The sequence below is a fragment of the Pongo pygmaeus genome, chromosome 2, assembly GCF_028885625.2.
Source record: "Pongo pygmaeus isolate AG05252 chromosome 2, NHGRI_mPonPyg2-v2.0_pri, whole genome shotgun sequence".
NCBI lineage: Eukaryota > Metazoa > Chordata > Mammalia > Primates > Hominidae > Pongo > Pongo pygmaeus.
In genome coordinates, this window is record NC_085930.1 from 17,706,280 (window position 1) to 18,859,712 (window position 1,153,433).

Sequence of the window (1,153,433 nt, forward strand, 5' to 3'; positions counted from 1 at the left end):
CTTTCATTTGACCTTGAGCAGCAAAGAGACAAAGAAGTTCAGGAAGGCTTGTGATTTCTTCTTGGGGTAGAGATATTTTCCCTGGCTCTCAGAAGAGGGCCTGCTCCAGCTGTGAAAGAAACTTCTCCTTACAGATATGCAGCCAGACAGGATTTTTTTTTCATCTCAAAGGGAAAGACTCCAAGAAAGAACAGTTCTGACTGTTCTTTCACCACTGGAATGGCCCACCATAACGCATCATACATATGTGATTTTTCTTCTCACTATGACAGCATCAGCTGCCCCTCAGAGATCTTCAATGTAAAAGCCAAGAGGGATTCTAGCATCCCACAAACTTTGTGTAATTTATGTTATCCAAAAGCCCATTTTGATTCAGTTCTGTTGCCATTATTTCCAAGACTATTTACATAAATCTTATGGTCCAATTGATGAAAGTTAATTGGGTTAGGAGTGTGAGGATCAGATGTCCAGTTTTCACCGAATTTTCCAGGCTTCCCCAAGTTGCCTCTCTCAGATACTTTTTTCTCTTTGATCATCCAATAAAGTTGATCCTGCAATTTATTTTTCTATTTTAACTTAAAATTTACATATACAATTATACATCTATTTATATTCATGCAACTGTGGTATATTCAGGAAAACTGGAAAAATGCATGACTGTGCTTTTTTATTCCTTCCTTGCTGCCTATTATTTAATTCTTTATTCCTCTCCTCCAATACACATATACCACAAGGAAAGCTGAGATGACTGCATTGAGCCAGAATGATAGAATCATATTATTCAGTTTCTCCTATGGTCATATACAAATGAAATTTTTCTCTAGTCTTAGAGGTATTCATACGGATTTTCTATTCCTTAATTGGGCCATGAATATGTTAAGTAACTCATCTCCATTCTTTGATTTTGGGTCTCACTCTCTCCTTGTATTTTCTCTTATCATTTTGGAAAAGAGCTGTATCACACTTGAATTTACTATACTGTCATTTTTCTTAAATTTTATATGATTTGTGTAAGTACATATTAGGTGTATATATTTATGAGGTGCATGAGATGTTTTCATACAGGTATGCAATGGGAAATAAGCACATTATGGAGAAGGGGGCATCCATTCCCTCAAGAATTTCTTGTTTGAGTTACAAAAGACTCAGTTACACTTTTAAGTTATTTTAAAATGTACAATTGAGTCATTATTGCCTGTAGTCTATTAAATAGTCTATTAAATATTGACTGTTGTGCTATTAAATAGCATGTCTTATTCATTCTTTTTGTCTTGATAAAAAACATTTCCCAATGGTTTTGCAGTTAACAGAGTGTTTAAAATTTTGGATTTTTTTGTTGTTGTTTTTGCTGTTAATCAAAAAGTGTTAGGAGATTCAAGAAAGGAAACAAAGGCTTAACCATCTGCATGTATACAATCAATTGAGTAAGCCACATGTTACAGTCACACAAACTTTTCAAATATCTAAAAATACATCTGAGTCACTTTTTTGCTGTATTAGAATATTTTGCTACTGTTGTTTTGTAGACATCACCATAATCAATTAAACTAAATTGAATAATTCATAGTGTTCATCAGTATTTGGCACATAGTAAATGCCTATCAATGTCAATTATTAATATTGTCATATTAATTAGCCACCTTTAAAATGCTTGCCATCACTTTGGGAGGTCAAGTTGGGAGGATCACCAGAGGTCAGGAGTTCAAGACCAGCCTGGCCAAAATGCTAAAACCTTGTCTGTACTTAAAAATACAAAAATTAGCCAGGCGTGGTGGTGTGCCTCTGTAATCCCAGCTACTCAGGAGGCTGAGGCAAGAGAATCACTTGAACCCAGGAGGTAGAGGTTGAAGTGAGACATCCCACTTCAGCCTGGGTGACAGAGTAAGACTCCGTCTCAAAAACAAACAAACAAAAATTCCTTTACTGACATGACAAAGAGTGATTTTCTTTCTTTTTATAATGCTAACTTTATATGTGGATTGCAATTCATTTTTCCTATATAACCTTCATAAAGGTACCCTGAAACCACTCAACACTGTACCAAGACAACTTATGCCATATCTCATATGGGGGATGCATCTCATATAACACTTCAAGTTTCATAAAACTGCTTTTCCATATGCTCAAAAAAAATCTTTTAAGCATTCTGCATTATTTTACTCAGTAAATTGTCTCTTCAGCATAGCAAAATTGAGCAAAATTTTCTCTTTAATATCCAGAGTCAAACATCCACAATAATGATCAAATGACTTTGTCCTCTCTCTGAGGATAACAAAGTGTCCACTAACCTGTACACTTTATGGGTGAAAATATAGTGATATAACCTGTAACCTTTATGCATGCAAATATAGTGATATCATGTAGTTCACTTAGCAATAATGCTTGATACACATCTCTGGGGATTATCTCTCTGATACACTACAAATATTATATATAATATGTAAAACTTTATTAAAAAATAATTTATTTTCACTTGTATGTTACCTGATTTTAAAATATAAAGGTTGATAAAAAGAATTTGTGTATATTAAAAAAATGTTACATTGATTTTGCTTATGATTGTAAAGGTTCATTAAATCTATATGTAATGGGATAGTTACATAACTTTTTAATAAAGACAAAGGAGTAAACACAGTGATTAAGTCAGCACTACTAACCTATCATACAAGGTAACTGATAGTTCCTTTATTGCAATGTAATAATATAAAACATACCTAGGTACTGAATATTGTCCTGTCAGAAATTAAAACTATGTACCTAGGGACTAAAAGTGCATGAAGAATTGTATAAAAAATAAAAATCTTTTTAGTAAATTATGTTCATTTGTTTATCTCACAATTGGTATGACATGAGTTTTAAATATGTAAAAATAGTTTTAAATGCCATACTGTATAAGACTTAGTTTATTTATACCATATTTTATTTTACATTAAAAAAAGACATTTTATAGGGTAACTACAATTGATTTCTCTTAATAAGATTGTTCTCAGAAAATAAGAATGTCCTACTAAAATCATTTACTTCCCTTTTAATCTATTATATATTTATGGATTTAAATTACACTTGAAAGTGTTTTTATTTGCATGAATTTCCCTTATAGCATATTGCATTTTGGTCACATTTGATTACCACATTCACAAACTACATGAATGAATACTTTTCCCAACAAATTACTTCAAATATGGATGGATGTTTGGTTATCTATATTACCAATATGCATTAATTTTCCCTTATATCCTATATAGTTGTCTATGTTAGGCTGTGATAGCTGACTCCTCACATGAAAATTGAATTCAGGTGGAAATTATATTGGAAGAAAATAACCCATAAAATACAAAATCCATTTATATGAAATACATAATTCAATACTTGGAAGTCACACAAAGCTCTGGGTGCATATAAGCAGATGCCATTGCTATTTATTATTCAAAGCTATAGAGATCAATAGTGAGCACAGGCCCATTCATCTAATTAATGATATATTTGCTAAGTCAAAATTATAATAAGTTCTGAGGCTTAAAATATTCTTTAAGTAAGGATTTAACATATTCCTTTAAAAATAGGAAAGTTAGATAATGCTATTACTATTTACGTTGGATTATACTGTCATCAAATTTATAAAAATAATCAACAGCATTTTAGTGGAAAATATCTTTGGTTGTATCTTGGATCTACTATGGGTGCAACAAAAAATATGACTCTAGTAACTTCAGAAACACTGACCTAACAGAAATATTTTAGAATCTAATAAAGATCGTTTTAAATCACAGATGAAACTACATTTTTTTTTTCTAAAGGGCAAACCAATCTAATTCTAAAGAGAACAAATTCACTAGCTATAAAAGCTATAGCCAGTTGCCCAGAAGTGATAAAACTTGGAAGAAGATAATTTAAATACTATAAATATTACTCAAAAAATGATGTAATTTTAATCCATTTTCATGAATTTTCAAGTGGCCCAGGAAGACAGGAGAGCATAATTTAATATGAAAAGGAGGTAGAGTTAGAGGTCTACATCTGTTTCTACCTTATGGAGAATCAACAGCAAATACTTGGTTCCTGGAATACAGGAAGGTAAGGATAGATTATTAAGAATAAAAATAAATGGGAGATATTAATGCAAATATTTCTATGTCTATAGTTTAGTGCCAGTAAGATTACTGTAAATGCAAATATTTTCATAAAATGATGTAAAGGCTAAATATATATCATATGATGGTTGTCTTTACTGACCATTCTGTCAAAAAAAAAAATCAGGTTAAAAGATCCAAATTACACCAATTTATTATATAAATGAACAGAAACTAGTTTAGGCAAACAAATCATTTCTCACTCAAGATAGCAAATCTTGAGGACAGGAGTTTGAGACAAGCCTGGCCACGTGGTAAAATACCGTCTTTACTAAAACTACAAAAATTAACTGGGCATGGTGTTGCATGCTTGTAAGCCTAGCTACTCGTGAGGGTGAGACACAAGAATCGCTTGAACCTAGGTGGAGGTGGAGGTTGCAGTGATCCAAGACTGTGCCACTGCACTCCAGGCCGGGCGACAGGGTGATATTCTGTCTCAAAAAAAGAAAAAGTAAAAAGCAAGAATAAGCACATAGAATATAGATGAGAATATTTATGGATAGGATATTTATTGTATATCATTTTAGATGTTGATTTTTTTCTGGAATCCTTAGACAAAGGATTAAAGTCAAATATTCATCCTTAATGCCTCTCTTAGAGAAGCAAATTATTTTTAACACTTTAGCTGTTTTTTATATTTGTATAGATATTAACTGTCATGTTTTTATTGTTTTTCCTTATTTTCTGAGCTCTAATTTGTTGACTTACTAAATATAGGAAGAATATTTAGCTCTTATTCATGCTCCACATTTTGTACACAAAAATAAATTCACAAACACGCAAATACACATAAACACAAAAAATCCTCTGAGTCCCACAGCTTACCAGATTTATTGCATTATTATTTTTAAATAATAATTGAGATTTATATTATTTCATCTTTGTAAGTTTTATTTACAGATAATCTGTAACATGTAACCTCATTGCATTTCCCTTCTTTTATCATTATCATGCTGGAGTTGATAACTAAATTAATTCTTATTTACTTAGTCTTTTCATTAATCCTCAAATCTTTGTCAGAAGTTTAAACTCCCCTAACATACAATATATATCCCAAGGAATCTATTCACTTTTTTATTTATTTTTTTTTTTGAGATCTCTTTCCTTGAATTGCCAGCCTTCTGCCTTAATTTGGATTGGTTGATTTCCTGTCATGCTATAGGAGTTTGTTGATATTTTCTCTAATTTCTTGGGAATGCCATTCATCTATAACCTGGGTTGAACAATTAACTTCTTCAATCTCATGTCTTTCTGTTTCTTAAGAGAAAATCCAACAGGAGTATGATGGAAAAACAAATGAACCAGGAATCCAAATTCTGCATGATATTTAGTCTGGAAGATAGAAAAGTAGGTGCCAAAATGGAAGGACACACAGTGGCAATTTAATATGCTAGTAATATTCTATTAATCTGATTGGTAAAAATTCGAAGATCATTTAATTATTGTTAAATTATACACACACACACACACACACACACACACATATATTTAATTCACCTTTTAAAAGTTCAATATATTTCACAATTTTAAACAAAAATCCCAAAGAATTTGATCCAGCTTATGCTAGAAAACTTAAAATACAGGAATTTGTGTAATCTATGTTTTTTTTTTTTAATTAGAAATGAAGAGATGAAATTGATCCTGAAGGCCTGACCCTGCATTTAGAGCCCATTTATTTTGGACATTTGCCCAGACTACTTGGGGAGATAGTCTTACATTTTTAAAAATTCTTGACATAAAGTTATTTACCTTAAAAATATCACATTAAGATATAGTTAAAACAGCTTTTATCAAAAATGTAAAAAATAATGAATGCTGATGAAGATAAGGAGAAAGCGGAACATTCATACACTGTTGGGGGCGATGTAAATTAGTGCAGCCCCTCTAAAAAACAGTATGGAAGTTCCTCAAAAAGCCAAAAACAAAACTGCTGTATGATCCAGCAATTCTACATTTGAGTATACATTTTTAAAAAAGTAAATCAGCGTATCAAAGATATATCCGCACTCCATGGTCATTACAGCACTATTCACAATAGCCGAGATATAGAATCAATCAGAGTGTCCATCATCAGATGAATGGATAAAGAAAATGTGGCACATATATACAATGGAATGTTATTTACCCGTAAAAAATGAATGGAATTTCACTATTTGCAACAACACAGATAGAACTGAAGGCCATTTTTTTAAGTGAAATAAGCCAAGAAGCACTGTCAGATGAAGCAGTGGAAAGTGAAAGACAAATATTGCATGTTCACGCTTCTAAGTGAATGCTGAAACATCAGTCTCCTGGAGACAGAGAGTAGAATTATGGTTACCCATGCCTGGGAAGAGTGGTAGGGCTGGGGGAGTTAAAAGGGGTTGGTTAATGGGTAGAAAAGTACAATTAGAAAAAATAAGATCTAGTGTTTGGTATCACAATAGGATGACTACAGCTAACAATAATTTATTGTATTTTTAAAATTAAAGGAGTGGAATTGGAATATCCTAACACAAAGAAATGATAAATATTTTAGATGATGGATTTCCTGATTATCCTAATTTGATCATTACACATTGTGTACTTGTATCAAAGTATATGTACCCCTTAAGTGTGTACAACTATTATGTATTCATAAAAGTTTTAAAAATAAAATAAAATTATTTTTCCATTTCATTATTTAAGATTTGAAAAATTAAAGTATTGAATGATGGAAGAAACTGTATGAAGATCAAGATTTTAAAAATGCTTCTATCTTTGAGTTACAAAGAGCTAAACATTTATATTTCAAAGGTAACTTAGTTTGGGAATATAAATAGAATGAAAAGGAAACTAAAGCAATATTTTTGGAATATGTAAACCATTTAGAGTAGAACTGAATTTAAAAGCATAAGAATACCACCTTATACTAATGTAATAAAATGAAAAGTACTAAAGTACAGCATAAAATTGCAACTGGAATAAAACTCCATAATTTTAAAAAATATATAGTTTTACAAATGATAAGTGTTTAAAGATGATGTGCTGCCAATTTCTTTAGCATATTAATACTAATCTTTCAAAAAAGTATTAATTTATAATGTAAGTTTAATAAACCTCGTCTCCAACATATTCTTAAAGAGAAAATGTAGGAAATATTTTGCTGTAAATAATAGAGATACTATTGGCTTATAAAAATATTGCATTAGTTAGTAGAGAAATAACATAAAACAACTTGAAATTATACAGCTTGACCTCTTCTATATATTAATATGTGCACAAATTTTATTATACTCTTACATTTAAAAACATGTCAGATTATATAACAAAATTGTGAGATAATAAAATTAGAAAAGTAACTTATCAAATTTTTTATACAAACATTACTGAGTTTATATTTTGGGCAAGCAATAAACTAGTATATCATTCTAACCTCAATGGTTTCATTGAAGATAAGGGAGGAACGTTTCAAGCTGAAAAGAGTCAACAGTGTCAGATGCAACAGAGGAACAGTGAAAAAAAACTTTAAAGACAACTGAATTAATTTGGCAAGTCAGTCATTGATGACGTTTGCCTGACAGTATCATTGAAGGGGTGAGGTGAGAAGGCTGATTTCAACTTCCTCTTGGGCATGGGGGGAGAGAAATGAGAGCATTGCACGATGACAAATAAAATTTCCAGGAGCCTAGCCACGAAGGGACATAGGCATTAAGAGATGTGAGGGGAGTTTGGTGTTTTGCTTGTGTATACAAATGTGTTTTTCAAGTTTGAGCAGATTTAAGCTCTTTAAAAATTCTGGATCCAAATCACAATAGGAATACTAAAGTGCACTTAAAATATTTGTATTATTGTTAATCATATTTGATACTGTTTTTTCCTGTGTAAAATTATTTGATATGTATCTCTAGCCATAAAAATTATTTAACTCAAATCTATTTTACTGTTGAATAGAAACAATTTAAAATTAGGTGCTGGATCTCCCTGATCTGTATCTCAACCACTTTGGCTACTCATGCATACATACACGTATGTATATATGTATACACATATGTGTGTGTGTGCACTTATGTGCTTCATTATGTGTTGTTGAATTAAACTAGATAATAAAAAGAAAAATGTATATTCCACTATCCAGATTCTCCCGGTAAACCTAATAGAAATATTTTAATCCAATAGAAATATTTTAACCTATTAGGAATAATTCAGTAAAATGGTGTGGGTTGTAGACGAACAGGCATGTCAGGTTACTGAGAAAAGCATCCTTGCCAAATATTTGCTTTTTCCTCGGTGTGTTATGATATTTTTTTAAAATCCCAGCATTTCTATAGTTCATCATGTCATCAAATATTATCTGTAATATAAGAAAAATTCACCATGCCAAAATATTTACCCACCCTTATAAAATGATGTGGCAACCCAAGCTTTTCTAAGTACATTTAAGATTAATATATTAATTACTAGTTATCCAGGGGTGAGTTAACATTGAGAATTGGCATGAAAAGGCATGCCTCCTCTCCCAAACAAGACTGTCCTTTAAAATATCCCCAATTTCAAATTAATAGCCAGCAAGACAGGAAAGTCCAGGAAGGATGTGTTAATTTCCTGAGGCCACTATAAAAAATTGACAGAAACCCAGTGCCTTAAAATAACGAAAATTTATTTTTTCACAGTTCCTGGAAGCTAGTAGTTTGCTGCAAAAGTGATTACGGCTTTTGCCATTACATTTGGTTGTATTTAGGTCCCATCTGGGTAATACAAGGGAATCACCTCATATCGTATCAAAATTCTTAATTATATTTGCAATGACTCTTTTTCCATTTAGGTCACATTTACAAATTCCAGGGATTAGGACTAGATATCTGTGTATGACCATTATCCAATGTACTACAAAAGGAATTTAAAAAATGAATATTAGAGGGGGCTGGTAAGAGAGGCTGAATAAGAACAGCCCTGGATTGCAGCTCCCAGCTAGACCAATGCAGAAGGCTGGTGATTTCTGCATTTCCAACTAACGTACCAGGCTCATCTCATTGGGACTGGTTAGACAGTGAGTGCAGCCCGTGGAGGGCAAGCAGAAGCAAGGTGAGGCGTTGCCTCTCCTGGGAAGCACAAGAGGTCAGGGAACTCCCTCCCCTAGCCAAGGGAAGCCATGAGGGACTGTGCTGTGAGGAACGGTGCACTCCAGCCCAGATACTACACTTTTCCCATGGTCTTCGCAACCCACAGACCAGGAGATTCCCTCAGGTGCCAATACCACCAGGGCCCTGGGTTTCAAGCACAAAACTGGGCAGCCATTTGGACAGACACTGAGCTAGCTGCAGGAGTTTTTTTTCATACCCCAGTGGCGCCTGGAATGCCAGTAAGACAGAACTGTTCACTCCCCTGGAAAGAAGGCTGAAGCCAGGGAGCCACGTGGTCTGGCTCAGCGGATCCCACCCCCACAGAGTCCAGCAAGCCAAGATCCGGTGGCTTGAAATTCATGCTTCCAGCACGGCAGTCTGAAGTTGACCTGGGATGCTCAAGCTTGGTGGGGGAAGGGGCATCCACCATTACTGAGGCTTGAGTAGGCAGTTTCCCCTCACAGTAACTCAAAAAGCCTCCTGAAGTTCGAACTGGGTAGAGCCCACTGCAGCTCTGCAAAGCTGCTGTAGCCAGACTGCCTCTCTAGAGTCCTTCCCTCTGGGCAGTGCATCTCTGAAAGAAAGGCAGCAGCCCTAGTCAGGGGCTTATAGATAAAACTCCCATCTCCCTGGGACAGAGCATCTGGGAGAAAGGGTGGCTGTGGGTGCGGCTTCAGCAGACTTAAATATTCCTGCCTGCCAGGTCTGAAGAGAAAAGCAGATCTCCCAGCACAGTGCTCGAGCTCTGCTAAGGGACAGACTGCATCCTCAAGTGGGTCCCTGACTCCCATGCCTCCTGACTGAGAGACACCTCCAGCAGGAATCAACAGACACCTCATACAGTAGAGCTCCAGATGGCATATGGCAGGTGCCCCTCTGGGATGAAGCTTCCAGAGGAACAGGCAGCAATCTTTGCTGTTCTGCAGCCTTCGCTGGTGAAACCTAGGCAAACAGGGCCTGGAGTGGACCTCCAGCAAACTCCAACAGACCTGCAGCAAAGGAGCTTGACTGTTAGAAGGAAAACCAACAAACAGAAAGGAATAGCATCAACATAAACAAAAAGGACGTCCACACAGAAACCCCATCCAAAGGTCCCCCATCAAAATCAAAGGTAGATAAATCCATGAAAATGAGAAAAAAAAAAAAAAAAGCAGCACAGAAAGGCTGAAAATTCCTAAAACCAGAAAGCCTCTTCTCCTCCAAAGGATCACAGCTCCTCACTAGGAAGGGAGCAAAACTGGATGGAGAAGGAGTTTGGCAAATTGACAGAAGTGGGTTTCAGAAGGTGGGTAATAACAAACTCCTCCAAGCTAAAGGAGCATGTTCTAACCCAATGCAAGGAACCTAAGAACCTTGAAAAAAGGTTAGAGGGATTGCAAACTATAATAACCAGTTTAGAGAAGAACATAAATGACCGGATAGAGCTAAGAAAACACCATCAGAATTTCGTGAAGCATAGACAAATATCAATAGCTGAATCGATTGTGTGGAAGAAAGGTATCAGAGATTGAAGATCAACTTAATGAAATAAAGCATGAAGACAAGATTAGAGAAAAAAGAATTAAAACGAACTAACAAAGCCTCCAAGAAATATGGGACTATATGAAAAGACCAAACCTATATTTGATTGGTGTACCTGAAAGTGATGGGGAAAAGAACCAAATTGGAAAACACTCTTCAGGACATTATCCAGGAGAACTTCCCCAACCTAGGAAGACAGGCCAACATTCAAATTCAGGAAATATAGAGAACACCACAAAGATTTTCCTTGAGAAGTGCAACCCCAAAACAGATAATTGTCAGACTCACCCAGGTTGAAATGAAGGAAAAAATGTTAAGGGCAGCCAGAGAGAAAGGTCGGATTACCCACAAAGGGAAGCCCATCAGCCTAACAGCAGATCTCTCAGCAGAAACCCTATAAGCCAGAAGAGATTGGGGGCCAATATTCAACATTCTTAAAGAAAAGAATTTTCAACCCAGAATTTCATATCCAAACTAAGCTTCATAAGTGAAGGAGAAATAAAATCCTCTACAGACAAGCAAATGCTGAGAGATTTTTGTCACCACCAGGCCTGACTTACAAGAGCTCATGAAGGAAGCACTGAACATGGAAAGAAAAAACCCATACCAGCCACTATAAAAGCATATCAAATTGTAAAGACCATCAACACTATGATAAAACCGCATGAACTGATGGGCAAAATAACCAGCTAGCATCATAATGACAGAATCAGATTCACACATAAAATTAACGTTAAATGTAAATGGGCAAAATCCCACAGTTAAAAGACACAGACTGGCAAATTAGATAATGAGTCAAGATCCATCAGTGTGCTGTATTCAGGAGACCCATCTCTGTGAAAAGACACACGTAACTCAAAATAAAGGGATGGAGGAGGATTTACCAAGCAAATGGAAAGAGAAAAAAAAGTAGGGGTTGCAATCCTAGTCTTTAAACCAGCAAAGATCAGAAAAGACAAAGAAGGGCATTATAATGGTAAAGGGATCAATGCAACAAGAAGAGCTAACTATCCTAAATATATATGCACCCAATACAGGAGCACCCAGATTCATAAAGCAAGTTCTTAGAGACCTACAAAGAGACTTAGACTCCCACACAATAATAGTGGGAAACTTTAACACCCCACTGTCAAAGTTAGACAGATTAACAAGACAGAAAATTAACAAGGATATTCAGGACTTGAACTCAGCTCTGGACCAGGTGGACCTAATAGACAGCTACAGAACTCTCCAATCCAAATCAACAGAATATACATTCTTCTCAGCACCACAGCACACTTTTACTGTAAAACTGACCACATAATTGGAAGTAAAACACTCCTCAGCAAATGCAAAAGAACGGAAATCATAACAAACAGTCTCTCAGAACACAATGAAATCAAATTAGAAGCCAGGTTTAAGAAACTCACTCAAAACCATACAACTACATGGAAACTGAACAACCTGCCCCTGAATAACTACTGAGTAACGAAATTAAGGCAGAAATGAAAAAGTTATTTGAAACCAATGAGAACAAAAATGCAATGTACCAGAAGCTCTGGGACACAGCTAAATAAGTGTTTAGAGGGAAATTTATAGCACACTAAATGCCCACAGGAGACAGTGGGAAAGATCTAAAATCAACGCACTAACATCGAAATTAAAAGAACCAGAGAAGCAAGAGCAAACAAATTCAAAAGCTAGCAAAAGACAAGAAATAACTAAGATCAGAGCAGAAATGAAGGAGATAGAGACACAAAAAAACCTTCAAAAACTCAATGAATCCAGGGGGTGGTTTTTTGATAAGATTAACAAAATAGACAACTAGCCAGAATAATAAGAAAAGAAAGAATCAAATTGACACAATAAAAAATGATAAAGGGGATATCACCACTGATCCCACAGAAATATAAACCACCATCAGAGAATATTATAAACACCTCTACACAAATGAACTAGAAAATCTAGAAGAAATGGATAAATTCCTGGACACATACCCTCCAAAGACTAAACCAGGAAGAAATCAAATATCTGAGTAGACCAATAACAAGTTCTAAAATTGAGACAGTAGTTAATAGCCTACCAACCAAAAAAACGCCCAGGACCAGACAGATTCACAGCTGAATTCTACAAGAGGTACAAAAGGGAGCTGTACCATTCCTTCTAAAACTATTCCAAACAATAGAAAAAGAGGGACTCCTCTCTAACTCATGTTATGAGGCCAGTATAATCCTGTTACCAAAACGTAGCAGAGATACAACAAAAAAAAGAAAATTTCAGGCCAGTATCCCTGATGAACATTGATGTGAAAATTCTCAATAAAATATTGGCAAACTGAATCCAGCAGCACATCAAAAAGCTTATCCACCATGATCAAGTCAGCTTCATCCCCAGGATTCAAGGCTGGTTCAACATATGCAAATCAATCAATATAATCCATCACATAAACAGAACCAAAGACAAAAACCACATGATTATCTCAATAGATGCAGAAAATACCTTTGATAAAATTCAACACCCCTTCATGCTAAAAACTCTCAATAAACTATGTATTGATGGAACGTATCTCAAAATAATAAGAGCTATTTATGACAAACCCACAGCCAATATCAAACTGAATGGGCAAAAGCTGGAAGTATTCCTTTCGGAAACTGGCAAAAAACAAGATGCCCTCTCTCACTACCCCTATTTAACATAGTATTGGAAGTTCTGACCAGGGCAATCAGGCAAGAGAAAGGAATAAAGGTATTTGAATAGGAAGAGAGGAAGTCAAATTGTCTCTGTTTGCAGATGACATGATTGTACATTTAGAAAACCCCATCATCTCAGCCCAAAATCTCCTTAAGCTGATAAGCAACTTCAGCAAAATCTCAGGATACAAAATCAATGTGCAAAAATCACAAGCATTCCTATACACCAATAATAACTCCCATTCACAATTGCTACAAAGAGAATAAAATCCTAGGAATACAACTTACAAGGAATGTGAAGGACCTCTTCAAGGAGAACTACAAACCACTGCTCAAGGAAATCAGAGAGGACACAAACAAATGGAAAAGCATTCCATGCTCATGGATAGGAAGAATCAATATCATGAAAATGGCCATAGTGCCCAAAGTAATTTATAGATTCAATGCTATCCCCATCAAGCTACCATTGACTTTCTTCACAGAATTAGAAAAAACTACTTTAAATTTCATATAGAACCTAAAAAAGAGCTCATAATATAGCCAAGACAATCCTAAGCAAAAAGAACAAAGCTAGAGTAATCATGCTACCAGACTTCAAACTATACTACAAGGCTATAGTAACCAAAACAACATGGTACTGGTACCAAAACTGATAGAGAGACCAATGGGACACAACAGAGGCCTCAGAAATAATGTCACACATCTACAACCATCTGATCTTTGACAAACCTGATAAAAACAAGCAATGGGGAAAGGAATCCCTATTTAATAAATGGTGTTGGGAAAACTGGCTAGCCATATGCAGAAAATGGAAACTCGACCCCTTCTTTCACCTTATACAAATATTAACTCAAGATGGATTAAAGACTTAAATATAAGATCTAAAACTATAAAAACTCTAGAAGAAAATCTAGGCAATAGCATTCAGGACATAGGCATGGGCAAAGATTTCATGACTAAAACACCAAAAGCAATGGCAACAAAACCAAAATTGACAAATGGGATCTAATGAGACTAAATAGCTTCTGCACAGCAAAAGAAACTATTAGCAGAGTGAACAGGCAACCTACAGAATGGGAGAAAATTTTTGCAATCTATCCATCTGTCAAAGGGCTAGTATCCAGAATCAACAAAGAACTTAAACAGATTTACAAGAAAAAAACAACCCCATCAAAAAGTGGGCAAAGGATATGAACAGACACTTCTCAAAAGAAGACATTTATGTGGCCAAGAAACATATGAAAAAAGCTAATCATCACTGGTCATTAGAGAAATGCAAATCAAAACCACAATGAGATACCATTTCATGCCAATTAGAATGGCGATCATTAAAAAGTCAGGAAACAACAGATGTCTGACAGGATGTGGGATGTGGAGAAATAGAAACACTTTTACATTGTTAGTGGGAGTGTAAATTAGTTCAACCATTGTGGAAGACAGTGTGGCAATTCCTCAAAGATCTGGAACCAGAAATATCATTTGACCCAGCAATCCCATTACTGGATATATACGCAGAGGATTATAATTCATTATACTATAAAGACACATGCACATGTATGTTTATTGCAGTACTATTCACAATAGCAAAGACTTGTAACCAACCCAAATGCCCATCAATGATAGACTGGGTAAAGAAAATGTGGCACGTATACACCATGGAATACTATGCAGCCATAAAAAAGGATGCGTTCATGTCCTTTGCAGTGACATGAATGAAACTGGAAGCTTCTCAGCAAACTAACACAGGAACAGAAAACCAAACACCGCATGTTCTCACTTATAATTGGGAGTTGAACAATGAGAACATATGGACACAGGGAGGGGAACATCACACACTGGTGCCTGTCAGGGGGTCGGGGGGGGTGAGGGGTGGGATAGCATTAGGAGAAATACCTAATGTAGATGTAGTTGATGGGTGCAGCAAACCACCATGGCACGTGTATACTTACCTAACGAACCTGCATGTTCTGCACATGTATACCAGAACTTAAAATATAATTTTAAAAAATGTATAACTTCAATCTAATCAAGAGTACATATCAGACACCCCAAAATTAAGGGACAGTCTACAAAATAACTGGGCAGTACTTATTCAAAGTGTCTTAAAGACAGGAAAGTCTGAGGCTAAGCTTGGAGAAGACTAAAGAGATATGCAACTAAATGCAGTTGTAGAACACTGGATTGTTTTCAGAAATATAAAAAAAAAGTAAAAAAACCGGTGAAACAGATATAACTTGTAGTGTAATAGTATTGTACCAATGCCAATTTCATAGTTTTGATAATTTTACAATGATTCTATAAGTTTTTAACATTAGGGAGAGCCTGGTGATAGTTATATGAGAATGTTCTCCACTAGTTTCCAAACACTTATGTCAAAAAATTACTGCAATATAAAAAGTAAGGAAAAAAAAAAAGAACTGTTTAGCTCTTACACAAATACGTTTTAGTGGGTATGAGCACAACTGTTGGCTAAAAGACATGACCAATGTATTACTTTGTTCTCACAGTGCTATAAAAATACTACCTGAGACTGGGTAACTTATACAGAAAACAGTTGACTTACAGTTTTGCATGCCTGAGGAGGACTCAGGAAACTTACAATCATGGCAGAAGGCAAAGGAGAAGCAAGGCACATCTTACATGGTGGCAGGCGAGAGAGATCAACAGGGCAAGTGCCACACACTTTCCAACAACCGGATCTTGTGGGAACTCACTCACTATCACAAGAACAACCAGGGGGAAATTTGCTATGATCTAATCAGCCCCCACGAGGCCCCTCCCCCAGCATATGGGGATTAGAATTCTGGATGAGATTTGGGTGGGGACACAGAGCCAAACCATATGACCCAGTGAACCCCATCACCTGTCCCATCAGCCATTTTCATATAGCAGTGTGATGCCCACTCTTTGATGGGCTACATTTTAACAAAAGCCCTATTTTCATCTTAGTCACTCCATAAATGATAAATGGTAGATAGATAGACAGATAGATAGACAGGAAAGCAAACTGCTTGTATTGCCAAGTAATATTTAAAATGAACATCCATTTTATCCTGTGCTGATGATGATATTACCAAACTCTTCTTTAATCATAACTTGAGGAGACTGGGTGAAACATTCTTAGAGACAAATTGGGTTCTAGTGGATTTATAATAAATTATATATTATTTTATTTTTCATATTATCAAAGTAATGCATACATAATATTTAAAACAATGTTTTAAAATGCGTAGAACTGAATAAAAGCATACTGTTTCTCTTCATCAAGGCGGAGCACAGAGAAGGTCAGGTTTGTGTTGCTTACATGCATTTGTAAACATAAACCATAATATTACACTTGGTTTAAAGATGCACTCTGTTTCACAATTGTTAGAAGTATTTCAATGTTGAATCCTCAGAGGATTCTACTTCAGCTCAGATCACATGTTTCTTGCCATATAGTATTGTTACACAGGTTGTATGGGAGTCTTCCAAGGGACAAGTGAAGAGAGAGGTTTTTGACTGTTCAACTCTGCCTTTGCTCCTGCACACCATGGCATGGTAGGGTACTGAGTGCAATGAACTCTGCCAGTTTTTAAGCATATGCACTTGCTTCACTGCTACCCACCACCCATAATTCCCAGGTCCGGAAATGAAGATTTTTGGCACAGAGCCAAAAAATTATCCAGCGAGATTCTTCTGGCCTCTTGAGATCTCAGGTACTGGGTGGTCATTGTATGCTCAAAGAGAAAGAGTAGCAGGAAAAGATCCAAAACCTTAATGCAAAAGTGCCATCAAAGCGACCATAACATTTGTTTTGGACCCAGGCACTTCGTAATGGACCCCCGAGGGTTTTAACTGCATGTTCTCAGAGAGGGCCTAATGCCAGACCAACAGCTACAGAGAAATCTGATCACTGTCCCTTAATTTTAATGCTGTCCTTAGCAACTCTTTCTATCTACTTTGTGTATTCAAAATCCTTCTGGCTAACGTTATTTTCCAGGAGCACAAAAGAGCAATAACAGAGAGTTATTCCAGGAGCAGTAACAGAGAGTTATAGAATCAGTTTGAAGAAGCACTCGTGTCATCAATTAATTTAATAGCACTGAAATATTCAAATTTTCTGCTACATAATTTATGCCCTAATTTCAAGCAACTTGTTTTACAATCCCCAGACCTAACAAAATGACCTCCTAGAAAGCATACAAGGCCTTTTTTATTTTATTTTATTTTTTTTTTGTGCCAAGGACAAGTTTGTCATTCAAGATATTTTCCAACACATACTTGCGTAGTGTACTGTCTAAGTTCATAGTGGCCTCATCCACTACAGTGTAATGAAAAATCAGTTTGTTGGAAACTGTAACCTCTTAAGATTAAGAATCTACTTGAATCACTAAACGTGTGCAAGACACTTTCTATACATTAGCTTGTTAATTCCCATAGTGGTGCTCAGCTATAGTTCCAAAGGTTAAGGAATTTCTCAAGGTTATACAGCTGGTCAGAGGCAGAACCCAGATATTTTGCTATAAAATCTCTTCTCTTTAACTTTCCTATTGTTTCTCATCCTTACATGAGCGTCAAGCTTTATAGTTGGTATATTTTTCAACTGAAAAAATGTGAAGAGTAAAAGAAAGGCAAACAAGATTATTTCCATGCAAACAGTGTCCTCCTCCTTCAATCGGTTTCTACTATACGACCAACTGGAAAGTGTTGGTCTGTATGGGAGGGTTCCTGTATCTCAATCACATCGTGAGATCTTCCAGAATCTAGAGGATTTCGTGGGTGAGAACAGTTCCTGTTGAAATACGAATGAGTCCCTTTGGTGATGGGCTTGGCAAAATACTCAAGATGCTTACCAGTGACCAGGATGAGCTAATTTCTAAAATGTATACATTCTGGGCTGTTTTATACTACTCAAAAACGCAAGACTAAGAAACGAAGATGCAGGCAAACTTTACCAAGGCATTGACCCCTTTGCTTTCAATGTATAATAGCACTTCCCCAAAGCTGTGGAAGAAAATGATTACTGATGATTACACAATTTAGTCACAATCAGAAGCATGTGATTTGCTTTAGTTTAATGACATCCAATGCTTTTCTTTTAAAAGACACCTGTCATTAACTGCTTCTGCCTTATGATTGCTAGGGTTAACTTTCCTTAAATACGGTGTTTTATTCTAATAAATTTGCAGGTGGTATGATAAAAACCCTGATGTTATAGTAAAGGAATATTTCCTGGGGAATAAGCTGTCCATGTCTTTGCAACGAATGCACGCTTTCACAGCAAACTTCCCTCAGTGGGATTCTGGCATCTGGGATAGTTTATTTCATTTAATATGAATGTGAAGTTTACTGTCATGGAGGAGTTTATGCAACATGTGATCAACTGTTTTACTATTTCTTAAGATGAAATAAATACATATAAGATTTCACAGAAGATCTCTCTGTGTAAATATGAATTCTCGGTGTTTACTGGCTATTTCAAAGTGTGGGAGAAAAAGCAGCCACTCTGATTGTAAGGGTAGATGCACTTATAATAAAGAGGGGATTGTACTGAATATACAGGAGCTGCACTGATGATTTAAAATTTATCAGAATATGATAGGAGTCCTCATTATCCGCTCTGAGCTATTTGTAATAAATCAACTCAAGCAATTTTTGTCTATGTTATGCTTCATCATGTTGCTCTAATTCCTGGCAAATCCTTCTTGATTGTTTTGCAAAGTGTTTTATTAATGTTCATGTTAACATTCTCCACAACGTTAGTAGTAACCTAGACTTATTAAAGAGATTACATTTTTACTTTTAGCTTTTTATAGAAACTTAATATTTGGATTCTAAAATGATGTCTCTGTCCAAGATTGCAACATTGACACCTTTACCCTAATGTACCCCATGGAAAAAAATCAGTCAGCTGAATTAAGTTTCTTCTTACAGGAAAAAAAAAATGTATAATTAAATTCATGAAACTACACTGTTATAAGAAACCATATATCATATCTGTAGCTCTCTGTATAGATATGCCACTTACAAGCAAAGTAGATAATAGACTGTTTCCTCACAAAACATTTCATATCTTTGCCTCATATCACATGCAGTATAGTGAAATAAGAATAGTTTTAATCTTAGGATCAGATATTTGATTCAAATCTCAACTTTACCACTTACAAACTTTGTAAACTTGGGTTTTATTTATCTGCTTATTCATTTATTTTAGCATTTAAGCATCAAATTATACTATAATAAAATTAATAGTAATTCACAATGTACATAATGGTCTGTACTGTAGAATGGCAGTAAAAAATGTCTCACACAATGATTGGAGCATAACAGAGATTAAATAAGTCTTATTTCTCCTTTTCTTCCCTTCCTCCACAAGTGAGTAGCTTACACATTTTCCATTGTCAATACTTGATAAATATGTTTTTACTTGGTTTACTAAACAGTTAAATACACACAAATTGACCAATTTACTTCAAAAATGTTGTAAAGGTATTTTCACAGATTAAATTTAGAAAAACGTGATCTTATTTTTTTAAATCATCTTCTGACATTTAGTCAATAATTCCTGTGTATTGTCAGGAATTGAATGAAATAATATATTTATTTCACATAGTGCATTGAGTGAAATACATATGTAATTATTCAACTACATATTACTTATTGATACATACTACATTTTGTAAGTTAAACAAAAGTTTACCTGAGAGTAAAAATCTATAAACAAGAATTCTTACTGTAACATTTTTATTAGTAGTAAAAAACTTAAAATAATCCAAATACCTATACAAAAACACAATCACACAGAAATAATATTATTTTTCCCCTTATTACTAAGGGGAGAAAAAATTTCTAACAAATTTTTCATAGTATGTGGAGAATAGAATCCATTATTGTTACATTTTTGTAAATAGTAAAAAGAATGAAAATATACATAGCTCTTATGTGTAGAAAAGGAAGAAAGAGAACTGAAAAGAGTTATTGGAAGGAGAAGGTGATTATGTGGGTCTTTCTCTTCCTGTATTATGTATTTCTCTAATGCTTAAACATTGTAATACATTGTATGTTATAGTATATGTTAATATCATCCTATGCAAAAAATATAACCTTCTGACTAAAAATGAAGAAAATAATTTGAGAGCTTGTCTATTAAGGCAAATAATTAAGGTGATTTAACTGTGTATCTCTCAGTTTTCTCATCTAACAAACATCTAATCTACTTTATAGAATTGTGGAAATAACTTGAAATAATGCAAGAGAGACCACTCTGTAATATATAGTGCTCTCTCATAATTCGAAATCCAAAAATGGATTTGCTTTGAACTATTGATAAGATTATCTTGCATACCTCTAATTCAAGGTGGAAGACAGTGCAGTAAATGGCTCTTACAGAGATAAAACACTGCCTTCCTTAGCAGCTAGGTTTAACTCCTTCAGAGACAGGCTATTGTCATCAGTCAGTGTTGAAAAATAAATCTCACACTTTCAAAAGAAAAGCTCCATTACCATGTTGCAGCGAATCTAAAGAATAATCCCATGCAACAATGGCCATCTGATTCTTTTTTATTGAAATGATTTATTATTTATATATAAGACACTTCTAAATATTCATGTTGATGTCCTAGAGTACTGAAGCAAGATAGACTGAGCCACTTCGTTATAAAGTTATCATAAAGTTATCTAGAAAAGCATAGCAAAGGACTTTGTTAGCTCATTTACAAAGAGTGTTCTTTTCCTGTTTTTTAGCAATGACAATGAAAAAATAGAGACGGTGTGGCAGCTTCCTTAGCAGCTTGTGGCAGATTGAGGCAGTTGGAACCTCACAAATAAGGACCACATTAGTTGTACTAATATTTGCCGCCCTTCACCGAATAAAATGTCCATAATTACGATCACATATTTACATCACCAAATGAAGTTCAGCATTTGCACTGTGGCTTAAAACGCATACTGATGGTGATTTCATTAGTCATTAGCATACCAAATATAGAAAACCCGGGCTATGGAAATGCTGGAAACTGAATTTCACTGTCCTCAAACTAGATTATTTGCATCTTTTTTAAAAAAACCTACTCATGACCTCTTATGTGTACGTTTCTCAGATTCGCCTCTCCTTCAATTAAAATCCAGTTTTAGACAATAAGATGTTCTACATTTCATTTCAATAAGCAGAGCTCAAACTTTCCTATGTATCATAATCTGTCTATCCCCCAAGTAAATCTCAATTATAATTAGAAAATCAAATACAACTTTCTTAGTAGAAGAGTGAAATTTGACATTTTTAAAACTTGGTAATATTTAGATCCACAATATCTTATCATTCAGTTCCTTGGGTTTTTTTTCTGAAAATGGTAGGTGTTAAAAATATTTTGGAAAACTTTGAGAATAAATAAAAACCTGGAATTTAATTAAGATGAAATTATAGTATTTTTACTAAATTTAATGCAGCAAATAACATTTTGAATGTCAATGATATGTCATTTACATAGGAAATCACACAAAAAAAGAGAGATTGAGAGAGACAATCTTTGACTTCAGGGAGCTTATTATTCAGTAAGGGGGTACCATGCAAAAGTATTGATAAAACAAATATTTACAATTTGTTGGGCACTTATAATTTTAAATGCAGTACTTTTACTATGATTTCTAAAATACCAACACTAATCATAGTAAGGAAAATTTTTCTTTTTTTAATGTAGAAACGCAGTCTTGTTATGTTGGCCATGCTGGCCTCAAACTCTTAGCCTCAAGCAATCCTCCCACCTCAGCCTTCCAAAGTGCTGGGATTACAGACATGATGCTTACTACATGTTAGGCATCATCCAAGGCACTCCAAACATTTTCTTGTTTAACCTGTCCACAAACAGAGAACTGATATTTAAATCTTTACATAAACTAGAAAACAAAATAAATTGTCTGGTTCTAAGATTCTGTTGAACACAGAAACCCCATGAAATTATCAACAATATATACAAGACAATATTGATACATTCTGCAAGAGAATTCAAGCAAAGGATGTAAGTGCCAAAATGGCAGGCAGCTTTATCTGTTTGCTCCCTGATTTATACCAAGTTCCTAGAACTGTATCTCGTGAATAAAAGATGCTCAATAAATATGAGTGGGATTGAATTAAATTTCAGGGAAATAAGTTCGCAGTCACTGGGTGTAGAGATTAGGATGGGAGTTAGATGACAAGTCAAAAAACACTATCTGAAGGCAGTTTTAAAGCTCTCACTGGCATTGGAACTGTTGTAAAGGTCCTTCCAGTCAAATCTTCCCACTGCAGCTTGTCTGATTGTAAGATGATCACTGAAGCCCTTTTGAACACTCTTCATGTTAACGGCATCTCCAAAACTACTTTCTAAACATAGTAATACTTAGATGAGCATGGTTAGATGCAAAGTAAGAGCATGTTACATGTGAGAAAAATATAACATTTCAGTGTTCGTGAACTTGGAGGGTTTATATGGTTATGCTTGTGGCTGGTAGAAATTAAATTACTGGCGTCAAGGAGGTGCAAAAACTGTGAAGCGATTGAATTATACCCTATAGTCATAAACTTTGCAGGAGACAAGGCAGAGGATGAAAATGTAGACCAGGTGCCGAAATCACTGAGGAAAGAGGAGGAATGTCTGGGTAGCTCAGTAAATGACTGTATTAAAGGACAGAAAGCAAATTCTGTCAAGAAAAACTGAAGAAAAGGACGAAATTACTGCATCTGGCCACTTGCAGTGAGCAAAGAAGGTGCAAACGCTTTCTGTTGCTGGGGATTCCTGGGGAGCACATTATCAACCAGATACAGTGTTTTGGGGAAAGGCAAAAACAAAAGTGATATTCAAGGAAAAGTCTAAGAATAAACCCTACAGCATGTACTTATTGATTAAGTGCCTACACTCTGCTAGTCTCTTTGCTAAGCACTTTGGATGTAGAATTGTTTTTATTCTCAAAATAGCAAGCATTTCAAAGGGAACATTTCAAAGGCAAGTTAATATGTGAATATTGGAACGTGCACAAATCAGGTGATTTTGATGACAGCAGGACTGAGCTAATTCTGATCAAGCACAGAGGCAATATTGAGGAAGGAACAATAGGCAAAGTCAGGGAGACAAAGCGAGAGGTTTAGGAAGTATGAGGATATAGGAGGGACATGTTGCAATAGAAAAATAAAGTATAGAATTTAAAATAATATATTTTAAAAATTGACCAGCCTAAGCAAAATAGAGGGACCCCATTTCTACAAGTAAATAAATAAATAAATAGCCAATCTTGTCAGCTCATACCTGTAATTACAGCTACTTAAGAGGATAAGGTGGAGGATCACTTAGGCCCAGCAGTTCAATATTACAGTGAGCTATGATCGTACCACTGCACTCCAGCCTGGGCTACACAGCAAATCCCTGTCCCTAACGAAAAGAGAAAAAAAAAGAAAAATTATCTTAAGTAAAGATTAGTCTGCCTAATTTTAATATTTGGATTGCTACTAGATATAATCATAAAATTATTAGCTACCAAATCGTTTTAAAAACCACAGGTGTCACCCATAACTTAGTATGATTTTATGAAAGTTAATCACCCCAGAACAATTTAATATTTTTGTGATAGTGATGGTTAAAAAAAAAGCAAGACATTTAATAGATCTGGATCTTAGTAAGGCCTCTGATACAGACTCACATGACATTTTTCATGAAGAAATCTGGAATATTTTGTAGGGTCAATGTATAACTGGTGGGAAAGTCATACCCATAGGTGATGATCAATGATTATGGGACAAACTAGGGTTGCATATTGAGAGCTGTCCCACTGGGGTCAGTTCTCAGGCCCACTATTGTCATAAACTTTATCAACGGCTTGGAAGATAATCTCATCCACCCATTAGCTGTCCTAATCTTGGAAAGCTGCCAACACTGCAAAGCAAAAGAATAGAATCCAAGTGTCCCTGATTAATTTTGGTCCATCAAAACTGTGACTTAAACCATAGAGACAGACCCTCTATATTTGAAGGCCACACACTAACTACTTGATTATAAGCATAAACCCACTAGCATAGCTCTAGACCATAAGTAAAGACAAAGGAATTCCTTTATTGACCATTGTGAATTACAATAGTATTCAGTTTATTAAGAGTATCACAATGCCTCCTATGTCCTAATTGGAGCGTTGTTTCCTTTTTTTCCATTTTAAAAAGGATGCCGCACAGAGAAATACCCAACAAATGTTAATCGATAGAATATAAAAATTAATAAATATAATGTAATTACTAATTTAATTTTGTATAATGTAAATTAATTTTATTCCAAATAAATGTTTTACATTATCTTGCTCCATATTTTATAGATAGTAAGCATTGATGCAATATTTGTTAAATAAATTGATAATCTGAAAAGAAAACTTGAGAAGCAACAGATAATTTAAGAAAAATGTATTTATTTATATTAATTTATATTTACCATTCATTTAACTGGCATCTATTGTGCTTTTACTATTTGTCAGATATGTGTTAGGCAATGGAAATACAGTAATGAATGAACCATTGAGGCTGCTCAGAGGAACAAACAGCCTAGTTTAAAAAAAAAAAGAAAGAAAAATAAAAGCAATGAGTATAGGATATGTGACAAACACTGGAAGAGATACATGACAGGTCATTACGGACAGCTGAGAATGAGGGGCTGTCTAAACTGAGACACGAAGTTGATCTGAGTAAGATAAAATTTAAATAATGTTTGAATTGAAGTTTTAAGGATGACTGAGTCTTAACTATGGCGTGTGTGTGTGTGTGTGTGTGTGTGTATGTGTGTGTGTTTGTGTTGTAGGAAAGGAAACTACAGTTGACCTTCAGTGTTCATGGGTGTGTGTGTGTGTGTGTGTGTGTGTGTGTGTGTATTTGTGTGTGTTGTAGGAAAGGAAACTACACATCCTGGCTAACACGGTGAAACCCCGTCTCTACTAAAAATACAAAAAATTATCCGGGCGTGGTGGCGGCGCCTGTGGTCCCAGCTACTCGGGAGGCTGAGGCAGGAGAATGGCGGGAACCCGGGAGGCGGAGCTTGCAGGGAGCCAAGATGGCGCCACCGCACTCCAGCCTGGGCGACAGGGAGAGACTCCGCCTCAAAAAATAAAAAAAGAAAAGAAAATGGAAAGGAAACTACAGTTGACCTTCAGTTTTCATAGTGATTGATTTCAGGACCCCCATCAGATAACAAGACTGGCAAATGTCCAAATGTCTTATATGAAATGCTATAATATTTGCATGTAACCTATGAATATGCTCCGGTACACTTTTTATCCTTTCTAGATTACTTATAATGCCTAAATACAGAGCCTACACAGCATTTAATTATCATGGATTCAACACAGAATTCAGTGCGTGGAAAATTCAAGTTTTGCTTTTTGAAATGCGGCAGCTTAAATAAAATCAGATGGAACTGAAGCTCAGCATCACAGTCTCTCTCAGTGTTTTAACATTAGAACAGAATGTTCACACAATATTGATATTTATTGAAAGTTATCAAAAATGGAATTTAAAAAATCAATCTTTGCCCATTTTATATGGGAAACACAGATTTAAGAGCTAGAATTGCTATCTAAAGTCTTCTCTTGCTTTGAAATGAAATATGTTGCTTGAATTATGAGTGAGAAAACACATTTATTGAGCATTTATTTCATGTCTGGCATGAATATACATTTTTACACCTAGGATACTTACAGCTTTCACATATTATCACTGGTTTAATCCAATGAAAGGTTATTTCTCTTTTACATGACCATGCAAGTTACTAGAAGACTTTACGCACTGTATCTATTTGAAGATCCATGTGGAGAAAGCTTTCAAGGTCATAACTAAGAAGACAACATGGAGAATTGAGTCCCGGTTTGTCACACTTAACACATCACTGCTGCTCACATTTAGAAGCAAGTCCCAAAGCTAAACCTGTTGTCAAAAATAAAAAACAAAAAAATAAAAATAAAATGCAACCATGAGTCAGGAAGTGAAAAATAAGAGACACTATAGAAGAGGTGCTGCACAGCCCAAGTGTACAGAAACGTGGGCAGAAAAGTGAGTATCACTGTGAACGGCGGGCTTCCTCTTGAATTGGTGCCTTCTATGAGCATCTACTCTGCTTATGTCTTGGCCACGGTGTCACTTAGCACAGGTGTCACAGCTGCCTCCTGTGTTCTCTGTGGACCTTAGGAGATCCCTAAAGGAATGGAGACAAAGAGGTGGAGGTGAGACAAGACAAAGAGGGAGGAAGACAGAGAACAGGAGGGGACCTCCGGCCAGACTGCCTTTTTATGTTGATGATTGCTTCTTATTAATAAAACTGTGTGAGACAGGGAGACACCTTCATTGGAGCTGAAGAAAGGGTAAAATTGGATCTCTCCCTGGTGTTTAAATTGCTCTTCACACAGCCCCATGGAGGTGATCTCATAGCAATGTAAACACTACCTCGCAAGAACAGGGAAGTAAGAGGTTTTAACTTGCTGGCTGTGGTGGTTCACTCCTGTAATCCCAGCATTTTGGGAGGCCGAGGCGGGTGGATCTCCTGAGGTCAGGAGTTCAGATCAGCATGGCCAACATGGCAAAACCTCATCTCTTCTAAAAATACAAAAATTAGCCAGGTGTGGTGGCGCACGCCTGTAATCCCAGCTACTTGGGAGGCTGAGACAGGGGAATCCCTTGAACCTGGGAGGCAGGAGGTTGCGGTGAGCTGAGATCGCGCCACTGTACTTCAGCCTGGGCGACAGAATGAGACTCTGTCCATCTCAAAAAGCAAATAATAAATAAGTCGTAACTGACCAAGTGAAAAATAAAAATAACAATCTCCTTTTAATTAAATTGTTAATAGATGAATAAACAATTCAACCTGAGACTATCAACTCACAAAACAAGCAAGTTTGCAGTTAACACATCACATCTGTTCCTGACTCTTAAAACTTAGATTTCAAATTTACTGAGGATTAGATAATGACCTTGTTAGGAAGTAAACTGAGCAAGCCGTTGTTAGGAAACAGAGAGCAATTCCTGCCAAAAATCTAATTTATTTCTCTCCTCATATGCTTAAGTCAACTCGAATAGCATTTATCAGCAGCATCAGCATTAGCGTTATTATTTTGTTAAATGCATCTAATCATAGAATTACAACTTTAAAATGTAATTGCTCTATACTATATGTTAACTAGAAATAAGCTTATATATGTATTGTAATATGCAAATATATATGGAAATGTGTATTTAGTTAATTGCATATATTCATATACATTTATTTATAGATATTCTTGGAAAGATTATATACATACATAAATTTTATAAACATATTAATATTTTTCTACATTTCAATTTATTTCCAATAATAAGGAAGCCAGTGTCCCTGGTCTGCTTTTCAAATTCAAGATGGAATCATCTTTGATAACATATATTAGAGTGAATGTCTTGATCTAGGAATACACATGACTCATTATTTCTGGCATCATGCAATATTTTCAGAGACAGCAGCTGCTAAATAAAATCATCACACAATAGTCTGCAAAAATATCATCAAGGGAATTATTTCTCCCTTCCACCCACATTCTCTTTAAATTGTTTTTCATGTGAGTATATGTTTCGTCCAAGACTGTCTTGATTTTACCCAAAGCAATTAAAAAGTATTTGAGAGTTTTGAAAATAATATACTGAAAACAGTATATTATTTCTCTGACTTCAGCTGAATTTTGTCACTGATAATAAAATTTAGACATCATGTCTATGAAAGGTATTTTTAATATTTATGGACTAATTCAAATGGACAATCTCATAAGGCATTTATATTTTAAGAAATCATATATAGTTATATCTGTAATGAACTACCTTCTTTAAATAATGTAATTAGTCTTTTTCTAGACAATTTAAAATATACACTAGCCATGTCTATGGTTAATTAAATGTTTCAGTTATGAGGATGGCTATAGATAAGGCCAAAGTGACTGCATATCCACTAAAGAACGTCCACTGCCCTCACACACTTGACTTCCCTTAACTTTGAAAAATGCACAGGTATACATTTGTGTACATACCCATGTCCTCAGGTCTTTGAAATGCTATTCTAAGAACCGAAGCTAGGTTTTCATAGCCTCAACTCTCTGAGTAATTGGTTAAATTGTCCTGAAAGAAAATCTCTTAGCCTATGTACATCAGCCATTATATCCATGGTGACATGGCCCAAGAAATAAAAATCCAGGAGGTAAAAAGACTGAGTGGCTTTGAATCCTTCTCAGCTTCTAGTAGCTAGAATCATAATTTGATAGCTACCACAGGTTTTCCTTGTGACCTACTCCAAATAGGTTGTTTTATGCCTCAGTTTCCTTATTTGTGAAATGTATTGTGAAAATAAAGCCAGTCCCATGTGGCAGAGCTGTCATTAGGTTTCCATGATGAAGTGTCATCTGAGTGAATCCTCATTATGCACATTACGGCCCAATTATGCTCATGTTATGAAAAAAAATAGCCCATTTGTAGATATGCACAGGTATCAAATCTCACACATCAAAGTGAAGGTCAGAAACATTTTTCAATTTTTATTTTTGAGAATGATTAAGTACTAAAATTATCTGACATCCAGCTTGTAATTTTCTGCATTTTCATAGGCATGATACTCTTAGCCAATAACATAGGATATTAGTCTGACTTTAACTTATAATAAAATTGGACTAAATTCACTCACTTCTTCATTTCTATTATTTATTGCAGTGTCTACCACATGAAACGTATTGACTTTTGTGCCAACCTCTGTTCTTGTCACAATTTTAGTCAGGCAAATTAGCTTTCTAAATGTGGTAGCCTCAGTATACTTTGCAAAATATATTGGCTTGCCTTTACAATTTGACCTTTCTTCTGAGGAGCTGGGCCATTTCAGGGCTGAAAGCCATATTTTGTACTTCATTTTTCTCATTCATGTTTGACTTTTATTGAGCTCTACACAAGGTGAGGCATGCATTTTGCATAGAACTTTCTTTGAATATTGTCATTGAACACAGGTAGTTCAAATACATACTTCATATTATTTGATCATGGCTAAAGTATCTTTTAGAGTGTGGTTAAACTAAGGACATTTGTTCATAGAAAGAAATGAGGAAAAGGAAAAAAACTATTATGAGTTGAATAAAAATTCAGGAAGGTACCTGAAAGATGAAATAATTATTTGCTACCAATACAGAGAGATGTTGAGGTAGGTTTTATGTAGAATTTTCTAGAAGTTCAATGTCCACTGTCATGAAGCGATGTAGAAAACTGAGAATGCAGATCAGTAAAGTATGTTCTGAATGACCAGATTAGCCATGGGTATTAATTAGCTAGGAAGTACCCACCTACAATGCACTCTGCTTGGAGGTACAGTGTCTCAACCACCTGGTTCTTCATTCATTTAAACACATTTATTAAGTACCTTCATTTGCTAAGCTCTGTTTTTTATTACTATTAGTTTATATCTTTGGAATATCTATTTTTTAGATACAAGAAGGTTTTGTTGTTGTTATTGCTGTTGTTTTAGATATTAGATGCAATAGTGAAATATTTCTGAGACTTACAGATGAAAATCTATCCATTATATCACAGTAGAGCTTTAACATAAAAGATATTGGACGGTAACAGTACTTTGTGCATAATAATTCAACTAATGGAAAATGTAAGGCTATTCTTTTTACTTTTCCATAATTTAGAAGGAAATTTTCTACCGTCTACCCCAAAATCAAACTTGGTGATGTTTAAGAACACACACTTGAAGCAAAAAAAGTTAGAAAATATAATCAAAATCAGAAAAGTTTTTCAAAAAGGAAAACTCCATAAACCTTAGAAATAATTTTCATGGAAGTTAAAATTAGAAGCATCACTAAAGTAGAATATAATATATTCTCCTACAGCACAGTCTAAGAAACAAGAAGTAAGATATGAATGGTCCATTGGACAGTGCATTTTATATTTGCCTTAAATTCCAGCAGTATTAAAGAGACAGTGGTACAGACAAGTAATTGCTGTGGTCATCAGAGCTCTCTGAAGAAAGAAGAATCTAAGCACTTGAGGGATGTGATGAAGAAGGAGACAGGGGACAGAGGAAAAAGAAAGAAAAGAGAAGGGAAGAGAGAAGGTAACACTGGCAAAGCTGGCATTCAGAATCATATAAACATCATTTTTTATTTCTCTTTACCTGAAATTGTCATTAGCTAACCTTGGTCCATAAAGAAAATTGAAATTTAGAGCTCTTCAAGATTCCTTACAAAATAACTCCTGACCTCTTTGTTGAACTATCACAACTTAAAGCAAGTGGTAGTGAGCCCTAGAGATCATCCTGCTGGAATGCCTCCTAGAAGATTCAAATATGTCTTTAATTGTAATTATGTCATAATTATCAATGACTAAAACCTTACTCAAATAATATCTTATTCTTGTCATTTTTAAACTGAAGAAATGAGGTAGCATAAGCACTCATTTCAGTGTCAGTTAATAATTGGATCTAGTCAATGGTAACAGAGACTAGTATTACTAGCAGCTTTGGTGTACAGGTAGGACTCTCCCTTTCCCTCTCTCTCTCTCTCTCTCTCTGTCATACCACACACACACACACACACACACACACACACACACGCACACACAGGCACACAAATTGAAAAGTTAGCCAGGCTTAGATTGGATGGGTGGATCCAGAAAGACATCTCAGTTACCCTCAGGTTCTGTTCCCAAAATCACAAAGTGGCTGCTAGTGCATCAGCCGTCTTCCAGGAAAGAGTTAACTTTGTGGTTCTGAGTTGCTCAAACTGTGCACATCCCTATACTAAACCTGTCTTTATGATCGGACTGGCCCCATTGGCTTCTCCTGGAAATAGAGCTCCTTGTTCTAACTAATGACTGTTCCTGCTGTTTTTTTGCCTTTAACTACACTGTACCAGTTTTTCTAGATAAACTGTACAAACCAAGTAATTTATGCTAAACATCTGCTTTTCTTTGGGGATCTGGAGAGACTATGGAAGTCCTAGAGGCATTGAATGCCTACATGCTCAACCCCTAATGAAAACTCTGGACTCTTAGGTTCAGGCACAGGTGAGTTTCTCTGATAGAAAACACTTTACACATTTTTTTTTCTAGACAAATTAAGCACATCTTGTGCAACTCCCCCCAGAGAGAAATATTGGAACTTTGAGACTGGTTGTTTTCAGACTTGGTCCCACACACCTTTTCCTTTTGCTGATTTTGCATAGTATCATTTTGCTGTAATAAACCATAAGCATGAAAATATAAACTTCTAAATTCTGTGAGTCGTTCTAGCAAATCAAATAATCTGAGGGTACTACGATATTCACATTTTAAACAGTATAAAGGAAAATGCAGGGAGGGACGTGAAATACTTACCTCGAATACCCACACAACATCTGTTTAAGTGTCAATTTGTTCCACCTTTACCTTCATCTGTGCACAATGCACAGGGTTATATTGGTAAGAAAAGGAGAATAAATATTGGGTAGACAAACAACTGTCTTTTTTGCCCACCCAAAAAACAATGTACACATTTTTTCCCACCTACATATAGAAGGAAGATAACCTTCCCTTAAAGGAAGCATTCACAAGGTCTCATACAGTTTCTGCTTAGAGCTCAAGGCCCAGGATCTCTGCGTTACATACAGGTAGGTGAATATCATGTCTAAATGTGGCTTCTGGGACCTATAGACTCAATGCTTTCAGAGGAGAATAAGAAAAACATAGTAGTCAAATGTCACCTAATAGAAATCGCCTGAGGTCTGGCTCCAGCAGTGGAATATGTTCCTTCATTAGCCAGTCTGAGGGTCCCTGAGTGATTTCTTGGATAGGCAATCCCCTATTGATTTTCCTCAGAGGGCCTGGCTCTCAAGATCCAGGAGATCCTGGGAGAATTCTGCTTGCCTAAGATCTCTTGCCATATCTGAGATGAGCACTGAACAGTGTGTCGTTCTTTGGGGCTGTCCAGTATGCGTGGCTCACTTCTTACCATTGCAATTTCAAAGGCCCAGAGATTCCTTTGTAAATTTAAGTGTCATACCTCATTGAGGCAAAGGATTGTGATTTCTTTGACAATATGGTTGCATGAAACATAGATGTTTCTGGTATATTTGTTTTTAATCATTATGATAAGAGGCCATGTGAATGGGTTATTTCTGTCAATGTTACTACATTTCTTAAGTTCCTTATGAAGCTGGTATATCAAGAAAAACAAAAATATTTTCTATCCCTGCCCTTTAGAAGATTACAATCTGTGATGAGATAATACATCAAAAATAAATTACTGAGTCCTACCCAGAGCAATCAGGTAAGAGAAAAAAAAGGCATCCCAATAGAAAAAGAACTCAAACTATCTGTTTGCTGACAATATGATTTATACCTAGAAAACACTGAAGACTCCACCAAAAGGCTCCTTGAGCTGATAAAGAAGACTTCAGTAAAGTTTCAAATACAAAATCAATATACAAAATCTGTAGCATTTCTATACACCAATAATGTTCAGGCTGTAAGCCAAATCAAAGAAACAATCCCACTTAAAATAACCAGGAAAAAAGTAAAATACATAGGAATGCATCTAACCCAAGAGGTAAAAGATCTTTACAAAGTGAACTACAAAACACTACTGAAAGAAATAAGACATGACACAAACAAATGGAAAAACATTCCATGCTCATGGATTGGAAGAATCAATATTATTAAAATAGCCATACTGCCCAATGTAACCGACAGATTCGATGCTATTTCTATCAAACTGCCAACATCATTTTTCAAAGAATTAAATAAAACTATTCTAAAATTCATATGGGGGAGTTTCAAGATAGGCAACTAGATACAGCTGGGAAGTGCCACTCCCACTTAGAGAAACCAGGATTTCAACTAAACCAGTGTAATTTGAACAGATCTTCAGAGAGAAAACACCAAACATGGATGGAGATGCAGAGGCTGAAGCTGAAGAGGGAGGAAGCTGGTAACTCTGTGTGAGGTGCCTGAACACTAGGGCTTGATCCCAGCCCTGAACAGCCCCTGGGGAAAGAATGAGTGTAGGGACCAGGTAACTGACTCTTGACATAAACCTGTGGGATCTTAGCTACAGGGGATGCCACTCCCTCAAAAGACATTTGAGCTTGAAGGAGGATGTCCCCAGAGATTACACGGAGATGGGCTTGAGTAGGCATGGAGCCAGGGACTTTTGTCCACAGGATAGCTCTGATGGAGCCTGGCCATAGACGCTAAACCTCCATGGCTGCCCATCTCCCTCTGAGAGGCTCTGGCCCTAGCTCACCACCAGAACAGGAGAAAGCAGGGCCAAATTACCCACAGGACTCGGGCACATCTGTCATGCAGGCCTGCCTGCCAGCCCCTCCCAGTGCTCCTGGCTGGCTGCCTCACAGGTGTGTGTACACAGTGCAGCCTCTGCTGCCCAGCCTGGGTGTTTGGCTCCACCTCAGTGCATTCCAGCAGCCTGGAAGCCCTTCAGATCTCCCAGTGCACCTGGAACCCAACCCTGAGAGTTCAGAAGAGGAAGCCATGAGCAGATCCTGGTGCCCCAAGGCTGTGACTCATACCTCTAGAGTGCCAAACCAGGATCTGTGCCCAGCACTTGAGTGGAGAAACTCACACTCTCAGAAAACTGAGAGGAGTGAGTTACACAGCTTCATGGACTGGTGTGGGAACTGGGCATGCTTCTCTCCACAGGGCTGTTCTGGTAAGTGTGTAGCCAATCTCTCCCAGCTGAACCACTGTCTGAGGGAGTCCCATGGCCTAAAACACCTAACAACAAAAACAACAAAACATGGGCACAATGTTAGTGATCAGAGGTAGCTCCCCCAAGGCCCAGGAGTGGAAGTGATGGAGGAGTCACCTCTCTCCCCTTCATACCACAAAGCACAGCTGCAAAGATAAGGATACACAAAGGAGCCACATGGCTGAGTAAGAGCCTATTTACTGTCCATTGCTCTCAAGCATCATCTAGTGGATCACAGCCTAACCTATGGCATAAAAAAAAAATTGCTAATTCAGTCTCCTGCAAAACCAAAGGCAAGAATGTAACATCATGCAAAGAAACATTTCTTTGAAAACTTCCAGAAATGAAGCTAACTGACTATACTCAATTTATGCCACAGTTAAAGGAAACAACCCTCCCCTCCACAGAAGAGAAAAAATCAGCACAAGAACTCTGGCAATTCAAAACGCCAGAGTATACCCTTACCTCAAAAATGAGCCCACTAGCTCCTCAGCAGTGGGTTCTTAGTCTGAAATTACTGAAATGACAGACATGGAATTCAGAAACTGGATGGCAAGGAAGCTCAACAAGATCCGGAAGAAAGTTGAAACCCAATCCAAGGAAGGCAAGCAATCCAATAAAACAATTCAAGAGTTGAAAAACAAAATAGTCATTTTAAGAAAGGCCCAAACTAAACTTCTTGAGCTGAAATACTCACTACAAGAATTTCAGAATAAAATCAGAAGTATTAACAGCAGAATAGACCAAGCCACGGAAAGAATCTCAAAGCTCAAAGACCAACCAGAAGCTCAAATCAACTCAAGCAGACAAAGATAAAGAAATTTTTTTTTACAAAATGAACAAAATCTCCAATAAATATGGGATTATATTAAGATACCAATTTTGTGACTCACTAGCATCCTTGAAAAAGAAGGAGAGAGATTAACTTGGAAAATATATTTTAGGATACAGTCCACAGAAAAAAAAAAATCTCCCTAATCTCATAAGAGAGATTGAGGGGTAAATTCAAGAAATATAGAGAACCCCTGCTAGTTACTATACAAGATGACCATCCCCGAGACATATAGTCATCAGATTCACCGAGATCAATGCAAATAAAAACTCTTAAAGGCAGCTAGAGAAGGATCAGCTAATGTACAAAGGGAACCTCATCAGACTGGCAGTGAACGTTTTAGCAGAAATTTTACAAGCCAGAAGACACTGGGGACCTATTTTCAGCATCCTTAAAGAAAAGAAATCCCAAAGAAGAATTTCATACCCTGCCAAACTAAGCTTCATAAGTGAAAGAGAAATAAAATCCTTCCAGGCAAGCAAATGTTAAGGGAAGTTGTTTCCACTAGACCAGGCTTACTAGAGGTCCTCAAGGGACTGTTAAATGTGGAATCAAAAGAAATTTGAAACCTGCTACCACAAATACTCACTTAAGCACATAGTTCACAGACACTATTGAGAAACTACACAACTAAGTCTGCATAACAACCAGCTAAAAACATGATGACAGGATCAATATCTCATTTATTAAAACTAAGTTTGAATTTAAATGAACAAATGGCTTCATGTAAAAGACATAGAGTGGCAAGCTGGATAAAAGAAAAGACCCGACCATCTGCTATCTTCAGAAGATCCATCTCACATGTAATGATCTCAGAGGTTCAAAGTAAGTGTTGAAAAAAAGATCTATCCTCTAAAAGAAAAAAACAAAAAGAGCAGGAGTCACTATTCTTATGTTAGATAAAACAGACTTTAAACCTCTAACAATTAAGAAAACAAAGAAAGGCATTACATAAAAGGGTACAATTCAACAAGAAAACTTAACTATCCTAAATACACATGCACCCAACATTGGACTACCCAATTTCATAAAACAGCTTCTTCTTGATCTACAAAAAGACTTAGCCACACAATGATAGTGGAAGACTTCAGCACCCCACTGACAGCATTAGACAGATTAGTGAGGCAGAAAACTAACAAAGAAACTCTGGACTTTAACATAACACTTGACCAGTTGGATCTAGTAGACATTCACAGAACACTTCACACAACAACCAGAAAATATGCATTCTGTCATACTTCATGACAGAGACACAACCAAAAAAGAAAACTTCAGGCCAATATCTCTGATGAACATAGACACAAAAAATCCTCAAACTGCATCCAGCAGCACGTCAAAGAATTAATACAACACAGTCAAATAGGCTTTATTTCTGGAATGCACGGCTGGTTCTAAATACACAAATCAATAAATGTGATTCACTACTTAAGCAAAATTTAAAGCAAAAAACCTATGATCATATCAGTAGATGCACAAAAAGCTTTCTATGAAATCCAATATCCCTGCAAAATAGAAACTCACAACAGGCTAGGCATTGAATTAACATACCTAAAAATAATAGGAATAATCTACGACAAACCTACAGCCAACATCATACTGAATGGGCAAAAGCTGGAAGCATTCCCCTTGAAATTGGAACAAGACAAGGATGCCCACTCTCACCACTCCTGCTTAACATAGGACTGGAAGTCACAGCCAGAGCAATCAGGCGAAATAAATAAATAATATGATTCTATACCCTGAAAACCCTAAAGACCCTGCCAAAAGGCTCCTAGAACTGATAAACGACTTTAATAAAGGAAATAAATCAATGTACAAAAATCAGTAGCATTTCTATACCAACAATATCAAGGCTGAGAGTGAAATCAAGAACATAATCCCACTTACAGTAGCCACAAGGGAAATGAAATACCTAGGAATATAGCTAATCAAAGAAGTGAAAGATTTCTCAAAGGAAGACTACAAAACACTGCTGAAACAAATCAGACAAGACACAAAAAAGTGGAAAAACGTTCCATGTTCATGGATTGAAAGAATCAATATTGTTAAAATGCCCATACTTCCCAAAGCAATTTACAAATTCAATGCTACGCTTATCAAATTGCCAGTGTCATTCTTCACAGAATTAGGAAAAAATTATTCTAAAATTCATGTGAAACTGAAAAGAGCCTGAATAGCCAAAGCAATCCTAAGCAAAAAGAACAAAGCTGGAGGCATCACACTACCTAACTTTAAATTATACTATAAAGCTACAGAAACCAAAACAGCATGGTAATAGTACAAAAACAGACACATAGCCAATAGAACAGAATAGAAAACAGACACATAGCCAATGGAACAGAATAGAAAACTCAGGAATAAGGCTGCAGACCTACGACCATCTGATCTTCAACAAGACCAAGAAAAACAAGCAATGGGGAGAGAACTCCCTATTCAATAAATGGTAACTGGCTAGCTATATGAAGAAGATCAAAGCTGGACGCCTACCTTTCACCATACCATATACAAAAATTAACTCAAAGTGGATGAAAGATTTAAATGTAAGACCTCAAACTATAAACCTCCTAGAAGACAACCTAGGAATTTTTCTTCTTGACATTGACTTTGACAAAAAAACTTTGGCTAAATCCCCAAAAGCAATTGCAATAAAAACAAAATACACAAATGGGATCTAATTATACTAAAGTGCTTCTGCACAGCAAAAGAAACCATCATCAGAGTAAACAGCCTACAGAATAAGAGAAAATGTTCACAAGCTATGCATCTAAGGTTTAATATCTGGAATCTATACATAATTTAACCAATTCAAGAAGCTAAAAATCAAATAACCTTATTAAAAACTGGGCAAAAGACATAAAAAGACACTTTTCAAACAAGACATACAGGCAGCCAACAAACATTTGGGAAAATGATAAACATTACTAATCATCAGAGAATGCAAATCAAAACCACAGTGATATGCCATCTAACAGCAGTCAGAATGGATACTATTAAAAGATCAAAAAACAACAGATGCTGGTGAGGCTGAGGAGAAATCAGGACGCTGTTGGTAAGAATGTAAATTAGTCCAGTCACTGTGGAAAGCAGTCTGAAGACTTCTGGACTTAAAACATGACTGCCATTCAAGCCAGAATTTAATTACTGTGTATATATCCCAAAGAAAATAAGTCATTTGACCAAAAGGATACATGCTTATCTTTTTGAACTTGTATGTTCATTGAAGCACTATCCACAGTAGCAAAGACCTGGAATCAACCAAAATGCCTACCAATGGTGGAATGGATAAAGAAAATGTGGTATATATCCACCATGGAATATTGTACAGCCATAAAAATAATGAAATAATGTCCTTTGCAGCAATATAATGTGACTGGAGGCAATTATCCTAAGTAAATTAACACAGGAACAGAAAACTAAATGCCACATGTTCTTTCTTTTAAGTGGGAGCTAAACATTGGGTACACAGGGACATAAAGTTGGTAATAATAGACACTGGGACTACCAGAGTGGGGAGAGAGGGAAGGAGATACGTGTTGAAATGCTAACTGTTAGGTACTATGCTCACTACCTGGGTAATAGAATCATTGTATCTCAAACCTCAGCATCATGTAATATACCCATGTAACAGATCTGCACTTGTATCCACTGAGTCTAATGTCAAGTTAGAATTTAACAAATAATTAAATAAAACAGTCAAAAAATTAAAAGTAGCATAATTAAATAAAACAGTCAAAAAATAAAAAGTAGCTTATTTTTATATAGCAATAGGTGCTATAGGATTATTCAGTAAATGTGGAGACTCCCTGCTGTAGTAATCTTGAAAGTCTTGTGAAGATGAATCTTAAGAGGTACTGCAGTGAAGGATAGACATTTAAAGCTAAAGCAAATAGCTAAAGGAGAAGAGGAAAAGGCCTACCAAACAGATGTAATAGCACTGGTATAGGATGAAGTAGAGCAGGAAGGCAAGGTTTTTCATTCATGAAAAAAAGAAGCATAATAAGATATGGACCTATGCATTAGTCTCAAATATGCCTGTGTCCAGAAAATAAATACAAAATTGATAAAATTTAAGGTATACACTATCCTAGATGAACACGTGTCTACACCGGAACTGCTATTTTTCAATCAAGAGTATGAATTCTTGGGGAGTTCTGGGACACTGAGGGAGGATAGTAGTGAGCTGGGTAAGTAGCCTACACATTTGACAAAACAGGTGGTGTATTAGTCAGGGTTCTCTAGAGGGACAGAACTAATAGGATAGAGGAGTTTATTAAGGAGTTTTGACTCACGCAATCTCAAGGTGAGGTCTCACAATAGGCCATCTGCAAGCTGAGGAGAAAGGAAGCCCATCTGAGTCCCAAAACCTCAAAAGTACGGAAGCCCACAGTGCAGCCTTCAGTCTGTGGTTGAGAGTCCAAGAGTCCCAAAGCTGATTAACTTGGAGTCCGATGTTCAAGGGCAGGAAACATGCAACAGGGAGAAAGATGGAGGCTGAGAAACTAAGCTAGTCTAGTCTCTCCGGTTTCTTCTGTCTGCTTTTATTCTGGCCACACTGGCAACTGATTAGGTGGTGCCCACCCAGATTGAGGGTGCGTTTGCCTGCCCCAGTCCACTGACTAAAATGTTAATCTCCTCTAGCAACACCCTCACAGACACACCCAGGAACAATACTTCACATCCTTCAATCCAATCAAATTGACATTATTAATCTTCATAGGTGGTAATGGAGAATAGAAGTGATCTGGCTGATATCTGTGGCTGCTACAGTAAGATCTAATAGCATGGGATAAATTGCATTGCAAGGCAGCCTACTTTTATGAACAGCACTGTTAATGTTAAGTATTTGGAAAGATTCATTGACATTTCTGGGACTGTTGCTATTACATTCATTCCCCACAGCTTACCCCCAGTCTTTCTTTCAGGTTCTCTCTCTTTCTGTCTCCCCACCTACTTAATTCTTCCTTTCCTTCTAGGAGCTGGCCTTCCTCTGTTTCATCCCCGTATTGCTAGGTACCAAATTGGGATACTCTTTTTTTACAAGTGTAGTTTTTAACCTAAATCAGTGTCCCTTTCATTACTAATCTGTGTGATTTGCTTAAATAGAAAGAGATTTATTAGAGTCTTAGAGAGCTGAAAGAATATCCAAGAAGGACAGTAACAACAGAAGTTAAGAAAAAGCTCAATCATATTTAATTATCTTCAAATGAGAGCCCCAACACTATTTTTTATTGTGCTAGGCACTAAGGATTTTAAGAGTTATATGTTAGGACTTCCACTAGACCAGAATACAAGGCATCAAACCCACCGAACCTGTGCTACATGCTTTATAAGAAGCCAACATCCCTCGATATAGTTGCTTCCTCTCATTCATTGCTTGCTTCCTTCCTCTGATTTGATGTAGTTATAACTACTTAGAGGAACCACAGCTGTGTGGGAGTCCATCTGCAAAGGAATCTGAAAATGGTAATTATCTATGTATGTATGTATGTGCTCATCTATGTATCTATTAATAATTTGTTCATTTCTTTTTAGTTTACCAGATTTTTTTTAAAGAAAATTGTATTAGAAAGTAGTTGAAATGAGTATTGACTCAATTTATAGTACTCTCAAAACATCTCATTCTAATTTGTTTGAAGTGATTATTTAATCCTGAAAAATCTTTGAAAAAATTGTATGAACACATATTTAAAGTGTTTCCAACAGCAAAAATAACCAAATAATTTGATGAATCATGATATCTACGAAAGAACATTAAGCATCTCATTTAGTAGCCCTAGGTAATATTTAACACATTTTATACATACATTAGCTGCCTTTAGATAGTTTTACAAACATAATATAGTTTGTTAAAATCTAGCATTATATGGAATAATAAAATGCATTTCATTTTTCTGCTAACAGTTGCCTAAATAGAGGTTTAACATTTGGTGCAAGGGATGAATTTACTAAATCACCCTTCTGGGAGAGGGGTCCCAGAAGATGCGTAAAGTTTGTTTGCCATCACGCAAAGTTAGGCTCTTTCTGGACTTTCAGGATGTAGAAGTAGCAAAAGTTAAAAATAGCATTCACAAAGAGTGGATAAAAAAGACCACAAATGTAAAAAATATCAGTGTAATTATCTTTAATGCAGGATTAAAGATAATGAAGTTAACTAAAGAGACTTGGTCTGAAACTTATTCAGATAAAACAGAATTCCAAAAGAGAATTACATGGGCCCTAAAGTAATTTATTTATTTTTTAATGGTGTGTAAAATGTCTTACAATTGTTTTTCATGGGTACTTTTCTTTTACTATCCTCAGGACACATAGGATGAAAATTAAGTAATTTAAAATTTCAATGAACATATGTACCATGGTATTCACTTTGTTTTTTCCTATCCAAACTAAAATGAAAACATTCCAGGTCATTTTATTTTCAGAATCAACCCTCAAAACAGCAAAGTTCTAACAAATGATTGAAATAATTGCTCAATTATTAAAACAAATGACAGTTGCAAATTTTTACTAAAAATGAATATTCATAATCACCAAAATAAAGAATGAGGATGCTACAGATAATCATTTCGATCAGAGTGCAGGTGTCAGATTCCCAGGTGAAGGGGATTAGGCCATATAGTATAAACCTGGCTATGGCCAAATGGAGCCAATAGGTATGGGTTCTGTCTTTTTAATTTATTTTTTGACTTTTATATAATTGAAGAAAATATTATATATCCAAGAAAATACATGCTTTCTATTTCTTTCTGCCAAAGGTATCTTCAGCCTAGTCTTTGATTCATTACAATATTTTCTCTCGATATCTCAAAAAATAATGTAACATTATTTTATTTTGCCACGTGGAAATCCAAAATCCAATTATAACTTTGTGTTCTCAGAAATGAGCTGTGCTTCAATACCAAATATTTTAGGCTTGTTTAAAAGAACAATAAAAGGAGAAGAAAAACAAGAACAGGAAAAAGGCCATAAAGGGACAGAAGGAGGATAGTAGTCCTATCAGTGGTAAATCAGAAGGGAGGTCTTCACTTCTCCCTTTCTCCCAGTCTCAATCTGTGCATCTATCTGGATTTGTATTGGTCTTTATCTTCTACCCTCTTTCATTTTCAGGTATGTGTCACATTTTTCCCAAATCGAATGTTCAGCCTTTCACAGGGAACAATGGGGAGGCATCTTTTGCCATCTCTTTCATTATCATGGATTTTGCTTCATAGGTCATCCACTACCTTATCTGGGACTCCAAATTTCCCACTCTATTTCTTTCCTGTCCAAAGTAAACATCTCTACATTTCTATGAGCTCAGAAAACAAATGAAGACACATAACAATTTTTATTTAATCTTTACATACCTGCAACCTACTACAGCTGCATCATTGTTCTTCACTTCAATGTTCCAAATAGTATTTTCCTCTTCCCATTTCACATTTCTATTCCCACTCTTAAAACTCGTGGTAGTTTAGAAAAAGGAGGTGGTCCACAGTGTTAAGATTCCTAGGATGGTGAATAGAGACAAGCCATTTTTAAAAGGCGTTTCAATTTCTCTTAAATAATAATTGGTGACATTTAGAAGTGTAGGTTTATTAGAGTGGGAGTTATTTTTAATAAATTCTGGGTTATAACTTTTTAAAACTTTATCACAGCTGATGACTTGCAGAAACAAGATAAAATAATAAAATTTCCAAAAATTTCAATATGGCTTTTTATACTAACAATAAAACACTTTATTTGCTGCTAAAATAGTACAAGTAAATAAGGAAAATAGAGAAACTGATGTCATTTAATAATTATTTCAATATGAATAGAATAAAACATAATGAGGAACACATGTTTGCTTGGTGCTAATGATACAACGTTTTGCAGTTTTATAGATAAAGCAGAATGTGTAATTTGAACCAGATGTTGAAATACTTTAGGATTAGTATCCAAGGGCAAATATTTCAGAAAATATTGGAAAGGTAAACCACATATTTGCTACTGGGAGTCCTTTATGTATGTGTCTTTAGATTGCACTTTACTTGGTTTCTCAAAATGAAATTGCGATCTGTTCTCCATACTCTATATTTTTAAAAAATCCCGCAGAAGCAGTTCAGCAAAGTGGTTAAGAGCTCAGGTTCTGTGTCACATTTTTGGCTTAATCATTTCCTGGCTACGGGACCTCAGGAAACTTAACTTTTCTGAGCCTCAGATTCCTCATTTGTAAAATGAGAATGATAACATTAAAACAACCTCATAGGACCAATGTGTTGTTTAGGTTAAGACAATGCCTGTAAAGTATTTTCAGTGGAACACAGTAAGCACTCAATATAAAGTAGTTAGCACCATTGTCATTGTTATTATCACTACTATTTTTCATTTTAATACCAATAAAACTAACACTTTTCAAAAAAACACTTTTCAAAATTATTAACTGTTAATCTGAGCATCCTTTCAGTCTCACTAACAGTGTCAATTGTTTGCATCCTGAGAAGTGTATGAAATAGGTTCTTTTAAGTTGCATAGCACAGAATCACATTCAGTTTTTCTCAGGTGATGGGAACATATTTTAACAATATATTGGTAAATAAGGAAATATAAGAGCAGGCCTTAGAAGCCACTTCGGGCCTGAAATGTCAATTTCTTACAGGACCTCATACAATCCCAGCTCTATTGGTCTGGATGTGCTGAATCAGAAGTATCTCTACTGGTCACTTCTGCTAAAACAGGTGTTGCCTGGGCTCCATGGAAATACTTCTAGCTATTTCATGTTCAGCTGCTACTGCAGAGCCTGCTGCACCTGCACTGACTCTAATGTCAAGGTGACCGATTTCAACTCAAACTCCCCTGGAAAAGAATGCATTGATGAGTTAACCGACACAATCCAGCATGGTGTGTCGCTGGTATGTGTGGTTCTCCCCTCGATCCCCTTAGACTGCTGGGCAGTAATCCCTTGTAAATCAACTGCATAGCCAATGCAAAGGGAACAGAACTTGGCAAGATCAAGATAGACCCGGTTTTTATGTTGAGGCTCCTCGAAGGGACTAATGCAACTGGCAGATGCCTTGCATAGCAGTCCAATATGGAAAGCACATTAGGTGGCAAAGCAAGACTTTTTAACTCATTGGTCTCCCTATTAATTCATTTGGAATTTCAAAATACAGAATTTGCATTCGTTATTGATTTCTCATGGGAATGCATTCTGACTAGTCTTTTCATACCACCCTTTTTGGGGAGCTGCTTTCCCCATTTCACCACAGGAGGGCAATAGTCAGTCTGGGAAGCTGTTTTGTACAACACAACCCTGTCCTCTCACCAGGCCTGACAGGGAAGGGCCATCAGAGTCCATTCCCCAAAGACAGTGACTTAGCCTAAGCTATTCATGGTTCAATCCCTAGGAATTTGAAGTTGAGACTGAAAAAAGAAAAGTCTGCTCCAGGGAGCAACATGTCAACTCGGGATTCATCAGCGGCCATGTTTTGTTGTTGTTGTTGTTGTTTTGCTATGTGGTCAGAAAAATTGGAATCAGCTGATCTTTGAGAAAGAGAAAATTGAAACAGACACAAAGAGAGGCATAAAACCTCCTAGTTCCTGTCTCCAGGCAATTCCAGAGAACTAAATTTATGCCTACCCTTCAATTCTATGAGATCTAGCATCATTGTAATAAATATTCCATATTTCTTAAGCTAGTGCCTGTGAGTACTTGCAACTTGAAACTGAGTCTAAATAACCAGTACAAAGGTAAACTAATTTTTTCTCCCAAGGATGTGAATTAGGCACTAAAATAACATAAATTTTATACTAAAATTCCAAAATAAATTTTGTAACTATTCTGCAGTATTGAAAGAGGGACAAAAAAACTTGGATGATTAAATTCTGGGAATAGTACAGTTTTGATGACCTCAGCTATTAAATTATTTTAAAGGTTTTTATTTGTTTGTCTCATCCTTATTATTGAAATTTTAAATTCTTAACATATTTGACATGTAGTAGAGAAAATAAATATTCAATTATCTTGGGATCTTCAATTCAAATAAATAGTAATTTCATAGTTAGAAATATAGATGAAAATGAAGACAAGAGGTGATGAAGGTTTGCTGTAAATCCAGGAGATATGTATGTGTGTGTGTACGTGTGTGTGTATGTTTATGTGTGTATATGTGTATGTGTGTGTATCTAAAGAATATCTGAAGATGAGTGTATTATGACTAAACTCAAACTCTGATATAAATTTGTTTTCTTGTCATTCATCTTTTTCTCTAAGATAGTACACCCACCCACCCACACACACACACACACACGCAAACACAACTATTTTTAAATTTTCTGTAATTAAGGTCGCGTACGTATATATTCCCATCATTCCAGGGCGCCGGCATGGAGCTGACCAGGTGGGTGATACTTGTGTTTCTAATGATTACAATCTGGCCTCAGTCATTCTAAAATCACATTCCTAAAGCCATTTCAGGCTTCTGCTAATAGTTGGCTTTGAATATTAGGGGCTTAATTGGAAGCAACTGATTCTGGCCAGATAGATCCTGATGAGGCTTGAAGAACTCCTGAACAGATTTACATTTCTGAGGGTTCTTTTTCCCAAGAATTGTCCTTTTCCTTTGTATGATTCATCTGTTGCATGGATGTATGGTTATCCCTCATCCACGCTCTTTTCTCAAATCTACCAGTCATTATCGCTATATAACAAATGTGCCCGAATTTGGTGGCCTGAAAAAAAACCCACCATTTGGTTATGTTAATTGCTCCTGTGGATCAGAAATTCAGACAGTGTCCAACAAAAATGGCTGGTCTCTGGTCTATGATTTTGGTGCCTCTTTCACTTCCTTGTCTGGTGCCTGATTTAATCTGCCTCAGCTGGGACTGTAAGCTGGATACCCTCACAGGGCCTCCCTAGGTAGTTTAGGTTTCTCTTAGCATGGCAGCTGGATTCTGAGATACCCAAGAGGAAGCACCTGGAAAGTGATTGTTCTAGGAGAACAAGGTAAAAGCTGCATGGAAATTTTATGTCCCAGCCTTGGAAGTTAAATAGCATCACTTCCTCACTGAATTTATAGAGCAGGGGATATAGACCCCACTCTCAACGGAAGGAATGTCATAGAATTTGCAGCCATCTTAAATCCAATCAACTAATGGCTGACAGAAGAAGCCAAATCAGAATCTAAGTATACATTATTGGTAAAACTAGATTGGAAAATACAGCAGGGGTATTTTGCTTATCCATCTCTTATTGAGTTTGCCTACCTAGATGCAGATAAAATTTCAAAACAGCAGCTTCTTCCTCATCTTTCCACCCTGTTGTAAGAGACGATAGATCCCAAAATATTTATTACACTGGAAGAGGAAAAACAGAAGAATTTACTCTGCATGAAGGCAGTCAAGGGAGAAAAGAGAGCTTTGAATCACCAGCTGATTATGTGGACAAATTAGATACTCCTTCCTTCGTCCTCCTGCAGAGTAGTGAGTCGGGGGCGGACAGCAGAATAATGAGAAGCGTCCTGAACAAGATACCCAAGAAAGTATAAATGTTGGTGCATTTTTCTTCCTCTGCAAAGGTAACACATTGAGGACAAATTTTTTCCCTAATGATTCCCTGCCTCACTCCCTCATAATCTCTAAGCAATATATATGTTTCTCAAACCTAAAGATATAAAACCACATGGTGTAAAAGCTTTGTGCGAAATCATTGGAGATAGAGGGAAATAGCCTGCCTTGCTTAGGTCTCAAAATTAAATAGAAAAATAATCAGAGATTTTTACATAACCAGGATATTAGTTTTGTTGCTTAATGTCAGTTTTATGTGTTTAACAAAATGCAGACTAGATATCATATGCATTATTAAATAGCTCCTACTATGGAAATGTGATAGTCAATATTATAATTATCCAGGATTGTAATCTTGAAATAGAAATGCTTAACAATATATTTGTTTTCTCTATTGTTTTCCATGTAGAGCTTACCATGCAGTATTTCTTCTTCATAATACTTAATACAAGTTTAATGAATGAATTATGCTATAATTACTTATTTACTGTGTGACATCCTTCTAGGAGTCATAGATGGTGTTAATGGCTCCAATACTTCACAATCCCTCTGATTAAAGCTATTGCCTTGAGACTTTGCATTTTCTTCCACAAAAGAGGACATTTCTCTATTCCCTGATTTGGGGTTTGGTCATCTAACTAACTTGCTTTGACCAATGGAATAAAGCAGAACTTACGGAGAGCTAGTTCCAAGTCAAGAATCTAAGAGACTTTGTGTAAAATGCAGTTCTACATGAGCTGATGCCATCATCATGAGAAAGACACACCTAGTCTAGCCTATTAGTCTGTGGAAGAGAATGAAAAACACGTGAAACAGAACTTTCCCATCTAAATGAAACCTGCGAAATCCAACCAACAGCGGAGCCCACATGTCTGGCATTACTCCTGTGTTTGCAGTTAGCTGCTTGTGCATTTGGAAATACCAACAGGGACTCACTTTAGGCTGCATTTGGCTGGGGCAGCTTACCTGGTATTATGGTCTGAATGTATTCCCTAAACTTCGTGTGTTGGAAACATAATCCCCAATGCAAATGTTGGGAGGATGGGTCTTTGGGGAGGTATTTGGGTCATGAGGGTTCTGTCCTCGTGAATGGATTAATGTCGTTATGAAAGGACTCAATGGAGGGAGTTTGCCCCTCTCTCTTTTGCCCTTCCATGCCTTCTACCTCTTTTACTTGTCGAGGATACAGCATTCCTCTTCTTCAGAGGATGCAGGAACAAGGCACAAACTTGGAAGCAGAGATTAGGCCCTTGCTAGATCTGAACCTGCTGGTGCCTTGATCATGGGTTCCAGCCTCCACTAAAAATACATTTCTGTTCTCTATAAATTACCCAGTCTAAAGTATTTTGTTATAACAACACAAAGTAAGACATCTGGTACGTCTCTCCTCTACAGCCCATCCATCTTCCTTTTGGGAGGCTAACACAGACATGTTCTACTCATAGTGATTGCAGAAATCCTAAAAAGCAAATAGAAATGCATGAGGGTGCTGACTTCAGCAGCACGTACACTAAAATTGAAATGATACGGAGATTAGCATAGCCTCTGTGCAAGGATGACACACAAATTCATGAAGCATTGCAGATTTCTGTAACACAAAGGATAAATGCTTAAGGAGATGGATACCCCATTTCCCATGATGTGATTATTATACATTGCCTGCCTCTATCAACATATCTCACATACCTCATGAGATATTTAAACATCTATTATATATCCACAAAAATTTAAAATGAAATATTTTTTATAAAATGTATGAGGGCCTTTGAAGCCTAGGCTTTGAACAGACATACCTTAATTTCTGCCTCATTCTATTAACCAAAACACGTCATATAAGGAGCTATATTCTGCCTTTATCAGAGAAACCCTGAAGTCATATGACAAAGGGCTCAGCTAGAGAGACAGGTGAAAAATCAGGTTTATTAATAAAAATTCATTTCTAGCCTTTCCCATATCCACCTGGATTAAGAAATAGAATATTACTAGGACCTTAAAAGTCACTCTGATGTCCTCACTCAGTTATTATCTCTAGCCTTCCTCCTCCGTGTTAACAATTATCTTGACTCCTGTCTACATAGATCAGTTTTGCTAACTTTTATAAAATGGAATCAAAAAATCTATATTTATCTGTGTTAGGACTCATTATTTTAATAACATTTTGTGAGATTCATGTGTATTGTTATAGGTAGCCCTAGTAAGTTAATTTTCATTGCGATTTAGTGTTATATTTTAGGAATATGCCACAATTTGTTTATTATCAGTCATCTACTATTGATGGATATTTAGGCTATTTTCAATTTGGAGATATTACAAATAATGCTGCTGCAAACACTTGGCAAGCAATATAAGCTTCTCTTTTGCCTGTATACTAACAGTGGGTTTGCTACAGGCTAAAAGACTTCTGATTGCTCCACATTCTCTCTGACACTTAGAATTGTTAGTATTTATTTTATTTTAGTTACTTTTTTTCTTTTTTTGTTTTAGACGGAGTCTCGCTCTGTCACCCAGGCAGGAGTGCAGTGGCACGATCTCCGCTCACTGCAATCTCCGCCTCCTGGTTCAAGCAATTCTCCTGCCTCAGCCTCCCAAGTAGCTGGGATTACAGGCATGCACCACCACGCCTGGCTAATTTTTGTATTTTTAGTAGAGACAGGTTTGGCTAGGCTGGTCTCGAACTCCTGACCTCAGGTGATCCGCCTGCCTCAGCCTCCGAAAGTGCTAGGATTACAAGCATGAGCCACCCCTCCCAGCCTATTTTATTTTATTATTTTTTTAGAGACAAGGTCTTGCTCTGTCACCCAGGCTGGAGTACAGTGGTGCGATCATGGCTCACTGCAGCCTCGACCTCCCAGGCTGAAGTGATAGTCCTACTTCAGGCTCCCAAGTAGTTGGGACTACAGGTGTGTGCCACCATGCCTGGCCAGTATTTTAAATTTTAGTCATTTTGGTGGATATTCATGGAGTTTCTTATATTATGTATAATCTTTGTGCTTTTATAAGTGGTATAACTTTTAAACATAATTTTAGTTATTTATTGCTGGTATATAGAAGTATAATTAATATTGATCTTGAGTTCGCTGACCTTGCTAAATATACTTATTAATTTTAAGTTCATATGTAGATTCATTTACATATTTTACCTACACAGTTGTGTCACTTACAAATAATGAGCTTTCTACTTCCTTTTCATTTTTATGCCTTTTGTTTCTTTATTGCACTGGCTAGAACTTCTAATATAATGTTGAATATGATGTTGAAAGTAAACAGTAACAGAAGATATTCTCATTCATTTCCAAGCTCTCAGTGAAAAAAATATTTTATTATTTTCCCAGTAACTGTAATAATTGATGTAGTTTTTTGGTAGCTGTCCTTTATTGCTTAATCCCATTCTTCTACTTAGCATGTAAGCTATATATTCTTTAAATCTCCATTTGGGATTGTCCCAATGATTTCAGTGTGTTTTTTGCCCTGTTAAAATCTAATATTATTAATACTATTACCACTTCTGAGAAAACATAAAGACTGTATTACTTTAATTTCATTTTTTCCTCCCACCTTTTGTGCTATTATTACTATGTGATGTATGTATTGCCAAAATGCTTCTTTTGTCATTGCCTTATACATCCAATATCCATTTCCATTTACCCCTATGTTTACATTTGAATTGCTCTCAGCCTTTCAGCTGCTGCTTTTAAGTAAGCAAATGACTAGGGGCAGGGGAAGTAGTAGCAAATGTCTACAGATAGTTTCTCCTTGAGAACTTGGACTTTGCTACTCTGTGGGATTGTGTTCTAATTTCTTGCTGCCTTGGTAGATCTCTAATCTCTACCAGTAGCTACAATTTTATGTGTTTTTGTATTTTGTCTATTTTCTGTTTGTTTTTATGGGAAATTTTTCCAAAACAAGGTCATCTAGTACTTCTGGAAATACAAAATTCCAAAATGTGTCTCACTGCCTAAGATTCCAAAAAGTGAGGACTTCCATTTCTAGCCACACTGCAGACTAGATACTAAACTCCTGCTGAAATTGACAGATAATCCTGTGTGTGTGTGTGTATTTGTAAAAATGTATATATACATTTGTATGTATACAGCATACTTATATGACGCTCATCTGGCAGGAAATCTTCTAATGTCCAGTAGTGTTCAGTAAAAGAGGAATCTCAAATACATGGGTGTAAAAGTCAACCAGCCTTCAACTGAATTCATTTGTCGGGTTAAATATACTAGAACTTTTACGCTCTTGGCTTTGTGGTTGTGGCCTTTGGAGAGTGACCAGGTTAGCGACCTACAATAACGTGGCATAGAGTATAAATATAATACAATAGAATAAAAATATGAGACTGCATTGAATGAGGATTACTTCTGATGTTTGTGAAAATTTTTGTTTATTTGATTGCCAAGTAAAACGAATTTCTTGTTTTGTGTTGGGGTCAAATATTAGACCATAATAACTGTATATAACTAGAAACAGCTACCTGTATATAACCAGGAGAAAACTATGACAATGTTCAAGTAGCACTGTTTGCATTAAGAAAAAATGAACACATTCAAATATCTACAAACAGAAGAATGATAAATAAATTGTGTTATATCCAGAAAATTGAATACGAGTTAGAAGGAGAACCAGTGAATAATGGCTAAATGGAACAATATGATCAAATCTTAGAGACAATTAATTTAAAAAGCCTGTATTTGAAGAATATTTATAGTATGATTTCATTTATATGCATTCAAAAACATGCAAAACTGAATGTTTTGAATGTTTTTGTTTCAAGAATAGAATGTTTTAAGAATAGAAACACATGCAGTAAAAATTTTGAAATTCTATAGAATGATAAACACAAATTTTAGAAGGCTCAAAAGACCTACATTTTTGGTGTCTCTGCTCACCAGTAAATAGTCTCCTGACACAACTGCGTAATGTGATCCTGAAAATTCAAAATGCCTCACAGCTTGGTTTACTATTGCCCAAGTCTTAAATTCACCCAATGCAGTTGAAATTTTTATGTATTACTTTATTCTTTAATGGCCAGCTGTTATCTATCTCTTCGTGTTTCTGGTTAATTAATTAATTAATTAAAAAAATAAAAATAAATAAAACAAGATATAAGGGTTTATAAATCCCAGTATATAAAAATCTTTCTTTCTACTTAATGGAACATAGTTGTTCCAATAAACACTAGGCATAGAGGGGAAATCAAAATTAAGTTTAGAAGACGCAAATCAAAAAGGAGAGTCACATCAAACAAGTGCCTTATTGTACTCCCTTTTCTTCTTGTAAATCTAGGAAAAGGCAATTGTTTTATGAATGCCATCTATTCTTTGAGAGAGCCAATAGTGTGTATTGGTAATATTGTTTCCATGTAGAAGTGATAAAATCAGATACCATGGTTATCCCTGATAGGGAGAATTATGCCATTTGAGTTTAAGTTCACAGGTCATGGGCTCCGGGTCATAGCCCTGAACAACTAGCATATTAGCAAGGGTGAAATCAAGATTTTTCCTTTTCTGTCTAACCTCCATCCTGCATATAATCTCATGCTCTTTCTCTTTGGCAAATGTTGTTTCTGTGAACCAAATTTTTCTCCAAAAACTGCTTTATGAGTACACAATTGCTACCAGGTAGAGCCAGATCATGAACCCAGACAGTCAGAATAAATAGTGTGGTAATCACTATATCATGCAAAAATAGATTTTTTTTCAGGGGACATTTTACTTGAAATTTCACTTCTTCCTTATCTAACGAAAGAAATAGCAGAGATTGTGTTTCAAAGCACTTTGATGTCATATGGATTTATTAGGCATAAAACAGCTTTTAAAAGGAAATTATTAAAATGATGAGTCAGCTTCAAAAATCTAAGTGTTTTGGTTAAACTGAGTGCAATTACTCATATTTGATAATTCTTTATAAATGCTAGACTCCATATCTCATTTTTCTTCCAACTCTTCAAATTTTATGTTCATCCAACAGCTGTATTCAAGGTAAATTTGCCAAATGTGGATCATTTTCTATGCTGCTGGGTACCAGTTGCTAGGAATGATGCTTCATTGTTTTTCTCTTCAATGGCATCATTAAAACTCTAGTCAGTTAATCATCAAAGGAATTACACAAACAACTTTTTCAATTGCACCAAACATAACAAAGCTTGTCAAATTTATTTTTATACACAATTTCCATGACAATAATGAAGCAAACACCAACGTCTGTCAGGCATCACAGTTTCTGCGTCAGTTTTATATTTATCCATCCTAAACTTGTCAAAATATCATGACCATCCCTATGCAAATTTATTTGCTTGAGATTTTGCGTGTACTTTTACCAAAAAAAAAGGATGCTTGAACAATATGCATGTCTTTGAACGCTCAAACCTAAATGATAACTAAATGTTACCGGGAATAGAAGTCTGTGTTTTACATTTTTATGGGTATGTAGTGGGTATTTTTTACTTCATGTGAAATCTCTTTTAAAATACTCTCATATATTGTCATTAATACAGTCTTATAAATCATCCATTGCCAATTAAATTATGAGACATTTCTCTGATTCTGTATCCTATGATATTAGAGGAGAAAAGGAAAAGAAGGATTAAGTGAATTTCCTGCACCTTTTTTTTTCTTTCCACGAGGCCCCAGAATGTGATCAGTACTTATGATCAACAATAGATTCCAAATTGAAAATGAAAGAATACATCAAACCGGGATCTGAGAAGGTGAAAGGAAGTCCTCAGCTTAGACAGCATCCAAGCCCACATTCTAATTTGGTAACTAAATTGAAGGTATTTGAATATAATAAGGGTTTGTCAACTAATTGGCCCACAGACAAACAACATTGATCTTGGTAAATTGATGCAATTTCTCTGTATTTGTGTTCCAAAAGATTATCTCTTGGTTTTTCATTCCAATATGAATTAACTCTTCAGTGCATAGATCGGCTATTTTCAACAGCATACTCAATAAAGTTTTGTTTCTTTTTACGTTCCTCATCAAGTTAAGTATATTATACTAGTAGAGTTTAACATAAAGCATACTTCTGTATTTTTCTCTTGCCTTAGACAGCATTAAAATTTTAAAATATTCGAGGTAAAAGCCTCTTCTCTGAAATAATAAAATCACATTTTCAAGCACATAACAGAGTGAAAAACAATTTCCTCCATGTTATTCAAAACAGTGTGATAACAAATCTTAATATTATAACTAATGTGCCATAATCAAAATAAATCACAAAATAACAGTGATTAAAGCTAAAATGAAATATAATACCAGAAATTCATACTGGAAATTAACTGCTTTGTCCTGTCTTAAGAAGGTTTTAACAATAACTAGCAGTACAAGTTCTAATGCTTTAACAATTGGGTTAAATTTGCCATTGGCAAATGCTCAGAAAATATATGATGCTCCATCCTAAATAAATACTAATGTGTTTGTTCTTTTTCGATCTTTTTGGTATTAATATTTTCTATTGTAATGCATTATTTATGCATAAACAATAATACACTTAAGTTACTAAGAAAATAATATGAAGCATAACATCAAGCCCATCACTCAGCCTTCAAACAAGACCATTTCCAATAACTTGCATCTCCCATTGTGCCATTGTCCTATCCCACCCCACCTTGTGTCTTTTTTAAAAGATAACTTCTATTCTGCATTCTGTGTTTACCAATTTCTTGCTCTAGTTTTATCATGTGCCTAAAGAGTATATTGAAGAATGTTGGGATAGTTTTTAAATTTTATAGTTAGATATAATAGTGTGGTCTTCCAGGACTTGCTAGTTTGTCTTGATGCTTCCAAAGGTTCATCCCTGATGTCATGTTTAGCTATAGGTCATTATTTTTACGGCTGCATATATTCCATTGTGTGAATGCATTCCAACTTATTTATTCATTTCTCTATCAATGTGCTTTTGAATCATTTCCAGTTTTAGGAGGATATTTCTTCCCGCTCCCCTTCTTTCTCTCTTTATTCACACAAACATTGCTTCTATGCTCTCTAGGGTGTATGCACACCCTGTTCATTAAATATGTGTTTCTTCTTTATACTGGGCACACAGCTAGACTACATTTTGCAAATCTCCTTGGAATAGCCATGTGACTGAGTTGTAGCCAATGACTTTGAGTCAAAGTCTGATACATCTGAGATACAGCTTTCAAGTCATGTGTTTGCCCTTTCAATGACCAGCAGAACATCATCTCTTTCATTTGTCTCTTTCCCCTCCACCAGCAGAAAATAAGAGGCTCAGAATATATATTGGAGGCACAATGTGCAAATAACCGGGGCCTCTGAATGTTCACATCGAAAAAGTCTTTCATGGCAAGTGATACATATTTGGACTATTATATGAATGAGAAATAAGGTTTTATATTATAGATCCCATTTATACATTTTGTAATGTAGTTGATAAGACTATTAGTATTCCTCTAACTTAGTGGTTCAATGAGTAGAATTTTTCTTTCCCTTAAAGGAACACTTGACATTATTTGTCACATATGGGACCACAGTGAGGTAAGGTACAATCCGAGAGAACATTAGATTCTGTGCCCTAAGCACCTCACTCATAATTATAAGGGCTTGCTACTGGCATCTAGTGAGTAGAAACCAGGATGCTGCTAAACATCCTAAAATGCAGTCCCCCACAGCAAAGAATTACCTTACCCAGAATATCAACAGTGCCAAGGTTGAGAAAACCTGCGCTAATTAATATACAAGCAGATAACAAATGAGAACTTAATGAGCGGTAGTTATCCTAATACAGCTTAAAGTCAGCTCTTTAGATTACATTTCTGTGGCCATCTGATTTCATCCAATGGTTCAACAATCCAGATTCACAACAGTGGGCCAATTAATCAAGTAAATAATATGTCTTAAATGTATGGGTTTTTTGTTTGTGTGTTTTACTTTTTCAAATTATACACATGCTCCTAGAAAGTACGAAATGCAAGTGAATAGAAAAGCAATTCCTCTCTTTTTAGGAGTGTTTTATCTTATATATTTAATCAACCAACAGATCAGGAACTAAAATGTAAATACTGATTTTTGGTAATCCACAAATTGTTTAATGTTCACAAAATGGAAATTACTGGACTAAGAAAATTAAAGTGGTTGAAGTATGACATAAAAGACAAAAACAACCTGCTATCATAATCTGTCCATATCTTACCATGTGCTTCCAATATGTTGTTCCAATATGAATTCCTGGGTCCACTAAGCCTTAGGTTTGGTGTCTGCCCAAACTAATCTGATTTATTAATTTTCCTGGCTGGCCTCAAGGTTTGGCTAGAAATCAAGTTCTCTTCCTACTGTTGTGCATCCATTTCTCTGCTTCCTATGCCAGGCTCCATTTAATATTCATTATATTCAGGGAGTCCAAAGGGAGGCAGTATAGGAGGGGCAGAAGCTCTGACTCAAATGCAATTTTTACCACTTTCTAAAATAGAGACCTTAAACAAGATGGAGTCTTCTTGTGACTTACATTCCTCTCTGTAACATGATGATAGTAGGATAATGTGAGGGGCGAAAAGAAGTAGCATATGTAAAATACTTAGAGCATTACCTACACATAGCAAGTACTCCCAAAAAGGTCATCTTTATTATGCTCAAGTACTTCATTGACTGTCTTGCTGTCATATTTTGGGGTTTTCTTATTCTTGTCTGTGTGACTACTTGCTTGATTTATATTTTACCAACTAGTTTGACTTCTAGTTCCTGATCCTTCTTCTTGGCCATCATCTTCTGTTTTACCATCTGCTCTGTTTTTTGTTCTCATGTTGTATATATTATCGATTCACCCATTCATTGAACAAATGTCTATCGGGCACCAACTATGTTCTACTGTAATTATGGCAGTGAATAAAGCAGACAAAAATATCTGCTCTCATAGAACTTAAATTCTATGAACTCATAGAACTGCCCTCATAGAGCTTAAATTTTGCGGACACTCCATCCATATCTTGAATCATAACAAGACTCTTGATTTCTTCATGGCTGCAGATCTGATTTTCTTAGCTGAGCTTTTAAAATCAGGGTATCCATTGGCTGTTCTCACTGTGCCTTCTAGCCCTGTCTGGTATAAATAAATGACAACAGTTGACCAAGTCTTGACATTGGTTCCAATTCCATAAGTTGCAAAAATCACTGCACAGAAATCAAAACTAAGGCAGTGCTGGGTGATCATTTGTCTGATTCTTGAGACAAGTTTATTCAATATTTCACTAGGGTTGAAGCAGATAAAAAGTACTAGAGGTAGTAGACTACATGAAAAGTCCAAGAAATATTCAGGGGGAAGTTTAGCCTGGGATTCTAAACACTGTGAGTTACTTAGATCAAAAGGAGGACTTTTCTGGGCATACCATTGGACACAGGGTATTTGGAAATTTCCTTATCATTTGTAGATGTCCTAGAGATATTCCTACACTTCTGACATTGTATTTTTATGTCATTGTTGTCCAGGATCCCAGTAAAAATCCCATTCTGACAAGGATTTTGTAATTATATTTTTGGTGATTATATAAAATACAAAAACAAACTGGATAGAGTATATATCTGATAAAATACACCAATTCTTGCAAAATTATGTTTTATTAAGCATCATTTCAACTTGCAGAAAGTGGAAATCCTTTGCTATTATACAGCTATCTAAAAGTTAATTTCCCTTTTCAAGCTTTGGTTTTATGCATTTTTATGTCTCGATTTTGGATAACAATCTTAAATTACACAACTGGCTTTAAAAATGAATAATCATGCATTTTCTACATCAGAGATATGGGGCCTTAAACATATCTTTGAAGCAAACAGATCTTTACTTCACTACTGACTAATACCAGATGCCTTTTCAGTACACAAGGGAAGGATTAACGATATGTAGGAACATGTAAATGGAGAAAATCAGTCACAGGTGCCAAAGGCACCATAATGATTGCCTTCCTATGAAACAACAATCCCAATGTTCATCAAATAGAAAATGGGGTTCCTCTTGGGAATATAAAAATCAAGCTTTGTAACAGTTAAGGGCTATTTTGTGAGAAAATTTCAAGTGAGTTGATGGAAGAAGAGCAATGCATGCTCCTGTCATTTATGTCAGAACAGTTGTGCTTCAATATAAAGATACTGAGCATAGAAACCTAGCGAGTGAAACTTCCAAATTCTTAACAGGAAATAGTAGAGTCAGACAATGCTGAGTACTTTTTTGTTTGCTTCTGATGTGGCCATTATGTGTATTTTCTCTCAAATTTGTATAACTTTTTGATTAGCTATGTTAGTCTATATGTGGAAATTATTTTCCAAGTGAATGATAAGGCTCAAAAACAGTGACTTAATTACACTATATTTAATTAAGGTGAAGTACTCTGTAGTCCACATATTTGAAATGTATGTATGCCAAGGATTAGACCAACATTCCTCCCTAGTTCCAACTAGTTCAACAATGAATTTTATTAATTCTTCGTGCAGCAAATTAATGCACTACTGGAAGAGTTTAGTCATGTTAGGGTGCGTGTCAGCCAGATGACTGTTTAAGATATGACATGTGAATCTCTTGCTCTGTCAATTACATAAATTGCTTTTAAATTATGCTGTAGATCTGGAAACTATCTTACAAAAAAACGGTAAAGACACTTGCTAAGCATCAGAGGCCACAAACTATGGATTATGTGACTTAGCTTTTAGTAAAAGCAGACATACAAAGGTGGTGCATCCAAAGCTTTTTTCTGTCTCATATGGAAAACCATATGAATTTAATCTGGTTTTGGATATTCGTGTGAAATTTGAGGAACCTAGGTTACATACATGCCTATAAATCTATCTTTGAAATAGGAGTCTCAATATTTCATTGCAAGGACATGTGAAATCCTAGAATCTTGGTCTATCTAGCACCTGAATTAGGCTCGTTGTAGAAATTTTTAAAAGTATTCCATCTAGACTACCCTTGCACGCATAGCCTTCACACAACTGAAAGTGACGAATGCAACATGTAAGAGAGTTTCAAGAACCATCTTTGTTTAGTTAGTGCTCCTGTAAGTCCTACATTTCTAAACACCCCGATTTTAAGTTTTTAACTAAAAATATAGAAATACAATTTTTTAACACAGTTACCCTTTTGTTATTTTGCTAAGTGGTTAAAGCAAAGTGATGGAAGGATTCTTCAGGGTAGTGAACTTTCTGTTCCTTTGTGAAAGATTGACTGGATACAGGCTGCTGCCAATGAAGTATAAGAGACTGGCATCCTTCAAAAACAGCAGCTGTAGACGATAAAGTAGTTTAAAATAGAATGAAACTACTATGCCTGCCTTTCATTGCCTTTGATTCATCTCAATAAAAATTGCATTTAAACATGGTAGGATTAGCTTGCTTTGCTATGCTTCATATAAAAAACACTTTTCCCCATACAAAGAAAGTTTAATTTCTTTTCCAACATTTATTTTCATTATAGTTTATTACCACTGTGTATGTTGGCACTTTGCATAAACATTCATTAGCTATGCTACAAAAAAAGTATGTGTGCGGTCAATCTAAATAAAAGGTAAATATTTGTTTCAAAAATGCTAGTTTCATTTGCATTAAATATTTATCTTTCACCTACAGCAACCAGATGTAACCTAGGTTTAGTCTCTTTCCAGTATGCAGTATTTAATTAGAATGTTGCCTTAAAATCTTACTGTCTGTAAAAAACAATGCACCTTCTGAATTTAAAATATTAATTTAGATTCCATTAACTAGGTTGTTGATTTATATGTGACATAATTTTGCTCTTAGAGCCACGTCAAAGTAACTATATGGAAGAGTCATCATATTATTTATGTTAAAGAAAGTCAGTCTTCAAAGTGAAGCTATTTAACCTTCTCTAATAAAGCAAATAATCACTTCTTAGATATAAAAATTGTATGAAAGAAGTAGTAAGTGTAACAGTGTAACGCTCATCTATTAGAACATAGCCATTGAGTGTATAATAATGACAAAGAAGATCAGTAATGATAGGTTTTAGAAGATCAAACTGTGTAACTGTAGAATCACTGATGGAAGAAAAACTATTCAGTCCACTTGGTTATGTATTGGCATTATATAAATTGTATTATTTAATCTTCATTTTAATTTTTAAAATTGTATTGGGAAGTCACTTTTCTTTAAATTACCTAACCATATTTTACCATATTATGAATGTTAAACTGATTCTAAATTCACTAGGATACAATACTTATGTAAATTACATAAAGCAAAAAATACAAATTTTGGAGTAACTTATGAATTTAGATTGTATTTTCAGGCATTAATTGATGCCTTCACTGCAGGAGACGGGGAGAGATGAAAGAGTAAGAAAAGAATGAGTTATCTAGTTTGGCTCTATATGACTGAAATTCACTAAAGGTAATTGACAACTTTTCCTTTGTCGTGCCCAGCCTGGATCTCAAATCAGTTAGTTTAAATCATCCCACGTGATGAAGTTTATCCATTTATAACACACTTAAATCTGGGAAATCCGCAGCTACATAGCATTAACAGCAGGTCAACAGAGAATTACACCTGAAATTCAAAATAAACAGAAAAAGACCAGTCAATCTTAGGCTCGTTAAGTGCATTTTTATTGATTGTATTTTCTTCCTTCAGCATGAATCCAAAGGACAAAAACTGGTCCTATGGCTTTTACTCTTTCATTATCCCAGACAAGAAAGAAAGGATAGTGTAGAAAACAGGAACATAAAATATCTGTTTCTGCAAAAATGATCACCTTCCTCATAGCTTCATAATTTACTCCCAGTCCATAAGGTCCTCAGTTCCTGTGATTGCAATGATGGATGACTCCACTTCAGCTACAACAGGCAAAGATGCTGCAATGTATCACTCTGCAGGATACACAATAGAACCAACGAACTAGCAGGACTGAATGGCAAGCAGGGGTGCCAAGGGAATTCTCTTCAGTGGAAGAGTAGACAGTCATTCCCTGGAATTATATAAACTGCAGCTTGTAAATATTGCTTCCATTGTGGACACGTGCGTGTGCAACTTGACAGAAAAGGGCAACGCTGGCACAGAAGAATGCAAAAATATTTTCCACTTCAGTGCCCGTATTTCTCACACGGCCAGATTTTGCATTAAACAAAGCCCTAGCTCCATGGCCAGTGAATTGTTGAGAATGTAAGTATATATATTCGAGGACAGAGGGAAACCATTAATGGTTTCGTCATTGAGATTTGGTTTACTCTGAAGCTTGTAATTCGATACTGAGGTAACGCTAAATTGTTTGGTGATAATTTCTTAAATCACATTTCTGAGATCACCACATATCTTGTCACAAGTCAATATTAAATTTGAACTGACTAAATTAGTATGTGAAAAAATACCCAGCAAATTTTAGCTCTTCCGTCCATTCCACCATCTGTTAAAAAAAGAAGCCTGGAATTTCCAGACTGTGCAGGGCTATATACTCACTCCCACCCCGTCCTCTGCAGCTTGTACAGGAGAGAAAAACGCAAACTACCCATGCTTTACACTTTCTCACATGATCTAATAGAAATATGCCCTGTCCTGTACAGAATAAAGTTTAACACTTATGTCCTAATAGGACTTTAGTAGCTAAGGCCTCGCAGCAGCAAGGGATAAAACTAGTTGTTAGCAATTCCTCTGAATTACTAGCAACCAGCAAGAACAACTTCCCAGCCAGCGCTTACAACCAATTGACAGATCCTTTTTGCCAGGTTCTTCTTTATCTGTCTTGTATGAAAAACTTATGTTCTACAGGGAGCCCTGGGGATTTTTTGGTTGGTTGGTTGGTTGGTTAGTTGGTATGGTTTTTTTTTTTCTTTTAACTTTTATGCAAGAAACCTTCTCTTCCTCTTCCGTACTAACAGAAGCAGAAACAGAAAATAAAGTAAAACTCATAAAAAGTAGTCTAATGACATTCCAGGTGACCATACAGTCCAGGCACTGCATACAGTCCTGACACTTTCAATTTATACTGTATAGCCACACAACAGACTATGTGTGTGTGTGGTGTGTGTATTAGGGATGGGAGACAATCTATAATCTTATGTAAAGTGATTGGTTCTCATGACAGATGACCTTTAAAAGTGAATGAAAGATGTGAGTTTCATCTTTTACATATTGAAGTAGCTACATTCGATATTTTTTTAAATCATTTGCATGTTCTTAATTTGTTTTTATTTTTTGGCTCAGTAAAAAAAATGAAACTAAAGATGAACTGGTAGTCATAAATGATACTTTGTACCTTTTTTATTCTCGGGGAGGAGATTTGAAACTTCTGCTTGAGAATGGATAATAGAACTCCGGGTAGCTCTCAGAACACAAGCTACACACTAACTCAATATTTCCAGTTGTGTTTTATGAAATGCTAATATTTGAAAATGGGGTTTTGCTGTCAAGCAAGTTTGGGAAACACTTGTGAAACAAAGTTAAATATCTTTACTGTACAACTTCACAGAATCTTTCATATGATCACAGGCATTGCAAATACCAAGAAGGGATATTACCATTTTTTCTTTTTTGTTTTTGTTTCTGTTTTTTGTTTTTTAACTTTAATTTCAGGAGCACATGTACAGGTTTGTAACATAGATAAACTTGTGTCACGGGGATTTGTTGCACCAACTATTTCATCATCCAGGTATTAAGCCTACAACCCATTAGTTTTTTTTTCTGATTCTCTACCTCCTCGCACCCTCCAGCCTCCAATAGGCCTGAGTGTGTGTTGTTCCCTTTCATGTGTCAAAGTGTTCTCATCATTTAGCTGCCACTTACAAGTGAGAACATGTGGCATTTGTGTTTTTGTTCCTGCATTCGTTTGCTAAAGGTGGCCTCCAGCTCCCTGCAAAGGACATGATCTCATTCTTTTTTATGGCAGCATAGCATTCCAGGGTGTGTACGTACCACCTTTGTTTTAATCCAGTCTTATCATTATGTATATTTGAACTGGGCACTTTTGTTTTCACTTAAAATCTTTTAATATAATGAGGAACTTACATTCTGCATAGTGTATTTTGAAAAATGCTACCTTAATGTTGCATTCATAACTAAGCATCTTTGATCTTATATTTTAAGCATTATTGCTTAAATATGTTTTTATGTTTTGCTACAATGCAATGCCATGACCCGAACAAGCTTCTGTTTATATATTTTATGTCCTTTCCCTTCTGCTGATTTATAGAATTAGCATTTTGTCTGAGGTGTCCCTTTCTTTATCTGAAAAACTTCTAAATCGGTTGGTGACCCCTGGCGACTAAGACATATGTCGAATGAATTCTCACTCCCTTACGACTACAAAGCAGAGGCTCCACTTTGTAATCCAGAACTCTGGGTTGTTTTCAGACCACTTTCTAAAAGAAATGCATCTCATTACAAATTGTAAAAGTAGACTGGGCGCAATGGCTCACGCCTATAATCTCATCACTTTGGGAGGCCTAAGCAGGTAGATCATTTGAAGTCAGGAGTTCGGGACCAGCCCGACCAACATGGTGAAACCCTGTCTCTACTAAAAATACAACATTAACCAGGCGTGGCGGCACATGCCTGTAATCCCAGCTATTTGGGAGGCTGAGGCAAGAGAATCACTTAAATTCGGGAGGCAGAGGGTTCAGTGAGCCAAGATCGCACCATTGCACTCCAGCCTGGGTAACAAGGGCGAAACTTCATCTCAAAAAAAAAAGAAAAAAGCATAAGGAGTTGTCGAGCTTTAATTTAGACTGTTAGTTATTAAAATACATCTTGTCACTTTACATTCAGAGACTCAAAGTCAGTGAAGGAAGGTGACGTATGTAGTGGAAATAGCATTAGACTGAGAATCAGGGAACTAAGGTTTAATCATTAATAACGGTACAACCCAAGAAAGATACATCCGGGTCCTCAGTTGCTCATATGTGAGATGAAAAGTGTATGATTCATGCATTTGGAGCATGAAATGGGAAATCGAAACTTAATAAGGATTAAATTATAGTGGCTAGTCCTTTCTTACATATATAAGACATTCTTATTGCAAATGGAAGTCATTTAACCTTAAAATTTTATTTCCTTTATTTCTTAAATTTTACTTAAAATATATAAACAACATATATAATTAGTCTGTTTGGTGACACCTAGAATAATTAAGACAATGTTCTTGCCCTGTTTTGAAATTATTATATGTTAAATATACATGCTGCTTACTACAAAATGGGCAAGGAGATCAAAGCCTTTTGTTTTTAGCATGAGTGTTAATCTATAGGCTTTTTTCCCATTAAAAACAGCCGTTAGTCTAATAGAGTCAGAATTTCATCGCATATCTTTCAACACATCAATCTACCAACACAATGCTTTTTAGTGCCTTTCTGTTTGAAGACAAATGTGTACCTACTTGTTAGAAATCTTGGCACCAACTCTTCTCTGTATGTAGAAGATATAATAGCTTGACATTGAAAGAACTTAGCTTTAACAAAATATACCCATTATGTGTCACAGCTAAATTCTTCTTGGCAAAGAAAAAAGGCATAAAAAAGAAAAGTGTGAGTTCATGAGAAGAACTCAAATTAAGCCTTTTAAAATTCCTTTGGTTTAACTACCGATGTTTCATCCGTCGTTCAGTAACAGACATTCATTATACCTTTTTATGATTCATTGCTATAAATTTTTTTAATTTTAAATGTGTGTCAATTTTACCCTGCTAACTTGCACATGAAATGCCTTGGACCATTACAGTATTTTAAGAGAAAACATCGCCTTGTATGTTTTGAAGATGTACTTCAAAATTTGTGCTTAAAATATACTATGACAAAAAATTAAAATGTTTGCCGCTTCTGTGGCTTGTGAAAAGGTTTAGTACAAACCTCAATATAAAAATACATATATTTTATCTTGAAAGGGTAGAAAGAAAATTTGCTGAGCAAAATCAAATATTTTTATTTTGAAAATGAAAGAAACGTTTTTGCTTAATTTTTTGGGTCACTACATGGTGACTGTTTAATTTCTGGTGTAGCATTTCACTTCCGCCTTACAGAGGCACAGTGACTAGGGTTAGGGGCTGCAGTAAGCTTGTTAAAGATGGTAGGTTTTTTTTTTTTTTTTTTTTTTTTTTTCTTTTATTATTATTATTATTATTATTATTATACTTTAGGTTTTATGGTACATGTGCGCAATGTGCAGGTAAGTTACATATGTATACATGTGCCATACTGGTGCGCTGCACCCACCAACTCGTCAGCTAGCATTAGGAATATCTCCCAATGCTATCCCTCCCCCCTCCCCCCACCCCACAACAGTCCCCAGAGTGTGATGTTCCCCTTCCTGTGTCCATGTGTTCTCATTGTTCAATTCCCACCTATGAGTGAGAATATGCGGTGTTTGGTTTTTTGTTCTTGCGATAGTTTACTGAGAATGATGATTTCCAATTTCATCCATGTCCCTACAAAGGACGTGAACTCATCATTTTTTATGGCTGCATAGTATTCCATGGTGTATATGTGCCACATTTTCTTAATCCAGTCTATCATTGTTGGACATTTGGGTTGGTTCCAAGTCTTTGCTATTGTGAATAATGCCGCAATAAACATACGTGTGCATGTGTCTTTATAGCAGCATGATTTATAGTCCTTTGGGTATATACCCAGTAATGGGATGGCTGGGTCGAATGGAATTTCTAGTTCTAGATCCCTGAGGAATCGCCACACTGACTTCCACAAGGGTTGAACTAGTTTACAGTCCCACCAACAGTGTAAAAGTGTTCCTATTTCTCCACATCCTCTCCAGCACCTGTTGTTTCCGGACTTTTTAATGATTGCCATTCTAACTGGTGTGAGATGGTATCTCATTGTGGTTTTGATTTGCATTTCTCTGATGGCCAGTGATGTTGAGCATTTTTTCATGTGTTTTTTGGCTGCATAAATGTCTTCTTTTGAGAAGTGTCTGTTCATGTCCTTCGCCCACTTTTTGATGGGGTTGTTTGTTTTTTTCTTGTAAATTTGTTGGAGTTCATTGTAGATTCTGGATATTAGCCCTTTGTCAGATGAGTAGGTTGCAAAAATTTTCTCCCATTTTGTAGGTTGCCTGTTCACTCTGATGGTAGTTTCTTTTGCTGTGCAGAAGCTCTTTAGTTTAATTAGATCCCATTTGTCAATTTTGGCTTTTGTTGCCATTGCTTTTGGTGTTTTAGACATGAAGTCCTTGCCCATGCCTATGTCCTGAATGGTAATGCCTAGGTTTTCTTCTAGGGTTTTTATGGTTTCAGGTCTAACGTTTAAGTCTTTAATCCATCTTGAATTGATTTTTGTATAAGGTGTAAGGAAGGGATCCAGTTTCAGCTTTCTACATATGGCTAGCCAGTTTTCCCAGCACCATTTATTAAATAGGGAATCCTTTCCCCATTTCTTGTTTTTGTCAGGTTTGTCAAAGATCAGATAGTTGTAGATATGTGGCATTATTTCTGATGGCTCTGTTCTGTTCCATTGATCTATATCTCTGTTTTGGTACCAGTACCATGCTGTTTTGGTTACTGTAGCCTTGTAGTATAGTTTGAAGTCAGGTAGTAAGATGGTAGGTATTTACTTACTGCTTTAGAGTATGCAGATGGACTCCTAGGAGCCCTGCGACACTGACTCTTGTTCTACCTGCAGGCACTAAAGCAGGTGTGTGCAGCTGATGGGGCTGCTCCAAGTGGAACATACCATAGGTGATGCTAATTAAGGAAGCTCAGGGACTCTGAAGGAGCACACAGTTTATTGCTGATGGTGGCGTGCCAAAGGTTAGTGAAAAGCAGGATTGTCTGCTGGCCTGGGGAAGATAAGAACACAAAGGGCACCGAAAAGGATTTGAATATAGGCACTTATCAGTGTGCCTTTTAAACTACATAATGCTGCATACATTGCTTTGCTTTTCACAGTAAAATTGGGAGTTCTTTTATGAGTGTACTAATTTATTAACATCAATTTGTGTTACCATTTAGGTAGTTACACTCTCATTTTTATTTTGTCTTAAAAAAGGAGCATCAAGAAAACATTAGGCCAACCCCAAATAAGCTATGATTAAAATATATACCAGATGTATCATGCCATTACAAGTAGTTTTATATAGTGCCACTTCACTTTCACATTAAGAAGAAAAAAATTTTAATTTTAACAGCATATGAATTAATTTTTCATCTTTCCCTAATGTACTAGTTATTTAAAAAAATATTTATTTAGAGAAGTGAACACTACATTCCACAGAACAACAGAATTGAATTTTTATTGGCATTATGATCAAATGGCCAATTCTAATAATTATAAACCAGAATTAATTCATGTTAAATTAATTGTAGATAATTTTAAATTTTATATATGCTACTTCATTATTAATTATATTTTACTTTGAATAAATTAGATTAACCTGCAAGAAAGATGATCTAAAGAACAATGAATGCTAAAAATAAGGAAGGCATATAGTGTGAACATTACAGATTTCAGCACGGTTTACCATAGAGCAGCTAGTTGATGATACGCCATGAGTAGATTACCTAAAGTACATGTGGTATAATTGATCATTCTGAATTTAATTAGTGTCGTGTTTGTTTTTGTTATCTATTGTGGCTCAACAGACTAACCCACCATTTGATGGCTTTAAACCAGAACCATTTCGTTTGCTTAAGATTCTGTGGGTCGGGAATTTAGGGGGTGGGTGTGCTTGCCTGAGCATTTCCTCCATTCATTGTCGTATTTCCTTACTCATTTGGCTGCATTCAGCTGGGTTATCAGCTGGAGGTCAGGTTCAGTTGGAATACAGGGCTGACTGGTGAATGAATTCAGCCACCTCTATGGTATCTCAGCTTGAATGGCTAGAACAGCTCAGGGCTAGCTGGGCATGCCTCTCCGGTAGAAGATGGTTGAGAACTCCAAGAAAACTGAATTGCAAGCTGCAGATAAGACTTGGCCTCAGGGGTTACACAGTGCCATTTCTGCTGCATTCTACTGGTGAAAGCCAGTCACTAGTAAGCCCAGATTCAAGAGGAGGGGGATAATAGATTCTAAAGCTTGATGTGGGAGTGGAATGGGAGATATTATTGTGGCCATCTTTAGAAATACAATCTAAATAAGTTGAATATATTTTTTGTTTGCTACCAGAAGATGCCATATCTTTCCTAGAATTAGCATTAATAATTATATTAGACTTTACAAACATTAAATCCTGAAACATAGGAAAATCCCAGAATATTTCCTTATTAAATATATACATTTGAAACCATACTAAAAAATAGTTAAATAGGAAGTCACAGTCTACACCCCCATTGCCCTGAAGCAGTGCAGCAACGGTTGTTTCAACAGGGAACACATGTTCACCATTACAAAGCCAAACCTCAGTGCACCTGGCCTCTCAAAGAAGTCTAAACTAGAATGAATGAGATAAACTGTTATGGGTGAGAATTTTCACCCACCACTTAGGAATGGCTTTACTTAGAAACAAACTGCTGGCATCTTGCCAGGCCATATTGCGACCTTACCTCATTGCACTTGAGCTCAGTCTTTTCAGGGACTTTCCGGGAAAGCATCACTGAAATCACAGTGGCACCAATTTTCTAAAGGGCCTAAAAGAAGTAACTTCAACACCCACAGGGAGAAACGTATTTTATCTAAGATTATTGCAAATAATTGAACTAAAACAGTGAAGAGTAATAAAGTAAATAAAAGTGACTGTAAGAAAAGAATTTGATGTTCATTTATTGTAACATTCTCACTTCATTGGTTAAAACGGTGAAGCTTTGAGAAGTGGAAGAACCCACCAGTTGTCAAGCCAAGATACTTGACCTGATTCCTTTCTACCTTTCACTGCATCATATTGACTCATGCAACTTGTCTCTGTGTCTCTACATCTGGGAGTGGCACACTATGGCCCATTTTGTAGAGTTGTCGTCTGAGGACGTTTGTTTTTCTCATTTTCAATAGCTAAAAAAAGTAAAAAGAAAAAAAATTTTGTGACATGTTTTGTGACATACAAAACTTAAATGTTAATGCTTATGAATAAAGTTTTATGGGAACATTGTCACACTGATTTATGTATTTCTTGTGGCTGTTTTCACACTACAAAGGCAGAGTTGACCAGTTTGACAGAGCTCCCTTTTGGTTCATAAAGCCTAAAATATTTACTATCTGGTCATTTGGAGAAAAGTTTCCCTAACTCTGCTCTAGGCTTTTCTTTCTTTTGATCTGTTATCTATTCATTCTCTCCTTCCCTGCCCTTTCTTTCTTTTCTCTCTTTTGCAATTTCTCTTTCTCTCTCTTTCCCTTTTTTCCTTTCTTTCTTCATTTCTTCCTGTTGTTTCTCTCAGGCTTTCCCTTTTCTATGGTAACAAGGTGCTCCCCAAATTTTCCCCTGACTTTTGCATATGCTTTTGTCCTATGCAGGGTTCTTTACATCTATTACACCCAAATGAAGACTTTGTCTGTGATTTTTCAAAATGGTGCTCAACCCGGAAGCAGACATTTGTTTCCTTATTATATATATATGGAACAATCCAATCAGCAGTCTCTTCCACATTGGAAAATTCACCTGAATCAGAAACATGTTAAACCATATCATGTTAATTAAAACAGAACAGTACTTCCTCTTGGGCTTTAAGAATGTGTGTGGCACAGTTCGCCACCTCCCGCAGGTCTTTGCTGAATGTCCCCCTTTCAGCAATATCTTTCCTCACCACTTTATTGAAAGGTGCAGAGGCTCCCACTCTCTTTCTCCTTTGTTTAAATTTCCTCCATTGTGCATATATCTGAAACATAACAACTAATTTACTTATTTATTTTCTTTCTTCCCCACTAGAATGTGAGAGCTTCGTGAGGTTAGATATTTGGATCCGTTTTGCTAAATGTTATGACCCATTGCCTGGAACCAAACAAGCTCTCAGTCAGTATTTCATTGGGCTATAATCTATTAGTAACATTATTTGTTTTGATATCTACTGTGTTGCATATTTGTTCAGTGAGAACACTTCAGGTTGGCTGTTGTACAGTTTTGATGTTTCCATAATCCTTTGAGCATGTCATTGCTTTCTGGCATAATAGGCTATGCCAGGCTCATCTTGAATGTTCCCTTTCCCAGCCCTGGTATCACGTCTATCATTTCCATTGGGATGTCACTGTTTCCAGTTTCTCTCAGCAGACAGAACTAGGTAATATGTGTATATGTGGATATATACAAAATCCATGTTACCATGGCGTTTCTTTCCACACGAGACTCTGCATATCCAACAACAAGACTCTGCATATCCAACCAACGTGGATATATACTCCATAACTTGGTCACAATTTGTTATTTTAGAGTTCTCAGAAGTGCAATTAGTCACTATCATTTGTTCTTTCAGTAAAAGAGGTGAGTGGCCAATTTCATCTGCAATTAACAAATTACTGCATGGTTTCATCTGCCATGCTGGAGCCCACGTGTTTTCAAACATTATGTATACTGCGTTCAAAACATCCAGAGGAAGGTCAGGGACAATTTTCAGACCATAAATTAATAAATTTGAGGCAGCACATATCTTCTTCTAGAAAAGAAACTGAACATTTAGAAATAAAAATAACAGAATATATATATATATTTAAGATATATTATATATACATATACATATAAGTATATATGTAAGCAGCACAGAATGCCCACATAGTGAAGGGCAGAATTGCAGCGTGGTGTGTCAATGTCAGCGCCTATAAAGCTCATTGGCTTCTGCAAGGGCTCTCATTTCATAGACCATTTATTGCAGTGTCTCCACTAAATCAGCAGAGTTTAAGGAATGAATATCAGTGTCCCTATTTTCTTTTTCATTTTTAAAGCAAAAATAGATGGACATGACCTCTAGATAGATGATAGATAGATAGATGATAGAGATAGATAGATAGATAGATAGATAGATAGATAGATAGATAGATAGATAGATATAGAATGGAAAAAGATAGCCACTAGGTTTTTAAAAGTATTTTTTCCTAATGAATTGAACTCATAACTGAAATATTTCATTTTCAGTGAAAATCCAACCTCAATTGTGCAATTAAAATGACTTATTTTAAATTTAATATAGAAAGAAAGAATAATTGTTTTTGGGTTCCTCTTTTTTTGCTCCATCCCTGTGCCCACCATAACCAAGCCTAATCTCCACCCTTTATCCCTCACCCATCTCAGTTATAAGATTTAGATTCTTTCATTTCAGTAACTTGTACAATAAAAGTGAGGAAATGACGCTATAAATGGTTGATTGTACAAGGTAATGCTTGAACTTTGCCGCCTTACAGTTTAAAGAGCAGCTTTGGTCATTGCCATGTGATGAAACTTCCTTCATATTGAGAAAAATGGGATTTGATCCACTGTTCTAGGAAAGTATGTGATGGCATGGCTTGGGTTTGTCCGTTCATTTCTCAGACAGACATTTTGAACATTACAGCAAAGAAGAGATGAAAGCGTGAGATATTCTTCAAAGTCTTCGTATTTAGCCCTATTTCACAAGAATTAGGGAACATTACGATTTTGGCTGAAAGTATTCAAAATCATTAAATTGTTTTTTAAAAACGTATTTTTATATTACATTTTATAAAATTACTGGCAATTCACTTTTTAACCACAAAGGGTAGACGGAGTCTTTAGAATTTGCCTGATGAGGTCATGTCTTTAAAAAGGTAGTATAACACCTATTTCTAGCCACTCTTGCAACTACAGGTGGCTGTGTACAGGATAACTCTATTCCTCTATATCCTGTTTGGACAAACCATCTTTCCACAGATTTAAGCACACCTTCAGAATGAAACATAATTTCTTATCTCAGGAATTCCAAAGTCTAATTGAAGAGGGAAGCTTATATTGAATAATTTAGCAAAGCAGATTGTGATTGGCAATAATAAAGTAATTCAATATATAAAAAATAAGAAGGAAATATCTGTTTCATAGTTGTAATAAATTAGAACTTTAACATGCAGAATAGATAGAGAGGCATTCCTCAAAAGATTAAGAGACGTATAAAGTAAATGTAAATGTAAACTATAGGGGTTTTCTAAGGCAGAGAATCATGCTTCAGGATAATGAAGGTGATGCTGGTATTTAGGTTCCTTTGGAGAAGGCAACACTAAAAGTAGAGTTGTCATTTATGAGATCCAAGAAGCCCAAGAAAAGGTAATAAGAGCGTGAGCTACAGCAGGCTCAGGCTTTTTTCCTAAATAAAAAGGAATGAATAGCTAAATGTGACAAAAGTCAAGGTATCGTTTAGGAAAGTTACACTTCCTCTGAACCCCAACAGAAATCAAAGATAGTCACCCTACCTCTCATCAAAGAGTCACGTTTGCCTCTCATCCAAGGATAGAGCTATGTATTGTTTTTTAGAAAAGGTAAAGGGAATATACACTTGGCCATGTCTCTATCCAAGGTGAATTTATCCAAAAGCACAACTTTGGGGTACTTGTAGGCTATAGTTTAAACCTCACTGAATTTGATTTCTCACCCTCCCAAACACTTATCTAATTTTTTTCTCTATATTTGTTTGTTTTTGTTTCCTTAATATATTCCAGGAAATTTATTTTTGGGTTGTCCTACAGGAGAAGTTATGATGAATAGAAAAGTGTGAAGAAGAACCTTCTATTCTCCCAAGAGTATAGGGCAAAGAGTGTGCAATTGCACCCAAAATATCAGTGTGTAAAGGTCACATAACTGATACTAGCAAGTAACACATTGTCTTACAGAATTCTCATCCTTAGGATAAAATATTACCTTCCTCATCAAACTTACCTGACTGCATATTTGATGTTGTTTGAGTAAAATATAATACTCTTTTATTTCCCAAATACACACACACACACACACACACACACACACACACATACACACACATATCTTTGGGGAAATATATGTGCTATAGGATCTATATTTCTTCACTTCTAAAAATTGTACTTAATCAATCAAAAATGACCAAAAAAAATGCCAAAAAGAGTTGGTAAAATGATCACCTGTATTCAGTCACATAACTATTAGTTAGTCTTAGTAATGAAAATAGAAAAAAAAAAAAAACAGCTGGGCGCAATGGCTCATGCCTGTAATCCCAGCACTTTGGGAGGCCAAAGCAGGTGGATTGCCTGAGGTCAGGAGTTCGAGACCAGCCTGGCCTACATGGTGAAACCCCATCTCTACTAAAAATGTAAAAATTAGCTGAGCATGGTGGTACACACCTGTAACCTCAGCTACTCGGGAAGCTGAGGCAAGACAATCTCTTGAACCTGGAAGGCGGAGGTTGCAGTAAGCTGAGATAGCACCACTGCACTCCAGCCTGGGTGACAGAGTGAGACTCCACCTCAGAAAAAAAAAAGAAAAAAAAAGAAAGAAAGAAAGAAGAAAGAAAATAGAAAAAACCAACAGACACTAAAAGATAAGAAAATAGTGTGTTCATTTTGGAATCTAATTCAAAATTTATTATAATGAATTTTAATGGACCATCAAATGCATTTGTTGAAGTTCACTGAATATTATTCAATGTTTGAGAATTATAGACAACACACGTATTTTGTTTGGAGCAATGTTTGATTTGTTTTGCATCTATATGTTTGCATTTATTTAAAACAAAACATCAAAATACATTTCATCTGTTATTTGGAAAAAACACTGAGTAATTGTCCAAATATAATGCTCTATTTTGTAATTTTTAGTTAAAAATGCTTCTTATTTAAAAAAAAACTTATTTCAAGATAATTGACATTTAATTTTTTTTATTTTTTGGAAAAAAGTTTTTATACACATCTATTTAATTTCTAGATGCCGTGAGGAAATTGTCACTGTATCTGGAAGCCAGATGCCAAAGATGTTCAGTTATTATCAATGTATCTATGCATAAGGGATTAAAAATTACATTTCATGCCATAATTTATCCAAATGTTAATTCCTTTGGAATACTGTTTTCCACTGATAGTAACAAGACTTGGAACAAAATAAAATAGCAATATCATATGCATTTTCTATTTCTGCACTTTTCCACTTCTGGAAATAGTCATAGGATCATTTTGTGACAGATTAATATCATCCATGATCCTAAGTTGCTAAGAATAAAAGTGTTAGATTCTTTGGGTTAAATTGCCATAAGGACCAAATTTATTTTTTTAACTGATTCCCTAGAGAATCAACTGATTTTTTTAGTTTTACAGTATATGTATCACATCTCCATTTATTTTGCTTTAATTCTAGTTCTTTTTATCCTTCAATAGTGAGGATGAGAAAACCTGGATGCATATGGCTATGGTTGATTTGAAAAGTACTTTTTAAACATTTGGAAGTTTTTCAAAACCAAAAACATATTTGCCAAGTGATCTTTTTCCCCTGCATTTTAAATCCATGTGCAACTTAAAAGAAACTTAGACCATATGTAGTTCAGATTCACTTATATTAAAATCTTGAAAATTATATTTAATAGCTTTTTGACACTCAGGGAGCATTTAAATTAAACTTCTCTAAATTTTATATTTTTCAAAATACACGATGTTTTCTGTCTACCCTCAACCACTCCTCACTACTCTCCAAGAAAATATCAGATTTAATTCAAGAGATGGAAGTTGGATGTTTTCAGTCCATCCACAATGATTAAATAATAAAAAAGCATTCCTTTTTTTTTCACTTTTTCTCTAGCTTTTGTTTGTTTGTTTCCTTGTTTAAATATCTCTGTGCAAGTTCTGAACAGTTTTATTTATATCAGGATCAATAATCTGAGGAATGAAATAAACTGCTGCATTTGTTGCAATAAATGAGTTTATGCTTCCTTTACAGAACATTAAGCACATAAACTTTTAAAAATGTTTTAATGTTTCATTATAAATGATACCAGAGCCTTGTATTAGAATAAATAAGGTAAACTTACATAAAGAAAAAATAAAAATCTTCTCCTTCTCATCCTCTGCATTTGCAATCCCACCTGCACTGAAGTAATCAATGTTAGTGGTTTTGTGTCCATTCCGCCACACCTCTAATGGATGGAATTTATGTAGTGTAATTCTTTTTCAGGTACAACTACGCATGAGTAAAATTAGGTGTGATTTGGAACTCAAGATTAGGATTTTAAACTAGTAGTGAAATGGGAAGACAAAAGCAAAAGTAAAATACACATCACTAATGGCAGAATAGGGTATAGAAGGGAGTCATCTGTCTATACGACATCTGTTGTCCTGACCACTCGGCTACCCCATCCACTCATGAAATAATGAATAGACAAGTGCATTGAAAATTGTAAGTGTGATGGAAAGGTCACCACATGATTGCTACTATTATAGCATTTTATTATTTTATTTTCCCAACGATGTATAGATCAAATTTATACTACAGGTTGTTCATATCCTTTAATGAAATAAGCATTAATTTATGAATTTCATGAAATTCTAACTTACTACAATGACCTACAAATAATAGTTTGGCCCATCTGTGGTGATGACTTTCCTGAAGACCTTTCTGATGTTGAATTGCTAATATTGTTTTTCAATGTTACTATTAGTTTGGTGCAAAAATAATTGTGATTTTTGCCATTAATCACAACTACTTTTGCACCAACCTAATAGAAATTGAACATTCTATATCTAACAATTGTGGACATTGATTGAATATGCAGTATCCTGGGCAGAAGTTGGTGGAAGAGATGTGTGTTGTTTTGTGGAAGATAGTATTCTGAGGGAGGACAGAGAAGAGATATACATATAAGAAAATAGTGGATCTTAATCAAATGCACCCTCTTTCCTATTTACAAGAAGTCTACTCTGTGTTACTGAACAAATTGACTTACGTGAAGTCAACTAATTCAAAACAATTTTCCATCTAGAGAAATTCACATTGGTAATAATAAATAGTTTTCTTAACCACAGAAATTTCATAATGTCTTTTTTTAAATTTTATGGCTATGAATGTAGAGTTATAAAATCTGAATACAGACAAGCCTACCCAGTGTTTGATTATATTCAATGATGTTTAAAAGTAATGGCCTCTCTTTTGTTCTTACTGGGAACATTATCATTAGCACAGTGCTTCATGCAGGCTCTTATTATTCTATCACTGATTGTTATGATTGGCAAAGCACAAAGCCATACTCAAATAGGAATGCTTGGGCACACTGCAGCATTTATCCTAGGGTGGACTGGATACTGAGTTTCTTAGTTTATAAATCTTTCTTTCCAATGCAAAATTCGTGAAGCCTTAATGCTGGGAAAATGTCTGAATGGCTATCAATTCCCTTCCTAATTCCCTCCCCTCAACGCATACCCATGGGTTTTTTTGGCTCATTCTTAAAACTGTAGCAGTTCTTGAATCTTTGATGAGTTGAAGCTAATCCACATTTGGATTTTTCAATCTGATATAATTGCCAAAATTCTACCCTCCAAAACACGTGTTTCTTTCTTTTTTTCTCTTACATTTCCTTAAAGAAAAGTAGTGAAAAAAAAACAATTTTTTTATTTGGTCTGAAATTTTATGGTGCAAATCTGAGGACAGGAGGAAATTTAAAGACTTGTTCATCCACATTAGATTTGGCGAATGCCTAGAATATATTTTTTTCTCTCTCTGCACGGTGCAAAGTAGTTGCACTCACAAAGTATGAATTAGAAAAAATAATTCCACATTTCCTCAGAATTTTAAGTGGTTACACTACAATAATCCCAAGCTATTTGGGAAATGGTAAAACAAAACTTTGAAGATCAAACCATCATTATTATTTTCACTAAAACTTAAAAATTCAGCCACAATATGTCAAACCAGTTGGAACAGGACTTCCCTCCTCTAATTTAGTTTTTACTGCTGGATCCCTGATGGGCTACTTACTATATCAGGTGTCTCATAGGGCAAATTGTACCTGGAGATAATGTGATTGGCTCTGTAAAAATACTTATCAGTCTGAACCAATGCAAACATTCTACGAGTAATTCTGAATACTATCAGTCAGCTTGCTCCTCAGCCTTTAAATTTACTAATAATAGCAAAAATAGCCAACATTTATTAAGAACTATGTTCCAGACTTTACTAAGAACTTTATCTGCAACGTTTTATTTAATGCTCACCACCAATCTGTGAGAAAGATATTATTGTTTTGCTCACTTTTACACAAAGGAAGTAGGGCTTAAAGAGGCAAAGTAACTTGACTATGATTACATATCTAATAAATATTGGAGAATGCCATGATTTAAAACTGTGATTGTCAAAATTATAGGAAAACATCAGAGTCTCTTATTATTCACCTCCCTTCTTTCTTTGGAGGTGGTCAATCTGTACATACATACCGTAAATTTTTTCTCCTATCAAAATAGCTTCATAACACTTGATAACAACTAAGGAAATATAAACAATGTATGGACTTTAATTAATATCATGTAGCAATATTCGTTTGTTAGTTTCGAAAAAGGTACCATACCCATATAAGAAGTTACCAAAAGAGGAAACTGGGTGTGGTGTATGGGAGAACACTCTGTGTTATGGTCAATTTTCTAGAAATCTAAAGCTATTCTAAAATTAAAATTCTATCTTAAAAAAATGACTACATATACATACCCAGCCAGTGTTTAATATGATCTATCCATACATCTAACAGACATCTTCTATCACAATTTTACGATGTTTTTGCTAAAGAGGGGAAAAATATCCTCAGATACCAAATGAGCTGATTTCATTAAACTCATTATTCTTAATGTCAGAAGCCCTTATTCCATGTTTTCAAAATTCATGATATTGTAAGGATTATGAAAAAACACGAAAGCAAATTAAAGTAGTCAAAGTGTTTACAATAATGTTATTAACACAACAATCCATCTACAAAAATGTGAACATATTTTAATAACCTTGAACATGGCAGGAAGAGTTGTAATGTAAAAAGAGATTTACATGTACAAAAGCTGACAGAAAAAGTTTCAGCTTCAAGCATTAACATCTTAGTTCATAAATCTGAAGGAGAATAAAAAGGAAATAAAAGCATTAAGAGATATGAAAAAGTGTAAAAGAATAAATGTTTCTTTTATGAATCTTTGTGAATATATGACAGCATACAAGCTACAGAAAACCAGTTTAGTGTTTGAAAATGAATGTTAGTTCAGAAGTACCAATATGGCATTTTCAAGTCAGTGGAAAATAAGTGTACAGTGTTTATGCAATAAATTATAGTACCCTGACTGCATTAAAAGGGATTTTAGAACATAACTTTTATTACTGAAACACATTTCTCAGCTCTGAAAATGTAAGGTGTTTTGACAATGGATTACGAAGATTATCAAATACATAACAATAAATTACACTTAATCAATTAAAACCTGTTTTTACGTAGTTTATTAGAAAGTATTTGTTCTTGTGCTCTAAATGTTTGATTAAAATTTAAGTGATATTAATCTTAAAATGTGCTTGAGATGTAAACTAGATTTAATACATGCAAAATTCTTATTTTCCCCTTCAATTTGATAAAAATTCCAAAAGATCATTTTCTTTTCAAAAAGAAACTTGTTGAAATAATTACCTGTTGAGGACCAGAAATCCCAAAGGATTAGTTATGGATATAGAGCTTTCAAGTTTCTAGGTCACTGAATGGAATCTGAAACCAACCCCATGGTGACTGAAGGGTATTATCAGGAAAAACTGTTAAGTGACCTTTATCAAATGGTCTCAGTGGGAAACAGGTGTCCACTGTTGCTGACCATCTGGGCTTAAAAGCAAGAACATAAAAGGGGATGATTGCCCCTAAAAAATTATCTGCAGGGATTTGGTTTAGGCCAAACATTGCGGTTGGACAAGTCTATGGCACAGTGAGTTAACATAATCTCCTCCACCCCACTCTCCATACATACAACCTCAACCAACAACGCCCCCAACACACACACATACACACACATTCTGCATAAGCTTCCTGAAAAGGTATTTACTAAGAAAATGATTCAAGGAAAGGGAGAAGTATTACTTTTGCCTTGGAAAGGAAAAGCTAAATTTTCTCAAGAGGTATTAAAATTTGGATCAATAGATGGAAAAGGAGGGTATATTAAAGATACAGGTACAAAAGAAAATGTGTATATTAATTACACAGATTTTGAAATTATGAAGACCAATGCTGACTTTATTTTGAAATGGCTTCAAATTCCATAGTTTCATTAGTTGATTTCCCATTGTTTTGGGAAATGTGGGCCATTGTCAAGATATGTCTAAATAGCTTTGGTGGGTAGAGAAGGTTATGTTATGTGGGATTGGAGAGAGTAAAAAGAACAGAGGGCCAAGTGCAAAATGAATAATGAAATGAAATCAAATATATTTCATTTGTTACTGTAATAAATTGTTTTCATAATCAGAAAATGAAGTTGAATTTTTATATTTACTATCAAATGAAAATATCAATAAAATTTCTGTACCAATTTTGGGAGTGATGTAGTGGTTACAGCTCTCCCCATCTCTCCATCACCTGACCAAGAGAAAGAACAAATTCAAGGCACAGTCTGTGTTACTCATTTTGGCCACAATCAGTATGGAGACCCGTGTCTGGTGTTGAAATCAACTTTCTATGGAGCATAGTAACTTTAGCTAAGCTCCTTCTTTGAAAAATATGCTTTAAAAAATTAGAGCTGCTATACAAAGATTTGAGAGTGAGATGGAGAAAGAGAGCCTGTGGTTGATGAAATGCAAATGAGGCTTGGCTCAGACAGCTGGCTGCTTTGGGATGACATGGGTGATAAATGGTTCTTAAAACATGAGCAGGCATTAGACTCCTGATTCAGTGTCAGACTGGCAAAAACAGCAGTATTACTAGATGCTTCCTTTAATTAATGCAACACTACTGCATTAGTCCGGACACTGCCGATAAATGGGAAAGAACTGATATCAGAGGTAATATCAGAAATCTTTCAACCTTGAAGCTGGGATGTGTTGGGAAAAAGCTGCAATATCATAAGAAGTTTAATTGTATTTGTAATGTACCAGTGCACCATGACAAAAATGGGGAGATAGTGTAGTCAGGACCAGGAGAGGCTGTGATAAATTAGAGAGAATGAGTGATTACACAGCCGGGAGGAGTGTGAAAACAGACAAAGAACAAGCAATAGAGAAGGGGAAAGCAGCCACCACTGTAATTTGAACAGTAAAACTCAGAGGAACTTTGAAGTGGAGAGGACTGTAGTATTTATTTAGTCCTTGGGGATTTGTCAGGGCTGGAGGATGCACACAACAAATAACTAATTTAGGGTGCTCTGAAATATGGTCAGACAGCATATGCCTTGTAGTTATGTCTACACATTGTGCTTGATCCAAACATACATATTATTGGGGGAATATCTGACTGATACCTTTTAAACACACACACACACACACACACACACACAGACACACACACACAGAGGATGTTTTATAGAAAATATATCTGGGCCTGGCTACATTTCTAGAGTGTCCCATTTCTCTTGGTTCAAATTTCCACCTAGAAATTAAGTTAAATCTTTGGGATGACACTAATGTTGTAAAGATGCTGCATCAAAATAAGGTTTTTAAAAGTAGATAAGCCATTCAATGATTTTCTACAAGTGAATGACAGAAGCGTTGACCTCAAATTTCACAATGGACCCCAGTGAGAATTCCCTGAAATCATGTCCCTTTTCTCATTCATTAAGAACAACCACAGTATTACAACCACAGCCACAACCACACCTACGCGATTTCCCCACATGATCACCTGTACGTTCCTGCTCTAGTCCAACATCTTCCAGCCATGCCTTCCTACCGCGCTCTACAGCAGGGGTCAGCAAACATTTTCTAAAATGAGCCGGGTAGTAAGTATGTGAAGTTTTATGTGCTGTAATGTCTCTCTCAACTGCTCACCTCTGCTAATGTGGAGCAAAAGCAGCAATAGGCAATATGTAATGAGAGATGTGGCTGTCTTCTTCAGTGAAACTTAATAAAAACTCACAGCAGGCTAGATTTGGCTTATGGGCTACAGTTTGTCAATCCATGATGGAACGTTTAAAATTTCCATGGTTACTTTAACTGCAAAAGTGAGTCTTGCCTGTTATATTTTACCTCTTCCAGAAGGGTGTACAGACAGGAGCGAGTTGGAACACTTCCTCTTGACATTTATACACTCAGAAGTATACTGGTGTGTCACTACAGTACCTCACGGATGGTATCCTATCCTTCCCCTTTGGTTCTCATCTTTTGTCCTAGATTAATAGAGAACATCAAATACTGTTTTCACATAGAAAAACTGACAAGCCACCTACACCCAGTCTTTCCTGCCTCTTAACATTAGTGTTGAACTTTTCTTATGCACAGACAGCAAAGATGCTTCAACACTTCTCTGTCTCCTGTGAGACATTGCGTTTCATTTTATCATCTGCAAAAAGCAAGGGAAAGAGTTTACAATTTTGTATTGGTTGTCAACTGCAGCAAAACAAACCACCCCACAACTCAAAAAAAAAAAAAATCATTTATCCTTTCAGCTCAAGTATCTGGAAACATCTAAGACCAAGTTGATGAAGGTTGAACTTAGTTGGGCTTGACTGAACTTGTGCTTCTGCAGTTTACTGACTGGACAGAGTTCTATTCTTTACTGGCTTGCACTGGGCAAATTCTCTAGTGAGGATCTGCACCACCTTTCTTTCACCTTCCTGGAACCAAGAAACTAGCTGAGATATGTTTGTCTCATGGTAGTGAAAGAGGCACAAATCAAGTCTAATTATGCAGACTCCATTAAGCCTTTTCTTGTGTAATGCCTGCTGAAGTTCCACTGGTCAAAGCAAACCCCAGGAGTAAACCTAGGTCACCAAGTCATAGTAGGACACTACACGTGGAGTGGATTCAGAGAAGTGTCAACATTTTAGTCAGATGTGCAATCTCCCAAAGACTGGCACAAAGGTGGGTGTCAGTAAAAGCCCAGATTAATTCCAGCTACATGATCTTGAGTTCAGTTTTACAGCTGTAAAGAAGAGATGATGATGCCTACCACAGAAGATCATTTGTGCGATTACAAGGATTAAATAAGAATGTGAGGAATGTGTGAAGTGCCTAATGCAAAGTTAATTGGTAAATGTTCTATATTTTTCATGTAACCTTGGGCTTAAAAACAGATTAACTCTAAGCTCTTTAATATTATTCTGGCATAATTGCATAGTTTGGTGGGCCTATCAGCATGTATAAGCAAATGTGAATCTGAAACGATCTGCCTATGTAACATGAAATTTATATTAATTTAGTCCACAGAAAATTAAGATCTGATTTTCTGCAGCATGATTAGTTTGGGAGCTGATAATTTGAAAATTTACTCCTTTGAGTAAATAAAAATAGCCACTTGGATACCTATCCATAAATTTATTAGTCTAGAAGGTAATTCTGTGGTGTTTACTGAAATAGTAATCAATTATTATTTAGCCTACAATTGATTCTTTCCCAACAACTTTTAATTTTTACTCTTAAACTACAAAATCCCTTCTCTGTGATCTAAAAGCAAGATATTTGAATTATCACATAGATTTTATGCAACTATGACGTGTTCAATAAAGCTCAGACAAATGATGCATTATCTTTAATTCTTTGTCTCATAATGACCATGATTAATTAAATATATGAAAAAATGTATTAGATCTCTTTCCACAGGCTTAAGACTCACATCTATCTCTTGGATTTCAATCAATATCCCTGATTTTAGAATTGAATGCATTATTCCTGATGTAGACTCATTAGTCTCTAGCTTACAGGTTTTTCACATGGCTCTAGCTGAGATCAAGCAGCCTTTTGTATTCCTGGAGAACTTTCCCTGTGCTACTTTAAAACTTATTTTAAGAAGTTGGAGTGACTGAAAAACCAAGGATTTTTTTTTTTTTCACTTAAAATGGCTCCTCAGAGAAGACGGATTAGAGTGGGGTGGGTTATAATTCTTTTCTCCACAATGTTCATGACATGCACTAATGAAAATGTTCACCTTTATGTTCCTCTTGATTATAACCAAGGAATTTTTGATGCTACATAGGCATAAATTTTTGTTTCTTGATCGGAAAAGGGCAGGCTGGTTGTGAGGTCTAATTGCTAAAAGATGAAATTTAAGAACTGAAGGTCATTTTGAAGTTATAATTCTTTCCCATATCCTGACAAATAACTAAAATTCAATTTTGTAGAATTTGAGGTTAAACTTTATTTTCTGAGGTCACTTCATGCATTAGCACTTTCTAAAACATCTATGTGGATAGTGAACCCTAATAGAAAACTCATCTTCCAACATGATGCAAACATACCTATATAAATTGGCCAAAGATCACTTTTCTGTGGTCTGCAGTAGTAAAGAGCCAAACAAATGAAAAAACTTAACAATGCTATTTTGAGATTTCTGCTATTGAAAATGATGCACTAATTAGCAGAAGACATTAGAGATTTGGTTGAGACTCAGAGAGATGACCAATGTTTGATATTTTCCCTGTCCAAAATGAGAGATGTGGATTCATCTGCACATGGAAATCTTAGCTATGATCAAAATGAAGTCAATTATGGAAAAAAGAAATTTTATCATAACTGTATTTTACCAATTTCTACTGTGGCAAAATATGTACTTTGTGATATTGGAGGATCTCCAAACTTCTCTAAGCTTCAAAACCTTACATGAGTCTGTTTACCTTTCTATGTATCTATTTATCTAATATTCATGGGACACACATTTTCTTTATATAAGACTTGATCAAAATATAATAATGTTTATTAAGTACTCAACTTTCTAGAGCAGGTGACTGAGAAGTTAGTTGCTTCTCCAAACTATTAAAAAAAGAAGACAGAATTTTCCTACCTTTCTTACCTCACGATCTTATTCTGAGGATCAAATGAAATAATTAACAACAGCAACATTTTGTAAGCTGTGAGGTCTGAGATACTGTCATATAAAGATCATGTTTTGTGTTTTAATTTTTATGATATAATGTAAAGACTACAGGTTCTGGAGTTAAATTATTTCTCTCATCTATAAAATGGAAACAAAAACATATATTTGGATTGGAAATAGTTTTTAGAAAGTAGCTAACACCTTTTCTGGGATAAAACATGTAAAAATTTGTAAAGTAGTGCTTCCTCTTCAAAGACTTTCCACCCCATTTAATTAGGAATAAATAGTAACTTCTCTTAGAAGCAAAAATGATTCAAAGACCTGTGCTAACATTCTTAAATATCTGCTAACTGTGATTAAAAAAAAATCAATGTACTTTATGTTCTTAGCTTCTACAATTTAGCCTAAATATTTTCCCTGGCATGCTTATACTGGTCCAAGCAAGCATTAGGTCATAGCCTGTTCCTATTCCTTATTTGAAGGTGTTTTTTTTACCTTTCTCAGCGTTCCACAAGTTACTTCCTCCTTCCTGTGTTCTCCTCTGCCTTTATCTCTTTTAAAAAGTTCTAAGTTGCTAGCCAATCGGGACAAATACAGAATGTGAGATCCTGTTCCAGCCAGTGGAAACCGGACACAGCAGTAGGGTGGACGCGTCAGGTTATAAATGACCCTGTCTCCTTTGTTCAGTGTACTCTCGTGGCAACACTGCTGGTGAGTGTACCCTTTCTGCACCATTTCTGCAGGAAGTAAAAATGGCCTTGCTGAGTAAATTAAATTTATGTTCAAGTGCTATTTCTTTAAGGCACCAGGGAACAAGCATTTCATACAAACACACGCTCAATAAGTGATCATTATGATTACTATTAATATATCAAAATGGATGAAGACCTGACCTAAGTCAGGAGACATAACAGCAGGCAACTTCTAGGCACATGCACTAAATTAGCCAGGTTCACATAACAATCATCAACAATTTCCATTTAGAAGAAGAACCATGGTCAACGGCTAAGAAAATATGAGAACAGGTCTAGCCCCTCAATAGGGAAAGAATTGGAAAGAGTTAAGGAGTTCAGGGAAAGCCTGATTTCTGTAATAAGGAAACCAAAATACAAATCGGAGAAAAAAACTGTTAAAGAATTTCATAGTCACTGCACAAACATGACCAGGGTTGGAAGGAAGGAAATGTTGAGATATCTGTGGTCCTGTGTATTCCTCTAGCTTAGTCTAAGTCCCTTAGTGTCTGACAAAGAAAGAAATCGACTGAATGACAATACACACATAATTATACATGAATACATAAATGTATGTTATGGACATTGAGTACACATATACCCACATGCAATATATTTAGATATTACCTCAATTTTCACAGCCATATATATTTCATAGTCCATTGTTATGACCATCTTTCATTACTTATTCTTTGCAAGAGTCAGGCTAACTACCTGCTATCACCTGCTTTAATTCTTGCCTTCACACTTGCTATCCACCTGCATTAAATATTCTACTTTTATCCAGGTTTATTCAGTTCCTTCCATCTTTTCAAGCCCTGACTGAAAGCTAAGTTCTTTCATGGAACTTTCTCTGAATTCTCCATCACACTCTAATCTCCTTTTTCTCTGATCTTCTGCTGAACTTCAGCTGTAACACTCAATTTAGCACATGCCCCATCTCTAATCTTGTCGCATTATGTTAATCTTGTCATTCTATTAAGCTTGTAAACCCCTTGGGTGCACAGACTGTGGTAAAGGGTGAGAATTGGCTCTCAACATCCATTCTAACTCCATTCAAGTTGAAGACATTAGAAAGCTAAAAACATTCCCAGATCTCTTTGCTACTAACATTCCAGAAGAGAATCAGGTTTCACTAATTAGATTTACTTGAAGAAGAATTGGAGGGTAGGAATGAGGCAGAAGCCATTTTTTTCACCTCTTTGATTATGCTGATAGTAATGTAGTCATATGCTGTTTCCCTGCAGTGAAATCCTGGTGTCCATTCTCTACTTTACCAGATGTTCAGACCTATATGTATCAGTAGGAGCAGCAGTGGCTGTGGGTCACTTTTTTATGCCATCTTCATTCATTCACAGAGGTGTGCTTTTGAACTCCTGATACCAATCATGGCCTCAAACAGTAGCCCCTAATATTTCTGCCTTGACAATGCACTTCAAGTTTTCCAGTATATTCCTGAGCATCTATAACCCTTTATCAAACATTTCCAGTTAAAAATGTCTACAGTGGCTTCTGTTTTCAGCATTGAGACCTGACTTATAAAGAGGTCAGATATTATGCTTTATCTCTGATAGCGCCTTGAACAAGGTAGGATATCTGGTAAGATATTAATAAACACTTGAATGAGTATAGTAGCTATTAATTGCTATGTAACAAATTACACAAAACATGGCACTTTAAAACAAGAAACTTAGTTTATCACATGGTTTATGAGAGTCAAGAATCAGGTAGTGGTTTCCCCAGATGGTTTTGGCTCAGAGTGTTTTCAGAAGGCTGCAGTCGAGGTGTAGGATGAAGTCTGCAGAAAGTTTGTCTGAGAGTGGAGGACCCATTTCCAAGTACATTCAGTGGCTATCGGTAGTAGCCCTCAATTTCTCACTGACCATGGATCAGAGGCCTCAGTTTCTTAACACATGGGCCTCTCAGTGATGCTACTCATGATATAACAGGCTGACTTTCACCAGAGTAAGTGATCTGAAGAAAGGAGAGAGAGAGAGAGAGGAGACAGAATGAACTTGAGGGGTGGTGAGGGGATTGAGAATGCCAAGATGAAAGTCACAGTATCATTTGTAATCTACCTCAGAAGCGAAATGTCATCACTTCTAATATATTCTATTTGTCACAGACCCCATCCCTATTAAATGTGGAAAAAAAACTACAAAAAAGTCTCAATTCTAGATATGGGAATTTGGGGGGCCATCTTGAAGGATGGCTACCACAGTCTGACTTCTTTTCACCAATCATTTATGTCTGTCTTACATGCAAAATACCCTCATCCCCTCCTAGGGACCCCAAAGTCTCATCTCATTCAATTTCAGTGTGACACTCAGAATCTTATCATCTACATCAACTCCAGGTGCAAAGGAGTCTATTTCTGTGTAATTCCTTAAGGAAAGCACCTTGTGTCCAGATATTTTTCAATCTGGAGTCTTGTGAGCTAAAGAGACGATGACACTCACCCTCCAACACATACACAACCAACATACAATGGTGGGACAAGCTTAGAATAGTTGAAGTAGGAACTCCTATTCAAACCAGAGAAAACAAAAGTTACACCTACTGGTCCACAGCAAGGCTTAAATCCATCCAGGCACATGTTGAAAGTTCTTTGAATGGGACTCAGTCAAACTACTGCCTGCAAATGATTTACTGTGGTCCTGGGCTTCACCCTCTGGGATCTTGGTTCTGCCCTGAGTTATCCTTTCTTTTTCACAAAACGAAGTATGTGTTTGCAGCTGTTTCCTTCTTGCAGAAATTTGGAAGTTCCAGGCTTTAATTTTCTACTCTCTGTCCCTTTCAGTCAAGCTTTCTGTGATTCTTTAAATACAATATTCTGTAAAAATATTTTTTGTCTCCTTGAAACTTATTAAGGTTCACTCCATTAAACAAAAGTCACAGTCACAAATTGCTTTGAGGTAACTCTTTCTCCACTATGGGCTTCTATTAAAATAGCCAAAGGACAACTTCCATAAACTTTTTAAAGGCCTTATTATTTGATTGAAGGAATCTGTGAATCTATATATTTCTGCTGCATTCTATTGATCATACAGACTGATCGTGGTTTCATGTAGGAAGAGGCTACATAGGAGTATGAATACCAATGGGAGCTGGGATCATTAGGATCCATCTTGAAGTTTGACTACTATAATGGTTGAAAGTTTCCCAAATAGTGCATTTCATGTGTTTGTTGTTAAGCGTTATATCCTAAGGGTTTGCTGAGTGCTTATATCTACTCTGAAATTTTAAAAGTAAACATCTTTAATTAGTCACATACTTTATGAGTCATATGTACCAGTCAGGGTTCTCTAGAGAAACAAAACCAATAGAATAGGTGTGTATATGTGTGTGCATAAATATATGCACATTATATATAGAAGGATATATGTGTATATATATATGGATAAAAAGAGAGAGAGAAATTGATTTTAAGTAATTAGCTCATGCAGTGATATGGCTTCGCTGTGTCCCCACCCAAATCTCATCTTGAATTGTAGCTCCCACAATTCCCACATGTTGTGGGAGGGACCCGGTGGGAGATAATTATATCACGGGGGCAGTTTTCTCCATACTGCTCTCGTGGTAGTGAATAAGTCTCATGAGATCTGATGGTTTTGTAAGGGGTTTCCCTTTCTTCATTGCTCTCATTCTCTCTTCCCTGCTGCCATGAAAGACATGCCTTTCACCTTCTGCCATGATTGGGAGGCCTCCCCAGCCACATGGAACTGAGAGTCCATTAAATCTCTTTTTCTTTATAAATTACCCAGTGTGGATATGTCTTTATCAACAGCATGAAAATGGACTAATACATGCAGTTTATAAAGGCTGGAAAGTTCAAGCACAGGCGGGCAGACTGGAGATGCAGAATGCCGTCTCAGTCTGTTCAAGCTACTATCGCAAAATACCATAGACTGAGTGGCTTATAAATAACAGAAATTTTTTTCTCACAGCTCTGGATACTGGGATGTCCAAAATAAAGGCAGACTCACTGTCTGGTGAGGGCCCATTCCTGGATTATAGAAGGTACTTTCTAGCTGAATTATCATATGGTCCTCACATAGCTCTCTGGGCTTCTTTTATAAAAGCCTCAATCCCATTCATAAAGGTTCCTGCCTTATGACCTAATCACCTCCCAGAGGCCCACCAACTAATACCAACATTTTGGGGCTGAGAATTTTAGCATATGACTTTTGAGGGGACACAAACCTTTAAACCATAGTGTTCAATGAAAAGCCAGTGCTGTGGTTCACAGTTCTGAATGCTGTCTGCTGCAGAAGTCGCCCGTGCTTACAGGAAGTCATTGTTTTGTTCTATTCAGGCCTTCAATTTACTGGATGAGGCCCACCCACATTATGGAGGGAAATTTGTTTTACTCAAAGTGTACCAATTTAAATACCAATCTCATCGAGAAACACTCTCACAGAAACATCCAGAATGATGTTTGACTAAATATCTGGGTACCTTGCCTAGCCAAGTTGACACATAAAATTAGCCATCACATCATAAAAGTACTATATTCATATTTAAGCAAGGAGCTGAGATACAGTATTTTGGCATAATGAGTTAGAATGGTTCGTATCAATATCTATATGCACTGATTTTCCTTTTAATTGAGGCTTACTTTCAGTTCCGGAGTCGTGGGAAGGTAATTTTCAATCATGTTCAGAGTATTAAAAAGTAGCTTACAGTCATGTCTACTGCTGGGATTCAGACAGTTAGCATGACTCTCAGATTGAGGTGAGAATACAGAAGCAAGATTTTAAGACAGGCTAGAAGGGGCTGTAGGAGAAAATTATCAAAAGAGAAATAAAAACCTACACTATCAACCATCTTACCTAAAAGGATTGGGCATTTAGCAGGGAGTGGTCGATTCAGGTATGGTGAGATGGTAAGCACAGTGATCTATTGCATTTAATTGCCTTAGCACTTATTCTTAGCCAGACACTGGGATCACCTTTCTTTTTAAGGATCTGCCTGGTTTGCTTGAGGCTAAATAATTTTGTAACCCGTATAACTGTGTTTAGGCAATGGACTCTAGTCTTACACAACCTCTAGCCAGCTCTAATGAGGTATCCCTTCCTACCAAAAAGGGTGAAATGGTCCAGATAGTAAATATTTTTGGCTTTTAGGGCCATATGGTCTCTGCTGCAATGACCCAACTCTGCCATTGTATCAGGAAAGCAGCCATAAACAATATGTTTAAAGTGGCTGTTTTCCAATATACATTATTTGTATCACCTGGCATCAGGCAAGATTTACTCCCCAATATTGCCCACTCCTGTTTTGTACAGTTTTTAGAAGATACTTTGATGAGTATGTGTATATAGTCTAAAGAGATCTCCTTTTTCTTGGTTAAAGATATACCTATTTCAGAAATTTTAAAAATCCAAACAGATAGACTAGACAGATAGATAGATAGATTAAAAACTAACCCTATATCTCAGTTTTTGCAATAAATACCTGTTAGCTTTTTAAACTTGTAAAATTTATCATTTTACATATTATCTTTCCAGGCTTAAAAAAGAAGAAAAAGAAATATAAATTATAGACAAAATAACATGTCTTTTGATTAAGACCCCAAATCATATTCTCTTTACCCTCCCTCTTCTCAGGACAATCAGTCTGATAATTTTGATGGATATATTTTTGCACTTTAAAAATATTTAAAATGCAAATTTATAGAAATATAAACATATCTGGAATATATCCATAAATAATATATACATTTTATTTATACATGTGGGCATGGCTATCTGCCATTTGTTTTTTATCTATAGCAATGTATACCCCCACCATTAGTATTTGTTTGTCATATCCTAGCCAACTTTTGATATGGTCAAATTTTTAATCTTTACCAATTCAATGGATGAAATAAAATACAACTTACAATCTGTTCAGTGGTTTTGATTCAATTTCGTGTCATTGCTTACATATACATTTTCTGATTACAAATTAGTTTAAACTAAATGTCATATGGTTTTGAATGTGGTAGGCAGAACAATGTGCTCCCCATCCCATGCAACAAAGATATCCGTGCCCTAGTTCCCAGAACCTATGAATATGTTATCATACCTTGGTAAAGAGATTTTGCAGATGTGATTAAGGTTAAAGAGCTTGAGAGAGGAAGATTATCCTGAACCTGGGTTTTCCCAATGTAATCATAAGAGCTCTTAAAAGCCTAAAAGATGGCAGCAGAGTCAGAGAAATTCAGTGGAGGAAGAACTCCATCCATCGTTACTGGCTTTGAAGATGGAAAATAAATACCACAAGCCAAGGAATGTGGCATCCTCTAGAAGCTATACATGACTCTCAGTTATAGCCCACAGGAAAACAGGGACTGCAGTAACATAACCTCAAGGAACTGAATTTCACTAACAATCTGAAAGAGCAAGAAACAAATTCTCCCTTAGAGCCTCTAGAAAGCAATGCAGCCTGCTGACAACTTGATGTTAGGGTGTTGAAAACTCTTTCAAACTACTGACCTCAAGAAGTATAAGATAATAAATGTGTTTTGTTTAAGCCATAAATTTTGTGGTAATTTGTCATGACAATTATAGAAGTTTGACATTAATATTTACTTTTTCATGGCTACCTGCTCATATTTGACCATTTTTCTAGTGGGTTGTTGAATTTTGCTTATTAATTTGTAGTTCCTTATACACTTTGTTTAATAATCTCTTGTGTTATAGTTTCTGTTATATGAATTGCAAAAATCTCTACGTCTAGCACTTGTCTCTTAACTTAGATTATGGTTGTCTTAAAATACAGATGGCTTTAATATAATGTGGTAAAATTTACCAAAATATCCACTAATGTTTTTGTTTTTGTTGTCTGAAGAAAGTACTTTTTCTCTTTCATTATTAAATGATAACCAGACTATATACTGATTTGTTCAATGAGAAGACTACTAGGTTGAGTGCTGATAATGTAAATTGGCTTCTTATGGTTGCATGTAATAAGATTCAGAAAAGGAGAGATGAACAAAAGATGACATTTCTATTTGTAATAGTTCCCACAATTACATTTAGTTTCCTTTTTTTTAATCTCAAACAATATAAAACTGATGTATTGGGGTCAAAACCAGCAGAATATTAACAATTTTACATGATGCAACATATATATTCTCTGCCAAATTATTCACATTATTTGATGGGATCATGTCAATGTTTATAGTTTTTATACGGATCATGAAAAATGTTTCACTTTACTTTTGTTGTTGTTGTTTTTATTTTCTGTTTTTTATATACTTTAAGTTCTGGGATACACGTGCAGAACGTGCAGGTTTGTTACATAGGTATACACGTGCCATGGTGGTTTGCTGCCCCCATCAACCCATCATCTACATTAGGTATTTCTCCTAATGCTCTCCCTTCCCTAGCCCCGCACCCCGCGACAGGCCTCGGCGTGAGATGTTCCCCTCCCTGTGTCCATGTGTTCTCATTGTTTAACTCCCACTTATCAGTGAGAACATGTGGTGCTTGGTTTTCTCTTCCTGAGTTACTTTACTGAGAATGATGGTTTCCAGCTTCACCCATGTCCCTGCAAAGGACATAAACTCATCCTTTTTTATGGCTGCTTAGTATTCCGTGGTGTATATATGTCACATTTTCTTTATCCAGTCTCTCTTTGATAAGCATTTGGGCTGGTTCCAAGTCTTTGCTATTGTGAACAGTGCTGCAATAAGCATACATGTGCATATATCTTTATAGTAGAATAATTTATAATCCTTTTGGTAGATATCCAGTAATTTGATTGCTGAGTCAAATGGTATTTCTGGTTCTAGATTCTTGAGGAATCGCCACACTGTCTTTCACAATGGTCAAACTAATTTACACTCCCACCAACAGTGTAAAAGCATTCCTACTTCTCCACTTCCTCTCCAGCATCAGCTGTCTCCTGACTTTTTAATGATCACCATTCTAACTGGTGTGAAATGGCATCTCATTGTGGTTTTGATTTGCATTTCTCTAATGACCACTGATGATGAGCTTTTATTCATATGTTTGTTAGCCACATAACTGTCTTCTTTTGAGACGCGTCTGTTCATATCTTTTGCCCACTTTTTAATGGGATTATTTTTTCTTGTAAATTTGTTTAAGATTTTCATGGATTCTGGATATTAGCCCTTCGTCAGATGGGTAGATTGCAAAAATTTTTTTCCATTCTGTAGGTTGCCTGTTCACTCTTATGATAGTTTATTTTTGATATACAGAAGTTCTTTAGTTTAATTAGATCCCATTTGTCAATTTTGGCTTTTGTTGCCATTGCTTTTGGTGTTTTAGTCATGAAGTCTTTGCCCATGCCTATGTCCTGAATGGTATTGCCTAGATTTTCTTCTAGGGTTTTTATGGTTTCAGGTCTTACATTTAAGTCTTTAATCCATCTTGAGCTAATTTTTGTGTAAGGTGTAAGGAAGGGGTCTGTTTCAGTTTTCTGCATATGGCTAGCCAGTTTTCCCAACACCATTTATTAATAGAAAATGCTTTCCCCATTGCTTGTTTTTGTCAGGGTTGTCAAAGATCAAATGGTTGTAGATGTGTGGCATTATTTCTGAGGCCTCTGTTCTATTCCATTGGTCTGTATATCAGTTTTGGTACCAGTATCATGCTGTTTTGGTTACTGTAGCCTTGTAGTATAGTTTGAAGTCAGGTAGCATGATGCCTTCAGCTTTGTTCTTTTTGCTTAGGATTGTCTTGGCTATATGGGATCTTTTTTGGTTCCATGTAAAATTTAAAGTAGTTTTTTCTGATTCTGTGAAGAAAGTCAATGGTAGCTTGATGGAGATACCATTGAATCTATAAATTACTATGGGCAGTATGGCCATTTTCATGATATTGATTCTTCCTATCCATTAGCATGGAAGGTTTTTCCGTTTGTTTGTGTCCTCTCTTATTTCCTTGAGCAGTGGTTTGCAGTTCTCCTTGAAGAGGTTCTTCACATCCTTGTAAACTGTATTCCTAGGTATTTTATTCTCTTTGAAGCAATTGTGAATGGGAGTTCACTCATGATTTGGCTCTCTGTTTGTCTATTATTGGTGTATGGGAATGTTTGTGATTTTGGGCCACATGATTTTGTATCCTGAGACTTTGCTGAAGTTGCTTATCAGCCTAAGGAGATTTTGAGCTGAGATGATGGGGTTTTCTAAATGTATGATCATGTCATCTGCAAAGAGAGACAATTTTACTTCCTCCCTTCCTAGCTGAATACCTTTTATTTCTTTCTCTTGCCTGACGGCCCTACACAGAACTTACAACACTATGTTAAATACGAGTGGTGAAAGAGGTCATGCTTGTCTTGTGCTGGTTTTCAAAAGGAATGCTTCCAGCTTTTGCCCATTCAGTACAATATTGGCTGTGGGTTTGTCATAAATAGCTCTTATTATTTTGAGATATGTTCCATCAACACTTAGTTTATTGGGATATTTTAGTGTGAAAAGAGGTTGAATTTTATCAAAGGCCTTTTCTGCATCTATTGAGATAATAATGTGGTTTTTGTCATTGGTTCTGTTTATGTGATGGATTACATTTATTGATTTGTGCATGTTGAACCAGCCTGGCATCCCAGAGATGAAGCTGACTTGATCGTGGTGGGTAATCTTTTTGATGTGCTGCTAGATTCAGTTTTCCAGTATTTTATTAAGGATTTTCACATCAATGTTTATTAGGGATATTGGCCTGAAATTTTCTTCATTGTATCTCTGCCAGGTTTTGGTATCAGGATCATGCTGGCCTCGTAAAATTAGTTAATGAGGAGTTCCTCTGTGTCTATTGTTTTGAATAGTTTCAGAAGCAATGGTACCAGATCCTATTTGTACCTCTGGTAGAATTTGGCTGTGAATCCGTCTGGTCCTGGGCTTTTTTTGGTTGGTAGGCTATTAATTACTGCCTCAATATCAGAACTTGTTATTGTTTTCTTCAGGGATTCAACTTCTTCCTGGTTTAGACTTGGGAGGGTGTATGTGTCCAGGAATTAATCCATTTCTTCTATGTTTTCCAGTTTATTTGTGTAGAGATATTTATGGTATTCTCTGATGGTAGTTTGTATTTCTGTGGGATCAGTGGTGTTATCCCCTTTATCATTTTTTATTGTGTCTATTGGATTCTTCTCTTTTTTCTTCTTTATTAGTCTGGCTTTTCCCTCTTTCTCCTGTGGGCATTTAGTGCTATAAATTTTCCTCTAAACACTGCTTTAGCTGTGTCCCAGAGATTCTGGTACATTGTGTCTTTGTTCTCATTGGTTTCAAGGAAATTATTTATTTCTGCCTTAATTTTGTTATTTACCCAGTAGTCATTCAGGAGCAGGTTGTTCAGTTTCCATGTAGTGCATTTTTGAGTGAGTTTCTTAATCCTGAGTTCTTATTTGACTGCACGGTGGTCTGAGAAACTGTTTGTTATGATTTTCATTCTTTTGCATATGCTGAGGAATGTTTTACTTCCAATTATGTGGTCAGTTGTAGAATAAGTGTGATGTAGTGCTAAGAAGAATGTAATTTCTGTTGATTTAGGGTGGACAATTATGTAGATGTCTATTAGATCCACTTGGTCCAGAGCTGAGATCAAGTCGTGAATATCCTTGTTGATTTTCTGTCTCACTGATCTGTTTAATATTGACAGTGGGATGTTAAAGTCTCCCACTGTTACGGTGTGGGAGTCTAAGTCTCTTTGTAGGTCTCTAAGAACTTGCTTTATGAATCTGGGTGCTCCTTTATTGCGTGCATATATATATTTAAGATAGTTAGCTCTTCTTGTTGCATTAATCCCTTTACCATTATGTAATACCTTTCTTTATCTTTTTTTGATCTATGTTGGTTTAAAGCCTGTTTTATCAGAGACTAGGATTGCAACCCGGCATTTTTTTGCTCTCCATTTGCTTGGAAAGTCTTCCTCCATCCCTTTATTTTGAGCCTACATGTGTATTTGCACATGAGATGGGTCTCCTGAATACAGCACACTGATGGGTCTTGACTCTTTATCCAATTTGCCAGTCTGTATCTTTTAATTGGGGCATTTGTTAATTTTCTTACGTGTGAATTTGATCCTGTCATTATGATGCTAGCTGGTTATTTCGCCCATTAATTGATGCAGTTTCTTCATAGCTTCGATGGTCTTTACAATTTGGCATGTTTTTGCTGTGGCTGGTACTGGTTGTTCCTTTCCATGTTTAGTGCTTCCTTCAGGAGCTTTTGTAAGTCATTCCTGGTTGTGACAAAAATCTCTCAGCATTTGCTTGTTTGTAAAGGATTTTATTTCTCCTTTGCTTATTAAGCTTAGTTTGGCTGGATATGAAATTCTGGGTTGAAAATTCTTTTCTTTAAGAATGTTGAATATTGGCCCCCACTCTCTTCTGGCTTGTAGGGTTTCTGCAAAGAGATCCTCTGTTAGTCTGATGGGCTTCCCTTTGTGGGTAACCCGACCTTTCTCTCAGGCTGCCCTTAACATTTTTTCCTTCATTTCAACCTTGGTGAATCTGACAATTATCTGTTTTGGGGTTGCACTTCTCAAGGAAAATCTTTGTGGTGTTCTCTATATTTCCTGAATTTGAATGTTGGCCTGTCTTGCTAGGTTGGGGAAGGAAGTTCTCCTGGATAATATCCTGAAGAGTGTTTTCCAACTTGGTTCCATTCTCCCTGTCACTCTCAGTTACACCAATCAGATGTAGATTTGGTCTTTTCACATAGTCCCATATTTCTTGGAGGCTTTGTTCATTTATTTTTACTCTTTTTTCTCTAAATTTCTCTTCATGCTTTATTTCATTAAGTTGATCTTCAATCTCTGATATCCTTTCTTCTGCTTGATCGATTCAGGTATTGATACTTGTGTATGCTTCACGAAGTTCTCGTGCTGTGTTTTCAGCTACATTGAGTATTTTATGTTCTTCTCTAAACTGGTTATTCTAGTTAGCAATTTTTCTAACCTTTCTTCAAGGTTCGTAGCTTCCTTGCATAGGGTTAGAACATGCTCCTTTAGCTCAGAGGAGTTTATTATTATCCGTTTTCTGAAGCCTACTTCTGTCAATTTGTCAAATTCATTCTCTGTCCTGTTTTTTTCCCTTGCTGGTGAGGAGTTGTGATCCTTTGGAGGAGAAGAGGCATTCTTGCTTTTGGAATTTTCAGCCTTTTTGCGCTTTTTTTTTTTTCTCATTTTCATGGATTTATCTACCTTTCATCTTTGATGTTGGTGGCCTTTAAATGGGGTTTCTGTGTGGACATCCTTTTTGTTGATGTTGATGATATTCCTTTCTGTTTGTTAGTTTTCCTTCTAACAGTCAGGACCCTCTGCTGCAGGTCTGCTGCAGTTTGCTGGAGGTCCACTCCAGACCCTGTTTGCCTTGGTATCACCAGCAGAGACTGCAGAACAGCAAAGATTGCTACCTGTTCCTTCCTCTGGAAGCTTTGTCTCAGAGGGGCACCCACCAGATGCCAGCCAGAGCTCTCCTGTATGAGGTGTCTGTCATACCCTGCTGGGAGGTGTCTCCCAGTTAGGAGGCATGGGGGTCAGGGATCCACTTGATGAGGCAGTTTGTCCCTTAACAGAGCACAAGCACTGTGCTGGGAGATCTGCTGCTCTCTTCAGAGCCAGCAGGCAGGAACGTTTAAGTCTGCTGAAGCTGTGCCCAAAGCTGCCCCTTCCTCCAGATGCTCTATCCCAGGGAAATGGGAGTTTGATCTATAAGCCTCGGAGTGGGGCTGCTGCCTTTCTTTCAAGGATGCCCTGCCCAGAGAGGAGGAATCTAGAGAGGCATTCTGGCTACAGCAGCTTTGCAGAGCTGCAGTGGGCTCCGCCCAGTTCAAACTTCCCAGCAGCTTTGTTTACACTGTGAGGGGAAAACCACCTCCTCAAGCCTCAGTAATGGTGGACACTCCTCCCCCCACCAAGCTCAAGCATCCCAGATTGACTTCAGATTGCTGTGCTCTCAGCGAGAATTTCAAGCCAGTGAATCTTAGCTTGCTGGGCTCTGTTGAGGTGGGATCTGCTGAGCTAGACTACTTGGCTTCCAGGCTTCAACCCTTTTTCCAGGGGAGTGAACGGTTCTGTCTCTCTGGCATTCCACATGCCACTGGGATATGAAAAACAACTCCTGCAGCTAGCTTGGTGTCTGCACAAATGGCTGCCCAGTTTTGTGCTTGAAACCCAGGGCCTGGTGATGTAGGCACCTGAGGGAATCTCCTGGTCTGTGGGTTGCTGAGACCATGGGAAAAGCATAGTATCTGGGCTGGAGTGCACCGTTCCCCAGGGCACAGTCCCTCATGGCTTCCCTTGTCTAGGGGAGGGACTTCCCCAACCCCTTGCACTTCCTAGGTGAGGCAGTGCCCCACCCTGCTTCAGCTCACCCTCCATGGGCTACACCCACCATCTAACCAGTTCCAGTGAGATGAGTCAGGGGCCTCAGTTGGAAATGCAGAAACTACCCACCTACTGTGTTGATCTTGGTGGGAGCCGCAGACTGGAGCTGTTCCTATTTAGCCATCTTGCCAGTCACTGTCACTTTACTTTGATAATTAAAATTTCCACACTAGATTTAACCATTGCATAGATTATTAGAATAGTTATAAAAGCCAATTTCAAAGTTACCATTAAAGAATATGCAGAGAAATATGCACTATTGTCAGGCAAGATGTCTTTGAGGGACATCTACATAGTTCCTTGGCTTTAAGTCACACAGCCTGTAACTAAAGCTAGAGTTGCAGAAAATTAAAATAGCTTTTTGCCTGGCCTGAGTATCTTACCTAAATCATATTTGTATGTTACTACTATTATGCAATCTTGTAATTTTCCACAGCAGATTTTCCCAGGTTTCCAGGTCATTTTTCAGAATATGCTTTTCTAGGTAGCTTTTTCTTTTCTGCCTTGCATGGATATGAAAGAGCACAGAGCTGATGTCAGCATAGTATTCAGTTGAAACATCTTTGCATTCTTGCAGAGGTTGCAGGCTATCACTACTTAAAAACTGGCTTTAAATTTTTTGTGTCATTGTTATTACTGCTGCTGTTTTTTTGTTTGTTTGTTTTGTTTTGTTTTTATTGAAATCAATCAAAGAGAAGAGTTGAATCCAAACACTAGGCCTTGTTGACTGCTTGGTAGAGAGTGACCTTCAGTCTCTCTCACACAACATAATATGATACTTTGTGGATTTAGGAATGTAAATACAATTTCTGTATCTAGCACAATCTTTTATATATTAAACCAGTGGGAGGCAAAGGCTATGGAGAGCTTTCTATATTTAATGAAGCTCTTTGTTATCTAGGGATGTGATCCAGGAAATACCTAATACATTTGCTTCAAAGTCCAAATTTTGTGGTGGCAGGTGAGATTAGTCTATGAATACCCAGAAGCCAGTTCTCTTTCTGAGGAAATAATAATGATGATGAATATTGTTATTACAATGATTTATTTCATCAAGGCTCTAAGTATTTTATTAACCAGAGTTACAGCTTGATACAATTTCAAGGTAGAAATACAGCTTTTTCCCCCAGCTGAAAAAGATTTCTTGGTTAAAATTAAAGCATATTTTAATCATGAATTTCTTCCACGGGTTAGACAAAAGGGAAAGGTTAGCCAGAATATAAATAGAAACCAGTACACAATTCACTTATTTGAGACTGTTTAACATCATCAGACCAGTCAAATACCATTTAGTCTACTCATTAGTGAATCAATAAACAATGGCAATCTTGAAGACTTAATGGGTGAATTGAGGAACGTTCATTTCAGTGTTCTGAAGTATGTTCTACAGAACATTTCTCTCTATGATACGCCAAGGAGAAAAAAAAACTAGTTCTGTAGTCAAATATGCATTTGAAAACTGTTCTCTCTATAAAATAGATAGTGTGTGTGTGTGTGTAAGTGTGTGTGTAGAGAGAGAGAGATACACACTACATATATGTAGTCATGGTCCACATTAGCATTTAATGGCTCTGAGAAGTACTACAATAAAGAAATCTGTATGACTTATTTAAACTAGTTTTTGCCAAATTTACTTGATCACAGAGCTTTTGTCTTGATTAATGAATATTGGCATATTTTAAAACTACATTTCCAGAAAATATATACTGTGAAACTCTGATTTACTTATTTATTACATATTTGCAAAATCAGGATTCTAAAATTTAAATTATTGTTTTAGATTTTTAAAATACATATATTTTGTTTTAAATTCTGTCCAATGTCCACATAGAATGAAGATAATATATGCCAAAATACTTTTGCCTCCTCCCTTTCTTTTTCAAAAAATATCATTCCAAGAATGAAATTGGCCACATCTGTTACACTGCTCTTTACCACTTTAAGTTAGGGGAAGAAAATGACCTTTTTTCTTCTTTAAAAAGAAAACAAACAAAAAAGAAGTCAATCAAATATCTCCCCATCTGTTTACCAATTATACATAATGGTGAGTCATTTTTTTCCTGTGAACAACATAATTACCAATGCATAAACACAAAATATGTCTGCTTTTAATCAAGAATCTGAACTCTGCCAGAATATTCTCAGATATCTTTTTTATTAATGCTATGACCAGGCTTTTTAAAGAGTTTAGGATATATATATATATATATATCTCCTAAATATATATATATGACTAGCTATCCTCGTTTTTCTCTTTAGAATCAGATTTGAAAATATAGTTTAGATGTCAGACACTAAAAGAGATTTATTATGTGCATGACTATCATAATCCATATGCACAAACTTACCTGTCTCCAAATTACAGACAGGATGAGCCCAATTAGGAAGAAAATTATGATTGCAGTCTTTTTCAATGCATGAAGTCATTTTCCTTTGAAAGTTCAAAAACATTACAAAAGAAGTTAAGAAAGAACATTTCTCTTCATTCAAAAACTATTTATCAAAGCATAGGCACAATTACAAGGCAGTATGTTAAATATGAGTTAAATGTGTAATTAAAAGAGACAGTGATGGTTGTATCTGATTGTATCCCAGGTTCTTGAAATCACCCTGCAGCTACAAAGGTGCAGGTAGTTCCTAATGGATATCATTATGTGGAAGACACTATATGGAAAACTTACTGTCTAGGCTTTGGCCTGCAATTTCTCTTTTTTTTTTTTGTATTGACCTAAGCCCTAATTATATTCAGTGTTTTTTTTTTTCTTCAACTATTATTTAAAGTTTAGGTACATGTGCAGGATGTGCAGGTGTGTTACGTAGGTAAACCTGTGCCATGGATATTTGGAACACAGATCATCCCTTCGCCTAGGTATTAACCCCAGCTTCCATTAGCTATTCTTCCTGATACTCTCCCTCCCCCAATATCCTGATAGGCCCTAGTATATGTTATTCCCCAAAATGTGTCCATGTGTTCTCATGATTCAGCTCCCACTTATAAGTGAGAACATGTGGTTGGTTTTTTGTTCTTGCATTCGTTTGCTGAGGATAATGGCTTCCAGCTCCATCCATGTCTCTGCTAAGGACATGATCTCATTCCTTTTTGTGGCTACATAATATTCCATGATGTACATGTACCACATTTTCTTTATCCACTCTATCATTGATGGGCATTTTGGCTGGTTCTATGTCTTTGCTATTGTGAATAGTGCTGCAATGAACATACGTGTGCATGTATCTTTAAAACAGAATTATTCATATTACTTGGGGTATATACCCGGTAACGGGATTGCTGGGTCAAATGGCATTTCTGCTTCTGGGTCTTTGAGGAATGGCCACTGTCTTCCACAAAGGTTGAACTAATTTACATTTCTACCACCACTACTGTAAAAGTATTCGTTTTTCTCCTAAACCTTGCCAGCATCTGTTGTTTTTTTGACGTTTTAATAATGGCTATTGTGACTGGTGCGAGATAATGTCTCATTGTGGTTTTGATTTGCATTTCTCTAATGATCAGTGATATTGAGTTTTTTTCATATGTTTCTTGGCCACATGTATGTCTTCTTTCAAGAAGTTGGCCTGCAATTTCTCTGTGCTTTCCTACTTCAACACACTGGGCTTAACCATTTGTGAACTTGGACTGGAACAGAGAAAGAGACCAACATCTTCAGTCTCCAACATGATTTTGGCCCCCCAAATTCCACCATTTTAAGGAGTAGTACAGTCAGTCACAAAGGAAAGAAAATAGTTTTTTTGTTTGTTTGTTTGTTTGTTTACAAAATACAAAGACCTAACTGAACCAATCTACTCGTCACCTCCCTTCAACTGAATCTGCTCTAATTCTGCCAGGTCTTTCTTCCAAGTGTTTTAGTTGGTTGTGGTTTGAAGTTCCCCTCCAAAATGGGAGAAAGGCACTATATTTCTCAAGGGTTTCAAGAGAGAAGAATAAACCAAATACAGGTCTAAACAGTGAAATGGCCACTTAATGAGGAAGTTAGACCTTCTTTCTTAGTCTGAAAACTCTGCTACCTACCACTATGGCCTATTTATCTCCTTCAAACCAGAATTATAAATGGGGAAATGGAAGGTCATTGAGTTTCACTCAAGGTCATATGTACCTATGTGTCCCTTTAGGGAGCATATATTATTCTAAGAGTGGTTAGCAGTTGTCAAATGAGGCTACACTTTGGATTCTATAAATAAAAATGAGTTCCAAACCCCACTCCAGACATTCATATTTTTCTATAACACATTCAGGTGATTTCTAAATCTGCAGTCTTTGCTATAACAGAGATTGAGTTGCCCCAGTAACTTTAATATAAAACAAACTATTATGACAGTCGCCAAGGAAGTCCAGAAAATAATACCAGTGCACCATACTTGAGCAATTAAAAGAAATGTAGGCTACTTGAGGACATCAAATAACCCAAACGAAGCCCAAGACTAAACACCAGAGTGGTTAAGGAACTTAGAGAATCAATAGAGCTCATACTAGAAATATAATCATGTGTACCTGGGATGATGTCTAAAAGATACGACAGCCTCAGTAACATTTTCATAAATGTTTTACGTCAAGGGTTCCAAACAGTAATAAGACATGGGATCTGAAAAATTTGCACAAGGCTATTTTTATTCGGAGCCATAGTTTGCAGGAAATAGAATACCATTCAAAGTAGCTTGAACCAAAGCAGATAATTCATTAGAAATAATCAAAAGCTATCTCATAAAACACAGGGCAGACAATATGTAGCCAGGCTTTAAGAAGAACTAGAAAGAATCAAGGAACTTGGGTAACATTCTCTTTTTCTTCTTAGTGCCAAACATCTTCTCTTTGCTTTCTTTGTGGCCTCTTATTTGTTTCTAAGACCAGTATTATTTGCTTCTCCATGTCCAAGACATATCCTCTCTTTTTAAATGTCCACAGTGATACACCAATGTCACAAAACCCCAGTTCCATGTATGCAAGAAAGACAATTTGATTCGCTAGTTGGGTCGCATGCTCATCAATGGTTGTACCACCCATAGACATAAAAGAAAAGCATGCCTACAGGTACCCTACCCTGTAAATAGGAGTGTGTATTAGAGGTAGTGCTTAGATAAAGGGACATAATTTGGCCAGTTTCAAAAGAAAAAAATCAATATTCTGCATTATGATTTATAGTGAATTGTGTAATATCAATTTATTTTTAATTTGGATCAGTGGAGTTGTGGTTCACAGGCTAATTAATGCAATGATGTTGAGACAATCCAACCTCATATGCCAAAAATAATTTACCACCTAAACTAAGTAAACATGTTTTCTACAAATAGCGTTCTTGTGAATTTAGCTTTTTATATCAAACATTCATACCCTTAAAGTTATGTCAACGAACCTTCTAACAGCAACAACAAAAAAATAAAAATTATAGGAAAGTCTTTTATCATTGTGGCAATCAGACTTAAAAGTTAAAATTTCTAATGACAAGACACAAAATAAGTATGATTCTACATAAATACATTGTACCTGATACATACACCTTTGTTAGCTTCTTCTTTTATCAACATAAACAAGGGCTTATTGTTAATCCAGTAATTTTTATTTTCAAAATCACTTGTATTTTCTCAAAACTTCTTTCAATTAAGTTTCTCTCAACCTAACTTTAATCAAGGAACAATTAAAAATATTTGGGACTTCTATTTTTTATTTTTGTAAAAGTTACACCAAAAAGTATTTACAACATGTTATCCACAAAACGGAGAAGGATGAGTTGCCTATATCAAGAATGTTAAACGGACCAGGGCCTAAGTAAGTCATACCACGTTTTAGAAGTGGTGGGAAAGTTAATTAACCCAAACCAAGCAAAGAAACCAGACTTTAGGTATGGGGCTAGAGTTCAGAACAAGACCCTACTACTGAGCATGAGTCTTCGTAATTACTCAGGTGGGTGTATGGAAGAAAAAAATAAATAAAATTCACTAAATGCAATAAGTACACTGAGCATAATTTAAACTTTCATTAATAATTAATGGCCTCTGTATCTTCAATATGATTATCAATTCTTACTGGTTTGGCAAACTAATAGTACACACTTCAAGGTGGTAAAATAAAAGATACATTTCCATTCTCCAATCTGCCTCTTTCCATAATGTGTCTGTGTAACAAATGCCCGTATGCAACAGAAAAATCAGAAATTCTTTAGATCTGTAGAAGAGAGGACTGAAGGATGAAGTGAAAATATGAACAACTGGTTTATGATTTTAATGCATTTTTACTGTCTAATATTGAAAGGGGACAGGAGGCTGGGCATGGTGGCTCACACCTGTAATCCCAGCAGTTTTGGAGGCCAAGGTGGGTGGATCACTTGAGTCAGGAGTCCAAGATCAGCCTGACTAACACGGTGAAACCCTGTCTCTACTGAAAATACAAAATTAGCCGGGCTTGGTGGCCCACCCCTGTAATCCCAGCTACTTGGGAGGCTGAGGCAGGACAACTGCTTGAACCCAGGAGGTGGAGGTTGCAGTGAGCCGAGATCGCACTATTGCACTCCAGGCTGGGCAACAAGAGTGAAACTGCACCCCCACCTCCCCCCCCCACCCCAAAAAAAAGAGGACAGGAACTTCTGGAACATAAAATTTAAATATAGTATTTTATTTGTATATAATGCAATTATACATATTTATTATTTTATTAGCATAGAGGCACTAGAGTAAACGTTATAAAAGTTAGCTGGGATGTAGTGACACTACAGTGAAAAAAATACATCTTATATGGGGACATTTCCTTAATGTTAATGTTATTCCAAGTAAATCTATGGTATAGTTCTAAATTAAAAACCTAATGCCTCTTGACTCAAATTTCAGTGACAAAATTTTAGGAACATTATGGGACTGTCTATATAATGCATGTGACAATTTTTAATAGGAAAAATAAATAGTTCACAGAGTTCACCCAGAAAGAAAGTCAGCAAGGAGCTGCCATGGGAAACTGCTTCACCGATGATTCAAAACTGGAGCAAGTTCACAGATGTTTGCTCTCTGATAAGAAAGAGGTGCCAGTTATAATTTGCCTGAGGTGACCTTTTAAAATAATGTCAAGTCCCAAAGAACGACCACCATCTGGATGGTTGCTGGCTCTGAGATGTGGATCTGAATTAGGCATAAAAAGTAAAGCAGGATTATTTTAAACAGTGGCAAACTATTCTTAATTTGTAACAGTCATTTCTTGGCTCCCTGGTTTAGATCCATTACCCTCTCTATGTGGTTCCTAATCTCCTGGGTAATACTAAACACTGGCCTTTACGGTTACTCTCATCATAAGCCAACTTACACAAAGAACAAGGAGAATGGGCCTCTGCTCATTTCCTAGTCTCAAATTTCTTCTAGAGGAAGAATCGTGTCTGTAGAATAGGACACATGATATATGATAGACAACTACAAGATTAATTGTCTGCATCTAATTCTAGCAAAGTTATGTGGGAGAAACCACAGTTATATACTATACCTGGGAACTCTCAAGCATGCCAGAACGAAAGGACTTTTTACATACAATACATTCTATCTCATAGAACAAAGCTCTCCCCAGATTATTTTTAGGCATTCAACAAAGACAGAACTAGCTAGACAATATATGGCTCCAGTATTAACTACGATTTATTTCTTTTGGTTTTTCTCAATAATAATATTTTTCATAACACACTGGTCGTGTATCTAATAATCACAGTAGATATATTGCTCATGTAACCCTTATTGAAATTTTAACCCTGATTGGATAACCCCCATTGTGTTCTTGAGTCACTCCACTGCTTCAGTCAAAGAAACAAAGAAACAAAAACACAAGACATTCCATAGTTTTTCCCGCTTTGCCTCCTATTTTGCCTGTTTTCCCCGAAATCCTTGGAAACCTACATCCTTTTTTTCTGGAGGCACTGACAACTTATTTTATCCTTGTTAACTACTCAAAATATCTTTTCCTCTTCCTATAATTAATCTATAAGATCAATTCAACAGTATCTGTATTTTTTAATTGCTTAATTTGGAATTTCAAATTAAATTAGCTCTAAAAATATTAGCAATGATTGTTTTGATCTTAATGTTATTAAACACACTCAGACACAGAATTGGCTATAAAATGTGTTAATGTAAATTTTTCTACTTTACTACTCCAAAATTGAATCACACTGCCTCCTCAAGGCACATGGGCTCCTCATCTAAAGGCATATATACAATCCAAAAGCACAGAATCTAGGAATAAATAGCCTCTACAGGGCTTGCCTACTATATCTAAATTTTCTAAGGGATGGACTTGGATTCTCCTTGTTGATTTTAATCCTTCTACTCACATGCCTTTCCATTCCTATACGTACAATCACTGCTCTCTGGCCACAACGTCGTGAAGGGAGAAACAGGTCCTCAAAATGAAATAAACATCCAACAAACATTGAATGAGGACCGAACTGTGTACTAGACACAGTATTATACACTTAGAATACAGATATTATTCTTTCCCTAAGGAGCCACTCTCTAGTGTGGAGAAAGCTGAGAACCATGCTATTATAGTAGATATACGCACAATATTTTGGTGATACATGAACTATAGTATAGCAGAAAGTACAGTAAATAGTTAAATATGTACAGGGTCACATCTCAACTCTGCTACTTAAATTTCTTTAAAAATGTATTTAAAGACAGGGTCTTGCTCTGTCATCCAGGCTGGAGTGCAGTGGTACGATCACAGCTCCCTACAGCCTTGAACTTCTGGGCTCCTGCTTCAGCCTCCCAAGTAGCTGGGACTACAGGGGCAGGCCACCACACCTGGCTTTGCTACCTTATATTTGACCAAGGAAATGTTATATAACATCTATAGATATATTTCTTTATCTAAAATGGGGCATTTCTAATCCATACCTTGTAAGAGTGTCATCAAGAGTAATGATAGTTTATGAAAATTACATGCAGCATTGTAGGTCCATAAAACAGACCAGCTGTGAGGAGTGTCAAGAAGAGGACCCAAGGAAGAGTACCTAATTCTTCCTGAAGATGATCAGAAGAGAAGGATCTGAGAGGAGGTAACTGGTAAATACAGGCAAGCCAGATCCTAATATCTGTGTATATTAAATTAAAGACTTTGGACTTAAACCTGATGTTACTGTGAAAGACTTTTAGAAAATAAGTGACATGATTAAATTAGCATTTTAGGAAAAAAAAACATTTGAGCCACTATATAGAACATGAATTGAAGCTGAGCAAGATTGTGAGGAGGAAGGCTAACTGGAATGCTCATGAATAGACAAGAGGAGCAGTTTCATGGAAGGGAATTTGTTTAGTGACTGTGGACATGAATGGAACAAAAATTGGTTGTTAATTGGGTATGGAGGGGATCAGAGTTTGACTCTGAGGATGCTGGATTAAAAGTTGTCTGTGTTACCAACATAATTAAAGCACAGGGTGAGCAGGTTTTAGGAGGTGGTGATGCTTCCATTGCAAGGGAAGTGAAACTAGCTTGAATACCAAGTGCCCATGAAGAAATGAAGCTGATATTCCTTTGCAGTTTGTGGAACAAGACTCATAACTTTGTGGTTGTACTGTATATAAGAGAAAACTAGTTTCCTTTAAGGGTAGTGCCAACTTTACATTTTATCTATTTGTTGAAACTTGTTTTAGGTTTCCTATAATCTGGTGTGGGGAAATCCTCAAACTACTCCTTGGTAAATGTGTCATATGTCCTTTTCTTTCTTTTTTTTTTTTTTTTTTTTTTGAGACAGAGTCTCGCTTTGTCGCCCAGGCTGGAGTGCAGTGGCGCAATGTTCACTCACTGTTGCAACCTCCACCTCCCGGCTTCAAGCAATTCTCTGCCTCAGCCTTCCAAGTAGCTGGGATTACAGGAGACTGCCACCACACCTGGCTAATTTTTGTATTTTATTTTTAGTAGAAATGGGGTTTCACCATCTTGGCCAGGCTGGTCTTGAACTCCTGACCTCATGATCCACCTGCCTTGGCCTCCCAAAGTGATACGTCCTTTTCTTAATACATGCATATATACAAAGCGTGAGTCCCAAATTTATGAAAAACCAAACTTGATTACACAATCATCTTATCTTTCATAGCTAATGTCAATGATAAATAATCAAGCAAGCAATTCTTTTTTAACACACTTTTTGGCCTCATCTTTTTTCTTCTCCCTTATCTAACAAAATATGGTGTATTCTATAGGTTGTACTTGCAAAAACAACATAATGAATCATTTTCAAAATGATGATTTCACATTTTGGCTATAATAGGAATGATATCTGCATAATCTTAATATAATAACTTATTTTAAACCCCAAATTATCTGTATTATACATAATCAGAATACATTACTAAAAAATAACACAGCATTTGGCCAAATTATCAGTAATAAAATTATAGTTTTAAGTTTGTGCGCAACTAAAATATAATTGAATTTTGGAGCTGACTAAAACCAGAATATCAAAATGGACACTGGATGATATTAAACTGTAGTAAGCTGAATAATGATCCCCAAAGATGCTAGCATTTGAATCCCCAGAAGTTGTCAATATGTTACTTTATGTAATAAAAGAGGTTTTGCAGAGGTGATTAAATCACAGAGTTTGAGATGTAGGAATCACCCTGGTTATTCAAGGTGTTCCCAATGAAATCACAAATGCCCTTGTAAATGGGAGGCAGAGATATTTGACTGAAGAGAGGGTAATGTGACAACAGAAACAGACAAGGAAGTGATTTGTGGCAGACAAGTAACCTTCAGTTGCCTCTGGTCATTGGAAGAGGCAAAGAACAGGTTCTCTCCTCTTGCCTCTGAAGGGAACCAGTCCTGCTGACTCCTTGATTTTAGCCAAGAGAGACTCATTTTAGGCTTCTAATATGCAGAACTGTGAGAGAACAACTCTGTGTTGTTTTGAGCCCCTAGGTTTGTAATATTTTGTTAGAGCAGCAACAGAAAACGAATACCTAGAAGTGGGACACTGCTGAAAGAAATATCCAGAAGGGTGGAAATGACTTCAGAATTTGGTAATGGGAAGAGGCTGGAAGAATTATGAAGCAGGGGATGGAAAAGTATAAATTTTCTTGAAGAGACTCTTAGTAGAAATATGGTCGGTAGTGATTCTGACAGTGAGAATGCACAAGGAAATGAGGGGCATGGTGAAGAAAGCCTATGTTACCTTGGAGAGAATCCCTAAATCATCAGAAACAGGCTGTTGATACAAATAAGAATATTAGGCCCGGTGCGGTGGCTCACATCTGTAATCTCAGCACTTTGGGAGGCCAAGGCGGGTGGATCACAAGGTCAAGAGATCGAGATCATCCTGGCCAACATGGTAAAACCCCATCTCTACTAAAAATACAAAAATTAGCTGGGCGTGGTGGCGCGTGCCTATAGTCCCAGCTACTCAGGAGGCTGAGGCAGGAGAATCACTTGAACCCAGGAAGCAGAGGTTGCAGTGAGCCGAGATTGTGCCACTGCATTCCAGCCTGGAGAAAGAGTGAGGCTCCATCTCAAAAAAAAAAAAAAAAAAAAAATAGGAATGTTAAAAGCATTGCTCATGAGATCTCCTAAGGATGTGAGAAACATGTCATCAAGAGGTGCAGCTTAGTTCATTCTTGCTACTTATAATAAAATGTGATAGGAAACAATTAGACTGAAGCAAGAACTGTTAAGCAAAAATAAAGTAGGCTCTGGTGACTGGGAGATTTCTCAGCCTATCCAAAGGTGCAAAAGATGCTAAATTGGAGATTCATTGTCAGGAAGTGACTTGGCTCTGGAGTGAAAGACAAGGGTGTGGTTGAACAACTTTTACTTGTGCCTCTGAAGTATCAAAAGGTCAAATTATTCAGTCATAAAGAGGACTACTGATGAAATTAGGTGTGTGACTCATGGATTTCCTATGCCACCTCAGCAGGAGACACTCCCTGACTCCCAAAACTTCATGTCTGTCTCACATGCAATACATTCACCCCATTCTCAAGTCTTAAAAATTAAACATCATTTTAAATCCAAAATCTTATATAAGTCTGACCAGCTCAAAATTTCTAAATCTCATTATTTAAATATTCTAAATTAAGCACAGATGGGACTCTAGATATAATCCATCTTATGGCAAAATTCCTCTTGGACTTCTGACCTTCAGAACTATAAGAGAACAAATGTGTCTTGTTTTAAGTCACTAACTTTGTGGTAATTTGTTACAGCAGCAATTAGAATCTAATAAACCAGCTTTAAAACTTTCAAAATTTTAGCACTTATATTTGGTGACCTCTGTAAACAATAAATAAAAGAACTTGGATAAAATGAAAATTTTTCAAAAACCATTATCAACATTTTCTAACAGATTTTTTTTCTGACAACGAAGAGAAAAAAATTATGGATTAGTAGGGAGTCATTGAAGACATTCTGTCTTACATGAGATATTTTCACCTTTGCTTGAATAGGAATTGAGATAGCTTTTAATTTCACTATATTCCTTTAGGTCAGAAACTTTTGGCAAGTTACCTACATTCTCTGGTGCTTAGATTGTTAATTTGTAAAAAAAGGGATAGTAATAATATCTAATTTATCACATAACTACGGAGTCAAATAACATCATTTGTAATATCTAAAATAGGAACAATGTGAATCACTTATTATTTTCAACTTATTTTACTATTCCTTTATTATTATATTATTTTATTATTGTTTAAACCCCTGTTGACAAGAAAGGAAAAACAGGAAAGAGGTTTTATTTTATTTTGGAATTTACTTCTTAAGTATGAAGTAAAAAGTTTAAATATTTTTCCATCATACAAAAATGTTTCAAAATATAGTAAGTCAACTAATTTAAAAGCTTGTGTTTTTCTAATTTTGTATGTGAATTGATAATTAAAGATAGACTTTGTGGCATTTCTTATTTTAAGAAAACTTAGTTTATGACATCTTAGACCTACTGGACAAATTAGAGAATTAACATTTATTTGAAAAAGTAATTATCCAAGGGCTTCTTTGAATAACCACCAGCAGGAAAGCATTACTCATGTAAATAGAAAGTATCTATTATATGGTTTTTGGGGTTTTTATTGTTTTAGAGTCTTGCTCTTGTCACCCAGGCTGGAGTGCAGTGGCGCTACCTCGGCACACTGCAACCTCCACTCCCGGCTTCTAGCAATTCTCCTGCCTCAGACTCCCAAGCAGCTGAGACTACAAGCACACACCACCATGCCCGGCTAATCTTTGTATTTTTAGTAGAGACAAGATTTCATCATGTTGGCCAGGCTGGTCTCAAACTCCTGTCCTCAGGTGATCTGCCCGCCTCAGCCACCCAAAGTGCTGGGATTACAGGCATGAGCCACTGCACTCAGCCTATAATATGGTATTTTTATATAGCTACGCTGAGACTATGAACAATTCTCTGGAACAAAATTTATTTTATTTCTATGTATATACATTTTCTTTAATTTTGAAGAAAGTCCCATAATGTACACTAGGGCTATATTTAGCCATAATGAATATTAATGATAATTCACATTATTAATAATTTTAGAGTTGTTTGCTTTATACTTCTGAATTATTTTTACATACACCTCTTGAAATTTAAGCACTCTTTAAATGTATTTTCTACTTTGAATTACGAAAAACGTGTTTTAAGATAAAATTTTTTTATCAATTTAGTCTCAATTAAAAACAAATACATCAAATAAGATACGTATACATCACCTTCCCAAGCCCCTGATACACAGCAGGCATTTAAAAAGTAGAAAAAAAAGTTGTAGTAAAATAAATATGTCCAAGGATGTTACATTATTGTATCACTATTATTAACGTTTTCAGTTCAGGAAGGGCCAAAATGTTATATGAACATCTTCACAGAGACTCACAGGAGTTTTTTAATTCAGCCACAAAGAGTCAAAATTTTAAAGGAAACTTGTTTTATGTGGTATTTTAATTTAGCTTAACATAGTTGTTTTTTTTTTAATTAATTACACATTTTACAACTTCAAAGTACATACGGGCTATGATATATACAAAACTGTGGGAAAATGACATATATATGGAGAGCATAGGTCTTCCTTCCTCCCACTTTTTATTATACATTACATATACACATATACATAAATACATGTATATAATCAATTTATAGCATCCATTTGAGTATTGAACATGAGATGGTTCTGAGATTTAGGAGTGTCAGAATAACACTAGAAGCAAAATCAGAAATGATCAGGATAACACTGTAAGCCATATCTGTTTAACTTTATTCCTATAATCTTGCCATTAAAAATTAATAAATTATTTTTTAACTTTAAAAAATAACTAAACCGACTACAACGTTTTTGTAAATTATAAACTTGGAAGTCTTTCTTGTCATCTTCATTAATTATATACAATTTCATCACTACTGAAGTTTAAGCAATATTAATATTAACATAATAAAATAGCCTATGTTTAGTCTTACTATGCCCTCATTTTTATTCATGTTTGTAGTGGAACATCTGTTTGGTTGACATTTTAAAGTGCCTATGCTAAAATAGGCTAACAAATGTCATTTAGCACTTCATATAACTAAAAGTACTAAGTCTAAAAGTGTTTGACAATAAAACAAGGTGATATTTATATCATTAAAAAAACACTACATAAGTGGTATAAACATAATTCACTTTTAAAGATCTTTATGTAACATGGAAATATTTTCAGCCTACCTTAGAACTTACATATAAAAATGATGCATTCTTAATGCACATAAAAATTCATCCTAGAAGAAAGTGCACATTATAGTGTACAATAAGAACCTGACCCAATAAATAAAGAGTAGTAGTGTTTCTAGAAGGAAAAAATGGTTTATTCCAGCTTTCTATAAAGGGAAACAAATTGAATAAAATCAAAAGTAATGCCACTTACTTTTCTAATATGTGTTTGCTACATACACATAATGAATTATTAGAATAATGACACACATTTGTTGTATTGTTTTATAATTGTCAATATATTTTCACATTCAATTCTAACCCCTCAGCCATGCTTCACTGTAGGCGGTACACATTTGTACCCCATTTTACATATTAGGTAACTGAAATCCAAAGAGATTGAGTACTAAAGTCTATTTGATGATAAAGTTGAAGTTGGAAGTTGCATTTCAATTTTCTCAAGCCAAGTTCCCCAAGTCTTGATTTTGAGGCAATTATTAGTAAATATTACAATCCATGTACGCGTAATCATAAGGAAGAAACCACATATTTCCTGTTAGAACCAGCCTTCTGGAGATCTCTGAATGTTAATGAAGATGAATAATGCTGAGGTTCAAAGGAATGCCAAGTCAATATCACCACTCTTCTCTGATGAAGTGTGAAACAACAGAGAAGTGCGACAAAAGATTCTATAGTTAGGAACCAAAATAGCACTTTTGTCAATAATAAATTTGGAGAATGAGGCTTGAGCATGTGCCAACAATGGATTTCCTACGATTGATGCCAGAATCAGAACAACATAACCCTCTGGTCACCTACAGCTTTGGACCACCATAAGCCTCTCCAGGGGACGGGGCCTTTGCATTTAAATGGATCACATGCCTAAGAGCATATGACTTCTGTAGGCAAGCAGACCTCACACAGAAGAAAGAAAGGAGCCACATTTCCATGCCCAGTTTTTTCCAATACTCACAAACAGGTGTGCGAGGAAGTGGAGAGAGGCAGCGTAACCAACTAGTGGAGCTTCCCTGCTGTGTGGAAGAAACCATCAGGAGTGGGGAAGAAATGTTTCTTCTCCCTAAAAATGTCAAATAATCATGGGGACAAGAAATATATGTAAATACAGTTTAGACTTTCAAAATATCTTGCCAAAAGTCATAAAATCTCCACATTTGCCACAAAAGGATATAAAAAATAATGTTAATGAAGAAATATAGAAGCCCTAAGATACAGATAGTTATTTTATTCGAGTTGAGATTCGGTGGAATCTCCTATTTATACTGGACTGCAATCCCCATTGATGTATAGTAAAATAATCTGTAAGAGGAAACATACCTGATTTTTCCTGAAATCTCTTAAACTGATCTAAGGAAAGATGTGTGCAGCTTACTAAAACAACTTAGATGAGACTTAATATCGTCTCCCAACTAGATCTATCTTTAAATGGATTGTGTTCCTCCTTTCTCCCCTGCCTATTGAATTTATTTACCTTGGTCTCTAGTTCTAACTCTTTAATATAAGAATAAGTCTTATATCCCATTAACCCCTAGGACTAGATTTTTAACTATAAATCAAATTTCCCATCTCTTCAATCACAGATTGGGATAGCACAGACTTTAGCGCTTGGTACAAACTTTTTCTAGAGCTGTGACTAGAGATAGTTGAATTTATTGGTCCCCATTTGTATCATTTTGAATAAACTTATAGTATCAGATAGCTTTGTCTTTAGCTTGGGTCACCCCCTATTAGGTATCATCTCAGTTGTTTGCCAGTTTCATTTTATGGATGTATGAAATGGCTTGAATAGATGACCTCACTACAAATCTCATGAGAACTGTAACCTCCAATGTTGGAGGTGGAGCCTGGTGTGAATGAAGTGTTTGGGCCACGGGGGTGGATCTCTTACAGCTTGTTGCTGTCTTCACAATAGTGAATGAGTTCTTGACTTACCTGGTTGTTGTAAAGTGTGACACCTTCTCTTCTCTCTTGCTCCTGCTTTTATCATGTGACATGCCTGCTCCAGCTTTGCCGTCCACCATGAGTAAAGGCTCCCTAAGGCTGCCCCAGAAGCTGACCAGATGCCTGGGCCATGCTTCCTGTATAGCCTGTAGAAAGATGAGCCAATTAGACCTCTTTTTCTTATAAATTATCCAGTCTCAGGTATTCCTTTATAGCAGTACAAGAACAGCCTAATATAATGTACATGCCTTGATGACAAGTTTCAGGTTATAACAAGAAACGTATAATAAGTATATTTTAAAATATTCCGCAAACATTAAACTCATCCAAATTTTATTAATGTTAAATTTACATAAATAAGTTGCAGTGAAATCTTGTGTGTTTATTTCCTTAGAAAAACCAATAAATTGGCCTGGCGCAGTGGCTCACGCCAGTAATCCTAGCACTTTGGGAGGCCAAGGCGGGCGGATCACGAGGTCAGGAGACTGAGACCATCCTGGCTAACACGGTGAAACCCCGTCTGTACTAAAATGCGAAAAAAAAAAAAAAAAAACCTGGGTGTGGTGGCGTGCCTGTGGCCCCAGCTACTCTGGAGGCTGAGGCAGCAGAATCACTTGAACCCAGGAGGCGGAGGTTGTAGTGAGCCAAGATTGCACCACTGCACTCCAGCCTGGTGACAGAGCAAGACTCCATCTCAAAAAAAAAGAAAAGAAAAAGAAAAAGAAAAAATCAATAAATGTATGCCAATGTGAAAAAATAAGAATTCATGTTTTTGGAGATGGGGATGGAATGGGAAGAATACAGTCTTCCCAGAATGTTTTCTTCTGACATAGAGAAAGGCTCTAACAATTATTGTACTAATGTATCACTACCAAGGGTGTGGTGTATGTATATTCCAGCAGCATCATCCAGGAACATCCTAAAAATGCAGAATTCTGGGCCCCACTGGACCTACTGAATTAGCACCTATATTTTAACAAAATCCACAGGCAGCTCATATGCACATTAAAATTGAAGACGCGCTGTATTAATCCATGAATACAATTGTTCAATGAACATTTGGAGCCTGGAGAATGCTGGGATCGGAAACAAAGCTTTCGGGAATACAGAAATCATTATTTTGCCTTTGTTCTAAAATATGGAGACTCCACATTTGAAAAATGAGATACAGATCTTTTTTTATCTTCCTCAGAAAAGAATTAAGTTGAAGAAAGTCTGGTGGCCGTGGTGGCTCAAGCCTGTAATCCCAGCACATTGGGAGGACAAGGTGGGAGGATCACTTAAGGCCAGAAGTTTGAGACAAGCTTAGGGAAACATAGGGAGACCCCATCTCTACAAAAAATCTAAAACTTAGCCATGCATGGTGGCACATGTCTGTAGTCCCAGCTATTGTTCTGGAGGCTGAGGCAGGAGGATTGCTTGAGCCCAGGAGTCCAGGCTGCAGTGAACTATGATCAAGCCACTGCACTCCATCCAGGCAGACAGAATGAGACCGTCTCTAAACAATAAATAAATAAATAAATAAATAAATAAAATCATATAAATATGAAGAAGAAAGTCTGGAGACTAGTAAACTTGAATTATTGAGGAGAGAGAGGGATGGCCACATGTGGGAGGGCAAAAGGATCACTCAGTCTGTAAGCATGAAAGATGAAGCAATGGTGATCAAAGTTTATAAAATCATGAAAGGCGTACAGAACATGTTCACCGATATCAGTGTCAGAGAAATGCCAATGCTGGAAAAATATATCTGTCTTTTACTATAGCAAGTGTAGATTAAGTGTCTGCTACTCAGACATCCAGCCACCTGTTTGTAGTTATCAAGGGCTTAGCTCTTAGCCAGGTTCAGTCCGGACTGAATCTCCACCAAGTGAGAGGAATATAAAGGGAGTGGAGGCCAAGACAGTCAGCTGGCTCCGTTTCAAAACTCTTCTTTGCTTCACTCCCCATTCCCAATCTTTCCTTCTCCTCCTTCCAAAAGGGCTTTAATCAGTTACATTTGCTGCCTGCCAGTACTTTCAGATGATTTAGATGAATTTTAGACACTCTTCATTCCTCTGCTTACTGATATGGATGTTTTCTTGATGTCTCTTGCTTGATTGATCTGAATGATTATTTACTGCACAGAATCCCCAGCTTGTCAGCTTCTGACAATCCTGCAGGTCACCTCAGCTCTTGCTGTCAGTGATTCAGGGTTACTGGTGGGAGGGTACTCCTTGGGCTTAAAGGCAGTGACTTCATTCAAAAAACAGAAAGTATTTCTCTATATAATAGTAAAGGTATCCTAAAAGTTGTTCTCACACTACTATAAAGAACTGCCCGAGACTGAGTAATTTATAAAGGAAAGAGGTTTAATTGACTCACAGTTCTGCATTTCTGGGGAGGCCTCAGGAAACTTACATCATGATGGAAAGTGGTTGCAGGAGACAGAAGTGCAGAGCGATGTGGGAAGCCCCTTATGAAACAATCAGATCCACTGAAAACTCACTCACTATCATGAGAACAGCATGGTGGAACCCACCCCCATGATTCAATCACCTCCACCTGGTCCCGCCCTTGACACATGGGGATTATTACAATCTAAGGTGAGATTTGGGTGAAGATACAGAGCCAAACCATATCAGTAGACTATAGAACTTGAATAGGTTCAAGAGGGTTTTATGTCTCTTATACATTAAAATCCCTGGGAATACATAAAAGAAAGAAGATTCAAATACTCCTGATTAATATGGTGGAATACCTTCTATAAAACACCCCTAAGTGGCCAGAGACAAAGCTCTAGGAGATACAATATGTTCTTACCCAGTTTGACATCTTTCTATTCTCAATTTTAACTTAACAACATTACCTAGTGATTATGATTGATGTGATGGTTAATACTGAGTGTCGACTTGATTGGATTGAAGAATACAAAGTATTGATCCTGGGTGTGTCTGTGAGGGTGTTACCAAAGGAGAATAACATTTGAATCAGTGGGCTGGGAAAAGCAGACCCTCCCTTAATCTGGGTTAGCACAATCTAATCAGCTGCCAGAATGGCTAGAATAAAAAGCAGGCAAAAAAATGTGGAAAGTGAGAGACTGGCCTAGTCTCCCAGTCTACATCTTTCTCCCATGCTGGATGCTTCCTGCCCTCGAACACCAGACTCCAAGTTCTTCAGTTTTGGGACTCAGACTGGCTCTCCTTGATCTCCTTGCTGCAGATGGCATGGCCTATGGAGAGGCCTTGTGATCATGCGAGTTAATACTTAATACAATCCCCTTTACATATATGCATAGTCCATTAGTTCTGTCCCTCTAGAGAACCCTGACTAATACAGATTTTGCTACCAGGAGTGGTTTTAGAGGAACAGAATATTAAGAATGGAGTTTTTTCATTGGTTTTGGTGTTCCTGGAGTTGGCTGCTTAATATGATTAAACCCCAAAATTCTAAGGACTATACTTCTACTAGTACGGAGAACTCTGGTAGTCCTTGGCACGAACTGCTTAGAGTTATGCAAAGTAAATGCATTTGACACTCCTGGTTCGTCAGTCATAAGAGGCAAGGAGTTTAGTGACTCTATGCATAATACTTTTGACCATATGTGGAGAACCAAGGAACATAATGAAGCTGGTTGGTTGCTGCTAAGTTCAGTGGACAAGGTGATGAAAGAAAATGATGAACTCAGGGATTCTATCTCCAGGCTTCAGAAGCAGATACTGAGCCTCAAATCTGCTAAGATTGTCCTGAGTGAGAGATTTATCTCCTGTAGAGAAAGAGCTGAAATTGTGCAGAAACAGATACGACTTCTTATCATGTGAGTGGATGACCTGCAACAAAAGATGCATGCACAGCCTCGCCAGGTGTCTACTGATAAAGTGAGAGCATTGATTAGAAAAGAATGGGACCCTGCAACATGGAATGGGGACATGGGGGAGGACCCTGATGAAGCTGGGGACACTGAGTTTGTAAAGTCTGATGAACCTTTTTTGTCAGAAGAAACAGCTTCCCCATCCCCAGTAGTGGCAACATCCCTTCCGCTACCTATGCTGCCATCAGCCTTTCTGCCTTCATCTGAGGAGATAAACCCTGCACTGCCTGAGGCAACAGTGATGGCATCCCCTGAAGCAGTTGCCAGGCAAAATAATGTTGACTTTCCTCAGAAGCCACCCCCAACCCCTCTGTTTGCTTGTAGACCTGTAACTAGACTAAAGTCCCTGCAGGCCCCTAGAAGGGAGGTTCAGAGCATGACCCATGAGGAGGTGTGCTACACTCGAAAAGAACTGCTTGAATTTTCTAATTTATATAAACAGAAATCTGGAGAACAGGCATGGGAATGGATATGAAGGGTGTGGGATAATGGTGGAAGGAACATAGAGTTCGATCAGGCTGAATTTATTGATTTGGGCCCACTAAATAGGGTCTCTGCATTTCATGTTGCAGATCTGGGAATGTAAAAAGGCTCTAATCGTTTATTTCTTGGTTAGCTGAAATGTGGATTAATTCCACTGTGAGCCACCTGGAAATGCCTGATCTTTCTTGGTTTAATGTAGAGTAAGGGATCCAAAGGCTTAGGGAGATTGGAATGGTGGAGTGGATTAGTCACATTGGACCTACTCATCCCAGCTGGAAGGGTCCCGAAGATACACTCTTGACCAATGCTTTGAGATACAGATTGGTGAGAACAGAACCTGCATCTTTGAAGAGCCCTGTAATGGCTCTTCTCTGTATGTCATATCTACTGGTGGGAACTGCAGTCACTCAACTATAAAATTTAAATGGGAATAATTGGATCCTGAAGTGGCAGGGGCCAAGTGGCAGCACTCAACCATTAAAGACAAGGTGGGCATAGCTACCATAATGGACAGCAGAGGCAAAGTGGCAATCAGAACAGTCTGACTCATGTAGCGCTCTGGCATTGGCTAATTAATCACAGTGTTCCTAGACATGAAATTGATAGGAAGCCTACTGTATTCCTATGTAATTTATATAAAGAGAAAACTTCTATGTCAAGTGGACAAAAGCCCAATTTGAATTATAAGAACAAGAATGATGGCCCCTCAATCAATGTCAAGACTTGAGCCAGTTTACAGACCCAGAACCCCTTTAATGAAGGGAAGGCCAGGTTCCCTTGAGGAAGGACCCCACTACATTACCAACAATTTCTGCAGTGAATCTTTCTTCCATCCTTCCCCAACGAGACCTCCAGATTTTTACCAGGGTAACTGTGCGTTGGGTAAAGGGAAATGATCAGACATTTCAGGGAGTACTAGACACTGGCTCTGAGCTGACATTGATTCCAGGGGACCCAAAATGTCACTGTGGTTCCCCAGTTAAAGTAGGAGCTTATGGAGGTCAGGGAATTAGTGGAGTTTTAGCTCAGGTCTGACCTACAGTGGGTCCAGTGGGTCCCCGGACTCATCCTGTGGTCATTTCCCCAGTGCCAGAATGCATAATTAGCATAGACATACTTAGCAGCTAGCAGAATACCCACATTGGCTACCTGACTGGTATGGTGGGGGCTCTTATGGTAGGAAAGGCCAAAAGGAAGCCATTAGAGCTGCCTCTACTGAGAAATATTCAACTAAGATTCAGGGACCTTCTACCTCAATAAAACTTCTAAGGATCCAGTGGTATGGGGCCTGTCAAGATATTCCTTCTAAGGTGAAGGATAAGTTGCTGCATTTGGCCCTTCCTACAACCAAGAAAGAGGCACAACACCTAGTGGGCCTCTTTGGATTTTGGAGGCAACACATTCCTCATTCTGGTGTGTTACTCCAGCCCATTTATCTAATGACCCGAATGGCTGCCAGTTTTAAGTGGGGTCCAGAACAGGAGAAGGTTTTGCAACAGGTCCAGGCTGCTGTGCAAGCTGCTCTGCCACTTGGGCCATATGACCCAACAGATCTAATGTTGCTTGAGGTGTCAATGTCAGATAGGAATGCTATTTGGAGCCTTTGACAGGTACCCACAGTGGAGGCCTCTAGGATTTTTGAGCAAGGCCCTGCAGTCTTCTGCAGATAACTACTCTACTTTTGAGAGACAGCTTTTGGCCTGTTACAGGGCTTTGGTGGAAACTGAACATTTGACTACGGGCCATCAAGCCACCATGTGACCTGAAATGCCCATCACGAACTGCGTGCTTTCTGACCCATCTAGCCGTAAAGTAGGTCATGCACAGCGGCATTCCATCATTACATAGAAGTGGTATATATGTGATCGGGCTCGAGCAGGTCCTGAAGGCACAAGTAAGTTACATGAGGAAGTGGCTTAAATGCCCATGGTCTCCATTCCTGCCACTCCACCCTTTCTCCCCCAGCCCCTACTGATGGCCTCATGGGGGGTTCCCTATGATCAGGTGACAGAGGAAGAGAAGGCTAGGTCCTGGGGTTCACAGATGGTTCTGCATGATATGCAGGCATCACCTGAAAGTGGACAGCTGCAGCTCTACAGCCCCTTTCTAGGATATCCCTGAAGGACAGCAGTGAAGGAAAACTTTCCCAGTGGACAGAACTTCAAGCAGTGCACCTGGTTGTGCAGTTTGCATGGAAGAAGAAATGGCCAGATGTGCAATTACATACTGATTCATGGCCTGTAGCCATGGATTGGCTGGATGATCAGGGACATGGAAGAAGCATAATTGGAAAATTGTTGACAAAGAAATTTGAGGAAGAGGTATGTGGATGGACCTTTAAGAGTGGTCAAAAACTGTGAAGATAGTTGTATCCCATGTGAGTGCTCACCAACGGATCACCTCAGCAGAGGAGGATTTCAGTAATCACGTGGATGACTCATTCTGTGGACACCACTGAGCCTCTTTCCCCAGCCACCCCGTCTTTGCCCAATGGGCCAATGAACAAAGAGGCCATGGTGGCACGCATGGAGGTTATGCATGGAATCAGCAACATGCACTTCCACTCACCAAGACTGACCTGACTATGGGGACTGCTGAGTGCCCAATTTGCCAACAGCAGAGACCAACACTGAGCCCTCGATATGGCGCCATCCCTCGGGGTGATCAGCCAGCTACCTGGTGGCAGGTTGGTTATATTGGACCTCTTCCATCATGGAAAGGGCAGAAGCTTGTCCTCACTGGAATAGATACTTACTCCTGTTATGGCTTTGTCTATCCCACATGCAGTGCTTCTGACAAGGCTACCATCTGTGGACTCACAGAATGCCTTATCCACTGTCATGGTATTCCACACAGCATTGCCTCTGACCAAGATTGTCACTTTATCGCTAAAGAAGTGGGGCAGTGGGCTCGTGCTCATGGAGTTCACTGGTCTTACCATGTTCACCATCATGCTGAAGCAGCTGAATTGATAGAACGGTGGAATGGCCCTTTTAAGTCAAAATTACAATGCAAACTAGATGACAATACTTTGCAGGGCTAGGACAAAGTTCTCCAGAAGGCTGTGTATGTTCTGAATCAGCTTTTGATATACAGTGCTGTTGCTCCCATAGCCAGGATTCATGGGTCCAGGAATTAAGGAGTGGAATTGGCACCACTCACCATCACCCCTAGTGATCCACTAACAAAATTTTTGCTTCCTGTTCCCATGACATTACTTTCTGCTGGCCTAGAGCTCTTAGTTCCAGAGGGAGGAACATGGCCACCAGGAGACACAACAACAATTCCATTAAACTGGAAGTTAAGATTGCCACCTGTCACTTTGAGCTCTTCCTACCTTTAAGTCAACAGGCTAAGAAGGGAGTTACAGTGTTGGCTGCGGTGATTGACCCGGACTATCAAGATGAAATCAGTCTACTACTTCACAATGGAGATAAGGAAGAGTACGCATGGAATACAGGAGATCCATTAGGGTATCTGTTAGTATTACCACGCCCTGAATTTAAAGTCAATGGAAAACTACAAAAACCCAATCCAGGCAGGGCTACAAATGACCCAGATCCTTCAGGCAGGAAGGTTTGGGTCACTCCACCAGGGAAAACACCACAACCTGCTGAGGCGCTTGCTGAAGGCAAAGGGAATACAGAATGGGTAGTAGAAAAAGGCAGTCATCAGTACCAGCTATAACCACGTGACCAGCTGCAGAAATGAGGACTGTAATTTTCATGAGTATTTCTTCCTTTTGTTAAAAACATGTTTTTGCATGTATACACTTGTACTAAGAAAATATCTTCATTTTATTTCCTTTACCTTTATCATGTGACATAAGATCTATTGACTTCACATCAGCATTTAAATATTGTTAATTTTATGTAATAGTATTTGGGTTGGGGATTGGGGCACTTCTGGCTGTGCAAAGGATAGTTGTATTATGTTAGGTGTAATTATTATTGGCTTTACTTGAAAATGATGTCTGAGCACAGGAGATGTGTATGGGTTCAAGTTAACAAGCGGTGGGCTTGTGATGGTTAATACTGAATGTCAACTTGATTGGACTGAAGGATACAAAGTATTGATCCTGGGTGTGTCTGTGAGGGTGTTGCCAAAGGAGACTCACATTTGAGTCAGTGGCCTGGGGAAGGCAGATCCACCCTTAATCTGGGTGAGCACAATCGAATCAGCTGCCAGTGAGGCTAGAATACAATCAACCAGAAAAACGTGCAAAGATGAGACTGGCCTAGCCTCCCAGCCTACATCTTTCTCCCGTGCTAGATGCTTCCTGCCCTCGAACATTGGACTCCAAGTTCCTCAGTTTTGGGACTCGGACTGGCTCTCCTTGCTCCTCAGCCTGCAGACAGCCTATTGTGGAACCTTGTGATCATGTGAGTTAATACTTAATAAACTCCCATATATATATATCTGAGATACATATGTATATATATGATATATATATGTATATACACACACATATAATTAGTTTTGTTGCTCTACAGAACCCTGACTAATACAGTTAAGGAAACTGAATAACAAAATAACATTTCTTCCAATATATAGTAATTTTTCTAAATTGTTTCTAAAAGCATAAGAAATAACTTACAAGTTTCTGTATACTCATTATTTTAACGTTGTTTAATTACATTCACTTCACCAATTCTCCTTTCTTTTCCATGATATGGGAAACAGATGGATTGATAAAAATGTACAGGAATCTAAAATATGATGTATTTATAAAAAAGGACATATATAGAATTGAATTTGTGGGCTACAAAGAAATATAATTCAGAAAAGGATTTAAGAAAAGAAGAGAAAAATGACAAAGGGCACCAACATTTACTCAGTACCTATTGTGTGCCAGCTACAATATTCATGGCTTAAAATATAACCAGATCATAAGACGTTTCTATAATCTCGGAGTTTCTAACCAACATCTATCTTTGTCCAGAAGAAAATATATATAATAGATGCCAGTATCCTCCTAGTTTTAAATTGATTCCTATATTATCTATGTAAGATCTGCATAATGCTTCTTTCTGCCAGCATTAGCATATTAACTACCTCCAGCATCTACATGAGGAATAGAAGAGTGACAGGAAATTGAGGACAATAGTAGTGAGGATCCGTTTGGAGACAGAGATCAGTATGTCTTCCCCTTTCCAAGGTGCAGGAACAGGGTAGGCTTCTTCTCCTCTGAAGCCAACTGAGGGTGGCTTCATGAGAAGCCCTGGGAGAGCATGACATATGTGACCTGAAGTTTCACAGATAAAGATCAGGTCACTGACTCTCAAACTCACCCATGAACACTCTAAAGAATGACAGTCTATGGCTCTTTCCCCACTGCAAGTTTCCCAGCCTGGTTGAAAGAGAAGATATTAATTGGTAAAGCTCAGAGTTTTAGTATAATACTGAACAAGACTCTTAATATTAAGGAAAAAATACCATTTTTTATTACCCGAAACTCACTGGAAAAGCTTTTGAGCTTGAATGACTTTCATGCAGGAGAAGGAAACAACAAACAGAGGACTGCAGTTGCTTTCTGTTATCTTATGGAGCCCAACTCACTTTACTGAGTAGGTTACACATACATCTTTCCAGGAAATGTTAAAATTCTATCCGTGGTGTGTGTAACTGGTAGCTTTTTAAAAATTCTATATTCTTTTCAATAAATCACATTGTAAATGAAATTTGTCACCTCAAATTTGTTATACCCATCTTTCTGCCTAATTCCTTACTATTCCTCCCAAATAAAACTCTACTCAAATAACAGATATCACCATTTACAAACTTTCTTTCTTTTTTTTTTTTTTTTACTTTATTAACTTTATTCTTGGTTTGACCTCCTGTACTTTCTATCTATTTTAATTCTACCACGTTTATTAAATACATAAGTCATCTCTGCTGAATATAATCTCTGCTTTAAAGCAGTGCAGGCTTTTGAGTGCCTCGTGTGTCTGCTACTGTGGAAGGAATATAAAGTGAAGGATATAGCATCACTGATCTTAAGAAGCTAATGAGTCTGGTAGAAAAGACATACAAGTTGTATTAGTCTGTGTTCATGCTGCTGATAAAGACATACCCAAAACTGGGCAATTTACAAAAGAAAGAGGTTTAATTGGACTCACAGTTCTACCTGGCTGGGGAGGCCTCACAATCATGGTGGAAGGCAAGGAGAAGCAAATCACATCTTATGTGGATGTCAGCAGGCAAAAAGAGAGAGCTTGTGAAGAGAAACTCACGTTTTTAAAACCATCACATCTCGTGAGACCCATTGACTATCACAACAACAGCAGAGGAAAGACCCGCCCCCATGAATGAATCATCTCCCACCAGGTCCCTCCCACAACACGTGGGAATTATGGAAGGTACACGATGAGATTTGGGTGGGGACACAGAGCCAAACCATATTACATGTACTTATTTTAATTAGAATGCAAAGTAACATTTGATAATTGTATAATTGATGTAAGGAAAGTTTTGGAAGGTGAGAGGAGACTATCACTGCTTCTGACTAGAGCATGCATTTTCAAAAAAGGCAAAAATTGGTTCTGGAGGGTGGGGAGAATTAAAAAAAAAACTAAGTCTTTTTATGTAGAAAGCACAGATATTCATTGCATAAACAGATATATTCTCTATGATATTCAAAATTCATGGGGAGGACAATTAGGAAAAAAATGTCTCACAAGGCTCTTGGGCAGTCGAAGGAGGTATAATAACATCAACAAAATAGGTTGAGAAATACAGGACTAGAGGAAATGGTGATGACAACCCAGATGTATTTTTTAAATTTTTATTTGAATGAATTTTAGACTTACCAAAAAAATTTATAAAAGACACAGAGAATGTCTATATATCCTTTGCCCAGTGTTTCCTAAAGTAACATTTTATGTAACTATGGCATAAAAAGCAGAACCAGGAAAGAAAATTGATACAATACTATTAAGTAAACTAAAGTCCTTATTTGAATTTCATAAGATTTTCCACAAATGTGCTTTTCTGGAATCTCATATTGCATTTAAGTGCTTCTCTTTAGTCTCCTTTTTAACCTGGGGTGAGTTTACTCCCTAGGAAAGATTTGGAAATGTCTGCAGACTTTCGAGTTATTACAACTGCAGAGGTGTTGTTGGCATTCAGTGGGTAGAGGCCAGGGATGCTGTTAAACATCCTACAATGCAAAGTTCAGCTGCCCACAATAAAGAATGATCCAGGCAATAATGTCAATAGTGTCATGGTTGAGAAACCCTGAGTTGAGGAATCAGTGTGTTCCTCAGTGTGAACAGTGTGCAGCTGTTTAAGAGAATGATCAGATGTCCAGGATGAGAATGCATAGCTGATGCGTTGGAAGGGAACACTTCAGTAAGCAATTATCATTTTGAAAATGTAAAGTCAGCTTAGAAATAAATTTGAATGCATTTTTAACAGGTTTAAGCCTTAGTCATGTATTTAATTGACATTTGTGGTCGTTGCTGTTTGTTGTTTGCACTTTTCTGAAGTGGTTCTCTGGCATTCAATTTCCCTACTGACTTGGGGTTCCCCAATGCATGCACTGTCTCCGTGATGCAGTACATCTCACACCACAGAACCCAACAGTAAAGAAGATTCCCCTTTTCTAGCATTAATGGTGCCCTGCAGCAGCAATAGCAGAATCCTGGCCAGACCATTTCTGCTACAATCCAGTTACTGTGTTTCAGGAAAGACCTCCCAGTTGACGTTCCTCCTCATTCATTTTTCAAATCTAGTTTTTTTAGCCTCCCATAAGTCTACTATTACATTCAATTTTCATTGCTGGAGACCAAGGATTGGTTTCTAAGCTTGCAGACTTATACAACAGAAAACAAGAGCCCTGACTGATGCACTGGGCCACCTCCTAAAGTTTTACTAATAGAGGGCTGATGCCATTGTAACTCTGCATTAGAGTGTCCACTCTGATATCAGTCAGTTGTATGGATACAAAATAAAGGTAGGACTAACAGTAGTAAGAAGACATATATTAGAGTGGTTTTGAAAAGATACATGAATTATGAACTTGAACTAGTATAGAGGAGGAAAAGGAATAAAACACAAAGTGATTGTGGATATATACTTGGTTAATTTAGATGATTTGATGATTGCATGTGTGAGGGAAAGAGTGAAAGAAAGAAGGAGGTGGTTGATGACTTCTGAGATAGTAGCATAAATACAGTAATGGTTCTACTATGGGAAAACAGTATCATGAGCCAAATTGAGACATCGGGTAGTGCTGCAGTATCAAAAGTGAGAATTTAGGGAAACATAATTAGGTTCTTTTTGGAAATGCTCTATTTGAAGTACCAGTAAAACACTACTTTATATGCTTACCACTTATTTTGTGCTTGCTGTTTGTGTAATGTTAATTTCTGGTTCACAAATATCACTAACTCATGGAATTATGCTTCCAAAGTGGTGATATAAAATGTCTTTTCCACTAATCATAACATCATAGCATTAAAGCAATTACATTAAGAGTTGTGAATACACATGAGACAGTTTACTAAATAAAATAATTCTAAGCAGAGTTTCCATAAACTTTATAGTATTAGGAATATTATAAATGGCAGGTCAGGACATATCTAGGTGTATTTCAACATACTTGTGAAAGATAAGACAAGCTAAGAGTATATATATATGATTTAAAGGTTTTTTTACTTGTTTTGACCCCAGACTTACTTTTTTTAAGAAAAAATTATACATTTGTGCTTGCTCATAATTAGATACAAACATGATTTATTCAAACTAAGCTTCTTCTCTTTACTGTACAAACCTCCCTGCCCCACCCAATGATGAGGACATTAATGAATAGCAAAATAACTGGAAAATAATGCAACTAAAATAAAATATTTGCCAAAATAAATGAACAACTCACATTAGTAATGTCACTACCCTAGGGAGAAGTCAAAACAGATTGTCTAATTCAAGCAAAATCATTATAATGAAAAATTATTTTATGGAAACTTCTGGGAAATTGTTCTTTTTTGAATCACTTAGGCTGCCATTCCCAGGAGGAAGCAGTAGCTCCAAAATTTGTAGCCAAGAAAAATGTCTTTTTCTTATGACATCAAATATTCAATAATGAATAGCAATGCTCAACTTATCTCTGACCTATTTAATGAAATTGACTGTATTTATTGATTTTCCCCTGAAACTTTATATTTTATCTTTAATAATCTTATTCAAAGGAAATTGTCTGGGACCAAGAAACTTCTCAATATTCCAAGATACCTCAATTTAACATTTTTCCTTCTATAAGTTTATAATCCCTCTTCCCTTCCATAAGGCTTTTTTTTTTTTTTGACACAATCTCACTATCTCACCCAGGCTGGAGTGCAGTGGCACGATCTCGGCTCACTGCAACCTCCACCTCCTGAGTTCAGGGAATCCTCCCGCCTCAGCTCCCCAAGTAGCTGGAACTATAGGCTCTTTACACCATGTCCAGCTAATTTTTGTATTTTTTGTAGAGAAAAGTTTTCACCATGTTGCCCAGGCTGGTCTAGAACTCCTGAGGTCAAACAATGCACCCATCTTGGCCTCCCAAAGTGCTGGGATTATAGGAGTGAGCCACCATGCCTAGCCCCGTAAGAGTTCTTTATGGGGATAAGGAATCTGTCACTTGAAATTAACCTGAATCAATTAAAATAAGCACAAATAACAATGTCTTGATAGTTAAATTTCTTCCTTCTTCCTTCCACCTGCTTTCCTTTTAGCTGCCTTCTTAATTTCAAGTGATAGAAATGGAGCTTCTATTAATATAATGTATCTCAAAGTTGGAAAAGAGACAGATACTCTTTTGGTCTAACAAAGTATCTACTAAGAAGAATTGAGAAAATCAGTCATTTTGTATTGCAAAGATTACTCTCCTTCTGGCATACAGTAGATACCTTATGAGATTCTCCCAACATTCATGAGCATCTTTCTCCATTTCATTCTATTTCTGCCCCCATTGATAAGCAGATATGAATGAAACAGAAAATGCCTGATAATCCAAGCTACAGGCCAGGCATTAGAGGAGGCAGAAACTTGGTGGGGAATATGAACAAAAAAGATAAGAGGACCAAGGAAAAATACTGGGAGCAGGCAAATAGTAAGGTTTAACAGGAATGCTCTCTCTTGAGCATAGTGGTATCCACACTGTATCTTCTGAGGGCCTTGGAATAAGGCCTCTGTATCAGCAGACTAAGCCCAGGAACAAACAGAACAGGTTATGTCTCAACAACATTTGTGAAACTTGTTGTTTGAGTTACAACATTTAGTGTTTTGCTTTAAGAAAAGTGATAATTAAATTTACTACAATTTTTTTTGCTTGTAATGAAACTATTTCTCATAGGATCCCTGGCTTAGAGTTGTTGCAATTTGTTGCAATATTATTATATGTGACATAATATCTAGCTATACCTTCATCAAATTATGCCACAGAACTAAACGTGGCAAGACATTACTATGACAAGTGTTATTGTAAGGTACAAAAAAAGTGTACCTAGTGTTTGCCATGAATTTATTTAATAAATCTTTGCAAAGTGCTGACTATTTGTTGAAATACCGTCTCAGAAGAAAAGAGACAGAGAAAAACTGAGCTTGGCCCCCAAACGACAGAATAAGAACACTACTGTAAGACAGAACTATTTATGTGAATTTTCCAAGGGCAGTTCACAGGAGATACCTCTTAGAAAATGCCAGGAGATGATAGGTTCTGTAAAGAAGCATGTGAGACCACCTCTTTAACTGAGAAGGAGAAAACGAATCCACAGAGAGAACTGGTAGGAGAACTCAAGCAGACATCAATTCACTGGTGGCTACTTTGAGGCCTTAGTCAGTCAGGGCAGCTACAACGAAGTACCATAGTATCGAAGTACTGGTGGCTTAGAAACAACAGAAACTTATTTCTCACCGTTCTGGAGGATGGAAGACCACAGTCAGGGTGCCAGTATGGCAGGGTTTTGGTGAGGATTCTTGCCTGGGTTGCAGATTGTCAACTTCTTGTATCCTCACATGTTGGAAAGAAAGCAAGAGAGAGCGCTCTCTGTGGTCCCTTTTTCTAAGGGCACTAACTCCACCCTCTCGACCCAGTCACCTCCCAAAGGCCCCATCCCCTAAGCCTATCACATTGAGAACTTAGGCTTCAACATATTAATTTGGGGAGACATGTTCAGTCTATAACAGGCCCCAGACTGATGGTCTAGGATTAGTATTAGCCAGGTAGAGCAGCCTACTTTGGATTTGACCATATTCTAAAACTTAAGACTCTTTTGCATTTTGCATTCCTCTCAATCAGAAGTTCAGGAAAGAACAAGGGAGATGTAGGACATAAAAGGCCCCGTGCTTGGGGTTCCATAAGGGTTGAAATCCTGAAACTCATTCTCCTTAGTATACTATCTGTTGTTAAGCTTACAGCAAGTAAAGAGTACAGGAAGAAAGTTCCACATTTTTTTTTTTTTTTGAGACAGTGTCTTGCTCCATTGCCCAGGCTGGAGTGCAGTGGCGCGATCTCGTCTCACTGCAACCTCAGCCTCCCAGGTTCACGCCATTCTCCTGCCTCAGCCTCCCGAGTACCTGGGACTACTGGTGCCCGCCACCACGCCCGGCTAATTTTTCATATTTTTAGTAGAGACGGGGTTTCACCATGTTAGCCAGGATGGTCTCGATCTCCTGACCTTGTGATTCACCCGCCTCGGCCTCCCAAAGTGCTGGGATTACAGGCATGAGCCCCAGCGCCCAGCAGAAAGTTCCAAATTCTTAACTGCCCAGGAAATGATGGTTAACATGCCTCTTTGTATATATTTTACAGAAATGATCGGGGACAATCAGAATCAGGTAGTGCTTAGGCAATTTCTAAATTATGCCTAGGAGCTAATGGTCCACCTCACAGTATCGAATTTGTTTAAAATTCTCCATTTTTAGGTTACTTTTAGTTAATTTAGGTGAAAGACATGAAAACCAAAGACATCCAAAATGACCAAAAACGAAGCAGACTGGCTTCATTTTATTTCCGAAGTGAGTTGGGCAAGCATGTCACAGACAACATACCTTCTCAAGAAGTTACTTCTTAGTGCTGGAGAATACTCACAGTCTTGTGATTGTTTATGAAAGGGATGGGGTCCAAGCCAGAGTCTACCAAATTCCTTCACATAAAATTTTGCTACTTCAAGCTGTTCCTCAGTGAGTCTCCCAGCATCTGTGAGAAGTCTGACAATTGTGATGGTTAATACTGAATGTCAACTTGATTGGATTGAAGGATGCAGTATTGATCCTGGGTGTGTCTGTGAGGGTGTCGCCAAAGGAGATTAACATTTGAGTCAGTGCGCAGGGGAAGACAGACCCACCCTTAATTCAGTGGGCACCATCTAATCGGCCACCAATGAATTATAAAGCAGGCAGAAAAACATGAAGTGATGATATGGGCCTAGCCTCCTAGCCTGCATCTTTCCCCCATGCTGGATGCTTCCTGCCCTTGAACGTTGGACTCCAAGTTCTTCAGTTTTGGGACTTGGACTGGCTCTCATTGCTCCTCAGCTTGTAGACAGCCTATTGTGGAACCTTGTTTAATTAATTATTATTAGTTTTTTAGATAGAGTCTCTCTCTGTTGCCCAAGCTGGAGTGCAATGGTGTGATCTCAGCTCACTGCAACCTCTGCCTCCTGGGTTCAAGGGATTCTCCTGCCTCAGCCTCCCGAATAGCTGGGATTACAGGTGCCCGCCACCGTGCCCAGCTGATTTTTGTGTATTTTTTAGTACCGACTGGATTTCACCATGTTGGCCAGGCTGGTCTCAAACTCCTGACCTCAGGTGATCCGACCGCCTCAGCAGTCTAACTTCAATAAATGGTCTATAATACTTGCGGAAACTCCACTGTGTCTTTAGGTCTCTAAAATGAGTTGCACAGGATTTATGATGAGGTTTGCCATCACAATAGTCTTTCTGTTCACCCCAAGTTTGCTATTATGAGCTTCACAAACTCACCAAAAATGCAGCAGAAACTGGCTTTTGTCAAGGGCACTGTAGCACACCCTGGTTAGATGCTCACCCAGTCTATTTTCCGTTTTCAAGAATGCAGAAATAATATTTCTTAGCCTTAGCATCTTTTTAGGTTAGCTTGGAAATCCATATGATGAATTTCGGCCAATGAAATATGAATGAAAGTGGTACTTGCTTCTTTTTGGACTGTATGTTAAAATCTCCCAGAGATGTTCAACTAGAGCCCTCTCTCTCCTTTGCCCCGAGGCTTAATGCAAACATCCAGCCATATCGGAGTCACATAATGAAAAAAGCCAGAATCCTTTAAACACAAACTTGGAGGAAAACTTTGCTCAGAAGGGACACCCAAAATGCATCAGACTGAGATGTGAGTGTGAAATAATGTACGGTGGAGTAGTAGCATTAGTTTTGACACTGTATTCATTTACTTAATAAATATTTATTGAATGCCTGCCATGCGCCAGGACTCTAAGCACTAGAGATATAGTCCCCTAACCGCTGGGCATACAGTCCCCTAACCGCTGGGCATATATTCCTCTAACCGCTGGACATATATTCCTCTAACCGCTGGGCATATAGAGGTGAACAAAAAGGGCGATATTTTTTGCCATCATGGTGCTTACATTCTAACAGAGGAACTAGGTGGTAAACAAAAATAATAAGGATAAATGGTTTTGGGGAAAAAAGGTTGACTAAGGAGTGACTGGAAGAGATTCCATTTCACACAAGGGGCTAAAGAATGCTCTCTGGAAATCTGAATGAAGTGAAGGACCAAGTCAGGCTATTGTCTTAAGAAAGAATATCCCGGCCGGGCACGGTGGCTCACGCCTGTCATCCCAGCACTTTGGGAGGCGAGGCGGGCGGATCACGAGGTCAGGAGATCGAGACCATCCTGGTGGTGAAACCCCGTCTCTACTAAAAATACAAAAAATTATCCGGGCGTGGTGGCGGCACCTGTGGTCCCAGCTGCTCGGGAGGCTGAGGCAGGAGAATGGCGGGAACCCGGGAGGCGGAGCTTGCAGGGAGCCAAGATGGCGCCACCGCACTCCAGCCTGAGGGACAGGGCGAGACTCCGCCTCAAAAAAAAAAAGAAAGAAACAAAGAAAGAATATCCTAGGCAAAGAGAATAGCAGTTAAAAGTCCTGAGATGGGAATTTCTTGGCAAAAATATTAAGGAAACTATGATGTCACCAAAAGAAGAGAAGAAGGAAAAAGTAAGACCTTTATAGCAACTAGATCTATGAGAGAGATATGCTGCTAACATTCTTCATTCTGTGTTTTTAAATCAGTGGCTTTGATAGCCAAAATAATAATAGAATTATTGTCTTCACATCACTTCTGCAATATAAATTGAAAATAAATGTACTTCCTATTCCAACAGTTTATTAGTTAGTAATTTCTGATTATGCTCAGACAGCCTCTTGTAACAATGCCTTCTCTGTCAACATGCAAACATACAGTGCATGATTCTAGAAAAAAAAAAAGTGTGCATGTTAAGCCATTGAGGTTTGGATATGATTTGCTATAGCAACTAGCATCAACTATCCTGTCTAACACAGACAACTTTTAAACCTGTCTCCCCAAGGTGATCTAGCGATTTTAGGAGTCATGGCTCATTTTTGTCCCAAATCCTTCAGAACACATAAAGAATGAGCATTTACATACATAACAGCTCCCAGTTGTTCTGTCTGAACCATGAAACAGCCTTAGCCTAGCAACATACTTGTCTCACCTGGCAGGCCACTTTAATAACCACAGTACATCCAGTAAGCTTAGAAAATCTACACTCATGAATGATGCAAAAATGCTTTTCTCAGTTTATGAATTTCCCATTCCATCTGCATTCTGAGTAAGAGAGAAATTTTGAGAGTTGTTTACAATGGAGAAGTGTGTTGAATGGCAAGAATAAAAACATCAAAGTCAGTTCCTTAGCCCCAGAGGACCAAAAATTAGAAAGATTTAATGGAACTCTATTAAAATATGCTAAACACTGTCCTAAGAGCAGAAGAAAGAACAGAGCTAACATGAGTGTTTCTTAGCCGATTCCTACAAAGCAGCTAAAAATGACACCCACTGGTTTCATTCTCCAGGTCTGACATTAAGGTGAGAGCCTTGGTTCCCATTCGAGTGTCTGTTTAGCAAAAAGAAGAAAGAATCAAAACTGGGAAGTTAGAACCAAATACATTAAAAGTATGGATTTTAAGCATCCATCATACAGCATCTTAAATAGCTTGAATTTATTTATTGAACATTTGACACTAACGCTGAGTAACATTCATAATCAAGGAACTGCTTTTTCCAGCTGAAATGATAAAAAACAAAAACAGTGAAGATGTTTCATGAGCAGAATATATTAATCATATTACTCAAAAATACTCCTTTTTAAAATTCCACATCTAAATGGAATCAGCTAGGGGTTGACATATTTCTGGAGGGTCCCCATTATGATAACCTGGGTGCCATATATATAACACTAAGTTACATAATGGGTATATATCATTTGGACAATTACCCACCAAAAATAATTTAGGTATGTGGCTTGTTTAAATTATTGTTTTGTTTTAATTTTAAATAAAGGAGCCAGTTACCTCTTTGCCTTGCCTAACAATATGGATTTCTAGAAGATATAATTACCTATGCAACTAATCTTCCTCTACTTGGGGAAGAGTACCAGAGGGAGCTTCAGTTGCTGTATTAGTCCATTCTTGTATAAAGAAATACCTGAGACAGAGTAATTTATAAAGAAAAGAGGTTTAATTGGCTCACAGTTCCATAGACTGTACAGGAAGCATGAAGCTGGCCATCTGCTCTGCTTCTGGGGAGAACTTAGAAAATATACAATCATTCCGGAAGGCAAAGCATACTTCACATGGCCAGAGCAAGAGGAAGACAGAAAGCGGGGAGGTGCTACCCACTTTTAAACAACTAGATCTCATGAGAACTCTGTCATGAAAACAGCACTAGAGGGATGGTGCTAAACCATTAGAAATGGCTCCCATTATCCTGTCCCCTCACACCAGGCCCTACCTGCAGCATCGGGGATTACCTTTCAACATGAGATTTGGGTGGGGACACAGATACAAACCATATCAGTTGCATACATATAAGGTGATACCCATTTTTCATTCAGAAAGAGAACTTCAAGTTTTTTTAATTTGGAATGGGGCTATTAAGGGGTTCGGCATAGTTATGTGAATTTGGATTTATCTATATCCACACAATAACCTTGTAAATGATGAAATCTTTTCTTGAAATAAATAAGCAAGTAAGCTGGAATGTTGATGGCTTCTACCATAGATTATTTGGGAAAAAATAACATAATTTTTTGTGAAATTCCCATTACACTAATGGTTTACCCTGCTCACAGAATGAAAGTCTCTGTGAATGGAGGGGACTCATACTATACATAGAAAAAAATAGCAAAGAGCCAGCAAAGTATGCAGTTATTTTCAATTATTAATCTTGTAGCCTGAGGAATTATGATGGAGTAAAGAGACATGATTAGCAAACACATAGTCTGCCCACATCTTGACAATAGACTACTGTGGCTAATGTCGTCAGACTGGCAAGACTTTCCAATGACAATAACCAGGACTGATTCACTTGAAATTAACTCTACTGGGTTTTGAGTATCTTAGGAAGAGAAGCTGAGAAGTAGAATAAGATTCTCTCAATTTAAAGGATGCAACTTCAAATCCATAGTGATTTGATATTAAAAGGCAGGGAATTTTATACTGAACCTGAATTTGGTAAAGCCAGACATATTAGCTCCCCAAATTCTTTCTTAAATTGCAACAATTTGTGGTCATGACCTCTTTCTCTGATGCTGATTATAGGTTTTCCATATCCCTAGCTTCATCCTGCCTTGCCCTGCAGGAGGAAAAAGAAAAGTAAACTTGAGTCTTATTTTTAAGGCTTACTTGAACAAACGTGGTCTTTTCCTCCTTCAAAATGGCATCCTAAGTTCATTCTAAACTGGTCCTGACACTTAGATAATCTCTCAGAAGTTCACCAGGCCCATTATAAAGGAATTGTGTTTTATCATAAGGAGGTATTTTTGCCTGAGGGAGGCAGTCTGGCCACTTAGCTTCAAAGTTGACTTACTTCCACTCCACTAGCTCTCATTCTTGGTATATTGTAGCCTTTAGCAAAATAGCTTTAGCAAGAAATAAGGAAATGCAATGAAGAACAAAATCATCAAGGGCAATGAAAAGAGTCTTTTGAGCTATCATTTATTTTTTCCTCAGACTAAAATATAAGCTTTATCAGGTTGTTCTCTAACCAGTTTCCACTTAGCTAGTTAACAGCATGAAAGAGGCATGCTAGAGCACATCTCTGTAAAGCATTGTGATTTCTTATTTCATGCGTAAGTACTTTTCAGCTTCATAGCTCAACACATAAAGTGAAAAAGTTGACAACCCAAGTCTTATTTGTTGTCATAAATGAAACCAGAGTGTATTTTCTTTAGATTTTGTCACTTCATTAACTTAGAGAACAATATGGAAGAGGTGATTTACTGTTAAAAATAATATCATTGCTGTATTGATTCTTAAACCAACCATGACCAAAAGAATTAGCATTGTTTGTCACCTTTTGTTAAGCAGAAAGGATAGAGAGTCTGGGAGTGTGTAGGCGCAACTGAAAAGTGTTAAACAGAATCGAATGGGCACACATTAGTCTTTATATCCTATACAACACTAGACATTGTCCCTGATTTATATGTTCGTTTCTTCATCTTTTTACAAAAATTACTTAGCTCAAACATTCTATAAATCAGACAGAAAAGATCAAAATTACAACCAACCAACATAGAAAATAGAAACCAAGTATAGTAGGTCACATGACTCTATCTTCTATTTAAATAGTTTCATATTATCTGTCAAGTCTCGCTAAAATGGCAGACTAAAATTTTTTTTTGAAAAGGCAATCATTGTTATTCAAGTGCACTTTAAAGAGAAAAAAGAAATGTACTGCAAGAAAGAAGAATTACCAAGAAGGAGTGCGGAAAATAAAACTTCCTATTTTAGGCAGTCAAATAATAAATTGCACAAGCACAAAAATGTGGAATACTTTACATCAACTGGAGAATTGTGGTTATTAAAATGATCTGTCAATAGAAACAAAGCGAAGTTTAAGTGATGAATAGCTAACAGCTGCACCTTTACTGCACAGTCAGGAATTTATAATGAGGTTTAGGTACTGTTTTTCTTTTCTTTTCACTTTTTTTTGGTAAACAAAAACGGAGGCTTAGAAAAATCCTTAAGACTAAACTTTGTAGTAGATTACGTTCTAGGTTTAAAATGTTGTAGAATATTTATGCTTCAAAATGAAATTTGGGGAGTAAAACAATGCATCTCTTCTGCTCGTACTGTCTTCAGAATAACCCTAAATAGTACGTGAAAGCCTAGCTTTAAAAAACTCATAGCAAATATAAACGTCCTTGGGATAAGGATTGAATAGTTCAAGTAATATGTATAGGCACTGAAATTCCTTTTGTAGGATAAAACAAAGACAAAACTTAAAACCCATTAACATAGAAAACACCTAGGTCTTTTTAAATACATACATTGCAACCTGACATTAGGATTAAATATTCAAACAAACATAGTAATTGTCTGATTCCCATACTGTATTACCTAAAAGATCAATAATCTCAAGGATATATAATTCTTGCCTTAAAAACAAAATTAGAGAACTATGGTATAATTAATTTTTGTCTATATTTATCTTCTTCACTTCTAGCCTTTGAGCTTTCTGAACATTATAGCTAGGGCCAGTTAACTTTATTAATTAGCTCTTCTCAAGATTTTAGACCAAAATCTGAGTCTAGTCAGATTTACCATATACCAATTTCATGGCAGCAGAAAATCTGATTTGTCCAAGCATGTTTGTTCTAAGAACTGGTCTCTTTTTTTTTATTAAAGCCCATTGACCAAAGGTGACCAGGAGCACAAACATAGTGAAATAAAGGAGGACTCATTAGTTTCCTGAAGCAAGGATAACACACAGCAGAGCCACTGTGGGACAACTTGGAAGGAGATGGGGAGAAGAGGACCTCTTACAGGGTTTTGGCTTGTGCTGGCTGATTGCAAGAGGAACGCAGAAGTGGGAGAAGTGCAATGGTTCTGCAATTATCTATTTCAGTAATCTTTTTTCAAGTGGTGGGAGAAATGAGATAGGGCTGGGTATGTCATCAGTAAGAAAGTAGCAATCACTCTGAAAAAAAGATTATTAGTAATTTTAAAGGTGAGGTATGGCCGTGGGTACAATTCTATTAGAAATACGGTTTTCTGTTCACTTTGTCCCTGATCTATTGGAAAACTGTTGATGTTCCTTTAGGAATATTTCAGTCTTATCATCATCAGGATTAATTTTTACTTTCACATCTTGTTCCTCTTTTAAATAAGTCCATACTATAAATCTCAGGTTCTTATTCAATGGATGCCAGTATTTAATTTGTTTTCGTTTTCTGTTCAATTACACTACTCTTATATGTTATTTGTAAAGATCAAGCACAAACCTCTGAATACCATTTGGCTGGGATTGCAATACTTTCCACGAGATCTTCCTCATGCTAATGGCTTTATGGGCAGCTGCTGCCAAACTGTCACCTGCCAGGACGTCTGGCTATTTTAAGTGCAGTATATCTTAGTTGCCTACACTTCTCCATTTCCTGCTTTAGGAAATTTTTCCTAATTTTCTGCCTCATTTTTTTGTTGTTGTTGTTGTTATATTGTTCTCTCTTGGCCAACAGAAAGGAAGGAAAATACAAACAAAAAGTTGAAAAATGTGGTCCAAAGTACAAATGTTTCTCAACATGTTAGTGTTTGGCAATTAATAACTCATGCCATGAACAACACCAATGAAAACTTTATAGTTTTTATTATTGGCTTTAAAAATCAGAACAAAATACATTCAATAAACCTGAAATGAAAAGAGAAGCATTTCTCCTTTGTTTCAAAACTAAGCCAAGATAGCTTGGGTTTGAGCCTTGCTGGAGAATTGTGGTCCAGTCCTATGCTATTAACTGATACTGGAAAAAATTATCTAACATTTTTATGCCTTGATTTACTTCCTTCATAAAAAACTAATGTCTTAATAGTCCTACCTGATAAGATTGTTGATATGTAAGGTGCATAATACAGCAATACTATCTTGCCTTTTTTGTTTGTTTGTTTTTAAACAAAGGCAATTTCTGTGGATGATATCATTAGAGGAAAAAATAACTGAGACTAGCTGTAAATTATTATCAGAAGTCTTTCTAGAAAGCATACTTTACGAGCTTTATTCTTTACAATTAAATGGATTTTAGGTCAGCGCCATTCAACGGGAATATACATGATGGCAAGAATGGGAATAATTCAACAACATTATTTTGAGATAATATACCTAAAGTCTGCTGATATGAGTAACAGTGATGTGGTGGTGCTAACAGAGTCCTTAAGTGCCATTGTTGTTATGCCATTGTTTAAATCATTTAGGATTTTGCAATTTACGTGTCCCTGGAGGTCTTAAAAGTAAGTGCACATTATAAATCAAAGGAATAAAAATAATGGCCTTAGACATTATCAGCAAATAAAATATGACTATTAAATGATCTCAGTAACTTTTAAAGTAATACTTTATATATGAAGTATGTTATTTTGCTTCCCTGAAACATTTGTTTTAGCCCAATATTTTAAATTATTCATTCTTGCTTAATGCATTATATTGAAATGTTTTGCCACCCAGTGGAGCAATAATTTAAATAAGACCATTCCTATCTACCTTATTTTTTACTCCAAATATCATACACTAGCTACAAAATGTAAAATGTCACATTCTCCGATAGATATGGTGACAGCCTTCTGAGCCTTGCTAAGCAACTCCTCGGCACGACTGAACTCCTTCATCATCGCCTTAAATTTGTTTACACAATTTTATTTTCTTATCAGTCAGTTCAACACAGTTCCCAGCATCAGAACAGAAGCCTTCTCTTTCACTTTTTACCTTTATCAAACTCCAGCAAGCATCCTCCACCTAAACTTTCTTTAAAATTAACTTTAAATCTTTGCCTGAGGGGATTCTTTTTCCGCCTTCCAATTTTCCACTTCTGTGGTCTTCTCTTTGCCTCCACATATTCAGAAATGTGTGCAGCTGATAGGAACACATTTGGAAAGGCAGTGCCAAGGAGCACCTCTCGCCTCGGCTTTTCCAGGTGGCTGCTCTCGGTTCATGTGGTGTGCGGTCTGTCCTGGTGGTGTCTGCCTACCGAGTTATCTAATGTTTTAGGCTGCTTAGTCGATTCCAACATAGAGTCTCTCCTTTATTTTTTAACACTGAGACACATTGCCAGGAAAATGAAATTTAAATAACAGTCACAAAAACTCTCCAACGTAGATGACATAAAAGGTACTTACTAAAGTAAATCATATCTTGGCAACTTAATGTCTTGCAGTAATGAGAAAATTTGAAGTCGTTCCTAGGAACAATAGATCATACAGCTGTGTCCTTAACTGAAGCTTAAGATAAAATGGAAAAAAAAAAAAGCAATACCCATTAATAAAGGAAACAGCTATGAAAATAAAACATACATGAAAGTATACTAAATCAAATATTTGAACAGCTTAAAAATAGTACTGTTAAAAAACAAGAGAGACAATTTTAGGCATAGGAAAAATCCTTTTAAAAAATAGAGTTCAGCAATCTTGAAACCCAACTTCCTAGGAGGCAAAGCCTTGTGGCGCACAATGAGAATCTGTATGGTTGTTAAGACAGGTGAAACTGAACCTTAAAAATAGGATTTGAAAATTGTTTCCTCTGGTTGTCTTTCTTTCTGTGAAGTGCAGGTGTTTAGTATATTCATCATCAGGAGAGGCTTTAGAAAATAGTTGATCATATCTAGAGAATGGATTGTACCAATCCACAAGTAGTGATCAGATTCAAAGATATATTTATATGTAACAAACTCAAAAGAGACTAAATATGAAAGTTAGGCATCAATTTAATTCCACCCAGGCATTTGCAGAGGGCAATAATTTTCCTTTTTTTTTTTTTTTTTTTTTTTGCTCTTACTACCAAGTAGAAGTTCATGTAGAAAATCTATAAAATACAGATAAACTAAAAATGGAAAATAAAAATCAACCTCATTTGCACTCCAGAGATGAGCTCTGCTAGCTTTTTGAACTATATCTTTTCAGCCCTTTAACGCATACTTCGTATTATTGTACATATTATTTGCATATATTTTGTAATACTTATAACAATATTTTAACAATAGAAACATGTTGCCCTATTGTATGTGCTATTTTACAACTTGCCATTTTTTATTGAATAACATATAATAAATATTTTTTCATGTAATCCAGACAGCCAAGTATGAAGGGGTCACTGGAGAAGCTCCAAGCGCCCTGCACACTGGGGGGAGTGTGCACTGGGGTGGAGCCTCGGGAAGTTTGTGCCGCTTGCAGTGGGGAGAAGCCTGACCTCCCCTGTTCCAGGTGGTACCTAGGATTCAATCTGTGTGGTGGGAAGCCTGTTAGCAGGACTCTTGTTTTACTGAGAGTCCCTGTTTCACTTTTTTCCTTTTCACCCAATAAACCCTGCCCTTCTCACCTTTCAAAGTGTCTGGGAGCCCAATGTTTTATGGTTGTGTGACAAGGACCTTAAGGAGAAAGTCCTACAACATAATTAAATATAATTCTGGAGCAAAATGTTATATGGTAAAATTTTCTATGATATTTGAAATTTAAGGAGCTAACACATCTCAAAAACCAACCTCAATCTAATTAGGAAACCTCAATTTTCAGTGATGGTGCAAAATCTTAATCTTAAAATGAAAGAAAAGGGAATCTTATTTGGATGAAAATTTTATCACATTCAAGGTTGCTTTTCCTTTCTGAGATAGATCCTGTGTACTGGGGGAAGGTTATGCACGGCAGATGAATGTGTGCTGGGGACAAGACCGTCTTCCTCTGCTTACTCCTGCCATCTCTATCCCTCTGCAGTCTGGTCCCTGGTGCTGGTGCAGCTCATTGTTGACTACATCTTTAACTTGGCACTGGTGAGTGGAAGACCGGTCCCTGTACTCTAAATTTAATTTGATCTGAAGTCCTTGATCTGCAATGCTATAGTGCACTTGGCAAGGATAAGGTCAGTTTCCCCCAGCTTTTAAAAGATCTTCAGCCTATCTCTTTTTGGCTTCTGTCAGCATCAAGTGCTAAATCCCCAGGTAGTTTTATACTCCATCACTTGGCTGAGTAACTTCAGCTCTAGCCCTTCTCTCTCAGGTTCACATGAGCCATGTAACTTATATTCCTACATTCTGACATCCTAAGGCAAACATCATGAGGGGAAAGAGGAGGGAAGGAGTGTGTCTTGCAGGCTCCCCTACCTAGACAAAGCACACATTTCCTCAATCTCTGCTTGAAAGTATGCTTTAATAAACCCCTGCCATCAGAAATTTCCAGGCAAGGAGAAGGGACTATTTCTTTATTTTAGAGTCGCCCCACCTTTAATGGTTAATTTCATGTATCAACTTAACTGGGACACAATGCCCAGATATTTGGCCAAACATTATTCTGGATGTTTCAGTGGAGGTATATTCTTGGACAGGGTTAATATTTAAATCAGTGGACTTTGAGTAAAGCAGATTACCCTCCATAATGTAAGAGGGCCTCATCCAAACAGTTGAAAGCCTTGCTAGAACAAAACACTGACCTCCCCTGAACAAGAAGCAAGTCTGTGGTAGATGTCCTGTGGACTCAGACTCTAACTCTGTCTAGGTTTTTAGCCCGCCAGTCTAACACGTAAATTTAAACTTCCACCTCCACAATTACGTAAAACAATGACAATTCCTAAGAAAAACTGTCTCCTGTTCTCTCTCTCTTCCCCTCTATGTACACACACACACACACACACACACTCTATTTGTTTTGTTTCTCTGGAGAACCTAAAAAGCCCATTCCCAAAAAAATTTTGGAGAAGTCTTTGCCCCACCCCACCCCCTGCTGTAGGAGTGACCCTGGTGAGGACAAAAGTTAGTGATCACGGCTTTTACTTTCCTGCTTTGTAATGAACTTAATGGTGGCCCCCAAAAAGTGTGTCCACAATATTATCTCTGGAACCTATGCATGTCACTTTATTTGGAAAAGGGGTCTTTGTGGATGTAATTAGGTTAACATGTTTTGAGGTTAGATCATCTTAAACCATCCAAGGGGGGGCCTAAATCCAATGATCAGTGTCTTTATAAGAAAAAGGCAGAGGGAGACTTGAGACAAAGAAGAAAAGGAGGAAATGTGACCACAGAGATGGAGACTGGAGTGATGCAGCCATAAATCATGGAATGCTAGCAGCCACCAGAAGTTGAATGATGCAAGAAATGAATTCTCCTTGAATCCCTGATAACACCTTGACTTCAGACTTCTATCCTGCAGAACTGTGACAAAATAAATTACTGTTACTATAAGCCACCAAGTTTGTGATCATTTGTCATGGCAGCCTCAAGAAACGGAAACACTCTCCTTTTTTCACAACTCAGCTCTTACCTAACTTTTTTTCTGGCATTTCACATACTCTTTGTATGGGAAAACAGAAGCAAGTGAGGTACAAAAACAGCATCTTTTGGAATGTACTCTTGTTTAAATTTCGTTTATACTCCTTATCCTCACAACCCTTAAGAATTTCACCAGTGGCTGGGAACAGAGAAATATTTCTTTAATCTAAAAGCTAAGAATCATTTAAAAATTTTCCTTGTCTACCAAAAATTATCTTTTGTTTCACTTTGACCTTATGTATTTAACTAATGTTGAAGTTGTTAGATATTTGTTATAAAATAGAATGCTACAGTGATCATATTTTTGGCTAAATACAACCAGGATGGGAAAATTTTATGTAAAAATGCTGAGTTATAGAACCTACAAAGACTTAACGGTTTTGGTGTATCCATAGGCTTCTTACCACGCACCTTGCGTCTGATTCAATGTTTTTCAAAGTGTGTTTACAAAGTGTATTTGTTCCAAAAAGGTATGAGTTAACAAATAGGCAGTAGGCAGTAATGGGGCCCTTTAGCCCTGCTTCTTATGTATTGTATTGTGGCTACTCACCATGTTTTAAAGCATCTATATTTTAGATGTCTTCAAAATGACCCCTGCTTTCTCTGTCAAAGTCTGAATTCAAGTTCTCAGTCTCCCTTGCAGATAGAATGCTGAGATTTACCTGGGCTCTTCCAGTCAGATATACTGATATAATTACTCTTAAAGGGGAATAGAGTGAAATTACACAGAGTTAACCTTTTGAAGACCTTAGCAGTGAAATGACCAGTGTAGCCTGGGCACCTGTGGAAGAATTTCTGACATGCCATCTCAATTCTCATTAGTGTGAACTGAGTTGATGGGTTGAAGTGTTAACAGTGTTTTTCCTGGAGAGCTGCCCTGTGGTATTCCTTGGGACTGTTTCTCACTCTAGAGCTTACCATTCTGTCACTTGGACTCTCTTGAAGAGTCAATTATTTGTTTTATATTTTTAAATAACTACCTTTCTGTTTAAACCAGCTACAGTGACTTTTCTTTTTGTGATGAAGACCATTGACCAAAAATATGTCAGATAAGTTTGGGAAACACAAGGTTAAATTGATTACATAGTTTTCTTTACTAAAGACACTGTAAGATATTTAATGTGCCTTGTAAACTTCTAAGCAGAGCGTGAAGTTTTCCTCAAATGCATTTGAATGCAACATACTCATTCTAAGGAAAATCATAAGATCTGTATTTCCTGGAAGACTGCTTGAGAAATGTTTTTTGTTTCTTCAAGCTACAAGAAAGATTCTGTTTGAGAAATAGTCTATATTTCTATGTTTCTCCTGCCACAAGAAAGAGTCATCTTTTCTGCATGAAAATCTTACCATGGTGTTCCCCTTCTCAAAATGTGTCAGTGGATTTCCATTCACCTACAGGGTAAAAATGTAAACTCTTTGATGGAAACATAAAATAGCTTTTCAACATGTAAGTCTTGTTTTCTGATCCAACCACATAGCCCTCCTCTCTCCTTCCTTTGCTGCTATGGTCTGAATAAGTCCCCTAAAACAGATATGTTTGGAACTCAGTCCCCAGTGCACTAGTATTTGGAGGTTTGGCCTAAATCAGGGAGGTGTTGACGCCATGAAGATTCCACTCTCATAAATGGACTAGTGATCGCTTTAAAGGGCTTGTGGCTGTGAGTTTGACTCTTGCTCTCTCATGCTGTTGTCCTTCTGCCTTCCGCCATGAGATGATACAGCTGGAAGGCCTTCAGCAGATGTCTGCAGCTTAATATTGGACTTCCAGCTTCCAGAAGTGTGAGAAATTTCTTTTCGTTTACAAATTACCCAGCCTTGGATATTCCATTATAGCAACAGAAAATGGACTAAAACAGGATTAACTTCTATGTTTAATCCTACATTATTGAACTATGTATAGATTCCAGGACAAACCTTTCTCCCTGATATTTTCATTCAATATACGGACTCTATGCCCTGCCTGGGATGCTCCTCTCTTGGGATTCTAACTAACTTCTGACACTTTAAACTCTCAACTCAAATGCTGCATTCTCTGTGACATTGCACTTGACACCCCTAAGGCACATTGAGGTGCCTCTTCTCTCTCTCCTGCACTTGGCATACACAACATTACAGCAATTGTCTCATTTAATTGCAACTGCTTATTGGGAAGTGTTCCTCCGCTGTAGGCCATAGTTCCTTGAGGGCTTAGGCAGTGCCTTATTCCTTATATGTCAATAACACAGGAAGAAGCCATGAGTACAGTTCCTTACAGAATCAAGCCTCCTGTCTCTGTTAACCAATAAAGCAAGCACCCAGATACAGACTGATGTGCAGAGTTCTTCGCTTCTGGTCCAAGTCTTCGCTATACAAACTCCATATTGCCTGGGGGATGGGAAAAGGCTTATAAGCACCACTCAGTTCACCCCTTATATTTTTTCCTGATTGTGACAGAACTTCATTCTTTCTTATTCTCAACTCTCAGTACAGTGAGCTTGGGAATGGCTTCTTACTGTAAAAAAAAAAAAAAAAAAAAAAAATTATTCACTTTTCTCCCATGTGTTCCCAAGTCCTTTAAAGAATTTTGCTCCCTGATTCCTGCCCTAAGATTCTTTTTCTTTGTCTCAAACATCACTTTTGGATGCCAAGCTTTCCCTTTGGTATGATTTTTCTTAAAGTGAAGTTAAGTAGTTTTGGATCTCTGAGACTAAAAAAAAAAAAATCTTAAAGGAAAGAATTACTATTTCAGCCTCAGGATCAAATGTCAATGGAAAATCAATCATTTGCATTGTGAGGAACAATATTTTTTGTAGTATAAATACTGTGTTTTTATGCAGAAAGAGGCTTTTCTTTTTTTCTTTCTTTCTGCGAGTTATTATTTAAAGGCCTGCATCTTTTATTTCACTTCGATAGACATCCAGAAAACGGAGGATAAATTTATGCCCAAGAAGATGGTGCTAGATTGGCGAAGAAAACACTGCCTACTGCCAAATTTGCATTCCCAATGCCTATCAGAGTGATGGCACATTACATATATGTAAATGTCTTTTAAATTATCAAACAAATTAACAACTGAATGATAATCTTCACTAAAGAGCATTAGGTATATAACAAGAGCATGGACCAATTGAAAAAGGATTATGAGAACTGGAAGTTGCCGTGAAGAAAGAAAAAAGTTAAGGCCACTCCTCAAAGTTTTGTTCTGAAAGAAATAGAGTAGCATTCAGGAGGATCTACAGGGTCAAAAATTGTGTTCTTTGCCTACTTTCATTTTGGTTTTTAAGATGGAAAAGACAGAAGTATCAATGTAGTCAAGAGCAAAAAGAGAGAGGTCTGGAAAGAGACCTCTTTTTGGAGAGCAAAAAGATAAAGGTCTGGAAAGAGAAGGCACCAACTATGAAGGAATGTTCCTAAAAATGATGAAAGAAATATCATCCTGAAGAAAGGTAGAAAGGATTCACTTTCCATAACAGAGAGGCTTCTGTCTTTAACACAAGAGTGGGGCGGATATGAAAATGGAAACAGAGGGAATCAAGTTTATAGCAGAGGATCAGTACTTTCAAGTGTTTTTCTTTCTTTTTTTTTTTTTTTCTGAGAGACCCTCTCATTTAGACATGTATATATGTATTTGTATCTGTTTGCCAAGAGTTGAGAAAATATTACTCAACATTTTTTGGCACTCTATCAAAACAGTTTAAGTTCCCTCTATTTTTTTTAAGTTATTCATTCATTGTATCCCTAATTCCACTCTCATTTATCTACTCTGTCTCTATTGGCACTTACCAAATACCTTTTGTGTGTGATGTTTATCTATCCAACAGTGCACTATTCTTAGCACCTTTCATGTAAGGATAGGGTTGGGGAATATGTCAGTGAAAGAAATAGAAAAACAAATAAACAAACATGTTTCTGCCCTTGTGGATTTTCTATTCTAATAAGAGAAGAGGAAGCAGGAGAAAATAAAACAAAATTAATGAGTAAAACATGTAACTTGGGTCTTTATAAGTGCTATGAAGAAAAAAGAAATCAGGGAACAAGAATGGGGAGTGACCAGGAAAGGTGAGATTGGAGTTTGTCTGAGGTAGACAGGGAGTCTCACTGAGAAAGTGTTATTTGAACGTCACGTCTCTTCTCTGCTCAAAACCTTTGAAGAGTTTCCCACATCATCCAGAGCGAAAACCAAGAACCCTTAGAAAGGTCTACAAAGCCCTGCACATCTACTCATCCCACATCTCTATAACTTCATCTCCTACTCCCCCTCACTCACAGGCTGCCGAAGCAACCTGCTCTTAAAACCTGCATCTCCTGGACCAAGGGCCTCTGCACTTGCTTTTCCTTCACCTAGAATCCAATTCCTCTAGACATTCAAACAGCTTCTCTCACTAACTCTTTCTGTTCTTTGCTTATCACTTTCCCAACAAGACCTTTCCTAAGCACTTTTCTAAAACGTTAACATATCCTCTATGCCCCGATACCTACAGAATCTTTCTTTTGTCCCTGCCTAATTTTACTGATAAAGTGTATCCATTTCTAAAATGCTATACAAATTGTTCATTTTGTTAATATCTGTCTCTTCCAGAGTCAGATAATTAATCACATCTCCATCCCCCTCCTCCCGCCCCCCACACCCAGTGTACTAGAAGACAAGCTCCTGCAAGGCAGAAATTGTTCGGCTCTTTTCACAGATGTGTTCACTGACCACCTACTCCTTCCCTGCAATACCTAGAAAAGTGTATTCAGAGTAGGCTTATGAATAAATATTTGAGAAATACATGAGCAGAGGGAACATGCTATGGGATCTCTGGAAAGCAGATGTCCCAGGGACAGGACCAGATGAAAGGAGTGGCTGGCTTGTTCAGTGAACAGTAAAGGGGCCACTGTGGCTGAGATAGATGAGCCTAGAGCGAAAAGCTGGACAACAAGCAATCAGGGAGTGCTTTTTTGGCCACTAGACAAATTTTGCTTCTACTCTGAGTATTGTGAGAAGTTTTGGATGAATTTTAACAAATTGACTATAATGGCCCAAGGGCTAAAACCGAAAGAACATTCAGTAGAGCACAGCAACAAACCCACGTAGATATTATGAATGAGGCTTAGCTTCTTCTATCGCATTTAGTGTCATCCTGTGTTCATGTATTTTTAATCAGCACAAATGTTGTATTATATTATATGTCTCTTTCTCTTCCTTACCTTTCTTTTTTTTCACTCCGCAGTATGCTTTCACAATCTATCCATGCTGATTAGTGAACAACTAGTCAATTGCTTCTAATTGCTGAGTATTACCTCACTGCCAGCATCTATCTCTTTTTTCCTAATGTGAACTAGAAACAAGGTTAGAACTGGAAAAAGTGTGCTGTCAGGAGCACTGGGAGAAAAAAGATAAAGATCAATTTACTGAGGGGAATGGGATGGTGAGAATGAAACAGGAAAGCAATGGGTTAGATTAGCCCGTGTATGAATTTGCCAGATGGGGACAGTGAAGGAAGAACAAGGCTACAGAATCAAAAGAAATAATAAAAAAAGGTGGCCAAAATGATAAACCATCGGGTCCATATGGATATTAATTATAATAAGAAGAACAATAGCAACAACAATCACACCAAGATAGTATTCACTAAATACTTTCATCATGCAAGACACTGTTCTAGGGATTCACATACATTGAACAAGGAACCAATATATTTGAAGCAAAAAATAAACCAAGGTATTTGTTACTACATAGAAATAAACTTTAATGGAAATAACAAAATGAAAAAAGTTAGAAGTGTTGTACATTGTATTCAGATGCACTGATATTTAATTTTCCAGATGTAAATACTTTCAAGATGATGACAGATCTGGTAAATGTCTTCACAACTAGATAAGAGATGACGATGTTAATGAATCATGAACATGGATAATGAAGTCTCCAAGATGAAGCTAGTCATGTAATAGCCACAGCTGCAATTGGAAGATAGGACAGTACCATCACAACCTCACGTCCATCGATATATAGGTTAGTGAGGAATAAGAAGCCATTGCTCAGGACAACTAGAAGAGAGCTAGATTTCAGGCAATGCAGAGAAAGAAATGCAAGTGGAGGCATTGAAGTATAGGTTAATTAAATAATTAACCTGGCATGACATATATTCAATTAGACAACTGTTTTGCTCTTTGATTATTAACAAATACCACAGGTATGTCTTTGTGGTGGTGAAAGGGGCCAGTTTCACCCAACTCTCTTGCCATTTTGACTTATCCCCTCTCCCCACACATATCCAAATGAATAAGTAAAAGTTAAAATTTATTACATATAGTGTTGCCATGTTGACTGTTCGTTATGTGGGGGGTTGTTTGTTTGAGATGGAGTTTCGATCTTGTCACCCAAGCTGGAGTGCAGTGGCACAATCTCAGCTCATTGCAACCTTGGCTTCCTAGGTTCAAGTGATTCTTCTGCCTCAGCCTCCCAAGTAGCTGGGATTACACGCAACCGCCACCACACCTGGCTAATTTTTGTATTTTCAGTAGAGACAAGATTTCACCATGGTGGCCAGGCTGGTCTCGAACTCCTGACCTCAGGTGATCCGCCCACCTCAGCCTCCCAAAGTGCTGGGATTAAAGGCATGAGCCACTGTGCCTGGCCCATGTTGGCTATTTGATCAAGTAAGAAAAATATGTTGTATCATCCCAATAGCTAAATTAAATGGCTCTTCATCTTCTCCTTCTGGGAACAAAAGACAAATTAAATGGACTAAATCTGGCTTCAACAATAAATAAATAAATTTAGGTTTTAAGAATTTTTCAGTTTGATTCTTTGGCTGAGGATGTTTAAAGTGATTGACTTTTTCCTTTTATCTTTATATTTGATACACACTAGCAAGCCATTTATAGGTCTAAACGTTAAATAAATATAGAGAAGTTGTTTTCTGACTTTGATATTTGCATATCATCCTAAAAATAAAATAGGACAAATTAGAGCAGTTTATATTTTGGGAAATCACAGAGTGTTTAATATTCAAGCCATAGGGTTTGTTTTTAAAAACTAAAAAAAATCCATACTAATTATATGATTTCTAAATATGCCAACAGCTCAGCACGCCCTGAGCACATATTAGACGCAGGAGTTACACGATTCTCTGGGTTTGAGTCTTGTGCCTTTCTTTGTCTTCACTGCCACTCACTGATGTTCATATTCATTCTGAAGTGAAATTTGGCCCAACTTTGTTTCTATGTATGTTATCAATCTCCCATAGAACTGATAGGAGACAGTGGCTGGATTACGCTGATGCCGTCAGGACATACTGGCACCTTGGCATTTGAGAAAACAGCAGAAGCAGGAAAGTCACGTTTACCTCCTCACCCTTTCCCTTGAAGCAGGTCACATTGCTGCAGGAAAGGAATGTCCTTTGATCTCTAAACACACTGGGACACAGAGGAGAATCTGAATACACAGTCCTTGCTAACTTGTCCCATGTATTGCCATTAAATTATGCACTTTGTCCAATCACTCTTCTGCATGACTATCCACACTTCGTCATATCCAAATATAAAATTACACAGGCTTTCTTTAGGTCTTCATTTCTGAAGGCTCCCATGTCAAGTAAAAATTATGTCAAATACATTTGTATGTTTTTCTCTTGTTAATATGTCTTTTGTTATAGAGTCCTCAGCCATGAACCTAGTGAAGTGTGAAACAAGAAGTCTTTCCTCCCCTTCAATACCCTCGGAGGTTGTAGTCCCACAGGCAAAGACCCCAGTCTCCGTTGTTTCTAAGTTCTGGAGAGAGAATAACTTCCTCTAGGGTATGAAATTTTTCCAATCACTGGAGAAATGCTAGATAAAAGCATTTACTAACAAAAGTGTTCTACAGAGACCCAAGCTGAATAGCTGGACACAAACAACATTTGTTTTCTCATTTATTCAACAGCACCGGTGAGCTGGGTGCAGGGGACAAGTATGACATGAATGTGGAGTTGCCTGGGAGGAACTCAGAGTCTATTGATGGAGATTAATGCACAAACAAGAACTTTACAATGCTAAATTATATAATTATTGTAATTACAATAATTAATAAATGTAATCCCTCGGTTGTGGCTGAACTGTCTGGAAGAGCAGAGGGGATAGTCCATGAACAGAAGGAAATCAGCCTTATTGTTGAAACACCATAGTTCCCTTGATCGCTTCACAAGGCTTGCAAAGAGGTTCCTTTACTCAGCCCATAGCTGCCCACCCCTCATGGGATGGGGAGCACGCAGGTGAGTGGGTGCCGGGGCCAGGACGAGCACTTCTGGGCAACCGGCCGGAGTAGATCTCCATGCCGTCTAGTAGGGTTACCCGCAACCCTTGGAGCCCTAGAGGGCATGTGTTACAGTGTGCTCTTTTAGCTCTGCCATCTGTGGACAGCTTAAGTGTTCAACAGCTCAGTGGAGGGGCAGTGTGATGCCTTGTTAGGCATCTGCGAAGAATCAGGTCACAGGAATGAATTGAAGATTGTAAATGCTGGGAATTTTATTGGGTGGTAGAAATGGCTCTCAGCGGGGTGGAGAGCTAGAAAGGGGATGGGTGGAGCAGGAAGGTGGTCTTCCCCTGAAGTCCAGCCATCCCTCAGCTGAACTCTTACATGAAGTCCCACTGTCAGGCCATCCCTCTGAAGCCAAGCTGCGTCTCTCAATGTACAGCTGCTGCTTCTCTTCTCTCCTTCTCTGCTGCTCTGCCAGTGGGGTCTGGGGTTTTTATGCATGCACGATGGGGGGCAGGGCGGGCCAAAAAGCAACTTTCGAGGGGGGAAACAGTAGTGTATGTTCTCACTTTGGGCTGTGGTCCCAGGCTTGAGGGTAGGGATTTGTCAGGAACCCCGCCCTTTTCTGCCTAGTATTTCCCTTCCTTCTGCCCATATCATTATTAATCCCTTGTGAACGAAAACAAAGTGAAGGATATAATATAAAACTCTTCTTTGCTGTTTCTAACAGGAAACATTCAGTCCCTTTAGGGTCTTTTTCAGATGGTTATCAGGTATCTCCTTCTTTCCTACCCTTCTTCTCCCCATGTTCTTTTCGCCTGCCTTGCCCTGGCTTCTTTCTACCTTTTTTGGACCTTCCAGCAGGGTCTTGGCTCCAGCCTGGAAAGACGGTAACAGATCCTTATTGGACTTCAAACAAAGAGGCTTAAAGTCCCTCGGATTCTCCAGAATGTTGTAGCAACAAGATAAATCTGTCTCTATTAGTATACATTCATACTAAGTTTTCCCTGCACTATCCCTGATGTATTTTTATACAAAATTGTTCTAGCACTAATTAATGGGCAAACTCTGGCAATATGAAGAAACGTTTCAGCTCATGGCTTGTGGAGCCAGATGTCTGGGTTTGTAACACTACCTTGACAGTGTGTAACGTCTTTCTCTTCCTCATAATACTGTTTGGGGATTAAATTAATTGATATGTGTAAAGAGCAGGGGAAAAGTGAACAGAAAATCTGCAGGAAACTGAAAAGTTCCTTCTGCTGTAGTAAGGTAAGTAACCAAATCTGGAAACCCAGGGGCACCAGGCACAGTGGCTTTGTGCTCAGCCTCTGCTGTGCCTCACAGATTCCCTATCATCTGGAAGAAATTCCTACTGTTTTAGTCTCCAAAATATAGCCCCTCCCTGTAGCCAGCCACAAGGAATTTATTCTAATGGGTTAATGCAGCCTTCTTCTCATGTGGAGGCAGAGAACTGATTCACTCTCTTCCCTAGCCCAGTTTTCTTCACAAAGTGGGGAGGTTCTTTTTCGATAACGGAGCTTGACTGACTCCAAGATCCCAGGACCTAGCCCGTGACTCTCACCTCGGCATTGTGCTAGAATTCCTCATTGCTCTTCTTGTCTCTTGGACACAAGTTTTTGGAAAATTTGCTTTCAGTAGTACCATTTTTCCAACTGAAGTTTAACCAGCCAACTTCTTTTTTAAAAATTTTATTTATTAGACTCTAAGTTCCAAGGCACATATGCACAACGTGCAGGTTTGTTACATATGTATACATGTGCCATGTTGGTTTGCTGCACCCATTAACTCATCATTTACATTACGTATTTCTCCTATTTCTATCCCTCCCCCATCCCCCCACCCCACCACAGGCCCCGGTGTGTGATGTTCTCCGCCGTGTGTCCAAGTGTTCTCATTGACCAGCCAACTTCTATGTCAGTTTCATAGACCCCCAAGGAGTAGTCCCATGTATGTAGCTCCCCCATCTGGGGATACTTAACTGACTCATCACACTCCAGGGCCATGAGAATCTAAGGACATCATCACTGCCTGTGCAGTACCGATGGGTCTACCCAGGTAACAGAAACACTTTTCCATAGACCTAAAAAGAGGAGGATGACAGGAAAGAGGAAAGGGCTTTCTTCCCTACCTCCTTTGGCTGGGTGAGTGTTTCCAAGATCAGGGCCCCATCCTCACTCGCCTAGAAACTTCAAATTTTTTTAACTTTTTAAAGTTTTAGAGCCCTTATTTAATTATTGCCTCCATAAGGTAAGGGAATATTCATTCACAATATGACCCTTAGCTAAGCACCTTGGATCTTACAAAAGACTGCGACTAGGCACTTAAAAAAAAAAAACAAAAAACTTACTATCTAGGGAAATATATCACAAAAAGTTTTTTCAATCAAGTAGCATTATCTGTGAGGTCACAAGGATAACAGTAAAAAAAGTTTTGCTTCTAAAAAAGAATAATCTTTGTAGACTTAAAAACCAAAATCTTAAAGAAATGAATCCCTAATGGCTTCCTGACCAGAACACACAGCATTAGAATATAGTTGAAAGAATTTAGTCCTACATTAGCAGGAAATGGTTTAATATTTGTCTCTCTCATTTACTAGCTGCAGGCCTTGAATTATTTGCCATCTCAAAGTTCCTGTTTCCTCTTCCATAAAGTGGGTGTACTAATTTCTACTTCACATGATTTTTGACATAATAAAATGAGAAAACATATAGAGCAACTAATGGAGGACAGCAATTATCAAGATGAACAACAAAAAACAACCAATTTATCACAATGTCAAATTTAACTGTATGTAATTTTCAAGACTCAGTTTATTTCTCTGGGATATTCAAATCCAGTTCTTCTAAAGGAATCCAGTGATTTCTTAGAGAATCTTATCTAGAGAAATTAGATTATTTATTTAGTACCTATTTCCCAAATAATCACAAAAGATTATGTTATTCCTGTAGCTGCATAGCTAGTATCCACTGAAAATGTTTGCGCCATACTCTATAATAAATGCATTATTCTTTTAGTCACAGAAGACTCAATCTCCAAGAGGCTGTATGTTTTTCCAGATCATGGAAGTGTGGCAGTCAGTAATTGATATTATTAAATATGTTTACTGCTGATGCAGTGACATAGCTGAAATGTGCCTGCTTTTCTATGCTGAAAATTGATGGGATATTGGATCTGATTTCAATTCTGCAGTGTATGTCAGCAAAACCTCAACATGTGAACCGAAGAAAACAAGAACAGTTGATAAATGCCCTTTTTGAGTCAGTCTCAGAAGACAAGAGAATCAAATGTCTGTGGTAACATATGCTGCAGTTTCAGACGGAGTCTGCATTGAAACCATGAATAGCTGGTTTAAAGCAGCTCAGTGTTATCCACAGAACGGGGCAAAGCATTGTGGAGCCAGAGGAACTGGCTCTAAGCCTTACCTAAGGACGAGGATTTGCTTCAGTCTGCATCTATGCTTGTGGCTGTCTTCCTAGAAGGCACTTGTTTTGTTTGTTTTGGAAAGGTGACTTTTTTCACTACACTGGATAAATAGTAAAAATGTCAGAAAAAAATATTCAGTCATATTGACTGGAGAAACATCTTTGTAAAATGACAACCAGAAAAATGATTTTTTTGGTTGGAAAATAACATAAAATGGATATGTTTTCTATATTTATATGATATATTATATCTAAGTGCATTATTTAGGCAAAGACTTACAAAGGTGAATTCACAGGTGAAGCAGGTGAAGTGCAGGGCCTGTTATCTTCCCAAAGACATGTCCAGGGTATTGTTTCATAATTTCAGGTTTCAATTCTTTATGCACATTAGACTATTTCAACAAAGAGCAAATATTTACACCCATATTTATAATATCACTAATGTTCTATGAAAATAATGTATTTTCACGTGCTTCATCTTATTTAAGTTTTATAACAACCATGTGACTCACGTGAGTTGGCATTTTCATCTCTAATTTACATATTAGAACACTAGGACTAGGAGGATGGAAATAATTTGTTCAGTGTCATGCAGTTAATAAGTATCTCAGTGACAGCACAGTCTCCTCTATTCTGATTCTAAGTTGAGTGCTATTTGGGTTTTCTGTTTGTTTGTTTTTAATATATTAAAGCACCTCTCCTGCTTACTTTTTATCATTTACTGACATAACTCAAAAAGAAAACCTACCAACATTTTTCCCTCTATTATTTCATTCAATAGATATGATTGATAGCAAGGGATGTATGCCTTCCTTAACTAGGATCACGGAATGTTAAACCTCGAAGACGTTAGAAATGTAGTTCAACCTCTGTATCAAGTTGGTCAAATCTTTTTCTGGCATGATCCGTCTATAAACTTGGCTGGCTTTCTCCATTGTTCCTGTTCTAAGATCACCAACCTGTCAATTTCCAACTTTCCTTATGCGCTATTTTCTCTGGATCAGATGCAAACTTTACAAATGAGATATTGAAAAAAACAACCAAGTAATTGAGGATGTGTAATAAAGGAACTAATTACAAAGGTGTAGGAAGGTTAAGATAAAGCAGTAAGAGATGGTTCACTATCTTGGAGTCATTATCTCACCTAGACTTGGAGGGACAAGGGGAAGGAGCAGATACTGGAACCCAAAATGTATAGCGGTAGGAGAAGGCTGGAGTGAAATTGGGAAAGATAAAGTCAGGGAAACAAAAACCCCAAATTCACTCTCTTCTGAACGAACATATTCTTGCCATATCTCCGATTGTTCCAAATTGGAAGCCAGATTGTGTCTTAGCCCAAGTATACTTTAAAACAGAGCCTATGGTATCATATTATCTGAGACTATAATCCAATGAAAACAAAACTGAGAGAAAGGGGGATGAAGCAAAAAAAAGAGATAAAAAAATGTTAAGTGCTTTACCTAAGCTGGCCACATCTTCACAATAAGCAGATTGCTTAGGTTTGTGAAACATCTCCAGAGAAGTGGTATGGAAGCTCCATTGGCTATTAAGAGCCCCATGAAGTATCATAACTGGCCGTCTGGATTGTGCTATGAATGGGTGCTGAGTGGCTTCATGGTATCACCTTTTCAGCAGCAATTGTGAAGCTACATGGTGCAAGGAGATAAATGTGAAAAATGAACCAAGGTTCTGTGTGGATGTGCCCTTGAGTGATCTCAAGGAAAGCAAATAATCAAAGCAGAATCCTGACGCATCAGCAATATCTAAGTCTATGATCTTCAGGACAATGCTAGTCCTTGCTAGGGCTGCACAAAAAACAAGCAATGCATTGATGCAGACCTGGGGACCCAGAAACAGGGCCTGGTGCGGAGGGCCAGGGTGTCCATAAAGTGCAGCCTCACAGGGCAGAAAGGTGAGGTGGGAGTGGCAGGAAAAGAGAGAGAAGTGCGTCTGGAGGAAAAAACAGGAAGTATGCATCATGTATACAAAATGGGAAGAAGTTTCTACAAACTGGCTGTTATGGACTAAATATTTGTATCCCCCTAAAATTTATATGTTGAAATCCTACCCTCCAGGATGATGGTATTAGGTGGTGTGGCTTTTGGGAAGTGATCAGATGCTGAGGGTAGAACCCTCATCAATGGGATTAGTGCCCCTATAAAAAAGGTCCTAGAGACCTGCCTTACCTCTTCTGCCATGTTCTCACACAGAAAAAAGCCACTATCTGTGAACCAGGAGTAGGGTCCTCCCCAGACACTCAATCTGCCAGTGCCTTGATCTTCGACTTCCCGGTTTCCAGAACGATGAGAAATAAATGTTGTTTAAGCCACCCAGCCTGTGGCATTTTTGTGATCACATCCTAAATGGACTAACACACTGGCCATGTCCTATGTTACCACTCTATGTTAAAAACTTATTCTTTTACGATTCTTCAAGCTAAAATAATGAGACAGAATGCTCTAATAGTGTAGTCTGAAGTCTTTGCATGCAGTCTTAGAAAATTTGCTCTGTTCTGTGGAGTGGCTTCTTTTTTTTTTTTTAATTTTATTATTATTATACTTTAAGTTTTAGGGTATATGTGCACAACGTGCAGGTTTGTTACATATGTATACATGTGCCATGTTGGTGTGCTGTACCCATTAACTCATCATTTAACATTAGGTATATCTCCTAATGCTATCCCTCCCCCCTCCCGCCACCCCACAACAGTCCCCGGTGTGTGATGTTCCCCTTCCTTTGTCCATGAGTTCTCATTGTTCAATTCCCATCTATGAGTGAGAACATGCGATGTTTGGTTTTTCGTCCTTGCGATAGTTTGCTGAGAATGATGGTTTCCAGTTTCATCCATGTCCCTACAAAGGACATGAACTCATCATTTTTTATGGCTGCATAGTATTCCATGGTGTATATGTGCCACATTTTCTTAATCCAGTCTATCATTGTTGAACATTTAGGTTGGTTCCAAGTCTTTGCTATTGTGAATAGTGGAGTGGCTTCTTTTTATCCATCTCCCTGTAAAACTGCACTGTCACTTATGACCCATTCTTACTGTCCTCGCTCCTGATTGTCTTTACAGTTGCCTCCTGTCTGTTCTGCGTGAGACCTTCATCATCTCTTGTTTGAACCATTACATATTGCCATGTATCTAGGACTCATTGCATTTTTCCCAAGCCATTCTTTACAATGATAACAGAATAATCTTTTAAATATACAAAACGGATCAAATCATTGTCCTTTTTAAAAAGTCTTCACTACCTTGTAGGAAAATAATTTTTAATTTAGTATTATAAAATAATAACTACTTGCCAGTTTTCTATGAACTTTCACTTACCTTGGTCTTTTTATAAAATAACTCCATTTAGTGTATTTATAAATGAGCACTGCAGTTTTCAATTTAATGCATTTGAGCATTAAATAAACTTTACCAAACAAACAAAATGTTGACTCAGTGGGAGTGTGTGTGTATTCCAGGTTATTCTTGATTGTATTTTCCCACTCACCTTGTCTCTTGATGGAAAGGTTTTCACTATTTCCTGGTTACACAGACCATTTACATATTTCTATGGTAGTCATTATGACCTACTACAGTCATTCCTTCCAAGTATCTCTCATCCTCATTTTTTAAGCCCAACAGAGTCAGTGAGTCTTACTCATTTAAGATTCCATAATTTGATACTAAGTGCATGCTTCTGAATGAAATGCAGAATCTAATGTTTTAATACTAGACTTGCTTAAAAATCTATTTGCTTTTTATTTTACTTGTATTTATATTTATATATGCATTAATATTTACTTTTGAACCCTGATTTAATTTAAAAGCAAGGATTTTTAGGACTAAAAACAAAAAACAAAATAAAAGCATATATTATTTAATTATACAGTAGCTTACCATAAAATATGTATAAGAGCTATTCAAAAACGTTTTTTTCTGTTATTTTTAAAAGTTACTTCTCCTGCCTTTTAAGGGTCCCATTCCTGAAAAAGCATTAAGTAGTTTTGTCACCTAACAGCAGTGTGTCACTTAGCTAGCTAGTCCACTTCTCCAGTGCTCAGTTTCACAGTCTGAAAAATGGGAGGTATGATGTCTGTCTCACGAAACGGTGCACATAGCATGCCTAGCCTGGTTCCTGAAAAATATATCAGTCCCCTGCCCTATTTCCCATACTGAAAGTTAATTTTTAAAAATGCTTGTTATATTGCTGGGCACGGTGGCTCATGCCTATAATCTCAGCACTTTGGGAGGCCAAGGCAGGCTGATCACCTGAGGTCGGGAGTTAAAGATCAACCTGACTAACAAGGAGAAACCCTGTCTCTACTGAAAATACTAAAAATTAGCAGTGAGTGGTGGTGCATGCCTGTAATCCCAGCTACTTGGGAGGCTGAGGCAGGACAGTGGCGTGAACCCGGGAGGAGGAGGTTGTGGTGAGCTGAGATCACGCCATTGCACTTTGGCCTGGGCAACAAGAGCAAAACTCCGTCTCAAAAAAAAAAAAAAAAAGCTTGTTATATGTGAATTGGTAGTGATGTAAATACTAGCCAAAGGTTGAGGAATACTTTCATTTCTTTAGAGTGAAGGAGAACCTTCCATCTTCATACTTTCAGGCTTTATCTCATTATCTTCTTTAGAAAATAAAGTGTAGAACTGCTTTATTGACTTATTTATTCACTCAGCAAATATTTATGGAGTTTCTAATTTGCACTACTCACTCTGCTGAGTGCTGAAAATAAAAAGTAAAATTAAGAAAAGGGATGTTGGTTCAGGTGCAATTTCTTCCTGCTCCTAAACAGGTGTTAGTCGGATATAGTCACACAAAATCTACTGACTTTTGTCAGGCACCAAGTTTACCATTTGCACCAGGGAAACGAATGTCACGTTTCAAGTCTTCTTACAGAATTTGCTTCTGACCTCCTCACCTTTGTCTCCCCCTCAACTTGAAAGTGTTACCAGTGTTAGTCAGGAATTTATGTATGCAATTTACTATTTAATTTCTTCTTAAACACTGTATCATCATTGATGTTTAACACAATATTTTTTCTCTTTGGTAACCATAATAAATCTTAATTTTAATCACCAGTTTAAAAGAATATTATTTCCCCTCTTCAATACTGTAGAAACTAACCCGACCTAGAAGTGAATTTGCATTGATTAATATCAGATATTATTTAGTTAGTCATAATTGTGATTGGAACCACATGGAAAAGAAACCAGGAGAAAAAAAGGACTTGCCTACCTCAGCTGTCCAAATTCAACTAACAATTAATATTTGCAGGTGCTGGGAAATTTACTTAGATGACTGCTGCCAGGGCACACCTTGATCTACCCTTGAGGCATGGCATTAGGCCTGGGAGTACATAATTCAGAAAGGAATTGTGCAGGTGCAAAAATAATCTACAGATGAATTGCCAAGTGCCTAGTATTGCACTCCTCTGATTCTGAAGACAATGTCATTGGTCTCATTTGTATTACCTTTGTAATTACCTTTCTAAATTAGAAATAAAGACTAGAAAATATCATAGAACAAAGGAGAGTCAACAAAATCGATAAGATCATTGGAAATCATAAATTATTCTTATGTCCTTTCCCTCTTCCTAAATCCACTCTTGTCAACTTGCGTATAGAAAGTCACCTTTGCAGAGATGGTATATAAAATTCCATCCATATTATGAAATGTTCTGCTATAGACAGTCACGGACATAATACACAAATAATGTCTTTCTCCTGAATGTTCTTTTTATTTAAGTGGTGATCGTGTGTACATATGTGTGTGTGTTGGGGAGGGGAGTGTATCTACAAATAGGGAATTTTCAAGGAGCTTAAGTCCTCTTGAAATGCGGTGTGCATGACAATCACTCTGACAACAACTGTAACAGCTAAATATATAATAACAATAATCTGTTCACAGTTAGGAAATAAAATAAAATAAGCTATTAACTCTAGAGTTAATATTGCTTTGGACTAGTTTAAAGAGCATGATTTTGAGAAAAAGAAGGGCGTATCTTTATAAATTTCTTTCTCTTTTGACATTTAACTTTGAGGTTGGGAATAGACAGTAGAAATTACCAGGATCTGCGTCCTTAAACAAGGTTTAGACCCCAGATGTGTTGTATACAACAGAAATACACTTTGTTTTCATTCTTAGCCATTCCATACTGTCTGGGGCCTAAGACAGTTTGTTTTCTTTTGTTTGTTTATTTCACTAGTAATAGGGCCCATTCTTGGCTCACATCATATTGCTGATGATGTTGTACTTCAAATCTATGCAATCAAAAGTGGAGCTTATTTTCATGTATCTACTTTAGAATTGCAATATATCAAAGAGCACTGTAGGGTAAACAATACTATTTCAATGAAAATTTCTCAATACTACCTTAATCTAGATTTTTTGCTCTAAAAACAGTAAAAAAAAAGAATAATATTATTTTAAAACATATTACCAGTAAAAAAAAATAGACTAATATTATTTTAAAACACAACATTACAAAATGAGTTGGTAATATTGCTAGATGGATCTTTAAACATAAAAGACATATTGTTTTGGGCCCTCCTTGTTTTTACTGATAAACTAAGGCTTAGAGATGCTAATTTAACAGGAAAGAACAGTTAACAAACCAAGGAACTGGGAATGGAACCAAGGTAATTTGCTTCTAAAACCAGTACATTTTTTCACTATTCCACACTGATAGATTCTATTTAGATCATAAACCAGTGTTTTCAAAATATAAACCCAGATCCACCAGTATTCCCTGGGTGCTTTTCACGACTTACCTTCAGGCCCAGCTCTTGAGATTCTGATTCTGTAGATATGAGAAGAGACACTAGCATCTGTATTTTAACAAGAAAACACCCAAAGGATCTGATGCACATGGAACTTTGAGAGCACTGCTAAATACAGAATCTATTCTCACGCTGCTGTAAGGACATACACGAGACTGGGTAATTTATAAAGGAGAGAGGTTTAATGGACTCACATTCCCACATAGCTGGGGAGCCCTCACAATCATGGTGGAAGGTGAACGAGAAGCAAAGTCATGTCTTACATGGCAGCAGATGAGAGAGCATGTGCCAGGGAACTGCCCTTTATAAAACCATCAGATCTAGTGAGACTTATTCATTATCATGAGAACAGAATGGGAAAAACCTGCCCTCATGATTCAATTACCTCCCACTGGGGTCCCCCCAAGACAGGTGGACATTATGGAAGCTACAATTCAAGATGAGATTTGTGTGGGGACACAGTCAAGCCATATCAACTGCCAACAGTGTGATGCCTTAAATTACTATACAGGCACTCAGTGAAGGCTGGTTCCCTGCTTCCCACCCATTTGAATTGAAATGAACCAAATATCTCTATTTCAAATATTGGTCAGGGCCACTAAACAAAACAAAACAAAAAAAGTCTCACGTGTAAGGCTCATCTGGACTTAATTAGTCAGGGAAGTGATAGATGGAATATAGCATTTGGTAACACAATTAACTCTCATCCTGAAAATAGTGTGCACTGAGTAAAAATCATCTGTTGCATCTTACTTCTTCAGGGAAGCTGGCAACTGTCATTAAATGGATGGAGTAGGGCTATTTCTCTCTAGCTAAAAGTTGTACTTAGATGTGAATGGTCAGGTCACCAAGGAATGTTCAGCTAGCAGCACTTGATTACATCCAGGTCAAATTCAGATTTGGTGACATTCTGAAAAAGGATTGCGAATCCCATTTACAAGCTTAGAAATGATACTTTTGAGGCTCAGTTTTAATTTTATTATGAGCATCAGGAACATATTTATACAAATTTTTATTTTATGAAAGTCAGGATTGTCATTTTCAGCTGATAATGCTCAACAAGAATCAAGACAGCATTTTTCACGTCAGATTTTATTTTGTGTTGTTTTAAGGTGGTGGGGAGAACAGAGGACTGAGGGACATGCACAGAAGTTTGATTGAAAACAACCAAATGTCTGAATCAGTCTACATAGAAAATGAGGCCTCAGTTTTCTCATTTCAAGCCTGAGTAATTTAGATCATCTGGCAAGCACGTGGGCTGCAAGGCCACAGACTCTAGTCAGTGTCAGTTGCCTTTGTACAGGAGACAATCAAGCAGTGAGGCACACTGTAATTTTTCTTTTATGTTTCAAAGGGTTCTTTAAAAAAGATTGTATTCTTCCCTTACATTTTCATTGCCACAGCTGGAGACTCCCTTCTAAATGGTATATTACGGCCTTCAAGCACTTGATGTCTATCTTCTCTCACTTGACTGACACAATGTGTGTCAAAAATGTAAATAGTCTAATGCAGAAGGCACACGAGTTCAATGGGAAACTCCGAAACTGTTTCTGCAATGGCTCTGATGGGCTGGACTCTGAGAAATTTCAATGTGTGACCTTCTAGCCTTCTGTAACTCTAAACCGGTGGATTTATAAAGCCGTGCCAATGACCACACTAATCTATATCCACCGATGAGACTAAAATGTTCTCTCTCCCCGATTTGAATACACAGCACTTTTACAGTGATCTAAAGCAGATTATTCACAGCTCACTATACAGCCCTACAATTCCTTAACGCTAAATTAAATTAAGCCTATTTCTGATTATTTTACTGGTTATTAAGGAATAGTGCATTTTATCTTTAGCACTTTAATGAGGCTTCTGTTGTTAATGAAATCATTAAGTATCAATAATGCTGTCTGCATCTAACCAATATACAATTGGATATAGTCTTGGAATGTTAGAGATGTCAGGAGCACAGAGATTTAGAAACCATTGAGTTCAGCATTTCCTCGCCTTCTTTTCCAGGTGCAATATTCCTTGTAAGCTGATGTAAAGCAGCCAGAGAGGACAATAGCTAATCCTGTACGCACTCCTAAGACCCATCTTCCGAGGCTGCCCCTCTTTGCCCCAGAGCCACCTCCCTGAATGTGGTGATAGAGGAGAATCTTCATCATGGGTTCTGGAAGAGGGCATCAGCTCAGATTCCTTCAGCAGGTCACATGCCAGTCTCAGGTTCTGAGTCATCCCTTCTTTTCACCCTTCATACTTCTCATATGCACTGAGTGCCAGGTCTTTTCAAGTACCCTGCTACGAAGAGAGAATTTGACATAAATAAGAAAATCTTTTCCCTCAATAAACTAACAACTAAATAGTTGTAACTATTTATCAGTAACACAAGATGAAGGGGAAGAAACATAATTTTTTATTCAGTCCTCATAAATTCTTAGTTGGAAAGAACTCCTGTAAGAGATTAGCAAGAGAAAAACAAACAGAAGTGTATTAATATATATGTATCTCATATATACATGGATGATACCAGGGAAATAAGTAATCTTCAAAGAGGTGGTGACAAGACAAAAGAAAAGGACTTTGAGTCTAGGGCCAGCAACTTGTGGGAAGGTGAAGGAATGGCAGAGAAAAGCTAATTAATAAACCTTGTTCATGTAGATTCCTCTGCTACCGTGTCAAGGCAGAGAAGGGTTTAAAGTTGATCTTCGTGGTTAATCCTTGTTCCCCTTGGTGGAAGAGAAGGTAGGCTACCTTTGGTCTTTATAAATCTGTGTCCTGCTTTTAGGCAAATAGAGGAGAACAGAGAGCTTCTCAGCATCTAATTCTTTTTAATTGCCTTCAGCTCAACAATCCTTCACATTTTGGAGTGGCATATTACAGTCTTCCACAGAGGTAAACGCTGAATTAACAGATATATTCTAAAGGTGGAAAGTAAGATTTGCTTGTGAGTGATGAACTGCGCCACCCAGCTTCTCCAGGCAGGTGAAATGTGGCTGCTTTCCTCCTCCTCTGCATTTCTACAATACCTCACAGCTAATGCTCCAAGTGAAATCAGAATCATCCTATCTTCCAAATATCCCATGGTACTCCGTGCCTCTCCTCCCTTGCCTATTAATTTTCCCGGAGAACACTGCTTAATGAAATGGACAAAATTACTTCCACCACACATGCCCTTTCTTTGTTCACACACACCCCCACACAGAACCCACACACAACACAACACAACACATATTACAGTCTCACTAATTGAGCTCTCTGTGACATTACCATGTATACATTATGGTGATAATAAGGACTAGTGAAATTTACATTATTTTTTTGACCTCATGATTCATTCTCTCTCTTTTCAAGTAAGTAATATGATAATCCAAGCCCAGCTAAAATAATAGAAATGGTTAAGACTACCAGATCATAGGACCGTGTCATTGCCTTGTGCTGAATTATACAGACATATTCTTACTATCTAACATCCTAGTTTCTAAATCATATGCCTATAACATAGCTCCTGTTAAAATGCACTTATTTCTGAATTTGTTCTTATTTGTACATTTGCATACAATTGTGTATCTGTAATTGGATAGGATAGGTTATATTAGAGCTTTAGTTTGCAAAAGCTAAGTGTTAGTTAATAAATAGCTTCAAACAAAATATGAGACCACGTCCTTAGATCTCCCAAGTCACTATTTACTATTTCTTTTAGGTTGGGGAAATGCTTCTGATGGTTAACCATTATTCACCATTACCTAATAATTTTTCTTAATTTCACTTTAAAATAATTACCCCATTTTATAGTTCTGGGGACCTATGGATGGAAACAAGGATGGAAATCTAAAGTGTAGTGGTAGTATCCAACATTAAGCACTGGTCTCATCATTTCACAGTGAAATTTCTACATCAATTTAATAGATAGTGTGTGTATTTCAATGTCAATGAGATGATAAAAATAACATTCGTATATAATTTTCAATATTAAAACACATATTTATTTTATTCTCACAACCCTATGACAAGATAAACTCTGTGCACAAGTGATGGAAATCCACAGATAATCAACAAGCTTCTCTCCCTTGAAGGGTCTGCACGTTATCCCCAAGGAGGCTTTTGGCCTGATCTCTACCTAGAAGGAAAAATTGGCTGCTCTTTCTTCTTCGTCGAGTTCTCTTCCCAGCTTGTGGCCGCTAGGCTCCCCTCGAGGAGTTTGTGTAGCATCTCCATTGGAGGTCATCTTTTTTTCATCACCATCTGGAGGTCTTTTCCCAGGCACTTTAGTCTCTCCTCTACCTGATTACAATATCCTACTGATCCTGTTTTGCACTTTCTGCTTCTTAACAGGATCTCTCTTTGGTGTCCCAACACCATAAAGAAGTTAATAATGCATAATGAGTTTGGACATCAATAGTCTGAGCTATAGTGAACTAAAATGACTTCTCTTTCATGGCACCATGAAGGCAGAGTCTGATCATAGCCTCACTGAATTCCCATGTTGTCAAGAGAGACACAGGAGGATGTTTTGTGAACAGCAACAGTACATGAGCATGAGCTACGGCAAATGCACCTCTCTCCTTCATTCTATTCATCTGGAAAAATGATAGCTTTACATCTGTCCTTGAAAAATCAGCAACTAATAGTCTGGAAAAACTACCTTTGTCTTGTAAAATGCACAATAAAATCTTTGCCATTTCCACATAAATCCAAGCTGTCTTTCATTGCCTTTGGTTTTGTGTTTCTTAATAAATTATGATTAGCATACTTAGCCACACTTTAAAAAAATATCTGTTTCCCTTAAGAATATAGAAGAGGTAGGCTTAGGTATGTCAAAACTTCTAAAACTGTATTCTTTTTTTTCTTTTAGTACATTAATAGGAAAATGGTGTCAGCTCTCTGAATTGATTGCTTGGAAAAACGAAACACACACACACGCAAGCTAGGATTTGTTAAGTGAATACAAGAATAAAACTAATTCTTCAAAACGACTTGGGGACATGGACAAAACATTTGATTTGAGGAAAGGACAAGAAGTAGGAGGCAATTTGGGATCAGTATTTGCTCCAATGAGTGTAATTATTGTGTAAATTGTGGCTCTTGACAAAAATCTCTGAGTCCTGTTGAGATGTTTTTATGTCTCAGGAAGGAGCCTGCCTTCTATAGTGTGATTACTTTGCAAAGATGCTGCCGCCTCCTTCCTCCTTTTCCCACAGGAGATGGGCAATTTGCCAGTGTTTCATTTTCAAGTGCCATTGTTCACCTAGAGCCTTAGGAAAAGCTCCTGCTTTTTTATTGTTAATCTAAGCCTAAGTGATGATCTTAAAAAAAAAAAAACCCGTAACATTTTATAACAAATTTATTAGGCATCAACATTAGCCACTAAGGCTCAAATAGCTCTGTCACTTATATTTTAATTTAACAAGTAATTGAATAATTTATGCAATCTCCACATTACTTTATTGGTTTGTGAAATCTGTCTGTATGAGTAATTCATGGGAAAAATTATACATCTAGAGTTGTTTCTGTAATACCTTTCTAACCTCCTTCCATTAGTTATGTTTCTGACAACAAAGCAACGTGGTAATATTCGTCACGTGATTTAATCTTTTTAGCATCATATTTTACATTATATATGTATATGACACTGAAGAAGAAAGGTCCAATTGTCCTGTATTCTAAGGAAATAAGATACATTTATTCATTAAAGAATTTGAAGAATAGGTTAAAGATGTTAATGATCATCAAATGTGAGCTCATGCTGGGACCTTATGTGAATTAGGTTTGGCAGTCTTGGATTAATTCTTCATATTTAAAACACACTACACACTCAAGGGGGAGGGTAATTTCCTGAGTTTTATCATAAAGACTGAAACATGACCAAAATGGATGCCAGAATTTGAAATGGTTGTATGCAAAAATGTAAAGCAGGCAGTCTTTGCTTTTATCACTCCTAACAGCCCTTGCAGACGGCTTCCCCTGTCCTACCGGCATGTGTCATGCCCTGCTCACCTCCCAGCACTTATGGTCTGTCACTTGTCCAAGGCCCCCATCGTGACGGCATCCTTATGCTCACAACCTTTCCCATCTTCCTCATTCTCTGTTCAAAGATTTCCTTCAAACTATAGATTCTTTTAGAGTCCTGTCTAGTCTACCGAATAAGCACATTGATTTGTGTTTAGGAGTTAATAGCTGGTAGTAGCTATTAATGTGACACCTTCCCAGATATAATTTGCATTTAAACAGCTGCCTTTAACAGAAAGAAGTGGAGAATGCTAAGGATTTCAGACTCTGAGGCAGGGCCAATGAGAGTTATTTCTGGTCACCAAGCCAGTCTCAGTACCTCTCAGGTGTTTAATCTGTGTATGAGACATTAGGAGGAAAAAAACAAATAAACAAGGCTTTGATTTGATTCACCGCTCTGACAATTACTAGCTTTGTGACCTTGAGCTAGTTTTCTAGTGTCCTCAGCCATTAACATCGGACTAATAAGGTTTTATGAAAACTGAAAGTAGAATAGCCCGAACTCCTAAAAAGTCAAATATTATAAAAATGTCTCTTAGTTAGAAATTTTTTGGTTACAAATGATAGAAATGTAATGCAAACCATTTATTCCTATACCACTTGAAATGTGCATTTTTTAGCAAACAAAACAATGAATTCTGATATGGGTAGTAATTGGATGACACCTCAATAACTAGTATTCTCCAGTCAAAGCTTTATATTAGTCCATTTTCACGCTGCTATAAAGAAATGCCTGAGATTAGGTAATTAGGAAAGCAGTTTAATTGACTCATAGTTCCACATGGCTTGGGGGGTGTGCTTAGGAAACTTACAATCATGGCTGAAGGGGAAGGGGAAGCAGGCACTTTCTTCACAAGGCAGCAGGAGAGAGTGAAATGCTGCGAAGGGGGAACTTACCAACACTTTTAAAACCGTCAGCTCTCATGAGAATTCACTCACTATCACGAGAACAGCATGGGGGAAACACCTCTTATGATCCAGTCACCTCTGTCACTTAACACTTAGGAATTACAGCCCCTTCCCTCAACAGGTGGGGATTGTAATTCGAGATGAGATTTAGGTGGGGGCACATAGCCAAACCATATCAAGCATTATCTCATAGGACTTAAAAAATGAGAGGCAGGAGGTGATAGAGAATGTAATTATCTAGGTCTAAAATCGTCAAAGATGAGGGCCAGGCATGGTGGCTCATGCCTGTAGTCTCAGCACTTTGGGGGGCTGAGGTAGGTGGATGACCTGAGGTCAGGATTTCGAGACCTGCCTGGCCAACATGGCAAAACCTTGTCTCTACTCAAAATATAAAAATTAGCCAGGCATGCACACCTGTAGTTCCAGCTACTCAGAAGGCTGAGGCAGGAGAATTGGTTGAACCCAGGAGGCAGAGGTTGCGGTGAACTGAGGTCGTACCACTGGACTCCAGCCTGGGCGACAGACTGAGACTCCATGTGAAAACAATAACAAAAATAACATAAAATAATCAAAGATGAGTATGGCAACCTCGGTAGTCCAAGAAGAGTATACAAAAGATTTAAATCAGAAATGTTATGCCTAAGGTAAACAGAGAATTATTAACATTAATAATATTATAATTATTTAAAACAATTATAATTAATAATTATCATAATTATAAATAATTAAAAATAATTATAATTTAAAATTATTATTTTACATTGATGGGAGTTCACAGAAAAGAAATGAAACTCAAAGAAGTGGCTTGACTCAGTGGCTTATATATTATTCTAAGAAAGCAAAGAAGGTTTGGGCTTTAAAGATAGATAAATTGTGGAGAAGTGACTAGAATATATACAGCAGAACTAATGGAAGATAAAGGTTATTTTAGCAAGGTCTGTTTATGCAAATTCCTTTCAGTATCAACTCTGTGTCTCTGATGATGAGTGCTCTCGCCTTCATAATATAGGGAAGGGACACCTTCACAAAGACTTATACCCTGCTTTTAGGCAGATAAGGAGAGGGCAGAGAACTCTTCCTCCATCTGTTGATCGTTGATTGCCTTTGGCTCAAAATAATCTTTATGCCCAAGTTGCATATTTCGAGGTGGCCTATTCTAATCCCATTTATAACCAAAGATTGTAAAGTAGTAATTCTTGATCTTTTTGGTCACAGGGTTCTTTATACTGTTAAGATTTATTGAGAATAAATACACGTTTTGTTCATGTGGATTATATTTATCAATATTTATTGTATTTGAAATTAGAACAAAATGTTTAAATTCTTAGTAATTCATTTAAAATAAAAATAATAAATCTCGTATATGTTAGTATACTTTATGATAATAGCTATGTTTTTCATAACAAAAAATGAGAAGAGGTGACTTCTCTTTTACATTTTGTAAATCTCTTTAGTGTTTGGCTTCACGGAAAATTACTGGATTCTCATATTTGCTTGTGCATTAAATTTGTTTTGACTTAAAAAATGGGCTTCAATGGAATACTATGCATTGTAACACACCCTTTCCTTTTATTCAATTCTGATTCTATAAGCGCCATTTTACCATTTTGTAGGTTGCTGTAGGTAGCTGGAAAATGTGTAAATTCTGTCTTCTCTGTAAAGGTTTAAGTGTCTTCCCTTAAGCCCGATGGAAAAAACAGGTTTACCTCCATTTGCAATTTATTTTAAAATTTCTTTATATAAATTTGAGGTTTTTTGACTTTTCCGTTAAATCAATCTGGTTCTCTTAGCTAATGAGTAGAGCAAAATTATAAATGCATGATCATTTTATATCCAAAGTGAGTCATGATTTTACTTTTTTTAAAGGTATTTTTTCAACAGTGCTATCTTTCGTTATGGAGGATTGGTAAACTCCACTGTATACTCTTCAGAGAATTAGAGTGAAAAAGAAAAATAATGACAAAGTATTAGTATGAAAATAGTTTTGACCTTGCAGACTTCTGAAAATATTTTGATATTTTCAAATATCAAACCGTATTTCAAATGTCAGAACCATAGTATTGCTTCATAATTTTGAGAAGAGTTCCCTTACTTAACAAAGCCAATAAATAAAGCGTTTTTTGAAGTAAAGTCACAAGAATGGTGAGGGGAACCCAAAATGTATCCTGATAGAAAAGTTCAAAGAAACTGAATAATGCATTTAACATAGAAAAGAGAAAAAAAATTAACACATAATGTTAATACTTAAAAGTTTAAAAGGCTTTACATAGAAGACTATGCCTTCTCTTATAAAAAAGTGGAGTATGATTTCCCTCAGATTAAATTCAGTGCAAATTTAGTGACTTGCTTCTTATGAGTTGATGGAGCAGGAAGTGACACGGAATGACTTCCACAGTGCGGTTATTCAAGATGATAGAGCTTTCCTGATTGTCTGTTGGGACAATTATTCTTGGAACCCAGCCACCATTTCATGAAAAAACAAGCTTAGTTCAACAAGGAGAGTCCACCTGTAAATGTCTGGCCTCCAGCCCCAGCTAAGGTCCAGTCAACAACCAGCAACAACCACCAGATGTTGTAACTGCCCAATGGGCTCTCCTGGCCCACTGCCCAGAAAAAACCAATTTATCAAGACAAGGGAATTGCAATAGAGAAAGAGTTTAATTTCATGCAGAGCCAGCTGAACAGGAGACTTGAGTTTTATTACTTAATCAATCTCCCTAACAATTTGGAGACTGGGTTTTTTTAAGGACGGTTTGGTAGATAGGGGGTCAGGGAGTGGGGAGTGCTGATTGATTGGGTTGGATATGAAATCATAAAGAGTCCAAGTGGATTCTTCTTGGTGTTTCCTGTTCCTGGGTGGGACTGCAGAACTGATTGAGTTAGATTACTGGTCTGGGTGGCACCAGCTGGTAAGTCAGAACACAGGGTCTTAAAAATATTTTGATCACCAATTTTAGGTTTTATAATAATGATTTTATCCCTAGGAGTAATTGGGAGGCTCAGAATCTTGTGACCTCTAGCTACATGATTCCTAAACCATAATTTCTTATTTTTGTGCCTAATTTGTTAGTCTTACAAAGGCAGTTTGGTCCCCAGGCAAGAAGAGGGCTTGTTTTGGGAAAGAGCTGTTACCATCTTTGTTTCAAAGTTAAACTATAAGCTAAGTTCCTCTAGAGTTAGTTTGGCCTACACCCAGGATGAGCAGGGATAGCTTGGATGCTAGAAGCAAGATGGAGTTGGTTAGGTAATATCTCTTTCACTGTCATACTTTTCTCACTGTTATACTTTTTGCAAAGGTGGTTTCCATGTCACACTAAACAAGACTTCAGCTCCCAGTTTTTGGTCTGCCCCAGCCCTGGCCAAAGCCAAGTAGTGCAGAGACAAGTTGTTAGCTGTCAAGCACTGACCAACTTGTAAATCTGCGATCAAAATTTATACAGTTTTTTAACCAGTATGCTTTTGGGTGGTAGTGTAGTGAGACATATCCAAAACAAACAGCAATTACTTCTTAAAGGGCTATCACTAAATTTTTGGTGATAATAGCATGAAAATCAATTTTGGTTGATTGTAAGAAGACTTTCATAGTGAAAATCTCGTAAAGGTACAGCATAGAATGAGAATATTGGTAGAACTGTGCCTAAGGTTATCACATAAAATTCCCTTATTTTTTAGAGAAGGAAACATGGACTGAAAAAAGTCAGAAGATTTGTTCCTCTACTCCATAATAGCCCAGCCAGAATTAAACCAAAAAAGCCTGAATCTTAATCAGCTTTATTTTCATTATTTTAATTGGGAAGCCTTGGGTTTTCTACAACCAGAGCCCTTCAAAGAGTGTGACTCCTTACTTGTCAGGAGTCTAGTATAAGGGAGTAAAGGCTTACATAGGGTTATTGCCTAGATAATGTACAAGGGCCTTTCTAAAACTGACATATTACGATTCTATGACTTAAAAAGGAGGTGTCCATAGACCTATGTGAAATAAGGGTCTTCCCTCTAGCACACTTCTTACACTTCTCCCAGATTAGTAATTTATGTTTTTATACTTAAATATTATAGTATTTCAGTGGCTAATTATTTCCCAATGAGACTAGGGTTGTATCATGCATTTAAGTACTCACTGATTATCTTCTTAATATTTATTAAGAGCCTACATGTGCTCCATATTGTGGCTATTAATTCCATCTTATCCAATCCACATTCCTCCAAATGTACTTTCATGTTTTTCAATTTTTGTATTCATTCTATTTTATGCTAAATTTTACATATTTGAGGAAAGTAACAATTATTTCACTATTTTTATTAAATTATAAATTAATTTTAAAAACTTGAAAAAAGTAGGAGAAAAATATATCATAATTGTAGAAAGACATAGGAATTTTTGTCACAAGGCTACATTCGTGAGCTGGAAATAGTTAAACTGCTACTAAGTAGAATGTTTGCTTTTCTTTTCCATCATTGTAACTAAAATATATGAGCTGTTTAAGAAACAAAAAATCCAAACAGAAGGCAATTTTGTTCCAGAAGGAAGAGCATTGTAATGTTAAATGCTACTTCTATAGAAAATTTTAAGGAAAGCAGTAAAGGGTGGTGGTTGAGAGGGCAGATCAGTAGCCAAACTGCCTGGGTTTGTGTCTCAGTGAGCCTATTTCCTCATTGTGTTACCTGGGGTCAGTAACATAATCTGTTTTCACTTTCTTCGTTTGTAGAATGAGAGTGACTATAATATTACTAACTTCGTGTGGTTGTTATAATGGTTCAAGCAGTTAATATTCGAGACGATACTTAGAACAATGTTTTGCCACATAGTTGTGCAAACACTTGTTAATTAAAATATGGAGATGTAAGACTTTAATTATACTCTTATTTTTTGTGATTCCTCAAAAGCCCAATTTTCTGATTTACTTGATATTTTCTTCAGAAATAGATGAATAAAAGCCTTTAGAATTGACTTAATGTCAGTAACCTGTCATTCTCTTCTTTCTTAAGTCCTCTAAAATTTTATAACTGACATGGTTTACTATCACAATAGAATGATTTAAATTTAATCTACACTGTTCATTTAACTTTAATCTAGTTAAATTGAATATCCACCTCAGGGGTTTTGCTTTTGAGGTCTTGTGAAAACTTTATTCACTCAAGGGGTGGAGTGAGAACATGCTTCTAAATTTTCATTATATTTATAGTATTACCTTTCACTCACTTTTAATCTGTCTAAATTTATGTGCCTATCAGTGGGATAAAGAAAATGTGATACATTCACACCATGGAATACTACGCAGCCGTAAAAAGAAGGAAATTATGTTCTTTGCAGCAACACAGATGGAGATGGAGGCCATTATCCTAACCAAATTAACACAGGGACACAAAACCAAATACTGCATATGCTCACTTACAAGTGGGAGCTAAACAATGAGCACACATGGACATAAACATGGGAACAATAGAAAGTGAGACTACTAGGAGGGGATGAAGGGAGTGAAGGGAGGGAAATGCAAGTCTAAAAACTCCGTATTGGGTAGTATGCTTACTAGCTGGGTGCAATATACCCACATAACAAACCTGCACATATAGCCCCTGTGTCTAAAATAAAAATTGAAAACAAATGTCTAACTTCTTATAAGGTATAAAATGGGCATCTAGATTTCTTATTATCCACATAATCAGCCAGCTTTCTCAATACCATCTTTTAAACTCTCCATATACCATACTCACTTTGTAATACACCAAGTATCTGTATGCACATGGGTCTTTATCTCAGCTCCTGAATGATCTGTTGTTCTATTTCTATTTTTTCCCTGTGGCTTTTAACTTTTACAAATTTATAATAATAGCCATTATTTACTGACTAATATATATCACTTAGGATGGTAACTACCAGACTATAAAGTGTAATGACAAGTGTTCTTTAAAATAAACAAAAAAATGAAAGAAATGCAGCCATTGAGGAATGAAGGGAGAAAAATGTGTTTGAAGGGAAAGAAGCAAACATTAGTCCTCACAGTAAAAGCTTATTAATTCTTAAAGTGAAACCATTGTTAGAATTAGGAGCCTAATCTCCACGAGACTGACCATATGTGACATTCAGACAGCTGTTTTAGCCTATTTCTGATCTATTTAAGAAACTAGCTTACATTTTCAATGCAAAGCTTGATCATTAGCAATAAACCCTGAAGAATTAGACATCATAACATGGAAATTTTCAATGGGGCCACGATGCTCTGGTGTCACACTGACAGGTGGACTATGTAGAGCATGTCATCTTCACCTTCTCAGGCTTGGTTGTAGACCTGAGATAAGAAAGGGGGTGAATAAAGACTTTGACAAAAGGAACTAAATCAGTTTAAAAATGTAAATAACCAAAATGCTTCTTCGAACATGGCATGTATTTGTGAATGCACTGTTATCTTCAGACAACATTTCGAAAATGTATCCCTTTCTGTCTGCTGCTAATAGTGTAATCGTCCTTTATCCTGGATTTTCATAAGAATTCTGGAGGATTGGAGAAAGCCCAATTAATCAATGCCAGAGTGGATAATGATTTATGACCAGGGCGAAAATAGGAGTGCATACTTTTCAATGCAGTCCCTTCTCTCTATTGACCAGAATTTTTTTTTTTTCTTTTTCTTGGAATGATTCCAAACATCTTGCTGGCAAAGAGGGTGATTTTTTGAGATAGCAAAGTTGTTTACTGAGCCACTGAGTTCAATCAGAATCAGTAACTCCTGCAGTACAAGGAAAATTGGAAAGAAAAAGCTTAGTATAAGTCTTCAAATATGGAGTAAACTATTAGCTGGTTCAGCAAGTCACAGAATGGGCCTTGGAATGTGAACATGTTGTATATAGGGTGTGTGTGTTTGTGTCTGTCTGCTTTAAAATATATGGGATAGTCTCTACCTGTCCAAGCATTTTCATTATGATGCCACATTTATACCCAGGTATTTTGACAGTATTGCTAGCATAGCACTCCCACCCAAAATAAAATATCTGTATAGTTTTCCTTGCCTTCTACTTTTATCTTTCAAAATAACTGGTTCAAATATTCAGTCAGATTTTATCACACTTTGTTTCTAAATCATAAAATGTTTAAAAATACCACTTCATTGCTGTGTATCCTAGAATAAGATAATATCTTACTTTTTGATGAATATTATAAGATACTACCCTTATACTGCTGAGATTTATGTTACACTTCTCAGCAAGAGCTACTGTAGGATGGTGAAATGACTAGCAATAAAGTTGGCGAACGGAATGCTGCTGTGTGTGTCTAATGTCTGAAAAAAAGTCTGCTTTTATGAACATACAAATTGGCTGCGAAGCTTGTAATTCTGGAATCCAAACATCTAGTATGTGTCCTCTATTTGACCCGATATGATTTGAGAGACAGAATGAAGGCAATGAGTGGAGAGGGCAAGAATTGAGGAGGAAAATATTGGTGTTATTTGTAGATATTTGTGAAAGATCTTAGCCTGTTAAAGAAACAGACTCAGAAATGAAACTACTGCTAAATTACCATCTTAGTAATGAAAGAAGAGAGAACTATTGTTATTTTACAGCAAAAATAAGGGTTAATTAATATATAACACTGCCTTTGGTGTTGAGTAAATAGATGATTTCATTGTATCAAGCATTGTTGTGAATACTAACAGTGCTCCTTTTGTGAGAAGGGATAACAAATGATAAGAGAGTTATGCCGGGTAGATCCCATCTGCTTACAGAGTCTGCTACAATCTGATATTTGATACCAAGTATCATTACGAACCACATAAAAAAGGTTTCTGGGTCTCTAAAGCAAACTTGATGTAAGAACTGGAAACTATCTCTTTGTATTCCTGTCCTGGGTATCTATCATTTGGTTTGTTCAAACTCTCCTTCTTCAGGAATTTCCCCTCTCCGCTCAGAATTTCCTCAACAGTGGCCATACTTTAATACTTTAATTAGCCCATCTAAGCACCGTCATTGGTTCAGGGGTGAGAACCTGACTGAACCTAGTAAAAATATAATTCCCCAACTCCGTGCTGAAGTTCATTGATCCAGAATTGGAAACTCAGCCATACCAGATTAATTATGATAAGTTCACCTCTAAGATTTGAAATATTAAGATGAAAAACATTATTAAACATTATTAAAATCCATCCCTTCTACCATGTGGAAGAAACCCTTACAACTTTATATATCGAGAAAAATGATATAAATAGTCAAATGGAACCTTAGTTAACATACAGGGTCCTGACGTCCCTTAAGCCTTGTCTCTAGGAGTTCCTAAGCCTCAGTTGCACCCATGACCTTTCTATATATTGGATATTCATCTAGTTCTTTTGTTCTTTGAGCTAACATATTTCCTGTTTTGTCTAATTAATTCAACTTGAGATTTTGTCACCTGCAAACAGGAGTCCCAACTAACTTAATTTCCAAGGTCAATTGTTTGCAGACATTCTGGAAGGCAGCATTGTCTTCTAGCTGTGGTGTATGTATGTATGTATGTGTATGTATACATATACGTGTGTGTGTGTTTCTGTGTGTGCATACACACATACCATATCTATCTATCTACCTATTTATCTATCTATCATCTATCTATCTTCTATCTACCTATCTGGCTATCTGTATGATGCTATCAGGTTTATGTCTAGGATTGACTTAAATTTATTTTTTTCCTTAATGAAATCATTTATATAAACCATACTGCAGAGGAGAAATAATCCCGAAGAGTGTTTCATGGCTAAATGTGACACAAATCAGCATAAACACAATTTTAGCTCTTTTACACGTCAATATGTCCAGTAGAGACTATTTTATCCTTTTTCTTTTTATTCAAGTTCACCAAAATATTTGTAGGGTTTTTTTTATATAATAAGTGAAAGCTGGCCAGGCGCGGTGGCTCACGCCTGTAATCCCAGAACTTTGGGAGGCCGAGGCGGGTGGATCACGAGGTCAGGAGATCGAGACCACCTGGCTAACATGGTGAAACCCCGTCTCTACTAAAAATACAAAAAATTAGCTGGGCGTGGTGGTGGGCGCCTGTAGTCCCAGCTACTCGGGAGGCTGAGGCAGGAGAATGGCGTGAACCCGGGAGGTGGAGCTTGCAGTGAGCCGAGATTGTGCCCCTGCACTCCAGCCTGGGTGACAGAGCGAGACTCAGTCTCAAAAAAAAAAAAAGAAAAAGAAAAAAATGAAAGCTTAGCTAGATTGAACAATAATTGAAAGATAAATATGAACAGGAGGCTGAGGTGGGAGGATTGCCTGAGCCCGGGAGGTTGAGGCTGCAGTGAGCTGTGATCGCACCACTGCACTTGGCCTGGCTGACAAAGTGAGACCCTGTCTCAAAAAAAAAAAAAAAAAAAAAAAAAAAGTATGAAAGAAAATAACAAATGAAAAGTGAACAGATTTGAGTTGCTAATCTCCTTGCAGAGCAAGTTTCAACACCCTTTTCTCCCTTTTAGTTCACATTTATTTACATATTAGCTTTCATATAGCAAGCACTGCACTGAAGAGGGAGAGTGTTGAACAGACCAAACAACAGGTATCCAGTAAAACTATGGATCTCCCAGTCTAGTGGAAGAAAGCAATAATGAATTCAAATGGCACAAACTCAAGGCATAAAGTGCAGCCTTCAGTCTGTGGCCAAAGGCCCAAGAGCCCCTGGCAAACCACTGGTAAAAAAGCTGAAGAACTTGGAGTTGGATGTTCAAGGTCAGGAAACAGCCAGCATGGAAAAAAGATGGAGGGCAGAAGACTCAACCAGTCTAGTCCCTCCATGTTCCTCTGTCTGCTTTTATCCTAGCCACACTGGCAGCTGATTAGAGGGTGCCCACCCAGACTGAGGGTGGGTCTGCCTCTCCTGTTTCACTGACTCAAATGTTAATCTCCTTTGGCAACACCCTCACAGGCACACCCAGGAACAATACTTTGCATTCTTTAATCCAATCAAATTCACACTCACTATCAACCATCATAGTTAGTGATGGAGGCAAATTTTGAAATCAGTCTAAATCCAGAATCTGGACTCTAAACATGATTTTGCTGCTATGCCAAAGAGCATCAACTCCTGCCAAAGAGGACTGGTAATGAAAGTGGGACCTTTCCTAAAGAAGGTCTTCATCAAAGGGGTGTTGAATTTTAGTTTCGATGGAAATGGGCTGTGATGATATGGGAAAGCCTAGAAGGTAGATGCCCTGGTCCTGATTTTACTATAAATGAGAGAAGAAAAGGAAAGAAAAAACATTTTAGATACTTTTATCCTGCTAAGATTGACCTGTTTTTAGCCTCTCTCCAGTGCATTATTGTGTGTAAAAAGTCTGTTTCTACTCTCTTTTCACCATATGGTAATTTCTTTCTTCCAATTATCCATGACAGAATTTGGAGCTAATTCTTCATATCTTTTTTTACCTCATGTGCACCTTCAATCAGCATTTCGGGGCACTAATCCCATTCATGAGGTAGAAACTTTTATAACCTAATCACTTCCCAAAGGCCTCTCTTTCTAATCATATCACCTTGGGATTTAAGTTTCAACATATGAATTCTGAAGGCAGACATACACAGAAAGCATAGCAAGAGGGAAGAGGAAGATGGAATTACTTCTATATAACCTGGGCCAGGGGATGTGTGTCTAAAATTCAAGGACATTTTAGTACTGGGAATAGGAGTGATACAGTTTGAATATGTGTCCCCACCCAGCTGTCATATTGAAATGTAATCCCCAATGCTGGAGGTGGGTCCTGGTGGCAGGTCATTGGATCATGGGGCGGATTTCTCCTGAATGATTTAGCATCATCCTTCTTGGTACTGTCCTGGCAATAGTAAGTGAATTCTGGCGAGATCCATTAAAAGTGTGTAGCACCTCCCCGTTCACCCTCTTGCTTCTGCTTTCATCATGCAATGAAAAGTGCCTGCTCTCTGTTCATCTTCCCCCATGATTGTAAGCTTTCTGAGGCCTCCGCAGTGGCTGAGCAGATACTGGCACCCTGCTTCCCGTGAAACCTGCAGAACCACAAGCCAATTAAACCTATTTTCTTTATAAATTCCCAAGTTTCAGATATCTTCCTTATAGTAGTATAAGAACGGACTCATACAAGGAGGCCAATCATAGATATAGTAGGCAAAGTTCTACAGACAGTAACATTAGCTTGATCCCTAGAAGATAATAGGTAGCCAGTGTACCTTACACTTTAGAGTTGTGTTGATCAAGGTGTGAGACAGTTGAGAATTTTTATCTTTACATTATCAATTATTATCTAAGGGCTGTGCCTAAAGTGACATAAATTATTAGGCAGAATGCCACACCTGGTATTCCGACCCTCTATTTGTGCAGGTAGACTAAGCTCAACATTTTAAGTACAGCCCTATGACCAAGAGATGAAGGTTTTGGCTGCTGGAATTAGAGTGAATGGAATTGGTAAGGTCATTCCAGGGAATGTGTGTGAAGCGCAGACAGTGTCTGCTATAATCTAACCATTTCAATGGTCAGGTCCATCCAATCTTCACATAAATTTATTGTACTGATGTTTCAGTATGATACCTGGTAACGTTTCTAGAAAAAATGGACTCAAAAGAAGAATTAGCAAGTGATAGCCTCCACTATAGCATAACCTCCTCTATAGTTGTCCTGAGACTTAGATAAAATGCATCATCTCCTTCCTCTACCATTGATTCTAGATTTTTCTCACCCTTACCCAACACTTCTGCTGCTCTGGGTCAATTAAATAGTGGGGCAACTCATACTTTTATATATCGAGTGACTGAGCCCTTGTTTGACTATGGTCTGTTCAGAGTTAAAATAAGGCTTGAGAATACTAAGGATGCCGTAGTATCTCTGCAGAGTTTCAAACATACTACTTTCTGCTCTTTTATAAAGAAGTAATTCTACATCCTTATAATGATCAGAGTTAATTACCCTTGCCATTATAACTCTTTTCTTGTCTGTTGGTCAATTGGCTTAAGAAACTCAAAATGACCAAATGGAAGCCATAGCTTTAGAACACTAGGCCTGTCAAATTTTAACTTTTAAGGACATAAGCACAAATTCTCTAAATGCGTCACTGGGAATAATGATAAGAGGGGCCACTCCTGCTTCTATCTCATTATTTTTAGACTCAAATATTCTAACTATCAGGAACACAGGAAAAATTACCATTGGTTACAGTAATATGCCACATCTAAAGGAAATTCTACAAACTAGCAAAATGTTGTCTCTAAGTTGAAACATCAGCCATGTCTTTGATTGCTTATTGCAACATTCTGTCAGGCAGGCAGGCTCTGAGTGATCCAGAAAATAGTAGGGCCAGTGATTCCTTGGGCACCCTTTATGTGCACCCACTTTAGTGAAAAATGTGTTCTTTGATCTGAAAAAAATGATATGGAGGATGAAACGCTAGTAAATCAGACATACTATAAGCCCTTAAATACTAACCAAGACATTAAGGTCAGGAAAGGAAAACACATACCAGAATATCTGTAAATCACTGCCTATTCCAGAGTGGATGTTGCCTGGTATAATCAACTTGCCACTAAGTGGCTGATTGATTCTCTTGAGAACCGAGAACATATCAAGGGTCCAACATCAATCTCTGCTGCCGATTAGTTGGATATTTAACAAGGGTAGCTGTATCAGCCTTGCTAGAATGAGACCATGCTTTTGGATCTGTGTGAGTTGGATACTTAACAACAAGAGTAGCTGTATCAGCCTCACTAGAATGAGACCATGCTTTTGGATCTGTGCATAGGCAGCATCTCTTTTGCCAAGGCTACTTCATATATGGGTCTAGTATGTAAACGCTGGCATGAGTGACTACAGAGGGTGGCAGACATATACCAGATGACTCATCCTGTCCACCTGCTTGTTAAATGCCTCCTGTAGAGTGCATTTCCTAAGATTGGCAATAATGTGGAATATGAAGATCTGTACAGTTCATGTTGCTCCTATGCATCCATCCATCATATGTCTTTTCTCTTGACTTTCTCTCCAATCTTGCTCTTTCCAAGTCACTGATCAACCAGCCAAGCCATTTGCCACTGGCCAGATGTCTAGTATGTCCTTACTGTAGGCCACTTTTTTTCTCCATTTAGGGCAGAAGACCAGAGGTATTACACAAACTCTGCCCTCTGGGAGAATTTTTATTGCCACTTATCTCAGGACCCCTACTGGGCAGGGCTCTGATGTGACAGAAATGTCCAGATGATCAAGAACCCCTTGGAGTGTATTGTAACATAGAGCAGGAGAGTTAAAATAGCCCTGATTAAGACTGGAATTTATACTATTGTCTTCCCTGACTGTAAATACATTCACCCCAATTATTAATTCAGGGGCTGGGAAAGACCACAAGTTGAGTGTTTTTCTTCTGGTCTTGGAAACGAATTCCATTTGTTGCCCAGTTTTCCACTAAAACAAGTAATCACATGGGATTTTGGGTCATCTGTATCGTGATAGCTTGGATGACATAACCCACAGCTTTTTAAAAATTCTGGATATTTCCCTTTCCCCAGGGTACACAGATCTTTCTGGAGAGGGATAAGTTGTATTGTTGATGTTTACACTTGCAGTAGCATTGCAGGGAACTTCCTCAAATGCCCCTGTATCTTCAATCAAGCTCAGTTCTGAAAACTAGATCTAGATGTGGGATAATGATTTTCCACTGGGGTTGTTAACGTGAGGCCATGTGCCTTCAACTCTTTTTGATTATTCCTATTAAGCTATACCTTGCTGGTTGTCCATTTATCTGATTCTTAAAAATACTATGGTGTATTGGCCACCACTATAGATATGTGTGGGCCAGAACCCCCTTACTTCCATTCGAAACTTACTACCTATAGTAGTGAATATGTTAATTCTGTGTCTGATAGTTAAATGCTGCCACTTGGCCTCTGTTATTCCGTAATCCTATCATCCCCATAACAACAGGGTGTTCCGTTTCACAACAGCATTTTCAGTCCTCAGTATTGGCCTCCAGTGGGTAGCCATCACTCATTACTGAGCATCCCTCTTGCTGGTTTCTCCCTCACTAAGTATTTTTCTTAGTAGAGGGGTATCCTCTGGGCCCTCCTGGGGAACATAGTTATTTGGTAAGTAGTTTGATCTAATGTAGTACATTCATTCTTCTATGTACACCTCTCTGAGCATTTTTGTTTTTTCTTCAACATTCTACCAAAGAAATTTTGTCACATCCTGTTAATTTAATGTGGGTGCTTATTTATTTCCAACCTTCTAGGAGCTGTCCCAACAATGTATTAAGACCAAGTAGCTGCCAGCGTATTAAATCTGAATCATGGGAATGAGTCCCCATTTTATCCAACCCTTTTAATCCCACTTTATATACAACTCACTTGGTCCAGTATGCTCAAGTTTCACTCTTACTCATGTTCCCTTAGTTCTGCAGACAGAGAGTGGACCATGCTGATGATGAGGTCTGGAAGTCAATGGCGAGTCTAGCAGAACTACAAAGAATGCTGAATTCATAGCCTTGGTGCTACATATTATCTAGGTCCTGCAGTTATCTTTTTGAATAATCCCTGCTCTCATTTAGCAGAGTCAGTATTTCCCAGTAGGGCCATTCTAATACTTGACCGTAGTTATTGGGTCCTGGCTAGGAGGGCTACTCTTCAGAAGAGGTTTCAGCATAATCTTCAGGCAAAAGGATGTCTCCACGTGTTGTTAGAATCTCGTTATCTTTAAGCAGAGAAACTGGCCACTTCTTTAGACACAGAAGGCTCTGGTAATCTCTGGTCCAGTGCATTCAAGGACATCCACCCAAATGTTTTCATGGGAGGTTTCAGGCTCCCACTCCTTCTCAGCTTGCCAAGGCTATGTATTCAGCATTCTTCGTAGCTCTGCTAAACTCACCATTGACTTCCAGGCCTGACCCTCAGCAGGGCCCACTCTCTGGCCACAGATGGTTTCTGCTTGTGCTGCCAGGGAAGTGTTTTCACTTTCTTAATATGCCTTGAGTTTGGTAACTGGTTGAGCTCAGTTTGTCATTTTCTCTTTTTTTCTTTCTTTTTTGAGATGGAGTTTCACTCTTTTTGCCCAGGTTGGAGTGCAATGGTGTGATCTTGGCTCACTGCAACCTCCGCCTCCCAGGTTCAAGCGATTCTCCTGCCTCAGCCTCCTGAGTAGCTGGGACTACAGGCATGTGCCACCACACCAGGTTAATTTTTGTTTTGTATTTTTAGTAGAGATGGGGTGTCTCCATGTTGATCAGGCTGGTCTCGAACTCTCGACCTCAGGTGATCCACCCACCTCGGCCTCATAAAGTCCTGGGATTACAGGCATGAGCCACCGCGCCAGGCTGCCATTTTCTTTCTTTAGCACATTAGTGACACTTAAAAAAAGAAAAAAAGAAAATAAAAAAAAAAACCTTCACAATTATAAGAGTAACAATTTTCTCTATATTACTTTAATGCTTAGAGATACTGCATAAACCAATACATCCTTTTCCAACTTTATCTTATCCCAATTAACCACAGAGGAAGGTCCTGCCCATTGTAAAGCAGTATTATACCAGAAGTTACCATCAATCCAATGTCCACCAAAAATTGCACTTCTATTGCCATCTGGTTGGTAAGTGATCCCTCTCCAGAATTCCATTTCTTTTCTAGGACCACCTCTGTTAACAACTCAGTTAGATTGGATTTCCCAGAATCAGATCTTGAAATAAGCATTTGTGTGAAATACACTTATTAGAAAGAATTTAAAAAAAAAACAAACTGATATAGGCTTGAGGAAATAAGACTTGAAAAGAATGGATGTTGGTATGGTTGGAATGTGTCCCACGAAAACTTGGGTGTTGCTAATGTGATGGTATCCAAAGGTAAGGCCTCTCAAAGGTAATTAGGCCAGGACAGTTCCTCCCTCATAAATGGGAGTAATACCCCTATCAAAGAGGTTTTCTTGCTTGCTTTTCTGCCTTTCAACATGTGTGGACAGTGTTCCTCCTCCTGGAGGATGCAGTCCTCACCAGACAACTGACGTTGAATTTCGCAGCCTCCAGAAGTTAAAAAAAATAAATTTCTGGCCTGGTGCGGTGGCTTGTGCCTGTAATCCCAGCACTCTGGGGGCTGAGGCGGGTGGATCACCTGAGGTCAGGAGTTCGAGACCAACCTGGCTCACATGGTGAAACCCCGTCTCTACTAAAAATACAAAAATTGGCTGGGCATGGTGGTGGGCACCTGTAGTCCTAGCTACTCGGGAGGCTGAGGCAGGAGAATAGTTTGAACCTGAGAGGCAGAGGTTGCAGTGTGCTGAGCTGGCTCTACCACACTCCAGCCTGGGTGACAGAGTAAGACACCATATCAAATATTACCTACAAATTACCCAGTTTGTAGTATGTTGTTACAAAAAAAAAACTAAAATAGAGGTCTAGCAAGGATATGACATCAAGAAAAGCCCCACAAACCTCAAATTAGTTTTCTATTTCTGTGTAAAAAATTACCACAACTTGGTGACTTAAAACAATATAACTTGTTGCTCTGTAATGCTCTGTAATATAATGCTCTGCTCATGGTCCTGTAGGTCAGAAGTCCAGGCACAGGAAGACTCAACTGGGTGTTTTTTGTTGTTGTTGTTTTTGTTTTTGTTTTTTGCTGAGGGGCTCAGAAGGCCAAATTAAAAGTGGAGGCTAGGCTGAGCTCTTGTCTGGAGACTCTGGAGATAAGCCTGCTTCAAAGTTTATTCAGGCTGTTGGTTGAATAGAGTTCTTTGTGATTGTAGGAATGAAGTCTTTGTTTCCTTGTTGGCTATCGACCTGTGGTCACTCACAACTCCTAAGTCTGCTCGATAGCCTTTGCACAACTCCTCTGTCTTCAAAGTCAATGGTGGGCCTTTGAATCCTTCGTATGCTTTCTACAGCTCTGATTTTCCCTCCACTACTAGCTAGAAAAAAATCGACTTTTAAAAGTTTGTGTGATTAGGTTAGGCCCACCTGAATAAGCTCCATATATTAAGGTCAACTGATTAAAAACCTTAGTAAAATCTTCAAAATCCCTTTGTCAAATAACAGAGGCAGGAGAATAATGCCATGGGGCCGAGATCATGGAGGCCATCTTGGAGTTCTGTCACCACAGCCTGCCATGGGATTGCCATGCAGTAAATAGTTGAATCCATTATTTCTTTCTATGAAACAAAGGTAATAACAAAACAGAATTCACTGGATTATTATAAATATCAAAACAGAAAATCCACGTAAAAGTATTTAGCATCGTGTTTGGCTCATAGTAACCTATAAAAATTCACTCAGCTAGCATGCTACTAAGATTCTGGTGGCTGTTCTGTAAAGATGGATCTCAAAGTACAAAGCCTCCCAGTATTCATGCCTTTGTATAATTCTCTTTTGAATCTTGGCTGACCCTGTGACTCGTAACAAATAGTATGACTTCTGATGCTATGTCATAAGAACCCCGTAGTTTTACTTCAGTCTCGTGGACACTTGCTCAAGGCACAGCAAGCTTCATGACACCGCCTTGTTCTTTAGAAGCCCCAACTGGCAACGTGAAGAGGTTGCATGGGTGAAAAAATGCCTGAGGAGCCCTAAACGTTGTCTGTCTCAGGCAGATGATAAACCTGTGATTGAAGATTATACCTTGTATGTTTAGCCAGAGGCCCCTGCCAACGTCTGACCACGATCTTACGTGCAACTCACAGAACAAATAAAGATAATAAACTGTTGCCTAAAAAACACCTAGTTTACTGTGGTTTGTTGTATAACGATAGACAACTGAAATAGAGTTCCAAGCAAGTTATTAAATTAAATTCTCATTGTAAGGTATGTTCATGGTTGCAATTCAGGTTATGTCCTTTCCCAAGTTCTTAAATAATCTTGAAGCTGGTTGATACAAAGGCCCTCTGTGATACAGGGTGTCAGTCTCTCATTTGGCTTATGTAGCCCTTATAATTCAATGGAACTCACTCCAGTTTCTTGACCATCTGCAATGAATGTCTCTGTCTATGCCCAGTCAAAACTCAGATTAAATCTGACATACTCACCGAGTAGTTGGAGTTAATTTGTCCTCCGTTGGCTCCCACTTATTACAGGAAGGCCTGTTCATTTAATTGTTTTCAAGCCACACATTCCTGTAGTTGGAAGTATTTTACGTGTTGATAGTTATCTTCGCTGACATTCACTAGCCTTGATGTGCCAGGGAATTCTTAATGGAACTGAGAAACAAAGGCAATGCAGTTATGCAGACACTGAAATGTAAAATAACACTCCAGTGACTTAAAGAAATGGAATCAGTGTAGCCCTAATAAAATATGAAGGCTTTCTAGTCCCAGATCCTATTATCTCCAGTGATACTCTGGTTGTCAGTCTTTTAAAAGTGCAGATGCAATCCAGTTAGAAAAATGTCACAGCGCTCCTGTAACAATAGAGTGCTCTATCGTCACAGTAATAAAGATTTCCTCCATCAGTGAACATTGTTGTGTTTGGTCTCCAGCACTGAGACGCTTCCTCCAAAATCTCACAACTCCTTTGTTTGACAAGTGGGCTGATCTCACCCACAACAGCAGCAAATATCTTCTTTAACTTTAGTAACTTGACAAAATTAGATAAAGGAAATGGTCCAAGAAAAACAATCAACAACAAAGGCTGGAAGCTAGTGGAGCAACCTGACTTGGCATCTGTGTCCAGCGCATGGCTACATGGACAATTGTCAAGGCTTTATTGATGATAAATGGCAGAGAGGTCATTATTTCCCTGACCCCAGTTGCAAAACCTCCTCATTCTTATAAGCACAGTCATTCCTGAAAGACATTTAAAGATATTTGTGACTGTCTAGGAACATGATGGCTGCAGCTCCAAGCTTAATGAGTAGAAATGTCCTCTTATGGAAACAAGAGAGATACCCAAAGCCCCAAAACTTCAAAAACTTTTGACAGTGGAATAAAAGAGACTGAATTCATGGAAATAGAGGGCCTCAAACTAAGGGGAGTATTATTTAGTAGGTTTCTTTGTGGCTGAATCGTTGGTCGACGAGGAGTATAAATTTAAGTTAGAGATCTATTTATCTCCTAATATATTAAAAAGGGTTTTTTGCATTGATTTTTCCTCTAATAAATATTATTCTATCAGTCCTTTGAAAATACAGCCATAGTGTATGCTCATGCTTGAAAAAGCTGAAGGAAATAAATCAACAAATAATCATAAAACTAGAAGGAATTCTAGAATTTCACTAGTTCCATTCATTATTTTAGCTTATCCTTGATGACCTGAGCCCAGAGAACAAGTAATGTGAGGCCACACAGCTCACCTGTGACAGGACTTGAACACGATTTCCTGCCTCTGGGTCTTTTGCTCATGCCATCCTGCCTCCTCAATGCTGAATATACCACAGATGCCATTTCCTTAAGTAGTAGTTGCTTTCTGTTATATTCATCTTTATGGGGCCAAAATGTCAGCACTGATTGTGATGAGAGAGGAGAGGGAGGAGGAAGGGGGCAACTTCTAGATTCACTGAGTTTCAGGGAAGGTAGACTAAGCAGAAAGTTTATTATTATGCTTAAAAATTGCAAAAGATCAAACAACAATATGTTATAGAATGTCAGGGATTATTAACAAGGGATTTTACAAAAGCTTAACTTAAAATAGAGGACCTGATGTGGTGGGTCATGTCAGTAATCCTAGCACTTTGAGAGGCCAGGGCACGTGGATCACTTGAGGTCACAAGTTCGAGAAGAGCCTGGCCACATGGTGAAACCCAATCTCTACTAAAAATACAAAAAAAAAAAAAAAAAAAAATTAGCTGGCATGGTGGCTCATGCTTGCAATCCCAGCTACCTGGGAGGCTGAGTCAGGAGAATCGCTTGAACCCTAGAGGCAGAGGTTGCATTGAGCCAAGGTGGCTCCACTGTACACCTGCCTGGGCAGCAGAGTGAGACTTCATCTCAAAACAAAAACAAAAACAAGTCAATGTATTCCCTGTTTTGAGGACCAAAAAATAAAACCTTACAAATACATCCAGAAAGATCTTTAAATCGGGTCACACCTCTAATTTTGGGTGTAGTTTTGAAGCTCTCCCGCACCGCAACCCATAGACTATATATTCTACTAGATATAATTTATCTCTACTCCCTATTGATTTATCCTTTTCTTTCTTTTTAACTTTTATTTTAAGTTCAGGGGTACATGTGCAGAATGTGCAGGTTTATGATGTAGGTAAACGTGTGCCATGGTGGTTTACTGCACAGATCATCCCATCACCCAGGTATTAAGGCCAGCATCCATTAACTATTCTTCCTGATGCTCTTCCTCCCAGAAACTCCCCAAAAGGTGCAGAGTGTGTGTTGTTCCCCTCCATGTGTACATGTGTTCTCATCAATCAGCTCCCACTTAGAAGAGAGAACATGTGGTGTTTGGTTTTCTGTTCCTGCATTAGTTTGCTGAGGATAATGGCTTCTAGCTCCATCCATCCATGTCCCTGCAAAGGACATGCTGTCATCCCTTTTTATGGCTGCATAGTATTCCATGGTGTGTATGTATCACATTTTGTTTATCCAATCTATCACTGATGGGCATTTAGGTTGATTCCATGACTTTGCTAATGTAAATAGTGCTGCAATGAACATGCATGTGCATGTATCATTAAAATAGAATGATTTTTATTCCTTTGGGTATATACCCAGTAATGGGATTGCTGGGTCAAATAGTATTTCTGCCTCTAGGTCTTTGAGGAATCGCCACACTGTCTTCCACAATGGTTGAACTAATTTACACTCCCACCAACAGTGTAAAAGTGTTCCTTTTTCTCCACAACCTCACCAGCATCTGTTGTTTTTTGACTTTTTAATAATCACCATTCTGACTGGCATGAGATGGTATCTCATTGTGGTTTTGATTTGCATTTCTGTAATGATCAGTAATGTTGAGCTTTTTTTCATGTTTTTTGTCCTCATGTATGTCTTCTTTTGAGAAGTGTCTATTTGTCTTTTGCCCATTTTTTAATAGGTTTTTTTCTTGTAATTTAAGTTCCATGTAGATCCTGGATATTAGATCTTTACTGCTCAAAGTAATTTATAGTGTCACTGTTATTCCCACTAAACTACCAGTGACATTCTTAACAGAATTAGAAAAAACTATTTTAAAATTCATATGAAACCAAAAAAGATCCTGAATAGCCAAGTCAATCCTTAAGCAAAAAGAACAAAGCTGGAGGCATCATGCTACCTGACTTCAGGCTACAGTAACCAAAACAGGATGGTACTGGTACAAGAATAGACACATAGACCAATGGAACAGAACAGAGAACTCAGAAATAAGACTGCACACCTACAGCCATCTGATCTTTGACAAAACTTACAAAAACAAGCAATGGGGAAAGGATTCCTTATTTAATAAATGGTGCTGGGAAACTATTCTAGTTCTTCTATGCTAGTTCGGCTATCCACATGTAGGAAATTGAAGCTGGACCCCTTCCTTGTACCATACACAACATTTAACTCAAGACGGGCTAAAGACTTAAAGGTAAAACCCAAATCTATGAAAACCCTGAAAGAAAATCTAGGCAATACCATTCAGGAGCTAGGCATGGGCAAACACCTCGTGACAAAAATGACAAAGCAATTGCAACAAAAGCAAAAATTGACAATAGGATCTAATTAAATGAAAGAACTTCTGCACAGCAAAATAGACCATCATCAGAGTGAACAGACAACCTGCCGAATGGAAAAAAAGTTTTGCCTTCCTTTTAATATTTCCAACAGAATTTTATGGGGGTTTATCAATATAGCAATGTTCTGAGGTGAATATTTGCTTCTCAGAGCCCCTTATTGAGGGGGTCAGGTGGGATGGGAGGGTGAGAAGATTTATGTGACATCATTAGGTTGAGATTTAGCTGAAGTCATGGGGGAAGGACTCTGGCAAAGCTCTATCATTCCAAATAAAACACGTTGGCTCTCATGGTCATATTGTCTTTCCTCTTCCCCCTGCCTGAAGTACAATTGACCCTTGAACAACGTGGGTCTGAACTGCATGGGTGCACCTTAACGTGGATTTTCTTCTGCCTCTGTCACCCCTAGACAGCCAGATTAATCCCTCCTCAGATCTTTATGATGATCTATTTCCTCTTAATGAATAGTAAGTATATTTCTCTTTCTTAGAATTTTCTTAGTAACATTTACTTTTCTCTAGCTTACTTTATCATAAGAATACAGTACGTAATACATATACAAAATAAGTGTTAATATATTGTTTATGTTATGAGTTAGGCTTCTGGTAAACAGTAGGCTATTAGTTTTGGGGAAGTCAAAAGTTGTATGCAGATTTTTTGACCATGCAGGGGTGTCAGTACCCTCAGGTTATCCAGGGGTCAACTGCCTATGTGTGATGTCTGCATTTCTAACAGTCTCTCTGCAACCATGAAGGACAGGCATGACTGATCCCCTGAACCACATCCAACAACTACCTATTATAAGCTTTCTTGCCATGTGATAAAAAAAAACAACAACATCCAGACCATCCTGGCTAACACGGTGAAAACCCATCTCTACTAAAAATACAAAAAATTATCCGGGCGTGGTGGCCGCACCTGTAGTTCCAGCTACTCGGGAGGCTGAGGCAGGAGAATGGCCTGAACCCGGGAGGCGGAGCTTGCAGTGAGCCAAGATCGCACCACTGCACTCCAGCCTGAGTGACAGACGGAGACTCCGTCTCAGAAAAAAACAAAAACAAAAACAAAAACAAAAAAAAACCCAACAACAACAACTCTTTATTGTTTAAGCTATTGTCCTTGGGTTTTCTGTCATGTGTAACAGATTATATTCCTAACTGACACATTTTCTCAAGGGGCCATCTTTATATACTCACATTTTTTAATATTCTGGCCCTTTTGAAATGAATGTCTTCTCTTTCACTATCTGGAAACGTTTTATTCTACTTTCAAGAGAAGGGTCGCCCATAGATTTCCTGTTGAATCCTCCCTTAGGTTCTCCAGGAGTTAATTCTGTACTATTATGTGTCCTCATTGCTATTTGTATCCACATTCATCAGATACTTGTTATATGTTAATTATAATTTTGTATATAACCTGCAAGTCCCCATTTGGGCTCCATAGACTCTAAGGTTGTATTAACATTAATATTCATTTTTGCTACCTCAGTTCTCACCACATTTATAAAGACAGTTCCTGGAGAGACAAACCACCTATCTCTCAAAAATACTGGGCCTTACATAGTGCAAGGATGAGTCTTTGCCTCTCAGTGTGGCTGTCTTAGCCTCAGGTCTCTTCTGGTCAGCTTCACTATCTGCTGGAGTGGCTGTTGATTCTAATGAGAATCTTGCCTGCCTGCTCTGCCTGCCACAAAAGTTTCTTCATTTTTCCTTTTGGGGAAATGCTGTCCTAACCTGGGTATTGAAATCTAGTGCAGCCCAAAACTGCCAAAGCATCAAAGTGACAAAATTTCACTTTGCTTCCAAGTGAAAATTCATTGCCCACTTTAGTCTCTTCCAACTGCAGCACAAATCCAGTCCTATGGTCATATGGGAAACAAGACGGCAATACAGCCTAGCTACCCCTTTATGTTTCTCCTCTGTCTTCTGTTTTCTTTGTAACTCAAGCATAAATCTTTCATCCTTTTTCTTTACTACTAAAGAATCGACACGTTTTGGACACCTGGAGAAGTGATCATTTACCATACATTTCACATACAGGCAGGTTGCAATTCCCAAGTTGATGTCAGCTAGGATATCCTGATGTATTTGTTTTACATCTATTTATTTTACAAGGTCGTAAGTTCCTCTAAAACTTGGAGCATTTAGGTTTTGTTGTTGTTGTTGTTTTTAGTTTGTTTGTTTTATTTTTCTTTCTATTGCCTTCCACAACATCTGGCATACAGTGAGTCCATGATTAATATTTATTTAATGAATTCATGAGGCTGAGATGAGTTAAATGACAATGTCCCAAGGTGTCCAACTAGTTAGTAGTAGAGTCAAAATTAGAAAAAGTTTCTATGTCTTCCAAGCCCAGACTTATTACTCTTTAATAAGAATTGGAAAATTAAGAATAGGTTGTTTCTTTACAAAAGAAAAGATGTCTTTCTTGCAGCTAAATTTAGGCATTATAGTTTAAGACATAAACAGGAGTTATCAATTTCTATACATAATTTTTGCTCTGCCCGACAATCTTGGGGTGCCATGTACCTTAAAAACCCATAGATAATCCTACAGTAGAGGCCAGCTCTGCTTCTTACAGAGAATTTGTAAGATCCAAACAGAACTAGTGGTCTACTGGTTGCTATAAAAAATAAATAATCATGGGTAATATTAGTGTACATAAAAAAGCATCTCACTTTCATATGTCCACACCCACTCACCCACTCATATACATTATCTCCTTATGAACATTTTTCAGCAAACTCAGAAAAGACAGCTAAGAAAACTAACAGAAGCAAAAAGACAGTAATCAATACTCAAGTTGTCCTGGCAACTGGTGGTGGGGAAGAAAATCTACTGGCAAATCATTTGAATAATGACAATAGTCTTCACCGAGAGTCCTACAGTAGCACCATTTGCCATCTGGCTTAAAGAAAAAGAGAGATAAGCAGTGCATTATAACACCAGTGCAGTGTGTTATTTGATTCCTGCTTCTCCCCTATTCCTCAAACTCAGGCTTCTGACCTAAACTAATAGATTCAGTTGTAGTTTTTTTAAGGCAAAATCTAGATAGGCTGTATTAAGATGAAGAAGTAGAATTGTTTTTTTCTCTTTTTAGTATCTAAAATTTTAAAATGGGACTTGTACTAGTCAGCTAGGGCTGCCATAACAAAATACCATAGACTGGGTGTCTTAAACAACAAAAGTGTGTTTTCTCACAGTTCTGGAGGCTAAAAGTTTCAGATCAAGGTCCAACAGGGTCAGTTTCTGGTAAGGGTTGTCTAAGCACATCAGAAACGGAATGAAGGAAGGTTGACAACATGATTATCTTTCAAGAAAATAAAAGAATTACCCTGCAGATATTTTAGAGACCATCAGGGCTGCCACTCCCATCACAGGTTCAGGGGAAGTCTGTTTTGTCCTTCATTTTAGTGGGCCAGACAGAAAGTGCCCAACCAGTAACTTACCCCTACAAGTCAGAAAGACAGTGGTCATTTTATGGTTATCTTTTTTTCGTTATATGGCTTTTGCTAGGTGCTTGCATGTGAAGAAAGAGAGATCTCTTTCTTTCTCCTCCTTTTCTTGTAAGGCCATTAATTCTATCAAATTATGACTCCTACCCAAATGGTATCATTCAAATTTAATTATCTTTTAAACTTCCTATTTCAATATACAGCAACATTATGACTTTGACATATGAATTTTCGGGAGACATAATTTAGTCCATAGCTTAAAATTCACGTTCTTTTTGCATATAAAATACATTTATTTCACCCCACAGCCCCCTGAGTCTTAACTCATTCCAGTGTCAACTCTGAAGTCTAAAGCCCAATGTCTCATCTAAATAACATCTAAATGGGTGAGACCTGAGATACAATTCATTCTAAAGCAAAATTCCTCTTCAGCTGTGAAGCTGTAAAAGCATACAAGTTAGGTGCTTCCAACATATGGTGGTGTGACAGGGATAGGACATTCAACCCCATTTCACAAGGGAGAACTCAGAAAGAATACAAGTGTGATGGGTCCAAAACAAGTCCAAAACTTAGCCAGACAAATTCCAATAGCTCTTAGGGCTTGTGAGCCATTTTTTTTTTTTTGGTTTGATATTCTGCGCTCCAGGGCCACTGGGGCAGCAGCATAGCCCCACCAGTGCTTCCCCTTTGCTTTGTGGGCTGACCCTGCCCATATGGTTTGGGGGGAGTGCTGCCCCTGGGACTTTTCATGGTGGCTGCCTGGCCCACTAAAATGCAGGACAAAGCAGACTTCCCCTTGGTCTATGGTGGTGGCCATGATGATCTCTAAAATGCCTGCAGGGTCAATCTTTTATTTTCTTGAAAGATAATCATGTTCTCAACCTTCCTTCATTCTATCCTATTTTTTTCTCTTTTCTTTAATTGCAGGAGGCAGTATTTCTGCTGGTGTAATCCTGGCTTCTGCTGAAGTAGTTGATTAAATTCATGGTTCAACCCTTGTTGATTTCCTTATCAAATGGTTGTTAGGCAACACCCTCAGTGTTCACTTCAGAATAAACTTTTCCATTTTTGCTATATGAAGAGGCTGAAAATTTTCCAAATTCTTCAAATTCTAGATCCTTTCTGTTTAATAATCTTTTCTTTAATTAATCTCTCTCCTCTCATATTTTGCTATAAGCTGTAAGGAGGATCCACGCTGCTCCTTCAACACTCTACTTAGAAATCTCCTCAGTCAGACACTTAATTTCATCACTCACTTCTTCTACCATTTTGTGAAAAGTAGAATAATAGGACATGTGAGTGATGAAATTAAATGTTTGGCTGAAGAGATTTCTAAGCAGAGTGTTGAAGGAGCAGCTTGGATCCTCATAGACAGAGATTTCTAAATGACTAGAACATGAACAAAATTCAGACAATTTCTTTGTAATCTGATAACAAGGATCACCTTTCCTCTAGTTTCCAATAATCTGTTCTTCATTTCTGTCTGAGATCTTGTCAGACTGACCTTTAATGTCCGTATTTCTACCAACATTCTATTCATGATTATTTATGTATCTCTATGAAAATGGAGGCTTTCTCTTCAACTCTTCTCATTTTCTTTCTGAGCTCTCACCAAAATCACCTCCAATGTTCATATTTGTAGAAATACTCCCTCCACAAGAAGCATAGCTTTTTCTAGCATGTACCCCAAAACTCCTCCAGCCTCTATCCACTACCCAGTTTTATATACAAGTCAAAAAGAAAGGTCTCGAAAGAAACCAATCCTGCAGATACCTTGATTGTGGGCTTGTAGCCTCCAGAGCTGTGAGAAGATAAATGTATGTGGTTTAAGCCTCTTACATCTGTGGCACTTTGTTAGGACAGTCCTAACAAACTAACACAGTGCAGACTTCAATGATTATTCATAGAGTTTAGTGCTACTAACTTCATTTGTGCTAAGAAAGTTGCAGTTTGACTCACCTCTGCTTTTGCACTATCCTTGCAAATATCAAGTTAGTGAAAAAGACAAATGAAATATTAGTATTATTATGAAAGTACTGTTGCCCTCATGTTCTCTCTGAAAATGTCTTGAGAACACCTAAGGTACTGGAAAGATACTTTGAAAACCACTGGGTTATCTATATTATACACTTTATTCATTATCATTATTATTTCTTGCTTGTCTCATCAGGGAGCTGCTAACTCCATCTTTTCTAAGAAGTGTGATGATTAACACATATCTGGCAAAATCTTAAGATATCTTTTTCTACTGAAATTTTAAAGAATCTGTGTAAAGCACTAATTTTTGAAAACCAACACCACAAATAAGTTTTCTTTGACCAATTTGTAACTTCCCAGTGGATTCACTGTGCTTGCTGCCCAGATGGAGTCATTTAGCAAGATGAGGGAATTGCAATAGAAAGAGTTTAATACACATAGAATACCAGCTACAGCCTCCCCAAAATTCAGAGGCTAGGACTTTTCCAGGATAGTTTGGCAGGCAGGGGCTAGGGAATGGGTGTTGCTGATTGGTTGGGGATGCATTCATAGGGTTGTGGAAAACAGTCACCATGTGCTGAGTCTGCTTCTGGGTGGAGGTCAAAGAGGAGTCGCTGGTCCATGTGTGCCCATCCGGCTGTCATAAATGCAAAAGCCTGAAAAGACACCTGATATGGTTTAGCTCTGTGTCCCCACCCAAATCTCATCTTGTAGCTCCCATAATTCCCACATGTTGTGGGCGAGATCCAGTTGGAGATGACTGAATCATGGGAGCATATCTTCCCTGTGCTGTTCTCGTGATAGTGAATGGGTCACATAAGATCTTATGGTTTTAAAAATGAGAGTTTCTGTGTACAAGCTCTCTTTTTGCCTGCTGCCATCCATGTTAAGATGTGACTTGCTCCTCCTTGCCTTCCACCATAATTGTGAGGCCTCCTCAGCCATGTGGAATTATAAATCCAATAAACCACTTTCTTTTGTAAATTGCTCAGTCTAGGGTATGTCTTTATCAGTAGTGTGAAAACAGATTAATACAATATCTAAATAGCTCAATCTTAGGTTCTACAATAATGATATTTACAGGAGTAATGGGAAGTTGCAAATCTTGTCACTTCTGGAATAATGGCTGGTAATCATTTAACTATGCCTATATCTTAGCAGAATTCAGGCCTCTTTCATCCCCCTAACCTCATGGTGTTTCATTCGTTTTACAAGGCAGTTTAGTTTGGGGAAGGGCTATTACCATTTAAACTGTAAAATAAATTTCTCCCAAAGTTAACATGGCCCATGTCCGGGCATGACCAAAGGGCAGTTTAGAGGTTAAAGGCAAGGTAGAGCCAGTTAGGTTAGATCTCTTTCACTGTCATAATGCTCTCAATGTTATATTTTTTGCTAAGGCATTTCAATATCTCTAAATTAAGAAAAAATTGAACATAGCTTTAAAATTCAATGCCACACCTTTGTCTTGAAGAAATTTAGTCAAAAAAGGTGAGTAAAATTTGGGCAACATTATTTCATAACTAATTACATTTATTTCATTTCAAACTCATTCACTGCAACCACCCTGGAAATATCTGACAGCTTGTGTTAAGTTATATTAATCTGTATTTTTAAACCTGTACTTTTGGGGCAGATTATTTCTTGCATTCAAAGTATTAACCAATATACAAGGAGTATTCTAATGACAATTTTAAAATGAAAATTGTATACATTTTTAAAATTTATACCTTTTTTGAATATGAACCTTAACAATTTGGACAAATTACTAGAGAAAAATAGATGTGTATTCTCTTATTATAGTAAGCATAAAACCAGAATGATTGTTAGTGAGTGAAGCCTTGCTTCCAGAGAACTGTTGTGGAGCAATCGCTGTACCAAACAAACCTAGTGTGCACAATTATCAACATCTAAATGGAGTCTCTTAGATTCACTCATTCAACTGATGAGCTGCTTTTTTTTGCTGTTTGTTTTGAGAGTGTATTGGATGATTTCTGGTGTGCTCAACAGATTGAAGTACATATTCTACGGTATAAGCTGAGCTTCTTTAGAGATAAGATCTTTCCTGGGAGCACATTCAGGAACCATTTTTATCTTAAAGGCAATTTCTTTCACTAAACACAGCACTCAGGCATTTGATAAATGCTTAAGATGATCCAGGTATCTTCTCCCAGGAAAATATTGACTCAATCTACTCCCTAAGTATATGCTGCTTAAGTGGATTGACCATTCCAAGTAAAAAATATTGGTCTACTGTTCACACTTTAACACCACCAATATGATTGCCTTGGATAAGATAATATTTACTGTGACTACAATTCTTAGCTTTTCGAAAAGATTTGCATTACAAAATGGTCTATTTGAAAAACAGTCCTCAGACTTTTGCAAAGCTGTGGTTGAAGATAGTGCTACTCTCTTACCCAGCTTTTCTACAAAGGCTCTCCTGATAAATTTCTGTTTATTTGAGATTTTAGCAGAATAAATATGTTTGCCTCTTCAGGGCAATTTCATATTTACTTAGACATAAAAAGTAAAGTGAAGCTTTAATGTTTTGCACTTACATGGGTTTAAGTCCAAAACTTACTATTCAACAACTGCATTCCTAGTAGCTTCTACACATGTTTTTGATGCCTTCTATTCTGTTTCTACTACTAGTTTATTCAATACGTTTAGACTTTGGGCTCTTAGATAGGGTATTACTCAGATGGAATAGATGATTTAACAAGAAAAGTTGCAATGCCATTCAACTTAATATGCTAAAATAATTCAGTGGGTGTCAGTATATTCAAATCAGTTCAATATTTCGGCAACCCCTCAATTCAGTGTTCTGTCAGAAACTGGCAATTGCAAAGAGAGTATAAGAGATGGTGTTTTAGTGCTGTATATTTTTAAATACCCTGCAATCTTTATTCGGAAATGCTCTCTCTCCAGCCTCAAAAGGTTAGAAAAATAAAAATACATGTCTTCAAGGGAAAAAAAATACTTATAATAGCACTAAATTTAAACAAGGAAAACCTGAAATCCCTGATGACAAGCTATAACTAGAGAAATATGTCAAAGAGAATGTTGAGCAGGTATAGTTTATACCTGTAGAACTTATCTAGCAAATCCATGTTCAAGTGTATATTGAATATTGCCCCTAAGTCTCATAACAAGTTTGTTTTGTCAGCAAGGAGTTTTGTGCATAGTTTGTATGTGTGTGTCTATGAGAGCTTGTGGGTGTTACAAAATTAAAGTTATTGTGCATTTTAAAACTATGGGGTCACTTCAGAAGAGACACTTGCAGGGAATAGATGATTAATTATATTTTGACATTTCATAATTATCCATACTTAGTTTTATGCTCTAATTATTTTTCATATTTTTAAGCTGTTCTGTTCTTCATCTTTAATAATAGATAACTAACAACTCACCAGGGGCCTGGTAGAAGGCAGAATAGGTGAGAGGAAAGCTGGAAAGACCAAGTTATGCTTTGAATTCCATTTTTGTCTACTAAGTTTTACTGCACACCGTTACCTTGGTTTTCATTCATCTGCTCTTTGCAGGATATAGATTCATTTGTGCTCCTTGAATGTGTACTCCTTGAATATGGCTGGTTCTCAGACAGATTATTGTTGCAGGATTTATCATCATTGTGTATTGTTCTTAACTTTCCCTAATGAAGTTCCCATTCCATCCCTGGGGTCTGGTTTGGCTCTGCTCCATTCATTTGCACATGTGTAGAAAGTCACCATGACCCATTTGTGATTATGCTCATCATAATTGGTGTCATTCTGGTTTTGTCTGGTATTTCCCACTTGTTATTTACATGCAACTGCATACTTTGTAAGTGGAAATATTTCATACTCTATTATAATTATGATATTTATTTTAGGCAGATATTTATTTTAAGCAGATTTGGGCTTCTATAATGTTCTTTATTTTGACTCTTACTGCATGCATGGCAAATGTGTTTACGTAGAATTTGAAGGTAGAATCGACTGTTCTCATTTCCAACAGCACAAATCCCCTTTGAGGATGAGATGTCCTTATCTGCTCAGAATGAAAACAGGAGCATGCAAAGTAGAAAAAATAGCCTCTTTGCCTGTATTCCTTCAGGTCTTTATTCACTCTAGGCATTATTAGTCTACTTCTTTTTAACCCATTCATCCTTTTCTTCATTGTATTGCCCCACCATATTTCCTTGTTGTTTTCTAAACACGTGTGCTATTGACTGGTTAATTATGCTGTGCTGCCTTATGAACCAGTGCTTTTGTACAGGGGAAGTTTAACCTTCATTTAACTTGTTTGTTTGGGAGAAATAAACACTCTCTACAGTGTTAGTCAGTCTGTAATGCGTGGCTTGACTCCTAAAGTCTGAATGGAGTGTCCACCTTCCTTACCCTACTGCAATAGTATATTGCTTATTTATCATATCTTGGATACTCCTGAATTCAAATGTTGGTTCAAATGACTGGTTCCCATATTAGACTACAGTTTCCTGTTGGCTAGAGACTACATTGTGTCTGCTTCCTCTCCTCTAAATTATCTTTCTATTAATTGTTCTCATTCAAAGCCAAAGTCAATTCCCTTTACCACTGACATTTCGCCTGACCACACCAATGCTCAATGCTCCCTTCCACTTGTCATCTCCCAAAATTGATTTCTGCAACAATTTAAATTTTATATGGCTTTCTTTCACTTTCTACTTGTAAAATAATATTCACTCTATGACTTATGTCACCCCAACTAGTTTATAACATGATTACATTAAATGTAACAGGCTGCCCCCAACTACATTGTGCCAACCACAATACTATGTATACAATATGTGTTCATCTATTTAAAAGGAGCATTTGGTCATTTGAACAACAAAATATCCATTTCTTCAGAAATGCATATATGTATGTATATATGTGATGTGTATAATAGAAATATATACAGTCAGGCCTCCATATTCACAGGCTCCAAATCCTCAGATTGAACCAACCATAGATGGAAAACATTTGAAAACAAACTACAATAAAAATAAAAATAAAACAATAAAAATAATACCAATTAAAATATAGTATAAAATGATTTACATAACATTTACATTGTGTTAGATGCTATAAGTAATGAAGAAATGATTTGAAGTATATTAGGAGGATGTTCATAAGTTATATGCAAATACTACACCATTATATTTAAGGTATAGCATCCACTGATTTTGGTAGGAATCCTGGAACCAATTCTTTGTGGATCTTGAAGGAAGACTCTGCATGTGTACGTAAGTGTATGTATACATATGTATACATGTAAATGCATCTATGTAATTTGTCTAGGAGAAATAGAGATTATTTGAAGTATTATTCAGCCTATGATATTTGTCTCAATCCCCATAGTTCTTGTTAGGTTTCCCTTTTTCCACAGTTTAGGACTATGGGTATTTTTCAATCCCCATCCTATCTTGGTTGGATTCTAATGAATGGAAATTATTTTATTATATGTACATTTGTATATCTGTACATGTGCATGAGTATGCCTGTATGTGTGTAGCTCCTAATACAGTTTTTGGCTACTTAATACATTTTAAGGTTTATAATTATTTTTACTTGGAATATTAGGACAAATCTAAAATATCATTGTGCATGAGCTTCAACTTTTAAATAATAACTATAAAAATGATTTTAGTGGGAATTAGTTGATATGGACATTTAACACACATATTTCTTTAAATGTATACTTTGTTGTCATATGTATATGGGATTTGTTTTATACATTTTTATTATAGTTGTATAAGATAGGAAAAAATAGCATCACCAACATTGATGGAAACGGTGTCTTAATTCTTGGTAGGTGGTTATTTGCAAAGAGATGCTTGCACAGTTATTGAAAATGTTGTAGTTCCTTTTCTTAAGTTGAATACATAGTATTCTAATGTGTCTTTTGTTCAGACTGCCACCATTTGTCTGTTCCCTCTTTTTCATTAGAATAACCATTCATTGCCCATCCGTAACTGTTCTCACATTACCTATGTTGGGACATGTTAATTTATTGATTGCATCAATCTATCATCATTCAAAATTAATCAAGTAAATTTAAATTCTTACTTCTCACATCCCACTTTAACTTCCCTCACTTCTTTTGTCCTCATAGCCAGTGAAAGTTCATGTAATAGTTATCTTCGTCTTCCCTTTGTTACTTCTCTATTTAACCATTTCTGAATATATGAATTTTCATCATTACTAGTTAGCTGTATTTCAAATTCCACTGGTACTTAGCTCTGTATTATCTTAATGAGAAATTATAAGCCCTCTTTTCCTACATTTTGCGTTACTCGCTACTATTTTAAGCAAGGTACCTCTTCAGGGAGAACCTATTAATAATCATACAGTAGCTTTTAAGAAATTATCCTTCTGTGAAATCTTTCAAAATATATTATACTTTTGAAATCTGGTTGAAGGTCAGTAGCTAGGGGTGGGAGGAGACAGAAAGTATATTTCCATGCTTTAGTTTTAGCCTAATGATTTCAAGAGCTGACAATGCACAAAAGCATTGTAGAGAAACTAAAGAACATGATGCAATCTTACCTGTTGCTACAGGACTGAGCACTGATCTCAAATAAGGTTTGGAAATATAATTTAATTAATGAATTTCTCACTGCACATTTCTTTTTTTTTTCTTTATTATTATTATTATTATTATTATTATTATTATTATACTTTAGGCTCTATGGTACATGTGCGCAACGTGCAGGTAAGTTACATATGTATACATGTGCCATGCTGGTGCGCTGCACCCACCAACTCGTCATCTAGCATTAGGTATATCTCCCAATGCTATCCCTCCCCCCTCCCCCCACCCCACAACAGTCCCCGAAGTGTGATGTTCCCCTACATTTCTTTTATCATCTGCACATTATACATAGAATTTGAATGATTCTTTCCCATGACTTAATATTGATTTTTAAAAGACCACAGCAAGACATGGCATGCAAAACCTTTGGGGCCACTAATATAGAGTCTAGGGGCAGGATAAAGTATGATACTTCCTAGGAGACTATTTTTCAAAGAGGATTTTACATAGTCCTGTTTCATAAGATGCTCCAGGACAAAGGATTTTATGTCATATAAGATTTGAACAGATTTGTAAAGGATTCAAGTAGTAAAGAAATGTCTTCATATATTCAACTATGGAACTTCAATTCCATTATTGTCCTATTCATTTTAAAAATGCTATTAAAATCCTGTGGACTATTTTTGAGAAAGACTAGATTTTATGATGGGTATGGAGGATTTGAATGAAGCTAATACAAATTTTACTGCTTGGCAATCTATTTGAAGACCTTGCTTATTGGCTCTTTCCTCTTAGCTTCAAAACATTCGTCAAAAATTTCTAGGCAAAAAATCAGGGAAGGAATTAACAGAAGATATTATTTATTTATGAAGGCAAAGGTTATTGCTGTTTTTACTAATCTGAATATTTAATTCTTAGCACAGTGTCTCAAAACTTGCTTGCAAAGGAAGTGAATAAATAAACAAAAACACAGATTTGTTAGACACAAATTATTCCAAAGTGTTGTGTAGAAAAACATTTTCTAAAATTTGTCCAAAAAATGTTGTCTACGACCCAGAGGTTATATCCATCAAGGTATTTTATAGGCGAAGGATGTTATGGTGCTATGGTTTCAGAACAGTTATAGTGGCCTGCAAATTTCCTGTTATGAATATTGACATGAGCCAAAAGGTCATTCTATTTGACTCACAAGTGTAGCTTTCCTTGATTACTAAGATATCTGCAATACATATATATATATATAAATCTTGATAATATTTTGGTAATAGATAATCAGATATCTTGGAAATATACATGTATTTCTCTTTTTTCTCTTTCTATGTATGTATGTATATACGTATGTATGTATTTATTTATTTGAGACAAGGTCTCACTCTGTCACCCAGGCTGAAGTGCAGTGGCATGATTACTGCTCACTGCAACCTGGACCTCCTGGGTTCAAGTGATCCTTCTGCCCCAGCCTCCTTAGTAGGTAGAACTACAGATGTGTGCCACCATGCCTGGCCAGTTTTTGCATTTCTTTTTTTCTTTTTTTTTTTTGTAAGACAGGGCTTTGCCATGTTGCCCAGGCTGATCTCAAACTCCTGGGCTTAATTGATCCACCCATCTCATCCTCTCAAAGTGTTGGGATTACAGGCATGAGCCACAGCACCCAGCCATTTTTTTTTTCTTATAGCTCGACTACTGCACGGAGAAAATGTTATGACTGGAAAATGCAAAGACTAGTCACCTTTGTAGTTCTTCATATTAAACACACATCTGGATAATTGTCTTGCATCTGTCTTTGGGATTCTTGACAGCTTTGCGCACTCCTACGTGTCAGATTCTTTCTCTGTGCCTAAGAAGCTGAAGGCCAAAACTGAGACCACACTAAATTCATCAACGTAAAAAGAGTCTTTACAAACTTTTGGAAATAACAGATTCTTTTCCCTCCACTGCTAGCTTTTCTACTGGAGTATTGTTTTGAACTTTTAAAACTTGGTTTTGTATTATTGTACAGTTTTATTTCACATCTTTCCTACGAAATGAAGTTTAGTGTCAACTCTGCTTCTCTCCTCTGTGGAAGAGATAAAATCACATTTAAAAAAAAATGGAGGACATGAAGTATAATTTCTTGTTCAAATGCTTTTGTGCAACATTAATATATCTTTTCTCCAGCTAATATATACAGTAATCAAGAGTGTAGTGTATTACTTTAATAAACCTTCCTGATAATTTTACACTTTTGCCATTTTATACACAAATTCCATAAAGGAACAGTTGTTTTGTAATTGCCCTACCATTTATCATATTGACATACTTTGTCTTTAATCATATATATTATATTTTGTCACTGTATTATATTAATACAACATCATTTGTCATTACAGTAATATTATTTTATTCTCACCTTATTAATATAAATTAAATGAAACTCTAAAATGTGTTGTCCTAAACCTTGTATTTTTAAAAATATTTTTAAATGAGTGTTTCAGGATTTAACAATAATCTTTTTCCTTTTTCCTGTCACTAGTATTACTATTTTAAAGAATACAGAAACTGCCTCTGTTTATTTTTGGAAAAAAAATTGAGCCTATAGTTGTACTTAGCAGTGAAAAAGAATAAAATATTTATGAAATATAATAAAATGAGGCATTTTTCTTTTCTACTCAGTCCTTGAGATAACTTTTCAACATCCAGTATAAAAACATCCAAAATAAAAGAAATTTATAATTAGCTCTTCTAAAGTAATTGAGAAAAATTCATTTTCTCTCAATTTTCATATTTACTTATACTTCCAAAAATAAGATAATTGTTTTAAATCTATCTAAAGGTCTTTATGGTATGGGGAAAGTAGCAGTGCTGATAGAATGGGGTCTATATTTCAAATGCTTGCTGTATTCTTTGTCAGGGTCTGTTAGTCACTACTAAATGTCAACACCAGTTCCTATTTATCACTATTCAAGCCATAACTGAGTGAGAAACTGAGATTATGCATTTAGTCACAAAATATTAATGCAGAGTTCTAAAAGTGGCTACCTGGTCTTTTTTGGCATGTCTACAAACAGGTTTGTTTTACATAAATGGCTTTTCTACAAATTTGAAATGTGAATATATTTTATTTTTTCCCAGTGAGTACACAATACACAATTCTTTGACAATACTATTAACCGATTTTATGCCAATTTCTTCTCTGATCTAACAACATCAAATGAAACACATTAAGATTTTGGACGCTGCTTGGTGACTTAAACAAACTACAGTTAAAAAAAAATCCATCTATAAAACAAAGTATAAAAAGTCTACCCACGGCCACAAAATCCCTTTTCTTGCAACACTTTAAAATCACAACAAATGCTTTTTAAATTATGAGATTTAAAAAAATTAGTAAATTGAACATCTTTTTTTAAAAAAAGTATGGTGTTTCATTTGAAGTACACATTATAGAGAAGCAAAACAAAAGTAATTTCACTTCTAAAATAATGTGGAAAGACATGTTGCTTTACAACAGTTCTTGCCATGTAATTCCATAAACAATATACAGAAGCAGATGAACAAATTAGTGAATATTATGTTTCTGCATATCTTTAATACTGATGCACAGTTGCTTCCCAGTAGTGAAGATAAACCACAGTTTAGAGTTCAATGGTACTGTTATCATTATATTGTCAATGGACGATTACATAAATTTATTGAATAGAAATTGGGAGGTGTTCCATCAAAGCACATTACAAACTTTCAACTCAAATCCTGTTGAAAACATATTTAAATACCCAGAGCATTAAACTATGACATAGAACACCATTAAATCTGTTTTGTACTCAACGCAAGTAAACTTGCAATGGTTTTACTTTTCTTGGTTGTGTGATACCTTATATGTTGGTTTTGAATTTTCTACATTCTCCCTTGAACTGGATTCAAATCCTGTGAAGGAATCAATTCTTTTCATGCCCCTGTACTATTGCCATCTTATTTTAAAAATCTCATAGGACATGTTTGGAAGAAGGGTAGGGCGACTCCACCTGCATACACTGGCATACCTGAGTTTGGGCACCAATAGAGCTATTTTCCCAAAGAAGACGTTTCCTGTTATGAATGAAGCTGTGCTTGTGTTGGGCATGACTGCATTGCAGCATTGCCTATGAGTGCAAGATCAGATTACATTCTCTCCCACCCAGACTTCCTTTTGCAGTCCTTATGCAGGCCTCCGTTTAAACCTGCAAGAGTGAGCTCAGTGAATTTCTAATCACATTCATTGAATCGGCTGTGAAATGAAAAACTGCTGTGGCTCTCATAGGTATTTGTATTTTTCTGTTGACATCTGACTCACACTGATTAGTAGCTTTTTACATGTAGCAAGCTGACAAAGCCTTTGATTTCTAATAATGTTTCTGAATTCTTTTGTATAGCTACAGCACTTTATCTTGCCCTCAATCTACCTGAGGGTGATATTTTGGGTGCATAATTTGACTGCCCAATGTGTTTAAAACTAGGTTTAATAGGCAACATGGACTATTCTAAAAGAACATTCCAAGTAAACACAAGCTCTGCAATGACATAATTTTAACTACAACAGTTAATTTTTATATGCTGAAGACAATCAGGAAGGTATGACGCTATGCCCACGTTATTCCAAAAGTCATCTGCACACGCATACTTCACTTTGAAGCCTTGGTTTATTAATCACCAACACCTGCCAGTTACCAGGGATCAAAGGCTATGTGTTGTATATGTAATGAACTAAAGTTTTAGACTAAACTGGGTCATACAGACACATAAAGAGGGAACACAAAACCTCTTCGAAATTTGTTTGCCTTTAAATAGAAAGAGGTTAGGTAGGGAACTGCATAAAGAGATATTTAAAGTCCTCACATCCTAGAGTTGTGAATAAGTATGTATTCACTGTTTGCAGAAACTTTTCATCTTCCTCAGTCTCTTTGTCCCAGAGAAATCACACTGCATTAGAATTCAGGCACTGATGGTAGAAAGTTGATAAAGGGTTTAATAACTGTGTCTCAGAATTCTTTTTCTCTTCAGTGAAGAAATAAATTACATGGCACCAAAAAGCTGGTGGGGCCCATGAAGAACATTACATTCTATACTTGCCTGTGCTGATGCAGTCTTAGGGAATAAAAAAGATGGAAATGTTTAATTATGTCATCCCTTTGTTATAACGACATGACATAAATTGGTTACTGAGCCAATAATGCGTGGAGTGTGAATTGTCACTCAAAGGGGTCCCATATTTTAGAACTGATCCTAATTAAGTTGAACATTCTTAGAAGAGTACCAACAACTGAACTTATCATAGGACAAATTTGAGAAAGTATAGACAGAAATAAAATTTAAGATTGTGTAGGAAATACGTGGGAAAATGTCACAAGTGAGAATTTCAGGAAGGTCCTCTTCTACTTGACTGACTATACATGTACAGTAGCTAACATACATTTCAAAGTCACATTTATTCTGAGCATACATGACTAATGTTCAGGAACTTCTTGTTGTCAAAGTCGTGGAAACAAATGAGGCAGGACAATTATTAATGTCCACTTACAAGGTCTGGTTTTATTTAAAAAGTTTGTAAACATGCATTTTTTTTCTCCTTTTAAATTTGTCTTTTCAATTTCCTTATTCAAAATGGGTCAAACGTATTTTAGTTGGAAGCCAATTTCTGAGAATGTACCATAAAATATTTATTCCAATAAATCTACTTACTGTGAACTGAACATACTCTCGGCGCTGCTTTTTAAGCACGTACAATTTGGCTATACATTGGGTGGCATAAACTTCACTTCTTAATCAAATAAAACACAAATTGTATATAGACTGTATTATTTTTTAAGTCATGAATTTAAGTGATGCAGCTCTATCCTCTAGTGTGTACTGTACATGTATTAGAAAGATGAAATGAGATATTGCAATAGAGTTTATATTTGGAAACAGCCCGAGTATGCCCTAATAATAAATTGCTTCTTTAACTATTTGCTAGATATTCTAGAGTTCTTTTGTTCGTTTCCTTGGGGAACTTCATATTATATTCTGACTTAATGAGTTGGAGAGCTTAATTATGATAATGCAGAAAATGTTTTTAAAAAACTGTAATATAAATACAGCTCTTGCAAAACACCTTAATTTCCTCTTGCTTATTGTAATTCTCAGATGGGTCAATTACAATGACAGGTAAAATTGATTCTAAATAAAACTTTAATTTCTTTTTTTAAGCAAATTTGTTACGTCTTTGCTACCTGCATACTTTAATGCATATTCAGTCTTAAGACTTAAACTACTTTTTTTGACCCCTGCTTTTGTCAATAGTAAAAGCCATCTTTCTACTATTTTTTTTATTGACTCAGTCCCTGACATTCAAATAAGACTTTGCCAACACCACTGTTCCTTTGCATCTTCCTATTTCTACACCCCAACTGAAAACCATCTAACATGATTTGTTACAGCCATCATTATCCAATCTAGCTTACAGTACAGAAACTCCCTTCACATTCAGTCTTTTTCTTCATGTCATGAGGAGTAGAGATTTGTGCTTATCACCAAATAAAATTGCAGTGCAAAATTTAAACATAAAAGTTACACAATTAAAAGTTAATATATGGCACCACAGCCTATTAATTCACATATAGTACAACAGACCAATAAGAACAGACAATAATATGAACAGAGCTAAAAAGAGTGAGCTTGCATAGCAATGCACAAAAGAAATTATATACAGAGGAAAATCCTTTTCTTCCTGTTGGGCGAGTTTTGTTTTCTTTCTTTTTTATATACTCCTGACAAGAAAGAGTTAAGGTGGGTGGTGTACTTAAGAGAAGAACACGATTAAAATATCTGTGGGATATGTGTGGCTGTGTGTCTTTACATTGCATTTACAGTTCTTTTAATAGTACATAAATAAAGAAATTGTTCATTGCACTGTTTAGTGTCATCACTTCCATGAGTTCGGACCTGATGGTCCTTCAGAGCAGCTTTGTATGTCTCCTCTCATTTACTCTAAAAAGAGAGAAAAAAATAGAAATAAAATGTAAATTAAGCATTCTACTTTTCCGACCAGCATAACAAAAAGCAAAGCAAACAGATAATCAATGAAAATAAGGTCTTCAGATAGATGAGTTTGTGAATTTAAGTAATTTTACTTGAAGGAGATGATCAAAGAGTAAAAGAAAAGAAAACACTATAGAATTTGGAAATTTAAACACCCAGTAGAACTATTTTGGTACTCCTGTGAGTCTGTCATTACTTCAAAAACACGTTAAAGAAAAATTCAAGTAGTTATGAATCAAATTAAAATTATAAAAAAATGTTAATAATAGATTAGCAATAGTCAACAACAATGACAACTGAGATCAATAAAGAAATTTATAATTTTGAAATTATTTCTCTTTTCATCACGTCACAGAATCTTCCAAACAATCTGTGATGTGAAGATAATGGTAATGCTATTTTTCTGATGAGGCAGTTAAAAATATTCGGCAAATATGTTTCTGATAATGAAAAGCTGTATTGGTAACTTTCCTGAGGAAATTAACACAAGGAGCTCAATATTTTTTGCTGTGACATTCTTAACTTTCCCTATTACCTAGTATCTTACATTTAGAAAAATTATTATACTAACTACCTATGCCAGTTTTCATTCATAAATGGAAATTTATTTATAAAATGTTATTGTCGTCAAAACATTACAATTTAATTAAAAATCAAAGATCAACTCTTCAAGGGTGACTACCCAAATTTAAAAAATAAATAAAGAGTAACTTGAAAATGAAGCATTCCTTAGGAGTTTCTTTAAAACTACCAAAAGGCCAGTGTCTCCATTTCTTTATTGTGTTCAGTTAAAAAGGCAAAGAAAATGATAAACACACTATATTTAATTTCACTTATAAGTGTTAAGACAACTTGCCTAACTTAAAACAATTTTTATTGCATAAATCCAACTTGAAATAGCAGAAACATTTATAAAAATGGACTGCAATAAATATAGCAATGGCCTAAGTTATGACCAAACTTGTTGAAAATTGCAATTGATTGTTTTCGTAGCAGAGCAGGTTTTCTATTAATCTGAAATTTGTTTAATATGGCAATGTTATTAACCCAAGATTCTTTCTGAATCACGATAGCCTTTTAAATGACCTGCAGCACTTACATAATTCACCTGTAAACTGTCCTTGACTGTTGGAGCCCATATATCCTATGTCAAGAAGGTCGCTGGCATTGCGCTGATGGCCTGCTCTCAACACCTCGGTTTTCCTAGGTCCAGTGGATCCCTTAGAAGAAGCTGTTCCTGATGAGCTGTGGCCACCTGGAGATGGGAAGCTGGGCTTGCTATAGGGCACCAAGGCCTCCTCTGAAAAAGAAAAAAAACCCAGAGGCTAAATTGAACAGCAACATGGAGGCAAACTAAACTTAACTCTTAAATATTACACTGTGAATGGCCTACTTTACCATTTCATTCTTTAGTAAAATTAAAATTATGAAGTTTAATCAGGACCGGATATTAAAGAAATTTCTATGTGCAAGCAACATTTCCTACAATAGGAACCAAAGCAAAATTAAATTAAAAGAGATCTTGGGATAAGTACACAATGTTATATATTATTTGCAAGATTTAAATTCATTATAAAAGAGAGCTGCATACAATGAAATACAGTTTAACAAAAGCATATCTGAGAATAATTTCTAAAGTTCAATGAGGCTCCAATTTAATTTTCCCATTAAGATTAAAGAAACATGTTTTTTGTTTCAGCTTAAATTATGGCAACATTTTCTCAATTGATTTAGATAAAGAACTATATATTAGTTAAATAAGCTTTTAAAATTTATGTTGCTTTTTGAGACAGAAATACATTATTTAAAGGGCTATGTATTTCCTTAAAAGTAAAAGAGAAACTCACACATTTAAATAAATAATATGCTAATTTTTTTTACAGATTGTCTCTCTACAAATAACTCATGACATATGTTACAAATAATTACTCAATAGTTCAAAAATTGTTTTTCCTTTCCCTCTCTATTCTCATTGCTCCCTCTCCACACCCCATCCCTTCTGTTTTTCACTTTCTTTCTATGTATGGGCTATTATTCTATGATTAATGCTGACTGAATTTACTATTTCTCCCCTTACATAGTCTTTAATGACAAGAACCACATGATTTTTCTCTCACAGCCTGAATGGTGTAACCTTTCTAAATGTTTCACTAAACCCAGATATTAAAATTGTCATCTACTGGCCCTTGCACAAATGACATTTTCCAAAAACTTGAGCACCAAGTTGTGACAAAATGTAGTTATGGGAAATGCATGGAGACAGGTCTATCTACAACACATTAAGTCCAAATGAATAAGTGAAAAGACATTTTTTCAAAGATTGTGTGTATGTGTATGTGTGTGTTTCAATACTCAATGAATCCTGACATGAGATGTCTCAGAAAATGCGTTTATAAAACAGGCTCCCCACCTCCCGCGCCACACCGCCCCCCCAAAAAAATCTAACTACAAACAATGAAATTTATTTCTGTGACATTTCCAGGAAGCTTGATTTATAAAAAGGAGCATTTCCCATAGACGGATTAACAACCAACTAAATCAATCAACTGATTAACAGTTGGAGAAAGTGCAAGCCCAGTATAACTTTATCTAACTTGAGGATCTGTGATTGGGCATTTTTCTGCAACTTTGTAATTTTAATGAATTCACGTATTTGATGTGAGTTCTCCTTTCGAATGACTGGTTATTTCAGTCAAAATGAACAAACTTGCTAAAGGCAGAGATTAAACTGACAGAAAAGATTAAATTTAGCGATCTTTAAAGTACTCAATATAAACATTAATAGGCCAAAAAATAAAATTTTCTACTGAGCCGTTTAGATGAAGCCTGGAAGTCTCTTGGGATCAAAGACCCTATGGAGAGGTTGACTGAGGAGCAATGCCCGTTGGAATCAGCCTTAAGGCATGTACTGGTAAACTCTGCTAAGGAATTCCAAATTCCATTACTGATTGAAGGCAAATATTTTTCAGATGCCCTTAAACAACTGCCATTTCTAGAATACCTGGTAGGAAAAGAAATGGTAACAGTCCACACTTTCTTGGGACTGTGCAGAACACACCTGATCCGACACCTTGTTTGTGTGGGGCTTTCCGTATATCTTCTTGTCGTTCTGTGGAGCTTATCCATTCCTGGGTTTGTCGCTGCCACTCTAGGGAGGTTCTAGCTGGACAATCCAGTGAGCTCTTTGTGTCTTCTAAGCTGGATGCATGTTGTCTCTCTAGAGAGCTTCCTTTTCTCTCTGCTGAGTTTTCCACGTTACCAGCCTGCTGGCTCGGGCCTATTTGCTGCCTTAAACCCTGACCTGGCGGGGGATCTGGTGGTGGTGGAAGATCTAAAAATTTTGAATAATGTTTAGAATGGACTAAAATTTAATGAAAAATACAGGTTTTAGTTCAAGTTGAAGAAAATCTTTGCCCTCATACAGGTATTACCCATACAAAAGAAATTTGGGGAAAATAAAAGTCAATTATTTATTTCCAAAGCTCATATTATTGCTCTCTCTGCTGTCTTTTGGCCATAGCATCATTGAAACAAAATTGACTAGTTTTATTCAACAGTTGAATGTGGAAAGTGTTTTCAGTTGCATATTGAGGCTATCATTCAAGGTGTAAAGGGCAGTTCATTGTTTCTATTCCATCCATTCCAACCCTCCTTCCCCAAAGTAGAAATACCATGACACAAAATAAGATCACTAGAAATTCCAGAAGCTGTACTAATAAACGGCCCCAAGAACAAAAGCTCTCCTGCCAATCTCCAAAGGGAATGTCACCCTCGGGAAATTTAGAACTATATGCTGTGTCATATGCAACATATGACTGCCTTTACCCGTGTATGTGGCACATTTAACAACATTAAACTAACATTTATTAAATGCAATTAACATTCTGCTTGACAACCAATGCTGGCTGTTCGTTTCATGAGTCAGCTAATGAGTTACAACTAATATATTATAATCTTCCAATGTATTAATTTTAATAAGTAATAACCGATGTTCAGAGTAAAGATTGAATGTGTTTTATGGGGCTAGAGAAGACAATGCGTCACAGAAATTTGCGATAGAGTAGAAGAGATAATTTTTCAGAAAAGCTCTTTAAAGTAAATATCAGATAGGAAAAAATTTAAGGTTCCAGTATCAACTCCCTTTTCATCTCTCTTTGATTAACTCTTCAGATCATAATACCTTTATATTTTGTATGCCTTCGACTGTGAAATCATAGTTCTTTCTCTCTTTTAAGTATGTATTAGTTCTGAAATTACTTTGCTGAAGATTTTGAAATCTTCTGAACATCAATTTGTATCATTTTCTTCTCATTTTTCTTGCATGCTATTGTAAACTTCTTTGTTCATCCTTAGAATATTGGTAATTATATTATTTTTTCATAAAGACCAAATATCATATAAAATATACATTTATTTCATTAATAGAGGATATTGTACATAATGTAGTCAATTATTTCTGATGCCATTTTTGTAAATGTATTCTGTTGTCTCTAATAATATTCTGTTTGTGAAATTTAGAAGAGAAAAGTATAAATTTCTTGTAGACAAAAGATAGCTTCCTTAACAGTCAGCTAAGCCTCTCCTTTCAAAAAACTTCAAGAACCTTTACACTCTCTTTTATGAGCAAAGTGATACTAATCTGCATTGGACTGATAATGTTGGTCTCTGGAGCATCTCCTCTGAGTTCCTAAGTTGGAGCAGCATTACCAGTTCTTACATATGTCCTCATGTTAAATTATGAATTGCTAATAACTGAAGGGAACAGGGTCTCTGTTTGGGAGGATAAAGTTGCATTTGGAATATTTTTCCAAAATGAAGAGCTAATCCAATATTGAGATATCTGTTTGTTGGATAATCCAATGAGTTTGGTGTTTCCTTCATATTCGATAGTACTGACTTCCTTCACTATATGTTATTATAAATGCAAATTAATTATTTCATTTGATTTATTGAACTTAGACTGCCAGTGAGGAGAAATTATTCTATTTTCTTCCAAAATAACTTATCTTGTCATTGATTTTTATTCTCCATCAGAGCAGCTTAATTTTTAAAATGGCCAAAACGGCATCTGCTTATGCCAGCTAAAATTCTGATTATTATTTAATTTAACCTAAAATTACATAGCTTCATAAGTAATATCCTTGGAGTTTGTATATTTTAAGAAGAAAGGACATTACATGCACATTGAAATAAACTAATTGGAAAAAGAAATGGGATTAAGAATGGTTTTTTGAAAAATAAAAGTATGTAATCAAATACATTTACTTAAATTAAATTTATTATTCATTTCTATGTTGATTCATTTCCACTAAATCAATTCACTATAAAGTCTCTTACTGGCCTACTGAGGATTAGCTCTTTTCAGGCACACAACAGTCCAGTGAGATAGGTGCCACTATTACCTTCTGTTTTTAGACTAGAAAATGAAGGCACAAAGAAATTAAAAATCTCCAGGTTGGATCTTTCCTCCCATAAACTCCAGACTCATGTAACCAGATCTACACTGGACAGTTCCACTTAGGTGTTTAGAAAGCTTCTCAAATTTCATGTATCAAAACTCAGCTCTAGTTCATCCTATATAAAATATGCGACCAGGCGCGGTGACTCACGCCTGTAATCCCAGCACTTTGAGAGGCCGAGGAGGGCGGATCACAGGGTCAGGAGATCGAGACCATCCTGGCTAACATGGTGAAACCCCGTCTCTACTAAAAACACAAAAAATCAGCCGGGCGTGGTGGCGGCGCCTGTGGTCCCAGCTACTCAGGAGGCTGAGGCAGGAGAATGGCGTGAACCCGGGAGGCAGAGCTTGCAGTGAGCCGAGATCGCACCCCTGCACTCCAGCCCGGGCGACAGAGCCAGACTCTGTCTCAAAAAAAAAAAAAAAAAAAAAAAAAAATGCTTCCTCTGCAGTGTTTCTTCTCTCGATTGGTCACAGTTACATTCTACAAGTTAGCCAAAATTTCAGAGTAATGTGATTTGCCTTCTTTATGGCCTACGTTAATTTCATAACAACTCCTGTTAGCTCTACCTCCAAAATCCAACTTTTCTGAACACTGCCGTTGATTCTCCTTTGGCATGAACCACCATCATCTATTCCCTAGGTAGCCTCCACAATCTCCACCTTGCCTCATTTAGTACATCTCAACACAGACGCTAGAATGACTTTTTAAAAAATAAACAAATAAATAAGGTCATGTCACTTCCCTGCCTGAAACACACACACGTGCATGCACACATGCACACATATACACATATACACACATATATACACATGCACACATATACACACCCCGTCCAGTGGTTTACCATTCACAGGAAGAGCCAATGTCATTATGGTAGCTTAAAGGTCTCACAAACACTAGCCTTTGTTTGCTTGCCTGGCTTTGTATTCTATCTTCTTTCTCTCTCTGCTGCAGTCATATCGTTCCCTTTCCTTTTTATCAAATAAGTCTCAGGCTTTCACTTGCCATTCTCATTTCCTGGAATAACCTTTCCTCAGATATCAGCATTACTCTTTTGCTTGTTATTCCAGTCTTTTCTCAAATGCTGCCTTCCTGGTGAGGCCTTCCCCGATCACTCTACTTAAAAATACTTCCTCCCTACACCTATACTTCTCAACTCCCTTCCCTTTGTTTTTTCCCCATAACATTGATCACCATCTTACTTATGTGTTCATGTATGTACTTAGGGTGGTCTTTATCTATCTTCCCCAACTAAAATATAAAAAGGCAGGGAATTTTGTCTGTTTGGCTTCCATTGTCTATTATGTGCTATATACTTAATAAGTACTTGAGTGAATAGATTAATTAATATGTAAATTTATTTGCTCAAAGGCCAAAGCTAGTATGTGGCAGAGCTGAGAAAGAGCCCCTTCTCTGAACAGGACATTAAGAACTAGGGGAAAGGGGCCGGGCATGGTGGCTCATGCCTATAATCCCGGCATTTGGGAGGTGGATGTGGGCAGATAGCCTGAGGTCAGAAGTTCGAGACTAGCCTGGCCAACATGGTGAAACCCTGTCTCTACCAAAAATACAAAATTTGCTGGGTGTGGTGGTGCACGCCTGTAATCCCAGCTACTCGGGAAGCTGAGGCAGGAGAATCGCTTGAACCCGGAAGGCGGGAGTTACAGTGAGCTGAGATCGCACCATTGCGCTCCAGCCTGGGTGACAGCAGCAAATCTCCCTCTCAAAAAAAAAAAAAAAAAAAAAGCTAGGTGAAAGGGAGAATAGGCTGAAAATAAATTATCTAGGAAAAACAGGTTGATGGATAGACAGATCTATCTTCCTTTTTTAGCATTGGTTAATATATTGGCTTCCAAGGGTATTCTTTGATTTATAAGACAAATGGAATACAAGATTTGGACTCAGCAATGCCTGCTTTGGAGAAACTTTACAAAAGGGAGAAGAATGTGTGTGTGGGTTTTTCAGTCTTTAGGATACAGACTGACATTTCCCACCATTCATAATCTCTCTTATGGGACACAGGGAAGGCTGCTTTCTCACCCCAGTAGTTAGTTTGACACCACGTGGCAGAGTTGTGTTCAAAGAAATAGAAGTGATGTGTGCCACTTGCCATTACAACCTCCCAAAAACCACTCATGTTCTGTCTTCCCCTCAGAAACCATAAAGATCTGATCTAGAAAATGATGGTATCCCAGTGCTAAAAAGGCCTACATCTTTACAATACTGCGTAGAAGACAGCAAACACTATTGTAAAATCTATAATGCAAAAGGTTTATTGTAAAATGTCTGTACACTCAATGCTGCTAAGCATCAGGCTTCCCAAAAAGAACAACTTGATTTTTACATAAAAAGTTATGAAATTATTTCTGACATATGGATCCAAACCATATAAATGCTATGGCATATGCATTTGCTACAAAATAACAATGTTCTTAAGGATAACCTGTAGAGCACCATCCAAAATAAATGTCTTTGCACTGTATCATAATTAAAATGGCTTTGGATTAAGCACTTGGGAAGATACGTGGGCTGAAATTTCCTTTGCTATATCACTACTTCTAAAATTTATCATTTTCTAATAACACATAATCCATAACCCCTTCTTGAAATGCTGGCAATTTTGAAAATTTACAAACTTATTTATTTTTTAGAAAGATAAGCAATATATTGATCATACTTTAAAGTAGGAGGTAGCTTGCTTTAAGGAAACATTCTGAAAAAGCTTGCGATAAAAGTGTTTTAGGAAAAAAGAGATCTCTACTTTGTTGATTTATATTTTATGTCTTCCACATATTCTGAATATTATCTTCAAACATTTCTGGAAAACCACAGAAAATTCTATACCTAGACATTTTTCTCTTACCACAATATTCGCAACAGAAAGAATATACAAAATTATCAATTACTAGATTTATAACTAGCAATTCAGTGAAAGTAGTCCTTTTTTATTTACGAAGAATTAGATCAACACTACAAATAGTTTTAAGTGCTCAGCTAATCTTCTGAACATATAAGGCAGAAAGGCAGTGGTGACCATTTTTACTCACCACAGAATACACATTTATAGAGACTCAAAAATCTCAATTCTACTCTTAACCTTCATATTCCATTGAAAACAAAGGAAGCAGGAAAGATGAGTAAACCGGAAAGTATGTACAACAATATATTTGGCTTTTTAAGTCCTCTTACCTTTGCAAGATGACAAAAGAAAGCACAAATAGGGCTGCAGGATTGGATACTCCCTTCCCCAAACTAATAAAAAACAAATGCTGGCCGGGCGCGGTGGCTCACGCCTGTCATCCCAGCACTTTGGGAGGCCGAGGCGGGCGGATCACGAGGTCAGGTGATCGAGACCATCCTGGCTAACACGGTGAAACCCCGTCTCTACTAAAAATACAAAAAATTAGCCGGGCGTGGTGGCGGCGCCTGTGGTCCCAGCTACTCGGGAGGCTGAGGCAGGAGAATGGCGGGAACCCGGGAGGCGGAGCTTGTAGTGAGCCGAGATGGCGCCACCGCACTCCAGCCTGGGGGACAGAGCGAGACTCCGTCTCAAAACAAACAAACAAAAAAAACCAAAAAACAAAACAAAAAAAATGCTTTTCTTCTTTTTCAACTAAGCTTCATTCTGTCCTATAATGATAAGTGTAAGTGTGCTAAGGACTAGGTCATAGCTTCTCCAAGATAATTATACTTTAGATTCACTTGTGGAGCTTTAAAATTACCTAACTGGGTTTCACCCCAGAATAATTAAATCTGAATATCTAGGGTATATTTTAAGAGCTTCCCAGATGGTTCTAATGTGCAGTTTTTAAAAGCTTATCCTTTTGGTGTTTCACTCAACTATGTTAGGATAATGTTTGTGTGCTTATAGGGTACAGTGCTGAAAAGGAAAAAGAAATTTACCTTTCAATCTGACATTGTACTAGACATTTTAAATATGTGTTACATATCCTTAGAATATAACTTCAGGATACATATTTTAATTCATTCTTTAAAAGATATAAGAATTAAATTAAAAATACGGGAAATAGATTATATTCTGTAAAGCTAATGAAATACTCATTATCAAACATGGATATCTTCCAGTAATATTGTGTTTCCTGAAACTAAGTGTTTAAGCAAATATTCAAATATTGGATGCTATATATAAATGAAAAGATTGAGCTAGATCAGCAAACTATGGCCCATGGGCCAAATCCAGTCACTGCCCATTTTGTGAATGATGTTTTATTGGAAGTCAGTCATTTCCATTATTCTACTTTTCTTTTCCTTCTGTCTTTTTTTTTTTTTTTTTTTTAGTAGGAGTCTTGCTCTGTTGCCCAGGCTGGAATGCAGTGGTGTGATCTCAGCTCATTGCAACCTCTGACTCCCTGGTTCAAGCGATTTTCCTGCCTCAGCCTCCCAAGCAGCTGGGATTACAGGCACGCGCCACCACGCTCAGCTAATTTTTGTACTTTTAGTAGAGAGGGGGTTTCACCATATTGACCAAGATGGTTTTGATCTTCTGACCTTGTGATCTGCCCGCCTCAGCCTCCTAAAGTGCTGGGATTACAGGCTACATGAGCCACCGTGCCTGGCCTATTCTACTTTTCTTATAGCTGCAGTCATACAACAATGGCAACGTTGAGTAGTTGTGACGGAGATCATATGTCCCAAAAGCCAAAGATATTTACTATGCAGACTTTAATAGAAGTTTACTGACCCTTTGCTAGAGTCTGGATGTTTGTGTACCCCCAAAATTCATATGTTAAAATCCTAATCCCCAATGTGATGATATCGGGAGTGCAGCCTTTGGAAGGTGATTAGATGATGAGGGTGGGGTCCTCGTGAAGGAATGAGCACCCTGTAAAACACACCCCAGAAAGAACCTTGTTCCTTCCACTATGTGAGCATACAATGAAGAGGCACCCTCTATGAACCAGAAAGTGGGTCCTCACCAGACACCAAGTCTGCCAGTGCCTTGATCTTAGACTTTGCAGAGTCCAGATTTGTGGAGAAAATTTCTGTTGTTTGGAATCTACCAGCTTATGGTACAGTCATATGTCACTTAATGATGGAGGTAAGTTCTGAGAAATGTGGTGTTAGGTGATTTCGTTGTTATGCAAGTGTCATGTAGTATATTTACACAAACATAGATGGTATAGCTGACTACATACCATTGATCTGGGGTAAAAATCTGTGCAACATGTTTCTGTACTGAATGCTATAGGCAGTTATAACACAATGGTAAATATTTGTGTATTTAAACAGAAAAGGTACAGCATGAATATGGTATTATAGCCTTATGGCACCACAGTCTTATATGCAGTCTGTCATTGACTGAAACATTATCATATAATGCATGACTATTTTTTTATAGCAGCCCAGACAGACTAAGACACTCTTCAACTACTGTAGCCTGATTTTGGCTCCGAAATTTGTGACTAAAAAATTACTAAATCATTTCAAAAAGTCTTTTTTTTTCCCAAAAGTGAAATACCAGCTAAGATATTGTAATTTAATATTATAAAAGTTCTGATACTCTAAGTGCACATGCAACTTATGTTCTTTCCTAGTCTTAAATGCTTACTAAAAAGCATTTATGAAATATGCCAGAATGGCAAAAAAAAAAAAAAAATCAACCTCAAAAAATTGTATGGCATGTATTTCTTGAGGCTGAATAATATAGAAATAATTCTAGATTGTTTTTAAAAATGGTGTTTTATTTAAACAAGACCATATTGCCAGGTTTTTGTCTTGTTATGTAATGAGGCAATGGCTAATCTACCATGACTACATTAATCTAAGTAAATGATTGCATGGAGCACCTCTCTTCAGTGAGAAAACAAGAGTAAAGGGAAGAAACCTACCATCTGTCATTCCTTCCCTTCGATGAGGCAATGCTGGTTGTTGGTCCATCCGCCCTCCCTTGTGTTTTTTAGTGGGCCGAGGCCTCTGACTTTGACTCAGGGCTGCACTGGTATTACTGTCAGTAGAAAATGGGCTGGTAGGTCGAGGTCTTTGAGAGGAGGTAAAGGCTTTTCCTAAAATGAAAATAAAGGGAATGGGTTCTAGAGAATGTCATTATAGTACACTGATTCTGTCCTGTATCTCTGCTCTATGACTAACCTGTAAATCTACCTAGAGATAACATATGAAGATACCAAATACTGGTGCATCTCTGTAGAAAAATGTATTTTCTACATTCTCAGCTGCACGTATTTTGTTCAATTTTTAATAAGCTAACAACACCCCCACTGACCCCCCTCAAAATCAAACAAATGAACATAAAACAGATCCACCAATCCAAAACTCAATATTGCATGATTATACTTTTATTTAACCTTAACAATATTAGTGATATTTTCAAACATATATGCAAATTCATGCAGTTTTTAGTTCTTAAAATTAAAGAAGCTATTTATGAAGTATATACTGTTGTATTTGTTTAATAAAATTTCATCCTTGGAAACTTACAAAATCTCTCTGAACACAGAAAAATGTTATATAGTAATTACATCTGAAATTTTACATGAAAGGTCTGCTCAGACACATATATTAAATTGACCTTACCACTTATGCACATACACAATGAATTCTATCTCTTTTGGCAGAAACTCAATAACATCTGTGTAGAGGATAGCAGGTTAAAATCACCTTGTATATCTAGCGTGCAATAGGTATTTTCTGATTAATATTATTGTATCTGAGCAGGCTCCAATTCTCGTTGAAAAATGATATGTGCTGTGTCCTTTTCTTGTGGTTTAGAGTAGGTATACAGGGAAATTCATTCTGGGAAAAGGTTAGCTAATAAATTTTCAACAACTTATGATTTTAATACCATGTTTATTATAGTAACAGAGGCCTGGTTTATGTGTATGCATTTATTCTCCTGTGTATGTTTTCATTTCATACGACATTATTATATGTAGTTACATTTTCTTACGTCGATGTGACATGATATTACTTAATGCTGTATTAGCTATTAGCATACATGCAGGAAATGCACTTGTGCCTTCTAATGTATTAGTTTCCTTGCACGTTCTCACTGCTCTTCTTACAGCTAATGCTGCAAAAAGCACTCAAGCAACATAAAGTTTCAGACTTACGCCTTATAATGCAAGACAATTCAAATAACAGTTCTATTACAACATAGTTTGGATGCTATTTGAAAAATAAACCTCTGCAATGCTTAGAAGATCTTTTTTATTTCATTTAAAGATAGCTAATGTATGCTCAAAAGAAACATGATGGTATAATTCCAAGAAAACTTCCAAGACTCATTTTTATAACCTGAGAGTTTAGTGAAGGGTAAAAATCTTTTTTCTTTACTATTTGATTATGGTTAAGATTTTGCAAATGTACTTAATGTTTTATTAGCTTGGTTTTTTTGCAAGTTAATTCAGTTTAATTCATATATTAGAATATTCTTATATGTATAGTTAAGAATTATACATACCAATATAAAAGCATGCATCATGCCTAAGTAATTTTGTTGCAAATGTTTACAAATTACTGATCTATTATTAATCCCACATTCTTTTTTGTGGAATGAGCAGCACTTGAAAAATTATGCAATTGTTCTTTTATATGATTACTTACCACTCTCAGAAATCAAAATTAAATTACTCTAAAGAGAAATACACAAGTAGTCATTATTTTATTCAACTTGCAAATGCAGTGGGTGTATCGTTAATTAGCATCCTTTAAGACAAATAATAAGTTATTGTATTAAAATCTTACTAGCCAAACAATTAATAAGACCATAAGCTATTTGAACTGGTAAGACCGACAGCCTTAGACCCATTCACCCCATGCTAAGGAAACCTTCCCAGAAAATGCATTTGCAGAAAGAGACGAGGCAAAGGAAAGTAATGGAGATAAAAGCTGAGTAATTTTAATCACTGGGTACATTATTAATTGTGTGAGGATTTTGCAAAGTGTGAGTTATGGAAAATTTAATGGCAATCTTAGTTGCTGCTTTGCCGTAATATAAAAAAGAAGCATATTCCAATTAATCAGCAAAGCCGTGAAGAGAAAGGAAAATAAGAGAAAGTGGTGAGGAGGAGTCTATTCTTGGCTCTGCAAAACTAGCATCAGAAGAGAATTTGGGTAATGGAGCATCCAAATTGTATTCATGCGTATTAAAGAAAGCCCTATAGTCAGACTCACTAAGGAGAAAGAACAGGAGAAAAGAGGTCAGTGTCCAAGGACAAGATTCTCTCATGCAAAAAGTGTTGACTTGGAGTCTACCAACCTGTTCTTGTAAGGCTGGTTCCATCCAGCCTAAAACCAGCTTTATCTGCTGCTGCCACCAGTGCTTGTGCAAAACTGCCGCTGGCAAAGATAGAGCCATCTGAGGAGCTACCTACACTAGATCTATGACTAGAAAAGTTACGATCCTCATCAGATGCAGAGCCCCATCCATTTACCATTGAACCTAAAAACAAATGTAGTTGTCTAGTGAGTTGTATATATTGAAAATCTCATCTGCTTGTACACACTATACTAATGAGCAAGTAGGCTGTCCTCGCTTCTTGCTTGAAGTTTCATCATGATTTCTTTAGCCAAATGCAAGTATCATGTACATTTTAAACATTTTTTGTGCAGAAGAATGAAGCTCATTTGAAACCTGTATCTGTTTGCAGCACATAAGCAAAGCATGTGCTGTACTGTTCAACTCTTACATTGTTTAAATTATTACACAATCATTTTCCAAAAGAGAGCTGCAATGTGTATTTTAAGCTACTATAATTAAGAAATGAACACTTTTAATAAAACAAACAGTGTACTTAAACTTATCAAAGACTCAGTTGAAGAAATAGTGCAAATATATTTTGAATTTAATGCAGACTGCAATGATAATCTGCATAGAAACTACACTGTATACCATAAAAGGGCAAAAACTATTTCAAGATTTTAAAATGTAAACTTAATTGCAAATAACAACAAAAATTCACAAACAAAAAATGTATAAACAATATCAAAGCAAATGAACTTAGAACATAAGAAAAAATGTATTTTAAAGAAGTTCTATTAATTTAAATGCTCTTTTTGCTTACTTTGCCTTTTAAGTTACTTAAGAACTCCAGTTTTCTCTTTAATATTAATATTTATATTAAAAAGTAACATTTATAAGGAGTATCATCAGCATTAATATGAATTTTTTCTGCAAAATGCAACATGGGAATAGAGGAAAATAATTTAAATTTTATGTTTAAAGAACTGTAAGTTGTGAAGATACTCAGAAACATTTTTTCTTAATTTTCTAGCGAGTCATTTACAATTTTATATCTTTTCTTAGACAAAAACAGACTGAGAACATAATCTCCTACTTAATAAAATTAATATTACAAGATTTATTTACGTCGGTATATCATTAATTCATGACACAAAAAAACTACCAAGTATTGCTTATCCTAAAATTGTTAGAAGAGGGGCAAAAAGTATTTGTAAGAAACCAATTCAAGATTTCTAAATAAACCAAATACATATTTACATAAAAGAGATGAAAGCCAAATGCTATAGACCGTTTAATTTTTTTTCTCTAATATTTAAGCAACAACAGAATAGTTAGGAGTGTTGCCCTGACGCAGTATTTGTAATTTTAGTCAAGAGGCCAGGATACAATGACACGGATTCATGCACTTTCAATACAGAGAAAACAGAAGCTGAACTGGTTAGAATGATCTGAGAAGTTAAAAGGGTGTTAAGTGTAGCAAAGAAAGATAGAGTTTTGATTCTGGTTGCCAAAAGCACAGAGATACACTTTTTACTTTTCAAACAAATTCCCTTGACACAGACCACTGCAAGGAAGCTGAGATAACACCAGCAACTGAGCCTCTTCTGAGAGAATCATTTCTGGGTTAATAACCACAAGTCAAGGACCAACAATCCAAAATGAAAGAAGAAATGATGCAGTAGGCTTTGCAATATAATGCTATACTAGATAAGAAAAAAAATCAAAGAAATTCAGCCAGGGGGTCACAAAAGAATACGAAACTCTGGAACTGAGGATAGTTTAAAAACATTTGAAAGCTCACTCCCAGTCCCTTCCCTGTGCTGTTTTCTGTATTTCTAAATGCCTGCTCTTGTGTTTCTAAATACCTGCTCTTACTTTCCAAATAAGCATCTCTTTAATCTTCATCTTGTTTCACTCCTAAACTCCTCCTACCTGATTTCCCTCTAGTCTCTTCTATCTTCCTCATTGCTTTCTACATTATCTTTGTGAAGCACTTACATACATGTGTTCCTCTGTTTAAAGCCTTATCCAACTAGCCAATGCCATATCCAAACTTCTAATTAAATATTTGCAACTCTTCCATATCTAACCTAGCCTACTGATATGATTTGGCTCTGCATCCCCCTCCTCAAATTTCATCTTGAATTGTAATCCCCATGTGTCAAGGGAGGGACTTTGTGGGGGATGATTGGATCGTGGGGGCAGTTTCCCTCATGCTGTTCTCATGATAGTGAGGGAGTTCTCATGAGAACTGGTTGTCCAATAAGTGTCTGGCATTTCCCCTGCTCTCTCTCTCCTGCTACCTTGTAAGACATGCCCCTCTGTCTTCTGCCATGATTGTAAGTTTCCTGAGGCCTCTCCAGCCGTGTGGAACTGTGAGTCAGTTAAACCTCTTCTGTTTGTAAATTACCCAGTCCCTGGTAATATCTTTACAGTAGTGTGAAAACAGGCTAATATACCTACTGTGTATTAGTCCTCATTCACTCTTACAGCCTGTGTGTCTCCTTGCTCATTTACGTAACATCATCTTTCATTCTTTAGACAGAGATATTGCCACTAACACTATTAACCACTGACAAACTTTAAAGTCTAAATTAAATGCCATTTCTGTTATCACCATGATTCTGTCTATTATAGCAAGAATCAATCTCTCTACCTCCTTTGGTTTCCAAACACTACCCATAAACTCGCATATCAGTTCTCCCTATATATTATGGTCCACTGCACATGTGTTTCCTCTCCTAGACAATGGAATTCTGGAGATTAGGAACTATTTCATATTTATTTTCATATTTATTGTCCAGGGACATTGTACATTAGAAATTCAATAAACAGTAGGCATATGGAATTAAATGCATTCAACATTTTCATTATTCTATAATTCTGTGTATGACATTATTTGATGTGTAATTTCTTAGCAATGTCCTTATTTTAACTATAGAAAGAATTTTCTTATAAGAACTCTTGGAAAGTTTATTAAATAAGGAATATGATGACACTATATAAATAGTATACATATATGTGATATACATGTATGTGTATTGGTTATGCTTTGATACACTTGAATGTTGATATTTAGCAATATCTTATTCAAATTAAGATAAAAAATTTGCATTAAGTGGCAGCTAAGTTTCTTTGGAGTGTAACTTTTCCATCCACATTTATCCATCTTAATGCACTTGGCCTGGTGATTTGTTTTCTAAAATTTTTCTTTTTCCACTATAACCAGCCTAAAAATAGTTGAGTTTCTTTGGTTTCATGTCTATGTCTGCTTGCTGTGTAATTCCAGCCTGAAGATCTAGCACAGTGACACATTTAGTCTCTGAACCTATAAAACTGACTGTGGTGTAGCTATTGACAGGTGAAATCGGTAAATCCTACACCACAGCAGCATTACTAAAGAAATGATATCCTGTGAGACCTCCTAGCAGAGAATCAGCCTAACTTTCCACCTCAAATAACCCTGTTTATCTCCCTGTGGTAACTTGACAGTTCATCCGAGCATTTCCACAAACACACTGGGGAAACTCTAAACAAACGGACTACTTCCTGCCTTTGTGTCTTTGCTCTGCCCTTCTCCCAGCCTTTAGTACTCCTTGAATGTCCTTAAAACTCCCAATTATTCATGAAGTATTCCCTGCTGCTTTTTGTCTCCTTCTGGGAAGAGAGAGTCACATGGAAGACAGGGCTTCAAGTGAGTATTGGTAAATACAGAAAGAACATCAGCTATTCTTTCTTTCGTACTTCTTGTAAGAGCACAGAGACTAGATAGATGACTTCAGAATTAAAGACATGTGGCCACAGATACTTGGCCATATTGGGCAACAGGAAATCTCATGACCAAATCTGAAGAGAGGGAAGTGTCTCACGTTAGTGTAGTTGTGTTTGCCTTCAAAACGGAGGGCAAGGAACACAGAAAGGAATTTTCTCTCTCCTTCTCTTCGTCTCTCTGCCTCTCTGTCTGGGATCTTCGACATCCCTTCCTCTACAGTTTGGTTAAGATGTATGGAATGGGCATATTTATGGTAAATATTTTTAAAAGACACTTGGCCACATTCCATGAATCAAATAGTATATAAAATATTAGAATTCCTTCTGTAAAATGGCTAAAATGTATTGAACATCTACTGATTTTACGTCTAGTGGCCTTTCTGAAAAAAAAATGTTGAGATTTAAACATGAGCAATGAGCTGAAGATTTAGGTAAACAATTACACCCCCCTCCAAAAAGAGAGAGAGAAGAAAAGATAATGAATGAATGAAAATAAAAACATTAATTCACGAATTTAAAAATAAGTCACTTTTGTGATAACTGATTTCCTTTCACAAACATAAGTATAAACACGAAAATTAAAATGAACACCAGGTAAAACCAGTTCGGCTAGAGGCTTCTTACAAATTATAAGCACTCCATACCAATTTGACATGTTTTAACCCCAAACATAATCAATACATATCTAAACATTTAATGAAAAATGAATTTCTGTCATATAGCCAAATTTATTTGTGTTTACATTTTCAATCTTTCCAAATTTCCCTGATTTAAATTGCAGAAAGGCCAAAAAAAAATCTCAAATTTATTCAAGCTGTTAAAGTAGTACTGCAGATAGGACGTTAAGTTGTTGCTCAGATGTTACTGAGCAGTAAAATCCCATGATAAAGTGGCATCTTGCTGTGTCTCTATTACATCTTCAGCACTAAAATTAATTTATGATCAGTCATCAATTCATTTACATGTCATTTTATGCTAAATCTTTCCTTGCTGATAAATGCTTATCCTTAGATCCATTAAGCTAAAGTCTGTGCTTTATAAGATGACCCTGCTAATTGTTGCATTACCATTTTTATGAGATACAAAAACTAGCCGTTCCCCATTTTTTTAACCAATATTTAATCTATGAACTTTTCCTATTAAATGTTATTTGTCTACCTATTAAGTAAAAGCTGAAGCTACAAATGTCTTTAGAAAAATTAATCCAAATATTGACCTTTGCCTACATGTAGAAAAACATGTCAAACCTACAGAACTTCTTCTTTCACTCAAACATATTGAATGTGCAATGATTCTACCTGCGTGCCTCAGAGAGAAAGGGATGTGTAATCATCTGTAATCCCAGCACTTTGGGAGGCTAAAGTGGGCAGATCACCTGAGGTCAGGAGTTTGAGAACAGCTTGGCCAACATGGTGAACCCCGTCTCTACCAAAAATACAAAAAATTAGCTCAGCGTGGGGGCCTGGGCCTGCAATCCCAGCTACTCAGGAGGCTGAGGCAGGAGAATCTCTTGAATCTGGGAGGAGGAGGTTGCAGTCATTGTGCCACTGCACTCCAGCCTGGGTGACAGAGCGAGACACTATCTCAGAAAAAAAAAAAAGAAACAAAGAAAAGGAATGTGTAATACATGTGGAAAGCAAAATAAGCAATTAAAAATATCTTCATTAGGACAAATGATGCTTGATACCTTGTTTCACTCAGATAAAAATTACACATGTAATATCCCGCTTCCCCTTTTTATCTGTTCAATTTTGAAATATACATTTAATTGTTCTTTAAAGGCATCAAACCTGTTGAAGTAGTCTAAGAAATTAATTTGATTACTGTAGCATTATCCCTGAACTTTTCCTTAATACTAAACTTATTTTCCTTTACGTTTTGTAGAAAAGCAAAGTTTCAGGTCAAATATTTCAGTGGCCCAGGCTCTAAAAGCTGTGTGGTCGAGTCAGATGGTGAGGCCGCCAGGTTTCATTGTTTCCATACTGATCTGTTGTGGGAGTTCCAGAACAAACCTCCAAAAACGTAACAGAAAATATAGAGCCATGATTTCCTTCCAGCTGTGATATTCACGTGGGGTCCAGCAGTCAAGGAAACTTTTTACTTGTTTTACTGAACAGCACACAATCTCAGTCTTCCTTTTTGTGATCACTGAGGCAGTTAGAATCTTTGCTACACGTTGAGGGCATTTTCCCCCTGCACTCTCTCCTACTGCCTTCTGTTTCTTTTTTCCTGGTGGTGTCATTAAATTTGGGAAACAATTACCCTTGACTCCCGCCATGGAAATTACAGAAAGAAGTATTGTAGCCCTCTCCCTCCCCGTTACCCAATGGTTTGGCATTTAGGAAGAAATTACAGGCTTCTTCCTGAAGACAGAAACAAGCCTTTATGTTTACTTTCTAGCCCAAACAGAGTGCAATGAGCTGCAATAAATAAATATGTTGTATTTTATTACAATCAAATAGGTGTGCATTATGAGCATAGATTACAATGAAAATTATTAAATGAGGTTCATTGCAAAAAGTGCTGATAGAGTTGAATTTTGTTAGCATGGTCAATATAAATAAACATAGAACTGAATGTGAAAAAAATGAATCACAAAAGTCACATCTAAAATTAATATCTTGATCTTGATTAAATGCATAAGGAAAAAGGACTAATGTTTCTAGAGAGAAAATTATATGTTGTGCTTGTATACATATTTATTCATGTGTGTTTATATACACACACACTCAGTTCCACATATGAAGCAACAAACCAGCATATTATTTTCCTCTTAAATGTACCTGTTCCTCAGATTAGAAGAAAGTTGTGTGTTTCCAGAGCAGGGATCATAATTTGTCTTTAGAGTAAGACAGATTGATTTTGAACATTCTTCTTCCATTTATCAGGTGGGTAACCTGGACAAAGGCTTTAAAACCCTCTGTGACTCAATTTTTTAATCTATTAAATGAAAATAATACTATTAATAGGGTTGTGAGGATCAAATGAATTAATATACATTAAAACTTTTTAATAGGGATAAGCAAACTTTTTCTGTAAAATGACAGTAAATATTTTAGGCTTTGCTGTCTTTGTCATACATTCTTCTTAGTTTTTGTTTGTTAGTTTCTTGTTTCCCTACAATGCTTTCAAAAATGTGAAAAACCATTCTTAGCTCATGAGACCACACAAAATACAGGCTACTGCTTAGAAAGATGCCTTGCATGGGCCGGCCGCAGTGGCTCACGTCTGTAATCCCAGAACTTTGGGAGGCCGAGGCAGACGGATCACCAGGTCAAGAGATCAAGACCATCTTGGTCAACATGGTGAAACCCTGTCTCTATTAAAAATACAAAAATTAGCTGGGCGTGGTGGTGGGTGCCTGTAGTCCCAGCTACTCGGGAGGCTGAGGCAGGAGAATCACTTGAACCCAAGAGGCATAGGTTGCAGTGAGCCCAGATCGTGCCACTGCACTCCAGCCTGGAGATAGAGTGAGACTCCGTCAAAAAAAAAAAAAAAAAAAAAAAAGGAAGAAAAAAAGAAAGAAAGATGCCTCGTACTGCCTTGCACTTAGTAAAGATTGTATATGTGTTACCTATTATTATTATTACTGAATCTAAATTTTTAGCCAAGTGATTAGAAGTAATAGGCGTTCACTAGGTGTTTGTTGTAGAAAGAAAGAAATATTAACAGCAGACCTGCAAATACATGTTATCCAGTACTGAGATCATGGGATATTGAACTGCTGATATTTTCTTATTTTTTTTTAGCCTTTTCCACTCATAGAACATCATTTCAAAATTTAAGAGCTCCCTCACAAATTAGTTGTTATAAAAACTTTTGTAGTTAACATGCTTATTTCTTTACAAAAAAATGGGCTCTGTCCCTGGATAACTGCTGATATATTCCCTAATGTGGCAGCTGTGAAGTGCAATATATCCAAGTAAATTCCTGCATAATTTTACATATAGGCTTACTAGCCCATCCCAGTGTTGTTATTGAACTAATATTCTGATTGGCTTCAGTTTCAGGGACTGGAACCCAATATTCTGTTTGGCTTCAGAGTTTCAGGGACTGGAACCCAATATTCTGATTGGCTTCAGAGTTTCAGGGACTGGAAGCCAATATTCTGATTGGCTTCAGAGTTTCAGGGGCTGTGTAACCCATGCTGCCTCCTGTAACTGTTAGATCTCTTTAATAAAATGGTCATTAGTTTCATGAAAGTGAAAATAACTAACAACATTTCAGGGGGAGGTAATAGCTAATCTATTCACACCACAAATATATTTAGAACCCAAAGTAACTGGTGGTATGATCTGCATCCACTGTATGGGCACTTACTGTGTTAAAAACATAAAAAGCTCATAGAAATAATGCCTGTTTTATTGTCCACCTCATTCAGCGTCATTAAACTAGCCTTAAGTGTCTGAGGAAAACATAAGCATGTTAGAACAACATTCATTGGCATGCTGATTTCTCTAATATTCAGTCTCTATATACATCCACCTCAGGGCTATTCTCATACATGTCTGCATGCATGCATGCATACACACTATATCACACTTAGAACTTTACACTCTCACACATTTACACACGTACTCACTCCCTACACAAGCACCCACACCCACACCCACATTCTAATACCCTCACATACCTAACACATACTCCTCACACACACGCACTTATAAGCACTCACTCACATACCATAGAAAGCAAATTAAATCTTTCATCACACCTTCTCCACAAAGTTATTGTGGAAAAGAAAGGAAAAAAAAGAGTGAATTTGTATTTGGCTACATTTGTGTAGAGCACAACTTCTTTTACTAAAGAGATGTATTATTCACAGGATAAACTCATCATGGAATACAAACCTAAACACCCTGAGGTTTTTATATATGGCAGTAATTAAGCAGTGAATTCAAGGAGGAAACCAGAGTTTTTTTCTTAGCAATAAAAGCTTCATTTGGAATGAACATTACACTAGCTACAGGAGAAATGCGGACTGCTCGAGCTGCAGTCACATCAGGCAGCCTAGCATGTCACAGGTGAGCATGTAAAAGTGCAAAATGGCATTCTCTTGATTTATAGATGTATTTATCATCTTTGACATTATAATATTTAATAAAAGAACTACACAGACTATAGCTGACTTTTTTTCATCAGTATTGCAATTTGTTACTGCATTCCTAATGGAAAAGAGTTCAGTATCATTAGTGAAATATGCAAAAATATGCAGAATTTTACCCTGAAGGAGATTATGCTAGAAATTCAGGCAAAGGGGCTTAACATAATAGTGCACTAATAAGTCAGCTCTCTGCATTTGAAGATTTTAACTTGTGCTCTGTCACCTTCGGTTGGATCTGGATTTCAAATCACAGCAGTGTATCTGCAGCTCTTAAATCTTAATTAGGCTGGCAAGCAGACCAGCCCCTGGATAAGAAGAAAAACTGAAAAATGGGCTCATGCATCACACATTGAGTAATTCAGTGAGGAATACAGAAGAAAATCACAGGCACTGATGCTGCTTTATCACTGTCATAAACCAGTTCCCATCAGTGTTTGCAGAACTCTAACACATTGTGTAAAATCTGTGAAAGTTTGGAAGCTGTTGGCGTAAAAATGAATTAAGTGAGATTGTGGTAAAATACCTCCTAGGATGAAAGATGTCATCACAGTAAATATAGATATGAGCGGTCTTCTGAGAAGACCCAGTGAAATGCAGAGACCAGACTTCAGTTTGTAGTAGCTCTGTCTACACATTCATGTAAGAGGCATTTTCTTGTGTGTCCAACAATGTATATCGATTTGAATAGAAAGACTGAATTTTTAGTTTTCTCCAAATTCATTGTGTCCATACTAGGATTTGAAGTTTTCTTTAAAAAATTTGGTACATTTAAATCCCTGAAAATAGGTTATACCTCAGTCCTGGGATCCTCATAGAAGAGTTCCAATGCAACCCTTTCATTTGGTGAACAAGGCAAGAGGAAGCCAAAGAAATAAACAGAAAAAATAACTGCATTTCTTGGAAAAGAAGCATTTACTGGATGCGGCAATGTGAAATGCATAAACATATGGTTTATCTCACTACACATTTTCTTCATTCTAAAAATAATACCTTGTGCAACCTTAAAGTGGCTTATTCAGGAGACTTGCTTACTTTCCATCAGTGAATGATTTTACAGAGTGAAATATCAAGAAGCATTTTAAGACTGCATTCACTTCATATGTTGTTCCTGATACATATAAAAAAGATCATTTCTAAAAGTCAAGGTTTTTAATGTAATAGACTTGGTTTCCTAGTAGAGTGAACTTCTCATGAAAGCCCTAGATATAATTGAGTTTTCTTTCATGTCTTTAAAGCTTTTTAAAATTCATGAATTTTCTTATCATTTTTGGAGCGAAGCAAAAGTATTTCCAAATCCTTTTTTAATTTTGTATTTAATGTTAACATATTTAAAATGTTACAGAAATAGATGGAGTGGAATAAATCTTTTTTTTTTTTAATTTTTTCTTTTATTATTATTATTATACTTTAGGTTTTATGGTACATGTGCGCAATGTGCAGGTAAGTTACATATGTACAATAAGGAAGTAGTTGACTTTTGATGCATTTTAATGTTACCAGTAAGCCAGTTATTCCTATTAAATTGGTTCCATTACCTGTCACAGAGCTGTCTAGATTGTCCATGCTGGATCCAGGAGTCTGGTCCAGTGCTCTCAGGGGCCTGGGGATTTCTAAAGCTTCCTCTTCATCGTCAGCGTCATCATCTGCAACATCTGTTTCCAAATCAGAAATCAAGGCTCCGGCCACATAACCTAATGGTGGAACCGGAGGCTGTGGAGGTTGATTATTGCTTTGAATATGCCTAGAATTCAAATGAAATTTAAAAAAGAAAAGCAACTCATTAACATGCAACAAAATCATAATTTTAATTAAATGCTGTAGTAACTCATATTGTCTTCTTCCTTTCCATTAACTAATTTAGGAGCTCATAATGATTTCAGCAGAAACAATGGCTACGAACACGAGCCTCACCAAACAAGGAAAACATAGACCATTAAACTCTTCACTTGGTATTTATAGGACAATACACAGAGAAAAAAAAGTACGGACCCGGTAATTTGTGAAAAGAAGTCATCTAGAGGGGACTAGGAATATTCACTATGAGTAACTATTTACAGTGAATATTTTTCTCCAAAAATATTATACTTTTGTTCCCAGTTTAGTGTCAAAATTATACTCAGTCTGTATAACCCACGCTGCCTGCTGGCCCTTATGAAGAAAAGATGTCACATGAGGACCTAATATCCCCTACCTCCCAACCCTGAACACATTTCCCACCCTGGAAGGCTTCCTCCCCACACGATCTGTCTCACATCAAGGCTGGAGGGCTCTTTCCACTTTCACTATAACCCAGTTTAGGGTAGGCACAACTAATTTGTGCTCTAGTAGCTATTTGTGTATCTGTCTCACCCACCAAAGTCTTAAACTCCTCAAAGGCATAAACAATTCATCTAAGCAGTCTCTGTGTTTAGAACACTAGTGTGTTAAATAAACCTTTTGCAATGAATAAATAATTCTAATCTCAACCTTATGAAATAAATAGATCATGCATTATCAACCATCGTTTATTTATTTATTTATTTATTTATTTATTTAATTTTTTGGAGAGACGGGGTCTTGTTCTGCCACCCAGGATGGAGTGCAGTGAGGCGATCATGGCTCACTACAGCCCTGACTTCCCAGGCTTAAGCGATCCTCCTGCCTCAGTCTCCCAAGTAGCTGGCATTACAGGTGTGCTTCACCATGCCCAGCTAGTTTTTAAATGTTTTGTAGAGTGGGATTCTCACTATGTTGTCTAGGTTGGTCTGAAACTCCTGGGCTTAAGCAAGCGTCCTGCCTCAGCAACCCAAAGTGCTGGGATTACAGGCATGAGCTATCATGCTTGGCCCAACCCTCTTTAGAATTTATTAAAGTGAAGGTCAAATTTAAGTGACTTTTTTCAAACCAGGTAGCTAACAAAGTGTGAAGCTGGGTAGTAGGGTCCAGTTGATTTGCTTTGAGTCTACTCAGATTTTCTTCTAAACCATAAAATGCTAAATGAAATGAATTTATTGTTATTTGTTACCAGCATTAAAATGTGAGTGTACTACATGTTTTAATATAGTAAGTATTTTCTTTGCCTTCATAAAAAAGGTATTTAAAAGGCCATGCTATTTAAGGGAGATATTAAAAAGTACTATGCATTTTTATTGTTGGCTTATGAATGAAAGACATTAGATTATTTTTCTTTGTCATTTGCATGCTTTGGGGAAAATATTGTAATCTTCTCGAATTTGTTTAACATTCCTCTCCCAACTGGCTTCTTGAACTTGTAACCAACCTCAATGTTAACAGGATTCTAGATGTTTCAACGTTAAAAAAATTTCTAATTCTGGAAGCTACCTCAATATCATCAGATCCCAATCTTCAATCTTTAACAGATTAGAAAGTTGAGGCCCCAAGTTAGTATTCAGCATTCATCACAGCCTGCTAGTTGAAAAATAGGAAGAAATAGCAAGTTTCCTAAGTATTAGTACAGAAAAGCTTGAGGATAAATGAACACATCTTGCTATAAATGTTGCCACCAATCTGCTTATGAATTGACACCTCTTGATAAAACAAATATATCTTAATGGATGAAAAATGTACTCCTATTTAAGCAAAATTAAGAGGTAAATTGAAATACAGGAAGAGGATACATAACATTTATAAATATCTTCTAGTGACAGGCACTGTGCTGTTTACTTCACGAATCAATAGAAACAGATCCTGGGAGGTGGAGCCTGGGAATTATTATTTGTTAAACAGTCCTATGATGTTGATGTGCTACCCAGATGGAGAGTCACTTCCAAACCAGAAGCACATGTAAGCTCATAACTCCCAGATGTGGAGTCAGCCAAGGCCTTCTGAAAGATTGCTGGTTGAGTAGGAACACACTCAGAAGAAGAAACAGGGTGTCCTCTATGGGTATTTGGAGCAGGTGGAAATGAACTAATTTGTTCATTCTTTTAGCAACTATCTATCAAGCACTTACTAAGTGGGACACTCTTCTAAGTGTGGGAAGACAGAAGTGAACAACTCAGGGGTGAAAACCTAGGCCTTTCTAAATAATAACAGCTAACATACAGCCAGGGACAGTAGTATATAAGTTCATACTCATTTCATTCTCACAAAAACTAGGATATGTAACAAAGAATTGAACCTGGACCCAAGAGAGGTTAGGCCTTTGCCCTCTACTCCTGGGAGGTCATCTCTAAGCCCTTAGAATGTCCTGTGTGATAAAAGTCTCTCTGCTTACCTAGAGGCCTTAGGCTACTCCAAAAAGCATCACAATATGATTATGGCGGGGCTTGGAGTTGCACGGTACCACCTCAGCCTCTGGAGGGGCTGGAAATTGAGGTCAGCTATGTGGGTAGTCAACACTGTCTGTGTGACAGAGCCAAAGTGAAGTCGCAGGACCTCAGGGAAGGTGTGCTCATCCCTGGTTGGCAATTCTCTATGGTGTGTAATGTCACACTCTTTGTTGAGAAAGTAATGCTGTCTATGATTCCACTGAGAGGACAACTGGAGGCTCTGCTTTTGGAATTTTCCTGGACCATGTCCCATGCATTTCTTCTTTTGGCTGATTTTAATGCATATCTTTTCACTGTAATAGACTGTAGCTTTGAGTGTAAAATCTTTTGGTGAGTTCTATGACTTACTATAGAGAATTCTCAAACTTCAGGGTGGTCTTGGGGACCCTTGAAACTTGTACTTGGTATCAGAAATATAGGTGGTCTTGGGGACTGCCCTCTAACTTCCTATACGAGCTAATTACTACTATCACCATCATTTTACACATGGGGAAACTATAGCATATAAATGTTTAGCAGGTTGCCCAATGTCAAGCAGACAGTAAGACAGGTTCATCTCCATGGCAGTGGTCCCAACCTTGGCTGTCCCAGTCAAATTCCAGATCATGGCAGTCAGAATCTTTCTCTGGGAGTGGAGCCCAGGTACTAATATATTTTAAGGTTATCCAAATGGTTCTAAAATGTAGGCAAATTTCAGAACCCTTCAGCTTGAGTCTGTGCTTTAGATGACCAAACTGCATTGCTTCATTAGTTAATGTGAAGGAAGCTCTATGGCTCTTGAAGCACCTGGCTTCAACTTACATAGTGATGTTTTATTGAAAGCAGATTGATGAAAAATAATAGCGTTTAATGGTATGTTGTCTTTGACCTTTGAGAAAGCATCTGATGACTGTTGGAAAATGTTCAAGAATGTCTTAAGAAAAGAGGCTGTTTGTAATAATCTTTAAGTAATACTCCTCCTTTTGGTATCTCTTTCTATGTACAGTTAGCTGTATTTTAAAAATAAATCCTCATTAATAATGAGAATAAGAATTATTTATCCCCATGACTAGAACAATTTAAAGAACACAACAAATACTATTTAAAAAATTTACTCAGACTTCAAGCACAAAGTGTAAATCAACAGAAGAAAATTGGAGTATGACATGGAAATTTAAAATAGTGATATAAAAGTCTGGGCTTTTGAAAATTAAAATAGAAAGATTGAATAACAAAAATCCCGTATAAAATTGTTAGAGTTAGTCCCATTTATACATCTGTATTAATTCCACAGGATACCTAGGTAAACTGACACCTATAGTTTATAAAAGTTTATAGATTAGAAAAAGAAATGTGAAATTTTTGATTTACTCCTGCTTTTTATGCATTTACTGATACTAGTATTGTTTTTTTTTTTCTGTCGCATTTAACTCAGGTAAAGAGAGTCTTTTAATAACTAATACTGACCATATGTGATTTGCAGAAGCTCACATTTACATATTGACAACCACATACAGAATTAATCACAGGCAGTTTGAGGAATCTAAAAGGAGTCTTTTATTACATCATGGGATGTGAGTTCAATGATAAGCTAATTGAAGATAAACCATAAATTAGAAAAGATTCTGGTGTAGCCAAGAGCACTTTAGCCTGAAATACAGCAGATTTATCTTGCTCTAGCTCTAGTTCTAGTTCTAGTTCCAGTTTCAGCTCCAGTTCCAGTTCCAGTTCTAGTTCCACTTCCAGTTCTAGTTCTAGTTCTAGTTTTGGCCAAATTATTTAACATTTCTGCCGTGGATACATTTATCTAAATGATTAAGGAGTTATACAAAATCGCTTTTAACCATAGCTGTGTAGTTCTATCAGAATCTCTTGTGAATTTACTCCCCCAAAAATTTCCATGTGTTGAAAGCATGGGTCTCTTGACTCAATGAAGATATTTACCATGTTTGTTTTGCTATATCAAACTGATAGGCTCTTGTCAACTCATCCAGGTGAGCCTGCAGCATGGGTTGCATCTCTTCCCGTGGGGATGGAGTAAGAGTTGCAGTGGACTGCTGTCCAAAGGAGATAGCAGGAGAAGAAGCCACGCCTCGAACAGGAGGTGTTGGGACCCTATCATCATCTTCTTCCAGTTCATCTTCCAGACCTTGGTGTAAGTAAGTTTGTACTGGCAATGGTGGGCACCAGCTATCACTGTCATAGCTGAAATTAAATGAGAAAAATACGCACATTGACACAAATACACATACACATACGTGCACACAATTATACTGGCAATAAGTAGCAACCACATGGTATCTGAAATGTTCTCTCGGTTTATTTCTTCCTGAAGCTGTTGGTGTCACCACAGTGAATCACCTGGCTGTTATCTTAATTTCTAATTGTAATTACATCTGTTATCTCAATATCTCAATTCATTCTTAAAAGACCTTATTAGCTAATTGTTACCCCACAGTTACAAGAGGCAATAACTTCCCAACAAACTTACTCATGTGGAAAAACCAAATTGCTAATTAAAGACAATTAATGAATTTAGTGCTTGTAGATTTAACTGCTTCCTTCTCCTGTTCATACTTGTGCACCAACATTACATGCCAATATCGCTGATTGATTATCTAAGAAGTATTGGAGAATTTTACTTGTTCTTGTTCTAGATATCTGACAGCTTTCATTCCATATGTCATTAAGAATATGATATAAATGCATTCAGTATCTCTTTGATTCTCTTAATTTTCTCAGTAGAAACTAATGTCCTCTTTATCTTGTAATCCAAATGCAAATCATGAAACAGGAGTTCAAAACCTTGCCCTATAAAATAAAAATAATACTTTTATTGTAGTAAAAAAGTTTAACATGAGATCTATCCTTTTAACAAATTTTGAGTGTAAAATATAACAATTATTTTAAAACTGTATTTTCTTTAGGGACCGTGGTCTGTGAATATAGAAAATTAATCCAAAAAGTTTTAACCATTAGACAAAATCAGTAGCTTTTTTACTTCAATTCTCTGTAGTCTGAATACTTTCAGAAATCAAATGGATTATAACATCCTTTTAAACACAGACAAGGAAAAGATAATTAATATTATTGGATATAGTGGTCTTATAAATTCAGCCTCTTAAATATCTAGTGAATCTTTCTCCAAACTTCACCCCCACTCCCACAATCACACATCAGTTTCCTGCTGTAAACAAGCTCATTAGCTTTCCTACTCTTCCGGTATCATCTTCTCTTCTGCCCTTTCTTATGTGCAACAGAATTATATCTCTAAAATCTCATTCACATCACGCTTAAGCCTAAAATTATTCAGTGATTATAACTAATATTTAAAAAAAAAAACCTCTCCAACTCATTAGCTAGGTCTGAAAAACCCATCCTCGTCTGATAAACCCATCTTTCTAGCTTAATCTCGCACTATTTCCTCAACATCCGTATACTCTAATTTTTTCTAAAGTCTGCCTCTGTTTATGACTGTTCTCAAATCACTTGCTTGTAAGTGCCTACTCTTCCTTCAACCAGAGTCACTTCAAACATCATCAGTTTTGTGAAGTCTTCTCTTCCCCACTCCAAATGGAATTAATTGCAATTCCATAATACTTACATTGTGGTACTCCTCATATTATATTGAGATTATTTGTTTCTCTGTTTCTTTTCTCCCTCTATTTTGTGAGATTCTTAAATTCAAGAAAGCTGTAATTCTCATCTACTTCTTGCACCTCATACAGTTTCTGGTACATGGGAGATATTCATTAGGGAAACTGTGATATTAGTAAATATCAGAAATGTACATCTCTAGTCTTGATCTCTCTTACAAAGAGTAACTTATAAATGCCCAGATGATTCTTGAATATTTACACTTGAATGTCTTTTCATTTATTCTGCTTAAAAGTTGAATTTATCATAAAACTTGAACATGTATACTTTTATTGGTGTTATTCATACTTGACAAAATTTGGAAGCAACCAACATGTCTCCCAGTAGGTAGATGGATAAATAAACATCCATGCAATGGAATATTATTTGTTGCTAAAAACAAATGAGCTGTCAAGCCATAAAAAGACATGGGAGAAACTTGAACGCATATCACCAAGTGAAAGGTCTAAAAAGGGTACACACAATAAGATTCCAACTACTTGACACCCTGGAAAAGGCAATGCTACGGAGACAGGAAAAAGATGAGTAGTCTCCAGAGGCTAGATGAGAGGAAGCCATGGACAGGCAGAACACAGAGGAATTTTAGGACAGTGAAACCACTCTGTATTATAAAATAATGGTGGATGCATGTATTACATTTGTCCAAATCCATAGACTGTGCAACACAGAGAGAACCCTAATGTGAACTATGGACTCCGGGTGATGATGATGTGTCAGTGTAGGTGCATCAGTTGTAACAGATGTACCACTCTGGTGGAGAACGTAGATAGTTGGGGAGACTATCAATATGTGGGAGCTGGGATAAATCTGTACCTTCTGCTCAATTTTGCTGTGAGCCTAAAACAGATGTAAAAATAAACTTTATTTTAAAAAAACTCTAAATTTATTTTTTTGGGCAGTTATGTGTCAGGGTCCTGAACCTATTTCACAGAGCATACATTTCAGTGGGGAAAGCTGATATTAAACAAATAATCAATGACGCAGGATGCCACAAAAGTAGAAAGCAGGAGGTTTAAACTAGTTTTGGAGTTGGGCAGGGCTAGGTTGACCACCAGTAAAAGGAACATTTTAAACGACATGTGTGGAAGCCTGGAGGAAGAGAAAGGAATTTGAAGAGTTCAAATACTTCCCTAAATGCCAAGAGCTGGCAAAGAAAGAAGAAAATCAGCCGTGTAAGAGGCAAGAGAGTTAGGGATAGGCTGGTCACTGAAGGCCTTATCAGCCCCTACAAGGAGCTTGAAATTTTCCTGTGGTTGACTGACAGATAGTTACAGAAAGGATTTTTGTCTGTTTGGTTGGTTGGTTGGTTTTTTGGGGGAATAATATCATCTTTGGATGTTCAGTTTCCTTAGACCCCTAAATTCTTTTTCCCAAATTCCAAAGATTCTTCCTTCAAAGTTAGTCATAATTTTAACTCCTTTATTTTCATTTCTATGGCCATTTTCTTCTCTTGCTGAGGCTACCTAAATGAGTTGCAAGACCCTGTTTCAGAAGCCCTGTACGGTTTGATAGGAATATTTCCTCCTAAATATCTATTATAATATTAGATATTATAAACAACAAACACACACTAGTGTGTTACAAATAGCAATTTTTATACTAGAAAATACCATCATTTAAACTGTATTCCCATTTAATTGACTACATAATGCGTGCTAGTCCGAATTTAAAAAACATATTACTCTACAAAATTGATGCCATTTTTATCTGTTTTATATGTTGGAGATCACAATTAAATTTCACATGGAAAAAAGATCCTATTGCTTTAAAATATTGTAACTCACTGTCCTCGTGGGATTTTCTGCTTTTGGTTTTTCCCATCCTCTAATCAATCCTGCCTGCCACTTAAAAATTCATCTACGAAAATATCAGAATGGTCTGAATAAACAGATTTACTTCTCTTTATTCCATCCATTGAATATGTCTAAGCCTCAATCTACCTTTTCAGACAGTTTTTACAACAAGGATCTCCTGCTGAAATAAATCAGTTTGTTTTCATCTTTCTTTGTACTTTTTTCCCATCCTGGTGCATTTATTTATAAGAACCAACTTATTTCCAATAAGCTGTACTCCTCCAATTTTACCTATCTTAATCTTATAAATCCATCAAGATGCAGGCTAAATCCCATATCTTGTATGAAGGTTTCCTTGATGCACATTTCTTTGAAAATTGATTATATACAGTCTTGTGTCATTTCCAGTGTTGGTTTCTGTAACTCTTGACTAATTTATTTTAGTATTTAACTTTTCACATGTTTATAATACATGTTTATAATACACTTTTCCTCAAGTGCATTACAGTTATGACATTGAACTGTTCTTGTATTGTTACATCTAACATAACACCTTAAAAAGAGTAAGTCATAAGCATATGTATTGATTTGAAAACACACAAATCGTTCCACTAATTAGAATGCTTTGTTCTTTTTTCATAATTTATTTATCTGACTTAAGCCACATTATTAAGTTAAACAGAAATACGTAAGAGGAGGCTAATCAAAAGAGAACTGTCTATTTTCAATATGAAATGTGCTTGCTGTTCTGCTTCGTAACTAGATATAATTAAATTTACTTTGTAAATCTTACTACAAAAGAGTCCTTTTTGCTGCCAAAAAGTAATAGGTGCACTTTCCTTACTTACACTCATTCATTGCCAAGGATATCATACCTTGGAAAAAAGAAAGAAAATGTTTACATATTCAATTTTTCAAATGGAAATAGTCTGTTATTTCCTAAGATTTTTCTGAAACTCCATAGGTAGTAAGATATCCTTACTTTTGAAAATCTAATGGGGATATACACATGAAATGAAAATTCATAGAGAATATATTAGAAGAAATATGTGTTATATGCATCATGTGCTAAGAAAACATAACAAAAGTTATAATTTGATGTACTCAATTCATTTTTATTAATCAAATAATGTTAGGCCAAGGAGAGCCAAACCATATAAATATTGTTTTTGACATTAGTCAAATACATTGCTTAATGCATTAATTAACTAAAACATATTTCATTAGCTATTCCCATTAACTACAATTAATGTTATCACCAATTTTTCTTTCTCTCTCTCTTTTTTTTTGAGACGGAGTCTCGCCCTGTCGCCCAGGCTGGAGTGCAGTGGAGCGATCTCAGCTCACTGCAAGCTCCGCCTCCCGGGTTCACACCCTTCTCCTGCCTCAGCCTCCCGAGTAGCTGGAACTACAGGCGCCGCCACCACGCCCGGATACTTTTTTGTATTTTTAGTGGAGACGGGGTCTCACCGTGTTAGCCAGGATGGTCTCGATCTCCTGACCTCGTGATCTGACTGCTTCGGCCTCCCAAAGTGCTGGGATTACAGATGTGAGCCACCGCGCCTAGCCAGTTATCACCAATTTTTCTGTGTCATTTTTTTTTTGCAAAGATAATTTAGAACAAGAAGGAGCAAATTCTTGACCCCTTTGGGATAGCGAAGCTGAAAAATGTCCACAGATCCATTTACTTACCATGTACCAAAAGAGGAAAAATGGAAAAAGAGATAAAAGAAAAGACTAGAAGAACCTGAAAGAATAAATGAAGGAAAGTTGGGGCATGGCGTATATCATATGAAGGAGAAGAACGGTCTGGTATCTCTATGGTGTTCATGTCTTAATTCACTGCAAGCAACAAATACTTAGGTTTCATGCAGTTACTGAACAAGGACGAGAAAGTAACAGATGACTCTATAAATTTTAGGAAGGGTAGCCCTGTTTTTATAGTTTCCTTCACATTTTACAGATATACATCTTATTTGAGTGATAGAATTTTGACTTTTTCTTGTAGTAACATTGAAAAAGACTGTGAAAATGCTGCTAATGCCAAACCAAAGATCTTTTGGTCAACCTTTCCTGGAGAAGGTTTTGTTCTTTGACTTATTGTCAGTGAACTATGAGGCATCGTATTATCTGTCTTGCCTGGCAATTAATGATAAAGATGACAACAAATCAATGTTGCATGTGAATGAACTTGTAAAAGGCCAGATACAAATACCAAATTACTAATAAAAATACAATAAAGTTCAACACTGGCAGAAGCTTGCCAATCTCTAACTGCAGTAGCAAAGAAAAGCCCCACTTTTCAATTTAATTACCATTGAATTCTCCCTGGAATCATATGACTATAATAAAATGCACTGTATTTATAGCTAGGGATTAATACATTTTGACATATTTTTGTCAAGCTGAGAGAAGAATATTGATAGGAAAAAACATTGCCATCATTGCTGTATTACTGAATTAACAAATACTTTTCTTCTTCGGGCAATTGTTTGATAACTTTTGATATTCTGATACTTTTTATTTTATTTTGATATTTATTTTGATATTGTGGGGAAAGGCTTAGAATGAAAATTGATGATAGCTAAGCTTTTAGAAATAACACTAAATATTGTAACAAAAAACTAGAGACAATATTTTCAAGGTGATGATTACCATTAGCTGGGTATATCTCCTAAATACTTATCTTTCCTCCATCCCATTGCCCTTGCTTTGTTTTATTCCCTTATCATTTACATGATATTAGCCATTCTGCTGCAATATTCCATGCTTTATCTACCTGCCCCAGCCTCACATCCTCCAATCCATCATCTGTACTCAAACATCAGAACTCCAATATGACATACAAGGCTTCACAGTTGGCTTCAAAACGCCTTCTTAGATTATCTCCTACCCTATGCAGTTTTCTCTTTTTTTTTTTTTTTTTTTTTTTGAGACAGAGTCTCGCTCTGTCACCCAGGCTGGAGTGCAGTGGCGCGATCTCAGCTCACTGCAAACTCCACCTCCCAGGTTCACACCATTCTCCTGCCTCAGCCTCCCCAGTCGCTGGGACTACAGGCACCTGCCACCTCGCTCGGCTAATTTTTTGTATTTTTAGTAGAGACAGGGTTTCACCGTGTTAGCCAGGATGGTCTCGATCTCTTGACCTTGTGATCCGCCCACCTCGGCCTTCCAAAGTGCTGGGATTACAGGCGTGAGCCACTGCGCCCGGCCACCCTATGCAGTTTTCAAACTCAACAAGCCTCATACATGAGCGACAAATTGATAAAGGACACAGACAAGCAGTTAAGTGCAATATGAGGAGTACTACACTAGAGGAGCAAGCTTTAGGAATAGCCAAAACAACAGTTTAGTTAAGGCAGATAACCTTAATGAAAAGAGTGTGGGGATTCAAAAGGAAGACTAATGGGACTATTTGCTATTTCCTGTTTTCTCGTCTTTCATTGTATTATATTTATTTTCTTTTTTTTTTTGGTCTTTGACCAGGGAAATTTGTCTCCATTTGCACAGAAAATCACAACAATAGTAAAATTTTGTTATAGTTGTTGACTACAATCTATTCTAATGCTAGACCACTTTTGGACAGAGACGTTTTCTTGTTATCTTTGTCCTTATTTTTGGCTCAGTGCCTGGCATCCAACAGCCACCAAATATTTTTCTATTATTTGTGAGTCAATGATTCTAGATTCACCTCAAAACTTAACTTCTACAAGCTTTCCCCTGGCTTCCCTGGTATATATGATTGCCCCTTTCTGTGGGGAAATTATTAGTTCTTCCACATTGCTCAGCTAGGGCTTATCATACAAAATTGTGTGTGTTTGTGTGTGTGCATGTGTGTGTGTCAGAAGCAGGATAGTGTTTAGTGTCTGGTCTCTAATAAGTATCAAGAGCGAAAAAAGTATCTGAAATTTTTATATTTTGTACATCAGGAAAAGCTTACCTGAATTATGAAGGTTCTAAATTAAATATAGAAGAATTTTCCAGAAGATCAATTCTGAAGATTTCTTTTTCGAATTACTTAATATTATGAATTGTAGAATACTCTACTGTGTTCAATAATCTTTCATTTTCAGTATCATATGGTTTACCAATTAGAAAACATAAAAGTATAAAGAATATCAAAAAATGGACAAAATCATGTCCAATCTATTAATTTTTATTTGTTCTTTTTATATTAACTTTAAATATGTGTTTTTATTATAAATAATTAAAATAATAATTTTCAAGTGTTAGCCTTTTAAAAACTGAGCTCAAAAAATAAGGAAATTGAATTTTGTTGTCAGTATTACTGACTGGCTAAGATCTAACCACTATTTTTAGTAAGAATGATAACTTCTTTTTTTTTTTTAGCAAATACTAGGTATTTAAGGCAAACAAAAACTTGAAGGTAACTCAAAATACATACATATATATATATATATATAAAGTTTCCAAATATGTAGAAACAGTTTTGTGTTTTATATCTTAATTATACTGAAAATAATTTGTGTTAAATAATAAAAATTTGCACCATCTACTATTTCATGAATATTTTCAATTCCACTGCAAGATAATAAAATAAAGTGAGAAGTTTAGCATTCATTTTGATTTAATTGGTTTTATTGCAGTGGGTTACAGGAATTATTATAGTCTATTTATTTTTTAGTAGACTCAATGTGAAAAAAAACCCTCCAAATTATCCAGTTTTCATGTGGTATGAGGTCAAGACTTTATGCATATAAAGCTTTAACAGCACTACTTTCTCTTCCTATTTTATAAATCCCCATTTCTGTAGTCTCTGACTACAGCTTTTAAAATGCAGATTTCTCGCCAAGTCAATCCTAAGCCAAAAAAACAAAGCTGGAGGCATCACGCTACCTGACTTCAAACTATACTACAAGGCTACAGTAACCAAAACAGCATGGTACTGGTACCAAAACAGAGATATAGATCAATGGAACAGAACAGAGCCCTCAGAAATAACACCACATATCTGCAACCATCTGATCTTTGACAAACCTGAGAAAAACAAGCAATGTGGAAAGGATTCCCTATTTAATAAATGGTGCTGGGAAAACTGGCTAGCCATATGTAGAAAGCTGAAATTGGATCTCTTCCTAACACCTTATACAAAAATTAATTCAAGATGGATTAAAGACTTAAACGTTAGACCGAAAACCATAAAAAACCTAGAAGAAAACCTAGGCATTACCATTCAGGATATAGGCATGGGCAAGGACTTCATGGCTAAAACACCAAAAGCAATGGCAATAAAAGCCAAAATTGACAAATAGGGTCTAATTAAACTAAAGAGCTTCTGCACAGCAAAAGAAACTACCATCAGAGCGAACAGCCAACCTACAAAATGGGAGAAAATTTTCGCAACCTACTCATCTGACAAAGGGCTAATATCCAGAATCTACAATGAACTCAAACAAATTTACAAGAAAAAAACAAACATCCCCATCAAAAAGTGGGCGAAGGACATGAACAGACACTTCTCAAAAGAAGACATTTATGCAGCCAAAAAACACATGAAAAAATGCTCACCATCACTGGCCATCAGAGAAATGCAAATCAAAACCACAATGACATACCATCTCACACCACTTAGAATGGCAATCATTAAAAAGTCAGGAAACAACAGGTGCTGGAGAGGATGTGGAGAAATAGGAACACTTTTACACTGTTGGTGGGACTGTAAACTAGTTCAACCATTGTGGAAGTCAGTGTGGCGATTCCTCAGGGATCTAGAACTAGAAATACCATTTGACCCAGCCATCCCATTACTGGGTATATACCCAAAGGACTATAAATCATGCTGCTATAAAGACACATGCACACGTGTGTTTATTGCGGCATTATTCACAATAGCAAAGACTTGGAACCAACCCAAATGTCCAACAATGATAGACTGGATTAAGAAAATGTGGCACATATACACCATGGAATACTATGCAGCCATAAAAAATGATGAGTTCATGTCCTTTGTAGGGACATAGATGAAATTGGAAATCATCATCCTCAGTAAACTATCGCAAGGACAAAAAACCAAACACCGCATGTTCTCACTCATAGGTGGGAATTGAACAATGAGAACACATGGACACAGGAAGGGGAACATCACACACTCGGGACTGTTGTGGGGTGGGGGGAGTGGGGAGGGATCGCATTAGGAGATATACCTAATGCTAAATGACGAGTTAATGGGTGCAGCACACCAGCATGGCACATGTATACATATGTAACAAACCTGCACATTGTGCACATGTACCCTAAAACTTAAAGTGTAATAATAAAAAAAAAATGCAGATTTCTAAGCTCTGTAGTAATCTCTTGTGGAATACACATGTTTGGTTTTTCTTTGCTCATGATTTATATGACACTGACACATTTATAACATTAATATAAATTAACATCATATACAGAATTTTATTTTTTAAGTTAGAGAAAGAGGACACAGGATATGCTTTTAGTTTCCCATTTCAAACGTGAACTTAAAAGAAGTAAAATAACGATATATGCATATATAATAAGTGCTACAATCTCAGAGACACAAAAGAAGGCTTTTGGAGGGAAAGGAAGACATAGACAAAAAATATTCGTGTGTGTGTGTAGACATATATAATGCATATATACAGCATATATGTATATATATTTTATTTTATCAAAAAAGGCAAATGATATCATTAAAGGAAGCCAATGTTATGACATAGAAAATTCTAGTTAGAAAAATTAATCTGAAGACCTCAAAGACAAGAGTTATGTACAAAGAAAAGAGGATGAAGAAAAAATTTATAAACATGTATATGTGATTTTTTAAACCGAGATAATGAATAGCCATTAAAGAAATAAATGGATTTATTTTAATATCTACATATTTCTAAGTAAAAAAAAAATCCTGTGAAAAGAAAAAACTGCTTTTATTCTATATTTTTAGCTTACATAAAGGCCCAGTCAAAATAAATAGTGACCTGGGAATTAGGAAGACAAAGCATTCAGAATTATTAAACTAGAAAAGGAAACAGTATGATTTTTTGACCAATTTTTTCTTCTTGGAATTAGAGGATAAAAAATATCAGTGTCTTTGTATTTAAAATCAATTAAGGCTTAAAGTAACAGAAGAAAGCTAACTCTTGTGAGACATTTGGGAAAGAATAAGGAAACTGGTCCCATTTAAAGACCCTCGAAGAAAATTTTGTATCTTAAAAAGGTTTCATTACAGAGTGTGCATTGGCTCTATTATTGTTCTGGCCCCTAAATTCCCATCAGAGCTGATGATTAAAGTTCTACCCACTGGCCAGGTCCCTACAATTATCCCATTGTGATGGTGCTCTACAGTGGCGCCCTGCTATGGCCAGACATCAAGTCATTAGAGAACTGCAAGGGATGATGAAGAAGGTTATTTTAATTCCCTTTTCAGACCTTCTCAGGAGTGGCTCTTTAGTTCACAGAGCTGTGGGTACTTGCTTTCAAACTAACAAGCAATATTATAAATGGAGGCTGCATTATCCTGATTGCAGACAATCTAAGGCACTTGAAGGCCAAGGATTCTCTGTCCTCAATATGTGCTGTTTTGTGTTTATCGGCTAAAAATACATAGACAGTGCAAACAATAAAAGAGGGGGAAATGCCATGAACATGGTGGTGCGGGGCAAAGGAAACAGTGAGAGAACATAAGATGATGGCAAAAATGAACAACAGAGAGGAGAGGAGAGGAGAGCCCTGGCCATTTTGTTAGTATATAAAATATCTTTACCCATTTTCTTGTTGTTCCACTGCATAGTGTTCCAGCTCTGTACCAGGAAGGGGCTGGACTGGGGGAGGAGGTAGAGGGACATTGGCCCAAGTGGATCCATTGTTTTTCTGTGGTTTAGAAGAGTTTTTATTTTTCTTCTTTTTTCCACCTTTCCCACCTGAAAGTAATAACGTATTTATTCAGAGATGCCAAATAGCAGAATAAAGAGAATACATCAGATGGCAAGATGTATTTATGTTTCAAAACACCAGAATCAGTATGTTGGAGTTGTTAAAAGCTATAAACAATGAAATGATATAATCAGAAAAACATTTTTATAAATCACTCAAAATGATACTGTTTTTTTTTTCCCCAGTGCATTAACAGCAGAGCTGAATAAACCAAAAACATGGCTGCTGTATCAAAAGCATGCTTATTGATTTATTCATGTCTGCTGCCTTCACGTTTTCATTGTTAGAGGAAATAACGGGCCATAACAAATTCTTTTAAATGCCAAATTTTAGTACACTTATAATGCTCTTTTGCATAATCTCTCTCAGTGGAAAATGCAAGGTCTAAGGATATAGGAGAAACTTTTCCATTAGAATTTATTCAATTTAATTAATCCAGGAAGGGTAACAATTTTTATCTCAAAAGTAACTGATAAAAATCAATCAGCTACAATCAGGAAAATACCTGTAAATATTTTGCGAAGATACGTTTTACAGACTTTTTAACTAATGAATGGCACAATTATTTTTTCATATGTGAATAGTTCTTAGCTATTTTAAGCATAACATCATATAATATTCCAAAATGGAGGAAAAATTAATACAGTAATCAGTTTCAGTAGCATTCTAATACAAATGAATTCATGCACAAAATATAAGAAGAAAGTAAGCTAGCAGCATATGAGCCATATCTAGGATTACATGGAGCTTAATGAAATATAAAAAATCTAATTTATCATTTGGACAGTGCCATGGTTTTTACTCTTGGAAAATTAAGTAGATAAAGCTTCTTCCTTCAAAGTGGACTACAGTTAGAAGAGGAATGAGTACTTATTGGAGCAGAATAACAAAGGACATTTCAGGGGACACTATATAACTTCTGTGGATCCCACCACAGCCTACAGCAATATCTGCCAAAAATCTTACTGATTCTTTCGACTTCATCTTTCTGGAACCACAAGTTGTGAGCAAAAACTATTTGTAGCAGGGCTATTTAGCAATATATTATAGTATCACTAGAAGTCTACTATTCTCCTTACTTCTACCAATTACTCATCTGCATCAGCCACATCGAATATTATGTAATTTAATAGGAACATATTTGAGCACCAGGAAGTGATAAAACTGTTAAACTAGATATATACTTTATTGCCAGTTATAAAATAGTGTGTGTTTTCCACATAGCATGCACACCTTCACACATATTTCAAAGAACATCCCTGCACACAAATTGCTTTCACCTTGCCTTTTATTATACTTGTTTGGTAGAATAAGAGATTTTAAGAGGAAGGAGAGCAGATATCTTTTGCTTAGAGGATAAGAGTTTTGTATCTGGGTTTACAGACCAGTTTCCCACTGACTGGATAAGTTACTCAATAGTTACTGCCTACATTTTTGCACATGTAAAACAGATATAAAGTTACTACTTCTTTGAGTTATTTTGAGAATTACAAGAGACAATGCATATCAACTACTCAGAATGGACAGAACATTCAATAAATGCCACTCATTTGTGTTCTTTTTTTTTCCCATATCCTCTATCTTAGAGCAAACCTAGCTCCTCTTGATTTCTAAAGCTTTCTTTACTCCCAACTTCTCCAGGCCCTATGAGTATCCCACAAACAGCCTGACTCAGAATAACAATAAACTTGCTTGAATATAAATCTGTAATGTTTGTCTTTAAGGTAGATGAACCTTAATCCTTTGTTTCCTGATGAATCAGCAAAATTATAACACAGGAACCATTTCTTCTGCTGTAGTATCAGAACTCTGTTTCAATGATTAAAAGGGGAACAGATTGAGCTACTTGTCTTCCATAGCTTTCTCTCTAGTTTCACCTCCTTTATTCCTTATTTATTTATATATTGAGAGAGCGCTTTTCATTTTCCATAGTACTTTTAGAAATGTGAGGTGGTCACCACCAGAACTGAGTAACAGAAATAGACAAGTTCTCGCATCTCCATTTTATAGATGAAGCAATTGAGGTTCATTCTGAGGGTTACGTGGTCCACATTCACTCAGTAAGAGAAAAATCAGAATTCAGAGTGCAGCAGGTTTATTTACTGGAAATTACTACTTCCAGAGCCCTGAATTCTGTTGAAGTCACTGTCCAAAGTTCAAGAAAGCCGTTCATTACCTACTCTTCCAAACAGATTTAAAAATATATTTTGGAAACAGGGGTGATTCACAGAAGAAATGTGTGAGGGCTTTCTATCCGACAATCACTTTCCCTTCTTTTGAGGAAATTTCCGCTCTCTCATTATGGGCAGTACGTGTAGGATTACAAATCAACACACCTGACTTCTTTTAGCGGTGAGCAGTGGTAGGTTCATAGCATGGTGGAGAGCATACAATAGAACCAAAGCCACTTACATTCTCTGAGATCTGAACCTTCAGTGAAGTAAGCCACAGTCTGTTGCTGTTACTTGCAAACAAAGAACCCTCAATCATTTTAAGGTGAGAATTTCCTATATTATCTTTAAAGGGAGCATATTTTAATGACTTACATGTATAAACTCTTTAATTTGTGTGTATATTAATATATACGTGTATATATACATTTTTTTTTCCTTGAGACAGGGTCTCAGTCTGTCACTCAGGCTGGAATGCAGTGATGCGATCACATCCGCTGCAGCCTCAACCTCTCAGGCTCAAGCATCCTTCTACCCCAGACTCTCAAGTAGCTGGGAATACAGTCGAGTGCCACCATGCTTGGCTAATTTTTGTATTTTTTTCAGAGATGGGGTTTCACCATGTTGCTCAGGCTGGTGATTTTATATTTTTAATGGTTAGATTATTAATGGAAGTGCTCAGAACTTATATATTGAATAAATATTAAGTGTTTCAAAGAGGGTAATACACTCACTCAAATAATTCAGAAATGTCCACTTTTATCACTGTGATTATTTTAAATTGCTTACATTGCTATGCACAAATTAAGAAAATCTTATAATACCATGTGATTAGCTATCCACAAGGTGGTTTGATCTTAAATTTAAGTCTTAGGAAACATACCTATGATTATAAGCATAAGACAAAACTCTAATATTAAACTCAATTGAACTAAACTAAAAAGAGAATAATCACTTCACTCTCACCTACTAAAGAACGCTTTCTATCATCGATTTAAGTAATTTTGTATTCAAATGTAGATGAAGTAGTTAATATAATTCATAGATATATATAAATGTCACTCAGGAGATTAATGGATTCAAAAAAGCACTAAGCACTCTTGTGAATTGTGTTCTGCTTACAATTACTCAAAAGACAACTTTTAAAACTTGGTGGTGGCAATCAACACATATAGAATACTTAAAGGAAGATTTTTTAAAGTCTTAAGTAATCCATGGATTATAGTATATAGATTTATTTTTACATACTGCATGTGACTTTGCATATCTTTAATGAAATAAAAAGGAAGCCCAGGATAAATTACTTTTTAATTATTCAGAACAATTGTCAGACTTTTCATAAATAAATGGCAGTCTAAATGACATATAAGGTCATTCAAAAAGTTCTCCTATATTATTAAACCCGTTTAAATTCATAACAGATGTTTAAAATTTTCTGGATTCTATAATATAGCTAATTCTACCAATAGGCAAGAAGAGCAAATGACCCATTTTGAAGGGAAGAGGGAGCATTAACATTTTCAGACTGAAAGGGTTCCATCTCCTGAGGAAAAGTAATTTAGAAAATGTTACCCTAATGATGTAAAAAGTTTAACTCATTATGGCTTTGATGCTTGGTAGCCTGTAACATGCCATAATACACTATAGTCTTTTACAAATAACCTGTAATTAAAAAAAAAAAACAAAATCTCAGTACAAACAAATAGCATATAGTTAATCCGAACAAATTAAACAAGTGGGGTCATGGAATAAATTAGAAATGCACAAAGTCATCAGCCATACAATGTATATGCCATGGTTGAAAGTTAGAGTGTGTCTACTACAACCTCCTCATTTTACAGGTAAGGATCTTTGGGCCAGGAAAATTTCATTCATAAGTCATTACAATAGGTATATATATTTGTCCAGTAAAGGGTGTTTCTTTCCATTTGTGCTATATGATACCGACATTATAGATTGTCAGTTTAGCTGATATATCTCAAATACATATTAAAATTTATACCATAAAAGAATTATCAATATCAAAGATTATATGGTTTTTTGGAAATTAAATATTAATTTCCCATATTAACTTCCTTGTATAGTGCAGTAGAATATCATTCAACAGATAAAAAATCCTATTATATGGTATTTTGAAATCTTGTCCAAAAATAGGAGGTCACATCAATGAAATACTAATATTATGAAGTACTCCAAAATCATTTTCATTTTAGTTGAATTCATCTTTTGGTATCTATAACATGGAATTGACTTTCATGTATGATCTTTTTATTATAAAATTCTCTTTACTCTGTTCTTTAATGAATAGTGTTTAGTAGAATGGCATAATTTTTCTTTAAATATTTCCTTGTAGAGTTAGTATATAAAAGGGGACAGTGATTTTTCTCTTCCATTTTATCCAACCAAGGCATGATTTCATTAGCATAAACTGTTGTCATTTGACAGATAAATGTCTGACAGTGAGCTGTGATTCAGTATATCTTCACGGTTGTTAGGAACACAGGTCATATGCTGGTGACAAACAAATATTTCTCCTTACTGTGATGAGACCAACCTGAGAGACTGCCACTCCTTTCTGAGCTGTTGTGAGAGCTGGTGGTGCTGAAATCCTGAGACTGGTTGTGTGGCATTCTATTAGACAATCCCTCAGCCAATCGGTAGTCAGGAATGTAAAGTAAGGCTAAGGGTTAAAGGGCAGAGGTCATAGTGGCATCATGTGATTAGTTCACAGCACAAGCCCATGCAGAACATGCAGTTAGCAACTCAGAAGCAGATGTTGTGGGAGAGTGGAGGAATGTTTTGTCTACCCTGTCCTAATGGAAGTAGAGATGGATTGTTGATCATTAGGTTGAAAAAGAGCTAAAAGATGAAACCGATTGGCATTGGTGTGTGGTGGTGGTGGAGGAGGTGGTGGTGGTGGCGGCGGCGGTGGTGGTGGTGGCGGTGGTGGTGGTAGGTATTACTCAAGTTACTGGAAACATGCTGGTATCTTTTTTTAGTTTAGGTAGTAAACCTGATAATGAATCACTAAGTCAAACAACAAATACTAATTTCTATCTCATGCACAAATGATATGAAAATACCTCCTCAGGACACAAGAACCTGACTCACCATTGTTACCTTTGTTCTGATCAGGTAGAGAATAACCAAATCCCATCAGATCTGTTTTTTGCTGAATTGAGCTTTTCCATTGTGGATCAGGCAGATCGACAGCCAATTCGTGTATGCTGTTGGAATGCAAGATCTGTGTCGTGGCATATGGGGTAGCCTGTGTTATTTGGCTGGAACTGTTGTAAGTGGTTTTGGTAGTGAAGTCGATGCTACTATAAATGGCTCCATCTGAGAGCATCGTTGCTGTTTTATCCCCTTGGCCTGGAACTGGTGGCAGCACATCTGTGGTGAACATAGGGAAATGAAACAATTTAATGAGGCACCGGAAGCCCAAAACTATCAGGATTGAAGATGAAAAATAAGTGTGTCACACTGCACGTTTGCATTTCAGCTGAGATGGGCTTCATGAGTCACTGAAGGGTAGATGATATACAACCATCGCCAAGCTATCAGCCTCAGTGACAGGCAGGCCTACTGCTCGCCCTTCACGTCTCACTGCTTAAAACACCCTTCCCCCCATTTTCTTTAACCATGAATGAGACAGTTGGCATACTTCACTATAGAAAAATGCTTTCAGTTGTTCACTCTGTTTTAGAGCCAATGAAAGTGTTAGCACTTTACAGTTGCAATGATAGTGAATCCACAACTCACAGATGAAAAACGTCTCTTTCCACTTTATCCCAAGAGACATGGACTACAACTGCTGAATATATGCTAACATTTCCAAAATTATACTATACTGACTATGAAGTATATTTTTTGAAGTTATAACTTGCCACTTATTGATGTGATTTCATTGCTCCAGAAATGAAGAACGCCTTCTTTTTTCTTGGATAACAAAGGAAAATTTTCATGTGTAAGCCATTTTCACAATATAGCAGAATTTAACTATAGAAAAAGCAATCTCAGTGATCGGTGAGTTTAATTTATGCTATCAAATCTGAACTAGAGAACTACAGTTTCATGTTGTAATACAGCTAGAGTAAAATTAAACTCCAGGAGCAACACTGAATATCAATCAGTCCATTTTTCATTTTGGTATGCTGAATTATTTTTACATGATGCTTTATAATTCAGAACTGCTGCCTCTCTCCTGAGCTCTTATTTTCCCTTTTTGGAAGAAAGATACTAAGTGAATCTAAAATAGAAATCATTAAATAACACTATTTTTAATCCTGTAGTGTTAAAATGAATCTAATTATTATATAGTACATTTTAAAATAAAATTGGAAATCATCATTCTCAGTAAACTATCGCAAGAACAAAAACCAAACACCGCATATTCTCACTCATAAATGGGAATTGAACAATGAGAACACATGGACACAGGAAGGGGAATATCACACTTTGGGGACTGTTGTGGGGTGGGGGGGAGGGGGGAGGGATAGCATTGGGAGATATACCTAATGCTAGATGACGAGTTAGTGGGTGCAGCGCACCAGCATGGCACATGTATACATATGTAACTTACCTGCTCATTGTGCACATGTACCATAAAACCTAAAGTATAATAATAATAATAATAAAATAAAAAATTTAAAAAAATAAAAAATAAAAAAATATAAAATGAAATAAACTATCCTCTGAAAGCTTCATTTCATGGGACTTGAGGTCCTCAAATCACTGCATTCTTTCATTATAGGACATTTTCAACTACCTTAAAAGTTTTAGATTAGCTGATACTCAATAGTACCTGAAATAAAAATTCTTATAGAAATATTACTTTTGCTTTTGAATTTTACATAAGCTAAAAATTGTCTTCTTTAGCAACTGTAGAAAGAAATGTATACTATATTTTGTACACTGCATAACTTAAGTCTTTATGAAGGTTTTGAAGTTTGGAGCTTGTTTTACAATCGAGTGGATATGTACTTAAGGTATTGAAGTAAATATCTTAAATGTGTATCAGTGAAATTGTTAAACATATTTAAACTTATAATATTTCACCATGTTGTATAAGCAAATAACATTATTTTTAAATTTCAGAACTTCACAACTACTTTCTTGACCTTCTTTCTTTGAGCTATGTACTAATTACAAAATTTGATGTTAAGCATACTGCATTCTCAAGTGTTAATATTTTTATTTCTCAAAAACTTTTAATATGTAGTATATCGAAATTGGTCACAATAGATCCTTCATTCTGGGTGATCTTTCAGACTTTTGTTTCTGCCGCTTCCACCATGTCCTTCACTGATGAATATTAAGTGAATATACGTGATTCCCCAACTTGAGCTCCAATTTCACACACCTTGAATTTGAAGTTCTCCAAAGCTTTAGATGTGGATTGCAAGCCACTTCGATGGCAAGCTTTTCAAATGGCTGTGTGCTCAAATGTTAAACAATGAAGAAAAGTGCTCCAAGAATCTAATCCTACTTGCTATACAACTAATGCTATGGCTCTGGAAATTGAATCTCTCCTCTCCCTGCTAGATAAAATTATAGTCAGCCTTTAAGTCTAAGTGCTTCTGTATTGATTTTTAGACTGCATATTGTCTTCAAATATGATGTGATCATCCCTACATTTTCAAAAAATAAACTGAATTATATTCTAACATCGAAATATTGGAATATTGCACATGACTATTTGGATGTTAAGGAGAGTCCTGAAATACCAGATGATTTGGAACTCTGGCCCAGCCTTCCTCCCAACAGGCTAGACGTAAATAGGTGATGTCATATTTAGCAGGTCTTTTTTCCATTTCCATTTATCGCAGTCCCCACCTACCAGTCCTTAATGTTTTAGGCTGTCTGACTGGTGCTTGTTAACACTTGTGTTTGAAACCTATAAGTTATAGAAATGCTTCCTCTACTTGGAATTGGTAATTCGTTCTATAGTTTTCAGCACCTTGGTTATACTTGTACTCACATTTATTTCCTTTTGTTTTCTATAATTATCTGTATGAATGACTGTCTCCTTCACTGTATCATACAGTCACTGGAAGACAGGAGCATATGGGATTCATGTCTGCATTTTCAGAATTGCTCACCCAGTGTTTTGAAGAGAGTAAGCACTTGCTGACTTGAATGGTTAAATAATATTTTTTTATGGTTTGCTTTGATAAAAAATAGATGTATGCTATAATTAGTAACTTTATTATTCTAAGTACTATTTTTATTACATTCAAACATGTATTGTCATTTCGTTCTTTTTTTGCCAAATTTTATTTATTTTTTATTTATTATTTTTGTATTATGCTTTAAGTTTTAGGGTACATGGGCACAACACAACGTGCAGGTTAGTTACATATGTATACATGTGCCATGTTGGTGTGCTGCACCCATTAACTCATCATTTAACATTAGGTATATCTCCTAATGCTATCCCTCCCCCTCCCCCCACCCCACAACAGGCCCCAGTGTGTGATGTTCCCCTTTCTGTGTCCATGTGTTCTCATTGTTCAATTCCCACCTATTAGTGAGAACACGCGGTGTGGGAAAATGTCAGTATCCATCCTTATTCTTCCAAGTGAATATGGTTATATAGTCATACATATGAATCCGCCTTTACAATACAAAGCAGAGATATCTACAACCAGATCTCAAATTATTTATCTTGAGAAAACTTAGTTTCTTGATCCTTAAAATGGAAATATGACTATCTATTTCATACATTACTATGCAAGCAAAATGAATTAAAATATACAAAACATTTTAACAGTATTTCTGGCACATAGTAAATGCTTAAAATGACTATCACATGGATAAGGGATACAGTCAACCCTACAAAAACATTGTCTTGGCCTTGCTGCTCATCTATGAGATATTTCACATCAGGAAAATTAAGTGAAAATGGAAGAAAAACCTTGCAAATCTCCAAGTGTACCCTTTTGTTAAATTTGACTGAGATATTTTAGACGTTAAGGTAGACTGTGGAAACTGAAAATTCATTTTCTCCATCTGTAAGCATTTACTTTTTGATATAACAATAGCATCTCATATTATTTCAATAAAAATACGAGGTAAAAGAGGGAGCTATTCCTTGATTGACAACAGCTATGGGAACAGAATTCTTTTTGACAAAATTAGTCTACATAGCAGGGGGAGGGACATTCTTGTTTCCTGATGAGCAGGTGCTCAGGGACAGAAACTACCCATGGCAAAGTGACAGCTGACAGTTGCTCACAGTCAGGTCACTTAGGGGAGGAAGCCACTACCAGATCATCTGGGCAAGTGAGAGTCCTAAGTGGGGTCTGTTGGCTTGCAGAAGCGGAAGAGGAAGCTGAGGAGTCATATAACTTACTTTCCATTCTCTCACTCACTCCACTGATGCCTGGTCATTGATGGTATGCCAAGCTTTGGGAGATGAGATATATATATATATATATATATATATATATATATTCATCTATATAAATAAATATATACATATTCATCTTTTTAATCCTCATTACACACCTATGAAGTAGGAATGGTTATTTTCTGTATTTTATTTGCAGAACGGAAGGGAGTTCCCCTTCTCATAGTTGGTAGTGACAGAATGCAGACTTATGCAATAATTAGTAGCTTCATTATTTGAAATACAACTTTAAAGACAGTCAAACATAGTGGTAATCCATTCTTAAAGAGAAAATGCTATGAATATTCTTCTCAGTTCTCAGTCAATCTTGTTATATACTCATACATATGAAATTAACCCATCTAGGCTTATAATGGACTCAGAAAAATTTAACAGAGCCCTGGGCCTCCTTCACTAATTCTAGAAGTGCAGAAATCTTACAGTAAATTCATACAGCTTTGCTTGGATCACAGCACTATTCTAATTAATCACTCCAATTTTCTACTGTTACTCCATTCTTCAACCAGCAGCAGGCTGGATGACTTAAAACAGTACTTGGATCCCAGCATTCTCCTCTTAAAAATCCATCAACGGCTTCTGATTACTCTCTGAACGAAGTCTAAACTCTCTATGTGGCTTCAAAGGTCCTTTGTTATCTATCCTTCTATATTTCTTACCATTTCTGCTTCCTCGTATTTTATACTCAAGTCATTAGGAAATTCCTCCATTTCTCAAGTATGTCAACGTCTCTTTTATTTCTGGAACTTAAAATAGAGCAATTTCTTTTCTAAACACTTTTTTTTTCGTACTTTCGACTCATTTTTAAACTTGCTTCAGGTATCAACTTAAATGACACTCTGTTCATAGAGCTTTCTTGCTCCCAATTGGTAGACATTCCATGTGGGGTTCTGGCAAGGCAGTTTAAGTACATTTAATGTCTGTACACTCTTCCACCAGTGGAAAACTCACATGAACCTGCCAAGCCACACTGAGATCAGAGAGTTCCCTACTCCTCTCATCATTCTCTAAACCCAGCTCTCCCCTATTGACTGGATGAAAAGGTGAAATCAGGGGAGGCGGTAGTTATTTACAGTAGGTTACTTCTGTCTCCTTACAAACCCACAGGGAGAGGACTCCGGCACCAAATTTTGAAGGCTTTAGCATGTTGGCTACTTAGCACTTTTTTTTTTTTTTTTTTTTTTTTGGATAACAGTTCCTAGTTGTGGAACTACAGAAAAGTTCTCTCTCAACATATTATATTGACTTAATTGTCTATTTCTTACATGACATATTATATGAGGGCAAGAACCATCTTTTTTATATCAATATTAGATTCTTATGGTCTTCCATAGTGCCAAGTACACAGGAGATGCTCAATAAATACATGTTAAATGAGACGGAGAAGGGAAACCTCTAGTCCAAAACCATAAGCCCTAGTTAGAAAAAGAGTCTCTGAGTTCAGTAATCTTGTACTAGTAATCCTGAAAGCATATATATTATAAATATTTATCATCTTGGTTAGTAATAGCTTCCTTAAAAGTTTGGTTTTACTCAAGGTAATGAAGACACAATAGTTTTACATTAAAATATGTAGCAAATGTACAGCACTATTAGTGCATATGTTTCATTGATATTAATTATGGGAGTAAATACTCTCTGATATGTCTCTTTAAAAAAATCCAGGAAGGTCAAAAAAAAAGAGAGAGAACTCAAATAGCATTATTTTAAAAAACACAACTTACCTCCACGGCCAAAATTTCCAATCTCATTTGGGCCACTGTTGCTATTATTTACTGGCAAGCTAGTGGCTGGCCAAGAATCGGCAAGCCATGGATAGCTGGGATCACCAGCATTGAGAAGACCTGGACGGCTAAAACAGAAATTACAAGGAAATCAACACATGGAGCTCAATGCAAGATTTTGACACTCGTCTCATACAATATAAAGCGTTAAGAAATGGAAGATTTTAATTGACTTCAAATTAATATATGTAGACTCCCTAGAATTAAAGAACTCCAGCAATTCATTAAGGCTATACATAGATTAACAGTGGACGCAGGGAGTCCTTGCCCGGGATTTTGTCAATGTCCAAATGAATTCAGGTGTCTGCCCTGAAACTGGTAGAAATCAGTAACATACTAGGATCCTAAAACAAGGTTTGATGATACATTGGCACCTCAAGGGAACAACTGCTCAAAGTGACTGCTCTATGTCAGCCATTTCTAAGACTTTGGGTTATTCCTTCCCCAATTCCTGCAGCTACCTTATGTATCTGTTCCCTCTAGGCTGTAACCCTTGTTGTGAGCCCTCATGCTTGATTTGGAGGCAAGGAACTGAAGCAAAATTAATGAACAGTATTTATACTGCTCCATCAACAGCACATTTCAAAGTTCTAAATTGCAAAATATCAGGGGTATATTAAGGGTTTTTTTAGAGGTAATAAAAGATACACTGTGATCTGATCCAGCATGTGAGTATAGTCTATGAGTAAAATTTCCTTCACGTCATATTTAATAAAGAACTTCCTTCTTTAATATAAAAGATGGGATTCTGATTCCTTTCCAGATTACTAGCATATTTACACAGAAATAGAACATCTATAATCATTACACTTTTCTTTTGATAGACCCCTTCTGGTACAATCCCTAAGAGAAACATGTGTTTCTATGGAAACTGCAATAAGAAGACCCAACTGCTTTCTTGCTACATCCACAAACTCTCATTAGACTTAATCTCTTTTTGCTAAAATATTGATTAAATGGGAGATTGGAGGTTATTACCAGAGCCTAATTACAATCTCCATATTGGCAAAGGGAAAATAGATGAGGATATATGAGTTTGTTATCAGCTTTTATCAATTTCAATTGAGTATCCAAAGTTGTGGAATCCAGTCCTATCAATCTATAGCCTATTTATCATCCATGAATCATTTACTTTGTGATCGATTATGTGTAATTGTTCACTCACAGCAATTTAGTGAGAGCCAATAAGGAGTCTTAACAGCAACTTCATTTGCTAATGTCTAATTAATGCAGTAAACATCCTGCTAACAAATGAACACATTCCATGTGATATTTACTACTAATTTCTTCAGGGGCATCTGGGAGTTATGAAACATCTGGACTTGATTCCTCTAAAGTGCACAACAGATAGATCATTAAACTTTGTGGTAAGCCATTTAATTCCTCCTAGAATTCTCAGACTTTTAAGCGATCATTTATTACAATAATAGGCTCTTACTATAGCGTTTCCCCAGTCCTGATTAAAAATAAAAATAATAATGAAACAATCTCCTTAGCATACCTTCCGTTGCTCATTAGTCCTCCATCTCCTCTTTGAAATGTAACTGTAAAAAAAGAAAAAAGGAAGACATGCACACACAAGTAGTCAATATTAATTACAATTAATAACAACTACATATTGGCCCTTAGTTTAGAGCTGAGGCCTCTGGGAATTTTAACAAAATATAATTAACATAATTGTACAGAGAGTAACAAGCAGTGGTTTGGCCCAAGGCAAAGCCATCACTTGCTCCAATTTTAATAGGACATTTCAAAATTCTTTAAGCCAAATCCATGGTTAAGTTAAAGAACTAATTTGTATTTAAATGTCAAACCTGTTACAATTAGTATATATAGTGGTATTGCAAGATCAATGTAGCATTCTTGTGAATTTATCAAATCAAGATTTTTAATTTTAAAACAAAGGTGTCCTAATTAGAAGGCATAAGACAAAACACTCATAATATAAATTGAAACAGGAAAGTTCCAACATGTTATGTCCTTCTAATGAAACAAGAAAAACAAATACTTACTGATTACAGATTTTTCACCATTGCAAATCCTTTTATGACCCTCATAAACAGTGATAATTACAACAGACATGAACTATAATTAATAGAGAATAACATGCTCACGAAAATGAAATTTTCAAATAATTGATACTGAATATATTCTTAATTGTATGTAGTGATCAGAAAAGTTGAATCCTCCATATAACTATGGAACCTATTAGCAACACCAATAAGCATCCACCAGAGCCATAGCCAGTGAATCCACTCTCTCCAGCCGATAGTTTCAAGCCTACAAACCCAACAACATGAAAGTGAATTTTAAGAACTGGCCAAAGAATGTTATTATCAGTTCAGGTCCATCATCCATTATCCAAACCTTTGCAGCCAAATGGATTTGGACTCTAGAATGATTCAGAATTGAGAAAGGTAATATACTTTGCATATTACAAAGAGGTTCTGAGACAGTAAACTGTATTCAAAGTTATTTAGTTTTTCTGCAGTGGAACGTGAATATCCATGATTAGTAGGATAAAGTCTACAAGTAGCTTCACATTAGTTTGGATCAAATTTTGCCATTAAATTAGTTAACTAGAAAATTATTTTTAAAAAGAAATGTGGTGTTTAGAAGTGTACAGCTTGCAAAAGTGCAATAAACCTGCAATTCTGACCAAAATTAATGTGGATTGGCTAAACCAATCACCGGGGATGAAGGAAAAAAAATACCATTTTCACAGCTGTGAACCCAATAAACCCTATCTTTGGAAGGGGTTGATTATATTTACTATGATTTTTTTTAATGTGGTGAGTACAGGTGAAAATAAATGAAATTTAATTTAATGAAATTATTTAATGAAATAATTTAATGAAAGTTGATTCATATTGTAAGTAAATAGAGGATATATTGCCACTTAATATATACACATAGTGAATAATTCTTACTTTGAATAACTCTCCATAACTCCTCTGTTCCCACGTTTGGGCTATCAAATATGATGATCGCTCTTTAAATTTTACACATTTCCAAATGAAGTCCCTCCTTTAAGGTTATCTACTAATGTTATCTCTCATGCTATCATAATCAGGTAATATGATTCTAAACTCCAAGGGTCTTCATGGGACAGTAAAGCATATCAGGGCCTTTAGGAACTTCTTATTGGTAACTGATATATACTGCCTTATCAGTTTTACGTGTAATATCTCAAATGCATTGCAGAACAATCCTGACATAACCTTTGCATCTGCTCAACACTGGCTTTAGGCACATGCTCAGAGAAGATGAAAAGGCTCGCTGAAATGCGGGGAATCAGGAATCAGCAGTGCATCTGTCCCACATTGTGCCCGTTTAATAACTGCTTTTAACAAAAAAGAATTAATCTGAAATAATTAATGCAAAAAATTGAGCACTAGAGATATTAAATAAATGCCTGATTAGTACACACGCAATGTGAAAACAGTATAGCTAATTAGCTTTCCATCTGATGTGACTTTCTAGTTTGTGTTTTTTTTTTAATGGACTATCAAGTGATTGTTTTAGTCTGTTAAAGAGAGTTAAGATAATGGTGTGAATATCATTGTGAATATGCAAATAAGCAGATGCTCATGGGTTACACCTCAAAATGTGCTGTTTAAGAGATATGTGAGAAGCTAAGCAGTTTTCCCTAATTTAGATGCTTTTTTGTCCCATTCAAACTTTCTGTTACTGCCGGAGCAAATAAATAATATTAGAGAAAAGGAGGACAACAGAAGCAGAGGTACAAACATTGAGTTGCCCTTAACTTTAATACATGAACCAGTGGCAAAGTCTTCATGACATGTAAAGTTTAAAGTATTATAATTGAACACTGAAAACCTTATAAAAAATGTATCATGAGGCCAGGCGCGGTGGCTCACGCCTGTAATCCCAACACTTTGGGAGGCCAAGGGGGGGTGGATCACGAGGTCAGGAGTTCAAGACCAGCCTGGCCGAGATGGTGAAACCCCGTCTCTACTAAAAATACAAAAATTATCCAGGCACAGTGGCAAGTGCCTATAATCTCAGCTATTTGGGAGGCTGAGGTAGGAGAATTGCTTGAACTTGGGGGGCGGAGGTTGCAGTGAGCCAAGATCACGCCACTGCTCTCCAGTATGGGCGACAGAGTGAGAATCTCTCTCAAAAAAAAGATTATATATTTATATATATACACACACATAATGCATTGAAGTTAATTTGCAAACTTGTTAGAGTATGAACACTATAGTATGTATGGCCCATATCTGGCAATTGAAAATTAAATGCTGTGAGCAAAATAATTTAAATTTAAAAATATTTCATATTAAGCATTTGGGAAAATCTATATTCTGTTTCTGTTCCCATCATCATTAAAGTATGCTTTTCAAATGATTCTAGACTGCTAATAGGGTGTCAAAATATTCTATAAAGACACTTATATCTGTATCTCTGCATATTAACTATACAAAGGCAAAACTTCACACATTATGTAAATATTTGATGACCTTAAAAAGGTTCACATATAAGTTAGTACACAATCTAAATTTCCATGTTGTATTATTTCTGTCAGAATTTTTTTAAAAACCCTTATCTTAATAGGTTATTTGGTTGGGTTTTTAAAGCAAGGGAAAAACAGGGAACACTTTTTCAAGTTTCATTTTTTACTTTATGCTTCAAAACTTTTAGATTTGTTCTATTTTGAAAAGTAGATCAAAAGTAACTAACTTCTATTAGATCATGAGATTTAGGGCAGACTACAAATAACTATGAACAATTAGAACTCCTAAAATGGAAATCATATCTGGTGTTTTGATCAGCATTTTGTGTGTCTGTGTGCAGAGAGATGAACATACAAATAAAATTCCACAGCAAATTGAAAGCTATTTTGAGGTGGTTCTCATTTCAAAGAAGTGTTTGCCTTGAAGCTGTAAGAAGGGTTGGGGGTGGTCAGACAGTCTTGTTCTTGTCACAATTTTGATAATCACAGAGTAGTAACTTTGTGCTTATTAGAGATACATATGGAATAACTGTGAATCTCAATCAGAAGTCTCTGTTAGCATCTAAAATTAAGAACTTTCAAGGAGTTACATACAGAATATTTTAGCTTACACTAACTGAATAGTGCTAAGGTTTCCAAAAAGTTCTGCAGACACCACAATTTAAAATGTTTTTGAATTGCATGAAATATTTTGACTTTCTTGCAATTTTTACAACAAATATAAGGTAAAGAGATTTTGCAAGGTTATAGCATACAAACAGTAACTCTAATATTACTTCACAGGATTAATCCTAATCTCATGCCTGCTACAACTGGGGTAGAGGAGGAGAAAACATAACTGTGGTAAATTGACATTTTGAGTCAGGAAGTTTTCAGAGTGCCTATCTTTAGTAGGTCACATTTTCCTACTCCAAATGGAAACTTTACTGTTGCAGCCAAGCCTCATTCGCTTTCCCGATAAGCTATTTCTCAAATATGAATGTAGATTAATCCTTTTATAATAAGCACTAACTGAGCCCAGATAATCAGAGTATAAAAAAATCCATCAAATCTTTTAAGTGCCTTGGATGGTTTTGTCCAATAATTTATATTTCACTGACAATTTTAAGACCTATGTGTGAAGTGTTTAGCATTTCACATAATTTGCTCACTCATATTAAATTGTTTATATTTACTGAGCTTCATAAAATCTGTTATCTTCATAGTGAACCATCTATCAGTTAAGTAAAAAACTTCTGAAAGGCTTCTCTCTGGCTTGGCCTTACTCCAAAACACCTGAAGGGAATAGCACCTTCTGAGTTAGCAGTTCTTCTACAAGCAGATGAGTATCTAAAACAATAAAAAATTATAATAGGAAATGTACTATTCTTGTCAAGCTCAATGATCAACATATATTTTCAAATTAAGTGCATAGGTTGTGCAAAGAATTGCTGTTAAAAAAAGAAGAAAAGTCTCTCTGGTGTAGTTTTACTAACAGTATAAACTTACCAACTATGAGAGATATTTTATTTATAAGGAGTGAGTGAACGAAGAAGTATGGAAGATAAAAATGCAATACTCCAAATGTGAATATATTAGAACTTTGCACCGAACTGACCAGCACAGTCAATTTTTTATTATCATTGCTAACGTCAAGCGAAGGGATAAACACAAAATAGTCCATGAATTAAATCAGTTCTTCCTTATATTTCATATGATTTATACGAGTGTATCACAGAGATGTAATATAACATGGTGGCTGATTAAACAGAAAGGTTGATGGGCAATACCTTCAGCGATGAAGGCAGAGAACCGGACTGCATAACAAGAAGGTACATTAAAGTATCATTAATTTTCCAGACTCTGACACTCAGTTACTGCTTAGCACCCCTTTCTGCAAAGAATCCCTCACTGTTGAAGTGATATAGGACTTGGGTGACAAATTATGAGGAAGCAGAGAGGCAGCAACCAATGAGAAATGAGAATGGCAGAATGATGGCATGTCACCAAACATGGAAGCCTCTTGTCAATGGATATGCTGTACTACTTTCTCTAGTCCTGGAAACGTCTTCTAACAAGTAACTAATAAATTTTAACTTCATAAGATATAGACACAAGCTACAATGCTATAATCAAATGATCACAAACATATAAATGCATCAAATAACAAGTAAGGCAACGAAGTCAGTGCTATACTTAGCATTTTGCACTGTTTCCACATTCTCAGCAGTTTAGGAGCCTACAAGCCACAGCATCTTAAAAGCTTAATAACCAATGACGCCTCTGTCAAAATCAGTTACTAAGACATTTATGCTTCCTACCAAATTTAATATTAGAAATACAAGATTGAATATAATGTCTCAAAAACTTCTTACATATTTGTAAAATCATGTCAAATTAAAATTGCTCCCTTGTAAATTCTAGAAAGTGTGAAATGTTGTGAGATATTTCTTATCATTGTTGTTGGAGAAAATATTTAAAAGAAACTGCACTTAAAATTGTAATTGAACATTGCTTCAGTATTGAGTTCATTCTCTCAATCACTGACTTTACAGTTTTGTGTGTCTTCTCTCTCCTCTCTCTCTACCATGGAGATATTTCGAAGGCTACATTATATGGCACCCTTGAAACTCTGTCTTGGATTCTAAGAAGAAAACATTGTTGTGAATATGTAGACCATCTAGGGTCTTCTTTTTATTGTTCTGGTTCAGCTTCTTTCTCTTTTTCTTCATTTTCCTTTTCTTTTAAAATACTGTTCATTTGCATTGTAATAAGAGTCTATTTAAGTGAACAGTAAATCACTTAATTCATGCCTCATCAGTCTTATCAATTCTGGTGAGATTTTTGCTTGTCAGTATTTTTCAGGAGGGACATTTCCTATTGTAATCTGCATCCTGACACACTAAAAGCTATATTTCAAATTTTTCTTCTTTCCTGAACATTGAAGTAATGCTCATGCATAAATCCACTTCCCAAACATGGCTTCATAGCATGTAATGCATACTCTGCGTGTGTGTGTGTGTGTGTGTGTGTGTGTGTGTGTGTGTGTGTGTGTGTTTGTTTATGATTTCAAAGAACTAATTGAGAAAAATAGTTAAGCATTTTTATCAGTCTGTGCTCTTGTTATGCTTCACTGGAGCTACGAGCAAAAAGACTGCCTTATGGTTATAAGGTGATATGGTCAAGAGCAATGCATTAAAGCATGTTGAGTGTAATTGCATTTTACAGTGCACGTTTCTAAAATAAGCCCAAATCACTCATTTGTTATGCCTTTCTTTTTCTTCCATTCATTTCATTACATTCCTACAGATGAGAGATTTTCTTAGCTGGAAATAGTCACTTACCAGCATAATTACTGAGTCCCTTCCTCTTCTTTCTTCGCCAATACAACCATATGCTAAAACCCATCAAAATTACCCAGCAGGCACCACCAATACCAGCTATAAAGGCTGGTTGCTTCACCACATCAGTGATTTGCTCAGTTATGCTGTTATTGTTTTCAGTAATGACAACTTCATTGCGTCTCCCTATGGAAAAAATAATAGTATTAGTATATATTAAAACAAAAATAAGCACAGGAATACAAACGTGGTGCATCAAAAATGAAGAAAAATTATTTGAAGGCAGGAAATGCTTGTTTTGTTTGGAGCCTATCACAAGTATTGATAAGCATAGCCCATAATTTTCAAAAGAATAATCAAATCGTGAGTTTGCAAATGTGATTAAGAACACTGACCTCTTGTGTTGTGGTTTGCTATGGACGGATTCACAATGTATGTTGATTTATCACCTTATAAATTATAAAAATAAGTACTAGGAGTTGAATTAATAACTTATCTTGAATTACATCAAGTGTTTTTAAGTATAGTTCTCATTTTTAAGAAAGCAATTACAACTTTTAACATGGGGTATTTGCAAATTGCCTTTCTGCTAAAGCACAGCCCATATTCAAATGTTCATAATTCACAAGAACATGTAACTTAATGTTGGCCTTAATATTCTACCAAAGAACTTATTTTGAGCCAATATCCTTTAATTTTCTGGGAAGTATTAAAACTACTATACAAAACAATGACAATTATGTAAACAGCCTTCACAGAGATCAGCATGTATAATTAAAATATGAAAAAGATGAAACTCATATATTCCCTTAAAGTATTTGAAATTAGTTTGAAAATCCATTTGAAAGCTAAATATAAAGAACAACTTAAAAATTAACTTTGAAGTCTCCATTACTGAGAAATGCATTTAAATATGGACTAAGATTATTCTAGAACTAGTCACGTTTGGAAAATTTAGGCCTCTCAGATAATTAAGAAAATCTCAATCTACATTTTAAATAGGTCTTAAACTTGTGGACTCATAAGATTTATGGGCTTATTTAGTAGATCAAGAAATGTAGACGCTGGGAATTAAGTGATTTCTAATGTCAATATCATGCCTAATTAGTGACTAATCAAAGACTTTTAAAAGGTAAATGGTAAGCAAAATATAAATGGCACATTTCAGCATATCACATCAAAGGAATGTGTGGGATTTTCCTTGTTTTAGTTACAGCACTGTAATATATTAAAAAGATCATGATCTTTGAAGTCATGATTTTGATGATACCACCCTGCCACTTACTAGCTAAGTAAGCAGTAAGTTTATATAGGGCACTAAATCTTCTAGAGCCCGTGTCAATTAGTTGGCACCAGTATTGTCTACTTCATGTATTTTGGGAGGGTTGAAGTGGGGGCTAATATGTAGTTACATGGGTCAAAATTATGACCCATGTAAGTTTAAGGGCTGCTTTAAGGGCTTCTCAGTCAACCTCAGTGTCATGAGTGATAAATTACCTAGATTTGAGAATCCTGCAAATCTCAATTCACTTGTTTACCTCACTGCTTCTCCTTTCTTCCAAGGCAGAAAATTAGCCTACATTTCCTAGCATCTTTTGCAGCAGAGTTCAAAAAAGTAACTGAGCATTAGCCAGTGGTAACTAGGAACAAAAAGTGCGCACGACCCTCCAGACTTGATCCGTAAGACTGCCTTGACTTGAAACTCTCTTTCCTCATTGGTTGGACAGAAACAGGGGATCTGTTGGAGGATGTTAAGCTTCCAAGAAATGGCAGAGCTATGATTTGAAACCCCTGAATAACGGGGTTTGAAACCCCAAAACCCCGGAATAACGGTATGGAGTAGAAACTCCATTTCCCATTCTGCTGACCCATATTGGTCTGAGCTGTGAATTAGAAATAAAATTTTATTTTGTTAATCTTTTCAAAATTCAGGCTTTTTTTATTATAGCTGCTAGCATTTCCTTATACATACTTATAATCCATTCCTGAAAGGTCTTTTGTATTAAATTTCAGATTTAAAAACCAGCATCATTTATGTAGTAAATCTGGCTCATTTTCCCACTATGTCTGCCTTTAATTATTATACATGTAAACATAGTCAAAGCTGTATTTAAAATGAGCTCATATTTTCAATATGAGACATATACCTATCTGGTGATGTCCTTAACTATTAGGAATTATCAGAAAGAAAACAAATACCTTATTGAACAAAAAGAAAAGAAAATTTGGCCTTCATTTTTGTAAAGGATCCATAATATATCATATTTAGTAAGGTGCAATATTTATGTTACTCAAGGTGTATTGCTATTTTTTATGCTGCTGGTATGTTTGAAACAATGTTGTCAGTTGGACTAATTAGAGCATAGACAAGGGATGTGTGTGACCTGTAACGCTCCATTGTTCTTGCAGACAAAAAAATATAATGAGATATAACGTCTTCATCCCATTGGAGAGTAATGAAGAACAAAGTAATTTGTTGGACTAAAAATTAATTAGACACATCACATTCGATTGTACGTATTACCGTGAAAGTTTGCAGCTGTTCCACATATTATAACCAACTATGTAATGTAAGCGTGAAAAGCCAAATGATTAGAGAAGCAATAACTATACTATTAAGCAGATAACTAAAATTCTTAAGTCAATGTAAATTGGTTATATGACACACTGCTTAATGGATATATATCTGAATGTATTTGATTGCATTTTTGTGTCTGTAAATGCAATGATGCAGAATTATGGACACTATGATGTAGAAGTCATCTTACCATAGGAAACGGCACAGAAAAGAACAACACCAGTGTTAAGCCAGTGTAAGGCAGTGTGTTACATTTTTATAATGTTTTAATTAATGGTCCCTTAATGGAACTTTCTGGAAGGAAGGCTAAACTGAGAAGGAATAGATGAAACAATACACGGTCTGGCATAGTACAAATCTAAAATTCTCAACCATAAATTGCATCAAATGCCAATACATGATATAATTAAAACAAAGGGGAAATGTGGTACAGTTTGAGTCACTTCAAGTGCCATTTCCAGTTCTGAATAGACAATGGGAAAGTGTAAACTGAAACAGAAAAGAAGATTAGCCATCACTAAATCACTTCTCAACTAAGGAATAACAGTTGTGTAGATAAGGGCATCAGACAAGATGTTAAGGTAGATACGCAGGAGTAATTAAGGAAACAATTAGAAGGCTTCTCAGTACAAGAGTAGATATTAAAAAGAAATAAACCTCTGAAGAACAAATAGCCTTTTCTAGGTTGAATTGTGATTTGTGTGTGTGTGTGTGTACACAAAAAATAGAATTTCTGTAATTCTATTTTTATAATTACATTTTGAGTATAGCATATTCTAACTATTTGAATAAAAGATAGAAATATTATTTTCTAGATTACTTTTATCTCACAGAAAAATGTGAAAACACTTGTATGAAATGCTAAATAGTAAATTAAAAGGTACTCATTACCCATCTGAAGACTCAGACTTTTATAAATGATAGGGAAATTAAGTGAAATTTTCTATTTGATTTAAAATAATCATTAACTTTATTATTTTAAGTTACAGTTCAATTGTTCAGTGCATAACTGTGATTGTCATGACATGAGCTTGTAATTTTTTACTTCCCTATAAGGAAATAAATCCCCCAAATATCTGGCAAACAGATAAAATATCTGGCAAACAGGTAGTCACTAAGAAGAAAAAGAAACAGAAAGCTCTACTTAAGAATTTAGTAGTTATTACTAAAGATAACAAAAAAAAACTATGAAAGGAAAATACGTTATTTGACAGTTACTTGACAATCTTAGTTATCTTTCACTTACAATAATTATATTCAGCCAATCCATTTCATAAAGGTATACAGATACAGATATTTTGTACTGTCTTTCTGGCATATATATGCCAGTATACAGTACATATAATATATATACACACACGCACATACATATATATATATGTATATCTTTTTAAGTGAAAAAATAAGGGCTTATTTCTAAATACTATAAATGAATACACACACATGTATGTTAAATCCTTTTTGGTGTACCTGTATTTCTTTCTTATTCCAATTTATTTTAGAAAATCTCAGAAGGACAAGATTGTAGGTTTCCCTCAGGTTAAGGAATTAATTCAGTCTGAATGACTAATTAAGAAAGAGAAGCCAATTTAAAGAAAAGTTAATACTTTAACTTTTTCTCTACAATGCTTTTAATATATAAAAGGAAGAAAACCTAGAGAATCTAAAAAATTTTAACACTATGACTGAATGTTAAATCTGTCCATATACAATACATATTTGTAATAGAAAGAATTCTCTAGAAGCTGGCAGTCGGCTTTATATGCATCATTTTAGCAAATAAATAGAAAAAAATGAGAACGGCTTATATCAAACACTTTAAAAACATGTAAACTCTAGGAAGAAGATTTCTTATTTGTTTATTTTTCTTTAAAGGCACTGGCAAGCAAATAAAAGCAGGGAAAACTGAAGGGGATGCATGTATTGAATGAAGGGCGCTTTACTAGAGGAAATCTGCAGTTATGAGGCTTTCTTTCCCTTAGGGAGCACCGCAATCCATACAGTGTGAGACAGTTAGGACCTCAGCTGAAAAAACTCAATCTTATTGATATGAGATGTCTCAGGGTGGAGTTCAGGGAGGCCAGAGTGACTTAAAACAGAGAGGAGAACCATATGAAAAAGGGAGACGGTGGAGAGTGAAGCTCCCAAATTTGTGTATACTCTCCCCTTACATCCAAGGGTGAACCCTGACCTGTGCTTGCAAAGAGAAGATTGTAGGATCTGGTGAAAGCACAGGTTTTAGCTCATGTTCACCACAAAACTTCCAAACCATGTTAGGAAGACCAGATAAACATACGAGGCTTCTCACCGGAAGCCCAGGAGAGGATCATGCCTTGAAAGTATTTTACTGAGGTTTTGTCTTGAGAATAAGGGCAAACATAAGAAGTCCCATACTAACCAATGTAAAAACTAAGACATCACCGGTTAAAGATGACCAGACAGTAACGTATGTGCCTGCTAGAACACAAACATGCTTCAAAAGATCACAAAATTTTATTTCATCTGCAATGTTCAGTATAGTAAAAAATTACCAGGCATGTGAAAATAAATAAGCAACAAACCGGAAAAATATAACCCAAGGTTAACAGAAAAGATAATCAATAGAAGTAGACTATGAGACAAGCTGGATGTTGAAATAAGGAGAAAAGAACTTGAAGCAGCTACTACAATAGGTGTATGGACTTAATATGGTCATAATAAATGATTACATGGAAAACATCAGAGGGAAATGAAAAGTGTAAAAGAAAGCAAATGGAAATTACAGAACAGGAAAGTGTAATATATGGAATGACCAGTTCTCTGGACACTTCCACTTCTGCCATGAAGAAATAACAGGTATTGGGATATGCACTCCCATCACAAACAAGTAGAAGACTAGGCAAAATATGTGAAAGAAAAGGGTAGGACTGTGATCTCAGACAGAAGGGAAAGAAACAGGGACAACTTCAATATTTTCACAGCTTTGTACCTACAGATAACTTTAAAATATGATGCAGCCAAGACTAACCCAAACATTGCTGAACAGCATCCCTGAGTTGAAAAGACTGAAGCACTCATGCAAGCTGAGGGGACTGAATATTTTTTTTTTTCTTTTCGTAGAGACAGAGTCTCGCTCAGTCACCCAGGCTGGAGTGCTGGAGTGTGGTGGCGTGATCTCAGCTCACTGCAACCTCCGCCTCCCGAGTTCAAGCAATTTTACTGCCTCAGCCTCCTGAGTAGCTGGGACTACAGGTGCACGCCGCCACGCCTGGCTAATTTCTTTTGTATTTTAGTAGAGATGGGGTTTCACCATGTTGCCCAGCTGGTCTCGAACTCCTGAGCTCAGGTAATCAGCCAGCCTCGGCCCCTCAAAGTGCTAGGACTACAGATGTGAGCCACCGCGCCTGGCCAGGGACTGAATTTATGGAGCAGAATATCAGATAAATATGAGAACTGCACTTTTTATTTTAAATTTATTTGCAAGATAACTGACGTTTAACGCAAAAACAACACTAGAGCTATAATTTGTATATTGCTGTTTATTACATAGAAGTAAAAGGTATAATAATAGCAAAAAAAAAAAAAAGACGACAGGAAAAGGAGTGACATTATAGTGCTGTAGGATCCTTATAGTCAAATCCTAGAGCAACTGTCACCAAAGAAATGAGGTGTACCTAATAATCCAAAAGCGGACATAAAATACTAACCCTTTCTCATTTTATCAAAAGAAAGCAGGAAATTTGGAAGATAGTAACAAAGTTAGCAAACAAATAGCAAGATAGTAATTCTAAACAAACACACCAATAATTACATTAATAATAACATTCTGAGTATGCAATAAAAAAGGCAAAGATTGTTAGATTGGATTAAAAAAAACAAGACTGGCTAGGAGAGGTGGCTCATGCCTGAGAGGCCAACGTGTGAGGATCACATGAGGCCAGGAGTTCCAGAGCAGCCTGGCCAACATGGTGAAACCCTGTCTCTACAAAGATACAAAAGTTAGCTGTGTGTGGTGGCATGTGCCTGTAGTTCCAGCTACTCAGGAGGCTGAGGCAGGAGACTCTCTTGAACCTTGGAGACAGAGTTTGCAGTAAGCGGAGATCACCTAACAATGTGCAATTTAATAGAACCGCACGTTCAATACAGAGAAACATGGGTTAAAATGAAAGAATGAAAAAATGACAATCCATGCAGATACTTACAAAAGATGATGTAGCTATACTAATATCAGACAAAGTAAATTTTAGGATAGAGAATCTCACTAGAAAATAAACATAGCCATTTCATAATAATAAAGGGTAAATTTAAAAAGAAGATATAATAATCTTAAAACATACTCACATAAAACAAAGTAGCCAAAACATGAAACACAAACTTATAGATGAAAGGGAGAAATACATAAATCCATAATTACAATAGATTTACACTGTTTTTAGTAATTAAAAGTGCAAATAGAAATCAATGAAGACCTGATAATACTAAGAAATAATTTGACCTGAGATAAAACCTTCCACTGAAAAAACAGAGAAATGCAAATACTTTTCAAGTGTACAAGAAACATTCAATGAGATCAAATCCTGTGTCAAAAAATAAGTCTCCATATTTAATAGAGTAAATTTACACAAAGAAAAATTACTCTGAGGCTCTGGCCTCAGGGGAATTAAAGTAGAAATCGGGAACAAAAAGATACCTGGAAAAATTCCTAAATATTTGGAAATTAAATAATATACTTATAAATAACCTCTATGAAAGAAAAACAGAAATCCTTAAAGAAAAGTTGAAGATAGTTTATATTCCATGATAAATGGAAACATAACAAATCAAAGTTTGCAAGATTCAGCTGTAGAAATGCTTAGAGGGAAATTTAAAACTTTAAAATACCCAAAAAATAGGAAAGGTCTGGAATCATTGATTTATGTTTTGATCTTAAGAGACAAAATAACAGTACATAGAAAAAAAGCAGAAATCAATTGGTTAGAAAACTAACAAAGCCAAAAGTTTGCACCTTGAAAAGATTAATAAAATTGATAAATCCTTATCAAGACTGATTTAAATAGGAAAAAGAGGGGTAGAGAAAAGAAAGAGGGAGGATAGGAAAAAAATGAAAGAGATAGTTCACATACATTTTTAGTATTTAAGATAAAACAGGTGGCATTATTCTATATCTCACAGACATTCAACGATAATAAGGGAATATTGTAAACAACCACATGCGAATAAATTCAATAGCTTAGAAGGATTAGAGAGAGTCACTACTGGGCAAAAAACAAAATATCTATTTACCACAACCAACACAAGAAGAAATACAAATTCTTTTTTTTTTTTCTTTTTTTTTTTTGGAGTCGCCTCAGCTGGAATGTGGTGGTGTGATCTTGGCTCACTGCAACCCACACCTCCCAGGTGGATTCAAGTGATTCTTGTGCCTCAGCCTCCCAAGTAGCTGGGATTATAGGCGCCCGCCACCACACCTGGGTAATTTTTGTATTTTTAGTAGAGACAAGGTTTCACCATGTTGGCCAGGCTGGTCTCGAACTCCTGACCTCAAGTGATCTGCCCACCTCAGCCTCAGAAACACAAATTCTGAATAGACCTGAATTCATATATTTTTTATATATATATATATTTAATTCACAAAGAAAAGCATAGATATAACCACTGAATTCTAGAAAATATTTAAGGAAGAGGTAAGTCCTAAAAAATTTTCACATAATTTAGAGGAGGAAGGAATGCTTCCCAAACTGCTTTGTAAAACCAGCCACCTGATTTCAAAACTGGAAAAAGAAAACTACAGATCAATATTCTAATGAACATAGATGCAAAATTATTTACCAAATATTAGTAAATTCAGCCACATCTATGAAATGGATAATGTATCATGACCAGTTGTGATTTATCCAAGAATACAAGGTTGATTTACCTTTAAAAGTCATTCAATAGAATTCATCACATTAACACAAACAAGAAGAGAGAGAAAACATGATTATCTGAAAACACTTAAAAAAATTTCACAACTACTAAAATGAGTAAGTGAGGTAGTAAGGCCACAAAGCACAAAGGCTATTTAGAAATTAAATTTATGTGTAATACAAAACAATTGGAAAAATAAATTTTAAAAATCCATTTATAATAGTGTAAAAAAACATCAAATAGGCCAGATGAAGTGGCAGGACCTCATGCCTGTAATCCCAGCACTTTGGGAGGCCACGTCAGGCGGATTTCTTGAGGTCAGGAGTTTAAGACCAGCCTGGCCACAATAGAAAAACCCTGTCCCTACCAAAAATACAAAAATTAGCCGGAAGTGGTGGTGCATGCCGGTAGTCCCAGCTGCTCAGGAGGGTGAGGTGGGAGGATCACTTGAACCTGGGAGATGGAGGCTGCAGTGAGCCAAGATCGCACCACTGCACTCAAGCACTCCAGCCTGGATGAGAGAGAGAGACTTTTTCTCAGAAATAAAAACAAAACAAAAAACATATACAAAAAATCAAATGCTCAAGAAATGTGTTGACACACTAAAAACTATAAAATATTGGAACAAAGTAAAGAACACTTAAATAATGGAAACATATATCGCGTTCATGGAAAGAGTTATTATTAAAATATTTACTCTACCCATTTTGATGGATGTATTTATTCACTTCATTTTCACTCACCATTCCAACACAGTTGTAGAGATATCAACAAGCTGATTTGAAAAGTATGTGGAAAAGCAGAAGGCCTATAATAAGCAAAATAACTTTGCAGGAGAAAATGATGGAGTATTCATGTTACCTGATTTCAAGGCTTACTGTGAGCTACAGTAACCAAGACAGTGTGGTTTGGCATATGGATAGACATATAAACAAATTGAATCCCATAGGGAATCCAGGAATGCATCCATGAATATATGATTAACTGGTGGAAAGGAAAGTCCTTTTAATAAATTATGAGTACATAATTTGATATACATATGGAAATAAATAAGCCTCATTCCTTTAACCACATTACAGTTACCATTAGACGAATTATAGACCTCCGCATAAAAGCTAAAATTATAAAGCTTCTAGAAGAAAATATCCTCAGTATCTAGAGGTAAGCCACAATTTCTTAGGAAGCACTAAATATCAGAGAAAAAATGATAAATTGTACTTCATTAAAATGTAATACTTTTGTTCATCAAATGACACTATTAAGAAAATGAATAGGGAAGTCATGGACTGGGAGAAAATATTTGTAACACATATGCATGGAAAAGAATTTGTATCCAGAATGTATAAATAGCTCCTACTAATCAGTAACAAGAGACAATTCAATTTTTAAAAGGCAAACGTGGTCAATTCACAAAAGAAATTATGTGGATGGCCAATAAGCTCGACATTATTAGTCATAAAAGAAAATTCAAGTTAAAATCACAGGTTATCCCAATTAGAATGGCTAAAAATCACAAAAACTGGAAACATCAAATGTTGGTGACAATGCAGGGCAACTGGAAGTCATTTTTCTCGCTGGTGGCAGTATGAAATTATATAACAATTTGAATATTGTTTAGCAGTTTCTCATAAACTCAAACTATACAACTCTTTTACCCAGAAATTAGTTTCTAGGTATTTCTCCAAAAGGACACAAACATTTACACAGTAATATTCATTCTGTCAGGTGAAAAGCAGATAAACAAAATATGGCATATTCATACAAGTGAATACTGCTCAGCAATAAAACGTATGAACTGAATAATACATACATGGATGAATTTCAAAAACATTATCCTTAGTGAAAGAAAACAGATTTAAAAAATCACATTCTGTATGATTCCATTTATATACATCTCAAGAACAGACAAACATAATCTATGATAATAGGGAACAATTTTATGCAATTATGATATTAGATTTAATGTGATTTCTTCTTTGGGATGGTATATTTAGATTACAAAGCTTATTCTGGCCTGTTTCTTGTTAATTTTTGACATTTCTCTGACTAAGAGGAAGCACACAGATTTGAAACATGGTGGTCTCTCTTCAGTAACTATCTCATTTTCATTATATTTCAATGGCACCAAAATTGCCAATGAGGCAATTGATTAAAAATAATTTTTAAACTACCTTTCAGCATTTAAACTCTTAAATAATGCAATTTTAAAAAGGTTCTGGGACTTTTAAGAGCATGATCAATTGCACCAAGTATTTTTGTAAGAAACCCTAGTCAGTTAACCCATTTGTCAATATGATATGTGTACCCTATCATTCATAAGTGTATATTCACTATTAATACGTTGATGCAAAATCATCATCCACCTTGTCAGCTGACTGATTCTAAAGCACAGACCACATAGTTTGATACTCACCGATTATTATTGGCTGTGGCTCACTTTTTACTCCAACCCCTGCACTGGTACTAGCTGCAACCTCTACCCGGTATTGAATACCTGGGAATAATCCACCAATTATTACGGACCGAATGGCTGCATCCACAGTTTTGTTGATATGGAATCGTGTTTCATTTCCTAGACACCAGATCTACAGAAATGGAAAGTGAATAACACATGGGTATAATATTATCATTTCTGGTAACAAGACACTATAGCTGATCAAATGTTTTTTTAATCATAACCTATCTATCTTCTAGGCTTATAGAAGTTTTGCAAATGACATCTTCTAAAGTTCAACCTCTGCAGTTTATTTGTAAGTGTATATGTAAGTGTGTTTGTGTGCACGTGCACCTGTATTAAAGGAAGAACAATAAGGGAAGCTGAAACTATGCCATGTTCATTTATATCTTATTCTCAGCACTGAATGCTCATAGTGAGTAATTTAGAAAGCACAGTGATTTCTTTAACATCTCTGGTATGTGGTCTTTGGTTGCAAATGGCATTTTCATATGGATTAAAACACAAAATTTCCTCTGTTTTATTTATCAAGATTTATTGTGCATATAATCCACTAAAATATGGTGATTATAAGTTGTAAAACCTAAGGTATATACGTAGACATCTAAGTAATTTATATTTCATTTAAGAAAATATTAACTTACACAGAAGTAGTTAACAAGATTAATTGACCTAAGTTGTAGGTATTGACTAAAATGAAATTAAAGTCAATATTTATGTTGACAGCAATAAATCTAATATTGATCAACACATATCTACACACACATACACATTCATGAGAACAAAGTGGTGGCAAGTCTTTAGACATTGATGTTAAGGAAGTTAGGCTTTTATTTCAAGTAGGAATCAAATTTTAGGGCATCTTCTTGGATATAGAAATTGTTCTGATAAAATGTGTTATGAAAAGAAATCCGCTGTGTATCCACATTTGTATTCATATTATACAATATTTTAAAATCTACAGGTAGACACATATGTAGGAAAACATATGATTTGTTTTGGAGCAGGTAAGTTCCCAAAATTTTTCAGTAAAAAATAATTCTTGTGAATCATGTGTTTCTTTTATTGATATATGATATCTATGTTCTTAGTGAAGGAATATTTAGCTCTTACCTACATATGTGCTTTGAAACCAAAATATGACAAGTCTCTAGAGAGTGAGAACGTTTACAACTTATGGAAAAAAAATTCATCATGTTGTAAAAAAAAGTAACAATATTTAACTACATGGAAATTTAGGATATTTAGTGCCAAATGGTACAAAAATAAATTCCTAACCTCATTAAAACACACACACACACACTCAAACTCACACAGAGTAGATAATTTGTTACTCTGTTAAAATAATGTCCTAATGCTTATAAAATCTTAGAATCTATATAATTATTGTATTGTAAAAGCATTTATTCTTGTTTCTTAAGCATGTGTCTTTACATGATAGAAATCATTTTAAAATAAATCCTTATACCTTTAGTCCATTCATTTGCTTTAGCAGGTTATTCTTTAATAAAATTCTATGTAAAAATTAATATTTCCTTAGAAATAAAATTTAATCTGCAAACTTTTGAGTAAAATTATTCAGCTTAATATTAAATACCAACTTTGAATTTTTTAGGTGAAATGGGTGTCTAGTTTTGTATTATATTAGATGTATAGAATATGCTATTTTCAGAAATCTAGAAATATTTATTAATAGATGATACCAATAGATCATTTATTAATAAATTATAGTTTTGAATTTTACAAAGATTAATGAGGGGTTTTTCATTCACATGGGTCTAATCACAACACAAACAGAATCTTATTTTGAAAACTTAGAAACACTTTCTACGTTAAACACCAAATGATGGCAATGAAACAATAGATATATGTTTCTGAACAGCCAAAAATTCATCAGTTGAAAAATGAGACAATCAACTGTTTTTTCTGTAAGTCAGTATTTTGTAAAATGTGTTGTTTCAGTGGCTTTTTTTCAGGTGAAATATTCTACACAACCTCAATAAATAGACAAAAGTAGCATCTAGAGTGAGGGTCGGTGCTGCCACAACCCACTCCACCTCTTTAACCCCCGAAGCATCTTTTTTTCTGAGAACATGGTTTAAAAACAGCTGCCTTAAAGCTTCTTATGCAGAATTCTAATAACAAAGATAAAACTCATTTTCTAGGCTTCACAACCTACTCTGTGTCCCATCTCTTTAAATCCTTGAGGTTGTAGAATCACACTACACAGAAAACCATTTCACTGATGTGGTTTAATACCTATGCATTTGTTTCATTCTCTGTCACACAGAAATATAAATAAAAACTTTACGCTTAAACTGAATAAGAGAACCTTTAGAGATGTGTCTCATTCGTGAGACACTGAGATTTCTCTGGGAACCTTTACATGAGAGCTGTCCTTCTTCACCCAGGTCCTACCTTGTATTCTTGGATAATTCCATTCTGGTGATCTGGAGGAGGAGGATCCCAGGAAACACTAATACTTGTGCTATTGTAGCTTCCAACTGTCAGTACAGTGACAGACTGTGGTGGGGCACTTGGGGCTGTAGAGGAAGTAATTAGAATAAATGCAGACTATAAGCCTTGGTGCACGTTTGTGCTACTTCCAGAATATGAGTATAAAGACAAGATGCAGGAGGCTCTGGCTTCCAGGAGTTCTGAATGCACACGGTGTTCAAAAGTGACAGTTTTTTTGAGAAATATTCTTTAAATACAATATCTAGATTTAAAGCAAATGCAACAGCTTTTGTAATATGCTCTCAATAATAAATTTAGCAGCTAACATTCTAATAAGTGTTTTCTATGCACCCCGCACAGAGCTAAGTGTCAGGTTTAATTCTCGCATTAACCTCAGGAGGTAGAAACAACTCTTATCTCGGTTTTACAGATGAGGAAACAGAAGGTTACCGTAAGAGACTTAGGAGAGTCAAACAGCAAGTCAGAATTTGAGCCGGTGTATGTCTGATTTTAGAACTCTACTCCAATAGGCTGTCTTTCTAAAAACAACCATAACTTCTTCTAACCAAAATTATTCTGAGAGGACATATTCCAGTATTTATCACATGTTATTTCTGAACGGTGGCATTATTGACAGCTTTTTTGGTATGCTTTTAGCTTGTGCTTACTAAATAAAAACAGAAACATAACTATAAATGTCATCAACACAGAAAAAACTTCTTTTTCTTCCCATACTGGGAAATATAATTGACTGCTATAAATTGACCCGCAAATTAAGAATGAAAACTTATATTATATGGATGGGCAAGGGACTCCGATGATAAAAATGAAAACAGTTCATGTTGGGTCAAATGTGAAACGGGAAGATTTTGATTTCCTACAATAATTCTCTGCCTTTGTAATTTCTCCTATAACTAATTACAACCATACTGAGAAAAGGCAAGAGAGAAGCTCTTCCTGATTTTAGACTGCCGCATCTCTCTTTTAATGTCCCTGAGAACTAAGAAATAATAACTTTATGGAAAAAGTTATTTATTCTCAGTGAGTCTTTGAATTAAAACCAAAGGTGGGGGTAGTTAAAATCATAGTATTACATAACATACTTCTTGACAGTTTAAAATATCAAATAATTTGGTGGCATTAATGGCTTTTTATATAGAATCATCAATGCTTGCGTAGCTGTACACAGTTTAGTTTTTTGAAACTATCCTAAATATCCTAAAATATATTTTAAAAGCCTGACAGCAGATATCCCATGTTTTGTAAATATGTCATGACATATTTCACTTAGGTATAGCCATATTTGCATTGAGATATAGGACACACACAGCAACATGTTAACACAGTACTGCTCTTTCCTATTCCTCTTTGTGACAATATTGCTCCAAAATATGGCATGACGACATAAATCCGACCACTTGTCTATGAGCCTTGTAGTTATTAAGCAGACTGCATTGAAAAATAAGACTTTCAGAATGGGTTTCTCATTCACCTTGCTGCTGGCTCAGCGAGAACACCGTGCCTGCTTCCTGACAGGTCAATTATTCCAGGACTCAGCTTCTTTCTACAGATGTGAAAGAACCCAAATCGCTGCTCATCATTCCCAGACACAGCCCAGCTGAGTTCCATTTGTTACCGTCACATAGCCACAGAAATTGGGGATGAATGTATACCCAACAGGGACAAATGTCTAATCCAGAGGAAAAGTCTAACTGCAGTGAAATGGATTTTGGAAATAGGCTTCAAAGAGGGCATTCTGTGTTAAGGGGACCTGCTCCACTCATTAACACCACCAATTTGCAACACAGAGTGAAATTTAATGATGAATAAAGATATGATGATAATGATTATTATTTTTAAACATGTTGGCAAGAAGAAAAGATACTATTATAATTACTGGTAACTTTTCAACATATCCTAAAAATAGATTAATGGTGCCTTTTTAAATATGCATTTTTGCCCTGCCAGTGTATCACACTGCAAAACAATGGGAAGATGACATTTTTACCATGTTGTGTAAGAAATGCATAATTTAAGAACTCTTTGGTCAAGCACACAGATGTTAACGTGGGCAACCTATATACATTTTTTTAAGGCTTCTCTTATTTTGTATGAAATATGTTTAGAGAAAGGGCTTTTTACAAGAGTTGTGAGCACAAAATTAATACAAAAGCAGAATGGAGGGATTTATTTCATTTGGCATCTCCTTTTTTTTAACTTTAATGACAACATTTATTATAAGCCTCTTGTTTGGTGAAAGAGATACTACTAAATGAACTGGTGGAAAGCTTGTGTTCATCACAGATTGACTTTAACATACCTTTAGGTAAGAAATGGTCCAAAGTGGGGAGAATGAGGGAACTTCACTAAGAAGAAAGCTACTGGAAATACTCAAGTGCCCTTCCTGATTAGAAACATGGGTTTGACTGGCAGTGCCCACAGGAAAAAGTGGCTAATAAAAGAAAATGTCACACTTAACTATAACAAAAAAAGAGTAGTCACAATGAACAGCCTGTGTTCTCAAATTTCCAGTCATCTGTTTTCCATGATCCAAATGAACTAAATCTACACAAAATATAGGGGAATATTTAATAATCCAATTCAAGTGAACTTAAAAACGTAAGATTTGGTGCAAATGGTTACTTAAGAAAAATTCAAATTACATTAGTGTCCTTTTTTCTGCTTGTCACATTCTATAGAATTCTCAGAATAAAAGGAGAAAACGACACTTCCTCAATTTACTTTTAGGTGATATCTTTCCATTCTTCTAAGGAAGATAACAAATAGGTACTGTAACAGAAATTAGTGTCATCATGTTGGATTTATATTCAAAATCTGAATACTGACCTTCTTCAGTAGTACGAACCGTTTTAGATTCACTATCCATTCCTTGGAACTCATTAAAATATGGCCGTACTTTAATTTCATAAGTCACCCCCTTCTTCAGGTTGACTAAGACAGCACTCCGTTCAGTCGGGATTTTGGCATCTAAATTCTGCCACGAAGATGTCGCCTGCAGACCTGAAGTCTGACGATACATCACTCGGTAGCCTTGGATAAACTGGGGTTGGCGATCAACCTGAAAAACATAGTTAAGGGCATTTGAAACTAAAGGAAAGTATTTTAGACATCACAATGAATTTGTCCTCTTTTCATTTGTCCGTATTTCTGTCCTCATAACTGTCAACTGAGTGACGTCATGGCTTTCTAGCTAATCTCTCTGCTTCTAATAACTTCTATCCTTTTAGAGTTCAGATTGCTCCCAAGATTGTTTCCAAAATGAAGATTGGAAGAACTCTCTCTCCTGTTTAAAATACCTCACAGTATCTAAGATACCAACCTAATTAATTAACATTCCTTGGATTAGCACAAGGGCCTCTCAAAGGCCAGACCTGCCAATACCTCTAGCTTTGTATCTCCTCTGCTTACCCTTTTTCTGCATCCAACAATTCCCTTTTATGTGGCTTTATATGTAATATGCCCTTTGTCAGGGATTTCCAATCTCATCCTTTGTCTATTCACTAACATCATCACTCAATCAAAACACAGGTTTTGGGTTCCTACTCATAGGTGCCAGAAATTCTGCTGAGCTCTGGGGGTAAAATGGACAATGAAAACAGAGTCAGCCCCTGCCCTCATGAGCTGAGGTGAGAATATAGAGTCCAGGTAGAAGGTAGGAGTGGTCTAATAACGACTGAACCATGGTCAAGTTACAATCATAAAAAAAAAGCATAAACAAATGTTAAGAAGGAGAAGTGCCAGGAGCTAGGAAAGCCTATAGTGGAGTGGAGAGAAAGGTGACTGAGTTGGGAAGCAGAGACAAAGCTTCCCCGAAGAATTTGTTAAGTGCTAGATAGGCAAGAAGAGCAGGATTTACCCAGGAAAACAAATATGAGGACATCATGTATAAAGTCCCTGTGGCTGGAAAAAGCATACAATGCAGATTAAAGTTGTAGAGCTAGAGCATTTGTTTTAAAAGCATATGAACGTTTATACCCATTACCAAATATTAAATGAAAAACTTTTACTAATTTACCAACTTCTGACTCTTCAATTGTCCCATTCTTGACAAAATTTGACAACTTTTTGATATCTTCATTTATTTAAGGTACAGTAAGAAGCTATTTTAATTAACAATCTAGGATTAAACTCATACCAAATAGAACTTTTAAAAAGTGTTTTTGTTTTGTTTTAAAAAGTGTTTTGACAATCACCTAAAAATCAAATATATAAAAATGCAAGATTAAAAAATGAAATATATTCTTCTCTGTACACATTTATTTTAAAATATTTACCAGGGTTTTATGGTTGTTTCATTTTCAGGGAGAAAACAACTATGGATTTTAAAAATTAGTTTTAAAAATTAAGCATCTTTTAATACTTTGTCATGTTTTTAGAAACACTTGATTTAAACACATACTATGATAGCATGTTCCAACTAATATCCCTTATCATAGTTTAATAGCTATAGTCTAACAAGGCTTAAATTTGACATACTTCACTATCAAATAAAGTGTAAAGATTAATGGAAAAGAAATGGAATAACCTCATTTCAGGAAGTTTGTAGAGAAAGAGGAAATAAAAAAGAGAATAATGGAGATGGTTATTAATTTCAGCTTTAAACAAATTTCTTTGTCCAAGAAATTTGAAATTTGTTCAGCATTTGAAATTTGTTTCCACATTTGTTGAAATGTTGAATTTGTCAGCAGGTTATAAACAAAACGTATTCTTTCATGTATTAACTACTAACATCTCTTCTTTAGTTGCAGTATTGTTTTACTTATTTTTAATTGAGGGCAGCAAATGAATATTAGCTAAAAATATTGGCTTTAGAAAGTTAAAAATGCAGAGCCTCAATAAAAATACAGTGGAACAAAAGGAAATACTTAGAATGTCCAAACGAGAAAACTCCCTCAATTAAGTGTGTGTGTGTGTTTCTATGTATGGCTAATTCCAGTTTCCCAGATAAGTCTCAACAAGAATGAATTCCTTCACCCACCTGAAAGCTTTCTCACCCTCAAAGACTTTCTGAAGTTAGTGCTACACTTGTATGAGGTCAGATAAAAAAAAAAGTGAGCCCAGGTGTAACATGGAAGCTGGTGATCGGCAAGTCCTCATTCATGCTACCTGTTTACGTTTCTATCACTGGACACATTCTTTGAAAAGCAGGAGTTTTTCTGACACTATGAAATAAGGCAACCAAGAGGCGAAAAGTTAAATTTATGAGAGCCAAAGAGAGATGACTTTCATAAAAACTGTCAGTGTTCAAAAAAACCCTTGCAGTATATGTTAAAACAACATTAAGTTTGCATTTTATAAACTTCTCTGCATTTGCTTTAAGTGAATTTATATACTGAAAGAAAGGCATAACTCACAATAATAGCTTGTTAATACTGAAAGAAGCAAGCTGTGTTTTTAAGAAGAACATTAAGCAGCTGTTTCCAGATGAAGGGAGTCTGTAAATCAGGGTAAATTGGTTTTATCCATGTTTGGTTTTCATTAATTAAGTGTTTTAGGGACTTTATGAAGCTAATGTTCACTACAAAACATTGTTTTGCACACTTCAGTGTACACTATCGTCAGCCAGTATATCGTATGGGGCTTCTTAATAGTTAAATCGTTTAACTTGTGTGCAGTGGCAATGCATTTTTTTTTTCAGGAGGAAATTTGTTGTTACAGGTGGAAGCAGAAATGAAAACACTGAACATTTACTTTAAAAAAAAATAGGTGAGATTTTTACTGGATGTGTGTTCTACCCTACTAAATTTTGGAGCTCATTTTGACAGGTGGTCATTTTCAAGTTAGGCCATATGTTTGTTACGAGTTTTATTAACGTTCTGATTATAAGAAAGAGGATTTTCTTTTAGAGTTGATTACAATCAGAGTCTGACCACAGATTCATGGGTTTATATATTTTTTTAAATAGTATTTTCTGAAACATGAATAAAAAGAGAGTTGTCTTAAGGAAAAAGTAAAATGATTACGAGAACTTCAGGCTTCCAGCCATAAGCCTCAACTTGAATTAGACTTCAACCTCTTAAACTTTCTGAACCTCAGTTTACTTAATTTGCTCACATAATACCTATATCTCAAGGGCACAGAAACAATCAAATGACTGATATAAGTGAAAGCATTTTGCTGGCTTTAGAGATGCACAATGATAAAGCATAATTGTTAAGGAAGCAACAGGCTAAAAAAGAAGAGGGCTTATATGTGGCCCTAAAATCAGCAATCTAGTTAAACTGTTTAAGCGTGATGCTTCATATTTACCTTTTCCATTTACAAAACAAAACAACATAACAACTTGATATAAAGCAAAAATTCAAAGTGAATTTTCTTTGATGGGTTTAGCTGCTAAGGGTCTGATCTGGTTTTAGCAGACTTCTGAAATTCTAGTTTGTCGAAGCACTCTTTTCAATCTCTGTGGAATAATGCTTAATGGGCAAAGAGTATGTAATTCTTTTTGTCCTTGAACAAAACAAAGACAAAAAGTAAAGCTAGAATAATCATTTTTCGGTAAGTGACTTATTGCTATTTTTCTTTATGGAACAGCAGGTTTCTTATCATTTTTGCCCACACTCATTCTAAAAGCAGCCATTTTAGAAAGCAGTTGTTGCTAACCATTGTTGTTTCAAGTTTAGCCTGGTGAGGAGGGGGACAGCCAGTGGTCTCTCCAGTAGTTATGTCTTGTGCCTTTGGTCATTAATCCTACCAACCACTGGGAAACTTCCTCAGCTGGCCCAAAACCTAATCACATGGTGGGGAATTATTTCTCCCTTCAACCCCAACACTTCTGTAAAGCAAATGCTAACATTTTGATAATTTAAATAACATATGCATTTAGTAAATTGAAAATATTACATTAATAAAAGAGTTACACAAATTATTTGACCACTGGACACACCCCAGTCTGACTTTATTTCACTTAATTTACCTCTTTCAAGTGCATATTTATGTCATGTGCAACTACAAAGTCATGGAGAACAATATGCTGTGATATTAACTGAATTCTTTCTTTTATTAAAAAAAGTGTAAAATGTATGAAAACAACTGATTTGATCATTCAACAAACAGTTATTAAAAGAGTACTTCATAATAGACACTCTGCTCTGAAAAAAACAGAAATGAAAGAAATTGGCTGTAGTCTCACAGAAGTTACAGCCCATGACGGGGATAGATGTGCAAACTAGTAATGATAGCTTCTTGGGGTACAGAGATGAATAGACAACATCCCCCTCCTGGAAGAACTCCCAGTCTACTGTCATGCAATATTGATCTAATGCTATTTAGTCTTGAAACTAAGTGACTTTAAAGTGATTAACTTCATCAACATAATGACTTTGATTCTTACCCAAAGAATTCCCACATTTAGATGCAGCTTAAAAGAATCCCCCTTATAACTTTCAACAGAACAGAGACTTTTTACAATTGAGAAAAAGGAAAAATACTATGCTGTGAAAAATACAAAGTTCCTTTGGCTTTGTTAGTTTTGTATCTACTCAAGGGTACTGAAAGATAGAAAAGGCATGGCAGATAATACCCCCTACTGTGCCACTGTAAAAATGATAACGTAATTGTGTTCCCTTCATAGGAACAGAAGACTAGAAACCAATATATGCAGAAAATGGAATAAATCTATGCAAAATTATGTCAAAACTGGAATAAGAAAGTGTAATCCTAAATAATCATAATTACTCTTAAAACATTATAAACTTAGTCTTATTTTTAAAATAAGACTAACCCAATTTTGTACTCATAAACCAATAATTTGACTGATTATGTAGTTTGCTTTAAGGAGTAACAATATGGAACAATAACAAAAAAAGCCTGAATAGCTAAGGCAATCCTAAGCAAAAAAGAAGGAAGAAGGAGGCTTCATGCCACTCAACTTTAAACTACATAACAGGGCTACAGTAACCAAACTGGGATAAAATGTTTGCAAATTATGTATCCGATAAGGCATTTGTATCTAGACTATATAAACACTTACAAGTCTATAATAAGAAGACAAACAAAATAGAGTGTATAAACACTTGTAAGTCTATAAGAAGACAAACTCTTTGTCCAAAAATGGACAAAGAGTTTCAATAGACATTTCTCTTAAAAAAAAGTTCAATTAGGATATGAGAAGATGAATATGATTAGTCATTAAAGAAATGCAAATCGAAACCACAATTATATACCACTACATACCCACCAGAATGGGTATAATCCAAATGGCAGATAATAATAAGTGTTGGCAAGGATGTGAGAACAAAATGGCAAGGATTTGAGAGAATCTGGAACACTGAAACATCGCTAGTGAGAATAGAAAATGCTATAGCCACTTTGGAAAGCATTTTGGCAGTTCATCAAAATATTAAATGGAGAGTTACCAATATTACTGAACAATTTGTAGGTTTATACCAAGATAAATGAAAACATGTGTCCACCCAAAGACTTGTACTCAAATGTTCATAGCAGCATTATTCATAATAGACAAAACTGGAAACAACCCGAACATCCATCAATTGAAGAAGGAATAAACAGAATGTGAAGTATCCATAAAATGGAATACTATTTGATAACAACAAGAAACAAAGTCCTGATACACGCTCCAACATGGATAAATCTCAAAAACATTATGCAGAGTGAAAGAAGCTAGACACAAAAGACCATATATTGCACAATTGTACTCATATGAAAGGTCCAGAATAGGCAAATCTACAAAAACATAGAGTAGATTAGTGTTACACAGGGCTACGGTAGGGGAAATGAGAGAATCAATGTTAACAGGCACAGGATTTCATTTGGGGATGATGAAATTTTCTAAAATTAGATTTTGGTGATAATTTTAAAACTTTAAATACACTAAAAATCATGAAGTTGTTCACTTTATGGTATGCTAATTATATCACAAGAAAGCTGTTAGAAAATTCAGAAGACAGAATATGCCATGTTTATATAATAATCAATCTATTCTTACTATGTTTATTCTAGTAACTTTTTAATTTGTTGATTTTCTTTACTGTCATCGATTACACCTTGATTTTAAATGGCGAGAATTTTTATTATCATTTTTTGTTCATTTGCATTTTTCCTGTTTTGCTTTCCCTAAAGAGAAGAGATTACTATAAATATTTGCCTTTGAAAACTTACCGTCCACGTGACCTGAACAGTGGTGGGGGTCAGTACAACTGGATTATGAAGACGGACAAGGACATCTCCTAGTTCTTTCTGCACTTGCCTGTGGTCCACTCCTTGTGCTGGTGGGCTGATATCTGCAGTTAGATAAGATAATCATTCCCAATTTTTAAAAATTCGTATTAAAATTACAACTTATTTTATGTAAATCAACATCATGTCTTTAGAACTAATTACAGGGAAACAAAACTAAAACTCTTTTGTGACAAAAAGCATTTAAGCCTATATATATAAATATACCACTGTGGTAGGACGTAATGAGAGTTGATATTGATCTTTATTAAAAATATATTAATAAAAGAGTATTTATAATCCCTCATCCTCATTCAAATGCAGACACACTGCTGCATAAGATCACTTATTTTCTTACTAAAGGATAAAGTATGTGCTGTAAGACTTCTCTACAGAAGTCTAGAAAGATCTCCAGAAAGATGAGCTTTGTACAGATGTTGGTGTATTGAATGATTTTCTGGATTTGTAAATTGGAATATATCTAAAAACTGATGCTAAGGGACCTGTTAATCCCTTGCCCCAATTTGCAGGTTGTGTGTTCTTCTTGACCTACTTCAGTCTGGGAGCATGGATGGAGAAGTAATGGTGGACTAGGAAAGTGAATTCTGTCATTAAAGGTAAATAGAGTTGGGGGAAGAGGGGAAACAGCTCCTCAAATTTGCAAAGATACTTTTGACAGAAATAGTTATAATACTGATAACATGTTCTAAAGTAATACATTTTGAGCAGTACTCTAATACCTGACACGAGGTCATGCAGCCATTTTTAGGAATAGTGGTGGGGAGAAGGGAAGAAAGAAAGGTGACGTTTAAAATATTATACCCTCAGTCACATATTGTTATGCCACCTTATTCATCAGTCTCCTAAGTACTATTCTATTTCTCTATACGATGGTTTATATTCTTGGTCCATTAAGAAAAAAGGATAAATTATAGGCTGTGTCCATTAAGAAAAAATGATAAATTATAGGCAGCTAAGTCCATCAAATTGATATTAAACATTGAATTTTACACATACTCAGATTAACATTTTAAACTGGTACACAATGTTTTTGAATTGTTTTTCTCCAACTACTGTATTTAAGAAAGGAAGTCTAATTTAAAGTTATTTATTTTCTTAATCCTGTTTTTTCTTATTATCTCAGGCTACAATGCACGAGCACTCTCACAGAAGTATTTTTAAGAAAATCTCTCAGCTATTACTTAAATTGGGAGCACTAACTTAAATTGGGTCGTAAATAATTGGGAATAATACTTACGTAATGTTTTTCCAGTTCTACTTTTTTTTTTCATTTTTAACATAAACAGTAAAATGAAGTTTGACTTAATTTGGAAAAAAGTCCCTTTATGTGAATAACATTAATCTATGCCTATATATGTATGTTCTGTTTTGATGTTGATAAGGCAAGTATTTGTACTTTTAATGAAATAAAAGATTTCTAGATTCTCTGTTATTCAATACCTTTGAAAAATAAGAGTTCACAGTGCAAAATGTTCTTTGAAAAAGAAGAAGTGCTTTGCAGATTGCAAAGCTGCTGAAAGTATGGTATCCAAAAATAATCCTGACCGTCAGACACAACGCATGGGTTTTCCTATTAAGTATTTGTTAAGAGCACAGAAGTCTTTCACTCTATATATTCTTTCCATTGGAACAAACCAGACCACAAACAACTTTTCATTAATCTTTCTTGACCTTTTCACTGAGAGTTATTTTATGAGTCAAGATTTAGTGACTAGCATAGTTACCGAATGATCAAAAAGTTCTGCCAGATACAATCACACCAAATGTCTTCCCATTCTGATCTCTCTCTACCTTTCATTGGCTACTCACAAAAACTATTTCTATGCACAAAGGTACAAATGATCACGGTACTACAATTTCTTGACTTAAAATTGTACACATCTTCCATTTTAAGTTCAATAATAAAATTTACACACTTGATTCTAACACAGTAAAAAGCAATCGGATTTAAGGAAGGTAAAATATAACTGGGTTCAAATTTCAGATTTTCAAATTCCTTGTTGTGCTTTTTCTTTCTCAAGAGACAGGTTCTTTACCTACAGGCCCTTTATCCTCATGGAAAATTAATCACGTTACTGCTTAGAGAACAATAGCAAAATGGCATTCCCTCCCCCCTTGTCTGTCATCATGTCAGCAACGTTACAAAGTCACGTGGTGACTTTATTTCAGTCGATTCCTTTAAGGTGCCCTTCTCTGTTATAATAGCATGCTAGTTACTATCACTGAACTACATTGTAATTATAATAATATTTGATGGCTGTATGGTGCTTTTCATTGCATAAAAATACTACTTTGAATTATACCTTGTTCAAAGTCTTTTACAAATAAGAAATAATTAACCCTTTCTGAAGAACCCTGTGGGAAGTAGCTTATAAAAAATAATAAAATTACCGTTTCTATTTTATTAATTTCTTTTACCTACTTGTCAGAAGGGAAACTATAATGTAGCATTGTATATTAAACCTCAGACTCCAGTGACTTCTCAGTTTGAAGAGACAGGTAATAAGGATAAAATTATGAAATCTTCCATTTTGAAATCGTATTTTAATATTTTATGTGTATTTTACATTATAGTCGAAAGAACTGAGTTCTTTAGAAAGAAAACTTGATTTCCTGCTTTCTGTAATAAATTGCTCCTTTAAAAATCTGATTTAACGAAATTCATTGTAGCAGTGGTTGTAAAACTTATACATCAGCATCACAAGGAGGGTTTGTTAAACAAACACTGGGCCCCAACCTCAGAGCATTTGAATTTGAGCCTGAAAATGTGTGTTTCTAACAGTTGTAGGCTATGCAGATGCTGCTTACCCAGGAACCATACTGTGAGAACTATAAAAACAGAATTCCAAAACAATAGGACATAATTTTCATACCTCTATTTGGGCATCTATTCATTAAAGACCACTTTTCCTTTATTGCGTAATTAATTTTAAAGAAGGAGAAACATTTTCCTCCCTTTGAAATATAGTGAAGCTCTAATTTAGTGAATTCATTCTACGTAGAGGTACCCAATGATTTTGTTTATTTTTTGCTGAATAAACCCGAAAACTCCAGAAAGAGAACACATCTCACCGAGGTAAACAGCAAGCTACCTTCTCCTTCCCTAGATACAACCTAGTGAGCCATCATACAAAGCAATGCAGGCACATGTATATCTCCTCATCAATCCCCTCGTTCTTCAATATCTGATGTTTCTGCCTAGAACCAGTCTTGTTGACAGCTATTGAAAGTACCTTGTGTGCGCACAGGATCTGACATGGGACTTGGGTCACTGAGACCTTGGGGGTTGATCGCTCTGACCATGAATAAGTAGATTGTATTGGGCCGCAGTCCTCTTACAGTATAGAGGGTGGTCTTTACATGGTTTGCCACGGTCTGCCAGCTGTTGCTCACTGATTGGCTGAAACGCAAACAGAAATTTCATTTAAAGAACGGTCATTTGAAGATCGGAAATGGAGTTGGGTATCAATGACAAAGGTTAATGGCTGGAAATTAAACACACACACACACAACACTTGAAGTGTTCAGCCCAATAAATGAAACATTTGGATGATTTCAATTTATTCCACAACAAAGCCGAGCCCACCTAACGAAAGTGCCATGCACAACACAATTAAACTCAGCCCAGGAGATGTGACAGCCCTTTGCTAATGCACAGCAGCCCACTACATGAATACCTGTAAAAGGAACAGAGGCCAAGATCACAACATCAAGTTTATACAATAAGTATGGTCCTCGTAAATGTATATATATATATACCTTGAAAAGAATTAACCTGTAGAAAGAATAAATGGACTACAGAGTAAATTATGCATTTTCCTGTTACAAGGTGTGTTTTCTTTTGCATCATTTTCCACATGCAATATTATAACAGAGCCTTCTAAACTACACATCTGTAAAAGAAGAGAGGAAGCAGGCAATGAATATTGTCCCTCGGTTACATTCTTAATAAAATTGTACATTACACAGTATTGTGATTTCTCATCTCAGAACGGTGAACTCTCTCTGAATTTGTGTGTGAGGACCCATTTAGAGCCAGCCACAGATGGATGCCATTTTAGAACAGTTTGTCTAAAGTCAAATGCCACTTTTTCCCAGAGGAAGGGGAAAATGTAATTTTCGGGGTGGTCAGTTTATTTTTCTGATATCCTTAACTGTCCACGCATAAGAATTATAGAAACGTAGTATTTTCAAATTTGAAAATTAAACACCTAGCATTACCTTAAATCATGATTAGAGAAGCCTTATAAGAAAGTGATCATTTGTCCTAATGTTTAAAAAAAACAGTGGTTATCCATTAAAATTTATACTGTCACATAGAAGCACATTTGAAAGGGAACATGAAAGCATATTTTACCATTTGTGTAAGCATTTCATCAAATTCTCATAAGACAATTTTATACTGATATTTGCTAATTTACATTTAAATCTTTAAATTGGCAACAATTATTTCAGATAACACGTGGAAACATCTTTTCCATTAAGCAACTAGAAGCACATGGAATAAATTTATTAATTATTGTTGTTAATTTTCTCTCAGGCATATCTAATAGATGTATGTAATATATGGCATAAAAACACTGGGATTATTTTAAGTTCTGCTCTAATTATTAGGAATATAAATGCCAGAGTCCCCTGTTTCAATAAATGTCACCTAACTTTAAAAAGTGCCTGTGCCTATGCCTAATTAAAATATTTTCTACCCAGTTCAGATGCCTAAATTCTCACCTTAAATCCCTACAATGGTCTGGGTAAAGAATGGAGCTAAGTGATTATGTAATGAACTGGATCCCCAGAGACCTAGGCATGAATAATGCATATTTAAATCTTATAATTAAGTTGTAAACTAAAAGTATTAACTCTGTTCTTGAATAAAGTCAGAGAGAAGAGATCAATTCTTAAAATGCATTGACTGGACATGTTTTTAATAAAACAGCAGGATAGTTCAGGTGACATTTTAGAATAAAGGAGCTAAAACAAAACCCAATGGAGAAAGAAGGAATTGTCCCATACCTGAAAGCCTCAATGATATATGCACTTGCTGGAAGGGCTCCAGGGGTACCTGGTTGCCAGGACAAGGTGACACTGTTCTTAGTAACATCAGTGACCTGCGGTTTGGATGGTGGCCCTGGCAGGTCATTTAAATCATAGTTTTTACTGATTGTTGCTCCAGACTCTATAGAGGACAGACAGAAAAAACTTCATTCCTGATTGCATAAGTTGACAATACTGCCTAAAAGAAGGAAGCAGTCTACTAAAGGACTTGACCTAGACAATGAGAAATTCATCTCCATGAATCAGACGTATGTCAGTGAATATTTGCTTCTCCTACATGTTAATAAAAGTAAGCTGTGCTTTTACACAGGATCGTTAGAATTCCTTACACTTCAGAGGAAATAAAATAACAAGGTTATCAAGGACAAGTGTATTAAATTCCACAAATGTATGTGCAAATTCATGCATGAATTAAAAAATGGCGTTGAATGTAAAGACTTAAATTTACATTCAGTGAATTAAACACTTTGATCTCTCCTTAACTTATTATTTGATATTGAGCTATCACTAAAAGGGGCTCAAGATTTCTCCTAATTCACGAAGTCCTCACCTGTCACATCCAGCACTGCACTCCAGGAAGTCTCTCCACTTGAACTTGTAGCCACACAAGTATAAGTGCCAGTATCAGAAATCTAGCGTGCATAGAAGGGAGAGAATTAAATTGTTTCAGTCAATTTGTAGAATGATTACTCAATGACAGCCAGGCAATGTTTAATTTCTTAAAATTAGATGTATCATTTTGTTGTCTAAATTATGCATTAGAGTCAATCATATGTATACATAAAATAATGAAATAAATTCATATAATGTTATTCATAACATTGATCCAAAGGGCTTTTAAAAATATTTATGCACCTCAATGTTAATTTGCCTGATAAACAATTTGCCCTTCTCTTTTTCTTCCTCCGTGACAATACTCTTACCTCTTAACTCCATTTTATGGTGGGGCTCTACTATATCTAAGTTGTTTATGAACGACTCAGAACAGAACTCATTCAGAATCTCACAAAATTACAGAGAAGCAGTAATGCAAAACTGTTCTGTCTCAAATAAACTATGTTTCAATGAATAAAATGTACCTGAGTAAATAAGCAATAAGACAATAAGGGATCACACTTTCTTTCTTTTGAAAGACATGGAAAAAAGTGAAGAAGAAAAAGAACTTTTTTTTTCTTCTGAGACAGAGTTTTGCTCTTGTTGCCCAGGCTGGAGTGCAATGGCTCGATCTTAAGCTCACTGCAACCTCTGCCTCCTAGGTTCAAGCAATTCTCCTGCCTCGGACTCCCAAGTAGCTGGGATTACAGGCATGTGCCACCATGCCTGACTAACATTGTATTTTTAGTAGAGACAGGGTTTCTCCATATTGGTCAGGCTGGTCTTGAACTCCTGACCTCAGGTGATCCGCCTGCCTCAGCCTCCCAAAGTGCTCGGATTACAGGTGTGAGCCACCGTGCCCGGCCAGAAAAAGAAATGTTTTTAAGGTAAATTTCTTCATTTAAAAACCTCAATATTCACTTATATGTAAATTGCAGTAGTGGAACAAGGAATAGAATAAAGTATCATTAAAAAAATGTGGCTTATGGAGTGACTGCAATTTCAAGCTGAAAGGGAACATAAATATATCATAATTCATAACTCTTTTTTGATCACAATTGAAACTTGCCATTTCATCGACCACTTAAAATGGTTTTGTTATTCACAGAAGAGTGGCAAAAGACTTTCAGAAAAAGTTGATAATATAATCAAGAGTTCTCTTTTACAAATGCAAGAAGCAGAAGATTCTGTGATTATATTTTGAATAAAGCCCCAAGATCAATAAAAGAGGCAACTCCAAAATTCTGTGTGATCAAGCCTTGTGGCTTACACTGCAAACAACATTCATTCTCTTCAATTTAGGAGTAAAGGAAAAGTCACACTGGGAAGAGAAACTGATGACCAAACAAAGTCAGACGAGGCAGAAGATGTAGAATTAATATTCTGTGATGAACATGAGTCTAATTGTTGATGAAATATAGTCGCTCATGGAATATTATATCTGCTGGGTTCAAACTGTAAGTGTGTTGATGACTCAAGCTTTCTCGATTGATTCTCAGGTAAATCATTAGTGCCTGGATGTTACTGCCATTTCACTATCTTAATTGATTTTAAATGCCATTATGTATTTTAACTTAAGTTTCAAATTGCTCTGGCATGACATTCTTTGCCATATTATCTCTGCACAATTGTCTTCTATTACACAGAGGGATGATGGGGATAGCCATTGTAGAAAGAGCCATTCTTTCAAATGTGGCTGTGCACACATTATAGTCATTAGAAATCTTTGCATTTAAGAAGCATCACTCACAAACTAAATATAATGAGCCAAGGTTGGATTTTAATGGGATGTTCATTTGAATATGGTCTGTGAAAGAGTAAAAGAATTTGCATTTTATTATAGCTGTTGAACTAAAATGTAGCACTTGTTATTACTTGCAAATGCTAAAAGAAAAGTATGTAGGTAATGCTTCTTAACTGCATCTCCTTGTCATTGTGTGGAGATACAAGTATGACATTAGCTGTGGTAGGTATGTTTTAATGAGTGCTGGAATATTCTACTTCTCAAAAGATAAAGATTCAGTTACCAATTAGCTGGCCTAGAAGAACACAGTATTCATCACGTTATTTTTTTCCCTTGCATTAAGTACTGAAAAAAAAAAGTGAGACACAAAGGAATACAGCCTACAGAAACTCTCTTGACTGTATGAGTGAACTATTGGAAAGTCCACTTCTGTCTCCCTTTAAGGACAGTCATGTTACAGGAAAAGAACAACATTTTCATTTTGGTGTCCTCATAAACCTAAATATTGTTGCTAAAACTCACTCTTGGTATTACCATCATCGCCACATTTTATTCCTTTAATTTTAAATAATGTATTTTTCTGGTCAGGAGTGCTTCTCATCTTTTCCACCCTTGTCCTTTTACCCTTAATAAATTGCTTTAAAATGAGATTAATGTGCAGGCAAATCCCATCATCTACTTTTCTCCTTGTGCACTTGGCTGCAGACAAGCCCCCAGGAGCTGGCATCTCAGAGAGACTACTCAGAAGCCTGTCAGGGGCTCAAAGTTTGTTTGACATCATCAAGCATCCACCTTTAATTGCTTCTTTCAAACACTACTAGAAATCTTGACTACTCAAGCATACCCTTTAATTCAGTGATACAGTGAAAATGCATTAACCCCTATGGCCCAAGTCTGCCTTTAGCCCAGAAATAGAGGTTAAAGTGTTTACACAAAGAGAGTTGGCATTAATTTTTTAATAACTTCCATTTTGTTCAAAGAAGGTTAACAATTAATTTACAATCAATAAAAAGGCAGGCTCAAAATATTTGCATTAATTTACTTTTTTAAACTCAACTTGGCAGCATTTTTTCTACTTAAAGCAATAATTAATGCCTGTATCTCAAAAATTAAAGATAAATATTATATATATAAAGTAAAAACTTATGTGTGCATGTGTGTGCATGTAGCAAAAATAGTCACTTTGCTTTCTGATACACATCTGTATGATACAGTGATAATCAGATAAACATATAATTGTAAATATATTCCCATCATAAAAGAACAATATGCTAAATTGTGATCATTTGGAAATAAGTGTAGTTAAAAATTTTTGCCTTTCTTTTTAGCTCCAGAATGGGAAAATTCTAAAATGCTGTTTTATTTTGTTTTTCTTCATCTTGGCTCTGAATTTCTACCTGGACACAAGATTCTACAGATGGCTCCTCCACTGAAGTTTTCTTCACGCACTATTACATCATCTACCTTAGTTCTGGGTCGCATCCCCAATCTTGTGATTACTAAAACATACTCTCCAGCTTTCGCATAGCACTTGCTACATGGCAGTTAGGAGGAAGGGACTTACCATACCTAGTTGAATGAGTTGAATGTACAGATAGAAGACAGGTGCCCTCCATGATAACATCCTTCTGGTATTTGTATCTTGTGTAATCTCTCACCTGGAGTGTAAGTGGGACCTGTTGGTTCCCTTCTGGCCAATATAATATTGCAAAAGTGTCAGTATGTCATGTTTGTGATTTGTTCCACAGGACTGTAGTGCCCATCTTACTAGGAGACTCTCTTCCTTGCTGACTTGGAGGAAGCAAGTAGTCATATGGGGAAGATCCAGATGGCAAGGAACTAAAGGCAACCTCCTGCCAACAGCCATTGAGAAGGTGAGGTTGTTAGTCCAGTAGCCACAAGGAACTGAATGCTACCAAGAGTAATGTTGATTGGAAGCAAATCCAGCCTGTGTCAATCTTCAGATGAGACGGCAACTCTAAATGACATCTAGCTGGAGCCTTGTAAGACCCAGAAGCAAAACACGCAGCTCAGTCATGCCTAGGCTCCTAACTCACAGAAACTGTGATGTAATATATCTGTGTTGCTTTTAGCCACTATATTTTTGTTCATATTGTTCCATAATAATAGATAACTGATACAATATTCAAAAGTAGACATTTTATTTTGAATTGCTCCTGAAGCAGGAATGACTTGTTAAGTTGCCAGGAATGCTCATTTTTTATCATGTAAACGTCAGTAAAAAACCACCAATGCCTTGTTCTTTCCATGGGCTTAAATCTAAACTACACACACAACTTAACCTACAATCTAAGGTTTTCCACTAACCAGGAAAACTTGCCTTTTATGTACTCAGTCTCATCTCTTTATTTTTCCTCTACTCAACTCTTTGGCCAAGCCACCTTATCTACATTTTCTTACAATTTCTTTTGCTAATGAAAGTAAATCAGAAGCGTTTGTTGTTTTTGTCATTTCCAATATCCTATTACTTGTATTAATGCTATGTGTTTAAGATTTCTAGATTTATTGACTGTATACATATGGAATGGGATACAGGAATAAAAGTTTCGAGATTCTGTTATGAATGTGTGAGTCACGTAAAAACTGCGACCTTTCCTCTAATTTCAATTCATCGTTTTTAAGATAAGTAATAACATTAACTGTTTTTAAACGTACAGCAATTATACTAGGATGTAAGATTTTAAGTTCACTACGCAATTTTTCCATAGAGCAGTACTTATGTGTGGATGATAATTCAAGTACAAGTCCAATATTACTTACCCGTAAATTCTTAATCTGCAGTGTGCCTTGCTCTTGAATTGTTGCTCTTGGATCTCTACCCGGAAAAGTAAATCCCTCCTTTAACCAGCTAATTACAGGAAGAGGATCACCAGTGGCTTTACATTTCAGTAACGCTGTACCATCCACTGCCAGCGTTTGGTTGGCTGGGCCTTGTAGAATTATAGGTGGAGGTCTATCTGTCAAAACTGAAGAATAAAGCTCTTTTCAGGGTATTTTAACATCAATGTAGTTCAGTAGGCTTGATATATTGACACTGAAAGTAAGGTTAAAGCCCCAACACAATATATATTACTTATAACTTATTCTAAGCAATATGTATATTCTTAGTAATGTATATTCTAAATCTATCATATATCTATCATTTATATGTACATACATATATACTATACTAAGGCCATACTATTTATTGTCAATAACTTCCTCTGCATTACCTATAACTAAAATGGCATTGAGATAAATTCTGACATTTTATAAAGACTTAATTATATAAAAAGGCTTAGGCTTAGTCATATTAAAATTAAAATTAAAATATGAATAGCTTTGGCAGTCAGTCACCTATGAAATGTTCATTTTATCTCATATGCATATTTAAGAAAGTGTGTGAAGTATCATATGAGTACAGCCAATTTTCACTTTTGCATTTATCATAAATATAGTACATAATTTCCCCCTTATGGCACCAGTTATGTGCTGTATTTATATAGGCTAAAATATTTCTGTTGATGTTAAAATATTAGATTATAAATAATTTACTTCCAAAATTGTGATATTAGCTTATCAAATTATGGTCATATCATTTGGATGATTTGATTTAATTAGTGCTTATAATTGATCAAAGAAAAGTAGTCTAGATTATATTTATCACATGACAAAAACAGTGCTTGTGCAAAATCAGTGTTTACATGTATATCAATTGTCGTGTTCATTTGGATAAATTTTCCATAATTTCTAAATGTTTAGCTTAGTATTGCTTTTTATTTATGAAATACTGTATTTGTAGTAGCATTTCAGTAGTACAGTACTACTGTATTGTCGTAGCATTTCAGCGCTTTTAGAAGTATTTAATGATTATTGAAGAAGGACATCAAAATGTACAGTATTATTTACATGGTTAAGAAAAATATAGACTTGACCGGAGGTAAGATTTCATTTAGAATTCATTAGAAGATCACCATATAATCAAAGGGATATGTCCAGGTCCAAGGAAGTCTTTCTAAAGAGAAAGTTCTGTAAACTTCTCCATAGACAGCATAGACTTTGGTTAATTATCCAAAATATGCTTTTTATTGTGTATGGTTATATGTAACATATAAAATATATGTAGTATATAAAAGAATATATATGAAAAAGACTTCTACAAAAAAGAAAAAATGAATGATGGATTCTAATAATTTCTAAGCAACTGTGAAGATAAACAGTGTTTTTTCTCAAAAAACTCACCTTGTATTACAATGTATATAATTGAAAACACTTTGCTTAACGTTCAAATTTCCTTTGCCCACCAGCTTTTATAAATGGCAGCTTAAAATTACTGTCTTTTCGATTTACTTGTATCATATTTACTAGAGTTCATAGTTTTAGGGAACAAAAGATTAAAGTTAAGCAGCCTTTTCAGAACCTATCATGAGAAAGCCAACCAAATTTAATTGAAGCTAGAATTTATGATACAGGTTTCCTTCATATCAAGACATTGCAGATTCTAGTCAACCTAAACCTACTTTATCAATGATAAAACCTAAGAAAAACAATAAAAACTGTTTATCGTTCACAAACAAAAATCAGAATCATTTATTTCACTGCGTTTTTCATCAAATTCTTACTTTTAATTCTAAATAAAACATTTTAAGAAAATATTGAAGTAGAACATTATAATAATTCTGGCACATCTGTCAGTAATTAGGCAAATAGAAATTCAAACTAAAAGTTTCATGGGACTTATTTTTATGGGTCAAAAATAGAAGGCCAATGAACAAAACACTACGAGTAATTTTTTAATGCAGTGAGAAAGTGAGTCTATATTACCAGAGTAAAGCATACTAATTATATTTTAAATGATTTTTTTTTCAAATTAAATACCTATGCAGAATTCAGGTAACTTCTTATAACTTGCTTTTATTGTCATATCCCTGAAATCATTAGATGCAGCCAAAGGTCATCTAATTAGTTTTTTTCTTTCTTTTTTTTACTGCCCAAATGAGTAGCTCATCACCTTTTGAATGAATCTGATCAATAAAGTAATTGAAAATCTCCTGGCCAGACATAATTTTCAGTTTCAACGATGTTATGGGTGAAAGATGACCACAGGTTTCCATGACACTAAAGTCAAAGGTTAAATGAACATTTAGGGATTCCAGTGATCTGTGAACAACTCCACGGTTTTCTCTCACTATGCATTAGAAATACTCAATAAACCATTCATATAAGATCATGATGTGACATTTATTGTCAGTACAAGATATAAATACATCTTATCTCCCCAGTCTTTTTAGTTTCTATTGGCTCTCTTCACAGAATCCTGATTACAATTTCCTAATTCTCTGAGAGAAAAAGATAGAGCAAAAGAAAAGAAGAAATAAAGAACAACGCCAGTGAACTAATGTGGAAGTCTTTTAGAGAAATATATTGAAACTCAAGTGTATTGAAACATATTAGCTTAATCTATGATCAGTAAAACTGTTGCTCAACATAGCACTATTCAGCATCATTAGCAATTTCATCTTTTATGAATGCTTGAATTATAAATATTTCCAGAAAATGAGTCTAAGTGCAAAAATGTGACAACAGATACACTGCTCTAAATGGAATACAGGCATATCTCAGGGGTATTGTAGGTTTGGTTCTAGACCACAACAACAAAGCAAATATTGCAATAAGGAAGGCCACACAAATTTTGTTTCCCAGTGCATGTAAAAGTTATGTTTACACTATTCTGGAGTCTATTAAGTGTAGAATAATACTATGTCTAAAAAAACAATGTTCATACCTTAAAAATACTTTATTGCTAAAAAATGCTAATGATCATTTGAGCCTAGAGTAGTAATCTTTTTGGTGACGGAGGATCTTGCCTCAGTGCTGATGGTTGCTAACTGACCAGGATGGTGGTTGCTGAAGATTGGGGTAGCGGTGCCAATTTCTTAAAATAAGACAATAAAGCTTACTATATCAATTCACTATTCCTTTCAGGAAAGATTTTTCAGTAGCATGCAATGCTGTGTTATAGCATTTTATCCACAGTAAAATGTCTTTCAAAATTGGAGACAATCCTCTCAAACTCTGATGTTGCTTTATCAATTAAGTTTATGTGATACTTTGAATCCTTTGTTATCACTTCAACAATATTGAACAGAAGTAGATTCCAGCTGAAGTCATCACTTTCTTTGGTCATCCATAAGAAGCAATTCTTCATTTGTTCAATTTGTATCATGTGACTGTAGCAATTTAGTCACATCTTCAGGCTCCACTTCTAATTCTAGTTCTTTTGCTATTTGTACCACATGTGCAGTTACTTCCTCTACTGAAGTCTTGAACCCCCTCAAAGTCATCCAACTTTCCGAACTCCTGGTAATGTTGATGTTTTGCCCTCCTCCCATAAATCATAAATGTTCTTAATGGCATCTATAATGGTATAACCTTTCCAGAAGGTTTTTAATTAACCCTGCCCAGATCCTTCAGTTGAATTACTGTCTATGGCAGCTATAGCCTTAGAAAATATATTTCTTAAATAAGACTTGAAAGTTGAAATTATTCCTTGATCCATGGGCTGCTGAACAGATGTTGTGTTAACAGCTATAAAAACATTAATCTCTTTGTATATCTCTAGCAGAGCTTGGGTGACAAGGTACATCGTAGATGAGAAGTAATATTTTGAAAGGAATAGAATATTTTTTTTTTCTGAAGAGTAGATCTCAACACTATACTTAAAATATTTCAGTAAACCACGCTGTAAAGAGATATGCTGTCATTCAGGCTTTGTTTTTCCATTTATAGAGCACAGGCAGAGTAGATTTGGAATAATTCTAAGGGTCATAGAATTTTTGAAATAGTAAATGAGCATCAGTTTCAACCTAAAGTCACCAGCTGCATTAGTTACTTACAAGAGAGTTAGCCTGTCATTTAAAGCCAGGCATTGACTTCTTTTCTTCAGCTATGAAAGTCCTAGATAACATCTTCTTTCAATATATGGATGCTTTGTCTACACTGAAAATCTGTTTAGTATAGCCACTTTCATGAATGAACTTCTGGATAACTTGATAAAGCTTCCATATTAGCCCTTGATGCTTTACCTTCTACTTTTTGTTACGAAGATGGCTTTTTTCCTCAAATCTCATCAACCAACCCCTGGTAGCTTCAAATTTTTCTTCTACAGCTTCCTCACCTCTCTCAGCCTTCAAGGAATTGAAGACAGTTAGGGCCTTGCTCTGGATTAGGCTTTGGCTTAAGGCAATGTTGTGACTCACTGATCTATCCAGACTCTAAAACTTTCTTCATATCAGCAATAGGTTGTTTGACTTTCTTATCATTTTTTGTGTTCACTGGAGTAGCACTTTTACTTTCCTTCAAAAACCTTTTCTTTGCATGCATAACTTTGCTAACTGTTTAGAACAAGAGGCCCAGCTTTTCGCCTATCTCAGTTTTTGACACGCCTTCCTCACTAAACTTAAGCCTTTGTAGCTTTTAATTTAAAGTCAGAGACATGTGACTTTTCACTTGAACACATGGAGGCCACTGTAGAGGTACTGACTGGCCTAATTCCAATACTTTTGTGTCTCGAGGAATAGGGAGGCTCAGGGAAAGAGAGAACAACAGGGGAATGTCCAGTGCGTAAAGAAACCAGAGCACACACATTTATCAATTAAGTTTACCATCTTATATGGGTGCAGTTTGTGATACTCCCCCAAAATTATAGTAATATCAAAGATCACTGGTCACAGACCACCATAACAGATGTAATAATAACGGCATTGTTTGAAATATTCTGAGAATTACCAAAATGTGACACAGAGGCACAACGTGAGCACATGATATTAGCAAAATGGCACCAACAGACTTGCTTGACCCAGGGTTTCCATAAACCTTCAATTTGTAAAAACCATGGTATCTGCAAAGTACAATAAAGGAAGGTGTATGCCTGTAATCACTTCTTTCTCTGAACATGACATACGTTTTCATTCTACCATGGAATTTCAAATGGCTCTACAATTCCCTGAATTATATCAAAATAAGTGTGTTCAAAATGAAAATAATGGCTCAGATAGTATTAAATCATTAACCTGTATGAAAGATCAAAACTATGAGTAGAAGCTTAGGGCATCACCAATGTGGCAACTTCATATTTAGAGACAGATTCATTGATAATATGTGTGTACATATTTAGTTCTTATAGTTTAATTTCTTTACTGTCAAAATCAACAACACTGTAACTTCCAGTCAATGTTTCTGCAAAAGGATCTTGACTTTGTAATTGCTTACTCAAGTAAAAATCAATATAGGAATTAATATTCAAGCCAGTTGTAACAAAATGTTTAGAGCAATCTCAGTTGGCAGAAGATTTAAAATTGGTCATCACTTATTTTTGACCACAGAAAGAAAGCTAGAATAACTACTGTTTTGTAAGATAGCATGAGCTAGTGTAAGGTCTCAAAGGTTTTCCATTTATTGTATCAGACGTAATTCAGAATATCCACCTGTTTTACGAACAATAACAGTCACATCAACTGGCTCTTCTAGTTCATCAACTTTGCTTCCTACAAATATGGTTTGCCTTTTCCATAACAATTTCTTCATTTAGAAACATTTGAGAGTCAATCTTCTATAAAATATTATAAGTAGCTAAATGATAGCTGGTATCTTAAGTATTACATTTGGAGTGTTCTTAGGAATATAGAATAAAATGTAGGCTTTGGCCAGAATATCTTATTTTTCAAGTGTATGTATCTGGACATTTTTGCTAACAGGTGAAAACATAAGATCTTTTTAATGATTAATAATTATCTCTTATTCTTTTAAAGAAATATGGAGGTACAAAGAATCAAAGACCTTGCCCATCTAAGGAAGAATTTCTCATCACTGCTATCCTTGAACCTGACTTCTCCTTTCAGTTCCGTAGCAGTAAATCTCTGCAGCATCAGCAGGTGCAGCCATTAACGATTCAATGTCCCTGCAGCCAATGTTTGTCTGTTCTATTTATTCCCATTCCTGACATGTCACTGAATCAGGCCATACCATGAACAGATATTAAAAAATACTGCCTTTCTATTAATTTTAAATGAACTTTTAATCTACATGTAAATTTAAATTGTATAAAAGCACATCAAATTTCACCAGCAGAGAAAGAAGGGGATCAAGAGAGGCCACAGACCAAAGCACTTGTATCTCAGAAGCCAGCATTAGAGGAGAAAACAAAAATAAAAATCCTCACAAATAAAGGAGAGTAAGAAAGAATTTTCAGTTTAAGACATCAAAGAATAGAGATTAAATTCACGCTCAGAGGTTCATGAAATATCTCAAATTTGCTAGCTGTCAATTGTGACAAATAAGCTGCTGGGAAAAAATCAGATTACGCAGAGCCCTTCATCCTTTTCAACTTTCACTATGAATGTAGATGCCTCAGTTAAGATTCAAAGTGCATATGTGCAAATAAAAATAATAATTTTAGCATTGTTCAGCACTTTGAAAGGTAGTTAATTTAACTTAGTGAAAGCATAATTAAAATCATAGGAATGTCCTAATGTGATTAGCTAACTAAAATCTCATCTCTGATAATATTAAAGGTGGTATCACCTCCTCCTAGGGTGAAATAAAATTATTAATGTCTAGTAGAACCAATCGTGTCAGCCAAAGACTAAATAAAAATATACAGATTACATTTCAGCATGCAGTGAGTGTGATGACATTTATTTAAAATAATGCACTATTCTATTTTTAAGAATTAAGTAAATTATCTCTGAAGTTCTTCTTTGGGGAAAATAAGTGGTATTCAATCAGGGAGAATTAGAAACTACCAAAAGAATGTGACCTGGATTCAAACTTAAAAGATAAGCATACATAGAAATGATTTAACAAATCAGCAAACTCCACATGGTTAACGTGTATCTAAAAATAAAAATCAATGTTTTCATAAGACAAATCTAGTAAAGATATCGCACCATCAGTAACCTCCAGTTGAGCTTTTGCTAAAATGCTTCCTGCCACAGTTAAAGCCTGGCAGATGTAGTAACCCGCGTCGGAACGTTGAATGTTGGTGATTGTGAGGTCTCCAGTTGGTGACACTGAGCATCTACTGTTGGGCTGCTGGGGTTGGTTTGGGAAAAGTAGGTTCTGTGGAAGCAAGCACAATCTCATCAATATTCATTTTCCACTTAAAAAAATATGTTAATAAAAGCTACTACAATTAAGGAATATAGTGGGAAAAAGAAAATACATAGATTAAAATACATATGGTTCAGAAATGTTTAAACGCCACACAGTGGGTTTCACTAATAAAGGTTTTCCAAATCATGGTGAAATAATATCCTCTAAGAAGTCAATATTTTCTAGTTGAAAGAATAATCATCTGTGTTTTTAAAGAATGGGGATCTTTTTCACATCCTGATTTTCTGCTAGTTACTTAATATCTTTGAAGCTTGTTTCTTCATGTGGAAAATGGGCAAAACAATTCTTATCTGACTCAACTACTAAAGCCTCATGAAGATCTGGCCATAACATTGACTGTGTATGGGTTGTATAAACCGCACAGCTCTGAAGAATGCAAAATATGATTGCTGTTGATCATTTTGAATACTTGATGGACTCAATTGAATTTCTCCCAAAGTTGTTCAAAAGTGTGTGACAGAGAGCTGACTGTACTTCTGCTGTAAAGTTTTCGCAGCTTTGAATGGGGCTATAAACAAATGCTACAATTTAAGCAAGATTAAGCAAATTACTGAAGATAAAAAGAAAATGTAGAATGTTTCTAAAAGTGTGTTACCTTAAACAATTTCATAATATTACTTTCTTTTTAAAACAAAATTACTTGTTTACTCTATATCTCATATATACATATAGCATAATTACAAATTGTAAAAGTTCAGCTATGAGAGGAGTAACATTAATTTGGATGAACTATGTTGCTTTACTGTTGTTCAATTAAGAAAAACATTTGAGTATAATAAATTACATTGGGGCATGTTTCCAAGTTGGATTATAAATAAGGAGATATCAATTTTTATGTTGTATTTACTTACAAAAAAGGACATTATAACCCTCTGGGATCTGTTTCTCCATATAGTAATTAATTTTCCAGGTTTGTAATTAAACAGTTTCAATACGTTGCAATCAGGAGGTAATAGCATTCAATGAAAGATACAGGACACATTTTCACCTTAAAATGTTTTTACCCTTGAAGTAATACCAATGGAAGAGGATAAAATAGGGTATTAACACTTTTCAATTATGCTAAATGACTTTAATCCTGCAAATGATGTCCTGTTTTAATTAGAAGCTCTTCTCTTTATTGCAACATGATGGATGTCCACTTTATTAGATTCAAGTGTGACACTATAAGCCCACTTTACATAAACATTACCATGTTATTAAACTCCTTCTAAAACAAGTGATGTTTGCTAGCATGTCAGGAATGTAATTTCAATATGCTATTGACCTCTTATAAAAAGTGTACTACTATATAAGGCTAGACATTTTCATGCATAGAAACACAATTTGAGAATCAGCTGATTCTACTGTAGATTCCAAATGTATTATCAAAATAAACGAGCTAAAAGAGAGAGTCTAAATTTTGAAGTCACTTGAAAATGATACAATAACTCAAAGTGCACACTTTCCCACAATTAGCCATTAGAATACTAATTTACATAGCACTAATATATCAGATGGGCTTTATTCTCTACAGGATCGCTTCCTCTACAATGTACCATCAGTCCACCTTCTAAATGATTCGTTGACATGGAAAATGGCATTATATGAAGGTTAACCCATCATTTTTATTCTCTGCTTGCATGACATAGGCAAAAGAAAATGGATTACAAGCAAAAACCGGGAACCTCACAGCTCTTCCCGCCTTGGAGAGTGCCTGGGTATCCTATTAGAGCTAATTGGCATTATCAGCATATATTGAGAAATATGGACCATTAAGTTCAGGCTTTTAACTGTTTCTACTGATGGATGGTCATAGATCACTGTAAAAACTGGGTACTGGAAACGGTAAGACCGATTTATTTTTTCCCAATATCCCAATTCATGATTTGAGAATTTATAATTTGCTCAAGCACTTCTCTCTTGTTCTCATTCACAGTATTTTCTCTCTCTGTGTATCTCTCTCTCTCTCTCTTTCTCTTTCTCTTTCTCTCCCACCACATCCCTCTCTATCTCTACCTCTATCTCTCTGATGGGAGAGAGATAGGTGAGGAAAAGAAAACTAGACATAAGATTTTATGTAGTCTTTAACATTAATATCTCTGGAATTATATGCCACTTTGTCAAATACAGAAAAAGGAATACTTAAATGCTATTTAATTGTTATTTATTTTGAAACCATTAACAAAGATGTAGCATATTTAAATATCCTATGTTTATTAAGCTACACAGCCAATATACATTGTATGCACTACCTTGTAATTCAACTTGGAGCTACTTTAGGGAATGTGATTTACACCTGATATGGTCTTAGCTATATAATAACAAGACACATTATAATGAGATTTCACTCAATACATGGATTTAAAGTGTGAGTATGCAATGATCAAATTGCTTTACATCATTATATTTACTGTCAGTGACATAACATTTTGCTTAACCTTCATAATCTGTAAAGCAATTTTATATATAAACTGACTTATTCATTTAAACTTTGTTTGTGTGAAGTAAAATGTTTTAGCCCTGTGTTTTAGATTAAGAAAATGAGTTTCAGTACATTTAAATAGCACTACAAAAGTTGTACAATTTATAAGGAGGAAAGTGGATTTTGAATTCTCTCCTTTGTGTGTGTGTGTGTGTGTGTGTGTGTGTGTATGCATGTGTATGTGTGTGGTATGTGTCTATGTGTATGCGTGTGTCTATGTGTGTGCATGTGTGTCTATGTGTATGTGCATGATGTGTGTATATGTGTGTATTTGTGTGCATGTCTCTGTGTGTGGCGTGTGTGTATGTGTGTGGTATGTGTGTGTATATGTGTGTGTGTGTATATGTGTGTGTGTCTATGTGTGTGTGTATGTGTTTGTCATGCTGCCTTACACTTACTTTAGAGTCTGAGATGCTAACATCTGAAAAGAAATTTAAAGCAAACAGTCAAAGAACTCTATGTGTAGAAACCTATTTTATAATTACTAAATTATAAAGAAGATTTGAGAGTTAAGGCCTGGAACAGTTCTGATGTGGGATAAGGCAGCGGCCATCACCTTTCCTTAGATTCCCATCACTACATTTACATTCCACAAATCACAGGAGGAATGACTCCACCAAGGAGAGTTGAGTGAGGAATAAAAGGCCATTCGTCCATCCAGACTGAGCTGTTAGAACTGCTCACTATGAGCTGGTACAGGAATTTATAGAAACCCACAACAATTAGAGATAACGGCTGAACAGAACTTCTACAGGCTTCCTTGCACACATGTATGTTGCAGATAAATATATATGTAAGCTTTAATCAACAGAGTCTTCTAATGCAACTTACATTTCCCATCTCTGGCCAAGGTTTTAGGTTTCCAGAGATGTTTAATAATGATTTCCATTATTCCCAAGGAAATTCTTCTGGAACGTGTAGTAATAACAGAATGTGATGAGGAAGACCACCAGTAGGTCTCTTCCTCAGAATATGCCTAGTAGTGCATGTTTCTAGAAAGTTTAGAAGGAAAATATCTCCAGGTCCCATGGGAATGCACAGATAAATTATTTTGCAAACCACACAATTTTTAATCTAGTTTTAGCTGGAAATTTCACTCATTGACTACGAACCTAGAGGCTAAGCAGTTGTCCAACTTTAGACAAAGTTCTAAATGAGAAAACTAGTGTATCCAGTTGACTTTCCATAGAGACTCTGAGAGGCCATGTTGCCCAGAGAGGGCCCTGGAGAGGACAAACCAGGGCAGAACAAAGACAAGACAGGTATGGGTTCCTTATAGTGTACTATGTATTATTTCCTGTCTAACCCCACTATGGATGAATCCAGGAGGAACGGAGAAGGAAAAGATTTATCCTACTCTTAAATGGAAGCATGCTTTAATTAAGGATAAGAAGAGTCATTTTTGCTGTGTATGTAAGAGAGAGGATTGAAATTAAATTCTGGGCCAATTAAACAAATATTTGACTGTTTTCCATGTCACAGAGATTGTTCTAAGTACTGCACGTGTCCTGACTCTATCACACCATGTATCTCAATACAAGAAAACAAAATCAGCTTTACCTTCACAGATTTTAAATAGCTACAGAGGTTTTGGTTGGACTTTTAACGATAATTTTGTTACACTGCTTTATTGCTGTTCTATGTAAGAGACAGAATTTTGAAAAGATTAATACTAGCAAATAAAGAATGCTTTTGCTGGAACATGACTGCCACTTCTTTTTACATTCACCAGTCTCTTTTTCAGAAATAAACTAAATTCAAACATTGAGAAGAAGAGAAGCAAGGCAAGCTTTCAGGAGCAGCAAAGACAATAGAAGTTCAGAGATTTCAGAAAAGCAGTGAAGCCTCACACTCACCTGGCTGCCTTCTTTCTGCCAAAAAACAGCTGGCTGTGGGTTTCCTTTAGTTTCACAGGGAAATGTCACTGTTCGACCTTGAGCAACAATCTGATCTCTTGGCCGAACCACAAACTGTGGGGGAGCTATAATTTAAAAGAAAAGAAAGCGTGTAAATATCAACCATTGACAAAGAAAAATATATCAAGGAGAAAATATGTTACCATGTTGATTGTTCAGTGCCAGAGAGAGACTACAGTTTTTTATTTACTTTTACACATTTCTCAAAACACAAAAAGAAAGACATTATATTCAATCAAATGTGAGGAAAGAAGCAAACTTTTTAGCAGACATATTTTAAATGTTGTACATTGTAATCCTTTGGCCTATATATAATTGCATAGAAAATTAGATTTTTAAATGATTTTAACATTTTTAAGGAAAAACATGGATTCTCAAGTTGGTTCTGCTTTTTAAATAAATAAAGATAAGAAAAGAATCACTCTCTTACTCAACCATCTCCTTCCTCTAAAGTCAATTTATTTATAAGCATTGGCAGTTTTTGTAGTTACTGCAAGAATTGTATAAGGCACAGGGATACCAGAGGGTATAAGATATGACCCCTATTCTTAAAAGTGCTTATATCTAGAATTCAAGAGTTGAAAGATTGAAGACATTGAAGAATTGAAGAGATGGGAATTATATACAAGGGTAATAAGCAATATAAATAAATGTATTGAAATGGTTGACTCAATCTAATTTATTTCATTTAGATAGATAAAGGTTAGTCAGGTAATTACTATATTCCCCTACTGGGCACTAAAGATACAGAGATGGGAAGCTTTTATCCTGAAGCCATCAAAGAGCTTACAGTCTAATGGAAATGAAAAACACAATGACAATGACAAAAACAAAAACAAAATTAAATCAACACTTGTCTAAGACTGTGGTAAGTGCAATGGTAGAGGTAATCTCAGAGCACAGTGGAGGAGAATTTAAGTTATTGTATGTATAAGAAACACAATAAGACTCAGGAGAAAGAAATCCCTTGGTGTTGTAAAACCTACAGAAGGCTCTGTGTAGAAAATGGGCATTATGGGAGCTTTGAGGTAAATGGAAAAATGAACACATTCCAAACGAGATTATGGAGCAAAGTATAAGAAGCAAGAACAAGTTTAGAATACAGTGTGTAATTTGGCAGGATGGAGGGTCCAAGTTATGTAAACACTTTTGGCTACAAAGGAGGGTTTAAGAAGTCAAACTGAGGATTTTATTCTGATTTTTTTCTAAGCTGAAAAGTGACAGATGCAAAAGATAATTTTTGGTGGCTTTAACCCTCTAATGAATGTAGCACGATTGGAGAGGAAGGCACTTAGTCTATAAAAGAAGGAGTCTGGCTGGGAGGCTAGTAAAATAGTACAGGTGAAGCTAATGAGACCAAGACATAAGTAACTCTGACAGAAAATAAAAGAAAGGGATGGGGGTAAAAATCCTAAGAAAGTTCAGATTTAAATGATGGTCTAATGATCTTGAGAGAGAATAAAGTGAAAGACAGTAGGCAGTATCATTGGAAGTTTTCACAAGGGTATCTCCCTACCAAAACTCATTTTTGTTGAGCAGAAAACAGTGTTTATTCCATGACTTTTCTAATAATCTATTTCCACTTTAACTCGCTTCTTAGGCTAGAAAACTGAGACCAAGAAAACATTTTAAAATCAACTCTAATTTTTAGAATCTAGTGGTACTTTAATGCCTTCTAACCATGAGTGATGTCTGGTAAAAACTGTCACTTGAAATCATTTCAGTCCTTCAGGAGAAAAGAAGTGCAGGTCCAAGAATGGGGTAAATGTAGAGCAGCCCCAAACATGCAACCAATTCTTCATCCTTACAAGAATCCTAGCATAGAAAAAGCAGCAGCATTTTTCCAGACAATTCCCTGGGATTTGTATTGACTTATTTTTTGGTGTTGTATTATACTGCCTCCTAGTTCAACACATCTAACACATACCCCAGGGACAGACGGGATAAATCTACTAAGTGACATTTTCTTCTATAACTATAGATAACAGAAGACTCATTCTAGCAGTATGGAAAACCCAGATTTATGAATCTGTTTGAACAGAGTGTGGTATACGTTGCCTTGTATTTTCAGGAGATTAGTTGCTTTTTACAATCTTCTTGTTATTTCTACACAATTCTCCTGAATCAGCAGATACATTGATTTTTGTTCCATGTTTTCTAATAGAAATGATAGTGTAAATCAATGTTAAAAAATTACTTTAGAGAAAAATCTTAAAACACTGCAGTGACCATTTTTTCAGTAGAAATGTGAAACCACCAGGTATTTGCACCAAAAAAAACACTTAAGGTTTGTTTCCATCATCTGCAATATTGTAGAAAAATTATATTTGTTATGAAAAAGTTAAGAATGAGTATGTAGTTATCTCTTTGTAATCCTATAAAGAAAAATAATAGTGCCAACATGGACACTTGCTAAGTGAGGAGTATTAAATAATTTAGCATGTATCTAAAATTATTAAAAATTCAAAACTCAGTTCAGTCAAAATCAGTCATTTAAAAGATTTGAATAAAAATCACCTATTTAGCTTATTAGTTAATTTGTACTGCTTTGGGCCAGAAAGAATTTAAATTACCTCACAAAAGTAGTTAGTAAAACTTTAGAGTCCTGGATACTCTATACAGTTAGTCCTTCTTTACAAATTTTTAAAATACATTAACTGAGAATAAACATGATTGAAATCATCAAATGAAATCAATGAAATATAAACATATATTTATGTATTTTATAGTTTTAAGCATATTATTCTTCATCTATCCAGTAAAATTACAAATCTCTATCACCAAAATTACCATGTGTACTTTAGAAGTACAGACTTCCAAGAATTTAATTTTCAAACTTTTGAAAAATTTTTTTTGTAGATGAGTGATTTTGCAAAATGCTTTTGGCATCCAGATACTACAATTTTAACACTGCTGCTAAAATATAGTCCTCAAAATAAGGACTGGCAAATGACCACATCTATGCATCCACTTTTCTGAAAAGACATAATTCATCCATTTATTCACACAAAATGTATTGATTGACTAAAAATGATGATACATTCTGGTTGGTACAGGAGATGGGAAGCCAAATAAATTGTTCTTGCCCTATAGCAGAGGCTTACAAGTAAATATATAAACAAATACACAAAAACAGCAAAATGTGATTTTTCTCAATGAAAACAGAAAAAATGCAGATGGCACTGGGGGAGAAAGAGTGGAACAGAACCAATCAGCCCATGTTGTGAGAGAAAACAAAGAGAAAAGCTGCTAGGGCATGGCTGCATTAGAGCTGTACTTTGGAGGACAAGTAAGAGTTGACTAGGTGAAGAGTAGTAAGGTCACTTGGGACAAAGAGAAGCAGCACATAAGGCAGAGACCCACTGAACTGGATTTTTAGGGGCATGTAAAAGATTCTGAGAATAAAAGAAATCTAGTTCACAGTGGTCATATAGATAGGGCCAGATGATTTCTGCTAAACGAGTGTGACATTTCATCCTGAAAACTATAAAGATCTGTTCAAAGACATTTTTGTAAGAAAGATATAATCAGATTTGTATTTTGGAAAGGATGCTTTAGAAGCAATGTGATGAGGATTAGAGAAAGAGCAAAGACAAAGAGCTGGCAAATCTTCACAAGTTAGGGCAGAAAATCCAGTTCAGAGTTTTTATTTATAGTAGCACCTAAAGATACCATTTCATCAGGGCTTTTAAAGGACAAAGAAATTCTGCAAAATCACAACATAATATTTACCACTGATTGTATAATCTAAAAAGGACAGGAAATTATAATTTCTGGAACTTTTACCCAATACTGGATTATTTTAAAGACCACTAACAAAAAACTGTCAACATCTGTTATTTATCCTATAAAATATATTATCATATGATGTTTATTTATACTGTACACTTACACCAAGTCAGAAATGTGTTGTATTTCAAATGCATCCAATAGACTATTGTCACCGGAACTTAATGTCACCACATTGATCTTGCTGGAACTAAAATCATCTAATCATATTTTAATTTTAAAAAATGAAAAAATGGAAACATTTATCAAAGCAAAAAATTGAAGAGTATTCAAGCCTGTGAAAATATACATCCTTTCCTATTATCACCTGAAGGTGGACCAAAGAAACGAATTGCATCAATCACTTTTACTTTTGTAGACTCTCTGCCTGCCCTAGATCTATATTGCAATCTTCTTTGAAGGGATATCAGCTGAAGGAATTTATTTTTGAGGTTCTAAATGAAAAACGGCATCAATAATTCTTCTAATAACCCTCCACAGTTTCAGTGTCTCTGCCAGGTGGCAGTGAAAATGGTCTGAAAATACAGTATTTGGCTGATGGCACCAAAGGGAGGGAGTAGACAGAGGTGGCATTTTATCAACACAGCACAATAGCACAAAGTGTGCTATACACAAAATAGATTTTCTATAATGACTCCCATTAAGTATTAAAAAAAAAAACTACTAGGTCCTCAAGATGACAATTCCAAACACATGCTTAAACCCAATGTGAATTAAAGAGATTGAGTTATAAACTCCAGAAGAACATGCCTGTTATAAAAATGGCAGTTCTCCTATATGTCTCTGAGACAGAAGACTATAAAATATATATTTATATTCTGTCTAAAACCTGAAAGCATTGGAAAAATCTTTTGTAACTACGATGTAATATCCTACTTGCTTACTCTGTCACGTGATTATACCTTATTGCTTCAGCTATAACTAGAAATGAGATGAAGCAAACAGAATGACACAATTTAGTGTTTAATCAACACTTACAAGCTGAAAAACAATGGCTCTATAAGAAAAGTATGTTGTGTGATTTCCAGAGAAGTAGACCCAAATATAAAAAGGTCAATTAAGATTAGAGGTCTGGGACAGTTCACTTGAAACTGTGTTTTGAGAATTTAAATACAATGCACGGTAAATTAGATTTGATTTCTGCTAAATTATGCTTTGATACTGCATTCAGCCCAAGCTGGCTTCAATCAAAGTCATGCTGCAGCTCCGTTATGCTAATGCCTGCTGGTGAGAGTGAGTGGGTGATATGGAAATCAGATGGCTGGACATGAGTAGGAAGCACAGGCCGTGCATGAGTTGGGCTTTGAGATGAGCGGATAGGGGACCTTAAAGGTTAATCACATCATGTTCAGAGTTGTTTCAACAGGAAAATATGACTTCCTATGGCAGGCATTAGCATGGAGAGAGTCATGCAACAGCTACGTACATTCGTGTGTGGCACAGGGTGAATACAGGTATGCTCAGCCACTCTTTTTCTTTGGATATAATTTTATGCCTGAATGAATAAACTTTTAATTCTATAATAGCCGTTTCGAATTTTTTGACAAACTAAAGTAGAATTTTTTTTTTTGCTATTTTATATATTTACTTGTTAAATACTAACATATTCTATAAGCATATTTAAGAAGCATTCTCTTCCGTCATTTGCTTGAGTTAAAATTTCACTTAGTCACAAACTGTTTAGTAGAATGGCAATAATTAACATTAATTGAGTGCTTATTACGTGCTAGAGTTTGTGTTAAACCCTCCACAGGCATTATCTCAATTAATACTTGAAAAGCCTTATGTTTCAACTACTATCATAACGATGTAAAACCAGTAAACTGAATCTTACGCAGGGCATAAGTAACACAGCTTTATTAGTTTGTTTTATTTTATTAAGTTCCGCCGTGCATGTGCAGGATGTGCAGGTTTGTTACGTAGGTAAACGTGTGCCATGATGAACTGCTGCACCTACCAACCCCTCACCTAGGTATTAACCGCATCATGCGTTAGCTATTTTTCCTGATGCTGCGCGCCCCAACTGCCCCCAACTGGCCCCAGTGTGTATTGTTCCCCTCCGTGTGCCTATGTGTTCACATTGTTCAGCTTCCACTTATAAGTGACAACATGCAAGAAACACAGCTTTCTTAAAGTTAAATTAGATTGGAGGACAGGTTTGACTTCTGGTTTATTCCAATGCCACAGTAGAAACTCTTAAACACTGAGATGCCAGATTCATTTGGTTCCCTTCGAACCAAGATCGGATTAACTAAAAATTTGTCATATCTAATACGAAGAAGAATGATAGACATTTAATGCTATCATTTCCAATGCACTATAAAGATTTGAAAAATAATAACATTATGTTTTTCCTGAATAACTGTTTTTATTATTAGGGTAGCATAAAACCCATTACCTTTCTCTTTCTATACTACCTGTAAGTATAACCTTTCTTAAGCACACTTTCTTCAAGTCACTCTTTATTCATAAACCTATAGTACTTTTCATTGCACCACAGTGAAACCTACAATACTTACCATAGCGATGCTTGCAAATTATTCTTCTCCGTGTAGCATTCTGGCTTCCATCCGCTGATCTAAGATTTTCCAATCCTGACACTCATTTGTCCCCAAACTAGCTCCAGCATTTCAGCAGAGCAGTCTACTTTCAATCACTGGTATTTGCTTGGTCTTGTGGTTGACCCACCCTGATATCAATTATCCTTTGGTCCTCTTTGTCAACAATGATTAACCTGAACAATCTCTGACCTTGTACTTGTCTTGTGTTCTTTTCCCATTTAAGGTACTTGCTCTTGCTTGCATTGCCTTCTCTATTTTTCCCCAGCCTATGTGTCTGACTTCCTCAGTTCAGTTTGAAGGTTTTACTGGTATGGGGTGCTGTCTACTATTTAGCATATAAATGGTGTATTTTTTTCATCTAGAAAAGCCCAAAACAGTGAACACTAAATGAATGCCTCGGAATAGTACATTTTAAAAAGAATAGAATCCTTGATCTAAAGCAAATACTCAATATTTTTTCCATCTCATTATACCTAAGGAATAATATATCTGCATTATTACACCTATTCCATTATACCTATACACATACCCAACAGTGACAGTGACTTACAATTGCAGTAGTAAATATGGTGTTTGAAAACAATATATATATGACTTGAAAAAAAACTAATCGATTCTGGTATGTGTTGTTTCAAATACGTTACCTGAATACAAATCTAACTGATTCTGATATGCCCTTTTGTAGAGAGTGCTGCTACACTACGTTGAAAATTTATGACCCAAAGGCTATAAATGAGTAGCCAATATTCCAGAGTAACAAAGCACTATAGACAAATAAAGACATTGTGTAACAATGGGTTTTAAAAGTTCCTGCAAAAGGCCGGGCACGGTGGCTCACTCCTGTAATCCTAGCACTTTGGGAGGCCGAGGCGGGTGGATTGTATGAGCTCTGGAGTTTGAGACCAGCCTGGGCAACATGGTGAAACCTCGTCTCCACTAAAATACAAAAGAAATTAGCTGGGCGTGGCAGGGTGCGCCTGTAATCCCAGCTCCTCAGGAGGCTGAGGCAGGAGAATTGCTTGAACCCGGGAGGCGGAGCTTGCAGCGAGCCGAGATTATTGCGCCACTGCACTCCAGCCTGGGCGACAGAGCGAGCCTCCGTCTCTAAAAAGAAGAAAAAAAATAAAAAAGTTTCTGCAAAAATTAGTTAATAGGCTTGCCTCCACCAACAAGAAACAGATAGTGAGAAATCGTTTCTTTGCAATGCAATCTAGACCAGTAGTAAGAGGTAAATGTTTACTCAATTTATACTCAACTCAGGTTGGGTTCTAACTGATACATGATTGTTTCTTCAACTTATTTAATTTTATTTAATTTTTACTATGTAATACTTCATTTGATTTCAAAAGATTTTCTGTTAATAATATTGGAAATGCATACACACTGCCATAGAAATATTTGATTTGAAGCTTATTAACACATAATTCATCTCAGAGGAAGCAATGTATTTATAATAGAAAATATAAATTAGAAATATAGGATTTAAAATAATCACTTTTATAGAGACTACTTAATCACATTTTACTCATTTGTCACTGTTTCCAAGAAATGTAAATGACTGGCCAGGCGTGGTGGCTCACGCCTGTCATCCCAGCACTTTGGGAGGCCGAGGCGGGCGGATCACGAGGTCAGGAGATCGAGACCATCCTGGCTAACACGGTGAAACCCCGTCTCTACCAAAAATACAAAAAATTATCTGGGGTGGTGGCGGTGCCTGTGGTCCCAGCTGCTCGGGAGGCTGAGGCAGGAGAATGGCGGGAACCCGGGAGGCGGAGCTTGCAGGGAGCCCAGATGGCGCCACCGCACTCCAGCCTGAGGGACAGGGCGAGACTCTGGCTCAAAAAAAAAAAAAAAGTAAATGATCAAATTGCTAAATTACCTACCTTTCTAATTAACTATTTTGTTTTGTTTTCTATTGAGTCCATGGCAATAAATCCTTCAGATGAGTGATACACTTTCTTTGCCACCAGCTACTTCCTTGTAGCTAATAATAAAAATCCTTATTCCATAGTAAAATACCAATGTCTGTACCTGATATGGTTTGGCTGTGTCCCCACCCAAATCTCATCCTGAATTGTACCTCCCACAATTCCCACGTGTCTTGGGAGGGACCCAGTGGGAGGTAACTGAATCGTGGGGCAGGGTCATTACCCTGCTGTTCTTCTGATACTGAATAAGTCTCACAAGATCTGATGGTTTTATAAAAGGGAGTTCCCCAACAAAGGGCTCTCTTGCCACCGCCATTTAAGATGTTCCTTGCTCTTCCACCACGATTGTGAGGCCTCCCCAGCCATGTGGAGCTATGAGTCGATTAAACCTCTTTTCCTTATACATTACCCAGTCTTGGGTATGTCCTTATTAGCATCATGAGAACAGACTAATACAATAATACCTTTTCTTTCAACAATAATCATATATATGTATGTGCTTCTTCAATGTCAAAATGAAAAGGAAAAGCACTAAATGATTTACTGCTCCCATAAATATGAAAAAATAAATAATCAAAGAGAATAGAATGACTACCATGAATCATAATCCTTAGATTCTTCATCTATTTAGACTTCATATCCACTCTACACCCAGGAGAGGTCTCACATATACATACAAATTACATTCATTCATTGTATGAGTAAAACATGTTACTATTATGCACCTATTACTCTTTACAGTTTGGAAACAGTCTTGGAATTTGTTGATTGTGAGATTAATTTTGGAGGGTTCATATAATATCAGAACCTCCTCCCCACAAAAAAAACTCTCAATTATTCAAAATCTGATTACTTAAAAAGGCAGTGAAGTCAGCCAATAATTTCATAGTATGACTACAAAGTAACAGAAGTGGCTTCTGAATTGCCATGTGTTGCAACTGTAAAGGCAATTCCAAGGAGAGCCAATGGCATTGAATTTATTTCAGTAAGTGTAATACACCTCCCCCAAAATATGTGTATGTTTTGTGAAAGTGGTTCAAACCATTTGCTTTCACTTAGAGTCACACATAATGTGTTCCTGCCTGAAATGCCACAATGTAAATATCAAAATGAAATAATTCTACAATAATCTAGAATGGAAAGAATGCTTCTGAAAAGAGTTAACTCAATTCAAAACGTCTTGCATTTTTAGATCTCATAAGCAGGCACATAAAAACAGTGTTATAATGAACAGCTATAAGCACATAGCCATTTTATACTTGGGCCAGTGCCTTAACATTTATATTTTTGTTTTTGACGGCAAAATATTACTGGAATGTACCACAGTAATAAATTTCTACAAAAATGAATTCAGATGTTGCATGGCAATTCAATTCATAATACTATTCAATTATTTTTTAAACAACATTAGTGGTTTTCTTTTCTGTGAGAGGGTACTAAGATCTCTGTCCTGTGGAAGTCACTTCCTACCACAAGAGACATTCCTGGAAACAATCAAGCATGTTACAACACATGTTACAATGGTGTTGTGACATGTTACAATACAATGAAGGTTGTAATACAATACATACTGAGCAAAAGAGTAACTTGACTCAGTTGGCCTTCTACAGCTGGAGAAAACAGAGAGAGAGAAGAGAGAGGAAGAAAACGAGGAAAGAGATGGAGGGAGAGGGAGAAGAAAAGAAGGAGAGAGAAAAGAAGAAAAGAAGAGGGGGGAAAGAGAGAGAGAAACAAATTGATTTGTTCCTTTAGATTAAGTTGGAAAGGAAGGAAGGGCAGGAGAGTGTTCCTCCCAGAGGGGAAAACACAGGCAGTATGTTAGAGACAGAAGTTTCGCAGACTGCTCCAAGGCATCATTCCCCCCACCTGCTTTTTTGTCGCCTGTGGCAGTCTAGACGGGTGTGCTCCTTGAGTCAGCTTAGGTATTTGAAGGCCTCCGGCAAGTAATATGGTTCAACTATAAACTCGCTCATAGTTCGAGTTTGCCAGGCAGAAATAAAACTGAGGGATTGTTGGGGGTGGAACCATGTATTTTTTCATCTAAATGGTCTTTACTGGGTTTAGCAAGTCCACTCTAATCCTATAATCATATTAAATATTTCTGCATTGCAATCAATAGTAATAGTTTACTCACACTGTAAATAAGGTGGGTACATTTGCAGGTAATTTTAAACTTTATTATATTTCAGATTACTAAAATAGATTTCCTTAATTATAGGTAACTACAGGAAATCATCTAACTATGGAAATCATTATGAGATTCGCCATGCAAGTTTCATAGAACTTTTAAATTATACATAGGTATAAATTGAGAGATCCCTAGGAAAAGCTGTCAAAATATTAAACAAGTTCTGAACTTTTAAATTCCATTGTCCCATATTATTCTGTACTTTACCAGTGCATATGTAGCTTTGCTTTTCTACCTGCCTTTATCATTAAAATACTAAAAATAAAACAATAAAATTTTGTTTTCTTTAAGGGACTCTTAATATGAAATAAAAAGTGCTATTAACTTAAAAACGAATTCATTATTAGAGAAATTAACTCTTTGTTTATAAAGAAATGATCTCATTTTTGACCAGTAGAAGAAGACTAGTTTAAAGTGGTGAAAAACTTCTTTCAAGATCCTAAATTCCTAAATTGGGAAAACTTGACTTCTCATATCTGGGATAGAAGGAGTTGTAAGTGTGGGAGTAAAGAGAGGGAAAGTATAGCTTAAAATGGCTCTTCAAGTAAATGGTGAGACAAGACATCCATTTTCACTCACTTAACCTGTCAACTTGCCAGAACTGTCATGTCAGCACTCCAGCTAAACCACGAGGGCTGATCACATCCCATTATCTCATTTTTTAGAGAAAGATTGCATGAAGATGCCAATCAGAAAAAAAAAAAAAAAAAGAAAAAGAAAAACTTGAAACCAAGGAACAAATGTACTGATGCTGAAGGGTTGCTTAGTTAACGGAATTTTAATATGCAACTGCAATGTTTCTTAATAACATTAATTACACGCTTAGTAAGTCACCATCCTAGCTCATTAGTGCCTTCTTTTTGTTGTATTTTATCTCCCACCAGCAGAATGGGGAATATGTGATTGGCCTGTTACCACTAATGTTGCTTAATCTTTTTATAGCACTATTTAAAGCTGCTTGCATAAACATTTTCTAGGCAAGTATTACCTATGTATGCATATGTGTGTATCAATTAACTGCACCAACATTTGTGTGCCCCCACCACATGTAAGTGTTATGCTAGACCTAGAGGCAGCAGAAGGATAAATATAACAATGTATTTACTGACAAAGAGCTAATAGTTTTGTAGGGGAGATGAAAATAATATCCTCAGTAAATCTGGAAAGCAATACTTGCCATAAGTGAGATTTTAAAAGGCATTCAGATATATTTTAAATCAAAATGTAATATAGTTTGCTAGTTTATATATTTTTAATAAATCTAATTATGTACTATTCCCTTAAGTGACATTTAATATGTTTAAGTAGTGTAGCAATTCAAATATCATGCATATGTAGGTGTAACACATATCATAAGATATATTTTACAGTATATGTATCATGACATCCCTGTCTACAAAGTGCAGCAACTTATGAAAATTCTGACTTTCTTCGAATACATAATTCAAATGTTAATGTGATTTTTTTCTGGACACAGCCAGTGAAACTTCTTAATACTAATCTCCTAATACTGTTTTGGGCCTAAGTATTCACATTATTCTGGTATTTAATATTTATAGTACTTTAGTTTTAAGTACTAATTAAAAATACTTAATATTTATTTTATTCTTATTTGAATAGACTCCAAAAATAATGATTATTCAAACTTTTTGCTATTTAGGTTAAGATAATTGAGTAAAGGCTTATATTGCTTCACTTTCCTGTGTTGAGTACAACAAAAGAAATGAATAATAAGAAAAAACTACCACAGCCCCAAAACCACAAATTATGAAGTACCACTGCCAAATACAGCAGAGTCTGAAGAAAACTGAGGACCCACACTAGACATCAACATAACTAGCCTTAATCCTTTATCAATACCAGTTGCACAAAAATTATCTAACATCATTGTGAGAACCCATGCCATGATCCTTTTATGGGAAAAATGATACTTAGAGTCAAGAATGAGACATGGGAAATATGAGACATGACTGTAGAAAATAAGCTAAAATTCAGAAGGCAGAGAAAGAAGTATTGACAGAAAGAAAAAAAAAAGCCTGCTGTAGTTGGCAGAATTCTGAGGCCCCAAGACCTCAGCCTTGCCCTTCCTGGAAATACTTTCATGATTATATTAGTTTACAAAAAAATATTTTGAGATATACTTAAGGTTACTAATCAGTTGACCTTAGAATGGGTTGATTCATCAGCTGGGCCTTACTTAATACTCTGGATCTTTAAATCAGAAAGAGGCCTCGGAGAGCTACAAAGCGAAGCACATGAGGAATTCAGGGTGCCCCCGCTGGCTGTGAAGGCTGTGGTGGCAGCGATGTGCGAAGGCTGAAGAGCAGCCACTCAACACAGTGAGTCACCCTGTCTAACAGCCAAGGAAATGGGAACTTCAGTCCTACAACAAGAAGGAACCAGATTCCCAAAAACACCACAAGGAACTTTGAAGTGGATTCTTCTGGAGAGTCCCCAGAGGAGAGTGCAACCTGGCCAATATCTTGATTTTGGTCTCTGAAACCCTTAGGAGAAAACCCTGTTGAGACTGCCTGCATTTTGGACCTATAGAATGACATTGTTTTAAATTGCTCAATGTGTGGTCATTTTTATGCAACAATAGAAAACTGACACACCTGAAAACCATCCTTATTATGAAGCAGAGAGTATAAAGGAAGATGAGGAGAGAGTTTTATAGGAAAATGCACACAACTCGTAACTTAAAAAGGGTGATTCTGTTTCAGCAGGCCTAGTACAATACTGAGAAGAAAATAGTATGTTTTTAGTAAGATATTGAAAACAATGTTGTAAATAGGGGTTACTGAATTACCCTGCTACTTCACATTTTCTCTTCTCCAAATATGCAAACTCTAGTCTTCAGAGCTAACCAGAAAATGAATAATCAGATAGGAACCAAAACAGAATCTATGCAAAACAAAATTTAACAAAAACTTGTATATTAACTAATTACTTATTTAATTCATGACAGAAAAGGAACATAATTAATTAAAGAGAGATAAAGAACCTGTGTCTTCCAAGAATTACTCAAAGAAACACAGAAATAATTTAAAATAAATACTTAGGCATAGTCTAAATGAAATTATATACAATGAAATCTCTCTTTTAGAAACTAAAAAAGGGTTACAAAGGCTAAAAGACAAGGAAAGACAAAGAATTTTATATTAGAGCTTAACAAGAAAATAACAAAAAACAAAAAAATTAGAATACATTTTAGAAATAAGAGATACGTAATGATTGCAATTTTAAAAGTTAGAGATGCAGTATATTGTCATTGAGAAATCATACAATATGAAATAAAAATGATTGAAATTATTATAGAGAAGTTGATAAATGTGAAATTGAGACTAAGGAAAGCCAATATCACTAAGAAGAAATAAAATTTGAAGAAATGAGAAAGTAAAACAGAAAAAAATATTCAAAGATAAAACAGAAGAAAAGGTTAAAGCATAGATCTGGCAGATTCAAGTGGCTTGTTGCATCCTAGAAATATTACCTACAGGATGATCATTACCAAGATATAACTAAGCAAAGTTACTTGAAAGAAGGGACTACATGCATATTCATATGGTAAAAGAACATCCCAGCCAAGAAAAAAATATATTTTTTGTAAGTTTCAGACTACACTATAATACCATTCAATACCAAGACAACAGGACATTTTTACCAAGTTCTGAGAGGAAAAAAAAAAAAAATAAGGAAGTGTGAGAGTAATTTAAGATCCGGCCTCTCTCCTGTTCAATGGACAGACATTGTCAAGCACACAAGGCTAGAACCAGCTCAGCCTGAGAAGTAACCCACGCCTGTGTTTCACTTTAGAAATGAATATTAGCTTAAGATATTTTAAACGTTTCACATTATGGAAACTCGGTTGGAATATAGAAGATAAAACAGAATGCCTTTTTTAAACTTACCATTTAATCAAAACATATGGAGCAATGGAAAACCGATGCTTAATAATAAGTAAATGGGACTGTGCATAAAGTAGCTAATTAGTGCCAGGTGCAGGAAACATTAAGCGCTCTCGGGAGGGAGATGATTACCTCAGGTCATGGGGTAACAGCTTGTCCAAAGAAAAGGGATGCAAGAAACAAAATTCTAGGTCTCCTTTCAAGGTACACTTAGAACATCTTTTGAAAAAAGTGCATCCAAACATGAAAAGGTTCATGCATAATACCTTTACGTTTTCTTATTTTAAAAAACTGTGTTTTTCCAATATCCAATTATGTACAGCACATTATATTTTCCAAATTTCAAGTTGGGGTGGGAGATGGGGGTATCAAAATATCTGTTACATTATTCTTTAAGTAATGTCAGATTTATAATTCATGCTGAATGAATTTTTCAATCACAAACCTTTTTTTTTTGGACTTCTTAGTGGCCTCAGAATAAACTGCTTTTGAACATGCTTTAACAAAACTTTGCTTCAACTCATAAAACAGAACTTTCTAAACTAGTATATTTAATTACTGTGGTTAAGCAGTTGAAACATTAAAAAAATATGTCCCTATAGATTTCTGTTTAGAGTAGTGGCTGCTGCTTTTAAAAAATAATTTTTAAATGGTGAATTTTGCCAAAAACATGTGTACTTCTTATTACTTCTAAATTCTTGTGTGGCCAATTACATTCTTCCATCAAAATGAAGCATACTTTTGGGTCACTAAGTTAGAAAATACTTAGAAGTTTCCATCAAGTTGTGAATTGTCAGTTTGTTTTTTGATATTTTAAACAAGTTTCATGTGAAGTACTCAGCTTTCAGTTTTATACTCCAGGCAATCAGCATCTAGCATATGGTATACAAGTCACCAAACGGAGCAGGACGGCTTCATAAACAAGGCAGCTGGTAGATTCGACAGTTCCTTTCCAAATTACTCATCATGTTTTGAGTTGCTGCTGGGAAAAAATGTGGTGCCCATCTCCAAAATAGATGTTCTTTTATATTTTTGAGCTCGGGAGAGGCTTCCAATAGAAAAATAAGACAGATGGGTATAGGAAGCAAGATATTTATCCCTATTTAGACCATTTTCTTCTGTCAGTTTCCTCATCAGAAGAGTTTTCCAAATAAACAAATGAATATTTCAGCATTCATAGTTAACTACATCCTACGATGTACTTTTCTTTTCATATAAAGAATGCCTTTGGAATAGTAAAACGTCAAAACCACAGGAAGGGCTTGTGGATTTTTAATTATTAAAGTGATAGTTGCCTAGATTTTGCGGCAACCAGTAAATATGAACATTAGATTAAAGAGCTCTTTTTGACCCATTGGTAACATTGCAGATGAATAAGTGAAATCTGTAAAACACTTTCCTCTGTTGGCAAGTATATGAATGTCTGCTTTCAGTAATACCTCCCACACTGGGGCATCCTCTAAGTTCACCTGGAGGAAAACTCTAAATACAGGCCAGAGGCTTTTATTCCAACTGTGACTGCACAGAGTTGCAAATTCTTTAACGCAAATGCATCGCACAAGAGTCATCCATTTAGACAAAATTCTCAGTTTGGGGGTTTGTAATGATTTCTAAAGGGGGCTTTCTACACAGACCATCCAGAAGTTTCATCCAGTGAGTAATGTAGTGAGGGTTTCTGAATCTCTAAGTATTCCACAATCTGCAATGATTTCTAATTTTCATTAAAAGCTCTAAGCAGAAACTATGATCTGAATTTTCTCTAAATGTTATATGCTTGGTACATATTTCTTCATCTAATTTATATTGGAACTAAAAGCTGTTTTTTCTCCCCTTTCTGTGTCCTCTACCTTACAGAACGCCCTTTATGCTAAGAGCTCCAAAGTTGAAAAACGTGCTTTTTAGTGCATTAACAAATCTAAATAATAATGCAGTTTTTCTATGATTTTAATATGTAATCATTATTTTACTTGGCTTATACTTTTTGACCATACAATAAATGTTCAGATATCTATGTTCTTGAATTAAAATTGATGTAAGAAGTAGATACAAAAAAAATGAGGCTAATTGCCTTATTATGTCTCTTCTTTGGAAATCCAATTAAAACATATCCAACATTCAGTTTTTAAAATTAATAGTAGTTGTCAAGTTTAAAGTATAGTTCTTTATATTTCTGAACATTGTCATAAGTCATTTGAGATAGATTTATGAAATGACAGACTTCCCCAGAATAAAGTACAATGTGTCAAGAAGCTATTCTTTAGTTCCAGTCCAATGGGAATTTAAGAAATCATTTCAAACAGTAATAAAAAATGGAAATAACTTTCGAAACATCTTGCAGATGACAGATACATCTCAATACTCTGTGTATATCACATTTTGAAATCAATGTACTTTTTCCTACGTTTAAAGATTTTAAATATATTGGAAGTTATTAACATACTATTCTATAATATAAATCAAGTGGTCATGGTATATTGGCATGAGGTTTCTGTGTACAAAGATCTGTAATTTAAATGGTGATTTTTCCTTTTCATTTGAAAAATCATTAGCTTATAAGTACAACTGCTGCCAGTGCAAAACCAACCTGTATTTTTTGATACCTACTGTCATCCTTTCTTTTGAGAAATGTTTTCAATCATTCATCTATTTTCATATCTCCTATAAATACTGTAATGCTTAATATCTTTAAAAAAACTTCTAAATAAGGTTGCAAAGTTTTTGTACTCCATAGTCATCTGAAAAAGTGTCAGATCATTCTCAATCTTTCCACTTCATATATTTTATTATATATATAATCTATAACATTGTTATATATAATTTATATATAAATCTTTCCACTTATTTTATTTTATTATATGTTTTCTTATTTGACACATAAATGAGTGAATTTCTGAACCTGAAAACTAGCTCACAGATGTTGAGAAAAAGAAATCTGACAGAGTGGCCATGTATTCTACCATCAGCTCTTTCTTTGTCTATTGCTGCATCATCTTATTCTTTCTCATTCTTTTCTTAATTTTGTGTGTCATTCAAAAGACGCATAAAATTATCATTAATAGGAATCCTTACAAATACAAGAAAATAAGGCTTAAAAATTATTACAATATATTCTTCAATTTTCAAACACCAATTCTACAAACCACAATTGATTCCATCAGTTTCAAAAAACACCCTGCAGTTTATGTTTCAATTAATTGTGAGCCATAGCTTTATTTCAAAAATATTAAAATGTGAAGTAATGCCTCAGAAACTAGGCATACGATAGCTACCAACATTGGCATACTGAATGCCTTTCACATATAAAATCAATCTTAAACTCAGTCCCCTCCTGCAACAGCTTTGATAAGTCAGTATTATTCTCTCCATTTTATAGAGGAGGTCACTGAGGATAAGGGATATTAAATTACTAATCAAAAGGGAGTATTGCTCAGAAACACCAGATCAGAAAGTCAGATTGGGAAACCAAAGTATATTTACCGTGTTTGCTGACAATGTAAAAACATACCGTCTAGCAACGAAGACCATGACTCTTTCAACCGAAGGGGGAAAAATGTGTGAGTTTGAACCAACATATATATCAGGTGTCAATGATGTCAAGCCGGTACATGAAGAAAGCTTTTGAAGCTAGAGGGAGAATTTATAAAGCCCTCAAAATTGAATAAGTTTTTATTAAAGTATCTTTTGGTATATTAAAGAAGCAGTGTACTAAATTTGTTCACTCTTTCATCCATCCATTTATGCATCCATCTATTCATTTACATGTAACACAATTACAAAAATTTATTTAAACATAGTTATTGGTGAATTAAGCTTAAAAGAGATGCAGAAAGCTTACTAAGTCAATGAATTGAAAAATTTTATCTTCCAAATGTTTACAAATAATTACCACTTAAATATCTGCAAAAGCAAGCTGTTAACTTTCTTCGATTTCACAAAGCCAAATGAAAAATAAGATACATTAAAACCACAAACACTAAGTTTTCATGCCAAAGAACACAGCTCCACTCTCCCTCCCCCACTTAGGGTAAGCATCTACTTAAAGCATTTTACTTAATTTTGTTTAAATAGGCATGCAGGCAATAAATATGCAGCAGCTAAAAATATCCCTAAAATACTGGGACTCAGAGTAACTTAAAAGAAGTGTATAAAGTCGTAGAATTTTTTAATTTAGTGCATAACTTTTTATCTTAACATCAAACATAACTAATAATTGATTATTTTATACATACAAAAAAGGAGAGCAATGCTTTCTTATTGTATCCTAATACAATATATTTTTCTCCTATAAGAAAAGCTAGCAGTTCATAAACATTAATCATTCATTTATTCTCTTACATAAAAATTGTTACCTACTTATTGCTCTGTAGCAAAACTCACTACAAAATTGTTTATCAAAGTGATTAAAAAAAAACAGGAGCAACTTTTACAGCATACAGTCTCAAGTATTATTTTAACATGGATAAAATAAATATATTTCATTCTGTCCAATCTTACTATGCATGAGTTATGAAGCACTGTGCAAAGCCATGCTTAGTGGATAGAAGGATGGCTACTTACCAACAGGGCGAGCTGTAGACATTACAATGGTGTGGTGAGAACATAAAAAAGAAATTAAAAAAAAGAAAGAAAAATTATCAGAATGCATGATGTGTAATGTTACATTTAAGTATGGACAATAGAGTGATTTCTAGTCTCACAATTCAAGTATGACCAAGATGTCTGAGTCTGATAAAGTTGAGAGTTATAAATATAATTCTAGGAAAATAATTACTTTGAGGACTGACTGTAAGCAATTTGGGAGATATTTTAGGTAAAGTCTTATCATCATCAGTTACTGCAGTTATTATTTCAAAGATCTTGAGTTAAACAGCCTTGTGTTACCCCAAAGTTAAAAACCTGATGAATATAACTATTCAAGTCACAGACTAGCAAATGTCATGTCAATAAAAGAAGGCCTCGCTGTCTGATTTAAATAGCAATTGGATTTTAAGCATGGTTAGTCAGAACCATTACAAGGACTGCAGAAAAGCCCCTGATGCTGCTTTTCCATCAGTAATAAGTTAAGATCACATCACTTTTCATCCATGGACAGGGTGGATGAAAATATAACAAATAGGTTGGAACATCCTTAGAGATTTCAACTCAGTAGCTCCCTAACTACTCTTAAGCTTTTTTCTTCTTTTGGCAGAGGGCAGGAAACAATGACTGACAAGTTGATTCTTGTTCACATTGAGAACGGCTTTCAAACTGCTGCTTCAACAAATTATCATTTTTTTATTATACCATAACTTTCAATCACTAAAATCAGTGGTAATAGGCTGCCCCTGTTATTAATGCAAATAAATTGTAAGAGATACACATGGGCTTCATAATCCTTTCTTTAAAAAAGAATAACACTCTATCAGTTTAGATGGTAAACCATTTTATACAAAAGCAATAGACAAATATTGTGAAACATGTGATCCCATTATCCAAATGAAGAAACAATATGCTTAGTAGTATATGAAATTTCATGAAATCTGACATTAAAAATAGAATTTCTTCAACAGTGTTTCGCCCATATCTCAGTAGATACAGCTCTAGTGCACATGTAATGTGATTCTGGAACATACCAATAGTTTTGTGTTGATGATGGCTCTTTGGGCAAGATAGGAACAGCCATTAAGTGAATGGCTTTAAGTGAAAGTGTGTTAAGTGAATACACATATTCACTTAACAGATACATCATAATACTAGCTTTGTGCAATCCATCTCTATGAGAGCCGTGGTCTTATAATATTATTCACAATTAAAACAGGGAAGCTTCAGACAGTAGGCAAGAAGGCAATTGTAGCAGTGGTACGAAAAGCCTGGTTTAGTGGAACCCTAATGTGTCCTAACATACAATGTGTGTTTGCTATAGCCAGAGGAAAAAAGGAGTGAGTTACCCAATGTACCATAATTTCTTTCTTTTTGCAGGGGAGTGAGGGGCAGAATACAAGATTAACTATCAAAAAGAGATAACAGACTAACAATGTGAAATTGTGGCTTATTCTAACAGATGAAGTTTCTCTTAATTTTGCATTGGCAAAATGTCCAGTAGAAAAAGAACTTTGTTTTTCATCTTTGAATTTGCTACTTTTCAGCTTGCCATCTCAAGCTGAACTTAAAACATAATGTTTCCTTCAGAAACAAAAAGGCGTTTTGAGTGTAGGATATTGACAAAAGAAGAAAAAAAGAATCTGTTAAACAAATAAAATGTATTTCTATTTTGTTTTAGTATAGAATAATTCCAAAAAATTAAGGCTTTAATGCTCTAGAAACAATATGATTTTTCCAATGGGATCTTTATGCAAGGCAAATTAAAAAATTTAAAAATGGGTAAAATGTGCTTACAAATACGCAGTCTGTGTTGTCATTTTTAAGCCATTTAAAAAGTTTTATTAATAATAAATTAATTGATTAGAAGGAAAATGCTAGGAGGTTTGTTGTTGACTGGCTTTATTTCTTCCTAATTTTACATTTGCCAAGTCTTGATGTCCAGCCTCAATTTATATATATATATTTTTTAAAAGCATATTTTTGAAATGGGAAACAACTGAGTAGATCTGTATCAAATTTTGACAATAAACTCCCTTACCTTTCCCAAATTGGCTAATGTGAATGTTATGATAAAATTTTAGCAGAAATATCACAATACATTTTTTTTGTCCTTGTTACATTATCAACATTTCATCTTGAAAAAAAAAAAACAGCAGGTGGATGTTTTCAGAATCAGCAAATTAAACTCAACTGTGTCTCTGCATTAAATGGATGAAAATGGACATGGCCTCTTGGGTCAGTTGACCCTGTTCTAATAAAACAATCCACAGAAAGGCTGCACATTTCATTTATGTGCATAGAAAATTTAGCAAAGAAAAAAATAAGTCGTAGATAACAGTGTTGTCTTTTTTTTTTCCTGTTAATCTCTTAGCATGAGAAAACCCAAATGCTTTTCCTAATGGTAAAAAATAAATGTTTTTAAACAGTATTTTACTCTACTTTATATTGTATTAAGGAGATTTTTTTAAACCCAGTTTTTGAAGTTTCAGTCTTAGAGAGGTGATAAATTCATACCACAAAGAATAAACACTCTAATTCATCTACAGGATACAGATTAGGGGAGACGCCATTTAAGGTTTGCTGATTTAAAAAAAAAAAAACTATTGAAAACAAACAATGCTTTCCATTAGTTTTGTAAGTTAGCTTCAAACATCCCTGCATGAGGAGCATGCTTTGTTAAATGAAATGTTAAGCCTGAAACTTTCAGCAAATTATGAAAACAATTAGCTGGGAAAGGTCTTAAAGCAAACAGACCACTTAAAGTCTCACTCATCCAAGCATTCAAGTATAAAAGAAATCCTGCTGCTTCTACAAACAAACAACTCCTCACATTTTCTCACCATTTGTTTAGTCAGCAAATATTTTTCGAATGGAACATTTATTGGTTGGTTGTTTATTATTTTTTTCCATTTACTTTAGAAAAAAAGAAAAAGAAAACTTTGGGGATAATTTAGTCTAGTGAATTGTTTTTGCAATAAGCTGCCTAGCAAACATACGACAAACATATGAAGTCATCCATGTAGAGTGTGGGTTAAATAAAGTGTGCTCATTGGCTTACAAAGTTTATCAGATTTTCATCCTACATAATCCATATATATATATATATATTCAATTCATATATGATCATAGTCTTTTATGACCTGTTAACTAATGAAGAATGAAAATGTTTTTATGCAACTAGCTGTCAATTTTGTCTAAATATGTTTTGTATCTAAATTCACACTAGAATGTCTAAAGAAGAAAAAATGAATTAGGTGGAATATTGAGTAGTATGAAAAGCACCAATATTTTTCCAGGTACCCAAAATGCCTGTCTCCTAATAATAACCTGGAGGTAGTTGAGTTTTGTGTGATTTGAAGCCCAAATCATAAACCTGGTAAAAATTCTTTTTCTTACCACACGAAGGACTAACTTGAGAATCCCTCACACCTTTCCTGCAACTTCAAACTTCTCCAAACCTTTTTCCTAATCTTCTGAAACCTTTTGGCAGCAAAGCTGCACAAGGGTCAGAGGTATGACTAAATGGGGTAAGATGTAACTGAGACTTGGATGAAAACATGAAGCCAATCTCTTTATCACGAAGGATGAGAGAAGGAGGCACAGTTAGCAATGGGAGAAAGGATGTGCTTGCCTATCTTTGTTTGATTTTCTATGAGTGTAGATGATGCCATGGCTAATGTCTATTTCAAGAATAAGTGTGTCTACTTGGTACTACTTGGTACCTTGAACTATGTAATTTACCTCATGTGATCAACAAGTTCCACTGAAAAGACAGTTAATTTATTCTAGTGCACTGTGAAGTTAAGTAATGCTTTCTTTCACTTATAAGCAATTCCAGTGAGTCTATAAATGAACATTATTCCATGACTGAGGAAGTGCATGACACCCAGAAAGTGAAAGTTATTACAAGAGCAGCGCTGACTATTTCAATTATTTAAGGCCAATGAACTTCACAAATCAGTCTCTAAATCAGATTATCTCAAGGCTGGAGAGCTCCTCTGTATTCATTTTCACCTTTGGAAACATTGCTAGTTTTTTCAGATTGCTGTTTTGAATGTTGACATTAAAAAGGACTTCAAAACAGTATGCTACTAGTATAAAGTGACAAACTAGTAAACAGAAAACATGAGAGTACCTTTGAAACTGATGACATTTAAAAGCAGTAAGTAGTTGAAAGCAATGGAAATGAAAAGAGTAGTATAGATCTTTTCTATTTTTAAGATTTACTTTTAAGCCATATAAACTGTTAACGTTAAACCATATAAGCAACTTACTAAATAAGAATTAATCTTTTAAAATTATCATCATTTGGAACCAAATATTGAAAGTAATTTTATTTCAACTAATGATAGAGAGGACACAAAATCTAGGCATTTTAGTACCACAAAACAGCATAATTCATTATTTTGATCGTAAGTTCACTTACCAATTTAACCAAATATTAGTCTCCTGGTTCAATTATCTTTGACATCTTAAATCTCTTACCTCGGACGGTGAGTGTAGCAGAGGCTTCCATTTTTCCAACCCGATTCTCAGCAATACACATATAGGTGCCTTCATCTGTACTCATGGTCTTTTTAATTCTTAGTGTGTAATCATCTTTGATGTCATACCTGTGTAGAATATGAACTGGTTTTATTAAATAGTAGTAGCTATATGGATAATAACATTAAGTATTCATCTTCATTTTTCTTTTTGTACTGTATTTTACCTAAATACAAATACACACATGCACAAATCAGCCATAAAGTGCAATTACTTAAAGATATTGATAATAAAATCAATTTCATATCTGATCTTGAGCTGCTTGTCAGTTACCTATACTTCACATATGTATACAATTCTTTCCACTGCACAACTATCAAAGGCATAATTAGCACTTTGACCTTTATTTGGTAGCTCTTGACTACTAAAGGAAATAGTATATATCTCAGTTTCTTGGTGAGTTATATTTCATTAGTTTGTTAGTCACATTGTGTTCAGTAATATGATTTATTTTTAGGCACCTTGGATATTAGAGAGCCGAAATATATTAAAGAACAAAATTTTTCTCTCATTTGTTGGCAAATTGACAAAATGGGCATTAGTTAAAAGAATTAAGTGTATGTAATCAATTTTTAAATAAGCAATATTAACTCCTGAAACATCAACATGTCTTGGAGTGATTTTTGGAAATGCACATCCTCAGCTCGTTCACGTGCATTTATGGTTTTACCTCCATTTCATTAATGAAGCAGACTAGCAAAGTGGGTCAGAAAACATTATAACACCAAAAATTTGGGAGTACTTGCACGAGAATATATTCTTATTTAATTCTAAGAAATTATAATTACACAAACTAAATAATCCAGCTATCATTTTTTTCACATGTGATCTTTCCTCCTGATATTTACCAGTGGTTTTTATTTCAAACATACATTTTGCAATAGTTTCTGATTGGCCACCTTGCTTCTCTTCCTCGTGCATACCACAGTTAGATCCATGTTTCCAAATATCATTTTAATTGGTTGTGTCTGCTCAAAACTAGCTGTGACTTCCTATTGTTTTCAGGACAAATACAAACATTTTAGGCTTGCATTTAAAACTACCATAGCCAGATGTCATCTACTTCTAGATTTAGCTAGAAGAATAACCCAGTTTAACTTTATTAGAGTCTAAGGCATGAACTAATATAGTCCTAATTTATAGACCTTGACATGACAAAAAGCATTGTCCATATACCAATCATGGCAACTAAACTTAACCACCCTTACTCTTCCATCCTTTAATTATCATGGTTACTTTCCTGTCTGCAAGTTTTGCCTTAAAATTCTGCTTATTAAATATGTCATAAGTGGTTAGGGAAAAAACTTATCCACTACTTTCTTATCCACTACTTTCACTGTGAAGCCATCCATTACTATACTATAAAAATCGAATTACTCCCTTTTTGAAAACTTATTGCTACAGCAATAATTCTGCACTTAGTTACATTTTGTAGTTATCTATTTTGATGAAGGCAGACATCTTGTCTGCTTCACTCACTGCAATATCCACACTCCCAAACATAGAGTTTTTAACATCCAGTAGCATAATCAAGTGGTTAAGAGCACAGGCTCAGGAGCAAAATGGCCAGAGTTGTATTCATGGACTTGGCCTCTTAATGTGCTTGTAAGGGTTGGCAATATACTTAAATTTTCTGGGTCTCTATCTCCTCATTAGCAAAATAAGTGCTAAAGATAACATCTATTTCATGGAGTGAGTGTGAGCTTTAAATGACATATAAAGTACTTAAAACAGGCACGCAAAAAGCACAATACATGTTAGGTATTATTATTCCACTACTAGGAGCTCAAGAAACACTAATGGTGTATACATGATACATATCTTGTTTCCTGCTGATATAAAGGCCAACTGTGAATGGCTTCAAGACTTCAAATTACTTTACCCGTGTATTTATAGTTTAGAGCAAGTACTAGGCTAAAATGCATACAGATAAACACTTTCTGCTTAACTTTGCCAGTAAAAATGTGAGAAAAACAATTATTTTGATAATGGCTTCAGCAAAGTTACTGGTGATGTATTTGATCTCTAATAAAAATAATCTTTTCTACAGTTAGCCTATGAACTGCATGACATGCTTAGCTGTAAGACAGAAACATTTAAATACTGTATTTTGCAGCCATTTCCAATTCATCTAAAAAAAATTGAATTCTTGACTACTGTTTAGCTATTTATTCTTGTTGTTTGACTTTCAGAAGTCGCTACATTGTCCTATAGCTGAGTTTTTTCAAGAGCTAAAAGAGGGGAAATAAAGTTAATGGTCTAAAAAGTCTTTTCTGGATCAATATATATGTGAAGCCATGATTCCAAGTTAATAAAAGATATCTATATTGTACATTATTTTGATTTGCCATTGAGAAAAAAAATGTATGTTACCTCAGTTAAAAAAATGATTGCACACATTGTTCATAGTATCCGCAAAACCTTATTCTGAATTAGAAATTGTTATTTTATAGATGAGAAAACTGACACTTAGGCAAGTAAAATGACCTGCTCAAAGTCATGTTATTAATAAACAGAAAAACCAGAATTAAAACCCTTACTCTAAATGTGTCACTTTTCTCATTCTATGTGTACTTCTTCTCTGCAAGAAAATAGTTTAATTTTTAAATGCTAACTTAAATCAGTAAGACACATAACTACATAATTTGGACAGAAAAATAATTTCATATTCAGCAAATATTTAGCTATAGCATATGACAAAATTTTACTTCACATTAGAGACATTCACTACACAGAAGACAACATGGAAGCTAAATGAAATGTAAAAGTTATCTCCTGCTTTAGTTAAAAAAAAAACTGTTTATTTTAATCATCAGAGAACTGAAAATCAAAACCACAATGAGATACCATCTCACACCAGTCAGAATGGCTATTAAAAAGTCAAAAAATAACACATGCTGATGATGCTGTGGAAAAAAGAGAATGCTTACACACTGCTGGTGAGAACGTAAATTAGTTCAGACATTGGGGAAAGCAGTTTGGAGATTTCTCAAAGAACTTAAAACAGAACTACCATTTGACTCAGCAATCCAATTACCGTGTATATACCCAAAAGAAAGTAAATCGTTTTACCAAAAAAACCCACAAGCATTTATACATTTATTGCAGCACCATTCATAATAGCAAAGACATGGAATCAACCTAGGTGCCCATCAACAGTGGATTGAATAAAGAAAATGTGATGCATATATACCATGGAATACTACACAGCCATAAAAAAGAAGGAAATCATGTTCTCACTTATAAGTGGAAGCTGAAAATTGGGTACACATGGATATAAAGATGGAAACAATAGACACTGGGGACTACTAAAGGAAAGAGAGAAGGAGGGGGTTAAGGGCTGAAAAACTGTCTGTTGGGTAATATGCTCACTTTCTGGGTGATGGCGCAATTTGTACCCCAAACCTCACTGTCACACAATATACCCATGTCACAAGCCTGCACATGTACCTCCAAATCTAAAATAAAGGTTGAAATTAAAAAAAAAATTAAAAGTGTTTATTTAAAAATTATAAAATACATAATATCTGAACCCAAACTAAGTCTGAAATCTGACTTTCTGAGATTTTTTATCATTTTAAAGGAAAGTGGAAACAAGAATAGGAATGAGATTCTGTTAGTTTGTTTTTTAATTAATGGTACGTTGATCAGGGATGAAAGTAATTGTGCATTCTACGATTGCATATCACCTCCCTTGTGAAAAGTTAAAATTAAATATTACTTGGAAAGAATAAAATGAATAATCTTAACAACTAATAAAAGAGACTACCTTTCAAAGAGACTGTGCCATTAAAATCAAACAGCAAATCTATTTTTTTCTACCTAAGAACAGGTTTTCAGATATAGATTTTAAAACTATGGCCAAGGCCAATAGTCTGGTGACATGGGGCAGGTTTGTTAGAAAACATGTAAGTACGGAAAGTAACTAAATCCATTCCCAGTGAGACAGGTATGCTTTGGAGTAAAAAGAAGTTTTGGGTAATAATTTTTAACGGTCTTGCCTATAACAGTGCCCAGCATAGTTCCTAGGAATTAGTAGATGTTCATTAGCATTATCATCTTTTAATTTCTCCTTGATGATCACTAAAGTTTGAAAAGATTATAACAAACATTTCATTATTTTATTCAAGAAATGCTGATGACATATCTATGCATTGCAACAAAATTTGGAGATACACAACTTGATAGGATTCAGAGCCTAGTGAAATGATGTCTCCAAATTAGGGTAGATCAGAGCTACCTCCGGGGCTTTCTCCAGCTAACAGACACTTCCCAGGGCCATGCCTTGTCTTTCTCCAATTAGAAGTAAATGCTACAATACATGTCTTGTTATGACCCATAACATTGGGATATTGTAATTTAAAAACAAACAGACTTCGAGTACTTAGTTATTGAAATGCTCACAATCTTTTAAATTCTCATTTCTCGCTGAATCTTTGCCTGAGGAAAGACTGCAAGTATTATCAGCAGTTTATATGATGTATTTATATCAGAATACTTTGAATATATATAAAGTGATTGACTCATTAGGCTAAATGAAATCTTTAAAAGTTCACCTTCTGCAACCGTCCATCAACACTTGAATCCTGTCTGCAGCATTCAACCAATCAGTCCTCCCGCTTACTCCTATGACAAGTGGTCTATTCCATCTTTGAACACCTCTATTAGAAGACCTTCTACATGTGATAACTTTTCTTCCCAAAGTTACTACTAATAGTACTACTCCTTGTGCCAGACAAGGAGAGCTTGTCTTGTCTCTCCTACAAGAGAGCTTTTTCAATTTTGGGTTTCTTATGAATTATCTCATCTTCAGGTCAACTACTCCTAATAACAACAACCATATACTATACAATAATCCCCCTTTATTTGAAAGGAAAATGTTCCAAGACTCTTAGTAGATGCCTGAAGCCACAGATGGTACTGAACTACAAATACACTACACAAAACAGTCAGTCTGATAACTGAGAGATTCTGGTAAGCGACTAACTGGCGGGTAGTGTGCATAGCGTGGATATGCTGGACAAAGGGGTGATTCATATCTTGGTGGAATGAAGCTGGACAGTGCAAGCTTTCATCATGTTACTCAGAATGCTGTGCAGTTTACATCTGATGAATTGTTTATCTCTGGACGTTTTCATTTAATATTTTTGAACCACAGTTGACCAAGGGTAACTGAAGCCACAAAGAGAAAGTACAAAACTGCAAATCAGAAGGGACGACTGTAACAGCAGTTGTTTTATGTAAGGGCTTCAAAGGGAATTAAGAGCTTCAGTACAGATTTACTGATTGATAAACATAAATCTGATTATGTCACTGAACTCTTGCGAAACTATCCAATGGCTTCTCATTCGGTCACTCAGAATAAAACCTATTTATGTATGGCGTTTAAAGCTTTAGATAATCTGGTCCTTGCCTCCCTCTCAAACTTCATGTTCACTTTGTTCCAGTCACATGGCTTCTTTTCTACTTGTTCAATGTAAGAAACCAGTTCTGTGTCTTTGTAGTACTTTTGCAAATTCTTGGAATGTTCTTCCCTTGTGTTTTCCATGGCTGACCCTTTTTGACTTTCAGGATGACCCAAATATCATTCCCTTACACATGTCTTTCCTGCCTAAGAATTCTAGTTGCTATCTACCAATCCAGTTACTCTTAAAAAATTACTTTCTTTTTATTCTTTGCTTTCATATTTCTTTTGTCACTTAATACGTTTTATTTTCTTCGAAGCACGTATCTTTACCACATCTTTTGTTTCCTTATTTCTTGTCTTCTTTATTTCCAAGAGCACGTGTGTTCCATGGGAATGAGGACTGGTTCTCTCTTGTTTTAAACTGTATAGCCCAAGTCTAACCAAACAGTGCCTGAGATATTGGAGGTGTTCAATGAATGCTTATTGAAAACATCATGATGCATCAGCAAATGCTTGAAATTCTTCTCTACTTCTTTATAGCATGGTTACCAGTGCAACGATTATATGCAGTACTGAGAGATTAACTAATTTGAAATATAACAAGATATTGTATCAAGAAGCATAGTAATGTTGTGCTTATATACCAGCAATTAGCTCTGAAATGTAAATTAAATTCATATTGATATGATGCTGAAAATGTAAGAACTTGGAATATTTAATACATTAATGCTACTAGCTATATGGAGATAACTTGGCAATTTGAGTGGCAATCTACACATATGGTTTACATATTATCATTAATAAATTACCCTCTGTAAATTAGTAACATGAATAAATAAATAGTTTCTCTCTATCCACCAAAATAAATGAAATAATTTTAGCAGAATGTATAAAACAAATGTGAAGACTGAGAGAAAACAATGTAAGCTTTGTGTTTTGTTCCATGCTTTCAAATATATAAGCTCATTATTTTGGCAGGGAGCTTTCAAGTCACATGTCTTATGAAAATAAAATATGACAATAAAAATATATTTGCATAGTATTCTCAAATATACTCTTTCATTTATACTTTTAACAATTCTGGTAGGTAAGGTGGGAAGCTATTATTTCCCCCATTTTAAAAATTAGAAAATGTACATATACAAATTTCAACCTGAAAGCAAACCATATAGCTGTTCTTAGACATTTATAAAATCTGGCATAGCACAAATTGGGATATTATTTTCAATTTTATTGCTCGCTTCTTAACACAGGAATTATAGCATGTGTAAAAATAATAATTTCAAAGAACTTCATTAAAGTCTAGAAAACCACGAAGATACGAATGAGTGAACATGAAAATATTCAGCTAATCCAATATTATTAATATTAAAAGAGAACATATGGAGCCTAAATAAAGTACCTCTAGGATAATAGACAAAAATACTCTTTTATTATGCAATAATAATAAAATACATGAAAATTGGTTATTTCAAGACACCAACAGATCATACGTTCTGAGACATAGTAAAGAATTTCAAAATTATTAAGCCTAGTCTAATGTCCTAATTTTAATATTAGAAAAATAGCTCTTTGTTATCCAGTGCCCTGGAATTCATTGGTAGCAAAGGTTTAGACCGTATTGGAATCTAAGTCTCCTGGCGCAATCTTCATCAACTATATTACAAAGATTTTTACCCAGCTTTTTACCAATGCACAATATAGGCATTCAATTTTGAAAAATCCTGATGTATGAATCCATATAAGGAAATTAAAGTAAGCAGGGGATATACTACCAAAAGAGTAGCTGCTTCTCAGAATTTTTTCCTAATGGGTTCAAAGAATAAATGGTTAACATCACAGTTAAGCTTTTAATGGCTGTTGTTATTAGAATTCAGGTCTCATGGTCTGGGTATTGAAGTTTACCTTTGATTGTATAAATTTGTAGTTGTGTGTGTGTGTGTTGGCCTAGTAATATTTTAAATTATTTAAACAATTGACATAATTTAAAACGTGGACATTTTTAATATACAAATTTGAATTTTCAAATCAAGATCTGTCTTACTCCAAAGTACAAGCTCTTTCTGCTTCCTCACTCTGCTGACTCAACAAACCCAATACAACCGTACACCATGCAGACACTACGGTTCCTCCCAACATCGTCGACCCACTATGCCAGTCGCTAGTCTGACAGTACCTACAAAAATCCCGGAAGACTCAATCAAATTATGATACCTTTATGAACATTTACATTAAGCGTCTCAGGTCAGAGAAAGGATAGGCCTGTACTTGTGATCAGATTAACTCCTATCTGCAAAAGCTTAAGAAATATAAAGACTATTTTTAAATAAATTATGTCTAACTAACTTCAAAATCTAGAATGTAAATAGTTGGCTCATTACTAATTTCACATGTGGGCAATCTGAAGCAAAAGATGACAAAGTTTCTTTCCCAAAACCACATACGGAGGCAGTTATAGTTGGAGAAAAAACTCTTGTGCCTATCTACTACCAGTCTCTGCTTTCCCTCATGGGTCATGGTTTCCCTAAGACAATAATTTGCTCCCTAAAACTAATAGGTTTCAAGTATTTTCCCAGGTCTAATAGATGTGGCCTTATTTCTTAGATTTCTCTCTAGATACATTGGTCCATGCTTAATATTAATCTCATTGTAACCATTACATTGGAAAATTGGGAAAACATGCATTTCTCCCTTCAAAGCAAACATTGACAGAGTGATACGGTAAGTTACAAATAATGTTTTCTTACATTTAAAGACAACTTTATAGTGTAAAACAGGGCTTTACATGTAACTGCACAGCAGTAAATAACTTAAAGAAAATGCCTGTTTCCAAATACAATTTTACAGAAAATGCTGACATTGCTCTCTCAAGTTATAAAGTGACTGGAACTCTTTATAAGTACATTTATTTTTCTAACAAACAGCAGCATGCATTTTCTGTTGGATGTGTGTGTTTATTGCTCTGTGTGCGTTTGTATTGGGCAAATAGATATTTATGTACTGGTGACTTTGTGTTCAGTTTCAAAACCTCCAGAAACTAACTTTATCAATATTTTTTCTCAATATTCCTCTAACACCAACTGTAACCCCGGGAGGTTCATAAATGTGTTTCCTGATGTATATATCCTTTAACATTATTCTCCTATTAAACAATCAAAGGTATTTATATTTTGCTTTTAATTGCATTTAGCCTTCTTTAAGAAGTCTAGAATAAATTTTCAATAAGTGGAGTTTATTTTGGTATGAAACAGCTACTTTGTAACATGGTATAATATTATATTATATATGATCAACACAGGAGGTTGATCATATGTAATGATCAGTGTCAATGTAGAAGGTATCATTGGCTGTAATTAAAACCAAGAAAAAAACAAACAGATGAAAAAATGTTACTGATGAGGAAATTCAAATAGAAATTTGGTGATTTTTGTTTTGAAATCTGCTAGTTTTTGACTTAAATAAATGCAGTCATTGTTGCCAAGTTTGATTAATGAACGTTGTACAATCGTGTGCTGACAGTCCTCACCATAGAGATACCTTATTTTTTCTGATATGAAACACTGCTGAAAAATGCAACCCAATCAGATTTGGCCCCTGGACAACATGTGCTATCATCACTGTACCGTGAATTGAGATTGATTGGTAACCAGCTGTGACAAAGTGGAAAAGAAGCTCTGTGTTTTTGTAGGGTTTTTTTCTCAAGGAAGAAAAAAAGAAAACGAAAACTGAATTGTGTCAAAATCATTACCATCTGTTCAGCTGAATAATAAACAAAACAAAGTAAATTTATTTTAATACTTAAAACCCACAGTTTGCATGCAACATTCTGTTTGTGTGTGATCCTATATTTGATGAATAATCTTAAAAGTGCTTCAAAAGAGAAATATTAAGTATGTTTTAAGAAAAAAAGTACTACACTCTAAAATCATTTCCAAATTTAAATAAAAGAATCTATGTTATTTTTTCCTCATAAACATACCTGCTTTCATACCTAGTGGAAAGATTTCCTATACGGCTAAATTTACTTTTAAAATACCAAACAGGAATTGAAAACTGGCAAAATTTTATAACCACATTTCATTCATTACTCATACTTTGCAATTCTTGACGCACATTAAGCCTCAAGGGTAGGAACGTCTCATGATTTTCTAGCTTCTAAGAATATAATTCAGACAATTTAGGGACTCCCAAGCCTTCCACAACGAACACAGAATTTAGGAGGAGAAAAAAATTAAGAAACATAAATTAAAATTTGTATTACCAACTGGAATTTTATCATGCTCAGTTCAAGCCTGTGTATCTCATCACCTTGTTCGAATTATGTAAGGACTCTATAAAACTTCCTGACTGGCCATTCCCATCTCAAAAGCACCTTTGTTTTTCATGGAAGGAAATGTATTTTCTCAACATATTTAGTTTTTGAAATTACCTACTACTTCTTATTATAAGATTTCTGGCTCCAATTCTAGAACAAGTGTTTTGAATTAGCACTTAAAATTTTATTATGCATCTGCTGTATTAATCGTTAAGTTGGCCAATAGTAAAAACTATGAATTGAACCAGGAAACATTTAATGTCTATATGAGTAAATGTTTCTTTCCCTTTAAGGAGACTTCAAAAGTTTGTTTTCAATTTTTGAAACACTTCCACTCAATTCAAATAGCTGAAGGTCAACCTATACCTTTCAGACTCTTTCAGAAAGTAAAGGTCTATAATTATAGGCATTCCATAGTTCCATAATTCATGAAAATTTCACTATGGAGCTTTCTATGAAAATGTCACATAGTGTAATGTCTTACTTTCAACAGAAGAATTTTTAGGATAAAATCACTTATTCATCTTATGGGACCCTGTATTGATTTTTTATACATACCCACTAACCAGTTCCACTGTACCATGTTATGGACATGGAGATACATCCATCTAGAACTTAGTGACAGTGTTATTCAATTACATTAAAACATGCATTTTAGTAACTCACAAGTTTATTAAGGCACATTTCTATGAAATATAAACTTTCCTGCAGAAAGTTAAATCTTTTACCTCTTTCAATTTTGAGAGCTGAAAATAGGAAAAGTTCCTCAATTTTTCTAAAATGATCTCTCCATTCACAATTTTTCAGGTAATATCTTTGCACAGGCAACACTTGAAACTCCTATTAAGAATCACATAAGCACTTCTTGGCAGTTTAATTCCATATGAGGCTTTCTTAATCTTTAATATTTAAGGTGTATTCTAAAGGCAAGCTCTTATTTAAATCACCTTTGAGGTCTAAGACCCCAAAATGAACACAATAAGCCATTATTTTGTTGGTACAGATTGAGTCTTTGTTTTTAATCTATAGACAACCACAGGTCACACTTTTCTTTTTATCTACAATTATAATGCAGGCTAATGTTTACTGTTTGGGTGAGGTGAATATTTGCCAATTCTCTTAGGGATGAGGTTGCAAGCAATTTCTGGGCAGGGCACCTTAGAGAAGTATGAGAGACAGATACCCTTTTAAGAAAATAAAAATTTTCACAGCATTCGTTGTAAAATGAAAGAAATAAAAAATCCTGGGAGGTTACACTTGCAGGGAAATAGTAAGAAGCAAGGTTATCATTCAAGTGTACGTGCTGTTCTGTTCTGAAAGGCTCTACAGAAAACCAAAATGAAACTTGAAATATGATGGCATCCTTATCTTGTCTTAATTAACCAAATCAAACAATATTTTAGTCTCTCTTGGCTTCCCATATTCTACCATTTTTTACCTTCATCCTCCAGTGATCACTGGCTCTCTCGTCTGCCTGACTGATAAACGCAAACCCCTATGCTAATCTTCCTTTAGCACAGCTGAGAGAGCAAGACATTTTCCAACTGAAAAACTAAGCAAAGACATACAAACAAAAAAGATGTTTACCACAATTGGACGATAGCTGATTTAATGAAGTGCAGATTTCAGCTCATAAGGTAACTAGGCCAAAAAGACTAGCACTTGAACCGATGCCAAGGAATTTGGGTACTGACCACCTTGGAGCTAGAGCCTCTCTCTGGAGTGTGGGCAATGAAACCAAACTTCAGCTGGGCTCTTTCAGACGTCAAAGCATCCTGCTCACCCTAAACCAGAACTCCTTCCAAGTTTTAACCAGTGTAGCCTGTGGCTGTCTTCTGAGTGCCCGTCTCTCCCATCTTACATTCCTATGGTAGACATGGGAGGCTCCAGGGATTAATTCTTTTGGCAAATTTGTGGCCAGCTGTAAGTTCCCAGTCCGTTGCTTTTGTTCATCGCCCAAGTTTCCATCTTCTCCTGTCATCTCATTCTCTTGTATTTCATTTCCTCTGAAATGAGCTTTATCTCCTCTAATATAACCCCTCACAAAATTTTTGTGGCCATCTCCATAAGGATTTTTCACTGTGCTTTCTAAACTACCTGTTTCCTGATTTGTGAAGTGTCCTTCTCATCTGTCTTTCTCAGATATTTCTTCTCCACACCTTAATGCAAATCTGGCTCTTTCCTGAGGGTTTGCCCTCTGGAGTAGAGGTGGAGGAAGAAGGAAAATGAAGACCACACCTCCAACCATTCCAAGCAATTACTCCGTGTCTGACACAGAGTAATTACTCAATAAATATTACTTGAATGAGATGCTTATTTTCTCTCATGCAAATAAAATACAGCAAACCAAAACAAAATTCAACTTCATTGAGCCTCATGTCATCCAGTTTTCAAATGAAATATTTAGAATTTCTTCTTCCTTAAGATGATAATTAATAGGCCCTACCTCACAGGGCTGTTGTAAGAACTAAATGATTCAATACATTTTGAGATTTGCACAAGGCACATAGTAAATCCTCAATAAATGTCACCTAACATTTTCCATAGCTGACCTCACTTCATTCTTATAACCTCCTCCAGTGATATTATTGTCTCCATCTCTCTTTGGCCATTGACCTGTCTGGCTTTTGAAATGGCTCTGCCTTTGAAATGTGAGGTTCAAATGTCTGATCCTGCCATAATCTTGGTTGTGTCTTCCTCACTTACTCAGTTCACAGACTGAACCTCTTCCTCCATGTCTATCAACCCTTTGTATCTTCTTTACTTTCTCTACCCTGCTTAGATGTCGTGGTCCATAAGTTGCTTGTCTATATCTTCAGTTATCTTGTTCCATTGCTTTAATGTTGCATTTGCCTGACAAAACCCCAATTTCATATTAATATAACAGTTTACTGTCTTCTTTAAATATATACAGTAGACTAATAAAAACTCCAATTCACTCTTGACTGGCTCTCTGGAGGGCTCAGGGAGTAATTCAAACTTCTGAACTCAGTCTATATGTGACATCCTCATTGGTCTCTGGCCATCCTCATTGGTCTCTGGCCACTTCGCCAGTCCCCTTATACTCGAGCACTCAACTATACCCCAGAATTCTCGGGCTGTCTCTTGCATCCCTGCATATGCTGAGCCTTCACATCTGGCCCACTCTCCATACCTCCCACCTCTCTCTCCCTTTAGCCCAACTACTTCTGCTTATGCTGACATGGGATTAATTTAATATCTACTTATACCTCTAGATTTCAATCTCCATAAAAGCATGGCCCTGTCACTTTTATTAACAGTTGTATCCTCAGAACTTAGTACAGTTACTTGAACCTAGTAGGCAGCCATGACAAATTTGTTGATGAGGGAATAAACAAAGGCTGTACACATGCAGGAAGGGGAAGGTTATATTCTCTCAACAGCATCAAACATTGCTCATTGCAAAATGCCAAGTGTGCACAATGGAGACACTGGGGACACCACACAGTATATTTTGAGCAGAAGAATCACTTCATTTTCTGTTTACTGAACTTTGAACTCTGTCTGAGTTTGTTCAAGTTATATCTTCTGTTCATCATTTTCCACTTCAAATATTCTCTCTACATCCAATCCCTCCCAATTCTGAATATTAACACAATTAACACAGTTTTTCACAGGACCCAGGAGCCACCCCAACCTCTAGTTCGAGGTAGATATAAATTAAATAGAATATCCTCGCTCACACCTGTCTTTGTTCTATTGTTTAACCTGAAAACCTTATGAAGGAAACCATACCCTAATGTATGAAGGATTGTTAAGCTGGGGAAAGACAAGATTCAGGGGAACTTGCTGCTTTTCCTTTGTGTTTGCTGAAGACAGGACAGAAATTTACAAATACAAAAGGTCTTTCTACCCTCCTTCCTACCTTCCCACCTGAAGACAGGCTGTAATTTCTCCCTTGCAACCTTCATCAGCTCAGAGATGGCACCGGAGGAGCAAACGACTCTTTGCTATTCTCCTGTCTTTGAAGCCTACGACTACTTTGTCTTGTCACTTTTCTAAAATTGATGTTCTTTGTTGAAGATAATATGTAAACCAGACTTGTAAACCACTGCTTTGAGTTACCTCTCTCTCATTTTGACGTACACGACACTCATTAATAAACCTGTTTGCTTTTCCTCTTGTTAATCTGTGTTTTGTTGAAGCAGTCTATCCCAACTACAAACTTATGAGAGTTGAGAAAAAAATGCATTTTCTCCCCTCACACATGCACCCCTGTTGCCTAGATGAAGAAACCGAAGTTTGATCTTCAGCAGTGAAAAAAGAGCAAGGTCTAAATGTTGTTTTTTAAAAAAATTTTAAGATAAAAATTAAGTTTAAGTTAAAAAGCATATGATAAAAATTATAAACAGATTCCATTATTGATAAACCCTTCATTTATATCAAATATTAACATCAAAGAACTTGCCACAATTTTAGAATTTACTTAGAATATTTTAAATCACTGACATGGTGGTCATTATTGTTTGTCATTACACTATGAATAGCAGCAGATAGTGCGCTGACCTATCACTGACAATCACATTATTGTTCCCAAAAATGCAGAGAACTTTAATATCAACTATAGTCGTTCTAGTTTTCACTAAATTGAGAACTCCTAAACATTCAGATTTAAATATATTTATATATTTAATATGTATATATTTATCTTATGCTATCATATATACAGAAATCTCTAAACCTTTAATATATACATTTATATATAATGTTTTTACTATATAGCTTATAACATTTTATAATAATATGTTTTATATAAATTTTTGTAATATATAAAACTTTCAAGATTTTACTATATATTTTAAATATATATACTATATAAACACATATTTAAAGATTAGAGATTCAAATATAAAGATATTTTTGCAACATTTTGAGAAAGACATATAGAGGTGGCTGGAACTTTCAATTTAGTGAAAATCAGAACAATTATTGAAGCTCTCTGCAGTTCTGAGAACAAGATACATATGTACTTTGTGAAATCATGTACTTCTTCTTTCTACATTCATATAAGATCAAATCCAAAGCATTATAGAGATTAGATTATAGAGAAAGGGTTTCTTTGGTTTATCATGATCAGAAAGGAGTATTTCATTATTTTCATTATTGTCCTTAATATGCAACACTCTTTTGACAATTTTTCCACTAACTTTTCATAGATTATTTAAATAAAATCTGGCGCAACTTCCTGAATTTATTACTTTTAAATACTTTAAAAATATTGCAGGTATGATTTTCAATAAGTTCTTGACTAAGTAGAACTTGGAAATTTACTGTTAAAAATACAAATATATTACAACTAAGAACAACAACTAAGAAGAACATTTGTTCCTATTGGAACAAATAAAGTTGTGGAAGCAAGTTAAGTTATCCTTTCATTTAGAAATAATTGTTTCACTGGATTAAATACTTTCAAAACTGGTTTTACAATAGGACTAGAAATTGCATTATCAGATTTGGAAAAGTAGATATAGCTCATAGCTGTGCATTTGGGTAGAAATTAACCTCAACTTTAAGTCCTTTTAGGACAGGACTTTAGGGATCACATCCACAAGAATCCACAGAGCTCACAGCTCAGACTGGAAGTTTTTAGATAGGCAGAGCCCATGCTTGCAGTCTTCTGTGTGCAAGAAGAAATGCTGTGATAAGAGACAACCAATTCACGGTAAAATTGGTAAAATGCATTTCCGAATGTGCCATCTATTTGGCGGCCTTGCTGTCTTTGTTGGAAAAATGCTAAGAAGTCTCCTTCATCAGTGTTCAAACTGAGAACCAGCTGGGGAAGTGACTACATTATCAGAGGGATGTTCAGTCCGGGATGCTGTGGAAGATTCAAAAGGCTCTCTTCTTTTTTCTTTTGCCAAGAGAAACTTCCTCTTGAAATGTGTTTATGGAATAATTCATGAATTCCATACAACCTCATAGGAACACTTCTGATCATTAAATGTTTCACATAACTTGTAGGTTTGTAGGTCTATTTGAAAATGAGGTTCAGACACTTCTCTAATTAGGATATTCTTCACTAGTTTCGTCAATTCAGCAACTATTTGATGTGCAAGGAATATAAAGAAAAATTATCTGCCTTACATATTCTAGAAAAGGTGCAAAAATATACATTCATCTCAAATCATTAGAAAACCAACAGGTCCTCTTCTTGTGTTAAATGATGACATGCCTACATCAAACCAAATTATGATATTATTCATTTATCTCATTTTGTATAACCATCATATCTCAGGCAACAAAAAAAGATTATTATCTTTGAAGTCTATTTCGGTGAATTATATTCTATTATTTTTGCCCTAACATTAAAAACAAAAATAAAAATTACATAAAATAACTAATTGAGCAATGCCCAGATTGATTTTTTCCATGAAATCACCATTTCTTAACCTCAACACTACCGGCATTTTGGGACAGATTATTTATTCTTTACTGTGGGAGTTGTCCTGTGCACAGCAAGATGTTTAGCCGCATTCTTGGTGTCTACCCACTAAATGCCAGTAGCACCCACTCTCCCAAATGTGGCAATCAAAAATGTCTCCAGACATTGCCAAATGTCTATCAGGAAATGGGGGAAGCAAATTTGCCCCGAGTTGAGAATCACTGCACTAAAGGCCTAACTCGTGAGCACCATGTGACAGTCATAGGACTGGATATTTAGGATTGTTAGGATTGAAGATAAATAAGGCAAAGGGAGTTGGGGAGATAAATAATTATAATAATGATGATCTGAGCACTATTTTCTCTTAGAAAGTTGTTCCAAGTGTGCACAATGGAGACACTGGGGACACCACGTAGTACATTTTGAGCAGAAGAATCACTTTATTTTCTGTTTACTGAACTTTGGACTCTGTATGAGTTTGTTCAAGTTGGAGTTATATAGAAATATACAAACAAAATGTCACGAGCCATTGACTAACACATGGAATGAAGGGGGTCCCGGGTCCAACATAAGCCATGAGCACAAGCTTTTAATATTAGAGAGACCTGAGGTTTTAATCCAGTTTTGATACTATGTTTCCTGTGACCTTGAGCATGTTTTTCACTGTCTCTAACCTTCAGTTTTCTCCTCTGTTTAAAGAAGGGATTCATACTTTAAGGCTGTTGGAAGCATTAATTAAAAATATTGTGTAGCCACTAAGCAGAAAACCAGTGAGCCCTTAAAATAAAATTAGTTTATGCCATTATTTTTAAATATGTTTTACTAGAAATGAATTACTGTATGTAGTAGTCAAGAAAGTGGGCCTTGGATTTGGATTTGGATTCAAATCTCTATCATTTAAATTGGCCCTTCAGATTCTTCATTTATCAAGTAACAATGATAAGAGTTCCTGTTTCATAAGAAAATTGAGAAGATTAAATGAGTTATTTCTAAGGAAAGCACTTGTAAATATTAGCTATTACTCCCATGTTTAATATATTTTATGATGCACATTTTTATATTTTAACACCTCCAAAATTAGGAATCATCTTATCATAGAAGGCATATCATAGTTGATTTGGTCATTTTTCCTCTCCTTAACTCAGAGAAAAAGTACTATTAAATCTCACAATCAGTCCTACCTTGGATTCAGTGACAGAAAATACTATTACATGATGAAAAATGATGAGGCTGAATAATACATTTTGACTTCTCTATTTATTGAACACACCACTTTTTGACCAGGCACCCAAGTTACAAACCTCAGCATTACTTTTTAAGCTCTCTTTTTCCAATAACTCTGACATAGAATTAATTGCCAATTGAAAAAAAAAAAGGTTTTCTTGTATGACCACTTGTATTAATGTCCATATTTGTGTAATTCACACAATACACTCAATGTATTCCCTAAACTGTATTTCAAACAGCTTCCTACCAGGTGTGCCTACTTCCAAACTTTCTCTGTTCCAAGCTACTCTACATAAAATAATCAGTTTTCTAAAGGTGGACACAAAGATACATTTCTATTCAATGTGCTTCAATTAATCCCCATTTTATGATGTATTCCATATAAATACTTCACTTGAAATTAAAGGCTTTCTTAATAGAACCTCAACCAACCTTTGTGGCCTTAAGTGCCACTGCTCTACGTTCCAGGCAAACCGAATCACTAATTGTTGGCCCACGCTTTCCAAAGCTTTTTCATCCTGCTTCCTTCTTTTGAAATAGCCATTGCAGCTCCACTTATGAAAATTCAATTTTCCCTTTCAGACCTATCTCTAGTTTCATATAGGAATAGACTATCTATTATTTTCTGAAGCCATAAAGAGCCTCAAATATCATAGTTTTTATATAGTTCACCTTATTTAATAATGTTATGCATATCTCACACTCCCTACTAAAATCCTTGAGAACAATCTCATCTTTTTTTATTTCTTGAAATATCAACACAGAATATTCAATGAATGGGATTATTTTTGAAATAATTCTTGATATATAATATTTGATTAGTCTGGCGATTTGGGGTTTACGTTTGAGAAAATCAACTATATATATGTCTTACTATAAATTATGTTCGTAATGAAGACAAAAGCATTTTCTTTCTCACTTTTAAATAATCTCTCAAATAAAGATAACAGGTCTCTTTTACTTTTTTGTTTCTGTTATTTGTGGTGGTAAATATTTGGACAAACTGTTAGAAAATGTGAGTTAGTGGGTTGGAATGTTTATGGCTTTAATTGAACATTTTTTTTTTTTTTGAGAAGCACTGCACTGAATGTCTTAACTGGTGAGTATTATGTGTCAGAAATAGGACATATTTTTATAACAACTGCCATTTATTTAAAGAATTGCAATGATATAGCATATCCAACCAGATCGTCTTTATAAAGGTTTCAAATGTCTATACTGATGAATGGGTTGAATGGTATTACAATACCTTTTGTAATTTTAACATCATGCTCATAAGAATAACTGGCAGAATTTTTATACTGACATCTTATTACGATGTTATCCCGTAGATCTATATGATGAATCACTTCTCAGAGGGACTTCTAATTTCTCGGCAAGGACTCACTGAGCCCTAGGGCTAACCTCCCACCTCCAAATATGGCCTTTTAAAATGAAGTGCCAGTGAGTTATACTATGTAACAACTAAAACAGAAATCCCCCAAAAAATGACTTCACTGAAGTGGACCAGGGTATACCCTGAAATACTTTGAAACTATTTGTCCTCCCATCCCTTATATTTGGCAATTATATCTCCTTCATACACTAACAAAGATATGTTCCTTGTTCATGTAATTGTAATACTGGATCTCAGAAATTATTCTGTTTTTACCCCTTCTCTTTTAATTCATACCAGTTAATTAAAATAATTCTATCAAATAACAACTTTTCCTGAGGGACCATTACATAGTTTTTTAAAAAATTTAAAAAAAATTTATTGGGTAGAAAATATAGCCTAGAACTCAGTCCTACCTGTTAACTCATAACCATCCATGGAACTACTGATATTCAATCATTATCAGGAAATTAGCAAAAATCATACTCTTAGTACCTATTGATTTATTTTGAAGAAACTTTTTATTTCCTCCAAATAGCTTTATTATTATTATTTTATTTTATATTTATTTATTTATTTATTTAGAGACGGAGTCTCTCTCTGTCGCCCAGGCTGGAGTACAGAGGCTCAATCTCGGCTCACTACAAACTCCACCTCCCGGGTTCACACCCTTCTCCTGCCTCAGCCTCCCGAGTAGCTGGGACCACAGGCGCCGCCACCACGCTCAGATAATTTTTTGTATTTTTTAGTAGAGACGGGGTTTCACCGTGTTAGCCAGGATGGTCTCGACCTCTTGACCTTGTGATCCGCCCACCTTGGCCTCCGAGAGTGCCGGGATTACAGGCGTGAGCCACCGCACCTGGCCATTTATATTATTATTTTTTTAAATTTATATTTAAAAATTTTTATGAGTACATGGTAGGGTACGTGAGAAGTTTTGATACAGGCATGCAGTGTGAAATAAGCACATCCTAGAGAATGGGGTATCTATCCATCCCCTCAAGAATTTATCCTTCGAGTTACAAACAATCCAGTTCCATTATTTAAATTATTTTAAAATATAGAATTGTTATTATTGGCTATACTCACCATATTTTAGTACACTTAAATTTGGTCAGAGAACTTTGTTAGACAGTGAATGTGAAAGACGAATTAAACTATCAATACCCTAGAAGAGTTCATCATTCTAGATGTATACATAGTCCTCCCTCGGTATCCACTGGGGCTTAGTTCCAGGACTGCCATCCCCACAACCCTGAAAATACCAAAATCTAAGGACTTCCAAATCCTTTATATAAAATAATGTAGTATTTGCATATAACCTATGTACATCCTCCTGCAACTTTAAATCATCATAGATTATAGCTAATCTAAATGCTATGTAAATAATTGCAATACTGTATTTTTATTTCTGTTATTTTTATTGCTGTTTTTTAATCTTTTTTATCACAATTGGTTAAATCCACAGATGTGGCATCCATGGATGGAGAGGACCAATCACACTCCACTCATACTATTTGACTCTTTCAGTAAGCACTTCTTTAACTTCTAATATGTTTCCAGTGAAATTATTTTTTCTTACCCAGTATAGTGTTGAGAAGACAAGAATATAAGTTAAAATATTCCATGAGAAAAAATAGATTTGTTTTAAATTTTGCATCAATAAGCAGTATAAAATAATGATTTTAAAGGAAAAGACATAAACTTATTTATTTGACATAATAAACATTAATTATGGGAAATAAGTGACCTTATAATAAAAATTTTCAAAACTTTAACATGTGCTTTCTATATAGATGTATTCTGTGACTATATGATAAAAATCCTACTTCTAGGCAAGCATATGCTAGGCTGTCTTTTCCTTACCTTCAATCCCGAATAAAAAATGAAGAAAAGCTCTTCCCACTCAGCACCACTATGTAGTAGCCAAAAGTGTGGACTTTGAAGCCAGACATTTTAGGTCCCTTAGTCAGTGACGTTGGCATATTTACCCTCTCTGCATATCAGTTTTGATATTTATATTATAGGTATAATAATGTTTACATCATAGCATTTTCTAAAGATAAAAGAGCACTATTGTAAAATGCTTAGAGTATTTCTGGTATAGAGTAAGCACTGTGTAAATATTATTTATTAATATTATATTTATGGGAAAGGAAAATGCAGTCAGAAACAGCTATTTTGAATCAGTACTGGCTTTTTAAAAATAAAACCCTAAGTAAGCATTCAGGGTCAAGAACAATTTGGAATGAAAAATATGTCTAAAATATAAATAAGTTTACAAGATGCCTTCTATACATAAAATGTGGTTGTCACTGGATAATAGATATATGGGTAATATTAATTTTCTTCTTTAGGTCCATCTATTTCAATTTTCTGGTTTCTTTTTTTCCTTCTATTGAAAAAAAAATTACCGTGCTTCTCTAATTGTTTTGAGTGATTGACATAGAATTATACAATTTCAGAATTTGAGAACAGCACGGAAACAATTCAAGCCAACATAGTTTGCAGATACGGACTCTGGTACTCAGACATGTTACATGAATTGCTTGAAATAACATGATGAATTATGGCAGAGCTAGGATAAGAACATTGATCTCTTAAATTCTATTATACCTTTCAGCCTCACGTTACAATTCAACTTACTAAGAATAATAACAAAAATCAGTTAGAAATGTATTTTTAGAATAACCCCTGGGGTGATTAAAACTTATTTGCATGATTCTAACAACAAATTGTCTTATGCACACAAGTATTTGTGTTAATATAATTAATTAAACAACTTTTTTTTTTTTTTACCTTTTGTTTAGAGTTAACGTAAGAATCTAGGTACAGGACAGAGTGTCTCCAATGGTAAATCTCCATCCACCTGTGTGATATGGTGGGATATGAGAGCTATCTTCTGGTAAGCCTCTGGCTTGTCCTATAGTTTGGTTTAAGGTAAAGTGTTGCCCTAGTCGGTACCTCAGCCTAACTGAATGCTCTAACAACCACACTTTGATGGAAGAAGCACACCTACTGTGGCTCCTGTTTTGGACATTATGCACATGGCAATGACAGGTGGCACGCAGACAGATCCTTTTGCTCTGCATACTGGCACCTGGTCTTGGCTCTGCCCACACACAAGAGCTGTCAGTTAACAGACAGCAGAGCATCTCTGACTTCAAGGCATTTCATATTCCAAGTGTGTTCCAGCTTGTTAGTTGACCACTGGCCAGAACCCAAATTGGATGCCAGTTCCAGCATTGTTCCTAAACTGAGATTCCTAACAGATGGGCCAGTGTGGCCACAGGCTAGGCAACTTGCACTCCCCACCCTAGGTGGCAATTAGTTTTGTGTTAACAGCAACTATTAGCACCTATTTGATGAAAACACAGGAAAACTACCATTCTGTCATCCCTCTGAAAGTTGTCAATTAATCCTGTTTGTAAAAACAAAATCTTTATCTTCAGTTTCCAAGAAGGTAAACTTGAACTGTTCTAAGTTTAAATTTTTACAATGTCAAGACATCTTATGTGTGGCTTACGAAGTCGGTCTAAAAATTACCTTAACTCTATTGCTGTATAGTATGTGTATTTAGTTATTCATAATACAGTATTTCTAACCAATTATCTAAGTTTCTATCTACAATATAAAATTCATAGGTGGCTCAATCCTTAAATAATTAATAATCATATAATTATCATGCCCTTTCATTTAAAATAGAGATTTCATGCTAGACAGATTCTACGTCCAGTTCTGGCCCTAATGCTTATTAATGTGTGGCCTTAAAAACCGAACTTGTTTAAGCTTCTGTTTCTATAACCCTCAAGTAGGAGTAACATTATGCTGTAACACTATTCTTTAAAAATAATGGCATTAACATATGTAAAAAGCATTTATTGCATTGCAAGGCACATGGTAAGTCCTCCCTAAATACTTGCTTTTAACATTACACATCTTTTTATCATAATGGTTTTATGCTTATTACTCACAGACAAACAAAACCGTATGTGTGAAATGTGAAGGTCTCAACCCAGATGACTGATTGCACCGGAGCTGGCACACAATACCAGGAGAATGTATAGCTTACTAAGGGTAGAAAATGCAGGCAACTTTCAGACTTGGCAAAGTCACTAGAAACATTTATAAATGAATCTATATAATTTAAAAGCAGGCCAGACACGATGGCTCACACCTGTAATCCCAGCACTTTGAGAGGCTGAGGCCGGTGGATCATGAGTTCAGAACTTCCAGACCAGCCTGGCCAACATGGTGAAACCCCATCTCTACTAAAAATACAAAAATTAGCCGGGCGTGGTGGTGGGCGCCTGTAGTCCCAGCTACTCAGGAGGCTGAGGAAGGAGAATCACTTGAACCCGGGACACAGAGGTTGCAGTGAGCCGGGATCGTGCCACTGCACTCCAGCATGAGTGACAGAGTGAGACTCCGTCAAAAAAAAAAAAAAAGCATAAGTGATACCTATTTAAAAATAATATTGTATATGTTTCTATGGAAATCATATGGCCAAAGATAGGAAAATGTGTCATTATATACAAATTATATATTTCATATTTATTTTTTAGCATTAATTATTTTTTCCCTGTAGTTAACTGTATAATTAATAAATGCCACCAATCAGGTGGATTTGTAAAACTGAGGCACCATGTATGTGTATCCGTTGTACAATGTTGACAGTGCTTTGAAATGGTTATATCATTGTAATAGCCCTTTGAGTTAGAATGGATGGCATAATTCTTCACCCTATGAAATGAGTAAAAATATAGGTTAATTGCCAGTCCTACCACATTGCTGGTCCATATTTTCAGGATGTAAAACAGAGTTTAAATAGCTTCTTCAAGATTGCATTCCTAGTTTGCAGTAGAGAAATTTGTCAAATATCATTTCCAGAAAATAGGAGTGTAAATAAACTAAATGATCAAACAGTAGCAGAACAAGGCCTAAAGTCTAAAACCCCTTGGCAATTGCCTAAATATTTGTATGTTATTGTAATTTGTATTAAAAGGTCCCACAGTCATTGCTCATGAAGTTTCTAATTGTTTTTAGACAGACGTAGATAAGCACCTGTATAGCATAAAAAATAAAGATTTTTCATTTATACTTTTTCTTTAAATTTCTGGCTTTTGGGAACCAGTCCATTTTTTAGATGTCATTTACAATATTTTGTACACATTGCTTTTCTCCTGTTCTTAGATTTTCCTTCTTTTGCTAAGACCATTTCACTTGCCCAGTCTTTACCAGCCAACCTAATCAGTGTGGTTATTTATCAGGAGCTCAAATTATTGCATGTCCTTGATGCATACACTATATGTGAAGAAGGCCCATTGCCTCCTAAGGGTAGCTGAGCACCTGTTCAGCATCTCTGTGTCCCAGAAGCACATGCTCTAAACAATAGAGCTTCCAAACAATTAAGCTAAACACATTTTCAGGGCTAAGAAGAAAGAGCCACTTTGTATAAAAATGCCATTCAAAAAAAAAAGGAATTGTAAGTAGTTCCATTCAGTTTCTTTTCTTAAAGACTCATGTGTTTATGCAAATCTCACATTTCATGGAACTAAAAACTCTGAAAATTCTCTCTTAAAATAGACTTGCACTTTAGAGAAGGAAATTTTGTCAGTGGGTTAAGGAAAATTGATAGAATTTTGCTCTATATATCTTGAAACACTTGTTCTCTACTCCCTTTTCTATTTTATGAAATATTCATTAATTATATCCACTATGTGCAAGCCATCAACTGCATTTAGAATTTGCAGGCATACGTAAAAATGTAAATGGCGTATTTTATTTCCTTTCTCTTCTGACAAGCTATTATGAACATTCCTTTGTCTACTGTGGAAGAGAGAAGTTCTTATTGAGGAACTTAGTGTCACTTTAGAGTTAGTTTAGAAAATAAAAATGAAATAAAAAAGATAAAGGAGGTAATGGTAATATGCTGAAAATTATACAATTGATGAGAGATATTAAATCTCCTGTTTACAGTTCTTTAAAGACTGCTAATAACGAAATGAAATACAAACTCTGCTGACATGCACAGGTAAGAATTCACAATTAGATTAATCACACTAACTCTTATCCAAATTCTGAGAGGGATTTTTTTAAATTTCTCATTAATATTAAATTGAACAGAATATTGTAGTGTTGTCATATTTCAATTTAGTTTTATATCTTTGGTTACAAATGTATTATATTGTTTCTTTATGGCATGTTACTTGTGTTATGTTAATGTTTCTTCATGTGATACTTTTTTACAGAGCTTTAGCACATAAATATATTTATATAACAAAAATATACAATAAACCTATGTTATGATGGAACATGGCATAAGATGGAACCTCACCTCATTTATTATAAATACTGACAACTTCTATCACATAAAACAGTTTGTGAAAAGATATATTGAAGGCACTCTATCAACAGAGTACTAATAAGCAACATGTTGGATATTTACCTGCAAAAGACAGACAGTACCCAAGAAAATAACTAGAGCTGTTCCAGTTTACTTTCTTTACTGTATTTGGAATGTAAATACTTTCCCACGTCACCCAATCTCACTAACATAAAACAAAAACTAAAGAACTGATAACAGTTAACTTACCTTGTTTAAAACGACTTACTTTTCCAAACTTGCAATGAGCATTATAAATGTAGTAGGCACTCACTAAATGTAGGTAAACCCAAAAGTGCATCTTCTTCTATTTAAATTATGCTTTAAAAACGTGCTTTAAAAATCGTAATCATTATAAACTATAAAATGCCTTGCACTTGCTTGTTCCCCCTACTCACTTTATTTTCACGTTAGTGTTATGAAATTTTTGTCCCTAACACATATGTATTGAAACCTTCTAGAAAACAGTATTGGTACTTGGCACAGAATCAGTATGCTTCCTGAAATACTCAATTGTGAAATGGGAATATCTTCAGAAGTATCTGCAAGGAATTAACAGTTTGGCACTAATGTTTATAACGTAGACTCCTTCCCGTTTTGTTTCTTGGTGGCGTGGAAAATGTCCACATAAATAACTTTCCCTAGTTGAGCATAAGGGTTATTGTTAGACTTGCTATGCTTCCCACCTCACTGAAACATTCATCTTTTCAGAAAATGTTTTAATACAAATCACTAAGAGTCTGTTGTAATTTCATTAAAGATAGTTACTGAGAAAGGTCAGGAGTTTAAGACTAAATAAAAGAAAGAGGCATATCAGTACTACTTAAAAAATATTTTCAAGGCAAGGGGAAAAAAATACTCCCTTAATTCATCCCTGGTTACTGAAAGGTTGGCACAGATATCTTCTTCTGTGTTGAAGGTTTTAATAGCTCTCACAGCATTTCATAAATTTAAACTTGAATTGAAAAGCTTTTCTTGTCTCCAAAAGAAAAACAGTCACATATTACTTACATAGTAATTACAGGCTATGCAGCTGCCCTACAAAGCTTTCATATAAATGTGTTAAGCATGAACTACTACACAAACCTTATTCAAATTTCATTAAATGTTAAGCCAAAGAAATGTCATCCACCACACCAATTGCTTATACAAGAACAATGGCCATCTCCCTAGTCTGAGACCTAAATAATGTAATAGAATCAATGTTGTTGATTTAGTCTACGGTTGGCTAAAAGTTATTACTGTTATTCGTCACCAAGGAAAGAGGTGTCTTTCTCTCTCATTATGCATAAGTGAGGCTTATGCTAATACATACAAATCAAGGAATGAATAAACTCCTCTGAAACATCACTTAAAGACTGGGAATCCAAGAAAAAGTACATGCTTCTTTCATGATGAAATACTGACCTCAGTTTCTACATTGCACTTATCCTTGCTTTAAGCCTTTCTAACAAAACAATTTTAAGCTTACACAGCACTGCCATTTGTCTAATATTTTTAAAATATTTAACTGGTTACACAAAGTACTATAATAATATGCCGGTAAAAAGAATAAAGAGGCCAAAGCTATGAAAATGTTTTAAAGGAAGTTAGTGAAAATAAGATTTCTCATGCTATCAACCTGGTTGTTTAGTGGCCTTGATATCATACCTTCTGATAGTGTAGCTTTAATGCTGTTGTTTGATTTATATGTACCATTTGTACTTTGAAGCAAATGAATTTGGCAAGATTTAGAGAACAGTGTAGCAGCTTAAGTTGTCAAGTTTATGACCTAACACCTACATTAAGCTGGAAATAATCAAACTAGGCTCAATTCATTTTTATTTTATCTTAATTCAGGAACATAGACATGTTAAAATGCAATGCACACTTACAATTCTCTATTTTAATACTTTTTTCAACTAGCTCGTGCTCAATGTTTGAAAATTAACAGGGTGGCCAGTGCTGTTATATGGATATAATGTGCCCCCGATACAATGTGATAAGAAGAGCATGTCATTTCTAGGGTATTCTTTTTAAAAACCTATAAACACAGTCTAATCCGGCTAATCCAAGTTTGGGGGACATTCGATAGCATACCTGGCCAGCACTTCCCTTCAAGGTTGTTAAGGTCACAAAACTAGAAAAACTAAGAACCTGTAACAGGACGGAGGAGACTGGAGAGATACGAGAACAAATGCAGAAGTCTATGATACCCAACTCAGTAATTACCTGAACTAGACTTGGAGTAGAACGAGGACAATGATGAAAACCTGGGAGATCCAAATAATGTATACACTTTACTTAATTATTATTACCTATCAAGGTTTGCTCATTAGTTGTGACAAATGTTTTATAGTCATGTAAGATATTAACAATAAGGAAAACTGGGTGTAGTGTAAAGGGGAACTCTCTGTTACTAACTTTGTAACTTTCCTATAAATCAAAATTTTTCCAAAATTAAAGATTTTTAAAGTTTCAGTGTACAAGGCCATATACTCCCAGTTATTTAAAATAAACCTTTGTTTACACTAGGATAAATTTTACTACAGAATTAATCTCTGCACCTTACATTAACATTTTAAAATTATTTACTACGTGCTCTCAAATTTGAAGAAAGTTGCTGACTATGTATAGAGGATGGACAGTAACAATTCAATAGTGTAAACTCTCCTTGTTTTCTAACCTGCTTCTCCAATGAGAGGGCATGAAAAGCCTCACATTTACAAACCTCTTCTACTAATACCATTCCTTTAAAGATAGATGTCTGGCATTAAAATGATAAAAGAAACACAATGATGACTGTCCCTACTACATAGGCTGAAAAACTAACTGAATTAATGTTTTCACTTGTTTTATTCCCGTAGATTACAAAGAACCTCTCAGTAACTATTATAAATGGTTGGTGCATTTGAATCCAGTGCATTCAATCCATGAGTGACATGTCTTTTGAAGTAAAGTATCCTATCATATCTAGGGATTTATAAAATTGAGATTTTGAAATGAATGTTTACATTTAGGAAAGTACTGATAGCAGTGAAAGCACATAAAAGGTATACAGCTTCTGTGGAAGCATGGTTAATATCAGTCAGTTGAGAGAAACAAAGTTGTTTTGTTTTTTTGTTTTTTTGTTTGTTTGTTTGTTTGTTTTTTCTCTTTGAGACAGTCTCACTCTGTCTCCCAGGCTGGAGTACAGTGGCACGATCTTGGCTCACTGCAACCACTGCCTCCCGGGTTCAAGCGATTCTCCAGACTCAGCCTCCCAAATAGCTGGGATTACAAGTGTGTGCCACCACACCCAGCTAATTTTTTGTATTTTTAGTAGAGACAGGGTTTCACCCTGTTGGTCAGGCTGCTTGAACTCCTGACCTGAAATTACCCACCTGCCTTGGCCTCCCAAAGTGCTGAGATTACCAGGCGTCAGCCACCGTGCCCAGCCAAAAATTTTTTTTTTAAAAAAGAAAAATTAGAAAACCGCAGCCTGTACAATTTTATGCAGGCAGTAATTGGAGAATGCATGATGGTTGTGATATCAGCAGGTAGAACTAGCAGGAAGGCATAACAAATCTTAAAGATAAAATTACTTGTGTTAAACCAACAACAACAAAACACACTTGAATCACTTATTTGATTCTAAATGGCAAGGTCTTAGGGAAATTTCTATAACAACAAGTTACAATTATTTTTATATATGATGAAAAGCATTTTTGAATACAGGTGAGACTTTGAGAGATTGGGTTTGGGGGTTTTGTGATAAGTACAATAAGAAGGAGATGGAAGAGAAGGTCTCCATGGAGAGATGGAAAAAAGAAAGTGACGGGAGGTCCCTGTGTTGGAAACCCCCTATGTGAAAAATGATGCCAACTACTTGCTACCGTTTCAGTGTTGTGCTGACCTTTGCTTGACTCCAGGACTCAGAGTCAGCCACATGAAATAGTCTTTTCTTAGTTATGCTTTGGGCCACAGAGGTGACAAAGGGTATCCAGAGGTGGTGAAGCATGGGAACGGGCAGTCATTGATGGAGGCCTCCAGGGAGCATTCTGCAGGAACAGAATGGTATACCTCAAAGGGTCCAGGGGAAAGAAGGCACCCAGGAATCCTTGGTATCTGGGGATAAGAGGTGGAATGAAGAATCAAGCATTAATGTAGATATTCATTGAAAGAGTGACATTGAAAGCCTGGAGGACTTTAATATACAAACAGTAAATATGTGGCTTGCGTATGTAAAAATCACATGAGTGAAAATATCCCAAGATGTAGGAGTGTTTGGTGGTGGCACTGTAGCTGTCCTTTTCTTTCCTAATTATCCATTGGTTATCTAACGATCTTCCATCCATATGTTGGTCTTACCTTCCTCTTGGCAAGTCTGCATCATCCTTTTTCCACCTCACAGTTGGTTGAGGATCTCCTTGGACTTGACAACGAAATTCTACAGCTTCTTCCTCCAGGACCACCTGGTTAATTGGCCTCCTGAGAAATGTGGGTCGTTCTTGAAAAAAAAAAATGAAACAATGGTAAAATGAGATAAACTATTATGCATGCTTTAAGTACATTATGAAAAAGCAAAGGAAACCTAATTTACTTTTGGTACACAGGTACCTAACTCTGTACCTCAGCTGTGTTTCAATAATGCCTTGTGAACCCAACGTCATTCAATAAAATAAAATATTTTGGAACAAAGAAATAGCTACAGTTTGCACATAAGACCATACAACCTTTGGAAAAAAATATTAAGTTGATTTTTCAGTGAATCCCTGAGCTAAATCAGGTGGATTCTATCATAAAAAATCACAACACTGAATTCTACAGGAAAAGATAGATTAAAAATGATTACAATAATCTATTATCGGGGTTCAAAGTGGGAAAACCAAAAGTTGAAAGGGATAAAAACATTTACAAAACAAATATTAATATTCCTCAAGAATGCTAGAGAAAACCAAAAGATGTGTACTTTCACACATATATTACCTAAATTTTCCCACAGGCTATGATTTGATAAGGACTCAATATTTCCATGATTATTTTAACTTCATGTATGGAAAGCTGTCTACCTGATTATTTTTCTTAAATACAAAGACTGTCATTATTAATTGTTGCAAACTACTTATTTATCAATTTTTTGAGGTTTTCTCCAATGGTCTTCTCTTAAGTGTTTGAGATATTTAACCATTTTTTTTTTTACTTAATTTTATGTTTTTTATTTCTTCAGTATTCTGTTCTACTGTTTTCATCCTTTCTTCTTTTATTAATCTGTATTTGGCACTGTTAAATTGTATTCTAGCACTCTTCTACAAAAAGCTAAAGAAAAATAAGTTCGTATCCATAAAAATCTTTTCCTATCCATAAGATTCTTAGCCTCTGAGGATATAAAATAAAAAGTAGTTTTATGTATCACCAAACATGGGCATTCCTTGTCCAGTTTCTTCCCTTTTGGATAATGGTCTGAAACTGGAAAAATTATCATTTAAATTTTATTAGCCCATATCTTCAAATCACAAACAAATTCAATATTGCTACTTACTGAGGTAGAAAGAGAACTAAGCCAAGGAAAAGAAAGATGAGATCCACAGGAAGCTGACACAATTTATCTGGCGATCTGGACATATTTAGCCACCTAGAACTTGAGTTTCAAACCTTCTAATTTAAAATTCTGTATACAGTGGCACAAAAACCAAAATGTATTTGGCAGGAAACCTTCAAAGAAAATAAATTACTTCAAATAATAGACGTTAAGAGTATAAAATAAGAGTATTTGATTTTATTGACTAAATCAAGATCCATATTTATAAAACAAATGTGTGAGTTGCAAGATAAATATTTTATTGCAATAAAACTAACTATCATTGGCATTTAGAAGGAAGACTATTGTATCTCTCCAGAGAATTTGACAGTAGGGATCAAAATTTTCTGCATATGCTTGAGTATCTGTGCTCTGGGACTCAAAAATCCCAAGCAATAAAACAAGGCAAATAGAATTTTATCATGAAAAATTTTGTAAACGCAGAATTGACAAGCAATCCATAAAAACTAAAGATAAACATGGTTGCATCTAAGGATTTTAGACACCCTGAATAAATTAGCAGCAAATTGTGCCCTGTAGACAGCAGAACAAATCTGCATGTCGGATAAAATAATTTAATGTTACTTTTTTCAACTCTGGACACTATGTGCCCAAAACAGCTATTTTGGGGCTTGCATAGTTGGTATTGAGCTATCATTTCTGGTAGTTAAATAGGCAATAGGATTAATATATCCTTATGAGGGTCCCAAATGTTAATAGTAAAAAATAAATCATTAGCATAGGAAGTGGAATAGACTTTTTCTGTGCTATCAGGTGCAGCTATTCATCCAGTTCATCCAAAAACTACATTAACCCAATGTTAAAGAGGTTTGAGACACTGTTGGTATTACTCAAGATTGAAAAATGATTCATCAAGAGGAGGTCTTTCCTGTTCCCTTTGATTTTAGTGGGAGTAGCATACTACATCCTGACACTGGGATGAACAAGCTAGAGAAGTCTTCCTCTCATCCACTCACTCACTCAGCACATATTAACACAACCACTCCTAGAGGCTTTCACTAAGTGTCAAGCTGGTGAATAGTGAGTAGCTTAGTTTCATTGGGGAAAGTGGTGAGAGACAAAGCCAGGCAGAGAGTGTGAGATAAGACCACGAAGGCCCTATTCACCACTCAAGGACTGTAAGCTCTGCCCTGAGGTTGATAGAGAGCTATTGAAGGACTTAAAGCAAGTAAGCAACGTGTCGAATAAGCATATGAAAAAAGTCATGTTGGTACGTCTGTGAAAGATAAATTAGAAGAGAAACATAAAGTCGTGAATTAGGTCAAAGACTCTTGTAAGAAATTATTTCAGCTTAAACTGACACAATGGTTCATAGGATGTGGAAAAGGGGACAGACAAGAGAGATCAAAACTGGGTGATCAGTCAGACGCATAGGGTGAAAAGGAAACTCTAGGAAGTGTCTCAACTTTTCATTTGGCAAATTGAAACAGACTGGCAGGTAAAACATGGATTGTGTGTGAGTGTGTGCATGTGTGTGTGAGTTTGTGTGTGTAAGCTCCTTTCATCATAGAAATGGTAAGGATGAGAAAAATGAACCTCTTATGCCTAAACCATTGTTAGGCAGATTTCTATTACTTGAAGTCAAATAAAATTTTAATGAGATAAAGGAGATTACTTACATAATAGGAAGAGAAATAAAGATAAATATGATTAAATCTGTAGATAAAGCCATTGAATTAAAAAAAATCTAAATAAAGAAGGAATCAAAAAGACTTTTTAAACGTGATGAAGACATTTTGCCAGAAATTAAATGCCAAAATCCTCTTAAAAGTAAAATAAGGGCCGGGCGCGGTGGCTCATGCCTGTAATCCGAGCACTTTGGGAGGCCGAGGTGGGCAGATCACGAGGTCAGGAGATCGAGACCATCCTGGCTAACACGATGAAACACCATCTCTACTAAAAATACAAAAATTAGCTGGGCATGGTGGCGGACACCTGTAGTCCCAGCTACTCAGGAGGCTGAGGCAGGAGAATGGTGTGAACCCGGGAGGCGGAGCTTGCAGTGAGCCAAGATCACGCCACTGCACTCCAGCCTGGGCGACAGAGCGAGACTCCATCTCAAAAAAAAAAAAAAAAAGTAAAATACAAAAGTCATGCCCATTGAAGTCTGGAACAAGACGGGCATGCTGGCATTAAAAATCAGTAAGAAAAAGGAAGTATGAGCCCTGAAGAAGAACCAAAGCAACCATCACTTACAGACACTCTGCAAAATATAACAATACAGAACAGTGGCTTCGATAACTGATAACTGCAACAAAAATAAGAAGTCCATAGGATAATTGCAGCAAAACTCACAATATTGGAAAATGCGAGATTTTAGGATAAATTGCAGCAACTTATACATTGAAAAACTGTTAAGTCATTGCAATATTAAAACTATCTACCTGTCTAATATGAAAAGTTTTCATGACATTATGCTGGGTATAAAATAAATTGAAAAACAATATGTGAGACCAGTTCCATTAAAATACTTATATTTTCAGGCAAAGTTTGTGTATGCTTTCCTTAACATGCTAACAATCACAAAATCACAACATATAATTAATCCGAATGGCAAACGTTACATCAGAGATGTCACAAAACTAAGCTGTCCCTTCCTCAAGGGGATACCATCAGGATCCTTAAGGGTTTTTTGGTCATGGTACTTGTTCTAAGCCTCATTGTTTTATATGGAGACACGTGCAGGCACTTGATTTATAATTTCAAGAAGAATCAAGATACAGGATCCCTGCTGCTGTTCAAATGAACTCAGCAGGGGTGCGGGACTTCACAATGAACCTTCTCTCTTCACTGCTACCCTCAAGCAGAGTCCAGTTGCTTAGCAACTGGATAACCACAGGAACATATGTGGTATACGATTTTTGGAAGCCTGGCATTGGCTCATGGTGAAAAATGTAATTCAATGGATAGAAAACCAAAACAAAGCAAAACAAAGGCAAAGAATAAATGAGATGAAAGTCGCCTGCACATGCATGACACATCAACACGGGTTTTATGCCTGGGTATTAGGATGTGCTGTCCAACACGTGACACGGGAAATTCCTGAGATACTGGAGCTTGGTCACATATTTTAAAGTATTATTCTGAGAATTTCCATAGCACCCTTTCTAACAATTATCTCTAAACTGTGTTATTCATTATTCCAATTGTTTTCTGTTAATTATACTAAACTCACCTTCTGCTTTGCAACTTTCATAATTACCCACAGAAAACGTTATGTTAAAAACTGTAGGTTTGCCTAACATTTATTTAAATGGAAGAAATTTTTTGTAAGACCTATTTTCCACTTTTCTTAACCAACTTTATTTCCAAAAAATCTGAGAATCAGAAACATAAATATGAAGACTAAAGAAGTTGTACAGGCCAAAAATGTATTTCAAATGCGTTGCATCTGCAGTGGCAATTGTTACAATAAGCCAAACACAAAGCCAAGCCCCTTTCAGACACAAATTTTAAAAATTATAAGGAAGTAACTTGAGTCTCCCCTTTTGACTCAAAATAATCTCCAAAAAAATGAAAAGCTAGAAGGATTAGAAAGTAAGTTGGTAATAGAACCATCCAATACATTGATAAGCGATCACACTCAATACCTATTAATGCTCCATAGAGTTTGGACAATTAGAGCTCTGTACAATTAAAATAAGTATGCATGAAAATCTTAAACTATTGAATAACAAGCAAACAATTTTAAAACATGTCAAAACAAGGTCACTGGTTTTTTCATGTTAATACCTTATGTCTGACCACATATTGAAAAACGGGGAAGAAATCTCAAGGGTCGTTTGCTGACTGCTTATCAATTAGATTAGAGCCTCTCTGAATGGGCTGATCTCTAATTATATAACTGCAGAGTGATCAGAGGCAATGTCTTTGCCAATGCAATTAACATTTTTTTATGTGAGATTAACAGGATTTGAATCACCTGCATAACTTGCTTACAAGGTTAATCTCTCTTGGGACAGTAGTGTTGTTTGCCAGTGTGTTTCTGTGAAGTACAGCTCTCAAGTAGTCAATCTTGTCAATTTAGTTCCAAATTGGCATTTTGGAAAAATCCAACTTTATATACAGCTACAATAAAATCAAATGCCAAGTCTCTTGTAGTTATGATAAAAATATTCAGAAAGCAAATATACAATTTAACACAAAATACCATAAATCTGAAATGTGGTTGCATAGTATCTCTTAAGTTCCTTAGTTACATGAAAAAAATTAAGTGCCCAGCAAACAAATTTCTCTTTTTAACTGTATTCAGTCATTGAAAACAGCTTTAAAATTGTCAATCACTGTGTTATAACAGCTATTTCTCAAATGACCATAAAATTTTAAAAATAAACTTCGCTTAACATTATAAAATTAGTGTTATGGCAATAATTACATAGGTAGAGTTCTTTAAGTCCTGTAAGACCAAAGCTATGTAATAAAAGGACATTAGAGTTAACCACTGCTTGTAAACCTTATCTCGACTTCAGCTCACCCAGAAAGAGCTGCCACCCTGTAGTGTCAATTAAATTGGAAGTCAGATGGCCCTGGTAGGTCTCCTTCTATTTAACTGGGCATGAATGAGGTGAGGGTGGGTTTGATAGTCATTGAATGTGAATTATCACGCCCTTCCAGAAAAAGACTGAACGATAATGATCAGGCTGTCTGAATGTGATTAAATAAATCCTGACTGCATTAGTTTCTTTTTGGCTAGAACTTTCCTTGCCTGAGAAAATTCATCCTATGAAGCAAAGACAAATATAGATAAATCTTCTCAGAGGAAAAAAAAATGCCTCTCTCACCACATATTAGAGGCAAAATTTCATGTTATTGCTGATAACATGATATAAGACTCCAGGTGAGAGCAGGGGCTCTGCCTATTCATTCCACCATTAGTATTTAAGCACTTAAACAGGGCATGGGACACAGTAGATGCTCAATAAATATACTCAAGAAAGGATTATATTGCTGACAACAATCTTAATAACACCTCATGTTCTTATACCACATGCTACAAATAAAATACAGATATTTCTTAAGGTGTGGGTCCTAAGGATCTTCTCTAATAGCATTATCTCTGAATATCTCAACTACTCTTATGCTATCAACGATTATCTCTCATTCAAAGACTAAAAACCAATATCACCAACCCCAATCTCTGTCCTCATCTTCCCCAAAATGGTTAGTTCTCAATCTGAACATCATACTGTGAAAATAATCAGTTGGCACAGAGTTTCCAGTAATCTTTTTGGAGAATAACAACTAAATATGAATTAACAATAGATCATGTGCCATTTGAAAAAAGCTTCCAGTGAAAAGACAAAGAACAATGTGGTATGGAGCCGTGGTGGTGGGGGATGGTGGGGAAGAGAAACTAAGAGGAAATAAAGGCAGAGAAGCATCACAAGATAATTTTACTTAAAAAAAAGTGTTATTAAAATTCTGTGATACAGCAAAAGAAATTATCAGAGTGAACGGACAACCTACAGAATGGGAGAAAATATTTGCAATCTAAGCATCTGACAAAGGTCTAATATCCAGATGTACAAGGAACTTAAACAAATTTACAAGAAAAAACAAACAACCCCCATTAAAAAGTGGGCTAAGGACATGAACAGACACTTCTCAAAAGAAGACATTCCTGTGGCTAACAAACATATGAAAAAAAGTTCTACATCACTGATTATTAGAGAAATGCAAATCAAAACCACAATGAGATACCATCTCACGCCAGTCAGAATGGCAATTATTAAAAAATCAAGTAACAACAGATGCTGGTGAGGTTGCAGAGAAATAGGAATGCTTTTACACAGTTGGTGGGAATATAAATTAGTTCAACTGTTGTGGAAGACAGTGTGGCCATTCCTCAAGGATCTAGAACCAGAAATACCATTACTATTATGGAGTATATACCCAAAGGAATATAAATCATTCTATTATAAATATACATGCACACATATGTTCATTGCAGCACTATTCACAATAGCAAAGACATGGAATCAACCCAAATACCCATCATGGACTGAATAAAGAAAATGTGGTACAAATACACCATGGAACACTATGCAGTCATAAAAAGGAATCAGATCATGTCCTTTGCAGGAACACAGATGGAGCTGGAAGCCATTATCCTTAGCAAACTACTGCGGAAACAGAAAACCAAACACTGCATGTTCTTACTTCTAAGTGGGAGCTGAACAATGGTAACACATGAACACATCAGGGGAACAACACACACTGGAGCCTGTCAAAGGGGCATGGTTAGGGAGAGCATCAGAAAGGATAGCTAATGGATGCAGGACCTAATACCTAAGTGACAGGTTAATCTGTGCAGCAAACCACCATGGCACTAGTTTACCTAGGTAACAAACCTACACATCCTGCACATGTACCTGAGAACTTAATAAAAGCTGGTGAAAAAATAAAATAAAATACAAATTACAAAAACAATAGTCTCTGCTACAAGAGAAGTCATAATACCCATGAAACAAGAACAGGATGCTATAAGTAAGGAGGAATTACAGAAAAGAAAAACCAAGGAGGTTTAAAATCTAATTGATGAAAACATGTTTGACAAAGAAAAATTTAAAAAAATTAGACATTTCATTGAATTGTTTTGGTTGAGAGTTTTCGGATTGAGACTGCTCATCAACTATATAGCAAGGAAAAGAAAGGAGTGTCAAACTAAGGTAATGTATTGAACCATTTCAGAAAACTGGGGTAAAGAGACCACCAAACATTTGGGAAGAAAAAAAAAAAAGAAAAAGAAAACTGATCACATACAAAGATACAGGATACAGAAATCAGAATCACAGTAGACTTCTCAAGAGCATCATGAGAAGCTAAATGATATTACAGTCACAACTGTAATATTCTGAGCAAAAGTATTATTTAAGTCAAATTCCCTAACTAAAGCATAATTCTAAACTAGAACTCTAAGGTCTGGATAGAATAAAGGCATTTTGGTTGGGAATGTGCTCCAAGCTTCAGCCAAGCAGAAAGAAGTTGAGAACCCCTTCCGAAAAGAGGGGTTAACCGAGAAAGAAACAAACACAGGATGCAGAAAACAGCAGATCCAGCATTCCAGACAAGGAAGACAAAATCAGAATTAGGTTTACGGGGTTGACCTAAGGAATATCTAACCAAGTCAGATCAGGCAGCCTCAGGGAAAGCTGTAGTTAAGGGGACTTAATAGCTAAAGTCTAAAAAGTAGATTATAGGAGATTTTATAGTTTCTGTTAGAGATTTCAAGAATTCATGACAGGTATAGACAAGCATAAGCAAATGGGAAAACGGGCTTATTATTAATTCAAAGAAGAACAAAAATAGTACCAGAAAAGAAATATGGTCATAATACTATAACATTCAACTCACAGTCAATAATATTTACATGACTATAATAACTCATATTCTGAATATTAATATAACCAATGTTTCTAAAGTTCATAGACTAAAAAGAGAGAAAGAAGGAAAAGTGGAGGTGAGAAGGTGGGGAAGAAGCTATAAGTGGGCCAAATCATCATCTTCTGTAATAGGAAGTCAAATAATGTATGAAATTGATACATCAATAAATAGCAGAGTAAGCACATATTCAGAAATATGGAAACAAATCCCAGAATAATTAGATAAAACAGAATGTAAAATGATGAGAAATATGTGTGTGTGTGTGTGTGTGTGTGTGTGTGTGTTTGTGTTGGGGCAAGAGATTCCTGTATTTCATTCTAAGTTTTGTAATACTTATTATATTTTACAAATGTTACACATAAAATAAGTTTTGATGTATTGCATTCATAAACACTTAAAAATCACTTTTGAAATCCACATGTCATTTTTAAAACCCAAATTTTGGACAGCAGTTTTCTGAAATCTACTCATAATTAGAAATTGTATTATTTACTTCAACTCTACTTTCTCTGCCATCCAGGATCTTTAGAGCTTAACATATGTAAACTTCTAGGGGCTACACTTCAGGAAAGTGTATAGATTGGGCCACAGATTTCAGTGCCACTGTAGACTATGATACCTACTTCTAATTTTTAGATTTGATAATGCCCAGTTAATTAGGATGTTATTTCATGACCAAAAACTATTAGAAGATCAACCACAATATTTGATTCATGATATATGGCACAGTAACTTTTTAAAATTAGGTTACACTGATCATATCTTTGATATGATCAAATGGCACATTTAAAATATATAATGCTGAAATTTTAAACTATACAACTTCAAAGTACAAGCCCACTAGAATCAAAATACTTGAAGAATTGGGAAAATTATTTTTCCTAGCAATATGTCTCGGAAAGTAGATAGCTATTATATTGGAAAAAACCTTTACTCCTTTCATTGTTTTTCTTGGCATTTACAAGTGACTTATATTTCTTGAACAATTAAATGTTACTTTACTATACACATTTTTATTATATTTATAATAATAATGTATATACTTATTTTTTCGAACAACAAAATGTTACTTGTTCTGTATAACATATCTTAAGATAAAGATTCAATTGCAAAGGACATTTAAAAACCTTATAGCTACAGAGTGGTTATAGTAGCCAGACCTTTAAAAGTGAAATTGCTGCTCCATGAAAATAAAATTGAGAGAGAGTATGAAGTATAATCAGTTTTACTTACATAAACATTAGGTCAAAAATGATAATATGTAACAATGCTAAAATATAAAGAGTTTTATTGGAAAATGTGTATTAGATGTAGGAGCACCAGCATAAAATAAAGAAGACCTCCCTATTAATAGTACACTGTTTTTTTTCTTTTATGTTCTCTAAGAATAGGGAGCCAAGATGCAGAAGGGGTTTCTTGGGCAATACTTATCACATCCTTGATTTAGACCATCACTTTGGTTTTTTTGTTTTTCTTTTGGATTTGGATGTTGTTTTCTTACCAATAATGGAAAGTTAGTTTTTCCTTCAACTTAATCTTGTACTTATAACCCCTCAGGTCAGTTCCGACTAGCTTACACCATCTAATAAACATTTCTCAGTTTCCTAAATCAATTCTGCCAGGGGAACTGCCTTTAGACAATTCAATCTATTTGGATGATAGCTATTTTCAAAATAATTTAGAAGTTCCCACATAACTTTTGACATGTTTAGGAATCCCCAGTAGTTCTCATCATTTCTTTAGGGAAAGTAGAGTAAATATTTCATAAGGATGTCTCATTAGTGGTAAGTCTAATTGCTTCTGTAATGACATTAGACCCTTTCAATTTCCTTCTGAAGGCAGTCTATACTGCAGTAATACAGCTTTTTTTTTTCTTTCTTTCTATTCCAGAGTTTGTGGTAGTTACAGAAAAATAGCAATGAGTGTTTCTTTAAATAGAAGAGCTGTACTTGTGGGCTTTCAATGCTAACATTCAGTGACCACTAATATCATTTCTTACCAGGCAAAACTGTGTTTTATTCATTGCAGAGTGGAGCACATCTTGAGAGTCTTATAGAGGACTGCATGAAATGTAGGGGCAAACTGACACTTGTCTGAGCCCTGCAGGATAGAAATTTACATGCATACTTTGAACAATTCTATTTTTTCTATTCAATTCCTTTAACGAATTACAGGATTTCTCCTAGCGTTGTCATTTGGGACTTCAAGCTGCTTAGTAGCCACAGGGAGTGTTACCAGAGATTACCCGGTGCTCAGAATGATTGAAAGGAGAGGCCTGCATTCTGGTACACATGCACAAAGCACAATCTTAACTCTTGAAATATAGCAGAAATCATAATGCAGCTCTTTCTATAGTGGCACTCCCATTACACCATTGGATGGCGTCTCCCAAGCCAGCAAATTACGTTTCTTTGGGGACCTACGCAGGGCTTTGGTGCAACACTTGGGGGTGTCCTGAAGAAATGACCAGAAATAGGGATTTTATATCATGCACAGAAGTAGAGGATTATTTTACTGGTACTGAAAAATAATTTAAAAATATCAATGATATTTTTGCTCCTAAAAAATCACATAATATCTGCAATAGTAAAATGTTTAATGAAGATTGTATATATACACGTACATATACATACATACATATATGTACATGTATGTGTGTGCATGTGTGGGTCTATAAATGTGTAAGTCTATACAGAGATTTAAATAGAACTTCAATGTATTCTAAAAGAGTGTTTCATTTTTGAGTCTCTTTAGCATATCTATTTTCTCCAATTTTTTGTCATTTTCTCTCTCTTTCAATCTTCCACAGTTGCCCTGCAGTATTTTCCTTACATTTGTTTCCTTGGCCATCTTTATTTGTCCCCAGTTTTCTCCTTTCCGATATTTTATCCACCATTTATGTGATATGGTTCTAGTCAGTTTTTAACCTATTAATTGCATTTATCCAGCTAAGGAGAGCCTTGGTTCTTGAAGGAACATGAATATCAACAAAATATCTCATTTTAGGGGTCCTTTTTCTAATTTAGAATTTATATGTGTGCATACATAGTATTTTTATCAAGAGTTATTTCTAAGAACTGGAAAACAAGTTTTTTTATACTATACTCTCTATTTTTTCAAAATCCTTACCCTGTATCTTGCACATAATAGCTACCTGATAAATGCATGAGAGTTGAATGAGTGATAAACTTTAGATAGATGTAATATCTCAAATAGACTTTAAGAAAGAACATTACATTTTGATGAACTGCAAAATCTTACAAATATATGAACAATGTAAGTTAATTAAAGTTTCAAATAATTTTTTCTTTACATCGAAGCTTTCATTAGAAAGACAGAAAACAAGATAATTCTAATTTGTCACTGCTTACCATGAGTCATGAGTAACTGTCCTTACATGGTCCAGTTTTTAATGTTAGTGATACTTAAAAGCAAAGAAAAACTGATAAAAATAAAAATTAATAATTTAGAAGAAAGTTTTACCGAAGACAGTCAGCTCTGCTGGGTCACTGTCCCTTTCTCCCACCATATTGGCACCAACACAAGTGTACATCCCGGCATCACTTTTCCTGGTATTGGAGATCATCAGTTTCCCACCACGGATCTGTTAAAATCAAACAAAAAGAAAAGAGAAGGGAAGAAAAAGGAACAGAATAGAAAATAAAAGGTCATTAATAAATAGTTTTGAGTATTTGAGCATATTTGTTTCCCAAAGGAAAAAACTCTGCCATTATTTCGGCATTTGCAGGTATGTTTTCTTTTCTTAAATTCACTCTCAGTATAAGTTTCCATACTTTCTTCATAGAAAATATATTTTTTTATTTTATTTTATTTTATTATTATTATACTTTAAGTTTTAGGGTACATGTGCACAATGTGCAGGTTTGTTATATATGTATACATGTGCCATGTTGGTGTGCCGCACCCATTAACTCGTCATTTAGCATTAGATATAGCCCCATATTTTTTAAGGCAGCTGTCCTCTCTTTCCTGATCCTATTTTGAGTCTTGTGACTGACCTCCCTAAATCCCAGTAGTTAGTCTTCACACTGAAATTCATTTGAATAAATTGCTATTGTCATTTGTCATCAGAAAGAAATACTAGATATTCATTTTAAATAACCTAATAAAATCCTGCTGAATCAGAGGGATTCAGAAAGTATATATATCCCTACTGACTAGGCATATTCTGGACACTTAAGAGACAATAGTAAATCAAACGGTAAAAATCTTTGCCTCCCTAGAATTCACATTTCAACTGTTAATATTAATCATCTTTGTTTCATCTTAATTGTATTTAAGAGATAATTCGTGGAGAAAAAGGCAGGTTGGATAAAAACAAACACAGTTTATAAAACGGTAATATGTATTGGTATAAACCATTAGCATCTAATAGGTTCCCCTTCAAGATTTCTTAAATGAGAAGCATTTATTGGCTGATAAAAACAAATGCAATAATATTAAAATATGTATTTGCTAAAGAGGACATTAAAGCAGAGTTAGGCTTTCAGTAAATCTATAACTCATAGTTTCTTTTCCTATTTTTTTTTGTATTCATTTAATTCAACATTAGCTTCACAATGATTGAGTGTTCTTGAAGAAATACAAGATAAGAACATGTTGGTTTTCTCCATTATTTTTTAATTTCACAGGCAAACACAACTCATGTACACTGGCTCTTATCAGAGATGTTTCAAGATTTACAACTTGTCATGTTCTAGAAAGGAATTTTCGACTTTTTTTTACATAGGTGGAAAAGACCATTAACCTGTTCTCAATTCTGTCTGGTAGAATAAAATAAGGGCTTATAAAAATGGCTATGAAGGCCATTTCTCCTTCCCCTTGAAGGTTAGAGCTAGGTAATATGACTTGATTTGACCAATGGAACTACAGCAAATACTTCACTGGAAGAAAGGTTCTTGTACATTGTGTCTTGCCTGCTCTTGCTGAGTTGGAACTGAGACCAACATGGGAACTGACTGAACTAGGCTGCTGGAAAATTAGAGATCATAAGGAGGGGAACAAAGATACCCAGCTGAGAGTCAACCAACTGCCAGACTTGTGAGTAAAGTCAACCTGGATTATTCAGCTGCCAGCACACCTTTAAATAGGCAAGAGCTAAATGCTATAAACATAAACTACCAATCCATAAACAATGATTTTACTCCATCATCAGGAGTACATTTTCATAAATTTGGTACCCAAGCAAGACCACTGAGAACAAAACTCTCTTTGGTAAAATAGATCTCACAGTGTTAACAGTGAGACTAGTGTTGGGGCTCAGAAAACGATATCCCAAAATGTGGTGCTTTGGCTTTCTGAGCACTTTGAACTAAAGGAAATTGTAAGTCATTAGAAACTTCCTTAACATCAATGTCTCTCTGACATTCCTTTGTTTCTCCCCTCCCCTTTGCCCCAAGAACAGAGAAGGGAGCTCTCTGAAGTTTCCTTATCTGACTGAGAAAAGTTCTTCCAAAAGAAACACAATTGCCTTAAATCCCCTGTCTGAAATCTCAGTAACCTGCAAAGATTAATCACCAAAGAAGAAACTAAAGGTCATTACCAAGCCTACTGGACAGACTGTTCAACTATTCTTCTTGGGGTTGTTATCTGAGACTTTATCTACATAATAAGACAACCTTTGTTTGCAGTGCAGTTCTGCCCCTCACCTTCCCAGAACTTGTCACCACCTCTCCCAGCGGCCAGAGGAACTTTATCTATTTGTTGGGCCCATTCATCTTCTCTGAAAATCATTTAATCTTACTCTAAAATTGCCTACTATTCCCACTTCCCTCTATCCTATGAAGAGGATAAGTAAGCGTCAACCATCTAGCCCTTCTTTGAGTTTTATACTTTGTGTGATTCCCTTGCACTTACATATAAATACATCTGTATGCTCCTCCTTCCATTAAACTGTCTATTGCCAGTTTATTTCAGCAGACTAAAAGACTTAAACCTTTAGAGGGTGAAGGGAAAAATTCTGTTTGCCTCTATACCAGAAACACATGAATATACATTGTCATCACTTCCACAGCCTATCTAGTTCTGTTTTATGTTGTAATCACACTGTGCACACAGGAAAAATCCTCATTTGTAATAAACATATTTTTAAGATAATAGATACCAATAATTTATAGATTTTTTAATTAAAATGGCACATGTATTCAGTCAAATGAGAAATTATCTTAATTATATTCACTCTCAGTTGTATTGAATATAAAAATTATACTACTGAATAATATCAGAAAGTTAAGCAATTATATACTATTTCTGTGGGTTGGTTCTCACTTAAAAGCTTCACATACAATGTTGCATGGATCCTCTGAAGAAATAAAATGATTACATGCCATTTGCCTGTTTCTGTGTGTTTTATTTTGAATTTTAATCAACTGATGAATCTGATTATAAATTTCCTTTGGAAACAGTTATTTTTCTACATGCAGAACCAGTCAGCTATTTTGATTTTGATTTTATTTCATATCTATTCAATTTGCTTTTAAATCAATTCATGTATAAAATTTTACTGTTATAAATATTATTTAATTGGAAAAACTGGAAAAATAATTTGAGATATTCATCACCTTAAATTACTTTCTCTTATAATTTTTGAAAATGGTGCAAAATTAGATGTAGTTAATGTGGTTTATGGCTATTATTTATACTTTAACACTCATGTACTGCATGATCAACAGAAGCTTCTGGAGATTTTATAAAAGAGCTAAAACATCAGCCGGGTGCAGTGGCTCATGCCTGTAATCCCAGCACTTTGGGAGGCTGAGGCAGGTGGATCACGAGGTCAAGAGATGGAGACCATCCTGGCCAATAAGGTGAAACCCCATCTCTACAAAAAATACAAAAAATAGCTGGGTGTGGTGGCGCATGCCTGTAGTCCCAGCTACTTGGGAAGCTAAGGCAAGAGAATCACTTGAAACCGGGAGGCAGAGGTTGCAGTGAACAGGATTGCACCACTGCACTCCAGCCTGGGTGACAGAGCAAGACTCTGTCTCAAAAAAAAAAAAAAAAAAGAACCAAAATATCAATATTGCAGTGTAAAGATATAATTCAGATTGGTGCAATTATTAATATTTCATGTACACTTGATTTACATAATTTTTGTCTCTTGTAGTCTCATCCAAATGTTTTTAAATCTTTTCAAGGCAGTATAAATTGTAATTAGCATTCAAATACGATTCTATTAATAATAAGTTAAAGAATAAAATACATCTATCTTGTATTTTGAGACCGAAAATTCAATCTCTCTGGGCCATGATTTTAATTTAACTCACACTTATTCTTTCTTCCTTGTCATCAATTCGAACTTTGTCTTTTTTCCAGTAGATGGTGGGTTCTGGGTGTCCCCGGGGAGGCTGGCACTCCAGGATTGCAGGCTCTCCAGCTGCCACCACAACATCTGTGGGGTTTTGTCGGAAGTCATCTCGTAACACTGAGGAAAAATAATTACAGGAAAAGAAAACTCAACGACAGTGACTTAGGCTTTTTGTTGTACAAGGTAACTTCAAATGTTGTTTACCCTGTTCTAGTAAAAATTGCCTGGATTTTTACTGAGAACATAGCTACATCCACCTTAAAATATTCTAGAGCCAACATAAATGATCATCAACAGGAGAATGGCTGACTAAATGATCGTGCACCTTTGGTCAAAAATCCAACTTTAAAAATGAAATCAGTCAAAAAAATGAGAAATATTCATGTACGGTTCTGTGATTAATTAAAAAAGCAAGATGCAGAACCCTTCATTAGTATGATTCTATTTTCTATATAGAAACTCGTGTGTGTGTGTGTGTGTGTGTGTGTGTGTGTGTGTGTGTGTATGCATGTGGTTTGTGAGCCTGCAAGCCTAATGGTCTGTGAGGGAAAGTGGGGTGAGAATTCTTTGAGAAAGTCCTTTTTATGACATGAATATAGACAAGATCCACACTGTTTTCATTACACTTCAGAAGACAGATTCATAGTTCACCCTTGCAGCACACTAGCACCCACATACGCAGGGCTACATTTTCATTCTCTCTGCAACTCCACCTGCCGAGTGACATCTGGGCAGCGTGACATTCAGGGCAGAGATATCCCTTATAGCAGTTTTGCCTGTCTGAAATTTCCCTCCTTTCATTAAGGAGAACAGCAGGTTGGACCTCCGCTGTAACCACCAAAAATCTGGCATGCCTGCCTCTCCAAATGTCACCTATCTATCTACTTGTGCTTCTCTGCTCCTGACAAGATGAAAAGCCTGGAGAGATGGCTCAGCCCTATCAGACTGCGTTTATGTGGTAAATCAGAGCTACATTAATTTTAGGGTAAACATTCAAAAAAGTAGTTGAGATCAGCAAATGTACCATATACTGCAACTGCCTCTGCTTTTCCTGGCTGGCTTCACTGTTTCTGTTCTTGGACATTCCAACACCGACATGTTTGGTTCCAAAGTACCTCGAGGTAAAATGAACCTACACACACACACACACACACACACACACACACAGACACACGCACACATCAAGCTGTTTGAAATCAACATTAGGCAGCTTGTGGTAGCCTGTTATGTAAATCATGTGCCGCAAGTGGGGATTAGGTCAAACCAACTGCCTTCCGTGTCCTATAATGAGACCCACTTCAGCACTCTGCTTCTTTGTTGTGCCAAGTCTGTAGGTTAATTGTCATTCTCCAAATAAATAAAAATCCCTGTCCTTAAAAGAGCTCCAGAGAGACAACTCAGTGACTTTCAGGGTTTTTCTTTTCTCATCTTTTGCAACACACCCTTTAACACGGTTTTCCATCTTAATGAAGTCATGGCCCTTTATGAGATTAGAAAACCTTGTCTCTTATTGAAGGAGCAGTAAGAAATAATTCAGCACAAATTGTTCACGCTCAGTTTATAAGCTGATTAATTTACTGATTTCACTGCTAAAGAAATGTGTTCCATTTTAGCACTGTGAACTGCATATTTTTGGCCCCCTTGTCTAACTGGCAAGAAAGGTGTGATTTATATGCATAAGGATTTGCTTCTGAATGGGCTGAGGAAAGTGTGCATTTAAATGTGACATTCACGCAACTGATGAGAAGGGGTTAACACCCGTGGTTCCCTCTTGCAGGTAAATCCTCCAGGGAGAACAAGCTGGTGACTCATTTAGATTCTAAATACAGAACAGCTGCCTATTTATGCAATGCTAAGAAGTGCAAAAATATGGTAACAGGGTGATGAGCACCCCTACAATATCCGGTATTGGCAACAAATGGTGTTTTTGCAGGCCCTCAATCTGTTCCAAAATGGCACATCTGGCCAGTTGAAGGGCCTTCTCCAGATCTGCTCTCCTAAAAAATGGTATGCCAAAAAGCCTAAGCACAAATGGTACTTAATACCATTGCAAATCATTCAGAAATACAACGTTACACCAATTTGCCACAATCCATTTTTTTTAAAGGTCCTTTGACATGAGGGACAAAAAGAAGAAAAACATCATAACAAACTATAAGGACTGGTACCCTTTAACAATAAAACATGTGCTTATGGCATTCAACAAAAAGGGGGAAAATGACTCCAATTTGCAAATGAAGCCAAGAAATCTAACATCAACTGTAATTTTAGGCTTTCAGACTATTCACCCAGAGAGTAGGGTGAGATAATGATATAATTGATACTGTACCCTCTTCAACTTGTAATATGCTCTTTGGGGTTTGTATAGTACTCAGTAAATCCGTTTGTCTTTAGTGATATCACTTATTTTACCCTAAGTCTTCAGGATATTATAATATGTTTCTTCTCTCTCTCTCTCTCAGTTGAAAAACATGCTTTTTAGCAGGTTCCAGCATAGGCAGCCTGAACTTATTTTTAGAAAAAGGAGTAAAATCATTTTTACTCTTCTCAAATTTTGAAGGAAGATATGTATATTCTGATATTTGTTTATATGTTTCTGGGGTCTGCATTTACATTCATAAATGTAAGAAAAGTAAAATAAAATAATATCTATCAGTTCCCCTTTTTGTGCTAATTATTAATTTCTGCCTTGGATTTTGCCCTGTGCTCTTTATCGTAGCCGACAAAAACAAGAAAGTGTTAGCCATGGTGAAGTATTCCCATGTGTTGGATGAAGAGAACTAAAATGGTCTGGCAAATGTAGAAAATAGCAAAGCAATTTCAAATTCTAAATTGAATGTGTGTGTGTGTGTGTATTCCCCCTAAATCCTCTACCCTAGAAAGAACTGAAAACTATATTTTCAAGTGTGACTTGACAAGTATGTCAAAAGAAGAGCACATACCACAGCGTGTGTTACCTAATTCTCCAAAAAGTCTTTATAATGAAGAGAAATAAATCTGATGAGAGGGTAGCAGCAGTTGTGTTTTAAAGAAAAAGGAGATACTGTTTCCATAATGGCTCTATTAATTTACATTTCTACCAAGTTGTAGGGGCCAAGGGAAAGCTTCCCCTTTGCCTCTGATGTTTCACTGAAAAATCAACTCACAAAAAGCAGATTAATTGGAGAAAAGGTATACAAATTTATTAGCGTACCCTGAGGAGAATCACAGAGTAATTGCCTAACACCGCTATGGTATACCAATGCTTATATACTCCGTTTCTTAGGGGAAAGGGAGATGGGGAAGTATAGCTAATTTTTAGGCGGATTCAATAACCTTAAAGAACATACAATAAATAGCCTGGGACAAAGTCTTTTCGGCTCACAAGGGGACGATGGTTTTTGACGAAAGTTTGCCCGGGTTTGCTGTCCAACTTCAATCTTCCTTTCTGCGATGTCATTTGAGCTCATGAAAATTCAGGGAAGGGGTCAGAGGTGATGGTTTTCTTCTTTGGTAGGTCCTGACTTCAGGCAGGTGAGAAACTTTGGAGAACAACTTCATCCTGTGCTTCAAGAGACACAGAGGACTGAGAGATGGGGGTTTGGAGGAAGGAAGGTCAGAGATCTTGAGGCTTCCTCTTCAGTTCAGCATGTCCAAGTGCTGCTACAGGAGCTCGAAATTATTTAGGCAGACAGAGAGGGTAAACAAGTCCTCAGCAAGGCTTCCCTTTTAACAAAAAACAGCCCCAAATAATTTCTAACAAAGAGCAGCCTGCAGCCGGGCGCGGTGGCTCACGCCTGTCATCCCAGCACTTTGGGAGGCCGAGGCGGGAGGATCATGAGGTCAGGAGATGGAGACCATCCTGGCTAACACGGTGAAACCCCGTCTCTACTAAAAATACAAAAAATTACCCGGGCGCGGTGGCGGCGCCTGTAGTTCCGGCTGCTCGGGAGGCTGAGGCAGGAGAATGGCGGGAACCCGGGAGGCGGAGCTTGCAGGGAGCCAAGATGGCGCCGCCGCACTCCAGCCTGAGGGACAGAGAGAGACTCCGTCAAAAACAAAACAAAACAAAACAAAAGAGCAGCCTGTAAAATCGAACTGCAGACATAGAGAAGCAAGCCGGAAGCTTGCACGGGTGAACGCGGCAGCTGTGCCAATAGAAAGGGATACCCGGAAGCCAAGTCTGTTCCACACGGCGGCTCCATCTTCTTCCTCTTCTTCTTTTTTTTTTTTCCGCCGCAGGTACAGTAAAAAAGCAGACAACATGGTGCCGGCCAGGTACAGAACTCATCCGCATAATAAAAGGTTAGGGTGGGGTGGCCAACTTCTTCACGCTCTGTGTAAATGACACACCTGCCCCAGCCAATCCTTTAAACCCTGTGGGAAGAAGACGCCGCATCCTCAAGCTAGTCTATGAAACCAACCGCATCGCGTCGCACACTGGGAGATACGCTCGGAACCCCTCCCTCTGCACAAGGGAGCGTTTCTCCTTTGCCTGTTAAACCTCTGTTCTTAAACTCACTCCTTGTGTGTGCATGCCCTTGATTTCCTGGGCACGAGGCAACGAACCTCGGGTATTACCCCAGACGAACGACACTGCTTCAGCGACATACTTCAGGGTATCAGTTTCTGAGCCCCAACAAAATACACAAGGGTTCCCTTTTCTCAACACCCTTACCAATATTTATCTTTCATCTTTCAGATAATAGCTTTTCTAACAGGTGTACATTGTACCCAGTAAATATATAATATATACGATTGCTTGTCAAATAAAAATAGAATTTTTAAAATTTCATTTAAAAAGAAAAAGGATATAGTAGGTACATTCTAATATAGAACTTGCTTGCAGATCTAAGTTAGAATACAGGGTTTCAAATCTCCATGGGGTGAGGTGGCGGGGGGGGATATGTAAATGGCTAGAACCCGAATATTCACTTCCATATGTGAGCTGGAAAACACATATAAATAGTTCACTTAGCTAGTCATAATATAACCTGAATTATATTTGCATGTTTTTTACATTGGGATTCACCATGACTTAGGAAATTATTTTGGAAAATTGGAACATTCTAAATTACTAGAGTACTTGATACAATATAGTTCACATTTATGACACAGAGATTTTTGACAAATTAAAATTCTGCAAGTATGTATTGAATGCTGTAATGTGCCCAACACTCTCCTATGAACTGGTTAAGAAATATATCAACAAGAATGACATGATAGTGCCTGTGATAGGCCCTTGCTCTATTCTCCAATGGTCACTCCCTTCTGTTATTTATTCCCTTTGTATATCCCCTCCCCTTGAGCATGAACTAGACCTGGTGATTTACCTTCGATGAACAAAATGTTACAAAGTGATAAGATGCCACTTCTAAGATCAGTTTATAAAAGATTGTGACCTTCAAGTTTTTGCTCTCTCTCTCTCTCTCATTGTGGCCTAGAAAATGATACCCCAAAATATGCCACTTCAGACTTTAAACTAAGAGCACCCAGTGAGTAGCAAATGGAAGAAAGAGCTTTCTCTAAAGATCCCCTGTCTACCTAAAGATCCTGTCCTCCAGAAGATATTCAATTAATTCCTTTCTCAGATATCTCATTAACCAGGGGAAATTGGTGCATACTGCAGGAGGAAAGACCAGAGTTGACACTGCACCCAGAGTCCAGGGAAACTTTGTCCCAGGCCACACTTTGTTCTTCAGGCCCATTCATCTCCTCAAAAAAAATCACTTATTCTTCTAAAATTGCCTGTATCTCCCACTTCCCTCTCCTCTATGAGGAGAATAATTAAGCTTCAAGTATTTGACCTTTCTTTGTCTCATATTTTGTGTGGCTTCTATGCACATGTGTGCATAGTAAATATGTAGCCTTTTTCTCCTGTTAATATGTCTATTGTCAGTGTATTTCAGCAGACTAAGTTATTGAATCTTTAGAGGGAAAGTCTGAACTCCTCTCTTACTCTCTTTTCATATACTTTCTCTGATCATGCCGGGTGCCATGTTGCAGAATGGAGAAGCCCATTTGGCAAGGATCTGAAGTCAGCTTCCAGCCAACAGCTGGCAAGAAGCCAAGGCCCTCAGTCCAAAAACCCTTGAGGACTCAAGTCACCACTGAATTTTGTAGTAATTTGTTACGAAGCAATAGGTAACTAACAGAGTGCCTTTAAAAAGTTTTATGTCCAGCTGTGATTTTAGAGCTTATATCTTTGACTCCTGCTTCCTTATAATCCCATATTCTTTCCCACCCCAAACCCTCTCTGGTTTGTCTTAAATCAATAGTTCTTAGAATTTTTTTTAACCTCAGTCTAGGCAAATCGCTACTTAGTCATTTCCATCTTAGTTTATTAAAACAAATTAGCAATGACAATGAGGTGAGACTGTATAACTAATGGACTTCTGAAAGATACATTTCTAAACCACAATGTGCACATGATCCCAACTAAAGTTATTAGAAGGGTAAAGCCTAGAATGTTACTGATAAAAGAATTGGCACACATCATTGATTAAAGAATACCATCCACAACCAACTATTATGAGAAAGATAATCTAAGAAATAATTGTAATGAAAGGTACGGCCAACAGCAGTTGAAAACCACAGGGGACCCAAACAACACTGAACACAAGGCTTTCTTGCCGGCAGGTTTAGTCTCTATGTATGTGTCAGAACTGCTGGAGCTATGTGACACAATGACATCCAGACTTCTCAGTAGAAGACCGACCTCTAGTCCGAAGCAGTTCCTTATATGACATACATTTTAGTTTATGAATACAGTTTCAGTAAATTATGATAAATAGAAGCATACTCAGGAGCCTTTACTTATCCGTATATATAATATATATAATTATGTGCTGATTTTCAGTAAGAATTTTTTAAACTTGCTTTTAAAAATTAATTAACAGGCACATATAATGACACTTTTAATCTATTTTTAAAATAACTTGTTCTATGATAATAGCTAAAATTTAGTGAGTACATACTATGTGCCAAAGATAGCATCATGGATATAGAATAGGTCATTGGACCCTCATATACTGTGTTAGGTAAGCACAGGGTTTCAATCCAGTGTGTCTGACACTAGAATTTATACACAGTCATTATGCTGCACTGATTTGCAATATCATCTGGGTCTATTCATCCTCTCTCCACTGCCCTAGTCCAGAATGTCCTTATATCTTCCTTGAATTACTGTAAGAATATCCTATTTGACCTTTCTCTCTGATTTCTCCTTTAAACTTTCCATTGTAGCTATTATGAGTTAGCTAAAATGCAAATGTGATCATGTCAATTCCCTTTTTAACACTTTTTAATGGCTCTTAAGATAAAATTCTCTCCTTAATATGATTTCAAATGTTGTTTGGAATCAGGCCCCTGCATATATCTCCAGGCTCATCAGGGACATTTCTGTAACCTCCATGCCCTAGGGATATGAAGGAACACCTAATTATCATTGTACGTTGGCATATGATGGTCTTTCTGCCTGCAAGTAACTCCTAGCTGTCCCTTTGTTCTCTTACTTTTGCCTATGCCTTTCTGAAGTACATACTGTTCATTCAGTGTCAACTTTGGACTCACTCATCTGAAGTCTTTCCTTATCTACTTAACTGGACTGGGTAACCCTCCAAAGAGCTCTCTAGTTGAAAGGTATCAGAAAAGTTAACCAAATAATGTCGATTGGTTGATTGAATTGATGTGCTCTTCTTCAAGATGTGTGCTGCAGCCCTTTTTTTATGATATAAAATAGACCACAGTGTTTTAATTTGATTTTAAAATGTCATTTATGAAGAACAATTTGAGTTGTTTGGATTTAAGAAATAGAGTCCTTGGCTTGCCTATCTACATACTCATATATCTGTAAAATAAAAGCCAGACAGTTCAAGAAGGTCAGAAATCAACGACTCAAGGAATAAAACAGATTTATGTCAGCCAGAAAAACTGGTAGCACAAATTATAATATATCATAGTAAATTATTCCAATGGACTAAGAGAAAAAAAAATGATGGTCACTCATAAAACTACCACAGATTATTCCCCCAGCCCCACCAACACCTCTGCCACCATCACCACCACCAGTTACCATAGGGAATGACTGAGTGTAACCCCAACCAGCATGCAGCTCAGAACTTCCACTCTGCACATGAAGAAAGCACCCTACCTCTTCCTGGACTACGTGGCTATAGGTGGCAGCCACGCTTTGACCCCAGGGGGATCCTCAGGATGAAACTGGAGCTATGAACAAAGTGTAAAAAAATCTGGGTTCTTAAGGACATGGCTGGATGAATTAATTCTGAAAACTATGCTAACTCTGGACTTTCTAGATATGTTTCCTTTTATATTTAAGCCAGTGTAAGTTTTCTTTTTCAACCAGAAGCTCCCCACTGACATGGCATAATAATTCTGTATTTTTCTGAAGTTTTAATGACTAAACAACTGAATAAAGATTATCATTCACAAGAAACTACTTTATTACATTTGGTACAATTGAACAAAATATGGTCAGGATGGGCAGGCTAGCCACCCGTTAAATAGACAATAACATCTGAACATGTGGGCATAAGTCATAAGTGGTTTCTTCTGCACAGAAGGGGAATGGGAAAGAAAGAACTCAGTGGGGAGACATCCGGGGGCCGCTGTGCAAGCTGACACTCTGGCACCCTGTAGCATGCTGACAACTCCAAAATGAGAAGCTCTCACCCCCACCTCCAATGAGATTCTGTGTACAGGCACATTCACTGAGCAAATGATCCAGATAAACCAGCAGTATGAATTGGAGCATGTTGAATAAACAAGAATGCCCTGTGACTTGTTCATTTTCAAGTCATAGCATTTTGTGAAGTCTAGTATTCTGCAGGGAATAAAACACACAAACACAAACATAATTCACACAGGAGGAATGGCCAGCTTCGAGTTTCTTAGCCAAGTCTTTATTCTTGAATCCTTTTTTTAGCCATGTTCTGTCCTCACCCACAATATAATTTGAAGTCCTGCTAAGAGTGCCAAGTCTTCCTTAATGTTTTCCATTTATGTTTAAAACTTGCTGAAGGATTCTTAGAAATTGCATGGAAACATTGTGCTCTCTGTAATTTGTATCCATAACCTCTGTAATGCATATGTTCTCCTTGGGGACCAAGTGTTGAGATCATTCATAAACTCTTGGATCACATGTGGCACTGCAAACTGGTGACATCTGACCACGGCAGACTCTAGGCCTGTCTCTGGCAATCACTTGCTTTGGTTTGCAGTTAAAGAGCCAGCAGTTGGCACGCCTTCAACACTTGGAAGTCCTATTTTTGGCAAAGCCTAGCTATGTGATATTTGACAGGGATCTGCATAGCCTATCCATTAGCTTATGAGGAAGCTGTGGATTGAAGCTGATTAATGTTTAATCAGTTCCTCTTCTTTCTCCCTTAAAGAGCCATCACCCACAGAATTGTTCACGTGGCATTGCTGTCTCCAAAATCACAGAAAGCTCAAAGAAACCAGATCAAGTTAGAGATTGTGTCCAAACATAGCATGTGAGGAGGAAGGTTTCTAGAAATGCTAGTATTAACCTAAACATGTTCAAGGCAATGCCTTGCTCAGCTGCAGAACAAAAACCCATCTCACCATGCTCCCAAAGTGTACTGTTCTGCTCCACAAGCAACTGTCTTTCAGCACCTGCCCAGTTCAGACAAAACTGTCTTGGCTTGGTCAAAGCAATGCTTGTAACTTTGGACATTAGAAGATGTAATACAGTCAATTTAAAATTAAGAACTACACAGGCTAGCTTTTTTTTTTATATATTAGTGTTTTTTAAGATGGTAACAAGGGGAAACACCAGATTGTTTCAAGGTTATAATACTGCCTCCTACTTTTCTTAGATCTGGGTTTGGGTATAGATAGACAGACAGACAGATAGATAGATAGATAGATAGATAGACAGATAGATAGATGGATAGATAGATAGACAGACAGAGAGATGATAAAGCCAGCAAGCCCAGCAGTTTTAAAGAATTTACATTTACAGGATGATTACAAATAACCATCTGTCTGCTTCTAGCTTTTCAGTCTGGTTCATGTCCCATGGGCCTCAGGTCTTCAGACAAAGTAGTTAGGCTGCTAGGCACCAGGTAGGCGTGTTACAGATGCTTTGTAGAATGCCTGCCTGATTTCCCTACTGCTTCTCATTTTTCTCCGACTCTCTGCATTCCTTCCTCATTTAGCCCTTACCATTAGACCAAAGAAAACAAAAATTAAATATTAAATCTCTTTTACATATATTTATACAAAATTTGAATTCAATATATTTGTTTACATGCACTTTTAAATTAAAATATATCTAAGTATATATTTAAATCCAAATTTCAGGATTCATTACTGACTTATAGCTATAGTTGTCCATTTGAATAAAGGAAATAAAGAGTGTTATCAAGTACCTATTAATGTGCTGCATTATTCCGGATCCCAACAGATCGCCTCTCTCCTCCCACCTTATCAGTCTTTATCTGAAGATATCAGCTTTTACAGCATTCCACTGCACAGTTCACAGAGGTACACAGCTTCAGCAGCATCTTTTGTCATTCTAGCCTCTCCTGGTATCAACGTGTTATTGCTCTGATATTTCTCTACTGTTGTGTATTCTGATGTGCATGATCAACATGAATTACAATGCCAAGTAACTGCCAGATGTCATGAGTTATAAACTCAATAGTCTAAGGATTATTACACATTAGGGCACCCTGCAGTGCAAGGGTGTCCTGGAATTTATGTGTTATTTATTACCTATTGGCAGGGTCTCAAAGTAATCTCACCCCTGCTGATGAAATGAGGGTTGAAAGGAAAAGAAGGTCAAGGTCAACCTTCTTTGCCAGTTATTTTAACACTACTGTTGCTTTATCTTTTCTTTCCCCTCTACCCGAAACTCAACAAATCTCTGAGTAGAGTAGAAATATAATTAATCTATGGGCTCACAACTTGATTCTGCTAATTTCACCATCTCCATCATTTTAGCTATTTTAACAACACATTTTGTAACCATAACCATTGGAGGTCCTAGATAGGGGGTTCACATGAATCACATCATAATCCATAAACTCAAAAATGAGCAGTTTGAGAGTACATGGTTTATGTTCCTCTTTTGCACCAGAACATAAACCAACGCCTAACTGCATAGATTATGTTCGAATTTTGAATTTTAAAAACATATTCCACATGCTTGTGGATTTTTTAGCCTTAGTCTTCCAATATTAAAATTTGATATGTCCACATCACAAAATATGGGCACTACACTGTCATGAATTTTGCTGAATTAGATCCAATTTGACATCCTATGTTCTTCAAGAAATGTTCTACTTGATTACTACATGACAAGAGGCTTGAAATGTATCCTAATTCAGAATGTATCATATTGATTTTTAAATTCACTGATTAAAAATAGCTCTATCACTTTTCTACTCTATCCCAATCCCAGTAACCTCCTTTTCTTTTGCTACTAAATGAATTCCAAATGCAGTAGTTAACATTCAGCAATCTCATTACCCATCTACCATAAATCTTCAAAAGCATCACCATCTTCTGACAATTCAGCAGGAGAAGAGGAAGCAAGGAGCATATCCAAGTACTTTTTATAAATGCAAATATCCTAAATACCAAATTTAAATTACCTCAGAAAAACTCATATTACACCATTGACAGTGATTGGAGAACAATGTGCTTGAAGATGTTTGTTTACTTATGAAAAGCACAATTTCTTACATTCCTAAAGACAAACATATCAAACAACAGACACTGAATATCTTTTTAAGGTATAAGTAATACTGAGTTCTCGTGAAGAGAATTAATTATATGTGTGTTTTACCCAAAAGTATGTAAATATTTTAAAACTCATGGATGCTTTAATCAAACCTTCACATCTTAGCTGAAACTGGAAAGAAGCCTTCTTAAGTAGAGTTTTAATAAAATCCTTCTTTTCCTCTGATACACACTGGAGCCACCTTGACCATCCATAGAGTACGTGCTCAGCAATAAGAAAATAAATACTACTGCCTTCTGAATCTCTAGCTATATATCTATTCCCTGGGCTACCCTGTTTCTCCTAGCCTGAGGACTTACTACACTTTCACTCTCAGAATGCTTGGAGATAAAAAATAATCATAGCCATTTCCTTTCTGTGCAGAGAGGAAGCAAATCTCTACATTGTAGTTACTACTTACTTAGCTTCATGAGATGGTTTGAGTTTCTCTCCCTGGGATGGTACCAAACCTGATAAATAAGATTTACCAGAAAGTCTACTAAACCTCCATTATTTTGACCTGATCAAGGCAATTCATTATGCCATATTACTAAAATTCACAAACTGCCTTAATCACTTTTTGGCTTTTTTCATGCATCATATTAACCTTACTCCCTCTAAAAACTGTCTACAAATAGTAAAATTAGAACTTTGTTTTCTTGGTACTCTTGATGAATAAATTATGGCTGTTGTGAATGTAGGGCAAGTTGTCTAAAATGTCAGCAACAACAACCAAAAAATCTGAAGTTGGCGAATGGGATAATTTTTGAAATAAATTAGTGGATACTAAATGATCAAATGTTATATACAGATTCAGTAATTTCTAATGCACATGTTTAATACTGCCCTTGACATATTTTCCCCATATTTACTTAAAGGAAAGACCTTTGATTTAGAGGGCTAGGGCCTTATGACAAATGGCTTCAATATATCACTGGAGAACCAATCACTGAAGTTGGTCTCAGTTGATAAAAGTGCTGGATATGAATTATGGACTAACAGACTTTTCATTTTCCTTCTAATATCCCAAGTAGTGAAGGAGGAAATGCGTTCATTCATTCTGAAATTAAAAAAAAAGAATCTTCAACATTACCTAAGAATTGGATAACTTTCTATTTTACCTTCCAAACTAACACTTTTGAAATCCTAAGGAAGTACTATTAATAATTATTCCAGGACAGTTCCAGGAAATTCAGGCTGAATAGTCCCCTTCCTCTGCCTGTAACTCTAAGTGGTCTAGCCTCTAAAATAGTCTCTACAGCCTCTTCTTTGTCACCTCAATCATAATATTCAACCCACACTTTCTCAGGCCTTTCTTCAGGTTCTGAAACGTAACACGCTCTTTTCCTTTTTTAGGGCCTAAACACAGTTTGTTCTCTATTTCTGGAATGCACTCGAAATCCCCTCCACCGTATGCCGGTTCCTCTTAGGGACTTGGAACTCCCATTTAACAAGTGTTTATGGAGCTACTACTGTTTGGCAGGAAAGCAACATAGCACTGTGGTAAAGATACTGGGCTTAGTCAGATGGCCTGGGTTGTCTCCGTTCTGCTACTTTGATTATCCAGATGATTATCTACTTTCATTATTAAATTATTACAGGTCCTTCAGCCATTTTAGCTTCAGCTTTTTCATCTGTAAAATGAAGGTTTAAAAAAAGCCTTTGTCTTTTGTTTGTTATGAAGCCTGAACAAGTGATCTTTGTAAAGTACAGTGAAAAGTAAAGGAAGTAGTTCATAAAAGAATTACTGTCATTAGGAATTAGAAGTAGTGTAGTAAACAAGAAAGACTTTGAATTTTACTTCTGCATCTGATCTTAAATGAGTTTAATAGCTGTCAATTTTTAATTCCTTTGACTATCAAATAGTTAATGATCTTTAAGAGGTCAGGCATGGTGGCTCACGCCTATAATCCCAGCACTTTGACAGGCCACGAGGTGGGGGGATCCCTTGAGCTCAGGAGTTCGAGACCATTTTGGGCAACATGGTGAAAACCCATCCCCACCAAAAATACAAAAATTAGCCAGGCGTAGTGGTGTGCACCTGTAGTCACAGCTACTTTGGAGGCTGAGGTGGGAGGATTGCTTGAGCTCAGGTGGTCAAGGCTGCAGTGAACCATGATTGCACCACTGCACTCCAGTCTGGGCAACAGAGTGAGACTCTGTCTCAAGAAAAGTAATAATGATAACAATAATAATAATAATCTTCAATAACCCTGTCCCATATATAAAATTTTTCAGACCTTAATGTCTTAGGGGTCAATCAATTACTATGCAATTGCTAAAAGTGATCATTGCTATGAAAAGTATTAAAGGAGTAGGGATTTATATATAATATAATTCTAAAAACAAACATATTTAGAGGTACTATTTTATGTTATACAGTACTAAAATCCATGGTTCTTCCCAATCAAAAAGTATAAATTTTGCCCAGTGAGTTTTACCTAGTTCACTTTTAAAAGTTGATTTTAATATGACCTTTAATTTTGCTCTGTTTAATTGATAACAAACTTAAATATTTGTTTTTCACTTTTCAACCAGCTCTAGTTGTTGAGACTACCTCTGTGAGGTAACAGAAGAGTTTTACTTCTCAATCATCCACTTTTTAAACTCAAGTATGTGCTGCACATGTTGTTCCAGTCTCTATATAGCACACTTTAGGAGTACAAGATATTTCAATGAAAGATGTTCCCCTGATGGTGCTAAAGAGATTTAGGAAAGTTACCATACCTAACTCAAAAACCACAAACTGAAAGATAAAAGTATGAATTACTGGGGACAAGTATACTTAAAATGCCATAAGGTAAAATGGAGGAAACATTGTTTTCATAAGGAAGGCTTTTTGGAGGAGCGAGTTTCAGAGCTGGGTTTGGAATATGCATTGTATGCTTTAATTAATTAGAAAAGGAAAATAAACATGCTGGAATGTGCTTGCATGCACATAAAACAATCTCTGAAAGAACACACAAGAAACTAATAATAGCAAATGCATTTGCAGGAAAAAAAAATACTGGAAAGTAAAGAATAAGGGAGGAAGACTTCCCTGCATCTACTTTACACTTCTTTAAAACCCTGTAAGTGTATTAATTACTTATTAATACATATGTTTACCAATGTATAAATTCAGTGTATAAAGAAAAAGTATATTGATGGAGTGTTTTCAAATTATACTGTCTTTCCCAACTGGATTCAACACAAAGAGTTGCGAAGAGAGTATAGAAACGTGGTTTCTTACAAGAGTCATTCAGTGACACAAATGGCAATTTTCCACAATTAGGTGCTTTGAAATGTAAATATCAATAAAATATCTGTAGGATGCTGGTAAGCATGGCCTTAACTTGAGCCTGATCAAAGTGTACAATTCAACTAATGAGTTTTTTTCAAAGATAGACTAAAAATTCACAAACTTTACTATTGAGAAGGACCTTTCTTTTCATTTAACATTAACTGAAGGCCTATTGTGAGCTAGGCACAAGAGACATAAAGACGAATTCGATGACAACCTTTTGATTTGAGACTTAGGTCCTTTCAGTGCCTCAACAGAATATTGAATAAAGAGTGAGGAGGTTCTAAAGGAAGGAGTAAGTATTACTGTGTTTTAGTTAAGAGTGGCTTACAGTTATGAATACATCTTCTATAGAAGCCAAAATATCAATTATTACCCAAAATTATCAATTTTATGAAAAGTTATTTTTCTCTCTCAAATTATAAGTTGTGAGTTTATAAATCTATTTCATGTAAGTAAATCAGGCCAGGCGCGGTGGCTCATGCCTGTAATCCCAGCACTTTGAGAGGCCGAGGCAGGCGGATCACCTGAGGTCAGAAGATAGAGACCATCCTTGGCCAATATGGTGAAACCCTGTCTCTACTAAAAATACAAAAATTAGCTGGGTGTGGTGGCACGGGCCTGTAATCCCAGATACTGGGGAGGCTGGGGCAGGAGAATGGCTTGAACCCAGGAGGAGGGGATTGCGGTGAGCCAAGATAGTACCACTGTACTCCAGCCTGGCAACAAAGAGAGACTCTGTCTCAAAAAAAAAGAAAAAAAAAAGTAAATCAAGAAAATTATAAATGATTCCTCCTTTAAAAAATAAAAACTTATAACAATTCTTCATAGAGATTTCCTTAAATAACATATTTTTTTAAAAATCGAATATTATAAAAATATTAATTTATTTTCTTTGATATGCTGTCTTTTATATTTCATATGGATTGAATATACAAATGCAAAAATATCATTAATGTTTTTAAAGTGTGATGAAGAATATATCTACGTACAGCATAAATATAATGTTATTCAACCATTAGCACAATTTTTCATACACGATGATACTTGATGGTTTATCATAAAATGTATTATATTCCGTCTTTAAACAATATAATTAACTCTTGGTGAACTTTTCTCAATACCAGTAAATTCAATTTTGTCTAATCCTTGGGTCTATAATAATGTTGGCTCATTAAAGTGTTAGTTAAAATTCATTAAAATGCATACTAAGAGGTAACAGCTTCATTACTGTAATATGATGTAAAGAAAAAAGAATGTTTTATTATCATTTAGTTATTTTTAGAACTGAATAAATTTGCATAATAAAAAGTTCACTCTATATTTTCAACAGATCTCAAATATTAAGCAGCCCAATAATTAAATTGCATGTTCTAAAAACATATTATTTTTTAACACACAGTCCCAGTTGTTGTTGTTTTTTTCAATTATAAAAAATTTCCTTCACTACATAATATATCAGTACCTTATAAGACTGAAGAATCAGATGGCCATGGAAAAAATATGGGAAATTAGCTAGCAGCTATTATCTCCAATGCAGATATAACAACTCCATGTTTCTCTCCCATTGTACCTTATCTATAATAAGTGCTAGATATATATTTGCTAAGAGTTAATATGTGGAAAATTCCTACAGTTTTTTTATTCCCCCCTAAATTCCTACATAATGAAATCATTACCACGAAAGCATTGCATTAAAATGCATCTAATTTAAATGTGTGTTTTTTACCTTGTCTTCTGGAATACTTTTCCTAATTTCCTTCCAACTAGCCATTACTCATCCATCTACTTTGCAAAAACTTCCTGCCCTTAAAAAATAGTCAGTACTTAAAATGGAGTGTTCCAGCCACATATTCTTTTGAGTGAACCCCTGCTGGTTCTGCCTCCATGCTGATGATCCCAAAATGGATGCCTCCAGCCTGAGCTACTCTGGAACTTCAGTCTTGTGTCCACCTGCCTGCTTGACAGTGCCTTGAACGTCTAAGAGTAACTCAACATTACCAAAATGGAATTCATCTTTTTTGCCATACGGGTCTTTATTTCCTCAATCTTCCCTGTCTTTGTACATGGTATCGTCTTCTATGAATCGCTCAAGGAATTATTATTACTCCTCCATTTCTGTCACCCACGAACACACTCACACCATCCTGACCATTCGTAAGGTCCAATGACTGTGAAACTTATTCAGAATCCGTCCGATTTTCTTCACTTCCGCCCATCATTTTGTCTGAGTCGCCAACATCTCTCAGAGTACACAGCAGCCAACTCAACAATCTTACTCTTACTCCTGTCCACCCTACAGTCAATTCTTCCTGCAGCAGACAGAGGAACCTCTTTAAAATTATAAAAATAAATGTTGGCATCCTTTTACATAAAATTCTCCGAAGGACCCCCCCCCACCCCACCCACTCCACCACCCCCGTCACATTTAGAAACAAATGAAAATCCTTATCCTGGCCCACAAGGCTGAAGAGATATGACCTCTTATCTCAGAGCATCCACCCCTTCTGCTCTCTTCCTTCCCAACCATGCTGGCCTTTTTCTTCTTCTAGCAGGGCCAGTTACTTCCTTGGGTCTTGTTTCTACATTATTTAGTTGGCCTGTGAACTGTTATTCTCCCTACGACTTCCTACACCTCTCCTGTTCTTTTAGTCAAATCTCGGTTTACATATTCACTTCTTCAGTTTCCCCTGTTAGGACTACCCAAACTAAAGAAGCAGCAAGATCACACATATCATATTCCTCTGTTTTCTCCCTTGAATATCACATGTTACTGTGTAAAAGTATTCTTGTTTGTGTTCATTATCTATCTGCTTTTAATAAAATGTAAGCTAGCTCCACGAAGGCAGGCACCAAGTTCATTTTGCTTGCTGTTGTATTTCCAGAGTCTAGAATGGTATCCTTAGCACACAGCAGGTGCACAGTAAATGTTTATTGAATAAACAGATGAATAACAAATTTCAATTCTTGTCATTACTAAATTGGATATAGTTAATTATTACACATGCATCTTTAGTAGAAATTTCCTTATATTGGTCTAATTGTTGAGTTTAGTCAATATATGGGTAGTTGCTTATCTCTTGTTTTAGTAAGGAATGTAATATGCATTGAAGGTATCACTGTGGAATGATCTTGAAATGCTAGTAGTTTCTTATTTTCAAAGGTAAAAGCTAACTCCTAAATTTCATGTATCAAATGGTCAGAAAAAAGCCAGTAGCTTGTATCACTTCTTATCACATCCATAACCTTTTAAAGATCATGTTCTGAATGTTTATTTTAAAATATTGCAGTTGTCTAGTGGGGTGGAATAAAACAGTGTCTACTAATTGGTCAAGATTTCTTGTCTATAAGGTCAATTGAATACTCACAATGACCCTGTGAGGTGGGCAGGTTTATAAATGAAAAGACAGAGGTTCCAAGATGTCAAGTTCATCTAGTTAATAAAAGTGGCCAGGATTTGAAAATAGACAATTTTTTATTCTAGATCTTATACTTTAAAAATATTGTGATGAAATAAGATGTAACAGGCATATTTTACAATTCCTTAACCTAATAATCAAAGTATACTAAAAATAATTTAGCTTGGTAACTAAGGTCTTCATTATAATCAGTTATTACGCCATGCTGTGAGATGGTGATTTTGAACATTAGGCTAAATCTATTTTTCATTCAAAATTCATGATGACACTTGCTTCTTTGAATAAATCCCTAATATGAGCTTGATTCTGTACAACTGCCTTTTTTTTCATAAAAACAAAACAAAACAAAAAAAACTGGAGAACAAAAGGTGATGGTGAGTGAATTGCTGATCAGTGTTACATTCTTCTGTATAATGAACTATGGCACTTTTTCCTAATGGGTATGCGGAAACCCTCAGGACTGGTCTTCACTTTTTAAGAGAAAATTAAGCCAGCCTCTTCTTCCAACAACCACAAACCTTCTAGTCAGCCTCAATCTTTTCTGTCTCCTCATTCACTGTTATTAAAACATTCAAAACTGTATGTTACCATCTTGGAGACAGTTTACTTCTCAGAGTCACATAATTCTTATAGGTTATATTTTCTGCAATTGCAATTACGAACAGAATCTTGCATCTTCAGCTATTCTTTGCCCTTTGGAGGTTATGCCCACATGTTTTGGTGATTGAAAGCCTTTGGTTTGAGTCCTGGTATTGTTGCTTAACAGCTATGCCATTTGGAGCGAGTTATTTACCCTCTCTAATTTTTTGCTTCTTCATCTGTGAAATGGGGATAACAGTGCCTCTTATCTAAGGTGGCAATGAGGATTAAGTGAAATAGTTTTTTGGCATTTAGCACATACCTGGCAAAGAGCAAGGTTCATTCATTATCATGGTTTTGCATAATCAAATAGAGATATTTAAAGTTATATATAGTCTCTTATAAAGTATTTATTTGCCCACAGTGATAATTGTCCTGATCAGTATATAAATGTATAACTAGGTTGTAGCTCAAACACAACAAAATGTCTATTTCTCTATTATTACATTAATTTAACAAATATTAAATTCATATAATATTTAACAAATACTATTTTGACTGAACAAAATAATACTTAGGAGGACAGAATAATCTGGTTTAAACACATTCATTGGCTTAGATAAATAGTTGTGACACTTTGCTTCATATTAATTTAGAATAAAATCTAGTCATTTACTTCTTTGGACAGTCTTTCTCAGTGAAAGCACATAAAATAAAAGGGTTGACATTTGTAGCAAAAGAAAGTGATCCCTGTTGTATGGGAAGCAAGGGCAGAGACTCACTCTAATATAATACCAATCAAGTTTTATGACCAATTCTTAGTGAACAACCATTTAACTTGTATTTACATATAGGCATTTTAACACAAAAAGTAACTCCTTAATACAAATTTTCAGAATGCTCAAATTTCTAAGACTTTATCTCTCTTTATATTTTAAACTTACACTAAGCAAATGTTATTGTCATTTATTACACTAGGTGCTTTGTCCTCCCTTTTATATAGCTATTGCTGGTTAAAAACTAAAAGAGCTCACAGAAAGAAAAAAAGTTGAAATAATGAGGGGAAAAGACAAAACAAATCAGGAGCCTTAGTTTCTTGACAACCCAAAATCACCTGTTTCTGACAGTTCCATCTTCCACTCTCTGAATGCCTGTTAGTAAAAGAAAAGCAGTCCAGCCCACCTCCTGACATCTTTAATTGACTTACTAGAGAGTGTTATCAAGAGCTACTCAAGCAGGGCTAATAGTGCCTGTGGATTGCTCACACATGGCAAAGCTTGGTGTGCTGGATTTTTAAAGGGCTGGAGGGGGACTGTAATCTCTATTCAGTGTGGAAGCAAATAGCAAGGTTTATTCGAAAAGCAACAAATAATCCTTTGGTACCCTTGAGACAGAAAGAGGATGTGTAAATGGGGAGACAGGGAAATTGGTGCCCAGATGCAGACCCTCCAAATATGCCTCACATTGCCATATCTACATTGTGACCCTGAGTTGTGTTCCATGATGGGAACTGCATGACATGAAAGGACACTGGCCATGATAAGCCTCCTTTTTTCAGTAAGTGTGGACTCTTCCAAGAATACATTCTACCGAGAAGAGCCATCCCGTGTTGAGATGAAGTGAAAAGAATCCGGCAGAATTCAAATAAGCCCAGTCATTTCAGTTAAGTTTAAAATGTCATCCCCATAGGAAGAACAGCACATATGGTACCTAAGATCTTCTACCACTTGGATGGTTGCCTTGGCACTTCAGAATGAAGAGACGTCTGTTTGTTTTCTTTTCTTTTCTTTTTGGATTTGCCACTAAATTTCTCACTTCTGTACATTAGAACTCAGTATTTAACTGGAACAAAATGAAAGTTTTGCACACAAAATCCAGCACACTGTATATCCTTTAGCTTTTATTAAAACATCGTTAAGTGTATTTTCACATAAGTGTTTCCTTAACAGTTCCAAGACTACCCCCTACCTCTTTCCTACCTAGCCAATATTCTTTCCTTTGAAGCAGGGCCAAACTTTGAGATTTCTTACATCTCCAACAAAACATAAATAATTACAGACAGCAACTCCTGTTCACACTTAGTTTTGGATCTTCAATGGCTAATTTTATTGGCTTGCTGTTTCAACTTATAAAAAAGTTCACTTTGTAAGTAAAAAATAATATAGCTTTCAACATTATTGCTTTTTACTATTCTATTTATGTTGTTTCTATTTATGTGTGGTTTTCTATAGAATATGCTATGATATTATGGCATATTTTCATACTACAGTATTAAATAGGATGCTAAGAATTCAAGGTGACATATGAGCACGGATAATACTTTCTGAATAATTCCTCTATCACTCTACTACAAGAAGACATGCTGGGCCTTGATAATTCATTTTTAATAAGAGAAAGGGAAATAAACATTTGCATTTACTTTGCAGATTCCTTCCACATTTAGGAATATTTAACTGTCAAAGCTCCTTAGTTGCCATCAATCCTCAAAGGACATTACTATAAAGAGAAACACATGTGAAAATTGCTTTGCAAATGAGATGATATATATGATGATGGCATTTGATATTTATTAATGAATGAATAAAAATGCATATTAGTCATTGCCTCAAACATCTAAAAAAAAAAAAGAGTATAAGGCCGGGCGTTGTGGCTCATGCCTGTAATCCCAGCGATTTGGGAGCCCGAGGTGGGCGGATCACGAGGTCAGGAGATCGAGACCATCCTGGCCAACATGGTGAAACCCCATCTCTACTAAAAATACAAAAATTAGCTGGGCATGGTGGTGTGTGCCTGTAATCCCGCTACTCAGGAGGCTGTGGTGGGAGAATAGCTTGAACCAGGGAGTCAGATGTTGCGGTGAGCTGAGATAGTGCCACTGCATTCCAGCCTAGTGACAGAGCAAGACTCCATCTCAAAAAAAAAAAAGAGTATAACGATTTTTGCTTTTCCTTAATTTTGGACTTCTGTTTTGCCCTAATTAACTATATTCACATGTCAGTGATTATATTTTTAGTGTCATAATTTTTCAATATTTATTTCTATACATTCTTTCCATTAGCATAACTTAAAAGTTTTCCATAAATGATTGTACCTGCTGAAACACTTTTTTCAAGTTTCCATCAATGATTCAGTATTTCCTTCTCAAAGGTATGAAAAAATGTTCTCTCATTAATCAAACAACATGCAAGATTTGCTATTTATACTAGTAATTCTATTTATTGTAAAGCCAGTTAAATTTATTGTTTTGGGGTCAGCATTAGAGTTTCATTGTTCTATTTGTTCTCCCATAATAATTTTACCTTTTGAAATTACAAGCTAGTGACCATTAACATCTACTTTATATCAGCAACAACAAACTACTAATCCATTTTTTCTTGCCATCTCCTAGTTTAAGCCACTTTTATACACCCAGGAGATGGTAGACTAAAGGCACAGCCTGGTTGTAGGAATGTGTTCACTATAAGAAAAAACTAACTCAACCGTGATCTTCAAACTATGATAATTCATATGGTATCCTAACAAATGATCTTAGCATTATGTCAAAGTCTACCACAAATGAATGGATATAAACGAATAACATAAATAAATTGAAAAAGAGAAGACACAATTAAGTAAAATTGGTTAGAATGAAAAATAATCATCATCCTAGAAATTTTTAAGAGTGCATGATGGCTTCTTATGAACTAGAGGTGAAAAAAATATTCAAAGGAAACACCTTTCAAAATGCCAAACTGTGAAGTATTATAAGTCAGATGCACTATGGATTAATAATAATTTTCTGTACAAATGATGCCAGTACAGAGTTAGAGTGATGTTACAGCACAAACATCCTTCTGCAGGAGATTAACACAAATATTTCCAACTTTCTGCCTCAAATGTATAAGAATGACTAAATGAAAGGGTTGCTTAATATAAAACCTACTGTGTAATCAAGAGAGTTTTGATTGCAAATGAGTCAGGGATTTAGCATAAGTGCATGACCTATATGACTACGACAGTGGAAATGTGTAGAAATTGATGAGGCCGACTAAAGACTCTGCAAATTTACCAAGGCAGGATACCAGAAAATGTAAAAACCCAATAACCAAACTGAACGCTTATCTTTTTCTCAAACACAGTCTTGTTTATATTGGCAAACAACAGTAACCATTAAAATATCAGTGTCCCAGACAAGATTTAAAAAGAAGAGAAATAAGCTAGCAAATATTTGTACCATAAACAGGCAAGTATTAAAACAAAACAAAACAAAACAAAAAAAAACGCCCAGAGTAAGAAGACTTTGAGGAAGATGCTAATCTTGAAGAAGGCTATATACAAGTTCTATGTTTTAAAATGTCTAATAAGGGTGCCTGGTCCAATCATTAATGGGAAATGAGGATTGAAAATAGATGTGCTGATTGAACATGGGGAGCAAAAGAACATGTATTTGCAAGACACTTAAAACACATCAGAAATGTTTCAATCTCCTAATGATCTTTCTTCACTTTTCTTCCTGGAAGCTCATATTATAAAAAGGTCAATATGTTATTTGGTTTTGATTTTGGCAGTCAATTGATAAAAATTAATCCCATAATATCTAAATTACTACTCCAAGCCATGCACTCAAACATAACCTGGAAAATAACAGTAATAAGGTAGAGTTTCTGTCTTCAAGAATCTAAGAATCTAACAAAAACTAGGACTAAACAAGAGAAAACATTTAATACTTCTCAGAAATAATCAGGAATATTAACTAAATTTTACATACTTTTTTCCTATCAAACAGATTCTAACAGATTCTTTATTGTAGCTGCTTGACAAAGGAAAAAGTCTCAAATTATATGAAGCTCCATTAGCATCTGTAAATTGAGGAAATCAGAGTAGATCATCTACAATTCCTTTTAACCCTTATATCCTATAACATAAATAAAACAATAATGGAAACAAGCAGGAATAGTAAGTGAATGTGAAATTAAGTTCCAGTTAGTGGATATGACTAGCCATTGAGATTGAAGTGAAAAAAAAAAAAAAGCCTTTAAAATTGTAGCTAATAGGAATCAATCCAAGTAGATGGGCATTTGGAGAGATACCATGTTCTCTTTAACTCTGTGCCTCAAAGCCAACTGCAGTGATGAGAAAGTTGCTCAATAAATGTTGAATGAAAAATGACACAAAAGACCATTAATGGAGAAGATATCCTATTTTTATTTTGTTGTATGCGTATTTCTTCCAAAATTTCATAGTAGTTTAATAGAGAAGGCAGTAAACTGGTTTAGATAAATAAGAAAATAGAATAAGGTGTTGGTAAGATTTTTAAGTGGCAATGTTGAGTAGACTTGGCTATACAGAAGTGTGATACCTAGGCCATAGATATACTTTGGGGAAATGTCAGCCATGTAGTAACTGAAGACACGAGATTAGAAGACACTGCTTGAGGAGATGGATGAATTCCTGATGAGAATGCTGAGAAATACCCATTTTAAGGATCAACAGGAAAAATGAAAACTACAAAAAACATTACAATTTAATTCACATTGGCTTGTATGTGTGCTTTTGATATTCAAACCTGTTTCTGCAACTGGGATTAATTTTCTCATTGATTTCTATAATTAAATTCTGCTTTTTATTTAAAAAAACATGGTTTGGTTTTAGGATACAAAATATCACATTCAAGAAATGAATCCATTTAATGCTAATCTTGTCACTTGTAAGCTGGATCTAGTAATAATAACAGCTACTATTTATTGAGCACTTGCTGTAAACTGAGTACTGTTTAAAGACTTTGTAGGCATTTTCTTTTTTAACTTTAAAAGAACCGCAAAATTACATATTATTATATTGCCATTTTGCAAATGAGAATATTGAATGTATAATTGGTGTCCACTTCCAGTGATAGCAAAGGGGTATCTGGGGGATTGGAATGAGTGTCTGTTAGACTTACAAGCATGCTTTTCGTATTCACTATAAAGGCTGACACAAACATGGTTAGTTTATCTGATTTTAACTATATATATACTCAGAAGGAGAGAGAGGGAGAAAAAGATAATAGTTCCACAATTCAGTCAATTCCAAACAATATTCCTATGAAATAAAGTTTGGAAATCTTTGCAGTCCTCTTTCCCACATGAAATGTGAACATCTCACTCTTCTGCTTGTGATGAATGAGTATGATACTTTGCAAATGATTTGAAGGACTTTCAAGGATCATTTTTACATTATTTTGCCTATGAATCTTTGCAAATGATTTGAAGGACTTTCAAGGATCATTTTTACATTATTTTGCCTATGAATCAACTTTCAAAATTATTCCTTGTTTAAAATGTAATTCAATGAGATATTCATTTTTGTCTGGGGGAAAGATGGAAGCTAGGAAGAAGAAAGAAGGGAAGAAAGAAGCTGGAAACCGTCATTCTCAGTAAACTGTCACAAGGACAAAAAACCAAACACCGCATGTTCTCACTCATAGGTGGGAATTGAACAATGAGAACACTTGGACACAGGAAGGGGAACATCACACACTGGGGCCTGTTGTGGGGTGGTGGAGGGAGGGATAGCATTAGGAGATATACCTAATGTAAATGACGAGTTAATGGGTGCAGCACACCAACATGGCACATGTATACATACCTAACAAATCTGCACGTTAAAGTACAATAAAAAAAAAATTTTTTAAAAGAATTTGCTTTTTAGAGTCAGAATGATTGAAAAGAATCACACACACAGAAAAGAAAGAGTAGAAGGGAGAAACAAAGGGCAGGAGAGGGGAGAGAGAAAGAGGAAATGAACTAGACTTTGCACATTTTGGCTGGTAATGGTGGAATACTCAAAGAGTGAGATCTTGCAATTATCTTCTCATTTATTCACTTAATATATATTAAATAAAACTGCACTTTGGGCAAGCACTGAGCTAGCTAGCATTGGGATGCAATGTGGAGCCAAAACATACCGGTACCCTATGGACCTTCATTAAAATAGCATTACTTTCTTCTCATGAGGACATTAAGCCAAAAGGTAGTGATCTAAATGGTGAAAAACCTACGAATTCAAAGAAAAATACTATAAAATCATAATAATTTTATAATGGGAGGAGGAATTTTATTTCTTTTAAGTTTGGAGGATCCTTTCAGCATAAATAAATTAAAAATGTGGTTTTCATATGGATAGGGATCATTTTTCAAACTTTAAAATACAAACAAATTAAATGGAAAGAATTGGAAATTATAAATGCTGCTTAGTGAAACTTGCTTACACTGGATTTTAAGCTATTGAAGAAAATTTTGATATAACTGGGAAATAAAAATTTGTAGGAATCCACTTACATAGCATATGTTCTGATTCCCTTTGAGAATTAAGGCCATTTTCAAATGCATTTAGATTTTTGAAAAGTGGTGTCATGAAAGCTTAACGAATATAGCTGCTGAAACTAACGGATGAATGTAACAAAACGTACAAGAAAACTAGGGTGTTTGGAACATGCTTTTTGACTTTGTAGAATTTCAAATATGCATTCAATGAAATGTGCAATTCTTTCATAAATTTCACTATACTCTGAATTTTAATTAATAAAGGCCAAAATTTCGTTCTCTAATTATCCAGCTTGAATACCGTCAATTATCTCAAAGTACGATTCTGCAGATACAATACCTAACAAAGACATTTTCCTTCCACTATCTTTACCTTTAACTTGCCTCGACTTATGAATATCACATGAAAATCGTTAGTCTTTCTAAAAACTAAAGCCTTTAGGCTTGCTGTACTTATTCTGCCATTTTGATATCGACAAATAGAAATCTCACGTACAAGTATCCACAAATGATATTTAAAACTTTTTCATATTAATTGATGGGATCCAAGTAAGACAAACAGAAATTTATTAAATAAACCAGTACTAATAGTAATAATTACCATTCTTGGGGATCTATTATACAGCAGGCACCACATTGGCCAATAATCTGTAAAACTCACATCACTTTTCAAGGGATTATTTTCTCTAGTTCACTTTTCAGGGGATTCTTATCTCTAGATGTACATTTCTGAGTTTCAGAAAGTGATATTCCAAAGGTCATTAAGCTTAGAGATGGAAATCCAGGGCCCTTTTTCTCTAAAATATGCATTCTTTTCACTTCCCTTACTAGAAAATGGCTTACATTAGTTGAAGCTGCGTGATCAACATGTCATGTTAACAACAAGGAGTGAAGTGTCTCATTTAACATTAAAGTAAAAAAAAGTAGGTTTGAATATTCTAACAACTGGATTCTCAATTTTAAATAAAACCAACTGACTCAAAAATGCAATTATTCTAAAATATGCCTAGAGAAAACTGTCTAGAGAGTATCTAAAAATTAACAACAAGCTATTTCTCATATGGACAAACAAAAGCTTCTGGCACACATGTTATTACTTTACAACATTTTTTTTCTATGTTTACAGGAGACACATAGATTTTTATTTTGCTAGAGCTGAAATAGAAAATTATTTTATCTTCTATTGGCAGGCAGATGGCAGGTTTATTATTTTTACTTTGTGGTCAGTTAAAAATAAAAAGCCCATTGTGCTTCGCAAGAAGGTCTGTGGCTTGTTTTTAACAGAGCTGGGCTCGCTTGGTCATAAAATGCTAGCCAATCTCTTATGGCCCCTTTTGAGATCTGACTTTGCTCACTGTGAGAGACACTATTTTTTTCACTTGAATAATTTTGTATAAATAAACTCAGATTTTGCTAGCTAAGCACGTGGAAGTCATATAAAGCACACCTAATCACACAGTTTAAGCATTCAAAATGTAGCATATCGCAAAAACTGCAGTGCTGTTTCTGTCAAAACCTGTCACCTGATGCATAAAATTGTTGGTTTTATGAGTCATTTTTCAGTGAACTCTAATGGAAACACAGCTAGATGGAGATTTTAATGAAAGATGCAGATTTCTTTCTTCCCTTTTTTGAATGAAACTCAACCAAAAGTGTCCTCTCTGTGATTAAAATTAACGCATATTTTGTTCAAGATGTATGGACTTACAGCACATTTATTATCCCTTCTCATCCCTAAATATATATTTGCCAATCTGACTGCATATGTAACAACCTAAAATTCACTTACCCCATATGCGTATTTAAAAATTCAAAAATGGAAATTAAAAATACAGACCTTTTCATTCTTCTCACTACCATCTTGTTTTCATGACCTGAATAACCATTTGCTTTAGTCACTAAAGTGCTTATTTCACACCATGAACTTCAAGTTCAAGTTTTCTTTGGTAAATCTTAATTAATATTGAGTTATAGAATAGAACATTTAATAATGTTAATTTTAAAGAACAAACTAATTCCGTGTTTTATGATTATTACACCTTTTCATGTAAGCAATTAGCATATCTAATTGAATACTCAGTATGCTTAGAAATGTTTACCTTTCTTTTCAAAGTAGTTCCACAAAACTTACAGAGCTAAGACTTTTATAAACAATTTTTACATACCTATAAATATCTGTAATTTTCTACTTCAAATAAACCAACACAATCACACCAAATGAAATAGATAGTAAGTTAAATTTATTCACACTTTCTCATATGATTTTTTTTCACATAGAGTTGTGCATAAATGTTTTTAACTTGGCTCTTATACGTGATTTTATGAGGAAAAGCTTAATGTTGGTCTCAAGCCCAGAGCTCAGCAAGAGACTGGAGGTGACTCTTACAGGCAAAAGTTCAATAAGGGATGTGGTTCCTTTGCCCAGTTCCCCCATGAAGCTGCCAGTCTCTTGAAATAAAGTTTGCTACTTACTTCATTTCATTTGGATTCAATAATTTTTCCTTAATATATACTCTGTGCCAGGCAGTGAAATGTACGCAGACTAATACCTGTCCTTACGCATAATAAAAGGTGTATGCATTAGTTAACTCTAGCTGCCTTGCTAACCTCAAAACTCAGTGGCTTAACAAAGCCAACTTAAGGGTTTACAACAATTATTTCATTGGCTCACACTTGTGTGTGTCAGAGACTAGGGCTGACTTTGCCGAATGGTTCTTCTCTTGATCTTGCCTGGGGACACTGATTCATCTACAGTCTTCAAGGGACCTTTACTGAAGCTGAATGGCCAAAGGTGGCCTCGTTTACATTTGTAGGTAGTTTGGTGCTGTCTGTGGTCACTGGGGCAGCTATACAGCTGGGCAGCTGGGCTACTCTCCCTTCATAGTAATCTCAACTTCAAAAGTCATAGGCCAGACTACTTCACATGGGGACATCAGTGTTCCAGGAAGTCAAAGGTAGAATCAGCAAGGCCCCATGAGGTGGTAGCTCAGCCCATCAATGCCACTGCATTATTTTTGTCAAAGCAAGTCACAAGACCAGCCCAGATTCAAGCAGTAAAGAAATGGGCTCCTCCTCTCAGTAGGAAAATGAGCAATATCGCATCGCAAACACTGTAGGTATAGGGACAGAAGAAATTATTGTTACTCATCTTTATAAACGCTCTGCCTACCATAGCTCGAAAAAATTACTGCGACACTTTATAATCTTTATGTACAATGAGCAAGAGTTTATATTCAACAGTTTTTCTCACACATATGACGTTGAGTAGCTCGATATTGCACCTACTTTTCATCATCTCTTACAATCTCTCAAGGATAGAAACAAACTATAATTAAAGCAAGACAACCAAACATGAAGGTTTAACATATATGGATTCTTTCTATCTTGATTGTGTTGTGCACTAGAACTTTTTAATTAGTCAGCGTTGATTTGGGAACCAGCAGATGAGATTAAATTCCTCTGAATTTAAAAGAAGACACTAATTAGTTCAAAAGGATACTATCACTGATGCTTCTGCAGAACTTGTATAAATATAAAAAATGAATTCCATCTCAAGCAAAGTGTGATGTCAAATTTATTCTATAATTTTAGTGGTCCGTCTTGTGAACCTATTTCCAGAGATGTTCCTCAAGCACATTAGCATCTTATGTCAGAGTAGTACTAATCAAAAGCCTATTATATTAAGCTTTAGTATATAAAAAGTTAAATTTTAACAGTCTATTTTAATTTGGTGTTCTCAGAAATTAACAGGAATTAATAATCCAACAGCATTACTGAAGAAGAACCTCATCAATATTAATAAACAGCAAAAAAGGCCAAAGTATTGAATATTCCAACACTTGACATTCAGAATACTATGTTTCTTACTATAGTAAGTTGCATCCAAAATATTAGTGATGACTGTTCCTGTGTATACAGAACAGATATTTATGGACTATCAAGCAATAGTGCTAAGTAACTTATTAGCACTGGCTGTTGCTATAAAACATTTCAAGGTGTAGTATCAATTAAAATCTCAATATACTTGAGAGAACTTCCCTCAGCTAGCAATGGGTTATAAGTAAGTTTTCTTTTTATCAAACTCTGATCTCACTTTTCCTTGAGAAAACTTCTGGCTATCCAGGAAATTAAATAGCATCTGATTGGCCTGTTTACATTTTCTCATTTCCCCAAACCATTTTGCTTCATTTACTGCATTCTTTCACAGTGAAAGTGATTTGGGAATTTAAAATGGATTCATTCTGTTCAAACAGATGTCAAAGATGAGGTACATTGATTTTAACAACTATTTGGGGGCCATGAGAGAAATAGCTTTTCCCATGTAAAATCCTATTGTGAGCATCCAAAGGATTTTTTTTTTCTGTTCTTTCCACCGCTATATTTCACTAAATTTAGTCAAATTTATTGAGCAATAGTTTTGTGTATTGGTGTGGAGAACTGACATTCATATTTAATTTTAAAAACTCTGCTACATTGTAGAAATTATAATATGTGGGAATAGTTTCATTGTAGTAGAAACCATAAATAGTGTTTAAGCACTGTAAGAAAAATATGCAGTGTCTATTTTTACATATATAAAGTGATTTTAAAAGGAAAACAAAAGATATGTTCCTTATATCCTTAAGGGATATGACAACGTGATGAAAACAATATGGATATATACTTACTTTGATGTACTTTTTTTGTGTTAGCTGCACTTGGGTGCAATGAGAAATTAATATTTGCCCAGCAGTTAAATCAAGCATGGAGCTGAGTGGTATGGTAGTCTTAATATCCTTTCAAGTTGTTATTGGTTTCAAATTATGAAATATACATTGCAAAACATTGTCATATGAGAAAGAGAAGTAAGAAAGAGCATATAAACTGCTGTGTCATCATTTTCTTTGTGTTTATGTGTGTGTGTGTGTATAGCTTTGATGTCTACAATTTTGTCTTAGTAAGTGAATCTTTGACAATTAGATGGTGCTGAAAAGTATTTAGTGACCTGAAGTATGATGCTATTAACATCGACTAGAGAGACAGAGAAAAATCAATACAAATTTTGCTCACAATTAGCAAATAATTCAATGATTTCTTGCTGGTCCTCTGGAGAGGAGAGTTGTAGACTCCTTGAATTCTAGGAAAGATACTCTGAATTTATTTCTACAGAAAAGCTTATCTCACAAACCTGATGAATAAAGGCATAAGTCTAAATAAGTCAATGCCTCAGGGTAATTGGAGTTACAGACCCAATTACTACGTGTCATCCTAGTAATTATTTCACCTGTACAGTATACTAGACATCGTTTCAAAATGGAATTCCTGTGGTTTATATTACAGAAAGCTATCCTTGCTATGCTAAAATTAGCAAAAAAAAAAAAAAACCTTTTAATTGTTTAAAAGCAACTGTTACCTTTATATGCTAGTACAGTTAATTAGACAAAAATACATACATATTTTTATTAAGAAACTATCATGAAAATTGTAGCTTCCATAGTTATCAAGTTAAGGCTATACCTATATTTAAATTGTTCACTTATTTTCTTCACTTGTGGAAAACCTTGAAATCTCTAACCTTGTTTTACAATATTATTTATAATTTTAAGAGTCAACTTTTTTATTTTTCCTATTAGAAGTTTGGTCGAAAGTCACTATTAGTTGCGATATATAATTATTTTTGTATGGATATTTAAGGGTGAGAGTATAAGTAAGTATATATAATCATTAGAAGAGGGAAGTAGGGAAGTACTTTATGAGGAGTTACATACCCATATTTCACCAAATAAGTTTTCTGTTTGTTTTAATATAGATCCTATTGATTTTGAGGTAAGTGACAATTATTGAATGTTACACTCATTCGACTAGTTTTAAGAAGTCCTGAAATAGTCTTAATTTTAATTTCATATTATTCTTTAAATTAAAAAAGCATTAATTTTTCAATGTATCTTTCCACTAGTAGCATAGAGTGGCTAATGATGCTGTGGGCCAGGTGCCTATCTTCCTGCTCTCGTGTCATCATCTTCTTAAGACACTGAACTATCTAAGTCCCTAAAAAGGCTCTATCTGCAGAAGACAAAAAATGTGTCAGCAATATGGCAGGCGATGTCACCAAACTGATGTGGTACATCAATCACTTGGTGATTTTATTTGCCAAAAAAGGGAAATACGCTATTTCAAGAATGAGAACACCAAATCAGCTTGGGTACTGGAACTGGAATGCATTGTAGACATGTGTCCCATCCAGACTTCATCATAGCAATTGGTAAGGATGCCTCCGGACATTCCAAACATAGGTGACAATTCTGCATGTCTGCTGACAACTCCTAACTGGAGATGCTAACTATTCAAATATGAAATCCCTGCCCTTCTCTATACATCATATAGCTTAAATAAAGGTCTTTCCAAATTCCCAAAGCCTGGGATAAACATATGTGTTCTTTTCGGTAATTTCTGCCTTTTTTCCCACATAGGATTTTATACGTCATCCACTGAGAGCCTTCAGTATCAAGCAGCAATTTGCTTTATGTAGAGATGTCAATGCTGCTAAATCAATAATTCCAATGTGTATTTTAACCTCTTTTTCCTCTTTAAAACTTCTCATGGTGGCAAAATGTTAGTTTCAATTAACTGAACTTAGAAAAAATTATCTATCAAAGGGCAAACTAAGAAACACCAACAGACAGAAACTGGTATGTCATTGAACAGAGTTATTGAGGTTGTTTACACGGAGACATAACTTAATGTATTCAGAGACACAAGTTAATGTATACAAAAGTTAATGTTTCCATTAAAATTTGAAGGTTTTATACACACATATCTACCTAATCAGAGTAAGCATATAATTATATACTCAAATATATCAGGCACCATAAAAAGTTTATATTCCCTTAAAGCTTCATCCTCTGTATTAAATAGGAGGTTATTCTTTCTAATAAAATACATAAAGACATGAACCTACATTTATTTATGCAAATACATGTTTAGTAAGAGAAAATCTTAATATTAAAATCCTACTCCATAGTATTCTTGAATTTACTTCATATGGAATCTTAGAGGGAAATGTTGAATAAATAGAAAAGAAGATCTAAAATAAAAAATGAAGGCATGGACAAAGATAATAAGAAACAAATGGGGAGGTAATCAGGAAGAGAAGAAGTGAGACTAATTAGGGACATTATCTGCTTAATTTGTAAAGTATGAAGCCTAAGATGCTTTATGCAGATTGTTTTAGAAGACTGTGAAGTTGGAAAGAATGACATGAGAATCAAGAAAAAAAGTTCAGATTTGGTAGAAGGGAGGGGCTCTGGGCTAGGTAACTCTGACATTCCCTTTATGTCTTCTTTAGTCCAAGTTGGCTGTCTTAATGCTATGTCTGCCTGCTGGCTACATAGCTACAACTTGCATGGGGAAGAGACAAGAACCCTCCAAATGAAGTTAGAGGATCTAATGTCTTTTTACTCATATGAGAAATGATTAAGATGTTAAATTAGAATAGGAGTTCACTCATGATTTGGCTCTCTGTTTGTTATTGGTGTATAAGAATGCTTGTGATTTTTGTACATTGATTTTGTATCTTGAGACTTTGCTGAAGTTGCTTATCAGCTTAAGGAGATTTTGGGCTGAGACAATGGGGTTTTCTAGATATACAATCATGTCAACTGCAAACAGGGACAATTTGACTTCCTCTTTTCCTAATTGAATACCCTTTATTTCCTTCTCCTGCATAATTGCCCTGGCCAGAACTTCCAACACTATGTTGAATAGGAGTGATAAGAGAGGGCATCCCTGTCTTGTGCCAGTTTTCAAAGGGAATGCTTCTTCAGGGAGAACTACAAACCACTGCTCAATGAAATAAAAGAGGATACAAAGAAATGGAAGAACATTCCATGCTCATGGGTAGGGAAGAATCAATATCGTGAAAATGGCCATACTGCCCAAGGTAATTTATAGATTCGATGCCATCCCCATCAAGCTACCAATGACTTTCTTCACAGAATTGGAAAAAACTACTTTAAAGTTCATATGGAACCAAAAAGAGCCCACATCGCCAAGTCAATCCTAAGCCAAAAGAACAAAGCCAGAGGCATCATACTACCTGACTTCAAACTATACTACAAGGCTACAGTAACCAAAACAGCATGGTACTGGTACCAAAACAGAGATATAGATCAATGGAACAGAACAGAGCCCTCAGATATAACGCCACATATCTACAACTATCTGATCTTTGACAAACCTGAGAAAAACAAGCAATGGGGAAAAGATTCCCTACTTAATAAATGGTGCTGGGAAAACTGGCTAGCCATATGTAGAAAGCTGAAACTGGATCCTTTCCTTACACCTTATAAAAAATTATTTCAAGATGGATTAAAGACTTCAATGTTAGACTTAAAACCATAAAAACCCTAGAAGAAAACCTAGGCATTACCATTCAGGACATAGGTATGGGCAAGGACTTCATGTCTAAAACACCAAAAGCAATGGCAACAAAAGCCAAAATTGACAAATGGGATCTAATTAAACTAAGGAGCTTCTGCACAGCAAGGGAAACTACCATCAAACTCAACAGGCAACCTACAAAATGGGAGAAAATTTTCGCAACCTACTCATCTGACAAAGGGCTAATATCCAGAATCTACAAAGAACTCAAACAAATTTACAAGAAAAAAACAAACAACCCCATCAAAAAGTGGGCAAAGGACATGAACAGACACTTCTCAAAAGAAGACATTTATGCAGCCAAAAAACACATGAAAAAATGCTCACCACCACTGGCCATCAGAGAAATGCAAATCAAAACCACAATGAGATACCATCTCACAACACTTAGAATGGCAATCATTAAAAAGTCAGGAAACAACAGGTGCTGGAGAGGATGTGGAGAAATAGGAACACTTTTACACTGTTGGTGCGACTGTAAAGTAATTCAACCCTTGTGGAAGTCAGTGTGGCGATTCCTCAGGGATCTAGAACTAGAAATACCATTTGACCCAGCCATCCCATTACTGGGTATATACCCAAAGGACTATAAATCATGCTGCTATAAAGACACATGCACACGTATGTTTATTGCAACACTATTCACAATAGCAAAGACTTGGAACCAACCCAAATGTCCAACAATGATAGACTGGATTAAGAAAATGTGGCACATATACACCATGGAGTACTATGCAGCCATAAAAAATGATGAGTTCATGTCCTTTGTAGGGACATGGATGAAATTGGAAATCATCATCCTCAGTAAACTATCGCAAGGACAAAAAACCAAACACCGCATATTCTCACTCATAGGTGGGAACTGAACAATGAGAACACATGGACACAGGAAGGGGAACATCACACTCTGGGGACTGTTGTGGGGTGGGGGGAGTGAGGAGGGATAGCATTAGGAGATATACCTAATGCTAAATGACGAGTTAATGGGTGCAGCACACCAGCATGGCACATGTATACATATGTAACTATAACTAACCTGCACATTGTGCACATGTACCCTAAAACTTAAAGTATAATAATAATAAAATAAAAAATAAAAGAAATATTCCTAAGAAAATGTTGGAAAAGCAAATATTGCCAATCCACATTTATAATAAGGTCAGGGTAGAAAAATAAAATAGGAAAAAGAAAAAAAGTTAGGAAATTGAGGATACAAAAAAAGGAAAAGATATAAGCTAAAACAGAAGCAGAGAAAACTGGATGGTAAGAGGTATGAAGAAAAACAAAGAAGGAAAGATAGAAGGAGGTAGACAGAGGGAGAGGGCAAAGTGTTAATCATTGGAAACTAGGCATGATAGTAAATAATAGTTATCACCACCCTTTGTCTTTTGAAATGTAATAAAGCAGTTTTGAAGTTAAAAAAACAGATGTTAATTAGAAATTATTTATGTTAATATATAGGTAAAAATGTTAAAGGGAAAAAGAAAAAATTACAGTATTTTTCTCAATTTCTTATATTATTTTATAAAATGCAATTTTAGTAGAATTGTGTACCTCTAAAACAAGAACTCCAAAAGCACGTACATTTATTCTTCAATATTATTCTGACATACTGTTTCATGGTACTATTAACAACAGCTGAGTAGTTATAAAATATACTAGAACTGCACTACTTCAATTGGGCAACGAGTGACACTTAGACTATTTTATTGAGCACTATATGTAAATGATGTTGCCACATTGGAAATTTAAGATTTTAAGTGAGAAAAAAAATCCATGTCAAACTGAATTTATTTTTCTTCTCAGTCTATTTCCTCTTCTGAAAAAAAAAAAAGATAATAATAACCATCCTATCCTCATTGTATGAGAATTATTTGAAGATCATTGAGCATAATGTGTAAAATGATTCTATAAACACTTCAGGGCTATACAAGTATTATCAAAAGCAATTATTTATAAGCAAAATTATAATAAGACTTTGATTTTACATTCATTGTTCTTTCCATTGTATCCAATCAAATCCTAGTATTTCGCTAAAGTCTCTAAGGATGGCAACAATATTTGATTTGAATTTCATTTTAAATTTGGTTTTCAACTATTTTTACAACAAAAACTAACAATGCACTCAGACACATTATATTCCAATCCCATCATATGAGAACCACCGTATGTGCAAGCAATTTAACTGACTTCACGCAGAGGTTAGACTCCACTCTTCCTGAGCATTGATGTAAAATTCAGGTGTTTATTATTACTAATATTTGTATAGCACTGTAAGGCTTGCAAAACCATTTCACAAACTTTATATGGGAAAGTCACACACTACATCACAATAGATCTTGGAAGAGAAGATTCTGATTTAGCGTTTCAAATTTGCCCCAGCTCACTTGGAACATGGTACAAATGGGAATGCTACACATGTGAACACTGGTAGGGTCACCCAATACTTAGTGTCATATGGGGGGTAAGTGCACACCATCACGCTATAGTCATTTCACTGCTACCAACTGATACAACGCGTCATAGCACCACGATGTTGTCATGTATTGGAGACTGTTTTGATATGTATAAGTTTTAAATGCTTATCCTTAGACATTTATATTCGTAGTATCTCTTTAAATACTATTTAATTATGTTTTATATGATACAGCTCTGCCATGAAGAAAAGGTTTGCATTGGGTGGAAAAAGTTTGAAAATTACAGTCCTATTTCCTACACAACAGGATAGTTTTACAGAATGACCATACTCTCTCTTTGAATGAAAATAGCATCATGCAACAAACACATGACTCATGAATGTAATTTTTTGTTTTTTGTTTTTTTTGAGATGGAGTCTCCCTCTGTAGGCTGGAGTGCAGGGGCGTGATCTCGGCTCACTGCAAACTCCGCGTCCTGGGTTCCCGCCATTCTCCTGCCTCAGCCTCCCAAGTAGCTGGGACCACAGGCGCCGCCACGACGCCCGGCTAATTTTTTGTATTTTTAGTAGAGATGGGGTTTCACCGTGTTAGCCAGGATGGTCTCGATCTCCTGACCTCATGATCCACCCGCCTCGGCCTCCCAAAGTGCTGGGATTACAGGCGCGAGCCACTCCACGCCCGGCCGTAAATCTTGTATTATTGTTCCATTTTAACTAATACTTAGGAAGCAAGTCTAAAATGTGTTGTGTGTAAACCTAAAAAAAAAATCTTAAATGTAAAATGTTTTAAAACCTTAATTCCTCCATAATCAAAATGTTGACAAGCATCAGCAAAAAATGACCATTGTAAATTTGTGTTTTCTTTGATTTTCTGAAGAGAATCTCTGACAGTCACATTCTTCTAATATTTTAAGCTAATTCACCAAAATTGAATTTTAAAGTTTAGAAACTAGCAGGTTTTTTTCTAGGAGAGGTAAAATGTCACTTTGAAAACCTTGACCAAAGACATTTATCTTGTAACTGTTACTCTGTGTGATCATTTTTCTTCAGTCTGATCCCAAAGGCCTCTGTCGCAGCTGTCCTTCAGAATACTGATTTCTTATGCATTACAGCTCATTTTATAATTTTTTATGTTTAAATTTAGATATGAAGACATATGTCCTTCATATCTCGTATTTTCAATCCTTGCAAAATGATTTTTAAGTAACGTTTTATAACAGTTAAAGTGTTGGGTTTTTTTACATGACATTGTTATCTTATTTTTCTTGTGTATTATTTAATGAATATTTTAATATACAGCATAGGTATATGTGTGTATAGGTATACATATATACAGTTGCACACTTACATTTTAAATGAAACAATAATATCTCAACCCACCCTGATCTAGTATCAGCACATACACATTCCCGTTTCTGTTTTGGAAACATCCAATGCTTTACACGGCAAACTTCAAACATGTTTCTTGGATTAAATTAAGGCACACCATGATAAAACTAAGCAAAAATGAAAAGGGGCTGCTCTGTTGTAAAGCCAGTTGGGCAATGAGTGGTGCAAGAGGACAAGTCCCAGCGAAAGAGGAAATGTCCACAGGGAGAGAATGACACGTAGAACTACACTCTACTCATTTGTATTTCAGTCTTCCCTTGGACATAGGAAATCTTTGACAGAAAGAATAGAATATGGGAAATGTAAACAGACTTAGGGCAAGAAAAGAGAAAATGGGGAGGCATGGGAGAAAAGAACGCAGAGAATGGGGAGTTTTCTAAATCTGGGTGCAGAGTGGCATATCCTCTCCTCCTGTCCTCACCACCCGCAACCCTCAAATATTCCTGGAGACTGAGCTTCCACAACTATGTCAATTCGCAATGGTGAAAATGGAAAAGGAATGTAGCAAAAATTGAACAATTTCAAAGATTGTATACTTGGCTGAGACTTTCCTTCTTTCTCAGTAAGAATCAATAAAGAGGAATAAAACTGAGCTTTCACATAGGTCTTGCGATTTAGAATAATTTCAAAACAGTTTGTTCAAAAAGAACATGAAAACCTATCAAATGTTTACTATAAACACAATGAATTTACATTTTTATTCTTCATATTATTTCTAATAGAATAATTCCATCTATCATGTCATGACCCATATATATGGGCTAAGATGTTTACTCAGTGCATATTTTAACTACTAAAGTATATGCACAGCTCATTATAAAAGTACAGTTTAACTTTTTAACTACTATAAATGCAAAATCTTTACATTTATTTGGAAAAAAGCCAGTATGTGGTACTGCTGATTTAACTTTTATTTAGATCAAAAGACTCTCAAGTTAATAATGAGTTTTGCCACTCAATACTAAAAACAAGGATGTAAAATAGCATAAGAAAGTAATTACAGGGACAAAGTCTGGATTCAATAAGTACATGACAGCAATCAATATGGAAAGCTAGGCTTTTTATTGACCAAAACAGTGTAAAAATGTGTCACATGAAAAGACAAAGTAAAAATGGCAATAGTAATGGTCATCTTACTGAACCATCTTTTATTGTTACTCTAAGCACAGAGTAGACTGACATAAATGAAAACAACTTCTGTGTTTTAGCTACATTTATAACCTGTTTCTCACACTGAGCATATATATAATAACTATCTTCTGTATTTAAAACTACATATTAAGTAAAAACTCTATTTTTGTTTGCATATTATGTTGCTACATCATTCATTCAATAAATATTTTTGGACCGCCTCCTGGACAAGTATCAGGCCAAAGTGTGTTTAACTTCATTAAAAAACACTTAAGAGATGAGGTATGATATGTAGGAGGTGTCTGGAAGAGAGCTAAAACATGTTAGAATGTAAAATATTCAGATAAAATGTCTATCTAGAAAAGAAGATCACAGAAGAAAGAAAGCAAGGAAAATGAGAGGAAAATTGGGGAGGGTAGGAATAAACAGGAAATGTTGAAGGACATGGGACTGTCAAAGTTGATTGACGTTCTCGCCTTAGTAGGTTGCCTTGTGCTCCTTAATACTAATGGTTAGCATGCGTCTTCTCTTGAAATGCATTAATGCAAGGAACACTTCATACTTAATAAGGTATTCTTTTGGTGGATCTTGGTCTGTTCTGCCCTGAACGACATAAGTATTTATTTCAGCAAATGCCAGAGAATAAGAGAAGAGAAAAATGCAGTCCATCTTTTTCAGAACTAATTTGTGTATCATAATTTCTAATTCATATCATAATTCATATCTAATTCATATCATGGCCACAAAGCCATGTAGATTGATAAAATACAAATACACTGCAATGGAAAAATCATCAGATATCTTCATTTTAGAAATGACATAGTCCTCCTTTTTAAATATATTTCCTTGATCATCATGTTCAAATCCTGAGCAAAGTTGATAAAGCAGATGACTGTTTCAATGAAGTGATGAGTCCAGGTTCTGTATTAAGATATTAATTGCTTCTTAATGACTTACAAGATATTACTCACTTTTTGCTGTTAATTTAAGGGACAATGGATAATAGTAAATAGAATGTTCTAGTCTATTTAATTAACATTTAGAAAATTAGCTGCTAGAGCTGATGGTAATTGTAAGAATTTAAAATGGTTTGAATGTAAAAGGACGTATTTTGCAATTTTTGTTCTCCCCCATCATGGTTATTATTTTGACTTTCCCTTGAACTAGTGAGATTTCTTTTAGTTTAAATGACTTTGACCACACAGAACACTACAGATTTAATAGCTCTGTGTGTAAAACTACCTCAAAAAAACTACTTCACTTTTTCTTACAAAGCCAATATGAGTTATTTAGTATTATATGATAGTTATTTAGTAACACATCATCCACGAAAGAAAGCTTTCTTCTTTTGCATATACTTTAAAAGTACAGTTTAAAAAAAAAAAAGTACAGTTTAGCACAGGGATCTGGAAGCAACACCCTGTGGGTCAAATCAGCCTCTTGCCTGTTTTTGTAGAGCTAGTGAGCCAAGAATCGTATTTACATTTTTAAATGGTTACAATTTAAATGACTAGTAAGCACATATATAATATGCTTGATTTATATATAATAAATATAACTATTGATATTAATATATTCTAATATGTAATATACATAATATAGATACACATATATGCATGTGTGTGTGTGTGTGTGTGTGTGTATCCCCTTCTCTTCAATATAAACTTCTTTCAGATACACACTTTTCACCCTAAACAGTCTGAAGTGTTCTGGCAAACCTGCTCTCTCTTGTAGGTTGGGTATGCTCACTCCCTTTCCATATATATATAAAATATATACAGATTTATTTTCTGGTAAAACTCAGTTTCAGGCTTGAAATGCTCAGAAATCAGTCAAAGTGGGTAGTCATTTGGACAATTGCTAGTCCTCTTTGGATGTCTTGTTGCTGTTGCCATTTGCTCATCCCTCTCAGAGATCAACTCTATCGTTATCTGTCTATCTATCTATCTATCTATCTATCTATCTATCTATCGTCTACCTATCTATCTATCTAGAGGCAGAGAGAGAGAGAGAGAGCACATTTTCCAATCCAATCAAGGCTGTGTAGGTTGAAAAGTTTGTATCTGAAACTAAGCCTATGCCAAAGAGAAGGGGAAAGTATTATTATAAGACAGTACAAACCTCCTATTAATCACATATATGGTATTACAGTTATTATAGTTATTAAAAATGTTTTAAATTGCTTTTAAGACATAGATTTTTATTAAACACACTGCTACACTTTATTTATTATCCTAGCTTTGCACACTGTAGTGTCTGGCATACCGATTGATATAAGTTCTTGCATCTGGATATTAAGGAATTGACTGGCCAGAGGACAGGGTGTATTCACAGAAGGCTGTCATATTTTATTGGGGACATTTTTGACAGAAGACTTCTTTTGATTTTAAAAAAAGAGTTTTGAGTAAGTAGGTAATCATCAGTTCAAAAAACTAAGCCATTTTATAGGCTAGATTGTGAAAACAATGTCAAATTCTCTCACTTATCTGTAAGCCTATGATGAATAATATAATAAAGGAGCTTTTCTAGCCCCATTTTACTTAGAAAGGTTAAACATGTTACAGTTCTATGCAAACATTTTTTAATATAAGAAAAATAAACTAAAATTAGATGCTTTAATAGGCAGTAAAGTCTGCTATCATAAAAATAAATTGTTAATTAATATTATGTATTATCTATAATGTAATAATAATCACTATTTCTATTTAAATCCACAGCTTAAATCTTAGAACATAATTTAAAATCTTAAATATATAACCCTAAACACGTTAAATTTCAGTACTTGAGCACAAGTTTTATAAGATGAAAGATGATATAATATAGTAACATTTTGAGCTTATTTAAAATAGTGTAAGAACTATATCTTCATATTATAAACAAACTTTTAGAAATCACACATTTGAAAATTAATAATTTCTCAAATATTCAAAGAATTTTCATGCTGGCCGGCCAAGTGAATGGTGAACTGGCTTTATGCTGTTGCCACGGGGTCGTTCCACTTTAGTGGTTAAAAGCAAAAATCTGTCATCCTTTGTCAGGGATTATGAATAACAGAAGATGCAGACTATGCAAGGAATTCAGAAACACATTTTCTTGCATGAATTCTATTTGTCATGTTTTGATGCAGGCCTGAATCTGAAGAAATGCAAAAGTAGAAAATCATGTATATAGAATTGTCCAAAGATTGCTATTACAGAATATTCACACTTCTTAATAATAAAATAAGTTGCATAAGCAAAGCCTGAATACACATTATGGTTTATTGCATAGCTGCTAAACTTTTGAGTTGACATATATTTCCCCTGCATACAGGCTATAATAGTTTCTTTCCTTATTCCTATTTGAATAGACTTCAAATTGGTTTTTAAAACATAAATAGCATCTAGATAAGGAAATCCCAAATATATATTTTTGGAACTAGTTCTGACTTTCTAATATGTGATTTCCAAATATTATTATTATTATTCTGAAATCCAGTATCTCTACACATAAATTAGTTTCTATGTTCTTTTTACATCAACTCAGAAGGTCACATCTGACCATATTCGAATCTTCAAAAATCCCCACAGACATGCTAACTTGAATAATTCATAAAACAGAGTATTTTCATTCTTAAAGTAGCAATGTTGGTACAGGCTGACACCTACTTTTGCTCTTAAAATGTAACAAGCCCAAGAAAATAAAATGTTTAGAGGAATAAAAAAGAAAAAAAGAAATTTGTGGTAGGCTATTTTTCCATAGCTATACTATCAACATTAGCCACCTCTGGTTCTAGAACATATTTGTGATTCTTTAATACAGTGGTGAAGAGAACAAACAGATAATGTATTCCATATGCACATATTTCACTACAGTATATTAAAGTTTATTCGACAGGGAGGAAATCTCACAATCTAATTACTACTTTGTGATTATGCCAGAAAACATTTCTTCCATCTCTCAATCTCTCATCAGCCCAATATATCTGATTTTCAAAATCTGAAATGTAAAAAAATCTGCAGGAATATAAAACATGAATTAGAGAACCTAAGAATCAGATGTATTATATATCATACCTAGTCATCTCTTTATGACCAAGCCCAGCAGGACTGAGTCCATATCATGTCTTTTTTTTCCTCTAAGACTCACTTCTTAATCAAGAATGACAAAGTCATTCTTAATCAAGACAAAGTCATTCTTGATTAAGAAGTGAGTCTCAATTTCTTCAAAGAGACTCCTAGGACCAAGATATGGCATTGTAGTCATAAAATATTTACATTACGATTTTTTTGCACAGTAAACCTACAGAATTCCTTTATAAATGAACAACTATCAGATGTACTTGAAGATATGCTCATTTCATGATCTCCAATAATCTTGGATACCCTGTTTCTTTCATGACCTTTGTCCACCCTGTTTCATTTTTAACTGGTCTATGCTGCACATACACATTGATCTGTAGACAAAGCATTGTCAGATGGAATCAATATATCATTCCTTTGGTATTGAGACTGGCTCTTGCTTCGTTTGCTTTCATTTTTTAGCAGATCAATAGTGCTAAACTGATGCATTACAAATTGGGGTACAATTAGTATCTGTCTTCAGGCTAGTTAACATGGGAATACAGTTTGAAAGGTAGAATTTAGATGGAAAAAAAATTTGAAATAGTTAAACCTGTATTCAAAACTTCTTCCAGAAAACGAATGTTTTTAAAATAAATTTAAATTTTTTAAAACAACAGCTACTTTTCACATTTCTTAGTACTTATTTGGCTTAGAAAGAGTTTTTCATAATAGATCAGTTTCTTCATAAAATATGATATGAAATAAAACAGTTTCCATCAATGTGCTGCTAAAAGGAGGTGGTTTTTCTTTTTTAGTCTACAATCTCTGATTTGGAAAGAAAATAACAGATTCATGGAGTCAGTATAAGATACTTAAAATAATTGTATTAGTGTTATGTAAATTTCAAGAGAAAATTAGCTTTATTATGTTATCTATATCAACAAATTTATTTTTATTAATAAAAAATGTTTAGAATGAACTTTTATGATTATGCAATGTCTTTAATGCCTTCTTTTTTACCTACTTCTTAGTTTGTATGATAGGGCTCATCTCACTGATGACAAAAGACTGTTGAGCCCATTTTCCTTCAATTACATCAATATATTCATTAACAGGACTTCATCAATCTCATTGCCCTGAGAAAATATTAAATCTTCTAAGCATATTAAAATTGATTTCATGATTTGGGGATCAAGTATTCATTATTTGGCTGTTTCTTCATTTTATATGCAAGTGCATTAAAATAATAATACAATAAGTGATCTTAAAAGGGTATCCAGTGAAGCCATTTTCTAAATGTAAGGGTAATAAGGTACACAATTTATTCAATTTGACCCTTAACAGCAAAAATACTGTTAAATATTGATTTGCTCTTCCTTACCTAGGATCCAGTAGCTGGACCTCATCAACTTTTCATTATGCATGGTAATGGGGAACCAGGAGAGCAAATAAGCACTAAACCTTCTTTGCGGTGTATCACAGTACATGGTCTGAGGGTCTGATAGCCTAGATTGGAAATTTAGTTCTGCCTAGTTCTCATAAATGGTGACAATGATAAATATCTAACAAGTTTGCAAGTGTTAAATGAGCTCATTCATTCATTCAGTCAGCACATTAATTCTTTCAGTAGTGATAAAGTTGTGTTAGGAGACAGAAACACAGTCCTAAGCAGAACTATACAGCTCTTGTCTTTCTAGAGATTCCCTTCTGGTGAGGCTGACAGATTTTACGCAATTACATACTTGTTTACTTAATTACAGTTGTGAATACAGTTGCAAATGGGAAATTTGGGGGTCCTCACCTAGTCTGATCATTTTTAAAAAACCATATTAAGGATATGATGTAAGTTCTGCTGAGAAAGATATTCAGGGGTTATCTAGGCTAAGGATAAGGAAGCAATGTGTTCAAAGGCAAGAAGGAGAACACGCAGGAGGAAGTAGAAAAAGGCCAAGAAGAGAGCTGTGAAGAGATAATGCAGGGTCTCGTAGGTAACATTAATGCTATTGGACTTTTTCCAAAAAGTAAAAGGAGGTCAGGGAAAGGTTTCAAATAGAACAGCAACATGATTAGCATGAAGAGTAGCTTTAGGTGCACTAGCTAACAAGCTGTTTCCTACTCTGAGGGAGAAATGCGGCTGCTTTGACTAGAGTGATGGCAGTATGAATAAAAAGAAGTAGATGGATTCCCAATTATATTTAGAGGAAAATACATACTAGACTGGGTGATTTGATCCAGGGGATAAAGGAAAGGGAAGGGACAAAACTGACACAAGAATTACTGGGTTTAGAAGTTTCATGGACGGTGGATGTATTTACTAAGACAGGCTCTGACTGAAGAGTCAGATAAAAAGACCATGAGCGAGCCAAGAGGAAATACTTCCAAGTAGGTGGTTGGGTATCCTGATCTGAAGCTCAGAAATTAGGTCCAGGACAGAGTTACACATTTGAGAGTTATCTGTTTAGGGAAGGCACTTGAAGCGGTGATGTCCACGTGATTGTCTAGGGAGAAAATACAGAATAAGAGATTAAGAGAACTCACAAGTAAGTCTAGAGAAACTCAATTGTTTAAAGATTAGATGAAGGAGAATTACATAAAAAAAAAAAAAAAAAGTTGCCAGAGAAAAAGAAAAATCCTTAGCATGCAGGGCATCTAGCACCCTGCGTGGTCCCTGCTAAACATTATATAGATGTCCTCTAGGAGTGATACTGACAGCATAACATAGAATAATAGAACACAACACAGAACAGTTTAGGATGGATGGGAAACCCCTACTTTATGGTTAACTCTCCTAGCTAATAAATTATCTGAAATGCAGGAGGAGTCTGGGAACCCCTGCTCACCTTGCCTCACTGTCTTTATTTCTGTTTTCCTTGCTCTATTGGCTCCTGACCAAGACTAAACCTTTTAAAAATCAACTCATGTCTACAAGGTGTCTCATCCCAAGACCCATCCTGATCAGGGGCTGAGATGCAGACAGACTAGTTATGGGGACAGTGTAGCAAGAAGGAAGGAAGCAAGCAATTGACTTCATCACTAGTCTGACAATTGTCATCCGACAATAAGGCATTGTCGCCAAATAAAGCCATGTCCTCAACCTCTGCAGTGAACTTGAAACACCAAAAGAAACAATCCAATCCCATTCTTTTATGTCTCTTAGACTATGTCCTGTGAGAGTCCTCTCTTCAGACCTTGAGAATTAATTCCTGCCACATGAAGTTGTACCACTGTCTGGAGGGAGCACACCACTGTGCTGTGAGACACAATAAACCAGCATACGGGTCGACTAGGGTAGCATGAATTCCTGATTGGTCTCTACAGTCAAAACTCTGAATAAACTTCACAGGTCACCCTTCCTTGTGGTCATCAAAGACCATTCAGTGATAGGCAAACACTCCCTCCGAAAAGTTGGGTTTGTGGACCAAAAGGTCTTTGTGGCAACTACTCAGTCTTGTCATTGTGGCCCCAAAGCAGCCATAGACAATATGCTAATAAATAAGCACAGCTGTGCACCAATAAAAACATGACTTATTAAATCAGGGGGTGAACCAGAGTTGGCCCAGGGACAATAGCTTCCCCATACCCTGGTCTATAATATCGTTAGTCCCTTCATAGACTTCAGATGCTTTGCTAAATCAGATTTTGTAGACTGGTGTGGAGGTAACTAAAAACTACATTTAATATTGCTTCCATGCACCAGTATATACCCCATTGCAAACAATAGTTTAGAAATGAATTTTGTAAACACAGTCAATTCACAGAGGGTATCCTGTATTACCCATACAGAATTCACTTTATTAATATAGGATTAAAGGAAAAATAAGCCCTATATAAAATGTCATTCTTTACATTTCCTATAAACTTCTGTAAATGCCACTGTTTTAGCTTGACTATACAAATGACTTTTATAATCCTCTCTTTGTCCTTATTCTTACTATGTTTATTAACAAGGCAAAAGTGTCAGAACAAATCCCAAAGATTTTGTTCCAAATTGCTAAAAAAGTTAGAGGCATATAGTATGCACATTCATTATATGCTGCAGAGAAAATTGCTCAGCCTGGTTTTGCTACGTATTTAGAGTTACATCAATATCCAACCTAAGTCACAAATCTTTAGCTTAATTCCAGGATTTGGAATTCAAGGATGTCCCTATAAACAATGATTCCTAGAATTTTCACCCTGGAGACAGAGAAACATCAGTGTCAAGCAACATACTTATGTTATTGAATCTTTCTGGTAGACTTCCTTATAGACTGATAGACTTTCCTGGGATTTGAAAAGAATAAAATATAGCCTCATTAGATTTAACACTATCAACACTTTCTCTAGAAAGTGGTTGAAGTCAACCAGACTGCCCCTTTCATCACTGACTAGCCTTTCTCTTTCAGGGAGCCAATTATAGATTCTTCGTTCCTTAACTCAACCCACATTTATTGAATAGTATGAGCCAAACATTGAACTGGATGCTGGGAACACAGGACGAAAGTAAGACAGACTCTGCTTTGGGAGGGCTCAGTGTCCAGCGACTATGTCATTTCAGGCATAATGTGCAAGTAGGGGTCATCACTAAAAGCTGAAAAGAGAGGCTTAATTTAATAGAAATCAATAATTACTTATATCTATTTTTGAACTGTGGTTGACTTGAACAATTAATTAGAAAACTATCCTGTAGAGAATATAAAATGTTTAACTTTTCCTCATTAGTATTTGCTCCTTCATAAATATTTGTTGAATGGATGGATTCCTATATTATTTCTCCATTGCGGATGATCATAACCCCTTTATCAAAGGACACTTCTTGAAATCTTCTTTGTCTTCAGCATACTCCCATATCTAATCAAATCTCATTGATTGTTTTGAGGATTGTAACATTGTAACTGAGGGTATCATCACCTCTCAGACATTAAGTTGTTACTTGCTGAAACCAGCTCTGGCTGAATCTCAAGAGCCAATTGCTAAATGTTTAGTTACTTTGTGAGTTTGCTGTTGCACTATATACATTTCTAATTGATTCTAACGCCGAAAAGTTTCCAGTTTAAAGAATGTAATTAATATCAGGATGAGAAATAGTTATAGCAGATCACATATAAAATTTAATGACAATAAATTTACTGGGAAAAGAATAAGCAGATTGGGATGCAACTTGATTTGGGAAACCATGGCTAGACTGCAGATGCAGATGCGATACAGGCACAAAAGTTTAGCAAAAATCAGTGACAGAACCTTGAGATCACCAACTAGCCATATGAAATGTACAACAAAGGGTGTTACATATATCTTAGTCTGCTCGGGTTGCTCTAACTAAAATACCCTCCACTGAGCAATTTATTAATAACAGAAATTTATTTCTTAGAGTTCTGGAGGTCAGGAAGTCCAAGGTTGAGTTGGCAGCAGTGTCTGGCGAGGGCATGGTTCCCCTGAGATGGTGCCCTCCTGTAGTGGAAGGAGCAAGGCAGCTCTCTGGGGCCTCCAGTATAAGGTCACTAACCATCTAAAAAGCCCCACTTCCTAATCTAGTATCATCCTCTTGTGGTTTAGGATTCCAATATAAGAATTTTGAGGGAAAACAAACATTCAGACTTAGCCACATGTTTCATTATTTGTAAATTGTGTGTCCATATCCTATCAATAAAATTTTTAATACATTAATATGTACATACACATTTTTATTTTGGAGAGCTGGTTGTTAAATACTTACCAGCACACCTCTGACCAATAGCCACTCCTTGCTAAAACACACAAATACACACAAAAGCGTTATCAACAACAAAACTTCAAAGGATGCCAAAGTAAATATTTTATCTAAGGCTTTCTACAAAGCCTTCCTTTCCAAGCTTCCACAACTTCTTCACGTAGACTTTTAGCTCCCCTCACCCTTCTAGTCACCATTTAGAAAGGATCCAATCTTTACCCTTTACTCACACCACTCCCTGTCAGAATTGCCCTCATCCTCCAAGAATCAGTAGTAGTCCTCCCTTCTCCACAGAACGGATTGCAAGAAACTCCAGGCTTGGGTTTCTAGCTATCATTCAGTGTCTATGCCATGTTTCCAGGGATAGGATTATATGAAACATATCGATCACTGTCCATTGCACTGAAGCCTCATGGTCACAGCAGAGTGGGCCAGGGGCTCCCACTCTTGGGCTCTACCATGTTGATCCAGATTCTCTGTCTTGAGATACAGTCATTAGTGGGCACCGCAGCTGAGAGACCATAAGGCGTAATTTGTGTGGGGCCATTTCAAACCATAAGTAAAACAAAAAAGTATCAACATGCAGAGAGAAAGGGGTGCAGACTGAGCTCTGTGTTCTTTAGGGAAGATCACAACCGTGTCTTTCAACTTTCTAGGTCTGATTCTCATGAATTTCCTTTTCAGTATTTGAACATCATGAAATACTGAGTGCATAAAAAAAAAAAAACAACCCTCCTTTTTACATGAGCGATTTTGAACTGTTTTCTATTACTTACAACCCAAAGATTCATGGACATAACAAAACTGCAAAGTCCTTTGCTCTCTATACTGCCTGAGATTCCCCTCAGAGACCAGCAAAATAGGATTTTGATGATTAGTTGATTGCATAAAGGAAGAATTTCCAATCAAGTCTGAGGAAGGGGAGAAATATCATTTTACTTGTCTTCAGTTTGAATCTGTGTTTTCTGACCAGTTGGGTACCAGTGGGGGCTATAATAATGGCTTAAAAATATGTGTCATAGTCTGGTAAAGCAAGTTGGGTGCACTTATGGGATGGTAATAAAATGTAGCTCCTGGCCTATTACCAGGATCAGTAAATGGAGAAATAAAATGTAATACAGAGATTGAATTTGTGAGCTTCCACAAGTCCACATTCAAGAGTAACCAGGAATACTTTTAAATGCATACTTTGGATATAAATAGCTGATTTGTGTCACGATAGGATACGACTCCGAAGTTTGCTCTTTTTTGTCATGTTTCTAAAGTTATCAGATTATGGAAATAAAAATAGTGTACATACAATAATTGTTTAGCTGATATAACTTTACATTAGCACTAACTATTCTTTTGGTTCTAATAAAAAATAAATCAAAATTCTATAGTATGGTTCTGACTTTCTCTTCAATAAACTTTTTAAAAACTCAAACTGTGAGTTTTGACAGAAAATGCATTTTTCTTATACTGTTATTTTGAAAATGTTCACACTGAAACTTTTTGATTTCATGGATACATACATTATTCAATATAATCTTGGCATGCAATAGATCAACATGACTACTAATACAAGTATTTCTTATTATACAACTTTGCCAAGCAACAGCAAAAACATAAAAATTAATTAAAAGCTATTAAAAATGAGCACCATTCTACAAGCATCCAAAGGAACATTAACAATAAAATATTACCTAAGTTTTGCTGTGAATGCCTCAAACATAAAATATTACATTTTATGTATTACAGGCCAAATAATTTTGACACTGTATCCTCATTAATTTCAGTAACAAATAAAATCACATACTTCCTATAGTTTTAAAGGGAAAAGAGATCAATTTTCTAAATTAATAGGAATAAGGAGTGTGTATACTTGGGTAGATTAAAAAGCATAAAAATTTCAAAAATTTGTTTACAATGACTTTTATTAAAAATGTAACATTTGTCTTCTTGTGCTTTCTTGGTAAGTCAGAATATATTTTTGTTCCTGGAATGAGATATCACAGTTAGAATTCAATAAGATAAATGCCACATTTTTAATGAAAAACCAGCTCAGCTCAACTCTGTGAAAAGAAATGGCTAATGGTTGCCTGTAAGGTTAAAAATGGAATATAAAATTAATCTTTTTATATCAAGGATCAATGCAAGCTGAATAGTCAAAATTATCTCTCCCTATTAACGATATCTTTAATGATTTATTGCATTCTTTATTGATAGTTTAAATTATTCCAGTAGGATAATTAGCAGTCTTTGCAAACACAATGAAGCTGACTAAATGATTCAGGTGAGATGAGTCAGCAACGTACCAGGTGCAGAAACTGCAAGCCTTGCACTTGGGAAAATTACGTTTTATGAATTAACAACTTGCTGTTATTTTCTTTCTTTTTCCCTGGCCAGTGGGAGCCAGAAGGCCATTCACTCCAGGAAATCAACTAACATCCAGGAAAGACAGCATTTCTTTCCTTTGGGATGGAAATTTCTTGTCCCCTCAACCCACTCATCCCAAACAACAAATAGCAATTATGATACGTGCTTTGTGTGAACAGGAGTTCACATCCTAGGGGTACCACTTACGAGATACATGAACTTCTGCAAATTATTTAAGCTCACTTCAATTTCTTCAGTTATAAAATAGAGATAGCAATTGCACCCATTTTAAGAGAATTGTAATAATTAAATGAAATAATACATCAAGTGCTTACAACACTGACTAGCACATCATAAATAAAATACAGATTAGCGATTATTAATTTGGCCCTGTGTTTTCAGTAGCAAGCGTTCTGTGGTCTGACAATGCTTCTATAAGATACAACTTCAGGATCAGTGGCAAGAGAGGCTACTCTATCTAATCCCAAATCCAGAGGTTTTTATGTTAACCTCGTCCCTTTTCCAGTGCCTCCAGACGCCTACAAATAGGTTGCTCATATTCCGCACATTCCATATGCCCTCTCCAGGAATCTGGCAAACCTTCCATGTAGAAATGTCACTTTTAGAGGTTTTAGCTCAATGTTAAATTAAAATATGAAGTTCACTGTTTAGCAAATCTTAAAAGGAGCATGACTCTTAGGAGAGAACATAGAGTTCAAACACTTTCATCAGATATTCAATGCAAATTCTTACCCTATATGCACTTTGGAAGCTGAGTTAATCTTATTTGCATTTTTAATCATTTTCTTTTTACATTCATATACAGCTTTGTGGGGGAAAATTAAAGCAAATTAGTAAATGAAAGCAAATTAGTAAATGATTTCAATGTGTAAAGTTGAATTGAACATGGGTTTCTTCAATCAAGAAAAACTTTCCTTCCTTCCTTCCTTCCTTCCTTCTTTCCTTCCTTTCTTCCTGACTAAATGATATCAGCTATTCTTTTTACTCGTTAGGTTTTATGCACACACACACACGCACAGACCCACACATCCACACATATGTATGTGTGTGTATGTATTTACATTATACACACCACATTCAAATAGGGTTTCCCCTTTATGATCAAGAAAAAGAATTTCTATACCTTCAATTATCTATATATTTCCATTATTCAAATCCTTATCTGTTACCTTAATCTCACCCCTGATTTCTGAACACTCTGAAGCATCTTAACCTTCATTACAATCAGGTATCTCAAATTCAGAATACAAAGTGGAACTCATCTTCTTCACCCCCAAAACCTGCCTGCCACAGTGGGCCCCATCTCTGTTCATGGTCCCTTTATCCATCCTGTTGTTCAAGTTAGAAACCCATCAATTCTCCTTGATCAGTCTTTCCCACACATCACAAAGCCAGCACTTGGAGTCCTTACAGCTCAATGTCCCAAGTATTTCTAGAATGTGCTCACTTTGCTCCATTTCCACTGCCATCACCCTAGCCAAATCCACCATTATCTCTTGTCTGGACAGCTGAACGACCTTTAACGTGACATTCCTGCTTCGTTCTTGCTCCCTCCCAATCCAGCCTCAATACAGTAATCCCAGGAATCTTTGGAAAATATGAACTGGGTCAGGCACTCCTTGGCTTTAAATTCTTTCATGGTTTCTAATCACACCACGAATCATATTCAGGGGCTGGGCACCATGGCTCACTCCTGTAATCCCAGCACTTTGGGAAGCTGAGGCAGGCAGATTATTTGAGGTCAGGAGTTCGAGACCAGCCTTGCCAACATGGTGAAACCCTGTTTCTACTAAAATACAAACATTAGCTGGGTGTAGTGTTGAATGCCCGTAATTCCAGCTACTCGAGAAGCTGAGATAGGAGAATGGCGTGAACGCAGGAGGTGGAGGATGCAGTGAGCCGAGATCACGCCACTGATTCCAGCCTGGGCGACAGAGAGAGACTCCATCAAAAAATAAATAAATAAAAGAATCATATTGAAGTCGTTAGCATGGTCTGCACATCTTTGCATGACCTGACTGTTCCTGATTACCCCATCCTCCTCATACCCAGTCTTCACCCTCACTCCTTCCCAGCTCCTCTCACTGCAGTACCACTGCATATATAATTCCACCTCCCTGCTTAGCACTTTGTCCCTGTCTTTTACGGAGTATGGGCGACTTCATCTTTCACCTTGGCTCTAAGTTTATGTATCACCCCCTTAGAAAGAACATCTCTGGCCACCCCCAAAAGAGGACACCACCTCAAGCTATGTCTTTTCTTTTAATTTTACTCAAATTCGAACAGACCAAACTACGTTTTACCACATCATCTCTTTGCTTTTCTTAACATACTTCCAGCAATTTGCAATGTGTATATTTGTTCTGTAAGTATTATATATCTCCTTACTAATTCAAAGCTCCATAAGAGCAAAGACCATTCAAGTCTTTTTTTTTTTTTTTTTGCCATTGCATCCCTGACAACTAGCGTACTGCTGGGCACGTAGTGAGAACTCAACAGATGATTCTTAAGTGGTTTAAAAATAATTCAATAGAGAAAATATTTACCAATTTGCCTTTCACTCAAATATTAGCCATGGGTAAGAGTTTATCTCACTCAAATACTATGTCATATATATGTATCTCTCTTTATCTATGGTATTTATACCTTTTGTTCCAATTCACATTAATCGGGAAGGGATACTTGTGTTGCCTTTTCTAAGGAGGATTTTAGAGCCAACACCAAATACAGAAAGAAAACCATATATAACCTGTAGATGTCATACTGTGCAAAGGTTCATGGAAGGAGCTGAAAACCCTAAACTACATTGACAAGGGGATGTTTGTTCCCTCCAACTCTCCCCTCCAACCCTTCTCCTTGTGACTTCGCACGCATACACGGGCACGCAGTGTTCATATACAAAAAAGAACCAAACTAAGAAACCTCAGTATTTTCCAAAATTGATGGAAACAATTTCATGGGGATAAAACCAACAAAAAGAAGAAAAGAACCTTTACATTACCAATTGTGGAAGCCTAGTTGCTTTAGTAAATTAGAAATATATTTATGTTTAAGCCAAGTTTCAAGGTTTGGATCATATTTAATTTTCAATCCTATCCTAACTTGTAACACAGAACACTTTTACGAAGTATCACTCATTTTCCAATCTCAAAGGAACAGTCTCTAGAATTTCACATATATTGTATCTTATATCAAAATAAGAAAGCCAACAAGTATATATCCCCTGAGTAAAAGCATATACTTTGTAAAGACATCAGAACAATCATTGATTAACATTCTGTTTGCTCACTCTTCTAAGCACATTTTAGGTCTTCCTCTGTCAGTGTTTTACTCATACCATCCTACTCACATTCTCCCATTTCCTCTGCCTGTCCAAATTCTACCCGTCCTTTAAAATTCATTTTAAATCCCAGTTCTTCTACAAAACCTTCTCTGATTGTCATTGTCTAGAGTTATCCCAGAGTTACTATTTCTCTGGTTTAATATCTGCGCAAATTGTCACATATATAATTTTAGATGATTTTTAGTATTTTGCTTGTGCTGTATCAGCTTTAACTCCGCTCTTAAAGAGCAATATCAAGCTATTTTTTCTGAGCATCAATATTCTCATTTATAAAATAAGGGGAAAGAAGTAGAAACTCTCCAAGATTTTTCCCAGTTCAAAGAAGAAAATGTTACTGAATCATTAATAGAATAACATATTCATTCAGTCAGCACTGAATTTAGCTACTGGTATATGCCAGTCATGTTAATAAGCTCTATAGATACAAATACGTTATGACATCTACCCTGAAGGACACAGTAAGTCATAACGTTATCCTGGGAGAATTATGTTTTAGGAAGCACCAGGGTGGAGTTAGGGGTTTATGAAATCACATATGATAAAATGTCCACACATTGAATTATTTTAAATGTAAAATCTGTACAATCAGTAATGTAGTGCTTAAGACTTCTTGTGAATATCAGCAAAAATGCTGGGCACATATAGTGTTCCAGGTGAGACTGTACAGACGAAAAGTAAGTGTTCCTGTCAGAAAAAAGTGGGGAGGGACATTCTAGGCAGAAAAATCAGGGAGGACAAAGGCACAGAATTGAGGAAGAATAAAATATTATGTAAAAATATAATACAATTGTATGAGGTTATATTTGGTCAAAACAGTTGAAAACTGGCAATTTCATACATTTCAACCTAGTATAAACTTAATAATTGTTTATTTTAAATGTTTACTTACAGTATTTGTCATTCTGTATTTCACATTCATGGGAAATTCTGCAATTACTTTGAAAGCTCATGGCAGGAAAGGTCTACTTCTTATAAAAGAATGTCATTGAATTGAACATACCAGCTATACAACAAATATGCAATTAATATGACATAGTAATTCATTTAGTCTTTTAAAGAAATTTATCTGAAAAGCATATTAGAAACTAAACAGTAAGATTAAAGAAATGTTGCTTCATAAGCTGGTGAAAAGTGTAGGGTCCTCATTTACATAAAATACGTTTTGATGCTTTTGGTCCAATGAGTAATGTGGGGAAAAAATAGTTATTTATATTAGCACAGCATTATACTGCATCTGATCCCAGGAAATCTGCTTTATTAATCACTTAACTTCTATACTGTATAACTCTGACTGCCATAGAAAATATAGTTACACTACATATGGGCCATAAGGGAATTGGTAAATAATGAAAAATAGTACTTTACATAAAAGACCAAATGATTGCTTTCCTGTGGCATATCATCTCTAAAAGTGAGTAAAGTGTTTTATTTAAAGTGTACTTGAGTATTCATAAAATGTGGGCACATTATTTTCTATGCCTTCTACGCTTTTATAAAAAGTCATATAATTATATAATCATAGGCTGACACATCCATAAAAAATAGGTGCAAATCACTGTGAGTGTCCAGGCAATGTTGCACGCTGAAGCAATAAAGATAGAACAATCCAACCAGGGGACGTCAAATAAATGTGAAGAACACATTAGCTATGTTTTGCAGGAAAGTATTAAGATAATCATTTGTAAATCCATGCCTGAAATGCAGTTCTATTTGAATGAATCTGTGGTTCAATATCATTGAGCTGACTCTAATTTATGAAACACTAGTTTAGGAACAGATTGATTCCAGAGTCATATCTCAGGAGGACGTGGCAAAGACGTTTCTAAAAATGGTGTCTTGAATGCACACCATGTGCAACAATTAGTACCAGGAGCCGCTTGAGATGCAAAGATAACCAGGAAATAATTATATGGAGGAGTAGAAAAGTGCATATTAGCTATAAATGCCTTCTTAGCCTTCATGTCCATTTCTAAGCAAGATTCTCTGGACACCAGAAGATACAGTGAGCATAGGAGGGAAATGAAAGGCATAAAATGTCAAAAGGAACCGCTAATCCCCTATCTTATTCTACACCAACTTGATTTCGCCTTCAGGTATGGTTCCATAAAACCGAGTAGGATGCTTGTGCAGTTAGACTGACACAGCAATTAGGTAAATGGCTTCTTGACTTTTGTGCTAATCTGCCGATGTTGGCGTTTTCTAGGGTGCTGTCTCAGCATTCAAAATTGCCAGAAGAGTATAAAGCAAAGTGCCCATTAAATGCAAGAATACAAATCAGCACATGAATCTAATTTTTCATGATATTATTTCTAATTCATTTGAATAAATTTTGAGGAACTCTAAATTAGAGGAGTGTAAATTAATAACGTTTTAATGTGTAAAAGGAAATAACATTTTTAGACAGCAGATCTTGTTTTTTAAACTTAAAATTATTTCAGGCTGATATAATTTATTTGTTCATTATAACAAAATTTCTACCATGCCCTTTGAAAACAAGACAACCAATGGATTACTGTTAAATGTTATTTACCCATTTTTATTTTTCTATATCTGTCTACTTATCATTTTCCCTTTTTCAAAATCTACTGCAATTAACATGTTTATGGAGTTTTTAACACTATTATGCTCATTGAGGATGCTCACTAGTTCAATGCTTTAGATGACTAAAGCTCTGTGATCCAATAGAAAAGTGCACCCATAAAGAATTTTCCCGAAATTATTCAACGAATGTTTGTGGGCTTTTTCTCTACTTATTTCTATGGTATTATATGAGCTAATTCTTATGAAGCATTAATCCCTTGAGATTACAGAAATACTCTCACATACAAATTTATACTGAAGCTGCATCACCCTCTGTTAACCAATATTGACAACATAGAGTTGAAGATGGCCATAGAAAAAAAATGTTATACATGATCAGATTGTAGTAAAACAAAATACATAAAATGAAACTTCTCTGAATATTTGTCATGATGTAAATATTAATAGGATAACCATATAAAACAAAAATATATCAAAGTAACATTTTAAAAACCAGATAATACTAAACATTTATACAGGAAAACAAATGTCCTGTGACATTTCCAGACACATCTAATGTATAAAATAATTCTACTTTACAGGTTAAAAGCCTAAGGCACAGAAGGATTAAAGAGTGTGCCCAAACTGCCACAGAAGGTAGAGGCCAATTTCCACTTCTAATGTGATTTTTCCAGTGTGATAGGAAAGACCATGATGGCTTTCCCTTCCATACTATACTTTCTTGTAGACAATTTTCAGGGAATACAGAGTGACTGAGCTGGGAGAAGGGGTGAGTTGGAAACTGTTATGGGAATTTGACATTTAATTAGTCAGATTGGGAACATATAATCACATACTAAAAGCAAACTGTCAATGTGGGGAAAAAATGTGCATAAATCTTATTTTATAGAGTGCAATGATATAGCATTTGATAAGGGAAACATTCTAGAATGCCTCATTTTCCAAATTTGTCTCTTCAAATCACTTCCATTCTTCATTTTAAAAAGGCATCTGCAAATCAGCAGAGTCTGGTAGCCTGAAAGGAGCTTCAGGCACTCCAGGAGTTAACTAATGGCACATATTTTCTATATGAATATCTGACCAGTTTGATTTACTTTTTTGAGCAGAGTCAGAGTGACAGACAACACATTTGGTAAACCTTCAATCCTGTCTGTTTGGCTGAAATCATTAGAGGAGCAGGTGGCTTTCATTCTGTTGGACATTTCCCAACTGTACAGCTGCTAAATGGAAAGTAAAGAGAGCAACCACTCCCAGAAGGATGTGTGCCCAGGAAATTTGGCCTGATTGGTAGAGCCAGTCCCTTGAAATGGGAAGGCTTTCTTCTGACTAGCAAGAGAAAGCCCAATATCTACCTTATTTTATTTCATTTTATTTTATGATACACGACCATATATACCATATGCATACATACATTCAGGCTTTTTAGAAAAGAATTTACAAATAGATCATGGCTTTTCCAAACATATTTATTTGATTAACAAATTAAATAAATAGTTGTAAAATAGTTACCTTGAATATTTACTTAAAATAGTTACCTTAAATATTTACTTAATACAACTCTTTTGAAATGAAAATTCATGGAACCACTGTAGACTGAGACCACGCTTTCATTTTATCACCATCTCTTCCATCTTACTGAAGTCATTTTTTAAAGTTAAAAATTAAAGAATTTTTTTTAATGTTGGGGGGAATGTTATGAATACTCACATTAAACCTACACCAATGGTTCTCAGGTATTTGGTTTTAAACAATTATCCTGGATGTTCATTTATAGTGCAAATTGCCTTAGCCTGTTTCCTGAAACTTCGATTGAGAAGGCATGGTGTTGAGCAGAGTAATCTTCACTTTTACCTATTCCTATGACACCTATTTTCAGGAATATAATATGGTGATCACACTTGAAAAATATCAGCCTGGTGAAGCACCTCAAAAACATCAGGCTTTTCTAGCTTAGAAATAAATTCATTTTTGAGAAGTTCTTCAGTTTATTTGCTTTTTAACAAATATCCGTTTACTTATAATGGCAGCTTATATTAACCTCTACTTTGTGAGATAAAGCTTCCAATCTTCAAATGTAAGGTTTCAAAGCAATGTTCACTATAGCCTTAATATTTGCTGTCATAGTAAGTAGCGCATAATATTTTTATATTGTGTAATGAGTTTTGCTGCAGAAGGCAGAAGCAGAAAGTGCTGAAAATTAAGTTGATCACTCCACACAGAGTTCCATTTCCTCTGTCATTGCACTATCATTTAATATTTATGCTCATGTACCACCTCTCCTTCTTTTTTCAGTTTTCATAGTAATAGATGTCCTCATGTTCAATTTGTTTTATTATTATTCTGCTTATCACAAGCAAATGTTTATAGATAACTCTCTTTAGGCCTCAGTTTTCTTATCTCTACCTAGAGCATGCTAGTACTACCGTTAAGGTGATGATTAAATGAGATATACATGTGAAACGCTTAACTATGTTCAATACATGACGGTTATTGCTAATAACATTTATTATTATTCTATTAGATAGGTCAATGTATCTCTGTGAGCTGACAAAGTATGATTTAATGTTTTCTATGATAGGACATTACTAAAACCAGACATAGGACTTTATGTTGCCTTAGGCCTTTATAGTATCTGTCTCTCTGCTTCTAAAATAAATTGAAACAATAAATAGTGAGAAACTATTATTTTTCAAGAGTAGGCATGGGACAGTTACTCCCTCAGAGTCCCCAGAAAGAACCAAACCTTGATTTCTGACTTCTGGCCTCTTGAATAAAGAAGGAATACATTTGTTTTAAGCCACCCAATTTATGCTAATTTTTAATGGTAGCTCTAGGAAACAAACGATTGTTCCTTTCTCCTGATTGCAACCATCACTTTTGCCCATATGAATAGGTCTTCCTTCATCATCTGCAGTGTAAGAAAAATGCCAACTTTAAGGAGGCTTTTAACACTCCTTAATAATTTTTTCTAGGTGCTCCCATAGTTTACAGTTTTTAAAAATTCTACAACAGCAAATATTGTATTCTCTCTTGTTCTGTGCTTTAAATGTCTCTCTCCGTCATATTACTAGTTCTTGGAAAAGGCAGGTTGGACCTTTAATTTCTACATCTCGTAACTCCTAGCAAAATGGAGATTTGCGTAAAGTGATCTGTCATACGAATGTACGAATCACAACACTTTTCTTTGTGAGTCTTAAAGAGATTTGGTGTTCAACAATATTTGAGATAGTGAATCTCCAAGGGAAAAAGAAAGAAAATGAGAAAATATAAATGAAAGTAAAAGAACAAATCATAAATTATAAGATCCAGCAAATTTAGTCCATTTTATGTCTTTGGTAAATTGAGCCATGATTAATTTTAAAAACTTACAATTTAAAAGATTACCATTTATAACCGCAATAAAAATGTACACTTGATTTGGAAAATGGATGCATCTAATATGTTGCAGAGTCAATATGATGATAAGAATATCCTCCAAAAAATAAGGAGAAGCTGATTTAGAAATACTAAGAAAACTTTTGCTCAAGCAAAGTACCTATCCATGCTAAACACAGCCGATATCAATTTGAAGAAAAACAAGAAGCACCAAAAAGGCTGCTGTGACTTTTTCACATACTTTTCTGTAGGTAAAAAAAAAAATAAGGATGTTACTTTCAGTGGGCTACTAATATTGCTGAAAGTAAAATTTTTTTAAGAAATCACTTGAGGTAGAAACAAGGCTTATTTATTTTTTCAGTTTGTATATTCATTCATTTATTCCTCTTTTTATCTGCTGTCAGAGACTTTAATCAATAATAAAGTCATTCACCTAATAAAAATATAAGAACTTAAAAAAGGAAACTTTAAAAAATATGTAACATGAGAAAATTTTAAATACCTTAAAGGAATTAACATATTGGCCATAATTATATATTAAATTTAGGTTTAACTTTCCAGAAAAAAGCATTCCATTAAGTATGCATAATCTCACAACAAAAAATGATAATACATTCATATGATAATCTATGTCATTGATAACATTTCTGAGTACAAGAACACTAGGACAGTGTAATGAGAAAACAGGAGAAAACATCATAGCATTTCATAGTGTTCTTTAGTTTGTTAAAAAATAAGTTTACTGATTTTTAAAGTTTTTACAGTATATTGAATCCATAGACTAAAGTGGTACAAATCAACGGAGTCTTTGTGGATTGGCCAAGTAAGCATTCTATTCTGACGTTAAATGGTCTTGGTGTATAATTAATGATTGAGACAACACAATAAGAACCTTGATGCATTTATTACATATATTTTATTGAAGTTCTTGGAAATCTTAAAACTATTATCATTTTCCACTGGGCACATATGAAAGAAAAGAGTATCTTCAAGTAAATTAATCCTTTTCTTTATGCTGTATTACTTAATCACGTCCTCCTAACCATCCTTCTAAGCTTTTGTTTTATCTTTACCAAAGGATTGATTGCTTGTGAATATATAACAAGAAAAGAAAGTAAAGTGTGTCTGGCCCATCTTGTAACTTACAAAAATTACTTTAAGCCAAAAAAAAAAAAAAAAAAAAAGTGGTTACCCTGCTGCTCTGCATTAAAATAATGGAAACCCTTGATTTTGCTAGGGATGTAATGAATTTGTCCTTCAGCAATCAATGTCCTTCACATGAAATTGCACCTAAATATTGCTAGTTTTCCTGAATTTTCTTTTGTTGAGTTCAGATTAGAGAGATTCAACGTTCATTAAAAGACAGGAAACATGTCAAAGAAACAAATCCTAGACTTTGGAGTAGCTTAAAATTACCTAATATTCAACATGTACATAATGAACTCATTATGTTTGCTCACCTTCTGACCAAAACTGTCTCATTCTCGGCAATCTACATCTTGACAAATGAAATCAAAATGTAACATTTACCCCAAACAGCAACCTCATAGTCACTTATTTTTCTCTTATTTTCTAAATATGTGTCAAAGTCCTGCTTAAAAACTTAATGAGATGTACTCTCTCCTTTCAACATTTATTGCCTTTGTTGATAGCAGCAGGAGGCAGATAAATTTCCTTTTTTTTTTTTTTTTTTGAGACGGAATCTTGCTCTGTCGCCCATGCTAGAGTGCAGTGGCATGATCTTGGCTCACTGCAACCTCTGCCTCCTGATTTCAAGTGATTCTCCTACCTCAGCCTCCTGAGTAGCTGGGATTATAGGCACCCGCCACTGCACCTGGCTGATTTTTGTATTTTTAGCAGTGATGTTGTTTCACCATCTTGGCCATGCTGTTCTCAAACTCTTGACCCCGTGATCCACCCACCTCAGTCTCCTAAAGTGCTGGGATTACAGGCATGAGCCACTGCTCCAGGCCACGGCAGATAAACTTCTAGGCAGAAAGGGACAGGTCTCTGGTGAAATCCAACCTCAAGCCAAAGACAGCTTAAAGCCTGAAAACTGAACTTCCGGTTCTGAGGACAGTCCACCACCAGAGTGAGAACTTCCTTACGGCCTTTAGCCAATTGAGTGGTGCTTTCTCCAGGCCCACCATGGACCAATCAGCACACACTCCCTCATTCTCAGCCCATAAAAACCCCAGACTCAGGCACACACTGGGATACCCACTTTCAGGCCCTCCCCCTCACACAAAGGGCCACCATCTTGGGCTGCCCTCTCATTGTCAAGAACTTTACTCTCGCTCAATAAAATTCTTCCCTGCCTTGTCCACTCTCCAGTGTCCGTGTGATCTCATCCTTCTTGGTTGTGGGACAAGAACACGGAACCCACCAAACAGTAGGTACAAAAAGAGCTGTAACACTGTAATCCTCCCTCTCGTTCACCAAGCAATGTGGGAGAAAAAGCCTCCGGGAACCACATGCCCCCATTTGCTGGGCTATGGGTGGCAGGAACAAACAAGCTGTAACATGAATAAGCTGTAATATGTCCCCCTGTTTGCCACACTGCAGGCAGCAGAAATGATGTAACACTTCTTGGGGGCTCAAACCTGGGGACTCCCTGGGAAAGAGCCATAAAACCCCTAGGTCTCTGTGGTTACTGGCATCTCTGAGTTTTCCGATGCCACTGGGTTCCCCTCATCTAGATGCTGGTGCCCAAAGCAAAAACTGCCCACACCCGGCTCAGCCGTGGGCTGAGTGCAGAGACCTGTGCACCACCCTGGGTTGGTAGTGCAAGCTGAGTGCAGAGACCTGTGCACCACCCTGGGTTGGTAGTGCAAGCTGAGTGCAGAGACCTGTGCACCACCCTGGGTTGGTAGTGCAAGCTGAGTGCAGAGACCTGTGCACCACCCTGGGTTGGTAGTGCAAGCTGAGTGCAGAGACCTGTGCACCACCCTGGGTTGGTAGTGCAAGCTGAGTGCAGTCCGCTCAGCCGAGTGGATAGAATGGGCCCAGTGGTGAGCCCAGAGCCGAGTGAAGCCTGGTCAAGGGCACCGCTGGCCACAGAGATTTCCAGCTGGTGAGGTGGCACTGAAAGCATCCTGTGTCATTGTCACATCCTTATTGTATTTTGCCTGGACTATTGCAGAGGACACACAGTGGTTTTCAACCTCCAATTATGGTCAGCCTCTGCTTCATACAGCTACTACATTTCTCCCCAAAACACAGACATACTTAACATCACCATCGATGTTTATAGAAAAATATTCACACCCCTTAGAACAATTGTTCATTCACTATGACCCTAATCTACCTGCCCAGCCTTAACTCCTGTCTCTTCTTCTATTTCAGTAATTTTCAATGCCTTAATATTGCTTTTCTACACCTCCCAGACAAAGTTGAGCATTTGCTCTTCTGTTCCCCTGTAACACTGTTTATTTCCCTATTTCTGCACTTACAAACATCTGACACTAATTACAGTAATGGCAAACATATGTCCTGAATATTCCTGGATGTCCCTAATGTTAAATATTATTTCCTGTTGTGGGATCATGGGTGGAGTGAGCAGTCCTCAGAATATCTTAGGGCTCATTCCACCAGATGGGCAGCTCCCTGAAGGCAGGGGTGGAGTCTTAATAATCTTCAGCAGCACTCAATACTTCATTGTTTAATTAAACAAGACTGGAAATGAATTCTCTATTTATATAAATTGACTCTAACAGGAGCCATATGCAATGGATTAAGACTCCAATAACACTGTCTGGAAATCTGTTCTCTTTCAGCTTAATTCATTGTTTCTCTACCAAACAATGTATGCCAGGGTTCCCACTTATTTTCCAAACATTAATGTGAAATAATGAATGCATCATGGACTGCACACTACAAAGACCAAATATCTGGGATTATCTACCTCCTTCACCCGTTATCTCCCTTCTCTCATAATAATGAAAATCTGTCTATGTGCCTACATTACAGTCACTTCTACACTTGTGCCTAGCTCCCATCTTGTTTTGTCTGCTCAAGTACTTTGCTTTAGCAATTTTCCCCCCTCTGCTGTATCATTAATTTTCCTAACTTAACTAGATGATTCCCACAAACATATGGACACGCTTTTCCTTACCCTGTTTTAAAAACAAAACCTGTTATAGCCACATTTTTCTCCAGATATTCCCCATTTTCCTTCTTCCCCGTACTGCAGGACACTAGTGTGGTATCATCACCTGCTATCTCTATAGTCTCTTCTCTCATTCTCTGTTGAACCTCCTGCAATAAAGACTTCCCTTGTACTACTCCAGGAAAATTGCTTTTATAAAGGTGGCCCATAATCTCCACATTGCTGTTTCCAACGGTCAGTTCTTGTTACTTGTCTTCTGTGACCTTAAGTAGCATCTGACACAGTTGGGCATTCTGTCTTTAAATATTTAGTTCATTTGGCCTACAGAATTAGACACTCGTGTGGTTTTCTGCCTACTAGCTAAGGTTTTTATTTTTTTCTTTTTTTCTCAGTCTCCTTTGCTAGGTCCTCTTCATCTTCTTAATCTTTAAAAATGAACTGATCCAAAACTCAGTCTTGGGATCTCTTATGCCTCCATAGACTCCATCTGTAGACTTATCAAATATCATGACTTAAATTACTACATGTATACAAAGATTCTAAATTTATATGTCGAAGCCATATCTCTTCCTTGGACTCATGCATCCAACTGCCTACATTACAGCTCCATTTTTAGTTGTCAGATTGACCTGCCACATTTTACTTGCCCATAACATTTGCATCTCTCTCCAGTCTTTCCATCTTAGTAAGTGGCTATTCTGTTCTTCCAGCTAGGCCAAAAAAGTGGAGCCTTCCTTGACTCTCGTTCTTCCTTTATATCCTCACATAGAGTGATGGAATCCTCATAGTTTTGATTTGAAAATACACCACATTTTAATTGCTTCTTAACCTCTCCGCTGATTCCACCTGGTTAACTCTCACCTACATTACTGTAACTGAGCTCTCTATTTCAGGCCTTGTCACCATGTGGGAAATTCTCAACTAAACATCAAGATCATTTCAGTAAGTCAGATCATGTTGATTCTTCTTCAAAACAAAACAAAACAGCAAACCTTTCAATGGATTCCTGTCTCGCTTAGCATCAAAGCCAAAGTTCCCAGAGACTCCATGACCCGGCCCCTGCTCACGGCTCTCAGTTCACCTCATTCAAATTTGCAGGATGTATCCCACCCGGGTTGTTCCACTCACATTGAACTCCTCGCTTTAAGCCTTTGCACTTGTTCTTTCCTCTTTCTAGAACAGTTTCTGTCCCCACTCCCCACTCCTACATGTTTTTTTTTCTTTCTTAATTTTTACCCCCAAACCTTAGAGTTTCATCCTAAAACAATTATGTTTTCTTTATTTGCCTCGTTTATTGTCTATTATATATCTACTTCCCAAAAGGACTGATCTTGGTCTCTTTTGTTCCTTTCCGAATCCCCAGGTCCCAAAAGAGTACTGGTCCCAAAGCCTGTACTCACTAGATATTTTTATTATTTTTATTTCTGTTGTAGAGATGGGGGTTGTGCTATATTGCCCAGGCTGGCTGGACTCAAGCTACCCTCCTGCCTCAGGCTCCCAAAGCGCTGGGATTACAGGCGTGAGCCACTGTGCCCAGCCCTCATGAAGTATTTTTTTTAAATAAATGAGTAGAGTTTAAAGAATCTGCAGCACTGACTCATCCCCAAATGTCAAAAGACTTTAGCCAGGCTGGGAAAGGAACACATTGACTAGCCCAGTGCCCCAGGGCAGAGGCTAACTATCCATATAAAACAGGAAGTGTGGGGTTGGGCCTTCGTGAGCAGAATGCCTCAGGAAATGGATTAGGAAAGCATTTTTGGGATCAGTCTTGGCAGGATGGGTCTTTAAGTTCTTTGCAAAGACTTTCAGATCTTTTAACTCAGAGAACACTGGGCTTGGCTGCTCAGAGATTGCCCAAGGCTAGGGTGTTCCAGGAACAAATACTTTCTGATTGAGATCCCACTCTCCCCAGTTACTGAAATCAGAAAAGTAGCAGATCAAGCAAATTAGTGACAGAGAGCAGTGCTCAAACTAGGGCTCTTTTATACAGTGCCTTCAGTAGATCTAGAGGACAGAGCGGCTCTAGAGTCTTTCTTTTTAACAAACATTCCATCATGAAGCATATGCCATGTGTTATATGTCTTTTGCCACATGTGTGATAACCACACTTAGATATACTTGCTTAGAGCTCAGCAGCTCTGTCCCATCTGTACTTGGAGTTTTCCAGCATGCAACTTCCTTGCAAGCCCTCTGGGCATCCACCTCTGGGTAGAATCTTGGTGTGAGTGGCAGTGACTGCTTTGTCCTTTTGTCAGGGATGTGGATTAAAGAACCTACAGATGTCTTTGGCTTGCTGTCCTCACTTTAATCAAATGATCATGCAAGCACTGCCTGGAAGGTACTTTTAGAACCGCCTGGTATTTAACGAGTGAGAATTCCATGCAAGTTAATAACTCTCCTCTTCTAAATAGAAAACATGCCTGGAAGGTCTGAGGCTATGAGTCACCTACACATTAATATGAATTTAGGTTGTTTTTCTAATAGCCAACTAAAATTGACAGCACTAAAATGGAGATTTAAAAGAGGGGAAGAGGAAAAATGTAATTTGAACATTTGAATGTGGGATGTCAGGTTGGGAAGGAAACAGTAAAGGATGAGAATATTTTTAATGTTTTTAATGATATAAAAACATTATTTAAAGTGGTTAAAGAAAAATGCCATGCTTGTACCTGTCTCCTTTAGCTTTGCCCAGTTCTCCTCCCCATACACAGCCGGTATGATTAATTTCTTTTATGTCCGTCCTTCCAGATAGAGTTTACACACATATAAGCTAATATGCATAAATATACATATATATGTGTATATATTCATTTCTCCATTTTTACACAAATCGTTTAAAATGGAGAAGTTCAATTTACCACCTTTATTCTTCGTGCTTAATAAAATGTCTTGGTAACTTGACTGTAGCAAGGTGTGAAAGACTTCCTCATTCTTTCATTATGGCCCAGAACAAGGTGTATCATAACTTACTTAGCAAGTCCCCTGCCGACTTCATCCTTCTTAGCTTGAAATCTTTCATGATTTAAAACAATGCCATAATGCAAAGGTTGACACATATAATGCCATTTTTCACATACACAAATTTATCTGAAATACAGATTTACAGCAGTGGAATTGCTGGGTTGAAGGCTTCAAGCATTTTTAATTTTAATAAATATTGCTAAGTTGTCCTCAGTAAAGGTTTTATTAATTTATGCCCTCACCAGGCATGTATGAGAAGACCTTTAGAATTACTTGGATAATCATGGACTCAAGAGCGGGACTTTGTTCCTGGACAGACAGTGATGAATGGGCAAGAAGAGTTAGGAGAACCTAAAAATGATGCCATTTTTATTTCTGCTCTGTGCTTATAAGAGATTACAAATTACAAGCTGTTTGTGGTGGCTCATGCCTGTAATAGCATTTTGGGGAAGCTGAGGTGGGAGGAGGATGGTCTGAGCCCAGGAATTTGAGACCAGCTGGGCAAAATAGCAAGTCCTCATCTCTGCAAAACACTTTTAAAAACAGCTGGGAGTGGTGATGCATACCTATGGTCCCAGCTACTTGGGAGGTTGAGGCAGGAGGATCCCTTGAGCCCAGGAGTTTAAGACTGCAGCAAGCTATGATCACACCACTGCACTCCAGTCTGGGGTGACACAGTGACAAGAAGAAGAAGGAGAAGAAGGAGGAGGAGAGGGAGGGGGAGGAGGAGGAGGAAGAGGAGGAGGAGGAAGAGGAGGAGGAGGAAGAGGAGGAGGAGGAAGAGGAGGAGGAAGAGGAGGAGGAGGAAGAGGAGGAGGAAGAGGAGGAGGAGGAAGAGGAGGAGGAAGAGGAGGAGGAGGAAGAGGAGGAGGAAGAGGAGGAGGAGGAAGAGGAGGAGGAGGGAGAGGAGGAGGAGGGAGAGGAGGAGGAGGGAGAGGAGGAGGAGGGAGAGGAGGAGGAGGGAGAGGAGGAGGAGGAGGAAAGAAGAGGGAGAAGGGGAAGGAGGAGGAGAGGAAATTGCAAATTATGGAACACAGTGTTGTGTGTAATGCAGCATCTCTGTGAGTCAGCCCATACTAGAAGCAATAGAGGCGAAGAAAATTAGCTATAGATTTTTCTAACACATCTCTAAGTGAAATTTAGAAACTAATAATAATAATATTTTTATAAATGAAAGGCTTACATTAATGGGAGGTCATTTAAACAGTAACATGAACTAAAAAGTTTTGATACATAGAAACAGATTCCACAGAGAGATATATTAACTCATTTATCTGTCATGTCTCAAGAATTTTTGAAGATTTCTTTATTCACTGTTAATTCAAAACGAACTTTGGTACGCTTGTGGGTACTTACACTTTTCAAATCATCAGGCAGCTACAGTGTCTAAGGAGGCATGTAAATTAGTTATCACATGCAATTTACTCATCACTTAGGAGATAACCCAATTAAGGAAGTGAACATTAGCAGATATAAATTTAATTACATAAACAGTAGTTTCTGTTTTACTTGTATTTTTATTGTGCTGTGCTAAATGTGAACATCTGTAGACTTCAAGTTAAATCTCTATACAGGAAAAGCTATGTAATCAAAATTAGGGTGTGTGTGTATGTGTGTACGTTACATATTATTCACTTTGATTCTTTCCTTGGTCTTATCATTGGAAATATGAGCTAGATCCACATTGCAGTTGGGCTTCATAGTTTCATCAAAATCAACTGAGCTGCCAGAACATTTTTAATGCTACTTGAAACCATTAATGACAAAGAGTCATTTGCTTACCCACGGTCCAGTCCTTCTCCAGTGAAAATTACTGGTCATGAACCTGGTGAACATTTACAGGAATCTGTAAACGAAACAGCTAAATCCTTGATGACAGGGAGCCTCATAAAGCCGGCTCATTTATTCTCTCGGGACACTCATCCCCGCAACTGGGATCAATAGAAAATCTCAACTGATATATTCTTAAATGCCATGGTACAAATGCTCTCTTGGCAATTTTGCAGGAGAAAAGCCCCACTTCCATTTTTTAAAGAATCAACATTAAATTCACTAAATAAGCCAAACAATGCTACCTAGAGTTTGATTTAATTTTAAAGCCTATAGAATTAAAATGATCACTTTTTTCCTCAATACAGAAAGAGTAAGATTCAGACATTTGGAGGTTATGAAATCGCCTACTAAATAAAAGTTTATAATTTGGCCACACATCTAACAATGTAAATATTAACTGCTTTAGAGTCTCACGCAGAAACTATGAATTAGCAACTCGTTGCAATATAATTGTTCTGCAATCTTTACTGGTTTACTCTGCAAAAAAATGATTTTAACCTCAGTAAAAGACTATATATATATACATATATATGTATTTCAAGATGCTAGCATAAACAATTCTTTTAAGAGTACATATAAAAGATGGATTCCAGGTACGATGGCTCACACCTGTAATTCCAGCACTTTGGGAGGATGAGGCAAGAGGATCGCTTGAAGCCATGAGTTTGAGACTAGCCTGGGCAACAAAGCAAGGACCCACCTCTACAAAAAATTTTAAAAATTAAAAAATTAGCCAGCCACAGTGGTGAATGCCTGTAGCCCCAGCTATGCAGGAGGCTGAGGCAGGAAGATCCCTTGATCCCAGGAGATTAAGGGAGGCTGCAGCCAGCTATCATCACGCCACTGCAATCCAGACCGTGACACAGAGTGAAACCCTGTCTCTAAAAAAATAATAAAACAGATAAATAAATAAAAAGATGGAACAGAAGAACTCAATGTAGGCTAAATAAAAGTTAAATTTTGATAGCAATTGGGAAAACAAACATCTCCCCAAATCAAATTTATAATGATAGAATTATTAGTCCGTCCTGATAGTATATTATAAATACAACAAAAGAGATTTTACCCATGTAAGTTCCCCCTCTTTTATAAACGTCATGACTGCTTACTTTTAATTTGCTTTTTAATTAATATGGGAGGGGGTGTCAATTCTAAAGTCTTCACATCTTAATGAAATGTCTTTGGCAAGAGTACAGATTCTATTATGATTGGTAAATTATAAGACTAGGGTAATAAAGCAGCACATGCTTTTATTTCAACTTAGAGAAACAACAAGGATAGAAAACCTTTTTATTCTTTACTTTCATTGAAAAAGTGAAAATATAAACAACACATACACTCGCACAAACAATTTAGTGTGGAATTAAAAATATTTGACACAAGTGATGTATTTATTTTAAGGAGAATAAATCAGTCACTACTTACCAGATCTATTTAGTGAAATCTAAAAGTTAGAATGTTCCTCAAAGATAAAATACCTAAATGCAGTTCATGGAAGGTTTTTTTGTTTGTTTATTTTTTGTTTTTGTTTTTGTTTTCTGATCCTCCCTCCAATTACTCCGATACACATACAAATGCATAATATATTGAGAAATCTATATAAGAAATATTATTTTCTTGGGAAGGGCATGCACCTTTCCAGCATAATCAAAGCTAAAGATTTATACTAATGCAAATTTTATTAAATCTGTTAGTAACACGTGAAGTGAACAAGTGTAAACTTACAATTCTGTCAATGACCACGTATGTATTAATGAGTCTTGTTTTACTTTTGAAATCAAAACTAAAGTTTGATCATTCTTTATACTTTTTCCATGGAAAGTTCTACTTAAAGTGAATAAGAGCAACTTTAAAAATTAAGAATAATGTCTAAAATAAACACGAGCATTATTTTTTAAAACTGCGAACGTAGTTTGGTTTAGGCAATAGCCTGGGAGGCAACAAGCCAGCAAGAGGCTGGGAGGATTAGCCCTAATTACCTCATGTTTCACCTTAATTAACTCCTGATACATAAAGTAAACGCTGCAGGAATGATGGAGAAACCTTAGGCCAGTAGGCAAGATAGCTAAGCTCTCTTTATTTGCACATGATAATTTTTCTTTTGAATTTCCCCTAACTCCTCCAAAAGATCAAATGATGGACACACGTTGTACTGTAATTAGCTTTGCTACATTTTTCATATTTGTTCTTGGCATGAAACCACATTTCCAGCAAGGCAATGTGTCAGTACATTGGAACCATAATTTTATGATATTTGTTTATAAGATCATATAAATATCTAAAGAAATGATTCTAAAAGGCTTAGGGAAAACTACTCTAGAGTTGATTTTTTTTAGAAATCATTTGGCCAACCCACTCATAACTTTCTTTTAATCCACCAAAAGCCCATTTTCTAGATGTCCCTGCACCATATATTCTTTGAAAGCATGAGGCAATGTGAATACTCTCCATTCCTTTGTCACTTAGGATAGATATATATCCACAAACATAAAAAAGAATTATTGCCTGGGTGGTTCACTCTTGTAATTCCAGCACTTTGGGAAGCCAAGGCAGCAGGTTTGCTTGAGCCCAGGAGTTTGAGACCAGCCTGGGCAACATAGCAAGACCCCATATCTATATATAAAAAGAATTATAGCTGTTAAAAACATTAAAGCCTTTCTCCTGTCTTTGCTCATACAGAAATCTCATTAGTGCAACCTGAACTCGAAATGAAAGGTCAAATGTGTTAAATTTAAAATGTAAACTTTGAGAAAGTCATGTACTGTACATTTTCTTCCCAGCCTCACATTGCTACAAAGAAGCATAAAATAATTCAAAGAGCAAAAATAGTTAGAAATTGTGATTTGTCTCCAAGAAATGGGAAAGCATGAAGTGGGGACAAAAAGGGGCACCATAGCCTAGAACTTTCAAAATATGTGAAAACAAAATAAGCCACCTGCAGTCATATTTTTACTTTTCAACTTATAGGTAAATATATTTTACTATCTTGGGGAAAAAATAAAACAAGGACAGAATTAGGCTTAGCATCCAATTAATAAGTATTACTAATCAAAATTGTTTTCCAGTCAGCACTCCTTTTGCATTGAATATACAGTATCAATAAGGCCATGTTGATAAAATATTTATCTTTATTATCTCAAACTTCGATAGGAACAAAAAAAATTGATCCATTAATTTTTGACTCTGCCATTTTCACTCCAATTTTTATTCAAAAGGTAAAAATAAGTACATAAGATAGCATCACAACACAAATATTCTGGAGAAATCCCTATGATATGGTTTGACTCTGTGTCCCCACCCAAATCTCATCTCGAATTGTAATCCCATATATCAAGGAAGGGACCTGCTGGGAGGTGACCGGATTATGGGAGTGGTTTCCCCATGCTCATCTCATGATAGTGAGTGAGTGAGTTCTCAGGAGAGCTGATGCTTTTAAAGTGCTTTTAAAGAAGCTCTTCCCCTTTGCTTCCTCTTTTGCCTGCTGCCATGTAAGGCTGTGCCTTGCTTTCCCTTCACCTTCTGCCATGACTGTAAGTTTCCTGAGGCCTCCACAGCCATGCGGAACTGAGTCAATTAAACCTCCTTTCTTTATAAATTGCGCAGTCTCAGGGAGTATCTTTATGGCAGTGTGAGACTGGACTATACATTTTACTTCATACCTCTACTTTTTGCCATTCAAATCAAATTCAATTTTATCTTTTCATGACATACAGGGATCAGCAAACATTTTCTTTAATGGGTCAGATAGTAAATATTTTCTGCATTGAATTTTGCTGAATTTGGCCCAACAGACCTTTTTGCTCACCTCTGCACTATCAAATTATATTTCTTGCATTCCAACATCATTGTTCGTGGTTTTTCCTTTTTCCCTCCCAACTCCTAAACTATTAGAAATCTTTAATTTTTTAGTAGACTTAGAAACATTAGGAGTTGGAAGAGGCTTATACTTTTTATAACTAATATTTATATTCATTATATTTATGCATAATTATATTTATAGCTAATATTTATCCTACACTGAGTAATTGCAATTCTGACTTCTAAACATTTCCAAACACTAGAGTTCTACCTGCAATGTTAAGTTATATTTAGGGCAGAACATACCACACATTCACTTTAAAGACATAACTGCTATTTAAAACTTAATCATAGTTAGAATATGAAGATATGAATAGTACTATGATATTTTTAATTTTTTGGTGAATTAAGTACATCCATAATATTTAAATAAGTTACATACCTTTTACAAAGAAAGCTCTAAAATACTATTTTATTTTTACAAAGAAGAATATTCTCTACATTTTTACTGTTTACAATGAAATGTAGCAAATCAAAATAAGTAAATATCAGTGCAACATTCGTACACTATCATATTCACTCATTTATTTATTTGTTCATTTAGTTATAAGTTCTTATTCATCTTTTATTGTGCTCCTTCAGCCCTGAGCTAGCAATACTATACATGAAATAGGAAGTTCATGATGTGTTAAAAATAACTGAAGACCCAAAGCTGTTTTATAAGAGAGATCACTGCTTCCAAGAAACTCATAGTCTCGTGGGATAGGTAGGTAAACAAACAATTCTGTGATTTTTGCTTTCAGGGAAGTGCATGTTCAAGGAACATAAGACATGGGAAAAACAACATCAGTTGGGGAGGGTATTAGAAAATTTCAGACAAGAGAAGACATCAGCCCTAGAGCTTTACTCAGCACATATTGAAATCTATTATTCAAAATCAGTTCCAATGTCTTTTTCGTCATGCTATTATTTGAACACAATTAATTCCCATTGATTGAAATTACTTTTATTTTATTCTTTAGGATTTTTAAAAAGCTTATAACAAACGTAATTATAACAAGCAAAGCAAATGAATATTTTACTTCCATTTTGCCAAATTTCCTATAATTGATTCCAGGTAAGTTCCCCTTTCCCCCATTAAATTCTAAGAATATCCATATGTCCCCTGTAAAACGTTACCTTAGTCATTTGGAGGGAATTTTCCTTCTTTCATATTTCAGTTGAACATATGCAAAGAACGACATGCTTTGAACTGCAAAATACATCTTTTCATAATAAAAACAAATTCTAGAATTCCATGTTTATGCCTTGCCATACTGCTGACCTTTATGATCCTTTGTTATTTGTGTGTTTATTTCTAGACTGATTACTAAGTTTAATTATGACATCTGTAGGCTCTTAAAATGTCTGAGCTAGTTGTCCAACAACGGTTAGAAGACATACTGCAAGTGACACAGAAGAAAAAATGTAATCATGAAATTATCTGTTTCATATAAACACAACTAAGAGTGGATTTTGCCTCCTTACATCCTACAAATACACACACACTTAATGTTTATATAGAGGGGCTGTGTACATAAACTTACACATGAGATATTATATTCTGTAAGGCTTTACTCTATTTTAATAATTTCCCCATACCCTATGCTTATTTAAAAACCAAGAATCCATGAGTTACGATATTATATAGAGACTGTCATATAACATTTTTGCAGCCTCAGTGTTATGAGGAATTATTATTCCCCAATTCCTTCCTCATAATAAAAAATAACTATGGTATTTGTGTACCTTTAATTGGATGCTAGTGCTAGTGTTTTATTTCAGCAAATGCCGACTTGAAAACCAACCATTTTTGAGCCTATTGCCAATTTGGAACACTGACCTACTCCAAGCAATCCAGGCTTGAGAACAGAGTTCCATCTTAAAAAAAACACTCTCTCCATTGGTCTGATTCAAACTCCACTTTTTTCATCTTGATTTATTACTCCATTGAAATGTTTGGTACATTGAAATGTACCATATGATCCAACAATCCCACTACTGGGTATATTTAAAAGGAAATAAAATCACTTACCAAAGAGATATTTGCATTCTAATGTTCATTGCAGCATTATTCACAATAACCAAGATAAAGAATCAACCTAAGTGTTAATAAATGAATGGATAAAATAAAATACACACACACACACACACCACACACACACTGAAATACTATTCAGACTTTAAAAAACAAGGACATCCTGTCATTCATGGCAGCATGGATGAATCTGGGGACCATTAGGTTAAGTGAAATAAGCCAGACTCAGAAAGACAAATGCTGTGTGACCTCACTTATACATGGACTCTAAACAGTGGAAGTCATAGATGCAGAGAGCAGAATGGTGGTTAACAGAAGCTGGGGTGTGACAGGAATTGGGGAAATGTTCGTCAGAGGATTCAAAATTTTAGCTAGATAGAAGAATAAGTTCAACAGATGGGTTGTACAATAGAGTGACCATAGTTAATGTATTGTACACTTGAAAATCACTGAAAGTAGATTTTAAGTGTTCTCACCACAAAGAAATGATAAGTATGTGAGACAATGCACATGTTAACTAGCTTGGTTCAGCCATTCCACATGTATATATATTTTAAAACATGTGGTGCACCACAAATATATAATTTTGTCAGTTATAATTAACTAATTAATTAATTGGAAAATGTTTGGTCTATCATTGCTTACTAATATCTGTTCCTGGTGGTGGAATGTATCTGTACGGGTCTGTAGCAACCTTAATTCTTGCCTCCTCAGAAACAGGAATTCAACTGAGGGGCATAAGGCAGAAGGAGAGTCTCAGGGAAGCTTTAGAGTAGGAGTAAAAGTTTATTAGAAACCTTTAGAGCAGGAATGAAAGGAAGTAAAGTACACTTGGAAGAGGGCCAAGTGGGCGACTTGAGATCAACTACGTGGTTTGACCTTTTAACTCGGGATTTTGTATGCCGGCATACTTCTGGGGTCTTGCATCCCTTCTCCCCTGATTCTTCCCTATGGTGGGCTGCCCTCATGCACAATGGCCTGCTAGCGCTTGGGAGGGGAGCGTGTGCAGTGTGTTTACTGGAGTTGTACACATGCTCACTTAAGGCATTCTTCCTTTAACAGTCAAATGTCCCTAGAAGGTCGTATACCAGTTAAACTCTGCCATTTTGCTTTTTAATGCACATGGTTGAGCCCATTCACCCAACTCCTGAGATATTCAGAAGCTTCTGATCACTGGTTTCAGGTGTTTCTGTTTACTGGGAGATTGCCTTTCCCTGACGTGGGCTGCAACCAATTATTATTTTATTTTATTTTATTTTATTTTTATTATACTTTGAGTTCTGGGACACATGTGCAGAACGTGCAGTTTTGTTACATAGGTATACACGTGCCATTGTGGTTTGCTGCAACCATCAACCCGTTACCTACATTAGGTATTTCTCCTAATGCTATCCCTCCCCTAGCCCCCCCACTCTTGACAGGCCCCGGTGTGTGATGTTCCCCTCCCTGTGTCCATGTGTTATCATTATTCAACTCCTACTTAAGAGTGAGAACATGCGGTGTTTGGTTTCTGGTTTTCTGTTCCTGTGTTAGTTTGCTGAGAATAATGGTTTCCAGGTTCATCCATGTCCCTGCAAAGGACATGAACTCATCCTTTTTTATAGTTGTATAGTATTTCATGGTGTATATATGCAACATTTTCTTTATCCAGTCTATCACTGATGGGCATTTGGGTTGGTTGCAAGTCTTTACTATTGTGAATAGTGCTGCAATAAACATATATGCGCATGTTTCTTTGTAGTAGAACGGTTTATAATCCTTTGGGTATATACAGATGCTGGAGAGGATTGTAGAGAAATAGGAATGCTTTTACACTGTTGGTAGGAGTGTAAATTAGTTCAACTATTGTGGATGACAGTGTGGTGATTCCTCAAGGATCTAGAACCATAAATACCATTTGACCCAGCAATCCCATTATTGGGTATATAACCAATTATTATCTTAAAGAAGCAGTTAACCAATGCCTGACCATCGCCTGATGGTTGCCTGACATTCCTGGTGTGTGTGTTGTGGGGAGGGTACTCTCCTGCTCTGCTCATGTCTGACTAGCTAGCTACTGCAATGATTTCACAGAATATGTCCCTTGATGTGCTCAGTCCAATATCTCAATGCTTTCAAAAGGCCACCAAGTTTTCAAGTGCATACCCTTTTTGCCAGCCCAATAGGTTTACTTCTGTATCTCCCTGTTTAAAGAGGTAGGATAGTCTTCAAAATGAAGTACAGGGCAAAATCTAATTCAAGAAGCATTTCATAAAATTCTGAGCTGCATCTAGTATATATGAAAATTCACATAAAAATACACTGTCCCTGCCTTGAAAAAGTTTAAAATCTAGCTGTAAAGAAGATACTTGGATTCATGAAAAGACTTGTAACACTGCATGAATTCTAGAAAGATAAACAAAATCCTCTTGCCTTTTAAGGATTGAAATCCCCTCTTTGAGGTTTTTGTTTTTGTTTTTGTTTTTAATACAAACAACTCTGCAGTAGTACATGACCAGCAGAAATAAAATAAAATATAAACTCATAGTCAATCCACCCAGAGCAGGATTTTTCAATAAACTGCAGGGACTGATGAGGAAGTAATCTAAACAAAGGCATGAAATTTCTGGACAGATTTGCTTCTTTCTGCAATACTTTTGTATCCTCTATGTTCATGGCTTCTATGGAGGAAATAACCAAGAATCGTGGAAACAATCCGGAAATGCCACACAACCCTATGTTTTTATTCTTGCAAGAACCCTCCCAAGAAAGGTGGAAAAGAACACAAAAATTGTATATATATGTTAAAACTTACTTCAAACAGAATAAGGCATAGGATTAACACAATCAATTTTGTAGAAGAAAAAATTTGAATTGTAATTAAACTTTGCCACTCACTAGGTATAGAACTTGATAACTCACTTAACCAGGCTCTATCTCAGTTTTCCTGGTCTTTGAAGTGAAGATCTTAATACCTACCTCGTGGAGTAGATGTGAGAATTAACTACATCTGAATTTAGCTCACTCGCGAATCCATAATTAGCCCCATACTAACCAATATAAAAGTGATTCTTGAATCATTACAAGGCAATCATGAAAACAATCAAAGAAGTGTGACTCAGAAGAAAAAGTTGAACACAATTTCTTAATGAAAACAAATATGGAAATTAAATATGTTAAAGCAATTACTTGTATAAGTTATACACTTAAACGAACTGAATGTGTTGGATAATTTCTAATTTCTAAAGTGAACGTACTGGCTCCTTCTTAGAACTATGCGCTGCAATGTCTGATTTACTTTAAAAGGCCCCCCAAAAGACTCCAGAAGAATCCAGGGTTGATTTCATATGATCAATAGTTGATAAAGCCTACAGAAAAGAAAGCAGTGCCATTCAGAAATATTAACTACTAATTTTTGAAGATGCCCTAAAAGTTATTGAAACATTTTAATAGCTCTGTTTGTCTGATTAGAGTTCACCAAGTCAGATAATTCACAACCTACCCATTTCCTTTTGAGCTAACCCTACCATTTTTAAAGCCTAAATCCTTCGATGCGTGGCATCCTGGGCTAGAAATAAGGAAAATTTTTCAATAAAATGCTAAGCTATATGGTTAACCAGTGACAATTCTAAAAAGTGGAATTTAATCAATGTCAATGCTTTCATTACTAGCTTCATCATTTTCTCTGCCTCGTCATCCATTTCCTCACTCCCGTCTGGCCACACAAACCCTCTTCCATCTCTCTTTTCCTATATAATCCACTCACAGCAAAAGACCTCTCTGGGCAGACTAACCTAGCCCAAGGCAAAACACTGCAGATTTCAACCTGCATCACAGTGTCAAGCTGATGGGTTTCAGTGTAATCACCATGACTCCTAGAGCTATGTGAGTTAGGCAGGTTACTTAGGGTTTCTGGGGCCTCAGTTTTCTAGGGATAATACAAGTTTCTACTTTAGATAGGTGTAAATGTTTTTAAAAGATAGAGATAGCTTGCTTGCTGGCTAGCTAGTTATGTATAGATCTGGATCCATACACAGGCACCATGTGTATTCTAACCCTAAGGAGAGTGCATTAACTCTATATCTATTTATTACCATTAAGTACTATATAAGTGCTTATCATGGCCAATTAAATCAATTTACCTCTAGATATACGGTCTAACCACATGTTATGGTCATTAAGGTACCATTCCATCCTCAAAAATATAGGAATTTAGAATTTGCTTAGATTGAGGTTTTAAAACACACAATTTGAAATGTGTGCCACAGAACATGGATTTCACATCCTAATTCAGTGGCTGAAGCTGTACTGAATTGTGATTTAAAAAGAAACCCAAACAAAAATATTGATTTACTAAGCCAAGTATTGTAAAAAGAAAAAAAGATTCCTAGGAAACTTCCATAAAATGTATCCTGACTACTTGTCACCAAGGAATATGTGCATCGGGCATCCTATCTGCAGAACTTTTCTGGAGAGCTCTAGATATGAAGGGAATTAATGTGACAAAAATAAACTTAATTCTCTTTATCATTCACTCAAAGCATGTAAATAGGCTATTTTAGTAGTTAACTGTTTTAAGTGCCTTTCTAGAATCATTTACTGCCCCAAGTATTTTCTTGAAATCTATATCTAATGAGAACTGAAAGAAGGAAAATATATTCTTAAAAAATCAAACTTGGCAATTTGATTTATCTTTTCGAAGGAATTCTCAAAGGCTTGTATAAGGAACCAACTGCTAAAAGACAATAACCAATTTTGCTAACTTCTGAAACAGGAGCTTGAATTGTATCACTTTTAGAAGGAAAAAAAATAACTTCTGTTAACTCCAGGCTATTTTACAAGACTTGACTTTAAATAAGTTAAAAAGATAGCTAGTAATGGTCAGGCATGGTGGCTCACGCCTGTAGGCCCAGCACTTTGGGAGGCTGAGGCAGGTGGATATTTTGGCCCAAGAGTTCGAGACCAGCCTGGACAACATGGTGAAACCCCATTCTCTACAAAAAAAAATACAAAAATTAGCTGGGGGAGGTGATGTATGCCTGTGACTACAGGCATCCTCCCAGCAACTAGGGAGGATGAGATGGAAGGATCACTTGAGCCCAGGAAATCCAGGTTGCAGCGAGCCATGATCACGCCATTACACTCCAGCCGCGGTGGGAGAGTGAGACTGTCTCTAAAAAAATAAATTAAAATACAAAGAAAAAAGAGGCCTAGTAAAAATCCATGTTGTCAGTAAACCTGAGCAAGAAAAAGCCCTTTAGCAAAGGAAATGATTTTTTTTTTCATGTAGGTAATTTTACATGGCACAAAATATACGATGAGAATTCTACTACATTCAGTCTCCCTTTTTCTCTCTGATTGTGTCTCTCTTCTAAAATTTCAAGAACAAAACAATATCACTGGCAAAGTTAATAAAATAAAGAAGAAACTCCTCAGCTTGGCATCTTGGCTTCCCACAACCTACTTCATCAGTTCTAACACTCCCTTCTCTCCACCAAGCTAACATTCCAAACTAACTCACTCCCTCCCGCATGTTCCCTGAAATCCTCTCTTTTGGTTTTCCTGCATCAAAAGAGTTTACAAAGGACTTAGATGTCTAAAGCTCAATTAAACCCAGAAGTTCATATAATTGGCTTTAAAATGATCCTTGTTATCTCATTATTGAAGTGAATATTAGTGTATTTCATTCATATATAAAATATAATACATACATTCTAAAAGACCTAGAATGTTCTCTGTGTTATTATTCCTCATGTTTAGAAAACAATACATCTAAATGTTAAAGACATTTCATTTAAGTACTAGGATTAATAGTGGTATAAAATTTATCTTTATTTTTATGTCTCTTCTTTTTCTTTGTTGCTCCTAATTTTTTTTTAAGTAGCATGAATTACTAATATTTAGTAAAGGGTTTTGCAGACAAATTCAGAACTCAATACAAAGCTGGGAAGAACATTTCAGAAATTTTACAAAACAAAAATTATATTGTTTGCACTAAGTAAATGGAAATTCTTCAGAAAACTATTAAAAAGATAAATGCAATTTATACACCAATTTGTTGCAATGAACATTTTATGAATAATATTGAACATTTATAGGCGCTTATTTACAGGAAGATAACATACACATACACATTTGCCGAAAGAAAGACATACATTTTTGCCAAATGATGATGATAGTAAATACACAGGGGGGCATCAAGAGGTTTCTTACTGAGGATCCTTTAGTGAAAATAACTAATTGCATTCACGCTGACAAGGCTTCATCTCCAACCTGGGCTGCCAACCAGAAGAGAGACAGAGCCTTCTAGGTAAGAGCAGGTGTTATGATGGGACTCATGAAGATGGGATTGTTCTAGAGGATGCATTTCTACTTCACTATAGAAACAAACGCCTCTGATTACTGCTGTCAGGTATGGCTGGTTTAAGGGCAATCATAAAGGAGTTTCCACTGTGAAAGTTTTGATGTAGTTTGATTTCACAGAATCTCTTTTTTGGTAGGGTGCAACTAATGAACCAGCCATGATCAGTCCCACTGACTAAGACTTTTCGTTACCTACAGTTCCCGAATATGAACAGACGGACTTTCTTTTGGGTGAGAGAGCAATTTTTCCCCCAGAAACTTGACTTGTTTCTACAATAACACTGAATATTTGCTTGGAAAAACTGGATAACTTAATGATATGTGTAATACTCACATAGTTTCCTGAAATTCAGATGTGATACCTTTAAATATCCTTTAAGTATTTGAAATCTGAAAATTTTAACATATATTTATATTTAATCTAAACGTGTCATAGTTTTCTGAATGCATTCACTTTTACTATGGACCTCAAAGGATGAAGTTTCTATTAACCTCACAAATAAAAAAGCAATAATTGTTCTACTTACAGATTCATGGAATAAATTGACCACATAAGTCCTTTTCTTGGTTTACCTAATGATATAAAATGACACTGACAAGATTAAGAAAAACAACTGAATGTACTTTTGCTGACTGACTAATTGCAAGATTTGAACTCTTCATCCTCATTGGCAGTTTACAGACTTTCATGACTGAGACATTTAATAACAGCAATCTAACCATGACAGGGTCTAATATGATGATTATGTCTAGAAGATATTTAGCATTGTAGAAACAAAAAACTTAATAGATACCAACACCTTCAAAAAATTGCAAGTGTTTAATTAAGTACTATAACTAAAATTCAATGATTCTGTATAATTGTCCTCAGTTGCTGATGGTCACAGTAACTACAAGAGTACGACAGCTTAAGTTCACAATAATTGTGAAGATCAGAGTGTTTCACATATTCACTCTTTTGTCTCTGCATTGTGATTGCAAGGTGATTAGAACGCTTTTAATAATTTGATTATTTCAAAGAGAAACAACTGAAAAATACAGAAAGAAATAAATTTATTTGAAGTGTATTACAGACTGCCTAGTTTTGAAATTTTGACTCATTTTTCTAGTTTTTCTACAAATTATAAATCCTTTGTTTCAATGGCATTGGAAATATGCATATTACCATAATTTATCTTAATCTTGTATATAGAAACAAATAGTAGACTAGAAAGCAGGTCCAAATAGGAGGTGAGATAACAACCCTCAGAATTTTAACTCAGGGAAGGACAGATGCAAGTGAGGATGCTAGTGCTTCTCTTTTTTTTTTTAAGTTTCTTGGATATAATTTTAAAAACTCATTCCTAGATTTGAAAATATATAATTTTATTGGTTATTTGGATATCAAAAAGATTGAGTTATTGCAGAATGATTTCCTAGCAGTTGAAATTTCAGAATGCTTCCACAATTAAGTTAAAAAAAAAAGGGGGAGCTCTGAATTCTAACGAAACAAAAGGACTTTCAAAGCTATGGCTCATTCATGCCTTAAAGAAGTATACAAAACACTATGCAAAATGTAATCCAACCAATGTATAGTGAAATACATTTAAATAAAGAGCAATGTATCATGCATCGCATATTAAATTCCCTTAAAAATTCTGGTAATAAATAATTTAGTAAAGTGTTATTATCAGTTAAACTCTCATAAAAGAAGAATTGTATCATACACGATTACATTTAGATCTACTACAGAACTTATCCAGTGCAATTTTATATGAAGAGTCTAGAAAAACTTGTGGAGTTGACTAATTATGATAGCAATTACTTAATATCAGGCTGGACCTTGGGCATTTGATTAATCCAAACACATCTAAAATACAATTCAATTAAAATGCTGTCAATAAAATACAAGCAAAGCTTGAATTTAAAAGCTGAATTGGTACATATCATATTCTTATTCCTTCTAATTTCACTGCTCTCCTAAAACATAAATCTCCTTCTACTTCCTCAAAAACACTCAATTTTTAATAAAGTAACATCTGTTTTGGGGATGAGGCTATGCTACCTGCTGTTCCCCCACCCCTCCGGGAAAGTGGAAAAGTAAGCAGTTATTCAACATTATTTTTGTTATCCTAGTAACAGCTGTGGTTTTTAAAGGGATAAAGCAGGAGAAATTAAAAATGAGAATGCTTGAACACAGTGTTTGCAATCTACTACATTAAAATCAATCTATCATAATAGGAAATTAGACTGTGGCAATCCTATGTGGAGAAGGGAGGGTAGAAAATAGCAAATACTGCATTATGCTCTGAACTCTTCCCGTACGCATCTATACAAATAAAATTAAAATAGCAAGAGAAACTACTAAGGAAATCATTTCCTTCATAGTTTGAGTCTGTGAATGTAAACAATCTGTTAATAGGAGAAGTGGAGAAATACTGGGCCTATTTAGGCAAGCAGGATCTTAAAATAATTCTACATTGAATAATAGTTATTAGTGAAGAATTGGCATTAAAGTTAAAAAATAGTGTAGTATGGTTAGAAGCTTGTCGATATCTTGATACCGACACTATTGCTGATATTAATATCATATGAAACAGTGAATTTGGTGGAGTGAAGATAGGTAAGATAAATAAGGCTAAAAAAGCTATGATGACAATTATTACAGCATTAACAATGCAGGCCTTCTTGGTTATCTTTACTGTTACTTATAAAGACTTTTGTTTAGTGTTATTCTAAATGTAGACATGATGATTCAGGTAAAGGAAAACTGACAAATTCAAGGCGAAATGAGCTGAAGTCATTTATTGTTTGCATTCTCAAACTATATATTTCTGAAATATTGCAAGAAAGAGAAATGAAGAAGCAAAACTCATCTGAGCACAAAACAAGGAACTGTGATACCGGCTCTGCTTTCTTCTTAACAGTCAGTATAGAAATATGTTTTCATTAGTTTTTTTTAATAGTAGTTCAATACTTCACCAGTCTTTTAACTGGAATTTTTTCTTCCCTTTATTATCCTTAATATATTCCACTGAGAGTTTTCTTTTCAGTTCAAGAATAGGGAGGCGACCAGCCAACGGCATCTCCCTCCCAGAAGCCACTGCCATGAAAACCTGCACACTAATCAGAAGTGGGTCAAATGGTCTTCACATGAAAGCATCTAACAAGGTCCCCAAGGAAGCTCTTCTAAGTGGCAGCAGGGAAAAGCACGATTGCTTTTTTATGGAAGAGGGATGCTAGCTTCCATTGGCCCTTCTTAAAGTACAGATGCTTGCTGCTTTGAAGTTACTATAATCACCGTTGCTTTTGAAAGACTATTATGGTGTTGGAAACAAATTCCCTGAGATTTGGGATTAGAAGCAGTTATGAGGGTTCACTCTGTAAGGAGAGGCCGCACACATAAAAACAAAATCTGTTGCCACTGTTTGGTCAAATAGGCACTTGTAATCTTCCATTTCTCAGCTTCCAATTGTAAATATTACAATTAACTCTAAGTTTAATAAAGTCTAGTTTATATTTTAATAAATTACCATATATATAATATTCTGTAATCTTTTTTGAGTAAGAAAAGAACTCCAGATTTAGTTGTAAGAAACAACCACAATGATTGAGTTAAATATTCAACAGCTAGTATATGAATAGTAAATAATGACTGTTGACTAATAATATATGACTTGGGGGTCAGTCTGTACAGAATGTAATAACTTTAATAAACTTTATGTAAATATGAATATCTTGAACAATGTGAAGCTGTCTTTGCAAAGTAATTGTTATAATTAAACATTGATGTTCAATATAAATATATTATATATTACTATATATTATAATTATACTATATAATTAACTATATATAAAATATAATAGTTAATTCATTCACATGTATAAGTAAGTTACTGTGTGCTAGTCATTTTCTGGTACTGTTATCATAGGTAACTTTTCTTCTGTCCTTGAAAAACAACATTCTAGCATATACAATGAGATAGAGCATTAATACTTATGATGCTTTGTCTTCCGGAAGTTTTAGTTAATGCTGTTCACCGGTTGCTAAAGCTCTAAACTGTGTTTTTCCAAAAGAAAATAGGTAAATCAGACCAAATATAAATTTCTGTTCAAAAGCAACCTTTCATCCTGCTTACCACACCTTTGCAGGTAAAAGGACATTGAGAAGAGAAATTGATATATTATTCAATTTCTATAGGCAGACAGAATAAAAATATGTTAATTGATATTATACCAATAAACAAAGAAAATAGAAAATGAGATTTCATTAACGAAATTTTCAATAAATCCAAATTTATTCTTAAATATGGTTTAAATTATAACCAGGAAAACAGAGCTCTTCCTAACACAGAAAGACAAAAATGATATACTAATAACTGATGCTCAACTTAAATTTAAAATGTGATTACAGTCTTCTGAACCTACCATTTTATGAGCATCAGTGATAAAACTTCTAATATCTGCACAAAATAATAAGAAAGGTCAAATTTTAGTGGCATCACAAACTTATTTTGTTCAAGATTTGCTTCGTATGTATAACATGAAACAGACCAAAGTTCATAATACTTCTGCAAATTCAGAAGAAAAAAGACAAAGAAGTAGCCTCCGTTAGGAATAAAAAAAATAGTACTATGTTTAAATCCTGCAAAATTAATGTTTAGCTCAAGGATTTGCTGTTCATCTCAGAACCCCTCAAGCCTGAGGCAGGATTAGGTCAGACTCATGTTCGAACAACTGGAGGAAATCAATGGATTTCACTTTATTAATAATTAAAAGGCTAATGCAGACTGGCAAGTGATTAAAAATGTGTAGAACATATATTTATTACTGCAATTGCAAATACCTCCACAATATATAATTTTAAATTGGGCCACACAAGAACGAGGTTGTGTTAAACAAGAACAAGTAAGAGATGGAAAGGAGAGGCAGGCATTGTGGTGTCCATTGTAGATTTAGCAAACTTCCTGCCTGCAGCAAGAAAAACAGAGCTCACAACTAGTTTGGATCCATGACAGAATGCAGGGTTGCCATTGCAGCTTATCTTGTCACCCATAACTAAATTAATCCCTATTAGGATTTGTCAAGGGTGACAGAAACAAAGTTTGCACAAATGAAGAACATTAAAGTTCTTCTGACAGAGTCAAATAGGTTGAATTTTAGCAATTTAAAAACTGAGTCGATTAAGGATATGTGGTAGACCACAGTAGCAACACCTTATTTTTGCAATCCACAGTAATTTCATTATCGTAGCCACTAACAGTCTAAATAAAATTTATGAAGTCAAAGAATAGATGAATATACTTCTAAACTAAAATGCCAGCCTTCAATTTGACATCAAAGCTGCCCTGAAGTATTGTTGTCTTGACAGGTCTTATTTCACAATGCAGTTTCTTCCAAGATAAAAATCTGTTATGCATGGCCTGGCTAAAATTAAGATTTTTAAATATTAAGTCTCAAGGGATTAGAAAGCATATGGAAAATAGACGACAGTAAAAGAGATGATCCAAACCATCTAAAGTACATCACTTTACAAAAAAGAATGCTTTTGGCCAGGAATGGTGGCTCATGCCTATAATCCCAGCACTTTGGAAAGGCCAAGCCAGGAGGATCGTGTGAGATCGGGAGTTCAAGACCAGCCTGGGCAACGTAATGAGGCCTCATCTCTACTAAAATTCCAACAAAAAATTATCTGGTGTTTTTCATGAAGTATGGCATCTTACATGGTTTGGCTGTATACCCACCCAAATCTCATTTTGAATTGTAGCTCCCATAATTTCCACGTGTCATGAGAGAGAGACTCAGTGGGAGTTAATTGAATCATGGGGGCAGGTCTTTGCCATGCTATAAAACCATGTCTGATGGTTTTATAACACATCTGATGGTTTTATAAAGGAGGGTTCCCCTACACAAGCTCTCTCTTGCCTGCCACCATGTAAGACATCTCTTGCTGGACTACAGGTGCACACAAGCTACTTGGGGGCTGAGTTGGGAGGACAGCTTGAGGTGGGGAGGTTGAGGCTGCAGTGAGCCCTGATTGTGCCACTGTACTCCAGCCTGGGCTACAGAGTGACACCCTTTCTCAAAAAAATTTCTTAAAAAAGCTTTTTGTTTTGATATTTATAAATTATACTGTAATACAAATTTCAGAAGTTTCTAATGAAAACTTGACTTTGAATACTGCAGGTTATAAGCAATTTGATAAGAAAGTGTTTTGTCTTCTTCTTCCTTTCTAAACTTGTACAATACTTGGCATTGTAAATACATTAATATAATAAAATATTCGCCTCCAAAATCATAGACCCTTGGTGTTCAACAGAGAGAAAGAACCTGGGAGTGGAATTTATGCCTTTTGAGGGGGATGCAGTGAACTTCAAACTGTGGCATTCAGCACTCAGGAGAGTGTCTAAAATGAAGGCAGGCCTGAAATGCAAAGGGACTGAAACACATCCAGAAAGCATAGGGAAGGGAGGGAAAACTTTCATTCGCTTACCTGCAAGCTGAAAGAAAGATAGAGACTGGAGAGATGCCCTGAATTGTTGGGATGTTGGGAACTCAGCAGGGCAATGATTCCAATAAGAACTATTAACACTTCAGACACTGTGTATAATGAGTGCAGGGTTTACAGGAATAATGGATAATCTCGATCACTGAATGTTTTTAAAATGTAAGTGGCACACATGCTATTTAAAAATATAATGTTCATTTTTTTTGTATTACATTTTGATCATAGTTGCTTTATTATCTGTTATCACTTTGCAAATAAAGACTTACCAGAGACTGGGTAATTCAGAAAGGAAAGAGGTTTAATGGACTCATAGTTCCATATGGCTGGAGAGGCCTCACAATCATGGCAGAAGAGCAAGGGATACCTTATATGGTGGCAGGCGAGAGAGATTGTGGAGGGAAACTTCCCTTTATAAACCCATCAGATCTCATCAGACTTATTCACTATCATAAGAGCAACATGGGAAAGACCCATCCCCATGATTCAATTACCTCCCGCTAGGTCCCTCCCATGACACATGGGAATTGTGGAAGCTACAATTCAAGATGAGATTTGGTTGGGGACACAGCCAAACCGTGTAAGATGCCATACATCAAGAAAAACACCAGAGTACTTGACTGGAACTTTGTCATATAACAACTTTAGATTTTCCAGGAGTAGAGTAACCAATTTACAGGTTACCCATAGGTCGGGTAAAATAGGAATCTGGCTTGCAACCTAAGCTGCGTGGTTAAGGTGGAAGAAGGGGCGGAAGGACTGGCCTTAAGGACATGGATCTTACCAACCTCTTCTCATTGATCCCACTCCCCCATAATGACCCAGGCCCAAGATTGATATTTGGAAAATCTGTTTCCTCTCTTCTGGACATAGGTTGCTGCTGTTTAAATACACTTACAGGTAAAATCACAATCTTAGAATCTTCTTTGTATTCCTTTCTAGTAAATGCGTTTGACATGATCAAGTATAACGCAAGAGTGTAGCCTAGGCTTCCATAGAGTGGAAGAGCACATCTATGCTCTTTATCCTCATCTGGATTTAGCATCCATACCAGGTGGGAGTGCGAAAACAGACACACTCCTAAATGAATACAAAGTGGGTGAGCCAATGTCATGATCTTGCTGAAATAGTTCTTTTTTTTTAAAAAGTTAATAAATTAGGTCAAAAAGAGAAATTAAAAAGAAATTAAAAATTAAAAAGGGAGAAAGACATGAAGGAAAGAAGGGAGGAAGGAAAAAGGGAAGAAGAAGAAAAAAAGGAAAGAAGATAAAGTAAATATAAATGTATGAAATATATAAATATAAAATATAAATACAGTTGACCCTTAAACAACGCTGGCTTGAACCCACACAGTTCTGCAATACTGCTGACTTTCCCGGTTAAATATCACACTATGTTGTGTGGCACTGTCCAATAGAACACTGCGTGATCATGGAAGCCTTTTATGTCTGTGCTGCCTAATAAAGTAGCCACAAGCCCGCATGAGGCTACTGAACAGTTAAAATGCGGCTAGTACAAATGAGGAACTGGATTTTTTTTTTAATTTTAAATTATTTAAATGCACATAGGCACACGCAGCAAGTGGCCACTCTATCATCACCATACATCTATGGAGGAAGAAAGCAGGTTAAAAAAATAAATAAGGCCGGGCTTGGTGGTTCACGCCTGTAATCCCAGCACTTTGGGAGGCCAAGGTGGTTGGATCACCTGAGGTCCGGAGTTCGAGACCAGCATGACCAACATGGTAAAACCCTGTCTCTACTAAAAATACAAAATTAACCAGGCATGGTGGCAGGCGGCTGTAATCCCAGCTACTCGAGAGGCTGAAGCAGGAGAATCGCTTGAACCCGGGAAGTGGAGGTTGAGGTGAGCCGAGATTGCGCTATTGCACTCCAGCCTGGGCAACAAGAGTGAAACTCTGTCTCAACAACAACAAAATAGATAAATAAATAAATAAATCAGAAAAACCCCTCTGAGGTAAACTCTGAATTTACTTTACATTCTGTATATTAAAATGCTACATCTTGTCTCTATTTAAAAATTGTCTTTAGAGACATGGCTCTTTCAGACAAATATTTTACAGATTTTATTGGTGTATTAAGATTCCTTTCTAATTTACAGTCAATTTACTACGGTAGTAAAAGGCCACAAATTGAAGATCCATGAAAAAATACTTAAAACACATCATTCCTTCCCAGCGCAAACTAGAACTTGATATTAATTGTGAGATAAGTCATAAAAATATCATGTTGTATCACCTTAAATATATACAACACAGAAATAAAAACTAAAAACATAAGAAAGTTACAATAAGGGTGCCTTTAATTTTTAAAATAATTTGAGAAACACCGAAAACAAATTTTAAAAAAGAAGAAAGTAGAGAAATAAAGAGGTGGGGAAAGAAGAGGAGTGAGAAGAACAAAAGGGAACATCCCAACATAGTTTTTCATTTGTTTGTTTGTTTGTTTTTAGAGACAAGGTCTCACTCTGTTGCCTAGGCTAGAATGCAATGACATGATTATGGCTCACTGTAGCCTCCACCTCCTTGGGCTCAAACGATTCTCCAGCCCCAGCCTTCTGAGTAATTGGGACTATATGTGTGAGCCACCATGCCTAGTGCCAAAAAAACTTTTCATTTGTTGAATATACATTGAAAAGATAACCCTGCATCCTTTTACATTTTAACAAAATAGTACCTTTACAAAAAAACTGTGTGTGTGTGTGTGTGTGTGTGTGTGTGTGTGTGATGTATGAGAATGGAGTTTGGATTGCTTACAGATATTAAGAGATTATAACTAAATTTGCTACAAATATCTGACCACTCGGCAGGGGTAAATGGTGGGACAAGCAAAACTCATTTTTTTTTCTTTTTTCTTAATCAATTTGGAAGTTTATTTTGCCAAGGTTAAGGACAATGCCCAAAAGAGAAGTCTGAGCCTTTCTCTAAGGATGATTTAGACGGCTTCGATATTTGAAGGGGAGAAGCAGGCTGGAGGTGAACGAAGAATGGTATGGCCACATTACTGAATCTGCAAGGTGCAGGACAAAAGGAGCAGCTAGGGCAATAGTCAATGATGTATTTTTCTGGAGCTCAGTAAACTGACACTTTACATAAGATAAGATGAACATAGAGTAGCTACCTGTGGGATATTTAATCTTCTGCCTGTAGCTATCTGCTTAGGAACAAAAGGAAAGGCGGATTCTTGTATGACTCAGCTTTCAGCTTTTTTTTCTTTTTGTAGAGTGAATTGGGGTCTCTAGCTTTACTTTCCTTTTGAGACAGAAATAATACAGGGTGATCGCAGGAGATCAGAAAATTTCAGGCAGCAGTTTCAATAACTAGCAAAAGGAAACTCAAAATAGCTGCAGAAGCTAGGGACTGATAAGACCCTGAAAATCCAGGGTGTGGGTCAAGCGAGCTAAGACCAGCTGGACCCAATATGGTGCTTGATTCGACCTAGGTTTCTCCTAGGATTTCATTAGATGTCCTTTTTTTCTTTTCTTTCTTTCTTTTTTTTTTAGAGATGGGGTTTTGCTATGTTGGCCAGGTTGTTCTTGAACTCCTGGCCTCAAGCAATCCTCCTGCCTCAGCCTCCCAAAGTGCGAGGATTACAGCAGGAGCTGTGGTGGTCTGCCAACACTCGTTAGCATTCTAAATCACACACCCACCAGGGCCATGATAGTCCCAGAAACACTGATATTTGGTGTAAAAATGGGTGGCATCACAGTTTTGAGAAATCACTACTTGCTTCCAAGATTTTTCATGAATGGGGCCGAGGCTGAAGACTGCACTCTAATATCCCAAATTTGAGAATGTGAACTGCTTAATAAGGCTTTCATCAAGACAAGAGCATTCTTTTTCTCTCATTTTCATAAATAAGTCAGAAATGCTTCAAACTCTGACCTTCAAGTTTTTCCTGTTTGATCAAGCAGAACTAATTTATAAAAAAATATTATCAGCTGGGCACAGTGGCTCATGCCTATAATCCCAGCACTTTGGGAGGCCAAGGCAGGTGGGTCATCTGAGGTCAGAAGTTAGAGACCAGCCTGGCCAACCTGGTGAAACCCTGTCTCTACCAAAAATACAAAAATTAGCCTAGTGTGGTGGTGGGCGCCTGTAATCCCAGCTACTCTGGAGGCTGAGGCACGAGAATCACTTTAACCTGGGAGGCAGAGGTTGCAGTGAGCCAAGATCACACCATTGCACTTCAGCCTGGGTGACAGAGAGAGGCTCTATTTCCAAAAAAAACAAAAAAAACAAAAAAAACAAAAAAAACTTACCTGGCTGAAAAAAAAAAAAAATTAACTCTGAGTTTTAACAGTTAGAAAAACATATTTTAATAAAATATCTTGTAATCCTCAAATGTTAACTGAAATGTACCTGATGTAACACTCAAAGAAATGCTGCTACAAGGTTTCTATAATTTAATTTTCACAGTTTGAATTGTAGTTAAATGTATTACATTCTATACCTAACGTGCTAAAAGAAAATTCTCTGTGTGCTTTAGAAAATCAAGTGTTCCACTGGTATCTTTTTTTAAAGTGTTAAACATTAACTATTGTTTACTTTAGTCCTGAAGATATTGTAAATTGGAATCATAGATGGGTTATAAGAACAAGCTCTGAAGTCAGATCTAGTTAGGACATCTAATAGCTAGGAAAGTTATTGAACTTTTTAAAGTCCTATTTTTATCACTTGTAAAATGAAGATAATATTAATATGAACTTCTGAGGGTTCCCGTAAAGATAACGTAATAAAATGCAGGTAAAATACTTAGCACAGTGCGCAGGTATGTACTGTTAAGCATATTACCTGCATTTTACCTTCATTAGGAAGTACTCAATATGCATTAGTTATTATTAGAATAGTAAAATATAAATATCATTACAAATTCACCTTACATGACAATATTTCATGTTTTTGTTTCTCTTTGTTGTTGTGGTTGCTATTGTTAGATTTCACTTTTAGATTTAGAATTAGAAGTGATGTGATAGAAACATTCCTGGATTGAGTGTTAGGATAACTGTGTTCTAGGCTCTGTCACTCACATTTCTGAAGGTTTTGAGTAAGTTACCTAAACTCTGCAACAAAGTGTCTTCACTTAAAGCAGGAAAACATACAACCTCTTGCTGTGCAGCCAGAACTCCACGTAACTGAGAGGGTTATCAATGGAGGTTTCTCATTTCACTTGAGGAATTCATCACAAAGACCTCACAGAATGAAAAACTTGTATAACTCAAGCTAAGTTTTCCATAGGAATAGGTGTAAAAGGTTTCTAGAGGAGGGACTTCCTCGGATATATCAGGATGAATGTTTAGGCTTTTTCCAAGCTTTGAATCATTGTTAAACTCTGTTTCAAAGTTATTTATCTTCAGATAAATGTTGTAGATCTGTGCACTACCACACTAAAATATCACCTGGGTACCATTACAATGGGATATTGAAAAGATTTTAAATGATAATAATTTTTAATTTTAAAATAACAGCATATTACTGACTAAAATTACTCACATTATTCTCTAATAAATGTTTAAAAACAAGCAAATAAACTCCATATTTGGGCCGGGTGCGGTGGCTCGCGCCTGTAATCCCAGCAGTTTGGGAAGCCGAGGTGGGCGGATCAAGAGGTCAGGAGTTTGAGACCAGCCTGGCCAACATAATGAAACCTCGTCTCTACCAAAAATATAAACAATTAGCCGGGTGTGGTGGTGCGCACCAGTAATCCCAGCTACTCAGGAGGCTGAGGCAGGAGAACTGTTTGAACTCGGGAGGTGGAGGTTGCAGTAAGCCAAGATCGTGCCACTGCACTCCAGCCTGGGCAACAGACAGACTCCATCTAAAACAAAAACAAAACAAACAAACAAAAAAATCCTTCATATTTGAAGTTTATTGTAAACCACAGAGCCAGAGTGTTTTTGTTTTGCAGAGAATGCACTGCCTCCTAGGAAGAATTAACAATTCATTGAACTCAACAGCTTTGAAATCATGGAAATTTTTAGAGGTAACAATGCGGGAAGGGAAATTTATAGTATCTTGTCTGTAAATAAAGTCTACAGTCATTTTCTATATCACAATATTTTAAATTCTCATTAACACAAATTCTAATTACATCTTATTTATATATACTTTGTGACTCTATAAGGAGCATGCAAAATGTCATATAAGTTTTAAAAAGGTCTATATATGCTCATTAACTTATTATCTTATGTGTTAAAATGACGTTCACTGAGTATCACTTATATTTTAGGCAAAGTACTGGGTAGAGGGCCATATAGACAAATAAGGTACAATTTGTGTCTTAAAGCCACATATAATCTTCTCAGTAATAGGCAACTAGAAGGCTGTCATTCGATTGTTTCTAAAAGTTGGAGAGAGGTATTTATTTCCTTGTTCAGAGAGGACTGGTTTATCCAAATGAGAAATGAGTATCAGGAATACTTTCTACTCCTGGACTTTTTTTTAAGATAAATAACATTGAAGAAAAACAACATTTGTTCAAACTTCACAGATTGCAATATCAGGAAAGAGATGGACTTGCTGGGAAGATTCTTAAGTTAATAACTTTAGTGTAAGCCAGTGTATGTCAGTCATTGAGGACTAAGCTTAATCAGAGCATCTAGGAAAGGTTAGTTAATCCATTTCAGTTTTAAGTAATAAATATCTGATTTAAAGACTTTCAGTTGGCATACATTTAGATTTTAGCACTCTGGGAAATAACTGAGCACTAGTCTCCACCCAAACATCACATAGATTTGTCATGACCAAATGTTTAAAGAGTACAGATGAAAAAACTCACCACCCTTTTTTGGTTTATATGCGAACATATTTTACACCATACTACATCTGAAAATTTTCAGGGTGGCATATTTTACATTTGTCAATTAGTAAACTCTTTCTAAAATACTTCTCCAATGTTTGATAGAACTCATTTAGTTAAGTATCCTAACTACATTCTCTTCCCTCCTTAAACACATACAGTTAACATCCTATTTTTGAAGCCATTTATTTGAGATCACCTTTGCAAGTTTATGAAAACTAAAGTGATAAACCTCTATGAAATATTAGAAAGTACATAAAGGATGAAAAGTCTCTTTTGTTGAAAGGAAATATGGATGAAGCAGAGGGAAAGGAAAAATGTTAAATCTTCAGTGTCTCAAATGAGGCACTTAGTCAACCTCTTTTCCTCCATGGCAAAGTGTAGAATCCTAAGGTAACAGCTTTTAGGTTAAAATCAATATATCTACCTTTAGGGACTTAACCCCCAAAATAGTTAAATTTCAACTAAACTTTGAGTTAGTTTAAACAAACCAAAAAATAGTTAAATTTCAACTAAACTTCGAGTACCAGCAGCATAAGTAATTAAAACTGGCTCTACTTATTGCAAGTTTGAGCCTTAAACTTCCGTTCATGCAATGGCCATAAAAGCATAAAATATATAAAACAATAAAAGAGAAAAATAAATATTTTAATTAATAAAGGAAAATATGGAAATCTTGTTTCCAAATTTTAATGTTACTTATATATCTTTCTCTATAGCAAAATAATAATAATAGCTATTTCATTATTGAGCATCATGTACATTACAGTACAGTATGTGTCTAAACTTTGGCTTTTGAGTTAAAGCACAATTATTATTTTCATTTTACAGATGAGAAACTTGAGGTTAAATTATGTGTCTAAGGAAACATGCTAATAAGAGGTTCTAGAGTCTCATTTCTTATCAACTATATATAAGGTGGTAATAAAATTATTTCCAATGAAGTTTTATTAATGAAAATAAGATATAATTCAAAAGTTATTTTAAATGCATATGCAAATAGTTGTCTATTTTATGCTTCCTAGCAGCAAAAAACTTGCAGATACTTGTAAAAAGTAACACAAGAAAAACAAAAATTCAACATCAATTTTAAGTCCTCTGTCTTAAAAAAAATGTATTTTGTTGGCATGTTGGCAACTAGGAATGAAATATTACAAATAGATCTTTTGCGACACCTGCACACATATGTTTATTGCAGCACAATTCACAAATCCAAAGATATGGAAGCAACCTAAATGCTTATTGACTAATGAGTGGATAAAGAAAATGTGGTATATATGCACCATGGAATACTACTCAGCCATAAGAAAGAACAAAATAATGTCTTTTGCAGCAAATGGATGGAGGCGGAAGCCATTCTTTGAAGTGAAGTCACTCAGAAATGAAAAACCAAATACCATATGTTCTCACTTGTAAGTGGGAGGTAAGCTATGGGGATGCACAGGCAGAGAGTGGAGTGGTAAAATGGATTTTGGAGACTCAGAAGAAAGAGGTTGGGAAGGGGGGTGAAGGAGAAAAACTACATATTGGGTTCAATGTACACTACTCAGGTGACAGGTGCTCTAAAATCTCAGGATTCACTGCTACACAATTCAACCATTTAACCGAAAACAACTTGTACCCCAAAAGCTGTTGAAATTAAAAAAAAAATTAAAAAAAAGAAAAAGAATTACTTAAAACACCAAAAAAAGACTTTTTTTTTAAAAAAAGGGCATGTTTGCTACTATTTCAACGATATAATTTAGAATGTTTTCATTCTAATGGTGTTTTTTAAAGGGCCTATCAAATTTTCTCAATTGTTAAACACAAGGTATAATTTTAAATGTTAATTTATTTTTCTATCCATTTCCGGTTCACTCTTATGGTGCAGAACATTTTACTCAATGGGCAGCTCTGCCATTTATGCCTCTGCTTTAAAAAGCTTGTTTCTGAGTAACCTTCATTTTCATGTGTTCCTTTGTTGGTATGACCCTAAAATATCCGATTTCTCCAGAGATTCTAGGTTCTCTGCAAACATCAAGGACAAACTTAGCTTGGGCATTTAATACACGTTCATGGTGGGAAGGGATTGAAAATGCATTCTCCTAGATACCTCAAATTTCTCTTCAGAAAAATAGATTTCATGTCAATTGGCATCAAGTTTCACATAGCCCCTCACGCCCCATAAACATCAGAAAATGTCCAGGATAAATGTACTCTGGTTTAAAAATAAATGAAGAGAAAGGAAGATCTAAAGCAAAATAAAATAGTAGCAAAAGTAAAGGGGAAGAACCAACCAACTGCTCACATATGTGGATATATGCAAATGAATTTTCTGAGATTTTCAATGATGATGTTCACAAGTACCCTTGCCTGAAGTCATTTTTCTTCTTCACAGCTGAAACATTCACAAATATCTAAACTTGTGATTATCTAACCATGGGTAGTGTGTGTACTGTAATATATGCCTCAAGGGAATGGCAAATGTCAGGAAGATGCAAAAATAGTCAGAGTATGAAATCATTGAAGGGATACTGAAAGTTTAGAAGCTATAATTTAAAAGGCCCTTCATGCACATTTTCTCTGTTAAAAACTCTTGCATTGTGCCTCTGAAGATCTAAGATAGGCTCAAGAGACTGGATATCTGATCATGGCTTTGTGAACTAATAGGGCATCCTAGGTACTTCACACCTTCTATAGATTCTATGGAAACAGGAAGTATAAGAATACTGTGTTTTTTTTGTTGTTGTTGTTTTTTGTTTTGTTTTGTTTTGTTTTTAGACAGAGTCTCCCTCTGTCACCCAGGCTGGAGTGCAGTGGCGTGATCTCGGCTCACTGCAACCTCTGCCTCCCTGGTTCAAGCGATTCTCCTGCCTCAGCCTCTGGAGTAGCTGGGACAACAGGCAGGTGCCACCACGTCCAGCTAATCTTTTGTATTTTAAGTAGAGACAGGGTTTCACCGTGTTAGCCAGGATGGTCTCGATCTCCTGACCTCATGATCCCCCCCGACTTGGCCTCCCAAAGTGCTCGGATTACAGGCGTGAGCCACCGCGCCCTGCCAAAATGCTGTCTTGATTATTCTAAATGTCTGTTTTAGAAATAAATGGTGATGGCTGGGGTAGCGAGGGTAGTGGTGGGGATTTGCCAGTTTCACGGGGAGAAAGTGAAAGGAACACTGTGATTGGACTGTGGTGGGGATTTGCCAGTTTCACGGGGAGAAAGGAACACTGTGATTGGACTGTGGTGGGGATTTGCCAGTTTCACGGGGAAGGAGAGAAAGGAACACTGTGATTGGACTGTGGTGGGGATTTGCCAGTTTCACGGGGAGAAAGAGAAAGGAACACTGTGATTGGACTGTGGTGGGGATTTGCCAGTTTCACGGGGAGGGAGAGAAAGGAACACTGTGATTGGACTGTGGTGGGGATTTGCCAGTTTCACGGGGAGAAAGAGAAAGGAACACTGTGATTGGACTGTGGTGGGGATTTGCCAGTTTCAAGGGGAGAAAGAGAAGGGAACACTGTGATTGGACTGTGGTGGGGATTTGCCAGTTTCACGGGGAGGGAGAGAAAGGAACACTGTGATTGGACTGTGGTGGGGATTTGCCAGTTTCTCTCTTTGAGTTTGGGGGTGGGGTGAGGCTGCAGGAAGTGCATCAGAAGATCAGGGTTTAAAACATTTGCCATTTTAGACAGTGCTAATCAGTGGAGAGATATAAAGGAAATATTCATCTTTGTACAGATTAACCTTTGAGATAATCTCTGTAACACTCCTGTGATGATGGAAGGAAGCAGGGAAGGAAGGAAGGAAGGAAGGGAGGGAAAGAGGGAGGGAGGGAGGAAGGGAGGGAGGGAAGAGGGAGAAAAAAAAGAAGGTGCACTTTAGCCAAAGAACTTTTATATATCACTAAATAAATATTGTATAAGAAAATAAAGCACTACAAATGCTATTAATTTTTGAATTCTAAAAAAACCCCTCGTCTTTTTTTTAATTGTTACTCATTGATTTTCATTCTTCTCCTTTGATAGATATTTCTCTTTGCATAGTTTCAAAAACGTTTTAACATGATGTTACACTTGGGTCCTCTGTCTTTTAACTTTTTTCTCAATCTCTCAGTTCTCCTCTTTCCATATGACAGAAAAGAATGATAATAGGCTTGTGTTCCATGAACTCAGTACATCTAGGTCAACACTGTCATACTTCCAGGAGGACAGATCATCAAGAAGGAACAGATTAGACATGCTAGTGGGTTTCATCTTCCAAAGTAAAATTTGTATTATTTTGATTTCTTCCAAAAAAAGCAAGATATTCTGCTTTGGTGCTGAGTACAAGACAAATAAAATTCCACTTCAGGTGGCTCACTGATGGCAGCTACTTTGATAAATGCTCCTTGTTTCACACATTAATATTAGTAGACTCACTTCTCTACTGCACAGAGGCACACAGCGAAAGGGTTGGAACAGAAAGAGTGCTTTAGAAGTGACTATCCGTTAAGTCCTTCCTGAGTGTTTTAGGGCAATCCAAATAACTTTGCTTCTTCCTGGGGATAAAAAGACAGATGCTCAGCCTGTATGCAGTGAGCTGAGAGGTGGAGGGTGAAAGCTAACAACTGAGTTGACACGGGATTGAGATTCTCTCGGGGGACCTAGAAAGGTGAATGGAGTCTGAGCTGGCTGTCATTTAGAGGATGAGTGGGAGCACCAAGGCTAGGAAAGGACATATGGATGGAACAGGGAGAGATCCTGATGAAGCTAAGAGCAAGCTCTGCAGGAGTGAAGGAGTGTATTGAAGTGAAGTAGCAGGTCAGGAAGAGATATTTCAGAGTACCAGAGTTTAGAGATATCACAGAGTTGATTCACACATGGGGACAAGGGATAAACGTCATTTATTATTTTTAAAATGTTCATCTGAACAAAGGGCGTACAAAGATTTTATTCTATATTTACTTTATCAAACAATATCACATTTCTTCAAGTTATAGAGCTCTAATTCATTATAGCTACTGACGTATTAAGTTAGACAAATGTAGGATGGTGTCAGAGTCATCGACTTTTAATTTTGTTTTTTTTAATCAGGCAACCCTTGAACCAGAATACATTCACAGAGACTTCCTACATTTTTTAATTGAGTGCGTACCGGAGTCAGATAGCATGTAACATACTTTGGATACAAAATTAAGTCACCATACTTTATTTAAAGGTATCGCAGATTAACAAAAGACATGCATGTATTGGTAAGTACCTTAACTAAGTTATGTAAAAAGATACAGAAGTTGCTGGGTGTGGTGGCTCACACCTGTAATCCCAGCACTTTGGGAGGCCGAGGCAGGTGGATCACGAGGTCAGGAGTTTGAGACAAACCTGACCAACGTGGTGAAAACCCGTCTCTACTAAAAATACAAAAATTAGCTGGGCGTGGTGGCGTGCGCCTATAATCCCAGCTACTCGAGAGGCTGAGACAGGAGAATTGCTTGAACCTGGGAGGCAGAGGTTGCAGTGAGCCAAGATCATGCCATTGCACTCCAGCCTGGGCAACAAGAGCGAAACTCCATCTCAAAAAAAAAAAAAAAGAAGATACAGAAGTGACATCAAGGAGTGACTGATAATCTTGACTTGTTATGCATGCCGGGTTGGGGAAAGCATGGCCAGGGAAGACTTTACCGAAGAAGCATGAATTGAATGGATCTTAAGTAAAGATTTTTTCAGGCATCTATGCAGAAGTAATTGCGTAGTTAACCATAGCATGGAATCATAAAACAGTTCAAGAAATCTAACACTGGTTCAGAGATGGCACAAGAGAAAATTCACCCACTTCAAAACCACACAGCCTATTTCAAATATATTTACCTATATTTATATATCAATATATATATTTAATCATATCTCTCTATTTATACAGTGAATAAAACTACAGATTTTGATGTCAGATTTGGGTTCAACTCCTGGCTTTACCACTTTGCAGGTACATGACTTTGAGCTTTTGGAAATAGAGTTTCCTCTGAGAGGTTGCATAAATTTAGCCATAAAAAGTAATGACACTGGAGCCAAATGTCCTGTTTGTTGTTGTTTATTTGTTTCTAATTCTGGCTTTACAATATCCTAGTTCGGCTGTTTTCTTGAGCAAGTCCTTAAGTTCTCTGCTTCTCAGTTCCCTCATTCTATAAAATGGGGATAATATCATCACCTACCTTACAGGAACTCAAAGAGTTAATACAGTTAGGGCTCTTAAAATAGTACCTGGCAAAGTGCAAGTTCTCATCAAAATATTAGCTGAAACTTCAAGTTAGGGAGAACGATACTTACCTATTGAGTTGCAATAAGACAATGGTAATTTTCAAAAATGTTACTTTCATTCTAACTTCAAATATAAAGGGACAACTCTTATCTATACTACCTTTTTTAAAAAGCATAGAACATATTAATCTTTCTAAAGTCTGTTGCAAAGAACTAGATTTAGTTGGTGCCACCATTTAAAGAATTCAACAGATAAATCTTTCATCCAGTAAACGTAGACATAACCTAAATTACTGCAAAGAGGAAACGCCAGAGAGTTGGAACAGAGAAAATAAAAATTATCCCTCACCTCTGGCATCTATCTGATTGTATCTTGCTGATTAGTTCTGAACTGCTCTGTTTTGCCGCCAGGCTGAAGAACTACTACCATTAGTCACTGATATTAAGTATTGTTTATGTCCATTCTAATGGGAAAGGGTTAAGGTAAGGTTCACAGAAGGATTAAACACCAAAAGTCCTGGGTTTTCCTTTTGAAATGGATATACTCAACTAAATCAGATATCTAACTCCTATTACAGTAAGTCAATAACCTTCAGTCACTTTAACAACATGGTACAATGGACAGTCAGTCCTGCCAAGGATCGAGGTCTCATATCTTTCATATGGTCTTGGGGACATTATTGACTTGTGTGTAAATTCCTGCTGGATTTGCATCCCATAAAGGAAACACAACGAACAAAACTCAGCTTGTATACAAGATGTAATAGAACACTTATCTAGTTACAAAGTGAATGAGGATGTTCTCTGGTACGGATAAAGATCACTGTAATATGTTATATAAAAATTTCAAGGACAAAAAATTGTGTAGTACATCAATATTTGTTTTTCAAAGGGAATAAACTAATGTACCTTTTACACAGTATATGAATTTGTTGGTATATTTCACAAAATATTTTAGGAGGAATAACCAAGAAACTACAACATCAGTTGCCATTGGAAAGAGCAATGGATGGGCTAGGGGAATAAGATAATTTTTATTGCTTATTATTTTATATTTGAATTTTGAATTTTATTCCTTTATACTTTTGAATTTTATGTTTTTGAATAATGTACATTTATTTTATATCCAAATATAAAAACCATATAGACTGAAGATATAAATTTCTAAAATAAAGTAGGGAAATCAGCTTTTGGTCAAACTCACAAATCACCACACAATTGATTTTAGTAAACAAGAACTGTTAAACCCAAACTTATGAGATTTACAAATAAATAAACCTTGCCTAGGAATTTCTACTTAATGAGAATGAAGAAATAATTTTAGGTGACACTTTCTCATAGATGTAGTATGATTATTTTCAGAAAATGATGGCATTTAAATTAAAATACTTCTGCTAGGCAGAATTACACCAATTGAATAATAGAAAGGGCAGAATTGGCAAGTGGATGGTCATTGGATATTACGATATCCAAAGTCACACGTTTTAGAACTTGAGCCCAGCCCTCTACTAGTGTTGAGTACATACTGTCAATGGACTTGCGGTCTAATGGAGGATGCAGGGGTAAAAGATGCTTAAAATATGCAGGCAATTCACATTCAGCAAGATCAAGGCGTGTTAAATGCTGGACTTTCTAAGAAAGAAGGACTTTCTAAGAAAGAAGGATATGCAACCAGCCTAGGGAGAAAAGGGAACGGCTTCTGGGAAAATGACTTAATAAGGGCCTTTAGGAACGGAGCACCTAAACTTCTTCAATGATGCCTTGTGTGATATTTTAAGTGTAATGCAAAATGAAGAGGAATTTCAGCTTGTTGACATAAACTTTAAAAAAATGAAAGCTAAGCTGGGTGCGGTGGCTCACATCTATATTCACAGCACTTTGGGAGGCTGAGGTGGGTGGATCACTTGAGGTCAGGAGTTCGGGACCAGCTTGGCTAACATGGTGAAACCCTGTCTCTACTAAAAATACAAAAAAATTAGTCAGGCATAGTGGTGCAGGCCTGTAATACCAGCTACTCAGAAGGCTGAGGCAGGAGAATCGCTTGAACCTAGGAGGCGGAGGTTGCAGTGAGCAGAGATCGTGCTGGTGCACTCCAGCCTGGGTGACAGAGACTCTGTCAAAAAACAAAACAAAACAAAACCAAACAAAAAAGAAAAAAAGAAAGTTAAATAATGCCTATTGTAATGTTCATTTGCCTTTGCCTTTTATAGTACAACTGTATCGATAATGGGATCTGCTACCAGTAGCTATTCCTTAGGGATATTTCCTGGACTGTGTCCATCTCCCTCACAGTGGATGCCAAAGAGCCATAGAAACTCAAGGCACAAACATGACCTACTTGAGAAAGGGATCTCTTGGTCTGAATTGGCTTCCTAGGCCTACCTTAGACTTTTCTGGCTAAAATGCAGTGCTGAAATCATCGGTGATTTCTCTCTTAACTACTACTGAGCACCTCAGTACTGTTTCTTCTATGTGTGTGCTGAGGGGTGAGAAAGTGTGAGCAGTGAACAGTTGTGGGAAAGGGGTAGGGCTGCAGTACAGTCTATGCCAAGTTTCTCAAATGCATGCGAATATCTCACACATCAATGTTTGTCCCAGAATGAAAGGAAGAAAACAGTTGAGAACCTCGTGTTTTACATACTCCTGTTTCCTATTAATACCAGATGACTCTTCATTATCTTAACTTGAACCCTAGTATGTTTCTAGTTTAAATAGTTTCATAGTAAAGAAAGTCTAAAGAGTTAAACTTTAGACTTAACAAAAAGTGTGGAAGGGTTAAACCAAAGATTACTAGTCAACACAAGTGAAATCGTCATGTGTAAAGAGAAAAATTTAAAGGAAATCAAATAGGCACCATCATTTGGAAAGCACTACAAGTGAAGTTCTATTCAATAATAGAATTACAATCTTAGAATTTAAAAGGTACACCTGTTTAGTGTTCTGCCTTTATTTCTGTGAGAGCTGCATGATACGACAGAAAAAATAAATGAGAAAAGAAAGACATCCTATTGTCATTGGGAACTGAACAGAGGTTAAATAGACTTTCTAAATCAATGAAAAGAGCCTGCAAGAAAACATTTTAATTCCATTCATATATCTTTGTTAGAGACAAGGTCTTGCTCTGTTTCCCAGGCTGGGGTACAGTGGCACAATCATAGCTTGCTGGAACCTTGAACTCCTGGCCTCAAGTGATCCTCCCACCTCAGCTTCCTGAGTTGCTAGGGCTACAGGCAGATGCAACCATACCTGGCTCATTTTTCAAAAACTTTTTGTAGAGACGGGGTCTTGCTATGTTGCCCAGGCTGACCTCAAACTCCTGGCCTCAAGCAATCCTCTCACCTCAGCCTTCCAAAGCGCTGGGATTACAGGCATGAGCCAGCATGCCCAGCAGCATTCATATATCTTATTGTATTGAAAGCAAAGGCTGTTTCAAAGAAATATTTTAAAATATCTTTTTATAGCGAAATACAAGGATTAAAATAAGAATTTACTGAGTCAAGTATTTTTGCTGAATTACTTTTGGATTAGTAAAGAATTCTATAATTAGGATACAAGCAACTAAGAGTAATTCAGTCAGTACATCTCAGCTACTCTCTTAGTAAACTGGCAGCAAAGTATATTTTAAACCAACGTGGTAAACTCTATAAAAGCAACAGAAAATAGCACTTAGACCAAATTAAGAATCAAGCCATTGAGAAATGATCCAGAAAATAAACTTACAAAAACTTTAAGGAAGCATATTCCTGAATTATAGTTAACAGTAATCTACACAGAAGTTTAAATGGCAATATTTTCTATTTAACACAATTATTTAAGGCCAAAAGGGTCAACAGGTCCTTAATTAAAAATAAATAAGTGGCTGACACTGCAGTGAGGTATATTTTTAATAACTATTTACTTGTCAACAGTTATCTGTTTCCTAAGAAAAATTTCTCAATTCCTTTCCTTCACTGAACTTAGTCTAGTCACTTCAACTTATTATTTCATTCTTGACTCAAACCCAGATTTAATGGTTTAGGATATTTTTGTTGAAAACACCAAAAAAAACATAAGACTGGCCTAATAATTTCGAAGACTGTATTCAGGTTGTATTTTGGTTTTTTCTTTAGTCCAACTTTTTTTTTTCTTTTCTTCTTTGATGGAGTCTCACTGTTGTCGGCCTGGGCTGGAGTGCAGTGGCACGATCTCAGCTCACTGTAACCTCTGCCTCCCAGGTTCCAGCAACTCTCCTGCCTCAGCCTCCCGAGTAGCTGGGGTTACAGGCACCCACCACCACACCACTTTTTTTATTTTTAGTAGTGAGGGGGTTTCACCATGTCCAGGCTGGTCTTGAACTCCTGACCTCAGGTGATCCTCCCGCCTCTGCCTCCCAAAGTGCTGGGATCACAGGCATGACCCATTGTGCCCGGCCAACTTTTTTTTTTTTTTTTTTTTTTGCCCGCTTTGGTGTTGAGGCTGCTCTATAATCACCCCTGTGGGAGTGAATGAAAACAGCAACTGCAGGCTCAGACAAGAGCAAGGCAGGGGAGATGACCCTTTTTCCTTCCTTTGGATAAACCCATCCTGTGAATTTTCTCCCTATAGAGAGGACTGCTGGCAGCTATAATTTCTCTGATACACACAATCAAAATGTACGTTTTGCTCAGTTCCCCTTTTCACCAGGACGCAGCTTTTCTGGAGATAAGCCATTCACTTGGCATGATGTTCTTTGTACTCACTCTCAATTTTGATATTAACACTATTATTTTTGAGAAGGGTGATTTCTTTATACTCTAGGAAGCTCTACCATGGAGATATGATATTAATAAATGGAAAAATAAAGGTCAAGTCTTGTATTATAGAAGTAAAACTAAGCAAATTAGATAGATAGACAGACAGATATACATTTATGTAGAACTATTTAAGTTCAACAAGGCCAAAATGAATTCCAGAAGTAATAACATTTGTATTTAGTTGACTCATCATAGATATATTTTTTAAAATCACTGAAATGGAATACCACCAGAAGAGGTGCAACTAAATATGGCTTGATAATCTCTGGATATTTCCCTCTAATACTTCCACATGTCTTGCTTTAATTATTTTATTATAACAAACTTTTTCCTCAATTATGATTTTAACATATCTGGTCGAGTAAGTGGAAAATGTATAAGCCATCTCCACCTATATGTAAACAGAGAGCTTTAATAGTTAATACAGAAGCACATATACTTCCTGAACTGTCAGCTGTCAAAAATATCATTAATAAATAAGGGGGTAGGTATTATTCATGAAAAAGAGAAGCTTGGCTTAGAAATCTTGTAGTAATAAAGCCTTAATCCCTGCCAATCATCCTATCTTAAGAGGAAGGAACTTCATTTAATGCAAATCCAATGAGAACAGTTTTCATCCAAACTAAAGGCAACATGGAAGATCCTCCTGTAAGGCTCTACTGATTCCCTGTACCGAGAAAGAATTGTATATTTCCATTCAACACAGATAATATTTCAACTTTAACTTACATTTTATGTAAAAATAGTACACTCTTTCTTACAAAGTTGGTAGAAGCAATTATTCTATGACTTTAAGCAACTCAGTTTTATACATTTACTACTGATCATTATGTTTTATGCATGGTGACATGATTATCTGTTGTCCAAGATATTAAAAATTTTCAGCTTTAGTATGGGACCTCATCATTTATTTCCTTCTCTCCTACAAACTATAAATGGCATAGAATATAGTGAAAAATATAATATTTGGAGAGGAATCTTAGCATCAAAGTCAGAAATGGAAAGAAGCTTAGGGATTCTTTTAATAGCCGTCAAAATAGAAACAATATTGATTTATGCATCTCTTTTCTGTTTAATATCTTCTTCCTGATATAGGAATTGACTATGCCTAAACTGGACACTTTTTAATAATGCTTTTCCTTTTTCTTTTCTTGCTCCCTCCCTCCTTTCCCCTGCCTTTACTCTCTCACATCTTCACTCTCTCCCTCCTTCCTTCTCTTTCCCTTTCTCCCCCTTTTTAAAATCTCCTTCAATGTAGTTTATAGTCTCTAAATTCTTTCTTTAGCTTTAGATATTCACAGAAGGACAATACAGAACTCTTGATGTGGGTTAAGATTTTGTCACTCATAAAAGGTGGAATATTCCAGTTATCCACATAACTCAAATCCTGGAATGGAAACCGACCAGAAAATATTAATCACCTGTAATTATTGGCAGTGTAATATTCTGTTATTTATTACAAGTGACTACTGCAGCAATTTGTTGATTTTGCATTAAACAACTAGTTTCATTTAGCTGTTAGCTAGTAAATGATGAATGAAAGTGTATAATGGTAACACACGCATGGTCCCGGATAAAAATCATGACCCAAATGGCCCAGCATATATTAGGTTTGATAACCGAAATACTTACCAGGTCATTCTTAAACTTTCACAAGAATAGAGTGTTATGTAGCTGTAGAATAGTAAATGTATTTTGAACTTCTATTTTTTTCTTTATTAATGTAGCGCTTCTGAATCACTTTCTTCTTAGTTTCATAAGGAAACTCACATTATAAGAATCAAAATTTGCCTGTGTTACTTTGTATATGCTGAGTACTACAGATCCTCTTATTTAACGTTCCTAAAATAGCCCTTGTATGTAAGTAAGGCCCTAGTATGTAAGTTCTCATTTATAATGAGAGTAAATGAGAACTTAAGTAACTTGGCCAGTGTTTCACTGGAGGGATGTAAAGGGAGAAGGGAGGCAGGAGAACGGAGAAGAGAGAAGAAACATAGAAAGAGGATAAAGACTTTGAATGTAGAGATTTCAAATTTATCCTATAAAGAGCACTACTTGTAGAGGAGACATACTAATTGAAACAGTTAAACAATCATTCAGAAAAGTGCATAATTATGTTGTGAGATGACTTTTGTGAATGGGCTAGTGTTCCTGTTTTCTCACAAATCAGAATCACACGTATGAAATCACCAACCTTGATCCCTGGAACATAAAGCATTTTCGAGCATTGTTAAATGAATCTGAATTTAGAAGTTTGATTCTTGATTCAGTTTCAAGGTTGTCAATACAAACCAGAAAAAAAATAATAGCACCACCTTCATTCCCTCTGCTTTCCTTCTCATATCTGCTCTTTTTCCAGGGTGCACTTACACAACACAACTTTGCTCCCCTTGACGACTGAACTATATGACTACTGCAAAGATGTCAGAACTTTTCTGGAAACTTTCAGCTCATTTCCCTGGGCTATCTAGGGCAGAGATCTGAAAAAGTCTAGAGAGTAAATATTTTAGGATTTGTGGGTAATGCGGTCTCTTGTTATCAACTCTGTCTCTGCTCACCTCCACTGTGGTAGTATAAAAAATAAGTGAGTGTGGCTGTGTTCTGATAAAACTTTATTTATGGACACTGACAGTTGACTTTCATCAAGTTTTCAAGTGTCCTACAATATTATTCTTCTTTAAAGTTGTATTCAATTATTTAAAACCGGAAAAACCATTCTTAGCTCACGGGTCATACCAAAAAACGGCAGTGGGCCAGACCTGGCATGTGGCCATGGTTTGCTGATCCCTTCTCTAGAGCACAGTCTTCCACAGGATCTAAATTGGAATGAGCCCACTGGATAACCCAATACACTTGACCTGCAAGGTATCAGGCTGCCACGAGCCCAGGGAAGAAGGAGGCAGCAAAAAGCTGCAGCACCAGAAACAGAATGAGAGAGAGTGGCAACTAAGAAGGGGCTTCAACACCAAGTCAAAATCAGAGCCCTCATTTTAGCATGTACAGGAATTTTATTCATCAATATACTGAGAGATGATCAGGTTCATTTACGCTACTAAGGAGACTCCAATGTAAGGTGAGATGTACCAAAATGTGAATTCAGTTTTGAGCACTGTAATATGCTGAAATTTGTTACCTTTGATATACAAAGGCTAGAAGTATCTAAGGAGAGCAAAGCAATTATCTAGATTGAGAACCACAACCCATACTAGTTCCTGGATATGCACTAGCAATTTTAAATTTTGGTTCCCCTTTTTGTGCCTTTTTCAAACCATCACGCTTTTGTTATAACAATCCAACCATTATTTCAGAAACATTACAATACATTTGAGAGCATTACAGCTTTCTGGAAAATAGCCTGGTCTTCTGAATCTGACTTGCATCACTCTTGTTGCATCTACAATAGATTTAAACAGTGTTTTAGAAGGCTCTGCAGATGGCTGTTTATTCATTAGATCTTGATTATTAATCGTTTCACTATGTATGGATGACTTTTCAAATATCACTGTCTCCTAACACTAAAGCCCAATACATTAACTATAGATGCCCATATTTTCATTCACACATAAGCCAGTGAATAACTCCTTGCAAGAATGTAACTCTTGGGACAAAGAGAATCCTACACCATTTGGACACTTTCATATTGCCTTTGGCTTAAGTCTATCCATAAAACCCTAAATCAGCCTCTCCAATGCAAGTTCCAGTATCCTCTTGCAGGGAATCCACATCAAGAGTCCAAAAAACTTTAATTGGGAGCACAAATTATCCCCTTATTTCTCACAAGTGAGCATGGTTCTATGGGATTCAATAATTACAAAAATGCAGCTACCAAAAAAGAGTCCGCACTTTCAGGTAAGTGTGCGACTTGCCTCAGACGTGCTCAGTTATGGCCTACAGCCACATACCTGCTAGCATCACTCAATATTATACAAGATTATCGCTTGGTTTCCAAGAGACTCTCATTCATTTCTGCATGCATACACTGCCTCTGGCTGCAGCTCAGTGACACAGGTGGGGCATCCTGTACACATTTTGTGAAACCTGCTACAGTCCAGGACCTAGACAATTGTGTAGCAAGTACAAATTCAGGGGACAGATGCATGATCCTGAGAGTGAGGCCTTCATTAAATTTTGCCCCCAAGGCACCTCACTTGAACAACTTTCAGGGTTGTTCAAGAACAGGATGGGCACTTGGGAGACTGAAGAGTGTGAAGCACATCCCAGGCACTTCACCTGCTTCACTCTAGTCTCAGGACAGCTTTGGCCACACTCAAGAGGCCACCTTAGACAACATTGCTCTAACTGGCTTTTCTTGAATGAACAGGATACTAGTTCTATCTCTTATATGCGAAAGTGTAATTTGCCAATGTTTAAGGGATTTGCAGTGAGAGTTTGCAACTCCACTGCAAGATAAAATTTTAACACCCCCGTAAGTAGTGAATGCATAATTTTTTAATTAATTAACTCAAGTAAGGTGACTTTATGGGTGTTCACTGACTAAAGGTTATACTACGCATGTACTCATATACATGAATTTTATCAAATAAAAGATAAAGACCCAACTTAGACGTTTATAGTAAGCACTAAAAATTTTCTATCATATTAAAGATCAATTTAGGAAGGAAAGAATAAGTTTCACATTTCAAATTTAAGTAGCTAAATGTACTGAGAATATCACAAAAGATACAGAACATAAGATCTAAATAAACCATTAAAATGCACACATAAACAAGGAATTATGCGGAGACACACGTAAAATATGTTTGCACCTCAAGTGGGCATATTAACTAATATTTTAATTGCATTCTTTTTTGAACATGAGTATATTCAGAAAAGTATAACATTAAATATAGTACATCTAGAGCAGTATCAGCTAATGAGGAAATAATCCTTGAAATTCCACACAGTTGCTAAACCACCAATGAGCAAATTTGGTGCCCAAGTTTTTTCGTCTTGTTTCAACTTCATGTCACAGAAATGATTCCCAAAGCCTGTTATTAACAAAGTTTTTCAACGATACAAGCACATATTAAGTGTATTATACATACATTTGCACATATAAATGTATATTCATAAATGATAAATTTCATATGTGCTCTTGGATGCATAGCTTCGGTTTTCTTTATTAAAATAACAAAAAAAGAATGTATTTGACCCCCAAATAATTTCAATAAGAAAAAAGGAAAAAGATGACGGAAATTTAATACAGACAAAGCATAAAGAATCAAGGTGCTGGAGAGAATTATAAATTAAGCCCTTGAACAACTTATAACCAGAATCTGTTTAATAGACAAACATGAATCATAAATGCTCTAAGAAAATGTTTACTTAATGTGAAAATTTAGACAAGGCAGATGACACTAGAAACACTCCACTATTTATAAAAAACATACTTCTTGTCTCCTATAATTTCATAGGGTTAAAATTCTTAGATGGAAGAAAAATTAATTTTCCATCAAATGAAACTATCATCCAAAAACTAATTTTCCCTTTCCATTAAAGAATGTTATAAAATTCTGGAGCTCTCTAGTCAAATATTCACATAAAGAACTACAACTGATGAACTGGAAGTGTCAGACATTGGCAAATCTTAGCATTCTAAGAGTTAACATTAAAGCAGAATCCAATGGAGAGGGTAAACAGAATAAAGTTCTGGAAGCTAGCGGTACTATTTCATCCAGAGGGTTTATTACACACTTTCATTGCTAAGCATAGCGTGTCCCACAGAACCATGGAAAATTACTGTTGCCTGTTCTTAAAGGTTGGAACTCTTCATCTCCTTCTGATAATTCTACAGTAAAATGAAGAATATATCTCTTGGCATCTTCGTAACACCTTTAATTTTTCATGTTGGATGTCTTCTTTTTATCACCTATCTATGAAAACTATCGAGAGTCCAGTTATGATCCTTTCTGAGTTATCATCATTTCCAAAGTGGGAGATGATTCTCAGAGTGTGTACTAGAAACCCACCATTCACTACTGGGTCGGGGGTTGGGAAGGGCAGAGTGGAAGGAATGCCATACTCCAAGGATACTCACAAAATCAACAGACACAAAGCAATACTCTAATCATTTCCTTAGAAAAAGGACACTTAGGACTATCACCTTTTCACTTTGCTTAATCATAATTTCAATAAGAGTTATGTACATATCTCTGGCTTAAAGGTTTTTAACGTATATATTCACATAAAAATATGATCATACAGTAACCTGGTGGTCTTGCAGTTCCAATGAGTGGTATGTGTACAGCATCAACAGTAGCAGCAGGATTATGATACAGAAGGTTCAGGCAAAGGGTTTCAAAGTGAGTGTCTAAATCTGTTTGAGCTGTCATAACACAACACAACTTACAGTGCAATGTATTGCTACAATTCGAATGTTTATCCTCTGCAAATTTCCTGTTGAAATCTGATCCCCAGTGTTTGAAGTGGGGCCTAATGGAGGTGGTCCCTTCATGCATAGATTAATTCCAGGGGACTGTGGGCATGGGGGGTGCTGTGAGAGTTCTCACTATTAATTCCTGAAAGACCTAGTAGTTAAATAGAGCCTGGCACCTCCCTCCTCTCTTTCTCTCTCTGTATCTCTCTGTATCTCTTTCTCTCTCTCTCTCTTTCTCTCTCTCCCTCTCTCTCGCTCTCACATCCTCTCTGGCCATGTGACCTGTACACTGTCTCCCCATTGCCTTCTGCCATAAGCGGAAGCAGACTGAGGCCCTCATCAGAAGCAAATGTTGGCATCATGCTTCTTGTACAGCCTTCAGAACTGTGAGCCAAATCAAATTTTTTTATTTATAAATCAGTCAGCCTCAGGGATACCTTTATAGCAACACAAACAGACTAAGACACTTACAAACCCTGGAAATTTATTTTTCACAATTTGAGAGGCTAGCAAATCCAAGATCAATGTGCAGGCAGATTTGGTGTCTGGAGAGGGCCTGCCTTCTGGTTCCTACGTGGCCATCTTCTCAGAGTCCTCACATGGCTGATGGCACAGAGAATCTCTCCGGGCCCTCCTTTCTAAGGGTACTAATTCTCTCCATGAGAGCCTCACTCTTATAATCATTTCCCAAAAGTCCCACCTCCTAATACTATCAAATTGAGGATTAGGTTTCAACACATGGATTTTGAGTAGACACAAGTATTGTCTATAGCAGAGAAGATGCACCCTGACCAGAAATACCCAGACCAGATCACTCACATTTTCTAAAAGACTTGAGATTTTTTCAAACTATTTCTTTCTAAAGATCCATGCGTGGATGAGTGAATTTAATACAACATATACTTCTTTTTACAAACTCAACAGAAAAATTCACTTAGGTTGTGCTCTTATTTCAGTTGTTATAACAATAGGACAATATGATCATTTGGACTGATACCTGCGATATTTGCTATTTTATGCTGAATTGTTCTTTAAAAAGAAATGGAGAAAAAAACATTTTTCTGCAATCAAAATAATTTTTCTAGTCCTTACCACCACCTTGGGTTTCAGATAGTTAAAATTTTGCTAGTCAATATATTTTTCTCCTCATCAATGAAATACATCATGTAATATTCTGCCTAGAGCTTCCATTCACATCTGCATTTCATCGGGTTGGTTAGAATAAATCACGTCATGCATGTTAGTTTACTCTGGGCTATACCATGAGAGCGTCCTCTTATCAGCACAAAAATGTGAAAGTGATTCAGAATTCGTGATGCACTTTGTTACCAGCTATGTGAATGGTTTGCCAAGAAATCTGAAACACCTTTCTACACCTGAGTCTTCTGCTCAACTTAACTGGTGGTACACGAAGTGAGTGTTACACAAAGTGATGAATCTTCCTAAGATAAGACAATTCTTTTGAGTCTAGTTGTAGGAATAGAACAGTGACTTAGACAAGGGTATACTATTGCTACTGAAGGGACCAATAACCCATCAGACTGGTGTAAATATTACTTTAAACTGAAAACATCTGAACTAACTGCAGGAAAAAGAAAAAAATATTCTTATCTAAATTCAAGCAGAGCCTCCAAAAAAAATAGCTGTCACTAGCTCCCCTCTGAAGGTGTTTCCTGCTTGGGAGAAGACAGACCCTTAACACAAGGATGTACAAATTCAGCTGCCATAAACCCTCCATCAGTGGAGCTTTCAGTCAAGAAGAAAACTCCATTAGCATCAGGATGAAAACAAACAAATAAAAAACAGTAGAACCTTCCATACTTTCCCACTGAAGTCTTAGAACCTCTTCTTTTTCTTTTTTTCTTTTTTTTTTTTTTCCTGAGATGGAGTCTCACTCTGTCACCCAGCAGGCTGGAGTGCAGTGGTGCAGTCTCAGCTCACTGCAACCTCCTCCTCCTGGGTTCAAGCAATTCTCCTGCCTCAGCCTCCTGAGTAGCTAGGATTACAGGCATGCACCACCATGCCTAGCTAATTTTTGTATTTTTAGTGGAGACGGGTTTTCACCATGTTGGCCAGGCTGGTCTCGAACTCCTGACATTAACTAGGTATACTGCTTATCCTTGGCTATTCAGCAAGCTTACTCACTGCTTCTGCCTCCTGCATGCATATGAATTAAAACTTTTCTCCTTGTTAATCTATCTGTTGTCAATTGATTCACATCCTCCTCTCCCATCACACACACCTAAGTTGGGACAGAGAAAGTTTTCCTCTCAACACCATACTAGAAGTTAAAAGTATTATCTAATTAAATACTCTCAAAAAAAGCATAACAGTTACTTCTTAAGTTCAACTATTATTATTCTCTTTTTACAAATTAGTCAGTTGAGCTTAGAGAAACTATTTGCCCAAGGTTATATCAGCTGGTATATGAGAACCAGTGTTCTGACCCCAAAATGGTTCTCTTTTCAATATCTACTTCCTTAACCAGAGAACCTCTGATATGCCTGTTACTGACTCTCTCCGTTAGAGCTGATCAGGGTTTTCCAAATTTTTCCAAGTCAAGGCATAGAGAGAAAATAGTAATACACTCATACTGTCAAGAATAATGAAAGAGGCCACTTTTAGCTATATATGATCACTGTGGCCAGCCCATCCAAAGCCTCATCAAACTCTGCCCTGGTGCCCCAAGGCTAACAAGTGACCTATTTGGGAGGTCATGAACATTGCCTGGGAGGCACCACACTAGATAATATTAAAAATCATGGAGAATATAGTTCAACAAGTGGTGATAGGGAGCAGAGCTGATAATCACCAGTAGATAAACAAACGTACCAGAAAATAAGACATAGAGCAGGGAAGGAAAGTGGAGATAATTAAAGATATACCCAGAATGGAGAAGCATTGGAAAGACTTTAGCAATTAAGCATTATAGAAGATGTCCGCCCCTGCTGGCTTCAATTGCCTCATATACCTTGTATTCAGATAAAATGATTTCCATTTTTTTAGTTTGTTGTGGCTTAGAAGAGAATACTCCAAAATATAATGCTTTGGCATCCCAAGGACTTTGAACTAAAGGAAATTAGAAGGCCTCAAAGCAAAGCCTCTGTCTGCCCTTCTCCCAGCCTCCTGTCTTCTGCTCCCCTTTCTCCCCCATAGTGAGTTCATAGGAAATAAAATTCGTCTTCTCCAAGGCAGGTCATAGACACTTGAATCCCTCTCTTCCCACAGCAAGTCATAAAACTTCTGAAAGGTTACTCTCTCCCTTCTCCCTTCTTCCTTGAAGACCCTCATTCCAGTGGGGCCGTGCCCTATACCAGGGAGGCAACAATGTTACACAGAGAGACCAGGAAGCGTCTGGACAGCCTGGCTCGGTTTGCCACACTCTCAGTCTATTATCAGTAAATCATAACCTTTTGTCCAGTCACATTTCTGTACGGCTGTCCATTCCACACTAAACTTAGCAGAAAAACAGATAGCTTTCCCTACATCTTTGGGTCTTCATTTCTGAAGGCTCTTGTGTCACATAAATCTTGATTAATTTGTTATACCTTTCTCTTATTAACTTGCAACAGAGATCGTATGGCCTGCAAATCCTGAAACATTTACTATCTGACCCCTTATGGAAAAAGTTTGCCAATATCTGATATACATTGAGCTATCATTTTCTTTTTGCTACAAGAATATACAGGCCACCAGGAAATGCTTTATAAATGGTGCCTTCAACAATAATCTTCTTGCTTTTGAGCAGCTAGATTCATCTTTTCAAATGCAAATCTTACTAGTCTTTTAAAACCTTGGTAGATCTTTCCATTGAGTTTTAGCATCAAAATTGAAATGGCTTGCTGATTCACGCTTGATGTGGTTACAGACTTTCTTTGCAGAATTTTTAGTAACACTTTCTACGCTCACTGTGTTCAACCTGACACATACTTCCAATTCTTTTGTTCCTGATGCCTCATCTACGTATAAATTCACTTCCTTTCCTCTACCTGTTTGATATGGTTTGACTGTGTCCCCACCCAAATCTCATCTTGAATTGTAGCTCCCATAATTCCCACATGTTGTGGGAGGGACCTGGTGGGAGGTAGTTGAATCTTGGGGGCAGCTTTTTCCTGTGCTGTTCTCCTGATAATGAATAAGTCTCACAAGATCTGATGGTTTTATAAAAGGGAGTTCCTCTCAACGCACCACCTTGCCTGCCACCATGTAAGACGTGACTTTGCTCCTTATTTGCCTTCCACCATGATTGTGAGGCCTCCCCAGCCATGTGAACTGGGAGTCAATTAATCCTCTTTCCTTTATAAATTACCCAGTCTTGGGTATGTCTTAATTAGCAGTATGAGAACAGACTTATACACTCTTTTTTGCCTAATTTAGTCCCATTGGGGCTTTGGTTTTAGTTCTGACAATTATCCTTTGCTCAACCAAAATTCAGTCAGCCTCCTCCTAAGCTCTCCTGTGTACTTCCTTGTAAAATCCAGTTTTAGCAAGAATCCTGCTAAGTCAGTTTAGCAAGAATCCTCCACCACAGATATCTGATCACTCTCAATATCTGAGCAGGTTCTTCATCCTCCACTATCCCCCAGATGATATCTAATCACCCTATTCTGTCTTCAGCAAGATTCATGTTAGGATGGTTTAGTTTGAATCTTTCTTACTCCAGATGCTTCCTCTTAGCAAATTTCCATCCACTGACCCCACTCTACTTCTTGGCTATAAATTCCTACTTGTGCATGTTATATTTGGAGTTTCGTTCAATTTCTCTCCCCCATTGCAAAATTCCATTTTCAAAGTCCGTATGTCTATTGCAATAGACCTGACTAAAGTCTGCCTCACTGTGCTTTAACAAGTATCATTGACTGACTGTTTTCTTTAACAATTCAAATTTCACTTCTTCAGAGAAATCTTGCCTGACTTTCCCTTTCCAACACATTCCCCTATATGTATGAATGTTATCCTTCTGCATTATTGTATTTATTACAGTTTATCATGTATTTGTGAGATTATTTGGTTAATGTTCTTCTCCACTAAGTTATAAATATCATTAAGGCAAGAATTAAGTTTGTTTTGCTAATCCCTTAAGACCTGACATTTTAGGCATTTGGTGAACATTTGTAAAATGAATTAATGAATCAAAGTTAACAAGATCTTAAATTTGGATTTCCCCTTCCCTCTCTAATCATTGAAATGTAACTGAGTCAATTACACACATTTTTAGAGATAATCCTACAGTCTGAATGTTCATGTCCCTCCAAAATTCCAGTTGGAAACTTAATCCCCGGTGCTATAATACTAAGAGGTCGGGGCCAAGGGTGTTTAGGTCATAAGAGCTCCATCCTCATAAATGGAATTGGTGTCCTTATAAAAGAGGCCCAGGGCAGCTTGACCCTCCTTTCCACTATGTGAGGAAATACAGAAGGTGCCAACTTTGAAGCAGAGACCCTCACCAGATGCTGAATCTGCTGGCACCTTGATCTTGGAGGTTCTAGCACCCAGAACTGTGAGAAATAGATTGTGTCTAAATTACTCAGCCTAAGGTCTTTCGTATAGCAACCTGAACCAACTAAGACAGATAGCTTGATATATAACATGTTTTTAACCAATAAATTTTCCTATACTTCTTTCTTTATAATGGGATTTCCAGATAAAAATAAAATAAATATACAAATAAATAACAAAGAAAAAATAGTGAAATTTGTATTTCAGATGAATAACAAATACTTTTTTGTATAGGTACTTACTATGTGAAAAAGTATGTCTGAAAACAAAACAAAACGATTTGCTCTTATCTGAAATTCAAATTTAACTGGAACAAAACTGTTGTTTATCTGAACTTCAAATTTAACTGGGCAAACTGCACTTAATCTGGCAACCTTACTTTAAAAAGGTATTTTATGAAAAGTACAATTAATTTGCTAATTGAAGTACTAACTAGGCATAAGCATAAACATTGATAAAATTATCAATAGATATGCCTGATAGAAATGAAGGGATATGGAATTTTAAACTAATAATTTTTGCCTATGCAATTTAAAAAGTCATAATCTTAATATAAGAAAATCACCAAATTAAGAAAAATCACTCACTACCAACAAGAAACTAATGTAGCCAGAAAAAAAAAATTGCAAACAAAAATATTTTAGCACCCACCTCAAGTCCCTAAGAAAACCTTTGGATGCTTCCCAAAATATAGAATGTGGTCAGATGAAAGTGCTAAGAATTAAATTGTGAAAATATGGAGGTGGGGCCCAGACACAGCAATTTGCTTAAAAAGTCAGAGAGGAGAGGAATCCTGAAACTTTGTATGCATAAAAACGACTTTGCTTCTTAAAATATGTTTGGTTTGAAATTAAAGCTAATTGCAAATCACATGTTACAGTTTTGTTAAAAAAAAAAGTCAACTGGAAAAGAAAAAAAATTACTCCTAGCATTTTCAGTGCTTGCATAAGGCTTGTGCTAAACCAACACAACGAAATTTATTGATAAAACACAAATAGTCCTCATTATCTGTATAAGCCCAAGGTGAGAGTTATAGCATTTTATGATAATAGATACTGACAAAGTTCATTGACTTTAATTACCTCGATGGATTTATTTTTACCTACTCCCACATTTCCTCTCCACCCTCCATCTCAAAGAAAACTTCAAAATTTCTAATCACTGAATTCTTGATTTATACAAAATAACTTTCTTCAAGTGTCAAATTCATTGCTACTTATGGGTAGAATAAATCCTTCCTGGGCTTCTAAATTTGGGGGGTCTTCATTACATTCTAACTGTTGCAACTTAGTGCATTTGCAAATAGAATATTTAAGCACCCCTGCTCCGCTCCGGCCCTGACACTGCTTCCTGTATGTGGTGACTGATAAAGAGGTGGTCAGGCCCTTGGATACTAGAGAGTATTATTTTAAGTGCTCAATAAACTTAGGGGATTTCATCCCTAGCAATGCTGGAACACAGTAGAGATTTAGTACTTCAATTTCTACACTTGGCATCTATGCAGCTTACTATTTCTTTGATTAAAGGGCTGAGGTTGGGCACAGTGGCTCATGCCTGAAATCCTGGCACTGAAAGGCTGGATCAGTTTGGTAGATCACTTGAGCTCAGGAGTTCAACATCAGCCTGGGCAAGAGAGTGAAACCCAGTCTCTACAGAAAATAAACGATAAAAATATTTGGTGAGTGTGGTGGCATGTGCCTGCAGTCCCAGCTACTTGGGAGGCTGAGGTGAGAGAATCACTTGAGCCCAGGAGTTTGAGGCTACACTGAACTGTTATCAAGCCACTGCACTCCAACCTGGGTGAAAGGGCGAGACCTCGTTTCAAACAAACAAACCAAAGGGCTGAATAAAGAAGGTGGTATTTCAGATGTTTTCTTTTACTTAGTAGTCTACAGATGCCCTCTCCACACTATCTGCTCTGGTGGATGACCCGACCCACAACACACTCAGACTCACAGGTAATGGTGTTCTTCAGCAAGACTTAATTTTTGAAGGCTCACTAGACAATGATAATTGCAAGTACTCTGGAAAGGCACATATCGAAATCTTCAAATCAGCACAGGTAAATGTTTTTTCAAAATGGATGCTTTCTGCCTAAAAGGACAGACACATACATTTATCTGTTCTCTGCGTTTCAGTTTTATGCTATATGGTTCTGAAATAATCTCTCTCTTTTGAATCTTACTTGATCACACTCCAGCCACAGTCTATGAGAGTTCCCAGCCCTCTAAGCCGACACAGAGATGCATTTTCCATTACTGGTCACAGCCCTGCCTGCCTAGGCAGATTTTCCCAGGTGCTTTGGCTTTCGCAGTTCAGTGAACATGTCCCTGAGAAACGAATAAAATCCAGTTGTTTTCTTGTTTCTTTTGCATCTTTGTCAAAGAACATTTTATTCCTGTTTAGATACTCATGCATTGCTTTCTATTCAAGTCGGGACAGGAAGGCAGGGTGAGAAAGAGCGCTAATCATTTCACATGAGAGAAACACTTTTGTTTCTGTTAAGGCTTTCAGTCAGAGAAGAAAACAAAGCAAAACCAAACAGAGCAACTAAATGAAAAAGAACACAAAGCATACTCAGCAACAGATTTTCCTGCAATGATTGTGCTCATCTTGCAGGCCTACTATAATAATTTACCTTACCAAAAGGTCATTTATTCAACAACTTATTTGACTTGCATACTATATGCTCTTCTGAATAAGGAATTGGAGGAAAGGTAATACAGTTTTCTTCCACTGGTTTCTTTATTGGGGTGATATTTAAAAATCTCTTTCTAAATGCATTGTTGTCTAGATATAAAATCTCAGTACATAATACAAATTGCTAAACGCTTAAATGATGTACTATTTAGAAATAAAACACTGCATGCGTAGATTCACATGGATATGTACACATAGTTATTTACACATTTAACATATTTTGATTTATTTTAAATGCTCAATGTCTACCAAGTTCAAGAATGAAACATAAAACTTATAATGATTGCCTTATTGTGTTTTCCTGTTGTTATGGGTTGAATTGTGACCTACAGAAAGACATGTTGAAGTCCTAATTCTCAGTAGCTCAGAATGTGACTTTACTTGGAAATAAGTTTGTTGCAGATAAAATTAGTTATGATGATGTCACATCGGAGTAAGGTGCACTCAATCTAATCTAAGCAGTGTTGTTATAAAAAGTCAATGGGAAGAAACAAAGAAAGAATGAGAGAACAGAGGAACGAACTGGAGTTCTAACCCCAGCAAGTTGAGGGACAAGAACTGACAACCACCACCAGAGGCTAGGAAAAGGCATGGAAAGAGTCTACCCAGAGTCTCCAAGAGAACACGGCCCTGCTGACATTTTGATTTCAAACTTCTAGACTCCAGAATTATCAGAATTATTCTGACAATTTATGACAGTTTGCAACAAAAACTCACTATTGGTTGTAACCAAATACCCAGTTTGTAGTATTTGGTTACAACAGCTCTTGCAAACAAATACACCTGCGTACCCTTTAGCATTTCCAACGAGGAACGCATTTTAAATAGGATCTTCCTGAGAAGACACTGTTTCTTTCTTATGCTTGAACTACCAGTTCAAAAGTGAAAAGACAAGAATTTTACACCAATCCTCATGGATCTTTCAGAGTTTAATTCTCTGGTTATTTTATTTTCATAGGGAAAGGTAGTTTTCAGCCCTAACCTCTTTTCTTCTATCCCTTAAACTTTACTTTCCATTTCCCTACTTTATTTCCTAATAACCCATCTGATTTAAGGCTAGCACCAGTCTCCTCCACATTTCCTTTCTCAACAGAAAAATGCTATTTATTACAGAACATGGAAGTTTGGAGTTACAAGCTTTTAAGGGAGTCAGAAGGCTTTGGTTAAAATCTTGGTTCTGTCACTTGACTGCTGCTGGGTGACCATGAATAAGATTCAAAACCAATCTGTGTCCATTTTCTACATCTGTGATACAGGCTGTCTTAGCCTGTTTTGTGTTGCTATGATAGAATACCTGAGACTGGGTAATGTATAAAAATCAGAAATTTATGTCTTACAGTTCTGGTAGCTGGAAAGTCCAAGATTGAAGGGCTGCATCTGTTGTGGACCTTCCTGCTGCATCATAACATGGTGGAAGGCGTGACAGGGAGTGACAGTACTCAGGACAGAAGGAGAGAGGGAAAGGGGCCAACTGAACTCATGCTTTTATCAGGAACTTAACTCCCATGAGATAAGGGACCCACTCCTGCAATAACTGTATTAATCCATTCAGAGGGCAGAGTCTTTTGCTAGGGAAATGAAAAACATCTCATAAAGGTCTTACCTCTCGACACTGTTGCATTGGGGATTAAGTTTCCATCACGTGAACTTTGGGTGACACACTCAAACCATAGCGTCACCTAACAGCTGTTGTGAGGATTAAATGATAAAATACACGAAAGGCCCTTGCAAAGTATCTGGTACACAATAACTTCTCAATAGATGCAAGTTACTGCTTGTATTATAATAATTCAAGAAAGGTCGCAACGGTAGCACCCTGTTCCAAACTAAACACTTCTTCCTTCCCCTATTTTAGGGAATATTTAATATATTTCCTTATGTTACTCCATAATGTCTTCTTTAGTCATCATCTAAGCAAAATATTCTCTATATTTTTAATAACAAAAACTTCAAACTATCAGGAAACAGAAAATAACATGTCCACATATTTCAATCATCTAGGTCACCAAACATTAAATATCATGTCATATATACTTTATATTTTTTAATAGTCAAAAATTATAGAAACGAAGCCCAACTTTGCCATCTCCCCCTGAATTAACCACTTTCCTGAGACTGTATGGTATCATTCCTTGCATATTTTCACCGTTTACTAATGGGTATTTCCCCAAAACAATATATAAATTGTGTTTTCATTTCAAAAGTTCTCATATCATGTAAAACTTATGTTAAATCAATTTGCAAGTTTTTCTATTAATCTGCCTTTTGTTATAGAGGCCTCAGTCATGAACCCAGGGACGGGTAAGAAAAATGTATTTCTTTTCCTCTACATACCCAACCCAATTCTAAGATCCTCTGTGAATAGGAACTGCTATTAACCTGTTGGCCATTTGATGTGCATACAGTTGTTTTCCTTTGAATTTAGTCTCTCTTTCTCTCTGTCTCTCCTTCCCTTCTTTCTTTCTGTTTCTCTCTTTCATTCTCCCTGTCTCTCTTTTATGCACACATAGTCACAAATGTGCTTTTCTTTTTAACTATCAGTAGAATCATGCTGAACAAACTGTTTTGTAACTTTTTCATTTAACATAGAACTTTCCATGATCTAGCTCACTCTTTTAACTGAGATCTAGCTCATTCTTTTAATACAGATCTAGCTCATTCTTCTTAATGGTTGCATAATATTTGATTATGCCAATGAACCAACATTTACATATTTATTTCCCTATTGATGCAAAACAATCTATGCCCACATACATAAGTATTACCATAGAATGGATTGCCAGATGTGGAATTGCTGAATCAAAAAGTAACGAGAATAAGCATCTTTTTATACGTATATTGGACATCTATATTTCTTCAGTTAATTGTCTTCTCCACTTTACCCATTTTTTTTGGATTTTCTGCCTCAGAGATTGACAGCTGCTCATTATATAGTGTGTATATCAATACTTGGTTATATACGCTATTAATGTGTCTCCCTGGCTGACACTATTTTACAGTTTTGATTATGGTGTCCTTCACCTTATGCAAATTTAACTTTTTCATATTGTAATTTTTTTCCACTTTTGTTATGTTTTGTTTTGATGAATAAGTTTTTCTTCGATCTAAAATTATATTAGACTTTCCTATGAATCCTTTTAGTACTTTCATTGTTTTTTAGTATTTAATGTTTTGAAATTATTTTTCCTAAGTAGAAAATTATCTTTCCTACTCATATCTGCATCACTAGCACTCATGACAGATGAGCCTTCACCATATTTCCTGAATCTGCATCTCAGCACCTTCCTGCTGTGACCCATCCTCTCCCTTAATCTCACCTGCTACAGTCACCTCTTCACAACCCCAGTCCCACAATTACCACAGCAAAGGAGTTATTTCTATAAAACACAAAGCAGTTTGTATCATTCCCCCACTCAAAACTCTTGGTGTACAAACACTAGCATGAATGAACAGCAAATGCATTTTGCTAAGTGCAAGAAGCCAGACTCAGAGGACTACAGATTGTATGATCTAATTTATAAGATATTCTGGAAAACGCAAAACTATGCGAGAGAAAGCAGAGCCAAACTCCTAGAGTATGAGGATGGGAGGAAGGGTCGAGCATAAAGGTATGTGATAGAACTCCTAGGGAATGGGGATGGGAGGAAGGGTTGGTCATAAAGGTATGTGATAGAACTCTTTGGAGTGAGAGAAATGTTTTGGTTTTGGTTGTAGAGATGCCTACCTGACTCCATGTGCTTATCAAAACCCACAGAACTTTATTCTAAAAAAGTAAATTTTACTGTATACCGATTCTACTTCAACAAACTTGACTTAACAAAGAAACCTTCGGTATTTCTAGCGTGTTTGAAATGGGATGCAACGTCTTATTATGGTTTGTAAGGCTCTTCCTGACATCTGGCCTGTCTACTTCTCAACTTTATCTCCCAAACCTCTCCCTTTCACGCGTTCTGTCCCAGCCATGTGTGACTTTTTGCTCTTTCGAAACCATGCCAAGCTTCTTCCCTTCTCAGGGCATTTGGACTTGCTCTTTTCCATGCCAGAAATGCCATCTTTTAATTATACGTTATAATTCAAAAAATACCTATGCTCGGGTGTTGTTTCCAGGGATTCTGATTCAGTTAACACCTTAATTCTACTGAACTTCCACACTGAGACACTTCATGAAAATACGGACATTTCAGTTGACAATCTTTCCCCAAATTCTTCATCTAAGACTAGGCCTTTGGTTTCCCAGAGGTGCCTTGGTCTCACTCACATTATAAAGGCAATTTGGTTGTTTATACTCTTTTTCCAGACTTTAGATGCAAATTCATGCCACAAAATAAAATTAAGTCAACAAGTGCATCAAGGCAAAGGAAAATTAACAAAGGAACAATAAAATGAAACCTGCAATGAGACCAGGAGAAAAAATTCTGCAATATTCTGTACTAAGGGTAGAGATGTGCCCTAGGTTGCTCTGTATTATCTAGACTCCAGTGTAAACTGGAAAAGAAAAAAAATTGTAATTGTCAGTGTCCATGAGACCAACAACTACTTGTTCAGGAAATAGAAGACTATTCCTGGTATTGCCCTTTGAGATCTATTTCTTCTGGGGGTTCTCAAAAGGTGTCCAAAGGGCAATGCAGAGAACCACATCCTCAAACAACATCTTACAGTAAATAAAGTAATGAGATTCTCAGGGCTGTTTTTTCTAATGATCCTCAATGTGGCCCAAGGGCATAATTTCAAAGTACAATTCAGTAAAAACAATTCAGGGTATGGAGTTTCAGGAGCAGTGGTGGGAAGAAGTGGTAATTAATGTAATTCATTTACACATTTTCTATTCTTAGAGTTTAATCCAAGAAGAGATTTCAGAATATCTACATCAATATTTTCCATTGTATGTTCTGAGCAGTATTAATAATTACTAGTTTTTTTTTAAAGGTTCCAGGCCCGGTGCTGTGGCTCACACTTATAATTCCAGCACTTTGGGAGGCCAAGGTGGGCAGATCACTTGAGGCCAGGAGTTTGAGACCAGCCTGGCCAACATGGTGAAACCCTATCTCTACTAAAAGTACAAAAATTAGCCAGGCATGGTGGTGCATGCCTGTAGTCCCAGCTACTCGGGAGGCTGAGGTAGGAGAATTGCCTGAACCCGGGAGGCAGAGGTTGCAGTGAGCCAAGATCATGTCACTGCACTCCAACCTGGGCAACAGAGCGAGACTCCATCTCAAAAAAAAAGTTCCCTAGGTATGAAAGGTATTTTGAGGCATACTGAATAATTAGATGCCAAGTACATTTATCCTTTGAACATTTTTGTTTCAGAACTCCCTATCTTGATCCAAATAGAATAGATGGATTTGACCAAAGCTCTCCTTGGTCCTCAATCACGTCAAGAAATACAGACTCTTCCAACTATGCTTTATCTAAAACAAGGACTGTGATAGAATTCACCTTTTTAGAAGTAGCAGTAATTGCTCAAATCTTTTACACTATTGACAGCACCCCAAATGTTTGGGTGGCCCACGTCACAGAAATATATCATCTGGTTCAATGTACAGCTTCGAAAACTTCTTAGAGGAGAGACTACAAAGTTACAATATTAATTTGAGCAGCAGGTTCAAAAAGGGGGTGTAAGAGTAACATTTTTAAAAATAAATATTAACACTGATTATAACCTATGAAAAAGTTTAAGCCAGTAAGAATTTATTCCTTCATCATAGAATTTAAAAGAACAATTCTGAAAATAATTCTGTGGATAAGTTGTAAACACTGAGATTTAATCAAACACAGGTAGCACATGACCAACAAGATTAATAAAGTCTGTTGAGACAAACTACTTTATTTAAAAGGATTATGTGATGGACCATGTGAAATTAGCTGTTTAAATCAAGAAATACTCGCCATCTGCGTTTTCCTGAACGCTCTCTCTAGCCATCTTGTCACAGAGAGAAGTCACTTCCCACATCCGGGGTCTACAGTGAACTAACAGAAGAGACTTCGTGCCCACTGGTGACTTTTCAGTTGATGACTTTGATGTTGCTAAGGTTGAACACTCCAAAAATAAGGTGAAGGCAAAAAACTAAGATGAAGACAATAATATGACCATTTTTTAAAAAGCAAAAATTTTGAACTTTTTTTGAGACTATTCATTCTGTGTCATAGTTTTCTTCTATCGGAAAAAAAAAAATCAAGTTCTAATTTCTTCATGGCTTACCAAATGAACAAGAAAAACATTTCGTAGCCTTGCAATTTCTCCCGTTACGATGTCATTGACTCTAGACTCTGGGGAAAAAAAAAATATATCGGTGTTTTGTGTAAAAACTGATGTCTGTCTCTGGGCTGATGTTGCTGTGTATAGACACACGATGTCAGACCACCCGCATGAGAATATCTTCTACGAAATAGAATGATGCACGAATTGTAAAGAAGCCCTTGTCGTTACTCCTGAAGTCAAGAGTTTTGACAACACTTCTATAGTCACTCCTGCCTACATGTTCAAATCCTAGGCCTTTTTTAATGTTTTTTTTTTTTTTTTCAGAAAAGAAAGAGAGAGCATAAATCATTCATTATGCATTTCTGTAGTGCTTTGCACCAAGTTTAAAATAAGCTCCTCTAGAATGCTAGAGTAAAATGCTGATACCTGCGACTCTTATTGCTGGAGACCCCAGATTATATTGTTGTGCTCTCTCCACTTAGAATGTTAATATAACAAGTCCTTCCTGATTCACTCTCAACAGCTTTAGGCTGATTAGAGAACCTGGTTAATTATGACAGTGATCCTCCATTCTACTTGCTGATAAATGAGACCTTCTTGATGTCTAAGGAGGCACCTCCTTGTATTTCAACATAGATGACTCTGCCACTTTGTTAAGGGAAAATGTATCTGGTGATTGTAGTGAGGCACCTTACGATTCTCAACCAAGGAACACTTTATCTCAGTTTTTTCCTTCATTTTTGCCGATCCCAGTTCCTGGGCTTGGAGCTACCCTTTCTCATTCTCATGATCAATATCTTCACCTGCCATCATAATTTGTTTCCTGCCCAATATAAAAGTCATGCCACTCATTGTCTATCCACCTTCAACGGCTCATTTTTCATTTCTGTGGTAACTGAGTGATATCTTGATGTTAAAGACGAATTTTTAACTCTCAGACTTAAATTCAGGTGTTCTTATGCCATCACAATGCCAGTATGTTTTGATATGTTTATGTCGCTCTTTTTTGTTCCCTAAAATTAATTATTTATTCGAGATTTGACTATAGTACAACAGAATTTTGAAGTTGTCACAATAAACTTCCCTAAGATGTATCTTCCAAGGTGAAATAATTTAAAAAGACAAGTCAGTAGTAAAACAAACAAATAGGAAGGAAGGAAGCTTTCTTGCTAGAAATAAAATATTTTCCCTGAGTGCTTTGTTAACTATTATTCAACACTTTAAAAGGGAGAAATCACCAAAGCATAACTTACTGACACATATAGAAATGCATACATGCAAGCATTAAAAACAATTTGTGCCAAACTGTGCTCGATAAATCAGAAAGCCACCAAGTGTGTGTTTAGCTCTCTGGCTGGCTGATTTAGAAACCTAATTTGCTTCTGTTGAGAGACAACAAAAGACTGAGACCCCTCTTCTGGGCCTCTCTTGTGTCCAGTTCTGTGTAGCTGTTCCTCTGGGCTCCCTCTTGCAAGTGACCTTAATGACAAGTGCCCTTCCCACTGCCTCTTGATAAAAATCTAAGTTGCCAAAACAACGGCAGCTAATCTGCAAGAGGATTCCTTCCTTCTATGAAAACCCAGAATTATCCTTGGCCCACTATTCCCTAAAATGCTGAATTTCACCTGACACCTTCTGTTAAGACTCCATAAAAAAAAAAAGTCTGTCCTTCGTCTCTAATTTAGGAGCCTCCTTCAGAGCCTGCTCTTGTGCAGCACTTCGAGTACAGAATGATGCTAGGAAGTTCTGGAGTGGTTGATTTTGCTTCACACTGAAATGTTAAGAGTGTCTCCATATTCAGTGGAAGTGAGGGAGGTGCAGAAGAGACTCACATTCAATTAACCAAGTAAGGGAGACTGATACATAAAATCACAATTCAGTGTATATTTACTTCAAGACAGGGTCCCACATTGTCACCCAAGCTGGAGTGCAGAGACACTATCAGGGCTCACTGCAGCCTCAACCTCCTGGGCTCAAGCAATCCTCTTACCTCAGCCTCCCAAAATTACTGGGTTAATAGCTATGTTGCACAGGCTGGTCTTGAACTCCTGGGCTCAAGTGATCCTCCTGCCTCAGTCTCCCAAAGTGCTGAAATTACAGGCATGAGCCACTGCACACGGCATATATATATATATATATATATATATATGAATGTGTGTGTGTACATATATATATATATATATATTTTTTTTTTTAATGTACCAATCGCAGGGATATACAGGTGTCAGTGAAATCAGGATGTCTTTTCTTCCAAAAGTAAGCTTTACAAAAGCCATACTGCAATCAGGTCAACTAATTTTCAATAAGAAATAACTAACATCAGGACCAGACTGCTGGAAGTACCTATTAGAAGGGATTTTTCTTCTATAGAGAGGCAGAGCTGCATGGAAAATTAATTATTAATCATAAGGCTGTTTTGTGATCATGATTGCAATATAAAGTGGGGTGACAAAGAAAGGCCTCTGAAAAAAAGTGAGTTGGTCAGACGAATCAAATGTTTATTGTCATTAGCTAACAGAGTCTGATGCATCCGTGAACCCAGGAAGTTCTGGAATTCTCATAATTCACTGGCTTAGACTCCAGCCCCTAGGATTCATTTGCCCAACTTTTGCTTTGGAGTATCCTTTTGAAGTGCCTCTATGTCTGCCTTTTCTTATTAAAATGTTCTTTCTTTGGAAATGTTAAACCATTTAATCAGTAATGGTCCCTTTGGTTTAAAAGCAATTCTAGCTCTTTAAGGTAAGTGACTCATTACATGTCGATTTCATAGTGTAACTCTCAGAAGGCAATCTTATTTCTTTATTTCCAGGTTCTTGAGGGCTGCTGTACTGTAGCTCCCAAGAACAGACAACACTATATTTTTAGCACCTATTGTAGTGGAATGGAAACCGGGTTAGGAGTCAAGAGAATTGAGTTTTGGTTTAATCTTTGATACTTAACTAGTTTTGTGACCTTGGGCAAGATGTATAATTGCCTTCATTTGGAAAATAAAGAAAATAATACCTGTACTATCTACCTCAAAGTGTTATAGCCAGCACCAAAACATACCATTTATCAATGTACTTTCATGTTTTATTCTTTTTTCTCAGTATTATTTATTGACCACCTGTTATATTCAAGGCTCTCATCTAGCATTGGCAGAGAGAAAAAAGCAGACAAAAATACCTTCTCACACAGAATTTAGAGGCTAGGCTGATGTTAGGTAAGTGAGAAGAAGACGCAAGGCAGGAAACGGGAATACAAAACCTCAGGTGCAGGCGGGGATTGCAATGTAAAGAAAGGCCTCTCCGAGAAGAAGCTTTTTGGGAGAAGAAGTGAAGAAAGTGAGAGAGCTAGACAAATGAATATCTGTTGGAAAAGATAATGAAGCAGAGCCAACAGGTGATGCATCTGCAAGAAAAAGCAAGGAAGATAATGAGGACTTAGCCCTGGGGAGAGACTAACAGCAGAGAGGTCAGAGATGTGGTGGGCACTGATACCTGAAGGCAAGGGCAGGATTAGGGAGACTTGTTAGGAGGGGTTTGCCATAATTCAGGTGAAAGATAGTGCTTGCTTGACTTTAGGCAGTGGCAAAGGAAATGAACACAATCTGGATATATTCTGAAAATAGAACAAATAGCTTTGTCAGAGGCGTGTAAACCAGAGCTACTCCATCTTGAATAGGAGCTGGGTAAAATAAGGCTGAAACTTACTGGGCTGTATTCCCATACAGTTAGTCATTCTAAGTCACAGGATGAGATAGGAGGTTGGCACAAGGTCATAAAGACCTTGCTGATAAAAGAGCTTGCAGTAAAGAAGGCAGTCCAACCCACCAAAACCAAGATGGTGATGAGAGTGACCTCTGGTGGTTCTCACTGTTATACTCACGCCAGCGCCATGACGGTTTACAAATGCTATGGCAACATCAGGAAGTTACCCTATATGGTCTAAAAAGGGGAGGATGAATAATCCACCCCTTGTTTAGCATATCATCAAGAAATAACCATAAAAATGGGCAACCAGCAGCCCTTGAGGCTGCCCTGTCTGTGGAGTAGCCCTTCTTTAAAACCTTTACTTTCTTAATAAACTTGCTTTCACTTCACTGTATGGACTCTCCCTGAATTCGTTCTTGCTCAAGATCCAAGAACCCTCTCTTGGGATCTGGATCAGGACCCCTGTCTGGTAACAGCTTTTCTCACCACAGGAAAGGGATTAGAGGAAAAAACGTGTATAAAATCAAAGATCCTGGGGTTAATTGAGTAGAAAAGTGTGGGTGGAGCAGTTTTTAGGAAGAAAAGTAGAAATCTTAGGAGTAAAGTTAGAGACGATAGTGAAATCCATGAGAATTGATGAGATCACCTAGAAAGTACTTTAAGATAGAAAATGAGGTCTAAAAACCCTGAGCTGAAGCACTCTAAAGAAAAGGGTTTGGGCAAGAAGGTGAAATTAACACATACATGAGAGAAGGAGCTTCCAGGCAGACAGGAGAAAAACAATGCAAGGCTGATTGTTCTGGAAGCCTAGTGAAGAAAGTATATCAATGATGACAGTGTGACCGTCTGTGTCAAATCCTAATTTTGGGGTCTATTTAGATACAAACTCTAACAAGACCATCAGAATTAGTAATGTGTAAGTCACCGTGGGTCATAAGGGCAGTTTGCATAGAATATTTGGGGAAAAAAGAGCTGAATTTTAGAGGTGGCTTAAGAAAAAAAAATACAAATTATGAGCAGAAAATATAGATAGGGAGAGATAAGGGGAGATATAACACACTATAGGTTCTTCTATTTTCTTTTGGCAGAAATAAACATTATAGTCCTATGCTGATAGGAATGATTCGGTAAGAGGGAAGGAAAGAGGGAAAATTGCTACAAAAATGTTTTAAGAACATGGAAGCGCAAATTATGATGTCTGCTTATTTATTAATATATACTTATAATATTTCAGGTCTGGAATGCAAGGTATTTAATTCGTATTGTTTTGGTTAGTAGTGGTATCTGTTTTGCTTTATAGACCTTTGAATAAATCAAATACGAACCTTACAGCTTTATGGTGTACTTGCAATTAGCATGCTCTTTTTCTGGTTTTCTCTCCACATCTTTCTATGATTCCTTGTGTCACTGAGAACTAAACTTAAATGTAACTTTTCCTGAATGGGCTCTCTCAAGTTACATTACTCTAAGTTTCTAATCAAACAACAACACTGTGGAAAGCAGAATTCCAAAGATATCCCTGGGAGATTCTTTTCCCACAGTTACTCCCTCAGGTACTACTGTGAAGGGACTCTGCAGTTGGAATTAAGGTTACTTACCAACTGACCTTAAAATAAGAAGATTTCCTTGAATTATACAGGTAGACCCAATCTAATAACATGGGTCTTTAAGAAGAGAGAAACTTCTCTGCCAGAAGGGAGAAAGGACAAAGGAGAAAGGGATTAAGAGAGATCCTAAGACGGAAAAGGACTTGATCCTTTTGCTGGCTTTGAAAATGGAGGAAGAGGGTATCCGATGAGGAATGCAGGCAGCCTCTAGAAGGTGAGAACTAACCCCAGCCCACAGCTACCAAGAAGGCAGGAATCTCAGTCCTGCAACTGCAAAACACTGAATTCCTGCAACAACCTGGATGAGCTAAAAAGCAGATTCATCCATAGAATTTCTAGAAAGGCCAACACCTTGATTCCGGGGATGTGAACCTACTGCAGAAAGGTAGCTGAGCCTAAACTTCTTACCCACAGAAATGTGAAATAATAAATGAGTGTCATTTTAAGCCACTAAGTTTGTGACAGCAGGTTACACAGTGATAGGTTACTAAAAGAAACCCTATTTCTCAAAATACTGCTAAGTATTATTTTAAAATAGTTGTAAGAGTAGAATGAGGAGTAATAAAACTGGACTCACGGAGAAGGTTGATATGCCATTCTATTATTAGTACAATTGGAGGAATAATCATAGCTGTATTTATAATCACTACACTCATGAAGTTTAAATGTACATTTAGCTTAAAAATCATGACTTACATTTGTTTTAAAATGGATTACACTTTGATCTACAAATGTTTAAAACATACTAAGCAATTCATTCTAAATATACTAAATGCAAGTTTGAGAATTACAGAATCATTACTTGTTTAGTCATGTAAACTACTCCTAAATGATGGGGCCAAAAGTGCCTAATGTTTGGTTGCAAGCAATATATCATGGGTAGTTCTGTTTTAGTAACAGAGTATGATGTGGTTTGTACTAAAATTACTAAAATTAGCACAATAATAATGAAGCACATTAGTGTATGACGGCCAAAGAACCAACCAATATTATGTGTAATTTCTAGATGTACCATCTTAGCCACCATACAACAGCATAATTAACATTTAACCTACATTAACAGGCAAATAATGTGGCTAACATTTTAATATCACAGAGCAAATTGACTGTTAATGGGTTTAAAAGATTATTACAGTAATAAATTGAAGAGTATACAGGAAAATAATCACCACCCATTATACTGGACAAAGTCTTGATAATTTATTCTAGGCATATATTTTCACCTTTTGATTTACAAAGTTATTTAATATTATTATTCCATTAAATACAGCTAATTTAAGTGCCTAATCAGAAGAAAGACATCATTATATAAACGTACCCTACAAACTAAATATAGACACAGAGGTTTAAAGATAATTGTGTGAGTTATGACTTGAAAACAACAAATTAATGAGGGATTTATTTTGGGGGGGGGCATCAATTCAGTGAGCATGTCAAGATTATTTGTTTAAATACCAAATACACTGTTTCTCCCTGTGGCAGCTAGCCTTCAATATGTCCACCAATTATCACCATCTCCTGGTATTCATGTCCTCATGTAGACCCCTCTCACCTTGAATGGGGCTGACATCTATGACCAATACAATCATGCGTGGTAAGGGTGTGTGATTTCCAAGTCTGTCATGTTTCTACCTTCTCTTGGATTGCTTCAGAAAAAGCCAGACACCATATTTTAAGGACATACAAGCAACCCTGTGGGGAGACCCAGCAGGGAGGAGCTAAGGCCTCCTGCCACCAACCAACATCATCAACTAGTCAATTCTGAGTCAACCACCTTTGATGCAAATCCTTCACCTAGTCAAGCTAGTTTAGATAACTGTAGTTTTGGCTGACATCTTAACTCAAATCTCATAAGAGTTTTTACGGTTTTTTTGAGGGTGTTTCTCAAGCTAAAACCACAACTTATTGACCCACATAAACTGTGAGGGCTAATAAATGCTTATTGTTGTTTTAAGCCTCTAAGCTTTGGGGTAATTTGTCATGCTGAAGTAGATAAGGAATGCAATTCCTTTCAATAATTGTTTATCATAATGTTCTTTATATTAGTTTAATAAATAAGGAATATATCAAGAAGAAACAGTATGTTCGTGGAGAAAACATTTGAGACAAAAAAAACCTTTCAATATTAATGTTTTCAAAGGTACATGAAATGAGAGAAAATTCTCACAGATTCCTAAGTACTCATCACCTATCTTTAACAACCATTCAATGTCTTACTGCTCTACCACGGCCCCATCTCACTTACTGATCTCACTATTTTTATCTTCTGTTTTAGTCCATTTGGGCTGCTGTAACAAAAAACACTCTATACTGGGTAGATTATAAACAACAGAAATTCATCTCTTATTCCTTCTGGAGGCTGGGAAATCCAAATTGAGTCACTGGCAAATTTGGAGTGTGGCAAGAGCCCACCGTCTGGCTCACAGATGGCATCTTTCTGCTGTGTCCTCACCTGGTAGAAGGGACTAGAGAGCTTTCATGGACCTGTTTTATAAGGACACTAATCCCATTCATGAGGGGGTCTGCCCTCATGGCCTAATCACCTGCCAAAGGCTCTACCTCCTAACACCATCACCTCAGGGATTAGGATTTCAACACATTAATTTTGCAGGACACAAATGCTCAGAGTCCATGGCATCCTCCCACTTTTCCTCTTGCATATTTTAAAGCAAGATTAATATGTCATATATTTTAAGAAAAAAATATTTTTGATACATGAAAAAAGCTGTTCTGTATACCTGGATCTTCACATGGCTGACTCTTCTTTGTCATTCAAATTTTACATCAAACATCTCCTTCTCATCATCTTCTCAGGAGGACCTCTCTGACCATAAAAGGAGGTTCACTGTAGCCCATCTTGCTATATCAAGGTCATGTTTATATTCTTCTTTGCATTTACAGCTCTTGATCACTTATTTACTAATCATTTATTATCTCCTCACCTTTGAAAATTGGCTCAAGAACAGGGAGCTTATTATTGTTTACCACTCTATGCTGACTCATATAACCTGGAACCTGAAACATAGTAGGAGCTCAACAAACAAACAAACAAACTTTAAGAGCATTGTATTTTCTTCATTTTGTTCAGCATAAATGGTTTGCAGACTGCAGTAAAGCTTTCTCATTCACCCATGTGTTTGCTTTGTACTTGCCATTCTTTTTGCCTGGTGTTTGTTTACTCTCTTTATTTCTTCAACTGTCAAACTCAGTCTCATGATCAGATGCTATCATTATTGAAAAGTCTCTAATTTACAAAAGATCATGGGCACTGCTTCATTTTTATTTCAAGAGCAAATTATATTAAGCACTTGACACATTGCTCTGAGACTGTCTTTCTTGCTAACTAGGAGTTCCTAAAGGGTATAATGTTGTCAGGACATTCTTTAGATCCTAAGCCCCTTGGTCTGTATGCCTCCTGCATATGGTTGGGCAACTTATCAATGTTAAATACATAAATAAGTGGATTCATAAAATCAATAGTAAATTGATTAATAAAATCAATAGTAAATCTCTTGTATGTTTTTTAAGATGATAAGAGTAGAGATTAGCACCAGAACATAGAACATCCTTTAACATTTGAAACACATCTTTATTATTTACTATATTTAATATGAGCGGCTCTTGGAGAAAACAGAAGTGGCCAAAGCCTATAGGCAAAGAGCTCTTATATTTTCATGTGAAGGGAAAAATTCAGTCCTCTCTTCCGCTTATGTAACTCAATTTGTGTCAGAGGTACTTGCTCTGGACTGAACTATGTTCTGTCAAAATTTATATCTTAAAGTCCTAACTCCAACATGACTATATAGGATCTTTAGGCAATAATTAAGGCTAAATGAGGTCATAAGGGCAGCATCCTTATCGAATAAGATTGTGGTCTTATAAGAAAGGTCTCTCTCTCTCTCTCTCTCTCTCTCTCTCCCTCCATCTACCTATCCCCTTTGTCACGTGAAGACAGAGAGAAAAGGAGCTATCTGCAAGCCAGGAAGACAGACCCTACCAGAGCCTGACCATGCCTGTACCTCAATTTCAGACTTGCGGCCTCCAGGACGGTGAGGAAATAGATTTCTATGGTTTACGCCATCCAGCCAATGGTATTCTGTTACACTAGCCTAAGCCAACTAATACAGCACCTTAAAGGCAACCACAATAAGAGGAACACAGTGATAAGCTTTGTGGGATACACAAAGGTATAAGGTAAAACGGTCTCCAACATAAAGGTACTTGCAACAAGGGACACAATGGCCACACCAGTGAGAATATAATGTGTGTGTTGGGCGGCGGGTGCCAACAAAAATGGTTCCACAAAAGGAGGCAAATGAAAAGCCAGGGAGAAATGTTCATCAAAAGGACAATACCATAGTGTCAGCAAATGGGGAGTCTTCTAGCTCTCTGACTCCAAGAAGGCTCCTAGCGCCCCTTAAGGTGCAGGAAAAAGATATTCAGATGCAGTTTATAGAAAATGTCTTCGGGTAGACATATAAGTTTATGTTCATACATGCAACTCTCTAGTTATAAGGGAAGAATTCTCTCTGCAACAATTATGAATTATTTTATTTTTAAAAATCAACTCTTGCAATTCCAACCAGAGAAGACGGTCTGTTTTTGTTTTACAGTGACCTCACACTGCACTTTCAATCCAGGTGTTGAGAGAATGGAGCTGACACATCTTACGCTTTCGAGACTTTAATGATGCCCAGAGCTTTCATTTTCTTTTACACACTGACAACGGAAAACATGGTCTCCTTATGTACAACATAAAACCTAATAAAGCATCCAGCTGTTCTTTCCCTGGTGATTCCTGCTGCTTCTATCTGAGGTGCAGTAATGTCAAATTTTCATGAAAAGGGTTAGAACACATACTGTATAATTGTACCATACTAGAATATCTATAGTATGTTTGCCTTTTTCTTTGTGCCTGTCATTATACATCAAATACACGCACGGAAGCTTTATTTCCCAGTGGCCTAAACCTAGAAGATAATGCATATTCTTAATATCCAGCAATTTCTACATTGCTCTCTCTTGCAATATTCCAAGAATATGCTTTCTTTGTTCTCTTTTATTTCTTTCTTTCTCAAACTACAAATGCATCTATTTCTGATAAATGCCAATATGAAAAGAACTACAATATATTTATAATTATTTTTAAAGTTTTTTTTAAATTAGAATATGCATATAACCACTCATGATCCACATGGCCTCTGAAAAATTCTGCAAAATCTATTCCACAAAGCACAACTGTACTTACTTGTGTTATTTTAGATGCTAAGCTGGATTACAGTGATGACTATTACACTTTTCCAACACTGTCAAATGTAATTCAGAACAGGCAGTGTCTATAGAATGTTCGTATTTTCTTTGGTGGAACAGAGCCTTGAGAACTATTGAAAAGTTTGAGGATATTTCTTTTCATTATACAACGTGTTGCTGCTTCACTAGCCACAAAATGCCACTTCCCCAGTTCCCATCAACTACGGGACTCTGAATAGCTGTGGGCAAAAGCTCAAAGACTTGCTGGCAGTAAAATAAATTAGACTTAATGGGTTGAATGTTGTAGGGCTTAAAATGTATGAGAAATATAACTATGTAAAAGACTATTTCGGGAAAATTTAAATCTACAGTCAAGATTTACTCTTCCGTTTGTTCTGACCTGGTCATTTTAGATATGGTGGATTCCCTTGTGACTAAGAAAAGGTCAGATATATAATGATTTCACCTCTGCTCTAATAGTATCTCCAAAGTAAGAGGTTCGGGGAATTAACCTCTTATATGCTGGTACTCAAACAATGGAGTCAGCAAACTTGTTCTGTTAAGGGCCAGAATGTAAATATTTTAGGATTCATGGGCCATATAATTGTAGTATGAAAACAGCAATAGAGAATATGTAAAGTGATAAGCATGGCTATGTTCCAACAATACTTTTGAACACCAAAATATGAATTTCACATTATTTTCACACATTATGAAATATTATTTTTCTTTTGATTTTTTTGTCAGCCATTAAAAATGTAAAAAATATTCTTAACTCATAGTTGGCCAGATTTGGCCCATAGACTAGCTTGTTGATCCCAGCTCTACAAGTGACAATACCACAGAACCTAAAGCTAAACTTTTTTTCAGCCTAGTATCTTTGAGATCAGGAAAATTGTTAGCTAATTATTGTGTATCAAGCCATTACTGGCTGCCATATGAAATGCTTTCTTATACCTGGGTAAGTCATACAGTATTATGATTAGTAACTAGTCTAGTGTGACCTAGAACCACATGGGCAAAATATGACCAACCTGCTTTAAAATACAAAAGCTAGCCAGCAAAAAGGACTTAAATGATTTTGAACATATGGCTCCTATGAATAGGTACAACTCAAACTGGGTCTTCTTGTTAGTCTGTTTCCTGTGCCAACTAATGAAAAAGATCTGAAGTATATTTCTGAAAATGATGATTTGTCTTATGTTCAATTTTTACCCTATTTCGCCAGAAAATTCAACAGTGCAAATAGGCAACGAATATTTATTTTAAAATACAATCATGGACTCCTAAGAATACCAAAGAATCAGAATCACTTACCTATTTGAGAAACAAAGGCCCAAGTCATTTGGAATCATTCAGCAATGATAATTTTCAAATCCATGTTAGGAGACATGAAAGAAAAGGAATCAAAATAATTCATTAAGATATGTTCTTTAGAAAAGTGACTTTTCACGTTCATATTACTAATTCTGTTGGTAATAAACCACCAGTGTTTGGAAACCCAACTGGAGGCATTATTTTATTATTTTCGTTACCATTCATGACAAAGAAATGATTTTAGAAATATCTGATAAAAAACCTGTGCAGCACTTGTATTATAGCTAATACGAATTGAGCAATCTTACCACTTATGATAGCGAAGAACATAGGACAGTTCTGAAAATTACTTGAATGAAATCTTTATCTGAATATCAGCAGGCAAAGGGCCAGAGTGGAAATTATACAATGAGAAGGAAATTGAACAATTCAGATATGTTTATGGAAAGCTTGCAACTTGGGGCATCTCATTTGCCATCAAATAAAGCTGTTATTCATGATGTACATCAACAATACAAAGTAGCTATCTGGTATAAAAATTTTGCCAGCAGGGCAAATTCAGGCAAATAAGTAGTTTTCAAATAAATGCATTGAAGTGGAAAGGGGAAAAAAGCCCTATAAAATGTTTTCATGTGTTTTGCTAGCCACTCCAACTCTTTTTTTTTAATATATATTATAATGCCTAAAACCACTAATTCATGAGAAGGTCATCATTCCCATAGATATATGTTTTAGTTCTATGAAAAGGACATGACAATAATGGCTTTTTGCAGAACTGAAAATGATATAGATTCTAAAAGTCTACCCAAAGATTGAGAAAACCAAATAAACAACTTTTCTTTCATTAAGTGGATTATTTTAATGCTATACTGACCAAGATCATTTCTTGCATTTTTAGGGACACTGATGTTGTCCGCAGATGTAAGCTGCATTGAAATTTCCTATTCAGCACATCAACACTATTTCAAATATTTTTGCGAAAGCTGAAATTCAAGTCTTGAAAATGTGTTCTTATATGAAGAAGATGGTGAAAAATATTTGGAACTTTCAAGCTCACCACACTTTTCCTTATCACCTGACCAGTTTGGCATCTTCTTTGGTTGAAATTATCTGTACATTCAAATTATCTTTGCTCATTTAATTACAGTCAACATTTGCCAGGCTAACTGCAGATAACTTCTAACTCTAATCTAATCCTCAGTGTGGCTACTTCAACCATACGGAATATATATATGATTAAAAAAAGAGTGTTATTTTTTTATTATTTGCCAAAAAATAAAGAAAAGCTTTCTTAACGTCCTCATCTCCTGCAAAATAAGTTAAGTATATTAGAAATATATTAGAAATTAACTAAAAAGAAAATGTTTTAAATGAAATGTTTCTTGTCTGAAAGCAGCTCTGTTTGTTGTTCTATCATAATACTCCTCTAATATGGAAAATTAAACAACCATTTTGAGATGTTATCAAGTACTCACCTCTAGAGCTGTTTCTATTATTAGATCTATAATTCAAAAACAAATCAACTCTATCAATACACTGGCTTTACTATTCTAGCCTCAACTGTGAGTAAGATATAAATTCAAACAATTATTTCAATAATTTACTCAATAGAAAAAGCAATAGCTAGGAAAAATGGCATTGCTTTGCTAGTAGCAAATACCTAATCCTAGTAATTTTCTTGACCTATACCTAAATATATTAGCATTTTAAAAACATTGAATATTTGTGATGGCAGATACTTACCATTTGAAGCATATTTGAAAAATATGTTCACATCAATATTTTAATTCAATAACTGCACTCTGTGGTTCCTTAAAGACCTATGTCTGCCATTAAAAAAATCTTTTCATTTTATAAAGTTTAATAAGTTATTTAAAAATAATTGCCACAACATTGTCTCATTGCTCTGCATCAACCACATTTGTGAGTTTTGCTTTCTGCATTTTATCTTTAAGGTCATTTGTCAGAGAAACATAAGCTTAATCTTCACAACATGCATCTGCTCCTTTTTTGACCACTCTCAGGTAAGGTCATGGTGATCCTGTCTGAGATCTCATCAACAATCTCGGAGCAACTACGTGTTGAAAGTCTGACCAGAACAAGGGGGGAGCAGATGTTAGCTAAAAAACAAAGTGCACTTTATTTAACAGCATCACAAACAATGAGAAATAGAAAAGACTCAGTGTGGAAATGCTGAAGTAAAATACTATCTCCAAACAATTTTTTTTCTTAATCCTGGACCAAAATAAAATATGAGCTCTAACTTGTATTGAATATGAAAAATAGATCTGTGGTACCCCTTTTCTGGTGTCTGTTTTCTAAAACTTAGCTTTATAATTGGAAAGAAATAACCACATTTTCTTTGTTTTACCCAAGCATATTATTACTGATCGTAGTTATTTACTGGAAATATGAAAGGTCCATGGAATATTTCAAGGATGCTGAAATTAAACATCAACCAATACTTACAGATTTATTATTTACTATAACAAATTTGGTTATGCTGGTTTGTGGAGTCAAGCTGGAATGTTTTCTGCCAAGGAAGCAGAAACACGACTAATAAAATGATTTTACTGATTATCCATACATTTAAAAGACCTTACCATTTCATACTGGAAAGTAATTCAAAACCTTTCTTCCCTAATTTTTGCAATGTATTCCTAAAAGGAATGAATTTTATACTAAGATTAGGGGATGTTTATGTAATCCCAGAATCAATTAGCTTTGTTGTGTTCTCATTTAATGTTTTATGTAGGCCTAAAGCAATAGCTTATTTTTGGGCAAGATAGGCAATTTGCGAGTTAACTATTAGGTTCAAATAAAATAAAGTAACAATATAAGAAACATAATTTTATATCAAAATAAATGTTTTGTTGTTATAGTATTTTTTGAAGAATATTGTAAACTCAACTTAAGTTCAGGTAACATATTCAACATGAAATGAATTTTGAGGGATCAAACACAAATTTTTGAAGTTGAGCCGCCTTTAAGAAAATAAACTCTCCATTTTCTTTTTGGTCATAACCATGAACAGAATTGGCTGCTTTACTCCAAGTTTAATATTTTGGGGGCTAATCTTGAGGAAGAGATGCCATTTTTCTTAGGGCAAAGGTTTTCTTTCCAAAGAAGAAAGAGATTACTTTCTGATCATTGGCTGCCTTATGAATGGAAAAGGCAAAATGCTAATTTTAAAAGAACAAAAAGATATTTGAAGGCTTCCAAATGTATCTTTGTGACAGTGCCTCTTTAGAAATATGACTTGACTTTCTAACAGCTAGAAATTCCTGACGTTCATTCAGAAAGTGAATAATTAATTTCTTCCTAACAGAAAACCAACCCTTTACATCATCTGTCCTATAAAAATTGCAATGAAACTTCATCTCTTGTAGATGGTTTTTCCTTCTTTCCCTTATGCTAGAACTCATATTTATTTCCAAATATTTGTTGAATACAGACATTATTTTATCCTGGAGACATATACCGAATTTAGCAAAACAAAAGTGGAACTTGTCTGTTCCTTTTTTCCTCACTACTATTTTACACAAGCTTTGTTTCTGGCCTTGGGAAAGGCATCACCAATTCATTCAGCATCACAAAATAGAAGCTACGCATTATTCACAAGTTTTTGTTTGTTTATTTGCAAATAATAAAACTTCACAGTCTGCCTGTTTTGTGTCAAGCGTTGGTGTGGTACACCAGGCTTAGGGAGGGGAACAACAGATTTTGCCTGTCTTTGCCATACAAGGTTGTATCTGCTTTTATCAGCTACTTTCTTACGGAAGGCCCTCATTAGTTCCCTCATAACATATTACTAAAATTTCTAATTATTCAGTATGCTAATCATCTTTCCCAATCCTAGTCCATCCACCACACTACTATTGAAAGGATCATCCTTCATTTATAAGCAAAAGAAAAAAAAGGAAGAGGAAGAGGAGAAAGAGATGGGTTAAAAGGAAGAAGAGGAGGAGCAGGAGGAGGAGGAGAAAAAAGGAAGATGAACAGAAAAAAGAAATAAGGAAGATCCAAAGGGAAGGAGAGGGAGACACAAAGAAGACTAGTAGACAAACAGGTCCCTCTTGACCTTGTGTTGCTCGTTGGATAAATGTTACAATCTTTTGCTGAACCTGAGAGGTCCTTTTCACTCTGCCTTCTCTCTGACTATTCAGTTTCATCTTCCATGATGCGATACTCTGTACACCATGCACCTGCACCCGAAAGCCTGACTCTTTGTTCACCTACAAAGTCCAAAGGGACCCTTCGAAAACTGCACTTGTGCAAGTAGAACCCTTGGTTTATCTCCTTTTTTCTTCACCAGGCATATTTCTGCCCATTGATTATCCTATCTCCAAAGCCATCACTATGAGGCCATTCTTGACTTTCTCAGACAGAGTTACTGGAACTTTATAGTCCATTCTACTCTTAAAAGGCTGTTCATAAAGCTTCTCTTTTGTTCTTACAGTACCTTGCATATGCCTCCATTATTACAATTTCAACATTTAATTTCTGAGGTTTTTCTTCCCATCAAACCATTAGGGCATCATTAACTGACAAAGTTAGCCGTTAACAAGGTTGCATTGCTTATCTTTGATGGATATCTCTCTCTTCTATTGTAGTGTCAGCTCTTTAAAATCAAAGTTGCCTTACCTAACACACAGTTAGGCTCAGTTGCCATTCAATAAATCACTATAAATTATTTTCTATGTTTCTTCCTTTTTCTTGATGGCTACTATGAATCAGAGAGTAACGTAACACTTGGTATGCTTCCTGTTTAATAATGACTCAGTAGTGAGAGCTGTTATTTATGATCATATGTAGACCCAAGTAGGGGATAGGTCAATTATGAATGGGCTTGGGGTCTATTGTAAAGAAGCCAGCCTAGGTGAGTGAATAGAAGTGGAAAATATTTACATTTTGGCAAACTAAATACTATCATGTTTGTTTTATAATTAAGTTAAAGAACATAGGTACAGCTGTGGCTATAGATGAACATACAGATTTTTTTTTATCTCTGCTTTTTTTGTTTGTTTTTTGAGACGAGTTTCCCTCTGTCACCCAGGCTGGAGTGCAATGACGTGATGTTGGTTCACTGCAACCTCCACCTCCCGGGTTCAAGTGATTCTCGCGCCTCAGCCTCCCAAGTAGCTGGGATTACAAGTATGCATCACCATGCCCGGCTAATTTCTGTATTTTTAGTAGAGACAAGCTTTCAAGATGTTGGTCAGGCTGGTCTCAGACTCCTGTCCTCAAAGAATCTCCCTAAGTACTGGGATTACAGGGGTGAGCCACCATGCCCAACGTTGACCTTTGTCTTTACAATTTTTCCAGGTGTAAAGTCTGATCTGCTATGTCAAAAGCATAAACTAAGTGTATATTAATAATGTGTGTACTTAAACAACCTTTGAAGAGAACACTAAATTACCACTTCAAGTTTTAACTTCTTTTAGTTTGGGCAATCAGTATCTTTGCAAAGGTCCACCTTTCTCGCCTACTTCAATAGACTTAAAAATGTCAAATGGAATAATACACATAATCTTACGATAGATAAGCGTCTTGCTCCTACTATGCAGGGAATACAGGAAATTCTCTTACGGACTGTGTAGAGTTTTCAGGTCCACAAGTAAATCTCAATTATAAAGCCTAATAATTGCTACCTTAGTGGCAGATTTGTGTCTCACTAAGACCCACTATATATACAGTTCCTGAAAAAGAGCTTGGTTTTCTTTTTTCTGTCAGTCTTGAAAGTATCTGTCACTCCCCCAAGCACTACTAGAGAGCTATTGCCTCTGCTTCTGCCAGGAAGTTTGTTATATGGTAAGGGATATCCCAGAGCTTTAGAAGTGCCTGTGTATGTCAGAGAGCAAGGAAGAGAAGGTTGAAGAGAAGCATATATGTGATGTATGAATGAATGAAAGCAGTGTATGCTTCATCTTATCCTGGGCCTGGAACTAGGCCAAAACAAACAAGCAAACAAACGAAATTTCTCTTCAGGCCAGAAAAACTATAGCAGATGTTTAATGGATTGGATTGTATGAGGAAAGAAAATTAGTGCCCGAAGCCAAGCACAGGCAATCCAGGACAGGTACACCGAAGATGTCACTGAAGATGATATTCAGCTTCATATAGGTCAGCAGTGCCCAAGGCAGATTTACACGACTGATGTATTGTTTTGGCCTCTTCTCACTTTCTGTTCTGCCTTTGTTCCCTCAAAATCTCTGGCCACCCTACTGTTTCTTTGGCTACTACCTAATCCGTGTACAGCTTCACACAGTGCTGAAATGATCACTTTGTATCTACCAATCAAAACTATCACTTCTCCATGGTGGTTGAGCTCATTTAGGCGTTAGGAGAGAAGTACCTGTTAGTTTGAAGAACATTTACCGAAAGGTATAGTTGTGGGCAGGAGAATAGGTGTTAGAGTATGAGGCTTTAACTAAAAAAGGAAAGAAAGGAAGAAAGAAAGAGCTTAAAGAGCTTACTCAATCTGAATGAATTTATCAGTAAAATGCTTGGGACCTACACTCCAATCAGGGAAGCTTGTTGCTTCGCCCTTTTTAATGCTAGATTAATACCCTTTCCATCCCTATTTCAGAAAAAAACAGAAACGAAGTACACATTTTCTTCCGGAAAAGTGTCCATCCCAACCTAAGCTATAAGTAATTACTCTAAATAACATAATGTGATGATTTTCATCATTGAATCAAAGAATTAGTTGTACCAATTGAGTCTTTGTTTTGCATAACACATTTGATTGCAGATGGTTATAACAATATAGTGGACACACATTCGTAAAAATGTAGGCATATGTGATAGCTACAGACATATGAGAGAAAAGTCATTGTCAGGTTTGCTTTCATGAGTCACGTGAGCAATGGCTTTTTATTGTTTATTATAATAACAAACATACTTCTCTACATAAACATATGCATTTAAATTTAAATCACTGGTTTGTAACAAAAATATAGGCATATATTTTTATTCACATAGATCTTTTCACTTAAAAGCTTCTATACTTGCATTCTGTTCTAATCAATCTAATAAAACTAAAATCTAGGATTCTTTACCATTTCAACTGCACAGAAGCAGAAAGCTTCCCTTCTAAGTGTAACGTTAGAAATACGGTGAAAGTAATGTCTGAGGAAATTTAGGAACATCCAGGTTTAATTAAGGTGTCTGCGACATCATCTTAAGAATGCATGGTTGAATCAACAAATCTAAAGCTATAACCTCTTCATGATTAATAAAATGACGGACGCCAGAATATAACCAAGCTTCAACTAAATCTATTATAATAAACTGGCTTAAGCTAGAATAACCATAATCATATGCATTGTATCTGGTCAGATAATTCTTTTTAGGGAAACAGAGGTATCTGCACAAAGTACAGAGAAGAGAAACCTGGGATACAAAATTTAGTAGATTTCACTTAATACCAACCGGAAATGGTTCCAGAAGAGCAAATCATCACAGACACATTTTCTGCTTTAAGTGAGGAAGGGTATTCGGGTTTTCTATTACCTGGGTAAATTTGTAATAAGTCGCTCTAGCGCTCTCTGTTTTTAACCTGGTATTGAGCAAGCGCTTTTCAGATGATTACACAGTAATATTAATTAATTAATGTTAGCATTAATATTAACAGCAGCAACTAATACTGGTTAATTTTGTGTTATACATTAGAGCTAATGTATTTACAAACATTATCTGTTTTTATTATGATGATAACCCAAGCAGGTACAAATATGTACTACATCTTTTGGAGTTAATGCCTAATTACACAAATATGTCTATTATGCAACTTTTATGTACTAAATATACATTATGTACATAACAGTTATGTATGTTAAGTATGTATGTTATGTAGTTATTTATGCTATGTTATGTGCATAACTTATGTAACTGTGTCACACTAAGTTATGTAACATACTGAGATTACATACATGACTATGAGTTACATGACTATGAGTTACATAACTATACACACTAAGAAATTGATGGGGTCGGATTCAAGTCTACAAAGTGCATTTCCAGAGCTTTTAACCACACACCCCATAATACTACCTCTGTAAAAGGTACCTACAGAGCTGAGGACCAGACCCGATCATGAAGACACACCAACACCAGCCCACCTGGACAGACTCTGATGGCTCACATTTCACCACAGCGTTGTGCCAGTCTCACAATGTTAGTAAGTACAAGGTGGTCACAAAAGGTTCCAATGAAAACAAAGGCAAGAGAAAAATATATTGTTCAATTTCTTTTCATTTTGAAAGTATTAGGCAACAGACATAAAAACACATTACGTATATTAATATAGTACACAATATAAGAATCGTTATCTGAATAGACTTTCATATTGAATTTATGCTGTGGAACTGCCTCAAGCCATTTCAGGGTTTTTAAGTACAGACTACAAAGGATATCAATAGTTATAACACTACCATATCTAACCGAAAAGACAAGCATTTCAGGCCGGGCGCCCTGGCTCACGCCTGGAATCCCAGCACTTTGGGAGGCCGAGGCAGGTGGATCACCTGAGGTCAGGAGTTTGAGACCAGCCTGGCCAACATGGTGAAACCCCGTCTCTACAAAAAATACAAAAATTAGCTGGGCGTGGTGGCACGTGCCTGTAATCCCAGCTACTCGGGAGGCTGAGGCAGGAGAATCGCTTGAACCTGGATGATGGAGGTTGCAGTGAGCCGAGATCGCGCCACTGCACTCCAGCCTAGGTGACAGAGGGAGACTCCATCTCAAAATATATAAATAAATAAATAAATAAATAAATAAATAAATAAATAGGCCGTTCAAGCTTGTAAAAACAGTGGTAGTAACCTTTAATTCAACTGAATAACTAGAAAAATTGAAATTCTTTGAATTTTAAGAAAATTCAGGTATCAGATTTACAAGTATTTTTTTCTTTGCCTTCAATATATGAAATTAAGTTTCTAAAAAGGTTTTGTTTTTGTTTTTGCTATCAAGTAGAAATTTGATTACTGATAAAATCTGATACAACACTCTGGGGCACATAAACCACATCCAAGAAAATACCCAGCTTTATTGTTTTTCAGTCTACCCCACTGCAAGTGTCCCTAAAATGTCATCAACAATAAACTGTAAAAGGCTTCACATCTCCTCATTAAACAGTCTCCCTAAGGCACTAGGCAGTGAACAGACATTGCCTGGCTCCTAAGATGGCATTGATGAATTCAGACATAGATATTGGCACTCTCACTAAACATAAAGTTTATATTTTGAGTCCTGTTTATGTATTAATCAGTTCAGGGTACAAGGAAGCAAGAAACACTGTAATTACCATATTAATGGGCTTAATGTTTTTCTGTCATACCCTAAACCTCTACTGAACATTTTGAAATCGAGATTGGAGAATGTGTGTGGTTAATACCCCGGGGCTCTCTTCTTCTCAAATTCAACAGCACATTCTCAAATGGTGGAAGACAAAGGTAACTTTTTCACTCTGAGTGACACAGTCTACATCATACAGAATACTATATGATTTACCTTTTCTTTGAAAATGGATGAATCAAGTCAATCAAATATTGAGAAACAATATCACTTGACTGTTTCACAGTGGAACTTAGAATTGCTAACCCTTAAAAAAAATAACACTTTACCAAATAAACAAAGATTATTACTGAAATAGGATAAGATGGTGTTTAGTAATATACCTCAACGATAAATAAGCAAAGTGCGTATAATGTGGTCAGATCAAAACCCACATTTCTTTGCCTGCTTTGAAGACCTTGTAAAACCTCCCACCAAAGTTTTCTTTCTTGAGTTGTCCAATCCAAAATGATTTTCTAATAATCCCTTAAACACGCATCACAAAAGTCTGTCTCTGTTCATTGTCTATACAGGCTTCTTTACTTCACCCTCTCAGCTCATTTATAACTGACTGCTATTCAAGTATAATCTTTATTTTCTTTTTGGAGAAAATAAAGATTAAATAAATCGCTCTGTTGCCCAGGCTGGAGTGCAGTGGTGTGATCTTAGCTCAAAGCAACCTCCACCTACCAGATTCAAGCAATCCTCCTGCCTCAGCCTCCTGAGTAGCTAAGATTACCAGCATGTGCCACCACACCAGACTAATTTTTGTATTTTTAGTGGAAACAAGGTTTTGCCATGTTGGCCAGGCTGGTCTCAAATTCCTGGCCTCAAGTGATCCACCCGCTTCGGCCTCCCAAAGTGCTGGGATTACAGGCATGAGCCACTGCGCCCAGCCACAAGTATAAATAAAATCTTTAACAACATATTGGATGATTATTAAACATAAAGCATACCAAGTTCTAGGTTATTCTCTGACACAGAGAATTTGTATGGACAACAAATCAGGACAAATCATACGCCGTTATATATATTACATTTGGACTTTAGGGTAGAGTGGAGGAGTAAATGGTTTAATTTATATTAAAAAAGAAAAAAAAGGAAAAGTAGAAATATTACTAAGTTAGTTTGAGTTTGTCTAATGCTGAAGTTCATGTTTTTTGGCTTTACTGAGCTTCCATCATCTCCAAGAATCCTTCCTTTATAACTCCAAGCTCCAGACTGTGAAAACTAAATGAGATAATATATGTCAAATATAGTAAGCATACATAGGTATTAGCTACCATTGTTTCTGTCATTGTGCCACCCTCACATAACACCAAAAGCAGAGACAGGTTATAATCTGGTCTACACAGTCAGTGTATTCCAATGAATTATGTAGTCTGCCTGAATCCTTAGACTGACTGTACAAATTGGATGAATGCACGTCTCCTAAGCACTGTGGGGAAGTAGAGACCCAATGTGCGGCACAGGGCAGGAGAGAAGCGGAATTAAGGAGAATTAATTCTCCAGCAAGAAATGGCTGAAGAAGTCACTATAGTATCACTGTCACTACACTGAACTCTTTCTTTTGGAATTTCTTTTTAATATGCTTATTGACAAAAAGCTGCCAGGTATGATGCTTCTGTTTCATAAATGGTGCAGGATTACTCTTAATGTGAAGGTTATTTTGTGTAACCAAGGGTTAACTAAACACTATGTCATTAGCCTGAACACTAGAACAAACAGCATTTGTTATGTTTTGTCATGGAGACAAGGAGTGATTCTTAAATTCTGAAGGAGTATAAGAGAATGAAAATAGAAACAGAAGCTTCCAGAGTTCTGCCTTGATAGAATTGTAGCCACACGTATCTGTCTAGAAGATCTTACATCTGGTTTTGCCCATTGCTTCATTCCTCTTTTTCTTAAAAGCTGTGTTACTACTTTACCCAATGCTAAATTAGCTTCAGATTGTTTCTTTTTATCCGCAAAAGAAAGACTACATCAATATCAACACTGGACTATTAATTAATGGGGAAAAGTCAAGTGTTAAGCTCTGTTTAGGCATTAGCATGTGTGTTTTAGGGAGACTTGGATCAACGCATCAGAAAGCAACACAGAACAGGGAAGTTCAGTGAGTTTGACAAGAGAACGCAAGGAAAAGAAAAAATTAAAAGTTGTGTTCCAGCATTGTTCCTGTGATTACTGCCAAACTATCACAGATTTCAGCAGTTTATGAAAACAGTATTTTGTGTTTTCAAATATGCTGTTAAATTTTTCACAGGATGTATCAGATGGGATGCATTCTTGTCATTTTCGGAGAATGTGGGGATAACAGGCATGCCAAAGACCAAGAACAGCATGTGGGAATAACACTTTACATGCTATTTTTATGCCACTTCCTTATTTTATTTTATTTTTTTCAGAGTATAAAGTGTTGTGAAACATTAACGGGGCAATGCAATGTTAAAAGGTTCTGAACTATATCTATCTCTTTTATTGCTGAGATGCTCTCTTACATTTTTAACATATGCCATTATTGTTAATGCCAGGCCATCATCATTACTATAAATTAAACAGCAGATCAATCACCACATAATAGCACAGCAAACAGCATATACAAAAATGATGAAGTGCTGGCAGGTGATCTGTATATAAAAGCTAGATTAAAACTTTAGGTTTGGTTAGATGCTGGTAGTCAATTAATTCTGGCTTGCTAGGAACTCTTCATAGAATATTAGTTTGTGCATTGTTGCTCCAGCTTACAAAACTTTACATAGCAAACTGTGTTCTGTGCCTTAAAATATAATTCCCTTCACAATTTGGCCTAAACTTTATTAATAAACTCTGTGGTAGCATTTGGTTAATTCCTCAACTCAACAGGGACTTATAGTAATGTACTGTGTGGCTCACCATCACTGCATCATGGGTACAGCAGAAAGGAAAATCCTTAAAGCAATTTTGGGAGGGAAGAGGAAGTGATGGGGGCAGAGGGGTGTGGGGGAATTGGGGAAGGAAAAGGGGGTGAGTAAACAGGAACATTTCTAATGTTCTTTTTTTTTTTTTTTTTTTTGAGATAGGGTCTCACTCTGTCACCCGGGCTGGAAGGCAGTGGTGCGATCTCCACTCACTGCAACCTCTGCCTCTGTCTCCGTCTCCTGGGTTCAAGCGATTCTCATGCCTTAGCCTCCCAAGTAGCTGGAATTACAGGTGCACATCACCATGCCTGGCTATTTTTTGTATTTTTAGTAGAGACGGGGTTTTGCCATTGTTGTCCAGGCTAGTCTCAAACTCCTGACCTCAGGTGATCGACCCACCTCAGCCTCCCAAAGTGCTGGGATTACAGGCGTGAGTCACCACACCTGGCCATTAAATCTTCAATGTTTTTTAATACAGATAGTTAAGGGTCAACATAGTTTTTGAAATTTCATTGCTCCATATGTGTCTAATATCCAGGAGCATGAGATCTGTACCACTTCTATCTTCAATTGGGCTTGGCTGAAGGAGTCATAACTTCTTTGCCTATTGTCATTGGGCATTTGCTTCCTATTTTCTTTTCTTAGCCTTTGATAGTTGGGGTCCATATATGCACTTTACTCATCCCTTCTCCAATAATGGGTCCGGTTTTCAAGGGCATGTTCTTAAATTGTAAAATGGAGTTACAGCATATCCAAGGGGATAGGAAAATGAAGAAAATCTCACCCTACAACTTGTTATTTATCTAGTTCTTCCTCTTTCTCCTATCTCCAGCACACTACTCCGAGAAGATACAGACCTGTCAGTTTCTCTGATCCTCGAAATGACATACACTGTGAATGAAATAAATCTGAAGGCATTCCCAAGGAAAAGGCGTTTTTTCTTCCCAATATTGAATCCAGAATATTGGTTGGAAGTATTCTCATAGAACTGCTGCTATACAGAACTTGTACTAGTTACATAAGGTATATTCAGCTACATTGTGAGTTCAATAGGCTTTGAAGGGTTAACCAAGGAACCAAATTTTATAGAACAACATTTCTATGATAAATTCTATCCCGAGTTCTAAATTGTCTATGACTTACCTATGAACTTTTATAATATCATTCAATTGTAAATTGAGAGCTGCCTGCACACTCTTCATTTATTAATACTATATGAAGTGTATCTCCCTGTATCAGTTAGCACAAAAGGGTAAATGTTGGTTCTTGGAAAACAAAATGAGTAAACTGTTATTAAAGCAGAATTCATATTGAAGAGGAATTCAAATAGAACGCTATAGGGAAGAAAAACAACAAATGAAAGGTACGTCTGCAGCTCCACCAGGGAGACTTTGGAGGAATTAGCTTGTGTTGTGTTAGTTCTTATCCCCGAAGAAGCACTGCTAAGCTATTTGAAGCTGCTTTCTCAGAGGGATTATCTCCTTCAATCTGTTTTAATCACAACTAAATGCTTTCAACTGGTATATACTGAGCTCGAATTAGAGAATCACAATTCCCCTAGATCTTTGTGATTTGTTTGAAAAAAAGGAACACATTCACATACAAAGACACATTCTAGAAATTAAATTGTGATCTGTCATTGTTCAAGTTAATCAAAAAACATAAAAGATTATACTTTTAAACAACACAAAACAAGATCAATGGACATACAAAATACTATAAATGGAAATGATTTGGGGTTGTCTGGTGATTTTCAGAAAGCATTCTTTAGAAATGGCTATATTTGAAGATCACTGTGTTTAAAAATAAGTGATTTGATCAACAGAATGGTAAACTGAGCTACAATTCATAAATTTGATAAGTATTTCTTGCTTATTTTTTGCGAGCTTCTAATAGTCTTTATTACTGAGATTATTAATCAAAATTCCCCACATTTACTCACTACTCCTCAAATTTTCAAAGTGTTCTCAAATACTGTGTTAAAGTAAGTACTGTAATGAGAGAATTAGTCTTTGACCAACTCCATTTAGGACTAGAATCATTCCATTGGATACATGGTTACTCCAGAAAAGCTATGAGGATGATAAAAAGTTCCAATTTTCATTCAGTGAGTATTTATCAGATCATACAAGGCACTAATTGCTATTTTCCCTCAATAAAATAACAGATGTTTTCTAAAATTAAAACTAAAGAAAAAAATCAACGGCAACTCAAGGAAATAATTCCATTTATCTAGGATCTTCAATTCCATGGGAAAAACCATGTAACTCAAGGTGAAAGCACGGATCTTGGAACCAGATTGTTTGCATTTGCGTCCCAGCTTTTCCATCTTCCAGGAGTATAATCTGTACTGTCAAATGAGGATCAAAATAATACTATTTATCCTCTGAAACTGTTGTTAGAATTAGATGAGCATGTAGTTTAATGAGTACAACCAGTATGTCCCTAATAGATAGTTACAGTTCATATTTATGTGAACCAAATTTTAAACAAAAGATTATTTAACAATAAACCAGGTAAGTATTCTTTCTCAATTATCTCCACCCCCTAATTCCAAGAATTTGATGACTATTTTATAACATCGATAGATTCACATTTTGCCCAAGATGCAGAGCTATCAAATAATTTTATGCTGACATCAGTTGCCTCCTGACAGCTCTAAGATATGAAATAACAAGCAGTCAATGTCAGTGCTACTAAATCAAGCCCAGGGCCCCCATGGCACCAGACAGTAGCAGCTTGTTACTGCTAAGGAAATGTCAGTCCAGTCAAAGTGTGGCAGAGTTGTCAAATCCCCAGTTGCGTCTGCTCTGGTATAACTAACGTTCTATAAGGTAACATTCATAAAGATGTTGTTATGTTGCCCAAAACCCTGAAGCAGAACAGCTAAGGTGGCTCTCAGAGTTCAAAAAGTTGTTTGACTTCTTCAGTCACTGAGATTTCTCCCTCTGGTAAACAGGTTCATTTTCTTTCCTCTGTAGGGACAACATTCAGGATCAGAGAGTATATTTTTTTTTCCCTGAAAATGTTGTAAGTATTTGGATAGAGTCAGACGTCATTATGCATGTGATATCTGACTTTTGGTTTGCATTCACAAGCAATACTTATGAATCATTTCTTATTTCTAAAATATCCTTGTTTTTAAAATTACCTATGTCTGCCCCCTTACATCATAACTATACTTTAATTTCCTTCCACTTGGCACTTACTCTGACATCCTGTTATTATCCATTCCTACCTACAGCATCTTGACCATGGAGAGAGTATCACTTACTTCTAAGGTGGCACATTGGCTGACTCTGAGGTTCTCGTTAGGGTTTTTCTATTTCCGTTTAATTTTAAGAATTACTTATAGGAAACACATGCTAGTTTAAAAATTCATTTTTGCTATCCCTGTAAAGTATGGTAGTATTTTTTTTTTTTTTTTTGAGACGGAGTCTTGCTCTGTCACCCAGGCTGGAGTGCAGTGGCACAATCTCAGCTCCCTGCAAGCTCCAACTCCCGGGTTCACACCATTCTCCTGCCTCAGCCTCCCCAGCAGCTGGGACTACAGGCGCCCGCCACCACATCCAGTTATTTATTTATTTATTTATTTTTATATTTTTAGTAGAGACGGGGTTTCACCGTGTTAACCAGATGGTCTTGATCTCCTGACCTCGTGATCTGCCCGCCTCGGCCTCCCAAAGTGCTGGGATTACAGGCGTGAGCCACCGCGCCTGGCCTATAAAGTACGGTATTATTTTGACTTGTGTTTCTACTTGCCCTGCAACAGGACAACAGGTCTACTTTTATACTCGATGCCACAAAAAATAATGGAATATGTTGGCAGGTCACAGTCCTATTTTGCCAGTAAGTAGCATTACTCACAGATGCAGTTTTTCATCACAGTTGGTAAAGACCTTTAGTAGCACTTAAAGGCTTCATTCTCACAGTGCCGTACAGTCATCAATCGGAGTTCCATCTTCTGAGTCCGTGCTAGGAACACACATTCATCAACATACTGCAGTAACTGGATCTGATCTTTTGCTGACACTTATAGCCAGTCCCCTGTGACTTTTATCATGGAGACTGTGTTGAGATTAGAACTGGGTTATAGTCTGTGATCATTAATCTAAAGTCTCACTGTGGACTGTCCCAAGCAGCAAATTGGGAGACCCTCTCACCCTCTTCATATACCAGTGTTAAGAGAAATACTTACATCTGTGTTATAAATCAATCTGAATATACACTAACAGAAACAAACATATGGGTTAAATTTTCTTGAAATTACACATGGTTATAAAAATTGACCTAAAAAAAGTACTCGAAAAAACATGTTTGGAATTTGGTTGAACAAAAATATTTTTAAGTATCTCAAGCTGTTTGGCAAATCTCAAAAACGCCAAGTGATTTCCAAGCCTACTGAAAATACCCTTTGTCTTACACATGAGCCTTTCAAAGCTTGAAAATTGTGTGTGTGTGTGTATGATGTGTTTGTGTGGATGTGTTTGTGTGTGATGAAGCAATGGGCTTTGTAATCATTTTCAGGAGTTTCATCCTTAAAAGACAAGAATAACATTGCCCAATTATCTCAGAAATTTGTTATCAGTATTGCAAACATTTATCAAATATTGGTTTAGCTCTATACACAACTAGAGTCCAAAGGCATGCACTTGGTGTGATTAAATGATGACAAAGTCATTTGACACACATTTTCTCAAATAGCCCATGTTCTACAGAAAAGCTATTTTTCTTGGTTAATTTTGGAAGAAAGAACAGGTCAAAATGCAAATGTGTTATTCTATTAGCATGGAGGAGCTTCTTAGATTACAAACTTGATCTCATCTTATACCTTATATCAGAGTCTTGAGATAACTGTCATAAGACACAATTAAGGCTCAACTCAGGAGAGTATGAAAAGTCAACAGCAGGTGAGTATTGCCAAAGGAGGGTTAATGTGCTTGGGGCATGAAGGTCATAGTCCTGGGCAGTTGGAAATCTTTGAGAATGTAAAGGTGGGAGTGAACATGGGTGATAGCCAGTGTGGAAAATATGTTTATGGACATGGAGGGAGTCAGATAAAACACTATTTGATACAAGTAATTACATACACTTTCTTTATAACTGTAATATATATGTTATATATAACATATATATTATACCTATGTTCTTGTTTCATAATAAAGATCTTAGAAACTAAACTATTCAAGGATGAAAATATCTATAAAATATAGTCCATCCAACCAAGTGTGGATATTATCTAAACAACTGTCAATTTCTCTCCTGACATCCCATTTCCTTACTTACAGATTGCCTAGGTCTTGGTCATCAATCTGCTGCATTTCTTCCAAGCTTGTATCGTGTTCCTTTAAATTGTGAAATTTTGCCAACAAAAATGTCTTAAGCATTATGTTAGACAAACCCCACTCCCAATTAGGACTGACAACTTGAAATTGACTTCAGAATGCAACTAGAACTTTTGAGTATGCTTAATTCTCCCATCACCAGACTTCTGTTGAAGTGAATTTTCTCAGTGATACTTCAAATTTGAGCACCTCTTCATTATAGATTTTTTTCCAGTCATACAATACAGTGTCAAACATAATTCCTTCCAAGGAACACCATATTTGGTCAGAAGTCAAAGAAGCAAAAAACATCATTTCATTCGGTTATTCTAGACTATCTTGTGTTTTGTGAAGGAATATATTATTTACAAGATTATTCATAGTCACATGTGGAGCCTGGGGAACCAAACCTCATATTCTCTCATTTGATTATTATGGTATAAAACAGTGCCTGCTTAGGACTTGCTCTAGCAAAGTTATTAACAACAAGTCTCCCTCAGCTCTCTCCATTTAAGCCTTCCATACTTGAAGCCCTGTTGTCTCCTGATTGCTCAGAACCACTTCCCATGGTGCTATGTGCATGGAAAATACCCGTGCACTGTGCCCAAACTCTTGATCATTTACACCTATCTTCTGTACTTAACTGTCCTTTTCTCCATCTCAAACAAAGGGCCACTTTGTCCTTGGTGTGCTCCCTTAGTTTGTTATACATATTTCTATTAGCACTCATCTCTTTGCTCAGTTCTCTGTTCACTTGCCGCTTGCCTGTCTAAGTTGTTCTTGTATTTCCTGCACATTGTCTAAATTATAGCGCATTCCTGGCATTGCTTAAATCCTTTCTTAGTGGTTACATGAATGTGAACGAGTAAGTTCAAGTTAAAACTGTAACACTCGACTAATCTCTAGTGCCCTTTAAATTCTAATACTTAAATTTTAACTATCTAGTGATTCTATCACCTCTCTCTAAAATTTTTCCAGTATAAAACTTTTCCTTTTTCTTTCTTTCTTTTTTTGAGACAGGGTCTCTCTCTCTCTGTCACCCAGGCTGGAGAGTGCAGTGGCATAATCACAGCTCACTGCAGCTTCGAACTCCTGGGCTCAAGTGATCTTCCTATCTCAGCTGCCCAAGCAGCTGGAACCACAGGTGTGTGCCACCATGCTTGGCTAATTTCTTAATATTTTGTGGAGATGGGGTCTCCCTATGTTGCCCAGGCAGATCTTGAACTCCCGGGCTCAAGTAACCCTCCACCTTGACTTCTAAAAGTGCTGGGTTTACAGGTATGAGCCACTGTGCCCAGCCTAAAATATTTCTAATATACAGAGAAGTACAGCAATATGCCCACCATCCGAACTTATGTGATACTTTTTAAGTTCCTTCACACTCCTTTGATAAATTATGAAAAAAATCTAGAACCCCTTTATTAACTATCTTGTGAGTCAACTAGAATCCTTTCATTTGGAATTGTGTGTTGTATGTGTGGGATTACTGAAGAACAAAATGAACAGTAAAGCATCTTGCCTACTTTGCATACCTAATATTATGAATTTGATAACTGAAAAGATTTCTAAACTTTTTAGGAAACTCGATTTTAGTTGCAAGCCACATTCATTAAAATGTGTGATATATAAATTATACATATCAGATAGTGTTTTAAAAAGAGATAACAAAAAAATTTTTTTTAAAAAATCCCTTGTAGTCTATACATGAAGTACCAGTTTTTGCCACTAGAGGGAAGCTACCTTCAAAAGCAACAAAAGTTTTTTTTCCTTTTTCTTTTTCTTTTTTTGCCTGTAGTTCAACAAGTCCTCTCCCTTGTCTGGTCAGATATTTGGCCAACATACAAATCAGTACCCTTCATCAACAATAAATGTAATGACAATGTTTAATTAAATAAGAGCCCTTCTTTTTTTTTTAAGAGCTAGAAAGAGAAACAAAGAACCATATAACTGGCAACTGCAATTTGCGTCCCTCTAGAGGCAAAAGGAAATCTATAATTTGCCTTGAGAAAGTGGGAAAAGATCAAGAGGCAAAGACAGAAGCAGCGCCAAAGTGCAATCTTATTCCTTTACCATCTGTCACAATCACTGTCATTCCCCAAAGACCATGTTTAAAAATGAGACGAGAGGGCTCCTAAGAACTTGAAAATGGTCAGAGCTCTGAATCACACTGAAATATTACAACTCAACAATACCAGCCAGCAATTGCTAGAAATCAAGAGTAAAAATGTCTTCCAGTATAAGGCCATGGTGGGGAGAGGAGTTTTAAAACAAGAGGGTAAGAGAAAGAAAATGATCCCCACAAAACCTTTAGAAATCTATTTCATGAATGGTGGCTGAATGTCTTGAAGTTTATTTACTTGGTGTAATGAATTAAAATGTGCAGCTACAATTTCAAGAATTATTATACTGCCATGATTTGAACAGGTGAATTCATATTCCATGTGATAAATTTCAAATTGTTCAGCTGTTGTATACCAACAAAAATCAATCAGGCATACAATTGCAGCTATAAGTCATGGATTGACCATGTTGTTATCTTTTTGGGTTTTTAGGCTCTCTACCACTTGGGGGCAGACTGAACAGCAACAGAAAAGGAAGATCCATAGCATAAGCAACTTTCTCAACTATGAAACAGTGAATGGAAGCCACCCAACATCCATTAAAATCTGTTTCACATATACCTGGAGAATGCAGACATTATGACATAGCCAGAGCATCATTTGAATAATTTCACATGAAAAAAGGCATGTTCTATATTGTCATTCACCACCACTGTCCACTCCAAGCATTATTGATAACGGGAAAAGATACAAAAGAGTCTTCTTTGTTATTTTCCTTCCCTCTTCAGAGGCTTCAATTAAAGCTGTCTTACTCATAGCACACTCAATTGTAGTATGAACTTTCCAGCCAATGGACCTCAAAAAGACAAATTCTAGTGACCAGACAAAGGCCTAGACTACTTAGATATTCAATGTTGTTCTGTCAACCAGCATGAGCAATTGGGTTATCCGTTTGCAGAAACTTTAAAAAGGCCCAAAGACAAATTCTAATCTTACTTAACAAGAGATTTCTGTATGTATGCCTCATCAGTGACTGAAGTCACTGTAATAAAAATCCTTATTTCTGGGCAAGGGAGACATTAAACAATACAGGATATAAAAGAATGGTTAATTCTTTATCCAAAGTTAGAATAATGTATGCATAAAATGAACCAGAGTTCTGTGACTTTATCTTTTACTTTCGTTAGATTCAAAGAATGAACTTCCGAACACCTGGCACATAAGCAATGAAACTCATAATGGACTTGGCCATTGCCCATATTGTCAATATGATAAGAGCAGATTAAAATGAAAAATAGAAACATAATTACTTTCCAGGTATTGTAATATTGGGTAAGGAGCACAGACTAATCAAAATCATTGACTTGGTCATGTCTCTAGAAGACGGAACTGCCAGATTTAAACGGAGAAATAGAGACTTTGATAGAAGATGGATTAGAATCATTGTCATCTAAGAAACGAGTCTCAAATGCACTAAAGCAATCCTGATGACCTGAAGTACAATAATTTCATAAATAATATGACCTTGACATTGATTTATATAAAATGTCAACCATCTTTAATTTCTCAATCATAGTATGTAGCAGAGACCATTGGCTGGTTCATAGTAGCACTCACAACTTACAGGGCAATTACTATATCCTAGGCATTGTATTTAGGCGTTTCACTTTACATGTATTATCTAATTTAGTCCTTGACCTTGTAAAGCCCTTATTTTATAGATGAGAACATCGAGGTTTAAGTAATTTGTGCTAAGTAGTTTGCTCAAGTGGTGGAGTCCTAATTTGAGCCAACTTCAGTTTTACTTTAAAATGTGTGATTTTAATTTATATAGTCTCTTGCTAATTATAATTCTGGTTTGATAATATTCCAGAACAGACATAATGGCAAATATAAATAACAGAAATACTTGTATTCATAACGTTATCCGTAATGGTAAAACAGGCCCCTGCAGCAGATGTTTCTAATGCATTATCTATATTCTTTCATTTTTTATTAATAGAACTTGAGAATTGGAAGAATACATAAGGTGACCAGTCATAAAACTATATCACTGGCTGGGCGTGGTGGCTCAAGCCTGTAATCCCAGTACTTTGGGAGGCTGAGGTGGGTGGATCACCCGAGGTCAGTAGTTCAAGACCAGCCGGGCCAACATGGCGAAACCTCATCTCTACTAAAAATACAAAAATAGCAGGTGCCTGTGATTCTGGCTACTCAGGAGGCTAAGACACGATAATCGCTTGAACTCGGGAGGCGGAGGTTGCAGTGAGTCGAGACTATGCCACTATACTACAGCCTGGGCTACAGAGCAAGACCCTGTCTCAAAAAAATAGTAAAATTAAAATAAAATGAAATAAAATAAAATAAATAAATAACATAAAATAAATCACCCCACCTTCTTTGCAATGTGGAGCCTTGTATTAAAATGTTGGGCAACTCCCCGCCTCGGTGCTGCAGCCCCCCAGCAGCCCCCTAGCAGCCCCCCAGCAGCCCCAGCAGCCCCAGCAGCCCCCAGCAGCCCCCCAGCAGCCCCAGCAGCCCCCAGCAGCCCCCCAGCAACCCCAGCAGCCCCCCAGCAGCCCCCAGTAGCCCCCAGCAGCCCCCCAGCAGCCCCCCAGCAGCCCCCAGCAGCCCCCCAGCAGGCCCCCAGCAGCCCTCCAGTAGCCCCCCAGCAGCCCCCCAGCAGCCCCCCAGTAGCCCCCCAGCAGCCCCAGCAGCCCCCCAGCAGCCCCCCAACAGCCCCCCAGCAGGCCCCCAGCAGCCCCCTAGCAGCCCCCCAGCAGCCCCAGCAGCCCCCCAGCAGCCCCCCAGCAGCCCCCAGTAGCTCCCCAGCAGCCCCCCAGCAGCCCCCAGCAGCCCCCAACAGCCCCCCAGCAGGCCCCCAGCAGCCCCCTAGCAGCCCCCCAACAGCCCACCAGCAGCCCCCTAGCAGCCCTCCAGCAGCCCCCAGCAGCCCCCAGTAGTCCCCCAGAAGCCCCCCAGCAGCCCCCAGCAGCCCCCCAGTAGCCCCCCAGCAGCCCCCTAGCAGCCCCCCAGCAGCCCCCGCCGAGCCCGCCAGCAGCCCCAGCAGCCCCCCAGCAGCCCCCCAGTAGCCCCCCAGAAGCCCTCAGCAGCTCCCAGTAGCCCCCCAGCAGCCCCCCAGCAGCCCCCAGCAGCCCCCCAGCAGCCCCCCAGCAGCCCCCGCCGAGCCCGCCGCCACCTTTGAGCAGAAGACGGCTGTGCCACCCACGTATGCCAATCTTGGCAAATCTGCTAGGGATGTCTTCACCAAGGGCTATGGATTGGCTTAATAAAGCTTGATTTGAAAACGAAATCGGAGGATGGATCGGAGTTTACAAGCTCAGGCTCAGCCAACACTGAGAGCACCAAAGTGACGGGCAGTCTGGAAACCAGGTACCGATGGACGGACTGTGGCTTGAGGTCTACTGAGAAATGGAACCCCGACAATACACTAAGCACCGAGATGAGCGTGGACGGTCAGCTTGCACGTGCCCTGAGGCTGACCTTCCATTCATCCTCACCTAACACTGGGGGAAAAAAAAATGCTAAAATCAAGACAGGGTGCAAGTGGGAGCACATTCCCCTGGGCTGTGACGTGGATTTCCACATTGCTGGGCTTCCATCCGGGGTGCTCTAGTGCCGGGTTACCGGGCTGGCTGGCTGGGTACCAGATGCATTTTGAGACTGCAAAGTCCTTCCTGAGTGACCCAGAGCAACTTTGCAATTGGCTCCAAGACTGATGAATTCCGGCTTCACACTAATGTGAATGACGGGACAGAGTTGGGCGGCTCCATCCACCAGAAGGTGGACAAGAAGTTGGAGACCGCTGTCAATCTCGTCTGGACAGCAGGAAACAGTAACATGCACTTCGGAATAGCAGCCAAGTATCAGATTGACCCTCATGCCTGCTTCTCCATTAAAGTCAACAACTCCAGCCTGATAGGTTTAGGATGCACTCAGACCCTGCAGCCAGGTATCAAACTGACACTGTCAGCTCTCCTGGATGGCAAGAACATCAAGGCTGGTGGCCACAAGCTTGGTCTAGGCCTGAAATTTCAAGCATGAATGAATACCGTACAATTGTTTAATTTTAAACTATTTTGCAGCATAGCTACCTTTAGAATTTAGTGTATCTTTTAATGTTGTATGACTGGGATGCAAGTATTGTTAAACATGTTAGACCTCGAGGTTAAAGATGATTCAGCTTTAAGATGTTACCCTTTCAGAGGTACAAAAGAAACCCATTTCCAAAAAAGGTCCTTTCAGTGGTAGGCTTGGGGGGAACTCGGTAGCCCCTTTGAGATGCCAAGTTTCTTTTTTATCTAGAAATGCCTTCAAGTGGTAGCTGGTAATATGTAGGCACTTTGTAAATTCATATTGGGTAAATGAATGAAACTGTGATTTCCTGAGAATCGAACCTTGGTTTCCTAACCCTAATTGGTGAGAGGCTCGCTGCTTCACAGTGTTACAAACTCACCGGAATGAGACTTTTTTAGACAGATCTTCATGACCTGTTCCCACCCCAGTTCATCGTCATCTCCTCTTTTACACCAGATGGTCTGCAGGGTGTGGTCACTGTTTCTTCCGTGCCATTTTGGGGTGGAGAAGGTGGATGTGATGAAGCCAATAATTCAGGACTTATTCCTTCCTGTGTTGTATTTTTTTGCCCTTGCACCAGAGTAAGAAATAGCTTCCAGGAGCTCCAGCTATAATTGGAAGAGTCTGTGTGATTGTAATCACATGGTGACAACACTCAGACTCTAAATTGGACTTCTTTTGTATTCTTATCACTCAACTGGTTTTTTAGCAGTTTAATGGGTACATTTTAAAGTCTTCCATTTTGTGTGGAATTAGATCCTCCCCTTCAAATGCTGTAATTAACATCACTTACAGAAACTTGAATAAAATATTGAAGACTCAAAAAAAAAAAAATGCTGGGCAATAAGTTACAACCAAAAAACCCTGGCTGTTTTTAAGATGAGACAAACTTATCAGCCACTTACCCTTTTGCCTTTTGTCATTCTTTTCTTTCTTTTTAAAATCAGCTTCCTTGGTTGAACGTCATTCTTATTATTTTATAAATAAGACGCTGTGCAAACCTTGCCATCCCTGTAGGCAGTTACATAGGGAAGGCCAAGAAACTTGCAAAAACATTGGAGGTATATATTTATAATTTGTATACAGCATTAACTTTCAAAAATCTTTCGCTAGCAGTTGAATAAAATTCCTAACTGATAACAGCCCAGTTTTAAAAAATGTGAGTGAAGGGATTAGAGGATATGAATTCAATGTCACTTCTAGCTTTTAAATTTTATGATTTTATTTGATTAAGCGTCTCAAAGTTAAGGAGAGAGGAACAAATCAACTTCACCAGCATTTACTGTTTGGTCCAACACTGTAAAAGTTGATTAAGTAAAGCCCAGATTTGCTGGAATTCATCACACAATGCCATTCACCCTCAGACCTTGTAACTCAAATATGTGAGAGTAGATTGATCAGATAAAATCAATGTGGTCTGAATAATAAAATTTAAATTCCATTTAAAATTGTGTGCTTGTTTATATACAGTTATACTTACCATGCTGCTATTTATGTAGTTATTCTAAGACTGTTCTGCAAATAAGACCTCTGTGTAGTTCCAAGTTCATATTATTAATTTGCAAAAGGTTGATTTTTTTTCCTCCATTGTACAGAGAAGGAAACTGAGGCTTTGAAGACATTAAGGCACTTCAGGGATCACAGTAATGTGATCCTGCTTTCTTCTCCCTATAACACATTGTTTTATTTTCATTTTTATTATTATTCAGAATATTCATGAACTTATACAATATTAATTTTGCTAATGAGATAAATACAAAACTTCCAAGTAGATTCGTTTGAAAATTGTTGTAAAGAGAAAACATGCTACTGAAATTTAAGCAAAAAGAAGGCCAAAAATAAGTTTATTTTTCACAAGACAAACCCTACCCACATTCCCTACAGCAGTTATATGGGACAACCTTGCTCTATGATGAACTGAATGAAACAATTTTGGGAAATAATTTTCTCTGTCTTCCCTCCCATCCTCAATGGCTTGATATATAATGCCTTGTGTACAATCTTGTCAAAATATAAGAAATAGATGATTTTTTTTAACACTTCCCTGTCAACCCTATGATGTTAGAATTCTATGACTCACAGTCTATTCTCTGGTATATTTGTAAAATGACATGCAAAACACAGAAACTGTAAGTCTTGGAGTCACAGAACATCTCCCTGAAAAACCTGATAGCAGAATCTCATGCATAAATTTTAATCCCGTTGAATCAATGTTATAATTATTAGGCTTAGTAACTAATGACATATTCACCAGTGTTTGTTTTGACTTAAGATAAAACACCTTAAAACAAAAACACATCAATAACACATAAAAGATAACTCTGCTTAAAGAAGAAGGCCAAATGCTAGATGCAATTCTTTAAAAAGTCGATACCTAAAATATGGAGTTAATTCAGCATGTAGACTAGGTAAGATTGGTAGCAATGGAAACTAAATTGGGGTTTTAGATTTGCAGGTAGTATACGGATAATCATTATCGGTGCTTGCCGAATGTTTGTGGTGGTCCCCTCCTTCCAGAAACATAGCTAGATTGCCTTCTGACTTCTTCATGGTTATGTGTGGCATGGGACTTGTTGTGGCCCATGAGTTGTAACAGATTATGGCACGCATTACTACGGGCTGAGGGATTTATGTTGATACAAAAGCTTCCAGAACTCTCCTTTCCCTCAGCCACTATCACCAGAGTGTCAACATTCCTTCACCCTGGATACTCAAGGAAAGTCAATACTTATGCCAGAGCAAGGCCCCAGCCAACATGAAATAGGCATGTAGCCCAAGGACTGATAGGCTTTAGACCTTTTTTAAAAAAAATTGTTTTAAAAAACACTGATCCTGCTCGGGCGCGGTGGCTCATGCCTGTAATCCCAGCACTTTGGGAGGCCAGGGCGGGCAGATCACCTGAGGTTGGGTGTTCGAGACCAGCGTGACCAATGTGGAGAAACCCCATCTCTACTAAAAATACAAAATTAGCCAGGCGTGGTGGTGCATGCCTGTAATCCTAACTACTCAGGAGGCTGAGGCAGGAGAATTGCTTGAACCCAGGAGGCGGAGGTTGCAGTGAGCCAAGATCACGCCATTGCACTCCAGCCTGGGCAACAAGAGCGAAACTCCATCTCAAAAACAAACAAACAAAAAAACACAAAACAAAACAAAACAAAACAAAAAACAAAATACTGATCTAGAGACTGGGAATGGTTGGGGAAGGTAGGGATAGGAAGAGATTTGTGAAAGAATACAGAATTACAGCTAGATATGAGGAATAAGTTCTAGTATTCTATATCACTTCAGGATGACTATAGTTAACAATAATACACTACATAATTTCAGATAGTTAGAAGGACCATATGGAATATTCCCAACACAAAGAAATGATTAATGTTTGAAATGATAGATATGCTAATTACCCTGATATGATTACTGCATATTATATGTATCAAAACATCATTATGTACTTCACAAATACATACAATTGTTATGTATCAATTAAAAAATTAAATGGAAAAACCACTGAAATTTTGGGACCGTTTGTTAACACAGAATCTCTAACCCATCCTGAGTGATAAAACAAAAATTGGTACTTGAAATAACAAATGCACACTTATGCTCTATCTTGTTCCTTTAATCTGTATCTGATGGAAAGTGGAGTAGGCTACACCATTTCCACATAAGAAATATTTTCTTTTATGGATGCAACTGCTGGGTTCCAATTAGAAATTTTAAGAAATGAAGATAAGATTTGCACTGTTAGCTATGAAATTAAGCATGAGTCTAAAAGCCAACAGAAAAGGTAAATAAAGGACACAGATTTTTTAGATTTGGTGATAATTAAGATTTCTGAATTTTTAAAATGTGTGTGCTGAATAATTTCCATGAGTAGCTGCCATATTGAATTCTGACAGGTATGTCTCTATTCACTGTCATGGCAGAGGAAGACTGTTTTCTCTTTGCTTAAGGCAGACATTTTCACTCACCAATAGTGCAAACTATGTGTACCCTTCACTCAAGACAGTTAAAGTTTAAGAAAATATGTAGTCATTAAACTCTTCAGTTTGCCAGAGGGATCTTTATGGCCTGAGAATGAAAACGATAAATTACCTGACTTGTCTAGTCACACTCACTCAAAAATCTTTAAAAATATATAGGTTTCTATTTTCTACATTAGATAGTACTACTTCCATATTGGTTTATGTGTGAATTGAAAGGTAAGACAAAAAATAAAAATTAAAACACCTTCATTCACTTTCTCTTGTGTCCTTGGTTAGAGGCAGGCGTATGAGCTTTTCTGTTTCTTTAAATGCACTTCTAAAACTAGCTTCATAAAATGCTTCCAAATAATACAGGTAAAAGTCATCATTTGCTAACAATATATGAATGATATGATACAAGATGGAGATCAAAACATACTTGAAACCACCGACTGGTTGTTTTGAAAGTTGTCTGGATATGTAATCACAAAAATACTCAATAAACAAAACTTCTAACTATTTTTATTTATGTAGTATCTGGTGTTAGATATAAAAGTAAGCTGAAAAACATCTGGAATTCAACTGGCTGTCACATATATATGCTCAAGAAGGATAAAAACTTAACAAATTTTAAAATTTTCTGAATCTTTTTTTTTCTTTTTTAAGATGTATTCTTGCTCTGTTGCTGAGGCTGGAGTGCAGTGGGGTGATCTCAGCTCACGGCAACCTCCGCCTCCCAGGTTCAAGCAATTCTCCCGCCTCAGCCTCCCCAGTAGCTGGGATTACAGGTATGCACTGCCACACCCAGCTATCTTTATATTTTTAGTAGAGACAGGGTTTCATCATGTTGGTCTGTCTGGTCTCCAACTCCTGACCCCAAGTGATCTGCCCACCTCGGCCTCTCAAAGTGTTGGGATTACAGGCGTGACCCACCGCGCCCAGCCCTGAGTCATTTGTTTTGAGTGATGTATTAAAAGATGAAAGAATGAGACAGTTGTTTATTAGAAACAAATGATTATGAAAAAGAGATTAGTGATCCACATTAAAGCATGTCCTACTAACATACTACAAGAACCCTGAGAAGTTAAGAAGTTCAGTGAGCCCTTCTCAAGTGAACCCAGTAGAATCCCCATTTCCTGTAAATCAAGATGACTGTTGTATGGGAACTTTGATTTAACACTGAATCCCTTTTGTTCTTAATCACTGACCCAGTGGTTTCAAAACATTTTCAGCAATTACATTCTCACCAAAGATCATGATGATATGACGATCTTAGCATTACATCTTAGATGAGTTAAGAGCAAAACAATAGAAGCCAATTACATAGCCACATATATTTCTAATTGACTAAATTTTCTAAAATCCAGTTTTGCAAAAATACAGTTTATCTGTGGAATCTGACAAATCATGTATAAGACATATTTGATTGGAGCTACCGAAAGCACCGGGATATTTCTGGTGCACATAAAATAGTACAATATTGTTGGAAATATTTGATGTATGTAGTTTTGTGGCCTTTAGCAAAAACCAGAAACAAAGCTATAAAGAATGACAAGCAAAAATTATAACCCAGTCAACTAATGAGAAAAAGAAAACATTAGAAATGAATAAATATATTGGGGTAAATCTCTTATTACCAAAATTGGTTTTTCCATGCATCTTAGATTTTATTTTGATTAAATAAATTAAATGAGTCAGAAAATAAATTTAAACCTACCCACAAAAATTCATAATAAAATGTATAGTGGATTACTTCTGCTATGACATTTCAATTCACTCATCAGAAGACATCTGATTACTCATGAGTGCTTATATTACATTAGCCTCTTCACTCATGACAAAAAGGCTGTATTAGACCTAATCCATTATGGAGTTTCTGTTCTTTTATTTTTTTTTTCACTTAAAGCTCATCACTACTATCCACACTGAATTCTATATTAAATAGTAATTCTATATTTAAATAGATATTGTATTGGTAAGTCTTGGTCTTATAATATAGGGTTGTTCTAAATTATGTTTCATCTATTAGGATATTGGATAACTGTTCTGAAAAACTAGGCTTGAATCTTAAGAGAAACAAGATAATGAAGTTTTGCATCATACTATTTAATTTTGAGACATCTCAATTGGGAAGAAATGCACATTTTTTCCAAAAGACACAATTGTTCTATCTGGAAATTAGTATCTTTCTTTTTCTCTAGAACCAGATTTGAACTGAACTTCAAGACAAATAGACACAAGATCAATCTTTTCTTATATATCCTCAACTGCAGGAATTTTATGCTCCAAACAGAATTAGATCCATTGCCTTGCTTTCTTATCTGCTTTAGGGTTCTCAAGACACAGGAATTCATTTCTCCCAAAATGGGTCTTCAAAAACATCTTTCTCAATTTAATTTCTCATAGGTTCTCAATTGGCTGCAACATTCAATTTGAAGGTGTAGAAATTTACTTTTATCCAAAACTTTTTTTAGATATCATCAGGCTACAAATAGGGACTAAATTTTATCAACGTTAGATTTAGCTTTTTAAAGACAATTTTGCAATAAACGGGTTCTTAATTTGAGTTTATGTGTACGTAAAATTTGATATGTGATCCATTAAAGGAAATGTAAAATAAGAGGAAATTTTCCTCTTCCAGTCACTGAAACCCTAGGGGGGATCTAACTTTGAATGAAGAATAGCTGCATGGCCATGTTAGATAGTACATAGAAAACAAACTTGAAGCCTTTAAACTTTTTTAATGGAAGAAAGAGCTACTGTCTAACTACCACTTACTTTCCATTTTCAGTTACTATGAATTACATGCAGGAAGATTTTACATTAAGGAATGACGGAAATCACTTTTGGCATTAATTTGTTTTAAGCCTTACTGTTGCTGTTTTACAAGTACCACTGCTTTAAAAATCAGTCATCTCTCTATGGACCCTTCAACAGTATCACAGACACAAATGTGGTTCTTGCTGATGTAAATGTTTGATTCCTCTTGGATTGTCCAGAGAAACAGTTCAGCTAGGTCAATTTCTCTAAAGAAGAGAAGGATGATGTTTTGCCTTTTGCAGACAAGGCAGTTGCCATCACTCATCTGGGAAGAGAGCTAAAAACACTGGACCAGAGATGAATTTGAGAGCCAAGCTCTTAGTAGTAGTGTTGCCAGATAAACACATTTAATACAAGTGTTTTTATGTAGTAAACTTGGCAACCCTAATTATGAGACTTTCGTTATCACTCAGTGGCTTCTTCCAGGAGAATCTGAATGAAGAAATCTCTCCATAAGCATGAAGGCACATCATAGATAATCAACGGATAGAAGTTCTTTTCAGTCCCTCCAGATGAAAACACCAGAATTTAGGAATAACCAACTACAAAAGAATACTTCCCATTTTTTCTTGTAATTGGTATCACATGCTGTATTTCTCCTAAATCCTCTAAATCTGCTTTTGAGATGGATAATTAAGCACATAAACTTATTTCTGTGAATTATGGATTTACATATTTATGTATTGTGAGTATATAAATGTAAGGCTTAATAACAACTGACATTTATTAGAATATATATGAAAGTAAAGGAAAATAAATTATGTTTTCTTAGATTTTAAACCAGTGGTTCTCAATCCTAGCTATAAATTGAAATTACTTGGGATTAAAACAAAACAAAATAAAACAAACAAAAACAATAAATAGCCGAATCTCAGCCCTATAATATGGGTACCTATGCCCATCATTAGTAGAGTCAGAATAAGTAGTCAGAATTAGAATCCAATGTTCATTTAACCCCTTGATTTATGGTGGAGAAAACAATGGACTAAAAGTTTTGGATCAAGACTGAATCTTGGTCAAGTCTTAATCTTGACCTTGGATTAAATCCCACATCAACCATTTTCTATACGTGTATCTATATAGTCAGTTATTTAACTTCTCTAAGTACAAGTTAGAATCTGAGAGAAACACAATTCTCTATGTATGAGTTAGAATCTGAGAGAAATACAATTCTCTAAGAATTAGTTAGAATCTGAGAGAAATACAGTATGTCCAAGTAACCTACAAATTCTTTGCACAATGTAGGCATTTGAGATTTTGGAAAGCTATGAAATTCCCTGGCCCCACTCGTTTCACTGAAGTTGATAAGTGGTGATTATCTTTAGTATATATCATAGCTCTATAAAGTTATGAAACCACAAGAATGTTCAGAAATGGTACTATTTAAATTTGTCAACATATATTTTAGTATTTATGTCTAGTATCTAGCATCCATGCTCCTCTGTTTCTCCTCCCAGGGCTCTTCTGTCAGTCTATTTGGATATATCCAGCGTCACTGACACAACGTTGAGAGTCCCAAGCCACTTAGGAAGTCTAGGTTCTTTCTCCCAGCTAGACGGATGCCTAGGCTCCCCTGAACTCCTGACGATGCCCTTGGTTTATCTTCTATTACGCTTTTATTCATGTATCACTAGAAAACTGATGAAGATATTGTGAGTCAGAATGCCAAGAAGGCCAGGGAATCCAGATGAGATCTTTCTGCCTACATAGAACATGACTAAGTAACTGGCTTAGACTTTTTATCTCTCGCATGTAAAGAACGATTGACGCATTTTCCAAAAATCTTAAAATTAATATTTAAATTTAACTCTCCTTATATGCAGATTTAATTTGTAGATTTTGTATAAAAGCAATTTAGCAAAAAAAAAAAAAAAAAGGAAATATCTCCTTTCATTAAGGTAAAAACTCATCTACCCAACTCATATATTGTCAATATTTTTAATATAATTCAGGTGGTTTCTAGAAATTTCACGTTTCCTAGATTTGACAAAAATATCCCCACTCCTACTTTTTTTTTCTTTTTTTGAGACGAATTTCACTCTGTTGCTCAGGCTGGAGTGCAGTGGTGCGATCTCAGCTCACTGCAACCACCGCTTTGTGGGTTCCAGCAATTCTCCTGCCTTGGCCTCCTGAGTAGCTGGTGCGCTCTTAGCTCACTGCAACCACCACCCCAGGGGTTCAAGTGATTCTCCCACCTCAGCCTCCTGAGTAGCTGGTGCGCTCTTAGCTCACTGCAACCACCACCCCAGGGGTTCAAGTGATTCTCCCACCTCAGCCTCCTGAGTAGCTGGTGCGCTCTTAGCTCACTGCAACCACCACCCCAGGGGTTCAAGTGATTCTCCCACCTCGGCCTCCTGAGTAGCTGGTGCGCTCTTAGCTCACTGCAACCACCACCCCAGGGGTTCAAGTGATTCTCCCACCTCGGCCTCCTGAGTAGCTGGTGCGCTCTTAGCTCACTGCAACCACCACCCCAGGGGTTCAAGTGATTCTCCCACCTCAGCCTCCTGAGTAGCTGGGATTACAGGCTCCCAACACCATGCTCCGCTAATTTTTCTATTTTCAGTAGAGATGGTGTTTTGCTATGTTGGCCAGGCTGGTATTGAACTCCTGACCTCAATTGATCCACCAGCCTCAGCCTCCCAATGTGCTGGGATGACAGGTGTGAGCTACCGCACCTTGTCCCCACCCCTGCTTTTTCAAAAAGGCTGACAAGTAGTATAAAGAATGGCAGGCCTTCATGAAGAAGCCAGCAATGGGAGCCATGGATAAGGTTGCCAGTAGACTGTTTAAAGAAACATGTCTTTGGTGATAGCTTAGATTGTCCAGTTCACTGCAGCCATTCACTTTGACTTTATTCACTTCACCACTGTATGCTTTTGTGTTTGCAATCCCTTAGCCAAGATGGTAAACTCTACTTTAAAATAGTTAGCTTAATTTCTAGAAAACATTATCTAATGTATAATTTTCCAATATTAAATAAAAAGTAATATTAGTGTTAGGTTACTCGGTTCCAACAAAATAAATAATTCTTTTTGGTCACAGACAACTCACCAGTTTGGCATCTCCTTATCTTTTTCATACCACCCAGCGACATAAATTAACGAGGCCAGGATGCATGCAGGAGGCACTTATAAAATGAAGTTTGTATATCACAAGCACTAGAAAGTGCCCTATTTCTCAGACAGCTATGTTCTGCATGTTAAAGGCTGCAATTGTTCTGTGAAATATTTTAAGGTGACAAGGTATCTATTTTGGCATTGGGAAAGAGGTGGCAAGAATGCATTATTAAATTTTTTAAAGATAACTAGAATGAAAAATGAAATTGTGTATTGTCACATGCAAAGATAATGCATTTTGTAAACAATGCTTTTGTTTCTAAAGGAAGCAAAACACTATTAGCGTGACATTTAATTTTCAGTTTAAGAATTCTAGAAAAAAATGTTGGGTGAATGAAAACAAAAGTTCTAAGATTACACATTCCTCTGATTTATTTACTAAGCTATGAGATATAAATGAATATTTTTTATTGTAGAATCATAGTAGAAAGATAACTTTCTCCCATATATGGACTGACATAAGTTTTATGTTATGTAGTATATGTCTCCATCTTTTTCGACCATGATTTTACTTCAAAATTGAATTTGGTTTCTAGAAAATAGTTCACTGGTCTATTAGTGAACTTACCTCTTTAAGACAGGGTCACACAGGATTTTTAAAAATGTGTGTTTATTTTAACAGAAGCTAAGATTTTGCTATAGAAGAAACACTTTCGTTGCATTTTACAATTTAATGTGAGTTATACTTCATCAAATTAACCATCATAGTTTATATCTTTGAGTTTATACATTTGCATTGCTTTGCCCAAATAACTGAATGCTTTAAAAAGATGTATATGAATTCATAGTTTATTAATAGAATTGTATTTCACATGTACTATAAGAGTTTTCAAGTAAAAGAAACCATGTGAGAGATTTGTAAAAGGGAGTTTTTAATCCAATTAGAAAAGATAATGTTTCAAAATTTTTAAATAGGATTATTTAAACATTCAAGACTTACATAAATATGTCATTGGTTACTGAATATATGAATACATTATTATAATAAATTTATTATTTCATCAAATTTCAAAACTAAGATAAATATTATCATTCAATATTTAAGTGATTTTTCTTTCTATTGTTACTTTATGAAAGAAGAGGGAAAAATTGAATGGTCTAATTATTTCCTCAACTGGAAATATTTTTGTATCTCTAGATTTGTTATTTTTGTTTACATAACAATAAAGAAGCTACCTGAAATCAGTATATATTACAGAAAGTCTTCAAAAGAATAAAAGGGCACAGACAGACATACATATTAATCCTTATGTAGATATTCAGGTTCACTCTTGTTCAAATGTTAGAAAGCTAATTTCATACTCCATCTGGAGAACGTTGAATAAATTTCAATTTTTAGTGCTATTGTCCCATGAAAGAAGTCTGATTATTTTTCAAAATTCAAAGATTTTTTTGGTTTGTTTTCTTTTCCTTTTGTTGTGACTTGCACTTTGGCAAATGACAAAATCGGTGCAGAACTTGGAGGAAAGGTGAGAAGGCTTCCTTCCATAAGCTTTAATTTAATTTTCACAATGCCCATTCGAACATGGGCGAATTCACAGATTTTAATTTAATGCTTCAGAGTCTCAGATAAAGGGGGAACAGACAATATCTCAACACCATAGACTGTATCCTTCTGTCCTTTTTACATCCCACCTGAGAACACCATCCTCAAATGTGTCAGCTTAGAGTACTGATGTATTGCTGTGCGTGGCACATTCTGGGACTTGGAAATGTAGGCCACCTTCAGTTTTATAGTCTCACACTCAGAAAAAGCCATCAGAGTGATTTGCTAGGAAACAGAGTGAAGAATGCTACCAAAAGGGCAGTTGAAATCCCTTGTTTGCCCTCTTTTATGACTGCAAAGGCAATGTTTAAAAATTCTACATTGACAGTAAGGTGTTTATTGCACATTTTAACAGCCGCACTTGAAGATTATTTATTTTTCAAACGTTACAAAACAAGATTTAAAATCTCCCTCAGATAAAAGAAAAATCGTCTTCTGCTTTTATTGAGCAACTTTCAAATACAATTGTACTTAAATTAACTCATTGAGGCCAACAAATAGAGTCCTTATTGAGCAAATAAATATTCCCAAACGGGTCAGAGAGGTTGAAAGCTGCTTGTTTTAAACACCAGTCACAATAAAGCCCAAAGAGAAATGAGTAATGCAGCACAGAGAACTGCACCCGGTCATTTTTAGCATAAAATACTGCAGACCTACAAATGCATTTATCAAAACTACAGCTTACCTATGTATGCTCTCCCTAACTGACACATCACAAACAAATTTACTCCCCTCAAAGAACAATCTGATAAGCACAATACATAGATACACACACTGTATCTATCATGCTGTTATTCGACCAGAAAAGATCAAATTTTCTAATACAAATAAAGTGGAAATGGTTCTTCCAATTTAAGGTCCATAAAACACTTATTAAAGATAAAAGCAGGTTATTTAGTAATGTTGGCCTTCGTGAGATGCGGTATGTGCCATCTCACGATGAATGAAATAGAAATTTCAGTGATGGAAAATGATTCTCCTTCCCTCTTGATAGCATGATAACCTTTTAAATCATGTTTGACATTTGTAAGTTGAGTGCGCTGGCAGCCCTGAAAAGCCTCTGCAGTAATATATGTGGCAAACCCTTTCTGCAGCAGTAATCTCATTGCTGCGTCTAACGGCTCTCACTTCGTGTGGCCGACTGGGCCCCAAGAGACATATTTGACTCTGCCTTTCTCAAGCCACTGGTTGCTAATGTTCCCTATTATGAGGAAAACAGCAACGTGCCTTCAGGCAATGGCCACTCTGCTAGAGGTACAACCACCAGCCAACCTTCTGCTGAGCTTTTTTTGTTTTAAACTATTAAATATGCACATGCGTTATACAAAAGGGGTTCTTTGTGCTTCAAAACAACAATATGACAGCGATATTTACTCTGCTCCAATTGCTAATCTGACAAGCTCCATCTGGTAAGCAGACCCTTTATCTTCTCATCACCCTAAATCTCTGAAGGAAAGTGGACACTAGCGGCATATGTCCATGGCTGGTCCTTATGCTTAATGAGGTAGAATATTTATAGGTTGAAACTTTAAGGACACCTAGGAGATGTGTTAGTTGATGTTGAGAAAGAAAGCTATCTCACTAAAGAGAGCTACATGAGTCTATTTCCTGTCACACCGCATTTCATTTGGAAAGGAAGCCCAGCACAACCTCTTACAAAGATGAAGTTGAAATGTGATTTTTCTCAAAATGTTTAATAATCCTACAGAGCCACCTTCCATGTCCCCAGGTACATTTCTGCTTATCCCTAGCACTTGCATATATATATAAAAATAATATTTCATTGTCAAATAAAGATTGAATATATTCAAGATGCACAACATGATGATTTTATTTTTATGTATACGTATACACACACTTTGTGTAATGATGAATACAATCGGATTAATTAACACAACCACCACCACCCATTATGTACAAAATATGGTCAAAGTGTACAAACTCAGTTATAAGATACCCCTATATTTGAATTGGCCTTGTCTTTATTCTCTACTCAAATATAAGCATTGTGAATGCAATAAATATATATTATTTCATAAGTCCACACAGTAGACGCTCTTAATATTAGTCATTTGAATAAATGTATACATTTTCACTCTGTTATGAACACAGAATACTTATATTTCACACAGGAATAAATGTGATATCAAAAGAAACCTACCTTAGCACCAAAATTAAATTTATAGACAGGTTATTTTTGTCTTCCATAGTTTATCATACAGCTTCATTTATCTTGACCTTTTTCAGCCATTTAACAACTTAACTAGGGAGTGTCCACTCTGTGTGATCTGTACTTAAATATAAAATATTCTAGACATTCAAACTTCCAAATTAATATGGTACTCCATACCTACAATTTAATCTATAGTGCTTTGTAGCAATATAGAAAGAACATGGCATGGAGGTACGGTTATACTCACATGCCCAGAAATAAATGTGTAATTTTAGAGAATTAGCAAGTTCTGTCTTTTCATTTGGTAGCACATTAAGTCCCATGAAATCCATCATGGAAAGATTGATTATAATTAAAGCTGATGTGCACACATTAAGGAAATAAATATTAGTGTGTTTTTCTATTCAAAGCTGATAAAACATCTCAGCAGTAAAGACAAAATATTCCCTTACTCAATTTGTATTTTATATACAACCTAAAGCCAACTTTATCCTATGGGGATTTAAAGGCATCTGAGACTTTGGTTCAGAAGTAGGAAATAAATGATGAAATTTCCTCGGCCATTTTCTGGGTCACTTTCTCAATAAAAAGGTCATAGCCAGCTGCTGTTGCTGCCTTCCAAGTCTATATTTCAGCTATATTAATGCATTCTTCTATCTTTTTATCATTTAGAGGGTATTTAATGTATTTTCCAATAGATACCTGAAATTACAGTTGACTTTAAAACCTCTCATAATAATTGAGTGAGCTGGAACATGCTAAATAAGAGATCTGGAAATTTGGCATTATCACTTAGATTTGGTGTCCACATCAGTATAACCTTTATGAATTTCTAGCCAAGAATGCATATTAATTATACAGAAATACACACAGGTACAATTATTGGTTTAATGATCTTATTTGCTGAGCTAGTATGGCCCATAATTGTTTAGGGGTGATTAAGGGAGGCAAGGAAGGTAAGCATGTGGAAGACCTAATGAAGACAAATAAGGCTTTAGTGAGAAGAATACTAAACTTGCATTAAGGGAGCACCACAAACAAGACACTGTTCTAAGTAGTTTATATGTATTAATTAGTTCAATCTTTACAACCACCCTATGAGATAGGTACTATTAATATCTTTATTTTTTTATTGAGAAAACAGACTCAGGTCAGGTTTGGTGGCTCAAATCTGTAATCCCAGCACTTTGGGAGGCCAAGGCAGGAGGATCATTTAAGGCCAGTAGTTTGAGACCAGCCTGGGCAACATGGCTAGATGCTGTTTCTGTGGAAAACAAACAAACAAAAAATGTTCTTTACTTAGTTTCTATGGAAAAAAAAAAGTTCTTTACTCAGTCAGGTGTGGTGATGCACACCAGTAGTCCCAGCTACTTGGGAGGCTGAGGCAGGAGGATTGCTTGAGCCCAGGAGGTCAAGGCTGCAGTGAGTCATGACTGTGCCACTGCACTCCACTCTGGGTGACAGAGTAAGACCCTGTTTCTTAAAAAAGAAATAACTTAGAAAAAAAAAGGAAATTGAAGCTCAGAAAGGTCAAGTAATTTCTCTGAGGACACACAGCAAGTATGTAACAAAATTGGGGAGCTTAACCCCAGAGTGATACATTTAACCACTACACCATGAATTTAGTAAAAGAGTTACAATATTTGAACGTTAGCTTCTAAAGTAAAAAGAAGGTATCATTATAACTATGATGAGAACAAAGAGGGCTAGAAAAAGGGATTTTTCAGTTGAGTGTTTATGCCTAACTTTTCAAATGAATGGCATAGGCCATTTAATTTTGCTTTGCTCATGTGCGAATTTAGATATCCACACCTATATGTATGATAGGAACATTTTAAATATTTGATAAGTGAATGAATTGATAATTGAATAAATATATAGATTGCTGTATATTCATATTATTCTATAATTTTGGAGTAATACATGCATATGCAATTGCAGAAGTGATTGGAGTCTTCATATAAGTAGTTAGGAGCCTCCACTGTACATCGTTTCATAAATTACACTTAGCCAATGCAATTTATTATATTATCAGCTATGGTGGGAATTGTTTTAACACCAGTCTCCCCCAGAATAATTATTCTGATAATAATATTAGTAATAATATTAGGAAATTGGACTCTTTAAAAATCTTATGTAAAGCCTGAATAAAATCATCTTAGAAATCTTTATTTTTTAAAATCAGTAACATATATTTTCAATTTAAAAATATGTCTATTAGGCCGGACACAGTGGTTCATGCCTGTAATCCTAGCACTTTGAGAGACCAAGGTGGGTGGATCAACTGAGGTCAGGAGTTCGAGACCAGCCTGGCCAACATGGTGAAACCCTGTCTCTGCTAAAAATACAAAAGTTAGCTGGGCATAGTGGTGTATGCCTGTAATCCCAGCTACTCGGGAGGCTGAGGCAGGAGAATTGCTTGAACCCAAGAGGTGGATGTTAGTGGCCAAGATCATGCCACTGCACTCCAGCCTGGGTGACAGAGTGAGACTCTGTCTAATAAATAAATAAATAAATAAATAAATTGTCTATTATTTCAGTTTAGGTTTAAAATAAGCCCCCCAACTCTCCTATTTTAGGTAGCTGCCCCTAAATGTCTCCTGTAAAGAAATTCTAGACATCCATTTTCAGAAATGTTGAGACTTCAATAAGAAAACTGATGCAGAGAGGAGATAGTGAAAAAGTAAAAGGTCATAGAGTTTATTTAAAAAGTAAGGAAATACTGCCTAAATGGGAAAATGGCTAAGTTTATATCCCGCAATTTCCTCTTCCTCTTATCAACAATTTATTTTTTTTTTAATTTAGTCTTTTAGCATCAGGATTTTTGTAGCATAGCAGAGACAGAGCTAAAAATTCCAAAGACTAATATAAAAATAACCTCTTCAAAATTAGAAAAAAAGAACAGATGGGTTGGGCTGCTACATTCATGCTCTCTACATTTTACTAAATGGAGTTATAGGAGTAACTGTCTCTTTGGGTCCCTGCCGAAATATCCAGTTAGAGCCTCAATCTTAAGGTACTATTGATTATTTTCAATTCTGAGTAGCTGCTCTATAAACTAAATCAATTCTCCAAATAACTCTTTCTTAGAATAATTTTTGGAATATGTGAGGCAGCATAGCAAATGATAAAACTCTAGGCAGAGTCTAGAGTTTGAGTAAGAGCAGTAAAAAAAAAAATTTTATTTCCCTACTGCATAATTTATTTAATTCTATGTCAATTTCTCTTTTGCTGTAAATCTATGCTAACCTGCCAAAGTATTAAAGTTATAAAATTTGCATCTATGGACATGTTGTACATATACAATACATAATATGTATGGCAGATTTAAATATTTTTGGGAGAAAGAATGAGGTATTTTTTTCCAAACTATGAGAATATGATGAGTGTTATGGAAACATTTGCCTCCCATATTTATTTTCATGACTCTGTCTTCCCTCCTGTTACCCAGGCTTAGAATCTTTGAAACCAGCTTGAGGTCTCCATTTTCATTCTCTTATTTTTATCTAGTTGGCAGACACTGCCTGTCACTCACTGCTCTATCGTCCCTCTCTGTTATAATCTGTATTATTATGGTTGTTCTCTGATTCCTATTTTCAATTAGTCTGACCTGAGATTTTGCAATCATAATCTAAGAAGTCTCCTGATACGTTTTGGCTGTGTCCCCCACCCAAATCTCATGTTGAATTATAATTCCCATAATCCCCACGTATCATGGAAGAGAACCAGTGGGAGGTAATTGAATCATGGGTGCAGTTACCCCTGTGCTGTTCTCATGATAGTGAGTGAGTTCTCAGGGCATCTGATGATTTTATAAGGGGCTTTTTCCCCTTTGCTCAGCACTTTTCCTTCCTGCTGCCGTGTGAAGGACGTGTTTGTTTCTCCTTCCATCATGATTGTAAGTTTCCTAAAGCCTCTCCAGCCCCATTCAACTGTGAGTCAATTAAACCTCTTTCCTTTATAAGTTGCCCAGTCTCAGGCATTTCTTCATAGCAGCATGAGAACAAACTAATATATCTCTAGGCTTTCAGTCCTTCTTACCTCCAGACTACTCTTCACTCTCTCTTAAGTTGCTTTTCCCAAAACACATCCTGATACCACACCTATCTATTCCATTTTTCTGTCCCCCATTTAAATGTCAATTTAAACATATGTAGACTAATATTTTAGAATCTAATTCCAACTTGCCATCTCAACTTACATTTTAAAAAATGTTTCACATCCTGTTAAAAAACACTAATTTTTTCATGCATGCTTCTCTTTTTCCCTCTTTCTAAAATGCTTTCTTCCTGTTCCTCATCATGCACATCCTACTTATCATTCAATATCTAATTTAAATTCTACTTTTTCATGAAATAATCTTGACCCTGGCAATTCTGTTTGCCCTAGAGGATGAAAATAGCCCCTCTATCTTCTGAAATGTTCTGGCTACTGATTCGTTCCAGATCTCACAACACTTTTGTCAATCGGTGTTTATTATAATTCTGTACATGTATATCTTATCTTCCATACTGACTATAAGCCCTTTCAGGGCAGGTTCCATTGCTTTATCTATTCTACAGTGTGCCAAGCACACTCCTATGCACACAAGAGGCACAGATGAATGAAGGAATGAATAACAAATTTGTCTGTAACAGAGAATAATTTAAACTCATCTCCTGAATCCCAACCAAAGTTTTCTGTTCACGGCTCTGCTGAGGATAACTTGCTGTTAGTCAGCTGTGATTGTTACAGTGCAGCTATTACAACAGTGCACTTTCCCAGCATCAAATAACCCTTAATGGTGGTTTCCCATGACTGAAGTAAACCTTCTCCCACTTCAGTTCAGTCTCATATTTTGCCCTGGTCTGAAGGCAGCATGACAGACTAAGAACACAAAAGACTCATGAGTGAGAAAGTCTGGACTCTAGGCGTCGCTCTCAAGAATTCCTTAGCTTGGCAAATCATTTCACTTCAGTTTTCTCATTTGTTAAATGAGGGGTTGGGATTGGAGTTCCTTTCCAGCTATGAAATTTCATGGAGGTGAAAGGCATAATCTTCTAACTTTGACGTTTAGAAAATCATTTTCCATGCTTGAACTCCTAAGAGTTATTAGTAAATGGCCCTCTTCGTTTCCTGGTGCTAGTTGGTGTGGTTTCAGTACTTATTCTAAGTTTTAACTTTCAGACTTCATGTGACTATTATTCAATTCATGCTGAGAATTTTTCTTCATCTATGTCACAACCTTCAGAATTTCCTTGGAATTCTTCACGCAAAAAGCTTCATTTTCACTGAATCCTTTGATGGATCCAATGACACTCATTGTTGGCTGAGGAGGATTTGCAGAATAACCCACAAGCACAATGCCCTACCTGCTTAGGTAGCCCATCCACTGATGGACTCATTCAGCTGCTACCTGGTGTTGAACCTTCTCAGCCCATGTCCAACGACTCTTCCTACTCTTTCTGACCTCTGTTAGCATGCCTCCTCATGTCAATGGGCCTTCTATTCCGGACTAAGTCTGTTTTCCTCCTTTCCACCCATATTGAAGGTCTTTTTCCTTCCCTTTCTGTTCCATATAAACTTCCTTTACTTCCTTTGTTTGTCAGTTTCTTCTTCCCTTAAATGTAAAACCTCTGAGTGTTAACTGGCATCTAGAAAAGCAGAAGCATTGATACAACTGCGTGGACCTGACACGACTGTGGGGAAATAATCAGAACCAAGTGTTAGAGGTACACATCTTTCAAGTTAGATCCTAGAGACCGACTTTTGAAAACGCAACATGGGAAATCTGCTGTAGCCAATGGCAAACTTCCAGAGGAGGCAAGATTTCCCTCATTTCATCCATCACCCAGCATTCTGGAGGGAGCTTCCTTTAACTGGATCTGCCTGTAAAGGACTCGTCTCTATTCTGTGAAGGGAGTACACTTAAGCAAATACCTCAAGGTGTTCATTTTAACTTCTCCTCATTTTCAAAAATCAAGAGACTCTAGTTCATGTCTAAGATCAATATGCCCAAATTTAATTAAATCCAAAAAGATTTATCCAGCAGGTGTTATTAACTCTGGCTAAATGTTAGAACCACCTAAGGAACCTCAAAAATTATGCTTAACTATCACTCATAAATTGACTAACTTGAGCCTGAACATTGGTAGTTGTAAAAATGTCCCTAGGTGACTGTCACATGGAGCTGAAGTTGAAAGCCCACTGCAGTAGAGCTCATCTCAGATCCACCTGTGGTGGCTGGAAGACCCACAGTTGAAGACTGATCTAATGACTATGGACCATCTTAGATTTTTTAAAATACATTTTCCAACTTTGTGATAACTCCAGACTAAAAAAAAAAAAAAAAAAAAAAAAAAAAAGGAAAATATTTTAGTTTCTCCATAAACAACTTAATATCAAAAAATCCTGTCCATTTAAAGGTACATACAGATGAATAAGTCAAAGTATGCGAGAAAAGCAAAGTCAACACTTCCATATTTTTCACAGGAGGTGGTGGAAAGAAATGTCCACTGAAAGACTTGAATGGCTTCTTGCTGCTATTCAGCAAAGCACCAAACCGGTATAATGGCCTACAAGCTTCTTCTTGGCCAGCTCTTCAGTCTCATGTTGCACACGCCTCTCTCCCCAGCTCCCTCCTCTCTTTGTCCTGCAGGAGCAGCAACTGACCTTTCAGCCTTATTAAGATTTTGCCACGCTTCATCTTACCACAAGGCCTTTTCCATCTGCCTAGGATATTCTGATCAATTCTTCTCAAACTTTGTCGTACATCAAAATCACCTGGGGATATTCTAAAGGTCTCAATGTCCAGGTAATACCCTGAACAATTAAATTAGACTTTCTAGACATGGGAGTCGGGTATCAGTAATTTAGGAAAAAAAGAGAAAAAAAGCAAAACAAAAGAAAACAAGACAAACAAAAAACCAACATCTGAGGCAAGTCCAATGTGCAGCAGTGTGTGACTTTGTGCTCTAGCCTCAGCTTACCCGTTTAACCGTCAATTTTACTTTATGTTTTTAGTGATCTGGCCTCAGCTTACCCGTTTAACCATCAATTTTACTTTATGTCTTTAGTGTTCTGGCCTCAGCTTACCCGTTTAACAATCAATTTTACTTTATGTCTTTAGTGTTCTAGCCTCAGCTTACCCGTTTAACCGTCAATTTTACTTTATGTCTTTGGTGCTCTAGCCTCGGCTCACCCATTTAACCATCAATTTTACTTTATGTCTTTCTCAATTGTCGCTTCCAAAGAAACTTACCTCAATTTACAATCTGGCTAAAAACTTCTATTAACAATCTCAGAGTATCAAGCACCTCCCCTCACATCAGTGCTAATTTTATATTTATTTGTAGAGCCTATAAATAAACTTCACCCAACTTCACCCACTAGACTGTACAATCCACATATCAAGTGCCTGTGTATGATTTTGTTAATCATAGTATCCCAGTCCCACTCACAACAGGAACAAACACACAGAAACAAAACTCACCAATGCCCAGACTCTTAAAGTCATAACACATACAAATTTGCTAAATTAGCCCGTCAATATAGAGGTCTCACATGGTGCTGTAAATATATTGACAACTTTGCTTCTAACTTTTAATGATAATTTTACTAGATGTGATTGCACTGGTAAATTATATTCTTCATGATAATATAATACAGTGTTATCACACTTTGAAATTCTGGACCCAGGTATAATAAATTTGTATCCATATGCTTGAGTAGGGTCTAGTCTCCTTTATTTTTTTCCCCAGTACAAATGAATGCAATCCTCTAATTGTAGATCCGTTGTAACACATTCTGTTAATGCAGTTGTTCAGGAAAAGTGTGATTCCATTTTTGTTTGGGTGTATTTTGTAAAAAAAAATCTGCCATGTTGGAAATTTCCTCAGCTGTTGGTTCACAGAGGGTGTCAGACCTGTGGGCTGTCACATGGTCAAATAGGGAAAACAGCACAACGGGCATGTTAATTAGTATTTTGCATAAGCATGGTCATCATGAAGGCTAATTGCTTGGCAGTGGCAGTGACCATAAGACACAAAATCCATACGAAGATTTGAGTCTCCTTTCCAGCTACATGTCCAGAAAAACAGTCAGAACAATGAAGACTTTTCTATCCAAAAACTTGTATGCTTTTAAGCGTGCTGGCTTAACACGCCAACTACTCTACAGAGAAGTGTTTGTCAGTTTAATGTTTTTGCCCTATGTTAACACCTCTCTACCTCTATTCTCTCCTACCCATTACCATCATCCTTTCCACACACATTTTCTCTAACAACGGTTCCTCTGATTCTTGCCATCGAAACTAGCTCCTACAATTTCTAAAAACAATTTCATGCTCGGTCAATTTTGCAGTCTGTATTTGATCTTAGTGGAAAAAGAGAAAGAACAAAATTCATCATTACACACATAAAACACCCTGTTCCTCAATAAACCCAACAACTAAATGAGAAACCTAAGAGTTTTTCATGAACTTAAATTACTGTACACTGAAATATCTACTTTTAATCAAATCTGGGGTGATTCAATGAAGATCTAATAGCCAACTGCCAATTTTATACATAATATTGTCACTGATCCTAAAGGAAAATAAAATGAAATCTGTACGTGGTTATTTTACCAGTTTCATTCACGCTCAGGTTAATTTAATTCAAACTTTTGAGGAACAATGACTGTCAATTACATTAAATTATACTCTAGGGAAAGGCCTTCTGAACATGTGGAGTGCAATCTGCAAAAGAAAAAATAAGACATCAAAGCACTTTGCTGATCTGAATTGCAGTCATCCTTTAGAATGGCATCCTGAGGAATTCTGAATGCAACGGAATCTATGAGAAACTCTTCTCAAACACCTAAAATCCTCTAAAAATCCATCTCCCACATATAGAGCTACTTGCTGAATGTTTCCTTTAAGTTTTCTCCTCACAGAATGAACAATTGAGTTTTAACGGTCTAAAGATGTGAAAGAAATAATATGTGCTTCAAGATCTGAGGAAGGAAAAGAAATCCAGAAGTATCTGGGGATGGTGTGTTTCAAAAATAATTGCAGCTTTACTTTTGCTCTTTTTAATGGAAAAAAATGTTGTATTACAAAACATTTTGAGTACCAAAAATAGGGAGTTATAGGTTTCAAGGAATAAGAATAATTCCTGTAGCTGAATTCAGAAGTCTTTCAAAAGATAAACGATGTTAAAAAAAAAAAATAACTGTCAATTTAAAAAGCATGTTGCGATTCTACTCTATAAGATTTTTTGCAGGGGCACAAGTCTCTAACGGTAGCATGTGTGCATAGAGGGTGGTGTGTGTGTATAACTGAATGTGTTAGTAAGTGTGCATATAGCATCTTACTTAAATTCTCATGGGTTTATTTCAAGAGCATAAGGGATTCTATGATGGATCAATTCCATAAAACAATGGCTTATGAACTCCAGATGTAATGCTTTTTGCACTTTGTCTAATAAGCAGAGGGATTTGTCAAAGAAAGCCTTCTTTTCTAAGAGAGCTCAAACGAATGGCAACCTCTATTTCTAATCTGTTTAGAATTCCAAGTTGTCTTTCACTTGTACAAAGGAGTCAGGAGTGAAAGCATTTGTACTTACATCTTAGCAGCATATTACTCAACATCTGGAAAAGCCCAAACTTCTGAAATATAATTTATACAAACTCGTGGCCAGAATGCCACAAACAAATAAGGAAAATTTGTAATGTTTCACATATTTTTCAGTGTAGACTTCAAGAGTAATAGACTAAATATTTATTCAATGTAGTTCTGTGAAGGATAAGGGAAAGCCTCATGAAGAAAGCAGAAAACAGTTTCAGCATATGGTTTAACAAACACAGATAAAACAAAAAGCCCTCTCAAACTGGCAAAAGTGGTTATAAGGAATATTCTACATGGATGATGTAAAGAAGGCAATTTTGTAATATTTGTAAAGTTCTTTTAAAAAATTGCTCCATAGGCCTGGTACGGTGACTCACGCCTGTAATCCCAGCACTTTGGGAGGCCAAGGCGGGCAGATCACTTGAGGTCAGGAATTCAAGACCAGCCTGGCCAACATGGTGAAACCCCATCTCTACTAAAAATACAAAAATTAGCTGGGCATGGTGGCATGTGCCTATAGTCCCAGCTACTCGGAAGGCTGAGGCAAAAGAATTGCTTGAACCTGGGAGGTGGAGGTTGCAGTGAGCAAAGATCATGCCAATGTACTCCAGCCTGGGCGATAGAGCGAGACTCAGGCTCAAAAAAAAAAAAAAAAAAAAAAAATGCTCCATAATTTTGTGTTTCTAGGCTTCCATTACTTTTCGGGGCATTTTAAATTCACTATTTATTAACATGGAAGATGTTCAAGATACATGATTCACTTATGGAAACAGAGTACAAGGTAATGTCTACGACAAGCTTCCATTTCTGTAAAACACACTGCTATAAGCATATGCGCAGACTATTCACAGATATAATGAAAGTTTGCACAAAATAACAGCAACATTTGTTACCTCTGAGAAGAGAATGGGTTTCCTAAAGGTTAGGGTAAAATAGAGACTTGATTTTCCCTTCATAGCTTTTATACTTTTTGGTTTTGTTTTATATAGGGCATTATCTTTTTAAAAATAAATAACATTTATTTTCTAAACTATATTTTCTTGTACTTAAACCTATCTCTCTATTAAGACCTGTGGGTTTTTTGTTCGTTTGTTTATTTTTTATTTTTGTTTTGCCTTGTCTTCATGAGCATGTACATAGTTTAGGGAAAGGAGTGATATAAAATAAAATTCAAACAGAACTTTGGAGAACAGCGCAATGATACGTGTAGGATAGACAGTGAACGTGATCTGTGAGTCTCATTAAGGCCATAATACTTTAGTTTAAAAAAGGCTTCAGGCAAAAGTGGAGATCATAAGATTTATATAAAGAGAAAAATAAAACGTCATTTCTGTCAAACATCGTGTATTCAAGGTGGTATAGGAGACAAGGCTGGCTAAAGGACAGTCCCATTTTCTTACATGTATGTAGGTAGATTTTATGGCACTATGGAAAGAAAGATTGGTGTAAGTGAGAGGATGAGGTAAATAGATTGTATAGCAGACGTTTTTTTAATGGTTCTAAAAGCAGGATCAGTGGATGGACTTAACGCTTTTGTTGTTTTCTTTCATTTTCTCTTCTTTTTCATATTTCATTCTTCTTGTAAGCATTTTACACCTACAGTGAAGTGTACAAATCGTACGTGTTTTGGCCAATGAAGGTGTAGAAAGTGAATCCAGCCCTGTAACCTATACCCACATGAAGAGCCGTAACGTCACCTGCCTCCTACATTAATACCCTATGCCCCTTCCACACACCCTGAAAGGTAACCGATTTTCTTTTCTATCACCAAAGATTAATTTTCTAGGTGTAGAACTTTATATAAAGGGGATAATACTGCCTGTGGCCTTCGGCTTCTGGCTTCTTTCCCTCGTTAGCCTGTAAGATCATCCATGTTGATGTGCGTGGCAACACTCGACACAAAAGCGTTAATCTTGAGCCCTCTTAGCTAAATAATTACACATATTCATTACCCCAAAGTTCAAAGCATGGAAGTGAGGTAAGGTTAATGAGGCACTAAAACCTTTGATTTGTATTGCAACCTTACAAGTTACCCTACTTCATATTTCTAATTTAACTGGCCCTTTACAATATACAGGCTATTGGGGGATGATATTATTATTAATAATATTATTATAATTGTACAGATAAGAAAGAGAGGATTAGAGTGTTTACATTACTCACTGAAGGTCTTATTAAACAGCAAAGAAGAAGGCAAATTTTCATCATACCCAGGGCTTCCACCTTCAAATTCTATGATCATAATACAAAACCACACTACCTACTTTATTGTTTGACTAGTGAAGATGAACAGACTACAATAATGTAGTTTGAAACCTTCTTCTCAGTCTCCACGACCTAGCATTATTCCTGAGAAAATGACAGTGATGTTGATGTTGGGTGACATTTGTATCAGACCTATTATGAACGAGACCTTTTCCTAACAGCTTATATTATCCCATTTAATCATCATGGCTAGGTACCATTATTATTACCACATGTAGGGACATCTGGGTAGACACCATCGGTGTCTTTATATTACAGATGAGGAACCTAATGCTCAGAGAGCTTAAGAAAACTTACCCAAAGTTATAAAATGTGCTAGCACATCAGCGTTAGTAAAATTCTCCTATGAAGAGGCAGATAGTAAATATCTCACTTAGGGCTTGGTAAGCCTTACTGTGTATTGTGACTTCTCAGCTGTATTGTTGTAGCACAAAAGCAGCCACAGACAATAAGTAATTGAATGGGTATGACTGTGCTAAAATAAAATCTTATTTCCAAAAAACAGGTACAAGGTCAGATTCAGCCCTCTAGCTGTTGTTGTTTTCTGACCCTTGATACATCAATATTTAAAGAATGAAAATATTGTGATGCAAATTCCAAGTAAAACTTAATTTGTGGGTAAAGGTATAGAAACTTCTGTAAAATACAAAAATTAAAATATGTTCCAAAAGTAAAGCATAATCTGATCCAAGATGCATTTAGATGAGCTCTGATTCATCTTAACTAGCTATTCCAATGTGGATTCTGTCAGTGCATTGAGAGTAGGACCTATCAATCGAAGTACTGAGCTCAAGTCAGAATCAAATGACAAGTGAAAGGAGTTTCTGCAAAAAAAGTTACTCTTAAACTTTTTTAAAAATCTCATTTTCCATATGGACCATCTTTATTCGAAAGATTGAATAATCAGAGAGATGTGAAAACTTATACTGGGAAAAAGCTAGATTTCACTGATCTAGGAGTTACTAAAGGAAACCAGTTAGGTAGGTTCAAAAGCCTCAAATAATGCATGAATATATTTCATTTATATATTTAAACATGTAACTTTGATCATTTTAAAGAGTAGTTGGTATGTATACTCTTATTTTAGAGATAAAAATGTGCCTTTACTTAGATGTTTTAGAAGTTTTAATAAGAAAAGCTCTGTCATCTTTGTAAATTGTATGCTTCGCTGGTGCTTGCCTTAGAATCCAGGTTATTTTTAAAACAAACATTCTGAAATTCTTTGATATCGCATTCAGCAATCCATCTGCTCCAATGTAAATTCTTTGAAGTGCAGGTGGCTTGTAACGTTGTGTGAGAGCAATTAATGAAGTTTTGAATCTCTTTTGCTCTTTCACGCTCGGCTGAATGGTGAAAAGGGGTTATCATCTTTAATTCTCTAGCTTAACAGTATTTACACAATTAGATATTTTCATGCATCTTCATTTCCCTTTTAGATACATATATTATACATATTTTTCTAGTTGTTCTAGATGTAGACTAAATAGATTCACCAAGGATTTGCAGAATGGATGAAAATAATAAGATGTAGTAGCTGTTACATTAATAATGTTTTAAAAAACAACAAAGTTGTACAGAAAATATTTTTGCCATAATTGACATTTAAATTCTCAAGTTTATATCAGCAATTATTTTTTTTTTTAAAAAAAGCAGAAACCTTTTTACGCCATCAGTTATTTAGTGGAAAAGTTCCAATAATTAGATATTTATACTATTTCATTTATAAAAACCTTATTTGTATGCTAGTAAAGCATTCACTCTAGATAAATAATAATCTCATTGCAGATTTTCACATTAATTGATTAGACCCCCAATTTTTCTGATTATTATATTATGCTTTGAGGCTAACAAGGACTCAGGTCAAATTATGCTTATCATAAAATGTATTAGAGTTTGTTTAATTTATGACTTTGTGCAGATATAATGTTTTGCTAAGTACATCGATAATTCATTCATTCTACAGTAAACTTACATTTTATCAGGTATGAATGGTTGTGGATAGATTTGGGAATATTATATTTATTTCTCTTCAACTTTTCATACAAAATTTGTACTTCTATTTACAGAGAGAAATCTGTCCCTACCATTAAGATCTATTTTATATTTATATTAATAATATCTTTATGTTAGATATTGAAGATCAAAAAGTAGAAACTCTAAAGGAAGTAACCTGTGTAATAAATTTTGTTATTCTGGTCATGTAGTAAAATTTCATCAGCAATACCAGTCAGCTATCATACAACAGCCTAATTACAGTCTATACATCCTTATAAGTTATAAAAATAATTATATTTTATGCAGTAATTCAGTTTTTTAAAAAAAATAAATTCAGTCATAAAAGGAGGAGAAAAACCCTGAAAATAATGATGAATCCCAATAGTTGATTATAAGAGCTTGCAAAATTAAATCACCCCTCCATATCTGCAAACTGCATCAAAAGTATTTAGAAAAAAAGTGGTTGATTATGTCTGCACCGAACATGTAGAGACGTTTTTTCCTTGTCATGATTCCCTAAGCAATACAGTATTAATAACTGTTTACATAGCATTTACATTGTAGTAAATATTAAAAGTAATCCAGAGATGATTTCAAGCAGGGGTCCACAACCCCCGGGCCAGGGACTCATACTGGTTTGTGGCCTGGTAGGAAACGGGCTGCACAGCAGGAGGAAGCAAGCATTACCGCCTGAGCTCCGCCTCCTGTCAGATCAGCAGCGGCATTAGATTCTCATAGAAGTGCTTACCCTATTGTGAACTGCGTATGTGAGGGATCTAGGTTGCGTGCTCCTTGTGAGAATCTACTGCTTGAACACCTGATGACCGAGGTGAAAGAGTTTCATCCTGAAACCATCCTTCCTTCCCCCTGCACCATCCATGGAAACATCATCTTCCACACAACCAGTCCCTGGTGCCTAAAATGTTGGGGACGTCTGAATTAAAGTATATAGAAGAATGCACGTCGGTGATATGCAAATAATATGTTATTTTATATCAGAGACTTGAGCATCCACGGGAGGTCCTGGAACAAATTCCCCACAGATACTGAGGGATGAATGTACAAACATATGCATTTCTAAGACTATTTCTAGTGTTTTTTTTCTTATATTTCTTCTTCCTTATATTTTTCTATTTATTTTATATTTAGTGTAAATATTTTATATTTAGTGCAAAGTGAAGTCTTCATATAGAGTCAGTAAAAATATTGTCTAACTGGAAACTTTCTGTATTGAAGTCAGAAAAGATGTGCACTAAAACTGTCTAGAAAAAACTTTTGTCCTTTTGTTTTTGTAAAAATATAGTTTCTTAAAAAGCAAGTTTCTGAGAGGTAACGAAAGAAGGATTGAAAATTGGTCAGGAAATAAAACTAAGATAAACGGCAAATCTAATCTGGACAACTCAAGCTTCAGAGTAAAAATTTGGGATTTATCCACTGTCCATACATGTTTATAGGAAAATGAATAATTGCAAGCATCTTCAGCTAGGACTGATTATACAACCTTTGAATGGCTGTTTTTTTCTAGTATATTGGAAAGTGTAAGTGTGGCTCATAAGGCCTTTCTGATATCTGATAATACAGCTAGTTTTATATTCCACTTGATGTCCTCAGAGACATGGATTATTGAATGCCCTTGCATATTCTGTTCCTTGTGCCTGGAATACTTCCCAACAACTATTTTCCACTCTGTTCAGGTGTCACCTGTCTAGTCCTTGGAGCTAGTGTCAGGAACTCGCTGATTTTAATTCTTAATTATTTTGCTTTTCCAATGTAGATTGTGATTGGTTTTGTGTCATCAGTGTCCACATGAGTGTCTAGGGCAAGGGAAACTATCAATAAACTGAAAAGGAAGGCAGGAACACTGAAAGGAAGTTGAACCATGGCAATTTTCTGAAGGCAAAGTTAAACACCAGATATTGTCAAATAGTCACAGCAAATATATAAAGCAAAGTGAAAGAATCTAAAATACATCAAGTCACAGGATTGGCAGGGGTTTCACGAGACCATGTAATGACCTTATTTCCAGTGTCGTGTTATGAACAAACTAGTGTGGAAAAAATCGTTTATTCATTTTTTATGTCTGTAGGCCTATTAATTCCTTTTGGCTACAAGATGGGGCATAAATTACAAGTTCATTAGAAACAGATACCCATCCTCTGTGTAAGCCAAGTCAAGCCCAATCTTCTGTCCTCAGTTGCCTATTGGATTTTAGGAGATTGGCCAAACCAAGACAAGACATAATTTCTCTATCTAGAAACGCAAAGAATTCCCATATTTATCAACCTTAGATTTAAATTGGCTATAACTTTCCACATAACCATTTTGTAGGGAACATAATAGTTCAACTATAAATACTGTAGGAATTCATCGAGGGAAAATACCATGTAGCTTAAGTAAGGTGGGTAAGGTATAATGGCAGAAGAGCAGTTCGTCTAAACATTTAGATGGGTTAGCGATCATGCATTTACAGAGAGCATAAGAATTAGAATCGAGGCCAGATTAGAATGGAACATGTGAAGAGATGTAGGCGAGAGAGGTGCTTTGTATTGGAGAACAGTACTCAATGCTGAACTAAAGGTCTGAGATCATATCTGATAATTAATCAAGAACTGGTAGAGTTTTTTAAACGGAGGAGGGGTATGACCTACAAAAAAATTGTTAAGAAAATATACTTTACAATGAAGCCAATATATTATATAAGAGTTTTAAAAGTAATCACAAGGTATTCTTGCCACTTTTTGTGAATACTGTAATGTCTGTGTGTGTATGTGAGACATCAAACTCCAATTTCTAATAGCACAATTGAACATAAGGTAAATGAAGTCCTGACTATAGCATTCTAGTACACATTATACACTTTGGTAGGAAAAGACAGATACCAAGATTTTTTTTTTTAATGTTATTTTTATCCACAGTGAAGTAATAATGAATAGAAAGTATTTAATAGTGTGTCTTTAATTATTAAAAAGACTATATCAAAGAGAAGTAAAGAGGACTCCACACGTTAGTATGTGTATTCATGATGCCTTATTTATAATTTTCAACATTTAACTAAAACAACAACCACAACAACAGAAATGAGCCAGATCTGGATTAGTCCACTAAGGTTTAAAATATTTGCATGTTAAAAGATGCATATGCATGAATTCGAAATAATCATTATGAACACACCCCACAAGTTAAGTAGAATTTTCTACTATGCATATTCAAATGTCTTTTTCAAATGCTAATTTGTTAATTACAAACTTTTTCTCAAGCTTAACTAAACTCATAGACTTCATTGTGAGTCATTTGCATAATGTTTCCCGTAGAAGCAATGCCGTCATTAAGTTACTGAAAATTTTCAAAAGAAAAGGTACATTGTATTAAACTCAAAAGAGTTAAAAAAACTTATGGTCATGGGCAATTATATTCAGAAAATATATACGATTCTAAAAATTTAGGCGTTTAAAAAAATGGCACATTCTACTCATTTTATATTGTGATAATTGTTTACGTGAAAAAAGAGACGTTTTCAGTTTTCTTAGAAGGCTATTTAATTACCCTTAACACATCTCACAACAACAAATAATCCAGACCATCACTAATAAAATATCGAGGTCTAGAATCTAAGGAATATGATTAGCATCTCTAACCCTTTGTCTCCTCTTCAGTAAAATGAAAATGCTGCTGTGAAGGTGAAGATGACTTAGTAAGCAGTTAACTAATGCCAGCTGTTACCATGATTACGATTAGAACAATTGTTAGTTTCAAAACAGCCAATTTTAGAGTCTGAGTTTGAATTTAAGTCATATTTTTGTTTGCTTTTTTTCCTCCTGGTGGCTATTTTATTTTTGTACCTAATGCTATTATCTCCACAACTGGCAAGATAGGAAGCCACCATAAAAAATGAAGCAAAAATTAGTCAATTCTGATTTTTATAATCGCTTCTTGCATTATAAACATCAATAAAATTAGCTATTTAAACCAGTATTTAAAATGCACTTTGGATATTATTTTTCTTATCTATAAAGTAAAAATAATAAAAGTATCTATAGGTTTATTGTGAGGATAAAAATTAGAAAATCTACGGAAAGTTTTTAACACTGTACCTGGATTCTAATAAGCATTTAATATATGTAATAATAATTTATAATTTATAATCATTCACATATCATCATCTTGCATAAATTAGCCTAATTCATAAAATTGGTTCATGTGTTTTGTGTTATATTTATTTTCTAGCAACACTGTACCTCAGTCCAGGACATAACCCCTAAATATGCATCTATTTATAGGGTTTGGAAAGATATGAGTTACAGTGTTATCAGGAAGGCCAGAGTAGAGGCTGAATGGAGGATACACATATTATTTATCATTAACATAGTGGAGGTCTATGGGAGCTACTGGAGATGATAATGGCAAACAACCTTAATCCTTTAGCATGGCTGTTTAAGTAGATCTACATGGCTTCTCATTCATGGAATATATATTAATTCTAAGAATGTCATCTATAAGAAACAAAATATAAATTCTCTCTTTAGAGAGGAGAGGGCTAGCTTATTCTCATCTTTTCCCATCCTCTGTGCTCTTTCTGAAATAGACAAAGAAAACTGCATTTCCTTGCAAATCAAAACCACAATGAGATACTATCTCATGCCAGTCAGAATGGTGATTATTCTGGTGACAACAGATGATGGTGAGTTTGCAGAGAAAAACGTTTTTACACTGTTGGTGGTAATGTAAATTATTTCCAGCATTGTGGAAGATGGTGTGGCGATTCCTCAAGGATCTAGAACCAGAAAGGCAATCCCATTTGACCTGGCAATCCCATTACTGGGTATATACCCAAAGGAATATTAATCATTCTAGTAAAAAGATATATGTACGTATATGCTCATTGCAGCACTATTAACAACATCAAAGACATGGAATCAACCCAAATGTCCACAGTGACAGACTGGATAAAGAAAATGTGGTACATATACACCATGGAATACTATGCAGCCATAAAAAGGAACAAGATCATGTCCTTTGCAGGGACATAAATGGAGCTGGAAGTTGTTATCCTCAGCAAACTAACACAGGAACAGAAAACCAAACACTACACGTTCTCACTTATAAGTGAGAGCTGAACGATGAGAACACATGGACACATAGCGGGGAAACAACACACACTGGGGCCTGTAGCTGGGAGGGTGGCGGGAGTGACATCATCTGGAAGAACAGCTAATGACTGCTGGGCTTAATACCTAGGTGATGGGTGGATCTGTGCAGCAAACCACCATGGCACACATTTACCTATGGAACAAACCTGCACATCCTGCACATGTACACCTGAACTTAAAATAATAGTTGATGACAAAAAAATGCAATGAACTCTAAAAGAAAGACAGAAACAAAGAAAGAAAGAAAGAAAGAAGGAAGGAAGGAAGGGAGGGTGCATTTTTATTTCTCTCTCTCTTTTTTTCTTTTTAAAATACAAGGTTTTCACTATGTTGCTGATATGGTTTGGCTGTCTCCGCACCCAAATCTCACCTTAAATTGTAATAATCCCCATGAGTCAAGCACAGGGCCAGGTGAAGATAATTGAATCACAAGGGCAGTTTTCCCCATACTATTCTGAGTAAATGCGTCTTATGAGATCTGATGGTTTTATAAATACAAGTTCCCCTGCACAAGCTCTCTTGCCTGCCACCATGTAATATGTGACTTTGCTCCTCATTCGACTTCTGCCATGATTGTGAGGTCTCCCCAACCGTGTGGAACTGTGAGTCCATTAAACCTCTTTCCTTTATACATTACCCAATCTTGGGTATGTTTTTATTAGTCATGTGAGAACAGACTCCAGTTGCCCAGGCTGGTCTTGAACTCCTGAGCCCAAGTGATCCTCCTGCCTAAGCCTCCCGAGTAGCTGGAACCAAAGGTGAGTGCCGCCATGGCTGGCTATGCCTTTGAATGACATAATTATTAAAGCATTTCCAAGGGGAAGTCAAAAGAGGGAACATACAGAACAGCACATGACAATGTGTCCTACCTGACTAGAGTGGACAATCTAATAACTGCCACAGCCTGCATTCTCAACGGAGGCAATGCTAACCTTAAGGGGGCAAAAATAGATTCAGGGGAGTGAGCCAAAAATCAAGTATTTTATGTATTAAAACACAAATATAGTATATAAACAGATGTACAGTTTATCTGTAGTAGTAACATTTCAAGGGAATAGCAATTAGGAAAAATTTTTGAAAAGATTCCTTTAAGGGGCAGTAATGGAAAGTGGTTCAGAAACACTATGCTAAGTTATCACAGACATTTTTTCTTTTGTTTTGTTTTTTTGTTTTTACAACATATTAACTCTTATCTTAGAGGAACATGCAAAGGAAAGCATGGACACAATGAAAATGGGAAGGGCAGTGGAAGGGAGTACACCTGACTTTTCTATAATGTGGTTACAAATTTTGCAGCCTCTACAGATTTTGAAATAAATCCAAGCTACATAACACATACACATTGCAAAGATAGGTTTGCTAAACTCATAGAATACTTTCATAGCACTATATATAAGGGAAAACAATTGGATGTCATCACTGAGAAAAAGCGGGGTTCCAGTTTCCTTTAACAGCTTTATGTAGACAAAGGTAAAGATTCCAAGGAACTAAGGTGATTTTAATCACCCTTGAAATACCACATCTGGCATTTCATCTATAACTAAATTAAGAGAAAATAATGTTTAGGATATATTTGGTATCATATTGTACACCAAACTGTGGTCCTGGAGAAACTCTTATGCCAATTTTCTTTGGCAATTTATACTATTAAACTTTATCCATTTGATACACGTGCTAAAAAACACAATTTGGATACTGCAACTATGAGGAGAAAAAGATTTTATTTGATAAAACAGAAATAAAGAGGGATAAAGAAGAGAGAATGTAGAAAAACCCTGGAGATACTTGCATTTACATAGCAGTTCGTTTTCCCCCAAGCTTTCTATTTCTTTACTTGCTGCACATATTACAAGGATAAATTAAAGAGGCGGAGTAACCATACTGGGGAGAGAAATTGGAAAGAAATATCTTTAGCCACAAAGTAATGGTTGTTCAGACATGTGCTCATTAAATTTTGGCAGATTCTCTGCATATACTCAAGTTTATCAGAGATATGACATTATAAGATGCTAAAGTTCTATTAAAGTTCTACCTAAAAAAGTTTTGACATATGATAGTTTTGAGTGACAGAAAGTTTAGTTTTGACTTCAGTTTTATAAAATTTGCCTTATCACATAGTATCTCCTCAAAACTGTCTAAAAGTTTTGTCTTCAGAACACATTTTCAAAGTCAATTACCTGCCTATTCTGGTTTGTATCTATATATGTATGTATCTATGTATTTACCTGTCTTCATTGTTATACTGAATTATGTAATACACTTTCATGTGTCAAATAAGAAATTCTACATTTTCAAATGTTCTTCAGCAAATGATGCAGTTATTTCTGTAGCTGCAATAGGAATCTAAGAGATGTATTAGTAATTCAGATATTTAATTGAAAAATATTCATTAAGTACCCAAAAGAATGTTATCCTCTACTTCTTCAAATTTGTAGCACCAAATTGTGATGAATAAATAGATATCCATCTTTTAATTTTAAATCAGTCCTTAAAACACCTCTAAAGTAGAAGAGTCTTTTAACTGTCTGGTGTTCATGGACTATGTTACATCTCTTTGGCTCAGATTATTAACTCACAAAATGATGCTTGAAAACTATCCATTGTAAGTACTGATTTTTAAACTCTTCACAGAGTGGGGGAAAGTACTTATTACAAAGTATATGATAATGTTTTCCCATATATATTTTCCTAATACAACTTGGAAGAGATGCCACATCTTAAAGTTCATTCTTTCCATGTAATTCAATCTCTACTCTATGATTATCTTTTGCTTTCTAAGATGGAGAGTTTTCAAAAACATCATTAAAGAGAACCTGAATCTCAGAATATTAATTAGGCAACCGTCCATGCTGCAACATATTTCAAAGTGGTTTCAAAGTGACAAATACAGTTGTTACTCAACTCTATGACAGGTTTTTTTTGGTTTTAAATGCCAATTCTAAAAATTTTATATTCATGAATAAATATAAAACATTCTTACGATATATACAAGTGTAATTTTAATAAGTGGCTAGCACTCCCCATCTGCCTGACAATAAAGCTATTTAAAAAGAGTAAAACTGGAAGAATCATTCCAGGTTATTTGGCTTTAGTGCTTCTTAGACAATGAAAAAGAAGAAAAGACCATATGCTTTCTAATTTTCCTACAACACTTTATATGCAAATTCAGATGTAAAATGCATGTATTTTATATGCACCTGTGTGATGAATGTTTCCTGGGAAAAAAGTGTTTAGTTTTGGTTTAAAATTTATACTTCAATTGACTCTGTTCAAATACATAGTAACTACAGGTAAAGTCAGCTTATATAGAACTAGGACTATATTAGGGTTATAAATGACTTATTAATAACTTCATTAATAAATTCAGTATAGCTTTAACTTATGGGGAAAAAAGAATACAGGAAAAAATATCAACTTGTCTAGGTTAAATTCACACCAAAGTGGAATTCTAACATCTTTTTTTGGATGTAATTTTCAGGCAAAAAATTAATAAAGTTTAGAAAAGATTGGATGAGTCTTGATACTCATGACACAGTGGTGGTGCAGACCATGGTCACCACACCAAAAAGTTCCCTCTGGTCTTTGCAGTTAATTCCCTCCCCAACCCTGGCCCCTGTAAAGCACTGATCAACTTTCCGACAATCCAGTTTTACCTCTTCAAAAAGTTTATATAAAGCAAACCATTAAGCATATAGTCATTTGAGTCTGTCTTCTTTTATTTAGCATAATGTTTTTAAGTCATCCAAGTTATTGTTCTGTATCACTAGTTAGAATTCTGTGCAAGAATAGAAACCATAAAGAGAAAGGGAATGACCAACTAGCCAAAGGAAATTGTATGACTTGCTATAATGTTATGCAATACATCATCTACACTTCAAAACCAGCTAAATAAAACTACTAGATTTCTTTCATCTTTTGTATCTAAGACTCAGATCCATGAATACTATTCAGTTGTTTTTGAACCATAACCAGTCAAGATTCTGGTACTTCAGCAAGGATCCTTGCTTGAGTTTGTCTGACAATGCCATTAAAAGATACCTTCTAAGTGAGAACATGCGGTGTTTAGTTTTCTGTTCCTGCATCAATTTGCTTAGGGGAATGGCCTGCAGCTACATCTATGTTGCTGCATATATGCATTTTGTTCTTTTTGTACAGCTGCACATATCCCATAGTGTATACATGCCACATTTTCTTATATGTGGAAGCTAAATATTGTGTACACATGGAAACAAAAATAAGAACAATGGACAGTGGGGGCTACTAGAGGGGGGAAAAAGGAAGGGAAATGGTCTGAAAAACTACGTATTGGTTACTATGCTCACTACCTGGGTAATGGGATCATTCATACCCAAACTTCATTGTCATGCAGTAACCCCCTGCAACAAACCTGTAATGTGTGCCCCTAAATCTAAAATAAAAGCTGAGACTATCTAAAAAGTGGATTATCAGGAAAACCTAATGTTTGAACATGAATATCTGATCCTTAATAGAAAATTAATCTAAATATACATAGAGAGAGATTTTTTATAAAATAAGGATGCTTTCTAACCTACAATATGAGACTACAACCTAAAAATTGCCAAATAGCAACCTTTTATATCTCAAATAACAGGTAAAGGTTTTTACAAAACTATGACATAATTACAATAACGGAACTATGATCCACTATGATAAAGATGCAGGCCCAGTAACAGTCACTGGTGGACAGTGCTATCACTTCTACATTAACTTGAACCCTACATTTATAAATCTTTCCCCATCCTTAACAATTTTACATTTTGCTTATGATATGGTTTGGATTTGTGTTCCCACTCAAATCTCATGCCAAACTTGTAATCCCCAGTGTTTTGAGGTGGGGCATAGTTCCCCCTTGCTGTTCTTGTGATAGTGAGTCCTCATGAAATCTGGCTGGTTAAAAGGGTGTGACGCCTCGCCCCGCCGTTCTCTTCCTCCTGCTCCTGCCGTGTAAGGCATGTCTGCTTTCCCTTCACCTTCTGCTACAACTGTAAGCTTCCTGAGGCCTTCTCAGCCATGCTGCCTCTACAGCTTGTGGAACTGTGAGACAGTTAAACCTCTTTTCTTTATAAATTACCCAATCTCAGGTATGTCTTTATAGCAGTGTGAGAACAGACTAATACAGATTACATAGCAAGTTTGGATTCCTTTTCAAAGAGTATCTTAAACTAGTTCATCAATTTAAAATATCAGTTTCTGTAATTCCCCATCTTGTGGGTTTAAGACGATCAAACAGGAAGGTTGACGGGGAAAGAAAAATAATATTTTTACTCACATGGTGTAAAATTATAGCCACCTGTGCTATGTTTGCTGTGTCACTAACCAAAATGAAAAGCTCTAAATTAAGTGCTTCTTTCTACACTCTGCAGGGAAGTGTATTCATGCAGCAGGCAAAGAAATTCCCAACCACTATCCACCACTCAAAGAAGCATGCTAAAAATAGCACGCGAACCCTCTGGCTGTAAGAACCTGTTCAGAAGATGAAAAGGGGTTAACCATAAGGAAAGATCCTTGAAATGATGAAACTACATGATAAAGGTAAAGTCAGGGCCCATGGGGGCATCTAATTTTACTACAAGGCAGTTCTCTGTTAATATGTAATTTAGGGCACCCAAAACCAACACACACCAGGGTACATCTTAGTAGTACTTGAATTTTTTCACTTTTGATTTTATTTTCTTCTACTTTATTATCTTTTGTACAGGGACAATTAAAAATGTCACTGAAAATTACTGATGTGATTTTGTAGCGAATGAATAGCTAAGAATAGCAGACTGTGGAGGCTCTAATCACACTTTATGCTGAATTCCTCACACTCAATGCTGATGCTTCCTTAATCTTTCAGCTGTTACTTCTAAATACCCTAGGCTAATGCTTGGCAAATTCACTTCTGTCAGGAGAATAGTGCCATGTTTTAAAAATATCATATAAAACAAATACAATAACATAAATATTTGTCCCCCAAAATACACTGTACCTTTCAACTATAATTTTACTAGTCCCTTTCCCTCTGTTTCTGGAGAGCCTCCAAATATAGGAATTTTATACACTGTTAGAAAAACATGAAAAATCCTCAGGTAAATATTATGGTAGCTTACACTGAAAGTTCTTCAAGGCAGAGGAGATAACATTATTCAATGTTATCATTCTAACACCTAGCACAGAGTAGGTGTTCAATAAATATTTGTTGATTTATTGTATATATTACATAGAAGACACAAAATAATGATAACATATAGTGTTTGCACAAAAAATGTGGAATTCCTCATGAATAAAAAATATAAAAATGTACCCTACATGTGCATTGGTAAAATATTATTTCTCATATAATCATATACATAAAAATTATTATCACTTTCAACAATGACATAGTAACCTTTTTTTTTTTTTTTTTTGAAATGAAGTCTTGCTCTGTCGCCCAGGCTGAAGTGCAGTGGCACAAACTTGGCTCACTGCAACCTCCGCCTTCCGTGTTCAAGTGATTCTGCTGCCTCAGCCTCCCAAGTAGCTGGGACTACAGGCGCGAGCCACCAAGCACAGCTACTTTTTGTATTTTTAGTAGAGACGGGGTTTCACCATGTTGGCCAGGCTGGTCTCGAACTCCTGAGCTCATGATCTGCCTGCCTTGGCCTCCCAAAGTGCTGGGATTACAGGTGTGAGCCACTGCACCTGGCCAGAAACCATTTTAAAAAACAAAACAAATTCCAATTTTCCTTTAGTATTTAACATGCCATATCAATCCTAAGTAACTATTTTTATATCTTCTTGAAATTTTTGTACTAAAAATAAATTTTGTCCTATTAGTTAAAAAAACCAACAGCAATCTTCAAATGTCAATGATTAAGGGTTTTTGGGTTATGCAAATAGTTTGAACCATTGAGTTAAATACTGAGGCATTTTAATTAATATGTTCAATAATAATTTAATACCAGATAATTATATGACTTTAAGAGGCAAGTTATAATGGAATGTTTCTGAATGTATATACACAGAGTTTTCTCATTGAAAACGTTGATATCAGAATGTGGCAGAGTCTTACTTGCAAGATTACTTGGCATTTTGTTGGGCTAGCATAAAGAATAAGCCAACAGCCATAGGTGTTTTAAATCTGAGCCAAGAAAGTTTTTATTTAGGAAATGGTATTGATTTGAGCCATTTAGAATGTTCTTAAAGAAAAGCTTCTCTGTTGGCTGCTTCTAAGGAGTATGAACTCATTATAGCTATATTAACTAACTGAAGAACTGGGAAAAGGCATGATATGAAACATAGAGTAAATGAAGATAACTATTTTCTTAATCTTCATTTGTACCAATTTTAGTTGACACATTCAGTTTACATCATCATTTTTTATTTTGAAATACTTCATGGTCATTTGCTGTTAAGTTGCTATTTTAATTAGAGGGCTTTTAAAATCAATATAGTTTGCTATGCAGTTTAGTTTATTTTTAAAAGAAACAACAAATTCTAGATGCCAAATTATAATTAGAGAGAAAATACATCAGAACAGAGAAAAGTTTTTCTCACCACATTTTCTGAAAACTATGGAGACTTTCTGAATACATGGTAAGTAGAATATTAGCAATTCATCCTTGCTTGTTGTCAATCTCAGAAATATATACATTATAGATGTCCCTCCCTTGTGCATATGGTATATGTGGGAAAGTTGGTAATTTATGCTTTAACATGTTGGTTCCTTTTTATAGGCAAATATATTGATACACACACACATCTTGGAAAACTCCTTATCAACCATGTTTTCATTGGAATTCCTTAAATTATGGAATATAACCTCAAAGGGGATTGTTTATTTAAGGTTTATGGAAACTCTATTTACTTGTGGCTTGCAGATGAATTCTAAATGATGTTAAGAACGCCAAATCCAAAAGAAAAGCCCATGTGGAAAAAAGGTACCAAAGCCTAAAGGATTTATGTTTAAATTATTGAGATTCAATTGGGAACGCATGGTTTATTTATGCTGATTTCCTTTCTGCCTGCATTGTATGTGTTAGGTCTACTGGGTTTAGGACAGAAGACAATGACTTCTTCTTTTCTGTATATTTGAATATTTTTTTTACATCAGTTATCCATGTTGATGAGACTAGTGACTCATAAATGAACATTTTGACACATCATATGTGTACATGAAATTTCATCTTTCTTTTAATTGGTTCAGGGAGCTGGATTTTCACTATAGTGTAAGGAAATTATTCATTAGTTAGGAGAAAAAAAATTACGAAACCTATTTTTTATACCAACACGGGATATGAAACCTGATCTGGTAGAAATCAAACATTATATTCCTACTGAATTAAGATACTCAGAGATATTATGTAAACCATATCACACACAAGCTGTGAACACTCTAGTAGCAAGCTATCTAGAAGACAAACTGTTTTATGGGAAGCTAATTATTACAAACATGGAATATAAGTAGAGATACGCAGCTCTGACTACTATTTCTACAGATGGGCTACGCACTGGTGGAACCTGTGGTCTTCCTACACTCTGCCAGCCTCTCTAAATTGCTGCTAAATCTACCAAGAGCTGTGCCCGGAAAAGGGGAAAAGGAGTAGATAGAAAAATTCAACTTGAGTTTAGCAATAGATGTCTGCTTCTTGCTTGCAGTGATGTTGTCTCAAGATTCCAAGGAAGACACCTTCTGCTCCCTTACCCAAGTGATGGGAATAAGCATAAGGCAACTGACTGGTATTCCTAATATTAGAGAAATTGTACTGATGTGCACATCACTGAATAGTATCGTTTATTCGGTTTTACTATTGGATGGGAAAAAATGAAGTTAATAGATAAGCAGCAATGACTTTTTTCTAGTCTTGGTGTCCTAAACTCTTTCAGGTGGCATTTAGGACTCAGATAACCCACATTATAAGGAAATCCCAGTGCTTCAGTGGAGAATGAATAATTTCATTAAGTCTTTCTGCTGGAATGGGTCCTACAGAAAATTTAGGGCACAGTAAGTATTTAAAACGTACGCTGTACTTCTTTTTCTGTTATTCCATAGAAATGCCCTAATAGATTTTATAAAAACTTGCTTCTACATGAGAATAAAAATATACGCATTTTTTCACTGAGCATATATTCCATATTTTACTAGCGAAAAAAGAAGACTCAGACAAAAGAAGCTAATTAAAAATCATTAAATGTTTCTCTAGTGTGGTGTATTAACAGTATTTAAGAATTATAACAGTAAGCTGTAATTATAACATGGCAGAATATAACGATATAATTCAGCAAGCTCAAAGCAACCCTACTACATCCAAATACAGTGAATACCCAGCAGGGAACAGCATTTTACAACAATTTGCTTTCTATTCTAGGCAGGTCATATAATATTTGTCTTTTATTTCACTGAGTGTGATCGTGATGCAAAATAATGTGTTCTGTTGTGTAGAAAGGGTTAAGTTACGGCCTTTGTGAGCCATTAGTTGGAGATTTATTGGGGGAGTTGGTAAGTCTATAGTTCAATATGTGGTGATTGAACAAGGACCATAGGTGCAGAGACAGAGAGAGGAAGAAAGCTGAGGCAAATGACACCCCTAGGGCTTTACAACATATGGCCCGTCAGTCAAGGGTCAGGCCCCCTCACAAATTGCATGCACTTTACATAGCCATCTGCATCAATAAATTACTACTCTACTGTAGCCAAGCGCTAATGCATGAGCAAGAGGGATCAGTCCCACTAAAAATAAACTCTTTTATTTATTTTTCCTTGCTGCTGCCCCGTACTCCAACCCATCTTTTCCACACTAGAATTGCCTCCATAATCACACCTACCCACTAACAAACACCCTTATTCTTTCAAATAGACATTTGTCTTGTCCAGGGTGGTGGAGCATGTCACAGAGAGTAACAGAGGTGCAGGTGAGGCAGGTGTGAATACCTATAAGAAACTGAACCTGAGAATATGAAACATTTCAACAATTAACTTATCATTTCTTTCTGCCAAGTTTCCCTGTGATGTCCAAGAACTGGATTGCTAATGAAAAGTTTCTGGACTATTGCACTTTGCAGTTTTAGATGTTTTCCATTTATAAATTAAGGCTGTCCACAATAAAACAACTAATATTTTTGACTACCACTTACATGTAGAGAGAACCTTTGAACTTGGGAGTCCTGGGCATGTTTGAACCAGCATACAAACTAGATTGCAACTAAAATCATTTTGTGTACATTCAATAGTTAACACCGTTGAATAATCCCTGAACTTTTATGTTTCAATGCCTTGAACAAAATTTAAAGCTTTGTTGAGTCTGAGAATATCTTTCATAACTGAAAGAGGAAAAAATATGTCTAGCTGTTGATAACCCACAAGAAGTAAAGCAATTTGAAAATAAATAAATATTGGAAAACTCGTCAGTTGGTAGCTATGTAATTGGATAGTGGAAAGCTTGAAAAAATCAAATTTTTTGTTTCAAAAAATCGAATATTTTGGAGAGAAATGGGAAAAAAAGAGAGAGTAAAGAAGGAGTAAGGCAACAACCTGCTTAAATACCTACTTTGAGTCGGGCATTGTGACCCTTACATAAATCACTTAATTTCCTTCTCACAACAATCTTCCAATGTGGATAATTATTATCACTATTTTATGGATGACAAAACTGAGGATTAGACAAGATTAAAGGATTTGCCCAAGATCACACCGTGAGAATTAGTAGATCAGGGATTTATACAGAACTCTTCCTGGTCCAAAGTTCATCACTACCCAACGTTCCAAGAAAGAAGAAAGGAAGATGGAGGAGTGTGGTGAGACCAGAGTATGGATGCAATGTCATGGAACCCTAGGGGAGAAAAGGCCTTTATGTAAGGTCTTGTTCAGCTACTCCTCAGCTACTTTAACCTCATCTGTAACAGGAAGCCTTCATCAGCAGCAGATCTTTCTGTTGTGGTGCACAAATAGAAGCAGTAGCACAGTTCTAGAAGGAAAATAATACAGACAAGGAAACGGAACAGATAACAAGAGATCAGGACAGCCCTGAAACTTAAAGGTGGCCAGAAATGGGCTCAAAGATTGTCCATATCAAGGTTAGATTGCAATTTATAAGCTACCTAGAGCACTGAATAGAGAAGGATTCTGAAAGATGCCCAAGAGTGCAGGAACAAAAGATGAAGATTTAAAAAAAAAAACAGTAGAAATAAATAGTATGGGGAAAAGCGAAAGTTAAAAAAAAAAAAAATCCTGTGCCTAGTGAGACATTCTTCAGCTTATCTGAAAAACTGATTGAAATCTCAGTTTGTTCTTGTACTTTACAAGACTGGGTTAGGTAATCTTTTGGAACATGTCCTGATTCTGCAAATCTTACTATATATGTAGAATAGCTTTATATGCACCCCCCAAAATTAAGAGATGCACATCCATGCATGAATGAATTTTTCTTACAGGTTGGTATGTATTAAACAGGCAAACCTGGATTCCCATAAACCCTATGCATTTCTTTAAATACTCCAAAGTAGTCTATTGATGTAAAACGTAATTAATTATCTTTTAAATTGAGAGCAAATAGGAACAGGCATGATTTAGTATGAGAAACAGATGTGTACTTCATGTCTGAGATTGGATTCTACTTCATGAAACATATTAGAGTGGACACAAGACCAAATTCTTTTGATTTAGATGGAAAGTATACAGTAAGATTTGCATTGTAATGGATCCATTGACCCTTGGTCAAGATGAAATTGTCAATAGAAATGTCTTATGTGGGATATGAATTATATCTAATGGTTCTATTAACATCATATTGAGATTGAAGTCTCAAGGAGCATGACTTAGAATAATGGAAATGGAAGAGGGCTTTATTTATTATTTTCATTTCATTTCTGCAAGTGTATTTTTTCACATTTATATCATCTCTCATAAAGAAAAGCAGGCAATGATGCACCTATTAAAATTATATGAAGGCATATAAACTTGTAAAAGGCATTGAGTTTTAAAACAGATGTTATTTTCCCCACAAGATCAATCTTCTAATGGCCTACAACTTACAAAATAAGGAGGCTAGTGACTAATGAAAAGAAGGGTGGATTGGCAGTGAACAAAAGTAGTATCTTTGCCTACTCCTGCCTCTGACATAGTGTGTAACTACAGGCAAGTGCCTCCATTTTCTGCTCGCAGACTCCTCAATTGGAAAATGAGGATAATGTGATGCCTGCCCTTCATTTATGTCATAGGGATGTAAGGATGAATCAGGCAATGTAAATGAAGCCCTTGGAGGAGCACATTAGAAGAAACTGGTTTCTGAGTTGCAATAGATATTTAATGATACCATATTCCAATTCCATCAAGTCGTGTGACCAAATTTAGTGTTTAAGTAGCAAAACGGGCAATCATCAATCCAGGAAATTTTCTAATTGTTCAAGGTATTTCTAAAGGAACAAGAATAAAGAGATTTTTCTATAGTGATACACCTAAAGTAACAGACTGCATTATAGCTTTTAAAAATGTTGAAATATAATATCTTAACTATACTCTTCATCTATTTAACAATAAACAAAAAGACAACTGTCTATTCAGACTTGTCAGAAGTGCAGCAATGACTAAGAAGAATATCAAAGAAACAGAGAGTGTTAAAGGAACTAGAGAGAAATGCCTCCATCTTACTATATATGTATCTATATGGTAGAATTAACCAGCATATAAAGCTGTGATTCTAGAAGTCTGTGAATGGTGATGGAAGATCATATCAAAAACAAAAATACTATTGACTCCTCTAGAAGGATCCAGTTGACAAACTAAAGGATATTTCTCTTCCTAGCAGACATAGATCTTTTTTAGAATTAAAAAAAACATTATGAACATGTACAGTTAACATTCCTCTGATGGCTGAGAATAAACCTGAGTAAAGTAGAATAAATTTGGATGAAAATTACTATCTTTCTCCAAATGTGCACAAGCACAGGAGAAAAAAAAAATCCAGATGCTCATGTGAAATGGCAATTGCACAAAACCAGTTTGGTGTGAAATAAAAGGAGCCGAGATGGATTCGGCGAACAATGAACAAAGTCAGGGATTGTTAAAAAAATAAGACCAACAAAGCTGAAAAGTGAAATTTTTCTGGGTCTTTTTAAGTTTATACCTAGATCAAGATTTATGAACAATCTTCTGTTTTTATAACTACTTATATAATTTTTGTTTAAAAATCTTTTAGAAGAAAATTATGGCTGTTTTTTCCATTTGTTAAAAGCACTAAATTTAAAAATTAAAGTATTTAGAGTGGCATCTATGGCAGTGGGGTTAAAAATTGGCAGATGAGGTGGATAACGATGATGGTGATGATGATGGTGATGAATATGATGAATGTGATGATGAAGGTGATAGCTAACCTTTATTGAGTTTTGCTATGAACCAAGTGCCACTCTAAATACTTTAATTAATTCATTAAATTCTCACAACAGTTTATTTTACATCGGAGAACACCAAGACACAATGCTTAGATTAAGTAACACTAACTGTGTGTGTGTGTGTGTGTGCATGTGCAAATTAAAGTATTTTTGAGTAGTTCATAGTAAAGTTAAGAAATTCTAACTTTAAAGACAGAAATAACATTTGACCAGCAATCCCATTACTGGGTATATACCCAAAGGAATATAAATTATTCTATTATAAAGACACATTCACTCATGTTCACTGCAACCCAATTCACAACAGCAAAGACATGGAATCCACATAAATGCCCATCAGTGATAGACTGGATAAAGAAAATGGGGTGCATATACACCATGGAATACTATGCAGCCATAAAAGAACGCGATTATATCCTTTGCAGGGACATGGATGGAGCTGGAGGCTCTTATCATTAGCAAACTAACACAGGAACAGAAAACCAAATACCACATGTTCTCACTCACAAGTGGGAGCCAAATGATGTGGACCCATGGACACCTGGAGGGGAAGAACACACACTGAGGCCTATCAGAGAATGGACGGTGGAAGGAAGAAGAGGATCAGGAAAATCTACTAAAGAGTACTAGGCCTAATATCTGGGTGATGAAATAATCTGTACAACAAACTCTCATGACACAAGTTTACCTGTGTAACAAACCTGCACATTTTCCCTGAACTTAAAATAAAACTTAAAAACATTAAAATAAAAATAAAAATTGTCAAGTAAATGGCTTAAATTTTAGCTTTACCTCTCTGAAGTCATGTCTATTTGAAATGGGGCTTTTTTTCTACCACCATAGTTCAGAATTTTAAATTCCTCAATTGACTTAATGATTCTACAAAGTATTTTGCAACTTGTTCCACTGCGATCGATGGTATTTCACTACAACATAGAAAACAGAATCTTGCATTTAGTTAACTGTGTTACTCAGACAATCTAAGCATTGTGTCTCAGTGTTCTCAGATGTAAAATAAACTGTTGTGAGAATTTTATGAATTAAAGTATTTAGAGTGGCACTTAGTTTATGGCAAAACTCAATAAAGGTTAGCTGTCACTTTCATCATCACATTCATCATATTCATCACCATTATCACCATCGCCATCCAACCTCTGCTGTCTCAGACTTACTGTAAATGCTGGGGAATGTGGGAGGGTCAGATCTGCCTATTTTATGATATTCCATCTTCAATTTATGATGCTAAATGACCAAAGTTAACATACGTATGACTTTCCAAGTAGCTTTCAGGGATTTTTTTTAAATTATTTTTTTCCGGGAAGCTTTTTTTTTCACATATATTTGGGAGTGCGAGTGTGTGTGTGCACTCATGCGCAAGAGTTGTAAGCTCACTCTCTATTTCAGGTTCAACTTGAAGCTGGGGCCCTGCCAGAAGTACCTCAGGGATTTCTTCAGTTGTAATATATTACTTACAAGGATGTATAGCTAAGGCCCACCCAAAGACACTTACTCTTTCTCATTGTGAATACACAACTCCCAGTACACCTATCAGCACAAGTACTCATTTGTGAGTACTTCATGCAATAAAAATTGGGTTCCAATTGATTGTTTAACTTACTACTTACTTTCTTTATTCCTTGTAAGTCTCTAGTAATTTATGCATCACAATGCTGTCATTTTTCAATATGCAAAACAGATTTCCAAACAAAGACAAAATAGTAGCTCCTCTGATGTGTTTCCAATTACTGGACGTTATCCACCACATATAACCTATGGCTTTACTTGAGAATGTTTGCTTGACCTTCATCTCAAAGATATCCTCCAGCTATTGTATGAAATGATGGAGTTGTTGATATATTTGTGTCCAACTATAATATTTTTGTGAAGTATTTATTTTCCAACCAGAAATAGAATGTACAAATTTGAAGTGGCAAAAATTATGAGGCGGGCAACTTGAAGCCACTATTTTTCAGAGAGTGTGAGAATACATCAGTCAATTTAAGGATACTTCAGAGTGCTGAAAGCCTTTCTCCTATCTCATTCATACAAAGAATGAAATCAAGCCAGGTGTGGTGGCTCATGCCTGTAATCCCAATGTTTTGGGGGGCCAAGGTGGGAAGATTGCTTGAGCCCAGGGGTTTGAGGCTGCAGTGAGGTATGATTATGCCACTGAACTCCAGATTGAGTGACAGCAAGACCCTGTCTTACAAAAAAAAAAAAAATGAAATCAGAAATCCTTTGGCAACAAAGCAATGAGGTTTTGCCATAGTTGCATTGATTTTCTTCCAATTGTGGTAATGAAGCCATTTGAAAAAATACATGCACCCCCCCCCACCTCCTATACACATGCATGCAGCTGTGAGCATCTATGTCCTTAGTATTTCACTGCTGATTTATGAATAGTAATCTTGTCATGGTTTTCATTAAAATATATACTGTACATAAAAGCACAAATTCTCCAGAACAAAGGATTAAGCCACAATAAAATCTCCTTTTTATGCCATTTCCTTAGAGAACTGACAACACATTATAGCAATATGTCTTCTTTTTTCCTGAGACTAAATATCATTTTAAAAGGTCTATCCTCAGCCTACAGGAAAGCTTTAACAGCTCTTTCCTATTTAAATTGTCTTTGGAGAGAATATCACCCTTCCCTTGGACCTAATTGTGACGGTTTTCTTAAGTGTCTGCAGAACCTGGAAGGCTGCTTCTGGGAGCCTCCTGTGGCTTCCCCAAGCACACATTTGCCATTTTGGTCCAGGCATAAGAGTCGTATCACTGTCTCTCTACTTGGCTTTATTTAACACTAAGCACCTCATTTCTACTCCAGACGTAGAACTCAGAGGCAGAAGTCCAAGGAAATTGCTTTCCCATACGCTGTCTTCACCCTGAAATATCTCCTCAGATACGTGACAGGCTGATTGATTGGAAACCGTGAGCCTGGGAGTGCCTAATTTTGTCACTGCTTCTGAGTTGGCAGCCTCTCTGTGACAATCCCAGGAAGCCCACCTACCAGGAGGAGGTTTCCAAGAGGTCACACAGATGCAGTTTCCTTCATGTTCCTTGTCTGACTGCAGTCCTGCTCCACAGCCTCCACCCCCAAAGCCACCCCCAAAAGGTGAGGTTACCCACTGGGGCAGAACGAGTGTCGGGGCAGTGAAAGCAAATAGGGATGTCGTACAATCATGCACGTCATTTCATCATTTCGGGGACTCAATGATCAGGATTGACTCTCCTGACAAGTCCTACTGTCATCGAATAATTGGACAAACTTCATCTTCACTTTGACTCTGGATCTATGGCTTGTGTCCCTTGGATAAGTCAGTTAAACTCTCAGAGCCGATTCCTTTTCCTGGATATAACATGCTAAATTATTACTTGAGCTGAATCTTCGTGTTGCATTGGTTCTTTTAGAATGATGGGTTCCTCACAATTCAAAACCGTGAATCTGCTTGAATAACCTTTGAGGAATTTCCTTAATCATGGTTCTAAGGATCACAAATAGTCATTTTATCCATCCTAAGTTGCAAGTGAATCTTCAAATAACTCAACTCATTGATTGCTAAAAATAAACTATTTTTTTAAGTTTCCCTAGGAATTAAAATACTGTTCATTTGTGCTGTGGAGTATTATCACCTCCCTTAGAGATCAGTATGCCACTCCAGTAAGTTGAGTTAAGGGCTATAATAATGTATATCTTCTATTTCAATGATACATAAGCAAAATAATATATTTGGTAAATTGAAAAAGTATTTTATTTCCCCCCAAAACTCACAAATGGGCTGCTGAGAACCCGTGAATAACATGGACCCACCGCTGTGAAAACAGTCCTTTTCTTTCCTAGTCTCGATGGCCACCTGTTTTATTACTTTCGTCAGACATTGTAGATACATTAAAAGGAATAAGTTGATAGCATGTGAGAGACATTTAAAGGGAAATTCTAACTAGAATGACAAGATGAGCTCCTAAATGGCCTGACCCTCAGCGTGTCCCACAGGTAGCGCCACAGCCCAGCAAAGCTATTAGTGTAAACATTCAAGAGACAATAAAGAAGGCTGGCCAGAGCCCCAGATGGTGCCGCCGTAAAAATACATTCCAAAGCTTGGCATCTGGATTTTGCAGCTGCCATGCGCAGCCCATATGTGGCAATAAATATTGGTTCTGAGGTTGGAACAGCTAGAGGTTGGGGTCAAATGGAACCACCTGAACCATCACAATGGAGCAAACAGACAAAGCACGCAAGTGATTGTAAAACGACATGTAATTTTTCATACCTCTTACTCCTTTTTATTATTGTCAGCTGCTGAAATGCTAAGGTAAACTTTCAGAGAATAAGGGTTTATTTGTCTAAGAACAGCAGCTAGTAAGCAATCATCCTTTTTTGTTCCTGCTCTTTATTTTACTTCCAAATACTAAGTTCTATTTACTCTCATCTATCATTTTGTCATCATTTACATTTTTAGTACTTTCATTCAGCTGTAATCATTATTTATAACACAACCTCTTAGTAACCAATTGTTTTCTTTTTAAAATACATAATATTTTCATTCCTTTATTCACTGATTCATTCAACCACTATTTTATTGAAGATATACTGTGGGCCAGGCATGGTTCCAAGCACCAGAGATATAGATACACACGAAACAAATTTGCAACTTCCATGGTGCTTACATTCTGTGAACGCTAATTCTTACATGTATTCCTAATATTTTTTTTAGCACTGACCATGAATCTTATGATTCTCATCTCAGAGAGAGAAGAAATTCTGTTCAAGGAGACAGACAAGAAAGCAGGCAATAACAGGTGTGTGAAATGCTAACCTTAATAGCAGAAGGTAATTTTCTGAGAACAGAGCGAAGAGTCGTTAAATTGGATGTGAATATGAGGAGAGTATCAGGAAGTGAGACCTTAAATGAAAGCTGAAGGATTAGAAGAAATTAGCCAAGGAGACGCGCAGGAAGGAAAAGAGAACTGACTGTGCAGAGATCAGTCAACTGTTCAGCAGAGTTGGAATGTAAAGTGGAGAATATAGAAAGAAGCAAAGACAGAATCCAGCACCATCCAATCAAAAAGTATTTGTACATAAGGAAACTCCTTGCAAAGCATCCATGAATTAAAAGAAATTTTGTCCTCAAGACAACCTGACTGGGGAGATTAGACAGGTACATAAATTCTTATACATATATAAATTCCCAAAGAATGGTATTTTGGAAGTTAAGAAGAGAGATTTAGCTTATTCATAGCTAGAAGGTCATTAAGGAGGCCTTCATGCTAGACTTTGAAGATGAGGCAGGATTTAAAAGAAGAGGATCAGCAAAGGGAAGTGTTGAAAGGCATGAAATTCTTAATCAGACTTTTTTTTTCTTTTTTTCTTTTTTTTTTTTTTTTGAGACGGAGTCTCGCTCTGTCGCCCAGACTGGAGTGCAGTGATGCGATCTCGGCTCACTGCAATCTTAACCTCCCGGGTTCAAACAATTCTCGTTCCTCAGCCTCCTGAGCAGCTGGGATTACAGGCGTGCACCATCATGGCCAGCTAATCTTACCTAGACTTTTAAAACTATCTCTTCCTCCAACAAAAATTAGTATAATTTCTCAATTTCTAAACTTAAAAATATTGGGGAGGAATATACAATTAGGTAAAAAGTAACATAGACTTAAACTTTTATAGCACTCATATTTCCCTCTCACAGGTTATTTAGTATATTTTCTCATTATTTTGGTTATAACTTAAGCCAGCAGTAATCTTGCTTTTAACTTGAGTGTTGACCTAAAATTTCCAGCTACATTTTCACTCGAACTTTATACAAGTGAATCTGAACTACATGCACCTTTCAAATCTCTTATACACATTCTTCACGGCATGTTGCCCTTACTCTGACATGTTGACACCTTACTTCAAACTTTACAGCCCACTGTATTTTCATTCCTAAGGGAATGTGTCTCACCAACAGGTTATAAAATCAACACTCTTTTTCATACACTTCCAGTATAGCAGAGTTTAATGTAAGTTATTTTTCCCCAGATTCTAGTCAAGACATTTTAGCTAAAAAAGGTTTAAATGGCATTATAACAAAGCACTTTCCTTATCAGACAGGTTAAAATGACATATCTTGACATATTATTATCAAAAGGTTTTTATAGCATTCTTCCTTGTTATTATACATTATTTTTTCTCAATATGTATTACTGAACTTAACCCATAATATGAATCAAAAATACTGGTAACAACATCTTCAATTACGCCACTGATCTCTTATCTTGTAAGTTGGAATTAGAAAATCAGAAATGCCCTGTATTCTGAACAAATAATGAGATTAGTTACGCAGTCATTCCTATGCTAAGCTAATGTTGCTGAAAACCCAAGTACAACTATGGAAAGGGTTTTTCACTGTTTACATACAGACTGCACTGCCCTTCTTTATTTTTACTATTTGCACTTCCTAAAAATTAATGGTTTTATTTCTTTTCTGTTCATACATAGTTATTTCCTATTATTTCTAGCAATCATTCTTTTTGAAATACCGTGCGAGCTCCCTACTCATGTCCATAACACATGCCCATTTTCATGATCTCTGCATTTGACTACAACAGCTTGCCAATTAAACTTTGCCAGGTCCCCACATCTCAGTGTTCAAAAGAACCTCTACAATCCCACCTGCTCTGTGAAGCTTCTCAGCCATAAAAAGCACTCACTGGGCCGTGTTTGTTCAGCCTTGTGCTGTACTTGCTTACAACCGCTGGGCTATATCTTGTTTGCTGGAAAGCCGGTCTTTTCCCTGATATGGCTTGCTTTGGCCCCATTCTGCTTTTTTTACACTATGTGTATTTAAATAATAAGACAGAAGCTGGTGATCACAGGGGCCCTCATTTCAGATTATCAAGTGTAAATTAGCCAAGTGTTTTGATAGCTCTTAATTATTGACAACAGACAGTCTCATGGAAGAGATTGCATAAGCCACACGTCTAGGTAATATGAAACCTCGCTCCAGGGCTTGGCAACTACATCTCTGCTGAGATATGGGGCTGAGGGGTGTACCGCCAGGTGTCCAGCACATAGGATAGAATTTGTGGATTAGCAAAAAAAAGTGAGAGCTAATGAGTTGCAATGAGGGCTTTCATTAGCAGTGTTGTATTAGTGCATAATTTGGAGACCGCTTTCCAAAAGGCTCTAAAAATTGCCTGAGAAATCACTGGGTGCACAATAAAAATTATTGAGAGAAAGATGGCTGGCTTACCCAGACACCGCCAGAGTTTGTTTGTTTTGGTGTTCCTCGAGAGCCTTGGTTTCATGCTCTGCTCTTCACAGAAGCCTCTCTTGGGGATAGGCTTTTCCTCTTTCCACCTTTCTCCATCAATATTCTCCACAAATAAAGCACTGTATAATAGTTTTTTGTACTAATGCTTGAGCCCTCCTCTTATTTAACTTGCAGGTTTAATAAGATATAAGATGTCAAGATGTTTCTGCTGAATAAAAGAGATTTTTTTTTGTTTATAGTTTTCACATGCACACATACACACACACAGTTATTGAGAATGTCCCATGATTTACTTTTATTACCCATTTATTCTTAATGATGTTAATGTTATCTTCATTGTGCATAAAAGGGAAGAGGTTAAATAATTTGCTCAAATTACATGTTATGCGATTGGTAGAGACTTGTTTTTAGCACAGATACATTATAAATATTTTTGAGCATTATAAAAAATAAAATAAATGATGACTGCACTTAAGTACTGATGTTTTATTACATTTATGGAATCATCAATCAGGATAATTTTGGATTTGTCTTTGGTTGTCATCTATTGTCATGTGCTATAATACTATTTTGATCTATTAATCCCACTTCTGCTGGCGAAATTAAAACAGGAATACCACTGACACCTAAAAACAAATAACCTGCAGACAAAATTCTGTTGAACTGTTGACAATTAGGTGGCTTCATTTGGTTAATGAGTTTACAGGCACATTAGCTATCACATGCTTCGGTAATTGATCATTTTGGAATCAAACACATTTCTTGATGTCATGCTCAGAGTTGAAAGCACAACTGGTGTATAAGCGGAAGTAACCCGTTAAGCTCCAGACAGAAACACTGTTGGTCACGTTTATGAATGCAACTAAATGTAAAGAAGTGACTGGAAGCCTTCCATTCTCACATACCCATAGGATTTCCTTTGACGAGACTGTTACCTCATTGCTTTATACAGAATAGATTAAAATTTTTTTTCTAGATGAAAACTGCATTGTATATTTAGGATCCTCTTAAAAATAGAATATCTTCCTCCACCATGAACACAAAAGAATCTGAAAGAAAATTCAGTTCCTACTCTTGCTCAAGGTTTTCACCCTTGTGATTGATGTCTGTATAATAGCCCTGGTCTCCAAATCTATGGTATCTCCTAAATTGCTGTGGTAGGAATTTGGATAGTAACTCCAGAAGAGGGATCCTGTGTTCCCCAAATCTGTCTGGTTCCTGAGTTCAGAAAGTGGGAGGTTGGTTATCACCAGACACCTTTTATTTTTCCTCTCAGCACTTCAGAGGTTAATTTTCTTCGCAGAGCCTGTCTCTGAAATCTACATAGCACCACAAGGTGGCAGTGGAGACTTGTGGTCACATGGTTAGCAACTCCAAAGAATGGGGCTTAACTATATTCACTGCCTATATGACATCTACTCATAGTTGAATTGGTTTTAAAACTTCACACACTTTACAGAATGCTGATTTTATGAATTCTTGTAATTTTCACTTTACCAACTTTTTTCTTTACATTTACAGGTGCCTTTAAGAAAGGCTTGCTCAACATTTTGGACTCATGTAACTTAATTTGATTTCAAAACCTCCAAATAGATTTTTGTTCCTCTGAGTTCATATTTCACTGGGTAATCTTACATTTCTCTGTTCCTTTACCAAAAGAAAATCAAATCTCTCCAGTGTTAATCTAAAATTTACTTTCCTAGATCTTTGGAATCTTAGTGGAAAGTCTCACCTTCTCTAGTTCTTCCTTTTAACAGCACAGTTTAAACTTTACATTTCGGAATACGTTTCCCGCTCAGAAAAGACAGATAGAGTAACCTGCCCCTATTACACACAAAACTGGCAATTGAAGTTTAATGGAAAAGTCATTAGACCTTGTGTCAGAAGATCTGACCTTGTTCTTATTCTGCCACTTTTTGATGGGTGACTCGGAGCAAGACACTTAACCCCTTTGACTCTCAGTTTCCCCTTATGTCAAGAGAAAATGCTGGTTCAATATGGAAATAACAGGTAAATAAAAGTAAGTGAAATAAGTGCCTAGAACAGAGTGGGCCTTTAACAAATGTGATATCAGAACCGCTTTAAGTTCTCAATCTTGTTTGACAACAAACTAAAGATTATTAAGAATAAACACAACTTATAACAAAACCAAACTTTAAAAAGTGGAACAATTTTCTCCTCCTCTCTAATAGTTCCGAAAGGTATTCAACTTCAACATCACGTAAGACCCTAAAAAAAGAATATTTTGTACTTTAGTTTTCAGATGTTAAGTTTTCACCATAGGAGAGGGGTCCAAAATCACCATTCTCTCAAAAAGTAAAAAAAGAAAAGAAGTAGTTTAATTGCTTAATATACTGTAAAGCTGCTTCCTCTGTTTACTCTTTGGAAAATATCTACTGCGTTAGACAAATTAGGCTTTGTATTGATTCAATTAAAAAATGAATATATTGACTTAATGTAGAAATCACTATTCACTAGAAGAGCAGAAAACCATTTTTTCTTTCTTTTTGAGATAGGGTCTCTGTCACCCAGGCTCTAGTGGAGTGGCAATCACAGTTCACTGCAGCCTCTAACTACTCCTGGGCTTAAGCCATCGTCAGACCTCAGAGAGTAGCTAAGACTACAGGTGCACCACCATACCTGGCTAATTTACTTATTTATTTATTTTTGTAGAGACAGGGTCTCGCTAAGTTGCTCAGGCTATATCTCTTTAAAGAAAAAACAAAGAAACATTTCCATTACCTTTTCAAATTAATCAAAGGCTAACTACTTTGCCAAAGTCTCCTTATAGTGCTCAAGCAAAGTATAAAAACAGAATAGCAAAAGAAAAATTATGTCCAAGATATACCCTTTTCCTTTATTATTTTGAACAAAATATTTCAAATATTACAGATTAGAGGTTCTTAAATAATATCAGTTTATATTCATAGTTGTAGGTCATTTCTTTACCACTATCTCTAGTGGTATGAATATTATCTGGTTCTAGAGTTCAGGATCCACATTTGTCTCTGTGAAAACTGCAGGCTTTTTATGGAAATGACCCAAATATTTAGAACACAAGAATATGCCATTGCCTCTCTGATGACATTTATTGGTATTTCTCATTGACAAAGAAGAAAATAATTGTCTAGGCCCATCACTCAAATCATATGATTTCCATTGCCCAAACAGATGTAGATTCCTCCCACCTAGGGAAAACTTTGTTTCACATTGGGACAGACACCTCATAATAGCTTAAGAATACCAGATTTAATTTTTTAAAAAAGATAAAATTTAATATTATTTTTGGAATAGAGCTTTTCAGTGAATATTAAACTTTGCAGTTTATGTCACATGGGTCTTTATGTGAATAACTTCTCGAGAAGTCATTTTTCTGTAGCTGATCTGACTTTACATACCCCTTCCACACAAGTATATTTAAATACATAATTCAACTCATAGTAATGCTTGCTTGGCTTCTGTGAACTTTTACAGTTAATTTCTAAATCCATTTTTTAAAAAGTCTCCTAGGAACCACAATTATCTTTTAAATATTCTCATTAAAATCAAAATTTGCACGTTGAAACCATGACTTCAGAGATAATCCACTTTTTACAGAATCAGATATGAGCATCTGACAGTAATCTGAAGTAACATGGAGACATGCTAGCTGAGAACCCTTACCCTGTGGTGTCTCAGAAATTTACTTAGAACACTTCCTAGTTCTCTTTAACTTAGATCTTAAAATGCCCCACAAATATCTGTAATGTTAACTTTGGGACATCCATATTTTTTTCCAAAACGACATAATTTGAAATCAGTACAGCTAGCCATACAAATTAATTTAATATTCTTTTATCAAATAGAGTACCCTTTCTAAACAGGTTGGAATTCATTTATTAAAACTTTCTGTTTATTTCTCTTTTTTTTTTTTTTTTTTTCAGACGGAGTCTCAATCTGTCGCCCAGGCTGGAGTGCAGTGGTACCATCTCGGCTCACTGCAAGCTCTGCCTCCCGGGTTCAAGCCATTCTCCTGCTTCAGCCTCCCGAGTAGCTGGGACTAGAGGCGCCCGCCACTGCGCCAGGCTAATTTTTTGTATTTTTAGTAGAGACGGGGTGTCACCGTGTTAGCCAGGATGGTCTCGATCTCCTGACCTCACGATCCACCCGCCTCGGCCTCCCAAAGTGCTGGGATTACAGGCGTGAGCCACTGCAGCCAGCCCTATTTCTAATTTAATAATGATATATAAAATGCTCTTTCAAATGTATCGTGTCATTTAAAATGAATGAATTGATTCATGAATAAGCTATGCACACATCTTGTTGCTCTGAGTCAGTAATTGTTTTTGTTGGTTTGTTTATTTCAAAAAGAGTGGTCTCTTCTCAGAAGAAGACAACAGATATAGGGAAAGCCTAAATTTTCTTAGGGATTACTTAAGTGGTTATGATCAGAATGTTGCTGGAAATATGAATATTCAAGGCCATTCTGATGAGATCTCAGACAAAAATGAGGAACAAAGTGTTGGAGAATGGAGTAAAGGCAATCCTTATTACACAGTTGCAAAAATTTGACAGAATAATATTCATGTCCTAAGACTGAAAGGCAAAACTTATGAGCAATGTACTAGGATATCTGGCTGAGGAAATATCTAAGTAGCACAGTGTTCAAAGTGCTACATGGCTTCTTTTGGCTGCTTACACTAAAATTGGGGAAGAAAAAATAATTTAAAGATAAAATGTATAATTAAAAGGGAAGTAAAATGGATAGATTTTGAAATTTTCCAGGCTGGCCGTGTAAATAATAAAAAAAATCTGTCAGTCCATTTTCATGCTACTGATAAAGACATACCTGAGACTCGGTAATTCATAAAGAAAAAGGTTTAATGGACTCGCAGTTCCACGCAGCTGGGGAGCCCTCACAATCAGGGTGGACAGCGAAAGGCACATCTTACATGGTGGCAGACAGAGAGTCAAGTAAAAGAGGAAACCCCTTGTAAAACCATCAGATCTCGTGAGACTTATTCACTAACACAAGAACAGTATGGGGGAGACCGCCCCCACGATTCAATCATCTCCCTCCAGGTCCCTCCTAACAACAATTATGGGAGCTACAATTCAAGATGAGATTTGGGTCGGGATGCAACAAATCCGTATCACTAAGGGTGTGGCTAAGCAACCCTTTCCTAAAGTAATTAACGTGGACAGAAGAAAGCCAGGTTCTCTTCATCAGGATAAAGAGATAATGACCATAGAGGCAAATCTGAGATCTTCCAAGCAAGCTAGGACCTTGAGAGCAAGGTTTTGAGAGGGGTGCCTGCAAGACCTCAGCATTCACTGCCCTGCACTGCCCTAGAACTGTGCTCCCTGAATTCCGAAACAGCACGCTTTGGCTACCACACTTGTAATTCAAGTGAGACCAGGTGTGTGTGGCTTGACCCATGGCTCTAGAAGGTACAAGCTGTAAACCTTAGCGATGTCCACATCATATTAAATCTGCAGGTCCCTGAAATGGAAGAGCTGTGGGGCCACGGTTTAGCGGCCAATCTCCACTAAGATTTCCAAGGACGTATCAGACAGCCTGGGGGCCCAGGCAGAGACTTGCCATGGGGGTGGGCTCATCACAGATTCCCCACTAGGGCAATGCCTAGTGAAGGCTTGAGAGTGGAGCAGCCCCTGAGCCCCTGGAACTGCAGGGCCACCAGATTGCAACTGCAGCCTGAGAAAGCTGCAGACTTGACACTGCAACCCTGGAGAGCGAGGGCGAAATGTTTGAGTGTGACCCGCAACGTTTATGTTATAGAAACCTAATCTCCACTACAACACTGTTGGGAGGTAGGATCTTTCAGAAGTGATTAAGTCATGAAGACTCTGCCCTCATGGACGGATTAATGCTATTATGATGGAGTGACTTAGTGGGAGTCAGTTCCTGATGAAAAGATGAGTTCAGCCCCCTTACCCTCCATCTCTCATATGAGATCTTTTGCCCTCCCACCTTTTTGCTATGGAATGCTGCAGCAAGAAGGCCAACACCAGATGCATCTCCTCGATCCAAACTCCAGAACTGCGAGCCAGATCAATTTCTGTTCATTGTAAATTACTTAGTCTCAGGTATTCTGCTTTAGCAAAACGCAAGAGACTAAGACAGTCAGTTAACACATGGATGTGTGATTCAAGGGAAAAAAAGACCGTGTCTGCCTCAGCTGCTATTTTATGTGTGCAACTCAGTCATGGCACACACAGACTTTGACTGGCTGGATATATGGAACGCAGCAATGTCTCGTCACCAGGAGAAGATGTGAAGGAGGCCTGATATTAAAGGGGAAGGGAAAAGGCATTTCCATTTATGAAACTATGGAGACAGTGGGAAAAAGGCTAAACATCTGTTGGAGGCCCGGTATGGAATAGCACAGACCAGACGTCTTTCACAATACCAGACGGAATCCTCAAAATGATCTTCCCAGGTAGCCTTAGGGTCTCCATTTTACAGATGAGGAGAGCTAAAATTCACCAATATTAAATAACTTGACCAAGAATGAAAACTGAATCAATCAAAAGCTGAGACAGAATTCAGCTCTAGGCCTTTCTAGATATAAAATTAATATGTTATTCTGAATTATGTTGAAGCAAGCTAGGTAGGAGGTTTTAAAGTAATCTTATGGCATTTTTTATATAATAGCAATATTTTAATTCTGTAATTTGACTTTCTCCTTGTGCATTACTGGTATGCTATAATACAGTTTTTCTGTGTTTTTATAGAAAAAAATTACTTTGGATGCTTCCTTAAATGCAGAGTTCTTCAAGTAAAACTTTTAAACATATGGAAAATCAGGAAAAAAACCCAATTAAATCTAACACTTAGTAACTTTATAGCCAGGTCTTAGTTTTCAGTATTTATGCATATGGGTCCTATATAATAATAATAATAATAAAATATAGTAGCTATATTCAAATTTGATTAGTGTAAGACAATTGGTTTCAAAGAAACACTCTGATTTCTGACTGATATTTATTTTGCATTACTTAAATATAAATGTAAGTTAGCAAATATAAAACTGGGTTTAAGTTTTGTATGTTTATGTCCTTGGGCAACTATAACATTTTTAAATATAAAAAAAGGTTGTAACTTCTAAAATTTGAGTCAATATCTCATTTTAAAGTGATGGATGGGACTGTTCAGCTGAAACTAATTATCTCTTGCAATATGAAGATAGGGCTGGCTGCTACAGCTAAGGGCCTTTTAAAGGTGCCATGAGATGCTATGTTAAGTCCAGCTGCCTTTTTCTATGCAAATTCCTACAGAAACTTTGTTCTTACTGCATGCCATGATGTTTTAGAGTTTTTGAAATTTTTCTTTGATGCTTCATATACGTATGAATATTTGATTATTTCTCTCTAAATTACAAATTGTACAGAATATTATCTGAAACTAAGGCAATTGTAAAAAATATATATACGCAGAAGACAAAACAGAATATTTTATCATAAGGTCCTTTACAGGTAATTCAGCAGAGGTTTTTCTGTTTTGTTTTGTTTTTCCAGTTCTCACTGCGACAAAAACCCAAATTAAAACAAAAATGTGGGCAGGGGCGGTGGCTCACGCCTGTAATCCCAGCACTTTGGGAGCAGAGGCGGTTGGATCACCTGAGGTCAGGAGTTTGAGACCAGCCTGGCCAAAATGGAGAAACCCCGTCTCTACTAAAAATACAAAAGTTAGTCCCAGCTACTCAGGAGGCTGAGGCAGGAGAATCGCTTGAACCCGGGAGGCGGAGGTTGCAGTGAGCTGAGATTGAGTCCCTGCACTCCAGCCTGGGTAACAGACTGACACTCTGTCTAAAAAAAAAAGTAATAACTTTCACATTTATGAGTGGGCTCATATTCCAAAATATGTATGCTCAAGTGACCTCCAAACTTATTTTACGAATTCTTCCTTCAAAAAAAAAAAAAAAAAGAGCAAGTGGTATTGAAGCAGCTATTTCCCTGCCCCTTTCGTGCGGGAACTGGAGCGCACAGGCCCTGGACCTCGCCGGCTGCTTTCGTGCTGGCGGGGCGGACTCACCCCTTTGGTCTCCCCTCCACTCCTCACAGGAGGGGGTGCAGATGAGCGAGCGCAGAAGCTGGGGTGAGCACTTCTGGGTGCTGGCAGGAGCAAAACTCCATGTGGGCCCCGCGACAGCCTCCAGGGGTGTGCCCGTGACCCCTGAAGCCCCAGACGGAGTATGACAGCATCCTTTGAGCTTTGCCATCTGCAGATGGCTTCGGTGTTAACAGCTCAGCGGAGGGTCAGTGTGACAGTTTTTCAGTGTTAACAGCTCAGTGGAGGGTCAATGTGACGGTGTTTGCACCCACACTCCTGGCACCCGAGTTCTTATCTGGATCCAGGAGGAATGAGGTTGCATGAACTAACTGGAGATGGTAAATGCAGGGGATTTCATTGCCAGTGAAAGTGGCTCTCAGCAGAAAGGGGAGGTGAAGAGGGGATGGCGCAAGAAGGTGATCTTCCCCTAGAGTCAGGCCATCCCCGCCAGACTCCTCTCCGAAGCTACACCGTTAAGCTGTCCCTCTGAAGTCAAACCACTTCTCTCCAACGTCCATCCCAGTCTCTGACATTCAGCTGCTTCTCCTCTCTGCTGGCTGAGCTCTGGGGTTTTATAGGCACAGGATGGGGGTGGGGTGGGGCCGTGGGTGGAAAGGCAACATTCCAGCAGGAAAACAGGGGTGCAAGCTCTTACTTTTGGCCATGGTTCCAGGCTTTTCAGCTTGAGGGTGGGGCCCTCGCCAGAGACCCATTGTCTTCTGCCCAGAATCTCCCTGTTCCTATCACTATTATGAATTTAATAACATTCTTTTACTTGCTTAGTTTCAAAGGATTAGTAAGTAAGTGGCAGATCTGGGATTCAAACCCAGTCAGTCAGACGCTTTGAGATACTAAGGGAAATGGTCCGCAAGAATGATAACCTAAAGGAAAAAGAGAGCACATGCATTTGCGAAATTGTCAGTCTAGTGCCTTTCCATCAAGGAAGATGATTCTAATCCTCAGAATTCCTGGTAGCAAAGGAAATATTCTCTAAGAGATACAATTACTCTTACTGAAGAGAGGAGGAGCCACCGTATTTGTGAGAGAATAATTGAAGGGTGGCAACTGGCCTTATATTTGGGATGTGAATATGGAATCACTCTCAGCACTGTAAGCAAACTTTATTGAGCCTCCATGTGTAGAGTACACTCTCTTTTTTTAAAGCACTCAGACTAATGTCCTTGCGGAACAGCCTCATTCTAAAATTTTATAGAAGAAAGACTGTATCCTCTCCCTTGCCACATAAATAGAGTCTGCTGATTTCTCCACTAGCTCCATGACAACCTACTCTTGCCACCTCCAGGAATAAAGATTAGACTCCAAGCCTGGGAGCTATTCTGGGCTGCTCGTGGGAATAGTATGACACAATTCCACAGCAGTATCTTTATTGACACATTTAAGTTAAAGCACTTCTAAGCATGAAAAACTTAAAACTCGAGACATGGACTAAAGAATTTAGTCTGTAGAGAATGATTCAGCTCTTGGTAGATAGCCACTAAAATAATAGATACAATTGTTTACTGAAAGTGAAATATTTTAAAAGTTGACCCATATTTTTTCCTTCAAAAGAATTTACCTAAATCTTCCATTAAATTGAATATAATCCACCCCACCCCCTTCTACTTTCTTTTTTTTTATTATTATTACACTTTAAGTTTTAGGGTACATGTGCACAATGTGCAGGTTAGTTACATATGTATACATGTGCCATGCTGGTGTGCTGCACCCATTAACTCGTCATTTAGCATTAGGTATATCTCTTAATGCTATCCCTCCCCCCTCTTCTACTTTCAATGACCAGTTAAATAGTAAAGCCTTTGCAGAGCCCAATAAACATGTAAATCAAATAGCCAATAAATTTTCCTGTTTCCTTGCCTGGAAATTTATGCCCCCAAGAGATAGCTTGTGTAAAATAAGATGAAGACCAGCTATAATCAAGAAGTAAATTGTCTCTAAGAAATGGCATTTATTTAATTAAAATCATTGTCCACAAAAAAGTGTTACATTGCTTGCTTGATAGCTTTCAGAATATATTAGGAAATCTGTACAGTACCGTTTTGGAATTCCATAACAAAGGAAAATAAAATGTTATGTGCCGACACTTCAAAATGCGGTTGACTTTTTCTGATTCACAGTTTCTGGAGCATACTGAAGTGTAGAGCACGTTTAACACGGGGCGGGGCTCATTTTGAAGTCTCATATTTCATCTTTATTTGTTCCACAGTGGCTCAATACCTAATGGTTTAGACCTGGCCTTACCACTAAGTGATCTTCTGTATATAAGCAAGGATTGATCCAACCCACATATTTGGGCTTAAAGCGAGTGTAGCCACAAAATCTCAGGATTAAATTTTCCTACAATGATTCCCTTGCCCCATACTTCGCCAACATGCAAAACACACACACGGACACACACATATACACATACACTCTCAGTAGTTTGTAGCCAAATTCAATTCTCACTCCTGTCGCAGAGGTCTTCTAGGACACAGGGAAGAGATCCCAGATTTCTCTTTGTGCCTAAGAAGGTATAAACTCATGAAAAAGTTGCTTAGATTTACTATTCCTTTTCCATTTACCCATGAGGCAGGAAGTCCTAAATGAAGGTAGAAAGAGCTTTCTAGCTACAAATTATTGATTTTGTCTACACTATATATTTCTAACATAAAAAATACTATGTTTACATGTTTTAAGTTCATGTTATTTAAACAATCTACTTCCTGATAGTCACCACTAAAAAACACAGGCCTTAATTCTGATTTAATCAGTAAAACATTTGAAACGCTTATCTTAGTTATTACAATAACACACCCATTACATGGTACATGGTTTATTTTTATGCCTCAGACATCCTTCAGCTTACTGTGATTTCTAATTTTATGACTAACTCAGCCATGGCAACATCGTTCTGTGACATCTATCCCAAGTCTCACTTAAACTTCCTAAAAATATGGTGGTTCCATTGTAATCCTAACATATTATGTTCTGCTTAACACAGTCACATTGTACTAAACATCAGCTTAAAAGAAAGAAGTAGAAGATGGCAGAGTTTTTCCCTCACTCGGAATGAGAATCAGAAACCATACTTGTTTGCCAGTTTCTCTGAATCTCCCTTGTATCCACACAGCTTCATCCTTTGGAGAGTTGAGCTAAATGAGTCAGTACGTTAATTATGTGCTCTGGGAGCACAAAGAAGAAATAAAGAAGTTATTACCTTCCAAAGTTTCTCAGGTAATGAGACGCACTTCTGGAGATATGTGGCACTGTACCAGAATCTATCATGAGAATGAGCTTTGCAGTAAAATGCACAGAATTGATTTTTTAATGAAAATCCTCCACTGGTTTTCTGAGTCAAATCTACCTAACAAATGTCACTGGGCAATGTCATTACCAGTTAACCAGCACAAGGCCTTTAGAACAGATGATGTAGCAATGCATTTTCAGAAGTGAGCCTGGCTAATTTGAGCCACCCCCCATGAAAAGGAAATAAAATAAAATTGGCTCCATGTCACTCAAACATGACAGTACTTTGGATTTCTCCCCCATGATGTTTTTTAGCCTTGAGGCAGATATGACAGGCGCCTTATTAAATTCCAAAAATAAATGTGGAACAAGAAGGCAGTGCATTCCAATGAGACACCCAACTTGTTAAAATGCAACATGCATAAAACTTGGTTCATTTTATTTTTAGCCATCATCCTCATAATTTTAAATAAAATTGGAAATATAATATTTGTGAGCAAAATCTGAATAAAATTATTTTAAAGACCTTTGCTTTTTTGATAAAAAAATTAGCTGTTCATTTGTTCACATATACTTAAGTTGGGATTTTCTTTTCTTTTCTTTTTTAATTTTTTTTTGAGACCAAGTCTCTCTTTTGGAGTGCAGGCTGGAGTGTCACCCAGGCTGGAGTGCAATGGCAGGATCTTGGCTCACTGCAAGCTCCGCCTCCCAGGTTCAAGTGATTCCCCTGCCTCAGCCTCCCGAGTAGCTGGGACTACAGGTGTGCACCACCACATCTGGCTAATTTTCTGTATTTTAGTGGAGATGGGGTTTCACTATATTGGCCAGGATGGTCTGGATCTCCTGACCTCGTGATCCTCCCACCTCGGCCTCCCAAATTGCTGGGATTACAGGCGTGAGCCACCGCACCCAGCCTTAAGTTGAGATTTTCTAAAACATCTCTATCAATATCTGGAACTAAGGGTAGGAAAAGAAAATATATGAAGGATCTCTCACTTTGTATTTTAGCATCCCCCATCCAACTACTAACAATTCATTACACACCCAATGATATTTATGGATCCCTGACTTTGACTTTGTGCATGCTATACTTTTCCCTATCTTTTTGCCTCTTAAACTACTGAAATCCTTCCTAAGTACAACAGTTGTATTTTTACCATGTTTTCCTGACAACGACTGCCTTCCCCTATAATTTCTCCTTCTGATCTCTTACAATATGTGTCTTATTCATCTCTTTAGTACTTAATTCATTTGTTTATAAAGCCTATATGTTAATTTCCCCCACTAAAACATGATTCTTCCAGTAAGTTGCCTTTATTGAGGAAAAAGTACTTTTATATAATTGACAAAATTTAGCCTGAGGCCTTTTATGTATCAGGAATTCAATAAATGTTAAGCAAACTAACATGAACACTTACGTATATTATAATGATACAGTCACTACTGTCTCTCCATTGTTTTACTACTATAGCTCTGAGCAATTTGGATACTTGATACCAAGAAGCAATCCAGTTTTGAAATCCCACAATGTGTACATCCTATACTATGAAAAACACAACAGAATTTCATAATACGGTCCTTGTCTATAAGGAGCTTTGAGTTGGAGTGTAGGGTTCAGGTTTTGAGAATGCCAGGGAAACTTACATGCCCCATACCACATAACATGACATTTGCCTTGAGATTAATAGTATCTAAAGTGCTTTTAATGCATTATTTAATGTTAAACATTCCTATAAAGGAGGGATTACTAACCTGTGTCATAGATCATAAAACTGAAACTTAGAGAAATTAGATAACTTTGTGTAAGACCGCACTCACTAAATTCACAGTGCTGGGTTTCAAGCTCAAGTATTTTAATGACAAAAACCAGTGCTGAGCACCTTCAATGACTGCACAGCTTTGCAAAGCACCAATGCATCTCCCAAGAAAAATGGAGGGGACTATAGCAGCAAAGCCAAGACTGTGTCTAGAATAGTCACCCTATTTTACCCAGATGATTTTCTCTTATGGGCTAATGTGTGGAAACTGAACTACCCTCCACACCCAGCTCCAGAAAGCTCCTGGTAAGGACTCCTCCCTCCGGATCAGGGTGTTCAAATTGTTGCTCCTAAGACTTCTCACGTTCTAAGAAAAATAACCATGTAGGTCTTTAATTAGTACTAGACTACAGTTAGCAGTCATGATCTAAATGATTATTCAAAGAACTGAATTTAACTTATTTTACTTATACCTAGTTTTATTTAGTCTTAAATAATGATTCTTACAGAAGAAGCAAATTATTATTTTGCAATATGGTCAGGTACAATCTGAGATGTGTTCTGCAAACTATTATTATTTATGGGAAATTAAAGTTAACACAGTTGAAAAAGATGGATGACGCTTTGCTATAACTAAAATTCCTTCAGTGACTGACTGTCCTAACATCCTAGATCAGAAAGTTGGCTAAGATAGGTTGGAGAAGATATTTATTTTCATTTTCATTGTCCCTCTTTTCTCTCTCTCACAGACACAGAAACACATACACAAACATGCACACACGCATGCACACACACACATATTCACTCTCTCTCTCTTTCCTTTTCTGATGTTACCACTCTCATTTAATTCATGTAAACCAGGGAAGATATGAAACTATTAAGACATAGTACAATAGGCCATTATATATTAATATAAAGACAATGTACAACTTGAAGACTCTTTACTAGATATGGAAAAGAAGGAAGTAGACTTCCTAATAAAAAAAAGTAGCAAACACATAAAGACATTATCAGCTGCTCTCTCCTCTACCTTAGATTTTACCCTACATGTTAAAGACTATCTCTTGTTCTTCCTTCTACATTTACGCTTCTTTTTCTGTTGAAGTTCAACAAGAAATCTGTTTTAAGGAAGAACATTTGCTGTTTATACCACCCTCTTGTAAACAAGTCGTGTCACTGTTGGTGTGATGTCATCTCTATAGTAAAGCTGGATGCAAAGGAAATTCCCACATACTGAAGAAATTATTTCAGTAAACTGCAAAACAATATATCTTGGATAACAACATCTAGAGAATGTTTGCTTCTTTCTTAAATACCTTCCTATACCTTAGACTTGATTTAAATTGCTTTATTTATATCATTATCTTTTCTTTTCAGTGGAAGATGTTAAAATAGAATACATACCACAGAAAAGAATTTTGTTTGCCAAAACTTAGCTAGAAAACTAAGCTTCAGAAAAAAAGGGAACAGAGAAGAATGCTGCTAATCTCTTCAGCCAAAAGCCATGATTCTGCCTTTTGGTTACATTTTAAATCTTTAAATTCTATTATTATTTTTTTCCTGACACAAATATAAATTTATCCAATCTTACTTGAAATGTGTGAATCTTTAACACTAATAGTCCCTGCCAACTGCAATCCATAAGGCAATACATATTTCAGCATGCATCTGAGTGCTTTCTTAGCAGCATAAAAATAAAAGAAAATCAAAGTAAGTTGCTAAAAGAAAGAGCTTATTTCTCGCATATTAGCAAAATGTCTACAAAGTTTTTCACAATTTGGGCCTAGTAAATGTCTGTGTTTATCATCAGACCTCTTAATGTAACAGAAAAGATTGTTCACAAATGGTCAAAGCTTCCGACTTTTGATTCCTTTATGCACTTGGTATTTTAGATTCCAACCACATAAAGGAAAGACTGATACAAATGGATGATCTTTTCTTGATACTTAGTTTGCTTCCGGGTATTGATTAATCATACTGCAGTGCTGGAAAAGCCCTGAATTACAGGTCAGAAGATTGATGTTTTTATACGAGCATAGCCACTATTTATTTCTTGTGTGAATCTGCCACCTGACTTAATTTGTCTGCACCCAAATTTTCTCCTCTGCCATTTGGGGTTCATAATGATTTATCTCTAGTCGATGAAAGTAAGACGGATAGTGCATGTTGTTTTTTATTTATCAGTACCATTCTTATCAGATAGGAAAACTGTGGAAAGGTACTTAAAGTGTAAAGTTTTATTGACAATAGTGTTATCATTAAGGAGCACAAACTGAATTTGAATGAAACAAGAAAACTAGAATAAAATTTGGCTACTTACTATAATTATTTTACTTTTTTATTTGTGTAGTTTATAGTTTGAGTCAAACTTACAAATAAAAAGATAACATTATTGTGAACATTCAAAATAAAGTGTAATTTTCACAAGTAATTTCTACTTCCATCAGACTAGAGGGTGTTGTAAAGTTAAACCTTGATTAATCAGTATATAGAACTATTTGAATAATTCCTGTCATGCAGCCTTTGGGATTGTGCTATTACTATCTTGGCAACCAGTAATAAGTTCAGTGAATGTATATGTCTACAGTATGTCACTGGATGCACAAATGATCAAGTATGTAAAAGTACAGAGATTTCTGTATAAAATAAAACACTTTATTTACTAATTCATCAAAACTGTTTATCAAGAGAGGCTTATAGGCAGTTTGTGAACTACTTCTATTTGAACTGTTGTACCCTGCCAATCATCCCGGACCTTTGGCTAATCATCAGAAAAAAATATCAAAAGTAAATTGTGAATATACTTGTAGCTCAAATTTAGAATTACTGGAGGCTGGTGTTCATTTTCGTTGTGTGTTTTCACTTTCATGTGACACTTGGGCTGCTTTATAAAGTTAGATTGTACAAGTTTCCCTAAACATGCCCATTCAACTCTCATTTTCTCTGCTCTATCTGGGCAAAGAGTAGCAGCTTCTTTTCAGTAGAAATGTCAACTTTTCTGAAAGGCAGTAAAGAAGTATAAATTTAATCAAATAACTATACAGTTGGCTCTCCATATCCATGGGTTCCACATCACTGGACTCAGCTAACAGTGAGTCAAGAATACAATATTCGAGGTGAGAGGTGACAACATGCTGGTGGCCCTCGCTCGCTCTCAGCGCCTCCTCGGCCCCGGCGTCCGCTCTGGCCACGCTTGAGGAGCCACCGCTGCACTGTGGGAGCCCCTCTCTGGGCTGGCCGAGGCTGGAGCCGGCTCCCTCTGCCTGCAGGGAGGTGTGGAGGGAGAGGCGTGGACGGGAACCGGGGCTGCAGGCGGCAATCGTGGGCCAGTGCAAGTTCTCGGGGGGCATGGGCTTGGCTGGCCCCGCAATCAATCGGAGCGGGGGCTGGCGCTGATGGCCCGGGCAGTGAGGGGCTTAGCACCCGGGCCAGCAGCTGCAGAGAGAGTACCGGGTCCCCCAGCCCTGCCAGCCTGTCTGCCACGCCCTCAAATTCTTGCTGGGCCTCAGCCGCCTCCCTGCGGGGCAGGGCTCGGGACCTGCAGCCTGCCATGCCCAAGCCCCACTGCCCTGGGCTCCTGCACTGCCCGAGCCTCCCTAGCGGGCTCTGCCCCAGGTTCCACGGCGCCTGGTCCCATCGACTGCCCAAGGGCTGAGGAGTGCAGGCACCCAGGGCGGGACAGGCGGGCAGATCCGCCCGTGGCCCTGGTGTGGGATCCACTAGGCAAAGCCAGCTGAGCTCCTGAGTCAGGTGGGGACTTAGAGAACTTTTATGTTTAGCTGGAGGATTGTATATGCACCAATCAGCACTCTGTGTCTAGCTCGGGGTTCATGGATGCATCAATCAGCACTGTGTGTCTAGCTCAGGGATTGTAAATGCAACAACCAGCACCCTGTCAAAACGGACCAATCAGCTCTCTGTAAAATGGACCTATCAGCTCTCTGTAAAATGGGCCAATCAGCAGGATGTGGGTGGGGTCAGATAAGGGAATAAAAGCAGGCTGCCTGAGCCAGTAGCAGCAACCCCTTCAGGTCCCCTTCCACACTGTGGAAGCTTTGTTCTTTCCCTCTTTGCAATAAATCCTGCTGCTGCTCACTCTTTGGTTCCACACTGCCTTTATGAGCTGTAACACTTACTGCGAAGGTCTGCAGCTTCACTCCTGAGGCCAGCGAGACCACGAACCCACCAGGAGGAATGAACAACTCTGGACGGGAGGAAAGAACAACTCCAGACGCGCTGCCTTAAGAGCTGCAACACTCACTGCAAAGGTCTGCAGCTTCACTCCTGAGCCAGCGAGACCACGAACCCACCAGAAGGAAGAAACTCCGAACACGTCCGAACAGCAGAAGGAACAAACTGTGGACACACCACCTTGAAGAACTGTAACACTCACTGTGAGGGTCCGTGGCTTCATTCTTGAAGTCAGCGAGACCAAGAACCCACCAATTCTGGACACAGAAGGATGAGGATCCCAAGGACGTGGGGGACTGACCTTTTGTGTCTGTGTATTCCACAGGGCTGACTGCAGGACTTGAGTATCTGCAGATTTTGGTATTCTTGGGGAGTGGGGTGGTCCTGGAACCAAGGGATGAATCTGCATCTTTAGAGACACAAGGAAATGAATGAAATTGCTCAAGATATCTACCACTTCCTCTATCTGCAAGTAGGGGAGAAAACAGAATTGCTCCAGTGTAAACATCTATGTCACTATGATACCATGTACACAGGGGATACTGAATATACACTGGGAGAAAGTATATGTTGAGGACCAAGATGGTCTGTTTGCCTAAAAAGGCCCAAACTCATACAAATTATATTTATAAAAAAATTAAATATTACCATAGTATTAGGAAAGTAGCTTTAGCCCACTAAGTGAAATCTGTTTCTAAAAAAGAAAATTAGATTTAAAATATAGTTGAAGTTATATTAAAACGAATATTTAGAAATGTAAATGTTCCTCATAGAAATATTTTTTCATTCAAATCTATTTTAGTAGAAAGCTATTATTAAATCATAAGAATTCTCAAATTGGCAAAATGGAAAATAATAATGATGTAGACTTTATTTTCAGGGATAAGTGGTATCAAAAAGGCATGGAATGCTAACACCAGATATCCTTCAGAAAAGTTACCCCAAAATTAATTACAAGGCCGGGCGCAGTGGCTCACGCCTGTAATCCCAGCACTTTGGGAGGCCGAGGCAGGCAGATCACGAGGTCAGGAGATCGAGACCATCCTGGCTAACACGGTCAAACTCCGTCTCTACTAAAAATACAAAAAAATTAGCCGGGCGTGGCGGCGTGCGCGTGTAGTCCCAGCTGCTGGGGAGGCTGAGGCAGGAGAATGACGTGAACCTGGAGCCGAGATCGTGCCACTGCACTCCAACCTGGGTGGCAGAGCAAGACTGTCTCAAAAAAAAAAAAAAAATTAATTACAGACCTTGGAATGCTGACACCAGATATCCTTCAGAAAAGTTATCTCAAAATTAACTACAGACCTAAATGTAAAACGTAAAACTAGAAAACTTCTAGAATATGGCACAAGAGAAAATCTAGATGAATTTGGATTTGTCAATGACTTTTTAGATATGGCATCAAAGGCAAGATCCAGGAAATAAATAATTGATAAAATGGACTTCGTTAAAATAAAAACTATATGCTACATGAAAGATGCTGTCTAGCGAATGAATAGACAAATACGGGCTGAGAGAAAATATTTGTAAAAGACCTACTTGATAAAGGACTGTTATGCAAGTATATAAAGAACCCTAAAATCTCAACAATAAAAAAAAAATCTGATTAGAAATTGTGTCAGAGACTTCCACAGACATCTTACCAAAGAAGATGTGTACATGGCAAATGAGCATATGAAAAGATGCTCCACATCATATGTCATCAGGTAAATGCAAATCAAAACAATGAGATACTGCTGCACATCTATTAGACTGGGCAAAATACAGAACAACGACAACACCAAATGCTGGCGAGGATGTGGATCAACAGGAACTGTCATTCATTGTTGGGGAGAAGACAAAACAGTACAGCCACTTGGAAAGGCAGTCTGGCAGTTCCTTTCAAAACTAGACATACTTTTATGACACAATGTAGCAATTCCACTGTTTGGCATTTACCTAAAGGAGCTGAAAAGCAACAACAACAACAAAACTGCACACAGATATTTATAGCAGCTTTATTCATAATGTTGCCAAAACTAGGAAGTAACTGACATGTCAATAGGTGAATAGATAGATACACTATATGGACTTGTGTTACATCCAATGTAATACTATTCAGCACTTAAAAAGGAGCTATCACCAGGTGTGGTGGTTCATGCCTATAATCTCAACATTCTGGGAGGCCAAGCTGGGAGGATCATTGGGGACCAGGAGTTCAAGACCAGCTTGGGCAAGATAGTGAGACCTTTTCACCACCAAACACACACACACACACACACACACACACACACACACAGAAACAAAACAACAAAACAAAAACAGGGAAAAGAAAAAAAAAGAAAAAGAAAGAAAAGCTAGGTGTGGTGGTGTACAGTATGGTCCCCGCTACTTGGGGGACTGAGATGGGAGGATTGCTTGAGCCCGAGAAGTTGAGACTGCAGTGAGCTGTGATCACACCACTGCCGTCCACCCTGGAAGACAGAGGAAGACACTCTCAAAAACACAAAAGAAAAATGAAAAAAAAAAGAGAAAGGTCAAGTGGCCAGGCACGATGGCTCACGCCTGTAAGCCCAGCATGATGGCTCACGCCTGTAAACCCAGCACTTTGGGAGTCTGAGGCAGGAGAATTGCTTGAGGCCAGGAGTTTGAGAAGAGCCTGGCCCACATGATGAGACAGTGACTCTATACAAAATTTAGAAAGTACTGGGCATGGTGGCACGTGCCTGTAGTTCTAGCTACTCCAGTAGCTGGAGTTGGGGGATCGCTTGAGCCCAGGAGGTTGAGGCTGCTGTGAGCTGTGACTGCACCACTGCACTCCAGCCTAGGCAATCTAGGCAACAAAGCAATACCTTGTCTCAAAGGAATGGTTATCAAGCCACAATGAAATATGGAATAAACTTAAATGCATATTACTGAAGAAGTCAATCTGAACAGGCTACACTATATGATTCCATACTGTCTGACATTGTGGAAAAGATAAAACTATGGAGACAGTTAAAAAAGATCAGCGGTTTGCAGGGGCCAAGGGTTAGTGGAAAGGATGGATAATAGATGGAGAACAGATAATTTTTAGGACAGTGAAACTATTCTGTATGATACCAGAAGAGTAAATACATATCATTATGCATTTGTCCAAATCCGTAGAATGCCTACCAACCAAGAGTGTACCCATGTAAACCAAAAATAAAATTTTAAGGACTCCCAAACATCTGGTTGGACCCCTTCTCTTGGCCAGGGCATTCCAAAGTTACCCTGAAAAACTGGCTCAGGCCGTGATGGGAAGCGAGAGTTGGACATGCATCATCATTCCTTCTTCTCTTTCGGATTTCAGGAAAAGCTGACCAGCATTAGCATCGGCACAGACCTTAAGTCTGATGAGGAACATTTACCATCTGTTCTCTGCGAAGCCTGCAACCTAGAGGGTTTATCTGCATGATAAAACTTTGGTCTCTACAACTCTTATCATCTTATCATCGTCCCAGGCATTTCTTTCAATTGATTCCAGGTCTCTAGATAATAGCTTAACTCTTTCAGCCAATTGCCAATTAGAAAACGTTTAAGTTGCCCCAACTTTCCAGACAGAACTGCCAATGTACGTCTTACAGGTATTTGATTAATGTCTCATGTTTTTCTAAAATGTATAAAACTAGACTGTGCCCTGACCGCCTTGGACACATGTTCTCAGGGTCTCCTGAGGGCTGTGTCACAGGTCATTGGTCACTCATATTTGGCTCAGAATAAATCTCTTCAAATATTTTACAGAGTTTGACTCTTTTGGTCAACACCCTAACATCAGCTGTGGACTTTGGGTGAAAATGATGTGTCAATGTAAGTCCATTAATTGTAACAGATGTACCACGTCAGTGTGGGATGTTGATAGTGAGGGGGCCTATGTATGTCTAGGGGGAAGAGTATATGGGAAATCTCTATACCTTCTCAATTTCACTGTAAACTTCAAACTGATTTACAAAATAAAATCTGTTTTTAAAAAGGCATGAAATGCTAATACTAGATTATTCTGGCAGAAAGAAGTTTAATTTTTCCAATGGATGCTTTTGAATTACATTTCATTTTTGGCAGAAAGCATGGTAGAAATATTTTTAAATAAGTATTCTGAAATCTCTGAGACTTTCTCTTTAATATATAGTTGAATTTATCATTTTGCTGATATATAATATCACAATTTTGAGTAATTCATTAAAAAGGAATGTATAGAGGTATAATAGGTTCACATTCATATTTTATGTTTAGGTAAATTCTGTTGACATCATTGCAATATTCTCCTCTCATATTATAGAATGCATAAGATTTTAGAGCTGGATGAAATCTTGCAGATCAGGCAGCAACTCTTCATTTTATAGATTTAAAAACAATAGCATTGAATGCTGTTCTGCCTTTCATGATTAGTCATAATTCTATGTATGATAGTCTCCCAAATATGTATTTTAATAAAGGTTATTGAATATTGTTTATCACCATAGATTACAAAATTTACCAAAATATAATAAAAAGTAATTGTTTTTCCATTAACCATATTTGGGAGAAGATATAAAGAAAGTACCTTTCATTTTGTATGATTGTGCTATTCTGTCTTTTCTAATTTAAATAATTCCATCACAAAACTGCTTCACTTTTGTACGCTAAAATTATATATATATATCCACAATGCTTAAACATGATGCAATCATCAAAACCCTTGGAATTAAAGTAACGCCATTGCTTCCCTTGATACTGGCATCACCCACCTGAGCATTAAGAAACAATCCCAAAAGTCCCCAACCAATAACCATGAAAGCCCTAACATTAAGAAGATAAGCTCTAAACAGACACTATTTGAATTTTTGTCATTGAATTTTTAATTCTGTTTCTTTTTCAATAAACTTGCTCCATCTGATGACTTGCCAAGAAAGAGTGAATGCTACATGAACAAAGCACTTACATAGGTCAACATGAAAATTACAAAAGGATAAAGGATAAAGAAAGTGCAACATTTAATTGAAAAATGTTAATAAAACCTTATTTCTTTTAAGTAGTTTCCTTCTCTCCTTGGGGAATAAATGTCCCTTTCATATGCCAGATAACCTTCTAATATATGCATCTTTCATTTCACGGATTGCTGTAAAAAAAGCAGATTGTCTGTGTGATTCACCTAATTGTATTCTTTTCTGTCCACATTTACATTAAACGACTGTGGTGTAATTCTTGAAACCAAAAGAATTCCACTGCCTGAAAAGTAATAAAAGACATCCAGGCATGATTAGTGCTCAAATATTTGACTGCTCTCTCCTAGAACCCTAATCTCACTTCATTTTAACAGGAAAAACAACCCTAGGGGTTCTTGAGATGGTAATGATGTCACAATCCCAAGGGCAGGCGTGGGAGATGGGAGGGGGATGAATCAGATTTGATTTCAATAGACAATATGAGCTGTTGCTCTTCTGTGAATTTTGACGTTGCCCTGGAATGAAGGGAGGATCCTGTCCTAAGCCAGCCCAGACAAAGCAATATTACATATTTAATTTCCAAAGGCAAAAACCTGAAGTCCCAAAGCTCCAGGAAAACTAATGGTCCACTCCCTGGTTAGGCTGTAAAGAGCAAATGCCAAACTCAGAACTAATTTGGCTAGGAAATACAAGGAATTTCTTCAGGAATATTTATAAATCCCAAGGTTTTTATTTTAGAGAACAGAAACACAAATATAGTATGCATATTTTTAAGTTGTGCAAATATTAACGTATATATTTGTATGCTGTGTGGATTCACTAGTGGATATTTTGTCTTTTATGTAGACATTAGAAGCAAATAAATTTCAATTCATTTAAGCATTATTTTCTTGAGAGAAAACCAGATATAAGGTAATTAATAAGAATTAATTGCTCACATTTTCTTTTCTAAATTGATATAAACATCAGTATATGAATGTAACATAAAAATTTACATAAACACATAAGACTTGATTTCAATTATTAAATATTAAAATAATAAAGTGCATATACAGTTAACATGGGATACTGATATAAAAGTATTATACTAGTATTATACTAAAATTTGAAATACAGTTAAATCCCCACTAGCTTCTAGATCCTAATATGAGTATTCCAGGCACTGGATAATACAGTGATTTTACATATAGTGGTGGGCAGGGCTTCGCTTCTGTAACACAGAAAGCCTAGGAAGCAGATGTTGCTTTTGTCTCCTGTCACCAGGGCCTAATAGTGTATTCTTGTAATCCACATTGGTTTTACCAGTGCATACCAGCTTCAGATGTGCTACCTGCAAACCACACAACTGCTGAAAACAAAAACAAAAAAACGGGGGGGGGGCAAGGATGATTTCTTTTACATTATTTTAATTGTATTCCAAAAATAATACAACCAGGCTTCACCTTATTGATATTACTGAATTGTTCATGGTATTATTCACTTTGAATTTTCAAACATATTAGTTGATGGGGCAACAATCAATCAGAGTAGCTATGCAGAGCTGAAAACTGACCAGGAAGTTAGGTTAAAAACTATTATATGACTCGGTTGTAGACTTTTTTCCCCTTTAGTTTTTCCATGTAAGTAGAGTAAATGTATTCCACCTGCTTATATTGTAAGCACTAGTCTCATACACACTAACTTGGATTTAAAGCTCTTCGATATGCCTCAGATGCAACTGGTATTGGTAATTTAAAGGCCATGGTTTACATTAAATGAAATCATATATAATTTTAGGCTTAAACTCAGAAACGTTTTGAAAATGATGAGGCAACCAAAATCTACAGACACTTTTGAGCACTGCACTAGATGTTAGAAAAGGCAATCATGGGCAGGACAAAGAAGAGTAAGAAATATTTTAATTTTAATCTACTGAAAGACATAGACATACATATAACTTACCAAAGTACAAGTTAGACCATCACCATCACATTACTGACAAAAACAACCAACAAAATACCAAGAGCACCAACATTGCTGGAGTTCACTCCAACAATCACCATCCCTTTCTGCACAGGCAATGTCCCCCTCAATCCTGGGTAATTCCATGTAGCATACAAATGTGTCACAATATCTGCATTTTTAATGTCTCGTATCTCAAGCCTATCAGAGCTTGCTTTTAGAAACAGTTAACTCCTGGTCTCCACCTTTTCATTTCCCATTTCCTCAAACCATTCTCCTACGAATCAAAGAATCCATTTTTATCAGATTCACCATTCTTGTCTCTCACTCTTTCCACTGGTTCTGTTTTCTTCCACTAGTTTCTCTACTCAGGACTTTACAGAACAGCCTCTCAGAAAGGCCAAAAGGGTCTCCATTTAAATGCCACTCACCAAGAAAGGAAATTCCTGACCACGCCAGCCAAATAGCTCTCCCTGGCCACCTACTCCATTGATTTATAATACATTCCCATAGAATTTAACCACCAACTTATACTGCTTATGCTTCCTAATTGATTTTATTTCTCTTTCACCAGCATGCAACTTTATAATAGCGGGACATTTTCTCAGTCACTTTTGTATCCCCAGTTTCACTAAAAGTACTCGACTCATAGCAGGTATGTAATAAATAGCGATGAAAAGAAATGGAATTTTGGAAAGAAGAAACAATACAGCAAAGTTGATGATAGGAAGAGAACCTAGAGTGTATAATATTACTGAATTCAAAGAAAGAAAAATATCCAAAGATGACAGGATAGTCAATAATTTGAAAGCTACAGAAAACAAGGACAGGGTAAAACATTAAAAGACGTTGGAGAGAGTGGTTTCAGTAGAGCCTCAAAGATAGAGACCAGATTCTTAAAAGTTAAAAGACTGGAATAATCTACTTTTTGCTGATCAAAGATCGTAAGTGGAAGCAAAGAATCCGTGGAGAGAAAACAAATAGATGTATGAAAGTCAAAAATGACAAAATAACACTCCAGAGAAGGCTGACAGGATGAGAAATAGAAACACCAATTCGAGATTTTCAGCGGGGAAAAACAGTAGAGTCAGGTCTGTCCTGAGATTTTAAGGAAAAAAATAATAATATAATGTATTAAGAACTTACAGGTGAAAAAAGATTCCAGCATGGCCACCTCTATTAGTAAAGTAGGAGGTGAGGTTTTAAAAACTCAAAGAATAAAGTAAGGCATATAATTAAAGCACCCAATAAAGGATAAGGGGACCTCATCAGGGGTCCTAAGTGTGTATCCTTCCCCACTTTTTAAGAGAATATGAGACTTTTATTTTACCTTAGTGTCTTTTTTTTTTTTTTTCTTTTTTTGGACAGAGTCTCACTCACTGTTGCCTAGGCTGGAGTGCAGTGGCGCGATCTCGGCTCACTGCAGCCTCCGCCTCCCAGGTTCAAGTGATTCTTGTACCTCAGCGTACAGAGTAGCTGGAATTACAGGCGCCCGCCACCACAACTGGTTAATTTTTGTATTTTTTGTAGAGACGAGGTTTCACCATGGGTCAGGTGGGTCTCGAACTCCTGGACTCAAATGATCCGCCCACCTCAGCCTCCCAAAGTGCTGGAATTACAGGCCTGAGCTACCGCACCGGGCCTAGAAGGATTCTTAACTGGTGAGAAAGTAGATCCCAGTTCTAAGTAAAGCAATATTTTTCTTTTTACTAAATTTCCAAGCACATGTTCAATCACACAAATTATTTTCTTTTATTAACTAAAAATTAATTTGCCTATGAAGGTAATATCTTAGAAACATGCTAAAAATAATGCATAAAATCAAAATCTAGATACACTAAAGGCTAAATTAATTATTTTCATAAAAAGATAGTAAAAGAATAATTTTGCATTAAAAAGTCTAATTTTAGGAAAATCCGGATCTTGTTTGCATAATTCCTTACCATCAAATGTTCAATGTTTTTCTCAATTTAATAACTAACATGTGTTTTCTAATAACTTTAGTTTCTGTATATTTAATGTGGAAGAAGCCAACCTTACAGTATTTTCATTAAAGAAATTTGAAACAGAACAATTTTCAGATAAAAACTTTGAGATTTGCTTGAAAGATTCTAATAGAAAAGTAAACTAATATAAAAGTAATATGCCCTAGAAATGGTTCCATTTGGTGCGAATACATATGTCCAATTCTAACAAAAAGGAATTAATTGTTTTTCCTACATTGCCTTTGGCACACCCAACTGCATTTACTTTCACCTTCAAATACATCTAGGTTAATATTACATTTGTTGAATAACTTTCATTTATATTATTGTTGCTGCTCTTGTATTTTAAAAAAAGCTATGTAGGCCAGGCGTGGTGGCTCACATCTGTAATCCCAGCAATGTAGGAGGCCAAGGGAGGAGGACCCCTTGAGCTCTGGAGTTAAAGATCAATCTGGGCAACATAGTGAGACCCTGTCTCTACAAAAAGCAAACAAAATTAGCCGGGCGTGGTGGTGCATGCCTTTAGTCCCAGCTCCTCGGGAGGCTGAGGTGGGAGGATCGCTTGAGTATAGGAGATCCAGGCTGCAGTGAGATGAGCTTACGCCACTGCACTCCAGCCTGGGTGACAGAGAGATTCTGTCTCAAAAAAAAAAAAGCTATCTAGCATGGGTGATTCAAGTAACAACCCTAGAGTTCTTGGACACAGCCAAAAGATATACTTCCCAATACCAAGGGAAAATCACTTAATAAAGATCAAGCTTTTTATTCACCAGATAAAACAATAGTTTACTTTAACTTATACTCTCACCATCAAGCCTAAGACAAGGATGGTTAAACAATTTTTATTTTTTTACCGTCCCTTTGAAGTAAAAACTTGATCTCTCTTCATGGGGGGAATCTCAATAATAAATTGTCAGGAAAAATAATAACCTCTTGATTTCAACGGGTTGAAATAAGTATCACCTAGAAGGAAGAACAATTGGCAGCACAAGGAGAGAACGGCGCTGCCCCACACTGCAGCAAGCACTGGCCTCCCCTGCCTATTCTGTCACCATGATAAGCTAGTCCAATTTGGTCCATTCTCTCTTTTTTATTTATTTATTTTTGGAGACAGAGTCTTACCCTTACTCTGTTGCCTGGGCTGGGGTGCAGTGGCACAATCTCAGCTTACTGCAGCCTCCACCTCCTGGGTTCAAGTGATCCTCCTGCCTCAGCCTCCCAAGTAGCTGGAATTACAAGAGCCCACCACCACGCCTAGCTATATATTTTTTTAATTTTTAGTAGAATAAAAGAATAATTTTATCCTCAGGTGATCCACCTGCCTCGGCCTCCCAAAGTGCTGAGATTACAGGCATGAGCCACCACACCTGGTGCAATGTGGTCCATTCCTTTAACGTCCTTAAGCCTCCACTGATTTATCTGTTCATAGTATAGTAATAATATTAGCATTATAGTACACTGTTATTAATAGTATAGTATTAATACTACTCTGGGGAGTATAGTAATAGTAGTAATAATACTCTTGGGATGTTTCTGAAGAGAGAATTAGGTAATGTACATAAAATAATCTCAAAACCATACATAGCTATATAACATTGAATCCCATCTCCCTCCCAATAACCAAGAGCTGCCGCCATATCAGTAGCTGTCATTTGTGAGAAATACATGACAGAAACCATGGCGAAGGCTTAGAAATTAAAAGCAGTTCTTAAATGTGAAAAAAGCTTCTGAGAGGTTGATTGCATTGGTTTGGCAGATATCTTAGTGACAAAACATGCCAAATGAACCTAGCAGACAGACTTGATGTTGAGTCACACAGGTAAATTGCATGAGACCTAAAAATGAGTAGTTCAACTATTTCTAAGTTTAAATGAATTAAGCTAATCCATGTAGATTGATGAGGTTAACCTGGACTTGAGCATTTCAACAGAGTAATGTCAAGAGATCAGACATAATTGGGTCTTCTTATTGACTCAGTTTAGTGTTTCCGGATTTTGTTAAGATGTTCTTTTTAATCTTGCAAGTTTTTTTTTATTATTATACTTAAGTTCTGGGATACATGTGCAGAACGTGCAGGTTTGTTACATAGGTATACATGTGCCATGTTGGTTTGCTGCACCCATCAACCCGTCACCTACATTAGGTTTTCTCCTAATGCCATCCCTCCCCTTCCCCCAACCCTGCGGCAGGCCCCAGTGTGTGATGTTCCCCTCCCTCTGCCCATATGTTCTCGTTGTTCAACAAGGAACTGAAACAAATTTACAAGAAAAAAAAAAAACAAAACACACATCAAAAAGTGGGCAAAGTAACTTTTGAAATTAAAAAAAGGGTGTGTGTGTATGTGTGTGTGTTGTGCATGTAATACAATATCTGTTTTCTGAGCTATTTAATGCAAACTCTCTGTAATATTCCTGTAATAAATAGAAAAATTAGCTGGGTGTGTTGGTGTTTGCCTGTAGTCCCAGCTACTCCAGAGGCTGAGGTGGGAGGATCCCTTGAGCCCAGGAGTTCAAGGCTACATTAAGCTGCGATCATGCCACTGCACTCCAGCCTGGGTGATACAGCAAAACTCTGCCTCAAAAAAAGAAACAAAAATAAAAATAAAATTCCTGTAAATATTACTAGTTTGGTTACTATAATACAGAAAAATATTGCTGAATGTTTCTGTAAAGAAGCATCTTAGTGTATGCTTGACCAATTATATCAGTCTCTGTCAAATAGTAAGTCAAATATTAGGAAATTACAGTGTTGGCTTTAAGTTCCACATGTTTTCTCTTCTACATACCTCTGCACCCATAAACATCTGCAATATTTGTGTCTAATTTTCAACATGTGGACTTAAATATTTGTTATGTCTGTGTTTACAAGGGTGAGGTAATAGCACTCATAAAATAAATCTCTGCATACATGTGAAAACTAGTTTCACTATTTTGACTGACTTGACAGTCAATGACAGAGTAAGGCAGTTGAAAGAACAGTCAGATTATTTGATTGACTTGAGTGAACAGCATAACCTGTTTCCTCTCCTTTGTCCACCCCAATTCCCCACCTCAACTTGATCCAACCTGTCAGTCAAACCCATCACATACAAACAAGTTTTTACTTGTAGACACTGTCTCTGGCAGAATCATTGAGTGCTGTTTTAAAAGTGAAAAGATCAACTTTACAAAAAGTCAACTTCGTTTTATGTTATCCTTAACTTGTTCTTTCCTTAGAAATGGGCTGTGCTGGGTGTTTCTTCAACTGCATTAAAAAATCAAATTTTAATTATTTTATCACAATCCTATTTTAGGAGTCAAAATGTATTGCAGTAGAGTTTTTTCAATATTCACCTTTTGAAATATCTTGTTCAAATTCATTTATGCCATAAAAATAATACATTTGAAGGTATTTTCCTTAATTGTCCTAAATGGAATTGGAGGTAAAAGGCAAAATGAAAAAGTTGTATAATGATATGTCTGAATCTTATGTGAATATTTTAAAGACATATGTTTTAACTGCGGTTTATGACCACCTGCAATATCATTTTTAGCCCATGTTTCTTGCTTTTATTTTTTAACTTATATTTTGAGGTAGCTAAAACAACTTAACTATTAAGAAAAGGTGGCTTTGTGCACCACAAAAAAAGAAAATCAGAGCCTCTATTTTCCACTGTTACAAGAAAATTGTAAGCCTAAAATTCTTTTCATTAAAAAAATGCTTTTAAGATGCAACATTTTTGTTGTATTAAAGGACAAAAATTTGTTGAAAAAAGTTACATTTACTTTGACATCACAATTGAAGCTGTTAAAGAAAAATGAAGTTGGTCAGCAACCACTATTTTTTAACTGAGTACAATCACCGACTTATGATTTTTTGACTTCACAATGGTGCAAAAGTAATACATATTCAGTAGCAACTGTATTTGAGTACCCATACAACCGTTCTGGTTTTCACTTTCAAGTACAGTATTTGGTAAATTATATGAGATATTTAACACTTTATTGTAGGCTTTGTGTGAGATGATTTTGCCCAACTGCAGGCTAATGGAAGTGTTCTGAGCATGTTTAAGATAGACTAAGCTATGATGTTGGGTAGGTTAGGTATATTAAATGCCTTTTTGACTTACAATATTTCCAACTTACCTTGAGTTTATCAGGACATAACCCCATCATAAGTCAAGGCAGTCTGCAATCTTGACTTTGTCAATTGAGATGCTATAAGAAGTCAAAATAGCAGGTGTTCAAGATTTACTTCAGCTCATCTTTACACTGCTCCTTCCGTTCACATGTTAGCGTGGGCACCAAAATCTACCAGCAACTCAAAGCCAGGTAAGTGTGATGAAGAGCGGGGAAACAGTAGAAAAAAGGGGCAGAAAATAGGAGGAGGTGGTAAAGAAATGGAGAGTGAAGAAAACTGCCATCAGATGAAAACTAAAACTGTATTCTCGTGTTCAATAAAGAATATATGTGAAACTGAAAAAAATAAAGACATAAATATTCCATATAGGGTCATCTTATTTTACTAGGATAGTAATTTCTTGCTATAACTTTGTTTGTTTGTTTTCTAAGAAAACCTTATTTTTTAATTTTCTTGGTCAAAACTTGTTGTTTGTTTAACTTAAAACATATTTCAATGTTTTGTGGGTATAACATTCCTAAAATAAAAAAGGATTCATGTTGTATGATTTCTTGCATGTGCTGGAGAAGTAAAAATGCATCTGTAAGTTTTCATTCCAGCAATATTCCAGATTATAGGGAAAATACCGACGTGTAATATCATACGCTTACATGAGTCTCATGATACTATTGTAATTAAAATGCTCCTCGTTATAATCTGAACTTAGAAGACATGCTGTCCTAAATTAAACATCTTGAACATCTTCCTGTGATAAAATCTCCATAGCAGGAAGTCATATGTAGAAATTCTATTTCTGGATAAAAATGAATTTTACTTAAATGTTTGTGGCTTTTAAACATTATTATCAGCTTGCAAGTGTTAATTCAATTGCAGTGAGTCTTTTTTTACACTATTAAGTGCATTTAATACGCTATTGCATGCAATTGTTTGACAGTGAATATGGATAGGATTGATTTAGAAGCACGTAGTATTTCCTCCCTCTATATCTTTAGTAAATCATTTTATTTTAAATCAGGTTAATCAAAAATGACCCACAGAGATGCTTATTTAATTTATTATAGAATTTATAAAATAGATTGCCTGATAATGCATGGCTGCAGGTACATTCAAGAAATTGTACTTTGAAGAACAGGGAGAAAAAAAATAACAAGACTTCACACAATTCCAGCATATTGTTGAAGACAAGCTTTCTCTGAGCAATGGAATCCAAAAGCTGTCAGAAGGAATAAAAAGGGGCTTTTTCATCATTCTATATTATGCAAAGTTGACGGAATTAGAATCTATTAATAAAAGTAAAATGGGAGGAAATATCCCTAAAAAAAATCCATTTTTGCTTTCAGTACAATGAAACAACATGAGCATAGTAATTCCAATTATTTTTTATCTCCCACTTAAAAAATAAAGTGCCTACAATAAATTTTAATTATTTTGTGAGAAGAGGTCTGTATATATTTTGTGAACAACGAATTATCTAGCAGTGAAATGAATGCTTTAATGTACTTCACAGTAAAGAACAGGAGGGATAGATAAAAATTGTGGGAAAATATTACTTATGATTATATCTAGCTCATGATTATGTATCAATCATTATGCTACTTTTTTCTAATACTCTGTTTAAAAATTTTCATAATAAAAGTAAAAAATTCATATAATGATAAATTTGGCTATTTATGTTAAACCTATAGCTACAATTTAAAACTTTTCCTATATTTGATGGAAACTTGACTAATCAAATATTATTCATCAGTCTTATCGTCCACTATCAGCGGTCTTATCTAGGGAAAAATAAATGTCTAATAACATAAAGTATATCTTATCTATAATCTGTGTAGCTTTGAAATTCAAACTATCAAGATTCTTCTGCCCAGCCCCTGATCATGACTCTTTCTGTTGTTTTAGGAGAAAGATACCTAAAGCTAGTAAATAAGTCATTTGAGGAGTTTAGTTCTAAAACAAAACAAAAACAAAAACAAAAAACATCTTCCAAATAAATCAAACAAAAAAAAAAACCCACACAATTTTATGATAAGCCCTAGGATTAATATGGATTTAACTCAAATATACAATAAATACAATGATCATTAATACCCATTGTGATAGCACTGCAGCATTACAAGACCATAAGTTTAAAGAATAAGCAAATGTTGTTCTCTGTACATTATTATGTGCATTTTCTAAGGCCGATAAGGATTTGTCGCAAATAGATAAGCAAAAAATATCACTGGCATAATTTTAAATTAGCCAGATATCTTTTCCCCAAGCATCCTATAAATACTGTATTTTACTTAAGCAATTTTTCAGCTCCGATACTCAAACATTTGTGGCTTGTGAAAAACTATGTTCAATGCCTTTCGATTGGGACAACATGGTAAATAAATTCAGAGATTTGGGTCAAGGTTCAAAAACTCCTTTTACTTTCCTCTGGTGAAGAAGCTGTCTTCTCATAGTCATCACATTTGTCAAAAACACATTAATAGACAATGTTAGAAAATATGATTTAAAATTAATAGACTACTACTTTCATGATCATTGGTTAGAAGTACTCTAATTACAACAAAATATCTTAAAACATAGAAGTGGCACAGACTCATTTACCGAAATTTAGAAGCATAAAACTTGTAAATAGATTCTAAAAGCAAAAGTATCCATTTCTCTCCCTTAAAATATTTGAACAGTATTGAGGATGACACACACAAATAAGATATATATGAACTATTACGGATAATGCAGCTACTCATAGAACAATAACAAAATAAAATTCCAAGCTAACCAAATCAGACTGATACAATTATATAAAAATAAACAATTCAAACCAGAAGGAAGAAAAAATGAGATACTTCCCTTGTCTTAATAAAGTTTTGTACTATTGTCTGATATAATCTGCACATAAACATAATCTAGGTCACAGTTTTAAAAAGTGATTTTTCTTTAATGTTTAGGTGTTAAATATACTTAGGCAAATTGGGTGAACCAAGGTAGCACAGCTATATTTACTAAAAGCATTGTTAGAAAGTATAATATCCAAATTTCAATTATGAATCTATAGGAGAAAGCAAGGTATGTGCCATTTGACCATGTCATCCTTTTGCATGGAACAGAGTGGGTGGATATGGAAAGTTAATATTCTACAGGACTCAATCTTGGGGAATGTGGGTCTAAATTTCAAGGAAGCAAACTGACATTAAATGTGCATCAACTGAAAAAGAAAAATGTTTAGTGCACCTGTTTTAGTTGTTCTCTTCTCCTAGGAAAATAAGTTAACCATATTTCGTTTCAATATCCATTAAATATAACTATTTTGCACATAGAATTTTTGAGGTAACTGTATTAAAAACCTTGCACTCTATCTGATATAAAAAAATCAATGAAGGTACAGATATTCTTAAACTCCTTTCAAAGCCTATTTTTTTAAAGTTTACATTCTTTCTTTATGGTTCAAATATTTAAAGTTCATAGAGTCAGTCTTTATAACTAGAACAGTGTAGCTATTACTAAACTAGATTCAGCTAAACTTTAAGCTTCTGTAACTGTAAGAGCTTTCAGGGTGAATAAAACGGAAAGTGAAGGCTTCAGGATACTGTACACCTCAGTGATCTTGAAACTCATTTTCCCAGGATAGAAGGGGAAGAGGTCACACATACATTCTATTTGATTCTATTTTGACAGGGTGAAGTGGATTACCAAAACAACAGTTCATGCATATTTAAAGAGGGAAGAAAGCACTCCTTGGGAGCTACAGCTTTAAGTGCTTTGTACACCAGATGTCTGCTTTTTAATGGGTCTTCTTATTTAGGAAACGAAAATGAAATTAGGAGTAGACCACATTTTCCCATAGAACAAATGTGCATATCAAATGAAGCAAATGGACATATCACCATTCTGTCTTATCACTAGCTTAAAATAAAGGAAAAATGTTTAAGTGAAAAAGAAATGCTTTAAACACATTAAAGAAAAGTCTTATAGTAAATGCTTGCATATGAAGATATAGTTTTTGAACAGCAGTTGTTTCCAAATGACATGAAGAAAATTTGAAGAGAATATAAACCAATAAAGATCACATGAAGGGAAAACAGAATCTACTTTGCAAACCAATTCACTCTTACTTGCAAGTTCTTACATTCCTCTATATTTAAAAATAAGTTTCCATTAAAAAAAAGTCTTCTGAAAAAGTCTTTCATCTCCTTATTACTAAGTTCTTCTGACTTTGAAAATCCTCTGCAATATTCAAATTCTGACAGGTTATCGGTAACATGTAACCCACTGGGGAAACAACACACACCAAATCAGTGAGATTAAAGGATTTTAAGCAGGTACCATTCTCTATACCTAATTATTCATATTGACAATGTAGTATATTTCTATAGCAGGTTTTGGATATGACCTATATCTCAACTTTTAAAAATAAATGTAACATCTCTTTTCCACCTGGTGCTTTTGGACAGGAGGGTAAAGTAAGATAGTGTATTGAGAGTCCATTGGGCCGGGCACGGTGGCTCATGCCTGTAATCCCAGCACTTTGGGAGGCTGAGGTGGGTGGATCACAAGGTCAAGAGATCGAGACCCTCCTGGCCAACATGGTGAAACCCCATCTCTACTAAAAACGCAAAAATTAGCTGGGAGTAGTGGCGGGTGCCTATAGTCCCAGCTGCTCTGGAGGCTGAGGTAAGAGAATGGCTTGAACCTGGGAGGCGGAGGTTGTAGTGAGCCGAGATCGCGCCACTACAATACAGACTGGTGACAGAGCAAGACTCTGTGTCAAAGAAAAAAAGAAAAGAAAAGAAAAAAGAAAAAGTCCATTGGGCTATCAATTTTTTAAAACAAATATATAGCATATATTTTTTGGACAACTATTGTGTATCTTCACAGAAATACCCTTCTTTCGGGAATTGTTATTTTATAGATCTTTTCCAAACTGCCAAGTTTTTACATATCTTGGTGAACTGGTGAATGGATGGGCACTTGACATAGACTAGTCATTGAGTTATTTTCATCTGGGGAACACTAGGTAAGATGTATGACAAGAAGATATTTAAGAAGATCAATCTAGGGAGAGACTAAAAGAGAGAGAGAGAGAAGAGGGGGCAGACAACAAATATTTGTGGGAGGTTTAGATATGAGATACACAAAAGACTGGATTGAGTCTGAACCCCAATATTAGCCTCTGCTTCCTTCTTTTGCATTGGATCAGTGTCACCCTTACTAGCTTTAAAACAAAAGCCCCTTTTTAGTTTAAACTGGTTGAAGTTGTATTTCTGCTGTATTTACCAAAAGGTTATCAAATAAAACAATGTAATCCTATACAACTCATTTTAAAAGAGTAAGCAACACCTTCTATCTACTTGGTCTGAATGATGAAATGTCAGCTTACGGAACCACATAAGGACAGCAAGGAACTGGGGAGCTCACACAGCACTGTCAGAGGGTGCCTAGTCAAGAACAAGTGCAGCAGAGGTATGAACCACCAGAGCCATGAACAGACAAAGCTGTACACCAGGCCTATGTGGGTCTGCAGTGTTCATATAACTGATGTTTTCCTTGCCAAAAATATTTAGCTCACGTAATCCAAGATGCATTGGAAAGCTTTACCATTACATACATAAAGGACACTGAAAATGGTATTTAACACTCCATGCTAACTTTGACTTCATTCAGATTATATTTTCCAATCTACTTCCTCTATTTTTTTGTAATAGAAAAAGTATGGTTTCTACTGTTATTCTACTATTATTTCTACTATTATACAACATAGCAATACTTAGGAGGCGAGTTCAACAATAATTCATCTTTTTTTCAAAAAGATGAATGGGTAACTTTGCTGGGTAGGACTGAAAGTTCATTAACGTCTAAATGATAAAAGAGATACTAATCTCTCTTCATGAGTCAGATGAAGTTAGCTACACCTACCATGAAAGTTTATTTATAACTTACATGATTTTAAGTATACATCACTGGAAGACTCTATGGTTCAACTAGAAGATTAGGAAAAATGTCCATTTAATCATCTTGACAGAATAATGACTTTATTTTTTTAGAGAATCATTTATAATTTCCACAAGGAATATAATTGAACTATATTAAAATAATAGAGATTATAATATTTAAATATTTTATTCTTATAAAAATGACATATATAAACGAATACTTTTTAATATATGTAAAGCATTGAGTTAAAATGATTAATTTTAAATTAATAATCAATTTTTTACATACTCTTAGTATGTCTATATTTTCATTTGCAGTCAAAATGTAATTTTTATGTATGGAGAAGTTGCCAATTTGTCTGTGAAAAGCTATAGTATGCTTTCTTGGCCAGGTGCAGTGGCTCATGCCTGTAATTCCAGCACTTTGGGAGGCCGAGGTGGGCAGATCACAAGGTCAGGAATTCGAGACCAGCCTGGACAATATGGTGAAACCCTGTCTGTACTAAAAAATACAAAAATTAGCCAGGTGTGGTGGCATGTGCCTGTAGTCCTGGCTACTCGGGAGGCTGAGGCAGGAGAATCACTTGAACCTGAGAGGCGGAGGTTGCAGTGAGCCAAGATCGCACCACTGCACTCCACCATGGGTGACAGAGTGAGACTCCGTCTCAAAACAAAACAAAACAACCAAAAAAACAAAACTATTAGTATGCTTTCTGAAGCCATGTTCTGAACATATTCTATTGCCATCTATGCTTCTGATTGGATATGTCATTGTTTCCATATTACTAAAGAACTTTGTCTTAAAGAAATTCAGATCTACATCTCGTATTTCACAAATATTTTTAAGATTATGTAATTTCAAATATCTACAAATTTTCTACACAATGTGGATTTTTGATATGGACTGAAATTAGTAAAGGTCTAACATTTGCAAAGCATTTTTGAATGTCATATGTGATTCGATCTTCACAATAGCTTTGTGACTTGTAGAGGGCAAATACTACTGTTCAACCATTTTATAAATCAGCAAACTGATGCTAACAGGAGCTAAATGACTTCCTTAAGGCCCATGGTCAATAGTAAAATGCAGAACAACAATTCAAATCTTTAGTGTCTCAGTCAAATACTTTACCAACAAAAGAAAGCACTCAGGTGAGATATATATATATATATATGTATATATATATACACACAGATATATATATACAGATATATATACACAGATATATATCTATACAGATATATACATATACAGATATATATCTATACAGATATATATATACAGATATATATCTACAGATTATATATACAGATATATATATACACAAACATATATACACACAGATATATATATGTATATATATATATATATACATATATATATACAGTCAAGATGATTCTCTCAAAATTTTACATATAAAATAAAGCTTAATGAGTTTGGTTATAATCATTTAACCAAATTGCAAAAGAAGGAGAACTACCAGACAGATGAAAAGGAGCAATAATGGGCACTGTATCTAAAAAGAAGTTGAGGCCCAGTGTGGTGACTCATGCCTGTCTGTAATCTCAGAACTCTGGGAGGCTGAGGCAGGCAGATGACTTGAGGTCCAGAGTTTGAGACCAGCCTTGCCAACATGGTGAAACCCCCATCTCTACAGAAATACAAAAATTAGCGGGGCGTGGTGGTGGGCACCTGTAATCCCAGCTACTCGGGAGGCTGAGGCAGGAGAATCGCTTGAACCCAGAAGGCAAAGGTTGCAGTGAGCAGAGATTGCACCACTGCACTCCATCCTGGGCGACAAGAGCCAGACTCCGTCTCAACAAACAAACAAACAAACAAACAACAAACAAAAATCGATCAAACATACTGCTAAAGATATTAGAAAGATGAAAACGCCACTCATTCAAGAACATTTAATGAAATACTTTCAGTGTGCTGTGTTCTGTGCTGGATTCTGGATGTAGAGTGTCAATGAAAATGTGCAGCTCTTGATATTGTAGCACTTCCATTCTAAAGGAAAAGTCAGACGCGTTAGTCAGTCACAAATAAATGTGTCACTACAAACTGCAGAATACTTACAATGGAAAAGAAGAGGGTGATATGATAACCTAATTATACTTCCTCTACAGGAAAGTATAATTTCAGGCCGGGCACGGTGGCTCACCTGTGTAATCCCAGCACTTTGGAAGTCCAAGGCGGGTGGATCACAAGGTCAAGAGTTGAAGACCAGCCTGGCCAAGATGGTGAAACCCTATCTCTACTAAAAAATACAAAAATTAGCCGGGCGTGCTGGTGGGTGCCTGTAATGCCAGCTACTTGAGAGGCTGAGGCAGAGAACTGCTTGAACCCGGGAGGCAGAGGTTGCGTGAGGCAAGGTCACGCCACTGCACTCTAGCTTGGGTTACAGAAAGAGACTCCATTTCAAAAAAAAAAAAAAGAAAGTATAATTTCAGCTGAGCTATGAAGGATGGTAGGAATTAAGCAAGAAAAGCCTAAGGATCGAGAAAATTCCAGGCAGAAATGTACAAAATGCATTAGTATGAGAAGGAGTTTGGCGTATGAAAGAAATGAGGGGGCAGGCATGGTGGAAGCACAGAGTTTGAATAATTTGCTTTTTAATACCCAGTCCAGTGAAAGCATCCAGAGCAACGGGATTGAACACATCCGTGCATGATGATTAGACCCTACAAAGCGTTCACTGAAACAGGATGTCTATGCTCTAAACTATGACTCATAATTTTCTTGAGATTTGGGAAATGCATATAGATTTGATAAAATCTCTTTTTTGAGATTTAAAGCTGTCTTTGGCATGGATAATCAAGAGCTGACAATGCATCCAAACTGGGAAATATAAAAATAATTTCAAAATAATGAGATAATTTCATTTGAGGGAGAACGACTCCTGTCTGTAATATTTCATTTACTTTTTTGGGTTCTTTTGTCCTTGTTTATAAAATAACAGTTTAGTCTAGACCCTGGGTTTCCAATATGAATTCCAAAAGCTGTAAATCTTTGTCAATTTAATACAATAGAATTAATCTAGATAGCTAGCTCACATGAGTGTCATACTCAAAGTATTGCCTCCTACAATTTTTATATAACTGGTTTCCTTTAGGTGTCATGCTAATAAGTTTGGATCAATTAATCACTACAATTGCAGCTGAATATAATTAAGCATTTCATTTTGAGCTCTTCAAATATAATTCCACTAATTACAATATGAAACTAGGACAAAATAAAGAATTATTGACAGAAGATGACCAGGAGCAAAAAACACATCATCATGCTTTTTCAGCAGCCAAGTGTTACATGGCTAAATCAGGTCCACGCTGACATTAAGTATGCTTATTTTCAAGTTGACAGTAGAAAAATAGGCCAGGCATGATGGCTCATGCCTGTAATCCCAGCACTTTGGGAGGCCGAGGCAGGTAGATCACCTGAGGTCAGGAGTTTGAGACTAGCCTAGCCAACATGGTGAAACCCCATCTCTACTAAAAATACAAAAAGTAGCCAGGTGTGGTGATGTGCACCTGTGGTCTCAGCTACTTGGGAGGCTGAGGTAGGAGAATTGCTTGAACCCAGGAGGCAGAGGTTGCAGTGAGCTGAGATCACACCACTGCACTCCAGTCTGGGCAACAGAGTGAGACTCCAGAAAAGAAAAGAAAAAAAGGAAAGAAAAGAAAAGAAAAGAAGAAGGAAGGAAGGAAGGAGAAAGAAAGAAAGAAAGAAAGAAGGAAGGAAGAAAGAAAGAAAGAAAGATTGATTAAGGGCCTTGCATGTATGGGTGTCAGCTTTACCACTCTAATTTTCCCTTGACAAGCTCTGTCCTGTCCTTTGAAGCTCTAACATCAATTATTGGTGTCTTGAAATGGATCTTTACATTTTCAGGTTGAGAAGAATAAAAGTGGCTTTATGCCCTGTTCTCCCTAATCTATCTGACACACTTGATAAGAGTGATTTTTTTTAAAATACAGTAATATAAGCAATAAATATATATTTTGAAAAAAATATGGCAGTCTAAATAAAAACAAAATAATATTTTGTAATTCCATCTCTTTAGAGATAGAAGTAGCTTCATATTAAATTACTTTTGCATTAGGTTGTTTAAAAAAATTATTTGTGGGGTGGAGCCAAGATGGCCGAATAGGAACAGCTCCAGTCTACAGCTCTGAGCATGAGTGACGCAGAAGACGGGTGATTTCTGCATTTCCAACTGAGGTACCAGGTTCATCTCACTGGGGAGTGTCGGACAGTGGGTGCAGGACAGTGAGTGCAGTGCACTGAGCATTAGCTGAAGCAGGGCGAGGCATTGCCTCACCCGGGAAGCGCAAGGGGTCAGGGAATTCCCTTTCCTAGTCAAAGAAAGGGGTGACAGATGGCACCTGGAAAATCGGGTCACTCCCACCCTAATACTGCATTTTTCCAATGGTCTTAGTAAACGGCATACCAGGAGATTATATCCTGCGCCTGGCTCAGAGGGTCCTATGCCCACAGAGTCTCACTCACTGCTAGCACAGCAGTCTGAGATCAAACTGCAAGGCGGCAGTGAGGCTGGGGGAGGGGTGCCCACCATTGCTGAGGCTTGAGTAGGTAAACAAAGCAGCCAGGAACCTCGAACTGCGTGGAGCCCACCGCAGCTCAAGGAGGCCTGCCTGCCTCTGTAGACTCCACCTCTGGGGGCAGGGCATAGCCAAACAAAAGGCAGCAGAAACCTCTGCAGACTTAAATGTCCCTGTCTGACAGCTTTGAAGAGAGTAGTGGTTCTCCCAGCACGCAGCTTGAGATCTGAGAACAGACAGACTGCCTCCTCAAGTGGGTCCCTGAACCCCAAGTAGCCTAACTGGGAGGCATTCCCCCAATAGGTGCAGACTGACATCTCACACGGCCAGGTACTCCTCTGAGACAAAACTTCCAGAGGAACAATCAGGCAGCAGCATTTGCAGTTCACCAATATCCACTGTTCTGCAGCCTCTGCTGCTGATACCCAGGCAAACAGGGTCTGGAGTGGACATCCAGCAAACTCCAACAGACCTGCAGCTGAGGGTCCTGACTGGTAGAAGGAAAACTAACAAACAGAAAGGACATCCACACCAAAACCCCATCTGTACGTCACCATCATCAAAGACCAAAGGTAGACAAAACCACAAAGATGGGGAAAAAACAGAGCAGAAAAACCAGAAACTCTAAAAATCAGAGCACCTCTCCTCCTCCAAAGGAACGCAGCTCCTCACCAGCAACGGAACAAAGCTGGATGGAGAATGACTTTGACGAGTTGAGAGCAGAAGGCTTCAGACAATCAAACTACTCTGAGCTAAAGGAAGAAGTGCGAACCCATGGCAAAGAAGTTAAAAACCTCGAAAAAAAGTTAGATGAACGGCTAACTAGAATAACCAATGCAGAGAAGTCCTTAAAGGACCTGATAGAGCTGAAAATCATGGCAAACCATGGCACGAGAACTACGTGATGAATACACAAGCCTCAGGAGCCGATGCGATCAACTGGAAGAAAGGGTATCAGTGATGGAAGATGAAATGAATGAAATGAAGCGAGAAGAGAAGTTTAGAGAAAAAAGAATAAAAAGAAATGAACAAAGCCTCCAAGAAACATGGGACTATGTGAAAAGACCAAACCTATGTCTGATTGGTGTACCTGAAAGTGACGGGGAGAATGGAACCAAGTTGGAAAACACTCTGCAGGATATTATCCAGGAGAACTTCCCCAATCTAGCAAGGCAGGCCAACATTCAGATTCAGGAAATACAGAGAATGCCACAAAGATACTCCTCGAGAAGAGCAACTCCAAGACACATAATTGTCAGATTCACCAAAGTTGAAATGAAGGAAAAAATGTTAAGGGCAGCCAGAGAGAAAGGTCAGGTTACCCACAAAGGGAAGCCCATCAGACTAACAGTTGATCTCTCGGCAGACACTCTACAAGCCAGAAGAGAGTGAGGGCCAATATTCAACCATCTTAAAGAAAAGAATTTTCAACCCAGAATTTCATATCCAGCCAAACTAAGCTTCATAAGTGAAGGAGAAATAAAATACTTCACAGACAAGCAAATGCTGAGAGATTTTGTCATCACCAGGCCTGCCCTAAAAGAGCTCCTGAAGGAAGCACTAAACATGGAAAGGAACAACTGGTACCAGCCACTGCAAAAACATGCTAAATTATAAAGACCATGAAGGCTAGGAAGAAACTGTATCAACTAACGAGCAAAATAATCAGCTAACATCATAATGGCAGGATCAAATTCACACATAACAATATTAACCTTAAATGTAAATGGGCTAAATGCTCCAATTAAAAGACACAGACTGGCAAATTGGATAAAGAGGCAAGAGCCATCAGTGTGCTGTATTCAGCAAACCCATTTCACGTGCAGAGACACACATAAGCTCAAAATAAAGGGATGGAGGAAGATCTACCAAGCAAATGGAAAACAAAAAAAGGCAGGGGTTGCAATCCTAGTCTCTACTAAAACAGACTTTAAACCAACAAAGATCAAAAGAGACAAAGAAGGCCATTACATAATGGTAAAGGGATCAATTCAACAAGAAGAGCTAACTATCCTAAATATATATGAACCCAATACAGGAGCACCCAGACTCATAAAGCAAGTCCTTAGAGACCTACAAAGAGACTCAGACTCCCACACAATAATAATGGGAGAATTTAACACCCCACTGTCAACATTAGAAAGATCAATGAGACAGAAAGTTAACAAGGATATCCAGGAACTCAACTCAGCTCTGCACCAAGAGGACCTAATAGACATCTACAGAACTCTCCACACCAAATCAACAGAATATACATTCCTTTCAGCATCACAGCACACCTATTCCAAAATTGACCACATAGTTGGAAGTAAAGCTCTCCTAAGCAACTGTAAAAAAAACAGAAATCATAACAAACTGTCTCTCAGACCACAGTGCAATCAAACTAGAACTCAGGATTAAGAAACTCACTCAAAACCGCTCAACTACATGGAAACTGAACAACCTGCTCCTGAATGACTACTGGGTACACACGAAATGAAGGCAGAATAAAGATGTTCTTTGAAAGCAACGAGAACAAAGACACAACATAACAGAATCTCTGGGACACATTCAAAGCAGTGTGTAGAGGGAAATTTATAGCGCTAAATGCCCACAAGAGAAAGCAGGAAAGATCTAAAATTGACACCCTAACATCACAATGAAAAGAACTAGAGAAGCAAGAGCAAACACATTCAAAAGCCAGCAGCAGGCAAGAAATAACTAAGATCAGAGCAGAACTGAAGGAAATAGAGACACAAAAAACCCTTCAAAAAATCAATGAATCCAGGAGCTGATTTTTTGAAAAGATCGACAAAATTGATAGGCCGCTAGCAAGACTAATAAAGAAGAAAAGAGAGAAGGATCAAATAGACACAATAAAAAATGATAAAGGGGATATCACCACCGATCCCACAGAAATACAAACTACCATCAGAGAATACTATAAACATCTCTAAGCAAATAAACTAGAAAATCTAGAAGAAATGGATAAATTCCAGGACACATACACCCTCCCAAGACTAAACCAGGAAGAAGTTGAATCTCTGAATAGACCAAAAACAAGCTCTGAAATTGAAGCAATAATTAATAGCTTACCAACCAAAAAAAGTCCAGAACCAGATGGATTCACTGCCGAATTCTACCAGAGGTAAAAGGAGGAGCTGGTACCATTCCTTCTGAAACTATTCCAATCAATAGAAAAAGAGGGAATCCTCCCTAACTCATTTTATGAGGCCAGCATCATCCTGATACCAAAGCCTGGCAGAGACACAACAAAAAAAAGAGAATTTTAGACCAATATCCCTGATGAACATCGATGCAAAAATCCTCAACAAAATACCGGTAAACCGAATCCAGCAGCACATCAAAAAGCTTATCCACCATGATCAAGTGGGCTTCATCCCTGGGATGCAAGGCTGGTTCAACATACGCAAATCAATAAACGTAATCCGGCATATAAACAGAACCAATGACAAAAACCACATGATTATCTCAATAGATGCAGAAAAGGCCTTTGACAAAATTCAACAACGCTTCATTCTAAAAACTCTCAATAAATTAGGTATTGATGGGACATATCTCAAAATAATAAGAGCTATCTATGACAAACCCACAGCCAATATCATACTGAATAGGCAAAAGCTGCAAGCATTCCCTTTGAAAACTGGCACAAGACAGGGATGCCTTCTCTCACCACTCCTATTCAACATAGTGTTGGAAGTTCTGGCCAGGGCAATCAGGCAGGAGAAGGAAATAAAGGGTATTCAGTTAGGAAAAGAGGAAGTCAAATTGTCCCTGTTTGCATATGACATGATTGTATATCTAGAAAACCCCATCGTCTCAGCCCAAAATCTCCTTAAGCTGATAGGCAACTTCAGCAAAGTCTCAGGATACAAAATCAATGTCCAAAAATCACAAGCATTCTTATACACCAATAACAGACAGAGACCCAAATCATGAGTGAACTCCCATTCACAATTGCTTCAAAGAGAATAAAATACCTAGGAATCCGACTTACAAGGGATGTGAAGGACCTCTTCAAGGAGACCTACAAACCACTGCTCAATGAAACAAAAGAGCATACAAACAAATGGAAGAACATTCCATGCTCATGGGTAGGAAGAATCAATATCGTGAAAATGGCCATACTGCCCAAGGTAATTTATAGGTTCAATGCCATCCTCATCAAGCTACCAATGACTTTCTTCACAGAACTGGAAAAAACTACTTTAAAGTTCATATGGAACCGAAAAAGAGCCTGCATTGCCAAGTCAAACCTAAGCCAGAAGAACAAAGTTGGAGGCATCACGCTACCTGACTTCAAACTATACTACAAGGCTACAAGAACCAAAACAGCATGGTACTGGTACCAAAATAGAGATATAGACCAATGGAACAGAACAGAGCCCTCAGAAATAACGCCACATATCTGCAACTATCTGATCTTTGACAAATCTGACAAAAACAAGCAATGGGGAAAGGATTCCCTATTTAATAAATGGTGCTGGGAAAACTGGCTAGCCACATGTAGAAAGCTGAAACTGGATCCCTTCCTTACACTTTATACAAAAATTAATTCAAAATGGATTAAAGACTTAAATGTTAGACCTAAAACCATAAAAACCATAGAAGAAAACCTAGGCAATACCGTTCAGGACATAGGCATGGGCAAGGACTTCATGTCTAAAACACCAAAAGCAATGGCAACAAAAGCCAAAATTGACAAATGGGATCTAATTAAACTAAAGAGCTTCTGCACAGCAAAAGAAACTACCATCAGAGTGAACAGGCAACCTACAGAATGGGAGAAAATGTTTGCAATCTACTCATCTGACAAAGGGCTAATATGCAGAATCTACAATGAACTCAAACAAATCTACAAGAAAAAAACAAACAACCCCATCAACAAGTGGGCAAAGGATATGAACAGACACTTCTCAAAAGAAGACATTTATGCAGCCAAAAGACACATGAAAAAATGCTTATCCTCACTGGCCATCAGAGAAATGCAAATCAAAACCACAATGAGATATCATCTCACACCAGTTAGAATGGTGATCATTAAAAAGTCAGGAAACAACACGTGCTAGAGAGGATGTGGAGAAATAGGATCACCTTTACACTGTTGGTGGGACTGTAAACTAGTTCAACCATTGTGGAAGTCAGTGTGGCGATTCCTCAGGGACCTAGAACTAGAAATACCATTTGACCCAGCCATCCCATTACTGGGTATATACCCAAAGGATTATAAAACATGCGGCTATAAAGACACATGCATACGCATGTTTATTGCGGCGCTATTCACAATAGCAAAGACTTGGAACCAAACCAAATGTCCACCAATGGTAGACTGGATTAAGAAAATGTGGCACATATACACCATGGAATACTATGCAGCCATAAAAAATGATGAGTTCATGTCCTTTGTAGGGACATGGATGAAGCTGGAAACCATCATTCTCAGCAAACTATCGCAAGATGAGAAAAACAAACACTGCCTGTTCTCACTCATAGGTGAGAATTGAACAATGAGAACTCATGGACACAGGAAGGGGAACATCACAGTCTGGGGCCTGTTTTGGGGTGGGGGGAGGGGGGACTGATAGCATTAGGAGATATACCTAATGTTAAATGACGAGTTAATGGGTGCAGCACACCAACATGGCACATGTATACATATGTAACAAACCTGCACGCTGTGCACGTGTACCCTAAAACTTAAAGTATAATAAAAAAAATTATTTGTGAGATTTTATTTTTCATCTTTTCTTTAGAAACATAGGGGAATACCATTTGATGTTTCTTTACCGAGCAGTATATGGTGAATACTTTTTATGTCAATAAACATCGTTCTAGAACAGAAATTTTATGTCCTGTCGAGTATATTGTATTGTTATATGACAATTTTTAACAATATTATATTATTATCATAAAATTCTTTTAACCTATGTCTTGTTTGCAGATATTTGTAATGTTTTAATTACTATTACAAAATATGTTGAAGAACATTAATTATGCATACATTTTTGAACATAATTTAGGAATAATTACTAGAAGAAAATGGCTAGGCTAAAATGCATGCAAATTTTTAGGCCATTTTCCACAATGAAGGAGGAAAATTGAGATATTTGTACAAATGTCTGTGCAGGATGCTGCTAACTATAGAAGAAGCATAAGCTTACCTCCAAAGCAAAAGAAAAAAAATCTTGAGCTTTAGTACCAAATCCACAAATGTAATGTAGCCTAATTTATAATGTAAAGATTCTTGGAAACAGCCTAGAGAAACACAGAATTCAAAGTTTTTTTCTTTTAAAAAGAAAGATCTTTTGGGGGTCATACATTCCACCTGTTGTAAAAGATCCCTACACATTAGAATCACCTGGGTGATTTTTACAACTCTCTGTCCTTGAACCCCACTCTGGGCATAGGAAGTAAAGATTTCTGAGTGAAGAATCTGGGAATCAACTGTATTTAAAAGTTATCCAAATAATTCTGATAAGGCCAGCCTGACATTCATCCTTGGACCAGCATTTTGGATCTACTATCTACTTCAATCTTCTAGTTTTGTAGATTAGGAAACTAACTCCAAAAACATGGTTTTTGTGCAACTCTCTAGTTGAATAGGCTGATCAAGGCTTTCTAAGTCTCAAACGAGTGTTCTTTCCACTATATTATTTTGCCTCAGTTGTCAATATGGCATACCCACGTTGTAATAAGCCCACTGGCTCTACCATTAAATGACCAACCAGGAAAGAAATGGATTGTCTGATGACATTCATTGCATCATCTCATAGAGTGGAGTGTGTGCCTAATGAATTATGTTTATTCCCATTTCCATGTTATTGCTTTTTTTTTTTTTACCTTGAACCTATTTAAAATTAGATGGCATTGCAAAAGTAAAATACCGTTATGCAATTTTGCCTTCAGTTAAGATGTTTTTATGTGACACTAATCCATCAACCTTTTTGTAATATAAATATTTTGATAATCAGCAACAGAGATGTTTTTTGATTATCTAAGGCAAATAATTATTTTTTATTATTTAGTTTGTCTTAGATTCATAGATCATGAAACAAAAATAACTGAGTTCCATTTTCTTCATTACCGTTCATATTGGCTGTATGAAATTAACATTACCAGATAATTCTGGAATAAAGTTATTAATAGATAATAGACGAATATCTGTACAAAAATCTTTATTTACTTTAGAAGATCATGCCTGCTTTTCAAAGAATCACATGTGAGATCTGCTTCTTGAAATCATTTTATAAATCGTCAGAAATGAAGCAGAATTTTTTGTAATACATCAACCATAATAATCTCTCAAAAATATATGAAACATATCAGATTATTATTTAAAGCAGTCCAGTGGCTTCTTTTTGCAGATAAAATGAAGTCCAAGTACCTTATTTTAACCTACACAGCCCAATGTCATCTGGACATGCCTTTCTCTCCAACTTATCTTCTGTCATTTTTCTCATTACCTACAATGACCAACCATATCGGTTTTCTTTCTTCTCCTCAAGAAATAAGAAAATATGGTTTTCTTAAAACCCAAATTTCAAATTACACAAATAACCCAGTAATTGTGTCATAAGTCATAGGACCATAATCTATAGTCTATCTTCAAACACACATGAGACTGATTGCTCATTTATGGCTTTATAATAATAGTATCTGCCTATTAGTTCTGTCCATTCAAATGGGTATATTTTGTCCAGTCTAATGGGTCTTCAGGAGCTAAGTTTTAACAGGTCAGGAGTCAATGAAAACACACTGACAATTCTGGTACTTTTTGTTATCAGCTATCCACATGCTATTGACCATGCCAGCTTGTGTAACTGTACCTATTGGCTGCAATTCAATCCCTATGTCCTTTAAAACAAAAGAAAATATAAATTTATTATAAAAGCAATTTATGATGTATCTATGTAACATAGAGCCTGATCAATCGCACTAACATGACATTGTCCTCAAATGCTAGATATTTTATCCAAAGCAAAATGTAGTTTTATAGATGAAAGAAATATATTCATAATTTTTAAATTCTTAGGGAGCTTTGAGTTCCAGGTGAGGCACTTTTGTAAGAGCTATAAACGAGTACACAAGGTCATGAAATGAATACATTTCCTGATCAGTCTGCTCACACTAGGCAGAGGCTTGTCAAATGGTTTAGAATCACAGAAGAGACTGGGAATTAAACTCGGCGTCAGCTAGTTCTAATGTGCACATCTTACTCTTTACAGGAGAGCGCTCACGATAGATCCTTTATCTGAGCCAATTCCTGCCCTCGGATACTCACGGACAATTCCCACAGTGGGAGTGAATCCATCACAAGCTCCTGTTGTGTATGAAATCAATTCTCAAGAGCAAGAAGACATCTTTAGTGCCCACATGTTTTGAAAAGCAGCAAGGATCTTAAAATGTCAGCTGTATGGAAGGCATATCATTAATAGACTTCACTCAAAGTAGTAAGAGGTTTAAACTCAGATGCAGTGAATCTGCAATTGCCTCACATTAACTGAGGATACTCTTAAAACTGCTGCACACTAAAAGCTTATGACTGTCCTTTTATGATCACTGGAATGTTACCTCTATTTCCATTTTGGGAGCTGCATATCATCCCCATTGGAGAGTGAAAATACTTTTGGATTTCGTACAGCCACGACATACAAATATATTAAAAATGAATTACAGTCTCATTTTTAACCTTTATCTTTATCTAAAAATGATGTTATGACTCCACTTATGTACATTCCTATGCATATCTTAAAGATAAAATGATGGCTAATGTGAACAAAAGATGGAAGCATCAGCAAAAATCACAAGTTAATGAGAGGCATTTAAGTATCTAAATACATGATTCAGATCAAAACTCAAATTCTGACTTATGTCATATAGAAGAGTTAGTTTAAATTGATGCCTACTATGAAAAATGTGACTGCCTGAATGGATTTTTGGTGTCATATAAAGTCTATCCTATTTTAGAATGATTCCAACTAACTAAAATAGAAAAAGAAGTAATTGTCCAGTTAAATGCTCCCATATCCCAAACTCCTTCAAAATTTTAGATCTCTTATAAGAGAGATGATTAGAGAAGCAGATAAATGGTAAGTGAGAAAAACAAAACATAAATAAAAATAGTCTTTATATTATTTATAACTATAGTTTGCACTGCCAAATAAATCAATTCAATTAATATTATGCCCATATTTGCATACAATTGTTTAAACTATATTCTTTATTTGTAGTTTATGGGTACAAAATGTTTATGATGCAAAGGTTAGTTAGTGTCCTTGAAATTACCAATCCATTAATGAAAGCAGAAAAAATACTGTGTACCATTAACAAGCTGGTCCCACATAATGCATAGCCTTGGTTTCAGCTGTTTGTCTATTTTTTTTCTTCTTTCATCAATGGATTCTGGAATTCTTGAATGGTTTCATCAATGGATTACAGAATTCTTGAATTCCGTATCAATTCAAGAATATTGCAACATTATTTAGAATGTACATCAAAAACTTAAAAATGCCAAATAATTATTTTCTGATGAGAGTACTGCTACATTAATTTCATGCAAAAAAGGCTAGCATTAAAATTATCTTATTCCGAAAAGAAATAATATAAAAATTTTAAAAATATATATTCTCTTCTTTATGAGTGAGACTGTGTTCCTCAAAAAGATATATTGAAATTCTAAATCCCAGTGCCTATAAATGTGACCCCATTTGGAATAGGGTCTTTGCAGGCATAATCAAGTTAAGGTGAAGTCATACTTGGGTAGGTGGTCCTTTAATACAATAAGACTGGAGTCTTACAGTAAAAACGATCTGCGCACGGTGGCTCACCCTGTCATCCCAGCACTATGGGAGGCCAAGGCGGGCCAATCACAAGGTCAGGAGTTCGAGACCAGCCAGGCCAATGTGGTGAAAACCCGTCTCCACTAAAAATGCAAAAATTAGCCAGGCGTGGTGGTGGGCATCTGTAATCTCAACTGCTCGGGAGGCTGAGGCAGGACAATCGCTTGAACCTGGGAGGTGGAGGTTGCAGTGAGCTGAGATCATGCCATTGCACTCTAGCCTGAACAACAAGAGCGAAATTCCGTCTCAAAATAAAATAAAATAAGAAAAAAACAGAGAGAGAGAGAGAGATGCAGGAAGAGCATCATGTGAAGACAGAAAAAAAGCGAAGACAGTGTGTGAAGAGAAGGCAGAGACTGGAGTTACGCAGCCCAACCAAGGAATGCCTGAGGGCACCAGAAAATGGAGACACAAAGAAAGATCCTTCCTCAGAGCATTCAGAAGGAGTGTGGCCCTTGATTTCAAATTTCCAGTCCCCAAAACTGTAAGATAATGCATTTCTGTTGTTTTAAGCCACTCATTTTGTAGTAAATTGTTACAGTCACCCTAGTGAACTAACACATTCTTATTCCCTGTAACCCTGATCTTACGCATGTTTCAAGTGAGAACCTTTCTATGTATTTCAATATTTGCCTTATCTTCACTCAAAGTGAGTTCCTTATCTTTGAAATACAATCAGCAGTATTATTTTTGCCCATACATTAAAAAAGTAAAATTGTTTCTACAATAGTACAACTTATTAAGCTGGTTTTAACACTACATGTGCATGTGATATGGAGAGGAGACAGGGAAATACATACGGTAGAAGAGGAAGGTTCCCATGCAAAGGCCCCACCCTCAAGCCTGGATACCTGCTGCCCTAAGGGGGAATAGGCATTTCTGTTTTCAAGCCCAAGAAGTTGCCTTTTGGCCTGCCATGTCCCCCCATCCTGTACCCACATAAACTCCCAACCCCAGGCTCCAGGAGCAGAGAAGGAGGCAAGGAGATGAGGAGACAAGCAGAAGAACAGCACTACGGCACGACAGAGAAAGAGAGAGAAGAGAAGGAGTCTGAACACTGAGCCGAGTTCAGTTGGGGGTTCTCAGAGAGGAGTTTGGCTGCTGGACAGCCAAACTTTAGGGGAGGATCATCTTCCCACTCCATTGCCCCCGCCCAGCTCCCCACTGAGAGCTACCTCCGCCACTCAATAAATTCATCCTTCAAGCCCATGTGTGACCTGATCCTTCTGGGACACTGGACAAGAATTCAGGATATAGAAAGCTGTCACACTGGTCCTCTGCCCTGGTGAAAAGGTAATGGTTCCACTGAGCTGGTTAACACTTAAGCTGTCTGCGGACAGAAAGGCTAAAAGTGCATTGCAACACTGGGGCCCCAGGCACCCACCCCTAGATACCACCACGGGGCTGGAGCCCAGAGCACTTGCCCCGGCTCCTGCACCTGCCAGTCTGTGCTCCCCTCCCGTCAGGGGTCTGAGCAGCCACAGCAACTGAACAGGGGAGCCACAACCCTGTCACATGCCCCGCAAGGGGAATCAGCAGACTGTCCCATTTCAATGGAACTGCTGATACCAATCTTGATACATTCGTATCTCGCTACCTAAATTTTAGTTAATTTAATTGGGCAGTATTACACATTTCAACAAAACAACATGGATAATCTGTCCTGAAGCTTATTTTTTTGTTGTGGTGGACACATTTACAATTTGAGAGAAAACACTAAATTATAAAACATGCTGTCAGGTGGCCCACTGGATAGTCAATTGGACCTCTAAAAGGAAGGATGAAAATTGCATATTCTAGAAAAATTGTTAACTATTTTTCCATGTTTATTAGAAATGAAGGGAGGCCTAGAAGTCTAAAAAGTTACAAAATACAAACTTAAACATATAGATTTTTAAATTATAAGGGCCTAACAAAAAAATGGCACTTACAGCCACAAAACTCTTGCCATAAATGCATCCTAAAAATGATTTCACATATTTGTTGAGGGACAAAAAAAGCTGAACCTTAATTCTTTATCATCTATCAATTTAGCATCAAATATAGTTTATTTTAAAGTAAAAATTCTTACAGTTTGGATAATGTGAATAAAATAAAAGTAGTATATTTCGCTAAAAAAATAAAAGTAGTATATTTTAGTTGCATGCACTAAATGCAATGTTACGATCAGGGAATTACTATTGATGGTGAGGAAGCAGGTTCAGAGGTAAAAATGGAGTTGTGCTGGGCTGCTGAAACTACATCTCTAGTTTCTCCTAGGATCCTGAAGAATTAAACCAGGTTTTGCTGGGAGCCCTAACTCAAAATAGACCTCAATATATTTTACATGACCAAGATGGTGAATCATTCTTATTTACTTTCTACTATAAAGCACATTTATCTCCTCTGTACATTGTGTTCATGAGGTTAAGGCCAGGCCAAATTGTGGGCCGTATTTTATCCTAAAAGAGATAGTTGCCAAAAGAGAGACCTTACTTTTATTTAAGTTACTTTTTCCATGCAGAGGCAACTTTGCATCATGGTTAAGTGCATAAGTTTTGGAAGCTGTGTGGCCTTGAAGACACTCATAATTCACTTGTGCTTTAGTTTGCTCATCTGCAAAATAGGCATGAATAAAGTTCCTGTCTCATAGAGTTGCAGCAAAAACTGAATGAGAAAATACTGGTAAGTCAATTCCAACGTGGCAGTTTCAGCCGCCACTATCAACACAATCACCATCAAAATGTCTTGTAAAGAGAAGCCTCTAAGCCTCTTTCAATAAAAATATAAAGTAGTATAAGGGACGAAAAAATGAAATCTATGTGAATAATAAATTGGCATTTGGTTTCTTGAAAAAGACAAGTCTGATTCAGTAACTTTTACAGAGAAACTATATTCAAACACTTTAAAACTGACATTTTAAATTTCAGCACCATCGTCGGCTTCTGATAACTCGGTTACACATCAGTCTTCCTTATTCAGGTTTTCCTTCCCAAAGATATAAAACCTGATTTATTTTTACACAGTAAGCAGTCTAAGAAAAAAACACATGCTTAACCTAAGATTATTTGCGAATTCTCAATATGCCGTAACAGTACCCCACCCCCAAGAACTGAGTGTGATCAATCACTCCCATGACATATTTTCATCAAAGATTACTTAATTCTGTTAGTCAACACAATCAGAAGTGTGGATAAAGTGATCTAGCAAAAAATATTTTACAAATCGCATAAATCCTTCACACAATTAGGGTAGCACATTTATGTGCAGTGCTTTTATTCTTTAAGCATATTTGGAACTAGAACAATAAATTACTTGTTTTATTGATTCGCTGGACATAAAACAAAACGTCATGATAGGGAGACATACCCCCCTTCAAATCCCAACTGACTTTACACCATGATTCGATATTGAAAGCTCTCTGCTGCCAACCAATCCAGCTACATTCCTGTGAGTGGCTGAGATTATGTTTTCCTACATGCTAAAATACACTGTGGATAAGGGCATCTCTGCTGGAAAAGTTCTGAACCACAGCTCTGCTAGAAACTGTCCTGGATGAGTATTTTCTGTCCTAAGGCCTTTGCCTTAAACTTGCTCATATGATCTTGAGAAGGTGAAAAATTTCATTTCATGAAGCTGCTACCATTACCCAGGGAGGCACTTGATAGGCACTATAATAAATATTTGATGAATGAAGGAAATAAAGGAAGAAAGAAAGAAAAGAAGAATGTGAGGAAGAAGGAAGGAGGGAAGGGAATGGGGAAAGAGAGAAAAGAGGAAGGAAGATGGAAAAGAATGAAGTCGGGGAGTCAAGTAATAAGTTGAGGGCTGTCTTAGATTTCTTAGATTCCATTACTCATGCTAAGAAAAACCAAATTACCTATGAATAATAATTTTTAAAGCAAATGATGAAGTTATAAGGACAGAAATAACTATATTTCAGAACAACCTCCTCCCAGGTCATTTCCCTAAGTTTTAATGATAAGGATGACAGGTGTATATTAAAAACACTAGTAGTTGTTACTACATCACCCCTCCAGAAGTATCATTAATTTGACTTTCTTCAAACCATTCAGCATTTCTCTATCACTCTAAAATGTAGATGTAATCAGATAAAGCAAATTAGAATAAAGTATCATGAGGTAGAAGTGTTGTACACTGCAGAAAATGTGTTGATAGCATTTTGTATAGTCAAAATGATCAACACTTTGTATAGACAAATGCTATTAACACATATGATTAAAACTCAGAAAAAACTCATGAGCAGTAATTTCACAGTTGGGTGGCTTCCCTCTGATCGTGGATACTATTCTTGACTCTTTCTTTGACTTCTAAAATGTGCATGGAGGAATTAAAGCTATTGCTTTAATTAAAAATGTAGATTGAGAAACATACACACTTCTCAATTAGCTCTAAATAGCTTGTATATATAATTTGTTTTAATCCTAGGAATTTGTGAGTAATCTAAATGTACAATTTTTAAGTTAGTAAAACCCATTAGGCCACCTGTAATTTGTTTCGTCCTTGAAGATCAGGCAAAAATCTAAAGATAAACAATATTTAGGAAGCTGGTTGTTGGCAGTTATATCCCACTGTTTCTTACTGTATATTTCAGAATACAAGTCTAGTTTTTGTGTTTTTTCCCCTCATGGAAATAATACCCGTGACTTCAAAATCAAGATCCCGCTATTGTATAAATTTTAGGCAACAAATACAATGAATATGCACAAGTTCAGTTCAATATGCACATGCTAAGACATACAGAAATAAATGCCCTGTTGCAATGTCACATACAGTGAAAGGAAACAGACCAAAATACTTTTACGTAAAACTTAAATATGAAAAATTGATATTATATCTTCAAATGTAAAAAAAATGAGTTTCTAAAATACTTTTATCATGTTCCTTGGTCTTCAAAGTTCGGAGGCCTTGTTATTAAATCAACTTAGAGGCACAAAGAGTAACATCATAAATATAACTTAAAAAATAAGAAAAATTAAACTGTAATTGTTATTATGTGCTCAAGTTCCAAGTCAAGCACAAATAGCTGCAATGGAGTTTGCTGCTTTCTGGAAAGATTTTCCACTTACTTTATCCTGTAACATTTATAAAACTTCTTAGTGGCGAAATGGTCAGGTATTCCCTCACTAAAAAGAAAAAGAATGTGAAGTTGTAGAAAGAGCACAAAATCTAGAAAGTTCTGGGTTCAACTCCAGGTTGTTCTATTTTATGAGCAGTGTGACCTTGAGCAAGTTACATGAAATCTCTGTAGCTTTCGTTTTCCACACTGGGCATAAGGAGGTTAATACTATCTTACCCTACAAAGTTGTTATAAGAATAATGAAGTCATATAGCTTGCCTAGTTAGGTAAGTGATAATGATGAACACTCATAGGAGCTTCATACCTGATAACTAGAAAGAACAGGAGCAATGACAGAGGTAGCAAGTTTAATAATTGCATTCGAATTATATATAATCATTTCAGCCAAAAGACTTGTGCTACTGTGTAGTTATTGATTGCCTGGAATTGGAGGCCTTGGTGGGCAAAAGGTGGCCTGGCCTATGGTGTCTGTGGTAATCCTTGCCTGCCCTTTGGTATGTTATTCAGACACAATGTGCTTAACCATATCAGCCCTCCAGTTGCTGCTAACTAACACACCATATAACATCTTAGAAAATAAAATGGCTTTTAGGTATTTCTCCTTTTAAGAACATTGTCATTGTGATTGTTTTCATCTTCATTGTTCAAGGTCACATGGTGACTAAGAAAGGAGCTGAACTACAGCCCTTCTGAGAAAGCTTTACAATGGACAGAACATCCGGTCTGCATGTAGACGAGGAACATCGTCTCTATGCAAGACAAAAGAATTGTTCGTGGGACCCTCAGCCTCCACATAACACAATATAAATATTGCTTTTGGAAAGCTTTTATATGACTGATGAGGGGGTGATACCAACTTAATTTTTGAAATTTTTAGAAGTTGCATGGATTGTGTTTTTCTTCGTGGCTCTAAAATTGGTTTAATAATAAGGACACCTACCAAAAGTAATCAGGTCTGGAATCTGAAATGTTTCCTGCTTTATTCCCTTTACCTATAGAAACTAAAATATATATATATATATAAAATATATATTATTTAGGATACACACACACACACACACAAATTATTAGCATATACTTCTTTACTACTACATTGTAAAATGTTGAAAAAATATTGTTAAAAGGAAACTCATTCATAACACCTTCCAAATGCAATCTTCTTTCACATAGTAGATAGCTTTGTGTGTCTCCTTCTAATGTCGTTTTTATACATACTTATACATCTAAAAGTGTATACTTTTTAAATTTATATAAATAAAATCCTGCTCTTTTATTCACTTACTTCTTGCATGCAATAATACATAATAAGAATATTTCCATTACAACTGTAATTATAATTTCCATTACAATATCTCTAAGAGTATATTTCAATGGAATGTAAAGAATAACTAATTAGGCCAGGCGCAGTGGCTCATGCCTGTAATCCCAACACTTTGGGAGGCTGAGACAGGAGGATCACTTGGGCACAGGAGTTCAAGACCAGCCTTGACAACATAGTGGGGTCATCATCTCTATAAAAAATAAAAAATAAAAAAAATTAGCAAGGCCCGGTAGCACAAGCGTGTTGTCCCATCTACTCAGGAGGCTGAGGTGGGGGGATTGCTTGAGCACAGGAGGTTGAGGCTGCAGTGGGCCAAAATTGTACCACTGCACTCCGGCCTGAGGTGACCACAGTGAGAATCTGTCTCAAAAAAAAAAAAAAAAAATGGTGACTGAGTCCATTAGAATGAAAACAGCCTCAATCACTGAGTGTCCACTATGAATAGATGAATCAGCTGAAGAACAAGACATCAACCATTTTGGCTAAGAAATCACTGACCTTTAACCTGTAATAAAAACAGCTGAACTTGCCAATGCGATTTTTCTCTGAATATCCTTGTGCTGGCTCCCTGGTCACCTCCTGGCCACCAGCATTTAAAGACTGGTGGCTGACTGTGTCTGCTCCTGCCATCTGCAAGCTCAGGCAACATCCCTAGTTCCCCAGCTGGTGTTCAACCAGGTTCTCCTTGGTTTCCCAGGGAAACAGGCAATGATGATTTAAGACCTGTTAGATTAAAAACTCCAAGGTGTTGTGTAACCAAGGCCTGTTTGAATGCCTGGCCCTGAACCTGCACTGCTTGGGGGGACAGCAGATGGAGCTTGCTGCTGTTATCAATGGCCGAATTCGTCATATGTCTCTTGGGGTGAATCCCTCCTTGGTGAGCTGGCTGACCACTATGCTGGGACTGAGGCTTCAGGTGGCACTGGAGCACATGCCTGTAGGCCCTGATGCCATTCTCAGATGCTCGCAGGGTTGGTGATCCCCCCCCCAGCCACTTCCTGAGGAGCCAGTGGAAGTTCAGGGAGCAGAAAGAGCTTCCCCTGAGCCTCCAAGGGAGAATGCTTCCCCAGCCCCTGGAACAACAGCAGAAGAGGCATGTCCCGAGGTCCACCTCCTGCTCCTGAGGGGGGCTCCCGGGATGAACACCATGGAGCTTCAGCTGAGACAGAACCTTGGGCAGCTGCAGTCCCCCCAGAATGGGTCCCTATTATCCAGCAGGACATTCAGAGGCAGCGGAAGGTGAAACCGCAGCCCCCTCTGAGTGATGCCTGCCTCAGTGGTGCGCCTGCCCAGAGACGCAAGATGATGCAGGGTGAGGGCCTCCAGCTGTTTCTCTCAGAGGCTGTGAGCCCCGCAGCTAGGGCAGCCGGAGCTCAGGCCCTGACGAGCCCCGAGAGCCTGAGCCCGGGCCTGGAGGCACCAGAGGTTCAGGAGGGCTACAGGCAGCAGCTCCGGTCCGATGCACAAAAACGACTGCAGGAAAACCCCAACTACAGTCCCCAGGCTTCCTCAATGCCCGGCGGGCCTCTGCTGATGATCCTTAGCTCTTTGCTCTATGGCTCTTCCTCATGAGGGACTGTTTCCCCCTCTTCCTTCACAGTATTTAAGAAATAAAAGTCGGATTTTTCTGGCTAAAAAAAAATAAAAAATAAAAATGAAAACTGAAAACTCCAAGGTATGGCAAAATAAGAGGGAAAACAATTGCATGAAAAAGTGAAGGAGTGGGTACTGCCTCAAAGAGATACAAATCCAGGAAGGAATCTTGCATGAGAAGATAAAATATCTTTCACCAGAGGGGCAAACACTTTATCTACCACTGAATATTATCCTGCTGGGAATCATTGCTGTTGGTTACAATGTCATTTGTATGCATCACTCTGTATTTTATTTATCTGTTTACACACTTGTCTCCCTTGAGTCTGGAATCTTTGAGGGTAGGGACCATTGAATGCCAAGCACATGAACATAGAGCATATTTTTACAAAATACTTGGTAAAATAAAATGTCTTTTTTTTTTGGACAGAGTCTCTCCCTGTCGTCCAAGCTGGAGTGCAATGGTGCAATCTCAGCTCACTGCAACCTCCACCTCCAGGGTTCAAGCAATTCTCCTGCCTCAGCCTCCCGAGTAGCTGGGATTACAGGCACACACCACCATGTCTGGCTAATTTTTTTGTATCTTTAATAGAGACAGGGTTTCACCATGTTGGCTAGGCTAGTCTCGAATTCCTGACCTCAGATGATCCGCCTGCCTCGGCCTCCCAAACTGCTGGGATTACAAGTGTGAGCTACTGCGCCTGGCTGTAAATAAAATGTCTTTCTAAGAAATATTTTGGTGCCTGGCTGAAAGAAGCCATGTACAATCTGAACTCATTCCTTTGGTCCTCAAATGTCCCACTATTGGGACATTAGCCACAATGACCTTCTAACCTCCCATTAGTTAACTCTAGCCTTTGTTCACTGCTCTCCAGCCACTGGACCTTCTTTCATTGCTTTAAATCAGCCAACTGCTTTTTCACCTTAGGAAGTTTAAGCAGGTGGTTTTTGCCATCTAAAATTTCCTTCCCCTAGGTCTTTATAAGACTGACTCTTTCTCATCCTTGAGTTTCAACTTAAATGTTTCCTTCTCAGTGCTGACCACCTTGACCAGGCCTTCCTGCTTCTTTCTATCACCCCTTGCTTTAATGTATAATGAATAGACATTATTTCTAAATAAGGAATGTAAGCAACAAGGAGATCATGCAATTTCTTTATGCTTATGGGTTATCAAAATTTGAAAAACTGTGCCTGTGGTAATTGATTCATTTGTTCACTAGTTCACTCATTCAATCAAATATTTATGAATCACCTACTATGTGTCAGGCACTGTGCTGGGTGCCAGTGATACAAATGTGAATAGGACAACATTCTGGCCCCTGTGAAGCTGACATTCTAGCTAGGGCCTGGAGTACAAACACACAAATAGACTTAGCTCATTCCCCCTCACCCCCATCTTCAAAGAGAGCAATGTTGTATCTCTCTGACCTGCCTTCCATAATCACATCTCCCTTTGAATACAAAAGGGGAAGGTTCTCCACATTCTAGGTGCATGTAACTAGACTGGCCACACCCAGATAATCTGAGATAACCTCCCATCTCAAGGCCCTAATTTAATCACATCTGTACCATCCCTTTTGAGCCGTAAAATAACAATTCATGGTTTCTGGGAATTAGAATGTGGATATCTTTAGAAACCTTTATTCTGTCTAGCAGAGGAAGCTAAATTAATTTTTTCTCAGCTTCCTTTGCATTGGCTGTTGAAGTATCACCCCCTTTCTGATGGCAGAATCATAAAGGTCATCTGAGTTCAAATCAGTTCCTCTTTTTCCAGACATTTTCTTACTAGCCCTGACTCAACTTCACTAGAAGCAACAGGACCTAAACAGATTCCATAATCAAACCTGTTTTTTAAAGAACGTAATTATTTTACCCAGTCTCTTTTCTGCTCCTACCTGATGCTTAATAACAAGAGTTGCTTTTTGGCAGTGTGCCTCACGGACCCAGTTAAGATGAACTCCGGACTGAATATTCATTGCGAAGTAGATTCAGTGAGGTTGTCTATTACTCATTAATGAAGCTTTCCACCTAAGCTCATCCAACACTAGAAGCAGTTGATAACTAAGTATACATATAATTCTCATTAAAACTTGCAAACATGAAAGGTGTGAAATTTCAGCTTTGGAACTTGGAGGAATTCAGATTTTAAAATGGGATTGAAGACTTTCTTCAAGAGAAATCACACAGAAGCCTTCCCACCCAGCAGAAATATTTTTTCATGATTCCATAAAATATTTTAGAAGATAGTGGTTTCCTGTGTAGAACATTAGGACTGCTTGAACAATTGGAGGGTCTGCATTATTCATTTTACTTTTTCTGTTTCTTTTTTTTTTCTCTCTACCTTCTTCTTTATCAAAAGGAATTTCATTAGGTCTCTTTTTTTTTAATTAAGCCAAATTGTTCTCATATTTTGCCCTTTTTTGATTCTATTATATATGGTTATTTGGCTCAATATATAAGTGAAATTTTCCATTGAACAAGTCTAATCAGTTAAATTTATTTCCTACTTGCACCTGATTTTGCTTAATCAGGTGTAAGCAGAAAATAAACATATTTTTCTACACTTGCCTAAGGCAAACAAGTTTGCAACTCCAGCTACGACTTAAGCCATTTTTTTATTAATGCAAATTAAAATAATAAAGACTTATCTAAAATGAATATATATGCCTGAATTAATAATAAAAATCAATAAATAACATGTACATATGCCCTTGAACTGCCACAATGTATTTAAGTATATTCTGATTAAATACACATTAATTAGGTTTTAAAAAGTATAAAAGAGCAAAATGTAACTATTTGTTGAGTTCTGCAAACGGGAAAAAAAGATGCCCTCCTCATCAAATTTTGCAACTTCAGTAAAATAAATATTAAGCATATGTCTCAAACCATCTGTTGCAAACTTTCAAAAATAAAAAAACAATTTAGCAATTCCAAAGAGATCTGGGTTTGAGAATTTTCTGTTCTTTGTAATTGAGTTCCAGGTTAAAAAAAAAAGCAGGGTATTTTCCAACTATGTTTTTAATGCAATATTCAAGTACGGTAGGATTGGACTAATCCCACACACATTTGTACTACAATGTGTAATAGCTGGAATTACACAACAGGCTTCCAAATGGATTTCTCACATTCCCATACAAAGCATGCTGAGCACCGCGCTACCTGTCTGGGGCTCCCCTATTAGGCGTCTACTGCTGCTCTCCCAGCAAGTTGCCAGGGAAGGCTCTAAATATATTTGATTAGTTTCAGGCCTTCATTTTTAGCGAGTCATCACCCTCCTAACAGCAGATGATGCCCCCTAGTCCAAATCAATGTGAGTGGCCCTGGTTACAATAGGCTGGATTAATGATGAAAAATGTGTCGTCAGCCTAGAGGTCCTTGGACATTTATCACCCAATGGGCCTGCCAATTGGTGGGCAGTCCCTGGCTCATCAGCACAATACTTGCCTAGCCTTAAAGAGATCGTGTTCTTTTCAGGATAATATAATGAGGTCTGGTAGGTGGGGAGAGGGACCTGAAAGACAGGTAACTTGACAGATTTAGGTTCTATACATTTCAGCACTTCTATAACAAGTGTGTTTCTTCTTGTAATATAATTTTGCAAGGCAAGTACAGGCAATTATTATAAGCTATATCTGGAAGTCTAAAACTGCTTATATTTCATTCTAAAAAGTTTTCTTATAAAGCAAGCCTAGAATGTTTTATTAATATAGATAGACAGATTTAAAATGTTTGCTGTGAACTATACTTCCAGGAACTTTAAATGTCCAGTTGTTAAAAAGAATAGAAGCTTTAAAATTATTTTGTGTTATCTGTTCCTTTTTCCTTAATTTCATTTGCAATTTTTCTGTCAGTTTAGATTTTTTTTTCTTGAACTGCTCGTCAGTGCATTTATCTTCATTTGAAAGAGAAAAAGCTATATAAACCTAACTTAAATAAAATTTCCTTTGAAAAATGTTTACATCATTCTGTTTATAACTGCTTAATATTTCATTGATTGACTTCCTGTAATTCTCCATTTCACCAAAGTATTGGACATGTAAAAATTAAGATAATAAATTGTTCTACATTTTGTAAACAAGTCAGATATAATATAAAAAGATGCAATGACAAATTGCTCATATGGCAAATTTAACGGGGAAAAAGAATATTAGATTTATACTCTGTGTAGCGTCCTATTTATCTGAATTTAACGAAACTAGGGGAAAAACTTATTTGAAGGTTTCAAAAGTGGTTAGGCACTGAAAGGAAACAACACCACACTTCTCTCATGGGTTGAGATTTATAAAAGGGAAGATATTGGTAGATTTTACTGCCATTTCCAACATGCAGAATCCTAATTACGTTGCCCCTATATTATGAAATTCTTTCTTCCAAGAGCCACCTAATATTTAATTTCCAAGAAATTACAATGATTAGTGTAAAATGCATTTGTGATAGAAATAAAATATTACAAATCAAGCTTTATACTATAACTATTCCTTCATCCAATGCCATATTTCTAATAACCCAATAATGCAATTTTACATTTTCTATTTTGTCCTAATGGCCAAAAATCAATCATTTCGGGCAAAGTTTTAAACAATACAACAGGTCAAAGACACAATAAACTAATAATTATAGTTAACCTAACACTGATTCCAGAAAATTTTGGAATTCTTTTTCAAATTGGTAAAAAGAGATTTGTAAACAAGATTTACCCAATGAATATACATATGTCAACTAATGAATTCCCAGTAATGAATTCAAGTAATGAATTCAACTTGTTGAATTGAATAAATGAACTCAACTTTCTGCAGTCACTAAAACAAATCTTAAATACAAAACTAGTATATGTAATCAGAAGATTTTAATATAAGAAGGAGTCTGAAGTAACCAGAAAGTATGGAAGTGAGATTAAGTAATAGCCAAAGAAAGGAGCTGCTAAAGGTAACTAATAGCCCTGTTAAGTTTGGCATACGTGAACTTACGTAAAGAACAGTAGGTCCAGGGACCACAGGACAACTAGGCATTAATTAGCAGGAATGGGGCCAATGACAAGAAGAGAGCTTCAGTGCAGAGACCCCCAGAGAATCTGGAGGGAGGCTGTAAATTGATTGATTGGATTAGGCTGCCAATGATCCTACTATCAACTGTAACTATAAGAACTAGCTTATTATACAAATGTTTCTGGGTTGGATGTGAAATAATAAAAACAAAATATTTGAATCAATATTCATGCCCATTTGTGTCTGTCATCAACTGTCATCTCACACAACATGTTACTTTGCTTTTATTTGCTTTTGATTTTGACAGTTGTGTGGGAAAAACAAAACGGAATATAAAATTAATCTAAATATCTGAAAATATAGTTTCCTGATTTTCACATTAAAAAAGAGATGAATACTTATTTGTCAAATAAATAATTCCTAGTACCACTATACTTAGTATGCAGAACTTCAAAAAGGAGGGGGTAGGCTTCACTTTATTCTTTTTTTTTTTCCAGTTTTATGGAAACTGGAAAAATTTGTATAAATTTTAAGAAACATCAGGGGTTTTGCATCAGTCAGAACAAGAACTTGTTCAAAGAACAATTCCCTATGGTGCAAATGCTTAAACCAGAGTGATGATATAATTTTATTTCCCCGTGCTGATTAGGTCATGACCTATCCTCACCCTTTGCTACTCCAAGGTCATGGCCCAATTAGCAAAAAGAAGGAAATTTGTCTATAAAATTACTTGGTTAATATAAGTACATAGAAGATTACAAAGGTTCTCACATTCATCAAAAGTTATCTGTTGGAATCACTTGAGGTTAGAAGTCTGAGACCAGCCTAGGCAACGTAGCAAGACCCTGTCTTCACAAAAAATAAAAAAAATAAAAACTTAGCTGGGCATGGTGGTGCACTATTGTATTCCCAGCTACTCAGGAGGCTGAGGTGGGAGGATCGCTTGAGCCCAGGTGTTCAAAGCTGCAGTGAGCTACGATAGAGCCAATGCACTACAACCCGGTCTGGACAACAGAACAAGACCTTGTCTCTAACTTTTTTTTTTTTTTCTGAATTCTCTGTTGACCATCTTGGTAGGTCCTCATGCCAAGAAGAATCCCTTCCATGTAATTTTATCATCGAATTAGGTAGGACTTCGCCTGGGACATGGTTTCCTCTCTGCAGCCAAGAAGTATTTAGAAAAACACAAATTTTGTTTCTACTCCCTCTGGCTTTGATTTTTCCTACCACATTAAAAACTAAATATATATTCAAAGAATGCTAATTTTTTTAATGTTGGCATGCCATTCACAGACCAGGTGCTTCTGTGAACATATTTTAAAACATATTCTAATATTTGTAAAGCACAATATATATTAAAAATGGAAATGTGGGCCGGGCTTGGTGGCTCATGCCTGTAATCCCAGCATTTTGGGAGACTGAGGCAGGTGGATCACTTGAGGCCAGGAGTTTGAGACCAGCCTGGCCAACATGGTGAACCCCCATCTCTACTTAAAATACAAAAATACAAAAATAAGCCAGGTGAGGTGGCACAGTCCCATAGTCCCAGCTACTTGGGGGGCTGAGGCACCGGAATTGCTTGAACCCAGGAGGCAGAGGTTGCAGTGAGCCAAGATTGCACCACTGCACTCCAACCTGGGTGAGACTCTGTCTCAAAAAAAAAAAAGGAATTGTGTTTGTTCATAAAGAGGAAAAGATTTTCCAAATTTAATGAGAAATACTGAGTTTAGAGCCCCACATTTGATATCTGCATGACCAGTAGAAAATACCTGAAACAATTATTAGCTAAGAATGTTTACCCAGTGGTTCAAATTAGTTGGTAGATAAATAGAAATACTAACATTCCAATGATGATCAAACTTGAATAGCTACACTCAACATTTAAAGTTATATTTATTCTATAGGAATTGGTCCTAAGAAATATGTATAAAAAACATGGCAGAAAAATCTGTAGTAGTATGACCCACGGACTTTATGAAATGAAGGAATTACATTTTAAATTCTTAGGAAAATGTACTTTCCCTTTTTTAAAATAAAAAATCATGGTCAGCATATTAAAACATACACATAAGGCAGAACATTAAAAATACTTGCAAAGATAGAATAATATCATTGAGAATATTGACATTTAAAATTTATTTTTGAACTGTCTTTTAATAAAATCACCAAATAAAATGACATATCTTGTCTCCTAATCTTCAAAAATTGCATATCCAACTTCGCTTAATGTTACACTGCTTACTTTCTCAATAAAGAGCTTGCCATCCTGTTTAGACATTACTACTCATTCCCACAGTTGCTTCCCCAAACAGAACTGTATTCATTTTATGACCATGCAGTGTACTATCTACAATCTTCTTACATTTAAAGGGAAAGTGTTATTTATAATGTTTATCGTTCTCTCGCCAGTAGACTTTTACAAGTCTCTGACATGTCAACGTGAAAAATTTATAGATATGCAATAAAGCTTCATTGTAAGGATTTTCAAATAAACTAAGATGCATTTTGTGTTTGTCTAAAAGGCCCAGTAATGAAACCCTGGGGGCTTGTTTATGCATAGTGTTTTCCCAGCAGGAGAACCAATATTGGTCAGTTCTCAGGTCCTCAGAGGCCTTTCTCACTAAATGGAACAGCATTAGCTTTGTTCTTTAAGTCTAATTAACAACTAAATCATAAATTGTAGCCTTTGCCCAGTTAGATGAAACTTTCAGCAATATCCACGTTTAAAAAACTCCAAGTGCCTTGAATTTTATTAGATAAAATGGAATACAAGGGCAAAATGGTAAATGCCAAAAGCAAGATGGTATACAAGTTTAATGTATTAGCCTCTTATCCCTAGAGATCACGGTTCCTATCTGTCTTAGGTCACAATTTTAAAGAGTTGAATGATCTAGTGAAATCCCTCATGACTATTTAGCCCTATCACAGAGTCCCTGAACAATTAAGGCTCTCTGCTCAATTTATGGCTCTCAACTGGACTAACCAGTGGCACAACAGGTCAAAAAATTAAGGTGCTCACATTAATCTGTTTTCACGGTAAACTTACAATACCGATTAGAGTTATTTCAGGATTAAATGAAATAATATACTCGAAGCAAAATGTCTGTCACCCAGTAAGTCATTAATACATGTAGCTAGTATTACAGTGTATTCTATTACTATTAACTGACCATAAGAACTTAGACAAATATCCCACACACGTATAATGTGTTTATTTAGCATTTAATGAGAGTCTATAGTCAAAAGGCAAGGTTGTTAATTCGTTTTTATCTTCCTGAAGTTCTGTGTTTTGATTTTTTGCTTACAACATTTGAAATATTTCCAGGAGCACCTATTTAAAAATGGACTTCTGTGACGCATTTTTTTCTGAGGTTCATATTTATGTTTCTTGCCAGCAGGGCTATTCACCTTTAAAAAAGGTTACCTAAGCATTCTTGTACATCATTCTATAATTTATATAAAGAACACAAATTTACTACCATCTTAGAAGTTCCTTAAAGTGTCATCAGTATAATGGTTTTGTATACAGACTTCACATTCCTCATAGACTAGGAGTCTAAGCACTAAATAAAACTCTTCAAAATGTAGCATAGAGCAGCAGAAACAAATTATTTTAAGGCATTTTCCTTTAAAAAAAGCTTTAGCCAAGATAAAAGTCCAGAGTATGTTCAGCCAAAACACAAGACTTCCTTGCTAGACTCTGCCTGCCAAGATCCTGGGTGTCGTTCACAGATTATAATGCTCCATTTCACTGTTTTCTCTTAAAAAAGTTACACTATACAGGTTTTGTCTGAAAAGAAAATACAGTCCATATTTACCTGTTAAATTGGGAGGGATGCTAAAAGGAGGCATTCAGGTTGCAATTCGTTTATAGAGCACTCAGACAATATCGTTTATTTTGAGAAACATCTGGTGCAACAGTTTAGAGGTCAGAATTCATGTTTATATTTTACACACAGATAATGCAACTCTGAAAAAGTTGCAAATGCCCACAAAACAAGACTTTTTCTGAGCACAGCTAGAATTTTCTAGTAACTTTAAGATAACTATCCAATTTTACTTGTACACTAGTCTTTCATAAATGTTTGGAATACAATCCATGTTTAATATAGACAGGGTCTTTGCAGAAATTTCATGCATTCTTTAGAAACAAGGGTCAAATTTTCCTCCAGAAAAATACTATATTACTACAGAAGAACAAATACGTCATTTCAAAGTCAATGTTAAATCAACCCAAACTACTTCCTCTTTTTCATGGAGATGAAAAGTGTATACTTTATAAAGATCATGGACAAGAGTGCTAAAACCTAAGCCGATTGAATTTAGTATCAGAAAATTCAAATAATGTGGTAAATTCTACTTAAGGTAGAACTACATCTGGGAAACCTTGAACTCCTTACTTAATCTCTTTATGCCTCAGTTTTTGTATCTGTAAAATGGGAGTAAAACCAGTACCAGCCTGTGTTTAATATCTCTTAGCAAAGCATCTGGCATATAGAAAGCATTCAATAAATATTAACAGTTTAAGATACAACTACAGATATATTGCTGTTCTATCGAAATAGTTTTTGCCTCTAAAATATATTTTTATTAAATTGTTATATACTGTGTATACTCATATACCCGCTTACATGTTTTATAAAAGTCTCACCAGAAAGTAAACATCATATTTTAAAGACCCCTTGTTTTGGGGATACAATATTGAGAATAAACTTGGTGTTCAAGAAACAGAAGTAGATTGAACAGGCACGGTTCTGACATGTTCAAGGTTTGCTATTTCTTTATGTCATGGTGATTGAGTGCTTGTAAGTGATGCATTTTCCCATACCCCTGATAAAAGAGGGCACAGATATCTTCCTTAAAAAACAGTTATCATGACATATGAGGTAAATATCATTTATCATCTTTCCACAGTCATTTCTAAGAGGGAGTGTTACACATCTTATCTTCAGTGTTCTTGTCTCAGCAAACCTGTAACTTCTTCAGTTTCCATATAATCTTCAAGATGTTCCACATTTTAACCCTATCATACCTAGTTGTAAGAGTTTAAAATTTCAAACCAAAACAAAGTAGTACAATAATCATTTACAAAATTTGTTACATCACAAGTATAAAATTCTCAGAAATTTCATTAGGAGGCCAAATAACTGTGATAATCTGTGAGAAGGGTTCTAATTCAGCTGGAATAATCTTGGTCATTTTTAAATAGTGTCTGACACAGTATGTCTACTTAAACACATATTTTATATAAGAAAAAGTTCTGTATTTTGAATCAGAAAGCCAAGTCTCTCTGTTTCTCTCTCTCTCTCTACACACACACACACACACACACACACACAAGATTACAAAAGTAATCTGGCTTCAAGTTTTAAATATTTGATCATGAACTAGAAATGTTATCATTTCCTACCATGCTTGTTTAAAAATATATTAAAATAATCCCTTTTATTCTAGTCTGCTACTTGGCTCTATGTAAGACTATAATTCTAAATATATATTAGTCAAATATTCTAGTGGCAGAGTTTCATAATTTCAGGACTAGCGATTTTTAAATTTTTGGTGAACGCAGAATCTAGAGAGATGTAACAGGATATGAGAAAACAGTAAAAATGTTCTCTTACAACATAATAAAATGCTTGTTGCCAGTTTTATCCTGAAAAGGGTGTATTTTGTTTCAGCACCAGACATTTACTTTTACTGGCACTTTTTCTGCCTTAAACGAATGAAAGACTCATACATAAGTATGAAAATGCCACATAAAAGCACACGTATTTTTAAGACAAACCCAGTAAGCAATGCGGTCCCATGCTCAGAAACCCATTTCTTCACCTTTGTTTCTGGGGCACTGATGAGAAGCAGGTGTCAGAATTTTTTTCCATAATCCTGACAGGCGATTTTGCATATAAAACACATCTAGACTTTAATAACTCTCTAGGGTAAAGGTAGCTCTGTTTTGACTAGTATTAGTGTTTCTCTTTCATATTATTTAATCCTTCGGTTGGAAAAATATCCAATACATTAATTTTTTCATATGTTTGTAGGTCCATTTAATTGGCTTTTACCCTTCAGAGCAAATAATATATAAGTAAATAAGCCTACTTCATTTCAAATCTTTCTGTCTCTTTCTTTTTTTTTAGTAACACTGATAATTCAAAAGAATAATCCACATAATATCAAAGATAATTGATACATAAGCAAGACATAATAGATCTAGGACTTCTTATGTTTAATGTTACAAAAATTATGGTCTTACTCATTCACCTTCTTTGAAAATACTATTCTAATAGTTTATGGTAATAGAGAGGTTGGAAATAATACCGACATTTAGACAGTCGGTATTCTTGATTACATTTAATATGTTTTATTACCTACCAACTTTCATCCCTTACTGGGCTTTAAAGTAAAAAAGCAAAGTCGTTTTCTGCTACTTATTTCAATGGTCTACGATGAAAGAAAATACAAATATACTAATTATACTTCTATACATTCATTTTAAACATAATACACTTTTTTATTCTTGAAAAGACTGAACTTTTGGGGACTGAAAATAATTACAGACCTGATTTTTCTATCATTTAATATGAAGAGAGATTCCAAGTGCCAAAATAAATAAAATTGAAGAGATTGCCTAAAGTCTTTTTAAAAAATACTAATATGTAGAATTGCTCATGAGGCAGTGACTGTAAGGATGATCCACAGACTCTGCAGTGGCACTGAAGTATCTTATAAGTGCAACAAGTCAGTATATTCACCTGCCTGTAAAAACAAGACCAAAAACAACTATAGAGATAAAAAACAATCATCAAAATATAAGGATATTTTACTGTTTTGACATAGATTTTGCTAATTTTAAGTGTATTTATTTTGAACTGTATTCAAAGTTTTGGTACAATTTGGATGTTGGGCCTTTGGGATACCAATCAGAACTTCTGGATGCCTAAGAATGGCAAAAACAAATCTTATGTATATTTCATTTTAACCTGAAAGCATTATTAATAGTTTGCACTTTGCTGAATGGCCAGTTTCAGGTTAATCTAGATAGATAAGTTAGCTTAAGAGGATCTAATAATAATTTCATATTCTTCTAACCTATCCACTTCATAGAAGAAATATTTTAATATAGATGTCTTATTTAATCCTGATACTGCTTTCCTGTTTTTGCTTTTTACAATGAAGGATCAGTCTTATTGTTGTCTTCGTTTTCATTTACTTCAATGAGAATCTTACAGAAGAAACAACAGCTGTGATTACATTTGTGACAATGATTACAGAAAACTTACAGCTTTCACTTCCTGCCTCTTGAATACCGTGTGAGTTACAATCAGCTGACATTGACATGGTTCATACTACATTACATAACATGTAACAATTCAGCAATCCAGTTCAATCTATAAATAATATTGCCTAATCAAAGGAAGTTAAAGCATTTTTAAAATTAGCTAATCAGTCAGGACAAACATTAAAAAACAACATGGTAATAGCAGAAAGGCTGCAGGTTTTAAAGCCAGGTTGTATCTTTGGAATCACATTGCTTACTCTCAAAAAAAAATCTCAGTTTTGATGTCTAAAATGAAATTACTAATATCAGCCTTCAAGGATTGTTAACACATTTAAGGAGATGACTATTAAAAGCAATTCTCTCAATATGGGGGAAAAATGAACATCCCTAGTTTTGTAAAAGTCCTAGACTGCCCCCTGTGCTCCGTATAATCTCTTTTGCATTTGACTAAAGTTCTGCTTCACTGACTAGCTTTCTATTATAACTTCAGTTCCTCAGCCTCGCCTGCATGCTCTCCCTTGATTCCAAAGGGCTTTTCTTCTCATCTTACTGGTCCTGTAAACCATCACCTCCTACTCTATTAATAATCTCTCATTTATTTCTTACTCTGTTACCAGTTAGAATCTAAAGTTATTAATCTATAGAATTTGCTCTCTACAAGATCACCAGTAAAGCTTCTGGTCTTCAAAACCAAAGGCTTTTCCCCCTAACTTCATTTTAATCTCCCCATGACATTAAACATTTTTGTCTACTGCTAACCTCCTATTGCTATGATACTGACTTAAAAAAAAAAACAAAAAACATTTCCATAGGTTATTGGGGAAGAGATGGTGTTTGGTTACATGAGCAAGTTATTTCATGGTGATTGTGAGATTTGGGTGCCCCCATCACTCGAGCAGTACACACTGCACCCAATTTGTAGTCTTTTATCCTTCACCCCCTTTCCATCCTTTCCCACTAAGTTCCCAAAGTCCATTGTGTCATTCTTATGCCTTTGCATCCTCGTAGCTTAGCAACCACTTATGAGTGAGAACCCATAAGTGTTTGGTTTTCCGCTCCTGAGTTACTTCACTTAGAACAATAATCTCCAATCTCATCCAGGTTGCTGCAAATGCTATTAATTCATTCCTTTTTATGGCTGACTAGTATTCCATCATATATATATATGATGTGATATATATATCACAGTTTATTTATTCACTCGTTGATTGATGGACATTTGAGTTGGTTGCACTTTTCTGTAATTGTGAAGTGTGCTGCTATACACATGTTTGTGCAATTATCTTTTTCGTATAATTACTTCTTTTCCTCTGGGTAGATACCCAGTAGTGAGATCACTGGGTCAAATGGTGGTTCTACTTTTAGTTCTTTAAGGACTCTCCACACTGTTTTCCATAATGGGTGTACTAGTTTACATTCCCACCAGCAGTGTTCCCTGTTCACTGCATCCACGCCGACATCTATTACTTTTTGATTTTTTGATTATGGCCATTCTTGCAGGACTAACGTGGTATCACATTGTGGTTTTGTTAACTGACGTTCTGATGTATCTTCTACTTGTCTGACTACTGCCTTCTTTCCTTCTATGCTTCCATTTCTTCTCTCCTTCAAAAATATTCATTCACTAAAAACCTGATCTTCAGCATCACCTTTGACTCTCTGTACTTTCTCCTTCAGTAATCTGTCTTTAACAACCATTCCAAACAGATAATTCTTCCACTTTATCTATATCTGAATCTAAGATGCCTATCCACTATCCTGTATTTCCAACAGCAGATCACCAAATGAAGTCATTCTCTTTCAATAAACTGACTCCTGTCCTCATTTTTGATGGAACTATCATTCTACCTCTCATCCCAGCTTCAAGCCTTAAAATCATATTTGACAATTCTGTTTATGGCAGCCCTGAACCCAGAGACTTGTCAAATTTTGCCGAATCCGTTTTCAAATATCTGCTCCATGCCTTATACTCTATTTCTACGGCTACTTAGCTATTTCAAGCTGAAATTACAACGAATTCATCAAGAAGTTCTGTAAGCTACTACATGCCACGTATGATGCTAGAATCTGAGGATGTAAAAATAAGCATTATATCATCTCAGTCTTACTTGCCCAATTATAGATCCTGAAATATTATCCAAAGCTTTTCTTCACAATTCATTGTATATATAAAAGACACAGCACATTTTCATGTGAAACCCATACTCAGAAACAGTAGATGTATTTTTACTTCCTATAATTTCTTTAAGCTAACATTGAAGGATTAACTAATGTTAAGCAAACTTATTTCAATGTTTTCTTTCAATCCAGATAAGGGGAATACATATATTTTCTTACCTTTTGCTCACATTGTCCCACCAGCTTGAAATTTCCACTCTTTTATCTCCCTGATGGGCAAACCCAAACCCCATCCTCTTTTTTAGGCATGCTAAAATCAATCACCAACTTTCTATAAGTAATTATTTTGTTCCCATAAACAGAAGTGATCCTTTGAACTCTTAACATTCTCTCTGCATCACTTCTGGATCATATATTTTTCCACTCACTCATAATTCCTTATTTGCACATAATATTCCCTTTATTATAATGTAAGGTTATAAATGGCAAAGTCCACTTCTAATTCATCTTTCTATCTCCCACAGTGCTTCACGCACAGCTGCCTCAAAATTTTTTGATAAATGAATGATTGTATTTCTGGTTTTGCATTTTTGATTTAAAAACCCAGTATTTCACAAGTCTCAGCATTTAAAAATAAAGCTGATGCAGGATTTATAAGGAGAAAATGCATATACTTTGTAATTAGTGAAAACCAGCTCTGGAGATTCAGGTTATGTTGTCCAGCAGTAAGAAAATCCCCAGAGCCTTCATTCATTAAAACCATCTTATAAACATACTCCTCTTCATTCAGTGAGCAGAGCTATAAATATTTTTATCCTGGAGGTTCAGTTGCTGTTTCATGGGATCTAACGATGTCCAAGATCAGAAGGAAAAAGATACTAAGCTCATATGCAACCTAATGTGAAATATATGGTGGTTAAAGACAGCAGAAAAACTGACACTGTGTGCTAATGTGATAAGCAGCACAGTGCAAATCAACTTGTGAATTGTGGCATATCATTTGAAAATATGAAAAGAAAGTTAATGAATTCAACAGCAATGTATTGGTTCTTACTCTGGGAACAGTGATCTGTATGATGTTCACAAGAGGTGATTAAGAAACTCCAGTTGGAACAAAATATCAATGCTAATGAACTGATGAAATACACAAACAATACCTGTCATCACTATTGTAGTAGTTGGCTGGGGATGCCATAACACAATACCACATTCTGGGTGGCCGACACAGAAGAAATATATTGTCTCACAATTCTGCATCCTAGAAGTTCAAGATCAAGGGGTCAGCAGGGTTGGTTCTTTCTAAGGCCTCTGTCCTTGATGGCCATCTTCTTCCTATGATCTCACGTGGTCTTTCCACTGTGTGTGTTTGTGTTCTAATTTCTTCTGCTTATGAGGGCACCTGTCACATTAGTCTAGGACCCACCCCAATGACCTCATCTTAGCTTAATTACTTCTCTAAAGACCCTATCTCCAAATTCAGTTACTTCCTGAGAGACTAGGGTTTAGAATTTTAACATTCAAAGTTTGTGAGGAAATAACTCAGCCCATAAGTATTATAGACCACTTGGAGACGTGTCCAGTTGAGAAGGTAATCCCTATAGCAACACTGGAGAATGTGGAACTCTAGATTTCCTGAAAATTTTAAAGCTTATGGGGGAGAAGATAAAGGAAATAATGTTTCAGCTTTGGAGGCTAGGACAAATACAATTTTTTGTTTTTTGTTTTATTTTTGAGAAAGCTTAATGGGTTAGTGATAAAACAGGAGCCAGCATCAGTGAATTACAGAGTATGAAATTACAGAGACAGTCTGGAGACTGACCGGGTAGATTATAATGACCTGAGGCAGAGAACAAAATCAAGTAAAGGTTTTTTGTTTGTTTGTTTCATTTTGTTTATTCCTTCTATTCCCTAAGATAGGGAGAATACCTTACCAAACATACAGAAATGCTTAAATAACATTTTCATTCAAAGAAATTTGGTGACTTGTATTTTATGAAAAGTTCTTGCATTCAGGAGATCTCATATAATACCATTTATCCACCTAGTTACCTCCATCTGTCGACATTCTTTACTTAACACCTTTGTAGAAAGTTTCTTCAGCTGTGGGAACACCGAGTCTCTATGGAGAGATTGTTGAGAGCACCAACTCATTGTAGTTTCAGGGACAAAGCTACAAATGGCACTCATACCTGCTTGTGTCAGCGCATTATTCATTTAGGCCTGCTAGGTCTAAGTTCTGTCTTCTCATCAGTTGATCGATAGGTTGGCAGCTCTCTTTGGCTAAACTACTCAATTTAGGAGGATGGACTAGTGCTCTTTCATGTATTATTCAAAAGAATGGGCTCAAATTCAATCCTTCCCCTGTCCCATCTCAGACAGAATTAATTGCTCCCTCCTTCAGAATAACAGTTCAAGCTTGTACATACCTCTATTACTGTGCTGATCACACTGTACTCTACAATCATTTATTTACATGTCTTTCTCTCCTCCTAGACAAGGGATCCTTTAAGAATGGAACTTGTGTATACTTCCGTTGTCCCAGCTTAACCCCAAGTACAGTTCTCAAACATTAGTTGTTGAATGAACAAGTAAATTCTGAATTATTTGGCTTTTTCCACCGCCATAAATATAAATTCATATGAATTGCCCAAATATTCAGTCCCAACTGTTGGAAATTTTTTGATAGGGAGTACTTTAATCTCAATTAGTCTCGTTAATCATGGTTACAAAAGCTGACAATATAAATTAAATATTTCTTTGCAAAGAAATAAAATAAAGCTCTATGCATGAAACAACTGTACACAAAGAAATAACCATCTACAAAATATCAGAAGGTGACTGAAAACTTTCATAACAGTAGGATACATATAGCTAAAATCATACTGCTTTTGTGAAACGTGAAGTACTCAAGGTTATCCTAACTAAAATCAATCATTGTACCAGTAAGAGAGATGTTAATAGCTGTCCCTACTTATGTAATGGCTGACTGAATCAAGTTTATTGGACTTGGTGCTAAAATATGTTAAGTAATTGATATGTGACTTTGCATTTTAAAATATTTTCACTATAATTAAATACTTGAAAATTTACATATTCCAAAAGTAATGCGATCCAACATTATTGATACATTCTGAAAAACACTAAAAGCAAGCATATTGAGCATCATTTTCTTAATTGTAGTATTCATTAATGCATTTTCTAGCGAAACATTTTATTTGGTTAAATCCTAATTCCTCTGCTCTTTAATTTCTGCGGAGACTTTGGAAAGGGGGATATATTTTACGCATCTAAGGGATCCTAGGTATGTGTGAGACAGTACTAGCTATTATACTTATCTCTTGATTTTCTTTACTTTTCCATGCTTAAAATTATATACCGAAATAAAATTCTTTCAGCACAGCAAGTCCTATTTTAATAAATCCAGACCCGTATTCTCAGTCACTGGTGAATTCATTTTCCAGAGACACATACAGCTTTGGAATATATACGGAAATAGGGGAAGAGCCTCCTCAATGAGCTTCCCCTGGAAGCATGGGTGGCATCTCATCCCTGGTACAGTAATTATCTCCACAACAAGTCAGATAATCTCAGTACGGCATCTAATTGAGCCTAACAGGAGTTTAGTGTGGATTCACTACAAAACCCTAAGCTTTTGAAATTTCCTGGCAAAACCAAAGGCATTGCAGTCTACCTTGGGCATTTTCTGTGTTACAACAGGTGGGAAGCATTAAGCACTGGCAACTAAGTAAGATTGAAGTAATCTAGTATTTTTAAATGCTGCCCTTATTTAATTAGGCACTGAAGGTCACAGTTAGGTGATTACTTGAATTTGTAATAATAAGTAGGCGCAAATTTTATAATGGTGTCTGTTGAGTTTGGCAGCAAGTTAAATGCAGCTAGGTTGGATCTGGTCCAGAAGTAACTCTTTTTCAAAAGTCATTTTGCTTGAGTTCTCTAATGGTCAGTATTAGAATCTGGGTGCTTTTGTGGAATTTTATGGGTAGCTATTATGGGTCAAAGTGTATACCACATATAAAACTATACATTAATATTTTATCACAGAATTTATATGATATATTTTTATGTAAGACATTTCAAAAATATCTGGGAAGTATTTACTAAGAATACATTTGCTTTTACACAGAGTACAAAATGGAATCTTTAAATTATGTAGAGATAGTAATACATCCCTAATGTGTCTATGAACATCACAGCTTTTCCATTTACAGTCTTTTTTTCATTAAACCAATATGGTATATAGAAAAACAGATAAAGAATTTGTGTACTCCCAGCTACTTGGGAGGCTGAGGCAGGAGAATCGCTTGAACCCAGGAGGTGAAGATTGCAGTGAGCCGAGCTCATCCCACTGCACTCTAGCCTGGGCGACACAGTGAGACTCTGTCTCAAAAAAAAAAAAAAATATATATATATATATAGAGAGAGAGAGAGAGAGAGAATTCAAAAGGTAGTTTAGAAACATTTTCTACTCCCTATCTCATCTTCAAAATCAGTTAAAACATTTGTTCTAAACTGATTTTTTTGTGGTTGTTAAATTTTTTCTTCCACACTTGATTCAATGATTCAAATGAGGTGTTTTTTTCTAGACTTGGGCTGCAACACCAAATTCCTACAAAATATGCTTCCCTGTTCTATCTCCTCTTTGTGGTGCTATATACCACTTACAAGTGTTTTTAGTGGTAAACAGAAGATTAAATGTAAGTGTTAGATCTCATCAACACTAAACATGGGGGAAGAATGTCCGTGGCTCTTTTCCAGGCGGCAAATTAAAGCATTGCTGGCAGTGTTACTCCAAACAAGCCCTGATGCTTTTATCGACTCCCTCACCATCTCAAACACAGCCCAGGGTTCAGTCAATACCTGTCATTCCATGGGAGCCACTAACTCAACTGCTGCTGTCAGTTTTCCTTATCTAATTACAAATGGGCTCCTGTTCATGAAACTGTCTCCTTAACAGAGTACATCCAGAACCGCAACTTTTAAGAGACAATTTAACCCCACTCTAGCAGTTGTTTAAAATCTCTTCTTGTAGTCACATGTAATTCCTTCATAATGGCCAATCTTGTTTCTGTTTTGTTTATGTTTACTCATTTGTGTTTTGGTGGAAAATAATTACAATTTTATAGGAGATTAAATATTATATGTTACATTCAAGGTTTAAAAGAAACTGGACATAGATAGGAAAAGAAAAGAATGTTAACCAACTGTTTTTAATGCTATTAATTTTTTTGGTCTTGATGATGCACAAATTTAATGTGTGGCCTTTTTTTTCTTGCCTCTTACATTTGATTAGCTATTTCTCTGGTACTAATATCTTCATTTAAAATATTACGATTTTTCTCATATACCACAGTATTTTTTTCAAAACAAAATTTTTGTTAAATGCATATGTATGTATTCATGCACATTCATTAGCCATATGAAAAAATGAAATATATTTGCATGGCAATGTATAAAAAATAGCTGAAAAGGAAACATGTACATGAGTCTTCAATTTAACTTTTTTTTTTTTTGCAGGCATATTAAGAAAACTAGCCTATAGCAATTCAATCTCCCGAGAAGTGAAGTTATTAGTAAGTGACCAGGAGTTTTGAAGCCTATTATTAAGCGTGTGAAGGGCACTGACAAACTAAACCTAAAGGCAGTCACTAAATATTAAAGCTCTCGAATTTTTATTAGGAAAAGACAGTTTTTTTAAAAAATAGCCTTTCATTTCAGTGTTTCTAAGGAATATTTTGTAGCTAGCTGTAAATAAGAGGAGCATATATATAAAGTACCACATATTATGATATGTTAGTACATACCTACCTACCTAAGATACACTAAATACATCAAAATGAACCATTTGGAGCCATTAGCAGATTCCCAAGTTATCTGCAATCATATCAGTATTCAACTGCCTCGAATAAGACTAATGCCTAAACCACACTAAGACTAGAGAGAACAGAGTTAAGTATTTCTTAACAAATCAAACTCAAATTCAATTTGCTCTTACTAATAGTAGCCTTCCTATTTTCAAAATATTTCTGTAAAGCAATAAAAATAAGAATGTCTTCAGAAGTATATTTAAGAGAATATTTAAATACAATCTGAGTAAAATAGGTCCTATGTAATTTTTTAAAAATATGTACATGGCAATATATAATTATATACACACTGTGGAGGGTATAAAATTTATTTCAAAAAATGACACTTATTCAAAGTGTTATTAGTGCCTAAGATTTTTTAAAATGTTCTCTTTGCTGGCTCTCTTGAGCTTGCATTCTCACCTGTTTAGTAAGGATGGGTATCTTTTCATTAATCTGAAGCATTGAAATCTATTTGCAAGCATATATTTTTTGGTGAGCAAGTGTTGGAGATTTGAGATCATTGCTGTTCAGCAAGAGTTGAGAGCAAACACACTGAAAGAGTACTTTTTCCCTTTAAGAAACAAAACCAACCATCTAGGCATCAACAAAAAGTTCTAAATGGCAGAGATTTGAGGTATTCTGCCATTGTATCTTTGTGCATTGGGAACTTCAGATCTACAGGGCAAAATGATCAATGGAGGGGTAAGATAAATCTGGATCATATGGCACGGAAATAGTATGTAACACATTGCTTTTCTCCATTGTCTTCATCTATCCTACCTTGTAGCGTGCCCATACCTCAACAGCATGTTCTAGCCCCTTATCTTATGTGATGTTGTCTTTACTCTCTACTTAATCTTAAATTTTATGTTGTTTATAGATTTGTGTTCAATCGAGCTCTTTCCCCGGGAAGTTCAGTAGAGACAGCGCTTTGTCTCTATTGTCTACTGCTCTCTCTTTGAACCTAAACACTTCTAGGCACATAGATATTCAGAAAAATATTAGCTGAATGAAGGAAATAGAAAATAATGAAGGAGTTGCAGAAGTATGAATGGGAAGCATAATATTTATTTAGCACATATACATACGTAGTTATAAATGCAAGAGAGATTTGTGTTGATTTATTGGAGAACATGAAGGGGGAAAAAGATCTTCTTCACAAATCATTCATGGTCTTTGTAAAGTATATGGCCTTGCTCTCTTTTTGCCTATTGATTAAAAATTTAATTTTCAACTTATATATTTAACTAGAAAAATAGAAAACTAGACTGTAAACTACAGTTGGCTGTCCATATCCACAGGCCCCCATCTGTGGATTCAATCAAGCTCAGATAAAAATATTTGGGAAAAATTTAAGAATAGCAATACAACAATAAATGGTAATACAAATAAAAAATATAGTATAACAACTAGTTACATAGCATTTATATTACATTAGATATTATAAGTGATTTAGAAATAATTTAAAGTATGAAGGAGGATGCACATAGATTATATGCAAACAGTACTTTTAAAGTCTTTTTTTAAAGAAGAGACTTGAGCCTCCATGGATGTTGATATCCCCTGGAAGTCCTAGAAGCAATCTCCGACAGATACTGAGGGATGACTGTACTACCAATAATAAGATGACATGAAACAAAGTATTATCATGTATTTAAAGCAGAGAGGCTCTCAGAACCATTGACAGGATTAAGAGTATGTTTCCTACTTGTCTAGTTTGATGAGAAAAAACATCTTCAGATGTTTTGGACTTGAAATTTTGTTAAAATGCAAAACAAAATATTTTGGCTGCATTTTTATATTTTAAAATTCTAATCAATGAGACATATCCAAAGTTTTAGTACAAAGTGAACTATAGGTTTACAAGTAACCAGTGGTAACAATAACCTTTCAGAAATCTCTTTTTTCTACTTTTGTGTTTTTTCCATTTTTTTAAGCCAAAAACTTAATGAATCCACGATACAAATCACCTACAGATTCTTTAAAGAAAAATTTAAAGACATGCTTTGTAAATAAGTACTTGACATTTTTATTGTCTTTTCGGCAAACAGACCATATCAAATTTATATTTTTGTTTCCTGGCTTTGTTTCAGTCTCAGTATTGAACTTGTAAGTTTTATAAATAAGAAACAACCCTTGATCAAAATAAGAGGTCACAGTCTTCTGGATCAAAATTTATTCTGATCTAGCAAGCAAACCAGTGATACAGTTTTAACATAATGCAGTTTATTCCTAAAAAATGTAAAATGTAAATTTTGGATTTCACTAATCTAAAATCTTTTTGTTTTTTAAGTTTAAGCATGTGTGGCTTTAGTGGGATCCACAAGTTTTTGGCAGCAGAGATAAATAAGAATCAATTCATAAAATGGAACAAAGTACGTTGTGATCTTTCTAATGATATATGCATCTAGAATGCCATGTATAGGTAAATATTGGATACCAAGTCACGTTTATCTATTGACTTCCATTATAATTTTAAACATATGTGAACACCTGATCAAAAAACCAATAGAAACCCTAAAATTTTCTTTAGAGATGGTGTGTTTATAAACAAACATTCTGAAAGCATTAATTCTTCCACACAGACCCTGAATGCACTGAAAGGGAAAAATCCGTCCGAGTATTTTCACTGACTCATTCATATGCAAGTGGTTACTCTACATTTGTCATTGTTAAAGGTTATCTGTAATAATGGCCAACAGAAGGTTTTCTTTAGAGATTTTGGATGAATTAAACACCTTTTCTTCTCAATTAGCTCTGAAGTAAATGAATTTTGACCCTCTCTTGCTTCTTAGAATTCCCTTTCCTTTTATTGTTTATGATTCTTCCTTATTCTAGTTCTCCCTCAATCTTTTGGAGCTCTCCTTACCCAGCTCCTTCTTTCTGTTCCTGATATTTGCTGATTAAACGGAGGTCCTACCGCAGACTAATTTTTCAGGCTTTCTCCACCTCAGCTTCCATACTTCATTCTCTCATTATTCCATCTACTCAAATGGTTTCAACTTCCTTTGGCTAGATACTTCCAAAATTATACTTCTGTCTCTGATTTTTCTCCCTACTTACAGAATGACGTTTCCAAAACGTTATCTGAAATTTCCATTAATATATCAAAGTTAACATGTACCAAGGCAGATATTTCCCAAATTATTAATAAATATTCAGGCTGATTTGATCAGTGTTCAGATAACGGCTCCTTATCTTCTAAGTTATGATTTAAAATCTTGGAGTCACCTCTCTCCCTGCTTGCCTTGATCTATGACTATCCCAGCTTGGCCAATCCTGTAAATGCTACCTAAACCATTCTCACAAATGTATCTCCTTTCCAGTCACCTTCCTGATTTAGGCTTCCTGGTTTCTCACCCACACGGTTGCAATAGCTTCTAAATCATTATCCATTTCACATACTTCCTGCCTCAATCTGTCCACTGTTGCTAACATGTAGATCCAACAATATCACTTCATGTTCAAAATTTTGAGTGATCCCTCATTGTGTGCCAATTAAATTAAGTCAGAATTCTTCAGTCTAGAATTCAAGGACCTCTACATTATCATTCCAATCTACATTTCTGTTCCTCTTTCATGCTATTTCCCTATTGATGCTCTATAAACCCCTGAAAAAAACCCAAAAACCCAAACTAATTCTGAAAATGGATTTGCAAGACTTCTAAAGCCAACAGCTTTATGGTTAATCATATACACAAGTACTATGTGGAGAAGCAATAAGAATAGTGGCCAGGCACAGAACCTGGAACCAACTAGGTACAAACTCTGGTTCTAACAATTACTACTAAATATATAGTTTCAGGTAAGTTGTTTAATCTCTCTTTGACTCAGTTTCCACATCTGTAGAATGAGAATAGTAATAAAACTTACCTGACAGGGTTGTCATGAAAAATATGAGTTATAAATAGAAATTGTTAGGAAGATGATGTGCCTTATTGTAGCCTCGGGTATTAAAAGTGAGCAAATTTAAAAACAAAAACCGTATGATGACAGTAAGTAGTATTTATGTTAAAACAGGCTTTATAATATTAGTGTTTCAGGATATTTTTAAATGCCATTTCTTTTATGAAGCCTTTTTGGAATCCAAAGCTAAACATAATTCCTTTTCTTCATGAAATCTTATAGAATTTTTCTTTTTATCTATACTATCCTGTCTTTAAGATGGAGGAGAACTGGGTATGCTTATATTGTAAGGAAGAATTAATAAAGAATGAGACTGAAAGAGTAGCTATTTGACAGGTTTCGACTGGAGTAAATGAAAATCATAAACCTAAGCAGATAGGTTTGTTAGTCACAGACCTGAGTATCAGAACAGAAATAGAAAATGATAAATGAAGATTTGGAGAAATTTTGAGGTAAACAATAAATAATTCACATACAATAACTTCCTATTTCTTCAGGAAATTTAGGTTAAAGTTACATGCTAAGACAGAAAGACAAAGATGGCATGAGGATAAGGGGTATTAACTACAAATAAATTTTTTAAAAACTCCACAGCAAGTAGCATGAAGACCCAGTTGAGATGTATTGGCTTCAATGTTTTTCATTTGAAGCCTATTAATATGGGCTAATATAATTGCTTCTAGATTGTACAAAGAAAACTCTTTTTTTTGCATGAGTAATTTATATATTCTAAAATTTCAAAACATTTTAATCGTACTCCATGCTTCAGGCAATGTTAATCAACATTACATGTTTTCATTTAAAATTTCTGATTAGAAGAATTTTCTTAGTCAAGCAAAGCTATGGGGAGGGGGACACCCATGACTCAGTTAATGTTTTGGTTTAAAGGTGTCATTACTTGAAAAGATACCTAGTCTGCACAATCTAACTGGGGGACAGAATTGTACTCATGGGAAGAAAGTGAGTAAGTGAGAAATGAAGAGCTAGGAAAGCAACGGTGAGTATTATGGTTATTCCATTTACTTCCATCCTTTCTTCTACTTTGGGGTCAATAAATGAAAAACACACACGTGGAGAGTCCAGGATGTATCGCAAATTTAGGCATCACATGTTATAATGAGAAGATAGGATATGCCAGATGGTAGGTGTTTGGAGTCAAAAGCAATTTTCCTGATGGTCAATTCTAAGAAAACAAAGGTTGTAGTTTCTAACCTCATGAGAATTAGGAGAGATAATATTGTTTTTTATAACCACTGAGCCTTTTAATCCCTTTAGGTATAATTCAGAAACAAGATATGCACTAACTGATTAGACATGAAAATAAGATATGTAACAATAACTGATTTTTTTCAGAATTTTAAAATATGAATAATGCCTTAGAATAAATTTATACAACATACATATGTCTTCTATGTAAAAAAAAAAGAATGGTGCCAAGACCTGTTTTACAAATGAGGAAATTGCAGGTCATAAAACGTTAAGTTACTTCCCCAGGACCACGTGATTATTAACTGGCCAAGCAAAGCTCAACACACGAGACTTTCAGACTCTCAATCTGAAAGTCTTTGCATCATACACAAGAAGGGGCAAACACAATTAGGAATCAAAGAACAACATAACAAGGTCACTTCTTGCTTTTAAAACAATATACTTGTTAAATTGTTTATTTGAAAAAAAAATAATGTGGGTACATTTCATGAGAGCACTCCTGAGAATGAAAAATTTATTTGAACACATGGGCCTTTACAAATAAATATTTGACAGTGTCTCTTTTTTCAAATCAAACTTCCAAATGTCTATCATTAGGCTGAAGCCTTAAATGTTTAAAACTTAATTGCTATCTATTATTAAAATCTACCCACACCTTTTTCTAAATAGCTTTCTTCCTTTACAAAATATTCTTACCTTCCAAAGTCGTTAAATATTAGAGTCAATGCTTTCTAAATTATGGCTGGCTCTTTCTTGTGATTGATTCTGCCATGTTGATTTACCTTGTCTATCTACCTGACATCTCCACTCCATTCAGAGTTCATCGAATGCAAACATTCTTCTGATTAATGGCTAATTTATTATTTGCCTTGCAAATGTTTATCTGCTGGGAAATGGGATAAATACTTCAGTTCTGACAAGTAGGAGGGTCACTATTCTAGGACTGATGGAATGGTCAGTTGATGGCATCCCAGAGGGCCTGGGCCCTGCCTTGGGTTTCTGAGACAATCTTCTGAAAAGCTAAGTATCTATTTTTAATGAGTGCAATGGAAAATCAATTAGCCCTTGGTTTAAGGAAGGAAATTAATGATAACTTTTATATGGCATCTTATAAGCCCAACCAGAAATAACCACCATATGTAATCACTCAGCAATATTAAAACCTACTTATTTAAAATAAAAGGACGCTGCCAAAATCACACTACTTGTCTATATATTTATTCAAGATGAAAAATGGCATCACTGAAAACACTCAATAGAACATACACACATGTAAACAGTTAAAATCTTCAAACAAAAGCCAAATGGAAAAAATATTAAAATGTTAACAATGCACTCCTCTGAATGGTAGACTAATGCGTGATTTTCATACTGTTATTTGCACTTTATAATGTTTGCCAAATTCTGTAATTAACACATATTTTTTTTTAAAAATCAGAAACAACATTTAAGAAAATAATTCTCACAAAAAGAGAAATACATCTAATGTAAGTCATGGATGCCACACAGATAGGAGATAACCAACATTAGATAGCCAATTATTTTCTTCTCTACAGTGACCAGTTCTGAAAAAAGTAATCCTCATTAGGCATTTGAGTAGACGCTTACAAGGTGTTCCCAATCCATACTTTTGGTGGGAAACTGAAAAAATCTTCTTACCTGAGCATGCGGAGACATTTTCATTTTGATGTTAAGAAAACCCTGTGTGGAAAGAGATGTCTAATTCCTACAGAACAAAAATATGTAAATTTGATTGTATAAAACTATACTTATTGTGAATTTTTCCAAACAGTACACTTCCAGCAGAATACATTGACTCTAAGAGGTGATTAGCCTAAACATGATTAATTAAATAAGTTGCATTTGTAAATTAACACAAAGAATAATCTCTTGCTGAGAAATAAATACAGCTACTTGACATCTCTTTTTATTCCAGGTGGTCTAATTTAGGTATTAGTTTCTCTATATGTTAAGGTAGGCTTTGGAAATGCTGATCTTTTTCTTTAAGCTTATTTGAAATTCCGAAGCAATGGAACAGAAGGAAATAGACAGCATGAGACTGACAGAAGAATCTTTATAAAAAATCTGGTGGATATGGCTATGTACTACCTACCTAGCATAGAACATACTCCACCATTTAAATGATGCTTCTCTGGCCAAATTATGGAATTGAGTCTCTCATTCTGATACCTGTACAACGCAACTTATTAGTGTACATTTGGACTTTTGCCAATAACAGAAGCCTGGCAGGAAAAGTCATAAAAGTTATCTTAACTCATGAGGAAACATATTGCAAATATAACTATTTCTGTAAAGCATACAAATACCTACTTTCAAGTCCATTTGAATTCCCCAAAGTTTATTTTAATTAGAAAAAATAAGTAAAATACTTTTTTTCTTATATTAACTGTCAAGTAGAAAGAATGCCAACAATTAATGTTATCCTCTAAACGTCCCCAAATTTCTAAGATCAGTTTTCTAAGCAGGACGAACCAGGCTGCATGTTACCCCAGTGGTAAAGCTAATGTGCCTTGGCCCTGTTACTCAGACATCATATATGTAACCAGTCCTGACAACTGCTGATTATATCTTTTTTCCAGGAGTGCTTTCCTCTCTTGTTGTTTGCCAGTTATATCCTCTAGTGTATATGCCAATGCAGGCAATGTCCCATCACTGGTAATTGTCACTGGGCTGTCAGTGACCAGGAGAAAAGGGTGACAGCCTTGACATCCACCAATCATCCCTCTAGAAGACTGATATTGTCCTTCCCAGTAAACAACAGTTCAAGAATCGACCAGTCTCACCGGCACATCCCTGAACAATCAGCTTCCATTAAGGGCAGAAGCCACACATTTATCCCACCAGAGGCCAATCAATAAGAAACAGACTTTTTCTGTCCTTTTTAAGCATCCTCTGCTTGCATTTTGCACTTAATATCCCCCCAATTACAAACACCTTGTGGTCATTATTCACCTTAATAGAATTCAAAATAAAATTTTAAACATTCATTTGAGGGAAGCAGAGAAATCCCCGACATGGGTCGATTATTTTATTTTTAATGTCATTAATATGTAGACATTTAAGAGAGGTAAATTTCTGCTCATGTAGATTATAGACTTGCTAAAGTTTTACAGATCTTTTCCACTGCCCCTTTTTAAAAGCTAAGGGATTCTATAATGCCATTTAAATAGGAACCATAATTAGGGCAAAATAGGACCAGATAACAGTTGAGTTGAGTCACATATGTTTCTTCAATAAAGTGACGTGTACCACAGAGAAGATACGTATTTTATAATATTAATGAATCACCAATGCTTACTGACTTATTGGAAAAGGTTACAGTCTGAGGATATTCAAAGCACTTTCATTAACCCCCAGATTCTTAAAGATTCTTAAGAATTCTTATCATTTTAAGTGCTTTAAGGTATTATTTATAAGCCACCCAAATGCAATATTCTATTGTTGATTATAAATATACATAATTAGATCTGTTAAACACATATGTATGTTTTTTAAAAAATAAAATGCATTTTGTATTATGTTCTTAGTTGTATACCCAATAACTATCTGGAACTATCAAGTTTTTAGGCGTAATTAAAAACCTACCTAGGCCATACTGGTAATGATTTAATAATATATGGGCAGCCACCCAGATAACACCACCTAGGCAGCATATGAGAATGAATAAAGAAAAGACGGGAATCAGCTACAGTGACAGAGAATGTACACTCTTTAAAAGGTGACAGGTGTCAGCTCTGGAGGGAAGGCAGTGGCCAAAGGATCATGCCGGAACACTCACTTGCTGATTTATGAAGCTTCCCCAGTGTCAGTCTGGGAGCATGATGTGATGCTCTATTTATGGACCAGAGTTAGGTACAAAGAAAGGAAGCCATCAAGAAAAGCCCATCACTGTCAGATGCCATCCCACCCCCGAGAGACCCCAGGACGACCACAGTGGGGAGGCTCATGCTCAAATCCTGCCCCCTTGGTGGGGAATGGTGTCTGCTTCCATTGTAATCCCCAACCCTATGGAATACTTTTAACTCAGGAACTACCTTCTTAGAGTGACCTTTATCTTTAAAATGAAAAAATAAAAAAAGAAAGGAAAAGAAAAAAGCGGGAAAAATTGCAAACATCAAGGCAGTCCTTACCTAAAGCAGGTTTCTGGTTTAACTGCTCAGTCATAGTTACACAGCAAAGTTTTCACTCAGATGATACAGGTGAGTAGGTTCGATTTGCAGGGAGCAAAGTAATTTTCAGAAACAATATTCTGAAAATTTTAACAGTATATACTTGCACTGTGTTTAGCATGTGAAATTTTTATAACAATAATGGAAACATTCTGGGAGGAGTTTAACTACAAATCTGGTACCTGGTAAGTGTGATTCACAAACAACTTGACAAGTCAGTATTCTGATTATCTCTTTTGATTTTAGTTTAGAGGGGGCCTGGTAGATAATGACACATGCTTACTAAAACTTGACAAATTTGAAGACAAAAATTCAAACGGGGCTATTTTAATCATAGGTATCTAAGATAGCCAATTATAAACATTAAGAAATAATCTAAGTTTCCAAGTGAAGTTTTTAACACAATGTTAAATAATCACTTTATCTATAACAGCCTATTGACTTGTTCATAAATTCACTCAGCAAATAAGAACACAGACACATATTTCATTTATTCACATATCTTTAGGAGCTGGAATCTGAATGTTTCCATTTGCATATGTGTGGATGCAATCAGAGCATTATATTAAACAAATGGAGAGGGAAAGTCCTTATTTTGTGCTTAAGTCTTCTTCTTTAGACACTGGAAATGGAGTCACTGCTGCTCTCCATTTCCTGTTGCTCCTTAAGGACAAAAAGAATCTTTTTACAGACACTTAGCTATCTAATCCCAGGACAAAACAATCCCACAGATGAGAGAGGGTAAAAGCTGCCAAGTTTGCCGACTCTGGCATTACATGCGGTCCTTCCCTGAGGTAGGCTGGAATTCTTCAAAATCACATGGGAGCAATTCACGTTTGGTAGAAAGCAGAGGGAACCCTCTGTGAAGGCAAATTGGACCAACATGTTCCTTCGATCCTTAAAACATCCCAGACTCAGCAGACTTTTTGTTTGTTTTAAGTTCCCTGTAATAGGTCATGTAGTTACTAGGAGTCGGGGCAAAAAATTAAAACTGGAATGGTATCTGCTCTATAGGTATAACATTCTAATGAGAGAATAGGTAAAAAATAATTACAACATAATAGAGTATAAACATGCAACTATGATAGTAAGTGTGAGAAATGTAGCTAGCTCCATTTTCTGGGTCTCTAGGGTAAAGGAAATAAGAAAAGGAACTCCAAGATTTCAAATCAGACTTCTTATTTCCTATTCTTCCTGCTAGTTTTCAAGGGAATAACTTGACAAATGTAAGTGAGTAGGCAAATACTACCTGTGGAGGCCAGATAACTCCTTAAAAGTAGAGATTTCATAGTGACATTCATTTTAACTGTATGTAGCCATGAGGTTTTCTTAATAACAAGATTTCCTAAGACCAAAGCTAGCATTAAGGTTAAGAGCCAGACTACTTGCACAGCCATTCTGCCACCGACTTCGTCATGTATTTAGGGGCTGGAGGTATGTTAAGCCAAGTGCTTGGAAGGCTGATTGACTGTAATGATGAAATGCCAAGTCACTGGGGAGTTCACGGCACCCTCAGCTTTGCTACATGGACACAATCAATACCTTCATAGGGATGTGTAGAATCAACTTTATGAGAACCAAATTGGCACATGACAACACTTCTTTCAAGGTATGCATTAAGTTCATTATTTTTTCTCATTTAAATTACAAATTTCATTTCTCTGATCAAGACGAAGACAAGTCTCTCATTTACAAGCTCAGATTTTTGCCTGTTAAGTTTTACAGGAAACAACAAAATTAATGTGGCGGAGAAACATCATGTCCCCTTTTTTGGAAGACAATTAGAAAAGCAGGTCCAGTTGTCCAATAACTAATGGAAGTGTCAGGGGAACTTCCATAAACCTTGTCAAAATTGTTAAGTGAGAAGACCCAAGGGCTAATTCAGCATATTAAAAAAATATGTATTAACCTTTGCAACAGTACTAATGTACACAACAAGATAAAATGTTTTTTAAATTTCGTTTTCTAAACTACCATAACTTGTTAAGGCCTAAATATCATGCAGAAAATTCAGTGTTTTGAAGAATACAGAAAAACACTTATATAGTTATGAAATGAAATATAGGGCAAAATTATACACATATGGGTTTAACTGCCACCCCAGTAGCCTCTCTTATGCTGGGAACTCAAGGAAAAAAAGAAAAGTTCCCAAGTAGGCTATAAAGGATGCAACAGATAAAGTGAATAAAGAGAGTATACCTAGCAGTGAGGCCACCTAGGTCTTCAAAAGATGTTTTAACAACTTGGAAGTCTAAATTAGAGCAATTGCAAAGAATTTTTATACTATATTTTCTACACAGAATGTTCTGAAATTCTTTGGTAACCATTCATAAGATTGTACAATTAGTTGATACTCTATTCAGAATACTAGATGATGAAATATTTATATAATTTTCCATCCCATGGTAGTAATACTAACTTCAAATATGGTAACATGGCCAAATAGAATGTTTAAATAAATAACACAATTTTATCAATGGAAGATAATGCAGTCAATTTACTCAAAGATGAGATATTTAGGTCTAAAGGGGCTAACAGGCTTACTCAAATTTGTACAGATTGTCACAGAGCTAGTAGACAAGTTTTTAAACTGATAGTATGATGAACTTATCACCATTTGGTACTTCCTACAGGCCAGATGCTGAACCATGTAAGTGCAAGAAAGAATAAAGAAACATACCATAAATAGCAATGAGTTGACATTTGTAACTTTTTCTATGAGACATAAATATGTATGAGGCATCTATCTATGAAACAATTGGCCAGGACTGCTTAAAAACTTCCGTGTCGGCCGGGCGCGGTGGCTCACGCTTGTCATCCCAGCACTTTAGGAGGCCGAGGTGGGTGGATCACGAGGTCAGGAGATCGAGACCATGCTGGCTAACACGGTGAAACCCCGTCTCTACTAAAAATACAAAAAATTAGCCGGGCGTGGTGGCGGCGCCTGTAGTCCCAGCACTTTGGGAGACCGAGGCGGGCGGATCACCTGAAGTCAGGAGTCCACACAAGCCTGGCCAACATGGCGAAACCCCGTTGCTACTAAAAATACAAAAATTCTCCGGGCGTGGCAGCGCCTGTGGTCCCAGCTCCTCGGGAGGCTGAGGCGGGAGAATGGCGGGAACCCGGGAGGTGGAGCTTGCAGAGAGCCAAGATGGCGCCGCCGCACTCCAGCCCGGGCGACAGAGCCAGACTCCGCCTCAAAAACAAACAAACAAAAAACACTTCCGTGTCATTAAATATTTTTTAAAAGGCTGGAAAGTTTTCAAACTAAAAGATAGAACAAGAGAAAAGAAAAAACTGATATTGGGCCAAAGGCAATGCATAATCCCGAATTAGATCTTGTGTCAAAAACATTATGATAGATACAATTGAATCAATTGGGGATATCTGGATATGGAATTTTTATTAAATAATAAGATTATATCAATATTAAATTTCCTGAGTGTGAAAATATTGTGATTATGTAGAAGAATCTTTCTTTTTCCTTTTTTTTTTTTTTTTTTAAATTTTGAGACAGAGTTTCTCCCTGTTGCCCAAGCTGGAGTGCAGTGGCAGGATCTTGGCTTACTACAACCTCCGCCTCCTGGGTTCAAGCTATTCTTATGCCTCAGCCACCCAAGCAGCTGGGACTATGGGCACATGCCACCACATCTGGCTAATTTTTGTATTCTTAGTAGAGAGTTGGTTTTGCCATGTTGATCAGGCTGGAGATACATGCTTATGGGTAAAGTATCACCATCTGCAAATTACACACTCAAATGGTACGCGTTGTACATACAGAGAAAGAGATAGACTTCAGCAAAATAGTAACAAATACTGCATCTACATGATGGGTAATGCTTGCTACTATTTACACTACTCTTTGAAATTTCTATATACTGAAATTTTTAAACATAGAAAAGTTAGGGATAAAAGAAGACTCCTTTATGGAGTCAGAAGATAGGTTCTCTTGCTAAAGATTGAGATGGGGCATGAGAGGGCTTCTGTGGTGCTTTTCATGGTCTATTTCACAATCCGGGTGCTGGTGATACAGATGTGTTCAGTTTGCAAAAATTCATCAAGCCTTCTTGTTACTTTTCTGTATATATGTTATACTTCAATTAAAAATTTACAAAAATATAGGAAAAAAATTTGCAAAAATTCATCAAGCCTTCTTGTTACTTTTCTGTATATATGTTATACTTCAATTAAAAATTTACAAAAATATAGGAGTTAGGGAATGTGGACAACTAATGACTGTATCAACAAATTAACAAATTATCACTGATTTTTTTTTAAAGGCTTTATACCAGCCTGGCCCTACTATTTAAATATGCAAATGATAAATATGGAATGTCACTCATGCTAAAGTAATAATAAAAAGAGATGTTTTACATCTCATTTTCTACTACTTTTTGTATTTTTAGTAAAGACAGGATTTCACTTGTTGGCCAGGCTGGTCTCAAACTCCTGACCTCAAATGAACCTCCTGCCTCAGCCTCCCAAAGTGCTGGGATTACAGGTGTGAGCCACCTGTAATATATCTAGAAATATCTAGTCTGCATAGAAGCAGTCTGATTAGAGGATCCATTCTAATACAGAAACATACATAGATGTGTAGAGATGCTACATGAATGTTGATACTCTGGTTGTGATATTGTACTATAGGTTTGCAAGATGTAACCATTGGTGGAAACCAGGTAAAGGGTGCAGTTTATCTTTGTATTGTTTCTTGTAGCTGGGTACGAATCTATAATTATCTCAAAATAAAAAATAAAAAAGTGGTATGTGGCATTTGTGTGAAAACTGAACCAGATGTAGAAATCATCTAGAAATATCTAGTTGATTCAAACATAATTACAACTTAAGAACAGAACTCTATGTGCATATGAATATATCAATTTTATCTGTATGTATGTCTGCCTAGCTATACATCCATCCTTTGAGAGAAACCATTTTTGACTATGCTAGAAATAAGTTTGAAATACAGATTTTTTTTAAAAAAAGTAACACTAAGATATTCAGTTCAAAGATTATAAACCATGAGTATTCAGTGCGCTTTTCTTGAGCTCTTAGTATGTGTCCCAGACCATGTCCAAATATTAGGTGTAAGTTGGTGAACAAAACAAATAGAATTGTCGGTCAAGTTGAGAAAACAGACATCAAACACATGAACATACAGATATAATTTCAAATTATTATAAATACTGTAGCATGCGACAATGGAGCATTATGAAAGAAAAGAGCAGGAGGACTCTAAATTGATGCCAGCAATTATAGTTGAGCTCTGTGTTTAAAGAGTTTAAAAATACACAGCATTGTGAAATGAATGGTTCACAACACAACAACACAATGTATGACATTGGGTTATTGGACTCTCTGTAAGTTAGCAGTTGAATGATTACCAGGACTATCATTAGAATCAGCTATGCCTCTGCCTTACATGAATGAATAGAAATTTCTGAATGATTTATGTAATGTAAAATAACTTTTGTAAAATCTATGTATAGATTCTTTATTCTTGATGCATGTTTAGATGGCAAGAGGAATTCTTTAATTATTTACACTTTAAAAGCTAATAGACATCTTTGATATCAGGAACTACAAAAACATTGCATAGAATTCAAATGAGGCAAAATCTGTAACACCGCCTTTATTGAAAACTCAAAAGTAATACCCTTGGCCAGGTACGGTGGCTCACGCCTGTAATCCCAGCACTGTGGGAGGAAGAGGCAGGCGGATCACCTGAGGTCAGGAGTTCGAGACCAGCCCGGCCAACATGGTGAAACCTTGTTGTTACTAAAAATACAAAAAAAAAAAATCAGCTGGGCATGGTGGCACATGCTTGTGATCCCAGCTACTCAGGAGGCTGAGTCAGGACAACTGCTTGAACCCAGGAGGCCAAGGTTGCAGTAAGCCGAGATTGTGCCACTAAACTCCAGCCTGGGAGACAGAGCAAGACTCCATCTCAAAAGAAAAAAAAGAAAAGAAGAAAGAAAGTAACACTGCTAAATGCTAAACTGCAGGATTCTGAATGTCTCTGACCTCTAGTGCTGATCTCCCTAACACAGGCCTCAATGCTTTAAACCTATGTGTAGTCTTATTAGAGGAAAAAAGAAATACATACCATTTATAAAGCATGTGATATTTGATTCGTAAAAGAGGGAGATTGTTCTTCATGTCCTTAGCCATATCACTTTTAATCAGGGAGAGAGTGACACAGAGGCAGGTGTGTACTGTTGCCGTTATGTAAGTTTCCAGAACTCATTAAGACACTGAACTTGGCATCCATAAAATGGTATTTCTTGGATCTCACGTATGGAAACAGTTGTTTATCTGCCTGAAAGCTATTTTAATGAAACACAGAAGACAACGGTAATTCTTTTCCTAGCACGACACCTTCATGTTCATTCTTTGTCTGGAGGACATCTAAATGTGTAAGGTCAATACTTCTGAAGCTAAATACTATTTTAATATCTATCCACCATTCAGAATTATATATTTAAAGCATCCAAGAATTTCAAATTAAATCATGAAAATAAAAAATATAGTACAAATATACACCATGTTGTTATTAGTATATGGACATAATATTTGTTCTTAAGCTGTTTTATTTTTTCTCTTGAGCTATTGTGTTTTACAGAGTATGGTTTTCTGCCATATGCCCTATTTTTTTTAATACTGAGAAGCTATGACATAAGAAGGTTTGCAAATGTTCCAAGTTAAAATATGGTAAGTTAACTCTCAAAGTTTTACAAATTGAATTCAAGAAGAGATGAATTCTGTCTATAGCTTCTTTAGAAAAGGATGATTTTTTTAACACATTACTGCTACAGCTGAATTTGCACTAGAGAAATATTGTTGGTACGTTACTGTCAAACCAGGACTTTGTAGATAATTTGGATGAAGTTATTAATTTGAGAATTACATGGAATGTTTTTGTACAGAAGAAAAACTACATGCTTTAGTAAAAAACCATGACAACAGAAAAAGGGGTAAGAAAGGAGAAAGAAGAAGGAGGGAGAAAAGAATAAGGGAAATTGAATGACTGCTTCTTGCCTTAAGAAAGGCTAAGAAAAAAAACATATTTTCAGAAAACACCTGGGAATAAATAAAGCTAACTTAGTGATTTTCAAACTGAATTGTGTATTTTGAAATGTGATTTCTTGTAATAAGCCAAAAATAAAATATCTCTGGGCTATATTTCAGAAAATAAAAAACCAATTGCTATGAAATCACTATCTAAATAAAGTTCAACTACTTTACTCTCTTCATATTATGCAAAAGTATTTAAAAGTGACACACTACTGAAAATAATTTAAAATCTTTTAACCTTAGTTTTAATATCATCTAAGAGTGTGTACACACATTTGTCCTTAATAAAGAGTCCAAACATTGCTTGAAGAGTGGTCATCAGAAACATTTAATACTATACTAAATTAACACTGGTGGTACTTAGTCAAATGAAGCCTATATTTGAATAGTCCCATATTGCTTCATATGCAAATTAAGCATAAAATGGTGCTGAGGTTGCATTTTATGCAAGATGGAACTTCCTGTTATAGATGCAAAAATCCAATTCCAAATACATAATTATTATTACGGTCATAATGTGTTTTTCTCAACACCTAAACAAACAACTAAAACCTCCTGGGACCCAGATGCCCTAGGCAGTCATGCTCCATTGAGTCTATCTTTCTGAGAAGTGCAGGCCATGAGGCTTACAGGGAGGGAGCTTTCGTTATCAGCAGCTTCTTTCAGCCCACTGGAGTACTCCTTCTTTTACCTATCTGTGTAACCAGTTAACCACTCAGTCATAAAGGATGCCTTAATAACACTCTACATATTCTGATTCCATAGGAAACTGGGATAATTATCATAGTAATAAGTTATTCTTCAGGAGAACAAACTCACAATGCAAGCAGTTCAAAATCAACGTACAATTTTACACTCAAGTTCTATGTTTTACTTTAAAATTACAGTCTCAGTATTTCTGGAGGTCAATATAAACTGTAACTCCAGGGTAATTACATGCCAAGACTGCAGTAATTACATGCTCAGAATCTATCTTAAAGTAGCGGCACTAAAACTGTAGTTCAAATATGACTTTCTGTGCCACACGTAGGCAACTGCTCACATCTAAACTGCATGGTGTGTCCCACAGCCAGTCTAAATGGTTTCGCCACAGTTACTGAAATGTATTACATATATCAATTTATAGAATGGAATAATTCAGGTAAAGAAATAACTTGACTCCTTTTTTCATTATTTCAGCATCTCTGACTTATAAGGGTATATTATTGAGGGTACGTTTCACTAATTTAAAAATGTCTGATTCAGCCAGTGAATCAATCCAATGAAAACATCTCAAGATCATGTGAATGGAATTGCATAAATACAATTTATCTACAAATACATCTCACCATGTGTAAGAAAAAAGTACTTTCCAAGAAAATCTTTATAAAATAATTATCATTCTTTCTTTCAAATAAATGTTTAAAACTCTGAATTCTTTTAGTCACCTTTGTACACAAAATGCTACCATATGTGAAGTATTTTATTCATTGGGAAAGACTATATCTATTTATTTATGAATAAATAAGTTTTATAAAAATTGCATGGAAAATTGTGCCTTGTATAGTTGCCCTTTACAATTATTATTAGGCTAATAATCACCAGAGAAACTATAATTCATGTTTTGTGTTTGTGGTGAACAGGCGCATACATAGAAATCTGTAATGCCTGGTGAATCTATATATTTTTTCTTCATTCTCTCTCCCTTTATTTTTTCTTACAGCTAACTCCCAGACTAATGAAGAAGCAAGGGGATAATTTCAGAAGAAACAAATAACTTCTAAAACATAATAAACCATTGACAATATAATGTTTACATATTTAATCCCATTGTTGAGGAAACTTCAAAGATAAAGGATAGTATCAAGTATAGGAATTTGAAATATACCTTGGTAATTATCTTACTTTTCAGCTGAACCCAAGTAGGACTTCTCCATAGTTCTTTCTAAAACAGAATTTTTATTTAACTTATACACTTTTATAATTTCAATATGTTTATATGAGCTGCCCTGAATTTTAAATCCTAAGTTTGATCATAGACTAAAGACAAAAATTACTACATTTCTTTTGACAGAGCTTTTAATCCTTCAATTTGGACAGGTAGAGATATATTTTATTTTTATTTTTCAGATAACATTAAACAAATCACTACTTTCACAATTGCCATTGATGACTAAAGAATGAACAGTACTGAATACAAGTTCTACTGACCAGGCATCCACTCCTTATGGAAATCCACTATGGAAGTGCTGGGTAAGGACTGCAAGGACTGCTGCCACATCTACATTAGGTGTATCAGGGAACCTGCTAAAACACCCCCTAGTGCAATAGCTGGGAAATTCATTACTAAAATGTAGTAATCATCTTGCACAGCACCAGCAGATTGCACACATTACCTCCTGCAGATTGGAGTGGGAATAACGAAAAGAAAAAGGGTAATGATGGTCGGGGCAAATTGAATTTTCATGGCACTGATCTTCTCTGTCATTCTATTTGCATGAGAACAATGTTAGCTGCAGACATTACAGGACCCTAATGAGAACAGGATCTTCTCCTGATGGGCAGGAGCCAGGATGGGTGTTGATGAAACCAATCTATCAATGAGATTTTAAAAGGTGCAATAGTCCCTGCCTTGCTCAGAACCCATGTGGGTGGGCCTTCCATCTAAGAAGAGAAGAAATTAAGAATGATGACTTGAGAGAGTTCAAAGCACACTTGCCTCTCTGTCAGCTGGCCCTTAATGATAACGTACTACTGCTTTCCTTAAAGAGCTTCATGTCTTATTCAGGGTAAATGGTGAAAATGTGGCATTTTAGAACCCATGATGTGTTTTTCTATTGATGCTGTCAGTGTGACCAGCCGCTAAAGGAAGAGTTGTTTGTCAGTTCCCATTCTCTTCAGTGATTCATCAAACAGTGGCAGTTCATGCATGCAGTATCAGAAGTGGAATAAATAACTTAACAGCTCCGCACTGAACACTCACATATTTTATTAAGCTGCCACCAACCCCAGGGCAATTCAGCATGTCGGAAGACACACTCTTCTAGGGGAGTCTCTTAGCACACACTTTTAGTTATGAGTTAAACCTACTGCAAGTATTTATTATCTAAGATACGAAAAACATCTCTTGAGTTGCAAGAGCTAGAGAGGTATTTATCCCCTGGCTCTATTCTTCATGTGATGAGTAAACCAGTAATAATATTCATTTTTAATATATTCAATTTGTAAACCACTTTTCCTCCAAAGAATTCAACCGTCTCCTTCCCGCAGTATCCCCAGTTACATGTATTAACTTACCTCATATGGCTTGCCGTCTGTTTTTCACACACTGAACTACATTAGTGACTTGAGTGGGTAGTTCTCTAAATCATAGCTATTTAAGGGCAAGTCATAGTCTTCAAACATTAATAACAGGGGCCATTCCCATGAAGCCTGTATTGACCAACGTACTCACTGAGACAGGTTCTACTAACCGCTTTTGGTTATCAATGAGTTCTACCTAACGTTGGCACAGGGGGTTTACTGGGTCCTGGCTGGTGTCCAATTCATGCATTGCACATTGTCAACTTAAATATCCTTCAAACTTTTCAGTTAACCTTTTTCACTCCTCGGCTCAGCCTGCAAGAGAACAGCTCTAAAGTATACTTTTACCGACCATGTTTAGGGACTAGGCAACTTGAATGAGATTAGATTCATTGCATATGAGAATTTTGAGTTGTAATTATTATGTTTCCCTTTCTATTCATTAAATCAAACAACTGAAATATGAACATCTAGGCTAAAAGCAGGGACAATCAGGGCTGTATTTCAGGACTTTTGCTGTGTACTATCATTGTTTATCTCCCACAACTCCCCTGAGAAATTTAGAATATATATGCGCTGACATGTAATATCTAAGTGGCAATTTTTGCCCTCCAGAATAAAATATAGATAATCTATGATATAGAAACAGTGTCTCAAACTCTGATTAAGAATTGGCTTTAGTTGGGGGAGGGGGGAGGGATAGCATTGGGAGATATACCTAATGCTAGATGACAAGTTAGTGGATGCAGCACACCAGCATGGCACACGTATACATATGTAACTAACCTGCACATCGTGCACATGTACCCTAAAACTTAAAGTATAATAATAGTAATAATAAAAAAGTTTTTACAAATTAAAAAAAAAAGAATTGGCTTTAGAACACAATGAATTTCCTCATAAGCAATAGCTCCCTTCAACCTACAATAAAGTAAAGCAAGAATACTCAAATCAATTTATGGTCAGCATACCAAAAAATAGGGAACAGACAGTTTCTTCACATATTACTAATTGCTAACAAGTCCTCATCCCATGGACTCCAACGGCCTTCAGTTACCTTGTCTTTTTCAATGGAGGTAAGGAAGATGGGTAAAGAACTGCTCCACTCCCACACAGAAAGCAAAAGAATTCCCCGAGCATGAACTTTTTATAAGTTTCTTTCCTTGGAAATTCAACCTGGGAATTGGAGAATCATTAAGCTGCCATAATGAAGTAAAATAAGACTTTTAGCACAAGACATTGAAGCTGAATATAGTTTACAGTGAAAACATTCAATCGAATTTTAGATATTTTAACCTTTCAATTATATGCTAACCTTAATATATTTAGGAATACTCATTGTTAAGTATGGAATCTCTTAGTAAGTTGGAATGAAACATTGAATTATTTCCTGGTTCTGCTTTAGCAGCAAAAATTAGTGAGTCAAAGAAGAATAATAAGAAAGATAGGGGCGGGTCACATCTATAGACATATAATCAGTGGTATAACAATATGGTTTTCTACATTTAGTGTGTATCAAACTCATCTGTAGGGCCTATTTAATGTGCAGACTCATCATTGACATCACCTGTCCAGTCAATCCCAATTACTGGGCTCCATCCCAGAGTTTCTGATTAAGTACATTTGGGGTGGTCCAAGAATTTGTATTTCTATGAAGTTCCCAAGTGATATTGATGTTGCTGGTGTGGGGACCAAACTTTGGGAACAACTGATATAGATAAAAATAATATAAGCATTAGAAACAGAAGAACTCTATTCAAATTCTTGTCTTTTTAATAATTACTTAGCTTAATTCTTGTTTTTTTATATATTCTAATGAATATTCTAATGAATATTTTTATATATTCTAATAAATATTTTCATATATTCTAATTAATATTCTAATAAATATATTAAAAAGTACTAATCACCAGCACAAATTTGTTAAAATTAAATGAAGTATATTTTATTTACTATTTTACTAAAGTAAAATGCCTGCAATATTACAGGAGCTTAAAAATGTTAAGAATTTATTTCACATACACAACTGAAATCCTTGAAAGAAAATTTATCATTTCTCACAGCAACCTGCAATACACAGGAAAATGTTCCTCCCACTGAATTTCAAATAACTAATATGTATGACAATTGGTTTAACTAATAATGGTTTTCCAATGTCATAGGTACAACAGCACATTAACAACAGTTCTTGGTGACTGCAGAGCCAGCTGATATTTGGGATTCAATAAAATTGGGATTGACATCAATTTAATTATGAAAAATACAAAATGATTCATATGCATAAATATACAATGTTACATTGTTTAACACGCTCTAAAGTAAAATCAAACCTGACCACATTTGCCATGCATTTTCTACCCGGTCTCAACCCTTCTCAACCAGTACAGAAAGACACGAAATTTATAGCAATACCGAAGGAGAATACTGGGGAAAAAAGCTGGGAAATCATTGTTCCATATTGTATATTTTCTATCTTTTCAATGTCATGGTTTCTAATATTTGTGGTCTAAAGGTAAAAAAATGAGACTAAAACTGTGCTAAAAATGATATTATTGAGAGGTTACTTCACTTGCTACTAGAACTACTGAAAGGTTTTAGCAAACTGGAATAGTGCATACAGTTTTAGAAGGTCTGCCCTAATTTTAAAGGCAAAAGAAACCATTCAACAGTGTTTGATGCAGGTGGGATAAAGTACTAATACATGCTACAACAGTTATGAATCTTAAATATAATTTATAATTATATCCAAAAGAATAAAATATGAAAAATAAATTTAACAAAATAAGTGTAAGAATTATACACTGAAAACTAGAACACACCATTAAAAGAAATAAACAAAAGTCTAAATAAATGAAATAATATTCCATATTCATGAATGGGAAGACAATATTTTTAAGATAGCAATACTCCCCAAATTGACCTATAGAGTCAATATAATCTCTATAAAATTCCTAGCTCCTTTTTTTTTTTTTTTTTTTGGCAGAAACTGATAATCTGGTCCTAAAATGTATATAAAAATGTAAGGGACCTGGAATAATCAGTCTTGAAAAAGGAGAACAGAATTAGATAACCCAGGCTTCCCAACTTCAAAGCTTACTACAAGGCTTTGGTAACCAAGACGGTGTGGTCCTAGCATAAAAACAGACATATAGATCAAAGGAATATAACTTAGATTCCAAAAATAAATCCTTACATTAATGATTATTTGATAATGGACAGTGTTGCAAAGACAACTCAATGAGGAAAAGAATAGTTTTGCCAACAAAGAGTGCCAATACAACTAGATATCAACATGTAAAAAATAAAATAGGTAATAAAACAGTAATATTCACTGTTCTGCAGCCTCCGCTGCTGATACCCAGGCAAACAAGATCTGGAGTGGACATCTAGCAAACTCCAACAGACCTGCAGCTGAGGGTCCTGACTGGTAGAAGGAAAACCAACAAACAGAAAGGACATCCACACCAAAACCCCATCTGTACATCACCATCATCAAAGACCAAAGGTAGATAAAACCACAAAGATGGGGAAAAAACAGAGCAGAAAAGGTGCAAATTCTAAAAGTAAGAGCGCCTCTCCCCTCCAAAGGAACGCAGCTCCTCACCAGCAGCGGAACAAAGCTGGACAGAGAATGACTTTGATGAGTTAAGAGAAGAAGGCTTCAGACGATCAAACTTCTCCGAGCTAAAGGAGGAATTTTGAACCCACCGCAAAGAAGATAAAAACCTTGAAAAAAGATTAGACTAATGGCTAGCTAGAATAACCAGTGTAGAGAAGTCCTTAAATGACCTGATGGAGCTAAAAACCATGGCACGAGAACTACGTGATGAATGCAGAAGCTTCAGTAACCGATTCGATCAACTGGAAGAAAGGGTATCAGTGATTGAAGATCAAATGAATGAAATGAAGCAAGAAGAGACATTTAGAGAAAAAAGAGTAAAAAGAAATGAACAAAGCCTCCAAGAAATATGGGACTATGTGAAAAGACCAAATCTACATCTGATTGGTGAATTTCCCATGGTTTCTTAGATATGACACCAAAAGCACAAGCGGATACGTAGATAGATAGATAGATAGATAGATACATAGATAGATAGATAGATATAGATAGATAGATAGACAGATAGATAGATAGTTAGATAGATAGGACATTAAATTTAAAACTTTTGTGGTTCAAGCAATTCCATAAAGAAAGTGAAAAGACAATGCACAGAATGGGAGAAAGTATTTGCAAATTATATATCTGATAAGGGACTGGTACTCAAAATGTATAAACAACTCTTACAACTCAACAATAAAAAAACAAATATCAAAAAATGGCAAAGGATCTGAATAGACATTTATCAAAAAAGGAATAGAAATGGTAAATAAGCATGTAAAATTTTCAATATGATTAGTAATTAAAGAAAGAAAATGAAAACCAAATGATATACAACTTACACCCATGAGAATGACTAGAATTAAAAACAACAACAACAACGATATGTGTTGGTAAGGATGTGGGAAAACTGAAACCCTCCTACATTGTTGGTGGATATGTTAAATAGTGCAGCTGATTTGGAAACAGTCTGGTGGTTCCTTCAAAAATTAAACAGAGTTAATACATGACCCACCAATTTCACTCCTAGATATACTTCCAACAGAATTGAAAACATATTTACAAACAAAAACGTGTATACAAATGTTCATAAAAACATTATTCATAACAGTCAAAAGGTATAAACATCTAAAACATCCACCAATCGATGAATGGATAAACAAAATGTGGTATACATAGGCAATGGATTACTTTTGGGCCATAAAATGGGATAAAGTACTAATACATGCTACAACAGTTATGAATCTTAAAAACAGTATGCTAAGTGAAACAAAACAGACCACATCTTAAATAACTCCATTTATGTAAGATGTCCAGAAGTGGAAATTCCATAGATAGAGTAGATCAGTGGTTGTCAGTCACTGGGCAAAGAAGGAAGAGCTGAGTGATTGCTCATGGGTAGAAGTGTTTCTTCTGGGGCGAGGAAAATATTATCAAGTTAGATAACTGAAATAGTTGCACAATTGTGAATACACTAAAAAACATTGAGCTTTGAATGTTAAAAGGGTGAGTTATAAGGAATATGAATTTTATCTCAATAAAGCTGTTTGGAAAAGAATCTATGGCATGGGAAGTAATATTAACACCAATTTTCTATGCATTTGGGAAACCAGAAATGTAGTGATTTTCTTTCTTTAATGTGCATCCAGTAACTTCAGGATCTTGTTGAAAGGAAGATTTGGATCCAGTAGGCCTGGCATGGGGCTGAGATTTTATACAACCAACATACTCACAGGTGATGTGGATGCTCTCTGTTCATGGGGCACTTTGAGTATCAAGGTCTTAGAGTGGCGCTATCCAGTATGGTGGCCACAGTCAGCAGTGGCTATTGATCACCAAAATATGGCTAGTTAGAATTAAATGTGCTGCAAGTATTAAGTACGCACTGGATTTCGAAGACTCAGTGTAATAAAAAAGAATTAAAATATTTCATTAATAATATGTTTTACTGATTGCATATTGATATAAAATTTGGGATATTAGGCTAGATACAATATTAAATTAATTTTAGCTGTTTTGTTTTCCTCTTTACTACAGAACCTAGTAAATTTTAAATTATTTATGTGGCTTACATTGTACTTCTGTTAAAGTTATTCTACCGCATTTTCTCAGTATACCAGCAAACTGTAAATAAGAAGATATTATCAGTATCAAGAAGATTCTGAATAATCTACAGCTGTGAACAGGTAGTCCATGGTTGTAGCATAAATGTACTCTGCTGAATGAATACAATGGGTAACAGGAATATGCCCAGAAAATCAAAAGCAAAAGAGCAGGAGATTGTTAAAAATGCATGTTTTCAAGTAGTGTAGTAAAACTGAGGACTGTAGTAAAGTTACAGTAGTAGAAAGTGTGTACTAGAAATTTGCAAAGGCATTGGACTGAAAAAAAATCTAAAGGATAGACTTTAAATGGGAGCAGTTCCAAGAAAACCAATAGTATTTTCCTATTTAAAGACAAATTTTACATGTTCACACTATGAAAAGGTACCATTGATATTGCTTAATTTCTTCAACATCATCTAAATATGCCATTTGCAAATGCAATTTTTAATGCAAGACATAGATGAAAATACCATTTCTTGCTGAGCTGGGCATGGAAAGTAAATAAAATGTATTTTTCTCTGATGTAAAAATGTGTTGGGCACTTGGTAAATGACTATGAAAGAAAATACTTAAGCCATAATGTGAATATAGTCAAAGCCTGAACAGCAAATCAAAGTTGCAGTCTGTCAAAATAGTGTACGTTAACAGAAAGCTGTCTGTCCACATAGAATTACACTGCAGATTCACAAAAAGAAGATTCACAAAGCATTCACTCTGAATGAGGGAAAGCTTGATAATTCCAGAAAAGAGAGACAAGAAAAGGCCAAAAATACAAGAGAAAAACTTACTTCTCCATTTACCTCACCTTAAAGAAACTTCATCTCCCTTAAGTAAGGGATTCCTATTTATCACCGAAGATCCAGATAAATTATAATTTTAACTCGGTAGCATTTTCTGAATCCACTTAGCATCACTGAATATTTGTATACAAATATTTGTATACAAATATTTGTATTCTATTTTTGGCTCTAATGTTGTAATAAATTTTTATGTTCTCATATACCATTTTGGGGAGGATACATTATTCAAGGAAGTAACGACTACCTTCTAAAGTGGAAATTGTATTTAATGTTGAGACTAAAATACATCTTTGTCCATTCTTTTCTTTTGATCAAAAGAGGACAAGATCTAGGTCTACATTTGAGTACTCCTTTTAAGCCAGAGTGTTACATCTTCTAATAACAAAATTATGATAATGCAATTTGATTTTAATTGGAAAAATAAACCCTATACTATAAAACTCAATTATACTTGTAGCTCTAACTGGTAACTGCTATGTCTTGAAAGCATCTGTTCCTAAAGTTAATGAAACTTGACTTTCACATGGTCAAATCCTGCCAATTGTAGTTTCCAAATAATTTTCCTTCCCTATAACATTCTGCCATAGAATCACATCCATTTTTGTTTTATTTGCTTTGCTTTATAATACACAACCAAGTTGTCTTATTATTAGAAAGAAGAAAAGTAGGGAGCCAGTGTTCTTATAACAAAAAAAAAAAAAAAAAAAAGGCTTCTCATTCCAGTATTTTATTCACGTTAGACAAATTTGAAACTGAGTTTTCAGTTGGTAAGGCTTTTTTTGTACAACTTTTGAAGTATGACCATCTACAGATACTTTTCTGTTGTTCTTCGCAGGGGAAAAAAAAAGTTTAACTGACTGTCTTGGGCACAGACATTTTACTCAACATTTATTTTCTGATATATGGAGGAGAAAGAAAAGAATCACTGCTTAAAAAATATGCTTATGCTAACTTTCAGAGGTTTTCTTGCGGTAAAAAGATTACCAAAAATATTGTCAAACACGAACAAATAAATATGAAACCTCAAGTTACTTGTCTTTCTTTACATTTTACTATAAAGAATTTTTCTTTTGTTCTCAATGCAAATGGTCATTGGTTCATTTTCTCTCACCCGGGACAGCTATGTCACATCCCTTGACTAATACGCATGCATTCGCCACTAAAAGACATTTTAACTGAGAGCTGTCACATCCGTCACCTCCACTCGGCCTGGTTAAAAATTTTATCTGCCGTCTTGAATTAATTTCAACCTGCTTGAGCCCAGCAGGGGAGTTTTGAGTGTTTTTGTTAAATTCTTCATTTTAAAAGAACATTAGAGTTCCCTATTTAGAGTTTTCCTCCACATCTAATTTTTGTTTCATATAACTGAAACAATGACATAATCATGTATCTGCAGAAAAAGAAAAAATCAGGAATAAATAAAATAATCATCCAATGTGACATTTTCCCGAGGAAGCATTTTCTTTTGCTCTTTCTTTTTTCATCAATTTTCCTGTTACTTCACAAGTTAGTTGTAATCCCCCCTAAACAGTAGACTGAGTACAGTACATTAACAAATAAATGTGCAGAATTTAGAGAGAAAGGAAATGAGAACCACAACACTAATTGACAATGGAATCACAAAAGCAGAAAAAAAAATAAGGCCTCATCACCAAAATATTTAATAAAGATCACATCTGGGACAAGACTGAATGGAACCAAGTCAATCATCTATTCTCAAATCTGTTGCTAAACCGTTTGCTTTTCAGGCAGCCAACACAGATATTGGTAGGTAAGGAAGTTCAAGCTGTGAGTTGGATGAGACTGATGTGTGTAGCCGATTAATGCCAACAGACACATCTAAATCTCCTATAAGCCACTATTGACCTCTGAGAATGTACATCCCACTTGACAAGTACTGAACTCGTGACAAATGTTTTGTCTTACACACGGGTTGCAAGTTGACTTTTCTAAGCATGGTGATACCTGCTAAGAAAGCTTAGTAAGGGCATGCATAAATACTAATTCCCCAAGCTAGCATGGCTAGTCTACATTAAATACTACCATCTTCACACATATGTTTGTGAGACACCATTAAAATTTACTTTGGGCCGGGTGCAGTGGCTCACGCCTGTAATCCCAGCACTTTAGGAGCCTGAGGCGAGCAAATCACGAGGTCAGGAGTTCAAGACCAGCCTGGCCAACATGGTGAAACCCTGTCTCTACTGAAAATACAAAAAATTAGCCAGGCATGGTGGCGTGCACCTATTGTCCCAGCTACTCAGGAGGCTAGGCAGGAGAATCGCTTGAACCCAGGTGGCAGAAGTTGCAGTGAGCTGAGATCATGCCACCGCACTCCAGCCTGGGTGACAGTGCAAGACTCTGTCTCCAAAAAAAAGAAAAAAAAATTTACTTTGTCTCCAAGCTTTCAATTAATGAACTTTGGTTAGTAGTGATCTTAATATCTTAAGTCAAAGGAATAAGCAGATTACTGTTGTGTAATTATAACTCCAACATCAAGCTTTCTCAAACATTCTTTTAAAAATCTCAGAGGGAGTGGATTCAATCTATGCTTTTACTGTTATTTAATCAGGATTGAGGAAATTGTACCTTTTAATTAAGCTAAATTGGTAGTTTAAAATTCCCTATTAGATTTATTTTGTTAACCATAACTATATTATGTAATAGAGTCAATATTTTGTTTCATATTTAGCGGTATTTGCTTGACATAATGGTGTTTAATATTTGTAAGATCTCATCTGATATGAATTCTTTTTGCACCTGTACTTTTTAGGAAAGAAAATTGGCTGCAATATTAGTGGTCTCTCCTGTGCTTCAGACTGTCCTCATTTATTGCTGTATTGATAAGGCTGTGTTGATGAAGGAACGGGAACATGAGAACTGAATACACAATAGTTCTTTTTATACACTGTTTTAACTTTATATGAGAAATACGAACCAAGAAGTTCAGGTAGTTTTCCTTTCCTCTTCAGTGTTGAGTGAAGAGAGAAAGAAAAAACTTTTCATGCAGAAATTATTAGAAGAAAAGGGAAGTACCTACCAATAACTGGGCCTCCCCCATGCCCGGTGTAAAGAAGAAGCAGTGAAACACAGTATGTCCTCTGCTTAAACAGCCATCACAATATTGTGCTATTAAAGCCCCTTTAATCGACAGGAATGAACACAGTGGTTAAATCAAAAGTAGTAACCAAAATAGTTGATTGCCATGGGGCTTAAGGAGTGGGTGAAGGCATTGAAGGAGCAAGCACAGAAGTATTTCAAACCTATCTCCTTTAAAATTTACCAATTCAGCCATCTGCCAAGTTTACAGCTATTATTATACATTCTTATTTAAATGATAATAAAATCACTTGCTGACAGGAAATTAGTCATGCAAGGACCTGCAGATGCACTGCCTTCTGCCCAGGACTCATGTCTCTGTGTGCAAAGTTCAAGGCTGCTCATTTGCTCAAACCGCATGGGGTAGTGAAATGGTGACAGCTTGAAGTTCTTCAAGGTATCCCCCAAATTCAACAGATCCTTTATAACTTTTCAGAGTGGATGTGTGTGTGGGAGGGAGTGTGTGTTTCTAAATGCCAGATCTTCTCCCTGATTTCTTTCATCTTTCCTTTGTTAGAGTACGTATTGAAAACCCAAAGGAAAAAAGAATGTAACTATCTGCCTGTGTAACTTTTGCACAAATTCTTGGCACAATAAAATTAGAAGACAGTGTCATATTAAGCAGTAATATTATAATAAAATTCTATCTTGATAGTGTAGAATTATTTTTAAAATTACACATAGGAAGAAAGTCACCAGGAAAACATTTTAACATACAACGGTGTGCTTTACACAGGAAATATTTCCATAAAACTTTCAGTATTATGGTGGTAATAATTAATACAATTTATTTTTGAAAGTATTTTGGTTTTACTTTATAAGTTTATTTAGTAATGAAACTATGAGTATCGTATCTTTTGGAGACCATGGTTAATCTTACATGACATCAGTCTTAATAGAAACAATATCTGATGTTTATATAACACATTACAGTTTGAAAAGAGCACTCACAATTATTATGTCATTAAATTTCCACCCTTTGGGGCCCCCTCAAGTGGGCAGCAGTGCTCCCTTTTTGTGGATGAAGATACTGAGCCTCAGGCAGATTAAAGAACTCACCGAAGGTCATGGAACTAATAAATACCAAAGGCAGCAAGCAGTCTCAGATTTTCTAATTCAAAGCCTAGAAGCCCAGATGCAGGATGACACAATTACTAAATGAGCATTTGCTAAACCTAAGAAAATTATAATTTAGTAAACATGTTGAAAAAGAAAGATGATAGTATTGTTTCTTGTTAGGTAAAAAAATTTCTACCATAAACAGGTTCATATCGCATATATCCCAGATATGAGTCCCCAGTGTATATATTTACTAAATCTTGGCCATTTTTCTTTTTTTTTTTTGTTTTTTGAGACAGAGTCTCGCTGTGTCACCCAGGTTGGAGTGCAGTGGCGCAATTTTGGCTCACCGCAACCTCCGTCTCCTGGGTTCAAGCGATTCTCGTGCCTCAGCCTCTGAGTGGCTGGGACTGCAGGCGCGTGCCACCACACCCAGCTAATTTTTTATGTTTTTAGTAGAGATGGGGCTTCACCATTTTGGCCAGGCTGGTCTCGAACTCCTCACCTCAGGTGATCTGCCTGCCTCGGCCTCCCAAAGTGCTGGGATTACAAGCGTGAGCCACCATGCCCGGCCAAATCTTGGCCTTTTTACACCTGTATGCATGCCTGAATTTCATGTTGTTTCTTTGATAAATTAGACAATTTTTTGCAATGACATCATTGGAAGAGATCAAGGAAAGGTAACTTTGGAAAAGACTCAGGTAGCAATTCACCATCTGATTTCTAATTCTCTATATAATTGAAAATATCATCTATTGATAGATACGATAATCAAAATGATTATTAATCTTGTCTTAATAATCACCCACCCCATTCAACTTTAAAAGGGGAAAAAATGATTCCCACAGAGAAAACTCATCTTTCATCACCTACTACCATGTTATCAGGCTTCCCCGTTTCCCTGCTCGCTGGGTTTGGCTCCTCTGTAGTAATGAACCGCGGCTGACAGAGGCATCGCCCTTCCTCCCTCGCTCCACCCTCCTGTGTCTATTTAAATTCAAACATGCAAAGCTCATGTATAAGCAAACAGGTGCAGGGAGCAGGGGGCGGCCAAACCCTGAGCAGGCAGGAGGTACATGTGTATCTCGCTGATTGTGGCACACTACTGATAGAAGACGACAAGCCCAGACAATAGGGAGGGTCAGTAGGTGGCTTTTTGATTTCTCTGGCTTCATGACATGGCAGCAGGCTGGGAGTGTGTAGCTTGTAGAAGAACTAATGGCCTCTACCCTGTAACATTTAGCAGGAAGGAAATTTTCAGATGACTTGAGCAGTGGCTGTAACTGTGCTTTCTAATCAGCACCTCAGGCAGGTGAAGAGCATGACAGCATCACCTCAGAAACTCAAGATACCAGGCGTCTCAGATCACAGCCAATGTTCAACCAACAAACAGCAATAATGCCACACTGGAATGAAGAACAAATGAAGAAGCATGCTGTTAGATTGTTAACATGAGGGAATATTAATTAGAAAATAAGAATTTACCATGGCGTTTACTGTGACAGAAAAGATCTTTTCTAGAAACACATAAACTGATGTGTTTATGCCACACTTATTTCAAGTCTTTCCATCGATTATCTCATTCAGTTGATGTGGGATGGAGGCAAAAAAAAAAATGATGTTACACCAAGAAAAGTGCTACCTTACTAGATCCATCATAGTTCCATAGTTTGCTTAATTTTTAGAGTATGTGGGAATATTTTTAAACACATAAAAGCCTGAACAATATTAACCTAGCCTAGTTAACATTTAAAAATAATGCCTCTGTTAATTGTATAAAGCTATTTAGAACTTCATGCCACATAAAAAAAAAACAAGCCAAAAGACATGACTTAAAACACAGTGGTTCCTTCAGAACATTAGCTACAAGCAATCACAATAATATCCTTGAAAATATAAATATACATTTTTTTTGTTAACCATAATTGTTAGAGCCGAAGGTTCAAACTTCAAACATGTTTCTCAGGAATCAATATTCATCTTATTTTATTTTAATACTTTTTTAAGGCTCACAGATCACTTTTACTTAGAACTCCTTTGTTGGACTCCCATAAAAATGTAATCTTCATATTATCCTTTCAGCCCATGCACACCCAGCTAAACTATACTAGTCACTCTCCAGGTATCTATCATAGAGACTCTGAACTGCAAACCAGGTATAAAGCCAATTAACTTTATTCATTTCAGTTTGAATCTAAGTACCTTCATTATATATAATATTAACACTTAAGAGCAAATGACAAAAAAAAAAATGTGCCAGGGCAACTGACTACTTCCTATCATAATATACGTTTTTACCTTTAGAGATATTAAAATAGGACAAAAAAATGATGAGAGAAGTAGCTACTGTCCATTTTTATCATCACGTTCCACTTGGCAAGGCATTAATACAAAATTATTTCACAAGGCCCACAACTATCTGGTATTTGAGGCCTGAAGGAAAACTAATTATATTTAAGTTTATCACGAAAGCATGTATCTTGGAATTGATGAAAATCTACTTATCTACACTTCCTTCTCCCAGTCAGCTTACTTTCTAAAAATTAGTGACTAACTTTACATTAGAACCCCAGTGCCATATATTTGTCATATTTTTAATCAGTACAGTCCTTTCAAATGTGAGTTAATGTAGTCGATCCAATATTTTATTTGAAGTTTACAAAGTTTAAATAAATTGTAAATCATTTTTCTTTTCAAACAAAACTATGTACATATGCATATGCATGTGTATTTTATATATAGATGAGACAAATCAAAATGTATTATTTTAAGAAGAACATACTGCAAAGAGGGTAGAAAGCTGCTGAGGGAGAAATCAGGCATGGAACAGATTCTCAAGAAATTTAAAATTGTCGGAGAGTCAAGATGTCCACATATGAAATACTCATGAGGAAAAAAATATGGGACCACTGTCTGCCAAGAGTTAAATATGGGGGACAAATTGCAAGCCCAGTAGGATTTCAAGGCAGGCAAAGGTATTAGGAGAATGTGTGGGAGAGTAAGACTTGATAAAGGAAATACTATTGAATTCTCATCCTGGGTCATATGAATTAGGGAAATAAAAGGGAGAGTAAACTGGTTAAACAAGTCAGGTAAGCTACGAAGTCAGAAATAAACATTACTGTAAGTGAGACATGAAGTGGCTGGTCTGTGTAGAAAAGGCATTTTCTGATAGGAATTACGAAAGGAAAGGTTGTCTAAATAAGGTAAGATCGGATCATGCAGGACACTGAGAGTCATTGAAGGCCTTTCTTTTTAATTTAACCTGATATAACTTATTTTAAGAATAGCACGTGTCATGGAGAAGGTAAATGTTTTAGGACAATTAAATTGTCCGTAAGTTTACAGAGTGGAATAGAGTAGCAAAACATCTTCTAAGAATAGTCCCAATGCCTGACACACCAGTATGGTAAAAATATGAAGGCACCAGTATAGTAAAAAATATGAAAAAAAAAGGGCAAGAAATGATGGATGTCAGAGAAATGCAGGAAGAATAGCAATAATTAGGAATCAAAAAATTTAGCAAAAATAGGCACTACTGATTTCAAGTGAGAAAAATACTCTCGACTCTATATTTTCTCTACTTAGGTTAAAAATGAACAGGTCTTCAGTCCATAAGTATTAAACGCAGCTAAAAGAAGAGGCACTATGATTTTATATATACTGAGTTTACAATAAGTATAAAATATAAATATTAAAGTGATGTCTGACACTTTAAGTGGATGAGTTGTATGGTACATGAATTATATTTCAAAAAAGCTGTGGGGCCGGATGCAGTGGCTGACACCTGTAATCCCAGTACTTTGGGAGGCTGAGGTGGGCGGATCACTTGAGGTCAGAAGTTCAAGAACAACCTGGCCAACATGGTGAAACCCCATGTCTACTAAAAATAGAAAAAATTAGCCAGGCGTGGTGGTGCATGCCTGTAGTCCCAGCTACTCGGGAGGCTGAGGCAGGAGAATTGCTTGAACCTGAGAGGCAGAGGTTGCAGCGAGCCAAGATTGCACCACTGCACTCCAGCCTGGGCGACACAGCCAGACTCCATCTAAAAAAAAAAAAAAAAAAAAAAAGCTGTTGTTTAAGAAAATGGTGTCTGGTAGGTAAATTGCAAAGCTGTCATAAGGTACTGCAGCTGGCAGTTTGCTTTTTGTTTATTTGCTTGCTTGCTTGTATTAAGACACACAGAGTCCGATTCAAATCTGGATTTGCTGGGCTTTCAATTAGTACAATCTTAGTTGAGTTACTTCATTTCTCCCGGCCTTATTCATTTCGTTTTCCATTGAGAGAGTGACTGCTGGGTGCCAGACTTCCTGCTGAGGAAGGGGTAGGGAAACACACTTCTCTTTTCACTTGTAAAAACAGGGCTACTAGCGACAGGTCCCTGCATTGCATTGAGGCTAGAACAGAACTCTGTACGTGCACATGCCTAGCCTGGTGTCTGACCCACCTCAGGCCCTCAGAAGAGGTAGCTGTCTTCTCCTGCCCTTGTAGCAAGCTCTAGAGGGCTCCCTTTAAAGGCACGTGCAGAAGTAATAGGCCCTGTGCACCCTGAATGCAGCCATGTGTGAGTGGTGACGGAATTCCTCCCATGATTAATCCTGGTAGGGACACCCACGTATTGATTTGCCTGCTATGTGGACAATTTATTTTGTATTCCATGTGTGTATAAGCAACAGGCTCCAATAGCAAGGAAGACAGATTTACAAAGCCACTGCTCTTTAGCCTTTATTATAGTAATGTCCTTAAGATTAGGTTATTATATATTAGCACTCCTCAGAAGTATCACTTTGGAGGAAAACAAATCTTTGTCTGTCTTTCTCTGAAGGGGTATATGTGCTTGCACGTCAGTGTATGTGTTCTTATCCTTTAAATATGTAATAAACATAATTATCTGTACAAGTGTATTTCCGCTATATATTCAACATGGAAGATACATTAAGAGTTTAAGACTTTATCAAATACAGAAGAATATTAATGACAGTGTATTAACAAGTTACCTTGATAAATGGATTCTCTTTATAATCCATCTTTAAATCTCTAAACTTGGAAAAGATGTCCTCAGGATTTGGGTGTATACATGGAAATTTCTAATAGCCTTTCTTACAAATATAAGAAAGGGGGTGGAAGGAAAGAGAGAGAAAGAAACAGAGAGAGAGGTTTTTATGAGTTTGGATGACTCTCTTCCAAATGCTCACTGACTGTTCAATGTATAAGACAGCACAAGTATGCAAAATGGAGCCCATATTTTCAATTGAGTATGCAGCCTTCGGTTACTGTAAAACTACATTAAAGGAATAATTTGCCAGTTTCTGCAATTAGTAAACAAGTAGTCTAACACAGGGCTAGAGGAATATGGCAGTATTAGTGCAATTCATACAACAGACTTTTACCCAAGGATGTAGCAGAAATGAAAAATCATTCAGTAAGCTTGTTTGGTTTGCCTCTAATTTATCACGGCTTACATCTCTTGCCTGCCAGCAGAGCCAAATTCATACGTTATTGTCCCAAACCTGTCACTTTCTGGACTGCTTTTTAATCTTCCTTCCACAATTACATCCAGAAAGGTCACCGCTATCCAATTAGAACCTTATCAAAGATGCACACGCAGTCTGGATTCATGCTTATCAAGAATGGGTCATAAATCCAGAAATTGCATATCACAAAGTGCCATTACCATAATGAATAACTGAAAGGGGGTAGGATGTAAGAAAAGTGACAAAACACCTGTGCATTTGTCAACAGCCTTTGACTCCCTTCTTATGGGTATCATGGAAAGTGAACAACTGGAATGTAGGCAACAAGGAAATGGACCAGAGCAGAAGAGAAGCAAAGCAATGGTCTTCAAGAGTGGGACCAACAGTAGGTCATTCTGCCTGAACAGATATACGTCCAAGGATAATGGCTGTTTATAAAAGAAGTACATCTGTTATAAGCCTATTACAAGGGGGGGCTTTATATGTACATCCCATCTTAGCATATAAAGGAAAGAGTTAAGTACTGCTCAGCTACAACACAGAATCATAGACTCACAACCTATTACATTTCTATGCAGACTTTAATTCTCAAGAATCTGGGATAAATATTACTTGCTATAAGATCAAATCACATTGTTCATTTCAGGAAATACTTCATACATTTTCTTTGTAATCCTAAATTATCACATTGGGTCATAACTTTCTTGGAAAGTAATGTATTCTTTCATCCTGACAATGAACGTCCTATTATCAATTTATCACAGCATACCTGTAAGTAACTCACTATCTGACACTCATAGAATGAAGTAAATAAAAATTTCGATTTAAACAAGTGAGAAGTGAGGAGGTAATGATTTACTGTATAGGAGGATTTATTATTGTTCTAACAAGAAGAAAAAGAAGAGTTATTACAGGTTTCTTTGAAACAGAAAGCCCTTAAAAAGTATTTGTAATAAAATTACCCAAAGAATTTTACAAAAAGGTTTGATTATATAAAGAAAGGGACGCCATGAGTAGGTATTAAATTGGGACGCTGGGCTAAATTTTAACCTCATATCATATTCTGGGAGGACAAAGTGTTGGGAGTATTGAAGGTACATGTAGGTAATATGTTCGTAGATGGTCAGAAATTCAAATACCCTAGGACCCCTGGAGCACAAACTCTCCATTGCAGATGGTTCTGTGATTTGCTTGGCCTAGGCTTTTAGCACCCAGTTACCACCATGCTCACACTAATGCATATTTCTTTGAATGCTGATTCTAGGGATACTGGGAGGTATTACGTAAGTGAATCCAAATCAATATCTGACATAATCTGAGCAGTGCAAATTTAATATCCAATTTCATAATATAAATAAAATGTCTCTCTCCATATCCCTTCAGTGTTTATTGAACTGAATTGAGTGTCTGTATTCCTATAATGGTCCTAGCCAGGCTTTTAGTTCACCCGGAATCTAGTTATTATTTTAAAAGATCATTATTTGTCCCCCCTCCCAGCTTTAAAACATTTCATCTTAATCTAAAAAACTCAGCTAGGTTTAAGAACAATCTCCACAATAAAACCAAAGTCTCTCCGTCTAAGGCACTACAAGGTCATGCTGTTAACAGAAGCATTTGCATTCAATCAGGACGCTCACAGTTCATGTTTATCAAGTGGAATGTAATTGTTCATTTATAGAGTTTAAAATTACAAAAATCTCCCTGGAACTATGTCTGCAGTTGACAAAGTCAGGGCAAACAGCCACCCTTCCTTCATCCCCTCCTGCCCTGGTTTGCAGTAGGGTTTTGACTTTCAGCTGGTCATGAGGGGTAAAGATACACTCTCTGAGTTTTGGTGTTGACAAGCATGTCATCTATAACTTAGGCTCTGACATGTGGGGTTGTCAGGATCTTCCTTGATGGGAAAATGATTGACCTTTGCCCATAATTATCAAAATGAGGGGAAGCAAAGTGACTAAAGAGGCAGCTGCTACTGCGGCTGCTGTCCAACTTCAGAGAAAGTGGGGATGAAAGGTCTTTTTAAAGCCTGAGTGCAGAAGATACAGCCTACATGAACAAAACGTTTTATTGGAAAGTGCAAAATGGCAATAATACCAACATACTCTGAAAATTGTTCTGCCGTGAGCAGGCACTGATCTTCACAGCTACGAACTGTTAACTTTGAGCTGGTTTCATATCTGCGTTCCAAATCAGACAAGTGATGCAGGATTCAAAAAGAAACTTTAGGCAGTAAATCATATTTTTATTAGTAGGCTCTTAAAACACTGGTAGATGTGGCTGCAAGGCTGCTTAGTATTAATACACCCTAGGTAAATGGCTGGTTTGATGAACCGCTCCAAGTACAATCTACTATTGAATTTAAAATTTAATAATTTTCAAATATGAATCGAGTGTATTAATGGAATAAAGTACATGGAAGGAGATTTTTCCTTTTGTTAAAACATTCAGATTTTGGAGGTATAATACAAGGTTTTCAACATCAGAAAATTACTTGTATAAAATAAAATCTTTCAATTTTTTTTAATCAGGGAATTTGGAAGCAGTTTGTCTCCAACTCCACAGTCTTAAGCATAATCAGATTAACCCTCAGTAACATTAAATTTAAACTTTTAACATTTTCCTCTATTGCTGTTTTTGTTTCATCTCAACTCAAATTGTACTATAGATTCAGTGATCAGAACTGGCCAGATTGCTCCTGTTTTACCTTTAATAGAATATAATTATATAATAAATTCTTATAACACAAATACTTTTAAAAACAGCTCGGTTGCTAAGTCATGGTCTAGCACAGAGACCAGCATGCTTTACAACACAGAGCCAGAGCCAGACATGTGTTTTTTTTTCCTTTCTCACAGCTAGACACCTCCAATCTCATATTCATGAGGATGTTTTCTCCTCCCTAAGTGTGGAAGCCTGCAATCGGCCTAATCCTCCATAAACTCTGCAATTGTCCTGTTTCTTCCACTTGCTTGCTTCTGGCCACTTTAAATTATGGCACAAAGAACACAGAGACAATCATTCCAAGTCTTTTCATATCTGTTATTAGTTGTAGGATCGACTTAGAACTAAAACGGAATGTTAAACAAGGGATAAACAGGAAAAAAGTTTTAAAAACTCACTCTGCATATTTTATTTAAAAGCTTTTAGACATATGTGAATCCTTTTATCTGTTCACAATTAGTGTCTCTCTTTTCTGCTTATCATATCCCATGATGTCTCTCTAATATGAATACATATTTTTAAATATTCTAACCTGGATACACTAGAGATTCTGTGACAGTTGCATTTTTCATTTGAAAGGAACTTCTCTGTTCATGATTCTCTCATCATCTTGAAAGTATCATGGCATCTAAACTACTATTGAGAAAAAAAATCCATAAATCAGATTTAAGTAGTTTGGTAAATTAACAATGTGTGGTAGAAATTATGCTACATTGTACTATTATTGATAATATGAGTAATTAATTGTATTTTCACAAAATATAATCACAAATAAAACAGACTTAATAATTGTAGTAGGTCAATAGATTGTGATGGGTTTCATTGCAAAAAATGAAAAGCAAATGAAAACTAGTGAGAAACTAAAATTGCTTATAGCGCTGGTAAGGATAATTGAACCATACTTTCAAATAATCAACCCTTATTATAAAAGCTAAGAAAGAACGAATTGCAAGAAAAAGGCTTTGGATAATAAGAAGGAAAGTTCCTGGTAGTTGGTCAGATTCAAATGAGTGTCAGAGCGATCTTTATATTACACGTTTACCACTGTGTCTGGCATATTGGAAAAAAAAATTCTGTTAAATTTAACTGTGTTTGCTTGGAAGGGCTGCACCAATGACCTTCCCTGTCAAGGTCACAGAACTGAAGATACTGGGATGGCCAAGCTCTAAGAGATGATTATGAATATATCTGGCTGTATTTCAATACATAAAGTTTCAGGCTTACGCAGATAGAACTGAAGAAAATGTGTCTCCTTCCTTGTGTTTCCTCGCCGTCTCTTACAGGCAGGCAGCCGTTTGGGGAGGTTCTCTCAAGCACAGACTTGTCCGGGCTCAACAGACTGTACAATCAGAATCCCCTGGGTAACAGGAGGAGGATGTCCCTCAAAATCAGTGGGGATACAGCCAGAGTTTTAACAACTTTTATCATCATTTTGTTATTTCTCAAGGGACAAAAAGTTAAATGCAAATTAAAGAAAAATTAAATGTGCTTAAGATGTTATATATGCGGCCGGGCGCCCTGGCTCACACCTGTAATCCCAGCACTTTGGGAGGCTGAGGCGGGCGGATCACCTGAGGTTGAGAGTTCGAGACCAGCCTGACCAACACGGAGAAACCCCATCTCTACTAGAAATACAAAATTAGCTGGGCGTGGTGGTGCATGCCTGTAATCCAGCTATTTAGGAGGCTGAGGCAGGGGCATCGCTTGAACCTGGGAGGCGCAGGTTGCGGTGAGCCAAGATCGCACCATTGCACTCCAGCCTGGGCAACAAGAGCAAAACCCCATCTCAAAAAAAAAAAAATAAGATGTTATATATACAATATCACCAAATTCCACTGTGATGGCTTTATTTTCTTGAGAAAAGCTAAGAAGTAATAACACTAAAGTTACTTTAAAGGACAGCGGACTCTGCAATAAGAGTAGTGAGAATAAAGTGAAACTCTCCAGTTCATCTTTAAAATCAGAAAAGAGGCTGGATGCAGAGGCTCACAACTGCAATCCCAGCACTCTGGGAGGCCAAAGTGGGAGGACTGCTTGAGGCTAGGAGTTTAAGACCAGCCTGGGTAGCATAACAACACCCTGTCTCTACAAAAAATAATTTAAAAAATTAACTGGGTATGGCCAGGCACGGTGGCTCAGGCCTGTAATCCCAGCACTTTGGGAGGCCGAGGCGGGCGGATCACAAGGTCAGGAGATCGAGACCATTCTGGCCAACATGGTGAAATCCCGTCTCTACTAAAAATACAAAAATTAGCTGGGCATGGTGGCGCGCACCTGTAGTCCCAGCTACTCAGGAGGCTGAGGCAGGAGAATCACTTGAACCAGGGAGATGGAGATTGCAGTGAGCCAAGACCATGCCACTGCACTCCAGCCTGGTGACAGAGTGAAACTCAGTCTCAAAAAAAAAAAAAAATTAATTGGGTGTAGTGGCACATGCTTGTAGTCCCAGCTACTGGGGACGCTGAGGTTGGAGGATTACTTGAGCCCAAAAGTCTGAGGCTGCACTAATTCATTCCAGTCTGTGTGACAGAGCAAAACCCTATTTCTTAAAAAAAAAACACACACACACAGATTTTATGCCCTTTCTTATTCATATATAGAAAAAGATATGAATTAACAAGACTAACTTTCCCTAATACTATTAGAATATTCTCAAATGGAGCAACAATTTAGTATACCATAAAAAAAGTACATTGGTATTTAATGATGAAGCTAATTTATAAAAATCTTAAGTCAGACTTAGGCCAAATAAAAACCTTAAGAGAAATAAATCTATTATTTTATGAAAAGAACTCTGAAGTCTACTTTCAATGTCTCCTTAATTATCTTACTGCCTCCTTAGTTAAGAATAATATTTCAGATCTTTCTATAATTCGTCATTCTGTAATACCACATTATGTGTAGAATATATAAACAGGAAATACGTACAACCATGTCCCAAACCCAAAATACTCACAAAGGCAAAAACCAGTAAAAAATACATCTTTATTACTGCTACTCTATGTACTGTGCTATATAAAATCCCTTTCAGATACCCAGTCAATAATCTTAGGTATTTTTAATTATAGAAACAAACATTCAACATGCTACATGGAAAGTTTATATGAAAACTTTAAGCAATTGAATAATTCTGCTCTGACAGAATATATTACTTTCCTGTTTTTTATTTGTTTGTTTGTTTACTGACGTTAAAATATCAAGCACTATTGAATGATGTACAGTGATGGAAAATGATTCAAAATAAAACCAACTGCTTCAAGATTCTTCAGGTAAGTGAGTAGAAAGGGCAGAAATGTTTCTACAGTCAACATTAGTGTATTAAGATATTGCGGCTGGGTGCGGTGGCTCATGCTTGTAAATCCCAGCACTCTGAGAGGCCAATGCAGGCAGATTGCTGGATTCCAGGAGGTCAACAGCAGCCTGGGCAACACAGCGAAACCCCTTCTCTACTAAAAATAAAAAAAAAAAAAAAATTAGCCGGGTGTGGTGGCACATGCCTGTAATCCCAGCTATTCAGGAGGCTGAAGTGGGAGAATCACCTGAGCCTGGGAGGTCAAGACTGCAGTGAGTAGACATCACATCACTGCACTCCAACCTGGGTGACAGAGAGAAACCCTGTCTCTAAAAAAAATGTAAATTCAATTAAAAAGAGATTGATTTCTCTGGAAATCTAGATTTGATTACAGCGATCACAACAAGACACACCCACCACAGACTCCAAATAACTTTAGGATCAAGTTAGAATCTAGTGAAGGTAGCATGTGGCTCTTTGGCCTCTATACATCACTCTTCATATCCTAAAACTAGAGTTCAAACTGCAGTCATTCCCACCTATCTGTTTTCTTTCCCTATTTCCAATTAAAAATCGCAGCCCAGGAGTTTTGCATGTTGAAGGCTGCTGGTAGAGTTGTCAGGAGGTGTAATTGCTGCCCAAGCCTCTTATCATGGGCTTCTAGGCTGATCTATGGAACCACTCAATTCCACAGCTGTCAAAGCACTGATACCAACTGCAGTTAATGACACGGCGTCATCTCTCTAGCTCGTTTACCTGCCGTCCTGCAAACAAATGGACACTGGCAGCAAATGGGGGGTGGGCCCGGGGAGCGCAGTGAACGGCAGATACCATATTTATCATAATCACTATGATCCACAGTAGAGGAAAATCAATTTCTCTTAATCGAGTAGAGTGACTTATTAAGGGTTATGAGTCCTGGCTGGATAGCTGTACTGATTTGATTATGTAGGGAGGGAAATTAGCAGTGGCCTCCTTCACAATCTTTTCCTTTGTCTTCTGGCTGGGAGTTTCTTATTAAATTATTATCTTATGAAAGCTTTAGTGAGTAGGTCATGCTTTGATCAAGAATAGACTGAGACATAGGTGCTGAAAGGGTTTCAGAAGTGTTGACAGGTAAAGATGTGAACATTCACAATATCCTCACTGCAGAGCTGTTGGTTTATAATTGAAAGGGGCATAGATAGAGACTGTGTCTGTGCCAACACTGGAAACTTCTTGAAAAAACCCAATCCTAAATTAACCTTTATCCTTCAGTTTATCCTTCCTGTTTGTGGTACCGTAATCCTAGTTACCTGGAAAGCAAGGTATTCTTGTTATGCTGTCTGAGAAGAATAGATTAGTAGGTTAAAAGTCGCAAATGTGTTTTTAAATTTTTCAAGAATGCTTTGACCAAAATCAGTACTACAAAAATAAAAAGTCAAATGTGTGGTATATTTTTTAATTCTTTTGGTTTTTAAAAGGTTACCTATCATGGAGAAAAAGGCCAAAAAGACTCTGTGGAAATAGCTTTTAAGCATTTTCTCATAAAGATCACCTATCCTTGTTTTTATGTTTCTTTTCCTTTTTTTTTTTTTTTTTTTTTTTTTGAGCCAGAGTTTCACTCTTGTTGCCCAGGCTGGAGTGCAATGGTGCAATCTCGGCTCACTGCAACCTCTGCCTCCCGGGTTCAAGAGATTCTCCTGCCTCAGCCTCTCAAGTAGCTGGGATTATAGGCATGTGCCACCACACCCGGCTAATTTTGTATTTTTAGTAGAGATGGGGTTTCTCCATGTTGGTCAGGTTGTTTTTATGTTTCTATGATATAACTTTGGGAAATAAAACAGAATAAACTTCAGTTGTTTCCACCTCTTTTTCTGAACAATTTTGCTTGGAATTTTGAAAATATATGAGCATCATCAGATTTATTTTCTTCTGAATAAAATAAAGAGATAAGAAAATGACATCTCTCCCGACATACATGACAAACAAATATGGTAGGATACTAAAAATTACTATATTTTGTAAATACTTATAGTTGTATTTTAGAAATTATCCCTGTGTACTACCAAATATGTCCAATTTTCTCAGTAATGTTATTTTAAAATACCAAGCAAAATTACAGGGTGAATTTTCATTAGGAATAAATATAAAAACTAAAGGAATCCCAGGACGGAATGTATTTTAATAGAGAAGAGTACTAAATTGCTGTTTCTTTGCCTTTTGCAAAATACACAGTTCTTTAGATCCACATAATTCCTTTCCTAATCATAATTTGTTTTATACATAGATTTCAAGTATTTGATAAATATAATGCCAAGATTTCTTTTGATGGTTTCAAAGTTCTTAATAGAGTTGTTATTTGATTTCCCTGAGTGAAATCTTATTGTTAGCACAGTGATAACAAAGGCATGATGCAATTCATAGAAATGGGACAATGTGGGTTCCAGAGTCTTTTGCTACCTTGAAAATCACATATATGTTCAATTGTCTTCCTCCCCAGTGGCCTCATCACTACCCTCTCAAAATATCACCTGACAAAAAAATGGAAAATTTTTATTCCATAGTGTGTGTTTGCGCTTCAAATCGCTAACAGCTTTTTGCTCCCAATGACCCCCAAAAAACTTTGACATTGTACTTATAAACCATAATTGCCACACAATGTCCTATTATGCATTTTGCTATATAAATAAATAAGCACAGAGACATATTGAAGACTATAAGAAGCAAGAAGTTAAAAGTTATTTAGATGCTCCTATTCATAGTTAACTGTATGTGGAGCATTTATACAGCATGCTTCTATGCTTGGCTATTTCATATGGAGCAACCATAAACATCTCCTCTCCACTCATCTCTCCCTTAAGATACATTCACTTCTGTAAACCTTCAGCCTAGCACACTGCCTAACATGGAGAAGATGTTCAAAACATATTTGTTGAATTAAACTCAAAAATATTGTAAACTTCCCAAGCATGGTTTACATGAATTATTTTCGATCTTTAGTAATCTTCATTTTTCCAGTGCCTCACATTATTGTAGACATTTTCACACTCTAGAGAATAAAGACTCTTGTACTTAAAAAAAAACATCAGTGGCCAAAAGAGATTTAGTGACTCTTTAGTGAATGGAAACTTCTACTCATCTATTAGCAATAGTTGAAAGTTTCAAATTCTACAGCTATACAGTTCATTCATTTCATCTAATGTTATAGAGACATTTTTGGTTAATCAAACAGTAATCAAGAATGACTTTTTTTCATCAGGACCTTCCTTGTGGTATAAATAATATTGTTTAAAATATGATAGCTCAGACAAAATAGCCTTTCCGTGAGCTGAAACTACCAGCTAGTTTAATGATAAATTTAAATCTGATAAAATTGACATATTACACCAAAAAAACCCATATTAATCAGAGAGAGTTGGAAAAACATTTACCACTGAGTTCTATGTAGGATCATTTTATTGCTTATCAGTCAATAACCACCAAAACGCATCCAAGTACTCTGTCTCTTGGCTCAGAGAAATTAAAACTACAATAAATCTTCTGACATACAGTATTACAATATTATTAAACATCATCATTCAATACAAGAGTGTTGGATAAAAATCACAACCGTATAATAAATCACACACATTTTGTAGGTAAAGATTATAATAAGCTTCTTTTAATTTTCATAATTTTAAGAGTGAGCCATGGCAATATATTAGGTCCTATTCTAAAGGAAAACATGCACCCAAATTAATCCAATTTAAATATATTTTAAATGACTGATTTCAAATGAATTCACTTTATAACTTAATAATGTATTTTCCCTATTTTAATGACACTATTTTAGAATATTACTCTTTTAAAACAACACAGCTACTCACAAACATATATAAACACTTTACCAGAAAGTTGTAGTAATTTTCTTCCAATTAATTTATTTTAAAAATTAAATTGTCAAATCTGATAAACAAAAGAATATTTCCTAAATTCTCTAGTCTCACAAGTAAATTATAAAAAGAGAATGGAGACTATGCTATACTCATTCAACACATTTTATGGAGCATTGATAACTATGCTAGACACTTTAATACATGTTATAGATTTTTTTTAATTTAAAGAAATACATAGTTCCTTCCCTCATTGAGTTTAGAGCTTATCAACAACTTACTTTTCATATTTATGGATTCTTGAAGGTTATATATTTCCCCTTATGTTATTGGCAGGTTTAATATCTCCTGAGGATCTCAAATCTCTTTTTACTATTGATTTTTGTTTGTTCGTTTGTTTGTTTTTGCTTAGCTATCTTAAACATACATGCCACCTGGATACAGTCAAGTAATCTGTATGAAAAACATGCTAGACATGAGTAAATCTGGAGAGAAGAGACTTATCTAGAAACATTTAATGCCATTAGAACACAACAAAACAGCAAGCTACTGAAGGCTAAAAGAACTTGTCTATACATAGCCTTTTTGGTTGCCTGCTCTAAAATATGAATACTAAGGAAGAAAATTCAGATGCCTTCAGCATATCTCAGAGGGAAAGGTTTGTGCGTATGTGTGGAGGGGAGCATCTTTCAACCAAAGATCCAGTGTAGGCCTAAGGTTCCACAAAGCCATTAGAATTAGAAAGGCAGAAATGATACCCACATAAAGAACATGCTGGATCCGTACATCTCGGTCCCATCAGTGCCATTTTCACTTTTGGCTAGCAGTGTCCCAAACTTATCCGATAATATATATTAAAGGAAAAAGCAGTAAGAAATTCTAATACTCTAATAAGAAAAAAAAGGAGAAATAAAAAAATTTCACTTCCATAACTAGTTAACAAAAGAAGTTTGCACAACATAATGCTAACCATACTGTCAGTATATCAAAATAATTCATACATAAATGATGGAAAATCATATATGTTTCAATTTTAAAGTAATCACTAGAAAATCATGGAGATTACTTTGAAGTTTTTCTACATAGAAAATGAAAAACCTTTATGCACACACACAGAGGTTCATGAAAAGAGGATAATGTGTTACATATATACCAAGCATTGAAGTACATATCAAGAAAAACTCCATAAAGCATGGTGACTGTAGTTAATAATAATGTATGTACTTAAAAATGGCTCAGATCTTAAATATTTTCACCATTAAACAAGACACGTATGTGAGGTGATGCCTGTGTTAAATATTAGGTTTGTGCAAACATAATTGCAGCTTTTGCATTGTTAAAATTTGCCGTTTGGTATTGGAATGCATTCATAAATAAATGTGGTTATGTTACACATCATTTTAATGCACATTTCTCACTTTATTTTTGCTAATTACTTATTACTTGCTGTTTATTCTATATTTATTTTAGATTACGGAAATGAAGTTAGACAAAAAGCAAATTCAAGCGACTTTCTTATTCGAGTTCAAAATGTGTCGTGAAGAAGCGGAGGCAATTCACGACAACAACCATGCATTTGGCCCAGGAACTGCTAACGAATGTTAGCAGTGGTGATGCAAGAAGGTTTGCAAAGGAGATAAGAGCCTTCAAGATGAGGAGCGCAGCGGCCGGCCATCGCAAGTTGACAACGACCAGTTGAGAGTCATCATGGAAGCTGACCCTCTTACAACTACACGAAAAGTTGCCAAAGAACTCAATTTCAACTGTTCTGTGGTTGTTTAGCAGTTGAAGCAAATTGGAAAAAGACAAAAGAGCTTGCACAGTGGTTGCCTCAAGAGCTGAGTGAAAATAAAACAAAATTGTTGTTTTGAAGCGTTGTCTTCTCTTATTCTACGCAACAAGAAGTCATTTCTCAATCTGATTGTGACGTGCGATGAAAAGTGGATTTTATGTGACAACCGGTGACAACCAGCTCAGTGGTGGGACCCAGAAGAAGTTCCAAAGCACTTCTCAAAGCCAAACTTGCACCAAAAAAGGGTCATGGTCACTGTTTGGTGGTCTGCTGCAGGTCTGAACTACAACAGCTTTCTGAATCCCGGCAAAACCATTACACCTGGGAAGTATGCTCAGCAAATCCATGAGATGCACCAAAAACCGCAATGCTGCAGCTGGCAGTGGTCAACAGAAAGGGCCCAATTCTTCTCAACAACACCCGACCGCACGTTGCACAACCAACACTTCAAAAGTTGAACGAATTGGGCTACAAAGTTTCTCATCTGCCATAATCACCTGTCCTCTCACCAACTGACTATCACTTCTTCAAGCATCTCGACAACTTTTTGCAGGGAGAGACGCTTCCACAACCTGCAGAATGCAGAAAATGCTTTCCAAGAGTTCATCAAATCCCGAATCACAGATTTTTATGCTACACGAATAAACAAACTTATTTCTCCTTGGCAAAAATGTGTTGATTGTAATAGTTCCTATTTTGATTGATAAAGATGTGTTTGAGCCTAGTTATAATGATTTAAAATTCATGGTCCAAAACCACAATTACTTTTGCACCAACCTAATAGCTTGATTTAGTCATTGCACAATGTGTACATATATCAAAACATCTCACTGTACACCATAAATATATACAAGTTTTACTTGACAAGTAAACATTAATAAAATTGAAAAATAAAGACATAATTAGTAACAATTAATAATTATTATTAAAAATAAAGAAATAATTAGTAGAAAAAAAGACAGTTGTAAAAGTTTCTAAAAAGAGCACTCCAAAAGCAGAAAACACTTAAACATAAATAGGCAATTCACAAAAAGAGAAAGATAAAGCCAATACTCATGCAACAGCTTTTAGCTTCACTAGAAATAAAAAGTAAAATTATTATGCAATAATATTTTCACTTATCGTATTAGCAAAGGAAAATATCCAAGGAAAAGAAATGAGTAAGCCTGAATTTTCAGATACTTTTGATGGAAGTTTAAATTTATATGTATACTCACTGACTGGTAATTCTACTGTATGAATTTATTCAAAGGAAATAACCAAGGATGAGTACAAGGATTTGTATCACAGTATGTTCTTCATAGTTCATATATTCATATGCAACCCTGAAAAACTACATACATCCTAAATATCCAATGACAAAGAATTAAGAAAATTAGCACAGAACACGGGATGAAAGGTCCACCATTAAATATCATGGTGACGAAAAACATAATATGGGAAAATATTTATGAAATTCATACAAATAAGCAAAATAGATGGACTACACCAGCAATCTGAAAAAATTGCAAAACACAGTATACACAAAAACATGCAAAAAACTAGTCATCCACATATTGTTAATAGTGAAATGTTGAGTAGTTTTATTTTTGTGTACAGCAGTCCCTTCTTATCCATGAGGGATACATTCGAAAACCCCCACTGGATATCTGAAACCAGGGATAGTACCAAAGCTTATACCGTACAGTATATACCATGTTTTTTTGATCTGATAACCAAGAAGCCTACTAAATGACAAATGAGAGGTAGCACCCCCAGAAAGCAGAGGAAAGGACTACTGTGTTTACATTCACATATGTTTCAAGTTTCTGCACTGAATAGGTAAGCACTGAGAATATAAGCTCTAGGAGGCTTTTTTCTAGCTTATTCGCTGACATAGCCTTAACACCCGGATGTGCGCCTGGCATCTAGAAGAACTCCTATAATCATCTGCTTAAATAAATGAGAAGTAGGGATAATTTTTGAAACATTTTCTATCTTAATGAAACATAAATGAATAAATCATGTTTAATTATAAAATATAAGTATCACCACACCCTTACAAATTTAGAACCATCAAAGCTGGTTAACGTTATAGGCGAAAAACTGTGACTCAGAAACTAAATAATTTGCCTGAGGCCTTTCATAGCTAGTAAGTAATCTTTGGTAAATGATCTATAACTAGGATTGAATGGAAGGTCCTTCATTCCCACTTCAGTCTTTGGTCTTTCACCTCAACACACAACCTCTCAACTGACTGGTGTTCTGTTGGTTAAGACTGTATTATTACATATTTTTTAATTCACCTGCTTGGATAAGTCAAAACTTTAGCCTTAACTGATAACACAACCTACAAGGGAATGGGGCCTTAATTTTCCTGATTAGGAAAGACAAAATGTCAACTTTATGCAAAGACACTACCTTAGGCAGAACACCTTTTTAAGTTTACTAGCAGATAAGAAATACCCAATAGATATTTAATTGACTTACCCACACAACGAAAATCTTCTTTTGAGAAATCCACTTTAAAAGAAATAGAATTAGCCTTCATTCAAGTTTGTAAATAGTCTTCTTGCAAAAAGTATTTTTGTCAATGTAAGAGAATTTTAGAATTCATGGTGAAAAATAATCTATAATAAAAGGATTCATGGTGAAAGATATCTATAATAAAAGACATGGTGGTGATAGTGAGGAGCAGAAGAAAAAGTTCAGTATGTAGAAGAGTAAGAGAAAGTGCAAATGCTGAGACAGGAGAGAGGCAAGGACAACTGTGCGTGAGATTGCACCACAAATGAGAAGTGATCAGAATAAAACGGGTTTTATGTGCCAACCATAGCACCGGACTGTCACATTTGAAACAAAAATGGTGCTCCTGAACATAAGAAATTTTAGAGATACATGCAAATATTGCAGTAGGAAGACTACGAGGAGCAGACGGAGCTTCCTGTAGGTCAACATTTCCACCTTGTTCTTCATTAAGAAAAAAAGAAGTTTCGGCCTGGCGTGGTGGCTCATGCATGTAATCCCAGCACTTTGGGAGGCCGAGGCGGGCAGATCACGAGGTCAGGAGATCGAGACCATCCTGGCTAACTTGGTGAAACCCCTTCTCTACTAAAAATACAAAAAAAAAATTAGCCAGGCGTGGTTGGCGGGTGCCCGCAGTCCCAGCTACTCGGGAGGCTGAGGCAGGAGAATGGCGTGAACCCGGGAGGTGGAGCTTGCAATGAGCCGAGATCGCGCCACTGCACTCCAGCCTGGGTGACAGAGCAAGACTCCATCTCAAAAAAAAAAAAAAAAGAAAGAAATTTCAAAATCAAATACACATGAAATATATCTCACAAAGACTTCACCATCTTCAAAGGAAAAATATATATATATATATATCTACCCATATTCCTTCTTTTTCTCAATTACATAACTTCAGAATGTTGATAGAGTTCCCTTGAGTACTAGTGCTGAAAGCCTGACTTTAAACTACTGGACAACGTACAAATGAATACTGCGGAATAATTTATCATGAACTGGTGATTGTGGACAGAAACGTCTAAAATATACCGATATATATTTAATGATCAAGGAGAAAACAACTACAAATATGAACTAAAAATACCAAACCACAAGGGATAATCTTTTTAATCCAGTATTTGGCACCGTTTTTCTCTTACACAATTTGGAATCTGTAAATCTGATTTGTGAATTTTAAGTAGGCCAATTATGGATCAAACAGATGATTACTTCATTGCTTCTATAATAACACTCCTAGGCAACCAATTCAAACTTATATTTAATGGTCATATATTTTCTTTTAAATCATCTTCGAATACATTTTGGAAAGGGACTGTGACAATGGTTCAAAGCTTTATTCCTCTCCTCAGCTACAAGTCATCACAATTCTGACTGTAATGAGGTTACTCTGCATCTGTCTGTCACAAATAACCTAGTAACAACTAAATGGATTGCCATCAATCTTTCAATTAGAATGTATAACTTTATTAGCACAATATTTTTTGAACTGATTGTATTACTTTGAAAAAGGGCTTTCATTTACTTTGTCATTTAGGGTCAAATGTGTGCAATCGCTGGGAGCTGAATAAATGATAATAACCAGTTTTGAATTTGTAGGCTCTAGACTCTGCAAACATGTTTTCCTTTAATTATATAAGTGAAACAACTAATAGTACTTCAGAAGTAGAAGTGAACTAAACATAGCCATATTTTTATGACAATTGTATATAGTTTATTTTGTGATGTGAATTACTAAAAAATTGCACTCTAAAATTGGGTGTTAATCAACTTATACTTCAGGAATACTTCACAACAACTTTATTATATACTAAATAACTGGTAAATACCTGTATTGAAAAAGCATTATAATTATGGTGAAGCAAACGTTTTCTATATCTAAGACACTTTTTTTCATATTTCCTCATGCTGAAAAGTTTAGATTCACTCAGATCACACCTTTGATCAGGCACGCTGACATAAATACCGATGTGTAGCTTGGTCAGCGTTTGTCTTCTTTCACCGCGCAATCTTTTTGTTGTTAAGAAGAAAGAATATTGTGTACCTATCAGTGAAACAAATGATAGAGACCTAGACCCCCAAATTCAGCAGAATTAATCTTAGAATACTAAAGCAATAGTACCACATCTGAATGAAATGCAAAGTAATTAACAAAACAAACACCTACAGATGATATAAGTCCTGGACGGGTTGAAATTTGTAGTGATTTATGCTTCAAAAGCAAATCTCTTCCTTCACTATAATCACCTGGTTTACTTACATAAACAGCACCCTTAGAAGTAGAAGTCCACAGATACTCATGTGACTGTGATTGGCGTGGTGCAGACAGACCACAACTATTATAGATAATATGGTTTTTCCACTAAGTGTGAATATCTGGCCTAAATTTTATTATAGTTCCAGATTTCATAGCAAATAAAGCTTGTATCTAAAAACTACCTGGAAAATGAGCAAAAGTAGGGACATGTCATTATTTAAATTATATATCTTAAAATTGCCTAGATTCTTCCCATTGGAATTCTGATGTTACTGGAATATGAGGATATAATCATATCATATTAGAGTTAAGTATTTATAACGAGTAAAAGTCCAGGATATTATATGGTAGGAAGAGATACAGAAAGAGGAAAGGAAGAGGAAAAAGGAAAGAAAGGGGGAAAAAAGAAAGAAAGGGAGAATAAAGATAGAGAGTAAGAAGAGAGAAAAGGTAAAGGGAAGAAGGGAGGGAGGAAAAGAGGGTAAGACCTTGCAAACTGTAAGAAATTATAATGGATACTTTATTTGCTACTTTTAATTGGAATTAAAAATGGTTGCCTAAACAAGATGTATACTTAGTTTATGACTAAAATTAAGGTAACTGCACTACTATTTCTGAAGCCAGTATACCTTTTACCAAAAGTGAATACAAGAATACAACGGACCCCTCAAGTTTCTCCTACCCTGATGATATTTTGCACAGTAACCTACTCCTACAACTCCACATTTATATAACTTATGTTATATCACATTGTGTCACTGAACCATTTTCAAAGGTTCCTGAATATATACATACTACTGACTGCTGGATGGTCTTTGAAAAATCTATGCCTGGCATTTGTGGCTCCTGTTAGTTTGGCTTTCCCCTAACCCAGGTTCCTCATGAATCAGTAATATAACCTCTACTCCTATCACATGGGTCTTCTCACAGTCCAGAAACGCTACTCTTTCCCGACTCCAAATGTCTGCTTTCACCATGTTGCTTCCTTCGGATATGCCCCATTTTCCTCTCTTCCAATTTTTCAAATTTTGTTCCATTCAAAAGACATCTCCTCAAGAAGGAAGGCTTCATCACCTTCTCTAACCCATATCTTTCATTCGACTGAAGCCTCCCTGATCCTACAAAAATAGTTTTCAATCATTTGAACTTTGAGGTATCCAGAACGACAGGAGCAGAAAACATCTGCCTTTAACCCATCTGGACGCTGGGCACTGGAATTTCTGGTAGGATTTTATTGCAAGAAAGCAGTTCTTCAAATGTTTTACACACGTATGTTTTACACACCATTGTGAACATATATATATCTATATAGATACATATATATGAAAGCTGCTGTCCTCTACCCTTACCTACATTTATCATTTTCTTGTCCACTCTCCAGAATTGTTAAACAGTTTCATATGTGTATGTCTAATTTTTCAAATTAGTGTGCAAGCAGTCAAAAGGCAAGGGCCACACCTTAATACACACCAAAACAAGCTAAATTCACAGAAAGCTCTAGTAACTATTTCACTGATTAAATAAATAAATGAACAAAATACTTCCAAAGTGCTCTAATAATCAACCTCAATTATTTTCTAACTCCTCAAAGTTTTTGCACCTTTGTAAAAGCAATAATTTGATGAATCATCTTGAATTATATAGCCAGAGAAGCAAAACTTTTGATTTCCTGGAAACCGCTGCAGAAAAAACACAAACAAACAAACAAAAATTTGCCTGGCTGATAAGGTCTGGTTCCATTTATAGTTTATTATCTTCCTTTATAGGACTGTATAATATGGAATAGAACTAAAAATCAATTCACAGAACATTTTAAATTTCTTCCTTTACTATTGTTAATGCTCCCAGTCCATGTATGTTTATGAAAATCAACTGATTAACATTGTTGTGACGATATTAAATCATATATACAGAGTTAATATCTTTATTGGCAAACTGCTTTTCAGAGTTCAGATCCTAAACTTGTCTTTGCTTTTATTGCTGATTCCTCTCCATTCTTCTCCTTTAATAACAAAGTAATATGGCTTTGATCAAACAGTTCTTTGCAGCCTGAAAAAGCCCCTCACAAGCTGTTCCCAGACTTACTAGGGAGGACTGTATGTTGGAAGCAGTGAAATTATCACGTTGACTCAAACACCATTAGTGTGAACTAGGAAAAAGAGGCAGTGTATTCACTTTTAAATTTGAATCTATCAGAGATGGCTTGTCGACATTATGTCATTGGCCTGTCAGAATGAAAGAACACAAGACAAAACTGTTTTAATACTTCAGTGCTCACAATATTACCACAACACCACATGTGGAACAGATCTGAGAAGGTGAGGCATCATTGGTTCATTCTTTATGACTGGACTTCAGCCTTTTAAGTGGCCATTCTCTATGGGTTTACTATGGGTGTAATAATAATCTGATTTTAAATTAGCTAACTTTGTGGATTTCTACATATGCTCCGAATATGAAAATTAATGAAGATTTTACATATTAACTATTTTAATCCACACAAAAGCAAAGGGGCAGCGACGGCTAAATTATAACCTCAGCTCTTTGCCAGGGCAACACTTACTCATTTACACATCTGCATGGATGACCACAAATTTACATCTGCAGCGTAAGGGGCAAGGGACACTAGTCTGAAATTTGAAATCAAACAAGAAAATACGTTTGTGACCACAGATCAAAGAGTCTACATTTTTACAGTTGGGGAGCAGATTAATATTGAATACTACCTTCCTCTCTCTTTAGACATAAATACACACACACACCTTTCAGTGTTTATAAATAGTTACCTACTTCATCTGTGTAGAACAAGAGAGTTACATCTCAGTAAATCAAGATCCTGAACTCCCATAATCAGAAAGTCTTGTTGCGCTTTATATTCACAAAGAGATCAATCCTAAGAACTCTTCCTTACATTAAACACTCTAGATACTGTGTGAAGTGGAAAAAAAATCCAGGTCATTGAACTAACACGTGAAAATTCAAAAATCCCCTCTGGCTAGCTCTTAGGCTTTGGGCAATTTTTTTTTTTTAAATCTACCCTGCCATTAAGTTTCCTCAAAAAGAATAATAATAATAAAATTCTAAATATCAGTGGCTTGCAGTGAAGATGAAATGTGTATGAAAACTTCCAGAACATAATTAAAGTTCAATTTATGTGGATGAAAACTGAATTTTACACTGTAGAGTAACATAGTATATTCATAATTCTATAATATAAAGAACACTGACACTTAGAATTATTACCCTGATGAGATCTTAATCATCCAAGCAATTCCAACACTAATATATAATATAAAACAATACCTTCAAGAAAAATTTCAACAGAGCATGGTGGCTTAAACAAAACAAATCTGGCTTAACTAGTTAAGCAGAAAATAGTAATTAATTTATTATTTAATTTAAGTAAATAAGACTTTTATTCAAATAGGAGAAATTTTCATTATTTGCAGATAAAATAATTATTTCACAGAGAACCCAACAGAGATCAGTAAGATTGCTGGATGCAAAATCCAATTGTATTTCCCCATTCCAGTAGAAGCCAATTAAAAATGTAATAGGTATCATTAAGCAGAAAATTTTAAAATCAGAATATCCCATTCCTCACTCAGTTTCAACCAATGAAGGACTTATAAGAATTCTTAGTGAAATGGATATTAGTTAAAATGATTATGCTCACAGAATACGAAAGAATTTTAAAAGAATATCAAAACCTGAGCATGTATTCAGGTCAGCATAATAATACTATGGCCGGGCTCGGTGGCTCACGCCTTTAATCCCAGCACTTTGGGAGGCCGAAGTGGGTGGATCACCTCAGGTCAGGAGTTTGAGACCAGACTGGCCAACATGGTGAAACCCCGTCTCTACTAAAAATACAAAAATTAGCCTCGCATGGTGGCAGGAGCCTGTAATCTCAGCTGCTTGGGAGGCTGAGGCAGGAGAATCGCTTGAACCCAGGAGGTGGAGGTTGCAGTGAGCCCAGATCACGCCACTGTACTCCAGCCTGGGTGACAAAGTAAGACTCCATCTCAAAAATAATAATAATAATAACAACAATAATAAAACATCTGCATTCTTTCCCCCATTAATTTGCCCACAACACTGACTAGTAAGAAATTATTTTGGGTTTCTAAGGGTAAGGAGCATGGCAAACAAAGCTGGCTACATGTAAATCAGTTTCAAAATACCAATGCATGTTTAAGTTCCCTGTTCTGCTCAGTATAAAGCTGCTCAATTGCTTTTTCTTATCTTTTAGTTTTTGGTTTTTATTTAAGTCTGCATTCAAACTTAGCTAAAATGTATACTATTCCGAATACAGACAAGGCAATAGGTGGCAAAGCTGATTTTTCTTCAAAGCCAACTCCTATCACTGTAATTCCAGCTATGCCAATGAATTTTATCTTTGCAACTGCTAAAATTAGCATAACGATGTCAGGCTAATCTTAAATTCACAGAATAAAAGCAAATTCTTTTCTTCCATGTTTTGTGCAGCTACTCCACATTTAAAATTTTACTATCAACTTACAACTATTAACTTAATATTAACATATGATCAGTTTTATGAGAGGTAAATTATAGTATGAATCAATCCAGAGCAGGAGAAAAATGTGATTTCCTTTGAATCTCTTCAGGACACATTTCAGAAGCTTCATAATTTTCCAGATTCCCCCAATGCCTAAATCTTTTTAGGTCATGAAAGTAAAGTTATTAGATTGCTATATCAACACCATTGACTTAGTTCTTTGCCATATCTCTCCAAACTATCTTGCCCATAGGACAAATGTTCATGCCGGACACATGGAATAAATGCCAGTGTCTATTACAAGTTAAAATAATTGTTACTCTACTCACTTGTAATCATTATTGGTCATCATGATGCTAACAAAATGGAATTTCAGTATAGAAATCAAGGTTGTTGATGATTCAAAACACTAATCCAATATTGTAAGAGAAGTGAAGAAAATAATTAATGCTTAATAGGGTTTATTAAACATTCTATCATAACAGTTGTTCAAAATTACTGATTCAAATGCTTTCAAGGACATTTGAATGACAAGGACATTAGAAGGAAGGCAGTATTTTAAAATTGTGGTTCTTAGTGTCGTTCTGAATTACATTTTACTATATGAAACTGAACAATGTTAATGTGCTCACATGAAAAATCATTACATGTCAATGTGAATTCCATAAAACCACAACTCGTAGACTGCCAGTCCAGAGCCTCTAAAAATGGATAGCTATGTATTTTCTTTCTTTATTGGTCTGTACCAAAAAACTCACACAGCATTAAAATACTTTGCATTGTTACAGCTCTTTATAGTTTGTGAGGTACTTTCATATGCATTACTTCGCTTAATTTCTCAGTTTCCCTGTGAGGTAACAGATAAGATCCGTTTCTATGTGAAAGCATCTGGAGATTTTACATCCATGCTTCTTTATCTAAAGAAACTTTGACCCATATCAAGTTACATTTCATAAATATTTTTTTCTAAGTTGATTCATTTTGATGGAAGAACAAATGTTCATGCTACTGGTTTGATCCATGTAATCTTTACGCTAAAATAATATACAGTCATACGCCACGTAATGATGTTTCAAACAACAGGCTGCACATATGACTATAGTCCCATAAGGTTATAATACTGTATTTTTATTGTAACTTTTCTGTGTTTAGACATGTTTAGGTACACAATACTTACAATTGTATTACAATTTTGTATTACTCTGTTTCCACACTTCTATAAAGAACTACCTGAGACTGGGTAATTTACGAAGAAAAGAGGTTTAATTGACTCACTGTTCTGCATGGCTGGGGAGGCCTCAGGAAACTTACAATCATGGCAGAAGGTGAAAAAGAAGCAAAAGCACCTTCTTCACAAGGTGGCAGGAGAAGAGAGAGCAAGGGGGAAATGCTAAGCACTTTGAAAGGATCAGATCTCGTGAGAACTCACTCACTATCATTCACGGGAACCCTCCCCCATGATCCAGTCACCTCCCACCACCAGGTCCCTTCCTCCACACGTGGACAATTCAAGATGAGATTTGGGTGGGGACACAGAGCTAAATCATACAAATTTCCTACAATATTCAGTATACTAACATGCTGTACAGGTTTATAGCCTAGAAGCAATAGGCTACATGTTATAGTCAAGGTGTGTAGTAGACTATACCATCTAGGTTTGTGTAAGTTCAGGATATGATGTTCACACAATGTAAAAATTGCCTAATGTCTCATTTCTCAAAACATATCCCTGTTGTTAAGCAATACGTGACTGTATATAACTTTTCTGTTATTGCATGCTTGCTTTACATAAAAATATCTGTTGACCTGCTCCTGACAAGTCATGTATAGTTTATTATCGTGAGAAATTGCAAATGAAAAAATACATGTCATTTCAGAGAGAAGTCAATGGCGTAGAGTAAAATCAAAAGGAAACTTGGGCATCAAGCGAAATAGAGTGCACATACAGAGCATCTCCAATTTTAAAATAACTGTGTAAAACATCTGAGGAAGCATAAGTGCTAGGCATCACATTTAAGAATTTAAAACCAATAAATATTTAGTGTTCTAATTGTTAGAGGGATTAATCTTTGAGGAAAAAATGTTACAATGACTTCCCTACAACTGCTCAAACGAATTTCCAAATCAAACTCATATTCTGATCTGATCTCCCTCATTTTTTAAATTGTGTCTTCTTTGGGCATCCACAGCAGTTTTTTCAGCCCAATCTAAATTACTGAGCATATCCTGTGACTAGAATTCATCCCAACATTTTCCAAGCCAACTCTGAGATGTCAAAGGAGAGATGGGTTAATTAAATACCATAGTCAACTACTAAAGGTTTCCACAGAACTATAGAAGAAACCTCACTTAATTTTAAGACAAATCAGGAAGTCTTTGGCAATAAATAATGGCCCACAATGACCTGTAATATTGCCACGTTATATCACATTGTAAAAAGCTGGACACTCCAAAGGGCCTATCAATTTAATGGCACACAGCACTAGTGTATTAGTGAATCAATGTAAACTGTAATGTCAAAGGGCTCAATCCTTATTTTGTGAACAAAGGTAACATTTCTAAGTTCTTATCAGTTTGGTAATTCAAGAGAATGTGTGAAAATGCATCGTATGAAGATTAAGAATCATTTTTAGCTTCACAAATATTTTTATGACAGCACACATAAATATTAAATGTAGGCTCATCATAAAGTAGGCCATTAGGTGCATGGAATATAAAGCTTTAGGGATAATCACATGAAAGATTTACAAATGAGAATAAAGCCAAAATAAAAGTTACAATGTATTCTCTGCCAAAATCTATTAATTTCTCAACAAACATAACCAGTTTTTAAAAGACATAAACTTACCATAAAACAAACTGCTAACCTTAATCATTTGAAAAATGAATCACAAGATTATTCTTAAATTTACATGGAACTTTGAAATACAGATATGAAGAAATTTATATTGAAATACATTTTAGTAAAATGGACAGAGGAATAGAATATATTTCTGTGTTAGATTAGCATTTGCAATAAGGTTGTTATTCTTTATTACCAGAACTCCCTCAGGTTAAAAGAACCATTCAGTATTAACAATAAACACAAAATTTTTGCAAATCTTATTTCACATCTTGTTTATAATTTAAAAGAATTAGTATCATAGGTATTTGAGTCGGGGTTTTATTTTGGTAATTTTATCACTGTAGTAGACCAAACATTTAAAACCATTATTTTAATGCCTTAATTTTTTTTAACAGAATATTTTGAAATGAGTAATATTTTTATAAATCACATTGTTTCCAAAATAATTCCAAGTAACTATTTCATCAAATCCAAAATGTAAGTGTAAAAATGTTATAAAAATATCACAAAAATCAACAAAGCATATTTACAGTGCAAGTCAGTTCTTATTCCAGCCTTGTGTGTAAACCACTGGGTGCTTTTAGATTCTCAAGTATAGGTGCAGAACTCGTCTGATTTCTGCAACTTTTGTCTTATTAAATCTGAACAAAATCTTTCCAATATTCAGCTGTGTGATCACACAGGTAGCTGAGCATGTTATTGTTGAAGAAAATGTGTTATGAGTCCTCAGATGATGGACTACACTGAGGCCAGATGTCAGAGGTGCTGAAATTGATAATCCATCAGTAATTTTCTATCTGTTGCAATAGCTCTGACCCACTGAACTAAATAAATATGTTTAATCACTGACTGGTCAACTTATCAAAGGCTGCCCTGGGCTAAGGCGAAAGACTTGTCAAGCATAGCACAGATAAAAACAAGAACCATAGCCAAAGGCAAGAAAATACCTGCATCCATCATCTCTACCCCTTGCCATCTGACTTTGGGAACACAGACTTAATTGGAAATCATACTAGAAAAGCAATGTTTAGACGAACGAATTACAGGTAAATACTTCCTTAAAGTTCTACTACATTTTTTGTATTCTTTTCTAAGTGTCCAAGTTTAATGGCAGTAACACCCTGAAGGACAGCAATGGAGAAGGAGTGAAGGAAGAGCTACATCACACAGTTCTCAAGCCATGTGACAATGGTGGCTTGCAAATAAGGCTGCTCGGCCCCTAAGATAAGTTCTCTTCTGAAACGAGAAATACCCTTCAGTCATCAAGTAAACTAAGGGATTCACAATTGCTGAATATGAACAGTTACATGACAAGCCCATGCCATACAAACATTAATCACAGTTAATGAGATAAAAGCTTTAGCAATGTGTGACATTGGGTAAGTGATAGATCAGCCATGTTTCACTGAATGTGCCAACAGCTATGTGATTATAAAGGCCAACTGCCATCGCTGTCCAGGAATGGAGCGAACTGAGGAGATTAGACACACTACGCTGACCACAAACAGTAGTGATTTCTCCAACAGGATTCGTGGAGGTGCACAAAGAGTATTTCAGGTATTAAGTTCTCTACGTCTTACTTTGCTACTGCCGTGCACTGGCAGCCCGGACAGAAGACTCTTCAGCTTGTTTATTCACACTTGTTTAATCCTGATTCTACACACTGACTTGCAGCCTTGTGGGGTTAAGAAGATGGATGAGAGGAGTCAGGGCCACGAAGGCCTCAGGGTCATGATGTCGCTAGATCTCATTAACTACATCACTCAAGACACCAGCCACTCCAAAGGTCACTCCAGCTGAGGACACTGGTATAGGTAAAGAAAGACTAGTTGGAGAAGATAAACCGTTTTTATCTCGGACTGATAATCACAAACAAATACAAAAGTATTCTAAATTTGCTTTCTAGTTTCAAATTCATCTATGTACTGAAGTAAACAGCATCTTTAAATGCAGAATAAACTACCTTTAAACTCCCAAAACAAAACAACAGATGAACATTTTTAAAGGGACCATAAAAGTCTGGTTAGTTCATGGAGTAATGATGACTCTGCTTATTTTTACTATGTAAAATGTGAGGCTTATTGTATTTGTTACTTGGTTTATAGAGTAGAGAAAGGGCTAATATTCACAAAGATATCACAAGAGTTAGAAAGCTAAAAAAACAATGTTTTGTGGCAGAAAATATTTTAACTTATTTTACAGAGATGTTATAAAATATTTAGCACTATGCCAATTATATGAAAACTTTGAAGACGACACTGCTCATACATGGAAGAACTTATTAAACAAGTTTGCAATTTAGATCACTCCTATTTTCTGAGTACATGTGCAAGCTATTATTTAAGCTTTCTAAATATTCTTTGAAAAATAGAAAAACTACTTCTTCAATTTCTCTAAATTACTTTACTTACATGTGTAGTATTTTTATATTTTATTTTATTAAAGTACTAAAACTAAATTCATTCCACAGATTGTCTATTCAAGTCATACAGTTGACAGAAATGAAATTAAAACACAATGGAAGAAGTGGTGTTTATTTCTGTTGGTAATTTTTAAAAACTTTTCTGTAGTTTCCAACATACCTAAGATGGAAAGATGTTACATATAACCAGGAAAATAATATAATAACACAAAATAAATAACGTTTTTTAAAAAATAAATAAAATAAAAACACAGGAAAAAGATCTTTACAGTAGTTCAGATAATGTGTGTTCAAAGAGAGGACAAATGTAATGTTGGTTTAATATATGACTGCTACTTGTAAAATTATGCTATTTGGGTGAAAATATTTTGGTAAATAGATAAAATACATTTTACCTAACAAAACATTTTATATACAAGGTGTAAGTAAAATATATGAGTAAAAAAAAACTTCTTTGCTTTTTTAAAAAATTATTTTCTATTTTAAAGAAACAAAATAATTCAGTTGATATACTAGGAATCTATACTTGTACACTTTAAACCTAAAGGGACCAGAAGTACTGGTACAAGGTGTGCATAATCTTTAAAAAACCCATTTGCCTTAGACCTGAATGGCTGATTGGAAAAGAAAAATGACTTAATTACATGGTCACAAGGTGAACGAGGACTGTGTAGACATGGATACATGAACAGCTAATTTCTCAAGACATGTAAGATTAAGGAAATGCCTCATTTTACCAGAAATATTATCAATTACTTGCCAACTATAGGACAGATAAAGAAATGCTATAAAAATAAAATATTTTCTGGAATAACAAAAAAGTCTTTTCACGGCTTACGGAAAAGGTTAGTTTAAAAGTGCTACTAAATTTATTTGATATCCAAGGCTGGTGTCTTCAATTTTGAAAACAAAATATACATGATACGTTAGAAATATCTTTTTTTCCAATGAACTAAGTTGGAATAATAATCACACACTAATCTCCTATAGGAGCTTGCTTAGATTTCCCCGTTTCCAGAGGGCAAATGCTTAGTCTAGTCTCACCTCAAATTTAAGAAAACAGATCCAGAGAAGGTAAAAAGTTTGCCCCAAATCACAGGGTAGTTAATAGTAGAAAATGGTCAGAACATGGTCTCTTAAACTCCCAGAATTATCTTTCTCTGCATTGCTGCCCGATGACAGAGGCTACTTCATTTGTCACCTCATGCCTGCCTCTGATGAGACATCAGCTGGGACTTCAATTAAGTCACTGCACTCCTCCAGGACTCAGTTTCCATATCTAAACAACAAACGGACTGAGGATCTCTAAGATTCCTCCAACCTGCCAGCTTCTACCTGTATAGCTCTATCATGACCTGATTCATCTAAAGGTTGCCTTATTATTTTCTGATTTAATCCCATATTCATTTCTTATGAGAAAGCTTCCATTAATGCCCCTATAATTAACATCAAACCCAAATGGAATGAATGAGAGATTTTCTTATGCATAGAGTGAGGACCCTTAAATAAGAATGAATCATGATAATATTTCCCAGAAGATAACCACGCAGTCCTCAAGTATGATTAACTAGACCGCTCCTTGTCTCTCTTTCTCCACAGAAATAGAACAGTTCATTTGCATGTCATCTGATACAAAGAGAGATTCTAGCATATAATGGGTTATTGCCATTGGGTACTTCATTAGTAAAGCTTTTCCTTATAATGTGTCAGGAAAGGAAAAGACAAAGCACACTGAGATTCTTACATCTCTATTAATGACATACACATTTGAAGATTAGACTCCATCAGCTTATCCATCAATCCCCAAGAACCAAATAAGTACTTAGGAAGGATTTCACAAGTTGACCCCTTTATAGGCAGTCCTTCTTAACAACAGGCTTTTGAGAGAAGCTGCTTTTAATAGAAAATCCTGTATGAATATTAAACACAGCATTTTCCTCCTTCTTTTAAGAATATTCAAAGCAGACCCAGGAAGAAAATAAAAATAAATCAGTCTTTCTATCAAGCTGCTCTTGAATCTGGACATGTGGGTCCTGGGGAATTACACGTTACAAGTGAGGGGTTGGCCTACAAAATGCAATTGATTTAATTGCTTACAATCTCAATGGATTTCGAAACAAGATGTGTAAGATGTATGCACAAATGGGATTTTTTCAAGGACTTTTCAAAACAGTGATAATGCTAAGTTTAAGAAACTTATTTCTACTTTATTGAATTCCTTGTGTATAGGAAAGTGCTGAGAATTATTTTGCAACTGAAAGTGCATCAGAACTGTCTTGTTACCTTGTTTCCTTATCCTGGAGATTCAGTTTTCCTTTGAGGAAAAACGTAAGGCAAACTATACCAAAACATATTTTATGCAACTTTTTAGGTTTATTTATTATTTAGGTTTATTAGGTTATGTTGTTTTGGTTGGTCCACAGTTCCTTAAAATCCCAGGAAAGAACACATATAGCATAATCACCGTATGGCACACCGAGGCAAAAGCTGAAACTTTTATCCACTGATCCTTTTCTTTCTTAAGGTTAAATAGAATAAATGTATTCTCTCTTTGGGAGAATAGTTCTTGGTGTGCCGGGTAGGAACGATAGGATCTACTGATGTCTTTAATGCTCCTGGATCAATAATTCCAATTCCTTTAGCTTTTCCTTCTTGTGACATAGTCTTAAATCCTTGATCTTTCCCGGCCGGGCGCGGTGGCTCATGCCTGTAATCCCCGCACTTTGGGAGGCCGAGGCGGGCGCATCAGCCCAGATCAGGAGTTCGAAACCAGCCTGGCTAACCTGGCGAAATCCCGTCTCCACTAAAAACACAAAAATTATCCGGGCGCGGTGGCGGCGCCTGTAATCCCAGCTACTCGTGAGGCTGAGGCAGGCGAATCGCTTGAATCCGGGAGGTGGAGGTCGCAGGGAGCCGAGATTGCGCCCCCGCACTCCAGCCTGGGTGACAGAGCGAGACTCCGGCCCCCGCGTCCCCACCGCCACCCCCCAAAATACTTGATCTTTCCCCTTTTTTTTTTTTGAGACAAGTCTCGCTCTGTCACCCAGGCTGGAATGCGGTGGCGGCGCCATCTCGGCTCATTGCAAGCTCCGCCTCCTGGGCTCTTCCCGACTAGCTGGGACTGCAGGTGCGCACCGCGACACCCAGCTAATTATTGCATTTTTGGAGAGATGGGGTCTGACCCTGCTGCCCCGGCTGGTCTGGAGCGCCTGGGCTCAAGCGACCCGCCCACCTCGGCCTCCCCAAGTGCTGAGATTACAGGCGTGAGCCACCGCGCCCAGCCCATCTTTCTCCGTTAGTGACATTTCAGTTGTAATGGTGAATTTAAACAGATACTTAGAAATATTCACAATAATCCACGCATAATTTTAGCAGCAAAGAATCAAGATGAATTGCATCTCTTTATTAACCTCGTTTAAAGTAGGGACTTCTTGCCAGCTCCATAATGCACTCTACTCATTAAGTCATGTTTTGGGCATTCTTGCCAAACTCCCATGAACAAACATTCCTCCCTTTTCTTTCCCTTCCCCTAAAAAAGAAAATGAAATAAAATCTATCCTTAAACTAAAAAACCGTGATGGAACAAAAATCAAAGATATGAAGATAAATTCATGAAACTGTACATAGAATGTATCACAAGTTAAATTTATAAATTTAAAACAGTAAATACATGAATTTGAATAAGATTTTTAACAGATCATGGACACTTAAAAATATGAATTCATCAATATTTAAGAAAAACAAACATTCAAAAGCTTTCCAAAGAACTATCCAGTTCCAAATTCATTTTTATGTATATTATTAATGTCTACTTAAGATAGCTTGACAACTAATTTTAATATTTTATTTTGTGATAAGTATAGATTCACAGGGACTAAGAGAGATACTACTAGTATCTCTAGTAGTAGACATACTTCCTGTGTATACTTATTTTAAAATAAAAAAGATGTCACATGGATTATTAGTTTTATTTAATGTTGAATTTTGATATATCTTTATAAATTCTAGATATACTTTTTTCAGATATGTGGTTTGCAAGTATGTTCTCCCTGTATATAGTTTGCCTTTTTTTTCCATAAACAAGATCTTTAAGAGAATTAAAGTTTTAATTTTAATAAAGTCAAATTTATTAATTTTATCTTTTGATTAATGCTTTACTCTTCACCAAATTCTAGACACAAAGGATTTTCTCCTCTGTTATTTTTTAAACATTTTGTAGTTTTAAGTCAGGCGCAATGGTTCACACCTGTAGTTCCAGCACTTTGGGAGACCAAGGCAGTTGGATAGCTTAAGCTCAGAAGTTTGAGACCAGCCTGGGCAAGAGGGTGAAACCCCGTCTCTACGAAAAGCACAAAAATTGGCTGGGCTTGGTGACGCATGCCTGTAGCACAAGCTACTGGAAAGGCTGAGGTGGAAGGATCACTTGAGTCTGGGAAGTCAAGGCTGCAGTGTGCTGTGATCACACCACTGCACTCCAGCCTGAGTGACAGAGTGAGACCTTGTCTCTCTCTCTCTCGCTATATATATATATATGTGTATATATATATATACTTATATTTACATTTATATATTTTTATATATATAGTCATGCCTTACATTTAACTGTATGATCCATTTTACATTAATTTTTGCATAATTTGTAAGGTTTAAGTCAAGGTTCTGTTAATTTATATTTTTGCCTATGGATATTTAATTTCACCAGCATCATTGGTTGAAAAGGCTATGCTTCCTCTTTTGATTCATTTTTAAATATAAAAAAAAGAGTAATTTGAAAGTCAAATAGACCAATGTTAATGATACTATATATTGAACTTAGAAACTATCGAAGTCAGCAAATGTCTACAAATACATATAGCAACGAAATAATGCATATAAATATGTTAATGACTCAAAAAACTCCAGAAAGTATCCTAAAGTAGTAAGATATCATTGCTATTATCATATTTCTTTTTCTATAAAACTTAGTCAAGTTATCTTTGGATATTCAATGATAGATGACTTGTCTTATAAATTGGATTCTTAATCTCCAAGCTGCTTTGACCTGCAAACATGTCAATAAGAACTGAAAGTGATGGATTTTCTTGATGCTAATATTTGACAACTAGGAACTGTACAGAGAAAATCAAATTACTTGAATAAACTAATGAGCTCTCAAATGTCAATATGTAACTAAATAAAAAAATAGAAAAGATTACTCTTTCTGTTGTTTCTTTCTGTCATATCTCAGGAATCACAGAATTATTTGTGCCAAAATGCTACTCTTGGACTTCACGTATTCCAGGGGTCATCATTGTATTTATACAATTGAATAACTGTTTCTGGGTAAAATACCTAAGAAAATGCTAATGACTCTTTTAAGTGTCAAGTGATTTTGTTTGCTTGTTCAAGTAAATCAGTGAGGGTGCTTAGCATAGTAATTAAGAAAGCAGGCTTGAGAGATAGGCTGCCAGCATTCGAATCCCAGCTCTCCTTTCTGTGTACCTCAAAATACAATAGAGAGAAAATAATAGTACCCAAATTTTAGATTTGTTTTGAGAACTGAATCAGCCATAAGTGTGAAACACAGAAATAAGCCTGGCCCTTAGCAAGCACCAGAGATTATTATTAATTATTTTCTCCCTAGGAAAATCATTTCACCTGTTTCACATTCTCTTGCAGAGTCGGCCTCCTTCTCCTCTGCTTTTCACAGCAGAGCAGCTCCTCCTCCCTCACTCTAACACTTACCACATTCTAGACCATCCTATTGAATGTTCTTTGATGGCAAGAGCCATGCCTTGGTTTTTGTTGTGGTGGTGGTTTATTTGTTTTGTTAATATTTTCATGTTTTAATTGTGGCAAAAAATGCATAACATAAAATATACCATCTTAGCCATTAAGTGTACAGTTCAGGAGTGTTAAGTATATTCGCACTGTTGTGCAACAGATCTCTAGAACTTTTTCATCTTGCCAGCTGAAACTCTATACCCACCAAACAAACCTTGTTCTAAGTATCTGTATCCTAACACCTGAGTACCGACAAGTAGAAGGTACTGTACAAAACTCTAGCAAACTAAATTTAAATCTTCCCTTGAACTACAGATTCATTTTTTAAATTTCTATCAACTATTTTTTTAACATTTTATCTCCTCTTTTCCTATTCTGAACTTAATTAATCAACTTAACCCTCATGCTACTATACCTGAATGTATAGTAGATCTCCTACCTCCACACTCTTAGTCTCCCATCCACCCCACACTGTGTTTATCATGTCTCCTTTTACACTTCACTTCCACATAACAAGCCCACATCAAATAGTGCTCCCTTGGGTTCTAGGATAACATGAAAGCTCATCAATTCATTTAGTCATTACTAATTTCTACCTCGCTATTTAAATTATCTCCCTCTACTACCCTACATCTACTCCCCAATTAAGCTAATATATTATTTGTGCTCGAAATCTGGCCAAGCACAACCTCAGGGTTTTGCTTTTATACTTCTTTCCAGTTTTCTAAGTCCATCTTTCATTCAGATTCACCTAGAAGCAACTTGCGGCCCCTCCTCACTCCTGCAGTATGCCCTGTCTGAAGGCCCCTACCCTACATCACCAGGGTAGAAGGTTCACTGCCACCTGATGAGGCAACTCAGACTCCTCATATGCAGCCCAGCACCACCAAGGTGCTCTTAAACCCGTTTTACTCTTAACAATTAGGAAACCCAACAAAGATGTTTAAAAATTGATTTAAGAGAAAGTGTTCTCTGGCCCTGATGGCTCATACTTGCAATCCTAGCACCTCGTGAGGCCGAGGTAGAGGGGTCACATAAGGCCAGGAGTTCCAGGCCAGCCTAGGCAACACAGTGAGTGGGATCACATCTCTAATATCACATCATATATACATATATATGCATATGTGTATATATGTATATATATAAACATGGATACACACATATATGTATAATATACTCATTCAATATGAATAAGCAAAGAAAGCAAGAAGGAAAATGAGGTAGGTGGATTTATATAAAATGGTTTATATCAAATATACCTCATGTTAAGAAAAAAATATATGTATGTTTATATACACACACACATATATGTATAATGTACTTGTTCAATTTGAATAAGCAAAGAAAGCAAGAAGAAAGAAAATGAGGCAGGCAGATTTATATAAAATGGTTTATATCAAATATACCTCATGTTATGGAAAAAATAGTTACATTTCATTTCCATATATAGATACTGTAATGTTTATTCCAAAATCTTGGTTCAGACTTAAATGTTAGATAATCACACACAAAAAATGTGATGATTGCCTTTATACTTGCATTACTAGGAAACGGCCTGACTCTCAGAAAGAGGCACATTCGTCCCTTGGTATCCAGAGGAGACTGGTCTCAAGACCCCTGAATTGGATGCTCAAGTTCATTTTATAAAATGGCATAGTATTTGCATATAGCTACACATCTTCCTGTATATATTAAATCAACTCTTGATTACTTATAATACCTAATACTATGTAAATGATATGCAAATAGATGCTATACCACATGATTTGTAATATTTTTTGTTGGTATATTTTTGTTAGTTTTTAAAATTATTTTTAATTTGCACTTGGTTAACTCCTCAGATAAGGAACCGATGAATCTGTAGGGCTGCCAATATCTGTGAGAAAGGAGAGCCTTTTCTCTACTTGGGTGTTAATTTAAGCTCAATTTCCAGGCCCTGTCTGTCATTGCATCCAAACACCTGCCTCTCTTACAACCCTTGCTTGAAGTCTCTCCAAAGGCCAGAGCTGTGGTCAGAATGTTTATATCCCCCCAAAATTCACATGTTGAAATCTTATCCCTGAAGGTGATGTCATTGAAGGTGGAACCTTTGCAAGATGATTAGGTCATGAGACAGAGCTCTTCTAAATGGAGTGCCTTTTCACCTTGTGAGGACACCATCTATGAACCAGGAGGTGGGGACTCACAAAACCCAACAATGCTGGCTCTCTGAGCTCAGGCTTATAGGCTCCAGAACTATGAGAAATAAATTTATTGTCCTAAAAAGCTACCCAATTTATGGTATTTTCTTGTAGTATCTTGAACAGACTAAGACATCCAGAGATATTAAACTACTGATGTCTTAGTAGACAAAGGAGGACTATGCTAGAAAACTTCAAATAGTTTACAGAAACATCCCAACTGGGGCTCAGTAATGCTTTCATAGAGTATTTTTTGGGAGACAGTGACAAAAAGTGGATGAATATCTACTTCATAAAAATGTATAAGTATTTTTAATTCAGAAATGGGTGGCTGAGAATTGCTTTTGAAAATCTCCTAAGAGGGAAAATCAATTCTAATGGTATATAGTGGAGAGAATATCTTAATACTATCGAACCTCATCCCTTAGCAGCTAAATCATAGACTATTAGAAACATCTATAAAGCAAAAACTTTCAGAGTTAAACAAAACTTCACCTATTGTTTTTACTTCTATACTTCTGTAAAGGCCTTATCATATATACTGACTCACACTTAAAAGAAGTGTAACCTTCCTTAAGTAATTACAGAAACCTTGTTGGGGGTGTTTCAGAATTAAAAGATGTATATTATAATTATCAGAAACAAATTCGATCTAAAGAAGGGAAATTGGAAATCTGTATTCCACCGAAACACAAATCATGGGAGAAAAGCATATGAGTTACTGCACGAAATTATATTTCCTAAGCATAATGTCAACCTACATACATTTTCAGTAAAATCAACTTGCATCTACACACCAGTTGAAATTTTATAAATTAAAAATTTATAGTAAGAGGCCGGGCGTGGTGGCTCACACCTGTAATCCCAGCACTTTGGGAATGCGAGAGGATTGCTTGAGGCCAAGAGTTCAAGATCAGCCTGGGCAACATGGCAAAATCCCGTCTCTACTATAAATACAAAAATTAGCCAGGTGTGGTGGCACCTGCCTGTAGTCCCAGCTACGTGGGAGGCTGTGGTGGGAGAATCGCTTGAACCTGGGAGGCAGAGGCTGCAGTAAACTGAGATCGCACCACTGCACTCCAGTCTGGGTGACTGAGCGAGACTCCAACTCAAAAAAAAAAAAAAAATAGTAAGAAATAAATTCAAAATCCTAAATTATTTTTCTTAACTTTATATAAAAAGGGTTTCTGGGATCAAAAACCAGAGCGGACCTCAACATATTTTGTCTCCTTAACTCTTAGTATCACTATGAATATGTTTCCTTGTCATTTTATGGATAAGATCTACATGACTGCAGACCTCAGGATCATACTCAGAATTATACTGTTTACGGGAATAAAGATTTGAAAAGTAGAGGACACAATGACTTCACTTCATTTATGTGCTTTCCCGGGAGTCAGAGTTAATTCAGGCTAATTGTCAGTGAATGGCAACTTGAGACTTGTTGAGAGAGAGTTTGAATACGGTTAATTCAATCAACAGAAATAAACCTCGTATCACAATACAGCATTATACATACTTAAATAGATCACAAATTCAAACACGTTCCCCAGGTGTAGCAATTTCACACCCTCATTTGTGAAGATAAAGGAGAGGCTGCATTTGAAAGTATTTGATGGAGTATGGCAAAATTAAAAGGCACACTCACAAAACAGCCAAAATAACACATTCGCATGATCCTGTGAAGTACCTGCAGCTAGGGAGCGTTTTACAGTTGTGTAAGTATCCTCCTCCCCTACCACCCACCATCACCACCAAAAATATCTGAAATCTCACCTGACATTTGTAGAAATGCAAATGGAGAAAATTACAAAAAACAAAAGTTGCTCCTATATTCTTTTCGGTCCTCGCCTGTAAATATTAGTTCCAGTCCAACTCATCGCCATGGAGTTTGCATTTAAGTTGATATGTTTGTTTGTATGCTTCTTTGTTTTAAGAAAGATACAGAATGGTAATAGTTCTTTGTTTTCCCACTCTTAGACTTACTTAACTGACTTCTAGTATAATCGCTCATTAATTTCTTAGTCTGAACCTGACAAGTAAAAGAAAAAACCTCAGTATATTTGGAAGAGAAAGTAACCCGAGAACGAGGAAAGTACTGTCGGTTATTCTCAGGAAAGGTAATGTCAGCTTCTGAGAAGACAAATTGCCAGCTTTCAGAACAAATACAAACAGAACAGAAAATGAAGTGAAGACTCAAACAGTAAGATTATCCAACTTAACTGGGACCAAAGTGAAAACAGTCTAGTAGAAGTTACACAAGGATTTATTAGGAACTTTGTGGCCATCCGTTGTTTCCATATGGTTGATTGTTCTATATTTTTAAATACTTGAATCTTACCTGAAATGATGGACATATGACACAGAAAATCTAACATAACAGCCATACAACAATATTGATTAAACAGTAGAAATGTTTTATGACTGTGTTTCATACTGAGAGGGGAGTTGGATACAGTTACTTCAATGCACCAGTAAATATCATTTAATCTACACTTAATAATAATTACATATAAATTCCTCAAAAAAGTTAAACAGAGTTACCATATGACTCAACAATTCTACTCTTAGGCATAAACTTAAGAGAATACCCAAATGAAACCATATGTGCACACAAAAATGTGTACAAAAATTTCCATAGCAACATTGTTCATAGCAGATAAAAAGTGGGAGTAACGCAAATGTCTATCATACGATGAATGGATAAATAAAAAGTGGTATGTTGATACCATGAAATATTATTGAGCAGTAATAAAGAATAAAGTACTGATACATGCTAAACAAACAGGATTCTTGAAAACATTAAAGCTAAGGAAAATATGCTATTATAGTCACACAAGACAATCTATTATATGATTCCAACATATGAAATGTCCAGAATAGGAAAATGTATAGTTATAGAAAGTAGATTAGCATTTACTTAGGGCTGGGATGAGAGGATGCAGGAATGGGAACTGAGTTCTAATGGGTATAGAGTTTATTTTAGGATTGATGAAAATGTTCTAAATTTGATTATAGCGTTCATTGCACAACCCTGTGAATACACCAAAAACATTGCCTGTATCTATTAAATGAGTAAATGATATGGTATGTTAAATATATCTCAATTAAGCATTTTTTTAAAAAGCTCTCTATTGATTGACCTTTTTGCAATTTAATTTGTCTTGTGTCTTTATGATGTGTAAAGGTATTTTGCCTAGATAAGATGCATTTACAGCCAAAATAAAATAAAAAACAAACATTTACATATTTATTAACTTGAGGAGATCAAGGAAGCTCTTTACCTTGTCTTCATTTTCAATGCCGCCTGTGCCCTCTCATACTAAAGTCAGTCTACTTCTGTAGCCTCTCTTCTTTGTACAGATAAACCGTCAATTTAATTTTCGATTTAAAGCAAACAGGAGCATTATGTTTGGACAGTGCTCCATAGCTTTGCTATTCTCACAATCTGTGACCCTATAAATAATGCAAGACCTTTTCCTTCTCTCAATGACTTTCATACAGCGTAAGTCTTGATACTGAAGACAAAAAATAAAAGAAAAAGAAAAAAAATCATCCTGAACTCATGGAATTCAATCTATTTTCAGTTCCGCACTTGAATTAGGAATCACTCTGTTCTCTCTTGTAACTGCATCAAAAGCCAACTTTTGAACATGTAGTCATTTTATTTATCAAAGCAAAGGTAAATCATAGCTAATCTGAAAAGTTTCTTGTGTTTTGCTTTAGCAGTTAAGAAAAAAGAAAAAAAAAAAAAGAGTGGTTTCTAAGTGACCCCTGACCTTTGAACCACAACCTCCTTGCCACTAAAGCGTTCAGCACCTCATTGAATCTCTACTCTGCACTGGCACAGTGCTGAGAAAAGGAAACGGAAAAAATAATCTGGGGACTTCATCAATTTTTTATGAATTTTCATTTAGGCCAGAACCCCCTCTTACCCTGGTCGATAGATCAAGTTGCTGTCATATATTTGCCACCTGGGGCTACAGCTGCCATCTCTAGAGGCTGCCACTGACTCAGGCTGCATCACAGGCAGCTACAATCTCTGTGAGGACCCCCTGTGCTCCTTCTGCTCCATAAACAGGGGGCACCAGTGTTCAGAACTGAAACTTCATCTGCACCAGGTACACCATGGCTCTCTTGGTGGTCCCATTGGAAAACGATGTATTAGCTTTTTGAGTACCAGGCCTCTTGTTTATTAACTCTGCAACTGTTTTCTAACTATTTTTAAAACATTTTTTGCCTAGAGATTATTTTTGAGGTCAAGTGACTCAAAAAACACTTTCTGGATAGCTATTTTTTTTTTTGCAAACTAAGAAAAAAATAAAAGCAAATTTGAGGTGATTCATTGCAATGATTGGTCCCGAATTTTTTTCCCCTCCGCTGTATTGTTCCAGAACATAAAGCTGAAGCATGTATTAAAGGAAAACAAACAAACACCAAAATGAGTGCAGTATGGTAAAGAACTGGCTGACTTCCAAAAAACCAGTCAAGACAGATGGTTATCAATAAAATTCCACATTTCGTATCACAGTAGAATCCAACATTTTTGAAATTAAAAATGACAACTAATGTGAAGCAAAAATAGTAAAAAAATTCCATATTTTTAATCAATAATCATTTTATAATAAAAGTTGTGACATGTTTATGTCCTACATATCAATACATTCTTGACTACTTAGGTACATCTATGTCAGTAGTTCTCAACTGACTTTCTCTCCTGGGGAGTATTTCCAATGTCTGGAGACATACTGTTTGTCTCAACAGGGCTATGGAGGATCCCATTGGCACCTTGTAAACAAATGCCAGAGGTATGTCTAAACATCTTACAATGCCTAGCACAACCCACCCATCCCCCCCACCAACACACACACACACAAAATAATTTTCTGATCCCAAGTGTCAGTAATGCAGAGGTTGAGGCACCCTGCTCTAATTCTCCATGCTCCATTCTAGGAAAGAACCGGCAGCATTTACTACTTCCATCCCACCACTACTCACTCTTCAGCTGTTGTGCTCTGTCCCCATCACTGGAGCCCACAGATACTGTTTATTTGACCATCATTTGGGATTTGCATCGTGTCAACCACTTTTAGTACTCTTGTGGTTTGTCTGTTTGTTTGAGATAGAGTCTCACTCTGTCACCCAGTCTGGAGTGCAGTGGCACAATCCCAGCCCACTGCCACCTCTGCTTCCTGGGTTCAAGTGATTCTTCTGCCTCAGCCTCCTGAGTAGTTGGGATTACAGGCGCCAGCCACCACACCTGGATAAGTTTTGTATTTTTAGTAGAGTTGGGGTTTCATCATGTTGCCCAGGCTGGTCTCAAACTCCTGGCCTCAAGTGATCCACCCACCTGGGCCTCCCAAAGTGCTGGGATTACAGGTGTGAACCATCACACCCAGCCCCACTTTTAGTATTTTTTAAAGTATTCCTTGATTATTCTTGCCACTTCACTGCCCATATTCTATCACTCTGATAACCTCTCCTGAGCCTGATCCTTTTGCATGAGCATTGCTTGCCTTGGCCACCACTAAATATTACTGTTCTAAGCACTGGAATTGGACTCAGCCCTTATTAACTGCTCCCTGAACACAGCCTGCCTGGAAATCACATCTACTTCTATATACTTCTGTGGCTTCAAACCTATCTCAGAAAGACCTCTCCCCTCAACTCCAGAAGCTGTTTCTTTAATGAAGCTTGAGATATTTTAAGCTTACTATTTCATTGGTATGTCAAACAATACAGCTAAAGTTTACCATACTGTTCTGTCTCCTAGAGTTATTTCTCCTGTACCTGCCCTTCACCTCTATGGATTGTAGCACTATATATCTAGTCACTTAGCCAAAACACAAAACAAAAACAAAACAAATCTAGTAATCATCCTCTACTTCTCATTGATCATGTCACATAGTTTATAATTCCTAAATATGTTCCAAGCTGTTTCCTCCTTTCAATCTTCACTGCTATGTTCAGTTGAGAATCTAGCATCAACTCTTTTCTGAATTATTTGACAGCTACCTAACGCCTCTCTGACTTCAATCATCATACCTTTAATGCAATCTTCAATTCTCTTTCAAAGATTCTCTTTTCTCTTAACAAAATAGCTTAGATTTTTATTCAGCACATGCCTACCTTTCCAATTTACTCTGCTCTCAACCTCATATCCAGACACCTGGCAGTTCTCCGAATACACAGTGTTCATCTAAGCTTCCATTCTTTCTACCAGGATGGTCTTTCACTTCAATTTCCACCTGGGACATTCTTACATGATCTTAAATACAGCTAAAATAATGTAACCTCTTAGAATCATTTCTTAAGCTTACCTATCTAGGAAGAATTAAATATCTTCCCTCCGGATTTGCATAGTATTTTTTACATGTCTTTATAATAGGCTTTATTGTTTGTCTATTTAATTTATTATAGTAACTCTTTATTTACATGTTTGTCATCCCAACTAGAATATGAGCTCTTTGAGACTACATTGGAATATGTCTTCACTGCTATTCCTTAACACCTCTTTCAGTGGATATCCGCCTTCTATTAATAAACTAAGTGAATGAACCACAATGAGTACTTATGTTCAGTTTTCTAAAATATGAAGGCCAATTTAACATAATCTGAAGTTGCTCCTCTACAGCTGTTCCTCTGTCATTTTATAAAAATACATATTAGTTACCAATAGATACTGAAAAATCACAATGCTTTGACCCAAATTTCCATATTAATATGTTTTATGAAATACATAAGGAAAGATAGAAGACTGATGAGCGAATGCAAAGAGATGAGCAACATATAAATGAATATTATTTGACCTTGTGATGCCTCAAATGGAATGAACTGTTGACATGGCATTAGAAAAAGGGATTTTATTCACTCCCTAATCTAATTTGCAAGCCTTCTTGTTTTCCTCTCTAGGTCATGAGTAATTCAAGTATTTCTTAAAGCTCATTTATTTCAAAATAAAAAAAATTACTGTCACATTACACACACACACAAAAATCATGGTTTAAAATATTCCCACTAAAACAGTTTGATTCATTATTAATGATGCAATTAGAAAAGAAAGCAATTCTTTTAGATGAAACAATAAAATGACAGGTCAATTTTTATATACTTTAATTTTGAAAAGTAAAATTTTGTTAAGGATTTAAACATGTTATTTGCTGCTGAGTAGATAAAATTTTTAAAATAAAAATTAAAATTTCTTAATTTTTATATATTTAAAATAGACCAGATTTCATTTGGAGTGTTTCTTCAAATATGACACAATTCCCTAAAAATAAAAATTAGAAGATTCAGGACCTGGTCTAGCATCCCCATTGATTTATTGTCTGAATCTTGGTCACCTAAACTTTTTGGGCCTCATTTTCTTTATCTTGAAAATGGGAGAATAATGCCAGTCATATTCACCACAAAAGGGTCTGCTGGGGGAAAAAAATAAAATTTGGTATTGAAGTATTTCAATATGTTTGAAAAGTTTCCAAAATTAGATATTTCAAAACAAAAATGGAACAGGTATGGATATTTGCATTCTTGAATTTTTGTGTGTGTATTTCAAATTGCATTTAATTTAAGGGCTTTTTGAAGTATCATTTTATAAAAATAAAACTATTTGGTGGCCAGTACAAAATCCCATTGTTAGCTAAAGTCCTAATGCTCATAGCTCAAGACACTTCACAAAAAATAAAAAATATGAGTCTTAGGATTCTCCTAGTCTTTTCCTATTGGAGTTATACATTTCCAGCATCCGTGGGTTCCAGGTTTCTTAGCACAAACTGTAAGTCAGAAGCAGATGCCTGAGAATGAAAAACTTCACTGGAATAGCCGCATAAGAAATTGTAGGCAAGTGGATCACCTGAGGTCAGGAGCTCAAGACCAGCCTGGGCAACACGATGAAACCCCGTCTCTACTAAAAATACAAAAATTAGCTGGGCGTGGTGTCTGTAATCCCAGTTACTTGGGAGGCTGAGAAAGGAGAATCGCTTAAGCCTGAGAGGCAGAGGTTGCAGTGAGCAGAGATCGCGCCATTGCACTCCAGCCTGGGTGACAGCAGGAGGCTCTGTCTCAAAAAAAAAGAAAAAGAAAAAAAAGTACAATGTTGTTTACCAAAAGAAAGACATGAGCCCATGAGCTATTATTTAGGAGAAAATATACACAGCTATATACATAAGACTCCAGCATCCTGAAATCTGCCAATTCTCTTATCTTTGAACATGTACATAACGACAAGGAAGCTGAAGAGTGCAAAAATTTTAAGGCATACTTGTTGGCTTTTGCTTTGTTTTGAGCCGGAGTCTCGCTCTGCGGCCCAGGCTGGAGTGCGGTGGCGCCATCTTGGCTCACTGCAAGCTCCGCCTCCCGGGTTCCCGCCATTCTCCTGCCTCAGCCTCCCGAGCAGCTGGGACCACAGGCGCCGCCATCACGCCCGGAGAATTTTTTGTATTTTCAGTAGAGACGGGGTTTCACCGTGTTAGCCAGGATGGTCTCGATCTCCCGACCTCGTGATCCGCCCGCCTCGGCCTCCCAAAGTGCTGGGATGACAGGCGTGAGCCACCGCGCCCGGCCTGCGTTCTGATAATAACATATTGGTCATCTTGATTTCATATAAACGAATTTACTCCAACGCCCTGGCTTGGTATTATCTTGACCAGACTTCTCTGAAGAAGACCCAGTAAAATTATGCAGTGTGTGGATTGATTCTTTAGGTTTCAGCGTCCATGGGAACACATCAGACTTACTTGAAATAAATAAAAGTAAATGTGCACAGGAGGTTCAGTATGTCCACTTACATGCCACTTCCAGAGACGCATTTCGACTCACGGCTTCACCAAGATAGTTCCTCGCGGCACACACGTAGCTTCCTTCGTCGGGTTTACTCCTGCGCCCATGCACGATGCGCAGGAAGAATAAGGACCCGCTGGGCAGCAGCATCCTGTGGGACCGCGGATCGTCCTTGTCAGTCTCCACTCGCTCCCCATCCTTGTACCACTCGATGGTGGGCGTTGGCCGGCCCTCCGCCTTGCAGTTGAGAGTCGTGGGCTCGCCCTTGGAGACGATGACATCGGAAGGATGCTCCACGATCCGCGGGGGAAAATCTTCCTGGCGAAGACGCGATCCTACAAAACACGACAGAATAAAGACAAGCTTTACCATCTCCTGATCCAAACCCTCGGTGTCACTGAGGTTCCTGATGGGGAAATTAAACTCTTCCATTATCCAATTGAACATTATTTTATGTTTCGTTTTGTGCATGCATCTCGTAAGTCATCTCAACTCCTTTGCAGGATGGGGGATACCAATACATTAATATGTTAACTCGAAGGAGTTAGGTTTAATGTGTTCCGTGAATCATGACAAGCAAAAGTAAAAGAGAACAAGAGACTTTCTTGTTTTTCTGGGATCAGCATGGGTACTAAGATGAGTAAGACTAATTTCCTGTCCTCAGATTGCTTATTATATACTGGGGAAGAAAGCCACGTTGGCAAGCACCTAGAAGACACACATAGATATCATTTAATGTGCTGCCAATGTGTTATCAGACTAACACAAAAAGAGACCTGTAAATTATGTACAAATATTATCTGCATTTAACAGATGAGGCAAAAGCTTAGTAAATGATGTCAGTTGCCCAGAAATGTAGATGAGGCAAACAGCAGAGGCAGAATTTTGAACTCAGGTGTGTTTGACTGAAGAGCTCAAGTATAAATCCGTAAGTTAAAATGCAACACACTGCATAGAGGTATATAAGAAATGTACTATAGGCAGAAAGAAAAAAAAGTAAAAGTTAACCCTAAATTAAGCATAATAAGATACCTCTTCCCCCCCCAAAAAAAATACATTTAGATTGAGCTGTAAAGAATGAAAAATGACAACTAAAAGAAAAAAGCATCATGCCAAGAGATACCATCAGCAAAAGGACAAGGAAATGAGAGTTATGTGCATGGTACATTTCATAATCAGGAAGGAAGCTGATACGGCAGGAAAAGGTTTAAGGCAGTCTTGGAGGCTGAGACAAGGCTTTGTACCATGCTCAGGGGTGTGACTATTCTTTTACACGGCTCACAGATTTTTAAGGGGGCAGTGACATGACTATCTGTATAATTGAAAGATACTGTTAGTCTGCATTATCAATAAGGGATAGCAATGGAGACATGAAGACAGTTGCGATTTACTTAAATAGTTCAAGAGGAAAATAAAGAACCTGACCTTGGGAAATGATGGCTTAGGTAGAAAAGAAGAAGGAAAAATACACCACATCAAAATGCTTGACAGAATTTGGTATATCGCCATACACAGCACAAAGAAAGATCATACCAGTGACTTCTCTGTGAATGCAATAAAAGTGGGGCCATAAGCGGCGTAAGAAATCTGAAGAGAGGCCGGGCACGGTGGCTCACACCTGTAATCCCAGTATTTTGGGAGGCCGAGGTGGGTGGATCACCTGAGGTCAGGAGTTCGAGACCAGCCTGCCCAACATGGCGAAACCTCATATCTGCTAAAAATGTAAAAACTTAGCCAGGCATGGTGGTGGACGCCTATAATCCCAGCTACATGGGAGGCTGAGGCAGGAGAATCGCTTGAGCCCAGGAAGCAGAGGTTGCAGTGATTACAGTGAGCCAAGATCGCGCCACTGCAATCCAGCCTGAGTGGCAAGAGTAAAACTCCATCTCAAAAACAAAAAAAAAGAAAAAGAAAAAAAAAGAAAAGAAAAGAAATAGGAAGGGAAGGATCTGTTGATATTTTATAATCAAATTTTTGCATAATGTGTTATTTTGAATATTTTTCATTTATATGGTGTCAATTACCATTATTCATGAAAATGCTCTACCAGCTCCTCCAAGTAAATAAAAAGGAGATGCTGAGAGGAATCAACATATATGGGGACATAATGATTATATAGATAAGCACTTCTTAAAAGTTTGCTCTTATATAAGACTTTCCAACCAACCACCGAATATGAGCACATTTCTCTTCAATAGACAGCAGTAATATTTACTTGTCAATGTTACCTCAGTTCACTCTCAATATTAATTGAAAATACATATTTCAATGTATTAAAAGGAATTTAATTTAGTCTTAAATGAACTTTATTTTTCTGAAGAGGGTTAACTCTTAAAAGTTGCTGACTATTTTTTTAATCACATCAGACCAAAAAAGAATGTATACATTACAAGTGTTAGATATCTAAAGCAAAAGAGTAATTTACGGTTCACAGGTCAGAACTTTAAAAAAAACTAGAGATCCAAAGCATCTAGATAGGTAATTACAGTATACATCACAATAATAAAGGTTGTAGATCATGAGTACTGGGTCTTAAAGCAATGAAGAATTTACAGAATACAAAAGTAACAATGAATTTTTAAATTCATAATCAAGAAAGACCCCAAAGTGTTTAAATATGAGTGGCTGAATATAAGTAGCTTGCAAATCAGAAACATATTCTCAATGTAAAGGTCTGGATACATAGCCATAGACTCTGATCTTAAAATACATCAAGAGTTTTATGTCACTTTTCATGTAACAGGCATATAGTAGGTTACAATCATCTGTTTAGATAGCCTCTTTGTTCTCCATTAATCTCCCTATGCACAGTGACCTACATTCTCCCTACTGCAAAAACTGTTCTACTATTAAAAGTAAGCAAGTAAATCATCCATGCTACGAGGGTGCTATTTACTATATTAACCTGTTCCCTAACTTATTAGGCAGTAGGCCTGGATAAGGGCTGAATAAGACCTGAAATATGCTAATACTTATTAAATAAAATATAAAATAATTGATTTATAAAAGAAAAAGTGAAAAAATAGCTAAGCTATTTAGCAATAAAATTAAAATCCAGTATGTCCAATGAGCACACAAAGAATTTTACTCATTTATCATGACAATATAATGTAAACTATCTTACATAAAGATTATAGTACTGTCATATCAGGACACTCTTCTAGTAATTTTACTCCTACTTTAACAAAAACATCAAAGAACATCTACAACCTCAATATAAAAAGTAAAACTATGAAATGATTACAAGAAATTATAGAGGCAAGTTTTTATGATTTTGAGTTAGGTGATGGCTTCTTGGATATGATACCAAAAGCAGAAGCAACAAAAGAAAAAAAGAGATAAACTGGATGTTATAAAATTTTTAAATACTTGTGCTTGAAAGAATACTACCCACAGAATCAGAAAAAAAAATCTGTGAATCATATACCTAATAATGGATTTACATCTAGAATGTATAAAGAACTCATAACTCAATAAAAATATAAATAATCAAATTTTAAAATAGGCAAAGGATTAGAATAAGTAGTTAGACAAATTTGACAAAGAAGTTAGACAAATAGCGATAAACACATAAAGAGATACTCAACATCATTAGCTATTAGAAAAATGCAAATGAAAACTACAATGAAATACACTTCACACCCACTAGGACATATATAATCAAAGCAATGTAAAATAACAAGTATTGTCAAGGGTTGGAAAAACTGAAAGCCTCATCCATTGCTAGTGTGAATTTAAATCATACAGTCACTTTGGAAAACAATCTGGAAGTTCCTCAAAATGTCAAACATGTAGTTACCATAAGACCCAGCAATTTCACTCCTAGATATATATCACCCCAAAATGAAACCTTACATCCACACAAAACTTACTCATGAATATTCATAGCAGTATTATTCACAATAGTCAGAAAAGTAGAAACAACCCAAATGACCAACTGAATGGATAACAAAGAAAGAATCAACAACATAAATATCCATGATGAATGGATAAATAAAATGTGCCATATCCATATAATGGAATATTATTCAGCCTTAAAAATGAAGTATTAATAATACATGCTACAACATAGATGAACTTTGAAAATGTAAGTGACAGAAGCTAGTTGCAATGGACCATATACTGTACGATTCCATTTATATGACATGTCCAGAGAAGGAAAATCCACGGACATAAAATGTAGATTAATGCTTGCCTAGGGCTGGGGTATGGAAGTGGGGAATGAAGGGGGTCTGGGCAAGTGCTGCTAATGGAGATGGGATTTCTTTAGGGATGATGAAAATATTCTAAAATTAATTATAGTGATGGTTGCATTACTCTGTGAATGTAATAAAAATTATTATATTGTATACTTTAGGTGAATTTTGTGGAATATGAATTATATCTCAAGCAATTTTTTAAAAATTGATAGATAAAAGAGCACTGTGAACAAGTTTAATAAAAGGTGTGTAACAATTTGTGCTCACTCCTAACAACAGTTAACGTTATTTTCTTCATTTACAATTTTAGGTTCTAATGAAATCATCAGGCCTGCAATAGATAATTAGGACATAAAGTGAACTTTAAAGGTCTCACCAGCCAGGTAGACAGATGAGAGAGATAGAAAGATAGATTAGAAAGATAGACACAGATATACAAAAATACAGCTTTACAATCTAAGTTTTACGATGTTATTAAAAATATGGGGATTAATTCTGAGCTTTCTTAAATTCAGACATTACATAACAATAGCAGTGGTCTTTACGATGGACCCAATGCATAAGTCTTTGGATTCTTTAAAACTGTGTGTGGAAATGAGTATTATCGTGTAAAGGGGAGGCAGTAGTGGTGGTGGTGTGGGGTGGGGGATGTAGCTTTCATTATATTCCCAAAGATGTTGGGCCTTTAAGATTATCAAGGAGCACTAAACTACTGGGTATTCTATGTTACTGGCTAAAACAACTCCATTATTTGGTCAAAAATAAAGCTGAGTTGTCAGCAAAACTCACTGGGGACTGAGAACAGAACAGTAAGGGGGAGTGGGAGTTGTTCATCACATGAAGTACCATGAAACAGCTCAACCTCAACATTTTGGCTGTCTAAAGTGTGAGCCCCTCAACTAGCAACAAAAGCGTGATCCAAAGGCGTATTAGAAATAGACGCTCTTAGGCCCAAACCCGCATATCTGAAATCTGAATCTGTGTTTTAACAAGATTCGCCTCTCTTCATCAGGTATTTGTATGTACAATACCATTTGATAAGCACTGCTCACACCAGTTTTTGTATGGCTCTGAGCTAACAATGTTTTTAAAAGAAGAGGAGGAGGAGAGGGAAGAGAAGGGGGATGAGGAGGAGGAAGTGGTAACAAAGAAAACTTATATAGCCTGTGAAACTTGAAATATTTACTAAGGTTTGCCCACCCTGCTCAAGAGTACCTGATTATCATTGTCCATTACAAAGTTCATTTTTAATTTAAATTTGTTTTATAAATAAATTTATAAATTTGTAAATATCTCTTCTACAGATTTCAAATGAAAATTAGTTTGACAGCAATGTTATTATTGCCCATATAACGAGAAATTATTCAAAGACTCCTATTTGAACAGATATGCTAAGCGATGTATGAAAATAACTATCTACAATTCTAATTTTGCTTCTGACTGATATTATGTCTGGCATCTTTTTATATCTCAACTATTAATTGGGCAATCAGTCAAGTTTTAATTAAAATAATATATATTATTAATATATATTATATAAAAATTAATACATATTATATATAATATATAAATGAAATATATATTATATAAAATATATAAATGAAATATATATTATATAAAATATATATTAATGAAATATATTATATAAAATATTAATAAAATATATATTATATAATATATATTAATAAAATATATATTTAATTAAAATAATATATAAATTATATATAAACATATATATATTCTTTGTCTCTTTTATAATGATAAAAGAAAGATAACAAAAATTGGTCAGAGGGTCCTAAAGATGAATATCCGAATGTTTATTTTTACTGTCCAAGAAAGTAAGTTGTGAAATTGTCATGTAAATTGTCCCTAATTGAATAGATAGAAGAAGCAGAATTGGAACTCATGACCTTTAATCCAGAATGTGCCAGGATTCTTTAGAAATGAATGGAGGACCAAGTAAACAATGCACATGGCATCTAGGCTAATTCCAAAGCCCTCTTCTAAGGTTCATTTCAATAAAATGTGTCACATGAATGTCGCTAGTCCTAATTTCAGCAGAAAACATTTTCCTTGTTTTTCAAAGCCTGATTCTCAAGACTGCCTGCATCAGAATCATCTGGGTTTTTTTTTTTCTAATGCTTCGTGAATTTGCATGTCATCCTGGCCCAGGGACCATGCTAATCATCTCTGTATTGCTCCAATTTTGGTATCTGTGCTGCCAAAGTGAGCACTAAGATATTTCTTTAAAATACAGATTCTTTGTTTCTTTATTTTATTTATTTTTTTTTTTTGAGACAGAGACTCACTCTGTCACTTAAGCTGGAGGGCAGTGGCACGATCTTGGCTCACTGCAACCTCCGTCTCCCAGGTTGAAGCGATTCTCGTGCCTCAGACTCCTGTGCAGCTGGGACTACAGGCACACACCACCACACCTGGCTAATTTTTTGCATTATTAGTAGAGACAGGTTTTCGTCATATTGGCCAGGATGGTCTCGAACCCTTGGCCTCAAGCGAGCCTCCTGCTTCGGCCTCCGGAAGTGCTGGGGTTACAGGCATGAGCCACTTTACCTGGCCACCAGATTCTTAGTCTCCATAGTGAGCAAGGTGCATCAGAAATTACCAGTGAAAGGTTCCAAGAAGCTGCATTTTTTCCATGCTTACCAGAACATCACACACTTAGACCTGGCTAATGCAGCATTCCACAGCATCATCAAGTTCCTCAGCCAGATGCAGGTGCATCTGTGAATAATGTTCTAAGCACCTTAATTTGCATAATGGATTATTTCTGCTTCTCAGAGACTCTCAAACAATGATTTTGTAATGATTTTTGATAAAATATTTGATATTTTAAAAAGTTGAGTGGTATATTAGCACTTCAAATTTTTGAAGGTGATGTATAAATTATAATTCATGAATATAGTTAAGTTTAGTTTTCTTTAGTCAGTAACCACTCATTCGCAGTGAGTGCCAGAGAACATTTGTTTTCAGGAAGAGATTTCAATCACGTAGTATAATAAAGGAGGAAAATGCACCTAGAATACTTGTTGGTTTCATTTCATGTGTTACAGAGTAAATGTCTCTGCCTCATTGAGTTGGAGTTTAGTATTTCCTTGAGCCAAGTTTTATTTTTCTTTTACAAATTGGATAGCCCTATCAACTATTAGTCCCTCCACAAGTCAAGCATTGTATTTCAAACTGTTCTAAATTTTTCTGAGGGCAGAAGAAATTCTCGGCAAATTAGGGACAGAGTGTGAAATATACTTCCTCCAGCAAAATTTCTATGCTGTGTTCATTTTTCTCTCTTAAAAATGTATGTAACAGCATGTTCTAGCCATAACTATGTCTGTTTTAACAAAATATTGTTCCCCAAAATGATATACACAGAATTAACCTAGGAAGATTCTACAGGATTACTTCAATTCTGAATGTGATCAGAGCCACCTGCTGATAATGAGAGATACAGTAGCACTACACGAAAAGGTGAAGGTTGCCTGACACATCACAATAGGAAGGAGGCAGTGTGGTACAAATAAAGAACACAGGTTATTGATCAGTTAACATTCATGCCTCATTTGTAACAGGTAGATCAGGACATCAATGCTATAAAGAGTGGTTTAGGCCGGGCGCTGTGGCTCATGCCTGTAATCCCAACACTTTGGGAGGCCAAGGCGGGCGGATCACAAGGTTAGGAGATTGAGACCATCCTGGCTAACACGGTGAAACCTCATCTCTACTAAAAATACAAAAAAAAATTAGCCGGGCGTGGTGGCGGGCGCCTGTAGTCCCAGCTACTCCAGAGGCTGAGACAGGAGAATGGCGGGAACCCGGGACTCCAGCCTGGGCGACAAAGCAAGACTCCATCTCAAAAAAAAAAAAAAAAAAAAAAAAAAGGGTGGTTTAGAGGATTAAAAGAAATCATATATATGGATCAGGATGGGCAGTAAGCATTCAGTGTAATATTTTTTCTCCTCCTGCAAAACATGACAAGTACTCCAACTCTAAAATTTATTTCCAAAATTTAGCCCATAAAACTCTACAATCCCATTGACAATAGTTTATCTTTGCTGAGGATGATTCTGACATTAATATTTTATTGCTTGATACATTTTAGCTGGACCAGGCTGCTAGCTTTACACTAGATTTCCAAAGAATTAGTTGTTACTACTTATCATTAGTCAAAAATATATCCAATTCAAAATTTCCTTCACTGAAGGAAACATAGCTCAGTGCCACTGCAAATGCTGTCTACATTGATTAGTGAGCTAAGGTAATTTGCAATGAAATGGAATTAATGAATCATTCCATCAATCCATGAAGTCTGTCCATAACAACTTTTCCATCTTTGAATTCTTCGTGATTATTAAATTCCAGCTTACTTTGCTTATGAAGGGGGAGTGGATAGAAAAGTATTATGAGATAACTTTTTTTTTCTAGAGGTCCAATGATGTGATAGGATATGGTGAGAAGGTCAATATTTGGAAAACACGAAGGCCATTTTATCCATTTGAACTTTGCTAAAACTCTTTCAGGAGATTTCTTAATTTGCCATTGGCCTAAATAAATTTATAAGATTATTATTCCTTCTGGAAGCACAGCAGTGCCATCTTAATAAGTCTAAATTTGAAACAAAATCAAAATTGAGACCTAGAAATTCTACTTATTTTTTAGAAAAATTTCAAAATAACTTGTCAGTGTCCTAAAACTAAAGGGCTTATAGTGTGAAAGGGAATTGGTAAGGATAAAAGAGGTTTGTCAAACTCAACAGGCAGCCTTGATTCTGAAAGTTTCCAGTTGTACAAAACAGCACCCTGCAACATCTCTGTGCCCTCGCTTTCCAGATGCAGAAAACAGAAGATTAAGCTATCAGAGGTCCTTTTACAAACCCTTATTTTATAGATGAAGAGGAAAAATGGAGTACTAAAGAACTGAAGTTTCTTTCTCACAACCAAAACTAGAAGGATATAAGGATATAGTTGTCTTAGCTGTGGGTCCAAGCTCTGTTTTCAGGATGACTTTTTCTTCTTACCCACATTTTAGAAGTCTAAAATATTATTAGAAAATCCCAAGCACTAGATTTCAGTTGTTTTTTGTTTGGCTTTTCATCTGGACCAATATAAGGTTAGTTATATCACCTTAAGCAATTACCTAAACTGTTTTTTTGTGCTATTTATTCATCCCAAAACTGAGGTAAGTGGAAAAGTAAATTGCTACAGCCTCATTGTTCTGTAGCAGGATCACACTCTTTATGGCTGTCATATTAATGATATCTTAACAGACATATCTAAAAGAAAGCATAATAAGTAGTAATTTAAATTTATGAACACACGGTACACTTTTTTAAAAATACACACTTTAGATTACTGTTCATACTTTTGATAAATGTATAGATTACAAAAGTTGGCCTTTGTAGGTCTTGTATCTGCTGTCAAAAGCAGTGGGTATCACATGAATTCTTAGAAAACCCTCCAAGAGTTAACAATGATTTAAAAGACTGAAAACATAGCTTAGAAATGTATTCCTAAATTTCTATAAAATTTATCCATATTGTCAGTAAATGCATGGCTCTACAAATCATTTTAGCCAGAGACTAACTGGCTATATTGGATAGTTATCTTAAAAATAAATAGGTCCACACACTGGGGTCTGTCAGGGGCAGCATGGGGAGTGACAGCATCAGAATAAATAGCTAATGCTTACAGGGTTAATACGTAGGTGATGGATTGACAGGTGCAGCAAATCACCATGGCACACATTTACCTATGTAACAAACCTGTACATCCTGCATATGTATCCCAGAACTTAAAATAAAATAAAATGTAACAAATAAATAGATACGTCATTAATTATGTAAAATAAAACCTTCAGCATTCAGCAAAGATCTTTAAAATTTCCTTCCTTATTTAGGGTGAATGAGTTGATCTTTCAGGTGAAGGTAAGTAATAAAGATTCATAAAACTTTCAACCTGAAGTTCACAATTGCATTTCAGGTCTTTACTCATCTACCATTAACAGAAATTGCTAAAAATATGAAAATTAGAACACTTTTCCCCTCATTTTTTCCTCCACTACCGCATGTTATTCAGTGCCTTTATCAGCTAAGTCTTAATCACATTTTTAAAATGCTATTCAACTTCCTGGATGCCCACATCAAAATTGAGCCACTGACTGCCCGAGCAAGTGGGCCTCAGTGACAGGTAGAGCCTCAGCACCCACAGGGAGCGCAAGCTTGGTTTGTGTAAGTTAGAGTCAGAAGCTGAAGGCAATCAAACCAAAGGTGGACAAATAAGAATATATATATGAATATACAAATAGAAATATATATATATATTCTTATTTATGTGTGTGTGTCTCTATATATGTGTGCATCTATATATATGTGTATATATACAACTTTCCTATGTCTCCATGATGAATACATACATATATACACACATGTATACACATACACACATATGTATGTGTACACACATATATGTATATATGTGTACATGTATATACGTGTGTGTATATATATACACACACACACGTATATATAATATCGAAGATAAATTTTGAAACTCCTAATCTGAAGTTTTCTAGAAAACTGTTAGGGGTGATTTTCCTCCTGAGAAATAACAAATTACTCTTCTACTTTATAAATTCATTTCCAACAATTCAATGAAGAGCCAATGTATTAACCTGGATATTCATCCAATACTATTTCAAATCAATTTGCTACATCTTACACGGTTGAAGGTATTCTTTAAAGTGTGATTTACTGCCCAATCAGAGGTTTTCATGGCTTATGCAGATTTACCTTACAATGACAAAAACAATCCCTATTCCAGGAAGATAGCTTTAAAATCTGGCTTCTTATTATCATATTTATAATATTTTGATGTGGTTTGAAATTGCATTTGGCTTTACAAAAGGTGATACAATGAAACAATCTCAAAAATCATTAAATTTTCTAATAATGTTTAATTTTCTAAGAACTATTGGCATTTATTTAATGAAGATTATGAGTCTGTCTCCAGAAAAGGGGATTCTACTTAAATAAACTCTGAGTGGAGTGATATCATTTTGACCTTCTATTAAATTTCCTTCTATTTCTATATTCTGAAAATTCTGTAGCAGTAGCATTAATCTTAGTAACTGAAGATGCCAAAAGACCCAATGTCAATGTCTAAAGAACACCATTCCCACCAGCAATGACATCTTACGCATGTTTGTGCTAAGCTTTGTGAAATACTTAGTTAATAAATTTGTCAGGAACTCCTGATAATTTTTCCTGTACCCCAAAATATTTCATAATAAAGTTAAATTGAGATTCAATGATCCTACTTGAAATTTCAGACAAACTTCTTTTGCTATATAAGTCTATAAAGGATTTTTAAAAGACAGATGGAAAATAAGATTACAATCCAACAGTTTCTTAAAGGAATAATGGCTAAATCACGACCAAAAAAATTATAGCTTTCATGAGCCAAACGCGCTAGTTGCATCATGTCCAAGGGATGCACAATGACTGATTTTAGGCTTGTTCATTTCTAATCAACATTCATCTACTACAGAACTTGGCCTAAGATGCAAATCTCATTGCATTACTCCATTATTTGTAAAAATGTGATTCATAAATCATGGGTTGGTTTATGTGGAATGGAGGTAAGGGATGGTACTGCAGGCACTGGATGCAAAATTTTGTGCAGATATGTGCATGTTCCTTTTTAAGAAATGATAAAGTATATTTTCGGTAGTTAATATAAATCATCTGTCAGTAGGAGGACTGACTTGAAATTTCTCCTGTTCAAATGCTGAAAAGAAGTGTGAACTCAGGCAAATTTCTTACCTTCTCTGCATCTTGTTTCCCTATGTATAAAACATAGCAGTATCAGTCGAATAACATTGCCGAGAAGACTGAATGAGATTTTTCCATGTGCTGAGTACACAGCAAGCACTCAATAAATGTTCCCCACTAGTATAAACATTATTATAATGTATAACTCTTTTATTAGTATAACCTCTATCTTTAAACTCAAAGGAGTCTGTAACCCCCTTAAAAACAATGAACCACAATCTATAAGATATGGCGTTTTTAAAGCAAATGTCGACGCCTAATAACCCTGTGTCCCTCTAAACTATTTTACTGAAATATATACCAACACTGTTTATTTTTCATTATAAAAATCTTGGAATGACTCCATGATTAATGCATAGGAAGCAAGTATTTATTTTTTTGGTTGCTTTTCCATTATAAGTTTAGAGAGAACTAAGGGATATTAAATAAACTTTATTGAGGGCGCAATAACATGACTTAAGTGACATAACAGGAATGGGAATATTATCAGAATATTATCTGAAACGGACTTTTACCAGTAGTTTCAAGAGATGGTCAAAACAAAATCATTGTCGTCCTTTTAAAGCAATAACTTTTCCTAGAAATTTTTAAATGACACCTTTATGAAATTGTGTATCTTTAAATAAAAGGCCCAAGTCAAAAATGAGTATAGTGATCCCAAAGATGAAAAGAAAGATTTCCTCTTGGATGGTGGAAATGGCCATAATCGAGTTGGTTTATTTAATATGGTACAATGGCTTTTGGAAATCTTTCCTGAAGTTTGCATCTTTGAAACAAAGGAGGCTTATAAAGGTATCCAAATACAACTCGGACTTATGGCTTTGTCTTTGTATCATACTGAGAATGAATGGATTTTCACAGTTGGCCAAACTGAACAGAAGTGACAGCATCATATTTCTTCAGGGGTATTTGGAGGATATACACCTAAATTGTTAAGTGTTTACTCCACCAAAAACACCTTAGATAAGATTTGTGACATAAAATAGCTTGAAAAAGAGGCATGTTTTATCAGTTGCAAATAGCACTAAAATTTGGAATAAGCTCTGTTTACAAAATTATAGAATCTTATAGAAAATTTTGGAGTTTGTATTTTGCCTTCACTTTATGCAATGCATTAAAATAATAAATAAGTGTACATTTACATCTTTAATAAAAACATTTTCTCCAGTTTTATTTGGCAAATCATAACAATTTTGATGTGACAACTGTAGTAAGGCTATGCAAAGTGGATTACATTTAGATTGCAAACTTGAGTTATTTTAGTAGATAAAGAATATAAGTTACTTTAATGATCAGGATACTTTTCATTTGGGGATCTACTTTCTCTTCATTTGTGTCTATTTATGATATCTATCGATGCCTTTTTAGTGACCGATTTAATAAAACTTTAAATTTCCTTTCAGGAGATGTCTTCTGTTTCAGAGCAAAATGACCAGCAGATAACATCACTGCTGCAACACAAATACTGAGTGTAGTTTTCAGTTAAAAGATTCTGTGTGCACAGAGAAAAAAGAGCTTATTTTTCTGCTGAATGGAGAAGAGCAGCAAATGTGAGTGCTATAAACGTTTTCAAATGATCTTTTTCTGCTTGAATTATGTTTCACTAAAATATATGAGTCTCAATTCCTTGAGTCTCTCAAAAAACATCTGCAGCTTCTAGAAAAGTTATGGAATAATGTTGTTTTCCACTCAGCCCATTTACTTTGAAGCCTTATCAGAGGAGGGATCAAATGAAACTGATCATCCCCAGGTTTCCCCAGGTTATTACCATGCACACACGGAATTAACCCCCATCCAGCCACTCTCGAAATGTAATGCTTTCTTGTCACAAAGCACAAGAGTGGAACACAGAATTATTCTGGATTATGCGAAAAGGAAAGAAAAATGCTGACAGGCAGAGGTATAAAAATGTAAAGTGGTAAGTTTTGTGAAACACAAGAATAACGATAGCTTCGAACAGGGTGGTATTTCTAAAATGTAGGAAGTTGCCTTTACCATCAAATATTCAATATATCAAACTCTGATAAGTTGGATCTCATAAACAACCAGCAACTGAAAATCTGGAAGAAAATGAAAAGTATACAAATGTTAAGAGTATAATGATGTTTGCCTAATATTCCATGTAATTTTTCCCACTTTCAAATGAGGCAATAATAACTGAATTTTAGTGTTTTAGTGATGCACTCACTGCTGTTGAAATTTTTTTTAAAAAGAACATTATTACTGGTTACTTTTGTTATGAATTTCCATTATAAATAACAGAAAAAATATTTGAGTTTTATGTAAACTAGTGAACTAGAAGTTTGAATTGTCTAATAATTTCTGACCCAATAGTTGCCACCTCCCAAGGTATGTATGCCTTAGATGTCTACTCTTCCCTTCAATGAAGATAATTCACTCATTCCACAGAGAACTCATTCCCTCTCATGGTGTTCAGGTATTATCTCTACAACAACAATAGCCAAATGTGAGTTTAGTGTCTCCAGCTAAGGAAAGCTCTAGGCTTTGTTTGGGTGACCACCTGAATGCTCAGTCATCAACTCAAGGTTCATCTATCTCAGAATGAAACCCTCACCTCTCTCCTTGTCCCATGTTTCATCGTCTCTCCTTCCTGACATCAACTCCATCTTTCTCAAGATCCCTAATACTCAGAATCCCAGTTGTGGGGTTTAACTCTTCCATTTCTATCATAACCACTTAGGCATACATTTCTGTGGATTCTTCCTTCTTTCTCCAGGTTTGTGTCTGGAACTGACTGACTCTCATTTCCACAGTCACCATTTGTGTCTCTCGACATAATTTCACACTATCATTATTCTAAATGCCTCATCGTTTCTCTCTTCCAGGTATGTTCTTTCCCTTTCCCCATCACTCCATTCCTAGAAAAAAAATGCATACGGATTTTGGAACAGTTAGTGATTGCTTTTCTTTAAACCAACACAAAATAGGTTGCCCAGGCAAATCTCAAACTTTTATGGGGTTTTCTAAATTTTTATACTCCCTTGGCCAGAAGAAATCTACTTATTCATCAAATTGACTTACAAATTGGGACTTCCCTAAGTCCATCTTACGCATCGAGAATTATACAAGTTGCCTCATGAGTCTTACGATGAAGTACAAAACTCTGAACCTCCACGCTGGGGCTCAGCATTTATTTGGACAGAATTTACTCAGGCTGCCATGAGGTCTCTGTGACACTGATTTATGGTCAAAGGTGCCAGAACATCACTTACTATATTAGAACTTGGCTGTGTTTCTCATTTTTTGAGTTCACTGAAAATTTGAAAAAACACACTGACTGCAGGGGGAAAAATGAGATGCAGGGTTCTCTATTTCATCGAGGTAGCTCGTGCCTGATATATGTATCTAAACTGCCCATATTGAAATCAGGTCCATGGGCCAACTGCTTCAGATATGAAACCCGAAATGATGATGGAGGCACTGATATAATCTGGCTGACTTTTTTTCCATTTGGTGTGAGTACATTTAAATACCGTATAAATTTTTTAAAGAATCTCCTATTAAATAGGGGCCTCAATTTAATCTCTGGACATTCCTTGTGAGATTAGCCAAAAAAAAATGTTTTAAGTGTAGTAGCATGAATACACATTCACTCGTCACAAGTACATTTGTATATACAAGAGTGTACATACAATACACTATTGTGTGTATATACATATATAGAATGTTACTATGTAGCATTTGAATCAAATGTACCAAACACTGAAAGAAATTGTATATATGAGTGTGTGTATATATATATGTTAATTAATATATCTGTTGATATGTTTCACAGGAGAAATATATCAACAGTCTAAAGTTCATCAACAATCAGAAAATGGGGAGGTTGTATCCCTGTTATCATTAGTTTACAACCAACTAATTTCTTTAATTATCCTCACAGGGGCTAAAAAAGGTATGAAATACCCAATGATCAGTCACAGAAACACAGGCAGGGATAAGAGCATAATCTATGAGTTTGCCAGGCTCAGTAAGCACCACCTTGATGTACTGATGTTTCTTAATGAAGACAACCACCACCAATTAGACAACTGACAATTAGGCTGAAAACTAAAGTGTCAAAACAGGAACAAGGAGTGACCTCTGAATACTAAATTATTTTTAGATGGCACTTAATCACTATCACAATAGCAATAACAAATGTTAGCAATTTTTCTTTACTACAAGAAGTGATTCTGCTTTATACTTTATACTTTGCAGGCTAATCTGTTAGCGTTTTTCCTTCTCCTTTTTAAATTTTGTTGGAATATAGCTTAAAACAGTCTCTTATTATGACCAAGTTATATCAATTAGTATACGATTAGAAACATCAGCTCTGCATTGTTTTTAAATATAGGGCCTATGCCCTTGGTGCGCATAGAATCTGGATTCTCACAGACCTCAGTTTCAGTCCTGGTTCCTGGAGGGCAGGTTATTTCTACTTCTGAAGTGAAGGTATGGGGAATTTTAAAGCACTGGATTCTTTAGCCAATATTAAGAGTGATTACAAAAACCACCCAAGCATTGGAGTTTGGGGAGGATGCAGGAGAATTCCAGGTCAGCCTGAATAAGGAACAGCCATATGTATCTGTGTCTATATCTCCATTTATAGCTATATAGCACTCCTACATTAAGCACATTGCCTGAAGAGCTCATTGCTCATAGAATTTTCTTCAATAAACTAAGAATGTTACAATACTTAACACACTTTTGCACGAGCCACTGCCTCCCTTCAACATAACAAAAATAGAAATTCTTCGTGCTCACACACTGGCAGGCAGCCCACACTTGCCTGCATCACGATTATTTCTGAATGACTTGGCACAACCTTTAATGATATGCATCTTGCATCACAGGATTTGATGTTCCATTTTTGCCCAGCTCATCACGTTAGTCTCCAGAAGTTGTATTTGCCTGATTGTTATGAATACACAGGGGCATTTCTTCATGGCTATTCTTAGAGTGCACACTCTCAAGCTGCCTCAGAGGTGAGATCACCTTTGGATCTCCACTGGTTCGGTTCCTTTGGATGGCATCCAAGACAGAACTGCCTTCTGCTGAATTTCACTGCTGTGGCCAATGGCGTAATAATGAGACTCTTGTGTCAATGCCCCTTGGATTGTAAAGAATCAAATTCCCAATATAAGTACAAGCATTTACAATGATGTGTTTATTTTCATTTTATTTCATTTAACTTTTTTTCTTTAACAATCAGAGCCAAACACTGGATATCAAAATATATGATAGTGTCAGTAACCTGTAATTTTCCATAATCTAATAAACTAGCCCATAGATATCAAACACACAACACACATGCACGTGAGTATAAACCCATAGAATCATGAGAACAAAATTTTTCTCATTTTTCCCCACAAGGAGGAAAAATACCACTCAATATTAATGTCAAATACTTGAGCCATGAAACAAAACAGGCAACTCTGGTGAATACCTTATAAAAACCATAATGTAAAATACACATAATTATGTAATCCGATTAATATATCCACTCCTTTTTAGTGGAATAATGCTTAAGCAATAATGTAAGCCTCCAAATAACTATATATTTGTGAAGAGAAATACACGAGCAAATGTTTTCAAGCTTTCTGCATTCATACCAAAGGCAGTTGTATGCATCAGGAAAAGGACACAGGTCTACCCTTACCGTCAACTGTAGCTAGCTCAGCTGAAGAGAGCTTTCTAGTTCTTGGCAGAATAACAAATTCTCGAGCAGAGAGGGGATAGGGGTGAGATTTTTTTCTCCTGTAAGTAACTTAATGAATGAAGTACTAATTAACATTATGGCATTGATAAATGGAGAGAGAGATTAGGGATGTACTCGATATTCAGACCTTCGCAGATGGACTGTCAAAGCCACATCAATTCCTATCTCATTGGAGCATCTGCTTCTCCCATAATCTGCTGGCCCTTGGTACGAACAACACAAACTGTTGTGACTGAATTCGATTTATATCAATCTAATTTCTTTTAATCCAATTTGTATTCCAATCTACTACCTTCTAATCACTTAAATCTTCAGCCTCCATCTGGTAAATTTTCTCTCAAAATTAACCAAGCAGATGCCTCTGCGATTGTCTTCCACAGTCAAGCTAATCAGACCCTCGCAGTGGCCTATAGAACCCGCTGAATAGGTACGTGACTTACGGTGTTGTCCCTCTAGTTACAGACACAGGGAGGTAGGAAGACCATTTCATCTACCATTAATTGGTTCATTTGCATAACACTGCTTGGGAAAAAACACAGGACACAAAAGCCAAGAGGAGAAAAATACAGGAAGAAAGCAAAACGTGCTCATTTGTCAAGAGAGCTTTACAATTCAATCTATCTTTTGTTTCAGTTCACAAACACGGAGCGAGAATATTATTTAACACTGTATGATGGAATAAGCTACCCTGTGTACTCTATGGAATTAAAAGAGCTTGTCTAATAACCACAAAGTCATATTGAGACCCAACTTTGGTTCATCAATATGTTCTTCAAATCAGCTTCTGAATTTCAGAACTATGTGCTGATTTATTCACTTGAGCCTATGTGATATAAACAACACAGCCCCTGGCTAGCACCGACATTCACTTCCACAGAAGTTCCACTGTGATCCATAATTAAGGTCACAGATTCAACATTCCCCTATAAGCAAACTGGACGGCACTACCTGTGGAATGAACAACATTATGAGGACACAGTAATTAGCAAAAATAAATTAATAAAGAAGGGACTAAGAACATATAAAGGCAAACACTATGGTAAACTACTTTCACATGAGACTTACGAGGTTGCTTTCATTAACTTATGGCCATACTTCTTACATAGTAGATCTTGATTATACTTAAAAGTTTTGTGGGTTTTTTTTTCAAATTCTAAGTCGCCATCAAATAGAAATATTCACTTATTCAATGTAGCCACATGATGAATTGGCTTCAGGAAGACTTTTGTTGTTAGGAAAAACCCGGAAGGCTAGCCAAGAAAATCATTAAATCTAGAACGTAGTCTATCTTGGAACGAAGGATACCTGTGAAGTCAGTCTCATTAACATTATGAAACAGAAACATCAAAGTTCCTTCATAAATTATAACACAAAGTATTAATAGTTGAATTAAATAATTAAATATAGGGGCTGGGTGCAGTGGCTCATGCGTGTAATCTCAGCACTTTGGGAGGCCGAGGTGGGTGGATCACCTGAGGTCAGGAGCTCGAGACCAGCCTGACCAACAAGGTGAAACTTCATATCTACTAAAAGTACAAAAACTAGCCAGGCATGGTGGTGTGCACCTGTAATCCCAGCTACTCAGGAGGCTGAGGCAGGAGAAGCCCTTGAACTCAGGAGGCAGAGGTTGCAGTGAGCCAAGATCGCGCCACTGCACTCCAGCCTGGGTGACCGAGCGAGACTCTGTCTCACAATCAATCAATCAATCAATAAAATAATTAAATATAGAACCTATTTCTACAATTCTGACAAGAATAAGATATAAAAGACAAGTGGCCAGGTCACTGAGTGTTCAAAATAACCAGAGAAACCCAGCTGCAGAAATCAAAGGGCTGTGGGAAACTGGTAGCTCTGGTGAGTTGCGGGGTGTGGGAGGCCCTGATCCATTTCTATTTCAGCCCTAAAACAGCCAGTGACACACACCACTCAATGAATAAAACCAAATACTTTTGGGCCCAATTCTGTTTTACATTTGCTCCTTGAACACTTTGTCTCTCTGAGCCTCAGTTGTTTCATCTGTAGAGTGGAGTGAAAATTTTATCTGCTGCTACATACTATGTTAAGGATGAAATGAGATCAGACATGCAAACCGCACTTTTTGAATGCCAAAGCGCACCATATCAATGTAAGACAGTATGGCAAGGCCACTGAAGAACATGAACTCTGGACTGAAATTTGAGAACCAGCCTCAGGGGTTGTGTAACTGTGGGCAAACTGCTAACTCCCAAACCTTGGTGTAAAATGGTGACGATAATATCTCCTACCCCCTGTTATGAGAAGAAAACGAATTCACATATGTAGCATACTTAGATGGATGTTTGGGACAAAGTATCCCAGGAAAACGTCTGTCCACTAAAACATATAAGCTAAGAGTGTTTTGTTTACGTTGTAAGTTTTCAAATACGTTTTTAAACTGGATGTTTATAAACTGCTCAGTAGCTAAAAAGCAGTGTGTATTTTCTCCATGATATTTTTCTTTTCAATAACAAAGGCAAATTAAGCTGTAATAATATAATTATTTAAGGTGCTGCATTGAGGTGTATCCATATGAGTGGAAATAAAATGTAGTCAATAAGCTACTTGTAATTGGCTCTCATATGAAAACAGTGATCTCACTGATATCAATAATGTAATTAATTACTGAAACAAAGTTACTGTGTACTAGATGCCAGACAGTGTGCTGGGGGTGGCCTTGAGTGCCGAACAGGCTCACAAAATTGACTTAAAATTGTCAAAGTATTGGTTAAAAGCCCACTTTCATAATCCTGGCCTCAAGGAGAAAGCAGAGACAGAAACTGGCAGAGATTCTAGAATATCCAGGAATGATGCTCTACGCAGCTGAGCCACCAGTACACTCAAAGACTCCTATCTATTCCACACCTCTGTTACAGCAAAGAGCAGACCTTGATGGATAAGAACATACGTGTGTGTGTATATATGAAGAGTCAAGAGGACTCAATGCTACTCTGAAAAACAAAACCCTTGAAAATCTAGACAAGACTACAAGACTGGAGAGTCCAGTTGACGACGGACCAAAGTCCCAGCTTCCATTTTACCACAGTCCCAGCTGATCATTTCTCCTCTAACCTTTTATGCCTCAGTGCCAAGACCCACCCCAGCAATCACCCACTTTAACTGAAGCTAGAATTGACAAGGCTTGCGGGTCGCTTGTATACAATAACTCAAGAAGTAGTTTATCCATTATTGTCCTAGAATTCTGATTATTTATAAAGATCTTGTTTCTTCTGGAATATTTAACTTAGTATTTCTGATGTCCAGCACAGTACCCTGGTATATAACCAGGGTATATAACAGTACCCTGGTTAAACATAAACATATGTATATGTTTAATTCACTTTCAATGATACTATAATAATATCCAATAATAACAACAGAAATTATCAATACAGCTATAATTTACCGAATTTTTAGACACCACTGCTTTACCAAGATTCTTTTATTTCATTCTCACCACAAGCTTTGTGTAATGATCTCTGTTTTACAGATGAGGAATCTGAGATTTTAAAAGCTTGTATAGATGCACAGGAAACTGCCATTATCCACAGTTCTCAAGGCTTTCAAAACGCAACTGAAAGTTTTTGTGCTCTCTTTTTCAAAAGGCAAGAATATATATTTCACATGTGCTATATGTCATCATTGTGTTTTTTTGCCTAAGATTTAGCTCAGGAGACAGCACATTTATCAGTAAGGAGTACCAGTTTGTTGAAGTGAGCTGTTTCAGCATCATCTTTGAAGGTTCCCTTTATCTAATCCCTTCCTTAAAAACTTTAGCTTCTGCAGCTTTAACAAAATCTGCACTAATCAGTATCAGTTTGCTGATATCCATAAGGCAAAACTGAAAACCCCTAATTTTGACTTATTTTTTTAAAAAACACACGCAAAGTTCAAAATTGTCTGTAAGGCCAAGCTTATCGCTTTAATTAGGGCAAATTATTAAAGTTCATATAGATTTATCCGTACGTTATGACTTAGTTATTTATAATGCAAAGTGCTACATTATTTCTATTAGAAACTATAACTCATCCTTATTTGAACAATCTTATTTAAGTTTTAAGGCAATCATTTGTAAAGATTCCATATAATCTGATTTTGAAATAATTTATAGGTGGCTGGTGAGACATAGCTTAAAATAAGAGAAAAAATTATTCATTATGAGAATAACAGAAAAAAATTTATTTTCCTCTCATTTTACTTATTTTATTTGCATTTTAGAATATCACTTAAAAACACAAACTTTAAGAAAAAAGAAGAAAACATAAACTGCTGTTAGATGCTTTAGTACCACGTATGCTAAAATATCTTCCTTCCCCAAAGAAGTTTTAAATATTTGAATTAGGTGCTATAATTTAAGAGCCAGTCTAATTAAATCCCTAAAAAGTTAAAAAGTCTTCATAGAACAAAGCAGAAACCATAAGATAACACACTAAAATGGACAATAACCATCAATACAGGAGAAAATACAGAATTTATATACTTTATGATACAGTCAAAAATAAATTATGGTAAGACAACAAGTCTTTCTAAATAAAACTATAAGATAATAAAATGTGCCAAGGTTTTCAAACTGTTTTAAACTATTAATATCTCCTTTGTGTTTTTCTTTTGTTTTTTTTTTTCTTTTTTCCCCCAATATTTCCTTACCTCAGAAAAGAACAGTAATTTTAAGACCCACTAGGATGCCATAAGAAACAGCAGTATGTAGGCCAGGTGCGTGGCTCCCACCTGTAATCCCAGCACTTTGGGAGGACGAGGAGGGTGGACCATTTGAGGTCAGGAGTTTGAAACCACCTTGGCCAACATGGGGAAACCCCATCTCTACTAAAACTACAAAAATTAGCCGGGCATGGTGGTGGGCACCTGTAATCCCACCTACTCGGGAGGCTGAGGAACAGAATCACTTGAGCCTGGGAGGCAGAGGTTACAGTGAGCAGAGATTGTGCCATTGCACTCCAGCCTGGATGACACGAGCAAGACTCCATCTCAAAAAAAAAAAAAAAAAGAAAGAAATAGTAGTGTATATTTGAACCATTCCTCCTATATAAAAAAATAGCATATTTTGTTGTATATATCAACATTTAAATGCAAAAAAAGTTACTTTTTCTGCCAGTTATTCTCATCTGGAGTTTATTGAGTAAAGGAAACAAACAATAAAGCCCAACCCTGCCATAGTGATTACCTAGGAGCGCCTCTCCCCTACCCCGCTTCAAGTCTTTGATATATCTGAGAACAGGAATCTCAAATAATCTCAACAGATAGTGCCTAGCATCAGTGACAGAGGGAACACATTACTCTCAAATTAAAATCTTACTGATGTTCCCAATTGCCTCAATGACTGAAATTCATCAGTATTTTCATCTGAAGTATCCCTGTGTCTGTACAGCACTCCACACACTATACTTTTAGATACAGGTTCAATGATAAAAAATATTCTCAGGTAAACTTAGTCGGAAAGATATGAGTCCCAAAAAACCTGGTCAGTTGTTCTATAATGCTAATATGGAATGTCAACATATAAATTATAATGCTGATATATAAAGAGATGCGTTTTATGTACGTGTGTATATATTTTAATGACTAGACACAAAGTGACTTCACCTTTTTGATTTATTGATCATTTTCTAAAAGCCAGGTTTTGATGTATTCAACTTTCCAGTTACAAAATTTTAAGTAATATGACAAATATAACAAAAGCATTTAGTTGAAAACAGTTACAATATGAAGTTTGCCATCTGTAAGTCTTTCTTCTCAAGATTATGCAAACAGAAACAAGGCAACATCCACATGTAGCACTTTAAATACTCGAAGTTTTGGAAGAAAAGGTTGCCTCACCATCATCTCATTCTGCCCTTAGGGACATTTATGTTGTGCTAAAATAGCATCATTTCTTCAAAGGATTGCATTCATTCATTCATTCATCACTTATTCATTTATACTGAATATTCCAGTGAGCAATATACATCACAGAAGGGGAAATCAAACAATAAAGGTGATGCTTTCTCTAGGGAGGGTTATTGTAAAAATGGGAGAGAAAATAGAAAGTCATGAATTCACCCAGGACATAACTTTTTTAAAATTGAACTAGCTGTATTGGTTCTTCTTCCATCCTAAAGGAAACATCTGTCAGCAAACTAGCTGAACTAATAGATTCCCTAATGTGTTAGAAAAGACTGTGCCTTGATTCATTCAAAATATAATAGATAAATACAAAATATAATTGATTCATTCAAAATATAATAGATAAATACAAAGACCCTCTCAGGAACGGACTAATTGCATTAGTGTGCACGGAAACATGACACGTCAAAAATCATCTGTTCTTAACTACTTCTTTTATGTCCTACAGTTATAGCATAGGCAGAAGGGGACATATTTTAAACAGAACCTTAGAGAAAAGGAAGGTGAGAGGCTGTAAGTTAACACTTCCGGAGACACTTTAAAGGTAGCCCTATGAGTGTGGAAACATAAAGTGCCATTACCTCACCCACTAACATTTGTGAAAACAATCAGGACACGCTTGAGTATGTATGCTAAATCTAAATGTAAATTTTCATTTATAATTCATAAATAGTCACAGTGCTAGTGATAAAAATAAATTATTAACATCACCTGTTTAATGAAAATGTCTTCATTCGTACATTCAGGATGTTCCCTGGTGAGGTACAACACTTCCACGTTTCTATTAAACTATTTTAACCAAAATGTTTATCAAAATAGCTCATTTTAAATTAATTAAAACATATGATCTAGTTAACAAACTTCACTTATCCCTTTCTTTGTGTATGTTTTCAGGTCACGATCACCAACTAGGCATAAAGCTTCACGACTCTGCATAATTCCATATTCAAGGGTAGAGAATTGCACCATGGCCACAGGGCAGTTCTATCTGGTCACCTTCAGTGTGAGGGTCAAGCTGTACAGTCCCCAGAAAGAAACATTAAAGAAGACAACTTCATAATGCACTAGGGAGGAAATCACTTACTATTCATGTTGACAGAAAGGAAGAGAAGATGAATCACCACAAGTCTGTATGCTCAAGGAGGGCTCAGGAAGGCCCTAGGTTCCAGTTCCAGGAAAGTGGATTGCTTTACAGTGGTTAATAGCAACCCTTTGAGGAAACGCTTAGGTTTACTGCAAATTGGCACTGGGTGAAAAAGGAGAGCCCTTCCTTACTTTACCTTCGAATTAATCATATTGTCCCATTGATCTTTGTTTTCTGTAATGTGCTTCTCACCATCTTTTCCCCTCTTTTGTATGGAAAAGCAATCTTCAATGAATTTTAAACAATTATGGAGACTATTTCCTCTCATATTTACTTCACCCTACAGGTGATTTAAGAAACAATATGCTTTCTTCTCTTAGCAAATAGAAATGTGTTCTCACTCTGCTCATTTCTTATGACAAAGTAAACATTAGAAAAATAATGGCCAATGTTTACCTGGTATTCAGAACACTGAGTTAAATGCATTCAACCTGTTAAAGACTATTTTTAATGGAAATGATTAAAAATAATTACAACCCTTTTCCCTTAAGCAATTTATTAGCCCCTTTGGATTAAATACTTGTCTGCTGTAATTTTTAAAGGGCAATTGTTTTCATATCTATTAAGCCTTTCCCTCAATACCTAACTATAAAACCATTCAAAAGCTACAATGTTATAAACATCATAAAGGCCTAGCAGATTTATTTTTTGTTCATGTTTGTAAAAATAATTTCCTTTCGGACTTCTGCTACTCATTGCATTGAACTAAATGATGATGTCCTAATCGTTCTTCTGAAATACAAAATGAACTTTATTTTGGTATGTTTATAGTAAATAAATATAAATGTAATCCAGAATTTAAAGAAAAACAGATTAATATAAGACGTAACCACAAAGCACACAAACCAAAGATGATGAAGTTTATACTCTCTATTACATATTAAACAGAAAATATATTCATTCACAAATATATGTTGAGCACCTACTACCTGCTCAGCACTGGGTATATACTTGCAAACAAAACAGAGACTGAAGAAGGTTACTATCCCATTGTACGTATGCTTCAAAATTATGATAAATGCAATCAAGGGGGATATAACAGGAAGAATTTAATTTGATTATTGGGAGAAAGCCTTCTTTAAGCATAGCCCTGAAAGATAAATGGAGTTAGCCATGGTAAGAAGTGGAAAAGAACATTCCTGGCACAGTGTCCAGCACAAGTAGTCTTTAAATGCAAAAGGTCTTGGTCAGTTCTAGATCACATGTTCCCAACCTTTTGGCACCTGAAACCGGTTTTTCAGGTGACACTTTTTCCATAGACTAGTATGGGGGGCGGGGGGAGGGTTTGGGGATGATTCGAGAGCATTACATTTATTGTGCACTTTATTTCTATTATTATTACATTGTAATATATAATGAAATAAGTATACAACTCACCATAATGTAGAATCAGTGACAGCCTTGAGCTTGTTTTCCTGTAAGTAGACAGTCCCATCTGGGGGTGATGGGAGACAGTGACAGATCATCAAGCATTAGGTTCCCATAGGCAGCACGCAACCCAGAGCCCTCAAATGCACAGTTCACAACAGGGTTCTCGCTCCTACGAGAATCTAACGCCACCGCTGATCTGACACGAGACGCCACTCAGTCAGTAATGCGAACGAAGGGGAGAGGCTGTAAATACAGATGAAGTTTCACTCTCTCACCCACCACTCATATCCTGCTGTGTGGCCCAGTTCCTAACAAGTCTTGAGCGGTACTGGTCCAGGGCCCAGGGGTTGGGGACTCCTGTTCTAGAGACTAGAATAATGTCAGTGTAGCTAGAGTATAGAATAAGAGAAACAGTATTGGAATAGTTGAAAAGTAAGTAGTTAGAGTCAAAACTATGCAGAAATGTATAAGGCTATGTTAATTATTAAAAACCCATCATAAATGCAATAGAAACAATTAAGATGTTTTGAACACATCAGAAGGCTAACATGATCCGGGTCATTTTCAAAAAGCACCCTTGGCTATTCTAAGGAAATTCAGGAGGAACTCCCAACATCAACTTGGAGGCTCTTGCAGTAACCCAGATAGAAGATGACTGTTACTTGTGAGGAATGAGAGTGGTGGATAGATTTGTTATTGATTTGGAAGGTAGACTCCACAGGACAGAGCTCAGCCTCATGGAGGTAAGGAAACTTGATTATGTTCAATCCCTTTGCCATAGGAAACTGATGTTTTCCTAATCACGTTTTAAATGGCCTAGAAAGACCCTGAAACAGCAAAGACAGCAGTGGCTGGCAGAAGACAGCATCTACATACACAACCAACTCCAGCCTTCCCCTCAAATGGACTCTGTGGAATAGGCTCCATGACCCTCAGGCAAGCTGCTTAATAGCCATGCTTTCCAAAACACCATCACTCGTCTTAAAGGAGTGACAGGAGAAACAATGGATGGCAAAATCCACTTCATTTTTCATTTATGAGTTTTGCGAATGGGGAAGAAGGTGTTCTTCTTATTTTCTAGGCATAGAGCCTAGGCTATGAAGTCTTAGCTAACTTTACAAGTACTCATTATCCAACAATCGTAAAGGACATGTATCATAAAACTACCAGTTTCATTTTAATTTAATGCTATTTTAGACTTTACTGACATATTTTTACTGAATGAGCAGGTGTTTCTAAAATGTTAGTTTTCCGGGCCTGGAAACATGTTCATTTATTGGATTTTATGGAAGAAGAATAGCCCTACTTTAGGAGAAGGTATATGCCTTCTTAGAAAGAGAATGCTCTACGTAAAATATTTCCTCAGAAGGATGTAGATAAAATTGCTAATAGTAGCTGTTCTTAAAGTAAAGAGACTGCGAGAAGCGGGTCAGATGGGATTTTCTTTTCACAGCATAACCTTCTGCAGCTTCTGAAAGACTTAGTCTGCTGGTACTCATATAAATATGTGAGTAAACAAAAATGGATAAAGAAGCCACTTATGACTTTTCCCCAGTCTGTAAGACACCACTCATTACATCCTGGTGTATATCGAAACCATCGACAAGTCTTCCAAACCTGGCCTGTTTCTTATTTGTACTGAGCACCTCTCACTCCTTCTCACAAGGACCCACAAAGCTTGCCCTTGTTTCTACTCTTTCCCCATCACAGTCCATCCTCTACGCAATAGCCCGAGATACCTCTTTGAAATATAAATCAAGTTTTGCTACTTCTCAGCTTAAAACCTGCCAAGAAATTTTCTCTATATTTAGAACAAAATCCAGACTGCTAACTGGGATCCACAATACTCTATCTATCCCATTCCATGCCTGCTTTACCTTCATTTGATATCACTCCTGCCCCTTTGCTGACAACTCTCTTGGCATAACAGTTATAGTGCGTTGAATAGTGTGTCCCCCTGCAAAATCCATGCCCATCCACAACACCATTGTATGACCTTATTTAGAAATAAGATCTTTACATCTATAATTAAGGGAAGGATGGAGATGAGATCATACTGAATTATGGTGGGTTCTAAATGCAATGAAAATGTCCTTAGATAGAAAAAGACACACACACGCACACACACACACACACACATGCTCACACAGTGGAGAAGTCCATGTGAAGACGGAGATAGAGTTATACTGCCACAAACCAATGAACACCTAAGCCACCGAAGCTGGAAGAGGCAAGGAAGATGCATTAGTTTCCTAGGGTTGTCATAATCAATTATTACAAACTGAGTGGCTTAAACAACAAAAATGTATTGTTTCACACTTCTGGAGGCTACGAAGTCCAAATCCAAGATGTTGGCAGAGTTGGTTCCTTCTATTGAACAGGAGGAAGAATCTCTTCCACCCACTCCTCCCAGCTTCTGGGGGCTTGCTGGCAATCTGTGGTATTCCTTGGCTTAGAAATCCATTATCCCAATCTCTGCATCATCTTCATATAGATTCTCTTTGTGTCTCTGTATACAAATTCTCCCTTTTTATAAGGACACTAGTTGTACTGAATTTGGGCCCAAAATAATGACCTTTTTAAAGTTTTACTCTCTCTGTAAGGACCTTATTTCTAAATAAGATCACACTCTGAGGCACCAGGGGTTATGATTTTAACAAATGTTTTTGAAGGGACACAATTCAACTCACATCAGGGCTCTTCCTTAGAGCCTTCAGAGAAAGTGTGGCCCTACCAACACCTTGATTTCTTGCTTGCGTATTGTCTCTCCCCCTCGAGGACTCTAGCAAGACAGTGCATGAAGAGCAGGCGCCTGGTCTGTGCTGCTCACCACTCTAATCCCAGTGCCTAAAAGAGTGTTTCATACAAAGGAGGTGCTGAATACATGTTTACTGAATTAATTAAAGAATAAGAAAGTTATTCAATCTAACCACCGCCAGATGTGTCAACAAAATGTTCAAGTAGTCTATGCATGAATGACTGAAGTACTAGAAGTCACTGACTTACAAGAAAAAAGATATTCCATCAAAGTATAATTTTATTAGTATAGTCTTTATTTTCTTCATTGAATCAATATATATTTCAGTAAAATGTCCACCTATGACCTTAACTCCAATTTCGTTCCTTTGTGTTAAATATGACAAGTCTAATCATTCTCCCATGTGATTATGAATATTTGAAGAATATCATGATCCCAATCAACTTCTTTGCCAACAAAGCATCCTCATTCTTTCAAGTATTTTTCATATTTTTATTTGTCTTGAACATATTCAGACCTCTTCCTTCTCCTAAGTGAACTCTTTCACTGAATTCCAGTGGTCTCTCTCTCTTCAAATTTAGCATTTTTGCATACGGCCTGAGAGCACACATTAAGCACACGTAGTGCCCTTATAGTTTAAATCAGAGATCAGCACACTCTTCCTTAATGAGCAAGACAGTAACTATTTTAGGCTCTGTGAGCCACACAGCATCTGTCACAGCTACTCAGTTCTGCCTTCGTAGAAAGAAGGCAGCCATAGACTGTGCTTAAACAACTGAGCGTCGCCATGCTCAAATAAAACTTTATTAGTGAACAAGAAAATTCAACCGAATAAAAAGTTTATGAGTCACGTAATAGCATTCTACTCCTGATTTATACTAACGACTTAAAAATGTAAAAAAATGTATTATAGTTTGCAGGTCACAAAACCAAGCAGCAGTCCAGAGGCTGCAGTGTGCCCACCTTTATTTTAGATAATATGTCCTATTTAATGAAGCCTAGAAACACACTAGCCTGCGGAAGTGGGCTAGGCATTATACTGTGGAATTATGTTGAATTTAATGTTCACAAAAACATCACTTTATTCACATATTCTACTTCCAATTCTGCCTTCCCCTATACTGTTTTGATGCCATTCATTTTTTCTCACAAATCAGTAATGTGTTTGAATTATATTGTCAAGATATATTTATATCATACTCTGGGGTGAATTTTGAACTTGCCTGTTACGTGACTAACAGGCAAGTTAGTCAGAGATAAGAGTTATGCAGAGACTAAGGCTTTAGAAACCAGCAATGGAAAGAAAGATTCTGCTTTATTCCATGCAATGTTCATTTAAACAAAGATTATATTCTTAATAGGGTGATTCATTCATTCTCCTTTAAAAGAGTCAAAATAAAATGGCTTCTATCACTTCCCTTGAGAAATCATGACACAATAGAGGAAACTTCTAGGCCAAAGTTGTCTTAGTTTTATTTCCTTTCAAACATATAGACTTAAAGCTTTCTTTCATCACAAAAATATATTTTCTTATATCAATTAAGGCTTAACTCCTTGATGTAAATATTAACCCAAAAGCCTGCGCACTCTCAGTGGTGAGAGAAAAGTAGCACTCCAAAATAAAGGGCAGCCTCTTCCCTTTAGTTACAACTTTATGAAAACAATGACAGAAGACTAAGGGTGTATTTTTGGAAACTTTTACAAATACACACTTCTAAGCATTTTGAGAACTAAAAATGTACCACGAGTAAATAAAGTAATAATAACACAAAGAGAAACACAAATAAAGCAAAGATTTAGACATGATTTAGAATTGATGTTTATGTCTTAAACAGGTATACTCTAGAAAAAAATAATAATTACGATGTTAAAGTACGCATCAATAAAACAAAAAAGAAAAAAGTTCTGAAACATCCTCAGCATGCTCTTTAAAACTGGGATAACCTGGTAGCTTTGAAAGAAAACAGGACATACGGGGTGCATTCCTCTGATGACTCTTTTATTTTAACATCAGCCATGGTTTTCTCTTCTATTTTCTGAAGGTCTGCATCTACTGTTTCTAAGGTCCACTGAGGCTAAAGACGATGTATCAGTAGAAAACACGTGACTTTCATCAAAGAATTTATGAAAAGAAAAACCAAACACTCAATTCAGCACTGAGTCTATATCAAGCATGGTGTTAGGTATTTTCACGTGTTACCTTGGTTAATGTTATTCTCACAAAAATCCTGTGATATTTTCCCCTATCTTTTCAGTCTGTTATGCATATCCAATTCAAGCGCAGCTAATTTTAGAGACACATATATGACACATATATCAGTTCTTTCTAATTCAGCATACAGGGATAAAATGCTTCCTTTTCTGTACTCACAGTTGTCTGCTGACTTAACTTTTCTTAAATAAAGATGTTAATAAAAATACCAGGGGCAAGTAGTAAAAAGTAAATACAAAGTTTGGGAATAAGCAAAACTGAGCGTTGAGTTTTCAACTGATGGAAGACTAGTGCTCACTCACTATAAATTACCTTAAAATCCTACTCACTATAAATTATTACATGTTTGGAGGGACTCTGGCTTCAGTTAGGATGTTTTGCAAAGGGAAGCTTTGATAAATCCAATACTACAACTTATGCAGTCATGAAAAATCAAGTACAGACAGTTTTTGAAATCTTTGGAAAAAGAGCTATGGCCCAGCAACAAAGGCAAGCTGTTTTGTGTTTTTGTTTTGCAGTGTGTGTGTGTGTGAGTGTGTGTGTGATTGTGTGAGTGTATGTGTGTGTTGCAGGGGTGGAGGGGGGAGGGGAAAAGGATCTTTTTCTTAAAATATTTAAACTAAAAGCAAATGAAGAGTCAAACATTTGCAAACTAAAAATGGGTGTTGATTTTTAAAAGTAATGCAAGGATAACAAAGATTTGTCTGTTTCTTTTCTTTGGGGAAAATAGAAGGATAATTAAGTAACTGTACTATGTCTTAATCTAACCTCCCAATACATAACACTAAACAATCATTCCCTACAAATTCTTTAGATTTCCTGCTTGTACTATCAAAACGTGTTTAAAACCAAAAATAAAAACAATCACTCCCCCCAAGAAATACAGATTATATAATTAAAGTACTATCGAATTTAACATTAACATATATACCTCTATACATTAACTTACTTCCCTACTGTTAGTCCTTTGATTGTACTCACATTCTTATATGATTTCTGGGAAATACCATATACAAACACCTTTTCACATAGAGATTGCTGTCTAACAAACTTTTCCTAATTGGTAATACATTTTTAAAGAAATTATATGATTAGACTATAATTAATACAGGAAACTATAGAACAAAGAGTTGACTTTGAAGCCAATTTTTTTCCAACTGCAGTTAATGTTGTCAGAATTATTATTACCAATGTCTTTTGGCATCTAATATAATTATGCATTTAAATGTTAAAGGTTTTGCCATAAATGAATAATTTAGTTAACTAGAATGTAAAGGCAATCTTGATTTTTCTCAATATAATTGAATGAAAATACTTATAAAACTACTACTAAGACAAGGAAGTGGCCACTTCAAAATTATTCCATCTGTTTATCTTGCCATTTCCCATAATCACACCCATCTTAATAAACATACTAGATTGTTTCTGTGCTGTTATCGATCACCACATTGATTATGATGAGACATAATTCACCCTTGTCACAAGTGAACAGACATATTCTGAGCCATTTTTATACACATTTTTTTAAAAACCCATGACCTAGAAAAGCATTTTCCTTTGTAGTAGGAAATAGCTTCAGTTTCAATGCCAGCAAAGTCCTGGGAGAATGCCAATTACGCCAATTTTGCAAAAACAGATGTATCGTGATTTTGCGATATGGACTATTTTACACTAGGGACAAAGACCAAACCATTCATCTCAATTTACTTAGGACTGAGGCTTAATTTGAACTCTGACCTCAGAGTGGTAAGGTCATTTGTATATCCCATAATAGCATGAGGCACTATTTTCAAAGAGAAACATATATTTGACTTCATATTTCAACAATTTTCTAATTACTAATGCAAACAATAACATTATTTTACTATTTTAATTGCACCTTAAAATTAACCAATTTTAAGAAATGTTTAAATTTGGGCCATTACTAAGGTAACAAAATATTTAATCAATAGCATGGATGATGGCCATTGATTGAAACTTCTCATTTAAGGTACTCTCAATCTTGATCACCAATAGTCAAATGACATCTGACTAAAGATTGCTAGAAATCTTGTTACTTGCTGACTTTAACGGAATTTTGAAAATAGGTCACAAGAATGACAGGTAATTGGGTTTAGATACAAAAATTACAAAGAGAAACAATAGGATATTTTTCACAATTAATTTTGAAGAAAGTTTTTGTTGGTCATTCATTACTTGTTAAGAAAAAGACAAAATTTATTTCCATAAAACTGGATTCCAACTTTTATTGACCAACTTCTATTGATCAAGAATCAGACTGACTCTGTTATTTAAAACATCTCTTTAATATGTGATTTATTGCTCTACTCTTTCCCAGGGAGCTTCTGAGAACTAATGAGACAATTGCCAAGTGCTTGAAGCTCCTTGGGAAAAGACTGTGATAATATTACTAAACATTATTGTGATTATTATTATTTTATATGCAGTTCCCTCTAATGTATTTTTTCCAGATGATTTACTTAGTGCCCTTGATTAAGCCAGATCCACTTTACATTAGAATCATTGAATAAAAATATGCTGTGAGCACCTCTCCTTTCCAAATCTGGGAAGTCATGCAATTCTGATTGATTCCCAAAAACCCATTTTTGCTTTCAGCTGAGAATTAAAGCTATCAAGACCTCCATATTCCTTGGTGGCCATCAACCTTACGAAAAAATGAGACCTGAGAATACCAGAGTATCATTATTGCAAATACCTTGTCATAGAAAAGAATTCATTCTCCATTTCCCTTAGAAGAAAATCAAAATATTTGAGTGAGGAAGCACAAACCATTATGAAATCGATTGGTTTCTGCTTCAGGGATCTAACTGTCCCAATTTTTTTAGCTCTTCAAAACTACTACACTTTTAATTCTGAAATGAAATATGTTTTTATAGGCTGAGTGTGTTGGCTCACACCTTAATGCCAGCACTTTGGGAGGCCGAGGGATGTAGATCATTTGAGGTCGGGAGTTCAAGACCAGCCGGGCCAATATGGCAAAATCTTGTCTCTGCTAAAAATACAAAAGTTAGCTGGGCATGGTGGTGCATGCCTGTAATCCCAGCTACTTGGGAGGCTGAGGCTGGAGAATCGCTTGAACCTGGGAGGCGGATGTTGCAGTGAGCTGAGATTGTGCCACTGTACTCTAGCCTGGGTAACACAGTGAGACTCTGTCTCAAAAAAAAGACATATAAAAGTATTAATTTTATTTAAATATTTGTAATATAAAATTGCAATTTGTATAAAAATATATTTTACTACTGATTTTTTCCTTTGCTTGAATTTTGTCTTAAAAACTTTTATAAACTAATGCTTACACTTTACTTTTCTTTCTTTGAAAGGAATAAACAATATAATTTAATACCTTTTTAAGGCAATTTTAAAAATAAAATCAAATGTTTATAACAAAAAGCATAATAAGTGAAAGCAATGAACACAAGCATTTATTTACCTTTTATGACATTACAGCTTAACAATACCAACATAAGCATATAATTTTTCTACAGGCTTTAAAGATAACATGAAGAAAATAGATTTGCCCTTCATCTAGGTATGTGAACTAACAAGTACAACACGAAGTGTTTATTATGAATCTTCTTAAATGAGAAATACCTTTTAAGCTTACAAGGATAGATAGGCAATTGCCCAATCAAACTTTGAATACATAAATTATATATGTTCAGGAGATGATAAATAGAGTAATTTTTAATTTGCACACTCTATTGATGAATTCAGCAAAACCAACGGAAATCAGTAGTTTTGGCTGAGTCTAGAATAGGCAGGGAGAATGAAGAGCTGAATTAAATGGGCCATCTCGATTGAACTCAACGAATATTTATTAAACACTTCCTTATGTATAAGTTGCTTTGCTACAGACTACAAACAATATCAAGTTAAGAGCAAAGAGCTCCTCACATGAAGTAGCCTAACGTAAGTGTGAATCATAAAGCACATATGTAAATTACTACAATTCAAGTAAGTTATAATCCAGGAGAAAGGAAGAAAGAGTTACATGATTATGGGAATTGAAGAGGTCGGGAGATCTGCCAAACTTCCATCAGCTTCCCTGTCTTGCAGCACATACTTGAAACTGTTTTACTTTTCTGGCAAAACTCCTAATTATCTCCCTAAACACACCCCCTTTTCACACACTTTGCTCCTGTCTTACTGATTTCCAGTTCCTCTGCAACCTTCTCCTATTTTATTCCTTACCATCTTCACATTATCAAATCTAGATGCACATCAAGAATTACATGAGAGAGCTTTTAGAAAACAGACAAGTACACTCCTCTCCCAGCCATTTCATGTTACTGGTTGGGGGTTCGCTGGGCATAGCCCTTGGCGAAACCTTACTCTGAACTCAACCCAAGCTGTCCACTTCTAGATCCTGCTCCCACCCTCATGATGTTTTCAGTTCCCACCCTATATGCTTTAATAGTCCACCGGTTTACTTCTGAGCTAAAAATTGATGATGCTCTACGGTATTCAGATACACCAGTAGGCCTTAGCTGCCTTTAAATTCCCACAGCAGTATAACATTTCTCTAATGGATTTTTATTATCCTTGGGATAAAATTCAGAATCTTTATTATTAAAAAAGATTTAACTGGGAGGCCATTAGACTAGATTAGCTCTGGCACTTTAAACTCATACATATACAAACTAAAGCACAATGTAAATAGCAAACTGAAACTTCAAACTGCACCAATCAGAAACCACCAACTAACCTCTCACTAGGAACTTTCCACTCAAATCAATCAAAACTGGCGTTTTCTTGTGTGTCTTGCTTCTGTAAACACTTTATAGAAGTTCACCCTCTTGAACCCTCCCGGTGGAGTGCTAAATACCTTGCAGTGTGGTGGAACTCCAATTTACGGGCCACTGGATGTCCAGATAAACTTTTTAAAAGTTAAATATGCTTAAGTTGTTTTTTCATAAACTCTGGTGTCAGAAGTGTGACCTAAAGGCTACTGCACAATCATCACCTCTGGGAGAAATTAAGTAAACAGGAATAAGTACCCAGCTGTGCCCCTTCTGCTCACTCCTTCTTCCTATACATTTGGAGGTCATCACCACTAAGTCCTCTTGGATACACGAGTTCCACAACTTGGATCCTGTTCTCAGAGTTTATTTGAGTATTTTTTAAAAATCTGAACTAGGTTTGGAAGTCTTAATAGAAACTGCACTGCTTTCTGTAGAGAGCCTTTAGGTGCCTGACTGGGTTAGACAGAAACTGAATTGGGTTTAAACACCTCTGGTAGGAAAGGTTCCCGGAAGACAGAAACAATGAGTTTATTTAAATCCAGAGAGTCTAAGACTCCATCTTGGAACCTGTGCTTTTCTAGAGAAATGGGTGAATCTTAACAAATATAATTTAGAATTTTGGTGGCCACAATGGGAAAGTTTTAACCTAGGTAAAATTGCTCATCTATAGGGCACATACATAAAAAGAGATCCCAAACACCTCAAAACCATAGGATGCAGTTTTGACTGACATGTAGAGACCTCTAAACTCTCTGTTTCTCTCTTTTGTCCTTTGCCTACTTTGAATCTACTGATGTTTTCACTGGTTTACCTGCTCACCTCAAAGGGAAAAAAAAGAAAGAACCAGATCAGTGTTGACAAAAGGATGTCAGATCAACCAGGTCTGCTTTATAACCACTGTTATTCCTTGTTCAAAGTCTTGAGCTCAGAGGAATAATAAACGGTATTCCTGTCCTGCATAGAAAATGCTTTGTCCCTATATGTTAATTGATTCCACCCGGAACTCAGTAATCCTGTTAAACACATATTGACAGGACCAAGGAAAGCTCAAAAATGGATGCAAGAGGCATAATGGTATCATCGTGAGGACACGATCCATGGTGATGAGTCCCCATTTGGTTCACATATGTGCCAGAAAAAGCTCAAAAAACTAAAAACAATCTTCTGAAAGCCATTCCTAAGTTCTTTCCCCCACTTACACTGACTGGACAATCAACCAGACCTACAGACAGAAGAAAGATGAATCTGCTACTGATTTCAAAAACCACTTCGAGCTTTCGTTTTTCTTACGGCATTCCAGGCAACCCAGCCTACCCTTGCTGCCCTTTTTGAAGATTCTCCCCAGGTATTATTTGGAGACGTAGGAAAAAAAGTTAAAAAATTTAAAAAAGGTAAGGAAATAAGCCATAGGTTTAGCTAGGTTAGCTGAACATTTGTAAAGAACCTTAGAACAAGGTAAGAAACAAAGGGCTTCCAAATTAACAGCCTTGCAATTATAGCAACTCCAGGGCAACCAACAATTTAGACTGACCTTCAGACTTCTCCTAATAAGTGACTTTTAAATCAACAATTTATCTGCTTCCATCTGTATGTACATGCATGTCTTTGTATGAACATATGTATGTTATGTGTATGTGATGTTTTGGGATGATATTACTAAACAAATTTATGAAATTAAAAAAAGTGAGCTGGCACTGTCCTGCACCTGTAGTCCCAGCTACTCAGGAGTCTGAGGCAGAAGAATCCCTTGAACCCAGGAGTTCAAGGCAGCATTGAGCTATGATCACACCACTGTCTTCCAGCCTTGGTGACAGGGCAAGACCCTGTCTCTTTAAAAAAAAAAAAAAATGTTAGATTTTCCTGGGTTGCTGGTCAGATGGGTTTGTATTATCTCTGCTAGATGTTTAAGTCAATAAATCCAACCAAAGAGTAAAATATGCAGTAAACATGAATTGCCTGGTGCCTGTTAGCTACAGAAGTTAGAAAAAGACAGAGAGGAAAGAATAATGTTTAACTTTTCAGTTTCTTTCCTTCTGTGATAATTTTGACATTTGCCTGACCTGTAAACACAAATGAAATAAGATGATGGGGTAGGGTAGTGACTGATGACAGTTGAGCTGCTGTGGTGGATCTGGATTTGGCAAACAGGAGGTGGTCTAGGGAAAGCCTCTCTCTGCATTTGCTATTTTTCAAGTCCCTTTAGCTCAAAGTGATCAATATACCAAAGTGGAATAGCTTGAGGTGACATTTCTTGAACTCCTTCAATGGCTAGCTGTGTTTAGTGTCTCATGAAATTTTTCATGAGCAATCCAAGTACAAGTGTTAAGAACAAGTGAATTAGGTAAATATCAATGAAATAAAGGTAGCTCTGTTCATTGTTCTCAAGTTTTATTTTCCACCTGTAGAATGGACTAGATGCGGAATTCTTCTAGGTTTCTCCAATTCAATTTTCTCCCATTTTTCCAACTTGGGACTACTAAGAACAAGAACTCCTCTGTTCCTGAAATGCCATGAGCTGGAATGGGTAGCCTGGTATAATTTCAGAGGACAACCCTCATTCCTGATGTGTGCGTGACTCCAGGAGTTCACCAAAACACCCAATGCTATAACCAAAGACACTCAAACTGCAAACCAGGAAAACATTATTTGAACTCAAATCTAGAAGTCTTGACTAATTACCCTCTGGACTCAGAGACTGAATTTATAGTTTGCTCTAGTCATTGGTCTTTATTTTTCTTTTATTTCCATAGAAATACTAGTTGGTTTGATTTGTGATGACCTTGGCTGAGGCGCATACTTCAGTCTCTTGGTATTATTCTCCTGATAGTAACCACTGTAATCCCCCTGGTATAGTATATACTCTGAAGGGTCTCAAATGTATGTGTGCAGCCATCAACGGTATGCCAGATGGTCTCACTGTGATTAGAGCAACAAAAATGAGATAAGCAAAAATAAGAACCTTTCTTCAATGAGCCTGATGTCATGACTTATGAGTTTTACACTGAGATAAAGACAACCCAGCCAAGACAGTGACAGAGAGTGATGCTTATGCCCAAACTTTGGTCAATCTCTCATAAATGAGAGGCTGATCAAAAGGAGACAATTAGAAAAATTGTAATTGGGAAACTATTAAACTGGGGTGTCTCTGGCAATTTAAATTCCCACATCAATAAATCAAAGCCCAATATCAATAGTAGATTGAAACTAGAAACTACCAATCAGAAACCACCAACTAACCTTTAAATAGGGTCTTTCCACTGTAACCAAAATTGTTTTCTTTGTCTTGCTTATGTGAACACTTTATAAAAGATTCCTCTCTTGCCCTTCTCAGTGAAATTTTATGCCTTATAGGCTAGTGCTACTCCAAATCATGAATCCTCAAATGTTCAAATACACTGCTTGAAATTTAAATGTACTTACATTTTTCTTTTATCATTACCTACATAATCTGTGTCATCCAGCCCAGACTTCTTCCACCTTTCATTGCTGGCAGCTTTACCAGCCACTTGACTTTCTTCCAGGCTTTCAAAGGGACTCCAATCCCTGTCCCCTTCGGGACCTTCCTTCTACCTAGAATTCTTTTTTCAGATCTCACTCTTCACATAGCTATCTCCAGTCCTCAACATAATTGTTACTTCCCCAGGGAGTTCTCCAGGCACAAAAATCTAAATTTCATAGATTTTATAATCTGCTTATGACACCCTATATTTTTCTTTCATAATACTTAAAAATTCAATGACAGGTATAAACATATTCAGCACGATTATTTGTCTTTCTCACCAAAGTAAAAACTCACCACACTTTTACAAGTATTCAGCACATTGCAGATGCTCAGTAAATACATTCTAATGAATTAATATATACATGCGATTGTGTGCTACCATCTAACTAATTAACAATAATGGTCAAAAACTTGGAAATAGTAAAACAGCATGCAATTAAAAAGCAACTAAGTCCAGGTGTGGTGGCTCGCCTCTGTAATCCCAGTACTTTGGGAGGTCGAGGTGGGTGGATCGCTTGAGCCCAGGAGTTGGAGACCAGCCTGGGCAACATGGTGAAACCCCACCTCTATAAAAAATACAAAAAAAAAAATTAGCCAAGTGTGGTGGTGCAGGCCTATAATCCCAGCTACTCAAGCTGAAGTGGGAGGACCACCTGAGCCCAGGAAGTCAAGGCTGCAGTGAGCCAAGATTGCACCACTATACTCCAGCCTGGGCGAGAGGAGTGAGACCCTATCTCAAAAACAAATAAACAAATAAAAATAAAAGCAACTATATGTTAGTGATATATTTCATAGGTGCATTTTTTCAATTACTTTTTGAAGCATACTGAAAATATCACTTGAGATCTTTATTAACCCTCACAGGAGCTGGAAAGTTACAGAAGAGGTGCACAGGTTATTCCAGATGGCACACAATAATCTTTTATTTAAAATTACAATAGCAGGCTATTGTGAATATTACTTATATTTAGCTGGAACTTTCCAGGTAACTAAACATTTGTGTATTATACTTTTCAATTTCCATTTTTTGTCTCAAGGCAACTGAATAAAACTAGATGGCTATCAAGCAAAAAATATCTAAGCTCAGTTTTCTATTCACCTATTTTATTCAGGTGATACTTGGAAGCTTAGTGAAAGACTTTGAAGACCTTTGTTATCCCAATAATCTAAGAATTTTCTTAATAACAATTGGGAAAACATCCGAGTATTCTCCTTTTTAATGAAAAAAAAAACCACATACACCCCAAATAACATTAACGTTCAAAATCCAGCCACATATTTTTCTTTCTTTTTTTTTTAATTTTACTTTAAGTTCTGGATACATGTGCAGAACGTGCAGCTTTGTTACACAGGTATACATGTGTCATGGTGGTTTGATGCACCTATCAACCCGTCAGCCACATATTTTTTAAAATATCTTGCCAGGACGCGGTGGCTCACACCTGTAATCCCAACACTTTGGGAGGTCGAGGTGGGCAGATCACGAGGTCAAGAGATCGAGACCATCCTGGTCAACATGGTGAAACCCCATCTCTACTAAAAATACAAAAATTAGCTGGGTGTGGTGGCACATGCCTATAATCCCAGCTACTCGGGAGGCTGAGGCATGAGAATCACTTGAACCAAGGAGGCAGAGGTTGCAGTGAGCCGAGATCATGCCACTGCACTCCAGCCTGGCAACAGAGCGAGACTCCATCTCAAAAAAAAAAAAAAAAAAAATCCTCTGGAATCTGAAAAGTATAGCTTCCACATTAGTAATCAACTCACAAAAATGCAATGACTAAAAGACAGATGTGCCAAAGCCTTTGAACTTGGTCTTTTTTTAATATATATACCTTACGTTCTAGGGTACATGTGCACAACATGCAGGTTAGTTACATATGTATACATGTGCCATGTTGGTGTGCTGCACCCATTAACTTGTCATTTACATTAGGTACAGCTCCTAATGCTATCCCTCCCCACTCCCCCCACCCCACAACAGGCCCCGGGGTGTGATGTTCCCCATCCTGTGTCCAAGTGTTGTCATTGTTCAATTCCCACCTGCGAGTGAGAACATGTGGTGTTTGGTTTTCTGTCCTTGCAATAGTTTGCTCAGAATAATGGTTTCCAGCTTCATCCATTTCCCTACAAAGGACATGAACCCATCTTTTTTTATGGCTGCATAGTTTTCCATGGTGTATATGTGCCACATTTTCTTAATCCAGTCTATCCTTGATGGACATTTGGGTTGGTTCCAAGTCTTTGCTATTGTGAATAGTGCTGCAATAAACATATGTGTGCATATGTGTCTTTATAGCAGCATGATTTATAGTCCTTTGGGTATATACCAAGTAATGGGATCGCTGGGTCAAATGGCATTTCTATGAACTTGGTCGTTTTTTTACAAAATTATATGTATGTACGCATGCATAGACATATGTATGTATATGTGTGACATGTATATATTCATCTGTGTATATATATATTACACGTCAATTCCTTGATTTATAAAACATCTTCCCTGGATTATGACATGGCCTTAATTCAAGCACCTTAGGTTTCATGTTAGAAATATTAAGCAATAATACATTTGAAAAAAAGTTACAGCCTTAAAACAAATTGCCAAAATATTGTATGTCTTGTGTCTGAGTTTTGAGTTATCTGTGGATTTAAAACTATGAAATTTATACCAAATATACAATTTTTTCCTAAATGCTCAGTTCCCTATATTACCCTGTTTTTAATTTTTTTGAATTGCCCACCCAATTTCAAAGAAATAAGAGGTTGCCAACATAACAATCTCAAATGGAATGTTATACAGCATGGTGTCGTCTTATAAGTAAAAAAAAAACACTGCATGAATTAAGATAGTAATAATAAGCAGGATCTTTCATTTACTAATATATGTCATTTTTGTCTTTAATTTGTTGTCTAATCCTAGTGAATCTCATCCAACAAAATTAGGTCTTTATAAACTCTACCAAGTTTGCTAAATACTGCCTCCCTTAACAAAAGGTGGTTGGGGGACAAGTTTTTACACAAATGGATCAAGAAAGGATGACTTCATCAAAGAAAGTCTTAGCTACATTAGAGAAAAAAGCTGGGAAACACAGTGGTGGATCTTTGTAGTCATCATCCCTTCCTCGTATTCTGAGGACTTTGTCTTGTTGTAACTTGTTTAGACTGAGTGTGGTTTCACAAAGCTGTAACTCAGATATTTCAGGCCTTCCTATGATCTAATGTTTTCCCACGGAAGGAAATTTTTCTCTTTGTGTGAGATAAATACCTACACACTATGTCCTAAATCCTCTCTCAAAAGACATTGCTGGTATTGTGCAGTCATTTGTAAGGACAGTTCAACTTCTCTATTTATCTTTTCAATTTAATGCATTTCACAACTACTTAAAAAGTTACGTTTTATGACAATCACCATTTGGCCAGAGTTCACCTTATAAACATTCTTTTGGTTAATTTTACTTTTAAAACTTAAAATTAGAAGTGAAAAAGTAAGAAATCATCTAGTAGTTATATAAATTTACAGAAATAAACCTATCAGGAATGGGTGTAATAAAGTTAGCCTCTGGCTTTGATTAGTTCCTCAGGGTCCAAAAATGTGGTTTTGTTACATTTATATCACACAAGTTATAATCCAATCCAATTCATGGAAGTTTATATGTGGATATATTACACTTAAATGAGTCTTCCAAATGTATATTTTTCTCTAACTCTTTATAACCCTCACATGGAATCAAGGTATGCAGAAATCCTGTGACAGGATGACGTGTTAGAACATCAAGGCAAAAAGGAGTATGAGTCTACCATATTTTCTTTTCCAGCACCTCTATTTCTATGATAAATTCCTCATGAGATTTTGTATAGTTCTCGTCATTTATACATGACTCCCCAGAAAAGGAGTCCCCAGTGAGTTCACAGACTATTATGAGAATGAAAGCCCTTTTATCAATACAGTATGCAACTTACTGGCCCAATCACTAGACCAGTAGAATGGATTTTATATAGACATCCCTAATATCAAGACCATCCCTTATAATATTTATATGCTCTTTGTTACAAAATGATGAATACTGGATGCAGAAGGGTTTGATGTTAGTGGGAAGATGCAGTGGAAGTTGAATAAAAGAAAATCTTTAAAAAATTAACTGTAAAAGTAGTGAATAAAAATCATAGAAGAGTGAGTTCCAAATGAATAGATTTTGTATCTGGTATTTTTTTTTTTTAAAGAATGAGTGTTTCTCTACTTATTGTTGCACGATAATTCCACAATTAACATGTAGGGACTTTATTATGAGGGCTCTAATGTTATTACTGATGAATGACACGTTAACCAAGTTTTACACACACACACACACACACACACGAGATTTTGTGGAGTGCAGGCGTCTCTCAGTCACTGGCTGCAGTGACATTACGGCAGGATGCCCATCTGCTTTCAAATGTTGGCTATGAAGTAGCCCCACAGCATTGATGGGAATGTAAAATTGACAAAATAAAACCAATCAGAAGCCCTAGGAATTGGCCTCCATTACCTCTCACTGCCCATCTTAATTTGTTTTTACTTCTGTTTTACTAAGATGTTGGCTCCATTCTATTTCTATCACTCTCTTACATCAGGAGAAAAAAAAAAATGGCGATTTCTATCTGAGGACTAGGGAAAAGGAACCAACATATAATTGTGCAGCAAGCAGAGACTCTCACTTGTACAACCTTCTCTAGTCTTTATCATCAGACCTAGTATCCTTATTAACCAGGAACGTGGTAAATGCGACATACTTCATCTGAAGAGTCATTCATTGTCTGTGCTTCTCTATGCCATCCAATACTTTCTTCTGCTGGAGGGAAGACCCTTGACTTCCACAGAAAATATTACTCTTGAATTTATCTGGGGTCAGATGGCATACGTTGTATAGGTTTCTGCATACAAGTTGTCTATTAAAGATCAATTTAATTCACCCAACCTTAATTAAGCCCTAATACGTGTAATACAGTACATATAAAATGAACTAAAACACAAACATGGGCTTTGCTGTATACTGACAGATGGTAGAAATTTCTCTTGAAAGGCTTTGTGAATTTGGTCTTGGTTTTGAAGATGCTATATTCTCTCTAAAAAGGAACTATTTGAACTTTCCAATGGAAACTCCTTCTCTAGTGTTAAGTAGACAAGCATCTTCCTAAAGAATCTCTCTTTGTACTAACCCTTGTTTCTATTCTGCCACAATCTCTCTCATGTTCTGGCAATGAAGTACAAAATGAAAGAAGTATTTCAATTGCACTTAAGCCACATTCATTGAAAGAGAATCTCCCTCGTCAGTGATACAATCCTCCCTAAATGGGCACTATAATCGCGTGACCTTTAAACTGGGATATAACACTCCTAATCTAAATCACATTCTCTCCTTGTGCCAACTCCTGTACTTATCCCCAGGGCCCTTTCAGTGTTATTGCTTTGCTGGCTTCTCCCTCTAGTTAGATTTCTAGATTTCTGATTATTTCCCTGAAGAATTAGTTTACATTTATATACCAAATAAAGCATTCGTTTTTACTCCACTAATATTTTCTGCTGCCTAAATTTTTGTATATCATTATATGTGATTTCAGGGACAGTGAGGGGAGGTTCTGATGGTATTCCAATGTTGAGATTTATAATTTCTTTATCATTTCTCTTTTAAATGACTAATAAAGATGTTACATCAGACCTCACTTAAAGCTGATCTTGAGACATCACCCACCAAATCGTTACATTTTTATCTCTGATTGCCTTTGGGTATTAGCCCCTCTTAACAAGATACTTCACTTCCACAGAGCGAAAACAGATTACAGGAAGCATCACACAGAGTCTTTAACGTGTTGTTTGTTCTCATATTCAGATGAAAGTAAAGCCTTTGGAATGAGCATGAGTATATATAGAAGGGCCAGACTAAGCTGCTATATAAAAAATAAGTTTAAAATGTAAAATGAAGAATAGAATGAGAATGACTTTTTAAAAACAAAGACATGGCTTAACTTTCTGTCTAAATATTAACAGCCTGCTTAATGTTGGAATCATGCTGAAAAACAGTATGGCAAAGCATCCCCTTGGATTTTCTAGCTGCCACACTCAGGCCACCAAAACCAGAAGCTTTTCTAACTATGTGACTCAGATGGTTGACAAGTTTAATAAACCTTGAGCAATTTTATTTGAACTGTGCCATGTACATAATATAATCAAAAGATAAAAGGAGAGATGATGAGGATTATAATAGTGCCATTTTTTAATCCCATATGCTGAACCAGCCTATAGATATAAACATACTGGCATACATATATAAATAACAACTTCTTTGTAATTCACAGACTGTCCCTCATATCCAAGTGCTTATGGAAGACTAACACCTGCCACCCTTAACACTTTCTCATTAGCTGCTTCTGTAAACTCTCAAGAGTATTGCAATTAGTTCTTTTATCAAACAAACAAAAATGCTATTTGGCTGTTGTCAAATAGATCTGCCTAGATAACATTCTGAATATGATCACTAACATCACGTTCTTAGTTTGATGTCATCATAAAGACTGCCAAAATCTAAGAATGGCTAACTGATTTTTTTCAGTGTTCATTTGGGATATTATTACCGTTTCAATTTTATTTGACAGTGGCCACAATTAACAGTTTCATGAAAAACTAGCTTTTAAAAAAGACTATTGCAGGTATTGATATTTTAGCAATTTCTTTGTCAAAAGGTTTGACAATATGTAAGATCTAATTTGCAAAATAGCCAAAGTAGTATGAAGACCTTTCTTGTCTGCCTTTTCCCCCCTTCAAAACAGAAGGTATTAATCACTCGATCTCAAAGGCAGCTGACTGCTGCTATTCACTGAGTAGGGCATTCTCACTAATGTGGCCCCATGAATAACTCTCAAGGCTTTTATTATTGCTCTGAGTGGACTCTCAGCAGCACAGCCTCTCTTTAGCAACCCTCATCCCCTCAGGCTCCAAAAGGATTATAGATAATGGCTGAAAGAAAGCATCATTGGTAAAAACAAAAGTTTTTAAAGGGAAAAAAAATGGGAGCAAAGTGGACATATTGGAGACAGTCATGATTCATGGCCTGTACTGTGTTCTGCCTCTTTCTCTTACTCAATACACTCTTTAGTTTTACTGCTGGATAAGAAGGGACTAAACCAGTGCACTTCTCCTAGCAACCAACATCAGTCAGCAAAGAAGGCATGTCATCTGCTCAAAGAGAAAACGGAAGAATCTGGGGTCATACAAAGCAGACACATGTTCTTTTGCATTTGATCCCAAATTGATTATCAAAAAGGATTCAGTAAATGCTAAATAATTCTGTTTTATGTGAATGTTAACAATCCATAGAACTAAATATCAGCGTGTCCGCTTGCTATATAGTTGAGTGTCAAATGCTAATCCAACCCACTTCATTCAAATGTTCAGTTTTTCACTTTTCCAACATACTCTTTCGTCCCCTCCCCTTATAGTTCAGGGAGATTGCCCCTCCCAGGTATATCCTTGCACCTCCTAGACCATTTCAAATGCAAAGATTAGGCATAACCTCCTATAGAGATCCATGTTTGGAAAGCTTAGAATTGAATCCTGATACAGACAGACAATACAAGCAATTGCCTGGTCATTTTATTTGCATGTCATGTGTAGCCACTGCTTCAAAAGTTAAAAACTGCTTTCTGAAAAGAAATGTTGAATAAACTTGGAATTTAAATTTACCAAGATGAGACACATTTACTGAGAGCCTCAAAAATCTGGAGAGTTTCATAAGATCCAAGTGATGAACATCACAGGTGCTACAGTTTAACAGCAAAGTGTAATAAGAATTCACAGCCTGGAAAGGGTTCTTAAAATACAAGTTGGCTGTTGGATTGTGAGTAGAGGGCAGGCATCAAACAACTCAGTTTATTCATATCTTATTGCCATGTATATAGGGAGGTGGGAGGCAAGGGGTAAGAGCTATATTTGCCCAAAATCTGTACCCACATGTTGTACATATTTTCTGATTCTTTTTTCTTTCACTTTTGTATTAAAAGTTGACATTATTCAGGCTTTCAAATCAGAAAGGTGGGACTGAAACACTTAAAAACATACTTAGCTATGAAATTTATTTACATGTTTCATGATAGCCAGTGAGGAATAACCCAGTTAAATCTGGTTTTGGGCAGAAAAAGAGGCCTCAAACCTCAACTGAACGACAACTTGATTTGTGAGTGCAGGGCTCATGTGCCAATCTGATGAATATATATATATATATATATATTTTTTTTTTTTTTTTGAGACAAGGTCTCCCTCTGTCACCCTGGCTGGAATGCAGTGGTGTACTCACAGCTCACTGCAGCCTTGACCTCGCAGACACAAGCAATCCTTCTACTTCAGCCTCCCAAGTAGCTGGGACTACAGGTGAGCACCACCGTGCCCAACTAATGTTTTTTTTTTTTTTTTTTTTTTTTGCAAAGATAGGGTTTCACCATGTTGCCCAGGCTGATCTCAAACTCATGGGCTCAAGAGATCCTCCCAGTCTCCCAAAGTACTGAGATTACAGGCACGAGCCACGCTGTGTGGCCTGAAACATTTTTTCATTATTATTGTTTAACTCTTGAAATTATGCGAAAACAACTACAATGCAAAAAAAAAAAATGTTTTGAGACCACCACACTAAATGTTCTAACTCTTCATAGCCAATTTTGCATGGGGGAAAAAAACACACACACACACACACACAAAAGCAAACAGTGAGAATGTTGTACCTAGCATTTTCTTTTCTTTGCTTTTCTTTTTTTAAATGAAAGTAACTTTATTAGAGTAGTAAAGAAACAGAAATGGCATTTTCTTTTTAAAAGGTTACATTTCTCCTACTCAGTTTCTACTCTAACCCATGACAGAGATGGGGTAAGGAGCACTAAAACAATTGGCGTTTGAGTAATAGCTTGTTGTTGCTGGCATTCAAAGGTACTTAGAATACACGAGCTGTTATATACTTAAGAAGAGGAAGGTGAAATGCCGTCTCTGATTTAATGGAACAATAATAAGCTTGGTTTTCAATAACTGTTGGCAAAGCATTAAAATTTACTTTATAATAGAGATATAAAATACAAGAGTGCCTGTTGCTAGATTCATTCTAAATTTCCCTTAATTTACTCTAACCCTGAAATCTATATTCTATAATAATTGGATATATCTAAATAAGTTGAATCATATTCTAGCATTTGCTGGTATTTGGAAATATATGTATTATAAAACTTCAAAGTATGACTCTAACCTTGATTTATAAAAACTTATAAACTTACCTTTATCATGAATAACTCTTAACTCAAGTTTTTTGGAAAGTCAAAAGTTCTCCCTTTTTGAATCACACTTATGAACATTTTAATTGGTTATAAGTGCTGCAGAGGTTTGGGCCAAATCCCTTAAATTCCAGTCTGGTTTCAACTGGGTGTTCCTTGCTTAAACTTGAAAAGCCTTTCAATGGGATAGTTGAGTTATATTCCATGTTCTCCAGCTCATTTCCAAAAAGCTTGGAACCAAAGTCTAGGGAAAGAGATCCCACATCAATCCTTACAACAGAAATTAAAAGGTGGCTGTTAACCCCCTCTCCTGAGCTAAAACTTCCATGTTGCATATGGTTCTAGTTACAGCGGCCATAAACTAAGCACATTGACCTAAGACTATTGTCTCCTTAGTATTAAATTTTTAAAATTCCATTTGTTGATAAGGAAAGCCTAAGTGCCACTGGTCATTAATGAATGAGAGTGGATGTGAATCATAAGACTAGTTAATTTTGGCTGTCATGTGTATCCATAGCCATATCATTGAACCCACACCAAAACACAGATATGCTACATGCATATTAGACAATAGACTGTTACTGTTTTTAAAGATGAATGTTTATGGTTTTGGATAATTCTTTTCAAGCCTAAGTTTGTGTGAGTGTGTGTGTGGAGATGGGGCCTCTGTCACCCAGGCTAAAGTGCAGTGGTGTGATCATGGCTCGCTGCAGCCTCAACCTCCTGGGCTCAAGGAATCCTCTCATCTCAGCCTCCCAAGTATCTGAGAGCACAAGTGGACACCACCATGCCCAGCTAACTTTTTTTCTTTTTTGTAGAGACAGGGTTTCACTATGTTGCCCAGGCTGGTCTCAAACACCCAGGCTCAAGCCGTCCTTCAGCCTCAGCCCCCCAAATTGTTGGGATTGCAGGTGTGAGCCGCTGTGCCGAGCCCAGGCTAAATTTTCTTCTTTAAAAGTTCCCAGATATAACAATAAATGTTGGAACATTAAACAGAAGTACTTGGGATAATAGAACCTAAGGTTGATGAAAACCTTGGAAATTACACAGTCAAATGAAATCATTTTTGGTAAGGTTCTAGGGCTACACAATTAACAATCTACTAGGGAAGCTACACAGTGCAGTCCAGAGATCTGGTCACCAAAGGTATGTCACTTCCACAATAGTAATGATATTGTTTTATTCAGGCTATCCTTTCTGATATACATAACTACTCATTGTGCAAATGTAACTAATGGATAATTATAAAAAGTTATTAGATTCAATGTCTTATACTAAATGAAGGGAAGCTAAGGGGGCTATCTAGAAAAAGAATTAGTGAGTGGATACCAAATGTTAATTTTTACTTAGGTCTTCGGTTCTCAAAGTGTTTATTTAGTTTGTCTTACACAAGATTTATCTCCACGGTACATTATATCAAAGCACCAGGTAAAAATTACCCAGGATGAAATGTAAATCAGCCAACATGAGCCAAAATGCAGGCTTAGACAAGCATGGTCTACTTGCTAACAAATTGCCATTTGTGTGATTCTTCTCTTGTTTACTGTCATCATTCGTAGCAACTTTCACTTGGGAATCACATGTGTTTTGTAATCAGCTTATGATGCAATGGAAACACACATGTCATAGCACAATTGTCACAGTTGCATAGGTGAGGCTGCCGATAAGTTCCCTTAAGAGGCAACAAAAATTCTTAATCAGTCACCTGAAGACTCACCGCTGAAAAATCTTATTAAAATTGTCCTAACATGCACCCCAATTGTAGTCCATAATTAGTCTGATAGCAACGTCCTCTTCTAGTTATTTTCCTTGTTCATACTAGGCAGGGAATAATAATCTAATAAAAATGCTACTAATTATAACAATAAGTTATGCTTGAGTGGCATTTATAAAGTACACTGTTCATGGCATCATATATATCTTTTTTTTTTTTTTTTTTTGAGACGGAGTCCCACTCTGTCGCCCAGGCTGGAGTGCAGTGGCTCAATCTCGGCTCACTGCCAGTTCCGCCTCCCAGGTTCATGCCATTCTCCTGCCTCAGTCTCCCAAGTAGCTGGGACTACAGGTGCCTGCCACCACACCTGGCTAATTTTTTTTTGTATTTTTAGTAGAGACGGGGTTTCACCGTGTTAGCCAGGATAGTCTCGACCTCCTGACCTTGTGATCCACCTGCCTCAGCCTCGCAAAGTGCTGGGATTACAGGTGTGAGCCACCACGCCCAGCCCATATATATCTTTATATACATCTTTATTATATATATATATATTTATTTATTTATTTATATCGTTATATATATTTTTTTGAGACGGAGTTTTGCCCGTTGCCTAGGCTGGAGTGTAATGGCACAATTTTGGCTCACTGCAACCTCCACCTCCTGGGTTCCAATGATTCTCCTTCCTCAGCCTCCTGAGTAGCTGGGATTACAGGCACCTGCCACCATGCTCAGCCAATTTTTGTATTTTTTTTAGTAGAGAGGGGGTTTCACCATGATGGCCAGGCTGGTCTTGAACTCCTGACCTCAGGTGATCCACACGCCTCGGCCTCCCAAAGTGCTGGGATTACAGGCGTGAGCCACCATGACCGGCCTATATATCATTATATTTTTAAAACTATTTTATTTGTCATTATAGCTGTATGAGATATACATTATTGCCATGCCTATTTTACAGGTAAGGACACTGAGGCATAAAAAGGTTAAATTACTTGTTCATACTCATTCAGTAGTGTTTGCTCAGTAGTCTTTCAATAAGCATCTTATCCTTCTTCCCTACAGGCAAACTATGTTGTAATCAATCTAGACTTCTTGCCATTTCCTTAGCACCCCTTTGTCATCTTCATGCCATTTTTCTGGTTACTTCTTTTCCTGGAATTCAATTTCCAATCCTTTTGCCCACCAAAATCCCACTGTTCCTCTAAGGTCCATGTTAAGAGACCCATTTGGTGTTGACCCTTCCCAGATTGTACCAGCTGGAAATCACCTATTCCTTCTCTGAGTTCCCAAGACTATACTGTGTACACCTTCAAACTTCTTATTTATCAGACACTACTTTTTTTGTTCTAGTGACTTGAACATTTGGTACCTTCCCTACTAAGTCATGATTTCCTTGAATGTGGGAACATTTTCACAGGTCAGTATGTTCTTCACAGAGCCAAGCAAGTTATGTTGCCAATATGCATGTGTTGAATCAAATGAATAACCTAAACATATTCAAGCTAATTTTCTCATGGACTCTTCAGAAAATAGCTGGTCATTTTCAGTAACAAGAGCCTGGAATTCTTGTTAAGGAGTTCCAGGGCTAAGAATCCAGAAACAGTCTCTCATAGGCAGAAGCATGGTACAGAGATGAAGCATCCCTGGAGTCTGGTTTCTGCTCTACCACTAAGTAGCAATGGGATCTGTGACAAGGCACATAAAATCTCTAAGCTTCAGTTCTCCATGTGCCCAACCAATAAGAGAGTTGTGCAATACAGCTGCAAATATTTATAATGGCTCTGAGATGCTATCATTCTATGATTTATATTTACTATTGCTGAGATCTCTGCTAAAAGTGACAAGTTCAACTGAGGTACTATCTTTGTAAAGTTTTACAAGGCAACTGAGGAAGACTTAGAAGACAACAATCACCGAAGGGATTAGAAATCAGGACTATTGGGGATTTGAGACAGATTAGTATAATATAAAATTGTTTCATTTCAAACCATCATATCCAACTCATAAGACCCTTCAACTCTTTCTTTCCATGATCAATTAAAAGAAAATATTTACCTCATATATTGCTAATGGGAATGTAAAGTAGCACAGCTGCTTTGGAAAATATCTTGCAGTTCCTCAAAATGTGAAACACAGACTAAACATACGACCTAGCATTTCCACCCCGGGTTAAATGAAGACATATGTTCACACAAAAGTTAGTACGTGGATGTTCAAAGCAGCAATATCTATAATAGCCAAAAGTGGAAATAACTTAAATGTTCATCAACTAGTAAACCAAAGGACAGATGATATGGAATATTATTTGGCAATAAAAAGGAATGATGTACTGTTACATGCCATGACATGGATGACCCTTGAAAACGTCATGCTAAAGAAAAGAAGCTAGTCACAAAATGACATCATATATTGTATGATTGCATTTATATAAAATGTCCAGAAAAGACAAATCCATACAGGCAGAAGTAGCATGGTGGTTTCTTGTGGTTGTTGGAGGGATGGTAGAACAAGGTACATAGTTTCTTTCTTGGGTAATTAAAAACATTTTAAAGTTAGATTGTTGTGATGGTTGCACAATTCTGAGAACAAGTTGAATACAAGTTGTGAGAACAAGTGAAAAATGGTTCCTCACTGGGGGTCATGACAAGCCTATGAATGGTGGAAGCCATTTACTGCGATGGGAATGGCTAGAAAGAGGAGAAGATTCTGTCTTAGGCTTGAGTTTTGTATATTCTCATTGGACATGAAGAAAAGATGTCAAGTAGTCAGGTGAGTATGTCAAGCACTGATGCAAGCACTGGAGATACAACAGTATATAAAACAGGCAAGTTATGTGCTTATGGATCTTATATCCCTCCATGCAATGATTAGGGCAATTTTAGAATCATCAATCCAAACATGTATTTAAACCTCATGTGATTAGGTGGAAGATCCTAAGGACTGGCCGCAAATGGAGGACAAAACACTAAGGATTGAGGCCTCCATTACTCCAACACTGTGTTGAGTCAAGTATTTTGGGTAAGCATGCTACCCTAGATGCTATATGCGTCTATCATTGTATAACACGCTGCTAAAATAGTAGAGTTGATAGGTATTTATTTTTTAAAAAGAGTTTATAATCATTCCTTCATTCTTTATATAATATTTTTTTTTAAAAGAAGAAGAAAAGCCTACAGCTGGCTCAGGAAGTTCTTTTGGATACTTTCCCTCCACCCCACCTCCCTCTCCCAAAATTGGGTGTTTCAAGCCCCTCACAAAGACCTTGAACCCTCAAGTAGTGGCTCAGCTAATAAAGGCACACTTGGAAAAAAAAAGAAGACGAAGAAGGAGAAAAGCAATATCTATGCCAATGTATTGATTTAGGTTGATAGATCTATATATACCTGGAGACCCTGTAAGAAACACAGCAATACTTTTCTTTAGAAATAAATCTGTAAAATGGCACTCTATAAATCTCCACTGTTTGCTTGAACTCAGATCTGACAACTTTTACTTGTCTAAACTGGAAAATGATAGGATCCATGCAAAACATTTTGCATAAAGCTATATATAGTATCGTGGGGGAAAAGTGAGAAAGTCAAAACCCCAATTGGATATACCTAAAGGTAAAATATTATTCACATTTTTCCTTTAAACGCAGATTTTCTAAATTATCATTCAGGAAACACCCTCATCTATCTTCTTCACTCTTCAAGTGTTTCTCTAATTCCTTTCATTAGATCCAAAAAAGAAAAAAAGAGGAGAATAAGAAGAAAAGGAAAGAGACGATGAATGAGAAGAAGAAAGAGAAGGAGAGGAGAAGGAGGAGAAAAAGGAGGAAAAGGAGAAATAGTAAATAAGATGATAATCTTTTTTTCTAATAATCTTCGAAAACCAAATTGCACATGGGAAGTAAATGTACCTCCTGTAGACTGCCGGAACTATTTCAGCAGATATTACCAGGCACACACACATCCCACATACATCAGCTCCCTTCATTGCTATGTATGTATCCCAACTTATACAATGTGCTCATATATCTATATTTTTATTGTCAAACATGCTATTTTATACAAGCTGCTCAGGGATGAGATGGCCAGAACTGCTCTTTTTATATAATCGTTACTTTTTTTTTTTTTACAATAGTTTTGTTTAATGTTCTAAGAAATCCTTTTTTTTAATGGTCCACGTGTTGCATAGCATCAAAGATTATTCAAACAAAGCCAATTCAAATGTGGTATTACTGCATAGCTTCAAAAACACATTTCAGGTTACTTATATACAATTTAAGTTCTGAAATAGACTACATATGGCTATGATAATAAGCCCATTAGTGAAACAGAGCACTTTAGCAACATGTATAAACCTCTATGAGATTATACGTCTGTGCTATGCACATACATTATCTTTATTATATTTATCTCCCCTAATATCATGTGTGCCACTTTCATTTAAGAATAGTTAAAGGGTAAAGATGAGAAAAACATCTCATTTTAAAACACCTTTTCACAAGTATTATAAAATTATCAGACTCATGTAATATATGGCATATAGATGTCATGTAAAAGTGTTGCCACAGTTCATATTAATTCCTCATAAATGACTGCAAAACCCTATTCTTATTCAAAAATAAACAAAAGCTAGAAAACAAAGGCTAACCTTAACATACATTCTCCTATATGATCATACAGAAAAGTCTAGATATGATTAATCTGCATCAATAAGAAAACCATTATTTACATCCCAAATAGAAAAGTTTATCTACAGTTCTCAACTAACTTAATATTTGCTCTCTATGGATTGCTACAGGGACACAATACTGAAAAATTATAAATAATATTAGCACATAGCTTCTATGAGGTGGCAAAACTCTAACATTTTTCATGTACTATAAAAATGCACATATAAATAACCCACCAAGCAAATATCAATGCAAATCTATGTATCATTTGTCACTGAATAAAATTAATATCTGTGTCTAGCACAAGGATGTTCAGTATATCTTTGAAATGGTACAAGCTTCTGTACATTTGAAATTCATGTGGAGTATAAGCACACACCTCTAAGAAGAATAAGTAAATAGAATTCATAGAATCCTGGAAGTGTAACAAAGCTTAGAGATCCTACAAACCAACCTCTTCACTGTATATGTGAAAGCTGAGTCTCAAAGTGTTGAAACAGCCTAGAGGGCAGTGTTGTCCACATCCCAAATTTTCAAGCATCCCCGTGGAGAAACTGTCATTCTGAAGTATCCAAAGGCAATCCAATGTCAAACGTATGATTTACATATTAATTTAGTAAGAGTGTCCAGGGTTTCCTTTGCTTTTGACACAGCAGATGCTAAATACAAAACTAGTTTCACACACAAAAAAATTTAACATTGCCTTTTCAGTCTCAGCTCCTCAATTTTGGCATTTTTCACTACATTACTATGAATTCTGCTGCATAATTGTGGCCCAGACACAAACTGCCCCGCCATCCTATAATGTTAAATCAGAACAAAGGTTCTAGGTTGTCTTTGGGGGCAGGAGAAGGGTGGCGTGGGAGAGAAGGAAGGAAAGAAGAGAGAGGAATAAAAGGGAGAGAAAGAAGGGAGGGAGGAATGAAAGGAGGGAGGGAGGGAAGGCAGACAGAAATGGTGTCTTGCTACTGCTGTTCCAGCAAGCTGGTTAATTGCATTTGTTTCATATATCTCCAAACACCCTGGTATATTAATTACATTCTGTAACACCAAGCTCTTCTGATTTCCTCTGTCACTTCCACTGAGCAATTTAATTGTATTCCTCCTAGCAACACACTGATTTAAAAACACATATATAAAAAAACCCTTGGTGATAATTTTGTAGTCTAATGTATAGTTTATACATGCATTTCTGTTGAGATATGTAAATTCATGATTTATGAGGACATATTCTTTACAAAGTTATACCACAGTCTTCTTATCATGAAAATCAAACACACCTGGGACAAATAGGTAAACCTATTTTGTTATGGTAACGTACATGTATTTTAATGTACTGAAAAATAAATGCATGAAAAATAATTATAGATGTTGCCATAGTATAATTCACAATAATTAAATCTTAAACATCTACTGCTTAGACTGGGAAAAGAGAGAAGCAGTGCACACACACGCATCCCTCCCTTACCATCGCTGGGGGGCAAAGGTACTCATGTAGTCCATGATTGAAAACAGCCACTTGACAGTAGGTAAACTCTTCTGTATTGCCTCATGTTTATAGAAAGCCTTCCTTTTTGAGTCCAATACATTGGGCTCTATGCAGCAGTAGCTGCCAGGAACAAAGTTAGCTACCACAGATGGGCAAAAACAGGCAGTGTCCCAAATAATGAATTCATCCACAATGCAAATGCTGGAGGAAAGTTTATGTGGCAGCAAGCTATTGTGATGGTTCGAACAGTTGGACTAATACACTTTAGGTTCTTTACAAGTACAGTAAGTAATTAAAAACCTAAAGTACTGCAATCCAGTTAGGGAAAAAAAAATACCTAGTACTCCCCTTATACCAATTCTTTCCATCGATATAAAAATGAAAGCCTCTAGAAGGTTAATAGCAAATATTCTTTTAACTTTTTTCTTTTGAATACAAACCAAAAAGCATGTTAATGATTATTTCCACTCTTCATTCAAAAAAGCCACAAAAAAGGATTTTGCAATCGCCGCACAGGAAATTGACATCGTGTGAAAATATCCCAGTAAACCAAATTGGAACAAAAGACAAGAGAATCAGAGGCAGAATGCTGTGGGCTTGACAGACTGACTCAACCTAGAGGGAGACACCTACAGCACCTGTTTAAGGTCCCCATTGTGTTTGCCCACTGGGGACTGAGCTAAGTGTTCCACTCCTGTGGCCAGCCGATAGCTGATGCTTCCCCCTTCGTGGAGCCTCGCCCAGTCTCACTTTTGACAGTTTTCTCCCTAGGATCTAAATTCTTCATTCTGATTTAACGCTAGGAGAGCATTCACTGGCACGCAGGTGATACACATTGATCTCAGTCTCAAATTCCTAACCCATTGAACCTTCCTTAGAGTGTCTATTACTGTATCTCTTCACTTGAACGTCTCAGCCAAAGTTCAGACACAAGAGCAAACATCAAACAGAGAGCAGGCACAATAGTATCAGGCTCTTTCAGGAGATTGACTGTACTATTTCTTTTTCTAACAAAACGGGGAGCCCAATCATTTATTATCCAACTCCTTAATCAGTGAAGTAAATTACAACAACAATAACAACAATAGGTGACTACCAACACGTTCCACTTCCAGCAGTTTAGAAACAAAAGACTTAAATAAAACCTCTGCCCCCAAGGAGCCCGTGCCCGGCCAAAACGGACTAACAGACATAATGTCATTTCATTTATAACCCACATCAAATTCAAAAAGAAATGGTTTTGGGGGATTGGAGGGGATGGGGGGCGCCAAAAAAGATGAAAGCATTTTTAACTTACCATCAACCCGAACATATAAAAATCCACAGAGCAGTAGTTGTGTAAACATCAGCAGACTCATTTTGACATATTCAAAAGGATCCAGATTGTTTCAGAAACCAATCCCAGAGAGCAAAAGTACAAAAATGAGTATCAAAAAAAGAGGTAGGTCCAAAGTTTAGACTTTCCTAGCTACTAATTAAAGTCAAGAAGAGCAAATCGCAAGATCAGAAGGGGTTGGTGCAGAGGTCTTGAACGGGGCACATGGAGATCCATCCACATTAGCAGAGGGTACTTCAAAGGCTGCTGTATTTCCAGCACTCTGGCTTCCTACATTCCCGCAAATTCAGCCCAGCCAGAGGGATTATTCGAGTGTGTCTAACCCCCTCTCCTCAGGCTCCACTGCAATCCAAAGCCAAGTTCTGTCTTCAGAAGTCAAGATGATGAAGGGGGAGGAAAAGACCTAATTCCTAGAAAGTGTTCCGCAAACTTGCCACCGGCCTCTGCCTACTGCTGTTCTTTCCCCCGGTTTCCTTCTCCGTGGCAGCTCCACGTCCGGAGCTATTTTTTAATATGCATCTATTTTGACTTAACTTCCATAAGAAGGATGTGTCAGAGCCACACTTTGCAGGCGGGCAGACTTGGCGGGCCTCGCCTTGGCAGCCTCGTCGCCTCGCTCCACCTCTCCGGCTTGCAAAAGAGAGGAGAAGCGAAATCAGGACGAGCCGGGTGGAGCATCCGAACTCCTTCCTACGTGGTGGGGCCGCGGGGAGGGAGGCGGGGAGGAGGCGGAGGCGGAGGCGGAGGCGGAGGCTGAGCGTCCCCCGCGGGGCCGCCCCCGAGGACCGTGCACCCGGCGGCTGCGGGCGCGAGCGGAGGAAGGGGGCGCCTGGCCAGCCCCTCGCCCGGGTCCGGCCTCCTCTGGCGGCTGCCGCGGGTGGAAGGACTCGGAGGAGGGGGGCGGGCGGGGCGGGGAGGGACGAGGGCGGCCTGGGGTCGGCCGTGCGCCCGCCGGGGAGAGGGGAGGCGTCCTGGGGGGCCGAGGGTCCCGGGGGACGGAGGGGAAGCGATTCGGAGAGTCACGCCGGCTGCCGAGGGCCGCCCCGTGCCCTTCTCCGCGCCCCGGGAGGGCCTCCCGCTCCTCCTCGCCGCGTCCCGTTCAACGGGCAGGTGATTTCCTCGGGGAGGGATTTCAGGGAAGCCCCTTCCTAATTATTCATCCCTCCGTCTGCCGGAGCCGCACGCGCTTTCCGGAAAGGATCCCCCTCCAGGACGCGGGGCGCAGCCTCGCCACGCGTGAAAATCACACACGCGCTCACTCTGCACCTTTCAGCCACATGGGAAGCCCGGAGGGAGGAAGGAAAGGAAAAAGGGCACAGAAGCGCCTTTTGCACTGGAAAGGTTGTGTGTAGATGCTTCCTAGGGGGAAGGTTGTGTAGATGCTTCCTAGGGGGAAGGTTGTGTAGATGCTTCCTAGGGGGAAGGTTGTGTAGATGCTTCCTAGGGGGAAGGTTGTGTGTAGATGCGTCCTAGGGGGAAGGTTGTGTAGATGCTTCCTAGAGGGAAGGTTGTGTAGATGCTTCCTAGGGGGAAGGTTGTGTGCAGATGCTTCCTAGGGGGGAGGTTGTGTGCAGATGCTTCCTAGGGGGAAGGTTGTGTGTAGATGCTTCCTAGGGGGAAGGTTGTGTGTAGATGCTTCCTAGGGGGAAGGTTGTGTAGATGCTTCCTAGGGGGAAGGTTGTGTAGATGCTTCCTAGGGGGAAGGTTGTGTGTAGATGCTTCCTAGGGGGTTGTGTGCAGGTGCTTCCTAGGGGGAAGGTTGTGTGTAGATGCATCCTAGGGGGAAGGCTGTGTAGATGCTTCCTAGGGGGAAGGTTGTGTGTAGATGCTTCCTAGGGGGAAGGTTGTGTGTAGATGCTTCCTAGGGGGAAGGTTGTGTAGATGCTTCCTAGGGGGAAGGTTGTGTAGATGCTTCCTAGGGGGAAGGTTGTGTAGATGCTTCCTAGGGGGAAGGTTGTGTAGATGCTTCCTAGGGGGAAGGTTGTGTGTAGATGCTTTCTAGGGGGAAGGTTGTGTAGATGCTTCCTAGGGGGAAGGTTGTGTAGATGCTTCCTAGGGGGAAGGTTGTGTGTAGATGCCTCCTAGGGGGAAGGTTGTGTGTAGATGCTTCCTAGGGGGAAGGTTGTGTGCAGATGCTTCCTAGGGGGAAGGCTGTGTGTAGGTGCTTCCTAGGGGGGAAGGTTGTGTGTAGATGCCTCCTAGGGGGAAGGTTGTGTGTAGATGCCTCCTAGGGGGGAGGTTGTGTGTAGATGCTTCCTAGGGGGAAGGTTGTGTAGATGCTTCCTAGGGGGGAAGGTTGTGTGTAGATGCTTCCTAGGGGGAAGGTTGTGTGTAGATGCTTCCTAGGGGGAAGGTTGTGTGCAGATGCCTCCTAGGGGGGAGGTTGTGTGTAGATGCTTCCTAGGGGGAAGGTTGTGTAGATGCTTCCTAGGGGGGAAGGTTGTGTGTAGATGCTTCCTAGGTGATTCAAAAGCACGAGGGGGAGAAGAGGAGGGCGCAGGGTTCTGGAACCTCCAGCGGCTCCTGTTAGCCGAGACCTGCGGCCCCCGCGCACCCCCGAGGAAGGGGGGAGAGGAAGGGGAGGCAGCCCCTCTTATGTCACTCAGTTGCCTTTTGACCCCTCAACCAGGAGTTTGAGGCGCGATCGCGCAAGGCGAGGGAGTTCCGCAGAAGATGCCAAGGACGGGGGAGCGGGGAGCACAGAGCTTGGGGGCGGGGGATCCCCGAAGTCTTTACCCTCCGGAGACCAGCACCTCCAGAAGGAAATTCGGGAAACGCGGGCTCTGGGTGTGGAAAGCCGAAAGCCCCGCTGAGCTCACGGAAGCTCAAAAAGAAGCCCAATTTCAGCCCAAAGACGACACAACCCTGAAAATGAAGGCCGAGACCACCGAGGGGTGCCGTTCGGGACCGGGGATGGCGAAGGGAGGTCGCGCTAGATCAAAGGGGCGCCGGTGCCGGCGGTGCCCGCCCGGGTGCGGCAGGTGCGGCGGAGCCCACGTGTGATCACAGGCTCGCTGGTGCCGTTTGATGCTGGTTCAGGTGATGAGAACGCGCGCAGGTCTCTGAGCCGAGCTCAATGCCGGATGGCGAGTCTTTAGCTCCCCCTACTGGAAAATATGAGGAAAGGTTCTCTCTACACGGGGCCGTTAGAGGAAGAGCCTTTGTTTGGTGGATACATTTGGGTGCTGCTGCTTAACTTAGGGCTCCCTTGCATGTTAGGGGCGCTGTGTGTTCTTTTAAAAAAAGGTCAGCGACGTTCAAGCAATTGGAAGAGACATTATGACACCTCAGCATGCTTGAAAATTAGTCTTGCGAAAGAATAAAACAACCACTCTTCTTGTAAAGCGTTAAGAGTAATTTCAGCTCACTCTTTAATCTACAGTATTTACTTGTGAAGAAACAAAGTGCATTCGGTTGTTAAAGTTGAATCACTTGAATTCTCACCGTAATAATTCTGAATGTGCTGTTGTTTTAGCACCCCGTGAAAAAAGGCTTCACCGTTAAGGAGAAACTAGTTCACTCTCCACCACCCCAAAGGTCCAATACGTCTAAATTGGATAATACTGTGGTTTAGAAAAATCCAAAAGTGCACTATTAACATCTCTTTTATCTCTGGAACAGGAAAGTAATTAAAATTCTCGAAAACTTTCATTTTAAACACTTGGGCTTGGTTTACCCAGTTTAGGATTACGATGTCTAACTCATGTCTCCAAATAATATACACCACCAGCTTATCTCGGGCAAATTTCCTTACGCGGGTGAAATTTTTAAGATATTCGGAAGATAGAGTCTTCCTAATACAATAATGCAGGAATTAACACATCATATAGACTTATAAGACCCTTAATTTTAAGATGGTTCACAGAAAGGAAGACATTGGAGGATTTCAACTAGAAGTGTTTTCTCATGACTATTTATTTATCAGGCAAAATATAGATTCTATTTTATACTTGATAGACTCACCATCTGTAAATGCCTTTCCTTAAGTAACCTATAAAATCACTCAGAGGCAGAAAGAGTGTGTGTGGGAAACAGAACGGATAGATTGGGTGAGATCAACCTCCCACCAACTGCCATTGTCCTCTAGAGCAGAAAATGTTGCCCTATTCATAGAAAGTTATCCTTGTGTAGGGTATAACAAATTATATCATACAGAGAAGAGCTTTGTATAAGGGAAATCGCTTTGGTTATACTGGCATTTTTTACCAAGCATCAACATTTTGCATTCATAACTACTTTACCTACTAAAAGTGACAAAGCAAGCCAGTGGTTTTAGACTGGTGCCATTTTTTAAATGGCTTTTGTTGTTGTGGTTGTTGTTGTTTGCCATACACTAGCTACCTTATGGAATAATGTCTTCACCAAAACATTTTGGAATCCATGTTTTCTGCTTTTCTTGTAGTCAAGTTCATAACTGATTTTTTAAAAGAATGCTTTGTCAATGTCTCATGTGATATGAAATGTGACTGAAAAACATTATTTTATAACAATCTCATCCCAAATGATAGTTTAGGATTATGACCAAACATCTCACATGAAATTAGCAACAGTAACGAGTTGCCAGTCAGAAATTTGTTATGGACAACATTAATTCCAAAAGAACAAAGACATTATCTTCTGAGATATATGATAAGATCTATACCAGAAAAATGTGCATATTTCAATTATACTTAAGACACTTTTAGTGAGCACTGCCTATATAAAAAATGGATTTCTCACTCCAAATGTTTAATTAAAGGAAAGTCTTTAAAATCTGAAGCTTCTAGTAGAAGTTGGAAATTACGTTTTAGCAGTACTTTAGCAAAAAAAAAAAAAAAAAAAAAAAAAATTAAGGTTTTCCTTAGGCCAAAAAGAAACAGCAATGGCTTAGAACAATGAAGCCCCATGACTACCAAATCAGAGAGCTTAAGATACAGAAAAAACAAATGGGGATCTGGCTTCAATGTCTTTCTAAATATAAATTGTTTTTTTCTTTTCCAAACAAGCAGCTGAATAGATAAATGTAGATGGAAATCTAGGCTTCTTTTATGTAAAACCTGGAATGGTATTATATATTTAAAATGTGCCTATATATTTTAATACTTCTAAAGATTGTAAGAAACTGTCATTATCCCTAATTTGGGTAAGGTTATCCAATGGCCTTCTTTGTGATTGAACCTCTGAGTTCGTATTCCAGGAGAAGTATAAAATAACCATATGAAGGAAATCTGCACAGTGTAACACATTAAATATTTCTTTTTTCATACCAGATTCCCCAAGGATGTGGTAAAAACTACAAAACCCTAATCCACTTTTTTACTCTTTTCATCATGCCCTTGTTATAATTGCAAGGCAGCATTTATATAAAAATCAAAGGTTTGATCAATGATAATTTTAACATATACTGCCATGTGGTGAGCACTAACCACGTGTCAGGGAATTCTTCTAGTTTTTAAAAATTCATCATATTGTTAAATTCTTATAAGAGGCTTATGTGGTTGATACTATTCCCATTGTACAGATGAGAAAAATGAAGATTAGATAATCAACCCAAGTTAATAAAAGGCACAATCTTCCTTTGAATCCAGACCTGAATACAAAATCTATGTCCTCAAGACCTTCTTGAGATTGATTTAAGACATCTACCACATTGCAGAAATAGTATAACACTATAATACATTACTCTGATCAATTTAAGAAAACCGCAGTGTACCAAAATATACAGAAATATATAATCAATTTTTCTTCAAAATTTAAGAACCTCTTTAAAGCCATTGCTAAGCTCGAATTTTTCTATATAAGATTGTCTTATTATACTATGCAGAAACATCACATTAAATGACACGTATGGGTTATTATCTACAAAAGGACACAGGACAACTAAAGTAAGTGAAGCATTAAAAATCCTGATCATAGAGAGACGGCTCATTTGTCCCTACATGATTTTTTCTTTACTACACTTGACCTTGTTCCAGAAAGGATTTGAGGGAGCCAAGATAAAATGAATATTGTTCTTCCGAAATAGGTTCTAAGTATCTGATTTGATTTGATTCATTTTGAAGTGGTCACCAATACTTGTCTCTATATAAGTCTGTCTGTGTAGCTGTTTATGAATAGCATTTTTGGTATATTACATGGAGTTATTAATCTGGAATTTAAGTTGACTAAAATATAGTAATAGTTCATTTAAAAGAGTTTTCTCTGCAGAATAAAATCACGTATTTTCAAGAAAGAAAGAAAATCTTTCTTCCTTTAGAGTCCAAAATCTATTTGGAAAATCATTATTTATCTTGATCGAAGAGTTCGGTGATACTTCCAAATTAACATAACTATTGAGTAAACAAATATTACAGTAAGTGGTATGTAACATTGAGACCAAATTTCTTTAAGTGTGTATACCTTAAAATTCAAAATTTTAAGGTAAAATTTTGAATACACTTAGAGGTTCCTTAGAGGTCATGGATGAGATTTTATTTATCTTCATAGTGTCAGTTCAAGAAGGTCCATTACCCCCTCAGCCCCATCTTAGTAAATTGCAAAACCTAAACTAAAGTTAAAAAGGAGTTCTTTGGTAGCAAAGATGATAACCTCTCATCTATACTAGGCTAATGGTTTTACAAAATGAGCAGAATAGCATCGCAAAACCACTTATTATTTGAAAGTGCAACTTCAGTCATTAACCATAACAGGCTAGAGTTAATGTGTGTGCAAGGATTTTTTTTCCTGCCCATTATTTTATCATTTCTTGTTACTGATATCAAGTTATTATTTTAGTATATAGCTTAACTTCAATGACATAAAATAATACACTTTTTGCTAATTTTACACCACACTTTCATGAACCCAAGAAAATCCCTTTGATTCTTTCTGAATAATTCCAAGTCCATCTGCTCCAATCTGGAATTTGTATAATTAAATTTTAGCAACACGTAGCTGTAATCCTAATAGGAAAATTTATTTTAAATCCAAAACAGAATTTTTTGTTGTTCATAAAAAGAAGAGATTGTCAAGGATTTAGGAAAAGGCCAATGATACCCATGGGTCCTATAGATACCCGTGGATTTTTACAGTTGTATGCTCACTGAATCTCTTCGAGGCATGTTTCACAATGGATACTTCAAATTAGAAAAAAATTGCTTATTCTCCCTTGCAGTAGTGTCATGGAATTAATCCAAGGGTACATGTAATCTAATTGAACTGTCTGTGGTTTTATCATGTAGAAGAACTAATCTGTTTGGGAGCAGATTCTGATTTTCTTCCAATATCCAATTTGTTTTATTTCTGCCTGATAAAACAAATTCTGACTACTTGTGGAGTACCTGAAGTTTTTTTTGTTTTGTTTTGTTTTTTGTTTTTTTGTTTTTTGTTTTGTTTCGTTTTGTTTTGTTTTACAAAGAATACTAAGTTCTTAAGTTGTTAGATACAATACCAGCCAGGAATATAAGTAATAGAATTTTGCTCAAATTAGAGATGTAAATACACATTGTCATCCGTAAGTGATAAAGTGAAATAAATGAAAAAAATCTCCGTGGCCCAAGTTTATAGACAAACTTGCAAATAAAGCAATAATATGACATATACTTCATTTCATAATATTTCAATTTGAGTAAGACGTCTCTCTCTCAAACAGTTTCTACTGTTTAGTCTTTCACTTAGCAAAAAAGGATGATAGCAATAAGTGATTTTTTTTTCTCTGAGCAATTTTGGCTTTTTCATTATATACTAATACAAATTTAAAGGATCCAAAGGACCAGATACTTAATATTGAAAAATGCTAGTCAAGTTTTTGACAACTAGATACAAATTTTATAGAACCCCTCACGTCACTGGATTGCTTTCTGTTTTAACGTAATTTTAAAAAAAAGTTTCAATGGCTGGTTTCTTATATTTATCAGAAATATAAAATGTAAATAAATTTACACTTTAATATATATTTGCCATCCAAATTAATTTTCGGTTTTTATCAATGTGAAATTAATTTTTGGTTTTTAGCAATGTGAAAAATTTTCATCAATTTTTATCTTAATTTTTCAGTTTTCTAAGATTACTCATCTGTAATCTTTTTCTTCAGCCTTTGAGCAAATAGTAGACTTTCAGGTATGACTAGTATAGACAATGTCAATGGAAATTTTGTGGCATGATAAGCATAAGGTTATTTTGTTTCCTTATTGTTTTTGTTGTTTTAGCTTGCCTCTATAACTGGCTTAGGTCCAGCTTGTGACTTAACCTATTATTTTATTTCTCCCTTCTCTACCAAACACATTAAAAACACATTTCATCACAAAGCTAGAGGCACATTTATAGGAGTTCTGGTAGTCTGGATACCAGCCCTCATTCTGAGTCATGTTTAAACTATCAAAAAAGGATGAAAACCTGTTTTATTTTAAAGATTTTCATAGGAGATTTCACAGTATTCTTAAGTAAACCATTCACTTGTCATCAGGAAAATATTAGTCTTCTCTAATCTAACACTGAAGTAGCATTTCCACTCAATTATCTCTGCAAAGAGAAGGGGTAATGAATGGCTTCCTAAATAAGGACACAATAGAGAATACTGAGATAGAGCTCTGAAATTGGATGTTGAGTACCTATCTGCATTCTAATTTTGGTACTTGCAGTGCAATCTTGACAATTACCTTAACTATAAAACAAAGATAACAATAGTGCCTACTCACAAGGTAGTCGGATGTTGCATTTAAAGAACTTGGTCCAGTGCACATTTTAATTGTTTACAACACTTAGGGTCATTGGAGTGTACTAATAATCCTCCATCATGACAGAGACAATGCTGATTGTTACCCAAGAATCCTCTCCTTCCTTTCTTCCACACAGAATTCCCCAGCCTTCCTTGTAGTTGTGTTGGATCATGTGATTGAGTTCTGGCCAATGGAATGCAGGCACTTCTAGATTTGCCCTCTAAGGTCTCACCTATACCATACCCCTTGGTGCTCTGGCTGTTACCTCACTTTTTGGATGGCCAAATAGAAAACACTGAGCCATCGGATAAAATGCATGAATTTCAGGATGAGTGTGTAAGCAGACTCAGAACATCTCACTCTCTGTTGTATGCTTTGCACTGTGAGTTGAGCAACAGATGTCTTGTAATGTGTGTCGAATTATCGAAGTTTGGTATTCTTTGTTTTAGGACTTCACCTGTGCTGACAAATATAATCAGCCACTTTGAATGTTGCCTAAAGTTTAAATATTCATTTAAACTTTATGTTGCAATATACTTCTTCTTAGGACATTAAACTATGGTTAATATTATAAAAATTAAAGAATAATAATACCTAAATTTTTAAAACAATTACTATATGACAAGCACTGCAATATACCTTTTAAATTAATTGTCTTATTAAATTCTCATGAAGCATATGAAGGTGGTTTAGCCTCATAATTCACAGTAGTTAATGAAAGCTCAAATGGATGATGTAACTTTGAAACTTTGAAAGTGTCATAGTTTGTAGCTGTAATTCATATCCAGTATCAATAAAGCCTACAGAATCACCCAGGATAGGCTAATGTATTCGCCAGCAGTGATTTCTCAACATTTTTTTCATTGTCACTTCTCTAAGAAACTGCTATGGTCTGAATGTTTTTGCACTCCCTCCCACTGGCTTCAAAATTCTCATGATGACATCTTAACACCCAATGTGATAGTATTAGAACGTAGGGCCTTTGGGAGGTAATTGGGTGATGAGGGCAGATTCCTCATAATTGGGACTAGTGTCCTCATAAAAGAAACCTTGGAGAAATAGTCTCTTCCACCACGTGATGACACAGTGAGAACGTACCACTCATGAACTGGAAATAGAGCCCTCACCAGACACGGAATCTGCTAGTGCCTTGATCTTGAACTTCCCAGCTTCCAGAATGGTGAAAAATAAATTGCTGTTGTTTATAATCCACCCAGTTTGTGGTATCATGTTATAGCAGCCTGAATGGACTAAGACAGGAACATTTTTATGCATTTCTGCCCAATACCTCCCCATGGAATTTCAATATGACATATAAACTACATATTTAATATATATTTATTATATATAATAATATGATTATAATGTATTATATCATAATTAATTACATTAAATTTAATATATTATATATTAAGTATCATATATAAAGATATAATTAATTTATATTAATAGTGTGATATAAATTATAATTTAATAATTTGTGTATATATTAGTAATTTAATAATATATAAAATATATTATTAAATATACAAATGAATATATTATATAATAGATATATTTAAATATATTTTATATATTTATTATATATAATAGTCATATCATTTATATACTATATATTATATAATAAACATGTATATGCATATGCACTGTATAGACATAATTATATATAAAAAAGAAAGTTTTTGATATGTAAAAAGAGAAAAGTGTGTTTTTTTGCCCCAAGAACCATCTTCCCATCATCCCCATTGAGAATGAATATTCTACAAATACAAACTATTCTAAGATCTCAAACAAAAACGGCTATTTCTTGTTATATTGGGAATCAGCTGGGAACTCCTCCACATCATCCTCTTTCCAGGACCTAGGCTGCTAAAGCACTCATTTTCCAAACAAATGAAAAGGCAGAAAATGGTTGTTAAATCTGGCTGGAACAAATAACACAATTTCTTATATCTTCACTACCAAACTAAAACACAAGCCCCACCTTCAAGGGTGGGAGAAAGCTGGAAATATTTGTTACCAGCTGTACCTGCTATCACGAGTATCCGACTCTTGCAGACTCCTTCGCTTTTGGAGGAAATAGTGTAAATTCATGGTGGCAATACGGGTATTGCAGGCTAAAGCAAAATGACTGACCATCGTGTGCTTCTGTACTGGGTTGAATAGGGTCCTTCAAATGAATGTCCATGAAGAATCTCTGAACGGAATGTTATTTCAAAATAGGGTTTTTGCAGATATAATCCAGGGAAGATGAGTTCACACTGGATTAGAATGAGCCCCAATCCAGTGATTCGTGTCCTTATCAAGAGAGGGAAATTTGGACAGAGATACATAAGCTACATGAAGATTATGGAAGAGTTGGCAGTATATTGCCACAAGCTGGGGAATAACAGGCCACCAGATGCAACAAGAACCAATTTTTCTCTAGAGCCGTCCTCAAGAGCATGCGCTTGCCAACACCGTGACTCTGGAGGTCTAGTCTTTATAACTGTGAGGATAAATGTCCTCTTGTTTTAAGCCACTAAATCTGTATTACTTTGTTATGGCAATCCTAGGAAATGAATATAGCTATTACCTGTTCTGATGAATTCAAAATGGGAAACTTTGTACATACCAAAAGCCAAGTGGATTAATGATAAATTAGTAGAATTCTTGGAAAATGGTAACATGCATTTTAATCCTGTTTAAGTGAAAAGTGCATATTATATATGTACACACACACAAATAAATACATGTATATCTAAATAGAAAGAAAATTTAAATGTATAAAGTTTACTTAAAAAACTCTATTTTAGTTCAGAACTGAATGGTATTTTTGCCAGGCATGGTGGCTCACGCCTGTGATCCCAGCACTCTGGGAGGCCGAGGCGGGCGGATCATGAGGTCAGGAGATCGAGACCATCCTGGCTAACACGGTGAAACCCCATCTCTACTAAAAATACAAAAAATTAGCCGGGCATGGTGGCGGTGCCTGTGGTCCCAGCTACTCGGGAGGCTGAGGCAGAAGAATGGCGGGAACCCAGGAGGTGGAGCTTGCAGTTAGCCGAGATCGCACCACTGCACTCCAGCCTGGGCGACAGAGTGAGACTCTGTCTTAAAAAAAAAAAAAAAAAAAAAAGAACTGAGTGGTATTTTTACGATAATCTTTTCATCATATAGCTCAAGGATAGGAGGCCTATTTAAATTAATAAAGAAACCTTATTCATAAAGTAGTATTTGAAAATGTATATCAATTTAACCGAGACATCTTTGGTAATTTAGATATTGTCTTTTGTTAATAGTTATTGCAATGGCCAGTGGTTTCTGATTATAATTTAATTGTATACATTTTAGCACATTTTTAATTGTTTGTATAAGGATCATATCAAAATTTAAAAGTAATTCTATACCATGAACATCTTAGAAGAAATATTAAATAAATATAGTCTCTATGTGAAAATGTTAAATAAAAATATTCAGTCCTGGTTTTATTTATGTTAATTATAAAATGCCTCTTGCAAAATGTAGTAAAGGTTATCACAGAACCAGATTTACACAATTGCCTATGGCAGCAAATAGAATCTTAAGTCGTTTCCTCTGTTAATTTATTTAATGTTGTCTTAGAGAGGCTTAACTCTCATCTTTTTACAGCTTTCCTGTTTTAAAATATAAGAATTAGCCAGATTTCAATTTCTATGTCACTACTCCATTTCCCTCATCATTTTTCTTCTACATTCAGTTAAATAAATAAAAAAGAAAATTCTCTCCAATTTTAAAAGCTCCCCAAATTACCTAACATATGATCTATCTTGGGAACTTTTTCATATGTACATTAGACATGACAGAAGCCAAACAGTCTTCATAATCATTAATAAGTACTGATAAATACACACACACCACACAGCCCACGTGCACAAATAAAGATGCTGGGCCTCATAAGTCAAGCTGAAGGAATATAGTCCAATCAGTCTGTTACATTCAGTCTAAAACAACATCCATAATAAAGATGGAAATGTATCACTAGCAATATTTATACAGAGAAACATATATGAATCCAGACAAAAATCCTGGACCAAATTCATAAGAAGATATGCTGATCAATTATACTGTGCATATTCAGTGCCCTGTGTTGTACCAAAACCTTAGTGTGAACAACAGGGATTGGAAAGAAAGAAGGATATAGTGGTTTTCTTATATTCACACACACACAATAAAAGGTACAGAGAACATTTCACAAATATTCAGCTATATATATGGCAACATGGAATCAAAATTGGAGGAAAGTGAAAAGTCCTGTGTGCATAGGACCAGGAATTTAGTAAATCAGATGGCAGATTTTTTTTCTTTTGTTTTTTTTTTTTTTTTTTTTTTGAGATGGAGTCTTGCTGTGTCACCTAGGCTAGAGTGCGGTGACACGATCTTGGCTCACTGCAACCTCTGTCTCCCAGGTTCAAGCAGTTCTCCTGCCCCAGCCTCCCGAGAAGCTGGAATTACAGGCGCATGCCACCATGCCCAGTTAGTTTTTTGTATTTTTTTAATTAGAAACAGGGTTTCACCATGTTGGTCAGGCTGGTCTTGAACTCCTTACCTCAGGTGATCCGCCTGCCTCAGTCTCCCAAAGTGCTGGGATTACAGGCATGAGCCACTATGCCCAGCCCAGATGTCAGATAGTTTGTTAAGTTTTTGGAGGACCTATAACAGATCAGAGATGGAGTAAAAGACATCCATTATGAATGAAGAAAACTGAGGCTCTGAGAAATGAAGTGACTTCGGCAGAAGAGTACAGAAATAAACAAGAGCACTGGACCTGATTCACTTCAAAGTCCCTTTTATTTCCACTGCATGCTATGTGGAATCATTGAATGTTAATCATTGTTTTCCGACAACAGGGAGCATGTGCAGAACAGTTTTAACTTGAGAAAAACGTTGGCAGTTGCTGAAGAAGGGGATTTAATGAGCAATTCCTTGTTGGTTTGCCATAGTGGGTTACGAAGAGGAGTAAGGAAATGAAACAGAATAAAAGAAAAACAAGCTGGGAAGACAGAAAAGCAGGAGAGTGAGGAAGTAGAGAGGAATATTCCACAGGCTTGGTTTCGCTGAAACAAAAACTAGAGAAAGCCATGTGATTTAATAGTCGTTGGGCTTCTAAATTTTGCTTTGTAGCTTTTATTGAGTAATCTTCTTTCTAATTTCTTTCTACCTGCTTCACTTGTGTCTTGTAGGACACAATGTGATCTGGCCTCATTAGTTCACACCACAGAACTTCCCAGCCAGCTTAGCGGTGATTCCTCCCTCCCCTGGCACACAGGCACACACTTAATTAAACACACTGTGTGTATCTGAGAGCAGTACAGGTGCTTGGCTAGCACCCTTACTACAGTTCTGAATTGGACCCTCCACGGTCCGACAGCTGGCTTTCAGTGCTCAGAGGACTCCACTAACTACTGTAGTTCAATAAAGTACCATACTGACATAAATGTAGCAAAGATTTTTTTTTTAACAGTTCCCATCATTTAATACCAAAAGAGTTAAACAAAGCAACTTAGCAATTGCCGTGTAGTAATTTGCTCCTCAGAATTTGGTTTTACATTGATTGCCCAATTTACTTTTGATGCTATATATGCTCTCTGGAATGTTTACCGATCATTTCTGCGTCTGCTTTCAGATGAACTTTGGAAGTGCCAGCCTCTCTTACACCCACAATGGCAGGTCTGTGCAGATGTCACTTTATGAGTGTTTGGGCCCTTAGCTTTAGAATAGACGCCTAACTGCATTAGGCGTTTCTGGTGAATTCTTCCTACCTACTTTGCTCAGGCTGAAATTTCTTTTTGTAATATGATGTTGTCATCACCGTTGTCATCAGAAAGACATATGAGGGGATTATTAACATTATTGTTTGTCAGGCTTCTACACTAATTTTCCTCAAAATAATAGTGCTTCAACTGAGGAACAGAATTATATTTTGCCTTGTCTCCAGAAATGCTTTTAAATTAGAATTGATGCTCAAGCTACATGACTTTTCACTGCTGATGTAATTTAGTTTTTTATCTGAATGTTTGATAAGTTGCAGTATGACTCTATTCTTGTAGTTAAAAATCCATTAACCTCCCTTCTAAAAACCTGTTGCTTTAATAACAGCAGCTTTTTATACCAAAGAAAAACACTGAAATGTATTATCTTAGTCAAAATGCCTGTACCTATTTGTAGATCGGTCTTCTAGGTATGAGAAGTTACAATGGTTGGAATAAATAAAATCGAGGGGAAAATGATAATTTATTCAATTCACTTAACAATTTTTTATTGAGTGCTGTTATATGCCAGGATATGATATGAATAGCATCTGTCTTATAAAGATACTTTGCTTTTCTGAACTTTAGTTCCTTTATCTGTAAAATGACAGAGATGAAATAGTGACTTCTAAAGCCTAGTCCTCCCCGGAACATTCTGTTACTTACTTTGCTCAGCTAGAAATATTTCGAAGGATTTCACCTCTTGTATCAATAATTGAGTCTGAGCCCTTTGCAGAACATAAAGAATCATGGCTTCGGGTTTCAGATTCTGTGAAATAAAGTTACTTTGAAAGCGGCGATAAGAAATGGTGATGATTTTGGTAGTCTTGCATTGACACATCTGGTCTAATCCATCATGCTTGTATTTATGTGAAATTGCTGCCCCAGTGTTAGCAGCTGTTCTCTGGGGCCAGTGATGACTAGAGAGTTGTGGTTGTTATTGGTAGCTAGTTCATCTACTATATTTCATAGAAATAAGGTATCTGCCTTATTCTAATATCACAATCCTCTATATTTATTCAAACAGCACACTAGCATCCTTAATATAACACAGCTTTTAATAATACAGATACGTATATCACAAAGGTCAAAATTTATCCCTAGATATTAAGGGGTCTACAAGGATTCCACAGAGTTGGAGTTATATTATTAAAAACCTGTAGTATTGAAGGAAATTACAGTAGGATCTCATGATTAAAACAAGAAGCAGAGAGGCAGAGACTGACTTAACACCAAGCATATGCACATATAAACTTTGCTGTCTTTTGAGGACCTCCTTACTATAAACATTTAATTCTGACTGCCGATGGTGGTGGTGGCAATCGTAGTGAAGGCAATTTCTAAAATAAATACATAAATTGAAACATTGAGGTGCTCGTAGCAGAATTAATTGTGTCTGCCTGTTGATAGTGTTGAGGCTGTTTTCTTATCAGGTACCTCTTAAGAAACAAAATGGTGTAAAACATCCAGCTAAAAGCAGCAATAAGAAAAATACCTCTCAAGGACTGATGCAGTGATTTATGTGGGTATTTTCAGTAAGTGCTCCAGGGATTTGCACGTGTAATTCCCCAAATGCCACAGCAGCAAGACTTTCCATTAGCACCCTACCAGCCCATTCTAAGACCTCTGAGCACAAATGATACCACCCAGGAGATTTTTCCTAAGAGAGCTGTAAAGATTCTTTGAGGTTGTTTGCATTTCAAAAGAAATTCACTTAAATCATGAATCTTTTGTCTAACCTTATGTCATCCCCCTTTATGTTCATTTGGGAGCAATTTGTCTATTCTTTTAGAAACTTTTGTTAACCAAATTTCCAAGTCACTGCAGGACATTAGTTTTGCCCTTAGCAATAAATTTATATTTGGATTTGTTACACCAAGGGAACTGGAAAGCCTCCACAAAATTAATTATTGATGTCACTTGGGACATAGTCTATTCTATTTTGTTTTCTAGGCTCAAAATGGTTAACAGAACCCTAATAGAAACTATTTTGGAGGAGTCTTATGAGCTGATAGCAGGTTTAAGCATATTAGTAAAGACAAGTCCAAAATAATAACTAAGAGCTCAAATGCAAAGGACATTAATTGACCTTAAATGCCTAATAATCAAAATTGAAAGAAATAACGTTTTCATTATGTTTAAACATTTTGTATTAGAAGTTTAGGGTGACTTCCCTTAGACTTCACCACCACACATGTTAAAGGGAGGAGCTAGCCACCCTGTCTCCTTGTCTCCTGCCCTTTTTAAGAAAGCACACTAAATTAATTAATTAATTTACTGCCAAAGAACAGAACTTCTGTCCTTTTTTTTAAAAAAAAAAAAAAAAAAAAGCTAAGAGGAGAAGACAAAACAGAAAAAGGTCAGGCTAATGGTCATTTCCCTAATACTTGTGTCTTCACTTTATGGTATTTGTATATTCCAAAACATGTCTTTTCCCCTTCCAATATGGAATTAACTCCATAGTTCAAAAAACAACGCAGATTTTTGCAACAATAGTTAACATTCAAAAATGCTCCAAAATGGTCACACTGAGATTCATGTGATAAAAGCAAAATTAAAATTTATTTTCTCTCTTCATTTGGTTTATTATTATGCAAAGTAGAATCCAGAACAACTGGTATGTATAGAGTCTCCAAATCTCCAGCTCTTAGTTAGTTCTCTTAGTGTGGAGTCAGGTCTCCCAGGTCTTAGTTATTTCCCTCAGTGCAGTTAGAGTCCACAAATCCCTAACATTAGTTTTAACATTAACTGCACCATTCTCCCTAAACACCAGATCATAGCATTGTATATGCTTATGTTCATGGAATACACAAACAATTTCTCTCTGTAGCTGAGATGACTCCCTGTTTTGCTGATTCCGTCCATCAGTGTCTCAAGCTATCCACTTTTCTGCTTCATTTCTGACACAGGTTAGCTCAGTGTTAGACTCGTTTCTGCATTGAAACTAATATTCCGAACAATAAACACGACAACTAAGAACGTTCCACCTGATGTCCCTGACACTTCAACTTACCCATCCTGTGTCCTCTGCCAATGGATTCCCTCTAAACATTTTTGAAGCAATCCTGTTCTATGCTGAAATGTTCACACATTTCTCTACCTAACTTAAATCAGGCAATCGATAATGCCACACTGTGGGGGCAATGCTAAGAACGTAAGACAGCTAGGTAAATCTATGTTGATGTGTCTGTTTCTTCTATGTAGAACTGACTTTCTTCACATGTGTTTGTCATATATATACACGATCTACAAAAAATATGAATTATTAGACCTGAAGAAAATGTGATACTAATACCACATTTTTATACTTGAAGCACTTAAATTAAGGTTGCTATTTATAACTATAAGGCATACTGTATATATTCTTAATTTTCAAAAATGTAGATAGGTATCTTTTATTATGCCATTTTATATTTATTATGTGACTTAACTATAATCAGAACATTTTTAAAAACTGCTTCAGCTGTAGATATAGTAGGCTAACAGACTCATTAAAATGAGAGGCCTGGACTTTGGCATGAGAATTTCATTAGTATAGGCAGGTTTTAACTTTTTCTGTCTAGTTTTATGTTTGAAAGAGGCATTTTAAAAGAATTCTGTGTTGATAAGGAGGTACTTAGGTTTCTTACTTTTCACTACAAGGCTATATCCTTTTAGCAGAATGTTTCAATTCCTTGAACTCTAAAAGCACTAAAATATGTGACATACAAAAAGTTATTAAAATTATTTTACATCACTACATAGTTTTGTCCAATCATAATATGTTTTAACTATTATTATAAGCTTTTGGAGCCTGCTTGACCTTTTGTGATTTTATTTCATTTGGTTTACTTTCTAGTACTTTCATGAAAGAAAAAAATGGTTTACAAAAAAGTTAATTCACGAGCCAGTCACAAAAGGACAAACCTTGTTGTATTAGTTCGTTTTCATGCTGCTGATAAAAACATACCCAAGACTGGGAAGAAAAAAACGTTTCACTGGACTTACAGTTTCACATGGCTGGGGAGGCCTCACAATCACAGTGGGAGGAGAGAGGCACTTCTTATATGGTGGCGGCAAGAGAAAAACGAGGAAGAAGCAAAAGCAGTAACCCCTGATAAGCCCATCAGATCTCTTGAGACTTTTCACTATCATGAGAATAGCAAGAGAAAGACTGGCCCCATGATTCAACTACCTCCCCCTGGGTCCCTCCCACAACATGTGGGAATTCTGGGAGACACATTTCAAGTTGAGATTTGGGTGGGGACACAGCCAAATCATGTCCATTGTATATATGAGATTCCTAGATTAGTCAAATTTATAGAGACTGAAACTAGAATGGTGGTTGCCAGAGGCTAAGGAGAGGGAAGAATGGGAATTATTGTTTAATAGATACAGGGTTTCAGTTTCAGAAGATGAAAAACATTCTGGAGGTGGATGGTGGTGGTGGCCGCACAACAATGTGAATATTCTTAATGCCACCGAACTGGAAACTTGAAAATGGTTAAAATGGTAAATTTTATGTTACATATATTTTACTGCAATTGAAAAAAATATTAATTCTCACGTCATTTTAGGAACAGAAAGATGTGATATCTTTCCTCACGCATCATGAGTGTCAAGGCTAACACTCCTATGAAAAAGACACGTTAACAAGGGAAAAGCATAAAAATTTGTTTAGTCAAAGTTTTACGTGACATGAGGCCCTTCCAAAATGAAGACTCCAAGACCTAGGGAAAATTGTCCATTTTTATGTTTCGGTTTGATGAAGAATGGACGGCCTTATAGAATTCTGACTGGACAGAAAGCATACGATCTAACAGGAATAAACTGAGGTGGGGAAAGCCAGTGTCTTAATATATTTTCTGTTGCTATAATGGAACACTACAACAGTTTGGGTTTTTGTTTGATTTTGTTTATTTGTTCGTTTGCTTGTTTGTTTGCTTGTTTGAGACAGAGGCTCACTCTGTCACCCAGGCTGGAGTGCAGTGGCACGAGCTCGGCTCACTGCAACCTCTGCCTGCTGGGTTCAAGCGATTATCCTACCTCACCCTCCTGAGAAGCTGGGATTACAGGCGCTTGTCACCACGTCCAGCTAATTTTTGTATTTTTAGTAGAGATGGGATTTCACCATGTTGGCCAGGTGGATCTTGAACCCCTGACCTCAAGTGATCTGCCTGCCTTGGCTTCCCAAAGTGCTGGGATTACAGGCATAAGCCACCATTCCTGGCCTGTTTGTTTTTAAGAGATGAGGTTTCATTATTTTGCCCACGCTGGTCTTGAACTCCTGAGCTCAAACAATCCTCCCACTTCTGCCTCCTAAAGTGTTGGGATTATAGGTGTGAGCCACTACACCTGGCCTCTGGGTAGTTTTTAAATAAATGTATTTCTCATATTTCTGGAGGCTGGGAAGTCCAAGATCAAGGGGCTTCATCTGGTGAAGACCTTCCTGCTTAGTCCTCTGACAGTGGAAGGCAGAAGACAAGCAAGTGCACAAGACAGAGGGAGGAAGGGGGCCAAATTCATTTGATTTATCAGAAACCCACGTCTGTGATAAGTAATCCACTCCCACAATAACAGCATTAATCCATTCATAGGGCAGGGCCATCATGACCCAGGAACCTCTTAAAAAGTCTCACCTTCTGAGTATCATTACAACAGCAATGAAATTTGAACATTGATTTTGGAAGGGACATGGAAACAGGATACATTTGTTCAGATTTTACTTGGCCTTCCTGTGTAACTATCCTTCCTGTTGGGTATAGGGCAGGACCTCCTCTGGAATGAGGTTCTTATAACTTACTTTCAGACAAGGTAGGTCAGATAATTTTTTATGGCCAGCTCTTACCCATATAGGAAGGGGAGGGTTAGAGTAATATTTCTAAGTTTTATGTGTACTTTGAGGGAGAGAGATTCTAGTTTCTATGACTTTGGAACAGGAATTCTAGCTTTTATGTCTTGCCTTGGAAATGAAAGAGGGCCAAGAGACAGGAGGGTAAGAGAAGGTCAGGGAGAGACTTTGCTTCTGAAGGCATTCCAATATCCCTTAGTTCAAAGTACTCAGCATGCCACAGCACCATACTTTGGGGTATTCTTTTCTTCCTTCTTTCCTTCCTTCCTTCCTTCCTTCCTTTCTTGCTTTCTTTCTTTCTTTCTCTTTCTTTTCTTTCTTTTCCTTTCTTCTTTCCTTCTTTCTCTCTTTCTTTTTTTTTTGGAGACAGTCTTGCTCTGTCACCCAGGCTATAGTGCAGTGGTGCAGTTATAGCTCACTGCAGCCTCAACCTCCCAGGCTCATGTATTCCTCTCACCTCAGCCTCCCAGGACCCAGGTGTATGCCACCACACCCAGATAATTTTTTAAAAAAATATTTCATAGAGATGGGGTCACACTGTGTTGCCCAGACTGGTCTTGAACTCCTGAGCTCAAGCAACCCTTCCACCTCGGCCTACCAATGTGTTTGGATTTCAGGCATGAGCCACCACACCTGGCGAGAGTATGGTCTTCTGAGCTCCCAGATTATCTTTGTTTAGTATCTTTTCCCACTGTTTGTTACAGAAAATATTTAAGTCCTAAAAATTATAAAGAAAATAATGTATATAAACTGTATCTTACCATTCAAGAAATAAACACATTATTTTAATGTCTTCCCATTTTCTCTGCATAATGCATTATAGTTGCAAACTAATTATGATTTTGTATCCTGCCTTTTTCCACTTAATGCTGAAAAATAAAGCTTTCTAATGTTATTAAACTGGTAAATGCAATTTTATTTGGTTGTTGATATTAGATAATGTGGATATACCACATTTTATTTACTGTCCCCTTATTGTTGGACATTTAGGTCACTTCCAGCATTATTCTTTGTTTCCTTATATGAACAATACTGGCATGAACATTTTTTTTCTAAGAGTCATTGTGCAAATTTTTTATGGCTTCATTAGTATTTAAGTATTTGCTTAAATAGACCGATTTACTGACTCAAAGAGCATGAACATTTTTAAGGTTTTCTAACATGCATTGCAAAAATGTTTCTGAGAAAAACAAAATATTTACACTCTCACCAGCTGTGAATAAGGACTTCTGTTTTCCAGTGCTTTTATATATAGAAAGTTCTCTCCTTCCAAATATTTGATAAATTATTCAGTGCTGAGTTTTTACTGCTTTGTCTGTGGCTTTATTTTTACATTTAACTGTAAAATCAAGATGTATTTTCTATTTTAGTATAGGGTGAGGTGAACTTCTAAAGTATTCAGTTTTCATTTATTAAATAATTCTTGTTCTATTTTAAAAAAGCATGTCCCCTTTTAATAGTTTTTAAAAATATATCAGAAATTACAATGACTAGAATAAATGGTTGGGCTCTATATGTGCTCTGCTAAGCATATCATATACAGTGTCTCAATTAAACTTCATGAGGATCCTTTGGAACCTCACTACCAGGTTCCCACAATTATTAAGCCCCATAACCAAGTCAAACAGGAAGAAATGAGGCGTGGTTCAAATTCAAATGTATCTGAATCTAGGATCCAAAGTTTTAACTTCAAGAGGCAATGTTGAACTATCATTTTACAGAAACCAATCTGTTTCTTTTACCTTCTTTTTAAAAAGTTTTTCACAGAATTTTAGAAACAAATGGTTTCAAATTTCTTAGTTACACATACTTGCAGAGGAAAGGGTCACCAAAAATTATTTAAACTAAAAGTGATAAAATCCTGAAAATCAAGGATCTGGTAGTTTGAGTTTTCCTGACACTGGTTTCACCAGTGGGACATTTCCTTTCATGGAATTCCCTACGTATTCCTTGTATGTATCTTCTCCCTTTCATTCCATTTAAGGCCCATCGGCTCATGAAGAATTTTCTTATATCATTTGGCCCCAAATAGCTCTTCTGCCTTATACTTATTTCTGGGCAGTTGTGCTATGGTTTGCATGTTTGTGTCTCCCTCGAATTCATATGTTGAAATCCTAATTCCCAATGTGATGTTATCAGTTAGTAGGGTTTTTGGGGGATGATGATGTCCCGAGGGTGGAAGCCTTATGGATGGGATTAAAGCCCTTATAAAAGAGGCCACACAGAGCTGCCTTGCCCCGTCCACTATGGAAGACACAGCTGGAAAGTGCCATTTATGAACCAGAAAATGGCACTCAACAAGCATTGAATCTGCCTGTTCGTCGAATTTGGACTTTCCTGCCTCCAGAGCTGTGAGAAATACATTTCTGTTGTCTATAAGCTACCTAGTTTATGGTATTTTGTTATATCAGCCCAGGTGGACTAAGATAACTTATTTGAAATTCATCTTAGCCTCTCTGAGGTTCCAGAAACCCATGCTAAATCCTTCATAGAAGAAAGATGCTCTAATTTGGAAGGATGCCCTTGTTGCCCCATATCAACTTGAGAGGGGATGTACTTGGATCAGGGACAGGGAGGGCTGTTTTTTCATGATAATTCAGAGCAGTGAAATCAACTCTGATAATCAGTTGACAGGCGATGCAGCCAGATTACCCTTACTCCTAGTAATTTGGATTTGTATCTTCCCTCTCCTTAGCCTCTGACAACCACCATTCTGGTTTTGGTCTCTATAAATTTTACTACTCTAGAATCTCATGTAGTGGAATTACACAATATTTGTCTTTTTTGTGACTGGCTTGGGAATGAGCATTTTTGCAAACCATTTTTTTTCTTTCATGAAAGTACTAGAAAGTAAACCAAATAAAACAAAATCATAAAAGGTCAAACAGGCTGCAAAACTTTATAACAATAGTTGAGACATATTATGACTGGATAAAAATATGTAGTAATGTAAAATAATTTTAATAACCTGTTATATGTCACATATTTTAGTATTTTTAGAGTTAAAGGAATTCAAACACTCTGCTAAGAGGATATAGCCTTGTAGTGAAAAGTAAGAAAAGAAACCTAAGTACCTCATTATCAACATAGAATTCTTTCAAAATGCCTCTTTCAAACATATTGAGTGTGTACATGTTAGAAATAGGATATATTTAGAATATTGTTAACTGGGCACAGTGGCTCACGCCTGTAATCCCAGCACTGTGGGAGGCTGAGGCGGGCAGATCACTTGAGGTCAGGTTCAAGAATAGTCTGGCCAACATGGTGAAACCCCGTCTCTACCAACAAATACAAAAGTGTGCCTGTAATCCCAGCTACTTGGGAGGCTGAGGCAGGAGAATTGCTTGATCCTTGGAGGCTGGGGTTGTGGTGAGCTGAGATTGCGCCACTGCACTCCAGCCTGGGCGACAGAGTGAGATCCTGTCTCAAATGTATATATAAACATATTGTTTCTGAATTCATAAAGAACAACTTTTCTTTGTCTTACTAAATATATCATGTTTATTAAGCTCTTTAATATGCAGGTGATATCACGAGATTTGGGGTAGGCTTTCGACATTCTATTGCCCAATTTATGCCTAGTGTTCCATTATTGGAATGCTAAACATGTGGGAGCTATTTACATCCTACTGTTCAAGGTCATTGCCAAGGTCTGATTGCAAAAATTCAAAAAATTGCCACCTCAGGCATAAATGGGTTAACATAAATAAAAAGCAAAAGCAAAATATTAGATGATGCAACCTTATGCCCAAAGTATTTTTCATTAAAAATTAGGGTGCAGGTCAATTTAAAAAATAGAAAAATTACTTTTAAAAAATTATGTGAAGTCAGCATTAATTTAACAGTAAACTATAAAAGCAGTAAATACTATGAAAACTTTCGTGAGTTTGTGTTTCTACCTGATGTGTCTTATTTTTAATTTTGCCCTTTTTAAAATAAATTATTTACATAAGAGCCCTAGAAGTCTTTTCTTGTGATAAGGAGAAATGTAATTAAAGCCTAAAATTTTCTCAAATTATCTCAACTTAAGCAACTCGGGTGCACTTTTCATGAACTAATGCTCAAGAATAATTGTGGAAGAAAACCATGTCCAATCTACTTAATATACATTTAATTTCTTGGGTCCTGTTAGTCATTTGAGCTATCTCTGACGGGGTCAAATAATCTTTTAACAAATCAATGTTACTTCCCTTATCTATTTACTTTATCTTTCTTTTACAGAAAAAGGTTTTTTGTTGTGGTTGTTTTGTTTTTAACTCATTTCCTTTGAATTTAAAAGACGAAAGGTCACAGACCCAAAGACTGATTATTTTTCCACCTAGCAGTTTATAAAATTAGATACAAATGCCAAGACAACATTCTTACATTCTAGTAGACTTCTTTTGTTATTTTTTGGCTTAATATGTTTTTATTTCCGTTCAAAATTCTAGACAAAATAAAGATCTTCCTGTTGATGAGGACTTATGGTAAGATTATTGCGCATATGAGCTGTAGTATATTAAGTAAGACTGACAGCTGATGTTGTTGAAGCATTTAGAGGTGGCAGAAAAATTGCAGATGACCTATTCTGCTGACATCTGATCATAACTTTAGTAAATATTATTATAATATATGAAGCTCACTTCATCAAGAAATATATTCTGAGGTGTATATTTCCCACTTTCACGTACATAGAGAACTAAGTTATGCTTTGAACAAAATTGCTTTTCTTGTATATTCAAATGCTCAGAGCTTTTAGTGCAGCATGGCACAAGAGAAAAGGCATGAGACTGTAGTGATGTGTACTTCGAGATCCCCCTAACACTCCTGGTGGTGTGGCCTCGGGCAAAGCTCTTCTGTGAACTGCAGGTTCCTCACCTATAGCATGGTGATAATGGTTGCATTACAGAGCTATTGAAAGGACTAGAAATTGCATTAGGTTAAACCACGTGAAACTGTTTTTGTAGATTAAAGAGTTCAAATACTGGCGTTTTGTAGGATTCAACCTAACTTACCTGACTGAACTGGTAACTATTGCTACTAACATTGCTATTGCCAAAAGCTGGATTTACAAAGATAAACATACATAGATTTTGGTGGCTGGGGGTCTTCTATGCATACGAAGATAGGGAAAATATGGTATTTGCAATGAACAGTGGAGCATTTTTGTTTTTGTTCTTTAATGGAGAGACATAGATTTATTTATAGATCTGATTTACAGTGGCACCATGACCTGCCAAAACTAATTCAAGTGCAAAACTCTGAAACTCAGTCGTACAAAATAACATATTAGGGCCAGGCGCCGTGGCTCATGCCTGTAATCCCAGCACTTTGGGAGGCCGAGGCGGGTGGATCACGAGGTCAGGAGATCGAGATCATCCCCGCTAACATGGTGAAACCCCGTCTCTACCAAAAATATGAAAAATTAGCCGGGTGTGGTGGCGGGCGCCTGTAGTCCCAGCTACACGGGAGGCTGAGGCAGGAGAATGGCGTGAATCTGGGAGGCAGAGCTTGCAGTGAGCCGAGATCGCACCACTGAACTCCAGCCTGGGCGACAGAGTGAGACTCTGTCTCAAAAAAAAAAATTAGAACATGGATGGTGAGAAGGAAAAACAAAAGATTATGGCATGAATACCATATTTTGATCAAGTTATATTTCAAATGTAGGGATATGCTGTGCTAATGTAGACACGAGATTTAAATACATTATGTTTTAGATTTCTATTGTGTTAAGATAGGAGACGGTTGTTTGTTCTTCAAATTGTGGGCCTGGGGCTGGAGCAGGTAACTGTGATGCTGGAGAGCCCAGCAATAGGCCCAGCTTGAATAGCCCTTCTTTTCAGTCATAGCAGATGCATTTTAAAGCATTTGTATATATTGGGTTTTGTATGAGAAATAAGCTGTTAAAATGTTTGAAAATTATTGGCCCATATTGTTTAGCCCCTTCTAACTCTAAAATTCATTGATTTTTATGATGCTACCCAACGCCAACATTGTTAAATGTCATCCTAGAATCTAATTTGCATAGAGCTGCTATAATCGTGGACGGTTATAGGTTAAATATTTCTTGATCCTTCAGTGACCTTTTAGGAGACATTCCAAGGAGACAGAGTAAAAATGGAGTGTTCTCTTAAAATATCAAAGGCAAGGAAAAGATGTAATCACTAATACCACATTAAATTTCTGTGCCTACCATAAATCCCATACGTGTACACAAAGGCTCTTTCATTACAAATTGGTCACACTTTTTAGAAGTGACACCACTAATAACAACCCTTAAATGATATTAATCATGTTTAAAGAAAAGAGAGTTTGCTTTAGTAAAACATTAGCTAACTCTTGTTAAATTGATTTTGGCCTTTTTGGTTAATTGATTTTAAACACTATTTCCTTAGAGCTTTTATGATGAGCTGCATTGGAGGGAAATGACAAGATTTTTCCTGAAACACTGGCTAGAAATGATTTTTTCCTTTTTTTGTTCTTAAATGTGTACTTTTTTTTTTACAAGTTGAACTTTTAGATGTAGGAACAATACGATTCAGAAAGGAACATCTGTCTTCAAACCTAAGTTCATTAGAATTCATTAGTTATAATTTTAATCTATGATTTTTAAAGAATAGAAACATGACACATTAAATAAAAACATGATTAATAGAGTAAAAGCTCCATTATTCAACAAAAGCCTAAAAACCAGGAGGGCAGATGTTAAATGAAACTCTGCTTGTTCATGTAAGCTGGCTTTCTTTCTCTCTCTCTCTCTCTCTTGCAAATGGCCATCACCTGGCTCTCCTTTTCTTCCCTCTGATAATAGAGTGAAACTTAGGTGGTCCTTTGACCACCCTCAGTCTCCAACTACTCCTGATTGTTCATTCCCTTCACAAAACCAGGTCTTTTCTAATACAACACGTTGCATTTTACTTCAGGAGACAGCTCTTACAGTTTAAACAGAGATGCAGGAGACCGATCAGGAGGACTTCCAACCCGATGACATGTTCTCAGAGGTCTTGCATCTTAGAAAGTGAGTGTGAAAACTGCTGGGATCAGCATTACATGGCTGCAGCTCGCTTTGGAGTCACACACAGTTACGCAGTTCACCTTGTGAGTATCTCCATCAGATCTCTATTCGAGCACAGCCCTGGCAGGGGATGGACTGAATTCCACCTCCTGTTGTTGTGAGCTGAATCAGAGTTTTACCAGGGTCTTCTAGTGGACAAATTACCTACGCTGCTTGTGAGAGAGGAATGTCAAATGACGTAGTAATCCATTAGGTCGTAGTGTGGGAATGTAGAATAAGAGACAGCGACAATTTGGCAGCCTTTAAAAAAAATTCAGTGCATTTAAAATTTAGAATCTGTTGACTGTATGTTTATACCCTCTAAAATTCAGCCTCAAAAATGAAGAAAATGAGATTTCACACAACTGTAATGATTTTGAAAGTATTTGTACAGACCTCAGTAAAAGGAAGTTAACATGGAGAAATGAAAGTGTATCAAAATACTAAATGCACGTTAACTGATATGAACTGTTCTAGGTTACTGAAGGTGCAGAAAATAAATCTAGCATTTATAAACACCGTTTCTAACTACACCTCCTCAGTCACAATAGTTTTGCATACTCATAGTAAACAAAAATAATTGCGGCATCAGTAAGAATTAAAGTTTGTTATAAGCTTAGGAATTTTTTTAAAGGCAATTCTTACTGGGGATAAAGACATACCACATTACACCAATGGAGGAAGCAACAATGTGCATTATCTAGGCTGTTTCTACCTACAGGATTCATTTCCTTTAATTACGGTCAGAACCTTAAAGGCTTAGGAATTGGGTTGCACTATTTTTGATGTATTTAGGTATTATTTTATCAACATTGATAATTTAAATTTAATATACGAGTTTTAAAATAATTTTACATCAAAGTTATGTTTGCCTTCTTTTTTGCCTCAAAACCACATTCTCCTTTGTATTTCACTCCAAAATCATGCCTTTTCCATTATAAACCCAACTCAATGGGAAAATATAATTTAGTTAATAGAAATTACCTAAACAGCCAATCTCTCAGAAACCATCTATCTTATAAATTAAGGTGCACCTATAATTTAATTTATCTTATCATTATTTTTCTACTCTCTTTCCAAAATATTTCAATTCTTATTAGATTAAGGATATGATGCCTTGTGATTGCAAATTACATTAAGACACTAATATTGGCTAATGCTTAAAGCTAAAAGGATTTTATAGAAATTTATATTTCTTTCTCTTAAATGAATACATCTTGAGTCAACCATATTTTCTAATTCATACTTAGAAACACTTCCTCCCACACGAATAAATCAAGATCAAAATTAAAACACTTCCTCCTCTCAAAAAGTGGTGCTATTGAAGAAACGGAAATCATACAGTGAAATGTAATTGGTAACACATCTGGGAATGCAAAATAAATTAATAAAAATTTACAGATTTGGGGAAATATAATTGGACTGAGTTTCCTAAGATGCCACAAAAGGTAATTCACAAAAGTTGATCACCAGGATAACCTGGGGTGGCTGAAATAAAAATTATCAGGCTAAATCCTAGACATTTGAATTCAGTAGTGCCAGGGTCTGACAACCTGAATTTTTAAAAGTGTATTAGTAATTCTAACTATCAGCCAAAGCTGGGAATCACTGGTTTACAAGATTTCAGTCGACAAATTTTGACAATAAAAGCTTCTCACCCAGTGGCAATCTTATTTTTCTATCCATCCATGTAACTCACCCAGTGGTCATCTTATTTTTTATCTATCCATGTAGCTGATATTCATTATCAAGTGACTCTTAAAATCACAGCAAAGCATACATACTATTTCCAGGAGATTAAATTCACATATGTTATTCTAATTAGTTTGATGGTGTCATTGAATCATTTAACTTTTGTAATTTATGAGCGTGAACTTTTGTTTTTAACAGGGGAATTAATCTTTAGGCTGAAAGTTTCATGAAGCCTTGAAGTAGAAAGTAAACAAAAGAGGTAAGATCCAAAGACAAACTTGTACATTTCTATTATTTGGTGCTTGTCTTCTCCAAAGTCACATATCTCAAAATGGACCACAGGTTATTCCAGGGTATGCTGTAGTGGGGCCAAGAGTACAGAAGACCACTTATAAACTGTACACATTCCTGAAGTATCAAATTTTTTATATCTTATTTATTTATTTATATTACAATGAATACAAATACATTATGGAGCAAAATATTTCATGTATTCATTGCCCTTCAAATAGTCATATAGATATGACCAAGGTCTTCTAGTGGACAAATTACCTAAGTTGCTTCACTTAGGTAATTTGCTTTACTTAGTGACTATTTGAATATAAAAATAAATATATTCAAATGAATATGTATATTCAAATGAATATCTATATATATTCATTTTTAGATTAGAGAAAGAGAATAATACCTTCCAAAAAATTTCAAGCCTACATAAATTTGTTTTAAGTTGGGTGCTCCTCATATCTCTTTTCTTGTTATGTCATGACACCAAATGAGGAATCAATTCATCATTGATTTTGAAACCTGGATGAAAAATCTTTTGCATAAAATTTCAAAATAAAGCTCTCACCAGGAAATAGATAGCACATTATAATGATATTTTGAGTAGAGCTTAACAAAGGGGCAATTAACAAAACTTTATGCAAAGTTTAAGGAAAACTACCCTTGGGCTTGTCAGAAGGAGAAATTCTTACCACTCAGTCCTGAAAAAGTAGCCGTAGAGAGATGTTCATCTGATAGATCTGAGGCCTTTTGCAGAGGGTTACAGGGCTGCAACCAATTAGGATCAATCTGGTTGGGAAACACTCCTAAGCTCACCCTCCCCTTACCCTATAATCACTTGTAAATGCTTAACGTTGGCCAAAGTCAAGCAGAAGCCAAGCTACTGATGCTGTCCAAATGGACCCGTTTCTCCAGGGCACTTAGCAGGGTAAAGCGTTTGGAGACGAATTTTGAGGAATAAGCTGAAGATACTCAACACAGAAACATGCCTTTTGACATTACTAATATGCATACTTATTTTAATTTGCATGTGAAAAATTGATATTTATTCATTTGACGTATTTATTTGAAGGCTTACTATAGGTCAGACCCTGAACTAGGTACTAAAGATATGATAGCAAAGAAAACAGACTATATTCCTACATTCATTGAACTTACTTTCTGTATATAAACAGGGAAAGGAAGGAAGGAAGGGAGGGAGGGAAACAAAAAAGAAAGAAAGAAAGAAAAAGACAGACAGAAAGAAAGAAAGAAAAAAGAAAGAGAGAAAGAAGGAAGGAAGGACCAACAGAAAGAAAGAACAAATGAAAGAAAGGAAGGAAGGAGGGAAGGAAGGAAAAGCAATACAGAGAGGGAGAGGCAGAAAGGAACGAAAGAGAAGAAAGCGGGGGAGGAAGGAAGGAAGAAAGGAAGGAGAAGAAAGAGAGGGAGGGAGGAAGGAAGGTAGGAAGGGAGGGAGAGAGGGAGGAAGGAAGGAAGGAAGGAGAGAAAGAAAGACCTTCAGGTTCTATAAGAATATGAAGAACATTAAGTAAATCAGAGGATAGAAACTGAATGAGGCATGGATTCCAGCGTTGTTTTAGTTAAGAGTTCAATAAAAAGCCTCTGGGAGAAAAACAAGAACTGAGAGGAGCCAGCCATGGGACCATCTGAAGAAAGGCATCTGAGGAAGAAGGAACAGCAAGGGTAAAGGTCCTGAAACTGGGTCAGGACTGATGTGCTCAGGGAAGAAAACAAAGGGCTGAGAAGGAGCCCATAATTTGGGAGAGTCTGATCAGCACTGAGGTTGGAATGGAAGATCCAGCCTGGTCACATGTGGAATCATGGGTCATTTATAAAGAGGTGGACTTTTATTATAAACGTGGAGATGTCTTTGGAGAATGTTAAGCAGCAGAGTTGTGATCTAATTTTAGTTTAGTTTTGTGTTTTCTAAATTGATTACTCTTCCTTCAGGAGGAGAAACAGAAAGCAGGTTATAAAACTACTGTAACAGTCCAGGCAGAAGATTAGGGTGTTGAGGACTGGTGGTAGGTAGAGAGAAAGAGGGGAATCAAGTTCTTGATTGACAGTCATTTCTACATATATACTTCAATTTTATTGACACCAAACTAATATGAATTTTGAATGGGTAATCCTCCGTGTTTCTGAAATAAACCAAGTTCAGTGAAAACAACATAAAACCAAACCTAAAATCTGATACTTTGGATAGGCTTTCTGATTTTGCTTGTATAGATTATTTGTGGCAATTAAGTTAATAGAATTCTGAGATTATACCAAATAAACCTAAAAGGCAAATGTGTCTATAAAACAAGGCCTGACTTGGTTATAAGGGTGACTTTTCTTTTGTTTGTTTTTTTAGACAGAGTCTCACTCTGTCACCCAGACTGGAGTGCGTGGCACGACTTCGGCTCACTGCAACCTCCACCTCCCAGGTTCAAGTGATTCTCCTGCCTCTGCCTCCCAAGTATCTGAGATGATAAGAACCCGCCACCACACCCAGCTAATTTTTGTATTTTTAGTAGAGATGGGTTTTCACCATGATGGCCAAGCTGGTCTTGAACTCCTGACCTCAGGTGACCCTCCCCAAAGGGCTGGGATTACGGGCATGAGCCACCATGGACCCAAGAGTGATTTTTAAATAGTATATTCATCAGTAAAAATACATAATTTTAGAATAAATTATTTCTTATAATGGTTTTGTATTTTGGGCTTTGGCAACTAAACAACATACAAAATTATGAAGACCAGCTGTGAGAAAATGTTATTAACACCATAGAGTACTTAAACATTGTTTCCAAAATAGTTTGGCACATTAAATACAATTTTTATTTGGAGAAGAAATGCCAATTATAAAAAATGTAAACAATATTGGATTAAAGTTTTTATTTTTGTAAAAATTGTTAAAAACTTAGATTTGATATATTGTTTGGACATTTACTCTAAATTTAAATTATGGTAAGTAGTCTGGTTAACAGTGATTTACTCAAAGGGAGAAGTTAACTGCAACCCTCAATCAATTTTCTCAGTATTTCAGTAAGTTATTGGTGGAATGATGGTAAATATTCACAAACTGAATTATCAGTCCAGAGTTTAAATGAATGATAATGGGAATAGCTACCACTTATGTGTCATGTGTTTTCAAGGATCAGTTAGTCACTGGGCTAAATCCTTCAAACAGATTATCTCATTTAATCTTACTTTTTAAGAAGTATTTATTTTTATCGGAGAGTAAGGAAATTGACGACATGGTAAGAATGCTTCAGTATCCTGACTATTGATTTCATTATAATATCTGTATCATAATCTTATAATGGGTACACATCCAAAAGAAGGAACAAAATAAACAATAGTCTGTACATTTACTCAGCAAATTGTTATTGAGCTTCTGCTTTGTATCATACGTAATTCCAGATGCTAGGGATAAAGTTATGAACAAAACAAAAGAACAAATTCTCTGCTTTCATGAAGTGTTCTCATTCAGGCCCTTTAAGTTTTCTATTTAGTGTATATTCTATGTTTTTTCCTAAATGATTTCGTGCCAACCTGAAACAAGTCCCTAATTTTCATGTCTTGACAAATGTTTTCCAATTCTATATGTCTAACCCCAATCTTTCAGGTGCGTGTTTTCAGCTACCCTGTGTGTTATCTACGTATATGCTGCATCACCTTCTCAGATATGAAGTAAAGTCCAAAGGAATCTATTCTTTCTCCTTCTTAAATGTTCCTCAAGCAATAAGATCACTATTCCCCACCCACAAAGGAAACAAACCTGGAGTTACTATTGTCGTATATTTCTCCCTCATCTCACCTATCTATGATTGATTACAAGCTATGTACATTTTACCACCTTTATCTATTATTGCTTTGGAATATGAGTCAGTCATATACATATAGGCAGCAATGAAAGTAATCAGATATGGATGCTACAAATAATTTCACTTAGAAAAAAACCAACATTTCTTAAGAAATGCTTGTTCTTAAAGAGAAGATAAACTGTTCTCTCTCTTCTATAATAATTATAGTTTCAGTTGATTTTTTTGTAACACCAATTACACAGACCACATTTAATTTAATTTGAATGGGGTTGGTTTGTTTTAAATTTCAAGAAACCAAACTTTTTTTTTTCTGGGGAATAATTCATAGAGCAATATTCTTAGAATATAATGATTTTATAATTTTAATATAATATGCATGAAGCATCAGAAACTTGGACTTGAGCTTTCTGATAGTATCTAAAGTTCCCTGATGGGAAATAATGAGCTATGACATTAAAAATGTTTAAATATGTAATTTTCACAATAACTATATATTCTGATAATAGTATATATCAAATTGGATTAAATTATGCAGTGTTGAAAGTCATTTAAATAACAATATTGTACATAATTCTTTGGCAAGTAAATATGAACATTATACTATAAAAAATAAAGTCCTTTTGGAGAGTGATTTTAATTAAAATTATTTTTAAAAGCATTCATACTCAGACCCAAGGATTTCCCTTATAGGAATGTACCTTATAGAAATGTATCTCTCAGATGCTCAAAGATGTTTGTACAAAGATGCTTCAGGATTCTTTTCAATAACAGAAAACAATCAAGCTTAAAATTAACAGGTGCAGAAAAGGATAAACTATCATATATGCATAGTATAGGATGCTATGCTATTTACTGCCATGAAAATATTTTGAAGATACAAAAACCCCTTTAAGAAAACCACGTTGCAGAATGTCGTCTATAGTAAAAGTCCCACTTTGTTTAAAAAGTAAACTGTGTAAATGAGGGTATGTGTGTTTTCGAAGAAACGCAGAAAAAAATAGGCAGGAGGAAGATCTGTAAATATATAGACCCAGGAGGCAACCTCTGAGAAATGTGATTGGAATAATGTATGGTATGAGGATGGATGTTCATATTTTTAGTACCTTATACAGTGAAGATTTGGTTGGATAAAATAGGAAAAAAATATGTAATAAAAGCAACACCTGAAAAAATGCATGTACCTGTCATTTGTGATGAATTCATAATTACTATCCCCTACATTTTAATTAATGCATTGATGATTACATAAATTATGAACAGTTATAAATCAAAGCTTTTAACAAAGGATTTGAGTTGATGTGTATTTTCTCATCCCAGGCTTTGATGCCAGTTGGAAGAAGGCAATTCTCACTTTTATCTGCCTGGTTTTCCTGGGCATTGTCTGTGTATTCTTTCCTCTCATAAGAGTCTTCTCTGTTGGTTAAAGAATGTGTGGCTCCTTTGTTTGCATCTGGAATGAATTCACTCTTATCTTGCTTGGGACTATGGCTTTAAAGTTTTAACAGATTTAAGGTACAAATTTTTTTTAACCTTTTACTTAACCACCATATATTTCCCCCATTCTTCCTAAGAAAGGTATGTTATCTTTTTTAACTTGAACTAATAAATATCTTATACTTCCTAATATATTGAGTAGTATTTAACTTTTGATTTTTATAATTTTCTTTCCTTTTTTTTAGCACTTATGTCTTGTCATTATAGCAGTTTTATGATATTACTTTAAACTTCTTTATTTCTCTTTCAAATTTTTATTCTCTTAGGCCTTGGATTTAGACCCCCAAAGTCATTTCCCTAAATTCCATTATTTCTCCCAGTGTAGAGTAATGATAATAAATATTTCAAGAGTGCTTTATCATTTACAAAGCATATTCCTAGACATCATTCCATAGACTATTTTACCAGTTCTATTGAGTAGCTTTGTTCATCTAACTCTCTCTGTTTCTTTTTTTCCCATTTCACTCCATGACCGTCTCGTTCCTCTTGTCACTTTCACAGATATATTCCCAAAGCAACTTTTGAAAAGTCTTAATTTGCTGTGGTTTTTCTCTTACTTCTATTATCTTTCCTTTAGTTTCCCCCAAACCTGCATGTACGTCGAACTTTTCAAGGGGATTTCTAAATCAGACAGCTTTCTTGAACACACACACACTCACACACACGTACGCACTCTAATATTAAAATCCTATTATCAACATTTGGCCAGTATATACATTATATGTGTCTATTTTTGATTTCTATATTCCTATTAATCACACAGATGGTCCTGGTTGGATGACGCCTGAGTCTTAAAGGTATAGTGAACCCTTAACAAACATAACAGGCAGGAAAGACTGCTTGTACTACTGACGTGTGAATAACTGTAGAAGTGACTGTCTTTACCCTTTGTGTGGTAAAGATTAACGGGTAGCTAAAAGAATCTGAAAAGAAAAGTCTATAAGCAAATATATCTAAAGCTCAAATAAGACTAACTTGATTTTATATAATTTATACTAGAAGGTTATTATTAAACTAGTTTTCCAAGAAAGCATTTCGTCTAATAATTGACTCATTAAAAAGCAACCATTCAGAAAACCAATACATTCTTTGAAGGACAAAGAGACAGAATATTTGTGAATAGTGTCAAGTTCTGGTGTAAACACAAGTCAGACTAGAACACTGCATCCTTCTTTGTGGCATAATCTTCTTTATAACTTTGAGGCCAGGGCAGCTTTAGAAACCAAATTCACATTCTGGGTCAGGTTTCCTCAGAAATCATAAATAATCCACTACCATGGTGGAAACAACATCAATTGGCCAATCCATGAATTACTAGTCTTGTTTCCTTACAACCTTCTACTGTCATTTATAGCATTCTTATTTTGTTCCCTTTACTCCATAGAGTACAATATTTATTAGTCCTAAAAGAAGATCCATAGGTACACCACCACTTTCAACAAAACTTCTTTTCTTCTCATTATAAAAACATAAAGCCCATTTTGAAGCATAAATGAAATCAGTTCATTAGAACTGAAGGATGATCTGTCTTTACAGCATATGCCCATTTTGCTTTATAAAATATATTGAACAACAAATATAAGGAACGATATGCCAAACAGATGGTCCATTATTGGCAATTAATAGGATAATAGGATCAAATCCGTTCCAGAAGCTGTGCTTGGTGCTCGTCATTACAAATGTAAAGACCTGGGCAAAAACTCCCAAGGTGGCTGGAGGCAAACTGTGTTTTCAGATACTTAAAACGCAGCACCTGGCACACCACAGCAAGGCAGCGGCCACGGAGTCAGGACAAGCTTTTCAGTGGTGGTGTCATTTGAATGGGGAGAGGTTTGACAAGGTCTGAGTGGGAACAAAAGCGTAGGTAAAGGGAAAAGCCTGCCAAGCTTGTCCAACCTGTCTTATTTTGTTGTTGTTGTTGTTCTGTTTTGTTTTGTTTTAGGCTTTTAGCAGCCCGAAGCCATGCTTTTTCGTTTCTGTCTCTAGTGATAAGTGTAGAAGAGGGATGAGAAAGGGACTTTACTGGCCCAATTGGAAACTAAGAACCCATGACCACATTTTCTTCCTTGGACACCTAGCCAGGCATGGTGTTTATGGGGAATACTGTGTCTGAAATGTGTAAGTAAGATGGGGACTGCATGAGAAGCCCGGTGAAGCTGCTAAGGTAGATGGAGTCTAACTTTATAGAAGGAATGGTTTATGTCATCATCATGACATTATTTTAGAAAACTGTCTGAAAAATATTTGAGAAAACAAATATCAGCACCAAAACATTTTACTCAAAGCGAAATGCCTATGCTGTAATGGGGCTTTCTTCTGACTCTACTACACAACTCTCAATAATCATTTTGGTCCCAAAAGCATGAATGGGAACTTTGATGATAAGCAGCTTTCAAGTGAATTTAGACATTTGGTTTAGATTGCTTTCCTGGATAAGTTAGAAATACCACGGACGTTGTATAGCTTCAGGCAAGTGACTGACCTAACAGGGTTTCTATTTTCACAGGGAGTAAAATGTGGCAGTAGGCATAGCTTCAATTGCAGTCTCTCCTTCTACGTTCAATCCTGAACTATTACTCAACTAGTTGCCGGCAAGCAACAAAGAACTAAAAGCGGAAGCCATTGTTGTCTATGGATTTTCTTTATACCTCTTTCTTCTTTTCATACCATTGGCAGGATTACAAGCCACAAAGCCTATTCCTGTATTTGAGAAAGCAACCAAAAGAGCTATGAAGATTTAATTAATGTCAATAGTCATTAAATCCTGAGATTTCTAAAAAGTTTAACATGACAACAAAATAGTTCTGTTATTGATGTACCCAGAGTTTATGATATAGACCTTTATTATAAAGGCACTAAAAGTTAATTATCTTTGATTCAGATGAGACTTTAAGATTTTCAAAGTTTTTAAAAACTGATTTATCAGCCGCAACAAAATCAAAGAAGTGAGCATACATTTCTGTATAAAAACATGTTTTAAGTTTGATTATATATTCTGAGACTGCCATATTCATAATAAATGCCTGTATTAGAGCATCCAACTAGATAAATCCCAGGCAGAGAGAGAAAACATGCATCTCACAACTTTTTCAGAAAATATTCACTGGATCTGATTAAAGAACCTCCATGTTGGCCGGGCGTGGTGGCTCACGCCAGTAATCCCAGAACTTGGCCGAGGCAGGTGGATCACCTGAGGTCAGGAGTTCGGGACCAGCCTTGTCAACATGGCAAAACACTGTCTCTATTAAAAATACAAAACTTAGCTGGGTATGGTGGCAGGTGCTTGTAATGGGAGGCTGAGGTAGGAGAATTGCTTGAACCCGGGAGGCGAAGCTTGCAGTGAGCCGATATCGCACCATTGCACTCCAGCCTGAGTGACAGAGAGAGACTCTGTCTCAAAAAACAAACAAACAAAGAAAAAAAACCCTCCATGTCTGGAAAGTCTACCCGGCAGTCAGTCTAAACTGAGTAGAGAAGTGGTTGTGAAGAAAGGCATGGGAAAAAAAACAAAGACTAATGGTGATTATAATTGTTCTTGTGTTGAGCATTGAGTATATACAACATACTTTTCAAACTTGTTTATATGTACTATCTTATTTAGCCTCACAGCACTGTGAGCTAGGTAATATCACTAAAGTGTTCCTCCGAAAGAAATTTCCTATCTTATTGCCTATTCTAAATTCTTCCTGGATATGGAGGTGTCTTGCTCCCATATTTTCTGCAGCTACAGGGGCAGTAATTATCAAGTATGCTTTCAGAACTGTAAAGTAATGTGGTGATTATTTCATGAAGGTTATTGCTTCCAAGTAATTTAAGGAACTACAAAGGTGCTGCATAACAAAGAATATTTATTATGCATTGACTATATTCACAAATGTATATAGAAAAATATTAGAAACTGTATAGAGGTAAAAACTAGAGAATAATATAGTCAAAGCACTCAAGAGATAGCTTGCTTTCTCCTTTTATTTTTCCTTGTAGTTAAACTATGAAAGACTCTTGGGGAGATTTCTGATCTACCTTAATTACAGTGTATTTCTAGACATATGGTCAGTCATCAGAATGCTTTGATGTTGTCATTATACATGAATATTTGAGTAGGTGTTTGCCTCTTTCTTTAATATGTATTCTGAACATAGACTAAGTAAATATTATTGTACTATTTCCCTGACTTTCATGGGTGTGCCAAATCAAAAAGGAAAACATAAAAAGGTAACATAAACCACAACTAAATTAATAATTATCTATGGGTGAGATTTAGAGACTGAGACAAAAAGATATCATTGAAGACTAAAATCCAACTTGAAATTATTTGAAATTTCTAATTTTGTTTAGACAAGATTAGAAATTTCAAAGCTTAAATGAATTATTATATTTGTATATTAGATCTTCTTAGGAACTAAAGATGTCCCTTTTTAATATTAAATTATAAGTAGAATCATGACTATGTTTTTATTCTAATAGTAATTGGATTTTTGAATACTTTTAAGTTACTTTACTAAAGTATTAATTTTATAATTTCAAATTATCTGTGATTATAAAATAGACAATGATAAAATATGATGAATATTTTAATACAAAATAAAGTATTATCAATATAAGTCACACCCTTAAATATAGCCAGAGTCATGCTTAAGATTTAAATTTTGAATATATATAAGCATCATAAATTTTTAGAGAAAGAAACACTTTATGTGGTGTATAAGTTAAGATATACATTAATAACAATTATAAATTTAGAATTAATTTGTCATCAAGTCCCATAATATAGGCTATAAGGGTCATTTCTAGTACATGAAAGAGATAATCTAGGGACAAATAAATTATTAATTTTAACACATAAAATTTAGTACTATAAATGTTAATACGACTGAAAAGTTAAATTTATTTTAAAAGGTAAATTCATGCACGATAATTAGTAATACAAGATTCACACACATTTCTACAAGTATGTTACCATACTCTCTCCAATAATATAGTAAACTTAAAAATGCTTTTATTTAAAAATTACACATTAATTCCTGATTTGGGCTAGTTATTTTGCTATGTGCCTTGTGAAAATTAGTGAATAGTGAGGAAACACAAAAAAGAAGATAGGATCCTTCACATTGATCAGCTCACATTCTGAGCAGATGGTCACACACGTGTGCAACAGAACATATTAAGCAGAAAGATTTTTGGAGCAAAAAGAAAAGAACAACTTCATATATAGTTCTAGAATTGTTAGCTTATTAAGGGTTAGAAGGATGTTCATGATGTCATTACTGTTTGAGTTTGATATTATGAGGAAGAGCTTGCCCACACATAGAGAATCTTGGCACCATTAGCCCATTTGGAGTTCTAGTCTAGAAGAATCATAGATTTGAAACAGGATGATGTTTACGAAATGGAGAAGTTACAATTTTCATCATTTAGAAATCCCCCTTCAAAATCCCCTCTCAAACCCCCCTGTTCATGTGTTGGCAGAGTTGTCCATCACTGACCATATGTGAAAGGATCTGCTGTTCTTTGAATAAGCATCATATTTCTGCTGTGGTTTGTGATATTTCTATTGTGATACTCACAACTATTTTTAATACCAATGAAATGGTGTTTTAGTATGTTGTAAATTTAGAGCATATGTTGACCAGTGACAAGAACCAGAAGAATGCCACACATTTTATGAACTGTTAATAAGTCCGTAAACTGATGGTTTTGTAGCCAAAACTCTGATACTACTGGCATTAGCTGACATTCCAATTTGGATTTCTCCTTGAAAATGAGTCTGCTTTAAAGTAATAGCTCTGCTCCTGCCCTATTTTGCTCAAAGTACGATATCAGATTTCATTTATGCAATATAATGTTAGAGGGAGAAAGAAGTGGAACTATACTGTTGCTTCTTTGTTCTTAGGTGAAACCAACATTCACCGTTTTAGAGTTGGTGTTCGTATCTAGAAATTTAGCAGGCACACAAATGATGTCTGTTGGGTAAACTTGAAAAACTTCACCGTGGCTCTTAAATATATGGTGCTAAACTGGATGGGTTAAGACTCATAGCATGTCATGTCATGTTTTGGAAATTACCTCTGGATCTAAAGCATTTTATTATTCAGATTTTACAAATGTGTGTAACAAATGAGGTAACATCTGTGAACACACTTTTAAACTAAAAAGCACTTTAGATGTGAAAGGTATTATTTATTTATTTTATTTATTTATTTATAATATTTATTTATTTTACTATCACTTTATAGATGCATTTCTACACCCATTCCACTTTCTTATATTCAAAATAACTTTCTTCAATGGGTATTATCATTAAAAATGTTTACCAATTATTTGCTAGATTCAAAGCTCTGTCTTAGGAACTTTGCACACAAAGACATGTAAGACACTATCTTTGTCTTCAGGGATTTTTAGGACATTTGAAGAAGCCACGCTTAGAAAAAAAGTCATGAAAATGCCAACTACCTATAAATAAGTTTCTAATGGGTGTTTGTAAACATAAATATTGAAAGAGTTCAGAAGAAGGAATAACCACTCTGCCTGAAATAAGTAGCAGATGCTTAGACTAGTTGGAAGTTTAGAGGAGATGCAGGGCCTTGAATAAGGAGATAAACTGAGGGAGAAGCGTCCAGACTGAGAGGCTGGCAAAGGGGAAGCTCTGGAGGCAGGGTGTGGATCTATTGGGTGCTTAGAAGTTAGTATTTGCTGTTTTTATGATTCTTATAGGACCCAAAGACCTTCACTGACCTACCAGGTATATGTGCAGATATAAGGGAATCACTCAGGTTTATAGAGTCCATGTACATCTGATCACAGCACATGAGCGAAATAACTTCCTCAGTGGTCTGTTTCTAAGGGGAAGATTCTTAAAGGTCTTGGGGAGTATTTTTGGCCAAAATCAGGACCTGGTTCTTTTTTCCTTTTCTCATTGGACATTAATCAGGCCATCTAGACACAGGTTGAAGTGTAACATAAAGGAGGAATAAAATAACTCTGGAAATGTTGGGAGCAAAAGAGTGCAGAGAGCCAGAAATTTACTAGGAAGCATGTGGTGAACACCTGCTGTATATCATGTATTGTGCTGGTTGCAGGAGGATACAAAAGCAATGAAAATTTATCCATATCTTCAACTTTACCAATTTTTAAGAAAAACAACACAGGAAACAGACAAAGAACACAAAGGTGTATATGTTTCTATACTAAATTGGAAAGTACCTACTTAGAAAGATGAAAATCAGCACAGCAGAAAAAGGCCTGCATTAGGAGCCTCAACAGTGGCAGAAAGCATACAACTCTTGAAAAGTGTATCTTATACAAATCCCAAGGGCTCCCTCCTCATGCATGTTATCAGTCTTGACACACATTTCTTGCTAAATTGTGGGTCTTTTCTGTATTTAGTCAAGAACTGAAATTTCTGTAATGATGACTAGAATGAATACCATTAGCTGGAATTAGTTTCTCCAGGGGATAAAACACGATTGACATTTCTAAACTGTGTAATGTTATTTTAACAAGGAGTCCTACACCGAAAGCATTTGACTCTGTTCTGTTGTAAAGACATAGGTTCAAAAAAAAAGTGTAAATAATAGCAGGCGTGTTGGACATTTTTCTCTTCAAGGTAAAGGAAACTATTAACTGGAGTAAGGGATTTATAGGAACCCCAGTTATCTACAAGGGGGTTATCGCCTTTATTTTGTAATAACCTTGAGTGCCCTCTCTTACTTATGGTCAGATTCAAAACCACCCAGGCTATAGGTGACAGTACTAATCCTGAGTCTGAGTAAAGAAACAAGAGTTCATTCCACAATCTATTTACTTATTAATAGGTGTTCAAGATCATTACTCATTTTACAGTTAAAAAAAAAAAAAGGAAAACTTCTCTTCTCTCAGTAGATAATTGAAAATGTATTCTGCAAGCACATCATCACTCCAAGCAGAAAGCCTGAATACACAACACAGAAGACCTGTGGATATGGACTAGTTTGGGAGAAAGCCAGTAGGAACATTAATGCAGTTTCATTGATTTTGTATATAAATATTAATTTGAGCTATAGTTAATTAAATACTTATAAGTTGAAAGCTTGCTGGGTCTGCTTCAATAAATAGATATGAATATTAAGATCCATTAAAAAGTGTTTTACTAAGCAAATAAAAATGTTTCCTATGATCAGGCTTACACCCTCAATATACTTGGCAAGCCTGTCTGCAGTGTGTGTGAGAAGGTGGACCTAACGCAACCTTTCCAGAGAATTACCAGCACATAGGTTTCATCAATCACCAAACTCCCCCAGGCATGAAAATTAGTCATAGGCTAGTGGTGCACTCACTTGAGAATATCAAGATGTGAAGGGTTTTTGTACTCAATTACCTGTATAACTTTTTCCCTAAAAGGAAATACCATTATGTTTAAAGGAACTATTACACACGGTATGTTATGAGCCTCAGTTTCCATAGCTATAAATTGTGAGTAATAATATTTGTCTTACTATTATGAGTATTACATGTATGTTATTTTTGTCATGTAAGGATTAAATGTATGTGGAAGTTTCTTGAAATTCTATAAAGTATGTATGTTAAACATTGTGAATATTACCAGAGACTGGGACCTTTGTCTTTAAATTTTTGGTCCAGATTTCTTGAAAATACTTTCAACTTCTCTCTTTCTCGGGTTAATGTTTTACACAATCTAGCTTTTATTTTCTTTTCAATGTTCTTCTCATCTTTAGTATCTGTGATATGTCCTTATCTCCATTATCTATTATAATAGATGAATGCAAATATCAATGAATTTGTCTTCCAAAAATAAGCAACAATCAATGCTCCCTAACATGTAGGCCAGTATAATAACTATTTACTGTGTCAGGTTGTAAAACTGACCACGATCCATTGTAGAATCTTCCATGAAGACATAGAATCTCTCCACCCTGGATTCTGAGCTGGTCCTGTGGCTTGCTTTGGCCAATAGAATATAGTGCAAGTGATGTTGAACTGTTCTGAGCCCATGACTCAAGAGGATTTATGTTCTTTTGTGCTCCCTGTTGGAATCCTGCACCAAAATGTGAATAAGCCCTGGCTAGTTTCCTAGATGATGGGAAAGCAAATGAGGCTGAGATAAGCCCTCCCTCTGAGGTCATTTTGGGCCATTTCCCAGCTGACATGGCAACTGCTGCAATACAACAGCAAGCCCTGCCTAGATCAGAACAACCAAATTGCAGATCCACAGCTTCGTAAGCAAAATAAAATCGTTTTGTTTTAAGCCACTAAGTTTTGTTGTCAATACTTATGCAGCAAAAACTAAGTGATATGCTCAGTGAGGATACATTATGTAAAACTGAGACATCAGAAGCTCAACTTATACAATCTTCTCTCTCATGTCACTCTTGATCTGGTCTTTCTCTTACTTTTTACACTATTGGTATTTCTTTTCACTTGTCACATAATAATTACATTGCTTTCATAAAACTCCTCTCTAATCTTTGAAAACCATTTCAGACTTTCTCCATGTGTTCGAAGATATTAGGGAACTCTTCTACTTTAGCGTCATCCGGAAGGATCATGCTGTCAATTAGTGAGCAGAGTCATTGATAAAAATTGTAAAAGAACATTAGACCCCACAACTGACTTCACATATTATACTGTTCAATAAGCACTATCACTCAACAGGAGAAATAATATAATAATAGGAGAAATAGAAATTCATTGTAAGGTATAACATTATCCATCTACTATCAGATCAAATATCCCTCTACTATCAGATCAGTTTAAAATGCTTTAACACATATGGTCACATATATAAAAAGTATCGATTAAAGTGAGCAATATAGATTAAAATGTTGTAATTTGTGTTTTTCATGCATACTAAAAACAGTAACAATTATTTCTATTTAATACTACCTAAAACAAAACTTTCTGTAAAATATGGAGTAGCATATAACTATGGGATTTTAAAATACTGAAATAATTTATCTCAGAATAAGCAGAAGAAGGGATACAAATTAAATATCTAGCAAACACTAATTATGTCTTAATACTTCTTTTTACTCATCTCATTAACTTATTCACAAGAAGACAATAAGCAGATCTATAATACTGGGGCAGACAAACTGGCAGACACATATTAGATTGTGTATCAGTTAATAATGATAGGGGACACTGTCAGCAATGCTTTACTTAATCATGCAGTAACATCAGACCCAGAAGCCACCAAAATAGTATAATTTTGCACAATTAGTAGAATAAAATAAGGAAGGACTAGTTTACTTTGTTAAACTCTCTTTCAAAATTCACCATAGTTTAGAATGAAAATACTTGGTAAGAATGTACTCGACATTAAAAGAAGATCAGTTTGAATTAAAAATGGCTGATGGGACAAACCACTTCTCAATGAAATAAAAGAGGATACAAACAAATGGAAGAACATTCCATGCTCATGGGTAGGAAGAATCAATGCGTGAAAATGGCCATACTGCCCAAGGTAACTTATAGATTCAATGCCATCCCCATCAAGTTACCAATGACTTTCTTCACAGAATTGGAAAAAACTACTTTAAAGTTCATATGGAACCAAAAAAGAGCCCGCATTGCCAAGTCAATCCTAAGCCAAAAGAACAAAGCTGAAGGCATCACGCTACCTGACTTCAAACTATACTACAAAGCTACAGTAACCAAAACAGTATGGTACTGGTACCAAAACAGAGATATAGACCAATGGAACAGAACAGAGCCCTCAGAAATAATGTCACATATCTACAACTATGTGATCTTTGACAAACCTGACAAAAACAAGAAATGGGGAAAGGATTCCCTGTTTAATAAATGGTGCTGGGAAAACTGGCTAGCCCTATGTAGAAAGCTGAAACTGGATCCCTTCCTTACACCTTATACAAAAAATAATTCAAGATGGATTAAAGACTTAAATGTTAGACCTAAAACCATAAAAACCATAGAAGAAAACTTAGGCAATACCACTCAGGACATAGGCATGGGCAAGGAATTCATGTCTAAAACACCAAAAGCAATGGCAACAAAAGCCAAAATTGACAAATGGGATCTAATTAAACTAAAGAGCTTCTGCACAGCAAAAGAAACTATCAGAGTGAACAGGCAACCTACAGAATGGGAGAAAATGTTTGCAACCTACTCATCTGACAAAGGGCTAATATCCAGAATCTACAATGAACTCAAACAAATTTACAAGAAAAAAGCAAACAGCCCCATCAAAAAGTGGGCAAAGGATATAAACAGACACTTCTCAAAAGAAGACATTTATGCAGCCAAAAGACACATGAGAAAATGCTCATCATCACTGGCCATCAGAGAAATGCAAATCAAAACCACAGTGAGATACCATCTCACATCTATTAGAATGGCGATCATTAACAAGTCAGGAAACAACAGGTGCTGGAGAGGATATGGAGAAATAGGATCACTTTTACACTGTTGGTGGGACTGTAAACTAGTTCAACCATTGTGGAAGACACTGTGGCGATTCCTCCAGGATCTAGAACTAGAAATACCATTTGACCCCGTGATCCCATTACTGGGTATATACCCAAAGGATTATAAACCATGCTACTATAAAGACACATGAACATGTATGTTTATTGCAGCACTATTCACAATATCAAAGACTTGGAACCAACCCAAATGTCCAACAATGATAGACTGGATTAAGAAAATGTGACACATATACACCATGGAATACTATGCAGCCACAAAAAAGGATGAGTTCATGTCCTTTGTAGGGACATGGATGAAGCTGGAAACCATCATTCTCAGCAAACTATCACAAAGACAGAAAACCAAATACCACATGTTCTCACTCACAGGTGGGAATTGAACAATGAGAACACTTGGACACAGGAAGGGGGACATCACACACTGGGGCCTGTTGGGGGGTGGGGGGCTTGGGGAGGGATAGCATTAGGAGAAATACCTAATGTAAATGACAAGTTGATGGGTGCAGCAAACCAGCATGGCACATATATACCTATGTAACAAACCTGCACATTGTGCACATGTACCCTAGAACTTGTAGTATAATTAAAAAGAAAAAAAAAGTAAATCTATGCTCAAATTATTCCTAATTCCAAATTAATGAAAAAAGTAACAATATTAACACAAGTTTTTTCCAACTTTGATATGTTTTTATTATATTGCTTCTTGTAACATTTCATTTAGTTGTTGGTGAAATGCAGAAGATTCTAGCCCATTTCTGTGGTTTATGGGAGGGTGAGCCCAAAATATTAACATAGGTTTTTCCAGGAGAACTCAAGATGTAATTTCATAAAACTGTAATTTCTCCAAGAACAGGTATCTAGTTCACCTATTTTTAAGCACTGTGTCTATAGAGCTTTGCACACTATCTGGAGTATAATATGCCTTCAGTAAAGATTTGCTAAAAAAAAATAAGAATTTCTTACTTGCTATCTTGAATCAGTCATTAACCATTCTTCTGATTATGATTTCAGAGAAAATTAGAAGACAAATGTTTTGTTATTGTTACACTGTTGTTATTCTGTTTGCTCATTGCAATCATTTCAGAGTCAATCACTTATAATTAGCAAAGAAAAGAGTAACCAATAAAAGCAGTTTCCAACTTTCCCAATGCAGTAAAAAAGTTTAAAGTTTGTATGTGAGGACTCAACATGTGCTTTCCCATAGAAACAGCGTTAGAAATAATCAAGTTCACAAGCCAGTACACAAAGTCCTGTGTGATCATTAATGTAGCTAAAGTATGTTACTAATGGAACAAGTCTAAATTCCTAGTTTTGATTGTTGTTGGATACATGGCACAGCAAGAAAAAGATATTTTCTCCTTTCCTTGAACAGGGTTGTTCAAAGCTAACATTTAACAATATATGTAAATAGCCTTGTGCGCTCATTTACCAGCTTTAAAACAAAAAAACAAAAAAAGCACATCTTTCTTTTTTTCTCACCAAATTACAGAGTGAGAACTCAGAATGTGTGATCCTCAATAACCCACTGCTATTTTTACCAGGGTGGCATTAAGTCTTCTTCAGAGACGTGTTTCAGTAATGGTAACTGATGTGTAGCTGTCATTTAGAAGAGTAGAGCTTTAAATATGCATATAATTTTTTTTCAAAAGCTAAATTTTTATATATATATTATATATATATATAGTAATACATGGATATAGATAGCTTCTATAGAATGGTTGATAGGAAATGCAAGGGTTATTTGGAGATAAATATCCTAAGACTGAAAACCCATTACCGTGGGTCTCATGTTTTCTCATATTTGGTCTCTTATTTTAGGGACCAAAGAAGTCTCAGGACCCCTTCCCATCGAAGTGTGGTATGTAACTTACCTTTTCTTCTTCCTGTTTGAATAGAGCCGTTAGGGTGGAAACATGCTAACTAAACAATTCACACTTACGTATGAGTGACTGAAAGCCTTTTAACAAGATTCAAGTGAGATACCTGCATTTGTTTTTTTAAAGGAGGCCACTAACCAAACCAATCTTTACTTGGAAGAATTTCAAGCACTATATCAAAATAATATTAAAAAATTATGATATGAATGAAGACATTTTGGGGATAGTGATCTAGAACAAGCAAAGATTTATTTTGAATAATTTGTATGTGACTTTGGGGATCATTTCCTCTAAGATATATTTCAATTTCACAAACTATTCCTTCACTTTTCAAGAGTTGCTAAGAGTGACGTTTACATTTTATTATTTTTTAAACAATAATAGACTCAAATGTTATTAGTAACTCTTCTTAGAAGATAAGACAAAAATTGATCAACAGGAGATTGACTAAGTCAGAAGCTTTGAAATCAAGGACGCTTTTATTTTTCTTGAAACTTTTTTTCTTCTAGCTTAAAAACTTTCGAGTTTTTAGGCTGGGCACTGTGGCTGATGCCTGTAATCCCAGCACTTTGGGAGGCTAAGGCAGGTGGATCACTTGAGGTCAGGAGTTTGAGACCAGCCTGGCAAACATTGTGAAACATCATCTCTACTAAAAACACAAAAATTGTCCAGGTGTGATGGTGAGCGCCTGTAATCCCAGTTACTCAGAAGGCTGAGGCAGGAGAATCACTTAAACTCGGCAGGTGGAGGCTGCAGTGAGCCAAGATTGTGCCACTGCACTGCAGCCTGGATGACAAAGTGAGACTCCATCTCAAAAAAAATTTAAAAAGTAAAACTTTGACTTCGTATGTTTTGGAATGACTGTGGTAGAAAATGGGTCTCAAAAACTGAAAGACTAGACCTCAAGCTATACCATTTCTTGTGACTCAGATGCTACCTCTGGCAGGGGAAGATAGATTTCTGTTCAGCAACAGGGACATCAGGCCCTTCATATAGAAAAAAAAAAATTCTTATTTTTAGGAAAAAATTGACGTTATACCAACATTTCATATAGTTCTCTCCCATGAAAAATCGGTCCAAGCGCATGATTTTTTTTCTCACCAAATTACGGAGTGAGAACTCAGAATGTGCGATCTTCAGTAACCCACTGCTATTTTTACCAGGGTGGCGTTAAGTCTTCCTCAGAGATGTATTTCAGTAATGGTAACTGATATGTTACTGTCATTTAGAAGAGTAGAGATTTAAGTATGCATATAAATTTTTTTACAAAAGCTAAATTTGTATATATATATTATATATATATATATATATATATATATAGTAATACATGGATATAGATAGCTTCTATAGAATGGTTGATAGGAAATGCAAGGGTATTTGGAGATAAATGTCCTAAGACTGAAAACACACTGCTGCCATGAGTCTTATGTTTTCTCCAGCTTATCTGCCCTTTTCTGACTTAGTTTCAGTGTACAATAAATAGTTCTTTGGTAACTCTGTTAGAAAGGAATCTATTTCTAACACTGTCTTATGCTTATACTATAGGATACTAAATTTTCTTGGAACAAGGTCTATGTTCTGGGTGGCATACATTTCATATTCAGAACAAAAACAAGCATCCACATTGAAGAACTAGAAGTTCTATTTGGTCATAGAAATTTATAAGGGGCAGCTCCTTTACATTTCTATAGTGTTCCGTATGTATACCAGAGTGACTATCTGATTAAAGGCTTTTCAAATAACCCTGCATTTGAGGATATATGTCCTCCAAGCTGGGGTCAATAGCCTTACTGGAATGCAAAACACAAATTCAGAGCTTTTTGAACTCTGCCACACTCTATTTTCTCTGATAGTTGAAGCCTTTCTACTCCCACTAACAATGTATTCACTTGTTTTCTTATTGCAAATCAATAAATGTCAGGATATTCATGCTACGCATAACACACTAAAAGCATAATATGTTAATCTAACATTAGGGCTTTATTTAGATTTTCTACGGTAAAGAATAGTTTTTCTTTGAATTATCAACTTATTATCTCTTCAAAACTTAATGAAAGTCCTCAAAACTTAATGAATCCCATGACAAAAAAAGCAAAACAAAACCCAACAGCGTTGTGGAACCAACTTATACAACTCCCTTGCACAAGCACAGAGATCTTAGCTGATAGTGGTTGTAGATATATGAGCAACATTTCATTGTAATTGGTATTAATGACTTCAGACTACACACAGAAAGTGAAACTAGACAACAATGCATACTGTGCGATGATATTGCATTTAGGTGAATTACTTATAATTCAGTGATTTAGAATGTTGCAATACAGCATATTACACAATAGTTTGAATTAACTTTTTAGCCATCATCACCTATAGGTAAAAATAACTAAGTATTTTTTACCAGTGGCGAATCCATAACGGTCTGCCTATATGTCTGCAGCAAGCTCAATTCTTGCCTCCTCAGAAGAGAGAATTCTACTGAGGAGCATCAGGCAGAAGAGACCAGGTCAAGTTTCAGAGCCGTCATGAAAGTTTACTGAAAAGCTTTAGAGCCAGAATGAAAAGAAAGTTAAGTACACCTGGAAGAGGGCCAAGTGGGAAACTTAAAAGACAACTGACCAGTTTGACCTTCTGACCTGGGTTTTACAGGTTGGCATGCTTCTGGGGTCTTGCTACCCTTCTCCCTTAATTCTTCCGTTGGGGTGGGCTGCCTGCTTGGCCTGCCAGCACTTGGGAGGTGAGCATGTGCAGTGTGTTTACTGGAGTTGCATGCATGCTCACTCGAGATATTCTTCCCTTACCAGCCGAATGTCCCTAGAAGGTCACAAACCAGTTAAACTCACCGTTTTGCCTCTTGATATGCGTGCTTGAGCCCATTCACCCAACTCCTGAGATCTCATCAGGAAGCTGCTGATCACCAGCTTCAGGTTTTTTCTATGTATGGGGAGACTGCATTTCCTTTCCCTAGCACTGGCTGCAACCAATTACTATTTTAGAGAGATGGTTAACAACTGCATGACCATCACCTGATGGTCCCTAACATTCTTGGTGTGTGTTGAGGGGCCAGAGGGAGCCCTCTCCTGCTCTGCTCATGTCTGACTATCTATCTACTGTAACAGTTTCAATGGCTGTTATTCAGTAATGTTAATAGCATCAAATTATATTCGGAATATCAAGGTTTTTTTAAAAAACTGTCAACATTAGGTAGAGCTACTATTTATTAGCTTTAATATGTTGATTTCCTAAATACAGTCATGAAAAAATTTAAATGATAGATAACTGTGATTTTATATGTTTTGTTTTTGTTATTAATGATTTTGCATATGTAATATATAGCTGTGCCCACATGTTCTAACTGGAAATAGGTAGGCAGGAAAGCTATCTGGTCAAGTTGAAGAAAGACCAGCTAAGAAAAGCTAAGGTTTTCAGAACAGTAATTTTGAAAGACATGAAGAAAATACATCGTGATGAATCCCACTGAGTTTGTAATAGCTACCCTAAAATTCTGCATTATAGTTTTTCATTTTATTTTACTTTTTAAAAAAGTAGAAGAGAGTAGCAAAAATAATTTTTCCATAGCTTTCATAATACAAGTAACTGGAGTTTGAAAGGAAAATAATGGTCTTACCATTCTGAGATCTATTAGATCTAAAACATGAATTTAAGGCATTCGTTAATTTAAAGCCCTAGGTTTAATGCTAATAATAGGATTCAGGAGCAACAAAAGTGAATAATCAATCTTTTAGGTGTAAAAGAAACACAAGTGTGCCCCTGTTCATGCACGCCTACACGTGTATGGGCCTGTGGACACACACATACACACACAGACAAATTATGTAAGAAAATTTTATTTCACCTGTCATTATAACTTGTTGAACTGCTTTGTCCCAAATATCCTGCCAGATTTCTCTCTTGTCTTATATCAGTTTTCTTATAATAAATACCCAGTCTTACTGAAATATGGAAATGTAACAGGGTGAAAAATTAGAGCACATAGGAGAAAACCTTCTCCAAACACAGTATAATGATTTAAATCAAATTTTGTTGCTCTGGCGTAATACTCAACCATCTATTATCTTTTTTTTTTTTTTTCCAAATGTCATCCTAAAAACGTGGCGGTTAGTTACAAATATTTCAGCTCAAATGTTGCTTAAAAGGCGGATAAGGTTAAAAAAACACCCCAAACTACTTACAGAGACTATAATGGGAAATGAAAATTATATATTTTTATTATCATATTATGTATTGTTTATGCTCATTAGACCATAACAGGGTGATTAAGAGCAGAATCAGCCTGCACAGATTCAAAATGTATTCCTTGTCTGCTCTGTTTCATTCCTTGTCTGCTGTTTCATTCCTTGTCTCCTCTGCTTCATTCGTTAGTTTATGTAACTTTGCTGTACTTCACTTTCCTAACCTGTAAGTGGCTATAATAGCCCATGCAAAGTGCTTACAAATGACAAATTTATATTACATTTGCCATAAATATTTCCTATTACCGTCTACTCTATGAAACTTTCCTTTCTAATATTTTAACAGTTTCATGTTAAATGAGTTTCTTCCCCTATTACTAAACTACCAATTTTGTTGATCAGTATAGATAAGAATGGAAAAGTATTGATACTCAGCGAGTGTTTAATTATCATGTTAATAAGGTATTTAGGGAGATAATACATATGAAAATACAGGACTAATGTTTCTTTTACAAACTGTGACTTATGGCATAATATTTTATTATATACATTAATATAGATTATTTTTCTAAATAGCACATTGGGACAATTTGAAGCTTCTCTTTGGAGTAGGTCTTTAAATGTGCAGCATCAGGGCAGGGCTGAGGTAACCACTTCTGTAGTTTGATACTTGATTTTGCTAATATCTATTCACTTCTTGATCTTAACCTCTTGAGGCACAAACTGCAGTTCAGAAAGGAAGTTGTTTTGGGCTTTGTTTTCAGAGCAAAGGATCAGAGGCATGAATGTCTCAGTTCTAAGGAAACAAAGAAAATAAATCTGCTAGGAATAACAGTGATATTAAAAGTCAGAACAACACCAGCAAATTGAAGTGGAAATAAAGACACTTATCAAAATAACTCAGAGAAAGGTAAAGAAAAGGTAAGGAAATGAGAGGAGGATGGACCAAAGGAAAGACTGACATATAGAGAAAATAACAGTACTGTCTTCGAGATTTCTACATATAGAGAAAATAAGAGTACTCTCTTCTAGATTTCTGACCTTGATTACAGCCCAAACTCCCACAACACAAGTTATGTAAATTATTGATAGAGCTCATTGGAAAGTGCTTTTTAGCCTGACTTATTCACCTAGTTGTTCAATTCTCAATTTACTACTTCACTTTGGTGGTGGAGACCTGACCAAAGAGGGTTTTTGGCAACCATCCATTCCCCTACTGACCTCTTTCTAATCAGGTTAACCACAGCTGGGAAGACATGATTTACAGTATATTTTTATTTGGCCCTTGGTGGAACTGGAAAAAAGCCTTACCTTTAGGGTCGATAAAAATGAGTACATCAACTGATTATTTAAAAATCTACTTTTCTAACAGGATGTAAGATGAACAATGGTGTAATGCGCCTATCAGTAAATTGGTTGCATAATATTTTATTTTGTTTCACAATTACCTTTTAATTACCAAATAAAGTTAGCTTATATACATGTATTTTAACAGTAAGAAATGTATAATTTTCAAGAATAAAAGCATATATCATGACAAACGATCTTTATACATTATTTTAATATCACTTAATTTTAAATTTGACATTATCTTTATGTGACATTATCTTATGTGACATTATCTTTATGTGACACTTCATTTTCAGGTGTTTGCCATACAAAAAGAAAATTCTTGGAAACAAAATGAAGTTAATTATTTGGAGAACTTTAAACTATTCCCCAGGAAATGCTTATTTATGCACAAATTAACGTGGTAATCAGTGGTGGTACAAAAAATCTATGAGAACTGATGTGTTGTTTTGAAAGGGGATATTAAAGAAAGAAATTTTAAATTACTGATTTGAACATAAAATATCACTGGCTTTTTTTAGCTGGACATAAAATATCACTGGCTTTTTTTTAAGCTGGCTTTTTAAAAACGTGGAAGATCAGGCTAATTTTTTACAAGTGCATGAATTCTTGATGGCATAAACTCCTTTGCAATATCCCAGTAAAATATATTGCTACATAGGTTTTGAGTTATATTTTGTGACTACTGTTCCCAAAAGAGAAATAGGGCCAAGTGAATACTGCTAGAAGGCAAGGACTTCAGCTCTCAACCCTGATGAAGATTTCAATCAAAGGGAAGTCGCACATGAAGCATTAAGAAAGAAAATAACACTGTGGCCTGTGATTCCCTCCCCCCACTACACGGCAGTGTGGAACTTAAACAAAATGAACAGTGCAAATAGGTCTGTGAAAGCACGTTCTCTGTAAACGGCCGAGATCTCTAGAGGGCAGCGTATTAAACTGCAGATATTATCTAGCTAAACCCCAAATCATAAAAGCATGAAATTAGTAATTGACTCAATTTGCCTCATTTATTAGTAGCTCAGACCTCTGCTTGAATTAATATTGCCCAACGGAATTTCAAGTAGTGGTGGCGTGGCGTATCATGACAGAGATTAGCGCCTGCTTCTATTACTGTACTTCAAACATCCCACATCCTCCAATTAGCTGAGCTCTAATCTAATATGCATGCTTTTGGCACTTTTATTGTCAATAAGATATGACATCCGTTTTTTATAATGTCACGTTCATTTTAGTTAGTGTGGAATTCACTGTGCCTTAATTTGGCATGGTCTTTCTAGCTGTTTGTTGTATCTTGTCTCAGCCTAGGGGTTTACTTATTATATTTCCTATCGATTTTAATAATATATATCAATTAAAGATGAAGATTAATTATGTATATGCATGTAATATAAAATTTGCTAACAGCATAGTCAGTTCCATATTATAACACAAATACCATAACCAAGCACAATTCTATACTTTATTTCATATTTTTCTAGTGATGATTGTATATGAATTATATTTCTATTTTCCTAGTGGTGGTAATAATTACTATTTTTGTACATATACACATTAATTTTATAATATTTCAAAAAAATCTGTTTTTAAAAGAATTATAATATTCTGAAGTTCTTTTGGTGATAATTACAAAATAATATAATTTTCTCCCCTGAAAATCAAGAACTTTAATTTGTAATAGAACATTAATACTTTCCTGGGCATTCTGGCAATGAGTGATAGGAAATTAAGACAGTTACCTGTGTTTACCTAAAAATATATATTTTTGGTAAAACTCATGTTTTATAGAGTCCAAACAAAGCTAGGTTCTAGAATCTCACTATGAATTTGACCTACATCTTAAAAGCATTACAAAAATTTTTAAAGCAGAAGTAACTCCTCAGAACTTTAATCTATAGTAAACAACCCTAAAGATAAATATTCTACATTCTGAAACTTAGATTTTTATAAATTGTATCAACCAATGCGTACTACATAGCAAGCCATTTAAATAGATATTTTGCCTTTTAGTGCTTGGAACCATTTGATTAATTAAGAAACAGTGCAGCTTTTCTATTGTGATGGTATAAGAAATGAAACAGTGCCAAAATACACATAACATATGAAGTTTCAAAAATATAAATCTGCTTTAAATGCTTATCATAGTTATTGATTAGATTTATAGTCAGTGGGTAAGAAAATAACATTTTCAAAAATAAAAAGATTGCTTAAAAATCTTGCCCAAAAATTGTATTAAGAAAGGGGAAGCAAAAGTTACAAATGTCCTTGTAAGGGATTTCCAACAAAATTAATGACCACGTGGAGTTAATGGTCCCAGGACCACAAGCTCTTCCAGTTGATCATTAATCCTCAGGAAATACTGGCATCCTATATGTTATTGTTGAAACTATATCTAGCCAAGAGGTCCACTCTGTTCCTTCACTGTTGCTTGAATTATATCCCACCTGTTGAGTTAAACTTGAATATGCAATGGAATAATTTTGAGGAACATTAGCCATTGCTAACAGTAATGTTCAAATTGATTATGTCCTCCTAGAGAGAAAGGAACTGCTCCATTTTTTAATGCAAAAATAGATTATCTTCTTTTTTTGTTTTTCTCTGAGACAGAGTCTCACTCTGTCTCCAGGCTGGAGTGCAGGGGCGGGATCTTGGCTCCCTGCAAGCTCCGCCTCCCGGGTTCCCGCCATTCTCCTGCCTCAGCCTCCCGAGTAGCTGGGACCACAGGCGCCGCCACCACCCTGGATAATTTTTTGTATTTTTAGTAGAGACGGGGTTTCACGGTGTTAGCCAGGATGGTCTCGATCTCCTGACCTCGTGATCCGCCCGCCTCGCCTCCCAAAGTGCTGGGATCACAGGCGTGAGCCACCGCGCCCGGCCAGATTATCTTCATGTTATAAATTTCATAGTCAATATTTTCCTAAAGCACATATTTTAAAGTTATTCAGTATAACATCTATTTTAGCTAACTTTAATGTTTAATAAAATTAACATTAATTATGGTTATTAATTACAAGTTAAATTATTGATCTAATAAATTCAGTGTACTAGACTATGCAAGAGGGCAAACTTTAAAGAGAAAAGAAATGAGAACATGAGAAAAGGTATGTTTGTACATAAAGTAAGATTATTCACATTCTATATTGATTAATATCAACATTATTACTACATTACTCATATCAATTCTATATTGACAATAATTCTGAATACATTATTTTAGTTTGGGCTAAATTGTATTAAAGATATTCAGGTTTTATTGCTGTAAAATACTTTCAACCTATATATGCTATATATTTTTGTATATCATTGAAAAATTAATAATAAAAGTATATGTAATTATGTCAAATAAATGCATTATAGTGGTATACAATATTTGTTCAAACTTTTTGTCCCTTCATTTTACTATTCTATTCTCTATTCTCATTTTTTAAAAAATTTTTCTAATACCGTTTGATTCCCTTATAATCTATTTATGTGAGTTAGACTTTCATCCTCCTCTTCGTATTTTATGAGTGTCATTGTTACTTTTAGATCCAGGGCTTCCCATCACGTTTCCACGTATTTTTCAAACTTTTTCTAGGAGGATGGCAAACCCAAAGTAAAAGGGTTTAACCCTCATCTGGATTTCGGTAACTGCTTCTATCTCCCCTGGAACCAAATCATACTTACAGGTGTGATAGAGTGTGGGTACCCCAGTGGTTGTGCTCTTGGAGAACAATAGGCTTAGTGAAGGTTATGGGTCTAATTTTCTTCCTTTTGTACTTTCTCTAAACTCTCTTCAACTTTCTGTGCCAAAAAGGTTTGATGTCCTGTTCTGTTGGGTCTTAGAAAAAGGCTTAGCTGCAGTAAATAAAGAGCTGAAAAAGCTGGAGAAAGAAATTTAGTGAATAGAGAGACTAGATGGTAAGTGTAAAGAAAACCAGGCTTGCAGTCTTCTGACCCAAGTGTGAATCCCAGCTGATGTGGTTCGGCTGTGGCCCCACCCAAAATCTCATAATCTCATTTTTGAGTTGTAATCCCCAGAATCCCCATGAGAAAGGGCTGGACCAGGTGGAGGTAACTGGATCATGGGGGGCGGTTTCCCCCGTGCTGTTCTTGTGATGGTGAGTGAGTCTCATGAGATCTGATGGTTTTATAAGCCTCTGGCATTTCCCCTGCTGGCACTCACTCCAACCTGCTGCCCTGTGAAGAAGGTGCCTGCTTCTCCTTTGCATTCTGCCATGATTGTTAAGTTTCCTGAGGCCTCCCTAGCCACGCAGAACTGCGAGTCAATTAAACCTCTTCCTTTATAAATTACCCAGTCTTGGGTATTTCTCCATAGCAGCCTGAGGAAAGACTAATACACCAGCTTTACCAGTTATTTAGCTGATTTGGGTCAAGCCACTTGAACTTGTAGGAATTCAGTTTCCTCATGGTAAAAGTGGGAGGACGTACATTATCTGGACAGAGTGAGTTAAATGTGATTATTTGTCTGTAAGATCACTCTATTGTCTATCATGTAATAGGTACTTTGTAAGTTTTTTTTTCAATCTTGAAATAAGAACTGATCAAATCTATTTAACCAAACAAACAGTATTCTCCTCCTTGTAGGTTCTTTAGATATTTCTTCCAACATAAATTCCTATTCCAATATTTGGTGGAAAAAAGGATGTGAATGAAATCAATATAGACATTACTAACTAAATAGATGGATTAATTATATTAATATGTAAATTTACCCTTGGAGTTCACTTTATTCCTTTATTTAGTTTAGAGAAATGTATTTACTAAATCATATAGTCTGTTAAGAAAGCAGCATATGCCTTTCAAATCTTTGAAAAAATTTGTCAGTTGTTGAACTAGTAGTGCTTATTTTCTTTTCTAAATATTAAATATGTACACTTTATAATTTTTTTTTTGAGATGGAGTCTCAGTCTGTCGCCCAGCCTGGAGTGCAGTGGCGCAATCTCGGCTCACTGCAACCTCCACCTCCCGGGTTCAAGCAGTTCTCCTGCCTTAGCCTCCTGAGTAGGTGGAATTACAGGCATGCACCACCAGGCCCAGCTAATTTTTGTATTTTTAGTAGAGATGGGGTTTCACCATGTTGGTCAGGCTGGTCTCAAACCCCTGACCTCGTGATCTGCCCGCCTCGGCCTCCCAAAGTGCTGCGATTACAGGCGTGAGCCACCATGCCTGGCCTACACTTCATAATTAAACACCAAGTTGGAATAAATAGCTATGCTAAGTTTTCTTTAATTACTTAAGAATTATTGATCTTGAATATTTTGTTGTTCATGTATGCATTATTAATTCACATAAATAAAAATAAGTCTAATGGGCACTGATTGCTAGAAATTCTACTAATGAAGCATGGTGAAATGAAACAAAAACACATTCATTCACTGATGCACCTAATATAAAACATCATTTTCAATACAATTTCTACTGTATTTTAATGTATAGAAGTCATTTAAAAATTATATTTGAGATATTTCACATACGGTCACAAAATAAATAGGTATAAATTAACAAGCTACAACTGTGTCCCATAATTCTTTCATTTTATTTTATTTCAGTGTAATATATCTTCATATAAAATGTACTTATTTAGCAAAACTGTCAAGTAAATCTTAAAATTCACATGAAAATTCAAGAGATCCAGAATAGCCAAAACAATCTTGAAAAACAAGAACAAAGCTGGAAACCTCACATTTCCCAATTTCAAAATTTACTACAAAGGTATGCTAATCAAGACAGTGTGGAAATGGCATTAGGATAAAATTGCAGATCAATGGAACATAACTGAGAGTCCAGACATAAACCCTACATCGCAGTCAATTGATTTTCAACAATGGTGCAATACTATTTGATTAGAAAAGAATTGTCTTTTCAAAAAAATCATTCTGAGACAACTGTATAAGTAGATGTAAGAGAACAAAATTGGAACCTTAACTCATACCGTATAAAAAACTAAGTCAAAATAGTTCAAAGGCTGAAATGTAAGAATATAAAACTCTTAGAAGAAAACATAGGGGTAAATCTTAATGATCTTGAATTTGGTGGTAGTTTCTTAGATATGAAACCAAAAGCAAACACAGCAGCAACAAAAAAATAGAGAAATTGGACTCCACCAAAATTAAAAGGCTTTTTTTAGTTCAAAGAATACTGATATCATCTGGATATTTATCCCTGCCCAAATCTCATGTTGAAATGTAATCCCCAGTGCTGGAGATGGCACCTGGTGGGAGGTTTCTGAATGATGAGGGTGCATCCCTCATGGCTTGGTGCTGCCCGTAAGATAGTGAGTTAGTTCTGGGGAGAGCTGGTCATTTAAAACTGTGTGGCATCTTCTCATCCATTCTCTCGCTCTCTCTCTTGCCCTTGTTTTTGCCATGTGATGTCCCTGTTCCCCATTCACCTGTCGCCATGATTGTAAGCTCATAAAGTCTTCACCAGAAGCCAAGCTGATGTCAGCACTATGCTTCCTGTAAAGCCCACAGAATAGTGAGCCAATTAAACCTTTTTTCTTTATAAATTGCCCAGTCTTAGGTATTTCTTTATAGCAATGCAAGAATGGACAAATACAGATATTGTGAAGAGAGTAAAAATAAGACCCACAGAATATTAGAAAGTTATTGCAAATCTGATAACTTATATCTAAAATATACAAAGAAATATTTTAACTCAATAATAAAAACAAAAGTCACCCAATCAGAAGAGATATACCTCCAAAGAAGATATACATATGAACAATAAACACATGGAAAGTTGTTCAAAGTTATAGCCATCAGGGAAATGAAAATTCAAATTCACAATGAGATATCACTTCACAACCACTATGATAGCTGTAGTAAAAAAGTGCTGTGGAGGATATGTAGAAATTGGAATCTTCCATACAATGCTGATTGCTGATAACCATGTGAAATGCTATAGCCACTTTGGAAAATAGTCTGGCAATTCTTCAAAAGATTAAAACGTATAGTTACTATATGGCCCAGCAATCTTCTTCAGGTATATACACGAGAGAAATAAAAGTATATGTTTACACAAAATCTTGCAATAAATGTTTATAGCAACACTGTTCATAATAGTCTAAATGTGCAAACAACCTACATGTCCATCAATTGGTGCATAGACAAACAAAATATGTTATTTCCATGCAATGGAACATCATTAGGCGACAAAAACGAATAAAGCACTGATACGTGCAACAGAATGCGTGATCCTTGAAAACATTATGCTAAGTGAAAGAATCCAGTGATAAAGGACAAGATATTATATGAATCAATTTACATAAAATATCCAGAAAAGACAAATTTATACGTAGAAAATGTAGATTATTAGTTGCCTAAGGCTGGGGAGGGAGAGAGGATTAGGGATGGAGGTGAAGGGTTTTCTTGATACAATAAAAATGGTCTACAATTGTGGTAAATTTTGCATAGCAAATATAATAAAAAACATTGATTTGTATACATGTTAATAGGTAAGTTTTTTGGCATGTGAATTATCATATCTCAATAAAAGCTGTTACCAAAAAAAAAGCAAGAAAATATTACCAAGATTATTATTAATTTTAATAATAAAGTTAAACCCACTTCCCAAAATGCGTAGTTCAAGTTGTCAATATATTAGGAGAAAAGATATTTTATTTTACTTATATTAAAACAAATTTTGTTATTGATGTTATCCCATTAATATAATCTGTGGTATGCTATTTTGAATCTCCTAGCATAATTTCTGTCACTATACCTGGGGCCACAGTCTGGTATAGCAAATTAAAGGGGAAGATGGAACCATTCATCCTCCAGCTGCCCCCTGTCTAGCACAGCCCCGATACCATACAGTAGCTGATGCTTCCTAAGTTAGCATCTTGAACTGTTTCTAAAGATTCAGGAAGCCAGCATAGCTAGAGTAGTGGCTGTGCTATTTCTGCCTTTTGATTACTTAGGCCCATTGTGGTTTAACTGCCAATGGCCGAGGAAATGTTTTGCAGTAAAGCTCAGCCTTCACATTACATACAGCAGCTTTAATAAACAAAAAGCAGCCGAGAATGGCCAATGGAATAAGATAGTCCTCCATTTGCAGTTTCCTGTGTCATTTTACTAAGCATCACCACCTTCTCATGAATCAAAGTAAGTTATTTCCTGCAGTATGGTACCAGATGTGCATGCTTCTAGTATCATCACCAAATACACCAAAGTATTTCTTCCTTTATAAGCTCAGCAGATGATTCAGCAAAGACATTTTTTTTTTTTTAACCAAGTCTCTATATTAGGTTTTGGAACAGAAAGTCCTCTTTAGTTCTTGACTTTATAAAATTCCCAGGCCTTCTTTCCAGGAATCTCCTCAAATTGTTACACAGTGAGTTTACACTGAATAAAAGAAAACATCAAGTAAAGAATACAAAATGCATAGGGAAACTAAGATCTTAAAGTAAGTGTGTGTGTGTGTGTGTGTGTGTGTGTGTAAGAAAAGTAATTGGAAGAAGTTACTTTTCTCTGCACAAAATTAACTATCATTCATTCCAGCAATCCCACTACCCCACTGCTGAGTGTCTACCCAAAGGAAAAAAAATCATTATATCAAACATATACCTGCACACACACACACACACACACACACACCAATACTATTCAGCAATAAAGAAAAATGAAATCATGTCCTTTAAAGCAACATGAATGGAACTGGAGGCCATTATTTTAAGTAAAACAACTCAGAAACAAAATGTCAAATACCACATGTACTCACTTATAGGTGGGAGCTAAATGAGTGTACACATGGTCACACAATGTGAAATAATAGACACTGGAGACCTGGAAGAGCAGGAGGGTGGAAGGGAGCTGAGGGATGAGAAATTACTTAACAGGTACAATGTACATTATTCACATGCTGGTTACAGTAAAAGCCCAGACTTCACCACTATACAATATATCCAAGTAAAAAAAACTACACTTGGGCCAAATGTGGTGGCTCACACCTGTAATTCCAGCACTTTGAGAGGCTGAGGCAGGAAGACCACTGCAGCCCAGGAGTTTGAGACCAACCTGGGCAACATGGCGAAACCCCACTTCCACAAAAAAACACAAAAAATACCCAGGTGTGGTGCTGCACACCTGCAGTCCCAGATGCTTGGGAAGCTGCGGTGGGGGGATCATTTGAGCTCAAGATGTTGAGTCTGCAGTGAGCAGTGATTGTGCCATTGCACTTCAGCCTTGGCAACAGGGCAAGACCCTGTTTTTTGTTTTTTGTTTAAAAAAAAAAAAACTCTAAAACTGCACTTGCACTTCTTATATTTATTTTAAAAAATTAAAACAAGAAACCAGCCAAACAGAGCCTTCAATAAGTCTGAAATATCTTCTCTGTCTTTGCTTGGGAAATTGTATTCATATATGTGCATTTAGTGTGTGTGTGGAACCGCAGCAGGGTGAACCCATACTTTATTTCCACTATTTATTATAAGGTTGCAATTTCTCTTCTCAAAACTGAGTTAAGTATCTGTTACCTGTTTTATTTCTCTGAGACATAGACAACTGGGTTTTTCAGAGCCTGGAGAATGTCCTTTATAATACTGCCTTCATTTTTAAGTCCAAAAAATATTGATTTCTCTGGTTATTCATCTTGATTTTCTGAGCAATATAGTTCTCATCTGGCAAAAGAGAGCTGAACTGAGCTATTTAGAAGAATCCATCGCATTTATTCATTGTTAAAAGACACTCAAATACATTCCTAAAAATCTCAGGTCATTAAGAGCATTCTTGATATTCTTTCTTCTGCACAAATAAAGGTGGCAATATGTATTTCAACAGGAAAATACAGAAAAAAGTGCTTTATTTTAAATGATATAAATATTTTCATTCTGAGACTATAAGATCGATACATAAAGTGACCTCTAATATATTGTAATTAGTTGTTACTTAAGATAAATAGGCCTACCATGTGAAACAGAAGTGTGAATCGGAACCTTGAACATGTATTCTCACCACCTTGAAGCAGGTTCTCTCCTTTATTTAGCTTTGCATTTTCAATTGCTTTACTAAGTGTCCTTAATTTTTAACATAGTTTAAAAAATAACTACAGGAATCACCAAGAATATTGTCAGGGACATATATAATGCAAACTTGGAAGGTCATATGCAAACAGAAGAATGCTGAGTTTGGAATCTTGAGTTTTGCATGAATGCACAGAAATTCATGCATTTTAGAATATCAGCAAAGAATCTGTAAGGATTACTTCAAAGTATAAATCGGCCCATGTTAAACTTATTCATTATTGTACACATACTCATTCTCTCAGGAGGAGATATTACGATTATCTGAAATTTACAGATGATTTTCCCATCTTTACCAAGATAGTATCTTTATGAAAATACTAAAGTAGATCCTAGTTCTGTGTGACTATTAAATGCTTTACATCAAAACAAAGCACGGCAGATACAACTCCATGGAACTGCAGTGCTCAGAAATGCAGGATGTATTGTCAAACGTTTTTGCTGAAATATAGAAATGTTATAGCTTTCCTCTTATCAGAAGTTTAATAATGAATCAACAAAATTGATGAGGTTAGTTGCATGACTTCTGCAGTGAACCAAAGCTTTCTCCAAGTGAGTACCATTTCAAATTTCTAAATACTCAACCAAGTTATTCCTGTACCTTATAATCCATTACAAAGCTTTTCTTTGCACCAGCATCCACGTTAGTATTGTTTTCCATAAATAAAAGTATTTTTCAATTTCCATGTACCTGTAATGGAAAAACCTACTTGCCCAAAATTTATTTATAACCTTTTAAAGATGTTTCAAAAACTGCTGACCATTCACCCTCTCACTGGTTCAATTAGGATTTTCAGAAATCACAACAAGTGTTCACTATTACTTATTCAACCACTTTCCTCCCTGTGAAGCTTTCATTTAAAATGTTTGTTATAATGCAGTTCATAAAGGGCAGTGAATGTGAAACTGGTGAGGAAACATAATGTTTATATCATGAGCTGCCAACATTATTGAGCCACACAGGGCTTCTTTGTATGAGATTAACTGGGATAGTTTCACTTTTATTAATTCATGTACTTCTTGCTTTCCTTTCTGGTATTTAGCTTCAATTTCAAATTTGCATGAAAGCATTGACATAGGATGTCATTTCCAACATGAATAGTAAATGGAAGCATTAAAATATAAACCAAAGTCTAGAAAAGACACCGCATTGCTCAACAGCAAATGCTGATGTGAATGCGAATTATGTATGATTAAAATGAGCACAGAATTTAAATTCAGGTTTAATAATTTGTTAGGCTTTGATTTTCAGCAATATCATGTGATGTCAGTAATCGCTTTTCACCTAGTTTCAAGATGATCACATAGTTTGCATTGCCTGATATAAAATTCCTCTTAGCAATGAGATTTACGATGCAAAATAAGAATGTATTTGGTTTGTTTTGATGTCTTAATTATTCTAAAACATTAACTATGTTTTCAGACTAATCATTCATTTAAACAGTTTGCAAGGTAGCAAAGCACAACGTGACTCAATGGAAATCAATATAAAGGGAACCATTATGTGTCCTGCTGTGGGCTGGAGTGCTTCCTTGTGTAGACAAGAATACTAATTGTTATAAAATGTCGCCAGTCGAGTCACACATGAGGCTACTTACCAGCCATTCTCTGTAATGTTTTCAGTGGACATACTAAAAATGCAACCTAAAGATTAAACAGAAAATGCTGGTCATTGCGGTGCCATTCAAATACGGTTTGAAAAAAACTTCCCATTTCCCATTTAAGCGATTAAAGCAAACAAAAATTACGTTGATGACAATGAGCATCTGTGGGCTTATGTGAAAATGTTATTCAGTCTGAAAAGGTTATTTCATAGAGTTAAACATAACAATGACCTAACTATGGGGTATTGTGTCCAAAATAACGTAGATAATCCTCTAGTTCCATATTGTTCGACCTTTCATTTACCCGGAAAACAACATCTGTTGTGAACGTTATCTACAAAATGCCTAGTTCTATTTTTTAGTTTCTACTTCTATCTTTCAGATTCTCTGAAGTGAGTCTTCAGTTTAGATATTTACGACATATTGCCAGTTTTTATTCCCTATTTAACCAAAACACCAACAAAACATGGGACATTGGACAACGTTGAGTTTATTTTCAGAGTTTAAATTCAGTGGCAGAGGAGACTCTGTACATCCAATTATCTGTCCACTTTAGGAATGTCTATTCCGTGGTCATTAATCTTGCATATTTGAGATCTGGTTATATCTGTGTCACAGCTAAGTCATGTCTTCATATGAATCATCAATATATGTATATAATTTACAGCATGTCTGTAAGAAGAGTTTTGGAGAAACAAAGTTTGGAAACTTTTTTTTAATGCTAAGAACACTGACAATTAAAATCTATGCTGGGATGTCAAAAAAGATTTGTGTTTTGACAGTTATAGTCATAAATTGACTGTGGTTAAAATTAAGGGACAGAATTTAAAAATAATAAAAATTAGAAGACACATGTTTCTCAGGGCAAGAATTATAGTTTCCTTCAAAAGTTAATTAGGAAAAGAAAGCTTGGGGAAAACAGAGGAAGCAACTTTAAAATCACGGTTGCCATGTTCTGGAATGTTAAATGGACACAAAGATGCTAAAAAGGGATCAAGTAACAGTGATCTAAATTACTTAAGACACAGACACAGTCTCGCTCTGTCACCAGGCTGGAGTGCGGTGGCGTGATCTCGGCTCACTGCAATCTCCACTTCCCGGGTTCAAGCGATTCTCCTGCCTCAGCCTCCCAAGTAGCTGGGATTACAGGCGCCTCCCACCATGCCTGGCTAATTTTTGTATTTTTAGCAGAGATGGGGTTTCGCCATGTTGGCCAGGCTGGTCTCGAACTCCTGACCTCAGGTAATCTGCCCGCCTCAGCCTCCCAAAGTGCTGGGATTACAGATGTGAGCCACTGCGCCCGGCCCTCATTTCTAACATGTGGTCTGAAGCCTTCTATGTAGGAGGATCACTTGGGAATTGTTTCAAAGATCCAAGAACACAAATACACAATAAACGATGACAGCAACTAAAGCACAATGTATTTTCCATGTTATAAATATTACTGTTTTTCACACGTATTTACATGTAACGTAAGATACAAATTCATATTAAAGCATGTCTGAATTCCTAGTATCTTCTTGTTATTCATAGAGTGTATTATTATTATCATATGGAATTTTTTTTTAATTCAAAAAGGAATCTTTGTACAGAGTGAGGACGGGCTATTATGGAAGATGTGAAAATGAGGTCATGTCTTAGCTGTCTGTAAGCTGTTTACTACTTTTGCTTTTTTGAATGGTATGATTTAGCCAACTGAAATAAACCATTACTATCCCACAAAGCCCTCTAAGGGCTACCAACAGCTGGGGAACAGAGGCCAAAAACATTTCTAAGAATAGATGGTTCCAAAGACTAAGGAAAAAGGCACATTTCAAGCAACAAATTTTGTAGGTATTTAGACACTTAAGTCTACAATGAAGGTCAGCAAAAGCAAATGCCATATCAGAGAGGTTCCTTAAACACTGTAAGAGGCTGTGTCAGAAAAGAATAAGTAAGCAAATAAATTACAAGGCCTTAGCGAAACATGAACATAGTAACCAGAACACCTGGGTTGCAGTCCTTCAGGCTGGGTAATCACCTTGCTAGGTAATTGACCTTGGCCAAGTTGCTTTCCTCATTTGCAAACTCAGATGAAAAATAATGCATATTTTGTGAAGATTCAATTACTTAATTTATGGGACTTACTGAGATTATGACAGTTTCTGGCCAGCTACTCACTAAACATTTTTCCTTTGTCTAAATAATAGAATATCAAGTTTTAAAAAGAAAAGAAAAATAATAAAAAAGGGGGGCATTAAAAGGCTAATGAAATAGCTTCAGAATATTTGCATGCAAATGTAGTATGTATCAAGGCTGTTTATTAGAATTTTTATGTTTTCAGCTGTAATGTTTATCAAGGTGGTTTATTAGAATTTTCCTATTTTCAGGATTGCTGTAATTTGTTGTCCTTCAAATAAAAGATAATTTTATTTGCTATATGAATGAGAAAAGACTAATCTGTTTGCAAGACTCTTCTAGAAATGTAAATCCTGTGATTTGTTAACAGAACCACCAAAATTAAAAAGGAAAACATGTTATTCAGTCAAGAGAGACTCAAAACCTCTTGTACTGCCATAACTCATTGTATGTTCATCATTTTGGAGTTCTCTTTTCTTGAGTTTATCACCCATCCCCACCCGTGTCCCCATCTACTCAGAGAGGCAGCTTATCAAACGCAGTCCAAGCCCCATTACAAGGTGATATTGTCTATTGTGTTTTGAACTAGATTGTGAGCCCTTTGGGATGGGATGGGGTGGCAAAAATGTCTAATTCATCTTTTATTATCTTTTTCTTCCCTAGCACAAGATCTCATACGTAGTCAGAGCTTAGTAAATGTTCATTATTACACTGAAATTAGAAATCAAATGTTCAGAAAAAGTCATGCCATGTCTCTTGTGTATGTAGTTAATAGATAAGGTGTTAATTATCTGTGACATGCTGAAATATGGTGCCCATCATACATGAAGACAATGCTATTGATAATAAGGTATAAGATGTTGGATTTTTCTTTCCATTACACTAGTGGTTGATTATATTATTCATTTAGTTTAACAATAATAATGATATGAATATTATAATTATTCTATGATATTCTTATTAATATAATGTTATAACTTGAACTTTACAATGATTTCCTTCATCAAAGCATTTTCTCATACTTCTTATACTCTCTCAGGGTAAGATGTAAGGCAAAAATTTTATATATAATAACCTGAAGTAAGAAATAGGTAAAGTGATAATTTTCAGTGGACTACTGAAGCGTGTTGCCCGTGGAGTTGCTAGGACTTGGCCTAAGGGTTTGCCACCAAGACTGGGCAAAGACTAGGTACAAATGAAAATATAAATAAGGGAGGAAAGGAAGCCAAAGCTTGAGGGGATGCAAATCGTAGTCTCTGACACAGCTGAACTTGGGTCTCAGTTTATCTTCCTGCAGGGGCCTCTGTTTACGAAGGTCCCTCAGGTCCACAGGCCAAGGTTCTTTAGCTGGATATTTGTACTGTTAACTTGTGAAATACAAACACAGCTTTGATATATACTTGCCCTAAATAGCTCTTTACAAAATCTTCAGAAAAGGAAAAGTGAAAAACAAAAACAACACTATGGACTTGTTAGCAGTTGATAATGCTATTTTCTAAGTGATTCATCATTTTTGTATTTCAATTTTTATTTATTTATTTATTTGAGACATCATCTCCCTCTGTTGCCCAGACTGGAGTGCAGTGGCAGGATCATAGCTCATTGTATTCCTTCTACCTCATCCTCCAGAGTAGCTGGGACTACAGGTGTGCACCAATAGGCCTGGCTAATTTTCTTTTATTTTTTGTTAGAGACAGAGTCTTGCTATGTTGCTCAGGCTTGTCTCAAGCACCTAGGTTCCAGCAATCCTTCACCTTGGCTTCCCAAAGCACTGGGATTACAGGTCTGAGCCACCACACATGAACAGATTCATCCTTAATGTGAAAAATCCATCACTTATATTTATGTATATAATATATACAAATAAATGCACATATATTCATGAATGAGTACAAAGAGCACCAGCTATGCTTCTTACTAGCAATAAAATATAATCAACACCTTTCTCTGCATTCAGAAAAACTTAGTTAGGAGTCAGCAAGAACTAACAAACCAAAGTACTTTCCAGGTTATTGAAGAAATTTAAAAAAAATTATTTTCAACTAACAACAAATTCCCCCAAAGGAGATCAATCCAAATAAACATTCTTTTTGAATGGCAGTTAGGGAAATGTGGCTCAGTTCCAAACATAAAATCCTTTCCAGGAGTAGAACCTCATCAAGCAGAAAAGATTTTTTTTTTTTTTGGAGACTCTGGAAACTCGTCATGTTTTTGTTTTACAGCTCATTGAGTAAAAAAGAGAGTTCCTACAATTTCCTTTAAAGAATGTGTTAAGGTGTTAGATGTAATTCTCAAGGGACTTGAGCTAAAGACTGAAAAAAGAAAAATACCATCTTTAATATGGTTATTTGAGAAACATAAGTGCCAGATGCAAAACAGCGAATTTGTCAGAGCTTCCATTTAGATATGATCAAAATAAAATTTGGTAAGGATATTGTGAGAACAGGTTAATTATCCTTGTGATTTAAATGCCAGGTTATATCCTGCTCACCTCTGCACTGCCTGCCATAGGGCTTCCCTTTGCCACACACTTCCTGACTTAGCAAAGGGTCCAGTACAGAACCATTTGTTGAGTTGAATCAAGTTAATAGGTTCTTAACTGAATCCAGCATCTCCTAGTTTTGCTCAATAATTTGTCTTTAAGGTATTAATAGCATTCTTTTGAATTGTAAAGCACATGCAAAAATGCAAATGTTATGGTTTTCATTTGAGCTCTCTGAACTATTATGTGTCCATAAGTCTAAAGCAATCAACACACACTTGATGAAATACTCTTTTGACAACTAAAGACAAATTAGTATGTTTACGTGTGTAGACTTTTTATTTATTTTTTTATAGAAACAGTGGGGATGTCTATTTCTGCCAAATACATATGTTTATTCTTCATGTTTTAATATATCATCTGACATATAAAATCTAACATATGTTAATCCATCTATACACAAATTGATAATAAATCTGGGTACATAAGTAGTTTATACAGGTGTTAGCCTGTTGAACCCTTGGCAAATTCTATATATTTAGAAAAAAAATGGAAATGTTTAGTATATTTTTATTCTATAGAAGAATTTGTATTCCTGTTACAATCATCTCTCTGTATTAATGGAAGTAACACATTTCAGTTATAGTGTCAGAGGTAGGGATATCCCAGAGAAAATGGTGGGCAATTAGTTATAGTAGATTATGTTTGGAATAAAAATGGGCTTTTGTCATGCTTTATAACATATTTCTCAAATGCAATTTTTCTAGCGTAGTTTATTGGTATATGTGATTATATACAAACAAGTGAATACACATTAATTTATGGATGTCAAAGGAAGAACTTCATAGTGTAATGGGAAAAGTATGGATAAAGAATAAGACAGATATGAACTTGAATTCTGGCACATAGGCTAAATATGTAATATTAATCGAAGCTCCTTAGTTCTTATCCGACTCAATTTTACTTGCTCATAAGATGAAAATAACATATATTTCATAAATTTGCCATGAATGATAACAGGATGACATAAGTGACTTTATGTAGCTAATAGAAGGAACTTATTAAAAAATTAAATCATTATAAAGGGATTAACACATAAGTGTTAATAGATGATGAATTCATTCTTTGAAAATTATCTGGTCCTAAATATCCATTTTTACATGTGTATATTTTAGTGAGATGCTATTGGTTTATTTATCATTTTACCTGAGCCATTTAAAATGCTAGTACTGAATTCATTCCATTGATTGACTGGCTGAACCAGGCATCAGTCCTCGTGTATCTTAACCAGTTTTATTTCCTGGAAAGACTCTTCTGTCCCTTTCCATTTAGCCCTTCTCCAGCTTGTAGATTTAAACCGGTGAAAATGGAAGCCAACAAATGCTTGTCACCTAGCCAGCCCTCAAGGCTCACTTGTATGAAGACATTAGCTTTTCATGTATTCAGAAGGGTACTTTTAGACTTGGTTTGGCCATGAAGTAAGGTCACCTCTCAAGTATGCATTAAATAAGTGAACTCTGGCTAAAATTATCTCCTGGTAATTTTCTTTCTTTAAATGATACATTACATTTCCATTTGAAGAATAAGCTGTGGTCATACAGTGGTATTTACTTAAAATCTCCTTTCCCAAAAGTAAAGGAAATGGTAGAGGTAGGCCCTTGAGAAGGCGATTAATCCCCTGGCCACAGAGAAGCAAAATGACAACGTGGATAAATAGCTTGTCTTTCAACACAAGTTTCAAGTAACTGTGGCCAGTCACAGCAGAAATTGTAATGAGGGGTCTGTGAGAATGGTTCTTCAGAACAAACCAGCAAAGCATTGGTGGGAATGTAAGAAAATGATAGTGATCCCAGAGGAATTTCCTTTCTTCCAGGCTCACACTTTGAAGCTTTGCATTCTGAACTTTTGAACCATGTTGGCTTTATCTTGTCCCTTTGGAGAGATTTGCAAGGTACTCTTATGCCACTTACCGCAATTATATTCTTAAAAATTAATAATATAACAATTTTCAAAGAAAACTTGTCTACTTTAAAAACATTCTAGAACTAGCCAACATAGACACACACACACACACTAACACACACACAGAGCTCTTCTGATATGATTGGTTTTATCACAGCTTAAGAAAAATCGTCCTCTTTGTTATACCTCCAAAGCACCAATAATTTATAATAAAGATTGTAAGTCATTATCAGAGGCTGGAATGCTCTTTTTAAAACTAGGAGGAAGACATAAAGGGAAAGCTAAAGGGGTAGAAATCAAGAGAGAAAACCAGCATGTGGCCAGCCGAGGATATACAATTGAGGCTGAATGTATTCTTCAAAAGAATTATTTTTAACAAATCTCTTCTCAGTTTGATATATGATTCAGCAAATGCACTGTTTCTTGGGTTTTGTGGCTCTTTGGTACTTAGAGACAGAGTACATCACATTCCCTAGAAATAATAAAATTAGGCTTAGGAACGATATAATGCAGCTTAAAGAGTCTCTTGCAACAAAGATCAGTCTCTCAAAGACTTTCTCTGTGCCTTGCAGTCCAGTTCAATTTCTGATGTAGTATAATGAGAGAAGCCATAGCCACACAAAAGGGGCCTGGTATTTCAATTAGTCATTAAATTTTAAAGCTTCATTATTTTTCATAAGGAATCTTTTAACTTTTTTTATATTAACACATCTACTGTATTGATTCTAAAATCTGCAATAGATAAGGTGAAATTTTCTGGCCACTTTATTGAATTCTGCTACTTTCACTTGTTGTAAAAGCTTGTTGAACCAGTTGATAGCTGCAGCTTACAAACAGTTAAGGAAATGTATTTCACTTACTCCAAGTCTTTATTTAATAAACGTATGTTTCCAAGTGCAGTAGTATCAAGACACACATTACCTAGATGGAAACATAAAGTAATGAAAAGCTATTCATGCTGGGTAGACTAAAATGAAGACTAATTATCCGGTTATGCAGCTGTCACTAAATTCACTTTTAAAAAGTGATTCAATTGGAAATATCAACTCTTGAAAAATGTAAATGTCTGAAGGAACATCCCAAAATATAAACTCTGTTGAAAAAGCATAACCTACATAACAACAGAGAATGTCACATATTTAGCTGAAAATATCCATCAATCATTGATGAAATTATAATATTTATGATGGTTTTCTGGCAAACAATACAAACCTGATGAAAACATGCATATAATAGCCTACCAGCCTCAAATTTAAAAATTAAAACATTCAAGACTTAACCTTCACAGAAGCTAGTAGAACAAGAAATAAAAAATTGTAGGACACCTAGGAAACATAGTTTGAACCATTGACTTAATCATTGGTTTAACTAGATATTTTAACTAGAATAATTAACTAGAATAATTTAACTAGAATAATTGTTATTTTATTTGAATTTCATATATTTATAAGATTTACAAAATAAGATAAACAATAACTTAACTATTGATTATATGCATGTTATATTAATGTAAATTTCCTAAAAGGAGCTTATATTATTCGATTAGATTGATTAGATCATTGTGAGAGCTCCACACAATTTTAATATATGTTACATATACTAACCACATGTTGATATATGTTAAGATTAAATTAAAAAGTTGTAGATGGTTTCTGGGACACTTAGTTACATAAAATGATGTTAGAAATTTCATAAACATGAGATATAGCTGCAAGACTAATCTATAAAACAATATGTCTCATATATATTCTAGAGAGATTTATCTTACATTAATTTCCAATGGATAGATTCCCTCTCAATTATTTTTGGATCTGGAAATATTTTATAATTTATATTTGGTGTTTGAGTGCAATGAGAAACTTATTCAGGATATTCAGGTTCTCTTGGGCACCTTCTAATTCACTCCAAATATCAAAATATATAAACAAGCAAACAAAACAAAAACACAAAGTGTATGCCTTCCAAAGTCAAGAAATGGAAGAGCCTTGGCCATATCCCTAAACTCATCAACAATGTAAGACTTTTGAGATCCATCTCTTGTGGCTGAACTATCCAGGATCTGAAATGGAAATAAGCAACCTTAGCAAGAGGGAAGAAAGTATCATAAAAAACGTGCATTTTAGGCTAGGCGCGGCTCAGGCCTGTAAACCTAACGCTTTTGGTTGCTGAGGCAGGCGAATCACTTGAGGCCAGGAGTGCAAGACTATCCTGGGCAATATGGCAAGACCCTCCATCTCCAAAAACAAAAACAAACAAACAAACAAAAATTTAGCTAGGTATGGTGGAGAGTGCCTGTAGTCCCAGCTATTCAGGAGGCTGAGATCGGAGGATCACTTGAGTTTAGAAGTTCAAGGCTCCAATGAGCTATTATCTTGCCACTGCACTCCAGCCTGGGTGACAGAGCATAACATTGTTATGAAAAAAAAAAAAAAAAAAAAAAAAAGAGCTGGCCAGGTGCGGTGGCTCATGCCTGTGATCCCAGCACTTAGGGAGGTGGAGGCGGATGGATCATTTGAGGCCAGGAGTTCGAGACCAGCCTGGGCAACATGTCGGAAACTCCATCTCTACCAAAAATACAAAAATTAGCTGTGCGTGGTTGCACACGTCTATAATCCCAGCTGCTTGGAAGTCTGGGGTGGAAGAATCGCTTGAACTTGGGAGGATGGAGGTTGCAGTGAACCAACTGGGTGACAGAGTGAGATTCTGTCTCAAAAAAAAAAAAAGGCACATTTTGGAATTAGACAGTCTTCAAAGTACTCAACATCAGCTTGTGCCAGTGTACTAATTGTACATGTGTAATTCCAGATGTGCTGCCTTACCTTTCCATTCATGTGTATCTGCGTCTGTAAAATGGGTTCAATAGTAGCACCTTACAAGTTTGATGTGAGATTTGAGGGATCGTATACAATATGCCCAGCGAACTCTCTGGCCTGCGATAGATGCTTAATAAATTGCAGATTTAATGTAACATGTCTGCATTGGTGGCCACGTTAAACAATGTTGGCTGACGTGGGTACCCTGCTCTTCAAGCAAAGCCTTGTTAACAAGATGTCACAAGCAAAACTGTAATATGTAGATGAAATTTTTCTCCTATACATTAACCTCCTCTTTTTGAACCCATTGTAAACACACCGAATATTATTTGAATGCTTACGGTATACCGGGCGTTTTATCCTATTTTATCCTCACAAGCATCCCAAGATGGAAGTTCTATTATTAGCTTCATTTCATAGGTGAGGATCGCAATGGCGGCAGGGAGGTGGAAGAACTAGCTTGAAGTCACATAGCTGGCAGCAGAAAACTTAGGACTTGAACCCACTCTAATGTGACTATGCTGTTATTATGAAAGCACAATCTCCTCCCCTTCTTATCATCCCATTAGTCAGTTATACATTTGCTCATATTCTCATTTCTCTGCATCTTTACTCCAATGATTAAGACTCCAATGTTACACAGAGGGAGAGCTATTATAGTAGAGAGATGTAAAGCAGACTTGGTATTAAACTCTGGCTCTGCCATTTACTAGCTTATGATTTTGGGAAATTGTATTTAACTACATTATGACTCAGTTTCTCAGAGTAAAGTGGAAAAAATGAAACAACACAGGTAAACCTCTGAGCACAGTGCCTGGACTATGTTAGGGGCTCAATAAATATTATATATGTATCATTTATAGCTTTGTGTGAATAAACCATCAGTGTCTGCACTTTAAGTCCTTTTTATGAGTCAAATAGAAAATATGGACTGGGCGCGGTGGCTCACGCCTGTAATCCCAGCACTTTGGGAGGCCAAGGTGTGTGGATCACCTGAGGTCAGGAGTTCGAGACCAGTCTGACCAACATGGAGAAACCTCGTCTCTACTAAAAATACAAAACCAGCCAGGCATAATGGCACACGCCTCTAGTCCCAGCTACTAGGGAGGCTGAGGCAGGAGAAGTGCTTGAACCAGGAGGTGGAGGTTGTGGTGAGCTGAGATCACGCCATTGCACTCCAGCCTGGGCAACAAGAGTGAAACTCCGTCTCAAAAAATATATATATATATGTCTAGCTAAAAATCATTAAAAAATAAAGCAAACAGGAAAAACTTATAGATATGGGTGGTTCTTCCCTAGTGTCCACAAAAATAATAATTAATATTAAAGAAATATATATATATACACACAAACACAATAAATAATGGTATAACAACTACCTTTTGAATAGTACCATTGTGGAAGTTTCTTTACAGACATCTCTAATCCTTATAACATTTTACTGAAGTTTTTTTTTTTTACCTTTTATAAATATATGAGAATGAGAAGACAGAGAAGTTAATTTACTTGCCTAACATTGCATATATATTAAGTGTAGAAACAAAGATTTGAATTCTGAAGCATATACCCATTCTGATGCTCCAGTCTTTGGTCTGGCACAAGTAAAGGCACAAGCAATTTCCCTTCAGTAGGGAACTGGTTCTGCTGTTTAGTCAGGGGCAGCTACGTGTACAACAATTGGGGAATAAGAGCTGAAGCATTTGCAGACATTTATGGAACCAAGTAACATGCTAAGGCAGGAAGAGTCAGAAAGGCAGAGACTGTCAATTTCCTGAGTGTAGCTTTACACATCCACATTCCTACTTCAGTTCCAGAGGTCAGCTTGCGAAAGCACAGCTCCTCTCTATCCACAGCAGAGATATCCAAGTTGTGATACCTGGGTTTGCCTGGCAGTGAGTCTGAGGGAGACCTCCAGCTATCAGGCAGAAGATGAGTGGCTTTAGCCTAATTAGCAGCAGATTCTCCTTTCCATTTCTCTCCTACCACTCTTATCTAAGGACATTGTCCGCTCAAGCCTTTTGCTGATACATTGATGATATCCACCTCCTCTTGTATCTACTTGTAACACTTGAGTTGTGTTCAGCAAGAGAAGCACTTTTGAAGATACCAAAAGAAAGGAGCTTAAAATCCAGTTGAAGAAACAAAAATGTTTAGATGTGGCATCCTCATACTAGTTAATTACAAAATTGTTCATGAAAATGTTTTTCAGTCATTGAAGAGGCAAGCTAATAACTAGTTGATTTCTAGTTTATTATACAGACTATGAATCACTAAAAGTAGTAAGTTTGGACCACTTGCTGCTCATGAGTTTAGGTGGTAACCAGTGCAGTTCTGCCTAGAGCACCAAAAACCTTTGGGAATACTAGAACCTATGCTATTGTAGTGTAGAATAAATACTAGGAATGTAAAGTCAGGAATAACACAATCGAAGAGATAGAATGACCTATATCAGTTGTTGAATCAAACTTTATTATTTTACTTCACTAACAACTTAGGCAATGCAGATGATATATTAGGAGTATATTGGAGACTGAGGAGGGTGGATCACCTGAGGTCAGGAGTTCGAGACCAGCCTGGTCAACATGATAAAACCCAATCTCTACTAAAAAATACAAAAAATTAGCTGGGCATGGTGGCATGCGCCTGTAGTCCCAGCTACTCTGGAGGCTGAGGCAGGAGAATCACTTGAACCAGGGAGGCGGAGTTTGCAGTGAGCTGAGATCACGCCACTGCACTCTAGCTTGAGCAACAAGAGTAAAACTCTATCTCAAAAACAAAACAAACAAAACAAAAACAAAAGGAGTATATTAAGAGCTAGATGATATCCAAAAGGTGATCAAATAATTAGACTCATCATTTAAACCTTAATATGAATTAAAACCTATGTGATTCCAATCTCAGTACTATCCACATTTTTCCCTTTAATAATCACACATTTGAGAAAAAAACTTGGATTTTCAGAATTTCCAAAGAATATTCAGAACCTTCCAGAATGTCATACTTCACTGCTTAATGAGTTCCTTTACAGCACATTCTCTAATCTGTTATTCGTGCTTAAAGTTGAGCTTTAAATCACATTTTCTGTTCTTTTCTTTTCACTCTGAGAGAAGTGACTAGTCTTTTTTCTCTGTAATTAGCCTTGAGTTCATTTGGTCCTGGAGACAGGAACAGAAAAAAATAACTGGGATAGAAACTAAACCCTTTTTGGCTTTCTTTTCTTTTCTTTTTCTTTTTCTTTGTGTGTGTTTTTGTTTTTTTGTTTTTGTTTTTGTTTTTTTTTTTTTTTTTGCAGTTCCTCATAGAGTTTCAGCTCAAAACTTTAGTTTACCAGTTTAAAATCTACATATATCTTTATAAATTTTGTAGCACTCTAATAATTTAGGTCTTTTTGATTAATAGGCTTTCCTTCTATGGGCTACTTGGATAAACAAAGGTAAACAAATATGGGTAGAAGAAAAGTTACTTGGACAATTTTATCGCTGTCTTTTATTATAAAATCACTGCTTTACTGTCTGTAAAAGTTTACACAGTGCTAATATGGGAATAGAGATAAAAAGTCAAATGATATAATTTACCAAATTTTCTGTGAAATATCTGAATAGAAACAGTTCTAGAGAACAAGCATGTATTCCATAAAACTTTACTTCTTTCTTTAGAATCACTCTATAAAATCATGGAACTTCATTAGTGCTAAGTTCCCCTCGTGGTATAATTTTAAAGTGCACAATTGTAGTTGTGCATGCTTTCTAAGATTTTCATTTAAAATGATTTCTGTATTTATTTTCTATCAGAACTCTTTAAAATGGCTAGCTAGAAATTTGAAAGTGATTAAACCAAAATAATTTGAAGACAAAATATATAAACTAAGAAAATTGATCCTAATAACCATGGTCTTATAATCCTGCTATTTACATAATTTATGATCACTTAGCTGAGAATATACATTTTAGATAATATACAAAAATAATCTGTATTAAAGGGATCAGAACATTGTGTTTTAACACCAATTTCCAGAGATTAATATTTTAAACAAACTTTTTCTTCTTTTTTCCCCTTTCTTCCACCTTCATTTTGACTTACATTTATTTAGAGTTACTCTGTTAGACACAACGCTAGGAACTAGGTTTGTAACAGTAATTCCTACTAGATTAAAAAGTAAATCATTTTAAAAACTCATTTTTAACATTAATGACACACTTGTTGAGGAGACTAAAGAACAAAGTAGAATAGATTGAACCATGCAGAAGTCAGAGACTGTGGACAGCAATAGGACTAGAGAATGCATTTTACTTTAAAAAATCATTTATTGATTGATTTTTATGACAAGGTCTTGCTCTGTCACCCAGGCTGGGATGCAGTGGCACGATCATAGTCACTGCTGCCTCGAACTCTTGGCCTCAAGTGATCCTCCTGCCTCAGTCTCTTGAATAGTTGGTACCACAGGTGCATGTCACCATGCCTAGCTATTTTTTTTTTTTTTTTTGAGATGGAGTTTCATTCTTGTTGCCCAGGCTAGAGTGCAACGGCACAATCTCGGCTCACAACCTCCGCCTCCTAGGTTCAAGTGATTCTCCTGCCTCAGCCTCTCGAGTAGCTGGGATTACAGGCATGTGCCACAACGCCTGGCTAATTTTGCATTTTTAGTAGAAACAGGCTTTCTCCATGTTGGTCAGGCTGGTCTTGAAATCCCGACCTCAGGTGATCTGCCTGCCTCAGCCTTCCAAAGTGCTAGGATTACAGGCATGAGCCACCGTGCCCAGCGGGTTTTTTTTTTTTTTTTTTTATGGAATCTTGCTCTGTTGCCCAGGCTGGAGTGCAATGGTAAGATCTCACCTCACTGCAACCTCTACCTCTTGGGTTCAAGCAATTCTCCTGCCTCAGCCTCCCAAGTAGCTTGGATTACAGGCACCTGCCACCACACCCAGCTAATTTTTGTATTTCTAGTAGAGATGGGGTTTTGGCATGTCGGCCAGTCTGGTCTTGAACTCCTGACCTCAGGTAATTCACCCGTCTTGGACTCCCAAAGTGCTGAGATTACAGGTGTGAGCCACCATGCCTGGCAATCTTTTAAAATTGTTTGTAGAGTTAAGGTGTTGCTATGTTGAGCACTCTAGCCTTGAAATCCTGGCCTCAAGTGGTCTGCTCGCCTTGGCCTCTCAAAGTGTTGGGATCACAGGTGTGAGCCATCTCACCAGGAGTATTTCACATTTTAAATCAAGTTATGTTGACAAAGAGTTAATTGCTGAATTATCACATCTATACAACTCAGAAAAATACAGCATGAACTGAATTTCATTCATACCAGTAAAAAAAAAAGGACCGGTAGGTTACATAAAATTAATTGTATATTTGTACTGATTGCCTTGTGAGGACTATGGAAACTTAAGTTACATACATCTTAAGCTTAGCAGGAGGGAATAGTTTGTTCTGTTTTTTACATGAGAAACCTGAGGCTCTGAAAGTGTAATCACCCAAGCCATGTAACTAGAACGTGGCGACGCCGGGTTCAAACTCAGGTCTGTGTGATCTATAGCTCATGTTCTCTCCGCTGTGTGTTCACATCCACTTAACCACTCTGAAACAAACTGGAAACAATTATCATATTGACCTTCTAGATTAATGTGGGGAGAAACACATGAGCACGTTTTGTTAATTTGTAAGCTTATGGTTGACAGGCTTAGATAGTGATATCTTAGATCCACAAAAAGTAGTAGGTGTGACAAAAAGTTCTGTGAACCCTCTCTGAAAAAGAAAATGAAAAATTTCGATGTGCATAACATTTTACCTATTATATATTGGATTTTTTTTTTTTTTACATTTTCCTTTGAGGTGCTAAGAAATCTAAACTCGTGTGTGTGTTTTTTTTTTCTCTGTGGCACATTAGCATAGCAAATGTAAATGATCTGAACTATCCATGGAAATTCTGATTGAGCAGGGTCTGTCTTTCAACAAGCCTTATGGCAGATTCTGATGATTTGCCAGGGTTAAAAAACTATGTCCCTTCAAAAATTATCTGATTGAAAATGGGCCCCAACTTTGGTCCAAATTGAAATTTTACTGAATGTTCCCACATTTATTAACTGTGCTTATATAAAAGAGTTTACATGCAAAATACCACTGGATACACAAATTGCTATCTTAGAGAAACCACTACTTGTGTGTTCAGTGATTTACATTTTATCATATAGGAGTTTTGATTTTAGTAATATGGAGGTCTGAATAAGTCCATATTTAATATTGTATTCTTTGTTACCTTTCCTTGCTCCCACAATTATGCTATTATTTCATATTTTTACAGAGCAAATAGTGCTATAGTGGTTTATTTTTGGGCATTAATATATAATTATAAAGAAAATAAGTAAATTTCTTACATTATGGAATTTTGTGACAATGCATAAAATAGAGTGTGTGTCACTTTTACACCTTAGAGAGCTATTCACACATTCTAAATTCACAAGAACATTAAATAAGGTTGACTTCAGTTTGGTGTGAGGTTTCACCTCCAAGTATATATAAAAATGTCTTTTTTTTTCTTTTCTCACTTACAATAGTCTTACCTTTTGGAACTAGAGACTTTAAAAATGAAACATAATGTGGACATTTTAATTATATTTTAAATTAAAGCAATTATTGAAGGTTAATTTACATGTTATATATAGAGCTACAGATATACGCACATACATTTTTAAAGGGCCTGAGAGAAGGAAAAAAATAATCAGTGTACTGTTGAAAGACAAGGTCATTAGAAAATAACCAACAACCCATAGCAATATGAAATATAAAAAGATATTTTAATTATAGCACCTCTAACTTTCTTCTGAATATTGAGCTCTGGTCACTATGTGGTTGTCAATTCTTGTCTTGTCTATGTGGGGTTTATGTTTAAAAATAACTATAGCTAAATCTACGCAAATCTTATTTGGGATTTTGTGTGAAGATTTTGCATCTTAACCTCTAAGGTTTTTTTCCTAAGAGTGTCAAATAGATGAGAAACGTCAAAAACAATTTTTGACTAATTTTCATGTTTAATTTTGTTTTTCTGATATACTCAGAAAATATGTCAAATCTCAATTCTTCCTGACAGTTTTTGAAACCAAACATAGAACACAAGCCATTAAGAAATTATTTTCCAGAAAAATATATAAAAATCAGTAAGATAAAAAAAAGATGAATAAATTATGAGAAATGTGAAGTGAAATTTAGGCACCAGAGTATTTTGAATTCAATTTCTGGTTTACTTTTTCTGTCATATTTTTTCATATGCTTAAGAGTGAATGATGACTTTATTCTTACAAGATAACAACTCCCTTTAGTCAACTTCAAATAATTCAAATAAAGAATTGAGTTTGAAGAAACAGAGGGAAGTATTTTCCTTAAGGTTTTTTATGATTTCCAACTTGCTACTTATTTAAATCTAGGATATGAGTAACAAATGCATATATAAAAAAGTGTAAATTCATGTGACCGGCTGGGATGCACTTGTGTCATTAATCTGTAATGAGAGAGACTTAGCATCCTTGAAAACGTGTATTTGTAAATTCCCTGCGATAGAAAACTACCTTTGAGAAATGTCTTTGAACACTGTATTTGCTCTGATTCCTCTGCTACTCACACAAATGGTGTCACTTCAGTACTCAACGAACCAGCCACTAAATTGGCCCTCTACAATGGGTCTGAGATCAATAACTAATTTTGAAAACTGATTAGTTTGCATCAAAGTAGTAGACAGTTCCAAATTTTGCCAGAGGATATAATCAGCCAGTAAATAGAGGTGTTAGTGCACTAGTAATAGGTTGGTAATATGGCCCAAATCTACCATAAACTCTTTTCCACAAAGGGCGATTTGAACCTTTATAAGCAACTTCACTTGTAAATTAAACTTTGTTTTTTTGATGTTGAAATAATGCTTAGCTTTATTATGCTACATAGCTGGTTAATAAGAGTTGTTTGTAAATGAATTCTAATAAAGCAAGCAAGCTCAGCCTTGGGTGACTATTAAGGAGCCACAGACATTTTTATACATCTTGGCTGGTTGTGAATTCCAGATGTTTCCAACATGAAAAATGTTACGTTCTAACAGTTAATGTTGTATTGCTAGCCATTCAGAAGATGTATCTTCCTATTAGCTGTGAATGTTGCTATGGAGATAACTGTAAAATCTGACCTAGGAGAAGTGGTGGGGAGAAATTTGTATGAAAGGAAGAGAGAATATCAATTATGTCAATAATTGAAAAGGTAGCAAAAATGTAAGCATCTTATCCACAGCTATTTCTGGAAAACACATGTGAATACATGATGGACAAAAAGGATGTTTTTTTGTTTTGTTTTGTTTTTGCCTCTTGCATTGGCTTTATATTTAAACTTCATCAAGAGACCATGTGGACAAAACCTGACCACTGTATTATGATGCTAACTGGATAGAAATGGAATACATAGCTTTAAAAATCATTCTCAATGCACAAGCCGGAGAGTAGCAATTGGCTTCTGGTAAGGTTGTGATAAAATGCAACTTCAGAAAGTTGTAGTAAAATATGCCCATCTTAAAACTCTGAGATGTTGGGAATTCACAAGCAAAGGAAGTCCACAAGCTAGAGATAGGAGACTAGTACAAAAGCACTACAGAGTGAATTACTGCAGCAAAGTTACATCATTGCAATTGGGGATTTTAAATGTGTACATTCAGTGCAATTTGATGCCTAAGCATGAGCTGAGGAGAGGAAGAGCAGACAGATAAAAATCACAAACTGTGTTCTGAACAGGGGCTGTTCTGTTTTTATTTCATTTTTTCCCCTCTGGAAATTTAGATTTGTTTAAACGTGGGGAAGAGGAGGTAAATGCTTAGAAAACAGACTGTAATTCAGAACCTCAGACCACCTCTGAGCAGATGAGAAGGCTGAGAATGCTGGGAAGGCAATTAAGTGCAGTGGCTCTGAAGACCTTAGCTTGCAATGGTCATAGCACTGAGACGAAGCAGCTCTTAGTCTGGAATATTTATTTCACCTTAGAAATATAGAAAGTAATAGTTATTCTTTTGACTTTTCATATTTGAAAGAGCCATATTTCACCCCAATCAGATATTTGAAGGAAGGTTCTCAGGAAGGAAGACAAAGTAGAAAGCAAGGAGAAATTAAAAGAGGAAGGGACTCTTTCGCTGGGGTTCAGTACCCCTCAGAGAACTTTCACGCAGATAGTCCCCCTTCCATTTCATCCGTAGTCATGAACACGGCATCCTCAGGCTCATTTCAAATTCATCTAGAGTTAAATTTTATCACTTTGTTTTTTTGAGATGGAGTCTTGCTCTGTCGTCCAGGCTGGAGTGCAGTGGCGTAGTCTCGGCTCACTGCAACCTCCACCTCCCAGGTTCAAGCGATTCTCCTGCCTCAGCCTCCTGAGTAGCTGGTATTACAGGTACGTGCCACCACACCAGGCTAATTTTCATATTGTCAGTAGATATGGGGTTTCATGATGTTGGTCAGGTTGGTCTCGAACTCCTGACCTTGTGATCTGCCCTCCTCGGCCTCCCAAAGTGCTGGGACTACAGGTGTGAGCCACTGCACCTGGCCTAATTATATTACTTTTGTAACCAAAATAGTTGATTCTATCAGAGACAGTAGATATCTGTATACATTAGCTATTAATACTATTGAATGTTTGTGAAGTAGTTGGGAAAACTATAAGATAGTGTCAATCTAAATGCTAAAGAAATATTCCAAGTCCTAGCAAAGTATCTAATAGGTATTCTCCTATTTAATTTCCTTTAAAATTGGAAACATAATGTTTATAGAACAGTGGCATAACAGGGAGTGACAGCCACAGAAAAATAATATGTAACAGAATTAAATTGACTTTTCTTTGTTAAACAAGAGACTATTGGAAGCAAATGAATATAATAAATCAAAACCACAGTACAGATAAACGATTCAGCCATTTATCTAGTAGAAATAAGTGATTATTTTAGTACTAGAAACAAACAAAAAGAACACAGCAACAGACAAATACTTTAATACTTTCTTCACAGTAATGGCAACATTTTACAAGGAAATGGTATATTTAAACTTAGGTATTAAACATAGATGTGCCTAAACATAAGATTTGAAACAAAGGCCTAGAATCTATTTTTCACGGCATAATAATCTTTCAGAGCCTTGGTTTTCAAATCAGTGACATAGGAATTATATACATGTTAGTTATTAGCTTAGTTTAGACAAGCACCTCACAACCTTCCTCAGTCCCCCAAACTAATCATAAGAATCTTCTGCTGTGCTTGCCAAAAATGCAAATTTGTTGGTGCTCCTCTGGGGATTTTGATTCAGTGGTTCTGAGGTTGGGCCGTGGGATTTGTATTTTTAACAAATGTTCTGCATGATATTTATGAGGCAAGTTGGAAACAACGGCCTAGAGCATAGCAGGTGCACATCTATCCTCATCTCTCTCTCTCTCTGCCATGTCCTTCCTTCTAACTATAATCCCACAGATTTGTACGGTTCCTTGGGGAAAATACCAATATTTGTGCAACACTGATGCACCAGATTAGCTTTTTTTTTTTTTTTTTTTTTTGAGACTGAGCCTCGCTCTGTGGCCCAGGCTGGAGTGCAGTGGCATGATCTCGGCTCACTGCAAGCTCCGACTCCCAGGTTCACGCTTTTCTCCTGCCTCAGCCTCCCAAGTAGCTGGAACTACAGGCAACCGCCACCACGCCCAGCTAATTTTTTGTATTTTTTCAGTGGAGACGGGGTTCACTGTGTTAGCCAGGATGGTCTTGATCTCCTGACCTTGTGATCTGCCCGCCTCGGCCTCCCAAAGTGCTGAGATTACAGGCGTGAGCCACCGCGCCCGGCCCAGAGTAGCTTATTAACATATTTTAATGTAAAGGTAATTTAAATCTCACTAGTAAAATAAATATCTAACGCATATTTAATTTCTGCATTTACTTTTGATCTCAAGGAGTGTATTAATATCTGGAGGGAAGAAGCAGTTCACAAATACAATTTCTGTGATTTTCATGATTGTCACTGTTACTGAGCATTTAAGTCTGGAGGGCTTAAAGTAGAGACAGTGGTGAGAAGGGGGCTTTTTGTTGTTGTTGTTCAAGGATGTATCCAAAATTCTTGGTGGAAATGTATATCATTTGTGGGTTAAGGCCACATTCCACTGAGTAAGAAACATTTTAAAATGTATTTGAGATGGAAGTTAGTGTCTTTCTTTCTTTTTCTTTCTTTCTTTCTTTCCTTCCTTCCTTCCTTCCTTGTTTCTTTCTTTCTTTCTTTCTTTCTTTCTTTTCTTTCTTTCCTTCCTTCCTTCCTTCCTTTCTTTCCTTTCTTTCTTTCTTTCCTTTCTTTCTTTCCTTCCTTCCTTCCTTCCTTCCTTCCTTTCTTTCTTTCTTTCTTCTTTCTTTTTCTTTCTTTCTTTCTTTCTTTCTTTCTTTCTTTCTTTCTTTCTTTCTTTCTTTCCTTTCTTTTCTTTCTTTCTGACGGATTCTCACTGCAACCCCTGCCTCTGCCTCCCGGGTTCAAGGGATTCTCCTGCTTCAGCCTCCTGAATAGCTGGGATTACAGGCACCCACCACCATGCCTGGCTAATTTTTGTGAAGTTAGTGTATTTTCTAAATCTATGTTTGTATTCTAATATTTCAGGCTGACATTAAAACATTTCTTACTCCAGTTAAATAAGGGCATCAGAAAGTAATTGTCATATTTTAGTGCATTGAATATTCCTGAATGTTGGCCAGTAAGAATATAAAAAGATGCTTAATATCATTAATGATCAGGGAAAGGCAAATCAAACCCACAATGCATAACACTTCACACCTGTTATGATGGCTATAATAAAGAACACAGAAAATAACAAGTTTTGGCAAGGATGTGGAAACATTGGAAACCACATGAGAATGTAAAATCGTATAGTTACTGTGGAGAACAATTTAGTGGTTCCCCTCAAAAAGATCAAAATAGAATTATTATATGACCCAGTCATTCCACTCCTAGATATATACCCAAAGGAAATGAAAAGAGGGACTCAAGCAGGTATTTGTATGCACATTTCTTGCAGCATTATTCATACTAGCCAACAGGCAGAAGCAACTCAAGCCATGAGTGGGTAAACAACATGGGGTATATGCGTATAATAGAATATTATTCTGTCAAGTAAAGAAATGAAGTTCTGATGCATGCTATGATATGAATAAATCTTGAAAACATTATTCTAAGTGAAACAATCCAGACACAAAATGGCAAATATTATATGATTCCACTTATATGAAATATCTAGAATAGTCAAATTCGTAAAGACAGAAGGTAGATTAGAGGTTAGCAGAGGGTTCAGGTGGTGGAGGATAGGGAGTTACTACCTAATGGGTAAAGTTTCTGCCCATTAAGAAACTTGAGGTAATGGAAACATGTGGATACAGTGGTGATGCTTGAGTAACACTGTGAATGTAATTCATGCTACTGTATTGTACACTTAAAATGATTCAAAGGATGTTCTATATATAATTTTTTATGTGTACATGGAAACTCTGATTATTTACTTTCTGACTTTGTTGCAAAGGCTAAGTTTGTAATGATTTTGTTCATCATGATGATGCGATAGCACTACCTTCTTGGATTTTAAAGGTCATTTGCATAATTGTGTTCTTTTTTCATGACAATAAAATCATTCTGAAAACCACTGGAAATTTAATTTTTTTAGATGACATTCTTTAGCTTATTCATACAATGTTGTTATAAGCAAGAATAACATGCCCTTGTTTATTTTCATCATGCTTTTATGCTGAGACATAATTTCAAAGTTTCTCTTCAGGTTATGGTCAGAGAGTTTTTGAATTAATCTGTTCCCAAGTGTGCAAACATAGACAGACATAGTGTTAGAAGTAATGAGAGAAATATATGCCATTCAGGTGAGGCCACTAGAGTAGATCCTCGAACTGAAATAGAGTGAGAAAATACACTCAGAGAACTGCTTGCGTTGTAAGATTACATAAAATGATTAATAAAGTGTAGTTGCATGCGAGTTATGGTTTATTAGGTGTTATTTCAATAGCACTATCCTAAAATATTGGCAGAAGTTTTCAAAACAAACTAGTGGGTAAAGAAAACCTATTGGGACATCTAAATGTGTCCTTTTCTGTAGGACACATTGGTAGGTACACTTCCCTATGCTTAGGCCTCTGGGTTTATGTTTTATATATTGAAAGAAAGGTGGTTTGAAACTTGATAAACATTTTCCAATTTAATTCCGCTGCCTAAATATTTACTCTGGTGATAAACAAACGAATCATCTGGGACTTGTAAATGTCAAGTCACTGAATTTTCTCTCATTTCGTTGTAAGTCACTCAGCACATGTAACTGCATAGATATTTGAGAATGAAAGACAGTCAAGGTTAAGGCTACAGCTATACGGAATTTTAAAATTCCCTCTAGCAAAAGAACATTTGAGTGGAGACTTACTCTGGTGGAACAGAGGCTGCCAGCCTTTAAATGTAAAATGGTAACACGTGCACCTGTGTGGGCACACACACACACACACACACACACACACACACATTTAAAGAGAAACATATGGTCTTTTAAGTGAACCTTTAGATTAAAGTGTGAGAGAAGGGCATGTGTGTGCACGTGCTTGCTTGTAAGGACTGTCTTTCTTCACAGCTAATGGTATTCCCTGCCAAACATAATACAAAGTGATGCTTGGTATATCCTGTACTTGCTTAACCAGAAATATAGACCGAAAGGATCATCCTGCTGCCAAAGATGATCTCCAAAATGAAAGTCAACATTCTATCAGGGAATTCTAGCTTGAATTGGAAGTATGCTGAATTACATGAGTATCAGCAACACGTTGGGGTCCTTGAGTATATAGAATAGATTTGCAGATTTGTAGGTCTGATCATTCGGGATAAAATTAAGTATGGGTTCAATGCCCTGAAGTGCTGCTTCTTCCTGAAAGCTTCCTAAGTATACTTTGATAGTACTAGCATACTCTGCGCCTTTCCTGATATCACTAAACAGACTTAGCCTTTGAGTAAGCTCTTTATATACATGTGCCACCTCTTGTAATCAAATAGATTACATAAATCTTTCTTAATTTCAAGTACCATATCTTTTTTATTTTAAACTAAAATGCACACTTACCAAAAGTTTTCTTTGTGTGTGCGACCTTCAAGATGGGTGGTGTTCACTAGCAGCAGACAGCTGAGGTTAGCAAAGTCAACCTTCACAAACTAGTAAGATGGATTTTTTTCAAAGATGAAGAGATTCTAAATCAAAATCAACTTTCAAAAGACGACAACATTAGCTTTTAATTTTCTATCTAGAAATTGTTAAAATATCAGGATTAGTACATTGTCATGATTTTTGTCAGAATGGTACATGATGGAAAATTTTTCTAAAGGCTTTGTCGTGAATACAGTCAAAAGTCTCTGATGTTTGATTACATAAAAATGCCAGACTTACAAATTACCACTTGGCATAGGTTTATGCAATGTGTGTAAATTGTAGTCATTAAATACAAAAATTGACATCTGTACAATTAAAATAGAATCTGAAAATTCAGTTTAATTAAAATTCTCCCTGCTGAACATGCTGGAAGAGAAAAACAAATATAGTGTAAGAATTGTATCATTATTGAGTATTAAAAATATAACTTCTGAATATTTTATACATAAATATATATATATACACACACAGATATACTAACTATATAGATGAAAATATGTGCCATATATGATAATTGCATGACTGCGCAAAAGTTTATTGCACAGGTTATATATAAAAATAGCTTACAGGCTGGGCACAGTGGCTCACGCCTGTAATCCCAGCACTTTGGGAGGCCGAGGCAGGTGGATCACGAGGTCAAGAGACCGAGACCATCCTGGCCAACATGGTGAAACCCCGTCTCTACTAAAAATACAAAAATTATCTGGGTGTGGTGGCAGATGCCTGTAATCCCAGCCACTTGGGAGGCTGAGGCAGGAGAATCACTTGAACCTGGGAGGTAGAGGTTGCAGTGAGCCAAGATCGTGCCATTGCACTCCTGCCTGGGCAAAAAGAGCAAAATTCTGTCTCAAAAAAATAATAAAAATAAAAATAAAAATAGCTTACAATGCAGGAGTTGCTTTACCATGCCCTAATTCAGAAATTATTTTTGTCCATTGGCAACCATCTATTATACCAGATGATTTAAAAAATATTAGCAGACATAGTCAGAACGCAGGCTGTGTTTCCAGAAAATATGTCTATTATGGGATGGGAGGCCTGCTGAAAATCATCAGTCTCACATGCTACTGACTTACACCGATTCAAATGGACACATTACTTGCAAAATGAAACACAGGATACAATTTACTAAAGATACGTAGTCACGGACTGTGTGTGAGAAAAAATACATTTTACATCTTGCAAGACAAAGCTGGGGAAGGGCTTTCCCTGAAAACTTGATAAGATAATTGGAGACCTCAGGAGTTTCATAGTATCAATGGCTGTATATGTACCGTTGGGGCTTTAGAAACAAGAAAAATCTCTGAAGATATAACAGTTGGCTTTGTGAACAGTAAGAGCCGGGAGAATTTTTGGAGCATGGTATATATCAGTCTAGGAGTAGCTCAAATCTCATGGCGAGGTAGAACATGTTTTTTAATAGGATACCTGTCTTTAACAAGAAAACAATTGATTAAGGAAGAAAAAAGAATACAACACACATATCGTACATGCTTGCTGTTCAAACGGGGAAAGCAAGCATGGCAATATGAAAAATTAAAAAAATAACACTTTAAAAAGTTCAGAAAGAAGTTAAAAATATGTTTCTTTTTTTCTCTTTCAACTTTACATAAATCTATAAATAAACACACACATACACCTTAACTTTGAGTTCACTTTTGTTACATTGACCTTTACCACAGGGTGGTATATATAATGTTGGAAGGAAAGTAAATCTAATTTCAAATACATCATCAAGATAGTGTTGAATGAAGCTAAATATTGGAATGGGATGACTGAAGTTTGCACAACTTTTTAAAAGAAACAGGGATCCGTTAGATAGAAGATGCTATAACCAGAGTGTTTGTTCACTCACAGAAAAGAGTACAAATGTGTTGGAAAGGCACTACAAGTTTTAGGAGCAAACATTAGATCTTAAAATGGGGAGAGAAATAGGTTACAGATCACAATAGAGAATGGAGGCCAAGCACAGTGTTAATGGTGGTTTAAAATTTCTGAATACTTACAAAGCTGATAAATTCTCTAGACCTTCATTACCCTGACGAAAACTGTATCATGAAAGAAGTGACTAAATGAATCTCTATTCAAAGTAAAGACATATTCTTAAGAAAGTGACACTGAGGGCCAGGTGCAGGGGTTCATGCCTGTAATTCCAGCACTTTAGGGGGCCAAGGAGGGAGAACTGCTTGACCCCAGGAGTTCCAGACCAGCCAGGGAAACATGGCAAAACCATTTCTCTACAAAAAATACAAAAATTAAGCCTGGTGTGGTGGTGTGCACCTGTAGTCCCAGCTACTCGGGAGACTGAGGTAGGAGGATCACTTGAGCCTGGGAGATCCAGGCAGCAGTGAGCTGTGGTTGCACAACTGCACTCCAGCCTGGGCAACAGAGTGAGAACCTGTCTCAAAAACAAACAAACAAGCAAAAAGTGGCAATGAAAAGAAAGCACACTCTAGAGTCTCTTATAACCAGGGAGGATGTAGTCAGACAGCTGCATATCCTGTCATTTTTACTCAAGGTGTGATCCATGAACTGGTGCCATGAGTACAGGAATGGAGACCGTTTAGAAACTTTCATGGCAATTGAACTGGCTGTGATTTCCCAGCTCGCAATTATTTTCTAATAATTTACCTTATCATATTTTATAAAATGCATAACCGACTGGAAATAAATAATAATATTTTATCACAAATGGCTTCAGAATAAGAATGACTGTCCTAGAAAACGAGAGTTTGATGTATAAGTGTGTCACTCCATCTGAATTGAGGCTTACAAAATGACAAAGTAACATAAAGATTAATCATATTCTGTTAGAGAAAGAAGAAACTTTTTGAGTAGGAGGTAAAGGATTCTACTTTTGGAAACGATGGAGAATTCCCTAACCACTATTTTCTTTACCTGTGACAAATATCACACTCTTTAAACTGAACGCCGTAGAACAAATATTGTTATAAAAAATTGTAATCCCCCCAGTGTTAGGAAATTTTAAAGAGACCACCTACCAGTATTAATTCATTCAATTCTCTAGCCTCTGTGAACTGCATCCCAGGGTACAGAAAAGACGCTCACCAAAACAGTTTGAGGGACTTTGGAGACTTCACCACAAAAAGAGAAATGCTGAAGATGCATGGCTCATTCTAATCTTATACAGAGAAAGAGAATAGGTTCAGCTAATCATAATGAAGTGGTTTATTAGATGTATTTTATATAGGTTGAATGACTGCTTGTATATGTTCTTACAGAAAGAATTAAGCATTAAACCGACAGATTAAATACATCTCTTGATATGTTGCCCAGGCTGGACTTCAACTGCTGGGTCTGTGCTCAGGCAATGACACTCCCTCCTCAACCGCCCAAATAGCTGGGACTATAGACTGCACTACTGTGCCTGGCTTGTGTCCTGTTTTAACAAACATCTTGGGAGCAAGGGGCAGATCTTAAATACCATGAGGTAAACAAGCTGGTTCCATTACAATCAGGACCTGTGAGTGATTCAACCCTTTGTAAACAAGTGCGATAGAAGCAGAGCCAGCCTGTGGACACTGGAAATAGGGGAGAAGCCTGTCAGACGTGGACACTGGAAATAGGGGAGAAGCCTGCCGGACTTGGTCTGAATTCTGCATATTTTTTAAAAAGGCTATTTGAGATTTCATAGTCACACTCACATCCTCTATGCAGTTTAGAGTTCAAATTTACTTTCCCTGCTTCAGTCAGGATAAGTCAAGACGATAAATAAATCTAAAGTTGTTGACACTGTCAGCATGATTTGGGGACTGGATGCAGCTAGAGGAAAATGAATTTTCTAGAAAAACTCATTCCTAGGACTTGCAGGATTCTGATAAATTTAAAACAAAATTGAGAAAACACATGAGAGAAACAAAAGGCAGCATCAGAGAGGCACACAGCATACGGCAGAATTAACTCTTCAAGAGCTTCAGGTATTGGAATTATGTGACATTTATTGTAAACTAAGCACATTTATAATATTTAGGGGAATACAAGGAAAAAAATTAAGTAGGGAAGCATGGCTCTCAAAAAATAAAAAAGATTAGACATGAAAATTTAAATTATGGCCAGGCGCAGTGGCTCACGCCTGTAATCCCAGCATTTTGGGAGGCTGAGGGGGGTGGATCACCTGAGATCAGGAGTTCAAGACCAGCTTGGCCAACATGGTGAAACCCCATCTCTACTAAAAATATATATATATATATATATATATATATATATATATAAAATTAGCCGGGTGTGGTGGCGGGCACCTGTAATCCCAGTTACTTGGGAGGCTGAGGCAGGAGAATTGCTTGAACCTGGGAGGCGGAGGTTGCACTGAGCCAAGATCGTGCCACTGCACTCCAGCCTGGGTGACAGGATGAGACTCCATCTCAAAAAAAATAAATAAATAAATAAAATTATAATTATAGCCTCAATGGAGGGGTTGGAACATCAGATTAAGTACAACTGAAAAGGGAAGTCACCAAATCCAGCCAGGGTGAAAGGGTGAGACTCCGTCTCCAAAAAGAAAAAAATTAGATTATAATTATAGCCTCAATGGAAGGGTGGAACATCAGATTAAGTACAACTAAAAAGAAAAGTCCCACTTCAGAAGATTTGAAAGAATTACTGACAATGTAGCACAGAAAGACAATGAGTGATATTAAAATACGAATGGTTAAAATAAAAGAAGGGAAAATGGTTCAGCATATATTTTATTATAAAACTAGGAAAAACAGTGAAGAAGGAGGAAGATAATGTTAGAAAACATTAATTGATAAAAGTCATGAATCTTTGGATTCAGGAAACAAAAATGAATCTCAAATAAGAAAACTAAAAACAAATTCATATCTAAAGACATCAAAGTCCAACTGCAGAGCAGCATAATTGCAAGAGAGAAAAGACAGCTTTTCTGCCAAGAGTGAAAATTATACTTTCTTTACTTTTCAACATGAATAATAAAGCTAGAAGTCTACTTAAAATTTTGTGTTTGCCTAAATTATCATTCTAGGATGTGGGATAAATAAAGGGGTTTTCAGATAACCTAAAACGGAGAGAGTTAACCATCCTTAGATTCTCACTAAAAGAAATTCTATAGAGAATACTTCACAAACAAAGGAAAATTATCCTATTCAGACATTCTGAGATGCAGTAAGTAATGGTGAGCACAGAAATGGAAAAACGTGGGAAAATAAAAGCCAATATTGAATATAAAACAAATACAATAATTTCTAATCTTGGGAGGTTAAACCTGTCGATAGAACAACAGCAGCAATAACAACAAAATAATATCAGAACTTGAAGTGAAAAGTAGTATGTTCAGATGAGAATGGCTATAGAACAGAAAAACTAGTCACATGTCATTGATTGCAGGAATTTGAAATTGTTAACTAAGAAAAAACTAGTCATATGTCGTCGATTGCAGGCATTTGAAATTGTTAACTAAGAAAAAACTAGTCATATGTCATCGATTGCAGGCATTTGAAATTGTTAACTAAGAAAAAATTAGTCATATGTCATCGATTGCAGGCATTTGAAATTGTTAACTAAGAAAAAAACATGTTGGAGGAAAAATCTCTTAAATAATTTGAAATGATGACATGTACTGAAACATTTATATTTTATTCTAAATTTCACTAGATAGTAAATCAAGGAACAATGAAGTACAGATATTGCTGCAATGTAAAGGAAAACCTTTGTTCCAACAAGACTATTCTGAAAAAGAATGAAATTCTTTTAGAAAAAAAAACATTCTGGCCTCTAGAGGTATCTTATTTACTTTGAATGTGTTCTTACAGAAAGAATTAAAGTACTAAACAGATGGGTTAAATACATTATAATATTTATTTTTTATAGATACTATTTCTGGGACTATTATTCTAATGTAAACCTCATTTTCCCTAATTTGTGGAAAAGGAGTTAAGTACATGAATGTACATGCAAAAGAAGTGGAAATGTTTATCATATTGTGATTTTGCGTGATAAGAATATGTTTTCAAATTCTGTTTCAAGCCAAGATGGAGTAACAGTGACTAGACATACTCTCCTACCCGAAACAATTAAGACATTAGACTAAATATACACAACAATGACTTTCAAGACATCGGACGCCAGGGAAAGAAAGACAAAAGTTCCTGGGAGATGGGAAAAAAATGAAATCAAATTAGCCCTATGTTTGTCCCCAGCTTACAGCCTGGAGAGAATTTGCAGCTTACAAAACATTGAGGGTAATCCAGGTGCAACCCAGAAGTCTCCCTAAATTGAGGAAATTAAACTGGGAGTTTGGGGAGGTTAATGAAAAAGATTCTCAGGAATGTATTCCAGGCCGGGCGCGGTGGCTCACGCCTGTAATCCCAACATTTTCAGAGGCCGAGGCAGGCAGATCACCTGAGGTTAGGAGTTCGAGACCAGCCTGGCCAACATGGTGAAACTTCATCCCTACTAAAAATACAAAAATTAGCTGGATGCCGTGGTGGGCACCTGTAATCCCAGCTACTCCAGAGGCTGAGGCTAGAGAGTCACTTGAACCTGGGAGGTGGAGGTTGTAGTGAGCCGAGATAGCACCACTGCACTCCAGCCTGGGTGACAGAGTAAGACTCCATCTCAAAAATAAAAAAGCAAACAAACAAAAAACAAACAACAACAACAAAAAACAGAGTTAGAGAGAGAATCTGGGAGCCCTGCAGAGGGTCCTTTTCAAGTAATCAACTGAGTGGTAATCAGTACATGTGTATGAGAAAATTCCCACCACTTAAATGGATTAAAGGAAAAATAATCTTTGGAGATCAGACAAGACTGGGAACAGTTATTATATGGCTAGTCAGTGCATAAAACCTCATAATTCAAGGCATATTCCGAAGACTACTTAGAATTTTGTTTTACTCAGGCAAAAATTTGCCGTACACTAAACAGTGTTCTAGTTCTGACTAACAAAGTTTAAAAGCAAGACCAAAAAGCATCAAGTTATTTCTAAGGAACTGTATCTCAGAACACAGCTTAAGAATATTTATAGGACTACAAAAATATCCAGCAGCTAAAAAAGGTAAAATTTGGCATTCAATAAACTATTACAAGGCATGCAACAAAAGCAGAAAAGTACAGCCCATAATGAGTTCCAAAAAATCCACCAATCAAAAGCAACCCAAAAATAATACAGATAATAGACTTAGGATATGAAGACATTAAAGCAGTTACAATAACTATATTCAATATGTTCAAAAGCCAGAGGAAAGATAGAAGATGCTAAATATAGACATGTCAGATATAAACAAGAAGACCAAATTGAACTTGCAGAGGTAAAACGTCTCATGTGTGAGATGGCAATAATGGCCAATAAGAAATTGCTGAAAAATGATTAGTGACCTTGAGGACATGGCAGTTAAAATTTATTCAAAATGAAACACAGAAGGAAAAAGTATTAAACAACTAATTGTATCAGTGAGCGGTTAAACAACTAATTGTACCAGTGAGCGGTGAAACAACTTCAAATGGACTGATACACTCTGATACACGTGTCATTAAAGTTTCTCAAAGAAGGAGGTGTGTGTGGGGTGGGGAAGAAAACATATGCAAAGAAAACTGGCTATAATTTTTCAAAATTGGATAAAAACTATAAATCAACAGAACTAAGAAACTCAATCACTCCAAGCATTTATTCATATCCTAACAAATGCCCTAAATTTTAGTGGAATGCCCTAGACTCCAACTCTGATTTCCTAAGAAGAATTAAAGACCTGGCAAATTGGACGTTTGTTTCTTTTTTTCATGGTATAGTGAGAGTGACATCAATAATAAAATTAATAATTAACATTCATTAAATGCTTATTATGTGCAAAATACTTCTGATTTCTTAAGACCTAGGACCCTAAACTGGCACTTCTGCCACTACTATCATCTCTTCTACCATATTCTGCTGTTAAAGTCATCACAGCACCCCTCAGATTCAAGGGGAGGGGCCACATGACCTGCTGGCAGGAAGGGTAAAGAACACGTGGCCACCTTTAATCTGTCCATCTTCCCTTACAATGTGCATATCAGCTGTTACAATTTTGATAATCCTAATTTCAGGAATTTGCTATACATAGTCAACCATTAGAAGATAATCTCTCCTTTTATGTATATAATTGTATAACTTTTATGCATGGCCATTCAAAAACATTAAGACCATTAGCTCCAATTTCATATTGCCGTAAGAATATCCTATTTGCTGGTTTTGAAAGCAACGTAGGGAAGAAAATAACAAAACAACTATGTAACTGAATTTTATATTTTCCCTTTCCTGTTTCAGTTTCTTAAAACATAACATGTTTTCAACTGATGGCTACAATTTTCCAGGATTTAACTCGGAATCACGATACCCGTGGATTTATAAAACTGCAATTTCAATTTTTTTTTTTTTGTAAAGCCAAGAAAATTGTGTTTTATTTATTCTGGGTAGTATGGAGTGAAAGGTTTGAGAACAGTTTATTTTTGAAATACCAAATATTTCTCCTTGTTGATTAAAATAAATACAATGTGTTATTTAATTTTGTTTTGAGTGTAATCTTTTTTATTTGGACTTGAAAAAGTTGTGATAACTTGCCAGTATAGGATTGTAGTATGTATACAAAATATTTTAAAAAGTATTGTTTTTTTCAATGACTCATTATAGAAGTTACTATTCACAATAATACAATTGGGAGTTTAACATAAACAGACCTTTTAATTGGAAAAAGTCTTTAACAGTTAAATTGTTGATTTATTGAAACTTTAAGACTAAGTGTTTAAACATATCTATTTTAACTTTCTATAAATTTACCAAAGTTTCTATTTAATTAGTCCAAGCTACATTTTAAAGAGAAAAATAAACAACTTTGAATTAGATAAATAAGCCCAGCTTGAATCATTGTGTAATTTATTAGTCACATTACTATAGCTTCAGTTTCCTCCTCGTTTGTGAATTAGAGGCTATACTTTCACGTTCTCCAGGTTCCTCTGAAGATTAAATGACACAGTATATCTATCACCAAACAATATTTGGCACACAGTAAGACAAAGTGTATTGTAATGGCGAAAGAAAGAAAACTAACTGAAACCTTGGTTAAACAATTATGACTTTTCAAGGAACCAGTAGAAAAAAAAATACTGATACAAACAGTGGCTTTTCTGTTTTTCCTTCTGGTAATAAGACTATACTTAACTATCAATATGTGTTTCAGTTAACAAAATTTGTTGTGCAAAATCCACTTATAAAATATAGTCACTATTTTCTAGTTTGGTAATTAACTTCATTTACAAAGAAGCAATCGTATTAAGTGGTTCTTTCCAATATGTTTTACAGAAACATGTATTTTTCTGCCTTCTTTAAAGATCTAATTCAAAAGTTCACTCTGGGAAGTTTGAGATCAGTAAAGGCAGGTTGAAATACCAGAAGAACAATTATAGATGAATGGCAACCTTAATAATGAACAAGAAGAGTTTTGTTTCTTTTTAATTTTTCTAGCCAGGTCTGCGGACACAACTACTAACAGACAGCAAGGAGTGGTATGTAACAACTCAAGATAAAAGGGGTCAGAGGCTCATGGAAGGGAATTCCCCAGCGCAAATGCCAGTCCTCTGAGGTAGCTCTTTCAACAAGCAATGATACTGATTTCCTAGAAAGGACCAACTCAAAGTCAACCCACTGAAGAAATGCAAACATTAATTTGAGAACTTATTTTGTGATGAACATATTAAAATAAATTTCCTACGTCTCCATACTTAGCTGAAGTACTCACATGACGTTAGGTGAACACTGAAGGCGAAACATTGTTCTAAAGTCTATTTCTCTACACAATATTTTTGATGGGTTAAAATAATAATAACAAAGACATAAATCTTACAAGTCTAAAGGAACAGGAGTATGACCTCTAGCCACAGTTTGGTGCTCAACATAAGTTAATAAAGTATAACATAGTATTCAATAATATTGTTTTTTTCAGTTAGGAGATGGAAAATTACAGTAATAGAAAGTGAGAGTTGAAAGAGATCTAGAGTCCACCCAGATCAACCCCATATTTTACAGTCAAGGCAACTGAAATGGAGAAATCAGTGAAGTGTTCAATGTCAAAGAGGCAATCGTAGTTGGAATCAGAATTAAAATTAGACTTCTGGCCTTCCTGAGACCAGCACTTTCTCTAAGCTACAATGAGAGATTTCCATTTTGCCTTTTCCCTAGAGTCAAGGATATAAGTGTGTATAACCAACCTAAGAGTATAGAAAAGCATCCCCATGCATATATGAGCTTCTGCTTTTCCATGAGCAGCTGTCATCAGCATGTTGATAAGTGAGGCCAACACTCTTCAAACATCAGTGGTGCTTCCCACACAAAAAATTATAAGCAAGTTCAGCAGACAGGCTTTACTTACACAACACAATTTATTTTAAGAGGAAACCAGCTCTGTGGAAATACTGAGTCAGAACAATAAAGGAACCTGGTTGTTAGATTCGCATGTTCCCCTTAGTCAACTCATGATGTTTCATTTGTAAAAGTGAGGTGTGTTTTGCAAATGAAAACCAGGCATTCCACTGGGGTGATAAAAATGTCAAACTTGGAGCTGCTGGATTGAAAGATGAAAAGGAAAACAAATCAATGAGTTTCAACAGGAGGAAGTTTAAAGTACAAACTACTGAACAGTTTAAATCTCCCATTTCTAAATAACTATAAATTTTCTATATAATAATCTAAATAATTCTTCACATAAATGAATTTCATATCACAATACATGCTGTCACTTTTGGAAATAAAACAGGTAGCAGGATCTTTCTGGAAGACTTTAACATTTATTGTATGTAAGTCACACTGTTTCTTTTATATAATTTTAAGTATCATTCATTTAATACTTATTTACCAATCACTTGTGGTTTATAGGCTAAGAGAGTTCACTTTCTTAATCAGATACAATCTTATTCTCCAACTTAAAAACATGAATTTTTAAGTTTCTCTGGTCAGTCAAAGTAAACTTACTAGAAAAGTATTATGCATCAGGCCTTGGCTTATGTTCCAGTAGCCACAGCACAAGTTCTGGTGCTCTAGCAACATTCTCCTAAAAATTGCAGACAAGTGAGGGAGAGAGACACAATTATCCCAAAGAGATAAGTGTTTTGAAGGGGAAAGTTACTGGGTATAAGGCATTATTTTATCTATTATACAGACTGTAACACAATTCAAACGTTAGCTGCATAAGAGATGGAGCCTTCCGAAGATTGGTAGGTAATAATTGTACATCACGCATCAACATGCATGATGACTCAGTTTTAAAATAATTTGGCAGAATGAAGACTTCAAAAGAGCCCAGTGTAGCTGAAGCCTTGAGGGGTAGGGAGAAAGTTGCAAAATATTGTTCTAGAGAGGAAGGCAGGGCTCAGAGGGTGAAAGACCTTGTGAGTCTAGGTGAAGAATTTGTATTATAGTGGAGTATACTCTAAACATTTAATATATATTAAGAACAAAACATTTGAAATGATTTAAAATGCAGTGATGAATTAACAAATTTATATTTAAAATTCCCCCTTTATTGGTTGTGAAAATGAAATATTAGAAGTGGACAAGCACAGAAGCAAGGAGGCCAAGTAAACAGCTACTGGAGTAATTCAAGTGAAAGGAAGGTTGTCTTGAAATAAGGAGATGACAGAATCAGTCGAGAAAAATGCAATCATTTGAAACATAGTTTGAGGGTGAATTGACAGGATTTAGTGATGGTGGTGAGGGATGTTTTGAAGATAACTCCTAAGCTTTGGACTTTGGGGGAAAGAATGCATGAAGTTATCATTTGCTGAGAAGTAACAGACTAAAGGTTAAAGGTGGAAAATATTTGGCAGGATTATCAAGGCTTCAATTTAAATACGTTACATTTGAGGTGCCTTTGAAAAATTCAAATGCCAAAGTCAGGCAAGCAGTTAGATATACAGACCTGAAACTGAGAAAAAGTTTAGATGAAAGCTGAAAACTTTGGTATCATCAGCCTGCAGATGAACTTCTTTTTAAATTTATGATTGGCACATAATAATTGTACATACTTATGCGATACAATGGGATGTTTTGATAAATGTATACATTGTGCAATGAAGCCGTTGGAATGGAGAGTGTACAAAAGGAAGCAGAACCGAGTTAGTGAGATCAGTTATAAGATCAAGGACTATTTTGCAGGAATGTTACTGAGGGCATTCAAACCTCTTTCAAATCAGAGATGATGGAACTCTGCAGATGGATGCCTATTGTGGTAATCTGGGAATGAATTAGAGTCAGCGTGAAAGACAAGGAAAGGGGATTTTTAAATGAATACAATTTTAAAAAGCACTTTTGGTAAAACATCCAGTAATTTCAATGAAACAGGCAGATAAATGGATTTTTTGTTTTATCGAGAACGAAAATAGCTATGGGCCAATTCCTTGTTGGCCCTAGTGTAAAAATATTTGAGAATAACAATAAGATTTGCATGATAAAATCCATTCAATCCTACATTGTGCTAAATCAAAAACACTTAAAAGTCTATAGTTCGAGTATTTGGCAGCTTAAAAATATCCTGTTGCGGCTAGGCGCAGTGGCTCACGCCTGTAATCCCAGCACTTTGGGAGGCCAAGGCAGGCGGATCAGGAGGTCAGGAGATCGAGACCATCCTGGTTAACACGGTGAAACCTCATCTCTACTAAAAATATAAAAAATTAGCCGGGCGTGGTGGCGGCGCCTGTAGTCCCAGCTACTCGGGAGGCTGAGGCAGGAGAATGGCCTGAGCCCTGGAGGTGGAGCTTGCAGTGAGCCGAGATCGCACCACTGCACTCCAGCCTGGGTGACAGAGAGACACTCTGTCTAAAAAAAAAAAAAAAAAATCCGGTTGCTTTGTCCCTCCTCTGCCACCTTTCTCCTTTCTTCCTTCAAAGTAAATACTGATACACAAAGCAATCCAGAAATTTACACAAGGTTAAAAGATAGTTCTGGTAACAGATTCAGTGGACTGCAGAACTAGTTGTGGTGCAACTTGTTATGCATAAAGGTAAGAGAAGAGGGGATTTATTTATTTATTTACTTATTTTTTTAGATAGAATCTTGCTCCGTGGCCCAGACTTGAGTGCAGCTGCAAAATCTCAGCTCACTGCAAACTCCATCTCCTGGGTTCAAGCAATTCTCTTGCCTCAGCTCCCCAAGAAGCTGAGATTACAGGCATGCATCAACCACACCTGGCTAATAATTTGTACATTCTTTTAGTAGAGATGAGGTTTCACCATGTTGTCCAGGCTGGTCTCGAACTTCTGACCTCAGGTGATCCCCCCCGCCTCAGCCTCCCAAAGTGCTGGGATTACAGGTGTGAGCCACTGCGCCCGGCTTAGAAGAGGAGATTTAAACCTCTGCTTTTTGTTCACAAGTCTTTAAATTTTGGAGGGAAAAAGAAAATTTCACAAGAAGGAAATCTTATACCTCATCACTGGTATTAAGTCTTCATTTATCAGAATGTTTCACTCATCAGAAGTTTTACCAATGTTAAAAATCAGAATTTTGATATTTATTCTACCAAATCACAGAATAAACATGCCTGCTTTCACATATGTTACCATGAAGATTTATCAAGAAATAGCTAAATAACCTCAAGAAAAGTGAGTGGAAAAGTAAACATATTTGGAAACCTTATTAATGCTAAGTATGGGGCAACTCCTTTCTCTTCTTCATTTTTATTATCATAGCATATCTTACCCAAAGTCATGCAGCTGTAACTCATTCTATCCATTCTATAACAGATATTACTTTCCATTTTCTGCCTTATCCACCTCTCTGTTGGCTGAATCTGTTCTGGACATTGTTTTCTATTCAGAGAAACCAGAGAAACAGTGTGGGGCTACTTTTTTTTTTTTTTTCTTGAGACTGAGTTTCACTCTTTTTGCCCAGGCTAGCATGCAATGGCGTGATCTTGGCTCATTGCAACCTCCACCTCCTGGGTTCAAGTGATTCTCCTGCCTCAGCCTCCCCAGTAGCTGGGATTACAGGTGCGCACCACCACGTCTGGCTAATTTTTTGTATTTTTAATAGAGACGGGGTTTCTCCATGTTGGTCAGGCTGATATTTACCTCCCGACCTCAGGTGATCCACCCGCCTCGGCCTCCCAAAGTGCTGGGATTATGGGTGTGAGCCACCGCGCCTGGCTGGGGCTGCTTTTTTGTGCAGAGATGACCACTGATTGAGCTCCATAGATCCAACCTTTTTGAATGAGACCCAGAGGAGCAGCTGGCTAGCCACCTGTGGTACATGTGATCTCACTATGAGTTGGCCTTCTATCAGTTTCTAGAATTGCAAAAGCTCAGAGAGAGAGAGAGAGAGAGAGAGATAGCAGATCACCAGAGAGAAGCAGAAAGTAGGTTGGTGGGTTTTGTAGGGCTCTACCCTAAAACAACAAGTAGAGGAATCAGATAAAGAGGGAAGCAGGCCAGTGTAGGACTAGAGACATACAGAGATGAGGGACAATATGCAGCCTTTTTTTTTGGCAGGGGGAGGGGGACGGAGTCTTGCTCTGTCTCCAGGCTGGGGTGCAATGGCACAATCTTGGCTCACTGCAGCCTCCACCTCCCAGGTTCAAGCGATTCTCCTGCCTCAGCCTCCTGAGTAGCTGGGACTACAGGTGACACCACCTCACTCAGCTAAATTTTGTATTTTTGGTAGAGACAGGTTTCACCATGGTGGCCAGGATGGTCTTGATCTCTTAACCTCGTGATCTGCCCACCTCGGCCTCCCAAACAGTCCAGCCTCATAGAAAGAAATGTTTTCTTGATTACTGACTAGTTGCCAGGTGCTTGTTCTATGGGGCCCGTCTGTAATTCCCACCTATGAGTTCCATGATATTTCCTGTATTCTTACACTAACTGCACCCAGTACCATGCTGGTATTTTACTTGAATCCTAGTTTGGATTTGTTAATATTCCAAACAGAACAAGATACGGTTCTAAGTGAATACTCCCAAATATGTATGGGTAGGTAGAGGGTACGGTAACACTGTGTGTATAATGATAGCCATCCAGCTTTATGCATAACTTTGAAGAACTAAATTCAGTATAAATAAATACTATTACATCCACAAAGTTGAATATTCCAAATGTATTACATGGATACGCATTGATTGAAATGAAGTCCAAAAATGCTTAGGTTAAAATGCACAGTTTTATATCCAGTTTGATGTAAATGGGTGCGAATGGCCAAAAATCAGAGTTATTTTTGCACTGACCCAACGTCACATATGCAAAGGTCATTTCCTTTGGCAGATGTGATTATAGATTACTATTTTATTTTATTGGCTTTTCTTTATTTTAAAATGTATGCATTGTTTTTCTAATCAGACTAATAAATTACATAAGAAAAAGAATATGCTCAAGTAAAAACAAATAACAAAATACAAAATCATAATAGACTCTGATTATAGCTGTGATAAAAATATATGGGTAAATAACTAGAAGGATACATCTTGATATTATTCCAGTAAATTTTTATGGCATCAGATAAAAAAAATGCTGTAAGTTATTTCTCTATTTTGCAAAGCTTTTCTCATAACATTTAAAAGGTAGCGTAGTGTGCCACAGATCTGGCACATGTAAGGTAGACATTTGAATCAGATATTTATAATTATATAATGGTAAAATGACCTAGCCCTTCTATGGACAGCCATATAATTTAGATGCCACTAAGCTTTACTTCGTTACAAAGATCAAATGTGACAAAAGTAGCTCATCTCTCACCCACCTTCACTTTTGGTGTTTACTAAGTACGAGCAAGAAAATGGAGACTCAATTAATGTGAGTAGGTTGAGGATAAGGAGGGGTAGGTCAATAATGAGTACCAGTTTGTAGAGTCAATGAACACTACATAAAATGTGCTAGTTAATTTAGATGCTAGTCTTCATTTTAATACTCTGTGACATCCTAAGTAATTTTCTTGGAATAATGTTTCCAACAACCAGTTCAGAAATAAATGTCTTCATAAGAATGTATATATTTAACTAGGTGTTTCAATTAAGAAAAAGGAACTAAGGTTAAAGGCATAATGTAATAAAGTAAAATTGAGTTAAAGACTCAAAATGCAATTATTATGTAGTCTAAAAATATCCACTGCTGTTGTGAATAAAATGAATTCTTAGAACCAGTTTCTCAACCAGTGTTATAAGAATGATCCCAATTACATATCTGGAAACATTTATATATAGTAGACATGTGTATTTATAAGGAAAACCTACTAATGTTAACATGTTGGTGGTAATTGTAATGTGTTGGCTCCCACAAAGAATTAATTTATCAGTCCTTGCTTTTAATACCTCATAAATCCTTCAGGTCACACCTTCCCTGACTTGGAGGAGCAACACTGTCCACCCTTACATTTTCATTTACTGTCTTGAAGTTGCTACATAAAAAATCTTTACACATTTAAAATTATTTTCAATTTCACTTGGAATTAACATCTTTCAAAGTTTGTAAGTCATTGGAGGCAATCTGGATATTTTATATATAATACATAAACCATGATTAGAGGAGACATATGAAAAATTACCTTTTTTGATATAGATCTTCACATTACTGGAAAGCTACTACATATCTATCTATGAATCCCCGAGCTTTGATCTCTGTCCTGGCAAATACATCTATTTTTTTTAATGAAACCATAAAGCTACTTAATGTTTTTCATGTCTATAGTTTCTACTTTTTTCTTTCTTTCCATATGAATATAATATGCACCTTAATAGTACACATAAGAAGGACACAAAATCACTTTTGTGGTATTCTTGCTAATAATGCATTACCCCAGTCTCTTCATGAGAAAATGTCAGACCAATTCAAATTGAGAAATCTTCAACAAAAGAATTGGCCAATACCACTTATGTTTGTGTCCCCTCCCCACCTAAATTCTTATGTTGAAACCTAATCACCAGTGTGATGGTATTTGGAAGTAGGACCTTTGTGGGGTGATGAGGTCTTGAGAGCAGAGAGTCTTCATGAATGGGATTAGTGCTCATATAAAAAAAGACCCCAGAGAGCGCCTTCTCCCTTTTCTACCAGGTGAAGACACAGCCAAAATACGGTCACCTGTGATCCCTGAAGTGGGATCAGTGCCCTTATAAAAGAGGCCTCAGAGAGCTGTTTTACACTTTCACTATGTCAGAACACAGCTAGAAGGCACCATCTGTGAATCCGAAAGTGGTAGTCCGCAGACACCCAATCTGCTGGCACCTTCATCTTGGACTTCTCAGCCTCCAGAACTGTGAGAAATAAACGTTTGCTGTTTACATACGTAGCTACCCAGTCTATTGTATTCTGTGATAGTAGCCTGAATGAACAAACACCATCAGTACTCCAAAAGCAAAAGACAAAGAAAAACTGAGGAACTCTCCCAGATTAGAAGACATGAGATCTAAATGCAATAGATACTGGATGGATCCAGGACCGGAAAACATGTATTAGCAAGACAATTGACAAAAGTTAGGTCTGTAGGTTTGTTAACAGTATTGTATCATCGTAATCGTAAGTAATTAGGTAAAAATTAAGGGAGAGTGGGCAAAGGGCAATACAAAAGCTGTGGATACTGTTTTCTTTTGGAAAAATTTTTGTAAGTCTAGGCTGGGTGTGGTGGCTCATGTCTTGAATCCCAGCAATTAGGGAGGTAGAGGTGGGTGGATAGTTTGTGTCCAGGAGTTTGAGATCAGCCTGGGCAACATGGAGAAACACCATCTCTACTAAAAATACAAAAATTTAGCCGGGTGTGGTGGCACGCGCCTATAGTCCTAGTTACTCAGGAGGCTGAGGTGGGAGGATTGCCTGAGCCTAGGAGTCAAGGCTGCGGTGAACAGTTATCAGACCACTGAACTCCAGCCTGGGCAAGAGGAGTGAGATTGTCTCAAAAAAAAAAAAAAATTGTGAAGTCTGAAATTATTTCAAAATAAAGTAAAAACAGTTTAAAAGTCACAGTAACAGCCCAAAGGGCTTAAATTTTTATTTTGTTTGTGAAAAATTGGCTATGCTGATAATTCCTATATATTTTGGTATTTTGGAAAAGCTAATGAGTGAAGTAATACTTAGTAATCCTGTTACTTCTAAAACTAAGGATTTTCTTGCTTTTGTTTTTGTTTTTGAGATTGAGTCTCGCTCTGTCACCAGGCTGGAGTGCAGTGGCGTGTTCTCAGTTCACTGCAACCTCCGCCTCCCAGGTTCAAGGGATTCTGCTGCCCCAGCCTCCCAGGTAGCTGGGACCACAGGCACCACCACCATGTCCAGCTAATTTCTGTATTGTTAGTAGAGACGAGGTTTCACCACGTTGTCCAGGATGGTCTCCATCGATCTCTTGACCTCGTGATCCGGCCGTCTCGGTCTCCTAAATTGCTGGGATTATAGGTGTGAGCCACCATGCCCAGCCAAAGTTTTTTTTTTTTAATTGAATCATTTGTCAATAGGACACCAATTAACATTTTATTCTTGTAGCTATTATTTTTATTTAAGCAAATCATACATTCCACAAAAATCTGTAAGGTATGCTATTCCAACATTTCATAAACAGTAAGAGATAATCATCACATTTTGAAAGAAACATTTTCTGATTTGAAGCCTTAAAGGCTTGTAAAAATGTGTTTTTACCTAAAAAGTGGTTTAATCTTTTATTTTTTTTTCCATTTTTGATCTCATGTCACACACAAGTCACTTGCTAGGAATATGGTAACAAGGCAATGAGAGAGCAATTTGTGTCAGCTATCAATGAAGCTGTCACATGTCCAATCGTCTTTCTCAAAACAAAGTTTCTAGAACACAGGACAGCAAAAGCTTTTAGACCTGAACTGCAATCCTAGATATGCCTTAAAGCAAACTTTATGTTACTGAATATTAAATTCTTGAAAACAGTGGTTCAACATGCAAATACTGGCAGCATCTAAACTATTTTTACATAAACAATATTTCTATAATGAAATAATATTTTTAGAAGAGACAGAATTGTGTCTTTATGATAGAGACACAAATAATGATAGCTGATGTCTGGAAAGTATTAGAGTGCAGTTATAATAATCACTATAATTGTAACAGTTCATGTTAGCTCAACTGCACATCTATTCTTCATTTGTCCCTAAACTAATTTGTTCTACATGTGAATATATAACCCTCATCAATTTAAAGTGTCATCCCTTGGCTATGTGGCTCATTAAAATATATACATAATGTATGAGTCCAACAATCCAAACTTAGAGGAGGAAAGGCTTCTTAGCCAATTGTGAAATCATAGCTACAATGCAGACTTCTGAAATTTAATGGAAATTAGGCCAAGATCACAAATATCCATCAATAAATTAGAGTTGATTAAAAATTACAGTTAAAAACAATATTTTGTTTTGAATGGTACGTGTCATTTTCAATTTTGACTCTAATAGTCATCATTAGAACAACTGACATCAGCAAATTACATAGATAATGTCAGGAAGTTTTAAAATTTTTCCCTACTAGATTGTTTTCCAAAAGACAAATAAGCGAGTTCTAAAAATTTGCTGAAGTAATTAGACATAGTTCACTTAGAGGAACACAATTCTATATCTGGCGTGATAGGATAACTAGTATAATCACTATGGTAGTAAATTACAAACAATGAGTTCAGTGGAACTAAATATTCTCCATTTAGATTAACATATTTTTGGCAATATGGTATATGGAATATGAAAAAACTAATGAGACTTGGGAAAGGATTATAACATACTTGCTGGTTATGCTAATACTACAAAATCTTTCTTGAGTATTTAAAGTTTTTTATTTGCATACATTTTATTTTATGTTTCACTTCCTGTCCACTTCCTCAAACCTGGTTTCCATTTCAGAGGTTTAAAAAGAATATCCTCATCCTAACAAGCAAAGTGTTCCTTGAAACAATTACAAAATATGTCTGTTCAGGATCTCTCAATCCAGGCTTGAATAACAAGGATAATAGACTTCTCGGGGAGCAGGCGGAGGCAACTTCATTATATCCAAGCGCCCATTTTGTGTGAACATCTGAGAGTAGAAAATACTCAGAACTTGAAGACTTTGGAAAGCTGCTTTCAGGACTGTGTTTGGGTCTCAGTTTTACATTGGTAGTGAACATGTGAAAGGTTATTTTTTTTTCCATGTCTTCCTCATAATACAACATATAAGTACTGACTTTAAAAACTTCGAGATTTTTGTGTAGGTAATTCTCTTAAGCAAAAATAACATCATGATTTAAATAAAGGTCTTGCTTCTTTTTCATTGATGTTTTACCTGGATGTACTTTTGTGCCACAGTCTGGAATAAGGGGTCCTTTTTCTGGCCAGAATAGTCTTTGGAGTCCAAAAGAAAAGGGAAAAACTACTCATGGCATATGAAAAGAGGAGGTATTACATAAATCACTGAGGATTACAGCTGCAGCATAGGTTTGTGACACGTGTGTGTGTGTGTGTGTGTGTTTCTAAACATATGCATGCAATCATGAACGATAATATCATTTCCTTTTTGTGGTAATATGTTATTTATATTTATTTTGCACAATTTTCTCATGGTATGGAATAAATGTTCTTTTTTAAATTAGTTTGAAGAGGCTGCGATCATTATTAAACATATATAAATAAATTAAAATATTTTTCCAACTTTTATTTTTCTCTTATTGTAAAAATTTCATATTCTTTTCCATGTTTTCTAGTAGAATACTCATTCAAAGCAAGAATGCTACTCGACTTCTTATTTTTTATTGCCATTTTTTTTGGTAGTCCATGTTTAGAAGTCCTAAGAAAAGCTGAAAAAATGACTTGATATTTAGAATCATTACGGCCATTTAAACTATCTTAAAGTCTTGGGAGGATGTTTCTCAGTGGTGACTTGGGCATATCTGTGTACTTTAAAATATTTGGCCGGGTGCAGTGGCTCACGTCTGTAATCCCAGCACTTTGGGAGGCCAAGACAGGTAGATCACCTGAGGTCAGGAGTTCGAGACCAGCCTGCCCAACATGATGAAACCCCGTCTCTACCAAAAATACAAAAATTAGCCAGGCGTGGTGGCAGGTGCCTATAACCCCAACTTCTTGGGGGCTGAGGCAGGAGAATCGCTTGAATCTGGGAGGCAAAGGCTGCAGTGAGCTGAGATCGCGCCACTGCACTCCAGCTTGAGTGACAGAGTGAGACTATGTCTCAAATTTAAAAAAACAGGAAAAGTCTGCATAACTTCCCTGTAAATATAATACTAGACTGACAAAGATACTTAAAAGTATTGCTGATGATCATGATAAAAGAATAAGCTTAACACTAAATGCTCATATAGACGTGTGTGTGTGTGTTTTATAAAGCACACAAAGTCATAGTGGTATAATAGTTTAAAAAGGTAGCATAAACAGTTAATTAAATATGTAAGATCATAAATGAACGAAAAGTCTTATGTGTTTTCTTGGGTGGAAAAGAGGCATATGCTTGACCTACAGTAAATGAATCTTGAATGGAAATCTAATAAGAACGGATAGCTTTCACTATTTTGCTTTCTGAATTGTGCTAAACTAACAATGTGGCATATATTTCTAAATATAAAAATATAAATTGATTTGGTTCTGCTTACTTAATTGGCTTAAAGTTATTTTTTAGAAAACCCTTTAACTTAATAATTAATCAATGACTTTTATTTTTTTTTTTCTAATTTTCACTTTAAACAAAACAAAGGCCCAAGTACTGATGGCAAAACTAGAAATGGGTCAGTACTTTAACATAGTAACAGAAAGCTTTCCTTCCCTTTGTTCCTTTATACAATTCTCGCCTTTGCTCTGATTCATTCATTCCTGATACAGCAGTGAAAAGAGAGATGAAAATTCTGACACTCACAGAGCTTACATTCTAGCAGAGAAAAAAAAGACTATGCAATGCTTCCTTTAATACATTAGCTTGACTGGGCTAAGGGATGCCCAGAAGTTTGTAAAAACTGTTTTTGGATGTGTCTGTGAGAGTGTTTCTGGAAGACATTAACACTTGAATTGGAAGACTGAGTAAAGAAGATTGCTCTTACCAATGTGGGTGGGAATTTTCCAATCCACTGGGGGCCTGAACATAACAAAAAGGTGAATTTGCTTTCTGCTTCAGCAGGGCCAGCCATTTTCTCTTGCCGTCTGACACTGGAGTTCCTGGTGGTTCTCAGACTTTCAGATTTTGACTGGAACTGTATTACCAGCTTTCCTATTTCTCCAGCTTGCAGGAGGCAGATTGTGGGGTTTCTTAGCCTCCCTGATCAAGTAAACCAAATTCCATAATAAATCTCTTGTATATATCTCTCTATATACTCTTGGTTCTGTTTCGCAGGAGAACCCTGCCTAATGCAGACTATAATCTTGATAATTAAGCAAACTGAATAGGATTAGACAGTGATTAAAAACAAATAAGTAGTGACAGTGGTAATTTTATATAGCATAGTCAGGTGAGACTTCACCCATGACATTTGAGGAAAGGTCTGAGGGAGTTGAGGGAGAAGGCTGCGCACAAAGAGTGGGGAAGGGTATTTGACAAAGTAGTCTGGGCATGGTGGCTCACATCTGTAATCCCAGTACTTTAGAAGGCTGAGGCGGGCAGATCACTTGAGGCCAGGAGTTCGAGACCAGCCTGGCAAATGTGGCGTTTATACTAAAAGTACAAAAATTAGTCCCGCGTGGGGTCACGTGCCAGTAGTCCCACTACCAGGGGAGGCTGAGTCATGAGAATCGCTTGAAGCTAAAAGGCAGAGATTGTAGTGAGCTGAAATCACACCACTGCACTCCAGCCTGGGTGACAGAGCAAGAAAGAAAAAAAAAAGAGTATTTGACAAAGTAATACACAAAAAGATGAAAGCAAGTGTGACATGTATAAAGAACAGTAAATAGCCAGTGTAGAGGGTGTGAGAGAAGAACAGTAAAAGATAAAGTCAGAAAGGTAAGGTGAATGGAAACCACAGAACGGGCCTTAGCCTTTTCACTGAGATCCACAGACACTGGAGTCTCTTCTTCCCTGAGATCCACAGACACTGGAGTCTCTTCTTCCCTGAGATGCACACACACTAGAGTCTCTTCTTCCCTGAGACCCAGACACTGGAGTCTCTTCTTCCCTGAGATCCACACACACTGGAGTCTCTTCTTCCCTGAGATCCAGACACTGGAGTCTCTTCTTCCCTGAGAACCACACACACTGGCGTCTCTTCTTCCCTGAGATCCACACACACTGGAGTCACTTCTTCCCTGTGATCCAGACACTGGAATCTCTTCTTCCCTGAGATCCAGACACTGGAGTCTCTTCTTCCCTGAGATCCACACACACTGCAGTCTCTTCTTCCCTGAGATCCACACACACTAGAGTCCCTTCTTCCATGACATCCAGACACTGGAGTCTCTTCTTCCCTGAGATTCAGACACTGGAGTCTCTTCTTCCCTGAGATACAGACACTGGAGTCTCTTCTTCCCTGAGATCCACAGACAGTGGAGTCTCTTCTTCCCTGAGATCCAGACACTGGAGTCTCTTCTTCCCTGAGATCCACAAACACTGGAGTCTCTTCTTCCCTGAGATCCACACACACTGAAGTCTCTTCTTCCTTGAGATCCAGACACTGGAGTCTCTTCTTCCCTGAGATCCACAGACAGAGGAGTCTCTTCTTCCCTGAGATCCAGACACTGGAGTCTCTTCTTCCCTGAGATCCACACACACTGAAGTCTCTACTTCCCTGAGATCCAGACACTGGAGTCTCTTCTTCCCTGAGATCCACAGACAGTGGAGTCTCTTCTTCCCTGAGATCCAGACAATGGAGTCTCTTCTTCCCTGAGATCCACTCACACTGGAGTCTCTTCTTCCCTGAGATCCAGACACTGGAGTCTCTTCTTCCCTGAGATCCACACACACTGGAGTCTCTTCTTCCCTGAGATTCAGACACTGGAGTCTCTTCTTCCCTGAGATCCACACACACTGAAGTCTCTTCTTCCCAGAGATCCACACACACTGGAGTCTCTTCTTCCCTGAGATCCAGACACTGGAGTCTCTTCTTCCCTGAGATCCACAGACACTGGAGTCTCTTCTTCCCTGAGATCCACAGACACTGGAGTCTCTTCTTCCCTGAGATCCAGACACTGGAGTCTCTTCTTCCCTGAGATCCACACACACTGAAGTCTCTTCTTCCCTGAGATCCAGACACTGGAGTCTCTTCTTCCCTGAGATCCACAGACAGTGCAGTCTCTTCTTCCCTGAGATCCAGACACTGGAGTCTCTTCTTCCCTGAGATCCACACACACTGGAGTCTCTTCTTCCCTGAGATCCACAGACACTGGAGTATCTTCTTCCCTGAGATCCACACACACTGAAGTCTCTTCTTCCCTGAGATCCAGACACTGGAGTCTCTTCTTCCCTGAGATCCACACACACTGGCATCTCTTCTTCCCTGAGATCCACACACACTGAAGTCTCTTCTTCCGTCAGATCCAGACACTGGAGTCTCTTCTTCCCTGAGATCCACACACACTGAAGTCTCTTCCTTCCTGAGATCCACAGACACTGGAGTCTCTTCTTCCCTGAGATCCAGACACTGGAGTCTCTTCTTCCCTGAGATCCACACACACTGGCGTCTCTTCTTCCCTGAGATCCACACACACTGGCGTCTCTTCTTCCCTGAGATCCACACACACTGAAGTCTCTTCTTCCCTGAAATCCAGACACTGGAGTCTCTTCTTCCCTGAGATCCACACACACTGGAGTCTCTTCTTCCCTGAGATCCAGACACTGGAGTCTCTTCTTCCCTGATATCCACACACACTGGCGTCTCTTCTTCCCTGAGATCCAGACACTGGAGTCTCTTCTTCCCTGAGATCCACACACACTGGAGTCTCTTCTTCCCTGAGATCCAGACACTGGAGTCTCTTCTTCCCTGAGATCCACACACACTGGAGTCTCTTCTTCCCTGAGATCCACACACACTGAAGTCTCTTCTTCCCTGAGATCCAGACACTGGAGTCTCTTCTTCCCTGAGATCCACAGACAGTGCAGTCTCTTCTTCCCTGAGATCCAGACACTGGAGTCTCTTCTTCCCTGAGATCCACACACACTGGCGTCTCTTCTTCCCTGAGACCCACACACACTGAAGTCTCTTCTTCCCTGAGATCCAGACACTGGAGTCTCTTCTTCCCTGAGATCCACACACACTGGAGTCTCTTCTTCCCTGAGATCCAGACACTGGAGTCTCTTCTTCCCTGAGATCCACACACACTGAAGTCTCTTCTTCCCTGAGATCCAGACACTGGAGTCTCTTCTTCCCTGAGATCCACAGACAGTGGAGTCTCTTCTTCCCTGAGATCCAGACACTGGAGTCTCTTCTTCCCTGAGATCCACACACACTGGAGTCTCTTCTTCCCTGAGATCCACACACACTGAAGTCTCTTCTTCCCTGAGATCCAGACACTGGAGTCTCTTCTTCCCTGAGATCCACACACACTGGCATCTCTTCTTCCCTGAGATCCACACACACTGAAGTCTCTTCTTCCCTGAGATCCAGACACTGGAGTCTCTTCTTCCCTGAGATCCACACACACTGAAGTCTCTTCCTCCCTGAGATCCACAGACACTGGGGTCTCTTCTTCCCTGAGATCCACACACACTGGAGTCTCTTCTTCCCTGAGATCCAGACACTGGAGTCTCTTCTTCCCTGAGATCCACACACACTGGAGTCTCTTCTTCCCTGAGATTCAGACACTGGAGTCTCTTCTTCCCTGAGATCCACACACAGTGGAGTCTCTTCTTCCCAGAGATCCATAGACACTGGAGTCTCTTCTTCCCTGAGATCCAGACACTGGAGTCTCTTCTTCCCTGAGATCCACAGACACTGGAGTCTCTTCTTCCCTGAGATCCAGACACTGGAGTCTCTTCTTCCCTGAGATCCACACACACTGGAGTCTCTTCTTCCCTGAGATCCACAGACACTGGAGTCTCTTCTTCCCTGAGATCCACACACACTGAAGTCTCTTCTTCCCTGAGATCCAGACACTGGAGTCTCTTCTTCCCTGAGATCCAGAGACACTGGCATCTCTTCTTCCCTAAGATCCACACACACTGAAGTCTCTTCTTCCCAGAGATCCATAGACACTGGAGTCTCTTCTTCCCTGAGATCCAGACACTGGAGTCTCTTCTTCCCTGAGATCCACACACACTGAAGTCTCTTCTTCCCTGAGATCCAGACACTGGAGTCTCTTCTTCCCTGAGATCCACAGACAGTGGAGTCTCTTCTTCCCTGAGATCCAGACACTGGAGTCTCTTCTTCTCTGAGATCCACACACACTGGAGTCTCTTCTTCCCTGAGATCCACAGACACTGGAGTCTCTTCTTCCCTGAGATCCACACACACTCAAGTCTCTTCTTCCCTGAGATCCAGACACTGGAGTCTCTTCTTCCCTGAGATCCAGAGACACTGGCATCTCTTCTTCCCTAAGATCCACACACACTGAAGTCTCTTCTTCCGTCAGATCCAGACACTGGAGTCTCTTCTTCCCTGAGATCCACACACACTGAAGTCTCTTCTTCCCTGAGATCCACAGACACTGGAGTCTCTTCTTCCCTGAGATCCAGACACTGGAGTCTCTTCTTCCCTGAGATCCACACACACTGGCATCTCTTCTTCCCTGAGATCCACACACACTGAAGTCTCTTCTTCGCTGAGATCCAGACACTGGAGTCTCTTCTTCCCTGAGATCCACACACACTGGCATCTCTTCTTCCCTGAGATCCACACACACTGAAGTCTCTTCTTCCCTGAGATCCAGACACTGGAGTCTCTTCTTCCCTGAGATCCACACACACTGAAGTCTCTTCCTCCCTGAGATCCACAGACACTGGAGTCTCTTCTTCCCTGAGATCCAGACACTGGAGTCTCTTCTTCCCTGAGATCCACAGACAGTGGAGTCTCTTCTTCCCTGAGATCCAGACACTGGAGTCTCTTCTTCCCTGAGACCCACACACACTGAAGTCTCTTCTTCCCTGAGACCCAGACACTGGAGTCTCTTCTTCCCTGAGATCCAGACACTGGAGTCTCTTCTTCCCTGAGACCCACACACACTGAAGTCTCTTCTTCCCTGAGATCCAGACACTGGAGTCTCGTCTTCCCTGAGATCCACACTCACTGGAGTCTCTTCTTCCCTGAGATCCACAGACACTGGGGTCTCTTCTTCCCTGAGATCCACAGACACTGGAGTCTCCTCTTCCCTGAGATCCAGACACTGGAGTCTCTTCTTCCCTGAGATGCACACACACTGGGGTCTCTTCTTTCCTGAGATCCACAGACACTGGAGTCTCTTCTTCCCTGAGATCCAGACACTGGAGTCTCTTCTTCCCTGAGATCCACACACACTGGAGTCTCTTCTTCCCTGAGATCCACAGACACTGGGGTCTGTTCTTCCCTGAGATCCACAGACACTGGAGTCTCTTCTTCCCTGAGATCCACACACACTGGAGTCTCTTCTTCCCTGAGATCCACAGACATTGGAGTCTTCTGGGCAGTGCTTCATATTCTGCCTCATGTTTTAAGGGGCCATCTTGTCTGCTGTTTTGAGGAGGGTGGGGGCAATAGTGGAAGCAGGAAGAACAATTGGAAATCTATTACAATGACCCAGGAGAGAGATGACTGTGGCTTAGATAAGGTTGATAGTAGTGTGTGTTGTGTGAAGTGTTGCAGTCTGGATATACTTTGAAGATAGTGTCACAGGATTTGTGGACGGAACAGGTACTGGGCATAAGAGGAAGAGGAGTAGAAAATGTCTACAAGGTTCCTGGCCTGAGCAACTAGAATGGGGCTTCTCCTTACTGAGATGGGGACAAGGCAGAACTCAGTAGCTCTGTTTTGGGTATTTTCTTTTTTGAGATGGAGTCTCACTCCATCATGCAACCTGCAATGGCGCAATCTCAGCTCACTGCAACCTCTGCCTCACAGGTTCAAGCGAATCTCCTGTCTCAGCCTCCAGAGTAGCTGAGACTACAAGCAAGCGCCATCATGCCTGGCTAATTTTTCTATTTTTAGTACAGATGGGTTTCACCATGTTGGCCAGGCTGGTCTCAAACTCCTGACCTCAGGTGATTCACCCGCCTCGGCCTCCCCAAGTGTTGGGATTACAAGTGTGAGCCACTGCACCCGGCCCAGGTTGGGGTATTTTCTATTGGAGATGTCTACATCTGTGCGTATCGAACAAGCCACGGGCAATTGAGGGGAAGAATGAGAAAGATGTCTGGCCAGAGACTGGAGATTCATCAGGATCTAAAGGATATTTAAAGCCATTAGATGAGATGAGTTAACCATGGAGGTGAGAGACAAGGAAAAGACAGAAAGTCTCAGGGCTCTCCTGGAGAGTTCTTGGAGTTGAGGAGAGACTAACGAAGCTGTGAAGAAAGAAGTGGTTGATGGAGAGGAAGAAAACCAGGAGCTTTCTTGTGAGCTGGTAGAATTGTTGAGACCCCGTGAAATTTAAAAGGATGGAGTCAGACAATATGGGAGGAACCGAATAAATGGGCAGAGAAATCACCCACAGACATTGGCTGAGAATCTTGAATGAGAACATCTAATAAAATTAAAATGATTTGGGCAGGAATTGGAAGGCTGTTATTTGAGTGTGTTAGTTTTACCTCTGCAAAAGAAAAAAAAATTATCAAAAACTTAGTAGCTTACAAACAACACAATTGTGTATGTGTATATATACATACACATATACATATACATTATCTTCTAGCTCTGCAGCTCAGAAGCCTCACACAGATACTCCTAGGCTAAAAGCAAGGTGTGGGTAGGTAGGGCTGCTTGCCTTTCTAGAAGCTCTGGGGGGAATTTGTTCCCTTGCTGGTTCTGACTTCTAGAGTTCACTCCCGTTTTGTGGCTCCTGGCTCTCTTCGTCTGTCTTCAAAGCCAGCAATGGTACCTATCTCTGACCAGTCTTTTTCCATTGTCATCTCCCTTTCTGTGTTCTGTTTCCCTCTCCTAACTTTATTTTAAAGTCAGTTGATAAGCAACTAACTTTAATTTTATTTGTAACCTTAATTGCTCTTTGCCATGTAGCCTGACTTACGGACGCTGAGGATTAGAACATGAATATCTTAGGGGCCATTCTGCCTACCACTGTGAAAATATGAATTGCTCTTGGATAAAATATTATTTTTTCTGTTCATTCTATTTTTGTAACTTCAAAAGGAACAAACTTTTTATATATGTCATCCTCTCCCTCCATAACCACTTCATCTTTCTCATCATCACTCACAAAATTTTTCCATTTAATTTTGTTATTTGTGTTACCGAATGACCATTCACTCACTATAGTGAGTTTGTTGCCATCGAGGACTCAAAGATAGAAAATAGAAAGTTCAGTTAATTTCACAACCTAATAATAAACACTGTAAATTTTTGATATATTTGCTTCTACATTTTCCTATATTTTTTGAAGAAGCATGTATTTAAAAATATAAGACATACTTTATTTCTTGGCCAAGTTGAAAAGGTTTCAATGAAAATAGTTCTTATGCGTTGTTGATAAAAAATGGTATTTCTTTCCTTGACAATGTGTTGCAAGAACCTTAAAAAATATTTATAGACTTTGTCCTAGTAACCCCAATTCTAGTATTAAGAAATAATCAGAAATGTCAAGGATTTATGTATAAGGTTTTCTATTGCTATGCTCTTTGGAATAGTGAAAAATTGGAAGAAAACTATAGAGCTTTTATTTTATGGAAATTTTCTGAAAATGTCCTTAGAAGTTTGGAAGAATCCACTGTGAAAAATGATTTGGGCAGGGGTTTGGGCCAAGGATTTCTTATTCTTTTTCTTTTTTTCTGGTGGTGGGGGTGGTAATTTTTTATTCAACAAACATTATGGGAATGTATTTCATGATGTTAGTTCTGTGGATACTTACAGTTCTATTCATTTGAATCCAATGAAAATTAGTTGACCATCTGTTAGGTGCAAATCACTGTTCTATATCATATGGGTGGAACAAGAAAAAGATTATAAATAACAGCCCAGAGCTCAGCAATTCCCTCTTAAATACTGCTGCATTCTCAATAATCTCATGTGTTCCATCAATAATCTCATGTGTTCCACAGAGAGTTAGTCTAACGTGGGGCTGGGCAACAGGAAATTTTATAAGAGTAAATTTAGGATAACAAAAATTTTTTTCCATCATTATTTGCTGCTAGGCTTTGAATGCTTGAAAAAAAAAAAACTGAGATTCCTCTTCTTCAGTTTTTAAATGAACTGAGTTAGCAAATAGGTTACAATAATGAGCTAGGTTTTGTGAGCTAGATTGTCCTCAACAATTGATTATTTGGGATAAGATCAGTTACTTAGCTCTCTCTGTAGATCTGCAGCTTCATTCACACTATTGACATTTTTAAACTAATCAAGCTTTTTAAAATTTGAATTAGAGGATTTAGCCCCTTCTCTTTAAGAACCTACCTAGATTCTCTCTCTCCCTACCTACTACCTAGTGTTGTCAATCAGTCAGTAAATCTGGTAAGTTTGTCAAATGGACAATCACATTAGTGAAGTGAATTGCTCATGGATGTAAGAGAAAACAAACTTTATAAAACGTACAGTGAGGCCACAGGAGACAATATACTTGCACGAACACTTCCAATACATTATCCTGATAACTTTTCTGAAGCACAATCAACGCAAAGATAAAAATCTCTAAAAGGACCTAAAGGGATTCACAGATAACTCAGGTATGGCACCTTCCTTCCAGTGAAAGACCCTGAAAGAGACATTTCTATAATTAGTTCCTGGAATCGGTTTTCTCTGATTCTTTGTAAACCATTAAAATGCCATCACCCTTTTATGTAAAATTATTTGCTCAAATACCTCCAAGCTTAATAAAAAGATAAAATTTTAGCACAACCAAAGGAATTTCAAAACAGGAGTCCAAGAAATGCAGGCATATTGGCTCTGAGTTCCATGTCATTTAGACACAGTGAGGCTTCTGCAAATCCGCAACTTTAGGACTCTAAGGAGGGCAAAGAAGTTTGCATCAAACAAGAAAAACCCAAAATTCCTAGATAGGAGTTAAAGTCATCATATTAAACTGAGATGGAAATCAGAAGATAGATTCTGCCTCAAAACCAATTGGCAGCATGGCAGTTGTAAAGACAATCACGAGACAGGCCTGTCCCTGTCATCATTCCACTTACTCATCTTGGAAGCACAGTTTAATCTTTTCTTTGTCCAGAGAATTATAGGCTCTTTCTGAACTGGCTTTATCCATATGAGTGTATGAAACATAGTAGGCACTCATTCAATATTTCCTGAATAAATGAATGAACCTACTATGATCAGATGACAATTTGTTTTGGTCACCAGATTTTTGTAATTTGTAGTTCTTTTTCCTAGGTGGCTTGGTTTTCTGGGGCTGGGTTTGTTGTGGCGTAAGCGGCACTGTCAGCTCCCATGACCCCATCTGTGTTCCCTTCTATGCATCATGCACTTAAGAGCATATGTGAATATGAAAAGTGCATTGCAAATATCAAAACCATATTCTCCCCTTTTTAGTCAATTATAGACACTTCTGCTATGTTGTTTAGGTATTTTTTTCCAGAAATACATGTGAGCTAATTTTAATATTTTGGTATAATTAAAATTTTGATATGGAAGACAGTTAATATCTTGATATTTTAGTAAAACTGGCTTCAAAAAATATTTGCAATTTAACTTGAGTTCAAATGTAAATTTTGGAAAAATATTTTCCAAAGACTTAATATCTACAACAGGCCATTACTAGGCAAATACATGAAATAACTCAAAGACAAATCAGAACACGTAAGTCTTCATAGTTTTTCATTTATTTACTTATCTATCCAACAAATATTTCTTTTATTGAGATTTAGAAGAGCAAACCGGATTTTTAAAAATGTGAGTCACTATGTTTTGCATTTCACATATGTCAACTCACTTTATCATTTTAATAATTCTGAAATATGAGTTATCATTTCACAGATTTAAAAAATGAAAATTCTGAGAGTTAGGTGTCAGAAGGGACATACCAATCAGGTGGTGAAGCTAGAATTCCAATTTATGGCATTCTTAGTCCAAAATCCATGAACAGAGCTACACGAATGCCTGCCTCTGATTCAGCGAGTTTGTGCAAGGCACTGTGATATATATACAGCGGGAGGTCCTAAAAAAATTGAATATGGCTTCCAGCTTAGGTAGCCTTTAGCTTGTAAGAGTGAAAATATAGGAGCATGTCTTAGTCTGTTCAGGCTGCTATAACAAAATGCCTTAATGTGGGTAGCTTACAGACAGTAAATGTTTATTTTTCACAGTTTCGGGGATGGGAAGCCCAAGATCAAGGCACTGGCAGATTCATTGTCTGTGGAGGGCCTGCTTCCTGGTTCACAGATGATAACTTCTTGCTGTGTCCTCACATAGTTAAAGAGGGAAAGCAGCTTTCTTGGGCCTTTAAGAGCATTTATAAAAATAATAATAATCTCATCCATGAGAACGCTGCCCCTGTGTTCTCATCACCTTCCAGAGGTCCAGCCTCCCAATACCATCGCACTGGAAGTTCGGATACTATAAGATGAAATTTGAAGAAACATTCAGGTCTTACCAGTACATAAATAATTATATAATAATATAAGGTAGAAAATTATGGGACAAGAATAGATATAGGTCTATTGTAGTTGATGTGATAAAAACCTGTTTAGATGAAATTACAACTTGATGGTCTACATACTGTCACTCAAATTCTTAAGCACTTTATTCACGGAGAAGTGGGGAAAAAGTGACTAAATGTAAGAGATGACAATTAATGATTTCACAAATCAAACACAATTATGATGTTTGATATTCTATTGATTCCAATTTACCTCATTTTTAGTTTCTGAACAATGAGTTAAGAAGAAATGGACCACTTCCCGATAACACAAACGCATGTTCACATTATTTAGTTCATGCTATAGTATTTCTTCATTCATCTTTTAGATCTGAACTTGGGAGAAGCACAGAAAGAAAGGCTGAGCTGCCAGAAACACCTTCAGTGTGATCCAGTAGCACAACTGCTCAGTTTCAGGCTGTCGGCACAGTTGTAGACAGGACACAGTGTTTCTGCAATTAATCTTTCTGATGCACCAGTGATACTTTGCAGAACAGAACGATTACCAGTAGTTACTTGCTCTTTTCCCTCATTCCTGGCCAATGAGCTTGGCCAATGAGCCAGAAGAATTCTGATTGAAAACCAAAAAGGGGCTAGAGCCATTAGCATTTTCCTTTTCTTGGTATGGTCACATCCTTCAGTTCACTGAGTTTGGATGCAACCTATTTGATGAAATAGAGACTCTATTTTGCTAATAACAATCATATACACATTCTCACCCACCTGCCATTTTAGCTACACTACACTCATAGTTACAATAAATGTCTGTTTACATACGTGTACATCCTTCTAGAGCAAATCATAGTGAAATTTAAAACACAGAAAGAGATCAGCTTTCCAAAGCAGAACATTATGAGAGAACATTATCTTCTATTTTTAGAAAGGATGATAATGGTGTTCAGAAGCAGAATGGCGGGGAGCCGTTCTTCCTGAACCTCCAGCAATGATTCATATTTTTGATAGCTTGAGTGAGTTAAGCTTTGTCTCTGTCATAGCAACCTCTTTATACCTGGATGAAGATATAAATCCTGGGGCCACCCAGGAATGGAGCCCATATACTCTGCCCTTGATGCCAGAAGCAACTGTGTGACAGCTTGAAACAGAAATAAATGTTAACGTTCCCACTCTTGCTGTGTTCTTCAGGAAACAAAACTTTATTTCACTGAGTTCTCTTGACAGCGGATAAAAGATGAATTCCTGATCATGAGAAGATTGAAAACATGTTACTTTTGCACTCTGTCAGGAAAGCTGGGAAGCCTGTATCAGTGACTAAATGAAACAATAACAGCCCTATACACAGTATTGAACCATACATGGCTTCTAAGGTACCAAAAGCTCTGTGTGGAGCGCGAGGCCTTTGCAAGGAGTCTTGGGACTCTGGAAGGCCCCTGGCCCAGAGCCAATCCATCACAATTGGCGGCTGGGAGAAGTGATGAGGATTTACAGCTTTTGCCTCCCAACCTCTGTGAGATGCTGAGACAAGTGCATACTTTCCTATTCCAAGTACCCTAGGGTCGATAAAATAGGTCATTGCTTTTCCTTCTGAGGGAGGCCTTCCTGGTACACTGTCCTTCCTCCAGAAATAAGGTGGCTCCCATTTTAAAATTATGCCTCCTCTTCACCCTTCTGCTTAAGGAACAAAAATGGGAAGCTCTTTCTGTTGAATGCTTTGGACTGGGCTTCAGTTTTACTGGTTATACCAGGATGCTACCTAAAGCCACAATTATTTCCTCCTCATGCTCTCGAAGTCTTGGCTGGCTGAAGGGTAGATTTTGAATTACCTGACTTCAGAACTATATCTCATTCTCCTTTGTACGTCCCAGTTCCCATCGTCATAACTTGTACATTAGGCATTCAGTAATAATTGATGGAGTCTCGCTCTGTCGCCCAGGCTGGAGTGCAGTGGTGTAATCTCAGCTCACTGCAAGCTCTGCCTCCCGGGTTCACGCCATTCTCCTGCCTCAGCCTCCTGAGTAGCTGGGACCACAGGCGCCGCCACCACGGCCGCGTAATTTTTTGTATTTTTAGTAGAGACGGGGTTTCACCGTGTTAGCCAGGATGGTCTCGATCTCCTGACCTCTTGATCCATCCTCCTCGGCCTCCCAAAGTGCTGGGATTACAGGCGTGAGCCACCGTGCCTGGCCTTGATTGACCAATTTTTTTGTGACTCAATTTTATTTGTATTTTTGTCTGTTCATAGAAAGGCATCTCACACTTTATTTCATTCTGCTTTGTGAAAAATCATGAGGTGTTATGATTCTTCTGGTATGTTCACATCTCAATGCATTTTAAGACAAAAATGCTGGACAATTATGCAAGCTCACATAATCCTAGAAAGTGAGATATGAGTCTAAAAATTCTGTTAAAACCCTCATATTTTAGAACTATGGCAGAATTATGGCTATCTCAAGATTCATTTGTGGTCTGCTTTTGTTCACTGAAGTATCTCAAGTGCCAAGAATGGTGCTTGACCAAAAAAAAATGAAACAAAAAAACAAACAAACAAAAAACATTCAATGCTTTTAAAAATAACATTGCAAATATTTGAGGTTGGATCTAGCAAAACTTAGGTAGAGAGACTTGCTCTGTCACCCAGGCTGGAGTGCAATGGCACAATCCCGGCACACTACCACCTCTGCCTCCCAGGTTCAAGCGATTCTCCTGCCTCAGCCTCCTGAGTAGCTGGGATTACAAGTGTGCGTCACCACGCCCAGCTAATTTTTGCATTTTTAGTGGAGATGGGATTTCACCATGTTGGTCAGGCTAGTCTTGAACTCCTGACCTCAAGCGATCCGTCTGCCTCTGCCTCCCAAAGTGCTGGGATTACAGGTGTGAACCACCACGCCTGGCCAAAAATTAGGTACCTTATAATGGAATTTCCCATTTACCATTTTTTCCATTTACTTTTTATAATTAAACAAAATTCACAAGAGAAATTACTGATGGGACCAACACATATCAAACTGTAATACATCCTAAATCACTTCACTGATGATCAAAGGCAGACATTCACGTGATGACATCGATCAATTTATTACGGATCAATTTGCAGCCAAGCATTCTCCTCAACCTGTCTGATGTTTTGGCAAGATGCTTGAAAGGACTCACTAAAAATTTATCACTGTAGCTTGAAATAATTTCCCCCCAGCCTCCATTCTCTGGCTCAACAAAGAGAATACTGTTCGCCCTCTGAACATATAGATTTTATAGTTTAACGTAGTAATAGACATGCTTGCCAAGAATCACAGTTTTTAATGAGCCTTTATTAAAACCATTGCTGTGTTTTTGCTTTCATTATAAGTTGTGAGTTAAAAAAAAACTCATTCTATTTAAATTTGTCTAACTTTTGTAATCAAAGCTGAAGTATTGTCTTGAAAATATATTTTGTATCACTTTGCCTCTTCTTGTCAAAGGTTTCAACCTAAGCAGTTCAATTAATTGACACTGATGTTGAACATATGCAATATGTAAACTTTTCAAACTGAATTCACATTAGTGCCAAAGGGCACGTTGCTTTCATATATAATGTTTTTAAGCAAGATACAACTTTGAAAGACTATATACTTAAATATTAATTCAAGTTTAAAAAGCATTGGCTTGGTGCAGTATCCACAGCACCAAATTGTAGGTTACTGTATATCATGAACTTAGGATTTTCTGCTTCATAGAAGAAACCAAAAACTAACATTTCAAATTCAGACCAGGAAAAGGTGAACTTTTATGCCTCCAATTCTGTATACAATAAAAACTTAGCTGTTTCTGTTGACCCCTAAGTGTCAAACAGTTAACCCAAATTTTCCTTCTAGTTGAAATTTGACATAAATGATGGCAGCAAATTTATTGTTTCCCAAATGGTCTGCTTTAGAGACTGTTTTATGATAAGCTAATAAAAGTGAGTTTTTATTCCTTTTTGTCACTTTCTAATTAATATCGTATCATTTATTTTCTCTTTCAATACTGAGACTTTAGGTTAAGTTGGTTTTCTCCTCTCAAAAAAAAGGAAAACAGAAAATATTAAGTCACAGAAAAAATAAAATAATGGAAAGCCAAGTGACACATTTATTGGCAAAAGTTACCTTGATTTACTGAATTTGGATTATTGCACATTTTTTATGCTGCTTAAACAAGGGACTCTATATTTTTATTTTGCACTGGGCTTTACAAATTATGTTGCCATCCTTGATAAAAATCTATTACGTCCAATTTATTTGAGTGAAGTAAATAGGTAAGTGGGAAGTTTTTTATTCTGCTTATATCAATATTTTGAAAAGTTAATTGCTCAGGCAGTAAGCTTTGTCAGGAAATTATTACAAAATAAAAGGTTACACATGATACCACAATAAAACATATCAGGGAGTTATCAGAGGTATTCAAAGAGTTTAGGATTTCTGGTTGTGATCACTGATGCAAGATTGCAAAGCAAGTAGCCACAGGCTTAAAAGTAAAAATTAAATTTAAAGGTCTATGTGTCAATAAAAAATAATATTATTTTGGATGAACCAATCATTAAGCAAGAAGATAATTTTAATATTGTTTTTCCTTACAATTAAAAATACATGATAGGATGCCTAAACAAGTGCTTTGAATTATATACCGATCATGAAGTCGTGATTGTTTCCTTGTATAACGTCTCACAAGTTACAGAAAATGTCAGAGGAAACAAGAAGATACTATTAAATTTACATATAAAATTAAATTTAGACTAACATGAAATTGATTTATATGAGGAGATAAATCTTTTTAGAAAAATTTGTCTATAAGAATGCTCAGCTCTATAATGTGTTAACCCTTATATTTTGAAATAATTTGTCAGAAATTTATCTCAATATTGCCATGGCCTATAAATATTCTTAAAAATTTCAGAACAATTGTAACATCAGAATTACACTCTTAAATGGAAAATTATCAAAAATTCTTTGCTATCAAACATTTGCCAGGAGTGACTGACATTACTTTCTTTTTATTTATTTATTTTATTTCTTTAAGTTCCAGGGTACGTGTGCAGAATGTGCAGGTTTGTTACACAGGTAAATGTGTGCCATGGTGGTTTGCTGTACCTGTCAACCCATCACCTAGGCATTATGCCATCTGACAAAGGTCTAATATCCAGAATTTACAAAGAACTCAAGCAAATTTACAAGAAAGAAACAAATAGCCCCTTAAAAGTGGGCAAAGGATATAAATAGACACTTCTAAAAAAAAAAAAAGGACATACATGTGGCCAACACAAGCATATGAAAAAAAGCTTAACATCACTGATCATTAGATAGATGCAAATCAAAACCACAATGAGATACCACCTCATGCCAGTCAGAATGGCGATTATTAAAAAGTCAAGAAACAACCAATGCTGGTGAGGATGTGGAGAAATAGGAATGCTTTTACACTATTGGTGGGAATGTAAATTAGTTCAGCCATTGTGGAAGACAAAGATTTAGAACTGGAAATACCACTTGATCACTTTCAATTACGCTGACTGAAAATGAAGTGTTGAAAGTATACATTTAATGATTTAATAAATGAATGTGTAGGCAAATGAACCAAAAAAATCTCATGATCAATCAAGAAATCATGTTAACAAAGCATTGCTATATTACATAAAATTATGACACTAAAATATTATTTTTTGCAAGTTGACAGTTTATTACTGATGTGTAACCCTATTATATCATATACATAATAAAATATTGTATTAGTCTGTTCTCACACTGCTATGAAGAAATACCTGAGACTTGGTAATTTATAGAGAAAAGAGGTTTAATTGACTCAGTTCTGCACGGCTAGGGAGGCCTCAGGAAATTTACAATCATGGCAGAAGGCACCTCTTCACAGGGCCACAGGACAGAGAATAAGTGCAAAGAGGGGAAATGCCAGACGCTTATAAAACCATCAGATCTCACGAGCACTCACTCACTATTGCGAGAACGGCATGGGAGCAACCACCTCTGTGATCCAATGACCTGCACCTGGTCCCACCCGTGACACATGGGGGTTATTGGAATCAAAGTAAGATTTGAGTGGAGACATACAGCCAAACCCTATCAAATATCTTAAACCAATATAGTCCATATTTTATTACTTTTAAGTGTACTTTTTCTTTCCTGCTTTTGCGACAAGGGGATCTATGCTTTCATTTTGCACAGGGCCCAACATATTACGCACCCATCTCTTATCTCTGCCTTGTATGTTTAATTTTCTTAACTAAAATAAATAGGTAATAGGGATGTTTTTTATTTCTGTTCTTCTTACTATCTAGAAAACATAAGTTCTATTTACTTCCTCTGATCTTTTCTCTCTTTTCCTCATGCTCTGGCTCCCCTTGGTTACATAACTGTCTTTACACCTGCTCATATTTTCCAGAGAGTTAAGAAACCTTTTTTTTTAGAATAAAACTCTGAGCTTAAGATCTTAGACATTTTTTTTTTAGCTCACCAGATATTATCCACTTACATATGTGAACGTCACATGCCAGGTTTTAAAAAGAACTTTTATTTTCCCTCAATGAGAAGGCCCTACAAACCATTTTTTGCCATATTTGACACAGCTGGTGAATGAGCAAAAGACACAAATTGTTATAGAATCCAAAAACAAACTGCGCTCTTCTCTCAGCACCACCTGGGGCCTCTTAATGCATGAAGCAGGAAAAGGAAATATGCAAATGTTGATATTCATTTGCATAGCGCTGATTCTACTGAATAGTTTTCTTGGGTTTCCTAATGTGTTTTCATGATTTTCTCAGCATACATTTATCAATCATTTTTCTTGTCAGGAAGAACCTCATTTTTTGTATGTCCATGTTAAGTGTTGCCTGCAGGTATTGCAATTTCTGAATCCTCTCAAGGTAAGAGTTTCCTTGGAAAAGCATAATTCTAGGCAGAAAAGAAATCACTCTTACTGAAAAAGCACATAGCAATGATCCTAGTGCATAATAAGCAACAGACTACCAGACTTCCTTCTTTAATGGGAGGCTTGATTACCATACGTAAAACATAAAAATGAAGTAGAATCATTACTGCACTGATGCCAAGCAGCAGCGTTCTGCCCTCCGGGTATGGATACCACCCTGTCCATGAGCCCAGCCTTGGTTTGTCAGTTATCATTATCAATGCCTGCCTTTAAGAGACACTAAAATTTAGAGGCCCCTTTTTAAACTAAATCTGTCTGCTTTTTTTCGTCAATGTGTTGTTTGCGGGGAGAGGATGGGCTGACAGTTGATTAGAAAATTCAACTAGAAGTTTCTCTGTTCCTCAAATGGACGAGTGTTTTGCATGTTATAAACCCCTAATAAACGAAAAAAAGAAAAAGCAACTGTGTGTAGCATCCCATGATAACAATGAGGGAGGCTAGGCCTCTTGTTCTCACACTCTTTTTGAACTTAAGTAATTTCTTTGGATTTATTCTTTTTCTTTTCTTTTTGAATAACTTTAGAAGGAAATGTTATGGTGTTAGATGATTTTACTCCTTTTATTAATTGCAGTAATTCATATATAAACATCAGTCTTGATACTATCTCATATGTCTTTTAAAATAAAATCAGGCCCAGTGTGGTGGCTCTCGTCTGTAATCCCAGCACTTTGGGAGGCCTGGGTGGGAGGATGGCTTCAGCTCCGAAGATTTCGGTAACAAAATGAGACCGTGTCTCTACAAAAAAATAACAATAAAAAAATTAGTGGGGCATGGTGCCATGGGCCTGTAGTCCCAACTGCTCGGGAGACTGAAGTGGGAGGATTGCCTGAGCCTGGGAGGACAAGGCTGCAGTGAGCTGAGATTGCACCACTACACCCCAACCTTGGTGACAGAGCAAGACCCTGTCTCCAAAAAAGGTACATATCTGTCCATAAAGTCTCTTTTATTTGCATTTTCTAACAATTTCATTTTCTTCACTCAGATGTTCTTAACCAAAGTTAATGATGGCTGCATAAACAAGTCTCATTCGAGTACAGATATTCATGTAGATCCGTCCAAATGTCAAGTAAAAGAGCAGCATATTATAGCAACCCCATCTTTATTAAAAAGAAGTGTCTTCTGCAACATTGTATAACTTAATGTATCTGATTTGGACTGTGTCCCCCCAGCCCCCAAATTCATATGTTGAAACCCTAACCCACCATGTGATGATATCAGGAGGTGAGGCCTTTGGGAGGTGATTAGGTCATGAGGGTGGAGCCCATGTGACTGGGAATTAGTATGATTATAAGAGACGCATGTGAGCTTGCTTCCTGCCTCTGTTCTCCACTATATGAGGATACAGCAAGAAGAAAGCTGACTGCAAACTAGGAAGTGGGCCCTCACCACACACTGGATTTGCTGGCGCCTTGATCCAGAACTGTGAGTAATAAACATTTACTGTTTAGGCCTCCTGGTTTGTGATATTTTTGTTGTAGCAGCCCAAACTTACTTAGACAGGATCCTTGCTCTAAGCAAGAAAGGATATGGAAGTCACAGAGCTGCCTCATGAAAGACATGCTTTTCACTCTTTTTTCTTTCTTTTTTTTTTTTTTTGTTTGAGAGAGAGAGTTTCACTCTGTTACCCAGGCTGGAGTGCAGTGACGCGATCTTGTCTCACTGCAACCTCCACCTCCTAGGTTCAAGTGAGTCTCCTGCATCAGCCTCCTGAGTAGCTGGGGTTACAGGCACTCACCACCACATCCATCACACCCAGCTAATTTTTATATTTTTAATGGCGACAGGGTTTCACCATGTGGGCCAGGCTGGACTCAAACTCCTGACCTCCAGTGATCCACCTGCCTTGGCCTCCCAAAGTGCTGGGATTACAGGTGTGAGCCACTGCACCTGGCCAGCTTCTCACTCTTTAAGCTCTTGTTCACAACAGTACTAAGGCTAAAGTCATTTCATATTTTATCCTTTTATGGTGGGTTTCTTAGTCCACAGAAGACACATCATTCATGTATTTGACACATACATTTCACAGTGAATTATTTGCTAGACATGGCTAAGCACTGGGAAAAGAGTGGTAAATAAAACAGCCATATTCCCAGCTGTCATGGAACTTACAGTCTGGCAGGGGAGAACAACAAGAAATAAACAAAAATAAAGCAGCAAACTGTGATGAATGTTATGAAAATGTTATAAAGAAGAAGGTGTCACATTAACAAATTGGTATTTTAAACTACAAATTGGTATTTTAAAGAGGGGTAGAGGAAGTTTCTCTGAAAAACTTATGTTGACATTTAAGGTGAATTAGGTTTCATTCTTCCTTTATAGTCATCTCAATGTGGCAGTGGTAAAACACAAGGTATACAAAACACATTCTTTTCAGTAAGAATGGGATGCTGTTCTTGACTTCTTAGAACACCCTGTCCTGTTTTTCATCTTTCGAAATTATTACTCTGTTTTCCCTTCTTCCAACATGTGCTCCTGTCAGCTTGTTTTATAACCAAATTGAAAAAGTGCACTAAAATGCAAACAATATTATCTCTATTTTCCTTCATCTTGGTGTAGTCAAAAGTAGTATCTGTATATTGATATGTATACCAAAAGGCACTGCAATATTGTATAAATTTGTCCCAATAACTGCATTCAGCTTCCCAGCAATTGACCAAAAATTAAGTTAAAAGCTTATAAGCTACTGAGAAATGACACAGATTTTCTTGGCAACAAGATCCAATAATTATTTCTCCAGTGGCTCTTCAGAAAAGTCAACACTTGTGATTCAGTAGTAGATATAGGTAGCAGTTATTCATGAAATTAAAAAAAAAACAATATGCAAAACACATGCTATTACACTCAAAAGAGACTAAACTTTCCTATTTCTCTGCTACTCTCTAATCTATATTTGAGCAGGGAAATTCTGAGATTGTATTTTAATTCTAAAAGTTTAGTGAACTTGAAAGGGCTTTTACTTTTGGTGGTAAGTTCAAAAGGCACTTAGCAGGGAAATCAATGTAATGCTGATAACCTTGGTAGATGTGTGCAATCTATTTAATCTGAGAGGAATACCCTCTCCATGCAACTGAGGATACATTTAAAAAATCCCCACGAATATACACATTTAAGGGTAATTGTTACTAACTCCCAATACAAAATGCTTTGGTATAAATTCTCCTTTTTAAGTTATTATTTTAATTTGCAAAAGTGCATTGCTAACCCAACTGAATTCCAATTTGTTTTACATTTACCCATCTAAAGGAGTATTATTCACAGTTACTCATCTAAAGGAGTATTATTCACAGTTACTCATCTAAAGGAGTATTATTCACAGTTACTTATCTAAAGGAGTATTATTCACAGTTACTCATCTAAAGGAGTATTATTCACAGTTACTCATTTAAAGGAGTATTATTCACTAGAAAGAAGTTTGGAATGGTCTTGCAGTGGCCCAAAAGTGGCTGAATTGTAGTAATTGCCACGTGTTTTTCAGGCAGAATAAATCTGTCAAACATCTACAATGCATTAATTTATTTATTCACCAGAGTTAATTTGTCTTAAAAAAATCTTAGGTTTTAACTCGATTTATAATACAAAAAATTACTCTTAGATGTAGAATCACAGCTTTCTCAATTTTATTGTAGTAAGAATAATACATAAAAATAACATTAAATAAATATTCTCACAAAAATATACACACATAATACAGGTAGAACATGTAACTGGTTGATACTAAATAACAGATCCAGATAATTTTTCATTTAAATTAGCACCAGGGAGTCATTGAATGCTATGCCCTTAGAATGCCTTGCAGGCTTTCACGAGTAGGGAGAGCACGACTCCCTCCATAGTGATGATCTTCAACACAGGTGAAATAACCAGAGAAACGTCTCCTAAAGACCTCTCGCACCACCTAAAATGCTTGCTCATCTATCAGCTCTGGCAGTTTTATGGGGAGGGGCACATTTTGAAAGAGGGTCAAAGTTTCAGATTTTAAAGTCGGAAGGCTCATCATGCTTCGCCTTTTCCTTTGTCCTCCCACCTTATTAATTCAAAATTTTTCACAACGAGTGGCAGTAATTAGATTCAATCTGGACCTCCACCAAGGTTTGCTATCAAATTTCTTTCCTGTTTATGCTTGAGTTACTCAGAAGTTATCTGTGTGCTCTTTGGACATGTAAGACCTATTTTTTTTTAAACTCCCTCTGTACAAAGAATGTAATCTTAGCTCACTAGGTTCTGGATTGTATCATTGTACTTCTTTATTTCAAATATCAGAGTAAAGAGTGAACGTAGTAATTTGTCATTAATAGTTCCCTTCTCCCAATTCAGACAAAAACCAAATACTTCTTGTTTAAAAGTTTTCTTTGCCTAAAGTTGAATACACATTGCCTAATTAACATTAAGTTTAGTGAAATGGAAACTTTATCTATAAATTATTCTCTTATGAAACAATCATGAAATTGTTTCTGATATGATAATGTTCACTCCTATTTCTTTCTGAAGTTTTATTTAGGTCATTCACTGGAAAACAGAGCAATTAGCTGTTATCGATTAAAAATTGTAACAACATCTAAGAAATTAATTGGCTACTGATTATTGCATGCTGATAAAGTTGATAGGCTTGTAAAATATTTTATTTACCAAATGACATTTTAGCCTTTTAAACAACTTATGTTCCTTGATGGACGTTCTTAAACAATTTGTGCTGGGTTGTCCCTGTGATCTTTATTATTATTGCAAAAAACTACAGGTAAGAGAAGCATTAATTCAGGAAGAAAATAAATACAATTTTAAAAAACTATGTGTATCTTATTTCTGAATATAAAGCCTTATTGTATCACTAGAATTAAACAATTTTCATTTGTGATTTGACAATAGGAGCTGCTATTTCATGAACTCCCTAGTAATTTAAGGGATTTGGGGGAGCATCTAATTCAGTATTTCCTGTTACAGAGAAGAAAGCAAATACAGAGAATTAATTTGCTCGGGATCACAAAACTAGACTGAATCAGCATAAGAAAATTGGATCCTATGTCTAGTGTTCAAAATCTTATTTATTAGGCTTTTAGAATTGGTCTTTGGTTTCAATATCTGAAAATTTACATGATAAACTTCACATCTACTTAAAAAATCCTACTGGGGATTAATTAAAATATTTTTTTTTTTTTGAGACAGGATCCAGCTCTGTTGCCCTTCTGGAGTGCAGTGATACAATTACAGCTCACTGCAACCTTGAGCTCCTGGGCTCAAGTCATATTTGCCTGCCTTGGCCTCTCAAAGTGCCGGGATTACAGGCATGTGCCACCACACCCAGCAGAATGTTGTGTTTTACTGTTGTTGTTATTGTTGCCTTTTTGGAAATCTTATAGAACCTTTTGATATCTACCTTTTATGTATTGACAGTCAAAAATAATTTGTATTTAAGTAATTTATTTATGAATTTTGAAAATTAAAAAAATCTTTCAAACTTGGAGATAGTAATAGCATGTATTTGAGGACCTAGGAGAAATGTAATTTTTAGCCAAGGTGCTTTTGTAGTTATAGGAACTGCTGACACACTTTATTAAGTGACATGATTGGGTACATCAAAGTTGTCCTCATCTAGCCTATTTTGTGTAGCCTTGATAGTTTCTTCATCACTTGATCATTACTAGGTTTTCCTGGCTCAATTCTAACCCATTTCTTATTCCTTGAATAAACCCAACAGTAACTTCCTTGTATTTTGGTTTAAATTTGAAAGGCACTGCCATGTTTTTCCCCTGATTTTAAGGGGAAAAGGTTTTCCAATTTTCCTTGCAAATACAAATAGCATTAGATTCCTCAGAAACTCAAATCATTAAGAGGTAAAAAGGAAAGGTTATGTCAGATCAATAAGACTTGTGCTTAGCGACAAATACAATACTACTTATTGACAGTCATTTTCATTTCCTTGGAAAGGAGTTTGTTGTGTGCCACAACTATGTTTTTCATCCTGAAAATGAAATTACCACCAAGTACCATACTTTTTCATTTCTTAAAATAAGTTCCTGCTTAGTTACTAAATGAATTCCTCTCACTTGTTTATCTTAGAAGTGCAGATGGTAGCTTATAGAACCTTTCCAAATGCACGCCAACACATACACTATTAAAATTATGTATTTTCTCAGAATCATTTAGGATACAATTTTGTGGAGAGTATTTAAGTAGAGTACTTAATGTATTCAAATGAAGCAAAAAAGGACTTATCCCCCAAAATCTCTTTTTGAAATAAATACATGATATATGCCCCTCCTCAAAAGGAAATACATGTAAAATATTTTAATGATTAATGCTTCCTCATATATATTCACTTAGTGTAAACATTATTTTCACAGTAACAATGTATATGATTTCTTTTTTTTTTTTTTTGAGACAGAGTTTCACTCTGTCGCCCAGGCTGGAGTGCTGTGGCATGATCTCAGCTCACTGCAACCTCCGCTTGCTGGGTTCAAGCAATTCTCCTGCCTCAGCCTCCCGAGTAGCTCGGACTACAGGTGCATGCCACCACGCCCAGCTAATTTTTGTATTTTTAGTAGAGACAGGGTTTCACCATGTTGGCCTGGATGGTCTTGATCTTTTGACCTTGTGATCCGCCCTCCTCGGCCTCCCAAAGTGCTGAGATTACAGGTGTGAGCCACCATGTGTGGCCAACAGTGTATATGATTTCTAAAAGTGCCCCTTTCCATAGCCCATTCAAACCAAATTTGTACTGCTTTCTCATCATTTGATAAGTGTGTAAAAAAAAAAAGAATTTGAATAGCCTCATGTTTAGCAAAATCAACAGACTCATCTACAAGTTGTTGAGGATGTATTAGTTTTTTTTATATTCAGTAAAAGTTTTTGTAGTAGTTAATGACTTAATAAATTTCAAAGATTTTTTGAACAGTGTCCCAATCAAAACACCTTGAGTAAGGCACTGAAATAATGCTTCTCTAGGAAGACCAATGAGTGGCTAAAATGAGGATATCTTGTACCAACCACTTTGACCTAGGCTTACCTATATTTTACCAGTAATAGCAGCAGTAGTTCCATGCCAGTTTTATGTCATTGTAAACATGATTCCATGATGATTTTAGATCTTCACAAAAATAGTGGGAAGAAATGAAATCTCCAAGATGTTAAGAAAATTGTTTAAATTTACAAAGCTCTTGAGAAGGAAATCTGGAACCCTTATTTTCTAATTCCAAGTCCAGTACTTATTTCTTCATGTTGTTCTGTCTCCCAAGCATATTTTATGACAAGGAGAAGAAATGCAAAAATAGACTTTTCCCCTCAAATCATGACTGCTAGTCTCTTGAAAAGATTAACTGAAAGTTTTACATGAAATAAAATTTGTCTTAACTTTTGATTTTAACAATCTAGAATTATGAGACCCTAATGTCGAATAAGACACAAGTATTGAAAGGGTTTCAGAAGATCTAGGTTAAAATGTCAATTTAAAAAACAACCCACTAAGAATTACTGAATAGTTTCAGACACTGAAATGAGAGTAAGTGTAGCTGAGGTTAAATTCTTTTTGAAAAAATTATTATTTTCGTTTCAATTTTTTTGGGGGGAGGTTTGGTTACATGAATGAGTTGTGTAGTGATGAGTTCTGAGATTTTACGGTGCTCCTCCCACGAACAGTGAACACTGTACCCATTATGTCATCTTTTATTCCTCCCCAGAACCCCCTCTGTGTCAGCTGAAGTTAAATTCTATTGATCTTTTTTCTCTCGTCCTAGCATATTGTTGACACTGTGTGTGTCTGCAAGTGTACCTGCAGAGGCAAGCGTGTGTTTTAATGAGTGAAGATCCTATTTTGGTTTATTTCTATCTGTTTGAATAGATCACTATACAAAGTCAATGTCTCAAAAGTTTTTCAGTCAAAGTAGACCTGCCACTCAGGCTGGAGTACAGTGATTTGATCGCAGCTCACTGCAACCTCAAACCCTGGGCTCAAGGCAATACTCCTGCCTTAGCCTCCAGAGTAGTTGGGACAACAGGCTGTGTGTGCCACTAAGCCCAGATAATTTAAAAATATGTATTTTTTTTTAGAGATGATTACCCAGGCTGGTCTCTAACCCCTGGCCTTAAGCAATTCTCCCTGCTCAGCCTCCCAAAGTGCGGGAATTACAGGCATGAACCACTGCACCTAAACTAGAAATTGTTTTAAGAATTAAAAAGGTTGCACATTATTTTAGTTTTATCCAACTGAAGGAATGATTCAATGATCAATTATCTTCATATAATGTGCCAAATCCCTCATTTCAACACTACTTTGAAAGTTATAATTCTAATCAACCCACCTAGTAAACAGGCTTCTCATACGCAATTGTATATGAAATAGTAGAATAACCAACTCTCCTAAGTAAAAACTTTCTTAGTTGTAGGTTTCACTTGTACTTGTGATTTCTCCAGTCTTTATTTCCAAAAGTAACCTTTCACCTCTGGTAGTGATTTCTCTGTGCCTCCTGAGTAGCAGTTGTTCATAAAAGGATTATCTAAGTAAATTGCTTGATGCAAAGTTTTGAGTGTAAGGGCTGCAGGAAAAAAGACAGTGTGAAGTTGTGTTGACAAACTTGGTAGGGCTGTAGTTTTGAGAATCTTTCTACTCTGAAAGTTAGTGAAACCAGTCACCTGGTTTTTTTCCTACTAGATGGTGTCACATCAATGCCTGATATATCTGGGTCTGTGCTGAGAATGCTGCTTTGTAGGTGAACTACATTTTATTTTAGTCGAGAATTAAAGTTGGAACAGTACCAAAATGTGTGTGCTGCCAAGTTGGAGCAACATATTAAATTTTTAGTGCTGATTCTTTTCTATAAATACTAAACTTCATCCAAAGGACAGAAAGGAATTAATTTTACAAAGAAATGTTTGCAGTTTTTTTTTTCTTAATTTGGAGGTTGACAATTTTTCTTTGACTTTTGACTTATTTGTAACATGGTATTAAAACAGAAAGGCAGGCTGGGTGTGATGGCTCACGCCTGTAATCCCAGCACTTTGGGAGGCCGAGGCGGGCAGATCACTTGTGGTCAGGAGTTTGAGACCAGCCTGGCCGACATGGTGAAAACCCGTTTCTACTAACAATAGAAAAATTAGCCAGGCATGGTGGTGGGCGCCTATAATCCCAGCTACTCTGGAGGCTGAGGCAGGAGAATTGCTTGAACCCGGGAGGTGGAGGTTATAGTGACCTGAGGTCGTGCCAGTGCACTGCAGCCTGGGCGACAGAGCAAGACTCCATCTCAAACATGTGCGCGCACACACACACACACACACACACACACACAACACACACACACACACACACACCAAACAAACAGCAGAAAGGCCATGAATATCCATGAGGGTCATTTCCTCTAGCCTTTTATTAATGATTGTTTCCCATTCGATTTCTCCATTACAGTAGCAATTACATAAATTTCTGCTTCTCATACCAGCTTGAGGATCTACTAGACTCCCCATCACACAGTGGGCACCCCCTCAAAGTATTATCAAATTGTTAAATGAATCTTACAGAAAGGAAGAAGTTTTATTTTGTCCCTACTGCTTATCCATGGGGGCAGACTGTATCTGTTACTCCAATAAGCTTGGTTACATATATCTGCTGTTGGATACAAGAAGAGAGAGAAAGAAAGAGGGGGAACAAAAGATGAAAGATATAAAAAATACCGCCATCCAATCTCGTTCTACTATAATAATCTAAAATCCAGTCTCGTTCTACTGTAATAATCTAAAATCCAGTCTCGTTCTACTGTAATAATCTAAAATGTTTGCTTTACTGAGGAAGACTGTCGTCTTCATGTAGCAAAGGCATCCAATTAACTTAAAAATTGACATGTTAAACAAATAAGGACATTGATGATTTCACATAACAAGGGACCCAAAAAGGAGGGAGTAACATGGTTGGTGTAATGCCTAAATGACTTTCCTGGGGACTCAGGTTCTTTTTGTCTTTCTTCTCTATCACCCTCTGCTTTAACTTGCTCATCCATCCATTCATTCATTCATTCATCCATGTATTCAACTACGATGCAGGTAATATTATAGACACTTGGGGATAGAGTAATTAACAAAACAGACAAACAAACAAATAAAAAAAACCGCTGTCTTCTTTGAAGCTTGCATTCTAGCAGGAGGAAGAAAACCTGTTGGCTTTCTCCCTTAGGCGTGTAACTGAATAACATTTTTCATAAAGTCTAAATTTATTCAGAATTATAAATGGATCTTAACCAAATATGAATTCAAAATAAGTCATTTAATATATTTGTAGTCAAACAGAGAGATACCAATATAGAGATGAAAAAGGATAAACTAAAATCTATAACATATTGGAGAAAAGGGATGGACATTTAAGAAACTATAATAATAGAGACTGTGTAGCAACATGGTTAAGAAAACAGATTTTGGAGTTCAGACTGCCTAAGGTCTAATTCCAACAAGGCCATTTACTTCCTGTGTCCTGAGCAGGTTATTTAACTTCTCTGTGCCATAGTTTCATCATCTGTAAACTGGATAACAACAACAGCATCTATTACAGTGTTATTCTTCAGATCAAATGAATTAGCAATTATATATCTATTACATACTATGTGCCAGGTACCCTTTACTTAATAATAATTATTATTATCAGATACCACCGAATAAATTAATTGTCAGTTATGTATAATATGTGTCTGTGTAGCTAAATAACCTAATGAATCAAGAAGTTATTTGCAAATCGCTATTGCTATTAGGGCATTATATTTTATTAAATTTATTTTATGTAAAGTGTATGTAACATGTCCAACATCTACATATATTGCATTGAATTTATATATATGTAATATATCTTATGTGTATTTGGTTATAAAACATACATAAATACTTATGTCAATAATATAATTTTGTGCAAATATATTATTAAAAGAAAAAGTTTATTTCTGGTGTTAAGTAATAATAATTTTATAAATGTCAGTTTTTGACATGAGAATTATTAGTAGATTTTATAAAGGCTTTTTATAATTACCTGTGGACCACAATAATCAATTGTCCATAGACTCACTGAATTTGAGAGAAGCAGTTCATTTTCTGTGTGGTTGCTATAATAAATGCAAACCATGGAGAAGAAAAACAAATGAAAGATTTTATTGATAGCTATCAGTTCTTATACTTGTCTTCAAAACTGTCCCTTGATGAGAAAAATAAAGCCATTAAGAGATGAAAAATTGAGTTAACTCCAGGAACTAAATTTGAGAAACGTGAGTAACAGATTTTACTGTACTGATTCTGACAAATATTTACATCAAAGTCTTTAAAGGATAACATTCTAGTAACTCCGCACTCATAAATGATGGCAGAATGAGGAGCAGAAATAAAAAGCATGTAAGACAGTCATAGTAATTTATGTTGAGAAAAACTACAACAAAAGATTCTCATTATATCTTGTGTTTTTACATATGAGTTATAATTTTCAGCAATGGCAGTATCCTGGTGGAAAGGATAAGGGATATTGTTTTTAATGAGGTAATCCCCAGAAAGGCCAGGACAGTGAAAAGGGACTGAAGGAGAGGTCTGAAAATGTGGGTTTGGGTCATATCTAGCTTGGTATTGACTCTTCTGTGCTTTTAAAATAAGATAAGACTTTATTATTTGGACTAATGGGAACAAACCATAGTATCCTCAAGAAATTCTGATACTTGAAAATGTAAATGTTAAAAATATATATATTTTCAAGTGTCAGATCATAAGCCTTCTTTAACTCTACACGAGTCTCCCTTGATAGTTTCCGACTTTCTTTCTCTTGTGTGCCCCCTATACATGATTGCCTTGTCCTTTTGTTTCTCAGCATCTTAATTTCATCCCGATTATAATGCCTTCCCTTTCTGACAAATAGGACCTGTGATAGAGGAACTAAAGAGCAGAGAGGAAAACTGTGACTCTTCCTCGGTCATCTCCTACATAGTGGCTGGGATAAAACGTCAATCTCTCAATATATTCCCACTCATTTATCTAACCCATATCCTTGCAAAGTATTGTCTAAGAGAGACTGAAATTAAGCGAAACTCTGAAACAAAGTCATTCTTCCAGTAATAGTCATGTTTAAAAAACAGAAAGAAAGAAAAAGTTTGGAGGTAGCCTGTATGTTTTCTAAAAACAAACAAACAAAAAAACACTTTTCATTACTTATAGAATAATACTTTCATAACTGTCAAACAGCTATGCAGTTTGGAGAAAAGAAGAAGAAGTATTAAAGGGTCCCTCTACCAGACTTAGTCATGGGCAAGAGAAACATGAATCAGAAATAAAAGTTGGTGGTATCACAGAGCTTCATGTTTTGGGAATACAAAATATAAGATGTTCTTTGCCTGGGAAAGGCTCACATTTATGGAGAATATGCAGACAGAAGATTAGGCAGAACAGGGATTCAGGACAAAACTAAGATGTCTTGTTAGATTAACTGGGCTACAGGAGCCAGTGCTCAAATCCCAGACCCTCTGAGCCACAGGATGGAGAACTGTCAATGTCATTTGCCAGCAGGCATGGGCAGTAAGAAAGGAGTGGAATTGCTTAGTTCTCTCACTGAAGAGAGATGAAACTGGTACTGCATGTGAAATAAAAGCATGTGTTCTTTTAAAGAATCATTCTTTTAAATAGCTATTAAGCCCTAGTATATTATTATGAGAGTAAAATACTTCAATTATATTTGGTTCAGTAGGTTTTGTCAGCTTAGCAATAAATGTAACTGCTATATTTGGCAACATTACCATCAGAAAATGTACTGAAAGACAATCTGAAGAACAGCTTTTTCTATAAACCACACACGTTGTTGTAGTTTCTGTATGATGAACAATTCCTATATTTTCATGATTAAATCATGTCTTTACCCTAGCAGAAATAGGCATACATCATTAAGGATACAGTACACAGAGCTTTTTGTTTTTCAGCAAATTATTTACAAATAAATCCTTAAAAATAGTTAAAATGAATAATAAAAAGTACATGTTTTTTCTCCATATAAATTATTATGTATTTAGGAGGAGATTGATAAATTTTATGCAATGATTAACAAAAAAAAATTAGCCTTAAGTTTTTCATGTACTTTTTTTGTGAAGGTAACAGAAACTGTTAGAAGTGAAATAGTGGAGAAAACTGGCAACGTGATAAAATGAATACAAATTTCTTTTTCTTTTTCTTTTCTTCCCAAGTACAAGTCCCTTTGTCTCTTATGCCAACTGGCTGTAATGAGCAACAGGATGCATGTAAACTCAGACCCTGTTTCAGTTTCTAGAAAAATATTTGAAGGAGAGAAAGTAACGGGAGAACAAGGGTAGAAATGAAAAGAAGAAGCAAATGGCTATCGGGGAATCCTGTGCCTATTGTTACACAAGAATAATCAATAGCAATCCCATGTAAATGATTTGGTTTCCCTGGTTCCTTCAAAATAAAGAATGAACTGAATTGGGCTATGCCTACTTGCCCTTGGAGCTTGGCAAATCTAGGAGATTGAAGGGAAGTTTGTGAGAGGAAGGAGAGAAAATCTTCCTTACTTATAAACTACCAGTACTGGGATGGTGTGGGGGTTGGAGAAAAACTTTCTTTCCTTCAATTGCAGCACCACTGAAAGGTACTCAAAAACCACACCTGAGTTTCACTGAATCATCAATGAAAACAAACCTGTGCAACTGACAGTCGGAAGACCATGGTCAAGTACAATTGACTCCCAGCAGAATACAGCCGCTGAGGAGAGAGTGGAAAACTATATAAGTGAGGGATAAAGTTGGAGCATTTAAGGATTGAAGAAGGATATAGGCAGAAGAAAAAGCCTCTTAATAATTTTATCAAACCAATATAACTTATAATGTGATAAAGGTGGTACTAAAAGCAGGTTAAGAGAAACATGGCTTTTGATAAAGATGCAAAAAGTGAAAATATAAAATGATAAAACCACTCAGGGTTTATTTTGAGAATGCAAAGTTAGTTCAATATCGGTCATTTTTTCTACATAAGGTATTATATTAATCAATAAGAAAACCATACTATAATATTAATACATGTTAAGAAAATCACATAAAATTGAACTGCCATTGGTAATAAATATTCCTTGTAAAACAAGAATAGTGAAAATCTACGTAAATAAGATAAAATCTATCAAAACTCAACAGAAAATGTTATCCAAGTAATGAAACACTAAAAACATATCAATTAAAACAAGAGCTCAATGAGAATGCCTATTATTATTATTATATAACATAGTTTTGGTGATATCAATGAAATAATATCTTTTTAAAACAGTAACAGAAAGGAAAATATAAACCAATCTCCTTATGATAGGATTACACGCTTACAATACCAAATAAACTTTTATAAAAATCTACAATTAATAAGAATTGGGTAGTGGTCAAGCAAAATGTGAATGCAAGACAATCAGCAGCTTTACTCTAGCAATAAGCAATGAAAAATAAAATTTGCAACAGGGAAAATGTTAAAAGCTATGGAATTAATCTAACAAGTTGCAGAATCTAGCTTCAAAGAACACTATAGAGTCTTATTTGAAATTATTAAAAGGTCCAGACAACTGAAAAGCAAAGTATGTTTTGAGATATTTTTCAAAATAAATGTATAAATTTGATTAAAATCACATTAAACCACACCTGATATTTTCTAGAATTTTATGAAATTATCTTAAAATTTGCATAAAATGCCTAATATAGCTTGAAAAGTTAATAAAAAGTAGAATAGTAAGAATGTACTCTCACCAGATATCAAAACAACTAATAAACTTACATAGCATTGCCAAATAAATAGAGTAGTGCATATGAACAGAGAATGTAGTATCATAGCCTTTATATATATCAAAAATAAGACCAGTAGTATAAAATGCTGAATAATACAAACAAAGCTATTTATTACATTATGGGTATTGAAGTAAAAAGCAGGTATAAAGAAATGTCCACCAATAATGTTATGGTACCTCCACTGTATGTAATATTATGTAGCTTTTAAATAAGAATGAATTTAATCTAGATTAAGATAAATGTTCATATTATTGTTGAATGAGAAAAACAATATACCAAAAGTCTACTTAACATTTATTCATTTTTATAAAACAGTAAAAAATTATATAAAACATGTTTAAAAAAGAAGATTTATGAATGCAGGAAAAAATATGGAAGGGCACATATTGGGTTTTCAACATGAGTACCCTTAGGTGCGTATGGTGAAAGGTAGGAAGGAGCAGGAAGAAAAAAATTAGGATTGAACCAAACTAAATAAGAAGAAAAATAAATAAGAAGAAAAATAAAAATTTGTACTAAAATCTCATCTTTGATCAAATGTATGCATATATGTTAGTTGCATATATAAACATGATTTTTAAGAAATTTAAGTGGATCAAAAAGTGCTTTAACAAGAAAATATCCATTGTTCTTAAGCATCTGGGTAAAAAAATAAAAAGATTAATTAATTAACAAACTTCTTGACTTAAAAGTGTCTTTCAATAACTAGAATGCATTTGGAATATTTATGTTATATATTATCTACTTCTATATCTTTTTTTTTTTTTTTTTGAGATGAAATTTCGCTCTTTTTTGCCCAGGCTGGAGTACAATGGTGCGATCTCAGCTCACTGCAACCTCTGCCTCCCAGTTTCAAGCAGTTCTCCTGCCTCAGCCTTCCAAGTAGCTGGGATTACAGGCATGAGCCACTGTGCCCAGCCTTCTGCATCATCTTTAAAGAAAGAAAATTATTTTTCTATTTCTTTAATAGATATATGTTGAGTGCCTATTATGAGCCAGGGATTGAAAAGGATACGAAACTTTTCGAAATTCTTGCCTGGGAGCTTATATTCCAATGCAAGAGGGGAAAAATAAAAATTAAAAGTTAAATATGTAATATTTTATGTGGGGGTATATTCCATAGATAAAATAAATTAGGAAAAGTGGCAGAGAATACTGGGAGTGTTGCAATTTAATACAGGTTAGTCAGTGAAAAATGACAGGACCGATACTAACCCTCATACTTGGCACTGGTATAGTTAGTTATGTTGCTATTACTGGGCAAATTAAATTAGCTCAGGGTCTCATTAAGTGAGAGGTCTCCCTCCAGTGTATTTTATTTATGTTTGGACTCTGTTTTGTACAATATTTAATTTATTCCTAAGCAATAATTTGGCTTAGATTATTCAGCCTAAACAACACAAGATTGTGAATTTATTTTTCTTCATTCTATTTTCCTTTAAGAGTAACTGTGAGCAGAGCTGCTGTAAAACACCAGATGGAAAGGAAACAGTTCAACACCATCTTTTCTTCATCTGCATTGCTGTGGCACTCAGCTTCTCACTGCATACAGGAACTTGGAAATTCCAGGCTTCAGATGTGGTCACATGAATCTTCTGCTGACTGTTACAGATTTGCCTTCAAATGAGCCACAGGCATGTTTATTTCTTAATAATCAACAGCAGCTTCTCTTGTAATGTGTTTTAATGTTTTTACATATCGTCTAGCCGCATTGGTCCCGAATTCCAGCCTTAACTTGCAGGCTACTTTCCTTATGGGAGTTTTCTAATAACCAACATTGTTTCTTACCCTTTTCAAGGGCGATGGGGAAAAGAATCTTCTAGAGTCTTGAGAAAAGCATGACAATCCAGGATTTATGCACATTGAAAATACTTTTATTGATCTGGCCCAACTTCCTCATCGTGCAACTTGTCACATCATGACACCATCTGAAATGATAAACTTTCTAGAGAATTGTCATGGAAAGGTCTTCTCCAACCAACCTAAGCTTAGACTCAAACTTTAGGCAAACTTTGGGAAAGAGGCCACTTCCACTCTGTGACAGAGGGTGATATGGTTTGGCTCTATGTCCTCACCCAAATCTCATCTTGTAGTTTCCATAATTCCCACATGTTGTGGGAGGGACCTGGTGGAAAATGAATGAATTATGGGGGCGGATCTTTCCCCTGCTGTTCTTGTGATAGTGAATGAGGCTCATGAAATCTGCCGGTTTTAAAAACAGCTTGTACCCTGCACAAGCTCTTTCTTTGGCTGCTGCCATCCACTTAAGCTGTGACTTGCTCCTTCTTGCCTTCTGCCATGATTGTGAGGCCTCCCAGCCATGTGGAATTGTAAATTTAATAAACCTCATTCTATTGTAAATTGTCCAGTCTCAGCTATGTCTTTATCAGCAGTGTGAAAGCAGACTAATACAGAGGGTTATAAAAATATTACTCCCCTTTAATATTGCTCCCAAGGAATTCCCTATGGTTAAAAAATATACACGAATGAGGACAAAACATATACTTATGAGCATCATAATATATGATTAAGACTCATCTGATTCTCAATGATTTTGTTTCTGTGACTTAAAAAAAAAAAGGTACAAGGCCCATGAAATAAATCACACCTCAGAGGAGGGAAGAGAATGAAAGCTTGATGAGGGCAGGGCTTTCTCTAAGTTGTTCACCTTAAATAATGTCAGACACTCAAGAGGTGTTCAATAAATGTTTGATTAATAAATGAAAAATAGCACATGTCCTTGTTAAATAGATGACAAGTCCATATCTTTATAAATTAAAGCATTATCCTTTCTATGAAAAGAAAATTGCTATTGAAGAAATTGAATAAAAAGTGTAACTTGAAAATGTTAGTGCTACAAAGTAAAATTACATTCACATGTTCGGAAGGCAAGACATAAGTCCCTCTAAGAGAGAACTTTCAGACCCTAAGCAGGAGGCATATTTAAATCCGAAGGTATTTTTTTACCTCTGTTATATTGTTATATTGTGCTCTTTTGTTCATTTACTTAATAACCATCACACATACATGAACTTGAATGTTTTTGACATAGGAAGTGGATTAAATTTTTAATTTTTTAAGCATCCTAATTCTTTTTGTTCTCTTAGATAACAGTTGAAAAAAATTGTGAACAGGATTTTAAATCCCTGATGAAGAGCTCTATCAAAACTTCCCCCATTACCTTGAAAAATAAATCTGGTTTTATTTATAGTTCTATACAAGATTGGCTATAAGAAGGAGATTTTCCATTTGGAGAAAGCAGAAGAATTGTTGTGTACATTCTACATCTGGTACTGGTGATTTTGGAAACACATGGAATAGGTGTTCAATTACCCTTCCTTTATGTCTTAGGCTGTTTATGAGACCCATTCTTCTCCACTGTCACATAAAGGAAGGGGCTGTGTTCTTGAATGTCCACAGTTCCTGATCTGAAGTGTTTGCACATAATGCAAATATAATAAATACCAGATAGAAGTACTCTTTTTCTTTCTATGCTGCATATAATAGAACATACATTTTTAACAAATATTTATATTATTTAAGAACATGAGATGACCTTGAAAGTACAGAAACATTTTAGTTAATGTAATAATGATTCTTCACACCACCATACTGCTGAAGGAAAACTTGCTGTTCTCAAATGTAAGGAGAATCACTGAACTCATGAAGACTAAGTAAAATTCCTCCTAAAAACTTGCTGTTCTCAAATGTAAGGAGAATCACTGAACTCATGAAGACTAAGTAAAATTCCTCCTAAAAAAAAAAAATTCAGTTGACTGAATTTTTTGTCTGAACTTCGAATTGAGAATTGTTAATGTTCATTTGTAAAATTACAATGTGAAATGATGAATACCAAATATAGGACCTTAGCATGTAACCCATTGTTATTAAAAATGTGTTTTACAAATATTGCAATTAGATGTAGATATTATGAATTAGATTTTATGTGTATGTGTATTAAAGTTTTTGCTATTTATACATATTATTTATAAATTATATGTGCCATCCTAAGAATAAGTCTTTTAAAATGGTAAATTAATACTCATTTTAGATGGATTTATTGAATCACACCTGCTGTCATTGTTTGTCTTTATTTTGGGATGTCTTATGCTATTGAATTGTGTTAAAACTGTACTACAATTATAAAGGCAATTCAAATTGTAAAATAGCACTTTAAAAATAAAGCCTTTAATAAATAAAATAAACTTTTATGGAAGTGTTTTATCCTATGGTCTTTCCATGAGATGTAATAATTTCAATTAAATAATAAAGTTCACCAAAGCAATCATCAATATGTAATAGCTGCTATTGTCAATTCCGTGGAGGAGAACATCCCTTATGAGAGACAATGCACCCATTTCCATTCAGACCCTTCAGTGACCAGGCAGCAATCTTACCATCAGGAACGTGTTGACATGAAAATATACTTTAGAAAACCAGGTAAACTAACAACAAATGTATAACAACTACACTAGAAAATTCTACAAACAACAAATCAGTTATGAACAGTTTTTGTTGTTGATCATTAATTGTTCAATTAACTGTACATAAATATATAACAACATGCTATCAATATTGGACATAGCCATTGGACAGCCAAATGGAGAGAAAGTTTCCATGTAATTATTCATCAATTTACTCAGTAACATATAAACTTCATATTCCATATCCAGCTCTAAAAAATTTCAAAAAAAGAAATTGACAGCCACTCTATCCTGGATAAATTTCAATTTTAACAAAGTAAACAGAACATACATTCACTGAAGGAAAGAAGCACGTTGATGAGGCCAATTTGATCTTTAGGACCTTCTAGTTTTAACTGAGGTACTTTTTTTCCCCTAGTACTTGTCACTTTGTAATCATGTCATGTAGGTTGGTTTACGGTGTCTGCACTTTATATCAACATCTGCATCAGAGCAAAATGCGATTTTTCAATGTGTTTGGTATTGATGTCAATATCTTACCCTCTGTTTTGCCGTTTTCAAGATGATCCTCCTGTGTCTTACACATTTTCATGGATAGAATTTCCAGGCCTCATAAAAATTATCCCCAAAATGCACTGGGGTGCTCCAAAGTTTTACAAAACTGCTGAAACTCTCTTTAATATAAGTTAAAGCCAGCATTTTTTTTGGTGAAAGCAGCTGTTTCCTGATGTTGTTATGCAGTTACACAAGAATATAATTAGCATTTTAAATGTGAATCTAAATTTCAATCCTGTTTCAACTACTGATAGATCCAACATAAATGTGAAGTGAAAATGAAAACTGCTTTACATAGTTTTAGGTACAATAGGCAAACTCAGTGCTCATATATTGGACCATTGGTCCATATTCTTAGACCCTTCTATGAGTAAAATATCTGAAAGGACTCTAGAGGTAGTGCTTAGTTACCACATACAGTGCTGATAACTGTCCACACAGTGGAATAAGCCCTAAATGTGAGTTAGCTCTCCACTGCCTCCCATCAATGATCCGGTATTCACAGAGAGTGGCAAGATTTAATTCCTGTATATTTTGAAATTTGGAGCTTAAAAATACTATTTTAAAAGTACTGAGAAATTTCCTAAAAGTTTAGAAATTCTCCTAAGTCCTCAAGTATCTATTATCAAAATCAATGGGCTCCATTATTAGAAAAATTGTAATGGCAACAGTTCTTATCTAGTGAGGATATGATAAACTCCCAGTCACCAATATTATCAGACTAAGAAAATTATATCAAGTGAGTTACATAAGGTCATAATTTTAGCATTTTAATTTTAGCTCTTGTACCTGATAACATTTAAGAATTGAGGATAATAGCATTTAAATACATGAAGGTACATGATCATCTATATCACATATTCACCCAATAGCATTTATTTGAAATATAAATATATCCCAATTTATTATTATTTGTCTTGCTAATATTTGTATATTTTTTGCATTAAATGCAGGATTTAAGCAGTCAATACATCCTCACAACTCCCATAAAGAAAAAGTTCTAAAGTTAAAAAAATCAAGATCGTAAAACGAAGAGCTCAAAGGTTGAGGCTACTTTTACTATTTTAAATGAAAAGATAATGTGTTCAGTTTTGCAGGTAGTTACAGTAGTTTTATCCCTTATGGCTAAGAATTGAGTTAACACTAAAAGACCTATTAGAATTCTCTAAATAGAAATGTTTTCTCTCATTCTCAGATATTGATAGTCTATATAATGTGTACATTAATAATAGATAATAATAGGCTCATATGTGGATGAAAGTTCAGGAATGGGTTTTTCTTTCTGCCAGAGGCGGAGGAGACACTGAACTCTCAAATATGCCAAATTGGCAGTAATATTGCAAGTAAAGAACTGAGCTCCCGGGGTGGGGTCAGGATTCCAGAGGCAAGGCCTCTCACATGCCGTTGTGATGGATTAGAAGGCGAGTCAGGCTGTCCAAGGAGCAAAAGGAAAGGGTCCTATTACTTTCCAAGGGAAAAGATCAAATAAGCAAGCAGTGCAGTTTTGCCAAGTGAGAAATACAAAGGACAGTCTTGGGAGAATGAGAGCTGCCAAAATGAAATTACTTTAAAAATGTCTTATTCTAAATTAGAAAAGAGTAACCTAATTAGAGTAAATGAAAACTCTCTTCCTACAAGGAACATGAAAGCTTTTCTTAAGCACTCTGTCATATAATCATATTTTGCAGTTATTTTAGCTATTTCAATTCAATATTGCAGACTTCCAAGACCTTAGCTTTGCTGGTTATTAATCCAAAGGAAAGTGAGATTTCCTTTTCTGAAGGTGTCTACTACTGTTTACAAAGCTATTTTTAAAACACTATTCTTATATGAATCGCACTTGGTTCTAATCATATAGACTTCACACAATAATCAATAAAGAAATTATAAAGCACTGTGCTACAAATATGCTACGATAAAGTATAATGAATGAATATATAATTTAATTTTAATAATTATAAATATAATATTTATTTATGACAGCAAACATACAATGTTCTGGTCTGTGTGTAAACTATCACAAATTTTATTTATTTGAAAATTTATAATGATTTGGGCACATTGCATTTCAAGTAGGGAAAATATCAGGTAGGTATTTTGCATGCTACCAGTTAGCACATAATTATTTTACCTGAGGGAGTTGTTTGCTACATTTATATGCTTTCCTTTTAAAGCTAAATGATTTAGAGTAAAGACATTAGAAAAAAATGATCACCCAGATACTTCAACAAGAGAATGTAAGAAAGAAGAGGAAGATAAAAGAGGATGAATAGAAGGAAACAGAGAAAGAAAAAGAGGAGAAACAAATCCTTCCAGTCAGGAATATCTCAATTTGAAGTTAAAAATCTACTTTTTGATTTTAAGGTTTTAATTACTACTGACATGCACAATGTTAAAATAGTTAACACAAACAATTCTCTAATATATTTTCTGAAAGGAAAAAAACCAAACTGTGTTACTTAAAAGAAAATAATCTTGGCTCTTCCATACAAGTACAATTCCATTTGTTTCTAGTTGAATTGAAAATTTGGATTTCTTTGAGTTAATACAGTTGAATTAACTCAAAACCATCACATGATTCAGAAAAAAAGTGACTAAAGTTAGATAAACACGTTTTCTCCAGGAACTTTGTCCATGGTATACACAGGAAATACATTTTCATGTTTCTGAGCCAGATTAAAATTGGCCAGAAAAACTTTTTACTTAGGAAGCAATTGAGATGCCTACAACTACTCAAATGAGAACTATGATAATTTACTGACTGCTTCAGCACAAGTCATAAAATATTTCATTGTCAGATATCTTTTTGATATGACAATACTACCAATGACAGGCAAAACACAGTCAGCAGGTTGTTTTTCAAAGACCCTGTGCTTCACACCTTAATGGAAAGAGAAGTACATAATCACAATGAGAAATTATTTTACCTACAAAAATATATCAACACAATATCATTCTTACATATTTTGACATAACAATTTAAGATAGTAAAACATACTAAATCAAAGACCTCTAAGACTTAAACAGGCCATATCTGTTTTATAAGACAATAATCTGATCTACAGCAATACCAACATGATTGATAATTCAGTTATCATATTTTGATCCAAGGGGATGACATTTTAAAACACCAAAATATATACAAAATCATATGCAAAAACCTACTGGAATCCGAAATGCATTGAAATAACAAGTTGTAATGCAAGTATTGGTAATAGGTTTAGTGAAGCAGGAAAAAAGATTTTTTTTCCTCCCACAGATAGTAAGCAGTACTATCTGAATAACAAAGTACAGACCAAGACTTCAAAAGGGTGTATCGCTATTCAAGGGAATTCTTTATTAATCTCTACTGTTGAAAGAGCAAACTTTTCCATATCAGTTAGGCAAAATCATCTATCAATTCATAGGCTTCTTATATCAGGGGTAATTATTCACTTCTTGTTTATAAAAATAAAAGACAAATATCATATGTTCTCACTCATATATGGGAGCTAAAAAGTTGATCTTATAAACGTAAAGAGCAGAATGATAGATGCTAGAGGCTGAGAAGGGCGGGACGGTAGGAGGAGGGTATGAAGAATGGAAGGTTAATGGGTATAAACGTAGTGTTAGATAAAGGGTATAAGTTCTATCACTCCACAGCAGAGTAGAGTAGTTATACTAACAATAATGTATTGTATATATCAAAGTAGTTAGAAGAGAGGACTTGAATTGTTCCTAACACATAGAAATTATAAATATTCAAATTCATGGATACCTTAAACACCCTGACTTGATCATTACACATTTTACGCATGTAACAAAATATTGCATACAACCCATATATATGTAATATGTTATACATCAATAAAAAAGGAAAAAGAAAAATGAACTAATTGAAATTACTTCAGAAGGAAATAATCAGTATATTCAATTAGATATCATTTTGATTTTGAAGGAGTCATCTTTTTCATCACCAAGTTTATTCCTAGCCATCCTGCTCTTCCCCAGTGATCTAAAAATGAATTAAATGAATTTGGCTAGTCTGGTTCTGCATTTTTCTTACAGTGTAGTGTGTGTGTGTGTGTGTGTTTGTGTGTGTGTGTGTTCACTTGAAAAGTTCTAAATTTGTTTTTTTTCTTGTTTTATCCCTCATTCTTGCTGTCATCTTTTTGAATAGTTCTGAATTTGAATGTGTGTGTATGTGTGTGTGTGTGTCTGGCCCAAAGGGGAAGAGATGACGACAACACTGCAAAAATAACTCAAAGGATAATGCGTATCATATATTTTGAAGAGGCAGCCAACATTTTTAATTAATTGATAAAAATGGCAATTATTCTAGGCTATGGGATGGAATCCAGGGTTCCAATTGGAGGAGATGGTTTCAGGCAAAAAACAGAATAGCTATTTATCTTTTGAGGTAGGAGGTTGGCCACATCGGCAGGTAGAGAAGAAGGTAGGTTGAAGAGTTGTTGGAGCAGATGAGAATTTTCCTTAGTTGCTTATATTTCCTCAATGAATTAACAAGCAAAATAATCAACTTGGAGAAAGAACTGGAAAAGATGTTTCATAGGTTTCAGGAGGATAGAGAAGGTGTGAAATATTCATCTTGGGAAGAGAGAAAGTGAATTGGCTAGAGAAGTGAAAGAGTTCCTGTTTCTATCGGAGATCATTGGTTATGAATCTAAAATAAATCAAGCAAGTTTGGTTGTGTGATTTTCTCCAACTATGCAGGTGAAGAATAGATGAAAAATTTAACCAGAGTTGTATTTTTGGTAGATATGTGGGGAAGATGAAGAGAGACGGGACAAAGCATATAGAGCTTACATTTGAGGGAGTGATCGTTATGTTGGACCAGGAAAATCACTCAGGTAAAAAGAGACCTGAAGGCAGTGGGGGAAGTTTCCATAAATCGGAAATCCAAAAGAGTTGGAATTGTTGTTGGTGTCTGGGCATGGATGGGCTGACAGTAAAGGTGGGAAATAATGTCTAAGAGTAGAATTCTTGATTTTGAGATTATGGTAATGGCTATGGGCTAAGTAGATGAGAGTCAAAATTGGTGTCAAAGAGTCTAAAACTATGATGCTATCCTATTTGTGGATATCAAAGTCAGAGATTTAAGACAGAGCCATAAATGTTCCTGGCGAAGCTGCCCAGGCAGTTCTGTGTGCAATTGGCACATCTCCCTCGTGTGACCTCCATACAGCCATGGGGAGACGGAACCAGTGAGTGAAACAGAATTCAGCATGCTCATGCAAGACACTTCTTACTTCCCATTCTTTAAAAAATACGCCACTATTTGCAGTGTTATTGTCACAGTTTTCCTGAGAATCCTCTAGGTCTAATCTCATCAATGTCCCATATTCCTGTCACCTCTATTCCCATGAGAAGTTTAACTCCCAGGTCACCTCCTACACAGTGGCTTTCACCACTGTAGGCACATTTGCTAAATTTGTCTCATCTGCCACCTCTCCTGACCCCCAGACGCTTCCACTGCACTTTCTGGAACTCGAACCACTTTACACCAAAATTCCCCAGGGTAGTTACTTTCTTCTCTAAATGTTACGAAACTAAAATTGCTATTTCTTTTTAGTCTACTACTTCCACTGATATCCTCTTAGGTGGAGAAAATTTTGTCTCCTATAACTGTCTTCCTTGAGCTCAAGGTGATTTATAGGTTCTCCTCCTTTTCATGAAGATCCAGACCAGTATTTCTCCAACCTCCTTCAATTCATGTGAGTTTTCTGAAGCGTAAACCATTAGATTCGATCGTCTACTTACAGTTATTGTTTTTGTTATACACTGGACTTTCTGTCATTCCCTTTTTGTGTCTTGAAATATCGTCAACTGGAGCTCACTTGAACAGTCTCCCTTTCCCTCCAACACCACATCTGTCATGATACTCGAATTTCAATGTCCACATCAACTCAAGAAGAGATGGAAAAACCAATAGATCCACGAACATAAACAATGCCGGTAAGTAATCGTAAATCTCCTAAGAGATACTAGGATCTGATGGTTTTGCATAGATTCTTATTAAAAATCAAAAATAATAATTTTAAGGTTATTTAAATTGTTCAACATCCTAGAAAAATATAGAAATCCATCCAATTTATTCTATAAAATAGCATATTCTTAATATCCAAACTGGATAATATTAGCCCAAAGAGAAAAACTACTGTTCAATCTAAATTATGAGCATATTTGCAAACTTCTAAACAAAATACTGGTAAGTAAAATATAGAAATATTAAAAAATCAATCATGAGAAATATAAAGATAGTTTGATATTAAGAACTACATGTATTAAATTCCATCAATTATATTAATGAACAAAAAGTGAAACAATAAATCATGAGATTTTTGAAGCTGCAAAAGCATTTGACGACATTCAAAACCCAATCCTAACTTTAAAATTGCTTGGCAAGCTCAGAAAAGAAAGATTTGTCTTGATTTCACAAATAATATATACCAGAAACCTTCAACAAACATCATTCTTAATGATGATACGTTAGAAAAATTATCACTAAGGTGAGAAATGAGATAAGGCTACCTACAGCTACAAAATTGTCATTAAAGACAGTGTCTACTAAGATAACACAAAATATTTAATAAAAATGCTAGCATTGTTACTAGTTGGAGTGTCCAGTAAGTGGCAAAGTTACATGGTCAACATAGAAAAAGTAATATGTGATAGATAAAATATGATAGAAAAATTATTGAATTCACCATAGCAATATCTATTTACCTATCTAATCTATAAATACTGTACGCACACACACACATACCAGAAGTCATCCTAAGAAAATTTCAAGCCCTATTTGGAAATGGCTATGGCTATTCTGGGACAGACAGCTACTGAGAAGAGATATTTGGGGTAGAGGTAAAACACCCTTGATATTGCCACTTTGAAACTACTTATGCTAGTGGTGGTTTTCAGCTGATCTTAGGTAATAAAGTATAGTCATGAACGATGCAGATAGTTGGAACAGATGAACTGGGCTCAAATCTTCACTGTGTAATTTACTAAGGATATTTGTTGATTTTATTCTTCTTAGCCTCAATTTCCTATTCTCAGTAAATGAAGGCTAATCATAATATCTACATTTATTGGACTGTTAGAGTTAAATAGCATACGATATGTAAATTTCTTAGTTCAATGCCTGGCACTTGGTAATAGCTCAATAACCCACCATCATATTTCTAGTCCAAAGTCTGTTCCAAACGCAGAATGATCTGTGAAAATGTCAAACAGATGATGATAGTGTCTGGCTCAGAATCCTGAAATGACTTCTCATTACATGCAGAGTGAAAGGAAAGTCCTTACAATGGCACAAACGGCCCTTACTACTTGCTTCAAAGTTCCCTCTCTACTCCTACATCGCTCTCACTTCTCTCTCAGGTCCCTTGCATAGCCCATTTCCTCCACTCCAAGCACTCTGCACTAAGCTTGCTATAATATGTCACCTCTTTCATCCCTTTGCTTAAATGTCACCTTTTTCTAGAGAATCTTCCTGGCCACTCTAAAATTGAGGAAAAAACCAAAAAACAAATACAACCCAACCAGCTTTCCCCCAAGCACTCTCTATTCCAATTTTCTTATAAAATTATCACTATGCAATAGCTTTTATATTTTACATAAACATCTGTTACTATCCTCCTTAGCAAAGGGTAATCCACACAGGGGATTTTAATGGTTTTCTTCTATCTTTTTTCCCCAGAACCTAGAACACTGCCTGGCACACAGTATATATTCGATAAACATTTGTTACATGACCATATTATTATTCCAATGTTATCACTATGAAATGGAGCTATTGAATTCATTTGCATGTGTTGAAATACGAAATTTTAAATATTAGAAGTCTTTACCATGTTTATCAGCATGTTCTTTTGGTGATTTTATCATTTTATTTCCCTTAATTCCTAAAATAGGAATCATCCCTAATCTATGATTTTGCTAATATCCCAGGTAAATTTTCTTCAAACATTTCTTGACACCCATTTCTTATAAGATTTTATACCTTAACAAGTTACGAATATTTTTGTAAAAATAATGCCTAAATTTTGAATCTCTTTTTTATGAGTTACTTTGAGAATAAAATGCCAAGACTTAAAAATCAGCTTTTGTGCCTACACTAAGCAAGTGAGTCAGTCTCATCTCAGTGATCAGTTTGGCTAGGTGAAGGTTTTCTCTCTATCATTGTAAATATGAATCAGATTCTCAACAACTATCATCAGTCAAGACCTGGCAGCACAGCTATGATTTGGAGAAGCTCACAGGAAGTTGTGTAGGCCTGGCTCCAACACGGGAGCCACTGTGGTGTGTACACTGTGTGAAGAATGAATAAAAATGATGAAGAACTTTTCCAACATTCTGACCAAACAATCTGTCAGCTTTTGAGAGAGATTACAAGCTCCAGGAAAAATTGGCTTTAGTGTTAAAGGTCATTATTCCTTAACAGATAATATTTTTCTGGAGGAAACACAACCCAGATAGGTCGCACAGAGATGAGAGGATTTTAAACATTACATACGTGTGAGCATTCACACTACAAACTGAGCCAAAAAATCAGCTTCCTTAACTCTTGCTAGTACTGATTAAAACCTGGAGCCAAAAGTCTTCCAGTGGCATGAGATAATCCGAGGCATTTTTAAAGGGTGATGTATAGATGGTGATTCATCAATGGTAAAGACTACGATGTCATATATAAACACAACCTAGATAACACAATTTTTCCTATGTACTGCATCAATTGTAATTCTGATGGAGTGCACATATTGATTTGATTGAAGTTGTTATAAAACTTTAATTCCTATTCATATTTATTTTAATTTGCTTTTCATGCCCATTATGGGTACAATATGAGCAAGAATAAATCTATTCTTATTTATATTAAGCAAGTTGGAAAAATAAGTACTAAGCCTGGGCCTGCTGATGTTCACCGTCAACACTTAACTAGATTCTTTTTTGTTTGTTTGATTGTTTGGAGCAGAGACTGGTTCTGTCACCCAGGCTGGAGTGCAGGGGCGTGATTTCGGCTCACTGCAGCCTCTGCATCCCAGGTTCCAGCAATCCTCCTGCCTCAGCCTCCTGATTAGCTGGGATTACAGGCGTGCACCACTACACCTGGCTAATCTTTATATTTTAAGTGGAGACGGGGTTTCACCACATTAGCCAGGCTGGTCACCAACTCCCAGCCTCAAGTCATCCACCCACCTCGGCCTCCTGAAGTGCTGGGATTACAGGCGTAAGCCACTGTGCCCGGCTCAATACTTAACTAGATTCATTTAAAATGTTTCTGTTTGGATAGTACTATCCATTATCAGTGCTATTTTAACTTAATTTGAATCTAAGTAAAGTCAGAAAAATATTTTGAATTCCCTAAAATTAGATGATTAAAAATCTACAGTTGCAGAATTTTAGAGATGGTTATAAGTTAGGACTCCCAAGCTCAGGGTTTGCTTTAACCCCCAGGTAATAAATTATTCCTCAAACTTCTCTCTGGATATAACCTTATGAGTACAAAAATCAAGGGTGGGGATATAAGAAGACACTTGACCTGAGATTAAGTGCTCAATATGGCTTCCTGAGGTTTGAAAAATAAATGTACACCATAGAAAGTGCACATTTAATTTCATCCATAATGTAATGGCAGGTGAATATTGGGGCTGGGATCCAGATTTAATTGTCAGAGAATCTCAGAAAAATATTTTTGACAGAAATATGTTTAGCAGGACATTTCTTATAACAGCAATACTAGGAATCTCTATTTAATAAGAGGACGGGGATGGCAGTGGGTAAAGACCAGCCCGCTCCTGCCCTTCCCCACATTACAACCCCTCGTCAGCCACCGCACAACCCCCTTGATGCACCCACCACTGCACATTACAACTCAGTTAATGATCCTCTGATAAAGGGTTTTAACCTCTTTCCCTCAGTTTTTGCTTTATTTTATTATTTATTTTACATTATTTACTATCTAAGAGTTAGAACAAGTGACACAGAAGTTTAATGCCCTTAACAGTTGAGAAAACACAAAATCAATAAAATCAGGTGATTCGCGTAAAGTGACGTGGCTAATTTTTGGACTAGAATCTAGTCCCATGCTTTTCTCATCATGTCATTCCTGGAAAAAAAAAAAAAAAAGAAAAAAAAAAAATGCTTCCTGAAGCAAAGGCAGGTCAATCTCACTAGTAATCAAAAAGGAAATAACAAAATAAAATAAAATAAAATAAAATGCCCCATCTTTCCCTTTAAATTGATGCTTTTGAAAGAAACACACTGCTTTAAATCTGTCAATAAATACAAATGGTTATTGCATAAGAAAACCTTAGAACACCTTTAGAAAACTATCCAAGTTTTGCCCAATGAAAACTTTCTATGATGTTTCTGCTCTGTCCAAGGTAGTGGCTACTAGCCACATGGGGCTACTGAGCACTTCAAATGTGGCTAATGTGAATGAAGACTGAAATCTTTAATTACAGTTAACTGACATTTAAGTAGCCACATATGGCTAGTGGCCACCATCTCAAACAGCTCAGACTTACTCTTCTCCTTCTTCTCTAGTCTCATCTCTCACCACACCCTCACCCATCACTTTATGACGTGACCATATTGAATCCAGTTTTGTGAATGCAACTGTGCTCTCCTGATTTCTAGTCATCCTGATTTCTTGTCATCTAGTATTACTCCCAAATTCCTCACTTCCCTTCCCTTGCCAACTTCTATTTGCTTTTTATGTTTTAATTACATTATGCTTTCCCTGAGAAAGTTTGCTGATCTTCCACCCATCTGTAAACAGCATCTACTGGAAGTGCAAAGAAGGAAAACCGACATTCTCTCCTTCTGAAGTAGCCAGAGGACTTGGCTCCGGGTACCAGACCGTGAACCATAACTCAGAAGCTGGGCTTACTGATCTTTACTGTGTTTGCAACCAGAAAGGTTTTTTTTTTTTTTTTTTTTTTTTTTTTTTAAGTTAAAAGGCTGAAGTTTGCAAACATTTATTCCCTAAATCTCCATAGAAACAGTTTTGAAGAACTATGTGTCCTTGCTTTTCCAAAGCTTTAATGAAGTTATCTGTAATCCAAAGGGTCTATATATATATATATTTTTTTTGGAATTGGTTATTCTCCTAGGTATAAAAGGCGTAGAATCTCACGAACAAGTTTATGTGCTAATTCTTTATTAGGAAGTGCTCTGCCAAGGAAGTCAGAACCAGAGTAAAGAGACAGAGGGAGAGCAAAAACATGGAGGTGCATTACCAAACTGCCAACACTCTGCATCAAGCACAATTTTGCCGTGTTCAAAAGGCGGCATGAACTACTGTACCTCAGTCTACCTTGCAGGAAGGAAAAAATAATTCATCAGTCTTTTCCAGTTTCCACTGTGACAGGTTTTCTTCATAGGCCATGAACCTACCCTCCCCCTACTCCTCACCTGCCAACACACACTTTCAGGTCGCACATAAGGAAGCCCTGGTGTGTCCCAGTTGCATCTCTTGTCTCAGGAACAAAAGGAGAACACGAAGGAGGCAGGAAAACTGTGCCATGTGAGCATGAAGAAAGATGTAATCATTCAAAATCAGTACTTGCCAGATCTGGAATGAGATAAGTGTTCAAGGGCCCCAGAGAGAGATTCTTAGGCAGCACTAGAGGTATCTGATATAGTTCATAAGTACCAACCACTTCATTTTGTCTTTTCTGATTTTAGCACTCAAGGGTGGTTTGCATTCATCCTCTAATTTGAGCTCTACTTTTGTGATGGGTTAATTATGGGCAATGCATGTACATGTGTGTGAACATTGGTATTTTTAGCTAATACACATCCTGGAATAGTTTCAGTAGGAATCATGGGCTTGCTTATTAACTCTATCATTAATAAATTATGATAAAATGTATAACAGCTTTATTTTTGTACAGCTTGATATTTGAAATCTTAAAATATCAGATAAATCCTTTTTATATTTGTTTGATAAATATGTGTTCTGTCAACCTGAAGTGGCCTTTGCATTTTGCATCGGAGAAAATTGCACACATATTCAAAGCTTAATTCAAAAGTCACCTTTTCTCTATAAAGATTATACTGTATTGCATAGTTGAATTTTATTCAAATTTAAGTTTCTAGTCAGTTGGTAAGGAAAAAATTGAGGACAGTAAAATTACCCACAGAAATAATCACCATCTAGGAACACTGTTACAAATATATGGCTTGCTTATATAAACATACATAAAATCCTGCAGTTATTGGCTAGTCAGTTTTTTTCTCGTGGCTCAAGTCTCAAGAAAGCCTTAAATCATTCAGATGTTCCTTCTATCATTTTTGCTTTTGACCTTTTCAGCCGATTTGCATCCATTGTTTATTTAATTGAGTTGAATCAGGTGTCTGATTCAGCTCTCTTGACCCAGATCTTCTCAAAAAGATTAATCTTCTCTTCTCTGTGTCTTCATTTCACCCTCTTTAAGCTATTGGCAGGAAACTTATATTTATCATTTCTGTTTGGGGAGATGTGAAAGTGAGGCATCCCTCACAGCTGTCTCCTATTTGGATATAATATCATCTCCTCTTAGACAAGCATTAACATCAGAATTAAAAATTCCAATGCATTAACACTAAAATTAATAAAATTTAATTAAAAAGATTAAAATATAATCTAATAGGAAAGTATTAGGAAAACTAACATAAAATATTGAAACAGCTCTAGGCTTCTAGTAATTTACTAAATAAAAATCTGTTTCCTTGATTTGATCTTTTAGTTGCTGACAAGTATGTTCCTAGATTGCAAAGCTGAGAACTGAGCCAAAGGTGGTTAGAATCCTAGGGGATGCTTGCCTGGTGAATTCTGATTTGACAGAATGGCTGGCGTCTGTGCAAGGTTTCTCCGCTGCATTTCTCTGCAGCCATAACAGTGATGTGTTTGTTTCTCTACAGTACCATTTCCCCAACTAGAAAGTGAGTTCTATGAGAACAGGGACTGTCTCTTATTTACCTTTGTATCTCTGATGTGTGCTGCAGCTTAGAGAATAATAGATCTTTAATAAAGGTTTGGACAGAAATGACAATTGTTATGCATACTGCCACATAAAATATTAACAATTTATATAATCTTCTCAGATGTTATTCCATTAAATTTCATTAACTGAAAAAGGGGATGATTTCTACTCATATTGTATTTGTAACTGTTACATTATAAAACAGAATTATGCCAAATTTAAACTTAATTTCTATTAAGATGCTTTTCATCTATCAAAAAAGCAGAGGAAGATGTGCTACTTAGATGACTCATAATAATGCTTATGCCCATTCTAAGCAAGAAGAGATCATTAAACCCCCTAGTGCACTCATACAGAGGATTGATAAATGTTTATTAATTATTATGAATATGCTATAGATAACAAAGGACAAAATATAAATGGTCATTGTACACCAGCTGGAGTCTATTTCTAGAATTGAATTGTGTTCATTGCACTGCTCCATAGCATGAATATAGCTTCAACTTGAATAATTAAGTTGAGGACTCTCTTAAGCAAAACTCTCTCATGATATATTGAGAGATAATATTGTTGTACAAAAAGTTCCAGCACAAATTCTACAGTTAATCGTTTTACCAATTTTAGGAAACCATTGCATTGACAGTTGCTATGCCTTAGACACCAAAATTTAATTAGGCAATCTTGTATTGGACACCAGATAAAGTCAATGAATAGTTAGCAACCTTAGATCATACGGCATGAAATAAATCACAATACAAGACTTCTTCCATTTACTGTCTTCTACAGTGTGATACTGAATTGGTTTGAGATAAATGGTTTCCATCATATGCTTCTGTTGAGGATAAAAACCAGAAAATGACATCATTAATATACTGAAGTCACCTCATTATTCAGAAAGATTAGAATGAAGAACCCAGATAACAAGTCTGTAGACTGTTTTTATAGCATATTATAGGGCTTTGCTAATGACTACAAAGTTTAGGATCATTTCTATTAATCACAACGTTTGAGCATGATAGCAGTGTTAAATAATTCAGAATAGGTTTCAATGAGATTTAAAGATTTTTTACATGCTGATGATGTAGAAGTCTACTTTTTCAGGCTCACAAAGTAGACTTTTATGTTGTGGACATTTAAAAGAATATACAAGAATTTTCCGATGAGGATTTTAGTTCAGCCATTTATATCCTATGTGTATATAGAGTGCATAATACATATGGGTATTTTTTAGTAATTAAATTTCCTGATAAATAGTTATAACATGTCAGACAAATGCTTTATAAAATCAGGGCAACCCTAAAATAGGTTATCTAATGGGTGATGATGGTATTTTTGTTTGGGATCATGTAAGCAAAAGAGGCCATTCTCCTTCCTGTAGGCAGAACTCCAGGTTAATATCCTTTTACAGATACAAGTAATGCTAACATACACAAAACAAACTGATAATGGAAACAAATTATGGAGACTGAATCCAAAACCATTTGAAATGTCATGTTCAAGAGTTATTCATATTCAAAATTCTCATTCAAAGATGGAGTAGCTTAAAGCTTCTATGCAAGAGTTGAGTTTCCAGTGTAATAAAATTTTAGTTTCCTAGTACAAACGTACAAGAATAAATTTCATGGATGGGCAGAAAAATTTAACGATGAACAAATACAGTAACAAATGTGAAAAATGTTTTCCCTGTAAGATTTTGATAGATTTTTAAAAGCACATAACCTTACTGTAAATTTATATTAGAACTGTATGTTTTGCTAATTTTATTTTTTGTTACTTAGGGGTATTTTTTGTTTAGTATGCTAAGAAACAGGTAACACATGCTGAAAGTGCTAAAAACACTAATACTGTTTTCACTTTAAAAAAAAGCGTTTTTAAAAGCTGTTTTGATACCCTGAAACTATTTGTAATATAGGGCGGGGATGGGGGAGTGACTGAGTCCTGAAAGAGGAGTGATGACATTACACCTTCAAATGTGCTAAATGTGAACTTAATAGGTAAAACCGAGAAAGATAAACTCAGCTGTGGAACACACGAAATAATTCTGATTTTGAATGTGACACTAAGATTGCCAGGTACTTGTTTCACCTCTGTGAGAATTTGTACTGTTGAAACATTGGATTTTACATGTTGAAACATGGATTTTAACTAACAACCACAGCAACAACAAACCCAAACCTACAGCCACCAAATCAAAACAAAATGAAACAAACATCACCACCCCCCACACACACACCCAACAAACCTACCACTCAAAAGACACACACACACACACACACACACACACAACCAACCTACGACCCAACAGACACCCTGGTCATCCTGCTGAGCCCAGCCACCCACATACACACACACACAACCAACCTACCACCCAACAGACACACACACACACACACACAACCAACCTACCACCCAACAGACACACACACACACACAAAACCAACCTACCACCCGACAGACACACACACACACAAAACCAACCTACCACCCGACAGACACACACACACACACACAAAACCAACCTACCACCCGACAGACACACACACACACACAAAACCAACCTACCACCCGACAGACACACACACACACACAAAACCAACCTACCACCCGACAGACACACACACACACACAAAACCAACCTACCACCCGACAGACACACATACACACACAAAACCAACCTACCACCCAACAGACACCCTGGTGATCCTGCTGAGTCCAGCCAAACAATAATTACAAGGGCAGGCATGGAAACCACCAGATGGAATTAGGTTTGATCACAGCATCAGGCTTGGCCTCCACACATTCTGCCATAGCCAAGGCCATAATCACAGGGCCCCATTTAGATGCCACGTCTGGGTCAAAAGACATTTTCAGAGATCTAAATAAGCATTTTGAGTAGGAGAAAACTATTGACCTATGAACTTCTTTATTTGCATGCAGATTTTCATTCAACATGTAATTTATTCCGATGTAAAATAGAAAAGACATATTTTGTATTCCAAGAATAATTTTGCAGCATAAATATGTCCTTATGTTGATATTATTCTAATTATTCCAAGAGTTTGTATTTTTTACATGTTTGAAAATGGCATTAGAAAGTGAGTAGTCTGACAATGCCATGTAGCAGATGAAGTCCAGAAAAAGAAAAGTCTCATTTAGGTTAAGTCTATTGCAGCCACACTTTTCTAAGTTTAAAACGCAAGAAATAGTGTATTTCTAAGGACCCTGCACACTTTCACATTCAGTCACTCTAAACATCTTTATATATACTTCAGTGTTCAGACTCTAAGACATAGAAATACATTTACCTTCTTTGATTTTAATATCCTAGAGAACAAGTATCATTAGATGAGTCAGAGATTAGTGTCTTCAGTTTTAAGGATTAGCTCTTGTATAATTCTCCACACTCTGACCCAATTTAATAATAGAGAAAGAGATACAGGGCACTGTGGTTAATTGTAGAAAATGATTGCCAGTGACTATTTTCTGGGTCTGGGAAGCTATGTGAAAGATCAAACAGTACACAAAACTAGGTACAGTGTATTGTAATTAAGCATCACAGCTAATGGCCCTCGAACAAAACTCTGCTGGAAGAAACAGTGATTAGAGACACCTGCAGGTTAATAATTAGAAGCATCTGAGCACAGAAGCAATTAATATAGGAAAACTCTCCCAGGAGAGAAAAGGCTGAATAATAAACAAAATAAGATTCTTTCCAAATTCCTATCTTAAAATAGTCTGTGTTAATAAAGTATCACAAAGTCCAAACTTCTAAGAATGCTTAAAATGCCTATTAGTTTGTTATGTGGCATATTCTTTTAAATTCACTGTACTCATACATGTTTTCATCTAGTGTAATCAAGAATGAACATTTTACTCCATTTAACAAATGAGTATCAAACAATTTGGGGCTGTTAAGGATCATATATGAGAACATAAGTTGTATTTTGCTAGGCAAAACAAAGACCACCAACATTAAAATCATGTCTAAATTCCTAGAATTTTTAAAAAGGCCTCCAAAAAATTCAAATTTTTAAGTTAAAAACCATACTAACATGTCTAATGAACTAGTTATAAATGAAAATGTTTTATATTTAAAGTTTGAAACCACTTTGGTCTTCGTATAGAAACACTTACACCATTTCAGGACAGCATGCTTTTTTATACTCAATAAATACTTTTGCCTACACACTGAAATATGTTCAGCTAGCATACGTTTCTTTATTTGTGCTGATCATCTTTTAATCTTTATTTTATGTGTATGTATATGCATTTCTTATTTCAAAATTTTATCCGGTTTAGCCATCTTAAACACATAATATTCAATTAGGTCCCACTGTTCATTTTCTGTTCCAAGCTGATTATGAAAGTAGATGTTTTGAGGGTATGTAGCAAAGGCTAATGTATTCCTAGGCAAAATGGAAAAATGATAAACCAGGAAAAAGGGAGACATTAAAGGACATTAAAGGACTGTTCTGGCCATGTGACCTAATCATTAAAAAACACTTCGAGGGGAGAAATTTCAAACATTACAGAAATAAGGATTCATGAATTATGTATAACCATAAGGGCCCTTGGAAAACATGTAAAACCCAAGCCCTAAATCATTACTCTGAGAACTACTTCTATTATTTTTGTCTTATAATGAATAATTTGCATCAGAAACCCAATGCATTTATATCGTACAGCAAAATTTACTCAGTCAAATGTGAAAGACATCATATTACATTCCCAATATATTTTTGCTTTTACCTTCTTAATAGTATCATCTTTTGTTCATCAGGACAGATAATGAAGAGTTTAGAACACAATGGTTTTCATTTCAGATAACTATAATCCAAGTTGACTATCAATAAACATTGTAGACAGTACTAGTACAATATATATATTAGTTTCATTATTATTATCATATGATCATCAATATTAATGACTCCGGATAAAACCTATAGCAGATTTGTTCTATTACTGTATCCCTAGCTTCTTGATTGTGTTTGTTTGCTTTGATCTTCTGGACTTGAAATAACAGCAGAGGCCTCTTCAGATGTATTCTGCTTGTTGGCAGTTTTACTTTACAGTTATGTTGGTCGATTGGTATTTAAATTTGAATTTTCTTCTTCATATTATTTTTTCAGAGGAAGAGAGTTCACTTCTTGGGATTGCTTAGATTTTTCCCACTACCACCTATTCTCTAGCACCTTGATAAGCAAAATGATATTTCATGGACCTCTCCCGGGAGCTTGTTAGAAATGCAGATTCTTAGACACACACCCCACACCTACTAAGTTGGAAAATCTACATTAACCAGATTCTCAGGTGATCCAAATGCACATTAAAGTTTGAGAACTGCTGAACATACTGATCTGATAGTGAATATATGATTTTTCTCTTCTCCCCTCCACATTTCCTTCAACTGTGCTTTCAATATAAAAGGGTCAATTAAATACGACATGAAAACTCAGTAGAGCAATGAACATTTACATAAAAGTAGAATTAGGAAAATCACCTGATGAATCTTTTTGCTGAATAAATCACCTGGGTTTCTCCAATAGAAATTTACATTTAAAATGAATTAACTTCAAATTTAAGAATACTATTAAATCATTCCCTCTACATATTTCTATGAGTCAAGTTGAATATGTTAATTCTTTTTCTTTTTAATATTAGAAACTTTAGCCATATTATTCCTCTCTGTAAATACCTGAGAAGGAAAGTGGAGCATGAAACAGATCATCAAGAGATTAAAATGAACATTAACCCTGTTTGTTTCTGCATTATTAAAATGCAGTTTAGGATTTTTGATGGCTATCTTGTAAGCCACTAGCCTTGTTTCACTTACAGCTCTAATCTAATTTTTAAGGTGTCTCTGGGTGTCTGAATAAACACCATTGGTGTGCTGAATGAAGAACTAGGCTACTTCTTCCTCCAACTATAAATGGGGCTAGTTGGCAAAAATTTACGTGGTAATCTTGGTACACAATTTTCATATTGGTCTTAGGTCAGATTTTCTTATTCAGTATGACATTGTGGCAATGTTCTGGATGTTTTTGAATATAAAACAATGATCAGATCACATTTCATTTATTTTATACTTATTTATGTGGGAAATGTTCAAAGGGATTCTGAATTCTTTTTATTTTAAGCCAATTACATACCATTAGAACCAAAAGAATAAATTTTAGTGAAAGAGGTATTGATAAGGAAGGAATAACAGATAAAGCACCCTGTGTTTTTTTTTTGTTTGTCTTTATTTCATTTCATTTAACATTAGCTGCTTATGAGTCTTACCAAAAAGATACACAAAGTATTAAAAATACATTAACAATTATCAGCCAGAGGTAAAACATTTCTTCCATTCACTTCTCTATCCATTTTTTATAAGGTTTTTTTTTAAGATGTCATGCATTAAGGAAACTTTTTTAAACTTAAATGTGCTCAATGCATCATAGGGTGGAATGCTATGGACTGAATCATACTCCGACACCAAATTCATATGTTGAAGTTCTAACCCCTAATGCCACTGCATTTGGAGATAGGGCTTTTAGAAGGTAATTAAAGGTTGAATGGTCGTATGGGTGAGGCCCTAATCTGATAGGTCTGGTGGACCTATAAAAAAAGGAAGAGAGAAAGATGAAATCTCCATGTCTCCTTCCTTCTGTCCCTTCTCCTCCGCCTTGTCCTCTCCTTTGCTCCTGTCCTTTTACTTCTTCCTCTCTCTCTCTGCAGTTAGGAAAGGCCATGTGAGCAAACGGCAGGAAGGGAACTGTGTGCAAGCCAGAGAGCCCTAATCACAACTCAGCCATTCTGGCACCCTGATCTTGAGCTATCCGCCTCCAGTACTGTGAGCAAATAAATTGTTGTTTAAGCCACCCAGTCTATGGTAATTTGCTATGGCAGCTGGAGCCAACTAAGACAGCAGGTTATTTATAAGACAGCAGGTTATACATATAGACTATCTACCGTGTGCCATAGAACTTTCGAAGATACAAAGTAGAACAGAGTGGTCAAAACCAAAGCAAACGTGTCATCATTCACTTCATACTAGAAGTAAAAAGCCCCTGAAGACTTGTGTATCAACAACTGGGTTTGTATTTACCATGTTTCTCATAAACCTCCCTCCCCCAAACTCATCGTTCTAAAATATTTGTTTTTATCCTCCTTTGGCAGCTTAGTATTCCAAAGATTCCACAACCTTAGAGCACAGAATAACTAAATTAATTAGGCTTGGATTGTGGCCTAACAGCTTCGTATTCTGAAAGAAAACACACTTAGGTGTGTACTGTTTGCGTACGATTAAGACTACCATCTTTTGACCAGAACCAGAGTACTTCTAAGAAAAACCTTAAGCTAATATTAAAAACTGGTCTGTGCAGAGAAATGTTATAATCATATTTCTTTAGTGTTACTGCTGTTAGAAGCCTTAACTTTCAAACACTAATAAAATGATACTATTTTATGTTACATGTTCATGTACAAAACATTTGTGTAATTTTGATCTTGGAAAATGTTTTTTTTTCTTTACTCTTATGGAAAATGTAAAATATCCTTTTACCTAGGACTTGTAAAATATATATATGCATATGTATATGTATTTTTTCTAAATTTTAGTGTCTTAAAAATGATAGTATCCTCTAGGAATTCACTATCATTCTAGAATATCAGAAAGCAAATCTCTGCACTTTGATTATGGCAGAACAGTAGTTCTTAATGAAAGTGCTAACACTTTCTAATTGCAGTGAAGTAGCAAACTTTTGTGAATTTTTCTTCTTGCATGCAATTATTCTGGATAGGGTCTTATTTTGTTAAACACTTGTGCTTAATTATTGCAATAGTATGTAAACCTTGTATTTCTTTGCAATATATAAATTCTCACAATTAACCTTTAAGATACTCTTTTTTTTATTTTTATTTTTATTTTTATTTATTTTTTTTTGAGACAGTCTCACTCTGTCACCCAGGTTGGAGTGCAGTAGCATGATCTCGGCTCACTGCAGCCTCTGCCTCCCAGGTTCAAGCGATTCTCCTGCCTCAGCCTCCCAAGTAGTCGGGATTAAAGGCTTGCACCACCACGCCTGGCTAATATTTATATTTTTAGTAGAGACGGGGTTTTATCATGTTAGCCAGGCTGGTTTTAAACTGCTGACCTCAGGTGATCTGCCTGCCTCAGCCTCATAAAGTGCTGGGATTACAGGCATGAGCCACCGCGTCCACCCTTAAGATACTCTTTATATAAGTCAAACAACTGCAAAGAAGACCTCTTATGTGTCTAATAATTGGAACAGATTCGCTTGGTAACTGACCATATTTTTATAAAACTTCCATTACTCTTAGTACATGCAATAATATGGTCAAAATGTTTTCCTATGATGAGTTAATACTTGAACAGCAAAACCATGGAGGAAGTGATTCTTCTCAAATTCATGCTTCTTATCTCCAACTTGGTGTTTGGTTCAATACTAGGTATAGCGTACAAAATAAAGGTACCCAAAAGATGTCCATAGCCTAATCCCCCACGGTTGTGACTATGTTACCTTGGCATGACAAAGGGACTTTGCAGATATGATTAAGTTAAAAATCTTGAGATGGGGGGATTATGCTGGAATTTCTTGGTGGGCCCAATGTAATCATAGGGTCTTTCTAAGAAGGAGGCAAGGCTAGGTGTGGTAGCTCACACCTGTAATTCTGGCATTTTAGGAGGCCAAAGCAGGCAGATCACCTGAGGTCAGGAGTTCAAGACCAGCCTGGTCAACGTGGTGAAACCCCATCTCTACTAAAAATACAAAAATTAACATGATGTGGTAGCATGCACCTGTAATCCCAGCTACTTGAGAGGTGGAGGCAGAGAATTGCTTGAACCTGGGAAGCGGAGGTTGCAGTGAGCTGAGATGGCACCACTGCACTCCAGCCTGGGCAACAGAGTGAGACTCTGTATCAAAAAATAAAGATGGAGGCAAAAGGGTCTGAATCCAAAAAGGAAGTATGATAGAGTTCAGAGTAAAGTGGCTATCAGCCAAAGGAAGCAGGTGACCTCTGGGGGCTGCAAAAGGCGAGGAAGAGATACCCTCAGGATCTCCAAGACGAATGCCACTTTGTTGACACCTTGATTTTGGCACCATAAAGCCCATTTGGCACTTCTGACCTCCAGAACTCTCATGTGATAAATGTATATTGTCTTAAACCGCTAAGTTTGTGATAATTTTTTATAGCAGCCATAGGAATCTAATACACTATGCACAGCAATTGTCTTAGTCCCTTGGTGCTGCTATAGCAAAACACCTGAGACTGGTAATTTACAAAGAACAGAAACATATTTCTCACAGTTCTGGGGGCTGGGAAGCTCAAGATCAAGGCACTGGCACGTTTGGTTTTCTGGTGAGTGTTGCTGTCTCCAAGACTGGTGCCCTGTTGCTGCATCCTCCTGAAGTGGGGAATGCTATATCCTCACATGGCAGAAGGCATGGAAGGGGTGAAGAGGGCTGAACACCGCATGAAGCCTCTTTTATAAGGGCCTTAATCCCATTTATGAGGGAGGAGCCATCATGGCCTAATCACTTCTTCAGGCCCCACCTCTTTTGGCCATCAGTTTCATTCAACACATCAGTGTTGGAGGTGACATGTGCAAACCATAATGGCAAGGAAAATGTTCTCATGTTAAAACATTGAACCACAAAATCACAGACAGAATGAATTCTGTTACATATGTCATATCTCCACCATGTGTTCCCACTGGGTCACAGGATCTGTGTTCTTGTCTAGGCTCTGTCACTGATTAACTGAGTCACGTTAGGAAGTCACTTGGCCTGTCTGGGTCTGGCACCCTCTTTTTGCATCAACTGTGAAGAAATTAAATGATCATCTCTCAAATTTTGTTTACTAATCCCATGCCCCTTTAAAATTTTCCATTTTATCTTCTGTCTATATTTTAATTTAATGTTAGTTGCTTAATTTAAGGAACTGTAGGTACATTTAAAATGCTCTTTCAAATCACCATCATTTTCTCCTCACCCCTGAGTCTTTGATACGAACTTCTGTGATGAGCTATGGTAGAAGTGTAGGCACCACGGCCCCTCTGCTGGCTTGAGAATCAGAATCTAAGTATCCTTTCATTTTGAAAATTTGTAATTTAAAACAAAACCATGTCAGCTCAACCCCTGGAATTTCTTATGTAGTTTAAAAAGAAAGCAAGAGCACCCTTAGATTTTCTCAGGGAAATTTTTGGGCAATAATGAATAATGAATTGAAAGAGAAGAAAGAGTCAAGAAACCTGAGGCAGCTTGAAGATGAAAAACTTGTCCCCTGTTTGACTTTGGAAAATTCTTAATGGGTGAGATGAAGTATGGGCTGACAAAAACAAAGTTAATGGTTGTTGGAAGTCAAAGCTACTTTTTTTTTTTTTATTGGTCTGAAAACAAACAACCAACTTTTACATAAAGTGTTTAAGCTAAAGCCTTTGTTTAACCTAATGGCACTTAAATTCCTTTTCTCAAATTCCCAGGGTGACTTATCTCCTTAGTCAATCAACTGTGGCTGGCCCACTAACCTGCTCCCTCTTAACTTGGGGAACTGGAGGAAATTTACATTCTTTAGCCTACTTCTGCTATGCTTCTGTTTGGTTCTTTCTCCATTCTATTTATCTTGGCTAGTGCCATTTTCTATTTCAAGGCCACAAGGGTCAATAATCAAATTAGGAGGAGGCCAAGGCCTTGTCTTCCTGGGCGGTAAACTTCAGAATACACAATATGCCTCTGGCTACAGAGAATAAGTAATGGAAAGAGAACCTCTTTTCTAAGCATCAAGCATCAGCTGCTCTTCTGTGAAATGAGCAAATTTCATGAGAAAACTTTCAGGGCAAAGTTTGTGTTGATGCCACTATTGTTTGCTGGGCAGGTTAGAGAATGTCTGCAATCCCAGCTACTTGGGAGGCTGAAGCAGGAGAATCCTTTGAGCCCTGGAGTTTGAGTCCATCCTGGGCAACATAGTAAGACCCTCATTTCATACCACAACTACTGCTACTACTACTAATACTAATTTCCTTAAGAAATGCAACTGGCAGTACAAGACCCATCGATGTATGTGAGAAGTGCCACAAGTTTCTAGAAAGCAAATTATTTATTTCATTCCATAATTTAAAGAATGTTTTATATAAGATGTTGTAAATTTAAACAAAAAGTTTTGTTTGCTGATAGTAGAAGGAGTTTCTCAAATGCTGGATGTTCTTAGGAATGTGTATGGATTCTGGACGCTAGATTTAAAAATAAAATAATTCCTATGGTTTACAAGTCTTTCAATACACCCCTTTTTCCGGTTCTGAAATAATGAAAATATTTATGAATCTTTTTTCCTTGCCCTAGAGCACATGAACTTTGCCTTAGAAGAGGCTTAAATATTGACAGATCCATTGTAATGTGACATTTATTAACCTTTGTAATGTTTAATGTGCACTAAAAGTAATCTTGGTTTAACATTATTCTTCTGAAGAATAAGAAGTTCCTGGCTATTTTTTAGTCAGGTAAGAATTAGAAATATAAGATTTGTTTTCTATTTTTGTAAAATATATTTAAAATACCAATATATCATCTGAATTTTTTGAACAGAACACCACTTTTAAGTAACACTTTTAAAATTGCCAGTATCTAAATACATTTAAGATCTTCATGTTGCCACTGCTCACTTTGAAATAATGTGATTTTTTTTTTCCTCCCTAGCCACATTGATGACTCTAGCTTACATAAATATGAAATACTGGACAGATGCCAAAGAAAGCAACAAAAGAAAGGGTGTATAAAGTCTTAATAATAAATATATTTATTTCATAGAAGCAGAAATATATGTAATTCAAAACCTTAGACAAATCATGTTAAAAATGCACTTCATTCATATTTAAAATTTATAGAAAACATAGAAAAAATATCCTGATGCCATAGAGTTTCTTTCTCACCAAAGCTTACACACTTTGTGGCTTTATTGATTTTAAGTTTCATAGCCTAACAAATAAGTCTACAATTCTATACTGTTTTTGGAATGTAATAAAATATTTGAAAATATAAGAATTTAAATAATGTATTTCTTGAGCACTTCATATATCTCTTTCTAATATACAGAGCTGCTTAACTTCCAAAGCCTAATATGGAATAAAAGGTTTTAAATGTATAAAAATATAATTACAGAGAAACAACAAAAAAAATTTGAGTGTTAGGGTTATGGATAATTTGTGGTTTCATTATGTTTTCTGTATTTTTTTATATTTTTCTAAAACAAGACTGATTTGGTTTAGTAATTAATTTTTCAGGTCATGATACAAACCTCTATTTCAGTCATATTTTTAATGTTTCTACCAAGAATACTTTGGCTTCTGGTCATCAAGATAAATCAGAAAAAGAAATTCACAGGAATACTTCCATTGAGCAGAGTTTATTGTTCAACCGATAATTATTATTTTGGGGTTATGTGCCTAAAATTTAAGAGAGATCATCTTTGTAGAATAAAAGAAAATGCAAAGTTGTTATTCTCAGTGGGTGCCTTGATTAATATTTCAGTGACATTTATGACAAATCTCCAGGTGTTATAATTTTCCAAGTTTAGAGCTTTCATGAAAAAAGAAGAATGAAAGAAAATTTTAAAAAATATGAAGACTTACTGCTGAGTTGCAGCCTTGTCATTATTTCCGCCAGGTTTACATCCCTATGGCCATCTGCAGCCACAGCCCTTCAAGGCTAATTACATTTATGGTCAGTCCAGCTCTAATGTAAGCAAGAGCTGGTGGCTACAAGACTCTTTCTACTGTTGTCACATTAGCCAGCCAGTGGGTTTCCATGAAACAAGTTGGCTGCCATTCACAGTCACAAATCTCCAGATAATAGGTAACAATCATGACATGTGTCACGGCTCCCAATCAATTTAGTTAATTTCCCTGAAAAATATGTTTTATCTTTATAAATTCTACTAATAATTTCCTTAAGTGACTCAATGGTTGATTGGAAGTTTAGCTAAGGAGGTATTTTTCAAAGACAAAATTCTGGATTCAGTTAGTCAAATCTTCACAAAGTGCAGAGGTGTTAAAAACTAAAGTATATGGTTATTTAGGGAATTTGAAATAGTGAGTGATGATGAAATCATTTAGGAAAACATTCCTTGTGCCTGACAAGAGCAAATGACTGCATGACACAAAACCAAAATATAGTCACTAAGTAATATATAATTTCAAGTCCAAGAACTATTGAGTAAGTTTCATGCTATCATTGTTGTTCGTTGTCTCTATTGGCAGAGGGCTAAATAGCTTGATGGTGTAAATCTGTTATATAAAAATGTCTATATATTTTGTTTCTACTCTAGCAAAATTCCCTTAGATAATTTCATAATTCCTATACTTAATAAAATGAAAACTAAATATATTTTATAAACCAAAGTTGTTTCTCAATGTGGGTGGGCAAGGAAGCAATTGGCAGAGTTTTTTTTAATGTTTTGTTGTTTACTTGCCAAAATAAATTTACCACTTCACCAAAAAAGAAAATAAAAAGGAACTCCAATCAGAAGGGTAGGTGATTGGAGAATATGAATAGATGTAGGGGAAGGAAACTGGATCATAACTAAGCTGAAGATTTATTAAATTAATATTTACCAAATGCCATACTCTCTCCTGGACTCTGGGTAACCACAATGCATGAACATATTCTCTAGGTGTTCATAGCCTAATGAGAAACTGTAGTTTAGCAGAGCGATCCTCTGGATCCATAGCCAGAGATAATCCTCACACATCTCATGGAAATGGGCTTGCTACAAAACTGGAAGATCATCTGAACACGTTTTTAAATAATTGTATGTTGGCTAAACAGAAGAAAATGGGGAAACTTATAAAAGTAGAGATTCCAGAGGCCCGTATAATATTTATTGATTAGGCTCTAGAGCTGGAGTGTGAATTTATGATTTTAAATAATGTCCCCAGGTGATTCTGATGAAAGCCAGGTTTGTAAATAACTGCAAGTTTCAAAATCTTTCTCGGAGATGTAGCCAAAGAGGTCAATCATTTATTTGCACAAGGCCACATAGCAGTTTGTCTCTGGGAGTATTACAACTCAAACATCTGTTCAACTCACAGCACTGCCAAACTTGCAAAAATTTGCAAATTCTAGTAGAAATCCCTACTGCTTAGGGATGTTGGAAGTCTTATACCATGTCTCTCCAGCTGGTCAGTTTCTCCAGTTCCACTCTCATGCAGTAGGTCCTAGGAAACTGGGTGGCTTATGTGATTCGGGGTATTTGATTCCTTTGAGAGTAGAATACGTTAATTGGGAGGAAGTCTTGGGTGTGTCGTAACTATGTGGCATTGGCATGAAGTCTGAGTGGGAGGATGAGAATAAAGATTGTTAAAGGGTCCCTCTAAACTAGAACCAGCCAAACTGAAACAACTCTCCAAAATCTTACTGCGTGGCTTTGCTCTCAGGTATGGTCTAAAGATATAAATAGACCAACCAAGTGGCAATTTTCATTATGAAGAGACTCTACTTTTTTCAATATAAATGCAGGCAATGCAATAAATTATGTTCAAGGATTTTAAAATCTTGCTATTCCCAATTTCAGTGGTGAGAAATTTCCAATAGTAAAAAAAGATCGGCCGGGCACGGTGGCTCACGCCTGTCATCTCAGCACTTTGGGAGGCCGAGGCGGGCGGATCACGAGGTCAGGAGATCGAGACCATCCTGGCTAACACGGTGAAACCCCGTCTCTATTAAAAATACAAAAAATTATGCGGGCGTGATGGCGGCGCCTGTAGTTCCGGCTACTCGGGAGGCTGAGGCAGGAGAATGGCGGGAACCCGGGAGGCGGAGCTTGCAGGGAGCCAAGGTGGCGCCACGCGCTCCAGCGTGGGTGACAGGGCGAGACTCCGTCTCAAAAAAAAGATAAATTTCTACTAGGCATATAAAATATTCAACAAATACTATATATCTCCATTTGTTGCAAAAATATGTTATTTAAGTTATTAGCAATGCAAGTTTGCAGATCTACATCTGCACTGAGAGGTAGTGTACCCAATGGTTGGGACGACTTAGTTTCAAATCCTAAATTCTACCACTTATGTCACTTTCTGCAAGGTCCCCGAGCAGTCTGTGCCCCAGTTTCTTCATTTATAGAATAAGCATAATTGTGTCTATTTCTTAGGATTTGGTGAGGATTAAATAAGTTAAGAAATGTAGAGCACCTAGGAATAGAAAAAAACATGCACAGAATGATGTTTAATAAGTGTTATTATCTCATTTTCTTGAATCCTTTTTTGGTGGGGGAGGCATATCTAGTTATCTATTCTGAAGAAAGGTATTCTTGTTGCAGTTTAAAATTTTCATACAATCATAATATTACCGATACAGATAACTGCTCCTAATATTATTTGGTGATATACCAAAGAGAAAAAATACACATTAGCACCATACATGTTATTCATCTGATACACGCTTTTTTTTTGGTTCCTATTAACTCTGTTTAAAAATCATTGAGTGATTTTGGATGTTTCATAAGCACAATATGACATTTAAAGACTGGACACTTTCCCTTCCCTGAAGGGAAAGTTGTTGTTTTATTGTTAATCCACTTGTTGTAAAACATAATGTGATACTAATATTCCTTATTGGGATTTTTAGCTGAGATACATATATTCGACTTAGTTATTTTAGCAACAGAGGCAACTTAGATCCAATTTGATAAGATTGCATTACCCATGCAGTTTTTTATTATTTTAAACTTAGAATGTTGTGATTTATTGTCTAAAAATAAGTGTTTGTCTAAATTTTAATGTATTAATGAATGTAACAAGTATGTTTTGATAGTGAGAACTCTGTACCCAAAGAGAGAATTTGTGGTCAATTCTTGTTCATTCAGGAGCAATGAATCAACACAAATATACTAAGAAAAGAAAGAAGTGGAATTTAAGAGAAAGAGAAAAAATTATTTAAAAGAGCATAGTCACTGGGTAGACAGATTATATATTTGTCACCTGAAATTCAAGAAGAACTGTAGGTGTTTCGGGAAGAAAATAAAAAATCAGAAATTAGGGAGGTTGCTGAGAAAAATCCAGTTGGGTAAAAGAAACGAATCGTAAGTTACAAAATTGAAATATGTATGTATTTACTATGCCTGAAAATAGATGCCCATTGCCTATAAAAACATATACTATCATATGCATAGGATACTCCTAAAATGGAGCCAAATGAATGTTGTCTGATGATTTATGATGAAGAAAATTATTTTGTATCTCAAGGGGAGGGAAGGGGATCCAACAATGCTAAGCCCTCAGTGCCAGGAGAAAACATTCATCTTTGGAGGGTCTAAGAAACAGAATCGTTGGCATGAAATGCATACCTGATATTTTGATCATTTGCCTCAAGTATTACTGGTAACCCTGCTGCCACATCAAAAACTCCACAAAGAAAACAATGTTCTCTCTTATTGAAAGCACCTTTCCCTTTCCCAAGGCTCCTGCAATGAGCTCAATTTCTCCAGCAAAATGCAATGGTTTTCGAGGAGAAAATCAACAAGAGCTTTGTCCCAAAGAAATATTTCTTTTATTTTTAGAAAATCTTTCTAATTTATAACAGTTTAACTGCAAGAATGAAACTGCAATGCATTCCATTGGAAACTGATGCCAACATTTTCTATTAAAAGAATCTGGGCACGTCCATCGTGGTTGCATTTCTCTCGTGTTGAGCAGTGTTAAAGAAAAGTGTCCCCAAATTAAGCTTTAGCAATAGTGGCCTTTTAAGGTTTACATTTCTATGGGCTATGTTTTTCTTAAATCCAAACTCTGGGAATTAAAACAAAAAGAAGGCAAAACAAGTAAAATTAAAGCACCATATCCTATAACATACATAAACATTTTATAAAATGGTTTCATCTTGAAAATGATCCCTGAGTGTATATTCCTTAATAGCACTAGACTGAGACTGGCATATAATGTATAAGTGCCCATTAACCTATATTCCTTACTAAAATAATAAATGAATGCTTTATGACAGCCCGAATGACAAGTTTTTCACTGAACAAGACTTCCTGGAGAACAAAGTTCAAGCTGATAGTCCATTATATGTTATTTCCTCCCGTCTTACAAAATAACAGTAATCTAGGCTAGTGTTAATACTCTCCCAACATGTAAACACTTAATAAATGTCTGTTGAAATGAACCAATGTCCTCCCCTTTTCCTTGCTTAAAAATAAGTTGTGGTCATGCTTTTGAGTTAAAATGTAGCTACTGTTAGGTTGTCAGATGGTTCACTGCATATTCTAAGTCACTTAGTGGCTTCACTCTGTCACTAGAAATGGCTGAAGAATTAACATATAGTTCATTAAATGAGTAAGATGAGGCCCTTGAGAAAATCCCAGGGGACTGGGAGGTAGCGGTTGAGATGTGCAGGTGTGTCTACTTACAGCGAGTGTGGATTATGCAAATTATCCTACTCTTCTCTTATTCAACCTGATTATGTATAAACAGTCATCCTAGTTTTTCATTTGTTTCTTGTTTGCTAAAAAGAAAATAATAAAATAAAATAAACTACCAGTTTCATAGAACAAGAGTTGGTATGCTGATTTGGGGTTTTAAACTTTTTGAGAATTAAGTGTATAGAAGTAATACAGATGAGATAGATTAACTCACAAAGAGACAGTCATGAGTATTCCTCAAGAGCTGGAGTCTTGGATAGTGCTGAATTTATCATTATTAGTTCCCAAATGGATTAATTTTAGTTTAATGTAAATTAATAAAACCAACTATTTGGTATACAATTAAAGTTTGTCAGTAACAATATTTTAAATAAGTGATGATGATGATGAAATAAACCTAGAGGAAAAATAAATACAAAATAACATTTTAACAAATAGATGAAGGGTTAATGTAAACACTTTATGTGATTGATAATAACAGAACCATGGCAAATACAAATGGCGTTCTTCCAAAGATTATGTTTACCTTAAAAATATGAAGTTAAATAATTTTATTGGACAGCTATGTATTCTGTGCATCTTTTTCTTTTCTTTTTTCCCTTTTTTGTTAAAGCAGTTTAAATTACTTGTCCATACGGAGTAGTAAAAATACACAGAATATTCTTTCCCACTTTGAATCTAGAAGTCCTTTGAAAAACTCATGAACTTCTCTTTTTTTGATAAAATTAAATGGACTGAAACATGCACCCTCAAGGCAGTTTTTAGATAGGAAAAGATCAAATAAAAGCAATTACACTGTAATTTGGCTGGTAAGGCTTAAAATAAGGAGCCTATTGAAAAGCTCTCTCATACTTAAACTCCTGCATAAGTAGCTGGATTTTTATGTCTAAATTAATATAATCACGCTGAAGTACCTACTAAAATACAAGGTAGCTATGATTGATCCTAAAATTCTGCCTTCAAGAATAAAATACCTCTTAATTCAAAATGTAATATAGCATTTGTATAAGAAATTGATTTTATCAGCGCCTTTTAAGATAGTTTTGGTGGGTAGAGCAGGATATTCCTTACAGCTTTGAAAATTTCATTCAATACCTGTAATTAAACAAAATTTTGTTTCACTACAATGAATCAGGCTGACAAACATCAGTGACATTTATATCAATGACCTTTCTTTGGTAATCTGGAATAAATGGTGAGGTCAGTATAACAAATCTGGTTAATGACCTTGGTGATCCATGCTTTTAAGTCAATCTAGACTGTGGTAGAACATATTAGAGTGACTCAGAGTGTGGATGCACCAAAATGTCTTCTGCACTAGTGACGGTGTAAAGCAGTACTAATCAAAGTGTGGTCCGTGGACAATTGCTAGTCCACAAACTGCTTGTTACCAGTGTGCAGAGGATTAAATACAGAACTTGAAAGCAAGCCTAGGTAGCCATAGGACGGTTATCTGATGCTCTTGAATCTAATAACGATGTTAGGAATTGGTCATTTTAATCTGCATAACTTGATCTTTTCATTTTATTTTTCTAGTAATTCATTCTTTTCGTATTTTACAAAAGCATTGGGCCACAAGAGAATGCAAATGAAAAGTGAAATCACAAACAAAAACATAATGCTTCACCAATGATAATTTGAGAAGCAATGGTGTGGATTATATGCTGACATGTATTTTTGGATTTTTTTTTTTAGAAAGAAAAGAAATACACAGCATGGAACTAGAATGGTCTGTAAGACGTCTCTAGGGAAAATAAACTTGATGCTTGACATTTTTAATGACAGTGCCATTGCTCAATAATTTAAATTCTGATTTTCTGCCGTGCTGACAGAGCTTTCAATTTAGCTATGCTAAATCTGTTAGACAAGTATTATATTGTGCATTGTTAAAATTTGTCTAAACCTTCAAAAAACTGCAATGACTAGTCCCACATTTTGTCATTTGCCATTTTTAATTATTTGAGTACGAATCTATTCTTAGCTAACTTTTACAACTTAGATGGAAAATAGTTTGTCTGAAGTTTAGATCATTATTGATTTTAATTGTTTATATGCCCATATATACATACCTTCTAATAATCAAATTGCTAGACAACAAAACATTATTTTTGTGCCTGCAGATGTCAAATTTAAACACAAATTGCTATCAAGGGATAGCTAAACTGCTTTTTCTTTATTTATGGCAAATTGATGCTCATACCCAAAGACATTTATGTACCTACAGATATACGGTGACAGAATTTTTGATGAATGTCAAAATAAAGGCACATGCTGGGAGTAAGAAATGGTATGATGTCAACTTGAGTTTCTGGCAATTCTACCCTAGAGACATAATGGATGAGAAAAAACATGGGATATGAAATGCAGAAACGATGGGATTCTCATGATTAGTTCTGTGATGTTGGTGGAATAATTTTTCTATTCATCAAGATAAAGTGAAGGAAGATTGGTAGCTTAACTAATATTCCAGAACAAGATGAATTGAAGCGAGAAATTATTCCATCTACTTTCTTGCATATAGTGAGAAATACTTTACTGAAAATATAAACCAAGAAAAATATTCTTAATTGTGTAAAAACAATAGTCAGATTTGTAAACTCACAGAAGGAGAACCATCAAATAAAAACATACTGTGAGTGATAAAGTTCCCAGATGTATTTTAAGCATTTATAATTTTTTAAAATCTGTGGCCCAGATCCTACTAAATGAGAGAACCAATTCTGGAGAAGGATTGTGTTCAATTCAGCAGAATGATATGTAGTAGATTACTCTACCAGAGAACTACATGGAGCTCCTAGGAAATGCCCACTCACCTGGAAATGTTACACCCTATATTTATTAGAGAAGTTATATTTCATGACAGTGAAATTCCTTAAGTCTCATCAGGATTGTCTTTTATTTAAAGAACAAAAATCTTTATTAAGCTTCAACAAAAGGTAATTATTTAGGAAAAAATTTAAATTACCTGCTTTACATTTAGATTGAGATAAAATTTATCATTTTTATTGCTTGAGGCAGTAACTGAAAGGGGGTTGTTATTGTCTTTATAGTCACACATTCGCATAATAATTAATTTACATGTTACATATTTAATTTCATATGGCTAGCAATTCAGTAAACATTTATTGAGAACCTACTATTTTGGCATATCTGTACTAAGAGAAACAGATATGCCCCACAAATTCCCATGGAATTCACAGTCTAAGAGAGAAGACAGATAAATCAAATTTTACTTACAAGACAACAAAATAAATACTACATTAGAATCTATTATGTATATAAGATACACTATTCTATGAGAATAGGAAGGTGCAATAGATAACTGATTTGGTTTTTTTCTCCTTTTTTTTTTTTTTTTTTTTTGAGACAGGGTCTCACTCTGTCACCCAGGCTGGAGTGCAGTGACGTAATCACAGCTCACTGTAGCCTTGACTTCCCAACAATCTGATTTTGAAAAAACCAACAAATGACAACTTAACAGGAGAGTACCATCTTATCTGAATTATGAAGGACATGTACATAGTCAACAGATTGATGGAGTGAAATAATATTTTACACAGAAGAAACAGCCTGTACGAACCCACAAGGACAAATAAATGAACAACTTCCAGAAATTGCAAAGAATTTCCCGTGGCTAGAAGACAAGTCACAGACTCTTGGGAGGTAAGGCTATGTAATGAGGTTCAATCTGTATTGCAGAGGGCAATTTTTGCCCTTTATAATAAGAAATATAGAAGTTACAGCACAAAAGATTTAAGGAAGGATTTTTAGTTGATAAGTTAATGATTAGGTATGTGTTCTAGAAAGCTGACTTTATCAGCAATGCTGAGACCAAATTTCTTTGCATTTGCTTTCTAGGATGGTGATACATTAAATCAAGGCAGTTGTAAAGGCAATGGAGAGAGAAAAGAGAAGTGAAATTGTTAAAGCTATAATTGACAAGATAATAGATATTAGAGACCACTAATTAAATCCCCTAAATTATTATTGTTTTTAATCTATATTGATTTTGAAAGGGTTCAGGACATACGACCCCAAAATATAACATCTTGGCATTTGAGAAAAAAGCAGAAACAAGAAGGTCCATCTCACATTCCCCAACCCTTCTCCCTGGAAGCAAGTCATAAGACCTTCATTTGAGAACTGCCCTCCTATACTTGGAGAAAAGGAATATCCGTATCTCTGAAGACACAGGGACACAGAGAGAATCTGAACACATAGGCTTTGGTGGGTTTCCTTCAGTTTATCATCATTAGATCATATCCCCTTTGTCCAGTCCTATTTCTCCAAGACTGCCTACTTCTTCATTAAACCTTGCATAAAAACTCACAAATTTAACCACTTATTTGGATTCTTATTTCCTTATGAAAATTCCTGTGTGGCATAAAACATGCTTTTTAAAATCTGAAAGTTTTTCTCCTGTTAATTTATCTGTTAGTTTGCCTTGTAGACCTAGCCAGGTACCCTCACAGGGGCAAGGAAAATCTTTTCTCCTCCTACAACTTATACATGAGGATAAAGCCATCCAGAATGAAGTTATTTTCCAGCCTTCTCTGCAGTTATGTGTAACCATGTAAGTACTTTCTGGGTAATGAGATGTAAGAGAATGTATATTGTATAGAAGCTTTAGGGAGTCCTTTCTACCTTGAAGAGAGAGGGCATGTCTTTCCTTCTTTTCCTTCCTTCCTTCCTTCTTTCCTTCCTTCCTTCTTTCCTTCCTTCTTTCTTTCCTTCCACTGTTCCTTTGAACTTTTGAACTACTGCCAGAACTTATAGAAGAGATGATTGGAGTTCTCTTTGTTCTTGAGGTCTCTATTTCAGAAAAGAAGAGCAGAGAACTGCAAGAGCCTCTGAGAATATATAAAATAAAATAAATGATCATGTGAAGCCATTTTACTTGTGGTCTCTGTTAGTTGCGGCAAAACCTCTTTTTTATGACACAGCAGTCGATTAAAAATAAAAGCAAGGGGAAAAGCAGGCTGTGACTACTGTCTTGGATGATTACTGAATGGGAAGTCACTGACCTTAATGAGACATAAATTAAAAATCATGTTTTGAGGAAAGCTATTGATGTTAGATTCATAAACTTTGACTTTAAGATACCAACCTGATATCAAAGAAGAGTTGTTCAGTAGGTAGTTACATATACCACTCTAGAATTCAAGTGAGGGGTTGGAAATGAAGATTTGAGAAATATAAAAATAAATGTGGTGATTTGAAAACTTGACAGTAGACATGATGGCCCTGGAGGGAACTCAGAGGAGATAAGAGCAAAGAACAGAACTCTAGGGAGCACCCATTTCCAGACTGTGGGTAAAAGAAGAGAGGAGGAGCAAGAGGAAGAGGAGTAATAGTGGTGGTTGTAGCAGCAAAAATAGTAGCATTAGAATAATTTACTAAGAATTACTATGTGGTAGGCATTGTCATAAGTGCTTTACATGTGTTTACACCTCTAGTCCTCAAAACAACTCAGTAAGATAATACCTTAGACTTATTAAGTTAGGACTTACAAGGTAGGTACCACTATTATTTTCATTTTAAAGGAAATAGGCACAGAAGTTAAACAATTTGCCCAATATAAGTTCCAGTGCCCTTGCCCTTCCCTCTTATACTCAACTTCCTCAAGATAAATGGAGGAGTTCAAGGCTTATGAAGAAACTCAGAATAGTGTCACGTCAGAGAAAGGGACAAAATTTCAAAGTGGTGACAGTATTGGCTATTACTGATGTTGCAGAGGGAAGAGGGCTTGATGGAATTGACTGGATGGAAATTTTGGAGGTCACCAGTGAGCCTGCTGAGAGTCGTCTTAGGGGAATGGGCTGAAGTTTGATAAGGATGGACTGAATGGGCTGAAGAGAAAGCTCATGCTTTCCTTTTATCTAACACACATACACACACACACACACACACACACTTTAAATAAGTGCAGTTTTTAAAAAGTGAAAGAAGGAATCAGAAAATGGAAAGAAAAGGCATATTGTTTATCTGTGAAGAAAAGGCAAGAGATTACGAGAAGCATCTAGGGACAAGTGATTTTTTTGTTTGTTGTTAAATCTTAGAGACTTAAGTATGATTATATGTAGTAAAGAGGTCAGTAGATGGACTGTTAAAAAATGTAGGAAGAAAACGGAAAACACATGGGTTAGGTTGCAAGAAAGGTTGGCAGACAATGACGAGGACAGGTCATGTGGCAGGATTAGCCTGAAGCAGAGGATGGTAAATGTCCTTATATTTTAGTAGAAGTTAGTGCAAAATAAAGAAAACCTGAAAACAATGCACTCAACTATTTTTGGAGACACAAGCAATTAAAAAACAAAAAACAAAAAACAAAAAAGACCCAAAGGAGAACATCTGCTATAAAAATAGTTTGGAGATAATTGTCATGAAGCCTGGCTTCTGCTATTAGCTCTGTTACAAATCAGCTGAGGGAACTCATCTTCTTTAGAATTTTGATATCTCAATTTTCTTATTTGTAAAATGCCCTACTAAAACTGGTGAAAAGTTGAAATTAGAAGGCCATTGAGGAAAGAATATGCTCCATGAATTTATCATTATTAGAGGAAACATGAATAAACGGAAAGCCGTCAGCGGGTATAGTGGGAATAGCATCAGGCACTGGTTAACTCTGCCACATCTACCCAACATCCTTTTGGGTAAATCACTCAGCCACTCTGATCACGTCCTTCGCAAAATGAGGATAATTGTCTTTAGATCAATGACTTGTTTAAGAATTGAACAAAATGATATACATGAAACCATTTTATAATACAAATAATGACACAAAGGTAGGTAATGATTTTGAAAATCGTAAAATATCATGTGCAGTCGAAGATAATACTAGCAACAAGAAGTGACAACAACACTCATGTCTAAATATCTCAGTGCTGGTGAGAGGTAGGCTTGCCACAGATGTCATATCTGGTTTCCTTAGTGTTCCAATGAGTCATCTTTAATTTTAAACAGCAAGACAGCATCAAGAACAAAGGAAGTGGCCTAGAGGAACATGACTCTGCTAGAGAGAGAACGGTTAACTGCCATATGCCAGCCAGCAGAATAGCAAGAAGATGTGTGGCCACCAGCAGCTGGGTGGGAAAAGAGGCTGCAGGAGGTTGTGGCTGAGGAAGCTTCAGGTCAGTTATGGGAATCCTTCTGCTTTCCCCATGTGGTCTCACTATATCCTCAGGGTCCCTGATGGTGGGGCTCTCCTGAGAGATGTAACGTAATGGGAGAGGCAGAAAGGAAGACGTGACAACAGAAAGGGAAAGCCAGAGGTATTAGGGAAGGGGAGCAAATTGAGATACGGGGAAGAAGCTGAGTTCTGGAGAGGCTAGAATCACCAAATGGATTGGGTTACCTGCGAGTAAGCCCAGAGCGGAACCACAGAAAACCTTTAGCACTGCATCTCCAAGCCATCCTATGTGAGCTGTTCACAAAGATATTTTACTTTTACATGTGTCTAAAATTTCAGAATATGTAAAATTTGTGACTAAAAAACGATTGCATCAAATATATGAAAAATTTGAACAGTCCTTGCATTGATAAAATTGACTATGCCTCTCTTGAAAGTCACCTCTATTTTTGTCAGCATATCATTTCTTTTTTATTCTCTGTCACTTTCACCCTTGACTTCTCCTTTTGCTCTCCCTCTGACAAAATGGATGTTCAGCACTCATGAAATCAACTCTCATGTTTATGCAAGTGATGCCCATATTCAAAATTTGGATCCTAGAACCTCATTTACAGGGTGGACTCTTATATTTAAGTACTTACAAATTTTCTTTACTTTCCATTTTCCTCTATCTGAACATGATTAAAAAAGAATCCTGCCATCTTCCATATAACAAACGTCTCTCCTTCTCATCACTCTAGGTCCAACAGCACAGCCATCCTGGTTTCTGTCTTCCAGGACAGATCTTTTGTAATCATCAAACCCTGGATTCAGCATCTATCTCACTGCTCCACCAACATTGATGCCACACAAATGTGGATCTTCCTTACCCTACACCTGAACTATAGTGGTGACAGCTTCAATTCATTGTCTTGGTTTTCCTAAATCATTGTTTGCATTGTGTCATTTTCACATTCAAAATACCACAACAATTCTCTATTAACAGGTGAAAAATCAAACTTCTCTGTCTGGCTGGGCAGGGCCTTTACTATTTGGCTTTAGATATCGAGTCCTACTTCTTATTACTCATGACATGGTTAGTAAGTTAATTGTTTAAAAGCTATTTACTGACTGGGTGCAGTGGCTCACGCTTGTAATCCTAGGACTTTGAGAAGCCGAGGCGGGCAGATTGCCTGAGCTCAGGAGTTTGAGACCAACCTGGACAACAGGAAGAAATCCTGGTTCTATTTAAAATACAAAAAATTAGCCAGGTGTGGTGGCGGATGCCTTGTAGTCCCAGCTACTTGGGAGGCTGAGGCACAGGAATTGCTTGAACCTGGGAGGTGGAGGTTGCAGTGAGCCAAGATCACTCCAACCTGGGTGACAGAGAAAGACTCTGTCTCCAAAAAAAAAAAAAAATGCTGTTTACTGAGTGTCTGTTGTATGTTGGCACTGTGATAAATATAAAAAATAATGGCCCGTCCTCCCGTCCTGTCCTGGGGATCTTGCAACTTACTGGGAGGCAGGTGAACAGCATCGGCGAGTGCTGTGCTGGGAGTGTACTAGGGGTATAATGGGGATCTAGGGAATGGGGGCCAAAAGGAAAATTTTCCGAAAGAAGTGGAAGAATGAGGAGAGTCTTGAAGGGTAAATTGGAGTTAACTAGGAAAGACAGGAATAAAGACATTTTAGGAAGAGGGAATAGGGAACTTGAGAATGCATGGCCTTTTTAAGGAACCCTAACTTGTTTTTCACAGCTCAAGTAAAAGGCTTAGCTATAAAGCTAAAGAGGTAGTCTGGGGTCAAATTATGACCTTGTGAGTAAGGCTAAGAAATGCTCATTTTATGCTAAAAGCCGTGAGAAGCTGTTAAAATATTTTAATTAAGATAATGAGTTGCATGATCATATTAGTGTCTTAGAAAGATGCCTGGCAGCACAGTTGAATATGCTTGGAAGGGGATGCGTGTAAAGTAGAGAAAACAACTTAGGAAGCCTTGATTTCTTAAAAACAGCCACCACCATCACCATCACAGCAAAAACGTGTTCATTGTCAGTGCTGAAACCCAATGGGCCATCAGAATTGTTTTGGGTAGTGAAGAAAATATGTGCCCACTTCGAAAAAACACACAAATCGGTATGTCATAAATTGTGACTAAAAATAAATGCATTGAGTTCAATAATAGGCTAGGAAAATGCCCTCTAATTTCCACGATTTTGTCTTCTACTCTGTTACATTTTTCTTCAGTGTGTTATTTATAGGTAATTAAAAACAGAAATGATTTAATTTACTGTTACATTACATTTAGCATTTCAATTACAAAAAGGAACTGGGGAATGCAGATTCTATTTCACAAGAGGATTTAAAAACATGCATTCGCTAACGCCTGTAATCCCAGCACTTTCGGAGGCCAGGGCGGGCGGATCACGAGGTCAGGAGATCGAGACCATCCTGGCTAACACGGTGAAACCCCGTCTCTACTAAAAATACAAAAAATTAGCCGGGCGCGGTGGTGGTGCCTGTGGTCCCAGCTACTCGGGAGGCTGAGGCAGGAGAATGGCGGGAACCCGGGAGGCGGAGCTTGCAGGGAGCCAAGATGGCGCCACCGCACTCCAGCCTGGATGACAGAGCAAGATTCCGTCTCAAAACAAAAACAAAAACATACATTCGTGTTTAGGTTTAACTCCTTGCATGTGATACATGCCATATGCAAATGCAGTATTTAGAACTAGGATTACAGAAAGCACTTGCTGTGTTGGATTATTAAATGTATATGTTGTTCTAAACCCCAGCCTCTCCCCACAGTATAATTCTTGCAATCTGTCTGCTAATACAGGGTTGTTTATGATTTGCTGAACTGTATTTTTATCTAGACTTTTGTATATATTATACAAGCCAATAGATAGCCAGTAATATACATTACTTAAATATAGTGTGGTAAAGCACCATCATCATTACCTGAGAACTTGCTGGAAATGAAAATTATTGGGCCCCAACCCAGATACATGGAATGAAGTTCTCTGGGGATGTTGCCCAGGAATCTGTATTTTAGTAAGCTTTCCAGAAGATTCTTACATATACTTAATTTAAGAAAGTGTAGGGGCAGGGTAGATGAAGAAGGCCAAAGATCAAATGTACAACATGAGGACTATAGTGAATAATAGTGTATTGCATTTAGAATTTTTGCTAAATGAGTAGGTTATAGCTACTCTTGCCCCAGGCAGAATTGGAGGGAATGGGTAACTGTGTGAGATGATGGCTATGTTCATTTGTTCCACTGTAGTAATCATTTTACCATATATGTGTCTTAAAACATCATGTTGTATACATATGTAAATATACACAATAACATTCATTTAAAAAAGAAGGATGTGGTAAAGGATCGATCTAAAGGTAGGTTGTAAATAATGCAAAATTATTTTTGCTGCTGTACTCCTTTGACAAACAATCTCAAATATTCACTACTAAAATTGTACTAAGCCTGTATTGACTCCAGTTGAACCAATTATGTCTTCTTGTTCATATAACCATGATATACTGAAAATATATCCCATCAAGCTTATGTTGTCTGCTCATGGGGCTTCTGTGCCAACAGCCAACAGAGACCTGACTAGCTCATCCAACAGGGGATACCAGAACATACCATAGAACCAGCTCCATATATTCGGCATAGGGAATGGAAATGCTCAGCATGGGTAAAACTTTTCACAAATAATGCAATAAAAACAAAGATATACTGTTTTCAATGAGTTTGTAAGATTAATTCTTAGTCATTTTTTTTCTGGCTCATACCAAATATTCTTATTTTATAAATTAGTTGTTAGATACTGACAATTATAATAACTTAAGCAGTGGTATAATGTGCAGAAACCGATGAGAATGCATTATGAATTAAGAAACAAAGCATTTCTTATTCTTGATGGAAATTAAATAAAAATGTCAAACTGCTGCAATCAGACATCTCAGATATGAATATTCATTGGCAAATGTTCATGGCAGATTTATGAATTCTTTCACCTGCTGTTAGAAGGAAAAAGGAAAACATTAAGTTGCCAAATAAAGCCATTAACATAAGCTAAAAGAAAAAAATATATACACCAGATGGATGCTAATCTTGGAATTATGCAATCTTATCAAAAGAGAACTATTTCTTTTATATTGTGAAAACATTTGTTTTATACATGCAGATTGCAAAGGTCTGAAATTTGAACTCAGTATCCACTAGCAGCACCCTCTCCGATAGCTTATGGAGGACAGACATCAAACATCTATCACCTTGTTGTGGTAAAGCCATGTGTAAAGACATTCATTAACAGTCTAGGTGATATGTAAAATGTCTGACCCACTCCTTGAACACCAATTACAGCAACATCCACACACAGTGGACTATTTTGCCCTAAAGAAAAGATTTTGATTAAATTTGAGGTTATAATTTAAATGGATGATAACAAACTACTTCAATCAGTTTGTTTTGAAGGCTTAGAAATGAGAAACCATATAAAATGTTTGCTTAGGCATGTTAGGTTACTTATGTAGCCATGTGTGAATTTTACTTAATTTGTGGAATACGGTTTTCATGAGCGTTTTTAGTGCCTCCTGATTACTACCAGGGTTGGAATGCTACAAAAACATAACATTTCCTGGAGAAGTTCAGCAATTTTATTTACAGACAAGGAAAGGACTCACAGAAGCAATAAAACTACACATTGAATATTTGATTATTCTCTCATATACAGTTAGGTTCTTTTGGTTCGGATATTTTTTGGCTTACCTTTTATGTTCCAACAATGACTACTATCTTTTAACTACTCTTTTTTAAGTAGGTGTAGAAAATTTTTTTCTCTTTAGTTTATGATTTAAATAAATACATATTTAATAATACACATTTCTATGCTAACTAATTGAACAATACAGTAATAGAACTGTTAGGCCAACAAAAATTTGAGCTGTAATTATACTCAACAATTAAAATATTTTAACTAAATATTTGGCATTGCATTTTCTACAAGATGAGGCATTTGAAGAAATTTGCAGAAATCTGAAACAAGAAGCCGTAAGTTACTGTTTCTCAAATATTCTAACAAGTTGAACTAAAAGATTCATTGAATATATCCCCAACCCACTGGGTATTATTGAAAAACCAAAGTAAATACTGAGTTCTGAAAAGTTTGCACAATCACAGTCATTCATTGTTGGTGGAAGTGTAAACTGGTGTTGTCTGTGCAAGATAATTTGCTAACATCTATGGATATTAAATATGCAGATACCATTTAAACCAGTAATTCCACTTTTGGTATTGGATCTATACAAGTCTACCTTGCAATGTGTATGCAATGTATTCATTGCATCCTACATTATAACAGCACATTACTGAAAGCAATTTAAATTTCTATTAATAGGGGACAGGTTATATAAATCATGGTTCATCCATACAATGGATTACTTGTAGATGTTAAAAGAATGAAGTATTTCTAAATGTATTTATGAGGGCTGATTTTTAAGGTATATTTTTTAATTTAAAAAGCAAGACACAAAATTTTAGGTATAACATGCTATAATTTTGATACGAGAGAGACAGAGGCAGACAGAGAAAGTGAGAGAGAGAGACAGAGAGAGAGAGAGAAAAAGTCTATGCTTTTGGCTATCCATTTATCTATGTATTTTTCCAGAAGAATGCAAAGAGACTCAAAGCAATGATTTCCTCTGCTAGGGGCCTGGGGTGAAAATACAGCACACTTTTTATTCTAAATTGTTTTGCATTTTTATAGATATTGTATCATGTGAAGCTACCAGATAATAAACACAAAAAATACAATTTTAATCACAAATAATTCAGTTCCAAAGGCATTCCACATTATGAAAAGTCTGAGTTTATACAGAGAGAGAACAAACGACAATATTTAAAGATTAAAATGTTGATGAACTAGACACAGTTAGAGACTGCTCTTCTGGTGGTCTTTGATTATTTGGGGGTTTTATGAAATTGCCTACACTTCATCTATATTTTAAAATTGCAGACCAATGCCACACTTTTTATATTTGATAAACATAATAGGTTATCTCCACCCAAAAGTGCACACATGCAAACACCTACAAATCTGCAATAAATTTAGGAAACTTACTTATCACATTGACTCTAAGGCTATCCATGGATCCCAACCATGGTTCCTTTATGTTAGCATATAATGACATAAGTGTAGAAACTAAGTATTGTTCATTCTCCACCTCAAACCATGTACACAGAAAGACTCTAGTCATTACTTAGAACAAGACTTAGAATAAATCCATGTGTTAGATTGAAATTTGTGATTATTTTCTAAGGCTGAGTAACTCTTGGAAAAGTAATACATTTAGAGTCCCAAGTGGCAATCTCACCAACTATTTTTTAGTTAGTTTGTAACATGGCAGCATTTTTATCATTACTGGAAATATTTTTAAAAAACATTAGCTATGGGGAAATAAGAAACTAAATATTAAGAAATGCCTATTATATTCCAACAGTTAAACAGTAACAATATGGAAAGTATGTGCTTTATAAAAAAATTACTTGCGTGTAATTTTCAGATGTATGAGGAGGTCTGATACTATTTTAAAATGTAAATCACAATATACATCCAATCCAAAATAAACAGTATCCTCTAAAAGATTAGTCACTAAGATATTATCTTTTTGAATGTACACAATCCCTTAATAACTAAGTTGTTTAAAAGCAATTATGTATATTTTCTTAAGGGACACCTGATAATGCTTTTATGTATGCAGATATAGATTCTTTAGTATTATATTTACAACTATCATGACAGTATTTTAAAATAATAGTGAATGTACCACCAACTGCCAAGCAAATAGGCAGAATGCATGAAAGATGCATTTACAAATGTAAGTTTTGTAATAACTACAAAATAATGAAATATATTTAATCACCCCATACGTATGTTACTCTTAACACAATATTGCCATTATTTCAGATTGGGAGTATTATATTTGGAAGTTTCCATCAGTTATTTTTAAGGGCTTGTTTGAGCTTCTAATTTTCTCTCTCTTAAAATACTTGAAAAGTAACATAACATCTCTTTCCTTTGACCTCTTCTGACAAATTAAATATTCAACAACTCTGAAGCATCCATTACCCTTGAGATGACATCATGATCTCAAGAACACTTCTTCAGGCAAATCAACATAATTACCACATGGCTAGAACATACTGAGATCCATGGTAGATGAAAGTAGTTTTAGAGCCTCTGTTATTAAAAGGTCGGGAATTAGGTTTAAATTGCTCAGGGTCTTCGATTCAGTACTTTATTTAATATCTGGGGAACAAATATACTCTCCCTTTAATTAAGAGAAGCAAATATGCAAAGCTCTAAAGTCCATATTTAGAAGGTATGATGCAGAAGAATAATCTGTAACAAGTATGTTGCATGTCAAAACATTCACTAAAATGTTTTTCTCCAGTTTTTAAAGGGAAGAAGGCAACTGATAGGTAAAAAAAGTTTCCCAGTGTGTCGCATTGCAGGGACAAAGGGAGGTCCTTGCTCATTATCGATAATGGTTTTACTGACTCATTTGATTATACAGCTGGAGATGATAACTCAGGTTTTCTTTTTAAGGGATCCTGGAAACCATGGGTGACTTTTTTATGCTTTTACTCTGTAGTTTTTCTTTGTCTTCTTCTATTAAGTCTAATTAATGTTCTGCAAACTACTTGCCTGACCTGCCTCTTTTCCTGTCTTAAAATGCCTGTAACAGCCTCTTCTTCTAACCTTCAGATTCCCTATCTATCAGGAAGTCTTCACTGAAAATTTACATCTCAATGACTTTAATGCATACTGTTGAAATACTCAGTTAATGTTAACTATATTCAAGCACATGTTAATATTTTACTGAAATATTTAAGTGTTGTTTCGTAAAGGCAAGTTGTCTGATTTAGTATTTAACATCGGCCAGAGCAGTGCTATCCTATAGCATTCTCTCCAATGATGGGAATATGTTCTAATTGTTCTGTCCAATACAGTAGCCACCAGATACATGTGGTTACTGAGCACTTGAAATGTGGCAATGAGGTTAAACAACTGAATTTTTAATGTTATTTGATTTTAATTGATTAAAATTCAAAGTTAGCTACATGGGGCTAGTTGGCTACCTATTGGACAATGTAGATCTACAGTGCTGTACGCAGACCAGATATTTTGTCAAGTTTGTGGAATAAATGAATGAGTTACATGCACAAAATTTCTCAGGTTCTTAAGAAATAGCTACTATACTCAAACTTTCGTCTTGGAAATTATTACAAATCACTTCTGGAAGCAAACATTCCAGGCATTTATAACCTTAGAATTATTAAGTTAGCTTTGGAAGGGACTCTGGAGATGAAACTCTTACTTTACAAACAAGAAACTGTGTTCAGGGAAGACAAGTGTTCTTGTCGCAGAGACACTTTGTAAAGAAAGAAGAACCAGAGCTTAGGTGCCTTTATTCTCAGGGAAGTATTTTTGCCATAATATCCTAAAATTTAATGGGCAGTTCTCAAGATTTTTCCCCTAATTTCTGCTTGCTATTCTCTTCTTGAGATTAAAAGCCTATTCTAGTGCCTTGGTGTGTCACTGGTTGAAAGCAGATCCTGAGGCCAGGATTCAAATACAGTTGGTATATTTGGGAAGTGTGGAGGTCTTTGGTAGGATAATTATACAGGAAAGACTAGGGAGCAATAAAGAGCATCGTCGAGCCCAGTACTGTGGGCACTACAACTGATTCCCATGAGGAAAATACTTAGATACAGTTTGAAATGCATACTTCAGAGATACCTCAGTTTGGAAGATCGGGAGAACATTTCAAGTGAGGGAGCTGGAGTATTTATTTATCCGCTTCCATCAGTCAAAGCTCCTGGAAGAAGAAAGTCAGCAGAGGCCAAGGACGAGCTGAGGTCACGGGATACTGATGGAGCATTCCTAGCTTCTGTTGTAAGTACTCAGCGCAGGGTTAAGCTATAATCACTGCTTAATTAATATTTGTTTTATTGAATATATATAATGGAAGAAAGTTACATAGTCTAAGAGAGAAGATTAAGTGTAGCTATTTTAATTTTTTTTTTAGTCATAAAATCTTAATGCACTAAGAGCTGATGAAGATAGAGAAAACTTTTTTTTTTTCTGTTACCAGGCTGGAGGGCAGTGGCATGATTTTGACTCACTGCAACCTCTGTCTCTCAGGTTCAAGTGATTCTCCTGCCTCAGCCTCCTGAGTAGCTGGGACTACAGGCTTGTGCCACCACATCTGGCTAAGTTTTGTACTATTAGTAGAGATGAGATTTCACCATGTTGGCCAAGATGGTCTTGAACTCCTGACCTCAAGTGATCCACCCACCTTGGTCTCCCAAAGTGCTGGGATTACAGGCATGAGCCACCACACCCAGCCTAGAAATAACTTTATATATTCTTGTATCCTAGGAGCTAGCACAGAATAAGTGATTTCTAAATTATTGCCATAGTTTAATCTTGTCAAGATGGCAGACTAAGGGAAAACATAATATTTTTGTATTATACTGCTCCTACAACCCTTACCAATAAATAGAGTGTCCACTACCTGTTTCTAATAATGTTCATACATTAATTCATCACTCTCACTGTAATACTATGCTGCACGAACTACTTGTTACCATAATTATGCCAGGTCAAAACAGAAATAGATTTTTACAAGTATTCTTTAAAAATGATGTATACATTATGATATTTTAAAATTAGCATTTATAATTTAATGTATTATTATTTATAATTTGGGAGATATCTTATATTGGAATCATTTTAGGTTTTGAAATCTGAGGATAGGAGTCTAAGGACCATTGTTTCTCTTAGGCATCTGTGTACTTGAAGTTAGCTGCAAAATTAGTAGTGTGCTGAAGCATGCAATGCAAATGCGGTCATGAAAGGGAATCAGAGTTTAGGATAACACATAGATCTGCAAAGGAAAATATAACATTTCTCTCCCAAACTTTTTCCAAATATGAGATTCTAAGACACATGCTTTCATGATCCACAATATATTTGCTGAATACCCACTAAGTGTATTAGAGATGATGCCTAAGAAAAGCTGTTTCCTTGACTATAGAACCGATTTCCAAGTTATTTTCCTGGTGGGAAATTAATGTCTGCAGAGGACATTTGCTAGCTACATTATAGTATAATTTTACTAACCAGAACGTAATGGAACAGTAAATATCGTTGTCAAAATTCTACTGCCTTAGGTTCAGAGCTAGTTAGGAAACAGATGGACTGAAACGCGCAAAAATGTTATTTGATGTTAACAACTAAAAAACTTTTTATAACCTTTCTTTATTTTATTTGTATTGAATTATTTTCATTCTTTTAAGTCCCTTATCAATCCATTGTTGCCAAATGCGAATTTTTCTTAAGTACATAGCATGCTTCTAATAAAAACTATAATTGTGCTATGGACCGAATGTTTGTGTCTCCCGCAATATTCGTATGTTGAAATTTAACCACCAGTGTTAGCCTATTAGGAGGTACGACCTTTGGGAAATGAACAGACCACGAGAGTGGAGCCCTCATAAATGGGATCAGTGCCCTTGTAAAAAGGCCTTAGAGACCCACCTTCTCCCTGTCCCCATGTGAAGACACAGCAAGAAGGTGACATCAGGACGGGGGTCCTCACAAGACACAGGGTCTGCCAGCATCTTGATCTTACCCCACCTCCAGAGCTGTGAGCAGTACTTTATGTTATTTATAAACTGTCCATTTTATGGTATTTTGTTATGGCAGCTTAAACAGACTCAGATAAATAGAGAGAGAGAGAGATCCAGAGGTAGAAGTGGGTTTCTGAAACTTGTACCAGCTGTGCTCGCTCAGCCAAATGTGCATATCTCTTCCTAACTATGGGAAAAGACTTCACGCTGGTAGCTTCAAGTCCATCATCCTAGAAGTACTGAAATCACAAAAATTCTGTTACAATGTTACAATGCTACAAATGCTACAAATCAAGTTGGCCAACCCCCTATCCTGTTGCTAGATATTTAGCAGCATCCTTCGCCCGTATGCCACTGAATAGCCAAGGCTATGAGCCATCCCAGAACTCATAAGTAATTAATTCAATATAAGATTTATTTGGAGAAGTACTTCACCTATGCAATATACCAAAATTAGGTGACTCAATTGTTTCTGGAACAAAAAAGATGAATCAGATGAAATGATTGTTCTTAGAACAAAAAGGGATGAAAGAGATGAGGTGTTTTTCCTACACGATGACTGGTTCTACAGCATGAGAAAGTAATGACATAAACTGGTAGTTTCCAGACTGAGATTTTTTATTGCAATTAAACATTTTTTTTCTTTAATTCCGGGATCACCCAAAGGTTTTTAATTTTTATCAATGAAATAATTATAAATATATCTAGTCATCTCTTCTCAATGTCATTAGTAAAGGAATATTTAATATTAAAACAGTAAGAAAAAAAACCAAAAAGGATATAATGTCAGAATAAATTACAATTCTTGCTAAGAAATAAAAAATTTTATTATTACACCATAATGTTACCATGTATTAGAAAAAGCTTTGCCACAAGCTGGACAGATAATTTTATTATCTTTTCTTAAAAAAAGTCATCAAAAGAAGACAGCAAGAAAAATATACTGAGAAAGGGGAACACCACCTTTCAGCAATGCCGAGTTGAGGTTATCCAGGTGCAGTGGGAAAGGCGATAGGGTGCCTATAGCTCTCTTAGCGACAAGGACTTTTTAGATTATCTAAAGTCCTGGCTTCCTTCTTTATGTTCACTAGTAGGTTTCTTACAAGATTTTTTGCTTTAAGCATGATTTTTCTATAGAGAAAACTATCAATCTCCAAATACAAGTATGTGGTGTTCTTACCAGTTCTCTCTCAATAGTCTGCCACTCTGATTTATCCATTAATCTCTTGTACATTTCACTTAGCTTGATAATTCCTGGGTGCTGATAACGTGTAGTTCCATAAGGAGAAACATGAGCAAAATAACCTAGAGACAAGGTAAACCATTTCCAGCTGGCCTCATTAAACCCATCCTCATAGCTGGTCTAAGATCAGCACTGTCCCATGCCCTTCAAACCACGATGAATAGTGTTTAAATTGATTTTTTTTTAATGTTCACTTTTTTCCTACTTCTGGAAATCTAACAGGAACAGTGTATGTGCTATGTCACCTCACCTTCTAATCAAAAGGTTGAGACATGAGAAAAGAAAGAAAAATAAAACTCTTGGACAGTAGCAAATTAACCAAGTAGGCACTGGGTGTTTGACATGTTTAGCAAAGTAGACCAATGGTTTTAAATCAAGCCTAAATTTGCTTCTGTAAAGGAGAATTATTATTGACATTTCCTTCTCCAGGGGCCACTGAGAGTGAATAAGTTGATTGTTGTTCAATTATCTAATTAAGTTCCAGGAAAGATGTGAATCACGAGGTTAGCCAGACTCTGAACTGAATTATAGCTACAGACCAGTATTGGTCAAAAAGCAGACTACAGTGATCAATGAGTGTATAATATAGATTGACTATCTTAGTCGGCTGCTTTGCTGATAAGTGAAAATGTATACAACTTTAAACTTGTAAGTTAAAACGATTGGAAAAAAATAAGAAACTATAAATACTTTGTGAGTTTAAGCATGTAGGTTATTTTAGCTTATTAATCTCTGAAGAGCCAGTAAATCGGTAAAAATAAAAGAAGAAAAGTCTTTTAAAAACCACTTCTAGCCCAGACAACGTTATTGAGTAATTAGAATAACAATGTACCCATCAGCATTAATAGGATTTGAAGTACTGATTCTTCAAATAGTCATTCAGAGATGCTAAAGTAAGAAAACAAAAAATCGATTCATCTTTCAGGTTTTTAGGTTTCTTAAATATGTTAAGATGTTTATCATATGCACATTATGAACTTAATTCAATTAGTACCAATGGTAGGAATACCTTCAAAGTAAAATTTGGGCCAAATATCATATTCATTGCAACAAGCTACAAACAATCTATGTAAAGCATTTCTTTCAATACTAGTTTATGTGCAAAGAAGATTAATAACTATTCTGTTAATTACCAGTACAAAGGAATAACTGCTTTGTTAATTACCAATAAGGAATATATATGCTTTATGATAAATTTCATCTATGATAGAATGACAGACATGACAAATCAAGGAAAAGGTGATATGTCCAATACAGTTTTATTTCATAAAGGTTTGGGTTCTGTACTGCACGCCAACTGTCATCAATAAATTGGGATATATTGTCTTGTTTCAACCACCATTAGGTTAAAGCACAGAGCTACAGTATTATTGAATGAGTTGTATTTGATGGGCCATTGCCAAGTTCAGGTGACATAAGTAATGTTCCACAGTGATTGGTTCCAGACCCATTGTTGAGCATTTTAATCAGTGACTTTGATGATTGAATTGGGAACATGATCATTAATTTTGCAGATAAGTTGTGGAGAATGACATCTCCAGAACTTCAGAGGAAAAGAATGAGAATATAATATAACCTTAGGAACTTTCACACGTTGTCAGAATTATGATGAAATTCAAGAGGGATAAATGAAGGTTACCATGTTGATTTTTTAAAAAAGAAAGTATGAAAGTAGAGAAATGTTGTCTATGCATAAGCATGATTGAAGAAAGTATAAAGCACTACAGAGAAAGGGGTGAAAAATCAACTATGGATACACAATGTATTGGCAGGCTTAAAGGGAGTAAGAGACTTGAATTAGGAAATGACAGTATGGTGGTATAGACAAAGCATTTGGAACAGGAGACCTGAAATTCAATACACATTCCATGCTTTGCAACTTCGAGATCTTGGGGTAAGTCCTTCTATATCTCTGTCACATTGGAAAGATAAAGATCCTGAGTTCGATTAAATACAAATAATTGGGATTGTTTATATAAAAATATATAGTGAATTTTAGATCACTATACTAATGATGGTTGTTGAAAATATTTTTTTAGAAAGGTAACAACAGTCTCTCAAATTACAGATATTTTATTCTCCTTTCAGAATTTGTGAAGGATTTACAATTTAAACGTCTTAGATAACATTCTCTATTAGAAGATACTAAATTGCATCTGAATTTTTTTTGTTTCTTAACCAAAAATTGATGAGACAATTTCTAAAATACAAATGGGAAGTATTTAAAAATTGCTTTCTAAAAGTTATCCTTTTTAACCATGGCATTTGGCGATTTAACTTTTGTTTTAGCCAAGGTTATTAGATTCTAGTAGGTTGTAAAATCTTTGATTCTTTTACGTTTCAAAATGATGACTACAACTGCATTTTGATCAGCAGAGAATATGCAGATAAGGCCCAGGCTAAAAATAGTTTAGAGTATTACCTAAAAAATCTCTCAGAGGACCTTCCTGACTTAGTAGGTTCTTTTTAAAATTATTTAAAAATTTGCTATATAACAGTTCTCATTCTTTGTTTTTACTCATCTAAAGTCACTACTACTTTGTTGATTCTTCAAATGTAGTAAATGCATCTTTATTTTGCAATTTTATAAAGACCTAGGTTTTTATTCTTTCTTCAGTCTTAGGTACAAGGAGGAACAGAAAAGGCAAACCTCTAGATTGAGTGTTATCATAGCAAAATAGAATCCTATATAAATCTATGGCTACTTCTGCTTTCCTGGACATGACAACTTTTAAATTATAAAATATATTTAAAGAGAACCCTTAAATTGGATTTTGAACACAACATTTATGGAATTAAGCTTCCATGGGCCAGTGTATAAGTGAGGCTTGGAGAGAAAAATCACTGAAGTAAATATAGAGGCTCAAGTACACAATGTTACAATAGATAATTTAAGCATTTTTCTGGAAATAGTATTCACGGTTTTCACTTACTGCTCCATGATCTGAAACCTACAGCCTTGAAGTGAGAAACCATTTCTCCTGATGAAGTAGTTTAATTTGCATATGTGGCTTACTACATACATAGATCTTTCTATATATTCTAATTTGTTGGCATGAAATTCTCACTGATCCAGGAGAATTTATGTTAAGATTGCTTGGTAATGTGAAATCTGTCCAGGAAGATTGGAAAACCATATTTTATTCCCAATAGACTATTCTAATTATTTGTAGCAGTTGCATCAAAACCAACTCATATTTACTCAATTGCAAATGATGTTGCATGAAGCATTTTAACCCCAAATAAACATGCTATTTATTCAAATGTATAAGTGTTGGGGAAACAAGCAAGCATAAAAAACAGATGCCAACGTCCCTTAGCAACAAAGAACCAGAATGCTTCTAGGGAGATTTACATCACTTAATTCACTAAAATAACCTAAACATTAAACTTAGAACTCAAATATTTAATAATGGTACAATTTAAAAATCCCACCTTATTTTCTGCACCTAAAAGGATATCAGCTTTTTAAACTTTTCTGCTGCAATTTAGCTCCTCTTGCTACAAGATCAGGGTAACCTAAATCTTCTTTTATTTTCACGAGACATGAGAGTTGCGTCCAGCAAAATCATGACTTTTGTACCTGGTCGTTTTTAGAGCAACACTTATAAAACATTAATGTATAGACAAATCACCTGGGGAGCTTGTAAAAATGCAGAATTGAATTCTGCAATTCTGGTGAGCGACCCCAGATTCTGCATTTCTATTAAGCCACCAGGTGATATCCATTCTTCTACTCTGAGTAGCAACAAGGTCCTAGAAGACACTGAGAAGGGATAGTCCATCAAATCTTGAAAGTACTACCAAAGTTTTGATGTAAAAATCATGCAAATCTAAACAACTCAAGAAGAAGATAATATAATGTAGCAGGAATTATGATTATGTCTTCTTCTATAAGTAGGTAAAGAAAACTGAGCTCAGGAAAATGGCACCAGCCACACAGGCCGGTGCCCTATATTCCTGTCAACAGATAGTAATTCTTTAAATTTCTCATTAATACTCATAAAATATTTACTATACCAACAATGTAATGCACTATATAGATGCACTAATATTCTATTTTGAGTCATATGATCCCTCTCAATCCTCCTTCTGGAAGCAGATTTTGAACAGCATCAGATACATATATTTATTTATTTATTTATTTATTTTCATATGATTTATGATATTACATTTAGCAAATAAATATATTTGTTATAATATATTTATATTAATAATATAAATTATATAACAAAACATCATTAGGGACAAAATTGTGAGCCAATGCTGTGATTGATGGCATTTAAAAATAAACACAATTATAAGGTACTTCTATAAAGCTCAAGTGGAAATGGGATAAAGACTCACTCACTTTTTGCTTTGTAGATTATTGACAAACAATATTTGTTTTTGTTATTTTAAAGTCAGTGGAAAGGTTGAAATAGTGGCATGAGCATCAGATTTGAAAATGAGAAGGCTTGTAATAAAATTACTACTTGTGTGATCAAAACGGCCATGAGCCTCTGCTTCTTGAATAGAAAAGCAGGAATAATAACTCATTCATGTCAAGCTGGGATAATGAAATGAATACAATAATGAATTCCATAATGTATGTAAAGTCCTTAGCACTGTGTCTGCCCCTGGTTAGTAACCTAAAATTTCTGTCTTAAAATATTATTACTCTTAATAATCTGAGCTGCTGTGAAAATTACATAAATAAAAAAAATTTATAAACCACCCTTCACGATTTAACTCATAACAGCAATAACAATATTGGTTCTAGCATTTATAGAATACCTACTTCATGTCAAGCATTGTGTGAAAAGCAATAACTAATCTCATTAAATCATACATGTCTGAAGCTTATACTTCATATAAGAACAATCAAATCCAGAAAATGTATGTTGTTTATCTAAAGTCTCTAGGGTTTATAAGCAGCAGTACTGGTAGTCCAGTTTAGATTTGTCTACACTCACAGTTCTTGGTCTTTCCACTACAGTGGTGCTGAAAACCGTTCCCAGTGTCTTTGTCATCTGTGACATAGGACTAATAATGTGGACAAGGAACACTTGTTTTAAAAATTCAACCAAATAATAATTATTGAAAAGTCAGCACAATGCCTGGCTCACAGTTGGCAGCCAATATTCCGACTGCAGTCATGAATGAGGATGGAAGTGAATATTGAATTTGGGGTTCACTCTGCTTACAACAGCAACAGCCGTAATAATGTTTTCAGTCTTACGACTCTGTCATCAGCTTTTTCTTGATCCTTCTCTATTGTCTTTGCAGTGTTTTCCATTGTGTCATTGATTCTATTTAGCCACATATAACATAACATGATTGTGGCAAAATAAGCAACCTGCCTTTTATGGATTTCTAGCAGAATGTTCCAAACACAACTTTCCCCTTGCTATGCTGTTAATTGCACAAATGCTCATGTCATCTTGTTTAGACTGTGGTTTTATCCTGTTTTGACTATCAGGTTGCCCTTATGCTGGTCTCCTTGTTGACAGACTTCAGCTGGTACATACTGCACCTTGGAGTCTGATCGGCATCAGCTGCAGCAAATAGGCAACTTCTGCTTCAGCTAGCTGCCAGACACAAATTTGCACTGAATAGTACTTTTAATTCTCCTTAAGAGAATATTTTTAGATTTATGTAGAAAAGATGTCCCTCTTTCTTGAGGATTTAGAAGCGGCTAATAAATCTTCCTCTTTTTTCTCATATTTGTTGAATTAGGTGGCATGAACAAAACACCAATGGTCCTCTCTGTTCTATGTTACTAATAGTGGTGCCTATATAAGCCAACCATTTATCTTTTATTAGTAGTTTTAAAACTAATGAAATTGGATTTATTACGTGTACAGTAAAAAGAGGAATAAGGATTTCAGGATTGCTAAAGTTCTTCCACAGGAAAAAAAAAAAAGGCGGGCGGAGGGGCGGGGGGCAATGTACCAGCCCTCATCCAAACAAATTACTTAACATTGGCCAGTTTACCACACATTTCTTCTACAACTGAGTATTCTGTATCTGCTATCTTTCTTCCCTCTTTATGTTTGTGGTGTTGGCGTCTATAAGTTATAAAGACCGAGTATTAAGGACACTGACAAATACAGAGGAAATCGTGGAGAGCTAGAAACCTGTGTATGGAAGTCAGAAGCTCTGTTAGTGATTCTTTGGCCACACATATTCTTAAGTCCATAATGTTAGCACCACATATCTGGGCTACTACAAGGCTATAGTTTCTATCTGGGTTCTTTCTAATCCAGTGGTGCTTGCACAGTGCTACAAGATTTTAGTCCTCTAAATTATTGTTTTTAGCATGTTGGAGACCTTTTTTCTTAGCCACACTCCTATTTGTGTTTGGAGAATTATCTCTGCTTCCTTGTGTATTGCCTTTCTACTGTGGAAATCTACAGTAGTACAATAGCAGGAGAGATCAGAACCTTCTTCTAACCACTCAGATAGAGATAGGCTTGTAGTTGGACCATCAGATGTTCCCCTCAAAGACCTAGAATCTTGGAACATCATAAAAACAGAAGGAAATAGTTGGAGGTTGTTTTCTCAATTGGAGGGTTTTCAAACAAAGGGAGGGTTCCAGCTAGAGCAGTTTTACTGTGAGTGTTGTCCCACAATTTCCACCAACAAATGCTTTGGCTAAAATGACAATATTTTCTGTTGTTCATTTTAGCAAAAGTTTAATCAAAGAATTTTGGTTACTTTCAATTGGGAAACTCTGCATGATAACATATTCTTACTTCATCATATATATATATATATATATATATAATTTTTTTTTTTTTTTGAGACAGAATCTCGCTCTGTCACCCAGGCTGGAGTGCAGTGGTGCGATCTTGACTCACTGCAAGCTCCACCTCGTGGGTTCAAGCGATTCTCCTGCCTCAGCCTCCTGAGTAGCTGGGACTACAGGCACCTGCCACCACACCTGGCTAATTTTTTTTTGTATTTTTAGTAGACACAGGGTTTCACTGTGTTAGCCAGGATGGTCTCGATTTCCTGACCTCGTGATCCGCCTGCCTCGGCCTCCCAAAGTGCTGGGATTACAGGCATGAGCCACTGCGCCCGGCCACTTCATAATTTTTTATGAGAACAATTGCCTATAGAATAAAATATCAGCTCCTTTCTAATGATGTATCTTAAAGAACTAGAAAAGCAAGAGCAACCAAACCCAAAATAGGAAAAAAAAAAAAATAAAACAGATTAGAGCAGAAATACATTAAATTGAAATGAAAAAAATACAAAAGATAAATGAAACAAAAAGTTGGGTTTTGAAAAGATAAACAAAATTTGAAAAAATAAACAAAATTGGCAAACTTTTAGGCAGACTAAATAAAATAAGAAAAAAGAGAGAAGACTCAAATAAAATCAAAGATGAAATAGAGGACTTTATAACCAACACAGTCGGAATTTAAAGGATCAGTAGAGGTACCTATGAGCAACTATATGTGAATAAATTAGAAAACCTAAAAGAAATGGATGAAGTCCAAGATACATATAATCTACCGAGATTTCTCCATGAAGAAATAAACAACCTAAATAGACCAATAACAGGTAATGACATCAAAGCCATAATGAAATCTCTTCCAGCAAAGAAAAGCACAAGACCCATTGGCTTCACTGCTAAATTCTACCAAATGTTTAAAGAAGAGCTAATACCAATCCTACTCAAACTGTTTTGAAAAATAGAAGAGGAAAGAATTTTCCTAAACTCATTCTACAACGCCAGTGTTACCCTGATACTATAACCAGACAAAACATGTCAAAACAAAAGAAAACTACAGGCCAATATCTCTGATAAGCATTTATACAATAATCCTCAACAAAATACTAGCATACTGAATTTGACAATACACTAAAAAGATCATTTATCATGATCAAATGGGATTCATCTCTGGGATGGAAGGATGGTTCAACATATGCAAATCAATCAACGTGATACATCACATCAACAGAATGAAGGACAACATGGATGGAACCAGAGGATATTACGTTAAGTGAAATAAGGTTCCTAAGCCTCATGAACTCAATAAATTGTTAGTTATCTTTTCCCACATGCCCTATTTCACCAACTAGACTTTAAACTCTATTGTATCTGAGTCCAAGGCTTTTATTTCACTGAATGTCAACAGTGCTTATTATTGTCCCATAAAATATCTTTATCATTTAATTTGCATTTTGTGGCTCAAGATTCAATTCCTTCTTGGTTTTGTAGAATTCTTGATATGAAGTTTTTTTCTTTTTCTGTTCTAGAAAGTAATAATTTGAGTGACTACTTTCCTTTGCTCTGCCATTTCTGAATTTTAATGATGTCATTTGCCTTTGTAAATGTGAAGGGTTTTATTTTAAAGAACACCTAGATTGCATAAGTGGTGTCTTTATATCTTAGTGAGGCAGAGTGTCCAAATCTTTAAGAAATGACATCAGTTAAGTGGTTTTATAAACTGATAATAGCTAATACAAAATGCTAGTCATTGTCTACAAATTTCATGTGGATTGGATGTCATGTGCTCATTGAATTCTCCCAACATTCCTCTTGGAAGGTACCATGTTTATCCACCATATTTTACAGATGAAGAAACTGAAATTAATGAGTTTGAAGACCCTATTCAGTATTCCCCAAGGGTAGAGTAGGAGTTGAAAATAAGAATTCCACTTTCAGAGCCCTTACAATGAATAACATAATGCCATAAGGTCATTTGTAATTTACGAATGGAGATAAGCAAATAAAATTTTTTAAAATACAGCGATTTAATGTTGCTAGGCCCAATAACCACATAATAGCTTAGTTTATGTGGCCACCTGATGTAATTTTGAGAGGAGCTGAAAGAACTGACTGCTCATAAGACATGAGGGAAGATCCATGGTCAAATACTGTCAATGACACCTACTAGAACCTTTCCTTTTCACACTATCACAATGCTAGACTTGTTTGTAATTTGAAAAAATATGTGGCATTTTTATACCAAACCTCAAAAAGTGAATTTCTCCTAAAATATTTCTTTTTTTAAAGCCTTTATTTTAGGTTCTGGGGTACATGTGAAGGTTTGTTACACAGGTAAACTCATATCTGGGGGTTTGTTATACAGATTATTTCATCACCCAGGAATTAAGGCCAATACCCAGTGGTTATCTTTTCTGCTCCTTTCCCTCCTCCCACCATCCACTCTCAAGTAAACCCCAGTGTCTGCTGTTTTCTTCTTTATGTTCCTAAGTTCTCATCATTTAGCTTCCACTTATAAGTGAGAACATGTGGTATTCGGTTTTCTGTTCCTTGTTAGTTTGGTGAGGATAATAGCCACCAGCTCCATCCATGTTCCCATAAAAGACATGATATCACTCTTTTTCATGGCTGCTAGGATATTTCTTGAATATTGTCTAGCGTAATGAAACATTTCATTAGATGAAAGAGTATTGCCTCTTTAGCTTTAAGAAGAGTGCATATAAAGGTTGGGAAAATACTCCAAATTTAACAACACTAAGAAACAAGACAACTAAATTCAATTTTATCTTCCAGTGGATCATAGATGAAAACAAATGCCATTAGAGGTATTATTAGGATAATTAGTAAAATGTAGATATGAACTGTATATTAGATAGTATGGCGCAAATATTACGTATCCTGAATTTCGTAACTATACTGTGGTTATGAACAAGATTGTACTTGTTCTTAAGAGATAAAACTTGAATTATTTAGAGTAGGGGGGATTTGCTCTTTGCAAGATGCAAATGAGTCAACAACAACAATGATATTAATAATATATATAAATAGAGGATGCTAAAACAAGCATAATAAAATGTCACATTGTGAATCCAAGAGAAAGTTATATGTGAGCTAATTGCACTACTGCACACTTTCTATATGTTTGGGGTTTTTTTTAAACACAAAAAGTAAAAACAAAAAAAAAACTATGTAAAATGATAGGAACACCATATTAAATGGTTTAACTCTTCAAGGGATAGGAAGTATTTTAAAAACCTCAACTCTTTCAATACAAGTATTTTAATTTACATGAATTAAATATCTATGTAGGTAGTTGATTCTTGAGGCATTTTCTTATAAATTCCTTAATGATTAATTTGAAGCCAGTTAGCATATTAGTGAATGGTTTTTAGTATGTGCATTATGTAATGCTTTAAATATTTTATACAACTAAAGTGTTTGTGCTATCAATTGAAATATTTAGTGTAAAATATGGTCCACCTTCTTAAACTCACTGTTCCTTAGTTCTATCAAATTGCTTCAACTGTAAATGAAAGCATGGGAATCTATAGGAAAACGTTGTAATAAAAATGCACTACCCAAACCAAATACATGTAGATGATAATATTAACTTGGTAATTCATAACATGGGTAAAGGACATTTTCTCATATAACATAATATATAACATAATATGCAATTTCACAATTATAGTCAGATATTTTAACACCCCTTTTAAAAAGTAACTGATAGAACATATTGACAGGAAATCCATAAGGATATATAAGATGCAAGTAACGTCATCAACCAAATCGACCTAATTGATATTTGCAGAACACTCCACCCAACAGCAGAAGAATACATACTCAAGTTTTTAAGGAATGTTTACTGCGATAGAATGTATTCTGGGTTATAAAGCTAGTCTAAGTAAATTTAAAATAATTGAAGACTTACAAAATATTTTTTTCTGACTATAATGGCATTAAAATAAAAACCAATAAAAGAAAGATATCTGGAACATTCCCAAATATTTGAAAATTAAATGAGATACTTCTAAAAAACCCATGGGTCAAATAAAAATCAAAAGAGAAATTAGAAAGTATTTGCACTCTCTAAAGGAAATTAGAAAGTATGTGGATCAAATAAAAGTGAAAATAGAATATAGAAGCAAAGAGTTTTAAAAAGTGAAGCTACTGAAAACAAATTCCATATTTTTCCTGCCCCTGCAAAGTCTTTTTTTAATTCAAGAATCTAAAAAAAAAACAAAAACATTAACACATACTGTAAAAGTAATGACCAAAATAGCTGAGGATAAGAGTTCACTCAGAAATAAAATTAAGCATGTTAAAAAAGCAGGTGGTGATTTTTTAATTTGTTTTTAATTGAACAAGTCATTGTGAATAAATTTAATATCTGACATGTGGGAAAATTCTACAAACATTTTTTCAATTGATAGGAACGTCCTACATTAAGGAAGTAGTAATCATCAAGTAGTAGACCAGGTAGAACTAAAGCACAGCTCTATAGTTCATTCATATGCTTATAATAATATATTAATAACAGCTTCAAATTAATTCATAAAAAATATTCTGAATGACTAAGCCACTATTCAAATAAATAGTAATCAAATAGAAGTCATAATTTAAAATAAATCCTCATATGGTATCATCAAAATAAAGTATATAAAAGAGATCGTTCTTACAACCCATCTATTAGATGGGGCAGACCTAGTTCCAAATATGGCTCTCAGCAGCTTAGTCTCATTGGTACCAAATTCAAGAATCCAAAGTGTCTAATCACGCTGTGTCAAAAGAACTCATAGTTGAAAAGTTAAATCTCATGTGTGCTTTATACATGGTCTTGGCTTTTAGAAAGCAAAATCCAGATGAAAAGTAATTTATTCTCTAGGAACCATGAATTTTCAGAAACCAGTTTAAATGAATAAAAGTAGGAATCACAAAGTTGGAGATCCATGTTAGAAAAATATGTCAACACGCTTGACAAAATACTGATAATGTGAAAAACCCTGAATTGAATATAGTTTAGAATAAATGAAAACTAATATGCAAAATGCAAATTATTTGGTACCTGGAGAAAGTGCAATTAAGACTCAACATGGTTCTTATCAAACTTAACATACATATCAATGATACCTTTGTAACAATTAAAAGTTGTTTGTGACTGTGTATGTATACATCTATTAGTCTTTGCCTATGATTTATAATGTATTATTGTGTTTGCACATATGTGTGCATATATACTCACAGAGGTTTTCCTTTATTTTAAAAATAACACACTGTATGTGTCACATAAAATGTAAATTTAAAAATTTCTAAGCTTTACCAATATTTCCATATTAAAAAGCAACTTTTCAAGTTGTAGATTTTTCATGATAAAAATTCCCAATTTTTATTGTTCTAAGTCAGTTTTAAAGATGAGAAGAGGTACATTATATGAACAGTTTACTAGCAAGGGAATGTGACATTTTTTGTAATCAACTTAATAATATGCTTGTTGAGTATTCATTTGTCTTAAAAAGTTTGCATTCTATATTCACAATTGTTTTAAAAAAATTCTTAATATTTATAAGATATATTTCCTTTCGCTTGTGTAAAATGATGAAAGTATAGACTTAGTTGAATTTCTCTAACAGATGTTCAAAGTTATTTTCCACTCTTTGTTCCACAAGAACTCTGTAAACAGAACTGCAAATGTTGTAAACAATATGTTATATATGTTTAACAATTGGGTTGCCTCAAGAATTTAAAGAATGGAATGCTTTGGCCAATGAAATGATTGCATGTCTATATCTATATAGACGTGCTATATCTATTTACTCCTTAAATTCTGTAATCCCAGAACTTAAGAGAATCATTTGAGGCCAGGGGTTAGAGATCAGCCTGATCAACGAGCAAGACAATGTTTCTACAAAAAATTTTAAAAATTAGGCCAGATGTAACGGCTTATGCCTGTAATTCCAGTACTTTGGGAGGTGGACAGATCACTTGAGGTCAGGAGTTTGAGACCAGCCTTGCCAACATGTTGAAGCCCATCTCTACAAAAAATATAAAAATTAGCCAGGCACAGTGGTGTGTGCCTGTAATCTCAGCTACATGCGAGGCTGAGGCATGAGAATTACTTAAACCTAGGAGGAGGAGGTTGCAGTGAGCCAGTGATCCAAGATGGTGCCCCTGCACTCCAGCCTGGGCAACAGAGTGAGACCTCATCTCAAAAATAAATAAGTAAATAAATAAATAATTAGCAGGGCATGGTAGTGTGCCCCTGTAGTTGCAGCTACTTGGGAAGCTGAGGCAGGAGGATCCCTTGAGCCCAGGAGCTATGATTGTACCACTGAACTCCAGCTTGGGTGACATAGGAAGACCTTGTCTCAAGAAAAAGAAAGAAAGAGAAAAAGAAAGAAAAGAGAGACAAGAAAGAAAGAAAGAAAGAAAGAAAGAAAGAAAGAAAGAAAGAAAGAAAGAAAAGAAGGAAGCAAGGAAGGAAGGAAGGAAAAAAGAAAAAAATGTCTGAGCATGTCATTATCTTCCAAAACTCAAATCCACCCAGTGCAAAAACACAGTAAGCATTTCAATTCATTTTAACTGATTGAAGGAAGTGGGTTTGAAACTTGTTTGTGCACTTGAGAATGACTGTGTCCGTGTGGGTACTTGCAAGTGTAAACGGAGGAAGGAGGATAAAAGAGATGAGAGGGGAAGGTACGAGAGAATAGAATAGGATGGGACAGTGAGAAAAAGAGGACATCAAAAGAATGTTTGAGACACAGTATTTAGGCACACTTGTGGGATACAGATAACAACATTCTACGTTAGTTCATATTTGATACATTCCCACCAGCATGTGTAAGTTTAGTGGATATCTCTTTAGAAGTATTCTTACAACTCCAATCAAGATCTAAGTGAAAAGCTATTGACTTCATTGTTTCCTCATATCGTTTTGTCTTCTAAATAATTTATTTCTTGAAAATTCTCAGAGAGCATTCTATCCCACAAACTTTTATCTCTCTCAAAATGCTGCACTTTCGCTGAAATATCTGACACCTTGTGGTAATCATATATTGCTACATAGTTGTCAATTTTGGGGTCTTCACATGTGATGCCACCAATAGTTGTCACATGTTTCAAACTAAGTAAAACCTAAAAATAAGTAAAACAATGTTGACAGTCTTTACTGTCTGAGACTATATACCCAGGCCTAAGGGGCATTTGAAACCCTCTCCTTTATTTTATGAATGAGGGAACTGAAATCTCAAGAGGTAAATAACTTGTTCAGAGTCCCACATTTTGTAAGAGTTAAAAAGTCCTAATCCCATATTTGCACTTCTTGACCTTGAAACTGATTTTGGCCAAGACACTTGTATTCACTCTTTCCTATCACACTGCATGTTATATATAATTTTTTCTCCCTAAAATTGAACTTTAACTTATCTCTTTGTTTTTATTGTGCCTGGACTTGTATGAGTCTAATCAGACAGATTTTAAAAAGACTACTGCTTTGATCATGTTTTCTCTCTGATAAAGAATGCTCAATTTATATACTTCTAAAACATGCCCACATGCTGGAATTTTAGGTATAATCTAACCATAACTTAATTATAAAATGCTCCGTGACATCCGTCCTGAACAGGAACTTATTTCTGCAAAGAGGCTATCTTCCCTGTTCTTTGTCACTTACTTCTCCCCAGCTCCCAGACCTCCCCACATACACCCAGTACGTGCCTCCTAAAACTGTTTGTACTTGCTTATTTTCTTGACCTTGAATGTATTTTCTTTCTTTTTCTACTTATCTAAATTATACCACCCTTCAGAGGTCACCTCAATGCCCACCTATTTCTAGCAGCCTACCTCCATTAACTCTGGTCAACAATGAAAGTTCCCTTTCTTTTTTTTTTTTTCTTTTTTATTATTATTATTATTATTATACTTTAGGCTCTATGGTACATGTGCGCAACGTGCAGGTAAGTTACATATGTATACATGTGCCATGCTGGTGCGCTGCACCCACCAACTCGTCATCTAGCATTAGGTATATCTCCCAATGCTATCCCTCCCCCCTCCCCCCACCCCACAACAGTCCCCGAAGTGTGATGTTCCCCTTCCTGTGACCATGTGTTCTCATTGTTCAATTCCCACCTATGAGTGAGAATATGCGGTGTTTGGTTTTTTGTTCTTGCGATAGTTCCCTTTCTCGAGGGAGCATTTATCTTGTATCATGATTCTCTCCTCGATTGCACGTTACGATGCATTAAACGTTGTCATTCCTCAGTTGTTTTATGTGTTTGGGTGTTGTGTGTCTCTGCAACCAAAGTTGTTAATTTCTTGAGGGCAAAGACGAAGGCTTATATAAATTCTAAGATCTTTGCCATTAATAAGTGTGCTATAATTTCATATTGATTTTAACAGAGAGCAGGAAATAGTCTGGCATAATATCCAACAGTTCTGAAATTCTCTGCTTATTTAGAGACACATTAAATTGAAAATTAGTTCAATAAGTTTTTACTTTCTTTGGATATAGCATGGAAGCACTTTAATTAATTCATTGATTTGTGTTAAATTTCTTCACATTCTTATGTAGAAAACTTCAGAGTGAAAGCATTAAATGAAGTCAAAGTTATTAATTAATCTTATTGGTAGATATTGTACTTGTCTTCCCAACATTCATTTTATCCATTTTACCCTACCCTACATATAGCAATCATGTAATTTGGAAGGGATTGATTTTTGCCCTTCCCTCCTAAATTTCATAAACTGCTTTAACTGGATTAAAGAAGTAAGTACTCTTTTCTATTCTGGTAAATTCCAGTAAGCCTAGCCTAAGTCAGTCAGGACATATCTTCCCCCCTGGCCACAAAGCTGGTTCCAAGTTGACCCACTCAGCACAAAGTTCAGCTAATTGTACCGATAAGAATCTCTGTGTTTTTAGGTATGTGATCTAATGAATATCCTACAATGTTTAAAATAATTTATGTTGGGATTTCTATTAAGTATACAACTCAAAGCATCCTAACAATAGTTTGTCTTAGTTTTGCTATTTTAGGGAAATAATATAAGAAGACATTAAAGGATAGAAAATAGATAATACAAGTGTATAAATATGAAACCACTCACAAATGGCTGTGCTGGTCTCCTATAACAAGTTGAGTCACGATGAAAAGCTGATACATTTATTATTATAGAAAATTTTAATGGAACTGAAAAACATGGCCTCATTTTTTTTCTCTTTAGAAGACACACTTTAAGTAATTTTATGCCTCAAAATATAACCCTATACAAATTCACATCTTTAGATAGTCTAGCAGATTTCTCACAATAATCCATATTGTTTATGTGCTAAGGCTGCCTTTGATATTTATCAAATCAGTAATGTGTTTTCAAAGTTCTTTAAGTAGATATTGGGACTTACCATATTACAAAACCACATATTTTTGATTTGAAAATACTCATTTTATTACATACCTAAATAGCAGGAGAGAAAGCTTATGATTAAAAAAAAAATCCAAAAAACTCGTATTAACCCATCAGGATATTTTTGACTCAGGATGCTTCTAGATGTACAAAGTATCTCTGGATGTTATTTTGCATATAGCATGTGGTAATTGGACTCCAAAATCCATTGAAGAAGACCTAGGCAAACTGTGATAAATGCTGAGAAAAAGAAAAAATGTAAGATAATGGCAGCAATTCTAATTGTGATAGGCCAAGGTGATTTGTTATTATTATTAATTAATTTATTATTTTTTTAACAACAGGGTCTCACTGTGCACCCAGGCTGGAGTGCAGTGGCATGATCATAGCTCGTTAGAGCCTACGTCTTCTGGGCTCAAACTATCCTACAACTTTAGCCTCCTGAATCGCTGGGACTATAGGCACATAACACCATCCCCTGCTGATTAAAAGAAAGTTTTAGAAATGCTAGGAGATCAACTAACATGAAACATGAAAAGATATGACTGGGCTTAGCAATGAACAGCATTTTGACAGGACATTTTTAAGACTAGGTTGAGGGAAAAGCAGATTAGATTAGGTTCCCAATTAAAGGTGAGGAAGAAGACACTGTGAGCATAGATTATGTGAGTTTGGCGGGTTGAAGAAGAAAAAGCAGGTGACTTACGCTAGGTGGAGTTCAAGGTGTGTCTGTAATTGGAATGGAACTACTCAGATGTGGTCTTAGAGGAAAGAGAAAGGCAAGGTGCTGAACTGTAAAGGGCAGTTTAAGGAAAGAATCATGGATGTAGACCGGAAGGCAAGAAGGAGGTGGGCAAAAGAATGTGAGTTCTCCAAAGGAAAAGATAGTTCTCAAAGGGAAAGATCTTTTTTTGTTCTGTCTGTAAAAAGAGGTACAAAAACGTCTGTCTTTTGACACAGATGGCTATGTCAGGTTGATTAGAAAGCTATTGGACCCTACAAAGATCAGACCCAACACAGGACATAAAGGATAAGAAAAATATCAAGGGACTAGGTATGCTTAGATATATTTTATGACAGTTACATAAAAAAAGTCCCCAGAACATGGATTTTTACTATGAAGGTGAATATTTTATGATGCTTAAAAGAGCCTAGAAAATGATTACCTAATAATAGGACAGTGACTCTAAGACTCCATGAATGAACTTTCAAGCATGGCTGGTAACTTTCACTAATGTATACCTTATGCTTATGCTCTAATAATTTTGGTGCTCTGACAAATTTTACAGAGCAGTCACTCTCTTTCCATACTGTACAATGAGCATTAAGTTTGTGCTAAGAGTAAGTGAAAAAATAATTATACATATAATACGTATATTTGTTGAAGGGTGGATGTGTTTACTTGGGAGAGTAATGTGAGTTAAATATTATTAAATCAATTAACTGATTAAAATTTAATATATAAAAGTATAGATAAAATAAAGTTTATAAAGGAATTATTTATTGAACACCTACCACATGCCACTCTTGTACTAGGTAGAGACTTTATATCATTTAATCCTCATAACCATACAGTGACATAGAAACTGTGACTCACAGAGTTTCACAAATTTATCCAAAGGCACAAAGCAAGCCCAAGTCATGAACTCAGGTCTCTCCAGATTGCAGGCAGGGTGTTGCCTTATATATAGTCTGTGACCATGTCTAATGACATAATTTTATTTTATTTCCCTGTCCAGATCTGTAGTGGGGATAAAGAAAAATGGATTCTTATCTTCTGTTTACAACTCTTTATTTTAAGACCCTTAACTCACAGTTTATTATTATTTTCTTCAATAAATAAGTCTGATTTCTTAATGGTCCTCAGTCTTTGACTTCCTTTCTGCTTCAGTGGTTATGTAACTTTACAATCTTAAAGTAATCTGTGAGGTAGTAAAATCACAGCAGTTTTAACTTCAAAAGGCTGTGCATAATGACTGTTTTTTTTTCCAAGCTGCTACACTAAGTACTAGGCAATGAGTTTGTGGGTGAGTCAAACAGGAAAATAATCTGAAATATTACGTAATAATGCAATAAAGAAATTTGGAGGAAGTTGTACACTAGCTAGAGAAAATCCTTGAACTGAATTGTGAAAATGCTTTTATGATAAAAACACAGAACTGCAAGTCTGAACACCAGGAACTTATTTATGACTATGTCATTAAACTTGAACCCTGTAATGCTGTCAACTTTCTTAAACTTTCTATACTGCGGTTTCCGCAAAGAAAGAAGAAATTTGTTAGACCATCTTTAGAATCTCAAATATTTAATAAAGTTATTGGATACAACTCTATTTAAGAACATCTTGAGAATAGGGATTATCTTAAACTTAATGGGTTATGGGGAGAAAATAAATGAATCACCTACTTGGGCCATTACATATATACTAACTTTTCAAATAGTAAGTCTTCAGAAGTCAGAAGGAAAGAGAAAAGATTAGATATATTCATTCATTTCTTTCTTGATGTAGTATAAAAATCTGAAACATCTGCCTGAACTCAGTTAATTATGTTAAGTCCAAAAGAGCTTTTGTTTTCCTAAGAGTCGTCAGACTGAAAATTGCACTAAATGCCTCAGGATTTAATGGTGCTGTTCAGCTATCTTAGTCCAAATCTCTTGTGATTTACTGCCACAAAATTTCTGAACGATACCAATGCAACTCTACCTAACAAACAAAAGGGAAGCCATAACCGTATATTGTCCTGTGCGACAAGTTAATGTGTAGTATTTGCTAGTGCTACCCTCTCCAAAGGTCCCAACACACAAACATCAGCCTGAGTGTATTTAAACAAACAGTGTTTGAATTCATTCCAGCCTTTCCATTTACAGCAATTTAACACTATTTGTATTCAGGAAACCAAATAACAAGGGACAGCTGTTTCTCTACTTTGCTCTTACTTCTGGGCTATTTGAAAACACTTTGACAAGCTAAAAATGTAAAAGAGCATCATTTTTATAATTTAGGGTATGAGTAAGTCAGGTAAAATTATGGAGACCAGCACAAAATCAATAGTTTTCTTTTTAAACCAACTTTACTATTATAGAACTAACATATTTTTGGAATACAGGGATGTGCTAGGTATTTAATGTGTCATATATCATTAGCCTTAAGATTCAGGAAGCAGCTTATACCAGAACACTCAGGATGGGAGGTCCTGCATACCTCTAGCCTTATGTAGCATGCTCTTGTTATTACGGGGCCATACCTCCCAAGCTCACCGTTACCTGATGACCCTTCAGCTGGTACGCATGGGCATTACCTGAGCACTTGCCATTAGCATTTCATAGTATAAAAGTGCGACGATGTAATAATAAATAAACTCATCCACTGATTACTGGAGGGTAATTCTGAGATGATATGACTTCTACAACCATATCTCCGCAGCAATAGGCAGCATTGCACCTACAACCTGACACTGTCTTTATTCTTATTGAACCAAACAGCAAAACAATGATGGATGAGGCCCTAGTGTGTGCCTTAGATTAGTCTATCTACATGGCAAGTGCAATGCCCATGCTTGAAGATTTCAAATTTCCAATGCTGGCAGGCTTACGCTCAGGCAAAAATTTTCAAAGATGATCACAGCCTATTGGAAATCTACCTTTCAGAACTCTGCATACAAAAATTAGTTTAGAATCAAACTCTAAATTACTAATTCAAAATGTGACACTATTACAGCCACTTAAAAAAAAAAAAACCACAAACTCACTGATTGAATGTGCCTAAAAGAATGCTTTTGATTTGAAAAAAAAAAAAATCTCGTCAACAGATTTTTCCTGCTCCCTAGGATGTGTTGAGTTGCTTCTTTTTCTCAGATACCACATATGAATATTAACAAAAGAACAGTATGCACAAGAGAAATGCTTTTTTTGTAAACTCAACGGAACGAATGTTAACAGTTTTAGGAATCTGTTACGTTAAGGGAGGGGGACGTCCATATGCGTGTGAGTATTTTTAGGTAAGTAAATTACCTTCAAAGGAGCCAGATGGCTCCAGGAACTCATCTGCAGCTTTGGTTTTCGTTTTCTCGCTGCTCACGCTGATAATGACAGGGTCATTGAGGAGATGGTCACAGGGAATCCTATGAAACAGACACTGCCTTGTGTGAAAATGGGGGAAAAAAATGCATCTTCATTTTTTTTTTTTTTTTGCTAAGATGATGAAAGGGTAGACTCCCATTACTGGAGTCTGTTTAACCAATTGACACCATTTTTCTTCGCAGTTACTTTACATAAGGATGAGGAATTTGCTGAGGGTTATTAAAACACTGGGGAAAACAGGAGGGGAAGTTTGCAGATTGAATATTATTCATGAATTAAAAGCAACATTATTTTTTGGAGTGTTTGTTTTTATAGATGAAAAACTATAAATTTTTTCATCTCATTCAGTTTTAAAATGAGGAAACTTATTGTGATAAAACAGCAAGCACATTATAGAAATATTTCACAACATGTCCAGTGTGCCAGTCATCCATTTATTGCCTTTCAGGCTCAAATCCATTCTTGTTTGTCCTGTTTAATGACACTGAAGCTGGACCTGTAAACACATCTCCTTTGCCAGCTGGCAGATTGTTACACTTTGTTGGTAGAGGGTATGGCGGGGGGCAGTGTAAGAGGAAGGTATTCTTTTACAGGTTCTGGTGTGATTTATAATTATTACTCCTAGGGCATGACTGCCATTGGAGAGGAGACACCGAGTCATACTCACCTTACAGCAAGTTTACCAGCACTCCCTGAGAAGTTGAGAAGCTTCCTAATAAGTTTCATGAGCTCCTAAGCTGGAAATTTCCCAGTAGGTTTTATTGGGACCAGCTGGGTAGCACTGTGCTGCATCTTCTCAGCAAACTATACTATCCCGAGGCCACAGCTACAGCTTCTCCAACAAAGTCTGAATCTCAGTGATGGGGGCAGTGTAGGAGGCAGGGAGTGGAAATTTTTCCAGGTTGATTTCTTCCTTGGGTATTCTGTCTCAGCCTCAGAAGTGTAACTGCTCTCTATACCTGCTATTCCTGAATTCTTCGGAATTCTCTTTACCCCTTAGTGTGTAATATCTAGTTAGTCGTTAATAATTATATTAAACTTTCCACATTCAAACAACTGGTGTGGCTTCTGTCTCCTGACTGGATTCTGACCTATAAACTCAGCTAAAATATTCAAGATGGGAGAGGTAATGAGACATTTTAAATGAAAGAAAGCTATGGGGTAGCTGAAAGTAATAAAGTTTAGAAAAGTATGAAAGCACATGAAATAGGAAGATGTGAAAGAAAAGAAACTAGTGTGGCAGCACTAGTCTGCACTAAAATCTGCTTCTTTACTCTTTGATAGTAACAGAATTGAGGCCAGGCACTGTGGCCCCCGCCTGTAATCCCAGCACTCTGGAAGGCTGAGGTGGATGGATCACTTGAGGTCAGGAGTTCGAGATAGTAACAGAACTGTAGCCAGGCCCATGCCTGGCTGGTCTATAGCTACCTGCCTCCCTGCAGTTATGTATGGCCACAAGAACAAGTTCTTCCCAGTGGAGTAGAAATGGAAGTGACACATGCCATATCCTTCTCTGGAACTGGAGAGGTGATGTGTGTCTCCGGTACATTCCCTTCCTCCTTCTGGCTGGAACCCAGATATGGGGTGACCCAGCTTTGACCATGCAGAAGACAACGTTGCCCTAAAGGGTGGTGGCACAACAACATGAAAGGAACATGGCCCCTGAAAGACTGTGAGGAACAGAGCTGCCATACAAACCAGGATTGCTCACCTCCGACCTATTTTATAAGCAAACTTTTACAGTTTTAAGCCACTGCCATTTTGTGTGTCTTTATTATAACAGCTCAGTTTTATCATAAAACAACTGCTAATCAGGGAAAGTCACTATTATTCTTTTTTCTTATGCTCCATCCAACCTAGATGTTATTATCCACTTATAGCTGCTCATATATGTTAAAATATTGTTCTGTTATCTCCCCTTCTCCTCCATTGGTGTCATATCCAAATGTCTGTCAATTAAATTAATTTATTTTTAATCTTTAAAACATGGTCTTGGGCTTTGCTATTCTCTTCACTTGGAATTTTTACTCTTTCTATTGCTCCCATTTTTAATACCTCCCATCCTTTAAGAGCAAGCTCATCTCACTCATAATTCTTTTGTTGACTGGCCTGATTTGAAGCAATCTCTACCTTTTTAAACTATGAGCACAACTATTTTCTGAACAAAGCACACGCCAAATATCAATTTCTGAGTGAGATCCCTCCTGTCTTGAACACCTAGATATGCATTTGTTTTATAATTTTATCCTTTGTATTTAATTTGAATAGTATCAAATAAATTAAAAAATCTTTGAAAATAAGGCAATTTTGTAACTTTCTAACCAGGTTCTCTAAACAAAGAAAATATTTTTAAAGTTTGCTGTTTTGAATTCTTCTCTCCATGAAAAGGAACCATGTGTCCTTGGAAAAATGGTTGATTCATTGTGTGGGTCAATAAATTTAGAAAATGAGGCTTGATCTTGTTGTCATACCAGGAAGCAAGGAATCCATCAAATATTACTAGCTAGATGTCAAAAGAAATCAACTTGAAGAGGCTGCCACTAAGCAAAGCTGAGAAAATTTAAGCATCAGGAAGTATAATAACTTGCAAAGGATGAATGTATACATTTATTTTTCTACCCAGTTTACAGATAAGGAATGGTAAGACAGGCACAGAGAAAATGGGTAACTTGCCCAAGGTTTTGTAGTTTGTAATTTTCCTTATAATCACCATTCTCATAGTTTTATAGGATCAGTGCAGAGTGATAAGAAGAAAAATACCTCGTTTTTCCTGTATTTGTTCTAAGAAATGATACCGTTGCACTTTGGAGGAAAAATAGAGGAGAGAAAAGAATTATATAGAATAAAAGAAGTAAAGAAGAATAAAAGTAAAAAGAACAGGAAACCTTCTTAATCTTCTTTAGGGATCCATGAAAATTTGTAGAGGGTCCTTCTTTTCCCCTTCTTGCCCACACTTCTTTCTTTCTTTTTTAATCCATAATCTACCACACTTTGTACCTGGCATAACACATAGCCCTGTTCTCCTACTATGCTATTTGTAAAGTCTCATCAATGAAAATGATCGTTCATCATGATAATTATTTTCAATTACTGTCTGTAAGTTGTGAATAATAGGTATGAAGAGTAAATGAATTTAGACATGTACAGTACATAGAACATTGTTTAGAAATAGTAAATTCTCAAGAAATGTTACATATTATTAATATGATTATTGTTAATTTCTATTTTATATTCTACATGGCAATAGCATATAAACTAAAAATGAAACTCGTAAGTTCTTTCTTTGTTATATTAATAAAATAAAAGTTTATGCTTATTGTAGGTCTATATTTATGGAATAATTTTGTTAACCTTTATTAGTAATTAACCACGACATTCGGGAAAAATTTACTCAATATTCACTGTGTATCAGGAACCAGGAATTTACCAATAAACTAAGTAGGCATTGCCCTGCCTTCATGGATCTTACAGTCTAATGGAAAAGACAGACATTAAATAAGCAATAAATAATATTTTACAAAAGAACACTCAGTGGGAATTCAATTAATCTTGAGTTTTTAATTCTAATTTATTGGTAAATAGCACTCGGATGCTAGTCATAAAGACTTTAAATATGTCTGGAAAATGGTTTTTTGGGTATTTATCTCATAAATACCACCAAATATTTATTTATAAGTGCATTGGATGTCTAATTTGGAAACATAAAACTGGAGTTTCATTATTTAAGAATTAAAGAAGTATTGGTCTCTTTATTACTACTTTTTGCAATGGCATATGAGAGGGGACAGGGCTGTCGAAGAGGCTGACTCTAGTGTTTTACCACTGACATTGTTAAAAAGTGATAATTAAAAAGCAGTGATAGTTAAAAAGCAGACCAATTTCTAGTCAGTTTTTTACTGTTTTTATTGATGGCACCCACAGCAGAACACGTCTATTGCCCCTCTGCCTGGAGATGCCACTGATATTTTGTAATAATTTTGGAATCATGCAAGCAATACGACTAAGAAAAGAATGCCTCATTTTAATTTTGGTATTTTATTATTTATTATTATGTTTATGGGGCATTTGTTATATGTCAGGCATGGTCCCAAGTACACAAATATTAACTTTAAAGTCCCTCATAACAACCTTTTAAAGAAAATTGAAATATAAAAAGAGATTCAAGATTTTAGTTAAAAAACTATTCAGTTAAAAAGGGCCAATGCTGTTTTTCCCGAATACATTTATAGGTATGATTTTAAAAATTGTTTTGTTACAGAATTGAGTTTTACTTTGTAGCCTGAAATAACAGCAACTATAGGAGAGGGAATTAATTTGACCTCTTTGAAATGCTAATTGAATTCTTATCTGTAAACTCAATATTTGCATTGTTGAGCTATGTAAAGGAAATATAAAATCCATAGGTTTGATGAAATGATAAAAGGCATATGCTTAACTAAATCATTAAAACCAATCAGTTTTATTCTAGGCACATATATTCCGTCCCACATGCAAGAACAAAACCAAATAATCCTAGCACATAGAAGCCATGTTATGTTTAATTATATGGTAGTGTTTATTTTTTGGATTGTTCTGACAATACGCAGAAGATTATTTCCTGAATGTTAAAAATTATGATAGAATATGTTAATACAATTACACCTTCAAATAAACAACTGAATGCTTTCAGTTTGACTTCTGTGAGCTCAACTTAAAATTTTCACCAGCTTCCAAGTGTTGATTTTTTTAAGTCAAACATCATTTACTCTTTATATATTTTCATCAACATATTCTGTCACAGCTTTTAAAACTTGGAAAATTCTCTGCATATTGTCAAAAACAATCTAAATTAAAAAAAAAAAACCCTGTTGAATAGTTGGAATGATTATGGCATAATTTCCAACAGTACTGTTGGTGGTAATGATTCATAATGAAGCAGATACAGAATCATCTATACATTACTACATACTGTAAACAGTAACTGCATATTTCCAGACTCTCATACTTCAATCCATTTCAAAAAACCCTACTTAAAAGTACATTAGTGCAGGGAATTTTATCTATTACCCACTGGAATTTCCTGATATAAACTCATTCAAGACAAGCCATTACTATCATTTTGTGTAATTTATTTGGCCACGGCTAAAATTTTCCATTTTTTGATGTTTAAAGGAAAACTGAATTACAACAACATTATCATTCCTCTTTATTGACCCTACTAGGATGGCTATAAATTAAATATAATCTTAAGAAAGTAAGACTAGGTGTTATATTAAAATTACCTAATGCAATTTATAGGAGAACAAAAGTGGTTTTCACCACTGTATATGTAGCAGACTCTTTTGTATTTAAAAAAAGCATTTTTCATATTGATTCAAGTAGAAAGTTATTTCCTATTGAAACTAATGTTATGCCAGGGAGAATTTTATAAGTTGTATCCTCTTTTTTGGTAAGAAACATGCGTGTTCATCTGCGTGGCAATAAAAGAAAGGGTGGGTGATTGAGAATGCCAGAGGTGGTGATTTAGACAGAATATAATTGTACTTGAAATTGTGATGCTTCAAATCACTGTGAATCAAAATGTGTACATGAAACAAATCGATTAACAGGCCTTTTTCAATAACTAACATGTTAGCAGGGCAATATTGAACCAGGATTGAACTCAAGTCAGGCTGTCACTCATGATTTACCTGGTGGAGCATTTTGTTTGGGTGAAAGTGAATTATGTCTTTGATTAGAACACACAGAAAAATAGAGTCATCAGACAGACACAATAGAGATTGACTTGTTTAAAACTTCTATTGAACCCAAACCAGTATTTATCCTCATTCTCCCAACATAGACTCACACGACACAGGTCCCAATTGAAGCTGCAGTACAACAGCAGAGCATTTGATCTTGTTTTGAATGCTATAAATGCTCTGTTTTCCCAAAGCATATTGAATTATTTCCTCTTACTGTTTTTGTAAATGGGATGCTTCTTCATAAAGCCAATGGTCACTTAATTAACATACATTAATATTTTCTCTAACACGGAAGTTGACCGACTAGCCTAGAGGTTTAAAAAGAATCACAACAATCCCAACATACAAGTCTCTCTCCAACAACAAATGCCTGTCATGTTTATTGCTTTCCAGTTGACCCAGAGATCACCACCATGCCCTCTATTTCCTTCCTTAAGTTACACTTTTTGGAGATGTTTCAGTGTCTTCAGACAAGGAAGGAAGTGTCCAGAGCCTCTGATTCCCCCTTAGAAGACAGCACTCAGAGTCCTGCTACCCCTCAGAGTCAAGCAGCCTAATTTTCAGATAAAGCCCAGTAGCTTAACAGAAGATTTAGCTTAACAAGGGATCAGAGAGGCAATATTTGTCTAGAAGGTACCTAAGGAGACAACAGATTTGTTCATGGCCTAATTTACCTAACCTCCACTCCCCACTTCCCTTTGCTAACTCTTCTCATTCTTCAGATCTCAAGTTAAATATCATTTGGAAGGGATGTCCTCTCTGACCCATGATTAGGTTAGGTGTCTTGTTATGTGCTCTTAGCACTCTCTGCTTTGTGTAATTCATTCTCACTTGTTTATCTATTGGGCTGTGTTTATCTAATTTTGCCCTAAATCTCCAGTGCCCTTCCCATAACAGGCAGTCAAAAATATTTGTTAAAAGAATGAATGGATACCTAAGATCAATGAAAGCCTTTATATATTATCCTGGGTTCTGAGGGAGAAAATCTAAGATAGACAGTTTGAGGATGAAGAGTCAATTCATATGGAACCAAAAAAGAGCCCACATAGCCAAAGCAAGACTAAGCAAAAAGAACAAATCTGGAGGAATCATATTATCTGACTTCAAACAATACTGTAAGGCAGTAGTTACCAAAACAGCATGGTAGTGATATAAAAATAGGCACATGGGCCAATGCAATGGAGTAGAGAACCCAGAAATGAACCCAAAAACTTACAGCCAACTGATCTTTCACAAAGCAAACAAAGACATAAAGTGGGGAAAGGACACCCTATTCAACAAATGGTTCCTGGATAATTGGCAAACCACATGGAGAAGAATGAAACTCAATTCTCAGAATTTAACTCTAGGATCTGAAACCATAAAAATTTTAGAAGATAACTTCAGAAAAACCCTTTTAAATACTGGCTTAGGCAAAGACATCATGACCAAGAATTCAAAAGCAAATGCAACAAAAACAAAGATAGATAAATGGGACTTAATTAAACTAAAAAGCTGCTGCACAGCAATAGAAACAATCAGCAGAGTAAAAAGACAACCCACAGAGTCAGAGAAAATCTTCACAGTCTATACATCCAACAAAGGACTAATATCCAGAATCTACAAAAAAACACAAACAAATCATCAAGAAAAAAACCAAACAATCCCATCAAAAAGTGGGATAAGGACAGGAATAGACAATTCTCAAAACAAGATATACAAATGACCAACGAAGATATGAAAAAATGCTCAATATCACTAATGATCAGGGAAATTCAAATCAAAACCACAATGTGATACCACTTTACTCCCACAAGAGTGGCCATAATAAAAAAATAATAGATGTTGGTGTGGATGTGGCAAAAAGGAAACACTTTTACACCGCTGGTAGAAATGTAAACTAGCACAACCACTATGGAAAACAGTGTGGAGATTCCTTAAAGAACTAAAAATAGAACTACCACTTGATCCAACAATCCCACTACTGGGTATCTACCCAGAGGAAAAGAAGTCATGCTACAAAAACGATACTTGGACACACGTTTATAGTAGCATAATTCGCAATTGCAAAACTATGGAGCCACCTGAAACGCCCATCAATTAACAAGTGAATAAAGAAATTGTGGTATATATGTACCATGAAATACTACTCGGCCAAAAAAATGAAAAAGGAATGAAATAATGGCATTTGCAGCAACCATTAAGAATAATGGTCTTAGAAAAGTGAAGTAACTCGGGAATGGAAAACCAAATGTCGTATGTTCTCATTCATAAGTGGGAGCTAAGCTGTGAGGATGCAAAGGCATAAGAATGACACAATGGACTTTGGGGACTCAGGGGGACGGGTGTAAGGGGGTTGAGGGACAGGAGACTACACATTGGGTACAGTGTACACTGCTTGGGTGATGGATGCACCAAAATCTCAGCAATCACCAAAAACTTATTCGTGTAACCAAACACCACCTCTTCTCCAAAAACCTATTGAAATAAAAAAATTAAAAAAGAGTCAATATTAGACCATGTTTCATTATCACTCTTTACCAATTGTCTTCCTCTGGTTTGCAGTCACAGCTCTGTTTGTTTCAGCATGAAAAATACAATTATTCCAGTGATGCCCTGAGAAACACAAAAATACCTAACTTTAGAGTACACACTCTACAACATCACAAATAATACTTACCAGCCTAATAAATGGATAATATAGCATCCCATTCTTTGTTTATGTGCACAGAGACTCCACGTGTTGGAAATAGCTCCAAATTATTATTGTTTTAATTTTTTATTATACTTTAAGTTATGGGACACATGTGCAGAACGTGCAGGTTTGCTACATAGGTATACATGTGCCGTGGGGGTTTGCTGCACCCATCAACCCTACATTAGGTATTTCTCCTAGTGCTATCCCTCCCCTTACCCCCAATGCCCCCCACAGGCTCCAGTGTGTGATGTTCCCCTCCCTGTGTCGATATGTTCTTATTGTTCAGCTCCCACTTATGAGTGAGAAAGAACATGCGGTGTTTGGTTTTCTGTTCCTGTGTTAGTTTGCTGAGAATTATGGTTTCCAGCTTCATCCATGTCCCTGTAAATGACATGAACTCATTCTTTTTTATGGCAGCATAGTATTCCACGGTATATATGTGCCACATTTTCTTTATCCAGTCTAACATTGATGGGCATTTGGGTTGGTTCCAAGTCTTTGCTATTGTGAATAGTGCTTCAATAAACATATGTGTTCATGTGTCTTTATAGTAGCATGATTTATAATCCTTTGTGTATATACCCAGTAATGGGATGGCTGGGTCAAATGGTATTTCTAGTTCTAGATCCTTGAGGAATCGCCACACTGTCTTCCACAATGGCTGTGGAAGACAGTGCTCTGAATTATTTGTAATAGGCTAACGGTTGACATTAGAGCAAGCCATACATACTTGAGCATGACAAACATCACATCAAACATGTTATTAATATCATAACTATCTCATATGTTAGAATGACCTTGCCCTTAAAAACAATAGCAAAGCAATTCTGGCCACTGCTACACTCTGAATCTCACGCTTTGGCTCTCTTGCTGATTATACTTGTTCATGGAGCGTTTCTTGTTGATAATTCTGTACTCATCCTATCGAATACTGCATGGCGCAACAATTTGTCATGTACATTTGCTTTGAACATTAACTAGAATGGGAAAGAATGTGTTTTTATAAACACGTTACTTCATATTGCATTCTTCTTTCAAGTGTCACTGATGATAAAATTTCCAATCCACATGTGGCCTTCCAACTACATTAGAGACCTTGTTTTCAATTACTCAGCACTTGTTCACCCAAATCTTTTCCTTTTCCCTTCTCATTCCCTGTTTGAGTAGCAAAGAGGATAACACATATCACGCAATTTAAAATCTTCTCTGCTGTTATCCACAGGCAGTCAGTCAGAAAGTTTTCTAAGAAAAACCCGTCTTCAACAGAGAAAAATATACATGAATATTTTGTAAGGCACTTTGTGGAGCTGGAAATAAATGAGAAAAGCTACAAGCTGTCGAATTCACTCCCCTAATGTGTCTTTGCTGTCATATAAGCAGCATTTAATTCAAAACTGAACACTGCTTTGGAAATTTACTTTTCTCTGGAAAAGTGCAGCCTTGAGGAGAAAGTAATTACTAAATATGATTGAGGAAAGGGAACAATGGACCGAAGCCTAAACAGATCATTATAGTTGTTACCAGAGAGTTTCAGGGGCAGGAAGAGGAGGAAAATGGTATGTGCGTGTTTGACATTTTAATATTACACTCTCATTAGCTGCCTTCTAAGCTCTGAAATGTTTGACATGTAGTTTAACTACCCAGAAGATAGGCCATTTTCTCTAACCCTTAAAGAATGATTCTGTCTAAAACAGAAAAAGAAAAAAAAAAGATAAAAAGAAGAACATGGTATTATGTGACTAATTTTAGAAACTGATACAAAATAGTTGAAAACACAACACTCCTAAGTTGGGTACAATATTTTTAATCAAAGTTGTTTCTTAATGTTGATTTTGTTAACACTTTTTTTTTTCAATTTTTCTGGACAGTGTTTCTTGCTATTGACTGGGAGCAGGTTTTCAAACATTTACATATTTGTGCACATTGAAGTTTAAAATAGCTCAGCTTATTGGACTCAAAGATTCTGTACCATAACTTCCCTAAATTCCACAGAGATGTGATGATGATTTTCAAGTTATCTACTTTCCTACCAGAGAAAATTTGATATTTGTTGTCTTATTCTTTGTTGACTGTTAACATATCTTATATATAGAATTCCAGCTAGATCCTTTACAAAAATTTAGATACTAAATTTTTTTAGCTCCAAAATTATTCTCGTTTATTGTCAGGCAACAGGATCAGGATCGGTAGCTTGGCTAACCTGTTAAAACGGTAGAATTTAACATGTAGCCCTTCTTTATTTTCTGCTCACAACTTCGAATTTCAGAGCCACTATACTAACAATTCATATTTGAACATCATAACTGAAGAGAAAGCCTGATTGTAAGCTCCTTGGATGCATGAATTGCTTGTTTTCTTATCGGAATCCTCAGTACTCGTAGGTTCTTTGCAAATGATTTCCCCTCCCACCCGCAACACCTGGCCTGGCTGAGAAAATGGTGAATTCCTTTATTACAAGGTACTTATATTTTTTTCCAGAAATTATTCTTGCATGTTATTTCTACTTATTCTTTTTGGCACAATGTAAAATAAATGTATTGTGAAGACAGCTACCAGATGAATTGTATAAAGTTTCTTCTTTATATTTCTTATATGACATGGTTTACAGACCTATCTCTCAGTAGGGATTTTTTTCTAAAATATATAAAGGCATGCTGAGTGTAGGTTTTGCAGGATAAATATTTCATTGATCAATGACAAAAAAAACCTGATCCTTTTATGTATTGTATGGTTTCGACTAATTTAACTAAAATAATTTTGCACAAACCACGTTTAGCTGCTTGCTATTAGCCATGGGGGTTCATTTTAACTTATCACAGAAATTGATGTTTCCAATAAATGGGATAGATTGGCATGCACTATATTTGCTCCTTACAGTGGCAGCTGCCAAGGTTTATGTTCCTCTTGGAAAGTGGAGACAAAAAAAGATGTGGAAAAGAAAAAAGGGAGAGTTGGAACTCCTAGTTTCAGCTAAACCTCATCCACTTACCTCTGCCATACTTTCTCTGCACCATCTCTGGACACAAGATTACAATTCATAAGTTACTCCATCACCATATCCATCTAGCCTTTGCAGCGCCGCAGTTGAAACAGTCAGTCTGTTTTGATTTGAGTGTATTTGCGCTCTCATCAGCATTGCTTGGGAATGCTCTTTATCTTACATACTAACCAGATGGATACTTTGTTTTTAATTTTCCCATCTAGTTTTTAAAACTACAATGTCATTTTATGTTTATATGTTCAGATTATAATGAGATTGAATATTATTTTTGTTTCTCAGGCATATGTATTTGTTTTGGAATGACTTTCTTATACTTTGATCAAGTTTCTATTATGTAATCATTTAAAAGTTACTTATTGAAAAGACTGCTATATTATTATATTAAAGCTTTATATTATATTAATCTCAGTTTCTCACATATTTTAAACATGTTTACGTCTCATTTCACTGTTTAAAAATCAGTACAAATAGCTTTCTCATCAAGAACTTAAAGCATTTCTCCTTTTCATCTTCAGTTATCTCTAACACAGAAAATGCCAAAAATTGGGAGACTGAAAAAAATGCATACATGTATGTATCAAGGTGAGTTTCTCCTGCGAGTTACCAGATAGAACACAATAGAGATAGATGCTGCGCTATTTTATTCTAACATAGAGTAAGGAATCATTTAGAATATTTACATGTTTTTGCTTATCACAATAATTTCATAAATTTGGGAATAGTTAAGTTACCTCATATCACTCAAAAAGCATAAATTAGAGACTATCATTTGTCACATCATTTTTAAGTTTTCTTAAAGCAAAAAGGCAGCATATTTTAACAAGAGAGAAAATTATTCTTGTTTCTACAAAACAGTATTTTAAAACAAAGTTTTAAATAAGTTTTGACAAAAACGATGGGCAAAACAATTATAGACAAAATTATCTGATGATTAAAGGAATCAATCCAAAACTTCATAAAAATGTTCCAAGTCTTAGGTTTATATTAGCTACAGATTAGTAAATTTGTAGTACTTTGTGAGTTCTTTGGCTAAAGATCAATGAAGGTTAAAGTTTCAAAAAAGTAATGTTATTTAAACATGGAAAATGTCTTAAAATATAATTATTTTAGTCTTGCATATGTAAATACACTTGGAGAGAAGTGCTGCAGGCAGAATTTTCTTAATGAGCTATGACTGTACTTAAAAGAGTCTGTGTGCTATGTTCACTCGAATTTCCTGATAGAAATTGTTTTAATATTCTTCCAAGTTCTAAAGCTTGCTCAGTAAGTGTGCCAGTACAAACAATAAGATGTATTTATTTATTCAACTATTTGAAGAATCTCCTAAGCAAGTGTCTTTTTGATTTGTGTCATGGATGAGATTTGCTAAAAAAAAAAAAAAAAATTATACTTCTGTGCCAGGACACTTTTATTGTAGGAAACAGATTACATTTAATTGGATTTCTGACCATGCCATTAATAACACTTGTGAGAAAGTTTCTTCCGTTACTAATTTTGTTCTACATCTTTCACAGTTGCATTTCTTATGTTTAAAAAGTGTTGATAGGATATCTATTAATATTTTATGAATACATTTTAGAAAGCTCTACTGTCTTATTTTAATTATAAGTATTTTTATTTGAGAACTAATATTTTTTGCTTCTGTGTGCAATTGAATATTTTCTTTCTGAGAGAAAGATAAAAAAGTCATCATAATAAATAATTGATTGTAATCCAGAAAGGTAGAAAAATACCATAGATGTCCTATTCTTTTCTGTTATTGTGTTTTGTCGTTCAAGTTTCCCTTTTTTTTTAAATTAAGGCAGAAACTTCTGTTTCACTCAAATCCCCCGAAAATCCTTCCCAGATCTAGAAATCTCTCTGATAACTAAGGGCTGCGATGCTCAAATACTCATGGTCTTTGGGCATGAAATAGCCTACTTCAAACATGTTTTTTTTTTCAGATAGCGTTTATCTTTAAAATTTGTATAATTTTGAAAATTTTTAGCCTGTAGTATATCAATTTGTTTCAATATGAGAAATAATGCTACCAATCATTTAACATAAAATAAATTTAGCAGTTTAGGAAGGACATCACCTGGAATTGTATCCAGCTCCCTTACTAAAAAAATGAGGCTGGGCACGGTGGCTCACACCTGTAATCCTAGCACTTTGGGAGGCTAAGGCAAGTGGATCATGAGGTCCAGAGATCAAGACCATCCTGGCTCGCCAACATGGTGAAACCCTGTCTGTACTAAAAGTACAAAAGTTAGCTGGGCATGGTGGTGGGCACCTATAGTCCTAGCTACTTGGGAGGCTGAGGCAGGAGAATCACTGAAACCCAGGAGGTGGAGGTTGCAGTGAGCCAAGATTGCGCCACTGCACTCCAGTGTGGGATACAGAGCGAGACCCCGTCTCAAAAAAGGAATGAAGGAAGGAAGGAAGGAAGGAAAGAAAGAGAGAAAGGTAATTAAGCAAAAAGCCAGACAAGCAGTCTGGAGATGAGATATAGGCATGAAGTCTTGAAATTACAGCACAGTCTGTTTCCCAATCCTTTCTTGATGTGAATGTCAAGAAGTGAGATTTGGTTTTCTAGCTCAGAGGACACAAGGCCCAGAGCTAAAAATGCCTACAGGGTGATGATTCACCAAAACTGGTAGTTATGGGTGAGTTGGTCACCAGGAGTCTGGATGAGATATAAAGTCCACAACATTTAAAACATGACATTTAAAACCAAACCTAATGTTCCAAACATCCTCTGATGAGCAAAGAGAATAGTTGAACAACTACTTCCCAAGATCTGTTTGATTTTATCTCAACATTCTAGAATTTTATCCTTTTAAGGTATGACATAAGAAATATTATTTTACTGGTAAGAAAATGAAAAATGAACAAACATGAATAATAATTTATCTGAAACTATTCTGTGTTTTCACTTAGAGTTAACAATACCAACATTTTCTCCAGGTCCTTTGTTCTTGGAAAAGCTGGACATTCACCAAGGACTCCATATGTCAAAATCATCCAACCACAAATGCTGGAATTCTCTCATGAAGCCACTGGATTCTGCTAACCTAAAGATAGTCTTTTCCCAGACTTTGAATACTATAGACCTCAATAATAAAAATCATTTTGAAAAAAATTGATGTCTGCTTATTAGTCATGCAACTCTATGAGTTTGTCCACCTCATCATGAAGTCCTTATTTAGTAATGAAACGCTGATTAACACTGATTAACTGATAGATCACTGATTAAAATGGTTCATTAGGCAAGTAACTTGCATCTTATTAATAAACAACCAAATTATCTTCATCTCACATACTGTCACTAAATAGTTTAGTCTTGGAAGGAATTATCTATCTTCTCCAAATAGTAATGCTTTATTTCTTAATACCTTTCTTAATTTCAAATGCTAGTTTCTTACTACACTTCCAAATGAAATTTTAAAATCTAAATTATGTAATTTTTTGTTTTCAGGTTAGCTTTTCACCATTTCTTGGGTAGTGTTGCATAAAATATTGTACCTAAAACCTTCATGCTAAATACTCAGCAAAATGATAATATTCAGTAGTCTTGAATCCTTTTAAATTGTGTCTGCAGTAGCTGTTTCTTCTTCCTCCTACCTCCAAAATATGAATGCTGCCTAAGTTTATCTCCTAGCTGGTGTCTTCCTCTCTTTACTCTTCTCTTAGAGATCTAATCTGATAAATGCTTTATTTCTACCCAAATGACACCTAAATCTTTTCCTCAAGTGCACCTACCTTCCCAAATGTCATCTATTTTATCTGTATATCTTTATTACATATGTCTATCAAATATTCTTCTTTCACCCAGAATTCAATATTGAAAAGTAACTGTGGTCCAATAAAAAGTCATTTGATGCTACAAATAATCAAAAAGTTTGGGTTAGCGTACTGGTGTGCCTCTGACTCATTGTGTGCCCTTCCTCCGTGTTACTGACTTCCTTAGGACATTGACTGCCTTGTTTTTAAGACATGGATATTGCAGGAACTTTGTACATTTCTCTGCCCTCCAATATGGTGTGATTTGATGATTAACACTGGTCATTTTCTCCATACTTTTTTTTCCTTCACGACTTTCCTGTTTCTTTGATGTATATCCCCATTCTTCTAATCTCCTAGGCTCAACAACTCATTTTAATTTTCCCTATGTTTCGAACTCTAAATCTTGCCAGTCAAAATAAATTGGCAATTCATATTTTATTTTGATTTTTGCATAATAATATCTTTCAAATACAACCTTTTCTTCCTATTTCCATTATATTTTCCATATTCTAGTTTTTTTACCTTCTCTCTGACATATCAAAAAGTGTCCTGTTCTCTAGTGTCAATTTTGTATTCTGCCATTAATTTTCTCATCTTTCCTTAATTGAGAAATTTCCCATTTAAAATGTTTCCCTCTCTCCCTTCCTTTGTTCAAAAAACTATATAAGGTAATTTAAAAAGAATGCCTCCTTTAAAATTTTTTTAAAATCAGAAATATGATAAGCAAAAATACAATCATTAAAAAGAGCCACAAATAAAGTTAGAAGGTGTCTTTGCTAAGAGTGACCAACAAATTCAGCTTGCCATTCATTGTGGGCAGTCCCTAAGGTGATACCAATACTTTCTGGCTCCTAAAGTTGCACCTTTGTGCTGCCTCTTCCTCTTGCATCCAGATGTAATTGCTGATTTGGTCCAATCAAGGGAAATTTAAAAGGTTATAATCGCATCCTTGAATATGCTATGTTATATAAGACCGTCTTTGTAGACAGAGGTGAGAGGCTTTTCTCCCTTACTGGTTTGAAGAAGCAAGCTGCCACAGTGTGAGAAGACTATGGGGAGCACCACCTATCAGCGGAAGTCAGGCAGCCTCTAAAAACAGGGACTCCACTCACTGGCCAGCAACCAGCGAGAGGATGATCTCAGTCCTATAACTGTAACGATATGAATTCTGCCAACAACCTGAGGGAGCCTGAGGAAGACTTTTCCCCAGTCAAGCCTCTGATAAAATTTCAGCCTAGTGAAATCCTGAGCAGAAGGCCAGCTAAGTCTTGCTTAGATTATTGACCCACAGAAACTGTCAAGTGATAAATGGATATTGTTTTAAACCGCTAAGTATATGATAATGTATTAAGCATCATGGGAAACTAATAAAATATTCTATTATTTGTTAATTCATTGCAAAGTATTTTACTTTCAACAAGCAAATTGTAATTCTGATGCGTAGACTATCTACTCTCAAGAGGTGATAATTGGGAGAGCCAAGATCCTACCTGGAGTTTGTGATAAGATTAGTGCTATATTTCCAATACACAGTTGCCTTCCTGTACCATCGTTTCCATATTTGTTTTCCTACCACACACTGCATGAATTTTTTCATTCCCCAATCACTGAAAATATAATGACTATACTTGGCTATTTGTGCTTTAACTTCTACATCCAATTTCATCACTTGCTCCTTCCAAATAGACACGTCTCTCATCACAGTCATTGATTTACTGCTCTCTGCAGGTATGATTCTAAAACCCACATTTGAGCCACTTTCCATTGTGCCCTTTAGACATTCTTAATCATTCTTATTAGAATGATTCAACCCATTTTTTTTTCATTCTGATAATTCTGTAAAGCCCAGTAATCTGTTTCTACTACAAAGTCAGTAAGACCTGCTCTTATATACCATATATTTTACCTTTTTTATATTTACGTTGCTTATTTTTTGTCTTCTCCTTTGTAAGGTCCATGAAGACAAAAATATTTATGTTTAATTCACTAATGTGTTCCTAACATCTAGAATATTACCTGGGACAGAGGAGGGAGGAGGTGCTCAAAAAATATTTGCTGAATAAACTCATAACCCTTGTTAGTATCACTTACTTACTATTGAAACTGTAAAGTTATATCCAATCTCATATGTTAACTTATTGTTCAGTTTACGAGTGTGCACATCATATCTTCAGTTGGGTTAAGGACAGGGGTCCTGTGTTATTTGCAGTGCATCATTGGAGTAAGTCCAGTGCAGCTTAAGTAACACAACAAATATCCTTGGATAGAAGAAAAAAGTTGGATATTGTACTTTTGTATAATAACTCTAAGTAATATTACATATTCAACATACCCTTTGAAGTCTCCTTCAAGTACATTATATTTATCATAATTCAGATTATACTTTCAAATATATTTTCTCTTAACATCGTATTGATTTTCTATGGACAGTAGCTTTTAATATTTTGACTTTGGTAGCTTAACTGTCTATATATTTTTTTGTCAAGTAATTTGATGGCCTGTAAAATAATAATAAATCCTTTAGGCATTAACTGTCCTAAGCTTTTGTGCATGAATAATTATGGAATAGTGTTTTCAGTAATGAGAACCTCATCATAATTTATCTGCCTACTTATTTAAATATTTTTCATATACTATATTGTTTAAAGCAGTCAATATCTCTTTAGAATACATATAACTGATGCCCTTTCACTGTATTATGTTTTTTCACTTTAAAAACATTATGCATACTCCTTTACAAGAGGACTGACAACATATAACTTGATATTAACACTCTTCATGGTAATGTTATTCAAAAGACTATAAACACACAAAGAACTCAGTCTACTTCTCTAACAAATTGGTGTCAGAGGTTAAAATAGTTAGAACCTGAAAGATGATGAGGTAATATTCAATTTGTAATGAGTTAATAAGTTTTGAAATAAGTAGCGAATAAAATCCACTAGCAGGTGTTCTTATCAATGAACATGTCTGCAGGAGGTCTTCTACATCTTGGTCTGCCAATAAATGAAGACTTTTTAAAAACTGCCATAAATAGAAAATAAGAATTCATGAAGAGATATTTGTATAGGTTAATTTCAGGGGCGAACACAGTAGGAACTGAAAATACCGAAGCTGAAAACTAATTTGTTACAGGGTCCTGACTGCATTTTCAAGCAAAATCTACAAGTTCAGGTTGTTATAAACTATTCCATTGCTGACATACTGAAAAATAAATAATTTCATAAACAACCATTTGGTAGAACTCAGATGTATTATTCTATAATTTCTCTGAATGACAGTATATAAAACTATTTCACACACACCATGTACAAGACTAACACTTTAAAATTGCAATAATTAAAATAAATAAGTCTATTTCCATTGTAACCAGAATTTTAAGTCTTCTTCCCCAACTTTTGTTGTAGAGAAATGTAGTGTCACTATATTGATTCTAATTTCTTTTAATCTAATTTCTCATTAATCCATCATAAAAACTTGTCCACAAATCACAAGTCAAGATTCAATTCCAAGTGAGATTGTGCAGCTCATAACCTGAGTACAAAATATGATACTAAGACAATAAAGGAAGTGATACATATTCTCATCATATGCAGAAATTAATCATGTGAAATAGGGAGAATGCTCTGATATGTATATGTGTATCTGTATCTATATAGTGCAACTTAGAGAAGTAAGTGACAAACAAAAGCTTATTATTTCAGTACTAGAGGTGGTACCTACTGTGGATTTCTCTAATGTAGACTGAAGCTCTTCCTCATTAAATGCTTTTGGAAATTCTGTTGTATAGTTTTAAATGACGAGTGTGCCAATCATTTTGGATTACATCTCTGAGAAGCTGAAGTGCCTTATTTCAGAAGATGCAGTTGCTTTTGATGTGACCATACCCAAAATGTTTCGTTTTTATTCGTGTTTTTTTTTTTTTTGGCAAACACTTATTTAAGACAAACTTCAATGCCCCTTCCATAAAAACTTGACCGGAATGAGTTTGCTAAAATATTTCTTTTGTAGGCTTCATTGTCATAGAATCTATCTCACTGTTCAGAGAACATTTATTTACTCATCTAGACATTTTGAGTAATAGTGCAATAATCAGGACGTACTTCTGTTCCCCTGGGTGTGCAAGAGGAAGCAGGACAAGAATTTCAAAAAGAGAAAAATGTATTTATGTGTACATGTATGTATATGTGTAGTAACACACACACACACACACACACACACACAGAAAATAAACAGACCAACACCCTGATAACTGGAGTTAAATTTCCAGAAGAAATAATAATATAGAAAAGAATTTAACATAAAGACTGAGATAATGGGAATTGTAGACAGTCATAATCAAAAGGGAAACAGAAGAATTTCAAAAGAAACTTCAAAAGGCTAATTAAAATCACCCAGATATAGGGAAAGCAGACCTTCAAGCAGAACCGTGTAATGCATTAAGAACGTAGACAGCCAGAGGAAGAAGACTAGATGTAATCTTAGTACAAGAGAAACAAGCCTCAATACAAAGAAGGAAATTGATTTCACATCAAGGGAGCGACTGGGGCTCTTTCTCTGGTCTGTTAAAAGGAAAGAAATACAGAGGGGAACTTTAATTTAAGACACCAATGGCTCTGTTTGGAGATGTGCAAGATCCAAGTTTGACCTATGAGGCCAAATTTTAGGTTCAGTCTGTAAGATGTGAAGGTTGCTTATTGATATATAAATGCCAGTAGGTTGGAATACACTTAAATTCACACACACACACACACACACACACACACACACGTATTCCAGTAGAATTAAGAGGCTCATGAACAAAAAAATAGAGCTTTATATCGCTTTTCTGATCTATGTTACTACTAAAATTGGCTAAAATTAATTTCTCAAAAGCTATGAAATATATACATTTGTTGAAATATATATATTTCGACATAGATATGTGTGTGTGTGTGTATATATATATGTGGGGGGGAACATATATTTTTAGAACAAAAAATCAAAATAAAAGTAATCGTCAAAATAAAAGATGCCTAGCTTCCTTTTCAAGATGTTGTGGTGGCAGCATATATTCAAAATGATAGAAAGAAAGCACTCAAGGGAAGGAGTAAAACCAAAAGTTTTAAAAGAAAAGTAGATATTCCCAGCTGTAAAAGTATTAAGTAGAACTTGTACTTGGAAAAAATAATCGAAGGTGAAGTAGAGCAGAAAAAGCAAAAATGAAAGTGCAAAGGGAAGGCGCTTGTATTGACAGAGTCAAGAAAAGAAAAGGAAAAAGAAGTCAGTTAAAATTGAATACTCTATCCACAGAAACGCTAAAGTTTACTTATTCATTTAACAAACATTTACCCTGAGCCTACTATGCTTTAGACACTATGATATGGAGTATTGAAAATATTTAAAACACATTTCTGACACTCAAAATGCTCACAATATTTTGGGATTATCACAAAAAAGCTGGTAATCATAATGCAATATTTAACATCATTGATTTTGATGGAAATAAATCTAGTCTTAGAATGCTTCAAAGTTTTTCCTTATACTACTTTACTTATGAACACATAGAAAGAATTCAGGTAATGCTTTATAGTGCGTTTATTACGAAGAGCATAAGCTCTGACCCTGGGCTAATGAGCTTTACTAACCTGGCAGGGTTAAGTGAATTCATGTTAAAGTACTGGCTCGTAGTTAGTACTCAGTAAACGTTAACTGCTATTATTTATTTCTCAGAACAGTCATAGGAGGTTAGCACTATTCTTATACTCAGTCCAAACAACGGGAAGAAAAGATGAAGATATGTTAAGAAATCTACTAGTGTTTGCGAAGCTAATAATTGGCAAGAAATAGCGTTCAAATTTAGGGGCTGTCTGCTCTCAAAACCTTAACTTTAATATTATACTAGTGTTGTCTTTGAATGCAGTCTATGCAGAAAGTTTGACCTAGTGGCACAAAGTAAGTCCACACTAATTATTACCCATTACTACTATTAGTATAAAGATCCTCTTATTTATGACATCGTTTCTCGGTTTGTGTACCTATCATTGTTAGAAAACCGACTGCTATGAATCACACTCCTTCTAGCTGTACCATGTTCAATTCTGCCTAAAGGTTTTGTACTTGTAGTTCTCGCTATCAAAAATATCTGCCTTCCTTCATGGTTTCACATAGATGGATATCTACTGAGACTTTTGTCTAAGATCAAACTATCTCTCAGAGAAGTTTCCCTTCCCTATCTAGTAACCCACTGGCCCACCACTGTGCTGTCCTCTCTCTTTAGCCAGCAAACCCCTTAGCACTCATCATTCTCTCATGTTTACTTTTGTTCTCTTCCTAAGAGAATGTGACCATCACTCTTGATCACCTCTACACCCACACCAGATAGGAACTCAGTAAATACTTGCTGAATGAATAAAATGACTATGAAATTTCCGTAAGCCTAGAACGCAGCTCATAAATATTAGTTCATCAATCTGCTTGCCCACCCATGTAAGTGTGAACAGAAAATCTGCATTTTAAGTGAACACATCATTTTCCTATAGCTTCACATCTTAGCTCCCTTTAATGTGTCATTCGTCAATAATAAGAATCATACTCTTACATGACTTAGCTAGAAGTGATTTCGCCTTCTCTGTTTATCATATTCCCTCTAGACATCCTAACTTTTCCTGGAAGTTGTTAAAAGTACTTATATAAATTTGTTTTAGTTGTCCAACTTGAGTCGAGTGTATAAAGACCAATAAATACAATATACAGTTCTGCATAAATATATAATTTATTTGAAAACACGCAAAAAATTAACAAGTGAGTAATCCTGAATAAAATTGATAAAATAGTTTGAGAAAAGTAGAGAAAGATAAGTTTGTATGTGTGTATGTCTGTGTGTGTTTTCTTTTTTCCTGTCTCCTTTTCTCGTTTCCTACTTTCCTTTCTTTTTTCTCGCCTCCCTCTCTCCCCTCCTCCCTTCCTCCCTCCCTCCCTCCCTTCCTTACTTTCTTCCTTCCTTCCTTCCCTCCATCCTTCTTCCTCTTTTCTGTATCCTCCTCCTCCTCTTCCTCCTCCTGCTTCTCCTCCTCCTCCTTTTCAGGTTAGGCAGAATGAAAGAGAAAAGGAATATTTTGCTATCCAGAGGAATCTCCTTTACTCCAGAAAGTATGTTCAAGTTCATTAAATTAAACCTAACGACCTCCTCTGAATTCCTCAAAAATAAGCAGAATAATGAACAACTGCATTTTTACCATGGTCTCTCTTATGAAGCAGGAGACAAATTATACAAATATGACTAATATTTACTATTGAGTTGCTTGTGTCTTTCAAGGTCTTAACAAAATTGTTTTCAGCAAAACACTCTATGCTGTCTCTTTTCTATTAATGTAATGAGATCAAAAATGATCTCCAAATTGTAAGTATTTATCCATGATCTTGAAGTTTACTCTCCACAGACAATAAAGAAAACAACTATCTAGATAGCCTTCCATAAATCATAGAGTTGGAGTTCTTCTTCTCTACTGGCCACAAATACCATTTGTCCTTGGGCTTCACTCATGCGGCATATGGCTAAATATTTACTAAGCTAAGGTAAGGTAAACAGTGTCTGCATTATTACTAAAGTTATTTGTCTTACGCCAAACTCAATTATTTTTAAGTCAAAAGAAACTATTGTAGAAGGTGGTATCTTTTTTTTTTTTTTTTTGAGGCGGAGTCTCGCTGTGTCGCCCAGGCTGGAGTGCGGTGGCGCTATCTTGGCTCCCTGCAAGCTCCGCCTCCCGGGTTCCCGCCATCCTCCTGCCTCAGCCTCCCGAGTGGCCGGAACTAAAGGCGCCGCCACCACGCCTGGCTAATTTTTTGTATTTTTAGTAGAGACAGGGTTTCACTGTGTTAGACAGGATGATCTTGATCTCCTGACCTTGTGATCCGCCCGCCTCAGCCTCCTAAAGTGCTGGGATGACAGGCGTGAGCCACCGCGCCCGGCCTCTGAAGATGGTATCTTACAGTGATTTTAAGGACCCCATTATCTCCAATATGCTGGAAGGCCAGGTAGTATGAATGGTAAATTCACGGTAAACTAAGATTTTCAAGACAATGTACCATTTATTCAGAATAATCATTTCCTATAACACGGGAATATCTCATCTTATTGTGCTTTGCTTGATTGCACTCTGCAGATATTGCACTTTTTTTATGAATTGAAGGTTAGTGGCAACCCTGCACGGAGCAAGCCTGTAGTGCCATTGTTCCAGCAGCGTGTGCTCGCTTTGTACCTCTGTGTCACATTTTGATAATTCCCACAATATGCAAAAATGTATTAGTATTAGTTTATTATGGTGAGCTGGTGAGCAGTGATCTTTGATGTTACTGTTGCAATTGTTTTTGGGTGCCATGGACCCTGCTCATATAAGATAGTAAACTTAATCAATACAGGTGTGTGTTCTGACTTCTCCTCTGACCAGCCATCCCCTCATCTCTCTCTCTCCTCAGACCTCCCTATTTCCTGAGACAAAACAACATTGAAATAAGCTAATTAATAACCCTTACAAAGGACTCTAAGGGCTCAAGTGAAAAAGGAGTCACATGTTGCTCACTTTACATCAAAAGTTAAAAATGATGAACATTAGTGAGCAAGGCATGCCAACAGCGAGACAAGCTGAAAGCTAGGCCTCTTGCACCAAATGGCAAAGTTGTGAATGCAAAGGGCGAGTTCTTAAAGGAAATTAAAAGTGCTACTCCAGTGAATACGCAAGTGATAAGAAAGCAAAACGGCATCATTGCTGATATAGAGAAAGTTTTGCTGGTCTCGATAAAAGATCTGCCACAATATTCTTTTCTTTTTTTAAAAAAAAAACTTTATGGATACATAGTGTATATATATATATATTTATATTTATATATTTATGAGGTACATGAGATATTTGCATACAGGCATACAATGTTTAATAGTCACATCAGGGTAAACGGGGCATCCAACACCTCAAGCATTTATTATTTACTTGTGTTATGAATAATCCAATTGTACTCCTTCAGTTATTCTAAAATATACAACAAATTATTACTGACTGTAGTCATCCTGTTGTGCTATCAAATACCAGATCTTATTCTTTGTGTATAACTATGTGCTTTTTACCCACTGACCATCTTCATTTCTTTCCCACCCCCATACGACCCTTCCCAGGCTGTGTAACCGTCATACTACTCTCTATCTGCATGAGTTCAATGGTTTTTATTTTTAGCTCCCACAGTGATAAGTGAGAACATGCAAAGTTTGTCTTTCTGTGCCTGGTTTATTTCACTTAACATAATGTCCTCTGGTGTTATACATGTTGTTGCAAATGACAGGATCTCATTCGTTTTCATGGCTGAATAGCACTCCATTGTGTGTATGTACCATGTTTTCTTTTATTCATTTGTCTGTTGAAGCACACTTAGGTTAATTCCAAATTGTGGCTAGTATGAATAGTGCTACAATAAATATGGGAGTTCAGATATCTCTTCAATATACTGATTTCCTTTTTGTGGGGTGTATACCTAGCTGTGGGATTGCTGGATCATATTTTTAAATATTTGAGGAAGTTTTATTTTTAAATATTTGAGGAACCCCCATACTGTTCTCCACAGTGGCTGTACTAATTTACATGCCTGACAAAAGTGTATGAGAGCTACCCTTTCTCCACACCCCCACCAGCATTTGTTATTGCCTGCCTTTTGGATATAAGCCTTTTTAGCTGGGGTGCGATGGTAGCTCACTGTAGTTTTAATTTGCATTTCTCTGATGATCAATAATCTTGAGCACTTTTTTCTACATGTGTTTGCCATTTGTATGTCTTCTTTTGAGAACTGTCTATTCAGATCCTTTGCCTATTTTTAAATCAGATTATTAGATTTTTTTCCTCTAGAGCTTTTTGAGCTCCTTATATATTCTGGTTATTAATCCCTTATCAGTTGGATAGTTTCCAGATATTTTCTTCTGTTCTCTGGGTTGTCTCTTCACTTTGTTGATTGTTTCCTTTGTTGTGCACAAGATATTTAACTTGATGTGATCCCACTCATCCATTTTTGCCTTTGTTGTCTGAGCTTGTGGTGTATTGCTCAAGAAATCTTTGCCTAGGCCAATGTCCTGAAGAGTTTTCCTAATGTTTACCTTTAGTAGTTTTACAGTTTGAGGTTTAAATTTAAGTCTTTAATTCATTTTGATTAGATTTTTTATATGGTGAGAGATGGACATCTAGGTTCATTCTTCTGTATGTGGATATCCAGTTTTTCCAGCACCGTTTATTAAATAAACAAACTATCCTTTCTCCAATGTATGTTCTTGACACCTTTGTCAAAAATGAGTTCACTTTAGATGTATGGATTTATTTCTGGGTTCTCTATTCTGTTTCGTTGGTCTTTGTGTCGGTTTTTATGCCAATACCATGCAGGTTTGGTTACTATAGCTCTGTAGTATAATTTGAAGTCAAGTAATGTGATTTCTCCAGTTTTGTTCTTTTTGCTCAAGACAGCTTTGGCTATTCCGGGTCCTTTATCAAATTTTGGGATTGTTATTTCTGTTTCTGTGAAGAATGTAAAGATTGGCATTTTGGTATTTTGATAAAGATTGTATTGAATTTGTAGATGGTTTTGGGTAGTATGAACATTTTAACAATATTTATTTTTCCAATCTATGGATATGAAATATCCTTTCATTTTTGTGAACATTTCTATTTCTTGCCTAAATATTTTATACTTTTCATTGTAGAGATCTTTTATTTCTTTGGCTTTATTCCTGGGTATTTTGTTTTCTTTGTAGCTATTGTAAGTGGGATTACTTTCTTGATTTCTTTTTCAGATTATTTCCTGTTAACATATAAAAATGTTACTGATTTTTGTATGTTAATTTTGTATCCTGCCACTTTACTGTTTTTTTTGTCAGTTCTAATGTTTTTGTGAAGTCTTTAGGGTTTTTTAAATATAAGAACATATCAACTGCAAGCAAAGATAATTAGACGTTTTCCTTTGCTGTTTGGATGCATTTTCTTTCCCTTGTTGAATTGCTTTAGCTAGAACTTCCAGTACTATTTGAATAACAGTGGTGAGAGTAGGCATCCTTGCCTTGTTCAAGATCTTAGACAAAAGGCTTTCATTTTTTTCCTATTCAGCAGGATACCAGCCATGAGTCTGTTTTATATATATATATATATATATATATATATATATATATATAGTTGTTGTTGTTGTTGTTGTTGTTGTTGAGATGGAGTCTCACTCTGTCGACCAGGCTGGAGTGCAGTAGCACCATCTCGGCTCACTGCAGCCTCCATCTCCTGGGTTCAAGTGATTCTCCTGCCTCAGCCTCCTGAGTAGCTCGGACTACAGGCGCCCACCACCACGCCCAGCTAATTTTTTGTATTTTTAGTAGAGATGGAGTTTCACCGTGTTAGCCAGGATGGTCTCCATCTCCTGACCTTGTGATGCACCTGCCTCGGCCTCCCAAAGTTGTATGTGGTTTTTATTGTGTTGAGATATGTTCCTGCTATATCCAGGGTATTTTGCTGTTGTTGTTTAGAAAAGGTCTCACTCTGTCACCCAGGCTGGAGTGTAGTGGCATGATCATGACTCACTGAAGCCTCAACTTCCCAGTCTCAACCAATTCTCCCACCTCAGCCTGCTGAGTAGCTGGGTCTACAGATGTGCACCACCATACCTAGCTACTTTTTGTATTTTTCAAATAGAGGCAGGTTTGCCATGCTGCCCAGGCTGGTGGCAAACTCCTGGGCTCAAGTGATCCACCCACCTTGGCATCCCAAAGTGTTGGGATTACAGGCATGAGCCACTGTGCCTAGCCTTATATCCAGTTTTTTGAGGGCTTTTAACATAAAGCGATACTGAATTTTATCAAAGCGTTTTCAGCATCGGTTGAAAGGATCATATGGTTTTTGTTCTTCATTCAGTTCAAATGGTGTATCACATTGACTGACTTGCATATGTTGAACTATCCTTGCACCACTGGGATGAATCCCTATTGATCACGCTGAATGATCTTTTTAGTGTGTTGTTGAATTCAGTTTGCTAGTATTTTGTTGAGGATTTTTGCATAAATGCTCAACATAAATATTGGCCTTTAGTTCTCTTTCTTTCTTTCTTACTCTTTCTTTTTTTTCTTTTTTTCTTTCTTTCTCTTTTTTCTTTCTCTCTCTCTTTCTTTCTTTCTTCTTTCTTTTTTTAATGTGTCTTTGTCTGTTTTTGGTATCAAGGTAATACTGACCTTGTAGAATGAGTTTGGAAAAACTTCCTACTATTCTACTTTTTGGAATAATTTGGGTAGGATTGGTATTTGGTAGAATTCGACATTTAAACCATAGAGTCCTGGGTTTTCTTTGCTGAGAGACTTTTTATTATGGCTTTGATTGTTATTTGTTATTGGTTGATTCAGGTTTTGGTTTTACATTTCTTCATGGTTCAATCTTGACAGATTGTATGTGTCTAGGAATTTATCCATTTCTTTTAGGTTTTACTTTTTTTTGTCATATACTTTCTCATAGTAGTCTCTAATGAGCCTTTTAATTTCTGAATTATCAATTTTAATGTCTCCCTTTTCATCTCTGATTTTTATTTATTTGGGTCTTCTTTCTTTTTTCTTATTTAGTCTAGCTAAAAGCTTGTTGCTTTTATCTTTTCAAACATCAATTTTTTGTTTCACTTTGTATTGTCTTTTTTGTTTTGATTTTCTTTTTTCTACTCTGATCTTTTTTTTTCTTTTCTTCTAGTATTTGGGTATGATTTGTTCTTGCTTTTATAGTTCCTTACGATGTTAGGTTGTTTATTCGAAGGTTTTCTACTTTTTTATACAGGTGCTTGTTGCTACAAACTTTCCTCTTAGTACTGCTTTTGCTGTATGCCATAGGTTTTGGTATGTTGTGTTTCCATTTCATTTGTGTCAGGAAATTTGTAAATTTTTTTCTTAATTTCTCCAGTGACCCACTAGTCATTCAAGAGGACATTGTTTAATTTCCACATATTTGTAGTTTCTTCTTGTTATTGATTTCCAATTTTATTCCATTGTGGTCAGAGAAGAATCTTGATATGATATCATGTTTTTCTGATTTTGTAAGACTTATTTTTTGGCCTAACATAAGGTCTGTTCTTCAGACTTATCCATGTGCTGAGGAGAAGAATGTGTATTCTGCAGCCATTGGATGAAATTTTCTGTACATATCTGTTAGGTCTATTTGATCTATAGTGCAGATTAGATCCAATGTTTCTTTGTTGAATTTGTAGCTGGATGATCTGTCCACTTCTCAAAGTAGAGTACTGAAGTCTCTAGCTATTATTGTATTGACATCTGTCTCTCTCTTTAGCTCAGAAGATATTTGCTTTATATATCTGGGTGCTCCAATGTTGGGTGCATATATATTTACACTTGTTATATCCTCTTCCTGAATTTATCCCCTTATAATTATATAAGGGGCTTGATTCCTTTTATAGTTTTTATCTTGAAATCTATTTTGTATGATACAAGTGTAGATATACCTGCTCTTCTTTGGTTTCCATTTGCATGGAATGTCTCTTTATTTAGAGTCTACATTTGTCTCTATAGGTTAAATGTGTTTTTATAGGCAACAGATTGTTGGGTCTTGTTTTTTAACCATTCAGCTACTGTATGTCTTTTGATTGGATAGTGTAGTCCATTTATAATTAATGTTTTTATTGATAAGTAATAGCTTATTATTGTCATTTTATTATTTATTTTCTGATTGCTTTGTGGCTCCTCCCTTCCTTCCTTCCTTTCTTCCTTCTTTCCTTCTTTCCTTCCTTCCTTCCCTCCTTCCTTCCTTCCTTCCTTTGGGTCTTTTCTCTTTCTTCCTTCTTTTCTTCCTTCTTTTTTTTCTTTCCTGTGAAAGTGATTTTCTCTGGTGGTATGTTTTAATTTCTTGCTTTATATTTTTACACATATATTGTAGATGTTTTGATTTCAGATCTAGCTAAGATCATTGATGAAAGTGGCTACACTAAACAACATATTTTTCAGTGTAGATTAGGTAGCCTTCTACTGGAAGAAGATACCACATAAGACTCTCATAGCTAGAAAGAAGTTAATGCCTGGCTTCGATGGACAGGTTGACTCTCTTGTTAGCAGCTGGTGCCCTGGTGATTTGAAGTTGAAGCCAATGCTCACTGACAATTTTGAAAATCCTAGAGCTCTTGAGAGTTATGCTAAATCTACTCTGCCTATGCTCTACAAACAGCATGGTTTACTGAATATTTTAAGCTCAATTTTGAGATCTACTGCTCAGAAAGAAGATTCCTTTCAAAACTTTGTTGCTCATTGATAGTACACCTAGTCACCCAAGAGTTCTGATGGAGATGTATAAAAAATTAATGTTGTTTTCATGCCTGCTAATGCAATATCCATTCTGCAACCTATGGATCAAGGTGTATACAACTTGGAAGTATGAAGTATTATCATTTAAGAAATACATTCAGTAAGGCTACAGCTGACATAGATAGTGATTTTTCTGATGTATCTGGACAAAGTACTTTGAAAACCTTCTGAAAAGGATTCACCTTTCTAGATGCCATTAAGAATATTTGTGACTCATGACTGGAAGTCAAAATACCAACATTAATAGGATGTTGAAAAAAGTTGATTCCAATCTTCATGGATGAGTTTGAGAAGTTTAAGACTGAAGTGGAGGAAGTAATTGCATATATCATGGAAATAGCAAGAGAAGTAGAGTTGGAAGTGGAGCCTGAAAAGTGACTCCACTTTTCAGTGAAAGTGACTGAATTGCTGCAATCTCATTACATAATTTTAATGAATGAGAAGTTGTTTCTTATGGATGAGCAAAGAGAGTGGTTTCTTGAGATGGAATCTACTTCTGATGACGATGCTGTGAACATTGTTAAAATGATAACAAAGGATTCAGAATACTACATAAAATTAGTTGACAAAATAGTGGCAGGGTTTGAGAGTCTTAAATTCTAAAAGAAGTTCTACAGTGGGTAAAATGCTATTATTAATCAGCATTGCATGCTACAGAGAATTCTTTTGTGAAAGGAAGAGTCAATTGATGCAACAAGCTTGATTGGGACTAATATTAAAAAATTGCCACAGCTCCCCTAACCTTCAACCACCACCCTGATGCCAGCAGCCATCAATATCAAGGAAAGACCTTCAACCAGGGAAAAGACTATGACTTGCTGAAGTGTCAGATGATAATTAGCATTTTTCAGCTACAAATTATTTTTATTAAGATATTAACATTTTTAGACATAATGGTATTGCACACTTAATTGTCTACAGTATATATAAACATAACTTTTATACACACTGAAAAAGCAACAAATTATTGTCACTTCCTTTATTGCAACCTGCTTCTTGTGGTGGTCTGGACCTGAACCTGCAATATCTCTGAGGTATGTCTGCATATTTGTATCAGACTACTAAAAAAATACAAACAATTATGTGAGGTAGTCATTACTTCTATTTTACAAATAAGAAAATTGTGTCCTAGAAAAAATGATGAGGTTTACCAAAATTGATTAATTAGCCAGAACAGAAATGCTTGTGAAAAGACTTTCACAAAGGTCTACTAAGTTAGCACGTGGGCTTTATCTTTATTTTAAATAGATCAACACCAGAACTGTCACAAATGATTTAGTCTGGGCATATTTTATATTGCTACCTGTATTTAATAAAGCTGTAATAAGTTTTAATGAATCCAATTGCTGTAAGGTCAAAAAATGGCTTAAAACACAATCAGAACATGATATATAGAAATGAATAACATAGATTGTTCAGATACAGAAAACCATTTTAATGAAAATAACCCATACAGCTTTATCTCAAATTTCAAAACCCTTGATACATTACCTTCACATATACTATATTTATAGAACTTCTTCTTGAAATTAGGAATCCTATGAATGTTTAATAACCTTTATTATGTCCACTTGTTAGGTTAGCTAGAAGACCATTATTAACAAAGGATAAAATGCAAGTGTTTCTAAATTTAGAATAAACTTTACTTTAAAAAAATGACTTTAGCCTACCCTGAATAGCTTGCTAGGATCAGTTATTAATGTTAAATGTGACATTGAAAATTTCCAGAATGTAAATATATAAGGCAAAATTTGTTCCCTTTACAGTTCTACTAATTTTTTCCATAATTTCTTCCTCATTTATTCAATTTTTCAGGCTGTACTGGTATGAATTCTGCACCTTTCAAATTTTAATAAAATGTTTTCATTTGAAATTTTTCACTGTTTAAACATCATTACAAGATTTCAAGATTCAAGGCATTAGAACCAAAAGAGGAGTCCTATTCCAGGGAAAGGTGGAACCCCAAGAGAGGAGCATCCCTGAAGCCAATAAAAAGACTTTCAAGAAGGCAAAAAATAGATGGACAATGATCTCAAACTCTTCAAAAAAATCAAATAGGATAAAGATTTGAAACCAGAGTGCTACAGTATTATAAAATCTCTGGACAGAATTAGAACACTACATATTTCTTGCAATGTTGCTGTGAATTTGCAAGAGTAAAAGGCAGATTGGAGAGAATAAGAGGTGAGGGAATGGAGTCAAAATAAGTGATACAGACGAAGAAGAGTGATGTGGTAGAAAGGAGGACTCATTAAGAATTCAGTATTATGATTTTACGCCTACAGAATGCTTACTGTGTTTGGTACCTGCTATGTTTTTTACTTCCTGGAATACTTTCACTTTAGATCAGCTCATTCTACCCCCCCTGAAGTCATGGTGCGAATTTTGTCATGAAGTTCTCAATTGTTTTCCATTTCCTGTTCACCAAACCTTGTACCTAAAGAGTGACCATGTGACCAGAGCTAATGCCGTTCAGGTTCTCCATATTAGCAATGTGGATCTTGGGTTTTGGCATTTTGTATTCCCACTTGTAAATGATCAAGTTGAGATAATAAAGAGGCTTCTAGGATAATGAACAAAATATTAATAATAGATATTTGTTAAGTTCATATTTTCAAAGAGTTTTAAAAATTGCCTTCTATGTGCTACTTATATCTTAATTTTTTTAATTTAAAAAACTAGTCTCAATATTATAAATGCAGGCTTACAGAAGTGTGATTTTTCTATATATGGGAAAATTTGGGATACAAATACAAAAACAACTGAAATTAGAGAACCAGAAAGATGGAATTGCATTTTTGCTTCTATTTTTATACTTATTATATTGCCTTTATATATTTAAAATTCTGAAATTTTGCTGTGAAAATAGAATATTCAATATAGCATAATTTAAGAAAATTTAAACAGTTAAGTATACATTCTCAAATATATATGTTGTAAACTCAACACTTTCAAAAACTTTATGACATATGAGAGTGCTATGCATTTAAATTAATTTTATTATTGAGCCTCATTTTAGAACCTAGCTCTAATTCAGCTATTCATATCCTACAACTTAAAAAAAAAAAGTTTTGGTTGAAAAACTTACTTCTTACCAGAGGATTTTTTTTTTCGTTTTTTTTTTTTGTTTTTTGGTTTTTTTTGTTTTTTGTCTTTAAGTAAACCAACATTGCCTCCTTGTTCCAAATGCTTGAATTATATTTTAGACATAATGAAATAGGTAATGTGACAGCTACTTTCCAAAAAATTTTTTCAAACTTTATATGTAATATTGCTGAAATTTTTTCTATTCTTAAGAAGTAGAATTACCTTTATTTATAATTAAAAGGAACCCCCAGAAAATGATAATGGAGGTGATAAAGGAAAGTAGATTTTGATGATCTATTTTCACATTAAAATAACAGCTTGTACAGTATTAGTTATCTATCCCAAAAAAACAAATTACAGTTGTCCCTTGGTATCTGCAGGGGATGGGTTCCAGGACCCCCGAGGATACCAAAATTTGGGGATGCTCAAGTCCCCAAAATAGAAACATTCAATATAGCATAATTTAAGACAATTTAAACAGTTAAGTATACATTCTCAAATATTTCTATGTTGCAAAGTCTTAACACTTTCAAAAACTTTATGACATATGAGAGTGCTGTGCATTTAAATTAATTTTATTATTGAGCCACATTTTAGAACCTAGCTCTAATTCAGCTATTCATATCCTACAACTTAAAACATTTTTTTGGTTGAAAAACTTATTCCTTACCGGAGTGTTTTTTCTTTTTGTCTTCAAATAAACCAACATTGTCTTCTAGTTCCAAATGCTTGAATTATACTTTAGACACAAATAGGTAATGTGACAGCCAAAATGTTGGCAAATGCCAAAGTAATTGCATATAACCTTTGCACATCTTCCTATGTACTTTAAATTACCTGTAGATTACTTATAATAATTAACAAAATGTAAAAGGCTATGTAAATAGCTGTTATACTGTATTTTTAAAGTTTGTACTATTTCTTATTGCTGTATCATTTGTTTTCTTGTGTGTGTGACTATTCAACCAACCCAAGGTTAGCTGAATCTGTGGATACAGAATCCATGGCTATAGAGAGCTGATTGCACCCCAAATTTAGCGTCTTAAAGCCAGATATTATCTCACTTTCTGAAGATCTGGAATTTGGGAGCAGCTTAGTTGAGTGGTTCAGCTAAGCGTCTCTCATGAGATAGCAGTGAAGCTGTAGACCAGGGCTACAGCCTCTGAAAACTGATTAGAGCACTCCTGTGGCTATCGGCAGGAGACTTTAGTTGGTGTGAGTGTGTGTGTGTGTGTGAAACAGAGAGAGAAAAGAGAAAAACACAGAGAGAGAGAGAGAAAAGAGAGAGAAAGAGAGACATGAAAGCAGAAATATCTTATAAAACCCAATTTCAGAAGTGATAACCCATCTCTTCTGCCACAGTCTACTGATCACACAGACTACCTTTGGCACAACATGAGAGAGTCTCACACAAGGCTGGAGATAGCAACAGGCAGGGATAGTTGTGGACCATCTTGGAGGCTCACTACCACATGTAAAATCAAGACAGCTTATCTGTCCATCTATTTATTTTGAGCTCTCCTCAACTTTTTCCATGTTCTTTTCTACTTGTACTTATTCCTTCTTATAATTGACACTCCAAGTCATTCAAACTATTCTGCAAGGTACACTTCTGGGAAGATTTTCTTCATCATACTGGCGAAAATGCAGCCTTTTCCTCTTATGTTCATCAGACAATTTTAATGATTATTGAAGACTATGATGATGGCAACAGAAGAGAACATTTGCTGAACCTTTTCTTTGCCTTTTACTTCCTTCATCTCAAGTAATCCTAAAACAACTTTATTACATAGAAGCTACTATTATCATTCTCATTTAACTAAAGAAGAAAATAAAGAAATTTATATAACTTGTCTAAGATCACATAAGTAGTAAGTGATAGGAGTGAAAAGAACCCAGATCTATTTGTCACAAGGGCCCATGCTTTTAACCAATGTTATATACCTTCATTTATTTTAAAGGTATAGTTAAGACATAGCTCCAATTTAGTAATAAACATTTTTGGTTTTTCTTTCCATTATTTGAGTGACTGTTTACTATGTTGTTATTTTCTTTTAAAATAGTGATATATGTTTAATTTGGGAAATGCGATGTAGTTGATACTTTATTAAAAAGTAAGCTTTGTGTTAGATAATTTTGCCCAACTGTAGGGTAACACCATGTTCTGAGCATGTTTAAGGTAGGCTAGGCTAAACTAAAATGTTTGGCAGGTTAGGTGTATTAAATACATTTTTGATTTATTACATTTTCAACTTAACAATGAGTTTGTCAGATTGTAAATCCATTTTAAGTGGTGGAGAAGCATGTGTAGTTCAATTAGCACTAGTGGAAGGGCAATGCCATTGCAGTCATGTTTGAAACTGTATTGTTCCAAACCATTAAGGCTTCTGAAAACGTACTCTGCAACTCCTTCATCAATTTCTTTGGCCTGGTGGCAAATTCCTATAATTGTCCTAAAAGCTCAAGTTTGGCTAAAAGTTTCTATCGCACTCAGAAATCCGAGTTACCAAGAATATCCCCAGGTTACTGAGGAGATGTAGAGGAAACTCTCTCTTCAGGGGCCACCTTCAATTTTGATTGAATAAATTAATCTTCAGACTGAGTGGAAAGTTTGATTGATTCAGCAGTATGAGACTAATCTTGACTCTAGTCAAACACGTATGACAATGATTTTCTTAACCAAAATTTACAACTACTTGCCAAAATAAAAATTCAAACATAGTTTAAACTTTAAAATTATTTCACATTATTTATGATAATCATGTAAAATATAGAGATAAATGGTTTATATGTGGCCAAATTAAGATTGTATTCTAAATAGACTGTGTTCTAAAAATTACTTTCCAAATTATAGAATTGGGAGAGTTGTATGATGTAGGGAGCTATGGTAGAATCAAAAGGTTCCTCATGGACTTGTTAATTTTTGTGTGTGAGCCCTTGACTTAATACATGACATTCCTTTTTCTTGACATTCTATTTCTTAAATCAAATTTGCTGTCCTCTAAATTGGATGGAAAAATCAAGTTTCAATTTGTGTTATGCTCTTTGTCCTTTTTCACTTACAAACTCTACAGTGATTTGAGTAAGGCTCTCACTACAGTTTATGAACTTGGGCAGCTTCTTTGAAAAAAGAAAATGAGTTGGCTCGTGAGTCCATTTTCCCCAAGCTCTTTGCAAACTAATTACTGCATCTGCAGTACAATAGGAAGGGAAACAGAACTGAATTGAAGGTTAAGGAAGGCAATCGGACAACATGCTTCTGTCTGTACAATATCCTGTGAGCCAGGATGCCACCTTATCTTGTGCTGATTACCCCTGTATACAGTGTGTGGCCACCAGTCATTAACTCCTTGAAGAACTCCAAGTGTAATTTGGAGTTGCCAGTGCAGGCTGCTCCTTCGTATGGCATCCTAGGCCATTAAACAGTAATTTGTATTGTTCTGCTTGGAAAAACAAAGCCATTGCTATGTTCTTTTTTAAAGAGAAAAGAGTAGTTTATAGACACATAGACATCAGAGGACCTGAGCTACTCAAAAATACTAGCAAGCTCAGTGCACAGGAAAATAACTACACAGCATCTAAGGATACAGTGTTCTTTGTGCCTTTTGACTCTAAGCAAACTCTAGCTATGCTCTAATGAGGTGATTTCCTCCTAACCTATGTGAAGCCACTGACATTTGGCATGTTGGGCAGATAGATAAAAGTGGCCTACAAGCATGTATAAATGTTTAACACCCAGGTGTTCGACTTGACATTTTCTTGCTGTATAGCAGCTGCCTGATTATTTAAGGATTACCAACAGTCACTGAACATCAAGAAAGGTCCACCTGTACTAATCATTTGCTATAATAGGATCAGTGTTCAATCCTAAGTTTCTTTTGATTATCACTGTTAAACTTTCTCTTCATATCCCCTAGCTTGCTAGAGGAAAAAGACTTATTGAACTGTGCTGTATCAAAGGCCCGACTACTGAAATATTAGTGGACATCTTTGAAGCCACAATAATAGATATTCTTCTCCTTAAGAGGCTCAGATAAAGAATAATAAAAAATTTCTACTGTATAGATATTCCATATCATTTCTATGGTTATTATAAAGCCATGCCTGAAATGGATATAATTTAAAGTAATAACTTTCCTGTCAATCTGCTAAAAAGTAATTTCACAGTCTAATTTCTTATCATAAAAGTCATACAAATTTGGCAATATCTACATTAAAAGACAGTTGAGTCTGATGTAGTCCAAGTCCTGTCCTTGATTCTTTTTATTAGATTATAAACTTAGACACATTAACTTCCCTGAGGCCCAGTTTTTCTTACTTGGTTAATAGTTATAATAGCTTAGTTTAGAGAGATAAAAGGAACTATAAACACTATAGTTGGCATAGTAAGGGCTAAGAAGGTAAGGCACAGATGGCACTTAATACCATTTAAGGTAGGAAGGGAGAGTGGAGTTTATTAGAGTATGTGCTGTGTCAAGTAGAGGTAGAGTGCTAAAAAATATTGTTTCCTCTTCTCACACATTTTGTCCAAAGTCTATTTTTTATTATTATATTATTATTTGCCTGGTGTATTCTAGGCACTCAACAAATATGATCTCCTTTCTCCCCAACACTTCTCTTATTTATTCCTTCCCTTCTGCTCTATTAACAACAGATTTGGAATCTTTTGGAAATATGATGGGAAGGTTGATAAGAAAAAAAAAGTCTTGTTTAATTGTTTTCTATTTGGACTCAAGTTTGGTTTAAGTTGTTCTCAACATTAGATTTATTTTTTTTGCAATTGAGAGTTGCTGCCCAGGTGCTTAGGTACTGTTTCTGCTCTATATACGTAATATTAATATCATGATCAGTTGTTGTAAAAAGCAATTAAGATATGTATGATGTGTAAAAATATTTTGCTAACAGCATAAACAACAAATATATACTAATTTTTCTTATAACCTAGTACTTGCTATAGATCCAAATACCTTGATAATTGTTGATATTTTGGTCTTTTAAAATATATTTATTTTACATATTAGCCAAATCTCTAGCTTGATCGCTAACGGCTGGTAGATGAGCTAACAACTTCGTCACTTCCAAGAGAGTGAAATGTGCGTGTCATTTGTCATTTTTGAATATATATAGAATAAAATACATATAGAGAACTTGTACATAACAAAAGATAATTTTACAATTATATTGCAGAAAGTCACATTCCCTTTAGCATTTGTGGGTTACGTGGTATCTCTTTCTGCATGAGATTTTTGGTAGCTTCAGAAACAAATTTAAACCTTGCCCTCTAGTGAAAATAAGTAAGAATACTAAGGTAGGAACAACTATGACCCATGGACCAAGTCTAGTCAGCCATTTGTCTTTTGGCCACAAGCTAACAAACTCTGTGTGTGTGTGTGTGTGTGTGTGTGTGTGTGTTTGTGGTGTGTTTACATTTAATGACTGGAAAAAATTCAAATTTCACATGTTGTGACATGTGAAGATTATAAAAATTCAGATTTTAGTGTCCATAAGTAAAATGTTATAAGGGCATTGTGATATGGTTTGGCTCTGTGTCCCCACCCAAATCTCGTGTTGAATTGTAATTCCCAGGGTTGAGTGAGGGACATGGTGGGAGGTGACTGGATCATGACAGCAGACTTCCCTCTTGCTGTTCTCTTGATATTGAGTGAGTTCTCGTGAGATCTGGTTGTTTGAACATATGTAGCACTTCCCTCTTAGCTCTCTTTCTCTCCTGCCACCATATGAAGATGTGCTTGTTTCTCATTCAGTCCTCTGCCATGATTGTAAATTTCCTGGCCTCCCCAGCCATGTGTCCTGTGTAGCCTGTGAACTATGAGTCAGTTAAACCTCTTTTCTTTAGAAATTTATCAGGTAGCTCTTTATAGCAGTGTGAGAATGGACTAATGCATATTGCTACAACTCATTATTTACATAGTTTATATAGCTCTTTTGATGCTACAATGGAAGAGTTGAGTAGTTGTGACAGAGACCCTATAGCTCATGAAACCTACATCTTTACAATCCAGCCCTTGACAAAAGAAATTTGCTTACTCATTGCCTAAGGCATTGATATGGTTTGGCTCTGTGTCCCAACCAGAATCTCATGTTTTATTGTAATCCGCAATGTTGGAGGTGGAGCCTGGTGGGAGGTAATTGAATCATGGGAGTGGTTTCCAGTTGTTTAGCACCATCCCCCTAATGCTGTCTCATGATAGAGTTCTCACAAGATCTGGTTGTTCAAAATGGGTAGCACCTCTCCCTTCTCTCTCTTCCTTCTGCTACCGCCTTGTAAGATGTGCCTACTTCCCCTTCACCTTCTGCCATCACTGTAAGTTTCCTCAGACCTATACAGAAGCAGAAGCCTGTACAGCCCACAGAACCATGAGCCAATTAAATTGTGTTTTTTATATAAATTACCAGTCTCAGGTGCATGTTTATAGCAGTGCGATAATGGACTAATACAGGTCTCATTTAAAATTTTATTAATAAGACAATTCAGTATTCTCCTGCATCAAATGAAGGTAGAATATTTCTCAGTCATTATGTTTAAATAGATCACAAATACAAACTGAAAATGTACATTAGGTATGAGAATACATGCGATTAAAACTTTGAAAATTTTGTTCTCTAGAAAATTATAAATAAACAGAGTAGCTTATATCCATATGATATATGGGTTTTCCAACTCTGATATATATTGATATACATGCACAAGGTTAAAAAGGTAAATATTATATCAGGAAATTGATTAGGACTTACTGATTTGACCTTCAGTTGGATGTCTTTCCCCTTCTCTACATCCTCACTGTACTTGACTCTAATAAATATAAAAACTTAGAACAAATATTACGTATTTGTGAAACAATTGTAGCAGATCCAAATTAATCTGAATATTAAGACCAACAATCTTTTTAGATAAAGTGTGATACATCTGTATTTAACTTTTGCTGACATGAAGCAGCTAGGTAAATAGGGCTGACTTAGTTGGCACTCTTGGACATTTCTGGCAGTGGCAAGGGGGAGGAGTGAAAATTTTGAATATGGATAGTGTCATATGTAAACGGACCATGAAAACGTCATTCTTTCTCTCCCAGATAGGTGAGTTGCAGTCTAAGTTGTTTAAACTTCTAGAACAATTGCAGTAGGAAATACTTATTTAAAGTTAACTTAACTTTTTTAAAAAAGAAAAGCCACCAACTGTCCATTGCCATAGCACTACAACAAAATCACCAAACATATATGATGTGATAAATAAAATATACTTACCCTGTGAATACATATTATCAGATGAGCTATTAGCATACCACTATACTTTAGGAAGACCTGCTTACAGATGAACTTGGGCCAAGCTTTCCTAGCACCTTAACAAGAGAGTACTATAAGAGTTCAATGAATGCTCCAGCTGATTGATTTTCAGATCCTGATGACTCCCTGAATACAAACAATTAAAATACAGTACACTTGTTATACCATACCATGCCAAACTCAAAATTGTCTTTCTTTAAGTTTCCTGTTGAGAGGAAAGTAATGGAAATACTTTAATCTTAGTAATAGAAGATCTGTAATTAACATTACAGATGTAATAGAGAGTTTTACAATGTATCAACAAGGCCCCTATCACCAAGGATAGAGAAGATAAAGAAAAAAAGATATGTGGGAATGACATCAGCAAAATGGCAGAATAGGAATTTCTGGCTCTCATTTCCCCACAGAAACAAACCACAAATAAGAATACTTTAAAGAGGTCCCAAAGTACAACTGATTTCAGCATTTGGTGGTCCAAAAAATTCAAGAGTGGACACATTGAAGAAGGTAAGATAAGCAGTGTCACAGAGATTTCTCACACAGAGGAAAGTGAGAAAAAAAGTGAAATACCTAGAAGGCCCATGTTTGTCTTGCCCAACCCAGGACACTGAGGGAATCAACATGGCTGTATCATCTGGTAACAACTAGGAACAGAAAGAAAGGTCAGAAAATAACAGAAACTAGAGCATGAATCTCAACAATTGGCCACAATTCCTGCTAACCAGTTTGAGGAATACATCAAGAAGTCTTCCCATGAACCTGCAGGATGACTCTTTTGTGTACCTCCCTAACCTATCAAGGAATGCCCCAAGCATCCTATATACTGTCCTGTGGCTAGCACCTTATGCATCTCCATGCATGGTACTCAATATATCTACATAGATGACACATATGAGCTATCTTGGACATAGAACAGATCTTAATAACAGATGTGGATCTCAGCAACCAGCTTAACTCTGCTGTATTGGAAGAAGGCATGCTAGTGTAAATGCATTAGGGCACTGTCCTAGGGAAAATAAATGAGAGGCTGTCAGCACCAAGCCTGGCTTTGCAGGATCAAAAGAAGACACACAATCCCAAGACATCCTCCCCAAGAAGAAACAAGAGAAGTGGAGCAGATGTATTCATGGGAAAGATCTACAAGCCCTCCAGAATCTCTCTAGTCAGGTTGACTGTTGAAAGTCTTTCTCTCCTCTTGCCAGTCAGTAACAACTAGAGAAGGTAATTGTTGTTTTTCAAATGTGAAGAAAGTAACACAAGGATTCAAGGGACATGAATCATCAAGGTAATATAATATTGCCATAAAATAAAATAAAGCTCCAGTGACTGAGCTCATTGAAATGGAGATCTATGAATTTCCTGATAACAAATTTGAAATAATCATCTGAAAGAAGCTCAGCTGAAGAATACAATGTTCCAACTGAAAAATTCAAAAGAGAGCTACAACAGCATATTTAATTATGTAGAAAAAAAAGTCAGTGAACTCAAAGATAGATAATTTGAAATGATCCAGTTAGTGGAATAAAAAGATAAAAAAAATGAAAAAGAGTAAAGAAAGCTGATGATATGTATGAAACACCATCAAGTGAACACATTATAAAAGTTCCAGAAGAAGCAGAGAAAGAGAAAGGGCCAGAAAACTTATTTTAAGAAATAATGACAGAAAACTCCCCATATCTAGATATTGAAATGAACATCCAGAGAGTTGAAGCACAAATAACCCCAATATGTTGAGCATGGAGGCTTTTATCGAGACATTCTAATAACATTGTCAAAAATCAAAGAGAATGTTGAAAGCAGTCAGAGAAAGGCAATTCATCAAGTATAAGGAAATCTTCATAAGACTATCAGTGGATTTCTCAACAGAAATCTTACAGAGCAGGAGAGTGTTGGATGACATATTGAAAGTGCTGGAAAAAAAAGAAAGAAACTACCAAACAAAAATACTATACTTGGCAAGGCTATTCTTCATAAATGAAAGAGTGATAAGGACATTCCCAGACAAACAAACACTGTGAGATTTCATCACTGCTAGACCTGATTTTCAAGAAATGAAATGAAGAGTTGCTAATTAGCAACATGAAAACATATGGTGATTAAGGGAAAAATATAGTCAAAGTCTGAATACTTTAGTAGTGTAATGATGTTGCACAAATTACTTTTAACTCTACTATAAAAGTTAAAAGGCAAAGTATTCCATATAGTTATGGCTACAGTAATTACTTAATGCATACACCATATAAAAAGTTGTAAATCGTGACATCAATATCATAAAATGTATGTTCAGGAATGAAAATATAGAGTTTTTATATGTAACAAAAATTAAGTTGTTATCAGGCTAAATAGATTGTTTTAACTATTGAGTTTTATATAAGTCTCATGGAAATCACAAAGATAAAACATATGTTAGATACATAAAAGATAAAGAAAAATAAATCAAAGCACACAAGTAAAAATTTTATCAAATCACCAAGAAGGAGAGCAAGAGAGGGAGAATAAAAGCCACTACAAAATAGTAAAAAAGAAAAATCCCAAAACTAACAAAATGGCAATAGTAAGTCTTTAACTATCAATAATCACTAATTACTACAAATGCAAATAGGTGAAATTTTTCATTCAAAATATATAGTGACTAAATGATTAAAAAAAAAAACAAGATTCTACAAGACACTCACTTTAGCTTTCAGAATATACATAGTCTGAAAGTAAGTGGATGAAAAAAGGTATTCTACACAAGTTGTAACCAAAACAGAGCAGAGTTGGTTATATATATGAGATGAAGTCGATTTTAAGTCAAAAACTGTTATTACAAAAGAACAAAGTCATGAGTTTATCAAATGGACATTACCATTATAAATATATGTGCACTCAATATTAGAACATCATGATATATAAAGTAAATAGTATCAGAACTGAAGCGGGAAATAGCAATAAAATAATAGTAGGGAATTTCAATATCCCACTTTTAACAAGGACAGATTATCTAGAAACAAAATCAATAAGGAAACAGACTTAAACACTAAAAATCAAATGGACCTAGTACACATATATAAAAGTTTTTTATCAAACAGCAGTAGGAAACACATTAATCATGTGGAATGTTCACACAGAATTCTCCAGAGTAGATCAGACGATAGGTCACAAAAGAACTCTTAACTGATTTCGAAAGATTAAAATATCAAGCATCTTTTCTACCATAATGGTATGAAACTAGAAATCAATACTAGGAAGAAAATCAGATAATTCACAAATATGTGAAAATTAAGCAATATACTTCTGAACAACCAATGGGTTAAAGAAGAAATCAAAAGGGAAATGGATGAATTCCTAAAAACTTACAATCTACTAAGACTTAATCATGATAATATAAAAAATCTGAACAGACCAATAACATATGAGTAGATTGAATCAGTAATCAAAAACCTCCCAACAGCAACAACAAGCCATGATCCAATGTCTTCATGGATGAATGCTACTAAACATTAAAAAATTAATGCCAGTTCTTCTCTAACTCTTTCCAAAAACTTGAAGAGGAAGAAACATTTATAAACTCATTTTATAAGGCCAGAATTACCCTGATACCAAAGCCGGACAAGAACATTACAAGAAAAGTACATAGATGCAAAAATCCTTAACCAAATCTTAGCAAACCAAATTCAACAGCATATTAAAAGAATCATTCACTATGATCAAGTAGGATTTATCTTTGAAATATAAGGATAATTTAACATATGCAAATCAGTAAATGTTATATACCACATGAACAGAATAAATTACAAAAATCATATGATCATCCCAATGGAGACAAAGCATTTGGCAAAATTCAACACATTTTCATGATTAAAACTCTTGACATATTAGGTATAGAAGAAATGTACAACATAATAAAGGTCAAATGTAAATACAACATAATAAAAGTCAAAAAGCTGAAAGCTATTTCTCTAACATTATGTACAATATAAGAATGCCCACTCTTGTCATTTCTAAACAACATAGTACTGGAAGTTCTAGCCAGAGCAATTAGTCAAGGGAAGGCAATAAAGACATTCAAGTTTGAAAGAAAGAAGTAGAATTGTCTCTTTTTGCATATAACCTGATCTTATATATAGAAAACCCTAAAGACTCCATAAAAAATAAATGAGAATTAATAAATTTTGTAAAGTTTTGGGATACAAATGCAACATACAGTTTCAGTCGCATTTTTATACACTAACAACAAACTGTCTAAAAAACAAATAAGAAAACATTCCCATTTATAATATCATCAAAAGGAATAAAATACTTACAAATACATTTAACCAAGGAGGTAAGAGAAGAGAGCTATTCTTGAAAAACTATAAAACACTGATGAAATAAATTGAAGAAGACACAAATAAATAGAAAAATATTTCATATTTGTGAATTGGAAGAACTAATATTGTTGAAATGTTCATAATACCTAAAGTGATTTATAGATTCAAAGCAATGCCTTTAAAAATTACAATAGCATTTTTTTCTCAGAAATATAAAAACCATCCTATAATTCCTATGGAATCACAAAAGACTCTGAATAACCAAAGCAGTCTTGAAAAAAAAGAACAAAGCTGAAAACATTACACTTTCTGATTTCAAATAGTATTACAAAGCATAGTAATTAAAACAGTATGGTACTGGCATAGAAACAGATACACAGAACAAAACAGAAATTCCAGAAATAAAGCCATGCATATATGATCAGCTAATTTTTGACAAGAATACACAGTGGAGAAAGGATAGTCTCTTTAGCAAATGGTGTTGGAAAAATTAGATATCCACAGGCACAAAAGTAAAATTGAACCCTTAAACTGCAGCATACACAAAAATCAACTCAAAATGGATGAAAGACAAAATATGACATCTGAAACCATAAAATTCTTAGAGGAAAACAGCGAAAAACCTTCTTGACACGGGTCTTGGCAATGATTTTTATTTTTTGGTTCTGACACCAAAAGCTTAGACAACCAAAGCAAAACTAAACAAACAAGATGACATCAAACTAAAAAGCTTCTACATAGAAAATAAAACAATCAACAAGATGAAAAAGCAACCTACAGCATGGGAGGAAACGTTTGTAAACCATACATCTAATAAGGGTTTAACATCTGAAATATTCAAGGGATTGATACAATTGAATCACAACTAAATAAAACAAAACCAACAAAACTCAATTAAAAAATAGGCAAAGAACATGAATAGACAGCTCTCCAAAAAAAAAAAAAAAAAAAAAAAAAACTGTCTCCACACAAATGCCCAACATGTAAAGGTGCTCAACATTACTAATCATCAGAGAAATGCAAATCAAAACAATAAGATATCACCTCAAACCTGTTAAAATGGCTATTATTAAAAACCAAAGATAATTAGTGTTGATGAGAATAGGAGGAAAAGGAATCCTCTGTACACTCTCAGTGGGAATAAAAATTGGTACAGCAATTATAGAAAATACTATGGAGTTTCTTCAAGGATTAAAAATAGAACTACAATATGATCCAACAATCTCACTTTTAGATACACATTCAAAGGAAATGAAATCAGGATTTCTAAGAGATATCTGTGGTTCCAGTTTCATGCAGCATTATTTAAAACAGCCAAACTATAGAAACAAACTAAATGTCCATTGATAGATGAAGAGATAAAGAAAATGTTGTAAATACATAAAAACAGAACATTACTCATCCTGAAAAAAGGAAAATTTTTACTTCCACTGCTTCACTTGACTAGCCTTAAAAAAGAGAAATTTTTGTCATCAGTGACAACATATCTCATGGACCCTGAGGACATTATGCCAAGTGAAATAAGCCAGACACAGAAAGACAAATATTATATGATTTCACTTATATGTAGAACCTAAAATAGCCAAACCCGTAGAAGCAGATAGTAGAATAGTGGTTGCCAGGTGCTTGGGGAGGGAAAAACGTAAGTTGATGTTTAAGGGTTGCAAAGTTTCAGTTGTGCAAGATAAATAAGTTATTGAGATCTACCACTAGCGCAGTGCTTAAAGCTAATACTTTTGTACCAACTTAAAATTTGCTAAGATGGTAGATCTTATGTGGCATTCTTACAACACACCCACATAAATTTCAGTAATAATAATAAAGAAGGCTAGAGGAAACTTTGGGAGGTGATGGGTATGTTTTTGGTGTTGACGATATTGACGGTTTTATGAGTATATGCTTATCCTCAAACTCCTTACTTTGTATACATTAAATATGTACAACTTTTTAAGTGTAAATCTTACTTCTATATTTTTTAAAGGAATAGAAGAAAATAATATGTGCCAATGAAGAAAATGCCTCCATGGTACCACAGACTAACACTGAACACTTTGGTGTCTTCTCTTAGGATTCAGCCTGGATGATAGGTAGAGATTATGAAGTCAGACAATCCTGAGTTCAAATCCTTTATAAATCACCTACTAGCTCTATAACCCTGAACAAATTAGTTAAACTCTCAAAAGATTATTTTCTACAAAAGTAAATTGGGAAAATTTCTATCTAAAGGATGAATATTATAAGAAATGTGTAAAATTTCGAATGTATTGCGAATTAAGAGAAATAATTACTAATCTCTTGCCTTTTCTATGTGCAACCTCTTTTCTGTGTGCTTTCTGCATTTTTCTTAGTACTCTCCTATGTACCAATATTTCTATTTTATACCCCTCAAGTTTCCCTGTATTTAATTAGAAGTCAATAATCTAAATTCAGCCATTACAAAAGCTAATAAGAAAAGTATTGATTAGAAACAAGCACTCCTCAGTTCTAACCAAAAAAAAAAATCATTAATTGGATAGAAATAATTTGATATTTGGACAATGTGACTCATAAGATTCCTTTGCAAGCTAAAAGTACATTACTCAGAATTACCAGTTACTTAGAATAAAGAAAACCAAAATATTTTGAAAAGAAGGCAACATTGCCTCCATATTCATTCACTTTCTAAAATTAACAAGAGTATGGTGAGCATGTGCTTTGCACTTGGCATGAAATTTGCCATGAAGAAACCTAGAGTGGCGAAGACAGAAATTAGTAAAATAATTACTGAGTGAAAAATGGTAACTGTAGTAACTGTTGTAAATGAAAGGTAAATGAATTCTGTATGAGCTGTAAAAGAGAGGGTTGACACAGAAACTTCCAGAAGGCTCATTGAGGAAGAGACCTCAGTTGAAATCTGATGGCGAGGAGGAATTAAGCAGGTGGAGAGAGACAGAGAAACAAAAACATAGGGAAGAACATGAGGTGACAAGATACGAGATAACCATGAGGACATGAAAGGAGGACATGATAACTAGAACAGAGAAGTATTACAAAGTGGAAAATGTTAAGCGGAGTCATGTTTATCTTTTATAAAATGGTAACTTTAACTTGGAGTAGATGGTGACTGTAACATGATTTGAGAAGTACACAAAGATACTACCATCAAAATTATCTACCAGATACTTCACCACTTATTCATTCAGTTAATAAACCATTCTTAGCCAGATACAGGCAATCTTCATTTTGCATGTTAATGTAAGGGATGTAAAAATGACTGTGCAGATTGAAACCGTGAAAAGCAATCTTAATATCAATAGAAAAAATTATATCTCTGTAACCTTGACAAATTTTAGTCAAAACATTAAACATTCTTTTATTGTTGGCTATAGATGTAAAGTGAAACATGAAATCATTTACATTTTAAAACATGTAATTTAAAATATTAGAAACATTGAGATTTGAAGAGATGAATTTCTCTGTAAAAAACAAAAGAACTGATTAGTTTGAACAGAGCTTGTTTTCTTGTGGTATCACTTAGGATATGGAGCAAGCATCTTTGCTATGCCTTGGCAGATTGTCACAGTCCTTTCTAAGTTCGGATCAGCTCCCAATATTTTATCCTTGACATTTTCAATGTCATGAAATATCTCTAGTATTTCTAGTTTCTTTAGTATTAAGTATTTTGCCACAGCACTTCCTCTTTGACATCTTCATCCTTTTTGTCACAACAGTTTCCTAATTTATGTTGATAAGTTCACCTTTACTGAGTTCCTCTAGCTGCATATCTGGGGTCTCCTGAATGGCAGCAGTGTCAACATTATGGGAGTAGGTTATTTTTTCTGTAAATCTATTTACATTTAATTTATCACTTCCAGTGTTATCTGTTTTCATTTATTTGCTGCACTTTCGTCTTGTTGGTCAATTCCTTCTGCTGATTATCTATTTTTGCAAATGCCACAGGTTACCACTGGGAGATAAGGAGTTAACACAAACACATGTGATGTTGTTGCTGATTGTGTGAGTACTAAATAATAAGTATGCAGTGACAATTTGATAGGCTTTCGTAGAAGTAACGGGTCACTGATCATGATGCACATCTATTATTTAATTACTGATTTGTGGACCAAAGAGCTAGCATTGAAGTTCTTTCTTTATGCAATTACTCACAGCTAATGGGAATTGAACTGTGATATTCAAGGACTTGTGCTATTTATTGAATTAAACTGTGGTAACTGAAATCTGCATATCAGACCATGCAAAAAGAGATTGCCTATACATTGTAATATTTTGGAAAATTAAGAAGAGTAGCCAAAACAGAAAAATCCCCAAATATCAATGAGCTTAATAAAATAAAGGTTTATTTATCATTCTTATATCAACTAAGATTGGGATTATTTTTTATGGGCCCATAATTTGTCCTATCTGAGAGTCTTCAAACAACAATGTTCATTTATTTTCCTGTTATGTGTTCATCATGGTCTGCTCTTCAAATTACTCAAGAACCCTAGCTAATAGATATCTACCATATTGAACAGGAGCTGAAGAATCTGACACTTAGAATTTAATGCCCTGATCCAGAACTAAAACATATAACTTTTGCTTGCAGCTCATACACACTAGAACTAGATCCATGGCTCCAAGGAGTAAAATTCATCACAGGTGTATGCTAAGTGTTCAAAAGGAAGAATAGGAAGTACTCAGCAAATAGCATTAATGACTACCACATTTATGCGAAGTGAGCCTTTTTCTCTGTCTGATACACCTACAATCACGAACATATGGCCTCCAATGTCTGTACAACAGAACAAGAGAAGAATGAAGCAGGGGAGGCTCACCACTTCTTTCTTAATGGCCACATCCTGACACTACACACCACCTCTCCTCATGGTCCAATGGCCAGAGCTCATTGCATATCTTAAGCCTGCCGGCGTGCAAGGGAGGTAGGTATATGTAGGGAAATACATGCACACATCCTAGAATGGTGATTCTCCATTAGTGGGGCCTATGGAAACTTATTTTATAACAAGCTTTTCAGATATTTATAATGATCAGGCAAAGCTGAGGTACTCAGTTACAGAAAATGGCAATAATGGGAAGAATATATTATAGAAAAAATATACAAGAAGGCTTTAGGCTTTTAACTGAGTATTACCTAGATGTAGTTGATCTTTTCTCCAGACTAACTAAACTGTCATCAACTCTCAATAAGTATGTTCCATCTCTTATACAAGAACCAGAGGTACGGGTGTTTTCTATAGCCTATTAGTATAAATCCAGAGTAAAGCACGTGCAATTTTTAGATCAAACTTTAGGAAGAAATAAGATATAAGAAACAACACTAACAATGTAGGACAAATAACTATTGAAAGGCAAAGGTATAGAAAAAACCTTTTGTTTTATGCTTTGCTCTCAGTGTCCATCACATTTCCAAGCCAGCTTTGATAATTCTGCTCAATTCAGCAGAAATCTCATATGCACTAACTAGTATTTTAAAATTAAAGCCATTTATTTAGCAGATGAGAAATTAGAGTTATTACTTATCTCATACATCATTCTACCAGTCATCCTGGTAGCAATCATTTCTCTCCATAATATCTCCTTAAAAAAAGTCAATAATCTTTTCACAGTGGATAACACTTACACAGCGAATGTGAAAAGAGTGTTCAACTCCTTTGTGCAATCAACCCATGTCTTTTGTTAAGTATGTATGACTTCAAACCAGTGTACAATGACAGGCTAGCATTTAAACAGTGTGCCTTGCTGGGTCTAATTAATTCTACTGTTTTATGCGAGAAATTCCGTGAGTTTCCATTAAAGGTCTTGATGTAGTGCAGGCTCCTTTATGTTTTGTAGTTAAAACAATCAAACTTCATTTCACATTAAGGATTATATTGCAGAACCAAAGGAATGCTAGCGTGGATCTCTACCACTGGATAAGTTATTCACTTTTAACAAGATACTCGGAACATGAGTGAACTGCAAAATTGTTACCTTGTAATATATCAACAAGATACTTAAATCCACAGGGAAAAGGCAGCTGGCAAAAGGCATCAGGGATCTGCCCTTCATATTATAATTTTATGATACTATTAAAATTTGCCATGGAAAATGAAAGTTTAACTAGGGCGATTGGAAATGTTGGGAGCAGCAATGTAGCCAAATTTAGTATTAGCCTCTTTGAGATGTGTATCTCTGCTATATGTGCTCCATTAAAGATACCACATACTAATAATTTATTGTATGGTGTCTTCTGGTTAGTAAATAATATTTACTGTGTATTCACTGTGTGTAAAGCATCATCATCACTATGACGAGCAATGGATCATTTATTCACATGGGGAATGAGCTATGAAAAAGTGCAATGGCATATCTGCATCTGCCCTTAAAGGGTGTGAAGTACCCAGGACTCTTTCTAGTGGGTATCAAGAATATTTCCTCTGTCTACTTTAAATTTTTGCGATGTGTACCAATCTTCCTTTTAGTTGGCCTAGTGGCCAAAACAATACTTATTTATATGAGCTAAACACAATTTTTACCAGTAATACATACATACAATAGTTCTCATTTAAGAAATTAAAAATAAAAATAAAAACATCAAACAAATGCTTCACACATATGTTTTTACTGCCATTGAATTTTTAAAAATCAATCAGTTATCAGCATCAGGTATTATTTGCATTATTATGGCTTTAATGATGAAAAGTTGCTAAGATAGTTTTTAACTACATAGGGTTCAAAATGTTGACTGTGTGTGTTGTTAATGTGCATGCTTTTCTTCTGGGGAGATGATCCATTGCTTTGGATAGAATCTCAAAATGTATGTTCTGTTAAGGCATAATAATATTTTTCTGAATAGAGAAAGAAGTTACATAGCGGTTTAGATAAGTATTAAATTGAATTACATGAATGATACAGAAACTGAGGTCAAAAGTACAGAAAAGACAGTGATTTTGTGGGTTGTGATAGTAGGGAAGAATTGCTTTACAGACATGGATATTGCATCCTTTTAAATTCATAAATAGACAATACACAGTATATCCTTGTTTTTAGGTGTTTAGGTGCTACATACTTTTTTTCCCACTTAATATGCTATAGTGATAACTAAAAATTTTATTCCAATTTTAGATATCACTTAGGTTTAAATTCCTAAGCTACATAATACAATTTGAAGGCTTAGTTAGTAAGAGTGAACAATTAAACAACATCAATGTACTCCATGAAATAGATTTTGTCAGAAGATCAATAATTTTCATTGATACTTCCTTCTGAAAAGATGTTAATGCTATGGATAGAATTAAGTTGAATTGATTCTAAAGAAATAAACCCGTGACATTAATAAGTTGTATATTTGGTATTTTTTGTGCAACTGTGATAAAATCAAGTTATTCATTGCTAAGTACAGCAAGTTTCCATGATTTAGCAGGAAAAGAATGAAGTAGATAAAAGTAATCTTTAGATTTCAATCAAAGTTTAGTCCAATAATTTTTTGTCAATCATGTAAATATCTTATAAATAAACAATACCTAATATTTTCTTCAAAATTCAAAGCTTCAATGTTTATTCATAATTTATATGTCATATTCTACAAATTAAGAAGAAATACTTTTGAAGAGTTTTGAAATAAATAATATTTCTTTCTTAGACTTTATAAGCAGGTAATTATATAACTTCAAGATGCGGAACAGTAACCCTGTCAAAACAATAAAAACATTTCTGCTTTCCTGTACGTAGCGGTTAAGCAGTTAGGTATCCATTAGGACTACCTATGTAGCTATATAAAGACATGGATAAATATATTTTCTAATCTAATAGACATAATAAGACTTAAAATTTTCCTTCATTTTAGAAAAATAAGTTTTTAGAAAATATTTGGTCATTTTGTAGTTTTACTGTATATATTTTTATATCAATGACATTTGTTGTGTAAGTTTAATCTTGATCATGAGGCTAGACCAAAGCAAATCCAATTAATCCCAAAACTCCTTTGGATGAATCACATTCTCTTGTGTATTTTGAGCCTTCATGCCAGCTTTGCATCCAAACTATTTTCGATTACTTTTAAAGTCTTTGATCCATAATAGATGAAACAATGTTTACAATTACTACCTCTGAGGAAAAAAAAAAAAGAGGATATTGTAAGTTCCGAGCTTTTCCCATTTCTAATTGAAGGCAAAAAAAAAAAGAAATTCAAACAGCCACAGAAAATACTGCGTTTTAAAAACATAGATTTCTCTCAAATGAAAATAATTACAGCCCTATAAACCATATAGAGGGTGCTTCCTATCTGTCTCTAGTCTTGATCTTCCATCTTATTGTCCTTATCCCCATCAACTGAAGATCTCTGGCAGTTTTACAGCTTGCCTGTTTAAGGAGAAACATTCACTAATTTAAGGGAATTAATACAAATCATGCTTTCTGTCAGGTTTTTTGTTTCAAAAACATGATTCACCAGAAAATAGGAAGATTTAAACTAAGATATACGATGAATTAGACTAAGCTATGAAATTATATCTATAAAGACTGACCCTTCTTTCAATCAAATAAGAAGAAAGTTACCAGGTAGGATCTTTCCCCAACTCCGATATTCTATGATTCTAAAATCATTTTTGCATGTAAATGCGGAAAATACGATAAATTTGTTGTTATGCCAGGACCAGAGAATCATATCTTGCAAATTAGAGTTTCAGAGTTAGCTTGGTATTTTTAATGATTCACAAAATACATTAGAAATACACAATTGACTCATGAATTCCAGAATTACAATATAATTCATTTAACATACTCATTGGATGAAGGTACATTCATTTCAAAGAAGAGATAATCTTAATTGTTTATGATTTAGCTTCTGAACATATTTACTGCTTGCTCAATTATTCAATGACTTGAAGCCCCACAGAAATAACAACATCATCATCCACTTGCTTCTTAAAAGGAGCATATTTGTAGCAGTCTAGGAAAAAAATCAATATTTGTCCATACTTTCCATAACAAATATCCAGTGGAGCAAATTTCACAGCTCCAGTTCCTCAAATGGTAATTTATAGCTCATGTTATTAAGGTCCCCACCTCTGACTTTTTTAGAGAAAAAATAAATCCAGTTTCTTTGTATTCTTCCCAGGGCCATTTTGCAAGGATTTTTCCCATTCTTTTTTTGATTGCTCATAAGATATCTCTATCTAATCAGAGGGTCCAAATTTGATCTCAGTGGTCTAAAAATATGACTATATATGATGTAGGAATATAAGATTCTTTTTCACTTTCTCTGGTATGGTATGTTTTATTAGATATATTAGTCTCTCTCTTCGAGAATGTATTGAAGTTTATTTCACAGACGTTTTACTATGCTGCAAAATTTTTTTAAAAACTTGTAAAAAAATAAGACCCTTAATTTTGAAGCTCTTCACAAATTATGAGATACAAATAATGACTCAAGAGTGATGTATGTTAATGAAGAAACAGGAAAGACCCAGGCAGAAAGGTAAGGTGTATATATATATATATGGAAATCTTGTCAGTCACAGATCAAGGCTAATGTATGTGAGGAAAGAATAAAACATATCTGTACAATATGGCTGATTGACTACTCTTAGAAATTTTCGAGAAAAAAATCCTTCATGAAGTCACAATTTAATTTCTCACAAAAAACAGAATCAATATAACAGTTTATTAATATAATCAGACTTTAAACTTTTTAAAGAAAAAAATAGTCACCTTACAACAAAAGAAACCTTCACAACAGATTTAATCATGTTGTGACTAAATGCTGCATTTTATTATTGATTAAGAGGTTTTGACCATGACAATTCATTCGTTAGATTGCACTTCTCTTTACATGGAAACAATGCACGTCTCTCAAGTACATGTGTGACTTCTTATATTTGTGTTTCCTTTGAAATCTCGTTTTGCCTTTAACTTTACATTGGTTATGGTATTTAAATGCTTTTTATCAGAATTGAAGACTGTCATCATAGTACTTTAGAATTTCCATCGATGCCAAAGATTTTAACGCACTATGATGAAACAGAAGGTGCACACAGAAAAATTTCACCCTCATTCCATTACTGCTCCAATTCAAATTTCTTTGTTTCAGTTGTTGACTTAAATATAAATCATTGATTGTGAAGAACATAGATTCCCACTAATGAAAATGGAAAACGATTGAATCCTCTGGAACTGGTACAAATCATCCCCATGATTTAGTAATAGGACACTCTGGCAAATGACCACATGATGATTACAGCACCCCTTAACAGGAGTAAATTGTAGTGCAGTGGCCACTGTATGCTCACTTCACTGCTCTCTAGCTCAACAGATCCAGTAATAACAAAGTAAACATAAAATAAATCTGAATAAAAATTAAAGTGTATAGAAAAATCCAGTTCCATTTCTTAACATGGATTTTCAAATTAAAAAAAAAAAGAGAATAAAAAACCCAAGGTATAATGTCAGGGGTGGGGAGAGAAGAGCAATAATCATGGAAAAGTTTACCTAGTAGGTGTTTTTAAAACATACATATATATGTGTGTGCATATAAATACACAGATGCATATATATATACATATAAATGTGTATTATATATATTTTTTCTTACTGTTCATGATTATTTAGTGACTAATTTTTTAAAACGTATTGAGAAAGCACCCTGTTTTTCTGCAAAGTACCTCCTAGATACCACTATGATTCTGGAGAACAATGTTGTAAGTTAAATACAAGAAACCCTTAAAAATATAATCTGAAATCATGGACTAAAAATATAATCTAAAATCATAGACCAGGACTATTTTATAAACAAAGCCCACATGCCATGGGGCTCTTTTGCTGTCCCAAACACTCAACAGCCCTGAAAAGAATCAGCACAGACTTGCCCTATTCTGATTCCTGTTGTTTACTAAATAATGTTGGGAAAAACCTTAATGCTATTTTGATTAGTACGTGCATTATTATGTTGGTAGCAACGATAATATTTGTACCTTCAATATTTCCATACTGTAATTTTAAAATTAGAGTTAAAAATTTTTAAGAGAAAGTAAAAATTGGTACTCAGTAGTTTATACCAAGCATTTTATAAAAAATTGAAAATGCGTAAGCTATAAAATACGTAGTTAAATTCCTTGTTTCAAAAACAGTAGATTTTTCCTCATTAGTCTAGATTTATTTTTATAGTATTTTCCCCTGAGTTTTAAACTAAAAGCAAATTTTAAAATATTTATAAAAATCATATTTTTATTTTGCATAATATTGTTGATTACTGTGTAACACCAGTGATGAAAATTCAATTACTTAAATTTATCAGTTTATGATACTTAAATACTTAAAAAGAGAAGATATTAGCTTTAAGTTTGACTTAAATATATGGTTTGGGGCAAAAGGACATTCTTTTCAGGTTTTTTAGGTCAAATTTTTGAGGAGTTGTTTTAAGATTCTGACTGATTAGGAATAAAGACATCAAAATGAGAAAATAATATTATGCATTACAGAATTTAAAACATAGGAAGAAAAACCAAACCAAACCCTTACAGTAGTGCTGTTCAAAATAAGTATCACATGAGTCACATGTAATTTTAAGTTTGCTAGTAGCCATATTTAAAAAGACAAAAAATATCAGGTGAAATTAATTTTAACAATAGATCTTGCTTAACCCCAATATAGTCAGAATATCGTTTCAGCATGTAATCAATGTAGGAAGACCATCGGTGGCATGTTTTGTACTCTTTTTCTGTGTCCTTAGTCCTGAAAATCTGGTTATGTTTCAAACTAATAGCACATCTCAAATTGTACATATGGATAGTAGCCACCCTAGTCAACAGCACAGTCTTTTGAATATTGGGTAGCAACTGTCACAAACCCTGTCTTTTAAAAGACAACTGCAATTAATGAAGGCCAGGTAAAAATATATAGATGTGCAAAGGTAGAAAACATCTCAGTATCATAAATTTAGTATATTTCCCTCTCAAATGTGAAAACATACCAGTAGATTCTTCCACAAAAGTGTAGTCAAGGGTGAGAAAGTAGGTCTGGAAGAGCAGCTGAAGGAAGTGTCGGAGCATCCTTCTTTTATCAGTGCCTTGGATCCAACACCGATGGCCGCCACTAACTTGTAGGATAAAATCACCTCAGTTGGAGGCATTAAGCTGTATCTTTCTTACTCATGAAACTTCCATTTTTCGTGTTCTTTGGTTTAGACTTACGGTCCTTTGAAAAATATATTTTTAAAAACACGATGTTTTAAATATGTGTATATTTTTAAGTTCAATTTTTCTCTCTCTCCTTTACATTCTTTGTTTCTCTGTAGCCTTTGCAACATGTGCCTGCTGAGTAAGTAAATACATACATGTATGTTGGGTGTAAGGGTGCATATTTATGAGAAACAGGGATGTGGCGGAAGTCAAACTGTGAAAAGAGCTTTCCTCACAGATCGCCCTGACCCTTTGAAATACCCTCAGCTGTTCTTAAAACCACAGGAAATCTATTTGTTTATGGAAGTGTGCCAGGTGTTTCTTTCTCATAAATTTGTAATTGATTAATTATGATCATCTAGAAAAAAAGGGCACCACTATGATGAGTGGTTGTATTTTCCATTAGTATATTTAATAAATGAGTATTTTCAGTGAGAAATTATGATGAAAAAAGGAGAGAGAAGAGAGACTATGAGCACAGCTAGACAAGTGGAGTTATCATTTAACCATAGTTTACAATCCTAAGCCAATCAAATTTTATATCTACTTAAAACCATCAACTTCACAAAATCTGCAAATATTTTGTTATCGAATTATGCCTGACATTTATTTTTCAGAATAATGTTCAGTCTAAAGCAGTGAATTAAAACATTACATGATGGTAATTTAAAAAGGTCCTGCTATACTTGGATAATAATATTTTATTAAAATTAATTGTGAAGAGATAAACACAGTTGACACTAAGTGAAAAATATATGTTGGCAATGGTAATATTTTTTCTTGGAAGCTTCCAGTAATTATTCAAGAATGGAAAATAGTCATTTAAGAGAGACTGCAGGAATGCAGAACACAATGACAGGTATCAAGACACTGAACTAAACCATGGAAGAGATGAGCAAGAATAAGTTATCAAGCAGGCCTTTTTTAAAGGCAGACAACTTTAAATGAAAGAACATGTACCTTCAATAGACAGTAGGGGAGAATAATTTACCTACCTGTCTGTACACTGAAACATCAGGGGTGAATTTTAGCAGAGCCTGGACTACACGGCAAGAGACAATAAAGTAATTATTGATGGATAGCTCATTGTGAAGTCCACATTTTGAAGAATACAAAGCAAATTTAAAAGTAGATTACAAGCATAACCATAAATGATTGCTGACTAAAATGAAATGACCATTGTCTTTTTGTTTCATATTTTGTCTTATGACAATAGTTATTTTGGCCTTTGTTCTGAATTATGATTTACAAATAAACAATCTACATAATATTTACAGAATAGGTCAATGCAGATCACTGACAGAGCCCTGAGTTGTACACCCGACCAAGATAAGTCAACCTACTTCTCTGTTTTCACTACTCAAAGCGTGGTCGTTGGAGTAGTATCATCATCATCATCATCATCATCATCTGGGATTTACAAATACACACTCTCTGACCCCACTCTAGATCTACTTAATCAGAATATGAATTTTAACAAGATCCCCACATAATCTGAATGTGTATTAAATACTAATAACTGTTGTTCTACATATATTCGTTTTTCATTTACATTTTAACAAGTGTCACCGGATCTTACTATACTTTGAGCATCATCACCTCTACCAAACAAAGAACAACTGGGTCTGTCAAGGAAACTTGTATGGTTGCTAGGTGTTGCCACGTAGCAGTCTACACGGCCAAGGATGAAACATCTATTTAGTTGGGGAAAAAAATCTATTATGTGCTTCTAATCTACATGTTTTTGTTGGTATTTTCCCACTTAATCCACAGAAATTTTAAAAAAGAATAAGCTTAAGATTTAAATTAAAAAGATTGTACTTTTGTTCAACAATCTTCAAGTATATAAAGGGACATTAAATAGACAACTTTCTTCATCTGACCAAGATATATAGATTTGTTTAGCTAATGAAAAAATAATTATGTATATCAATGTATATGTGTGCTTCGCTATGCACTGAAATCATTTCAAAGAAATCCTTTTTCAAAATGGCAATGAACTGTTATTACACTTAAAAACTACCTAGAATTACATGATTCTGTTAACTAGCCTAAAATTTAACATAATTGTTAATTTAAACTAAAGTTTTACATATTATATTTATATATTATATTACATTTTGATTATATTAAATCTTTATTCTTTAAAACACTTTTCATCTCAAACGGAAAGTGATTTTTACAATCTACTATACAGTATATAGTTTTCTAATATATTTCTCTGCCAATTACCAAGAAAACATGCTAAAATTTCAGGTTAGTTTTCATCTAATAAATACTTCTAGAACAAAGAAGTGATTAAAAATTAGTTTCAACTTGATTATACATCATGAGAGGAAATCAAGATGGCGAAACTCCAGAGTCTTTGAGAAAAGGCGGTGGAATTCATTTGTCAGTAACAGGATGGAAGGATGAGATTATTTACATCAGAAAATGCTGCCTGGAGCAAATTATTCTAAACTGTGTTCCGCAGAAAACTGACCTCATAAAGGTCTGTAAAGAAGTGTGCACTGTGTAAAACAAGTTGGAGGAACTCTGAGGGGGGTCACAATGAAGATTAGTATATTAAATTACTAAGGTTAAATTACTGCAGTTAAAAAAACACATAAACGTTCTCAAACATTTGATTAATATGTTATTTTATATTTTATCATAGGACATACACTGATATTTTGTAAAGGACTTTTTGTGTTTATATAAGAAGTTATCGATGCCTATTGTATCAGTGCCAATTGGCTAAAAACAAATGTAATATTATAGTAATGTGTCAATTAAGGAGATGATTCTTTACTTACTACCAAAAAATGCTGTTCCTTTTTGCTTATTTTCAATGAAACTTCAAAAAAGTAGATCCCACAGTCATCAAAAGTTAATGTCCACAAAATAGTGATTTAGAATTAAAATTTATGTTTTTGATGATATGAGCATGTCAATGGCTTTCTGTATATATAAATGAATCCTTACACATATTGAAGTGGGAGCTAAAACATCTAAGCAATGTGTTTGTCCTGTACTCACTATACAATATGTCAATATGATACATTAATTAAAAAATACAGCAAAAAAGTTTAATAAAAAAGAGTGCAGCATTACACTCTACAAAGTCCTTCTTAAAATCAACTTTTGTATACACTTTTCTTTATGGAGGTTGTTCTGCACTAAAATGGTCCAAAGTCGTACATGGAAGAGAAAAAGATACAGAATGTATTTATTCTTTATCATTGAAAGAAAAATTCTTTCCATTTCTATTTCCTTAAATACAATGTTCAATATTTTACTTATCTACGTCATTCATATATTGTAAATTACAATGTACATGATGCCTACTTTAAATCATTCTTGGAACAAGAAGAGATATAAGTAGACAAATTAATTGCTTATTAATTATTTTATGAACCCTGGCAGGCTAACCCCTCTCATCTACAAACTTTTATAAGTATTTATCTAAAAGTGAAATATTTCAGTTCTTTTAAATAACAAAGGCAATAAATTGTAAAAGTCATCCATTCTTGGACGATAATTGAAAATATCATGCTTAATGCATGTATATTCTGAACTTCAATCACCTACTAAAAGGCTTTTGTCGTAGCTGTTGATTGAGAAGGGTTAATACAAAGGAGACAAGCTAGCTGAAAGAAATCTAGTGATGCAACTATTTTAGGTGTTTTTAAGCACTTCTGCTTGAGATTCAGTTAATCTATTTTCCTATATTTATCATTTTTAGGTAATTCATTTTTGTCTGTGTATTAATGTATTAATCTCCTTATGAACTTTATAAATAATGTGAAGTGAATTGTTCTTTCACCTTGTAGAAATCCTTCCATTTCTCAACCCATGTAAGCTAACTTGCTTCTCTATTGTCATTCAGAAAGTCAATATTAGAGTCAAGATACACAGTCTACAGTTCCATAGTCCTATATCTGTCCTCAGAGTATTCAATTACCCAGCAGACAGCAATGGCAAATATTAACAGTGATTTATGGTAAATCGTTAGCTATTGTTCCATTATCCATTTATCCCAAAAAGAGCTTCGCCTATTTAGAAATTAGCACTCCACCCCCAACTTTGTTGTTAAGGAAAAGATGCATTGAGAGTCCCAGTAAAATCATCACAACTCAGGAGTTTGGGACAGCACATTGTCCACAGTAGGTAAACGTGTGCTAAGCATTACGTTTCTCATTGTAAAAATAACAATTCAGAAAAATGTTACTGTTTATCTTGCTCACATATTTTATATGATGTTCCCATCTGAATAATTGCTTGTCTTTTCTTGTCTCAAGCAAGTTATTTCTTAACTTTGCTTTCTGTCATTTTCTTATTCACACTTTACAGCAACACTCCATTTTTAAAAGCTGCCAGCTGGCCTTCTTCACATTATTACTTCGTCCATTACATCCACAGGTTGAAATGGAAAGGAATTATTATTATCAAAGGATTATATAATCTTGGAATCAAAGAGCCAGATCAGATTTTAGAGATCATCAATTTAATAGATAATTCTCATTGTAGGTGAAGTGGGTCAGAGGTAGGAGTGTACACAAATTTTTAGGTTGGAGGTTTCGTTGACTTATACAGAACCCATAGTAAGTCTTGGGTTCAAGTACTTGTGTTGCAGAAGCCTAATTCTGAGACTTCAGGCCATGGTTTCAGGCACAATAACAATGACAGTTATTCAATTTGTGAATTCAGAAATGTGACTAGGTAGATGAAAGTATTTTGAAAATGTAATTATTACTGTTAATAATTACCAAATGATTAATTGAGATCTAAAAAGGAAGAGTAGATTTCCTAGAAGCATGCAAATACAGTTGGGATCTGAGTCCTAATCCTGACGCTGGGTTGATTCCAGTTATGACTGATATGTAATAAATTACCCCAAAAGTGGGTGCCTCAAAACCATCCTTTTATTTTGCTTCCCATTTTGTAGGTCAGGAGTTGGGGCAGAACTTGACTTAATAGTTTGCATCTGGAGTGTCTCACGCACTAGTAATCAGACGTCAGCTGATGCTGGCTGCACCCATCTGAAATGTTAGCTGAACTGGACATCTGTAATGATTTACTAACCTGGCAGGCAGCGCATACTGGCTCTTGGTTGGGAGCTCAGCTGGGCTTTCAAGTGGAGCACTTACAGATGGCCTCTCTAACAGGAAGGTCTCATTGTGTATGGCTTCCTCCAGAGTGAGTGTGCCAAGAGAACCAGGTGGTAGCTATAGGACCTTTTAAGAAGTAACGTTGGAAGTCATTCAGCATCATTTCCATCCTCCTTTATCGGTCAAAGCACTCACCATCCTGCCCGGATTCAATGGGAGGAGACATCAACCCCGCATCTCAATGGCAGGAGTATCAAAGAATTTTCAACTCTTTTCAAAAACCACCACACTCTGGGTTCAGTCTGGGGTACCCCACTAAATTCTGACCCTTCTACTAAGAAATTTAATGAAAAGTTTTTCCCATGTTTTCCTTGACAGCCAGGTATGTAGTTCTCATGCTGGAACTATACTTGACTTAAAAATAAAAAATGATGTTACGTATTTCATATTTAAAATTTAGCTGCCTATTATTTAATTAAAAAAATCAACAAAATATAATTGGGCACTGATGTATGCAAGCCCTGAATCAAGATGCTGAGAATACAACTATTAAAGAAAATGGACATACAGAGTGGAACAACAGACATTAGAGACTGCAGAGGGTGGTAGGGTCGGAGAGGGATGAGGGTTGAAAAATTACCTATCGGGTATAGTGTTCACTATTTGAGTGAAGGGTGCACAAACAGCCCAGCTTCACCACCACACAATATATGCATGTAATCAATCTGCACTTTTGTATCCCATAAATCTATAAATATGAAAATTTTAAAAATAAAATAAAAACTTGCCAGCAAGTCTATCAAGAAAGGCAAAATATATATGCATGGAGTTGGAAATAGTATTGCTAAGTGTGCTATAAAAGAAGTATGTACAGGGTGGGCTGTGGAAGAACTTTACTGCATAGGAGATTAAAGAGGTGGTTGAAAAAGTTTGAAGTTAGAGAGGCATCTGGGAGGGAGTTTGATAGACAGGTGGCCAGACCTCTCCCTTACAGAAGACAATGTCATTCTGATAGCATTTGAGATGGCAGGAAACATGAACAAAAATACTGAATTAAACTTGATAAAGCTATAGCCTAAGATATATAAGTGGTTGTAAAAGATGAGCCTGGAAAATTAAGTCAGGCAATTGAATGATGTTTTAATCATGGTCAAGAGTTTGTATAAATGATCATTTAATATTAATACTACAACTCATGAAACAATCGGAAAGTAAACATTAGTATTATTAAAAATCTGTGCAAATATTTTCAAACAATAAATACAGTATAATTAAAATATTTTAAAGTAGTCAAAACTGCATAAAGTTACAACAGAATATGGAGCAGAAAGGAAGCACGTTTAAACAAACTATGGATGCTCAATACAATGCTTACATGAAACATAAATGAAATTGGACTGAAATCAGGTGTTGACTTAATTTAACTTAGCCGTGACATGTTTTGGGTTATGTTTCAGTTGTTCAGTATTTGCATTTACATACAGTAATCAAGACAGAGAAAGCAACAGGGAGATTAGATTCTATATTCTAATTCTCAAAGGACAAAACACACAAAGCTTGCATCAATTGGTCTTCTGATTTTACTGTGTGTGAGTTGGCTAATTAATGTGAGAGTTTTCTAGATAAAGTATAAAACGAAGATTCTTTGTTGTTAAAATTTCCCAGCCAAGGGATATGTTAAAGTTGGAATAAATATGCAGGATTTTGTTTATATCTCAAAAGTTTAATTATTTATAAGAAGAATGTCTGTCAAAAATAAGTGAGATGGAGGACAACAGTATAACAAGAGCAAATGCGGCCCTGATCCACAGGCTCAATGCAATAGAGCCTTGCTATTCAAACTGCGTTGGCAAAGCAGCAGCAATGGCAGCAGTTTGGAGCTTGTTAGAAATGCAGAATCTGAGGTCCACTGAATAAGATTCCACAGTTTACCCAGATCCCCAGGCGATCCCTGTGAACACTAAAATCAGCAAAGTATGAATGCACAATGAGGTTCCGGTTAGCTTTCAAAGCTGTAGTAGAGACCTTTGTGTTGGTTTTTATGAATTAGTTGAAAGAACATAAATCAAGTCTTGAAGAGGAGGAAACGTGTAAAGAAAAAGATGGAAAATATTTTTTAAAAGGAGGATTGAATAAGTTATGTTAACAAGTCAGTCTGAAATATAGATAGGTGAATAGATGTAAATATAGACATTTATCTGATACGAAGAGTTGAAATAAATAATGGACAGCTATAAGTAGCTGTAGTTGGCTACTAAGTGCCTGGGACATTGGCTGGCGCATGGTAGCCATTCAATATCAATATTAATTGACTAAATAAGCTTTACATATATCACTTTATCATTTAATTTTGCATACATTATTTCACCTTGAGCCTCACAACATTCTGGAGAAGTAGGTGGAATGGGTAGTTGGCAGCATTAGACAAATGCTTTCAACTTGTCTACTTTGTAATAACTCTTAAAATCAACAGGTATGACAAAACCTTTTAGTGCGTGATTGATGTTAAGAATGTTCATGCATTAAAGATAGTATTTTCAATTGTCTTCTGAGGAAGATAATTTTTACATGTTATTGCCTTTGTTTAACAAAGACTAAGATAGTTAGCTGCTATGGAAATGCCTACTAACTTTTGAATTAACTTTTTAATTAAACTGAATTTTATTAGCTTAATTTATCTACCAATTTATATTGTAAATTGTAACATAAAGGATTTCAAGCAGGCATCATGAACAATGCTCCTTATGATATGAATGAAATAGGTTAGGGAAATGTTACACTTTGTCATTGTTGAAATATAAATGAAAATAACACAATATAGGTAACCCTGGGAACCAGTAACCACATTCTGCATCTCCTTTTCCTCAGTGCGATACACTTGCCCTTTCAGGCACCGTATAGCCTCTGTAATAAAGTGTGTTCTTTAAAATAATAAGCATCAATAAGAGGTTGTTATGAATATTCAAGTTCCGAGAATAAACAACTTTTTCGAATCATAGGTAAAACCAGAACGTGAAGTGTATATTTTGATTAAACACTGAGAAAATGTTCCTCTGTCATGAACCTCAGTTTTAATTCCAAAATTAGGATACGATTTATAATCCAACCAAAAGATGGTTTTTGCAGTTAATTTTGATTGTCCATGAAAATACTGAGTATATTTTCAATGTTACTTGCTTCTTAGAAACAGTTTGCTCATTAAAAAAAAAAAAAAAGCTGCATTCTCATTGTGGAGAAGAACAAAAGTAATTAAAGAACATATTATTGCTTAATTTTATTGGAAAATATTTGATTTATACAAAGGTACATAGTATTGTATTTTTTATACAAATTTGTTACTTGACAAATCAAAAATCTTTATTTCTAAGTCATATAATATTATTCTTGTAACATGTTGTTCATCCTAAAATTGTTCAAATTCATCATAAACAAAGGCAATTGCATAAAATAGCTTTCAAAGGGGTTTTAGAATTTCTGTTCCATCATTAGTGCTAATTGTCTAAATTCTTAAAAAATCCATATTTTTAAATGCCTGAATGAATATTAATCTCAGAATCAAATAAGGACTCCTCCACATTATGAAGTTCAGCTTAGGTTGAACTCTACTTGGTTTGGAGAAGGTCTTCTGAAAATGAAAAAAAAAAAAAATGTTTTTCTCTATTGATTCCCATAAATGTCTCGTGATCTTATCAGATAAAAAAAACTTTATGATCATTACCGTATTTTCTATACTGGCTATCAATCAAACACTGACCTGGGTACCAGAAATACAATACCTCAATTCTTACAAATTTTCAAAAAACCTTTCTATCCTCACATGATAGAAGAGGAAATGGAGCCTTAGAAAGTTAAATATTCCCAAGGTCAAAACTCAGCCAGCAATATTCTAAATTTGATGTTCTAGCAAGACATGTTGACTATTTATTGTATTATACAAAGTCACAACTTTAACCAAATAACATTTGCATTTTCAGAAGACCACAGGACTTTGCCTTTCTGCAAATCTCTTAAGAGTATTACTCATTTAGGTGAGAAGAAATAACACCAAAAGTCTAGATCACAGAAAAAAGACAGTATATAATATTTAAATTGGCAAGTAATGGCAACAAAAATTCTTATTTTACACTTATCTGGGATAACCAATTTGTGGAATGGTTATATGCCATATGGTAAAGAACCATATAATATATTTTCCAAGCCAGGACACTTTTGAGGCTGAAAAGGAATAATCACACAACAGGATGGCGAGGCAGCTCACTGAAACTGGGACTCTCGTAGGCAAACTGGAATGTATGGTCACCCTGCATGAAAGGAGATGTAAATACTCATCAGATCGAAATGAGAAATGAGAGAAACAGAGCTGAGCCTAATCTGAACTCTTACTCAGAAAGGCTTATTTTTTTCTCTAAGGTTTGATTTCAAAGAAAGCGTATATAGCTTATACAATTGTTCCTTTTTGAAGAGGCATGCAAATAAGGGTTTGTCCACTGCTATTTGTGTTTAACAAATTGATCCCTAGTTAAGAGTCATCTGGTGTAATTAATTACCTTTGAAAAAGGATACATTGTTAAAAGGGTTAGAGACAGTACCAGGCTAGAAAAGAAAGAAGAGGTAAAATACAGGGATCATTCCGGCTTTCATGGGTTCCTGATGTAGAAGCTGCATAACTTCCTTCTTAATCAAACTGCATCATTTTCCAATCAAATACTTAAAACATTCCACAAAGTATAAAAAAAGGATACAAGGTTGTAGAACAATAAATGTACCATATTAAAAATAAATCTGCAAATATGAAATATTTTTTGCATTCTGTTAAAAATAATTTATATAACTCTAAAACTAATAAGATTGAATTGTCTATCCAATAAATGGAATTTTATATCATGTTTGTTATCAGCTAAATAATTCATTATTCCACTTTATATACACACTCTTTAATTAACTTACCGACTCAGAGGTAAGATACCGCTAATCCATTCATTTCCCCAAGCCCTGCAACCTACGCGTAGAAAATATAAAATGTGTGTGTGTGTAAGAGCAAAAGGTTAGTAGTTGAATATGAAGGAATTTTTAATCAGAGGAGAAAACAGCTGGTTGGGGATCTCTCTACCTCCAGCTGGAGATCCCAGATTGCATGGTGATTAGTGACACCTGTTTTCTACCAGCCTTTTCTTGAAGCCAGAAACTCAGGAGGTTGGCTATAGAAGAAGTGTTCTTGGCATTTTGCTATACTCATTTTTAAAAACCACATCTTCTTTCAAAACCAGATATTCATTTTCAGCCATGGTGTGCCCATTAAAAAAATCAGAGGCTAAAGTTTGCCAGCAGGTAATCAGAAACTATTTTACAATAGGAAAAATAAAGGATACTACTTTCAGTAATTTGGAGTCTAAGTATTCTCATAAATGTTTAAAACATTTTAAAAAGGTCCACCTGAAACTTAAAGATTTCAATAATGTTTTATTGTTAGAATCATATTACCTACATCAAACCTTTGAGGGAATTGATATCTGGGTATGAGAAACACAACAGCTACCTCTAGTCTCTATTTCCTTGTGACTTTTCCACTCTTTTGCTTCACGTACCACTTCCTTGAAATCATATTCATCAATTTCCTTCCATCCTTTTGTTAGAGTTGGAACGAACTTAAGAGACAATCTGGTTCAATGTTATGGATGAGAATTCTGAGTCCCAGAATTCTGAGACTAGGATGAGATTCTTGGTTATGACAGCCTGAGTAAACTAGGACCAGGGCCTCAGTAAAGAGAATCGCGGAGCCACCACGGGTTCCAAATTTCTTATTTTACAACTTAGGAAGTTACAGCAATTAAGAGAAGTTTCATGGCTAGATAGTTACAACAAAGATCAACTAGAACCCGTGTTTCTTAACCCCTAGGCAAGTTAGTCACTTTCTAATACCCCCTGATATTTTGTAACACATACAAACCCAAATACAAAAGGTCCTATAGAAACTCTTAATCCGAGGAGACAGACATTTCTGAAATTCCATTTTCTTTTTATGGTTTGGTAAAATACTTGATCACTTTCATGTTTCTGCATCAAGTTAATTAATATATTTATTTAACTCACTTTTCCAGAGATCCAACTGTGTGCTAGACGTTGTGCCATATCGCCAACCTTCTATATATATTAATATATGTTTAAGTCTAGCACCCTCAAAATTTTTAGGTACAGTAAAAAAATCCACATCATTGTAATAATTAATGGTTTAAGAGACGTAGTGTTATAAGGAAGAACACACTGAAATTGTTGTCAAAAAATATTTGGATTTTGTATTGTTTAAATTCTGACATTTAATTAAATTATGCAACCAAACCTAAGAGTTGTATACTTGATTCGATTTTAGGCACTGAGTATAGGTGGAGGGGAAAAGCATAAGACTAGAAATTAAAGATGACTTCCAGTCACAATTTTTCTTTTTATTAGCTTTGACCTTAGCACTCAGCCTATCTATCTGTGCCTCACTTTCTTTATTTGCAAGATGAGAAAATTTGACTTTTAATTTAAGTTTCTTTCCAGTTCTAACATGGTGGAGATTGGAAAAAGTAAATATATTTTCAAGCTACAATATGTTTAGTCAATAATTGCCTTAAACAAAGGATAGCTCAAAAGATACCAAAGTATGTTGACGTGACATCTATTTTAAAACAATATATCTACTCTGTCCTTCATACACATAGTAAAATTTAGGACAAAATTCCATGTATGTGAGGTGGGCAGTGTTATATACATCTGTCATTTATACATATACATACCATTCTCTTTTATTAGAAACAAAGACTATGTATTTATATAACCAAAGCCCTTCCCACTATAATTCCTTGGTGTGATCTTTATTTCTTTAACATTGAAAATAAACACCAATGGACAATAATGTCTGCCAGTAGCAGACATGATGGTCTATTGCATGGAGATTCCTATCAACCACATGTCTGTAGATCAACTTTGATCATAGAAGTTTCATTTTCCCAACAGAGAGGTAGGGTAACAATTACAGCTGATGAGAAGGTGATGGGTTGGCGCAATCCTCAAAAAACAGGTAGTAAAATTTCAGCTCCTTGGGAAATTTCTGAAGGATCAGGAACATTGCCTGATCTCTTAAAGCACCAGAGATTTCAAGGGTACTTATTTGAAGACAGTTGTAAAGATCAATGAGACATAAGGTAGTTAAGGACAAAACCTGAGAATACACTTTTACAGATCTCACACCCTGTCCATGAAGCTCAGTGAAGCCAGATCCCTCACCCTACTGGTCGGCTTCCTTGACCCCAAAGAAAATTCCTGTGTTTTAGTACAGGCAAGCCTGTCTCATCTAGTCTTTAAGATCTTTTCCGAATAGTCTTTGTTCAACAGGAGGGATAATGACTTTCAAAAGAAGGTATTAAATGTAAAAAGTGCTGTAGGAATGGATAGTATTTTTTTTTCCATGGAACAAAATTACCTATTTTCCATTTGCCTTGTCAATGCATGTTTAGATACTTTCACAACAGATAATTTAAGCTATTTTTTGCTTTTGTATCCAGTTATGTCTTAAGTTGTCTTTCCTAAACTGTGTATAATGAAATATTAGAGTATATCTTTTGATTTTAATAATTAGCTGTTGAACATTTAACCTGTGGCATGCATTATGCAAAATGCTGGAGACACCGTGGCCTCCCAGAACTTACTAGAGGCTCTGGTTCTCCCTTAAAGTCACCTTATTGTTTTCTTTTACAAATCGTGCCTTTTAGGAAAAATATTGTTCCTGAATCCTTACTAGATAAAGAGATGAAAACTCCCCTAGGGATGCTGGTAACTCAAGTTTTAGTCCTCATTTCCTCTTCCTCACCTCTTCTGAGTGAACTGTCTCTGTGGTTTAGAAGGCTCAAACTCTCTGGAGGAGTATTAAAAACTCATTTGTGTAATTATGACATTATCCGTTATTATGTTTATATTTTCCCTCCCCCACTGTTTCAGAAACAAATAATAGTTTATTTGATTAACAAAGCAACGTTCTAGCTGGCTTGAAACAACATAGACTTAAAAAAAATAATAAATCACTCTTCATCTATTAGGGCTGCTGCAGTTGTAAGATCAAAATTGATTATTCTTAACATTGTGATATTTTTGAGAAGTCCAAGTCAGGTCAGGGCCACCAACCCCACCTCTCAAGCATCAACTCATCCCCCTGTTTTCTTTCCTTAGTGACCACACAAAAACCCTGTAACTTAAACATGAAAGAGGCATAGCACAATGAAAGATCTTAAGTTACATATACTCTTCTTTTTGTTCCAGCTAAGGCGTTCCTCTCTTTATTTTGGATGTACAACCTAAAAGTTCAGTATCTCTGGGTATCATGTAATTGCCTTTTACAGACCAAGAGGCCACGTACACTAAGATTAGAACTGTAAGACCTAAGATGTAGTCCTGACTGACTGTTCCATTTACTTCTTATGTAAACCCAAATTAAATATAACCTCTATCTCCATTTTCTTCTCTGCAAAATGGAGACAATTATTCATATCTCTGCAAAATGGAGACAATTATGCATAGCTGGTGTATGCATAAAATCTGGTAAATAAATACCTTAAATAGACTGCAAAATCCAAAGCACTATAAAAATATAAAGAATTGCAACCAAAAGTTTAGCAACTGTAATCTTCAAGGCCTTTGGACATCAATGTAATCAGAACAAACAGTTTATGTGCCCAGCTCTCTCTTATCTATTTATCACTAATAATCCCTTCACAGTCTTTCTCCATATTTCAATGTGTTTATGTTTATAAATAACATGCTGCTGCTGTTGCAATTTAAAGAACTTCATAAAAATCCCTACTTCCTTCAACAAAGCCCTATGGCTTGGGAAGGCAGGCCGTATCTTCCTGTAGATAGATTTGCTCGTAATCAAGACAGGTTTTAAAGCTTTCTGGTAACAGATTGACATAGCATGTGGTCTTAGGTGGAGTATTCCCAGCCACTATCCAGTAAGAAAACATACTAAGAAAAATAGATAATTAAAAGTAAAGAACCATGTTAACTCTGATGGATCATCTGGTTTATGGAAACCATATGGAAATTGTAATAACTATGTCTACTGCATATTTTCCTTTTGATTTTCCAAACATCTTTAAATAACATAATCATAAGACTATTGAAAGGTAAACTGTATTTTCATTGGTCATTTGAAAGTATATACTACTTTTTCACCCCAAATCCATGCTAGTCTCACTGCAATGGAATGTCTGGAGTTACAAGAATAGACATACTTTATTCTAGGTTACTTTTTAAAATTCCCAATTCAAAAATGGACCAAACTATAAAACAATCCATTACTACATTTCACCTTCTGTAAAAATATTTTGCAAATATTCTACAATGGTTTATTAATTATATAATTATTTTCCCATTATTTCTCTTATTTCTCATATTGGTAATTGGGAGTCTTTACATTTTGTAGCCAGAAACATATTCGAAGAGTAAAAATAACCCTGTAACATATTTGATTGAGTCAAGAGTTTTTTCTTGAGCCTGGCCAATAGACCATGAAAATCCAACTTATATTTTTATAATATAAAGCCAAAGACTACTAGGTCAATATTACATTATTACGAGAATTAAAATTGCCACATACTCAAAGCTAATTAAAAATTGATATCATACATAGGGTATTAAAAATTAAAGGAATTCTCAAGGGTTTTTAATAGCTTTTTTACTTCTCATACCATTAGGTGAGTAGGGTAGTATCTCCTGATGGTGATCATGTGTCTAAAGGAAGGGATACAATGGTTGGATTAAGGAGTTTTTATATTACAAGCTTTGAGACTGCAGACTCAACTAAGGCAAATTCAAAGAGGAAAAACTGATTTCCTAAACATAATTTAGAGATAAAGTACAAATATTAACCCCATGGACAAAACAAAAATCAAAGTCACTGATTAATGTATTTACTGATTGAGGACAACTTTATAGCAATTATTATTATAAATGCTTTATATACAAAATTGAAAAAAGATATTGTCCATTACAACAAGGAAGTTGAGTTCATTGGAGGTGTCACCATGAGAACAAAAATCTTTGGGCTATAGAAGTTGAGATGAGAATGGAATCAAGACAGGAACAGGTGGATTGCCTTGAAGGTTAGCTAGTTTTAAAACTCTACTTTAGTTACGCTTTAAGTATCTCTTTCTTCCTCCTAATCTTGCTAGCAAAAATCTTCATATATGACCTTTCCCAGGAGACAATTTGGAAATTAATTTATGACATGACTCCCCTAGTTACCATGGTTACTAGTCCTTACTCTGGGGTAGATGTCTCTTAGCACTGACTGGTTTTATAATAATACAAGGTCTGATAATCCAAAGATATAGAATGAGTTTATTTGAAGTAGCACATCTAGAATCTAGAAAGTACTTGTCTCATGAAAACTGTTTGGTAAATATTCAGTGAATGAGAGAACATACACTGGACACCAAAATAAATAGATTTTAGTATGTATTAGAATGTATTACATGGGAAAATTCATTTAATCAATAATCTGATTATAAAAGAAAAAGACGAACAGTCAAACTATTTTTAATAAACATAAAATTGAGGGCTAACTAATTACAGAATTTATTTAATTACCTCATGGATGAATTTAACAAGAGTATAGAAAAAGTCTATAATGCGTAGGTAGATCACTAGAGACAAAACTTATCTAATGCGAATACCTAAATAGCCATTGTGTTTTTTCACTTAAAGGTTTCTAGTTGTATAGAATTCACACTGAATACATTTAGGCCTGATATTTTCTTCATTAGATTTTAAAATTCCTAAATTATTTTGCAATTTCCCAACCCTCCTGTCACACAATAGTGCTACAAGCTGATACTTATTTTATGTTTATTAGAAATAGTTTGACTGTTCGTCTTTTTCTTTTATACTCAGATTATTGATTAAATGAATTTTCCTATGTAGTACTTAAATCCTTATGTGTAATGACAAAGTACCAAACTTCCTAATTAATAATGAGTCTCAAATTCAGCTGTCTCAAGTATGTCATTAGCAATAACCTTGAGGTATCTATGCATGAGTTATTGATAGGGATGTCTTATCCAAAACATGATTCCAGCACTTGGATAGTCCTAATAATATCTGGCTAGCAGTATGTTTCTTAATTGGAAATAATAAAAGAAGCAGTATTATCACAAGTAATCAGACTTTCTTAGTTATGATACTTACACATTATAAGGCATGTGATTTATTCAACTATTTGGAGCTTCTCCAGGCACACTAGAACATAAATAAAACACAGAAGAGCAGCAAGACTGGAGAAATCACAGTGCAGTTTAGGAATTATGAAGGGGTTATGCTGCCCCACCGCTTCAGTGTTGCAGCCATAATGTATATGGTGCAGTTAACCTTTGACAGATAACGCTGCTTCTGTCCAGATACTAATATACAGAATATTTCGTGTCTTTCAAAGTACACCTTCAAAAGCTATTTGACAGAACCAGTCTTATATTCTAATTTCTCTAACGGTCTAGAGAGAAAACATTTTCTTTTTTTGAATTTTTGCTGAGTATATGATTCTGAACTGCCCAAAGGAAAGTCAGCTCCTTTTTGAAATCACGACTATTAATGAAAGTATATGTTCTTTCTCCTTCCTGCTATTTCTATTAGAAATGCAGTTTATCTTTTGAATATATAGCCTCTAATTTGTCTTTCCTTTATCTGTACCAATAAAAAATTTTTCAAAGGTAGTATTATTTTCACTGATTTATATAGGTTTTATATATTGGATGCTTAAAAACAAAGCATAAAGGCAAGGAATTAAAAATAATATTTAACTGGACAAAGAAAAGGGCAATAGTTTTGCCATAAAATGTTCACCAAGCTAAATTTGTTTCAGTTATATTGAGAGCCAGTCCTGAAACTATCAACTCCAGAGAAATTACTTTGCCTGTAATGCTAAGAGCAGCCCCTACTGGTTACTGTCATATAATTGAGGCAGGGGAAATTTTAATGAAAAAAGTTAAAATATTAGAACAGAAAATATTGGAGAGTTCTGTCTTTTTAAATAGCAATGGTCTCTTTTTTTACTCTTTTTCAGTATGTGACCTGCCATATTTGCTATAAATCGCATGTGAAGTATCAAATACTTAAATCTCATTTTTTGTTTCCTTTGAAGAAATTATTTTAGAAAATGCTCAAACAACCTTCCACTTGACAGAGAGCTTGCCAAAATCAGCCTTTGACAAAATTCATCTGTTAACAAGGAAAAACTGAGGAAGCATATTGTGGATGTATATTTGTAGTTTGAAATAAAAGTATAATTTTATTGGATTCATACATTATTGAATCATTATTTTCTAAATGCATAATAAGGGCATATTAAAAATAATAAAACATTATATACGTTTAAAATTATGGCCCCATAAATGAAATCAGGAAATCAACAAAAATTGATTTAAAATATTTTAAAACTTTATTTTTTCTTGCTCTAACTACTATTTTGTTGGAGGTAATTGATGAATAATAACAAAATAATTTAAAACAAATGGAAATAATTCTGTGCTTATATTTTCTTCTCCTTCCTGACATGTCTTACCAAATGGCTTTACACCTAACTTCAGCACCGTGTTTCTCTGTCTATTTAAGTCTTTGACTAGACATTTAAAGAACAACTGAAATGATTTGTATGTACGTATGTTTTACATATACCTTTAAAAATATCAGAAATGTCTTACTTAACTCTTCTGAATTAATATCCAAATGATAAACATTAATACATTTGTTTAATTGGGTTATATTATGAATTCTTCATTAAGCAATATTGAATTTTCTAATTTTTGCATTCTAAGTGCTTTGCAAAATATGTTCTGTGTAATCACAATTCTATCATATGCTACTTAGAAACAAAAATACAAAAAAGTCCCTGAAGCCTTAGAAGTTTTTTTTAAAAAAATGCTGCATACTATATTCCCTTAAAGATTCTGAGTGCAAATTAGCATATTCAACTCTTTAATGCATCTTTCAGTAAAGAAACCTGTTTAATTTTCTCTAATCCAGTTTTCCTCAAACACTTCAGTAACACGGAACCTCTTTTTCATAGCAAACCTATGAAGATCTTATGGGACTGGTCTCTTTGGGGAACACATTTTCTGTAATGTGATTCTAATTCTTTAAGGATAAATACCGAGGCTGCTTTAGTCTTAGTCCTTACCTACCACCTCCTCAACCTTAAACACTTCTGGACTAATCTAGAGAAAAAAATGTATCACAAAGGACTGTCTTGGCCATGTCCCCAGGGATGTGCCATCATTTTTTGTTTGTTTGTTTGTTTTATACTTTATGTTTTAGGGTACATGTGCACAACGTGCAGGTTTGTTACATATGTATACATGTGCCATGTTGGTGTGCTGCACCCATTAACTCGTCATTTACATTAGGTATATCTCCTAATGCTATCCCTCCCCTCTCCCCCCACCCCACTACAGGCCCTGGTGTGTGATGTTCCCCATGTTGTGTCCAAGTGTTCTCATTGTTTAATTCCCACCTATGAGTGAGAACATGCGGTGTTTGGTTTTCTGTCATTGCAATAGTTTGCTCAGAATGATGGTTACCAGCTTCATCCATGTCCCTACAAAAGCCATGAATTCATCCTTTTTTATGGCTGCATAGTATTCCATGGTGTATATGTGCTACATTTTCTTAATCTAGTCTATCATTGATGGACATTTGGGTTGGATCCAAGTCTTTGCTATTGTGAATAGTGTCACAATAAACATACCCGTGCATGTGTTTTTATAGCCGCATGTTTTATAATCCTTTGGGTATATACCCAGTAATGGGATGGCTGCGTCAAATGGTATTTCTAGTTCTAGATCCCTGAGGAATCACCACACTGTCTTCCACAATGTTTGAACTAGTTTACAGTCCCACCAACAGTGTAAAAGTGTTCCTATTTCTCCACCTCCTCTCCAGCACCTGTTGTTTCCTGATTTTTTAATGATCGCCATTCTAACTCGTGTGAGATGGTATCTCATTGTGGTTTTGATTTGCATTTTTCTGATGGCCAGTGATGATGAGCATTTTTTCATGTGTCTTTTGGCTGCATAAATGTCTTCTTTTGAGAAGTGTCTGTTCATATGCTTTGCCCACTTTTTAGTGGGGTTGTTCGATTTTTTCTTATAAATTTGTTTAAGTTCTTTGCAGATTCTGGATATTAGCCCTTTGTCAGATGAGTAGATTGCAAACATTTTCTCCCATTCTGTAGGTTGCCTGTTCACTCTGATGGTAGTTTCTTTTGCTGTGCAGAAGTTCTTTAGTTTAATTAGATCCCATTTCTCAATTTTGACTTTTGTTGTTGTTACTTTTGGTGTTTTAGACATGAAATCCTTGCCCATGCCTATGTCCTGAATGGTATTGCCTAGGTTTTCTTCTAGCATTTTTATGGTTTTAGGTCTAACATTTAAGTCTTTAATCCATCTTGAATTTATTTTTGTATAAGGTGTAAGGAAGGGATCCAGTTTCAGGTTTCAGCTTTCTACATATGGCTAGCCAGTTTTCCCAGCACCATTTATTAAATAGGGAATCCTTTCCCTATTTCTTGTTTTTCTCAGGTTTGTCAAAGATCAGATGGTTATAGATGTGTGGCATTATTTCTGAGGGCTCTGTTCTGTTCCATTGGTCTATATCTCTGTTTTGATACCAGTACCATGCTGTTTTGGTTACTGTAGACTTGTAGTATAGTTTGAAGTCAGGTAGCGTGATGCCTCCAGCTTTGTACTTTTGGCTTAGGATTGTCTTGGCAATGTGGGCTCTTTTTTGGTTCCATATGAACTTTAAAGTAGTTTTTTCCAATTCTGTGAAGAAAGTCATTGATAGCTTGATGGGAATGGCATTGAATCTATAAATTACCTTGGGCAGTACGGCCATTTTCACAATATTGATTCTTCCTATCCATGAGCATGGAATATTCTTCCATTTGTTTGTGTCCTCTTTAATTTCATTGAGCAGTGGTTTGTAATTCTCCTTGAAGAGGTCCTTCACATCCCTCGTAAGTTGGATTCCTAGGTATTTTATTCTCTTTGAAGCAATTGTGAATGGGAGTTCACTCATGATTTCACTCTCTGTTTGTCTGTTATTGGTGTATAGGAATGCTTGTGATTTTTGCACATTGATTTTGTATCCTGAGACTTTGCCGAAGTTGCTTATCAGCTTAAGGAGATTTTGGGCTGAGATGATGGGGTTTTCTAAATATACAATCATGTCATCTGCAAACAGGGACAATTTGACTTCCTCTTTTCCTAATTGAATACCCTTTCTTTCTTTCTCCTGCCTGATTGCCCTGGCCAGAACTTCCAACACTATGTTGAATAGGAGTGGTGAGAGAGGGCATCCCTGTCTTGTGCCCGTTTTCAAAGGGAATGCTTCCAGTTTTTGCCCATTCAGTATGATATTGGCTGTGGGTTTATCATAAATAGCTCTTATTATTTTGAGATACGTCCCATCAATACCTAATTTATTAAGAGTTTTTAGCATGAAGTGCTGTTGAATTTTGTCGAAGGCCTTTTCTGCATCTATTGAGATAATCATGTGGTTTTTTCTTTGGTTCTGCTTATATGATGCATTACATTTAATGATTTTCAAAGGGTGAACCAGCCTTGCATGCCAGGGATGAAGCCCACTTGATCATGGTGGATAAGCTTTATGATGTGCTGCTGGATTCGGTTTGCCAGTATTTTATTGAGGAGTTTTGCATCAATGTTCACCAGGGATATTGGTCTAAAATTCTCTTTTTCTGTTGTGTCTCTGCCAGGCTTTGGTATCAGGATGATACTGGCCTCATAAAATGAGTTAGGGAGGATTCCCTCTTTTTCTATCAATTGGAATAGTTTCAGAAGGAATGGTACCAGCTCCTCTTTGTACCTCTGGTAGAATTCGGCTGTGAATCTGTCTGGTCTTGGACTAGGCTTGTGCCATCTTAAACCTGACCCTACCTATCCCTTATCGAGAGACTGCCAATCACCCACAGTCTCAGTATACATTTTTGATGCTACATCATTGTCCATAGTAGAAAATACAAACATCTTTCCATGGCACATATTTTGACCTATGCCCTGCCATTGATACTTGTATACCCATTAATATAAAATATATTCTTTCATTATCATTTTTAAATTTTGAACTCCATGCCTTTGCTCAAATTGAAGCTTCTTCCTGGAAGGCCCACCTCTGTCTTCTTTCTTGATAAATTCTACTCAAATAAGAACTTGTGAAGTTATGGCTAACTCACTCCCTAGATCATGAGCAGCTGAGAACAGGAACAGCAAGGAAAGCTCTCTGAAATCTTTTAATAATTTTCTCCTATTTTATCTACCAATAAAAAATAATAATTTCATGTCCCATAGCAGGATGCAAACTACAGTTTAAGAATGCTTACCTTGAGTCTCATCTGAGTAAATTTTCAGTTGAGATAACTTTAAGGTATTGTATTGTAGTGGTATACATATACATTTGGAAAAAATATTTCTATTTTTTTCTAAAGAAATTATTACAAAAATAATGCATCATAATTTTTGAATATTCAGAAAATAAAAATAGAATGATATATAATCTCAACATTGAAAGATTATATTTATTAACATAGTATTATTTCAGTATTTGATCTCTATATAATTTTTACAAAAAATGTATCATACTATACATTTTCAATCGTCTTTTCATTTAACAATACAGTCCAATATATTTGTCATTTAATATTCTACCATAATAGCATTATTTTTATTGTATCATAAATATTTTATTGTAAGAAAGATAAGTCAAAATATATTTAGCTATAGTATGGTTGAATTTTAGCTTGCTTTAGTTTTTCTTTTTAATATTACAAATCACGATGTAATGAATATCCTAATAGTTTTATATCTGTATACATGTGATTGTCTCCTTAAAACAAATTCATAAAATTTGAATAGCTGGGTCAAAGAATATGTACATTTTAAACACTTCTCACGTTTATGATACTTTTAAATTGTCCTTTAAAATGTTTTAACAGTTTATGACCCTACCAGCATGATTTCTCATGTCCTTATTAACGCTGGGTGATTTACCTAAAGATACAACACCAATTAGAAAAGTGAAAAATGTACACACTTGTTTTAATTTGTCTTTAAGTCCTATTTAAATTACTTCCATATTAATAATTATATTAATCAAAATATATTATGTTGTTGTTCCATGTTTTAATGTTTCACTTACGTTTTTATAGATCAGTCCTTAGAACTTTTTATATATCAGGTATATTATATGAATTACATATACATATACAGTACCAGTTGTTTTTAAACTTTCATTATGCATTTTTATATATAAGGCAAATCAATTCATATTTTTTGTGATTTTTATCTTAGTTTTAGGCTTAGTAATAAATGTATCAACATCATACATATAATATTAATCATTACTTTTCTCTATTATTTTGATTTCTTTATTTTTATACAAATAATACTTTAATATATATTAATTAGCAATCAACCACTAAATGAGAGAGCGACAAAACCCAATATCCTCACCTTCAATGATACAACCTTCTGTTAATTCACTAACAACAATGTAGAGTAAAAATGCTGCCACATTCAATTCATCTGGATTGAAAGGTATAGCCTGGTTTCAAAAATAATGAATGGGGTGAATAGGAGAATCAAGATGTTTTCTGACTAGTCCCCTTAGCAACCTGTATAGATGAGTTCAGCTCATTTTACTATGTTCATTAACTCTCTTCTGTTATCATATGATATGGAGTTTCCAAACAAAATCCCTAAAGCTACAGAATGTTTTTCATTCTTCCCCTGAAAATTCAAATATTAAATGAAATTTATACAGGTTAAATTTAAACCCATAAACTAATTTCAGAGGAAGAATACATGCTTAATTTATTAAAACTAGATGTAAATATGTTTGAGTATTCCAATAATTTGAATTCAACTATTTTTTTAAATACATACAGACAAGTTTTTTATATAGAATATTGACAAGGACCAAATGTATGTTTTCTGTAACACTTAAAAATTTACTGAGATTTAGTCATGTTTTAGCTCATTAATAGTAAAATTATAATATCAGAGATCAATCATTAAAAAAACCAAAGAAATAAAATCTGTGATTTTTAAATTTAAAATTCTTAACTATATTTTAATTTTTGAATAGACTCAACTGCCATTCAAATGCAGTTTCATTCACATATTCACATATTCATGACAAGGTGCAAAAGACAGTTTCTCTAAGTCATGATATTAACGCTAATTTCCTCCTTTTTCTTTGGTCAAATATTTTTAGTTTTATTTCTAAAACAAAATATACAGTTTATTTAGAAATAAAACTAAAAATATATAGTTAAAATTCTATGAAAGATAAGTATATATGTCAGTAAAAATACCTTTACACTTAAACAATGTTAAGAAAAAATACACTTACAAGAAAATTGTCATAAATTTCATATAAAAAGTTATATGAAATTTTGCTTACACTGCTCTGCAAACCACTTTGTTGTTCAACTAAACTAAACAGATGTTGTTTGCTTTTACACATATTTCTGGGTAAAAACAAGCAGACATTTTAAGACGGAAGGACTTGACATATGTATTCGAGTATTTTTTATTACAAAGATACATGCACGCATATGTTTATTACAGCACTATTCACAATAGCAAAGACATGGAATCAACCCAAATGCCCATTAATGATAGACTGGATAAAGAAAATGTGGTACACATACACCATGGAATACTATGCAGCCATAAAAAGGAAGAAGATCACGTTGTTTGCAGGGACATGGATGGACCTGGAAGCCATTATCCTCAGCAAACTAACACAGGATCAGAAAAACAAATGCTGCATGTTCTCACTTATAAGTGGGAGCTGAACAATAAGATCATATGGACACAGGGAGTGTAACAACAAACACTGAGGCTTGTCGGAGGATGGAGTGGTGGGAGCGAGAGCATTAGGAAAAACAGCTAATGCATGCTGGGCTTAATACCTAGGTGATGGGTTGTTCTGTGCAGCAAACCACCGTGGCACACGTTTACCTGTGTATCAAACCTGAACATCCTGCATATGTACCCCAGAACTTAAAATAAAAATAAAAATTTTTTAAAAAGTATTTGAGTATTTTTAGAAGAGAGTTACTCAGAGATAGTGAGGAATTCTGCAGAAAATGCAGAGGAGATTCAAAGAAAATTTGATAGCTGTCCTCCGACATATAAAGAATTGTCATAGAGGTGTAAAATGATACACTTTATCAAGATGCTCGAGCACACACAAAAGGGCCACAATCAGGAACAGAGACAAGATTCTAAGTGGAACTGGGTGGGATCACTTGGATTTTTATTGCAAAATTATTTTCTAACAGCTCAGAAGGAAAAGCATACAGACAAATGGTTCTCTCACCTTCAACCTGGGAAGAAAAAACTGAAATGATTCAAAACCATATCATTCTAGGATTATCTAGAATAAAATTCTAGTCTTTCATCTTATTGTAATGTGCCTTTTACAGCTCACATATAATAGCTAAAGAGGTATTGAACTGAAATCACACCAGCTGTTGCAATCAAAGAACCTGGAGTAAAATTAGTCACTGAAACCAGGGTAGACATAGAGGAAGAAATATAGTAACTCAAGTTTTCAGTAACTATTTTATACTTTTTTAATATCTACGTTGATCTATCGATCCATCAATCAATTGATAGAGATAAATAGATAGAGAGATATATTGGTATGGTAGATATCTATTTCCCCTCAAAATGCCGCTTTACTTTAACTTGTTAATACCCAAATAAAATTAATAGCAAAAAGATTAATTCTCAAATATACTTAAGGAAAGATAAATCTTTTGAAAGTCATGTGCACTTTTTATTTTTAATGTAATTTGAAAGGCAAGGGAGCATTTTATAGAACATTCGTAGAATTAGAAAAGGTAATTGATCTGAATCCTTTGTCTTCTGGCAGGAAAAGCTAAAAGTAAGTATACAATAAATCATGTTTAAAGTTGAATACTTTCAGGGGAAAAAATAGCACCCTTTGATTAGGACAGAGTGAACATATGCATTTTGTTCATAGCACAAATTCTTTTCAAGCTAAAATATTATACTTTTGAAAGAGGACAGCCAATTATTTCCTTTTAAAATATTTATTTAAATTTGAGTTTTTAGTATAATTTTTTTAAGTTTATGTTAAAACTCAAGATCCTGTGAAGGCACTGGGAGAAGATGGCTATCTACAAGCCAAGGAGGCCTCAAAAGAGGTCAATTCTTGCCAGGCGTTGCTTGAAGACAGAAATTTGAGACCAGCCTGGGCAACAGAGTGAGACCTCATTGCTACTAAAAATTGAAAAAAATTAGCCAGTCATGGTGGTGCATGCCTGTAGTCCCAGCTACTCAGGAGGCTGAGGTGGGAGGATCATGGGGGCCCAGGAGATGGAGGCTGTAGTGAGCTATGATTGTGCCACTGCACTATAGCCTGGGTGGCATAAGGAGACCCTATCTCAAAAAGAAAAAGAAGAAGAAGAAGAAGGAAGAGGAGGAGGAGGAGGAAAGAAAGAGAAGAAGAAGAAAAAGATGGAAGAGGAAGAGGAGGGGAAGAAGAAGAAGTAACAGGTGGAGAAGAAACCTACCCTGATGACACCTTGGTCTTGAACTTTCAGCCTCCAAAGCTATGAAAAAATAAAGTCCTATTGTTTAAGCCATCCGGTTTGTAATACTTCGTTATGGTAGCTCTAGAAAACTAATGAACTCTCATCTTCTAACTTCATTTTCTCCTTAACTAGTGGTACTCTGGTATGAGTTCTTCCTCTCTAATCTGCTGATGTTGTTTTCATATTGTTGTATGTGAAGTCATCCGTCAGTGTACACACAGTAGTTATTCAATAAATTTCCTTTCCATTTCCCTTGCTTGATTCATTAGTATTTTCCTAATTACAAAACCCAATAATCTTTCCTCAGTCCCCATTCCATTAGAACTATTGAGAGTTTTGACAGCATGGACTGAGCTCTTCCTCTTAACATTCTATCTTTCTTTCCCTTCTCAGATTTGCCTCCTGGTTTTCCTTCTCCCTCATTTTAATTAATTATATTAAATAATTTATAATTTATTGAGCTTCTGTTATGTTCCATGCATTATAAGTGCTAAATTTGCATAGTATAAGAGAAAAAAATGAAGAATGAAAAGGAATGAATGTCTTAGAAATGAAAGTAATATTTATTTAAATATATAACCCAATTCTTCTCTATTTACCACCTCATATTTTTTTCATTAAATTATTGATTTTATGTTTACATGATTCACTGCAGAAAGTAGAAATATAATTTCTTTTGTTACTGGATAACTTTTAAAAATATGTCTATAGTTGTTCAGATTTTAGCAATTCAGTTGATTCTCCCATCTATGAGCAACAGTACTCTTTTTTAAAAAAAATGTCAGATTCAGGATGTACATGTACAGGTTTGTAAATGGGAATATTGAGCCATGCTGAGGTTTGGGCTTTTAGTGAACCCATCACCAAAATAGTGAACATAGATAACTCAGTCTTGATTTCGTTACATTTTTATTCCATTATTTTCTCTAGGACTGCATTACCTTAGGGAGCCTTTATGTTCCAGGGTTGGGCTTAGCAGGGCTCAAGTCTCCATTTGGGCCTAAGCCAATCAGCAAAATTCTAGCCCTAGCCAAAGGGAATGGTTGAGAGACTGACACTTGACTTAAGTTATCCAATCACAGTGAAGCCCAAGACTTGTATTCTAAGGTTGAGGGAAAATATATTTTCGGCCTTGTTCATAACCTGGGATATGGTGCCTCAATTGCTGTAGGACACCACATTGTGATGTCAGAGAGCCTGTCTGAAAATAGTCACCTAAAATAGGAGGATTTTTCTAAAAGACCATGCCAATTGAAAGTATATAGTAATTTGCTAATGTTTCATCATAACACTGTTGGCCATAGAGCTGATTTTATTTAATTAGTATCTATCCCCTGGATCCCATCACAGGGTTAAATTAAGGAGTTAATATAATTTCATTAAGAAATGAATGAGGATTTTGGTATGTGTGAATGTGTGTGTGGGGGGGGGGGGCGGGGGGGGGGTGGGTGGATGGGTGTGTGTGTTCCTAATCATATTTTTTTGTGAACCAAAGCAAATAAAAAAATGCTGGTGTTAAGTCCTTATTTAGCCAAAAAAAAAAAAAAAATAGCATAATACTAAAACCAAGATAACACTAATGTGATGTGATGTTCTTGTAAAAAGCTCACCTATTTCCAAAGGCTTGTGTGAAAAGTCAGTCTTAAAATTATACTACAGGTTTTCACATTTTTAAAAAAATCTTCATTTGGGGTGAGGAGGTGAAATATGCTCTTACCTCTTTTATGAATTAAATGGAATATGAAAAATGCTCTAAGTATATTTCTTCACATCTTCCTTTCAGTGCTGTTTTTCCGTTGTGTGTATGCTTGCAACTTTTCTTGCTCTGCAGTTTCAAATGGAGTAGTTAAAAAATGACCCTTTTATCCAGTAGGAAAAGGACAACTTTTACCTACGAAACATTTATTTGCCTAAATTATAAGAATGCAAGATTTATATCTGACAGAGATTTAATCATTGTCTAGCCCTTCATTGTTTAGAAACACACAAAAATTAAGGGTATAGGCAGTTCTACAAAATGTCTTCTTTAGGTAAAATATGTAGAACATCTTTGTCTTTGTATATAGCATCTCTGTTGATATATTTTAGCGTTAATTGTTTGATCATTGTCAGGAAATCTAAGTAGATAAGCCTATATCTACTCTCATGAAGGTATTTAAATCTTCGTATATAATGAAATTGTTCACTCATTTATTAGCTGTTGACTAATCTGAGAATAAAATAATAAAAATAAAACTCTATCACTTATGTGGGATGATGTCAAATCCTGATACATCATCCAGCACTCACAGATAACTATAGACATAACTCTTATAAAGGCCTCATCATACTATATTAGGGCATAAAAAGAAGGCCATTTACCTCTCAATGCCCTAAAGAATAAAACTTGGACATTCAGAAAAAAATAAATAAGAGAAACACAATGCCATTCTAGCCCAGAATTCCTAAACTGCAAATTTTTTTTCAGAAATTACTTTTCATTATACAGTTATTTAATCTTTGATGACTATGAAGTCATGCTATGGATAAAAAATTGGAGGAAAAAACAGAAAAAAGTTTATATTCTTATAAATAAGTAAAAATGTAATTATTCTTCAGCTTGACCAAGAATATTTGGATTATTTTCATTTTTAATACAGTAAACTCAAAGTAAGTCATGTAAGTGAAAGTCTGTTTTTATTACCTCCTCAATCAACTATCTTTTTCAAGGTGTTAACCTTGCAGTCCACTTCAATAAGAAAATACATCAAGCAAACTACTCTTTCACCTGTAGTAAATATCAGCCACATTTCCAGGCAAGGGCATCTTCACTTATGTTAAAAGACTTTTAGGGTTTATCTGGCTACTTTAATAATGATTAGGCACATAAATATTTAAAATCTGAGCACATGAAACTTAAAACTTTGGATGTTCCATTAGTTACTTTTCATTTATCGTTAATTAGTTAACCATCAAGTTGAACATGTTTAATTTATTTTAATTTCTTTTTATATTTTTAAAAATTGGAAATTTTTCTCTGGATTTGAGCTAAACACAGCAGGAAACAGTAGATAAAAAAGGTGTTTCCGGTGAAGACCTAAGTATGTTTCAGATGTTTCTGTAAATGTGTTAGCCGATAAACCGAGTCCCCACCAAAGCAGTGAGATCAGAAATGTCCTACAGGGAATAACAGACTAAGTAGAACCAGCTAGAAAAGATTATAGTAAGCATCAGAGCTTTCATAAAATACTATCTGTAGTAAGCCATTGGTCTTTCAAAACTGTTTCCTAGTTCAAAAGGCTGTACTTTCTTAAAATAACCAGGATAAGATAAGGCAAGTAAATTGATTAAACAAAGATTTTATAAACACCCAAAACAGAATAACTATTTTTGCCCATGTAGTTATTTAATTAGCTTTTAAACAATTCAAAATTATTAATGTAAAACAAGAAAATGTCACAGAAATGTAAGAAAAAATCTTGGAATCTCATATCATTTATAGTAAGCTTTATGTTAGCAATAATTTTGTATTTTTAGAAAGCAATATATTTTAGTTTTTCTAAAAGCCCTGGTAATTTAGTTCTCAAAGATTTTCCTATAAAAGGTAACATAGAAATATAGGCAAGATATAAAATGTCACTGTCATAGTAATTAACATCCATTAGTCATCAAAGTCAAAGCTTTTTATGCATGTAAATATGCTTCACTTTTCCAGGTCAGAAAATAAACCTACTGAAGATGAATCTGGGCAGGAGAATTCAACACATTGGTCAAGCTTTTAAAATAAAGGTCAAAGTGAACATTTCCTCAATTTATGTTCAAGTCTCTGGGGTGTGACTTATTACTTTCTAAAGAATGAGCCAATAGTATACATCTCAATATATTCCACACAGAATATCTAGGCCAGAAGACAGTATAACGCAACATAACAGACAGACTACAGATTTCTTCCAGATTTGTGATAGAAAAGGAAACAATTTACTTTGTTGTAAAATTTCTGCTCTCATCAACAGACTGAGTTACCATTTGAGGTTTTCACAAGACATTTTTCTCCTTTTTATCTTATTGAACTTGTACAAGTGTATCCTCCTTTGTATCTTTTATGATTCAAATCAATAAAGCCATATACAACTCTAAGCAAATTGACTTCAAGTCAGAGGCTATATTGATTTAACGATAAAGTTGTTCCTTAAAAATAATTTTCCTTATGGTACTGCTATTGTTTGGGATGCAGTGTTATATAGGCAAAAAGATATATACAAAAATGCCATTTTTCTTAGTTTTGAAATGGAAGACCCATAATATTTTTATGTGCTACAAGCACACAACTAATAACTTTTTTAGAAAAAAATGTAAACATTGGAATTTTATTTAGTTCTACATAAAGTGTATTATTCCATAGCAATAAAACTTAGAATTAGGAGGATGCTTTATTTAAACAATTATTTTAAGATCTATGTCAGAGAGCTTCATAAGGAATTTCTGGATTCTATCCATTTTTTTTTTACAGTAAACTCCAAGTCAAGTCATGAAAGTCAAACTCTACTTTTATTAATTTCTCAATCCACCCTGTCTTTTACTAGGTGATGCCCTTGCTACCCACCTCAATAAAAAATACATCAACCAAACTACACTTTGACCTGAATCTGAACCCACCATTTCTGTATGCTCTGTTGTAATGCAAGAAGTGTCTAACCAAATGTCAACTCTACCACTTAACGTCTGAATCACACCCAACTACCTTTTTGCTGGCTGAGTTAGTTCATTTATTCTCCCTATTCCACACTGACTTTTCCTGCCCTATCAAACTTTACCCAACTACTTACAAACATGTAGTAGTATCATTTTTAAAAAGAAAAAAAACAATCAAGAGAAAACAGAAATAATAAAACCAGCCTCATTTCATGTGCCACATCTATCATGAGATTTTGCACTATTTCTTTTCCTTCACAGAAAACACTTCTCTGCATTTCTTTGCTTCTCATTCACTCAGCCATATCATTCTCATATATATTGCCAGCACTCCAATTTAAACTGTGCTTATCAAAGTCATCAATGACTTCCATCTTACCATGTTCGAAGAGCAATTTTCTCTCTTCATGTAGCCCAGTGGTTCTCACTGGGGGAAGAACTGGAATCTCTTTACTCATAGGCCTTTGTCTCCCTCCTCCAGGGGACAAGTGGCGATGTCTGAAGACATTTTTGGTTGTCAAAACTTGGAGTTGTGCTACAATTGACATCCAGTAAACTGAGGTCAGGAATCTAGTCAACATCCTACAGTGCTCAGAAAAGTCTCCCACAACAAAATATTATTTGGCCCAAAAGGTCAATAGTGCTGACGTTGAGAAGCCCTGAACTATCTTAACTTTTCAACAACATTCCACTGTTTTAAATACCTATTTATTGTCCATATGGCTGCCCCAAAACATAAGCCTAATGAGTGTCAGGCCTTACCTATCTTCTTTTTCATTGTTTTATTATGTGTAGAAAAGTGGCTTGTCCCAGAGTAGGCAGGCAATAAATATTTGTTAAAGGCCTTTCTTCTCTTTTTTTAAACTTTTTTTTTTTTTTTGAGTCAGAGTCTCCCTTTGTCACCCAGGCTGGAGTGCAGTGTTGCGATCACGGCTCACTGCAGCCTTGACCTCCTGGACTGAAGTGATCCTCCCACCGCAGCCTCCCAGGTAGCTAGGACTACAGGCATGTGCCATCCCACCCAGCTAATTTTTGTATCTTTTTGTAGACGTGGTGTCTCCCCGTGTTGCCCAGGCTGGTCTTGAACCCAAGTGATCTGCCTGCCTGTGCCTCCCAAAGTGCTGGAATTACAGGTGTGAGCCACCGTTCCCAGTCTACATTTCTTAAATAATACTTTTCTCACAGGATTATTGCTTTAGTCAGTGATCTGCTTAAACCTTTAACTAAATGTCAAATAGATTGTTTCTACTTTTACAGGAGGGTTTACCTGACTGCCAACCCTTCACTATACAACTTCTCTGGAGTAGTTACAGTTGAAGTTCTTGTTGTTTCCCCTTCTTCCCTCCATCTATATGTTGAGAGATGAGAAACTCATAGATACAAAGATTTATTGCGGGCTAGAATTTCATATAGCTAAGGAAAAATAGAGCTTGGGGTAGCTTGAATTCAGGTCTGCTACTATTGATATTTATGAGCATTTTAGGTTACTGCAGCATTTATAAAAGCTTAAATAGGCCTTTTGGGGCTGGTCAAGAATCTCATCTGCCCTTTAAATTTTTGAATTATTTGTTTGCATATTGTTTGTTTCCTATTGTTGGATTCCAATTCTCAGAAAATAATTTACAAACAAAATTGAGGAAAGAATTCCTTTGAGCATGGAGAAATGTTTAGAGCAGACACCACAACAGAAAATACCAGAAAAAAAAACTTGTGAATAATAAAAAGGCCAATGTAAGAAACCCTATTCTAGATGATAAAAATAACAGAAATCTCTTTCTTACTATAAAATAATGCAAACATGAATAATACTTTATAAAACTTCATACGTGTTTTATCTAGAAATAGTGAATTATATTTCAAAGAGAAAAAAACACTATATTAGTTTCCAATCTGGAAGCTATGGTTATAATTATTGCACGTAAAAACATGTGATTCTTACAACACATTTTTAAACCTATACTAAGCTCAATTCTCTGCCATTCTCAATAACTTTGCAGAGCCTGCCATAAGAGAGAGTTCATATATGCACATCTTGGGAATGCACATAAAAGCAGGATAGAGTATGCTGTAACAGTGAAATATTATCATTCTTTTCTGCCTCACATATTTTAGATTACCATTTACTGTCGACAATATAGAAAGGTACTTTTGTTAAGCAGTAAGTTTTAAACTCGGACTGAGAACATTAGTAAGTAGTGATGATTTTATGCTAGGCTTTATCCAAAATTTTCATGGATTCCGTACCCAAATTATGTCCTTCAGGTTCAGAATGAAATAGATTAGATCATACTTTTAGGTAATGAAGCTAAAGGGTAATGTCCTCAAAAGAGTTTTCAAAGTCCAGTTTATATTAAAAGATGAGCCAGGTTTCATTTAAATTTATACTTCTACGTATAAATGTTACTTACTGCAGATCCTCTTCCAGAAATTCTGTCTGTCTACTTTTATCCTCCAAAGCACATGTTCCAAACAAAACATTTATTGGTGAAAAAAGTAACTGATTGTTGGATAATCAGTTTTTTGTGCGTGAATTTGTCTCCTTGAAGAAGTCACCTAAAATGTCAAACAGCTTCCCTTAATACTGACGGCATTCAGCATTGCCGCTGTGAAAACGCCCCCAACCACACAAACTAGGGCAATACTAAATTGTATCCACTTAATACTGAGTGTCTACCGATACGTTTGCAGGGATTTTTATTTTATTTTATCTTATTTTATTTTTTTTTGAGGCGGAGTCTCCCCCTGTCCCTCAGGCTGGAGTGCGGTGGCGCCATCTTGGCTCCCTGCAAGCTTCGCCTCCCGGGTTCCCGCCATTCTCCCGCCTCAGCCTCCCGAGGAGCCGGGACCACAGGTGCCGCCACGCCCGGAGGATTTTTGTATTTTTAGTAGCAACGGGGTTTCGCCATGTTGACCAGGCTTGTGTGGACTCCTGACTTCAGGTGAGCCGTCCGCCTTGGTCTCCCAAAGTGCTGGGACTACAGGCGCCGCCACCGCGCCCGGCTAATTTTTTGTGTGTTTTTAGTAGAGACGGGGTTTCACCGTGTCAGCCAGGATGGTCTCGATCTCCTGACCTTGTGATCCGCCCACCTCAGCCTCCCAAAGGGCTGGGATGACAGGCGTGAGTCACCACACCCGGGCTTTGTAGGGATTATTTTGAAAAAGAGTTTCGGCTTTTATTTTAGAATAAATAAAAGTTATTTTTATTCATAAGATAAATAAAATAGGGGTGTGCACAGGTTTGTTACATGGGTATATGGCATGATGCTGAGGTTTGGGGTACAGCTTCCGTCACCAAGAGAGTGAGCATAGTACTCAAAGGTACTATAGGGAGTTTTTCTTTTTTCTTTTCCCTTTCCTTTTTTTTTTTTTTTTTTTTTTTTTTGAGACAGGGTCTCCCTCTGTCACCCTGGGCTGAAGTTGTGCGTGGTCTCTGCTCACTGCATCCTCTGCCTCCTGGACTCAAGCAATCCCCTCACCTCAGCCTTTCTAGTAGCTGGTACTACAGGCGTGCACCACTATGGCCAGATAATTTTTGTATTTTTAGTAGAGACGGGGTTTCACCGTATTGCCCAGGCTGGTCAGGAACCCCTGGATTCAAGTGATCTGCCTGCCTCGGCCTCCCAAAGTGCTGAGATTACAGGCGTGAGACACTGTGCCTGGCCCCCAGCAGGTTTTTAACCCATGCCCCACTGCCTTCCTCCCCCTCTAAGTAATCCTCAGTGACCATTGTCCCCATCTTTATGTCTATGAATACACAATGTTTTGCTCCCACTTACAAGTAAGAACATGCAGTATTTGATTTTCCATTTCTGAGTTTATTTGCTTAAGATTATGGCCTACAGCTGCACCCATGTTTCTGCAAAGGACATGATTTCATTCTTTTGTATGGCTTGGTGGTATTCCCCGGGGCACATGTACCATATTCTTTTTAATCCATTCCACTGTTGACGAGCACCTAGGTTGATTCCATGTCTTTGCTATTGTGAATAGCACTGTGATGAACATATGAGTGCATCTATCTTTTTCGTAGAACAACTTATTTTCCTTTGGATATATACTTAATAGTAATGGGATTGCTGAGTGGAACGGTAGCTCTCTGTTAAGTTCTTCCAGAAATTTCCAAACTGCTTCCTACAGTGGTTTAACTAATTTACATTCCTACCAACAACGCATAAGCATTCTAGTGAGGAGTTTTTATTTGCATTACTACTTATGTCAAATAGCTTTGGCTGCTTGAAATTCATCTTATTTATTGAAGAGAGAAAATGGAGTAGATGAATTCAATCAAGAGTTTATTTTAAACCTTGTGTTAAGGTTTAAGCACTTTCACAGTTTTGGGGGTGCTGATCTTAGTTTATGTGGCTCTTTATTCAGCAGTTTACAGTGTCTTTTTAAAACTGCAAAATGCTAGTCCCTAGTTAATGGCAATTTTAGTTATTGAAGAGTCTGGGAGAAAGAGGGACAAAGTAGCACAACTTTCCATGAGTTGTTCATGCTGGAAAGGTGTGTTTGGGGCACTGTGAACTAGACTTGAGCCAAGGAGGTCTAACCCTGGCTCAGGTTAAGAGCCAGGAGAAAACATAGAAGAAAAATCAATTTGTTGAAAGTGGTTTCTCCAAAGAATCAGCTTTCTAAAAAGGCAATTACAAAATTTATGAGCTGTGGGTTTATACATTTAAAAGCTGTGACAGTGATGTGTAAAAGTACTAACCAAAAACGTTAAACCGTTTAATAATATGCAGACCACACATCCCAGTTTGCCTGGTAGGATCTCAGTTTATACCCATTGTCATTGGGCAATCATTAATAGTGCCCCTTTTTACTCTCAAATGTGTTTCAACTTGGAAGATGAATTATATGGCCACCTTATTGAACAGAAAAATTTTATTTTTGTTACAGAGGAGATAATATTTTTCCAAATATTAACATATATCTTGATAAATTAGTAGAATTCTAAAGATTCTAAAATGTGGGTATTATGGGCTAAACGTTCTTATCCCCCGCCCCCAAGTTCGTATGTTGAAATACAAACCCCAAATCTGATGGTATTAGAAGATGGAGCTTTGGTTAGCTTATGAGGATGAGGCCCTCATGAATGGGATTAGTTCCCTCATAAGCAGAGACATGGGAAAGATGCCCTCTGTGGTCTCCTACATGTGCAAATACAATGATAGATGCTCTTTCTGGTTTCCTTCACATAGAGATATAACAAAAAGATGCCTAGTTACAAACCATGAAACAGGCCCTCAGCAGACACTGGCTCTGCCAGAACCTTGGTCTTGGACTCCCCAGCCTCCAGAACTATAAGAAATAAATGCATGTTGTGGAAGCCATCCAGCCATTGGTAATTGTTTATAGAAGCCTGAATTGACTAAGACAGTGGACAAACATAAATGAGTATAAACCAAAAAAATTCCCACGTGAAACATTATTTTTTCATTTACTGATACTGATAATTCCTGAGAATAGATTTTAAAAACTGTAACAGGAATTACCTGTTAGCTGAGGGACTTGGGCCTGTTAATTTAAGCTTTTTGTACTTCTATTTCCCCATCTGCAAAATGGTGATAAAAATAGTTTGAAGATAAAATGATTTAGCTTATGTAAACTGCTCTAATGTGCTTGGCACACGCTTAGTGCTATATAAGATGTACACATCATTGCTAACAATAAGTTGGTAAATTTAGCAAAATAAATGAATTGATCTTTTAGTGAATTGGCCTGGGAACAAAGTCCTTTCTCAATTTTGTTTTCTAATACTTGACATACAGCATGTACAATGTATTTCTAGGGTTTCACAGGAATATCCCTGAGAGTCAGTAGGGAAATGGTAACTGTGTGAACCAGCATATTTGAATTTGTTCAGTTGGTGTAATCTCCCTTGTTTGTATGCACAGTTTGTTGATACCTGGGGAAACTTGAATTTTTCTATTTTTTTCCTTCTGGGCAGGGACATAGCCTGAAGAACCAATATTCACAGAACATTCTTTTCATGTTCAAATGGGTAATTTGTATCTGATCACCCCCAAGCCAGCAAATATTTCTCTTCTTCTCATAGAATTGCTTTTCTGTGCATTTCTTCATAAATTATAATTCAGAAGACAGCGTCAAAATATGCCTTTAGCTACCCGAGAAACACCTCCCTCCTCCCCCAGTCACCTGCAATGTCATCAGTATGCTCAGAAGTGAGCAATTCAGGGCCATAAGGAAGAATACACAACTATTAAGATCTGCTATGCACAATCAGCTAGTGCATTGGACTCATCATAAACCTCACATTCTCCAGTGCGTATTAGAACAGAAGCAAATGATATTTATTGGCCATATGTAGAGAAGTAAAATCTGTTTGCTAAATTATGTTGGCAGTCCTTCACCAATCTCTCTTTTCTGGCCATCCCATGACATCATTTCATGTCAGTCCTCATCATTACACACTCAGACCACTTCATCACTTACTAATGCTTGTGTTCCTTCCTTTCTTTCTTCTATCAACCATCAAAGAGTAAGTGCCTTTGTGTAGCAAGCAATATTCAGGGGCCAAAAAAATTTTATAAAACTGGGTAGCTACACTGAAAAATTTTAAAAAATCAACTGGAGGAGAGCAGGTTCATCGAGAATTCATAAATTTTCCAGCCTATTTGTCAGCTTCAGTTCCTATTTCCCACACGCTGCCTCCTACCACGTCCCATCAGCAACAGTTATCTTTCTAACATTAATCTCCATTCTTCCCTAAACCTCCAACAATTCCCCTAGAAACTTCAGGATAAAATCCCAAGTTCTCATCATCATATGAAATCATATGAAGATTTCAAAATGTACTTCAATTTATCTTTCCAGCTTCAACTTCAGCCACATCAACATATGCACCAGTCTCCTTCAGTCTTCTAAGACTTCCTCAAACTCTTATTTTTTCTACCAACCACTCTCCTTTACTTGTAAAACTACTACACATACTCCAAAAACAATCTCGGGGGGTTGCTTTCTTGTTAAAGTTTTCTCCGATTTTCAAAGTCACAGTAAACCATTCCTTGCTTCCAGTTTCTAATAATGGCAAATAATTTCATTATGGTATTTAAAATCACATGATTCCCAGGTGATATAACTGGCAGTCTCGGCTCTGAAAGATGAAAAATCATGCCTGGCTGCATGGAAATTTGTTGCATTTCCTCATTTCTGTTGCAATATTGGCTCATAGTAGATAATCAATAAATACTTGTTAAACAAATTAATGAATTGGACTTACACTTCAGGCATATTTGATATTTCCCTGAAGTATTTACATAACCCCATCTTCTCTTTTCAAAATAGAGTCCCCATGAATTCCTAAGATATCCTTTCTTCTCTCATTACAATTATGTTCACAAAGTGTTAGAGAGAATTGTATGAGTACCATAAAGTGGTGGCTTGTTCAACCTCTTTAATTTATTAATAGAGACGTGACCATCGTCTCAGCCCAAAATCTCCTTAAGCTGATAGGCAACTTCAGCGAAGTCTCAGGATACAAAATCAATGTGCAAAACTCACAAGCATTCTTATATACCAATAACAGACAAACAGAGAGCCAAATCATGAGTGAACTCCCACTCACAAGTGCTTCAAAGAGAATAAAATACCTAGGAATCTAACTTACAAGGGATATGAAGGACCTCTTCAAGGAGAACTACAAACCACTGCTCAATGAAATGAAAGAGGATACAAACAAATGGAAGAACATTCCATGCTCATGGATAGGAAGAATCAATATCGTGAAAATGGCCATACTGCCCAAGGTAATTTATAGATTTAATGCCATCTCCATCAAGCTACCAATGACTTTCTTCACAGAATTGGAAAAAACTACTTTAAAGTTCATATGGAACCAAAAAAGAGCCCACATTGCCAAGTCAATCCTAAGCCAAAAGAACAAAGCTGGAGGCATCACACTACCTGACTTCAAACTACACTACAAGGCTACAGTAACCAAAACAGCATGGTACTGGTACCAAAACAGAGATATAGACCAATGGAACAGAACAGAGCCCTCAGAAATAATGCCGCATATCTACAACCATCTGATTTTTGACAAACCTGACAAAAACAAGAAATGGGGAAAGGATTCCCTGTTTAATAAATGGTGCTGGGAAAACTGGCTAGCCATATGTAGAAAGCTGAAACTGGATCCCTTCCTTACACCTTATACAAAAATCAATTCAAGATGGATTAAAGACTTACATGTTAGACCCAAAACCATAAAAACCCTAGAAGAAAACACAGGCAATACCATTCAGGACATAGGCATGGGCAAGGACTTCATGTCTAAAACACCAAAAGCAGTGGCAACAAAAGCCAAAATTGACAAATGGGATCTAATTAAACTAAAGAGCTTCTGCACAGCAAAAGAAACTATCATCAGAGTGAACAGGCAACCTACAGAATGGGAGAAAATGTTTGCAATCTACTTATCTGACAAAGGGCTAACATCCAGAATCTGCAATGAACTCAAACAAACTTACAAGAAAAAAACAAACAACCCCATCAAAAAGTGGGCAAAGAATATGAACAGACACTTCTCAAAAGAAGACATTTATGCAGCCAAAAGACACATGAAAAAATGCTCATCATCACTGGCCAACAGAGAAATGCAAATCAAAACCACAATGAGATACCATCTCCCACCAGTTAGAATGGCGATCATTAAAAAGTCAGGAAACAACAGGTGCTGGAGAGGATGTGGAGAAATAGGAACACTTTTACGCTGTTGGTGGGACTGTAAACTAGTTCAACCATTGTGGAAGACAGTGTGGCGACTCCTCAGGGATCTAGAACTAGAAATACCATTTGACCCAGCCATCCCATTACTGGGTATATACCCAAAGGACTATAAATCATGCTGCTATAAAGACACATTCACACATATGTTTATTGCAGCACTATTCACAATAGCAAAGACTTGGAACCAACTCAAATGTCCAACAATGATAGACTGGATTAAGAAAATGTGGCACATATACACCATGGAATACTATGCAGCCATAAAAAAGGATGAGTTCATGTCCTTTGTAGGGACATGGATGAAGCTGGAAACCATCATTCTCAGCAAACTATTGCAAGGACAAAAAACCAAACACCTCATGTTCTCACTCATAGGTGGGAATTGGACAGTGAGAACACATGGACACAGGAAGGGGAACATCACATACCGGAGCCTGTTGTGGGGTGGGGGGAGGGGGGAGGGTTGGCATTAGGAGATATACCTAATGTCAAATGAGGAGTTAATGGATGCAACACACAATCATGGCACATGTATACATATGTAACAAACCTGCACGTTGTGTACATGTACCCTAAAACTTACAGTATAATAAAAAATAAATAAAATAAAAAAATAACTAAAGAAATTTTAGAACCTAAGTCAAAAAAAAAAAAAGGTGAAACTTAATTGCAGAGTTCTTTCTATGTTCCTGCATTTATAAGCCTCATAAAAAGCAGGATCCAAATAGAGTAACAGAGTCACTATTCTGTCCAATAGGAAAATTATTTCAACCTGATCATTCAATGCCAGGCAACAGAAAGGAGTAATATTAACTAAGACTGTATTCCTTTAAGTTACCATTGAGAATGAACTTGAAAAAAAATCATTTTGTGTCCCAGAATTGAGAATTTGAAGTTGAAAAGCAGGATATGGTCACAGTGATATGCTCATAGGATTTGCCGGGAAAATGCATAATAGCCTCCCAGGAATTCTTAAAATCGTACAACAACAATGAGAAGTTCTGTGGTACCCAGTGTCTTTCCCTTGGCATTTATGAATTCAGAAAAGCTTTCATTAAACTAAACACTGAACCCAAAATGTGCAGTATTCATAAAAATAAAGGCAATTTAAAATGGAAAAATCTAAATATGAATTATAATGTCATGTTGGTTAAAATAGACATACATATAATTTCATAAAACAATTTGAATTATCTTAGTAGATTTCCTTTGCTATTTTAATGAAAGTTAAGGGATCACTGAGGAACAAAATACGGTGTGTCTCCTGGGCATGGAAAAGCGGGTAGGGAATAGGAGGCGAGGAAAAGCGGGTAGGGAGTAGGAGGTGAAATAGGAGGTAGGAAAGTGAAGGACAGTAAGAAATAGAGGATGCTGACATGGGAATGATCAGAAAGGATAATACTAATAGATGGTGAACACAAACGTTGATGCTTTTCAAAATATTTGTTTTATATTCCCAAACTAAGAAAGTAAATCAGACACCAGGCTATCAACCTCTCAAGACTGTACTGATGGAAGTGTCTTAGAAATACATGTGTAGGCCGGGTGCAGTGGCTCATGCCTGTAATCCCAACACTTTGGGAAGCTGAGGCGGGTGGATCACCTGAGGTCAGGAGTTCAAGACCAGCCTGGCCAACATGGCAAAACCTTGTCTCTACTAGAAAAACAAAAATTAGCCGGATGTGGCGGCACATGGCTGTAATCCCAGCTACTCAGGAGGCTGAGGCAAAAGAATTGCTTGAACATGGGAGGCAGAGGTTGCAGGGAGCCGAGATTTAACCATTGTGCTTCAACCTGGGCAACAGAGTGAGACACTGTCTCAAAAAAAAAAAAAAAAAAAGGCCAGGCGCTGTGGCTCACGCCTGTAATCCCAGCACTTTGGGAGGCCAAGGCGGGCGGATCAGGAGGTCAGGAGGTCGAGACCATCCTGGCTAACACGGTGAAACTAACACGGTGGCTAACACGGTCTCTACTAAAAATACAAAAATTATCTGGGTGTGGTGGCAGGTGCCTGTAGTCCCAGCTACTCGGGAGGCTGAGGCAGGAGAATGGCGTGAACCCGGGAGGCGAAGCTTGCAGTGAGCCGAGATCGCTTCACTGCACTCCAGCCTGGGAGACAGAGCAAGACTCTATCTCAAAAAAAAAAAAAAAAAAAAAAGAGAGAGAGAGAGAAAAGAAAAATACATGTGTACTCAACAGGAAAAAGTGGCATATTCAGAATGTTTAAATATAAATATAATCACTGAAAATAAGCCCTAAAACATACCAAACCTTCTAATTCCTCTCATTGTTTTATTTTTTCATGGCTTATTCTTATGATAGTCATAAAAGTATGGGTAGATTAAACCTCAGCTGCCATAGGTTTGCAAAATGATCTTGTTTTAATAATCTACAACTATTAGAGTGGTGAATTATTGCAAAAGGGGAGAGAGTATTCCCACAGTTTTCAGAGTCAATTTCTAGCATGATTTTTATTACTATATCCTGGAATTTGGCTCCATTCGAAAAAAATTAGAAAACCTTGGTAATTGTTTTACTTATTTGTGTTAAAAAAAGACAGTTACTCTGGTAGTATAGTCACAATTCATTTATGGAGCTCAATCTGTTAAGCTGGAAATGAAAATGACTCTGGATAATGAACAAAGTAATAAGCAAATCTCTGACAGGGAATGTTATGATTTTAGTATATCAGGGTTGAAACTGTCTCAAATGAGTGAGACAGAAATAATCACTGAATCACTAGTAAAGTCTGCATTTATTGTGAGTATAAGATGTTTTAAGTACCAAAAAAGAACAAAAATAGAGAGAGGCAGAGACAGAGAGAAACAGAGAGATAGGGAAGGAGGAGGAGAAGAAAAGAATAAATGAGTAGAAAAAAAAACTTATGGTCAATACTTTTACTAGTGGTACTCTATAAACTAAAATGACTTTAAAAAAAAATGGGGAAATGTTTTTAGCAAGATGCCCTCTGGCACATTTTTAGCAGTAAATAATAGATTTTTGTATAAGCATATTTTCCTGTCGAATTACCATTTCTACTTTGTATTCACATTGTAAGCTGTGATCCAGGGTGACTGGACTGTAGGTTGCAGGGATGAACTTCTAGACAATGGTTGACTATAAAACCAGTTAACTGTTTTTCCAATAATTACTGGCCTCTAGGGGGACATAATTGAAATATATGAATATTTATCATCATGGTTCTCAGTGAAAACTGCTTTATGGAACTGACAGGACTGAATAAAACAGACATGCTTTCACACACGAAGATAGCAATTTAATGATTTACCAATGTTTTAAAACAAATAAGGAAAGCTTGGCAAAATACAATTTGCAATAACATCTGATATTATAAGAGTTAACTTTAGAAAAGGATTATTTAGGAAAAGAAATAGGTCAATTTTCAAAAAATATAATAAACGTATTTCATAGTTTTTTAATTAACCATAAACCAAACTCTTGCTTATTTTTCAAAACATGAAACGACTTGATGAATGCTAATTTTGGTGTAACAACACAACCCAATAATTACACTGATAGGGAAAACAAAGGGGCACATACACACACAGAATGAATATGTTTCTAAAATTGTTTGTTTGAGGTACAGCAAAGACCTGTATGATGACATTTTATGTCTTCTATAGCAAGATCACATGCCTACAACTAGGAATATTTTTTGTAATGTCTGTCTTCAGCAATAGGTTACTTGTCCTTCATTTTTTGGTGTTTTTTTCATTTATAAAGATTAATACAAAATATTTGTACATATCTATAGAGTATATGTGATATTTTGAAACATGCATACAATGTGTAACAATCAAATCAGGGTACTCAGGTTATCCATCACCTCAAGCATTTGTCATTTCCTTGTGTTAGGACATTTCAAATCACCTCTTCCAGCTATTTTGAAATATACCATACGTTGTTGTTAACTATAGTCACCCTACCATGCTATCGAACACGAGAACTTTTTCCTCTCATCTAACTGTAGATTTGTGCCCATTAACCACTTTCTCTTTACTATCCATTGCCTGCCCCCTTCCTGACATTTCCTAGCCTCTGTGTCTATCATTCTACTCTCTACCTCCCTGAGATCAACTTTTTTAGCTTCCACAAATGAATGAGAACATGCGATATTTGCTTCCGTGCCCAGCTTATTCCACATATCATGACTTCCAGTTCCATCCACCTTGTTGCAAATACCAGAATTTCATTCTTTTTTATGGTTGAAGACTATTCCATTGTATGTTTATACCACATTTTCTTTAGTTTTTATTCACAGCACATTAGAGTCTAATACATAGTAGGGCTCAATATTTGTTGAATGAATGAAAATAAATGCACATTACTCAAAAGAAATTGGCCAAATAAAAATGAATAAAATGAATTTAGGGCAGCAAGAAGTGGGGCTACAAATCAGGAATCAGGGCTTTTTAAATATTTCCATTTCAAGGCTTCTGTCTTCCTTTCTATTTTCTTCATTTTGTGTTTGTTATATTTCCTTACTTAAGATCATTTCAGAACTAAGTGGTGTCCTCAAGACTGGAACCCAGATCTTCCGACTTCAATAACTTTATTCTTAGAGTCTAGCAGCTAAAACATCATGAAAAGAGAAAGAGGTGTTCATCAGCTTTTTCTATGTTACAAATACTGGCATGTTATATTCTTTGAGACAATGAAAATATGACATATGCAACAGTCAAGAAAATCAATATTCAATTTTGACATTACTTCAGGATTAAGAATTAGCACAGACCAAAGAAATGCTCAAAGAATGTAATGACTCGATCATTGGGAACATCAGTTCCAGTTTTACATGTGTCAGTCATAAATAATTCACGTCGTAATAACACATCGGAACCCCTTTTTCTACTCCTGAAAACAAAGGGCCTAACACGTGTATAAGCCTCCCTTTTGTAGCTGTAAGAGATAGCTTTTTCCTCTGAATGAACAAAAGATGTTCTTTGCCTCTGGAATTCATTCCTTCATTCCTTCACTCTTATATATTTGTCAGATATTTATGAAGAACTAATTAGGCACAAATAAACAAGGCTTGGGAAAATACAAGTCGCAATAACATCTGATATCATAAGAGTTAACTTTAGGAAAGGATTATTTCAGAAAAGAAATAGGTCAATTTTCAGAAAAATGGTAGGAGTGAGGCTCCTGGATATGAAGCAGATGCAGAAACCACACTTGGGACCTTACAGAGTTGGTGGAGGTGGAGAGGACTCACTCGACATGAAAAAAAGCATCAGTAAATTATAAGGTTGTAAACTCAGAAAAGTGAAGACAAAGAGAAAGGGCAGCCCAAGGTACACAGAAAAACATGAAAACTTCATAGAGGATCAATATTCTGAACACAAATCTAGAGAATGAGAAAAATTGCAGTAAGCAAGTTGGGGAAGGGCAAAGTGTTAACAATATACGTAAAAAAATCATAGCCTAATTTTTTTTAGAACTACTAATAATTAACGATTTCTGAAAAAGGAAGCATATGGAGAACAAAATGAGAGTGAACAAGTAGACAGAGATCAGCACATGCCCTGGAGGAATGAGAGCCTTCAAAGATGAGTGACAGGTACACTGTTTAAAAGATCAGCCTGGAAACAGTATAGAAATGGATATGCAGGGAGAGACAGAAAAAGCAAAGAGAAGTGAGTCTGTGCAAATTTTCTTTGAAGTAATTTACTTTAATTAACTTAAAAAAAAAAACAGATTGATGTATGCATGTGTGATGTTAGCTTTCATGGGTACTATAAGGATGGTTTCTTAGTATTTGAAGGGACCCAATCTTGAACATACATCCAAGAGATAGCTCTATAAGTAATTCTCATATGACCTAATCTATGGCAGAAGTTTCACTAAGTAGCTTAGTTACAGGATGTTAGACATTAATATTCATTGGAGAAATGGGGAACACTCCAAGTATTTGTTTAGCTAGAAAGATTCTGAAGGCTCATTGCTCCTCTGTGAATACTGTAGGGGAAATGAACAGTTGAAGAGCTTGCTACCTTCAGAGTAGTGCCCTCAGTGTAGAATTTCACTGAGGCCTGCATTCCCCCACCTAACAGACAATACCTGCCTTTGATCCAACTAGAACTTTGGCTGCTCCCAAGGCCAAAATATCACTACATTGACTCAAGGACTGGTTCCTGTAGAGTTCTTACAGAAAGAAAACAGAAGCTTGCTGAGTTTTAGGAACATGTAGGAAATGAAACTTTGTTATTGCTTACTAATAAGCATCTGTACATATAGCAGATTTTGATCTGGCATATGTTTCATTATGGCAAACCAGAGAAAATTTTTAGAGACAAGGATAATCACTTCCTACCCATAGTCACTGAAAGCCACCAGTATTTACAAAAAGAACATAATAATTTCTGAAATAACAAGAACTTAGGTCAGTTTGCCACAGAGCCTATTCTAGAAGGCTAGATCAAAAGTCATTTGTGCAAGGACAATGGCAGTGGGTCTGTAAAAGAAGGAATAATTTAGAGAGAGATTTATTAAATAGAATCAACAGAACTTGACATGTTACATATTAGGGATAAAAGTTAAAAAATGTTTAGAGAAGTTTGTGCCTGTTACTTAAAAAAGAGTAGAAAATTTGAAAAAAATTCTTGGGCATTACCTTAGTTCCTTCTGGGCGCTATAATAAATGACTACAAACTTGGTGGTTTAAAACAACAAACTTATTCTCTCACAGTTACAGAGGGCAGAAGTCTGAAATAAGTATTACTGAGTTGACATCAAGTTGTCAGCAGGGATATGCTCCCTGCAGAGACTCTAGGGAAAAACATGCTACTTGCCACTTCTATTAGAGCTTCTCATGGCTGCTGGAATTCCCTGAATTGCAGCCAAATTACTCCACCCTCTGCCTCTGTGGTCACACTGACTTCTTTTCTGCGCCTTCTCCCCTGCCTCTCTCGTAAGGACACTCATGATTGAATTTAGGGCCACCTGGATAATAAGAGATAATCTCCCTATCTCAAAGTCCTTAACATAATCACATATTCAAAGACCATTTTTCCATATAAGGTAATATTTACAGGTTGCAGAGATTAGGATGTGATATCTTTGGGGCCATTACTCAGCCTACTACGGACATATTTAATTTTAAGTGGCTGCTGGAAATTCAAGAGGATGTATCTGGTAAAGAAATGGATATTGGGGTCTGGAGGTATGAAACAGGAAGCAAGATCATCTGCTGAAAGAAAACAGTGCTGGGGAAATGGAATTCATGGCATCATACATTTCTGAATTAGCTGTTGGGGAGAATAGAGCAGAGAACTGACTAGCTGGTAAGCAGCATATTAAATGGTGTAGGTGGAGAATAACAAATATGGTAGTGTCAATAATCTGAAGACTTGTGGAAATAGTTGCCAGCTGTTCTGAGATGGCTGAATATAGCAGTCAAGATGGTAGTTGGATTAACATAAGATGGTGGTTTGTTGAGCATATTTAATTGAAAATATGAGACAGAGTTTCACTCTGCTGCCCCTGCTGGAGGGCGGCGGCATGATCTTGGCCTGAGGGAATCCAGAGGGCTGGTCAGGAGCTACTGCAGTGTTGGATATTGGGATCTGGGCTGGATGGAGAAGCAAATGAAGACAGGAGAATGCTAAAACATCTAAGGACAAAAGCTGAAAGTATAATTAATAGGAATTAAAAGATAAAGTTTATGTGCCAAGAGTGGAATTCATGATGTCAGAGTTAGAATAACTGACCACAGTGTCTACATGGGAGCGGGGGACCAGACAGTGCAGATGCTGAATGTGATTGCTGAGTACAACAAGCAAGATAATCTAGACAGCCATTCTCAAACTTTAATGTGTGGAAACATAGTTTGGAGAGCTTGTGAAAAATGCAGAACTTGCTGATTTTACTTTTAGGGATTCTGATTTAAGAGGTCTGGTATGGTATTCATGAATTTGCCCCCTTAACCCAGATGATTTGGATACAGGTAGTAGACAACTCACACTTAGAGAAACTGCTATAGAAGGTTAGAATTACAATCTGTATAAATATTGTTGATAGCAGTATGAAAGCAAGACTTTGGATGAAAGAGAAAAGTGTGTCCGCCAGTCATCAAAGTCTTTAATGAATGGAGATGAATGGGGAAATAAGTCAGTAAACAATAGAATATGTAGCTATGGGGCTTACTAGCATTGGAAGACAAGGACAAAAAGGAGATAAAGAATTTTGTATGAGAATGAAAGTGGGCGGGGCCTAGACTTATAATAGGAGGCTGGGAGAATGGCAGTTCCATCCCTGGGTGGGGAGACAGGAAGGAAACTGTGTTGCCTCTACACAGGGACCTTCCCAGAACATTATTTTCTTCAAGGAAGAGCCAAAGTTTAAATAAAGAGAACAAATAAATAGTCTTGTCACTTACGTTTATGGATTTTTTCCCCAAAGATGGTGCACTACTCATATTTTATCTCCCACATTTTCTATGTATATAAAAGGAACTCAATACATTTTAAAAATAATATTTATTTCTTCTTTATATATGAACTTGGCATTTAATCAGTTGACAGAAACTTACCTTAATAGCATATTTTATTTCAAAAATGATGCGATATGAATGTATATTATTGTAATGCATACTTTAAAAATAATAATTCTGACAACTAAAATGTTAATTTTTCTTTTCCATCCAAATAGAAAAATTGTATAACACAAGGAATAATGTACTGACACACACATTTATATATTTTCACCTTTAAAAGTAATCATATTCTAATTTTAGTGTGTAAAATTAGAAGCAGTGTTATTTTCTGACAAAACATATCTATAGTTTTATTTTCCATATTTCAATTGTGAGAAATTAATATAAATTATGTGCATAAACAAAAAATGTACCTTAAATTTGAAAAGCATTTTGTCTAATGTTCATAGCAGCATTATTAATCGTAGACAAAAGTTGGAAACAATCCAATGCCCACTAACTGGTAAACTGATAAGCAAAATGTGATGAAACACTATTCAGTAACAAAAAGCAATGAAGTACTGATACATGCTACAATATGGATAAACCTCAAAAATATTCTAAGTGAAAGAAGCCATTCACAAAAGATCACACATGGTGTGCTTCCACCTACACAAAATGTCCAGAAGAGACACATCTTGTGATTAGTGATTGACCCAGGGGCCAGCTCAAGGGTGTAGGGAGAGAGAATGGGTAGTGAGTGCTAATAAACAGCAGGTTTCATTTAGGTGGTATATTCTAAAATTAGGTTATGATGATGGTGGCATAATTCTGTAAATGTGCTAAAAGCCACTAAATTGTGTACTTTAAGCTGGTGGACTTTATGGTAGGTAAACTGTCTCTCAATCAAGCTGTTTAAAAAATATGAAGTTTTGGCCGTGTGCTGTGGTTCACGCCTGTAATCCTAGCACTTTGGGAGGCTGAGGAGGGAGGATCATGAGGTCAGGAGTTCGATATCAGCCTGGCCAACATGGCGAAACCCCATCTCTACTAAAAATACAAAAATTAGCCAGGTGTGGTGGCAGGCACCTGTAATCCCAGCTACTCGGGAGACTGAGGCAGAAGAGTGGCGTGAACCCAGGAGGCGGAAGTTGTAGTGAGCTGAGATCGCACCACTGCACTCCAGCCTAGCCACACAGTGAGACTCCATCTCAAAAACAAAACAAAGCAAAAAAAAAAAACACACAAAGTTTTCCGTCTAAGATCTCCCTCCAGGATAAACCTGTGGTCAACCCTATGACAAGGCCCCCAACAGTATTTCCTCCTACTTCATTCCCTCTGTTCCCAATTTACAGTTGGTTCACTCTTTCCTGCCTTCAATTTTTAGGAAACATTTCCAGAGGCGTTACTATTAACCTGGAAACCTATTTCATTCAGTCATAAAAGTCCCACCTAAGTCTTTTCAAATCACTTAAAGCTGATTTCTTCATGGCAGACAGCAGAATGACTTCCTACCTCAACTCTACCCCTTGGCAATGAATATAAAACACATTCTGATACATACATGCAAGTTTCTTGTAAAATAAATCTCTAAAGCCAATTGTAACGCACTGGGTGTCCCAAATCTTCTTCCCAAAGATCAAAGCCTAATTTTCCTGGATTGTTAGCATGATTGAAATGAAAACAGCCTGCTTCTCTATTCAGCCTTATGATCATGACAATAAAAAGAATAGTGTGGTAGAAACAGCTGTATATTTTTAGGGATGATAAACCTCAGCTGGAATTTTTAAACAAAAGTTTTGCATTTGAAGTTTATACCAGCAACTAACTTTAGACAGTCACATATGATCCAGAATCAAGCTTTGAAGATGAAAGATGAAAAGCCACACAACAGAATCAGGTTGGTCAAAAGAAGATGAAATAAATGAGTAAATAATGCAGGAAGTAATCAGATTCAAAGAGGAATGTAGTATAGTTAAGGAACTTAATAAATTGAAAACTATTTCTGACTATAAATATATCACAACGACAGTTTCGTCTATTATATTATGAAGGAAATGAAAGGGAAGAGCCAAAAGACTCATCAGAAATATGTTACTTTATAATTAATAGGAAGGAACAGATGAAAAGCATATAAAAATGTGCTTATTTCTCTTATCGCAGAAGCCCAGGTAATGTACAAAATATGAACACTTCAAAAGTTAAGAAAAGTGTTTTATGTAGAAGTTAGGAAACTTTGTAAAATTTTTAATTTTACTGTTGAAATACTTGAGAGACTTTAGATTTCAGATATCCATCAATAAACTTGAGATTCCAGATTGATTTTTTATTAAAGGTGATAATTTGTACTACAGGTAAATGGAAGCTGTAAGGTCTCCTGGCTAATTGTAAACGAGCCACTTGACTCACCTTGAGGAACTCAGACTGTTTAAGAATTTATGCCAGGTTTTGAAAAATTTTGGGTTTTGTCCAATCATATACGTGCACTAAAAAAGCTTTTTGATACACTACTTGGGATATTTTTGTGTATCATAGTGGACAAAAAGAAATTAGTAACTAATTGCCATATTATCAGAATTTGATTGTTGTGCTAAGAAATCTAGTTGACAAACAAAATGCTCTTGATTACTGGAATTATAAATTCCAATACTTTTAACCTTTCCTAACTTCAGTGGCAGGCTTTGCAAAAGAGAGTGGGCAAATCGCTAGTCTCCTAAATCTCTATTTTAATTGGGAAGCAAAATTATTTTTGGCCTCATTCTTTTACCTGAATGACTAATTTGACTCTAAATATGAATTTTAATTTTATAATACCCTAGTCTATAGCTTCTTTAACAAACAAAAGTTAAAAATAAGTATGCTGCCTTGCTTTGTTTCTGCCTAAGGCAAACTTGTAAAGTATGTAAATCTGTACTGAGTAAGAATTATCTCCATCTCTTTTTTTATTGTTTTTGTTGTTGTTGCTTTCAGAGAGTAAATGCCTTTGGAAGTCCAGATTTCTCATATTCCTAAGGATGAAGGCTTCCAGACTTTTTCTACATGGATATCCAATGAATGGCAAACATTATTTCTTTGTATTAATGCTACCAACCCACATAACCAATCTAGTGTCCTGTCTCAGCCCATTTAGGCTGTTCTAATACAATATCACAGACTGGGTGGCTTGTACACAATAGAATTTTTTCTTTTCCTCACATTTCAGGAGGCTGGGAAATTCAAGATCAAGATGCTAGCAAATTTAGTGTCTGCTGAGGGCCTGCTTCCTGGTTCATGGACAACCCTCTTCTTGCTGTATCCTCCTATGGCTGAAGGAGTGAGGGAGTGCTTTGATGTCTCTTTTAAAAGGACACCAATAACATTGATGAGGGATCTGCTCTTATTACCGAATCTCCTGTCAAAGGCCCATCTTCTAATTCCATCACATTGGATGTTAGAATTTCAACATAAGAATATTTGGGAGGACCTAAATATTTAGTCCATAACAGTATCCCACTTTCTTATGTAGCCCCATATTTGATAAGTTCTCAATCAAGAAGTTAAGTGATTTTCGAACACATTTTTTTCTCTAAAGAAATGCTCTTTTTTTTTTTTTTATTTGAGACAAAGTCTCACTCTGTCACCCAGGCTGGCGTGCAGTGGTACAATCTCGGCTTACTGCAACCTCTGCCTCCCAGGTTCAAGCAATTCTTGTGCCTCAGCCTCCTGAGTAGCTGGGACTACAGGTGCTCAACACCACACCCAGCTAATTTTTGTATTTTTAGTAGAGACGGGGTTTCACCATGTTGGCCAGGCTGGTCTCAAACTCCTCCTGACCTCAGGTGATCCACCCGCCTCGGCCTCCCAAAGTGCTGGGAATGCAGGCGTGAGCCACTGCACCCAGCCTTATTGGAAATTTCTTACAAAAAATTGTTAACAACAAAATTCAGAATGAATTAATGATAAGTATTTCAGATGGATTTTTTACTTTAAATTATATAGGTGTCAGCCAGCGTGGTGGTGTGAGCCTGTAGTGCTAGCTACTCAGGAGGATGAGGCAGGAGGACCGCTTGAGCCCTGGAACTGAAGGCTGCAGTGAGCTGTGATTGTACCAACTGCACACCAGCCTGAGTGAGAGTGAAAACCTATCTCTAAATTAATAAAATATGTAAGTATCAATTCACATAAAATAAAAAAAAATTTTTAGAAAGGGAGAATATACAATAAAGTCAGTTAAAATTTGTATAAATAAATGAGTTAAAATTAAAACAGATATGGGCCAGGCACAGCGGCTCACACCTCTAATCCCAGTACTTTGGGAAGCTGACACAGGAGGATCAGTTGAGCCCAGGAGTTCAAGACCGGCCTGGGCAACATAGTAGTACCTTGCTTCTAACACAAGAAAAAAAATTAAAAGATTAGCAGGGTATGGTGGCATGTGCGTGTGGTCTTAGCTATATGAGAGGCTGAGACAGGAGTATCACTTGGGCCCAGGAGTTTGAAGCAGCGGCAAGATGATTGTACCACTGTGCTCCAGCTTGGGTGACAGAGCCAGACTCTCTCTTAAAATAAATAAATAAATAAATAAAAAGCAGACACTCTATTTAACTAACACTTTAAAATTCTCATTTGTGTGTGGCAACATAAATATTGCTATGATGTCTACATAATGGAAAAGTGACTGAATCTATACATTCAAATAAATTGTTTCTTCTGTCAGTTTATCTATGTTAGCAGCAAATTAGTATTTTCCATTATGTGTAAGGTGCACAGTTTCTGTTGTATGTACACATAATTTAGGTTGAGCAAAACCTTAGCAACCTATATAAAAATAAACCTTCTTCAATTTTCTATCTCTAAAATTAACAAAATAGGGCTACAGTAGAATTTCTTGGTGCTACATGTAGGGAATGCATAAGTGATTTTATTTAAAAAAAAGTTAAAGGAATGTTGGGTAACATAATAAAGCCAAAAGAACCAAAGCTTGAAAAATTTGTCCGTGCTTTGTTGAATGTGTCTGTATTGAGTTGAATACCGTATTTTGTGTCATTTGAAAGGACACATGTCCACAGAAACAGCCAATAAAGTGTTTTCAATAAAAGTAAGTAAAATGTTCTAGGCAATGGTTTTCAGTTTTCAAGTGAATAAAGTCCTTAATGTGTGACCTTTGTACTGCAGGTACATTATTTCAACCTACATTTCTCTAACAGTAAATGTAAAGGCTCAATACCTCTCCCTGTAAAATAGCATTGCTCACAAATCAAAGCCTCTGAAGGAAAGTTTTTGTAATAGATTAGAGCTCTTCAGACCTACATCACTGATGCCCTGTGAGTATTTATAATCACAGAGAAGCTTTCTTAATTTAATGACATTCAGGCCTCAGTTGCTAAGAGTTTTAAGCTCACTCATCATAAGTTTTCTTTTAGTAAATTGTTCCAAGATGAACATTGAGAAAAACACGGTCTATCTTTCAACTAAGAAAGGGTGAAGGCAGTTACTTTGAGGATATGTCAAAATAACAGTGGCAATGGAAACACAATTTGATGAAACTGTGGTTTATCCTAACCACTTAGATTTAAGTTGAAGATAATGTTAAATGTAAAATTCATCAGTGAGAATGATAGGAATCCTGGTTTATTATCTGTGCTAGCATTACACGATCTGCTCTGTTTTCTGATGCTAAACTAGATGGTAGCAATAGCTGTTCTCACAGGACTCCTAAGCTTGCATCTGTGCTTCTGTGACAATTAGATGGATGTCACAAAAATCCTTTAGCAGAGACCTGTTGTGGGTTAATGTTTCCATATAGAGTTGTTATAGAGATAATCCTGTCTATGGTAGACACTTATACACATCCTTTATCCACTCACTTCTTTAAGGAATGATGGACTACCATCCAGTTTGGGCAGGTTATGCAATGCTGGTAAAATGAATAAGCTAGAATTACAAGCATCTTATCTGATGAATGTGATACTTATATCAGTTGAAATTTAAGCCTTGATGGTCAGAAATAAATATATATAGGAGCTGCAAAATATTTTTATTAGTAAATAATATCTAATGAGTTTCCATTTTGAAATCATTGTGGTGGGAGATTAAAAAATAGTTTTGTGATCCTCTGTGTTACCTGCAAATCTTGGTTATGGCCAAGCAAATCTTGCACAGCCAGTAAAACTCTTTACATCAGGAGGTTTTGCTTTTGATTCCTCTGATTGCAAATTGTAGAGATTCTTTTTTAAAATCGGCTTTAGAGTGAGTTCACAGGTTTCAGAAGAATATCAAAACTCTTACTTATTGTTCATATTTCCTTTTAAAAAATGAAACTGATATATTCAGTTTGATCGCCTACTTGAAGCACCAAACTCAGATGATATTCTGTGGTGCAAATATACAATACTCACATTTACACTCTCCACAACACTGTTAGGTTGATAGTAGGGCTTGTCTTTTTTTTTTTTTTTTTTTTTTTTTTTTGGTGACAGGGTCTCACTCTGTCGCCCAGGCTGGAGAGCAATGGCGCCTTCTCAGCTCACTGCAACCTCCGCCTCCCTGGTTCAAGCAATTCTCTGTCTCAGCCACCCGAGTAGCTGGGATTACAGGCGCCTGCCACCACGCCCAGCTAATTTTTGTATTTTTAGTAGAGACAGGGTTTCACCATCTTGGCCAGGCTGGTCTTGAACTCCTGACCTCGTGATCCACCCACCTCGGCCTCCCAAAGTGCTAGGATTACAGGCGTGAGCCACTGTGCCGGGCCATAGTGGGGCTTTTCTTCAAGCTACCTTTCATGAAGAAATGATGAACAGATTCTTTGTAAATAATTTATAGAGTTAGGAATGAAAACAGAGTAATTATACAGCAACAATCTGCTAACCAGTCTTCTCTGTGGCTACAAAACTTATGCCAGATATCACCTTCACATCAACACGGTTGGTGGCTTCAAACCCACTTTCTAAGCAAAAATGCACACAGAAAATGGATGACTACTAATAGAAATGTGGCAGTTATTTCACTCTAACATCCTTGCAATAAATTACAAGGTGATGTTAGTACATTTTCATGAGTAGACATGACTTACAACGGGAGGATGTTAGTTCTTCGAAAGGATTTGCTAGAGTCAGTTAATGTGGAGCAGAGCTTGCCACTGGCCATCCCATGAAGCAATTCAAAGATACCCTACAGGCAGATTAAAGTACACACAACATCCGAGCTCAGTCACAGAAGTCAGAAATGAAAACAGATTCACATGATAGCTCAACTGTTTCATTTTTAATGATCATTAGTGGTCTATAGAGAAGGCTCAAGCTGCTAGGTAAACAACCAATTTGCTTATTCGAAGTGTACATAAGAGATAATTTATTCATCCATTAATTTTCTTTCTTGCTCTAGCACATTAGGTGATATTTGTTCTCTGATATATATAACAATCTAGACTCATCTAAACGGCAATTTTCTTCAGTATCTGCAGCATATTCTTTTAAATAACCTCAGCATGGAATATCTAAGGGCAGAGATTTTTTAATAGCCAAATAGTGTTTAGAACCACATCTATTACCTGTGAAGAATAAAGAAAAAAGATAAGGAAAAGATGGGTGAGTAAATGTAAGATATACATTTTTTCTTCTTTTGGGGGGTTAAGTTCAAATGTTCACTCAAGTAATGATGCCAGTTTTATTGTAGTTAAGTAGCTTTAAAGGCAATTTGATAGAGACTCCAAAACAGTATCTATGGAAAGTTGCCTGAATGAATGCATCATTAACATATCTACTTTGACAATACACAGATGCCAATAAAATAAATCAACTGCGTATATTTATGGTCATCTCTCAAATGCAAAACTATGTTAAAACTGAATAAAGTAATACCAAAAAACTCATAACTTAAGTCTTACAAATTTGGCCATTTTAGTATTATTTACAAAGTAGCCCTCTATAAGAATATCATTTTGATAAAATCTTTCAGAACAAAGCTTCCAACCAAAAGTCAACATATAATTTTTTTGCAGCCAAAGCCAACTAAAATCTCTTTTAAAGACACAAGTTGACAAAAATTCATTGTGAATATATGTGTCCCCTTTGTTGTATGTTGAATAAGATTTATATTTGAGATAAGCCATAGATCTGATTTCTATTCTCCAATAAGAGAGAATAAAACAGTGGCTGTGGATTGAAAGCCTCTGTGTATATTCCCCTCTTTGTTAAAGACCATAAAGAAAGAAAATTGGACTAAAATGGCTAAGTGTTCTTAGAACAATTCCCACAAATGCCAATAATTATAGATTTTGGTTTCTTTCGTTCTCATGGCTCTGAGCTTTAGTAGTTTATTGCACAACACAACATCAGATGCTTTCCACGTGACACACATTTAGCATTCTCACATTGCATCACATCACAGACCACGGACCAAGATTCTTGTTCAAATGCTATTAGGTGTAAGTGATACAATAGGAACCAAAGGAAATGCTTTGAGAACTGTTAAGTCCTCTACTGTCTATGCTACTGAGCTAGACTGCACCTGAAAAAGGCCAGCCTTTAAGATTCTCATTTTTCTATCTCCCACAATTCTGAAGTATAAAACTGAGTCCATCTTTGTTGAATGTGTATTTTAATGATAGTCATGCAGGGTTTTTGTTTTGTTTTGTTGATGGTAGTGGTGGTGGTATTCTTTGTAACAAAAGCATATCATGAAGTATTAATACCTGGAAGATTATTAACTATTTTCCTTAGAATTTGAGCAAGTTGTTTGCCAGAGATTAAAATAAGATCCTGTGGGAACACTTATTAATGTGGGTTTGGGTCTCTAATTATTTATAAGATGGAAGAGGAAAAAGACCTCTTTCTCTGTGTCTAATTATAGTTTGGAAAACCGATTTTATCCCTAATCATTGTGCAAATACAAAGTGGCATTGCATCCCATAATTTACAATAAATAGATCAAAAGCTTAAAATGTTTTTAGGCTGGTATCAAAATGAAAGAAATAATGTTTATGAGCTTGGGGTCACCTGTTGCAAATTAAGGTTTACAGGATGAGAAGTTACTCCTCTTATTTCTTTACTCAATACACACTTGGTGGGCACTAAAAAGAAAAACAGACTGTCTTGAACAGTTAATAGACTCTGTGGCAGAACCGTAAGTCTCTACATTTCATATCAGATACTGATCTGTTACAGTGGAATTATTTATTTAAAAGTTCCCAGAGTCAGTGCGATTGGCAATAGATTTGTGTACTATTTTAATGAATATCTTTATCCTACTTAAGTCTGGTGTTAATTTTGTAAAACTGAAATGTGTTGAGTCCAGCAAAGACTACTCTCCAAATTCTGAGTTATGGGGGTCCCCCAGTCACTATCTAGCACTGTCATGTTCTGTTCCCTTAAGATTTCTGTCTCATGAAAGGGAAGCATATACAACATTTTCCACAAATGTATTTTCTGATTGACTCCTTTTGCTATGTGTCGATCTCACAATTTCCTTTGTCGAAATGAAATTTGTTTAAACTTCCTCTTTAGTCCTGGCTATTATCAAAAGTTTCCTTGTCGTTCAATGAGTTCAAACCAATTGTAAATAATGATACTTTTAAACACAGAACCCATCCTTCCATGCCTGAGCTGTAATTGTCTACTTTTCCACACCCTTAGAAAAATTAACTCTTGGAGCAAAGACCTCATCTCATTCCCTCCCAATGAACACCAGCAACACCACTTCTGGAGAGAGCTTATTATACTCAAGGTTATATCTATTTGTTAAAAAGGAAAAGGTATATGCTGCACATGGGCAAAATTTTCCTCCTAATTTTGGAGTGTAGGAAGGTTTCTATACAAGATCATTGTTTCATGCTATCAAAGAAAACAAAAATAATCCTACAGGTATTAAAAGACTTCATTCCTTTTAGCAGGCCACCCTATTTCTGAACATACTAACTATGGTTTTCTGTACAGTTTTTTTCAAATGCAGTTTTCTCTAATTTTCTGAAGTCTCGTTTTTTTTTTACTTTTAAAATGCACAGTTCTAAACCTATTTCTTAAGAAACTACCCGATTTCATCCAATTAAAGGCAGTCCAGCATGTTTTTTTCTTCATGTATGTTACTTCCCAGTGATAATGGCTTACAATGGAATGGAAATTCCTCTGTACTTCATAGGTGTGACTGAGAAATCAGTAACCTACTTAAAAATAGAAGTACACTTAAAAGAATGTTGTTAGTGTTGAATAAAGATGCCTAATTAAATCCTACCAAGTGATTGGAAGTAGAAACAAGAAAAGAAAAAAAGGTAATTTTCTTGTTCAAACAAGTTAATGCAAGAAAAACTTACCAGCTTTTCTTAAGACTATGTTTAATACTCACTGTACTTAATCCCGAGAGAGCTAGTTGGTCAAAAGTAAGTTTTTAAAAAATGAATTATTCATTTCTGACCAAACCACATTTGACATTCATTTGAATATTAAACTACATCCAATACAGTTCCTCGGAAATATTTTATTAATATGAACATAGAAAATTCATCAGTGGGGGAAGACACAGCTAAGTGACTAAGAAAAAATCTTAGGATAACAACAAAAATCTTTTAAAAATGCATAAAGCAATCATTGTATGGGAATCACTGATTAAAACTAGAAAGAAATTATCTGACTTAATTCAAAGAAGCATAATTAAATAATTTACCTGATTATCCAAAGCAACATTAAAATAAACAAATTTAAAATGGCATAAAGATTTTGAAATTCTCAATGAAGAAGTCAAAATTGCCTTTTGCAATTTTCTTCTTGCACTGCAATAAAACACTTTCCCAAAACTTGTTAGCTGGAGCACTCATTCCATATGATGTTTACAAATATGACGTTAGAAAGTAGCTCCAAATCAGGCAATTTTGGAAAAATGTCAGTTTTTAAAAGACAATTAACTTATTGAGTGCCTTTATTGAACAGTTTATTTGGTTTTATTATTTTAGATATCAGAGCTTTGGATATGTCCTTACTCCTTGTGAAACTCAGAAAATAAGTTTTAGAAACATGTTGTGAATAAGAATCCAATGATCATTTCTTTTAAAAAGTTGCCATTATAGAAGTTTAATGTGAAAAGTTGCTTTAAAAATTGGAAAAGATTACTAAAATCATTCTAATATAAGAAATGAAGAGAAAATTGGAAAAGAAAGGAACAAAGCAAGAGTTTGCTGGTGAAAATGATTTTATAGCTGCTCCTATAAATGTATATCCTCATTTAAATATAGAGCTTTTTTTCATTTAAAATTTTTTAAAATTATTATTATTATTATTATTTTGAGACGGTGTCTCACTGTGCCACCCAGGCTGGAGTGCAGCGGCATGATCTCAGCTCACTGCAACCTCTGCCTCCCAGGTTCAAGTGAGTCTCTGCCCTCAGCCTTCCAAGTATCTGGGATTACAAGGGCACACCACCACGCCCAGCTGATTTTTGTATTTTTAGTAGAGATGAGGTTTCACCATGTTGGCCAGGCTGGTTTTGAATTCCTGACCTCAGGTGATCCGCCCACCTCAGCCTCCCAAAGTGCTGAGATTACAGGCATGAGCCACCATGCCTGGCCTAAAAGTAGAGATATTGATGTCATTATTTAAATACAGGATCAGGTCCTGGGCCATAACGCTATAGAAGATAAAGATATAATGAATTTTCTTCACTAAAACACACCTGGTAAAAAGAGCACACAGAAATCACAAGGACCCATTTGATCTAGCTCAAGTAAGGATTCTATCTATTGATTTGCTTTCTGCAAGGGTGCAAATAAATCTTTTAAGAACTAATATATAAACCTAATTTTAAAATGTGTTAGATTTTTCAGGGTATGAGAGGCAAAAACAGAAGTTTTTCTTATTCATTTTTATAGCCAATCAGTAAGGATTAATGCGAGCCTACTTTTTTTCCCAAAAAGTTTGGTAACCCCTTATTATAAAAGTAAATTGAGGAAACTTCCTATACTCTGGAAGCTGCCATTACTTGGAGATAACATAGACATTAACAAATAATCAGGACAAAGGAATTAATGCCACATTAGAGATACGAACAAGGCACTCAACTGGAGAAAGGAGGAAGCTCTTGGCATTGCTTGGAGTCATAAAATGTGGCTCCCAGGAAGAAGTGACATCTAAACTGAATCTGTTAAAATCAATAGGAGTTTCGAAGGGGTCAAAGCGTGAAGCAGAAAAAGATTCCAGAAAGAGTGGTTTCATGACAGGTAAGTGAGAAGCAGCATGGTACATGATGAAAACTGACTCTTGCCCAGCACCATGTGGCTATCTAAGTGTGCACCGTTCTAGATGGTCGACTTAGCAGGCTTCCCCACTCTGTTGAACATTAGGTGTTCTTGCACAGTGCCTGCCATTTGACAGGTGCTTAATGTAGATGTGTGGATGGATTTCGTTATCTTAAAATTTCTGTTTCCAGCTAGTGAGCCTAATCACCTTTTCCTTTGTCTATCCACCTAAAGACAGGAACGTGAATTACACATAATTGTGAAATACAATGAACGTAGTTGGTATGGTTTGGCTCTGTGCGCCCACCCAAATCTCACGTTTCGTTGTAATCCCCACGTGTCAGGGGAGGGGCCTGGCAGGAGGTGGTTTGTTCATGGGGGCAGATTTCGCTCTTGCTCTTCTACTGACAGTGAGTGGGTTCTCATGAGATCTGATGGTTTAAAAGTGTGCGACACCTCCCCCTTCGCTCTTTCTCTCTGTTGCTACCATGTGAAGAAAATGCTTGCTTCCGCTTTGCCTTCCACCATGATTATAAGTTTCCTGAGGCTTCCCAGTCATGTTCCCTGTTAATCCTGCAGAAATGTGAGTCAATTAAACCTCTTCTCTTTATACATTTCCCAGTCTTGGGTGGTTTTATATAGCGTGTGAGAATGGACTGATACAATAGTCAAACCTGGAAAAGCAGCGATAGCAATAATATAAATCTTAAATTCTCTATGGACCAGTCAACTGTTTTAAAATCAGAATCTACAATACCGTTGTATTTTCTATAATTTTGAAAGCCCAATATCAGGAAACAGAATGTAAAAGATTATTGATAAATGACAGATAAATGAAGGAAAAGTGCTAGCAGTGAACTACTTTATTTTGTCTGGTTTTTCTCATTTTCTATCACATCATCCTGTCTGAGGATGGGTTCAGCTCTCCTCTCTTTTAATTGCATCTTTTCTGTTATATCTTTAGCTCATTTCTCTAAGCTCCCCTAAGTCTGTAAATACGATCAAGTTGCTCACATTTTGAAAAGAAACAACAAAAAAGTAATTCTTCAATAGTTCATTATTCTCTATCCACCTTTCTTTTCCCACCAAGCCCAGATCAGAAGGAGCAGTCTCAGTTCCCTACCTTGACAAGTTACTTCTCGACCTGCTGTATTCTGACTTCTGTCTCCATAACTCCAAGGCATTCTATAACCAAATCCAAAAGGCAGTTTTCAGTAGGGTCAAGTAGTAATTAACTTGGAAAATGGCCAAATTACTACTAGTTTAAATAATGTCTTCTTATCTTTTCTTAGCTGAGCCTCGCCTTTTTCTGAATATGAGAATAGGACAGGCCGGACGCAGTGGCTCACACCTGTAATCCCAGCACTTTGGGAGGCCAAGGCAGGAGGATCACAAGGTCAAGAGATCGAGACCATCCTGGCCAACATGGTGAAACCCTGTCTCTACTAAAAATACAAAAATAAGCTTGGCAGGGTGGTGCGGACCTGTAGTCCCGGCTACTCGGGAGGCTGAGGCAGGAGAATTGCTTGAACCAAGGAGGCAGAGGTTGCAGTGAGCTGAGATTGTGCCACTGCACTCCAACCTGGAACGACAGAGTGAGATTCCATCTCAAAAAAAAAAAAGAAAAGAAAAAGAAAAGGACAAGTGTTTGGAAGAGGGGCAGGCCTCAGCCACTTTCCTTAGTCCTCTCTCTCCACGTGTCTCTCTCCCTCCCCTTTCTTTACTTGTTTTCTTTATCCTCAAAATCCTACCTCTAAAGTTGTGTTGAGATCTGCAGCCTTCGTTATCCCAGGTCCTCAGAAGAGCTGTTGGCAGAAGGAAGTGGTCTGGTTATACTTCTCATTGGCTGAGAGGCAGTCCCACATTGCAGTAGACAGTGTGGCCTCTAATAGCAGGTCTCTTTCAGTATTGACATTTTTTACTATTTAATAATTTTATTATTGCAAATATACTTCATTTTAAAGAAATAATCTGAAAACTAATTTTAATCTGAAAACTAATTACCCTGGCTCTGAAAAATCCAGACGATGTAATGAACCCTATGGCATATAACATTGCTGAACTAATTTTCCTGCTTAAAATCTCCTGTCCAGCCCCTGAAGTGCTACTAAATAACCACTCACCCCTTTTTTATGCCATCACAATCCTTCCTATGTTCTGACAATAATGTGTCCAAGTAATACGTGCTGTTCCAGCTCCATGCACAGGTATGTGTTGATATGTGACACAGTTCTGGCCAGTGACATACAAGTGAAAATCTTCTGGAGATTCTGAGGAAGTTTTTGCTTCCCTGATGAAAGGAGATAGACAAGACTGATACAAGTCCCTACCCTTTCTTCCTGTGGTGAAAGTGGCTGTGATATCTGTAAGAACAATGAGGTGGCAAGTATGAAGGCATAGCCTAAAACAACATTGAGATACTAAATCTGACATTGTTGAGCTGCTGAACTAATGCCAATAGCCACAAAACTTCAGATCTTAAATGTTGTGTGAACGGTAGTTGTGTTTTTATGTATATGTATTCCCTCTTCTTCTCCAGATTCTCCCTTGGAGAATGCATATCTAATTTTCAATGACTTTTTAATGCCCAGCTTTTCGTGTACTATTGGATACCTTCATCAAGATACTTCATAGAGAGCTCAGATTTAGGATGTAAAAAATAAATCCATTATCTTCTCCAACTCAAAACCAAAAACAAAATATCTATATTCGCCTTTTGAGTAAACGGCACCCTCATCTACCCAATTGTCCAAAAGAGAAACCAAGGCGTTTTCCTGACTCCCACTGTCCCAGTGATTCGCATGTCCCATCACTCACTGAGGTCTGCTTGTTGATTTGCTTTATCTAGTATCTCTTGGGTGCTTCCCCTTCCCTCTATTCCTACTACGATTGTTTGAAGATGTCAGTCTGGCACTGAAACTCTAAATTCCTCCCCTTGCTTCCAATCCCCTCATCTTCATCCATTCATTCTGGTTCTGCCAGAGCAATGTTTCTAAAACTTGAACACAATTCTATTACTCCTTTCTGGAAAACTTTCAGGAGATCTCTCTACCCATAGAATGAAGTCCAAATTGCTGGGCAAGGCATATAAATTCTCATGATCTATGATTGCCTTTTTGTTTTTCTGCTACATCTTCAGTTAATACCTGATGCAGTGACATATGTGTCCTGGATGACAGTGTACTGTTTTTTGTGTGTGTTTTTTTGTTGTTGTTGTTGTTTTTACTTGAAGTTTATTATGCAAATAATTCAGATAATTCAAGTAGAGCAAAACTGAAAAGATATCCTTAAACTTCCACTTCATCCTAACATTCCATTTCCCAGAAATAACAGCTATTAAACACTTGACATGAATTCTGCCATGTTCTTTCCTACTGCCAAACCATTATGCTTCTGTTCCCTCTGCCAGGAATGGGTTTACCTTTTGTTTGGTAAATTCATAGGTATCCAACCTTCTAGGCCCAAATGCCATCTCTACAAGAAAGCGTTTCCTCAATCATGTAGAAGTATAGAGAAAATATTTTCCTATTTCCCTATGCTAGGGTATTCTAGGCAAAGAAAACTGGAAAGTAGGTTAAAGGATATGCTTTGAAAGTTAAAGCATAATTGACTAGATAGCAATTTCAGTGATATAAAGATATATCTCCCCAGAGCTATGTGCTTTTGCTTCAAAAGGGAATGAAACCTTGTAGACTTACTTGCACATACATTCCAAATTCTAGTTTACATTACATTTCCAAGTTGTGATACATTTGAGAGAAACCTTCTCTTTTTCTCTCAAGAGGGGATGATAGCAGCTGTATAGCATTTGCCATATATACTTCAAGATTCATAATTTTGGAGTTCCTTTCCTGTGGTACACAAATCTTTTTCTACACACAGGCTTAGCCAATTGGCTGTCATCACTCTGACTCAGATTGGAGGTGGGTGGTCTGGAGAAATTGTCTTGATTCAGAAATCTCAGCTTTGCTTTTAAGATATATATATATATATGTGTGTGTGTATATATATATATTCTATATATATTCTCTATATATACACACATATATATGTATATTATATATATATATACTCTCTCTCTCTATATATATATATATCTCCTAATGTGTGTGGGTATGTGTGCCTGGTGTGGATCTTACCAAAGTACTAGGCATGAACACAGAGAATTAAAATCCCACGGGTCTTAGTATTTAGGTGTTAGTAACCGAGGTCTGTAGTGTGTGAAAATCTCTCGTAGTACCTGTCAGTAGAGGGAGGAGTCACCGCCCTTGGGAAACTGTGGCATGCTCCAGTGTGGTACGAGGCCATAAAGTGATACTGTTGTTTAGCACTTTGAATTTTTCCACACAGGTAGTAACTATTCAGAAACAACCAAAATAGGAAACAAGTGGTTTGTCCATTTCTAAGAATCTTAGAGTATTAATTGGTTGTAATGTAAAGCATCACTTGTCATTGGCAAGCTGAAGAGAGTGGACTTAACCAGTAATGGCCAAAAGAATCAGGTATTATTTTCAGGTACAAACTTTTTAGTCTGTTAGCAATAGGGAAACAGTGCACATTATTTTTGTAGATTAGTGCAGTGTTTCTCTAGGTACTGGTGTTTGCCAGGGAATCAGAGGGGAAAAGTTGGATCCTGCAAGAGTAACACTCTTCTGGCTTTAAAACAAATAAATACATTTGAATGGAGTTAAAATTAATATATAATCTATGTATACATATACATACACATACACTATATATATACACACACAGAAAATATGTATATATACATACATACACACATTAGAATATATATATGTATACACATACACACAAAGACACTTTAGAAATCTGTCTAGTTGTCTGAACAAATTTAGGCTTCATCTTCTATTCTCCCACAGACACCTGTTCCTACTTCTAATAATTAACTTATCACATTCGTTTACCATGTTTTAGAAAAAAATTGTCACCCTCAAAATGTGTGTTAAAAGATAATAGAAGCTGTTGTCTATTTATTTTTGAGTCACAAGTTACTTACACAATTCCAATATGTTGCAAACACTTCACTAAATCATTAAAGAATAAAAGGACACAAAGAACAACTATTTAGGTGTAATTTAATTCCTTGGAAATATTCTACAGTGTTTTCAAATAAGAATAAAATTGCCATCATATATCTTTATAGTCTATTATTTCTTTCCCCATAGAAAGGCAAAGTTTATATTCAATTTGTTTATAACTGAAGCTTATATTAAATTTATACTAAATTTATTTAGAAGACTCAGAAAACAGGACTCAGTCAACCATGTGACATTCTATAGTACTGAGTGAAAATGGAGAGTTAGGAGGCTGGGGGAGGGATCAGGAGGAGCAGAAAGAGACAGAGAAATAATAATTCCTTTCCCACCTCAAAAGTCAAAATAGGATAACATTTTCACTTTTGAATTTTGGGTGACAGAAATGGGAAGCCTGTACCTTCTGGATGAGGTAATCAAATTGACTTCAATAACACCAAATACTTTTAAAATGCAAATATTCACTGGAACCAAGGAACTGTAAGCAAGATAGAAAATGAACAATGTTTTAACGTTTTCTTATGATTGTTTGTATTCCCATATTCAAGTTGAAAATTCTGTTTTGTGCTTCTGCACAGTATAAATCAAAGTTTGTAACTATTTTCTATTCTATTGAGGTGCTTTTTTAATACTGCAAGTTAAAATGCCAATTGTTATGACAAAATAATTAAATATGAATACTATTGTTGCTTTCTTCTATGGATTACTATAAAAGCTTAACATATGTTTACACTGTGACTAGAAAATGAAATAGATTAAGGAAATATGTTAATGGAAGTCTTTTTAAAAAAAATGTATGACTGGATTCTGTCTTTGGAAAAAAGAATCATTGACTTTACCACAGACAGATTTGAGTAAATTTGTGCTGTTCACCCGCCATTCTAATCATTACTGTCAGGAAGTCATTTTGAGATCACAGGTCACAGCTTTAAATTCAACCGTGGCATAGGAAATTTAATCAATAACTTTATGCACATAGAAAAAAAACATGCTGCAAACAGACCTACTTTAGTGATACATTTATTTAAAGTATTTTAAAGTGATTCTGGAAGTGTGTTTAAGTAAAGACAATACTTTGGTTGAATGCATTTAAAATTAACCTGTATTTCTTATGAGAAGAGCTTGTATAGCTCATTATTATCAACCCTAAATATTTTGCATTTTAATTTCTGCCCCAATGATTCTATTGAAACTGCTTTCTTGAAGGTCCTCAATCACTCGCTAATTGCCGAATCCAATGGCCTTTTTTACTTGTCATCTTCCGGACAGTGTTGCATCACTGGATACTGCTCATGCCCTCTTCTTTCTTGAATGTATACTCTCTATCAGAGAATAAAGCCATTTTAAAGACACACATACCCCTTTACATATTTATCACTGTGTGTATGATTTTTGTCCTTTTAAAAACTTGTTAATGATAAACTACTAGGGTTTATGAAAAGTTAATTATATTAGCTATATTGTATTACTATACATTGCATTACTCTAGGCAACTGGGATATATTGTATTACTCAGGCAACTGGGATATCTGTTTTCCAATGTGAAGAATTATAAGGCATTTATCACAGAGCTAAAAGTAGAATGTATACAGAGATAACGAGTGAGATCAGAGGTGGGCAGACCATACCTGTGGGCTAAATCCAGTCTCCTGTATTTGTGTAACTAAAATGTCATTCACTTACCTATTGTCTGTGGCTGCTGTGCAGTGCAAGGGAGAGTTGAACAGTTGCCACAGAGGCTCCATGTTGTACAAAGCTAAAATATTTACTCTCTAACTTTACCCAGAAAAAGTCCACAGGCGCCTGGTTAGAGTACTGATTTACTGA

General features: G+C 36.0%; 1 protein-coding gene, 2 non-coding genes and 1 pseudogene across 23 annotated transcripts; 2 read left to right on the plus strand and 2 right to left on the minus strand.

The window, feature by feature from the left end:
- Positions 1 to 47,962: 47,962 nt before the first annotated feature.
- LOC129034335 (U6 spliceosomal RNA) lies at positions 47,963 to 48,066 on the plus strand. The gene has a single exon (XR_008501838.1). It is a non-coding gene; the product is annotated as a U6 spliceosomal RNA (small nuclear RNA).
- Positions 48,067 to 204,692: 156,626 nt separating this feature from the next.
- On the minus strand, positions 204,693 to 813,614 carry ROBO2 (roundabout guidance receptor 2). Of its 21 annotated transcripts, none has more exons than XM_063661470.1 (30): positions 812,794 to 813,614; positions 754,930 to 755,256; positions 381,352 to 381,509; positions 377,549 to 377,669; positions 365,452 to 365,590; positions 335,951 to 336,078; positions 331,442 to 331,453; positions 312,451 to 312,575; positions 307,905 to 308,076; positions 300,739 to 300,944; positions 296,170 to 296,251; positions 295,578 to 295,740; positions 293,798 to 293,964; positions 290,487 to 290,608; positions 284,196 to 284,427; positions 281,310 to 281,434; positions 278,850 to 279,021; positions 267,976 to 268,158; positions 261,677 to 261,719; positions 260,116 to 260,243; positions 254,104 to 254,376; positions 253,538 to 253,663; positions 248,643 to 248,799; positions 237,399 to 237,659; positions 232,740 to 232,945; positions 222,345 to 222,527; positions 219,958 to 220,131; positions 211,705 to 211,977; positions 209,746 to 209,946; positions 204,693 to 208,595 (listed from the first exon to the last, which is right to left on the minus strand). In XM_063661470.1, coding segments are annotated over exons 1-30 (4,722 nt in total). In that variant the 5' UTR covers positions 812,855 to 813,614; the 3' UTR covers positions 204,693 to 208,593. The 21 variants fall into 21 exon arrangements, with proteins under 21 accessions (XP_063517540.1, XP_063517539.1, XP_063517538.1 ...); XM_063661469.1 differs by having other exon boundaries at positions 209,755 to 209,946; positions 254,095 to 254,376; XM_063661468.1 differs by having other exon boundaries at positions 254,095 to 254,376.
- LOC129033685 (voltage-dependent anion-selective channel protein 1-like) lies at positions 543,317 to 544,227 on the plus strand (annotated as a pseudogene).
- LOC129034337 (U6 spliceosomal RNA) lies at positions 761,248 to 761,354 on the minus strand. The gene has a single exon (XR_008501840.1). It is a non-coding gene; the product is annotated as a U6 spliceosomal RNA (small nuclear RNA).
- Positions 813,615 to 1,153,433: the final 339,819 nt, after the last annotated feature.

Bases quoted from the DNA above. Each gene is read 5' to 3' on its own strand.
- ROBO2 (XM_063661468.1), bottom strand. From the start codon at position 812,854: ATGAGTCTGCTGATGTTTACACAACTACTGCTCTGTGGATTTTTATAT. The intron at 268,159-278,849 runs GTGAGTATCAAA...TTTTTTCCATAG, and splicing joins GCCACAGCCAATAATAATCG to GGAGACGCAATGAAGTTGTC. The intron at 248,800-253,537 runs GTTGGTCTCATC...TATTACTTTCAG, and splicing joins AAGGAGTGGCAGTCTCTCAG to GTGGGAAAGGTGGAAAAAAG.